The following is a 1,146,566-nucleotide window of genomic DNA, read 5'->3' as shown; positions in this document are numbered from 1 at the left end:
CCAACATAGATTCCCAATGTAAAAACTTCAAGATTGCTGGCAACAATATTGCTGTCATGTAAAAACACTAGCAGTCTTTCTTGATTCCCATCTTTCATTCAGGAAGCATGTCACGTACCTCAAGTCCTCCTGTGCCTACTATGTTCATCTAATGTGGCAGATTCGCCCATAGACCAATCTAGCATTGATTGCCACCGCTATTATTAACACAAAGCTGGACTATTGCAAGAGCCTGCTAGTAGGGACCATGCAGACCAATGTAGGAAAGCTGCAGGTCACACAAAATGGTGCGGTACAGGCAGTATGTGCCCTTAAACGGCAAGAGTTAGTATCTGAATCGCAGAGGAATCTCCACTGGCTCCGGGTGGAGCGAAGGATTCAATTTAAAGCATTGACCATGATATTCAAGTGTCTTCAGGATGAGATGCCTCCTTATCTTTCCTCCAGAATTAAGAAGATCCCATTCAGATGCAACCTTTGCTCAAATAGCACTGTCAGACTACACCAACGACAGGCCACCCTAAAAAGAATTGGTGGTTCAAAGGTTGATGTATGGGCACCAGCCTTATGGAACATGACTCCAATGGACCTCAGAGAATGTGTGGCAACTGCCATTTTCAAAATGCGCTTAAAAACATTTCCGTTTGATAAAGGATTATGTTCATTCCTTAGTCAGCTTAGCGTCCCCTCCTTTCTGATGACCTGTATGTTTATTGTTGTGTGTCTTGTGAGCGCCCTGAGGCCTACGGGCGTGTGGCACGATATCAAAACTATTTAGATAGATAGATAGATAGATAGATAGATAGATAGATAGATAGATAGATAGATAGATAGATAGATAGATAGATAGACAGACACCAGGTGACACCCACACAAACACAACATGCTACATTCAGGCAAACAACAACCAATATGAGGGGTGGTGCCGCACTACGCCACATGCAGCAACACAGAGGGGACCCGTAGCTTTCTTCTTCCATTACCAAAAGAACCAGGCACGCAGTGCAGGCTTCACAGTCAACCAAAACTCTCACTCAACCGGACAACCAAGATCTCATACTCCACCTCTCCTGTGCAAATACAACAACGACAAGACAATGGAGGGACATAGGCAAAAGAACACCTGGCAGTATACATGAACAGAACAGAAGCAAGCACAGATAACTAAACCAGTAAACAATGCAATGACAAGAGAGAAATATGAACAGTCTGGACACAGCAAGAAAGCTGACTTGCAAGTTCATAAATGTTTGCATGAAACAAAGGCAAACAGTTTCATGGAATAGTGTGCTCTCTTGAGCTTAGACCACCGAAACTAGGAAGAAACACATTAACATGTTAACCAATCTTGCGGGAGCAAGATAACGCAAAAACATCTTTGCCCAAACCCCCCAAAACTCTTGTGGGGAAAATCAGAATACTCAAAAGCTCTCTTTTTTACTATTTTTTTGGGTAAAATAATAAACCCATACATATTTTTTTCAAAACCGTTTTTTCCAAAACATGCTTATCCACAAAACCTGAGGGAAATGTGTTAGACATTTTCGTTGAAACTTGCAACAAGTCATTATTTGTCTTTTAAACTGGCAACACATCGTTGCCTAAAACACAGCGAATCCCAACAAAAACATTGAGGGTATCTGCAAACATGTGCAATCTGGAGTAATTCACTCCCAATTAAATATATCTTTGGGCACCCTCAAGCAGAAAGATATACAATTGTCTCTCCTTCTCATGAGCAGTTATACCACAGCAGCATTGATAATGCTTGCATCCAATTGGGTGGGGAAACAACGTTAATGAAATGATTCTGGGCGAACCCTCTGAACTATCTGCATCCGAAAAAAAACCTATCCTCTCCACTAGTATTCAATATCATTATGATGCATATCATTTTCATATAAATGCAAAACAATCATTGGAGGTGAGCAAGTGTAAATTACCCATTTCTTTGTCCCGCTAGTCCGGTTTGGCAGTTGTTTCCCCACCCAATTGGATGCAAGGATTATCAATGCTGCTGTGGTATAACTGGCCACGAGAAGGAGAGACAATTGTATATCTTTCTGCTTGAGGGTGCCCAAAGCTATATTTCATTTCACAGGTGAACAAAGGATGGATTCTAATGAATGCGAAGCGTGTATCACTGAGTAAGTGAACATGGGAGTGTGAAGAGGCTGTAAGAATAATAGATTCATGACATGGGTGATTATTTAATTCGCTTGAACAGCTTTTTTCTTCTTTTTTGCTTTGTTTTTCTACCTCTCCTATGTCTTTACAGGAATATTATTTCACATGAATGAGTTTTCGCACAAGATATCTGTGGCAGTCAACAAATGGACTGAAATGTTAATGTACTTTAGTAGGTTGACTAAGTAAGTTTGCCCTGATGATGACTCTAGGGGTCGAAACACGTGTTGGGAATGGTAATATTTGGCAATGGTAATATTTGTGTTTGATGCTCAGGCAACTATGTAAAAATCTGGCAATGGCAATATTAGTGTCAGATGCATAGACAACCATATAAAAGTCTGTTGCGGGTCACAAGTATAGACTACAAATTTAAGCAACGGCAACATTGTTTTTGATGCTTAGGCAACCTTATAAAAGACTGTTGCATGTTATAATTATGGACGTGATTTTGATGGTATCTCTTGAGGAGTAATACATGATGAATTATATTTTTATCAAAATAAACCTTAGCACGGTCCAATAGGCGACCTATATATATTGGTGTCTACGAAATATTTTCTTTTTCATTGTTCAGAGTGCAGAGCGAGGACGAGGTCAACAGGTCTTTCATCTCTGTACTTGTTGATGGCTTGGGGTAACACACCACTGTTACCTGTACCGCAGCTTGACACCATTTAAGTATACTCTTTATTTGGAACCAATCACCAACCTAGGGGAGGTTTATAGCACACCAGAAACTAGGTACCCCATCTCTTATACATCTGAAACTCTGAGAACACATGATTTTCTGATGCCCAGAGTTCCAGGTGGGCGAGGATTATCAGATGTATCAGACGCCACACTAATTACCACGGTCTTGTGCTTGTTTCGTGACTTAAAAAGGTAAGGTCTGTTTCTGGAAGAAGCCAGTCTGCCAGCAAGGTACAAAAGTAGACAAAAAGATATTCCCCAAAAACAGACCTAAGATAGGGGGTAACTCTCTGGGGTATAAAACCCCTTTCCAGTATCCGGATAGCTTCAAAGGAATATCCAATTCGGAAAGCTAGTGGTGTCCAAGAGCGCAGTCAGGGTACAAGTCTAAATGGACAAGGGCTGAAGCAAACAGATTCCAAAAGGTTAGAGCATAGCTTCCAACAGGGAGAAGGAGGCTGACATACACAACAGGAGAGAGAAATGTAGCGATTCAGGAGAGAAAAAGAAGGAAAATGGAACAGAATCACACAGAGCATCGTAGCAACCTTACCGGCAAGTTACGAGGTGAGGTTCTGCAAGTCTGAATGGGTGATATACAGGTCACCATGAGAATACCGTCACAATGTAACAGACATTTGTGCTGGGCCCAAGAACTAGACCATCAAAAGCACTTCCCAAACAAAGCACAACCCATCGATCAGACTGATCGGTCTATAATTACCTGTCTGACATCTGCCTCCTTTCTTGTGAATCAGTAGTATTATATATTTTACCCCAAATAGCACCCCTACATTATTTTTCATTTGAACTCCCAATCCCCATTACTTTACACATTCTACTTAACACTACCTCCTTCTAGGGCAGTCCTTGCCAACTAGGTTATATGATTTCCCTACCCATTTTAACCTACTGGGGCAATGGACAGAATCTACCGATTTTCATCATTCCCCAATTACCACATAGTCTTCTTTCTGAACTTGGTTGCCCCTGCCCTCTGGATCTCCATCACCATATTGTGAGAAAATCTGCTCTTACGTAGTGTACATATCCTCCCACATGTTCCCATTCCTGAATTTACCCATCCCAAGAAAAGCTACCATATCATGACTAGCAAGCCTGTCTGCCCCACAAAAATGTCAACTGTCATTCCCCTTTTCATTAAAAAAGAAAACATGAATCTATAACTCACAACATTCTTATTTATATGTGTACTTATTGTTGGTAAACAATAGTAATATTTTTAAAGTTATGGTCAGTGCATGATAGAGACATCATGGTAAATGCATGAAATACATATGATTGTATAGCATGATGCCCAACAAGGCTGAAACACGTGTATGGGGTTGCTGTGGTACTCTTGTTCAGAGGAGAATTGCCTAGCATTTCGGTGCTGGACTGCCTCAGGGCAGGACAAAGGCTGATATGCGGGGAGATTTCTTCTCTGTGAAAAGAACAGTGAGCTAAAGACTTGGTTGAGACTCTCCCAGGGGCCATCCACCCAAGAACAGGTCAATGGGCTGTGGTCGTGCTCGTAGAGAGTTTCCCAGACCCCCCCTTGTTTTGCATAATCATACAGCACTTCCTTCTATACTGAGATGAGTAGGAGTCTTTGAACAATGATTCTCATTCACTCTCGTTATGTTTTCTCTCTCTTGACTGTGACGAGTATAAGCATTCCAACAATGATTCTCATTCACTCTTGTTACATGTTCTCTCTCTTGACTGTGATGAATATGAGCATTCCAATAATGATTTCCTTCATTCACTCCCCCGGGTCTCGCTTTATCCCTTGTAACTTCATTTCTTAGGGTTAACGTCACCAGGGTTTTCATACATTGAGGATCGGCATCCTTGCCTCCTTTTCTGGCATCTCTTGTCCTTCCACCAGCTTCTCTTCCCTCAGTACATCTTAGATGGTGATACAGTATCTCAGGTATTGGCTTGTCCTGAATCGTCTGTGTCAGACTGGTTTTTGTGTTGTTATGCGCACCTCTGATCCACCATGGTACTCCCGTGGTCATGCCACTAGCCTCGGCGTGTCTCTGTCTCGGGTTCATGACACCTCATGTTCAGCTTGAGTTCTACTTGCTTCTCTGCTACACACGGCAACACGCCAGTCATCTTTCAGTATCTCACGTCTCCAGGACACTGCGTGTTTCGGCTCTGCTTCGTCGTGGAGTCAGCGCATGTGCCCTTTTTAAACTTATGGGTTCTTCCTTCATTTTCCCAGGCTGCTCCCTCTCTTGGATTGCAACAGCTGTCGGTCTTCCCCTGTGCCATTTCTTGCTCCTTTATCTCTTTCACGTGTAGGCTCTGTTCTCCGCCATACGTTCTATTCTTCTTCCCACTGAAATGGGGACTTAGAAGGAGGTTTTCCATTTAGTTTAGGCAATAACACATATTGACCCGCTCTTCAAAGATTTTGTCATCAGAATGGTTTAAAGATGTTATTTTGTATGGTCCTCTAGGGAGCTCCTCCTGGGAACAGGGGTACTTGTCCCCAAAGGGGGGTCTGTACTGGTGAGTTCCCATTTGCCTCTACCCATTGGGAGGGTATTGTGGAGTGGGCTCACCCACAATACCCACAATAGGGATAAGACAGACGTTTTGGTGATTGGACCACTGACAGCTTGGTCACTTCGGTCTTCTGATTTCTGGCCGCCCGTCTCTAGGTTCGCTTCTTGTTTGGGTTGATTCCGTAAAGAACCTGGGAATTAAAATATTTGCCTCCCTCTCTCCTGACGTTCAAATTAGCACCAAATGTAGTGCAGGTCACTTTAAACTTAGAACACTAAAAAAGATTATTCATTATATCCCAACGCTTTACAGGTGCCCATGGTAGCATCCTCTGTAGTAGGGATTATTGATTACTGCAATGCGACTCTGTTGGCTCAGTCCAAATATCATCTCAGCAGGCTACAAACCTTGCAAAATTCAGCATCCTGGTTGGTGGCTGGGCTACCTTAGTATGCTCATGTTTCTACCGTGTTGCATAGACTTCACTGGCTTCCGGTCGAGAGAAGGGTCAAGTTTAAAGCTCTTTGCTTGGCCCATCGAAATGTATATGGACAGGGTGCTTCTTATCTCCGGGAGAAGATTACCCCTAACAGGCCCACCAAGGACCTCCATTCTTCCAATCTTTCTCTTCTCTGTGTCCCTTGGTTTCGGAAGGTCACTGTGGGTGGCAGGGTGTTTTCAGTGGGGTCCCCTACTCTCTGGAATACTCTCCCTCTAGCTCTGCGGTTGATGGAAAATCATACAAAGTTTCAGAAAGCTCTTAATCCCTTTCTTTTTCCTGTGTAGTCAGAACTTTTGTTCTGTCGTCTGCTCTTTTTATGTAATTCTACCTGGCCTATTTCTCCCCTGCTGGCGTTATGTCCTAATTTATAGTTACAGGATATCCTTGGGTGATAGTGCGCTTGATAAGGACCTTTAACATAACATAACATAACATAACAGCCTCTTACAATAATGAAGAGAGCGATGGACTTCCTAAACTAGGCAGCCTCTGATGACCTAGTAGAGGGTGTCCATTGACACACTAATGAAGAGAACCTTAGACTCCCTAACAGATAGGCTCATATGACTTAATTAATGGCCTGACTCGCTAATAAACACAGAGGGCCTCATTACATGGTAGGCGCTAAGGGATTACCGGTAAGGTCGCCGGTGCCGGTAATCCCTTAGCGCCCTACTACGAGGTCCTTCAGCGGGTCCCGTCCTTAACGCCTGATCTGACCAGGTGTTAAGGACAGGACCCGCTAAGGGACCTCAGAGCTAATAACGGTACCCCAAATTGCGGTACCGTTATTAGCTCCTTCCCCATTCCAATTGAGCCCTATGGGGGCTGTAGGATTATTTAGCCTGTTTTGGGAGCACAGCACCATTGCATGGGATTAATGTATTGCTATAATGCGATACAAGCAATTGCACCATTTTTTTTTCTCCTGAAATGCCTCTGTTGCAGGAGACACATTAGAGGATTAATGAACTAATATAACTAACAGTACTAGCATGGTTCTAATCAAATAACATCATAATGTGTTCTATAGTGCAACATGAGGTGGAAAAGACAGGCTCTGAAAGTCATTCTAAACGTGCACTTGGATTCATATTTTTTCTCTGTTCACTGTGGTAGCTGGATGCGAAATCTGCATGCCAGGAAATGAGTGGATACAGTTTCTAAACCGTATAAGCCAAGCCATTGTTAAAAGAGGAGGATAGATTATTGTGCATTTTCATTGGTGACACGTCACCTTAAGGGCTGTAACAGAGGTCTCTTAGTACATTTCGGGGAGGAAGAAAGGCAGAGGACATTTTACACAGCTCTGGGGAAGACCTGGCTGGAGTTTCTATGGGGTTTCCTGATTGAGAGGTGCCGTCCCAGTCCATTGCTGACTTTCCCAGGCTAAAGATTCCAGTCAATAAGCACCGGCTTGAGAGACCGCAGAACAGAACTGCATGTCCTCGCTGGGGTGCTTTGAAGGAAAGCCTTGAGCCATTTAAAGAAAGCGACCAGTCCGGGGAGTTCGCGTGCTAAACAGCTAAAACTCACTGGTAATTATCTTGTATGAAAGTGAGGGTGCGTTATGTGCATGAGACCTATTTTAGACAGGCAGCGCAGCGATAGCTTTTCACTGTGTTCAAATGACACATTTTAATGTTGCCAGCTGAAGGCAAAACAAACGATGTAATTTTTTCTCTCTCTTGTGCAAATATGAAATGAAATTCGTAGTGTTCTTGCATTTTGTCTTTCTCATGTTTTTATTTCAGAAGAGGATTGTCTCACGAATGGTAATGTATCATTGTAAAATGAAATTGTGATAACACAGTCTGCCTAAGAGTATTCTTGTTTCCGTTTCATTTGGTGTCTAAAAAAAAATATTATGCCATAGAGGGAATGATGCTTAAAGCGCCAAGTTTCTATGCAGATAAAGTAATGTTATGAGCAATTATAAATAGCTGTGTGCGTGGTTCCACTCAGTGTATATATATGTGTGTGATTTCTGAGTGGAACATAATGAAATAGTTTGCTGGACGTATGAGTCAGCAGAAAGAGAGCCTCTGGAAATAGTTTCACTAATGTAAATAAATTAGTGATTATACCACATGTTATTGTGAATACTTTATGGAAGCATAGCTCACTGGTGTAGATAAATCAGTGATAACAGCCATAAGTGGCATTCCATATGAAAATGTGGTGTTCTTGAATAATGTAGAAGCCTGAGGCCTCTAGAGATCACAAGAACAGTCTAAACAAAAGAAAGGGGTTTTGTATGTTGGGGCCATAAATAAAACAAAGAAATTATGCTCATCACTATACCACAACGAAATGCATACCAACTAAATGTATCTGTGAACTGAAATAAGCATATCCGCTATATTACTATAATACCAAACCCAATCTGAATGCAAAGAGTGATTATTGCTGAATTACTTTATTTTTGGCGGTAAGAAAATACCGCTAGGCCCTAAATCTACACAAAATACCCTACATATTTATGGTGCGTTGGCCGGGAAAGTGATCATAGAGCACCTACTTGCGTGGCAAGTGTGTCTCACACCGCCATCTGTACATTAAAGGGAACCCATTTCATAATAGCAGTGTGTCACTGAAAACAAATTTCAGAATGTCTCAAAAGGAAACCACATTCTCAGACCTAGTGTAATATTTAGAGGCAGTTATTCGCACATGGGATGTGGTCATCAAACAGTACCTCAGAATGGCATGACCGCATTCAGGATGAGGTGCAGAAAGAAAAACTAGACAATATTTTTGCAGAAGGCAGCATAATTCAGGTCTGCCTTCTAAGGTTATTAAATGCAGCTGATAAAAATGCAGAGAAAGACTGTTTGATACAGCTTTGCGCCAAAATCTGGTTTATTTTGAATAGGTCCCTGCGAATGCAAGAAAATGACATCCAGCTAATTAACAGGTTAAAGACTGACTTAAATGGGGCAAGTAAAAATCAGGAAATGTTAAGAGCAGAATTGGATGTATGCCAAAAAGACATGCAGTTTAAATGCAAAGATTTTGATGTTCAATTGTCCAAAAGCAAGAAACAATTTGAGGACAGTGAACAAGAATTGGTACATTTAAAGGCATTGGTGGACCACATTAGACAAGATAAAGATGAGGTTGTGTCAGAGATGCAGATTTTACAAAAAGAACATTATGAGAAAGAAAGTGACCTCCAAAATGCGGAACAAGAAATGGTTAAAATGCTTCAAGAAAGAGACGAGAGGAATAAAGAATTTAATGAGTGCCAAATGCAAATGTGCGACATGCAGCAGGTAATTAATAAAATGAGTGATGAAAACAACTATTTGCAAAACGAAGCAAACAGGCTCCTTAAAAAGTGTAAGGACTTAGAACAGCAAATGTGCATTCCCATGTCCCAGGAGAGGTGGCAGGGTACCACATTCAATGGAGTTGAGGTGAATTCTATTTCTATGCAAAGGGCTAGTGCCCCAGTGACTGGGCCGGTGACTGAACTTGGTTGCAGCGCCCTTAGGGGATTTGATACTCCCATTGGGGGCCCCCACCAATCCCATACACCTGGAGCCAGGGTTGAGTCACCAAGTAGTGCAATTCCATGCATTGCAACAAGTAGCCCCATAAAGATAATGAAATCCATTAAAGCCCTGATCAAACCATTTAAAAAGGGAGGGGAATGCTGCACTGAGGATCCCTTAGAAGCGGTTCATGACATTTTTAAAGCACTCCAGATGCCTAAGGAACAGTACAGGCAGTATTTTCATTTAACTTTAGATGTCCCGACGGCCAGTATCATAAGAGGATTGAATGAACAGCAGAATATGACATGGGCGGAGTTCGAAAAAGAGATCAAGCGTCATTTTTCTCCTTTCCAGTCATTGCAGGAGGCAAAGAAAGTCGCTTACACAATCACTGGTGGACCTAATACATCCCCTCGCCAGTTTTTACAAGACTTAAAAAGGGCATTTTCTCGCTTTGATGTATCTTTTGACCCCAATTCCAATGAGTGTAAAACTGCCTACTTCTATGGGCTGCAGAAAGACATCATATCCCAATCGGTCCGTGAATTTGACCGTGACAAGTCCCTGGAATGGATTGTGCACCAAAGCCCAAAACTATATGAGGTACTATATTGTCAGGGTAGAGAAAGTGACAAGATGAGAGATACTATACCTAAATCTAAAGAACCCTCAGCAACAGTGATGGAAATATAATTTAAAAAAATAATTTAGCACCTGAACAGAGGGGTAATCAACAAAGGTCATCACACACTGCACCAATGTTCCAATCACATGATCCTAGTAATAGGGAGAGTTACATCAGCCCCAGGTATTTAGGAGATAGGCCCCGGGCAGACTATCGACCTGATATGTCAGGTATGAATAATAACCAGAGACAAAATCAGGATCAAAGAAATGATGGTCCTTATCAGACATTGGGGACACAAAGCAGATTTGCTCCCAATACCATGATATATGGTAATCAGGATAGACCCCGATATGTGGATCGATTTGCTGATAATGGGAATCAACATAGGGGCCAGTACCCACAACCTGAGAGACAAGACATGAGACAGAATATGAACTACACTTCACGTCAATACAATGATTCCCCATCAGAGGACTACAATCAAAGGATGGATGCACCCCGCTCCCCTCTGCAAATGAATCAAGAGTTCAGGAACCATCCCAATAGAAATCATTCTCCTGAGAGGTATCAGAATAGATCCAATCAGGGGGAAAACAGTCAATATCGATCTAGGCCACACAGAGAGGATTCTAGAGAGATGGAAAGATTCCAGTGCCTCGAGGCCCAAGTGAAAATGTTGGCTGAGCAAATAGGAAAGCTCTGCACAACACAAAAACAGTCATCAAAGGAGGGGGCAGATGGCCATAGCAATGATCGGGGGGCTTCTGAAAAGTGACTAAGTACTTATGATACCTGCAGCGCCAAAAAGACAGTTTGCTCTGATGTAATTTTGCATAATGACTCTGAGATGCCTAATGATTTAAAAGTGAAAATACCAGTACATGAACATGTAACAGAAAATGCAAATACTTCTAAAAGAGAGGTACGGTTTAACCTAGAACTAAATCAAACATTGGCGATATGTACAAATGAAATAGGAAAACCTGAAAATCCAAAAGAACAAAGAGACAGGTTTCAGAAAAATGACTCATGCATAGGGAATACCAGTGAACCGGGAGTAAGTGGCGATGCTATAGATCCTTCCGTGGGCAATCCAAACAATGACCAAACACAGGCAGGAAAAAGAAATACTCAAAAGGAGGGTACAGGTCAATCACCTGAATAATTCTTTGAACCACATATTTTTGAAGAGGTTAAAAGGGCTGGTATCATACTGAATAATCAGAAATGCACAGAATTAGACATTGACAAATTGCCAAGTGATTTTGTTACACATGTTCAGTTGGAGGGTTGTAGTGTGACCTCTGATGATACCTAGATGGATGGGCGAACGGTGGCCACACTCCAAAAAACCTCTGAACATGGGGAAATGAATAAAGTCTCTCACACAGGAATGAGCAAAAAGGAGGGAAAAATGTCTTTCCATTTACCAATGTGCTTAGCCAAAAGTGAAAAAGGCCTGAGAAAGGTGAGCCCTGAAATCAGTAAGAATTTGCATTTCCTATGTGTATTAGAGGAAGTTGAAGACAGGTATTATGCTCCCATCATTGTGGAAGAAAAATGCCATACATTTGCAATGATTGTCACTGGCGCACAGGCCACAATTATGTCTAAAGAATTAGTAAAGAGTATCAATGAAGGGAGATCCCCGCAGAATCAGATCACAGTAAAGGAGAATCAAGGTCCAGTGCATAATTTTAACGGGGAGGAGGTGCCTATTATAGGCGCCACCGAGGTTGACATAAAGATAGGTAAACACAGAATGAAACAGGAGGTATTGGTCACATCCATTTGTGATATTTCATTTGTAATGGGAACAGATTGCCTGAAAAGATTATCTCCGCTCATAGATGGGGTGAATGGAGTACTGTGGTCCTTAACCAAAAAACCATTGAGACCTAAGAAACTAAAATCACAAAACAGCAATATAAATGAATGTCACACCGTTGCAAAAACAAATGATGCAGTGGAGGTGTATCTCCAGAATAGCTGCATACCTAGCGTCACTGTTATATTAATGTGTCAAGGCAAGATGAAGAGTGACAATAAAAAATTACCTGTACAAATATACTTAGACCCAAGGAAAGCATGGCAAACTGCCATAGATGAGCACACCTTACGTTTTTTTTTAAAAGAGAAGACATGCAAACAGAACACTGCTCCTAGAAAAGGTTCAGAAAAACACATTACCACTCTGGCAGAAATACACATGGAAGATGAGCAACCATGGGTTCATGTTGGGATAAATGATTATTCTAAAACAACAAAAGCCACTTTAGCGCTTGAACAGGAAAGGAGCTTCATTAACGAGAAATTGTTGCAAAAAATAATGGAAAGGAACGAGATCCTGAAATTTAGGATTAAAAACCAGTATGTCTCTGGTTTGGACGGTCCAGACTTTGAAAACCGAATTGCAGGTAGATGCATGCTGAAAATTAGCATTGGACAATAAACAATTTACCATAATGTTTGGATAGTGTGTGGAACACAAAATGACTTTTACATGGGCAATGACATCATGCACACAATGTGTATGGTGTTAGATTTCCTTAATCAAAAGATATGGTCACGCATAGGTGGGCCGGCACCTGAATTTGAAGACAAAAGAAGGGCTTATCATTGCGCAGAGCTGGTCCCTTATGCTATTGACTTACAAATGAGGAATACTATAAGAATACGATACTGTTGTCCCTGCATTCACAAAGCAGTTTGCAATAACACTGAAATGCAAAAATGGACAGCAGATGAAAGATTCTGATGCATTTGTGTGTCTGAATGAATCCATAAAACAGCAGAGCCTGGATTATGAATACATTCCATTGGTAGATGTGGGTGAAGGGTCTGTAAGAATTATGGTGAATAATAAAGGTTATCAGAATATTCATTTAGAGGAAAACTCCCCAGTAGGAATGGCCATACAGAAATCACATTACACAGCAGATCTAAATAACATGGTGATTGGAAATATACCTGAAAAGTATGTAGATGCTAAGGGTGAATTGCCAGAATACCTGGACTCTCAGCCCAAAGGGATATTTAAAATTCATTCTGTGTACCCTTATGATTCAAGCGAGACAGTGTGCTGTCATCAAGAGGATTGCATAACATTTAACTTAAATGAAAATGAAATAGAAAATCAGCCCATTGAAGTGGCAGCTTTACAAAGAGACACAGCCACACAATTAGAGGAAGGCGCCGAGATTCCCATGCCAGAACATTTTCCAGAATTTTCCAAAATGCTAGAGGAGCAGATTTTGTTAGCGGATGCATGTGACAACGAGGAGGATAGGAATGAATTGAGGAAGATATTTATGGAGTTTAAAGATGTATTTGCAAAAGATGCTTATGATTGTGGGCTAACTAATTTACATGTGGCCACACTTCCGGAAGGGTGTAGCAGAAGCCCAGTATTTGTACGCCAGTATAGACTACCGCTCGCATGTTTAGAATCATTAGCAGAGATTATTAAAGTTGCGGGGAATCATCAGGCCCATTCATAGCACATCCAATACACCTATTTTAGGTGTGTTAAAACCAAACGGTCAATGGCGACTGTGTGCAGATTTGAGAGAGTTAAATAAAAGAGTGCCAGTATCCAGATGGCCACTGCCATTCATTGATCAGGGATTAGCTCAGGTACATGGTTCAAAAGTGTTCACCACATTAGATCTCACCTCTGGATATTGGTGTGTGCCATTGGCAGAGGAGATACAGAATTTATTTTCCTTTTCATTTGATAAGACTCAATACGCATGGGTTAGAACTCCATTCGGGTATGTCAATAGTGGGAGTGAATTTGGCATATTTTTGAGAAAGGCTATGCCTGATGCAGCAGAAAGAGGAACCATAATTTATGTGGATGATGTCCTGATAAAAAATGAAAGCTTGAAAAGCCATTTTGATGAAATAAGACATGTTCTTGGCCAATTGCAGAAAGCAGGCGCCAAAGTATCTTTACAAAAAGCACAATGGTGCAAAAAAAAGGTGAATTTTCTAGGCCATGAAGTGACTGAACATGGACTAAATCCACAAAAGAAGAAAATAGAGGCCATACAGAAACTAAAAGATCCTACAAATGTGAAAGGGATAAAAAGTGTATTAGGAATGACAGGCTATAACAGAAAGTTCATTGAAAATTATGCTGAAATCACTCAACCATTGACTAAACTGCTTAAACTGAATACACCCTGGAAATGGGAAAAAGAGCAGTCTGAGGCAGTGGCTAAATTAAAGGAATGTCTTATAAAGGCACCATGTTTAGCATATCCCATAAAGGACAAGGATTTCTTTATAGAAATAGGTTTCTCTGAACATTGTATGTCAGCAGTGTTATCACAAAAACATGATTTGAATCACAAAACCATTGCATATGCAAGTAAGGCATTTTCCCAAGTTGAAATTAAATTCAATGAATGTGAAAAGGCCCTATTAACCACTGTGTGGGCGCTACAACATTTCCGCCCCATTGTTCAGGGAGAAAAGGTGATTATTGAGACAAAGCATCAACCTTTGCAATTTTTAGAGAGTAAAAGAATTAGGTCAGGTAATTTAGCGCAGTCCAGAATCACTTCATGGACGCTAGCATTACAGGGTTTTCCTGTAGAAGTGAGATATGGCCAAAATAAAAAAAGCCCAATTGCTCAAGGTTTAGCAGATTTACATGACTGTGCAGCTGAACCAGTATCAAATGAAATATAAGTGGAACCTAATTGGCAGGAATTTGAACAATCACCACACAAAGCTTTTGATGAATAAACATGCAAAGACTTGCCAACTGTGTATGTTGATGGTTGTGCCTTTCACATTGAACATGACAGTGATAAACAATTAGTGTCAGGAATAGGGAATGTCTGGTTGAAGTGTGAAGGTATCCCGAGTATAGGGATGAGAATTGGTGCTAGGAGCAGTCAGGTAGCGGAATTGGCAGCCATTTATAAAGCAATTGCTACTGCAGTTGATAATAAATTCAGTGAAATTGTCCTGGTGACTGATTCTGATTACGCACGAAATAGCTCTGTGGAATATTTACCTGGCTGGAGAGCGAGAGGCATGATTACATACAATAAAAAGCCACTTAAACATGGAAAAATGATACAAGCCATAGACAAATTGGTGTCAGAAAATGATTTAACAGTATACTAGAGGAAAATTCGTGGCATTTGAAAACTCCAGGAGAGGATAAGGAGGGAAATGATAAGGCAGATCACCTGGCTAAAATTGGAGCTGTGATGGGAGAATTGCTACCTATTGAACATTTACTGGGTGAAATACAAATTGATGCAGTAACACATTCTAAAGCGACAAAGGAGACAGATCAACCGGTGGTACAGTGGAGTTATGATACACCAGATCAAGATCTGATTGAGGCACAAAAGAATGATCGAATTTTGGGAATCTATTATAATCATTTGATAGATCCTGAACAAAACCCTTTAACAGAAAATGATTGTATGGGAAAAGAAAAGTTGAGGGTGCTATTAAAGAATAAAAAACGAATAAGACTACAAGATGGACTCATGATTAGAGAGTCCATAACAGGACAAATACAGTGGGTGGTACCCCTTTCATTCAGAGGGCTAATGCTACACCATGCGCATGATGCTATAACTGCAGGCCACAGAGGCTCACAGAAAACAATGGAAATACTAAAAGATTATGCTTATTGGCCACATATGTCCCAAGATGTAGAATTATATACTGGAGGATGTCTAGTATGTGCCCAATTTAAACCTGCTTCACCAATGCATAGAGCTCCATTAATGAAAAGAGGCCTAACTCTTCCATGGTCAGTTTTGCAAATAGACTATGTAGGGCCTGTAAAGAGGTCGAGCAGGGGGAACCGTTATATTTTAAGTGTTGTGTGTTTGATGTCGAAGTGGATTGAGTGTATTCCTGCACCAGACTGTAGTGCGCAAACAGCAGCCACATTGGTGGTGAACCATGTGTTTTCAAGATTTGGGTTGCCACAAAGAATAGAATCAGACAGAGGAAGTCATTTTACAAGTGCTCTAATGAATAAGGTATGGCAAATACTGGGTGTGAAGAGAAAGCTACATATCGCATATCGGGCGGCGTCTTCAGGTGGAATTGAACGCAGCAATAGGTCTGTTGTGGACATTTTAAAGAAATGTGTGCCAGAAGCAGGTTCCAGCTGGCATTTATGCTTACCTTTGGTTCTGATGGCAATCAGATCAACTCCTGCCAAAGCAACAGGTATTCGCCCTCATGAAGTTTTAACAGGTAGGAAAATGGTGTTACCACAACACCTGCTATACAGGACACATGAGCAAACACTTGTGAGCGCATCCACAGTTCATGAATACATTGATGAACTGAGGAAGCATTTACAACATGCATTTGCTTTTGTACAGAAAAATTTAGAAAGAGCTGCTGACAGTGCAAAGCCATTATGATAAAAAGACGTCAGTAAAGGAATATTGTGTGGGCAATCAGGTGTATACATTTCATTTTGGAAAAGGTAAACAGAAAAATTCCAAATTTCTAGCAGCCTGGCAGGGGCCATATCGTATTATAGATAAGGTCTCTCCTGTGGTCTATAAAATTTTGAAGACTGAAGGTGAAACAGCAACAGAGCAGTTTGTTCACGTAAATCAAATAAAACCATGTCACCCTAAACATGAGATTAAACAACTTGAGCGTGTAGAAGCAGATAAAGTCCCTTGAACATAAAAAGGTAAAGTGAATGGGTCTAGTCAATAGAAGTGGCAGAGAAGTTAAATAAAGATGGTTGATTATGATAATGGCACATAAACACTGTAATATATGTGAATATATATATATAAAATAAATGGAAGCTAAACTTTATGGAATTGGTGTGAAAATGTATTAAATATTGAATGCTGTTTTATGTATGTTTGTTTTCTCTTTAACATATGTTTAATTTCAGAAAGCAAGAGGAAAAAGGGCGAAATATAAAGCATGTTTTATTTTTGGCAAAAGGGTGAAGTTAGTATTGTGCTATGTACTTAATTTGTTTCTTTTCTATTTGGTTTAGAGTATTAACATATTTGTACCAGAGGTCACGGGAGACGATGGAGTCCTGGAGTCCCCTGGATGAAGATCGAATGATGCCTGCCTCCGGGTGGAGGTGAAGACAAAGTAACCGGAATGCCAAAAAGTGATGACTCCTATGGGGAATTGATCCAAGAGTGCCAAGATGGAAGAGTACCCGAATGAACCAAATGATGTGACATCGCTGGTCGGGACATATCAGAGGCAGACAAGTGTCCTGGAGTATGGAGTTCCAGGTATTTATTATTTTAATTAATTATTTAAATCTGTTATGTTAATTCTTTGTTTTAGTTATTTGTTTTATTTTATTATTTTGTGATTGAACTCAAGTACAAAAGTAAGACACTGGACTATGGACACTTCCATTGGGAAGAAAAATATAGAACATTTTATAAGAACTGATGGACTAAAAAATGAATTTTAATATTATGATGATTGAACAGCGATTTTTCCATATTCATTTTTCACACATGAATATGAATTGTATTGGATTGATACCTTTTAAAAAAGAAGGAAGGGAGCAAGTTGGATTTCTTCCAATTGTGGCTTGGACCATTGCCAAAATTCTCAGAAAAAGGAGGGGATATGTAGGATTATTTAGCGTGTTTTGGGAGCACAGCACCATTGCATGGGATTAATGTATTGCTATAATGCGGTACAAGCAAATGCACCATTTTTTTCTCCTGAAATGCCTCTGTTGCAGGAGACACATTAGAGGATTAATGAACTAATATAATTAACAGTACTAACATGATTCTAATCAAATAACATCATAATGTGTTCTCCAGTGCAACATGAGGTGGAAAAGACAGGCTCTGAAAGTCATTTTAAACGTGCACTTGGATTCATATTTTTTCTCTGTTCACTGTGGTAGCTGGATGCGAAATCTGCATGCCAGGAAATGAGTAGATACAGTTTCTAAACCGTATAAACCAAGCCATTGTTGAAAAAGGAGGATAGATTATTGTGCATTTTCATTGGTGACACGTCACCTTAAGGGCTGTAACAGAGGTCTCTTGGTACATTTCGGGGAGGAAGAAAGGCAGAGGACATTTTACACAGCTCCGGGGAAGACCTGGCTGGAGTTTCTATGGAGTTTCCTGATTGACAGGTGCCATCCCAGTCCATTTCTGACTTTCCCAGGCTGAAGATTCCAGTCAATAAGCACTGGCTTGAGAGACCGCAGATCAGAACTGCATGTCCTCGCTGGGGTGCTTTGAAGGAAAGCCTTGAGCCATTTAAAGAAAGTGACCAGTCCGGGGAGTTCGCGTGCTAAACAGCTACAACTCGCTGGTAATTATCTTGTTTGAAAGTGAGGGTGCGGTATGTGCATGAGACCTATTTTAGACAGGCAGCGCAGCGATAGCTTTTCACTGTGTTCAAATGACACATTTTAATGTTGCCAGCTGAAGGCAAAACAAACGATGTAATTTTTTCTCTCTCTTGTGCAAATATGAAATGAAATTCGCAGTGTTCTTGCATTTTGTCTTTCTCATGTTTTTATTTCAGAAGAGGATTACGAATGGTAATGTATCATTGTAAAATGAAATTGTGATAACACAGTCTGCCTAAGAGTATTCTTGTTTCTCTTTCATTTGGTGTCTAAAAAAAAAATATTATGCCATAGAGGGAATGATGCTTAAAGCGCCAAGTTTCTATACAGGTAAAGTAATGTTATGAGCAATTATAAATAGCTGTGTGTGTGGCTCCACTCAGTGTATATATGTGTGTGTGATTTCTGAGTGGAACATAATGAAATAGTTTTCTGGACGTATGAGTCAGCAGAAAGAGAGCCTCTGGAAATAGTTTCACTAATGTAAATAAATTAGTGATTATACCACATGTTATTGTGAATACTTTATGGAAGCATAGCTCACTGGTGTAGAAAAATCAGTGATAACAGCCATAAGTGGCATTCCATATGAAAATTTGGTGTTCTTGAATAATGTAGAAGCCTGAGGCCTCTAGCGATCACAAGAACAGTCTAAACAAAAGAAAGGGGTTTTGTATGTTGAGGCCAAAAATAAAACAAAGAAACTATGCTCATCACTATACCACAACGAAATGTATACCAACTAAATGTATCTGTGTACTGAAATAATGCATATCCACTATATTACTATAATACCAAACCCAATCTGAATGAAAGGAGTGATTATTGCTGAATTACTTTATTTTTTGCGGTAAGAAAATACCGCTAGGCGCCAAATCTACAAAAAAAAACCTACAGGTCTCGAATGGGAATGGGGAATTGTATTTGGCATGGGTATTTACCGTGTCCTCGAGGGTCGGAATGACTCGGTAAGTCCCCATTCCGCCTACCCGGACCCGGTATGCGGTAAGGGAGTAGCCATGCCGCTAATAGTGGCATGGTTACCTCCTACCGTGTAATGAGGCCAGTGTCTGACTCCATAATGCAGGTAAGAATCCTGCAACGCTTCCTGAAAGGGGTTGGAAGGCTATGCTCTCAGCTGGTCTATCTCCTTCCTCATAATAGGCCACACCAGGAGAGGTTACACATCCCTTCTTGTCGACCACAACTAAAATATCGTTTAGCGTGCTCCGGACATCAGCCTATCCCTGATTCTCTTCAATGTATACGTGTCACCCCTTGCACACGTCAGACGCACCTACTATATGTACGCTGATGTAATTTAATAATTATAAAACTCAGAGTGTTGCAACAACTGTCAAGAAGTGGCAGAGTGCCTAGCGCAGCTACCTTTATTCCCTAAAGGAGGCAGCATATCATTCATTGATCACACAGGTAGCCTCCCAGATTAGCATCATTCATCCCTGCTCCAGCCTCTCCATCACTGAGGCCCTCTTCTTCAGCCTGGTGACCCTGTGCATTTAGCATGGTTGACCGAACTGTAGTGTCCATCCCCTGTGCTGAAAGCCAAGGTTTGTGACCTAGGAGCCATCTTTGGCACTGATCATTTTCCTCCTTAAAGACTGCTCAAGAAACACCTCCCATCCTCCAAGTTGCCATGCCCTGTCTTGATTACTGCAATGGGATCCTTGTGGGATTGCCAGAGAAATGAAACCATACATTGAAGAACATTGCTCAACATCTCGCCTTCAACTTAAAGTGCTTGGATAAAATTCCCCAAGGTGTTTCAATCTGTACATTGGCTCACGGTGAAGACCTGCATTGACTTCAAGACTTTTCACTATCTCCTAGTGCTTGCCACAGCCACACACCCAGGCACCTAACCAAAGTGGTCCCTACTACCAGCAGGCTAGACACTTGCAGTCAACTTCCCAAAATTATCCTATTGCCCACATAGTTACCAGAATGGTGGTATAGCAACTCTGCGTTCTCCTTTTGCAATGCATGTGCTCAAAAAACAGAGGTGTGGCAGTTTTGGTGTGCTCAGAAAAGTCATAATAAAGTGAATAAATGAGTAAGGAAAAATACTACATTATGCAGCCGCACCTAACCACCTAACACAGGCGCCATCAGACTTACTAACATGACATACATTGACACCATCTAACATACATGAACATCTGACTTCCTAATCAGGAATCACATAACTTGCTAATATGATCATCATATGACTCCCCAATACAGGCCAGGCAGCCTTGACTTCCTAATACATGAAGCCTTGACTCCCTCATACAGGTACCCTTATCTCCCCTATACAGGCACCATCCAAGTCTTTAATATCTCTGACCTCTGACTGTCTAATACAGCACCTCTGACCCCTGTTACACACAGCATCTAACTATCTAATACAGCAGGCTGCAAAACACTGATACTGACTTTTTTGACTCCATGACCCAGACACTGTAACTCGTATATGCAAAAATCTGTTGGCAACCTCTGCCTCCCTGAACAAGGTTCTATTTAAGTCCATAGTGGGCCCCATATAAGATTTAGAAATGCGATCATATTCTTAAAAATGGGAGTAAATGGTTTTCAGGGAGTAAAACAAGAATCCCCATTTACAATGGGGAATTTTTAGGCAAATCAAAAAATATTTTAACCCTGAAAAAAATATCTTTTTGTAATCCATATTTCTTTGCACATAGTAATTCAGGAATAGTAAAATGTACATTCTTACCTTAACATTCCTCTTCAGATCAGACAGGATCATTATTAGAGCTCCTTTCTGTGGCAGCGTTGTGCATGTATCGGTGATCCGAACATCCCGGCAGTGTAGTTGTGTGGGTGGAATAAGACTGAATGCTTCTGTGCAGCCATTTGTTTCCTAATTTTTGTTTGGAGATGTTGCTCCCTATTTTTTGTTGTTCTTTGTAAGTAAAAGTGGGGAGTATGCTGAGTATCTATATGCTATGTTATGCTATGTCATGGTGTGCTATGTTACTGTGCTTTATACAGTGTACCACTGCCATTTGCATGGTCTCCAAATGCACTGGCAGATCTGAAAACGAGGTGGGTGGTTAGTTAATGGGACGACAAATACAAACAAGTTCCCTATTCGGGAACTTACGTCCCCTGCACACTATCCTTTGATTAAAAAACCAGACCAAAAATTAATAATATTCAGATATTTGGTATTTCAAATAGAAATTAAACATTACATATGTTTGGGAAAAGAGTAATTTTGAAAAAAATGCTCATTCATACAAATTTAGGTCACAAGAAACCATCTTCTTTTTATTCATTCATGATGTTGTAGCCAAGAGGGGCCCAACGCGTTTCGAGTGCTTCACACTCTTCTTCAGGGGCAATATATGTTTTCTGAGAAAGAATTATATTTACATTAGTAATAGGCAATTATCCATCTGACAATAAAACATTTGTTTTGGATATATTAATTTGAAACAGCACACTTAATTACATTTTCTTTACATTGGAACAGGGACTGTCCACTGTATTAACATTTGTCAGAACCCATTAAATAAACTAATAATGAATCAAGATAACCGTAAATCAATCAATGCTGTTTTCACAAATACAGCCAGGAAATTGAGTTTCAGAAAAAGGAGCCTACCTAAGGCAACCAAATGTCTCGAATCTAGATGTGCGGAATCATCAACTAAAAGAAAAGAGTGGAAAATTCTAACCTTGTGATTTTTTCGGTAAAAATTTGAGTTTCAAGCTGCTTTTCAGGCTGTTTAATTCGCTAAATTCAAATTCATATGGGACTAGCTCATTTCGAGAAAATATGCTTCTGCCTCTCAATTCCAGAACCCGCTACCTGTGTGATAAGGCAAAAGGATGGAATGGTAAGTACCCAGGTGACATACCGTTAAAAAATTGCTTAAGGTTGTGAAAAGTGAACTTACAGAGATGCTTAGATGGCCTCTCCTTACAGATGGCCAGTAAATATCCAGAATGCCAAAGCACTAGTGTAACAGAATAATTGTCTTCAATGCCGAACAGGTTCTGGGGGGTGGAAAGATAGAAACAGCTGGGGAAAGTAAATTAAGTGCAAAAGAGAATAATTACTCTCTCAGCAATTGAGTGGGCATGAATTTGAGCCATCATCTAAGTAGGGGTCGCTTTCTTACCTGTAGCATACTGTTCTGCCCATAGGAGTCAGGAACCCGCAGGAGCATCCGACTCCATATGGATACCTGCGTCATTATTTATGTGATGCGGAGTGATGACGTCACCACCGCATGCGCGTGTGACGTAACTAATCAAACGTACGAGATGTGAACATTCCTTCAAATGTTATTTAATAGTTGAAAGCATCACTAACATCAGCACAAGGGGGTTGTACAATGTCTAGAATGGTTTCAGGATTTAAATGCAAAGTGGTTCTATGTATTGTGAACGGGACGGCATAATGTTTAGATGAGTGACATCATCACGCGCACCGCGTACATGACGTCACATGTAAACATGGTCCGAAAAACCCAGCAGAAAGAAGCTTATCGAATTCAGGCATTTACGAGTGGCGGAATGTGTGCTAACAGTAATATGCCTCATTATACTGTTAGTTGGATGGTGGGATAGACGAAAAAGCCTAATTGAAGTACCTCTCCACCTAAGAAAAGATAAAGTTCTGGTATGTAAACGTGCAAAAAGGTCACTGCCAATGTAACTAAAGAGAAAAAAAAAAGAAAAGACTAAGTTGCCACCTTGAAATCATGGAAAAATTATTAAACCAAATTGAAAACATATCTTACTGCCCATGCCTGGGTTCACAATCTCATCACATTATGTATGGCCTCATGGGGTAGGTTACACTCCCGAACATCATATAGCAAGTCAATACACAGCTTAAATTAGTACTATACTAAGTATTACCATGTCTTTGTTGAAACATCAGTATTCAATTCATGTGCGTTCACCATAGCACTAGATAGCCATGTTCTGAGAGGTAATTGCCCTGTCCTCTATTAGGTTCACATTCTTACCACATGTGGTTAAAAGTTATCAAAAATACTTTGGTTAGAAATTTCAGAAACTAAAAAATAGAAATAAAAGGTCTGTGTCAATAAAATAGGTGTGTGTTTAGATGAATGGACCTAAATAATAGTCTTCATTAAGGCCAAGTGGGGACATGGCATCAAGCTTGTGTATCCAAAAAAGCTCTCTCTGTGCAAGTAATTTTGGTAAGTCTCCTCCCCTTAATAAGGGATGTATAACATCGAGCATAGCAAATCTCATTTGTGAGATATTGTGGTTATTGTCTCTGAAATGACGAAATACTGGTGATTTCTGATTTTTTGTTCTGATTTGAGACTTATGTTCAGTCCATCTTTCTTTTGCACGTCTGCTGGTCTTGCCCACATAGTATTTTCCACAAGGACATCTAATGGCGTAGATAACATTTTTTGATTCGCAAGTTGCATAGCTTTTCAATGGAATCTTTTTCCCATTGTCGGGATGCCTAATGTGGTCGCCTTTAATGATATTTGAACAGTGCTGGCAATTTAAACAACGGAAGGTCCCTTGCTTTTGTTTGGTAAGTAGTCTTTGAGTGGATTTTTTGGGTTTTTCTGCTTTAATTAGAGTATCTCGTAGGTTTCTCCCTCTTTTGTATGCCAGCATCGGAGTTGATGGAAATAACCGATTAAGGTTTGGATCTGATTTAATAAAATCCCAGTTCTTGTTAACGATGTTCTTAATTTGAAAGCTTTGTCCTGAATACTTCAATGTGTAGATGAGGTTAGATTTTGCTTGAGTTGCTTGTTTTGTCAACAAGGCTTTGCGTGGATTTGCTTCTGTCACAATTTCGCCTGGAAAACCTCTTTCTTGGAAACTAGCTCTCATGGTTTCATATTCGGTCTGAAGTCTTTCTGTATTTGAAGTAATGCGTTTTGCTCGTAAGAGCTGACTGTACAGGAGATTCTCTTTCAGGTGTCTTGGGTGAAAGCTATTGTAGTGTAAGGAGTTGTTGACATCAGTAGGTTTTCTGAAGATAGATGTAATCAATTCCATGTCCTTCCATTCCACCGAGACGTCTAAAAAATTGACTTGTGGTCTACCAATCTCAATAGTAAATTTAATTTGTGGATTGCAGAGGTTGATATATTGCCAGAATTCCATCAATTCTTATTCTGAACCATTCCAGACCCCAAAAATGTCGTCAATGTATCTTATCCAACAGTGTATGTTATTCTTCCATTGTGGATGGTCAAGTACATATGTTTTTTCAAAGTAGAACATAAAAATATTCGCATATGAGGGGGCCACAGCCGAACCCATAGAGGTGCCTGAAACTTGCATATAGTTAATGGGACGAGACAGAGCATGCTTGGGAGCTTTGCTGGTGTGTTGGTGCATGCAGTTGGGAAGTAACCAAATACTCTGTGCAGATCTGTTTCTAGGGGGGTTGTGTCGAAGACATGGAGGTAATTGTGTCCAGATGGGAGCCTCATGCGCCACTGGTGCTAGGAAGCACTGGCCAAGGAAGTGGTATGTACGTTGGTTGTAGGGGTGCAGATTTATGTAGGCAGGGATTTAAAGTAGCCTTGTGTGAGGTGCTTTGTTGGTCTGTGGTTGTACAGTGTATTGGGGCATTGACTATGAGAGAGTTAGCAGAAGGGGTTAATGGAGAGTTAGGGTGCCATCTGATGTTTCAGGGAACAAAACCTAATGGAGCAATGACCTTTGCCTACCATGCAGAAAAACATCAGAGATCCTCTCCCCTATGCCTAGAACTCCAGGGAGAACACAGTGGGCAAAACCGCGTCTAGGCCAGAGGACTACAACCTTTGGCTCGCGAGATGTTTTGGACTACAACTCCCATCATCCCTATCCAGCATAGTCAATATCCAGATGTCATGGGAATTGTAGCACAAAACATCTGGAGGACCAAAGGTTGCAGACCCCTAACATAGGATGATAGTTAAATATAATAGGCAACAATTGATCTGGGATGTCAAGGAGCAAAATGCAAAGAGGGTAGCATTTAATAACTTGCACTACTTCATACAACAGGGCCTCAATTAGTCTAGGGCAGTGATCGTGAAAATGTGGAGCCCAGAAGGATGTCTAAGAGGGGTGCAAGTCTCTTAAAAGGGGAGTACCTTGACTATTTTTAATAGAGAATATAAGCAGATAAGTCATCTATGGGGGCCCGGCAACAATATTTTTACTGTGAGCAAGGGGGGCTTAGCATCAAAAATACCATTGGTCTAGGGTAACAGTTAAGTATAATGGATATCAGGAAGTCAAATTCCATGGGGCAAGAATGAATGCAGAGCAAGCAATGTATACAGTGGGGCAACAATTAAGCTAGAATGTCAGCAGGCAAAAGAGATTAATGACTGATTACTAGGCACTAAGGTAGCAGCTCCCCCAGGGAGTGCACGTGCGCCTCGCATTTCTAGATTTTTGGAGCATCCACAGATGCGATCATTTCAACAACAAAAAAACAACGAACTAGGAGGAAGAAAAGGTTTTTTTCTTTTCTCTTCCCTTTCTTATGTGGGTCTCTCCCATGGACAGTCATTTGTGACGTCAAGTGGAGGAGGAGAGTCATTTGGACTTTTGCCAGGTGTAGTGGCCCCAGAATGATAGAGTGATTTTGGGCATTTTTGTTGGGGATTCTCTGGCCTAATTAGAGTCAACCAACAGAGGGTGGCTCAATATAAGGTGGCGTACCTGCCTTCCTGTACCCAGAGCACGTGGTGCTGAGTTGCAGCCCTCTGCGTGGGGGTGCCCGTGCGCTTGGTGAAGATCCTCTGCCATCTGAGTCAGCGTCATGGATGGGGTCAAGGAAATTCTGCTGCGGATGCTGCGGCTTCCAAGATGGGCGTACAAAGGCCCTGTCAACATGGGTCCCTTGCCCCGATGCCCGGAATTTTATGTCTCTGGTGCGCCATCCTGTATAGGCCTGAGATGGAACCTGAGGATATAATGTCTGGAGATGTACTTTAAAGCCACAGGGAGGTGAATTTGTATTGAAATTAATGTTTTTATTCATTTACTGATTTATACCGCGCTGGAACCCAAAGACATCAGGGTGCACATATACACATGAGACAACAAAATTACAGGACATGAACAGAATAACAATGAAGAAAAGAGGGTTTACTCAAAAAGAAAGGTCTTCAGTGCCTTTCTGAAGGTTCTGATGTTTGTGCCTAATTGCAGGGGTAACAGGAGCAAGTTCCACGTTTTGGCTGAGCAGGTGCCAAAGGACCTGCCCAGAACTTTGGTCCTCTTGAATGATGGGCAGTTGACCAGCCTTAGGTTAGTTGATCGAAGTGACCGTGAAGTCTCATACCAAGACACTAATGATTTCAGATAACTCAGAAATTTCCCATAAAGGCATTTTTTTGCAGTAGTGTAGCTGCTTTGAATGAATATCTGGCTCCTACCGGGGCGCCAGTGTAAGCCTTGCCGATGGATTGAGATATGGCACTTTCTCAGGATCATGTGTATGATCCGAACGGCATCATTCTGAACAGTCTGAAGCTTCTGTATACTCCTCTTGTCAGCATCCCGCACCAACAAAGCACTACAATAGTCTATTCTAGACAGTATAACCGCCTGAGCTATTGTAGCGCATTGATTTTCGGTGAGATATGGGCAAATGTTCCTAAGGAGTTTTAGGTAGTAGGTGAAGTTTTTAGCAACCTGAGCCGCGTTTGTCTCAACGCTCATGGTGCAGTCAAAATGTACACCAAGTGTTTTTAGTTTGTCCTGCACTAGGATGTTACATTCCTGGATGGAAAATGCCTGGGAATCGGGGCCTAATTTTGCTCTTGCTTGGGGAGATGCAAAGATTATTAACTCTGTTTTATCCCCATTGAGGCACATCCAGTTATCTCTCATCCATGAGTCGATGAGGTTGTATATGTTTTGGAGGTTAATTGTATCAGCAGCATTATCCCCAGAGATCGCTAGGAGCAACTGGGTATCATCTGCATAGTTGATTAAAAAAAACACTCCTGAATCTTCTAGGAGGTTGCAAGGGGATCTAACATACGGGTTGAAAAGTATGGGGGACATGCATGCCCACTGTGGCACCCTGCAGGTGGAAGGAGCAGGGGCTGCTGATGCTTCTCCCCAGCAGACTCTTGATAATCTCCCGGTCAAGAAGGAGTGTACCCACCTACATGTCTTTTCAGAACAGAGGCCATTGTCCTTTAGTGTGTACATAGAAGGGTTATCCATTCATTGCATCAAATATAAAGTATTGAATGCCAAAAGCATTGAAAATAATGCGTTGAAAAAAAGCATTGAATGCATTTTTTCAAAGGTAAAGGTTTTATTTTAATTATAATGGGTTTTAAGGGGTAAAAAATCAGAGATTGGGGGACCCCATTAAAAGAAAATTGAAAAAAAATGCATTTGATGCTTTTTTTTCGTTGCTTTTTTTTAGATGCTAAGGCATTCAATGCTTTGGCATTCGATGCAATCACTATAAACCTACAGAAGGTGCTTGTGGTCCAAGAGATCGGAAGCGTCCGACAGACCTAACAGAACCAGAAGGGCAGTCTCGCCACTATCTACAATGCTCAATGTGGGTCTGCAAATTGATAAGGGGCGTCTCGGTGCTATAAGCGATTCGAAAACCGAACTCCCTGGGGTGTAATGCATCTATGGATTCAATGAAAGTGTGAATTTGACGTGTGGCCTCCTTATCCAAGACCTTCAGCAGAAAGTTGCAATTGGTGATAGGTCTTAAATTTGCCACATCATCGGGGTCTGCCCCAGGTTTTTTTACGAGTGGTGTTACTGTAACGTTCTTGATGCTGCCCAGAACTTAGCAGGTGCGAAAAGAGGTGTTGATAAACCTTGCCAGAAAAGGGGCAAAAATGTCCCTGTTATCAAGACTCATATTCAGGGGGAGTATATTATCTGGGCCAGTAGATGGATGCATTGTGCTCAGGGTTGTTGACAGGTCTAGGCTAGTCACTGCACTGGCATAGCGGGGGCCCCCGTACCCCTGTGGTGCGGGGGCCCTGCCACCACATGTCCCCCATGGACTAAAACATTTTTTAAAACAATGTTATTTCTTTTTTTTAGTCACTCTGCCTTCATAAAGACATTTTTTCTGTTACAGCGTAACACAAATAATTTCTTTATGACGGTAGAATGACTACAAAAAAAGACTATTTGTTTTTGAAGTCCGAGAGATCCCCCACCCCATGACACGGAAGCCTCTAGGCTGAGGCCTCCGTGTCATAGGGTGCGGGAGCTCTATGTCTTCAAAAAGAAATAGTTTCTTTTTGAAGTCACTCTGCCTTCATAAAGAAATTCTTTTTCATATGGTTCGGTCCTTAACGGAAATAATTTCTTTATGAAGCCGGAGTGACTTCAAAAAGAAACCATTTCTTTTTGAAGTAATAGGGCTCCCCTCAACCCCATGATGTGTGCGTGTGTGAGTGTATGGTGAAAGGGTGCACACTTAAATGTATGGGTGGCTGGGGGTGCATGTGTGAGTGTTTGGTGAAAGGGTGCACACTTAAATGTATAGATAGCTGCATGTGTGAGTGTATTGCAAAAGGGTGCACACTTAAATGTATAGGTAGCTGCCTGCCTGAGTCTATGGTGAAAGGGTGCGCAAATAAATGTGTGGGTGTGCATGTCGAGTGTATGGCAAAAGGGTGCACGCTTAATTATATGGGTGGCTGCCTGAGTGTGCCTAAATGATGAAAGGGTGTACACTTAAATGTATAGGTGGCTGCCTGTGTGAGTGTATGGTGAAAGGGTGCACACTTAAATCTATAGGTAGCTGCCTGTATGAGTATATGGCGAAATGGTGCACACTTAAATGTATGGGTGGCTGCCTGGGTGTGCCTGTATGGTGAAAGGGTGCACACTTAAATGTATGGGTGGCTGGGTGTACATGTATGTGTGTGTTGAATGGTGTCTGTGCTTGTGTTCAGGGGCACAATGAAACCTAAATTTGGGGGAGGGGGTCTAACCCCTCAAATGTTTGGAGAGGTGCTAACTTCATGGGCGGTGGGGGAGGGGCAAACTTATTTTGTGGGGCATCTAACTTCGTTATACATTCTAATGAGACCATTCTAGTGCAGCTTCAATGTTACAAGCAGTTAACTCTCTCATTTAATTCTGAAAGCACCCACTTAGGGACTACTGAGTGAATAAGAGGTTGTGTGTCCCCTCTCTACCCTTGCAGTCACTTCCCTGGCATGCAAGTACTAAACCCACATCAAGATTTCAATTGCCTAAAGAATTACGCATTTGAATGCCGGTACAAACACTGAAATGCTTTAGGTTAGTAATTGTTGGTCCTTTGTTAACAGCGAAACCCAGATGCCGTTTAACATCTGTGTCCGGTTCTGTGCGGCAAGCCAGGTCGAGTCAACATAGCCCAAAATGTCAAGGGGTTGGGGGGGTCTGAACCACAAACAGCTCAATGGTGTTGCACCACTACTTGTGTTTAATCCCTTGGTTACTTATTGGTAATCTTCATTACTCATAGCTCTAGTCTTCATCATCCCAATACTTGTGTATGAGGCACTTTGACTCATATACAAGTACTGGGATGAGGTAGAGGGTCATGGAGGTCATTCCAGGCTTAGTTGCCTGTAAGCTTCATTACTCCTAGTCCCACTCATCCTCATCCCAGTATTTACCTATGATGCAAAGAGTCTCATATGTAAACACTGGGACAAGGAAAAGGGACGTGGAGGTAATTCTGGGCTGAGAAGCTGATTTTGGGGGTTGGGGCAGGGGGTGTCCAGGCTAAGCAGGCTTGCCATGTGGTATTAGTGGCTAGAGAGGAATTTTGGTGCAGCCAGTCAAGTAATTTGTTAGTTTGGCTTGATTTTTGTTTAACTGGGCATCTCTGATAAAGCAGTCCTGCTAAATGTAAGTACCCGACTAGACTGGCATTTGTGAGCTGCCAGTCTATCCATTTCTTACTGCAGCATTGTATATTTTTCTGGGCATCTGTGATAAAATAATCATGATAAGTGTTATTGGTCCGACTGGCATTTTGGTGCAACCTGTCTAGGTATGTCTAAATGTGGCCTGGCATGCTTTATATGTTATTACGCTTCTAGACTGGCATACATTGTGCAGCCAGTTAGACATGTTTTCACTGTGACATGGCATTTTTAATAGCAAAGCATTATATTCATGAAAGCATTAATGATCCTGTGCACTGTTGGTGACTTGCATGTATTTTCAGATTGGTGTTACCCAACAAAACAATTACACACGCTCTGGCTTTTAGACAATTTTTCTCAGAAAGTGTGCTGTATAATGCATTAAAACACATATGTATATCTTTCTCCTAGTGCAGTGTTCAGCGTATCCCTGCAGCAGCATGGTTATGCGTACTGCGCAAGCATGGTAATCTAGGCTGGCCCAGAGTGTGGCGCGACCCACATTTTGTTGTGCAGTTGGGGGGCCCTGTCAGCATGGCTTGCAAGGGGGCCCCCAAATTTTGTGTTACGCCACTGGGTAACTGGGACTTATATTATGAAATGGGGGATCATGTAAGCTTATTTACTGGCAATCTGGTGTTTTATTTTGTCCCTTGCTTTAGATATTTCTTGTCTCAAAAGCTAGTTGGATTTTGGAGCAGTCTCTGTTTGTGGGAGCAAATGTCGTTAATTGCGCTTTAGATTTCTCAACAGTGTTTTAGGTTTATTGTTGGCATCCTAAATTTGTTTATTGAAAAACTTTTTTGGGGAAGTAATGATCATATTTTTGTAGGTTCTCTCAAGTAATTTCCATGTGCTTTTATTGTTAGCAGAGGGACATTTTAGCCAGCATCTCTCTGCTTTCCTTTTCTCAGATTTCAAGGATGGTTTTGAGAGGGGCTAGTTTGTCTAAAAGGAGACTAAAGTTGGTGGTAAATGTCTCAAGAAGCAGGTCAGGGGAGTCTGACATAGAGGTAGTGGACATGATTTTCGTGACACAGTCCTGAAGGTCAGATGCATGTACTTTCTTTAAGTTTCTGTTAGTGACTGACTTTGATGGATTACTTGATTTAGGGGTGCCTGGAGATAAAGGGAAATATTAATCATGAAGTGGTCAATCCAAATGCAAGGAGTGGTGCTGTTGACTTGGATTTTAAGATTTCTTGTCACAATCCAATCAAGGATGTTGCCTTTATTATTTGTGGGATCAGAGTTTACGACGTAGTGATCAATGTTGTTGCGAGCTGATTCAAGCATAATAGCTTCTTTGTCCATGGTGTCTCCTCGCCAGTGGTTAAGGTCACCAAGGAATAATGTAACACAAGTGGTTCCTTTAGGTTCAGCTAATATATTTGTGATTTCATCGTTGAAGGTGTTCATGGTGACTGAGGGCCGGTAGATAAGGATGAAGTTAACACAGCTGTGGGGAGTGCAGGTTAATTTTAGATGCAGAATTTCGCAGCCTTGAAATGGCTCGGAGGTTTATGTCGCTTTTAGCTATAATTGCAACTCCACCCCCAGGTCCCTGATCTCTATTCTCACAGTTGATGGTATAGCCTTCTGGGACGGCAAGTGTTATCATTGGTCCAATAGCCTCATGAATCCATGTTTCAGTCAAGAACAGTAAGTCCAGGTCGTTGTCAGTGATGTTATCATGAATATCAAGGGCATGCTTATTAAGAGACTAGGGGCCTCATTACGACCCTGGCAGAACGGGTTAACGGGTGCCGCAAAAGGATGCGGACCCGTTAAATCCGTTCAGCCACATTACGAGGTCCCCTCGCGGGACCCGGTAAGCACGCCTGGTAAAACCAGGTGTGCTTACCGGGTCCCGCAAGGGGAAGAGGGAGAAAACAATGGGCCAACTCGTAATCGGCACGTTGTTTGCTCCCTCTCCCATTCCCATTCAGCCCTATGGGGGATGAAATGGGAATGGGGAAGGTCCGGGTCTGGGTCCTTGGAGGGAGGAATTACCGGGCCCTCCGAACTCGGAATGGCCCGGTAATTCCTCATTCTGGGAACCCGGACCCGGAGGCGATTTCGGCAGCAGCTATGCCGCCAATAGCGGCATGGCTACCGCCGAGGTCATAATGAGGCCCTAGGTATTTGATAAAGCTGATTCAAGTATGTTTCTTTCTGCCAACTGGAATGATGAGGTAAAAGTGTCGACCCTTGTTTATGCAGCGGGACCAGCTGACCACAAAATCTTCAAAACTTTACCACTGGTTGATGACTCTTATGTGGCGGGGTAAAAATGTCCTGAGGGAGAACTTAATGCTACTCACCAGTCTGGACTATGAGAGATTTGTCATGTGCAATTGCAAACAAAAGGATGAGACGTTGGACACTTTTCGTGGCAGCTTGAGGCAGCTACCCTCCATATGTGCATGGGACAATGAAAAAGGCATGATACGTCACCAACTCATTCAAGGTTGCACCTCTGGGAAAATGCGACGCTAAGTGTTGAGAGAGCCTGGAATGACCCTGTAACGCATTCTTGAGATGGGTCAATCACACGAGTTGGCTGATACACGTGCATCCAAAATGGATGCAGAAATACGGACACTGAAAATGTATGAAGTATGTGCTGTGGGGTGCTCACAGGGCGGAAGAGGGGCATGAGCCCAGCCGAAAGAAAGATGCTTAGACCCGCCGACCCCCATGCGATGCCCACAGTGTGGGTATGACCTCCCACATGCAGCTGAATGTCCTGCCAAGGGCCAGTCTTGTGGAAGGTGTGGAAACACCCCAACCACTTTGCACGAACATGTCGGGCACCCGTCCCCGTCATAGTACAGAGAGGACCAGTCAGAGTGGAGCTGTTTGGCCATAGGCGTCCTCAAAATGTGGCCCTGATGAGCCAAGAGGAGGATCGGAATGGACAAGAGGTGAAGGAGGATGATGAAGAGAATGGGGGTCATTACTAGTGCGGCGGTAAGGGGTTAACGGAGCCAGTAAGGATGCCGGTGCCGTTAACTCCTTACCGCTGCATTACGAGGTCCCTTAGCAGGTCCCACTAAGGCCGGCTGGTAAAACCAGAACGGAATGGACAAGAGGTGAAGGAGGAAGATCGAAAGAATGGGGGATCATTACGAGTGCAGTGGTAAGGGGTTAACAGAGCCGGTAAGGATGCCGGTGCCATTAACCCCTTACTGCCGTATTACAAGGTCCCTTAGCGGGTCCCACTAAGGCCGGCTGGTAAAACCAGCCGTCCTTAGCGGGAGCCGCTAATGGACCAGGGAGCTAATAACGGGCCCGTTATTAGCTCCATCCCCATTCCCATTGAGACCTGTGGGGGCTCGAATGGGAATGGGTGTGGGTATTTGGAATGGGGATTTACCGGGTCCTCCAAGGTTGCAATGACCAGGTAAGTCCCCATTCAGGGAACCCAGACACGACTTTGGAGGCAGCCATGGCGCTAATAGCACCATGGCTACATCCACTCGTAATGACCCCCAATATCTTTTTCATCTCCAACTTGTGCAAACAAAAGGTGAGAGCGAGGCAACAACCGAGATGTGTGGTCAGTGTCAACGGATCTGATGTACCAGTGCTGGTACAGGAGCCTCCGTCAACATTATGGCACTGAAGCACTATAAAGCACTGCCGAATCCCCCTGTGTTAGGTCTGCCCAAGGCGTGCATCGTTACGTTTGGTGGGGACAGACCCATTCCACTAATGGGAGCATTCATCTCTCAAGTCAGACATGGCAACAACTAGATAAAGACCAGGTTCTTTGTCACAGACTCAGTGATAATACACTACTGAGCTGTGCAGCAGCAGAAGCGTTGAAGATCATGAGCTTCGCCTATGGTGTTTACGTGGACGATGTTCAGGCGATATTGGAAAGGTTTCCTGATGTATTTGTCAGCATTGGAAAACTGGTGGCCGACCCTATCAGGCTCTATACAGACAACTCGATTCGCTCAGTGGCCTTGAAGCACTGGAGAATCCCCTTTAATTTGAGGGAACAGGTGTACAAGGAGCTGGACCAACTGGTTCAGCTGGTCCTTATTGAGAAGGTAGAAGGCACAACACCTTGGGTGTCTCCGATTGTGGTGGCGAGAAAACCCAAACAGTTGGTGCAGATTTGCATAGACATGAGGTTGCCAAACCAAGCCATTAAGAGGGAATGACACCTGATGCCCACCATTGATGACATTGTTGCAGAGCTTTTGGGTGCCAAATTCTTCTCAAAAGTTGACTTAAGGGCTGTTATCATCGGGTCGTACTCCATCCTGAGTCAAGGTACATTACAACCTTCACCACGCACAGGGCACTGTATCACTACAAGAGTCTCAATTTTGGGGTATCATCTGCGGCTGAGGTGTTTCAGGACATCATCAGAGGTGCCCTGGAAGTTCTGGAAGGTGTTTTAAACATAAGCAATGACATTCTCTTTTTTGCAAGCTCGGAAGTGGAACACACGGGACGGCTTGTCAAGACCCTGGGAAGGATCAAGCCATTAGCTCTCACTCTTCACAAAGAAAAATGTCAGTTCCTCAATACCAGAATTGAGTTTTTGGTTTCGTGTTCCAGGCAAGAGGTGTGTCGCCGGACCCGGGAAATGTAGAATACATTAAAGATGCCAAACCCCTTCAGACGGTGTTGGAGGTACGCAGCTTCCTAGGGATGGTGACATATTGCGGTTGATTCATCAGAAACCTGGCCACCCTATCGGAGCCACTGAGAAATCTGACGAAGAAAGACACTGCGTGGCATTAGGGCCCACTGGAACAAGCAGCATTTGGCGATGTTAAGGAGGCTCTCACGGCCAATGACACCACAGCATTTTCCGATCCGTCTTTGGCGTCAGAGATCATAGTGGATGCAAGTTCTTTTGGTCTGGGAGCCGTTATAACGCAGCTCGGTGCCAGTGGAAATGTAAGACCTGTGGCGTTCGTCAGCCGAGCCCTGTCAGGAGACTTAACATTGGTACTCTCAAATTGAGCGAGAGGCTCTGGCAGTCCTCTGGGGGTGCCAGCACTTCTGATTATACATCTTGGAAAGATCTGTGACAATAGTCACTGACCATACACCCTTCATTCCAATTATGGCCGGCTCATCTTCTAAACCACCCGGCAGAATTGAGAGATGGATGGTAGCCCTACTGGAGTATGGGGGTGCCTGGTATACAGACAGAGGGCCAATAACGCAGCAGATTATCTCTCTAGGCATCCGCTTGGGGATCACGCTGGCCATGAGACTTGTGTGGAGGAGGCTGAGTACATTCAGGTTGTCATTGAGTCAGCCACACCAAATTCAATGCCCATTTATGAGCTGACCCCTGTGTCAGATGAGGATGAATGTTTTTGCCTTCTTTGAGGAGCACTGCAGAAAGGGGAGTGGAAAGGGATCCTCGAAGGTTTAAGCAAAAAGACTCAAGATGCACCAAGTTTGAGCAGCTGTGGAAAGTCAGAGAAGAACTGGGTTTCACTGACTCAGGTTTGCTACTTAGATGGGCAGAAAATGGTCATTCATGTGTGCAAGATTCAACAGGTCATCGCATTGGCGCACCAGGGGCACCAGGATGTGGCCAAAACGAAGGCACGCCTGAGACTGAAGGTGTGGTTCACAAATTTGGAAAAGCGTGTGGATGAGTTTGTGGATGGATGTGTGTGGTATTCAGACAGGGGAGAGTTTTGGGCATTTCATGCTAGAGTGCGGGATCCACCACAGGAACATTTCACCATTGTGGCCAAGGGCCAATGGTGAGACGGAACGCTTCATGCGAACTCTCAGCAATGTGTTTTGCATCACCCATGGAGAGGGCCACTGTTTGAGAAGGGCCCTGTATCAGTTCCTAAAGGAATACCGAGCAACTCCCCACTGTTCAACTGGCATTGCACCTGCAGAAGCACTGATCTGGAGATGTCCCCGGGGGCTGTTGCCCGATCTGAAAGTGAGGGCACTCGCCGAAATCGACGATGGGAGGGTGGCTGAAGAAAGGAGGGTCAGGAATGACAGTAAACATTTTCTGAGAGGTCTACAGCCACACCAATTGGCACCAGGCGATGAGGTACTAGTGAGAAATAGACATCCGCAAGTGAAGGGGTCCATGGTGACTGCCTCCGATGGAAACGCCACTGTGACAAGGAATTCAAGCTTCTTCAAGAAGGTTGGTGAGGGTGGTCAGGCAGGGGCCACGCCATAGAATGCCAGGGGTGAAGAACTGGACGAAGGAGAAGATACCAGCGCACACCAAGAACTAGCGGACCAAGGAGGGACAGGTAATGGAAGGTCATGCTGGGGAGGGGGTAGGCAATACCCTCAACGCAGTACGCAAAGTAAGCCTTCCCGTCTAAATGACTCGTGCTGGATGCACAGGGGAAAGATACGTCAAGCTGTTCACTGATGCTGTTATAGTTTTGGTAGTTGTATTTAGTAGTGGAAATAGAAAAAAATTGGTGGGGATCCCACAAGGGCTGGGTGGGCGTGGAATGTGGGGGGTGCCCAAGGAGTCAGGGTTTTGGGGGGATGGGGGGTCACCAGAGGAAGTTACAGTTCGCTCGTGTTTTTTTTTCTCCAGCGCTGACCCTGGCCGGATCCCGAGATCACCAGGTTGCATTAAGTAAAGAAAAGGGGAGGTTGCTGAAAAGAATGTTAATGTATGTTTTCTACACTACTTGTTGTTATGAAAAAGGAGGAGTGTGGTGTGGCTGCTTTAAGAAGCACGCGAGGACTGACACAACTCTGTCGCGTGAATAAACGGGGCGTTACCGCCATAGAATGCCAGTGCACGAGCAGAGCCCGCACGAGCAACAGCGTCTCATGTGTCCTCCGTGGGGTACCGGGGCTACAGCTGTAGCAGGCCTGCTGGGCCTGATAACACCTTCTTTCTGCATTTTAGAACCGTGGGCCCCCTCACAAGACCGGCATGCCTCCAAGCTATCACAAAACATCCTCACTGCAATGCATCCCTCGAACCCCATTATTCGTGGCATCTATTTCCCTTTCTTTCACCCTATTATCGTCCTTCTGCTCATTTATTTTTTTCCATCCACATGCCAAGGTCTGATTACCCTTGGCAGGGCCATAATACACCACCCCTAGGGACAAGACTACGTGCTGTGAAATGACTGTGGTGATGAGTTGTCACAGCATAAAAGCCTATTACTATAACATGTGCCTCTTGACTCTTTGGCCCCTCCCTGACCTGCACCCAGATGCCCCGTTTCAATTCTTCTCCTGGGTGTCCGGCTGCGGCTCTGCCCACTCAGATTTTCTCGCCAAGTGTTCCATTGTAATTCTGCTTGCAGGTTGCCTATAAAAGGCTCATCGTTCCTAAGTGATCGCTGCGCACACGTGTTATTTTGAATGAAAAGTGTTGACTGATCGCCACCTTGTGGTCATCTGGTAGTAGTATTTGTCTACACTTTTTGAAAAAATATTAAAAGCTTTCCATTCCCCCTCTAGCTTCTTCCTTTCGTCGTTTCTATCACCCTTACTTCGTTTTTCCTTTTTTTCTTACTTCGTTTGCTTCTTTGATTTTCTTATTTTTTGTCAATCCTCTTTCTTTCTTTCCATCCATTTTTCTATCCTCCTTTCTTCGTTTCCTGCTTCCTTGGATCCGTTCCATCTTCCTTTCCTACTTCCATTATTCCTTTCTTCCTGTCATCCTTTTTTTCCTTTTCCTCGCATTCGCAGGGATTCGCCCCTGCATCCCCTTGCCAGCCATGTACATGGATTTCCACCCCCTTCCCATACAACGTGTTCCTCTGCTCTCACTACCCGAGTATTCCTCCACCACTTCTCCCACCCGTCCCACCCTTTCTATATCCCCTGCTCCCTCCCCTGCTACTCCCCTTTCTTGTCACCTTCCCCACCCGCGAACTCCTCTGCTCCCTACGAACCCAGAATCGCACCAATTCTCCCACCCCGCTCCTTGCCCCCCTCCTCACTCCCAAGGTAACCCCCTAGTTCCCGCTACATCAAAAATTGGTCGATCACATTAACAGGTTAACTACCTTTATCAGTCGATGAGTCGCGCCTGTCGACCAGTAGATGACCAGCAAATTGACCAACTATGAGTTGGGAGTCAATCAAGAGACCCATCACCATACAAAATGGCTTCCGACTCCCTAATGCAGACAGCTTCTGACACTAAAATGGATCCCTAAACCTGAGTGCAACATCTAAGTCCCAATAAAGGAATCCTCGGATTCCCCAATAAAGGCGACTGCTTATTTCCCAATGCCTGTAGCAGAGGCTGCCTGTACTGGGTAATCATACAGCACAGGCAGCCTCTGAGGCGCAAATGTGGAAGCGTCTGACTGCTTCATACAGGCAGCAACTGATGCTATAAAATAAGCAGCCTCTGACTCTGCTACAAGCAGCCTCTTACTATCGAGCATGCATCTTCGACTCCTTAACAAGAAGCCTCTCACTTCCTAAAACAGGCAGCCTTTGACTCTCCAATGCAGAAAGCCTGTGGCTATCTAATCATATGTGCTGCTCTGACGCCCTAATACAAAAATGTTCTGGTCTCCTAAAAAAGGCAACTCCTGACTCCCTAATACAGGAAGCCTCTGATTGTCTAACACAGGCAGCAAAAGATACCTTAAAACACGCAGCCTCTGACTCCCTAATACAGACATTCTCAACTCCCTAATACTATTAGCATCTGGGTCTCTAATACAGACAGCCTTTCACTCTCTAACGCAGAAAGCCGCTGCGTATCCAATCACGTGTGCAGCTATGACTCCGTAATGCAGGAATGCTCTGATTTTCTTACAAAGGCAACTCCTGACTCCCTAATACAGAAGCCTCTGATTGTCCAATACAGGCAGCAATTGATGCCAAGCAGCCTCTGACTTCCTAATAGGATTAGCCTGTGGTTAATAAGTAAAGCCTCTGAATTCTAATTATACATTAAACATTTGCCTCTTTAAAACAAGAATCGCCTGATTCCCTTATACAAGCAATCTCTGACGTCCACAATGCCTATATCGCCGTATTCCCTAATACATGTAACCTCTGACTCCATAATGCCAACATAATTAGACTCTGAAATAAATTTTCTGACTCTCAGTAACAAACAGTATCTAACCAACAAAGGGAGCATCTGACCTCTGCAAATCACCCTATGACCCCTTATGCTTCCGTGCTTATTACTGAATTTGGCCTCTCTCTGGTTGGAGTCCCTTCGATCTCACACAGCAACCCCACTGCCCCCACCTCTTCGCTGTTGCCATGGCAATGCATTAATTAGAGATGCAGCTCATTAATATTCATGCTGCTTTGCATTGTTCTGCATAAGAGCCCACGATTATTTAATCAACCTCATTAATATTCATCCCAAAGCCCTCTTAGGAGTTTCCATGGCAACCCATCGATGTGGGGGTGACAGGGATCTTAGACCCCTCCAGGACTCTGATCGGCCTTCCAGTAACCAACAACTGATGGATAAACACAGAGGTGCACTGTGGAACCGAAGGGCAGGGGGTGAGGGGGGTGGGGGGTTCAATTGTGACCTGTAGGAAGGAGAAATATTAAGACAGGAAGATCAAAGGGAGGGAAACGAGATGAACAGGCCGCAGAGGGTGGAACAGTGAGGGAGTGACAAAGAGGAGAGTTGAGCTTAAGTGGTAAATGTGGTAGAAATGTGAGCATTCAGCTGCGGGAGAAAGCAGCACAAAGCGGACGTGAAATGGATGAGCCTGAAGGCTGCCGCCAAATTTGCAATTTTTTCCGGAGCCCCCAAATGGGCTATTACCGGGTCATTACGGCCTTGTCGGGCCCGGTAATTGGCCATTTGCGGGCGCCGGAAAAAAGATGCTCCACATTCCCATTCTGCCCCATAGGGCTGAATGGGAATGGGGAGGTCGGATGCACCGGCACCGTTTATAACAGTGCCGGTTCATCCGACACGCTGTGCTCGCGGGTGCCTTTCTGCCCGCCAGGAGCATAACTCGTAGTTTGCCGGTCCGGCAACTACGGTCCGGCATACTTACCAGTACCATATTTCCTGGACCGGGAAACTTAAAATGAGGCCCATGGGCTTTGAGGGGAAAGATCGAGGAATGTAAGATAAGACAGGTGCAGGGGGCGAGAAGAAGAGAGGAGGAAGGAGCACGCAGGGGATGATTTTGACAAGGAGAACTAGATACAGAGAAAGCTAGTGATACAGGTGAGAAAGATTAAGAAAGTTCGAGAACACAGATAAAACTGGCCCCTTTCAGCCTACACTTCAGCAATGAAAAGAGTTTGGGAGCCCCTATACTGAGAACAAGCATGGATCAAATACCCTAATCTATGAAATTTCTTACACTCAGAAGGGGCTACAACAACGTTTCCGCTCACTGCACCCCTCACAGAGCAGAAATATCCATTTGCCTATCAGTCTTTGTCCCACCAACAAGGGCAGTCCAGCACAGAAAATGCTAGGCACTTCTCTGAACATGAGTACCATCACATGCTTTGGCCTTGCTGGCCCACCTCAGTGAAGTGAATCTGAGATTCTATAAGGCACAGTGAGCAAGGGGTCCTTAGGTTACTTAACAGAGGTGTTGCTGCTGGGAGGGGGGGGGGGTTGCGAGGGCTATAGCCATGGGTCTTTTGGTTGTAGCCCCGGATAGAAGCTCAAGGGCTACAACCAAAAGGCTACCTAGCCCCGAGTCCCTACAGTCCCGACATTGGCGCAGCATCAGATCTTTTCCATACTTATAAACACCCCTGTTACTTAGGTTGAAACTCCAACTTTAACAAAATTGAAAATGAGTGTGGGAGCCCCTCTACTGAGAACAACACTTATATGACATTTATAACGTGCCTTTTACACAAGTGTTTCAAGGCGCGACGAGGCAAGGGAGCGGGAACAGAGGGAAGACAGGCAACGATCTTACTAGGCCAGGTGTCATTCAGATCGAGCAAGTGCAGGGGAAGGGGATAAAGGAAAGTGCGGGGGGAGGTGGGAGGGAAAGTGGAGTAAATAGGATAATAAATAACAAGATAAATAAAAGAACGGCCAGCTGGTGGCAAGTGCAGGGTGAGTGCAGACAAAGTGCAGGTGGGGGGACTGTAGGGATACAGAAAACAGTCCTCAGATGCAGGGAGGCAGTGCAAGCATGCAACTGGCAGGGCATGGACCCGAGATCAGATGGGTGGCCAGGTAACCCTGCAGTAACAGTATCAGCAGGACTTCAGCAGGTGAGAGGGGGAGAGAAAGCAGAAGCAAAGAGGAGGGTTTTAAGGTGCTTCCGGAACCGAAGATGGTTCTCCTCATGTTTCAGGGACACAGGGAGGCTGTTCCAGAGGAAGAAAGAGCTCTACCACCAACTTGTTGCTTGGTGAAGCGACGGACCCTGAGTGAGTTGGAGGCAGATGAGCAAAGAGCTCGAGAAGGGAGATATTTAGGAAGAGAGAGTTGGAGATATTCGGGCCCCAGAAGGTGGACAATGCAAAGGGTTTTGAACTTAATCCTCGCAGCCACAGGGAGCCAGTGTAGCGATTTCAGTCCTGGAGAGATACGGTCCCTGGGCTTGAGGCCAAGGACAAGTCTCACAGTCCTGTTCTGGATGACGTGAAGCCCAAACTCTTGCAGAAAATATCACCCAATCTCTAACCACTCTACTCAACCCTACTTCTCCTCCTCCAGAGATTTCCCCTCCACTGTTCTACCAACCCATCCCAGCGCCTCTGCTACCCCGTGTGCTACCTTGCTCCCTACTTGTAGCCTCTTGGGTGCGTCCCCTGTGTACAGCGCTCCACTGCTCACCAGCTAGGTATGTGCTTTATAAATCCCAAACATACTTACATATTGTGCTGGTCAGTTTTTGGATTGTGTTGCTAACCTGGCAGAGTGAGACAAAAGTCCCATAAGGGCCTTGTTAGCAAGGTCCATGATTGCAACTCGGCAGGAGTCGAAACTCCAGCTAGAGTGCCCTCACCCCACCACACAGTTCTAGGTACGAAGCTAGGGTGATTCTATCAGATAGAAAACAACATCTTTGCTCACTCTCCCAGCTCATCTGCCACATATAAAACATCACCGACACCTGGTGAGCCTAGGTTCTGCATTATCTGAGTACCTGACTACGGCACTCGGGAGAAACCATTGACTCAGACAGCAAAATAAAGGTGGCCTACAGTCACAAATCACCATGTCCGATCCTTTACAATAAACTGATTAGTATTTGGGGCAGGAGCATTTATTTGCAAATGTTTGTGGCAAATTGTGCATTTTAAAGTGCATTGATCCGGTACCATTGTTTAAAACTGCAGAGTGCACGGAGTAATCAGAGTAGCCATATTGGTCTTCAAAGGTGGCCCACAAGCTCTTCAGGCATTGCCTAGTTGCCCTATGGGCCAGTCCAAGCCTGCATGGCTCTTGGTACAAGAAATGAAAGGGCAGGGCATAGATTCAATGGTCTGAGGTCAATTGGACAGTGTCGGGTCCTCCTCAGCCTCCCCACTTGTAGAGGCAGCAGCAATGAGACAAGACCGAACACCAGAGACCATAGCGGGGTGCAAAATGATGGTGCCCGTTGCACTGCAGGGTCTAGGAAGTGCAAAGCTGGCATGGCAAAGACAGGCATGTGGCCTGGAAGTGCAAAGCCTACTTGACTCCAACCCTTCTTTGAGGCTCTGGGCCTTGCAGACTGGAAGCATCTAATGCTACATTCTCCTTCCCTAATACTCAGTGTAAGACCATAGCATTGGTGCTGGAAAGCTCTGCAATAACCCTCGCCCGGAACTTCGAATTCCCCCAACCATCCCATTAGACACATTCGGCCTGTGTTAGCGTGGGAGGCAGTGTCCCCAATAAGAGACACAAAGAGGTGACTACGTTTCTATCCGCACCTCTGCTGTGCATGTGCTTTCACTCTCTGTTTCCCACCTTTTATCTTCCTCGTATGCCAAGATATTTTTATGGGGGGGCCAAAGGGGCACATGACCAGGGCTCCCACCTTGGAGGGGGACCAACATGCCTGCATGATTCAAAGAAGTCAATGCCCATTTTTTACAAAACATAAATAGCACATTGCAAGTTGTTTTATTGAGCGTTGCTGAGGTTCAATACCTGCAGCCTTGGCTCTATAAGAGAAATGGGGTGGTGTTCATTAGCGTGAAGATGGGAAAACCAGATGCAAAACCTGTGGTGTTGATGGGTGTAGGTCTGAAGTACCTGGTTCTAAGTTCCTAAGTGCCAATCATCTTTCTAAATGTTTGGGGGAAGAAACCTGGGAGTATGTTATCAATTGGGAAGAGCCCAAGATGTGGTAGACTACAGCATTTTGGGTCTGATTAGCCATCGATATGGGCGAGTGTGTGGCAGCATAAGGAGGAGATCATACTCATGGCTTGGTTAGTGTTGATGTGCTAACCCTAGGCACGTCCCGGCCTTCTGTGGGGGGTTTGTGTGTGTCGTGGAATGTGGTAGGAGATATTAAAAGGAAGTCGATTAGTCGAGGAAGGCAGGTGTAGGCCTTACAAGAAAAACAGCCTGCAACGCTGCGCTTCTATTCCTGGCCTTTTGCGGACAGGTCCCATTTCTCTAACCCCAAATACTGCCCCCACCCCTCTCTCTCTGTCTCTGTCTTTATCACCGTCTCTCTGTCTCAAATAGATTGTACCCCACGAGGAACACAAACAAGCATCTGCGAGTTGGCAGATGAGGTATAGGGGTGGTGTGGAAACTCAGACTTTACCATTACCGGCTATGGATTATGGGAGGCATGAACCTAGTTCAGAGGAAGGGGTGCTTGAAATTTGAGGACCACAGCAATCCATTTCATCTTCCTTAGTATCTTCGTTAGCAGGCTGAGAGCTCCTTCAAATCTTACTCGAACATGCTCAGCTGCTATGCTCAGTGGCCTACTGGGACTTTTGCCCGTCGAGGGCAGGGCAAGGCATTTGTCAAGCGTTAGTCAGGGCATTGGCCGGGGCTGGGGCCAGAATCCCTCCCCATTTTGCCCAAAACTCTTCTCACACAGTCCAACAGCCACAACTGACCAAGGATGCAGTGTCAGATCTTTGCCATCAAAGTGATGCCGCAATCCTGCAGGGGATTCTTCACAAAAATATGCAGCACCATGCCCAGGGTTTGATGCCGCAATAATACTGTAATGCTTTATGTTCACTCTAGCACAGTTTGTGCATTCACCATAGCAGAGCTCCTGAAGCATTCTCACCCTTATGCTCAGAATATATTGATCACATACAGTACTGAAAGGTGAAATGCATACAGATCAATTTCAGGACCATGGTTATTCAGAAGGTAGCTCAGTGCGTTAAGCACTTGTTCGGGATTTGGGTTCAGATGCCAGATCACAGTACCAAATTCCATCAAGGCTGATTCAGCCTTTTTAGATTCTGAGGTTAATGTGCTTATGTGATAGTAATACCTACTTTGCTACAAAACAACGTACTTGCGCTAGATAGAGCTAGCTACAAAAAGTAACATAAGACCAGTATGCAGAAGGTCTAGACTGTAGAGCTTGAGACGAGGATTGTAAAAACTGGTGAGCCGCCTCCACTGAACCGAGTTGGTCGGGAGAGGTGATTATGTAGTCTAAATTCAAAACTATGGAAGCAAAGTGTTAATGCTCATACCCCGGCTTTGCCATTGGACGATACAGAGATCCTAAATAAATCACCCTATCACATTGTATAGTACTGTGCTGTATTCCATGATAAGGTTTTCCTTCTCACATACTGATGGGATTGTTTGCCTCATTCCCTGATCTTTATTTTTATGTAGGCCATTTGAGGTGAAGTGGTCCTAGACAGAAGAAAGCCAACCAAATTTCACAGGCCTGTGGCGAGTATACTTTCAGGCCTGCTTATTTGACACAAAAAAATGGTTTTCTATTTTGTACATATTCAAAGGTACTTCTGCACATCATAAATGACAGTCCGTAAGTCTGTGTTTTGGGAGCATTTAAAGCTTTAAAATACAATAGCAAAACATAGATGAAATCTTCTAAGCTCACATAATTTAATATTCAAGTACTTGTATACTTTCATTGATGGAGAAAATTAAGTAAGAATCATTCTGCTTTTGCATTACATGCTTCTATGAAGTTTTGTTTTTAAATATTGTCATCTTGGGTTGTTATGTGATTTATATACTTTCCAAGTCAGTTCTACAAAACAGAGTATTATTTTAGTTCATGAAAATCAAACCTTCACAAATAATTGCACCTTGCTCTATGATAATAACACGGAAACAATGAGGTCACATGCAGAAATTGTAGATTTGGCTTAAATCCCAGCTACACCCTTTTAACCAGAGTGTGTGATACTGGTCAATTCATTTAATGTCATACTACCTAACCGGAGAAAATGCCCAATCCCCAAACGTTTCACAATTATCAGCCACTAAGAATGATTTAGTTCCCAAAGTATGCTTTTGAAAAAATGCATGGTTTAACAATATAGTGTTCCCTCACATATAAAAAAAATAGTGAATATGATACATTGCACATCACAAAGTCATTCATTTCTTTCCTGCCTAATTGAAACACCGCTTGAAAACCATGGCTCTCTTTTAATCATAGTCTGCGCCAGGATTCGCTTCGAATTCATATCCACTGTGTGTGCTATGGTTTATGTACCTTTCTCGTTACTTGCACGCTGGCTCCATGCTTGAGCGCGTTTGCATTATGTGAGGCTGTTTATCTGAGTCCTTGTGTCCACGCTGGGGTATGTGTACCTTTCCCTTCACATATGGCTACTGATCTGCTCTGCATCAACACAAGGGGGAGGGGGCAGGACCAGCAGGTGCAGCAGGATACGTCATCATTCCCCTGCATTAAGGAAGTAAACTTCTCGCGTCCAATAAGATATATCTTTCATTTCAAAGTCCCTGAATGCGCTCTGAAGCGTTTGCGTTGTCTTTGGCCGCCATGTTTTTTCGCGCATCAGGCCTGCTCTGTTACTTGCCAGTCTTTTGCTGGTTCTCGCGAGCTCGTCGTTTCTACATTGCCTCCCAGCTTGTTTCCAAGGGGCGTGTCCCTCCTCTGGAGAAGACCTCATCACTTCATTGGTGCTTTTTATACAATTATACACGTTCTCATTCCAGACCCTTCCAGCTGCCGTCCTTGCATCGTTGTCCACGATTTCCTCTATTTAACGCGAGGCGCCATATCTGGACAGTGTGTGTTATTACTTTCGCCTAGCCTCCTTCATGGAATGTGGCCGGTGCTGTATACCCGGGCATTTCTTTTATGCCTTCTAGGCTCTCTGCTGAGCTCCATCAAAGGGAATTCAGTAAACGTCTTTGTTATATCTGCCCGGAGGAGCAAGCATTGTGTTTGTGGACGTGGTGGTTTCTCGTGAGTGAACTACAGCAAAAAAAACAAACAAAAAAAAAACGTCATCGAATTCATCCATAAAAGAACAACACATAAAACATGTTCACCAGAAAAACTGTTATATAGCCACCCCCTGCCGATAATGGACGTTATTTAGAGTCGGATACCACTCATAAGATAATCCTGAACACCACCAACATATAACAACAGAGGAACGTTCTCCATAATGTTTCTGGCAAAGTATAAAGTTGCACACCTCTAAAACCTAAAAAGATGCAAAGTAAAATCCGAACAAGTGATCTCATAGGATTCCTGGCAAAACCGTCAATTGGTATTTTGTATGCGCCCTGTCTATGGTCCTATGGATCTGGGTTTGAATCCCGCTTTCGCACTTTTAAAGCAGGACGAACATTCAAAAATAAGTGAAGGTGCAGATGGATTTTCCAGATTCGAGAAAACATTTTTTGCCGGATCCAGAAAAACACGGTCCAATACCAGCACTGTAAATATCCCAAAGAGAATCCAAAAGAACACCCTTAAACACAAAGGTGGCCTAAAAGAAATTAAAACAATGAGAGGTAGGAAGCTGCGAGCTAAAGCGCCTATATTCCCATACCTTTGCAGCCCCTTGACAGATCAACAGCACAGCTCACATCCACATTTGGGCAATCTCCTTCTTTGCAAATGTGTTTGTTAACCTCCAGGCCCAGCTGGGCCTCATTACGAGCTGGGTGGTGCAGGTTAAATGCAGCGGTATTACCGTATATCACCGCATTACTGCACCACCCAAATGTGAGTTGGGCGGAAAGTTGGATGATTCACCTCCAGCTATGAGCTTGGGGTAAAGTCTCGGGTTTCTGCCCATTTTCGTCAGAATTACTGTGGTGGAATTACTGCTGCGTTAATTCCACCAAATATGCCCCATTGAGTCCTGTGTACTCAAACAAATGGGGAATTACACTGCCACCGCCACTTGTAATCTGGTGTTAATACCGCCAGACCAAGTGGCGGTAACTGTAATACAGTTTGGTGGTATCTAGGCGGATTTACTGCCCAGATACCACCAAACTAAAATCTGCCAACACAAAACTCACTGTTGGGCCAATAGTGCAAGATGCCCAGATTAAGGCCTCCTGGACATGTCTTGCATCAGCCTCTTTAAGTAGTGACTTAACTACTTATACCAGAGAACTCAGCAGGTCCAAAACTGCAAGCACATCTGATAACTACAAGAAATCTACTTGCACAAGTCTCGAGCTAGCTTCATGCACCCCCTCCCCTCCTTGGAGTGCAGCATGCACTCCCCTCTTACAGCACTTACACCACACTGGAAAGGAGCCAGAGTACCAGAATTGACTGCTGAGACCGTCATTTTCTGTGTATCCAGAGGTATGGAATATGATTTCGACACCAGAAGCATCGGAGAAACGATCGATAGAATATATGATGAAATGGGGTTAGAACAAACACCCCAAGGGGAGGGGGAAGACGAGCGCCTGCAGAGCACTCAGCTTTACGACACTGAGGATGTCACCCGAAGTAGTGGGAATAGGGAACTATCCCTGGATAGATTGGAAATAAGCAGGGACCAAGAAGATACAAAAAGTTGCACAAATTGGTGACAGACAATGTCCGACTCAGAAAAAGGGGAGCGCGAGGGAAATGAGGAAGAGAGATGGAGCGAAAGACGACTCCCAAGAGAGAAAAGAACAAGATGGTCAGACACTAGTGAGTCTGCACCAAGAGCATCAGAATCAACCACACAGTCTGACCGACATGAAAAAGTATCTCACGGTCAGAGGGGGGTGTCATCACCGCCCTACGTGGACAGACTTAGGTCCCTACCAGGCAAACAATGATGCGGGAATATTACCCAGGTAATAGAAAGGAGGACAATGAGAGAAGAGAGAGAGGACTATGCATCCCAATTTCCGTTACTCAAGAAAGGGGGAGTAAGACCACAATATATTCCATGGCCACACATGGACCGAGAACATTTGAAAAACAAGCTTCCAATGCTGACATCGGGAGCCGGAAAGTGGATACATGAGTTAGAAAAAATGACAGGAGGGAACACATTAGCTATAGGGGATATCAAGGGTCTCCTAATCGCCATACTTGGTGAGAGAGCAGATGATGTGTGGGCACGTGCAGGCTACCCTGGTGTAACCACAATTAATACCGTGCATGACGGAGCTCCATTTGACAATTGTAGAGCTGCAGTATGGAAAGCGCTACAAGTGCTATACCCAGATACTTCCGATATGGGAGCTATAATGACACAGAAAATGAAGGAATCTGAGGATCCGTTAATTTATATACATAATTTTCAAGACGCATGGGTACTCGAGACTCATGAATCTTGGAAGAAATCTATACCTGTGTTCTACCATATATTGTGCCAAGGACTGCCAGAGCCGGTACAGAAACAGATTAAGAAGTTGGTGGGAATTGAGGCCAAGCCTTGGGCTGAAATACAGCTTACCATCGCACACTATTGCAGATTGCTGCAAGAAAAGAATTGCAAAAAGGAAGCTGCACTTAAGGGTGAGGAAGCAAAATTGGTGCAGAAGAAATTGTCAAAATATGCTCTTGAGGGAGCCATGATAACTAGCACAGCTGAATCCAGCATGCAGCAGGTGACGAATCCACAGCAGAATAATCAGGGCAATACAGGGTTTTCCCCAGAGGAAGAGGATTTAGGGGAAGAGGATGGCAAAGTAATCAGGGAGGTTTCCAAAATAATCAAGGAGGTTTTCAAAATATGCAAAATGGTAATCAAGATATGTCAAATGGGCAAATGATCCGCCCACCGCCAGTATGTTGGTTGTGTGGAATGACAGGGCACTTAGCCCGCACATGCATAAACCAAGGCATGATGCAGAACGGCCAAGGAACAGGTCAGGCATGATGAATCCACCTGTAGTTTTACAGCAGGGTGGTGCACAGAATCACACAGTGCAACCGCAAAGCATGGGACATTTTCCACAAGGACAATCCCATGAACCCTGGAATGGGAAGTAACAATGGGAATAGGTGGAAATCCGCCAGCACACAGTGGGCCTAATTTGTATATGGACTAGGAAAGCTCACTGGGAACCCTAATGTGTTCTATCCTATCAGTGACTCCAGACACTCACAGGGAACCTAGGGTGGATGTCGTTATAGGGGATAAAGAATATTCCTTCTTAGTTGACACAGGTGCAACACGCTTGTGCATATGTGAAGGCAAGTTTTCCTTGTCCGGCGAAGCCATAAATACTCCGAGTTTTACAGGAGTGACAAGTCCTGTTCCCTTCACAAATGCAATTCAAGTCTCCATAGGAGAATGTGAGATGAATGTGCCTTTACTATATTCACATCAGACCTGAGTGAACATTTTGGGTCGAGATGTAATGACAAAGTTAAACATGACAATCTTGTTCACGGAGGAGGGCATAATATGTTCAGCTCCAGGAATGCACTATTCAAATGTATGCGAAATGATCAGAGCATACACAGGACACACAGACATGAGAGCTATACCATTAGAGCCAGAAATATTTGCATATGGTATGAGTGTGCTTGTGGAAGGCTTGCCAGGCCTTGCAGACAAAATCATGAGAACCCCTAATGAATTCCTATTCAGGCCAAGAATACCAATGCACGAGGAAAAGGGACAAGTATTTCCCTTGATGATACACACAGTTGCAGTACGATGGAGGGTTGCCTTGATTGACGGTTATGATGACAAAGGCTGACACTGGTGCGCAGTAATCGCCATCGAAGAAGGATATTGCTTGACTGACATCACCGATGACGATCATCTGTTTGAAGAGCAAGCAGATATGGGAGAGACAATGGTGGAAGTGAGTCTCACTTTTTGGGTAAAAATGATCCAAAGAGAAGTGCCTCAGAGAATGATGTTGGCACGAAACCGTCCTGAATACTTTGATGAAAACATGGTCCAAGTGCCTGTCTCGGTGTGGACAACAGGCCCCTATGACATAGGCCTTTTGAAGGGGGTTGGAGAAGTGAATATTAAATTGAAACCAGGAGCAATTCTCCCAAGAGCACGAAAATATCCCATGTCCAGAGAGGCAGTTGAAGGGATTTTTAAGACAATTTCGGCTATGATAGAGCAAGGCATCTTAACAACATCAGAGTCGTCATGCAATACGTCAGTTTACCCTGTGAAATAAAGTAAATGGGGGTCTTGGAGGCTAATCCAGGATTTACACCCAATAAATGATATTGTTGAGGCCGAGTTCCCTTTAGTCCCTAACCCAGCTACAATTCTATGTAATATACCCATTTCACGGTGATTGACTTGAAAGATGCATTTTTCTCTATCCCGTTGCACCGCGATTCACAAGATCTGACGTCATTTACATTCAGACAGATGCGTCTGAAAAGCACAAGGCTTCACTAGGGGTATTGTGAGTCTCCATCTATTTTTAACAGAGTCCTGCAGATGGACTTGAGCAATATTGTACTAAAAGGTGTCGTCCTGCAATACGTGGATGACATCTTAATTTGCAGCACCACAGAAGAGCAATCCAGTCACGATTCTGTTCAGCTATTGACTATACTGGCTGAGAAAGGTTATAAAGTTGACAAGGAAAAGTTACAATATTGTCAACAAGAAGTGTTGTACATAGGCCAGCTGATCTCACATGAGGGAAAGAGAGTGACTCCAGAAAGGGCTGAAGCCATACTGAACGATAAGCCACACGATAAAAACAGATGCAGAGCTTTCTAGGCCTATGCAACTACTTTAGGGCATGTGTCTTAGACTATAGCTCTTACACTAAGCCTTTACTTCAGGCCCTAAAGAAGGTCCAAGTGACGAAAGAAAAAATGTAATGGTCTGAGACCATGGAAAAAGGGTTTGCTGAACTCAAAAGAGCTATTTGCACAGCACCAGTTCTGGGGATCCCCTATTATGCAGAGGAATTTTACCTGTTCTCACACACAAATAATAATATTATTTAAGGAGCACCATTTTGGGCGAAGATCTTAGAGCCCCTGAACCAAACAAGCCGGCGGGGTGGGACAAAAATCCCATCAGGGTGGAAAGAACAATATTCAAGCCATAGCAGACAGGTCGTGGGAGGTTCTACCCAGCGAAAAGCATATTTCCCAGCGACAATTACCCACTGGTTCAGGAACTGGGGGACGAGGTAACGAAGAATCAGGAGTAACTGCGCAATCAACACAAACACATCGGATGGTAAGAGATTCTTTTTCACCAAATCTAGAATACAAACTTATGACAAATTCAATGAAGAATACAATATTGGACTTTTTCCATTCCGGAGAGGTTTCACGGGAGAAGGAAGCCTTACCAGGGCAAGTAACAGAAGACTACCAGAGTCCCAGGATGGGTGGCCCCCAGAATGAGACCCATGGAATTAACAACCAGGCAATAAGTGGGGAAGTGTGGACCTCAGATCCCTTCTTACCACTGGACTCCTCTTTGGAGCTGAACGCAATTCCAGCTCTTCTAGAGGTCTCTAAAGTGGCCATTGAGCACCGGGTCAAATCAACACAAAGAGAAATAAGACCCTCTCCACAAATCAATATATCAGAGAATGATTGGGCACATGAGATTGCAACACTGACATTAACAGCTCTAAACTACGTGTTAAATTCACTTGTAAACTTTTTTGAAAATTTAAAATTAGAGGTGCACTAATATTCTGACATACTTCTTGAAATCACAAAGGACCTAGAGATTAATGAATCCTCAACGGTAGCTCTAAAGTCTGCAGTTGATGACTCATTAGGCAAAATCTGGCAGAGGGACATTTCATATCCAAGAACCAATCTGAAAATATGGACACTCTAATTCAACAATGAGACAGAACAAAAGAGGAGCTGATGATCCTGAACTCAAATCTCGGAGAAGGCGTGAACGGGGTCCAACAGGAAAGATGTCCCTGTTGTTTACAACCTCTGTTCACCAATTGTCTGAACAACATTATGGATGACACTCCCTTATCGGCATCCACATTGGAAGAATTTATCCTCCTGGCTCAACTGCCCAAGGAAGAGGATATTGGCACCCTTAATGTTGGGGTTGAAGGAGAGAGGAAAAAAAAGCAAACATGGGAAACAACCGAGAAGCAAAAAAATCAAATGGGAAAACTAAAAAGAGGAAAAAGAAATGCACCCAGGAACAGAAGGACATTGTGCTTAGCGTCCAAGTGGAAATTAGGTCAATTCATCTGCAAAAACGAAAGAAAAAAACAGAAATGTGGACACCAGTCAATTCATTCGAAATTTAAAAGGGGTGGCCCAAGAGGAAGAAAATAAAATCAAAAAGAAGGGGGGGAGGCTAAACCTTTATCTGATCTGGGAAGAAATAAGAAATCTAAGCAAGATAAGACTAAAAAGACAGATAAGCTGGCCAACAGTCCAGAGATCTCCAAAGTCTCAGTAGAGAGCCGAACGGAAACGAACCAACAACCATTAAAGATTCCCCCTGATTTTTTTAAGGGGCAAACAATGGGCTAAAACTAAGGTGACGATAGAGGCTATACCTTCGCGGGGTCAGCAGCAACAAATGTCAGAAGCCGGCCAGAAATCTACCAACCCACAGCCAAGGATACATCCTATCAGCCCTAATGAACAGTTTTTGTTCCACCAGGAAACTAGGACTGAACGTGAGCAGACATCTCTAAATACAGAGATAGATATTATGGAAATACACTCAACTCCCGGAATTCAGGTCTCATCAATTCATTCCTCAAGAGATAATGGTGGCTCGGACAGAAGAAAAATGAATAAACCCCAGGATAAAACATCAAAAGGGGGCCTAAAGGTGTTTATCTCTAGGACAGTTCTGAACAATAAAACAAGAGTCCTCTTGAACCACAGTAAGATTATTTTGTTAATTAAAGGAATCCATGATCACCATTTTTTTTACTGTGTCAGATTCCCATTCACTCCAACTACTGACACTGTTGAGCTAGACTTGAAATCTAGACTGGGGGTTTAAGCTATCCTGAAAACCGACTCAGAATGGGTCAAGAGGGGTTGCATAGTTTCACAAGATCTACCAGCTATCCCAAAAGCAGGGACACTGCATGTACCTAAATAGGCTGTATCACACAATAAGTCAAATAATGTGAACATTCCGACTACTCCCCCTAATGTTTGGGCTATAGATCCCAGAATAGTCTCCCAAATCTTTCTTAAAGTTAGATTTCCGGAACAGACACTTTAGTCAGAGACACGATTAAAGTGTTATCTTGGAACACGAGGGGGACAAATCATTTTGTGGTGAAATTAGGAGGAGTTATATCTTTGTAAAATTTGATTTGTTATCATTTCAGCAAACCTGGCTATAGATTCCCTTTGGATAGATTGTTTTTCCACATTTCATAAATTGGCAGTAGGGAAATGGATAGGTCGTCCAGCAGAAGGCTTAAGTATAGCCTGCAGAAATTAGGTATTTCCACACTCATTATTGCTCTCTGATGGGGTCCCCGGTATGCTGGCTGTTAGAGTTGAACCAGGCTGTTAGAGTTGAACCAAATTGGATTGAAATAAATATCTACTGGAATCCCCTGAAATGTCCTTTATTGGACTTTCTACAGAAACTATCAGATTTGCTAGTTCAGTATACCTCCCAATTCCCAAATGAAGAATTTTTGATCATGGGAGCCCTAAACTCCTAATGTGTAAAAGTTACCTCTCCAAGTTGCGAAAGATATAAACCCATTACATTCAATGGAGATACATGTCGAAACTTCTTGGCGGGATGGGACCTATTGATGTTCAATGGGAACATCACTGGGGATATTCCGCCGGCCCCTACCTGGACAAGGGAACCTAGTTTCTCAACAATGTATTTTATCTTTCTCTCTAGGAGTCTCTTTGAAAGGTATGCCCATTTCTCTGTAAATAACAGAGGTCCAAGTGATCATGCCATTCTGGAAGCCATCTTTAATATAAATAAGGGACATGGGAAGCCTTGTTTTACTCAAAAGCGGGTCTTAAATAATGCGAGTAATAGACTGGCAAGGTTAAAAAAAGGGGTACGTGCACTTACTGAAAAATTGGGAAAAACCATATCCCATATGACTGATGGGAATTGTCGACATTCTGTCAACCCAGCCACTTTGTAGGCTTCCTATGGGACCTTAATCCACCAGACCAGTCTTCTTTACCTCAAATGATTAAACAAAAACACCTATTTGACGTATTAAAAAAAGAGATAAGAGGAAAAGAATAAGACAACTAAAAATAGCAACCAAAGATAATAAAGAGTACAAAAGGGAGGCGAAACTGGTGAATAATAATCACCGGAATTGGGTTAGGTCCAATAAATCCTTGATTCTTCAAATTGAGGGGGAAGAGATGTTGAGGGCGGTGTGCCAGAAGAATTCCCGCAACTTCTGGTCGATCATTGAATCGATGGAAAGATCTACTAATACCGCACAGGAGGGAGTCATTCATGAGCAAGTTTGGGTGGATCATTTTACTAATCTATATGGTCCCACTGGCTCCTTTAACAATAAGATCATAATTGACACGGAATGGTCTTTGAATAATACAGTTAAAGGAGTGACTACCTTAATAGAAAATTCCTCCTCATCTAGATCGCCAGTACCAAATGGCCTCATTAATGAGATCCTTAAATCAAATCCTGATCTCTGGGCTAGGGTCTTAAAATCCCTCTTCGACAGAATAATCAAGACAAGACAAGACAAATTCCAGAGTCCTGGAGAAGAGCGATAATCATTCCGATTTTCAAGACGGGGGATCGTTTGGCAGCTTCGAACTATCGCCCGATCTCACTCTTGGATGCGTATGGTAAGAGTTTTGCAGAATTGGTGTTGAGACTTTGGAAAAATGGGCCAAAACCAAGGGGATAATCCCTAAACGACAGATAGGGTATAGAAGAGGCTTTTCAACCTCACTTAATGGTCTGGTCCTTAGTTGTGTCCGTTGTGGTGCTTCTCAAAGGGTGGTACTCCACTTTTCGGTGCTTGGGTCGATCTGTCCCAAGCATTCAATGCTATCAATAGGGACTAACTTTGGGGTAAACTGAAACAGTGGGGCTTACCAGATAATCTTCTGGCTATTCTTATAGAATTGCATAAAAACTCAGACCTCCAAGTAAGAATGAGTAGATTGGGGGAACTCTCGAAATCAATTTGAATTGAGAGAGGTGTCTGACTGGGGTGTTTGGTGGCCCCATTTCTGTTTAATTTATATTTATCATATTTGGCATTATGGCTCTAAGAGAAGCCCTGGTGAGTCCTAAAATAGGAACTGTCAGGATAAATTGGTTAGCATATGACGATGATATTGTAATACTGAACCACACGCAAATAGGCTTAGAGCGGCTTCTGAATGATTTACAAGGATATGCAAACCTAAATGATCTGAAAATCCGGAGAAAGTCAAACATTTTGATATTTAATCATCCTTTGAAGGTCACTAAATCATTCATCTGGTATTTGAACAACCAAATAATTCCAATTGCAAACGAGGTTACCTATTTGGGCTCACAGGTTGCAGCGTTTCCAACTAAAGGCCACCTAATATCGATCTTGGAGGAAACAATTCTGAATGTCGCGCTCGGAAACACTTGTGTATGAGCGCAATATAAATAAATTATCATATCATAATTTGGGTGTGCAAATGAAAATAATACTTACTAGATTCTGCAAATTCTCAATGGTCCCGGTCATATGATTTTACATTGGCAAAATAGTCCCATCCCTTCTTTATGCCTTGGATACCAATATTCAATTGTTTGCCATAGACTGGGACAAAATTGAAGCAAAGCTATGGAGGCGAACATTGGGTCTCCCTAATTGCACCCTCATAGCATCTGTACGTTATGAACTGGGCCTCACTTCACTTAGAGCTTGGTTGGAGTGGAAATAGATATTCTTATAAAGGCTGTTCATAGATCCACCATCGCCATCCTTGTATGAAAATGTGGCAGTTTTACTATAGGGGTCGGTAAATACCTTTCTAAATAACTTGAGGGAAAAATGTATTGATATACCTACACAGTCAGATAGCACAATAGAAATAATGATCCAGAATCCCCTCCAGTTTAAAGAATCCATGAAAAAATTGACTGGATTAGGACCATTGAGAGGAGGAGGGCTGCAAAAATATCTGTATTTAAGACTCCGACTGATAAACCAAGATCTTTCCTACAGAGGCATTGCTAGGGGGTGATGATGGGGCTATAGCCCCGGGTCTTTTGGTTGTAGCCCCGGATAGAAGCTCAGGTGCTACAAACAAAATCCTACCTAGCCCCGAGTCCCGCCAGTCCCAACATTAGCTTAGTCCCTGATCTTGTCCAGACCTAGCAACACCCCTGCTTTCATACCCACCTACTTAGAGACATCCCCAGACCGCAGGGCCAGATACGACTTCCTAAGATTTCGATTAAACCTCCTGCCAACATTAGAAATTGAACATATTAGAGATGGGATAGAGACTCCAACTAACATTTGTCAAAAATGTGATAGGGCTGAAAAACAGTCCATTTTACACCTGTTATCTGTATGCCCAGGGATATGGGATTTGAGGGTACAAAGTCTACAAAGATTCATACATAACCTGTGGTTTTTAGAAAAAAATACTTTCTGGTTAAGATTAGCATCAGGGAACAAACTTTTCCTGACGGCTGAAGTAGTAAAAGTCTTGAAAGAACTAAAACTCAATGGACAGCCATGAAAACCAAACAGTAAGCCATTGTCAAACAACATGATCTCCTCAAAGAAGTATTACTATCTGAAGAGCTAAATTTGCTTTAGATTTTCCTTTTCTTGAACTTGACAAGATATACATTAATTTAATTTAATTTATTATTAATGTGTTACAGCTTATTATAAGCTTTTCACATGACATAAGAAATTACATTCAGCAAAAGAAAAACAATTGATCATACAAATAAATACTAGCATATTAAATGAATAAAGAAAAGAAAATAATAACATAAGAAGCAAAATAAGCAGAATAAACAAAAAAAAAGAGAAGAAGAAAAAAGAATTGAGCATAAAAAGAGAAATGAGTTACATTCAGAGTTCAAAGTTAAAAGAATGTACGGATGTGTTCGTAATCCACCAGTGGATGAATATTAATTCTTTTACATATTAAAGACTACAAGTCCAAATAGTAATTGCTGGTGGGAAAATTATAGAGTTTTTTCCTAATAAAAACTTTCTCATAGTAAAACAGAAGGAGAGCATCCATGAGTTGACAGTTCGCTATATGTTTATGCCCAATAATTTCTCGACAGTCATCCAAACATTATACATGGCAATGTATAATTTCATTCCGTTTCCCTTTGCGTTAACGGCTCTTTGCCAGAATTCATTACTGCCAACATGTTCCATGTTATGGACAAAATCTGTGTAAAATGATGTGTAGACCTTTATCATAGCGGCACATCTGGTAAGAACATGTTTGCCCGTTTCTGATTTCATTCTGTCCTTACACAACCTGCAGAAACGTTCAGGTAAGGGGAGATTATTCTTAATCCCACTTATGGCCAGTACAGGCAACTGATCGATCCTTAACAAAAGGATAAATCGTCGTAGCCGTGGCGAAGGGCATAGATTCAGATATGGCAATGGCTTCTTGATAGTGTAATTCATGAATTGCACAAATTTATAGCGCTTTAGGTTTTCCAAGTGTGCAAAATTGCTGATCCAATCGTGCAATTCAGATTTCTTGGCTAACGCTCTCAACACAGGAGTGGAGACCTCTTGTTGTTTTTGGGTCCAGCCGATCTCTTCAAGATATTTGACGATGTTCTTTTTCATAAAAGGATATGAGGATGCTTTGTTAATTTCACAATGAATCGCCACTAACAATAAATTGGCTGTGTCCGGTGTTGCTTTTAGGTATAATTCGGCTCTCTTCCTGAGTACAAGAGACTTCCAGGAAGTAAGGCCGAGCTCTAATCTAAGGATGGCCATTGGGATACAGCCCGGGAGACCGAGTATTTTTTTCCAAAATGTTCCTTCAAGGATTTGAAGCCAGTCCAGTTCTATCAATTGCAATGCCTCCAGGCCATAGATTATCATTGGTGTTAAGACCTGTAGGTATAGTTGGCGTGCTGCCCAGATGGTATAGCCACAGTAAGTTGTAGAAAAACGATGAATAAGTGCTGTTACTTGAGCAGCTCTTGTAGTTCTAATTTGTTTACAAATGGTGTAATGCCCCTTGTGCTCAACCTCGACACCCAGATATCTATAATATGGGGTATATTTGATTGCCGTCCCGTATATGTTTAGACCGGTTCTTGCTATCTTCTTAGAACTGAACATTACCATCTGTGTTTTATTTAGATTAATAGCCAACCCATTGGCTTGAGTATAGGACCATAGTGCCTCAGCTGATCTACGAATGCCGCTGATAGTGTGGTCCAAGATGACTAAATCGTCAGCATATGCTAGCACTACACAATGGGTGGATCCAATCTTGGGGGGGCAGTTGTTTTCCAATGATAGTGCTTTAGGTATATCATGGACAAACAGGTTATATAGTATTGGTGCCGTAACACATCCTTGTTTCACGCCACAGTTTTGGTTGACCTTGCTGGTCATATTCCCTTTTGCGTCCAGCTTCAGGGAAACTGTGGTATTGTAGTGCAATATCTTGAGGTAATGTAGTATTTCTTTAGGACATCCCAGTTTTTCGAGTTTGGCCCAAAGTAGTTCCCTGGGGACTAAATCAAAGGCGGACTTGAAATCTATGAACAAGGCATATAGAGGTGGGTTACCTGATGTTCTGGCCTTGTTACAGAGAATATCCATTACTACCAGGTTATGTGTAGTGGAATATCCGCTTCTAAATCCACATTGGAAACAATCAAGGATCTTTTCTCTGTCTGCCCATATTTGGAGTTCCTGAAGAAGATATGCTGCAAATAGCTTGCCCGTGCAGTCCAGCATTGAAAGTAGACGGTAGTTTCCAGGGTCTGAGCGGTCACCTCTCTTATATACAGGGATCAGGATTGCTGTCTGCCAGGATTCGGGGATTTGGCCTTCCTTCAGAATCTTTTCAAAGAGGATCTTGAGTACCTCTGCCCAATATTCAGGGTTGCTCTTTAATACTACATTTGCTAAGCCGTTGGGTCCCGGAGCTCTTGAGGATTTGAGCTTTTTTATCCTGATAATCAGAGATTCGACTGACACTTTGAAAGGGATCAGAGGTGGATCCTGGGGCATCCTCTCCTGTGGCTTTACCTGGTCCGTGCCATTCCGAGTTTTCAGGAATTCCTCCCATTGGCTGATGCCAATTGAATTGGTTAAGCGGATGCTGGTGTCACCCCGAGCCGTGCTCAGTAGTCCCCATATAGTTCGGGAGTTACCCGTGCATAACGTTTGGACTGTTGTTTGCCATTTGAGCAGTTTTATTGCATAGCGTTTCTGCTTTAGCCATGTTCTGTAGGCATTTTTTAGCTTCTTGCTAAGAGTCAGATAGTTGTTCAATGTAGTGGAAGCTTTACGTAATTTCCTCAGGTCAGCTCTTAGAGTTCGTTTGGCATCTCTGATTTCAATATCAAATATATTAGTGGTCTTGGTCTCGGGGGCCCGCATATTTGTTTTAATCGCTGCATAGGTGTTTGAGAATGCTGCGATCCATTCTTCGATCTCCTTGCTGGTCATGGCCAAGAGTTCTGTATGACACAGATTTGGATAATTGATTGTATGATCTATGGCTCGTTTAATATTGATGTCAGACCATCGTATCTTGGAGAGAGCATGATTCGTCTTCAACTCACCAATAGGTTTATGCGATGTAAATTGTGTAATATAATTGAAAGAGAGTGTGAGAGTAGCATGGTCGCTCCAATCATTATCCTTGATCTTCATATCTGTGACCCAGGTGGTCATGGTAGGACTTACGTATATATAGTCCAATGTACTACTGGATATGAAGTTTCTCCATGTTGATTTTCCCGGATAGTCACTGATGGTTCTGCCGTTTAATAGTTCAAAGTTCCATGCTTTAAAGAAATTAAACCATAGTTGTCCCTCCGCATTTACGCTTCCATGTTTCAGTTTGCCTATTTTCTTCAGCAGGGGGTTGTTACTGGTGCTCGGCTCACCAATTAAGTGGCAATTAAAATCACCAACAAAGATAACCATATTTTTCTTCGGCTCCGTCAGCCAATTGATCAACAGATCGTGACAAGCTTCCTGGATAGTCTCGCTCTGAGAAGATTCAAATGGATTATATATATTAACCAGGAGGACATGCTCCGTTTTATCTTCGCCGGGGAGCTCCAGTTCCACTGCCAGTATGAATTCGTCCATTTTCGTATGAATGCGGATAGATCTTAGCGGATGCAGGATGCCAATTAATAGACCTCCATATGGTCTTCCCCTTAGTCCCTTTTTTGCTAATTCCTGGTGTATAGTGTACCCATTTAGCAGGGCTCGGGAGGTAAGCCACGTCTCTTGTAGACATATACAGGTATTGCCCATTAATAAGGGCATTGAGCCATCAGGCGATAATAGATGGCTGAATCCCCGGCAATTCCAAGAAATGATGGTTTGATCTCATCTATTTGCTGTTGTTCCTGGTAGGGACTCTAATAGCCATTTGAGGACCTTCTGTATGTCTACCAACTGTACAGAGTCATCTTTAGGTGGCTGTATTATGGTCCTTTCTTCCATAATTGGATTTGGCATCTGGGTCGGCCACTGTGGATCGGTGATGTTCGGATCAACATCTATTTCCAGGTCAACTTCCCTCAAGTTGGTTTTAAAGTTACGCAGTAGTTCTGCAGTGGCTAGAAATTTGCAGTGAAGGGCCGATGTACTTGAGTTCGTCACTTCTAGTGGTTCAACAAATGCAAAGTCCTCAGATCGTAGCACTCTCAGCTGCGGAATGGTATACAGTCTGGTCATCAATGCTGATCTGGTAATCCAATCATGGTTACTAGATTGATAGAGATTTTTAATCAGGCAGATTCTTCCGCCTCTAGGTACCATAAAGTTGCCCTTTTCCTCAGCTGGTGATGCTGTTGTTAATTGAGGCTCGTTGATCAAGGGTATTGAGATAGCTGATATATTGTTTGTGTTATTCTGGGATATATTTGCGTCCTGTTCTTTTTCACATAGAGAGGATTCTGGTTCTGGAGCCACTGTTAATTTAGGGGTATTGCATTTGTCATTAATAAGCCAACTAGTGAGCTTTCCTTCTTTTACTGCAATGCGTTTGCGTGCCCGTGCCGCTCTCCGTTTGACTTTTCTCTGTCCTTTTTTGGGAGTGCTGCCTACTGTTGGCCTCAAGATTTCCTCCGCTGTCTCTGCTGTGTCTGGTAATATGATAGTTGCAGTTTGACGCTTTCTTCTTCCATTCGCCTTTTTTGTCAGGCGTCTCTGTTTACGTGAGAGGTAGATTTCCGAGTTATTGGTAATATTTGGGTCCTGGGTCCCAGAGTCAGAACCATCTTGCGTGTTAGTGTTGATGAGTTCCGGCTCGGTCTCCTTAGGGTTGTTTTTCTCAGTGTCGCTTGTTGCGATTGCGAGGGTAACGTCAAGTATCTTCCCGCACATCTTCAATAGGATATTTAATGCAAATTGTACAGATGCTACAGATGCTTGCAAATCCCCCAGGCTCGTACTGCCTTCTCTGAGGTCACTGTTGTTTTCGGATTCCTGCGAGTCTAAATGGACAGCAAGGTTAGGGGAAGCGGATAATCTATCTATCGCTTCCCGTTGTGAAGTTATCGTCTGGGGTTGGTAACTATTGATTTGATTGCTTGTGCTGCTTGGCGGTAGCGGAGTCATGGCTCTCTGCATAGACAGACAGAGGTCAAGCAATGAGTTGTTATCAATTATACTCTCCCCTAGGCACGCTGAGTTGTTCGTTCTGCTGTGAATACTCGGCTCCTTCTCCCCGCTTAGCGATGGGCTTATGGTATTTGGAGTAGGCGGAGGTGGAAAAAAGTCAGTGATAATTCCTCTTTCCTTCGGAACTGTTTTCATACCCTTACCCTTATTCGGTCCTGTGGTAGAGGCTCTGCCCTTCTGATTCCGAAGGTTGTATCTCGTGGCAGAACACTTCTTGACAGTTAGCATAGTGATACTGTTCCTTCGCTTCCTTGTCGGGTCAGGGTAGAAGGGGAATGTACCGTGGGCAATATGTCCAATAAGGTTGTCTTTAGCTGATATATAATGTTCCCTTGGTTCTTTCAAAAACGTTGGGGAACGCAAACGGGGTATCTTGGGGGTATTTGAGCAAATTCTCAGGTAGTTAGCGCCGTTGCTCTGGGGACCCAAATAGAGGTTTCAATCAGTATGCACCACTAATGTGTCCTAGGCTCGGGCAGATGTCCGAAAATTTCCCCGATTCACAGTATATGTGGGTGACTAAGGCCTGTGTCTTTAAGTTGCGTCTACCCAAAGCTCTGACTAACATGCCGTTGTTCTAAATACAGGCAAAGCAGGTAGGGGAGCAAGGGGAATATGCAAAGGTTCCCGTTGTGAAGTTGTCGTCTGGTGTACAAGGTTCAGGCGACTGTGCTGGATGCAATGTCAGAACACGTGTGCCAAATGATGAGAAGTAGAGACCACCGGGCAATGGAGAAAACGGGAAAGGTGGGCCCAGGTTCTTTTGACAATTTGAGGGGGGGGGGGTGCGAGAGGGGCCGAGGGCGAAGAGAATCCCTGCTCAATCCCCCAGAACGCCACTCGCTGTGCTTCACCTTCGCTGCGCAAGTCAGTGCAATTTGTAAAAGCTCTGGGAGCTGTCTGAGCCTCAGGTTAGCTAGGCTCAGCTCCGCTCCACTTTTCGCCTCTCCCAGCTCTCCGCGATCCCTGTTTCGGCCCCGGGAGGGGGGGGGGTGAGAGGGGCTGAGGGCGAGGTGAGAGGGTGAGAGGTGTGAGGGGCTGAGGGCGAGGAAGATCCCAGCTCAATCCCCCAAATCCTCCGTATCACCGCTTGCAGTGTCTCACCTCTGCCGCACTCATCCGTGTCCGCGTCCCCGCCAGAGGTTCTGGGTAGCTCACCTCGGCTTCACGGCTCTCTTCCGGCCCTCCACAGCCCTCTGCATCCCCCACTCCGGCGCGGCGTCCGTCCTGATTTCTGCAGCTGCGCCCGCTTCACCTCGTCGTACGTTTCTGGTTACTGGTTGCTGCTAGAGGAAAGTACCCTACGGCTTCGATGCCCGCGTCAAGCCGCACCTACAGACACACACACTCAGACTCCAGCAAAGTGGCGTGACGAGGCCGCTTCCGACGTATATACATTAAGAGTTTCGCAAGATGAAAAATCTTCTGTATACCTTATTTTTTTATTAATCATTATTGGTTAAGTAGATGGAAATATTATTTTATTACGTTGTTGATTTGGTTTTGGGTAGCTTTTTATATTCATATTTGTAAATGTTTGGTTTTCTGTTTCATTTTCTTTTGTTACTTACACCTCTTTTTCCGATATTGAATATTCACCTGTTATAGAATTCCTTTTATGTAAGTAGTGATTTTATGGAAAGTCATTTTGTTTGTGACTAAAACACAAGAAATGGTGACAATTAGCAAGGTAGGATTTGAACCAGCCGAGGGCGATCTCCCTGATCCCCATGCAGAGATGTAGATTGTCAGTGAGTGTCTGGTGGTCTTCTTTGACAAATGCTGCTGAGAGGTCAAGGAGGCAAGGACGGCCGCATCAAGGATTTTAAGGCCATTGTTGATTACCTTGATGGTAGCCATTTCTTTGCTACATCTGGGTCTGAAGCCAGATTGGTAGGACTGAAGGAGTTCAGTGTGTTGGACGAGTTACGCGACTACTGCTTTCTCCAGAATCTTACCTAGGAAGGGAAGATGGGTGGTGGGGCAGTAGTTGCTGAGGTCATCAGGGTCCAATGTTGGTTTCTTGAAAAGTGAGATGATTTGTCCTGTTTTGAGGGTCGAGTGAAGTGCCTTGATTAAGGGAGCTGTTCGTGATTGTCAGTTAAGGGAGTTTGAAAGTGGCCTGAGTACAGAGGCATGGAGGATGTCATCTGCATACTTTGTGGCCTTGAGGGATGCTAGGGTGGCAATATCGTCTTCCAAAGTGAGTATCTTGAAAGTTGTCCAAGTACTAGTGCTTTTGCGAGATGGCATGTGTAGTGTGCTGTCAGTTCTAGCACTGGTGTCTATGTGTTGGCGTTTCATGCTGATCTTATTAAAGAAGGAGTTGATTGCAGTGGATTGTTCGGTGGAGTGCATTACAGTTGGGTAGAGCAGACGGTTGATGCAGTTCTGGAAGGCTTTGAAGAGCGCTCTGCTTTCATTATGGGCCTTGGCTATGTTGTTTGCCAGAAGTTGCTAATAAAAATGGTCTACTTCTGCAACCCAGTAACAGACATTGGCACTTTACACATGCCCGACCGGCAATAGCCACAGTCAGCTCTCACATGCCCAGTAAAAGAGCCCTTAATCTCTCACCTAGCCTTTAATGGGTACTACCCATTTCTAAATAGCCAGGAATGGTCTACAACTAGTCTCCCACATGCTTAGTGATAGGTACAACCATTTCCCATATGCAAGCCAGCTGAATCCTAAAAGGCAATGCCAGTGCTGACAAGCCTATTAAAATGTAACCTTCCACATGGTAAGGAATAGGGATATTCTTGCTTGCTGGGCCTAGAGGCCCAAGCTACTCCTCACTGATGAGGCCCAACAAGGCCGAAACATGTTTGGGGATGCTTGTGGTCTCGTGCAGAATGGGTGTGACCAAGCAGTTCGGGCTGGACTGGCACTTTTGGGGTATGACCAAGCCTTACTTGCATATCTTGAAAAGGGTATGACAAATTTAAGTCACCCGCTTCGGATCAATTTTGGAGCATGTTATTTCGGGCAGAATCTCTTGGGTTGTCTGCAGCGGCTTACCACTTATGGACCAGATCCAAAGTACTACTAAAAGTAATACCCTGACAATTTAGGCATTTCTTGGGGGTACGTGTTTTTATCATTATGCTATTTCATAGTGTTTTACTCTAAAATATTGATAAAGTAATGACTTAACGAGTACATCGACACATTTTAAAGTATTGGATGTTTTTATTTAATTGTGATCAATTGTATTTGACTGTTTTTGCATGCTTGTGAATCGGTTGTCATAATGTAAAAGGTTGCTTAGAATGCTAGCATATGCACTTAATATATTTTAAAAAAAATTAAAGAAAAATATATGGTCTTTCCCCTTTTGTATTGGGTTGGCAGCTGAAGAACGATGGTCTGGAGAGTTGCCCAGAACAATGCCAGAGGTTAAGATTAATTCTAATCCTTCCAGCCATCACCTCTTTTATTTTGCTGTAATCACCCCGAGTGGGATCCCGTGCCTGCTGGGCCTTGAGACCCAAGCTACTCCTCACTGATGAGGCCCAACAAGGCTGACACATGTTTGGGGATGCTTGTGGTCTCGTGCAGAAGGGATGTGACCAAGCAGTTCAGGCTGTACTGCCCCTTTTGGGATGGGACCAAGCCTGATTTGCACATGGTCTTTCCCCCTTTTTAATGGCTTGGCAAGTGAAGATCGATGATCTGGAGGGTTGCCCAGAGCAATGCCAGAGGTTAAGATTAATCCTAAACCTTCCAGCCATCACCTCTTCTGTTTTTTGAAGGAATAGGGAAAGCCACTGTCATGCTGTCTAACAGCTACTGCTGGCTCCCAAACACCCAGAAATAGGTACTACCATCTGCTTTATGCATAATACCAGGAACTAACAGTTCCTATGCACCCAATATAGCTAACTCTCAGAGAACCAACAACAGATTCAGCCAGCTCCAACAAGACCAGTAGTTAGCTTATGGTCCATTTCTATGATCCCTGTTCAACCTGTAGATCATAGATTTGTCGTAAATTTGAAACCTGATAAAGATTATCAGAACTTCACAGAGTAATAGTAACACATGGTAATTAAAAGACTACACATTGGAAAAACTGTGGTAGCAAGCACAGCTCCCGCATGTTAATTCATAAGTACAACTAGGTGACTCGTACTTGCCAAGTAACAGGCATTGCCCCTCCCACATGCCCAATAAGATGTACCACTAGCTGACAATCACCCAGTAACAAGTATATCCATCTGCTATGATCCCTACGTCTGTCTCCCATAGGTTCGCACTTGTTGAGCATACAGCTACAAATGCCAGGCCTTCTTAGCTCAACCTTAACATTCTTTTGTCTTAGGCTACAGGGCGTGTGGTTACTGGCAGGCCTGCATCCTCGTCCCATGCAGAGAAGAGCCACATCAATTGCCTGTGCAACAACTGAGCTCAAAGCATGTTCCTTGTTGAAAAACAAGATGGTCCTTAATGGGCCAGGACCACCCCCAGAGTGAAAGACCAGCCCTGGTGGTACCCCTGAATGGTGCAACCCTAGGAGAGAACCTCTTTCACTGAATGGCGGCAGTCTGCAGCAAGGAGTACAGTATAGGTGTGCTGCCTTATAAGGATAGAACACAGCTGGAATGTTAGCGACTAAAAGAAAGAAAGCACAGAAGTTTGATTTTTGATGATGCTATGTTGAGATGGATAATGCATTAACTTTCGTAGTCACATAGGTCTTCTTCATTGGGTAGTAAAAAGTAAACGTGAGATGAATGAACAATAATGAGAATTTTGCACCCAAAGCTAATACTCAAGGAATACAGTGCTGTGATCATCTTACCGTACAGCTATAAATCTACACAACAGAATTTTTATCTTGGAGAAAGAGAAGTTGGAAATGCGAATCGCAGTGCAAGTGCGAAAATCGCAGCGAATCCCGCGCACAGCGATTCATGGAAGTCCGTGCGCGTGTAAATCCCTGGATGTGTGCTAAAATTCTGCGTGGCGCACGCTGGCGCACACGTCTCCAAACAGCGTGCGCTAAGCGCACAGCGAAAGCACACATAGCGCAGCGCACACAACAAAAGTAGGCAGAACAGGGGGCGTAACACGCGGAATGGGGAACAACGCGTGAAAATGTGGGCGTCACGGGGGAAGTACAGGAGGCAAATGCGCGGAACTCCCACACGCGCTTCTACAACACGTATTCATGGAATTGAATGGGGCTAATGCGTGCGCCAAAAAAGATACGCTAATCCGGAAACACGTACGCCAGCAGGAAGCAGGCGTACGTGGACCCGCGCAGAATAAAAGTGCACGCAAACAACAAACAAGCCCAGACGCCAAGATGAATATACCGTTCCTAGCAGCACTGGTCGTGGGATACCGCAGGAGGAGGAGGAGGATAGTCAGGCCCAGAATTTTTACACCCAGAACCAGCCTTTTTGGGATGCCTGATGACCAGGTGTATAGGAGGTACAGGTTTCCACCTCACATAATACTCGACCTGGTGAGTGAGTGGGAGGATGACCTCACATCACCCACCCTGTGCTCCCAAGCACTCAGCCCCCTGGAGAAGGTCCTCAATGTACTGCACTTCTTGGCCACTGGATCATTTCAGCAGACAAGTGGTATAGTGGGGGGGGGGGGTGTCACAGGCCACGCAGTCACGCTGCCTACACCAGGTGTTGGCCATCATGACTGCACGCCCATCAGTCCGCAGGCACATATACCTGCCCAGAACACCTGCAGAAAGGCAGGCTGCCGTCCAGGATTTCTATGGGGTTGCACAATTCCCCAAAGTGCTAGGTGCCATTGATTGCACCCATGTGGCTCTACATCCCCCCCAGGGCATCTGAGCACATCTATAGAAACCGCAAGCACTGGCATTCCATCAACGTGCAGGTAGTATGTGATGCCAAGGGAATCATCACCTCAGTATATGCCAACTATCCAGGGTCCACCCATGACAGTTTAATCTACAGAATGTCAACCTTATACCGGGACCTAGAAGCTGGGTGGCATGGCGATACATGGCTGCTTGGTGAGTATAAATGCCTCTGCACATGCATGCATGTCAGATACTGAGTAATGTCACAACCCCACTAATGATACCCATCACCACCTCCCCAGGGGACAGTGCCTACCCTCTGAGCACCCACATGATGACGCCAATTCAGAACCCCACCACGCCACCCGAGGTAAGATACAACACGCCCATATTGCAACCCGGGGCATAGTGGAGCGCACATTCGGAGTGCTCAAGTCACGCTTTCGCCCCCTTGACCGCTCTGGTGGGCAGCTTTTATATGCTCCCCCAGTGTCAGGTTTCCTTCTCTTATTTGTCAGGTTTCCTTCCGTTATTCAAGTTTCCTTTTCATTATTTCTCTTTATTTATCCTTTTCAGATTAGCTTTGTGTGGGTGGGAAGTTTTCCATTATAGTTGGTTTGGCCTTAACTTCCTGATTCAGAATCCTGGTTCTGACCCAAGGCAAGATGGAGCCTCACAGTGACAGCTCTGATTGGTTAGAAGACAATGCTGAACAACAATGAACATTCTAAACTGTCACTCTGTGCCTTTCATCATCAAAACCCCATCTGAGAGGACGTGTTTAGTGGCTGCTCCTGCTTTAGTCTTAGGCCTGGTGGATTTTATCCTTCAGGGGTCAGCAGTTGAGCGGCTACTTTCTTGGGGGTTACAGGAGAAGCTATCAGTTGGCAGGAATTCGTTTTTGAAGACAGGAAAAGCAGGAAATCTTTATGAATTCGCTCAGGAGATAAGTGACTTTATTTTTACTGTAACTCTGTTCATCAAAACCCCATCTGAGAGGACGTGTTTAGTGGCTGCTCCTGCTTTAGTCTTAGGCTTGGTGGATTTTATCCTTCAGGCGTCAGCAGTTGAGCGGCTACTTTCTTGGGGGTTACAGGAGAAGCTATCAGTTGGCAGGAATTCGTTTTTGAAGACAGGAAAAGCAGGAAATCTTTATGAATTCGCTCAGGAGATAAGTGACTTTATTTTTACTGTAACTCTGTTCATCATAATAACATTCTCCTTGAAAATTCGTGAAAAGTTGTGTTTCTACTAAAACTATTGAACTCCCGGAGTGCGCGTGTGTTTCCAGTGCGTTGTTCCATAGCGCGAGAATTTGACTGTCGCGTGCGAATTCAAGTGCGCGTGTGCTTTCTAGCGTGGGTGTTCCGAGCGCGAGTAGATGTTGGTCTCGTGCAATTTTAAATGCGCGTGTATTTCATAGCGCGGGTGATCCTTAGCGCGAGAAACTATACGCCGCGTGAGAACTAAAGAGCGCATGCGTTTTCATAGCGCGGGTGATCCTTAGCGCGAGAAACTATACGCCGCGTGAGAACTAAAGAGCGTGTGCGATTTCATAGCGCGGGTGATCCTTAGCGCGAGAAACTATACACCGCGTGAGAACTAAAGAGCGCGTGTGATTTCTAGCGCGGGTGTTCAGAGCGCGAGAATCTGTTTGTCGCGTGCGATGTAAGTGCGCGTGTATTTCCAGCGTGAGTGATTTTGCGCGTGAGAATCAATTCGCCGCGTTTGAACTCAAGAGCGCGGGTGTTTTTATTTTGCGTGTTTCGCAGGAGAACATTATTGCGCGTGTGGATTATTGCGCGTGTGGATTTTTTGCGCGTGTGGATTATTTTGATCACGCGTCTTCATTCGTTTGCGCGTGTTCTTCAACCAGGAAGATTTCTATGTGAAGTTCATCGTTAATCTGAATGGAAATAACCTGCGTGTGCATTTAGCACATGTTTTTTCTTCAAGGATTCAAAAACTCAATACAATTATAAATAGTTTGAAAAGTTTGAAAGAACAATAAAGAATATTTTAAAGACAATCTAACTGAACATTCAGAGCATTTTGGAAAAAAGACAATGAACTAAGACTTCCAGTTTTGCCTAACGTAAGAAGTTGCTGTGAATTTCAAGTGTCTCAAGTAAGAGAGATTTTCAGCTTCTTTATCAGCTTCTCTAAGAAATTTCAAGAGAAGAACCAGGTATGATTCTTAATTATTAGTTAAGGATTAATGTCTTTCCATTCATAAGGTTAAGTAAGTGAATTAAGGAAGTGTATCTGCTATTCTTTTATCCTCTGCAGGTTCAGCTCTGGTTAGCCTTGACGCAGTCTGCCTGGTGTTGTTTTGTTATCCCATTTCCCCCTTTCCCTTTGGGGTGTAGTTTACAGAGCTGAATTGAAATCTAGTTCTGGGAAATACATCTCAGGGGGATTGTCGGGGGTTCAGCAGCTTCCGCGGATGCAGGACCTCTCAGCCTGACAGTATGAAAGGCCAATAATTTAGTCCGCCCGAGCTGTCATGAACCCCGGCGAATCCATGGAGATGTTAGGATCTTTGATCAGGGAGTTACGGGAGGAGTTGAAAATTTCTCGGGATGAAAATGCCTTACTTAGTCAAAAGGTGGATGACTTAAGTGTTAAAGTTACACAAATTCAACAGAGGGGAGAAAGGAGAGAGGATGAGGTTTCAGGGGGCGCAGGTTCTCCACCTGAGTTAGAAAGAGAAGATCAGTTACCACACATACAACGGGCGCCTCCAGTGGCAGAAGGGGTAAGGAGTATAATTATGCCAGTTCCTTTGGCGCCCCCAGAACGTTATCATGGGGATTCCAAGAGATTTAGGGTGTTTTTAACACAATGTGAATTACATTTTATGAGTAGACCAGAATTATTTCCATCGGATGCTTCTAAGATAACATTAATGTTGTCATATCTTTCTGGGGAGGCATCTGCTTGGGCTGGGTTGTTGGTGAGTCAAAAGAGTGCGGTTTTAGGAAATTATACCAGTTTTTTATAGATATTCCGAAAAATGTTTGATAGAAGACAGTTATTTCTGGAAGTGGATGGTGAACTTTTAGAATTAAAACAAGGTAATAGAGACTTGATTGCTTATATAACACAATTTAAGTCCCTTGTGTTAGAAAGCAAGTGGCCCGAGGTTAAACAGGCCTCGTTGTTTTATCGGGGCCTTAGAGATGAGTTAAAGGATGCTTTGTCTGGAGTAGTTGAACGCCCTTCTACTTGTGAAGGTCTGATTGATTTGGTTATTCAATTGGACTTCCGTTTGAGTGAAAGGAAGGCAGAGAGACGTCATGGTCAGAGTGATGTAAAGTCTATAGTTAGAGTAGATAGACCTAAAATAGAGAGTAGACCCAAAGGGAATAATTCATCTCCAAGAATCAGAGGCCCGTTAACAGTGGAGGAAAAGACTAGGAGGAGAGATAATAATCTGTGTTTATACTGTGGAAGAGGTGGGCACTTTTTAGGAAACTGTCCTTACACTCCCAAGAAGACTTCTTCCTCAGCAGTCAAGGTACAACAGATCGCCAATACGGTGCAGACAGCGGTTCCTCATATAACCATAAATGTATCCTTATTTTTTGATTTGGAGTGTAAGGGAAATGGTCCTGTAATGATTGACTCTGGTGCGACTGGGAATTTCATGGATTGGGGTCTGGCCAAATCGTTGGGAATTCCAATTATTCTGAAGGAGGTTGTAGAGCAGGCTAGGGCTGTTGATGGTACGTGTTTATCTTCTGGTCCAATTACTCATAGAACTGGTTCTTTAAGTTTGGAGTTATCAGGAGGTCACAGAGAGATAATTTCGTTTGAGTTAATTGATGCCCCTTTGTTGAAGATTATCTTGGGCATGCCTTGGCTTACTCTCCATAATCCCCTAATTGATTGGAGTGCTAGGACAATTGACATGCAATCCGATTTTTGTAAAGAGAATTGCTTTTCAGGAAGTCTTTTAGAGGAAGAGGTAAAACAAAGTAATTCCGTGTCTAGTTTTTTGGCTGAGACTGGAATTGGAGGTCATGATGAGGGAGCTGTAGTGGGTCAACTTCCCCAGTGTTACAAAGATTTCTGGGACGTATTTGACGAGAAAGTGGCAGGAGAATTACCACCCCATAGGCCCTTTGATTGTAAAATTGAACTGGAGCCAGGAACAATTTTGCCTAGTAGTAGGGTATATGCTCTTACTGAGAAAGAGAATGATTATTTAAAAGAATATTTGTCGGAAAATTTGGCCAAAGGATTTATTCGTCATTCTAAGTCACCGGCGGCCTCTCCTTTATTTTTTGTACCAAAACCGGATGGCACGCTTAGAACTTGCATAGATTATCGAGCAGTTAACAAAGTCACTGTTAAGAACCGGTATCCTCTTCCTCTCATCTCAGAAATGCTTAATCAAATACAAGGAGCAAATATTTTCTCTAAATTAGATCTGAGAGGAGCTTACCATCTTGTACGTGTGCAGGAAGGGGACGAATGGAAGACAGCGTTTAAGACCAGATTTGGGCTGTTTGAATATCAAGTTATGCCATTCGGTCTATGTAATGCTCCAGCGGCTTTCCAATTTTTCATTGATGAGGTTTTTAGAGAATACTTGGATATTTTTGTTGTCGTTTATATCGATGATATTTTGATTTTCTCTTCTGATCTAGATCAACATCAGAAACATGTGCGCTTGGTTTTACAAAAGTTGCGAGAAAATCATTTGTTTGCCAAATTGGAAAAAAGTCAATTCCATACCGATTCTGTGGAGTTTTTAGGTTTTATAATTTCACCTAAGGGTTTAGAAATGAATCCTAAAAAAGTGCAAGCCGTTCTTGAATGGCCCCCTCCTACTAAGGTTAAGGAAATACAAAGTTTCTTAGGGTTTGCCAATTTTTATAGGAGATTTATAGAAGGTTTTTCTCGGCTGGTTGCTCCTATAACGAGACTTTTGAAAAAAGGAGTGAAATTTGACTGGGACCTTGAAGCAGAAAAGGCTTTTCAAGAGTTAAAACAAAGATTTACTTCTAGTCCAATTCTAATTCATCCAGATCTTTCTAAACCTTTTTTTGTGGAGGCGGACGCTTCAAATTTGGCGTTGGGGGCGGTGCTTTCTCAAAGGAATGAAACTACTGATCAAATACATCCAGTTGCATTCTTTTCTAGGAAATTTTCTGCTGCTGAAGTGAACTACACAATTGCTGATCGTGAACTGTTAGCAATAAAGTCCGCTTTTGAAGAATGGAGACATTTTCTTAAAGGAGCAAGACATACAGTAACGGTCCTCACTGATCACTGAAATTTATTGTTTTTAAAATCTGCAAGAACTTTGTCTCCACGACAACTTCGTTGGTCTTTATTCTTTGCAGATTATGATTTCATTGTGACTTTTAAACCCGGAAGTCAGAACAAAAAAGCTGATGCGTTATCTCGCCAATTTCCAGGAAGTGAGGAGAAAGAGATTCTAGAACCAGAACCTATAATTGCTCCAGAACGTTTTTTGTTAGCTGGAGCCATTAAAGAAATGGATTTTTTGAATGAAGTTCGTCAAAATATGTCCTTGCAAAAGATGGAGGAGTGGGTGAGACTGGATCCAGCTAGAAAGTTGAAAGACAATCTTCCTTTTTTTGATAACAAGCTTTATGTACCTACTGATGAGTTAAGAGAAAAGGTTTTGAGAAATTGTCATGAATCCATTTTAGCAGGACATCCTGGTTTCAGAAAAACTCTGGAATTAGTTCGAAGGAATTTTTGGTGGGAAAAAATTCACCAAGACACATTGAACTTTGTTGAAACTTGTGTAGTCTGTGCACAAGCGAAAAGTCAAGTTGGGAAGCCGCATGGTTTATTGGAGCCGTTACCTGTTCCTCCTCGTCCTTGGCACACAATTTCTATGGATTTCATAGTTGATCTCCCTCAAGATAAGGGTTGTACTACCATTCTTGTGGTCGATCTTCTTACTAAAGAAGCACATTTTTTACCAATGGAGGGAGAGGTTACCGCGGAAAAACTGGCTCATAGTTTTTTGCAAGGTGTAGTTCGACTACATGGACTCCCAAGTCAAGTTATCTCTGACAGGGGATCTCAATTTATTTCAAAATTCTGGAGGGCCTTCTGTAAGAAACTTGGAGTGGAAGTTAGTTTGACTTCTGGGTATCATCCGGAAAGTAATGGACAAGTGGAGAGAGTAAATCAAGAATTGGAGAAGTTTTTAAGGTGTTATTTACAAGCTAGAGAGGAATGGGTGGATTTGGTGTGGTTGGCAGAATTCTCTTACAACAATTGTGGAAAAGATGCTACTTCTATGTCCCCTTTCTTGTTAGGTCGAGGGTTTCATCCTCGCTTTCTGAGTTTTGAGGTGTTGGAGGATTCAGGGAATCCTAGAGTGGAAGATCGTTTGTTGATAATGAAAAATAACTTGGATAGAGCAAAAAAGGTTCTGGGAGAAAATAAGTTGAAATATAAAAGGTGTGCAGATTTGAGAAGAAAAGCTGGTCCTGAATATAAGGTGGGAGACTTAGTTTGGCTTTCTACCCGATACCTGAAAATTAAGGGGAAGAATAAGTTCAGTCCACGATTTGTAGGCCCTTTTGAGGTAGAGAAAATCATCGACCCTGTGGCAGTAAGATTGAAATTACCCAAGCAGTTGAAGGTACATCCTACTTTTCATGTTAGTCTTTTAAAACCAGTTTGTTCAGGAACTAGATTTAGAACACCACCTTCCCCTGTGATTTTGGAGGATTCATCTGAGGAATTTGTGGTTAAACAAATTTTGGATTCTAGGAAAGTGAGGGGAAGGTTGCAGTATTTGATTGATTGGGAGGGATATGGACCGGAGGAACGATCATGGGAAGATTCAGTTGATATACATGCCCCCCGTTTAGTTGCTAAGTTTCACGCTAAAAACCCACACAAGATAGGCCCAGAGACTGGGCATTAGGAGGGGGGTACTGTCAGGTTTCCTTCCCTTATTTGTCAGGTTTCCTTCCCTTATTCAAGTTTCCTTTTCATTATTTCTCTTTATTTATCCTTTTCAGATTAGCTTTGTGTGGGTGGGAAGTTTTCCATTATAGTTGGTTTGGCCTTAACTTGCTGATTCAGAATCCTGGTTCTGACCCAAGGCAAGATGGAGCCTCACAGTGACAGCTCTGATTGGTTAGAAGACAATGCTGAACAACAATGAACATTCTAAACTGTCACTCTGTGCCTTTCATCATCAAAACCCCATCTGAGAGGACGTGTTTAGTGGCTGCTCCTGCTTTAGTCTTAGGCCTGGTGGATTTTATCCTTCAGGCGTCAGCAGTTGAGCGGCTACTTTCTTGGGGGTTACAGGAGAAGCTATCAGTTGGCAGGAATTCGTTTTTGAAGACAGGAAAAGCAGGAAATCTTTATGAATTCGCTCAGGAGATAAGTGACTTTATTTTTACTGTAACTCTGTTCATCAAAACCCCATCTGAGAGGACGTGTTTAGTGGCTGCTCCTGCTTTAGTCTTAGGCCTGGTGGATTTTATCCTTCAGGCGTCAGCAGTTGAGCGGCTACTTTCTTGGGGGTTACAGGAGAAGCTATCAGTTGGCAGGAATTCGTTTTTGAAGACAGGAAAAGCAGGAAATCTTTATGAATTCGCTCAGGAGATAAGTGACTTTATTTTTACTGTAACTCTGTTCATCATAATAACATTCTCCTTGAAAATTCGTGAAAAGTTGTGTTTCTACTAAAACTATTGAACTCCCGGAGTGCGCGTGTGTTTCCAGTGCGTTGTTCCATAGCGCGAGAATTTGACTGTCGCGTGCGAATTCAAGTGCGCGTGTGCTTTCTAGCGTGGGTGTTCCGAGCGCGAGTAGATGTTGGTCTCGTGCAATTTTAAATGCGCGTGTATTTTATAGCGCGGGTGATCCTTAGCGCGAGAAGCTATACGCCGCGTGAGAACTAAAGAGCGCGTGCAATTTCATAGCGCGGGTGATCCTTAGCGCGAGAAACTATACGCCGCGTGAGAACTAAAGAGCGCGTGCGTTTTCATAGCGCGCGTGATCCTTAGCACGAGAAACTATACGCCGCGTGAGAACTAAAGAGCGGGTGCGATTTCATAGCGCGGGTGATCCTTAGCGCGAGAAACTATACACCGCGTGAGAACTAAAGAGCGCGTGTGATTTCTAGCGCGGGTGTTCAGAGCGCGAGAATCTGTTTGTCGCGTGCGATGTAAGTGCGCGTGTATTTCCAGCGTGAGTGATTTTGCGCGTGAGAATCAATTCGCCGCGTTTGAACTCAAGAGCGCGGGTGTTTTTATTTTGCATGTTTCGCAGAAGAACATTATTGCGCGTGTGGATTATTGCGCGTGTGGATTTTTTGCGCATGTGGATTATTTTGATCGCGCGTCTTCATTCGTTTGCGCGTGTTCTTCAACCAGGAAGATTTCTATGTGAAGTTCATCGTTAATCTGAATGGAAATAACCTGCGTGTGCATTTAGCACGTGTTTTTTCTTCAAGGATTCAAAAACTCAATACAATTATAAATAGTTTGAAAAGTTTGAAAGAACAATAAAGAATATTTTAAAGACAATCTAACTGAACATTCAGAGCATTTTGGAAAAAAGACAATGAACTAAGACTTCCAGTTTTGCCTAAAGTAAGAAGTTGCTGTGAATTTCAAGTGTCTCAAGTAAGAGAGATTTTCAGCTTCTTTATCAGCTTCTCTAAGAAATTTCAAGAGAAGAACCAGGTATGATTCTTAATTATTAGTTAAGGATTAATGTCTTTCCATTCATAAGGTTAAGTAAGTGAATTAAGGAAGTGTATCTGCTATTATTTTATCCTCTGCAGGTTCAGCTCTGGTTAGCCTTGACGCAGTCTGCCTGGTGTTGTTTTGTTATCCCATTTCCCCCTTTCCCTTTGGGGTGTAGTTTACAGAGCTGAATTGAAATCTAGTTCTGGGAAATACATCTCAGGGGGATTGTCGGGGGTTCAGCAGCTTCCGCGGATGCAGGACCTCTCAGCCTGACACCCAGTAGTGTGCAGGATCATAGTGGCAGCATGTGTCCTGCACAACGTTGCAACACGCCAGGGCCTGCCGGTGAACATGGTGATGCCCCCACATCCCCAACTACATGCACGCCCGCTGCGCATGGGAGGGGAAAGGGCACGTGGTGAGGCAGCCCGTGCGCAGCTGGTGGCTAATTACTTCACATAAAATCACACCCCTGTGGAGTGCACACAGCCCTGGCACATACCAGCTGACAATCAATGATGATGACATAAGGGACACTCAACTTTCACAACCATACCAGCCTGAGATTGATCACCTGGAAGTGTTACATTGTGTGCATCCCTAGCTACTCAAACACCACCAATGCTGTGTCATCAAAAGACATACATCTATGCTGCTAAATTCATTACCCCCTTGCTAAATACAACATGAGAACAGCGCCATGTCACCCAATTCCCCCCAGCTCCACCACCAAACACACCATGGCATGTCATGCAATGTGAAAGCAAAAAAAGCAATGCACAAGACCTGACACAAGTGTCACAAAGTACACTGTCCCTAATAGAAACTGCCCACACACAATATGCTCCCAGTGATGTATAACTAACAGCACACATTACCAAATACTTACCACCAACACAATGCTGCAACACAACATGGAAAAATGCAAAAACATGACAGTACTAAGTTCAAATAGTGGTAGTCTTACAACCTGAATACGCCAGCACATCGACCCCTTACAACTGTAGAGTGTTGCTGCCACGCAAATGTCTCAGTGTACTGCATACAACATGAACTGCATCTGCAAAGTAGACAGCCTTGTGAAGACATGAGGAAGGAACCTGCAGATAAGGAGGAAGACATGGATGCACAAGCACATATCAATATACCATGCAGTGTACAATACAACAACAATATCCACTAGGGATGTCTACGCAGTATTGACTACAGACTGCCCACACAGCTCATGGGAGTTCAACGTCACTGTCTAATTCACTGTCACTTGGTCACACCCTTTGCAATCCCATGGAAACGGGAAGCAGGAGGGGTGTGTGTCTCACGAACCCAAGCATCTAACCCAAACTCAGGACAAGCCTGCATGTGCCCAGCCAGAATACAGTGGATGCCCACGGGAGCAACACAAGGCAACACACTGTAAAGAAAAAAAATCAAAAATCAAAAATGGCCATGTGGGGGCCAGGGAGTGTGGGGGAGGCCACCCAGGAGGTTCGAGGACAGGGTGCACACCAACACCCACCTGCGTGGATGTTACGAGAAAAAAAATACCTCCTAGGGCTCATGGCCTGCACGGCTATGCCATTGTGGGAGAACTGCTATCGCTCTGCTCATCCTCTGCTGCTGCATCAGGAGGCGGTGGCACTATCGGAGGCAGCCCACGCAAAGTCCTGGTATGGTCCTCCATGGCAGCAAGCATGCAGGCCTGGAAGGTCTGATTCTGGAGGATTAACCAGAGTCTGCCTGAGGTTATGTAGTTCTACCCTCAGGGCTTCCCTGTGGCCCTGGGACTCTATTGATATGGATTCGCGCAGAGTCTCCAGTGCCGCCCGTCTGTCCCTGTTGGACGCCAACATGTCTTCCCTGTGTGATTGGCAAATGGAGTCTGTTGCCTGCTGTTGTTGCTCCATCTGCCTTTCAGGGGGGATAATGGAAGTGGCCACCCTCTCCATTGCCTGAGCCATCATTTCTACTGATGCTGCCTGTTGGGTTGCCATACTGTACATGGAGTTTTCCCATACAGTATTGCCTGGTGGGGCATGGCCACCGCGTCGACGGGCACCACACCTCTTTGGGGCAAGGCGATCTGCACCTTGCTGTGCTGGCACTGCCTGAGGCTGCAGGACTGCATTCCCCCTCTGATCTGCTGGCCCAGGAACAGGATCAGATGCTGTGGAGTGTGACCCTGCATCCGTAACCGCCAAAGGCAGACCTACCAACACTGACATCCCCATAGAGGGTTCTACCCCTGGTCCAGGTGGGTTGGACAGAGCAGAATCCCTTCCAGAAACACTTACCTGCGACTGCACATAAGTCTCATCATCCGACTCAGCACCTGAATAGAGGTCTGGGGAGGTGCACCCAGAGGCACCCCTGGACAGTATGGTCTGCAGTAACATTGGGTTATCACCAACCACCACACCACATCCCCCACTGGTGCCCGGTCGTGCCTGAGATTCCTCCTGGGTCTGCACCATCTCCTCAACCTCAACAGCACCAAGTGCATCATCACCTGCAAAAACATGAAAGACAACAAATGGAAACAGGCATGAGCACCATAGCACACACATAGGCCGTGACAAGACAGAGATCCAGTACATGAATTACACATGTCCCACATGACTATAACCCTGCCATGCATGCACTGTCAAATAATTGGAAGTGGAGTCAAAAAGGTAGACACTGGGGAGAGCAAGATGGATATGCAACACATTTGCAGCATGTTGGGTAGCACTGGCATCACACATCAGGCTGTGAGTGGCATGTCCAATACACATACATGACACATGCCACCACACAGATGTCATGTAGCATAGCCACAGTAAATTACAAAACTACAGCAATATGTCAGTGAATGAGTACTGTCACACATCCATGTCACATCGACATGATGCGAAGATTGATGCTGAATAGTGTTGCAAAATATGCATGTGCCACACACTGAAACACATCCAGGGTCCAATAACACAGTCATTGTGGGCTGATCAATGGTTGGTCACTTTAACATTACAGGAAACACCTGTCATCTTCCACATGCAAACAGGCCATAATAAAACATTTCTGCAGCCCAATACTCCATCGGCCTGAATGGTGTAATCATTAACATAACCAGGTAAAAGTAGTGGCCCAGTGTGGGCTGTAAACGATGACCGAAACATATCACATATGTTGCAATAGGGCAGAATAATGTGTACTAAAAATGGGAGAGTGGAAACAATCAGCCTGAATGAACACCTACAAAATCTGACCAATGCAGTTGCAAGATGACAGTTCAAGGTAAAGTGCACTAATCTGGGCGTAATTGGCAACTGTGGGCAGAAGGGATACAGTCATACCCAAATCCAAGGCATGTGAATGTATGGGAGGAAGCAAATGGGTGACCCATAACACTCAGGAGTACACACCCTCACCTGGCACTCAATGGGCCTCATTACAACTCAGGCGTTAAGGGTTAACGCCGTCGTTAACCCTTAACGCCTGATTCCGATTTTAACGGCTGCTTTTAGCAGCCGTTAAAATCCATGGCGCTAAACCGCCTTGGTGCTAATTACGCCACCGTAATTTACGGTGGCGTAATTAGCGCCTTCCCCACTCCCATTATGCCCTATGGGGCAAAAATGGGAATGGGGAAGGGTAAAATGGGAAATGGGGATTTACCGCCCCACTCACCTTGGAATGGGGCGGTAAATCCGCCATCCACCATGGTGTAAACATAGTTTACACCATGGTGGTAAAGTTGGCGTACTTACAGCCTGGGTCGTAATGACCCCCAATCAGAACCCGTCACCCAAACAACATACACATGGATTACACACACATGCATGGGCACTCACCGGACAATGCCTCGTAATCAGGTAGTTCTCCCACACCTTGGATCTGTTCCTCTGTGAGGAAGGTTCCAGCAACAGACTCATGTTCAGTGAGTTAGTTGTCCTCTTGTGGAGACCCACCGCCAGTCACCAGAGTAGTGGCATTATTTGAGGCCAGCTTGTTCTTTGCTCTGCATTTCAGGTCATTCCACCGCTTGTAGCAATCATCAGCTGTGCGCCTCACAAATCCAAGGGCACTTATGCGGTCCGCGATGGTCTGCCAGTGTGCCCTACGTTGACCAGGTGTGGTCTTGCACCCTGCAGTCACCAACATTTCGTGGCTATGTGCCGACATATAGGTCACAAGTGCATCAAGTTCCGGTTCATTAAAGCTAGGCTTCCTTGACATGCCGGAGTGTGTAGCCATGTCTGGGGTCTCAGCCTGTTGTGCCAGAGCACCCTTCTTCCTCTTTTTCAAAGGTGGAGCGGAGCCTGAGTGGCTTACGCCACTCTGGTCAGTAGGGGCAGAAGCACCAGTGGACTGGGTAGTAGGAGTGTGCGAATGCACAATGCGCATTGGCAGAAGTGTGATGTTGGCAGGGGGAACGTCAGTTTGATGGACCTGGACCGACACTGTCCTGGCTGGGAGACTCAGAGCTGGGGTGGATGTAGCTGCAGCTGCCCCTGCAGCCTCCCCACCCTGCCTACTTGGGGCAGATGAGATAGCTGCCCCAGATCCACGTGGCTTGGTGACACCAACTTGCACCGCCACACGTGGCCTAGACTTGCTGACCTGGAAGTCAGCCTGGGAGTCATCCTGTGCCAGGTCAGGTGCCACAATGGGCTGGTCCAACAAGGGCTGAGCTGGGATGGTGTCAGCCACGTTTCCCTCAACCATGGGGGGGTGTGGGGGGCATGGGTGTCCCTGATTGGTCCTCCACACAAGGGGGTCTAGGGGAACCCTGCAAATCCCGGCCACGTCCCCTACCGCGCCCACCACGCCCACCTTTTGAAGGTCGGCCACCTTTGCCTCCCTTACCGCTTAGTTGCCTCCCAACCATGGCACTGATGTTGTTGTGCGTATGGGAGTAGCAGTAAACCATTGTCCTGAGCGATTGGGGGTGAAAGGGGTAGGGTACTAGATGGAATTCGTACCCTAGTGCTCTAACAAGGCTGTCTGTGACCCCTGGGGGAAGATGACGGGTCACGCAACGCACAGGCAGCCCAAAATAAAAAAATAACGTGCACGCAACCCCTCGTAGACCATGTGCGTGAAATAATGAACCCGCACTACGCTGTGGCACCCAGAAACACAAAAATAAACGTACGTGTAATACATGCAGCCTACAATGACCTCTGAAGGGGTGTGCAACACACGGGGCAAGCACAGTTGGTAAATACGTGCGCGACTCACCGTCTGCCTGGAAAAAGAACGTTAAAAAGACGCACGTGTGCGTGTTGGCAACACCCCTGCCAAAAGAACAATTGTACGCTGTCTGAGGAGACAGGACAAAAGAAGAAGTGAACGCTGTTTGAGGAAACAGGCCCAAAAAGAATAAAGAACGCTGTCAGAGGTAACAGGGAGTACGAACTTGAAACGCTGTGAAGTAATCGCGTGTGAACCGACAAGAAGTACAGAATTCACCCGCTTGCTCTCCACGAAAAGCATGTACAAGGGAATGGGGTCCTACACGTACCTTTTAAAGCGGCCCACACGTACAGCGTCACTTATGCGTGTACGCGCTAAGGCCCTTTCCTCCAATTACACAAGCTGACACTTGGACGTGCAGTTTTTGGACGTGTACGATGAACATGCACCCGTGTTGATGGAAACGCCCGCGCACGTCACGTCACTTACGCGCATAGGCCCTTTCCTCGGATTACACGCATCCACACGCGGACGTGCAGTTTTTTCATGCGTGCTGAACCACTATGCCCACGTCATGAGGGAAACGCCCGCGCGAGTCATGTCACAGAAGCGCTTACACGCTAAGGGCCTTTGGTCCAATGAAACCGTGTACGTGTGCTGACGCGCTTACACGCGTAGGGCCTTTCCTCGAATTACACGCTGACGTGCAAGATTTTCATGTGCCAAATCACTCCGTATCAAGCTGGCCACGCAACAACACATGGAAGACCACACTCCTGCCCAGAAGGCCGAATTACTGCCCCCTAGAGCCCTGAGCACGCTCCCACCTGCCATCTGCTGCTGCCTGCCCGCCTGCTGCCCACATGCTCTGCTATTTGGTGCCTGCACGTCAGCCAGGCTTCCAGTTGCTGTGTCCACCCCTGCTGGAACAGAAGACTCCCGACTGGGATACTATCGCTCCACAGCCCAGCCCCAGGACCCAGTTGCCCACCCACGCCTGCCTCGGGGGTCGCCATGTCGGGGCAAACACCATCTGAGACCACTGGCGACCCCCAGCCAGAGAGGCAGAGGGCCACCAGCTTAAGTGTGAAGGAAGTTGGTGTCCTGGTGGAGCATGTCCTGGGGCATTTTGATGCCCTCTTCGGAACATCACGCGCCAACAAGGAAGGCCGGGAGAATATCTGGGACGACGTAGTGGTTGCTATCAATGCGGAGGGGGTGGCAACCCGTGACATCAAGCACGTCAAGAAGCGCTGGGAGGACTTGAGGTCCAGGACCCTCTACAAGGTCTGGCGCCTCGCGGAGGGGGGCCGGGTCAGCATGAGTGACATCCAGATAAGGGTCCTGGAACGTGTAGGCCCAGCGCTCCACGCCCAGATCCTGCAGAGGAAGACCCGTCTGGAGTTGAGCGGAGAGTGGCCAAGCATTGGTGTGTGAGACAGGGCATGTTGCAGTGTGCTGGTAGTCTGATACTTGCCTGTATGTGTGACATAGGCCATGTATGGATGTGTGTGTGCAGGGACATCATGGCCATGCATGTGAGATCAGTAATGTGTGAACCACATGGTTGGTGCATGAGTTACAATGCAACATGGGTAGCTGTATGGCAAATGCACACATGAAAGCATGCCAGTGTCTGTTCTTGCACATGGTGGGGGTGTGAGGGATGGGTGCTGCTGTCATGTACATGTATGGTGCACATGTGTGTGTGTCTGAGAAGTGTGTGTGTGACTTAGGTACGCCATGTATTCATGACACATGTATGTGATGATGTGTACATTCACTCATGCAGTGCGGTCACCGTTGTATGCACTGTGTCTATCCACTGTGTCTGTGGTGTGCAAGGCATGATGAATGACCCTTCGGTGATGTGTGTGCATGGGATCAGTGTGAGCCATGATGCATGTGGGTTTGAAGGCAAGATTTTGGTTAATAGAGGCCCTTGTACATGGATGCTGGTGTTGATTGCAGGCGCCGTGCCTGTTCATGCATGTGTGTTGCGTGCATTCACCCATGTGTTGTGGAGGGACAGGATGGAAGTGACGTTAGACACTGCAACTCATGTGTTATTGCTTCCTGTCTAGGGGAATGTTGTACTGTACCCTGATGCTTGTGTTCTATGTCTCCCTCTACACAGCGTCAAGTGAAGAAGAGGGCGGAGACGGCGCTGTGGAGCCAAGCAGCGGGGATGCCTCCACCAGGCGGCGACGCAAGGCCCAGCCACCCTCCCAGGACTTGCCATCATCCGGGAGCAAGGGGGCTGGTGCCGCGTCTGCCACTACGGCTGTGGCGGAAGGACCGGGTGAGCCCCCACAGGGGCTTGCAATGGCAGAAGACGGTACGTAGACATCCAGGTTGGTGGTCTCAACAGAGGAGGAGGAGCCCGCTACTGAGCCGCACATGGGGCCTGGTGGGGGTAGTACCACTGGTGCAAGTGGTGCAGTCCAGGGCCAGGGTCAGCAGGCAGCACAGGTCACCGTGGAGGGGCCTGTGCATGTCCCTGTCCTTGACCCTGTGACTGCACCACCATGCACCAGCAGGGATGCCCCGTCCCAGGCCCGTCCGCAGGTAGGGGAGAGTGTCATGTCATCTGCCTCTCCACTACCTGCGGACGAGGGGTCCCATGACCGTATGGGCTCCGTCCTGATTGGTGTCGCGTTGCGCACGCATGACATTCGTGATGACGTGCATTCGTCCTGGGCGGAGAACGCACGCCATCACGAACAGCAGCGTCGCGACGTGGCACTGTTGGGAGGGGCCCTGGTCGGGGGCCTCTAAAATGTGTCGCGCACTCTGGTGGACCTCTCCTCCTCTGTGGAGACTATGCGGCAGTCGTTCTCCCTGCCGTCTTCCGGCCCAGATTCCACCAGGGCCCCCTGTGGACCTGGCCCGACCATCACAGCCAGCTTGGTGGAGCTCACATCCCTGCCACAGTCGGGAGTCGGCGGTCCAGCACGGGTGGACACCACAACTGGAGACCAGCTGATGGAGGATGTGCAGGCACCATCGGACAGGGCACATGGACAGCAGCAGCAGCAGCAGCAGGAGCAGGCTGTAGGTGGGAGCAATGATGGCTCGGGGCCATCAACATCGGAGGGGCAGGCATCGGCCAGAGGGCAGGAGGACCCAGGAATGGGAGTGTCTTCCATGTGGAAGCGGTTGGGCCAGCGGATAGATGCGGAGCTGCGGCAGGGCGGAAGAGGCGTGGCTCACAATGGTCAGGGCGGAGTTCTCCATGCGTCGGGAGTTGAGGCGGGCAGAGTGCCTCGAGGCAACTCGCAAGGCGTTGGAACAGGCCATGAGTGCCTCCCTGCGAGACCTCGGGGCCAGAGCAGAGGTCCGCCTCCGGGACATCGACATGGAGTTCGATGATGCCCTGGCCCGGGACAGCACAGAGTGAGCCGCAGGACTGCCTGCCGCCATTATATATAGTTAGATAGTGTTAGGTTTCCTTTCTGTTTTTGTTTATTTTGGGGCGATTGGACAATGCACCACGTTTTTGTATATAGTTCTTTATTAGGTAGTCTTTTTTGTAGGTTTCATTTCATTTGTTGGGCTCATGGACCCTGGATTGGTAATTTGTATATAGTTGAACAGTGGATTTGTTTTTTTTTTTTTTTATTTCACCATGGAGCAATGGATTTCACTTATTTTTTTCCCTTGGATTTGCTTTGTTGGACGGAGACTTTGGGCATATTTTCATTTGGATTTCTTTGAATTCCGATTTCATATTTTTGATTATTTTCTGGATATGCTGCGTTTTATTTCTTCTTCACATTATTGTGTGTTTTCTTTTCATTACATTCATTTTGGGTTCAATACATTTTTGTTTCATACTTCGATGTGTGGTATTCTCTCATTGATTTCATGCATATCATGATGTGGGTTTTCACATATACTTGCACCCATTGTGTGTGTGTGACCGACATGTGTTCATGTACATACTTGCCATTTAGGTTGTATCATTTAGTGGGCATTTCTATGTGGGTGGATGCAATACTTGGTTGGGTCTTTGGGCTGGGGTGGCGTGGGGTGTGGTGTGGCTGGCCATTAGGCCCATGATTGAGGATCGTCATGACGTGGGGGCAGGGAGACATGTGTGGGGGCCTGCTGGCAGGTGCCCCTGACTGCTGGGTGGTGGGGGTGCTGGGGGACATGAGTGGGGGCCTGCTAGCAGGTGCCCCTGACTGCTGGTGGGTGGGGGTCCTGGGGGACATGTGTGGGACATGAGTGGGGGCCTGCTGGCAGGTACCCCTGACTGCTTGGAGGTGGGGGTGCTGGGGGACATGTGTGGGACATGAGTGGGGGCCTGCTGGCAGGTGCCCCTGACTGCTTGGGGGTGGGGGTGTTGGGGGACATGAGTTGGTGATCAGTAGTGCAAGTTGACATGTGGCTTGGCTGGGTGGCATGCCCATGGTGTATGGGCTGCCTGTGGGACATGACCACGGGTACAGGGTAGTCCCCTGTGGTGTGGGCTGCCTGCAGGGGCTGTGTAGGGTGTAGAGGGAACACCTGGGAGGACCCACACTGCCAATTCACGTGTAGGACTCCCGTGCACCCCTGAAAATCACGTACCCCGCTCTGACAGCAAAATCACGTGTGAAACTTCCCGCACACCGCATGAATACACGTACCCCACTCGCACAGGGCCTATCGCGTGTTAAACTTCCCGCGAACCCCCAAAATACACGTTCCCCTCTCCAGTCGCGTGTGAAACTTCCCGCGCACCCCAGTTATACACATACCCCACTCGCACAGGGCCAATCGCGTGTGAAACTTCCCGCGCAACCCCGATTTACATGTACCCCGCTCTGATCGCGTGTGAAACCTCCCGCGCACCCCAGGAATACACGTACTCCACTCGCACAGGGCCAATCACGTGTGAAACTTCCCGCGCACCCCAGTTATACACGTACCCCACTCGCACAGGGCCTATCGCGTGTGAAACTTCCCGCGTACCCCCGATTTACACGTACCCCACTCCGATCGCGTGTGAAACCTCCTGCGCACCCCAGGAATACATGTACCCCACTCGCACAGGGCCAATCGCGTGTGTAACTTCCCATGAACCCCAGTAATCCACGTACCCCACTCGCACAGGGTTAATCGCGTGTGAAACTTCCCGCGCACCCCAGGAATACATGTACCCCACTCGCACAGGGCCAATTGCGTGTGTAACTTCCCGCAAACCCCAGTAACCCACGTACCTCACTCGCACAAGGCCAATCGCGTGTGAAACTTCCCGCGCACCCCAGGAATACACGTACCCCACTCGCACAGGGCCAATCGAGTGTGTAACTTCCCGCGCACCCCAGTTATACACATACCCCACTCGCACAGGGCCAATCGCGTGTGAAACGTCCCGCGCACCCCAGGAATACACGTACCCCACTCACACAGGGCCAATCGTGTGTGTAACTTCCCGCGCACCCCAGTTATACACGTACCCCACTCGCACAGGGCCAATCACGTGTGAAACTTCCCGTGCACCCCTGATTTACACTTACCCTGCTCAAATCGCGTGTGAAACCTCACGCGCACCCCAGTAATACATGTACCCCACTCACACAGGGCCAATCGTGTGTGAAACTTCCCGTGCACCCCCGATTTACACATACCGTGCTCTGATCGCCTGTGAAACCTCCCGCGCACCCCAGGAATACACGTACCCCACTCGCACAGGGCCAATCGCGTGGAAAACTTCCCACGCACCCCCGATTTACACGTACCCCGCTCCGATCGCGTGTGAAACTTCCTGCCCACACCCAAAATACACATACCACGCTCCGATCGCGTGTGAAAATTCCCGCGAACCCCAGTAATACACGTTCCCCGCTTGCCGTGTACTGTGTGGCGGCCCTGTATGCTGGTACAGGGTTAGTGCAGCCCTTTGCGCTGGATTGGGGATTTTGATGGCTTTTCCTTGCTCGAGGGGCGCTCTTGGGGGCGTAACTGGCATTGCTGCAGGGTCTCTGCGCCACTGTGCGCCACGGCTGGTTTTGGTAGCTAAAATCCATGAATACGCTGTACGCGGAAATGGATTTTAGCGCACGCGGCTGGCGCAGAAAGTCGCACGCGCACACTGTGCGCCAGCCGCGTGCGCCACTTGTGCGCTGAATTCTATGAATTACCCTGCCAGTCTTTTGTATGCTTCCAAACAAGGAGGGCCTACAGAATTTGAAAGTACGTATGCTTCTGTTCATGGTAAAACTATCTCAGAGTGCTGGGTTTAAAAAGTCAGAGGGAGCATGCGTTGTAATGCATTCATTTGGCAGGTAGAATGTGACTGCTGAAAACATTTGCAGCACAATTGAACATTTTCAAATTCTGACTGCTTTTTCGGAAAGCCCATTTCTGACTGTCTGCAGTGATTGTAACAATAATAATACCGATGAATATGTGCATTAAGAGGTATCCAGTGGTAGAGGTGTACAGAAAAAAGTAGTGAAACTGGTCTCAGCAGGAGAGAGTGTAGGCGGAAGTCTAGTGCAACATTTGACAAGGTGTTGAAGCCGGGGCATTGCAATAGTGTAAGTGACCAGTAACTAAGGCTCCTATTACAAAGTTACACTTGCACAGAGACATGAAAGGGCAAATCCTTTATGTAGAATGGTGACCAGGATCATAAAAGGTAGAGGAATGGTAAACAGTGTGATGAATCTAATGAGATCATCACTGAGACCTTGGTATGGGCCTCCTCTCATGTGGCCAGGGAATGGCATCCGGTACCTGACCCTGACTCTGTGGAGTGGTATTATGTGGGAGGATCACATGGGGGGGGACTCATATCAGGGGAAAAAGGATTTCCCCTATTTTTCCTGAAGTATTGATGGCATATTGTAAAATAGAGCAAACCAATGTAACTGAATTCATTATGGACTTCGAGACCATAATGCCCATGGTACTGGGACGAGGAAGAAGGGCTCAGAATCAATGAGGATTAAAGGTGCCATTAAACATAATGAGCGGTGTAGTTGTTGTAGTGTGAGGCACCTGTGTGGGAAATTTAAATCCAAGGATAAGCTACAGCTGAGAGAAGACACTGAAGGAGTAGAAGATGCAGCAGCGGTTCAGAATGCAGGGTTTGCTGTGAAACAGAAAGAGCACCAACTGAAGTGGACGTGGGAGAAGCGTACATCAGTGCAGAGGTTTTGAAATGAACTGAACTTTATTGAGTCAGAACTTTTCCAAGGATGCTCCTGCCTTTATCCAGCGCAAGGGAATTCAACCCTGGTCACAAGGCATACTTTCAAAACCCTATGAGTTTGAACTTTTAAACTGTTGTGTTGAATTGAAGGCAGCCATATATTCCTTGCGATATTTTGTTGTATGTATTACTGTGAGGGTCAGAGGCTTTTTGGACACCAGGTCATCTTTCTTTAGTTTAGTTGCTAGGTAGTGACATCTTAGTTAGGATAGGGAAAGATAGGCGAGTATCTCACCCCTTTTCATTTTAATAAATGGCAAACATTGAGAAAACTATACCGTTGTGTTGGTCTCGCATGTCTGACTCCTCACAACAGGAAAAAGTAGTGGAACACCGCTCCCGACCGACCCCTGCTCATTTCGATCACTGGAGGTAACTTGGGTAATGAATTCCAAATCAGATTGGGACCTTCTGGAGAAGCTAGGGGAGATGGACATGCCTTTGTGTATCTCTGCTCATGCCCCCATGAAAAGGTACACAGATGATTCAGTCAGACATCACCATCTCACAGGTCTCTCTGCTGTGCCCAACCGACTTTTATATCCCAGCCGGTTGAGTGCTGATCAAGGCTGGATTTCCATGTGCATTAAGCAGCAGGTAACCTTGGAATGTTGTCACTGCCAGCACTTGAAATCTGACTGAAATATTAAGGATACAAACACCAGCATATTTGCTGCCTACAGCCATTCACACCCTGAATGCACCTGATCTTGAAAGCTAAGCAGGTGTGGGCCTGGTTAATCCTTGAATGGGAGACTTTTCGGAGAATCAGGTGGAGTAGCCTATTAGCAGAATTCTGGACAGCAGATTAGGCATTCCTCAATGGTGCAAAAATATGGCTTTTCATCATGAATGCCCCATGTTCTTTTTTGTTTTTTGTTATCTCTGTATTAATGCCACTGAAATGTAAAAACCCAATGTACCTACTTTTAGTAAACACTATACCTATGAAGGAATGCCTTTCCGTAAATGAGAGCACATTTCAGAAGACCTAGCAGTATCATCAAGGTCACTGAGGTGTCTCCCCGATCAGATGGACTGGTAATCAGGGGTGAGGTCAGTGACGCAGGCTGCCAAAGGCACTAGGGTCTGGTCTGATACCAGCTCAGGCCTATGGCACCAGGGCCATCCTCCCTAGTCTGTACCTACCTGACCACAAAACAAAAAGACTTATCCTGAATGCCAAAAGATGAGTATCTGTTTGTAAATTCTCTTTTTGCGACAACACGAGGAGAAAACTCTAATTGCAAAAAAATTGACAATTACATTAAAGCACTGCACGCATATTGGCAGGCACTCGCATTTACACATTCACACCTGTTCCCACCTGTTCACACTCACACACTTAGACATTTACACACTCATGCACTGACATTATTACATGTTCACATTCACACATTCTCACATAAGCATCCTCGATTAACTGTTGCCCGACTTAATGGATTGTTTTCCCTAGTTTCATTGTTGCCTCACGGTATGAATTGTTCACCCCAGTGCAATCATTGCCTCTCTGTGCTTTGTTTGCTCTTGTGTACTTGTTGCCCCACTCCATTCTAGATGAACTGCTGCCCCACTTCCTTAGCACTCTATGGGCCACATTCCGAGTATGGGGGTAGTCATGGCGCTATTTGCGCCACGACTACCTCCCATACCGGGTCCGACCTGGTTCAATGGGGACTTACCAGTCCATTCCGACCCTGGAGGGACCGGTAAGTCCCCATTGGAAAATCCATTCCCCATTCGCATTTGAGCCCCCATAGGGCTCAATGGGAATGGGGAAGTAGCTAATAACGGTAGCACAACTTGCGGTACCGTTATTTGCTCTCTGGTCCCTTAGTGGCTCCCGGTAAGGGCGTCTGGTAAAACCAGGCGCCCATTGCGGGACCCACTAAGGGACCTCGGAATCGGGTGCAAAGGGATTACCGGCACCGATGTCCTTAACGGTGCCCGGTATCCCTTTGCGCCCACCTCGGAATGAGGCCCTATGAATTGTTTGCTTTAGTTGGATTGTTTGACCTGGTTTCATTATTGTTCCACTGCTCCATAGTAACCTAGGTTGTCTGCCATGGTATGAATTGTTTGCCCCTCTCTCTTCTTCATGCCCAAACACTCTACCTGCAGGCAAGCATACAGCAGTTTATAATCCCTCCCTACAGACATTAAACAACAGAACTCTACACCTGTCAACATACATACCACCAACAACTTTGCCAATGCACTCTAGCAACAAGGCCTCACAAGCCTCCCATATGGACATACAAGCCTCTATGCCCTCGACACAGACCACCTAGAAACAGCCCTGCACACAGTACACTGAACTGCATGCATCAATACGGCAGCGAAGCCATCTTGCATTTTTCCTCTCTACCGATTTACATAACCCACCTCCCTATTTCTGATTCACCAGAGCTCCCGAGGACCATGCTAATGGCCACAGTGTGTGGTAAAAATCCCAGTAACATAACATAGCATAACATTTTCAAAGACAATTTACACTATTATGCATTGTAAATTGTCAGCAATTTTATGGATGGACAAGTGCGGTGTGATCTCTATGTCTAGTCAAGGGAGTATAAATACTATCAACTACATGAACCAGAGGGCCACATTTTCGGTGTTTGCATTGTATGTTGTCTTATGGGCTAGGCTTCATTGTCCAACATAGTGAGACATAAAATCAATTTCTCTGTTCAAACCTGTTTTTTTGTTTGAGCTACTGCAATGCATTGAGTTCATGTTTTCCTATTACTTGTATTTGAGAAATCTCCTATCACTACCAAAAACTGCCCATCTTTCATGAAGTGGTATCCCGCTGATGTTTCTGTTTTATGCTTCGAGTATGTATGTCTTAGTTCATTTTTTCTAATAATTCCCGGCAAGTTTCCCCTACATACTTTCCTTGCAGGCATTTCTTGCATTGGGTGAGGTACACAATGTTGGATGCCCTCTCCTAATATACCATGGGTAGTTCCAGCACCCATTTCTTTTTGATCCAATAAAAATTCTTTCCGGTCAGGGTTTGTGCTCGATTTGTAGGTTGTGTATATGCAATCAAGTGGAGTTAATTAAAATAGGTTTCAGTTCTTCAACCCCTCTGAATATTAGTTTTATGTCCTTAACAATTCTGTTTGGTTGTATTAACTCTGGGTGATAGATGATCACTAGAGTTATTCATTCTGGTGTTATGCTTTTCTCTATATTGCAGCAGGTTCTTCCATAATTTTACATGAACAATCAAACTCCCTGTACATTTTTCTGTATGAATGTCCCTTTTGCAGAAAGGATGCGTTGAGTGCGGCGAGGGGACTTGTTCTGGTCCTCTTGTAGGAGCATATGCATTGGTACCTGATTGTCCTGTAGAGGGGCAGCTGTGTGCATCTGCAGGAGATCCCACCCACATACCTCTCGTGTATTGGAGAAATGAAATCGTGCTGTGGCTAACACCAGCCATAATACCAATACCACAGCGAGTATTTGAAAGAAGATACCCATTGAGATAACCCAACCGAATGTAACCTCGATGTGATGATAACCTGCAGGAGGGAAAACCTGAAGGAGTGTAAAAAGAAGCTCACCAATGAATTATTGACGTCATAAGAAGTGTGCACGTCATCTCGAGATACTGGCTAAAGATGATGTATAGATCCACTAAGAAACGAATGGTGAAGTAAAGTATCTCCCAATATAGAAAAGGAAAACTACACATCCATGAAGTTAAGAAATAGTGACAGGCCACGCACTCTGTTGCCAGTCAAGTTTTCCTGCATTGACTTCTCCTCCAAACGCACGTTTTCATGACTCAATCAGTCTTCAGGGAGGCTGTGTTTCTTTTCCTTTTCAGGCGTGTCTTCATTTCCTTTTCAGGTGTAGCAAGTTAATTGACTTTAGTGTCTCTAAAGATTCTGGTACTTGTATTTTTCGCATTTCATTTCTCTTGCAGGTGACTGAAAACAACTCCCTCCATAGCACAAATTTTACTCCCGATAGGGGGAGGGGGAAAGCCATGATTGTGGCTCTCCATTGTAAGGCATGGTCGCCCTGGTGCTGCAGCCTTTTGAGCCCGGGACTCCTGGAACATAATTGTTAAGAAATAGTGACAGGCCACGCACTCTGTTGCCAGTCAAGTTTTCCTGTATTGACTTCTCCTCCAAACACACGTTTTCATGACTCAATCAATCTTCAGGGATGCTGTGTTTCTTTTCCTTTTCAGGCGTGTCTTCATTTCCTGTTCAGGTGTAGCAAGTTAATTGACTTTAGCGTCTCTAAGGATTCTGGTACTTGTATTTTTCGCATTTCATTTCTCTTGCAGGTGACTGAAAACAACTCCCTCCATAGCACAAATGTTACTCCCGATAGGGGGAGGGGGAAAGCCATGATTGTGGCTCTCCATTGTAAGGCATGGTCACCCTGGTGCTGCAGCCTTTTGAGCCCGGGACTCCTGGAACATAATTCTTAAGAAATAGTGACAGGCCACGCACTCTGTTGCCAGTCAAGTTTTCCTGCATTGACTTCTCCTCCAAACGCACGTTTTCATGACTCAATCAATCTTCAGGGAGGCTGTGTTTCTTTTCCTTTTCAGGCGTGTCTTCATTTCCTTTTCAGGTGTAGCAAGTTAATTGACTTTAGTGTCTCTAAGGATTCTGGTACTTGTATTTTTCGCATTTCATTTCTCTTACAGGTGACTGAAAACAACTCCCTCCATAGCACAAATTTTACTCATGCATGAAGTGCTGCAGAAAAACATTCGTTCAATAAATGTACAGTTGCTGAAACGCCAGATAGATGAAGTCATCATAGAAGCTGGATATGAGTAGTGAATAGAATGCAGGCAAAGCCGCCATTGTATAGAAACAGGACATTGGTATCATGAATTTAGTAGGCCAGAACCCATGAAGCTGGAATAGAAAAGTGTGTCACCGCAAGAATATTAGGTTTGTGAATCTGAAGGGCAAGGCTGCCTGGCCAGGAGTCAAGATTCAAGAAGCAAGGTCAGCTATCTGTTCTGAAGAAGAACAGGTATGCATAGGATGATCCTTCCCACATTGAGTTGCAAGATAGAACACACAGGGTGCCAAACTTTAATTCATTTAGAGCATTTAAAAGCTGCAAAATGGACCAAATCGTGGTCTCCCGTACGTGAGCCAAGGATGGAAATAGAGCTTGAACCTGAAGTCCCAGACATGATAGCGAGTGCCCTCAATCCCATGCATTCTCAAAGACAAGCATATGCTGCAAGGCCAAGTACAAAGACAATTTCATGGCAGAAGACATGAGAGATGAGAGATGTTCGGCTAATTGGGTGGTAGGGTATCGTCATGTCCTACCTCCCTGCACCTGGGTCTTGGCTTACATGCTGCTAAATTAACCAAATGTTCCAGACGTGGCACAAGCATGCCAACCAATTATATTAGTCCATATAACAAAGGACCTTATAGTTTGAAGACCAATGAGAAACTGTGCATCTAATGTTTCTGAAATTATATGCTTTTTAGAAGGAGACATAAGTTGTCCACCTGATAATGGACAACCAATACCAATCCTAGCTCCTATAGAAAAGTGTACTTAGATGTCTCCGTTAACCAATCCCGACACCCAATAGGTTTTTTCACTATTGACACATAGTATGATGTCACTCTGACGTATTATTCCTATAAAAAACATATTTTGTGTAGAGATCATTGAAAGACTGAGCGTACGTCTGTTGATGTTTGTTGTAACCTCCCTGTTTTAGATAATTGTTAATAAAACAGTACTTTGCCATCTTCCTAAATTGTTTCCATTATTTGGATTCAAAATGATTCTGGTGTGATCCCATCCATTACATATGCACGTTCCTAAAGGGTCATATGCTCACATGGTATCGGTAGATCCAAACTAGTTTTGCTCCAGTATTTCGGACGATTGGGCATCCGCTGCCATTAGCTAAAAGATCGCAAAGTTTCTTGTGGAGAGTGACCGATAGAAATAAACTTGCAAGAAAAATCGAGATGGCGGGCAGGTCCCCCTTTGAAGAAATCCCTGCTCGGGTTCCACGGGTGCTCTGCGGATGGAAGGCGAAGTGGTCGGATTGAAGGAGTCGATACCGAAAGCCTCGAGTCAATTAACGAATGTAAGCAGACCAAGGGAAATAGCAATATAAAGGGGCGGGATTGTGATATTTTAAGTAACGTGAAATATTGTGTAGATAAAGATAGCGCCTAGAGATCCTAGTTCAAGGAAATTGGAATACGACATTTCAAACTCCAATAAAAGGTGATAACAGAAAACGCATGGTCAGGTCCGTAAAAGGTGATATCATAAACCCTGTATAGGGTAAAATAAGTAAAGGCGGGAGAAGTATACCCCTTATTATAGATGGTTAATAATAAGGGAAGGTGATCACGGGGGTTATTAATGTGGAGTGTATGATTAGTCTAAATATGTGTGAAGTACAATGTTTGAAGTTAAGATGAAGTAAGCGATTGGAGCCAATCAAAAGATAGATAGGTTACTGAAACAAAGGAGGATTGAGCGACGATTGATGGCGCGTGCTCACATTTGTTGTTTTGAAACATTAGAAAGTGGCGATTTGAGATAAAATAAAAGGTTTCTTTAACGATCTTGCAAGTATCGACAGTCAATTGAGACTTGTCATTATGGAGGACACTCCTCTCATGCACCTTTGTAAGACACTGCCAAATCATGCGCCCAAGCTCAAACATTACAGTACAGAATGTGTAAAGGGCACAATGGATAAAATGTTCATACCATGGTCGCAAGGGAAATCATTGTTGAAAGCGGTATTGCAACACAAGACTACGTACGTGCATGCCGCATACACAGGAAATAAATTTGGGAAAAGATTGGCAATTTTTCGAAATTGGGAAGATTAATCAAGACAAAAAAGAGTACCCACCACCGGAGGACTGGATGCTTAATCAGCATAAGGGAGAGGGCGTTGAGCCCTCAGCTCCTCTTACTTTGCCGAAAGCAAATGTGTAAATCTAGAAGAGATAGGAGTTTATCCTTCAAAGGAGTTGAAGGCAGCGGTGGGGTATAGTAACCCGACATTTGAATCCCTGCTTACAGTAGTGACAACAGTCCAGAAGAGAGTAAAAGAAAGAAAAACGGTTGTAAGTTTGTACGAGATAAGGAAGAAAGAGGTGAAAAGTCGAACTTATCGACAGATTTAGATTGAGAAATCAAGCGATCGAAGGGAGAAAAAGACAGGGCTGATGAGGAAATGCTCATACAGAATGAATGGATGGGAGAACAGATATTACTCTAGTTAGATGGGAAAAGCATTGAGGAAGTTAGGCAAGGAGAAGATAAGGATTAGCAAGAAAGGAAGGACAGAGAACGAGAAAAGAGATTTAGCGAGGATGAACAAGGAAGGAAGAGCAGGGAGTGTCAGGAACAGATATACAAGGAGGAACAAGAGACCAATGAAAAATGGGGAAAATGGGCAGAGGAACAAAGGAAGTATGACAATAGGCACAGGGTGATAGAAGAAAGGGAAAGGAAGAAAAGAAAGAGAGAGGTGGAAAAAGCACAAAGATTAAGGGACAAAAGGATACAGAGAAGAAGAGGAACAAAGAGAAGGAGTAAGGAGGGAAGAACGAGGGCCGTAGGAAGAAAAAGCTTGATGGGATGCGAGAAAGCAAAGGGAAGTAGATGAAGAAATAGAACAGAATAGGAGGCAGCTAGGTTGGATGCCAGTCTCATCCTAAAGGAACAAATGAAGCAGTGCACAGAAATACGATGCAATAGAGTGGGAGAGATTCTCCGGATAAAGGAAGTAATGCCAGCAGCACCTAGAATTGCACTAGAATAAGAAAGATAGGATGTGGAAGGCATTGGAGAAAGGATCGATAAGGCCTATCAACAAGTAAGATGAGATAGCGAGTATGGAACTCAAGGGAGCGGTAATCGATCCTGATACTGCAAACACAAATTGAAGAAGAAAATATGCTCATTAGTGAACACTGAGCATTGTCCTTAAGTAGGCTAGATTTAGACCAAGAAGAGGATAATAGTCACACTAGTTGAGGTCTAGAAATGTCAGATGAGGAAAGAGGGTCATGTCATGAGGCAGAAGGAGAGGTTCGCGTGCCCCCCCCCCCCGGGAAACAGACAGATGGACAAGGAAGTAAAATGGTCAGATCTGGAACATCCTAAAGAAAGAACACCTTATCCGATAGCATATACTGAGCATCCCTGAGGACGATCATATAGTGACAAGGGAGAGTCTCCACCATATGTAAGCAGGTTAAGGTCACTACCAGCAAGAAAGCGAATTGGGACGATTACCCCTGCCATATAGTGGGGTCCAACTATGGGATAGGGTTCACACAATTCCCCCTGCTAGAGAAGGGGGAGCAAGACCACAATACATTCCATGGCCGCAGATGGATAAGGATAATTTAAAATACAAGCTCCCTAGTTTGAATTCGGGGGCTGGGAAATGGATCTATGAATTAGAGAAAATGACAGGGGAAACACGCTAGCCATAGGAGACATAAAACGTCTCCTGGAAGCCATTCTTGGCAAGAGGTCGGACGACATATGGAGGAGATTGGGTACTCAAATGTGACTGCGTAAAACACAGTACAATAATGGAGCGCCATTTAATAATTGTAGGGCAGATGTTTGGAGGGCTCTCAGAGACAGTATCCTGGCACATCAGATATGAGTGCAATTATGACCCGAAAAATGAAGAAAGATGAAGACCCTATTGCTTATATTCAGGATATTGAGGAGAAATGGAAGCTTGAAACTCGCGAGCTGTGGGAAAAGAAAGTGGCTCTATTTTATCATATATTATGTCAGGGGTTACCAGAACCAGTACAAAGACAGATGAAAAAACAAGTGGGATGGAAGCAAAGACATGGGATGAGATACAGTTGACAATAGTACATCACTTTCGGTTATTACAAGAGAAGAATAAAAAGAAGGATGAGAATAGAAAAAGTGAGGAAGCCAAATTAGTTCAAACAAAATTGTCAACATTTGCCATAGAAGGGGCAATGTTGACAAGTGGAGAAGGATTGGGAATGCAGGAAGCAATAGGTACATCGCAAGCAAATAATTCACGCCTGATGGATCAAGGCGGGTATGGGTTTGCACCACTAGACTGAGGTATGGATTTTAGGGAAAGAGGAGGCAGATTTCAGAATAACCAAGGTGGATTTCAAAACACTCAGAATGAGAACCAAGGTGCTCAGGGAGGATATAACCAAGGAGGGTTTGCCAGAGGGCCAACCCCAGTTTGCTTAACTTCCGGAATAACAGGGCGTATTGCACGCTTGTGCAGAAGCCGAGGAAGTGTACAAAATGGCCAGTTCTCAAGAGGGGGCACAGCTTATCCACCACCCTATAGCACACAAATGAGAGAGGGCTTTGCCCAGGATGACACATCCTATCAGGTGCAGGTGCTGCAAATACAGCAAGCGCAACAGCAGGGACATGTACAAATGCACCTGCTGCAAGGGCAATCACAACAAGCACCTATGCAGACACACCAACATGTGAATACAGGACAGGCATTAATGCCTAGAATAGGAGGCGTCACTCTGGTAGGAGGAAATCCTTTCACTGGGACGGGGATGAGCTTGTACCCTCAATAGGACAGCTCACAGGGTGACTTGATGTGTTCAGTACTATCTGTCACACCAGACCCCCAAGAGGAACCAATGGTCAATGTGACGATAGGGGGCAAATCCTTTTCTTTTCTTGTAGACACTGGGGAAACTTGCTTGTGTATACAAGAGGGAAAATACCCAATGTCAGGTATTGCCATGAATGCTCAAGAGTTCTCTGGAGCTATGAATCTAGTTCCTTTTAGTGACAAATTACCGGTCTCTATAGGGGAATGTGACATGTCAGTTCCATTGTTATATTCACGACAGACACCAGTTAACATTTTGGGAAGGGATTTAATGACAAAACTTAACTTGACAATTTCATTTAATGATCAAGGAATGGTATGCATCACTCCACGAATACACTATTGAAATGTAGGAGAGTACATACTGGTGTTCAAAGGGCAAGTAGCTCTGCGAAGCATCCCAGTAAATCCAGGCGTCTTTTTGTACCTAGTCTGGTAGGAAAGATTGTGAGGATACCTGATTAATTATATTTAGACCACGAATACCTATGGATGAGGAAGATAGACAGACTATCCCTATAGAATTGGAAGCAGCTATAGTTCGAGGCAAGATCACAATGCTTGAAGGGGTGGATGACGATGGTAGATCATGGAGAACAGTGATAGCCCTTGAAGAGAGGTTACAGATTGACTGTCATAACAGATGAAGATATGTTCAGAGATTAACGTATCGATGATGAAGTGGTGTTCTTTATGAGCATTACATGCTGGATAAGGATCAAGAAAAGAGAGATCCCACAGCGAATGGCGGTAGTGTGGCAACGATCAGCATTTTTTCTGGAAGATCTAGTAAAGGTACCAAATGTCCTTTAGACCACAGGCCGCTATGAAATAGGTTTATTGAAGGGAATAGGGGAGGTTAAAATAAATATTAAACCATGAGCAATTTTACCCAGAGAGAAGCAGTAGCCCATGTCCCGAGAAGCTGATGAAGTTATATTCCAAACAGTTTTGGCACTGATGAATCAGGGGATCCTGGTACCATCAGAGTTATCGTGCAACACTGCGGTGTACCTGATTAAAAAGTCTAAAGGGGGGTCATGGAGATTTATCCAGGATTGGCAACCTCTTACTCGGATTGTAGCGGCAGAGTTTCCTTTAGTTCCTAATCCTGCGACAATGTTGTACAGCATCCCAGTTGAGGATTAGTATTTCATGGTGATCGATTTGAAAAATGCATTTTTCTCGATCCCACTGCATAAGGACTCACAAGATCTGACTTCCTTTACGTTTAGACAAAAAAGACTAAAACATACTTGTTTGCCCCAAGGGTACTGTGAGTCCCCAGTGATCTTTAACAGGATCCTACAGATGGATCTAGGCAATATCGATCTAAAAAGTGCAGTGATATGGTACGTAGATGACATATTGATTTGCAGTACAACAGAGGATGAGTGTAGGCAAGACTCTGTCCAACTAATTACTATTATGAAACACTGAAACCAAACACAGTGAAACAGATGCAGCAGCTCCTGGGTTTGTGCAATTACTGCAGAGCCTGGGTGTCTGATTACAGCACATATATACCAAACCACTTTTGCAAGCGTTAAAGAAATCACAAGTTGGTAAGGAAAAGATGGAATGGACTGATAAATTGAGGAAGGATTTGAGGATTTGAAAAGAGCAAGTTGTACAGCTCCAGTTTTAGGGATTCCCAATTATGCCGACAAATTTGATCTGTTTTTGCACACAAATGGGGTAGTCATGAAAGCATTGCTTACACAAAGGACAGCATTGGGGTACACATCTTTGACATATTACACAGGATCTTAGACCCAGTTATCAGAGGACATTTCCCTTGCAAACAATCTTTGGCGGCTGCCGCACTTGCAATTGAAAAGTCCACAAGTGTGTCATGGGCTGTTCTATGACTCTTTACGTAGAGCATGCCTTATCTGCCATTTTAGAGAAACCCAAGGATGTGTTCCGCTTGTGAAGTAATGATTTCCAATCCAGTGATTCAAATTGTAAGATTAAGATAGTGAATCCAGCTACGTTTGTGGCTGAACCTGTAGAAGAAGGTGTCCATGTGGATGACTGTGCAAAGTATGTTGAATTCTATGATGAGATACCCTGTGTGAAAGAAAATGCCTTGGCAGGAGGGGAGATTCTTTCCATTGATGGTTTATTCGAAAATTGACCGAACTAGTGGGGAGAGGCATTCAGACTCCGCAGCAGTAAGACACATATTAAATGGTGAATTTGAAGTAGTGGCGAGTGCAAGACCACATATCACTTTTAGGTGCATGCAGCAGAATTAGTAACACCTATTGTCGCGCTCGAGAAAAATGAAGGACAGGAAGTGATGTGTACAGTGACTCCGTCTATGTGATGTCAACGGTACACGCAGGGCTGTCATGTTGGAAAAGCAGGGGCTATCTCTGCGCATATGGCTCTCCAGTACAACATGCGTCCTTATTGGGCAGACTCATCAAGGCACTACAACTCCCAGTGGCCATAGCGGCCGTAAAATGCACAGCCCAACATACTCTATCTCTCGCGGAAATGAAACTGCAGACAAAGAAGCCAAAAGATTTGCATATTCCCCAGATATTTCAAGTTTCGATATTAAAAATATTACGGAAGGTTTGACTAGAACCATGTTAGTATGAGAAGGGTTTAATATGCTGTCAATTACCCAGTTAATAGAGATTCAGGGAAGAGCTCCACAGAAAGAGCAAGTCCTATGGAAACAAAGGGGGTGTTCTGTATACCCCACGTAAGATTTATGGCGACAGGAAAGCACTGAAAAGCCAGTTATGCTGATAACATTATTGAAAGTCCCCCTTGAACAAATGCATTACCCCGCACATATAACCAGAGAAAGTCTGGCTGCCACGATTGCAGAAGACTGGTTCATTCCCAATTTATTGGAACACGTTGCACAGTTCATGGGGAATTGGATCGTGTGTCAAAAGTTTACTGCTGGGCATACACTTAGAACAATTAGAGGAGTAATACCTCGACTGAATGGTCCATTCCAACATTTACATATCGACTGTGTCGATATGCTACAGACATGTAATGTCTATAGGCATCTATTAGTGGTGGTGTGCCACTTCAACAGTTGGATCGAAGCCTGTCCATGTGCACACCCTGATGCCACTTGCGCAGTGAAGTTTTGAGTGCACAAGGTTTTCCAAGATGGGGTGTGTGCAAGGTACTAAGATCAGATAATGGGCTGCATTTTGTCAATGAGATATTTGAACAGATAGGGCTTCGATTAAGCATAAAACACAAGTTTTACCCGCAACCACACAGGATATGTGAGAGACTCAACGGCCTCCTCAAGGAAAGGATTGCCAAGATAAAATGTACTTTAAAGAAGGAGTGGCTATATTGCCTTCCCCTACCCCTATATGTCCTTCGGAATCAGCCAGGTTCAGACCACCACCCCACACAAATTGGTACAGGGGCATCAAATGAGAATGCCTCTTACACCTCCATCTAGGGTCAGGTGTGATGCCCAGAGTGCAGCAAAGACTCTAGGTGATGAAATGCACGATTATTTGACATGTATGACTACCAGTATTTCTTTCATTTCAGATCAAGTCAAGCATCGGGGGAGAGGTCTAACAACACGGAAGAGGACGAGCCAGTGACCAATCCAAGTGAACTATTGCCACCACCAAAGTTATATGTTGGGGACTTAATTTTAATAAAGAACTTTACTTGAAGGTGGCACGAACCTAGGTCCAACGTCCCCTTTATCGTTGAGGAAGTTTCCCCTTCTGCAGTTAAGGTATCGGGAAGACGAGCTTGGCTGCATCTGAGTGACGTGAAGGCTTAAAAGTCGAGATCCCCCTCCGACGGTTGCTGACCTAGAAGCAAGACAAGAAGAAGAATTTCCACATGTGCAGATTCGATCGATGACCAAGAAGAAGGACAATAAAGCAGCAAGTGATTAACACATGTTTTTATTGGACTGGAATTCAATTGACACCCCGTATATATTTTAGCAGGGAGTGCAAAGACTTGCGGAAGAATAACAGACTCTGAAATAAACTTTTAGAAATACATTGAGGAAATGAATAATACATCAATATCATGCCTAAATGTCGTTTTTTATTAGAAACTGGAAAAGAGCTCCATATCCAGATTCATTTTGTGGAGGATATCGGTTTTAATTAATAAAATACATGATATCTGTTGACACTAATACTAACTGTCACATGGTTGGTATTTTTTGTGTTCTTACTTCAATCCTGCCGTACCTTTGTTAGGAGAGACGTTGATATTCATACCTTTTTACATGATCCCAAGAATGGTCCAGTGATAAGAAGACTATTGACACCAATTAGTGAGCAAATTGTACAATTACAAATGCAAAATTGAATACTTACAATAAAAATGATTCCAGAAGAGGGCAATGTGGTTATAGAGAGAGCATTAGCTCAGCATGCGTTAGGATGGCAGAACAAATGGTTCTCCAGAGGTGTATGCATGAAATACATATGCATGTCTATTCTCTTTATCTTTCTGTATCTCACATTTCTGAAAGTCTATTTTCCTACTGATAGCATTGAAAAAAGATCATCTATGATTCTTCCCAGTGGAGGTACAAATGATGATAATTTTGTTAATCTCTACAAGCATGTGAAACGACATAAGAGAGATGCAGGAGAAGATAATGAGGGGACAAATACTTGCCTTGATAACGCAGCTCACCTGGGGAATAATATGTGTTATCAGCACATGCAAAAGGTGGGGGAAAGAGCATCTGTTGAGAATTGCTATGTCTGCTCTCTCATCCCCTATGCCATGAATACTGTCAAAACTTTTATTTCAAAAGAAATGCCGGTGTAGGATCGAAAATGCCTCAGCCATCTAGCAGCATGTACTGCTAAAGGACAGTTCCAAGGGAGCTGGGCAACATTACGATGGAGATCAAGACAATCGTTTCCATACCAGGATGATTATATTAAAACAACACAAATGGAGAAGAAACCTAGATGGACAGACCAATTGCTCGTGGACCCTGCTGCAGGTCAGGATGAGGCAATCGTTGAAAAAATGAAGAGAATTAACAGTTCTGACATGACAGAAAAGACTGCAATGCCTGGATGCTGGGAACAGTCACAGCTGTTGATCTATGGGTGAGTACACACCAGTAAAGGATGGGAAGATGGAATGATGTCCTGTGCAGCACATCTACTAAGAAAAGAAGCAGTGCAAGGAGTGCAGAAGGTGAACAATGACTATTTGAAGTCATGGTCTAAATACTCTAAGCTGCTTACATGGGTGGAGGATAAAGCTGGTCCAGTATCCGTAGTCCCATTAATAAATGCGACTATGTGCTTTCAAAGCAAAGGAAAAAATTATGTTGGACATAATAAAGGGTGTAAAAACACTATGGACGTTCCAGGAATGAGGAGAGGGAGGACTGTCCTAATGGATCGGTACTGGGCCTGCGGCTCTAGAGCATATATGAAGTTACTTAGGAATTGGGGTGGAGTGTGCTCTCTTGTTTACATCCATGTTCCAGCGTTGGTGATCCCACAAAGTGACTTGAAGATTGAAGAGTTCCCAAAAGTAGATGATCACATGAGAAGAAGAAGATCAATAGAACTCCGGTGAAGAAAGAGATTGAATTACTTCTTAACAAAATCAAAAAATGCTTTTGACAATATTCCCGATGAGCACAAATTGTTCAATAAAACTGCAGTGTTGTTCACATCCATGTTCATGCCTGTGGTTCAGACTGCTGAAAAATGCCAGGTGGTTACAAATCACCAGATGTGAGCTGCTCCAGTCGATCAATGCCACCATAAAGGGATTTAACGCAATAAAAAAAGAATTGAGGGCCATAAGGCTGATGATCCTCCTGTAACGGTACATCCTGGACATGATCAAAGCTATGGAAGGAGGTGTTTTCGCCAAGATCGGGCCATCATGTTGCACATTCATACCATCGCATGACGTAGAGAACACGGTGTTGCCAGAGGCCATATCGATACTGACAGATTTGCACATAAAAATGGTGGACAAGACATCAGCCATTGAAGATGACAGTTGGTTTGCCTTCCTGTTCTCATGTATTTGTTATGGCAAACTTATTCAAGTTCCTTGGAGCAATATTGGTGATAATCAGATTTGTATTCTGTTTGATAAGGATGATAATTGCACAATGTAAGAAAACTGCCAAGAAAGCAGAAGGAATGAAGATCATGAATGATGCCAAAGATTAACCAGAAATTGGGAAATCCTGTGCCCAATAACGGAAATAGTCAAGGTAAATGGCAAAGTTCTGCTTTATTAACAATCCATATAAAGCAGAGACAGCAAAAAACACACGTCTCCAGAGCTCTCTGCCTCTTCAATGGGAAACATCAGGTTTTAACCACAAAATACGTCATAATAGACGTCACATCACCATCTCAGTTGCAAAAACCTACGGGATTGAGGGCTTGATTAGGGGAATTGACTACATATAGTTTATATACAGGTTAGTCTTTTCATTGGATATGACTATCTGATGGCCCCACCTTGCACCACCCCAAAATTGTTAAAGGGAAGAAAGACATCATTTTAGCAACAGGAAATTGGCTAATGCAACAGTAAGAGGGACGCATCACTTTAAGAGCTGTGATTGTTTGGCATTGGTCTTTCTGACCTTGAACATTTGGCAGGTCATCAGCACATGAGCAAAAAATAGTGCTGCACGAGTGACATCAAGGAACTGCTTCTTCCAATTAAATAAGACACCATCCCTGATTTCCTAGGCCAGAGGCCCGGGCATCTCACTTTGAACTTGGCCTTGTCTGGCATCTCTGTTCTTTGAATTTGAGGGGAGTGAAGGCATGGGCCAGTGCGTGTCTGGAGTTGTTGAATAGACACTGTTCTCCAATTATAAGCCACATGTGAGGAGACCACATTTTACATTATTCTGCTCGGTTTGTCAGGGCCTCAGCTCGGGCTGCAGGCCGTTAAACCCCATGTCCACCCCCAGCCAGGGCATGAAACCAAATCACACCCTGAAATGTACCGGGGTTCTGGCAGGTTTTTTTTTCATCTGACGGAAGATGAGCTCTGCACGAGCCCATCTCCCATCAGAGAAACAAAATGGCCGCTGCCATTGAAATGGAAAAGGGACCTATTCCCTTTCCTATTTTGATGGCGGCAACCAGACAGAGGAGCAACAGGGACCGGGGCACAAGGCTCCGGTCCTGCAGGTAAGTTGGGATGGGAGCAAGGGGAATTGGGGATTTCTAATATGGGGAGGCAACATGGAGAGCGTCCCTGTTGCCTCCCCACGTTAAGAAAAAAAAGAAAAAAGGAGAAAAAGCACCACTTGGGGAAGCGCTTCGGGTGGCTGGAAAAATGGGTGGAGATTGTGTATTCTCGCATGCTGTTCCAGCCACCTGATTGGCTGAGCGCCCTTCTCCGGGTGCAGATAGGATTTTAGCTCCTATTAATGCAGGTGTTATTACTCGGTTTGGCCCCTGGAGACTTGGTTGGTCCATTCTGAGTGCAGTATTAAGCTTTTAATAAATGGGCTCCTGGCTTTCAAAGGCTATTTGTTCTACTTAATCTAAGTGAAATATGTCTTACTTTTGTGAATTATTATCTTCTTTTCTCTTCGGCGCCATGCACACCTCCCTTTTCTACAGTAACCTTGGAAGGGGGCCACACAGCCACTGTCTGGCATGCACAGATCTATATTTCAGCTAATTCAGCATGTCAAATCTCCCTGCAGCTTCGAGGCTTCCTATTCACTGTAACATAACTTTGCCGTCTATTTTATTCAAATGACCACTCGTTACTGTTACATTTTGACATTTAGCGAGCAATATATGTATATTGTTTATGTTGCGTTTCAGCGTATACATTGATTATGATAGTGTTCTTATGTCTCTATGCTGCAGGCAATAGTCTTCCTGTCTAAATGCACATTTGACCTAATGTCCATGTTTCTTCATGGTGAGTGCATATCTGCTTCATGTGTATTGTATCTTCATGTGTCAGTGCTCTTGTCATCTTCAGTTACAGTATGTTCATTTCTTCTTGAGTTTGCAGGTTTATTTTTTCTTTGATTGTTCCAGGGTAAGATCGATAGGGTTGCCTTAGTGAATAACGTTCCTCATATTTCCGGTACAGAGGTGGAGGAGGGGCTGATGCCATGAATGGCGTCCTTTTCTCGCTCTTTCGATATGGAGCAGGGGAAGAGGCTGACGCCATGAATGACGTATTAATTTGCCTCTCGACATTCCACTTTCTGGTCGAGTCCTCGACCACATATCTTGTAGGACCCTCCCCAGTAAAGCACCTTGGGGGTCAATATTTTGGTCGCCTCCTCCTGAATTCTTTATATGTTCATCCACACTCCAGGTCATATAGCAGCACTCCCCGTGTGGTTTGCAGAATACCCAGCGTCCCATCTAGTTACAAAGGTCTTTGGGGATAAAACGATTTTTTGATCCTGGAGGGATGATAGGGCTTTGCCTTATGTCAATATGAGGTAGATCATAGGTTTGTGTGGTGGGCTGGTGTGTACCTGCAGCAAGATGGGCCGATTTTTGCACACACGCCATCCTCAATGGCCGTTATTAGATCAAGGACATATCTGTTTTGGAGGGTCATAAGTCTTATTGCCCCCAGCTCCTACCTTATGGCATTGAAGCTCTTCACTGGTGTGTTAATTGTTTGTAACAGCACCCATCTCATAATTTTTAACCAAGTCCCATTTGCAGTGGTCTGTATTACAGGAAGCAAAATAGCATAGAAAACCACAGCTGTCTTGCTAAACAAGTTATGCTCATCTGGTGTATCATAGTGAGCATCCTCTGATTTGGCTGAGAAATAATTTTCCCTTTTCTGTCGGGCAAGGATAAAAGACCTTTTCTTTCTCAAATGTGCATCTATTTCAAGGAATTCCATAATATGTATATCGCCTTGGGGTACTACCAGAGTGGGTATATGTATTAGCACTATGGAACATAACCCTTCCCAATTATGGGGTAACTTCATGTAGTCGCTGGACCCACAAGCCCAATAGTAATAAATCAATACTGCAGTTTCCGTCTTCATTCCTTGTATAACAAAGATGCGTTTACACCCAGTATTTTTCCCAACGTTTAATGTGCCATTATTTCAGAAGCATAGGGTGACATTTTTTAGGTGTATTTTCTGTACTACCCGCCCCCCCTCCCTCATCTTTGACCCATGTAAGTAGCCATTTTGGGCTACTGATCAAGGCACACATTATTTATTTTTACATTGACACACAACTAATTCATCTGCCCACCCCTCAGCTGAGAGCACACTTCCCTTTATTGCAATTGGGCTCGTTTCCAACATTCGGGTATTTCCTTTCCTTTCTTGTCATTACATTGTAGCATCTTATTTTCTTCTAAGGTGATCCCTGCTCTATTTGTTCCAGGTTGCTCATATCTTATAAGATATATCTTATCTCGTATGCTTTGTTTCAGTTTTTGTCATGGACTTCAAGTCCTGTATATAGTTATCTTCTCGCTGGGATTTTGCTTTATTTACCCAGACCTGTGAAGCAGTCTATCCTTGGGATTTCCCTCTAGTTAGACAGGGCGCAATGTGCGTCAGGCAAGACGCCCTTAATGTGGGTACATCTGTGGCTATAAACACCCTGAAGTGCCCATAGCGTAGAGAATGAGGGAGCAGACATAGCAGCTCTCATCAGATGTACCTCTCCCCACCCGGCTCGTGTGCTGGTATCACATATTATTAGTCACCTGGGCAGAGCCAGTGATATACTCATTTATATGTTTGAAGTCATCCCTCACATTTCTTTTTATTGTTTTCATCTGCTTAGTGGCAACAGAAAATTAATGAGTTGCTAATTTATTTTCTATAGTGATCAGAGTTTCATTATTGTACACTTGTTAGAGACCCAACTCACGTAATTCTAGGAGGATAATAAAGTAAAGACTTCAGAAGGTGAAAAATGAAGTGACAAGCATAATTGCCAATGTATTAGTCTTTTGTAAATATGCACATGCATCAGGTCGTCTTTGTGCCAAAAACGTGCATCAAACTAAATTAAAAAGGTCCATCTTCTTCTTTTAACTGAATCTTCCTTGTTGTTCTCAAAATGGTAGCTGCTACAAGAAAAACTGCACAGTTATCACAAGAAGAACAATTTCAAGAATAAAACAATGTTTCAAGTCACCAGAAAGAGTGGTTAGAGTGATGTTTCTCATTGGCAAAGCCAGATAATTATTGACTACATAAGAGAAGATGGCAAACAATATCGTGTGTAGACGCAACATTGAGGCAACATTGAAGTATTTATTCTCCTTGGGAAAGTGCTATTTATTTATTTGTGCAGGTAAAATCCTTTAGGAAAATTGTTCACTCAGTTCCATTCGTTTGCTGATTAGGAAAGATCAGTTAATTGTCTGTCTTAGCCTGATGATTGCTGTCTGCTCCTTGTCGTCGGTCATATTTGCATCTGCATCACCACTTCTTTACCTTCAGATTCTGGTACTGGCGGCAGCGGGGGTCTCTCCTTTGTAGAGTTTGACATCACCAAGATGAAGCTAGGCCCGTCTTCCTTCGACTCCTACTGCAGTGGGAGAAACCTCCTCAATGATGTGCAGTCTCTTGATGTGCGCTTTGTGCCAGCACCTCACAACATTCTTTATTAGGATCTTAACCCCTGGATACTGAATATTTCTTTTTTAGCAAAGTCTGGGGATTGATTTGCTCGATGTCTTTCTCATTCTTCTTCGACCTCCCCTGCTGTACTCCAAGCTGGTGAGACATAAAAATGACACTTGCCGACATAGCAGCCAAATATTAATGCATTTCAGAGCCAAGCACATCAGAAGTATTGTGTTTGTTTTGCTTTGTTTATTTTTTTGTAGGGCGCACCAAACCCTTAGGTAGCTGGGCAAACAACATCACAAGAATGCTTAAAGCTTAGTTACACGTGTAGACAGGTACACTGAATACTTGGAAGCTTAGTTACAAGTGTCAACATGTAGTACAGGTAGGAAGCATATGTAAACATACAACTGCGGTCGTTAGTCTAATGGTCGTTGAGGCCTAACCAGGTGCCGGTGTTGCGTCTGAAACTGTAATAAGACTGATCCCTTCTGAGCTCAACTGGCAGTGCATTCCATTGCTGGACTGCTTTTGCTGGGGAGCTGTTGCCTCCTGTTTTTTAAAGTCTGAATCTGGGTATTTGGAGGCAGTAGGAGTTGGATGACCTAGTGGGTCGTACAGAAGTTTTTCTAGTTATTCTTTCCTTCAGGTATGGAGGGGCTGAATTGTTGAGACATTTGAAAGTTAATGGCACAGTTTTAAAGAGGATCCTATCGCTAACTTTCAACCAGTGATGGTTTCTCCTAGCATTAGATATGTGCTCTCTAGTGGGGAGGTTCAGAGCCGTTCTAAGCGCATTGTTTTTCAATATTTGTAATTTATTAATGATGTATTTATTGGTTCCTAAGTACAGTGCATTGCAATAGTTCAATTTAGATAAGATAAGGGCATTAGCTAAGATAATGCAGCTTTCTTGTGAGAGGAAAGGTCTGCATGCTCTAATGAGTTTGCCAGTGTAGGGCGTGGATGAGGCCAAGGAGTTTACCTGTTTTTTTAGATTCAGCATGGAGTCCAGATAGAAGCCAAGTGTCTTCACTTCTTTGGCGACTGTAATTGTGTTACCATCAATGTTGAAGGCACTATAGTTAGTGTCAAGTTTTTTTAGGTTATTGGCCGAGCCAATGTTCAGGATCTCCGTTTTATCGTCATTCAGGCAGAGGCCATGGGTTGCCATCCATGCCTGGATGAGGATGAGGGTCTGCTGATGCTGAGGTAGAGAAGACTCTCATGCTTCTGTTATCTAAAAAGGACTGGACCCAGGCTATGGCTTCACTCGAAATGTGGGCAGCCGATGCTAGGTGTTTGCATAATACTGCATGGTCTACCAAGTCGAACTTGCCGACAGATCAAGGAGGAGTAGCATACCTTTGTCGTTGAGCTCGTCAATTTTAGCTTTAAGGTCTATTAGTACTGTCTCCGTGCCACGCTGAGGTCTGAAACCCGATTGGCGAGAGCCTAGAAGTTGGTTGGTCTCAAGGTACTTCTGAATAATGCAGATAGGCTACTCTATCTATTATCTTAAGGAGGAATGGGACCGTTTTTGTTGGGCCTATAGTTTGCAGGGATGGAAGGGTCTAACGCAGGCTTGTCCACACTTTTTGAATGTGGGGCCGAAGTATGAACCTTTTGTCACCCGGTGGGCCGGTGAGCCAGCGAGCCAAAAGTCAACACCCTCACCCAAACCAGTATATTCAAAATCGATGGTGTGTGTCCTTTGACACAATGGCATCACAGGCAATGATAGCCATGCAGTCCCAAAGATGTGTCAGGGACAGTGATCAAAGGTTAGTTTGTTGTGATTTCTTCCACCAGTGTGTGATATTTTTCTGAAACTGTGGGGGCGACCGAGCGTAGCGAGGGAGCTATAACAATCTAGGGAGGGTTTGGGGGGGTTTCCCCCCCAAGATTTCTTTCCAAATATGGGGCTGAAATGGTGCATTTTACAGCAGGAAAAGTGACCAAAAAGCCATAAGTTTACAATCAGTTCTAAAGGGGAACATGTACATTCCATGTCACCAACAGCAGACAAGAACATTGTAGAACACAACACATTTTAATGATCAATGTGTCCACAGTGTAAGACAGTACTGTCACTGATATGACACATTGGCATGCTGGTTGTGCCCAAAATATGCCTCTGTAGCAACATGTCTATGCTGGTTGTTCCAAATTTAAGACAGCATTGTCCTGTACAAAGCATGATTGATGCTGCCTGAGCATGTGCAGTGTGCCCAATGCATATGCCAACTTATCTCTGTAATACACAATCATTACTTCTTTGTTAATGATTGATGCTGCCTGTGCTTGTGGCACAGGAAACCTCAACAGGCAAGGAGGCAGATGTTCCAGTCTGGTTTTCGAGCTCAATTTAACGCTCACTTGTGGACCTGTACGCCTTTCTGGTGGGCTTCCTTTTGGGGGGCTGCATGGAAGGGTGAGAGACCGCTTGCTAGGGGGATGAGGGATGGTGCTGTCGCCCCATTTGTGGCTGTGGCAGGATTCTTTGTAGCTGCCTGCTCTGCTATATCGAGAACAAGGTCCTGCTACTTGTATGGAGCTGGACAAGTGAGGCTGTGCTGTATCTGTTCTTTATGTGCTGTCCCCTCCCCATCACTGGTAGTTTGTTCCATGTGTAGCTTGTTCCCAGTGGGAGGATGACTTGTTTAGCCGATTGGGTTCACTTTTTTGAATGGCCCTTTTTGCACACAGAATAGCACTAATTCATGTGCAATGGTGTTGCATTATTAGCAAGGTATATTTCATATAAGTGTTAATTTGGGGCTTAAAAGCAAGGCGTACATTGAACCCTGTAATCCACTCAGTTAAGCAGCCTTGTCTTCATGCCTGCTTTTCATGGCATACATGTAGCTGTTGGGATTGCAAGCAGGAACGCGAAGCAGGGTGAAAGGACGAGGCTTAACACGTGTAGTATGCCTTGCCTTTAAGCTCTGGGGACTTGAACAATTACTCCTAGGTGGGGCAAACCTAATCCAGAGGCAAGGGAACACTAACAGGCAATAACCTCCTAGCAGTAAAGAGCTGGAGGGAGAGTGAGACTGGGGATTGGGAGGGAGGAGAGTAAGAAAGAGAGCGAGGAATGAGGCTGGGATTATCCTCACTTCAGCCTTCTAAGGTTCGCACAGCTGCAGCCCATCGATCTTAATGCATGTCCCCATTTGACCACTAATACACACACATTGCTGAAAACTCCCAACATTTCTAAAGTAGTGCGGGGGACATGCCCCCAAGAACCAGGGTATGACCACAAATAGCACGTGCGCCAAAATAGCAGTGCACCACATACACAAAGCACAATTCTGGATCTGTCACAAAATACCGACAAACATGGAACAAATAAATAAATAAACTGGGCCGTGGCCTGTTACTGCCTCTGGTGCCCCTTCCATGGAGCACCAGAGGCAGTAATAGTGCTCCGCCACGCACGGCCTGGTGTATTTATTTATTCATTCAATGTTTGTCGGGTCCGTGGACCCGATTAATTTATTTATTTCCGCAATGTTGGTCAGACCCAACATTGCGGAAATAAATTAATTAATCGGGTCCATGGACCCGACAAATAATGAACAAATAAATAAATAAACTGGGCCGTGGCCTGTTACTGCCTCTGGTGCCCCCTTGTAGGGGGCACCAGAGGCAGTAACAGTGCCTCACCACGCACGCAGTGGAGTAACTTTGCTGAAAATGTTGGGGGGGACATGACATCTGAAGAAAAGGTGCCCCAGCCAAATGAATGGGGACAAAATGGTGTGCCATGAAAGTTGGGGGGGACAAACACCCCTGTCCCCTCCCTAAAATTACGCCCATGCACGCACGGCCCGGTTTACTTATTTAATGTTTGTCAGGTCCGTGGACTCGACTAATTTATTTATTTCCACAATGTTGGGCCCAACCAACATTGCGGAAATAAATAAATTAATCGGTCCCATGGACCCGACACACATTGAATAAATAAATAAACCGGGCCCTGCGTGGTGGAGCACTGTGACTGCCTCTGGTGCCCCCCTAGAAGGGGGCATCAGAGGCAGTAACAGCCCCCTGCCACGGCACAGAATTCGGGTCCACGGACCCGACAAACATTCTGAGGAAAAAATGCACTGGGCCTGTAACTGCAGGCAGTAACAGTGCTCATCCAATCACGGCCAGGTTTATTTATTTATGTATTCAATGTTTGTCGGGTCCGTGGACCTGATGGATTTATTTATTTCCGCAATGTTAGGTCCAACCAACATTGCGGAAATAAATAAATTAATCGGGTCCACGGACCCGACAAACAATTAACAAATAAATAAAATGGGCCATGGCCTGTTACTGCCCTTGCAGGGGGCACCAGAGGCAGTAACAGTGCCTCGCCACGCACGGCCCCGTTTATTTATTTATTTATTCAATGTTTGTCGGGTCTGTGGACCCGATTAATGTATTTATTTCTGCAAAGTTGGGTGGGCCCAACATTGCGGAAATAAATAAATTAGTCGTGTCCACAGACCCGACAAACATCGAACAAATAAATAAACAAACTGGGCCGTGTCCTGTTACTGCCCTTGCAGGGGGCACCAGAGGCAGTAACAGTGCCTCGCCACGCACGGCCCCGTTTATTTATTTATTTATTCAATGTTTGTCGGGTCTGTGGACCCGATTAATGTATTTATTTCCGCAATGTTGGGTGGGCCCAACATTGCGGAAATAAATAAATTAGTCATGTCCACAGACATGTCCAAACATTGAACAAATAAATAAATAAACTGGGCCGTGGATTTAAAAAAAAGAAACATAAAAAGAAAAATTTACCAGGCCTCGCTTGGTCCCCGGCGTGATGCTGGGCTGGGCTGGGCTGGAACAGAAGTGTGAAGGTGGTGCCAGCACGGTATACCTTACCTTCACTCCGCCCATGAACATTACGTATGTGATTTCCATTGGCTGAGAAACAGCCAGTGGAAATACTGTGTCCATGCAAGGTTTTCTTTTTTTTTTTTAATATGACGTACCTTGCATGGCAACAGTATTTCCATTGGCTGTTTCTCTGCCAATGGAAATCACAACCCATGCCGGCTTGTTTGTTTGGATTTCCTTTCTTTGTTTGTTCAGCCTCGCGGGCCACATGAACTGGCTCGGAGGGCTGCATTGTGGCCCGCGGGCCGTATGTTGGACAACCTTGGTCTAATGTTTGTTTGTAAAGAAGGTGTAGAACCCAGTTTTCCTTTAAGCTACTTGCGACAGTATTGGATGAAAAGGAGGCATTAATGAGTTTAGAGATAAAGGGGGCTAGATCTCTGGCCGCATCCTTAATTATTTGGGCTGGACGGTTGTCACCTTTACAGTTTGATGGTTTTAGGGAGGCAATCATTTTCTCAGTTTCCTGAATGGAGACTTTGGAGAATTTAAATGGAGCTAAATCAGGCTTGTCATTAGGAGTGGTGGTAGTAGGTGTTTCAGCCAAGGGGAGAGAGGCTTTTTTTATTGCAATTTTAGTTTTTAGTGTTCTTATTTTATTTGCTAGGGCATTTTGAATGCTAGTGCACCATTGCTTGTCTTTGGGTACGTTGTCCGGTGGAGGTATGGGCGATTCTAATTCTCGCAGGATCACAAATAATTCCTTGGTGTTGGAGCATGCATTGGTGATTCTTTCATTGTAGACTTCTCTTTTTGTTTGGATAATTTCTTTCTTGTAATTATTGGCAGAGAGTTTTAGTTTTAGTTTATTTTCTACCATTGGGAAATGTTGCCATGTAGTTCCTAACTTCCTTTTTTCCAGTCTAAGTTCTTTAAGGTGAGGAGTGAACCATGTGTTAAGGTGAGTTTGGCGTTTGCTGTTGCATACCTTAAGTGGGCAATAGTATCTAGGACCTTAGCCATAGTGTCATTATAGTGGCCCACCAGCATATCTGGGTTGGAATTGCTTGGCAAGGCATTAATCACAGGGAGGAGAAGAGGTAGGATGTTGTCTGATATGATGTTTTTTTTCGATCTAGTGGGAAGAGGGGGTGCCATAATTTTTTCTTTATTGGTTCGTTTGTTAAGTATTAAGCTGAAATCAATTAGATAATGGTCAGTCCAGAGTTGGGGTGTCATTTTAGTAATCATTGTTGGGCAGTTTAGGGTGGCTACCCAGTCTAGGGTACTACCTTTATCGTGGGTAGGGTCGAGGACTTTTTGAATAAGGCCGTGTTCAGCAAGCATGGTAGCTATTGCTTGGGCTTGTTTGTCATCCGGGTCATTGAATCCTAGGTTGAGGTCTCCTAGGATGATTACCTGGGATGAGTCCTTTATGTTGTTAGCTAAGAGGCTAGATATGTCCTCTTCAAATGAGCCTATGGGTCCTGGTGGCCTGTATATAAGGTAGATCGTTAGAGTGCAGCATGGGGATATGGGCAGTTTCGCCGAGAGTAGCTCGCAAGATTTTAGTGGGGGTAGCGTGGATAGTCTTAAGTCCAGGTTAGCTTTAGCAATGATAGCTAAGCCACCTGCTCTGGAGTTAGGTCCGTCTATTCTTAAGAGTTGATAATCTTGTGGAATCGCTTATGTGGGCGCTGGGCCTGCTGCATCATGCAGCCAGGTTTCTGTGACCGCTAGGAGGTTGAGGTTGTCGGATGTTAGAATATCAGCTATTTTGCTGGCGTGAGCAACGACAGATCTGGAATTAATCAGTGCTCCAGCTATCGTAGTTATACTAGGTAGTCTCTGGGTTTCAAGGTTACTAGTATTTGTTCTTTCGTTTTGGCAGCTGAAGTAGTTTGCATGTGGGCTTACGCCATGTGCAGAGTGGTGTGTCTAGGGTTGGTGCGGCGGTTTAAGTGGGTGTAGCTAGTCATTTTAGGTTTGTAGAGGGAAGAGAGTCTAGCTCGAAGCCTAGTATTTCTGTACAGTGTAGGACAGGGCATCAGTTTGCGCTTGTGTGGAAGGCGCAAGAGGTATATGCATATGGCGTCCCATCACCCGCTCGTGAGGAGCCAGGTGATGGTCTGAGCCGGGCTGGTTGCATAATGCAAATAGAGCTAAGAGTAGGCAATGGAGACATCCTTTCTTTAGGGTCCCTTTTAGCTTAGCAATTCATTCCTTGAGAAGGCCATTGAGGCGTTCACAAACTCTGTTGGCCTGCAGTTGATAAGCGGAAGAAAATGTATGCTTAATATCAAATAGGTTTTTGATGTGCTTAATGATTTTAGTTACAAAATGTTATGCAGTATCAGATCGAAGAACTTTGCACACTCACCATCGCGGGAAGACCTCATGTACGAGGAACTTCGCAGCATGTGTGGAATCAGGATGTGTGCATGGCCCGGCTTGATCCATCGAGAGAAAGGAAACACGACTACTAGCATTTTTCTGTAGCTGTTACAAACTTGGAACATGTCTAGATAGTCGATATGTGAAAGCTGGAAGGGTCCAGTTGGATGGGGTATTGCTCCTCTGACTTTTTGCAGCATGTGCCCTGCGGTGAATTTCTGGCAAATTAAGCAATTTGTTAAGCTCTCTGTGCATATGCTCCACTTATAGAACCCTTTGTCAGAAATATGCAGAAAACAGCATGCAACTGACCTGATCAGGTGCAGAACTGTGGATAGTAAAGACTCCCCTAAAGTCCCTGCAATCCGCTTCCCTGAAAAAGAATGAAGTGGGAGGAACAGCGACATCAGGGAAACCCTCTGGGGAAGAAAACCCTTGGATCTGGAGCTGCAGAGCGTCAGGATTGATTCAGCCTCTTGTGGTGCTGTAGGATGTGGTTTCAAGCAGAAAGGATGAAGTACTTGTATTTCTGTCTGTGTTTCCTATGCTTCAAGCAGTAGGCAGTTTCCAGTGTAGGAGCCTAGCCGTATCGCACTATGCAAAAAAACAGTAGTAAATCGAGGGCCAGTAGATGCAGAGTGATGGGCTACGGTAACATTTCTAGGAACTGAAGCGTACCGAACATTTTGTAAATTCTGCGTCATGCGCAAGAAGGAAAGCAGCCTCTAAAGTTCTGATCGCGTTCTGCTAACAAAAGAGGAGAAGTGGATAGGAAGATCAGCAGAAGTGTAGTAGAAATACAGGATCAAGGAATTAAAGAAGGGCGAATTTACAGTGCATCTAGAGAAAGGAGTAGCGACGCACCGGGTAGCTGGAGAAGGCTGCATATGACTTGTTCTGCAGCTGGAACGAGGAGAAACCTGGAGTCCAGCTGCAGAGGAAACAAGATCTGCACATGGAACAGCAGGCACCATCTTGGGAGAAGGAAAACAAGCACATTTTCTATCTATACCAAATAGAGTGACACCGAAACCGAGATGTTGCACAATTTGTGACAAAAGCAGCAACCTGCTCTGTCAGGTTAGGCACAAGCCACTCTTCTGAAATTGGGGCTGCAAGACTCTCTCATGTTGTGTGTGCAGGGTAGTGCAATTGGACCAATGCACATTCAGTAATCTAAGGGGCATAACTGGTTTTCTGGTGCTGTCCTGCCGCCACAGTGGATCTGTGGGGGACAATGAGCATGCTCTATATTTTCATAAATCCTGCTCTTCTGGTGGCACACATCCCAATAATTCAGTGGTTTATGCTATGAGCAAGGTATTAAAGCCTTCTTTCATGATCATGCTCCACGTGCATTTATATTTATTTGGCGCTGTGTTGAATTCAGATACATCAAGAAAATACACCTCTTTTTTGGCCGCTGTTGGTAGCTTCATTGCTGCCGGAAATTAAATCTACTCCTTTAGTGGGGCTGTGCGCTTCAGAACAGCAGTGGCCGATTGTAGTTGCAGTGCATTTATGAGCTTGTCCAATAATGGCGCGTGTTGCGCTGGTGTGACATCGGTGTACAGGAAGCCCCGCCTCTTCCATCGTGGCAATCCTGCATGTACCATTGACGTCACATTGCCAGAGTCAGAATACACTGTTACTTGCTCATCCTCATGCATTTCAAGTGTCACAATAAGCATTACTAACTGTGGTTCTTGTGCTGAAAAATATATAGGCAATCTCGCACTCACCCTAGTCTCAAAGTTGCCATTCTGTTTTACTTTTACCACTGCAGTCCCTGTGTATCTTTCCCTTGACCTTTGGTCGATCGTCTAGGAACCATCAACAAAGAGGACTTCCCCCCTCCTAAGTCATTTTCTCTGACATGGATTATGTCATCATAATACACAGTGCACTTGGTGCAGTCATACAAGTGATCTTCCTCTACTAGCTCTGCCGTAAATGTTGCTGCATTCACTACTTTGCACCTGACAATTTTAATCGCTAGGTTCAAGATGATTACCTCGTACCCCGATGCTCTCTGCGTGGTAAATGTGCTTTTGGGCTTTTCAAGAATAGCGAATAGTGCATGCTCCACATATAACATTACTGAACAGCCCATCGTAATACTAGCAGATTTCTCAATTGCAAAAACCGCTGCCGCAAATGATTGTTCACAGGGATAGTGACCTTTCATCACTAGATCTAGAATCCCACTGTTGTATGCTAGTGGTTTGTACCCATCTGTGTGAGTACTGCTGTCATTACTACTCCATTTGAATGAGAGAAAAGGACAAATTCTGCACTTTAATCAGGAATCCCTAGAACGGGTGCTGTGAATATTGCTGCTTATAATTCCTTGAATGCTTCTGTCATTTTACCTGTCCAGGCTATGTCACTGTCATCTCTCTGAGCATCCTTGTTTATTTATTTATTTATTCATATGGTGCCGAAAACCCACAGGCATCAGGGCACACAATGACACAAACTATACGAACATGAAGAACAGGACATGAGAAATCAAAGGGATGGCCATCCAGTCAGAAAGGGATCAGTTGAAGAGATGGTAGTCATCGAAACACTCTTGTGTTTCCTTCTTGTTTTAGGATTAGGGGAAGTGAGTTTCATATCTTTGCTCAGCAGGCAGAGAAAGACCTGCCAAGACCAGCTTGAGCAGTAATCTTGTGCCAGTTTTGATGAGCGAAGAGTATGTGTTGGCTCATATAGGGTCGTCAAACATTTAAGGTATTCTGGGTTTTTCCCAGGGAGACATCTATGAACAAGAGTGGCTGCTTTAAATTGTGTATGGGCTACAACAGGGAACCAATGCAGCGCTTGTCTGCTGGTGGAGACATGTTCTCTTCTGGATATTACTTTTATAATGCAATGGCATCATTCTGTGTGATTTGAAGTTTATTCAAGCCTTTTCTATTTGCGCCAATCATGAGGGTATTGCAATAATCAAGCCACAAAAGTATGCTATCATATGCAATAGACACACATGTTAGCCTTTGATAGGAAAGGACAATTTTTTTTTGGCAAATGCAGATAGAAGGTACAGTTTTTGGTGACCTGCTTAACATGGGCTTTGGCACTCAAGGGGGATTCAATGTAAGTGCCCAATGTTTTAACCTTCCTTAGTACCTGGATATTACAGTCCTGGATTAAGAAAGATTTATACTCAAGCTTCAATTTGGTCCTGCTTAGAATTACCATAAAATCAGTAGCTCTGTTTTCTCTCCATTTAAGCACATCCAATGTATTGGTCATCCGTGTGTCTATCATACTGTAGGTGTGCTCAAGGTTTGCTGCATCAAGATCGTAATCTCCAGAGATATCCAGAGCAAGCTGGGTGTCATCGGCATAGATGGCGAAAAAGTACCCCAACTCCTTTAGGAGGCTACAAAGCGGTCTGATGTAAAGATTTAAGTCGTTTTAAGAGGGTTCTGTTGTATGTACTATAATCAAAGACCCATGCCCTGCAGTAATTGCAAAGGGCCAGAAATTGTTCTTACTGTCTTTGGTGTAAGTGTGTTCATGATTGCTTCTGCTCGCTCAGGGGTCACTTTTCTTCCTTCTTGAGATATCAATTGTCCTATATACAAGACCTTGTCCTGGCAATATTGTAATTTCTCTGTGTCTACTTTATAACCCTTTTCGGCCAGGATTGTCTTCAACTGTACTGAGTCCCTTCTGCACTGTTCTTCTGTTTCGCTACACACCAAGATATCATCTACATAGTGAATCACTGTACTGTCAAGGTGTATGTTCCCTAGGTCCATCTAGAGGACCTGATTGAACATTGAAGGAGACTCACAGTACCTTGGGGCAAACAAGTGTGTTTCCACTTTGATTTCTGCATGAAAACGACATCAACTCTTATGACTCCTGATGAAGGAGAATTAAAAATAATCCATTTTTTTAGATCAACCAATGTAAAATATTTTGCTTCCGACAGAATATTACACAATATCGTGGCCAGATTCAGGATTAATGGAAATTCTTTTTCAACAATGGTGTTATGGGGGAGTAAGTCCTGAATAAATCTCCATGCCCCTCCTCAACGGTTTATTTCTTCACTGGGCACACCGCTGTGTTACATGGGGATTCTGATGGTGCTAATATTCCCTTCTGCGCTAAAGCAGAAATTGTCTCATGAATGTCCTCATCTGCTTCTTTTGACATTGGGTACTGTCTTACTCGTGGCAAAATTGCACCTGGCTTCAGTTTGATTTTAACTGCACCTACTCCTTTCAATAGGCCAACGTCATATGGACTGCTGGTCCAGAGTGTGCTTGGTACTTTTGCAAAATCTTATCGGAAAAAAGATGGTGACTTTTTTATCAATGCCATTCTTTGTAGCACTACTCTGCTCTCAATTTTTATCCAGTAAGTGAGGCTGATGAAAAACACTACCTCATCATTGAATCGTCATCTCTAAACAGTTCCTCCTTTGTCAAATCAGTCAGTCTGTGTCCTTCATCGAAGGCTATCACTGCTCTTTACACTTTTCCTTGGTCATCAGTCCTGTGAATAATTAACCTCTCTTCTCTCACAATGACTACTTCTAGATCTATCGGAATTACCTGTCCTTCCTCGTCATCCATAGGTACGTCTGGTCTTAACACAAATTCTGCAGGTAGTCACAATGATTTGCCCCATATCCCAGGAAGCCATGCTAGCAAGATGTGTACTCCATAAAGGAATACTTCTGGATCTAGTGGTGTGCCCCGCTGTGAATTCTGGCCAGAAAATGATTATATGAATTCTCGTGCATTTATATAGTGAATCCCTTGAGTGGAGTACACTATCCCCTGGTCAGTGAAAGATATGGCCATGTTGTGTCTGCTCATAAAGTTCCTCTGCAATATGTTAACTGGTGTGTTGCGAGAGTACAATAGTGGCATGTAAAGGTCATGTTCTCCTATAGTGATAGATAAGGCATCAGTAAAAGGAATCAAACTTGTAGCCCCAGAAAAACCTTATGCATTCATGGCAATGCCTGACATTGGATATTTCCCCTCCCTAAAACAGGACCTAGTCGCTCCCCGTATCTACAAGGAATGGAAATGTCTTGTCACCTGTGGTTCCTCTTGTGGGTCTGCTGTAACAGATAGGATTGAGCACATCAAGTTAGTCTGTGGGCTGCCCTATTGTGGATATAGGTTCATCCCTGTCCCAGTAAAAGGGTTTCCTCCCACAATAGTCACACTCCCTATTCTGGGTATGGGTGTCTGTGTTGCTGCACTTGCTTTCCATGTTGCCATGATGTTCTGTTGTACAGGTGCTTGTGGTTGAATTTGTGTTTACTGCATCTGCATGGGGGCTTGTTGTGCTTGCATCTGTGCCTGTTGTGCTTGCATTGGTGTCTGTTGTACAGGTTGTAATTGTGGTGCATATGTCTGATACTGTGTGTGATATTGGGCATTATATTCAGGTAGCTATACCCCTCTCTTGGATCTTGCCAATTTGGTTGCATTCCTCCCCTGCTTCTACATACTTGAGAGATGTGTCCCATTTTTCCACATGTCTAGCACTGGTGAGGCTGTCCTCCAAATCTAGGTTATCCCCCGTCAAGCCCTCCTACTGGTGGGGCATGAAATCCACCTCCTCTTCCTCTACGTGCATCCCCTCTTACCTGTGGCCAATAATTGTATTCTGCCCGTACTGAGTGCTGTCCATAGATCTTCCCTACAATTATTAAATGGTGCTCCATCATGAATCGTGTTCTGGGCTGTCACTCCGGATACCCAGCTCACTTCCAAATGTCATCAGCTCTCTCCCCAGTGGTAGCAGCAAGCAAGTGTTTTATGTTACCCACTGCTAACGTCATTCCTGACGTCATTCTTTCTAATTCATAAATCCATTTTCCCGCCCGGATGTCAAAGTTCCCAACTTACACCTTAGATTATCCTTAGCCATTTGTCCTTCCCCTTTTTCTAACAATGGAAACTGCTTGCCCTCCATGTTTGTTCGCTCGGAGCCGGTCCCCGTATCAGGGATTCCCAGGACTGACCTGGTAGTAGGTGACTTCGGAGACGGTACGGATCTCAGGAGAATGTTGCCAGAGGACCAAAGTCACAAAAGCATCCGTCTCCCCCTAATGGTACAGGGCGATGTGTACGCTCAATGGGCAATGCCCAAGGGAAAACACACTTAAGGGAAAAACCCATTCCCGTGGCTGCAGAGGTGTTTGAAGCAGATAAGTACGTTGAGTCAGCAAACTGTAGGTAGGAAGTTAGTATCCGTGGCTGTGATGATGTACACGACAGGTAAACAGAGTAACATAAAGCAGCAGTAGGGTAGATGTTGAGCGCTGATAAGCTGAACAGTGTATAGAAAACAGTGAGCGGGAATGAAGTTCACAGCTGCTGGGATGTAGTAACGGATATAGCAGACGTGCTGGGTAGCGCGAGATGGCAGCAGGCAAGTAGCAAAGCGTAGAGAGTGGAAGCAGAGGCAGGGAGAAGGCAGGATCTGGGATGAAGAGTAGAAGGAAGGCTGTGAGCGGACATTGGGGAGCCGAACCCCAAACAGCGTAGGAGAATGTAGGAATGAGAGAACGGGAATAGGACAGAACTAGGAGCAAACAGGAGACAATGAACACGGACAGCGTCAATGCTTGTAGAGAACAAAGCAACGCAAAGACCTTACGCCGAACAGCCTTAAATGCCGTTTGTCAGGCGGCAAGTCCGACGAGGCGGAATGATTTCCGGTTTCCATCTTGAGAGCAACTGGAGTGCAGCCTTGACTTCTTTTAAGCCCATACACATGCCACCATCTTGAAGGGGCAAAAACACTGAGTATTCTGTTTTCTCCGATGCTGCCAAAACAACCAAGTGCTGGTACGCTTCCTAACAGTATGCCCCTTCCATGGGGGCAAAGGTCTGGGTTTCCAGGGATGGAATCTGTGAAATCTTCTAGAGAGTGGGAGAGTGGACAGCGGTGGCTTGCTCACTTGTGCGATCTGGTGGTCAATAACCCTTCCAGTCGAGTAAATACTATAAATGTCCCCTGTGGTATCTGGAATCACATATGGCCTTAACTTCATATTGAGGTCCTGAGGTGGTATCAACGGGTGAGGGAGGCCTTCGATCCCGCTGCTGGAAGTAGTCTGGTACATGCGGTTTCAACTGGGATATATGAAAAACAGAATGTACCGAGACCATGAAGCGGGTAGCTGGAGTTTGTATGCTGCCGTGCCAATGACTTGAAGGATCTTGAAGGGACAAAAAAGCATGGTGACTACTTGGAAGGGGACAACAAATATAGGAGGCATGAGGAAAATCTTACCCCCAAAGCGATCCAGATCTATTAGGTTGAACATCCTTTAGCAACAAACCGTAGAGTTTGAAACATTGTTAAAACCAAAGAGGTTATCACCATCATAGCCCTCCTCACACTACGTGACTATTTGCTCTCTCACATTATAACATTTCTTAGAGTCTTTTGAAGTATATTAAGATAGACTTACCACTCTTTAGCAAGCGAATCTCCAAAATTCTGAATATTCACTATTGCTGCGTGGAGTCAATGCACTTTTCTGCATCACTGTACACTTCAGCACTTGATTACTTTCGGAGATATCATTCTGAGAGACAACAGAAACCAATGTTTTAACCATATATCACAATTGTCGGTCAATACAACAGAACTAGGTGTGGCACTTGAACTGATCTAGCGTGTTGAGCATCAGTGATTTCGCCCGTTTGTTACCGTCCAGATTCCCAAAGTCCCTGTAGCCACAGGTTGAGTTTATATCGGCAATCTGTGCATTTGATGATTCTTAAGTGCAGCCCACACCCGGGGTTGAACCACTTCTCAAGAAGTTGGTTTGGATTTGACCCTGTTGCAAGATAAATGAAATGTTGTGTGTTAGATCAATTTCTGGCCAGTATTAGCCATGCCGAAAAATACAATATCTTTGCAACAGTCCCGCTTATGTCTTAATTGTCTCATGAGGTTGGCCGTGTATACCTCCACAATGTGCCCGAATTGGCACGTTCTTCCTTGATTCTGCTCTTAACAGCTGAACCGGTAGGCTTTCCTAGAATCAAATTTTCAAAGTGCGCGCACACACAAATGTATTGCTCTGTGGCTGCAATAGCACGCTTTCGTTTGCCCGCTGCCGAATCTTGGCTTGTGACCTAAGGGCATGAGATAGTAAAACCCTTGTGTTATTATGCATTCTGTTCTACAACCCGTATTAACTATCTTACTGGCGTAGCTCACTTACCCGACTAGCGTAAGCTTCCGATTCCTCTGGTCCCTGTCACTGTTCAGCGTCCATGCAACGAACGGTCACACGTGATGCGAACAGCTATTTGTATCTATGGCCTTACGTAGGGCGGAGAAACAACTCTCACCCAGTAGATAAACGCCGGCATTGCATACAGCTGGACCAATACTCTGTTTTCTCTCCTTTTTTACTTGTGGATCCTCTTCTATTTACCTGAACATGATATCCTTTATCGAGAGATGGTATACCCATGGGGTGTATTAGAAAAGGTAACTCATAAACATACCTACTTAATGCTTTGTTGCATAGGGCGATCCCAATTTAAATTAGCCAATCAATTTTGTCATTTAAACCATTTTGTACAATTTTTGTCAAAAATATCAACTGTTGTTCTTTTTTCAACAGAGCGATCTTATCTCTGTTTATGTCCATGCTGGAGTTAATTTTATAAATGATAGACCATGTGAAATCTTCTGGGGAGTGTATTCTTTCAATCCAATGGTCTACCATTGGTGCATTCAGTGTCCGATTCTTCAAGCTGCTTATGTTCACCTATTCTTACTTTAATGTTTCTGTCAGTTTTGCCAATATACATTTTGTTGCAGGGGCACCAAATAATATATACCGCCATTGATGAATTACAATTAGTATGTTGTTTTTGTTTCCATGGTGAATGTAGCCCAATGTCAATCACTGTACTTCTAAACGTTTAATGACAGTAAGTACAGTGTCCACATGGATAATGTCCAACAATTTCTGGCATCCCTCATTGACAACTTGGAAGGTACCAGATGTCTTGGTAGATAGCAGGAAGTTAACCAAACAAGATCCCAACTGCCAACGTAGGTGCCTGCAAGCGTTTCCTGTCTGCCTGTATTTTGCTAGAAGCCCTGGAGTCAGTTAAAGTCTGCAGAGCTATGGCATGTCCAGTCTGTATCTTGTCAATGATCTCTTCTACAGACAGGACTTTGGTGTCTGAAGGGGAGACTGTAAGCACACACATTGGATGAAAACCATAAGAACAGTAAAAGGGGCTGCCCCCAATAGATGTATGGATTGAGTTGTTGTGAGCGAACTCTCCATAAGGAAACAAAGCAGTCCAATTGTCATGCGAGGCTGAAGTGAAACATTGTAAATATTGTTCAAGAGACTGGTTTAGCCTTTTGGTTTGCCTGTTAACCTGATGTTAGTGTTCTCTGGACTCCCTGTAGTGTACACACATTCTTCCAGAAATGTGAAGTGTACTGAGGCCTTTGATCCGATATTATGGTGGTAGGCAGACCATGAAGATGAAAGATATTTTGAAGGAAAACCTTGGCCATATGTTGTGCTGAGGGAAATTGTGGCAGAGCTATAAAATGGGCCATCTTGGTTAGCAAATCTACAGTCACCATTATTGTCGGAAAGGGGCAAATCAACTATGAAGTCAATGCTTATGTTTTGCCATGGACGGGTTGGTAACGCAGGCTGTGTCAATTTTCCCAACAGGAGTCTGCGTGGGGTCTTGCTTTGCTCACAAACAACACATGCTGATACATATTCTTGAACATCACGCGACATGTTAGGCCACTAGAAATGCCTGGTGATATTTTCCAGGGTAACGCAAACTCCACAATGTCCGGCCGTTTTGGCATCATGACACATATACAAGACTTCTTGTTGTAAGGGTAAGGTAGGTACGTCCAGTACATGATCTTGAAACAAAAGTCCTTGCTCTTCATATAACCCGTGTTGGCCCATGATCTTTTGCATTGAGACATCTTGAGGGCTGGTGGCCTACTGTACTCACTGAAGAAATGTATAAACCACAAACAAAAAAGACGCTTACGCTTTGGGAAGTAGCTTTTCTCGTAGGGTGATCTTTTCTGAGTCTGGATCCATTCTGGATAGGTCAGTCTTCACTGTAACCTGATATATGGAGCCGAGCAAGCAATGACCCCATTCAGTACAGGCTCTGTCGATCCGTAAGAGCTCCTTCTACAAGACAGTATAGTTAAGTTCCGAGGTTGTTAAGGTCTTGGACATGTGGGCTATCAGATGTTCACAGCCATCTTCAAACACCTGTTATAAGACTGCGCCGATAGGGGAATTTGAGGCACCAGTTTCCAGATAAACAGCTTGTTCTGATCCGGCAGTCGTAAGATGGGAGCTCTGGTTAAATGTTCTTTGAGTCTGCAAAAAGCCTTAGTAGCGGAATCATCCCAAAACAAACACATTGCCTTCTTTAAAAGGGCAGTCATCGGTTAGATTCTCTGAGAAAGGTTTGGGATAAACATTCTATAAAAGTTAGAAAACCTGCAAAACCTTTGGATGTCTTTTACAGATGCAGGTTCCTCCCATTGAACAATGGCGTGTACCTTGGCCGGATCCATAGAAGCTCCTTTTGATAATAACACATAGCCCAAATAGCTTACGGATGATTTATGGAATTGGCATTTCTCTAATTTGGCACACAAATTGTTGTTTAAGATACATGAACGGACGTCTCAGACATGAATGCGATGTTCCTGAAGGCTACTGGAGAAGATCAGAATATCATCCAGTTAGACAACTACATAATGCAACATGAGGTCAGCAAAAAGATGGCCCATAAACAGCTGAAAAACTGCAGGGGAATTAGCCAGGCCAAAAGGCATCACACAGTACACGTAGTGGCCGAAGGGGGTGCAGAAAGCAGTCTTTCACTCATCGCAACTACGAATCCAGAGAAGATAGTATGCACCTCTTAGATCTAATTTCGCAAAGATGGATGCCCCTCGTACCGCTTCCAGAATATCAGGAATCAGAGGAAGAGGCTATTTATCCTTCACTGTTATTTTGTTTAGCCCGCAGTAATCAATACATGGGCGTAGTTCAGAAGTGTCCTTTTTGGGGATAAAAAACATTGAAGCCCCAGCTGGTCACCTTGACTCAGTTATTTAAATTGTTCTGTTGGTTGATTTGTAGATAGGACCTCAATCCTTCCTTTTCTGGTTCGGATACGGTGTACATCCTTCTGAACAGTACCTCGGTGTTGGGCAAGAGATTGATGGAACAGTCCTCATCTCTCTGAGGAGGTAGTTACTTGAATTCCTCTTCAGAAAATACCTGTTGATAGGTCTGGTACTCATTGGGCAAGAATTGAAGCAAGAAAATAGATTTTTTCTGTTGTCTCGCATTGGTATCAACATGCGTGTGGAATTCAATCGCACCATTACGTAGACAATGAGAGAGACAGAATTCGGAACCCAGAAATAAAGTTCCAGCCATCCAATTTACAAAAGTGTTATGTCGCCGGAGCCAAGGAAGGCCCAAAATGATTGGGTAATGTGCCACCTTTATCAAATCGAACCTAATGGTTTCTGTATGAGATGAAAGGCACATTATGACCTCAGAGGTTTGCTCCTTTATGGGTCCCGAGGATAGCAGGGCACCATCAACTCCTTCCACAGGAATGAGATCCCATGTGGGCTCTTCAGCTACTTGGTGTTCCATGGGCCAATGTTCATCAAGGAAATGTCCTGCTGCCCCACAATCAGTAAGAGCAGGAACGCCATGCATCACTCTATCCTGCACATGAATGTCCACCTTGAGAACCATCATAATGGTGTCCTGAGGGTTATGGGCGAGGGAATAGAACACCTCCCCCTTGTCTGTAGTTCCCTTTACGGACGGAGTTTGGTGTTTCCCGCCTATCTGGATGGACCTATCGGACACTCCTTTACCAGGTGGTTGTTAGACCCACAATACATGCAGAGACCAAGAGTTCTGCGATAGTTCCATTCTTCAGGTGTTAATGGGCCTCTAACTGTGCCAATTTGCATAGGCTCTTCTTCGGTAAGATGTCATGGACTAGCATGAAAATTGTCTGACATCCTCTGCAGACGTCCCTTCCGTTTTTCTGAATGGCGCTCCTGCAAACAGAACTCTATTTTCAACGCCAAAGCTATCATCTCCTTTAGATTTGGTGTTCTTGGCACTCTGGACACCTCATCCTCTAGTTCTTCCGATAGACCACAATGAAAGAGCGTCACAAGGCCGTCGTCAGGCCGTCGTCAGGCCAGGCTGTCTTGGAGGCCATTTGCTTAAAGGTTGGGATATAGGATAAGACATCCAGTGAGCCCTGTTTTATGTCCAGAAGATTTTCCTGTGAACTCATTGGAAGTTCTTGTCAGCTGAACATGGTCTTAAGGCTGTTAACAAAGGCAGGATATGAATCCGGGATTTGGTTGTTTGTGACAAATAAGGGAGTAGCCCAGGCCAGAGCACTTCCAGCCAAATTCGAAACCATGAAGCTGACCTTTAAGCGGTCAGTAGAGAAAAAGGAAGGCTTCAATGTGAATTGTACAAACAGGATTCCAGAAATTCTTTCAATTTTTTTGGGTTTCTCTCAAATTCCCCCAAGATCCAAGGAGCAGGGAGTAGTTCACTGCGGGCAGGTCCAACAGCTACCATTTGTCGTAATGTCGATTTTTCAATTTTTAAATGTTGAACTTTGTGGGTAAGACCCTGCGGAGCAGCCATTACTTGCTGCATTTGATCCATTGTAATGTTTTTTTGGGCATCACTTACTATCAGGGATTCCCAGGACTGACCTGATATTGGTAGTAGCTGACTTCTGCAATGGTCAAGATTTCAGGGGAATGTTGCCAGAGGATCAAAGCCACAAAAAGCATCAGTTTCCCCCTAATGTTACAGGGCGATACGTGCACTTGATGGGTAATGCCCAAGGGAAAGCCCTTTCCTGTGGCTGCAGAGGTGTCTGAAGCAAACAAGTGCATTTAGCCAGCAAACTGTAGGTCGGACGTTTGTATCCGTGGCTATGATAATGTACAAGATAGGTAAGCAGAGTAACGTCAGGCAGCGACAGGGTAGATGTTGAGCACTGTAAGCTAAAATCATGAAGAAAACAGTGAGCGGTAATGAAGTTCGCAAATGATGGAATGTAGTAAAGCAGAAGTGCTGGGTAGTGTGAGATGGCAGCAGGCAAGGGGAGGATAGCCCTGGTGCAACGTGCTCGCTTTGGAAGCAAGACGACACGGAGCAACACAGATTCGATCCCTGAGTCCGCGCTTTGAAACCTCTGGGTATTAAGCGCGTTATAAATAACCAATTATATCATGTCAAGTAGCAAAGTGTAGAGAGAAGAAGCTGAGGCAGAGAGAAGGCAGGTTCTGGGAGGAGGAGTAGAAGGAAGGCTGTGAGCAGGGAACGGCGTGCTGAACCCCAAACAGCACTGCAGAAGGTAGGAACGAGAGAACGTGAATAGGACAGAACTAGGAGCCACCAGGAGACAAAGAACAAGAACAGCGTCAATGCTTATAGGGAACAAAGAGACACGCCGAGCTTACCGCTGAACAGCCTTACATGCCGTTAGTTGGGACGGCAAGTCCCGCCAGGCACAATGATTTCTGCTCTTCATCTTGAGAGCAACTGGAGTGCAGCCTTGACTTCTGTTAAGTGCATACACACGCTGCCATCTTGAAGCGGTGAAAACACTGTGAGGAATGCTGTTTTCTCCAATGCTGCCAAAGCAACCAGGTGCTAGTATACTTCCTAACACCCTGTTGCTTAGGTATGGTGTCTGTGGCATCAGCTTTCTTCTGTCCTGGTAAACCTCTCAACCTGTTCACATAAGGTATCACATCTTCTAAACTTCTTGTTTGCATTTTCAGATCCCCGAAGCTTCTAGCAAGCTCCGGCACTCCATCTGTTCCTTCCAACCCCAACCACATTCTCTCTTGCCCTTTCATTAAATCTGCCGACTGGGCTTGTACACCCTCTTCCTCTTCTTCATTTTCATCTTCATTTCTTTCTCCATCTGAAAGCATTGTGTTCCAACTTTCATCACTCCCTTCATCCTCTCTAAACTCTATTTTTCTCAAGGGGAGCGTCCTATCCAGTCCGCTTATTCTTCCTCCAAAACACTCCCTTTCCCCCTTGTGGAGAACCTGCTACACTCCTCATCACACTGTAAGCACCATTATCTCTCATGTTCCTGTACAAATTACCAGTCCTCCTTTTCCTGGACTCTCCCTAATATTCATCTGGAATAGTACAGTATTTAATTATGTCCTCCGCTTCCTTATTGCGTCTTTCTAAGCTCCTCTCTGTTTTCTTCCTCTCCTGCACTTGCTCTCTCTTTTCCTCTTGGAGCAGGCACCCTGAAAGGATTTAATCAATTCCTTTTTGTCACTTTTCCCTACTCAATCTCATCTCATTTTCTATTTCCTTGTCCATTTCTTCCTCAATTGCCCACAGTATTCTTATCTCTTTAATCTTGCCCCAAAAGGGGGCATGACTCACTGTTCCTTGACCTTGTCACAGGAAATCTCTTTATCTTCAATATCTTGTACCTTGTTACGAGATTTAGTGTGTCACCTTCCTAAACCCTTGTTACTGGTATCCTCTCATAAATCAATCCTTTATCACCTCAATTCCCCAATATTTACAGAAAAATCCATCCCTCCTTGTTTGCCAAGTCGATGCTCTATACTTACATCTGTGAATCGGCTGAGGCCTTCGGTATCAATTCTCCCTCAATTGGCCACTCCGACATCGCCCTGCGGTATACACGTGGGTCCCAGGCACGGCTTTCACCAAGGAGGCTCCGGTCGACCATCTCAGTTCACGCATGATTCTCCGTTCCCCACAGGCTACTCTGCAGTCCTCAGGCTTGTAGCAGGGAGTCTTGCACTGGACTGAACCATCCAAACCGCTACGATATGTAATGGGGCGGCAAAGACTCTAGCGCAAGCAGAACAGACAGGTCGGGAAATCCTGCACCCGATAACGGAAATAGTCAAGGTAAATGGCAACGTTCTGCTTTATTAACAATCCATATAATTAGAGACAGCAAGATGCACACAATTCTTCAGTACTCTCTGGCTCTCCAATACGAAACATCATTTATTTTTTTAAAACTTTCTTTTTATTGCGTGTTTTCACACATCAGGAGCGGTAAACCATATGGACAGAAAATCAAACAATCATGAACAACTCTTTGCACACACACCCGTCCCCAACCCCTTAATAGTGTATGTACTTTTCACCCCTCACTCCTGGCTCCCACCCTCTTCCCCCCCAAAACGGTGTTTCCTTTAACTAGGTGAAATCACAGTTAAGAACCTATGGTTGAGTTGAGATGGACGATATTTTTGAACTGAAACAGAGATGTGTCCTCGACCGCCTCCAATGTGTTTTAAAGTCTCCAGGGATGTTATCTGGCTGATGGTAGTCCCCAGGTAGGGAGGGCACTCCTTTTGCTCCATTTCCAGACAATTACTGTCCCTCTTTCAACCAACCTCCGAGTCTGGCATTCCCTACGTTGCAGATTTCAAATATTTGTTCATGAATTCCCCCCAGATCCGCTCATGTGGGACAGCCCTCCCATGGAGCCCAGCAGTTATTCATTCCATAGGGGTGTCACAGTATTAGTTTTATGGCGGTACGATAACCTTCTTGCCAAATGACGGTATATCATGGTTATCGCGGTATAGCAGGTGGAGTTAACTAATCTTAACAAATATTTTCTTAAAAGGTCATACATTGTCAGATTTATCATCACAAACAAAACCAGGCACCCAAGACCAGAATTGGGGTTTTTGCAGCATATTTTCCACTGGAATGCCACCCCTTGCTTCCACCAAACACAAAAAAACATGTGTAGGGGGTTTGGGGGGCGGGGAGCACTGCTGCGACTGGCAAAGCAAACTTAATAGCTTTTCTTAAGTGGTCATTTAGGCTTTTAGCTCCCCCGCTGGCTACTGGTGAAGATGAACGTGTTGCTATCTTGATTATCTGCATGCCACAGATCAATGGAGGCTGATGGTAGTATGCGCGTGTGCTCATACACACACACACACACACACACAGGCGCAATCTCTCTCTTTTCGTTACAGCCTTTAGTTCACTTGCGGGCCAAAAGGTATTCAGTAATCACGGACATGTTACCTTTTGGTATGGCAGCAGGGAATACCTGCAGAGGTGAGTGAATTTCGTGGTGTGACTTATTATATGTAAATTCAATGATAGAACCAGCAAAATCACCCAATCTCATATGTTTAGAAAACATTATCCATTATAAATATATAAACCCCAAAGCCGCCAACCCAAAGTAAATCCTTTTCCTTCTTGACACTGTATTTATTCTTCCTATTGCTAACATATTGATTTTGTATCAGGCACGTGTGGTTTACGAAATGCCATTAAAAACTGCTCCAACTGAAACTACTTGTACCAAAAAAAAGAACTTTTTTTTTACATTGCCTTTTTGCATTTGAAGTTCTTTAACTTACCATTAAGTCAATGCTTTTTAGTTAACTTACGAATACGCAGGCAGGATTTTCCAGCTGTAGCAAGGTAGCATTTTGAAACTTGTCTCTGCACATATTTAGCTGATCCTCCAGGAATCTAAGGCGGCTACAGAGTTGGTCTTTCATGGCGCTCACTCCTTGATCGCCTTGAATGGAAGATTGACTAGTGGAAGTGTTATAATGCACATTTTGAAAATTGAGCTTGCTGCTCAGTCACAGGTCATGGCTTTGAAAATCGGCCTCGACTTGCATTTTTTTTGGAACCACATGGCATGGGCATCATGACCCCTCGCTGTGACAAAAAGTTTGTTTTGGCAACTCTTTATCCCATTAAAGGGAGAAAAGTCACTCATCTGCGGTCTGAAAGCCCATGTCATTGTGTTTCTTTTGTCAAAATGTCATAGCCAGCGCATACACACTGAAAGGTTGCATAGTGATCTAATCACTATAGCTTGTTTACCATCTGCCTGGTGTATTATGAAGGTCTGATGTCGGAGGCACCACTGACCATGTAATCGTAAAGGGACATCGTTCAGTGGGCGCTGTTGATTTCTTTCTTGATTCTTGCAATACATGTTCATTTACCATCTTAAAGATAGTGGCAAAAAAAAACTTTGAAAATGACAAAGTTCAAATACATATCGGCACACATATGGCCTAGACCACCACCTCACCACAGCCCCATCATTGCCGTTTTCCCAAGGTCTGAATGCATTAGGACCCTTGTGATGAGAATTCAGAGGGAAAAAAACTTTCATGGGTGGTGTCACGAATTGAGAAGACCTAAGAAATATTTCACCCCCATTGCTCTGGATACTTCAAATTGAAAGTAGAATCTGTCCTGCCTGCTTGAGTCCAGTGCCATATTCAGAAGGCAGGTAGGTGAAGGATCAAGCGAAGCAACAACTCTAGTGCCAATGTGCCAATCTACACAGAGGACGCTGGGGGGCTAGTTTATTTACTAGCAGAAAGCATTGATAGGCCCAGTGTTCACACAGTCTACAGCAGGGTCGGACTGGGGCATAAAATTGTCTCAGGCTCCAACATAAAAGTGCCACACAGTTGCAAATGGGAATTCATTCCTTTTGGAACACTCTTTGAATGGTACCCAAGGGGAATATTTTTGATAAAATGTTATGCAAACTGTACATTTAAAAGAATATTTATTCAGCAACAGTGGTCAAAACTATTAGCCGCATAGTGAAGTCACTCATCAAACTGGCCCACTTTGGCCAAAAAAGTGCCCCACTTTGACCCAAAAAACTGGCCCACACAAGCATTTCATGTTTTTGGTTCGGCCATGGGCCTGTTGCCCTAAAGGCCAGTCCATGCCTGGTCTACAGAGCTAAAGTTGTTTGTGGACATGCATCAGAAGGGCATCCAGTTAATTCCCACCTTTGAATTCTGGGATGTGTAGTTCCCCATCTTTCAAATTGGTGGGAAAACTACAAATCGCAGAATTCTAAGCTAAAACAGAACTGGATGGCTATCTGATCCATGACAATGAAAAACTTAAGTTCCTTGAATCTAAACCTCGGGGAGAGTAATTCGATATGCATGACTTCACTGGCCGTCTTTTTTTTATTTTTATTTATTTTTTTCAATTTGCACAGCCAGAGCAAGAGCTGTTCCAATGTGTATTTTCTCAGTGCTGTAGGACCTTAACTTACTGAACTAATGGCACATGATGCCGGGCCAGGCTGAATCGATACATTTCTGCTCCTGCTGGCTGAGTGGTTGCTAAGCAAAGTGCTCCTGGCTGCACTGTTTTGCAAGTCACTGAACGTTTTATTACATTTGTTTACATACGAACAAAAGGAAAAATAAAATGCCCACTTTCAGTTCAGGCCCTCAGCTCACCCTTGTGATGTCCCTGTGGTCTTGATAATTGCAAATTGAAAATTGGGACAATCACCATATAAGACCTGACCTGTAGCACGGAGCAGCAGGACTGTGTGAAAAAATCTATAATCTGTATGCTGCCTTTCAAATAAATAATGCCTGAAACAAAATAACTTTGTTCTAGTTTGCCCGTGAAATCCGGGTCTGGTGGAGTCTATGAACTCAAGTCTCCGGTATGCTTATAGAGCAAGTCAGTCAGCTCATCGTTACCAGCTTTGCATGGGGAACACAAAGGTTCAGGCACTGGGCAGCTTTCAACACAATTTGCGCAAAGTCGGCTGATCTTTGACCCGACTCTACTGATCACAGATAAAGAGCCGTCACAGCAGCAAAGCTAAGCTGCATTTACTAATGCGGCCTCACTTTCCCTATGCTCTTGTCTGCCAAACAAGGCCCCCTTGGCAGACGGCACATCCAACGGTACAAGACCAGCCTTTCCAAATCAGAATGAAAAGCACACTGAACGGTATAAACGGTATACCAGTATAAACAACGTGACGGTTATTATTGTTCAATTAAGTTGTTCACAGTATCTTTAACGGTATACCATTATACTGTTACATCCCTAAAATGCATATATTATGGGCCACAATAATCCAATCCCTTTTACATGGAGTCTGAGCACATTTCCACTTCATCACTAGGCAGGCCCGCAAATCAAGAATGGCGTGCCGGTAAGATAGATCCCCTCTAGTTCTTTTAACCAGCCCAGTACTTTATCCCAAAACACTTTAATTGGAGGTCATCCCCACCACATATGCCAGTAGTCCGCTCTGGCCCCACATGAGCGCCAACACCTGAGGCTCGCTGTCTGAAACATATTTGAGAGCCGGACCAGGTCATATTGCTACCTATGGAGGAGCTTGATGCCATGCAATTTGTATTGGCTCGAGATCGATGCCTGAACAACCCCTTTACATAATCTTCTCCATAGGTCTGGGTCTATTTCCCCCTCCATGTCTTTTTCCCATCTCCGTCTCAATTTTTCAGTAGACCTGTTCCCTGCCACCACCAGTTCCCTGTACATAGCCGAAATCAAACCCTTAATTTCCGTACTTTTGTCCCGCTGTATCCTGCCTCTCCACTTTCCCTCCATTATCACCCCCTTTAGCTGAAGATATAAGAAAACCGAGAGAGTACCTATGCCTAACGCCCCCGTTACAGTAATGAATGTGCCATCCCTCCAGAGTTGGCCGACTTTGTAGACCAGCCTTGAACCATGATTGAAATCTTTCTGGGTTTGGTATCGCATCTCGTATACCGGGCGCCCACAGATGGCTCAGGGGAGTGGGCCATGTTGTTACCCCATTCATTTCCACACCCTGTCGACCTATGTCCCATATGTTTGCCACAATCGTGTGGTCCTGGATTCTACAGGGGAGCTTGCTTCTTGCCACCCACAGGCATTACACCACTGTAGCGGGGGACAGTTGGAGATTGTCCAGACCGCCCCATTGGAAATCCCTCTGCATTCTAAGATGGGGTATGAGGCCCCTAAACTGTGCCGCTTTGTAGTAGAGCTTCATATTCAGGAGTCCCACTCCGCCCCTTTCCTTTGGTAATGTAAGAACCTCAGAGGATATTCTCGCTTTTTTACCCTGCCAGAGGAATTTCAGCATCGCCCCCTTTGTCTCCCCGAAGAAGACATCCAGGACCCAGATCAGGAGCATCTGAAATGCATAAAGAAACCTTGGGAGGCAGACCATGTTAAGGGCATTGAGGCGTCCGCGCCATGATATGGTCAGTTTTTCCCATTTTAACAGATCAGCCTGAAATTTTGCCTGCAGTTTGGGGTAGTTGGCATCAAATAGGTCTCCCATGTCCCTCGTGACGTTGATCCCCAAGTATCTCAACATACCCAATTTCACCAGCATCTCCAGTGGGGTAAACCTATTTAAGTCTCTGTCCCTGTCCCTATCCAGAGGAAGAAGAACTGTTTTTGCCCTACCAATCGTGAAACCGGAGAGGGCTACGTAATGCTTGATCAACCTGATTACCTGGGGTATAGAGGCTAGGGGGTTCCTCACATGCAAGAGCAAATCGTCTGCATAAAGAGCCACCTTGTAAGTCACCGCCCCACTGTGATTCCTTCTACCCGGGGGACTTCTCTGATTCTTTGGGCTAGGGACTCCAAGGAGAGCGCAAACAGAATTGGGCAAAGGGGACAACCCTGTCTCGTACCCCTACTCAGGGTGTCGATATTCAGAAATGGGGCAATAGGACCGCACAGCCGGGGGACCCTGTCCTCCTTGTGTATGACTGTTATTAATGCACGCAAAAAGGATTCCAGGGCTTCCCCCTTCTCCAACAAGTCATTAAACAGCTCTACCACGAACGGAAGAAGGGGATAATGAAGGACTTATGAAAGCCTGCAGAGAAACCATCCTCCCAGGGGCCTTTTCCAACACTAATCTCGCCACTGCTCTCTTAATTTCTTGCACCGTTATTGAGGCCTCCAATGCCTCGGCTTTCTCTCGGCTTTCTCCTAGGCATGCGGGTTTAGGCTAGGTATGTTCTTATATCTCCGATCTCTAGATTGGTCTCTGTTTCATAGAATTTTTCATGAAAAGAAGCGAATGCCTCTGGAATCCCATCTGTCCCTGGGACTTGGGTTTTCTCCACCCCTTCCACAGCCTCCACCCACCTTTCGGCTCTCTGTCCCCTCAGCCTGGTGGCCAGTAGAGCATCCGCCGTGTCGCCTTTCTCATAAAACATTTGTTTTAGGGACTGCAGTTTTCAAATTATTTGACCTTTCTCTAAGAGTCTAAGCTCTTCTCTTCTCCCCCTCGCCTCCGCGACCCGCTCTTCCCACCCCTCAGTGGCTTCACAAGCCCTTTTGTCGAGTTGGAGAATCTCCGACCTCAACCCATTTTCCAATAATGTCCACTCCCTCTTTTTCCTAGCCCCTTCCCATATCAGGATCCCCCTCCATGTCGCCTTCCCCGCTTTCCAAACCACTTTCTACGAGACCTCTCCTGTATTGTTTGTTTTAAAATGTTCTCCAATTTCATTGACCAATTCCACATTGGACACCGGATCCTTCCATGGGGATTCATTGCATCTTCCTCTAGACCCCCTGGGTGCTAATCCTTCCAAATTTAGATCCACTGATACCAATTTGTGATCTGACCAGGTGATTGGAGAACTCTCTGCGCCCAATGCTTCCTCCTAAAGCCCCCTTAAGATATACATGTAATCGATTCTGGTGAAGGTACCATGCGGCAGAGTAAAAGGTGTACCCCCATTCATTTGGGTGTAGGTGCTGTCATAGGTCCTGCATCACCTTAACCTCCAGTGTTTCCAGGACCTCTCGGTACCCTAGTCTTGGGGGTTCATTTGTTCCTGCTGATCGTACTTGTCTGTCTAGCTTAGCGTCGGCCCATATATTGAAATCCCTGCCCAGTACTATATGGCCAGAGGCTTACAGCATTATCTTCGGGAGAGTTTTCTTCAGAAACCTAAGTTGACCCTGGTTCAGGCCATAAATTGTGGTAAATGTGAACCCCACTTGCCTTATGGTACCTGAAACCAGGAGGGCCCTACCTTCCTCATCAGCCCACACCTTCAAGACCTCCATTCTCAGCCCTTTACCTAGGAGAATTCCCACTCCCACTTTGCTCAGGGGCCCTGATTCCAAATATTCCTGGCCTAAAGTGCCACTGGGGACCCTCCGTTTCTCCCCTCTGGCATATTTAGTCTCCTGGAGTAACATTACATCAAGGCCAGATCTTCAGAACTCCCTTGCCACTAGGGACCTCTTTGTGGGGGAGTTCATCCCCTTGACATTCAAAGTACCCTAATGTTTTACCTGTGTCTGTAATTGTTGTAATGTACTTACTGTAAGTATGTTCTAAAGGTTAAAGTGCCTAGATGCCCTAGGGCTTTGCGCGCTATGTAAATAAAAATAAAAACCAAACCAAACCCACCCTCAGATGACCTACCCTAGCCCCACCTGGAACTACAGCCATCTAGTTATTTCCCGCAAATGAGTCCCCTTTGTTCCCTTGGCGGTCTGTGCCTGTCTATCCACCTTCAGACAACCAATTAGCACAACTTCGAGAAGACCCATACCATAACCCCTGCCCCGGTTCTCCCCCCCTCCCAGCAACCCACAAAGGCATCCAACTCCTCCCGTTTGACGTCACCAGGTTGAGGCCAGACCACCAGCTGGACCCAATTTCCCTCTGTGACCATGCCTTCAACAACTCATTACACATGAGCCCCCCCCACCTTTGAATTGAACCTCAACTTTCTAGGCTTTAGCCGGTTGCCGTCCGGCGTCCACCGGCACAATCACACAAACCGCAGTAACATCCAACTGATCCCACATGAACACCATACAATGAAAATGGGACCTCTCAGTTCATATATCTTTTCCTGGGCAGCTTGTCCGCTGTGAATCAGGTATCTGCCGCTGGCGATGTATTCAGCTTCCTATATTTTCTGGATCCCAGCACCTGCCTTCTTTTGGATCCCTTGATCAGCCACTGCTTATCACCCTCTGCCTTTTCTCTCAAATCCTTTGAGGTGCCGGCATCTCCCACCAATTCCCCGGTGACCCTCTGAATGTCCTCCTACATCATCAATCTGTATTTATATTCATGGACTTCAAAGGAGATGGAGAACAGAAACCCCCATCTGTACCTTACTCCTTTCTCATTAAGCCACTTCATCAGGGACGACCACATCTTTCTCTTGGATAGGGTCAACGAGGATAGATCCTGGAAGATTGTCACTCTAGACATGCCGTCTATGACTGGACCTCTCTGTTTAACTTTCTCGAGGATTTTCAATTTGTCAGTATAGTTATGGAACCAGGCGCGGACCAACTTCGGGCTTCCCACCCGCTCAGTGAATTCTCTCGATCTTCGCTTCGTCGATGGTGTCATCCTCAAAACCCATTTTTTGTGACTTTGTTCAATGTTCTCTTCAGAATCTACCTCTGTCTATCTGGGATTCCAAAAAGCGGTAGGTTATTTCGCCTTTTATGGTTTTCTAGATCGTCCATTTTCATTCTGACCTCTTCCTCTCGTCTCTCCATTTCGGACATCCGCTGATCCATTTGGGTCTCGAGGGTGTCGAGGGAGGTCTGATTGTGCTGAACTTCCTCCAGTCTCTCCTCAATTTTATCTATTCCCTGGGTGATTTTGGCCACCCATACACCCTATGTCCGCCTTCATGTTCCTGATTTCTTCCATCAAGGCCACAACATCTTTTTTAGATGCAGATTCCTCTGGGGCAGTCGCCATACTGGGCTGCACTGAAACTCTGACTCTGTCACAGCCAGGTGTGTATTTGTAGGTGGCCAATTTCAGTCTCGCCTCCATACACGACTTCGTGCTATTCCAGGTAGGGGTCATCTTGGGTACCCCAGCCCGTACTTGGCGGGCGGCAGTGGTTGGTGCTCTCTTTGCGTCTTTCCCTTGGGATTATCTTCAGATCATCGGATGTCGCTTCTCTTTGAGGCCCGGGAGGGGGGCACACGCCCCAGGGCTGGGGGCCCACACCTCCCTGCACATGCTCAGTGGGTCTTCTACCACCTCAAGAGGGCAGGGGGGTTCCCCACTTCCAGCCGCATGTCCAGTTGCTCCACTAAAATGAGCCTTCTTCCTCTGTCCTGGCTTCCGTCTGAGGTCCTGAAGTCTGGCACATGCCCCAGAATTGGGGGCCCTCACCTCCCAACACAGGCCCCGTGAGTCTTCTACCTCCACAAGGGGGTTCACACCTTCAGCCGCAGATCCAGTACCTCCACCGAGTCCAAATGATCCCACACCTCTTGTGAGGTGCATGTTTGGAGACCTGTGCTGCTACGGGGGGGTGTCGCCATTACCCCTTTTGCCCCCGGGCTTCTTCCTTGCACCGACTCTGGGCCAACGCAGTTGATCTAGGCTTTAGTCTTGCCCACCGGGGGTGCCCAAGTCAGTCAGTGAGGGCTGAAAAATTCCTCAAGATAGCTCTTCCGTGGAGGGATTCCTTGTGGTGGGACCCTTGAGGGCTGTCTGCTCTCTGTGAGGCTGTGGCTTGGCCTCAACCACTGCTTCCCTGGCTGTATGCAGGCCCTATGCCAGGACCATCCTCCACCTGAAATGGTGTTGTCCCTGCCATGGACGTCATTCGGGGGTCGCCAGAGGTCGCAATTGCGACCCCTGAGGTCTCCCTTGCTACACCTGTGGTCTCCCTTGCTACCCCTAGAATTTTTTTTTTTTATGTAAGTGCATGGGCTGTGGCCAGTGTCATGTGGCTCTTTATTTTTGGAGTGGCTGACTTTCTTGTTCAGGCCTCTAAAAAAAACGGGGTTCCACAAGTGTACCACCTTCAGAAGTGATGCTAAATAAGAAAGAATAGGAATAACACATCATTTGTCTTTCTGGAATTCTATCCAATAATTGCCAGACTCAACGTTTTATTTCCAGGCACACTTCAGGGTGTGAGTCACTGATTTAGCCTGCTCGAAAACACCTCAAATCAGCCTTTCACCCTTCTGAGGTCGATAAATGAGAACCAGCACAGGTTGGGTTATATTGTATGTATAAGCACTTAAGCGTAAGTGCTATATAACAACATATCATTATCATTTGCCCTTGAACGTCTGCTTGCATTCACAGTAATTTGGTAATAAGGTCCTATACACATTGATATTAACCATACATATGGCGATCCATTCTTCTATGAAATGTATATAGCATTATAGTGATATCGCAACCATATTTCTCGTAGTGTACTTAGGAACAATATGACGTCCCTTCCTGTTTTGTCAAGGGGTGAAAGGTCATGTTCCATCGCTTCTCGTGATGTCACTTTGAGGTGGGAGGTGTACGGGGGGGTCAAATGTCATCACTTCCTGTGATGTCATCAGAGGTCAAAGGTCATGTGATGTCACTTCCGCTACCCCTGGCCACCTCCTAAACTAGGGGCTGTCCATGTGCACGAGGGAACGTGGGGGTCCAAAGTCTCCACTTGGGCACACCGCCCTTCAGGGGTGCCCTCCAGGGGCAAGCGCAGCAGCGCTCAGAGTAGGGGCTTCCCCTCCCCCAGGTGGATCGGCACCTTCATGCTCGCTGGAGCCGCCTGCCTCACTGAGCCAGTGGTGGGGGATGCCCTCCGGAGCACCAACTGGCTAAGGCGGGGGGGCACACACTCACCTCCCCTCTACCCCGGGCCACCTGCTTCGCTCCTCCGGTCTCCGGGCCAAACTGCTGGTACGCAGTAAATCCGAGCCACTCCTCCCCACAGCTCGTCAGGCGGGATACTTTGCCTTCTTTTCACCCTTGAACATAGGACGGCATTTAATGGGGAATTCGGGGCTGATTTTACCCGTTTTTGCAGCTGCTGGTGTGGTGGGGGCTCGCCTCACCACCTGTCCGGTTTGCAGGACGGGGGGGGGCCAACAAGTTGGGGGCTCAATCCACTTTATGGACCCTTGATGGAGGAGGTTCACGCCAAAGCTGCAGGCATCAGCGCGCCCCTTTGTGGCCCTCCGAAACATCAGGTTTTAACCACATAATAAAGTCATCATCAACATCACATCACAATCTCAGTTGCAAAAATCTATGGAGTTGAGGGATTAGCTAGGGGAATTGTCTACATATAGTCTTTTCATTGGATATGAATATATGATGGCCCCCACCTTGGACCACCCCAAAACTGTTAAAGGTAAGCAAGACATCATCTTAGCAACAGGAAATTGGCTAATGCAACACTTATAGGGCAGCATCATTTAAAGAGCTGTGATGCATTGGTCTTGCCAACCTTGAACATTTGGCAGGTCACCAGCACATGAGCAAAAAAGAGTAGTAGGGGGAGTGTCATCAAGGAACTGCTTCTACCAATTAAATAAGACACCATCCCTGATTTCCTAGGCCACAGGCCAGGGCACCTCGCTTTGAAATTGGCCTTGTCTGGCATCTCTGTTCTGAGAATTTGCGGGGAGAGAAGGCATGGGCCTGTCCATGTCTTGAGTTGATGAATAGACACTCTTCTCCAATTATAAGTCACGTGTGAGGAGACCACATTTTGAATTATTCTGCATGGCCTTTATTAGGATTTTAGCTCCTATAAATGCGGGTGTTGTTACTCGTTCTGGCCACTGGAGACTTGGTTGGTCCATTTCTAGTGCAGTATTAAGCTTTTAATAAATGGGCACATGGTTTTCAAAGACTAATTGTTCTCTACTTAATATGAGTGAAATATGTCTTACTTTTGGTAATTATTATATTCTGTTCTCTTTGGGGCCATGCAAACCTCCCTTTTCTATAGTAACCTTGGAAGAGGGCAGCGCCACTACTTTCTGGCTTGCACGGATCTATATTTCAGCTAATTCAGCAAGTCGAATCTCCCTACAGCTTTGTGGTTTCCCATTCACTCTAACGTAGCTTTGCCGTCCATTTTATTCAAGATGGCCACTTGTTACCGTTACATTTCTAAATTTAGCAAGCTATATATGTATATTGTTCATGTTGCGCTTCAGAAAGTGGAAAGCTGAATGTAATCAGCAATGCTAATATTTCATGAATGGGATATGTATATTTCTTCTTAAACTAATCTTTTTAAGTGTTATGTTTAATACGAAACTGGTAGCTATTTTATTATGCTTTCTTTGTTATTTGTTATTGATGGATAATAAAGCATTGCATCGTCAGGCAGTCCGAATATTGATTCAATTATTATTAATATAAATATTAAATAATGTGTAATCTCCAGTTTGGACTTCACAGCTGCCCATTTACCTCGCAATCCTCTAAGTGTCACATCACAACTTGCCAATTAAATTACAAACCTTTAGTTGGGATGTAAACGAATCAAAGGGAAATGGCAGCTGTCAGAAGCGGAATCTCCACTCTAAGGAGGCACCACCCAGGTCCATTAAAGAACAAACGGCCCCTTCGAAACACTGAAACGCTTTCCTAACTTTACTGCATCTATTCATAAGGTTGCCAGCAATGCCATGTCACTGTGCGCACTCGGCCCCAATCCTGGGCTTTCATGTTTCTCTTAATTGCATAATGGGAATTGTAGTTTGGAGTAATTTCAATTGAAACAAAACAAACTAAAGCAAAACTAAACTAACAGCAAAGCCCAGAACTTGAATACAGTGTTCCTGGTGACATGGACGCTTTCGGTAACCTTCTTGGCAACTTTAAAACGAGAGCAGGCGTTGCCATTTTGGCATTCATGGAATCAGGTCCATCATGCAGTACATTGTAAGTTGACCTAGGGCTCTGTACATGCATCAAGCATTCTGGCACATGCTTCAAATGGCCCGTAACCTTTCCGTGATGTACAGCATTCGCCTAATGTGCAGGTGGGGTTGCATTATGCAGTATGTTTGTATAATGTACTAGGTTATTGCAAAGTGGGGGAATATATATATTTTTTAAATTTAAAATGATATCGTTTATAAATAAACTTTTCATTTGTGAACTTTTCGATATGCTTATCATTTCCAAAATCATGTTTAAAGGCGAACATCAGTGACACAGAAAAAGAAAGAATAGACAAGTGTGACATAAATGCACAAAATAAACAAAATGCATTCTACACCAGTTTGTCCAATTCTCATATGTTAGAAATAAACTGAGTAATTGTGTAGATGCATTGTTTGTCATGTCCGCTCATGATCATAGCCCATCTGGTTTCGGAGTCTGACTGCTGCGCGGAGGATATATAACTGGTGTTATGGCCCAGTAATGCCATTATTGGGTTTCTGGGTTCAGTATATAGAAGTCTGAAGGGCGAGTGGTTTGTAATGTCAGCATAGTCCCCCACTGGTTGTTGCAGGTTTATAAATAGCATCCTAATTGCCATCATCAAAAAAATAAGACAACGGCATCTCCCCAATCCCCAAGGAACTCCACTGGCTGCCAATACGAACCTGAGTAATCTTTAATGCGGCCTGTCCTACATCCCAGGCGATGGCAGCCCAAGCACCACCACACTTCTCCGAAAAGCTGGTCAACTCACTAGGCTAGCGCAATCCCAGAAGCTGCAACATCACGAGACTGAGAACAGAAATGTTGCAAAGGAATAGCCATGAGACAAGCCTTCTTCTGTCGTGCCGGCCTCTGAAACAGCATGCAGCCCGTATCTGCTTGGCACGGTTTTAGGAATGACTGTAAAGGCTCTGGGCATTGTGCTACATCAGTCGGGCGGCTCTGCTCTCACCCACCTCACAAGCAGCCTCACAAGCAAAACCTTTCTGCTGTGCTCGGCTATTGAAAAAAGACCCTGTTGCTTCCCAACTGGCTCTGCACTATATCATTATCATGAGTTGGCCAACTCGGGGCCACTCATTTTATTAAGCAATAATACTAAATGTCCATTCTAGTGCAAAGGAAAGTCATGATTCTTTTAAAGACACAAAGGCAAAGCATTATGCTCCTCTCTTCGTTTTAAGTACTATGCTCTACTCTTCTTTTTAAGTATTATGCTCTACTCTTCTTTTTACTTCTCGAGCAGCAAATACTCTGAGCAAGGAAAACACGACATACATAACCCAACAACAGCGCTATAACTGCAGGTCATGCGCGATTGCACCATGGTGCCAGATCACGCGCTATCCTCCATCCCTCATCTCCGACCCTCTCTTCCCGTTTCTTTCTCTGCTGCTCAACGGGAGCACAATCATAACTCTGCTCTCGACATGTTTTGCTGCTGAAAGAATGAACCTGCTCCTTGGCAATCCATACGTGTTAACCTCCGAACTAGCAGAAAGGAGACACGAGCAGGGATGTCATTTCACTAAAATGCCAGGGGTAGTGGAAGTGACATCATGTGACCCTTGACCCCTGATCCATCCCACCCAACGGTGACATCATAGGAAGCGATGGAATAAGATGACTGTTTACCCCTTCACAAAACAGGAAGTGGAATCACATAGAATTGTTTCTAAGTGTACTATGAAAAATATGGTAACAATATTACTGTAACGTGATATTCATTTCATACAAGAATGGATCACCATATGTATTGGCAGAAAAATAAAACTGCAACTTGGGAAAAGTAAAATAGATAGTATGAAATGGATGTTTATTCTACTCTAAATGCCTTTTGGAGGATGTTGTCTGCATTGTGAATTTGAGGTGTTTAAGAACAGACTAAATCAGTGACTCAACCCCTGAAGAATGCCTGAAATAAACCTTTAATGAGTCTAGCAATTATTGTATGGCATTCCAGAAAGACAAATAGCTCAAAAAGCCACATGGCATTGGCCAAAGTCCAGGAGCTTCAATTTGTATAAATACATTTTTTAAAAAAGTTTTTGTTTTTTTAGGGGTAGCAAGGGAGACCTCAGGTGTCGCAAGTGGGTCCTCTGCCGACCCCTAAATGACACCCATGGACACAAGAGCAAAGAACGCTTCATCGGCTTTCCGTTTGCGCTTGCATCTTTCTGTTTCATGTTTGTTCTCAAGTGATTGCGTGGGTGGGATAATGCTCTGCCTCCATCCCTCTAACAGACTCATGACTTAGTATGGAAAATCTGTATTCTTGTCATGACTGAACACTCGTGTTACGCTCATTTAAAGCTTACTCAACACTAACAAAGCTTCTGGGTTGAACAGCTTAAAGAACACTCATTCATTCAACCAGCAAGTGCCTCGCAGTATGTCTTCAAGGTGATCCTCAAGGCTGCAGGTTTATTGGCCATGGCACCTCGGAAGGAAGGAAGGCACCATGAAGCAGGCAATACCTATCCCTGTCTCCTGCATACACCACGTCACCAATAAAGATCATTTTTAGACAGCCCTAAACTGCTACGTTGCAGCCTTGTAAGCGTCGAGACACCTGTCCAGGCGAAGCTTGGGCTGACCCGGAAACGTTGTGTAGGTAACCATCCTAATTCCTGTCTTCATGCTCCTGTAAATGTGAAAAGTCGCCTCTTCTGGAGAATGGTTCTTGCTATCTACCTCCAATGCTCTGACATCAGACATCCTCTTGCATGGCACTAGACAGAGGGGCATGGTCACTTCGGCCGTCAGTGCTTTACTGCACAGCTCGCTGTTATTTGGCCACCGTCTAAATAACTGGAGGACCTCATTAACAACAAGCACAATTATTCAGGTGCTGGGGGCCGCAGACATTTGACTCATTTGAACACTCTAAGCACCCACAAATATCTCCTATAAGTGACCACCCATATGTTCATGGCATGCTGAAATGGGTGACCTGAAAGTGTGTATAGTCCTGTAAGCACTTCCCTGAGCTGCATAAGCTGCTAGAAAACGTACAGTGTGAATAACATTGCTCTAGCGTCTAGCGTGGTGACCATCCGTCTCCTGACTCCAGCTGCGCCATTTTGTTCAAGCTGATATGTAAAATTTCGCTGTAGGGGATGCAAGATTCCTCAATGAAGTATTCACCTTCTCACAAAAGACCTGGATTTCACCAGGTACCCCTGAAATCAACCAGGCCACATGCCTCAGTGTTCTATGTAAAAGAAGCCATATGGAATCCCTAGAGGGTCCAGCAAGATCTGCTCCACCTGCAGGAGAAGAATAAGGATCTCTATTGACATCTGCAGCAGATCTGGGAACCACACTTTCCTCTGCCAGGCTTGAGTTGCTAGTACCAGCCTCGCCACCTGTCTCCTGACTTGAGCTAGAATCCTTGAGACCATCGTGAATGGAGCAAAAGCATACTCTGCTGCTGATATCAAGTTCTGCAGGAAACTGTCTATAGCAAATGCCTCTGGATCCAGTCCTCAGTTCTAGAACTGTTGAGCTACCTGTTCACTCTCAAGGCAAAGATGTCCCCCTGGCATGCCCCCTGATGTGCATGAGCTTCCGGAAGTTCGCTCTGTCCAGCTGCCAATCGCTGGAATCCTTCAGATGTCTAGAATTCTACTCCACCACTTGATTGGAGAAGCCTGGCAAATATTGTGCCGTAACCAATATCTCACTCTTCAGGCAAAAGTACCACAATTCCTTGGTTAGATCTGCCAGCATCCTGAACCTCATTTTTTTCAGCCGGCTAATATATCTCATCAATGAGACATTATCCATCTTCGATAATACACAATACTTCACCTTCTTCTGGGTCAAGTGCTTCACAGTAAATGCCCCAGCTAGTAACTCCAAGCAAATTATGTCTACCTTCATCGATTTGATTCCTTCTTTGTGCAATCTTCTCACCACTGGCTTGAGAAGTTTGGCGAAGCACCAAAGAGTGGATGAAAGACAGAAGGGAAGACATGTGAATTTACACACTGATCTCACCATTTGAACTGCAGGTAACACAAGTGGGGACAGCAAGACACACGTCCTGGAGATCCAGCCGTGCCGGCCAGTCTCCTTTTTGTAAGATGGCTCAGAGAAAACAGATCCCTTCCATATTGAAGTGTTGATACACCAATGGTGCATTGTGAACCCTGAGATGGACGACAGGCCTGATCTTGAGCTTTCTTTTGACCAGGAAACATTGTTCACAACACTGTCCAGCTTCTACATGGCTGATGATATTGCACAATATAGCACTAATGCACCAATCTCTTTTGATTTTAAGTCCTGATCTTCCTCCAAGAAAAATATTGGGGAAAGAGGATATATCTCAATGGGTTTTCCATAGAATTATAACTTGGAAACCCTTAACTATTTCTAGAATCGAGGCATCCCTGGTGATCTCTCACCATTTTGCTAAACATGTGGCCAGCATCCCTAGCACAGTTGCTTTTGATTTTGACCTCACTTGAGTTGGGTGCTTACTGCTGGCTGTTGCCTCTCTAGTACCTGCATCTGACTCTTCCCCGGGAAGGAAAGAATATTTTTGGCTTTTGTCACTGATGGCCCATAAGTACTGTGGAATTCGAGGTTGGTTCAGGGGTCTTTATTTAATAGTTGTAGGACCGAGGCCGTCCCTCTCTTTTCTTCTCTCAAGTGGGCCTTCCTCCGTAATTGAAGCATCCTTAAGCCCAGTTATTTCTAGTGAATGGTACCCCCTACTATCTCCTGGCTACTTTGGCTAGAGGGGTCTCCTTAAGTGCTGGTTGCCTAACCTCCCTCAGGCACTTCTAGCTGTCCCTACTCTAGTCAGTTCTTTGTACTGTAAAGGAGTTGGGAGGTGCCTTGCAATTACTCAGTTGGATTCAGGCTCATTCATGCCTACGCTTACCGTTCCCTACTATTCGTATTGTCTCACTCTCCACCTCACTCCACGCACTGCTCTTCTCCTTGTCACTACCACCCTTTGATGGTACCACTACGATTTCACTTTACTACTCCCCTCTCTTCCACTACTGCCATTATTACTCTCCTACTACCACCCCACTCCTCCAGCCACTACTATTTCCCGCCTCCCACTACTACACTCCTCCTCCCACATCCAACTCCACTGACCTCACCCAAAAGGTTCATGCACTCCTTTTTCCTGTCCCCTCCCTTACAATGCCTCCCATCTCGGGATCGGCACCTACCCAATCCTGCTGTACTTTTCCTCCCTGGATCTATGTGTGTAGGACAAGGTGAATGATACAGGGCTAAGCCCCAGCCCCTTCTTCAGCATGGGTCCAAAGAAAGTATGTAGCCTTGGCCTGAAATGTCCCAGGTTCCTGTACGGGTTTATGAGTTTAGAAAGTGGTCCAGGGACGGGTGGGTCTTCCTCCCACCATTGTCCCTGGTGGTCTAGGGAGTCTCTCCCATAGTGTGGGGGTACACCAGTGGATCCCTTGCATTCTGCAGTGCAAGCCATAACCTGCAGGTAGGGTGCCGCTGCAGAAGTCGTCAATCTCTCCTCCCGAGCCGCACATCCATGAGGCGGTGTAGCTTGCAGGAAAGCGTTTCCTCTGTTGTTTCTGGGGTCTCGACTTCCTCTCTCGATCTGGCAGGCTCCATTTCCCCATCACTGCTGACTCGATGCACTGTCTCAGTGGCCTCCAGCTGAAGCCGGCATGCCTCAGCCTTGAGAGGTAAAGTTGGAAACATACCGACACTGGGGAAGGGAAGTTGTGATTGGGGCCTTCTCCTCTGGACCAATATTCCCACTAAGCCCAAAAGAGAGGTGTTTGCCCTCTCTTGACAAGGCCAGTTTATTGGCCTTGTCACATTTTCTTTCCTCTTGCTGCCAAAAGGTCGCTCTGTGTTGTAGGTCCTCTGAATGAAGCCCAGTTTGCTGAGCACCCCATTCCACATCCAGCCCTCCTGAAAACTTTCAGAGAAAAGACTTTCTTCAGCGATGCTTGGGGTTTGTCGACGGCTGTTTACGTGCTGGTGAATCTTGCCTTGTCCTTGACGAAGGACTCCCCATACAATATTCCTATTGCCACTGCCGCGGCCTCTGAATTACTGAACTGGGGGTCTATATTGACTAGGGTGGATCTTCTCTGTTTGGTCGCTATGTGCACCTGGAGTTGCCAGGGAGAGAAACGGCCCTCTGAGACCAACCTGCCATGATGTGAGGGTCTATTAGGTTCCCCACTCTCCTTTTGCTCCTCATCCATTTGCAGGATTTTTTCAAGCATGCCCACCACATCCAAGAGTTTGTTCTGGCTGGCATTTCCGGGATCTATCAATTCCCTTCTTTATATCCCTGTCATATCTGTCCATGAATGTTAACATGTGAGGATAGATCTCCGGCGTCTGCCACTTTTCCTTGGAAAAGTGGTCTGGGTCACTCTGCTCTTGATTTAATTTGTGCCTCATGGTCAAGAGATGTGTGAAGACTTTTCCTGAGGACTCTGCTACTTTGGCAGGCAGTTCCCAATCTGAAGCTCTCGGGTACATGAGTGAATCTAGGTCAAACTCATCGCCAGCTCATTCCTCTCTAGTGCCCTCTGGCCTCCACTTGCACTTTGTTCTTTCATGTTTGCGCCCCTTCTCACCAGACTCTGAGTCCGTAGACACATCAGACTCCTCGTCACCAATGTAGGCTGGTCAGTCTGTGGATTCAGTGCTCTGTCAATATGGGAATGGGTAACGGTTGGTGTCTCTAACTTCAGGGCTACGTGTTGGCCTAGGCTACGCGAGGTGGGACAAGACTTCCGCCTTGCGCACCTCAGGCGAACAGCATGCTACAACAAGCTCCTTGTATCTGGTTGGTGTAGTGTCCTACAGGCAGCGCGCTAAAATCAACGGTGGCGCAGCCTTCGTGTTGCCATAGTCAAGCGGCATTACATTTATGATTATGCACAGGGAGGTGCAGGATCCGTCCGTGCGTGGTGTGGTAGCCAGGCACCGGATCCTCAACTATCACTATGGTACCGACACGATTCAATGCCCCTCACTTTTGTGCACTGGCTGTGGCACTCTTGCCCAGGATTGGGTGCACAGTGGCACCTTCTCCTGCAAGTGATCTGACTCGTGCACCTTAAAATAAAATAATAATAGTACTAACAGTAATAATCATGCTGCCTTGTTCTACTCCAGACGGGAGGGTGAGGGAGGTGGCCCATCTCGTCAGTGCCCTGTCACCAACACATAGGCACACTGCTGTGGCAAGCTAAAATAAGGAACACGTATCTGCTTTCCGATCTGCAAAGAAAGTAAAAGAGAGGGTCAGAGAAGAGCAAGTATTTCAGATTCAAGCAAACAGTTTGGTGGAGGATATCATGTGATCCTAGACCATGAAGTAATCGAGCTTGAACTACAGGGATACTGCTCTTGTTTATTTATTTATTTTTTTCTTGTTCATACTGTTCAATTGTACTTGCTTCTTGGGAATTGAAGAGAGGAGAAGAGCATTATACGAGCCATTCATTATACGAGCCTCTGGTCTTAACATAAAAGAGCCTAACGGGTGGGTCTGAGTCCAGCTAACCAATATGTCTGCTGCAGTGCGGTTACTAGCCAGAGTGATCCTCCATAGTGGTGATCATCACCATTAGTACCCCTGCAAAACGACCACACTGCCATTGTTTTTTTGGGAGGGAAAGGGGTTAGCTTGGGATGCGCAAAACTGTTTACCACAAAGCAAGATGGTCACCATTAGCTTAGCAAAGGGCACTCAGGAAGGAGCCCCTCTTCTATGTTCATGGCAGATGTAGCTGTGCAGCCATTAAAGATGGAGGATTGGGGAGGCGGCTACAGTAACTGTTCACATTGTACTTTTATTAGAAAGGCGAAAGAGGAGGTGAGCAGGATGTGAGTGGGAGGAGAAGCAAGGGAGGTGGCAGTGAAAAAGCATTTGATCATACTGATTGGAAGATGCGGCGGCCTAGTTGCTACTTCAGTTGACATGCTTGCTGTGTACACTGCCCAAATCACCACTCAGGTACCTGGGCATGTCATTTGTGGTATCATTGATGATTTATTTAGTTGTTAGTGATGCATGGGATATATGATCAGTGATGGCTTCTATTGTCGTTTGTAGTGTCATACATAATGGCATTACCTCCACGTCCACTCTTCCTCGTCCCAGTACTTACCTCATGAGGCCCCTGCCTCCGACAAAAGACCTTCTTCTATTTCTTTAAATCCCTATAACTCCTCCCCCACATCCACATCACTCAGTTTAATTTTTCCTGCCTCTGGCAGGTTGGACTTTTTCTTCCCGGTGCGGGGCCCCGGGGAGCACCAATTGCTGGCCCTGGGGGGGGGGGCTGTGTGGCGGGGCCTTCGGCTCCCTCGGATGCAGTGCTGCTCCTGGTCCCCCTGTGGGGCTTGGGGTCCCGGTTGAGTGGGATTGCCTCACTCAGTTCTTTGCTGGGCTCCGGACCGCAGCATGGGCATTGTGTCCCGGATCCTGCTGGGCCCGGGGGAAGGTAAGGAGAGGGGAGGGGGCTCTGTGCTTGCTGTTTTTCCCCTCTCCTGCTGGTATGGCCATCTTGGCGTCTCATTCATGCCGGCTCCTTGGTGTGTCTTACGGAGGCAGGTGCCTCGACCGGTTGTGTTTTGCAAGTTTGTAGGCCGGCGCGAGGCCTCACGGCCCGGGTCCTGCAGGGCCCGGGATGCGATATGGAGTTGGGGGCTTTGTGAATGTTTGTGCCCTGATTCTCTTGCCGTTGGGGCCGTGCAACGACATGCCTCCTGTTTGTTGCGGCGTTGCCTAGGGGATTGTTTTGTTTGGTTTTTCCCTCTTGGTTGGTTCCTTCTGGAGGGGTACCCATTGGCTCGACAGGTGGAGAATGGGGCTGCCAGCTACATGATGCAGGGCTCAAGCTACCTCCCAGTCCTGTGCTGTGTATACAGGTGACGAGTTACTGGTGTGTTTGTGTCTGTGCTAGCCATGGACGCAGGCACATTGTCCTGTCCTCTTCCTCTGAACTGCGCGGGGGACGGACGAAGGAGATGGATTTGTTTTCCCTTGTCCGGCATGGAATTATGGAAACTGCTAATGTATCATGGAAGTAACGGCCATACAAGGGGTTACCAGTGTCTCTTCTTTTAGGGCCTAGGTCCTCTGGTGCCGACGTGTTGCTTTCACACCTCCTCTCAGAAATGTGGAAGTAATATGGCAGATTGTGGCACATGTCTGTGCTTAAAGGGGTTCTCGGAGCGCCTGGTGCCGGTGGAGGGGGATGTTCCTTCTGTGAGTTTTCTGCTATAGGCATACCCCTGGTATGGGGATGCCTTTGGTGTCTGCTAGCCGGGAGGGCTTGCATTGCCCCGCTTGGTGACAGTACTCTACCCATTGACACCAACCTGGTGGCTCCTCTGTCGGCTGAGGGGGGCATGGTCTGCTGGACTACCGGGGTGTCCTGTATCTATCTTTTGGTAGGTACGATCTTTTTGGGGGCTGACAAGCATGATGTTATATTGCAGCGCAGGCCTGCTTCAACGTCCTGTGATTTTCCTCTCGTACAAATGCAGTGACTGGCGGTTTCCTTGGCTCCTCGTCTCTATCTTCTCGGAGGTGTATGGCACCGGTGGGGTTCGGCTTCCTGGGTACTGGGCTCCTTCTGGAGGGGTTTATCAGTTGCCATTCCTGTCTCCTCCTGTCCAGGTTTGCATGGTTAGAACTTTGGTACCCAGCTCACAGACCAAGTAGTTGGCCATGGGATCCATTTTCTCTGAATTGTTGTTGTGGGTTACCATCTTGCCCATTCCTCTCCCTGTTCGAGGTCAGGTTTTCTACTTGCGGGTGTTCCTGGTCCCTATGCCTTCTAGGATGTGTCACCTGCTTATGTGTCTCGAGGCCCTGCACTGCTTCATCCGGATGGAACGCTTAAACGTGGAGGCTTTGGAGAACGTACTCTGGATGTTGTGCAGGGGGGATTGAATGAGATCACAGCGTTTTCAGTTCCTAGTGCTCCCGTCTGGGGTGCGATCGGCTCCCAGAGTGTTCTCCATGCTGGTGACTCCGCTGGTGGTGCATTTGCATCTGCAGGGAGTGCAGTTTTTTTCCCTACATGGATGATTGGTTGGTCGAGGAGTCCTGTCGGCAGGCTGTCCTGCCTCATCTCCCTTAAGTCTGCCAGGCATTGCGGAACTGGGGTTTGATAGTGAACTGGCGGAAGACTCAGCTGGAGCCTTCTCAGGATCTAGTTTTCATTGGGGCACTGGTTTGCCCCAGGATGGCGAGGGTGTTCCTGTCCCTAGAGAGGGTCCGTTGCTTGCTTACTGTTCTGGGCAGGGTTCTCAGAAGGCAGTATTTATTTATTTATTTATTTATTTATTTTTATTTGAATTTTTAAATCGCACGTCAGCCCTGGGGCATCGTGGCTCTGTCTCGGCTCGCCTGTTGCTGAAGTTATGGGGCACGTGGCGTCTTGCATGTTTTCTAGTTCCTTGGGCCCGTCTTCAGTTACGTTCCCTGGTGTTTTATCCTCTCTCCCACTGGCTCCCGACGTCTCAGCTTTGGAAGCTTTGATTTCAGAGTCCCCAGCGCTGCGGGTCTCCCTGCTATGGTGGCTGGGGGTTCCAAATCTACAGGCTGAGGTGTCCATGGTCCTTCCTCCTGTGGCCTCTCTTACTACCGACGCCAGCGGATTGGGTTGGGGGGTCTACATTGGGGGTCCTCTCAGCTCAAGGGTTGTGAGATCTGGGGATAGCCGTTGATCATCCAATTGGCGAGAGATGTGTGCCATTCTCTGAGCTCTGGTGTACTTCGAGGGGTTGCTGGGCGGTGGGGCGATTTTGGTCAGAACCGACAATACAACGGCCTTGGCATATGTCAACCGCCAAAGGGGTTCCGGCCGCTCCTTGAATGCTCTGGCAGCTCTGATAAGCACCTGGGGGCAATCGCATCTGGTGTCTCTGGTGGCCTCACATATCAAGGGGGTGGACAATGTTCAAGCAGATCTTCTCAGACGCCGGTTTCACTCCTATGCGGAGCTGGTCCTGTCGGCCCAGGTCTTTGCGGCGATCCTTGTCAGATTCGGGACCCCAGTTCTAGACTTGTTTGCATCCCCGGCCTCAGCAAAAGTTCCCCTCTTCTGCTCTCGGTTTCAGGACGAGGGGGGGTTTTGGGGTGGACGCCCTCTCTGTACCGTAGCCTTGGGGTTTCCTTTATGCCTTTCCGCCTATTCCCCTTCTGCCCCGGGTGGTTCGGCGCATCAGTGTCCAGGCTGTGCTGTTGTTAGCTCCATTCTGGTCCCACCGGTGTTGGTTCCCCTCTCTGTTGGAGCTTTCGTCCCAGGAACTTTGGCTGGTTCCGAAATGGCCTTGTCCCGTTCAAGGGGATCTGCGGTTGGAAGTCCGCCAAATGCAATGGGCAGTGTGGCTATTGCAAGGTCTAGGCTGCTATCTCAGGGGTTCTCAGTTCCGTAGTCGAATCCATAATGAATGCTCTTAGACCTTCCACTCTGAAGGCGTACGGCAGGCACTGGGGCCATTTCTGAGACCCTTTGGTTTGTGTTTAGGTGAATCACAAAGAGCTTTTATTTCTTGTGGGATCCCTCCCCTGCGTTCTGGCCTCCCTGCTATCCTTCAATTCCTACAGGAGGGGTTTTGACAAGGGCCTGGTGGTTTTCCCACGCTTCGCTCTCAGTGGGCCTCCATTAAATTCCTTTTGGGGGACTCTGATGGTCACTTGGATGGGGAGGTGTTGGTGGGGAAGTTGCTCCGGGGTTTTTCTTCTTCCCGTCCTTGTACTTATAAAGGGTTTCACCCTTGGGATCTCCCTCTTGTTTTACGGTTCCTTCAAGGGCCACCTTTTGAGCCCATTTCTGAGATTGATCTCAAACATCTTACACTGAAATCTGCCTTTCTTATTGCCATCACTTCTGCCCGTAGGCTTGGGTAGATTGGGGCTCTGTTATGTCACCCTCTTTTCCTGAGGGTGCTGCCGGACTGGGTGGTGCTGAGGTGTGGTCCGAAGTTTCTCCCTAAGGTTGTTTCTCGGTTTTCACACCTCTCAAGATCTGGTTCTCCCTGCCTTCTTTCATGATGTGAAAACACCTGAGGAGGTGGCTTGGCATAACATTGATGTCCGGCGGGCAGTGTTGGAGTGTTTGGCTAGGTTTGCTCTTTTCCGCCGATCTGATAGTCTTCTGATTGCTTTTGGTCCGACTGGGGCTTGGGGTAAGGCATCTGTGGTTTCCATTTGCCGGTGGTTCTATGTTGTGGTTTTCATGGCCTATGTGGCTTCTGGCCTGCCTGTGCCTGTGCACATTCAGGGGCGGTCCACCAGGAGTTTGGTGGCTTCCTGGACCGATGCAAGGAGGGTTTCTCTGCAAGAGATTTGTATGGCTGCCGCCTGGGCTCGTCTAAGGACTTTCATCAACCACTATGGGTTGAGTTTCTCCCACTCTGGGGTTGGTTCCTTCAGGGTTGGAGTTTTGTCTGTGGGGTTGTGAATTAAGAGTTATTGTGGTTGTGTGTTTTGTTGCACTGTTTTTGGCTCTGTGTCTCATTGAGACCTTTTTCCCCGTTGCTGCTTTGGTATACCTCATGAGGTAAGTACTGGGACAAGGAAGAGTGGACGTGGAGGTAATGCTCTGATTACTTACTGGTAATCTTCATTACTCATAGTCCTACTCTTCCTCATCACAGAACTGACGACTCTCCTCACCCTCCCTGCGAGGAAGGTCCCATGCTCCGGCTTGGTAATATGAAAATGAGTGACGTGGATGTGGGGGAGGAGTTATAGGGATTTAAAAAAATAGAAGAAGGTCCTTTGTCGGAGGCAGGGGCCTCATGAGGTAAGTACTGTGACGAGGAAGAGCAGTACTAGGAGTAATGAAGATTATCGGTAAGTAATCAGAGCATTAACAACCGTGGGTGGAGTTGAGGTAGCACTGTACATTCACTCTATTTCCTAAACTTGCCCCAGCCCATTTTTTAGTTTCAAAAACTTACTTCCTTTTACCTTCTGATTCCAACCCCTTTTATCTCAACTGTCCTTGCGATCTATTCCTCATTCCTTTCCACTGATCCCTTTCTCAGCACCCTTAACCCTTCTCATCCTTTCATCTCCCTCTTTCTCTTCCTTTTCCTGTACTCTCCAATTTGATCTCTCCCTACCAACTGATGTTTTATCTCTTATCCTGCACCCTCCCATTTCCCCTTTTCACCTTCCCCATTCACATTTCGTCTACTTTTATTCCATATTTTCTTCTCCCTTCCCAACCTCCCTTTCTCATTATCCTTTCCTCTCAAACATTCCCATGTTGGCTTCCCTCAGCACCTGCTCCTCCTAATCTATTTCTCCCAGCTATTACTACCTTCTGCCCCTTCGCGTCTCCCTTCTGTTCCTATCTTCTCATATGCCACACCTTTCCCTCTAATCATGTCTCCTCTTCAGTTTTTCAATCGCCATTACATCCTTTCACTCTTTGCCGGAACCCCTGCACTCAGCATCTTTCCTATTGTCTACCTTTCTCTCTCCTATTTCTTCTTTTTCCCTCCTTACTTGCCTCATTTGCTCCCCCCATCGCTTGCATTGGCCCATCTACCTGCATTCATTTTCCATCCCATCACCTCTCCTTCTCCCTTAGCCCAGGTTATCTCTTCCTCCCTCCCTCTCTCTCATCTTAATTTTTTCCTCTGACCCTCCTAGTTCCTGATTTTCCAGCCTTCGCGTCTCTTATTGCATCCCCTGTACCTGCTTCACTCCATCTCCCAGTCTAGTCACAGACAGAATTCCATCTTTGAGGGCCAGACAGGCTGAGCTGTTTTAATTTGTATGTGTTAAGTTATGTTATGTTATGTTATGTTATGTTATGTTATGTTATGTTATGTTATGTTATGTTATGGGACATTTGCATGGTGCCATATTATCATTGGTATGATCTCAAAGCACTGTGGGTTGAAAGCACTCTGGGACCGTAGTTCAAGTCATTGGAGAGAGTAGGGTAGTAAGTAGTGCTTGGGTGCACTCTGTATGTGTGCAGCCTGGCCAGATTTCCGTTGTGGGTAGCTGTGTTCTAATGCTAGGAGTGGTGTGGAGTCAGTGTGAGGTCAGTAGTGTGTGTGCAGCAAGGCCAATTGACATGTGGGTAGCTGCATTCTGGCGGAGGTGCTTGTATATGAGATTACGTGTGCAGCTAGGACCATCCTCATGTGGGCAGGGAAAGGCAGATGCTTCCTGATTCCGACCCTGGGGGTGGTGTACTTTTGGAGGATCACATGGGGGTGCGGGGGGAACAGGGGAAGAAACAGACCAGGAAAACTGGAACAACCCCCTCTTTAACTTTCCTCGTATTCCCACACTCACTTTTGATGGCGGTGTGCCAAACAGCAGCAGTTGAAATGAAACTACAAGTCCCAGAATTCCAAAGGGACTGAGATGAGGAATAGGGCTGAAGAGGCATGCAGGTGGAGCAGTCAAGCAATTAAGCCTAACAGCCATTGCAGTAGTCAGGCAATTGAGCCAATAGCCCAGACGTGAAGGAACCAGGGAGGCATAAAAGGCCCCCTCAGTTAGAGAAAGGGAGGAGTGGAAGGAGCTGGAGCATTCCCTAGAGTGCAGGCTGTAGCAGTGGAAGCAGGAGGAAAGCATGAGGCTGGTGAACTAAGCAGAAGTGGGAGAACAAGAGGGACGCCAAAATGTGGAGACAGCATATTTCACCTATGTGTTCTGAGAGAGTCCTGTCATCCCAAACTGTGAAGTGCAGAAGCTAAGCAGCAGAAGATGTGCAGGAGAAACGGTTTTCCCCATGTGAGCCTGATTGCCCATGGTTGCTGAGCTGTTGCCGTGCCAGAAACGGACGCCAGAAGCAATTGTCAAGCCAAGGGTCACGGGAGCAGAGAAGACTCCCAAAACGTGTGGCCAGACCAGAGACACCTCTTCAGGAGAAGAGTGTAGGTCCCCAGCAAGCCAGAAGCAGTGGAAGTTGTAGCAGAAGTCGGAAAGCTGTGCGACCCGCAGAGCAAGTGTTTCAGGAGCCTGTGCATGAAACACAGCGTTCTAACACATTGCGCGAGCCCTGCCGGTAACTGTAACCAGTTCCTTTGCCACTCACATAAGACTTCTGAAAGAGTAGAAGTCAATCATTGTATTAAAAGTCATCTGAACAATGGAATTGTAACACACGCGTATAGAGTGCAGAGCTTCTTACTCGTGTAGGAAGCTAACGCTGTTAAAACCTATTGTTCCACTAACCGAAGACTATTACTGTTCAGAGAGTGGTCGCATGTCCCTAATTAAGGGAAGCAAAGGCTGCGAAGACCATTGCAGAACATTTAACTGTGATGATATCGCACTTGCAATCTTTACGATGGGAAAACTACTCAATTAAAGGTTGTGTGTGCCTTATTGTGATTCTCCAAGGAAGCCTGAACTCTATCCTTTGCTTCCACAGGAATTCAATTAAATATTAATCTTTCAAAGCTTGAAAAATACATCAAAGAGTGGTTGTGTGTGCCTAATTGTAGTTTCTACCGAAAGACTGAACCTTATACTTTGTATAACAGTACCATATCTTTCATTTACAAGAAGTTAAAAGCCTATACACGATTGAAGAAGAGAACAAACACGCATTGCCCAAATCCAAGAGGTACCCCATACTAATTGTAAAGCTGAACCTTTTTCAAAGTTTAAGGCAATCCAGCTGCATTGTAAAGTTACTATCAAACAAAAGGTCTAAGATACAAGTTTGCAAGTATTACCTGAAGCTAAGAGAGTGGCACCAAGGCTTCTGGGCAATTGTTTGCGCTAATAGCTGGGAGAAAGGCAAATGTAAAGCTGGGAAGGGGAAATGGATGCTTGTACAAACTATTTTGAAGCAGACTTAACCTGTTAAACCCAAGACAACCGAAGCCAGAGAGAAGAGGGTCTTGAAGGCAAACCCATGTTACTATTGTTGCAGTTAAGACAAGACATGTAAAGAGGCTTCCCCTTTTAAGAAAGTTATTCAAAGGAGGAGTGCTTTGCCTACCTGAGTAGGTTGACGTACTTTAACAATTTATCCTCTCGAAGTATGTCTAAACGTCATAGAAGGTGTGGCAGTAGTCTAAAGTATTTAAACTAAAGAGGTATAACTTGATTGTCAGTAGATGCTACATTGCAGTTGTCGAAGCCAAGGTGAAATAATGTGGGAAAAAGGTGACTGTTCTCATAGTGAAGCAAGTACAAGTATACTAGTAGAAGTAGAAGTAGCAGTATTCAGAGGTCATCCTGACAGATATGCCCTTTAGACTGTTGAAACCCTAATTCAAGAGGTCATAACAGTTAGCCAAGAACTGTGTAACGTTGACAGTGTAGATATGGTATTTTCTTAGAACTGTGGCAGATCTTCATGTGGGATTCAGAAAAGCATTGTGGCCAGGGTTACAGTTGTGGCTATTGTCTTAGAAGTGGAAAGTGGATAACTTTTCCCCAGGAAGAAGATTTGTTGCTAGTGGAAACTTTTGTTGATAAACCTTTAATAATCATGAAGAACTGAGAAATGTTCATTTTATGGTTGAACATTTTCACGAGGAGACTATAATCCTGGGGAAGGGAAATCTCCCAAGACATTTGAAGGGCATTTAGGAAATGTGAATGATGTTGAATTGCCTTTTCTTTATGTGTTTGTTGTTTAGTTTGAGGGCCAGTTGTCCTGTGTTAGAGTGTATTCCCTTTGTTTTTATACTAGGTAGGGAATTCCTCAGTAGAGTAGGGACAGTGAGGTCTTTTGATGTATTTTCTTTAAAAATAAAATGGCATATTTTGAAAGATCGACCATGGCCTCGAATTACTGACCCCTCACAGATAGCTGCGTTGCAAAGAATTGTTGGGTGTTCATGGTGGTGTATATTTATGAGTGCTGCTACGCCGAATAAGTCGAGGTGTATAGCTGTGGTCTACTACTTGTTGGTGCAGAGGAGAGAGTCAGCATATTGGTGTGTGTGAGTATCTGTGCAATGGGAGGAGGCCCCCTGTGACTGCTTACCTTCCAGTGCCTGCCGACCTACGTATTTCTCCCTATTATAGAGGTTCAGTGCTTTAGTTCTCCTGGAAACATTTTCAGTCTATCCGGGCTCAAGTTGAGGGTACAGGCGGGTGGACGGAGTCCCCCACTTTTTTCAGAGGGCACCTTGTAAGGCTAATTTCTCATGGCACCACATTCAATTGGTATATTAAAGATTTCCCCCACTTTTTTCAGAGGGCACCTTGATAGGCCAATTTCTGGTGACTCCACATTCAATTGGTATATTAATGAGTCCCCCCATTTTATTTTTTAGGACTTGACCCTTGCAGTCTAGTGTGGGCCTGAGAGTCCAGTGACAAGGCAGGCCGTGTTGTTGGTACTGTGCCTGTCTGACATAATTATGTGTACCGGAACTATGCGTGTTCTAGGTCTAGTGTATGGTTTGAGTATTGATAACAGGTGATGGCCCATTGTTGTCATTTGCAGCAGCTTGTCTTGCCAGATTCCTCTCCTGACTTAAGAGCGTAGTACCTTGGCGGTGAGACAAAGCCGGTCCATTTCTCATGGTATAGCATAAGTGCCAATGGGCCCATTTTTCGGAGTCACAGGTATTTGTGTACAGCGAGTGGTTGGGAGTTCCCTTACATGTTTATCGATTAAGTTGTGAATTAAACTGCATAAAAGGCCCTTGCTAGAGTTGAACGTGCTAGAGACCTCACCTAATCAGAGAGTGTAATGTGTACCCTATAGAGACATAGGGCAGGGCCATTCATAGCTTCAGAGCATAAGTGCTACTACGCCCTGGGTGGTGAACTTCTGGTCATTAATTCCAGGCAAATAAAGGCAAGCATTACCTGATCAGAGAGCACACAGTGCATACTTGATGTAGACAAGATCTTGCTCCTTTTCTCTGCATTCATTTCCATTTTCAGGTCGGAGTAAAAGGTCAAGCGCAGTCATAGCGTAAGAACATAAGTGCCACTAGACCCTACGTCTGGAGTTCGGTGAATTTTTTTCCATACAAATAAAGATAGACATCACCTGGTCTGAGAGCATAGTGCATACCTGTTGAAAGACAAAGATCGGGCCCAGTCATAGCGTAAGAACATAAGTGCTACAGGCCCTGTGTCTGGAGTTCTGTGCATTGATTTCCAGACAGATAAAGATAGACATCACCTGGTCAGAGAGCGTAGCGCGTACCTGTTGGAAGACAAAGATTAAACCCAGTCATAAGGAAAGAGCGGAAGTGCAACTAGGCCCCAGGTTTGGGTTCCTGCGCTTTAATTTCCAGGCAGGTTTAGGGTAGGCACAATCCATGCGTCGGCAACTAGGCCTCATTGACGAACATGTAAGGGGCCAAAAGGTTCATAGCGTTATCTTTAATTTGTTACTGGCAACCAGGTTCTGTATCTCCCGGTTATTCTTACCTGCCCATAATGATGGATTCTAAGCCAATTCTTGGCCGTGGGTGGTTGGTCGGGAGGGCAGATTGGTCTTTGCACCAATTCAGGGGAAGGGCCAGGTTTTCGAGTGCTTTCCGGAAAACCATGTAGCGGGTTTGAAATTAAGGGAACTGGGACCTATTTAGCTCCTTCTTATATTATTATTATTTATTCATTTGTTTTGGTTCTTAAAGAACCTTTACAAAAAATAAAAAACATTAAAATACATATACATTTCGTAACATTAAATTACACTATTCCACAATCAATAAAACATTCAATCAATAAATAAATAACTTCATTTCCAATACATTTGTTAAAATGGCGAAGGTTGACATCCTTTCATAATACAATCAATGAGTTGTAAAGTTACAGTCTTGGAATACGCTACAAGTATTGAAATACTCTCTAAACATCCATAGTTATGCACATAATTACAGAGTATACTCATATAAACTGCCCCCAGTGGTATGCATTCTCTGAAATCATGTCTCGCCGTTTCTATCAATTGTGTTTTACAGATGCCATGCTTGATCAAGGATAGGCGTCCCCTATCGCGTAAACCCTGGGGACTAACTGAACAAGTGAACAAGAGAGAGGGGGTAACGCGGGGCAAGCTGCTAGAAGAATCAAGCAAGGTAAGTAACCATCAATATAAAAGCCCAAATGAGTGGATAGGCCAGGTCAAGGATAATATAAAATCTAGTAATCTTTATTGTTCACATATTAAATCACATAAAATATTGTGCTTAATCCATGGTAAAACAGCATAAAAACAGACAATAAATATGGAATATGTACAGATAAAGTGCATGTCGCCAACCTAAGCTCCCTGCAATGCAGGATGAGTACAAAGTGCAAAGTGCAATCACCTCACCCTCCAAGAGAAAAGAAAGGAGAAACAGTCTTGCGGGAGGGTCAAAGCAAATTGAAAGAAACAGGGAGGGGAGGGATGGGGAGCATAAAGGTAAAGAGAAGGCAACCTTGATAGGGTCCTAATCCTAACCCCGGTCTCAAACTGCATGCACAGTCCAAAAATCAATTCTAAGTCTGGCTGCACCTATTCCATCAATCAAGAATAGAAAATAAAGAAAAAGGGATTACAAAAATTGTAACATTACAACACCTCTCCAGTATCGTGTTCAAAAGTGGCAGAAATTATTTTTACAACTTACTGGACAGGCTTGCAATGCAAAATTGATAAAAGGTGCAACCTGCAATGCTAGTCACCATTTCGACCTAACAGTCAACCACCGGTACCTAGTGTGACTTCCACCGGTCTCATGTGCCACACTGGTATCACAATCAGGTAGTTTTGACGACCTCCAAAAATGTCTAAGCCATCTGTCTCCTTTGGAAAAAGAGAGAGAGGGCTTGACAGTCATCTTCCTCAGGACAGGACAGAAATGGTTATGAAAATATGGGAACAGCCATGGATTTGTATGGTCAACGGATAGACATCTTGAAATTAATCCATGTGTCCTTCCATGGCCAAATTCTTCTTCTGTGTTTGTGTATAATCCATGCGTTCCTTCTTTATCTAGTTCATCACTAAAATACATCAAAACTTTGAAAGAAAAGAACAAAGAAAAGAAAAGAAACAGACATGTGACAAAATTAAAAACTGCATATTAAAAAATCCTTGACCTAGCCTAGCAGCCCCACAGTTGCTCAACATAAATCGTTACACCATGGTTCTCATCACAAATCCAATAAGTGCAGAAATGCCTCCATATGGAATCATACTGCAGAGCCCATGATAGGGTTCGGGATGTAGAAGTGTGTTCCACCCCACTTAACCAAGCATGGATCTTTAAATAAATAAATCCAAACAGCCAGGTAGCCGGGAGAGGAGAGCCTAAATTAATAAAGAGCCTCACTACAATCCCAGTGGCATATACATGTAAAACTAAGACGGCGCACCCAATCAGTCAACCATAAAACATAAGATTCAAACCTTTTTGAATGGTAAAAGGCCAGCTACTCCTGGGTAAAAACACAGGAAAGAGGGGACCCCTCAGTGCTGGGGTTTTAGTGTCTTGATGGAGTGAGGTTCACTTCATTAATAGAAGAGTTCAATCTTGCATCCACCAGCTAGGTGACTGCTGTCTGAAAAGAAAAGAGAGAAAGAGAATCTAGTAATACAGCTAAAAGGGATGTAGTCAGGGGACACATATAACATCTATAGATCGTGGATCTGTGTTGTGGTCGACTTGCTGCATGTGCATATGTGTCCCATCCACTGTACTGCTTGCGTGTGATATGTTGGAGTCAGTGAGCAACAGTGGTAAGCAACCGTTGTACGCTGCTACAATCACTTGTGAAAAAGAAGGCAGGGATATTCCGTAATGTGCCAAAATATATCTGAGCATTATTCTGTTAAATTGAGCTACACCCTCGCCATAAACTATAGAGCCCATTGAACAGGCTAACCGTCAAGCCAAAGTGGGCTTGTGTCAATTCAAATTGTCCTATATGGGGTGGTGCTGGATGGTAACAACACCGTCAACTGGCTTCTAAGCAATGAACCGGGCAATTTGTGTACGCCCACAATTATAGAAGTCCGCGTCCCAAAGTCTGCAATTGCAGGCCCCTGTGGGTGCAGCCACAACAGTCAATGCAACTGCTGACAATGGCGCGTATGTGTGTGAACCAGTCATAGCGTACACTTCCTGAACCCCGGGCAGTGTCAGTAACCACAAAAGCGGGGACAGGAGAAAGAACCCGAGAAGGAAAAGGCGGGGAAAGACGAACATTTACATACCTTGCTAGAGATGAAAGAAAAATTCATCTGCTGCGCGGGGCACTCGCTCGCTCATTTGCGTGCGTCAAAGTCCAGGACCGTGTACGGGTCTGCGTGTAGATTGGTCCGGTGGCCCTCGCGTACGTCCAGGATGTTCAGAAACCGATCTCCCGACTGCTGTTGCGTCCTGAAATAGTGGAAGCCTGTGAGTCACGTGACCTCAAATCGCGGTCACATGACTTGGAATCCAGCAAGTGGCTTCTTAAAGAGAAAGACCTTGTGTGTTAGTCCATGGGTGTCCAACAATAAAACCCAAATTTTATAGCAAAAAGCGGCGGGGAGGGAAGGGTGGGTAAGAGGGAAAAGCAGCTCTACCTCTGATGAATTGTTGGAAGATTCAAATGGACCCCACTACAACGGTCCATATGTGCCTATAAGAACACTGCAACAGTGTTATGATGTAGATATCATAGAAAAGATGGCAGGGGTCAACCATTTGTCTCATAAGGCGCATATAAATGGAAAGGGGCACATTCCTGTACCACACAGAGTGTCAACCTGAGCAAGGCACTATATATATTCAATCTCAACCAAGACATGGTCATCAGAGCACTATGCCTGATAAGGTGTATGGTGTCCTTACCCCTGAACCAACTCCATTGTTCATACAAGGCCACAGATCGTCCACCAGGCGGAACACCCATGTTTGGAAAAAGAAGGGGGACAGCTACTTGATCCTCAGGTAATACAGTGGAGCCATTCTTCTTGGTGGTTCAAACCATTATGGTAACTATCCGTCTGGTACATCCACCGCTGTTCCCATTGAGAGAGTCTTGCTGCAGTGTTGAGTCGATCAGTCCCTACAACCCGTTCCAGCGCCCACCACTTAAAGTCATCACAATTGTGTCCAACTTCCAAAAAGTGTGATACTAGTGGGGCATTGCTGGTGTTGAGACGGATTCTCGACTTATGCTCTGAAATCCTAGTTTTTATAGGTCTTGCTGTTTTTCCTATGTATGATTTCTTACATGGGCATATAATAACATAGATCACATTGGTTGAATTGCACATGGCATGTTGCTTGAGAGCCCATGATCTCTCATTGATGGTAACAGTGAAGCAGGCCGAGGTTGATTTGCATGCGTTACAGAACCCGCATGGGAAGTGTCCCAGTATCAGTTGAAAACCCCATTGCTAATGGATAGTCGCTGGCTGGGGGCGGTTTTCATACGGTCTGCTTGTGAGAGCGAGCCCTTGAGATTTCTGCCCTTTTTGAAAGCAAACAGTGGGCGCTCTAGATCGGGATTGTTAAGTTGGAGGAGATGCCAGTGTTTATTTATCATTTTTTTCAACTCTTTGTGATGAGAGTCAAAGGTAGTGGCACATACAATGCGCTGATTAGTGATATCTGGCCTATTCTGCCTGGTAAGCAGGGTATCGCGATGTTGATATCTGGCTCTTTTGTGAGCCTGTTTCAATAGGTATGGAGGGAACCCTTTAGCCGTCAATCTCTTGTAAATGTTTCCATCTTGTATAGAGTAGTCACTGGTTCTAGTGCAATTTCGCCTGACTCTCAAGAACTGCCCATAGGGAATACTCTCCCTCAGGGCCTGGGGATGAAAACTATCAAATCTTTAAATGGTGTTACGGTCTGTTTCTTTGCGAAATAAATCTACAAAGATGTGATTTGGGTCAATCTTATTAGCCAAATCCAGAAATGGAAGCGAGATATTTCTGGTCAACATTGTGAACTTTATGTGTGGATTTAATGTGTTAATCCATGGGGAAAGGGCAGAATAATCCCCTTTTGTTGTATCCCAGACGATAATTATATCGTCTATGTACCTTTTATAGAGGCGCATGGCTTAGAGGAAGGGGTTGGAATCATATCGAATGAGAGACTTCTCAAACTGCCACATATACAAGATCACGTGATTGGAGGCAAAAGCCACCCCCACCGCTGTGCCCTTAAACTGTAAATAATATGTATTCTTGAATCGGAAATAGTTCTCGGTAAGAGCTATCTCCAATAATTGAATCAAAAATTCACTTGGAACTGGTTGGCTATCTAAAAAGTGTTTAATTATATACAAAGACTCAGATTGAGGTATATTCGAGTACAAAGACTCTACATCCAAAGTTATTAATATCTGTCAGATGAACTCTTACCTTCTTCTGATTTCCCTCCTGTCCCCCGTGTTTCTTTACCTCCTTCCTGCTCACTTTGAGATGTCCCTTCCGATTCTGCTCCGAATCTCCTTTTCCAGACAGCTTGCTCTCTGGACTAATGACAAGGTCTACCCCGAGAGGAAGCAACCCTGCCCCTCGATCTCGGGGCAAAGAGGGCCCCCGAACCGGGGTAAACCGGTGTAGGGGAAAAAGCCCGGAAGGCAAAAAAACCCCCTCTTTTGCAGGTCTCTGTAGAAGGATGTGGCAGGACTGCCGGACAGGACAGAGGTAAGCCGGTAGTGAAGCTTGGAAGGTCCGCTAAACAGAACAAGGCAGGAGAGCCTGCATCGGAAGGTCGGAGCGACCAAGCACATACGGAAGCCAGCAGGCACAATGGAAGAAGACACAAGTAGCTATACGCGAGGAAGAGGAAAGCAAAACAAAGAGAAGGACTAGGAGGACAGAAAACAGGAGCTGAAGGAAAGTACCAGGGAAGCGAAGCGATGCACAAGGGTGAAATGTGGCGGCAGCAGCCACGGAAAGGAAACACTTCAGCGTATCAACCCGGAGCCTGACGCGAGGGTTGCAACGCGCGGGCTTCCGGGTTGGATGACGCTAAATAGGCTCCATAGAGGCGGGGCGAAAGAAACTAGACCGCTGCAAGCGGACGTCGGCAGCGTGACGGCCAAATCAATGGCCGCCCCATCGCCAGCGTCTCCACAGCCGCCATCGGCGGCCGAGCGTGACAATATCTCATGTTCCGGGTTAAATGGTAGGTTTTCAAGATGTTTGATGGCATCTGTGGTATCCGATATATATGCGTCAGTAGTCACTGCCAGAGGTTTCAGAAAGTAATCCAAAAATTGGCCCAATGGTTCTAGTATGGAACTACACAAAGAGACTATAGGGCGGCCCGGAGGGTTGATGGAATCTTTATGTATTTTTGGTAATACATAAAACAGCGGGACCCTAGTCCTTTTGGCCGTCAGAAATGAAAATTCCTTTTCACTGATGATTTCAGCCTCACGTCCCACCATACAGATGACATTAATTTCTTTACTGATCCCTTCAGTCGGGTCTCCACTCAATTTCTGATAAAATAAAGGATTGTCAAGTTGACGCACAACCTCTTGATCTTATTAGGCAGTATCAAATACAACGATACCATCCCCCTTGTCGGCCTGCTTAATTATGATAGTCGGTCTGCTTTGAGTTTTCTGAGGCAGTCCCATTCATTTTTAGAAAAATTAAAACTCTGCGTCCGTGGATGACTATCAGAGCGTTTGTATAGCAGGTTGAAGTCTCTGAGTACTGCCTTCTCAAAAATGGCCGTCTCTTCAGAGACCATATAAAGGCTAGGCGTAAAGGTGGACTTACACCTAAATGGAGTATTAGACTCCACGTCGATTTGTTCTCTTTCATTCGTCCCAAAATAGTCTCTTAGTCTGATTTTACGGAAGAGACTGCGTAATTCGATTTCCGTATCCATTTTGGAGGGGTTTTGCATGGGTACAAACGAAAAAACCCTCTCAAGCATGAAAATTTCAAGAGGACTTAAAGTTTTTTTAGAAATGTTATAGACGGATGATTGAGGCATCACCTCCGGTAGGACCGTCTCCTGGTTTGGAACAGATTGTCTAAAGGTGGTGGTCCTAGTTCGGGAGGAGGAAAAGGGAGATTAGGGACCGGGAAAGGGGATTCTGGCCATATTGAGCAAAAGGTGGTGGAGGGCAATTTTGCGGTTATTGCCGGTAGGGTCTACCTCCTCTGCCCCGGTTCTGTCCTCTATTCCTTCTGTTTCCTCTATTACGTGAACCCCTGTTGGGGTATGACGTACTCCTGTCCGAAGATGTATCTGAAAAAGTGACCTACTTCGTATAAGGTGTCAAACCCATTTGGGAAGTGTTGAGGTTCTGCCAATGGCCTGGGCCCTTGTAATCAGCGTTCAAGTAGGGGAAAGTGCCTTCCTTAGTAAAGGCCAAAATATATTTTCCTAAGTTTATCCATTTTTTTATTAGTTGTTAATTTGGATCTCTTCACCAATAATGGTGCTCTTTTTCAACGCTGTATTGATTGTTAGAAGCATTAAATCCCGGCTGCATTTAATAGCCACGCCGGAAAAAGCCTGTTTGTATTCTGCGTTGGTCTAGGCCTGTGCCCCTTTCCATTTATATGCGCCTTATGAGACAAATGGTTGACTCCCGCCATCTTTTCTATGATATCTACATCATAACACTGTTGCAGTGTTCTTATAGCTAGGCACATATGGACCGTTGTAGTCGGGTCCATTTGAATCTTCCAACAATTCATCAGAGGTAGAGCTGCTTTTCCCCCTTACCCCTCTTCACCGCTTTTTGCTATAAAATTTGGGTTTTATTGTTGGACACCCATGGACTAACACACAAGGTCCACTGTCTCTTTAAGAAGCCACTGGCTGGATTCCAAGTCACGTGACTGCGATTTGAGGTCACGTGACTCACAGGCTTCCACTATTTCAGGAAGCAACAGCAGTTTGGAGTTCGGTTTCCGAACATCCTGGATGTACACGGTCCTGGACTCCGACGCACGCGAATGAGCGAGCAAGTGCCCCGCTCAGTAGATGCATTTTTCTTTCATCTCTAGCAAGATATGTAAACATTCGCCTTTCCCAACCTTTTCCTTCTTGGGTTCTTTCTCCTGTCCCCACTTTTGTGGTTACTGACACTCCCCGGGGTTCAGGAAGTGTACGCTATGCCTGGTTCACACACATGCGCGCCATTGTCAGCAGTTGTATTGACTGTTGTGGCTGCACCCACAGCGGCATGCAATTGCAGACTTTGGGACGCGGACTTCTATAATTGTGGGCGTACACAAATTGCCCGGTTCATGGTTTAGGAGCCAGTTGACGGTGTTGTTACCATCCAGCACCACCCCATATAGGACAATTTGAATTGACACAAGCCCACTTTGGCTTGACGGTTAGCCTGTTCAATGGGCTCTATAGTTTATGGCGAGATTGTAGCTCAATTTAACAGAAGAATGCTCAGATATATTTTGGCAGGTTACAGAATGTACCTGCCTTCTTTTTCACAAGTGATTGTAGCAGCGTACAACGGTTGCTCACCACTGTTGCTCACTGACTTCAACATATCAGACGCGAGCAGTACAGTGGATGGGACACATATGCACATGCAGAAAGTCGACCACAATACAGATCCACGATCTATAGATGTTATATGTGTCCCCTGACTACATCCCTTTTGGCTGTATTACTAGATTCTCTTTCTTTTCCTTTCAGCCAGCAGTCACCTAGCTGGTGGAAGCAAGATTTAACTCTTCTATTAATTAAGTGAACCTCACTGCATCAAGACACTATAACCCCAGCACTGAAGGGTCCCCTCTTTCCTGTCTTTTTACCCAGGAGGAGCTGGCCTTTTCCCATTCCAAAAGTTTTGAACCTTATGTTGTATGGATGACTCATTGGGTGCGCTGTCTTCGTTTTACATGTATATGCCACTGGGATTGTAGTGAGGCTCTTTATTAATTTAGGCTCTCCTCTCCCGGCAACCTGGCTGTTTGGATTTATTTATTTAAAGATCCACGCTGGGTTAAGTGGGGTGGAACACACTTCTACATCCCAAACCCTATCATGGGCTCTGCAGTATGATTCTATATGGAGGCATTTCTGCACTTATTGGATTTGTGATGAGAACCATAGTGTAACGATTTATGTTGAGCAACTGTGGGGCTGCTAGGCTAGGTCATGGATTTATTAATATGTGGTTTTTAATTTTGTCACATGTCTGCTTCTTTTCTATTCTTTGTTCTTTTCTTTCAACTTTTTGATGTATTTTAGTGATGAACTGGATAAAAAAGGAACACATGGATTATACACAAACACAGAAGAGAAATTTGGCCATGGAAGGACACATGGATTCATTTCAAGATGTCTATCCGTTGACCATACAAATCCATGGCTGTTCCCATATTTTCATAACAATTTCTGTCCTGCTTGAGGAAGATGAGTGTCAAGCCATCTATCTCTTTTTCCAAAGGAGACAAATGTCTTAGACATTTTTGGAGGTGGTCAAAACTACCTGATTGTGATACCAGTGTTGCACATGAGAACGTTGGAAGTCACAATAGGTACCGGTGGTTGACTGTTTAGGTCGAAATGATGACTAGAATTGCAGGTTGCACCTTTTATTAATTTTGCACTGCAAGCCTGTCCATTAAGTTGTAAAAATAATCTCTGCCACTTTTGAACACGATACTGGAGAGGTGTTGTAATTTTACAATTTTTGTATTCCCTTTTTCTTTATCTTCTATTCTTAATTGATGGAATAGTTGCAGCCAGACTTAGAATTGATTTTCGGACTGTGCATGCAGTTTGAGACCTTAGTTAGGATTAGGACCCTATCAAGGTTGCCTTCTCTTTACCTTTACGCTACCCATCCCTCTCTTCCCCCTTTCTTTCAATTTGCTTTGACCCTCCCCTAAGATTGTTTCTCCTTTCTTTTCTCTTGGGGGGTGATTGCACTTTGCACTCATCGTGCATTGCAGGGAGCTCAGGTGGGCGACATGCACTTTATCTGTACATATTCCATATTTATTGTCTGTTTTTATGCTGTTTTACCATGGATTCAGCACTGTATATTATGTGATTTAATATATGAACAATAAAGATTATTAGATTTTATATTATCCTTGACCTGGCCTATGCTCTCATTTGGGCTTTCATATTGATGGTTACTTACCTTGCTTGATTCTTCTAGCAGCTTGCCCCGCGTTACTCCCTCTCTCTTGTTCACTTTTACAGATAAGACGCACCATTTTTATTAACTTAGTGTGGGCTTCCGGGATGACTAACAGGGGTAATTGGTTCGTTTGCATCTAAGCATTAGGTTACGCATTGCTGTGCGGGAATTCTGGTGAAGGTAATATTGTCTTTTGAAGTGTTGATGGGTAACATTTGACACGTAAAGTGGCTAAATGTTGATCATTATTGTCCCACTCGTACTGCTCAAACATCCTCTTGAATAAAGCCTTCACAGGTTCATACTTTGCTCCTCATTTAAAATCTGGTTGCCAGCCTAACTTAGGAAATAACTTCTCATTTAATGCTTATAAGGTGCAGTCTATTTCTCCCAATTCTTTCAAACTAGTTCTTCCCATCACAGCTAGCAGTGGACATTTATGGTTGTATTCAGATTTCAAGAGTAATTCCCCTCTCCTCACAAGGAGCTGGCCTGTCAATGATAACAAGCCCAAGTCCAGTCTTAAATACTCGACCGGAGTTGAGTTGAGGGAGCCAGTTTTAAGATCTTTTTCAGGAATAAACCCTACAATGTGTTAAGCCAGGTCAAGTCACACATAGATATTGCCTCAGGCCCATACAACACCGTTGGACAAAATATAAAATGGATATGCCCTCCAAGTAGTATCCAGCAGTTTGTCTTCCAAATTTGTCGATCATACATATGAACTAGGGGTCCTTCCGTTTTTGTACTTAATCAGTATTAGCACTCAATTTGAGACTGAGGTAAGTGTACTTCTCTACGTATTTTAAAGGCCCTAAACTCGTTGAGAACAACGGGCGGTTCACCTTCCTAGCCGCCACAATCATCGCCTTGATTTTATCCAGGTTAATCGACAGATCATTGCCTGTAGCAAACGAAATGAGTTCCCCAAACATTTCATTTGCGCCGCGACAGCTTTGGTTGAACAGCACCAAATTGTCCACTTACAACATACAAGGCACAGTCACCCCACCACTTTTTGGATGGCATTCAGCCACGGTAGCTAAACACGACGGCAAGTCTGCCAAGTAAATGTTAAACAACAGGGGGGTCCAGCACACAACCTTGCTTGACTCCCCTGTTGATCGGCACCTCTACCGACATGGTAACCACGACATCAAGCCTCACACATCCCCCGGTATTCAGGTGCAGTCCCTTTAGGATGCACATAAGCCACATAAGCCACTTCGGGCATCCCAGCCCCTCCTTCTTGCATCACAACTTCTCACGGTTGACCCAGTCAAAGGCTGCTCAAAACAAATAAACAAAAATGATATACAAAGCGGGCCTTCCTTTGGTTGCTGCCGAATGGATCAACCTGTCTAGGACCCTAAGGTTGTGGATGGTAGCACATCTGGGTCGAAAACCAGTCCGGGTGAACTTTAGTACATTGTTTTCTTCCACCCATACCTGTAGGGCCTTCAAAACAAAAGACGGGAAGATTTTTCCAGTTACATCTAGTAGTGACAATAATCTGTAGTTCTCTGGCAGTATCTGTTGCCTTTTTTATATACTGGGACTAACACTGATTGTTGCCAGGATGTAAGGATTGTCAAAAAGAACCTTTAAAACCCTGGCCCACCCACGTGCATCATGTTTCAACACGATATTGGCTAGCCCATTTGGACCCAGCACCCTGGGACTCTTTCATTTTGAAATGGTCAATTCAATATCGTCCAGAGTCGCTAGTCGTGGCCAGCCCAATTGACAGTAATCCATCCCTGGCGGGTTTAATAAAGTACAATCTTTATCCCTTAGATACTTTATCAAGGATTTTTCTTTGATAGGGTATACAATTCTCTTTGTCCTCTCGCCTTTGGCAGCTGCCAAGGTCTGCCAAATAGTACAAGTCTCACAGCTATCATCTGTTGCCAATGGATGTTCTTAACTGATGATCCCCAGCGTTTTAACAAGTTTTTGCAATCCCCCTTGACGGCCTTAGACTTACATGGCATCTCTTCTGCAGAACCACCCACTATCTTAATCACTCTTAGTTTTTTTCTCATTAGTCATTTGGCATTGCGGATGGCGATGTCAAACTTATTAATGTGTTTGTCCTCCCCTACCACCATGTACTTTTCTTTACTTGAGCCCGTTTTTGAGGCAATGGGCCTCATTACACGGATGGCGGTAAGGGTTTAGTAAGGGTAAATCCTTACCGCCTTACTACGAGGTCCCTTTGCGGGTTGGGGAATTTAACGCCTGCTTTTTGCAGGCGTTAAAAACCAACCAGCAAGGGACCAGGGAGCTAATTACGGTACTGCAATTTTCGGTACCGTAATTAGCGCCTTCCCCATTCCCATAGAGCCCTATGGGGCAAAAATGGGAATGGGGAAGGGCAATGGTGGAAGGGAAATTACCGCCCCGCCAACCTTGGAATAGGGCGGTAATTCCCCTTTCCACCAAGGCGGTGCCGGTATTTTACCGCCATGAACCATGGCGCTAATAGCGCCATGGTTCACCGCCATAAGTGTAATGAGGCACAATGTTTTTTAAACACTCCTCTAATCGATTTGCACTTAAAGCTGCCGTATAGTACATGTCATCTGCATGTGGCTAGTTGTCCAACAAATGCAGTTTCCCGTGTGGTTGGTATCAATACCTCTGCAGCTTTGGGGTTTAGTACTAGGGCTAAGCCCTGTCATAGTCAGAGCCAATATAGCATGGTCGCTAACGATATTCGGGAGTACTCCAAGCTCAGTAACATTCTCTATACAGGCATTGTTACCAAAAAAGTTATCCAATGTGGTTTCCCTAGTACCCATGCCCCATGTAAATTGAACTGGACGGTCGCCCTTTGTTCTCCCATTAGGTAATATAAGATCCCAACCCTTGAGGAATTGGACCCACTGACTAGTTTTACTATTACCTTTCTTTTGCAGCATAACACTTTTCTCATCAATGTTCAGGTAATGGTTGCACTTTTCATCATCTATGCAATGGGCATTAAGGTCACCACCCAACAGGAGAAGTGTGTTATGTGGCTTACCAACCCATTCTGCAAACAGCTCCTCTAAGTCTTTGTACAGGAGTTCAAGGCAAGATAAGTCAAGGGGGGGGAGGGTAAACATTCACAACCAACATTTTACATTTCTACGTCTTTCAACCAAGTGTTAATTTCACCACCAGGAAATTTTTGTTAATCAATTGACACTGCAATACTTCGAGAATTCAGCTTTTGGCTAACCCCAATAATAAGACCCTAGTAGGGTTCACCACGTGGACCTTTCTCTGCCATTACTTGGTACAGATGATAACCATCAAAATGAACCGCTGATTCAAGCCACGTTTCTTGTAGCAGAAATACATTGTACTTGGTGAGCTGAAGCAGAGAGCCTTTGCTATCCAATAAATGTCTAAACCCCTGGTATTCCAGCTAGCAACCCTATAAATGCATGTATTGCCAACCACTGTTTTATTGGTCCACCTGAGAGACTGGGTTTCAATGCCCATTGGGTATGCTCACTCTCACTCATGTGATTATCGGGTAAGCATTCAATAGCTGGTTACTGAGACAGTTGCTCATTTACCTTATTGCCGAAATTAAAAGCTCAGGGATACGGCTTAGCCTTAACTGCCTTCACCGGCTGTATACAGCACAGAGTGAGCTTGTAACCCGATTTTAAGAATATTCCTGTGTCCATACAAAGAAGCGATCCCACAGCAGGGGAGGCCAGTTCAATCAAGACCCCATTTGTGGAGCTATCCCATTTGGGGAGTTCAATATGTAAAATCTCTTTACTGCTAATCAAAGATAACCAGGGGATGTTCTTCCACATGTCTAACAAAAAGGAATGATTAAGAAAAGTGCCGTCTGCGGTGGGGGTTTGTTCTTCTATCTTTACCAAGTTCCCCAGTGCCAATTCGGGGGTATATACCCCACTGGAGTTAGTCACTTACGGCTTGATCCCCCAACCATAAAGTGTTCAAGAAAAAAAACCTATTATCAGGCACACTCCCAGTGTTATAGTCTCTCAATGTATGTTCCCCACATAACGAGGCGTCCTGGTGACGAATTGCAGCCGTTCCCAATCTTCTATGGTTTGAGACTTCAATGCTTTTATGGTGATCAAGTCTACGCCCAGAATCGACCGCAGACTCATTCAGCTTAGCAACGGTGTTAGATGGGTCAAATTCACCCTCAGAAGAATCATATTCCTTGTTCTGTATATCCATGGTGCTACTGTGTATCCATTTGTCAAACAGCCTAGGATTATATAGATGCCTCATGCTCTACTCGCCATATTTTCAATGGACTAGCAACCTTGTCACTTTCAACCTTCAATACCACTCGCTTATTGAATTTGGGAATTTTACGGACTGGTTGACGTTTACTGCGCATTGTATTCCGTGCGATTGGTGGACTTGTCATCAAGGACATTTTGTTACATAGCACTTCCATCGCATCTTCCTCGGTTCAGGCAGCAATGCTCAGCGAGTCTTGCTGAGGGGGGCAAGAAACCCAGGAAAAATCAGTCCTTCATCCTGTGTGTCTAACACTTGAATAATGATATCCGTGGAGTGTGTATTTCCTTGTGCTTTATGTATGGCACAAATCGGATCAGCCTTCTGGTTTCCCTCCCCCTTTAGCTCCTCTACGTCTCCCATTGGGGGCATGTTTATATCTATTTTACTGGCTAAGATGATATCACCACCTTCGCCATATGGTCTGTAATTCATGCTGTTCTGCACCCATATTTGTACAGAGAGTGAAGAGGGCATCTATTTTTCATAAGATAGTGTTAATTAAAGATACAATGAGAGAGTTATCTGAGAAAGAAACCTTCTTAGTTGGTATTAGTCCGTCATCCCCCTTGTCGCTTTCTTCCCCTAAGGATTCTGATCTAGAGACCAGAGCTTCGAAGCCCGGGATACCTGACAAATTAGTGCCAACAATATTGTCATGATTTATTGAGAAGGGCCTGTAAGGGGCTGTCAAAAGTAAAGACAAACACAAGTGATCATAGTTCAAGGGTGTTTATTAAACCGTAAAATGGGTGAGATAAATGCCTAATCTAAACCTAAATCTAAAATGGGAGCAAGCTACAACCATCAAATAATAATAAGGCAGTCCTAGTGATGTCTTGTCAAATAAAAAGGGCCTACCCTAAAAAACCTATTGCCAATCCTTACCGCTAAATTACAAAATAGTGTGGGATAATGTTCACAAGAAAAGAAAGAAGTGTTCACCAAATGATAAGTCAGGTTGGTATGGCCGGGGTCTCCCTTCCCCACGGTATTAGCATGGGACAAGGTGGGACTCTTGAGCACAGCACACTCCTGGGCCTCGCCAGCACAAGATTACCATTCGTTTCCAAAATATCACGGCCTTCTGTGGCCAAGTCTCTTTCACACAAAGTCTCTTGCCTCAGAGGACATGATGTGTCACAATCAACAAAACAAAAGGCTCCTTCAATAAATCTTCACAGGGCGATTACTCTTCGCCTTAGGATGCCCTTCTGCCGTACTCCAATCCTTTGTGCAAAGTGGGCCTCCCTCTGTTGGTTCACTGCGGCCTTTCACTCACATTATCAGCAGCTTGTATTATTCAAGAGTCTTAATGTCTTTTTAAACAACCATTCACTGTGGACAACCCTCCACCGGGTACACTCTTGTCGACACAATGTTCACGGGTATATTCACCCGGGTTCACATTTGCCAAATACACAGTTCACTTTGCTTTATCACAACGTGGGATTCACCCTCATTAGATTTACCATTGGCATCCCTCCATCGGGTTCACATAGCCATTCTAACACAGTTCATGTTTTACTCATCTCATCAGAAAGTGGGAGTTTGCTTCCCCTAGCTTTCTGTTGGCCACAGGTCAGAGACTTTCGATTGTACAAAGGATTTGATGTGACCCTTGTAGGACCACTCCAACACCTCATGCAAGCCTCTCCTAGGGCCTTAGGGTACTTGTAGTTTCAACAAAGGGGCCAGCCAGAGTCCTTCGAATGGGCACTCCCTCAGTGCCTAACCACTCTGCAGTTGGCTCTTCACTGGGCTTTCCCAATAGTTCACACACAAGTTCTTTGTTCACCAGTCCCTTGCTTTCATAGAATGTTGCTGATTGCAACCTTCGGATCAACACAGCCCGGCTTGCTATCAGCTTTCTCCGACTCACCGGCTATATTGAACCCGTTGGCGTTTCTTCTCTCTGTAGTCAAGGACGGTACCATGGTAGCAAACGTGTCTCCCTGCCTTGGCTATCAGCGTGGGAGGATCTCGTGCACCATTGACATCTGTTGCCCTACACGTCAGCTGTAGCTCGTGGTCTTATAATTCCTTTCACAGATGATTCGCTGGTCTGGGTTGGAAAGGGCAAGGGCACTTTCCTCCTTGTCGTCCTTTCCCGTCTCGCTGCCTTTCTTCTCCGTTTGAACTGCTGGTCCGGAATAGCTGCTTCCTCGTGCGTTCGGCCTTGCTCAAAGTGTGCTCTCGTGCTCCACCTTTTATCCCAGTGGGGAAGGGAAAGGGCATTCAGGTGTGTATAGTTGTTGTCATTTGCCTGACTCTGCCTGACCCTTGTATTGGGACATGTCAGGTAAATGGCTCTGGTGTTAGTCCGTTGTCTTTCACTGTGTAAGAAAGTGTTTGTGTTGGAAAAGGTGGGGCAGGGGTAGCGCGTCTAACTATCCTACAGGGTAGGATGGGGAAAAGGTGCCATAAGGAAGGGGATACCCCATCTCTACCTTCAGTATCCGACTTCTACTCCCCAAAGACCCTCCATCCAGGTGATCCTCACCCACTGCTCCACCCCCCGGTACAGGATCCAATAGCGATGGCCGTGTCCTGGCCACCTGGATGACAGATCTTTGGGGACTAGCGGGTGAGACAGCTTCGGGTTCTCACAGGCCCCAATGAGTTCCGTTTTAGGTTGAGGCAAAGAGCTATTATCAGTGGTAGGTAACGAGCAGGAGATCAAAAGCACCTGTGTTCTCAGCAGGCGGAAATTGTACAGGTTGTATTTCTAACTCCAAAGGTGCAAGAGTTGCAATGCCAATGTGTTATCTGGGATAGCTGTTTTGTCTCTTTTTTTAAATCTTTTTTTTTCCTTTCTTTGAGAGTGGAATGGCATTTGTCCCAGCTGGATGTTTCACTGGCTCTGAGTGCTTTTACCCACCATTTGTGCTCCGCTATGCAGAGCGCCTTCCGCTGACAAATGGTTTTCATATAAACTGGAGAAGTGAAAGCCAGAGAGCCATTGTGGAGTAGGGTAGTACCACAGGAATTCAACGTATCAGCAATTAATAATGTAAATTCTTTCAATACAGGTGGTCGGGTGGAGGAAACTCGTTGCCACCAACTGAGCCACTCTTAAACAGCCAGCCCAGCCACAGAGCAGGAGATGATGGGAGGCTCTCGGACCCCCGTCGCGAAGACACTCCTACTCTCTACAGTTTGAGGAGGTTTAAAAGTGCCCAAAGGTACTGCCACTATACCCAGCCTTATTTGTAAACAGTCCCCATGCATGCTATCAATGATAATTTAGCGGATCGAGGGTACAAGCTGAATACCAGCAGGCAGGGGGCGCTAGTGTCGATGGAGAAACCAATGCACTCTTCCCACTGTAGAGCTTCTTCCAAAGTGTTATACCTCTGGACTATTTTGGCTGGTTCAAGAAGACCTCCCCAACCGGGGGAGGGCCCTGCAATCACTATGCACAAATTAGACAGGCACCAGGAGGTTTTTGGTGGAAGATGATGCCACGATGGGTAATAAAACAGTGCTGTCTCCACCACAATGCCCCCTTCTACCTTACCACCAGCAGCACCCAGAGCTCCGAGGTCTCCACTCTCCCAGGCTCCTTTGCTGCATTTTCTTGCTTGCCCTCGGGGGTGTCAAGGTATGTGTAAAATCTTGCTGGCTATAACCCGCAGTGATCTCCTCAGTACGCAGTCGCCGAGGGAACTGATTGTGAAAGCCCTGTTTACAGCACACAGGGAAGGGTACTCTTCACCTCGGAGGCCAGTCCGATCAATGAGCTGGTGGAAAGGACCTTACAGTGTCCATGCAACATCCCTTACGCTTCACTAGCTCCTCCTTGTATTGCACTACACAGATCGTCAATCCGTACCAGTCACCTTCCTATAGCCCAGATGAGCCTGGTTAGCTTAAAATCAGCAGTTACCAGGAGCTACTTTTGGATCCCCACGTCAACTGATTCCAAACAAACACAGCTATGTGAATTTAACTCTGTGCATTTGGGACAATCTGTAAATAAATATTAGGACACATCTACATGATATTTAAATCATAAGGGGCCATAAACAATGGATACAATTATATGTTTGCATTTTATGTGGAAGGTAGATTTGTGTAACACTATGTACAAGCTCCTTCTTCCCCAGTGGTAGCTCCTACGACCACTTACTGCTGGATACCCAGGAGCAGCTTGTAGCTCCTGCTTATCCAATCCTAATTTAGAGCCCTGATGTAGTCTTGGGTATGATGAATGAGGGAAGGCACTGAATTCCACAGTGTGGGCGCCAGGGTTGAGCAGGCGGATATTCTGATCCTGGCTGAATTGGAGGCAGGGACCACTACGAGGAGGGCAGTGCTTGACCTTAGAGTGCGGGTTGGGTAGTAAGACGTAATCCTTTCTTGAAGGTATTTGGGGCCAGCTTTGTGCACTGCTCAGTGAGCAATGCACAGGATTTTGAAGGTGGCCCTTCGCCCAATCGGGAGCCAGTATTGGGTGCGGATAACGGGTGAGATGGTATCCCTTCATCTGAGCACAAGGAGTAGTCTGGCGGAAGAGTTTTGGACTCTTTGAAGTTTGTTTAGTTGGTGGGCCAGAGCACCTAGGTAAAGGGAGTTTGCATAGTCAAGTCTGGACATGACCATGGCCATAATTGCTGCTACTCTATTGTGGAAAGTGAGGTAAGGGAAGATGCGTTTCAGAAGCCTAAGGTGGAAGTGGCAGGATTTTAAAACTTTGTTAATGTGGTGTGACAGAGTTAGGTCGGAGTCCATTGTGCAGCCAATGTATACATAAAGCAATGCAGGTAGTTTGTTTCTGCGGGTGAGACTTACTAATCAGACCTCACCCCATTAATTCACCATGCCAGTAAAAGCATAGGGCGCCCATGTGACGTTTCTGGGGCTGTCGCCTGATAGCCCCTGCAGCTGCTTTGTAATATCATCAGAGCAATCTAAAAGGTTGCATGTATATTCGTCAGTACAGCATCCTCAGCTGCAGGCAGGTGGGGGAGGGTTGCTTTTGTATTCCAAGGCGCCCCTTTCTTAAAATCATAACCATGAGTCTTAGGAGTCTGGTGGCACAATAAAGTCTAAATATAAGTCCTGTCTTGTTTGGCAAGCTGGCTCTTGGAATCGCACACTTATACAACCACAAAGCAATTAGATGTCATATAATTGTCAACTAGATGACCAGGGACTCATCCATGACAGAGTTGTTTGAATTCAGTTTGTCTGGGTTGTATGGCACCCAGGCACTTTATGGGTGGAGACAACAAAATAGCACGAGAAAACCCCGGAAGGGGAAAGAAGTTCACATGGAAAAGTACTATATTAATCAGAGTACTCAATTGTAAAAACTAGAGGCAAAGAAGAGGAGGAAGCTCAGACATAGATATTCACATTTTAATTTTTAATTTATTATCATAGTAAAATCGCATGATATATAAACATCTAAACATCAATGAAAAGGAAGAATTAATTTATGTATAAAATTGTTGTCAAATCTCATGCCTCGAAATATTCAGACACAATTAAACTACCACAATTCATAACCTTGTATTGATCGAGGTAAAAACATCACTGTCTCATTTATAAGTTGCATTCAAAGGATAGAATTGCTGTAAACCCAATTAATAATTGAGTGCTGATTGCAAACGAATGCTAACCAGGAAATAAAGTGCTGGATGCAAAAAAAGTGCTAAGTGCCAAACTACCACAATTCATAACCTTGTATTGATCGAGGTAAAAACATCACTGTCTCATTTATAAGTTGCATTCAAAAGATAGAATTGCTATAAACCCAATTAATAATTGAGTGCTGATTGCAAACGAATGCTAACCAGGAAATAAAGTGCTGGATGCAGAAAAAGTGCTACGTGCCTACTGTACATACTGTGCATAGATGATCTTGAAATATCAAAACAGTTTCGGCGAATTCAGCCTATCTGGTTCAATTAAACGAACCAGTAGTCGCCTTCTTCAGGGCGCACTATGTATTAAAGATATAAACCTAGAACATACTAATGCATGAGTATCGATATATCATTCAGTAGTTCTCGTAGATAAAATCTTTGTGTGATTCATAAGGGCTTGATTGTGAATCTGGAGTCTGTTTTGAAGACGTAGACCCTTGATAAAACACATTAAGACAAACAGAATGAGAAAAAACAAAAAAACTTGGTGGTTAAAAACCGGAAATGAATGAGTGAGCCTCCTAATATTCAATGCCTCATAACCATACGAATAGAGCCTAGGGACATATGTTATATATATATTCACCTAAGTTGGTCCAAGATGGTGGTGCCGCAAAATAATTTTGATTCGATCCGCCACCCAAGCTGGACTGGTGATGCAAATTAATTCACATCTAAAAAGACAAACCAAACAGAAGCTAAAAGAGATATCCCAAGATTAACTCTAACTTCCATGGCCAAAGCACAGTATCCCCTGTCGCCGCCAGAAGTAAATCAGAGTTCTGCCTCTTCCAATTACTAACCTTAAAATGATTTGAACTCTTGATCGAAGCCGTAAGGGACCCAGTTCTGGAAAAAAGGATCAGGAATGTTCCCACTGGGCTGTCCGGAATATTCCAAAATCGGTGTAAGCTCAAGCCGGGAGAAGAGGCTAACGGTTTCGGGACCGTAGAAGAAATAGCCGTGGGTGCAAACCCTAAAGGAAAGATATAAGACCAGTTTGCGTTTTGGTGGTTGCAAAAAGAGCTTTAAAGGCAGTGTTTGCAAGAAGCAAGAAGCCTGAAAGGATAAAAGACAAGCTGCATCGAAGTTCAGTATAGTACGACCCGATGGGTAAACTTCAATCTTTGCCTATCCTTGACCTTGATTAATGGCAAAAATTGGAATCTCCACCATCACACCACTTGTAATACCAAAAATGTGATTTATGTCATTATCTGTCCTTGCGCTCTTACGTACATCGGCAGAACATCTAGGCCCATCAAAATCAGAATTGGTGAACATAAGTCTAAAATTCGCAATAAAATCGCATCAGCTCCGCTAGTGTCACACTTTGTCGATAATAATCATGATCTGACTAGTTTGAAATGGTGTGTTTTGGAAAAAGTCTATGGCACTGATGCCAATAATATAGCAGCTCGCCTGTCTCAAAGAGAACAATGGTGGATGTATCATACCAATAGCTACGAGACAGGTTTAAACCGCCAAGAAGAATGGCTCCACTGTATACCTTAAAATATGCAATACAAAATATAATGGACTAAATAATTCTCATTAGAGCCCTACTCTTGCTGCGAGGCTGTTTACAGTCCTTTTTTAGTTTCAGTTTCGCCTGGTACTAGGGGCCCTCATGCAGTCTTTTCTCTGTTACTAGTCCCAGCATTACGTGTGCCTATACTTAGTCCTTTTTCTATCTTTCCGGGATTTGGGTTACGCACACAGTCCTACTTCTTTTTCTAGCATCGCGCGTGTTTATAAACACAGTCGCGGGTACCATATTGGACGGCGCGAGATTCCAGCGGCCGTCTACAGAGGCGAGAGTAAAGGCGTACTCCGGGTGAGCAATTCATCTTTTATATAGACCTGTAAGAGCTACGTCTAGTTTTAGGTCAAGGATAGGCAAAGATTGAAGTTTACCCATCGGGTCGTACTATACTGAACTTCGATGCAGCTTGTCTTTTATCCTTTCAGGCTTCTTGCAAACGCTGCCTTTAAAGCTCTTTTTGCAACCACCAAAACGCAAACTGGTCTTATATCTTTCCTTTAGGGTTTGCACCCACGGCTATTTCTTCTACGGTCCCGAAACCGTTAGCCTCTTCTCCCGGCTTGAGCTTACACCGATTTTGGAATATTCCGGACAGCCCAGTGGGAACATTCCTGATCCTTTTTTCCAGAACTGGGTCCCTTACGGCTTCGATCAAGAGTTCAAATCATTTTAAGGTTAGTAATTGGAAGAGGCAGAACTCTGATTTACTTCTGGCGGCGACAGGGGATACTGTGCTTTGGCCATGGAAGTTAGAGTTAATCTTGGGATATCTCTTTTAGCTTCTGTTTGGTTTGTCTTTTTAGATGTGAATTAATTTGCATCACCAGTCCAGCTTGGGTGGCGGATCGAATCAAAATTATTTTGCGGCACCACCATCTTGGACCAACTTAGGTGAATATATATATAACATATGTCCCTAGGCTCTATTCGTATGGTTATGAGGCATTGAATATTAGGAGGCTCACTCATTCATTTCCGGTTTTTAACCACCAAGTTTTTTTGTTTTTTCTCATTCTGTTTGTCTTAATGTGTTTTATCAAGGGTCTACGTCTTCAAAACAGACTCCAGATTCACAATCAAGCCCTTATGAATCACACAAAGATTTTATCTACGAGAACTACTGAATGATATATCGATACTCATGCATTAGTATGTTCTAGGTTTATATCTTTAATACATAGTGCGCCCTGAAGAAGGCGACTACTGGTTCGTTTAATTGAACCAGATAGGCTGAATTCGCCGAAACTGTTTTGATATTTCAAGATCATCTATGCACAGTATGTACAGTAGGCACGTAGCACTTTTTCTGCATCCAGCACTTTATTTCCTGGTTAGCATTCGTTTGCAATCAGCACTCAATTATTAATTGGGTTTATAGCAATTCTATCTTTTGAATGCAACTTATAAATGAGACAGTGATGTTTTTACCTCGATCAATACAAGGTTATGAATTGTGGTAGTTTGGCACTTAGCACTTTTTTTGCATCCAGCACTTTATTTCCTGGTTAGCATTCGTTTGCAATCAGCACTCAATTATTAATTGGGTTTACAGCAATTCTATCCTTTGAATGCAACTTATAAATGAGACAGTGATGTTTTTACCTCGATCAATACAAGGTTATGAATTGTGGTAGTTTAATTGTGTCTGAATATTTCGAGGCATGAGATTTGACAACAATTTTATACATAAATTAATTCTTCCTTTTCATTGATGTTTAGATGTTTATATATCATGCGATTTTACTATGATAATAAATTAAAAATTAAAATGTGAATATCTATGTCTGAGCTTCCTCCTCTTCTTTGCCTCTAGTTTTTACAATTGAGTACTCTGATTAATATAGTACTTTTCCATGTGAACTTCTTTCCCCTTCCGGGGTTTTCTCGTGCTATTTTGTTGTTTCCCAGTTCCATGGTTTAGGGGTTACCCATCCGTTGTGATACACTATTGGTGCAACCGTGTGTTGCATGGGTTGACAAAAATAGGTCAATTCAAATTTGAGACAACATTTTGGGAATTCTTCCCCATATGGCTTGATACAGTGTCCCTTCCTCCGCTCTGTAGTTCTTTTGTTTCCTAGAAATAATAACCCTCTCTTAATTAAGATGGCAGCCACTGATGTGGTCTCATTTAGTGAAGAACAATTGGCAGATGCCATTAATGTTCCATCATTTTTTGACAACATGGAGGGGATTATGGGCCCCAATGATGGCTCCTCGATCACTAGTGACAGCATCATTAAATTGAAAAAGAAAAAATTTCGAACAGAGATGCACAGTCATCTATTGACAGAATATTTAAAAAAGAACATCATCCCTCAGGGTCTTTTAGTTAGAAATGAGCCATGCTTATTTATAGACGACGAAGAATACAAAACATCGTTTTCAGGAGTCGCAACTAAATGTAGCCGGGATTGGATGTTGTTGACAATCAATACCGCCCTTAGGCAAAGTGCCATCATTGGGGATGAAATAGACAAGGCAGAGACAGCATTTGCCCTGGATACCACCATCATTAACATTAAAGAAAAATTAGAGCTCATAGAAAAACATACCAAGGATTTTGTCAAAATCACTACTAATAAAAAGATGGATAAATTAAAAAAGGATATTAAAGCCTTCTCCAAGGAGGCAGCTTATCCTTATCTGTCCTCAGATTATCAGGGCCCAGGACATTGGCGGGATCCCTACAACCCTCTACAGGGCATTATCCCTGCTCAAAAGAAAGTTACCTTTTCGGATACATCATCCGATGGCAGTGGATCATATCCCACTAGAAATTCCCGAGGCAATAGGGACAATGGCAGGAACTCGAACAGAGGTTATAATCGAGGCCGTGGACGCTCCTATTGGCACTATCAAAACTATACTCGTTCAGCTAATTTTGCTCCTCAAGGCCCACATACTCCGTTTCCTCCTCCCAACCTCCCTTTTCCGCCTCCGGAACAAGGGGCTCCCCCGTTACAAAATTATTTCGAAACCAGGAGAAGGTCATACCGCAGGTAGTCCCACCATCGGCAGTATACAATATTTCTAAGAGACAACTTAGTGAACATGAGACTCGAATTTTGGAGAAGGGGTTCTCTTTTGTTCCTATGAGAAACCCCTCCAAAATGGAGGTAGAGATCGAACTACGCGGTTTATTTCGGAAAATACGATTACGTGATTTTTATGGGAACCAGGCCCATGACAATGATGTTGATAGCACCCACACTACTCTGAAATGTAAATCGACTTTTACCCCGACTTTACAAATGGTCTCTGATGAGACCGCGGTATTTGAAAAGGCGGTTCTGAAAGATTTTAACTCCTGCTATGACATATCTAACAATCATATCAGGAGTTCTTGTTTCAATTTTGGCAGACAAGATTGGGCCAGCCTCCAAGAACTCAAGTCAGACACCTCGATAATTATCAAACAGGCAGATAAAGGCGGCGGAATTGTTGTCATGGATTCCATCCAATATGACAATGAAATTCTGCGCCAGCTGGACAATCCAGCTATATACAGGAAACTTTCAAGTGATCCAACAGAGAGCATTAGAGCCCAAATTACAGCTATTGCCCAACAAGCATTAGAAATTGGAGCAATTAATGATAAGGAATTTCGTTTCCTTACGACCAAAGGAACCAGGACTCCACTTATCTATGTACTTCCCAAAATACACAAGGACCTTCTTAACCCACCAGGACGCCCTATTGTGTCATTATGTGGCTCTATATTAGAACCCATTGGCCAATTCTTAGATTATTTTCTTAAGCCTTTGGCGGCCTCTACTGAAACATACCTGGCCGACACCACGGACGCTATTAAACATCTTGAGGGTTTCCCGTTCAATCACGATTCCGACATACTTATGACTTTAGATGTGGAGTCTTTATATTCCAATATACCCCAAATGGAATCTTTAAAAGTAATGAAAGACTTCTTGGATCTACGACCAGGCACTCAAGTAGTTCCTACTGAAATACTAATAGATTTACTTGAGATAGCCCTTTCACGTAATTACTTTCGTTTTAAATCTTCTTACTATCTACAAGTGAAGGGAACAGCGATGGGGGCAGCTTTTGCTCCCAACTATGCCACACTTTTTATGTGGAATTTTGAAAATAGATGTATCCTGTCAGAGACTAACCCCTATAGAGATGCCATCAAATTGTATAAACGTTATATTGATGACATTATTATAATCTGGGACAAAACAAAAGCAGATCATCTTTTATTTCTTCCATGGCTCAATACGATGGACACGAACCTCAAATTCACTATGTCAGCCAACAGTACATCTTTACCATTCTTGGACTTGCTAGTCAAGAACCTAGAGGGTTTTATTGCTGTTGATCTGTATAGAAAAGAAACCGATCGGAATACTATTTTAAGATTCGACAGCTTCCACCCGGAATCATTACGCAAGAGTATCCCATATAGTCAATTCCTCAGGGCTAGACGAAATTGTACTAAAGTGGAAGACTATAAGATCCAGGCTAATATTATCGAAGATAGACTGCACCAACGCGGCTACCCAAAATATTTACTTCGTCAAGCACGAAAAAGAGCCAGATCTCAACACCGAGATATCCTCCTTGAGAAACACTGTCGGGAAGACATCACTAAGGAACGGCTAGTCTGCGCCATGACTTTTAATACCTTTCATCACAAGATCAAACAAAGTATTATGAAACATTGGCACCTTCTCCAATTAAATAATCCAGGACTTGCAAAACCCATTTTTGCATTTAAGAGAGGCAAGAACCTCAAAAGTTGGCTCACTAAAGCCGACAGGTCGAGCACTGGACCCAAATCAAATACGGTGCCAGGCCTTTGGGGCGGAAAACCTATTCAAGGCCATTTCCCATGTGGTTTTTGCAATCAATGCACTTCCACAATTACTGGTACCGTTGTAGGGATTAATGGCAAAAATTGGAATCTCCACCATCACACCACTTGTAATACCAAAAATGTGATTTATGTCATTATCTGTCCTTGCGCTCTTACGTACATCGGCAGAACATCTAGGCCCATCAAAATCAGAATTGGTGAACATAAGTCTAAAATTCGCAATAAAATCGCATCAGCTCCGCTAGTGTCACACTTTGTCGATAATAATCATGATCTGACTAGTTTGAAATGGTGTGTTTTGGAAAAAGTCTATGGCACTGATGCCAATAATATAGCAGCTCGCCTGTCTCAAAGAGAACAATGGTGGATGTATCATACCAATAGCTACGAGACAGGTTTAAACCGCCAAGAAGAATGGCTCCACTGTATACCTTAAAATATGCAATACAAAATATAATGGACTAAATAATTCTCATTAGAGCCCTACTCTTGCTGCGAGGCTGTTTACAGTCCTTTTTTAGTTTCAGTTTCGCCTGGTACTAGGGGCCCTCATGCAGTCTTTTCTCTGTTACTAGTCCCAGCATTACGTGTGCCTATACTTAGTCCTTTTTCTATCTTTCCGGGATTTGGGTTACGCACACAGTCCTACTTCTTTTTCTAGCATCGCGCGTGTTTATAAACACAGTCGCGGGTACCATATTGGACGGCGCGAGATTCCAGCGGCCGTCTACAGAGGCGAGAGTAAAGGCGTACTCCGGGTGAGCAATTCATCTTTTATATAGACCTGTAAGAGCTACGTCTAGTTTTAGGTCAAGGATAGGCAAAGATTGAAGTTTACCCATCGGGTCGTACTATACTGAACTTCGATGCAGCTTGTCTTTTATCCTTTCAGGCTTCTTGCAAACGCTGCCTTTAAAGCTCTTTTTGCAACCACCAAAACGCAAACTGGTCTTATATCTTTCCTTTAGGGTTTGCACCCACGGCTATTTCTTCTACGGTCCCGAAACTGTTAGCCTCTTCTCCCGGCTTGAGCTTACACCGATTTTGGAATATTCCGGACAGCCCAGTGGGAACATTCCTGATCCTTTTTTCCAGAACTGGGTCCCTTACGGCTTCGATCAAGAGTTCAAATCATTTTAAGGTTAGTAATTGGAAGAGGCAGAACTCTGATTTACTTCTGGCGGCGACAGGGGATACTGTGCTTTGGCCATGGAAGTTAGAGTTAATCTTGGGATATCTCTTTTAGCTTCTGTTTGGTTTGTCTTTTTAGATGTGAATTAATTTGCATCACCAGTCCAGCTTGGGTGGCGGATCGAATCAAAATTATTTTGCGGCACCACCATCTTGGACCAACTTAGGTGAATATATATATAACATATGTCCCTAGGCTCTATTCGTATGGTTATGAGGCATTGAATATTAGGAGGCTCACTCATTCATTTCCGGTTTTTAACCACCAAGTTTTTTTGTTTTTTCTCATTCTGTTTGTCTTAATGTGTTTTATCAAGGGTCTACGTCTTCAAAACAGACTCCAGATTCACAATCAAGCCCTTATGAATCACACAAAGATTTTATCTACGAGAACTACTGAATGATATATCGATACTCATGCATTAGTATGTTCTAGGTTTATATCTTTAATACATAGTGCGCCCTGAAGAAGGCGACTACTGGTTCGTTTAATTGAACCAGATAGGCTGAATTCGCCGAAACTGTTTTGATATTTCAAGATCATCTATGCACAGTATGTACAGTAGGCACGTAGCACTTTTTCTGCATCCAGCACTTTATTTCCTGGTTAGCATTCGTTTGCAATCAGCACTCAATTATTAATTGGGTTTATAGCAATTCTATCTTTTGAATGCAACTTATAAATGAGACAGTGATGTTTTTACCTCGATCAATACAAGGTTATGAATTGTGGTAGTTTGGCACTTAGCACTTTTTTTGCATCCAGCACTTTATTTCCTGGTTAGCATTCGTTTGCAATCAGCACTCAATTATTAATTGGGTTTACAGCAATTCTATCCTTTGAATGCAACTTATAAATGAGACAGTGATGTTTTTACCTCGATCAATACAAGGTTATGAATTGTGGTAGTTTAATTGTGTCTGAATATTTCGAGGCATGAGATTTGACAACAATTTTATACATAAATTAATTCTTCCTTTTCATTGATGTTTAGATGTTTATATATCATGCGATTTTACTATGATAATAAATTAAAAATTAAAATGTGAATATCTATGTCTGAGCTTCCTCCTCTTCTTTGCCTCTAGTTTTTACAATTGAGTACTCTGATTAATATAGTACTTTTCCATGTGAACTTCTTTCCCCTTCCGGGGTTTTCTCGTGCTATTTTGTTGTTTCCCAGTTCCATGGTTTAGGGGTTACCCATCCGTTGTGATACACTTTATGGGTGGAGGCCAGTAAGTGTCTCATTTGATGCTCCTGTGAATGAGATTCATCTCATCGCCAGTGTAAGAAATTTCCCAAAGGAGTTAGCTGCATAACTCCTTTTACAGATATGCCTGCCAGGATACAATACTTAGTCCACACCATGGTGCTTATTACAAGAGTCTCTTTCAAGTTAGTCTTACAGAGGAAGGGCAGAGTTGGAGCAGTTCAGGGACAGAAGGGCTCTACCATCTTGGAATTTTGCTGGGCTGCACACACTTCTTCCAAACAGAGGATTCTGGGTATGACACCAGAAGGCAAGGGGCACTTGCACAGCATCCCTGATTGGAGCCTTTACAGAAGGATAGAAGGAAACCAATCAGCTGGGAATTTTGCTGATTTAAGGGGGAGCCCTTCCCCTTTGTTAACCAATCTTTCGACTAGTAAAGAAGAAGGATTTCCCTGGAACCAAGCTAGGAGTACTAGCTGCTCCAAGCCCTCTGTAAGAGAGGTGAAGGCCAGAGACTTCCAAGCAAAAGGCAATCTCTTATACCCAACCTTCCGACAGGCATATTTGAGGTGATGCTGTTGTGTGGACCTAGGCCTGACCTGCTGCCTGATCAATAGAACCATGATCCAGCTCACAGGAAGTAGCAGTTCCTGCTAGGTGCTCTTTGGTAAACTTCCTGGCGTAGCAGTGCAGACAACGACTGCTCTCACCCCTAAAAACTCTGCACAAGGCCTCCCAGAAATCCAGGAGTCAAGAACAGATCTGGGCCCTGATTCCCATATCAAACCGCTTAGGAGCTCCACCGAACTGGGAACCGCCTGTCTGTACCAGACTTCTTCATGCCACCTACCTTTGCTGATTGTGAACTGTACCACCTTGTGTTGGATCCAGTCGCCCGGCTCTCGAACCAGACACAGATTCATACTGCCTCAGAAAGTGCCTTGAAGCCTCAAATCTGGCTTTCAGTTCCACTCAGGTAACGGGAACATGGCCGGTAACCGCCCGTTGGCCTGAGCTAAGGCAGGCCCTCAGCCCGAGTTGTGGGCCGTTACCAGCTATGTCCACCCCTTTGACCGGGAATGAAAGTCCTTTGCACCCCAATGTTCATCATTATTTTTCCTCATGAGAATTAGGCTGCTTGCGCAGCCGATCTCCCGAGAAAAAAAGGGGGGGAAGAAAGATGGCTGCTGCAATATGAAAAGCGACAAAGTCCCTTTTCCATGTGGATGGCGGCCGAGAGACAGGAGGAGTGCCGGGATTGGAGCATAGAGCTCTGGTCCTGCAGGCTAGTGGGGATGGAGGAAGGAGGTGGGAAAGAGGGTTGGGGGATTTTGTGAGGAGGATGGGGTGGGGAGGCAACCGGTAGAGGCTTCCCGTTGCCTCCCCACATTAACAACCATAATAAATTCCAACAAGGGCCTCAGGAAGCTGGAACAGCAATGTTATTAAAATGATTGTTGTTGTTATTAATGTGGGGAGACAACAGGAAGCCTCACCCTGTTGCCTACCCACATTAACAACACAAATAAATGCTGAAATATTGCCGGTTCGTTCCTTGTCCCCTGTCCCCTAGACCGAGCGTGCTCTTTCACTGTAAACATTGCGTTCTCTGTGTTCTCTGCTGCAAGGGGGGTCGGGGATGTTTAGTGTTTTTAATCAATTGTGTGCATTGTTAATTGAATGAAAGGTCCTATTGTTGTAGAAGTGTGATTGGGCGATCATTGCCCCAATGCTTCTTGGGTTGCTACTCTTAGCAGCTCATGCACCTTCTGGAGAGGGCAGCCCCCTCTCAGCCTACGCGACCCCAGGAGGCCAAGCAGTGATACCGTCCAGGCTGGTCCTCGCTCACCTTTCTTATTGGGAACCCTGGTGGTTTAGTAGTAGAGCGGCGCTGTGGATGGGTCACTGCGCACCCCTCTAATCCTCCAGCGCTACATGAACTTCGTCACACATTCTCCTAGCCTTTCGGGTAGAAATCTACTCTTTCCACTGCCACGTGTATGGCCCCATTACACCATTTTCCTCAAGTCTCCTTCCGCCTATCTCTGCTCTCATCACTTCCCTTTCCCTCTCTACTATAGTCCTTTCCTTCCCCTTCCAATCTCACACCTTTCATTGCTCTCCTATTCTAATCGTCGCCTTATTCTCCTGCATCCCATTCTCCTCTCCCTGCTCCCACCTCTCCTTTTTAGTTTTTGCCGCTAGGTGGCGCTGTAAACCAAAACTACTGTCATGGGAAGTAGAGATTGGAGAGAGATGGGATCTGTGTCTGTGTGTGTATGTGTGGGGGGAGGGGTGACACAGCCTGGGCATTCTGTTTAGTTATGCCTCCTCCTGGGATCTCTCTGAGCTAGCTGTTTTCTCCCTGGGCAGCTTTCCGAAAGCTAATGATTTAATAGCAACTATAAACCAGCTTCTGGTGTCATAAAAAAAACACCTTAAACAAGTATGGGGCGAGCCACTTCGTGTATAAGCAGTATGTGTGTCCTTGCATCTGCCTCGGTCACTCAATTCCTGTTAAAAACAAGCATTTTCAAAGTCAACAGTTTGTGGCTCCTGTATAAGCATGTGGCAGGCACTACCATAATAACACCATTCGCCAGCTGTTGCCATGTTATGGCCAGATAATGCCATTATGGCAGTGCGTGGAAAATGCCGATCACCTGCCTAAGCAAACTTCTTTGCCAATGCGTGTTTTCTCCTTGGATCGCCTCGTTCCTTATCTTCGCCATTTCTCCTGTACGACCCCCCCACCCCCACCGCCCCGCATGCAATATCCAAGTCATTGTCCCCTAACCCTAACCCCCCTCTTCTATTCCAAACTTCATCTCTTCCCCTCTCTCCCTCAGATTGCCCTCTCCTAATACTCCCCTCTGCCTCCCTCTCCTTCCCTTTCATTCAATCCTCCCACTCCCTTCTCTCTCGCCACAGTTTCCCTCTCTCCTCTATTACCCGTCGTCTTCGCCCTTTGCCCTCTTGTTTCCCTCTCCTAGCCCCCTCTTCTCTCCCTCCCCCTCCCCATCTCCCCTAATCTCCCCTCTTTCCCGCCCTCCTCCCCCTTTACAGTAGTTCCCTCTTCCCGTCCCTCCCTCCTCTCCCCCCACTAATCTCCCCTAATCCCCTGTCTCTCTGCGAGCACAAAGCTGAAGAATGCCTTTGAAGTGCTTGTTGTTGGGGGGGAGGGTGGGCTCAGCTGCTCCTTATTCTCAGGGTATTTATTGTCTGCTCTGAGCTGAGAGAATCCGACAGAAACCTTTTTATATGGAAATGTCACCTCCAGATCTGAGGCGAATGTCTGCACTGATGGCTTCTCTCCCTGGTCGCTGCTTGATCCCCCCTCCTCCCCCTCCCTGTGTACAGAGAGCACACTCCCCCCGCCCCGCGCCCGCCCGGTCCAGTCCTCCTTGTGGACAGATCACATCTCATCAAATGACAAAATGTGCGATGATTTGAGAAAGCCGTCCATTCTCTGCAGTAGTGTCCTGTCGGGTTCCAGCTTCTTCAGAAGTCCGTGGTGCTTTATGCGCAGTTCCTTCGTCGGGGACATGCATGCACACATGTGATCCCGCTGTGTTTCACTTGCAGAGACTGGCTTGCTCTCGAAGAACGTGCATGAATAACGGTCACTGGGGTCTTTGTACACAGGGCGGTCCAAGGGAAAGTGTCTCCCACTCTCTGCTTCTTCCGAGTCGCATCATTTCGGCCGATTCTGTACCCCCTGCGCGCTTCTTGGTTGATCTCTTGTCAACCAGTCGCCATTTCCAGTTTGCCGTGTATATCTGATGAGTGAATGCCTGTGCTTTGGGTTTTGTTTTTAACCAAATGCAAGTACCAAGTTTAAAGTTTGACCCAGTAAGTGACCTGTAGAATTCGAGCTTTTTCAGCTGTCCCAGTTGTGGCTCCCAGTCCCAGTACACGTTGCTCTTTTGAGGCATAGTCACTCTCTTCCATAGCTATGGCCTTAGCCAATCTTTCCTAAAGTGTACAGGGGGTTCTTCGGTTGGTTTCACTGTTTGGCCCTGTATCGACATCTGGTGGGGTGAGGCTGGGGACGGTGAGCAGCAGTTGCTGACTGGGCTGTTCTGTGTGGTCAGGGCGCTCATTGCCCACATTCACCCCAGTGTTGCCTATGCAGAGAATTCACTCTTTCTTTCTTTCTTTCTTTCTTTCTTTCTTTCTTTCTTTCTTTCTTTCTTTCTTTCTTTCTTTCTTTCTTTCTTTCTTTCACAGTGGCATGTCCAGACTCTTTTTACTGGGGTAGCCCAAGTGGGGCCTTGACTTATGCAAGGGTGGCATGAAGTACGAGCGTGCGCGCGCACACACGTCTCAATAGCATTGTTTTTTGTCTGCACTACCCATGTGCACTTTAATTACTAACATTAGTGTCTTACATTCCTGTGTTTAAAGTTGTATTGCTAAAAGTAACAGTATAAAGTGCCTAAAGAAATTAAATAAATGAGCCTGTGTGGACAAAATATTTACTTGACAAAACTGCAAAACTTCAAATGTGCTATAGTGTAGTTGTTTAGAAGAACGGACACTGTATTAGTCCTACCAACAGAGACCGGAAACTCACACTAGCTTACTATACAACAAAAGACACCTTTCTTAACAAACCATCAAATCTTGTTTCAACGCTGTAACATGGCTTGTTAAACAACTAAGCTGCTAAGAAATAAATAAAAATAAAGCTACCAGCACTTTAGTTATTTAAAACTTAACATGCTGGAGGCCAGTGATGATAACAGCTACAGTTATTAGGGAAAAACGATGTCACCAGCTTATAAACACAATCCTGTGTACAGTCAATGGAACAACAACAATTCCTAATCATTAGGAAGGTCACATTGCGTGTTTGTAACACCATAATCAAAAGGTTCGGGCTACAAAGACATGTCTTTACCTTTGTCACACTTAGGTAAAATGTTTTATACATGGCGTGGTTGGGCCCAACAACACAGCGGCCAATCACGCTAATTTCTTTGTTGCAATTTGCCATCTCAGCGTAGTGTTTTGATAAAGCAACGCTTCCAGCAATATTAAACCTCTATCTTGATATGTACTTTGCTACAAAAGATACTAGCTGCCTCTTGCAACACAGCCCAGGATACGTGTTCTTGTGTTGGCTTGCAAACACTTTTATGAAGTCATCCATGCTGATCGCCTTAGCTCTTCTTGATTCAATGCTTAGCACACACTTGATTCAATGCTTAGCACATACTTGATTCAATGCTTAGCACACCTAACTTGCATACCTGCCATCTACCATGGTTGTCTGCAAATGATGTGTAATGAGCATTAGAGGAGAAAGCTCTGCTCATAGGCAACACTGCTGACTGGAAGGGCTACAGCTATTTTGCACACCCTGAAGAGCTCATGAAACACCTCTTAGTACAGTTCTAAAAGAACAGTCAAGTCTATAATGCTTGCCAACTTCACCATCCCACTCTCAGCCTTCCTTTTCAAAATGCTCCTAGCCTGGTGAAGCTCATGAGTAAGGGCTTCATGATTGCAACCATACATTTCACACAAGCCAAATACCTGGTTTTCTTGAAGGAACGTACTGCTTTTAGGGTTTTTAATGCCTGCATACCTTTCATTATTAATCAGTTAGGTTTTCAGAACCTTCTTTCCATTTCACCAATTATGGAGTCAAGAATGGGGTAGAGTAGTCTCCGTCTGAATGTATCTTTGTCATCATTAACCTTGCGCCGCCCTATAGTACATGCCACATAAGACCCACCATGTTTGGAGCTAACATTTTGTGATCTCTTCTTCCTACCATTCTCAGCAGGTGCACTGCAGTGCTTGGCTGTTTCTACTATGTCCTGCCACAGTTGATCACTAAATGGCTCAGTCCTGTACTCCCGGAAATGTATTGTGAAGTGACTCCACCATGTCTACTGCTATAGATAAATCAACGGAGTGTCACTGTGACAGGTCATAAAGCTGATTTGTGTTACCAAACAGTTTTCGGAAGGTTGCAAAGAGGCCTATGAATGTGAGGTCGATCTGTGCAAGCAAACCTCGAGCATCAATGGATCTGTCTCTTATGATTTTCTGTGCTTGTATTTTGAAGAACACACAACACAGCTGGTAACCTTCAAGTTCCTGCAAGCCAATGCTCTACACGCCCGTCTTGTGTCACTACGTTTTTGTAACTCCCCGAGGCTGGCCCCCATACATCTCCTTTCGAAGATCCAGCCATTTCTGGTGCATGTGAGTCTGGCATGTCCATATAGACCTTTGCAAGCATTGAGAAGAAGCCATCAGCATCTGGAACTGACTTCAAAGTGTCAGCTAAGACCAAGTTCAGACAGTGCGCATTACAGTGCACATAAAACACATCTTTAGCCTCTGTCTTGATTCTGGCGGCCACACCTGAGGGTTTGCCACTCATTACTGATGCCCCATCATAAGCTTGTGCAACAAGGTTTGATTTGTACTGAAGGTCATAGCTTTCTAAACACTGGATGATCATTTCACTGCGCTCAGCATCTAGATGTTGGGCATGTCGGAAACCAAGAAAGCTTTCAGGTACAGCCCCACCCTAGTAATATCTAACTACTAATGACAGCTGCGCCTTCTTTTGAAGATCTTGGCTTTCATCAGCAATGACAGAGAACACCTCACTCTCCTTCACTTCTTTCACAATTGAATCACGCACCATACTGCTTGTGCATTTTGCATTGCCCCGTGCCTTCATTCTATGTGGCTATCATAGGATTGTGTTTAGCGATCATTTTTAGAATTTCTCTGAAATCCTGTTTTCAGATTCCTCGTATTCACAGTGATCTCTTTGTGCTATATTCAGTGTTGCTGTCAAAAGCAGTAGCATCTACAACTGTTTTACTATAACTGGGATTCTCTGCAACTTTCTTTCTGAACTCTTTGTTAATCATGTCTAATATAGAACAATCTGTAAGCGCTACCCACTTGTGCTCATTCCAAGAAAACATGGCATGATTTCTCGTGCAACGTAAAGCCACCTTCTGTGACCATTGTTTTTTTCCAATGTGAAAAGCCTGGTTCTGAGGGGAAAAGCAGATCCGGACGCATTAGGCCGGGGGAAGTGTCTGCATGCATAACAGTGAGGTGAATCCTTTCTTTGTGATTGTTCAAGCCATGAACGCAGGTTATACCACAATGGATTGAATGACCTTCTCTTCTCACCTTGGCTGGTTTTTTGGAAAACTCTTAAACGAGGTGGGTGGGACCTGCTGCTCTTGACTGTGAAATATCTGAAAGTGACATAAGCGGGAGAATCAGATCTTGCATTAAGTGTCATGTAAGTCACATATGTGGTTTACTGGGAATACGGATGAAAGAATGTTATGAAGCACAATATATTAATTAAGTACAATATATTTTATATGAAACATGAAATATTAAGGCATAGCATGCGGTCCACTCTGGGCAGCAAGGGCTGCCACATCCCTATCCCCACGTGACCCTGCATGACCTGCTGGTACTGCTGGATGGTTCTCATTGTCAGTGTCATTTTTGACTCTGAGAGTGGCTGGCTTGACACACCTGAAGCAATACAGGGATTTTAACAGTTGTATCAATGTATGTCATATTTAGCTTATTTAAACTTGTATTGGTGATAATTGGCTTTGGCATGAATGAGAGTGTAGGCCACTGTAGATATGTATAACAAAAGTGAAACATCCCCGCCCCATGTCAAAGCAGATCAAGTTTTAAGGAAGGCAAATGCCTACATAGCCTGAGGTGCAGGTGGAGCTAAAGGGACTTCATCGCCAGTGTCCCTCTCTGGGTCTGCAAAAACACATACGTTGACATCAGAATGACAATAAAATCAGACTTTTTCTAAGTCGGCTAAGTGGTATGTTACCCAACACATATGACTAAAATGATCTAATGAGTATTTCACTTTTACAACTATAATTGACTTGTTTCAATGCCGAGCAAATAACCACAATGCCATTGATATTACCAATGATCAAGTGCTTACTAAAGAGAAATCTGGAGCTATCTGGATTTGACATCCCCCTGTGGATATATAATTTGTGGAAACAGGGGATCCCCTAATAGGGTATGCGCACATCCATGCTACAGCAAAGGTTTCTGTTTTTGTGAGTGATAGACTGGCTGCAGACGTGTGGTAAATTAGGCGATTTTCCACTATCGCCTATAACAATTACAGGTAAGGGAAATGACTGACCTCACAGACTGCGCACTTTCCAGTCATATACATTCAGACATTCATGTAGTTCATAAAAACATAGATCAAAAGGGTAATCAAAAAATGAACCCTTTAGTCTCGTAAGTATAAGTGCCTCTGTATTGTTTATGCGTACAGATAAACATATGCCACTTTCTGTATTAATGTTTATACAGAGTGGTATTGGTTTTCAGAAAAAAAAATATATGATTTCCATTCATATTTAAAGACTGTACATCAACAGATCTCTGGTTTAAAGATATAAGGTTCACAAAAACACAGCAAATTAGGAGATATGCAGAAAAAAACGACACGCCAACACGTGTTTCAACCCAAAAAACAAGTCGTCCTCAGGGCGTATATCTAATTAGTGTGGAGTCTAGTTGATATCAATTGGTAATCTGACAATTATTTGTCCAAACATTTTGTCATTACTTTTTTCCATCATGAATTTCTCCTTTGCGTAGAGCTATATTAGTTCTGTCCTGTTTCTGTGCATTTAAAGCTTGGGCAATTAGATCAATCTTGAAAGTCAGAAGGGCGTAGTAGTTTGTTTACAGTAGCTGGAACTGCTGGCTGCTCTGTCCTGCTGTGCATCCCTTGCAGTGTCAGGCTGGCTCTCATCCCCTGACTGGCTAGAACTGCTGGCCGCTCTGTCCTGCTGTGCATCCCTTGCAGTGTCAGTCTGGCTCTCATTCTCTGACTGGCTAGAACTGCTGGCCGCTCTGTCCTGCTGTGCATCCCTTGCAGTGTCAGGCTGGCTCTCATCCTGTGACTGGCTAGAACTGCTGGCCGCTCTGTCCTGCTGTGCATCCCTTGCAGTGTCAGGCTGGCTCTCATCCTCTGACTGGCTAGAACTGCTGGCCGCTCTGTCCTGCTGTGCATCCCTTGCAGTGTCAGGCTGGCTCTCATCCTCTGACTGGCTAGAACTGCTGGCCGCTCTGTCCTGCTGTGCATCCCTTGCAGTGTCAGGCTGGCTCTCATCCTCTGACTGGCTAGAACTGCTGGCCGCTCTGTCCTGCTGTGCATCCCTTGCAGTGTCAGGCTGGCTCTCATCCTGTGACTGGCTAGAACTGCTGGCCGCTCTGTCCTGCTGTGCATCCCTTGCAGTGTCAGGCTGGCTCTCATCCTGTGACTGGCTAGAACTGCTGGCCGCTCTGTCCTGCTGTGCATCCCTTGCAGTGTCAGGCTGGCTCTCATCCTCTGACTGGCTAGAACTGCTGGCCGCTCTGTCCTGCTGTGCATCCCTTGCAGTGTCGAGCGGGCTCGCATCCTCTGACTGGCTAGAACTGCTGGCCGCTCTGTCCTGCTGTGCATCCCTTGCAGTATCAGGCTTGCCCTCATCCTCTGACTGGCTAGAACTGCTGGCCGCTCTGTCCTGCTGTGCATCCCTTGCAGTGTCAGGCTGGCTCTCATCCTGTGACTGGCTAGAACTGCTGGCCGCTCTGTCCTGCTGTGCATCCCTTGCAGTGTCGGGCTGGCTCTCATCCTGTGACTGGCTAGAACTGCTGGCCGCTCTGTCCTGCTGTGCATCCCTTGCAGTGTCGAGCGGGCTCGCATCCTCTGACTGGCTAGAACTGCTGGCCGCTCTGTCCTGCTGTGCATCCCTTGCAGTGTCAGGCTGGCTCTCATCCTGTGACTGGCTAGAACTGCTGGCTGCTCTGTCCTGCTGTGCATCTCTTGCAGTATCAGGCTGGCTCTCATCCTCTGACTGGCTAGAACTGCTGGCCGCTCTGTCCTGCTGTGCATCCCTTGCAGTGTCGAGCGGGCTCTCATCCTCTGACTGGCTAGAACTGCTGGCCGCTCTGTCTGCTGTGCATCTCTTGCAGTGTCAGGCTGGCTCTCATCCTCTGACTGGCTAGAACTGCTGGCCGCTCTGTCCTGCTGTGCATCCCTTGCAGTGTCAGGCTGGCTCTCATCCTGTGACTGGCTAGAACTGCTGGCTGCTCTGTCCTGCTGTGCATCTCTTGCAGTATCAGGCTGGCTCTCATCCTCTGACTGGCTAGAACTGCTGGCCGCTCTGTCGGCTGTGCATCCCTTGCAGTATCAGGCTGGCTCTCATCCTCTGACTGGCTAGAACTGCTGGCCGCTCTGTCCTGCTGTGCATCCCTTGCAGTGTCAGGCTGGCTCTCATCCTGTGACTGGCTAGAACTGCTGGCCGCTCTGTCCTGCTGTGCATCCCTTGCAGTGTCGAGCGGGCTCTCATCCTCTGACTGGCTAGAACTGCTGGCCGCTCTGTCCTGCTGTGCATCCCTTGCAGTATCAGGCTGGCTCTCATCCTCTGACTGGCTAGAACTGCTGGCCGCTCTGTCCTGCTGTGCATCCCTTGCAGTGTCGAGCGGGCTCTCATCCTCTGACTGGCTAGAACTGCTGGCCGCTCTGTCCGCTGTGCATCCCTTGCAGTATCAGGCTGGCTCTCATCCTCTGACTGGCTAGAACTGCTGGCCGCTCTGTCCTGCTGTGCATCCCTTGCAGTGTCAGGCTGGCTCTCATCCTGTGACTGGCTAGAACTGCTGGCCGCTCTGTCCTGCTGTGCATCCCTTGCAGTGTCAGGCTGGCTCTCATCCTCTGACTGGCTAGAACTGCTGGCCGCTCTGTCCGCTGTGCATCCCTTGCAGTGTCAGGCTGGCTCTCATCCTGTGACTGGCTAGAACTGCTGGCCGCTCTGTCCTGCTGTGCATCCCTTGCAGTGTCGAGCTGGCTCTCATCCTCTGACTGGCTAGAACTGCTGGCCGCTCTGTCCTGCTCTGCTGTTTTGGATTTCTTTCTTTTGAAGCATTCGTGAACGTGCTGATTTCTTTTCATACTGTAATTGTAATAGTTGCATGACGCATCTCACTTCGTATCTTGCACAATACATTTAATCATGTATGAAGGTGACATGCAAAACTAACGCCTGATATACACTTTTTTTTTCTCCATATGTGGGTCGCACGGCGTGGGTGTGCAAATAATTGTGCTAGTTATTCATTGTGTCAATTGACATAGCTAACCTTAGCATCGTTGACAATAACCAAACCATGAAGAAGGGTTTGCTAGCAAGCATCATGGAACTCAAAATAGACTGGGAAACCCTTTCGCCTACTACAGCTAAAACCTTTTTTAACCTTTGACACAGTATGTGTATAATTTCTACTCGCATCTTTCAGGAGCAACAAGCAGCCAGATGCAAGAAAACCCCAGGCATAACAGATGTAGCCCAGAATCCCCAGAGACGTGTTGATGTGTGGTTGACCGACCGCTCTTCTTCTGTTGATGTATTGGCAGCTGGTACTCAACGATGACCGCCCGCTCGAAATCAAAGCCTTTCTCTGGGTTTCTGGCAGGCTAGACACTACTCTGACGCATTACTGCTGCCTGCTCGGGTTTAAGGCAGAGTAGCACGTAGAAACGAAAGGTGCGTTACTAGGCATACCGTTCAAATAAAAGGCATGCCAGACAATGATCAGAGTGTAGGATAATAGAGTGGCACCCCAATCAGATTCCAGGGGTAGCACGTGCCAACCCAGGCCACTCCCTGGACACGCCTCTCTTCCTTTTATCTTTCCTTCTCGCACTCCTTTGATTCTTTATTCTTCTAGTGCCTGTTCTATCTCCCTTTCTGCCTCTCTGTTTATCTTTCTTTCACTTGCATGTCCTTTCATTTCTAACTTGCTTTTCTTTCTCTAGTATTTGTTATTTCTTTCTCTTTCATTCTTTTTCACTTTTTTCTGATAGGTTCCATTGTTGGATTTTTGTTAGTCGTGCACTCTTTCTCGATTCTCCCTTTTTTCTCCCTCTGCTCCTTTCCTTCTCCTATTCCTTCATATATTTCATCTCTCAGTCTGTTGGATTATTTCTTCCCTTAGCATTTTTATTTTTTGATTCTACCTTCTTGTCATGTCCTTTGCATCCTTTTTTCTTTCTTTCTTTCTTTTTCTTTCTTTCTTTCTTTTTCTTTCTTTCTTTCTTTCTTTCTTTCTTTCTTTCTTTCTTTCTTTCTTTCTTTCTTTCTTTCTTTCTTTCTTTCTTTCTTTCTTTCTTTCTTTCTTTCTTTCTTTCTTTCTTTCTTCCCACTATCTTTCTCCATCTCATCTTACTATCTTTTTTTCGCATACCTTTTGGTCTAGACTTTAGCTTGGTGGGTTAGAGGCCTGGTAAATTCAGGGAACAATAGAGGCTACTATTTTCAGAGGATAGGGAACTCAACCTTAAAGGCGCCACGAAAGACGACCGCGTTAACCTCCTGTGAGTCATTCATGTTATTTGTGCAACGTGTTTAGAGCATGTCAGACTTTTTTTGTCCAGGCCCTGGAGTGGATTGGGCAATCCAGCAATTCTTAGTAGCTCTGCTGTGGCACATACCTGCCAGGGAATAGGTTCTATGCCGAAGTAGGTTAGACTCTGCAGCTTCCTGGAGAGAGTGACGAGCAATCAAGCTCCTCAAAGTAGTCTAACCTGCGCCACAGACCCTCGGGCTGGCCTGCGCCCCCACTCGTGCCTAATGTCTTACTAGAATGGTCATGCTGCCGCAGCGGCGTGATGCCGGCGGCACAATGTGAAAGATGTAAGGTTTGGAATCAAATCTTACCTCTCACATCTATCAGAGAAGCAAGAGGGGAGGCGCGTGGACCCTGGCACCCAAATGTTCCAGCAGGCATTGCGTGCAGCCAGCAGCATTATTATGCACATGACTGTGGCAAAGGCAGCTTTTGGTGCCAGGGGGTCGGACAGCTCCTGGGGGAGGGGGTCGGGGGGGGGGGGGCACTGAAATTGTAAATGATTCAGTGGCAGCAAGTGAATATGTTTAGTTCAGGGGAATCAACAATTTCCATAGATTAGCACAAGCCAGCCAGCACAGGCAGCGAGCCCTAACTAATTTAGTGGAAATCGGGGGTTTCTCCCGAGAACATTTTAAAATTATCTGTTGAACCAGATGTGCCCCTTTAGTTTTACATTTGAATACAGAGCACATGGCCCTCCTCTTCAAGGACTGGCTTCTTCCTAACACCAAGATCACACACCCTCCACTCTCCACGTAACCTGAAGCTGGGCAAACTGCTCCCCCAGTTCCTCCCCTGGTTACCTGTGCATCCCATATATATCCCAGGGTTCCAAAGTGGCCGCTGGCCTGCTCCCCTATTGTTAACTCTCGGCTCCTTGGATTGATCGTGTGCAGCCTGCGTATCTCACTGTGCACTTCCCTGTAGGACTTGTAAAGCACTCCATTGCACCCCGAAGCTAGGTCCTTGCGCAGTTAAGTCCATGATAATACCAACGAGACACTCAAACCTGTATTTTCAGGTCACACAGCGTGGTCATGGGTGGTCTTGTTTACATCCGGTCTGCATATTGTATAAGCATTTCTTTCGCTCAATTTGTAAATAAATCACTTTGTAAGCAGAATATTCTCTCACTCAGTATATGCACAATTGAATGAGTGAGTAAATCTCCCTCACCCTTTAAATGCATCTCCTATGGGATAGTGCATGGGTATAAATGGTACAATAGTTCCTGCCTGCTTTGCATACCATGTAAGAGCAGTTTGGGAACATAAAAATGGACATATTTTTATATATAACTCCTATGTCTGTGATAACGATTTAAGCATGCAACTTTTTTGAATGCACAATGCACAGTGGCCTTGGTTTACATTTTTTTGCAATACTCACCCTAATAGTAAAATATCAGCAAACTATGATGCCTCACTTTTGGTGTGAAGCTATGCAGATAATGACTTAACATTTCAGTCCCTGCCTTCGGAAGCAATGTCTCTGGTGACATTAGTTGGGGATAGCAGCTTGGTCCTGTGGTCTCTTTTGGCCCCCCCTACCCTCTGCCCAGGTGACCCTGGTGTCCCCGCTACACCAGTGGCAAGGTCCGTCTATATATTTCGTTAACAAAACAGCAATTTATTCATAAGGCAAATGTTTCCAAGATTGTTAGATATGGTAAGTTTCGCAAACAAACATAGCGGCAGCAACTCAAAGTCAGGCTTTTGAAACTAATTTTGTCACTTGGAGGGTCAGTACCTTTGTTGCTGCTGTTCTTGATGTCTAGGCTGCTGGGTGGAGAATAACTGTTGTGGTGGGTCTGAAGAAGGAGCCAGACTCTTGGCGGACATTTCCAAATTACTTTTATTTAAATAAGAGAACTCCTGGCTTTCCCTATTCTGAAGGGGTTCCCTATGTTTCTAAAGGAACTAAAGGTGCTCGTATGTCGTCAGGAAGTCCCAAAGAAAGAAAAATCCTCCATTAAAATCTAGAAATACCCACACCCTACCATAAAGAAACTAAAACCTACACAGTTTCAGGACATTGGCTTGATTCTCCTGATAGACTAGTCTTTTCTGATGGCTTCTTTATATCACTGTCTTTATTCTGGTTGTCATTTATCTGGCAGAATCTTCAGTTATAGCCTCTCTTTATTTCTCGCATTAACTCTTGTAATTCCTTTACACCATTCTTGGACTTGATATTCTCTTAGAGCAGCCTTCAACAGGAACTTTTTCACTTGTTGGATGGAGGTTTTAGACCTCCCACTGTCTGTTGATCCAGGTTCTCTCATTTGGTTGTGATTTCTGCCCACTTAATATTTCCACACTTATGGATTCTCTCTTTAACGCCACCTTCTGTAGTTGACAGACCTGTTGCAGCTTGTTGCTCATATAGTACTTTCCCTTTGTTATTAGGTTTTGATTTGGAACCTCCATAGACTACCCATCCATGATTATTCAATTCCCTGTTTCTCAGCTTTATACAGTTCAATTACATATGTTTATATTAAGTAACTCTGTGAATACGGGGACGAGTTCCTCTTCTCGTCTTCCATTGCCCCGGTAACCTCCTACTTCTCCTGTCCTCCCCGTTACCTCTCTGCAAAGTGGGGAACATTGCAGATCTTGCGGTCACTCGTGTGCTCTTCTCCGGTATTGGCTTTCTCCCTCCTTCTCTCTGTGATGCCCTTCTGCCTTATGCAGATTGGACGATTGGGAAGCTGCTCGCGTTCCCAATGACTCTTTCATTCTGTGTGCTCGTTGGTCTCCCTTTCTCAGCTTTCCTTATGACGCACACAGAATTTACCACTTGGAAGCTGTTCAGGCTTCTAGTTATCTTCTTGGATGGTCTATGTGTGTTTGGTTGGGCGCACTGCACACCAGGGTAGAGATGTGGGCTCTCCACCACCTGCAGCAGGACTCTGCTTTCCTGCAGTACAATGGTTCTCGCGTTGTTGGATACGCTTGGTCTCCAGTATCTCAGTCGGGTATTCTGCTTCTCTTCGAAAGTCGCGAGCCACGCGTCTCTTATCCAGTCAGTCTCCTCCAAGCGTGCTCACGTCAGAGAGCTTTCCCGGCATAGGATGCTCTCTGCTTCTCCAACTTCCTCCACTCGTCTTAGTTAAGGGTGCATGAGCTCCTAAAGAGATAATCTCATTTATTTCTTCATGTTGAGATAGGTTCCAAACAGGTATATGGTACATTAGTCCTATGTATGCTCCTAAGCTGTGTGGCTTAGGATGTTCCTCACAGGAACGGGAGTCCTTGTCCCCTAAGGGGGAGTCTCTCTAAGTGAGGTCCCACTTGTCCAGACCCCTAGTGAGGGTCTTGTGGAGCAGGCTCTCCTTCCTAGCCTCAAAAGGCGAGGGTCCTCCTTTGGGAGAAGGGACGAATACCTTTGATTCATCACATTGTCCACAGTCAGAATGTTCAGGGTTCCAGGTGAATGTCATAACAAGGGACCTGCGGGTTATTGCAGACAGTACAACGAGACACCATAGCTCTGGGATTGTCGATGGATTTGGGCAGCTCCTCTAGTTGAGTGGTAAAGTTGATTTGGGGCTACTGGAGTTTTTGAAGATGCTTAGTGTGAAGACAAACCAGTGCAAAAGCATGTTTTCAGGGGACAGTATAAGGGTTCAAGATTATAGTGCTCATCATGAGTTGGGCGGTAATTCGGCGGTAATTCTGCTGAAGCTGAATTACCATTACTGTTGTGTTGTCCAGCAGAATTACTGCCATATTGCAAGTTGGCAGGAGCACGCACACACAATTGGCGGTAATGGTAATTCTGTCCAGCATAATTACCTCAGAAAATTAGTATCTGATGGTAATTTCACCCGGAATAGATGGAATAACCGCTACCGCCGTACAGTCAGTGTTCATTCACACTGGCGTAATTACAGTGGGTGGAAATAGCGTCATCACTGGAACAGGAAGCGCGGCCGTGGCCGTTTTGAAAAACTCAATCTAGTCTCAATCCCTCACTAACTGTAGCCATCCAGACCCAGAAGGGAGGGAAATCACCTCCCAAGAAAAAGGCAAAGGGAGGGTACCCGATCTACGCCTGCGGAAGCATATGTACAATGAGGCTTTGCTGCAGGTCCTCACTGATGAGGTGGTGCCCATGCCGACGAGTTATGTGGCTCTCCGCACCGCAGAACATCATGGCCGGAGAAGGAAGCAAAATGGGCAGGCATCCGTGACAAAGTCAAGGCTGTGGGCACAGTCCCACGGGACAGTGAGGACTGTAGGAAGCGGTGGAATGATCTAAAGGCCAGGATCTGCAGCCTCCTGTCCAAACACCAGTGGGAGACATCAGCCACAGGAGGTGGCACTGTGGACCCCCTTGTCCTGACCCCTTGAGAGGAGAAGGCCAGCTCCATCCTCCACATGCAGGCGATCGAGAGGATTGGCAGTGTGGAAGCAGGAACATCAAGCCAAGGAGATGGTGGTAAGTCTACGAGTCTCCAATCCCATGTGAATGCACTGGCCAAAGGCATGCATCCCCCAGCATAGATGAGCACGATGGGCAGGGGAATGGCATCCACATGGCAATCGGTACCAAGCCACAGTGAGTACATGCATGTGCAAGGGAAGGGGGGTAAATGTAGTAATTCACATGCACTGCAAGGGAAATGTGCATGTGAAGAAATGGAACCATGAGAAGCGCCCATGCGTGCTGTGACAGTCCACGTTGCCAAGTGAACCACCAGCTCTGCCACACCAACAAGCAACAGGCAACGTGCACATGCAAGCGCTGTGTACACCCACAGCAGTCACTACATCCACCTAGCAGTAGCTGCACTCATTGGTCTGAAATCACCCATGGCCATCATACAAAATGTGTCCTGTATACACAAAGCACGTTACATGAGTGTCTTGCTAGCCCACTTACATGTATGGAAGATGACTGACAGCATGTCATCTAGCCAACAGGTACACAGTCCACTGATGCCAAAGAAGCCGGGCCCTCCACTGCACTGCCCTGGACACCTCCACTGATGGCAGTGCATCCACCTCCACCTCCACACATGCACAGGCCGGATGTAAGAGCAGCGGGAGGAAGACCAGGAGAGAGACAGCAAAGGAACAGGAGTTCACCACTGTGCCACCTGTGGCAGGCGTGATGACACCCAACATCCCCACATCGCTGCCCAGTGACTCTCCCGACAGCCGCACAGAGACAAGCACATTCAAGGCAAGTGCTGGGATGGCCACACCACAGTCGGCCATGGTGGAGATACCTAAGAGGGCCGACCTCACTCCTGACACCAACGATGCTTGAGCAGGCTGGTAAGGGCAAGAGGCCAAGGAAGTGACTTCCCTGGGCACTCTGTAAATAGTCACAAGGGAGGCTGGTGGGGAGGGTGTGTTGGGGATTGTGGGTTGGGGAGGGGAGAGGTGGGTGGGGAGTGTGTATTTGGGATGGTGGATTGGCGTCAGGGAGGTGGGTTGGGAGGGTGTGTTTGGGATGGTTCTTTTTCACATTTGGCAATTAAATTCTAGTTCACTTGAAGCAATGCCAGGACATTTCTTATTTTGTGCATATGTGTCATTCATTGCATGGCTATATACAGAGGTATGTTGCATGTGATTATCAATGTGATCAGAAATAATTGTCTATTAGTTCTTGCCGAACCAGATGACCATCCCTTCCCTCATCCCGCTCACTGTGTGGCAGCACTGCACCCGCAGGTATTGAGTCGTCTTCTGGGGATGGCATCTACTCCCTAGGGGTAGTGGGACCTTTCGTCTGAGACAAATGTTGTGCAGCATGGCACAAGAAAGGGCAATTTGTCTGACCTCCGGCATGTACATCAAGGCCCCTACGGTCCGTTGTAGACGCCGAAACCGACCCTTCAATGGGCCAAAGGTCCTGTCAATGCACAGGCTGGTCCTGACGTGTGCCTCGTTGTAGGCCACCTCCTGTGGCATATTCGGATTTCACACAGGTGTCATCAGCCATGGTAGCTGGGGGTATTCAGAGTCACCCGCAAGGGCAAAGGTCATAGGTGTCAGTCCCAGTGCATTGTGGCTGTGTAGCCTTTTCAAACAGAATGTTGATTGACACTTTGTGCATGAATTCTTCAGGAATAGCCATACAACATGATTTGCCATCACAGTACTTGTATGTGGGGTCATTCACGATACGGGAACATATGCATTGTAATGTTACACCATGCACACAGCTCACAGCCAGCACTCGTCGCTTTCAGGGTCTGTGTTTGGCATGGCGCCTTGAAACACTTGTGTATAGGCGCGTTACAAATACCATATCATATCATATCATATCATATCATATCATGTTGCTTCTGTTGGGTCTGTGCGTTGCTATCATGCATGTGCCTTGATGGGTCATTAGTTGTACTTGTGCAGGTTTGTGGTGTGTGTGTCTATTCCGTGAAGACTTCACAAACATGGTTACCAGAATCCATGGCATTATTTCCTGCCAGTGTTGCATTGACTTTGTGCACTGTTGAACTGTGTCTTTCCACATATAGGGATGTATCCTATTGCATTGTGGTTCATGTGTGTTTGTGTTGTCTGTCAGTTAGGGCAACATGCATTTGCGACTTACTACTGCATTGACAAGCAAGTTCTAGTCCTGTGGGTTGTTGGCTGTCGTGTGTAGGGTCAGATGGCAGGCCCTGCACGTACAGGGCCTTGACAGGGCATGCATTGTTCGGTTGTGGTAATGTCCCTCCCCCCTTCACATGGCATGTCACTGGTGCTACGAGATCAATTTGTGTGATGGCACCTGTACTCACCCAATATCCATATTTGTTGGCCTCTGTGCCCATCAATATATGCAGGCAATGTGCTGTTCCGCAGGAACATGACATTGTGGGTGGAACCTCAGAAGCTGACACAGCAGTGTATGATGATGAGGTCAGGGTTGCAGGTTACCTGGACATTCAGGGAGTGATCCTGCCTCCTGTTGCAGTATACCTCTTCAGATGCCTGGGGGGGGGGGCAACCAACATCGCATCAGTGCAGTCCAGAGCAGCAATCACGTTGGGCAGGTGGGCTTCTGCATAGAAACATGCATTCGTGGCATTCACCTGTGCAGGGGTGGTGGGCAGGGAGATGTCCCGGGCGACATGGTACAGGAGAGCTTCCAGCATCTGCACATGCATATTTGAAAATGTGTGCTGGGACAATCCATGCAGCATGCCCACGGTGTGCTGGTAGGTGCCAGTTGCTAAGACATGTAGGACCGACACAAACCTCAGCAGTGGGGGTAAGGCCGTCCTAATGATTATCCTGCTCTCTATGCTATCCTGCATAAAGGGAAGTTGCTCAGCAACAGTCTCCCCATTCAGCCGATACAGGATGATCAGCTCGTTGTCACTTAAGGTTCAGGGTGCAGACCTGACCCGGAGCATGTGTGCTCGTCTTGCATGGCATCTCCTCCTCCTCCTCTCTGAGCCCTGTACCCTGTGCTGCTCTTCCAGCCTGTGCAGACCAGTGTGGAGCAGGAGGAGCTTCATGTCCCAGTTTGCAACAGTTAGTGGCAGCATGGTGTTGGAAAGTGTGTTTGGAGAAGGTGTGAGCATTTTGTGCCTTTTCAGGGTGGATTGGGTGCACCGGTGGCTTAATTTCCATCACCTGTATGCATTTAGCTCCACCCTCTAGATGGCGGAATCTGCACTGCATTTTTGGTGAAATTACCACCAATTTCCAGCATTATTTCAGAAGTATATCAACTTGTGATACGGAGGAAAAACGTTCTCTGTCTTGGCGCTAATTCCATTGACAGCATTAGCGCTGGGGCTAATTCCATCAGTTATTGGTGGTGATTCTGCCAGCAGTATTACCACTGCGGCTAATTCCACCGGTTTATAGTCAAAAAGTCGAATCCAATAATCTCGAAAGTCAAAAAGTCGAATCCAAAAAGTCGAAAACCAAAATGTCGAATTTTTTTTTTTGGTTGCTTCTTTTTCGAAACCCCCCTTTTTAAAAATTTTTTTTTTGCTTTACCCCTTTTTTTTACCCCCGGAGCCCAAAAAAAATATATAAATAAAAAAATAAAAAATTCGACATTTTTGTTTTCGACTTTTTGGATTCGACATTTTTGTAATTCGACATTATTGTTTCGACATTATGACTGGACACCAATTCCACCAGCTGAATTAGCGCTGACTCCATAATTCAGCGGTATGTTACAAGTGACGGTAATTCTGGTACTGCCACTTTTACCATATACCACCCAACTAAAATTAAGCCCCTATGTCCTTGGTGCATGAAAGTAGGGAACACCACACCTTGGATGTCCACCTGATGCTCACCTTCCTCTTGGTGACACCACTGTTGGTTTCTTGCCCAGTGAGCAGTAGGGGTTCTTAACTATCATATGATCCAGTCTCCCTTAACTGGCTGACTTGGTATCCGATAGCACGACAAGGAGTTTCGGCCATCCTTACAATGAACTAGATAACCCCCACACAAGTGGCCTCAAGCTGTTCTGGAGAAGGTGGCTAAGGTCCTATGTAGTTTACAGTGCAACTTAATCTGCTGTGATTTGCCTGCTCAGCAAACTGGTCCCAACCCTCTTCCAAGCCTTCCTCCAAAGAGTGACGCCAAGCCTTTGGCAAGGTTGGTCTGAGAAGATGGCCTCTCGACCCAATCAGCAGGGAGCATTCTTTCAAATGCAAAGGATGATGGTCATCACCCTTCCATCAGAAGTTTAGGCGGCTAGCCTCCACTTCATAATTGCCATCACTTGCCCCTCAACAGTCATGAGCTCTGTTGTCACCAGTTTAGAATTCCTGGGACAGAACTAAACTGCACACAACCTAGCACTCACAGAAGCTCACAGAGAGAAAGGTTGATATCTGCCGTGCAGAATAAGTATGGAAGAAAAAAAATACCTTTAGATCTAAAAAAGTATGTGAAGCTCTTGGTAATCTGTTATAAAAATGTCAAAAACAATATACTATACAGCACCGATAAATGAGCCTGCAGAAAATAGCAAAGCTCACCTTCAGGCTATAAAACACTGCTGCAATTTTCTCTCAGACCATCACAATTCCAGAATCAGTAGACAAATGAAACATAATATTAGGTCTTCATTGGAAAACTGTCAAGAATCCGCGCACATGTTGGGTGCAGAGTGACTGTAATGACAGTCTGCTCTATAAAAGTCTCCTCCAAACAGGTGCTTCCCTGCTCCTCTAGAACTATCAATGACAACATTGCCTCTCTCGCTCCCTCAGTGGCTGAGTTCTGTAACCATTACTTTGACACTGGCTCCTTCCCATCACCCCTCATGAACTCCCTTGTGCACCCTCTCCTAAAAAAGCTGTCTGTGGACTCTTCCTGCCTGGCTAACTACCGCCCTATCTCCACTACCCCCTTCTTGGGCAAACCTTTGGAGAACTTGGTCATCTCCAAACTAAACCATCACACTGAATCTGTTGGCTGTCTCCACGACCACCAATCTGGCTTCAGAGCAGCCAGAGGCACGGAAACTGCTCTCCAGAACACTGTGACGACCTGCTCTCAAACCTCGACTCCAACTCTCTGTTCTCATCCTCCTCGATCTGTCCTCTGCCTTGACACAGTCAATCATTCCACCCTCATAAATCAGCTATGTGATACCCTGGGCATTACGGACTGGCACTGGATTGGTTGACCTCTTCCCTTTCAAATCGGCCTTCCCAAGTACAACTGGGCACGTTTATCTCCTCTATCTCATTCTCTACCTGCTGTGTCCCTCAAGACTCTATCATCTCGCTGTAGCTTTTCAACATTTACCTTGCCCCTCTTACACACCTGATCTCCACCTTCTCTCCTCATTTCCAATGTTATGCTGACAACACATAGCTCTCCTTTAAGCTTCGCTTCTCTTCCTCCCCTTTCTCTCTCATTCCTGACTGTCTGACTGCTATTCAAGCATGGTGTGCTGCTAATGATCTCTGCCTTAACCCTAGTAAGACTAAGATCCTTATCATTGAGACTCTTGCCCCCTCCTTACCTCCTATTTCTGGCTGCCCTCCGTGGGCCCCCTCCCTCACTCTCGTATGCGGCAAAAAACCTTGGTGTCATGTTCGACTCCTCTCTCTCCTCCTCAACTCATATCGCTTACCTTGTCAAGAAGTCTAATTTTCAGCTTCACCTCCTCAGAGACATTCTCCCTTTCCTCACCTTCCCCCAGAAACTCAATGTCGCCAGAGCTCTGGTTCACGCCAGGCTGGACTACTGTAAGTCTCACCGTCCTATTCTGGTTTAGTTGAAGCAGGCGGAGGGAAGAAACTGACTGTAGGATATCTGTGGGTATCCGCCTGTCAGTCGGTCCTGGATACCCACAGGAGTATTGACAGGCACCGTGCCATCTAGATGCACCAAAGCAAGTGATATTAATCACCAGGGGCTACCTGCCTACTTATATTCACTTCAAAAGAGACACCTGACCTCTTGCCTTGATAAAGACCTTTAGATGGTCGAAATATGTGTCGCCACCTTTGGTGACAAATAAAGATCCATATGGTATCAAACTTAAATGAGTGGACTATACCCTTAATGACGAAGAGTGAACAACGGAAGCACTTATAAGAGTGTGTACAAGCGCCATCTATGTAGGAATCCAACACAAACCTACCTAATCTAGATTTGGGGCACAGGAGCACGGTCCCTATGGTGCCTTCAACCAGCTGCATGTACAATCAAACCTAATATTTTATGAGAAGTAAGGCGCAGTAACAATCTGTTCTTGGTGCTCTCACCACTTTCTGAACTTGTAACACAGAGCCTCTAACTCTCGAAAACGTAAAGCAAAAAAATAGCAAGTGTGCAAGCTGATCATATGGAGCATCACAAAGAGCACAAGACTGATTGCCCCCATCCGCAGACCATTCTGCCACCACCACCTGTATCAGAACACAGTCAAACCATGCCCTTGTTATGAGGACTCAGCTAGTAAATAATTTTGTATGCCAGTGGTCCTATTTTGCCTCAAGATAAGACATTAAGAGGAGGGAACAGATGTGTGATGTTAAATTCCATCATTTGTTTATCTTCTTCCAGCTCCCCTTCCCCAAGTTCAAGAAAGTTCCACAAAAGTCTCGTCCCAGTACTCATTGCTGAAAGCAACGCGTCTTCACTGCTCTCCGTTGGTTCTTCCTCGTCTCAGTACTTTTAGTGGTCATGTGTGAATAATTTAGGGGAAATGTTTTGTAATTTCCCAGAAAAACTAGGGGATTGGTTAACTTGATCATTATTAGGGAAAGGAGGTTACCATATCTCATCCAAGGGCATCCACTCCTATTCCCCACAGACCACCCACCCAGGTGATCCTCCCTCACTTCTCCACCCCCAGTGTCAACATTCAAAAGTGATGTCCTTTCCCATGCCACCTGAACAGAGGACCCAGGGGGAGTAGGAGTGAGGATACCCTCAGGTTTCTCACATACCCTACCCCAATGTGGGTTGGACCGAGGTGCTTCACAGGGAAACCGGGAGAGGAAGTCTACATTACCTTGCTCTCTGCCTTTCCGGTTTTTCAACTGTGAAGCAATATGGCTGAACGTCCAGTAACCACTGCATTAACCGAGGGTTAGAATCCTTCCTCTGACTGATCCAAACTAAAGGAAGGTGGTCTGTTATTAGGCGACACTTATGACCCAGGAGATAATGCTTAAGATGAATCACGACCCACTTGATTGCCAATGCCTGTGCCTGCCAGTGTTCAAAACCATCATAGTTTTGCTATAGAACAGCTCCTAGTCCCACTAGGGAAGCATCAGTGAAGAGGATGACTTCTTTGGAGAAATCTGCAACTCTCAAAATGGGGCTGTGGCATAGGGCTTGTTTCAAGGCTTTATAACACATTTCATCCTCCTCTTCCCATCTGATCCTTTGGGGCTCTGCATTTTTCAATTTGTCTGAATGTCTTGCTAGAGAAATTTTGAATAAATCTGCAGTAGTACCTGATTAGTCCCAAAAAGGATCTAAGATCTTTCTTAGTTTTTGTAGGGGTGAATCATGAACAGCTCTCACCTTCTCATGTTGTGGTTGGACAATGCCATTACCTACTTCGCTGCAGATTGGGCCAGCTTGCATTTTTTGGGATTAGCGGTCAGCCCTGCTTTTCTTAACACTCTCATGATTATGTAGAGGTGGTGCACATGATCTCTCCACGCCCTGCTATGTATCACAATGTCCTCTATATAGTGTGAGAAACCTGAGGCATTTCTCCCATGCTATTCCCAGGGATCCATGACTCAGCTGGCCGGGAAGGGCAATCGTTCTTGGATCCCAACCCTCAGGCTGGACAAGCGCGGGAGGATCACCTGGAGAGGGACCCTTGGAGACTGTGGGAGTAACGCCCTTGTGTATCCGCCCCCATTCCAATACATCACCACCCGACATCCCCTCAGTCATTATGGGATATTATCGCCTAAAACCCATTCATCCACAGCAATACATCTACCCCCTTCACTCTGACAAAAACTTATATAATTTTCCCTTAAACCCTAAGAAAAACTACAACTCCCCCTCCCCATTTTCAAACAAGACTAAGAAGAAGAAGAGGCAAAAGGGAGCTATAAAGATTACCCATAGGAACCAATGCACCGGGGATTCCTATGGACAATCACCATTTTGTCCCGATAATGAGGCCAGGCCTCCCTCTACAATCATTCCCACCTGAAACCTGTTAAGCCTCCCAGTCAGTATGAAAGGCAGAGCAGACAGGCACACTCAGAGCGAGCTGGGGATGCTGCATGGTGCACAGAGGTCAGGAGGAGAGAATTCGAGCTGGAGAGACCCTGGAAGGCCTGGAGGAAGGAGGACAGCCTAATTGTTGTGCCTGTGAGTACAGTGAAGGCTGCTGTGTGGCGAGGGAGCTCTGACACCAGAGAGCCAGACCCGGGCCAGCTGGGATTACTTGGCAGTGCCCACGCCAGAGCTCCTTCCCTGGGTGAAACAGGAAATCCCAGGCCTTTGAGGGGCAGGTGGTAGTACACTGACCTCAAGAAACATCCTATTTTAAAACCTGCAGCTCCCAAAACCCCCAGAATGCTGTTTAGGGGAGCTGACGAAGTGGGAGCAAAACAAGAACACAGCATTGTGGGACTGAAAGTCCAGAGACATGTTGTTTGATAAAACTTGAGCAAAGTGAGACACGAGAAGGAGCAGGTCTTCTGGGGTGAAGGCAAACACACTGGAGCAGGACGATTGCTCAAGGGACCAGAGCGAAGGGTGGGGAAACCCTGAAGGTCCCTGCAGGAGATTGTCACCTCCTGGAAACCGGGAAGGATACGCAGAGAAAGCCAAATCCCAGAAAAGAAAAAGCGTGCATGGTGTCAGGATGCCAGTGACCCTCCCGGGTGAACGATAGAGTTGGGGAGGCGAGGCCAAGTCTGTGGTATTAACCTTGACCAGTGAATCAAAGTCACATAGACAAGAAAGGAATGCACACACCCGGTGAGTTAGCGAAAGACATGAAAGGCTGGTTGTGTCAAGGAAAGATTGAAGCTGCAATAGTGCATCTCACAACTGAAGGTTGCGCGCATGCTGATGAGACGCAAAAGAAACTCTAAATTTATCGATAACTGTGAAGCCAGTGATACAGAGTAGCAGAGTGGTCTGGCAAAAGGAAGTAGCCCACTCGAAAGTCTCTGGGAAATGTTTAATGTCTTGTTATAAAGTGGCAAGTGAACGAACTTTGAAATGCGCAATGGTCAAGATTAATCCCACCAAAAGGGGAAGCTAAAAGATAATTGTTTGAAGAGGAAGATTTCTTTGAACTTTTATGATTGAGGTATAGAATTACCAATACCAAAAGACATTGCGACAAATAACATTAAGGGAAAGCTGAAGTGAAAGTCAAAGTGGTCCTGCAGAGGTCTAGGGTAAAAGCCTTGTACATTTGAAAGTCTTCGACATCCCTGAAAGGTCTGAGCCCGGCTGAGGGAGACCAGAAACATTAAATAAGGTAGGGGAAGGGAACCCCTAAAGAATGTGAATGAAGCTTGGGGGAGGGAACCCCTGCAAGTGCTGTGATTCCGAGGTCTGGGCCCGGCTGAGGGAGATCTACGCTGAATCAGGTACTTTTTGATGGAAAGGTCTGGGCCCGACTGAGGGAGGCCTACACGAACTATTGATGCCTTGAGAGGTCTGAGCCCGACAGAGGGAGACCTACGTGAACCTTTGTTGAACTGTCAAAGAACGTTTGGAAATCTGTAATAAGTGACTTTAACATGGAAGGCCAATCTGGCCTTGACCCACGTTTTGAACTGCCTTTATTTTGATAACCTGAGCCAGGGTGTGTCATCCTGCTTATGGGGGCCGACTTATTCTGTGCTTTCCAATGTGGGGAGGTGAGGTGACTCAGCCACATTGATCCTTTTTGTTATAACAGTGACTTTTCTTTGCATAAACATTTGCCTTGACACTCTTTTTGTATAAGAGATAGGGCAGTATAATGAAGGCATGTTATCAAACACTGAAGACAGACACAAGTGATCGCAGTTCAAGGGTGTTTATTGAACTTCAATGGATTGGTAGAACGCCTATCTAATCCTAAAATCTAAGGATGGGAGCAAGCTACGACCATCAAATAATAATAAGGCAGTCCTAGTAGTGTCTGTCAAAATAAAAGGGCCTATATTAATAAACCTATTGACAATCCTTACTTCTAAATACAAATGGTGCGGGACAATAGTGTATTCAAAAAGAAAAGTGTTCACAAAATAATATGTCAGGATAGTTGAGCAGTTAGCTTCCTTTCCTCACGTTTTCAGCACGGGGTAATGTGGCACGTTCAAGCTTCACACACACTTTGGACTATACAACAACTATCAGCACTGCTTAAACCAAGGAACGTCCTACACAACAAAGCAAAGAATTGAAAAACAAGATACTGCATAATATTAGTATCTCATTTAAGTGTCTAAAAAAAGCTATATGCCGGTACTAATGTAAAAAATATTGTGTGAAGGCCCTCTGTATGGCCAATGAATGTGCATAAATGTACCGTATGTAAATGTGTTGTTTTAACGGAAAGATTTATACAAGACTTGTTGGTACAAAATAATGAAACAGATGTTTTTCATGAGAAACTGAACAGCTTTATTGTACTTGCTGGAAAAGAATATATACAAAAAAGAGGGAAGTGTGACACTACAGCCTTGACCAATTGATCCTTGTTTATCTATAATTTCCTTGGAGGTTCAAGGCTTACCAGGAACCCTTAGAGAAGATATAGTGTGAATTCCAGGCCAGTAGAAAGAACTTGTTTGTTATTTGTGTTTGAGTTTTGGACTGCCTCAGATGACCCATCCCCCGTCAGATGTGAATGGTCTTTCTCTAGTAGCACCTGCGTGTGACTTTTAGGGATTACCAATTAGGTTTTTACCCAGCCCTCTGAAGTGGTATCTCCTCTATAAAGAAGTGCATGTTTCAAAAGAAAAAAGGCCCCCCCCTTTCCAACCTCACTCTGGCACCGATATAACTTACAAAAATTCTTCTGCTAACAAGGGGCGTTTCTTGGGGCAAAAGCTAAGTCAGGAGGTGTCTTGGGCTCTCTCTCTCTCTCTCTAGTTTTCCTGGGTTCAGGGTTGGGAGGGTCAGCAGATGTATCATGTGCCTCTCCATAGCATCAAGCTCCCCCATCTGTACTTTCCTTCCCAAATTCTTCCTACAGCCTAGGGAACTAGGGAATTGCCCTCTCAAGCGCCAATCGAGCGATTGTTTCCCCTTTATGAATTTGGAATGGGTCTTTCTGTGATTTTGTAGCAACACTTTAACCTCACCTCCAAAGTCTAGCGGCCTCATTACGACCCAGGCGGTAACCATGGCGCTATTAGCGCCATGGTTGCCGCCGGAACCTTACCGATTCCGCCATGGTGAAAAGAACAATTACCTCCCCATTCCAAGGTTGGCGGGGCGGTAATTCCACATTCACCATGGCCCTTCCCCATTCCCATTTTTGCCCCCATAGGGCTCAATGGGAATGGGGAAGGCGGTAATAACGGTACCGCAAATTGCGGTACCGTTATTACCTCCAAAGTCCCTTTGCGGGTCCTGTCCTTAATGCCTGGTAAAACCAGGCGTTAAGGGAGGACCCGCAAAGGGACCTCAGAATAGGGCGGTAAGGGATTACCGGCACCATTGCCCTTACCGGTACCGGTAATCCCTTACCGCCCAGGTCATAATGAGGCCCTAGGTCTATTACTCCCGCTAATACATCAATTCCAAATCTCCTTGCGGGCTCTGGTTTGGATGCTAATCTAATGTATGTATCAGGGGGTTGAACTAGTATCAAATCAATGGGTATCAGTCTTCTTTCCCCTGGAGAAATAGTGTCATCCCCACTACTGCAGATATCCAACTCGTAGAGCCTTTGGCAGCTACTGAGGGGTCTGATGTTCTGGCACTTAGTTTTCAAATTTTAGGGTTCCCCAACTTGTATCAGTTGAGCAGCAGCCCACTGCTGACAACATTTGTGAAGCAAGACACAGACATCAGATTCAAAGCTCACAACAAAATAGTTTATAACCTCAAATGCCAGGATGGTAGAATGCCTAACTTGCCCTATACTAAGGTTTTCCTACCTGAAGGAAACTAAGGAAAGTCTCAGTCAAAGAGTTCAACTTAAAAGTCTGTCTCTGTTCAAAACCTATCCTTGCCCTCACAACTAAAGCTAACAAATGTTTAGGGTTCATAAAAGATGTCAATCATTAAAGAATTGGTGATCAACACAAAGTTCGAAGCTTCTTCCGGCTCTTAGCTTCCTCTTTAGGTCCCCTTGCCTAAGTTCAAGAAATTCCACACAATCCTTGGGGGTTCCCTTCGCCAAGTTCAAAGGTACACAGTTCAAAGGAAAACGGTCTTAAGGCCATTTCTTCAAGACAGCATTTGCAGTTCATCAAGTATCAGGGTTGCCTTCCCCGAGACATCAACGTAGAAACCAATGTTTGTTTCAGTCTTTCAAAGTTCAGCTTAGCTCTAGGTCAACCATACCCTTCTTCTGGTTTGTTTCACAAAGTCTTTGGCTTTCGCAATGCAGGGCTCACTGGTCTAGGCGCAGTTGTCAGACCACACAGTCCACCCAACACATGTCGCACAACCAGGACCCCTAGGCTCTTCAGCCCACACAGATTCTTCTGCATTTGACCCTTTGTACAGATTGTCATGAACAGAGTTCCTCTTTGTCAGCCTCTTGACTTTATGTGCAGTTTTATACACTTCTGGCTTCTCCTAGTTAGCCTTGAGGCTTTTCCATAATGTATTACACACCTCTTGTCTGTCTGTGGCCTTGCCACACTGCATTCATTCATAAGATTCACTTTGTGGTGGTCTTGTTCGTGTCCCACATTTTGTTGCACTCTTTCACACTTGCTCTTTTTCCCATATGTTACTTTTATGCTGGCACTTTCCCTTTTGACTTTCATTGGCTATTTGCTTTGCCTGTAAAGTTGTATTTCAGCTCAGTATTCAACATGATTAATTCCAAATTTTTTAGTCAGTTCGGTATTCAATATGCATAGCTTAGCATTGTTTAAACTTTTCATTCAGTTCATTATTCAATATGCATAGTTTAGCACTGTTTTAAACTTTCATGCAGTTTGGTATTCAATATGCATAGTTTAGAGTTGTTTTGAAGCTTTCATTCAGTTCCGTATTCAATATGCATAGTTTAGTGTTGTTTTGAAGCTTTCATTCAGTTCGGTATTCAATATGCATAGTTTAGTGTTGTTTTGAAGCTTTCATTCATACGGGGCTTCGTTATTCATGTGCAGCCCGCCTGGAGCACCTCAAGTTCGGACTGCATTTCCCCAACATGAATCAGTCTTCAGTGTCCTGCTCCGGCAGCTCCTGATGCTTCCTTTTGCTTCGCAAGCTAGCGCTCCAACCTCTGCGAGCCCCGCTGGCACGCTGGTTGGAATCCTGCATATGCCGGCAATTTTGTTGCTTCTGTGTGGACGCGGATATCATCCTCTTTCTCTCCTGCTTGCTTACAGCCTCAGCTGCTCGATCTCTGTCATGGGGGCTCCTACACCTTGGAAATGTCGGCCGGCATCCTGGCTCCTCCTCAGTTCCCACCACAGTTGCCTCCTCACTGAAAGGGTCCCATGGTCTCTTCTACACAGGCGTCCCTGTTGCTCACCTTTCTGTTCCACTGGTCTCCCTTTATACACCACCAACCACTTGACAGGTTGCAGGTGTGGATTTCCAATTAGGTTTGCCTGTCTGTCATTAAAGGGACATGCCTGACCTTGCAAGTACACTGCACGCATCTTCCACATCCCAATACCAAAGTGGTGAAATTAGGTCTTAGTGTTCATTACTCTTAGTTGCCTCTTCCTCGTCTCAGTTCTATCAAAGGTACAATGTGGGAAAAATGTTATTTTAATTTTATTGTTTGCTTGTTAGGCACTTATACAGCAAGTAAAATACTGTTTCAAAGCGCCCACGGGGCAAGGGGAGGGAGCAAGGGAGTGAAATGAAATACAAAACACAATATTTGATAAGAACAGTGGGGGAAAAGGATGGAGGACAAACCTACTATGAGGGGAGAGGTTCTACAGTAGCCCATAAACCTACTATGAGGGGAGAGGTTCTACAATAGCCCATAAAGGCTGAGGGAGGTTAGGTTGGTCTTCAATAGGGAAAGGGGGATACCATGGTTCACCTGTGGGCACCCCACTCCCAATCCTCAAGGACCCTCCAGCCAGGTGATCCTCCCTCGCTTCTCCACCCCCAGGTTCAGGATCCTAAAGTGAAGGCCTTTCCTGGCCACATGAACAGAAGATCCAGTGGGAGTAGGAGTGAGGATACCCTCAGGTTTCTCACAATGGGAACTTCAATACAACCAACTTCCTCTCCAAACTGGATTCAACCAAAGTGCACAAACCTCCACAATTCCACACCCTCTTACTTCTTTGGGCCATCGCCACTTATGAGACATAACCATCTACAATGATTTCATCCTGAAACCATGTCTCCTGCAAGAGGATGACATCCATCTCTTCAAATAGAGACTGGGTCAGCAAACATGCTAGCCTTGTTTTAACTCCTGCCACATTCCAAAACAGAAATGACATTGGCTCAGCTTGTGTTGTTATATTGGGGAAAGCAAGGGGAATACCTGTGGGGGACCTAGAGGCATGGCAAGCACTTAGGCCTGACTGCTTGTCATTCAAATATCCATTTCACTGAAGCAGGCAAACCGATTTGGTGAAAACACAAAATTATGCTCTTAGGCCACACTACCTCTATGACCCCTTTCGTTAGCCGCAGAGCCCAGTTGAACCTGAGAAATTGCAGGCATGGCAATCGAGCATGCCTCAGACAGCCGTGTGGGATGTGACGAATGAGAGCATTGTGGTGCAACAAGCCCCCGCCCCACAACAAGGGAAAAATAGTTCAGCGACACCATCCATGCGCAGCGCTTGGGACCAGGGAGACCTAAATTGGAGGCAACCACATAGTTAATCACACCCGGGTGCTTAAAGGTCACCAACACACAATCCCCATAAATGAATTTGCTTGTGAGACCCACCCACAGAACTCTACGGGCCATTAGGATTAAATGTGGATTAATTGCCTGCCCTGAATATTGGAGTTAATACACTCGGTTGACTTATTAATCAAAGCACTACAACCCTCTCACATTCTGACCTTCAGTGTTGGAATGTTCAGAATTACTCCCACCAAGGGTAATGCTTCAGGAGGCAACTGAAGGAAATTCTGGTTTGTGGCCCCTTTCATTGATACCTTCTGGATGACATCTGATCCATGTTCAAAGGCAGCAGGGGTCTTACAAGCAAAGATGACACAGGGGGCCTACGAGACAAGGATGACACACGGGGGATGGTGCAATAAAGGCAGGGAGCATTGGCGCAAATGCAGGACAGGGGAAACATGTATATCTACAGACACTGTAACTGTGGTTACTCTTAATTATATTAATGCGCCAAAAAGAAAGAAAAATGACTCAATTCTTGGTGATCATAGATTTTGTATTAATTTGACATTTGCCCTATGTGATGACACGTGTTTCGACGGTTACCCCTATCTTTTTCAAATCAGGGCTCCAATAGTTATATCCAATAAACCAAAGAAAATTATATATGTAAAGAAAACAAAAGACAAAATAAATCAACCATAGGTTAAGTAAAATACACCATAAACAGTCACCCATATTGTTTAAAGCGATGATAATACATGTTTCCAAAATACAATTCAATACCATGTATTCAGTCACATTTTCAAAATATTAAATGTACATTTTCCAAAGTTAAGTTGACATGGAGGGAGGAGTAACGGGTAGGATGGTTAAGGGTATAAAATGATAGCAAGGAAAAGAAAGAAAACATCTTCATTAATGAATGTTGGACACATCTTTTTGGATCTCCTCTTGCTATGACAAACTCTTTTTGCTATGTCGGGTTTGAGCTTACCCAAATTGTGTTGCTTGTCCATATCAATATTCTTACAGCTTGTGTGCCAAGTCACGGGTCTTGGTCCCCTTTTGAATCTGCATCCAAGCCACCTGCCTAAACCAAGAGAAGACCTCCGATACAAATGTATTAAACTCGAGCAAGCATCACGCAGAGAAGTGGACACATATTGGGAAATCATTTCCCTTAAGAACTATATCTCAAAGCAATAAATTCCAGGAGGACTAAGGATTCTTATTTTTCCCGACTTCATACGAGATGAGGACAAAGACCTGGCTGAATCATGGGAGAAAAACTTAAACCAGAGCTCCAATACCATGCTGGAACTATTGATAGAACATGCCTCTCGTGAACATTAGAGGATCACAGAACAGATTGAATGAATCAAGAAGAAGATTACTGATGCAAAAGCATTGGAAGTCACTAAAGAGAAAAATTATCAGAAGATGTTTGAGATACTAAAAGATTACCAGGACGAAATTAAATTAAGGACGATGAAAAAATTCTTTCGGGATGACCGAGACTACCAAGATGACAAAGTTTACACATTTCAGGATAAATATAAACAATTTACAAAACCGGTCTCAAGAGGGAGTACTCCCACCACCTCGTCAGGCAGCTCAGATTCAGATTCAGAAGGGGTACAAGACAAAGAAGCAGATCAAACAAATAAAACAACTACAGGACAAGGTTTCTTAAATCAAATTAGGAGATATAAGAAAGGGAACAGAACGAACTACCAAAAACAAGTCCGTTTTTTATTACCAGCACAGACGAATCAACAACAACAAACCCTAGGAGGAGGGGTAAGTGGAGTAGTGTAAGTTTCAGGAAATCCAGACGCCCTGGAAGATTTCAGACGATTAACCAGAGCAGGAGCGAGAGGGGCAGCGAAGAAGAGCAAATGAATGATCTTGTGTTGAATTTATCAGACCTCCATCTGAAACAAGAAGACATCTCATTATTGAACAAAGTCTTCTCATTTGCCCCAACTGCACATTTTCAAATGATAGATGTACACATCGATCTATTTAAATTTGTTAGGAAACTAAAATTGAAGAAATTCTTTGCCACACAAGTATCGAATTCTAATCGTACAACGGAACCAGAAACCATGAGTAGCCATTTCACAATTGAAGATTTGAACAAATTTCATCTTCTCAGATCTTTACAGGACACACCAGAACGCCCGATTCATGAAACCTTATACGAACTACGCATACAACAGACTGGTCTTGCGACAAGGGAAATGAAAATAAAATCAAAGTTCACACCGCAGCTGATGCCAGAGAATATTGTTGATACATTCTACAAATCTGTAACTAAGGACCTTAATGACATTTCTGACTCAAGAATGAAGAATACTCATAAGTTCAAACATAAAGTCAACAATTTGATTAAGATGGAAAGGACAGCACTGTTTAATCTGAAACAAGACCAGAAACTGACTATTAAGGCTTAGACAAAGGGGGCAAAATTGTTGTGATAAACTGAGAAGACTACATAACTATGACAAATAATCATTTCAACACCCCACTATGCTATGTGAAACTAATATCTAATCCTAAATCACAAATACTAACAGAATTAAAGGATGCAATCACAAGTTAGCATCGACAGGGTCTTATTACAGATGAGGAGAGGCAATTTTTGGACATGACACATCCAGTACTACCGACTATGTATTTTTTGCCAAAAGTACATAAAACATTTCACAAAATTCCAGAGGGCAGACCCATCTTAAGTGGAATTGGATGGGCCACCATGAACATGACAGAGTATATTGACAACATACTGAGACCTTGAGTCAATACAACAAAATCCTATTTGAAAGACACAACATTGGCAAAAAACAAACTTACAGAAGTGGAATGGCACACAGGTTTTTAACTGGCCACTTGGGATGTAAAATCACTCTATACATCGATCAGACATGATACAGCATTATAGACAATAGACTACATCTTTTTGCAAGATATAGCATCCAATTACCAATCCGTTAATATGCTTAAAGATATGCTTTTACTAACTTTACAAAACAATGACTTTCTCTTCAATAGAGAGTTTTACAGACAGATCAGAGGGGTTGTTATGGGTGTGAAATATGCCCCAGCCCTTGCAAGCCTAGTTATGTCCATGTACGAAGACCAGCACATATACCAAGATGAAGCTTATGATAAGCATGTGATTTTATGGACCCGGTATATAGATGATGTTTGGCTAATCTGGAAAGGAGAAGAAGGAGACTTAGAAGAGTTCAAGAAAAGGGCACATCAAAACCAATTGGGAATTGAATTCATTGGAACTTCAAGTGCAACAGGAGTCTATTTTTTGGATTTGAATATACACGTGTCAAACAACCGACTCAAGACTAAAACCTACAGAAAAAAAACAGAGGCAAATTCAACACTGTTCGCCACAAGCTGTCATTACAATCCAGTGATTAACAATATTCCGAATGGAGAATATGTAAAAGCACAAAGGAACTGCACGGAACAAGAAGCTTTTGAAAAAGAGTGGCAACTGTTAACAACCAGATTCGCAGCCAGAGGATATGGCAAGAGAACTATAGCCAAAGCACGAGAAAAAGCAAGAAAACTGAATAGAGAAAACACTTTGACTTCCAAAACACGGGCAGGTGTTAAATCTGAGAGAATATGTTTCATCACCACATACTGTGCTAACCATGCAATCTTGAGAACATTTTTTAAGAAGAACTGGAACCTTCTAAAACTGGACCCACATATCAAAGATCTTATTGAAGAAAGTCCATCTGTTATCTACAGATGAGCAAGAACAATTAAGAACATTCTAAGCCCTTCTTTGCTCCCGGAAATAAGAACTACAAAACTCCTACATGGCTACCACAGCTACCAAGAGGTTTCAGGAAATGCAGCTCATGCTCTATGTGCAAGTATGCACTAGATAATACAGAAGTGTTTAAGGATAAGCATGCCATTACACACAAGATCACTGATTTCGTCAATTGCAAAACTAAATTTGTAATCTACGCCATTATATTCCAATGTGAACGAATCTATATAGGAAGCACAATCAGAGAACTGAGAGTAAGAATACGAAAGCATATCTCATCTATTGGGAGTCAAGACACACATTTACCACTAGCTCAGCATTGGCAAAAAAACATCAGTGGAGCGACAAAAGACTGCTGTGATTCGTGGGTCTTAAAAAAGTGACACTTGGACCAAGAGGGGGAAATCAATAATCAAAACCGAGACAAGAAGAAGCCAAATTGATTTGTAAATTCCGATCAGTAGAAAGAGGTCTGAATTCCGATAACGAGATGTCCTCTTTTTTTATAAATGAGCTTTGACTACATCAGGCAACACTTATAGTGTTTCATGTAATAGTGGGATGAGTAAAGATTAAGATACCAACTAAGAATTCCGACTTTTAATGATTAGAACCATCCATTTCAATATTAGTGCAGAACAAGTAAGCTCTAATTCTCTAATTATATTATGTATAGCTTCAAAATAAGGTGTTATAGGTATTGAAATGACCAGATTTGCGCAACGTTCTAAGTAGTCACAAATACGACTTAAGGTAATTTGAGAAAACTGATCATTAAGGAAAATTGTGTAACAATACTCAGCATGTACTCTTAAACAATGAAGGCTTAACCAATTACGAGGCTTGCAATGATCACGTGATAATTTCTTAGGTAATATCACATTCAACAGACTTAATATTCCAATTTTCTTATAGGCTTTTAAACTGTAAAGTTAGATTGGTGTACGACTTATGTAACTGGTTTAGTGCCTCAGAATAGAAATGCACAATTTCTTTTCTGACCGTCCCATAGGTTGAGGAGCTCGTAATTCAGCCCAAAAGATGGCAGGCATTGTAAACAGGAAAGTAGCACTTCGGCGGTTGCCCGGCAACCGCAGGAACTACCAAATGGCTTTGTTTCAGTTCATTAGATGAACGCGGACTGAAACACACTGACAAGAAAAGCATGTACTTTTCAGGTAAACCCTTGCTATAGGTAATATGAATGGAACAGAATCTTAGTCGCACGAGAAACCACGTGTGATGTACATCGGAGAAATTCAATGACTGTGATTATATGCGAGTCAACAATACTCGCGCTCGGTTTTAAATCAGTGCAAATTGGTCAGCACTCATACAGACCTTAACTAAAATTCTTGAACTCACATAGAGCACTTGCTTATTATCAGTATTCGCACTCACTCCACTCGTAAGGAACCATAACCTTGCAATGCTTAGTTCACGTGAATTAGTCTTCATAATTAATGAAAATAACCAAAGCGAACAGAAACGTATGATTTAAGGCATTTTGTACATTTGGCAGAGTAGGAATAATGCAAGCAAGGTGCTAATATATTCTTTATATATTAGGTTGGGATTTAACCCATGACTTGGCACACAAGCTGTAAGAATATTTATATGGACAAGCAACACAATTTGGGTAAACTCAAACCCGACATAGCAAAAACAGTGTGTCATAACAAGAGGAGATCCAAAAGATGTGTCCAACATTCATTAATGAAGATGTTTTCGTTCTTTTCCTTTCTCTCATTTTATACCCTTAACCATCCTAACCCTTACCCCTCCCTCCATGTCAACTTAACTTTGGAAAATGTACATTTAATATTTTGAAAATGTGACTGAATACATGGTATTGAATTGTATTTTGGAAATATGTATTATCATTACTTTAAACAATATGGGTGACTGTTTATGGTGTATTTTACGGAACTCATGGTTGATTTATTTTGTCTCTTGTTTTCTTTAAATATATAATATTTTTTGGTTTATTGGATATAACTATTGAAGCCCTGATTTGAAAAAGACGGGGGTAACCGTCGGAACACATGTCATCACATAGGGCAAATGTCAAATTAATACAAAATCTATGATCACCAAGAATTGAGTCATTTTTCTTTCTTTTTGGCGCATGAATTTAATTAAGAGTAACCACAGTTACACTATCCTATATGAACGGAGTTGAGGAACCAGTCTGCTCCGCTGTTACCATTTTCATGCGACTCCAATAAACTTTTTCAATAACGAAGAGGGCTCTGAGATCTACTTTTCAGTACCCTTGTGAAAGGTTCCTCAAGGATTATATCTACAGATAAATCATGGATCTGGGTCACAACCCTATTATTTCATAACACCCGATCTCCCTCAGTTAGAATTGTTTTACCACTTTTGACACTTGAGGCCCCTAAACCATCTGGCTTTCCAGGGGGGGACACATTTTGAGCAATGCCTATCAGAAGCACTTAATAATGCAAAATCCTTCTTTAAAGATCTCACCATGTCATCCAAAATCAACCGTGCACTAAAAACTCCAGATTTAAAATGCATCATAAAATTCATTATTTTAATCAATAAATCTTCTTTGAGTACTTCCGAGATAGTGGAGTCAGGGAGATTGGTGGGTCCAAATGGTAACATAGGGGAGAAGGCATCAATCCACAAGGACTACAAGCAGTTTGACCCACAGCTACATGCTGCACATTTATTGCACTGATAGCACTAATATCTTTAGAGTTCTGTGCAGTAGCCCCCAGAGTGAACAAAGAGGCGGGAACACCACCTGCCGCACTCCCTGAACCAGAACACTCAAAGGCTCTCATGGTTATTTCATTGGGAAACACCGGAACAACAGCGGGAACAAGGAAGGAGACAGGGGCAGGAACGAGGGCCAATACACAGCCCGGGACTCCTAGGCTAGATGTTTCATCCTCTGCAGAAATACCAGTACTAGTACTAGGTGCTGTGGACCCAGAGGAGCACAACAAGGATAGAGTAGATGAAGTAACATTCCTCAGACTAGACAAAATAGCAATTTCCGCTAGCCTGATCTGCTCGTCTAAATGGGCTGCCACCTTCTGCAGATAAGAGTCCAAAGTCCTCTCCACGTTCAAAGCCTTATTTTTCACATTGGCCCGCTCCTTGATGGCAGGATTCTCCAAGACAGTGGCCTTCTCCCTCTCCTTAAATGTTCTGTGTTTTTTTGCACCCTATGTGGCCGGGAGGCTGAAGGTCTCTTTGCATTTAGCCATACTGGCCTCTGCCCACAACCACCTCCACAGCCATTAGCACTGATACACCCTGACACCCTTTAGTTCAGCTGCTATGCAGTTCAAGAAAACTTGGGTAACTGGAAGGGAGCAACCAGCACAGTCCAGCACAACCCAGCACAATAGGTTTTCTCCTTTTCACCTTAATAACATAAAAATAGAATAACCCCTTCAAATAGAATACTATTTTCATTTACTATGAGGTTGCAGTCAAATATCAAATGTCCAAAGTCCAAACAACAAGCAACAAAGTGTTCATAGGAAGAGGAACTCCAGAATGGCTCACAGGGCTGACAGGAACTTCGGTGTCTGACTGCCTGCTGCTCATGTCTGTGGAAAAGAAAACAGACCCGGGGGTGCGGTGTTGCTCGGCATCAATATGGCCGCAGCCTGCGAGAGGTCCGGCTCGGGCTCTTACATCCGGTAATAATATCCTTGCCTCGCAAAATCTATCGGCCGGTACTCGGCTCCCATCTTTCAGCCTGCAGTGCCCATCTGATTGGGAAATTCGCGACTTTGGGTTGCCCTCGGTGGGTGCTGGTGCCCTGTCACTGCAAGCTGTACCATAAGGCCTGAGACCCCTTCAGCGAAGTGACAGCTGCGCAGTGGTGCCTTGGTGACTGCTCCGGGTGTGGGGAGATACAGATCCCCGCTCACCACAGTGCCCCGGTTTGTGAGCCCGCTTGCCACCCAAGATTGTGTTGCTCCCCGATTTCCCTCATCATTTGCCGTTTGCCTTCTCTGGGAAGCACCGGTCGGCGCAACGACTACAGCTGGTACTGGTGGACCCTGACTCTCAGGGCTAGTCCCGCCCGACGGCCGCATCCTCTGTGGCGTACGTCTCCCCTGTGGCGGGGGAAGAGCACCAGCTGATTTTCGCCCATCCCAGGTCGCTTGGAAATCTCATCCCGGCTGGGCTGGTGGACCCCCAGATCTACCGTTTTCCATGCTGGGCGCACCTCGCATGGAGGGAGCGAGTGGCCCCCACCCCTATACAACATTCGGCAGCGACGGCCTGAGGACCTGAGAGATTAAAAGGTCAGTGTATCCTCTCACCAGGCAGCTCCCCTGTTACCACACACTGTAGACCCGGCTCCTGTGGTATGGTGAGAAGGTGCTCTGGCAGGGAGGTGAGAGACTGTCCCACTGGCCGTGAGCTGTGCGGCGCTGTGGCCCTTGCATCTGGAGAGTGACGTCTTGGTCCCTGAGCGGCCCTTGTATGCCGCATGGAATACTATGTTATGGTTAGACTGGATCCGGTTATTGGCGATCCCCAGCGCCATGGTTGGTGCATCTTGGTGGTCTACTACAGGCCTTGTGTGCTTGACTAAGTGGTTCTCTTCCAACAGTCTCATGAGATCCAATTGATATACAGCACAGAGTGCAACAAGCCCCTGATTAAGAGCCGTACCCCTGCTGTGAGGGCCGACCAATGGGCTCTCCTGGCCTGGCCACTGACAATTGTGCACCCTCCTCTAGCCTCCCAGAACTGGTGGTGGGACGGCTGCTGCTCCTCACCCATCATCACACCTTTTGTGGCCTGACCTGGCTGCCTCAATGGCATAGTGACACCATAACGCCTGGGTCCCCCTTGCACACACGAGATACTGCAGCATGATCAACCCCAAGAAGCAAGGGAAGCTGGATCAATTTACCAGGATGGAGCGGGGGCCCGGCACCATCCCCGACTCCACCCGGATCCTCGCAGCTGGATGTGGCAGCCCTCAATCACACCTTTTTGGCCCTTAAATCCAGCACTGACTCCCTCGGAAACGAAGATTGTTGCCCTCACAAGGAAAGTGGATATATCAGCTATCCAGATCGATAAAATCTGTGGACGAATGATGCAGGCGGAGACTAGAATTAGTGCGGGAGAAGATAAAGTCTCGGTCCTGCAGCGTGAAGTCTCCCTTCTACAACAGACTGTTAATAGAATAGCTGCCAAAAATTATGACTTAGAAGGGCGATCCCGGCAGAACAACTTGCATATCTTTGGGGTTCCCGAGTCTATCTCCACCGGTAAAATGGAGCAGTTTATCGAGAAACTATTGCTAGAAGTGCTGTCAGATCGGTTTCCAAGATGTTTCAGGTGGAGAGGGCGCACCATTCCCTAGCTGCAAGACCTCCTCCGGGGGCCCCTGAGTGTCCTATAATAGCCTGGATTTTCAACTCTGGGACAGGGACGTACTATTGAAAGCAGCTAGAGAAAGGGGGAACTGTGATGGCAATCTTTGACGATTCACTTGTTTCCGGACTTCACTCCCCAGGTACAAGAACAAAGGAGAACCTTCCAATTGGCCAAAAATATTCTCTGTCGAAAGAATATCCAATATGCCATGATGTTTCTGGCCAAGCTCTGTGTTCTACACATGGGGAAAGTTTCCTTTTTTACTACACTGGAAGCCGCGCAGAGATTTTCACAGGAACTGCCGGACTCGCACAGTTCCCCTGACCACGAGTCATGATCTATTGTACACCCCTTGTCACACACGGGGACGGTACTCGTCTCTTGCAACACACATAATTTGCAATGGCTAGGGATGCCTCGCATCATCAAGGAAAGAGCCAGAGCAACTGGATCCTGCCTGCCACAAGTGGCTCCTCGTTACCATAGTCACTGTGGTTGTTGTTGGTTTCTAGTTGAGTTGGGGGTTTCTACGGGTGGGGGACACAGCCGGTATGTTTAGGTTTTCTGGCATGGGTGGGGGTGGTGTATGGGAAGTTTTCGGGGACTGGTGTGATGTGCATTTCTGTGGCGTCTCGTAGGGGTTTAGCCATGAGCGGAGTATTCTTAGGTCTTGTAACCAAGGTGGGGCGTTCCCCGTTGGGTACCTTGACTAGGTCTGGTTCTCCATGGTTTCTCACTCATGACCAGAGTCATCATGGCAGGGACGGGTGATATTTCCATCTTAACATGGAATATACAGGGGTTCACCAATAAGAAGAAAACAAGACTTATTTCTAATACCGCAAAGAAACATAAAGTCAACATTCTTTATCTTCAGGAGACACACTTACCCAAAGGCACTGACCCTCCAACACTGCCGGGGTTGGGGGTGCACAGGTACGGGTCCTTCTTCACGACACATTCCAGAGGAGTGGACACTTATATAAACTGCACATTGGAGTTTAAGCTGTACGAACGGGTTGCGGACTCAGAGGGCCGCTTCCTATTGCTAGTGGTGGAGGTGCGAGGACTGAGAATCCTTATTATAAATGTATATGCCTCTAACACAAACAGTCCCGAATTCTTTAGAAACTCCACCTCCAATCTGCACAAATATCCTCACTATGAAACAATATGGGAGGGGGATTTTAATGTTCCACTTTCATTAGATATGGATAGGTCCTCAATGTCCCAAACTTCCCTTTCTAGGGTGGCACAGACATGGTTCGACATAGCCCAATACCACGCATTACGCGTCACTTGGCGCTCCATCCACACACATAGGCGAGAATATACTTTCCACTCTGGGATCCAAGGTAGCTCGTCCAGAATTGACTACGTGGTGCTGTCCTCTGTACTTCTGCACAGGGTTGATCTGTTGGAATTCTCCCCCACACCCTCTCGTATCATTCCCCTGTGTTGGTTTCACTGCAGCCCCTTCCCCTCCTCCAAGGCAGTTGACTTGGCGGTTTTGGGCCCACACAATGCATGACGTCTCCTTCCGGGATGGAATTGCACAAGATACAGATACCTTCTTTCAGGCCAATGTAGGGTCAGTCCCCGACACTGAGGTAATATGGGAAACCTTCAATGGTTATGTCAGAGGTTGCTGTATGTCACGTGTTGGTGGCGTCCTAAGAGCTCTGCGCATCTCAATGTCCACCCTGTAGTTAGAAATTAAGGAACTTGAGCGCTTACAGGGTGCCGGCAACGCGCCCACCCTTCTGCACGAGCTTGGGGATAAGAGAGTGGCAATGCTTTCTTTCATGGAAATGGAGGAGAGGTTTCGCTGGGACCCCATTGCTGCCACTGCTTATGGGGAAGGGATCACCCTAGCCGGACTCTGGCCTGGGCTGTTAAGCGGAAGTGTCAATTGGAAGATATAGCTGAGATTAGCACCCTGTCAGGAGTGATAACTTGCGACTCAGGGGCGACAAACGGGGCCTTCCGCGAATATTATGAGGAGTTGTATACCACTAAATCTCAAGCTGGGCGCAGTGCCATAGTGCAATATCTTGACCAGGTGGCCTTGGGTTGTCTGGACGCTGATACGGGAGGCAGGAGGCAGGGCCCCTCACTGTCAAAGAAATCTTAGCTGCAATTTGCTCGCTCCCGGGAGGGAGAGCCCCGGGATTGAATGGCATTACTGCGGAACTATATAAAGAATACAGCGAACTCATAATCCCTCACCTGCGTAGTATGTTTGAATCATCTCTCTTGGCCGGGGTCCACCAGGACATTGCTAGTCACTGTTCTTCTGAACCTTGGTAAGGATCCCAGCACTTTTTCTTCCTATCATCTACTGTCTTTGATAAACACAGACAATAATATTCTGGCTAAAACCCTAGCCGACCGACTGTTTCCCCACATGCCAGTGCTGGTCCTCCCTGACCAGGCCGGATTTATAACAGGCCTGTCGACCCAAAATAACCTCAGACATCTGTCCATGCTAATGCATGACATTGACTCTGAAGTCCCCATGGCCATAGCGGCACTAGACGCCGAGAAGGCTTTTGATTCTATAGAATGACCCTTCATGTTCAAGGTCCTTCGTAGATCCTGATTGTGCCTGGGGTTTCTACAATGTATCAGCCTGCTTTAAACTGCATCTAGAGCAGCAGTGTACACTAACAGGATACAGTCTGTATATATCTTCCCGACCCGTGGGACTAGGCAGGGGTGCCCGCTATCTTCCATTCTGTTTGCACTGGCCATGGAACCGATTGCCCTGCTTCCTCAGGGAATATCATGCACATCGAGGTATCAAATTACACTCACAAGTTTCCATTCTTTCCTTATAAGCGGACGATATGTTGCTTTATATAAAACACCCTTGTGATAACCTGCAACCATTAGTACAAGCAATCACTCATTTTGCTAACCTGTCAGGTCTCAGAATAAATTGGTCTAAGTCTGAAGTAATGCCATTGACGCAGGCTTTGTCCCTAGGGGACATACCCAGGAACTTCAGATGGTGCCAGCAGGGAATACGATATTTGGGGGTCAAGGTGTCCCAATCTCCCGCTGCCCTACATACCGAGAACTATCTGAAAACTTTAGAGCACCTAGAAGACAGAGTTGAGGGGTGGATTCTGCTCCCGTTGTCCCAAGCTGCCAGGATCTCGCTGGCCAAAATGGTTCTTCTCCCCAAATTACTATACATTTTCAACAATGTTCCCATATGCCCCCCTGCTAAATTTTGGTCTAGGCTCCGGTCCCTGCTAATATTCTTGGTGTTGGCAGGCAGACAAGCTAGAGTCTCGTACGGCATGCTGTGCTTGTCATACGCTGAGGGCGGTCTGGGGTATCCCGATATGTTCTTTTATTTCCTTGCGGCCCAGATACAATACTCAATATGGTGCTGGAGCCCTTCCCCTGCGCTGCCTCATAACACGATCAAGAAGGTTATGCTGTCCCTGTATGACCTGATGGGATTGGTGTGGGGTGTATCTCGACACCCCAATCCGAGATACATCCGGTAGAAACTACCTGCAAAGCCTGGGAACACCTGGATCAGGTGGCAGATATAGCTGTCTGCCACTCCCCTGATCTCCCGGTGTACGCAGTGAGGGGATCCCGGTTACACAAGAGGGGGGCTTCCGCCAACACCTCGAGCGCCTTGGTGTTCCCACAGTTGGTGATCTCATAGTGGATGGTTGTTTTATTACCTGGGATGCCTTCGCAATGTTGTTAAACTACCGACTTCGAGCAATGTTCCAATCTAAATGGCCTGATTATCCTTCAATGCGTTTCATAACCCGGGCAGGTGATGAGGACTGTCTCCTCTATATACAAAATGGACCGTCTGCTCTATATACAAAATGAATAGTTCTTTGAAAACTCATCATTTATACCACTATAGAGTACAAAGGGAATTGGCTTTGGGTAGAACGTTCTCAGATGTTCAGTGGAAACTTATCTGCATGCAGACGAAGGGCCTGTCCCTGAACAATCGACTATGCTTGGTACATTTTAAATTCTTACACCAGGTGTACTACTCTCCAGCAAGACTGCACCGTTTTTACCCGGAGAGACCCTCCTCTTCATAGATGCAACATGGAGGGAGCAGACTATTTCCATGTGGTTTGGTCGGGCACCTGTGTACAACAGTTCTGGAGAGCGGTAAAGCAGCTATGGTTGGGATGTTACCAACTCCACGTGAGTTCCCAGTCGAATTGTGGCTATTGACCCTGATAGAAGATGGCCCCGGACTGAGAGGAGGTTTCTTGGTATGGCCTCTGTGGTGGCCCGGTCGCTCATCGCAGGAACTTGCGGTAAGCGTAATGCTCTGAGCTTTTCGGCCTGGCTCAATTGTATTAATATGTTTGAACAGAGAGACCCTATGTATGCAATGTCACTACCAGCCAACAGCAGACCTCTGGATTATTGGCCCCCCCTTAGATCCTATAGGTCCAGGACCGCTGTGGTCGCAGTCTCCCCTTGACTTTGCCTGTGTCGGTCACCCTGAGGGTCCACTAACTACTGGAAGGAGCTGAACATTGTGTATACCTCTATCTAGCCCCTGATGTGGTCAGATTTACAGTTACCTCGATTGCTGACAGTCGTTTGACTCTTTACATGCAACTAGGATGGTAGCCCCGGAATGCACCTTTTTTGGGTTGTTGGGTGGGTTGGGGTGGGTTGTACGGGCCTTGTGGCCCGGGGTGGGAGTTTGTACTTGCTGTTTTTTTGTTTGCGTTGATAAAATCAATAAAAACATATTTTCGGAAGAGCCTCCGTAGCCTGCAGCCAAAGTCAAGTCTTCAAGTTGTTGACAGACAAAAGCCTGCTGCCTACCACTGATCGGGAACGGAGAGTCAACCCGCACAATAGGCAGACACAGCCTACACCTCTGTACATAAATCCTGGGGGGCAAACAGCAGGAACGTTCCTTCCCCACGTTTCCCTCTCGTTGCCACTCGCAGTTTTCACAGCGGGTAGGACTGGTGCATAGACACAGCAGTGGAAACCAAATGAACAGCCCACTCAGCAAGTAAACTCCGACCTAGAGCCTTTAACAGGTCTGGAACCGGTTTTCAGATGCAGCAGAGTTAAAGGAGCATCTCTAATCATCAGCAACCCTCAGCCCACTGCACAGACTCCAGAGTGTGCCCTTGACCGCCCTTCACCGTGCCTTCACTGCACTAGGTGATGTTATGTATCAGCGACAGGTGCAGGCAATGAGCCCCTCCTCCAGTAGCCCCAGCTCCAACTCCAAGGTAGAGACTGCCCTTGTTCGCCTTTCACAATGCTTTCATGCTTAAAGGAGAGTTCCGGGACTTTTTTTTTATTGTCCCTACGGGTCGGCCATGTGTTTGTAAGCATAAATCGGTAGATCGTAGGAAACTTTCCTATGGACCTTACCCGACTTTTCGCCCATTATCGCACTCGAAATCAGCCTCCATTTTGTGATAATCCTATCATTCCGCCGCATCGACCTGGCTCACCTGCCTTTGCGGCACTAAATCAAATCCCCCGCCCCTGAAACAGACTTTATCAAAACATTCATATTCCCCGCCTCTATCCGTGACGTGACTGAGCTGCGTAGGCAAACGCGCCCAGGCGTCTTCTACGCGACTCCACACAGACCCCGGAAATCAACACAGATCAGCTCACAATACAGCGCGCCACAATTCGGAATATGAAACTGTACTTTGAAATCAAACCGCAAGATTGTAAATGTGGTAAAGTACATTTATTTGACATCAAATGTTTAGAGAATATTCAGCGATTTACATTTTTATTTGCTCACGTTCCAAAAAGTTCGTATTGAGGAACGCGATGGTCCTTTGCTGTACACAGGGTCTTAGAGCATCTCACAATACAGCGCCACAATTCGGAATGTGAAACCGTGGTTTAAAAGCAAACGGCAAGATTGTACATTTGGCAAAGTACGTTTATTGGACATCAAATGTTTAGAGAATATTCAGCGATTTGCATTTTTCTTTGCTCTCGATCCAAATTAGTTCGTCTTGAGGGAAGCGATGTTCGTGTGCAGTACACAGGGTGTTGGTTTACGATAAAAATAAGCTCTTCGGTCGCACTGATAATCGCATGGCTGTTCCAACAACCAGGCACTAGGCCACCACAACGGTAGGTATGTTGCATCTAACCGTTAGTACCGCGTAAGGGCATACTTGTACTTGGCGATCGTCCCATAAAATGGTCAGGGTGGTAACGTTGTTCACGCGGAGAAGCAACTGGCGGCTGTAGAACCCGTCCGCAGGTGTCTGGTACTCGTGACACAGACAGTAGTGAATGATGTACATAAAAAATGAAATTAGTCTCACCATCAGATCCTTATTAAAATTATTCATTTCATAGCGAGGACAGCGCTACTGGGTGTACACAAGTGTTTAAAGGCGTGGCGAGGCATGGAGGGGGGGGGAGTGGAGTACAAGGTAAGTAGCATAAAATAATAAATAAATAGGGCCAGCTGGTGGCAAGTGCAAGGTAAGTGCAGAACAAGTGCTGGGAAGGGGGGGCTGTAGGATACTGAGACAGTCCCCCAGTGCAGGGGTTGACAGGGAGGCAGTGCAGGTGGAGAGTGGAAGGGCCCAGGACCGAGGTCGCAGACAGTGGACCAGTTGTAGCAGGGGAGAGGGAGAGAGAAAGCAGAAGCAAAGAGGAAGGTTTTGAGGTGCTTCAGTAAAAGCAGATGTTTCTCCTCAAGATAGTGCGCGGTAGAAAACAATATGCCACATAGAACGAACAAGTACAACTGAACCCGTCTTTAAAGCCACTATATAGTAATGAAATTGCGGTATAAACTCATCAAAAGTTACTTACATTATATTTGCATTTTCCATTGTGTCTCTGTGTAGGGCAGACCCGAAACACCACTCCTTCTTTGCCGACGTTACTTCTTCTAATTAACGTGGCTCATCGTTTCGTTTCTGAATTTTTATTCATTATCTTTTCTTAGTCTTTCAGGATGGTCCCGGCCTGTCAAGGTCAAATCACAATAGAACCTTATATTGGGTCGTGGGCCGTTCCGCCACCCGAGCAAAACATCAAAGCAGCTGACCTTCACTTTGAGCGAGCACACATTTCTAGTTAGCTGCAGTTAGTTTTAGGGACATCTTGTCTGCGTGCCTTTTTTTTTATTGTCCCTATGGGTCGGCCATGTGTTTGCAATACGGAAACATTCTATAATTTTTGTAAAAATGATTTATATTACTGTTTGGTTTAATTGCAATGGGCCTGCAACATGAGGAGACTCGAGAGAACAGACAATCAAATTACAATCATTTAAACCGTGATGTGTATTTCTCAATGAGCTCTGCTTTAGGTGGACATGGAACAGAGGCAATGTTGGGTGGCAATGCAGTTGTCCCCTGCATAGGTTCGTTCACCACTCCATGTATGTGCCTATCGAGGACATCTACGATAAGTCTCTCAATAAACTCATATTGCATATCCTCAAACACTGGTTTGATCACCCATTGTTTACTTCTTTTAGTGAAGGCCTTATTGTAGCGAAGCGTCCCTAAAGTTCCGGTCGTCCTACTTTGTTGACGGCCAACATTATGGTTATGTGCCAAGACCGCTAAAAGAGTCCGATTTATCATGCCTTCCATGCCAAAATGCAATCTTTTGGGCCTGTACTTGAGGCACATATTGTGGAACACCTCCAAATCTCCTGTGTGGCAGAATTCCGTGAGTCCCCTCAAAGCTTTTGTTATAGTTTTATCAAATACAATCTTTTCAATGGCTTTGTGAGTGGGTGATGAAGGAATCAACCACTTCTTCTTCCGTGCCTCCTCTGTGGACAAATGGCCATGTTCACATTTGTGGAAATGCTCATTTGTCGACCATCGATGTACGTTGCTACAGTGCAACATTACTGACCGCCATTTTTCCAGTAGAATTTCCAACGACCCTTCACATGTTTTTGAGCTCCACCAAAGATGGTTGCTGATTGACTTGGACCACTGTGAAATACCTTGCAATTCTTTTTTTTTACCTGCAGCAGACAATTTTTTATTGATTGATTTTGCAAGATGCCAAACGTCAAATTGGTGATTTATATTTTTGTACTGTTCTCTCATTGTCTTGGCAATTGAAACGTGTCTGTCCGTGGCTATCAGGTCGATCACCATTCCCCGCGATTGTAGTTCTTGCAATGATGCTACAAAGCCAACTTTCTCCATGGCCACTGAGGATGTACTTTGTGACACCTGCACGACCACCGAACTCACAATTTTCTTACTTTCCATGTCCTGAAAGTGGTAGGTGCAGTACTTGGCTGAAAATCCTGGGCTGTCGCACTGTCCATCACCGGCTAGCCTGAAGCGTTTGCCCGCGAATGTACTTTCCATTGACATTTTTTCCATTCTCCAAGCTTCGCTGATGGCTGGAAATAGATAATCGGTTTGGTATTTGTAGAACTGACTTTTCGCAATGAAATGGATTCCCACAAACTGAAAGAAATACTGTAACTTTTTAAAACTTGAACCACTAAAAAGTGCGGCCGCTGCACAAAGTAGATTGCCTGCTGGCAGTTGCCCCAGCATGGGTTGTGCAGACCATGCGAACGGATGATATTGTGTACAGGTGGCATGTATTTTAAGGTTAGTGCCTCGAATTGCACGAGTCACATTAATCAAAGGCTCCCCACATACTTCCCCACCAACCGAATGCCCACATTTCATCATCATAATAATATCCATCAAACAGCTATCGAATACAATGAATTTGGCCTCTTTCCTTATACTGTCACTCTGCATCCCAGCTGGTTCGGCCTGTAACGTTGAGGACATGTCACTCGCATGAAAGGTACAATCTCTGATATCGTCTTCCGCTATGCTGAGTGATATTGATGGTGTTTCATTGTCGTCCACGTCATTCTCTTCCATTGCAACATCTGTTCCTTGTCCGGAGATGGGAGAAAAAAACAATGTCTTCAACTTTCGCGCGCTCTTATTTTTTGCGGGTGTGGATTCTGTGAATTGATCTCCGACTGCATCCAAACTACCAGGAGGACATTCACTATCAATGGCTGGTGGTGGTATAGCTCCGTTGTCAATCACTTCATATTCTTCCCATTGGCACGATGCATCTCCAGTCTCAAGTCCCTGCCAAAAGGTTTGACAAGCAACATCTCTCGTTCGCTTCACTGTCTGTGTAGATCTAGTTCTTACACCCACTCGCAACTAGAGGACAGATTAGAAAAGGGATGTTCAGTTTAAACACAACTTACAGTATTGAACTATTGACAGTGAAAGACAACATAATATAGTGAACAGGACACTAACCTTCTTTTGCTTTCTTTTCTTTGAAACTTTCTTGCCTCGAACTTCAACATCTGGACGCTGTTGCTCCGACTCGTGTGTGCATGTCTCCACTTCCTCTCGCGCTGCAACGACTATATTTTCATGATAAGCACATCCATCACTCACTGAGGCTCCATCGACTCCCTGAAACATAGAACTTTCATTAGTATGTATAATAATATTGAAAACACAAAATGTACTTGGGGACCAATACCCATACGTACATCTCAATAGCAAAACACGAATGAACGCATTGTGTAGAACATTCAAACGACAATAGTTCACGCATTGTTGATCTAGTTAGATTGAACTGTCAAGATCCATACCTCGGGCTCCGCATAGACTTCCATTGATGATATTATTGAAGATGACGCTTCAGCAACTCCCTGAAACACAGTAATTGCATTAGTATGCTTTTCTATTTTGTTAAAAAGAACATAAACTTTGAGCAGGCGTCAACGGCTCATCTAAATAGACCTGCACAAATGATCAGTTGTCTAAAATAAATAATGGATATGTAAATATGATTCGATTTGCTCGATCGTTGGAAGTGTCACCACCCAGAGATCTGCATCAACTACTAGGGGTGATGTTCTTGTAGAAGAAGCTCCGTCATCTCCCTGAAACATAGTACTTGCGTTAATAAAGAAGGAAGTATAGCGGATGTAATCACGTCATATGATTTCGCTTGATCGAACTGTCAGTATCCATACCTCGAAATGCATAAGAACATCAAGGGACGATGTAACTGCGGTGCACACTTCTGCAAGCTGTTGCGCCGACCCGTAACTGCATGCTCCCCCTTCTACTTGGACTAATGCTCCATCGACTCACTGAAACATAGGACTTTCATTAGTAATGAACACAATATTGAAAAAAGAAGACAAATAGGAGGGCGACGACAGAAGGACATATCAATGGCTAAAAACGAAAGAAACATTGTGTGTAACAATCACGCTACAAGAATGCAAGATCTGATGATCTCCATCGATGGAACTGTCCGGAAACGTACCTCGAGCATCTGAGTGACATCTACGGTTGTCGTCAATGCGTTGGACTCCTCAGCATCTCCCTGAAAGACAGTACTTGCATTATTTTGGATAACAATAATTATAACTGAAAACAAAGACTAGAGGACGAGTACAAGGGTGTACCATTAGGTAAAATAATTACACGATCAATTAAAACTATTGATTTACATGCCTAAAACAAGTCAGTGTCAGAATAGCTAAGTAAGATTACCCGATAGGCGCTTGAAGTGGCTGATGACTGCAATAACGACACGGATGGAGAATCTTCCGCCTTCATATTGAGTGGATACATAAATGGGGAAATTATTGTTAGCTAATGCTACACACTACCGCAAGGCCGAGAGATAAATACGTAAACTTGACTCACCAGTGGAGGGATGTGGACGAATAGAGTGGGAATAGCGGTTGAGAGCAATTTTCGCCTCGCTCGCGGTGTTTTCTTCTTTATTAGCAATGATGTGGAGTACATGTCTGGGCTAAAGTGCCTGCTGCAGATGCGGTATCGATCACCCCTCTTGTCCGCAAAGACTTCTAGGACTCTACTTTCTAGCTCAGAGGCTGGATATCCGCAATATCGGACCCATTCTCTTATCTGATCTATTGTCTTAGGGAAAACATGCATTATAGTACCTTCAGATTTGTTATGGGTCTTCGAAGGGCAACCGCCAATGGAACAGGCAGGCATTATGGAAAGTTCTGAAAAGTAAAGATCAACAATTCTCTATGAATACCAATGTGTTAAAACAGTAAATGACACATAAAAGGTTCAATGCAAGGTCCGTTTTGGTTCTTGGAACTATACACGTTATTCACATGCGGATAAGTATTTCAATAACTTTCAAAAAATAGAAAAAGTAATTTGACTAAACTCAGAACATGTGACTAGTTCCTTGCATGTACTGTCGTGAACGAAAAGAAAACATGGATGCAATTTGATGACTACTAGCAAATAGATATAAATTAAAAAATTGGACGCAAAATGATTATGGTACATGGACTTACCTTGACGAACAAACAGTTAGATGCAGGGATCAGAGTAGTTTCTTGTCGTAGAACAGGGAGCAGTTCACAGGTTGCAAACTGACGAGTTTGCTCAAAGTGGTCACGGAAGTTCACAGAGACGAAGAGCAGATAACCAGCACCTTCACGGGTTGACTAGCAAAGCGCAAAGAAGTTCTCATTAGAAATATGAAGTGGGTTATAAAGAATTCGAACCAGGGGTGTGTTTGTGAATGAATGACGTGTATATGTCGTGGCATTATGTGGATTGCAGGGGGCCGTCCAGCGTGAGGGGGATGCTTGGCAGGAGACACGGGGTCTGGAGGTAGACATGGGAACAACAAACCCATGCTCTATAGACCACTTTGAAGTGTACATGGTCTTTGGCACCTCTTGGCCTTTATCGCTCCCTGACAGCTCCACTTGCCAGCAGCGCAAGTACCCCGGTGCGAACTGCCTTTGATAGGGCGGGGGGTGGATCGGGGCGGTGGTCGTGCAGACAAGACACAGGAAGACTCGTGAATGGAGACACACTTATGTGGATTGCAGGGGGCCGTCCAGCGTGAGGGGGATGCTTGGCAGGAGACACGGGGTCTGGAGGTAGACATGGGAACAACAAACCCATGCTCTATAGACCACTTTGAAGTGTACATGGTCTTTGGCACCTCTTGGCCTTTATCGCTCCCTGACAGCTCCACTTGCCAGCAGCGCAAGTACCCCGGTGCGAACTGCCTTTGATAGGGCGGGGGGTGGATCGGGGCGGTTGTCGTGCAGACAAGACACAGGAAGACTCGTGAATGGAGACACACTTATGTGGATTGCAGGGGGCCGTCCAGCGTGAGGGGGATGCTTGGCAGGAGACACGGGGTCTGGAGGTAGACATGGGAACAACAAACCCATGCTCTATAGACCACTTTGAAGTGTACATGGTCTTTGGCACCTCTTGGCCTTTATCGCTCCCTGACAGCTCCACTTGCCAGCAGCGCAAGTACCCCGGTGCGAACTGCCTTTGATAGGGCGGGGGGTGGATCGGGGCGGTTGTCGTGCAGACAAGACACAGGAAGACTCGTGAATGGAGACACACTTATGTGGATTGCAGGGGGCCGTCCAGCGTGAGGGGGATGCTTGGCAGGAGACACGGGGTCTGGAGGTAGACATGGGAACAACAAACCCATGCTCTATAGACCACTTTGAAGTGTACATGGTCTTTGGCACCTCTTGGCCTTTATCGCTCCCTGACAGCTCCACTTGCCAGCAGCTCAAGTACCCCGGTGCGAACTGCCTTTGATAAGGCGGGGGGTGGATCGGGGCGGTGGTCGTGCAGACAAGACCCGTTTGCCGCAGGGCCTCACCAAGGAGAGGCCATCTAACTGAATGTAAGAGGATGGCTGCAGGATCTACTACATGGAAGGCAGGGGGGTGAGTTTATAAATACCTCACCCTCCCAGGAGAATATACACTAGATTCATTTAAAAAATCAAAACAACCATTGTTAAAATATATGTTGGGCTTTATTTTAGATTTTAATTAAACATAAATAATAAACATTACACATTGTAAAGTTGAGGTTGCAGCACATCGAGGGAAAATCCGCGGTATTGTCCACTGTCACTGGGGAAATGTTGTCTAATGGCAAGTACCGCACAGGCAGGTATTACTCTCCGAACGCGGTGTCCGAGCCTCCCGTGAAGCCACCAAGTGAAGCAACGATAGGCCACCAGCCTGTACCACCTGTGAAAAAAAAAGATGCAAACTGTATTAAACTGACCAAACTTTCTTATCAATGTCGATTCAGGTAACACATGTCATTTTCCTTAGAAAAAAATTATATCTAGAAAATGCACTATATGGAACCAATTTACATGCGTTCCAATGATATGTAAATGTAATTTTATATGTGGGAGACGACCATGAAATAGTGGTGGCATCACTGACATCACAAACAGAGTATACTTACTCGTTACTCGGATTACGCGGACGAACAGTGCCACGAAGTTCGTGCATAAGCACCATCATCATCCTCAACACTGTCCGTGAGAGGCAGGCTTCCCTGAACTCTGGCAGCTCGGTGATGCATTGCGGACTTTGCTCGCCTTCCTGCTGACTTTGCTCGCTTTCCGAAATGTAGGCCAAGCACCCAGAATTTTCACGGCAGCAGCAGTTCTCCTCCTCAGTTGGCATTAGCTCGCACCGATTGCACGTGCACCAGGTGGAGACGCCGTCCATGCGACATGGTCCAGGCTCTTCATCCGTTGACTGGTCCTCCCAACTGCCGTCCGAATCCCCATCGTTTTCGCGTGCTTGCCTTTCCAGTAGTTCTTCCTCGGTGTACTCGGGCTCGTACATATACGGCATTATTGTGGCCATTGTGCGGTAAAGATAGTAAAATAATTTATAGCGGTGGTACTGGTATCTGTTCACACGGGCTACAAGCGGCGAAGGTAGCTGACCAGAGCACTGAAACGAGTCACAGAATACTCAAAGTAACACAGAGAGAGGAATGGAATCGAAAATCTGCTGCTGTATGTTGTGAAACGGTCTGTTTATACTTATTGGGGAAAGAGGCGTCCTGCCATTTCCATGGCAACACGTCAATAGCTGAGGCGCAGCGATTGTTGACACGAGACGTGCTTGAAATGGGCAGTACGCGTCTGCTGATGTCAGGCTCAGGGGCGGGGGATTTGATTTAGTGCCGCAAAGGCAGGTGAGCCAGGTCGATGCGGCGGAATGATAGGATTATCACAAAATGGAGGCTGATTTCGAGTGCGATAAGGGGCGAAAAGTCGGGTAAGGTCCATAGGAAAGTTTCCTACGATCTACCGATTTATGCTTACAAACACATGGCCGACCCGTAGGGACAATAAAAAAAAAGTCCCGGAACTCTCCTTTAAGGTAGCAAAACACAGCTGGGTTGGAGTCAGTCGAGCAGTGTAAATCAGGCTAGCAATGTAGGAGTCACAGAGGCAATGTAGAACCTATGGTAAGTACTATATAATGAGGGAGCAACATGCAGTATGTGACACTCTAGCCCCACAAGTGTCTGAGGTAGGTTGGGTGACTAGGGATAGGATGCTAGTAAGAAAGCATCCAGTATTAAGCAACCAAGAAAAACTAAATATTTGGGTGTGGTCTCAGTCTTGCAGTATAAGAGTCTAGCCATGCAGCACAGTTGATATTATGCAATCAAGGAGGGCGGGAAATGTTGGCAATAACCAATGTATCAGTGCCAAGGGTAACAAGGTTCCCTCCTATCTCTAGGGACAAAAAGGTGGGTTGGTCAAAAGGACCGGGACCCCTTGAGAAAGTGGATGTTGGACCCTGACAACATATACTGGGGATCCCCAGAACAGCCTAACTGGGCACCCTTGAGAAAGTGGATGTTGGACCCTGACAATATATACTGGGGATCCCCAGAACAGCCTAACTGGGCACCACAACAAGGCTGGGGCAGTCACAGAAGAACCCATGACCACCAAGAATAATTCTTAACATAAAGTTGACCCTCTTAGAGAGTGCTTCCAGCACTCTAGCCAGGCTCAAACACCAAAGCAAGTTGTAACATTTAAAAGTTACTGGCGAATGAGGAAATAAATCTTTGTTTTAAACTGATGCTAAGGGTAATATTTCTCATTATGTGTAACTCCCATGTAGACCACGGTGTGGGAGGTGTGTGTTCTTGCAGGCCTGGTTGATCAGGCACCATGGGTGTTTTGGGGAGTGACTCCCATATCTACTGGTGGATACCGAATCAGGGAGCCTCTGCATTGTGGTTGGTTTCTAGCCGAGTCCCTCTGTGACCCGCTCAGGTGATACCGTTTCCTTCGCTGATGTGGTTTCCTTCTCCTCCCCTCCCTGGCTCAGGAAAGGAGCCCTCACGCTCACATACTTCCGTTGTCAGCAGAGTTTATTGGTATTGGTGCACCCACAAGATATCACTGCTGTTCTGGTACAGGGCACAGGGGTCAGAAGCAGAATGCAGAACAGATGGGTGAGGATATGCAGCGTGTCCGGGTATCACGGGCTGAGGGCTGAACAGGACTATAGATCGTTCCGTATGGTTTTAAGGTTAATATCTCTGTAGCTGTATATGCACAATAAAGGATTTGAACATAGAGTGGGGCCGCACAGTTCAGCTCAGCAGCGTGCTTCCCCAAAGTGGGGGGGGGGGGGGTGGTTTTTCAGTGAAGACTGAGCCTTGTTGTAGTCACCTTCTTATACTTTCAGAATACCCCACTGGCCCCAGCATACCAGGCAAACAGCTTTCCCAGGCTCGAACGCAGAGGCAGAGTGAGACAGGAAGGTGACAGGAGCGATCGAAATTAAAGAAGAAAATGAGCGGCTACTCTAACAATATGGTTTCTGCATTATGGGTAACCACAAAGAACGCATTGCCAACTTCCGTATTGAGCCTCGCGGTCTGTTCCGTGGTAAAGGAAACCATCCCAAGATGGGCAAGCTGAAGAGACGGATACAGCCAGAAAACATAATAATTGCAGAAAGTAAACACCAGCAGGTGTTTTATGTTAGGAGTGGGGAGAGGCTAACTATTATGGATTTATATTGTCACTGCTCCCTTTAGCAATACCCAGACTCTGCAGAATGGTTCAAAGGTTTTTGATTATCAGAACTCAAATAATGTAGAAGCTTGATATGTGAATAAAATATGGCCCACTACGGGCCATCCCTCTAGTCTTTTGTGGGCTTCCCAACTCTCTAGCCTAGAATGAATTGGTCTGCTGATTAGCAAGTAGAGATCAGGAACACCTACAATCCGAATCCTGTTGTATCCCCACTGAGGCGTTTCCCTCACTATTCAGGTATCCCAAATCTAGGACCACAGTATTTTACTGTCTACAAATCTAGGTGCTACTGTACTTGGTAGTACCCAAATTGATTGTTTCCAATTGACTGTATGGTAAATCTTGCCGAATTCGGCAAGTACCATTCGATCATTTGGAAATTATCAATTTGGGGAATCACTACCAAACATGGGGACCAGGGGTGTCCCCCTCGTTCCGGAGGTTTGGAGGCGGAGGACGGGAAGAAAAGGAAAAAGAAACAAAAGAAAAGAGGACCCTGCAGGGTCGGATCCGACCCGCGTAGGTGGGATGAATCTGACGTCACAGGTTTAGAAGATGAGCGGGCGCCGAAAAGGTAAGTAGGAGGTGGGTGGGGGAGTGTCTGGGGTTGGGTGGGGGAGTTTGTGGGGGGTTTAGTTTGGGCGGATTTCGGCTGTGTCAAAATTGGCTTTGCGGCTGAATTGACCACAGTCAATTTCAACATCTGGTTTAACTCAACCTCAAACCCTATGACCCAATCTCGCACAGACAACCTAGAAGCACTCAACCTGACACAACACATCTCCACACCCACCCACACTGGAGGTCACACCCTTGATACGATCTTCAGCACTAAAAACATATCCACACTGCCCCCACACCTCCTATCATGGACTGATCACTCAGCAATTTTCTTCTCTGTACCACTGACCACAGCGGCCCGTGCCCTTTGCCACGCACGACTACCTCCATCCCCCACCCCTCTCATTCCGCTATGGAATAAAGTCGTTATCACCCCAGATATATCCAACTCTCTCCTAACCTCTCTCCCTAAACTTTCCCTCCAGGAAGGATCACCCACCATCAAAATCTTAGACCTCTGGCTCTCAAACGCCCTCACACCAACAAAATGGACCACTCAGAGATCAGGACCCAAAACCAGGTGGTTCATCTCCAGCCTCAAATCACCAAAAATCCTCAGGCACTATCTGAGCCGGACCTGGAGAACCATCCCTACGGCCCAGAACAAAACCGCCCTAGCAAGTGTAACTAGAGCATATAGACTTGAAATCAGAAAAACCAAGAAAACATTGTATGGGAACAGAATCTTAAATGCTCGCAACCCAAGCAAGGAACTGCACAGAATCATTTTCTACTTAAACTCCTGGGTCTGCTCTAACACCTTCCCCCACCCATCTCCTAATCCCTTTGTGACACCATATCTATATACTTCCACAATGCCGCTATTGACAGACACTCTGCCATCATCTCCTAATTGGAACACATGCCCCCGTCCATTACCCACCCACAGCCCGACCCACATCAAAACCCCCCCTTTGATACAAACCTTCAGCTCTTTCTCTCCCATCTCACACCAGGAGTTTCTCTCACTTTTAGCACAAAGCCACCCATTAGCCTCCCCTTATTACCCCAGCCCGCCCACCCTCCTCAAAAACATCCTTGCCTCAACCTGTGCAGGCAGTATCATACGCTCAATCCTCAATCACGCTCTAACATCGGAATCTTTCCCAGAAGCCCTAAAAACCACCTACATCAAACCCTTCCTCAAAAAACCTATACTAGACCTACTCCTCCCCATACCAGCCAATCTCCAACACCCACTTCATGGCCAAATTCATGGACCGCACAACATACAAGGAGCTTGGCCTTTCCACTGAAGCCAACAACCTCCTGGACCCTGTGCAATCTGACTTCAGACCGCTGAGAGGAACAGAATCCTCCCTAGTGTCTGTTTGGGATGACCTAAAAAGAACAGCTGATGCAGAAGGCTGTGCTATACTCATTCTTCTTGAGCTCTTTGCCGCCTTCGATACCATTGATCACACCTTCCTACTAGATACAGGCTACAAACACTAAGAATCAAAGACACTGCCCTCTCTTCATTTCTAATTGCTCACAAATCATGCTGCTGCACCTGTTCACCTCCACCTGACGACCAGGAACAAAAGGGGCCCCGCAAGGAGCATCCCTATCCCCCTGCTCTTCAACATCTATCTAAACCCTCTGCCCGCACTCATCCACTCCCACAATCTTACCTGCTACAACTACCCAGACAACACCCAGATCATCCTTAAAATCGACATGCTCCAACCGTCCAGATCGGTCATCATGCCTCTCGGATATCGACTACTGGATGACAACCAACCACCTCGTCATCAATGCTGGGAAAACTGAAATCCTAGTCTGCGGTAAAACAGCGCTCCTCCCCAACCTATTCCCTGGCTGCAATCCCTATGCCCCCCCACTGGCAACCTCCCCCTCAATGAAAAACATCAGCTGCACACTGGACACAGACTTATCCCTCTCCCAACACAACAACTCTGTATCCTAAACCTGTTTCTTTCATCCACCGATCCTCAGGCTTATCTTTCCTTTCCTCGCCTGTCCTCACTGTTTCTCCAGCACTATCTCCACCATCCTCTCCCACTTAGATTATGCAAATTACCTTTATCTAGGCGCACTAGCGTTTCAACTAAGGAAACATCAAAGAATACAAAACGCTAAAGACCACCTGCTCAGTAACCTACCTCCCAAAGAACACATCAGCCCTACACTATGAGTCCTCCATTGGCTCCCTGTTGCTCGACACAATACCTTTAAAGCCATCTGCATCACCTATTAGGCCATCCACAACACAGGCCTGGAATTCCTTCAAGACAAAACAACTTGCTACCACCCCTCAAGGAGTCTCAGATCTCGCACAGCATCTCCCCTAGTGGTCCCACTTTACAACTCCAGACTGGGCAGATCCTCGTTCTCTGTCCAATCGCTGATCACGTGGAACTCCCTGCCCCTACACATTGCAATATTGAGAATCACCTGGCATTCAGAAAGGCCCTAAAAACCTGTCTTTTCCCTCCCTTCTCTTGAAACCCCCACCTCTCTAAACTCTCATCGCTGACCCCAACACAACAACTTTCATATCCTGTATCCACCAATGCTGCATGGATGCTGGCAGCTTTCGCAGTGGCACACCGTGACAAACTATCGTCCCCCCATACACAACAACACTCCTACCCATCAATACCCCAGGGATGCTGGCAGCATTCGTAGAGGCACACCATAATAAACGTTTGTCCTCCCGAAAAACACAACAGCACTCCTAGCCACCAATATCTCATGGATGCCAGCAGCTTTCACAGAGGCACTCCGTAACAAACTATCGTCCTCTAACATTGGTCCTCCGCTCATCCCCTATCATCTTCCCCATTCCCAGCCCCCACTTCCCTCCAGCCCTCTCTTCCACTGCTCAGACTTTCGTTCCAAGGAGACCAAGAATAGTGAGACCAGCCAACCGCATTGGACCAAGAAAAAGAACACTGCAGTCGAATTCCATCCAAGCACACAGTACATATACCTTACACCACATCTGTGGACATAGGCACGGCCACCCATCCATGCACCATAGAATGCAGCTATGGCTATGCCATTCCGGTCTAGCAGCACAAATAGCCATCCACACTGAAACCCCTGACGTACCTCAACACCTCTGCCACTAGTATACAGCGACAACCAATGAAAAACATTTCGGTCTAGCTGGGTACACATCGAATTGCCGGCAATAGCACTCTATTGTAAACCACCAACAGCGCCCACTGACGCGCCTGACCTCTGGACTGCTTACTGGAGCCTAGCCAGCCCACCTAAGTCCTATCCTGGCAAAAAATGCACACAAACATCTTTTAATTTCAACTCTTAGAACCTTCTACACATGGACTGTGGTCACTCAGGGCGATTCAACCACAAGGCACATTGAGGCCATACAAATGGGGAAAGGGTGTTATATAAATAACGAATACAAAACAATACAATACAAGGGCCGGAGGTGTACTGAATAAACAGGTCTCTTCCCCTTCTGGGGTCATGGAACAAGGGACGTGGTGAGGAATTATCATCCAAGGGTGGGAGGTGCAATGAAAAAACAGGTCCCTTCCCCTTCTGCAGAGGAGAGAAGGACATCCTGGCAGCTGCTCAAGAGCAATAAACAGTGACCCAAGGGTCTTGAAGCTAGCCAGGTGAGGTGTGGGGGCGATGTAAGGTCACACATGGCCACTGTGAGAGACCATCTTGGTGAATGGGGCAGCCTTTGTTAGAGGTGACAGTAGTGATCTTAGTCGTACATGGGCAGTTATCGGCTGTTCCAATAGCAGATTATGGGAGAAGCAGACCAGGGTTGTTCATAGCTATGGTATATACTTGGCTTCTAAGGGTGCTCAGCGGGGCTTTGGGCAGGCTGGTCAGGCTATGTGGTGCGTAGGGAAGTGTGGGCGCCGGCTGGTATGGGGACAGAGGAGCGGGGAATGCATGGCACATAAGTGTCTATAATGTAATATCAGTTACATGTTTATAGTATTTTTATTTTATTGTTAATTTATAACACGCTTAATACCAGCCAGTGGTTTCTAAGCGCAGGATCGGGATGTGTACCTGTGTTGCGCCACGTTGTCTTGCTTCCAAGTCAAACGCGTTGCCCAGAGCTATTCTTTCTCCCATAGCAAGGGATTACAATTTAGCGCCATACAGTTACAGATAGCGATCCAATGGTACAGTGTCACACACATGTCTTTAGTGTAATATCCCGGGTTTGAAGTTGAGGGGAGATGGGAGCTATTCAGCTCCTGCTTGTAGCTTAGAGGAGCCTTGTTAGCTTAACATCAAAAGCTACAAGGAGCTATTTGTGGCTCCCTGTGCCAACTGATACAGAACAAACACATCTATATGAATTTAACTCTGTGAGTTTGGGACAACCTATAAATAAACATTAGGACACATCCATACTACATTTAAAGCATAAAGGGGTCATAAATAATGGACAAAATTATATTTTTGCATCTAATGTGGAAGTTTGATATGTGTAACGCTATATACTGGCTCCTTTTTTGCCATTGGTAGCTCCTGGTCACTGGTTAATTCTGGATAGCCAAGAGATGCTTTTAGGTCCTGGTTATCCAATCTTAATTTCGAGCCCTGATATCACATTACACTGTTACATGTTTATAGTAATACAGCAAACCGGGGTGTAAGGAACCTATGGTGGCAACAGTAAAGACAGACACAAGTGATCACAGTTCAAGGGTGTTTATTAAACTGTATATGCAGGTTGGAAAAACGCCTAAACCTAAACCTAAGATGGGAGCAAGCTACGACCATCAAATAATAATAAGGCAGTCCTAGTGGCGTCTTGTCAAATAAAAGGGCCTATACTAAAAAAAACAATTGCCAATCCCTACAACTAAATACAAACAGAGTGTGGGGTAGGATTCACAAGAAAGAGAGAAGTGTTCACAAATGATAAGTCAGGATGTAGTAGCCGGGGGTCTCCCTTCCCCACGTTTCAAGCACAGGAAAAGGTGGGACTCTGACCCAAGCACACTTGCGAGCTTTCCCAGCACGAGATGACAGTTCTGTTATCAGCTATCAGGACCTTCGGTGGTTAAGTCTCCTTTCTACAAAAAGTCTCTTGCCTCCGAGGACCGGATGTGTTCAAAATAATAAACAAAAAGTTCCTTTCCGTATGTACGTTGGGTGATGACCTTTCACCCCTGTTCACTCTCTTCAGGGCTCAGATACACAAAACGTTCCTAGAAATATCAGGATCTTCGGTGGTTAAGTCTCCTGTTTCCGGGGCCTGAAATGTTCCAAAATAACAAACAAAAGTTCCTTTCTGATTGCAGTTAGGGTAATGATACTTGTCAATGGGATGCTGGCTTTTCATCCCTGTGTCTCCCTCTTCCGGGCTCAGACCCCTCTCGAATTTCAGCCTCCCTTTGTCGGATTCACTATGGCTTGTACTCAAAAAGATTTTCATCTGCTACATTCACGTGTTCTATTTTTGGGATGTTGTTTGATGGCTTTTCACCACTGGATCCCCCTCTTCTGGGCTCAGATCCTTCTCGACTGTTTGCTTCCATCTGTCAGGTTTACTACGGCATTCACCTTTCGCATTCACAAGTCTTAATGTCTTTTTAAACAGTTCACTGTGGACATCCTTCTGTCTGGTTCATTCTTGTCAACACACGTTTCATTGGGATTTCAAGTTTCTGGACAACTTTTGGCAATCACACAGTTCTTTCTCTTTTCTCACCATGCTGGATTCATCTCCCTTAGCTTTCCAATTACGTGCAGGTCAAAGTCTTTCAACTGTACATGGGGTTTTTCTAGACCCTTGTATCACCACTTTCACCTTTTCCTTGTTGCTCGCCTAGGGCCTTCTGGTATCAGTAGTTTCAACAAACATATGATCAACCAGGGTCTCTCGAATGAGCACCCACGTTGTGCCGGACCCCTCTGCAACTGGCTTTCCCTTGATGTTAACAGTTCTTTGAACTTCCCTTAATTTGCTGTTTGCGACTCTCGTTCAACACAGTTTGGTTTCTTATCGATTCTCCCCTCAACTCTACGTCTGTGATGAACCGCTTGGCTTTTCTTGTCTCTGGAGTCAAGGATGGTACCACGGTAGCAAGCATCTCTCCATGTCCTGATTACCAGTGTAGGAGGGTTTTGTGTACCGTTGAAATCTGCTGCAACACACGCTATTGTTCGCGGTCGAGCATCTAGCTTTGTCCAATAGTAGACGTTTGTCTTGATGATATTGCTTTGGTTATTAGAAGGTGGGGTTTTCAGAAATGCTTTTGCCTCCAAATTACCTTATTATTTTACCCATGAAGGATAAGGATAACAATTGGATCTTTCCTGAGTTACCAAATGATTTTTACAAACATGATTGCCTCCTGGCACAAGCTACTCTATTAGCTTTTCCATAGTCTAGCCCACATTAGAAGAGAGTGTAGCTGCACGCCAATCTCAGCTTACGTACGGGTGATTGGCCTTCCCTTCAGGACTCCTAAAAAAATGATTGTCATCGCTAATGGCTTTGCATGAGTGCTTTATTTCCCACATTTCGGCACCATATATTCCAGAGGGAAAAGCTTAGCAGTGGTACACTTCAAAGGATTTTTGAGCTACTGGGCAGCCAAACCAGGCACCCAGTTGAAGCTTTGACTGCTTGTGTCAGTGTGGCCATGGCTTTAGTTTCCACTAATGCTTATGAGACAGCAATAGAGAACAGACAGTAAAAGGATCCTGTTAGCAAAATCGCACCCATCATGTTTGCCCCAGGGCCCATCAATATGACCTTAGATTGAATTTATATTTATTGAGCATTTGTAAGGCGCATATACAACAGAATTGTGTTTCCAAGCATCACCAGGCTAAGTGGGGAGGGAACAAGGGGAATGAATAACATTGGCAAAACAGTAAATATACAATCGTGGTCTTATTAGGCCTTGTCGCATTCGGACTTGCAAGTGCAGTAAAGAGAAGTGCAGGAGATAGGGATGTGTCGAGGGGGGGCAAGGAATGTTTATGTTTATAATGTGCAAACCAGGTACCCAAAGGCTTAAGGGCACAGACAAAAAAAACACAAAGAAAAGAATGGAAAAGTGATGTTGGGGGCCTGGGAGGGAAGTGCCAAGGGGAGGCAAGGAGGAGGCCTCAGGCTAACTGATGGGGGGTGAATCCCAAGGGTGGGATACACAGCCGCCAAGCAGGGGCCTGCAGGGGGCAATGCAGTGGTGGGGGCGATGCTGGTGTCGACTAGGTAGAGGGCCTGCGGGGTTGTTAGCAAGAGAGGGAAAGAGGGCAAGAGATGGAGAAAAGCAGAGTTTTGAGGGTTTCCTGGAATTTAAGGAGGTCCAGCTCAAGTGTGAGAGGGGGAGGTAGACTGTTCCAAAGGGAGACAGCAGCCAAAGAGAGAGACCTGCCCCCGCACTCTCCGTTTGGAGAAGCATTTGACAATAAAGGCGTTGGAATTAGAGGAGTTGAAGGCTCTCGCAGGGGAGTATTTAGGGAGGTAAAGTTGGAGATAGCATTATCCCAGGCCCCAGCAGGCCTTGTGGACGATGAAAATCCTTGCGGCCACATGGAGCCAGTGGAGAGATTTGAGGGCTGGAGGGATACATTCCCTGGGCTTGAGGCCAAGGAGAAGTCTTTCAGCCCTATTCTGGAATAGCTGAAGGGGCATAAGGAGGAGATGGGGAGATTGAGGAAGAAACTGTTGCAGAAGTCAAGCCTAGAGAGGACCATAGCTGTGGAGACAATGAACTACTGGGGCAAGGTGAGGAAGGGGAGAATGCCTCTGAAGAGCTGAAGCTGTAAGTAGGCCTTCTTGGTAAGTTCCAAGATGTGAGAGATGAAGGAAAGAGCGGAGTCGAAGAGGACCCTGAGGTTTGTGGCCTCACAGGATGGTGAGGGTAGACGTCTGAAGGAGGGCGGCTAGAGGGTAGGAGGAAAACAGGGCACAGGTGTCCCAATGAGATGGAGCATCGTCTTAATGGCATTGAGATAAAGATCGTAGCTGCACACCATGCCTGGATGGCGGTCAAACAATCAGGGATAATAGAGGGGGAAGAAGAGGTAGTAAAAGGAACGTTTTGTGCCATCACCATAGCAATGGAAATAAGTAGAGAAGGAGGAGATCAGGTGAGTAAGAGGGCGAGATAGATATTGAAGAGCCACAGCAATAGGTTGGAGCCCTGAGACATGCAGCAGGTCGAGAGTGAGGTGGTGGAGGAAAAGGGCCCAGTTGCAACTGGGAAGGGCGATTAGTTAGGAAATAGGCCAGCCATTCCAGTGCTCGGTCGGTGATGCTAAGGGTAGAGTCGTTTTATGAGGATAGAATGGCTGACCGTGTCAAAGGCAGAGGAGATAACGAGGAGAATGAGAACAGCAGGGGAGTTAGAGTCAAGATTTGAGAGCATGTTTTCACAGGTGTTCACGAGAGGAGTTTCCATGCCTCTGGATGCCCAGAATCCAGATTGATGGTCACAGAGGCAACAAACAAGTTCAGTGTGGAGGGTCAGTTGTGGAGGACCATCTTCTCCACGAGTTTACCCAGGAAGGGGTAGTGGAGATAGAGCAGTAGTTAGCCAGGCAGGGGGGGGGTCAGACGACAACTTTTTTAGGAGAAGGTACACAAGGGAGTGCTTGAGGCATAGAGAGAAAGAGCCAGTGGTGAAGGAGTGGTTACAGATGTCAGCAAGAGAGGAGATGTTGTCCATAATAGTCGTAGAAGAACAGGGGAGCACCTGTTTGAAGGAGACCTTCATAAAGCAGACAACTTTAGAGACTTCATCTGGTGCTAAGGGCAGGAGGGAAGAAAGTTCAGGGCTGCAAGGAGGGGAGCCAAGGTAGGCAGGGGGCAGGAGCAGGAGTGGAGATGGGGGTGGAGGATAGTGAGGACAGGACATCCTGAGTTTTAGATGAGAAATGGAACTGTAGTTGGATTGGCGAGTTCCTTGCAGATTTTGTAAAGTTCAGCTGTGTTGTTAGTTGCTCGAGAGATGCGGGCTTGGATGTGGGCCCTCTTCTTGGAGGGCATAGAGATACGATATTGCCTTTGGAGCAGGCAGCAGGCTAGTTTGTCAAAGGGTAAACCCCCAAGATCTGCCACTTCAGTCCAGCTACTCTGCACTTATGTTTCAGAGGTGCTAGATCGGAGTCATACCAGCCAGTACTCTTGGAGGCAGGTTTTAGGTGGATCCTCATGACAGGGGCAAAGATGTCGAGGGTGTTAGAGATGGAGTGGTGCAGGTTAGCAAGGACAGAGTCAGAGTGAGAGTCAGAAGCAGGGGAGGGAGGGGGGGAGCAAAAGCCATGGTTGACGCTCACTTCATCAGTCAAATGACGGCAAAGGAGGCTGGCAGTGCTGGGGGTGTCTCAGATTGATGGCCAAGGGCCCCGAGCAGGAGGAGAGACTGATCAGACCAACAGAGGGGGGTGGTGACCGGTTAGAGATAGGGATGTCACCAGAGATGATTTTCTAATTTGGGGAGATTTCCCATTCTGTGCAAAATAAACGGTATCACTACATGTTATCCCCACCAAAAATATCGCCATATAAATGGTCGTCAGGAACGGCCATGGGCAATATTTTTGGGGGGGATACTTTTGGGGGGTTTTGGCAGCAGGGGTTTCGGGGGTGTCCCCTGCAGGTTCCATGCCGTAATAGAGCTGCAAAAATATGGCGATATTTTTGTATGGCGATATTTCGGCGGGGATATTAACACATGGAACCAAATAAACTACAACCAGCAAGATGTAATTGCATCCATACCTTGCCTAGGCTAGGAGTATCATATCTGCGTACAGAATATTTGGCATCCTTGTGCAACTCATGACAGGTGATCCACCTGTACCCCCTCTAGTCGGTGGCAGCCCCTCAGGCTGACAGAAGGAATGAGGTGCAGACAAGTAGTTGAACCAAAACCTCAGAAGCCATTTTAGAGTTACGTTTCAAACTCTTCTCTCGCCCTTGTTCAATATTTATCTATTTGGGTCCATGTCAAGAATGGCACTCTGTCAAGAGTGGCACAGGGTACCCAGGTAGGTTTTGGGTGGCTGTGCTGAAGTAAGGTAGCAGATAAGCACACACAGCAGGAAGTTCAAAAAGAACGAAGAGTAGGAAACTGTAGCTGTGAGCCAAAAGGGGCAAAAGATACAAAGGTACAAACAAACTGGATTCCCTCTTGGGGTGTATGCTGAAATGGGAAAGAGTGTTCCACGAACCTTAGGAAACTCCAGCCTTCTGCACAGATTGCTATCACAGAGGCCCACGCTGTATGCTCATGGCTGGGAACAACAGCAGTGGGTGTCTGTAACACTGAAAACGGGACAAGGGAATGGGGCAGAGGTTGCCTGCCGGAAACCAACAGGCAAGCTCTGTACAAAGGGATTACATAAGACACATGAGAAGACAAGAACAGATATATCCAGCGAAAAGGAAGTCAATGAGCAATCTAGCAGAAGGAAATGAAGGAAAGGCAGTTAGACTGAAGTAGATAACCTAAGGTGGAGTACAGAGGACTCTAGGAAGAGAACAAGGGAGCAGCAGTCAGGAAAACAGAGTGGCTGCAAAGTAGGAAGCAGGTCTGCAGTCAAGAGTGGCACTAGGTGCAGGCAAACTGTAGTGGACTGCGGAGGTCTGTAGTACGCTGCAAGGCAGAGAGTCAGAAGAACAGGACAGAGAGAGAATAGTAGTAAGCAACAGACAGAGAGCCCAAAAGAATAGGGCCGCGAGGTAGGGAGCCCAGAGGAGCAGGGCCGTAGGTAGCTAAGTATAATACAGGCTGTAAGGCAGAGGAGTGTAGCAAGCCGCAAGCAGGGAGCCCAGAGGACAAGGGCTGTAGGCAGCAGAGGTAGACAGGCTGCCAGGAAGGAGCCCAGAGGACACGGGCTGTAGGCAGCGGAGGTAGCTGGCAGCAAGGAAGGAGCCCAGAGGACACGGGCTGTAGGCAGCAGAGGTAGACAGGCTGCCAGGAAGGAGCCCAGAGGACACGGGCTGTAGGCAGCGGAGGTAGCTGGCAGCAAGGAAGGAGCCCAGAGGACAAGGGCTGTAGACAGCGAAGAGGTGCAGGCTGCAAGGTAGGGAGCCCAGAGGACAAGGGCTTAGAGACAGCAGAGGGTTGCAAGCTGCAAGGTAGGGAGCCCAGAGGACAAGGGCTGTAGGCAGCTGGAGTAAGGCAGGCTGTAGGCAGGGAGCCCAAAGGACAAGGACTGTAGGCAGCCGGAGTGAGGCAGGCTGCAGGGCAGGGAGCCCTGAAACAGCACTGGATCAAAACAGGATGATGCAGCAACAGGAACAGCATACAAAGTAGCGGGCCAAGGCAAACAGGAGCAGGGAGATCTCAAGATGCAAGACACTGTGCTCCTGCAGGCAGCTGCTTATATACAGCCCTGCCCTGTTCTGAGGCAGGCTAATTGACAGCACCTGTAGCAGCACACCTGAAGACAATCTGCCTCCTCCCTCTCTGGTCCTGAGCAGGTGGAAGCAGCACTGGCCGCTAGGGCTTCTGGGGATTGTGGTCCCAATAACGATGAATGAGAATAGCCAGGAATTGAGGACTGCAGCCAGGTGCATTATGGTAAATGTAGTTAGTTGAATAAAATAAGAAAGAACCAAAGTTGAGCAAATGGAAATAAAATACCAAGGCGTGAAAAGGAGTTGTTCAAGGAGTATTAGGAGGATAAATGAGCACCAAGTAGTCCATGAGGGTTGCCAATGTGTGTGCCAGCGGCGCGGGCATGACAGTCCAGTCTCTAAACAGTGAGAATGTTTATCTCAAAGCTATCATTGTGGCAGGCCCAGGAATGAGAATACTGTGGTCTATTTTTCATAAGTGAAATTCTGTGGAGATACTCACAGGATTCATCAGTTTATTGATTCTTCTGTAGTTCAATATACCTTCAAGCCACCCTCTTTTGGCACAGATTTCATGATGGGATTCCTGATAGATGGGTTCCATCATGGACTGGGTTATGCCTTTAATGATCCCCTTTCCATCCCTCTAACCTTTCCTCCCAGCTCGCCTTCCCTACCCCTCAGGCCAAGCCTACTCCAGCACTGCTGCCTACCTTCTCTGTTATCCGACCCATGAAGCGTGTGTCTGTTGAGGATTTCGCTGCCACTTTCTCACCCCTCCGCCCCCGCACCCCCTGGCTGACTCACACCCTGACACGCCCATTTCCATGCTCCACTGTGGTATATCTGACACTCTCAATGTTCTTGCCCCTGTCATGAGGATCCGCTTGAAGCCCGAAGCCAAGTGCAACTCTTGGTATGACTCAGACCTCGTCACCCTTAAACGCAAGTGCAGGGTGGCTGAGAGGAAATGGCGTGCTTCCTGTATACCCTCTGACAAACTGACCTGCCGCCTGCTCCAAAGGCAATACCGGCTCTCTGTCTGCACCAAGAAGAGAGCACACATCCAAGCCCGCATATCTGCGGCATCTAACAACTTGACCAAACTCTTTAAAATCTGCAAGGAGCTGGCCAATCCTGCTGCAGCCTCTATCTCTCCTGCCCCCTGCCCTGTCCTGGGATACCATGTCTTGCCCTTGGGTGTCCTTTCCCCAATCCCTAATAACCCTCTACCCAGGGGATCCTCCCTCACTTGTCCACCCCCAGGGTCGGGATCCAAAAGTGATGGCCCTCCTCTGGCCACCCGTATAGAAGATCCCCAGGGAGTAGGTAGTGGGACAACCATGGGTTTTTCACAGAGGTTTGTATAGAATTGAGGCATTAATTTCTGGAAGTCATCTTTTTCTTCGAGATCTGTATCTCACATAGAAATGTATAGGTGCTTCGACAATTGCAGTATCAAAATAGTCAGCAAACTTGGCGGACATGTAATTTCACTGGGTTATATTTTATTATCACTTATGTAACTACCCCTAACCTTCTGAGGACTGGTGCCAAGTTTTTACCATGAGCTAGATTAAAGGATGAGTGAATTCATCTAACAGGTTGTGAGTTTTCCCAGTCTTTTTATCATGTTTGTTTTTATTATTTATCAGGCATAAATAATAGCACACACGCAATTTCAAGATGCCCATCCGGGTAGAGCAAACCATGGTGGCTAACAGAAAAGAGAGTTCTTTATTGTCATCCATAGTGGCAATTTTCCAGGAAGATGAGGTGTTGCTTTTTTGGACATGGGTTTTTTGTGACATGAGTGGATCTCCAGAAGGTGGTGCTGGCAATGTGTTGCGTTAGAGTGATTATTGGCCGTGCTGTGGTTAAAGCAAGCTTGGATCTGGTTTAACATTCTTTTTTGGTGGCCTGACATAAGAGTAGGTATTCACTGGTACGTGTCAGTTCTTCTATTAGTACTCGGGGCAAATTCTCTTGCTAATTGCCAGCTTACCAGCTGCTGTGTTGGGACATGTTGAGGTTGCCCCACATTTTTGCTGTACCATTTCCACCAACTTTATTGTGGAGTGGCTTTGCCAGAGGTTTAGGCATTGGTTTGGGTCACTAAGGACACTTTTTCTGAGATAGCATATTTTAGACATTTTATGGGGTTCACTATACAAATGTTATTAACTCATATCTTTTTATGTTAGGCTTTGTTCACCTTTACATGTAAATATTTTCCATTGTTTCTAACCCTGGTTTGCCAAGTCTTGGGGATGCTGTGTACTCCCTGAGAGCTTGAATGGGCTCTTTCATCTGCCGCCAACAGAATAATAGACAGATTGAGTGGGTGGATCAGATGTAGGTACAGTTTTTAGGGGCCTTAAAAATCACACAGTGTAATTGGAAGGCTTTGTTTGACTGTGATAATTATTTGGGTTCTGCTGTTTTGTGACACCTTTCGTTACTGAAGTGATTCCCTGGCAAAAGTTGGTCCATGCTTCCCTGGAATTTGTTTCTGAAATTGCATATGGTCAGTAACATGGCTGTACATTTCATGTGAATTTGAAAAGTTTTTAATAATGCACCATTAACCACCACAGTAGGCTTCCAGTGCTGAAGCTTGTCCGCAGGTTGTCAAATTGTGCCTCTGCCTGTGGTATCCAGATTGATGACTAAGAAGAAGAGGCGTGTGAAAGGGTGAAGAATAAGGGCAATGTGAGAGCAGATAATGACAAACTCAACCTTATTGATGAAGCATGGTCAGAGTTGTGGGAAGATGGATTAGTGTTTCTTCATACTTGAATGAGCAGATTCAAGCAATGTGTAAGACAAACATAGGGTGCAACATATTAGAGGCAGGGATAGAAGGGTGGCAGCATAATGTCACCCAGATAGCTATGAAGTGTGATGGACTTGAGATATGCTCCAGCTTTCCCTTGAACAATGGAGGCTTTGTGAACGGATATCCCGCCTAGTTTCCACCCAAGTAGATTAATTGTGCAACTGGTAACCCTTAGCCTGTCAGAGATGACACAGTCAAGGGGTGATCACATAGAAAGATGACTGTGGGTAGAATTAGGGAAGAAGAGGGAAGGGAAGGTTTGAGGGAGGGTGGTGGCCTCAAATCTTTGGCCCAAACCTCTATAGCCCTATTCAGCTTCTTATGGATGCCTTCAGAAAAGTGTAGTCGGACACACAATTGCAAATCGTGCATGGGGTGTCACAAAGACCAATGTGATAACAAAAGTAGACTAAGCCCCCAGTTACTCTTCCTTTTATGTTTTATATAATGGATAGTATGTCCATTAATGGTGGCAGGGTAATCAAAGCAAAGATACAGCTACAATTGTGATGATACTCCTTCTCCTGATTACACAATCACTTAGGAGAAATCACAATGAACGTAGGGTAACCCTTCCGCTGGGTACAACATCCAAGCGTTGGTTCAAGTTCTTCCAGTGATGCATTTAGAGGGTCACAGTGACATTTGTACATGTCTGTTTAGTATTAATATTCTCAATCCTTCAGACTGATGCCCAGATTCCTTGTTCCTGGCTTTATGGGGTCTTGTAACACAGAAATAACTAACCACAGCAAGAAAATCAACGTCAGCTCTCCAACGGTGACAAGCCATTTTTGCGGGGCTTCCTTTCGTGTGGGCCAAGTAAGGTAGATAAAATAGTATGACCCTACCTCACCCGCCAACATTTCTTCTCTCATTCTGGGGTGTCAGGGCTTGGCCACCCTCTCAACACCTGCTGTGGACTCCATCACCTTTGATGGAGTCATACAATCCTGTATCTCTTCCCAACTTCTACACCTGTCTTGAACTGGGCTTCAGGAACACAGGAACCTAGGCTAGCTAGATGTTTTTCAGTTTTCTGGCTCTCGTATTATGACTTTCTACTCCAGTCTGGATTCAACCTCCAATTTCCTCTGTACCTCTGTCTCCTGCTCCATGGGTTCGCCTTCCAACCTCCAATCACTCACTGTACCTCCTACTTCACTTCTTTGAGCACAACAATCTCCATTCTCCAAACACTTCTCTTTGGGGTTCCCCAGCACTCCTATCTCACTATCACCTTTTGACTACTACACCCTTCTCCAATATTTCTGCATGACCCCTGCATTTCCTGTCTTAGTATCTCTGGGTGGTTCCTGTGCCACTTTACCAAAACCTCGGGGTGGTCCTAGCACCCATGTCTCAGCCCTACTGTTACTTAAACTCTTGTATAGCGCTCGAACAAGGTTGGTGATATAAGGAACACAAATACAATTCAAGTGCAAATACTGTAGGTGACTTCTGCACCCCTTCCACTGTATCTCTGGGTGACACCTGAACCTCTGGTTAAATATCTCTGAATGACTCCTGTACCCGATTCACTTATATTGAGGGGACCTCTGCATCCCTGGCTCAGAATCTCTGGGTGGCTCGGCTACCCCTTCCTCAAAATCTCTGAGTGACCCTTACTCTCCTGGCTCAATATCTCTAAGTGATGCCTGTGCCCTCTCCTCATGTCTCTGTAATTAAATATTCTCCCCATTCTCCTCCAGTCTCACCTTTGAATGCTCCCTATCTTCTCTCCATCTTAAAAAAACACCTTCACTGGTGTCTTTCGCTCCCAAACTGCCTCTAACCAACTGAGCTGCTAAAGATACAAACTCTGGCCCCTCTCCTATCTCCGTTGGGATTTTGGCTAGGGGACAGCACCTGTATTATTCTGCACTGAGTTTTTTTTTCTGATTGACTTGTGTGCCCTGGATTCTGTTGGATGGAATGAGGCTGGACCTTATCTTTATTATGGCCTGCTGCCATTTTGGATTTCATCTACCCTTACCCCCTCCCACCCCCCCATGGTCTTTCTGATGCAACTTTTAGTGAGCTGTATTTCTCTGTTTCCTAAGTGCAAATCTGAATAGCATTCTATTCCTTTGCAAAGCCTCTGTGAGGAAGTTGAAACATTGGAACTTTGGTAGACAAATCCTCTAACAGGGAACAATGCTTCAATAACTTTATTCTCCTCATCTTTCTTTATTCGTTTGGAGAACTGCTGATGTAAAGCATTGTATCTGTGGAGCTCCCGCCTTTGTTAGTACCACTACTCAGGATCCAGCGCTTATAGCACCGGACCGAGTAGCAGTAATGCTATTTGCGTTGGCGGTATCCCGGCTCCATTAGCACTGGGATACAGCCCAACTCATGATGAGGCCCTCACTGGTACCTGCCATCTACTGCCCTGGATCCTTGGAAATGTTGGAGGGTAGGAAAGCCCCAGAAGCTGCCATTGCTTGATTGGTATAGGTTTGTAAAGGCCAGGACATCAGGTGTTTCCTCACTGGTGGCTTACAAAGAGTAGCTATCTCTGTTTCACACCCCTCTTCCAGTCTGATTGCTTTTTTATTGTTTATTTTCTCCCTGACCATCCACCCTCCTCGGTTTCCCTACAGATATAACACTTTATGTCTTTTGTCTTGGGAAGGGATGAAGTGGGGCATGTCTGGGCACTATCACGCAGCTTTTCAACAAGCACCAGCAAATGTGATATTCTGATGAGAAGGTGGGCTTCAGTAAGGTACCCTGGACTTTTTCCTAGTCATTCCTGAGGGTTTGGAGGTGATTATTGGTTCCTTTGATTGTCTTTTTATGAGACAATCTCTCTCTGTCCTGTTGCTCTGGAGTGATGTACAATTTCCCCAGCTTGGAGACTGTTCTGACCAGGGTTGTACTATGACAGGATTATTTTCTTAGTATCTCAGGCTCTCTGTGTGTCCTCTGTTTTTCCTTTCAAAACCCCTGTAGTCATCTGGTCAGTGGGCTCTTCCTCAAATGAGGGAACATTCTCCAGAGGTGACCCTAGAGCCTTGGGTAGAGTGTTTCATAGCTTCTCCAGAATGGCCATCTGTGCTTCCTCCAGACATTGTAGGATGGAGATCAAGGTCTGTATACTTGTTGACTTTCCGGCAGGGTTGACTACAGTAGGCATTGTTGAAGCAGATAGACAATCCTGGCACTAGTTTCAGAAAACAAAACAATATTTTTGGGATATCCACCTCATATTCAGTGCTCATTGACTGGCTTATCATTATGTGGTTCCCCGGCAGACCTAAGGGTATCCCAGAAGTCCAGGAAAGGTTTAGTGCGGAAAGTAAAGAGGTGGCTGTGATCAGAAATGTGACCAAGACAAAATTGCGCTTTTTGTAATCGTTTTGGATTACAGAACTGTCTGTACAGAATAGCCATTGAAGGTGTCAAGGTAATCAAGCAAAGGTACAGCTAAACCTGTGTTAATTCGTCTGCTGTTTAAACTAGGGAAACACTTTCCCTTGGGTATAAATAATTAAATGTGCTGCAGTGCTCCCTTCCGAGAGCCATAAGACTGTTTGCACAAGTCTATTTAGACAAAATGTTCTCAATCCTTCAGGCAAATATCCAGTTGCTATAAGTGGGCTTTCTGCATTTTTGTACCCCGCGTCTAACCAACAACAACAAAGTCCATGTGAGCTTTCAAAGGGCGAACGTGAAACTGTATCAAACCGTTCACTACCTTTGTCGAGTGTCTGGAAATGATCTCCCTTAAAGGGGGATGTATCTATTTCTATGCTGGTGATTTTGGTTCTGGCTATGAAGTGTATTATCTCTCCTGACCACTCTCTTATAGATATGAGGTAAAAGAGAAGGTGTATTCACTGTGGCTATCCCCTGCCTTTGACCAGGAACTCGGTAAGGATGGTTTTGGGATTCCCTATGTACCTCCTCCAAGACCATCCCATCCTCCTCTAACATGAGGCAGTATCTGCATCATGAGTGTAATTTTAGCAGGGAGACAAGGGTGTTTGTCCCCCCAACATTCGTGGCATACCATTGTGTCCCCCTCATTCGGCAGGGGCCCCTTTCCTTTAGATGCCATATCCCCCAACATTTTCAGCAAAGTTACTCCACTAAGTACCTTGTCCATTTGACCATCCTCCTGACAGTCGCCAAAGTAAGTGAGGAACAGAACTTCGACACAGGGGGCATAGATCCAGACTTGGGTGAAAAAAGGCATGGAGATTTCATGTCTGAACTTTAACGTGTAGCCTGAAATGCCCTTATCCACTGCGTCTGAGCAATTTCAAAACAGAGCAACTGCCATTCATTTGCAAAACGTCTATGGGTAGAGAGGAACATGGTTAAGCACATAAAGACATGATTATTTCAGTTCTGCAGTTTAACGTGCAGCGAAACATTCCATATGTGACCACTTCATCGACCTTTAGAAAAGGTAATGGACATGACATTGTAAAACGTGTATGTGTGCTGCAATATCGTGAAGTTATTTTGTTGTAGGAACTAGTCTTGAGTCGTAGAAGTACAATATAAGCTCTTCTTCAGCAGAGTTAAAAGTGAGTAAGACAACTAGGAGACAACCACTGAATCACCCATCTAACAGGTAAGCTTAGATATAACTGCCACTTCTGTAATTTTCCTGCAATTACTGTGAGAAACCTGAAGGTGTCTCCCTGACTAGTCCCTGGGGGTCTGTCATCTAGGTAGCCAGGACATGGCCATCGCTATTGGATCCAGTTCCTGGGGGTGGACCAGTGAGGGAGGATCACCTGGGTGGGGGGTCCTTTGGGAGTGGAAGTGGTACACCGACAGTTGAGACGTGGTATCCCCCTTCTTATGACAACTTTTCCCCAACCTACCATGTAAGGATACACAAACACTTTACCTCTCCTTTTCCGAAGCGAACACTTTCGCATATAACAAAGGACAATGGTCTAACGCACGAGCCATTTACCTGACATATCCCAACACCATGGTCAGGCAAAGTCAGGCAATGGACCAGAACCACACACACCTGACAGACTTTTCCCTTCCCCACAGGGATAAAAGGTGGTGCACAAGAGCGCAAAACGAGCAAGGCAGACCGCACGACGTAAGAGCTAATTCAGCACGGAAGTTCAAGAGGAGGAGAAAGACGGCTCATACCGAGAGGCTGAAAAGGAGAGAAGTGACCCTGCCCTTTCCGGCCAATGCCTGTGAAACCTCTGCAGAATGAATCGTAAGACCGCAAACAATAGCCAGCATTTGTTGCAGCAGATGTCACTGGTACACAAGACCTTCTTCCGCTGATAAATCCAAGGAGAGACGCTTGTCTCTGTGGTACCAACCTAGACTCCAAAGAGAAAGAAGAGGGCCCGGAAGAGGGCGATCCAATGGTGGAAAAGGCATCACCCTGTTCTATGTGAAAACAGAACTCTTTGTTTATTTTTTTGACATGGCAGGTGTACGGAGGTAAGAGACTTTTTTATACAAAAGAGACTTAACCACCAAAGGTCCTGATGGCTGTGAAAGGAACTGTTGGCTCATGCTGGGGAAAGCTTGAGCATGTGCTGTGCTCCAAAGCCTTACCTTGTCCCGTGCTGAAAACGTTGGAAAAGGAGACCCAACTACCGCATCCTGACTTATTATTTGTGAACACTTCCTTCTTTCTTATAAACATTATCCCACACTTCTTTTGTATTTAGCGTAAGGATTTGCAATAGGTTTTCCTTAGTATAAGCCCTTTTATTTTGACAAGACACCACTCGGAATGCCTTATTATTGTTTGATGGTTGAATCTTGCTCCCATCTTAGATTTAGTTTTAGATAAGGCATTTTTCCAACCTACCTATACTGTTTAATAAACACCCTTGATTTGTGATCACCTGTGTCTGTATTTACTGTTGCCACCATGAGTTCCTTACATATAGTGTCAGGAGTGGGATGCAACTCAATTGAAACAAATTGGGGAACCCTACAGTTTCAACTACTTAGTCAAAGAGCCTCTAACCCTTCCATCGCCACCAAGGAATCAATAGGGTTTGATATCTGCTCTTTTCCCCCTGTCCTGAGGGAGTGATGCTCTGCTCTGCACGTAACTCTTTTCGGATTTTGGGGGTTCTTCTGAGGCGAATGAAAGAAGGTCGTGTGGGGGAGAGAACTACAAATTTTTGGTAGGCACCCAGAGTTGAAGTGAGGTTATCGTGTGCCTTCGTATAAATGAGCAATAGCAATCTAAAAATACCAGGCAGTCAGAGTAGCAAAGCAAAAAGAAAATCCCCTGCATTTTCATTCGTCATGTTTAGAATCATAAAATGTGATACCTATTTGTAAAAAGGGTTTATTTGCATTGTATCTGTTGTTTTTTTTTTCTCTTCTTATTATATTACAGATAATGCCAAAATGTACATGGTAAGATTTGTATCATGGAATTGTAATTGTTTGCAATATAATATATATATAAACAAATGGTTCAGAGTTTTTATTGCTTTGAGAATTGCATTTGCGGACATGCAGAAGATTCGTGTTCTTTGGTAATACATTTGCTAATTTGCCCATGCAGGTAGACTAACAAACAGAATAGGCGGTTATAAATAGGTATATGTGTGTGTTCCCACTTGCATGTTGTTTGGGGCATTCTAATATAACATATAGATTACTGGGGGTCTATGAACCAATAATGATGCTTATGGGCACATAGATCATTGGTGTAAATAAATCAGTGATATAGGCCACAGGCTGTGGGTGGCACTATACATACAAACCACCAAAAGAAGCGTGGTATTTGGGTAATAACTTATCCTTGCATTTAGATTGGGTTGGCCTCACATCATTCTAGTGACCATACTTTGTTACACTATATTGGAGAATTTAGTAATATGTACTACTGGTGGTATTTTGTGGTAGTAAATTAGTTAGTGGTGAGCATAATTTTCCTTCCCTACATTATAACCCCATCATACACAACACCTTCCTTTCTATTAGAATACCTCCTAGTGATCTATAGAGGGCCTTGGACCTATGCACAAGGGGACCAACAATTTTATGTATAGTGCCACCTACAGCCTGTGGCCGGTATCACTGATTTATTTACACCAATGATCTATGCGCCTGTAACCATCATTACTGGTTCATAGACCCTCAGTAATCTATATGTTATATTAGAATCCCCCAAACAACATGCAAGGGGGAACACATACATACACCTATTTATAACCGCTTATTCTGTTTTTTATTCTATCTGCATGGGCAAATTAGCAAATGTATTAACAAAGAACATGAAACTTCTGCATGTCCGCATATGCAATTCCCAAAGCAATAAAAACTCAGAACCATTTGTTTATATATATATTATATTGCAAACAATTACAATTCCATGATACAAATCTTACCATGTACATTGCAGGATTACCTGTAATATAATAAGAAGAGAAAAAAACCAACAGATACAATGCAAATAAACCCTTTTTACAAATAGGCATCACATTTTATGATTCTAAACATGACGAATGAAAATGCAGGGCATTTTCTTTTTGCTTTCCTACTCTGACTGCCTGGTATTTTTAGATTGCTATTGCTCATTCATACGAAGGCACACAATAACCTCACTTCAACTCTGGGTGCTTACCAAAGATTTACAGTTCTCTCCCCCACACAACCTTCTTTCATTTGCCTCAGAAGAACAGGCCCAGTCAGCATGAATTGCTTCTGTAATCTTGGTGTCTGATATGCACAGCGAAACTTCCAAGCCAGTGCCAACACCAAGATCATCTGTCTCCAGAACCCAGCAAACACAAACTACCTCTCCCTCTGACAGTTTTCCCCCAGCAGAGCTCTGCACGTTCCCATTTTGCCTACATAATAAATCTGCAGGTACTCTGCTCCAATCAGGTTGAAAGGCAGCATCAGCCTTCACTTCTGCACAATGGGCTCTTTACCTAGGAAGCAACTGTATCTAATATCATTTCCTGGTATGCAGGCTCTCTGCTTGCTGCAAACACAGAAAGAGAATTAAAAAAAAACTCCAATGCACGTTTGAAAAACAAATTTCAGAATATGTATTTTCACCTCATTTTGTACATGGAGATTACATTATAGTGTTAATGAGTTAGCACTTGTGATTAGTAATTGTTAATTAAATCGGTCAGTTATATAAATAATGTAGCCTCCTATGCATGAGGTATTCCAGAGAAGAGAACCAAAATTTGGTGCACTTTTAAACTTTGCAGCTTCACATTGAGCTTTTTGCTTCATTATAAATCCTGTATCTTGCATGTCTCCAGCCACATACCTGCATGTTATACTGGCAACATAGACTGGCTGTATGTGTGTGCCACATTATTACTGGCAACAAAATGCCATCACATTCAGTGAAGTGCTACACACTCCAAGACACTATAAAGCACTATTTATTACTACAGGTACTACTGTAATTGTACCCTGTAATCTTAATCCCTTCAAGATTCTGGACTTTCAATGGGTTGGGTTTCATGTCTATCCTGAACTGTCAGCCGGCCGCCATTTTCGCGTTTATGAACAACTGGGGAGGGTGGTACAAATAGAGTATTTGGCCGCAAGGCTCTTTCGCAGTTTTGAGTTCCATTGACTAGTCATTCACTCAGTGGCATGCCCCCCTGCCCCCACCCCCGGGACCGTCCTCCAGTATTGAGAGCTCTACAGGACCATCCATTTGGCCTCCTGAGCATTCAGCTAATTCTTTAGAGGATTCCATCTAAAGAATTAGCTGAATGCTCAGGAGGCCAAATGGATGGTCCTGTAGAGAGAGACCCTGTGGTGGGAATAGAAATGAAGCCAATTATGCAGGCAGGAAAGCCAGCCAGACCCCAGGGAGAGAATGCTAGTAGAGCCAGGTACTGGAACAGAAAAGCCCATGAATCCATGCTGGCGTGGGAATACAAGTGAAGCCAACCCCTGTATCAAGCAATACAAGCAATGCCAGGCCCTGGTGCAGGCAAATAAGTGAAGCCAGGCCCTGATGCAAGAACGCAAGTGAAGCCAGGTCCTCATGCAAGAACGCAAGTGAATCCAGTCCCTAGGACTGGCATACAAGTGAAGCCAGACCCTGATGCATGAACGCAAGGAAAGCCAGGAATATAAATGAAGTCATATCCTGGAGGAGAAAAACAAGTGGTGTGTGACCCTGGAGAAACAATGTGAGCAATGCCCAGTCCTGGGGCAGGATTACAGGTGAAGCCAGACCTCAGGTCAGGAATACAAGTGAGGCTAGATAGCAGGGCAGGAATACACATGAAGTGAGATGCCGGAGGAGAAGAACAATTTACATGTGTCCCTGGAGAAGCAATATGAGCAATGCCCGGTCCTGGGGCAGGATTACAGGTGAAGCCAGATCTCAGGTCACAAATGCAAGTGAGGCTAGATACCAGGGCAGGAAACCAGGTGACGTCAGATCCCAGGACCGGATAGGAATATAAATGAAGTCGTATCCCAGGGGGAGAAGAACAAGTTACGTGTGACCCTGGAGAAACAATATGAGCAATGCCCGGTCCTGAGGCAGGATTACAGGTGAAGCCAGACCTCAGGTAAGGAGTACAAGGGAGGCCAGATAACAGAGCAGGAATCCAGGTGAGGTCAGATCCCAGGCCAGGAATATACGTGAAGTCATATCCTGGAGGAGAAAAACAAGTGACGTGTGACCCTGGAGAAACAATATGAGCAGTGCCCCATCCTGTGGCAGGAATCCAGGTGAAGTCAGATCCCAGGCCAGGAATATATGTGAAGTCATATCCTGGAGGAGAAAAACAAGTGACGTGTGACCAAGGGATGTAACGGTATTACGGTATACTGTTAAAGATACCGTGAACCAATTGATTGAACAATAATAACCGTCACATTGTTTATACCATTATACCGTTCATACCATTAAATGTGTTTTTCAATCTGATTTGGAAAGGCTGCAGTAAGAAAGTGCTGCGCAGTCTTGATCTTGCACTGTTGGATGTGCCGTCTGCCAAGTCGTTTCAGTTTGAGCAGTTTTTAATGCCATTCCATAAACCACACGTGCCTGACACAAAATCAATATGTTAGCAATAGGAAGAATAAATAAAGTGCCAAGAAGGAAAAGGGTTTGCTTTTTTTTTTAACGCGCTCACACAGCCCGTGGGCATTGAGGCGCTGTTAAAGAAATAGTTTTTGTTTATTTAGTTGCATAATTGTTTTTGTCTTAGTTGCATATTTATAACGTGCTTAAACACCCAGAGGTTTCTAAGCACGGACCCGGGGATCGAACCTGTGTTGCTTCGTGTCGTCTTGCTTCCAAGGCGCCCACGTTGCCGCTGAGCTATCCTCCCGGGACTTTGGGTTGGCGGCTTTGGGGTTTATATAATCATAATGGATAATGTTTTCTAAACATATGACAATGGGTGATTTCCCTGGTTCTATCATTGAATTTACATATAATAAGTCACATTGCGAAATTTACTCATCTCTGTGGGTATTCCCTGCTGCCATACCAAAGGGTAACATGTCCGTGATTACTGAACACCTTTTGGCTCGGAAGTAAACTAAAGGCTGTAACGTAAAGAGAGAGTGCGTGTGCATGTGTGTGTGTGTGTGTGTGTGTGTGTATGCGCAAAAGCGTATACTACGATCAGACTCCATTGATCTGTGCAAGCAGGTTATCAAGATGGCAACATGTTCTTCTTCACCAGTAGCCAGTGGGGGAGCTAAAAGCCTAAATGACCACTTAAGAAAGTCTATTCAGTTTGCTTTGCCAGTCGCAGCAGGGCTCCCCCCCTCCTCCTCTCCACACGTGTGTTTGTGTTTGGTGGAAGCAAGGGGTGGCATTTCAGTGGAAAGTATGTTGAAAAGCCCAATTCTGGCCCTGGGTGCCTGGTTTTGTTTGTGATGATAAATCTGACAATTTATGACCTTTTAGAAAATATTTGTTAAGATTAGTTAACTCCACCTGCTATACCCCGATAACCATGATATACCGTCATTTGGCAAAAAGGTTATTGTACCGTCATAAAACTAATACCGTGACACCCCTAGTGTGACCCTGGAGAAACAATGTGAGAAATGCCCGGTCAGGGGGCAGGATTAAAGGTGAGGCCAGACGTCAGGTCAGGAATACAAGTGAGGCTAGATAGCAGGGCAGGAATACACATGAAGTGAGATCCGGAGGAGAAGAACAAGTTACATGTGTCCCTGGAGAAGCAATATGAGCAATGCCCGGTCCTGGGGCAAAATTACAGGTGAAGCCAGATCTCAAGTCAGGAATGCAAGTGAGGCCAGATACCAGGGAAAGAACACAGGTGACATCGGATCCCTGGACTGGATAGGAATATAAGTGAAGTTGTATCCAAGTAGGAGAAAAACAAGCGACATGTGACCCTGGAGAAGGAATATGAGCAATGTCTGGTCCTGTGTCAGGATGACAGGTGAAGCCAGACCTCCGGACAGGAGTACAAGTGAGGCCAGATACCAGGGCTGGAATCCAGGTGAAGTCAGATCACAAGCCAGGAATATACGTGAAGTCATATCCTGGAGGAGAAAAACAAGTGACGTGTGACCCTGGAGAAGGAATATGAGCAATGTCTGGTCCTGTGGCAAGATTACAGGTGAAGCCGGACCTCAGGTTAGGATTAAAAGTGAGGCCAGATACCAGGGCTGAAATACAGGTGAAGTCAGATCCCAGGCCAGGAATATACGTGAAGTCATATCCTGGAGGAGAAAAACAAGTGACGTGTGACCCTGGAGAAACAATATGAGCAATGCCCGTTCCTGTGGCAGGATTACAGGTGAAGTCAGATCCCAGGCCACGAATATACATGAAGTCATATCCTGGAGGAGAAAAACAAGTCACGTGTGACCCTGGAGAAGGAACATGAGGATTGTCCGGTCCTGTGGCAGGATAACAGGTCTAGCCAGACCTCAGGTCAAGAGTACAAGTCAGGCCAGATACCCGAGCAGGAATTCAGGTGAAGTCAGATCCGAGGCCAGGAATATACGTGAAGTCATATCCTGGAGGAGAAAAACATGTGACGTGTGACCCTGGAGAAACAATATGAGCAATGCCCTATCCTCTGGCAGGAATCCAAGTGAAGTCAGATCCCAGGCCAGGAATATATGTGAAGTCATATCCTGGAGGACAAAAAAAAGTGAAGTGTGACCCTGGAGAAACAATGTAAGCAATGCCTGGTCCTGGGGCAGGTTTGCAGGTGAAGCCAAACCTCAGGTCAGGAATACAAGTGAGGCTAGATAGCAGGGCAGGAATACACATGAAGCGAGATCCTGGAGGAGAAGAACAAGTTACATGTGTCCCCGGAGAAGCAATATCAGCAATGTCCGTTCCTGGGGCAGGATTACAGGTGAAGCCAGATCTCAGGTCAGGAATGCAAGTGAGGCCAGATACCAGGGAAAGAATACAGGTGACATCAGATCCCTGGACTGGACAGGAATATAAGTGAAGTCGTATCCAAGTGGGAGAAAAACAAGCGACATGTGACCCTGGAGAAGGAATATGAGCAATGTCTGGTCCTGTGTCAGGATGACAGGTGAAGCCAGACCTCAGGATAGGAGTACAAGTGAGGCCAGATACTAGGGCTGGAATCCAGGTGAAGTCAGATCACAAGCCACGAATATACATGAAGTCATATCCTGGAGGAGAAAAACAAGTCACGTGTGACCCTGGAGAAGGAACATGAGAAATGTCCGGTCCTGTGGCAGGATTACAGGTCTAGCCAGACCTCAGGTCAAGAGTACAAGTCAGGCTAGATACCCGAGCAGGAATTCAGGTGAAGTCAGGTCCGAGGCCAGGAATATACGTGAAGTCATATCCTGGAGGAGAAAAACATGTGACGTGTGACCCTGGAGAAACAATATGAGCAATGCCCTATCCTCTGGCAGGAATCCAGGTGAAGTCAGATCCCAGGCCAGGAATATATGTGAAGTCATATCCTGGAGGAGAAAAACAAGTGACATGTGACCCTGGAGAAACAACGTAAGCAATGCCTGGTCCTGGGGCAGGTTTACAGGTGAAGCCAAACCTCAGGTCAGGAATACAAGTGAGGCTAGATAGCAGGGCAGGAATACACATGAAGTGAGATCCTGGAGGAGGAGAACAAGTTACATGTGTCCCTGGAGAAGCAATATGAGCAACGCCCATTCCTGGGACAGGATTACAGGTGAAGCCAGATCTCAGGTCAGGAATGCAAGTGAGGCCAGATCCCAGGACCGGACTGGAATATAAGTGAAGTCGTATCCCAGGGGGAGAAAATCAAGCGACATGTGACCCTGGAGAGGGAATATGAGCAATGTCTGGTCCTGTGGTAGGATTGTAGGTGAAGCCAGACCTCAGGACAGGAGTACAAGTGAGGCCAGATACCAGGGCTGGAATGCAGGTGAAGTCAGATCCCAAGCCAGGAATATACGTGAAGTCATATCCTGGAGGAGAAAAACAAGTGACGTGTGACCCTGGAGAAGGAATATGAGCAATGTCCAGTCCTGTGGCAGAATTACAGGTGAAGCCTAACCTCAGATCAGGAGTACTAGTGAGGCCAGATACCAGGGCTGGAATACAGCTGAAGTCAGATCACAAGCCAGGAATATACGTGAAGTCATATCCTGGAGGTGAAAAACAAGTGACGTGTGACCCTGGAGAAGGAATATGAGCAATGTCCATTCCTGTGGCAGGATTACAGGTCTAGCCAGACCTCAGGTCAAGAGTACAAGTCAGGCTAGATACCCGAGCAGGAATTCAGGTGAAGTCAGGTCCGAGGCCAGGAATATACGTGAAGTCATATCCTGGAGGAGAAAAACGTGTGACCCTGGAGAAACAATATGAGCAATGCCCTATCCTCTGGCAGGAATCCAGGTGAAGTCAGATCCCAGGCCAGGAATATATGTGAAGTCATATCCTGGAGGAGAAACATAAGTGACATGTGACCCTGGAGAAACAATGTAAGCAATGCCTGGTCCTGGGGCAGGTTTACAGGTGAAGCCAGACCTCAGGACAGGAGTACAAGTGAGGCCAGATACCAGGGCTGGAATGCAGGTGAAGTCAGATCCCAAGCCAGGAATATACGTGAAGTCATATCCTGGAGGAGAAAAACAAGTGACGTGTGACCCTGGAGAAGGAATATGAGCAATGTCCAGTCCTGTGGCAGAATTACAGGGGAAGCCTAACCTCAGATCAGGAGTACTAGTGAGGCCAGATACCAGGGCTGGAATACAGCTGAAGTCAGATCCCAGGCCAGGAATATACATGAAGTCATATCCTGGAGGAGAAAAACAAGTGACGTGTGACCCTGGAGAAACAATATGAGCAATGCCCAGTCCTGTGGCAGGATTACAGGTGAAGCCAGACCTCAGGTCAGGAATGCAAGTGAGGCCAGATACCAGGGCAGGAATCCAGGTGACGTCAGATCCCAGGACCGGACAGGAATATAAGTGAAGTCATATCCTTGAGCAGAATAACAAGTGACACGTGAACATGGAGAAGGAATATAAGCAATGCCCGGTCCTGGGGCAGGATTGCAGGTGAAGCCAGATCTCAGGCCAGGAATACAAATAAGGTTAGATACCAGGAAAAGAATACAAGTGAAGTCATATCCCGGGGAAGGAAAACAAGTGAAGCATGATCCAGCAGAGGAAATGTAAGCAATGTTTAGCCATGGGGCAGGATTGCATGTGATGCCAGATCCTGTGGCAGAATTGAATGCGAAGCCAGACCCAGGAACAGGAATACTAGTGAAGCCATACCCTAGGGTGGAAAATCAAATTAAGTTAGGCAATGTGCTGGAGCAGGAACACAATGAAGCCAGACCCATGGGAAGGAACAGAAGTGAAGCCATATCTTTAGGCAGGATGTGCTGCCGGAGGCTGAAGAAGGAATACAAATGAAGGCAGGCCCTGGGGAGGAATACTAGTGAAGCAGAACCTATGGCAGGATCAAGCATGAACAAAAAATCAAAAACAAGGTAGAGTCACACGAGGAATCATTTCATGATTTTGGACAACTCAATTTAGTAATCTACGATGAAGAACACAAGGAACGCGTAGTGGATAACAAGAGAGGGATCACATTAATTCACTTCAATTTCATTTATTAATCAATACAAAATATAAATCATCCAAAAGACATACATGTTAAAAGGGGGAAATCAATTTGCCCTGATTTTGTAAACATTATTCTTGTGCAAAATACAACTGCACATGAAACACATGCACTCATTCAGCATGGGTAAAACTTAACAAGACTAAACATTTTATTTCTAAAACCAAATGTGTCAGGGCTCACAGGATTAAGCGTCAATACATCAATCACATTGATGAGAGGATGCAATTCACTTGCAACATTTGCACACCAGGGCTCTAATTATGAGGATGCTGGTAAAAACCGCTGGCAAAGGATTCCAAGATGGCCGCCGCCTAGGGTGGATGTACTCCTCCGAGCTCCGTCCGAGCGGGAGTTTGACAGGATAAAAGTGTCTCCATGAAGCCCCCCGGAGAGTCCGGAATCGTGGCAGCGTGAAAGGGGCTGCCTTGTCCTTGCCCGGAATCGGGAGATCCAGGCGGCAGACGCCGGAGTGCGGCGGTATCCAGTCTGAGGCGGTCCCGCATCGGAGCGGCCATTCGGGCTGAGAGCCCGCCAAAACCCATCCTCCGACTGCTGCGGGGGACCGTGCTGGGAAAGAGAAGAGGCACGCCGCCCTGAGAACGGGGCGGGCGGTGTGATCTCCCGTGGCCCTGCCTGCGGTCTGCCCGTGGGCTGGGTCATCGGGTTGCTACCCGCCTCCGAATTGCCGCGGCCCACGGCCATGGAGGGGCGGTCCTCACGGTTCCCTGCTGCCGCGGGCTCAGGCCCCTGTGGCCCCTCTGCCACCCGTCCGCCCGCCAGGCGACCCTCGCCCTGGGACTTCGCCTGGGGTGGGGGGCCATGGCCGGGGGGGCGCGGGCCGGACCTGTGGGGGCGGATGGCCGTGGCTGCGGGAGCGCACATGGTCCCCCAGAGCTGAGGGGTGAGAAGCTCCGTGCTCAGGCCGCAGCCTGACTATCAAGTAAGGAGAGGGGTGGGGAAGGACAGGGCCTCCATAAGGGGTGCTGGGAGACATATTGGAGGATCTGGGGACCCCCCCCTACCCCGCCGCATGGTAAAAGCTGTGCCCAAATAAGGCCCCCCTCCTGTGCTGATTAGCCCCTCATCCCCACCGACCACAGTAAGCAGTAAGCAAGAGAGCCCAAGTAAGGCCCCCCTCCTGTTCTGAATAGCCCCCCACACCCCTGTCGACCACAGCAAGCAGTCAACAAGAGATTGGGGGCTTAATCTGAGGGCCCGCTTTCAGTGCTGTCCACAAGGGGGCCGCAAACAACGCACGGCTAATCCGGATTGGTGCAGCAAAGAACAAGGGGCTGGCTGGACCTGTAGCGCCCCTCGGACCCGGGTCGCCTCAGGCGGAGGGCGCACATAGCTACAAACAGGAGGGGACAGATAACCTCCTGGGGGGATCCATGTCCCCAGGCAACCGGAAAAGATCATCAGCAGCCTCCGGGGGGCTTGAGCGCCCGGGCATAGGACAGGCGCAGAGAGCAAAGGTTCAGCCAGAGAAGAGCCGGCCCGGGCGAGCGCCCAACACAGCCTACAACTCAGCACCATTCGGAGACAGGGGTACGAGGCTGAGGCGTGCAGCCTCAGTGAATCATCAAAGAGGCCAGTGAACAACCGGGCAACCTCACGTAGGGAGCTGCCTACAACAGGGAGAAGATAGGGGGTCCTGAAGACCAAGTTGCGCTGGTAAATAGCATCATCGGCAGGACAGCAGTTGTAAACGGGGGAAATCATTCAAGCCCGCCAGTGCGCAGACCAAACCCACAGGCGGTGGGGAGGGGACGTCTGGGCCCGGTACTATCTCCCTCCCCCAGCAAAAGCATTCCTTGGGAGAGCGCAGGTGTGGGGATCCTGGCCTGTGCTGGGAGTTGGGGGAAACAAAGGCGTTCCGCCTGTATCGAAACAATCACCCCGACAAATCTCGCTACCCCAGCTGGACCGATGGGCCCCCCCCCCCCCCGCGGGGGACACCCAGATGCCAAGAACCAAGTCCAAAGGCGCCTCACACCGAACCCGTGGCGCACAGCTGGAGCAATGCTGGGGACGGTACCAGGCCAAAGAACCCCAACAGGGGAGCACGACCTTCAGCGGCCCGCGGACACCCATACCAAGATGGTTTTGAGCAAAGACGATCTCAAAGAATGTCTCCAGGTATTGGAGACCCGGATGATGGAGGCCCTCCAGGACCATCTAAAGTCAATAAGGGAGGAGCTTCAATCTTCAATTCAGGAAGTAAAAAAGGACATTACAGGTCTGGGAGAGAGGGTTGACACGTCAGAAGCAGGTCTCTCAGAAATCGCCGAAGATGCAAAACAGTCCAGCGTGTTGCTGGAACAGATCGCCAGGGCCACGCACAATCTAGAACTTCAGGCAGAGGATCTAGAAAATAGATCCCAGAGATCTAATATACGAGTCAAGGGCCTACCCGAATCCATAGGCGAAACAGCTATGTTTCAGTAGCCTCCTGGAGGAAGTCCAACCAGAAGACATACAGGTCGAGAGAGTGCACAGAGTTGGTCCCCCTAGGAAGGAGTTGGAAGCCAGGCCCAGAGATGTCCTAGTGGCAATGACTTCCTACACGGTGAAGGAGGCAATCCTCCGGGCAGCAAGGAAATCACAGCCGGTCACAATCAATGGATCCCAGATCCAGCTGTACCAAGACTTGGCCCTTTCGACCTTACATAAAAGAAGATTAATGGCTCCGGTCACAAAGGTGCTAAGGTCTAAGGGGGTCATTTATAGGTGGGCGTACCCCTTTGGCCTGCAGTTTACCTGGGAGGGAAAACAACACTGAATCACCACTTCCGAGGAAGGAGTCGCGCTCCTTCACCTGGAAGAGGAAGAACAGCTCCCGGGCCGGATCCCTCCCCGCAGCCCCAGAGGCAGGAATCCAAAACAATGGGAATGGTCTTCAATCCCATCGAAAAAGTGGGGGGCAGAGGGGAAAAAGAGAAGCCAGCCACCGAAATAAACACGGTTGCTTGGGAGGCCCAGGTTTTCTAAATCTGGGAAAAGCCAAGCGTGTCTCCGGGACAATGGAGCATCGACTATAATGATTATTTTAGGGAACAACACAACCCTCGGACGGAGCGAGAGGGGAGACCATTTTGGAATCAATGCAGGACAAAAACAGGTCCTGGCAGAGCACAAGAGGGAGGAGATGTGATACCAAACGCCCCAAAAAGGGTGCAGAGAAAGTTCCGTTGAGCTTTGTTCTGGAGGATACCAGGGGGGTGAGAGGAGGGATCCGGGTTGGGCGGGTTGAAAAGCCGCACAGTTACTCAAGTCGAAGGACCGGCATGGATCAGTATAGACTGAGGGGAAGGGAATGTCGAGGGGGGATAACAAAATGGAAGGCAAAGGTAATTCAGATGGCTGAAATTAATATATATCTTACTCAATGTGCAAGGCCTCAATTCGCCAGTCAAACGCCGCTCAATCCTAACGAGACTCAGAGACTTGCAGGTTTCAATAGCATTCTTGCAGGAAACACACCTCCTCCCGGAGGACGAGGGAAGACTGAAGCATAGGGTGTTTCCCCACCAATACTTTGCTTCTGGGGGAAGGAAGACCAAAGGAGTTGCCATAATACTCAGGGCCAACATGATCTTTAAAAAACGGGTGATGTATGAGGACCCGGAGGGCCAGACAATAATAGGTGCCGATTTTAACTGCGTCATAGACCCCACCCTGGACAAAACACTCCCACCCACAGCAGCAGACGCAAGAAACAGGCAGGCGTTGGGCAAACTCTTCAGGGACCTGGGAGTTATAGAAACATGGAGGTTCTTCCATGGCCAACAGAGAGAGTTCACCCATTACTCAGCAGTCCACAAGGGGTATTCTAGAATCGACATGGTGCTGGTGTCCTCAACCCTAATCCCATGTATTACAAAAGTGGAAACAGAAGCCCAATATGTGTCGGACCACGCTCCAGTCCTGGTAAAAATGGAGATGGCCCAGTCCATCTATAAGAACCGTAGACCATGGAGACTGAATGATTTTGAAAGATCTGGCTCTTTGAGCACACATGGAAGAGATGATCCAGAACTACTTTCAGGAGAATGATAATGGGGAAGCAAGCTGGGGAGTAGTCTGGGACGCCGGGAAGGCTGTAATAAGGGGTGAATTTATCTCACAAACCTCAGCATATATAAGGGAAAGGGAACTCATCAAAAAGAGTATGGAAGCAGCACTAAAGACAGCAGAAACCCAACACAAACCTAGGCAATCCCAAAAAACACAGAGTGGTTAGGAGGGCAAAAGCCCAATTAGAGGCACATGTAGCGGAATTAACACCAAACAGACATACTATGTGCATGGGAGCAAAGCAAACAGGTTTCTGGCAGCTAGACTTCGCAAACAAAACTCCCGCAACTACATAGTACAATTTAAAAACCCAAAAAGGGAGCTGTGCAGTTCAGAGAGGGACAAACTCGAGATAATGGAAAAATTCCATCAAGAGCTGTTAGAAAGGGAGCACCTAGACCTTCAGGCACAAAGGGAGTATATCTCGAGGATCTCTCTCCCTCAGATCACACAGGAAGATAATGACACCTTGCAGGCCCCCATAACACCACAAGAAATTAGCGGTGCCATTACTGCTTTGCCCCGCAATAAAGCCCCGGGTCCAGATGGACTTGGAAGTGGATATTACAAGGCATTTCGCGCCCAACTGTTGAGCCCCCTAACACGTCTTTTTAACCATATAAGGAAGTGTGGAACAGTCGCGCCCGATATGGGAGATTCCACCACTATTCTAATACTTAAGCCCGGTAAAGACCCCACAGACTGCGCCAGTTATCGCCCGATTTCATTACTTAATACTGACGCTAAACTTTAGGCGAAGATTTTGGCAACCAGACTCGCTGAGGTCCTACCCAAAATAATCCATCCTGATCAGGCGGGGTTTATAAAAGGGAGACACACACAAGACAACATAAGACGGGCAATGGATATCCTGGACCTGGGGCGTAGGGCAGAGCAAAGGTTCTCCATAGCAGCTCTAGACGCCAGGAGAGCATTTGACAGCATAGATTGGAAATACCTGGAGCTGGTACTGCAGAAGTTTGGATGTGACCCCAGATTTAGCTAAATGGTACTGGCTAATTTTCGCCTTCCAAGCACGACATTCATGGTTAATGGGAGCCCCACGGCCAAAATTAAAATAAACAGGGGCACCAGACAGGGCTGCCCACTCTGGCCCTTAATCTTCGCTATGGCGATGGAGCCCATAGCCGAAATAATAAGACAAGATCCCGACATACAGGGGGTTAAATGCGCGGGGAGTACACACAAAATAGCACTGTATGCGGACGATATAAGGCTATTCCTCGGGGATCCCGAAAAACACACTCCCAAGAGCACTAGATACCCTACAAGAATTTGCTACGATCTCGGGCTTCAGTATTAACTTCTCCAACTCTAAGGCGCTGAACATTATGGAGAGAGAGGAGGTGGCCACAGATCTGGGGTCTAGATACCCACTAATAGGGGGAAAAGAGTCAATAAACTATCTGGGGATCCAATTGACGAAAAATCATAAAAATCTCTACGGGGCAAATATACCCCCATTGTTAAAACAAATGAGGGAGGATCTACACAGGTGGGACGCTCAGGAGTTATCCTGGTTTGCACGTATTGCGGCTCTTAAAATGACCCTGTTACCATGCCTATTATACATAGTAAGCTCGCTCCCAATAGAGGTTCCCCCCAAAACATGCAGGGCACTGCAGGGTGATCTGACCTCCTTCATATGGCATAAGGGGAAAGCAAGAATACAACAAAACATTTTAACAAGATCACCACACCTGGGAGGCCTGGGGGTTCCGGATGTGGAAAGGTACGCCCTGGCTGCACAAATAGCACCAATGTTGGCCTGGAGGAGAGCAGATGCATCACAAGGGTGGGTGGGCATTGAACAGAGGGAGACTACGATCCCGCTGGGAGCCTTGCATGGTCTGCAGAGAGGCGACAGGGAGGCAGAGGGGTGCCTATTAGAAGCAACCAAGCTTTTGCTGAAAGGCTGGGAACGGGCACTCAAAAGACGAAAGGTTACCCCAGAGATGGGCCCCTACACCCCAATGGCGCATAATCAAAGCTTTACGCCGGGTCAACGACCCAGGTTCTGGAAAAACTGGGGGCAGGAGCAAACACTGTACCTGAAGGACTTCTACCGGCAGGGAAACCCGCTGCTCTTCGAAGAGTGCAAACAGAAATTTGGTGTAGGAGAAACAGACAGATATACTTACATCCAGATTTGTCACTGGATAACGCATAGAGAAATCAAGAAGGCAACCACAAGGGACCCGGTGGGTCTGGAGCTAACGCTACATGAGCGGGATGAAGCGGGTGCTGTCTCCAAGCTATACAAGCTACTGGATAAAGCTCAAATCAGTGATACCTTCCCATATATGGACAGTTGGGCGAAAGACATAGGTGAACTCATCACGGAGGAGGAATGGTCCCAAATATGGACAAGGGCACGAAAAGTCTCCACATGCACAGCAGTCAGAGAAACCGCACATAAGATTTGCTTTAGGTGGTACTTGACTCCTCACAGACTGCATAAAATAAACCCCAATTATCCCTCCACATGCTGGAGAAACTGCGGAGGAAACAGAGATGTATATCACATGTGGTGGTCATGCCCGAAGGCGACAGTGTATTGGAAGGAAATCTTGGGCCACATCAAGGATATCACAGGGAAGCAGCTGCCAGCAACACCCAAAGTGATACTCCTGGGCACGACGGTGGAAGGCACATATGCAGCATCAGGAAACAGCGCAACGCTTATCACCCATCTGTTGATGGCAGCAAAGATGACTCTGGCGCAGGCATGGAAAAACCCTGCATGCCCAATAACAGCATGTTGGTGGGTAAAAATCTGGAACGTAATGGCCATGGAGAGGGTGGGGGCCCTGAAGGACGGCAAGTACCTGAAATTCCGAGCTATCTGGGACCCCTTCTTTGACCACGTCAGAGACAGAGAGGCATACTTCTTCAGGCCTAACCTGCTAAGAGCAATCCACAACTGAACTCGGACAAATCAAGCACAAGAAATATGGCGCTGCACAGAGGTCCCCGCTCAGAACATAACATCCTAACTGATGGCAGAAGAACTGATCCATGTCTATGGGGAGCTGGGAGGGGGGGGGGGGGAACTAGGGGAGGGGTTGTTGAATGGTTGCAGTTAAAGTTCAATTGCCTTCTGATGCAATATCAAAATGGTAATGTCTAAGGTTGATAGTTGGACGCATTGACCGACTCAGACCAGGAGTCATCGCTAGATGAGATAATATCCATATATGAACGCCCTCCCTTCCCCATTTTTTTTTCTTTTTCTCTCCTTTCCCTCCTCTATCTAATTTATCTCCACCCAGTCTGAAGAACTATAGAAGCTTGAGGCGCTCTATCTTTCCCGAAGAGGGTGTTTAAACCAGTTAGAAACCTGATGAATTGCTAATATTAAATGCTGTATCATTTATAGTGACAAACGATGAACTTGTTCACTCATGTAAGTTATTTATCCAGCTAGGGTCAATGAATTGTGGACAATACCGGGCTAAGACTTGATGCAAAAAGTTGAAGTGAAAAGTATTGCCACCTACAAAGACATCGGGTGAATTCAGGATTTGGATAAAACTTCGACAAGCATTGGCGGGGAAAAGTAATGGAGAAAGCAATGAATTGTAAGGGTGGCAAAGAGGAACTCTATGTTAGAACCCATGGAAAGGGGCAATAGTAATTCCATATGCACCCTCATTTGTGGTTTAAGTGATTTAAAACAGATTATGAACTGGGGTGGCTAAAGGAGGAGGTGGGGTCGATTATTGCTTAATGAATTTATGATGTAATGTGCTGTTCTATTTATTACAGTTTAATGAATTCATGCGGTATCTCATTTAACTGATTATCGCTGCTGGTCTTGGTGTTATACATTGGAAAATCTAATAAAAATATTTGTTTAAAAACCGCTGGCAACCCTGTAACACCGTATCCCTTAACACTGTTACCGCCGCCTAACATCCCATTGCTACCAGGACATTGCTTCCCGGTGAAAGCCACAGAGTTGTGGAACTCCCTACCCCCTGCCTTAAGGGCAGATCAAATATACCCACACTTCAGACACAATTTCATTCATTGGATTAAGGAAAATTACCGCTAATACATAGCTCGCCCCCTACCGACTCCACTCTACCATTTATGTCAGCCTCTTCTCTGTCTGTATATACTTTCCAATCGTTGTTTTCTTCTTTTTGACGTTTCGTCTCTGTGAACCTGTTCACCTCTTACCTGTGCATATTTCTGTACAGCACTGTAACCGAAGCTGAAAATATTCTTGTTGCTTTCTACACACCGATACCCTCGGGTCTGGTGCGCATTAAAAATAATAAAACAAACAAACAAATAGGCGGCAGCGTTATGGTTATTTCCTATTCCCATGGAGACCTCATTTACTAAGTCCCAAAGGACTCCATGGAAATGAGAAACCTGAGGCGCCGGCACCGTTTGTTGATGGTGCCGGTGCTTCAGTGAAAAATATGCCGGTAGGGGCCTGAACTCCCAGCGGGTCAGGTCTGCCGGTAGTTCAGTGCCCCTACCGGCACCTTTGTTACCCAACCACCAACATAGTAATGAGGCCCCAGGTCTTCACATTTTGGAAGTACAAATTGATAGCAACAATCTGGAATTTGTAGTTAATGTATATTTCAAACCATCTGATTTCAACAATTTATTGCATTGGCTTCGATGTCACCCTCCAGAAACGATTACATGCCTTCCATATTGCCAACTATTAGGAGTTAAACAGGTAATTGTGGTGCACATGAGACAAAAAACCAATTGGCATCTGCATCAGATAGGCTTACGTCAAGAGGCTACAGAAAAGAGGAACAAGCAGATAAGGCAATGGCACATACATGACAGTCTTTATTATATTCACAGAAAGAGTGTACCCATCCAACTCTCATGCATAATACTAAGAACTCAACATAAAGCATTAAAGTAAAATGCATTATCAGGAAGCACCAGAAGGTTTTCGAACATGATGCTAATATGCATTCGATCTTTGCTACACCACCAGTGCAGCAAGCACTGGTGCATAAGCACAGCAGAAATCTTCAAGATTTATTGAACAAACACCAAAACACGTGAAGAAGCACCTAATATTCACATAGGTACTTACCGATGCTTGCAATATGTACCTTGAAATAATGTGATCAAGGGGAACGCAGTGTTTCAACCACACACAGGTGAAAAGTTGGCATTAACACAGTATGTAGCATGTGACACTTCCAATGTTAGGTATTGTAGCAGTAGTCCTTGCAGATTGTCCTTTGTAGAACAGACCTAAAAAAATCTAAGGTCAGTTTGAATATACACTGCTCAAACCTCAGGATAGACATTAAACCTTTGGTTATGTGGCATTTCCTAGAATATCGTAATCAGATTAAGTAGATGCGGTTTGCAGTTTTAAAAGTGGTCATAATGCACTCATGTAACCAAAACAACACAGGGAGAGAGATATATATATATATATATATATATATATATATATATATATATATATATAATGGATAGACATATTGGATAACTCATCCCAGAAGGTTTAAATGAGGAATGGGACAGACATTTCTTCATGTAGATTTTGAGACTAGATTCATTTCTAAAGGCTGTCTATGGCTGTGTGCACACATATATACACAATAATTATACAACCCTTTGTATATTGCTCATTTATGGTATGTGACTTGCACTTATAATGTTCTATATCATATTGTCAATGTGAAGATGATAGTTTTTATAAAAGATGCTTTGACTCTGAAATATTATAACTGTACACACGAGTGAGAAGACATATTGCATGCGTGATGACGTCACCACGTAGGTTGAACATATACACTGCTTTCAGTTAACAAAATGCAAAATAGAAGCAGGGGTCAAAGAACGCTGGGGGAATATATACCTTCATGCGGTCGATGTTGTTTATCGGAGCGTCTCTTACATGATACTTCGCGCTGTGCCCCATGTGGGTGGCTTATCGAATGTGGTAAACTCATTCCAATAGCATTAACGACGTTAGAGGCTGTTGGAAGGAATGTTCCGTTTATTTCTAGCTTTTCATTTTTTTCAGGGAATGCTTTCACTATGCAAATGGCTGCACCCGGTAGGGTGTGAGCCACAACACTTTTTGATATACAAACTCAACACATAAAGTAGAAAGTATTTCAGGTATGCTCTTCATTGGCTATTCTTCTAAGTATAAACAATGGAAGGTGGGTATGCAATCATATCAACTGATAGTCTGTGGATACTATTTGTCAACTGACACCTTGAGAGATAGATTGGATCGTGGATACTTGTCTGCGTCACAGACTGTCCCTGAGAATGGAATGGTGATGCGAAATGCATTGGACAAGCTATTCTGCCTCCCCAATGAAATGGAGCGATAGTACCAAAAGCATGGATGATTCAATTCTGAGAAATCGAATTTTATTCCAGTGAAATTTGTTACAGCGCAATGGTGACTGGGAAGACCATGCAGTGCCAAGGATGCATCCCATGGCAGTGAATGGGCTTTTATTCATGGCCTCATAGGCCATGGGTGTTTCTGGAGTTACTCCACATAATTTAAAGAACAAAGAATACCGTGGTGCAGGGCCACAGCCTATGCCATGCTCTATGGCAGCGATCTGCAACCTGCGCCTCTCCAGATGTTTTTGACTACAACTCCCATGATCCCTCACCATTGATTTAGCTGGCAAAGGCTGCTGATAGTTGTAGTCCAAAACATCTCACAAGACAAAGGTTTCAGAACCTTGCTCTGTGACATGACCGTCTGGGCAGGTGGAGTAATGCCATGCGGCCGATATCCAGGATATGAGTACTCAGAATCCAGGCTCCAAAGCAGCATGAAAAGTGAAGCCATCGTCCGAGAGAAGAATACACATAAATCCATCCCCTGGGAAGAAGCATAGGTGTAGCCAACCCATGGGCAGAGGTATAGATGTATCCATGCCATGGTGGCAGTAGTACAGGTGAAGCCATTCTCAAAGACAGGAGTAGAGGTTCAGTCAGGTGAAATCATGCCCTGGGCAGGTGGGCAGGGCAGGGCATGAGCAGCACCGAAGGCGACAGCATGGCATGAAATAGGAGCACAGGTTTAGTAATGCCTAAAGTCAAGTGCACAGTGAACCTCTAGCCAGTGGTATAAGTGTAGCTATGCCCTCCTGGGCACAGGGGTACAGGGCAAGCTGCGCCCGCTGCATGCACTGGAGCAAATCTGTACTTATACGGGCCCCTTGAATAATGTGCATTCATTCCGTCCCAATCTCCGTGCACTGCCCCGCCTCACCTGTCTAATGAGATCACCTGTCCCAGACTTTGACCCTTGATCTGAGAGGAGAGTGTAGAAAGAGTCGTGAGCGAAGAAACCAGCTGCTGTCGGGGCGACTTCCAAGTCTCTCCTCCTGTGAGTCTGTCTCTTCTGGGGTATCGGGCTGTCTGCCTTCTTTCTCTGATCCTGCTGTCTGTCAGCCATTTCATGTCTACTGCTCCTCCCCTCCTACACATTCGGTCCCCCTCCTTGTGTTTCTGCTCCTTGCCTCCTCCTACGAATTCGTCTACTCCTTACCTCCTCCTATGAATTCGGTGCCCCTCCTTGTGTTTCTTCCTCTGCCCTCTGTTCCTTTCTGTCGTGCAAATCAGTCCCTCCTTGCCTGTCTTCTTCTGTCCCATGGATTGTCCTCCTTATGTGTCTCTCCGTCTCTTGATAACTTTATCTCACTCTATCATTCTCCGCATTGTTTTCTGTATCCCCCCTCCTCAGTCCCCCGCACGCCCCCCCCCCCTCGCCCTCCTGTAAGCCTGTCCCTCTTTTTCAGCCTATCTCGGTCGTCTCAGACTGCATATGTTATCTTATGTCATGTTATGGTATGTTATAATGTTGTATGTCATGTCATGTAATGTTATGTAGGCAGTGCCTTAAGTGGCACTACAAATCGAGCCGGGGCTCATCGAGGGGGCGTGGCCAGCCTAACAGCAGGGGCCGGTAGGCCACACACCCCCTGACGCGCCTCGGCTCAATGGGCTACTGGCACCCCTGCCAGGCAGCCTTTTATAGAGATCAGGACCCTCTCCGCATTTATTTTTTATAGGCTTGCCTGGCAGGGGACAGCACCTCAACTATTCAGCCTTAATGGTGGTGCTGCCCCTCGCCAGCTGGGGACAGCGTCACCATTGAGGCTGAAAGGGTGAGGCCGCTGGAAGCTGAGGCCTTTTCCTAAAGACCGAAACTCCCGCGAATCCGCGGGAGCTTCAGTATTTAGAAAGCAAGGCCTCTGCTTCCAGTGGCCTCACGTTTTCTCCATAATGGTGGCGCTGGCCCACGGGCATCCCTTGATTAAAGGGATGCCTCGCAGGTGCGGCGCCACCATTATGGATGAAAGGCATTTTTTTCTGAAGCCTGAAGCTCTCGCACAAGAGCGAGAGCTTCAGGCTGTAGAAAAAAAAGCCTTTTCGTGTAGTGGCCGGAGCTGCCATGGGAGATTAGTGGGCCCCGGCAGAGCCCCGCCTCAAAACGAAATTTCGGAGCCTGCCGGGGCCTAGCCACAGCAGGCCCCGGCCCACGTAAAGCCCTGTATGTAGGATATACAAAGCTGTGTGATTATCTACCTCACACTGTCACACCAGCGACAGGAAGGACATCTCAGAATCCGAATGGATCTCTCATCGGCACTCCGGCTGTCTCACAGCGACAGGCATATGTATCTGACAGAAACAGGTACATCGTCCTAGCAGAAAAAAGTTGGAGTCTGACAGGGAGAAGTGTCTGATATTATATTTTATTTATATATCGCACAAGTGTTTCAAGGCGCGAAAAACAGAGTCTGGCGGAAACAGAGTTCACAGTGACAGGCTGGGTCTAACATAAAGACAGGCATGGGTGGTTCTAAAGAGAGAAGCAGAGTCCCACAGAGACAGGCTATTAGCACACCGCCAACCAGAGAGCTTATATACATTCAGGGAAGTCGTCAAGAAGACAGCCTCATGTTGTATCACAAAGTCAAGCAACGTCCACCAAAAACAGTCTGGCATCACAGAGACAGGCTGAGTCAGTCCCAGTCAGGGTGTAACAGGGACTGGTGGACTCAGACAGTCAGGCTGCTTGAAAGAGACTGACACATTCTAATAGGAACAGACATTTTACAGAGAGAGGTGGGAATCTGTCCCAGGGTAAATCTGACATAGAGGGTGGGTTCGGTCAGAGACAGGTGGGCTCTAAACAGGAAAGCAGAATCTGAGGGAGACACGTGTATTTCACAAAGAGGCATCGCCTCGCTCTGACAGCCCCCCACATGTAATCGCGTGGCCTTGTGCCATATGTACAGAGCTCCATTGCGTCCCAACTAAGTTTGCACTTTAAAAATCCCATCCATCCATACTTCTGTGCAGGACTAGAGGAAGTAATGAGGAGAGGCAAAGACGACAACAAAGTGCAGGATCTCAAGCTGAGCCATACTCCCTGGCCCCTCTCATACTTCCCAACTCACCCACCTTTGGTGGGCGTCACCAGCTGTACACTCTGTTCAGCCCCAGGGCAACCTCTGTACTCCTCTACTGACTCCTCTACTACTTTGTGCAGACCTTGGTTTAGACCAGTAGCAGACACAACCTTTACAGACAACGCTTCATCATGGTGCCAGAACAAACGGCAAGGCCCTGACCCGCCTATCCAGACCAACACCTTTATAGGTCACAGTCAAAGGAAGAAAATTAAACCTAACATGAACCTTCTGGGACTAAAAGTCTTAGGAGGCCCTCGGGTATGCCATTGAATTACCCATAATGTGGGTTATCCTCGGGTATAACCACGGTTATAGGAAAACACTTGAAAAACTAAAAGCTCCTGCCCACTCTTACAGGCATTCACTAAGTGCACCCCTCCTCTTCCCATGGTCCCCCCAAACCCCTCAGGTGCTTTTTTTCCTTCCTAGTCCTCTCCCATTAGCCCCCATCACTCTTTGTTTCATGTGACTCACTTCAATTCCCGATCACGTCTTCGATTATAACCGTGAATATCCCGCGGGTTGCCCGCGCAATTCCCACAGTTATGTGAAAACATTGAACCTCTTGACTTGGTCCCCAGCCCCCGACCCCACCCCCCAATTTCACATGGTGTCCTCTTTTCCGCTCCCCACCTCTAGCCTGGTGCCATTTCATCCTTTTTCCTTCTCCAAATGCCTTTTCTTGCACTTTTTATTTTCGGCTAACACCAAAATAGTCGCGTTATCTCTCACATCGAGCAAAAAAAGGCCGGCTTTTTCATTTCTGAAAACCCACGCTGATGCATTGTGGGACACATATATATCTATAATTTTGGGAAACGGGGCACCCCCTTCTCCATCAAATATCTTAACAACTACTGGAAGGAATAACCACAGACCCCTCCTGGAAATCGTGTCAATGTTTAATGACCAAGTTGTTTCATACCTGGTACAATTCTGTCCAGTAGTTCTCAGACTATTTCTCGATGGGAAAAAGAATGGGAGTAGCCCGAAAGCAACATGTTTTTACCTTCTTAATAACTTCTGCATTTTTTAAAACTCTATCCCAATATGTCGAGTCTGGGGTTTGGTGGGGGTGGGGTGGCGTGACAAACTTTTTGTTTGCAAAATATCAGCCAAATCTGTCAGGCAAGTCAAAAATGTATTAGCATTTCAATTTTCAGGTTTCCTATGGAGCATTATACTCACCTTAACTATAGTGCAGCAACCATTTGTGATGATATCTTTGATGTCCTGAATGTTAGTCTTGGCAGTGCATGACAGTGGTGTGAGTTATGGTTGCATAGCTTACCATCACTGGTTTATTTCTTAGATTTTTCGGTTTTACCTTGCAACCATAATACCCCTTTAAAAAAGATTTTTAAAATAATTTCATAGGTAGTGCAACTTAACCATAACTTCCCTTTAACAACATTTGTTCGCTAAATTTGAATGATTTTCATAAGTGAAAATGTTTCATGATATTACAGCACTGCACATAAGTTATTAATAATTCATCTTCTAACATGTGTGAAAGGATTATAAACCTCCTTTAACAAACTTTTTTTGCAGAACATACTGATGTGTGCCATTTTTAGCAGCGCATGCTAGGGATGCAAGTCATGGCTGAATTGCCTAGGGCATGAGGTTCGACCATGACCCCGGCCCCGCCAAACCACCCTTGTTATCCACTGCACCTAGCCTGCATCCTGTCCAGTGTCCAATATAGCCCCATGATGTGACCAATGGCTTGCAGCCATGGGCAGTTTCCACAATCCAATAAATAAATCAAAGTAGACATTTTTCCTTCCTACGGGCCACACCTACTACCCAGGCACCAAAGTTATAGCACTATTTTTTGGACCTACATTTCGATACTTTGGAAAAAATACAACACAGGACAGATTTGCAATCCTTCTGTTGCACTTCGCGCAGTCTTTGGGCTGAAGCCGCGAGCAGAGTTTTTCCTCATTCAAGCCTATCCTGATTTAAAAAATTTTACCACATAGCCGGCCCTCGTAGCCATGGATAGTTGCCAGATAGTCCAGGGTATGGCCGTAGGCTACGCCCAGGACAATCTGGCCACTGTCCATGACCACAGGTTGCGCCTCAGGCACCAAAGTAATACCACTTATTTTTGCACCAGTCCTTGCCAAGTCCAGACCCACTGCCTACTTTAACCACCTAGTCGGTCCCTGGTGGCAATGCCCACTTTAACCATGAAGCCGGGCCCTGCAGGCTTTAGCCAGCAGCCAGATTGCCAATCCTCGGACAATCAGGCCACTGGCCATGGCCACAGGCTATGCCTCGAGCACCAAAGTTATATCACTATTTTTTGTTCCTACATTTTGACATTTTTCAAAAAATAAAACACAGATCCTTGCCAATGCTCCTCACACAAGTTTGCTGCAACTCCGTCCACATCACTTTGGGCTGTAGGCACAAAAATAATTTTATTTCCCATTCAAGCATCTGCCGATTTTGCCACCTCTTGACAAAATCCCTTCACTCTTTGCTCAAACATTCAAATGTGGGTCTATAATCTATGTGCAAACATGTGTTGGAATTTTTCAAACAGCAACAAAGTATCAAGCCATCCAAACATTTTGGGAACCACCCCCCCTAGTTTTACATCCTCTTGACGTAACAGCACCAGACTTGACAATAACTTTCAAAGTTGGGTCTATATTTTTATTCCAAACTTTAGTGCACTTTTGTTGGACAAATGGACGGCGCCAAAGTTATAAGCCGTCTAGTAACTCCTCTTCATTGCCCCTGTAATGCACACATATGCATGGATGTCCGTGAACATTTGTCAAGTTCGCGAACATCTCAGATAAAAAACACCCAATGTTGGTGTAGTTCTAGACATATCCTATTCCATCCTCATCACCTCTCACCTCACCAGAGATTTTTTAATATGTTTTTATCACAATGTTCGGGGGCTATGGGCTCAGTTTGCGAATCCAACATGGCATTCTTTCAAAAGTTTTGACTCACCTGCTGTTTCTTAATGGACCAATCACCTGCTCTGTACGATGTCCGCGAAAGGTACATTGCTACCTGATTTGCTCAGAGGCATTTGCGGACACCAAATCAGGAAGTGATTCCACGGACTGAACTAAGTTGCACTAATACAAACCTATGAAATGCAATGAAAAAACTTTGTTAAAGGGACGTTATGGTTACATATAAAACCGAAAACCCCCAGAAATTCACCAGTTATGGTATGCTAAGCAACCATAACTTGCGCCACAACCGTGCACTGCTAAGACTAACATGTGAAATGTATTTTGCTGAAAATTCCCTACAAGTGGTTGTGTTTATAATGTTGGTAACAAGATGTCAGGGGTGATTGTGCAATGTTAAACAAGTAATAAACAGCTAACAATTCAAGACTTATTAGACACTTGTGCTAGTACAAACAGTACATATGAAGATCCACAATGCATACACATCAGAGGCACATACAGGGAAACTAAAGTAAGGAAGAAAGAAACAGCATCATCAAAAAATGTTAATAGCATTACAAACTGGTTTCGCACATCCCGTATGTGAATCATAAACTCCATGTTCTTCAACCATTTGTGGCAAAATACCCAAATCGGAAGCTGAGAAACACCTTCCTAAGAGCACGTCTAAACCTGCTACATACCAATGAAATTCTGGCTATTCGAGGCATGAAAACCTCGAATAAATGCAGATTCTGCAAAAATCCAAATGAAATTGAAACAACGAGGCATCTCCTCCTATCATGTCCAGGAGTAGAAAATATCAGGAAACCCTACTTGAAATCCATCCTAGCCACAGCCCATATTTTCGATGAGGAGGTTTGGTGGTCAAGACTAATTGGAGGTGGAAAAACAAATTGGGTAACAGCCACAGCGAAAATACTGGAATTGATTCTAACATTGACTGATAAAGAAAAGTAGACAAAGAAATTGGAAAGTCAAAGCAACAAAATCTTTTTAAAACCCTTTGGGTTAATAAAGTATAAACAAAAAAAAAATAGCATTAAAGCTTATCTTCATGTATACAAATGAATTGTGTGTTTGAGTCTTGCCTATTGCCCCATGTACGTGCACCATGAGCTGAGACCAAACCCTAAGGAAAGTACTTTAAGAACATACAACAAGGTTAACGTCTAGATATGCAGCACCTTTTGAACTTTAATATTCAGACTGTGAGTGAATAAAACCGATTCTAAGTGATCCGACCGCGGCTGATTTTGACGCGACCGGAATGTTTGCATGAGAAAGGTGCGAACTACCAAAAGTTTGCACCTTTCTCATGCGAACACACTTTCATACTACGGGGGCTGCAGGGGTGTCCCCCGGAGCCCCCGCTCACTATGCCACACAGTATAGTGAGCAGGGTGTTGCAGGGGATACCCCTGCAACCCTGTTTTATTTTCCTTTTTATTTATTTTTTTGCTGGTTTGCTGCGGGGGTGTCCCCCGCAACACCCCGCTCACTATACCACACAGTATAGATAGCGGGGTGTTGCGGGGGACACCCCCGCAGCCCCCAAAGTAAAGGTTCGAACTTTTGGTGATAGCATTTTTCGGTTGTTTTGTATGGTCTGACCTTTTTTTTTGGTCCGATCGCACAAAACCAACAAAACCACCTGGCCTACATATGTCAGTGAACAAAAAACAGTGGGCCAGATATGTGATGTCATCAGTGATGTCATCAGTGACATTTGTGATGTCAACTTTGATGTCCTGGGTGTTAGTCTTAGCAGTGCACGTGGTGGCGCGAATTATGGTTGCTTAGCCTACAATAACTGGTGAATTTCTATGGGTTTTCGGTTTTACTTGTAACCATAATGTCCCTTTAACAAAGTTTTTTCATTGAATTTCATAGGTTTTTATTAGTACAATTTAACCATAACGTCCCTTTAACATTGTTTTTTCATTGAATTTCATAGGTTTTCGCTAGTGCAACTTAACCATAACGTTCCTTTAACAAAGGTTTTGAGTGAACTTTATAGGTTTTTATTAGTACAATTTAACCAAAATGTCCCTTTAACAAAGTTTTTTCAATGAATTTCATAGGTTTTTATTAGTATAACTTAACCATAAAGTCCCTTTAACAAAGTTTTTGCATTGAATTTTATAGGTTTGTATTGGTGCAACTTAACCATAACGTCTCTTTTTTTCCCAGAGAATTCCATGGGCTTTTACCAGTGCATGCTATTTTCCTACAACTTACTAATATCAGACTTACCCCAAAATAGCAACGTTTTTATCCAATTTACAACGTTTCACCTTAAAACTCTCCCATTTCCCACCTTCTAGCATCATTTTTGACACTTCTATACTTTTTCCACTGTTTTTGCTTCACTCGACGTCCGCGAACATCTGACTTCATTGTGCCATGTGATCATGCGCTTGCGCGTGGCATGATGACGTGTCCATGAACGCGTTTGCACTTCACGTTTCGGTCCTTGCTTCGAGGACAGTTCGGAACTGCATTTTCTACTAATCAAGGAATTTTCAAGCTCAAACTGTACCCTTGCACAGCTCCTACACCTATTCTTACTCATTATCCATCAACAATCTAGTGCAAAGCACATACTTGGAAGAATAGCAGCAGAACTGCTATTTATCCTAAAAATGGCATCAGCTATTGCCATCTCTCATCCCCAAGAGCCACCACCACCACCACCTGGAGGACCCACACAACAAAAAAAGCACTGTATTTTCAAAGACAATGAAGAGGACCAAGAAGATGAGGGAGAGGAAGTGCCTACCTCTACCTCCCAGAGAGAATCATGGATGTGGCAGTTCTTTACAACTGTTGGGAATGTATCAAAGGCTAAAGCCAGGGGCGTTGCTAGGGGGGGGCTAAGGGGGCTATAGCCCCTGATCTTTTGGTTGTAGCCCCGGATAGAATCTCAGGAGCTGCAGCCAAAAGACTAGCTAGCCCCCAGTCCCAACAGTTCCGACATCAGCGTAGCCCCGGGTCTTTTCCAGACCTAGCAACTCCCCTGGCTAAAGCTACAAAAGTGAAATGCACCGAGTACAACTTTGTACTCAGTTGTGGACTACCTGGACATTACTCCTACAGGACCACCTCCATGCGCCGCCACACCAAATGCAATTACTGCAATGTACGCAGAAAGATTGTTCCTTTCTTAGCAAGTAGTAGGCTATCTTCCTCCACATCATCTTCCTCAACCAATACTGTAACAACACAGCCTACTTCTGTGGGACACAAAATCCTACCAGCTACCTTGCAAGCAATAAAAGAGGCGTTAGATCCATATATTTGGAAGACAACAGTCCTCTGTATATACTGCAACACACCACCCCGCAGGGGTAAGCAATTCCGATGTGCGTTTGAAGCTGTAATGAAGGAGCATGAGGAAACACTGCCCACTACCTTAGAAGTAACACACACCCAACATCTTCCCCTGTCCACCTTCATATTGGTGCTGGGTGCCTCTTCCCTCATTTCCCTCCTCACCTCTAAAACAACAAAAGAAAGGTTCCTTTAGGAACCACCTTTCACAGTAAAAAAATAGAACAAAAAAAAAAATCTTATAGACTCCATCTACTTTGCGTTTCTCAGTAAAGTACATAGACTCAATACATTTTTCCAACATTTCCATTAACATTTTGTGTTATGTTAATGTGAATAATGTGACGCCCGGCAGCCCAAGTTATCGGCCCAAGCGAAGTGTGTCTGTGTGAGTCCTGATGCCTGCTGGCTTCGGTGTGCTATGAATAAATAAATAAATAATGGAGGGCTCCGGACCCTTATCCTCCATTACAGCACTTGCAATGGGGGATAAAGACCATTAGCACCCCTGGTTCCCAAAACGCGAAAAATAGATTTTTCTTCCTACAGCGGCGGCGTCCCGCTGTAGGAAGGAAAATCCATTTCCAGGATGACCAGCATGGAAAGAGAAGGTGGGGTCCGTACAGAGCCCCTCTTCCATTTCCACGGCAGCCCGCAGTAGACGAAGTCAGAACCCTATGACATATTACCACGAGCAAATATCTTTCCCTTTCAAACCTATCCTACTTTCGAATAACTTTACCACATAGCCGGTCCCAGATGGACATGGCCACTTTAATACCATTTTCCATCCGTCGCGGTCATGGCCAGTAGCCAGATTGTCTGGGTCAAAACCTTATACCATCATCCAGACAATCTGGCCACTGCCCATAGCCACAGGCTATACCTCAGTCACCAAATGTATATTACACTTTTTTGTACCTACATTATGACAAATTTCAAAAAATAAAACACGTGCACATTTGCAAAACCATGCTTTAAGGTCCTTGCCAATGCTCCTTACACGGGTTTGCTTGAAATCCGTCCAGGTTTTATTTTTTCCAAAGTGTCAAAATGTATGTTCATACAATAGTCATATAATTTAGCCCCCACTTGACGAAATCCATTCAGTCTTTACAAAATCATTGAAGGTTGGGTCTATAATCTTTCTGAAAACTTTTGTACACATTGTCAAATGGCAACAAAGTTATAAGCCATCTAAAAATGTTGAGACCCCCCCTTCTAATTTAGCCCCCTCTTGAGAGAATCACACCAAACTTTAGAAAAACATTTAAATCTAGATTTACAATTGTTTTGCTAATTTTTTTTGCAGATTCATCCAATGGCACCTCATTTATAAGCCTTTACAATATTTTGGGACCCCCCTCTAATTGTGTTCCCTCTTGACAAAACAGCTCCACACTTTCCAGAACCATTCAGAATCAAGTCTAGAATACAATTCCAAAATGTCATGCAGTTTCATTGAGTGGCGCAAAAGTTATAAGCCATCCAAGTAATGCAGAAATAGGCACAGATGTCCCCGAACTTCTGAAGTGTTTGCGAACATCACAGGGCTGTCCCCGAACATCTGAACTGTTTGTGGACTTTCGTGGTGAGAAACACCTGTTTTTCGGCTTCTTATGGCCATATACAATCCCATCCTCATCACCCCTTCCTTCCCCAGAGATTTTTTTATAAGTTTGACAAGTGCAATGTTGTGTTTTTTGATATTTTTCTACCTCTGTGTCTGCGGACACCGCCGGAATGTCTGCAAATCCCACATGGCGGCCATTTCCAAAAATCTGACGCACCTCACGCTTTTCGCCATCCAATCAGGGGGTGCGCCCAATGTCGGCGGACATCAAGTCGCCTTCTGGGCCAATCGGATGCTGTCCGAACAGGGAAATGGGTGCGCGAAGCAGAGCCAGATATCACTAATTTTTTGGACCTACTTTTTGGTCATTTAAAAAAAATGTACTGGACGGATATACACCAAATTTACGAAAGCCGGTGCTCCTGGTGCAAATTTGGTGAAAATCCGTCCAGCTATTTGGGCTGTAGGCGTGAGCAAAATTTTTTCCATTATGTCTATGGAAAAAAACATTTTTTGAGACTCCCCTTATAACTTTGCCCCCCGCCAGCCGCCCCTTGCCGAAACCTCACCAAGCTCGCCAAAAAGATTCAGAGCGGGCCATATACTTTTTTTGCAAGGTTTGGTAAGGATTCGTCCAGGGGGAGCAAAGTTATAAGCTGCCCAAAAAGTGCTCTTCCTATGAGATGAGCAACTTAACCATATCTACACGGATGCCATCGCAGGCCGTGTAATATATATATATATATATATAAAACATTGTGTTGTAGTACAAACTTTGTTAATGTTATCAGCAACTGTAAATGTCCTGCTCCCCAAATATAACTCCTGATCACACGGACACACCACTGTTAATTTCTGCCCCCCAATCCACGTGGCGGCAATTAGTAATTCCTTAGAAATAACTCTTCTGGGCAGTAGTCCTGCTGAAAACTGGGGATTTGGGATGGGACAGGAATAAGGCCAGAGATCATGAAAAAAGCAAGCTGATGAGAGTCCAGGTGGCAGGGGGGTGATCTCTGTGGGCAGGGCATAGCAGAGAAAGGGGTCTTATGGGAGCTACAGTCATGCTCCTTTTTGTGGCTTGTATGCACCCTGCCATACCACTGTTGATGGTGGTTAAGAGGTGCTAATGACAGAGGGAATGGACGCCAGCCTGATGACATCAGTGGTGCACCCCTGTACTGTGCACCCTAAAACATGTATGTATTCAGAGGTAAGTTTTAATGAATGGACTTTGCTTGTGTGTAGGCGATCCTGATTCCCTGTGGTAAATTGAATGACCTGGTCTTGGATATAACACGGACAAGGAGGAGAAAATAGGGCTCCCCTTGAGGCCGCTCCAATCACAAAGCCTGCAGCGGTTTATCCTTCCTGGCCCTGCCTTGTGCAAGCCCTGAGCTGCACAGTGGCATACAGTGGGCACCAGAGGCATTGCTGATGGGGCTGAGGGGACTATAGCCCTGGATCAATTGGTTGTAGCCCCGGATAGAAGGTCAGGGGTTACAACCAAAAAGGCTAGCTAGCCCCCAGTGCCGACAGTCCCAAATTTAGGGTAGCCCGAGATCTTTTCCAGACCTAGAAACACCTCTGGCGGGCAAACCTGCTGTGCAGCAAGTGCTGTAGCGAAATGTAAGCCCTCTACACTTGATCACTCTCTATCAGGTCAGCATTGGGCTTCAATTTCCTTGTGACCCGCAAACGCCGCGCATTCGCAGAATTCAGCATTGTCAGAGTCACATGCCATTTACTCCAGGTCCTGGACTTTGGTGACAGCAGGGTTTCCCATAGCAACGCTTCCCACAGCGTCATCCTGAAGGAGTGCTACCACATCCCTCGGGGCAGCGGGCTGGCAGGATCCCCTTTGCCCACCCTGTGAGAGGAACACCTGGTAGCGGCTGACTAACTGATGGCTCGCTTCCCCCACATATAAGGATGGGGAGTTATACAACTCCCTTCACCGCCTACAAGAGGGTGGGCTTCCTATTGCTTGGGAGAGAGCTTTGTTTTTACATGTAGACAACCTTGTCTGTTCACCTTCTTTGCAGATTTCCAACTGGCTGTGTACAGGCAAGAGCCCGATGCAACATTCCTGTAGAACAACAGTTCCTGTGAGAATAAGGAAAATAGATATCTGCATTTTTCCTGCGCATTCTTAATAGAAAACGTGGACGTGGGACTCTGGGGCTGAAATGGATATTTGCGTCCTGCAAAGGAGGTTAATTTTGTAAGCAGCTGATCAAACGTGATTAATGCCAGAGGAAGGCCAAGGAATCAATCAGGCACTCAATTCTAGTAGCAGCTAAAAAGAGAAACATACACATGAACATAGAAAAAACAGATTGAGTCGTTTCAATGTACAGTGCAAATCTGTTGCATTAAAATACTTCTCCAAAACGTGCACAACCAATGCCCCCACCCCAGCACCTGCCCAACCCTGGGAAAGGCCACTTCGAGTGAAAAGGCAGCAATACGTAACTGTGAAACCCATAGTCTCGTCCTCCTGCTCATCAGCCAACTTTCATCTTCCAGCCACGACAGTCTATGTCCTGTCCTGCGTACATGGCAACGTTCATATATGCACACCATCCTGCAAGAAAATGGCCTCATGTCACAGTCACACTCTGCCTGTCACTAGTTCCCTGTTTCCCCATCAGCCGTCCCTTCCTGTCTACTGCTAAATACTTACACCTTTTGTAAGCGAAACAAAACCCGACTAGTCTAAACCCTAATCTTGTAAATATGTGCGGAATTTCCTGTGACGTTCGTACTGATGGATTTTCTCCAAGTTCATCAACCTCGCCCCCTCACTACTAGCCTTCTGCAAGTCCATGATGCAACCACAAATGCTCGCCCTGTTGCAATCCAGTGCTCGGGCGCCATTACTGACGCTGCCACCGACAGGCTCCCCCTGAGAGCTCTGCATTGGTACTCGCGATTTGAACAGGTATCCACGGCCCAGGTCCGTGTTGGCGTATCACACAGCAATTCTCCCGAGTAGCCAAACTAATTGACTCTCTCCATTGGGCGTTAACAATAGAAGGACATTGTTTCTGTCGAAAAGGTTTCTTCTATATTATTTGTTCAAAGTGTCCAGCATATAGTTATATTTATAATCGCTATGCCTGGTTTACTCAATCTTTCAGAGTTGGACTTTTCACCTTTCTCGATGTTGCCTGTTTCTAATTAGCTTTATATTATATTTATATTTAGCTGTAATATCTGTCGAAGTCTTTCACAATTCGGAATCCTTCTAAGGTTCATATACTTTCCAGTTTTTCAGATGTTTCTCTTTCAGGTTTCTCTGTATGCACTAGGCTGTTTTTCATCATCTCCAGTGCTGGAAATGGGAAAAATCTATTGGGGGAACCCTCTCCTTCTTGGAGGAGAGGGCGGGCCGGGGGGCGTGGCCCCAGGCTATGTCACGCAATACAGTATGTCTTCATAGAACCCAATCCCAGAGATATGCATAAAAGCATAGAGCATTATGGAACATAAGTATGTCCAGAATTTTAATTTTGAAACATGTCTTATTGTGATCCAGTAAAAAATCCTTTTGAGCAAATAAGGGAAGTTGGGGGTCTACAGTTTTAATTGGTCACATTACTCATCCTAAGAAAAAAATGTCTCTACATTGCAGGACATAGTCTAGTCTGGACAGTGTCCAGAACGGACACAGTTAACACAGCACAACAAGAGGCTTTTGTCACAACGAACACAGCCAATGAGGCTCGCGCATACTCGTCATATGCAAAGGAAGTCTGCCGCGTTAGGCAGAAAGTGAAATAAAAGATTAGCATCCCGTTTCCCTGGCTCTGTGTCCCTCATTTTGGCACTGCAGCGCATTGGGGGCCTGAGGAGCGCCTCCTCAAATAGAGAAAAAAAAGAGAGAAAATACAACAGTTGTTGAGCATCTTTGAGTCTTTCAACAACGTGCACAACTGAGGGTGCCCGACTGCAGCAAGATGTCCATGAATGAGGAGAGAGATAGTCAGAGGGGAACAAGTGATGCATCTGATGATGAAGGGCCCAGTGCAGCTGTATTTCATCGACCAGGCCCTGTTGACATGGGTGATCAACAAGCCCTGCAACAGAGATGGGAGTGACGGTTATAGAGATTCGAGAATTACATGGCTGCCTATGAAGAAAAGGCTCAGACAAGGTTGCTAGGAGATTACTTATCAACCTGGTTGGTGACGACGTTGAAGACCTCATCCCTACGTTCCTCCCTGAAGAAGTCAAAACGTACGAGGGGCTCAAGGAGGTGCTATGTACATACTTCGACCCTCAGTGCAACATAGACCATGAAAGGCACACTTTCAACACAGCCTGTAAAATGACTAGTGATTCCATGGACGCATCTGCAACTCAATTGCGTCCGTTGGTGGCTCATTGTAACTTTCATAAATTCTCGAATGATGAAGCCATCAGGTCAAGGATTATCAGAGGGTGTTTATCATCCACCTTCAGGAAGAAATTACTCTGGGAACCTTTTCTCCTTGCCACCATTCTACAAATGGCACGGACGGAAGCAAGAGCAGACTTGCAAGCCACGCAGGTGGAAATCAGCAAGGGACAGGTGAAAGAGCAAGTGCACTATATCAGTCAAAAATGGAGAGGCAACAACGGGGGTAATGCCCCACGAGAAGGTATGATACTGCCGGAGAGTGTTACAGGTGTGCCTGCCATTTCCCCACGAGGAATGAACCCAATGCCCTGCTTTTAGACAGAAGTGCACCTTCTGCGGGCTGGAAAATCATATGGCGCGAGTGTGCAATGTGCCGCCAAACAGGACACACTGAGGCGATCCAAACGGGACTCGACCAAACTACAACCCACGTGCCCAAGGTCCTCAGAGGAAATACCTACGCGAGAAGAGACCTGGTCAGCCACGTTCGGCTGATCACTGGATGCTCACCGTCATTTCTGCCAGAGCAAGAGAGAAGTCACCCTGAGTATGCATATATGATGACTGACATGGTGACTGTTCCAGAAGGAGATATCGACATTAAAGAGTCAACACCCTGCCAAGTTTGTCATTGACACGGGGGCCACACTGAATATCATGTGCATATCAGAATTTGCCAGAAATGGAACCGTCCGAACTGAAGGTCTTTCAGCCTGTGTGTAGACATGCGCCAGGCCATCAAAGCGATTCAACGAGAGAAACATCCTGGCGTGCATCTGGACGACATGATTAGCATGCTCAATGGAGCTAAGGTATTCACGAAACTTAATCTATACAAAGGGTACCACCAGATAAAGCTAGACGAACAATCACACTATATAACCACATAAACGTCAGATAAGTGACCCTGTGGCTTCCAGGGATCTACGCAATGGTAGAAAACACTGTAAAGAAATGCCATTTATGCCAGTGCACATCAAAGCCCAGCAATCCAGAACCATTCAGAATGTCTGAACTGTCAGAAGCTCCATGAACCCATGTTGTGGTTGACTTTTTTGGACCGTTTGGCGTGGGAAAGTACTGGATGGTGCTAATGGACACATTCTTCCAGTTCACCCTTGTACAGATCTCGTCTACGTCAGCCAGCACCGTAATCCCAGAGTTAGACATTATGTTCTCCGCGTGGGGCATTCCCAATACTCTGAAATCAGACAATGCACCTCCATTTAGCAGTCTGGAGTTTGCTCGATTCATGAGTCACATGGGCATATGCCACCGGAGAATCACGCTGCTGTGGCCGCAAGCTAACGGAATGATCGAGAAATGTATGGGGAGTTGAAAGAAAGTATTGCAACAAAATGAGCCGAGTCCAATGACGCTAAACCAAGCGATGTGCAGCATGCTTCAGGACTACTGAAATTCACCCCATGGAACAAGGTGTGTCGAAAGCAAGAACGGAAATCAGAGCCAAGATTCGATCCTGGTCACCTAGTCATCAGGCAAATCAAGGGACCTATGGTGACAGCCCGCTTCCCGGGCAGGGTGATCACACGCAATGTGTCACTGTTCAGGCTCTACCGAGAGGAAGAGAAGGAACTCAAGGACAAGTAGACGGTTGAGGAAGATCATCGAGAAAGGTCTGAGAATGATGAGGTGGCAGCGACAGAGAATGGGCAGCCTGTGGAGAGGTCGACGAGACCAAGGCAATGCATTACAAGGCCTGAGAGACGCTTTGAGGAAATATGAGGCCAACTGTGAGTAATTGCATTTTGTTTTGCCCGAGAGGGGGAGATGTCGTGTCCAGCACAGACACAGTTAACCTGCTGTGACAAGAGGCCCTCGAACACAGCCAATGAGGCTCGCGCATTCTCGCACATGCTCGCACATGCATGAAGAAAGTCTGCTGCATTAGGCAGAAAGTGAAAGTGAAATAAAGGATTAGCATCCAGTTTCTCTGGCTCTGTCTCCCTCACTTTGGTGTTACAGCACGTTGGGGCCTGAGGAGGGGCATACATATATTTTCACGCACACGGATGCGAAAGACAGTTACAACAAGTATGTGAGGCTTTGGCTGTTTCTGTATTCATTGGTCCATGCCAAGTCTAATGTTTGTTGAAACGTAGGTTGCATGCATTTAATAACTAGTCTTTACGACAGATCTTGCTGGGTTTATCCTGTTCTAACGCGCTCCACCCTGTGCCCTGTTGCGGCACATTCCCTGCACTGATCATCTCAATACCCCTCTCAGGTCTAGGCATCTTAGCGCTTAGCAATTTCACACGCTTATCAGTGCCCTTCTGTGCCTCTGAGTGCTTGCTAAAACATATTACCCAACTGAACTTGGAACTCATTTAGCAACCTTACAAGGATGAAGGGCTGAGCTAGCCTTGCTGGGATTCAAACATGTGATCTCTCAGCGAGCGCTTAACCCACTCAGCTCCCTTACAAGCTCATTGCTTTTCTTGGGCTCTAGTCAGCTTTCAAGCTCTCAAGGCCGTTTCAAACTTCTTAATGCTCGGCTCAGCCTATTTCTAAAACTTCTCTGGGGCTTCTTCATCATCCACCTCCATGCGCGGCACCCAGGTATGGGAAGTGAGAGACTGCCTCCATCTCCCACACTGCAGTTCACTGCTTTCTACGCCTGCTCCAGATAGTGGAGCTCATTACAAGTCCCCGGTATCCCGGGGAACTACCATACTGTCTACACTGCCCGATATCCCAGTATTACTGGAAAATTATGGGTGGCAGAGACACCAGTAAATCCCCATTCCCATGGTGCCGTTGATTGCAGCAATTGTGTGATCACGTCCGCTTCCAGGAGACTTGTAGTTTGCCGGTCTGGAAAGGTGCCGGAATACGTTATTACAAGCACCTTATTTCCAGACCGGAAATCTTGTAATGAGCCCCAGCAACTCTCTCTCCTTCAACAATCCTGCTTTTCTTATCCCCCCTCTGCTTGTGTCCTAATTAGTAAAGCACAGAGCACTCCCTTCCCCTTTCTTTCAAATTCCATTGGCTCTGGGAGCTTAGGTCTGTGTCCTTTCCCACTATGCCCTGCTTTCTGGGTCCATTCCCATGGCGGGCAAGAACAAGTGATATAAAGACAGCCAGACATCTTGGATTTTGGTAGTTATTCTTTTGTATTTTTGATCATGGCTATTTTTCATCCTGGGGCAAAAAAGTTGCTAAAATGCTGTTTTTTAGGTAAATCGCTGTCCACTACAGGCACAGGTTGTTTTGTTGTACTTGGCCACTTTTTCTATTGACCACTAAATTCCTTCTGGATATTTCCATTAAGTACTTGAACAATACTTTATTCTTTCATTTCAGACCCTAACCATCTTTTATCAACAACCATGCTCTGAATGTTTTGCACTCAACAACTACAAACAACATAAAGACGTTTATATCGGCACACATGTAACAGGTACGTCCGACCTGCTGTTGTGGGCGTGCTAGGCCCAAATAAGGACGCAGACTCAACGTGCATCTGAACTCTCCTTTATTCATCTGCCAACTGCCGTTTCTCCCTTTCCCGCACCTCCCCCTGTCCCTCTCCTGCTTTCGTTTTCCCTTCAAGAGGCTGTGTGCCCTGTTCCCTTCACAACACTTCCCCCCTTACTTATCGAGTAAGTCAGTGGTCTACATTTCTTCAATGAGACGGGCGGGTCTTCTGGCTGTTCTGCTGGGCCGTTTGGTCTGGTCACTTGCGTCGTCGTCCCTGTCTGTTAACGTGGGCGCCTCAGGTGGATCTGGGGAGCCTTCTGGTCCTCGGGCTCCTCCTCCTCTAGGGGCATGTCCTCAGTTGGATCTTCCTGGAACATCCTACAGAAAAAGGATGCGTTCTGGTTATCTCGCCTTGAGCGGTGATCATGGGCCCTTTTACTTCAGTCACTATCATCGGCTTGGGCCGATGTGTCGAGTCCGTTTTCCGGCGCAGGGCCTGCCGGAGTAGCCCCGTCTTTCCATTTCCCGTTAGTCCATTCCTTGGCCTTTTGTCTTTTCTCTGCTTCTCGCTTTCTTATTTCCTCATCTTCCTCGGGCGTATATTCCTCGAGTTGGGGAAGCCGGGATCGTGATTTGAACTTGATCATGAGTTCAGCCGGGGTGCAGACGGTCGCCTCATGTGGGGTGTGTCGATAGCTTCCTAGAATCTGTGAGATGGCCTGGGGCATCGAGGCTTGGTCTGTTGCCGCTTTCTGGCGCGTGCGCTTGATATTCACCATGAAGCGTTCCACCATTCCATTGGCCTATGGCCATAGTGGGGTGAGTCTTTGGTGGTGGAACCTTAGGTGCGCCGTGTATTTCTTGAATTCCTGGCTCTGGAACAGGGATCCGTTAACAGTTTTCACTGTGTTTGGAATGCCCCATTCACTGAACAGTTCGTCTACCGTGCCCACGACGTGATGGAAGGCTGTGGATTGCACATGTTTCACCAGTGGGAATCGGGAGTACTCATCAATGGCTACCAAGAGGTGGCCTCCCTCTTCCAGTGGGCCGTAAAAGTCAAGTGCCACGTGCTGCCATGGTCCTTCCGGGAGTGGAACTATCTGCACTGGGCATGGCGGTGGGCTGGCTGCATTTATTTGGCATGGGCTGCAATGTCTCAGTATTTCGTCCACGATAGTGTCCATGTGGGGAAACCACACCTGGTTCCGTAATATCTTTTTCATGGTGTGCAATCATGACCATGGGTTTCCTCAGGCTCTTGGGTGCTACAAGGCGGTTTCCTCTGAGTAAGGTGCCTTGGCTTGTTGTGGCTAGTTCATTGTGTATTTTCTCCATTCTCGCTAGGTCTCTTCTGTCTACTTCCCCCCACCTCCTGGCTCAAAGTGTTCGTTGGTAGTCTGTCGCCACTTATTTGTGTTTGTGAGGTGTACTGCTGCTCTGATGGTGGGGTCTGCTCTGCTCCTTTCCGTGAACAGTTGATCGCTGGGGGAAGGGCGTTCAGTGACAAGTACGCCGCATACTCTTCAGCTTCTCCTTGCATCATGGTGTCGGACGCCCCGTCCGGGTGGCATGACAGATAGTCTGCGGGTTTGGCGTCGCCTCCAGGTTTATGAATGATGGTATAGTCGAATTCCTGGAGGCGAATGCCTCATCGTTCGATGTGTGGCGGCATCTTTATTTTCGGGTTGCCAAAGAGAGCTAGCAGGGCCTGGTGGTCTGTTATTAGCATGAAGGCGTGTCAATGATGAAATGGTGAACTTTTTCGCACGGCCACACGGCAGCTAGACTCTCGCGCTCTGTAGGCTTGTTCGGTGGTGGTCAGTGCGTGACTGGCATATGATACGATGTGGGTTGTGGTGTCGTGCTGCGGGTCGGTTTGGGCAAGTATTGCCCCTAGCCCTACCGGACTGGCATCTACAGTGATTTTGGTGCGCCATTGAGGGTTGAAGTATGCCAGTTGGCGGTTGGTTGGCAGTTTCTGTTTTATGGACGAGAATGCTTGTTGGCACTTTTCAGTCCACATGAAGGGTTGATCCTTTTTCAGCAGTTGTCTTAGCAGGCATGTGAGCGTGGCGTATAGGGGAAGGTAGTGGGCGCAGTACCCTACCATTCCCAGAAATGAGCGGAGTTCAGAGACGTCCCTCGGGCAGGACAGGTTTGTTATGGCACTGATCTTGTCCGGGTCAGCTTTGATGCCCTGGTTCGAGAAAATGTGGCCGAAGATACATAGGGTGTGAGTATTGATCTCACATTTCTGGCTGTTAAGTGTAAGTCCGGAGTCTTGGAGGATGCGACAGACTTGGTGTAGGGCCTCGTCGTGTTGGTCTTGGAAGACTCCGAAGACGAGGATGTTGTCACTGTAATTGAATGCGTTGGTGACTTGGCTGATTAACCTGCAAATTGTTTCCTGAAAGATCTCGAGCGGCGGATGCAATGCCGAAGTTCAGCCGTTTGTAGTGGAACAGACCGACGCGAGTAGCAAAGGTTGTGATGGGTCTTGATTCGGGATTGATGACTAGCTGGTGGTAGCCTTGGTTGAGGTCTAACTTTGAGAACTTTGTGGCTTGGTTAAGTCTTATCAACATATTTCCCGGGTGTCTTTTTCGTTGGATGGCTGTATTGGGGATCCTCATATCGACGCAGAGGCGAAGGCGTCCGTCTGCTTTGGGGACCACTACTAGTGGGGACACCCATGGTGTGGGTCCCGCTGCTCTCTCTATGATGTCATTTTTTAGTAGCATTTGCAGTTCGTGGGTGACTTTGGCTTGTAGGGGAAACCCTATCCTTCTGGGATGTTGTGGCACTGGTCGTACGGACAGGTCAATGTGCAGTTTGAGTACATTATCCTTCAGCATGCCAACCCCTTAGAACAAGCCAGGGTAAGCGGTTTTTAGTGTCTCGATGTCTAACGGCTTCAGACTGATGGGCCGTATGTATTGGGAGTTGGGCGGGAGCCCTTGAATCGCTTCCGACTGGTCATAGTGGATATCAATGAGGAGTAACGCCACGGCTGTTTTGTGGCTGAGGAGACATCTTCCTGTCGCCGGGCTGTGGATGACATATCGCTGTCTGGACTCTTTTCCCTCTATGTATCAGATCAAATATGAACTGTCCTTTGGAGGTCAATGGTTGTGTTGCGCCCCATTGGAATATGTGGCCTTTTGATGGTTGTAGCAGGAACTTGTCGGCCAAGGTTTTGTATGTTTGATGATTCATGATGTTGACGGTGGCACCTATATCTACCAGGAACGGGGTGTCATTTCCCCCTACTGTCACCCGGGGTGCCGTGCTGTCGTCTGAGGAGTCAGAGATGAGGCAGATGTACTCTCTGCTGTATCAATCGTACTCTGCGTATTGTTCCGTTCAGGTGGTTGTTCCTCGAGGGGTGGGTTCTCATATGGGTCCCTGGTGGCGTTCCCTCTTCTGGGTTCTTCATCAGGGTAAAATTGCATGTGGTAAATTTGTTCTTGGCTAGTGTAGATTTCGTTAGCCGGTTCTACTTGTAGATTTTCTACTGCTCTAATGAACCCGGGGTTGGCCATCGTTCTGGGGTTGTTGTTCTTGGTGGTCTCCCACTCAGGGTACGGTCGTGGGTTGAAAGGTCTCGGCAGTTCAAAACGTCTCACTGACGTTTGTGGATTTGGTGGCCGATATGCTGATAGTAGGGTTGTTTTCTCCCGGGACATGCTCTGGAAGTGTTTTTCTTGGCCACAACTCATGGACATTTGGCCTATTGCGGGACTTTGTCCTTTGTGTGGAAATTCAAAGCCGGAGCGGTAGCATTGCCTTTCTGGTGGTACTCGTCTCGTGGAGTTCCATTGGTCTGGTCTGTATGCATTGCCGGGTCGGCGGTTTGGCTGGCTACTGGTGATCGCTGCTATGGAGTCCGTCTTCTTTGGGTTCTCTATGTGGGCAGCCTGGATGTCCACCCTCTCATATACTCTGGCTAACTCAGCTATCTCCTTCAGGGGTAGCGGCTTCTTTAACAGGTGTTTACGAAATATTAAGGACCGACACACTTCAATAACTCTTAGGCGGATGGATTCATCGTCATTGACCCCGATCAGTGCAAAGCATGCAGAATATCCGCCGGCAGGCTGAAGCCGGCCCCGTGAGCAAAGGCCCACGGGAGATGAGGCCCTGTTTGCCCCTGTTCGCCACAGGCCACACAACACTACTGCCGGACGCTTCACAAAGGTAATTACTAATGAGCAACTTTGAAGTCTTTGCAACCGCCATTCCTACCTCGTGACTATCTGCTCGCCATTGCTCAGAAAATGCTTCGTACCTCTCTATACAAACTACACCCTGGATCCAGTTTCATATCACTTACACTGCCTCACAGTCAGTGCCAGATGTGAATAGTGGATTCATACCTGATAGTGTCTCTGCGCACCCTGTGGAAAGTACATTTAACATATCCCATGTAAGTGATTGCTTTAGCATACTATGATAAGTTCATATCGCCTATCCTAGGTTGTTTTGTCTTGTTTATGATACGCCATGCCTTAGCTGTTCACTGTGGTACACTCACCTTGGCTGAACTCTACACTGCCTTGCCTATTTGCATTAACAACCTAACTTTGCACACCCTTCAGCCTGGTGTATACTGCTCTTTGCTTTAGCTAATGTGCCTGATATTTGAATCTAGCTGCGCTGTATTTTGCACTGCATTCCCTAATATAGCCCGCCTATACCTAGCCTTCTTAAAATACACTGAAATATCTCAATTTTGTACCTAGCCAGTCAGGCGCACCTAGCTTGACGGCACTAAGCAATCTTACGTGCACCTGCGATCCAACCCGCACCTGGCTTGTTTGTCGCATCCAGGCTGCTCGCTTTTAACCAGTTAGCATGTTCTCCCTAAATCTAGTGAAACAAACTATTGCTGCCAACCGTAGGATAGCTAAGCTACCCCGCCTCATCACCTCCTCCATCATATTAGTAGCATTATCACTTAGCCTAGCTACTAAAGTTAGCATACTGTCCCACAGCACCAGGCCACTCCGTACCCACCACCCCTACCACACCATGCCGGTATCACAACAAATCATAGGACCTATAGTGAACCAATATCAGGAAGATACTATCTTACAAAGGCCCTGTAGTACCGCAGACAGAAACCTTAAACTTCGCGCACGCCTACCTAAATTGCACGAACTACCAGCTAAGAAAATTGAACAACTCAATCTCCAAAAAAAAAAAACACCTACTGTCGAAGCCAATTGTAGAATATACCAGGAAAGATAGCAATCCCAAAAAACTCACACAAAACTGTTCCAAATCCATCACCACTGCTAGTCTCAGTACCACGAACCCCAAACCTATAAGTCACAAACATCATCTCAAAGGTGCGCTCATTAACGCTAGGTCGCTAGTAGCACATGCAACAGAGATTTCAGACATCATTCTCGCAGACAACCTCGATATCCTCGCTATCTCAGAATCGTGGCTTCACGATGCAGCAGGCCCTGCCCTATCATTAGCAGTTCCAGACAATTATACCATCTTACGAGCAGACAGACACACCTCTCGAGGTGGGGGCCTAGCTATCATAGCCAAGCTTAGTCTTGACATGAGAATTACCACAACCCCTATTACGAAATCTTGCGAATGCCTTGCGGTCAAAATTGCCACCGCTAACTCCCAAACACTAAACCTCATCCTTATCTATAGACCTCCAGGTCCTACTGGAACCTTCGCTGAGGATCTATCTACAACCATATCCAACAACCTAAAAAGCACCTCCCAAACAACAGTGCTAGGGGACTTCAACGTAGGCTATAATGACGCTAAGGATATCCAGTCCACAGCTACAGCTCTGATCCTAGAAGAACTGGGCTTTTCCCAGAAAGTTAACCTTCCCACTCATGACAAAGGCTGCATCCTTGACTGGATAGCGGAACATAACTGTGGAGTAACCATCACAGAGACTGTACCCCAGATCTGGACTGACCACCATCTATTACTATTCACAGTAGCTACGAACTCGGCCACGGCTCAGTCCCCACTTGCCCCTCCCATGCCCACGAGGAACAAAAAACGTATGACTGCGGAAAAATTGCTGCCCATCATACTACCACATCTGAACTCGCTCCCAGCGAATACAGATCCAAATGTGCTAGTTGAACAATTTAATGAAACTATCAACACAGCCCATGACCACATAGCTCCGCTCAAGCTACGTAACAGTAAACCGAAGAAACATCTCAACTCATGGTTCACTCCTCACCTAAAAAAGCTCAGGCTAATCAAAAGAAACCTTGAAACCACCTGGAGACTCTCTCCCTCAGCCGAAAACAAACTCAACCTAGCCAAGGCATCTTCCCAATATAAGAAAGACATCTTACTAGCCAAACAGGAAACGTACAACACCAGAATATCACAATCTAAATCTAGTGTCAGAGAATTGTTCAGCATCCTTAAAGAACTGGAAACTCCTATTGCCCCCCAAGAAAACTGCACCAAGGATAAAAATTGGTGCTTCAGCATACAGTCGGCCCTCACCAACAAAGTAGCCAATCTACAAACTAAAATTGCCCTCAAAAAAGCATCTCTTACACCTCATATCCCACAGACTATAGTTCCACCTCTAAAACCTAAACAAGAATCACGTTTCTGCTTCTCTAAGGTATCGACCATTGAGGTAGAAAAAGTTATCTTGGGACTTAAACCATCCAACTGTAAAGGCGATCAATGCCCTGCCCAATTAATCAAGGATGCTGCGAGAGAATTATCACCATTCATAACCAAACTCATCAACTCATCCTTTACCACAGGCACTGTACCGAATAACCTAAAAGAGTCCTGGGTACTGCCACTCCTAAAGAAGCAAACCCTTGACCCGGCCATTCCTACCAACTTCAGGCCTATCACGACCGTGCCCTTTCTTCTAAAAATCTTAGACAAAGTGGCTTACATGCAAATACAAAACTTCCTTGAATCTAACCTTTTACTTGGAACACGACAATCCGGATTCCGCCCACAGCATGGGACTGAGACAGCCCTAATCGATCTCAAGGCCCAAATAGATCAATGTAAAGACAATGGCCAAGCAGCCCTACTCCTACTGCTAGACCTCTCAGCGGCCTTCGATTTAGTCGACCATACAGTCTTATGTAGCCACCTAGACTCTGCAGCCCACTTCTCCAAAGAGGCCATAATATGGATCAAGTCTTTCCTGAGTAACAGAACTATGAGAGTCTTCTCTCCTTCAGCCTCAGCAGACCTAATCCCCATAACATGTGGTGTACCTCAGGGATCCTGTTTGTCACCCACCCTCTACAATGTATTCACAAAGCCACTCTTTGACGAAATGGATCATCTGAGTATTGCCTACACCAATTACGCAGACGATACCCAGATCCTCCTCCCGCTTTCAGGAGACTACGTCAGGGATCTGGCTTTAGTGAATCAAATCTACAGCATCGTTCAGGCATGGATGGCCACACACGGCCTATGCCTGAACGATGACAAAACTGAACTCATTATCCTAGGCACCCCGACATACACAACCAAACTCAGCCCGGATTATGCCAATTTCATTATTGATGGGAACAACATAAAAGTAGCGAAGGAAGTGAAGACCCTAGGCTTTTACCTAGATGCCACCTTGAACTTTGCTAAACAAGTTAACTCCCTAGCCTCAGCTACCGCATACACATGCAAACTCATCAGAGCGAGCAAACAATTCCTTTCTACAGACAGCTGCATCACGCTTGCCAGAGCCCTCATACTATCCAAACTGGATTATTGCAATGGACTATACATTGGGGCTAATAAACAGACTATTCATAAAATCCAGGTCCTCCAGAACAATGCCCTGAGAGCAGCTCTCACGATTAGCAGAAAGGAGCATACATCCTCGGTAAGAAGAGAACATAAATGGCTATCCACGCAGGATAAAATTCAACTCAAAATTGCCTCCCTCACCCACAAGTGCCTCAACAACAAAGCATCACCATACCTCAAGGATAGGCTACACCCTAGAACCTCGACCAGACCCACAAGAACAGCAAATGCTAACTTCCTACAAGTCCCGCGATTTAAACTCGCGACTATAGGAGGACAGAGCTTCCCAGTCAAGGCAGCGCAGCTGTGGAACTCACTACCCCTTGGCATCAGAGAACCCCAGCCCTTTGCGAAATTCAGGCAGAACTTGATCAATTGGCTGAGAGCAAATGACGCGTAACTACCCTGTCCTGACTGTTTCCATTGGTAAACTAACTGAAGCTCCACTGGCACCCCTAGACCAGACTATCTAAATCAACTTCCTCTTGCACTGGAATGTTCCCGATACCTGTATATTACTATTGTATATATTACTGTATACTCCCGATAGTATACCCACACCTGTAAAACTGTGTTGTTTCTGGACCTAGTTCCGGCCGTGTATATATATGCCTACTGTATACTGTATATTGTATGATATTCGTGTACTGTTACTACTTATTATGTACTTGTAACTAAGTTGAGCATATTCTTGTCCTGTGCGCCCTGATGCCCCAGGGTATGGCGTGCCCTATAAATAATAAACTAAACTAAACTATTGAAGTTGGTGAAGTCACAATAAGTGATTTTCCTCTGAAGACGTAGTATGAACTGTCCAATTGTCTGAGGCATCTGAGTGCACTGGTTGAAAATGTAGCGTTCATAGTCTCTATTTGAGACGACTACTAGGCAGCTGTTGATGGCTTCAATGAGTTTTTGATATGTCGTCCTCTCTGCTAACGGGATGGTTTTGAGGACGCTCTTTATGTCTTTTCCGACCAGGTTCGTGAAGATGTCTAGTTTATTTGGTGCGTCTTGGTTTTCTACAGCCCTCATGAATTCTTCGAACTCGTCCATCCACTCCTGCTACCTCTGGCCCTGATTCTCCTGGGGGTCTAGTGGGAACGGGTTTGGGCAGCGTAGGAATGATACAGGGTTGGTGGGAGTTATTACTGGTGTGGCGGGTGCAGTAGTGTCTACCGCTGCGCTTCCTGATTGTGACATGGTTCGTATTATCTGGGAGTGGTCATGGTGCCACTGCCAAGGTCTTTGTTTCTGAGTGGCTTTTTGGTATGACTGGTGCGTGCCTTTGATTCCTCTCTTCCAAGTGGGTTATCGCTATGGCTGGTGCGTGCCCTTACTTCCTCGCTTTCAAGTGGCTTATCGCTATGACTAATGGACTAATGTGCCTTTGTGTCCTCGCTTTCAAGTGGCTTATCGCTATGACTGATGCGTGCCTTTGCTTTCAAGTGGCTTATCGCTATGACTGATGTGTGCCTTCGTGTCCTCGCTTTCAAGTAGCTTATCGCTATGACTGATGCGTGCCTTTGGTTCCTCGCATTCAAGTGGCTTATTGCTATGACTCATGGAGGCCTCTGTTTCCTCGCTTTCAAGTGGCTTATTGTGGCGTTCCCCTAGGAGTCTAGCAAATTACCTTTCCGGACCTTAATGAGACAGGGAGTCTATTTTCTTAAGTAAGATATTTTCATATCAGGTTTACTCCCCACCTCTTTGATGCCCGTCATCCCTCCTATTTTGAATTAGTTATTGTGGTGTTTGCCATGTCTGTACTGTGCCACTCCCCTCATGTGCCAGGCCCTCCCCGTGTCTCTGTACCTTTGTGGTGTCTCTTTACACCTGCTCGTGGCTCTTCCTGGCCTGGATGTTGTGTGCGAGCCTCCTGGGTCTTCCGCTCCTTCGGCGGGCGATGCGCTGCATTTCCTTCTGTCTCTTCGGACACGGGTAACATCTCTCGTATTCTCCTCGGCTCCTCCTCGTTCACTCCTACGTGGCTGGGCCTCTTCCCTGGGTGCAGGTGGTGTGTCGCACCTCCTCCTGTGCAGTTCAGCTCTCCTCGCCGGGGGCGCTGCAGGTCTCCGTCACTCCTCTGGGCGGGCTGCGACCTCTCTGCTCCTTATTCGGGGCTGGGCTGCTGGACCTCCTCACCGGCACTGCTGCGCTGCTTCTTGTTGGCGGCGCTGAGTTCCTCCATGACTCCGGTGGCTCTCTGCGCTCCTCCTTCGCCTCTGCCCCTTATTCTGGGCTGAGCTGCCGGACCTCCGCACCGGCGTTGCTGCGTTGCTCCTTGCTGCCGGCGCCGAGTCCCTCCATGACTCTGGCTTTTCTCCACACTCCTCCTTCACCTCCGCGAGGGTTTGGGTTCTCCTCCACTCATCGCCAGTTGTTGTGGGCGTGCTAGGCCCAAATAAGGACGCAGACTCAACGTGCATCTCCTTTATTCATCTACCAACTGCCGTTTCTCCCTTTCCCGCTTCCCCTCCTCCCTCCCCTCCCCCTGTCCCTCTACTGCTTTCGTTTTCCCTTAAAGGGGCCGTGTGCCCTGTTCCCTTCACAACACCTGCATCCATCAACACTAAGGTTACTGCATCCACCTTCCTGCTATCTGACTAGCACACCCGGCCCTCCTTTCTTACAGAGCCATGCGCAGGGAAGCCAACATTATTGGCAGAAAGGCGCTACAAAAGACCACTTTACATTACATTTCTACATTGGCCATAAGACAGGGTCTAGCACAGGCAGTGCCTCAACAACAAAGCATCACCATACCTCAAGGATAGGCTACACCCTAGAACCTCGACCTTGAGCACATACTGCACAGTGGTCATCCTACTTACTTCAATTACAAGAGTAAAATGATTGCAACAGAACGTATTCAGGCTTTGGAGGTGTCAGGTGCTGGCTGTCCTGCTTTAGCAGGTCCAAGCCTGCCAGTATGCCTTCCACATTATATTTAGTGCGCCCCTACCTGGAGTCACCACCGTGCACTCTCAGCAGGGGTTCGAGCGAGCGTGGCAGTGCCATGCCTCACAGGCAATGTTTAGCCCTCGGCTGCTTAAAGCACTGGGAACAGGCACGCCCGCCAACGCATCAGCACACTAAGGCATAGACCCATAGGAGCTCATTTTTTTGAGCTCAGCACAAGGTAAGAAACATGCAGGAAAGCCTTCCATACTGCTTATTTGCATGTTTCCGACGTCATGCCTCATTTTCCAGGAGAATAAGGGCGGAATGTAACTTATGTTTCTGCCACTCGCTTCCTCTCCACCATACAAATACTCCAGTATTTGCACCAGCTTGTAACTCCGTGCTGGGGATTCCTATTTAGTTATTCAGCCTTTTGCATCAGCAAAAAGAAGACAGATTCTATAGGAATTCATTGTAAACGCTGTCTGACATGCGAACATGGCAGGCAGCGTTTACTAATTTTACAGGCAAAGTGCAAAAGGGGAGAGCAAAGGCAGCCACCTTTTGCCCTCCACTTTTGCATTCCCCTGTGCGAATGTACGTGAAGGTGGGTACGTACGCGTCCCCGCCATGAGCTTTCAGGGACAAAGAAACATACTGACACAGGTGAGCATGATTAGCAAAAACAGGCATCAAAATGACGTATGCAGACAGAAAGCAAAATACACACACGCAACTATGGAACATTCTCGAAGGTCTTGCCCCTATCCTACACTGTCAAACGGTATGCTTCAAAGCAGTCACTCGTGGGCAAACGTCATTGTGTTCGATTTGATGCGATATCGACACGAGTGATGGGCTGCCGGTTGCAGAATGCTCTCATCTCCATTGGAAATGTTCCTTTTAAAGGGTAGGGTAAAACATGACCTATCTACGCTACGAGCTCCTCAATTTGAACGTGATGTGTCTTAAGATAAAAGTTGGACTTTGTAACTCAACTTCTGCTGTTAATTTGATATGTTGATGTTATTTGATATGACTCTGTCCCAGCGCTTTGAAACTAGTAGTAACTGGTTGTGCTCAATAATTTGCTATTATTACTACCAGGTGAAAATCATCAAAGGCAGAGATGAGCCCATAGTCGCACATAACACATATAACACATAATGACGTAAGGACGCACACAGATGGACCCAAAACACAGATGAAGAGGCACATACATAAGCACACTCATAAAAAGATGAATCAACACAGCCACACAGATGCACACAGACGCACATACACACACAGCACGGGGATCAGAGCACAGACCGGTGTAAATACGCACACAGACAGATGCACCAGACGCACATACACACACAGCAGGGGGATCAGAGCACAGACCGGTGTAAATACGCACACAGACAGACAGATGCACACAGACGCACATACACACACAGCACGGGGATCAGAGCACAGACCGGTGTAAATACGCACACAGACAGATGCACACAGACGCACATACACACACAGCAGGGGGATCAGAGCACAGACCGGTGTAAATACGCACACAGACAGACAGATGCACACAGACGCACATACACACACAGCACGGGGATCAGAGCACAGACCGATGTAAATACGCACACAGAGATGCACACAGACGCACATACACACAGCACGGGGATCAGAGCACAGACCGATGTAAATACGCACACAGACAGACAGATGCACACAGACGCACATACACACACAGCAGGGGGATCAGAGCACAGACCGATGTAAATACGCACACAGACAGATGCACACAGACGCACATACACACAGCACGGGGATCAGAGCACAGACCGATGTAAATACGCACACAGACAGACAGATGCACACAGACGCACATACACACACAGAGCACGGGGATCAGAGCACAGACCGGTGTAAATACGCACACAGGCAGATGGATGGACACACGCAGATCAATCAGTACTGAAAACAGATGCACGCACATGCAGGGGACTCGAGAAAGACAGACAGATTTGCACCCAGATAGTCCAGAACACAGGTAGCTGAAGGGGAAACACACACACATGAACCAGCACAGCCACCGTTGGATAAGCGCTATATGCGGAGACACATACAGACTCGCAGGCAGATGGGAAGACAGATACCGTGCACAGGACACAGATCGCTAAGCACACACAGAGGACAGACGTACATATACACAGAGATGGGTCACCACACACGAACAAACGCACAGTTGTACACAAAGGCGCTCAGAGAGGGGGGCACGTACTGTCGGGTCCATTCTTTCGTTCGTGAAAGATTGCAGGAGTCTGCAGGCCCCAAGGGGGGCACTAGCCCGTCACCCCATTCAGCACTCACAAAAGAAGTCGATCCGCTCAGAAGAGAAGAAATGCCGCCCAGCTGCCCAGCCTCGCCGATCGGTAACGGGTTGCAGCTGTTTAATTGCAGTGACAGCAGCCAGGTGTGAACCCGGACCCGGGTCCCTCAGTCGCAAATAGGAGGAAGCCCTTAGGACAGCCAGGGTTGTTATCGGTTTAGTAGCAGCCGCGGGGATTTCGTGAACGTGCATTACTACTCATCCTTTATCTTTTTAACAAGTTAAATCTAGGTTTTGGAGGATTGTCTTACAGCTGCAGAAGCTTGCCTGGAGAGAGTAATTATTACCAATCTTCGATTAGGCATATTTCCGCTAGCTCATGTCACAAAACAGTATCCAGGACGCACAGATATGCTCCCAAGTTGTCCCCTTTATAAGGAGCGCCTATCGCACTTTGGGCGCCATTACAAGTGCGGCGGTTTGGTAAAAGTGGTGGTAGCGCTGTTACAACCACTTTACTGTGATGTTGGGGCCTTTAGGGAAGGCCCCACAGTGGGGGTTTAAATAATGAGACAACTCATGTATGGAACTAGAGGAAATAACCCCTGGCTGGTTTTTCTCCTTCCCTTCATTCACTTGGTCACATGCGCCATCACTGCCACGCTCTCTCTTTTTCCTTGGTCACCCCACCATCACATCCCTCCCCAACTTAGACAACAAAAACATCAAACTGTTTTAACTGGCAGTGTCTTTCCGTCCATCTGTTGGCCCAAACAAATAACCACAGTTCTATCTTTCGGTCTCTTCGCCTGCCGCCTTCCGGGCTCTCTTGCTCGTTGCTATATCCCATGCAGTACAAAACCTTGCAGCAGTGTGGATGGTGCTTGTCGCTGCCAGAGTGAGCAGCGCCTGCTTCCTTCCCTCCACCAAGTCTCTTTGGTATAGGGCACTGCCGGTTCTTCTCTGTTTCAGTCAGTGTTTGTGGTATTGGACTGGGTGACCCTGTTACTGTTTCTGACTGGGGGTCTCGATCTGGTAGGGTGCGTGTGTTTGGTGTTTTCTGGGGCCTCTTGCCAGGTGTCGCTGGTATCCGTCTGAACTGGGACGCATTCTGCGTTACAGTCTCCGGGCCACAGGATGCCATCACCCTGCCATGGTTCTGGTGAGTGACGATCCACGGTTGCGATTCATATGGGAAAGCGTGTTCTGCATCCACTTGTGGTGGGCTCCAGTTGTGGTGAAGGGGGAGTCTTGCCTGAATGGGGACTCCAAACATGAGTGCTGCCAGGCTGACCAAGGTTGAGGATTGTGGTGTGTGCCTGTATGATCAGAGAACCTGTAGCGCTCTGGAAGCCAGGGCCTGTTCTTGTCTTTGGCTATCCGGACTACTTTGTTGATTGATGCCATGAACCTCACAGGGTCTCCGTTGGCTAGGGGCCAGTATGGTGCGATGCGATGGTGCCATACTCCCATGTTGTCGAGGAACACCGATTTCTTTGCTCCCAAATGGTGGGCCGTTGTCCCTCTTGATTGATGAGGGGAATCCAGTGAACGGCGAACATATCTTTTCCAGTGCCGTTGCCACCGAGTTTGCATCAGTGGATCGCACAGACTCTACTTCCGGGTATCTCGTGAACACGTCTACGGCCACGAAGAAATATGTGTCGTTTGCAATAGTACAGAAGTCTATGCTGACAGCGTCCCATCGGTGTTGACTGCGAAGGGTGCTGGCAATGCGTTCCTGGGGCCCTATTCGGTGAGTTGCTTGCACGATAAGCAGGTCTCCACCAATGCAAGGGCCTTCTGTTGAATCTGTGGCATCCACACCCTTGATTTGAGGAATGCTTGTGTTGTCACCATTCCTTGGTGGCCTTCATGTGCTAGCTGAATTGCTCTATCCTGCAGGCTTGCAGGAACTACAATGCAGTGTCCTTTTAGTATTAGTCCTTCAGGGTCACCGAAAGTTCGTGTCTGATGCTGAAGAGGCTTTGCATTAGCTCTTGGGCTTGCAGGGTGCTTTGGGCCACCGCTGCGTTGTAGTTTTTCGATTCCCCTGTTAGCACTGCCTCTTTTTTGTGATCTGGAGATAGGCATCATTGTCTGTTTCCGTTATCATTTTGTGCAGACGCATTGCCTTCGGCCGAGCACATGCTATGAAGTGGCAGACGTGTTCTTCCGTTTCTTTCACAGCCTCGCACCTTGTCGCAGTGGCCGGCCTCGGGTGGCGTGACAGGAAATCAGCCAGGTTGTCTTCCCTGCTCAGTATTGCACTACTAGGTCAAATTGCTGAAGCTGGAGCATCCAGCGTTCTATCCTCACCGCCTGGAGAGGTGCAGACCCCTTGAATATGGGCGCCAGTGGCTTGTGGTCCATTACCACCTTGACTGGGAGCCCTACAATGTAGACGTGGAAGTGATGGCACCCCCACAGGATGGCTAGCGCTTCCTTTAAAATGTGTGCATAGTTCTTTTCCGTGGGCATGAAGGTCTGGCTGGCGAAGGAAATGGGGTGCATGGACCCATCTCAATCTTTTTGGGTCAGAACTGCCCTGAGACCGACCGGGTTAGCATCTACTAGTTGCTCAGTCTCACAAATCATATCGAAGAAGGCCATTGTGGCATCTCCTGACAGTGAGTCTTTTATGCGATTGAATGCAGTGTCATGTGTGTCATTCCACTCCCACATTTCTCTTTTCTTGGTGAGTTCCCGCCGGGGTGTGGCTGTGGTGGCTAGGTCAGGGATGAACCTTCCACAATAGGTCACCATCCAGAGGAAGCTGCGGACTTCGGTGGCGCTGGTGGTTGCTCAGGTGTTTTTGATGTTCGCCACCTTGCACGGTCTGGGGATACTCCTTTCTCATTTAAAACATGTCTGAATAAACTGAGCGTCGATTTTCCTAACTCACACTTTTCCGCGTGGAGGGTGACCCCTGTCTTCAAGCCGCTGAATCAGAGCCAGCAGTCGTGAGTTATGTTCTTCATTGCTCTTCCCGTAAACCAGAATGTCGTCACTCATGTTTGTAACCCCAGGGAGATCTTGTAGCACCTTTCTGATTTCATGCTGGAAGACATCCGCGGGGAATGAGATCCCGAAATTGAGTCAGCTGTATCTCTGTAATCCCAAATGGGAAGAAAAAGTTGTAATTTAACGGGACTCCCTGGCCAGGCGGATATGATGTTATCCCGACCTTAGATCTAGCTTGCTGAAAACGGTGGCCCTTGTGAGGTACACGATCAGTTCGTCGATCGTCAGGGTGATGTGTCTCTCTTGTCCTATGGCTAAATTGGTAGATGCATATCAATACAACTGCGCACCGCCTGGGCCTGTTTTGGTTTTGCTGTGACTACCATGGAGGATACCCACAGTGTCAGCCCTGTGTTTCTTTCGATTATGTGGAGGTATTCTAATTTATTGAGCTCGGCCTCCACAGCTGCCCTCGTGTGGAATGGCACTCTTCGCTGTCTGACAGCTCTTGGCTCCACTGTGGGGTGAATGTGGAACTTCACCATGCATTCTTTCAGACATCCAAGCCCCTGGAATTTGTTTCTCGTGCTTTTTCAATAAGTGGTTGATGTCTTGTGTGTGTCCTGCAAAGGTGAACTGGATGAGCTTCAGCTTCTCCGCTGTTGGGCAGCGGAGTAAGCAGAGGCGTTGCTAGGGGGGCTGAGGGGGCTATAGCCCTGGGTCTTTTGGATGTAGCCCCGGATAGAAGCTCAGGGGTTACAACCAAAAAGGCTAGCTAGCCCCCAGTCCCGACAGTGCCAAAATTAGCATAGCCCTGGATCTTTTACAGACCTACCAACACCCCTGGGAGTAAGGTTTCTATCCCTGCATCTACTATGTATACTCCTGTTCGGCAGCTATCTTCCCTGTATGTAAGTCTTGTTTTGTAGGAGCCTCTTACAGGTAGCGGTTTCTTGCACCCATAGGCAAAGAGTTGCCGCGACTTCTGTTGTAAAGCCAGGCGTGGGTGAAGTTATGTTATGTTATGTTAATGGAATTTATTGAGCGCACGTTCATCAGAGATATCATGGTGCTGAAGATGAGAGAGATGGAAGAGAGAACCAGTACACAGAATAATTTACTGAAACAGATAGGTTTTTAACAATTTCCTGAATGCCAAATTATTAGAAGAGTTTTTCAGGGACAGCGGAAGACTATTCCATAGCCGAGCGGAGGCAACAGAAAAAGCTCTTCCTCCAATACGGGAGCGGCAAAAAGGGGGGGGGGGACAACGAGTAACCCTGCAGTTGCTGATCGTAGCTGCCTTGTAGGAACATAGCGGGTAAACTTGCAGCGCAGATATTCAGCCCTTGATCATGGAGCGCACAGTGAACCAGGAATAGGGATTTGAAAACAATGTGTTGTGTAACTGGCAACCAATGTAAAGATCGCAACACCAGCAACATTTTTCCATGTCATTTCATTGCGACATGTTTTTTCGCTGGGTTTTTTACAGCAAATTTTTTATTGCAAAATCCCATCCATTTCTTTAAAATTTATTTTTGGGGGGGTCCCCCCCAGTCCTCCCAGCCCCCCATTCCTTTTCAGTTTATATATATTACCAAAAACCCACATCCCAGATATATAATTTTTTAACGCCCCCCCAAAAATGTGATGGGTTTTTTCGATAAAAAATTTACGGTAAAAAACCCTGCGAAAAAACGTCCCGCGATAAAAAGGACTTTGTACCCAGCAAAATGTGGGCCCCATAAGGGGAACCAGTCGCCACCCTAGCAGCCATGTTCGATAACCGCTCTAGTCGCTGTAGTAGAGCTTTAGGCTGTGCAAGATAGAGTGAATTGCAGTAATCTAAATGACTGAGTACTAAGGCTGCAACAACAGGGGGACGTAGGTGCGATGGAATACGATGAAGCACCTTCTTTAATATTTTGACGTGGAAATGGCCCGACTGACAGACTGCAACCACTCGCGCCTCCATTAAAAGTGAGGCGGAAACAACGACACCCAAATTCTTCATCTTAGCCGCTGGAGTAGGGAGGGAACCCAAAGAGGAAGGCCAGAAAGAAGACACCCAGAGTGAAGGATCAGGTGGAAAACCCACCACCAAGACCTCCGTCTTGTCTCCATTCAACTTCAGCCAATTGTGGCTCATCCTTGCCCCCACGGCAGTCAGGCACCAGCTCAAGCAGACGACAACTCAGCCTGATCCTGATCCAACCAGACCAGGATCTGAGTGTCGTCGGCATAAGAGTAGCACCTCATGCCGAAGGAGCGGATGAGGCACACAAGAGGCCACATATAAATGTTGAAGAGAATAGGACACAAAGTGGAGCCCTGCGGGACAACACAACAGAGAGAAAAAAGACCTGAAAGAAAAGGCGGGAGTGAGAGGGTCTGGGTTCAATCGGTCAGGAACGACATGAGCCAGGCTAGAACCTGTCCTGATATTCCAACTTGAGCCAGGCAGGCAAGCAGGATGGGGTGGTCAACGGTGTCAAACGCTGCAGAAAGATCTAACAAGATCAGGGCACCAACCCCTCCTGTATCCACCAGCCAAGGCCATGCCATCCTGAACCGAGACCAAGATGCTCTCCGTACCCTGACCTGGTCTAAAATCCGACTAGGCGGGGTCGAAGAGCCTGGTAGATTCCATAAATAAAGACAGCAGAGGAGAGACCAGTGATTCAAGAAGTTTCATAAGAAACGGCAAAAGTCAAATTGGGCAGTAGTTAGAAAGCTGCAGAAGGTCAAATAGAGGTTTCTTAAGAAGTGGGATCACCATGGCTGCCTTAAGCTCAGATGGAATACTGCCGGACTGGCAGGACACGTTGACTGCAGCCATAATCTCACACAGCACCTCGGTAGAGATGTCTTTCATCTCCGCCAGGAGAATAGCGTCCGAAGGAGCCAGTGACTTGCTGAATAGCAGTGAGAACATTGGTCTCAGAAAAGACAGGGAAGGAAGACCAACCATCTGAAGTTGCCAGGCTCGTCGAAGCTTGAATTGGCGCAGCAGGGGGGGGTGAGTAGGGATAGTCAATGCAATATTGGCAGGTATCGTTTCAATTTTTTCTACAAAAAAATGAGCCAATGAATCACAATGATCCTGCGTGGGGCTAACAGTCGGGGTCAGTCTAGCTGCAGATGAAAGAGATCTAACCCCCAAAAAGAGAGCCTTGGAGTGAGACAGCGATGAACCGATTTTCTGTTCCTCGTATTTGGTAGCTGGCATGACATTTACTGTGGTACTTGTGTCCATCATCATTTTCACTGGTGTCTCATCTGCCATGACTACACAGGTGCGGTGTGTGACTTTGTGCTCCATGTACCTTGTCCTCATAGTGGATTTTTAGCCAAGATCATGTGTACGCTTTCTTTCCTCGTTCTGCTGTGACAGGGTGTCCGGTCTGGGGATGACCCTCTACAAGACTGATCATCCTCCTCACTGTTGCTTTCATCATCTTCAGGATCCACCGCTCGTGCTCGTCCTCTCAGTTTGGGGTGTGGTTGTGTTGATTTTCGATGTGATCGGGTTTCTTGTTGGCGGAGCCGGTATGCCTGGGTGTGTCTCTGGTGTGAGTCACTCCTCCATTACTGGGGCATGTCAGGCGTTGGTTGTTCCTTCAGGCTTCGGGAGCTCAAACACACCACTACAAAATGGTTCAATTTCCTGCATTTATGGCACATTGTCCCTAGTGCCGGACATGGCTCTTCCAAGTGCCGTTGTCCTCCGCACCACAGGCAGTTTCCTGGTTTCACAAGTGTTGGCTTCAGTTTGCTTTTCCCTTATCGGAGGGTGTTGATGATGGTCATGCTGTTCTCTGGGTTTTCTGTGTCAAGCGGCAGCCGGCTGATCATTTGTTCTATCTCTGCTACATGTCCATCAGTTTTTTCTCGCTGGCGTCCCATTGCGAGGATTTGTTCGAGGGGTAGGTCCGACTCTGATAGTATTGTTCTGCAGAGTTTTTCCAATGATCGGCCATGGATGACCTGTTGCCGGATGGCAAATTCCTCGTACGGGAAGTTGCACCCGATTGCCATCTCTCGGAGGCGGGTGTGAAAATCGTCACTGTTTTCATTTGGGCGCTGTCATGCTCGACTCATCTTGAACTTCTCGAAGTCTCGGCTCAGTAGTGGTTTGAATTTCCTTGTCAGTACTAGTATCGCCGTATCCTAAATCATCCTTGGTACCTCTGTTCAGTTGTGCGTTGAAAAGTCGCAGTGCCATTGTACCATACTTGCCTAACCTCTGGATTTTTCCCAAAGACTCTGGATTTTTAACCATTTCTCTGGGTTTCCAGGGAAGACCCTGGAATCGTGGAAATGTTGGTGTTCTTTCCGGGTCCCGTCAGATCCTCCACCCGATCAGTTGCCAAAGACTGCTGCTGGTAGCCAATCGGGTGGAGGTGTGGCCAAGACCCGGAAACATCGCGGAATGTTCGTGCCTGCACACCATAAGAGGCCATTTCTGGCAGCCAGCTTTTACTGACTTTTTTTTTATTCCTTGCAGGACTGCACAGTGCCGGCGGACTCCAGACCTCAGTGTGACCCAGCCGAAGTGTAAGAGCGGCGCCAATGTGCCCGATTCAATCCTGAGTTCCAGATCATCAGCAACGCAGCAGAAGAGCAGAGAGAGCTGCCGCCCAGCCCATCAAGCCTTCCTGCTGCCATCCATGTGATGTGCCGTGCCACTGCCTGAACCTGAGGATCCACAAATTGAAGTAAGTGGATTTGTTCATTTTATGTCTGCCTGCATTTATTTTGTTTTGTTTTTCTTTCCTTTCCCAAAGCGAACGGCAAAAATACTGCTTTCAATCCATGTCATGGGATTGAAAGCAGTATTACCGGCGGCGCCGCATTCCTTTTGCTTACGATAGCATTGAATGAGTCATTCCCTTTCCCTTCGCCCAGTTTGCGTTGTTTTTGTCGCCCAATGCAACTGCTGGTAAATACGGGTTGTAATCCAGTCATGCCATGTCACTCATGACACTGGATTGCAAGTGCTATTACCGAGTTCTTTTTTCTGAAATTGTTACTTAATCCTGGTGTTCTGGGATACAGACGTGTTTGTCCCGGCCGCATGGTATCCCCTTTTCCCCTTGCAGGATGAACCTCTCATTTACAACACTCTAATGGCCTATTGTAATACCTCCCCTGGGATACCATGTCTCATCCGCTGATACCATCACCCCCTCCCGGAGGTTGTTTCCCCCCCATGTGACCCTCGCTCATATAGCTTCCCCCATGGTCAGGATCAGGTTGCAGCTGCCATCCCCTGACCACATTGGAGGAGGTCACCGGCAGGAAAGGAGTGATAATAGCATTGAATTCATCACAGAGCTTAGACAGCTTTATAAGGATGGGTCCCCACTCACGTTTGAAAACTGTGAACAGGAGTTCTCACTGCAGGAAGAAGAAAGATACAGATATTCCCAGTTATGCCATTGGGCTAGTCACCCCATGATCAGACAAAAGGTACTAGAGCTCACTTACCTAAGGGCAGAATTTCAGTACTTTATAATCTGCTTGATCATTGCAACCCTCAGGGACGCTTGCCATAAAGGCTTAGCTGGGAACGGGGCTTTTGTATTGTGATGAATCTGACAACTTCGTCACCGATTCCCTGGAAGGAAGCCCCTCTTACATGGCCAGGGAAAGGCAGAAGCTACCTGACTCTGACCCTGTGGGTAGCTATCTGCGGAAGGACGACGTGGGAGAGGTCAAGTTCCAGGGAGATTAAAAGTTCCAAGGAGACAGGAAAAGACTGAACCGAGGAATCCCCTCAGTTACACCTTTTGATGACAAACATGTACCATTGCAACATTCCTATATGACCGGTTTTAAAGTTGATACTGTTTTCCTAAATATTCATAGCACAAAACCTCAGTTATCCCCCCTTTTAATACTGAGATGAGGAAGAATGATGGAGTAATGAAGATGACTAGGCGCAGTAAACCTATGCCACGCTCTAGTCATCGGAGAACATTAAGAAAGACTGGGACATTTAAAACCCACACAGGTGAGGCAAATCAGGGAGATCGAGAGACTGGACAGTTGACTGGTGCTGAGACTGTGACCGACACAGTGCCCCGAAGAGTCAGAATGGGAGAAGTTCACTCCTTTACAACTGCACGCAGCCGGAGCTGCGGAAGGCAGAAGAGGAAGAAGCGGGACGAGAACCACTTACCAAACGCATTTCCAGCCAAAGGCACAAGAGCGCAGACACGGAAGAGACACGAGGAACGTTGCAGACGCCGTCCACATCCGGTAAGCCCAGGAAGAATGACCGGGTTACCGGGACGCATCTGAATGAATTCTGTGTGCCGCATACTATGCTAGAAAGTGTTAATGGAACACATATTGTGAATGGTACGTATATTGTGAATGAAACAAGCCCAAGTAATGGCAGACACAGTATTTCTAACGTGACCAATAGAAACAGATCATGCCTAATTAAAGGCAGAGACGTTATTACTGAAACAAACAGTGTAAACAGAACAGGCCTAAGTAAAGGCAGCGACATTATCATTGAAGCAAATAGCGTGAACAAAACAAGTCTAAATGCAGACAAAGATATTATTACCGAAAAAAACATTATGAACGGAGCAAGCCTAAGTGAAGGCAAATATATTTCTTACTTACACGAACATGGTGAATGGAGCAAGTCTAAGTGGAGGCAAAGATATTATTACTGAAACAAACATTGTGAATGGAACAAGTCCAAGTGATGGCAGAGATATTATTATTGAAACAAATATTGTGAATGGAACAAGTCCAAGTGATGGCAGAGATATTATTTCTGAGAGTAAGATTGTTAATGGAACAAAGTCAATAAACTCCTTGCAAATATGGCCAATGTTAACAGTGAAAGAGGAAAAAGGAGTATTGATCCAATATTGGAGAATTGTATAAATTGCATGAAAGCAAAACTACGTAATAAAAGTAAGGGTGGGTTGTGGACCCAATATTGAAGAACTGTTATACAAAAAGCAGAGAATCCCTGGAAGGATAGTAAACCAGTCAACTAGTGGGTCAGATGCTCACACTCACGACGATATCCTGTAAGGCAAGTAAACCAGGAATAAGAAAGACAAAGGACAAACGGGAGGACCCAGACCCCTTTTTAAGCAACAAGGAAACATACCCTGGCAAGAGAGTATACCGGAGAAGGAGGTTTAGGGACTATTTTTGGCGATCCCCAATGCTGTTATTAGACATGAACTTTGCTGCCTCAGCTCTCTGAAGGCTCGGTGTACATGGAAACAACTTTCAACATTCTGGAAAATCTCTGATCCTTTTGAGGATTCATTATACGAGGATGTGAATAAAGCTATGAATGATGAGTCTGTTATCTCTCTCAACTCCTTCAGATTGATGATGCAATGTGTACTTAGTTCAGTTGGGGCGTCCGAGACCTCACACAGCGACCAGGAGTTGTCAAAAAGAGTATGTTTAGGGCAAATTAGGTTGAGACAATTGGTAGCATCGGAACATACGTTACCTATATTGAATACTCACATTTTACGCATTCCAGAGAATGTGTTCCTCATTATTTGCAACATTTTCCTTGCAATAAAATACGTGTGACCAGTTGAATCAGTTCCATACAAGCAAAAGGACTAAGCATTGGAAAGATTATCCATCCAACTCACACTCTTTTCTAAATTGTAAATTCTCAGATTATTACGGACACATTAGAAACACTGAAACATTGAGTCATAGCATGTCCACATTTTGCCACTATCAGGTTTTCCTGTTTTAAGGATATAAGCGGTGATAATTCTGAAGTGTCAATGAACTTGTTTTGGTGTAGACTAATGTGGGGGACCAACGTTTTAGTTTTAGCTTTGAATACTTTCCTGAATAGTATCTTAAATGAATTGAAAACAAATGTATGATTTGATGACTTATCGTTAGAATTGTTCATAATCTGTTTGTTTTGTTCTCTTAATATTTTTTCTGTTTTTTTTTCTTTTTCCTTTCTTGTTTTATTTTTCTGTTGCTGCCTCACAATGTGTTTCTATATACTATGTAGTTTTATGCTGTGTAAGGTTTCCTGTAAACCATGAATCCAACAATAAAAAAATTAAAATAAAAAAGAATGATTAATAATGTTCACGGTTCAGAAGGCCCTTAATTGTGGAAGTTTATATCAAACATGGGAGGACTAATACACCTTTAAGAATTTCAAAGATAAACCAAGACAAGAAGCCAAAGCACTAAAACCCTGGTGGGAAAGTAACCCAAGGGAAAAACAAAGTGAACAAGCTCTGAAGCTGTTGAATAACGATACAAGAGGGGGAGCTGTAGCCCTTGAAAGAGGCAATAGAGAAAAAGGAGTGACAGCAACAGGCAGAAAAGATACCTCAAAGAGAGGAATCTTCTTGGAAAATATTAGAACATGATTGCGTGCACCAAAAGACTCAAACTAGTTGAGAGAAACCAGAGGAAACATATGGGAAGGGAAAACCCCCATCTTACTGGTGGAGCAACATTTCCTTTTCCCTTTTGTCCATTTTATAACTTTATATTTGGAACTATATACATCGCAAGACCAATGAAAACCCTATTGGCAATATTTAGTCAGTTCAACATGTAAGGGTCAGTTTAAAGTTTTGACACAGGAAGAAGGACCCTTTATTTGGTAGACATCTTGACACAGACTTTTATTTTTTTTACTGAGGCCCGGAAAACCCTTGTGGATATAGGGACAGATAGGATTTCCCTAAACCCACTTATTATTTTGACAATAAAAGTTTGTAACCAAAAAACCTAATCTAACACTGTGGCTGACCCTTACTCTCAACACCTTAATATTGATGCTGTATTTGTAAATGTAATCACAAAGTTAACAATTACACCACAGATAAGGTGAGTCAATTGAAACCTTGCTGTAGATGGTATTTTTCCCCTGATAAACCCTACCACATGACTCACTTGTACCTGGAAAACTACTGGAGGGGATGCCCAGAAAAGGGTGCTTACTACCACATGTGGTGGCTATGTTCCAAAGCCCAAACATTTTGGAAAGAAGTTCTCTCGCACATCAAATCCATACTTAAGGTGTCCAAATACCATTCCTTATCCAACCCACTCCCTTCACCACTCTCCTCACCTGAGCTGTTTGTTTCTGAGTCGCCTTGCTGTAGGTGTCGGCGCGTGAGGTAATCCTTTTCCTTCTTTGGTGGAATGTGCCTGCCTCGGGTAGAAGCCACAGTGGCTGCCTGTGAGCTGCAGACCTGTGGCTCCTATCCCGGGGAAAGGCCAGAAGTTTATAGGGAAAAAAAGCCTGAAGGCTAAAAATAAACCCTTCCAAGAGCTGAACTCTGTCTGTCCACTTCTTTGAGTTGTACAAGAAGATCCAGAGTTCAGATATGCAGCAGATTGGCGCAGAAGGTAAGTAGAGTTCACAAGTGGCAAACAGAGTAATAACAAACCCGGCAGAATGCTTGTGCACCGGAATCCTCACAAGGGGGAAAGAAGGGGACGGCTGCAGAGAATAGGAGAAGACTGTCGCAGCGCCAGGGAGGAGGCAAGGGAAAGAGCCCTATCGTAGGCAGTCACAATACTCGGAGAGAGCAGAAAAAAGGAGAGAAGCAGCAAGAGCCGAAACGTAGTACAATGAGAGAGATATTAAGAACGGAGCGAGAAAACGCCTACATGAAGAAGGAGCGCACAGAAAGGGAAGGAGAGGCAAAGAAGCCTAGGAAAGTGTAGAGCTTCGGTATGATGCGATAAATGAAACACTTAGCATCTTAACCAAAGAGGATCAGCAAAAGCTCGCTGATACGGTTGCAACACGCCGACTGCTGAGAGTGGGGATACTAAGTAACTCCCAGCAGCGGCCATGTTTGACAACCACTAGACCGGTACATCACGTTCTGGGCAACGTGATGGAACCATCAGCCACCAACGCGGCAGCAACCACCAGTCGCCTTGGTGTAGGACAGTATGCCCCCTCTTAGGTCTAGGGAACCCAGGCTTGCTTGGGTTGGACCGATGGAACCGAGCAAGCAGCCTTGGTTCATGTTCAAAAGAAGCAGGTTCCCACGAGTCCTCCAACTTTGGGTACCCCTTCCAGGAGACCAGATACTCTAGTCGACCTCGGTAATAACGAGAGTCACGGATCCGAGAGACCTCATACTCGGCGTCGTCACTTCCATGCAAATTAGTATGCTGGGTTATCAGTTTACGTGTTGCATCTGGTACAAAGGTTTTAAGAAGAGAAGAGTGAAAGACAGGATTAATGCGACTGAGATTAGGGGGCAATTTTAGCTTGAAAGCCACAGGATTGATATTAGCCAGGATGGGAAAAGGCCCCACACGGGGAGAAAGTTTAGAAGCGTGGACCCACCGGGTTAGGTATCTTGTTGAGAGCCATACCTTGGTGCCTATATTCCAGTCGGGACAGTCATTGCGGTGTCTGTCTGCTTGTTCTTTATATTACTTTAGGCTGGCCTCTAGGCTGAGTTTGGGGGTTTTGTGAGCTTCCGAAATGTTAATTAAGACAGTTTCTGCTGCTGGTGAGCTGCTGGGTTGGGGGAGTATGGGAAGAATCGATCGTGGATGGATTCCGTAAGTACAAAAGAATGGAGAAAGCCCTATGGCTGAATGTTTGGTGTTGTTATAGGTGAACTCAGCAGTTGGAAGTAGCTGTACCCAGTTGTCTTGATGCTGGTTGCTGTAGCACCTGAGATACTGTTCTAGTGTCGCGTTGAGCCTCTCGGTTTGCCCGTTTGTTTGGGGATGAAAACCCGATGACAATGCTTGTTCAATACCAAGGCGGTCGCAGAGTGCTTTCCAAAACTTAGAGATATATTGACTTCCACAGTCAGAGATAATCTTATCAGGGAGCCCATGTAGACGAAATATATCCCTGGCAAATATCTCTGCCATGACTGCTGCAGTGGGTAGACCTGGTAGGGGGGACAAGTGTGCCATCTTGGTGAGCGTATTGACCGTGACCATAATACACCATAAACAAGTTTTCTTGGAAGGTCTGGGTATTGATTTTTCCCGCCCCACCTACAACCTCAACCTGGCCTGGACTCTTCCTCAGTATTAGCATCTATTTCACAACCCAACTCCTCAAATTTCTCTCTCTGTACCCGGATCATAGACTCCACCTTAACTGAGTTAAAATGTATTCTACTCATTACATAACCCGTACATTTTAAGGGTTTGACATATTCAAAGGGTTCGACATATTCAAAGTCTTTGGCGTTGAGAATTCTCAGGGGAAATATAGAACTATTCAAGAACATAGTTCTTTTGATGTGTCGAGTCCCCTTATTCGTGTTCTTCCGTGTCTTTCTTATCGTATATTTTTTCAGGTCAGCTCCCTCTACAGACGAATTGTGTGCAAAGTTCTTTTGTTTTTGTTCTCACAGGAGTCTTGTTTTTCTTGGGCTGCAAAACCCTGTGTTGCTTTTTTCCAGTTGATGGCATGTCCAGAGTTATCTCCTGCACACTCTTCCATCGTCTGCTCGACATCTCCTCATTCTGAACGACAGTATTGCTTGATGTATCAATCATCTTTAACCACCCAACTTGTTAGTGTCCCATGAGATCTCATTTTTGCCTTTTTTCTTTTTTAGCTGTTTCTTCCTGTTTTTGTTTAGTGCTCTTTATTTTGCTTTGGTTGGTTGTTGGTCTCTTTCAAGTTCCGATAATTCCCTTTTTTCCAAGATTATTCTTCTCCGTTTTAACAATCTTTTCTGCTTCTGTGTGATATATGTAGCTAGATTGGAACTTGATGAACTGAGTTGTCATGATGATGTTGTGTTTGTTGATGCTCTCTTTTTAAAAGTTTGTAATAAACTGGAAATAATATATATATATGTATTTTCTGCCTCATTTACCTCCTCCTTCTCCTTCTCCTCCAGAATCATCGGCTCAGTTGACGCTGATGGCATTGGTGGTGGAGGGTGGTGACACACGACTGATCTTGTATGGGTGTAGTTATCTGGGCCCCATCTGAAGACACCTCACCTGTGGTTTTGTACATACTCATCTCCTTATTCCTTACACTCTCCTTCTTACTCTATCACTATTTACAAGATCTTGCCACTCAATGTTAATAACACCTTCATGGCAAATTGGAGGGATGACAGCTTCACACGCATTTCATTTCCCAGGCTCACTGACACCAAGGAATCATAAGATTGTATTAATACATCTACACAAAATGAACACATTTTTTTCATCATGAATTATGCCACTACCTTTTAAACTACAACAAACCAAAAGACAAAACCAGAAAATGCCCAGTCAATTTTCACTCTCCCACCTGTACAAGCACTGAGTCCTAAAAGTGGACTATCGCCACTCTTACTGCCGGCTTGGTGTTTGCAAATATCTTTTGCCAAATTTGTGATCTTTCAACTGGGCAGTGGATGGCAAAAAGGCCCTTAAAATATATATTACGTTTGGCAACCAAAGAGGGACAATATACGATTAAACGCTGTAAGGTTTTCCTCACGTCGATATTTTTGCAAAAGCGACAGTAACTTTGTGCTGATGGAATTTGCTTATGTCTAGCTAGCACCTCATTGGTAGGCCAAAGATTAAATCTGAACCGCATATATTGGGATCGAATATATGGCGATGGACAGGCCACCAAATTATTTGCCAGTTCTCAGTAGCGTTTAGGACCAAATAGTACTGCTGTTTCTTTTATCTTCCTCACTCTCAAACGGAATGTTAGGTGTTCCAGAGAGCCTTTGTGTGTTTGTCGTACTAATTGTTATTGGTAATGAGTGGCTCATATTTTTCTGTGTTTCTGGACTATGAACCTGTGCTTGCACTATACGGTGGGTATTCTGTGCCTCACATTTCTCAATTGAGTTCTGAAGTGAATAACAGAGGTCGACCAAGGATTTATCATTGTCAATGTCTGCCAACGCTGGGCCTGTCAGGTATCCCTCAGTATGTTTGCCTCAGGGCATGATTGGATCTCTTGCTCTGTTATCATGGTCAGCCTTTTCTAGGCATTCCTTCCTTCATATGCTGGGAAGAACGAAGTAATACAGCCCTGAAGAACAAAGTAATACGGCCCAGCGACTGCTGAGTTACCCCAGCTCCTCGCGGTGAGCTGGCCTCCAACCGGGATGCAAGCTATTTTTTAGTTCCTCCCCTGCTTGCGGTTTTGTTTTTCTTTTGTGGCACCTTATTGCATAAGTTGTAATTGGTGGATACAGAATGTGTTTTTCCCGTCATTTTTGCAAACTGCGTCAGTTAACTGATGATTATGTGGTCGCATGCAGATTTCAAAGCAGGCGCTTAGTTCAAATGTTAGTGATGCACAGCCCTTTCTAGAGGGGTAACTGCCTGCCGGTGAGCGGGACCCCAACTAAAAAGTTCTTACCACACACTGGCACACCCAAAATCAGCAACAGCTAACAGATGAGTAGCAGATTTTAGGAAAAGTATGTTAGTACGATTGTTACATGGTGCACAGCCCTTTCCGAAAAGGTGACTGGCCTGCCGGTATTTGAGATTTTAACAGGAATGTTCTTACCAGTCTCAAGTGTCCTCCCCGCCAGCAGCCTTCAGCAGACTGCAGGAGACTGTCCTTGGCCAGTGAGACTTAATAGAACAATAATATTAATTACGCTTACCGGCGTATTCTCTGAGGTATACGGGTAGTGTCAGGGAAAACGAGGAGGATGGGACAGTTTACCGAGAGAAATTATGCCAGTAGTCCACGGTGGTCGCAGACGGCAAACTCAATGGGGTTGAGACAACCTCTCAGGCTTTGCACCTTACACTCCTGAACACCAGAGCACTATTGTGTGTTTTTGAGCAAAATCCCAAAAATACAGATAAAGCCCAACGACACTACCCCCCACTTACTCTCTCAAAAAGCCGACCGCCAGCCCTTTTGTCCAAGCGGCAGCCAGTCACGACATCAGCTATCAACGTCACCAGCACTGCTATAGCTGTAGCAAGTAACGTGCTGTCAAGCTGACTTCCCCCACCGCTGCTCTCAGCACGTCTCACACAACCTCACTGGATGTCGTGGGTGCTGGGGAGCACAAGAGTTCCTCTCCCCCCCGCCGTCAAATAACAGATCTGGGAAAAAGCCTCTGTACCCAGTGCTGAAGTCTGGAGCAGTCCAGGATCAGCTCAGGGCCAGCTAAGGGGCTTGGATTATGGATTAAGGACCGGCAGTGCTTCAAGGCTTTAACAACTTTGAGGTGGCGGAGAAGGGGACCAGCAGGCTAGAAGAAAGGCCTGCACAATGTAGACACGAGCGTCAAGCCGCACTGCTCACACAAAGGAAAATGCAGCGTGAACCAGGGAATACATCTAAACTGATCATTCTCCTCTTACTGGCAGCAAAGATCTTCCTTGCCCACAACTGGGAACACCCAGAAGGCCCTAATTTAGCCATGTGGTGGGCGAAACTCTGGGAGATCCTAGCCTCGGAACAAACAACGCCACTGGCAGGAGGAAAATACACATCTTACGTCGCAACTTGGCTCCCCTTTATTAACTATGTACAGCATTCTTAGTATGGGGCTTACAAACCACGTCTGTATAAAAAACAGCCATTGCTATAAAGACTGGAAGGTGTTGCACGGAACTAATGTAAGAGGTTGTAATGTCGTGGCTGATACGATCACTACATATATGGACTCTGTGTTATGCTTCTCTGCCATCTTGTAAGTTAATACATGTCAAGATAAAGAGAGAGAGGGTAACAGGCATTTCCTTTCCCACCATCTGCCTCATCTCTGTCCGTAAAATAGAAGCATGCTTGTGCTTATTGGTCTCGGACCAAGTAAACCACAATAGTAAACAAAATAATGCAACAGCATAGATATTATTCATACACTCTTTACACCAAAAAAAACATTAAAACGCAGACTGCAACATACTCATCCCACATCTGACACCATCTTCATCACCTACACAGAAAGGTGACAATGCTGTAAAAGGTATCAAGGGTAGTCCAAGTTACCACCTTACAAATATTTGCTAAGTTACTGATTTTGCTTTGGACCAAGATGCGGTCTTTGACTTTTTGGACCCCAACCCCCTAAAATGCCAGAAGCAGCGGAACTGGCATAATCCATTTCTTAGCCTCGTCCGACAAAAAGACTGATTTGTAAGGTTGGAAATAGAAAGAAATCTTCTCTGGGAACATCCTCCTCGAGTGAGAGGTTTAGGGAACAGCCTAAGCAATGGGGGAGGGGCTCTATAGTATCAGCAACCCACCTCACCTTCGCTAACCGGAGCGGCCTTAGCGCAAGGTAAGGCTAATGAATTCTGGAAGCCCCGCTGACTAAGTTTGGAGAGCAACCACCCCGAGGGAGGTAGTAGGCAGAAAGAAACAGCAGGCAGGGGAAAAGCAGAGTGAAGACAGAAAAAAGTGTCCAAGATGCCAGACGCTGGAGAGTAACTGCAAGGAAAAGCCTGAAATTGAAGACTTTCTGCAAGGAAGATCTGTCCTTTTCAACCAACGCTCTCTACAGCCATGCTTCTCTGAAATAGAACCCTCCCCGCTTCTGACTCTCTTGCTCACGTTGGTCACCTGTCCCATCTTTTTTGTTGCTGTTTCCTGTGTTTGTGTTTGCGCGCCCCGATGCCTGCAGGCTTCGTCGCCCTACAAATAAATAAGAAGAGGTCGAAAAGAGATGGGTAAACTGCCAAGACGAAGTTCAGGGAGGAATTCCATAAAGGGCTGGAATAACACATTGGAGAATAGAGTTCAAAATGCACAAAAGCCAGGACGATATACAAGGAACAAAATGCAAGGAGCGCAAAGGAGCAGGAGGCAGACGCATAAGGACAACAGGGACACACACCCTCTGGGAGGTTTGACATAGACAAAGAGATCCAGGTCGTGTCTCAGAGATGACAATTCCGGTTGCTCACGTCACCATGCTACTTGACCGAGTCCAGCGGCCATCTTGACGGGAGCTCTGTGGCAACCTCCAACGTGCATAGAGGGACTAGCTTAGAGCTCTAACAGGGGAGACATCACAGGCAAATGACATGTTTCTAAAAAGTGTAAAAAAACCCACAGGAATAACATTCTTTGTTATAAAGAAGACTTGGTACATGCATATATCACACAAGAAGCCAAAGTGCAGTATACATTATTCACTATAGTAACATGTTTAGCAAAGATAGTATGATAGTATCTTTATGTCACCCATTCTGAATGGAAGCAGACAATTACAATCCTGCACCATAATGTGAGTCTTAAAGAATCGCCTTTGGGCTTTCCAACTGTCCCATCAAGATTTAGAGAATCACAGTCAATGAGAATGCATGATATGATCACCTGCTCATAGTCATGTATTGCAAAGCATACCGTTTTTTGCGCACTCCCATTTCCAATCACCTAACTTTCGCACCGCGTAACAGACAATAGCTACTTCCCATAACTCACTGAGTAATGTGTCTACAGTCATCTAACGTTAATCACAAGTTAATTTTCTTAAATGCAAAACAAGCAAAAAACGGAACAGAACTCTTTTGAGGTTGCAATGTCATTTAGTGCTGGCAACAATTGATCACCCTGGGTGCATTGCTGTATGGCTGCTCATGGGCATCTGGTATTTCTTGATCTCTTGAGACAATTATTCTCGGATTCCTGATCCAGGGATATCGAGCAAAACTTCCTAGTTCAAGGACAAAGGATGAAGGCATTAAAGAAGGTAGTGCAATCTCCGGATGCCTATGAAAGGGATGACAGTACCTAAGTCCCAAAGGCCAGGTCCTTTGCAAAGCCAACACCTCTGGTCTCATAGTCAGGAAGCGATCCCTAAACAAAAGAGCACCACATTCACCCACACACCTAGCAGAAGGGATAGCTGTCAGTAAAATAGCCTTAAGTGACAAACACGTAACCTGTACAGACTATAAGGGTCCCCAGGGGTGCAACTGTTGAGTTCTCAATACAAGTGGTAAATCCCATGATGAGTTTAAAGATCATATGGGAGGTCCAGTTATAGAAAAGCTAAAATGCAGTCTAGCAATAAGAGTAATACGCCCACACCCTCACAGCCTGCCTTTGCACACAACAAATCACCTCAGAGAGACCAACGGCAGAATGCCCTAAAATAACTGCAGATAAATAGTCACTGAACAGGGTAAATGACCAGGAATATTATTCCCATACCACCAACGAAAGCACCACCAATGAGGAGTTTAAACCTTTAAGGTGGATGGGACCTAGACTGCCATACTTAATTCCTGTCTTTTCAGTCCATCTCGCTCAATCTCCAAATTGACCACCAAACCTCCTGGGTTGTTCATGCACGCAATGACCCTGACAGAATTCTCTCTGTGTGTCGGGAAGTACCCGATATTTACAAGGCAATCCTGACTACGCGCGGAAACCAACTCTTTCTGGACCAGAAGAGCTCAAAGGGGAGAATCTCCAATATGGCATATGAAGGGAGAAAACTCACACAAACCCCTCTTTGACCCCAGCAGATTGAGAGCACCACATGACAATGTGGTAATCTGGTTCCAAATCTAGAAAGGCAACTAAAGTCCTTCTCTGCAGAAAAATACAACCACGGTCCTGCAACCAGGACTCATTAAAAAAAAAAGATAGTTCCAGTGAAGCTGAGAAATCCATGCTCAGTTTGTCTGCTCTCAGATTATTCTCACCGTTTATTTGCATAGATTTCTGAAAATAACATTCTCCTCCACTCAAGACCCTAAGCTGGACGGCAGAGCTGCCAATTTAATCGACTTGCCCCCTCACACGACGGTTGGGGTATGGTTGAGCTAACATACTAACTGTTTCAATAAAATAATCTCTGTTCTTTTCCTTAAATATCTGATATCTTTATTGAATTTTCATGTACAGTAAAAAAGTATGGGTTAGACAGGTTATACTGCAACAGTGTTCCTGAAACAATAGTTCTTACTAAGTTCAAACAACAACGTTGCTTTGCTTACAAACAAGTTTGATAAGAGGATCGAATATGGGCATGGAGAGGTGCAGTGGGATGAGTAAAGGAAAATGAAGCACATTTTCTTTGACTGGCTTATTGTGGGTAGTTTCGACATTTGACACTTTAAACAAAGAACCCATCAGATTTTGTCAGACTATAAGATCCAGCCTAGGTATTGACCACATACCACTCCGGTCTTGAGAATTGCGGAGATGGCCAACAGGGCCCTGAAGATTATTGTGAAGTGCAAACTCCTTCCAGTTTGAATAATGAAGATGTCCTTCTAGACTCAGGTTTCACTGTATTTCTCGGTTTTCTCCAGGAGAGTCCCATCTCATCCTTGAGCACTCACATCCATAACGTTCATGACCTGAGGTGGGAGACCATAAAGAGTATCCCTTTCGAAGGATCCACTCAAGAATGCTCCCTCCACATGCCCTAAAGATTTGAAGTTGCAGGTTCAGCACCCAATGTGTATGCAAGTGTGACACCATCTGTTGTAGATGTAGCCTGTACAGCGGAACTACAAAGGCAGTGGCCTCTATCTGGCCTTGAACCTTCGAACATTGTCTTGCAGAGGCTTGTTGTGACTTTACTAGGGATGAAAATGGGAACCAGAGTTTGCTCGGCAAGATCCTCTGATAGAAACACAAACCCCCCACTTTGTTCAGGACCTTGCTCCAATGAATGCGATGGTCTGATTCAGGTGTGACCTCTTTCTATTGATTGGCAGGCCATAATGTTCAGGATCCTGCAGACATAGCCCACCCCTGGTCTTACCCTCTACTATGACGAGTATGGAGTAACAAGTCATTCAAGCAGAAGTGCATAACAGTCCTTCGCTGAGCAAGTAATGGAACAAGAGGAGCAAGCACTATGGTGAAAATACTTGTGCCGAGTTCAGGGAAAATGGTAGGATAGAGAATTGGTAATCCTCTTCATGGATGTCAAACTATAGAAACCTCGAGAGGTATTGTTAATTTCCCCAATTACAAGCAAGAGGAACTGGGCCGGGGGAAATCCCCCGCAATCAATAAAACAGAAGAGTCCAATCATGTGACACATTTTACTGTTAATTGAAAGCTTTCGTAAAAGGGATCAAGTTATGGACAACGCAGCATTCTCCAATATTTTCTCATCCGTTACAGGCTTGTACTGGGGATTTTAATGCATTGTGATGTCACAAAATAATGATACGTTGCAAAAACCTGAGGTGGAATGGGATTGGTTAGTGAGGTAGGCTACATATGGAACATATATGGTGTTAGTACCCTTGTTGGTTAAACCATATCTGGTGGCTCCTCCTTTGACCACCTCCTAAATGTTGCAACTACAGGTATGTCAGATTAGTGCGCTGCCATTGAGTGGGCTAGCGTGGAATGTGAGCAAGGATTGGTTAAAGAGGGTCTTCTCAGACTTTTGGAAAGTTACCGGCACATGTGCAACTTTTCAAGGTGGCGAGAACAGCCCCAAAGGTGCTGCATGTTCCCAAACAGTTACAATCTCTGATCCTCTAGGCCTTGAGACACATTAGACTTTGAACCTGGTACTACATTAGTATCATCTTGACTTCGGTTGGATGGGAACAACGGTCCCCATCTGGCTCAAATTAATAGGCTTTGTCTTTCAGGTTCAGGTCACGTGTGTAGGGACCACAAACGTGATTTTCCTGCTTGCATTTCTAAGGATTTTCAGCCTTTACACATGCAGGCATCCTATCTCTTCTGCTAATGTGAAACTTTCTCTCCCTCTGTGTCCTTAGCAAGAATATGCACACTAGCTTCACTGACAGCCCGGTTTGTGCATCTCTGCGAAATAAGCATGTCAGATCTCTCTCTGTATTCTCTAGCCCTTTCAGTGCCTTCCATACATTTAATGTGGCTGTGGCTTCCATCTTGATTTACATGGGCGCTCATGTTAGTGGCATTTTGCGTCAGCAAGCAGTTTATATGTATTCTTGTGCAACTTGCGGTAACTGTATAGCGAGAGTGTGTCCATTGTGAGAAACTTGAGGGTATCCTCACACCTACTCCATTGGATCCTCTTCTCATGTGGCCAAGGAAAGGCCATCACTTTTGGATCCAAACACTGGCCTTGGAGTTGCAAGGGAGGATCACCTGCGTAGAGGCTCCTTGTGGATTGGGGGAGGATATCCACAGGCGAGACATGGTATCCCCCCTTTCCAAATGAGAACTAGCATCACCCTCTACCTGCCTTTATAGGCTATCCCCTCAATTCCCCTCATTCGATTCACTATAGTACTGGGACGAAGAAGAGGCGACTAGGAGTAATACACACTAACAGACCCTTTCGCCATTCTAGTACTGAGGCCTACAGACTGGTGTAAGGGTCAGGCATGTCCGGAATGCTTTACTAAATGTGGTCAGGCAATTGGGCCTGAAGATTCACACCTGCAACCTGTTAAACGGTTTCTGGTGTATAAAAGATGGAGTCAGGGAGACCAGGGGGAGACAAGTAGGGGGGTCTGCACATGGAGAAATCCTGTGGAGTACGAGGCAGTCGAGGGTGGTCCCGTCGGGAAACCAGGACGCCGGTGAGAACTGGAAGAAACTGTGGCGCCGAGGCCAGGTAGGGCCATGTGAAGGCCACAGTATTGGGAGCCTGATTGGTTGGTGCCTGCAGCATGGGCTGTGGGCCAGAAAAGAAATCCAATCATTGTAAGTCACCTGCATCGTTGCGGGACGTGAGCGGAGCTGCCGGAAACCCACAGAGAGAGCAAGAGAGAGGAGCGAACAGCCTGTTCACCGAGGACGTGTACGCGAAGCAGGGCGGGAGGTAACATCGAAAGACCGGTGAGTGAGGAAAAGGGATCACTCGAACCAGAGCGCTCCTGGGGCTGTTACGTGGCAAAAAGGGAATGCTGAATGAACAAGAAGTAAAGTGCAAGATACGAGGAACCAAAGTAAATGGTTTTTGATGATTACTGCAAAGTGTGAGCAAATAAGAGCTGGAAACTATTGAATACCAAACTGAATGAAAGCTTTTGATGGGCATATGAAAGGTTTTAATTAACCAATGTGCAAACGACAAGTTGGTGTGAAGAGTGAATCTGATGAAATGTAATACAAAGCAAGTATGGAACATTGCTAAAGATGTGGGAGAGCAATGTGATGAAGGGAAAAGGGCGCCACGAAGTGAACTGTATAACCAAACTCATGGTGGCAAAGCCCAGAGACTGCAAAGAGTGAAACACGTTGTGGCAAAGCCAAAAGGCTGGCAAAGAGAGAGAGCCAAGTGAGTGTAAATCAGAACACAGGTGCAGCTACAGAAGAACCTGTGTGGGCAAGCAATCCAGGTTGACCGGTTGCGTGACCTGGGATGGGTGGACGATGTGGTCTCATAACTACACCTAGACCGGGTGTACCCTAACTGTGAAAGCAAAAGAAATATTCAGGATGTAATAACAGTGCCTAAAAGAAATTTCTGAAGAGAAGTGGAAAAAAGCAATCTGTATGAACTATCAATAACTAGAAAAAGGATAAAGTTGACCTGGAACTGGTTTTGAATATTGAGAGACTGACCTTAAGTACAATTGGCAAACTGGTGCCTTGGGGAAGGAGAATCCTCAGACTCATTTTTGAACTGTGTTATTTTTTGGGGGAAATGAACTCCGAGATCTGGTTTTGGAACTGTGTGGTCTTCTTGGGGAAGGGAACCCCAAGATTCCTTTTTGAGAATTTGTGGAAAGGTCTTGAACTTGGGGAAGGGGAGCTGGAAAGTAAGCCCAGAGCTGGAAGACACTCAGAACTGTATTTGGAACACTATTTCTTTTGATGCCGACTTCTCTACACATGGTTTAGCTTTAGTTGTGAGGGCAAGTATAAGTTTTGGACAGAGGCAGCCTTTTAAGTTGAACTTCCTGACTCAGACTATCCTTAGTTTCTTTAGGTAGGGGAAATCCCACCACAGCATAGGGCAAGTTAGGCCTTCTACCTTCCTGGCATTTAAGTTAATAAATAATTTTTTATTTGAACTTTGAATCTGTTGTCTGTGTCTTGCTTTATGATGCCTTCGCACTGTCCTCTATCTAAGAGGGTCATAAGTATGTTTTTCATGCTTCCTATCTAACGCATCTAAGTCATAGGGCCTCATTACACGGTAGGCGGTAAGGGTTTACCTGTACCGGTATTTTACCGGTACCAGTATTTTACCGGTACCGGTAAATCCTTACCGCCTTACTACAAGGTCCCTTTGCGGGTTGGGATTTTAACGCCTGCTTTTTGCAGGCATTAAAAACCAACCCGCAAAGGGACCCAGGGAGATAATTACGGTACCGCAATTTGCGGTGCCGTAATTAGCGCCTTCCCCATTACCATTATGCCCTATGGGGCAAAAATGGGAATGGGGAAGGGCAATGGTGGAAGGGGGAATTACCGCCCCTCCAACCTTGGAATGGGGCGGTAATTCCCCTTTCCACCAAGGCGGTGCCGGTATTTTACCGGCATGAACCATGGTGCTAATTGCGCCATGGTTCACCGCCTACTGTGTAATGAGGCCCATAGTCTCAGTCGTGACATCATCAGATTTTGCATGGTCACAATCAGTCCACCTGCTCCTTTGACTGCAAACTTATCTGACGTCCTCAGAATATGGTTTAAATGGCTGACCGAGTGAACAGCATTTCTCACATCTTGCGTACATCGGTAATGGAGAGGATGGGGTCAGGAACGATGTACACCTTTCATTTCTCTGCTGTCGAGACGAGGGTTGGATAGGTGCGACAAGGGCCACATTCCTGTCTCCCTCTTCAATCCCCCTCTGGTCGATATATATCAACCACACTTCCTCTGATATTTTCCCTGCTCATATTTGGTTTCGGTATCCATATATTCGCCACTCTCCCTAGGTGACCATGGTATTTTGCTTGTTCGTCCAGACTCCAGGTCATATAGCAGCAGTCTTCAGCGGGCTTGCACCATACCCATCATCCCAGATAGTTGCGTGCATCTTGGGGAAATGATAACCTTGTGCCTGGAGGAAAAAGGGGACATTGCTTCAAGTGTGAATGTGTCAGAACTCTGAAGTATTCCTTTTTCGAGTTCTGCTACGGAAGTTGAACCCGTCGTGTAGACAACGAGTTCTTTCTGCCAATGTACCTCTCAGGGACGTAAGAACAATCGCCTGAGGAGTTAATTGACCCAAAGATGGATGGACGCCACAGGATACCGCTTTCCTGCAAAGGAAGGTCAAGGTTGGTAACCATGAATGCACGTAAAAAAATGACAAGGCAAGATCAAGGAAATAGTACCTTTGGACTAGCAGATAATGTTCCAGTAATAAGACCAGTGTTCCTGATGATAAGCAAACAGGCGTATCCTAAGAAGTGAATACAGTATAATGTGTGGGTTAGTTGACCAAGAAGAGGAACAGTATCATGAACAGTATGAAAGAACAAGACAAACACCTTTTACCATATGTCCAAGAGTGGGGCTCTGCAGTTCGAAAGTAGGTTTTGAGGGGAATTGTAGATGGGAAGTCCTACCCGGTGAAGAAATGCTCCTCCTAACACCCGCCGGCATGAGGACGCCTAGCAGAGTTCCCAGGAAACAGTCCCGGTTCCAGTGAAGCGAAGAAATGCTCCTCCTAAATCCGGCCGGCACGAGGACGCCTGGCAGAGTTCCCAGGAAACAGTCCCAGTTCAGTGAAAAAATACTCCTCCTAACACCCACCGGCATGAGGACGCCTAATGTATTCCTGAAAGGAGTCCAGGTACACGCAATGGAGAGAGTCTCAAGGTAAGGTAGTGCAGATGGAGGAATGGTCGAGGGTTCCGGGTCAGAATCCGTACAAGCAGAACGAAGTACCGAATCAGCAGATGTAGCAGGTCAAAAAGCGTTCCAAGGTTTGTAAGGTGGTTGTCGTGAGCAGACAGACAAGGAGCAAGACAAGGAAATTCCGTAGGACGTAGACAGGTAAATAACCAAGAAAGCAGTTCCAAACAAAGTTTCAATGGCCGTAGAAAACAAATTCAGAAGCAGTGATTCAAGGATGGGCGGGGCATAAATAGAAACCATAGATCATGTGACAGAGTGAATCAAGGCTTAGCGTGCAAAGACACGTGACCAATAGAAACAGATCAAGCCTAATTAAAGGCAGAGACGTTATTACTGAAACAAACAGTGTAAACAGAACAGGCATAAGTAAAGGCAGCGACATTATCATTGAAGCAAATAGCGTGAACAAAACAAGTCTAAATGCAGACAAAGATATTATTACCGAAACAAACATTATGAACGGAGCAAGCCTAAGTGAAGGCAAATATATTTCTTACTTACACGAACATGGTGAATGGAGCAAGTCTAAGTGGAGGCAAAGATATTATTATTGAAACCAACATTGTGAATGGAACAAGCCTAAGTGGAGGCAAATATATTATTACTGAAACAAACATTGTGAATGGAGCCAGCCTAAGTGAAGGCAGAGATATTATTATTGAAACAAATATTGTGAATGGAACAAGTCCAAGTGATGGCAGAGATATTATTTCTGAGAGTAAGATTGTTAATGGAACAAAGTCAATAAACTCCTTGCAAATATGGCCAATGTTAACAGTGAAAGAGGAAAAAGGAGTATTGACCCAATATTGGAGAATTGTATAAATTGCATGAAAGCAAAACTACGTAATAAAAGTAAGGGAGGGTTGTGGACCCAATATTGAAGAACTGTTATACAAAATGCAGAGAATCCCTGGAAGGATAGTAAACCAGTCAACTAGTGGGTCAGATGCTCACACTCACGACGATATCCTGGAAGGCAAGTAAACCAGGAATAAGAAAGACAAAGGACAAACGGGAGGACCCATACCCCTTTTTAAGCAACAAGGAAACATACCCTGGCCAGAGAGTATACCAGAGAAGGAGATTTAGGGACTATTTTTGGCGATCCCCAATGCTGTTATTAGACATGAACTTTGCTGCCTCAGCTCTCTGAAGGCTCGGTGTACATGGAAACAACTTTCAACATTCTGGAAAATCTCTGATACTTTTGAGGATTCATTATACGAGGATGTGAATAAAGCCATGAATGATGAGTCTGTTATCTCTCTCAACTCATTCAGATTGATGATACAATGTGTACTTAGTTCAATTGGGGCGTCCGAGACCTCACACAGCGACCAGGAGTTGTCAAAAAGAGCCTGTTTAGGGCAAATTGGGTTGAGACAATTGGTAACATCGGAACATACGTTACCTATATTGAATACTCACATTCTACGCATTCCAGAGAATGTGTTCCTCATTATTTGCAACGTTTTCCTTGCGATAAAATATGTGTGACCAGTTGAATCAGTTCCATACAAGCGAAAGGACTAAGCATTGGAAAGATTATCCATCCAACTCACACTCTTTTCTAAATTGTAAATTCTGTGGTATTACGGACACAGTAGAAACACTGAAACATTGGGTCATAGCATGTCCACATTTTGCCACTATCAGGTTTTCCTGTTTTAAGGATATAAGCGGTGATAATTCTGAAGTGTCAATGAACTTGTTTTGGTGTAGACTAATGTGGGGGATCAATGTTTATTTAGTTTTAGCTTTGAATACTGTCCTGAATAGTATCTTAAATGAATTGAAAACGAATGTATGATTTGATGACTTATCGCTAGAATTGTTCATAATCTGTTTATTTTTTTCTCTTACTATTTTTTCTCTTTTTTTTTCTTTTTCCTTTCTTGTTTTATTTTTCTGTTGCTGCCTCACAATGTGTTTCTATATACTATGTAGTTTTATGCTGTGTAAGGTTTCCTGTAAACCATGAATCCAACAATAAAAACATTAAAATAAAAAAAGAATGATTAATAAAGTTCACAGTTCAGAAGGCCCTTAATTGTGGAAGTTTACATCAAACACGGGATGACTCATACACCTTTAAGAATTTCAAAGATAAACCAAGACAAGAAGCCAAAGCACTAAAACCCTGGTGGGAAAGTAACCCACGGGAAAAACAAAGTGAACAAGCTCTGAAGCTGTTGAATAACGATACAAGAGGGGGAGCTGTAGCCCTTGAAAGAGGCAATAGAGAAAAAGGAGTGACAGCAACAGGCAGAAAAGATACCTCAAAGAGAGGAATCTTCTTGGAAAATATTAGAACATGATTGCGTGCACCAAAAGACTCAATCTAGTTGAGAGAAACCAGAGGAAACATAGGGGAAGGGAAAACCCCCATCTTACTGGTGGAGCAACATTTCCTTTTCCCTTTTGTCCATTTTATAACTTTATATTTGGAACTATATACATCGCAAGACCAATGAAAACCCTATTGGCAATATTTATTCAGTTCAACATGTAAGGGTCAGTTTAAAGTTTTGACACAGGAAGAAGGATGCTTTATTTGGTAGACATCCTGACACAGACTTATTTTTTTTACTGAGGCCCGGAAAACCCTTGTGGATATAGGGACAGATAGGATTTCCCCAAACCCACTTATTATTTTGACAATAAAAGTTTGTAACCAAAAAACCTAATCTAACACTGTGGCTGACTCTTACTCTCAACACCTTAATATTGATGCTGTATTTGTAAATGTAATCACAAAGTTAACAATTACACCACAGATAAGGAGAGTAAATTGAAACTTTGCTATAGATGGTATTTTCCCTCTGATAAACCCTACCACATGACTCACTCGTACCTGGAAAACTACTGGAGGGGATGCCCAGAAAAGGGTGCTTACTACCACATGTGGTGGCTATGTTCCAAAGCCCAAACATTTTGGAAAGAAGTTCTCTCGCACATCAAATCCATACTTAAGGTGTCCAAATACCATTCCTTATCCAACCCACTCCCTTCACCACTCTCCTGACCTGAGATGTTTGTTTCTGAGTCGCCTTGCTGTAGGTGTCGGCGCGTGAGGTAATCCTTTTCCTTCTTTGGTGGAATGTGCCTGCCTCGGGTAGAAGCCACAGTGACCACCAGTCGCTTTGGTGTATGACAGTATGCCCCCTCTTAGGTCGAGGGAACCCAGGCTTGCTTGGGTGGGACCGATGGAACCGGTGTCATGATCTCTGCTTCCAAAAGGTCAGGGTTTTCCCAACTCCCTTGGAAGCAGATCCATAACCCAGGTTCCGAGTGCCAACCAGTCCCAATTGGGACCTTTTGGACCCAGTCCTGGCGCCAGTGGCACCAGGCTCATAAATATGCCCAGTCCCAGCGCTGGAAGCGCCGGGCTCATAATGCTTGGGTGGACTTACCTGCAGCAGACCATGCTGCTTACTTGCCTGCCAGTTGAGCCTCTGATCCTCTTCTGTTTGGAACTACTTTTCCTGTTGGGTGGGGCTGGAGCCACTCCCTAGATTCAGAACACTGGAACTCTTCTGGAAGGCAGGAACTCTTTTCTTACCAGGAACTCCTTTCTTACTTAGGCGTGGCTGTGGAAGGAGACACCTAAGCGCTACAGGAGGCTATTTAAACCACACCCGGTGGATGAATCTTGCTTTGCGTTGTTCTGCATCCTCTGCAGCAGAACGCTCATCGTGTCTTCTGCATCTGATCCTGGGCCTAAGGGAAAAGGCTTACCATCCTGAATCCAGTCTTCAGCAACACCTATAAAGACAAGAAAGAACAGGTTAGCATTCCGGCATCTGAAAGGCAAAGGCTTACCATCCTGAATCCAGTCTTCAGCAACACCTATAAAGACAAGAAAGAACAGGTTAGCATTCCGGCATCTGAAAGGCAAAGGCTTACCTACCCTTCGTGCGCTCCGGAGTTCTTCACACTGCATTCCGGCATCTGAAAGACAAAACAAGGTGCGTTTAAAGACATTGGGGAACTTTAATACTCACGTGCCATTACTCCTTTCCACATCTAACCCAGTGGGTATCCCGGCACCCTGCAGCCGCTCCGAACTTGTACCTGCAAAATAAAAAGACAGTTAGAGCGCATCGTGAAGCTGGCAACAAGCGCTTACTCACGTGCTTCCAGGCGCTTCTATTCATCACACGGGCTCCATCTTCAACTCACTTCAGCCCGTCATCCGCCATCGCCGGAACCCTGCAAAACAAGAGACATCATTATTAAAGACTTTAAAGACATTTGAGTTACTCGAAACCTACTGTTCGTGCAGTAAACGACGGACAGCAGTCCTCTGAAGTCAAGAGGCCTGCGCTACCTATCCAGTGAAGAAACTGGTTACAGCACCCTGCCCCGAGGCAGATGGAGAGCTCGGCATTCACTTACCTAAGGTGAGAGCGTTAACCTGTGGGGGTCTACAGGAGAGGAGAAGAGGAAAGAGATAGGGACACCCCAATAACCCCAGTTCATTAACCCCGTATTTTCTATCTGCAGACATCTTACTCTGCACGTCAGGCATACAGGGCACAGAGGTCCAGCCCAAAGAGCCAACCGGGTGCTGCACATCACCTTTGAAGATACGGTAGTCGCCCAGTCAAGACCGGCGCCTCTGCGAGAATCAGGTGAGCGTTACAGAACGCAAAGCCTACCGCAAAACTCTCGCCCAGGCGCTATGGAAACCTCGGATACTGACCACCTAGCCCGGTTACTTGGGGAACTAAGGGCAGAAGTGCATGCAGCTCGTCAGGAAACGAACGCTCTAAGAAGGGAACTAATTATTTCCAAGGAGAGAACAGATGATCTTGCTAGACAATTGCTACAGTCACAAGCCGGACAGACCCCGCTACCCGCATCAGGGGCAAATCTTCCTTCAACATCCTCTATGAATCCAGTGCAGATCAACCTACCTGGGAATGTACCTCTGGCTCCGCCCGAACGATTTTCTGGTGACCCAAAGAGGTTTGCGGTATTTATCAATCAGTGCCGGTTGCACTTCTTATGCCGGCCAGCAGCCTTTCCAACTGATCAAGCTAAAGTAGCTTTTGTACTTTCGTACCTTAGTGGCAATGCGGCAGACTGGTCGATCCCTCTAGTTAATCAAGATGATCCGGTTCTCCATGATTTTCAAGCCTTTCAGCTTAGTATGGAAAAACTGTTCGCAAGACATGCACAGGGGCAGGCCTTGGACAATGAGCTTCTTTCATTGCGACAGGGTAATCAAGACCTTTTGGCTTATATTGCATCTTTCAATAGACTAATAGTGGAAACTCAATGGCCTGAGGACAAAAGGATTACGCTGTTTTATAGAGGTCTACATGGAGAGCTCAAAGACGTTTTAGCCCAAGTAGTGAATCCCCCACAAGACTGTTCGGATTATATAGACTTGGTCGTTCAAATAGATCACAGACTGCAGAACAGGAAGGCCGATCGTTCCAAGTTTGATGCTCGAGTATTTTCCAAACCGCCAACTCCTTCCAAAGGAGTAGACTCCGGGGAACCCATGCAAATAGGGGGTCTGAAAGGTCCTCTAACACAAAGGGAGCGGGAAAGGAGAAAACAGTTGCAATTATGCCGATATTGCGGAAACTCAGGGCACTTTCTTCGAGACTGTCCGGTGAAACCTGCCAAGAAGGCAGTAGGAGCTGCGGTTACCACAGTTACAAACTCTGAGCAGGGAAACGACCTCGCCCGACAAGAATAGAGGTCCTCTTGCCGAGCGTGAAAACCAGTTCCGTGACCTCGCATTTCGTGATACCTATGGTCCTCATTAGCCCTGATAATCCGGATCGATTACATGCAATTGAAGCTTACGTCGACAGCGGTGCCATCGGCAATTATGTGGATCATGAAATGGTTTTGAGGATGAATCTAACTCTTTGTCCCAAGGCTGTAAAGGATGTCATTACTACAGTGGATGGTACGGAGATAGCCTCCGGGCCAGTAACGCATACCACTCAAGAGGTGACGCTAGTAAGTCAAGATGGACACCATGAGAAGATCGTGTTCGATGTGATCAAGGCCCCTCAGTTCCAGATTATTCTAGGAATACCTTGGTTAGAGAAACACAATCCTCTGATCGATTGGCGAGCAAGAACGGTCCAGTTTCCAGAATGTGTGTCTACTTGTCACCCTCCACCTGGTGTTGCACTGGCAGCAATTTCTTCAGAGACTCCCCAGTTACCTCCCGAATACCTAGAATACCAAGATGTTTTCCGGAAGGAGCAGGCTAACTCTCTACCTCCTCATAGGTCTTATGACTGCCAGATAGACCTGATACCTGGATCTACTCCTCCTTGTAGTAGAATTTATGCCCTCACCGAGCCTGAGAACCTTCACCTTCGACAATACCTGGATCAATACCTGGCAAATGGGTTTATTCGTCCTTCCAAGTCCCCTGCCTCTTCAGCTTTGTTCTTCGTTCCAAAAAAGGAAGGAGACCTTAGAACTTGTATCGATTATCGCTCCCTGAACCAGATCACCGTTAAGAATAGATATCCGTTACCTTTGATCCCTGAACTCCTGGACCAAGTCAGAAAAGCATGCATATATACAAAGCTGGATCTTAGAGGAGCTTACCACTTGGTACGAGTAAAAGAGGGCGATGAATGGAAGACGGCCTTCCGCACCAAGTATGGGCTATTTGAATATCAGGTCATGCCCTTCGGACTTTGCAATGCCCCGGCCGCCTTTCAATATTTTATGAACGATGTCCTCAGAGAGCTCATAGATGTGTGTGTTGTTGTTTACATCGACGACATTCTCGTTTATTCTTCATCGGAATCTGAACATCGGAAACACGTGAAAATGGTCCTCGAAAGATTGCGTCAACACAAACTTTTCGCTAAGTTGGAAAAATGTGTTTTCAACGTGACTGAAGTTGAATTCTTGGGATTCATATTATCACCTGGCGGAGTGCGTATGGATTCGAAGAAGGTCGATGCAGTTCTCAAATGGCCATCACCATCCTCCGTAAAAGGTGTGCAAAGCATGTTAGGCTTCGCTAACTTTTACCGCAGGTTTATCCCCGAGTTCTCTCAAATAGTCCAGCCCATCACTGCCTTGTTAAAGAAAAACAAACGTTTTGAATGGTCTACCGAGGCGGAACAAGCTTTCCAGGATTTGAAGACTAAATTTATCTCTGCACCAATCTTAAAACACCCTCGCCCTGAACTCCCCTACATCGTGGAAACTGATGCTTCAAGCCTTGCCATGGGGGCAGTTCTATCACAAAAGGACCCGGTAACCAATCAGTTGCATCCCGTGGCATTTTGGTCCCGCAAATTCTCGCCTCCTGAAGTCAATTACACGATTACTGACAAGGAACTTCTGGCTATCAAGTCTGCCTTTAAGGCTTGGCGGCATTATCTGCTGGGGGCCCGACACACCGTTACTGTGATTACGGATCACCGAAACCTGCAATATTTGAAAACTGCAAAAGCCCAATCCTCTAGACAACTCCGTTGGGCATTATTCTTTGCCGAGTTTGACTTCATAATTACCTATCGACTTGGTACAAAGAACGGTAAAGCCGATGCCCTTTCTCGGATGGGAGTGGAAGAACACTTGATCAACCCTAAACCTGTACCAATCATTCCCGAACAAAGAATTCTGGGTGTAATCGCCACAGAATCCATAGAGGAAGTTAAGGATAAAGCCAGGCAACTTGTAACTCCAGCAGACATACAGAATTGGCATCTGCAGGGAAAGGACTTTGCAGTAAAGGACAACTTATTGTATTTCCAAGAACGATTATACCTACCCAGCACAGATTTACAGAAAAAAGTAATCTCTTGTTATCACGACTCTTTAATGGAAGGTCATCCCGGTATAGCCAAGACCTCAGAAAAGATCAAGCGCTACTTCTGGTGGCCGTCTTGGAAAAAAGATATCAGAGACTTTATAATGTCCTGTGGAGTATGCGCCCAAAACAAGAGTCAAAAGGAAAGACCAGCAGGCCTCTTACGCCCTATTGACATCCCACCTCGCCCTTGGCATACGCTTTCTATGGACTTCATCACCGATCTACCTCCATGCTCCGGATACAATACGATTCTAGTAATCGTGGACTTATTCTCCAAGATGGCGCATTTCATTCCGCTCAAAGGCTTGCCAACAGCAGCAACTCTGGCCCGAGAATTTCTCGAAAACATCGTCCGACTGCACGGTTTTCCTTCGGTTCTAATTTCGGATCGAGGTAGTCAATTTATTTCTCATTTTTGGCGAAGTTGCTGTCGGTCGGCTCAAATTGATGTAAGACTATCGACCAGTCACCACCCTCAGACCGACGGACAAACCGAGAGGACCAATCAAACTCTGGAACAGTATTTACGCTGCATGCTGCAACAAACTGAAAAAACTTGGAAAGATATCCTTTGGATAGCCGAGTATGCCTACAATAACTCTGTCCATTCGGGAACTGGGAAAACCCCGTTTTTTCTTTTGTACGGCAGTCACCCTCGAACCTCGGAGTTGGATCCCCTCCAAGATCTTGAAACACCAGCAGTAGACTACCTGCATTCTACAATCACCCAAGCCTTTAAGGAAGCTGTTTCTCACCTTCAAAGGGCTAAAGAACAATACAAGAAAGGAGCAGATCAACATCGGAAGGAAGCCCCTCACTATCAAGTAGGGGATCAAGTCTGGTTATCCACCAAATATCTATCTCTAAAAGGGCCACGCACATTCAACCCAAGATACCTTGGTCCCTATTCCATCACTACCATAGTAAACCCAGTAGCGGTCAAGTTGGACTTGCCCCCGCACATGAAGATACATCCGGTCTTCCACGTCTCTCTATTAAAACCCGTGCAACCTCAAACCCGACTAACCAAATCTCCAAAACCTATCCTAGTTGATGGAGAACTCGAGTTTGAAGTCAAAAGCATTCTGGACTCCAAGATCTCCAAATCTAAACTATTCTACCTAATTGACTGGAAAGGCTACGGCCCCCAAGAGAGATCCTGGGAACCTGCTGAATATGTCCACGCTCCTCGCCTAATCAAAAGATTTCACCGAACATTTCCTGACAAGCCAAAACCCCCGGAGAAGCCCGGTTTGGGAGGGGCCTTGAGGGGGGGTACTGTCATGATCTCTGCTTCCAAAAGGTCAGGGTTTTCCCAACTCCCTTGGAAGCAGATCCATAACCCAGGTTCCGAGTGCCAACCAGTCCCAATTGGGACCTTTTGGACCCAGTCCTGGCGCCAGTGGCACCAGGCTCATAAATATGCCCAGTCCCAGCGCTGGAAGCGCCGGGCTCATAATGCTTGGGTGGACTTACCTGCAGCAGACCATGCTGCTTACTTGCCTGCCAGTTGAGCCTCTGATCCTCTTCTGTTTGGAACTACTTTTCCTGTTGGGTGGGGCTGGAGCCACTCCCTAGATTCAGAACACTGGAACTCTTCTGGAAGGCAGGAACTCTTTTCTTACCAGGAACTCTTTTCTTACTTAGGCGTGGCTGTGGAAGGAGACACCTAAGCGCTACAGGAGGCTATTTAAACCACACCCGGTGGATGAATCTTGCTTTGCGTTGTTCTGCATCCTCTGCAGCAGAACGCTCATCGTGTCTTCTGCATCTGATCCTGGGCCTAAGGGAAAAGGCTTACCATCCTGAATCCAGTCTTCAGCAACACCTATAAAGACAAGAAAGAACAGGTTAGCATTCCGGCATCTGAAAGGCAAAGGCTTACCATCCTGAATCCAGTCTTCAGCAACACCTATAAAGACAAGAAAGAACAGGTTAGCATTCCGGCATCTGAAAGGCAAAGGCTTACCTACCCTTCGTGCGCTCCGGAGTTCTTCACACTGCATTCCGGCATCTGAAAGACAAAACAAGGTGCGTTTAAAGACATTGGGGAACTTTAATACTCACGTGCCATTACTCCTTTCCACATCTAACCCAGTGGGTATCCCGGCACCCTGCAGCCGCTCCGAACTTGTACCTGCAAAATAAAAAGACAGTTAGAGCGCATCGTGAAGCTGGCAACAAGCGCTTACTCACGTGCTTCCAGGCGCTTCTATTCATCACACGGGCTCCATCTTCAACTCACTTCAGCCCGTCATCCGCCATCGCCAGAACCCTGCAAAACAAGAGACATCATTATTAAAGACTTTAAAGACATTTGAGTTACTCGAAACTTACTGTTCGTGCAGTAAACGACGGACAGCAGTCCTCTGAAGTCAAGAGGCCTGCGCTACCTATCCAGTGAAGAAACTGGTTACAGCACCCTGCCCCGAGGCAGATGGAGAGCTCGGCATTCACTTACCTAAGGTGAGAGCGTTAACCTGTGGGGGTCTACAGGAGAGGAGAAGAGGAAAGAGATAGGGACACCCCAATAACCCCAGTTCATTAACCCCGTATTTTCTATCTGCAGACATCTTACTCTGCACGTCAGGCATACAGGGCACAGAGGTCCAGCCCAAAGAGCCAACCGGGTGCTGCACATCACCTTTGAAGATACGGTAGTCGCCCAGTCAAGACCGGCGCCTCTGCGAGAATCAGGTGAGCGTTACAACCGGCCAAGCAGCCTTGGTTCATGTTCAAAAGAAGCAGGTTGCCACAAGTCCTCCAACTCTCGGTACCCCTTCCAGGAGACCAGATACTCAAGTCGACCTCGGTAATAACGAGAGTCACGGATCCGAGAGACCTCATACTCAGCGTCGTCACCTCCATGCAAATTAGTATGCTGGGTTATCAGTCTACGTGTTGCATCTGGTACAAAGGTTTTAAGAAGAGAAGAGTGAAAGACAGGATTCATGCGACTGAGATAAGGGGGCAATTTTAGCTTGAAAGCCACAGGATTGATATTAGCTAGGATGGGAAAGGGCCCCAATAAATGGGGAGAAAGTTTAGAAGGGCGGACCCACCGGGTTAGGTATCTTGTTGACAGCCATACCTTGGTGCCTATATTCCAGTCGGGACAGTCTTTGCGGTGTCTGTCTGCTTGTTCTTTATATTTCTTTAGGCTGGCCTCTAGGCTGAGTTTGGGGGTTTTGTGAGCTTCCGATATGTTAGTTAAGGCAGTTTCTGCTGCTGGTGAGCTGCTGGGTTGGGGGAGTATGGGAAGAATCGATCGTGGATGGATTCCGTAAGTACAAAAGAATGGAGAAAGCCCTATGGCTGAATGTTTGGTGTTGTTATAGGTGAACTCAGCAATTGGAAGTAGCTGTACCCAGTTGTCTTGATGCTGGTTGCTGTAGCACCTGAGATACTGTTCTAGTGTCGCGTTGAGCATCTCGGTTTGCCCGTTTGTTTGGGGATGAAACCCCGATGACAATTCTTGTTCAATACCAAGGCGGTTGCAGAGTGCTTTCCAAAACTTAGAAGTATATTGACTTCCACAGTCAGAGATAATCTTATCAGGGAGCCATGTAGACAAAATATATCCCTGGCAAATATCTTTGCCATGACTGCTGCAGTGGGTAGACCTGGTAGGGGGGGACAAGTGTGCCATCTTGGTGAGCGTATTGACCGTGACCATAATATACCATAAACAAGTTTTCTTGGAAGGTATGGGTATTGATTTTTCCCGCCCCACCTACAACCTCAACCTGGCCTGGACTCTTCCTCAGTATTAGCATCTATTTCACAACCCAACTCCTCAAATTTCTCTCTCTGTACCCGGATCATAGACGCCACCTTAACTGAGTTAAAATGTATTCTACTCATTACATAACCCGTACATTTTAAGGGTTCGACATATTCAAAGGGTTCGACATATTCAAAGTCTTTGGTGTTGAGAATTCTCAGGGGAAATATAGAACTATTCAAGAACATAGTTCTTTTGATGTGACGAGTCCCCTTATTCCTGTTCTTCCGTGTCTTTCTTATCGTACATTTTTTCAGGTCATCTCCCTCTACAGACAAATTGTGTGCAAAGTTCTTGTTTTTGTTCTCACAGGAGTCTTGTTTTTCTTGGGCTGCAAAACCCTGTGTTGCATTTTTCCAGTTGATGGCATGTCCAGAGTTATCTCCTGCACACTCTCTTCCATCGTCTGCTCGACATCTCCTCATTTTGAACGACAGTATTGCTTGATGTATCAGTCATCTTTAATCACCCAACTTGTTAGTGTCCCATGAGATCTCATTTTTGCCTTTTTTCTTTTTTAGCTGTTTCTTCCTGTTTTTGTTTAGTGCTCTTTATTTTGCTTTGGTTGGTTGTTGGTCTCTCTTAACAATCTTTTCTGCTTCTGTGTGATATATGTAGCTAGATTGGAACTTGATTAACTGAGTTGTCATGATGATGTTGTGTTTGTTGATGCTCTCTTTTTAAAAGTTTGTAATAAACTGAAAAAAAAAAAAAATATATATATATATATGTATTTTCTGTCTCATTTACCTCCTCCTCCTCCAGAATCATTGGCTCAGTTGACGCTGATGGCATTGGTGGTGGAGGGTGGTGATACACACGACTGATCTTGTATGGGTGTAGTTATCTGGGCCCCATCTGAAGACACCTCTCCTGTGGTTTTGTACATACTCATCTCCTTATTCCTTACTCTCTCCTTCTTACTCTATCACTATTTCCAAGATCTTGCCACTCAATGTTAATAACACCTTCATGGCAAATTGGAGGGATGACAGCTTCACACGCATTTCATTTCCCAGGCTCACTGACACCAATGAATCATAATATGTATTAATACATCTACACAAAATGAACAAATTTTTTCATCATCAATTATGCCACTACCTTTTAAACTACAACAAACCAAAAGACAAAACCAGAAAATGCCCAGTCAATTTTCACTCTCCCACCTGTACAAGCACTGATTCCTAAAAGTGGACTATCGCAACTCTTACTGCCGGCTTGGTGTTTGCAAATATCTTTTGCCAAATTTGTGATCTTTCAACTGGGCAGTGAATGGCAAAGAGGCCCTTAAAATATATATTACGTTTGGCAACCAAAGAGGGACAATATACGATTAAATGCTGTAAGGTTTCCCTCACGTCGATATTTTTGCAAAAGCGACAGTAACTTTGTGCTGATGGAATTTGCTTATGTCTAGCTAGCACCTCATTGGTAGGCCAAAGATTAAATCTGAACCGCATATATTGGGATTGAATATATGGCGATGGACAGGCCACCAAATAATTTGCCAGTTCTCAGTAGCGTTTAGGACCAAATAGTACTGCTGTTTCTTTTATCTTCCTCACTCTCAAACGGCATGTTAGGTGATCCAGAGAGCCTTTGTGTGTGTGTCGTACTAATTGTTATTGGTAATGAGTGGCTCATATTTTTCTGTGTTTCTGGACTATGAACCTGTGCTTGCACTATACGGTGGGTGTTCTGTGCCTCACATTTCTCAATTGAGTTCTGAAGTGAATAACAGAGGTCGAGCAAAGAGTTATTATTGTCAATTTCTGCCAATGCTGGGCCTGTCAGGTATCCCTCAGTATGTATGCCTTAGGGCATGATTGGATCTCTTGCTCTGTTATCATGGTCAGCCTTTTCTGGGCATTCCTTCCTTCATGTGCTGGGATGAACGAAATAATACAGCCCGGAAGAACGAAGTAATATGGCCCAGCGACTGCTGAGTTACCCTAGCTCCTCGCGGTGAGCTGGCCTCCAACGGGGATACAAGCTATTTTTTAGTTCCTCCCCTGCTTGCGGTTTTGTTTTTCTTTAGTGTCATCTTATTGCACAAGTTGTAATTGTTGGATACAGAACGTGTTTTTCCCGTCATTTTTGCAAACTGCGTCAGTTAACTGATTATTATGTGGTCGCGTGCAGATTTCAAAGCAGGCGCTTAGTTCAAATGTTAGTGGTGCGCAGCCCTTTCTAGAGGGGTAACTGCCTGCCGGCGAGCGGGACTCTAACTAAAAAGTTCTCACCACCCTGGCACACCCTAATCAGCAACAGCTAACAGATGACTATCAGATTTTAGGAACAGTATTTTAGGACGATTGTTACATGGTGCACAGCCCTTTCCGAAAAGGTGACTGGCCTGCCGGTATTTGAGATTTTTACAGGAATGTTCTTACCAGTCTCAAGTGTCCTCCCCGCCAGCAGCCTTCAGCAGACTGCAGGAGACTGTCCTTGGCCAGTGAGACTTAATAGAACAATAATATTAATTACGCTTACCGGCGTATTCTCTGAGGTATACGGGTAGTGTCAGGGAAAACGAGGAGGATGGGACAGTTTACCGAGAGAAATTATGCCAGTAGTCCACGGTGGTCGCAGACGGCAAACTCAGTGGGGTTGAGACAACCTCTCAGGCTTTGTAACGCTCACCTGATTCTCGCAGAGGCGCCGGTCTTGACTGGGCGACTACCGTATCTTCAAAGGTGATGTGTAGCACCCGGTTGGCTCTTTGGGCTGGACCTCTGTGCACTGTATGCCTGACTTCAAGAGTAAGATGTCTGCAGACAGAAAATATGGGATTAATGAACTGGGGTTATTGGGGTGTCCCTATCTCTTCCCTTTTTTGCTCTCCTGTAGACCCCCAAAGGTTAACGCTCTCACCTTAGGTAAGTGAATGCCGAGCTCTCCATCTGCGTCGGGGCAGGGTGCTGTAACCAGTTTCTTCACTGGATCGGTAGCGCAGGCCTCTTGACTTCAGAGGACTGCTGTCTGTCGTTTACTGCACGAACGGTAAGTTTCGAGTAATTCTATTGTCTTTAAAGTCTTTAGCAATGATGTCTCTTGTTTTGCAGGTTCCGGCGATGGCGGATGACGGGCTGAAGTGAGTTGAAGATGGAGTCCGTATGATGAATAGAAGCGCTTGGAAGCACGTAAGTAAGCGCTTGTTGCCTGCTTCACGATGCGCTCTAACTGTCTTTTATTTTGCAGGTACGAGTTCGGAGCGGCTGCAGGGTGCCGGAATACCCACTGGGGTTGATGTGGAAAGGAGTAATGGCACGTGAGTATCAAAGTTCCCCAATGTCTTTAAACGCACCTTGTTTTGTCTTTCAGATGCAGGATGCAGCGCCGAAGGCCTCCGGAGCGTGCGAAGAGTCGGTAAGCTTTTGTCTTTCAGATGCCGGAATGCAGTGTGAAGACCTCCGGAGCGCACGAAGAGTAGGTAAGCCTTTGTCTTTCAGATGCCGGAATGCTAACCTGTTCTTTCTTGTCTTTATAGGTGTTGCTGAAGACTGGATTCAGGATGGTAAGCCTTTTTCCTTAGGCCCAGGATCCGATGCAGAAGGCACGATGAGCGTTCTGCTGCAGAGGATGCAGAATAACGCAAAGCAAGATTCATCCACCGGGTGTGGTTTAAATAGCCTCCTGTAGTGCTTAGGTGTCTCCTTCCACAGCCACGCCTAGGTAAGAAAAGAGTTCCTGCTTTCCAGAAGAGTTCCAGTGTTCTGAATCTAGGGAGTGGCTCCTGCCCCACCCAACAGGAAAAGTAGTTCCAAACAGAAGAGGATCAGAGGCTCAGCTGGCAGGCAAGTAAGCAGCATGGTCTGCTGCAGGTAAGTCCACCCAAGCATCATGAGCCCGGCGCTTCCAGCGCTGGGACTGGGCACATTTATGAGCCTGGTGCCACTGGCGCCAGGACTGGGTCCAAAAGGTCCCAATTGGGACTGGTTGGCCCCCGGAACCTGGGTTATGGATCTGCTTCCAAGGGAGTTGGGAAAACCCTGACCTTTTGGAAGCAGAGATCATGACAGGCTTTGCACCTTACACCCCTGAACACCAGAGCACTATTGTGTGTTTTTGAGCAAAATCCCAAAAATACAGATAAAGCCCAACGACACTACCCCCCACTTACTCTCTCAAAAAGCCGACCGCCAGCCCTTTTGTCCAAGCGGCAGCCAGTCACGACATCAGCTATCAACGTCACCAGCACTGCTATAGCTGTAGCAGGTAACGTGCTGTCAAGCTCACTTCCCCCACCGCTGCTCTCAGCACGTCTCACACAACCTCACTGGATGTCGTGGGTGCTGGGGAGCACAAGAGCTCCTCTCCCCCCCGCCGTCAAATAACAGATCTGGGAAAAAGCCTCTGTACCCAGTGCTGAAGTCTGAGCAGACCAGGATCAGCTCAGGGCCAGCTAAGGAGCTTGGATTATGGATTAAGGACCGGCAGTGCTTCGGGGCTTTAACAACTTTGAGGTGGCGGAGAAGGGGACCAGCAGGCTAGAAGAAAGGCCTGCACAATGTAGACACGAGCGTCAAGCCGCACTGCTCACACAAAGGAAAATGCAGTGTGAACCAGGGAATACATCTAAACTGATCATTCTCCTCTTACTGGCAGCAAAGATCTCCCTGGCCCACAATTGGGAACACCCAGAAGGCCCTAACTTAGCCATGTGGTGGGGGAAACTCTGGGAGATCCTAGCCTCGGAACAAACAACGCCACTGGCAGGAGGAAAATACACATCTTACGTCGCAACTTGGCTCCCCTTTATTAACTATGTACAGCATTCTTAGTATGGGGCTTACAAACCACGTCTGTATAAAAAACAGCCATTGCTATAAAGACTGGAAGGTGTTTCACGGTACTAATGTAAGAGGTTGTAATGTCGTGGCTGATACGATCACTACATATATGGACTCTGTGTTATGCTTCTCTGCCATCTTGTAAGTTAATACATGTCAAGATAAAGAGAAAGAGGGTAACAGGCATTTCCTTTCCCACCATCTGCCTCATCTCTGTCCGTAAAATAGAAGCACGCTTGTGCTTATTGGTCTCGGACCAAGTAAACCACAATAGTAAACAAAATAATGCAACAGCATAGATATTATTCATACACTCTTTACAACAAAAAAAAACATTAAAACGCAGACTACAACATACTCATCCCACATCTGACACCATCTTTATCACCTACACAGAAAGGTGACAATGCTGTAAAAGGTATCAAGGGTAGTCCAAGTTACCACCTTACAAATATTTGCTAAGTTACTGATTTTGCTTTGGACCAAGATGCGGTCTTTGACTTTTTGGACCCCAACCCCCTAAAATGCCAGAAGCAGTGGAACTGGCATAATCCATTTCTTAGCCTCGTCCGACAAAAAGACTGATTTGTAAGGCTGGAAATAGAAAGAAATCTTCTCTGGGAACACCCCCCTCGTGTGAGAGGTTTAGGGAATAGCCCAAGCAATAGGGGAGGGGCTCTATAGCATCAGCAACCCACCTCACCTTTGCTAACCGGAGCGGCCTTAGCGCAAGGTAAGGCTAATGAATTCTGGAAGCCCCGCTGACTAAGTTTGGAGAGCAACCACCCCGAGGGAGGTAGTAGGCAGAAAGAAACAGCAGACAGGGGAAAAGCAGAGTGAAGACAGAAAAAAGTGTCCAAGATGCCAGACGCTGGAGAGTAACTGCCAGGAAAAGCCTGAAATTGAAGATTTTCTGCAAGGAAGATCTGTCCTTTTCAACCAACGCTCTCTACAGCCATGCTTCTCTGAAATAGAACCCTCCCCGCTTCTGACTCTCTTGCTCACGTTGGTCACCTGTCCCATCTTTTTTGTTGCTGTTTCCTGTGTTTGTGTTTGCGCGCCCCGATGCCTGCAGGCTTCGTCGCCCTACAAATAAATAAGAAGAGGTCGAAAAGAGATGGGTAAACTGCCAAGACGAAGTTCAGGGAGGAATTCCATAAAGGGCTGGAATAACACATTGGAGAATAGAGTTCAAAATGCACAAAAGCCAGGACGATATACAAGGAACAAAATGCAAGGAGCGCAAAGGAGCAGGAGGCAGGCGCATAAGGACAACAGGGACACATACCCTCTGGGAGGTTTGACATAGACAAAGAGATCCAGGTCGTGTCTCATTAGAGATGACAATTCCGGTTGCTCACGTCACCATGCTACTTGGCCGAGTCCAGCGGCCATCTTGACGGGAGCTCTGTGGCAACCTCCAACGTGCATAGAGGGACCAGCGTAGAGCTGTAACAGGGGAGACATCACAGGCAAATGACATGTTTCTAAAAAGTGTTAAAAAAAAAACCACAGGAATAAGATAACATTCTTTGTTATAAAGAAGACTTGGTACATGCATATATCACACAAGAAGCCAACGTGCAGTATACATTATTCACTATAGTAACATGTTTAGCAAAGATAGTATGATAGTATCTTTATGTCACCCATTCTGAATGGAAGCAGACAATTACAATCATGCACCATAATGTGAGCCTTAAAGAATCGCCTTTGGCCTTTCCAACTGTCCCATCAAGATTTAGAGAATCACAGTCAATGAGAATGCATGATATGATCACCTGCTCATAGTCATGTATTGCAAAGCATACAGTTTTTTGCGCACTCCCATTTCCAATCACCTAACTTTCGCACCGCGTAACAGACAATAGCTACTTCCCATAACTCACTGAGTAATGTGTCTACAGTCATCTAACGTTAATCACAAGTTAATTTCCTTAAATGCAAAACAAGCAAAAAACGGAACAGAACTCTTTTGAGGTTGCAATGTCATTTAGTGCTGGCAACAATTGATCACCCTGGGTGCATTGCTGTATGTTTGCTCATGGGCATCTGGTATTTCCTGATCTCTTGAGACAATTATTTTCGGATTCCTGATCCAGGGATATTGAGCAAAACCTCCTAGTTCAAAGACAAAGGTTGAAGGCATTAAAGAAGGTAGTGCAATCCACGGATGCCTATGAAAGGATGACAGTACCTAAGTCCCAAAGGCCCGGTCCTTTGCAAAGCCAACACCTCTGGTCTCATAGTCCGGAAGCGATCCATAAACAAAAGAGCACCGCATCCACCCTGACACCTAGCAGAAGGGATAGCTGTCAGTAAAATAGCCTTAAGTGACAAACACGTAACCTGTACAGACTATAAGGGTCCCCAGGGGTGCAACTGTTGAGTTCTCAATACAAGTGGTAAATCCCATGATGAGTCTAACGATCACATGGGAGGTCCAGTTATAGAAAAGCTAAAAAGCAGTCTAGCAATAAGAGTAATACGCCCACACCCTCACAGCCTGCCTTTGCACACAACAAATCACCTCAGAGAGACCAACGGCAGAATGCCCTAAAATAACTGCAGATAAATAGTCACTGAACAGGGTAAATGACCAGGAATATTATTCACATACCACCAACGAAAGCACCACCAATGAGGAGTTTAAACCTTTAAGGTGGATGGGACCTAGACTGCCATACTTAATTCCTGTCTTTTCAGTCCATCTCGCTCAATCTCCAAATTGACCACCAAACCTCCTGGGTTGGTCATTCACGCAATGACCCTGACAGAATTCTCTCTGTGTGTCGGGAAGTACCCGATATTTTACAAAGCAATCCTGACTACGCGCAGAAACCAACTCTTTCTGGACCAGAAGAGCTGAAATGGGAGAATCTCCAATATGGCATATGAAGGGAGAAAACTCACACAAGCCCCTCTTTGACCCCAGCAGATTGAGAGCACCACATGACAATGTGGTAATCTGGTTCCAAATCTAGAAAGGCAACTAAAGTCCTTCTCTGCAGAAAAATACAACCACGGTCCTGCAACCAGGACTCATTTAAAAAAAAAAGATAGTTCCAGTGAAGCTGAAAAATCCATGCTCAGTTTGTCTGCTCTCAGATTATTCTCACCGTTTATTTGCATAGATTTCTGAAAATAACATTCTCCTCCACTCAAGACCCTAAGCTGGACGGCAGAGCTGGCAATTTAATCGACTTGCCCCCTCCCACGACGGTTGGGGTAGGGTTGAGCTACCATACTAACTGTTTCAATAAAATAAACTCTGTTCTTTTCCTTAAATATCTGATATCTCTATTGAATTTTCATGTACAGTAAAAAAGTATGGGTTGGACAGGTTATACTGCAACAGTGTTCCTGAAACAATAGTTCTTACTAAGTTCAAACAACAACGTTGCTTTGCTTACAAACAAGTTTGATAAGAGGATCAACTATAGGCATGGAGAGGTGCAGTGAGATGAGTAAAGGAAAATGAAGCACATTTTCTTTGACTGGCTTATTGTGGCTGGTTTCGACATTTGACACTTTAAACAAAGAACCCATCAGATTTTGTCAGACTATAAGATCCAGCCTAGGTATTGACCACATACCACTCCGGTCTTTTCGAATTGCGGAGATGGCCAACAGGGCCCTGAAGATTATTGTGAAGTGCAAACTCCTTCCAGTTTGAATAATGAAGATGTCCTTCTAGACTCAGGTTTCACTGTATTTCTCGGTTTTCTCCAAGAGAGTCCCATCTCATCCTTGAGCACTCACATCCATAACGTTCATGACCTGAGGTGGGAGACCATAAAGAGTATCCCTTTCTAAGGATCCACTCAAGAATGCTCCCTCCACATGCCCTAAAGATTTGAAGTTGCAGGTTCAGCACCCAATGTGTATGCAAGTGTGACACCATCTGTTGTAGATGTAGCCTGTACAGCGGAACTACAAAGGCAGTGGCCTCTATCTGGCCTTGAACCTTCGAACATTGTCTTGCAGAGGCTTGTTGTGACTTTACTAGGGATGAAAATGGGAACCAGAGTTTGCTCGCCCTGATCCTCTGATAGAAACACAAACCCTCTACTTTGTTCAGGACCTTGCTCCAATGAATGCGATGGTCTGATTCAGGTGTGACCTCTTTCTATTGATTGGCAGGCCATAATGTTCAGGATCCTGCAGACATAGCCCACCCCTGGTCTTACCCTCCACTATGGCGAGTATGGAGTAACAAGTCATTCAAGCAGAAGTGCATACCAGTCTTTCGCTGAGCAAGTTATGGAACAAGAGGAGCAAGCACTATGGTGAAAATACTTGTGCCGAGTTCAGGGAAAATGGTAGGATAGAGAATTGGTAATCCTCTTCATGGATGTCAAACTATAGAAACCTTGAGAGGTATTGTTAATTTCCCCAATTACAAGCAAGAGGAGCTGGGCCGGGGGAAATCCCCCGCAATCAATAAAACAGAAGAGTCCAATCATGTGACACATTTTACTATTAATTGAAAGCTTTCGTAAAAGGGATCAAGTTATGGATAACGCAGCATTCTCCAATATTTTCTCATCCGTTACAGGCTTGTACTGGGGATTTTAATGCATTGTGATGTCACAAAATAATGATACGTTGCAAAAACCTGAGGTGGAATGGGATTGGTTAGTGAGGTAGGCTACATATGGAACATATATGGTGTTAGTACCCTTGTTGGTTAAACAATATCTGGTGGCTCCTCCTGTGACCACCTCCTAAATGTTGCAACTACAAGTATGTCAGATTAGTGCGCTGCCATTGAGTGAGCTAGCGTGGAATGTGAGCAAGGATTGGTTAAAGAGGGTCTTCTCAGCCTTGGCATTTTGGAAAGTTACCGGCACATGTGCAACTTTTCAAGGTGGCGAGAACAGCCCCAAAGGTGCTGCATGTTCCCAAACAGTTACAATCTCTGATCCTCTAGGCCTTGAGACACATTAGACTTTGAACCTGGTACTACATTAGTATCATCTTGACTTCGGTTGGATGGGAACAACGGTCCCCATCTGGCTCAAATTAATAGGCTTTGTCTTTCAGGTTCAGGTCACATGTGTAGGGACCACAACCTTGATTTTCCTGCTTGCATTTCTAAGGATTTTCAGCCTTTACACAGCCTTTACACATGCAGGTATCCTATCTCTTCTGCTAATGTGAAACTTTCTCTCCCTCTGTGTCCTTAGCAAGAATATGCACACTAGCTTCACTGACAGCCCATTTTGTGCATCTCTGCGAAATAAGCATGTCAGTTCTCTCTCTGTATTCTCTAGCCGTTTCAGTGCCTTCCATACATTTAATGTGGCTGTGGCTTCCATCTTGATTTACATGGGCCCTCATGTTAGTGGCATTTTGCGTCAGCAAGCAGTTTAAATGTATTCTTGTGCAACTTGCGGTAACTGCATAGCGAGAGTGTGTCCATTGTGAGAAACTTGAGGGTATCCTCACACCTACTCCATTGGATCCTCTTCTCAGGTGGCCAGGGAAAGGCCATCGCTTTTGGATCCAAACACTGGCCTTGGAGTTGCAAGGGAGGATCACCTGGGTAGAGGCTCCTTGTGGATTGGGGGAGGATATCCACAGGCGAGACATGGTATCCCCCCTTTCCAAATGAGAACCAGCATCACCCTCTACCTGCCTTTATAGGCTATCCCCTCAATTCCCCTCATTCGATTCACTATAGTACTGGGACGAAGAAGAGGCGACTAGGAGTAATACACACTAACAGACCCTTTTGTCATTCTAGTACTGAGGCCTACAGACTGGTGTAAGGGTCAGGCATGTCCGGAATTCTTTACTAAATGTGGTCAGGCAATTGGGCCTGAAGATTCACACCTGCAACCTGTTAAACGGTTTCTGGTGTATAAAAGGTGGAGTCAGAGAGACCAGGGGGAGACAAGTAGGGGGGGTCTGCACATGGAGAAATCCTGTGGAGTACGAGGCAGCAGAGGGTGGTCCTGTCGGGAAACCAGGACGCCGGTGAGAACTGGAAGAAACTGTGGCACCGAGGCCAGGTAGTGCCATGTGAAGGCCACAGTATTGGGAGCCTGATTGGTTGGTGCCTGCAGCATGGGCTGTGGGCCAGAAAAGAAATCCAATCATTGTAAGTCACTTGCATCGTTGCGGGACCTGAGCGGAGCTGCCGGAAACCCACAGAGAGAGCAAGAGAGAGGAGCAAACAGCCTGTTCACCGAGGACGTGTACGCGAAGCAGGGCGGGAGGTGACATTGAAAGACCGGTGAGTGAGGAAAAGGGATCACTCGAACCAGAGCGCTCCTGGGGCTGTTACGTGGCAAAAAGGGAATGCTGAATGAACTAGAAGTAAAGTGCAAGATACGAGGAACCAAAGTAAATGGTTTTTGATGATTACTGCAAAGTGTGAGCAAATAAGAGCTGGAAACTATTGAATACCAAACTGAATGAAAGCTTTTGATGGGCATATGAAAGGTTTTAATTAACCAATGTGCAAACGACAAGTTGGTGTGAAGAGTGAATCCGATGAAATGTAATACAAAGCAAGTATGGAACATTGCTAAGGATGTTGGAGAGCAATGTGGTGAAGGGAAAAGGGCGCCACGAAGTGAACTGTATAACCAAACTCATGGTGGCAAAGCCCAGAGACTGCAAAGAGTGAAACACGTTGTGGCAAAGCCAAAAGGCTGGCAAAGAGAGAGAGCCAAGTGAGTGTAAATCAGAACACAGGTGCAGCTACAGAAGAACCTGGTTGACCAGTTGCGTGACCTGGGATGGGTGGACGATGTGGTCTCATAACTACACCTAGACCGGGTGTACCCTAACTGTGAAAGCAAAAGAAATATTCAGGATGTAATAACAGTGCCTAAAAGAAATTGCTGAAGAGAAGTGGAAAAAAGCAATCTGTATGAACTATCAATAACTAGAAAAAGGATAAAGTGGCCTGGAACTGGTTTTGAATATTGAGAGACTGACCTTAAGTACAATTGGCAAACTGGTGCCTTGGGGAAGGAGAATCCTCAGACTCATTTTTGAACTGTGTTATTTTTTGGGGGAAATGAACTCCGAGATCTGGTTTTGGAACTGTGTGGTCTTCTTGGGGAAGGGAACCCCAAGATTTCTGTTTGAGATTTTGTGGAAAGGTCTTGAACTTGGGGAAGGGGAGCTGGAAAGTAAGCCCAGAGCTGGAAGACACTCAGAACTGAATTTTGAACACAATTTCTTTTGATGCCGACTTCTCTACACAAGTGGTTTAGCTTTAGTTGTGAGGGCAAGTATAAGTTTTGGACAGAGGCAGCCTTTTAAGTTGAACTTCCTGACTCAGACTATCCTTAGTTTCTTTAGGTAGGGGAAATCCCACCACAGCATAGGGCAAGTTAAGCCTTCTACCATCCTGGCATTTAAGTTAATAAATAATTTTTTATTTGAACTTTGAATCTGTTGTCTGTGTCTTGCTTTATGATGCCTTCGCACTGTCCTCTATCTAAGTGGGTCATAAGTATGTTTTTCATTCTTCCTATCTAACGCATCTAAGTCATAGTCTCAGTCGTGACATCATCAGATTTTGCATGGTCACAATCAGTCCACCTACTCCTTTGACTGCAAACTTATCTGACGTCCTCAGAATATGGTTTAAATGGCTGACCGAGTGAACAGCATTTCTCACATCTTGCGTACATCGGTAATGGAGAGGATGGGGTCAGGAACGATGTACACCTTTAATTTCTCTGCTGTCGAGACGAGGGTTGGATAGGTGTGACAAGGGCCACATTCCTGTCTCCATCTTCAATCCCCCCTCTGGTCGATATATATCTACCACACTTCCTCTGATATTTTCCCTGCTCATATTTGGTTACGGTATCCATACATTCGCCACTCTCCCTAGGTGACCATGGTATTTTGCTTGTTCGTCCAGACTCCAGGTCATATAGCAGCAGTCTTCAGCGGGCTTGCACCATACCCATCATCCCATATAGTTGCGTGCATCTTGGGGAAATGATAACCTTGTGCCTGGAGGAAAAAGGGGACATTGCTTCAAGTGTGAATGTGTCAGAACTCTGAAGTATTCCTTTTTCGAGTTCTGCTACGGAAGTTGAACCCGTCGTGTAGACAACGAGTTCTTTCTGCCAATGTACCTCTCATGGACGTAAGAACAATCGCCTGAGGAGTTAATTGACCCAAAGATGGATGGACACCACAGGATACCGCTTTCCTGCAAAGGAAGGTCAAGGTTGGTAACAATGAATGCACGTAAACAAATGACAGGGCAAGATCAAGGAAATAGTACCTTTGGACTAGCAGATAATGTTCCAGTAATAAGATCAGTGTTCCTGATGATAAGCAAACAGGCGTATCCTAAGAAGTGAATACAGTATAATGAGTGGGTTAGTTGACCAAGAAGAGGAACAGTATCATGAACAGTATAAAAGAACAAGACAAACACCTCTTACCATATGTCCAAGAGTGGGGCTCTGCAGTTCGAAAGTAGGTTTTGAGGGGGAACTGTAGATGGGAAGACTTACCCGGTGTTACACAGCCCTTGCACCAATGGAGTGAAGAAATGCTCCTCCTAACACCCGCCAGCATGAGGACGCCTAGCAGAGTTCCCAGGAAAAAGGCCCCGTTCCAGTGAAGTGAAGAAATGCTCCTCCTAACACCAGCCGGCACGAGGACGCCTAGCAGAGTTCCCAGGAAACAGTCCCAGTTCCAGTGAAGCGAAGAAATGCTCCTCCTAACACCCACCGGCATGAGGACGCCTAATGTATTCCTGAAAGCAGTCCAGGTACACGCAATGGAGAGAGTCTCAAGGTAAGGTAGTGCAGAGGGAAGAATGGTCGAGGGTTCTGGGTCAGAATCCGTACAAGCAGAACGAAGTACCGAATCAGCAGATGTAGCAGGTCAAAAAGCGTTCCAAGGTTCGTAAGGTGGTTGTCGTGAGCAGACAGACAAGGAGCAAGACAAGGAAATTCCGTAGGACGTAGCAAGGTAAATAACCAAGAAAGCAGTTCCAAACAAAGTTTCAATGGCCGTAGCAAACAAATTCAGAAGCAGTGATTCAAGGATGAGCGGGGCATAAATAGAAACCATAGATCATGTGACAGGGTGAATCAAGGCTTAGCGTGCAAAGACACGAGACTGAATGAACACGGAAGCACCTAGTTTCCATGGTAACCTTCAACGCCGTCTAACTGCTACACAGCGGATGTTCATGGATTTAGAATTAAGTGGCACAGTTACCTGAGTGCGAACGAGAGGGGGAACTAGGGAGTGGAAACCTGGCCCGTATACGAGTTCTGGTTTTCCCCAAGTGTCAGGGCTGGAGCAGTCTCCTGACAGAATGTAGCACTTCAAAGGTCTGCGGCTCTCTGTCTGACTTCGGCTGTATGACCAAAAATATTTTCATCTCCATTGTCTTCTTGGTGGTCTTCTTGCACTGAGTTATAGCTACTCTAATGACATAGAATTCTAGCAGTACTAACGCTAAGGCAACTATCAGTACTTTCAGCCCGTTAGCCATCCATGATGGTATCCAGGAAAAGATATATGTCAGCCAATCTTCATCTGACACTGCTGGGCTCATTATCTCTTCCATCTTGACATGCAGGACTGATAATTGCATGATTATTTTCACGAGATTTCCCTTCTTTGCATCATGAGAGGGCACGTAGGTCCAACAGGCTGGCCCCATCTTTGTGCACACACCCCCTTCCATGGCTGCGAGAATATCCAAAACATATCTGTTCTGTACGGGCATCAGTCGGATAGCTCTCAGTTCTTCTTTGACTTTGTGGTTAAGTTGGCCTGAATTCCTGGAACAACTGATGCAAAAAAATGTCAGTCCTACTGAACAGTCAGTGCTCTGGTGGTATGGCATCGAGTGCTTCTTCCATCTTTGTCGAAATGTCATTTCCTCTCTTTACTCTCATCAGCTCCACTGATCTCCTCTGCCACTGGTGTGCAGCCATTTTGGGGAACCCATCTACTTGTATGTGCTTTTGAGGCACCAATAATGCTGGTGTGTTCAGCTGCACCAGAGAACATTTCCCTCCCCAGTTTGGTGGTAGTTGCATTTAGGCTTTGTAACCACAGGTCCAATTGTGGTCCATTATCACTGCAGTTACAACCTTCATACCCGGTATCTTTGAAGTTCGTTTGCATCCTTTGTTCAACCTGACTTTCACAGACCATCATTCTGGAAACAAAGGGAAGCATTCTCGACTGGTATAATTGACATAGGACCTGCGTCAATCTCCACCCACGTGAAAAGATTGGAACTTGCAGCCCATTATTTTGAGCCAGTCATCATTTTCCTTTTGTACCACTTCTACTGGAACCATCAGGAGTGCCTGTGCTTTGCACCCCACCATCCCTTTCATCATCCTTCTCCTGTGAATACCTGTCCATACACCAACAGTTGAGGTCTCTCCCAGCATCCTGGCAGTCCTTGTGTCTCTTTCCTCCTTGTTTTCAGACATTGCAACTCCTTTTGTGTTACTATCCGGGCTTCTCCATTGTTTGAGCCATCCAAAATGTACTGCATTGTTTTATCCGAACTCCAATAATCGTCCATCATTGCTTGAATCTTGAAATAGCTATCTTCATATGGGAACGTCTATTGTGACATCCATCGCAGTTCGGCCCATCTTCCTTGAAATTGACGCCTTGTGGTGCTGAGCGCTAGTTGCATAATGCATTGTGCTCTGGCTGCTGGAATTTCTGTAGCTATGAATATTCTGGAGGCACCTATGGCATAGGGGATGAGAGAGCAGCTCTCCTTTGTGGTCTCTCTTCCCACCTTGGTCATGTGCTGATACAAAATATATTTGAAACATGGGCTGAATTGGCTAGATATGCATTTACATGCTCAAAATCAGTGTTTGCGCTTCGCCTAAGTCTTTTTACTTTTTGGGCAGCACTGGTAACCTGTTCAGATATAGTTTTAGTGACAATGGAATTAGAGGTTATGTTAGCATATACTTCAGTGTGTGATACAATACAGCTTTCTGCAACCCAAACAGGGTAAAGAAATAGAGACAGCAGAATGCAAGAAAATGTCAACACAATGGCTCTTGCTGCAGCTTTGATGTCTTGAATAGGTGTGTGATCATGGTGTTGTCCATGAATTCGACATTTACCAAAATTCATAGCCTTTGATACTACCATTTTTTGAGACAGTCAGGCTCTTCTGTATTAATACTGTGCTAAAGCAACAATAAAGAGTTGTTCAAAAATAAATGTAATCTTAGGATTGCCTAGTAAGGCAATAACGGGCACGTTACTTCTTGTTAGTATTGGGTAAATATGTGTGACACAGAGAAGAAAAGCATAAACAAAAACATTTTCTGGTATCATTTGCCTTTTGGTTATTATGAGTTCATAAAGTGCTTTTCGGTGATCATGCAAGTATAAAATTACTCGTTGAAAGTCAGTTCATACATATACGATGATTATCTAGTGTAAAGGAAAGACGGTATGCCTACTTTAGCTTTCTGTATGCTCCTGTCTAGCTTTGGTCTTTGAACGTGTTTGAATCTGCCGCTGTTCTTCTTCTTCTTGCTCTGTAGGGTCTACGTGTTGGGCCAGGGGATCTCACCTCTGTAGGGCTTGACGTCTCCTAGATAGTTCCAAGCTTTTTTCTCGTACCAATTTAATAGGTTTCTCTGTTGCTTGCTTTAGTGGGAGGAGCAAATGGGAGGTGTCGGAAGGGCCCATTAGGGCATGGTATTGCTCCTCTTACTGCACGCAACATGTGACCTGCAGTGAACATTTGACAAATAATGCTATTATTCATAAAGGCAGCAGCAAGTTCTGCCAATTTGGGACAAAACCAATCTTCCGCTATATGTACTGAAAGAACATCTTTAATAAGGTGGGTCGGGTAATGGAGCTGCGTGAGAGCTACTTGCAATAACGCAACGGGAATAACTGACTTTCCAGTGCTCTCCTGTCACCATATAGTATATGTGAGAGATATCAAACACCCCCTTCTCATCCGTAGCTCCTTCTCCTCTGTTGGATACTGCCCCTGTAGTTCTGTTATTTGGGTAATGGGCTATGAACTGAACTATACCCTTCTCGCAATATCATTCTGAGCGTTTGGGAATGCTTATTAGGTGGAGTGTCAAACTCATATTTCAAACAAATCGGCTGCTCATTTTGCTTCTGCATCTGCTGCCTCATTTCTGTAGAAACCACATCCTGCCCCTTTGTGTGGGCTTGGCGTTTCACCACTGCAATCGCTGATGGGAGCTACAGTGCCTCTATGAGCCTATCCAACAAGGTTGCATGCTGTACTGGCATATCGTCAGCACATCGAAAGCCCTGCCTTTTGCAACGTGACAGTCCTGCATGTACTGTTGACATCACGTAGGGAGAGGCGGAGTACACTGTGATCTCCTTGTCCTCGTATGTCTCTAGTGCAACTAATTCTGCTGCTTGCACTGAAAAATGAGAGGGTAATCTTGCGCTCACCACTACCTCAAATGTCCCACTCTGTTAACTTTATGACTGCCATCTCAGTATGTCATTCTCCTGTTGTCCCGTCAATTGTTGAGGACCTATCCATAAAGAGTACCTGCCGCCCCCCGAGGGCATTCTCCCTTACTCTAGGGATGCCATCATAATATTCTGTGTATGTGGTACAGTTGTGTACATAGTCTCCCTCCTCTACTGGCTCTGCTATAAATGTCACTGAGTTTACAACTCTAAACCTCACTTTTTTTAAAGCCAGATTCGAGATAATCACCTCATATCCGGATGCATACTTTTGGGCTTCTCAAGAATGTCAAAAATGGCATGCTCCTTGTACAGAATGGTACTGCAGCCCATTGTGACACTCACTTATTTCTCTACTACAAAGGTAGCAGCAGCCAATGCTTGTTTGCAAGGATAATGGCCTCTCATCACGGTCCACTGTAGTAAGCTGTCGGTTTGTACCCTAATGTGGTCTTCTGTGTGAGCACTGGCGCCATCAATACTCCATTTGTGTGTGAAAACATAACATTCTACACTGTAATCTGGGATTGCCAACACTGGGGCTAAGCATATTACCCCTTTTAGCTCACCAAATGCTTCTGGCATCCCCCTTGTCCACGTTAGCTTGCCATCCCCCTGCGAGCCTTCTTAAGCCTGCTTAAAAAAGGCCTAGTATACGTGCTGTAGTCGAACACCCAGGCCCTGCAATAATTGCAAAGACCTAAGAATTGCTGCATCTCCATCACCATCCTTGGCGGCAGCGTCCTGAGAACTGCTCTGCTCTCTCAGGAGGCACCTTTCTACCATCCTGGGATATTAGCTGTCCAATATACATGACCTCCTTCTGTCACTACTGTATTTTTGCCCTGTCAACCTTGTAACCCTTCTCTGACAAAATTGTCAACAGTTGTACTGAGTCTTTTCAACACTGCTCCTCTGGTCTGCTGCATAGTAAGAGGCCGTCCATATATTGAATGACCATGCTATCTCAATGTACATTCCCATAGTCCATTTGAAGGACGGTGTTAAATATAGAAGGGGATTCCCATTACGCTTGTGAAAGCCTTGTGTGTTTCCACTTTTTATTTCTATACTAGCTGGGGTACTCGGCGTTGCCCGTGTCCTGATCTAGTGGCATATTATGTGCCCTAGAGGAAGTTGCGCTTGTCGTCTTGTTGGCAAGTCTTGCCTCAGTTTGCTCTGGTGTCTCATGTGCCCTGGAGGATGTTGCTCTTGTCCTCATGTCAGCAAGTCTTGCGTCAGTTTGTTCTGGCATCTCATTTGCCGTGGAGAAAGTTGCTCTTGTCCTCTGGTTGGCAAGTTGTGCTGCTGTTTGTTGTTGTGTTTCAGAAGCTCTTGATATTGGTTTTTGCTTTGTATCAGATGGAGCTTGTCCAAGTGAGGTTTGTTTTTGTGTGGCATGCTTCAGTCACTCAATGGATTCAGCACATTTGAGAAAATGTCCAAGAAAGATTGATTGATTGTGCTCTATTCTTGTGAATGAACTTTAGTAAATAGTAACCTTACTATTTCCCATATTTGGAGTGGAGTGATAAAATAAATGTGTAATTCGTTTTTTTATTCCCTTTAAAAGTGCTATAATAAACACTTGCAAACTGTATGCATTAGGAATACATTTCAAGGGAATAACCAACAAATCGAATATTTTGCTTCAGACACTTTTGCAAATTTGGCCTCCTTCTAGTACCTACTGTAGTGAATCGGGGTGAGCATCAGTAAATGAGGATGTCTACGGAGTGAATGTTTTGCATCCAAACATAGACTACAATCTTGCCCGAGACAAAAGAGGAATCCATGCAAAATTTGGTAGACGTGGGTTCAACAGTGTGGATTTGTATGGCCAGACAAACATACACACACACACATATATACATTCAGCTTTATATATAAAGACAGAAACAATGTCAAATCCTGTGATTCTTTATGAAGCAGGATAGAGAAGAAAAGCGTTCTTCAAATCTATCACTGTGAAGTCAGTGGCCTCTGACGGAATATTACATAATATTTTTGCTGGATTGGCAACTAAAAGGAAACTCTGCTTGGACAATATTGTTCAAAGGGCGCAAATCCTGAATAAAACACCACAATCCCCCTGTTGCCTTTTTTTACCAGGTACACAGTCATGTTACATTGCAATTCTGATGGTACTAGAATTTCCTGCTGCACTAGCATGGAGATTGTCTCGAAAATACCTTTGTATGCTTTCCTGGATAGCGGGTTTTGCTCTGCTCTCAGCAGGATCGCCCCTGGTTTGCGCTTTATTTTGACAGCTTCTACCCCTTTCAACAGGCCAACGTCATATGGGCTGTTGGTCCATAACATGCTCTGTACTTTTGCTAAGTCTTCATGAAGAAATGGCAGTGGTTTTCATTAGGGCCATCTGCTGTGGAACTTCCCTGTAATGGTTTCTCATCCAGTAAGTAATGCTCACAAAAAAAATGTCTCAATATCTGAATAGTCATCCCGAAACAATTCTTCACCTGTTAGTTCAGTCAATCAGTGTCCCTCCCCTACTGCTACTAATGCTCTCCAAGCTCCTGTATCATCAGTCCGGTGTTTAACTATTCTCTTGTCTCTTAATATAACTGTCTCCAATTCTAATGGAACTACCTGCACTTTCTCTTCATCTAAGGGAATTTCTGGTCTAAACAAAACCTGGTTTGGCAAGCAAAGTAGCTTGCCTTGTATCCCTGAAGCCATGCAAGCAGCACCTCCACCCCATACTGAAATAGCTCGGGATCCAAGGCTACCCCCCACTGTACAGCCTGACCGCAGAATGCACAAATACATTCCTGCGTATTCATGTAGTCGATTCCTTGGGTAGAACACACTATCCCTTGGTCAGTGAATGAAATGCTCATGTTACGCTTACTCATCATATCCCTTCCCATTATGTGAACTGGTGTCTGGCGTGAATATAACAGTGGCATGGTAACGTTGTCAGTAAACTGAACCAAATCTGTAAACCCAGAGAAACCTTGAGCATTCATGGCAATGCCTGACATGGGGCATCACCCCTTCCTGATATGGGATCTAGTTGCCCTCTATATTCACGAGAAAGGCTAAAGGTTTGTCACCTATGGTTACCCCTACACGTGGTTCCTCAATCAGGTCGGGTGTAACAGATAGGATTGAATACATCAAGTCAGTCTATGGGCTGTCCTATTGTGGGTATAAAGTTATCCCTGTACCCATAAATGGATTACCTCCAATAAACAGTCGCACCCACCAGCCACTGTGTGGGAGTCTGTACCATGATGTCGATGTGTACCGTGGCTACAGCATTTTGCTGCGCCGGTGCTTGGGACGCTGTCTGCGTTGGCTGTGTGCACACCCGTATTTGTGGTGCATGCATCATGGGCTGTTGTGATTGGACCCGTGCGTGTTGTGCTGGCTCCATTTGTGGCGCATTTGTGGTTCATCTGCATGCAATCTTGGGCATAATAGCTGGGTTGCTCAGTGTTGTATGCTGGCGGGTATGTCACCTCCCCATTCTCTTTCGTTCTCCCTCTGCTTCTACATACTCATGATATGTGGCCGTCTTTCTGCATAATCAACATTGTGCTGGGACTCCCATGGGCCTGAGTTGTCCCCCGTTAAACCCGTCTTCACCCTGCTGCACTTGGTACCGTGCTCCTCTCTCCATGGGCACGCCTCCTCTTCCTTGCGACCAATAGTTAGTGCCTCCCCTTCCTGTAAAGCTTCCCGCTGCCGGTTACTGATGATACTGGGTATTTCGGGTAACCACTCCCTCTCTGCTTGCAAACATCGCCCCTTCCATTGTATATTTTGACAATTTTTCTGCAGTAATTTCGCATCTTCCTGTTTTCTTTCCTCACGTTTCTTTCTCGCATTCTTCTGCATTAGTTGACAATAATGTACTACGGTCAGCTGAATATATTGAAGTTGGTCTTCGTCCTCACGCATTTTGCATGCCATAATTGCACTTATGTCCGATTGTGAGAAACCAGAAGCTGTCTCACCTGCTAGCCCCTGGATATCTGTCATCCAAGTGGCCAGGACACGGCCATCGCTTTTCCATCCAGTTCCTGGGGGTGGACCAGTGCAGTAGAATCGGGAAGTGGGAGTGGGACACTGGATGGTGACATGCAGTTTCCCTCCCCCTGTAACATGTTTACCCCATCCTACCAGGTAGGATACATGGGAACTGTATCCCCCCCTTTTCCTTCACAAACACTTCCACGCGGACAGCCCGCTCTGGGAGAAAACAGACTCACACCCGAGCAGTGTAACTGACATATCCCGCTACTATGGTCAGGCGAAGTCAGGCAATTACTGGCAATCCCTCACACCTGACTTCCATTAAACTTCCCCATATGGATTAAAAGACTGAGCACAAGAGCACACTCGGAGCGAGGCAAAGCACATGAAGGAATAGCAGTTTCGAGTCGGCAGCTGAACGAGGGGAGAAAGAGGGCAAAAAAAGAACGGTTCGCAAGAGGGAAATACCTTTGACCTTTTTGGCAAGAAACCGTTACTTTCAAGAAAACTTCAAATCAGAAAGCGTAAGGCTAGGAAACCAGACTGAAGAATCCTGCATTGTGTGTCGGAGATACCGAAGGACCTGCCGCGTAACCGATCAAGGCGGGGAGGAGCAGCAGTCACTGTGGTATCGTCCTTGGCTTCAAGAACAAGGAAGTGCCAGAGAAATAAACACAGCCGGTGAGTTGGGGAGACTGATGCAAGACGGGTTTGTGTTGAAGTCAAGCTTGCAAGCAGCTACATTGTATAAAAAGTGCTGGAATGAGCATCGTTAAATGTGTGGGATGAAAGATGCGAGTAACGGTAAACGGCTGATGAATGTCTGAATTTGAGAAGGAAAGATACAATACCATTGACAGAGTGGTCCGCCAAATGAATGTGCTCAATCGAAGGTCTCTGGAAGGTATTCTGCCAAGAAGTGGTAGAAACTAAAGTAGAAGATTGATCAGAACATTGTGCAAAGTGAATTGAAGTGGTCCTGTGACGGTTTAAATAAAACCCATTGCACATTCAAAAGTCTTCAATTTTGATATCAAGAGGAAACGTAACAAGTGAGATTACATGGTCCGAGCCCGAATGAGGCAGACCAAATGTGAATATTGTGCAAAAGGGATCTAAGTCCAAACGAGGGAGAACCATGGTCCGAGCCCGAATGAGGGAGACCAAGTATAAACAATGTGGTAAAAAGGGGGTCTAAGACTAAAGGAGGGAGACCCGTGATGAACACTGGAAGTGAGAACTTGTGCATGTGAAGATCCTGATAAGAGTGGAACTTTGATATTTGTTTGTTACGACAGGCTCTCTGCAGTAAGAGTCTGTTATTCGAAAAGAGGCTTTGGCAGAAGGCCCTGATACCTATGTTTTGAACTGTATCCACATGGCAGAGAAGCCTGGGTGTGTGCGTAGCTCGAACGTGCCACCTTGTCCCGTGCTGAAAAAGGCTCAAACCTTCCTAACATATTATTTCTTGAACATTTTTCTTTTTGCATACACAATTGTCCCACATCCTTTTGTAATTAGAAGTAAGGATCGGCAATAGGATTATTAGTGTAGGCCCTTTTATTTTGACAGAGGCTTGACTTGGACTGTGTTATTATTATTTAAAGGTTGTAGCTTGCTCCCATCCTTAGATTTAGGTTAGATAGGTGTTCAACCAACCCATTGAAGTTCAATAAATACCCTTGAACTGTGATCACTTGTATCTCTCTTCACTGTTTGATACCATGCCTTCCTTACACAACATGTCTGGGTTCTGCACCCTCAGAGCCTGCCATACAGCTGCCCTGCAGTTATTAAATGATTAAATGGTGCTCCATCATGCCCTGTGTTCTTTGCTGTGACCCTGGCATATCCTGCCAGTTTCCAAGCAATTGCCAGCTACCTCCCCCAGGATGGAAAGAGTAAGCACTTCATGTCACCCACTGCTAGTATTGACCCTGCTGTCAATCTTTCTAGTTCATACATCCACTTCCCCGCTCCTGCAGTTAACAATGGCAACTTACACCTCAAATGTGGTTGTCCGCCACCCTTCTCTAACAGCGGAAACAGTGTTATACCCACACATTTGTCATTATCCCCTATGTCTTTTTTAACTGTAAATGCTCTCGTCATGCTAGTCCTCTGTTATGCTAGTAGCGCTTTCTGCCTCTTTTCGTATGGAGTGACTTCGTCCGCGCTATACAATACACCTTTGGATCGCTTAAGACACCCCTCGGGTTTTAGCTTTCCCCTTTATGTAACTTCCTCTTCATCCCATCATGTCTCCCACTCTGGGCTTATCCCCTCGGAGGGTTGTCACAGCCGTCCCCCTTCTTCATCATCGCTCTCCACTAGTTCTTCATCTGACCCCATTGTCCCTAAACTGTCATCACTGCCTTCATTCACCTCCTCAAAGTTAGGTTGCCTCTGCATATTTTTTCCCCCTGTTGTCTCCCCACTGCTCTGTACAGTGAGTCACCTCCCCTCCTCCATGGGGACCCCGCTATGCTCTTGCTTGCCTTAGGGGCAGAAGCGCTGTCCTTCTTGCTCCCATGCAACATCCCGATCCTCCTCCCTATTCCCGCTTCCTCATCATCATGTAAGAGTCTGGGTCCCATCATTATATCTTCTACCTCCTAAGGCATCTCTCTCTGCTTATCACTCTCTCCCGCTCCTGTCTTTTGTCTCTCTCTTCTTCCTCCCTGTGCCGAAGTTCTTTAACAATCCTCTCAATCTCCATTTTCTTCTTCTCCCTCCTAATTGCAACTGCCTCTTCTTTTCCTCCTCAGCCTTTCTCATCGCATTCTCCTCCATTTCTTTCTATCTTCTCCTCTTTTCTCTTTCCTCTCTTTCTCTTCTACTTGCTCTGCCACTTTTTGCAACTATTCCAGTTCCTTCCTCTCTTCCCTTGCTCTTGTGTTCACCTCCTCATTATCTCTGCCCATTCTCTGTCATCTTCCTCCTTCTATTTTTCTCTTTGTTGCTTAGAATCCCCCTCTCTGTGGTTTGAGGAGGAGGAGCCATGGGCGTTTCACCCTCTGTATCATGCTGGTTGAGCATTTATTCCGTCTTGGGTGGGTCCTCTTCCGAGTCCTCAAACATCTTACAAAACTCCAGTATTTCTAATCTACTGCTCAGTTCATTTCCCATATACACTGCATGCAACTATGTGGTCATGTGTTGCAGCACAGATTTCGAAAGAGAGTCTTCCCCGTGCCATGGGTTTGCTATTTTGTCCTCAGTATCGGCAGTCCGTTCCGTGCTATACTTGCAGATTTGCCCTGATACCGTCGTAGGAACTTACACAACTGCTTAAGGGGTGTATCCCCCATGATGGCATATCACTTTCTGACTGCAGAAACTTACTTGACCTCAAATCACAATTTTTTACACACTTCTTACAATGGTAATATCAATTGTACAATCTTTATGAACAATTAAACAACTCCTCCGCAACAAAACAACCTCTAGTGTGCTCCACCAGCCTCTCGACTTAACAACCTTTTATTAGGCTGCATTCTGTATATCCCCCTCGCTCCAGCCTCTGCCCTCAAGGCGAAGCCATAACCTTCCAGGTGTTCTTTGAGCCGAACACAAGTGGTTCAACAACCTTCTCATTTTCTAAAGCTTCACCATCACTTCGACCTGCTATGAAACAATGCCTTTTTCATTTTTCTGTGCCCCACTGTGGGACGTCACTTCTACGTCAATGTGCTGTGTCCTATTAACAACCTTTTTTGTATGACGTCACCAACCACTAGGCATGTGAAACAATTTAAGTAAACGTTTAAACCCCTGAATACACAAAAACACCACAACACAATACACGACAAATACACAAACACAGCCGTCTTCCTGATTTTTTAATCCACAGGGGAATCTGTCTCTTAAGCCCATTCAAATGTGTGTGGTCCTTCTTCTACACTGCAGCATAAGATAACCTTAAATATGTTTTTTCTTTTTTTCGATAATGTACCACCTTTAGCAACCTAAGCTAACGCCTAGCCACAGGGAATCATCTCATCATCAGTAATGTAGCTAATGCATGGAAACAGAATCTCTCATAAATAACCTAGAAAACAACAGTGAACCACAACACAACAATCCCCCCTCACCCATATTTTTCAGATTGTTAGACTCAAACTTACACTCTGTGGATCCAGTGATCCATCAGACACTGTCACTTACACAATCTGTCACTCTGCCTTGCAGTCTGCTTGGTGTCCTACGGGGAGCAGGCAGGAATTTCACCAAAGGGGCTCCTGACGACCATCTCAGTTTCCACGCATGGTCAATGGTCTGGTCCTCATGGGTCGCAATGCATCCCTTTGGGCACGCGGGGGGGGGGGAAACGGTATTTGCTGGGGGTCTTAGCGACAGTCCTATGCTAACATTTGAAGTAAGACGAGGGATTGTTACTTTCCCCAATTACAAGCAAGAGGGACTGGGCACGGGGAAATCCCCTGCACTCAAAAATGGAAGAGTCTAATCATGTGAAACATATTACCGTTTATTGAAAGCTTTTGTAACAGGGATCAAGTGATAGACAATGCAGTGTTCTCTAATACTTTGCCGGCAGTTACAGGTTTTTCCTAGGTTTTTTAATGCAGAGTAACATCACAAAATAATGATACATTGCAAAAACCTAAGGGTCAATGGGATTGGTTAGTGAGGTAGGCTACATATGGAACATATATGGAGTTAGTACCCTTATTGGTTAAACCTTATCTGGTAATTCCTGCTGTGATCACCTCCTAAATGTTGCAACTACAGGTATGTCATGTTAGTGCACTACCATTGGGCCGTGCAATGAAGTGTGAGCTAGCATGGAAGGTGAGCAAGTATTGGTTAGAGAGGACCTTCTCAACCTTGGCACTTTGGATAGTTAGCAGCCCATGTACAACTATTCAAGGTGGTCAGGACAGCCCCAAAGGTGCTGCATGTACCCAACAAGTTACCATCTATGATCCTCTAGGTCTTGGGGCAGAACATTAGGCTTGGAACCTGGTATTACTTTTGTATCATCTTCATCATCTTGCCTTCGGTTGTATAGGAACAACGGCCCCCGTCTGGCTCAAATGAAAAGGCTTTGTCTTTCAGGTTCAAGTCATGTGTGTAGGGGCCACAAACTTGATTTTCCTGCTTGCATTTATAAGGAATTTCAGCTTTTACACATGCATGTGTCCCATCTCGTGCTAATGTGAAACCTTCTGTCCCTCTGAGTCCTTGGCAAGAATATGCTGTAGGGAAGGCATGGTATCAACAGTAAGACAGACACAAGTGGCTACAGTTCAAGGGTGTTTATTGAACATTTGCAAGGGTTTGAAAAATGCCTAACTATTCCTAAATCTACAGATGGGAGCAAGCTACTACCATCAAATAAAAATAATGCAGTCCTAGTGGATTCGTCATCAAAATTAAAGTGCCTATACTTAAAAAAACTATTGCCAATCCTTACCACTAATTTACACATAATGTGGGGGTGATGTTCACAAAAGGAAAGAGGTGTTCACAGAATGATCAGTCAGGATGTTCGGGCTGTTGGCCTCCCTTCCCCAGGTTTTCAGCACGGGGCAAGGCGGATCACTTGAGCAAAGCACACACTCTGGCTTCTGCGGCACAAGGATACAGTTTGATTTTCACAGTTCAGGACCTTCTGTGTCCAAGTCTCTTTACTTTTTGCAAGTCTCTTGACTCAGAGGGCCTGGTGTACAAAAAGATAACACACAAAAGTTATTTTCCTTTATCTGTGTTTAATTTGGGTGTTCAGCCTGGATCTCCTTCAGCTTGGCTCAGATCCCTCTTAAAACAAAGGTTCAATGTTGGATCCCCATCTTTTGGGCTCAGATTCCTTTCAAACTAAAAAGTTCAATGGTGGATTCCAGGCTGAGATCACTTTCATTCACTCAATTAGTCTCCCTCAGCCGGGCTCGGACCAATTGTGATGTTCATTAAACTATCAAAGACTTTTGAATGTGCACAGGCTTTGACTTGACCCATTGCAGGACCTCTTCAATCTTAATATTGCTTTTTCTCACACTCAGCATCAGTTGGATACCTAACAGAGACTTTTGAATGAGTGCCCATGCGGTGCCGGACCACTCTGTGTATAGTATCTCTTCTTAGCCTCCCAAAGTTACAAAGTTCACTACTCCTTTTGGTTTCCAATTACTCGCGTTGCTCTTTACAAATGCCTCACAAACTATTCACTTTATACATCATTATGAAGATGAGGGCATCGCCCATGAATTTGAGGAATTTTATGGCCGCCTGTACTCGTCGCAGTTGGCAGCGACACAGGCGGATCTGGTGGCGTTTCTCGATGAGGTGGGGTTATATTGATGTTCAGAGGAACAGGGGGAGGGGCTCAATGGACCAGTGACACTGGAGGAGGTGGTGGGCGCTATCAAGTCTCTGCCGGGCGGGAAATCTCCAGGCCCGGATGGCTTCACAGCCGAATTCTATAAGTGCTACGCTGAGAGCCTGGTGCCACGCTTGTTGGCAATGTATCAGGAGGTGATATCCATGGGGTGCTTACCAGGCACACTTAGGGAAGCCGAAGTTGTCGTACTTTTGAAACCCGGGAAGCCTGAGGGGGACTGCTCATCATATCGCCCAATTTCGCTTATCAACCTTGATAATAAGATCTTGGCGAAAGTCATAGCGAGACGGCTTGCGCCGCTGATGCCCACCTTGGTGAGGGCGGATCAGGTGGGGTTTATTCCGGGTCGGTCGACCTCTTTCGGATTGCGGAGGATGCTCGGTCTGATGTTGGCGTTGCCATCAGAGGACCCGGTGGTGGCGGTTCTGTTGGATGCCACCAAAGCATTTGATTCCGTTGAATGGCCGTTTCTATTCACTGTTTTACAAAGGCTGGGCCTGGGCAAGTTTTTCATATCTCTGGTATCCCTTATTTACACTGACCCGGTGGCCAAGGTGAGGGTGAATGGGCGGAATACTAAGGTACTGCTGCTGGAGCGGGGGACACGCCAAGGTTGCCCGCTGTCCCCTCTGCTCTTCGCCTTGGCGATAGAGCCCTGGGCGGAGTGGGTTCGCGAGTTTCATCTACAACGAGGGGTTCAGCTGTATACTCATAAGGTGGTTATATCGTTATACGCGGACGATATGGTCCTGTTCATTCGTCATCCTGAAACTAATTTAGACCCGGTTATGTCGGATTTACGACGTTTTGGTGGGCTTTCGGGGTTGCGCATAAACACCAGTAAGTCTGTTATCTTCCCATTGACGGGCAGGGTGTCTCCCTTTCGGGATAGTTGGGGATTCCAGTGGGATTTACAGAGTACTCGATACCTGGGGGGTCACGGTGGCGAAGGGAAGAGGGAGTGGTATATACTAGGAACTATGTGGAAGTGCTAGAATCAGCCAGGCGAGCGATGGCGAGTTGGACTTCACTTCCGCTTAATCTATACGGTAGGATTTCGGTGGTCAAAATGGCTATTCTCCCCAAATATTTATATGTGTTTCTGAATGTGCCCATAGAGGTATCCCAAAAATATTTTCAGGATCTCCGGTCATCAGTGTTGCACTTTGTTTGGGCGGGCAAGAAAGCTCGGGTTTCTTGGGAGAAACATACGGCGCCAGTTGGTGAAGGTGGGCTGGCACTGCCCGATTTTGAGTTGTACTATAAGGTGGCACAGGCCAGCTATCTTCGGTACTGGTATGGGATGGCGGCGGAACACAGACATGTGGAGATTGAGAGATCGTTGGCGTCGCTGCATTGTTGAGGTCGGTCATTCTGACAGCCCCGGGCCGCTCCAGGACCCCCCGGAATTTGGTGGAACTGACATGTTGGGCTTGGGTGCTACTTGAGGGGGCTCCCGGAGGCAGCCTTCTCTAATCGCCGAAGCTCCCGCCATTGTTTACTCCTGGGATTCCCCTGACTAGTGAGGCCTGTTATGTGGCTATGATGAAGCGGCTGGGTGTCACCACATGGGGTGAGCTATTCCCCGATGGGAAGTTTATCTCCGTTGATCAAATGAAGGAAAGGGGAGATCTGTTGGCATTGGATGTGTTTCTGTACTATAGATTGAGGGTAACGCTACAGAGGCTGTTTCCTTCCTTTCCTGAGCCGCCTGGGGTGGCCGCCATGCTTGATAGGGTGACTGGGGGGGCACAGGGAGGCGTATACTCTCCAAATTGTATGGAATGCCTTTGAGGGGTAGATCTAGCGCTGGGTTATCCTCGAAGGGGTTGTGGGAGAGGTCCCTAGGATGGGAGATACACACCGATGTCTGGGAATACTGTTGCATGATGATCAGGAAGGGGGCGATTAATTCGAACTATAAGCGGATTCATTTCAAATTTTTACATCAAGGTTATTATTTCCCAGCTCAGCTAAAGGGCTACTTTCCTCAGAGATCGGGGGCATGCCTCTAATGTGGCCAGGAGATGGCGGATTTTCTACATGTGGCTTGGGAGTGCGTGGCGCTGGAACACTTTTGGCAGCAGGTGTTTGGGGTAATTAGGGATATCTTGGGGCAACGCCTCACACCGGATCCAGTGGTGGCCCTGTTTGGGTATACGAAACAGATGCCTAATGAGGCTAGGAAACTGGTGGGTCTCCTCTTGAGTTTAGCGAAACGCCGGGTGGCTATGGGGTGGGGTCAAAGACAGAGCCCGACGGTTGAGCAATGGTCACGGGACATACTGTATTGTAACGATATGGAGCCACGTTGGGGTGCGCTGCGGGGAGGGCATCAGAGTGACAGTCGGATGTGGGATGCGTATACAATGTACCTTCTTAATCAGTCGGGAAGGGAGGACCCCGCATCTCCTGCTGCGCGAGAATCCCCCACGTAGTTTTGCCCTAGGAAGAGATCTCTGCCTGGTCTCGGAAACCAGAAATGAAGGCTGTTCAGCGTGGATGCTATACCTCTGTTGGTGTGGAGGTCAAACTGGGAGGGTTGTATGCAGGACAACAGCTTTATGGTCCACCCGATCCTTTGGAATCTTTAGAACTACTTCATATGCGTAATGGGGGGAGGGAGGGATAGGAGGGAGAGGTTTGTTGATACAATGTTTGAGTTATTTGAAATGCCAATAAAGAAATTTTAAAAAAAAACTATTCACTTTATACAATGTTGCCCCTTGCAATCTTGGTTCAAAAGACAGTGTGGTTTGATATCAGTCTCTCTGACTCAACGGCTGGGCTGTCTTTTCTGATGCTGCTTTGTTGTAGGAACCAAGGACAGTACCATGGTGGTAATCGCTCCTCCCCGCCTTGGTTATCAACGCAGGAGAGCCCATGGTACCTGAGACACACTGTACAGGTTTGAACAGCCTTAATTTCTGGTCTTAGGTTTCTAATTTTCCAAGGCTCACTAAAGTAACAGTCCTGAAAGGTCAAGGGCACTTCCCTCCTTGCAACCCTCTCCAGTATCGCCGTCTTTAACCTTGCATTAAACTGCAATGGTGGAACTGTTGTGTCCTCCTGTGCCTTGCCTCGCTCAGAGTGTGCTTTCGAGCTCCACCTTTTATCCTTGTGGGGAACTGCGATGGAAGTCAGGTGTATGTAATGATCCGTAATTGCCTGACCTTGCCTGACTGTTGTGTTGGGACATGTCAGGTATACGGCTCTGGTATTAGTCCGTTGTTGCTCACGGTGAACTGTCCATGAGAAGGTGATCGTGTTGGGAAAGGGGGGGTTGTGTTCCTAAGTATCCTACCTGGTAGGATGGGGAAAAGGTGTTACAGGGAAGGGCATACCGCGTCTCTCCTACCAGTGCCCCACTTCCACTCCCCGAAGGTGATCCTCCCGCACTGGTCCACCTCCAGGAACTGAATCAAAAAGCGATGGCCGTGTCCTGGCCACCTAATGACAGATACCCGAGGACTAGCGGGTGAGACACCTTCAGTTTTCTCACAATGCACACTGGCTGCACTGACAGCCCAGTCTGCGCGTCTCTGCAAAATCAGCATGTCAGGTTCCTCTCTGTATTCTAGAGCCCTTTCAGTGCCTTCCATTCATTTCAATGCGGCTGTGGTTTTCATCTTGATTTCCCTGGCCGCTCATGTTAGTGGCATTTACCGTCAGCAAGCAGTTTATATAAATTCTTATGCAACTTGCGGTTACTGCATAGTGAGAGTGTGTCCATCCTCTAATTGAGTCATAAGCATGTTCTTCCTGTCTGTCAGTAATTTAATCTAAGTGTCTGCATAGCTTCATGCAGGAAGGCATATGTTTGTCATGTCTAACGCATCTATGTCGTAGTACAGTCATGACGTCATCAACTTTTGCATGGTCACAGTCAGTCAGTCAGTCAGTCAAGAAAGAAAGAAACAAACAAAGACAGAGGAAAAAAGAAGTCAGTCATATAGTTCATTATAAGCACTCAAATTATCGTCATACCTATCCAACCACTGCTTTTTTCAAATAGAGTCTCTCCCTGCCTGAATGGAGTGATAAACTACAATCATCAACTCTCGGTTGTAGATCGCTCTTCCAAAATCTCAGAATATGCTTCTTTTGCATCAAAAGGGCCCTATATACCCAAAGAGCTCACCAGTGAACAGACCTACATTGACAGGAACAGACAAAATCTATATGCTGCAAAACCTCGTCCCAGAACATGCAGACCTTCCAGCATAACCAAAACATGTGCAGCGTGGTCCCCACGTCACTCTTGCAGCTCAAGCAGAGATTAGCCGGATGCAATTTAAAGGACCACATTTTCCACCAGGAGCAATACATATAGTGAACCGTCCTCTGTTGTGTGTACCTCAGGTCCAAGTCAATTTTAAATATATTGTGCTTATACGATTCCATTAAATTTCAGAAATCACAAGACCTAAGTCAGAATTCCAGTTAACCCTACCATGTTGGGAAGCCAGGTAAAACCGGAAGGTGTTAAGAGTTTATATAGCAGAGAGGCAGAAAGTGGCATACATTTAGACAAGTGCAGGACCGTGGGCAAGCTATCCATACAAGCATTCGTGGGAGAAAATAACACCCAAAAAAGATCCCTCAGGGCTTCATAACGGCTGCGTTCAGACGGCTTCAGCTTATGACTGAAAAGCAAAAACTCAAAATCAAACATGCATTGGCCATTATGGACTTGGCCCAACCTCCAAATGCCAGCCCTTTGCCAAGTATACCAGGAAAGAGTTCAATTATCAATCTGCATAGGTGGATTCCTCCACAGACCTGAGTCCGCACATAGCAAATATTTCTCCCTCTGGATCTCATTGCTTCTCTTCCATTCCTTTATAACATGCTTAATAGGCGGTGCGGTCGAGCAAACTGGAAGTCGTTTGTCCATGAAAAGTAAACAATCTAGCGGAGTTGCAGCAACTGACCCCCTCTCAGCGGGACCCTGTTTTGATAATGAATGTGATCCAACTTGTGCCAATGATGTATACTGTTCAGCGCAAAGGTATTGTCTAATATTAGGGGATCCAAAGCCTCAAAACCTCCCAGGTGCACTGGCCTCAAAAAAATCCATCAGAATTTTTGGTGTAGCACCCTCCTGCCACAAAAATCTGCTGAACAGTTTATTTATTACCCAAACTAATTTCCCCAATATTGAGAAGAGGAGCATGCTAAAAACATAGAGCAACTTGGGGAGCAAGGTCATTTTAATCACACTAATTTTACCCAAAAGGGTCAAATTCAACTTTTCCCACCTATGACACAACACATCTATCTCGCAAGTTTAAGTTCAATGTTACGTGTGTTAGGCGGAAACCTGTGCAGTTCCCTCTGGGACCACTGCAAAAGATTTAGGACTACAGGTGTTTGGCGGTGAACCCACTTGGTAGCAGTCTGTACCACACAGATTCACTTGGTAGCTGTGGCTGAGCAGTCAGACTTCCCCCAAGAAGAGTTGAGCAGTATGTGGAGTATACAAGATAGGGCAATTCTTCACAGCAAGACAAGCAAACACGCAACGAGACTTAGTGTAAAGGTATTAAGGTATTTATTTATAACGAAACATCTAAGAAAAACACTATGGCACTTTCACGGCAAACAAATCAAACACAATTACTCTACGAAGAAGAAACGATCAATCCCCCTAGCAATATCTCGACAAGTCTAGGTTCTACCGGCACCACTTATTTACAGACAGAGGTGTATACCTCAACCTAGATGGCACTCGAATATTAGTTAGGGCGGGAGAGAAAAAGATAGGCAGGTTACGAAATCAACACAGTTCAATACTTCACGGGTAAAATGCACGCAAGAAGGCAAGAACCACAATAGATCATAAAGGTCAGAGGCCAGGCCCACTCGGAGAGGGGCAAGGCGATATGTCCCAAAAAGTCTCTAGTGGAGATACATTCAAGTCTTTGTAGCAAATTGTTATCGGCAGATTGAACCAGTTCAGAACAATGAATGAGAAAAGCTTGGAGGCGACCCAGCGGAAAGGAGAGGATAAAGACACCTCAATCGAACCGATCGAAAGGGAAGCCAGGCGGACACGGTACCTTGTTGTGGAGGGCAGCTCCGCCGGGGGCAGTTGTTCCTGGTGGTGGATGCACGTCGGGTCTTTGCCAAGAGTAGAGAGGTTCTCGTCGTCGAAGAAAAGTGAAGTCCGGTGCACCACCAGGAAAGAGACCAGCCGCGGAGTGCTCCGTCACAAGGCACCACCTTTTGGTCGCAATACAGGGGTAGTGGCTATCCGGTTGCCGAGGTGCGCTGCACGGGCAATTCGACCACTGCGTCCTGAGGCGAATAAAAAGCAAAGGGGACTGGTTGTTCCCACCAGTCAGGGGAAGAGACTCTCCGGCAGGGAGATCTCCTCTGTCGGTGGTGAGTCGGCTCAGCAGGGCTCCACCGGAGGTGTCGTCGTTGCAGGTCGGCTCAGCGTTACCCTCGTCCGATTCTTAGGTCCTGTGGCGACTTCTGAAGATCCAGTCCCAAAAGCCCTGCTTTTATGCAGAAAACCCCCATTCATTCAGCCTAGCTGTCAATCAACACATGCTAAGTGGTGAGCGGGAAGGCTCGCCACTTGGGCCAATCACTCCAGAGTGCGACCGGAGTTGGCAAGGCAACTCGGTCCAGGGTGCCTAAACCCCCTCCCACACCCCTGTGGTAACCCAGACAGAATGGCACCACTTTTGGAGGGTCTCTGTACAGAGCCCGCCAAAAGTGGAACAAAGGGCTCAACCTTTGGTTTAGGAGTCACAGAGATGAACACAGACGCCATTTTACAAACCGAGTTCTGGCAGAAAATACCATCCGATAAACCTATTTAAGATAAGTAGATCGGTTGTACGTTAGAGATTAACGAGAAAAAGTATCAATCTCCAACAATGGGACGAATCCCATAGGGTTATGTTCGGGGTCGAACATAAGTAGTTTCCACTGCCACCAGCCAAAACTCGACGAGGGGGGACGGGACAGTGCCCCCTCGAGTAACAGATCCAGGAGTAATCGAATTACCCCTACTAGTACGTCCACAATAAGATGGTTTGTACTAGTCCTGTTAGTAAATTTAGGTCTAGTAAAGCCAATGGTGACTTTACATGCCCGGGGAGACAGTAGTCAGTCCCCGGGTATGGAGTCTATGGTGGGGGTCCGCTAGGACGCCCCAGTGTTACGGCACGTAGGGTGCGGTGTAACACACATAAAAAAACATATGAGACCCTATGGAGTAAAAGACCCCATAGCCCATAGAACACATTGACATTCAAAGGAATTACACACATACATGTCCAAGAGTGGGAGGAAAAGAGTCTCACTCTTGGCAGGATGGAAAAAAACAAACTCCCGAAATCCAGCAAAGCTGCTGGGTGACTCACTAGGTTAGGAAATTCAGCCTAAACAGAGAATTCTCCCTAACAACGTGCAATAAATTTGTCAACATCTCTAGTAATCTGGGTGCCCAAGTACACAAAACCACTGTCTGCCCATACATTACACTGTACCTCAAACAAGGCCCTATGACATCAGAGCGAGAAGATCAACGTCTTAGAAACATTAACCTTATAATCAGAAACTTCACCAAACAAGTGCAGCAATAACATTAACTCCCAAAAGGATAGCTCCGGGTCACAATATCACCATCAGACGGTCGTCAGCATGCTGAAGTACTTTCGAGGTACAGTCCCCAATTGAAATACTCTTTCTGCATGGATGTACTCTAAGGTGAACGCAAGAGGCTCCATAAACAAGTTAAAAAGCAAGGGCGACAGCGGACAGCTTTGGCGCGTACCCCTCTGAATCTCGAAAGGATCAGATGTACAGCCGTTGATGGTCAATGCAGTCCTAAGAAAGTATAAAACTGTTAAAGGCACAACAAATCTCCTCATTCCTTCTTAAAATCACTCCCACTTCGCCCACAAAAGAAAGCACTTGTCTCCTATTCTTTTTGACCTTCAATCAATTTGCCAGTAGCGTACCAGATTTCTCACCCTGCTCCCAAAAAGCCTGCCTAGTATAAAACAAATCACTTTCTGCGTTTGAATGCAACTCACTATCCAGAGTGCGCTTAGCATCCAGCATAGAAGACATGGCATCAGCAGATGGAGCACATGTATAGCGTTCTTCAGCTATCTTGCATGCATTCTGGAACCTAACTAGCTCAGCCTCTTTCTGTTTCCTCTTGTAAGACACAAAACTAATCACCTTACCGTGTATTGTTGCCTTTACGGCATCCCAAACAACCTGCAAATCAACCTCCAAATCAACAACAGATCCTTGGTTTTCTTGCAAATAAAGCGGAATTTCACACTCAATATGTTTAACGAAGTCTGAGTCCAACAACAGGCTTGTGTTTTACCTCCAGTGTTTACTCCCCTTCAGACCGCCCCATCCATATATCTATAATCAGCTCAAAACTTGCATGATCAAAAACAACATTCCCTATATCAGCACTGCACACGTCGCCACAGAACCCTTTGCTAACCAGAAAAAAGCCAATGCGTGACGACGTCCCATGTGAGTTTGAATGGAAAGTATATTGCCTACATTTCGGGTGCCTATGCCACCAGACGTCATGCAAATCCCACGGCCCTTTCTAGCCTTCACCTCTGCATATGAGTTAACCGCACTAGACTTGTTCACATCCACATCCAAGGTTGAATTTGAAGTCTCCACCAATTGCAACTTGCCCATTACCCATTCCATCTAACACTCCATCTACTTTATTGAAAAAGTCTGCCTGTGACACATTCAGTGCATACATATTCAAGAGTATCAAACACCTATTCTCCACCTGCAATTTAACTGCAACATATCTACCATCAGAAACTACATTTACCCTGTCCACAGCATATCTTAAAATGTTTCTTACCAAAATAGCCACACCCCTGGAGTTACTAGCAAAAGTACTCGCTAATTCTTCCACATGAGTTTTGTTCAATATATATCCCGCCTGCTCCAATTGTAAGTGGGTCTTTTGCAAAAACAATATTTCTGGCTTTCTTATATTAAAAAAGGTAAGTACTTTCTTCCTTTAACAGGACTATTAATACCTTTCACATTCCAACTCAAAAGGTGCAAGCCGTTCATCATCCAAACAACCTGGGGGTAAAAATGTTATCCTCCAGATCACACATAGTAGTTTAGTTTAGTTTGTTTATTTGTATAGCGCAGCCGAACCCTGGCGTAACTGGGCGCATTAGACTTATAAAGCAACATAGGTTACAGAGGGTTGCACATGTAATAGACAGCAGTAGACGATAAATACAATAAATAGCATGAGGGACCAGTACTCACCATATGAGTCTCAGGACAGTGTAAGAGAACGAGAAACCTCTATGCAGCAGCTTTCCCAAAATGTAGGGTCATGGACACATGAAGAGGGTCGGGGGTGGGGAGAGAAGAAAAAAAATAGAAAAGAGATTATCTAAGTATGCATGAACACACATACATACATCAATGCACCCTCCCTCCCCCATTACAAACAAACATACACACACACGCATGCTGACTGGAGCGTGAAACAAGAATGGCAAGAGATCCATCAGCGCTGACCTATATAAAAGCAAAATGGACAGAATACATCATAATCATTCAATCAAGAGAGAACAAGAACCCACACTAGACCCAACATAACTGCAATAACCAACAATTATCATATCAAAAGGGAAAACAGAAACAAGCAATTGGCACATTTGCTAAGCCCAACCCAACCCAAGCAATTGGGACATTTGCAAATCCCAGCCCACCCAAGCGGATAACCCCAAGCCAAACTAGTAGTAACAAGTAGGAAACTATGCAAACGTCATAGTAGACACTCAGAAGTTTAAGTGAAAATGGAATTAATGATAGGAGACATCGGCAGACAGTAAAAACATGGTGTAAGTCTAGGGCACAACTTGTCGGTACCCATTCTGCTTGCCCTTTCAAGACCCTCCATTTGTGAACATGTTAAAACTCCTCATAGGGAATCCAACAGCACAGAAGATCACATAGTTGACAATACACACAGCACTAGGAAAGAGAACTAAAATAAAACAAACCATAAACAAGGCTTCGGAGAATAGGCAGTAAATCCAATGGTTAGCGGAATGTCAAAGAGGTAACCTAGATTATTACAGAAGTGTATCCTTCCAGTCTCTAATTAATTTCTCAATGCATACCGGCCGGACATGTCCTGATATTGGCAACACAAGATACTCTAGAGTCGACTAACACTCAGCCCAGGCAGCGTGTACTGTCTTGTCGGGGGAAAAAACATTTTGATGATCACTAGAACACACAATGATCCCCATTGTGTAGGTGAGAGTAAACATCCATCCCAGCACTAGAGCATACCAAATAGCACTCTGGAAACAGGACGAATCGTACTGACACACAGTAAGGTTGCCTGGATTTCAAACACTCCTCTATCTGTTCAGGACTGTCAAAATGTAGATAATCGAAGAGTTGCCAATGATCACCACACAAGAACATGAAGTCAAGTCTTAGTCCACCACAGAGAGCGGGATCATCAGTGGCTGCTCTGAATTTATGTGAACGGGCCAACTGGTGGTATGGCACGATTACTAGCATGAAGTCTCCACAGAGTGCGCCAGTAAGCAATAACCCAATAACTACTGGTTCTTTCAGCCAACAACATGGAAAGGTCCCAGGGCACCCCACAGTAGAACGCACTCACTCGGTCAGTGACAAGTGCATCTGGAAGCCACATCCTCCGCATGTGCAAGGCCCCTTTCATAAGTCACACGCAGAGATAATCCATCGGCTCTCAAAAAAGCAAGGGAACAGAGCAGAGACATTTACCTGCTAGCTATCAAGGTTCCAAAAAGTGAGAGGCAGTTTTTAATTTGTGCCTTCTTGGTGCTTGATGTTAACTCAGATTTGCTCCAGTTAAGTTTCAGATAGTCCCTTGGCATACTTCGATGAGGGAGAAGCAGTGTTTGCGTTGGGTAATATTGTTCATACTACTAGCCTTGAAGTGCAGTTGAGTTTCATCAGCATATTGGTGAATCTTTATATCGAGGCAACAGTGGTTGGAGCTTAAAAAAGAACTAGGAGTTGTCAGCATAACAACGAAAGCAAACTTCCTAGGTCTCAAGTAAACTAAGGACAGGTTTTTAATGTTCCTTTGAAGGGTAACAGAGAAACAGCAGATCCCTGTGGGGTGCAAAATTTGCATGGAGTGAGTTGAGTTGTAAAGTTGGTTAGTGTAACAAAGCTGGTGCTGTCAGATAAAAATAAGTTGAACCATGCAATAGCTTGGTCTGACACTCTTTCCACAGAACAAAGTCTATGGAGGATTAAATCATGGTCAAGGGTGTTGACAGCCGCGGAGAAATGAACGCATAACAAGTGAAGAATCTGCATGTTCATCCAGGTTTTTGGACATCTATCAAGACACCTTTTGTGCTGTGCCTTGATAGATGAACTGACATTCAGCCAGGAGGGTAAAGATCTCAAGGTGTGCCTGGAGTTGCACACTAACACTGTTCTCCAGGATCTTATCAAAAAAGGGGTGTTGGCAATTTGCCTGTAGATACTAGATGCCTGGGGATCAAGGTCTTGCCTTTTTAACAATGGTGTGGTCCAGGCTTGTTTAAGGTTGGGGGCACAGTGCCTTGCCATAAAGACTCATTTATAAGTGAGTTGGAGCTTACAAAAAGAACTAGGAGTCGTCAGCATAACAATGAAAGCAATCTTCCCGGGTCACAAGTAAACAAAGGAAACGTTTTAAATGTACATTGAAAGGTAACAAAGAAAGAGGAGATCCCTATGGGGTACCAAATTTATGTGGAGTTGTAAAGTTGGTTAGTGTAGGACAGCCGATACCTCAGAGGAATTGAAAAGGTCCAAGTGATTAAAATACAAAATTTGGTGAAACGTAATTTGCTTGAGGTCATGCTAATTAAGTTAGATTACCAAAAGCTTAGATGACCTTTAAGGTACAGCCGCTCCACCCCATTTTAATATCTCAATCCATGTGTATGAGAAGGTAGCTGGAGGCGGGGAGTGGGATGTGTAACCATAGGTTTAACCCATGTTTCGGTAAGTAATAGAACATCAGGTTTGTTTCTGCTTTCTCTCTAGGACCGCTCAATGGCCGTGGAGCAGGAAGACCAAAGCCCATCTGAAGAGGCTAGTCCAGAAGCCAGTGAGAGGCTAAAGAGGCAGCAGAGGCTTGTGAACTGGCTTCGAGGACCCCCTCGGCAGAGACTACAACTTCTGGGGGTGAGAATGTTGAACCCGTATGTGGATCACGATAGGACATGGGATCATCGGGTAATCTCACCTCCCTCCCTAGAGGCAAAGAGCAAAAAACTCAGATTCCCACCCAATCTGTTCCTCACTAATCCCTTTTCTATTAAATTAGGGACTCATTTAAAGTCAGATTATTTAACGGAAATGCTGCAAGCAGCAGTTTTTGTTTTTGTCTGAGGTATTTTTGAAAAACCGCCTAATTGGTGTCAACAGGTGCAGGTTTTCTGATAAACCGGCTTATTTCTGGCAATCTGCCTGTATTATAATTCTGTTTTTAGTAAAAACCCATTTCACCCTAATTTTGAGGACGGAAATGGCATATATGTGCTTGCAGTTCACACTGTTACTGTGTACAAAAAAGGGAATGCACACAAGGGTAATTCCTGGATGTTTAGTGCATTACATGGCAAAAGCCCCTTTCTTACTTCTTTTGGATGTCCATAAGCAGAATCTCTTTCCAGCAGGAACAAAACTGAAAAAGCTTCTGGGGAGTGTTTACAATTCTTACATTGTAGGTGTTTTTTGCAGTATTTGAAATGCATATTCAGCTGATATTTCCTGAATGTGATATCTCTCTCTCTATATATATATATATATATATATATATATATATATATATATATATATATATGGGACATTTGTGGATATGTGTGTGTGTCTGTTGGAAATGTTCAGCACACTTCCCAACATGCTACAAACCTGAACTTTGGCATGTGGGTAGGATCCATGGTGTACAATGTAAAAAGTATCAAATATAAATGTTTCTAATTTTGTTTTTTTAAAGCGTTTCTTAAAGGAGTCTGCAATGCTTGGATATATGTGTGTGTCTGTTCGAAATGTTCAGCATACTTACCAACACACTACAAACCTGCAATTTGGCATGTGGATAGGTTCCATTGTGTAGACAATGTAAAAAGTATCAAATATAAATATACATTTGTCTAATTTCTTCTTTTTTAGAAGGAATTACAGTGTAAAGCACGGGTATCACTGCTTGTTAATACATACACTGCATGCAGTAAAGACCCTACACCTCATAATCGGGTGGGGTGGTGTAAATTATTGTTACCGCTAAATGAGGCCCTTCAAAGGTACAGCTAATTAAGAGGTTGAGAAAATATGGCATGGTCTGAAGAAAAATAGTTTGTAAATGAGTGATTGTGTGAGGTCTCCCAGCGTATGACAAAGGGTTCCTGGGAACAGAATCAGCAGAAGTGGAGTCTGTCTTCATATAGCTTTCTTGTATGTACCTTAGTGACCAAAGCTAGGATTTCTGTAGATCATTCGAAAAACTGAAAATAAAATCATTATACTAGGTATGAGTGGCAAAAAATAATTAAGGAATAATGAAATATGCAAATGCATAGGGTGGAACTGAGAAGACTGTGTCGAGAACCACAACGTATAATGTTTTCCAGCCAACACAGTCGACTCAGCCCTTTATCCTTGCGAGGTTAATCATTTTAGTATCACTGAGTTGGGCAATAACAAAACCTCATATGAGCGTTAACAGACCATTCAGTTTGGGGTATCCTTTTGTAAAAATGTCCAATTATAATTATTATATTATTCAATTTTCAAAATGTGTCCTGTACAGTGAAGAGAAGGTGTTGGGGCAACACCATCCACAAAGAGAAGGACACTGGCCGAGTAACTTCTATGCGCTGCTCCTCTCACCTGTATTTTTTATTGATAACATCGTTATTTCCTTAAAAGCTCTGCAAGTGCTAGTTGCTATGAAGCTGCCATAAGTGCCATTGACGGTATCAGATGCTGTTTGCCCCTTAGCATGGTTTGTGTTGAAGATTTCTTCTCGAGAAGGGACTTTCCCATATGTTATAAGATTGTCTTTTTGTGTAAATCATTGGTGCAGTCTCCGGATGGTGCATCAGAGTTTGCCAAAGCAATGATCTCACTCAGGTATATAAGAGTATGACTCGCAACCCCCTCTATTTTACCGTGTATATTACCAAAGTCAAATGTGTAATTTTCCGCGCCAGGTTGGATGGTTGTCATCTTTTACCATCACCTGAGATAACATTGGAGATGCTTTAGGGAATCTCCATAAAGCATCTCTCGGGGTCATTCCCCTTGCCGCCAGAGAGAACACCTCTCCCTCCTGGCGCTGCTTCTTTCCCAAACAAGTGCTCTAATATTTGGTCTACCAACCCTCTGCCAATCACGTACTTTGAGCCCAACACACCTGCACACGTTGTGCACAATAGCATGCATGTCGGACCGGCTGAATAAGAAGGAGTCTGCTTAAATGAGAACCAGAGACCAAGGGGTAAGGATAGGCTGTGGCCAGCACAGCTGTATCACCTGTGTATTAGGGATATTTGGGTCCCAAATTAGCAGCTAATTGTGCAATGAAATGGCTATTTTGCGTGATAAAAAAAGAGCACTATGTTGAAATATTACTCTCAAATAGAGAAGATTCTCAAATATAAAACTAATGGCTACGAGAAGAGCATGATTAAGATTTTAAGGTATGGGTGCTCAGATATAAGTACGCTGTATATGGCAGAGAGGGGGTCTGGTGTGGTGGGTGGCAGAGACAAAGACAGGGTAGGGCATAAGAGGGCAAGGCCCACCCAGAATCTGCGAATGCCCACTCAGCAGAGCTGTGTGGGCATTTACAGATGTTAATGTTACTGTGGTGGGCCAAACTACATTAGCTTCAGGTCCTACTTGTTGCAGAATCCTGGCTACGCCTCTGGTGGGCGGGAAGATCAGGGTGCCCTAAAGATAGAATTTCACCTTGACCAGGAAGTGCACATCTTGTGTGTCCAAAGTGATGTATCTAAGGAGATACTGGTAATAGACTGCATGGAAGTGTTTGCAGACATTTTCCAATGCACTGTGTTAAGTAAGGGGGCAACACTCGGGGTGCTGTGAGAAACCAGAAGGTGTCTCACCCACTAATCCCTATGGATCTGTCATCCGGGTGGCCAGGACACAGCATTCGCTTTTGGATCCAGTTCCTGTGGGCGGAGCAGTGTGGGAGGATCACCTGGGTTAGGGGGCTTCGAGGAGTGGGAGTGGGACACCAGATGATGAGTCGCAGTATCCCCTTCCCTGTAACACCTTTACCCCATCCTACCAGGTGGGATATTTTGAAACTCTACCCCCACTTTTACAACACAAAGGGCCTCATTACGACCCAGGCGGTAAGTTACCGCCTGGGCCGTGACTTTACCACCATGGCGTAAACTATGTTTACGCCATGGTGGTTGGCGGACTTACCGCCCATTCCGACCTTGGCAGGGCGGTAAGTCCCCAATCCCCATTTACCCTTCCCCATTCCCATTTTTGCCCCATAGGGCATAATGGGAGTGGGGAAGGCGTTAATTACGCCACCGTAAATTACGGTGGCGTAATTAACTCCATGGTCCCTTAGCGCCATGGATTTTAACACCTGCTAAAAGCAGGTGTTAAAAGCGCCATGGCGCTAAGGGACCTCGTACTCAGGCGGTAAGGGTCGGCGCTGTTAACGCTGCCGTTAACCCCTTACCGCCTGGGTCGTAATGAGGCCCAAACACTTTCACACGGACAGCCCCCTATGAGGGAAAACAGACTAACACCCGAGCTGTATACCTGACATGTCCCAATACAATGTTCAGGCGAGGTCAGGCAATTACTGGCCATCACACAAACCTGACTTCCATTAAGCTTCTCCACATGGATAAAAGGCAGAGCATGAGAGCACACTGTGAGCGAGGCAAAGCACACAAGGAAACAGCAGTTTCGAGACGGCAGCAGAATGAGAGAAGAAAGTTTCAAAACAGAAGGGGATCACAAGGAGGGAAGTTCCCTTGACCTTTTCGACAACGAACCGTTACTTTCCTGGAATTCCGAGAATAGCAAGCGTAAGACCAGGAAACCAGGTTGAAAAATCCTGCATTGTGTGTTGGAGATACCTGGGGCCCTCCTGCGTCAATAATCAAGGCGGAGAGAAGTGCCAGCCGCCGTGGTACCGTCCTTGGCTCCCAAAATAAAGCAGTGTCATTGAAATCAACTCAGCCGGTGAGTTGGGGAGACTGATACAAGACCGGTCTGTGTTGAAGCCAAGGTTGCAAGCAGCAACATTGTATGGCGAGCGCTGGTGATAAGAGACGCATGTGAAGTTGGACTGCTGATGAGTGATTGAACAAGATACAATACCTTTGACAGTGTGGTCCCGCGCCGCATGGGTGCTCAATCGAAGGTCGCTGTAAGGTATCCAGCTGAGAAGTGGCAAAAGCAAAAGTGAGGAAAAGGTTATGTCAAGAAGAGAACGAGTAATTGTGAATCGAAGTGGTCCTGTGACGGGACGAGCAAAATCCCGGGCACATTCCTAAGTCTTCGATTTTGATGAAGTAGAGAATGTTTGGAAAAGTAGATAACTTTGGCCCCAGCTTGGCGGAGGAAGACCATTTGAAGGTTTTGTGTTAAGGTGGGTCTGAGCTCGGCGGAGGGGGGCCCGGGTGAACAGTAAATCACCAGAGAAGTTGTAAATGTGAAATCCTTAGAAGAGAGGAACTTTATTGTGTTAAAGTGGGTCTGAGCCCGGCGGAGGGGGACCCGGGGAGAACAGTAAATCACCCAAAAAGTTGTACTTGTGTAATCCTAAAAAGAAGGGACCTTTAATGTTTGTCATGTTGCATCAGGCCCTATGAAATAAGAGACTTTGAATGGCAAATAGACTTTGGCACAGAAGGCCCTGATGCTAAGGTTTTGACCTGCATCCTTGTGCTAGAGAAGCCAGAGAGTGTGTTAAGCTCGAGTGTGCTGCCTTGTCCCATTCTGAAAACAAGGGGAAGGGAAGCCAACGGCTTGAATATCCTATCATTTCTTGAACACTTTTCTCTTGCATAAGATTGTTCCCCACACTATTTGTATTTAGAAGTAAGGATTTGCAATAAGTTTATTAGTATAGGCCCTTTTATTTTGAAAGACTCGACTAGGACTGCGTTATTATAATTTGATGGTTGCAGCATGCGCCCCCTCTTTAGATTTAGAATTAAATGGGTGTTTTTTCAAACCACTGAACTGTGCCCACTTGTGTCGGTCTTACTGTTTGATACCATGTCTTCCTTACAGTGTCCAAAGTTCATCCTATAACTTTTGGTGCAAAGGCTGCCCTCAAGAAAGAACTGCAGAAATTACTTTATATAGGTTTAATCGAAAGAATTCAGCCTTCTGAGTGGCTTTTGATAGTGGTTCTGAGCCAATTTCTAAACTGGTCCCTGATTACGCGTGTGTGTGAAATTGGGAGGTTCTATGTGATTAAATCTGCCACATTTAGTTTCTGGTCTTGTTTGTTTTTTTTTTTACAACTTTATTTAAAGATTTATCAAAAGAAATACATATCATTCCAAAACAACAATTATGATAACAAGAAAATGACAAATAAAACGAAAAAAGCATTATACAAGTTGATACAAATAGTACAGAATAAATAAGAAAAACCTATCAATTATCTCTACTAATCGCAACAAACCTAATTTGAAATGATAGCTAGCCAAAAATCAGAGGAAAACAAGAGAAAAAATTAAAAAAATAAATAAAAAAAAAACCACAAACACACAACCACACAACACAAGACAAACACAATAAAAAGAACACAATAGTAAATTAACCACTCTGAAACAAAAACCATCGCCCATCAGCACTTAATTCACACATAGAGTTCATTAAAAGCCTCCCACTGTTCCTTATAAAATTCTGTTTCTGGTCTTGTAAGTCGACTTTTTAGTCAGATGTTTTCCAGAGGTTGATACAAGGGTTATTTGATGGTATACCAAACTTTCATTGTTTTCTGAATAGCCTCCTTATTACTAGAAGGGGTATTGATGGACACGATGACAATGCTCACAGAATTTGGAGGGTCATGGAAGGGTACATACATTATTTAGAAGCCTCAAGTGAATGTAAAGGAAGTGACCTTCTTGGGCCCCATCACTGGGGAGCTTGGGATCAACCCCTGAAAGGAGATGGTAAGTGTAATTACCAGGATGGATGTGCCCGAGTACAAGGATCAGTTGCGCTCCTTCCTAGGACTAGTAGAATCTACTCCAAATTCATGCCACTTTTTGCAGACAAAACTGTCTTTATAATTGCAGTGATGAAGAGGGACTGGCAGAATGTGGCTGGAGTTGGAATTACTTAAGGCGGCAATGGATGAAGGCCGGGTGTTAAGCATATTCCAGATGGGAGCCAGATTATTCCAGCCAGGGATTCCAGGTGGGAACCAGAACTATTCTGGCTGTGGATGCCAGCGAACTGGGACTAGGCGTTGTGCTGGTGCAGATCCAGTCCATTTTCACGCAGACTGTTGATGGAGACAGAGAGGAGATACTCTGTCATTGAGCGAAAGAGAAACTGGTGGGACACTGGGGCGTCAAGCATTTTAAGGGCCTCATTACGACCCTGGCGGAAGACCATGGTGCTATTAGCACCATGGTCCATGCCGGTAAGTTACCGACTCCGCCATGGAGAAAAGGGGAATTACCACCCCATTACAAGATTGGCGGGGCGGTAATTCCCCCTTCCTCCATGGCCCTTCACCATTCCCATTTTTGCCCCATAGGGCTCAATGGGGAAGGCGCTAAGTACGGTGCCACAAATTGCGGCACCGTAATTAGCACCAAGGTCCCTTTCCGGGTCCCTACTTTAACGGCTGGTCTACACCAGCCGTTAAGGTCGGGTCCCGCAAAGGGACCTCGTAATTAGGCGCTAATAGGTTAACAGCGCCGGAGCCTTTTACGGCGCCGTTAACCCATTAGCGCCTGGGTCGTAATGAGGCCCCAAGTCTCTCGCATGGGGTTTACCAGCCGTTAAGTAATTATACAATCTGATCACAAACATTTGTGCACTTGTGGTATCTGCAAGGTATTTAACAAGCCTCAGTATGGAATTGTTTGTTTTTGTTTCTTTATATAGCGTCTATACACAGGACAGTGTTTCAATGCGCTCTAGGAGGGTGGGAAGACAGTGAAAAAAAACAAGTCGCTCAGAGCCCTTGAAAATCGGAGACGATAATAGTCTGAACAGGCACAGTAAGTGCATACAATACATTTAACACTATGGGATACAGCAAATAGGCCTGATGGCGATTCTGGAACAGTGCAATTAGGGGTAAAGACAGGGGAGAAACAGACAAACGATCTTCAGGCATGGAGCGTACGGATAGAGCAAGTGCACAGATGGTCACAGGGAGGGGAGCATCAAGTGCACCTGTTCAGTTGAGACTGGGGTAAGTGCAGAGAGAGCTACTCTCTTGGTTTAATTTCTCAGTTCATTGAGTGTGGGTGGAGTGTAGGGCTCTGAGGCTAGTGCAAGAGGGGACTGGCGGGGTTGCCAGGGACCAGTGAAACTCTGAGTTACACCATTCGGCCAGGCAGCATGCTGTAAGGAATAGGAGGGCGAGAGGGAAAGGACAGAGAACTAGGTTAGCAGGGTAGAGGGGGCGAGAAGGCGGAAGAGAAGAGGAAGGTCTTGAGGAGTTTCCGGATTTTCAGGAGATCTGGCTCAAGACATGAGGAGGCAGGAAGGCTATTCCAGAGGGAGGCACTTGCTGAGGAAAAGAATCTCCCTCCAAATATCTGCTTGGAGAACCGCATCACTCGCAGAAGGTTGGAGGTAGATTAGCGAAGGGCTCGTGAGGAACGGTATTTAGGTAGGCAGCGTTGAAGGTAGATGGGTCCCAGGCCCCAGAAAGCCTTGTGAACAATGCAAAGGGTCTTGAATTTGATCCTTGCAGCCACGGGGAGCCAGTGGAGGGATTTCTGCACTGGAGAGATGCGGTCCCTGGGCTTAAGGCCAAGAATAAGTCTTGTGGTTCAGTTCTGGATGAGTTGCAGTGGGCACAAGGGCAGAAGAAGTGAGGTTGAGGAAGAGGCTGTTGCAATAGTCCAGCCTGAAAAGAAACAGGGCTCTGGAGACAGTGAGCCTCTGGTGGAAAGTGAGAAAGGGTAGAGTACCTCTTAGGAGGTGTAGCTGATAGTTAAACTTTTTAGAGATGTCTGAAATGTCAGAGGAGGAGAGAGTGGAATCAAAGATGGCCCCAAGGTTTCTTGCTTCGCAGGTGGGTCCAGGTGTAGGGCCAAGGGAGGCCGGCCAGAGTGAAAGTGGGAAAGCGGGAGCAGGGGGTCCCAATGCAAACAATCTCAGTTTTAGTGGCGTTGAGACAGAGGTTGTTTGCAGCACACCATAACTGAATAGTGGACAGCGAAGTGGAGGCAGGTGGACTTATCAGGGGGTGACTCTGTGCCCTGCATTGCTTCTGTGCTCCTGTTTGATAAGTTCTTTGGCGGCGTGTGGTGTGGAGAAACCAATGAGCTACGGCGAGGAAAATTCTGCAAGGAAAATACTGCTGTGCCACTTTAGAGCTTTGTGAGCCCCACCCCTCTCCGCTTGGATTGGTCTCCTGCTTCCACATAACCTTCCTTCCTCCGCAAAGCGGAGCGAAGTCAAGGCAAGTGGAGTTATCAGGAATTTGCTGGAGGTGAGCATGCGGTGTGCACTCCTTGTTGAAAGCAGCCTTTTACCTTCTATGCATAATCTGAATGCGGGCGCTTGTCCTCCCATTGCAAGAACCAGGCTGCAGATAAGCAGAGGGGTAGGGGGCTCGGAATCGACATTTGAGGATCGCTGCTGCTTGCTGGTGAAGGAGCCCCGGGTCTATACTGGCCTCCCTGTTGATATTGCCGCCGACCCCGCTGGTCCTGTGGTGAAGGTGAGTTGGGGGGAAGGAGTCATTGCTGAGTGGTCATTCGATCTCAAGTATTTGTGATATGACCCCTTCTAAAGAAAAAGTCTGGCCGCAATTGAGTAGTATAGAGATGGCTGGCAGAGAACAAAACTCTAATGCACCTATTCCTCTGTTCGGGGGGATCTCCTCCAAAGGTTCTGCCTTGCCTGATGGAGGGGGAGGTGGGGTTGAGTAATTGCATGAAAAGAAGAAGTCTGCAGGAATCAATCGTGTCCCTTCCCGTGAGTATGGATGACATCGGGGATAAACATGATCTGCTGCCTGAAGAGTGGGCTGGTAATCAGCCCTCTATCATGATTGAAGAATCCTCGAGTTGTTTTCAAAACCCTGTGGGCACAAATGAGGGCCTAGCCAATAAATTGGCTAAAGATCTGGCTGATCTACCAATGAAAATAGCCCGGCAAAAGAGGCTAAGTCTGTCGAGAGTTAATGAGTGTCTTAAGGTGTTGGATATGTCACTGTCGCAGGCGGATGCTGCAGTTGAAAAACTGGAAATGGGGCCCTTTGGCTGTAAACCCTATCCTGAAATCCCTACGCAGAGTGACTCGTTAGAACCACATCAAGGAGCCAAAACCCAGGGTCTCCATCCTGAGGGGGGTGGGAGGAGGGGTCTCTGAGCTGTGAAAAAACTTTAAATAATCTATCTCTATTACCTGACTTGAATGAATCAGTGGTTGCCTGCCACAGTTCTGAGGATCCGAGTGGGGTTTAGGCAGGTGAGGATGTAAGTTTGAACTTGAGGGAATCGGCTGAGCTCTCGGGTCACTACCGCCTCCTCCTCCTCTTCGGTGTCCACGCCCTCGAGATCCAGAAGCCCGCCGAGGTGCCAGGGGCTTTTTGGACTCTGAGGATAAGATACATTTGCAACAACTATTGATAGCTTTGCTATCAATGTCTTTAGCACCCTTTATGAAATTGTATGAAGGAATAAACAACAATTTGCTAGACCAGTCCACTGTGATTGCAGGATTAACTGATAAATTGTGTATGATGGAACTGCTAGCATCCAGGGTGGAAAAAAGGCTGGACAAGGAGGCAGAATCCTCGACGGCCTAGCAAAACAGGATCTGTGATCTGGCAAGACGTGAAACCATTGATAAATCTCAAATGATGGAGGCTTTGCTCCTAGATTGTCAATGGGTGAGAACCCATTTTTAAGATCTATCTAATGCAGCAAGATCTTTGCAGGAAGCTAGTGGGGAGAAAATTGATGTAATTAAACCGCACTTGGTAAGTAAGGAATTGAAGGCGGTTACCTCAGCAGTGATGGGTGAGCCAATAAGCACTGTCCCTATGGAAAAAAAACATCTTCTCAGTGTTTAAATCTGCAAAGGGAGATGGGGCAAATAAAGAAAAGGGTGATGGAGGAAAAAGAATTGCTATGCAGAAAAAAAAAAACCATGACGTCAAATTCTAGAAAGAAAGCTAGAGGCTCAAGAGCCTTTTTGAGAAACATTTGTTCTCTGCTAGAAAGAGATGATCTCTCGGACCACAAAAAGACCAGAAATTAAGTGTCGCTTCCCAAAGAAGTGTTGCTAGAGGTAAATTCCGCCTTGGAGATTTCAAACAATGTGGAGATGGTGAGTTCCCCCAGGGTGATCTAAGTGACTTAATCCAAATTGAGAGAGTAGAGGACAACCATAGATGGAAAGAAGTAATTCAGAATCGGAAAACAGAGAGCCTCCTGGACATTGCCCCCTTTCCAGTGGTTAAATCTAGGGGTCCCTTGAGGGGAGTGAAGGTGGTGGATAAATCAAGAGGGTTTTCAGCAACCCCTAAAGCTACCAAGGTGAAAAGGAAGGTAGCTGTTCCTCCCTCCGGTAGAAGGTCCCGGGTGGGCCCCAAAACTCAAACTGTGAGAACTGAGCCCTCAGAAGATAAAAGATTGGGGGATGTTAAATCGCTACTATTAGGGGCATTAAGTCAGTGGCACTTAAAAGGATGGAAGGTGGTCCACCAACCCCAGGGAAGGCCATGATAGCCTCTAAAATCTCTGCAATTAAGTTTTTGACGGAAGAAAAAAGAAAAAAATGTACTCTTATCCCTCCTAAAAAGATTGTAAAATCGAGGAAAAATAGTTTGGATGTGGGTGCTGAAAGAAGGAGAGGATGGAGGAACAGAGATTCCAAAATAAAAAAGTAATCACTAAATCAAGGGAAGGGATGAGTGCCAAAATTTGTGTGGAAAGAATTGAGGTGGATCAAAAAATTATGGTAATAAATAGAAGGAATGTCCTGCGGTTGATTAATTGCATACTACCAGTGCATACACTTACCACCAGAGACATCAAGATCGTTGAGCTTGTTGAGGAGGTAAAGACTGATTGGGTAATCTTGCATTTAAACTCCCAGTTCAAAAAAGTTCTAGTCTTGGCATCAAGTGAACTATTTCTACGCCTGGCATATGAAATTAGTGATTACCACGACCAGATTAAAGCAAATTGGATGGAGGTAACATGCCCAAGAAGAGCGAAATGCATCTGGAACCGGTGAGATCTACTATTGCTGACCACAGTAAAGAGACCAAGGTAAAGTCGAGGCTGCCAAAGGAAGTGAATGAAGAAGTGGTATAATTGTCTAAGGAGAAATTGAAGGCCCTAAAGTTCACCATTGCAAATCAAATTAAATCATCGAACAAAGTCAAGGAAATTCAAGATGTGGTGAGGGAGGAGGGGAGTTATTGGTCCTGGTTAGCGGGAGCTGTAACTACTTCCAGTGATCATTATACTCTTACTGAAAGTGATCCCGCGGTCTTAAGGATCAGCTGCTGGAACACTAGAGAATTTAGGGTCTTCTTTACTGAGGAGGACCCGGATCTGGATCTATTTACCATCATACTTTTTCAAGAAACTTGGTTAAAGAAATTCCCTCAATGCGATGGATATCTGGCCTTCTTGAATCCCACGCCAAAGGGCTTGATGGGCCGTCCTTTTGCGGGTCTTTTGGTGCTGATTAGGATTGACTTGGGTTGGTCTTTGGCCAAACCCCTATGTGCAGATCCTTTTTCTAAAGCAAAAATCAGACTTCTCTGATGTATCGCTGATTCTTATAAATGTATACTGGCGGGTAAACATAGGGAAAGAGATAACATTCATAGCCTCCATAACACATTGCCTCGATGAAGCATTGTCTAGATGGGAAGGGGTTAGGATTGTGTTATGTGGAGATTTAAATGGTAGATTGTTGGATAAAACTGGTCGGTTGTTAAAAAAGAGTAAATAGAATGAAAGAGAAGGTCTATGGATGGCTAATATGAAGATTAGAGAAATGTATATGCTGAACGCACAAACGGAGGGAGATATCCCGTGTCGCCCAACTTAGAAATGTGACGCGTTGCAATCTTGTATTGATTATTGCTTTGTTTCCAACAATTTGAAAGAGAGGATCGATAAATTCTCACTGCTGCCTCAAAACTTTAGTGACCATGATCTGTTGACCATATATATTTCAGGATGGGCACCTAGAGAATCGCCAGCAAAGAATAGAGCGGGACGAGTTAGGCTCTTGCGGAATTAGACTAAGATTAAAATCGCAGGATGTTGATAAAGTTAGGAATGGGTATCAGGATCAGCTCAGAGAAGATTCCCTTCATATTGACTACTTGGGTCTGTTGAAGGATTTCTCTAGGTAGGGCAATTGTGGGTTATGAACAAATTGGACCCATAACCATGTAAATGATCCTGAGGTGGTGAAGAGAAAGAGATTGATGAGAATGATGATAAAAAAAGATTGGTAGTGATGAGAAAGGGCTAAAAACTGAACGGATAAGGGAAACTCGCCAGGCCTATAGAAACTGGTGCAAAAATTAGAGAATAATTTGTGTGCAGAATGATGCAGAGGCCACACTTAGAGTGGTCTGTTCCAAAACTCCAAAAAGAAACATGGGAGCTTATTAATAATGGAGGGGTATTTTGAAAAGCCCAGGCATTGGTGATGGTTGTGGAGAGTGCCTGGTTTCAGCATTATTCTAGTCTATTTTCTGAACCAGGATGGAAATAAGACACACTAAAGGAACAGTGTTCACTGCCATGGGACTTTGCCTTTGACGAGCATGACGCTGCCATGATGATTGGAAAACGTAGTGCCTCTCAGGCGGCCGGCCCCGATGGCGTGTCGAATCAAGAATTTAAAAAAAAAAAGAACAATGGCCGAAATTAGTGGTAATCATGTTCTCCCAAATGATGAAAAATAAAGAGATCCCAACGTCATGGAGGGAGGCCAATGTTGTTCCCATTTTTAAAGAGGGCAGTAGGGAGGAGCGTATAAACTACCGCCCTATTGCCCTTTTGGATTCTCTTGGTAAACTCTTTGCCACTGTATTATTGAGGGACCTGAGAAAATGGGCAGAAAAGAGTGGGATTCTGGATCCCCGACAATCGGGATTTGTAAAAGTGGTGGGAACTGCCCTAAACCTATTCCTTATCAACCTGTTAAAAGAAAGAGCATTTGAAGAGGGGAAACCTCCGTTTTTGTCCTTCATGGACCTCGAGCATGCCTTTGATGGTGTGGTCAGGACAAAACTGTGGGCTAAACTGCGAGCCTGGGGATGCCCAGAAACCTCTGTTAGAATTTGCCTGTCAGCAAATTGCTCGCTCTCAGGAAAAATCTTGACTTTCCGGGGGCTAAAGCAGGGCTGCGCTTTGGCTATACTGCTTTTCTGCCTGTATAGAGCGGATCTAGTTGACTCTCAGGGAAAGATAAGAGTATTCCCGCCTAAGATAAATGCAGAGGAGGTGCCATGTATCCTCTTCGCCGATGATTTGGTCTTTTTGGACCAAACCCAGATTGGGTTGCAGAGGAGGTTGGGTGCTTTCGAAGCCTACTTAAAGGAAAACGGTATGAAAATCAATACTGCAAAGTCCAAAATCCTGGTTATGAAGTGGGCTGGTCAGAAGAAGACTGAGGGTGGAGGGAACTGTGCTAAACACAGTGGAATCAATGGTATATCTGGGAGTCACCATAAATAGGAATCGGAACGATATGGATCAGATCTCTTACCTGAAATCGAGGCTGGTAGTGCTAACTAACCAAGCCAGATTCTTCCACTATAAATTTGGGAAATTTACCCTAATTGCTACAATCTCCTTTTACAAACAAAAGGTGTGCCAAATTTTAACTTATGGAGTGGAATCTTCCCTCCATTTGTCATGTTTATGCTGGGAGAAGCTGGAGGGCCAGTTCTGGAGGAAGGTGCTAATCCTCCCTAATAGCCTGCCATCTTGTGCTATCAGGTATGAACTAAGACTCCAGTCTTTGGAGTCGATGGCCTTATGAAAAACTATCTCCTTATATAGGAAGTGTGCCATGGACCCGTGACTGGGCCCTTTGCTATTTTGAATCTATGTAAGAGTCCTCTTGATAAACATCTGGAAAGGAGGAGGCGAAAAGTGGAAATTGTACTGAAGGGAAATGAAACAGAGTTGGAGGTGGTGATTAATGATCCCATAACAGTGAAGAATGTGCTAATGCCGAGAAATTGGATTACTACTATTGAGAAATGTGCGAGTTTGAAATCAAGGAAATCTCTATCTTTGGAGGAAAATGGATTAAATGTGCTACCAAAATATTTTAAAAAATGTCCATCCCCCAAATATAGAGATGTGCTGCTAAGATGCCGCTTGAACATATTAAATACGAAGGAGGTTCTATGGCTGCGGAAAATACCAGGGGTGGTAAATGCCCACTGTCGATATTGTGAAAAGAGAGATACAGTGGAAACCCCAATGCATTTAGTAGTGATATGTGAAGCCTTAGCGCAGACTAGAAGCTTTTTTTTTGGATGAATTTAAATCTATGGGACAAACTCTTAGCCCAGAAGATTGGTGGAAATGGATACAAACTGGTGGCCAGACTCGAATGTTAATTGCGGCTATGAAAATTTTGGAGTTTGTTCTGTCCGGTGATTGAGTGAGTAGCTAGCTCTCTTGCTCACTAGGAGATTGGGGAGGTGTTTTTTTGTTTTTAAAAGGAGGGTATCGTTTTTATACCGATAGGGATTTTATGAGAATGGGAGTGCTTGGGTTTAATGTTAAAGGTTTAGTTTTGTTTTACATTTTGTTGTATAACTATGAAACCAATAAAACATTCATAAAAAACAAAAGAAATAGTGGACAGACAGTCAGATATGAGCAAGGAGGAGGAGGCGGCTGAGGTTAGCCTGAAAGATAGTTGCATGTCATCTGCATAGCACTGGAAGTTAGGTGAAGGTGGCAATCACCCGTGCCAGGGCAGTCATATAGACGTTGAAGAACCAGGGGCATAGGTTAGAACCCTGGGGAACGCCACAGGTTGAGAGAGTGATAGTCGAGTGAAAGGCTCCGAGTTCGACCTGGGATGGGCGGTCGGAGAGGAAAGAGGTTAACCACGCCAGAGCCTGACCTGTGATTCCCAGGGCGTCACAGAGACGTGCGATCAGGATGTTGTGGTTAACCGTGTCGAAGGCAGAGGAGAGGTCAAGGAGAATGAGGATAGATGGGGTGTAAGTGTCAAGATTTGAGAGCAAGTTTTCACAGGTGTTGAGAAGAGCAGATTCTGTGCCTCTGGATGCTCTAAAGCCAGACTGTTGGTCATGGAAGCAACCAATAGATTCAGTGTGTAGGGTCAGCTGAGAGATAACCAGTTTCTCCAGGAGTTTGCCCAGGAAGGGAGTGATGGAGATAGGGCAGTAGTTTGCCGTAATGGAGGGGTCGGCGGAGGGCTCTTTTAAGCAGAGGGTGCACAAGGGAGTGCTTCAGTGCAGTTGGGAAAACTCCAGTGGAGAAGGAGAGATTGCAGAGATCAGCCAAGGCTGGGGCGAGAGAGTCGATATTGTCTTTAATGGTTTTTGAGGTTTAGATGAAGCCTTCATAGATCAGACTTATCTGGTAACCTCATCCGATGTGACATGTGAGAGAGAAGAGAGGGTAAGTGGAAGGGGGCTACGGAAGAGATGGTGGAAAGGATGTCTTGGGTGTTTGTGGTGATTGTGCACAGCCAGGGCCGAGCAAAGGTCCTGGGTGGGTCTGACAGAAGAAGATTCAGCTGCAGGATTGGCCAGCTCCTTGCAGACTTTGAAGAGTTTGGCCATGTTGTTTGATGCCACGAAGATGCAGGCTGGAGTAAAGACTCTTTTCTTGGTGTGGATGCAGAATCGATAATGCCTTTGAAGGAGGCGGCAGGCCAGTTTGTACAGAAGGTTTGCCCGACACATTCCATTTCTGCTCAGATGCCCTACACTTGCGTTTAAAAGGCAGCCAGGTCGGAGTCGTACCAAGAGTTGCATTATTATAATCCAAGAGGGCGAACTCACCCAAATTCCTGATATCCGAGAGATCCTACTTGATCTGAAGGCTGGGATCGGCAGTCTCAACAGCAAGATGGACCACTCTCCTCCAAGGTGGATCAATTGCAACATTGCCTCGACAAACATGCAGACAGGCCTGATGCAGTGGAACAAAGAGTATCCGATTTGGACGAAAATACAGCAACACTGATGGCTATAGTGTCGACATTGGAAGGCCAAATGAAAACAGCAAATGCAAAGAACGAAGACCTAGAGGGACGCCACCGAAGAAATAACATAAGACTGGTCGGGTTCAGGGAACAGCAGCTACAGAGGAAAATGGAAGACCATGTTGAAAAAATATGTATGAACTCTTTGGAGCAGAGGTACTGTCTCGACTGTTTGTCGTGGAGAGAGCCCACAGGATCCCGACTACGAGACCAATTCCAGGGTCAACCCCACGCCCAATCATTGCCAAACTGCTTAACTACAAAGACCGCAACACAATCCTGAAACTTGCTAGAGAAAAATGAGAACTCCAGTTCGGCGGAGACAAGATCCAATTCTACCCAGACTTCTCCCGGCCGTCCAGGCGCAAAGAAGGTCCTTCACGGGAGTCAAACGCTGTCTACAAGATAATCAAATACGCTACTCGATGCTTTTTCCCGCAAAGCTACGAGTCCAGCACTATGGGAAGGCCCAATTCTTCAACTCGCCCGAGCAGGCTATCTCCTTCCTCAACAGGGTCGGTTGCAGACCTCCCAACAACAATCCAGGACTACCACAGAGAGATCGGGCCAGGAGAAATCCGCCGCGAAACTATACCAAGTTGCAGAGCCGAACACAACCAAGGCCGTCGTCACCGCCGGAGAACCATAACCCTGTAACGCCAACAGAGAATCTTACCTTGGAAGGCCACTAGCGCCCCAAGCACAGCACTGTTACTGTTAACATAGACTGGGAGGGACATTGAATCGGGCCAGTTGGGGGTTGCCTGCGTAGGGGAGGGAGTGCAAGGAATGTTATGGGAATGCGCCTGTGGGAGCCTCAGCCCCCCATCACCCCACCCCCAAACCTCTCAGACTTCACCTCCTCGCCACATCAGAAAAGAAGCATCAAACGCTCGCGGTGCACCATTTCTGCACCATCTCCAACTTCTCCAGTTGACACAACTAGACACTATATTAATCCTGATGCCTACACAGCGAATTCAAGGTAGCCACATGGAATATTAGTGGGGGGCAACCTCCTGGCAAAAACTCGAAGAATCCTACAGTACCTCAAAAGGCATAAAGTTGACGTGGCTATGATACAGGAGACATCTCCTCCCAGAGTCCGAGCACCGCTGGGCCCGAGAATGGGGCTGCCACAGGTACTTTTCTTCTTATTCATCGTACGCCAGAGGTGTGACCATCCTGATAGACAAAAAAGCTAATTTCAGCCTGATGAAATTGGAGAGGTACGCTGAAGGCAGAGCACTCCTGGAGAGGGGGATCCTTGCGGGAAAAGAAGTGATTTTCGCGAACTCCTATGCCCCCAATGTCGACGGGGCGAATAACTTCAATTGGGTGTTGTCACAACTCGAGGAGTCTGGTTCCACAACAATTATCTGGGGTGGCGACCTGAATACACCAATAGACCCCCTAAAAGACAAGTCACAGATTACGACCACTCGACCGTCCAAAGCAAGCCTCCAGATTCCGGAAATCTGCCAAGCATTTGGCTTAATAGACATGTGGAGACACACTAACTGGTAAGCCAGGGAATACACCTTTCACTCAGCCGTTCACAACCCCAGTTTGCGCATTGATTATCTCATGGTATCCTCCCAGAGCCCGTTCCAATTGGGGACTTGTCAAATCCTCCCCAGGACCTTCTCTGATCACTCTGCGGTGACACTCGAATGCTGCCTTCCCAACATAAGGTGGAAAACACCCCATTGGAGATTTAAACCAGGTTCACTGTCAAATACGGTCTTCGCTGCAGAACTAAGCGACGAGATCATGACATTTCTTGATGTTAATCAAGACTCTGTCACTTCGGCGGGCACGCTCTGCGAGCAGTGGCGTAACACAAAATGTGGGGGCCCCACTGCGAGACCTCCCAATGGGTGCCCCCTAAGCTCCGCCCCAACACAGGTATGCCCCACCCCCAAAAATGTAGACCACGCCCACCACAATATACCCCACCCATACACATTTGTTCCACTCATATATTTATGCTCCACTCATAGCCATTCGTCCCACTCATACCTTGACGAGCATCTGCACTCAAGTACACTTTTATTTCATAAACATGGCTACCAATTAATGTACAATGTATTGTATCTAATACATAGCACAGTCAGAATATAATGCAATACTTGTTATCCTACGACACATACAAACTAAGCAAATATACATAAAGTAGTGATAAAGATATCAAGCCCCAAATCAGAGTATAGTGATCGAAGTCAAATATTAGAAAATATATGCTTCTGCTTGTCAGTAACACAATATAGTCATTATCCCAAATCAAGTATTGGAAATTTGGAATTGCATGTTTCCAAAAATAAAATAATCTTAATGACATATGTACATTCACATTTAAATACAAAGAAAAGGCATGTGCTTGGCAATCGGGCCGGCATGGAAGCATTCACTTCAGTACCCCATATTTATATCAAGCATTGGTAAAGCCAATAAGCATTTTTTTGCAAACGTAATGGATAACCTTTTTGGGTTCTGTAGGACTTTATAAAAATAAAGGCCCTCTAAATTTACACAACCTGGCCATTTCGCTTTGCAAATATCCAATGTGTTGCACAGTAATAAGCTATGTAAATGTGAGCCCCCATTTTTATTTTTCACTATTTGGTGGTGCCAAAGGGACATCTACAAGCCAATACTATTGAATTTTAATACATAGGTGGGAGGTGAGATATGAGAGACACAAAGCTGGCAGGTGTATGTATATTTACCCACCCATTCACTGCACTTGGCCATGATAATGACTATGGCCAGTCACACCCATTTCCTGCCTCCCCCAAATACATCCTCCTAGTGTCTGTGTGAGCTAGCTTTATCAAGCAGTAACATCAAACTGTGTGCTCAAAGTGCCTGACAGGGTTATTTCAAACAAGTTATCTGAGAGTTAAAGGTTTAATTGGAACTGTACATGTGCTGCTGGTGTAATATAAACGTTGTTAACTTAGTGTGCCTTAAACTGCTTGATTCATAAGCAGTGTGCTTGTTCTTCACGGAAGTCCTGTTAAAACGAGTATTGGCTTCACCAAATGTGCATAGGTAATAGATGGGCCTTTGCCAGGCACTGCTGTTATATATCGAAGTACACCCACCATTTTGTAGCTGGACCTGGTACAATTAATGGCCAGCTAGACATTTGCCAGGCTCTGGAGAAATGGGGTACTATTTCATGCCTACACAAAATCCCAAACTGCTGGCCCTGCCAGTGATTGTTTGAGGTGAATCCCCCACTCAGTTTCCAGCTGTGAAATGATTGCTGCAGCACATCCGGTTCTAGGACAATTGTTGGCAGAAATCTGTTTCCTGAAGACATTCATGGAATAAACCCACTGAAACGTACATTGCTTAAGGCGCAATGTTGCATATGGGACTGGTGTCAAGCCTGATGGATGATTTGAGCCTCTGTGGGAGATATAGACTCAAATCAAGACAGGGACCCAGTTGCACAGGGGCCTCTGTATGAGGTGAATGAACTGGCAAATATATTAAAAGGAAGGGAGTCAGGCTAATCCGTATTCGGATTGCTGTGGGCAATATACAACAGACTGTCCCATGGAAAACACATAAGGGTTGCCTCTTCACTCCAACCTCCCTCTGCTTGACTCCATTTCTTTTGTTCCACCATTTCTAGTAAAGGCAGCGTTTTAAACTAAGCAGGAAGCCTAGCAGACTACAACTTTATTTCTCAATCATCATCTGTCTCGTTTGCCACATTTCCTCCAGTAGTTCATGCGCAGCCTTTGCCACAGACAGTTGTTCTCTCTTTCCCCCAGATGGCTCTCTAGAACAGTATCCATCCACCTCATCATGGCCACTTCACTGCATTTGGCGAGACGGTCGTTTTGCTGCATTTTCACTGCGCTTATTTAAGGGTCGGTGGGTTAGGGATTAAAGTGATTTTTAAGGGTGTGGGAGATGGGGAGAAGCGGGGGATGGGGTGCTTGCCCCCCCTAAAATAAATGCAGTGGACAATGTGGCAAAAAGACCCCCACGATGAGATGGGTTAGATCCCTCCATAACAGGGAGAACTACGCAGTCCATCAGCAAAGCAGATCAGAAAGAATACTGTGCGGCCCTCTCTCCTATCCTACTAACCCTCCCAACACCATCTTACCTTTCAGATCCGCCAGAGCGCCAGGGGACCACTGTGGTGGTGATAGTGCGCGGTACAAATGTCCTTCAACATTAACAGTACAGGGGGGATCCCATATAATCCCTCTTCTTTACTCGCACATAGTCCTGTCCCTACCCCCCTAGACTCCAAGCATAGCCGTACAGCTCCCCTTACCATATCCATTGCCACCTTGGCAATGAGACCATGAAGATGAAATAAATGTAAGAATAAGAAAAGGCATGAAGAAGTACATGTCTGAGGCAGTGAATGTAGAAGAGGGAAGTGTTGAAGACTTTTTTTAAGGTAAAGGGGGGGTTCCTTTCACTGCTTGTGCAATATGCAATGGAGCAAACCAATTCTACCACTTCCACATCCATATTAAATAAAGATGTCTACACTGAGGACAAATGAGGCACACAGATTTTCTGTTTTCCGCATAATATAAAAAGAAACAGATTTTGCCACAAATAAAGTCACCTCCACTTCTGGCCCCATTCCGAATCATACTCGTATGAAACAGTGGGAAGTTATTTCCTCCCATTTCCGATACCTTTTGGTGGTATATATTGGGAGGCAAAACCTGTTTGCACTGTTGTGCATTACAAAAGCCGCAAAACTGGCACTAAGTGCATTAGTTTGATTCTTAGCACAGGCGCAATAGTTACCCGAGTACAGGGTAATTATCCCCTTGACAACAAAGAAGTCACAAGTAGTTGTTTACAAAAAAGTTCCTTTTGAAGCATGGTCTGTAATTATCTGCTAATGGTACAACTTTCCTCAAAATACTTCACAAAATGTCTATTCATGGCATTCCTCGGTGTGAATAAGTTTATCTAGGGTGTCAAGATGCAGAGCCCTCTCACTCTTTCTATCAGAAGTTTGTGTTCACCATCACAGAAGAGTTGAAGAAGAACGGGATTTCTTACGAATAGTTTTTATATTATCATACGATGAATCAATGTTTTTAATATGTATATGTTATACTGTTAGTTACAGCTTGCATGTCCTTTTGGAAGGGGGTTTGGCTCATAGTTTGCTGTAGAACCTATAGACCTGTGATCTAACTCTTACTGGCACACTTGATCAGATTGTGTGATCCTGGGCATATTATTACATTTCCTTTTGCTTCCATGTATTTATCATTGCAAATGAAAGGTCTTAAAATGAGGTAAACCAGGGCTTCAACAACTGCAGACAAGTAAGATTAAGTATTTCAGGAATACCTTTCTCAAGTGATCAGTGGAGGATTTACTGTACGCAGTGGTGACCCCAGACATGTCTGTCACATTGATCTAAAAAGATATAAAAATGAAAATCTTCGGAATTAGGCAACACTTTCCTCAACAGCTTCTACAGAGAGCAACGAAAAATGATGTCTGATCCCTCACCACTGGCATCATTTAGCTTGCATTACGATGACCACGACTCCACCCTTTAAAAGGACAAATGACTTTCAAATGTTTATACATATATACCCTGAAAGATGAGGTATAGCATTACTTCAGGAACTGTGTATGAATCAGATTTTATTTACATGATTGAGGTTTTATCCAGAATTGATATATATGATATGATATGGCATTTATAACACACCTATACACAAGTGTTTCAAGGCATGACGAGGCAATGGAGGGAGAACAGAGGGAAGACAGGCAGCGATCCTACTTGGCCAGGTGTCATTCAGATCGCGCAAGTGCATAGGAAGGGGAAGGAGGAGAAGTGCCGGGGAAGGGGGAGTGGACAGTGCAGTACATGGGATAAGAAATTCACTAAACAATAAGTAAAAGTATGGCCAACAGGTGGCAAGTGCAAGGCAATTGTATTGCCTTGCGCGGTATAGTTACCCCAGCTCCTACCATTTTACTACCTGACCTTAATCCCAATGAGTTGCTACATAAATGCACAAAGACGGCACTTGCAGTTTGCTGACTTTCGTTGATATGACTGGAAACCATTTCAATCCATTTTTCATAATGGAGCGAATTACTTTCTACTTTTTTAAAAACTCTATATGTGTGAACTAAAGAGCGAATTGATAGATTGACAAGCAGTACCAGTTGCCTAGGTCCTGTTTAATGAAGTTACCTATGACCTCTCAATGCTTGCCTCTCTATTATTGACCATTGGCCTGCCCGGTTCATTTATCGTTCTGAAGCTAGTGCCCATTCGTTAAAGTTCTGATGCCCATAGCGCTCTTTAGTCTCAATGTGTTAACAATGTGCTTGGATACAGCTTCCTCTGTAAATCCCAGTGTAGTTGGGTCAGCCATCAAATCAACTTTGTCTGGTTTTTTGGGCCCAATAAGTGAACACATGTTATTAAATGTATTGTCCATCTATGGCATACTGAATATATGCTTGGGGGAACACTAGCACCCGGGCCGATATATGCACACGCCGACTGTGCGGTCTGCCTGGGATGGGGCATATTTTTGGGCCATATTTATAGGCCTTGCACGGACGCACCATAGTACAAGGTTGCAGTCTGCGGCCTGATGTGTCATTATGGTACATTATGATCACGCATCAGGCCGCAGATGCAGCCTTGATGGTACGTCGTCCGTGCAATTCATGGCCCATAAAAAACAGGCATGAGGCTGCAACGGCCTCAGATGAGTTTATGGCCTATGCCAGGCCACGCAGTGCGCACACAAGCAAATGCTCACAGACAGCAGCCTCACAGTGACAGAAATAAAAGTAAAGTATGACACACACACCAAGGCTACATTCAGAGTAGTTTAGTCAAAATAAAAATAATTTACTTACCTTGACGTTCAGTCACAGAAGTCCTGACTCCCGAACTGAAGACTTTAGATCCATTCCCGTCCCGACGAATGCCCGACACACAGAGGGGACTCACTCGCCCCCCTCCGTCTTTCACAATCTCTGACTGTCAGGACCATCACACGGTCAGCGTGGTGTCAGGGTGCAGCTCCGAGCTCCTGCGGCTGAGACAGGAGGGCAGGGCTTGCCATAGCTGCGCGTGCGCCATGCAGCATGCAGCGCACGCGCAGCTCGACAATGTGCAACCCTGCACTGTATGTGTGCCTGGCCTGCCTCAAGTGAATAGAGTTCACCGGTGACCGCTGCCCAGTCAGCAGTGTGACTGAGCAGTGCTCTTAAAGGTGCCAAAACGGCAGATCACTATCCCTTTCTCCCTTGTGATTGGAAATATGAGGGAAAGGCTCTCATGTTGTGGGCACGCAGTTATTATGGTGCCACTGTGAGGGCAGCTGCTCTGACTGACTCAGAGCAGTGATGTTGCTGCTGGGAGCAGCCGTTTTGATGACAGTGTGGAGGCCACCATGCAACCCGGGGGCTGTGGGGGCCCCTGTTACGCCACTGTCTGGGAGGCCCTAAAATGCTACATCAGAGGTGTGTGCATGGCAAAGGAGAACGGAATCCTGAAGGATCAGGCGGGAGCTGACCGTGAGCGAGAATCAACTAAAAGACTTGAACTCGAGTGTTCCCACTTAAGTAATTCCCAAACTCAAGCAGAACTCAAAGAAGTTTAGGACCACAGCGGAGCGAGAGTTGAAATTCCTAGGCCGCGGCCATCTAATCTGCCAATATGGTGAAGGTCAGAAACCCGGAGCCCTCCTTGCTTGCCTGATAGCCGCAGACAGGAAACCCAACCGTGTAGAGAGAGTACGCACCACACAGGGTACACTAGTACACACAGAAGAAGAAATTGTTCACGCATTCCGTTCGTTCATCAAGAACTCTATAGATCAAAACACAGCGTTGACCCAGAAAACCTACAAGGCTACTTAAACGACACTGAACTATACTGGGTTGAGAGGGAACTGAGAGAACCACTAAATTTGCCCACTTCGACAGAAGAAATCATGCAAGCCATAAAAACTCTACCCAACACCGAAGCCCCAGGCCCCGACGGCCTATCTGGCAAATATTATAAGTCATTTCCAACGCGTCTATGAAGAGGCACTAGAGCCCGGGATCCTAACACTGATCCTTCGTGAGGACAACGTAATTCTCTTACATAAAGCAGGCAAACTCCCCAAAGACTGTGCTTCATATAGACCAATCTTGCTGATCAATCTTGATAACAGGATACTAGCAAAAATCCTTACTGCTAGACTACTCCTCTCATGCCGGGACTGGTACTGGGTGAACAGGCTGGCTTTGTTCCTGGGCGAAGTACAACATTTGGCATCAGGAGACTGTTCGGTGTCATAGAAGCACTTGACCCCACGCGACAAGCAATCGCGGACCTACTTGACGCAGAGAAGGCCTGCTCAAACAGATGGGCCTAGGGAATTACATCATCAAGCTGATCTCCGTTCTATATAAAGACCCCCAATCCTCCATCATTTTGGGTAGTACGAAATCTTCAAACATAGACCTACAATGGTGGACCAGACAAGGATGCTCACTGTCAGCACTGATATTTGCCTTAATAATGGAACGCTTGGCATCAGGGCTACGCTCCCGGCAGTTACAGAGCGGCCTCACCCTGGGGCCCCACAAACTAGTGATTTCTCTCTATGCCGACGACGTGGTTCTCCTTGTCCAAGACCCAAGCGAAAACTTGAATCCCATTATGCGCAAAGTCATCAAGTTTGGCTCCATATCTGGCTTAAAGATTAATCACACTAAATCAATAATATTTCCACTGACACCAAGCACCAGAAAATGTGTAGACGATAATGGGTTCAAATAGGAATACTCCCACGTCCGATATCTGGGGATCGCAATGTCCCTGAACCACCACGACGTATTCAAAGATAACCATGAGAAGGCACTGGGGTCACTCCAGGAGCGAGTACACAGATGGAAGGCGCTCCCGCTAATACTGTGGGATAGAGTCTTGTTGGTTAAGATGGTGGTTCTTCCTAACTTCTTTACTTATTTGCCAATATACCCCTACTACTGCCACAATCCTTCTTAAAAAAAGTCAGAAGTATAATCCTCAAACTATTGTGGGTGGACAAGCCAGCAAGAGTGGCCTACGTAACGCTCATACTCCCAACATCCCAAGAAGGCCTGTCACTCCCTGACATGGAGCGGTACTACTGGGTGGCCCAAGCACAGTTTCTCAGCTACTGGTATGCAACACACTTCATTAGACCACACGTTCAAGTAGAACAGGCGCTTGCGTCCCCCAACCTACTAAGAGCAGTCATTATCGGTCATCTCCCAGTGCCCCAGGCTACGATGAATATAGTCTTATCGACGTACGCGATCTGGAAAAAGATGGCACGGAAATGTGACATCCAAACCAGATTCTCCCCTTGGTATCAGTCGAGTTCATACCAAGATTCCCCCTAACCACAGAGAAAGTCTTTTACCAATGGGTGGACAAACTACACATACAGACCCTAGGAGACTTGTTCACCAAGGGCATATTCATAACACCCCAGCTAGCTATAGAGAACGGGAACAACAGACCCCTAAACACATTTGTGTTTTTCAAACACCACTAAACACTGCAAACACTCTGCTCGACGTTCGCGCACCAACCACCCACATGGCACCTCTTACACAGTGCGATTCAAGCACAGGGCGTGGGCAGATTAGTCTTGATGATATACAGGTCCCTCTTGGCGGACTCCACACACAAGAACACTCGCACGAAGGCAAGATGGGAAAAATCTCTACAAGCCACAATATCCGATGAAGATTGGACATACATCCTTCGACAAACTCAAAAAGTGGCACTAAACACATGCTTCACACAAATCCACTTCAACTATCTTCATCAAACGTACTACACCCTGGCCAAAAAATGCATACAACGACCAGAATCAGGGAAAGGCGGCTATGGCAACGAGAAGTGATGTGGATTTGTAATCTGGACTGCTGCAACAGTGGCTTTAATTGTGACAGAGATGGGCCACTTCCTATAACAAGTGCTCTACACACCAGCATGAAAACCATTATCAAACTGACCAATGACTGTGACAATTTAGGAAAGGTGCATGCTAATCATAGCCAATTGGAAAGCTAAAGCTCAATGTGTTGTCAAAATGTCTAAGTCACTAAGGTGATGAATTGGAAAATTCCAGAATGTAATTAATGTGTAAATAATTTAGACCTTATATCTTGGGACAAGATTAGTGATATAGGAGATATGAGCCAACAACAAACTATAACATAGGCACCAGTATACAAGTATACATATATAAAAAAATGTTATCATCTCCACATCAAGGCCCTCCTATTTTATGTCATTTTGATCACGCTCAACCAATTTACTAATTCCCAAAAACGAAGAATTCTCCATTTATTATTATAATGCACACAGGGACCGTGAAGGTTTTTTTTCATTTTTTTCCCGATCCAAAATGGCGACCGAGGCGCATCCACACGTCCATGACTTAATGACGTCATCACACCATTACGTTATCGACGTGCCTAGAAAAGTCAGCCATTTTGAAACTGCAAATCGGACAATCAGATCCGAATCTCCATGTGGCTTCTCAAGACAAAGGCACAAACAGCATTAAACAAGAAAGGTAAGAGGATGGGGACCAATTCTTAATAGAAAACCTAGAAATAGTGACAGGATTGTATTGAGAGGCACGATGGGGAAAGGGATTTTACTTATCTATCCCATCTCTATTTTTCTTTTGAATAGCAAACAGAACAATAACTATGACAACAATGGCAATCTAAACGCCTGGAGAGAGCATAGGCAAATTCAAAATACAAGTTGGGGAAACATAGTGATATGGGAATTTCTCCAATTCGACCATTGAAACCTAAAGGTGATGAAGTGGCAGAAAGCAAATATAATTATCAAGTAATTAGACCAAGTAAGTACTAGGTAGAAATATCGCAGTAACAGTTAAGGAAATAATTTAACACAGGATCTGTGTAACATTATTTTTTGAAATGCATTTTCTTGTTCCCACAGTTCTGATAGCAAGAATTATAATCTGAATGTATATACCAAGAAAATATCAAGTAGACAACCAGTGAATATTAGTAACAGGAATCCCTCCTGAAGAATCATCTGAAAAGATGGGGTAACACGCATAGAGGGAAGAGGGAGGAAAAATCGTGACATGATGAAATGCAATTTTGGCTTTACAAATTAAGTGAAGATATGGCAATGACAATGAATTGCAGGATCTGGAATGAAATGTTATGATGCAATTTTAGTGTTACAAAGTAACTGAAGATATGGCAATGACAATGAATTGCAGGAAATTAAATGTTATGATATGGTGAATAATACTTTTGATTTGATTATATAAGGGATGCATGTCAATGAATTACAATTGCATGAGATAAATAAAAATTTTGGAGCACACCAAACGGAGTATTGTGATTATTTGTAAGCTTCTAATACTTGATACTGGTCAGACGCAATGTCACAAGCACCAGGTGCAGCAAACAAAAAAACAAAAAAACCCTTAGCAAATTATTTAAGATTCTAGGAAGCTCGCCATAGTTGCTACAGACTGAAAACAAAATTGAATACAACGACCAGAATCAGTGGCCTTGTGTGAGAGCTGTGGCTCCCCAACAGCAGACTTTCTCCATATAGCCTGGGAATTCCCTGTGGTGTCCCGGTCTGGGCCCAGGTTCTTCAGACAACGTCTGCAATAATTGGAGAGGACCCATCACCCATCTCTGCGGTGGCCCTACTCGGCCTGAAGAGGCATCTATCACCTGCGACAAAGAAACTTGCAGTCATCCTGCTGGTGCTTGCACGCAGGAGCGTAGCCATATCATGGGATCGTGGACCAGCCCCCACCCTAGCAAACTGGCTGAAAGATGTACTGTACTGTCAAATGTTGAAATGGCGTTCATCAGAACACTACCCCTAAACGCACGCCCTCCCGACATTTGGGGACCATATGTTGCTTACCTACTCTCCACTTCCGATGACTCCACTTTGCCAACTCAAACCCAACAAGTAACCTAAGGAGGCTCGCTAGTTGAATCATTCGCAGAGGAACCAGAAACAAAGTGCTGTCACAAGGAGACATTATCCTTTGTTCGCAACTGATATGGAGGGGTTCGAGGGGAGGGATTCTGAGGTGAATTTGTTGATACACCCGACGGGTGTTGTTGTATTTGTAGTTGTTGAAAACTCCAAAAATAACGTTTTTTTTTAAAAAAAAAGTTATCTAATCAGTATCCATTCGTCTGATCTATTGGGAAGTGGGAGTATGCAGACAAGACTGTAGTACCTCAGCTCAGGATATTTTAGGCACAGTGTGTAATAATGGAGTGCAAAGGTATTGTTTGGTGATTATAGATCTCCTCACCAGGTGGGTGGAAGGGTTTATTGCATCTAGTATTACAGGGAAAACAGTAATTGATTTTCTATCTACCATCTGTGAGAGGGAAGGGTACCCAGGGAGCATTCTTTCTGATAATGGTACTCAATTTAAATCCAAGGAGGTGGCTGATTTTTGTAGTAAATATTCTATTGAGCATAGAATAAGCTCTATTTACCACTCCCAGACCAACGGGATGGTTGAACGTTTCAATAAGATATTGAAGGAGACGATCAGAATGGCTTGGTCCAATGGTATCAACTGGGAGGAAGCAGTCAGAGAAAGGGTGATTGCCCATCGCTTCACACCACATTCCAGTACAGGTCTTTCGCCTTTCGAACTCAGTAGAGGGAGGAAGGCCAATACTAAATTGGCTCCTGCGTGGTTAGACAACAAAGGTAAGGGATTAGAGAATAATAATAAATAATAATAATAATTAGGCTTTTATATAGCGCTACAAACCCTCAGGTATCTGAGCGCTGCTTATTATTACCCACGGTGTGTGGTGCTCATTTATCGACCTCGGAAGGATGAAAGGCTGAGTTTGGCCCCGCCGGGATTCGAACCTGCGTTAACAGGCTCTGCACGGGTGTCAAAGCGGGCGCTCTACTCGCTGTGCCACTTGACCGGCTAATAATACTGGTGAATAATACTTTTGATTTGATTATATAAGGGATGCATGTCAATGAATTACAATTGCATGAGATAAATAAAAATTTTGGAGCACACCAAACGGAGTATTGTGATTATTTGTAAGCTTCTAATACTTGATACTGGTCAGACGCAATGTCACAAGCACCAGGTGCAGCAAACAAAAAAACAAAAAAACCCTTAGCAAATTATTTAAGATTCTAGGAAGCTCGCCATAGTTGCTACAGACTGAAAACAAAATTGAATACAACGACCAGAATCAGTGGCCTTGTGTGAGAGCTGTGGCTCCCCAACAGCAGACTTTCTCCATATAGCCTGGGAATTCCCTGTGGTGTCCCGGTCTGGGCCCAGGTTCTTCAGACAACGTCTGCAATAATTGGAGAGGACCCATCACCCATCTCTGCGGTGGCCCTACTCGGCCTGAAGAGGCATCTATCACCTGCGACAAAGAAACTTGCAGTCATCCTGCTGGTGCTTGCACGCAGGAGCGTAGCCATATCATGGGATCGTGGACTTGGGTACAGTATGTGACAAGATCAGAGAGGTTCAAAGGAAGAACAAGCTTGTTTTTGATAAGAAAGCACGCAATAACAATTATGATATGGCCATAGTTGTGGGCAAGTTTGTTAGGATACTACTTCCTCTTGCCCTTAGAGTGGGCCCATGTAAGTGGTCCAAGCCTATTAGAGTAGTAGAGGCATTTCGCCATGCAGTTAGAACGGAGGATGGAAGGGTCTGGAATGTTGAGAGGATTTGTGTATGTGAGGACAGCAAGCTTAACAAGAATGGCAATGAGAACGTCAGTTTGGGTGTGAAAGGTGGAAAATGTGGGGATGGATGTGGGGAAGAGGAAATGTACACCTGTTGTTAAAAACAGATCAAAAGATGGTTCCTTTTCAGTTAATCCCAGAGATGTTGGATGCAATTCCAGATGGGAAAGACCATATCGCCTACCGAAACGGATGGAGGACTATGTGTGACTTTTCATTTTCGTGTGACTTTTCAATTTTTATTTTTTTGTTGCGTCATCAGACTATTGTTTCCAGAACATTGTAAAGGAAGGGAGATGTGTAGTAGCTCAGCTAAGTGAAAGGAATCTTGCCTGGCGGAATAGAGACATGCCTGACTTCACCATGGTTTCACATGTCACATCTCATTGGTGGAGTTGTCACAAGCTTTGCGAGTTCTGGAATATAGAACTCGAGTTGAAGGACAACAGTTATTTGAATCTGCTGGCTTGAGCAGACTCCCTCCTCTTTCCCTACTTATAATACTGATGTATCTCGTATATAATAAATATATTTATAAGCCATTATAACTTACTTTGTGTATTGTCCATTTCCCCATTGTGATACTACAATGACTTACATGTTTTGCAGTCACTTGTTCTGACTTCGAATCACCACGGGAATCGAAAGGTTAATCCTCTATCTGCAATGTCTGCGTGCGTATGCGAGACAAGCGAACGCAATGTTTAGTCTGTGTTCTATAATTCTACAAATTTATCTGTGGCTGGTTTATTAAATCTAAAGATTATGGACTTACGATTTTAATGATCCTGTTGTGGCGATCATCTGTTATCAAACAGGGACTCTACAAATCCATGTCTTGGTATCAAAGCCGTGTAATGCGAGGTTCTGCCGTAATGTTAATCGTTACAAGCCAATGGTTAAGTGTTTATAGGACGTGATGACATCCTGTCGTTACGTGTGTTGATAGGTGAGAATTATGGGAATTGAAGTTCTAGGACAAGTCAAATACTAATGTATTTGCACGCTGAGGCCGTCATTTCTGGTTTAAGTTGTACAAATCTAAAAATAAAAATGTATGTATTACCTGCATGTATAACCCTCTGTTATTAGTTCCACAGCCAAATAATGCTTCTGATCGTCATTTCTGAAGTTTTCACCCTAGTGGGAGTGTAGTGCGTTAATGTCTATGGGAAGGTACAACTATGTTCATTCCTAATAATTCCTACGGTGCCTCAGCACTGTGTGACGAGTAATCGGCATTACTATGTGACATTAATAATCATACAATTTCTTCTACATCACATTCAAGAATAATAATGCAAAAATAAAACAGTACTGTCAACCATACTCCTTAAGATTTCACGTGGGATATACTACTAATTCAGACGCTGGAATAACTTACTCAGTATTTTACACTTGGGTAGTATTTTGCATTCATATGTCGTTAATGCAAAATGTGCAAGAGGTAATTGGTATCCCTGGGTGGCATTAGTAATACAATTGCTTCGACATCACGTTATTGTTAAGTGGAAGGAATACACGCGCTCATGGAAGTGATATCAACTTTATTTAAGATAATAACTGCAAATAAGACCCCCAACAATGCCAGCACAGCACCACCAAGGAGTGCTAACAACAACTGACACAAATGGAACTCCAACAGAAAATAAACAAGTACATCATCACTGTGCATTACATTTAGAACAATAACAATAGCTGATGACCTACCAACATTCCAGCCATCAGCAGCATTGCAGATCAGCACCTACAGTGCTCATTATCATTGCCTTGCAAGCTACATTACACCACATCTCCCTCCGTTCATTTATATAAAGCATCATTTACAGAAATCAAACAACCATACAACACTCACAACACTCCAACTCTCTGCCTCTTCTCACAATGGCTATTGTATCCTTACTCCACACCTGACCTCCTACCACACGAATAGCACCTCACATCACCGCCACGACCCACACAGGATCCGAGTATAGGGACTCCCCCTTTCTCTCTTCACCAAACCCTTCTTTATTCTTATCATGTCTCCACATTCAACCCTCAATTCTTTCTTACCTCTTTTACATTCTTGCGGGCTTCCCATTCTTCCTTCTTCTTCTTCAACTCTCTTCTAACACCATCCACCACATAGTCACTCTCCCTGCTCCTACCCAACCATGGCGGGCTAACTACAGTGTTGGGTTTACGACCTCTCAGTAGCTCAAATGGACTTATACTCGTAATAGCATGCTGAGACATACACAACGCAAACATTCTCTCCTGTATTGCCACTTTCTTGTCACACCCTGTTTCCACAGCAAGACGTAAACTTTCCATGATACATCTGTTTACACTCTCAACACACCCATTCGACTCAGGATGATAAAGAGATGTTTTATTATGCCTCACACCACATTTCTTGAAATACTTCTCAAAACACCCACCTGTAAATCGGGGACCATTGTCTGTTAACATGATTTCAGGAATTCCTTCCCTAGCAAACACCTCTTGAATCTCCCTTACCATGACTTCACCAGAAACCTCCCTCACAATACTGAATTCACACCAGCGAGAAAACAAATCAATAATACCACCACAAATCTTCCTCCTCCATACCACAAATCAACTGGAGCTAGGATATCCATTGCCAACTCTTTCCAGACCCCTGTTGGCACATGAACCTCCACCAAGGGTTGTTTTCTCGTCTCTTCTCCTTTTCCAGTTTTACAGCACACCTGTCAAAGCCGGGCCACCAGTAGTCATTTCGCAACACACCCTTTGTTTTGGTAATTCCTATGTGTCTTCCATGGGCTAAATCTATGACCCTGTTGCAAATCTCTTTTGGAACCACAGTACGCTACCATCTGAACGTGACACCATCTACCACACTCAGTTCATTTCTCACTTCTCAAAATTGTTTGAGCTCCTGACTAACGTCCGCTCTTCTTGGCCACACATCTGACTCTACATACGCCTTCACCAGATCAAGAATGGGATACTTACCAAACTCTTCCAGCCACTCCTCTTTAGTAACGATCCCATTAGTGTTCACAAACACTATTTCCATGTTTTCACCCTCCACATCATTATGATTACTCACTCTCAATCTGGATAAGCTATCAGCTAAAATGTTCTTCTTACCCGGAACAACCTCAACTACAAAACTTTGACACTGCATCCGTGTAATCCATCCAGCTTCCTTTAAAAGTTTGTGATCTGTACATAAAACAAAATTGGTGCCCCACACAAAGTTTCCAAACCTCTCCTTTGCCCAATAACATGCTAGGGCCTCTTGCTCCAAAACTGAGTAGAGCGTCTCGGCACCCCTGAAACCCTGGGATGCATGAGCAATAATACTTTCTACTCCCCCATCATCCACCTGGGACAAAACAGCACCAAGACCCCTTTCCGAAGCATCTACGATGATTGTACTCTGACGTCTTGTGTCAAAATGCCCAAGAGGACGAGCCAGATCTATCTCATTCTTCAAATTCTCAAACTCTTCTTCACATTTAGTAGACCACACAAATTCACATCCTTTCCTCAACTGTTTCCTCAGTTCCACTATTTTACAAGCATAATTACGTACACATTTCTGATAGAACTCTGTCATTCCAAGGAATGCCCTCAATTGTACTTTATCCTCCTGGGATTTGATTTCCTTTATGGCATTTACTAGGCTCTCCTTTTATCTCACACCATCAGCAGATACCTCGTGCCCCAAGTATTCAACCTTGGTGACCCCAAACTCGCACTTCTCCTCTCTCAATACAATGCCACTTTTATCAAAAATCTGTAACACTTTTTCAAGTCTCTCATTGTGCTCCTCTTCCGTCCTTCCACACACGAGCACATCATCCTGGAAACAAAATATGCTACTCATTCTACCTACCAATCTTTCCATGACCTTTTGGAATACTGCTGATGCTGACACAAGTCCAAAAGGCAGGCATCTAAATTGAAACAGCCCCTCATGAGTAATGAACACTGTCAGCTTGTGTGACCTCTCTTCCAATTCCACCTGGTGGTACGCTGAGGCCATATCCAGTTTGGAAAATACCCTCTTACGACCAACTCTTGCTAGCATTTCTCACATGTTTGGGAGTGGATGGCGGACTGCTAACATACACTTATTGAGTTGATGTAAATCAACACATAAACGTAGCTCACCCGAGCTCTTCTTAACCACCACCAAAGGAGAAGACCAATCTATCCCTCCCGCTCTCTCAATAATACCATATTCCAATAGTTTCTCTACCTCCCTCTTAACGCCTTCCCTTACTGTCAGGGGTACGGGCCTCAATTTGGCTACAATTGGCACACTCCCTCTTCTCTGTACGATCTGGTGTTGGACACCTTTGATCTTTCCAACTCCCTTTCTAAACACCATGGGGTGTCTACTCACAGCGGCACTGCCAATATGCAGCAGTTGCTCTGTCTCTTTAGGATCCAACCTTATCTTCAGATTCTTTTGCTCCCTCCAGCCCAACAATGTAAGGCCCTTCTTAGCTACATTCACCTTACCTTCACACTTGCACCCTTTAAACTTAAACTGCCCTATCACATATTCCAACAACTCAATAATATTGTGATTATTCCCCCCAGGCCGGATATCAGGTTTCAACAAGCTCTGGGCGTCACCTTTCATATCCCTTTCAAATACTTCCCTGAACATCAAAGTAATCTTTGATCCAGAATCTACCATCATTCATACATCCGTATCATTGATTTTCACATTTGCATAGGGATGTTCACAATCCCCATCATCATTCCCATGCACAACACTCATGGTGTTAACAGTCATGTTTTCCACTGGATAATCAACTTCTTCATCTGACGACCTTCGAGCCTCTTCCTCATTAACATATAAAACCTTCCTCTAGTAAAACGTATAGTTTTTGCACCAATTTGCAAAATGTCCTTTCCTCTTGCACTTTGAGCATGTAATTTTTCTCCCAGGACATGTAAATGATGCAGCAAAATGGGTGCTACTTGCGCAACGATAGCACAAGCCTTCCTCTCTACTACCTCTTTCGCTCTTCTGTCAGTTCACTTCCATGTCAATGTTTCTGCAAGGTATTTGCTTTTCCTTGTCTTTCACCTTCCTCTTGTTTTTAGGCTCACTCACACTTAAAACTTCTGACTTTGGCTCATTAATCTCTTTCATTGACAGTTTTCCTATGCACGCTAACACGTGTTCTACTCTGCGGGCAATGTTCAACACTTCATCTAAGGCTGGCTCATCCTTAAGCCACAGCTCTTCTCGTATTCGGTCCGGGCTACAGTGCGTCATAAATTGGTCTCTCAAATGTTCATCATAAGATCCCTGAAATTTGCAGGATGATGCTAACTGACGAAGAGCATTCACATACTCCTCTACCGATTCTACCGGTTCCTGAACTTTCATCCGGAAATTGTAACGTTCCAGAATGGTACATGTTCTGGGGTTAAGGTGAGCATCCAACTTGGCAAACCCACTTTCTAGATCATTTATGGAATCACCCTCCCCTTCACTAGCACTCACCGGAAGAGTTTCAAAGACTCTTTGTCCTTCATATCCTAGGTGATGCATTAAAAGAGTGAGCTTCCTGTCATTAGAGAAGGAATTTCCACCTACTGCTTTTAAATAATGCAGAAATCCTTTCTCCCACTCTGCCCACTTGATTTTTGTTGGCCCAGGGACAGGTATGAACATTGGAGGACCACTAACATTTGACATAGCCATTTTGCCATGTCAAGTAACTGGTCTCTGCTTTGGCAATCCTTCCATATGTTATTGCTTTTCTGTTCATAATTATCTTCTTCGCAGAATCATTTTCTGGATCTCCTTCTCTCTTTGTTACTGTTATTCTTCTTCTACCTTTATTTCATCTATTCCTCTCTTTCTCTTCTCTTCTCATCATCCCTTTCTCTTCTCTTCTCCTCCTGGGCTTCACATGACCCTCGCTCTCTTTCTCTCTTCTTCCCCTGCACCTCTTCACCCTCTCTCTCTCTCCTTTGTACTGCTTACTCTTCCCCTCCTTTTTCCCTTTCAGCCAGTCTCTGCTTTCCTTTCTTCGACTTCTCTTCACCCTCTCCTTGTAGAGTACTTTAAGCTTTCCACAAGATCGCCTGGATGGGCTTCTTGCTTTCAAACGAACTTGCGCCGCTATCGGGTGAAATTCAATGCCTCATTGCTGCAGCATGTGGACGTATGCGCAGCTACAACGTGTATTACGGTTCTTTTGTAGCTCTAAGGGCGGGGCGTAAGCCGGCAACTTCTGAGCGACTCCAGCCGCACCTGTTGAGGAAATGCATGCTTGGTCCAGGATCGCGCACTGAATTGGAGAGAGAGAGACCTCTGGATGACTCTGGTCCCTCCAGGTGCGGGACAGGATGATCGCGCTTGGGAAAACACTACAGAGTCAGACGCAGGGTGAGCGCAGGGATCACAGCGTTACTTTCTGGTATGCGTTGGCCGCTACAATGCCCAAGGGGAGGGACGGAGAGGCTTTCATGAAGTGAGTAGTACTGGCAATATATTTCTCAGCTGCCCGCTAACACGCTAGGATTAGCGGAGCGGCAGCCGTTGCACATAGGAAGCAATGGCTGGGGTAACGATTTATCTCGCTACCTCTTCTCCTCCGCTCTTCTTGCTTCGCTGGGGGGCGGTTTCTCAAGATCCTCGTCGCCAATGTTAAGTGGAAGGAATCCACACGCTCATGGAAGTGATATGAGCTTTATTTAAGATCATAACAGCTAATAAGACTCCCAGCAATGCCAGCACAGCACTACCAAGGAGAGCTAACAACAACTGACACACATGGAACTCCAACAGAAAATAAACAAGTACAACATCACTGTGCATTACATTTAGAACAATAACAATAGCTGATGACCTACCAACATTCCAGCCATGAGCAGCATTGCAGATCAGCACCTACAATGCTTATTATCATTGCCTTGCAAGCTACATTACAACAGTTATGATATGAAATGATATGGCATTTATAACGCGCCTATACACAAGTGTTTCAAGGCACGAAGAGGCAGGGGGGGAACAGAGAGAAGACAGAGACAACGATCTTACTAGGCCTCTGTGACATTGAGATTGTGCAAGTGCAGGGGAAGGGGGAAGGGGAAAAGTGCGGGCGGAAGGGGGAAAAGGCAATGCAGTACATGGGATTGACAGTAAAAAATAAATAGAATAAATAAAAGCAATAAGTAAAAAGTGAGGCCAGCTTGTGGCAAGTGCAAGGGTACATGTAGGCATCAGGTGTCAAGTGCTGGTAGGGGACTATAGGGATACAGAAGCAGTCCCAAGTGTAGGGGTTGCCAGGGAGTCAGTGTAGGTGTGCAGTTGGCGGGGTGGGGGACCTGGGCCTGAGATCAGAGGGTTGGCCGGGTGACCAGTGCAGTTTCAGCCAGGAGTTCAGCATGGGAGAGGAGGAGAGAAAGCTGAAGCGAAGAAAAGGGTTTTGAGGTGCTTCCGGAACCGGAGATGGTTCTCCTCAAGTTTCAAGGAGGCTGTTCCAGGGGGAGGCCCCAGCCGAAGAAAGAGATCTACCACCAACTTGTTGCTTGGAGAAGCGAATGACCCTTAGGGAGTTGGAGGCGGATGAGCGAAGAGCTTGAGAAGGAACATACTAAGGAAGAGAGAGTTGAAGGTATTGATGCCCGAGGCCCCAGAAGGCCTTGTGGACAATGCAGAGGGTTTTGAACTTAATCCTCGAGCCACTGGGAGCCACTACAGAGATTTGAGTCCTGGAGAGACACGATCCCTGGGCTTGAAGCCAAGGACAAGGCTCGCAGTCCTGTTCTGGATGATTTGCAGAGGGCGGAAAGTAGAAGCAGGCAGATTTCGCAAGAGGCTGTTGCAGTAGTCCAGCCTAGAGAGAACCAGAGCTCTGGAGACAGTGAGCTTCCGGGGAAAGAGAGGAAAGGGAGAATACCTCTGAGGAGGTGCAGCTGGTAGTGTGACTTCTTAGAGACGTCAGAGATGGGAGGAGAGAAGGAGAGTGTAGAGTCGAAGATGACCCCTAGGTTTTTCGCCTTACAGGTAGGAGCAGGAAGAGGGCCAAAAGACGCCGGCCAGAGAGTGACAGGAAAGGAGGGAGAAGGTGTGCTGATGAGGAGAATCTCAGTCTTACTGGCATTAAGGCAGAGATCATTGGCGGCACACCACTCCTGGATAGCAGACAGTCAGTCAGAGATGATGGAAGGAGAAGAAGTGGTGGAATGGATCCTGATAATGAGTTTAGTGTCATCCGCATAGCACTGAAAATTGGGGCAGAGAGTGGCAATGCGTTGGGCAAGAAGTGCCAGGTATTGGTTGAACAGCCAGGTAGAGAGGTTAGACCCCTGGGGAACACCACAGGCAGAGGTAGAGATGGAGGAGCGTAAGGACCCAAGTTGGACCTGGGAGGGTTGATTCTAGAGGAAAGAGGTCAGCCAAGCCAAGGCCTGATCAGTGATACCCAGGTTATCACGGAGACGGTTGAGGAGGATGGCATGGTTGACCGTGTCAAAGGCAGAAGAGAGATCAAGCAAGATGAGGACACAGAGGGTGTTGGAATCGAGGTTTGAGAGCAGGTCTTCACAGATGTTCAGGAGAGCAGTTTTTGTGCTTCTTGCAGCTCTGAAGCCAGACTGATGGTCATGGAGACAACCAAGAGATTCAGTGTGGAGATTAAGCTGGGAGGTGGCTAGCTTTTCCAGGAGTTTGCTCAGAAAAGGAGTGATAGAGATTGGGCAGTAGTTAGCCAGGCAGGACGGGTATGCACAGGGTTTCTTAAGAAGAGGATGCAAAAGGGAGTGCTTCAGGGGGGAAGGGAAGACCCCAGTGGCGAAGGAGTGGTTGCAGAAGTCAGCCAGAGCAGGGGCCAGGGTGTCAATGGGGTCCTTTAATATGGGATAGTGATGACATCAAGCAGTGTTTTCTACCATTCTGCTTAAGGTCATATGCAAAGTATATTACTCATTCAGATGCTGGTACAACTTAGATAGGATTTTACAACTGGATGGTGTTTTACGCTTCTGTATAGCGGTGTTTACAACAACATCTGCCATCTCCCTCCATACATTAGTTGGTGTATTTTCGATGTAATACATTTGAAGTGCAATTTACCTGTGCAACAGGTAATTGGTATCCCTAGGCAGCATTAGTAATACAATTGCTTCGACATCACGTTATCGGATAGTGATGACATCAAACAGTATTTTCTACCAAACTGCTTAAGGTCATATGCAGAGTATATTACTGATTCAGATGCTGGTACAATTTAGCATTTTACAATTGGATGGTGTTTTACGCTTCTGGATTGCAGTGTTTACAACACCATGTGCCATCTCCCTCCAGACATTAGTTGATGTATTATAGATGTAATACATTTTAAGTCTTAGGCTACTGTGTCATGGTAACTGAAATGACATATACTTTCTTTCTCCATACATTGTGTGTGAAATCTCGATGTTTTACATGATGGGTCTTGCTCAATCTCACTGTTGAAATTAGTGTTGGTATAATGCCAATGTACTACATACTGTATAATTTCAGATCTAGCTGCTTCGATTAATGACACCAATTTTATCCCTGCTAGAGAAAGGCGCTATAGAACCAGTGCATGTAGGGGAGAGGAACAAGGGATGGTAATCCCCTTATTTTCTAATACCCAAGAAAGACGGAGGACTGAAACCCATCTTGGACTTGAGATACTTGAACAAGTTCCTCAGGAAGGACAAGTTCAAGATGGTCACACTTTCTCAGATCCTTCAGGCCCTCCAACTCCAGGATTGGATGGTGTCATTGGATCTTCAGGATGCTTATTTTCATGTGCCAATCCATCTCAAGCACAGAAAATACCTGAAGTTTGCAGTTGGCGATTCTCATTGTCAGTTTCGAGTTCTGCCATTCGGGCTAACCTCTGCCCAAGGGTTTTCACCAAACTGATGGCGGTGTTGGCCGCGGGTCTCGGATGGGGGGGGGGGGCTTCACATCTATCCCTACCTGGACAATTGGCTGATTAGGGCACGTTTTCCTGAACAGGTCCTGGATCATCTCAACATCTCCTGCCACTCTCTTCTCCCTCAATTACAAGATGTCCCATATGACACCTTCTCAAAAGCTCAAGTTCATTGGAGCTGTCCTGGATACATCCTTGGGAAAGACCTCGCCACCCGAGGTGAGGGCTCAAGACATTCTACAGATGGTCACCAAATTTCAGAGTGTCCATCGTCTCCCGGCCTTCTATTTTTTGAGTTTGCTCGGCCTCATGGCATCCTGCATTTTTCTAGTGCCGGAGGCCCGCCTGAGAATAAGATCCCTTCAATGGGCTCGCAGAACTGAATGGTCCCAGTTCTCAGAAAAGATGTCGGACCTACTTCAGTTTCAAAGCTCGGTCGCACAGGATCTTCTTTGGTGTGCTGCGAGGACAGTACATTGTGAAGGGAAAACTTTTTTGGCAATGATGGCTGGTGATAACAGTAGTGATGGACGCCTCAATCACGCTTTGGGGAGCCCACACCAACGATCTGACATTCAGAGGTAGTTGGTCTCCATCAGAGTCTAAACTAGTTATTAATCATTTGGAGTTGAGGGCAATCAAACTAGTTCTGAAGGCCTTTCTGCCCTCTGTGTGGGGGAATAATGTCCTGATAATGACGGACAACACAGTGGCCATGTACTACCACAACAAGAGAGGAGGTGTAGGGTCACTACCACTGTGCAGAGAAGCAGTGCAGTTCTGTTATTGTGCAATTGGAGAAACATCTCCCCATTGGCGGTTCATCTAGCCGGAGAGGAGAAGAAGGCGGCAGACACTCTGAGCAGGCAGAGCACAGTGTCCCACGAGTGGGAACTAGCTCAGGAAGTCCTTCAAGGGATCTTCACCCTTTGCTGAACACTTCAAGTGGATCAGTTTGGGGCTGGTGTCAACCAGAAGTGTGAACTGTACTGCTCCAGGGAATTCCCCCCAAGAGGAGCTCTAGGGGACACGTTCGTGGTGGACTGGGAATTTCCATTCCTGTACGCGTTTCCTCCAGTCCCCGTCATTCCTCACGTGATCAGGAGGTGGAGAAAGTTTGGGAAACATATGATCCTAATTGCCCCGGATTGGGCCTGGATGACGTGGTACCCGGACCTTCTGGACATGTCCATCTTTCCTCCAATGCATCTTGCACAAAGAGAGGACCTTCTTTCACAAGAGGAGGATTGGGTTCTCCATCCAGAGGTCAAGACACTCATCCTTCACACTTGGTTTCTGAGAGGCTTAGATACATGGTTTGGGATCTCCCGGATGACGTAATGGAGATTTTGCTTTCGGCCAGAAGGCCAGCAACAAAGTCGTTGCACCGTTGCCATTGGAACACATTCTGCACCAGGTGCAAAGATAAGAATGTAGATCCTTTTCTGTGTAAAACACAGATGTGTTATCCTTTCTACTATCTTTAGCCAATCTGGGGCTCCAGGTTGGTACTATTAAAGGCTATTTGACGCGGCTGTCCTTCTTTAAGCGCTCATCAGAGGAATGTTCACAATTTCTAAAGGGGTTCACCAATGTGTTACCCCAACTCCTTTCCCGGTTTCAACTTGGTACCTTAATCTGGTATTGACATTTCTTATGTGTGCACCCTTTGAACCTTTACACTCATGTCCTTTAAGGTTGTTAACCATTAAAACCATTCTCTTGGTAGCCTTAACTTCAGCCCGTAGAGTGAGTGAGTTGAAGGCACTTTCATCTAAGCCACCCTTTACTCTCTTCCATAAGGAGAGGGTTGTTCTGAGGGTTAAACCTTCATTCTTACCCAAGATCATTTCTGACTTTCACGCAGGACAGAAGATTGTTTTACCTTCTTTCTATCCCCCACCTCAACCTGGCAAGGAGGAGGAGAGATTACACAGGTTGGACCCTCGCAGAGCTTTGAACTTTTATATATCTAGGCTGTTTCAGAGTGTCACAGACTGGCAGGCAAGGATCCTCCTGAAGGGTTAAGAGCCCATTCCACCAGGGGCATGGCTACCTCTACAGCCCTGCAAAAGGGTGTACCGATAAAAAGTATTTGTGGGACAGCAACCTATCTATGATTCACACGTTCAGGAAACATTATTGCCCAGAGTCTTCCCTCGGTCAGAATGGGAGCTTTAGAAAAGCAGTCCTGCGTTCGGTTCATGAAAACTTATAAGAAACTGAAATTCTTACTCCCTCCACCAAATCTAATACTGCTTTGGGAGTCTATCAAAGATGAGGAATACGTGGGAGGACACAATTCATTCGAAGAACAAGTTACTTACCCCTGGTAACATTCTTTCGACTGGATGTTCCTCCCACCAGTCTGCTTTTCCTTGTAGGTGAGGTGAGACACAACCTCAGTCACAACGTATGGCCCATATCAACTGGCCAGCAACTTGTTGTGAGCAGTGGAGACTAGCACCTTAACTTTGGCCCCTATTTGATAGATGCATAGCTTGGCCTCTGTTGTACGCTTCTCCTGGGGGGAATGGGTGGTTTGAAGATGGGCTTTCACCAGGCTCACTACTTTCTCGCTGTACTCTGTGTTTTCTGTAACCACAGAGATCATCTATCAGCTTCCAAATAAAACTGCTGTCTTGGTCAGTGAGTATCTCCGTTCGAAAACCGTCTTGGGTGAAGAATGGGTTGAAGACCTTAAAGATAGCCTTGGTTTTATTGCTCCTCGGGGGAAAGTCTAAGGGTATCCGGTAGAGTAATCCAGAATTACCAAAATGTACTGGTCCCCTGCCCTGGAGGGCTCCAGGGGGCCGAAGATGTTCATGCCAATTCTGTAGAAATGGATTTCGATGATCTGTAGTGGTTGGAGGGGGTTATGTGTATGTCTCTTGCGCAGTCTTCTGGCAGATCAGGCATGCTGCACATAATTGTGTGACATGGGCATACACAGCGGGCCAGTAGAATCTGCTGAGCATATTTTTCTGCTTCTTCTCTATGCTTATGTGTCCAGTCGTCAGGTTGGAGTTGGCAAATTCAGTAACCAATTTTCAGAACTGTTTCAAGACCAAGAGCTGGTAATAACATGTACCTTTCCCCATTGAATTCACATCCACTCGGTATAGGAGTACATTATGGTCTATGAAATGGGGAGTGTTCAGAGTCGGCTCTCAGAGTTCAACTCTCAGCTTTGGAGATCTATTTCCTATAGCCTGTTACAGATGAGGATCCATCATATGTGCTTCTGCAAACTCCAATGATGCAGGACCTTGGCTCCCTAGGGCTTGGAAGACTTTTCTCTGGGCAACATTCGTCTCTCCAAACCCAGCATCGGCTTGCCCTGTACCGTCAAGATCTTCTACTTCTTCTGTCGCATGGACTAAGGCCTTTTCGGACACTAATTTGGCTTTAGGTGGGCCTCGTTTTATGACATAGGTGAGATTTCCCATGTTAAAGAGGACTACTTTCATCTCCTCTTAGTAGTCCACGTAGACGACTTCAGCTCCGACATTTAAGGAGTGTTTATGGGCCATTCCGTATTTGGGAGCAATCCATCCATAGGTCCATTCGTGTACTTCCACCTTCATAAAGATCTTGGCTAGAGCCTTGCCCCTGGACAGAACTATCATCTACTCATCTCCATTTACATCACATCCGGGTGTTGCCCTGGTAGGAACTCAGCAGTCTTAGTCCCACTATTCTCAACAGCCAACCTGGCTTTGGGGGTCTTTTGTATCGGGGGTCTAAATATCCCAAGGGGACACCACGTGTCCCAGGCGCTCTCAAGTATACACCAACTCGCAGAGAAGGTTCAAGGGGTTTTATTGAGATTTCTGCATGGGGACTTACTAAGGGCTGTCACTCTCTTATCTAGTTTAGGCTTTTAAATCCCTAGCCCAGGCATCCCTAACCCCCAATATTGTCCCTAGAGATTGGTAACCATTACTATCTAAAATTCTATCTGGCTGAGTGTGATGGCCTGAAAGCAAATGGTTTTGTCTGTAACTGGTGAGAAATAGAATGGGTGATACCCAATTTTTTGGTAAAGGGGGATTAGGCTTCAAATGGGAAAATACAACTGGAACAGCAGAAAATCAGCCTAATTACCTCTCTCTACGTCTGCCTTCTGGGCCAAACAGTAGTTTGCACTTTGTGTTATATACTAGACAAGTTTAAACACATACATCAGGACAAACCAGTATATTAATCATTTTAAAACAAAGTTTATCATTCGTTAATAAATCACCACATAAATAAAAAACATATACACCTTATTCTTGTGCACTTTCCACAAAGCACAGGTAAGAAGACACAAACAGTTGTCTACAATTCGACATGCCCTATATGGGGCTCAATAGTGGGGTAGGTACGTGACAATGCTTATTGTGTACTAAATTGATTTATGATTATATCGCCCTGATTATGATTTGTCAAACATTTCCTTTTGGAAGTGTTTTCATCAAGAGGTGCTTAATACAGTCTCTGTTACAGTCGGACAGATTTCATTTTAGGTCCAGCAAATACGTCTACATATGTTTCGGCTAGGTTCCTAGGTAGATCCTATCCAGGGGACCCTAAAAATCACAATGTTCTCTTCAGCTGGGTTAAAAGCCTTTCAAATACACAGGAACCACCTACTCCTCACCCGCGTCTCTCGGTCTCCTTTCCCTTCCTCCTACTCTCCTCCCTGCGATTCCTCTCACCGTCTCTCCCTCTGAATTTCCTCTCTTTCTCTACTTACTTCCACCCTCAGGAAATACTCTCTACTACTCTCTCCTCCCACTACTGCCTACTACACTCCCCTCCCCACTACTCCACTTCACACTACTCCTCACTACTCTTTACTACACTCTCTTACCCGGTACTCTCTACTACACTCTCCTCCAACTGCACTACACAGGCTCGGACTGGCCTATAGAGCAATAGGCCAATGCCGAACCAAAAACACAAAATGCTAGTGTGGGCCAGTTTTTGCTGCTCAAAGTGGGACACATTGATAAGTTACTTCACCCTGCGGCTAGTAGTTTTCATCCGTGTGACTGAATAAAAACACTTTAAAATGCATAGTTTGCATCACATTTTATCAAAAACTTCCCCTTGGGTACTACTCAAACAGTATGTCATAAAAGGAATGAATTGCCATTTGCAACTGTGGGACACTTCTTATTGGTGCCGAGTCAATTGTATGCCCCAGTCCGACCCTGCTACTACACCCACTAACACCTTCTTCACAGTTACCTTCCTTTCACTCTCAGTCACCCTTCTCAACTTCTCTTTATTATACCCCCTACACTCTCCCTTAATCTCACTCACTCACCTTGCATACACTCTCACACCCAAGTACCACTTTCTTTCTGCAACCAATACCGCACCTTGCACATGCTCTTGACAATTTTATTCCATGCTCCGCTGCACTGTCCTTACTCTCTCTGGTCTCTTGGTGCTCCTTCTCCTCCCTTGACCTCTTCCAAACAAACCACACTGCCCTGGCCACAGTATCCCTTTATATCCATCTTCTGTCCTTGCCATTGGCTTGCCCCATCAGCTGGTTCTCCGGGCCAAACTCTGGCTTTCTTTCCCCCAATGGCTGGGTTACAATCACAAAAACATATAATGGGCCTTGAGCCATGATCCCTTTTCACGTGTCTGCTGGCATTTGAAAACGGTGGCCCGCTATACGCCAGAAATGCCTGGTCACATCCCTTGTGCACGAGACCACAAGCATCCCCAGACATGTTTCAGCCTCATTGGCATCATCAGTGAGGAGTAGTTTGGGTATCTAGGCCCAGCAGGCACAGGACCATGTCTGGGCATACCCGTCCTACTTGGGGGGTGACATAAGCAAAACAGAAAGGTGATGACTGGAAGGTTTAGAATTAATCTTAACTATAGGCATATCACTGGGCAACCCTCCAGACCATTGTTTTTCAGCTCAAGATGATTGCTGTATTGCCGGTGGGATGCATGCAGCTCTCCACAGCTACTTTGCTTGCCAAAGTCTACTTCTCAGTTGGGCTTCTAGTTTGAGTCTCCACCACTAGGCAAGGTGGTTTGCACAGTCCCGTAGAAGAAGAGAAAGAATACTGGTGATCATTGTTTGCAAGGGGTAGGGAGCAAGAGTCAGTGATACTCGACATGTTCATTCAGGCAAAGGTAGAAGAGACAGACTCCGACCCCCACCCCACCTACTCCCACACTGCGCCTCTGGGGCTGGATTGGCCATGGTCGGCAGTATGCTTCCTGCGCCACGTTCAGAGGGGACCCCATCCCTTCCTGAAAGGGTCAGGTCCCTGACAATGTCACAGTAGTATTCCTGGGAGATACAACCACTATATTTGCCACAAGGTGCATTACAGTCGTCCTTAGTTCTCCTCATGTTTTTCCACACCTTAAGCTTCTTTTCAATTGATTGATGCTCCCAATTCATATTTGTTTATGGTCAGAAATGGAGATATTGTACAATGTGCTGGAAATTCACATGTCACCTTTTCCCATCCATGAATATTTGACTACCTTTGATCTGCGGTTGTCAGTTAGATGGAGGCGGGTGTTCGCTTGGTGTTAATAAACATTTTTCTACAACAGAAAAAGGCTTCCTCGTTCTTATACTTTAATACTCTCCCTGTGGCCATAAATAATAATTCTTTGAATTAAGTGTGCTGGTGTTTGATGGCAATGGTTGCTTAGTAACTCACATCACTGTGTAGTCAGGAGAACTCATTGACTAACAATGTGGGGGCAGGCACAAGAGGTCGCAGGTTGACTTAGGCTTCCTTTATTTGGATGGACTGACTGTTCTTGCTGTCCTCTCTTGCAGATGGTTCAGATCCTCACGGGGCTTGTCTCCATTCCTATCACAGTCTCCTTCGCCTGCCTGGATTTTGGTTGCAATGTGGTCCTGGCTATGCCACTCTGGTCTGGAATTTTGGTAAGTGCACACAACTGGGAATTCACTCAGGTTGAAGTAACAGATCTAGAGCTCTTTCGTGACACAAACCAAATATGTGTTTTTGTTTTCCCTTTACCTCTGCCTCTTGGTATAGAGCAGGTCAGAAAACTTTATAGTTGCCTCATGTAATCTGATGTTTCCGGTCCAGTCACAAATGATGCATGCGCTGTTTCTGAGGCAATGCTCAGACATTCTGCAAACATCTCTAGACCACTGGTTACTTGTTTCCAGTGGCAACGTCCACATACTGGCCATTTGGAGATCATTGAAGTTCCCCTGGAACAACTCGTTACTTTGTTTTACCTATTCTTTCCATAGTGTCTCCTCTTTGGTCCCCGACTCTCTCTCAGGAGCCAACCCTACTCTCCTCAGTAAGTCGGCTCTGGATGGCTGGTGTCCCTAAGGTGCTCTGCATGTCCTCAATGAAGGCTACCCTTTGTCTCTGGTGCCTTAGTATCTCTGCACTGGATACCAGGTTGCGCTGTCCTTGTTCTAAGAAGCTACTGACTGCATCAACGCTCTCCTTTATATTTCCTAAACGGGCCATAGAGCCATCTTACTTACTCCTTATATGTCATCGGAAACTACGCTTATTTTCAGTCTCTGGTTCCTCCTCAGCATCACCTCAATTGCCCTTAGAAGACTCTAAGACGCATCCAGCCAGCCTGCAGGGAGGGCACCAGGCTGTTTACTGTCTCTAGTCCATTCTTTGGATTATTTATCTCTTCCTTGGCAGTCTCTAAGGTGCCACATACCAGTCTCACGGTGTCTCTATTCTTTCTCCAGTAGCATGTCAGTGGAGTTTCACGTACCTCCAGAATGTTCTCAGTTTCCTGTCACCAGCCCCTCCTCTTGTTCTCAGGACTTGATTCCAGAGTTCTGTACCTCCAGCCTTCCATAAGATGGGTTTCCTCTCGTTTTCCTCACTTGTTCCTGGAGGTTCTGGTGACCCTGCATTCTCTCAGTTACTGCATGTTTCCTGTCACCAGCCCCTCCTCTAGTTGCCAGTACTTGACCCCCAGGAGTCTAAGGTACTCACAGCCTTCCCTTAGTCAGGGCTCCTCACTTTATCTTCATTGGCCCGTGGAATTTCAGGTGCCTTTACCCTGCCCTCAATTACCACTCTTTTTCCCTGTCACCTGTTCCTCCTCTAGTTCTCAATACTAGTCTGCAGTGGTCTCTTAGCAACTCCCAGCGTACCTGGTCAAGGCTCTTAACTTTCTCGGTATCTCCTCACTGTTCTCCAGCGGCCTAGGTGTCCTGGCCATTACTTATCCAAGCACCTAATGTTTCCTGTCTCCGTTCTTCCTTCACCATCTGCTTACTAGAAGCGATAGGTCTCTAAATGCTCCATTTTGCCAACAGTAACAGCTGCCGTGAGTCTTGTCAGTCTCTAAAGCGTCCCCACCGTGTCCTCAGTGATGGCTAAAGACTGTTGCTGTGATGGGGTTCTCATACTTTCACTTTGTTGTACCTCGGATGTGCCTACATTGCCTGGGTCTGTCTTATGTGATGTTGCTTTGTCACCTCAGGCTCACTGGAGTCCTAAATGTGCCTGGATTGTACCGAAGGCCTGACTATCACTGTCTTCTTCTCAGTATTGTCCAAGGGGCCACTGACTGGCCCTCAGTGATGGTTCACGACTATGTCTGTTTTCCCCTCAGTACCTCCTCACTGGGTTTTGTGCGCTGGCACTGCTGTATGGACCAAGGAGAGCTGCAAAGGTGAGCTTCTTCACTATGTACCTTTTTATTACTCAACTATTGCCGCACTTGTCTCTCCTATTCGCTGGTTCCTAATTTCCTTTTTCTTACTTGTCATTTCCTTCACTTCTTTGTTTTCTTTTCCTTTTTCTTTGGATCTTTTCCTTTTTCCTATTGTATTTCTTTTATTCCTTAAAATGGTAATGTTTTTGTACTGTTTCTCCCATTCCTCGCCTAATCCTATCTTCTGTCTTTTCTTCCTGTAGCTGACGACCCTGTTTCTCCCATCTCCAGCATCATCTGTCCATTACTTATCTTGTGCCTTTCTCCCCTTGATCCTTGAATTTCTTCTTCTATCCTTACACCTCTGTCTGCTTAGCAAGGCCCTCATAACAATATCTCTGCTCTCCCTCCCGTCTCACACACATCTTGTCTTCTACCTCTCCTCTCTCTTAAAGGCCTGACCTTTCCAACGATCTTCTCTTATAGTTCCGATCCTGCATGTTACACATGCTCACCATGCCTGCAATCTCCACCAGCCTCTCAATGGCATGATGGCTACATCTCTGCTCTCCCTCTTCTATCTCTTATAGGTCTAGCCTTATTGTTATTTTTGTTGGTATTATTATTATTCATATTTATATGAAAATGAAGATGCATTAATTCAAAACTCTTCTGCAAATAGAAATAAAATAGAATGAAATGCTAGACAATAATGCAACTCAAATAAAATTAGTAATGTCAGAAAAAGAGAGCAACAGGATGATTATAAAAATATGCATTCACAAATAGATGACCCTTTAAAGCTTTCTGAAACTCGTTAAGTATGGAAAATAACCAATGAGTGACAGATAAGTTCCAAACCTTTGAAGCAGCAGCCCAAAAAAATGGATGTGAGAATTTAGGGGTGGCACAATTGGAGTACCCCTAAGCTAAGTAGGCTAGCAGTCCTAGTGTGTTTCTGACCTCCAAGGAAATTGGAACCCAACAAGAGAAATTAAAGTGAGGGGGGTGAGCCAACGCCTGAACCCAGTACAGAAATGTAAGGCATTGGAAAAATATGTGAGGTTTCAAACTGAGGTAAGTGTCCACAGTAAAATCAAGTGACTTCACAAAGGTTACTGTTGTAGCAGTGGTACCAAGAGTTGACAATGAGGATAACCAGTTGTGACTAGGAAAGAAGGAAGAAGAGATGGAGACCAACAGAAACTGCATGTTGGTTGAGTTATGGTGATGGGAATGTCAGACATCAAGTTCACCATGGCACCAAGACCATCCTATAGTCCAACCTATTAGATTGCCTGGGTCTTACATCTCCTCCACCAGTTCGAGCTCCATTTGTATTATCTCTGCTCTGCATATTGTTCATTTACTTTTTTGAATTGTCTGTTTCACGCATGTCTTGTCTCTTACATCACCTGGGCCTTACATCTCCTGCCTCTTCTATAGGATGCGTCCTACCAACCCTGCATTTTTAGTATTCATTAAGGCTTATATAGTGCATTCGCCAAAGGGCTCTACAGTATAGTAATAGAAAGTAAAATAGAACAAAATGCAAAATGACGACTAAGAGTCAAGATGTCGGGATGTGTTTATGAGTGAAAAAACTGAAAAAGGATACGATTTGAGGTGTAAGCAGAAGGTAAAAAGAAAAAAAGAAAACTGGCTAAAAAGAGAGACAATGCTAATGGCAGGTCTTACCTCTGGATTCTTGTCCTTGCACTTGGAGAATCAAAGTCATCCCTCTGAGGAAGCTACGCTCATAGCAGCTGATGAGAGCGGCCACCTGGATGACCTCCAAAGAAGGCAGCCTGGACTCTTTCAGGGGAACAAACCTGCTGGGGAAAAACTCTGCTCCAACAGGGGTTTTATAGCAGCTTGCTCCTCAGCAATGGTTGGAGGTCTCTGAAGGGAAGTCACCGAGGAGGTTCAACGTGTGGCCAAATAGAGAAAAGAAAAATAGGCATGATCTCAGGTGAGATGAACACAAATTAAGACACAAGGTCCCAGGAGTGAGAGAATCCGAGGGAAGGAAGGGAAAGGGGGGAAAGAATTCTGGATTCAGTAGAGATCAAGGAGGAAATACAGAGAGTGCAAACGAGCGCTCAATAAGGCACAGTGGGTCTAAAACCCTGAGCATCCTTGAAGCCACATTTCTGCCTCAACCGACCCAGAAGGAGACGTCCGTTATCTTGAACGTGAGGGAAAGGGATCGGGCAGCTGTCATGTTAGTGAGGGCAGAACTCTGGTGTCCAGAAGTGTTTCAAGGAACCACTGATCCCATGATGGAAGGAGTAAACTCCCAAGACCCACCAGCCTCATTTGAAACAGCTCCTTCGCAGGTAAATCACACCAATGAGTTTAAGAGTTTAGGAGCAATGAGACAAAAAAAGAGGAAGCGAGATTAAGCACACGAAGGCTTAGGAAAAAGGAGGAGGTGCAGTGATTTGGGGCAGAGAGGGCAAGCAGTATAGCTCTCAACTCAAACACTTTTGGCGGGTGTCACCCGCGTGGCAATCAGCGGATTCACCCGCCAAGTCCCCTAAACGCCACTTCACTTCAAAGGGCTCTCACCAGCCAGTACAAATGTTCTCCCACCTTGGCAAAACAAAAGGTTGAGAGCTATGCACGAGGGGTGGCTAGAGGGAATCAAAGAGGAAAAATAGAGTGGAGCATAGATGCATTTATATATTATACAAAGGAGATGGAATAAAATGCGAGAATCAAAGGAGAGAAGAGAAACGGAAAGAAGAAAAGAGTGGGGAGGGAGAGAGGAGATAAACAGCAGAGTTAAACAGCAGACTGAAGCGTGATGGGGTGGGACCCAGAGAGGAGAGCAGAGCACTAGTCAAGGCTGGAGAATATAAGAGAGAAGATTCGAAGTTTACTGTTTTATCCTGTGTTTTACAACGCCGCTCTTCTGCCTCTGTCCCAGATGCGGGCCCTGATGGTGCTGAACCTGCTGGCTCTGGTTGTGGCTGGGTGTGCAATACTTCTCTTCAGCCTGCAGGTGGCGAAGGAACAGAGGCGGTTCACTCCCTCCCAGGTATGTAGGATAAGAGAGGAGACATGGGAGGGTAAAAGGGGAAGATAAGCGGGTAAATGGACATTTGTTTTGTGATGGGCTGTGCTCCTCGCCTGTCTTGTGCAGCGTCCTGCCTTTTGTGCCCCTAGTGGTCCAGTGTGGGAGTGAATGAGTTTGGGAGCACAATCACATAGAATAAACCACCTTGTGGCACCGGTCGCTAAAGCTGCATTGGAGCACCATCTGGCAGCAGGCACAAGATTGGCCTAGGGCAGCAAACGGGGGCATCGGGATGTTTCCTGGAAGCTTTATAATAGGGTTCAGCCTAGATGTATCTGGGAGCAGGTTTAAAAAAAGTTGCTCCCTGCAAAAAAAAGCACGCTTTGCCTAGCTTTCTTTCACATAGAATGGGACTGCCAAGAGCCAGAGAGGTGTACTGGCCATAGAGGGAGCATTAGGAGGCATGTATTTTCCTGACGACAATGAGAGAGACCCCCTTACCCCCAAATCATTCTATGTGTATAAGGCACCCGACTTAAAGCATCACTCTAGCTTTGGTGGGGGCATTCTTTAATTTCATTTGTCTTTTGCAAAGTAATATTACTGCAGGCTGTGGTTGATGCAGGTGAGTAGCCAAGAGACCAGAAAAGATGGGGGCATTGCTGGCAGGTATGCGCCCGTGGCTTAACTTGCAGGTCAGAGTGAAGCGAGGACCTTAACTAACGCTCTGGTGCCATTACTAAACTATAATGCCCCCCACTCAGGGGTATACCTATTAGCACCCAGCATGATTTATGTACTGCTAATAGCTTTTTTTTTTATCTGAGAAACAGCAAAGTAGCTTTTTTCTTAAATGAATAAAAATACAAAATAAAATGGCCACCACGAAAAAGCTAGAAGAAAACTACAGTTTGTTTGTTACCATGCCGGCCAATGGAGGAGTGTTATAGAGGGTAGGCAGGGCAGCATGGCAAAGCCGAAAAATGTAGGTGTTGATGGGGAGCAAGGGGGTGGTCAGGAGTGAGAAGGCAGGAGCACCTGTAGGGATCCCAAGACCAGTGGAAGATAATAGCCTCCCCTGCTTAGGAGACTTGGAAGTTGGCCAATACAGTTAGTAATGATAGCTATGAGGCCCCCTGGCGTCAGCGCTTGCCCGCATATCGAATTTAACCTGTTTTTGATAAAGTCCTCTATAATTCAAACTGAACCAGATTTAGATTCAGGCCCTTATGTCACAATCTAAATACAACCATTTGCCTATAGTTCCAGCTTGGGCTTTAAGTAAAGTCAATCATTTCACCAAACCACGCGTCTTTAAACATGTTCTTGTAGAGTGATAAAAGCAGGGAAGTAGCAGGGTAGGAAACATCTAAAACAAGGGCAAGTGAGGACGTTGGGGCCACGAAGAGCAACATTTTATTTTTTCCACCATTCAATCGCAAATGCTTTACATGCAAACAAGTTGCCATGGCTATAAGTGGAAATTCACAAAAGGGGCGCTCCTCCAACCACATAGCAATTGGTTGACACTAATATCCAATTTGAGTGTCTACTGTGATGTATCAGTTATTATTGTATATTCAAGCTTCAAAAGTAAACCAAGTATCCCATAGTGGAATAGTTTACTCTGGATTTTGGTCCATGCACATATCTTGAGGCAACAGTTTTATGCTAAACAAATCTGCTTTATTTAGCAGGTCCTGCCCTCTGACAGGGCATACATCTATCGTATTCATGTTTCAGCAAACAGAGTGTAGATAGCATAATGCTTTTAACACTACTTAATCTCAATACCAACGTCTGAATCAATGGTGTTTTAGTACTGTTTGTGTGGTAAATATTGCATCATATTTAAACCATTTTATGAAAATCAAAGAACAAAGTGACAATGTTCACACATAAAGATACAGTAGTGCACACAGCCCACACATTAGTTATGCACCTAGTGCCTCGTACTGATTCAAGCAGAAATATGCATGTAAACTGTATCTAAAGGAAGGTTAACGCTAGTCTAATAGTTATAAGCTAGCTTCAAAGCTTCAAAGCTGGGGTTTGTTAAAGTTAACTATTCCCACAGAGGACCAAACCGTTGGTCCTATGTGGGAATAGTTAACACACCCCAAAGTTGGCTACTTTAACAAGTCCCAGCTTTGAAGCTAGCTTATAACTATTAGACTAGCGTTAACCTTCCTTTAGATACAGTTCACATGCATATTCCTGCTTGAATCAGTACGGGGGTATATGTGCATAACAAATGTGTGCGTTGTGTGCACTACTGTATCTTTATGTGTGAACGTTGTCACTTTGTTCTTTGCTTTTCATAAAATGGTTTAAATATGATGTAATATTTACGACACAAACAGTACTAAGACACCATTGATTCAGACGTTAGTATTGTGATTAAGTAGTGTTAAAAGCATCATGCTATCTACACTCTGTTTGCTGAAACATGAATATGATAGATGTATGCCGAGTCAGAGGGCAGGAGATGCTAAATAAAGCAGATTTGTTTAGCATAAAACTGTTGCCTCAAGATATGTGCATGGACAAAAATCCAGAGTAAACTATTCCACTATGGGATACTTGGTTTACTTTTGAAGCTTGAATATACAATAATAACTGATACAGCACAGTAGACACTCAAATTGGATAGTAGTGTCAACCAATTGATATGTGGTTGGAGGACCCCCCCTTTTGTTTTCCACTTTGTCTGAGCTCTATTTCCTTCCACATTAACAGGGCTATCCCTCTTGTTACATATATGCCATGGCTATAAGAGCATCACATTTGTTATCCCTGCCACCCAGGGTGATGTAAATGTGACATCTGCATGAGCGTAATTTTAGGAGCGGACAGGAGTGTTTGTCCCCCCCAACTTTCATGGCACACTATTTTGTCCCTATTCATTTGACTGGGGCACCTTTTCTTCAGATGTCATGTCCCCCACAATATTTTCAGCAAAGTTACTCCACTGGTCATCTGAGTCCAAATGGCAGATGAAACTATATAATCTGATGTGATGTAATTGGCAAATCATAATAAAGAGAAGGAGCGAGAGTGGATGCCACTGTGGGATGCTACAATCAGTTTTCATGATGTCAATAAGAAGGATCCTATTTTGAGACAGGAGGATTATCAGTTTGAAAACGAGTGAAGCCAGCAGAGGGCCTTATGACTACATAGCCGACTTCCATCCGAAGGAAAAAAAAGATGGAAAATCCTCAGTGTTAAAGGCTCCTAATAGATCCAGTAATCTCTTGAAGAGGAAGAGCTAAATACCCCTACCATAAGCTCCTCCCACATGTTGCGTATATGTTGGGAACCAGAAATTGCGACATGCACAGTAACAGTGAGGATGCATATACCGCAAAGATTTCTTGAGACAAGGTATCCATTGAGAAACCCTATATGCATTCACGAAGAAGTAATGGTCTTCTGGAAAAAGTCCCGGAAGAAGTATGAAAATGAATAAGTAAGAAGACTGGTGACGTCACACGAAGCAGAACAGACGCATCTAGAAAAGACACAAATGAGGAAGGAATATAGACATTCTATAGGATCGAGGATTAGGTATCGAAGAAAAGCAACATTTCAGGATTGAAATGAAGATTGCCTGTGCGAAGAAACACTGAAGAAAATGCAAAGTCATTTTACAATTGTACAGATGCTGTAACGCAAGAAGACAAAGTAATCCTAAGGCTGGCTACGTAGTGAATAGATTGCGGTGATGCGCCAATGTATATACATAAGAATATATAGACTCTGGATGCTCCACAATGCACTTTAGCAAACTTGAACCCTGTGAATGGAAAGGGCTTGAAGTGTGGCGCAGTTGAAAATAGCTGATGGCGATGGAGAATTCACAAAAGGCTAGCTGGCCCAGCACCAAGAGTCGAGGCCACTGTGAGCCTGGTTGTCTGTCAAGACACTACATGAACATGAGAAAGAAACAAACTTCTGTTTGACGTGTAATGGAAAAACACTGAAGGTGTCAAGAGTTCATCATTTAATAGTATTTGATGCAACAAAGAGCTCAAAAACGTGGTCGCCAGTCACAGGGTCAGATAGAAATAGACTGTGGGTCGAGCTACACCGAAACCAGAAGATAAGACCATGCCACACTCCCTTTTATTCTCAGTCACAGTGAGCATCTACAAGGCCAAGTTCAACGCCTAATTGAATGACAGACCGCAGGAGTGATGATATAAGTTGGGCTAATTGGGTGGGGAGGCATGACCAGCCCAACCCTCCCAGCACCTGGGGTAACCAACTTGCGTGCTGCTAAGCGGGTGGAATATTCCAGAAGGGTACAAGTGTGCCAACCAATTATAGAGGGCCACATACCAAAGAACCCTATAGCTTGTGTAACCAATAGGGTGTCGAGTATTAGAATGACACAGAAGATGACTTGCACTTCGGATGGACTTAGTTGTCCACCTGATCTTAGAGACCCAATCACAATCCCCGTCAGTATGGAATGTACACCTAGATAGATGTTCCCTTTAAGTCTATCACATCCCCTAGTAGGTTTTCTTAGTTTGCCAAATAGGATGACATCAGTAGTGACACATTTTTAGCATAAGACTCAGTGGTCGAAGTGTGCGAAAAGAAGTAGTGGAGCTATGTTCTCTGCTGGTCAGCCCCACTCCCCATAAACCCCATCCGTGCGCCCCCTCCTACACACAATCCATACCCCCCAAATGAACACACCTGCTTTTTATGGGAATGTGCCGTGCAGTGCACTGAAGTGCAAGCTTCAACTTCTTCCTACACTTTTATTTTAAAACTAAGCCATTACAGAACGGATTATTTTTAAAATAAAAGTATAGGAACAGTGAAACTTAAAAATAAAAAGTATGGGAGCACCGCTCCCGCCCGCTCCCACCCATTTCTACCTCTGATAAGTATGTTGTTTTTTTCATTTGATGTTTGAGCGAAATCGAGCGAACTTCTGTTGATGTCCATTGCAACATCCTGTTTCAGATAATTGTTAATAAAACAGTACTGAGTTTTGCCAACGTCTTGAGTCGGTTTGATAACTGATGTATGAGTACATTCTGCATCCCCATCGATCTCTAAGTATTGCTACCTTGTCTTAAAGGGCCCCAGGTCCCGGGGTTCGTGTGCTAGCAAAGGTAGGATGGGTAAAGATCTGTCGAGGCAGTAGGCTTTTAAGCGTCTCGGAATATCGAATGTCCTCTGCCATTTAGCTGGAGGACTGCAAGGCTTCCTGAGGATAGCGGCCGAAAAGTTCTTGCAAGGCATTAGAGCTAGCTGGGACGGGTCCCTCTTTCATGAAATCCCCTCCTGGTTTCCACAAGGAGCTTAGCGGACCGAATGGGCTGGTAGCCGGTTGAGGAGGAGACAATCCTGAGGGTCAGGAGCTGAAAAGCGAATGGTGAGTAGATTGAAAAAAGGTGGCAAAAATGAATGAATATTAATTGGGGAAAGTGATAATGGGAAGAAATTAACGGAGGATTGGTGGGGTATTTAGTTAATGACGAAGAGCGTCACATAGAGGTATATGACGAGGAGCATCACACATAAGCCTAGAGTCCTACGTTCAAGGAATGTCTAGAAGAAATTATTTCAAAATCCAAGTAGATAAATAGGCGACAAGCATACAAGGTCTGCTAAAGGAAATCATTTACACTCCCATCGCAGTAAATTTAGCGGCAAGAATAGCAGCAAGGAGCTCTGAGAAGAGATATATGTTGGGGCCGGCCAATTTGTCGGTTTGTTTATGGTATGTATTTTATGTATAGAGGAAAAAGAGTGAGATGTCAAAGAGTGACCAACAATAGGTTGTGTTAAGAGGTTGAGAGTAAATTATTTATTTATTTGGTCATCGATGGTATTGACTGAATAGGTAGATTGAAGTAAGGTGAGACATAGAGGTTTGGAGCAGTGATGATTGGTGCACGCTCATATTTGATGTTTTTTAAACATTTTTTTGTGTAAAATAATGGTAAGCATTGACAGTCGATTGAGGCTTGCCACAATGGGGGATGTTACTCCACTTATGCACTTATGTTAGCAACTGCCAAAGCACACACCCAAGCTTAAGCAATATAGTGCAGAAGGGGTTAAGGGCATGGCAGATAAAATTTTCATGCCGTGGCCACAAGGGGATTCATGGTCAAAAATGGTTTTGCAACACATGGCCACATACTTGCATTCTGCGTACACGGTAAAGAAATTGGAAAAAGGTTAGCCAGCTTAGAGCTTTGGAAAATGTACCAGGAGGAACTGGAAGACCCACCTCCTGAAGACTGGATGCTTAACCAGTGTAAAGAGGGGGGTGTTGAACCTTCTGCTCGCCCTACCGTGCCTGAAGTAAATGGCAATAGTGCAAAAGATGAAGGATTGTATCCATTAAGGGAACTTAAAGCAGCAACAGGATATAGTAATCCGATACATGAACTGCCTGCGTATAGCAGTGACGAGAGCCCTGAAAGAACTTCAGAAAAGGAAGTGATCTCTAAAGTCTTACAGGACAAAGAGAAAAGTTAATGGCCAAGTGTAACACTAGAAATAGAACGGAAATTGAGAGATGGAAAGGAGAAAAAGACAAAGCTGATAACACTCATACAGAACGAATGGATGGGTGGTCAGATATTGCTCAAACTTGATGGGAAGAGCATTGAGGAAGTAAGGCAGGGGGGTCAAGATGAGCAGAATAAAAAAGACAGGGAACGAGAGAAACGATTGAAGGAAGACGAGTATAAAAGAAAGAGTAGACAAAGACGAGAACAGATGTATCAGGAAGAACAGTTAAGAAAGGAAGAAAGAGCAGAAGAGCAAAGAAGACATGACAATAGACAAAGAACAATCAAAGAACAAGATAGGTTAGAAAAAAAGAGAGGAGGAGGAAGAACAGAAATTAAGAGATAAAAGAATGCAAAGATGGAGGGACAAAGAGGTGCGTAGAGCAAATGAAAGGAGAGAAGCAAAAAAACAGGAAGAATAAATGGTTAGAGGGGAAGCAAAGAACAAAGGGATTTTGTGAGGAAATGGAACAAAAGAGAAGACAGAAAGCACACAATATTGAAATCATTGAAAAGGAGCTAATGGAACCAAGTACAGTAGTATTATAGGGAGAGGGAGGAGTTTCTCCCATCGCAAGAAGCGATGCCAGGACCCCCCAGGCTAAACATAGAGGAGAATTGTGAGGTAGGGTGTATCAGTCCATGAATCAGGATAAGAATCGATAAAGATTATCAGGAGATGAGGACAAAAAGTGAATTGAGGAACAGAGGGAAAGAAGATCGATTTGAAATTGGCCAGTCACAATGCAAAGAGGGAAGCCTGCTTAATCTAGAGCATAAAGCCTTGTATTTGGACAGGCTGACTCTAAAAAGAGATGAGAAAGATGATAGCCATACTAGTTGGGGACAAGATATGTCAGACGAAGACAGGGAACATTTCCCAAGAGGAGGAGGGTGTGAGTGCATGCGGTCCTGAGGGATGCTTCAAGACAAATAAGGAAGTAAAATGGTCAGATTTAGACCAACCTAAAGAAAGGACGCCATAGCCTATGGCGTACCCAGAGCAACCTAAAAGGCGATCTCATAGTGAGAGGAAGAAATTCGCAATTCCCTTCATTAGAGAAAGGAGGGGTCAGACCACAGTATATCCCTTGGCCCCAGATGGATGAAGACAATTTGAGATGTAAACTTTCCAGCTTAATGGCAGGGGCGGGAAAATTGATTTATGAGTTGGAAAACATGACAGGAGCAAATACCTTAGCCATAGGGGACATTAAGGGTCTTCTAGCAGCTATGCTTGGTGTCATGGTACTTGCCCCCAGACATCAGGAACAAACCAACCTGCCCAGGGTACTGGCACCCATGGGGACCTTTAAGGCCCCAAAGGATTCCATAAGGGCTTCCTGGACTTGGTCCTGGCGCCGTTGGCACCAGGCTCATGCTGCCATCACAAATAAGGCAGGTTTCAAAGGGAGAGAACCATGTGCAGACCAGCCTGAGGCAGGCTGAAGGGACTACTTTACCTGAGGAACTACTTGCTAGGGTGTGGTTGGAGGGACTACTTTACCTGCAAACTACTTCTTGAAAGCTATATAAACCACGCCCTCAGAACAGAACACGCTTCTCGCTATTCTGCACTCCTCCACCTTAACGCTCACCGTGTCTGTTAACTTCAGGCCTGTCTTCAGCCATGCCCGTCCAGTTCTTCACGAGGCACCTGCAAAGGAAGGAAGAGAGAGGAGAAAACAGAACAAGGCTCTTACCTGATGCTCCATCTCGATCGCTCTGGAGTTTCCATTTTGCTAAGCTGAAAAGGAAAAGACATCAGGTTAGCCGTGCAGACCACGTAAACTACATTGCTATCCTGCGTAACGCTAATACTCACCAGAGGGCTGCTCATCCCAGCGATCCATCGAAGCACCATCACTTGATCGCCACTATCACTCGATCACCGCTCCGGAGCTGCCGCACCTGTTGAACACAAAGAAAACATCATGTTAGCTGTGCATTGGGAAAGGCCTCATTGGACATTTAACTCTTACGCAGCTCTACTACTCATCTGAAGGCTGCATTTCCTAGCAGTCCCGCAAGGCACCACCACGCGATCTCCGCCCGGAGATACAGCACCTGCAGAATACAAAAGGAAACAGCAGGTTAGTTACGAGGAACAACAATACCGCATATAAAGACTTTATCGCATAACGCTGGTGTGAAACTTATCTTGGAATCCAGCTCAACGCTCCTAGGAAGAAGTCTGCTTCATCTTTTCCCACCAAGGGGAAACCTGTAAGAAAGAGGCACAGAAGTGAACTTTTGGCAATGTGAACTCTAAAGCAATCCATACCATTGGTATAAAGACTTACCCCATTGAGTCACTGTTGTCTGGTACTCTGCAGAATCAGTGAAGTAACTAGATCCTTCAACTACTATGCACCCCTGCATACCGTCGCAAGATGGAGAGTCTGGCATTCATAACGCTAAGGTGAGACAAAGCAGAGGGGTGCACAAGAAGGCCACGGGAGGTGGGAGTTGGCCCTGGTGTTCTGCAGGATCAGTGAAGTAACTAGATCCTTGAACTACTATGCACCCCTGCATACAGTCGCAGGATGGAGAGTCTGCCATTCATAACGCTAAGGTGAGACAAAGCAGAGGGGTGCACAAAAAGGCCACGGCAGGTGGGAGTTGGCCCTCCTCCTTACAGTTGGGTAACATTTCGTCTAACCGTTTAGGCAAACCTGTTTTAGTGACGGAAGAGAGAATCGGAGGGAGCACAAGGAGCCATTCAACATCGGACCGTTCAGTTCCGTTTGGTGCCCCTGTGGAGACCAGGTGAGCGGAACAGAACGCGAAGCCTTCACACAAACCTCTACCTGGGCACCATGGAAACCTCAGAGACTCATCAACCAGCCCAGCTTTTGGGGGAACTCAGAGCAGAGGTGCATTCGGCTCGACAAGAGACCAACGCTCTAAGAAGAGAACTAATTGTGGCAAAAGAGCGCACCGATGACCTAGCCAGACAATTACTCCAAGCCCAGGCTGGCCACGCGCCGTTACCCGCAATGGGGGCATCAGCCCCAACTCAGTCAAGTAATCCTGTGCAAGTGGTCCTTCCGGGAGCCATACCTTTGGCTCCACCAGAACCCTTTACGGGAGACCCTAAACGGTTTGCGGTTTTTATGAACCAGTGCCGCCTATACTTCCTATGCAGGCCAGGGGGCTTTCTGAACGATCAAGCAAAGGTGGCCTTTGTTCTTTCATACCTCAGTGGCAGTGCTGCAGACTGGTCCATACCACTAGTTAATCAAGAAGACCCTCTTCTCCGAGATTTCCAGGGGTTTCCGCAGAATATGGAGAAGCTGTTTGCCCAACACTCCCAAGACCAGGCTTTAGATAACAAACTGCTGTCTCTTCATCACGGGAACTAGGATCTGTTAACATATATTGCAACCTTAAACAGATTAGTGGTGGAAACCAGTTGGCCAGAAGACAAAAGGACTATGTTATTTCATTGTGGGCTGAGAGGTGAATTGAAAGACGTCTTAGCTCAAGTGGTGAATCCACCCCGAGACTGTGCGAAATACATTGACCTTGTGGTACAATTAGACCACAGACTGCAGAACCGGAAAGCTGACCGAGCTAGGCTGGAGAATCAAGTGTTTGTGCGTCCGAAGGACAACACCCCCAAGACCACAGACACATCTGAACCTGTACAAATTGGAGGTGTACGGGGGCCACTGTTTAAATCCGAGAGGGATAAGAGAAGACAACAACAATTGTGCTTATATTGCGGGACGGCCAGCCATTTTCTCCGTGACTGTCCAGTGAAATCACCCAAGAAGGCAGTCGGGTCGCCGATAAGGTCAGCGCCGAACCTGAGCCGGAAAACTACCCCGCCCGGCAAACGTAGAGGTCCGCTTGTCAAGTGAGAAGAAGGACTCCCAGACCTCGCATCTAGCCTTACCAATAATCCTCATTAGTCTACAGCACCCATCTCGTATGCACGCAGTCAGGGCTTACATCGACAGCGGAGCCATAGGTAACTATATGGATCAAGAATTGGCTTCAAGGATGTGTCTTTCTCTTTGCCAAAAGACAACAACTGATATGGTCACCACCATCAATGGAATGGAGATCTCCTGGTCCTGTAACGCACTTGACGAAGGAGATGACGCTGTTGTGCCAAGACAGGCATCGAGAGACCATTGTGTTTGACTTAATCAAAGCCCCGCAATTTCAAGTAATTCTGGGAATGCTGTGGTTAGAAACGCATAATCCTTGCATAGACTGGCGTGATAAGAGGCTGACCTTTTCAGAATGTGCTAATAGCTGCTATGCAGAAGAATCCCTAACCAAGACAATTGCAACAGTCACGAGTCCAGTAAATCAGCTACCCCAAGAATACCAGGATTTTCAGGATGTTTTTCAGAAAAACCAAGCCAATACCTTACCACCCCAGAGACCATATAATTGCCAGATCGACCTAATACCTGGTGCTCAGATCCCATGCAGCAGAATTTACGCCCTCACAGAACCCGAAAATCTTCATCTAAAACAATACTTAGATCAGTACCTGGCTAACGGCTTCATTCGCCCGTCCAAGTCTCCGGTGGCCTCGCCCTTATTCTTCATCCCTAAAAAGAAAGGAGACCTAAGAACTTGTATCGACTACCGCGCATTAAAACAAGTGACAGTAAAAAATCGGTACCCCCTGCCTCTGATCCCGGAGCTGCTGGACCAAGTGAAGGAAGCTCGAATTTACACTAAATTGGATCTCAGAGGGGCGTACCATCTCGTACGAGTTAAAAAAGGGGACGAATGGAAGACCGCCTTCCGTACTAAGTATGGGCTTTTCGAATATCAAGTGATGCCCTTTGGGCTTTGTAACTCCCCAGCAGCGTTTCAATATTTTATGAACGATGTCCTTCGAGAGCTAATCAATGTTTGTGTCGTTGTATATATTGATGATATCCTGGTGTACTCAGCTTCTGAGAAGGGATCATTGAAACACATCCGCGCCATACTTGAGAAACTTCGGCAACATAAGCTGTATGCCAAATTCGAAAAATGTTTCTTCCACGTTACAGAGGTCGAGTTTCTTGGGTTCGTTCTAACTCCATGTGGTGTTCGTATGGACTTGCGGAAGGTCGACGCTATCCTCAAATGGCCTTCTCCAACTTCAATCAAAGGAGTTCAAAGCATGCTTGGATTTGCTAACTTCTATCGCAGGTTCATCCCAGGCTTTTCGCATTTGGTGCATCCCATCACATCTTTATTACGAAAGAACAAACACTTTCAGTGGTCGGATGAAGCGGAAAAGGCCTTCCAAGACTTAAAAAGAAAATTCACCTCAGCCCCAGTCTTAAAACATCCTTGCCCAGATCTCCCATATGTGGTAGAAACCGATGCATCCAGTTTGGCGATGGGGGTGGTTCTTTCTCAGAAAGACCCCGAGACAGGTCAACTTCACCCCGTGGCCTTTTGGTCACGAAAATTCACAGCACCTGAACTGAACTATGCTGTAACCCACAAAGAACTTCTGGCCATCAAGGCAGCATCCAAAGCTTGGCGACATTATCTCCTAGGAGCCAGACACACCATTACTGTGATTACAGATCACCAAAATGTACAATACCTAAAGTCGGCCAAGGCTCAGTCCTCTCGTCAGCTCCGATGGGCATTATTTTTCGCAGAATACGATTTTGTGATTACTTACCGACCTGGTTGCCGAAACGGCAAGGCTGATGCTGTGTCCCGTATAAGGATGGAAGAAGCATACTCGAATCCGGATCCTGTACCCATCATCCCAGAGGGGAGAATCCTTGGAATCACTTCTTCACTGACCCTGGACGACATCCACAAGGACATTTCGTATCTCTTCAATTCCGAGGCCTTACAAGACTGGTCGACCAAAAGCAGATATTCTGTTACTGATCATTTAACTTATTTCCAAGGATATCTGTATTTACCTAGTAAGGAACTTCAGAAACAGGTCATCTCAAATTATCATGAGTCGTTGGTGGAAGGCCACCCTGCAATTGCAAAAACCAAAGCCAAGATCAAGAGACATGTTTGGTGGCCAACATGGCGTAAGGATATCAAACAATTTGTGCTATCATGTGGCATTTGTGCACAGAACAAAGCCCAGAAAAAGAAACCATCAGGTCTACTACAGCCTCTGGATGTTCCACCTACACCCTGGCATACGTTGTCCCTTGATTTTATCACAGATCTTCCTCCCTGTAATGGCTTCAACACCATATTAGTGGTAGTAGACTTATTTTCTAAAATGGCCCTCTTCATTCCGTTAAAAGGTTTGCCCTCAGCAGGAATTCCTAGAACAAATTGTCCAGATACATGGATTCCCCTCCGTCCTAGTCTCAGATAGGGGCAGTCAGTTTATCTGACAGTTATGGAGAAAATGTTGCCAGTTGGCCCAAATTGACGTAAGACTTTCGATCAGCCACCATCCTCAAATGGATGGTCAAACCGAGAGAACCAACTAAACATTGGAGCAATACCTAAGATGCATGTTACATCAAACTGAAAGCAATTGGAAGGACGTCTTATGGATAACCGAGTATGCCTACAATAACTTTGCATTCCAGCACGGGGCAGAGTCCATTCTATACAATATATGGAATGCATCCACGAACCTCAGAACTCGACCCACCTCAACATTTGGAAATGCCTTCCGTAAGCAGTCTGCACACAAACATTACCCAAGCCTTCAAGAGGGCAACAGAACATTTAAAACAAGCTAAAGAAAGATACAAGAAATCTGCAGATCTACATAGGAGTGAAGCTCTGAAGTACCAGATTGGAGATGAGGTTTGGTTATATACCACTAAAAGGAACCCACACATTTAATCCCAGGTATTTGGGACCATACACCATTAAGGCCATCATCAACCCAGTGGCAGTAAAATTGGAGCTACCCCCGAACATGCGAGTCCACCCCATATTTCACGTTTCCCTTTTGAAACCAGTACAACCAGGAACTCGGATAACGAGACCGCCAAGAACTATCTTGGTAGATGGTGAACCAGAATTTGAGGTGAAAGACATTCTAGACTCAAAGTGGGTCAAATCGAAACTTTTCTATCTAGTTGACTGGAAAGGCTGTGGTCCCCAAAAAAGGTTGTGGGAGCCATGTGACTACGTTCATGCGCCACGTCTAGTAAACCGGTCCCATCAAAACTACCCGACCAAGCCCGGACCAGCGAGACAAACCACCTTGGGAGGGGCCTTGGGGGGAGTGCTGTCACGGTACTTGCCCCCAGACATCAGGAACAGACCAACCTGCCCAGGGTACTGGCACCCATGGGGACCTTCAAGGCCCCAAAGGATTCCAGAAGGGCTTCCTGGAAATGGTCCTGGCGCCATTGGCGCCAGGCTCATGCTCTGACATCACATATAAGGCAGGTTTCAAAGGCAGAGAACCACGTGCAGACCAGTCTGAGACAGGCTGAAGGGACTACTTTACCTGAGGAACTACTTGCTAGGGTGTGGTTGGAGGGACTACTTTACCTGGGAAGTACTTCTTGAAAGCTATATAAACCACGCCCTCAGAACAGAACACACTTCGCGTTATTCTGCACTCCTGCAGCTTAACGCTCACCGTGTCTGGTAACTTCAGGCCTGTCTTCAGCCACGCCCATCCAGTTCTTCACGAGGCACCTGCAAAAAAAGGAAGAGAGAGGAGAAAACAGAACAAGGCTCTTACCTGATGCTCCATCTCGATCGTTCTGGAGTTTCCGTTCTGCTGAGCTGAAAAGGAAAAGACATCAGGTTAGCCGTGCAGACCACGTAAACTACATTGCTATCCTGCGCAACGCTAATACTCACCAGAGGGCTGCTCATCCCAGCGATCCATCGAAGCACCATCACTTGATCGCCACCATCACTCGATCGCAGCTCCGGAGCTGCCGCACCTGTTGAACACAAAGAAAACATCAGGTTAGCTGCACGTTGGGGAAAGGCCTCATTGGACATTTAACTCTTATGCAGCGCGACTACTCACCTGAAGGCTGCATTTCCTAGAGGTCCCGCAAGGCACCACCACGCGATCTCCACCCCGGAGATACAGCACCTGCAGAATACAAAAGAAAACAGCAGGTTAGTTACGCAGAAGAACAATACCGCATGTAAAGACTTTATCGCATAACGCTGGGAAGAAGTCTACTTCATCTTTTCGCACCAAGGTGAAACTTGTAAGAAAGAGGCACAGAAGTGAACATTTGGCAATGTGAACTCTAAAGCAATCCATACCATTGGTATAAAGACTTACCCCATTGAGTCAATGTTCTCTGGAACTCCACAGGATCAGTGAAGTAACTAGATCCTTGAACTACTATGCACCCCTGCATAGAGTCGCAGGATGGAGAGTGTGCCATGGATAACGCTAAGGTGAGATAAAGCAGAGGGGTGCACAAGAAGGCCACGGGAGGCGGGAGTTGGCCTTCCTCCTTACAGATGGGTAACATTTCGTTTAACCTTTTAGTCAAACATGTTTTATTGATGGAAGAGATAATCGAAAGGGGCACGAGGAGCCATTTAACATCGGACCATCCAGTTCCGTTCGGTGCCCCTGTGGAGACCAGGTGAGCGTAACAGTGAAAGGGCTGACGACATTTGGACGAAGACAGGATACTGAGTGCCACAGCACAGAGCACAGCGCATGATGGACCGCCATTTAATAATTGCAAAGTGGCACTCTGGAAAGCGCTTAGAGTAATATCCTGATACGTCAGATGTGGGTGCAATTATGCCACGTAAGATGAAAAAGGAAAAAGATCCACTTGCTTACATTGAAAGTTTTCAGGAACAGTGGTCTTTGGAAACGCGAGAGCCTTGGGGGAAATCAATACCTGTATTCTATCATATTTTGTGTCAGGGACTGCCTGAGCAGGTACAGAGGCAGCTCAAGAAACTAATGGGGATGGAAGTGAAGCCATGGGCAGAAATACAGTTGACCATTGGGCACCATTGCCGATTGCTGCAAGAGAAAAATCGGAAGACGGAAGATGCTAGTAAACCTGAGGAAGCCAAGTTAGTTCAGAAGAAATTGTCGAAGTATGCTATAGAAGGAGCAGTACTGACAAGCGGAGAGGGGTTGGGAACACAGCAAGCAGCGGGTAGGTCACAGGGGAACAATCAATGTCAATTGGATCAAGGAGGGAACGGGTTCATGCTGAGAGACAGAGGAACAGGTTTCAAAGGAAGAGGAGGCTTTCAGAATAATCAAGGAAGCTTCCAGAGCAACCAAGGTGGTTTTCAGAATGTGCAGAATGATAATCAAGGCATGCAAGGAGGCCAGATTAGAAGACTTCCTCCTGTGTGTTGGACATGTGGAATGACAGGGCATATTGCGCAAACATGTGGGAGCCAAGGGTATGTTCAAAATGGGCCATTCTCAAGACAGTTTATCCTCCAGCATATAGTCCACAAAGTAGGGATGGGGTTGCCCAAGATCAAACAGTGTATCAACCACAAGTACCGCAAACACAACAGGCTTTACAACCACAGCAAGCACCATTGAAACAGCCGCAAGGGCAGTCACAGCACACACCCATGCAGATACAGCAGAGTGCAAAAACAAGACAGTTATTGACTCCTAGAGTAGGGGGTGTCACTCTCGCGAGAGGGAATCCTTTTACAGGCACAGGAACAAGTATGTACCCACAATAAGACAGCTCACAGGGTGACTTGATGGGTTCAGTACTATTGGGATGCCCAATCCTCAAGAGGAACCAAGGGTTGATGTTACCATAGGAGGCAAATCCTTTTCTTTTTTGGTAGAGACTGGGGCAACTCGCTCATGTATACGAAAGGGGACATTTTCGTTATCAGGAAATGCCATGAATGCTCAACGCTTCTCTGGAGTTACAAGTAGAGTTCCTTTCACTGAGAAATTACCACTCTATAGGAGAGTGTGATATGTCTGTCCCATTGTTGTATTCAAAATAGACACCAGTTAATATTTTTGGCCGAGATTTTATGACAAAGCTAAATATGACGATTTCCTTCACTGATGAAGGCATAGGGTGTTCCACACCAGGAATACATTATTTAAAGGTGGGTGAATTTATCATGGCATTTACAAGACAAATAGCTCTGCGGGGAACAGTGTTAGAGCCAAATGTTTTTCACTACGGGGTACGCATTTTGTTAACGTGGCTACCCAGTTTAGTGGGCAAAATTATGAGGATAATGGACACATTATTTTTTCAGGCCACAGATATCTATGGAAGAAAAGGGGGGGACAGATATCTCCCCTAGAATTGCAGGCAGCCATAGTGCGAGGAGTGTTGGCCATGCTCGAAGGATTTGATGATGAGGGCAGGTGTCATGATCTCTGCTTCCAAAAGGTCAGGGTTTTCCCAACTCCCTTGGAAGCAGATCCATAACCCAGGTTCCGAGTGCCAATTGGGACCTTTTGGACCCAGTCCTGGCGCCAGTGGCACCAGGCTCATAAATATGCCCAGTCCCAGCGCTGGAAGCGCCGGGCTCATAATGCTTGGGTGGACTTACCTGCAGCAGACCATGCTGCTTACTTGCCTGCCAGTTGAGCCTCTGATCCTCTTCTGTTTGGAACTACTTTTCCTGTTGGGTGGGGCAGGAGCCACTCCCTAGATTCAGAACACTGGAACTCTTCTGGAAAGCAGGAACTCTTTTTTACCTAGGCGTGGCTGTGGAAGGAGACACCTAAGCACTACAGGAGGCTATTTAAACCTCACCCGATGGATGAATCTTGCTTTGCGTTATTCTGCATCCTCTGCAGCAGAACGCTCATCGTGTCTTCTGCATCTGATCCTGGGCCTAAGGAAAAAGGCTTACCATCCTGAATCCAGTCTTCAGCAACACCTATAAAGACAAGAAAGAACAGGTTAGCATTACGGTCTTCAGTGACAGCTCTTCACTTACCTGGTCCATCGGCTGTCACCAACGCCTCGCGCTGCATTCCGGCATCTGAAAGACAAAGGCTTACCTACTCTTCGTGCGCTCCGGAGGTCTTCACACTGCATTCCGGCATCTGAAAGACAAAAGCTTACCAACTCTCCGCACGCTCCGGAGGCCTTCGGCGCTGCATCCCACATCTGAAAGACAAAACAAGGTGCGTTTAAAGACATTGGGGAACTTTAATACTCACGTGCCATTACTCCTTTCCACATCTAACCCAGTGGGTATTCCGGCACCCTGCAGCCGCTCCGAACTTGTACCTGCAAAATAAAAAGACAGTTAGAGCGCATCGTGAAGCAGGCAACAAGCGCTTACTTACGTGCCAAGCGCTTCTATTCATCACACGGGCTCCATCTTCAACTCACTTCAGCCCGTCATCCGCCACCGCCGGAACCCTACAAAACAAGAAACATCATTACTAAAGACTTTAAAGACATTAGAATTACTCGAAACTTACCGTTCGTGCAGTAAACGACGCGCAGCAGTCCTCTGAAGTCAAGAGGCCTGCTCCCCTTATCCAGTGAAGAAACTGGTTACAGCACCCTGCCCCGAGGCAGATGGAGAGCACGGCGTTCACTTACCTAAGGTGAGAGCGTTAACCTTTGGGGTTCTACAGGAGAAGAGAAAGGGAAGAAGAGAGAGACATTCAATAACCCAGTTCCTTAATCCCATATTTTCTATCTGCAGACATCTTACCCTTCGAGTCAGACATACAGTGCACAGAGGTCCAGCCCAAAGAGCCAGCCGTGTGTTACACATCACCTTTGAAGATACGGTATACGCCCAGTCAAGACCGGCGCCTCTATGGGAATCAGGTGAGCGTTACAGAACGCAAAGCCTACCACAAAACTCCTGTCCAGGCGCTATGGAAACCTCGGATACCGACCAGCTAGCCCAGTTACCTGGGGAACTAAGGGCAGAAGTGCATGCAGCCCGTCAGGAAACGAACGCTCTAAGAAGGGAACTGATTATTTCCAAGGAGCGAACAGATGATCTCGCTAGACAATTGCTACAGTCACAAGCCGGACAGACCCCGTTACCCGCATCTGGGAGAAATCTTCCTTCTACATCCTCTATGAATCCAGTGCAGATCAACCTACCTGGGAATGTACCTCTGGCTCCGCCCGAACGATTTTCTGGTTTTCAAAGAGGTTTGCAGTATTTATCAATCAGTGCCGGTTGCATTTCTTATGCCGGCCAGCAGCCTTTCCAACTGATCAAGCTAAAGTAGCTTTCGTGCTTTCGTACCTTAGTGGCAATGCGGCAGACTGGTCGATCCCTCTAGTAAATCAAGATGATCCGGTCCCCCATGATTTTCAAGCTTTTCAGTTCAGTATGGAAAAACTGTTCGCAAGACATTCACAGGGGCAGGCCTTGGACAATGAGCTTCTTTCGTTGCGACAAGGTAATCAAGACCTTTTGGCTTATATTGCGTCTTTCAACAGACTGATAGTGGAAACTCAATGGCCTGAGGACAAAAGGATTACGCTGTTTTATAGAGGTCTACGTGGAGAGCTCAAAGATGTGTTAGCCCAAGTAGTGAATCCCCCACAAGATTGTTCGGACTATATAGACTTAGTCGTTCAAATAGATCACAGACTGCAGAACAGGAAGGCCAATCGTTCCAAGTTTGATGCTCGAGTATTTTCCAAACCGCCAACTCCTTCCAAAGAAGTAGACTCCGGGGAACCCATGCAAATAGGGGGTCTGAAAGGTCCTCTAACACAAAAGGAGCGGGAAAGGAGAAAACAGTTGCAATTATGCCTCTATTGCGGAAACTCAGGGCACTTTCTTCGAGACTGTCCGGTGAAACCTGCCAAGAAGGCAGTAGGAGCTGCAGTTACCAAAGTTACAAACTCTGAGCAGGGAAACGACCTCGCCCGACAAGAATAGAGGTCCTCTTGCCGAGCGTGAAAACCAGTTCCGTGACCTCGCATTTCGTGATACCTATGGTCCTCATTAGCCCTGATAATCCGGATCGATTACATGCAATTGAAGCTTACGTCGACAGCGGTGCCATCAGCAATTATGTGGATCATGAAATGGTTTTGAGGATGAATCTAACTCTTTGTTCGAAGGCTGTAAAGGACGTCATTACTACGGTGGATGGTACGGAGATAGCCTCCGGGCCAGTAACACATACCACTCAAGAGGTGCCCTAGTAAGTCAAGATGGACACCATGAGAAGATCGTGTTCGATGTGATCAAGGCCCCTCAGTTTCAGATTATTCTAGGAATACCTTGGTTAGAGAAACACAATCCTCTGATCGATTGGCGAGCAAGAACGGTCCAGTTTCCAGAATGTGTCTCTACTTGTCACCCTCCACCTGGTGTTGCACTGGCAGCAATTTCTTCAGAGACTCCCCAGTTACCTCCCGAATACCTAGAATACCAAGATGTTTTCCGGAAGGATCAGGCTAACTCTCTACCTCCTCATAGGTCTTATGACTGCCAGATCGACCTGATACCTGGATCTACTCCTCCTTGTAGTAGAATTTATGCCCTCACCGAGCCTGAGAACCTTCACCTTCGACAATACCTGGATCAATACCTGGCAAATGGGTTTCTTCGTCCTTCCAAGTCCCCTGCTTCTTCAGCTTTGTTCTTCGTTCCAAAAAAGGAAGGAGACCTCAGAACTTGTATAGATTATCGCTCCCTGAACCAGATCACCGTTAAGAATAGATATCCGTTACCTTTGATCCCTGAACTCCTGGACCAAGTCAGAAAAGCATGCATATATACAAAGCTGGATCTTAGAGGAGCTTACCACTTGGTACGAGTAAAAGAGGGCGATGAATGGAAGACGGCCTTCCGCACCAAGTATGCGCTATTTGAATATCAGGTCATGCCCTTCGGACTTTGCAATGCCCCGGCCGCCTTTCAATATTTTATGAACGATGTCCTCAGAGAGCTCATAGATGTGTGTGTTGTTGTTTACATTGACGACATCCTCGTTTATTCTTCATCGGAATCTGAACATCGGAAACACGTGAAAATGGTCCTCGAAAGATTGCGTCAACACAAACGTTTCGCTAAGTTGGAAAAATGTGTTTTCAACGTGACTGAAGTTGAATTCTTGGGATTCATATTATCACCTGGCGGAGTGCGTATGGATTCAAAGAAGGTCGATGCAGTTCTCAAATGGCCATCACCATCCTCCGTAAAAGGTGTGCAAAGCATGTTAGGCTTCTCTAACTTTTACCGCAGGTTTATCCCCGAATTCTCTCGAATAGTCCAGCCCATCACTGCCTTGTTAAAGAAAAACAAACGTTTTGAATGGTCTACCGAGGCGGAACAAGCTTTCCAGGATTTGAAGACTAAATTTATCTCTGCACCAATCTTAAAACACCCTCGCCCCAAACTCCCCTCCATCGTGGAAACTGATGCTTCAAGCCTTGCCATGGGGGCAGTTCTATCACAAAAGGACCCGGTAACCAATCAGTTGCATCCCGTGGCATTTTGGTCCCGCAAATTCTCGCCTCCTGAAATCAATTACACGATTACTGACAAGGAACTTCTGGCTATCAAGTCTGCCTTTAAGGCTTGGCGGCATTATCTGCTGGGGGCCCGACACACCGTTACTGTGATTACGGATCACCGAAACCTGCAATATTTGAAAACCGCAAAAGCCCAATCCTCTAGACAACTCCATTGGGCATTATTCTTTGCCGAGTTTGACTTCATAATTACCTATCGACCTGGTACAAAGAACGGTAAAGCTGATGCCCTTTCTCGGATGGGAGTGGAAGAACACTTGATCAACCCTAAACCTGTACCAATCATTCCCGAACAAAGAATTCTGGGTGTAATCGCCACAGAATCCATAGAGGAAGTTAAGGATAAAGCCAGGCGACTTGTAACTCCAGCAGATATACAGAATTGGCATCTGCAGGGAAAGGACTTTGCAGTAAAGGACAACTTATTGTATTTCCAAGAACGATTATACCTACCCAGCACAGATTTACAGAAAAAAGTAATCTCTTGTCATCACGATTCTTTAATGGAAGGACATCCCGGTATGGCCAAGACCTCAGAAAAGATCAAGCGCTACTTCTGGTGGCCGTCTTGGAAAAAAGATATCAGAGACTTTATAATGTCCTGTGGAGTATGCGCCCAAAACAAGAGTCAAAAGGAAAGACCAGCAGGCCTCTTACGCCCTATTGACATCCCACCTCGCCCTTGGCATACGCTTTCTATGGACTTCATCAGCGATCTACCTCCATGCTCCGGATACAATACGATTCTAGTAATCGTGGACTTATTCTCCAAGATGGCGCATTTCATTCCGCTCAAAGGCTTGCCAACAGCAGCAACTCTGGCCCGAGAATTTCTCGAAAACATCGTCCGACTGCACGGTTTTCCTTCGGTTCTAATTTCGGATCGAGGTAGTCAATTTATTTCTCATTTTTGGCGAAGTTGCTGTCGGTCGGCTCAAATTGATGTGAGACTATCGACCAGTCACCACCCTCAGACCGACGGACAAACCGAGAGGACCAATCAAACTCTGGAACAGTATTTACGCTGCATGCTGCAACAAACTGAAAAAACTTGGAAAGACATCCTTTGGATAGCCGAATATGCCTACAATAACTCTGTCCATTCGGGAACTGGGAAAACCCCGTTTTTTCTTTTGTACGGCAGTCACCCTTGAACCTCGGAGTTGGATCCCCTCCAAGATCTTGAAACACCAGCAGTAGACTACCTGCATTCTACAATCACCCAAGCCTTTAAGGAAGCTGTTTCTCACCTTCAAAGGGCTAAAGAACAATACAAGAAAGGAGCAGATCAACATCGGAAGGAAGCCCCTCAATATCAAGTAGGGGATCAAGTCTGGTTATCCACCAAATATCTACCTCTAAAAGGGCCACGCACATTCAACCCAAGATACCTTGGTCCCTATTCCATCACTACCATAGTAAACCCAGTAGCGGTCAAGTTGGACTTGCCCCCGCACATGAAGATACATCCGGTCTTCCACGTCTCTCTATTAAAACCCGTGCAACCTCAAACCCGACTAACTAAATCTCCAAAACCTATCCTAGTTGATGGAGAACTCGAGTTTGAAGTCAAAAGCATTCTGGACTCCAAGATCTCCAAATCTAAACTATTTTACCTAATTGACTGGAAAGGCTACGGCCCCCAAGAGAGATCCTGGGAACCTGCTGAATATGTCCACGCTCCTCGCCTAATCAAAAGATTTCACCGAACATTTCCTGATAAGCCAAAACCCCCGGAAAAGCCCGGTTTGGGAGGGGCCTTGAGGGGGGGGTATTGTCATGATCTCTGCTTCCAAAAGGTCAGGGTTTTCCCAACTCCCTTGGAAGCAGATCCATAACCCAGGTTCCGAGTGCCAACCAGTCCCAATTGGGACCTTTTGGACCCAGTCCTGGCGCCAGTGGCACCAGGCTCATAAATAGCTGGAAGCGCCGGGCTCATAATGCTTGGGTGGACTTACCTGCAGCAGACCATGCTGCTTACTTGCCTGCCAGTTGAGCCTCGGATCCTCTTCTGTTTGGAACTACTTTTCCTGTTGGGTGGGGCAGGAGCCACTCCCTAGATTCAGAACACTGGAACTCTTCTGGAAAGCAGGAACCCTTTTTTAGCTAGGCATGGCTGTGGAAGGAGACACCTAAGCACTACAGGAGGCTATTTAAACCACACCCGATGGATGAATCTTGCTTTGCGTTATTCTGCATCCTCTGCAGCAGAACGCTCATCGTGTCTTCTGCATCTGATCCTGGGCCTAAGGAAAAAGGCTTACCATCCTGAATCCAGTCTTCAGCAACACCTATAAAGACAAGAAAGAACAGGTTAGCATTATGGTCTTCAGTGACAGCTCTTCACTTACCTGGTCCATCGGCTGTCACCAACGCCTCGCGCTGCATTCCGGCATCTGAAAGACAAAGGCTTACCTACTCATCGTGCGCTCCGGAGGTCTTCACACTGCATTCCGGCATCTGAAAGACAAAAGCTTACCAACTCTTCGCACGCTCCGGAGGCCTTCGGCGCTGCATCCCGCATCTGAAAGACAAAACAAGGTGCGTTTAAAGACATTGGGGAACTTTAATACTCGCGTGCCATTACTCCTTTCCACATCTAACCCAGTGGGTATTCCGGCACCCTGCAGCCGCTCCGAACTTGTACCTGCAAAATAAAAAGACAGTTAGAGCGCATCGTGAAGCAGGCAACAAGCGCTTACTTACGTGCTTCCAGGCGCTTCTATTCATCACACGGGCTCCATCTTCAACTCACTTCAGCCCGTCATCCGCCATCGCCGGAACCCTGCAAAACAAGAAACATCATTACTAAAGACTTTAAGGACATTAGAATTACTCGAAACTTACCGTTCGTGCAGTAAACGACGGACAGCAGTCCTCTGAAGTCAAGAGGCCTGCTCCCCTTATCCAGTGAAGAAACTGGTTACAGCACCCTGCCCCGAGGCAGATGGAGAGCACGGCGTTCACTTACCTAAGGTGAGAGCGTTAACCTTTGGGGTTCTAAAGGAGAAGAGAAAGGGAAGAAGAGAGAGACATTCAATAACCCAGTTCCTTAATCCCATATTTTCTATCTGCAGACATCTTACCCTTCGAGTCAGACATACAGTGCACAGAGGTCCAGGCCAAAGAGCCAGCAGTGTGTTACACATCACCTTTGAAGATACGTATACGCCCAGTCAAGACCGGCGCCTCTACGGGAATCAGGTGAGCGTTACAGCAGGCCATGGAGAACAGTGATTGCCATTGGGGAAGGGTACAGATTGACTGACGTCACTGACAAGGATATGTTTAAAGACGACCCGTCAGACGATGAAATGGTGTTCAAAATGAGCATTACTTATTGGATCAGGATAGAAAGAAGAGAAATCCCTCAGCGAATGGTGATAGTACAGCAGCGTCCCGCATTTTTTGATGAAGACATGGAAAAGGTGCCAATCTCTTTATGGACTACGGGCCCCTATGATGTAGGCCGGTTGAAGGGGGTGGGAGAAAATAAGATTAAGTTGAAACCAGGAGCAATTTCAGTATCCTATGTCTCGAAAGGCAGATGAGGGCATTTTTAAGACTATATCGGCTATGATGGAACAGGGCATATTGGTGACATCAGAGTCACCATGTAATACCATAGTGTATCCCTGTGAAAAAATCAAAGGGGATGTTGTGGCGTTTAATTCAGGACATGAGGCCGATTAACCAGATTGTAGAGGCAGATTTTCATCTGGTTCCGAATCCTGCGATGGTTTTATGCAGTATTCCCCCAGAGGCACGATATTTGACAGTGATTGACTTAACAAAAATGTGTTTTTCTCAATCCCATTGCACAAGAATTCCCAAGATCTTATGTCTTTCACGTTCCGTCAGACTAAGCTGAAAAGCACACATTTTCCCCAGGGGTACTGTGAGTCTCCATCGATCTTTAATAGGATCCTGCATATGGATCTAAGCAATATTGATTTGCCAAGCATTGTGCTGCAGTACGTAGATGATATTTTAGTTTGTAGCACAACGGAGGAAGAGTGCAGATGAGACTCCGCTAATGATTATTCTAGCAAACAAAGAATGCAAAGTGGATAAGGAGAAATTGCAATATTGTCAGGAAGAAGTGTTATACATAGGTCGGTTAATTTTGCATGAAGGAAAGAAAGTTACACCTGAAAGAGCTGAGGCAATCATGAAAACGTTAAAACCGCACTCGATAAAGCAAAGTCAACAGTTTTTGGGACTATGTAATTATGTCAGAGCATGGGAATTTGATTATAGTTCATATATGAGACCCCTTTTCCAGGCTTTGAAGAAAGCACAGGTGAATAAAGAACACATTTAATGGACTGAGGAGATGGAGGAAGGGTTTGATGAATTGAAAAAAGCAATTTGTGCAGCTCCAGTTTTATGGAATCCTAATCATTCTGAGGAATTGCATTTATTCTTGCACATGAATGGAACAGTTATGACAGCACTACTCATGCAGAGAACCATTTTAGACCCAGTTATTAGAGGTCACTTCCCCTACGAACAATCGCTGGCAGCAGTCGCGTTCGCTATTGAGAAGTCTGCAAGCATAGTGATGGGGTGTTCCATGATTTTATTTGTTGAGCATGCTTTGTTTTCTGTTTTGGAGAAACCTATGGGTACACTGACATCTCAAAGGGCTTCTGCTTATGAGGTGGTCATATCAAATCCAGCGATCAAAATAGTGAGGTGTAAAATAGTGACTCCTGCCACGTTTGTAGCTGAACCATTGGCAGCGGGTGAGCAAGTGCATGATTTCTCTAACTATGAGGAATTTTATGATGAGAGTAAAAGAGAATGCTTTATCAGTGGGGGAGATTCTCTTTATTGATGGGTCTTTGAAAATTGATCAAACTGATGGAGAAAGGAATTCAGATTCAGCTGTGGTAGGACATAGAGCTAATAGGGAATTTGAAGTTGTAGCAAGTGCAAGACTACCATCTAATTTTTCAGCACAGGCTGCAGAATTGGTGGCGCTTATTGTCGCGCTCGAGAATCACGCAGAATGTGACTGTGTACAGTGACTCTGCCTACGTGACATCAACCATGCTCGCAGGGCTAGCACATTGGAAAAGGAGGGGCTACCTCCAAGCGGATGGCACTCTAGTGCAACACGCAGCATTATTGGACAGGCTTATCAAGGCACTACAACTCCCAGTAGCCATTGCAATAGTTAAGTGAGCAGCACAAACTAAGAGAACTGACTTTATTTTATGCGGAAACCAAGCCGCAGACAAAGATACCAAAAGGTTTGCATATTCAGCTGATGTTTTTAGTGTTGCTACTCCTGATGTGAAAGAAATAATGGTTATGATTATGGCTGTGAATGAAGGGTTTAATCATCTGTCAAGAACGCAGTTGATGGAAATTCAAGGTGGAGCTCCACAGGAAGAAAAAGAACTGTGGACACGGAGGGGGTGTTCTCTATCCCCTTCCGAAGCATTGTGGTGACAAGACAGCACTGGTGAACCGGTGAAGCCTGTAGCCTTATTAAGGGTGGCGTTAGAACAGCTACACTACACTGCACATGTAACTAGGGAGAGCCTTGCAGCAACCATTGTGCAGGGCTGGTTCATACCAAACCTGTTAGAACACGTTGCTTTTTATATAGTAAATTGCATTGTATGTCAAAAGTTTACTGCTGGGCACACTCTGCGAACAGCCAGAGGAGTGATTCCTCGACCAAATGGTCCTTTTCAGCATTTACATATTGATTATGTTCACATGCTGCAAGTATGTAAGGGATACAGGTATATAATTAGTGGTAGTGTGCCCCTTTTTAGATGGATTGAAGCTGGTCCATGAACACATCCTGATTCCACTTGTGCTGCAAAGTTTTTCATTCAAGAAGCATTTCCTAAATGGGGAGTATGTGAGGTGCTGAGATCAGATAATGGACCTCATTTTGTGAATGAGGTATTTGAACAGATTAGCCTCTTGCTTAGTATGAAGCATATGTTTTCTTCTGCTTATCACCTGTAAGTGAACGGGATATGTGAGAGACTCAACAGTCTTCTCAAGGAAAGAATAGCAAAGCTGAAATTGACACCGAAGAAGGGGTGGCTGTATTGCCTGCCCCTTGCATTATATGCATTGCGAAATCTGGCCGGATCTCAACACCACCTCACACCCCATGAGCTAGTTACAGGGAGGCAGATGAGAATGCCTCTGACTCCTCCATCGAGGATTAGGAGGGATGCCCAGACAACTGCAGAACTGTTAGGAAATGAGCTACATGCGTACTTAACATGTATGATCGCTAGTATCTCTGTCATTTCAGATCAACTCAAGCAGAAGGGCTGCCGGTCTCAGGACACAGATGAAGACAATACAGCAACTGGACTTGAAATGCTACGTGTTCCTAAACTTTTGCCGGAGACACTGTTCTAATTAGGAACTTCACTAGAAAGTGGCACGAGCCCAGATTTAGTGGCCCTTTTGTTGTGGAAGATATTACTCCTTCAGCAGTTAAAGTCCAAGGGAGGCGAGTTTAGATTAATTTAGGAGATGTACAATTGTATACTGGTGAGACCATCACACCCTCACCCCATTCGGAAGCAAGTCCAGAAGAAGAATTTCAGCATGTGCAGACTCGATCGATGACGAGTAAGAAGGACGTGGAAATACTATCCAGTAGATAGATGAAAATGTACGTTTCCCCTGAAACACTCCTTATAGATATTATAGCAGGAAGTGAAAAAATGACTGTTCTTGAACCATAAGAGCTTGTTGACATTGGACCTTAGGAGTGCTGAAGTAAATGAAAAATGCCCAATTTAGACTTCCTTTTCGACGACTGGAAAAGGGAGCAATTCCCAGACTCGTTTATCACTGAGTTTCTCTTTGGAGGTGAAAATGGTTCTGTCAGATGTTGATGTACACAGATACTTCTTGCTGTCTTCGTTTTTATACTCCAAGCTTACTCTGCTCTCGTTGGGCGCAGCACTGATGTATGTACTTTTGTCCAAGATCCTAAAAATGGTCTGGCGATTAGACGATTATTGGCAGCAATTATAGAACAAATCAGACAGCTACTTCAGCAGTTAACAAGATTGCCTGATTAAAGATGTTTTCCCTTCCTTAAAAGTAATTACATGCATAATGTGGACTATTGAACATATTGCAATACCAGAGAGTGAGCAGAGTCAACAACTTGTGGAGAGACACCAATGGTGACATCTAATGTATTGGTGCATAATATATGCCTGTTCGGCATCTATTATCGTTCTTCTGTTTCTATTGATCCACACTGTTTACTTTAATGGTCCCAAAAGGGAAGGAGTTCAGTTAATCCTTCCCACTCCACTCACCTTTGCAGAACTAGACACTGTAAGAAGGACAAGGCCATATGTTATTGTTCCTACACCAGTGATACATGTGAAGGTGCCGATTTCTCTGACAAATGTTTCTAGGTTTCCTATTGTAGGACGGATTGTTTTGGATATTCTTAATGAATATCAGGTACAAGCTCTTTTAGCAAAGCAAAGAAAGAGACCCAAGAGAAGTACAACGGAGGACGATTACACATTAAATGACTATTTAGACAGTACAGCTCATTTGGGGAACAACATATGGTATCAGCACATGAAAGAAGTGGGAAAAAGCTTTCTAAGGAGGATTGCTATGTATGTGCTCTCCTGCCTTATGCTATGGGAACGTCTAAGATATTCATAGCTATTGAGATAGATGTCCAAATAGCTCATTGCCTGACTCATCTTGCACTCTGTCATACAAGAGGTAAATTCCAGGGTCATACGGCATCCTTGGTATGGGTGACAGAATGATCAGCTCCAGAAGCAGATGACTATGTCCAAGATTTCAAGACAAGAGAAAGAGCACACACCAGAGATCATGTGATAAGATATGAACATCTTGGCAGAAAGGGAGCTGGAATTAGATGAGAGCGAAACAGGAAACTCAATTTCCAAGGAAAGACTGATGAAGAATTTTGAAGTTGTAAGGAAAGAGGCCAGGTGCAAATCTGGGGAGCAGTGCTTTATCCAGATGGTTGGGAATAAGGCATAGTCATATGCAGAGCTGTGGCCGTAACTGGTAATCACAAGCCAGTTATTGAACGAATGGAAAAAGGATGCAAACTTCTCTGGCCGAGGCTCGCCTCGTGGGTTGAAGACAAAGGAGACACTTCGCAGATAGTGCCTTTGGCAAGTGCAGAGCTATGCTTCAGAAACAATGCATGAGAAAAGTTGGAGAGAATCAACAGTGCGGTCGAATCTTTGCCAGGAATGAAAGATGGGACAGTGGTGATAATGGATCACTACTGGGCCTGTGGATCTAGAGCTTACATGAAACTGCCCAGAGATTGGGCAGGACTGTGTTCTATAGTGATTGTTCATGTTCCAGCGTTGGTGATTCCAAAGAGTGACCTGAACAATGGCAAGTTTCCAAAACCAGATGCTCACCTGAGGAAGAACAGATTGGCTGAACTCCTTAATCAAAAGAAGAGAGAAAACTATTTCTCTGCCAGATTGATAGAAGCCTTTGATGCTATTCCATATGAACACAAATTGTTCAGCAAGACTGCTTCGGTTTTTATTGTTATCTGTATGCCTGGGATCCAGGAGATGGCAAATGCCAAGTGTTTGCAGATCTCCAGATGGGAGCTTCTGCAGATGATTAACACCACCATAAAGGGATTCAATGCTATCAAGGAGGAACTAAGAGCCATACGCCTGATGACTATTCAGAACAGATATGTCTTGGATATGATTACAGCTATGGATGGAGGTGTTTGTGCCAAAATGGGAGAATCATGTCGCACATTCATACCTTCTCACGACTATGAGAATAGCACCTTGACAGAGGCCATAACGTTGCTGACAAACTTGCACATCAAGATGGAAGACGAAGTGGAAGACATTGCTGATGACAGCTGGTTTGCGTCAATCTTCTCATGGGTTTCACAATGGATGGTGAAAATGTTCAAGTTCCTTGGAGCTCTGTTAATGATGATCATGTTCGGATTCGGTGTGATCAGGATAATAATCGCACAATGCAAGAAGACTGCAAAGAAAGCAGTAGGAATGAAGATCGTGATTGATGTTGAATCAGTATACAAACCTAAAGATTTGACAGATGAAGAAATCAGAGACTATGTAAAGGCCAGTATTCATGCACCTGAGGGTACAATGTTCCTGTATCCGGAGAACCACAAGAAGTATGTGGGAAGATGGATCTACTGCATTCCGAAAGGACAATGTAGCCTTATGACCTGGAGTGTTGATGAACATGTAAAATCAGCAGGATGCCTGAAAGGATTCATAAAGATATGGACTCCAAAGAAGCACTTCGTCAGACAAGGATGTCTCGAGGTAAAGATTGATGAGAGAGTGGTTGATGAATCGCCCAGACGAGGAGTGTAGAGGAAGAGCCAAATACCCCTACCAGAAACTTCTCCTACGTGTTGCCTTTATGTTGGGAACCGGAAATTGTGACATGCGCAGTAACAGTGAGGATGCCTATACCGCAAAGAATTCTTGAGACAGGGTATCCATTGAGAAAACCTATCTGCATTCACAAAGAAGTAATGGTCTTCTGGAAATAGTCCCAGAAGAAGTATGAAAAAGAATAAGAAAGAAAACTGGTGATGTCACACGAAGTAGAATTGACGCATCTAGAAAAAACACAAATGAGGAAGGGATATAGACATTCTCTAGGATCTGAGGATGAGGTATCGAGGAAAAACAACATTTCGGGATTGAAATGAAGCTGCCCATGTGAAGAAACACTGAAGAAAATGCAAAGTCATTTTACAATTGTACAGATGCTGTAACACAAGTAGACCAAGTAATCCTAAATCTGGCTACGTAGTGAATAGATTGTGGCGATGCGCCAATGTATATACATAGGAATATATAGACTTTGGATGTTACACAATGCACTGTAGCAAACTTGAACGAACCTCGTGAATGGAAAGGGCTTGAAGTGTGGCGCAGTTGAAAATGGCTCATGGTGAAGGAGAATTCAAGAAAGGCTGGCTGGCCCAGCAACAAGAGTCGAGGCCACCGTGAGCCTGGTTGTCTGTCAAGAAGCTACATGAAACTGAGAAAGAAGGAAACTTCTGTTTGAGGTGTAATGGAAAAACACTGAAGGTGTCAAGGGTTCATCATTTAATAGTATTTGATGCAACGAAGAGCTCGAAAACGTGGTCTCCAGTCACATGGTCAGATAGAAATAGACTGTGCGTCGAGCTACACTGAAACCAGAAGAAAAGACCATGCCACACTCCCTTTTATTCTCAGTCACAGTGAGCTGCTTCAAGGCGGAGTTCAAACCCTAATTGAATGAGAGAGTGCAGGGGTGATGATAGATGTTGGGCTAATTGGGTGGCGAGGCATGACCAGGCCAACCCTCCTAGCACCTAGGGAAACTAGCTTGCAAGCTGATAAGCAAGAGGAATATTCCAGAAGGGTACAAGCGTGCCAACCAATTATAGAGGGCCACGTATCAAAGAGCCCTATAGCTTGTGTAACCAATAGGGTGTCGACTAATAGTATGACGCGGAAGATGACTTTCACTTGGGATGGGCTTAGTTGCCCACATGATCTTCGAGACCCAATCACAACCCTTGTCAGTATGTAACATATACCTAGATGTTCCCTTTAAGCCTTTAACATCCCTTAGTAGGTTTTCTTAGTTTAACACGTAGGGTGACATCAGTAGTGATGAATTATTAGTATAAGAATGTTGTTTTTTCATGTGATGCTTTGAGAGAAATCAAGCGAACGTCCATTGATGTCTGTTGTAACTCCCTGTTTTAAATAATTGTTAATAAAACAGTACTGAGTTTTGTCAACTTCCTGAATCGGTTTGATTATTAATGTATGAGTAAGTTCTGTATCGCCATCCATCTCTAAGTATTGCTACCTTATCTTAAAGGGCCCCAGGGGCTGGGCTTCACTCTATTCTAAGGCAAGGTCTAAAGCCTGACTCTTTATGATGGGTTATTTATAACACGCTTAATACCCAGAGGTTTCTAAGCGCGGACCCAGGGATCAAACCTGTGGTGCTCCGTATCGTCTTGCTTCCCAAGCGAGCACATTGCCTACTGAGCTATCCTCCCTTTGGGGAGAGGAACCTCCATGTGTTGATTACCCACCCGACTTTCTAAATCCATACATGTATTTATTTATTTATTTAAATTTTCCGAACGCGCCACACACCCAAAGATCACAGGGCTCACATAAAAGTAACAAGACGAACAACAAAACAGCAAGAACCGGAGGAAGAGTAATGGAGTAGACAGCTAATAGGAAAGATTAAAGAGGTAAGTCTTGATCATCTTTTTGACACCCGTCAGAGTTTTTTAACTTCCTCAGGTCAGGAGGTAGAGCATTCCAGGCAAGGGTAGCTTGGAGATTGAACATAGTACCTCCGAACACCTGAAGTCGGAATTCGGGTTGATAGAATCTCACCTGGTCAGAAGACCTAAGGCGGCGAGTGGGTTGGTGGACCCTAGTGCGATCTGAGAGGTATGAGGGAGCCTCATGATTCAGACACTTGTGACTCAGTGTTAGAACTTTATGATTAACGCAATGTTTTACCGGGAGCCAATGAAGTTCCCTTCGAGAGTCAGAGACATGACTAGGTCTCGTAAGACCACAAGTAGCATGGACTACACCATTTTGGATCACCTGTAATGCTGTGAGATTAGCTTTGGAGGTGCCAAAAAACAGACTGTTGCATTAGTCCTGGCACGAGTTGACGAGTGCTGCAGCAAGAAGAGAGATGCTCTTAGGTGAGACAAAAGGGTGAATATGGCCAAGTAATTTGTTAATATAGCCACAGGAGGCCCAAAGATATACAACATGAGGCTTCATGGTAAATTCGGCATCAAACATGACCCCAAGAGTCTTAACACTCTTGGCCACTAGGATTGTCATCTCAGCAATGGTGAAGCTTTCGTAGTCTACATGTAGTTTTTTAGCCTGGTCCCAGAGGTGACAATCAGAAGTTCTGTTTTTGTCTATATTTAGGGCAAGGCTGTTGGCAACCATCCAAGCCTGAACGTAACCATAGATCTTGTCAAGTGATGCTGCATCCTATGCATAGATGCCAGAAAGCTCCAAGACCACTTGGGTGTCATCCGCATAGTTAGTATACTGGACACCCAGGCTGTCCAAGAGCATCAGAAAAGGTAAAATGCAAATGTTAAAGAAGGTCGGGGAAATGCAGGAACCCTGAGGAACCCCACAAAAAATGGCAGCAGGAGCAGTTTCCGCATCCTCCACGGCAACCCTTGCATTATGAGGCCCCAAGAATGAAACAACCCACTGAGCGGCAACATCCGAGCGACCCACCAGATCCTGTAGCCTAGAGACCAAAAGAGAGTGATCCACAAGGTCAAAGGCTGCGGACAGATCTAGCAGCATCAGGAGAGCTGGGTGGCCTCCACGATGTTGGAGAGATTAGATTTTAAATCCAGCAAGGTGGTTTCAGTGCCATGTCTGGCTCTAAAACCTGACGGTCGTTGGCCAATACTGTCATTGCTGTCAATAAAGTCCTGTAGTTGAAGGTACGTGACCCGATTCAAGATTTTAAGCAGAAAGGGCATGTTTGTTTGTGATAGGGCTATGATTCTTTGCCTGGAAAGGATCAAGATTATTCTTTTTCAAAAGTGGAGTGATCCAGGCTTCTTTCAAAGATAGGTGTACGTGGCCTTCAGCAAAGGAGAGATGAACCCAAGTCACTGAGATGCCCAAGCAGTTCTTAAAGATGTCACAGGGGCAGATGTCACCATAACTAACAGTGGGCTTCATAGCACCTACGATTTTAGCTATTTCTACCTCAGTACAGGGGGGTAAAGAACAACTCATTCCTTGTAGTAGGAGTAACAGGATTGCTATTGACCCATGCAGAGGGAGAAACGGCTGAGGTGGAAGAAATAGCCCTCAATTGCTTGCAGATCATATGTGCCTGGAATGCAGCATTGGCAAAGGGAAATTCTACCTCCTTAAAAACCCTGCTGCTGTGCGGTGTCCCTCAGGGGTCATGTTTGTCCCCCTTGCTTTTTTCTTTTCTAAGCTACTATGCAATATGCTACAAACACTCAGTGTTAGATTCACAAACTACGCCGATGACACCCAACTGGTCTTTGAGCTATCAGGAAACTTTGTAAAGGATGCTCAAAGAGTCAGGGAGGTGTTTCACGCTATACAAAAATGTATGGCGACAAACCCTTTAGCTTTAAATGAAGAAAAAACTGAACTATTGATAGATGGTACCTCTCAAAAGTTAAAAATTAGATGCCCAATACCGAAGTTTTAAAATCAATAATAATAGTATTCTGGTATCAGATCATGTTAAAACGCTAGGAGTCTTTATGGACTCACATCTCTCTTTTAAGAGGCGTGCGTCCTACTTAAAATCAACGTGTGCTTTTTATTCTAACTTACTGTGGCAAATTCGCTCATATTTGACTGAACAAAATCTTGCGTTGATCGCTGGTGCCACAATAAACTCCAAATTATACTACTGCAATGGTCTATTTATGGGTACTTCTAAGACTAATATCACAAAAATGCAAACAATACAAAATGGAGCTGTCAGGGCTGTCTTTGGTCTAAGCTGACTCTCCAAGATCTCAGTAGCAAGGAGGAAGCTACATTGGCTCCCAGTTGAACAAAGGATAACATTTAAAGGTGCAGTTATGATCTTTAAATGCCTAGCAAGTACTGCACCCAAATATCTAGTTCATAAGATAAAGAAAGCGCCCATTAGAAGAAATCTTCGGTCTAATAATAATCATGACTTGTATCAACCCCGACAACTCCTCAAAAGAGTTGGTGGTACTAATTTCTGGGAACCTATGGTCTGGTCCGCTCCCCATAAAAAACTGTGTGTCTCTTAATATATTTAAGAAACAACCTAAGACTCGGCTGTTCGATGAAGGAACAGTTTAACTAATTGTCAACTCCTTTTGATCCTAGGATACCAGAACCCTTCTGTACTAATGTTTTGTGTACTATGTGTCTGTCTTTGTGAGCACTCCGAGGCCTACGGGCGACCAGCGCTATATAAAAATAAATAAAAAAATGAAAATAACAAAAGATGGAATCCTGATGATTTCATATTTTGAGCTTGAATACATCATGAATTCGTTGACACCAGGCAGTGTCTTTGTTGGGAACTGGGCCTATGGTTGACTTGCCTTCAAACTCTGTTAGGATCATGAAGAGTTCTTTAGAATTGGATTTAGCCTGCAAGATCCTTTTGCTGAAGGTGCTAGTCTTAGCAGCGATAATGGCTGATTGGAGATTCTGCGCTGCTTGTTTATAGTGTGATAGGGCTGTAGGGGATGGGGATTTTCGCCAATCTCTTTCGGCTGCTCGTTTGATTTGTCTTAAATCAAGGACATCCCCTTTAAATCAGGTATTCCTATTAGACTGCAGCTTAACCGATCTGGTCTGAAGAGGGCCGATAAAATCAACAGCTTCATTCAGTTTATTGGTAAGAAAAAAAGGTCAAATCTGTCGCATTATCAAACTTTTCAAGACCTATAAATTTAGGTTTAAGAATGGAGGATAATTTATCCCAGGTGATTCTTTTCAGATTTCTAGATTCTTTATAAGTCTTGTGGTAGCATTGACTTTACGGGGGGAGGCCCGAGGATGAACCAGGGAGGAAACAAGATGGGGATCAGACCATGGATGTGACGAGACTGAGACATTGGATAGGTATAGACGGTGCAACAGGAATCCAGTCAATAGTGTGAACCCCAGTATGGGTAGGTCCAGACACCCATTGTACACATAACCCAAGGTGTCAAGGGAAGTCAGTAGGGAGTTTGCTTGTTTGTGAGAAGGGTAATCAGCCCAAAGGTTAAAATCACCAAGCATGATAACAGGTGTATTGGCCTTGGTAAGCTTATTAAGAAGGCAGATGAATTGCTCTTCAAAAGAGGGCATGGCTTTGGGTGGTCTATAGATAACAAGAATAGTCAGAGAGACTTTATGATTGATCTTAAGTTTCACTAAAAGGCTTTCACATTCATTAGGAGACTCACTGGGATTTAGATGGACATTTAGGCGTTTGTTACAAAGAATGGCAACCCTCCAACCCCTTTTACCCTGACGATCACTCCGCAACATGTGGTAATTAGATGGGGTGGCTAGAGTGGCCTCGGATGGAATAGAGTTGTTCAGCCAAGACTCAGTGATGGCCAAAAAATCTGGTTCAGAGTGGGATAGTAAGTCCTCAACCTCAGATCCATGTTGGAAAAGAGACCTAGTGTGAAGGAAAGAGAACTGTACGTAGTGCGCTGAAAAATAGGACCCAGTTCCTCCATACCAATTGGAGAGGCAGAACCAGTATCGGACTGTATAATAGGTGCAATGAAAGGAGAAGAGGGTGAGGCAACGTGATGGGGACCTGGTAACAAACGGACGACCTTGTGGTATGCCGTCGACGGGCCAGATGATAAAGAAAAATCATTGGTTGTCTGCTCATTAATTCCTTGTGTAGATGAGCCTGGGGCGGAGGAAGACAACCTGGTCTGATCAGAGGAAAAGAGTAACAGCTGAGAGATAAGGCTGAGAGTGGTATCCAGCCTGCTATATTTGGCAATGATTCCCGCAAGTTTCCCCCTAAAAGCTGGTGCGTGCGGTACTGACTATGGAATAGTGTAGGAGCGAAGTTCTGCAATAACATCATGAATATTTTCCATGATAAAACAATAATCCACAGAGGCACGGGGGGTTTTGGATGGCAAATAAACCTGGTAACTCACTGAATAGAGCAGTGGACTGTGCCAGAGGACTCCTAGCGCAAACCAGCGACAACCAGCGACAATCAGCATCTTCAAACGTGCTGCCGATGTGCTTAAAAGGGTCGGTTTGGCCAGTACTTGTAGTTTCTAGAGAAATAGAGGACTACAATTCAACCTACCAAGGGACCACACATCTGCAGCTTGTTGCTGGAAGGAGAGCTGCGGACAGGAACGCAGTAGAGAGAAATGAGAGTGACACAGTACTCGCAAAGCAAAGAAAAATGAAAACAAGGTATTAACTAGATCACTGAAACAATACAGTAAACATGATCTCAAATTTAGAAGCCTTGTGATTTTAAAAATAAATTCATTTAATGTGCAGTCCTTACTGCTGGGTAAAAAACAAATGCAACACAGTATATTCAAAATCAGGACACAATATTAAGCGCCACCCCTGGAGGATGCAGACAGAATATCAGTTCCCAGCAACCCGCACAGCACTACTCAAATCAACCTAACCAACCGACTACTGAAATCTATAGCAGGATGATGATAGGTCTAGAGTAGGATCCGAGAGGAGCTTCTTCAAGAGGAGGTCATTGAGGGGGGTTATTGAGCCTTCAGAAAATAATCCTACACAGTATATGTAATGCAGGGTGCTAGATGGTCCACACAGGCCCGGGGCATTCATCATGGGATGGATCAACGGGGGATCTACTGGGTTTAAGGGCCTCCAGCAGAAGGAGCACTGTATTAATAGGGGGTTTGGGAAACTGAAAAGGTGGAAGAGGCACCTCTTCTGGGATAGATTTTCTCAGTGGATGGTGACCATGGATTGGTTGGTAAAGGAAGTGGCACATATGGGATTGTGGTGTGCGACACTGTGCGTTTTGTGAAGGCGACTGTCTTTGATCAAAGTCTTGCTACTGTTTCCACTGGTGCAAGGAGAAGGTTTAACTAAAAAAGCCTCACACCGGCGTAGAGTGCACGTGGTGTGCAACGCTGTGTGTTTTGTGTGTTCGGAGTGCTGGGAGTCTGTAATTGAGGCTACAACTGAGCCTTGTATCGCTCACTGGCGGGACTTAATAGTGGCAGCAAGCCCATCAGCCGGGTAGTGAAATTTAGACGGCCCTCAGAAAAATTGCTGCTTTGTCGCTTTGGTGCGCCGTGGAATAAGAGTGGCCTGTGTCTGGTGTTCTGTGTCGTTTGAGACTGAATGGCCTTTTAAACTGATAAGATTCTTTCTTCGTGGGGGACCTGAGCCCGCTTCTGGAAATGAAACCCCAGTTAACCCAAAAACCCACTTTACTTTACTTTATGCTTGTTACGCGCCAAAAGCCTGCAGGCATCACGGCGCGGCGGAGCGCAAAACAAACCACTTACAGTTTATAACTCTCAGTAGTTTACTTGGAGTAGGACTGCGCTAGGGTAAAGAACCAGATGACCAAATTATTGGAAAAGTCGGGTTTTCAAGGCTTTTCTGAAAGTGGAGTAGTTTTCTTGTTGTCTTAAGTTAACAGGGAGCTCGTTCCAATATTTAGTTGCCTTGAACGGGAAAGATTTGCCCCTTTCCGTTGCCCGTTTGGCTTCTGGGATGTTTAGAAGGCCCTTATCAGCTGATCTTAAGCCTCTTCGGGGGGCATACCAGGAGAAGTGCTTTTTGAAGTAGGCTGGCGCCTTTCCGAAGAGGCATCTATGGACAATCGTCAGTGCTTTGAACCTGACTCTGTCCTCTATTTAAGCCAGTGTAGATCCCTCCTACCATCTGATATATGGCCCCTTTGTTTTTTCTTTTTTATGATGCAAACTGCATCGTTTTGCATGACTTGGCATTTAGCTAGCTCCTTTTTTGAGGCTCCCAGTAACAGGGCATTTCCGTAGTCCAGGCGTGATAAGAGGATCGCTCTGGCTACGGAAGCTGCATTGGTCTCATTGATATATGGTCTAATTGCTCTTAGGAGGCGCAGGTAGTACAAGTTGTTTTTATATAGGTAACTGACCTGTGCTCCTGATCCCAGTGAGGCTTCAACCATCATACCCAAGGTTTTTACCTTGGGTACTACTGGTATGACAGCATCTTTGATAATTAATGTCTTATATTGGGAGTCCAACTTAGACCTGGCTTGGTTAGATCCGAAAACCATTAATTCAGTCTTAGTGTTGTTTAAGCACATCCAGTGCCTCTGCATCCAGTTATCAATGATATTATATACTTTCTCAATTTTGGCGCTGTCCGTTGCATGGTCTCCTGTTAATTCAAAAATTAGCTGCGTATCATCAGCGTAATTGGTGAAAATAACACCAATGTTTTCTAACAGCGAACAGAGACTTCTTATATAAAGGTTGAAAAGGAGAGGGGACAGACTAGCACCTTGGGGAACTCCAAACAATATCGGGGTTGCTTCGGAAAAGTTTTCGCCCCAATGTATTCTTGCCATCCTGTCCTTCAAGAAAGAGGCCAACCAGGCCTGTGCTTTTGCTGAGTACCCTACAAGTTTATCCAGGGCTGATTGTAGCAGTTGGTGGTCTACTAAATCGAATGCAGCGCTGAGGTCCAGCAGCATAAGTAACCCAGTCTTGGCTTTCTCTGTCAATTCTAACATGTGTGTCTGTAAGTCTAGCATGGCAGAATCTGTGCTATGAGCCGCTTTAAAGCCAGATTGTTGGTCGTAGCATGTCTGCAGTTTCCATATGTTCCTGCAGCTGATTAGTGGCAATTTTGTCAAGAATTTTTAAGATAAAATTGGAGTTAGTGATCGGCCGGAGGTTGTTTACGGAAGTTGTTTACGAGCGCCACTGCTCGCATTAGCCGAGGCACAAAGAAACACGGCTCAGCTCTGCCTAATAGAACTGTTGTTTCTGATAAAGAAAAAGATAAGAATATTAACTCCTTGCAATCCGACATTACTAACTTTTTTGAAGTTAAAAAAATTTCATCAACAGATAATTAGTCTTTTCTGGATGACCGGCTGAAAAAAACGTTCACCGAACTATTGATAATAATAATTAATTGTTGAATATGTGAGTTGGCTTATAGCGAGCGACCTCGGAGGTGAACAGGAACTTCCTCATCAGGCCTGCGATGGCAATATAATTGACAGTGACTTGTCCAAATTGCTGGATCTGGCTCCTCTGGCATCGTCCTCTTCAGTCCTGCTTGAAACCAGTAGTGAAGCCGAATTAGAAAGCGACATGACAGACGATGAAGCGTCCAAAACAGGCGATATATCTATTTGCAGCAACATAAATACAATAATTGCCAAAGTGGAAGCTATGTCAATGTGGATAGCCACGCTAGCTAAGGGCCCTTTGGACATTAAACAGTCGCTTGCTAAAGTAACCGAATTGATTGAAAACTCAATCTCTGATCCCACAGCAGGACAAAGAGCTTTAAAGGACAAGCAAATTAAAACCATTAGGGCTTCCTCAGTACTTGTGAGTGATAGCGCAATTTCCCCCTCTTTGGCCCCATGTCCATTTATACACTCACTGCAACCGGCATCATAACGGACAATTGGGATTAGGAAGAGCTAATCATGCCGCCTGACCCGGAGTTTGAAATTACAACTGTAAATACCCTGGAGCTGAAAACAATCACTAAAGCCGTCAGATTCCAGCCCAGTCTGAAAGACCAAAATGAACTCAAAAAGGATTGTAGAGTTCCTACTAAAGCTACTTCAGACCAAGTCTTCTGTGATGTTCAGGAGACCATCCAAAGGAGAAAAGTAGTCACAAACACAGTGCCTGATGGTTTGGTACGACAGGTGGTCCATTGGAGCAAAAGCCTAAACTAAAGCAAACAGTCATATCAAATTTAAATACACGCAAATCTACGTGTCCACAGCTGAAGCTGGCAATCACATGTTGCTGCTCAAAGCTTACACACTGCCCATAGTGAGGTGCCTGAATGGACAACGGCCTGGCAAGATCTCCATCAATACTAAAATTGCAAGTGTGGCTTAGGTCGAAACAAATGATACGACCTTGACGATTGATAAACCCCTCAATGACACCAGTGTTCTTCAAGGCTTGGGTAAGTGGGTCATCTTGGAGGAACTTAAACCCACCAGTTATAGCCCTTTCCTGAATCAAACCCATTTACTGGCCATACTTGATATGATATGATATGATATGGTATTTGTAACGCGCCTATACTTAAGCAACTACCACAATTAAGCCTGATTTGTTCTACCGACATAAATCACATTGAACTTCCAGAGATAGGTAGCCCTACTAATTGGGCATTGGTTGAATGCTCTTTATCACTGGTAGTCGCCCTGTTGAAAATGCAAGCTGCCTTCTTCACACAGTTAGGCCTCTCTCTCATCACATGCCGGAAAGCAAAGAAATAAATGCCTATAGAAACATTTCACCCCTTCACAAAATAGGAAGTGGCCTCACATATCATTGTTCCTAAGTACACTACGAAAAATATGGTTACGATATCACTATAAAGTGATATACATGTCATACAAGAATGGATCGCCATATGTATCATTAAGATCAGTGTGTAAAGGCCCATAGTAGCAACTTACTGTTAATGCAAGCAGACGTCCATGGCCAAATGATAATGATGTGTTATTATATAGCACTTACCTGAAGCGCTTTACATAGAAAAAACATACATACAATATCACCCAACCTGTGTTGGTACTCATTTATCGACCTCAGAAGGATGAAAGGCTGAGTTGAGGTGTTTAAGAACAGACTAAATCAGTGACTCACCCCATGTGCCTGAAATAAACCTTTAATGAATTAAGCAATTATTGTATAGAATTCCAGAAAGACAAATTATTTGGTATTCCTTTCCTTCCTATTTAGTGTCACTGATGAAAGTGTTAGACTTGTGGAACCCCTGTTCTTTTTTTTTGTTGGAGAGGCTTGAACAAGAAAGCCAGCCACTCCAGAAGCACAGAGCCACATGGTGCTCGCCACAGCCCAGGAGCTTGCATTAAAAAAATAAAAATAAAAAAGACACACATTTCTTTTCGCTTTTTTTTTTTAGTTGTAGCCATGGAGACCACAGGGGGGGCAAGGGAGACCCCTAAATGACGTCCCTGGGCCCAACCTAAAACATGAAACTGTAAAGAAACAAAACATGGGCTTGCCTGCATACACCTCCTTCCCTTTCAGGGTATGAAACTTTAAGCATTATCTTCACAACGTCTAGCAATTGCCACTCTCTCGTTACTCCATTTTTCTCCTTTGCTCAATAGCACAGTATTCCCTAAATCCTTTGCCACCTCCAACGGAGTAGAATATTTCGAAAGTCCTTTGTCCACCCTCTTACCTTTTTCAACCTTAACTTCCATATCCTCCTTCAACACACATTACTTCACACAATTAATCTCATTATATCCCTCCTTTGGGCATCCAGAATCCTGAGTTGCAGTGCCCCCACTTGCACTTCCTCCCGAACACCTGCAAATGTCTTCATCCAACCCGGATGACACTGTGAATTCAGTCCCTTTTTCGTAAGGCTTCAAACAGGGAAACTCGGGTTACCTGGTGTGTAGCAATCCTATATTGTATTACGGGCTCCATCACTGCATGTTCGCAATCTCCACCAGATGCGATGGCGATCCTAATTGCATCCATCATCGTTCTGTTGAACCTTTCCACTGTGGCATTACCCTTAGGGTTGTACAAATCAATTGTGCAATGTCCAATGCCATTATCCTCCCAATAATCCGCCATCTCCCTCCCCACAAACTGGGAACCATTGTCTGACACTAGTTTTCTGGAATCCCTCTCTCCAGAACACAGATTCCAAGAATTTTATAATCCTGCGAGAAGTAACATCTCTCACAATGCACAGCTCTGGCCACGTATATAAAAAAGTCTACCAACACAATAAGATATGCATTCCGAGTTCCCCTCAAATATATGGGACCCAAAATATCCATGGCTACCACATCCCAGACTGAACTAGGGGGCTCAGCAATTTTCATGGGAGGCACTCTGGTATTCATCACCTTATCACTGTCCTTACAGACCTCACATTCCTTCAAAAACATCTAAAAATCATGGTCCATATCCGGCCACCAAAAATCTTGACGTATGAGGCCCTTTGTCTGGCTAGCACCAAAATGTCCCTCATTGACAATCCCCAACACAATATTTCTCATGCCATCTGGCACAACCATACGCTCACCCCAAGACAGTAATCCTTTTTCCAACCTCAATTCTTGCCTCACCTCCCTGTATCCATTTATTTCTTCATCAATTTCATCCTTTGGCCACCCTTCCTGAACAAACTTTGTCGCCATTGAATAGAGCAAATATTTTTCACACTGCTCTCTGCAGTCACCTTCCTTGGCAACTTTACAGTTAGCAAAGACCTCATCTTCCTCCTCACATCTCATGCCGCTATCCTCCTCAATGGGATTGCGTGATAAAGCATCACCTATAACATTTAGCTCACCTTTCACATGCTTCACTTGCATGTCTACACCCTGCATAGAGGAAATCCACCTGACACTCCTCCTAGAAATTGCATCCAACCCCTTCCTGTTAAAGATGCCCTCCAGGCTTATGATCCTTCACCACAACAAATGTTCTTCCCCCAAAGAATTGGCGGAATTTCTCTATTCCCCACACACAAGCTAAGGCTTGCCTCTCGACAACTGAGTATCGCTTCTCAGCTTCCTACAAAATGTGTGATGATTCAAAGGTCACTGTGTGTAAAATATCCCCTCTCCTCTGCATTAATACACACCCGAGGCCACTCTCGCTCGCATCAGTATACAATTGGACCTCCCAATCATCCTTGAATCCCTTTAAAATGGGTGCACTTACCGAACAATACCTAATGTCTTCAAACCCTCCATCACATTTCTCACACCAATCAAATTTCACATCTTATGCCTTCATCTAACATGCGCCTCAGTTCTTTTTCCACATCCGCCCGTAAACCAAGCAGTATAGTGCACGCTCTCGAATTTGCAGGCACGGCCCCTGGCTTTAGTCTAATCAAGTGGACAAATCCTCTCAGACATCCCATCTGTTCAGCCAAACATTGGGAAACAACTTTAGCACTTCAGACTCCTTTACTTGGACAGCCTCCACCTTTCCCGAAGCCTTTTGCATAACTACCACTTGTGAGAGATGATCGGGGTCGAGCTTCAAACCAAGATTGGCTTGCACATCCCAAAATAGTAGATTACCACCCTTCCAAGTCACCCTCACCATGCCATGAGCATTGATCCCATGACAATTGAATTGAGCCCAAAACTCTTCCACGATATTGATTGGAACATCCCCATAAGCATGCGCACAAACACTTGCTTCCTGCAAATCACAAGAATTACATTTCTCTCTCCGTGTTTCCATGTTCACTAGGGTATAGTCTGCTCCACTGCCAATTAATAGCTTCACTGGTACCGCATTCACCATTATTTCGGCATGTGGCTTAACTCGTTTGGGTAGAGCGTCGACTGCATTTACCACACAGACCTCTTCCCCATCACTCCCTTCATCCTGCCAAAATGTCATGCTATCCTGGACCATTTGAACACTTCCAGGTTTATTCCAGTGCTTGCAACAGCAAGACATATGGCCTTTTCTGTCACAGTCTCTGCATATCACTTGAAGCGCAAAACACTGTTTATCGCCAGCAAGATGATCAGGGTTTCCACATCTGTAGCATCCTATGGCAAACGACTTCCTATCTGTCATTTGTCTGTGGTCCACTTTCTTTTTTGCCATCTGTTTAGTTTCCTCCTTGTGTCCTTGTTCCTTACATGCTTTTATATATTTATTTATGTATTTCATTTGTTATGCGCACCCAGGACCCGGAGGTATCACAGCGCTAGATTACATACAGTAAGGCATAGGTAGTTGTTACAGTACAGTAAAGTCAACAGTAGTTACATAGGTAATCATGCATATTTGTTAAAAAGAGCGGTTGCGAAAGGCAAGGTAGGAAAGTTCGTTCCTTATGGTGGGAGGGAGCGCGTTCCATAGTATGGGCATGATGTCAATGAAGCAGGAGCCCCCTGATCGTTTTCTATTGAATCTAGGCATAGTGAGATGGAGGAAATTGAGCGTAAGGTTCGTGGGTTGGGTTTCTTGGAGATGCAGTGCGTGAGATAGGGGGGGGCTGTGTTGTAGAGGCAGCGGTGGGTGGTGGAGAGTATTTCAAAGTCAATGCATGCTTTAATGGCAAGCCTTTCACTTGGTCGACAGCGTTTGCACTAACCAGAACAGTTTTACCAGACTCTGTATCCAAAGCCTTGATGCACTTCTCTGTCTGTTCCACCATTTTAGCGATTTCGATCGCCCCTTTCCAGGGAAAAATCAGCGCTACTGGCTCTCTCTCTCTCCACAGAGCTTCCCTAATCTTGTGATAAGCACATTTTATCATTAACTGAATCCTAATAGGCTCATCCCTGCAGTGGCTATAGTCACACTTAATAGCCAACCCACGAGAAATGGTAACAAATTCCTCAATTGATTCACCAATTAGTTGATCTCTGATGGCGAAGTGATATCTGGCCAAGAATGTATTCTTCTTGACAATTAAATGTCTGTCGAGCTTCAACAGACTTTGCTCAAAGGTGGACAAACCTTCTGCTTCTTGTGCCTGCAACTCTGGCAATTTCTTGAATACTGTTTGCCCTTCTTTGCCCAGACAATGATAAAGGGGGGAATCCTTTTGATCAGACACAAAGTTACTGCCATAGACCTCATGCAGGTATCACATAAAACCCTCTTTCCAGTCCGTCCACTTGATTGAGGGCTGGATGAACTAAGAACAAAGCTGGCCCTGGGGTATTCATTTTACAGACGTGCTTTCCAGCAGACACCAGCAATTCCCCAGTGCAATAGCTTCCAAAGCAAATTGTGCCTGTGCACCCTGTAATGCACGTTACCAGTACTTGATAAGTCAGTTGGAGTCTCTATAATGTGGGCTCAGGCATTATGGTGTATGCATTCAACTGTTGCAAGCATTTATCCTTGCAACATTTAGTGCGCCTGGACCTATGATGGCGGTCCGCACTGTGGCAATCAGGCTTGTATCAAGTATCACCTGACTTCAAAATGGCAGACGCGAGATCCTGCAAGACTTTGCTCCCCGATGGGATTAGTGCGCACCGCTCTGTATTATGCCGGGGAGAGTTCGCGCTTTCCGTGGGCGCAGCATGCCTGCCAAAAGTTAAAACACACCAACCTGGGGGGGCGTCGCCGGAGTCAGGAGCCGGGGGCTGCCCTCCCACCATTCCAGCTCATATGGACACTCGCACAGACACATGAGTGTGCAATGTCAAGGCCAGGCTGGGGCTGCTGTTGGTCGCTCGATCCTCGCCATCCTCGTCACCAGCATTATGCTACATAGCCCACGCATGAGCTGGGACGTTACTAATGCATCTCCTTTAATCACGTTCTTTACAGCAGCCCCAACCTCTTCAGCTGGGTAAACAGTTACACAATTCAAAGCCTAACATTCTTCCTGACGCTGCATGGTTCTAATTCCATTGTAGAATGCTATTACATCCTTATGCTTTGCATGGTCAACAATTGCCCAACATAGCAGAACTAATGTCCACTCCCAATTATGGTTGCTGTTCTATCCTATTGACAGCCCAACTTAAAACATGAAACTGTAAAGAAACAAAACATGTGCGTGTCTACATACATAACAATCACCCTCTTGAAATAGTAACAGAGAACATCTGTTTGGGCTTCCCTATTAGAATAACCTCCTCCCCTCCCCCCATTGGCATATTAAGGTGAAAAGGTAATTGCAAAATCTTGGAAAAAATGGATTATACTAAAACATTATATAGTGCACCATGGAGGCTATAATGTCGAGGGACTCTTGGAAGTCTACCTACTAGTATTGTAGCAGGTATAATATAGGCCCTCGCAGCACTACCTTATAGCAAGTACATTGGCTCGATCGATTTGAGGGCAAATTATTGCATGCAGTGATTAACCTCCCTAACTCAGTGCCGGTAGAGGCACTGAGATTGGAATTTGGGGTTATCTCACTAATGACTATGTAGCATGTACAGAGAAACTTAATGTATGCTAAGTTTTTGCAATAAATTCAAAATTCGAATGAATTACTGTTTTCACTGGGTAAACACATTGACACAGAAGTTAAAAATATATTTGCCACAGAACTAAAAACAAATTCCATGGCCTTTCTGAGGGTATTAGACCTCGAGCCTGACATCTTACTGCTGCCCCAAATTTTGAAATAATAATAAAAAACAAGTCGGGGTGGTGGGATAAGGTAAGAATCGTTGACAATCTCCATGACAAAATAAGGTATAAGGAATACTCACAACAGAATTTCTCATTACGCACAGCTGGTAGCTATTTGACTAAGTTGTGCACCATTAAGCTAAAACGTCTAATATTATATCTACGTTTAAACTGACTTCCTACCTCGGAATACAGTGGTTCATGGCAGAAAATCTCATCGACTGAATGTTTGTGTCGATTATGTCAGAAGGATGCAATAGAGACTGATCGGTATATATTGACTGATTGCCTGGCTTTAAAAAGTCACTATCAAAAGGGATATTGTAATTTTGTTACAAATATCGAGGACATTGCAAATTACCAATTCTGGTCGACTCTATTTGGGGCAGAATCGATAGTTCTAGTAGCAGCAGCGTTTAATATTTGGAAGGAAGCTCTAAAGACATTTTAATTAATTGGTTATACCCAATATATGATATTACAATTGTTTTAATTATCATTGTGTTTCATACTGAGCATCAGTGATGTGAGTATTAATTGTTTACATTTTGTATTTTTCTTCTTATTTGCTATTGTTTATATTGCAAAATGTTACAGGATTTTATTGAAGGAAAAATGGGAATTCTTATCTCTTTTTAAATTAATGGATTAATAATGTTATATTTTTTCTTCTTTTTTCATGTGCATACATGTTTGTAATTAACGAAATGCACAATAAATAATTAAAAAATGCATGGGATTACCCCATTGGTACTATACCTTATATCTTACATTATTTGAAGAAGCCAGGGTACATTAATAAGCTGATTGCTAGGACATGTTGGAAAGAGTGGCAACATGTTCATAGGAATTCTCTTAGAAAGACTCTATAATCCCATTCCAGTAGGCTTGTTAGGCTACTAAAAGGTCTTATGATAAATATTCTGTTGGCATCTGTAGATGCCTTTTGCCACGTGGGAGCAGGACTTACTCCGTTTTCTTTCTGCTTGCCTGCATTTTCTTTTTGAAGCAGTTTGCCTTGTACAGATCCATTGGGTAACAAGATCAATATCTGAATTTAGGATGCTGATCAGTAACCTGCAGCAGCTCTCCCATCAAGGACTGGCTCAGCCTGTGTGCATGGTATTTCATAAAGGTCCCACGAGAAAGCACCTGATACCTGTTAATTATAGGACAAGGGCCAATATCACACTTGATTACTCAAGCATTAATTAGTATATTAAATATAAAGAACAACTGAACTGGCCATAATTCTGGCTAACACTAGCTCGAATAATGAAAGATAGTGTGTAAAAAGCAGATAAAACGTATAGGTTTGCGTATGAGTTGAGGTCTGGAATATTTAGAAGTGTTCTAGATACTTCAAGTATTCTAAAGCCTCTAGAGTCATCTTATCATACTTCATGCGACTGATGAAGCAAGTGTCAGTTGCTGCTTTTGCCGCCACTTTTATTCCCCCTCCCACTCCCGCCACTGACTCTCGCACTGACATCCCTTGCTAATCTTCACCTCTCCATTTCCAACACTCTGGACATCTTTGCCCCTGTCATGACAATCTGCATGAAGACTGCCTCCCAGTGCAACACCTGGTATGATTCCAACCTAGCCTCTCTGAAACGCATCAGTGCAGAGTTGCTGAGCGGAGGTGGCAGGCCTTGAGAACGTCCTCTGAAAGACTGGCCTGCTGCCTGATCCATAGGCAATACAGACTCTCCATCCGCTCGAAAAAAGAAGAACGCCTATATGCAGGCCTGAATCTCTGGGGCCACTAACAACATGGCTGAACTGTTTAAAATCAGCAAGGAACTCGCCAATCCTTCTGCAGTCTCCACCTCTCCTCTGCCATCCCAGACCCTCTGCACTGCACTGGCCTCTCATTTCATAACCAAAACTCAGGACATCCTGTCCTTACTCTCCTATTCACCCCTCCCCTCCCCTCTCCCACATCCACTCTCAGGCCTCCCTTGCCCTTCCTCTCCCCTTAGATCCTTCTCGCCTCTTTCTTGCCCATACAACCGGATGAGATCTGTAGACAAGTCCTCTCTATGAAACTCTCCTCAAACAGGGGCTCCCCTGCTCCTCCAGAACTATCAAGGACAACATTGCATCCCTTGCACCAGCCTTGGCTGATTTCTGCAATCACTCCTTTGCCACTGGCTCCTTCCCTCTACCCCTCAAGCACTCCCTTGTGCAACCTCTCCTCAAAAAGCCTTCTGCTGGGCTTCACGTTCTACTCCCATGTGCATGGATCTGCATCCAGGATTGATTACATCTGGACGTCGTGCCTCCTCCTGGGCATATTTAAGGAGGTGGAAGTGGTAGCCATCACATTGTCGGACCATGCGCCTATATCTGCCACGTTCACGGTACCCAACCGCCCGGTGGGCCTGTGGAAGTGGAGGTATCCGGCTCAGATCTTTACGGACAGGGTCCTCAGGGAGGAGGTGAGGGAAGAAATCACTCAATACTTTCAAATGAATCAGACCCAGGGGTTGGACTCAAGGATTGTTTTCGATATGTGATTAATAAAATACATTATTTTTATATACCCTATGGGGCAGAATGGGAATGTGGAGCATCTTTTTTCCAGTGCCCTGCAAATGGGCAATTACTGGGTCCGGCAGGGCCGTAATAACCCGGTAATTGCCCATTCGCGGGCAACGGAACTAAACTAAAGCTGACCCTCACACTAATATATACAAGCAAAAGCTGCAAGGTACATGTTTCAAAGTTCAACTCAACAGAAATGTGCAAAAACTCAAACATATAACTTCAACCAAAACAATCCTAGTGCCTTTCCAGTGGATTGTTTCACGAAAACTGTTCACAATGTTCTGTGTCAAGGCGAGTCCCTTAAAGGCAACACAAATGTCTATTTTACCTGATACTTTCCTCAGGATGGCCAAACAAATGTCCCTTCCACACCACTGGGTGGACTATTGCAAAGAGGAAATCTCTCATAGTTATTCAGGATGGCAACACAAAATGTCCTTTCCCTTATACTGGTTGGAATATGGCAAAGGAAAGTCTTTCCTACTTTTCAGGATGGTTAAACAAATGTATTTTCTCCAATAGTGATTCAAGTGTCTGGTTGACAAAATGTTCAATTCTAACAACAAGTTAATATGACCAAGTCTCTATTTAACACACCAAGTGAGTTTACCGGTAAAACTGTCCTGCCACAAAACTTCTCAACTCAAACTCTTGATATCCTGGTTTACTTTCCTGCCAGGAATATCTACCCTTTTGGCCAACATAGATCCCCTGGAGTACTCCCCTGCCAGGTATCTCTTTCCAAAAAGGTTCACTACGTGATACTCTTATCAAGCCTCTCTGTAACATTCACATTCTCCTTAGGTATCACTCAATTGTACATCTTCAATAGCACAACTTTGTTGACTTCAGTAGTTACTTGTGCCAATTTCCTACATACTGACATCGCATATATGAGGGTTTTTTCAAGCTCTGTCTATCAACCTTTCTTTCAATCTGTTTTGGCTCTTGGCAACGCTTGTTCCAGGTATCTCCCAACTGACATCTCATATCAGGAGAATTGTAAATGTCTACCCCTGGTGTTCTTTCGGTAATGTCTTTTGGCTTAGGCAATACTGATTCCAGGCTTCCCACAACTGATATCTCATGTAATGAAAATTGTACCATGTTTGCCTTCTCTTTTCAGTTCTATTTGGTCAGTGTTTAAAAATGTTTTACAAAAACTCTTTAACATGCTTGCACGTCCCCAGGCCCCATACACTTCTAGGCTGACTCACTTGTTCACTGTACGGCTACTGCGAGGAGCTTGCGCAGGGCCAGTTTTCTCTTCTCGTCACAGTCTCGTTTGGCTCCTGTGTCAGCTTCAAAGCCCTTAACCACCAGAGATAGTGCAGCTCCTCAGGACTGCGTCTCCCTGGGCCCCGTTGCACACCATTCACCTCAGCTTCACCAGAGGTCCCCCTCTCCATCCCAAACACCGCCAATCTGCTGCTGGCAGACGTCTCCTCTTCTCCCCATGGCTCTTCTTCGTGGGATTGCCTCTGCTGCTGGTCTCCCTTTCCACTCTGTGCACTCTGCAGCCCTTCTCCTCTCTCCTTCTTCATTCCTCTTGCTGCAGTTGATCTGGGGATTTAAATGTCCCGCGCAGCTGACTGAGTTTGTGATAACTACACTGCCCATTACTCTTAGTGTCACATATCCTCCATATGGACTCCTTGCTCCGCATCCTTGTCGCAGTACCTGAGGCATTCTGGGACTTGAAGTCCAAGGACATTTCAACTGCTTTTAAGTCATATTGTTGAACAGTTGAATTCAAATACAATCACCATAAACATCAGATGTTTAATATGTTCTAGGTTTACCATGTATACATGAAGACTGAGTAGGGTTTTGTTTAGACAACGTGGCTTTCCGAGTTTTACATTTACATGGTTCTGAATAATGACAGCAGGCCATTAAAAACTCAGGAATTAGGGGATCTTTCTCACAAGAAAGAGAAGTAAACCGCCTCTCTCCTGTTGGAGTCACCACTCTCCCCAGACAGCCATCTCCTGCCATTTAATCCACACTCGGAATACCAACTCCCAGGGTCAGGTTCAGGTAGAGGCTGCCTTGCCCTGGCCACATGGGAGGAGACTTTAGGCTGTGGATCAGTGATGACTCCACAGAATTCATCACACATGCTGCACACGTACCTCTGTATGATGCACACCAACCATGGTGTGATACTCACCTGGCCATATTGGCACCTCACCAGTCCCTGCATGCTCTCTTAATTAGCCCCTATGTTTACACCTCCCTTGGTCTAGTGAAGTGTTGACCAGCACCAGTGTGCACATATTATCATTTGGTGTATATGATCCGTAACACTCCCTCTGTGCTCCTCAAAGGCCCTTATGGGGTTGCTGGCTAGCCTTTGTAGGTATGCGGTGGTTTCATTTACACAAAACTAAAAGTGGAAAGTTTAGGTGTGGCAAATTGATTGCCATGTTAAAAGAGATATATGTATAGAAATTGCAGGGGAGAGGTATGGGGATTGCAGGGTAGAGGGGAGGGGGGTATAGGTGATGACCCCTATCCAAAAGGGAAGAAAATTCAATTATCAATTTCCCATGACCAAACTTACCACATTTACATTTTTTTAGATGAAATGACAGAGAATCGTGGAAAAGGTGTGTCTCCAGTGGCCTTACCAGCCCTAGCTTCATTACCTCACATTTCATCAGTCAGATGTGTGCTTCTCACTGCCCTATGTGCGCTCATCATCAGCATCTGTGTTTCCTTTCCTTCTCCTGTGTGCTCATTGTAGCAGCTTGTTTTTCCTTATCTATTCCTTTGTACTAAGGATCAGTTCATAACAACCTTTGGAGGGTTAACATCTCACTGAAACACCAAAGGTAAAAGAAAGATGCAAATATAATCAATGATTTGACAAAGAAAATTGATATGTTACTAGGACCACTGCATACTGAAAGAAAACAAAACATGCAAAACGTACGTCAAGTCCTATTATATGTAGAAAAAGAAAATTATTACAAATCGCTAACACTTTTAAGAAGTTAGAAAAGTTTTACCAGGTTCTACACTGACTTGTACTCTCTTGGTCAAGTGAATGAATGTTGCTATCACTAATTTTATTTAAATTGTATCCATTTGACTGTCATTGATTATATGTTATTGATGATTTGACTGCTCATGTTAAGTTTAGTATTTTTTACTGTGTGATTCATATCGGAGTGTTGAGCTTATTTTCCATGCACATTTTACTGTTTTAATGTGACATGGAATTATGTTGATTCTTTTATGGTATTTTCTACATTCTGAATAAAGATTATTTTACTACAGTGCCTACTATTACTAAATAAAGTTTAATAAAACCTATGCATTCATATGGAAAACAAAAGCCCTGTGTGGCCAATGTCAGGTTACCCTAAGTGCTCCCCACAGGCATCTATGTATACCTCTCTGTCCAATGGTGTGCCTCCCTAACCTATATGCTCTTCATCTATCACTGTGTCCTCTGCACCAGCCTCTTTGTGTTGGCCGCCAATCACTTGTGTGCACCTCAGTTGTCCTTTCACTCCTAACTCCTATGTGCTCCTCAGTACCCCCTGCCTATAACTTGCTGGCCACAGTCTGCTCCTTTTTAGGTTCTGATTGCTTCTATATTCAGCTTGTCACCACTGTTCCATCTCCTTCTCTTCCAGAAGCATGGCATGCTGGTGATGAAGGGTACTGCAACAGGACTCACCACCATCAGCCTTCTTACCTCACTCCTCACCCTAATTCTCCTTGCATGTCGGAAGCCTGTTAGCCCTCTGCATATACTGAGACGTTACCAGAAGCTAGAGGAGGTAAGGACTTAGGAACCATAACTATTACATTTAATTGACTAGTGCCACAACAAAATGGCATGTTGGGTCTGTGATGCACATGTCAGACAACTAGCACAAATTATTGGGAGAGGTAGATCTTTTGTTTATTTTCGAACTACATGGTCCTACTGGGTGGATTTCCACAGGCAGTTGATTTCACAGTCTGGGATCTGCCACAGAAAAAAACATGTGTTCCCTCTAGTAATGGAATTCAATCCTGTGATGGACAAAATACATGTTCTGACCTAAGGCTTCTGGTGGGCGTATACGTTGTCTAGATGGAAAGAAGGTAACGTGGGACAAACTCATACTTAGACTTGTAAACCAAGCATGATGTCAAAGATAATCCGTTGGCGCACAGGAACCCAATGTAGTTCTCGTTAATAGGAGTTGGAACAAAATGTAAGAAGGCAAAAATAAGACACTCTTGGCTTCATTACAAGTGTGGTGGTCCGGAAACAAGGGTGCCGGTAACCTTTCCGGCAACCTTGTTTCCAGACCGCCACACTACGAGTCTGCCTGCCAGGGCCGCTGCACCCGACAGGTCTAACCCTGCTGGGTGCATCGGCCCCGGTAGGTAGAGTCGTCATGGAAGCAACGGGACCATTCGCAACGGTGCTATTGCTTCCGTCTCCCCACTCCCATGGAGTCCTATTGGACTCCATGGGAATGGGGACTTACAAAATCCGGCAACTGACTTCCCGCACCACCGGACTTGTAATGTCCCTGTGGCACCGGAAAGTCAGGTGCCGAATTCGGTGTTACGCGGTTGGCGGCAACCCCGCCAACCTCGTAATGAGGCACTCTGCCTCATTTTGCACCATGCACCAATTTATCAGCCATTCCTGCATTTAAAGCATTGGCATAATCCAGATTTTAAGCGTGCATTCCACTGAGACGTACTCCTCCTTAGGGATATATTGTAGAATCCACCTAAGCGGCTGAAGTGGTAAAAAGCAGCTCTAGTGACTTTGTTAATACGGCATGGCAACAAAAGATCTGATTCCCAAATTATCCACAGGTTTCTTCTTATAGTCGTAAATGAGGTGGGGAGACCAAATATACTTGGGGGATTCGGCAAACAATGAGGGTTGTTAAACATATGTCTAGATCCTCACAGCAATATTTCTGTCTTTGCAGGCTTAAGCTGTAAGTCATTACTTATTAGTACGCGGCAGAGGGTGTGGGGAGGCCTCTCAGCCAGTGAGGAGGCTCAGAAGGCAGGCGTTCCTAGACCGTAATCCTGCCGACCTGAGCCTCCTCAGGGCTGGCAGCCACCATCTCTTCTCGCCTGGGAATGAAGTCTTCTTCCCTTTCCCCACATTTCCCCTTCTCTCCCTCCCACCACACTTACCTGCTGTTTGGGAGCAAACGCGGTGGAAACACTTCTGTCTCCATCATGTCAGCTCCCGATCTGCGACAGACTGCCAAAGAAAGGAAGAAGGGACTATGTCTTCTCTCCTTTCCATGGCGGTCATTTTTTTTGTTTACTTTTTCCCCTTTTTTTTTGAATGGCTGCCATGGAAAGGGAGAAGAGACTACGTGTTGTCCATTCTCCCTTTCCATGGTGCGCATTTTGTTTACTTTTTGAATTGTTTTCCATGGCCTCCATGGAAAGGGAGAATGGACTTCGTTTTCCCTTCCCCGGCTGGCATTTTTGTAACTTTTTTTTTCTGTTCCGAAACGCAGAGTGTTTCGGACCAGAAAAAAAATGCTTTTAGTACAACGGTTTTACGGGCTGGGTTACTAATAGAAATAAGCTCCTTGCAGGGAGGGCATTACCACTTCAGGTAATGCCCTGGGGCCTTCGCAAACTACAGGCCCCGGGGCATTACCTGAACTGGTAATGCTCTGATTACGTACCGGTAATCCTCATTACTCCTAGTCCTACTCTTCCTCGTCAAAGTACTTCCCTCATGAGGCCCCTGCCTCTGACACAGGACCTTCTTCTATTTCTTTAAATCCCTATAACTGCTCCCCCACATCCACGTCACTCAGTTTCATTTTACCAAGCCGAAGCATGGGACCTTCCCCGCAGGGAGGGTGAGGCGGGTCGTCAGTACTGTGACGAGGAAGAGTAGGACTAGGAATAATGAAGATTACCGGTAAGTAATCAGAGCATTACCTCCACGTCCACTCTTCCTCGTCTCAGTACTTACCTCATGAGGTATACCAAAGCAGCAACGGGGAAAATGTCCCAATGAGACACAGAGCCAAAAACAGTGCAGCAAAACACACACCCACAATAACTCTTAATTCACATCCCCACAGACAAAACTCCAACCCTGAAGAAATCAACCCCCGAGTGGGAGAAACTCAACCCACAGCGGTTGATGAAAATGCTTAGACTAGCCCAGGTGGCAGCCATACAAATCTCTTGCAGAGAAACCCTCCTTGCATCGGCCCAGGAAGCCGCCAAACCCCTGGTGGACCGCCCCTGATCGTGCACAGGCACAGGCAGGCCAGAAGCCACATAGGCCATGGAGATCACAACACGGAACCACCGGAAAATGGAAACCACAGATGCCTTACGCCCAGCCCCAGCCGGACCACAAGCAATCAGAAGACTATCAAATTTTGCGAAATAGAGCAATCCTAGCCAAATACTCCAACACGGCCCGCCGGACATCAATGTTATGCCAAGCCACCTCCTCAGGCGTTTTCGGATCATGAAAGAAGTCAGGGAGAACCAGATCCTGAGAGGTGTGAAAACCGAGACACAACTTTAGGGAGAAATTTCGGACCACACCTCAGCACCACCGAGTCCGGCAGCACCCTCAGGAAAGGAGGGTGACATAAGAGAGCCCCAATCTCCCCAAGCCTACGGGCAGAAGTGATGGCAATAAGAAAAGCAGATTTCAGTGTAAGATGTTTGATATAAATCTGGAAATTGCCTCAAAGGGAGCTCCTTGAAGGCAACGTAAGACAAGAGGGAGATCTCAAGGGGAAAGCCCTTCATCAGTACAAGGACGGTAAGAAGAAAAACCCCAGAGCAACTCCCCACCAACACCTCCCCATCCAAGTGACCATCAGAGTCCCCCAAAAGGAATTTAATGGAGGCCCACTGAGAGCAAAACATGGTAAAACCGCCAGGCCCTTGTCAAAACCCCTCCTGGAGGAATTGAAGGATAGCAGGGAGGCCAGAACGCAGGGGAGGGATCCCAGTCCTCCCATACCAGTCTCGGAAATGGCGCCAATGCCTGCCGAACACCTTCAGAGTGGAGGGTCTAAGAGCATCCATTATGGACTCAACTACAGGACCTGAGAACCCCAGAGATATCAGCGTAGACTGAGCAATAGCCACACTGCCCATTGCATCCAGGTGACTTCCTTCCTTCCCCTTGAAGGAGACACGGCCACCTCGGAACCAGCCAAGGTTCCTAGGACCGAAACTCCAACAGAGAGGGGAACCAACTCCGGCGGGACCAGAACAGAGCTAACAACAACACAGTCACCCTGGACACTCTGATGCGCCGGACCACCCGGGGCAGAAGGGGAATAGGCGGAAAGGCATAATGGAAACCCCAAGGCCACTGTACAGAGAGGGCATCCACCCCCCCAATCCCCTCAGCGTGAAAACCGACAGCAGAAGAGGGGAACTTCTGCTGAGGCCGGGGATGCAAACAGTTCTAGAACAGGGGATCCTAATTTGACACAGGTCACCGCAAAGACCTGGGCCGACAGGACCAGTTCCGCAGAGGAGTGAAACCGGCATCTGAGAAGATCCGCTTGAGCATTGTCCACCCCCCTGATACGTGAGGCCACTAGAGACACCAGATGCGATTCCCCCCAGGTGCCTACCAGCGCAGCCAGAGCATTCAGGGAGCGGCCGGAACCCCTTTTGCAGTGGACATATGCCAAGGCCGTTGTATTGTCCGTTCGGATCAATACTGCCCGACCGTCCAGCAACTCCTCGAAGTACATCAGAGCTCAGAGAATGGCACAACTCTCGCCAATTGGATGATCGATGGCTCTCCCCAGATCTCACAACCCTTGAGCTGAGAGGACCCACAATGTAGACCCCCCCAACCCACTCTGCTGGCGTCGGTAGTAAGAGAGGCCACAGGAGGAAGGACCATGGACACCTCAGCCTGTAGATTTGGAACCCCCGCCCCCATAGCAGGGAGACTCACAGCGCTGGGGACACCAAAATCAAAGCTTCAAAAGCTGAGACGTCGGGAGCCAGTGGGAGAGAGTATAAGACACCATTGGACGTAACTGAAGATGGGCCCAAGAAACTAGAAAACACGGAAGATGCCACGTGCCCCGTAACTTCAGCAACAGGCGAGCCGAGACTTACTGCCTTCTCAGAACCCTCCCAGAACAGCCAGCAAGCAACGGACCCTCCTTATCGACAGGAAAACCCTCTCCATCCCGGTGCAAACCAGTGCCCCAATGAAAACAAGATCCTGAGAAGGCTCCAGCTGAGACTTCCGCCAGTTCACTAGCAAAACCCCAGTCCCGCAATGCCTGGCAGACTAAAGGGAGACGAGGCAGGATGGCCTGCCGACAGGACTCCTCGACCAACCAATCGTCCAGGTAGGGAAAACAATCTGCACTCCCTGCAGATGCAAATGCACCACCAGAGTCGTCACCAGCATGGAAAACACTCCGGGAGCCGATCGCACCCCGGATGGGAGCACTCGGAACCGAAAACGCTGTGATCACATCCAATCCCCCCTGCACAACATCTAGAGTACGTTCCAGCAAAGCCTCCACGTTGAAGCGTTACGTCCGGACAAGCAGTGCAGGGCCTTGAGACCCATAAGCAGATGTCACATCCTAGAAGGCATGGGGTCCAGAAACACCCACAAGTAGAAAACCTGACCCCGAACAGGGAGAGGAACGGGCAAGATGGTAACCCACAACCACAATTCAGAGAGAACGGATCCCATGGCCAACTACTTGGTCCGTGAGCTAGGTACCAAAGTACTAACCATGCAAACCTGGACAGGAGGAGACAGGAACGGCTGGCTACTCATACCCCCCTCCGGAAGGAGCCCATTACCCAGGAAGCCGAACCCCACCGGTCCCATACACCTGCGAGAAGATAGAGATGAGGAGCCAGGGAAAACCGCCAGTCACTGCACTTGCACCAGAGGAAAATCACAGGAAGTTGAAGCAGGCCTGCGCCACAATATAACAGCATGCTTATCAGCCCACAAAAAGATCCAACCTATCAAAAGGAAGATACAGGACAGCTCAGTAGGCCAGCAGAAGAGACACTGGGAACCCCCTGCATGGCCATTACTTCCATGATGTATTAGCAGTTTCTATAATTCCATGCCAGACAAGGGAAAAGAAATTCATCTCCTTCGTCCGACCCCTGCGCAGATCAGAGGAAGAGGACAGGACAAGGAGCCTGCGTCTGTGGCTTGCACAGACCCAAACACACCACTAACCCGCTACCTGTATACACAGCACATGACTGAGATGTGGCTTGAGCCCTGAATCAAGTCGCTGGTAGCCCCATACTCTAAATGGTTCTCCTCAATGCGTAGGCCTTGGAAGGATGAAGGGCCGAGTCAACCCTGCTGAGACTCAAACCCCCGAAGTGTAGACTATGCCAGGCTGCTACCCTTCCTGCCGTAAGATAGTACTTGCAGACGTGTCCAAATCTGTGCCGTTTTCACAGGCTGCACGCAGAGAATGCAGCTAACATCCAGTGCATCCTGGGCTGTGTGTGTCTGAGGAGCGGGCGGTATGTAACAGGCCTGCGACAGAACAGAGCCCCCGCATTTTCAAAGACTCTCTGCCACTGTCACCCCACGACACGAAGCAGAGAGGCCTCACAACAAAGGGAAGGCTAGCCCATATTACCAAGTGCTTGCCATCATTTCTTAACGTCTCCACTTCTCAGTCAGAGCGTCTTCAAAGATGCAGCCAATAAAGATGTGTACACAGAGCATGAGGAAACGGCATGTCGAGCTAATGGGTACCCCTCAAGAAGGCACCAACCAAGAGGGAAAAACCAAACAAAACAGTCCCCTAGGCAACGCCGTATCAAACAGGAGGCATGTTGTTGCATGGCCCCAACGGCAGGGGAATCAGGGCACAAACATTCACAAAACCCCCAACTCCTTACCGCATCCCAGGCCCTGCAGGACCTAGGCCATGATGTCGTCACGCCGGCCTACAACCTTGCAAAACACAACTGGGCGAGGCACCAGCCTCCATAAGGCACACCAAGATGGCCATACGAGCAGGAGAGGGAAAAAACAGCAAGCACAGAGCCCCCTCCCCTCTCCTTACCTTCCCCCGGTGTCGTGCAGGACCCGGGACACAATGCCCATGCTGCAGTACGGAGCCCAGCAAAGAACTGAGCAAGGCAATCCCGCTCAACTGGGACCCCAAGCCCCGCAAGGGACCCAGGAGCAGCGCTGCACCCGAGGGAGCCGAAGACCCCGCCACATTGCCCCCCCCAGGGGGGCAGCAATCAGTGCTCCCCAATGCCCCGCATCGGGAAGAAAAAGTCCAACCTGCCGGAGGCAGGAAAAATTAAACTGATTGACGTGGATGTGGGGGAGGATTTCTTTAAATATAGGTATTTAAAGAAATAGAAGAAGGTCCCGCGTCGGAGGCAGGTGCCTCATGAGGTAAGTACTGGGATGAGGAAGAGTGGATGTGAAGATAATACCCCCCCCTGCTCGGGGCTTATTGCTTGGATATCACCATATTCAGGCTCGCCAATAGTGAAGAGAAAGTTTCAAATGACCCAGAAACGTGGACACAGATTTGAATATCATCCAAAAAGGAATGATGTTGTTACTGAAAATTGAAAACTATATTCATTAGCGGTTGAATATAGAGATTAAAAAGTAATGGCGATAGAGGGACTCTACAGGCTAGTCTGATTGGTTTGGATATAAAAGGGCCAATCTTTACCATTTGAGACCAATCAGATAGGAAGCTCTCAAACCAAGATACAGTCGGATCATTCATCCCATTAAGGGCTTTCTGATGTGTCAACAGTACTGAGTGTTCCACAGTATCAAATGCTGATAAGTGAAGCATAACCAACAGAAAAAGGTGATTCTCATCAGCGTGGGCAAGGATATCATCACACACAGCTGTCAGAAAAAAAGGCAGATTGATGCAAATCCAAAATGTTATTATGTTCAGCAAATTGTGGATCAACATATGGATCAATGCATGTAAAACGAAAATGTGCCAGAGACATAAATCAGCATTGTTAGGTAGAAAATCCCTTTTCTGCCTATGTACTAATTGTCTTCAAATCTTTGCTTTATTTTTGTGAGGCTTTGAATATTTTCCTCTAGTAACATGCATTCACATCACTCCTGGGCTGCAACGCATATTTTTGTGGCCCAAAGGTGGGAGCTACTGCTAAGGTTCCCATCAGAGCCTCTAGGTAAGTATCTTGAACCAGACATTTGCACTGGTTCTTAATGTTGACAGTGTGCTTTAATGTAATCAATCCTTGCACTGTAACCATTTTAGGTCAGAGGATAACTTTTCAAATGAATGGATTGTGTCCTATCACATATTCCTCATCTTTTGGTAGGTACCCTTCCAGCTTCAGCTGCTTCAGAAACATTTTTTTGGGCAGAGGGCGCTGTGCGTCGATGCAGTCGACACGATGTCCTTTGAGGGCTTCCATCCCAGGGTCAACCTCATCGTTGGTATACATAGCACGCGCAGCGCCCGTTGGCTTCAGTTCACTTTCTCTGTGAAAGCTAATGCTCCGAGAAATACATCGCGCTTCAGTTCTTGTTAGAACTGCGATCGAGTACGATGACTTTGCCTCAAACTCCATCAACCCCTGAAGACTGGGTTCAAAAAATGTCTAAAGAGGGACTGCGGCACAAAGATGTCCCTCACAGATCCTCATTGAGTGTGTCTGTTGTGCCATGGCGTGGAGCATAGGACAGCAGACTGTAAGGCCTGTCAGTCCATGACTGGTAAGGCTCTGAAAGAGCGTAAAGGGAAATTAGCGATGGTTAGGCCCCCAACTAAATCCCCCGCAATGACTCTGATGAAGAAACGATCGTCCGATGAGTCGAGAAACCTCTCTACACGAAGGAAAAGATCAAAGAAACGTTTACGCTCCAGAAGCGGGTCGCACCATTCTTCGTCCTCATCAAGAAAATCGAAGAAATGGTGCTATAGATCGCCTTCTACTTCTTCTTCTGAATCTTCTCCCGAGAGAAGTATAACCTGTCCAGCCAAATCCTCTACTCCAGCTCAGTGGGAGGCATTCAGACAGGAAATGCTTAAAATATTCGAGAAGGAGGCCCAGACCCCCTCAAAACAGAAAGAAAAATGCAATGCTCCTGTCGAGCCGTCGAAAGCCAACGGAGAACGAATTAATCCTGCCCTCAAGCCCGGGACACAGGCTGGAGACACCTGGGGAACCGTTGAGGTCTCGACCCGACAGAAAACCGCTGAAGACTTAATAGAATTGAGGGTCAAGCCCTTTGAGGGTTCCGTTGACACCTAAATCGACACATAAATCAACAAAGTCCTTGGCGCCATTAGCATTGAGGCCATCGGTGCTAAGGCCATCAACGCCATTACTGTCAAAGCCATCAACCCCATCGGTGCTTTTGTCCTCAAAAACACCAGTAATTACAAAGGAAGTAGAAAAATCATACAAACCTTTGCCAAGGAAGGGTGTTTTTAAATCCTTAACCTCTATTTATGAAGATCACGAGGCGTCGGACCAGTCCACTCCTCCTTTTGGTTTGGAGTTTGGCACTCCAACTCCAAATATTCCTGATGCTCTTATCTCAGAAGAGTCTAGACTAAAAGATTTATATGAAAATCTTGAAACACCCAGTGGGATTGACACATCACCGGAGCTTGAGTTTGGAAAGACAGACCCGGCAGACCATGCATATCACTAGGGTTATTGGGCCTCATTACGAGTCCGGCGGTAATCCTACCAGTGCTTCCGGTGGGTGGCCACCAGACTCGCAACACTTTACGAGCACCTGACTTCCCAGTGCCACTGGGACATTACACGTCCCGGGGGATCGGGAGGCCAAGCGCTGGTAAATGTTGATCTTCATTCCCATGGAGCCCAATAGGACTCCATGGGAGTGGGGAGACGGAAACACTGGCACTGTTAAAACTTCACTAAAAACCCTCTGGGCGGGTGCCATGGTGCCTGACAGGTCTGACCTGCCGGGCTTAATGGCCCCCGCCCACAGGGTTGTAGTGTGGCGGTCCGGAAAGGGGTGTCGCTGCAGTACGACCAGGACTCATATTCTGGACCACCACACTCATACTGACCCTATTGATTTCCTGGGATGGGGCAGACCTGGACCACCATTCGAGTAAGACAACCTAACATACATTCTTGACAAACGTCCACAGAAGGATCCTGTACTTCATTTTCATGTTACCCTCCAAAAAAGGGTTACGGCAAATTGGGAGGTTCCAGAATCTAGTCCATCGGTTAATAAGGAGCGACCAAAAAATATAGGCCATCATGTAGTGATCCCAGCTACTTATCTAAGCATCCAATATCAGAGATCCTGGTGGTTCAAGCAGCGTTGTCTAATTTTAAACAGGCTGCATAGCTACATACCCAACCATCCCATTGGACAGGGATGATAAACGTTTCGACGCTTGGGCTAGAAAGGTATTTTCTGCCGGGAGCAAGGCTCTGAAGTCTGCAAATGCCACTTGCGCCCTAGTAAAGTTTACATTCACCCTGTGGGACTGTGTAGCCATGCCAGCTGATCATATTCTCGAAGGGGAAGAAAGAGACGGCTTGCTGAACATTGTAAGAGACGGTAAGGAGTCTATGTGTGAGTCTCTTCAACCAGGGTTGGATTCAGCTTATAACATCAGCAGAGCCATGACGGCAAGCACTGTAATATGCAGATGTGTGTGGTTGAGGAAGTCAGGTTTTGCACCAGACGTGCAGTCTAGGCTCCTCAACATGCCCTTTGACCGCACTCAGCTGTTTGGCAGCAAGGCTGACGAAAAGCTGGAGAAGCTGCAGACCTCGAAGGTGGCAGGCAAATCCCTTGGTGCCGCTATCAGACAATCACAGCCATCTCACCCCAGTGGACCATCTTGGAGGGTAGGACCATTCAGCTCTACTCCTCAGTTGGAGGAGCGAGAGGACTTGCAGGTCAAAGGAGCCAAAAAATATTCTCTCGTTGTGGAAGAGGGAGAGGTGCAAAGTCCGCCCAAGCAACGGCTGCCTTACCATCAGCCAGTAAGATAGCTCAGCGGGTTTAGTGCTCGCTGCTGCGATCTGAGCATGATCTGCAGGTCGCAGGTTCGGATCCCGGCAAGGCTAACTCAGCCTTTCATCCTTCGGAGGTCGATAAATGAGTACCAATTCTGGTTGGGTGATATTGTATGTAAATATGTGCTCTGTAAAGCACTTTATATAAAGGTGTTATATAAATAACACATCATTATCATTATTATCATTATCAGCTGCTGCTTCAGCCACCTCAAAACCTCTCGGAGGCCTTATCGCACAGGATCTCAGCGGGAGGCAGACTCTCACGGAATCTGAAAGAATGGCAAAGTATTACTTCAGATGCAGGAAAATTAGAAACAGTAGCCCAGGTTACTACCTTCCCTTATTAAAAAGGTCTCATGCGTTACTACTGACTTCTGCAATTGTATTCGCAATTGTATTCGCTCTCCCCTCTTGCTTCTCCACTTTTTCACTGCTCACTCTCTGTTCTCTCCTCCTCTCCCTTTCTACCTTTTCCTATCTCCTCCCCTCATCCCCTTACTTTCTTCTATGCACTTACTCCATCAGAATTGTCCCTGCACCTTGTATGATAGCAACCTTGTTTGTCTCCTCCCCCTCTCTTACTTGTTTTCTCCCCCCCACCCCTCCAGCACTATCCGAAAAATGTCAGCAGGCCTAGTACTTTAGTCGCTTGTTTTGTTCCTCCCATCCCTTTCTGCACCCCTCTCCCTCACCTTTTGTTAATCTCCGCTCTATCAGAAATGTCGTCAGGCCTAGTATGGTAGTCACCTGTCTGTTTCCATTTCCTTCCCACTCTCCCCCTCCATTCCTTATCTATGTCTTAGCTCTTGCACTATCTGAAATGTTGCCAGGCTGAGTACAATTGTTAATTTCACATTCGTATTGTTCATGGCCTGTAAGAATGTCATTGTATTTTCCCTTGTTCCCTCACTTGCCTTGAAGCGCTTTCAAACACATTGTGTATAGGCGCTATATAAATAAACTATCATATCATATCATCCAACGTTCTGGATCTGTTCCTTTGCAGGAAAGTTTAAGCTGGATAGAGAATGGTGCTATAGAACCAGTACCTGTGATGAAGGGAACAAAGGCTGGTACTCTTGCTATGTCCTAGTCCCTAAGAAGGATGGAGGATTGAGACCCATTTGGACTTGAGATGCTTGAGCAAGTTCCTCAGGAAGGACAAGTCCAAACTGGTCATGCTTTCTCAGATCCTTCAGGCCTTCCAGCTCCAGGATCGGATGTGTCAGTGGACCCTCAGAATGCTTACTTTCATGTGCCTATCCATCACAAGAACAGAAAGTACCTGAGGTTCGCCGTTTGAGGTTCTCATTATCAATTGAGTTCTGCCATTCGGGCTGACCGCCCTGAGGGTTTTCACCAAGTTTATGGTGGTGGTGGCAGCGAGTCTCAGGAGAGGGGGAATTCACGTCTACCCCTTCCTGGATGATGACTGATCACGGCTCATTCTCCCACACAGGCCCCAGAACATCTCAGCATAACCTGCCACTCTCTCCACAGTCTGGGCTTCTCCCTCAATTTGAAGAAGTCACACTTGATATCATCTCAAAGATTGCAATTCATCACAGCTGTCCTGTTCGGAAAAGCCTTGCCACCCAAGGTGAGGGCTAAAAACATTCTGCAGATGGTCACCAAATTCCAGAGTGCACAGACCTTTTGAGGTTGCTCGGCCTCCTGGCATCCTGCATTATTTGGTGCCAGAGGCTCGCCTGAGAATGAGATCCCTTCAATGGGCACTCAGGACACAGTGGTCTCAAATCCCGGTCAAGATGTCAGACCTTCTTCAGGTTCCGAGCAGGGTTGCACAGGATCTCCTTTGGCGGGCCTGCAGCAACAATATTCTGAAGTGAGGACCTTTTTGGCAACCATGCCCAGAGATAACGGTAGTTACGGATGCCCCACTCACGGGGTAGGGAGCCCACGCCAACGATCTGACAATCAGCAGTCATTGGTCTCCATCGGAGTCCAAACTACACATCAATCTTTTAGAGCTGAGGATGGTCAGACTTGCGCTGAAGGCCTTTCTACCCTCTGTAAGGCGAAAGGATGTCCCGATACTGATGGACAACACAGTGGCCATGTACTACCTCAACAAAAGAGGAGGCGTAGGTTCACTACTACTGTGCAGAGTGGCAATGCAGCTCTGGATCTGGGCAATTCAAGAAGAAATCTCCCTATCTGAGGTTCACCTAGCCGGAGCAGAGAACACGTCGGCAGACGCTCTAAGCAGGCCCTTCACAGTCTGCCACGAGTGGGAACTAGATCATGAAGTCCTTTAAGAGATCTTCACCCTTTGGGGAACCCCTCAAGTGGATCTGTTTGTGACCAATGTCAACCGGAAGTGCAAACTGGTCTGCTCCAGGGAATTTCCCCCAAGAGGAGCTCTACAAAAAGCCTTCATAGTGGATTGGGAGGTTCCACTTCTCTATGTGTTTCCTCAAGTCCCCGTCATTCCTCACTTGATCATGAGGTTGAGAAAGTACCGGAAACCCTTGATCCTAATTGCTCCGGATTGGGCCACAATGACGTGGTACCCGGACCTTCTGGACATGTCATATGCCCTCCAGTGCGACTTCCACAAAGAGAGGACTTTCTCTCACGAGAGAGGGTTGGGTTCTCTATCCAGAGGTCAAGACACTCAACCTTCGCGCATGGTTTCTGAGAGATTGAGATATAAGGATTGTCCTTGTACCACTGCCATTGGAATAAATTCTGCAGCTGGTGCAGGGAAAAGAATGTGGATCCTTTTCAGTGAATACACCTATAGTGTTATCCTTTTTTGTTACACTTGCCAAATCCGGGGCACCATATTGGAACAATAACAATAAAAGGTTATTTGGCAGCGCTTTCAATCTTCAAGCACACACCTGAAGAGGTATCTTATTTCAAGATGCCGTTAATCATTCAATTCCTGCTCACTAACATGTCCCCCTACACCATTTCAAGTGACGGTTTGTGATCTCAATCTTGTGTTCAAATTTCTAATGTGTGCTCCCTTTGAGCCACTCCATTCATGCCCACTAAGGCTACTAACATTTTAAAACATTCTGTTAGGTGCATTGACATCAGCCCGCAGGTAGAGTGAGTTGCAGGCCTTATCTAGTAATCCTCCATTTATTATTTTTCACAAAGACAAGGTTGTCCATAGGGTTAAACCTTCTTTTTTGCCATAAATTGTATCAGATTTTCATTTGTCTCTGAAAAGTGTACTACCAACATGTTATCTGCCTCCACATCCTATCAAGGAAGTGGAAAAACTACATAGGCCCGATTCCAGAATGGCTTTGAGCTTTTATATTTCAGTGATGGCGAAAATACGACAGCATGATCACATTTTCATGTGGTACACTGGACACAAACTGGGATTCCAGTTACAAAACAAACTTTGTCCAGATGGATAACTCTTGCTATTACAGAATGCTACAAAGTGGCTGTAAAAGATCCCCCTGAAGATCCACAAGGGGCATGGTTACATCTTCTGCTCTGCAAAGAGTGGTGCCTATAAAAGACATTTGTGCAGCAGCCACTTGGTCTACCATTCACATATTTACAAAGCGTAACAGTCTGGATTCATTCTCTAGCCAAGAAGGAGGATTTGGGAAAGCTGTCCTATATTCAATCCATGACAAATCTTAAATCTGAAAATTCATACTCCCTCCCCCATAACGTAACACTGCTTTGGGAATCCATCAAAAGATGAGGAATACGTGAGAGGACACAATCAATTCGAAGAACAAGTTACTTACCCCTAGTAACGTTCTTTCGACTGAATGTTCCTCCAACGTATTCCTCATCGCTCTCCCAACTTACCCCTCTGTAGAATTTCCCATGCTATTACAGCTTCCTTTCCACCAAGGCTGAGTAGTATCATGCCCTTATTTATGGGCATCTGGGCTACACGAGGAGGAAAAACAGAACTGAGGCCAACAGGCGAAGCATGCTAAATACATCCTCTGATGACATCACCCTCGATGGAGGCCTTCGAGGGACATCGACTCGATGCATCAACCACGGCGTCCTCTGCCAAAATGTATTTCCGGAGCAGCTGAAGCTGGACATTACATGTCAAGGATGAGAAATACGTTGGAGGAACATCGAGTCGAAAGAACGTTTACCAAGGGTAAGTAACTTGTTCTTCTGTTCTGTCGTACCTCAATTGGTCTGCTTGCAGCAGGCAAGGTCTGCCCCTGATCTCAGCCCTGATTTTCCTTGTCCAATCCTTGATGATATTCTCCTCGATATTGTCCTCTCCCAGCTAGTCTTGCTAAGTGGACACTGTTTATGCTTTCCTGAACCTGCTGCGAACAGTAGGGTAGTCGGTGGAAAGGGCATATAGCATCATTTACATATTAGAGTGTGGTGGGGTAGGGGTCCCTAACAGTCTACGCACAGAAGTGCTTTCTTTCTGCAAATCCTTACCCACTAGCGACTGAAAATAAGACCTTAATCTTTTTCCTGTAATATATGCACGATATTGCAGCAAGCTATTAGTTATGCCAATGGATTTCAGAGCGCAAGGAAAAAAAGCTCTTTAGTCTGGATTTCAAAACTGCACAGAGGTTTGTGGAGGAAAAGGAGATGTACAAATTAACAAGTCAGTGGTAATTTTGTTTGTGGCTTTCGCTGGCACATCCCTTGGATGCCATGCGGTTACACCGGTGTATATATGGGATTGGTGACGAGGTCTGTATATGCAAGGTGTGTGGTCTGCTTTCTTTGTGCTCACTGTGCATAATAATCTACATCGGGCACATTATGTTTGCCATGCTCTTCTTATGAACTGCTTAAGGACAGAACTACTGTAATCGTCAACGGATGCTGGCCCTGGTTATGAATGAAGCAAACTCCATCCAAGCACTAGAGTAATTAAATGTGTCCATGTTTTCATTTTTACAAAACTAACCAGGTTCTGGAGTAACACGCCTCCGTTTGTACAATGCGGGCATGCAGCAAATCCAACTCAGAATTGCATGCATCTGCATGTGCGCTGACGCTGTCTACAGCTCACACACTCACAAGAAATCCTTGCTCCTCCTTCCAGTCATGGAAAACCATGTGTGATCTTGGTAAATAAGATTCAAGTGACACTTCGCAAAATGTGCCATTCATTTTTATTAGTAATTATGCCCTTCGGTTTACCCGTGGTTTACACGTGTTTCGGCCTTGGGCCTTTTTCATTCCTCACGTGATGAGGAGGTTGAGAACATTAGGGAAACTCATGATCCTAATTGCCCCGGATTGGGCCAGGAGGACGTGGTACCCGGACCTTCTGAACATGTCCATCTGCCCTTCAATACGTCGTCCACAAAGAGAGGACCTTCTCTCGCGAGAGGAGGGTCGGGTTCTCCATCCAGAGGTCAAGACTCTCAGCCTTCACGCATGGTTTCTGAGAGGCTGAGATACAAGGATTGGGTACTCCCGGATGACATAATGGAGATTCCGCTGCCATTGGAACAAATTCTGCAGCTGGTGCAGGGACAAGAATGTAAACCCTCTGCTATGCAAAACACCAGAGATGTTATCCTTTCTACTGTACCTAGCCAATCTGGGGCTCCAGTTTGGAACAATTAAAGGCTATTTGGCGGCGCTATCCATCTTTAAGTGCTCGTCTGAAAAACATCCTATTTTAAGATCCCACTTGTGATACAATTTCTGAAGTAACTCACCAATGTGTTCCCTTCAACTCCTCTTCAGGTTCCCGTTTTTGACCTTAATCTCATTTTAAAACTTCTTATGTGTTCATCATTTGAACCTCTACATTCATGCCCATTAAAGTTTCTAAAGTTCAAGACCATTTTGTTGGTACCAGTAACTTGAACCCGTAGAGTGAGTGAGTTGCAGGCACTATCATGTAAACCAACCTTTATAGTTTTCCACAAGGACAAGGTTGTTGTGAGGGTTAAGCCTTCATTTTTGCCTAAGATCATTTCAGATTTTCATATAGGACAAAAGATTGTGTTGCCCTCTTTCTACCCTCCACCTCATCCTGGCAAGGAGGAAGAGAAGTTGCACAGATCAGATCCACATAGAGCTGTAAGCTTCTACATTGCTAGATTGTCCAAACTTCGTCTGTATGATCAACCTTTTATAGGTTATACACGTCACAAACTGTGTCAGGCTGTAACAAAGCAGATCTTATCAAGGTGGGTTATTCTAGCAATTTCAGAATGGTACAGGCTGGTGGGCAAAGATCCTCCAGAAGGCTTGAGGGCCCATTCCACCAGGGGCATGGCTACCTCTTCGGCTCTGCAAAGAGGTGTTCTTATTAAAAACATTTGTGAGGCAGCTACGTGGTCTACAATACACACATTCACGAAGCATTACTGCCTTGATTTTTCCCTGAGTCAGGATAGAAGCTTTGGAAAAGCTGTCCTCCATTCTGTTCATGGAAACCATTGATAAATTCGTACTCCCTCCACCAAAACAAACACTTCTTTGGAAGTCTATCAAAGATGAGGAATATGTGGGAGGACACAATCCATTCGAAGAACAAGGTACTTACCCGTGGTAACGTTCTTTCGACTGGATGTTCCTCCCAAATATTCCTCATCGCCCCTCCCAACCAACCCCACCGTACAATTTCCAGCCATTACACGTTACACTCTTTCAGAGTCTGCCACTGTCTGGGACTCACTGATGCTGGTATTCTACAAGAGGTAGGTGTAAAATCATAACTGAAGCCAACAGGCACTGCGCGTGCTATGTATACCAATGATGATGTTGCCCCTGGGATGGAAGCCCTCGAGGGACATCGAGGCGACTGCATTGATGCACAACGCCCTCTGCCGACATTTTCTTTTCCGAAGCAGATGAAGCTGGAAAGATATCTATCAAAAGGTGAGGAATATGTGGGAGGAACATCCAGTCGAAAGAACGTTACCAGGGGTAAGTAACTTGTTCTTCTGCGTGCAGCTTCCAGAACAAGAGAATTTAGTATTTGTGTAATCCAGTATACAGGCAACATACCTTTGTTGCCCTTGGGTGTGATTGGGCGAAGAATAGGAATGATCCTATAGCAACATTTTTCTGGCATGTGCTCCCAGTGCTGCAGCTAATATTTGAGGTTGGAGTATTTTACTCCCCATTTTTAAACTTTGAGAGTAAATGTGATTTCAAGGGAGTACAAACTATTGTGTTCCTTAAAACTGTAGTGAAATCACTGTGCAGGAGTGGTCCACATCATCACAGAAAATCATGTTTCCCTCACATCTAACAGATAAAGGACAGTGTGCAACAGAACAAACAAGCTCTCACAAATGGAACAGTTGAGCAACACCACTGTAAGCTTCCCCTGCAAGCAAAGAATAGGTTCATCAGCAGCATACACTTTTTAACGCTCCACTCAAGCAGAACAGGTCAACTTGAGTAGGAGCAGATCTGGCTTCCCTCACACAAACAGAAAAGGGAAATCATGACAACAGCAATGCAAACTTTCATCATGTAGAACAGGTGGAGTGGATCAATGCAAGGTAAAGCAAGGGTAGAAGATACCCAAGCAGAGAACAGATGTAATGTAATGTAATAAAATGGCATTTGTATAGCACCTTTTGCCATTCGTATGGTCTCAACGCACTGTAGCTTGAACGCAATTTGGGGATCGAAGTCCAGGTATGTAATATTTGTCATAGAGAAATAGAGTGGGTGTGTGCACTTAGCCAGTATGGTTAGTAGGAGTAGCCAAGTCCCTGCTAGTCACCCATGCTGAGCAGGCATGTGGGTGGTGTGGGGAGGTATCCCGGAAAGTATGTAAGAGAGACATTATGTGTGCAGCTACGCTGAATTTTGTTGTGGGGATAGCTGCATTCTAGTGCCATAGGTGTTGTGCAAAGTACTTGAAGCAGGAGAGGCATTATGTGAGCAGCTAGACCAAATGTTATCATCAGGGATAGCTGCATGAGGAATAGACAAGAAATGTATCTCCACAGTAGACACTCCCCTCACATAGACAACTTGCAACATTGGATGGGAGTATTTACTCCTGAAGCCTAACATAGAGAAAAGGTATGGCATGGACCTCAATAGATCTTTCCTCACATGGAACAAGAATATCACGGGTCTAACAGTACAAGATTACTGTAGATAACTCATTGTTCACAGCATTAGAGGTTCCACTTGTATAGAGAAGGGTCTGCATGGGATGGAGCAGTTCAAGCACCCTTGCACTGAACAGGTAAATGAAGGGCTTCAGAGATGCAAGCTAGACTTGCACAGAACGAGACCAGAATGGGCCTCGGATGTCCAAATTCCCATCACAAAGAACTTGCCTAGCTGTGTCCTCTGTGATCCAAGCTTCTCTCACATTGAATAATAATAGCATATTAGCAGGGGGAGCACCACCCACATAGTACAGGAACAGTTAATTGCCTCTGCAGTCCAAGTATCAGGTCCCGGAACTTCTTTCCTACGGGAGCAGACAAATCCACCAGACCCCCTAGGTTTGTCAACTATATATTCTTCAAGTTCAGAAGTGCAAAGCAGGCAACCCTGGGGGGGAAAGGGGAAGTGTACAAAATAAAAAAATCTGGTCCCAGCTTGCTGTTCACTCTACCACATTGCTCTCAGCTTGATCACACATTGACCTGTAAATAAATATACTTGTGTTAAAACATGACTGTAATTCTTACCACCTGTAGCTTAGCAAATGTTACCACCCTAGAGTAAACGATGTACCTGTAAGTCTTTGCCTCTACGTAAAAGGCTCTTTTGATATCTTGCAGTTGCTTCCTTAGATGACTCTCAAATTCTTCTAGGGTACTGGTATTTATATTATCTGGTTCAGGAAACTGTATTTTTATCTTTGCCTACAGTTCTTCACATGTTTCACTGTGAAACCTCAGACCAACTAGTTGGATGTCTCACATTTAACCATTTAAACGTGTGTGCCTTGTAAAGACAAACTCTGTCCACATGCTGCACCCAAGCAGTTCTCAGTGAATCAACCTCTCATAAATATATAAATATTAAAATGAAATTCCCTTAAATTGCTGAATCCGAAACTCTCTGCTCCCTTCTTGATGTGGCTGCGGTCTCCTGCGACTTTGCACATGAAAAACCTGCTGCACACACAACGGATTCCGAAGACTTCAGGAAAACAGTGTGATGTGCAATCGTGTTACGGTCGTGCACGTTTGAAGGTCCTTTACTTGAAGATCTGCTTCAACGCCTCATGGTTTCCTTCATTAATCAGAGATTCTGAAAAGGCTGCCGCCTCATGTGCTTATTAGATTTTTGTTATTTCAATGTTTGAACGTTAGTACCCGCCAGCTACGTCCGTTTGATTAAAATGAATTAAACTTTGCGTGCAGTTTAGTTAGATATTTTACGCGTACGTTCTTTTTTCTTTAAGTTAACTCACGCACCAAATTAAAGGCAATGGCGGTTTGTTATGCGAGAAAAAGTAAAGATGATTAAATCACTGTTACTTCTGCTGTAATCCTCCAAAACTAAAATATTAACACATGTAAAACTGTTTTCTTTTCTTAACTTCTCTCACAGGAAAGAGTTCACTTCGCTCTTAATTGTAGCTGAAGCTGCCTCAACTTCCTTTCTCAGTACTGGTCACAACTTCACCTAAAAGGCCTTTAGCTTCCCTTGGATAATTTTCCTTGAATGTCTCTGGAGCTCAAAATTCTGTCGTCTGCTATGGTTGATGGCTGAATGAAAGGCAGTTTAGAATCTTTTGCAAGATTCCAAACTGACACACTGCTGCAGTTTAGCCAATCAACTCTAAGGATCACTCCCTCCATCTTGGACTGAGTCACTCCTGACAGCTACATTAAAAGAGCTAAGGAAAACTGGACTAGACAATCATTCCCAAATAAACAACAGCTTCAATTACCAGCATACTTCCTATGTCTCAACCCTACCCTAAGCACCTAGGGTCCCATTCTAGCTTGCAAACTAAAGGGAAACTTGACAGCAAGTTCCTCACAGATAGAACTAATATAGCATTATTAGCAATTGGTTTAAATATGAAGGCTAACTCTGCTTCCAGAAACAGAACAACTGTACATAGTAGGAATGTAATTAACTGTAATTAGAAAGCATTCAACTTTCGAACCAATGATTTGTGTACCAATTCCCAGCCTCTCTACAGCTGGTTCACTTCCTAAAGCATGTTGCAGAAGGGGATGTTCATATTACAGGAGGATAAATCACTCAATATGCCTTTAATATTTTCTCTACAAAGGTCTGCACATTTGATCTCTTCTGTATACATTTGAATTTTTAAGACACAAACAAGCCTGGCCAATTACACAGAAAATAAAGACATAATTTGCCTAAATCCTCATGTATGAGATATGAATATGGAGAAGGTTGGAGCAAGTATTGTTACAAGACAATGAATGCTAGTAAAAGAGTTAGAAGACAAAACTTGAATAAATCTCCATATACGAGATATCAATATGGGGAAAATTGGAGCAAGTGTTATCAAAAGCAGATGAATACTACTGAAGAAATTAAAAGGCCAAACTTGAAAAAGTCTCCATATATGAGATGTCAATGTGGGGAAAGTTGGAACAAGTAGTACCTGTGCGGATGGGCCTTTAATCACATTAACCCAAACAGGCCCACCACTTAAGAAGTGTGTACACGGTTGTACATAAAGCAAGTTTATTGTGCAGTTCTCCGGGGAGCAGTTAGATGGTGTTGCGGGGACCAAACAAACCCAAGTGTCAACAAACCACATAAGTTCACACCTTTTATACAGTTTTGCAACAGTTAAAACACTCCCAAATACTTTATTGCAATCCACCCCTCAAACATGATTGGACAAAACCCTTTTCAAAGAAATTCCATCTTTTCCCAATTCATTGGTCAGTTTTATCTTAATAATCATCTTCAGATCATAGTCATAACACACCTCTTCTTAGGATTCGTTGTAGGTCATGATGTCAACACATGGTTAAACATTGATATTGAAACATAATTCATTACTAGCAATAACTGGACTAAGCTGTTTAAACCCTAAATCTTGATTTGCACATGGCTCGCATGAATATTCCACACGATATGAGGAAGGCTGGGTGAATAATTTCTCTCTGTTAGTGATGTGTGAAGGCATCATGAAACAAGACACAGACAACAGTCTTTGTGCCTCATTAGGTCATTGGCAGTATCCCGGCAGTAATTGTGCCGGGATACCACTAACAATATTAGTGTTACCACAACTCAGACTCAGTCCAGCGCAATTTGCACAGGATCCCGAGTTGTGATGACACTCTAATTCCCCAATTTTTAGAGTCCATAGGACTCTATGGGGCTTTTCAGAGCTATTACCGGCGGCAGTAATAGCGCTGGTAGTAATTGCACCAAAAATGGGTGGAAAGCTGGAGATTTACCTCCATCTCAAAGCGGAGGTAAATCTCCAGCTTTCCACCCAAACTCACGATTGGGCGGAGCAGTAATGCGGCAATAATTGCATTACTGCCACATTTTTGACGCTGCACCCAATCCCTGATGAGGCCCATAAAGTTCAAAATAAAATACTTTATTAAATCAAATATCTGGTAGAAGGTCTAACTTGCCGTATGCTAAGGTGGGATTTCTCTACCTGAACAAAACTAAGGAAAGTCTGAGTCAAAGTGTCCAAAACGTATACTTACCCTGATACCTAAAACTAACCAATGTGTAGGGATGTCAATAATAAAAGAAATAGGGTTCACCTCAAAGTTCTGAGCTTCTACCAGCTCGCAGCTCTCTTTCAGATCCCCTTGCCCAAGTGTAAGAAAGTTCCACAAAAAGTCTCATTACCTTTCTCCAGTTCAAGGTGATACAGTTCAAAAGAATCTTCGGGGTTCCCTCCCCCAAGTTCAAAGCAATTTAGTTCAAACACAAAGAGGTCTTGAGGCTCTGTTGTCAAGACAGCATATGTAGTTCCTCCAGGCTGAGGGATCCCTTCCCCTTAACTTCACCATCACAATGTCCTTAGTTTTCAGCATTCAGGGCTCACTGTCTAGGCTCAGTTGTCAGACCGAACGGTCCACCCATCAAGGGTTGTGCAACCAGTATCCCTGGGCTCTTCGTCCCACACAGGTTCTTTGGTACTCGCTCCTGTGCCACAAATCACCTTCACTCACTTCCTCTTTATCAGCCTCTAAGCTTTATATGCTGATTTACACTCTCATGGCTTCTATTTGTCAGCCTTGTGGATTTTCCATCACGTGTCACACACCTCTTGCCAGTCTTTGGTCTTGCTGCAATGTATTCACACATAAAAGTTCACTTTGAGGCTATTTTGTCCGTACCCCACCTTCTTATGACCCTCTGTCACACTCGCAGCCTTTTTCTATAATTTATTTTCATATGGGCACCTTGGTTGTTGCCTTTATTTGATTGGGCCATAGGTTTTATTCCATTTCGCATTCAATATGCTTAACTTCAGGGTTTCATTTAATTTGCCGATCAACATGCATTAATACTGTTTACTTTTTAAGTTTTCATTCAGTTCGGTATTTAATATGCATTTAGTTTGCTTAGTTCTAAAGTTCCATTTAGTTCGGTATTCAATATGCATTTGTTTTGCTTAATTTTAAGGTTCTATTCAGTTCAGTGTTCAATATGCATTTGTCTTGTTTAAGTTTCCATTTGTTTCTTTATTCAATATACTTTAGTTTTACTTCGGTTTAAGTTTCCAACAACCAGAGACTTTCGAAAACATTCTCTCTGAAACACGCAACCACTCCGATACAAAGTATTCATTCTCAAACTTCAAAAATAGAAATGCTCTTGCTAATGCACTCATGTACCAAGTTATATTGGGTTTCTCATCTGTCAGAAACTCACCGGTCTCACCGATAATTTCCACAGCAACGCGGAGCACACAAGCTTCTGCTTCTGATGTAGGGACCCAACCTCTGCCCCTCGGACACTCCTGTGTCTGCTCACCAACTCAGGAGAACAAGCACTTTCGTTCAGAGGGAAAGAGGTGGCCTCTCCACATGGCTCCCTTCCCCGGCTTCAGTCAGCCCCAAGGAGCCCCAGCTCCCACGCCACACGTCTTGAGACCACCTCTATCTGCAGTCTCCAGCGTCCCAGCGTTCTGCAAACCGCCGACCGTCTCACAGCAGTTCCCTCTAAAGACGTGCCTCCTCTCCACCAGGGTCCCCTGCTGTTCTTCCCCACACAGGCCTCCAGGTTGCTGTCTGTGTTGTTCTCTGCCTCTCATTTTATACACCTGTAACCCTTTAAGAGGTTGCAGGTGGCTTTCTGAATTGAGCTTGCCTGACTCTGATTAAGAGGACATGCCTGACCTTCACAACATTTTGCACACATCTTCCTCGTCCCAGTCCTAAAGTGGCAAAATGGCATACTGTTCATCACTCCTGGACGCCTCTTCCTCATCTCAGTACTAAAGTGGTGAAATGACCTAGTGTTCTTCGCTTTTAGTTGCCTCTTCCTCCACTCAGTACTGTCAAGTGTCACATGAAGGGAAATGAGGGGTGCTGACTTAGAATAGCCCAAAAAGGTTGGGGGAGGGTTAGGTTGGTTGTCAATATGGAAAGGGGGATACCATGTCTCGCCTTTGTGTACCCCACTCCCAATCCCCAAGGACCTCCCACTCAGATGATCCACCCTTGCTTCTCCAGCCCCAGGGTCGGGATCCAAGAATGGCAGCCTTTCCATGGCCACCTAAGAAGAGGATCCAATGGATTTAGGAGTGATAATACCCTCAGGTTTCTCACAGATGTTATCTCATTCCCCAGGTCACTGTTCCATTGAAACTTTCCAATCTATGAAAACTCCCACTTGATTGCACAATTGAAATTCCAGAAATACCTTTACGCACTATCTTACTCCATGTTTTTCTACTGACCGAACTAAATAACGAAAATCCTTCTGTGACGCTCTCAGGCATCAGGGGATTACATCTACTATCTACGATACTTATCAGACCATTAAAACTCATGGCTATTTTTCTACAGCTGTACTTACTATGAAGGTTGAAGTTGTTCATTCACCTGCCTCCTGAAAACCTGGCAACGTTAATTTAATTGTCAAAGTACATTTTGCAAAAGGGGTCACAACTGATGTGTTTCTGATTCTTTTGTGAGATTCATAAATTCCCCATGTATTTGCATTGTTGTATATGTATGTTTTTACATTTGATGGGTTTACCATTTTATCTTTCTGCGCACATGCAAGCTAATATGTACCAATTTCTAGACCAACAGGAACACATATCCCATCCATAATTAACTACACTTTCATACCTAGGAAATTGCAACATGGCTCCCAGCTCACCCCCAGCTCCAGGTAGTCATATGGTGTGTTCAACATATACCCCTCGTAATCATGCAGACCTTTCCTGACCACCCCAACATTCCCCCCTTTAGTTAATACTTTAACTAATGAATCATAATCATCTCCTTGGGGAACAACCCCACAACGATCTCTCACACAGGTCTCAATATGGACATACTCCTCCACCGAACAAACACAACTGAACTGGCCACCATTCCCACAATCTGTCCGCTGCTCCACACAAGCATGCCAGTTTGGTCGAGGACACAAGACACTTTCAGTTTGAGTACCCATATGGGATGAAGTTGTGGTAGCTCTAGCCCTGGACAGGGTTACTGTCATCATGGCAGCAACTGTTGGTACCTGGACAGAGCAACAACATAGGAGCAATTGACAAGAACATAAAAAGAGAAAAAAAAGGCAACATGATCTGTGTACTGAGGCTCAAGCAAGAAGGCATCCACGAGAACAGTGAGTCGATCCATGAGCCATTGGTGATCGCAGCCTCTGTTTCCATGATCACTTTCAGTTTATGCAGGGCAGCAATAGTTCTGGTAAGCATCCAATTTTAAGTATCATTGGGAGGCACACACATGCAACAGGTATTCCCTATCTTTCATCATACCCCACTTTCCATTGCTGTTATGAGGTTGAGTAAATACCGGTTTTGCAGAGTCAGCAGCCTGAGTGCCCTTAATTCTTCCCTAATTGCAATGAACGCTGACTTGGACACGCTCATAAAGAGTAAGAGTTCATACCTGGTCTGCTAAAGCCTGTGATGATGCTGCTGAAAGGTAGTGTGAAGGCTTCATGAAGTAGACACAGTCAAGAGGTTCAAGTTTCAACTCAGAGTTTTATTAACTTAAATGTCAGGATGGAGTAAGGCCTAAATTGCCCTATGCTAAGGTGGGATTTCCCTACCTATACAAAACTAAGGATAGTCTGCGTCAGGAAGTCCAAATCAAAAGTCAGTCTGTGTCCAAAACCTATACTTGCCCTCAAAATTAACTGCATACAATATGTAAGGATGTCAGCACCAAAATGAATAGTGTTCAAAATAAAGTTCGGAGCTTCTTACAGCTAGTGGCTTGTAATCAGCTTCCCCTTCCACAAGTTCATGACGGTTCACAAAGTATCGGGGTTCCCTTCCCCAAGAGTTCAAATCTTCCAGCTCTTCAAAACCAACACAGTTCCTTGGAACACTTCCCAACCATCTTGTTATCAATACTTTTCACTGGTACACAAAAATAGTTCTGTCACTTGACTTCAAAATCACTCGAGCAACTGTGGCAAAATACACGCTTCCTTATAGATACTTTGATTGGCTTTTTCCAAAAAGGGAGCACTTAGTCTAAGCGCAGGTGTCTGACTTCACGTTCCACCCATTACAGGTCATGCAACCGATACCCCTTCTTATCTGCTTTTCATCAACACATGTCCACTGCTTTCCCTTGACAGTGGCACGGGTAGTATAGCTCAATGGCAATGCGCCCATCTTGGAAGCAAGACGGCACTGAGCAACTCTGGTTCAAAATCACGGGTCCATGCTTAGAAACCTCTTCAGTATTAAGTGTTATAAGAAACCAATTATAAAGATTGTTCCTTTCATCAGGATTATACTCTTCTAAAACTTAACCGTGGCTTGATTGCTCACCATTCACTTTGTTACACTTTCTGTACTCTTCTGGCTCTTGCCAATACAGGCTTCCTCTTAACCTGCAGTTCCTTGAACACTTTGAGCTTGTATCAATACTTGCTTCTCCTCTCATACCCTTCTTGGGATTCTATTAGCTTTGCCAGCACTTGTATCTCAACCCATTCATTCCATGGTATTTGCCACTTGTACCACCTGGCTTTCATTCCATTCAATAATGCTCATTGCTTGCATTGGCTCTGTGCAAAATGCTTCATTACATTCAGAAAGGTTCATAACTTGTTTTGGTTCTGTTCTGTGCAGCATTTAGAAATGCTTATAATGTCTCTCTGTTTATTCAATATTCAAAATCATCTGTTTCAGCAATGAAACTACTTTCAGTTTGTTTGAGATTTAAAGGCACTTGTTTCAGCATTCAAATGTTTTTAAGACAATTTCCAGTTCATTTGATATCCAAGAATATGCTTGCTCCAGGTTCCCGGAGCGCCCCAATATGAGTGTTCCCAGTTTACACTCACCGGCATCATGCGGCAGCTCCCGTTGGCTCTGTTCCGTTCCTCGTTCAACTTCCACTGCCACCGCTCTTCCCTCGCGCAGTTAGGAGAGAGCACTGCTCACTCTCCTGGAGGTCCACGGCGACCGGAGTGATTTGGCACCCCATAGCTCCTACAGCTTGCGCTCAACACAGAGGGTGTGCAAGCCTTCAGACCTTCTCTGGGCCGGCTTTGGCCCCTGCGTCCCTTGTCCCTGCTCGACATGGCTTCCAGCACCCATGTCTCCCACTCCTGTCTCTCCAGTCCGTCTCTCTCCAGCTCCAGTCGGCTCCACTCCAGCCTGCTGTTTCTCCCCTCCTCTTGTGTACAGCCCGCATTTTAATACTCATTAGGCTTGCTAATTCACCACAGGTGAGGGTCATTTAGTCCAATTGCCTGACTGTAGTTAATGGGACATGCCTGGCTGTTCCATCTGGAATCCCCCATAGCCCTCTTCTTTGTCTCAGTGCCCGAGTGGTGTTTGGGGAGGTTTGCATTATGCAAATGAGGATGTGTTCTCCTAGTTAGTCTCTTCCTCATCCCAGTGTTAAAGTGGTATTTCTGGGGGACATTTTGTAGGGGAGAAAAGGGGAAAGGTTGACAGTAACCTACAAAGGCTTTTGGGACAGAAAAGGGAATGGGGAAACCATGTTGCACCTAAGGACGTCCTATCCCCACTTCCCACTCCCAGAGTTTCCTCCACCCAGGTGATCCTTCCTCGCATATCCACCCCCAAGGCCGGGATCCAAAAGCAATGGCCTTTCCCTGGACACGTGAGAGGAGGTTTCTGGGGGAAAAGAAGTGAGGACAGCTTCAGGTTCCTCACAGTAGTTGGATCGTTTCCGGCATTGCAATTGTTTGTGATTTTCACTGTCAAACATAGTCTTTAATTTATCCATATAAGGTGGTGAAAGGGACGCAAGGAGCACAGGGGACAAAGGGGGCACAGATGTAACTTCCGGCATTGAACAGGCCAGAATCAGGTGCTCTTCAGGGATCACGAGTATGGGCACATGAAGGGCAGAGAAACACTTTCCTAGGCTGGGGTCAACTGCCCATACGCATTCTGTCCACAGGTCCAAAATGTATCAAGATGAGCAGCCATACGTCCAGCCAGTTCTGTGATGCGAAGCGTGTGACTGCAGTTCCCATTCGTGTCAACGGACACTGTGCCATCGCCCTTAAAACACAAGGAAAAATGGGTGTCTGTATTGTAACAGGTTTTTCTGGCTCCTTGAGCAACGTCAGATACTGCAAATTATTTCTACACTGTTTGTTTATTTATGCCACCCCTTCTTCTGGGAATCGCCTTATTCCTCCAGCTCTGCAACTTTTCACCCCTTGCTCCCATCGATTTTTAGAAAAAATATCTCCTTCCAAGGACAATTGGCTGCTTAGAACACACCTAATATTTTCGTGTTCTGCACACTCGTCAATTGAACAGTCATCCTCACTTGGTATGATTGATGCTGTAATTGGCTACCCTTTAAACTGCCCTTGAACCCTGCACAGGGCTAGGTGCACTAGATATAGCACATCTTGTACCGCTACCTCACTGGGATAAATAACCTTGGAGCGCCAGAAGCATCGGGATGAGAGAGCAGATGTAGCAATATCCTATGGATCTCTCTCTCCCCACTTTTCTCATATGGTTATATCATGTGTTATCCACTACAAAGCCATGTGCATTCATTGTAGGATCTAATTCATCATCATCATTCTCAGAAAGATCAATGTTAACATTTTCTCCTCTGACTTCATCAAACTAGACAATTTTAAATGTCCCGTTTTTATACTAGTTGTAATCTTCAGACCCAAGGACCAAGAAAACCACAAAAACATTCATTTTTTCACTATTTGCAATTTTAGGCATTATTTTCTCTAAATAAATAATGATTCAAATTCCAGATCTCTTTTCGCAGCCCCCTTTATACTGAAACAAATGGGGAATTCTTAGGGCATACTTAACTTCTATGATTGCTACTGTGCAGGTGGAAGGCTGCTGGTATTGCTTCAAGTATCCCTTAGGTGGATCAAACTATTGTTGACCTCCACCTTCAAGGCAGCCAGAGTCATGTAGATTACTTTATGCGGCCCATGGAAACGCTGCCCGTTCCAGCGACGCACAAATGTGTGGCTATAGATGAGGTCCCCGGAGAGAAGCTGTGTCTAGTGCTGATCGTCCGTAGTCTCGCAGTTTTCTCCTGTTGTCTGTTGGTGAGAAGACACAACCTGTGAAGATATACGGCATCATCACGAGTTTGGCGGTAACGCTTAAATGCGGCAGTAACACTATTACCATCGCATTTAATGGTCCACCAAATCACGGGCTTAGCAGATTTATCCCCAGCTCTTAGCTAGGGGCAAATCTGCCGTGATTTTGCTGATTTTCAGCAGTATTACAGTATGTCAGTAAGAGCGCCAAACATTCCCTATTGGGCCCAATGGGGAATGGGGACTTACCGTTCTGCCAAACCCATGATCTGGCTCTAATAGCACCAGGGGGTTTGGCGGTAGGGTTAATAGCACCCAACTCGTGATGAGGCCCATAATTTTAACACTTTTCATTACCGCCAAAGGTATTGCCTAAACTCCTCTCCTAGGAATGCTCCGGCCTTGTGTGTGTCTGATGGCAAACGTGTAGGTTAGAGAGGTGTATGTAGCCTACGCCCAGTCATGATTTCATGAGGGCTCAAGTGGTGGTCACTCCCTGGCTGGTTTCGTTTAAAAAAACAGGGCTAGTGGGAGGCATGTATACCATGATTTTTTAATTCTACATATATCTTAGCTAAACGGGCCATAAGGACCCCATTGAGATTCTCCAAGATCCTGTTGGCCTGCGGTTGGTACACCAAGCACAACTTATGCTTTATTCGTAGCAGCAAAGTGATTGCTGCGAACAAGGCATTAAAGAAGTGGGTTCAGTTATCTCAACAATGGGAGGTATCATAAAAACATTTCTACGGAACAAACAGTGACTTCAATCATTTTGTACTCTCTTAATCTACAACTTTATTTGCTTCTATCTGGATCGCATCCCCATTAGCCAATTAAATGTAAACATAACATACACATCAGGTGATTTCCCTTTTGCACCACGAGAATCGAGAGAAATAATTCCTTGAGGCAACCCACCAGCCCATTCTCCTCTGATTTTGTCCATGTGCAACATTTACTGCACACTTGTTTCTTCCTCCCACCCCACGACATTTCCTTGTTTCCCACTCTCTCAACATACACATTTTGAGTTCGCCCTGTGTCTTCCGTTGACACAGCTTCCACCTGATTCATCTTGTTTTAGCTTATTCCGCTTCCACGGACCTTCTTCATTTTTAGTCCATTTATTTTTATTTGTCCTTTGAGCTGCTTTGTAGTGAGTTCACAGGCCCTTTGATTCTTAAGCCAATCCTTTTGATTTGCATTGTTCTTTACATCTCAGAGTACTCAAATTCTTAGTTCTTTGATTCAAAGTCAGATAAAGGGGGCATTCGGTTATTTCTGGGGAACACAAGGATGGGGGAGTCTCATAGGGACAAACTTTTCACGAAAGCAGTTGAAACTGGGCAACTGACTGGGTACCTCAACAATTTCACTTTGCTGAGAGATACCTACACACGAGGTGATTGACGGCAGGATCGGTTGCCATCAATCACCTGGTGTGTATGTATCTCTCGTCCATCTGTAATATAAAACTGAATGAGTTTCTTGAAGAATAAGTATCTTTATCGTCAGTACTGCCTCCTCAAACCTAACCTTTAAAATACCTATGTGTTTCCTTTAAACACTCCTGTCTCCTAAACAATCTCTACTGCATTTTCTCTTTTTCTAATATAATATGATGGCTGCTTCTTTCTCTCTTTTCGCAGATTTTGGTGCTACTTTATACTAAATACATACTGGCCCATACCGGAATTTGGCTATAATCTGAGGTCATAAAAGATATACATTTTTTACTTTTTCTGCATTGCCCTATTTTTCATGGGCTTCTTTCTTTTTTCACAACTACATAGTGCACTAAAGGAAACATTTCCTCTGTGGTTGACATTCTCAAACCAAAGAGTCATGCAGTCTCCTTCTTTATGATAAAATAATAAACAACAAGACAGACAACATAAAAATTCATAAAACATTTTGATTGAAAATGAATGTGTTTTCTTCAATCGCTCCCCTTCTTTCTTCTTGGTGTATCCATAGCTGAAGAAGACGCTGGTGTGGGTTCCTGTCTCTGTAGAAAACTGAAATAGAGGCACAGTCATGTTTTAGCTGACAAAGAGATCAATTATTTCCTCAGGGTAAACCTTTTCTTCCTTTTCTCAAAATAATATTACTGAGATTATCCCTTTGGCATTCTCAGCCCACTGAACTGCAAGCCGTTCTTCTGTAAAGTTAAACATTTTGTTGGTGCACTTTTAAAATGATCTCTCATCAATGTAGCAATCAGGCCTGTCTTTCTTTAGTTTTTTCTACCATGCTGAAAATGTTCTCCGTACTTGTGAAGCCTTCCTCCTGCTGGCGTGGGACTGCGGTCTCAGACATAATTGACATTTTTCATCGTCCTACCTACACTAAGCTTGCCTACCCATGTCATTGGGAACCCAGCACTGTTCCTATTAAATGCATGTGAGTGTAACATGTAGGCATACATCGTTTTTCCTATCCTCAAAAGCCTTATGCACTTGCCAAATGCACCTATTTGGCACGTCTCCTTTACCAGAATAACAAAAAGGTTACTCCACCTTCTATCCAAAGTCTTCTTTGTTCTCATCATTAGATGTGGCCATACTTGTATATCTTATGCTTATTCTATGTTCACACCTGTTTGCACCCTTCTTGGTAAAAAGCTATCTATTTAAAAGTCTGTATCCCTTACTGCCTTTCTCCTGTACTCGCCTGGGTCCTCTTACTCCTAATAATGATCAATTGTTTGTTTCACACACTTGCTGTGTGAACTGGTCCTCACCTTTTCCTTTGCTACTTGTCCATTTAATACTTACCTTTGTCATAATATAATGTTTTTCTCATTATATTGCCATACTCTGATAAGTCCATATAGACATTCCTCCTGTGGTCAAAAATGACTATCATTTTTGTCTGTAAAACATAAATCGACATCATCATATACATACAAACAATGTTTTTGTTACTAACTCTCAAATGTTCTTTGGTATAGTTCTATAAAAACAAATCTCTTATATTATCATATCAATCTTTGTCATCCATACCCCTTTGGCCCTTCATTAATCACATTGTCTCTTCATCACAAATACACTACACTACTCAATTGTAACCAGCACCATCCATTGTGCTTTTTGTTTACAAATCTGTATATCCATTCATTCATTATTTATTTATTTCACCCCTGAATTGCTGTCAATCTCTTAATTTTGGACTTCTTACTTCTGCGCTTTTATCCTTATCTATTTATGATTATCTTTCATTAATTAGTCTAATTACAACACAAACCTCATATGTTTTATATTATAATCCCTTAAATGTGTGAATTTTTATTTTGTTCCCCTATTCGTTTCAATAGACCCATGTTATGTGGGGCTGTGGTTCACAGGACACTTGCCACTCTCTCCAAGTCTTCCTGAAAATATGCTGAGTGCTGCTGCATTTTTATCATTCGCTGTAGGATTTCCCCTTCTATCTATTTTCATCCAATATGTGGTGCTCATAAAAAAACACCACTTCATCATTTGTTTAGTCTTTTCTAAATATGTCATCAGTGACGTCAATCAACCTAGACCGTTCTTCAAAAGCTATCACTTTCCTCCATGGTCCACTCTCATTGTCCATTCCTTCGAGCATTTTTATTTTATTTGTACTATGGCTGTTTTCTAATTCTTCAAGGATTGTCTATCCCCCCTCTTTGTCCATAAGTATCCAGGATTTTGAACACAAACTCATCAAATATTCTCACCATTTTCTCCACTAGGTCCAATAGCCAAGTTAATAGACCATTCACCTCATAAATAGAAAACCTCCAACTCAACTGGAACATCTCACAGAGCCACTTGCCCTGTGAGAGCTAGTATAAATTTGCCGCATTTAAATAGTGTATTTCAAAACGTGGATCCCTTGGTCAATAAATAAAATCATCATGTTACGTTTTGTCATTAAATCCCTTCCCAAAATATTAACTGGTGTCTATCACAAATATAACAAAGGATCAGTCATGTCACACTCTCCCACAAAGACTGATAATTCATCAACAAAAGGAACTCCACCTGTAGCTCCAAAAAGAAACTGATATCCCATGGCAATTCCCACCATTGTACACCTTTCCTCCTTCGTTCATGGACGTGCAGTCCCAGTGTCTGTTAATAAAGCAAAGGTTTTGCTTCCTACCATCACATTAACCCTTGACTCCTCTTGGGGGTCTAATATCACTGATAATTCTGAACACATCACGTCGTCCTGTGAGCTATACTATTGTGGGTACATACATACCCTTGTTCCTGTGAAGGGATTTCCTCTTACCAGAGTGGCACCTCCTGTTCTGGTTGTCAATACCTGTTCTGTATTTACATATTGCTTAATCTACATGGGGGCTCGTACAACTGGCCCTGCAGTGAATTCATTTGCACTTGCTCTAGCTGCTGTACCTGTTGTACTCTCGGCGCTTGTGTCTGATACAATGTCTGATCCTGGGCAAACGCATCCCTAATTTGTGAGCTATATGCTGGAGAATAAGCTGTCCCTCCTCTTGAAAATTGTCAATTTCTACAAACCCTTGGCTCCCGCATGTGCGCGCATCATGCCCTGTCATCCCACATATCAAATACACAGGAGGAGTATTTCTGACTAGTCCCCCTTGGGTAAATGGTCCTTGCGCATTCTGATAATCATTCTTCATTTTCTGAAAACTGCCTTGGTTATTCGGCAAACCACCTCTTCCTCTATTTCCCATTTCTCTGCCTTGTGGCACAAATCCATTCTCTCTTTGGCCCATCTGGCACTGATTATTCGCCTGTGATGCACACACTGCTTGCTGTATTCTCAGTTCTTCTCCACTTGTCAATACTACCTTCTATAGCATATTTCTATTTTCAATCTGTTTATTGTTTTATAACAGAACAATCAATACACAACAAAGTGTGACTTATGCATGTTACAGTTAAAGTTCATACATATTATCCGTGATGACATGAGAATGCCACCTTCCAAGGTGTCAGGGGGACAAGTCTGTAGGGGAATGGTCAAGGACCTGGCTTTCCCTCCTTGCCCTCCGTCTAGTCCCCACCTTCCCATTTCCCCCAGATATTTGTGAATTTCACGGGATTGCCCCAGGCTCTGCAGACCCTTCTTTTCAGGACCATGCAGCAGGTCCATTTCTGCCAACCATTGGCTTAGTCTTGGACGGTCCGCTGTGCCCCAGGTAGCTGCTATCAGTCTTTTGACCAGTCCCAGGGCTACAACCAGGAAGGTTTTCTCACATTTGTTGAAGTCTGTGTCTTCCCAAATTCCCAATAATGCCAATTTCGACTCCAAGGCCCCACCCCATATCTTGGTAAGCCTCCGCCCATACCAGCATGTGTGTTTCATTGGCCCGGGTAGTCTCGAGGTATTGTTTCCCCCCATATAGGGCTTGCCTGGGCGTACAACCTCTCAGTCTTTTCCACTCTGCTACAATGTGCTGGAGAGATTGATCTCCATGTAGCCAGTCATTCACAGACCCCAGCTGGGCTGCCCAATGGTATCTGCGCTGGTTGGGTAAGCCTATACCTCCCTCCCACAGAGACCGCTGTAATGTCTTTCCCTCCCCACAGGAGCCCCCTCAAGGATCCGTCAATGTCAGTGACGATCTTCTTTAGGATTGTGAGCGGGGAGTTCTGTAGGGTATAGAAGAATTTGGGCAGGGACAGCATCTTGAACAGGGCAGCCTTGCCCAGCAGGGTCAGTGGGAGGGATTACCAGTGGGTGGTATCTAATGCAAACTTGTTAATCATAGGGGTTAAATTGAGCTGGATATAATCCGCTAATTGTGGGCTGAAGTGGATTCCCAGGTATTTAAACCCTGTTGCAGCAACTGTGTATGGGCATTCCTGGGTGAGCCATGTCACTTCACCCTGTATTGGGAAGAGAACAGACTTTTGCCAGTTTATTTTAAGCCCGCTGAATGTTTGGTATTCCTGTAGGCCTTGGGGTTGCTCATATATATTAAGAGGTCGTCCGCATAAAGCGATACCCTATCTCCCCCCCTCCCCATGGCCATTTGAATCCCGCCCAATTTGGGCTTTCTCTCAGCTGTATTTCTAGGGGTTCTATGGCAAGAATGAAAAGCAGCGTCGAGAAGGGGCATCCCTGCCGCGTGCCTCTTTCCAGTGCGAAGGTCTGGGAGGTGACCCCATTTACACATCCCGCAGCTACGGGGGAGGTGTATAGCAGCCAGACCCAGGCTAGGAAGTTTTTGCCAAATCCCATTCTGCGCATTATTTCCCAGAACGATTCCCACCTAACAGAATCAAACACCTTCTCAAAGTCTATGGCAAGGAGCACCAATTCATCGGGTATTCGGTTGCTAAGCCAATGGCTAGCTGTGCCCAGCGTATGTTAATTCTGGTGGATTTAGAAGGCATGAACGCGCACGGGTCCGGGTGTATCATCAAGCCTATCACCTGCATTCGGCGACTGGCCAGAACTCGGGCCAGGACCTTGGCCTACCCATTTATTAGGGAGATTGGCCTATACGATGCGCAGCATTCCGGGGGTTTGCCCGGCTTTGGTAGGACCACTATGCCCGCCCTTTTGAGGTCAGGTGGAAGATCCCGGTCTCGTTTGCATTCCAGAAAGCGATGATGTAAATGGCCACAAATCTTCTCCTGCAGCCGCTTCCATACCTCTGTTGGAAACCCACTGGGCCCTGGAGTCTTCCCGGTCTGCAACTGTGCGACTGCTGCGGAGACCTCTTCCTCAGAGATGTCAGCTTCCAATCCAGAAGCTTGTTGGGCCGAGAGTCTTGGGATAGGCACGCGTCCCAGTATCTCTGGGTCCCATGTGTCCCGGGCTCCCATCCCCACGCTATATAGCGCCTCATAATATTGAGCGAAGGCCTCGGCTATATCTGTGTCACAGGTGATTTCCTTCCCCTGGGCGGCCTGTAGGGCGCATACATGACTCGGTCCACCGCCCCTCCTTTCCAGCCAGGCCAGCATTTTCCCCCCTTAATCCCCAGTTTTGTGGATTTGGCTCTGTCTGGCCGAGTGAGCTTCTTTAGCGTTATTCAGCGCAGTGTTACGTAGCACCTCTTGCGTTGTGACTAGCTCCCGCTTGGCCTTTGGGCTCCCCAGAGGAGAGGAACTCCACCTCCCTCCACCTGTTGCACTTCCCTCTCAGCCTTCTCCACCTCCTCCACATGCTGTCTCTGTTTGGCTGCCACCGTTGATAGGGCCTCCCCCCGTAGCGTAGCCTTGTACCCTTCCCAAAGCGTGACTGGGCTATCAACCGTCCCCACGTTAACCTGAAAATATTCGTCAGTCTTAGATGCGAGGCCTTACACAAATTCGGGGTCCCCTAGATAGTAAGTGTTGAGGCGCCGATTCCCTTTGAGCTTTGCGGTCCCGTTCTTGAGTTCCATGATCAGGGGAGAGTGATCTGATATCCCTATAGTCAGGTATTTGGCAGACAACAATCGGTGTATCATGCTCCCCGGGACAAACAAATTGTCGATGCGTGACATCGAGGCGTGCACCCCAGAGAAAAATGAGTAGCCCCTCTCGGTGGAATGTAGCCACCTCCACGTGTCCACCCACCCCAGGGCTTCAGTGAAGGAGCGTAGTCTAGTGCAGGCCGCCGGGTTTTTAGAGCCACCTGTGATCTGTCTAGGCCTCGATCTATCGCCTCGATCTATCATCCCGTTGAAGTCCCCCCCCCCAAAATATCCAAGTGTCAGCGTGACATTGGATGATGTGCCCTTGCAGGTCTGTCAGGAGATGCATAGAGAGTGGGAGGGGGGCATAGACCGCTACCATTCCCAGAGTGTCACCCCACAGTTCTCCCCTGGCCAGGATGTAGCGCCCCCTTGGGTCAGATCTCACCTCTGTCAGTTGAAATGGGACCCTTTTATGCAGCAGTATAAGTGTTCCCCTGGAGCCCCGGGAAAAGCCTGCATGGAAAGCCATCTTATAATTGGATCTGATAAAGAATCTGCATTCCGCTCCTGCTAGATGAGTCTCTGTGAGAAACATGATGATGGGGAGAGCCTGTTAAGAAACTGCAGAACTAGCCTCCTCTTAACCCCGGAGCATAACCTGTTTAAGTTCCAGGACATCACTGTGACCTTTCCTTCATGAGCCATCATCCCAAGGGAATCCCATTAATGCCCAGTTGGTGTATCTTTCTCCATTTCTATTCCGGCCATCCACCGATCCTTCCCTATGTATGTCAACCCCCATCCAGGTGCCCTTGTGTGCTAAGTACGTTTTAAACCCAATAAACAACATAATTCAACCAACAGTGGTCTTCAAACTGTCCCCCCTTCCCTCCCTGTACTCCTCTGCAACTAGTAGCACCTGTAGCCCTAACTCTGCTCCAACTGAGTGTGAAAGAACTGTCTCAACCGGTTGCGGGGTAGTCGCTGCAGCGGATTGTGAGAGTCATCGCCTCCGATTCAGTAGCCGGTGTAGTCGCCTGTTCTTGCGCCGCCTGCAAGGGTGCTGTTCGGCGTTGGTGGACGCTGGCTCATCCATTGCCCTCTGCCCCAGGTGCAGATTCAGTGAGAGCAGCTTGCTCCAATGATTGCGGGTCTATCGCCGCTGGAGAAAGACCCCGATTTGGTTCTCCTCCAGGTCGCCCTTTCGGCGTTCGGTGTTCTGGCAGTGACAGGATGTACGACACGTCCTGTATGGCACGACCATGCCTCCTTTGGGTTGTGAAAGAGGTGTACAGTACCGTCATAGTGTACCTTAAGTTGCGCTGTGAAATAGAGTGCGTATTTGATGCCTAGTGAGTGCAACTTCCTTTTAACGGACTTGAAGGATTTACGGGCTCTTTGAACCTCCTTGGTATAGTCCTGAAAAAACCCGATTCGATAGCCATTGTACGTTATGGGACTGGTGGCTCGCGCCATTTGCAGCAGGGAGTCCCGGTATCGATAGTTCAGCAAGCGTGCCGTTATAGTGCGGGGAGGTGCCCCGGGGACGGCGCGGCCCACTGGCATCCTGTGCACCCTTTCCACTGAGAAGAATTTGGAAAGTTTCTTATGGGCTAAGAGTTCCGTTAACCATTGCTCCAAGAAGAGTTCCATATTGGGTCCCTCCTCTTTTTCTGGCACTCCGAGAATGCAGATGTTGTTTTGCCTGGCTCTTCCCCCGCTGTCTTCCGCCCTGTTTTTGAGTTGCGTGAGCTGCTGGGTAACCACCAAAAGTTGCTTTTCCATTTTCTTAATGGCGTCCTCCGAGTCCGAGATGCGTTGCTCAGCTTCCCCTACTCTTGAACTCATGTTCTGCAGATCTTGTCTAAGAAAGGTCACTTCAGTTGAGAGGCCACCTATTTTCTCTTCCATTGAGGATCTAAATTCACCTATGGCTTTCATTATGTCGCAGAGCATGATTTGAGAGTCTAGTGGTGCCAATTCCATGTCTTCTGACCCGTTAGCGCAGGTCGCGGGTGGCTGGGAGGCCCCCGTCGTGAATTGGTCCATCTTACATTGGAGACCTGACGTCTTGTCTTTCACCATGATGTTGCAGGGTCGATCAGTTGTTACACTGCGAGTTTCAATTGTTGGTGCCACAGCAACGGGGCTGAGGTTTTATAACGTTGGGATGGTTGGCCCGTGTGGCACTTCCTTCTTTAGCCTATTTTGACAATTTTTTTCTGAACTAACTTGGCTTCCTCAATTTTCCTATTATCGTGTTTCTTTTTATCCTTCTCCTGTAACAACCAACAGTAATATACTATAGTAAACTGTATGTCAGGTTACTGTTTTGCTTCCATTCCTAAATACTTCTTAAGTGCCTCTGTACCTGCCCAGACAATCCCTGACATAAAATACGATAAAATACTGCCACTGTTTTTCACCTCGGCTTGTGCTCTTCAAGAGTTCAGTGCTCCTAAATATAAGCAAGCGGATCCTCATCCTCCTTAAAAAAGGGAATATAACTTCCTTTACATCATATTTTTAGCAAAACATAATATCCCTAATTGGTGTTCCTAATATAAAGCGAAAGCATCCTGTATATATGTGTGTGTTCTTATTGCAGTATTGAATTCCTTCTTCTGACTACCTGTGTATGTTTTTGTGTGCATTGAACCTGTAATCCATTGATTGCCTATACTTCCTCAAGATCATGTGTGTAGATGTATGTGCATGTGTGTGTGCTTGTGTGTACATGTGTGTGCATGTGTATGCATGTGTGTGTGTGTGCATGTGTGTGTGTGTGTGTGTCACTCCCCCTCTTCTTTTAAGCATATCATGACAGATAACCTTAATCATCTCTATTTTTTTTGCCAATAAATCATTTCATCACATATAATAATAATAATCCATGTCGTGCTTCAATAATTGTACCAAGCCTCCCTCATTCTTCATGAGTGCTCAGCCTGCTTGTACTTATCCATAAATACATCTTCATTTAACAAACCCTGCAAAATAAAACTAAACAGTGGACGCCTTATTCTTAGAAGTCAGGCCACCCAGGGTGTGTGTTTCTATAAAACTACTTTTTTGACCTAATGTTTTCTCAATACTATTGTTTAAATATATCATGCCACTTGTCCATATTGTGTCCCAGTGTGCTTTGCGAGCACTTCCCCTCATTACCCACTGCTTCCTTATTCTATTTTTTCTTTTTTTTAAACTCTTTTTTCAAGTATTTCAACAAAAGATCAAAACATTACAAAAACCGATATACAGGTTTTAGATTATCATCAATTCCAATATTTTAAAATATAGTCAAATAATATATACAAGAGAACTTAACAAATCACCCAACAACTAATACCCAAATCCAGAGTATAACCATTAGCATGACACCACACCAAACATAAGACAAAAATATAACAAGACGAATGACAGAACAGATACACACACCCTCCCTAGACCCTTCTATGCCCATACAATAATTCTAAATTTCACACCCACCACTCCAATCTATTATCACCTATAAAGTTAATTAAAAGGTCCCCACAATTCCTCATACATCGCCTCCTTACACTGCCTACAAAACATTATATTTTCATATTTTGAAAGAATCTGCACATCAAGGAGCCATCCTTCAATAAGTGGTTTTTTCCTTGTTTTCCACACTTTAAGTAACTGTTTAGTTGCCACCAGTAAGGCTCTGTTAATTCAACACAATGTTACACAGTCAATATTTCGTCCACTTCTTGGTGACTGTAAAATCACTGCCAAAGGATTTCGCAGGAATGTTATGTTCCAGATTGTGTCGATTCTGTCCAGTACATCCTTCCACAATCCCATAACATGTGTAACTGAGTATCTTTCTCTTTCTGACAACCCCAGCAGCATTCACTATCAACCATCCCCAAAACACTCATACGCACAGGGGTCCAATAAACATCCCAATACCCTTTGATAAATGTCACACAGGGTCAAATCAATCTTTGCCTTTACTGAAACTTTCAGAATATTTTCCCATTCCTTTAACAGAATATCCCTCCTCAACTCTTCAGACCAGGCCAGTCGTAGCTTCTCCCATGAGACCAACAAATGACTCTCTAATGGCATAAGTCTTAAAAAATGTGACACTTTCTGCAACATTGCAGTAAATAGATTACAAATCTCAGGTTTCTGCATGTGCGGCGCGTCCAACATCTGCTGCCTTTCAGAAATCAAGTTCTCCAAAACTCTATATCTTCCCAGTGCCTTCCTATTTAACCCATATTTCTCCATCAGTTTCTCGAAGGAAACCACTCCCCATCACCCCACACGTCTCCAATTACCAAGATATCTTTATTAATCCAACTCCTCCAATACAACATCTTATTATCCACCTGTAATTCTGGGTTATGGCAAAGCGACACATTTCTGTACATAAACAGCCCTTGGCCACTACCCACTATCAATGAAGTTAATGCATCTTTAGTGACAACAATAGGCTTTAGGTTCAAAACCTGTTTAGGTAATTTACAAAGTAATACAGATTCTGTACTTGATATGGCTTTTATTTCTTCTTTTCTATTTGCACCCACCAAGGTGTCAAGCACTTTCCTTCATCAGAATAATTAATCAATTTTTTTAAATACAAATTCTTTACAATAGTTCTCAAGTATAGGATATTCAGATCCTCCTTCCTGACACTTCGAACCATAATATATCGAGGTATCCTAGCTCTTTTGCCCACGTCCTATAAAAATTCCTGAAATACCTTGTCTATACGCCCAAGGACCTTCTTTGTAAATCGTAATGGGGGTGATTGTATAATATATAAGACTTTTGGTAACAGCATCATTTTAATTGCATTAATCTTTGCCAAGATATTCAAAGTAATACGTCCCTATTTTCTAATATATTCAACAATTCTCTTAACATCCTGAACAAGATAGACCCCCAAGTATTTCACACATATATTTGTCCACTTACAATTCCAGCCCAACAAGTGATTATGGGCCAAGGAGTTTCTAACAGGAAATACCACGCTTTTCCCCCAATTGATCTTATAACCTGATAACATTCCCACCTCATCGATCATAATTTTTAAGAGAGTGCCTTCTTCTGGGTTGCTCCACCTCCCACTCATAAACCTCTAATGTTCTCATTCTGCCGTGTGTATGCTAACAAGGGTTCTAGTGCCAAATTAAAAAGAAAAGGGGATAATGGGCAGCCTTGCCTTGTACCTCTATGTAACTGAAATTAAGCTGAAAATCCCTCATTTACCCAGATTCTAGCAGTTATATCTGATTGCAGTGCGCCAATATGAACAACGGCCCAAATCCCATTTTCAACAATGTGTAGTTCAAAAACGTCTAGTTCACCCTATCAAAAGCGTTCTCGGCATCTAAAAAAAGTAACAAAATATCTCCAATCTCTGAATCCGGTAGGCCCAACACATCCAAAAGCGTTCTAATATTATCATATCCATAATCATATCCATATCGCTGCCTCATAAACCCTGCCTGTGTTCTGTCAATCAGCTCCCCCATATATTTGTCTAATCTATTAGTCAAAATCTTAGTCAAAATCTTTACGTCTACATTAAGTGGCGATATAGGGCGGTAATTACAACACTTAGTTGCGTCCCTCCCCGACTTCGGAATTATAGTAATGATAGCCTCCTTCATTGAGGGACACAAGCTCCCCTCCATTAGAAAACGATTATATAGATCACATAATTCTGGCACCAATTGTACATCAAATGATCTATAGAATTTGACTGGCAATCCGTCTATACCTGGAGATTTCCCAACATTCAATTCACTTGTTGCCAGTAAAACTTCTGAGATGACAATTGGGGCATCTAGGGAATTCCTACTTTCCTCAGATAGATAAGAGATGTCAATTTTCTCAAAGAAACTAGCTAATTCTTGCATCTGTGGAGTAAGTTCTTCAGTAAATAAGTCAGCGTAGAGGGAACGAAAACTCTCACCTATCTCTTTCCTCTTAACAGCTACACCTCCCAACCCATTATGAATCTTGTGAACATATGATCTTTCTGAGAAACCCTTCAATTTGTTAGCTAATAACCTACCTCCTCGATCTCCTTCTTCCCAATATCTTTGCTTCATATAGAACAAACCCTTTTCAACCTGCGAATCCATCTCATATTTCAAAGCTTCCTTTACCTTATGAAATGTAATTCTATCTTCTTTAACACTGGACAAAGCATACTTCCTTTGCAGATCTCCTAACTCCAACTCAAGCTCTTTCAGCCTCGCCTCTCCCATTTTCCTTGCCCTAGCACTCCAGTTCATCAACCCCCCCCCCTAATTGAAGCCTTAAAAGAGTCCCAGGCTACCAAACTATCAGCTGATCCTTTATTTCCCCTAAAGTAATTCATTATGAAACTACTGAAAGCTTTGGAAGCGCTTTCTTCTTTTAGAATAAAGGGTTTGAGTCGTCATCTATAAATTCCTTGTCTACCAGAATCAAGATTCAACTTAATCTCCACCATCGAGTGATCAGAAAGATTTTGTTCCCCCATGTTTGCCTCCATTACCACCTCAACTAATTTATCCAATACCAAAATGTAATCAAGTCTGGAGTGGGAATCATGCACCGGAGAATAAAATGGGAAATCTCTGTCCCCAGGATACAAAATTCCTCCAAATATCCACCAGGCCAAATACATCCATAAATCCTTGAAATTCTTTACTTGATTTTTGACCTGTCAAATTACATGTTGAAGATCTATCCATTTTGTAATCTACTACACAATTAAAGTCACCCCCCAAGATGACAGACTCACCTCTTATACCACGTAACATCATCTCTAAGGACTCAAAAAGGTTTTCCCCTCCAATAGACAGATCCATATATAGAACCTATTGTGATTCATTTTCCCTCATATTTTAAATCAATCAAAAGAATGCACCCCTGCGTATCCATGCTTACTCTATCGATGCACATATTCAAACCCCTTCGTAACAAAATCCCCACTCCCCCTGATTTCGAAGAATGACAATTGAATAGTATTTTCGTGTATTTTTAGTTGGTTAGCAAATCCCCAGAACCCTCCATCAAGTGTGTCTCCTGCAAAAAAGCCACATCGTTCTTTTCCCTCCAGAGTTTAGACAGCACTTTTTTCAGTTTTTTTGGACAATTTAGACCTTTCACATTCCAAGTACTCATTGACAATATCCCCATTTCATATTACATCCTAATGTTTTCCAGTATACATTTCCATACTATACTTTTAATCAAGTATAACCATCAACAAATTCAGACCTTGCATCGTTATAGCAGAGCAGAATGTGACTTATTGCATCCTTCCCCATAAAGACAAACACAAAGACACCACATAAACCTAGATAACTGTTGTAATTGAATCAAATCCAACTAATATTGGACTCAACAACAATACAAATGCTATTCCTAACTACACTCCCAGAAACCTGCGCCGTTTATCTTATTTATACAATTTTTCCTCTATTCTTTGCCAATGGTATATAATCATGTCAGAGCGTCAATATAAAATTTCCTCTTACCTTATTATTGTCCCCTAACTAGTGTACATTTTTTATTCAATCCAACCTTCAAGTATTTTATAGCTTCAGAATATCCCTCATTTTTCTCACAACATCCTATATATCTATATACTATCTAACGATTTGTGTAAAAAGATAATAAAACTGCTTCTCAAACCTCTACCCTAATCTACCTATCATATGATACTCAGGGTTACTCCAATCCATATTATCTATTTTCAAAGGCAACCACGCTACCTATATAACCCTCAGTTTGGGGATGCAATAAACCCTGATGACTGAGACCCCTAGCTGTTAGCCATGACCGCACACTGCAGTTTTTAAGTATCAATGCATATGAGTCCCACATATTCCTAAATACATCTGGCATACCTCTATGTAATTTCCTATCTCCTTACTCCTTCCTTTCCTTCCTTCCCATCTTCTTCACTTCATTGTTCTCTATATGACACTGTACAGGTTGATAATGCATACACTTATGGAATTCTTCTAGAAGAAATGTTCAATAGTATGTATTCCTATATAATATCATTACAGGAAAGGTCTTCAGATATCTCATTGTTCCTTTCAAGTCACCACTAACACTACCTCCCTATAAACCAATGTCCCTCAGACTTCTACCACATTTCCCATTGGGCTTACAACAAGTAAGCAAATTAAACATGCACAATATCCACATGCGTGGACATCCAATTATCAGGTTCCTCAACTCCATATATTCATCTCCCCCACCCCCCACTGGTTTACCCGACCACATCTGGAAACATACATATTCTCGTTAGGCACCACTAACCTCTGATCTCAAAGTTGTTAGACATAAATTAACCTCGGTGCATATGTCATATCCCAGTTTCCTATGAATTTATCTAGTAACAAGCAGGATATTCAATGGAGTGGCCACACCTATAACAGCAAGTACATGAAATGCTTAATCCAGCTCTATTCATCTTGAATTCCCAACCGATAAAAACCCCTACATAGTGAGTCTCACCGCAGCTCATTATCCTAAATTTAACAGGTTCACAAAAATAGCTTTATTCAAAATAATCAAACAATTAGGCATCTGCTCATGCATGCATGTATTTCACATATTTCTCCTTCCCCATCATTCACAAACCATCAATACAGTACATCAGCCACCCTACTGCTCTCCGTATGAACAATCTAAACAGCATTTCCCCAGTGTGAAGGCCCAGAAAGCATTTTATGAGGCCAATGAAGAGGCAGCTCTCCACGGACAACTGCAGAATGTTGAAAAAGTCTCACCTCCTATCAAGTGATGCCACATCGCCATCCCGCTTCTGCATAACACGATCTCCCGATCGCAATGCCGCCATCACTCAGAGATAGTCAACAGGTGTCTTGCCTGCTTCGTAGCACATTTTAAAATACTCTTGATTTTATTGTTGTGTATGATTGGAATTTTAAAACTATAGTCTGTAGAATTGAGAATCATTTAAATCTTGAAATTGTTTAAACTTTGTACAGACCCTTCTGGCTTAGTGCTTATACTTTACTGCCAGGTTCTTTCCGTGTGACTAGAATCCGAGTTCCTCGGCACATACGAGAAAAAAGCGGAACGTGAACTACATTACCCAGCGGCATTGTAGTTCCCGCGCATATTTCTTCCGACCACAGGCGTGAACGCGCCAGCGCGAACGGGACAAGGAGGTCTGTGCGGGTCCATGTGCGGACGTGCACATGTGCACAAAGATCTTGGTTCATTGATTCCTGTTGGGAACATGGAAGTAATAGGTAAGGAAAATAGGCCCTCTCACGATCAGGTGCCATATACAGAGCTTACATGCGAGACCGCTAAAGCTACCCTGCAAGTAGGAGCTACAAGTGGCCTTACAACCACAACGCCAGACCAAAACAGTTTAAATAGTAATAGTGCCCCCAAACCATGTAAAACAGATAAAAGACTATTGCGACGGGGAACAGAGACTTCATCCTCTGAACTCACTATGGTTCTGTTGAATACTTGCTCCCTAGTCAAACATTTACTAGATATACATGACTATATCCAAGAGAGTGAGGTAGACATGATGTGTCTTACTGAAACATGGCTCACTGAAGCCCATGGTCCTACTTTAGAACAGGTGACCTCTCCGGGTTATGTATTTTTTGGAAACACAGTGAGGGAAATATTGGGGGTGAAGTGGCTATTATATGCAGGAAACAGTTGGGTTTTCTGATTTCTAATCCTAATCACAGTTTGAATTTGGTATTGCTCTATCGCCCACCTGGAGAACTGGATAATTTTAATGACGATATTGTTAGTATCATCACTCCAATGATGACCACTAATTCTGGTTTGGTTTTTTTAGGGGACTTTAACCGATGGAAAAGTAACAAACTGGATAAAAAAGCATTAGACCTGGAGAAAATGTAGAAAAGTCACCACATCATAGTACATAATACAGAACCTATGCATAACAAAGGTCACATTTTAGATTGGATTGGTAGTGGAAATATACAAATTGGAAATACTATGACCACTCCCTGCATCTGGTCCGATCATTCCTTTGTAACATGTGTACTAAAACTCCCTGCCATAACATGCAGAGTACATGACCTCCCACATATAGTCAAAACTTGAAATTTCAAGGGTGTAAAGCCCCTATTTTGGCTAGCTGTATGCAATCGCTGATGACCAATACCAATGACCTTGATGGTTCAGAAATTCTGATAAGTAATTATAACGAGGAGATTACACAAATGCTTGCTAAACATGCCCCTATGAAAGACAAGACTGTCAGAGACCTATCTAATCGCCATAAATGGTTTTATCCAACATTGGTTGAACTTGGACTAAAAAAAGACAGGCTGAACATGCTTGGTGTAAGGCTGGCTCCACAGAGAATCTGTTGGCCTGGAAATCTAAAGAGAAGACCTATAAGATAAAAGTCGCTGAGGCAAAAAAAACTTTTCACAATGACCAAACTAATTTGGCAGGGGATCAGACGAAAGAACTTTTTCGTCTCTTTAGATCATGGGGAAAATCAGTTGTGTCTAGCCCTTCTATTAAACCCACAGTTGATGACTGTAATCGAGTGCAGAGGGCCTTCGCTGATAAATTACTAAAAGCACAAGACAAAATCAAGAAGGAGACCCTGGTACCCTCCCTACGAGATCTGACCCTTAACCAAAATCCAATTGTGATACAAGAAACTGATGACAATCCTTTAACAAAGTTTGCGAATCAGAAGTCAGTAACTACAACTCAATTGGAGCAGCCCATCGGGTTCAGGTTTAAGGAATCTCCCATAGCTGAAATGCTTAACATACTTAAAACCATGCACCCTACTAGCTGTCAGGGACAATGGCTTCCGTCTAAGTACATCCTGGAACACACAGACTTGTTTGCCCCCTTTCTTTGTAGATTTGTGAATTCATTTTTTTGAACTGGTGTTATCCCCCAGTCTATAAAGAGCGTGGTAGTTACACCGTTGCTAAAAACAAAACAGGACTAGAACCTACTGATGCAGCAAATTTAAGACCTATTACCAACACCTTATTTTTTCTTAAGCTTGTTGATAAAGCGGCTACCGTACAGTTACAGTCCTACGTCCAGGCAGCTGGCATACTGCATGCAAAACAGTCAGGGTTCAGGAGCTACCATGGCACAGAAAGTGCACTTCTGGACTCACAGACACACATGCTCTCCAAGTTGGATCTTAGCAAGTCGGGGCTGCTGATGCTGTTAGATCTATCAGCAGCCTTTGACTTGCTAGATCACAAAATACTATTAGATCGGATGTCAATGTCAGAGGTCTCTCTATGGAGGCCATTTACTGGATTAGATCATTCCTAGAGGGCCACCAGTCACGCGTGCACTGGGGCGATAGCACGCCCAACTCCCAAATCATAACATGCTGAGTGCCACAGGGGGGCGTGTCTTCCCCCCTTGTTATTCAATATCTACATCCTCCCTCTATGTGGCGATCTAGGACTACATCAGATATTTTTCTGTAATTATGCTGATGATTTCCAGCTGGTTCTAGATATTACCGGCGATCACGAGAAGGATCAACAGATGCTGAACGAGATATACCATATGATAAAATGTTGGATGTCCACTAATTGGCTCTATTTGAATGAAACCAAGACCGAGCTTATGCTTTTTGGCCCTTGGCAGACACAAACCAACTTAGATCAGAGATACGCCAACTTTATTATTGATGGTAGTCAAATCAAGGTAGTACAGAAGGTGAAGACGTTGGGCACATACACGGATGCAAACTTAAATTGTGAATCCCATGTATCAGCTATTACTACCAGCACCAACTATCACTTTAAAGTACTTAGGCAGGTAGCACCACTGATTTCAATAGAAAATCGTATCAAACTCGTGAGAGCAGTGATCCTCCCACGTGTTGATTATTGCAACAGACTCCTATGAGGTGCAAGTAGGCTGAAGTCCAACAGTTGCAAAAAATCCAAAATGCAGCCATACGTATCATCTTTCAGGTGAAAAGATCAGAGCCAACGTCCATAGCAAGGAAAAAGTTACATTGCCTCCCAGTGGCAGCAAGAATTCAGTTTAAACTGTTATGCATATGCCACAAGTGCATTTTTGGTAATGCCCCAGCATACGTGAAGGATAAGGTTAATCTTTACCAACCTAAGAAAAATGTAAGATCAGCTGAGGGCTCCCTACTGGAACTACATCCGGTAAACAGAGCCCGAGGCTTTGGTTGGCCCTTCCAAGTTCGAGGGGCCAAGGCATGGTATGCCCTACCCTTACAGCTATGTAAATGGAGAATCATTTCACTTTTCGAAAGCAATTGAAAATGATCCTCTTTAACTAGCATTAATGTTCATGAACTTATGCACCTTTCTATCTCTCGGCGCCTGGATGCCCACAGGCTTTGGCGCGGTATAAGCTCAATAACATAACATAACTCCTTACATGCTCGTTCAGGTCGGATTCTCCATGTGCCTGAACACGTGAGCATGGCAATGTAAGATTACATTCCAGAGAACCGGGTCCCTTCCTCTTAACCTCAAAATCATCAAACAATAGCAAAATAAACAAAAAATGCAAGAACCGTTTAAATTAACGGAATCATGAAGTTAGGAAAATAAAGTTAATAAAAAACCTTGTATATCATAAGCTTACCTATTGCTAAATATAAGAAAAAATACAGACCAAACCAAAACAAATTAGGTCTGCAATGTATCGCTTTTTCTTAGGTTGTGCAATTTTTTGAGATGATGCAGCTGCTTCCATTGATTCAATGTCTAAATCTGTTACAAATGCTTCTGCAATCTTGTAGTCGGTAAATGAATTTATCTGGCCTTCCACAATAACTCAGAAGATTGCAGGATATACCATATAATATTTAAGTTTCTTGATCCTTGCCTTTTCCTTCGCTATATTGAAGCATTTTCTCTTCTCCATGACATCTCTACTCAAGTCAGCAAATATAATTTTGTTCTCTCCTCAAGATAAAGCACCAATTTCACGGGATTTCCCTAGAATTAACTCTCTGGTGGGGAACCTCAAAAATGTGATGATGAAATGTCTGGGTCGCTGACCCAAGGCTGGTTTTTGACCCAGTGATGTATGTGCTCTCTCCATTTCCAATGGTGTTTTAGGGTCCAGATTAAGAGTGGAAATTAGCATCTTTTCCAAAAATGTAACAGAGCTGCCTTGTGCCACATTTTCTGGAAATCTGGCTATCCTTACGTTATTTCTTCTTGAGAAGTTTTCCGGTTCTGAAAGTTTGAGGGACATCTTCTCATTTTGGATCTCCAATTACCTGGCCAGCAAGTCGCAATGCCTTATCATCAACAGTAGTAAGGTGATCCTCTACAGCTACCATTTTAGTAGTGTGGTCCAAGTAACTTTCCTCTGCACTAATCATTTTTGCTTTGATGTATGCAATATCCACTGTTACTTTAGTTAGCAGATCCAGTAGCTTATCATCTCTCCTATAGTCCCCTCTGTTTTGCCTCTTGGCAGGCTGTGTAGTTTCAGTGGAACAAGGGTCCTCAGATATCATTATACAATATAGTACCAACAGTAGGCACAGTAGCTCAGCTCTTAAGCTGCCATCACTGGTGCTGACAGTTCCGGAATCTGATTCCTTATTCGAAATACAAATTCTTGTATCAATGTATGCTTTTCCAATATTCTTCCCCAAAAAGGTGGTTTTGTTTAATTTATTCTTGCTACTCCCCATAAATACGCACTGTGCTTAGTGTAATGTCATTCATTACTGCATTAATATACATTTTACTGTAAATTGCACTCATAATTACATTTTTATTCTCGGCGGCACCTTTTCACAATTTGTGTGATTCTAGACATATTCATCATTTTTCTTCTTCAAATGCCCCTATAATGTATGGTTATGCTTTTATAGTGGGGTAAACACTGCCCCCCTCTTGAAACCTATCCAATCTGCTCTGGCCCTGGTGTACATGCCTGAAATGTGTATGTTATAACATCTCCATGATTCTACATTGTATTGAGGTGCATAGCCCATGCCTTCTCTCTGTCCCCAACTACCAATTATTCTCATAATTCTGGTCACTCACAGCACTCTCTTGTGCTGTCATTTGCAATCTGTCTTTCTTTTCATAGTGCACTTAAAACCCCATAACAAAACATTTTCCCTCTTTTTCTGATCTGTGTAATTGGCCCATGCATGCCTTATAAACTAAACTCTTTCAAAAATGTCCCATCAATCACCAACAAAAAACGGCTACCTTGCTCAACATATAATCAACAAATCAGGGGCACTCTAGTGTGTGCCCAACAAAGAAGGCATCCAACACCAACCCCAAAAAATGGAAAGTGACTTATATAACCCTAAACAGTGACTCGATGGGATCTCCCCAGCTCACACACATACAATAACTGGGAGTAGCCTCCCATAAAAAAACATTACATTCAAAAATAAAGTTCCACCACATAGAATTTTCCTGTCAAAAATCAACAATTTTGATTCCCATGATGGCTTCCATAGGGGGAGCACCTTGAAAGTCGCCCTCCCGATCCCTGCCAACAAAAGATTTGCGAGATTCTTCCCCTTCCCGGGCACAAAACAGAGACCCTTGAGGGGGGATAGAATATACAAGAGGATAACGAGGCCACGGGCAAAAAAGAAAAAAGATCAAATGCGATAAGGCGCGGCACGTGTCCAGCAAACCACCCAGACTGAAGAGGGCGACGGTCTGAGGGACTGTCAGGCAGCACATCATAGAGCCACAGCACTGGCCCGATACACCAGGAGGTGAGTGCAGCAAGTCCTGAAGAGAGGGGGCTGCGGTGTGCCTCCCATCAGCGATAGCACTGGACAGGTGCACGAAAAGACCAGATGATTGCCAAATCTGCTCCCTGGAGCGGCGACAAGCAACCCGCCAAAGCGCTGGGGCCAGGAAGACAGGTCGGTAAAATTGTGGCCCCCCGTCACTGAATCACCACCTACAGATCAGGTGTGTGAAGCAGAGAAGGAGGGACCAGAGTGTGGGGAAGAGAGGAAGAGCTGCCCCGGAGAAGGCTGAGGATACCCCCCCGGGCCGGGACAGGGGACCAGAGCGAGAGGAGTGCAGATGACAATCCAGTGAACCCTGGGAGGAGGAGCCGGGAATCTGGGTAAGTTGTCTGGTGAGGAAAGCCAGCAGCGCCGGTGACAAGGCCTCGTTCCCAAGTCCAGAGGCCTTGGAGAAGTTAGGAGAACTTGGCCAGTGTAGGAGGACCGGCGCTGCATAGGACCAGCAGGCCGTAGCAGGGAGCAACCAGCTGCTTTGAAACTTAGAGGTGAGACCACAGGCCAGGACCCCGCCCCGCCCCAGGCCCCCGGTACTCATAAGGCACAGGGGGAAAGCTCCTAAAACTGTTCACAGAGCGAGGAGACTCCCGGGGTGCAGAGGGGCTACACCCAAGCAAAGGAGCATCTTCCCCCCCACTACCCCTTCCAGGTGGGATTAGACCACAGGGGGTTCACAGTATCCATAGGACAAGGAGCCCAAAAGAAGGGAGTAGGGCCCCTCTACAGAAGGCCCAAGCAAACTACAATAGCCATATCCAAAGGGGCGAAGAGAGGAGGGACCAAAGAGAAGAGGACACATCATCACCTACAACCCGTGGCATTAACAATAGAGTAAGTCCTCCCAGTATCCCAGCGGAGACTGCTGCAGGCCTGGGCCTAGGGGGGAAAAGTGAGTTAAGCACCACAGAGCAAGGGGGATACAGAGTAGGATGCCTGCTCCCACAGAGAAAGCTGCAGGGAGGAGAGGATGAGGAAGTGGTCCTCCCGCCGAGTCTGACCCTCAAGACCCCTCACCAAAAACAGGAGGTTTAAGAAGCCATGACAGGGGGGAAAGCAAAAGAAGGCTTGACTGGCCTTGAGGGACAGTGGATCCTCTGCCCCATATTACCTATTAACTGAGATCCAAGGTCACCAAAGACAAAGGGACATCCCTAGCCAAAGGGCCTGGAGGAGGATGTCGAAAATCAAGGGCAAGGAGACGCACGCACCCCCAAAAGGCCTAAAGAGAATGCAGGAGGGCCCCATCCATAAACTCTGGAGGAAAGACACAGAAGTCCAGTCCGAAGGGGAAGGGGGCCCAGAGAATCAGGAAAACAGGTCAGCACATGGAGTCGGGGACAGGCCAACCAGTAACACAAGAATTCCTCGGAAAAGTACTTCCAGGATTATGGGGTTAAAACCGCAGGTACAGTCGAGACCCAATTGGACAAGATCAGAGAGGACTGGGCATCGGCCCTGCATGAGGTAAAAGGAGACATTAGTAAATTGGAAGAAAGGACCAACATGAATGAGACGGTACTGCAGGACCTGGCTGAGGATGCAAGGAAGACGGAGGATCTGGTGGAGAAGCTGGCAGCCGCTACCTACAACTTGGAAATGCAGGCCAAGGACCTGGAAAACAAGTCCAGGATATCTAATGGTCGGATAAAAGGCCTCTCTGAAGACCTCGAAGACAAAGATCTCAATGCGGCGGTCAGGCAAATATTTGCAGACCTAACAGATCTGAAGGGAGACTCCGAGCTAAAACTAGACAGGGTCCACAGAGTGGGTCGGCTAAGAAAAGAGCCAGGCCCAGAGAAACTCTGGCAGCCCTCCACGAATACAGCCAGAAAGAAGAGATTCTCTGAGCAGCAAGGAGGGTGAAACAACTAAAACATAACAGTGCGGAATTCCAGCTCTTCCAAGACCTGTCCTACACAACACTACTAAAAAGGAGAAGAATGGGGCCTGTAGTAAGATTCCTGATCGAGGAGGATATTTGATACCGCTGGACCTTTCCTTTCGGCCTGTTGTTCGAATGGGAGGGAAAACAACACTGCATCACAACTTGCAACAAGGGGGCCAGCAAACTGGGAATAGAGTAGGAAGATCCAGAGACTAGCACAACAGGAGCAAGGGACCAGGGAACAAAGAAACCATGGGAATGGACAAAAGTGAGATGCAAAAGTGCTACTAAGAGGGGCCCAAAAGGCCCAGAACCAACATAGAAGGACCAGGAGGGCACTGTCTATATGTGGAATTAATGCCCGGGGAGGGTCAACACCACAACACGAAAATCTTAAGGGGAGGGAGAAGGTGGGATATGGGATCCAAATATGGGCTGGGGAGAGCCTGCAGTTCGCAGGTCTGATGCAAGGAAAGGACTCAATACCTGTGACACCACAGCAGGAGGGACTAGAGGCTGATTGAGTCCACCCAGCAGATGAGGGGGGGAGGAGTGAAAGGGGGAGGAGTAAGGTGGGAGGGAACCCATTCAAACCACGAAAAGAGACATAAAGAGCTACAGGGACCAAAATGGGGTCGGATAAGAATGACAATCTATCCATCATGACGCTCAATTTTAGGGGAATAAACTCCCCTTTAAAAGGCAAAAAACTAAAGAGGTTTCTACAGAGAGAGAAACCGGACATCTTGACACTCCAGGAAGCGCACATACAAACGAGGGACGCACACAACATTAGAATCCAAGGTTACAACAAAGTATTTCAAGCCAACGAGGGAAGGAAGAAAAGGGGGGGGGTTCTACTAGCTATTAGATCCTCCCTCAACATGATAGCAACAGACTGGGAAACGGACAATAGTGGTAGGCACCTAGCCACAAGACTGCAATCAGGGGGAGAGGTGTATACGATAGCCACCATTTACACACCCAACTCCGGCCAGTGCAAGTTTATACAACAGAAACTGACCAAGCTGGAGGGATTTGCCAGAGGTCCTATTATCCTAACAGGGGAGCTTAATTTGGCCTGGGAGCCACAAGTAGATATGAGTGTAGGTAGAACGGGACCCCAGGGTGCACCCTCGAAGGAACTGAAAGACAAAATGGACAGGCTAGATTGAGTTGATGCCTGGAGGAAAAAGAAGGGGGGTGCAAAGGGGTTCACTTTCTTCTCCCACGTTCACAGGTCCTCCTCGAGGATTGACTACATGTATATCTCACAGGGTATACTGGGATCTGTAGCAGAAATTGACATAGGAGAAATAGCTCTAGGGGATTATTAGGGAGGAGATAAAAAAGCCATAGAAGACTTTTTTCTACTCAACAAGCTGGGGGGGACACAAGCCATAACTCAAGGTAAGATGCTTTTAAAGCCAAAATCAGAGGTCAACTCATCGCAGTGAAAGCCAAGAGGGACATGGAAAGGAGGCAGCTGGAAAGGGAGCTAGAAAGTAAACTGAAACATGTTATGACTCGGATGGGGGCTAGGGCTAGTGGAGAAACTAGGAGAGAATACAGGGCTATAAGAGGCCAACTGGAGGTGTTGCAAACGAGGGAAGCAGAACGGGCCTTGCTACACCTTAGACACAAATATTATGTAAAAACTACCTAGTTGAATAGGATGCTAGCCAGGCATCTAAGGAAGGAAGAAAGAGACAGAACAATTACCAAAATCAAACTAAGTAATGGGGGAAGAGTACCAAACAGTCAGAGATACAAAGAGAAGTCATAGAATTCTATAAAGAGCTTTACAAATCAGAGAATTCTGTATATCTTACAAAACTAAAATATTTGGAAAGCGTGCATCTTCCAACTTTAACAACCCAAGAAGCCCAGGACATTGACCATGACATAACAGCAAAGGAGGTGCGCAAAGCAATCACCTTCATGCCCAATAATAAAGCTCCAGGGCCCGACAGATTTACGGCCGACTTCTATAAAACTTTCAGAAAAGAACTGATCCCCCACCTAGTCTAATTATTTAATGATTTCGGGAAAGAAAGGAGAATAACTCCAACTATGGAGGATTCTAAGGTAGTCCTCCGTCCAAAACCAGGCAAGGATCCGGAATGCTGCAAGTCTTATAGGCCGATAGCGCTAATAAATATTGATGCTAAGATTTGCACAAAAATGTTGGCCTCCAGGGTAGACCCCTTCCTTCCGAAACTCATCGGAATCGATCAATCAGGCTTTATTCGAGGCAGACAGACCAGGGACAACACCAGAAGGGTAGCACACCTAGTAGAAAAGGTACCAGCGCTTCTTCTTGCACTAAACACAGAAAAAGCGTTTGATGGGGTGGAATTGCAGCTTGTGTTCGCCACTATGAAGAAGATGGGATTTAGGGAGAAATGACTGACAACTGGTGAGGGCTGACTACTCTAATCCATCCCTGCGGCTACTGATAAACGGGCAGCTAACAGAGTCGATCAAGGTAACAAGAGGCCCCCTCTCCCCTGTTGTACGCAATCTACCTAGAACCCTGATGGCCACAATTAGAGCCACTGAGGACATAGCAGGCATCCCGTTTGGAGGGCTGTCCCATAAAATAGTGGCCTTCACAGACGACATGTTGCTAACATTCACAGAAACAGAGAACTCCATTAAAGAGAACTAGCAAGGTTTAGAGAGGTTTCAGGGTTAAAAATCAACACTAACAAGTCTGAGACCCTAAATCTAACGTTACCGAAAGGGATAGAACGGGAGTATAACAAAGCCTCCCAATATAGCTGGGAGACCAGTGCGAAAAAATACTTAGGGATTAACATCTCCAAAGACATTGAGTCACTGTACCAGAAAAATGATCTGTCCCTGCTGGTTCACATCAAACAGCTATTACAGGAATGGAGCCCACTTAGGATATCATGGCTGGGAAGGATCAACATAATAAAGATGGTCATACTCCCTAAAATCCTGTATTACTTTATGACAATCCTGACGAAAGTCCCCAAATCATTCTTTAGAACACTCCAGGCGTCCATAAGGAAATGTATTTGGAACAATAAAAAACCCACAGTGGCGAGTGGTCTGGTGCAAACACCAAGAAACAGGGGAGGTTTGGGAGTACTGGACATGAGAGCATACTACCTGGTCGCCCAAATCTGAGTAATTAGAGACTGAATCAAAAATGACGGGTGGAGACATATGGAATAAGCACTAGTGGGAGGGCCTTGAGAATCAGTGTTGTGGTAGCCCAAAGGGGACAGACCTCAAAACCTGTATAAAAGCACAATAGGTTCATTGGTGGGTGAGGCATGGGACGAACTAATAGGTAGACTAGACCTAACGACCTACTCTTCACCTTTTACCACAATCTTCTACTGCCCACAATTTACGCCAGGGGAAGGTGAGAAAGTGTTCAACAGATGGGAAAGGGGAGGATGTCTAAAGATAGGAGACATGATGAGGGAGGGGGAATCAAGTCATTCAACCAATGTAAAATGGACTTCTCCCTCAGGGAGGAGGAGAGATTTAGATACATGCAAATGCGACACTGGCTACTCCAGCCAGAGATAAAGAAGGTAGCACTGAAGTCCCCAATGCCTTTTGAAATACTGCTCACAGAAAGCGCGGAGATTCAAACCTAGTAGGCACTCTATAAATGTATAGAACATTAAGGATTTCACAGGACTCACCATTCCTTGGGACCCGGGGATTATTCTCCTACGGGAAACAGGGGGAGGGGCATTCCCGATTTCAGGCCACATAACTCGACTGTGTATGCACTTACTCCTTGCAGCGAAAATTGCCATGGCACGCCTGTGGAAACATAAAGACGGGCTCTCTATAGCATTATGGTGATCCAAATGCTGGGACATCGCAGTAGCAGAAAGGGTAACCGCGATCCGGAACAATTCGCTGACCAGACACAGGAATATCTGGGACCCTTTCATGGACTATGCAACAAGATTCCCGGCCCTGTCTAGAAGGCCACCACTCACCAGGTGGCTACAAAGCAGCCCCCTCTACTGACTAATCCACAAGTTACATTATGCCCACCCCTCCCAGAACATTTGCTTACCTCATCAAGCCCAGCCCAAATAAAATATCGGACATATGAGCAGTGCCACAACAAAGTATATCTCCGGTCCTTCATATGTTTTGATCGAATATGTCTGAATAATGTGATTAATGATCAAATGCTGTTGTTGATGTATTGATGAAACTGTATAATTTAATAAAATGTGGTTATGAAAAAAAAATGTATAGAACAAAACAAGGAATCAGGGCCCATCAGATACAGGCAGTTATGGAAAGAGTAGGTAGGCCGCCAGATAGAAGAAGTGGAGTAGGCGTGGCTGTGGGCCAACATACCAAAGCTTCTGAAATTGATTTAGTTACAAGAATTCTGGACTAAACTAATGTGCCAATTGCATCTCACCCCGAGAGCCCACAACAAACTATACCCACAAGTGAAGAAAGAATGTTGGAGGGGCTGTGGGGAAGAAGGGTCTTGGGGGCACGTTTGGTGGGAATGCCCCCAAATCCAAGCATACTGGGACATGATAGCAGTCACAGTTAAGGAGATGACCGCACTCAAAGGTACAGGTAACCGAGGTGAGGCTATATTGGGCCTTGGAGGAATAATCTAGGATCTTCCCTCTAAAGCACAGAGGAAAATCTATGACCCATCTGGTCAACAAGATTTATTCTTTAAAACTCAGCTGTTATTAGATACCCTTCCACTTTCCCACTATACCATCTAACACTGGGATCGAATAATCTTAAAAGTACGCCCCACACACATCTTCATTAGACCTAGTGCTCTGAATCCACCCCATCCCGAAGAGTTTCTTTTTTTTCTTTTCAAATTAGTCTTTATTAAAGTTTTTGTTCACAAAACATTAAACAACTTTGCATGGCATATAGTCACTTCGCAATGACAGAGTGAATGAAATAGCATTCTGTATTTCCTACACCCTCCCCCCCTTGCAAATCAACATTGATCAACTCCCTCTCCCCCTCCTGCCCCTTACCCCGCTCCCCCCAGGGTACTGTTCCCCCACTAGAACCTCTTCTTTAACTCTTTGGGTTCCTACAACACTCTAAAACATAAGCCATTGGTGCAAAGTCACCTCTTTGATGCCCTCTTTTATCCAGTTCCCTTGGCAGATCAGGCCCTACTAGTTATTCCATTCCCCGAGGGCTCAGGGGTCCTTCGTTCCCAATCTGTTGTGTCCTCCTATACCCCTGTGCATCGGTTCTCAGGTACGTTTCTACCAATCCACCCCATTCAACTTCCAGAGGACATGCCTGCCCATGCAGTACTGCTGTAATTCGTTCCATCACATACAGGTTCTTGGCAACATTAACCCATTCCTTTTTATCTGGGGTGTGGGCACTTTTTCCATTTTGTGGTCAGGGATACTCTTGCTGCTACTAGTAGGCACAAGGCCATCCTAGGTAGTCCCATCCACTTCTTTAATCCACCCCAAGACTTCGTCCCAGAGGACCTGCACATTCGGGCGTCCCCACCTCATCTGCCAATAATTGGCCCTCGCCTCACATTCCCGCCAACAACTGGGAATAACATTGTTACATTTTAGAGAGTCTGACCGGGTCATATTGCCACATGTGTAGGAGCTTCATGGCGTGTAGTTTATATTGACATGAGATTGACGTCTGCGAGGCCCCCTTACATAGACTCCCCCACAGGGCGGCTGCTAATTCCCGTTCCCACCTTCCTTTCAATTTTTCTGTGGACCCACCCCCGGAGTCAACGAGGGCTCCATACATTGCAGAAATTAGGCCCTTCATTTCTGTCCCGGTGTCTAGAATTTTTTCGAAGGGAGTTAGGTCTCACCGTATCTGTGTACTCAACCCCTGTCGGTCAGTGCCTCCTTCAGTTCTAGGTACAGGAAGACAGAGTGTACCAACGTCTAGTGCTTCTTCCAACTCGGTTATGTCTATGAACCTATCCCCTTTCCACAGCTGACCAACCCTCTCCAGCCCCACTTCAAACCATTTCTGAAATCTTTCTGGGTTCGGGATCGAGTCCCTGACCCCCAGAACCCACAGGTGACCTAATGGGGAGGGCCATGTTGTTAAGATGGATTTCTGACCTGGTGGGCAGAAGTTCAGAAGGCCAGCCTAGTTTCTTGGAACAGGGTAACCTCTGGACAAGCCAATCAAATCAAGGTAGTAGGTCTCAGAAGGGGTGAGGGTGATCACAAGCCAACAATGAGCACACACAGTAAGGACACTACAAATTACTTTCAGTCAGGTGTATGTCAAAAATACATATACAATTATTAAATACCTTTTAAATCAAACACAAGCAAAGATCAGCAGTAATACTTAAACTCACATAACACTACTACAAAACATATATACAGTTACAATTGGCCTAAAGGAATGGCACACAGTAAGGGTCCACAACCTGTAAGGGAAAGGGGCATACAGTGTGAATATACTTTAAGCAGTCCATCACTTATCAAATCCTAACTAAGAGGCAGTCCAGTCCCTAAGAAGAGTGGAGCCCAGCACTCAAAAGTACTTTCAGTGTAGACACATGCGATCGTGCTGTAGAGTGAAAAACAGGGTTCCTTGCAAGGGCTGTAGCAACTCAGGAAGGTGGGTGAGGCAGTGAAGAATAAGTTCCCACTATTCAAGGAGTGTCTCCCCAAGAGGGTAAAACAGGATCCAACAGTTGGGAATAGAACTGTAGCACAGAATACCTCAATAAAGGGGAGTGGCCCTCAGGGGACACTTGTGCATAAAAATGAATGGATGTGTCAGGGGCCACCGGTAAGAGTTGCAAGTACTCACCGACCCAAGGCACACTCCGGACCAAACTTCGGCAGTCGAGTACACTTTGGTTGTGCGTTCAAATGTTGCAATTGTGCAGCCCTGCAGCTTTCAGCGGCTGAGTTCCAGGGATGATTCTGTAGTGGGACAGTGACAATTTCTTCTCTCCTGGTGAAGGGACCAGCTCAATGTCAAGCAAATCTCAGGGCAAAGGGGGGCACAGCAGCAGCGCACCCTCGTTGTTCGTCACCACTAGTGGGCGACACGGTGACCGCGTGCACTCAGGTTCAGGCGTACTCTCCTAATTCCAGACCTAGGGCGTCTAGGTGTACGAAACTCTGCGGGAAAGTGCCTTATACCCAGTGTTTAGTCTCCAAAGTCTCAAGGGTTAACTCGAGATGACGGCAGTTGCACAGCAAAGTTCCTGCGCAAGCTGGTCAGTTCACTGGTTGGCCCAGGAAAACTTCAGAGAAGACTCACTTGCAGGTTAAGATGGAGGTGCCGTGAATAGATGGTCCCACTATTCAAATGGGTCGAAGCGCCTTTGCAGACCTTCTAAGTTCGATCAGAGGCAGAGGGGTCCTGCGGGGCAACAGCAGGCCCAGGATGCCAAACCTTCCAGCGGGTCACCAGCAGTTCCTCGATTCATCTTCTTAGTTTCAGGATGCTTGGATCCTATCCTAGGTTCAGTGAGAACTCAAGAGGTCGACCTAGTATGGGTGTTTGGGCCCTTCTCTTATCCAAGAATCAACTTTGCGCCAAAACGAAGTGGACCCAATGAGAGACCTGCTCACATACAGCCATGCCAGACGTGGACCAATCATGGACCATGGTGGTCCCAGTCAATCACAGCACACCAGACTCTCTGGCACCCAAGATGTGTATTGGAACTAGACAGTCCAGCCCACATCCTGGAGGCACACACACAAGGCATGCAGAAGCCTGCAAAAGCTTGGCGTTTCACGGGAGAATGCATGACCAAATAAGGACTTTCCCAGGTCTGCCCCACCAGAGGAAGTCAAAGGGACAAGATGGGCAAAGGACAGAACAAAGGACCTTGTGTAATGGCCATTTTGGGGCCAAGCCACTGTCTAGGGCCAAACACGGTAAACGCGATATGGACCGAAAGAAAGGGTTAAAAATATGTGAAAAATAACAGCTGCCACCAGCTCTGTCCAAGGCACATCTGTACTTCTACCGAAAAATCAGTTTAGCGTATCTAGAGCCTTAGAAACGAAAGGAAGACCCCAGCGCACTGTACTGTAAAATACTCTGTGTACTGGTAAAGTGTTGCAAAGAAGTTGCAACAATGATTAGGACTAAGGGAAATAAAGTCTCCCAGTACTGACTGTCTTTAAGGGCATGTCAGTTTCCCCATAACAAAGTGAGCAAAAACCCAGCAGAGTGCAGCAGAAGGCTGAGCTCCACTGGAAAAAGTCAGGCTAGGATGGTCAGACAACAGCAAAAAGTTGGGGGGTTCACAACTGGAAGGAAAAGTGCACATAAACGGATACCGTTCCTCACACATGTCATGACTACCTTAATTTCTGCCCCCTTTCACCAAATGTTCCAGATGGTCCCCACTAGAGGATGTTCCTGAATTTGACAGGGGAGCCTATCTCTTGGTACTCAGACCATTCCCTGATTGTGGCTGGTTGCAGGTGCAGGTTGTCTAGTGCGATCCATTGAAGATCCTCCTGAGCTGTAAACTGGGGTATTAAAACTCTAGGTTGGGTGTAGAGGGGCACTATTGCATGGCTTGCAACATGGCCGCAGCCTGAGAAGCTCCAGCGACAGCTTAATTATCCTGATTAAAAATCCTGCATTTTGGGAAGCGAATTGAGTGGCAATAGCAGCGACTGGGGTTGTGATAGCAGCGGGCCGGCGTGTGCACTTTCTGCGGTGACCTCAACCTCATGTGAGGGGTGAACTAAAGACAGAGGCCCTGCTGAGCTCCGGTGGAGTGGGTGAGAAGAGGAGCACCTTGTTCGGGAAGCCTGGCGGGAAGACCCTCGAGAAAGATTATAGGGCCGGCGAGCCCCTGGCGTAGTGGGGTGGCTGCCACGCTGTGACACAGCAGAGAGGTTTTGGAGCCCCCGCCCCCCTGGAAGACTGCCAGCTCAGGTGGAGCGTCCCTGTCCCGTCGGAAGGGAGAGGCATAGTGGAGCCGCGGCTGGGCCAGCGGCTGAGCGGAGCTGCTGTCGGCTGCTGGACTCCGCTGGCGGGCACGCTACAGGTTGGCAGCAACGGCAGAGGAGCGGACGATCCTGCCTGAGCCTGCATGAGAGCCGTAGGGGAGATATCTGCGGAGGCTGCCTTTGCTGAGGTGCATTCGCCCGCGGGGGGTCGGTGGGCCATTTCTGTGGAGCGCGGCACGGCCCCAGTTTGGAGGAGGTAGTTGTCATGCTGGGGGGCTTCAGGGTTCCCTCGCCCTCCTCCCGTGCGGCTCAGGGGTGTTGGGCAGGTCCCTGTTTGGCCTGCTGTGCTGAGGACCTCCATATCCCTGGCTCTGGATGCATTCTGAAGGACTGGCTGGTGGTGGCAGGGCGACGGAGGCTGTCCCGGGCTGCCTAGACCCTGAACGTGCTCACGCCCCCGTGGGGGGGGGGGGGAGCGCCATATTGTGAGCGGTGGCGGCAGCCCCTCAAGAGATACTGGGGACTGGACACGCATCCAAGTATTGACCCCAGGCTGCTGGCTAGTGGGGAGTAGCCTTCACCATTATGCACGGTCCTGGACACGACGTGCTCAGCTGACGCCTGGGATCCTGCCAAGTTGGGAAGATTCGCCTGCTAGAGAGCATTGGAGGTCAGTGGCTGGGACTGCGGATGGGGAATGAATGGTGGGCACACCTCTTCACAGACTTTGCCTAAGCACCTCCGTACGGCACTAACAAGTAGCATCCGGGGGCAAGGGGGGTGGTCCGGAAACTCGGTGCCGGAGCACTAGGGCTGCTGCTTTTGGCCCCGGGCCCGCCCGGACACCAGACTGGATAGTGGTGTGCCCTAGTTTATGTGTGGGGGCAGTGCGTGGTTCCTCCTGGTCCTTGGGCAATTGGTGGTACAGTACTCTGCAGGAACCGCAGGAGCACCGTTACTACTGTGACAGGATTAGAGACATTGGCTAGAATGGGAAATCATCGGAAACAGGCCAAGATGGACCAGTGTGCCCGCCCTGATCGGGCCCAAACATCGCCAGTGGCCTCGGCCAGCCCCCAAGCTCTGTTGGATGTGGCTCCCCTGAACCAAACGTTGCTGGCCCTGAAGAGTAGTACAGACAGCCTGGGGGCCAAAATTGATGCCTTAACGTGCAAAGTTGATGTGTCAGCAGTACAAATAGAGAAGCTATGTGGCCGTATGTCTGAGGCAGAGCAGCAGATTGGAGAGAGTGAGGACGAGGTGGTTACTCTTCAGCGAGAAATGGCAGAAATGCGGCAGGCAGTCAAGAAGATCCAGGCCAAGAATGAGGATTTAGAGGGTATGTCTAGGCGGAATAATGTCCGGATCTTCGGGGTGCCAGAGGCGACGGCCATCGACAACATGGAGAAATTTGTCGAAACGCAGCTGGTAGAAGTCTTGGATAATCCTCCACTTAAACCAATGTTCATGGTCGAGAGGGCTGATAGATCTTTGGCTAATCGCCCCCGCCAGGGGCTCCTGAACGTCCGATCATAGCCAGAATATTCAACTATAGGGATCGTGATGTTATTCTCTGTGCTGCCAGGGAGAGGGGCGAACTGCGTTGGGGTTCCTCCACAATCAGGCTGTTTCCTGACTTCAGTCCTGGGGTACAGGACCAGCAGAAAACGTTTCAAGCTGCAAAAGCAGCTCTGCGCAGGAAAGGGGTCAAGTACGCAATGCTATTCCCAGCCAAGCTCAGGGTGCAACACAATCACTCTACAATCTTCTTTACATCTCCGGAAGCAGCAGAGCGGTTTGCGTTGAACTTGCCCTCATGAACCACAGCACCGCTCCCCGCGACACCCTTGAACGAGTACAGAGTCGTGATGAGCCCTGAAATGGTGTGTGTAATAATGACTTGACTAATAACCCGGAACATCAGGAAAAGTCCCATATATGGTGTTATAGTTGCTGTCGCCTTTAGGAGCACGTAGGCCGCCTCTAGCGCTCCACTAGCTGTACTATCTGCGGTTTGTTTTGGTTAAAACAGGGGGATGGTTGAAGAGGGGGTGTTGATGGGATGCCGGTAGGTTTTTGTTTCTGGCGTGGGTGGGGATGGGGGGATGCCAACTGTCTGGCGGGTATGTTCAATTGTTTGTGGGATTGGGGTTGTATGTTGTCACTTGGTAACTTGCATGGAGTACACAGCTGCAGCAGATGCAGGTAAACGGGGTGTCATAACAAATGTTCACATGATGCGACTCATGGCGGGGTATAATAGGGCGTCACTGGTGATATGACTAACCTAGCATCTGGGGGTAGGCCTGGGGCGATGCTAACAATTCTCTCCTGGAATATCAGGGGGTTTACTAATCAGAAAATAACCCGCTTACTAGCGAACTATGGTAGTAACCATGGCGCAAACGTGATGTGTCTTCAGGAGACACACCTGGCCCGAGTTGCTCCTCTCCTTAGACTGCCAGGGTGGGCTGTACATAGATATAACTCTTCCTATACTTCACATTCCAGAGGGGTTGCCATTTATATACATAGCGCACTGCAATTCAGACTACACGCACAGATCGCAGATGAAGAGGGGCATTTCATAATCTTGGCGGGTGAGATACAGGGTACAAATATCCTTTTGATGAACATTTATGCTCCTAACATGCACTCACCCGATTTCTTTCACCAATGTGCGAGCCATATTCACAAGTTTCCAGGATACGAAATATTGTGGGCGGGTGACTTTAACCTGGCCCTCATGCTAGACTTGGACAGGTCATCTACAACGCAAACAGCGCTGCCGCAGGCGGTTAAAGCGTTGTCTTCCATATCCCAGTATCATGGGCTGCTGGATGTATGCAGATACAAGCATCCGGGGGTCAGGGAATACACATTCTTCTCGGGGGTTCACGGTAGTGCCTCTAGGATTGATTACATAATGGCCACCTATCATATATTAGGCGGAGTGTCCGGGGTGTACATCCTCCCCCGGACCCTTTCGGAACACTCGCCTTTTAAGGTGTGCGTGGAGATCTCTAAGGCCCCTCTAGGCCCGCTAAAATAGCGATTTAAAGCCACTGCGCTTGAGGACGCGGTATTTCGTACAGAACTCGAACAGGAAATTGCCACTTACATTCAAGCAAATGAGGCTTCCGTCCCGGACCAGGGTGTAATATGGGAAGCCTTTAAGGCTTATATACTGGGATGTTGTATATCCAAGGAGGGGGGGGTGCTTAAGGCCATTCGCCAATCCATGCGGAGGCTGGAAACCCAGATCCGCGAAAGAGAGAATAGATAAGGGAGACAGGATTCGCCTGAACTCCGTAGTGAATTGGCGGCGCTTAGAGAGGAGCTCCGGCAGTTAGCTAACAGTGAAGATAGGTTTATAGGTGACCCAAACCTTGCGGCCAGGCATGGAGAGGGGGATAGACCAAGCAAAACACTGGCTTGGGCTATCCGTAAGGAGCGCCAGAGCACATACATAGCGGATATTGCGGGTAAAGATGGGGAAATCAAGGTTGACTCAGAGGGGATCAGTGAGGAATTCAGAGGATATTATGATCAGTTATATACCTCCCGGTCCACCCCTGGTCATGACGAACTGATACATTATTTGGCATAGGGTGGATCGATCTCGAGCAGGGTAGTGCTCTCAATGTTCTCATCACTGAAGATCAGATTTGTGATGCTATTAAGTCACTTCCAAATGGGAAAGCTCCCGGGATGGAGCGTTGGTATGGCTGGATTCAGGTACGATGCGTGCTGTGCTGTGAGCGATGGTATGGCTGGATTCAGGTAAGGTGTGCGTGGCGCTGTGAGCGATGGCATGGCTGGTTTCAGTTAAGATGTGCGCATTGAAGATGATGTCCAGACCCTGATGGAAAGCGTGCTGAGATGGAAACAGGTAAGAGCTACAGACGGTGGTAAGCATTATGCTGCACAGAGCAGACTAACGCAAAGCCTCTACATGCGGGTGGGGCTGGCTTAAATAGCCTGGCTCCAGCCACTCCTCTTTAGCTCCGCCTTGTGGCCCCACCTCACCACTCCCATAGACTTCTGCACGTGCCTTCCAATGCCTTCTAATGGCCACGCCCGGCCTGGGTGCACATGCCCTGGACTTGAAGTGTGCAGACCCTTTGGAGGATGAAAGTGATGGCCCTGCGTTAGTGGCCAGGACATAGGTAAACGCTGTGAGGTACTGCGTATCGGGGTGTAAAATGCATTTTCTTTAAATCAATTACCGTGAAGTGGGTCCACCCAGTAGGGGTGTTAAAGAGAATGGTGTCAGGATTGTGGGGGTGCAAATCCTAGATCATCCTCTAAATGGACCCCATTTACTTTCTTCACAGGGTAGATAGCCGTATTGCATGGTGTGAGAAACCTAAAGCCGTCTCCCTGGCTAGTCCGCTGGGATCTGTCATCTAGGGGGCCAGGACACAAGCATCACTATTGGATCCAGTTACTGGGGTCGACCAATGAGGGAGGATCACCTGGGTCGGGGGTCCTCGGGAGTGGAAGTGGGACACAGACGGGTGAGACCCAGTATCCCACTTCTTGTAATGCCTTTTCCCCATCCTGCTATATAGGAAGCTTAGATACTTTAACCCCACCCTTTTCCAATCGAACACTTTCGTACACCACGAAAGACGATGGACAAACACCAAAGCCGTTTACCTGACATGTCGCAACACAAGGGTCAGGCAAAGTCAGGCAATTGACCAGGATCACACATACACCTGACAGCCCTTTTCCCTTCCCCACAGGGATAAAAGGTGTAGCACGAGAGCAGAGTATGAGCAAGACAGACCGCACGATGAGCCAGCTATCCAGGCACGACAGTTCAAGAGGAGGAGAAAGTGGTGAGAGAAGCGACCTTGCCCTTTCCAACCCAGACCCGCGAGACCTCTGTGGAAGGAATTGTAAGACCGCGAACAGTAGCCCAAGTGTGTTTCCGCAGATGTCAACAGTACACGGAGCTTGCCTACGCTGATAAGCAGGACCGGGGGAGACGCCTGCTACTGTGGTACCGGCCTTGACTCAAGATACAAGGAAAGCCAAGCGGTTCATCACAGCCAGTGAGTCGAGGGGAAAACCGATAATAAACCAAACTGTGTTGAATGAAAGTCACAAAGTGACACATTGAGGAAAGTTCAAAGAACTGAAAATTGTTAAAAGAAAGACCACCTGCAGAGGGGATCAGCACCATGTGGGTGCTCACTCGAGAGACTCTGGTTGATCCTGTGTTGATTTAAACTACTGATACCAAAAAAAGGCCCTAAGAGAGCTGCCATGAAAGGTCAAAGTGGTCATACAGGGGTCTAGCAAAATCCCTGTAAAGTCGGAAGTCTTAGACCGACAAACCTTTGAGAACTCCAGGGAAGTGAATCCCACATCAAGAGAAAGCAAAAGGAAATGTGAAATGGCAAGAGGGAACCCGACAGAGGGATGTCCACGTTGAACTGTTTAATAAGATATTAAGATTTGTGAATCCCAAGGAGAAAATATTTGTGTGAAAAGCCATAGTGAACCCGACGGAGGGAGGCAAACTATCGAGAAGCGTCTGACCCCGGAAGAGGGGAACCCAGGGGTGAAAGGCATCACTCAACGTACATTTGAAAGGAACTTTATCTGCTTTTTTTAATACATCTCGAAGGCAAGAGACTTTTAAGAGAAAAGAGACTTGTCCATCGATGTTCCTGATAGCTGAGAACGGATCTGTCATCTCATGCTGGGAAAGCTCGAGAGTGTGCTGTGCTCAAGAGGCCCTCCTTGTCTCCTTGCTCAAAATGTGATGAAGGGGGACCCCCGGGTAACACATCCTGACATCATTTGTGAACACTTCTTTCGTTCTTGTGAAACCTATCCCACACTCTTTTGTATTTAGTTGTAAGGATTGGCAATAGGTTTTTCTTAGATCTTAGAATAGGCCCTTTTTATTTGACAAGACGCCACTAGGACTACATTATTATTATTATTTGATGATCGTAGCTTGCTCCCAATTAGCTTTAGGTTCTTAGGTGGTTTTCCAAACTGCATATTCAGTTTAATAAACACCCTTGAACTGTGATCACTTGTGTCTGTCTATTCTTGATAACATGTCTTCCATACAATGGGGACACAGAAGGTTGTATTATGCCTTGCTTTAACAACGCCATAATGGTCTCATAAATCCCTTTGTCTACTTCCTTAGACATGGGGTAATGCTTAACCTGTGGTAATATCGCACCAGGTTTCAATGTTATTCTCACTGCTACAACACTCTTTAGCAGCCCGACATCATGAGGATTGCTGGTCCACAAATGGTCTGGCACTTTTCTCAAATCCTCCTTCCAAAATGGCAATGTATTTTTAACGATGAGCATGGTCTGTGATACTTCTCTTTGCTCTATGGCTATCTAGCAAGGCACGCCAGTTTCAAAGACCATTCTCCTGTGTCTTCAGTGTCTTCGAACAATTGCTCATAGGACACAGCCCTTGTCAACAAGGTCGGATTGATGCACAGAAGTGTGCACCACTCTCAACCTGCCTGATCTGTGCCTGAGAGAATCGCCCTGTTCTTTTTGATCACTATGGCCTTGTAACAATGGCACCTGGAGTTACTTCCTGCGGGACATAAGGGCGAAATAAAAACTCAAATGGTACTTGCACAGCCTGATTTCTGATCCCCGGGACCCAACTCAACAAAACCATCACTCCATAATCAATGCTGCATGCATGGGAACCCCCCTAATAGCGCTGTCACTACAATAGGTCTGAAAACGTACTGCTTCCCTTACCAGATACAACCCTTGGGTTGAGCATACTGTAACCTCTGCTGTGAAAGCAATCGACATCTGCAACTTACTCAGGATATCCGTTCAATACAACATAGGGGCTGATAAATGTGGATTACCCACCTTGATACGAAGAACTTCAGTATAAGGAGCTGACAGGATAGACCCAGAGAATCCCTGTGTGTCGATCGTTTTGCCTGAAAGGGGGATCTCACCTTCCTTGATACAAGACGTGGTAGCCATTGTGCCAATTAGCCTCTCTGAAACACTAGTGCAAATTTGCGCAACGGAAAGGGCAGGCATCAAGCACGTCCACTGACAAACTGGCATGTCGCCTGCTCCAACGGCAATACCGTCTGTACATCCGCTCCTAGAAGAGGGCCCATATCTAAGCTGGCATCTCCAGATCCACCAACATTACGGCTGAGTTGTTCAAAATCTGTAAAAAACTCGCCAATCCTACTGCAGTTTCCACTTCTCCATCCCAGGGCCTCTGTACTGCACTGGCCTCCCATTTCATAACCAAAACCCACGATATCATGTCTTCATTCTTCTACCATCCTCCCTACTCCTACTCCTCCACCTCCTCTCAGGCCTCCCTTGGCCCCCCTCTCTACCTCCCCTATACTCTCCTCCTTCTCGCCATAGCACCGGATGAGAACTCTAAAGCTGTCCGCTCTATGAAAGTATCCTACAAACAGGTGCTCCCCTGCTCCTCCAGAACGGTCAAGGATAAAATGTCCTCTCTCGCTCCTGCCCTGACTGGTTTCTGCAACCACTCATTCGCCACTGGCTTCTTTCCACTATCCCTCAAGCACTTCCTTCTGCACTCTAACCTAAAAAAAGTCCTCCGCCGACCCCTACTGTCCGACAAACTACCGTCCTATCTCCACTACTCCCTTCCTGGGAAAACTCTTGACGAAGTTGGTCATCTCCCAACTGACCCACCACACTGTATCTGGTGGCTGTCTCCATGACCACCAGTCTGGCTTCAGAGCATCCAAAAGCACAGAAACTGCACTCCTGAACACCCATGAGGACCTGCTTTCAAACCTTGATTCCAACTCTTCTTCTGTTCTCATCCTCCTTGATTTGTCCTCTGCCTTTGACACGGTCAATCATACCAGCCTCATAGAGCGGCTCAGTGATTCCTTTGGTATCAAATCTGGCACTGGATTGGTTCACCTGCTTCCTATCTAATAGGCCTTCCCAGGTGCAACTGGGCCCTTTCATCTCCTCCACCTCACTCTCTACCTGCAGTGTCCCTCAGGGCTCCATCCTATCACTGTGGCTCTTCAACATCTACCTTGCCCCACTGGCCCACTTGATCCCCTCCTGTTATGCCGATGACACACAGCTTTCCTTCAAGCTTCCTTCCACTACCTCCTCACGCCACTCACCGGTGCTTGGGGTCGGCTCCCCCAGGATCAGCGACGGGTGTATTTCCAGTGGTGCTTCCCTCATTTCCCTTGCCTCCCAGCTTCCGGCTCCCTGGGCGTGTCCATGTTTCCTGACCTGCGCGGACGTCCGTGTTTGACGCTCCGCACATGCACAGTTCTGGACTTGCGACACTGTTCGCTCGCACTCCAAACCTCGTTTTCATCCCAGTGGTATTTCCGGGAGCCCGGGATGCCAACACACTGTGTCTCAATGCCGTTTTTTCCCCAGCTGTGTACACTCGTTCTGGAACCTGATTCCTTGTCTTAGCCTGCCCGCTGCCTTGGCTCTGCCCTTCTTGCCCCTCCTGTCCTGTTTGCCTTACCTACCTGCTATCGGGCTTTCACCTGCTAGCTGCCTTGCCCAGGATTCCCCCCTTCAACTACCTCCCTTACCCTGCTTGCCTAGTCCAGCCCAGCCATTGTTCTGGTCATTGCCTCAGCCACGTGCCTTAGCTTGGTACCTTGTATCCTGACATATCCTGCTACACTTCTGCTGGAATCAACCACCTACAGCAATGGCTACAGCAACAGGACATTCTGTTCGGCCTTCCCTGCCAGTGCTTGCACTGTTCCAGCACCACGGAAATCAGGGAAGTGCCGTCCCATGGCTTTTGGAGCTGGTCTAGTACCTGCATGTACAAACAGGAAGGTTTTTGGTAGGTACCCCACGCTACAAGTCACTGTCCTTTCTACAAGAAGACAGACTGGCTACTTCTACACCGCCATTTTAAAGAAGGTCAAGTACGCAGCGCCCGCGAGACGCTTTGTATAACTGTCATGTGCTGCACAGGTTGGCGCATATGGGATCACTGGCGCTCTCGCTGCCATTGAGTTGTCCCATCACGTTCTTCTTCCGCACAGCATACGCGGTCTGACTTTTCCAACATGGCCACCGCCAGGAGGTTCATAGTCCCCGGCCTTCCGGTGGTCGGTGCGTTGCAACCCTTAACCTAGGTTTCTCCTTTGCGTCCACGTGCTGGTTCTCCTCTTTTGTTGCTCTGTTGAGCATTTCCTGCTTCTGTTCGCTCGCTGCGTTACTCCGCGGCTCCCTTCTTTCTTGCACTTCCCGCTGGTTTGGTTTTGCTCTGCGACCACGCTCGAGCGCTTTCTCTCTCCCAACCTTTCTATAGCTTCTCCCTATCTCTGGCTTCTCTCTCTTGCTTCCGTTCCCCCTCTCGGGTATTCTGCCCAGCTGTTGTGGTTTTCCCCATTTCCCTTCTTACCTCAGAGTTCACAGACTTGCTGGCCCATCTCTGCTCGGATACTTTCTCTCACTGTATCCCGCTGGGTGTGCTCTCGTTCCCCCTAGGACGTTTCTTAGGGACGATCCATTCCTGGTTTCCTCACCTTGACCATCAGACCTGGAATCCATTCTCTTCCTCATGGGGCCGGTTCTCGGAAGCCTTCCATCCACGTTATTCTGATCACAATCTACTACCATACCAGATACCTGCAAAGAAAACACTACGCCTGCAAAGGAGTGAGGGGGTTTTGTGTGCCGTTCTTGGCTATTTACGGCCAGTTGCGTGCTTGCCAATCAAGCAACCACTGTGGAATCTTCCCGAAGCAGACCCTACCTACATAGAAAAAGGCTATCTAACCCAGGGTAAAAAGAAGACTACAACAAGACACCAGCACATCAGGTGAGGAGGTGGGGGAATTCATGGAGTCGGAAGAGGAGACCTGCACGCTTGACAATAAAAATCTTCTTCCTCTCTCATTCCTGACTGTCTGACTGCTATTCAGGCATGGTGCATGGCTAATGATCACTGTCTTAATGCCAGTAAAACCGAGTTCCTTCTCATAGGGACCCCTGCGCTCTGCTTCCTCCCACTCTCAGCCGACCTCCTTGGGTCCCCTCGCCTCAGCATGTTGTGAGGCTGAAAACCTTGGTGTCATCTCTGACTCCTCTCTCTCCTTCTACCCTCACATTGTGGATCTTGCCAAGAAGGCCCACTTTGAGATTGAACTCCTCAGAGGCATTCTCCCCTTCCTTACCTTCCTACAGAAACTCAATGTCTCCAGAGCTCTAGTTCTCTCTAGGCTGGACAACTGCAATAGCGTCTTCCTCAATCTGCCTCTTTCCCCTCTTCGCCCCTTCAACTAATCCAGAATAGGATTGTGAGATTTACCCTTTGCCTAAAGCCCAAGGACTGCATCTCTCCAGCCCTAAGATCTCTCCATTGGCTCCTGGTGGCTGCACAGATCAAATTCAAGGCCCTCTGCATCATCCACAAGCCTTTCTGGGTTCTGGGACCCTGCTACATCCAACTGTCTCTCCCTAAATACCTCCCTGCTAGAGCCCTTCGGTCCTCTAGCTCCAACTCTCTGCTGATCAGACTTTTTCCATGAAGAGAGTGACGGGTAGATCTCTCCTTTCAGCAGGTGCCTCCCTATGGAATAGCCTTCCTGGCCCTCTCAGGCTTGAGCCGGACTTCCTTAAGATCCAAAAGCTTCTCAAGACCCTTCTCTTCTCTACGTCCTTCCCTTTTGCCCCCCCCCTGCTGATGCTCAACTGGCGGCCTTGTCCCTTATGAGTCTTATAGGCCACCAGGCCCTCCTTGACCAGTTAGAGGGTTTTATGCCCCAGCATCCCCTGGCACTTGCCCCCTTTAATCCCCCAGCACTTACCTAACCCTTGGGCCCTCCCTCCTTCTTCCCCCATGGCATATTTATGCCCCTTCCCTGACTATCACCTATCCGCCACTCCCCACCCACCTCCCCCCTTGCACTTTTTGTTACTGTACTTGCACGATCCAAATGCCACAAGGCCTAGTAGGACCGTTATTGTTGTTTATCTCTCCCCCAACCCCTCTTTTGTCTTGTGGAACCTGGAAACACCATTTTGCTGTATAGTGAGCCTTATAAATAATAAAAAATAAATAAAATAAATCATTAATGAAAACATTTGGTCACCTACCTGCACACCTATCCAGGGTTCCTCTTCCAGATCAGTGGAAATTGACAGGACTGGACACATCACAGATCCCTGTGGGCTGTCCTCCTGCATGTTAGGATCTGGGAGAGAGAAAAAGGATTTCCCCTGAAAACACTTGCTCCAGTGTAGTGCGCAACTGTTCCTTGGGGTAAAAGATTCTTGTCCAATGTCTGCACCAATACGTATGCTGGCATGGTCAGTGGGATCCCAAAGGTCTGTGCAGCCCCAGTCACTGGGTGCTCTTCAACCCACACCTGCTGCGATTGCACAGAGCCTGGTACAAAAGGCAGGGCCCGGGCATGCATCTGTTGAGCTCCCATGTTAAGGTACTGTATCCGTTCACGACAATCTGACACGTGTCCCAACTTTCCACACGACCAACACTGAATCCAATAGAATGCTCCATAACTGTTTTCCATCGGCCCATTAAACCGAGAACTAATTCCTCTAAGCCTGCCAAATAACCCTCTTCCCTGTGGAAATCCTCCCCTGCCCCTCCGGAAGCCTCTCATTGGCCTTAGACCGGTGTAAGAAACTCATGGTGGCAACAGTAAAGACAGACATAAGTGATCACAGTTCAAGTGTGTTTATTACACTGAATATGCAGGTTGGAAAAATGCCTAATATAAACCTAAAGCTAAGATGGTAGCAAGCTACGACCATGAAATGAAAAGTAAGGCAGTCCTAGTGGCATGTTGTCAAATTAAAAGGACCTATACTAAAAAAAACTATTGCAAATCATTACAACTAAATACCCAAAAGAGTGTGGGATAGGATTCACAAGAAAGAAAGAAGTGATCACAAATAATAAGTCAGGTTGCAGAAGTCGGGGTCTTCCTTCCCCACGTTTTGTGCATGGGACAAGGTAGGACTCCGGAGTACAGCACACGCTCGAGCTTTCCCAGCACAAGCTAACAGTTCCGCTCTCAGGTATCAGGACCTTCGGTGGTTAAGTCTCTTTTCTACAAAGTCTATTACTTCTGAGGATCTGATGTGTCAAAAATAATAAACAAAAGGTCTTTTCTGCTTGCACGTTGGGTGATGCCTTTTCACCCCTGCATCCCCCTCTTCTGGGCGCAGATCCCTCTTGATCATCAGCCTCCCTCCGTCGGGTTCACTATGGCTTTTCTTGTATTCACAAGAATTATTGTCGCAGAGGTTGGCGCAGTCTTTGCAGTCCGCTCCCCTCTACGTGCTCCAGAACTACAGTGATCCACAGTCTGTTTTCTGGCTCTACTGATCCTTGTGGGAGGACCCATAAGTGCTGCCTCAGGCCACGGAGCGGCCGCGGAGCTTGTCGCAGAGGTTGGAGCAGTCTTTTCAGTCCAGGACTTGCAGATATGCCTCCTCCCGCAACCAACTCCTCCGCGAATTTGCAGACAGAAGGAGATGGTGAGAAACTGTGCCTCCGGAGCTCTAAGGCTCAACCGGGAAAGAAAGACTCGCCAGGGGGCCAGACCGCAAGCAGAAGCCGCCTGCAGTCGGAGCACCCGAAGTTCTGTGAGAATTCACCTTCGCAATATGGAGAAGTACCACCCTCATCACCGTCGCACACACAAATGCAAATCACAGTGCATGTAAATGGAAGGCCTGTACAGATGACCAGCACTCCAGCGGAAAGCCAGCCTAAAGACCCACAACATGCTGAAAAAACTTCCTCAACAAATGACAGTCTGCTGAATCAAGCCGCAGGCATAGCCCCCACACCGGCAGCCGGAGGGCCATTAGCGGGGTGGATCACCTCGGCCAAGTCAGCTGACGCCACTACGATGATCGGGGAAGCGAGCACGCCAGCAACAGTGTCAAATTCTGCAAAGGAACTACCACTACCCGAAAATCCGAACAACGTGAGTCTTGAGAAACAAGACGGCGCTTCACTCACCAGAGTTAGGTCCCGTGAAGCCGAGGACCAAGTCCATCAGTCTCTCCTTGCCGAGCTACAAGCCGCAAGCCCATACAGCGGGCGCAGCTTCACCTTGGAGGGAGAGGCCAGCGAGAGTGAAGCCAGCTTCAGAGCTCCCAGGAATGGCTGTGTCTGTACATCAGACTCGCCGATAGCACATGATCCACCGCAGGTAGACGGCGACGTAGAGAAAAGCACGGCAGCATCAAAAAATCAATCCACGAAGCCTGATGCTGCTCTGTCTGACTTCTTGTCAAAAACAAACAACCAAATCACGGAAAGCAGCAACGCCGTAGAGTGCCCACAAAGTGAACATTTGCTTTTAGAAAAATCACCCACACATGCCCCGGTGCTTGGTAAAAAAGACTCAGCCCACAGACGGGCAATAAAGTACAAAAAACCACTAACATCAATGCAAAACAAAAAAATTCCTTCTCAAGAACAACACAGCGCAGCACCGTGAATGACTTCTTCAAGAATCACGGGAAGAGAAATCACAACCATCTAGATGAACTTTCCGACGCCGAGATCCTAGAGGCCATCAAGGTCAAGCTATAAAAATCCAGAAAACCGGCCCCCCTTTAGAGCTTACACTAGCTCCAACTCAATTGCCTTCCAGTATGCCGACGGATTTAGTCGCGACCCGAGGCAGTCTGAATTCTAAGGAAAAACTCTCAGCTGTGGCCATAAATTTAACTTGCTCGAACATAGAGGAGAGCTCAAAATCTGAAAGCTCTCACAAGACCAGTCACCTGAAATCATTGAAGTGAACTCCAGAACAGCTCAGGAATTAACCCCTCAAGAGCTGTCACCATGAAACCCGCACTCTCCCAAAAAGAGAGCTGAAGCAACGTTGGACCCAAAGGTTGGGCCCTTACCTGCAGTCACAAGCAGAAATTAACCCCAATCAATGGAAGAAGATCCACAAAAGCTAAGAGACAATGCGACACCCCCCAGAGACAAGTGAGGGCAAGAGTCCCCGATGAAAACTTAATGCCATCACGGAGGAGCAGCAGAAACTGCACAAAACATCAGTCACCAACATGGACAGCCAACCAGGACCTATTCCTAAACACTTCGCAGAGGCGCCAAAGTCATGGCGACAATTGGCCCCCGATTGAAAAGGAGACGCCGACAAAAAAACTCGACATGACGACAATCATGTCAGCCATCACCATCGGGCTGGCCCCTTTCTGCAAACTATATGAGGCAATAAACGACAAACTGAAAGATCACTCCACGATGGCAGTGATGATGCATACTAAACTAATATACCTAGAACGGTATATATTAGCAATGGAACAAAAAACAACCGCTGGCAATAAAGACACAAACATCACATCAATTACTGAGAATGACCAGGTGGGCCTGACAAAAACCTTGAATTCCAGTAACAAAAAAGGATCATCAAAAAGGGAGACGTATACCTCTCAAAGCACTCAAACTGAGCAGGAAAAGCCCAAGTCGGCATTATGGAAGGAGTTGAACTGGGGAAAACTTCAGCATATTTAATTCCCAACAGAGCAACAACGGGGGAGAAAGCCATAGATTGCCTGAGGTATTCTTCTTCAAAGAAAGCTCACCAAAAAAAGGTAACATAAAGGCAGATATTCGGAAGGGGGAATCGGCCTTGTCGCCAAGGAACACTGCGTCTGAAATCTCCTCAGGTCTGCCTGAACGGGGACAAAGGGCCAAAAAATCTGTAACGCCGAAAAAGCAAGCTCTCTTGAAACTACACGATATGGCAGATGACCAAACGTGGCTGACGACAGAAACCAGTACAGCAACGATGTCTAAAAAAAAGATAAGGAACTGGCAAAAAAGAAAGAAACATCGCAAATCAGAAACAACCAAAAAAAGTTCACAATGGAGGAATGACAGTGACAATCCGGTACGAAATTCCCCAGAACTACTGACGAGTTTCTGGCAGACAGGGCCGCCATGAACATCTCACAGCATTTACATAGCGATTTCGAAGAAGCAAATGACAGCCCCCAAAGTGTAAAATCAACAAATAAAGAATTACAATTCCCCCTAAAAAAAACAGAAAAACAGAAAAAAATAACCAGCACTGAGAGACAATTGAAATCTCAAGATGACTCCATGAAGAACCCTAGAACACAGTTGGAGAAAGAGAAAAACAGAAATCATCCACCCTTGCCGGCAAGATCTCCCAGACGAAGCGAACATAGAGCAAAAGATGTAAACAAAAAATGTGACAATCAAAACGATAAACTCAAAGCGAAGACCTCCAACCGAGACAACTCACGAACCGATCCCTCCGGAGAGGCCGAGGGCAGCCCGTAAGAACCTGACCGGAGGAGTTACACTCCAATGGATCGAGACTGGTGACACAAATCGGGTGAGAACAGGCACACCTCAGAAATGATAACCCTGAAATTAGAACAATCCTCCAGAAACCATGAGAAGATCGTGCTCAACAGAAGAACAGTGAGAAACATCTTCAGCAACATTACCATCTTGAAACGTCTGAGAGCAAAGGACTACGCGTGAGTCGAACCTTATCACAGAGGGACGATCGCGAAGGCCTGCATCCACATAAAGTCTGCTGCCCTGTCCTACCCAATCAAAATGGAGCTGTCACATGGTGGCTTCCACTTGTCAATATTAGCAAACGCCAGCTACGCCCTAAATGCCCGGGACCACAGGCCTGAGCATACACTGAAAAAAACCCATTATACGTCCAAAACCAAGGATCTGTACAACGGTAACAAAATGCCTCGACACAGGGCCAAGCCCTCAGATTTAAAGGCTAATGAAACTAGAAACTCGTCTGTCTCAATGTCGAAAGAACTCAAGGGGGACAGGAAGAGAAGAAACTCATCCCAGAGGGCTCCAACAACCCCATTGCCAACTAACCAGAGACACCAAAACGGGGCCTTCATGGCAATAGCTGATTCAATTACTTCAAAACCACGAGACCCACTATAAACAACATCGGCTAATGTACAAAAGCCGGCCAAAAAAACAACTCCCCTCTCGCCAATGAAACAATTGTGGGCATGGTTGCCAAAAACACTATCGTCCTACACCAAGAAATAGCAACTCGCCACCCATGGCAACCAGGTGCGATCGACGGGGACGCAAAACGACCTCACCCAGTCATCTACCACTTTGCATATGGGTTTGTGGAACACGCGGGGACAACAACACCTGATGAAAAAGGGCGACGTCAACCTGAGCAATTTTGACATCTTGGCCCTGCAAGAAACGTGGTTAACTGAAAAACCACATCTTGACGGCTTTTGCATCGAAATCTCACCAGCTAAAAAAAGCACCTTGGGCCACCCATCAGCCGGAATTCTACTGGCGGTTGTTAGGAAAGATTTCGTAATTGTAAGTAATTTTCCTTCCATGTGGCAACCCCTAAACTTTTTGCTGTTGTTTTACACCTTGTTCTTGACTTTGCCAGATAAGTGCAGCCTTCTGCCGCACTCCTCTGGGCTTTCGCTCCTTTTCTTACGGGGAAACTGACATGCCCTTAAGACAGTCAGTACCGGGGAACGCTGTTTCCCGTAGTTTCTTTTATCATGTTGCGGCTTTAGTGCAACATGACACAAGAGGGCACTGTAAGCTAAGTTACAGCTCTCTTGGGTCTCTAGCCTTCTACAGGCCCTAGATACTCTTTTAGGATGGTATTTGATCGGTGCAAGTCATTCAGGGACTGGAATGGTGGCAGCGATCGTTTTGTTTATTTTGAGCTCCTTTTGGCGTTCTGAGCACGTTTTTCGCACTGAACCCAAAATGGTGACCTGGCTCCCAAAATGGCCAGACCACGAGGCTCCTTTGTCCTGTCCACTGACCGTCTTGCTCCCTTCACCTTCCCCAGGTCGAGCGACCCGGGGCCTTCCTTATTTGGGTATGTACTTTCCCGCGAAACGTGGTTGCTTTCGCGGGCTTCTACATGTCGTTTGTGTGCCTCCAGGGTGTGGGCTGGGATGTCTGGTCCCAATACACATCCTGGGTGCCAGAGAGTCTAGGGTGGTGTGAATGCCTGGGACCACCGTGGTCCGTGATTGGTCCACGTATGGTATGTGTGTTGATGAGCGGATCTCCCATTGGCTCCCCTCCGTTTTGGCGCGAAGGGAACCGTGGATAAGAGGGAGCTGGAAACACCACTACCTTGTCGATCTCCTGAGTTCTCACGAACGAAGGAATACAGGAGCCAAGTATCCTGCAACCACGAGGCTGGACCGAGGAATCGCTGGTGACCCGCTGAAGGAATCCTCCTTTGCACTGCTGTCGTCTTGTGAAACCCTTTCCTCCTTGGATCGAACCAGAAGGCCTGTACTGGTGCTTTGACCTTTGGAATAGCAGGAACAGCTATTCCCGGCGACTTCATCATCTCCTGCCAAGTAAGCCTTCGGAAGTGTCTCTGGGCCATCCAGTTGACTGACCAGCTTACAAGGGAGTCCTGCTCTGTAACCGCCGCCAGGTTGTGTTGTATTTCGAGTCCTTGTCACTCTCCCACGCTTCGTACACTTGGCGTTCCCAAGTCTGAAGGGAGGAGTGTATATTTGGCTCAGATACACACGGCCGCTCCGTTGTCCTGCTGCGGCAACAAACTGTGCTGGTTTCGTCGATTGGGACGTCTTTTTGCTCTACACGACTACGAGGCGTTCCCTGCTCTTCTGAACCTGCCAGCTGCTGAAACTAGCGTGGAGAAGCCTGGGTCTGCTTGCTTCGGGGACCGGTGAGTAGTTTAGCTAGGATCTGGTCGCCCTCCTGCAGTATCCCGTTGCTTTTCCCTGCTGTGTAAAAACAGCACCCTTTTGGCCGTACTCGCGCTCTGCTTCTGCCCGCTGTGGAGGCTGCGCTTGAGTTGTGGAACCTGTTCTCCTTCTGCTGTGCACTAACCCGAACTGCCTGACTTCCTCCGAAGAGCTTCCCCTTTTGCCCGTTGGCACCGGCGTGGCAGGTACTTTGAGCACAAGGCTCCACTCTTCGCAGGGCTCGGACTTCCATCTAGTTAGGTGCCTCTGAAGGCGAACTGAGTCTAAAGCGTTATTGCACTGCCTGTTTTCCTTTCCTTTCAGGTGGACTACATATTTCGTGCTTTAAACGTTACCCTGTTCCAAGTAATTAGGTTGGCCTTCTGAACTTCTGCGCCACCAGGACAGAGTTCAGAAATCCGTCTTAACAGCGGTCCACTCAGGAAGCAGAATAAGCATCCAAAGAACACTGTCGGCATCTCTAAAACATCCTGCAGTGCTGACAAGCTGGACTGTCCTTTATCAGAAAACACATTTTGTAAAAGAGTTACTGGTTGCAATAATCAATGTCTACTGGAACCCTCAAAACATATCGGACGAGCTATTCCTGAATAACATTGAGAAAGTACTCGACGACCTATACGCAGAATCAGAAGTGAGACATATTATAATCTGTGGAGATCTAAATGCCAGATGCCCTCTAGCTTCAGAGGGGCAGCAGCAAGTAAAACCACCAGCCAAAAAAAGAGGAGCTCGATGATTAGAGCTGATGGAGTCACGAGGCTGATAAAACTTCGCCCAGGCTTTCCCCAACTCTAAGCGGTGGCCAACATAGGAAAGAGATACTTCTAGTGCAACAATTGACTACATCTTTGCGTCAGATAACATGCTGAAGTTGGCCATGTCTTTTGAAATCATCAAGACTGTCGCAAGTGACCACAACTTGCTAAAAGCAACCTGGGCAATTCCGAATCACGCGATCCAGATCTGTGAATCACAAACTGAGTGCAACCCCCAAGGAAATCGTCTCAAGCTCACAGCATCGAGAATAAAAGCCCTGACTTCCAACTACCAAAGGCAACTGGTTGGCAACATAGTAAATATCACAACAAAACCAGATTATCAACCGCTACTGAGCCCGTACAAGATAGGGATAAGAAAAAAACCAGCACAGAGCGACTCAAATGTGCATCAATACGACACGCAGCTGGTCGCAAAAAGAGCCCTCCTAAGACGCCTAAGAAGAAAAGCAAAAAAAAAAAAAACTCACCAGCGTCTCTAGTGGAGCATAGAAAAAAAGCAAAGTCCTACAAAGCATGGCTGAGAAACCACCGGAAGAGTCTCCGAAGCAATGCTAAAAAACTGGAGATTTCTGGACGTTAATTAAAACATCGGGAGCACACACAGAACCATCTCAGCCGAATTGTGTGAGCGAAGCAAGTTGGATAGCCCACTTTAGGGCCCTCTTCAGCGGTTCAGCCGAGGTTGTGCCGGACGATGTCCTCGAGAGCAATGCTCCATGGTGTGACCTTTCGAACAAAGGATATTCAATCAACCATCCGCAAACTAAAAGCCTCACGGCCCCACGGGGCCGGATGGAGTGACTAACATCGACCTCAAAACCTTTCCTGAAGAGTGGGCTCCGTTTATTAGCAAGGTCTTCGAAAAATGCACCACTGCAAGAGCACTCCCAAGATCTCATCCGTGGTGGTTCCAATCTTCAAAAGGGGCGACAGGCAGACCTGCTCAACTATCCGCCAATCGCTCTCCTCGACTGCATTGGAAAAGTGTTTGGTATGCTGTTACTGCGGGAATTCCAAGCATGGGCATAGTCCGCCCCCCTCGATGACCCTTTCCAAGCCGGCTTTCGGAAAAACTCAGGGACTACCATCAACATCATGATCCTGAGCATGAGCATTCTGAAAAGTAAAGCACATGAGGGGACCACAAAGACATACCTAGTTTTCATAGACCTCACCCAGGTTTTTGATAAGGTAGACAGACCGCTGCTATGGGCCAAACTATCGGCAGGAAACTGCCCAAAAAAGATCTTGGAAGCCATAAAAGCCCTTTACTCAAGAACCTCTATGCAGGTGAAGCTGAACAGAAAAGGCACCCTATCGGACGAAATCCACATAAAAAGAGGGGTAAAGTAGTGCTCCTCCCTGGCTCTGGCTTTGTTCACAGCTTTCATAGGAGACTACAAAGACTCAACTGAAGCTGTGATAGCATTTCCACCAAAAATCGGGGGAACCTTAGTCCTGAGAATTCTCTATGCGGACGACGTCACTCTGCTGGACCAGACACTGATTGGTCTCAAACGCCAGCTTGCTAATCTATCAGACTATATCAACAGCAACAAGTTGCAAATCAACAACAACAAAAAACAAGATAATGACCATGGAGAGAAAGAAGAAACGCGCTTTCTCCACATCTTGGCAACTAGAAAACACGACGATTGAAACAGTCTCCGAATTCAAATACCTGGGGGTCATGCTGGACAACACTCAATTAGAAATTAGCATGAAAAGATTCATCTGGACCAAAGCTCGTTCAATGACAACACAAGCCTGCATGCTGGAGAATAAGTTTGGATGTATTTTTTTCGCTGATGCCCGTACTGAAGTACTACAAAGTGAAAGTCGTCCCGTGCTTGGTCTACGGTGCCGCAGCAATGCCAATGATACCAGAGATAATCTGGCAAAAGATTGAAGGTTTCTTCTGGAGATCTGTGCTGTCTTTTCCCAAATCAACTTCATTACCAGCAATCAGGAGAGGGTTCGGGCTCATCTCCCTAAAAGCAACAGTGGAAAACAACAGCATGTAATTGTACAGGAAAATTCTGCTACCAGAGTCATCGCCCCTGTACAAATTGATAAGCATAGAAATCGAGGTAGGTGGCTCCAAAATGAGAACATCATGGGCAGCCAAAAAAAGTGAACAAATGAAGTCAATTGCTTGCACACAGGACGATTTACTGCAAAATCCTCTCAGAATAAAATAAAAATAGAGGAATTGGACTGGATAAGCACCCTAGAGAAGGCAGAGAAGAACAAACTCCTAAGCCACCTGCCAGTACTCCCAAGGAAACTTAACGACACCGGAAATATATAAAAAATGTCCCTACAGGCCACAGAGACAGATCTTCCTGAAAGCAATACTGAATGTATTACCGACAAACAATATCCTACATATCAGAGGCATTGCTAACACAAACACCTGCAGGTTGTGCAAAGTGGCAGAGGCAGTAGAATCAGTTTGTCACTTATTGACGTTGTGTCCGGCGCTACAAAAAAAAATCAGACAAACCTACCTGTCAACTGTCTTAGAGTGCTTTTCAGTCCACGAGGAGGTGACATGGTGGCCACGCCTGATAAGTGGGCAAAAAACGTCATGGGCGGGGGCGCTGTTGAGCTGCCCAGCAAGATGGCCACATAGTTTGAAAGCTTCCGCCGTGCAGAATTCGTTTTTACGATAAATCCTACCACTGGTGGACGGGGGTGTGTCTGCCGACCCTGTGGACCGCAACTCAGGAAGCATCGGCGGCTGTGCTCCGAGCCTTGTGCCCTTGGAACGGACACGCAGCGGAAGACTGCTGGGGAAGGCGGGAAGCACTGATTCCACTCGGCGCTGATCACATACAGCGCTGTGTTCCGGTTGCACTGGATTCGGGCGCTGACTTTGCCGACAGGCAGAATATTTAAATTAGGAATCCGGAAGCGCCGCCGGCTGCGGTGCAGGCTTAGAGTGTGTGGGTGCTGCGAGGCATCCTGTACACGCGTCCAAGCTGGTGCTCTGCACCCCGTGGCCGGAGGCGGTAGAGGAGGTGTGGCTTCTGCAATCCTTGCCTGGTGCCGTGCTAGTGAGTCGCCTGTGATCTGGTGCCCTGTGACCCGACGACGCTCACCATCGCCTGCCCACCCAAGGTGAGGAGGGTTGAGGGTGCAGCGGACTGAAGTTGCTATCCGGAGGCCGTGCGCGGCTGCAGCTGGGGAGCGCTGCAGTTAGCCTACGCGTTGGTCTCCACTGCAGGCGGATTAACCTCTGGGTTGGAGCAGTGCCATCTATCACCTAGCAGCCCTCTCCCTGTGGGGGTGCCTTGCGGTCCCGATACTCATTACAGCGTCTGGTGAAGGCCGGTGTATGAAGTGGCTTATGTAGTCTGGCATTATATTGACGGTGCGCCCGCAGCAGTTTCAGTAAGGAGGCCCAGTGTTGCAAAGCTGCTTGAACATTAGATACATCATGTTAGTGGGAGCAAGTTGGGAGCTTGTGATGCGCTGCTGGGGTGCCATGGTTGCCATTTGAGGCTTGATGTGACTGGACTTCCATTGGCTCCTTGAATACCTGTGTGCTAGGTGGAAATTCTCATTGTGTCACTTTATTTAATTGCCTATACGGGTCAGCCCTGCTGCAATAGCATTGTCTGACTAGATGCCGGTGCTGCATATACCCGTGGCCAATTGACGGAATCCTGTGCCTGGCGTGTCGACTCCTCTCCGTCGGCTTTGCGCCGTTTGGGTTGTGGCACGTGCCGGTACCGGGGCCTGCAGGACCTCTCCTTGGCACTCCTCTGTGGCTGTGCTGGCTGGTTCTCCTACTCCTGAATTTGAGGCGCCGGCGCCCTGGTGGTTTACTTCCCCCTTCGTCTTTCCACTCCTGGCCTGTTGTCAAAGCTCCTGAATCATGACCAAGGGGGCCGCAGCTAAGAAGAAGGGCCCAATGGACACATATACCAATGTTCCTGCCAAATCCCCTGTCCCTGGGGTCGACCCGCCGGTGGGTGATCAATCCCCCTCCCATGCGACATCGAGAGAAGACCACCTGTTGATGACAGTGCAAAACGGCTTTCTCGCCGTAAACGTCAAACTGGATGATATTGTCTCCACTATTTGCTCCCTGAAGTCAAAATTGGAAACGGAGGGAGCTCGCACTACTGAGGTTGAGTCCAGAGTTGGTGCGACAGAGGATCAAATTGCAAAGAATGAGCGTGACATAGCTCATCTTCAGCAGGAGTTCAACAGAGTCCAAAATAAATGCGACGACCTTGAATCGCGGTCGAGACGCAATAACATTAGAATTGTCGGGATTCCAGAGGCAGCCTGTAAAGGCCTGATGGAAAAGTTCACCGAACATTTTCTCAAGACCCTGTTTGATCCTTCTGGATTCTCGCAGCATTTCCTCGTGGAGAGGGTGCATCGAGTCCTGGCCCCGGTCCCTAAGCAGGGCGCTCCTCCCCGAACCACTGTGGTCAGACTTCTAAACTATCGTGACAGGGAATTGATCCTGCGCATGGCCTGTGAGCATGGCGCGCTGCGCTATGAATCCTCCGACATTCACATTTATCCAGATTTTGCAACGGCTGTGCTCTCCCAGCGAAAATCATTTGACCCTGTTAAGAAGATGTTGCGGATGCGCCAGGTGGAATATGCTCTGCTGTACCCAGCCAAACTCCGGTTGCAGCATGGTGGCAGGGCCCACTTCTTTGAAGAGCCTAGTGAAGCGATAATGTATATTGAGGCCAATATTCCCATCCCTCTGCCGCGTAGAGACCATGACAGCCGGGGTGGTTCCCCGGCTTTTGCTGGTCCCCCAGACACAATAAATAACGATTGATGCCGCCGGCACTACTTCCCACACTTTATGTAGTGGTGCAACCTATTCTGGCGGGAGGACTGTACTGTGATGGCTGGCCATGTATTTTAGTTCTTAGGCGATCTCTCAGTGCACCCCATGGAGTTTGTTTGGTTCCTTTATACTGGGGTATACATCGTCAAAGTTTGCGTGATGATGCGGGTGGGGGGGTGTAGGGGATGTTGATGTTTATTTTGTTGCTCGGTTGGAAGCAACTGTGAGTATGGTTTTTGCGGGCTGTTATGGTCCGTTGTTAGGATTTCCTGGAATGTGCGGGGCCTCAACCACCCCATTAAGGCCCGGAAGGTGTCTGCTTATATAAACCGCTGTTCCCCCAGAATAGTTATGCTTCAGGAGACTCATGCTCTTGGGCCCATTAATGATAGCTTTGCCAACTCTTGGGGCACTCAGCGTTATTATACCAACTATTCATCCCAGGCGCGGGGTGTGCTCACTTTGATACATCATTCCATTCAATTTCAAGAGCACAGGCGAGAAATAGACCCTTTGGGAAGGTATGTGTTGGTGTGGGGCTTATTGCTTGGGGTCAGAGTTGCGCTTGTAAACACATATGGCCCTAATGTAGACAACCCTCACTTTTACTCTCATATCCTTGACCTCCTGATTAGGGACCCATCCCTGCATATCATTTGGGGGGGCGATTTCAATCTTATTCTGGATTGCACCTTGGATCGTTCGAGAGACACAAAGAGGGAACGTTCTGCAGCAGGCCGTATGGTAGTGAATGTTAAGAACCCTCTAGGACTGACTGACCCCTGACGCAGTCGTAACCCATCTAAGTGTGAGTATACATTTTACTACACTCTGCATGATGCTCATTCTAGAATTGATTTCTGGCTAATCCCTGTCTCTCTCATGATGAAGGCTGTTGACTCAAAAATGTACCCTCATACCCTATCCGACCACTCTCCCATCATACTGACACTTACCTGGTCTGATGCTGTGCAACCGCGGCCCCTATGGCGTATGCCACCGGGTTGCTTATCGGATGCGGCGTTGACCAAAGGCTTACACACTGAATCGGTGGAATTCTTCCTGAGGAACGCACTGTTGGTTTTTCCCAGATGGGTACAATTTGGGAGTCCTATAACGTATGGGTCAGGGGCGAGATAATTTCTAAGGCCTCCGGGATGTTGCGCAAAACTAGGAAAAAGCTTGCTGAGGTTGAGGTAGAATTGAAGAACTTGGAAGATGGATACGCTCGTACGGGTGAAAGGGCGCTACTTGGTAGCATTAAGAGTGATCTCTTGAAGTTCAAAGAACTTGCAGACCTTGAGGTCCGTTTGCTATATAGCCCCACTCAGGCTAGGAGATATGGGGAGTCAGATAGACCAGGGAGGCATCTGGCTCGTGTGGTGCGTGAGCTTGTGCCACATTTCAGGAATTCAGGGGGTGTCGGGCGATATCCTTAGTTCCCTGAGGCTGTAAATACAGAATTCTTCAAGTTCTATAAATCACTCTACTCCAACGCAGACGAGTGTTCCTCGGCGGAATTGGAGCATTACACCGGCTCTATTCCACTTCCGAAACTCACGGAGGAGGCATGTCAGGAGTTAAATCTCCCCCTTACTACTGACGAGATTGTAGAGGCCATCAAATCTCTTCCCTCTGGAAAGGCCCCTAGTCGCGATGGTCTCGGGATTGAATTATACAAGGAAGTGAGTTCGGTTCTGGCCCCTCAGCTCCTCAGTACATGGGAGGAATCTTTGCAACGCCAAACTCTTCCCCCTTCGATGTCCGAAGCGCTGATAACGGTGCTGCTGAAACCTAACTGACCCCCTGAAAACATGGGCTCTTATCGTCTGCTATCTCTGATTAACTCAGACACTAAGGTCCTAGCTAAATTATTAGCATCAAGGCTGCTCACGCATATGACGGAGCTGGTCCACCCAGACCAGTCGGGTTTCATCCCTGGGCGTACTACAGCATATAACTTGCGTAGGCTCTTTGGTGTGCTTTCACAAATTAACCCAGATGCAGAGACCATGGCCGCCTCGTTTGATGCCGAAAAGGCATTTGATTCTGTGTCTTGGTAATTTTTGTTCTCGGTCATCAGGCGCAATGGGCCTAGGCGAGTTTTTTATTCAATGTATCAAACTGCTTTACTCCTCGTCGATGGCTAGGACCGGGTCTACCATATCCCCTATATTCATACTCGCCAGGGGCACGCAAAAAGGGTGCCCCTTATCCCTGCTCATTTTGCTCTTTCCATTGAGCCTCTCGCTTGTATCATGTGTTCCACACATATACACCACGGTCTTCGTATGACCGGCCCTTCTCATATAATTTCCTTATATGCGGATGACTCCCTATTGTTTATCATAAATCCGTCAGTCAGCCTCGCCCCGATACTTGAAGAAGTGCGCAAAATCACTATATTCTGTGGGTATCGCATAAATGAAGACAAGTCGGAACTATTTCCATTGAACGAGTCCACGGTTCCACCGGCAGATCTGCTGGGCTTTAAATGGGGGCAGGATAGATTCAAATATTTGGGTATTATTGTCTCGCGGCAACACCAAACATTGCTTTCTGAAAATCACTGGAAATATATTTCTACACTTGCTGATAAGCTGAATTTATGGTCCAGATTGCCTCTATCGCTATACGGCCGACTGTCTCTTCTGAAAATGGGTGTGGTCCCCAAGTTACTCTACTATTTTGTTAATATACCTTTATGGCCTGGTATAAAATAGTTTGATAAACTTAGAACTTTGGCAATAGGCTTTTGTTTGGGCTCGTATACACCACGCATGAAATGGGATGCTATGGCTAGGCCTATGTGCAGGGCAGACTGCAGGCGCCTGATTTTGAACTGTATTACTAGGTAGCCCAGGCGCAGTTCATATGCTCTGCACTCACGCCCTGTACACATGGGATTGGAAAGATTGAGCGCTACCCCCACCTGTTTACGCACCATTGTTCTTGCTAACAAAAATCTAGATACTTGCACTTATGACCCGGTTCGCACCACTGTCAACGCCTGGACTAGGATATTTAAACTTGTTTTTATTGTTTTCACTGTATAAACAATTTACATTGAACCAACAATACCTCCAAAAAGATCCTCCTTCCCCCTCCCCCGCCCACCCCCCTCCAGAAGAGTTCTCTTTGTTTGTTTTGACTAAGAGGTGAATATGTCAGTTATTCTAAATGTTGTGGGGGCACCATTGTTCCATATAATCTGATTGTAGGTATTCTATAACCTCCCCCATTCCTTCATGAAGGAGTCCTTTGATCCCTGTAGGATGTGCGTGATCCTTTCCATGGTCATTTGTGGCCAGACCTCTTGTAGCCATATCTATATAAGTGGTGGGTCTTGCTTCTTCCAGTTCTGTGCGATTGTAGCCCAAGCCACTATGACCAGGCCCATAAAACTTCTCCATTGCGCCTTGGTGTATTTCTTGGCTTGTTGCTCTTTCAATCCGCAAAGCCAGACTTTCTCCCCCACTTGATCCACCTCAGGGAACATCTTTTTCATTTCCGAGATCAATTCAGTCCAGAAGCCTTTGACCCCTTGACAGTCCCACCATATGTGCCTCCACGTGCCGGTTTCTGTGCAGCATCTCCAGCAGCGGTCTGACGTTTTCGGGTACATGTTGTTGAGCCTCTCAGGTGTGTAATGCCATTGGGTGACTATTTTTATCCACATTTTCCTGGTCTGGGCTGCTCGTGTTAGTTTAGGGATGTCTGCCCATAACGCCTGCCACTGTTGGTTTGTGATTTCTTCCCCAGTGTTCTTTCCCATTTTTTCATGTAGGCCCATTTTATTTCCTCCTCCTGCGTATTGATGAAGTTGTAGAGTGCGGAGACTAGCTTCCTGCCCCCTGAGTTGGTAAGGAGATACTTTTCAAATGTGGTCAGTTCCCTGGTCGCCGCCTGCGCTATTTCTGGCGTTGTTAACTAGTGTCTGAGCTGCTCATATTTGTACCTGTCCGCCCTCATAAGATTCCACATGGATTTACATTCTGAAAATGTTCTTACTTCATTGTCTTGGAACATTTCCCCAATTTTCCTGCACCCTGCCTCTTCCCATTTCTCGAAGGCCCCGTGCTCTAGTCCCAGTGGGAATTGAGGGTTTCTGCATATGGGTGTGAATGGGGCAGTTGCCGTGGTCATGTTTCCCTTCTGCATTTGTTCATCCCAGGCATTCAATGTGGCTTTCATGATGTCGCTAATTCGAAGGTTTGGGTGTCTATGTTGCTTTAGTTTCCATAGGAGGTCTTCCAGTGGGGTTCTTGCGACCGCCCTGTCCTGGGTCACCCAGATCGTTCATTGGTCATCCCCCAGCCATTCTTTCAGGATCCATAGTTGTGCCGCGTGTAAATAGTTTTTGAAATGTGGGAGTGCTAGTCCCCCCCCTCTCTGACGTGGGTCGTTAGGACAGTTCTAGCTACCCTTGGGGGTTTCCTGTTCCAAATAAACGATGAAACTGTCTTTGCCAGTGCCTTAAAGAAGGAGTTAGGGATTGTTATCGGGAGGGCATGAAAGTAGTACAACAGCTTGGGGAGAGTGTTCATGTTCACTGATTGAATTCTCCCCCACCAGGAAATATTTAGCGGGCACCTCATTTCCAGATCTTTTTTCACTTTGGCAAGTAATGGGGGTAGTTCCGTTTGTAAAGTGCGTCCACCCTGTCCGTGAGTGTTATATCCAAATATTTTATACCCTCTTCCGCTATTTTTAGGCCTATTGATCCTGCCTCCCTTTCCAGAGTTTCTCTGTTCCCCACTAAATGTAGAATTTCCAGTTTTTTTCTTATTTATTTCCAGGCCCGAGATGTCCCCAAATGCCTCTATTATTTGTAAGGTACAAGACAATGAATTCGCCGGGTCCTCTAGCGCTAATAGCATATCGTCTGCATAGGCTATCACCTTATGTTGGCTGCCTGCCATCTCAATCCCCTTTACTTGGATAGATTCCCTTATTTTGATCAGTAGCGGCTCCAGAAAGATAGCATATAGAAGGGGGGAAGCGGGCAACCCTGTTTTGATCCCCTAGTGATCCTTACCCTTTCCGGGACTTCCCCATTGACCGCTATTCTTATCGATGGGGAGGTATAGTTGGCTTTGACCATGTTTATGTATTGGTTCCCGAATCCCATGTGTTCCAGGGTTTTAAAGAGTATGGACCATTCCACCCGGTCAAAAGCCTTTTCGGCATCTAGTGATAGTAGTATTGCTGGGGCGTGAGTAATGTTTATTTTTTCTATTAGATGAATTAGCCTTCTAAGATTGTCGTGTGTTTGCCTCCCCGGGATGAAGCCTGATTGATCCGGGTTTATTAGGGAGGGTAGTAGCGGGGATAGCCTAGCCGCCAGAATTCTCGTATAAATTTTAGATTCCAGATTTATTAATGCAATGGGTCGATATGAACCGGGGAGGGAGGGATCCTTTCCCGGTTTATGGAACACCAGTACCTTTTGTTTCATTCATGGACGGGGTTACATTCCCATTGTCTTTGAAGGAGTTTAACAGTCTTGTGAGGATTGGGGTTAGGATGTCTGCATATTTTTTATAGAAGGGGGCCGTGAAGCCATCCGGGCCGGGTGCTTTGTTGTATGGAAGATCATCTATTGCCTTCTTCACTTCGTTTTTTGTTATCTGGGAATCTAGTGCTAGTTTGCCGTCTTCTGGTATTTTTGGGATGGGGAGTGACTGCAAGAAACTATTTTGGTCTTCCTCATCTGGGTGCTCTGTTGTGTACAATTTTTGATAGAATACCTTAAATGTTTCCCCTATATCTTTGGTGCGCGTTAGTGTCTCTCCTTGTGCGTTTTTTGATGTTTCGGATGGTTATGGATTTTTGCTTTGCGGAGAGTTGCCTTGCTAGATATCGATCTGCCTTGTTGGCTTTAATGTAGAATCTTTGCTTGAGGTAAAGGAGGAATTTCTCTGCCTTTTTGTTACGGAGGAGTTCCAGTTGCCCCTGCGTATGTCTCATTGCCTTCTTTAAGTTTCTGGTGGGGTGGATCCATAGCTCATCTCGAATCTCTGTTAGTTTCTTTTCCAGTTCTCCTTCCCATACGTGCCTTTGTTTGTCCCTAGTGGCTTTCAGAGCTATCATGTGTCCCCTGGTTACTGCCTTAAATGCCTCCCATACAGTTCCCAGTGGGACGTCGCCTGTGTCATTGTGCTCAAAGAACTCTGATATTTTATCTCTTATAGCCTCTCCCATCACCGGGTCTGATAGCAGTTCCTGCGGCAGCTTCCAACACCGTAGGCCTCCCTCTTTCGCTGGGGTCGATAAATCTAGCCAAATCGGTGCGTGGTTCGACAGTGCGATGGGGCCCAGTTCCATTCCGTGAACCTTACCCAGAATCCCGACCGATACCCAAAAATAATCTATTCGACATCGTATTGTGAACGTGCGAGTAGTATGTGTATCCTTTGTTTTGACCCTTAAGCTCCCTCCATGTGTCGCATAGTGACAAACTATCCATCTTTTTCTTTTTAGATGGTCGGATGGGGCGCCCTGGTTGTGGAGTCCCCCCGCGCTCCTGTCTGTCTGAAGGTGCAATGCCATGTTAAAATCACCCCCCCATTATTATCTCTCTTTTCGTGAACCCCTCCAATCTCCCCAATGTATCCCGCAGGAAGCCATCTTGGCCCGTGTTTGGTGCATAGATTGATGCCAGTTAGCTTGGTGTTGTGTAACTTGATATTGGCAAATGCAAGTCTCCCCTCCTTGTCTGTCTGCTTGTCTACGAGTATTGCATCCATTCCCCCCCTTTATTGCTATCATTACCCCTGCTCTCTTCCCTGCAGAATTTGATCGTGCCAGTGCATTGTACCCTCTTAAGCGTACTTTCCCCCTGTCCTGGGCTCTAATATGTGTTTCCTGGAGCAGGAGCACTTCAGCCTTCTCCCTCCTGAGCATATTCTCTACTTTTTTCCTTTGCACGGGGGAGTTCAGGCCCCTTGCATTTAAGGTTAAAATTCTGATCTTCCGCATATCTATTGGCCCATATTGGCTGTCTTTTTAGCCCAAGTGCTGTGGTCCCAACTCTCTTCCGGAATTGCCCCCCTACCCCAACCCCGCAAACTCCCTAACAGTCCCCTAACCAGTAACCATAAACCAACTTTGATCCCAAGGAGGGCCCTGGTACCTAGGGTAGCTATGGCGTTCCGCCTATCGATCCCTGCCCTCTGTAGACTCGAGACTGATTTTGCGGGGGGTCCTAAACCCTGCATCTTCCTCAGACCTTAGTGTGTGTCTGTTCCTGTTCTGCGGCCTGGCTGGTGGAAGCTATTGATTTCGATTCCCTTCATTGGGTACCTCTCCTAGTACCGTGGTTGTGAATTAGGCCCTTTCAAAGTCCTGCTGTGTAGATTCCTCTATTCTGCTGATGCCGGCTTGAAGTTCCCCCTCCCAATCTGTTTCTTTTTCTGCCAAGCCACTTCCCACCCTCTCTGCCTCTTTTTCTAATCCCCTTTGCCTTGTTGCCCCCGATTGTTGCCTCCTCTGCTGGAATGTCCATGATGTGCAGCCCTTCTTCCCAGGTGGTCACTCTCCTTTGCTTTCCTTCCCACTCGAAAAGCAGGCTGAATGGGAAGGTCCATTTGTACTTTATCTCTTTTGTGACCAATTCCCTGATCAGCGGGGCCATTTCTCTCCTCTTTAGAAGTGTTACTGCTGCCAGATCTTGGTATAGCTGAATGTCCACCCCGTTCATCCTTATTTGATCCAACTGCCTCGCTCTCCTTAAGATGAGTTCTTTCTGCGGGTACGAGGAGAGAGCTGCCAGCACGTCTCTGTGTCTTTCCCCTGGTGCACCTGTGCGTTTTGGGCCCACTCTGTGGATACGGTCTATACCTATGTTTTCGGCTTCCTGTGCTTCAATGATGTCCCTGAACACTTCCTGCACCGCTTTCTTTAGGTCCTTGTCTAGAACTGTTTCTGGCATATTTCTAAAGCGAATATTCGATCTGCGGGACCTGTTTTCTAGATCTTCACAATGGATTTCCAGGTTGTGGGTTAATCGCACTAAGTGCTCTTGAGTTTCGCTATTCTGTAGTGCCTCGTCTTCCACATTTTGCACTATTTTTTCAAGGGTGCCTGTCCTTTCCTCCAGATTGGCTATATCAAGTTTAATGTCTTGGACTGCCTGCTTCATGTCATTCCTTATTGTAGCGAATTGATCCATTACTGTCGACATGAACTTGTCTTGCAACTCCACGAACCAGGCGTGCATATCGTCCTTTGATGGGGGTTGGCTACCAGAGGTGGTGTGGATGGAGTCTGTTGTATGGTCTTCCTGCGATCTACCCCTGGTAGTCACCAGGGTATCCGACGCCCACATTTGTAATATGCTCGAGTCTTGTTTGGCAGGTTATGGGTTCGTTGGGACCCCCCCTTTCCCTTTCGCCTTGGACATAGCCCCCTTGTTGTGGCTGTGCTGCGTCTTGCAGAGTTTCCTCCACTCCCTTATGAGACAAGTGAGTAGCGATCCTGTTGGAGGTGCCTCTGCTGACCACCCCCCGATTTATTGACGTAGGCCCGTTTGGCTGTCTGCCGATTCGGGTTTTGTGTATTTGGTCCTGTGGTGGGCTATGATTCTTCCCGCTTAATTGAGGCCCCGGATATGGGTGTCTCACTGCTGGGCGTGGGTCCTGGGGCACTGTTTGACCAGTCCTTCCCCTCCGGTCCTCACTACCCCTTCTCTGCTGATATTCCTGTGTGCGGGGTGTGTGGGGGGGGGGGATTTCCCCCCGTTGACACTGGGACCGCCAAGCCTCATTTAAATGCGCAGCAGGGTGTGAGGGAGTCTCTCCCCTGTATGTGACTCCACATGTCCAGTTACCAGTTTGCGGGGGGTGGAGGGGCCGAGGGGAGCCTCTCACCTGTGGGTCCGCTGTGCCAGTCTCAACCGCTGGTGTCCCCTCACCTCGGTGCCGATGCGTGTGGCTGTCCTCCTGCACTGCCTCTCTGCCGCATTCCCGGAACCGTCTACAATGTCGGTGCTGGAGCTGTGTTCCTCCGCCCTCGCGAGCTGTCCACCGTCCTCTGCTCTTTTTCGGTGCCGACTGCGCGGCGCTGGAATTCCCGCCTCTGGCTCCCAGCTGGCTCCGACCGCGTCCTCCTCGGTGCTGGTCCTGTTTCTCCTAGTGGGGGTGAGGGGGTGTTCTCACGGCGCGTTCGCGCTGCGTCTCAAGCCCAGTAACAGGTCACCACGCTGCCGTTCCCCTCTGTCCCACCGGGGAGCTGGCTGCTTTTCAATCCGGCCATGTCGGCTGCTACTGCTGTCCCTACGCGGCCTCCCTCTTCACCAGGGCCGCGAGGGACATGTTGCTACTCCGGTGGGGGCGGGGTGTTCCGCTCCCGCAGCGTCGCCTTCTTTCGTTCATCTGGGGCAAATTTCTTCCCGACCATGTCCGATGCCTCTGGACATGGATGCTGGCGAGTTGTCGGGGCTGGTACCCTCAGGGTCGATGCTAAATGTGGTGCTGCAGTACGGCCCGGCAGGAGCGAGACTCACACACGTCTCCCTGCGTCGGCGGCCATCTTGGAATGCCAGGCTAGGATGTTTAAAGAGTGCAGTTCTCTGAGCCATATGCAGGCTCTACGCCGCTATGGAGGTGCCCTGGCCTTCCACCCCCTTATGACAAAACCATCAGGGATGATTGGTATCCTGGGGGTGAGATGACTCTGAGGGACCTCTTCCCAGGGGGCACTTTCGTTACTCTACCAGATTATGCGGAAACATTTGGGGGAGGACCCACTCATACGCTACAATACTATAGAATCAGGGCTGCGAGTACATAACGAGTATTGCATCTATTCCCCCCTTTATTGCTATCATTACCCCTGCTCTCTTCCCTGCAGCATTTGATCGTGCCAGTACATCGTACCCTCTTAGGCGTACTTTCCCCCTGTCCTGGGCTCTAATATGTGTTTCCTGGAGCAGGAGCACTTCAGCCTTCTCCCTCCTGAGCATATTCTCTACTTTTTTCCTTTTCACGGGGGAGTTCAGGCCCCTTGCATTTTAGGTTAAAATTCTGATCTTCCCCATATCTACTGGCCCATATTGGCTGTCTTTTTAGCCCGAGTGCTGTGGTCCCAACTCTCTTCCGGAATTGCCCCCTACCCCAACCCCGTATTCTGCTTAAATAAAAGTCTGTGGCGGCACCAGGGGTTAATTTGTGGCTGAGGGAAATGACTCATGTATGTGAACGTGAAGAAACATATATCTCATTGTTTGTGATGACTTGCAGACCTAAAAACATTTGGGACCATTTCAAGAGTATTTACGTGGTCAATTGTCTAACACTGTATAATGATGACTGTCCATTTTTGTTGGTGCTCGTCACATTTCATGGACATTGTTTTCTTTTTGTTCCTTTTGTTACAATGGCAGAATAGCAGAGAGATGCTTGGATGTGCTTTGATTTCTTGCACTGGAAGTCCTCCACTGTTTAATAAATAAAGATTTAAAAAACAAAAAAACGTCATGGGCAATCACTACAGCAAAAATTCTATAAATTGCCTTAGCGCAAATAGAAACAGAAGCACTGCAGGAAACTGAAAACTGAAAACCAAACCTTGAAATGACGGCGACAAAGAGCGCAAAGTTGGAAGGCGTCTTTGGAAAACGAAATAGTTTTGGTAAATACAAATAAATAAATAAAAAATAATAATGTCTTTTTAAACAGTTCACTGTGGACATCCCTCTGCCGGGTTCACTCTTGTCAACACTCTGTATATTGGGACTTCAGACTTTGCCCCCTGTTCATAGGCATCCCTCCATCTGGTTTACTCTTGCCAACTTTTGCAATTCACAAAATACAGGATTCACTTCATTAACTTCACCTTCACTTGCCGGTCAAAGAATTTCGACTGCATGGAGGTTTTTTTAGACCCCCGTATGACTACTTCGACCCAAGTCTCTTGCGCTGTTCCCAAGGCCTTCTGGTAACGGTAGTTTCAACCATAGGGTATTCGCCCACAGTTCCTCAAGCAAGCACCTGCATGGTGCGTGACTCCCCTGTAGCTGGCTTTGCCATCTCGTATTGAAATAACAGTTCTTTGTAATTTTCTTTAATTAGCTGTTTTTACTATTTTTGTTCAAACACAGTTCGGTTTCTTATCGATGCTCTCCTCGACTCACCGGCTGTGATGAACCACTCGGCTTTGCTTTTCTTGTCTCTGGAGTCAAGGCCAGTACCACAAGGTCAAGCATCTCCATTGGGCTTGGTTATCAGCGGAGGAGGGCCTTGTGTACCATTGACATCCGCTGAAACACACGCTGGCTATTGTTTGCGGTTTTATGATTCCTTCTGTGGCGGTTTCACAGGCCTGGCTTTGAAAGAACTCTTTTCTCCTTGTCACACTCTCGGTTAACGCCGTCTTTCTCCTCCTCTTGAACTCCGTGCTGAGATAGCTCTCTAGTTGTGCAGTCTGCCTTGCTCGTATTGTGCTCTTGTGCTCCACCGTTTATCCCTGTGGGGAAGGGAAAGGGCCGTCGGGTGCGTGTAGTTCTGGTCAATTGCCTGACTTTACCTGACCCTGGCGCTGGGACATGTCAGGTAAATGGCTTTGGTGTTTGTCCGTCATCTTTTGTGATGGGTGAAAGTGTTTGTGTGGCAAAAGGGGCGGGCAGTGTTTCTGAATATCCTATGTGGTAGGATGGGGAAAAGGTGTTGGAAGAAGGGGGATACCGCATCTCACCCGTCGGTGTCCCACTTCCACTCCCCAAGGACCCCCCCATGCAGGTGAATCTCCCTCACTGGCCTTGTCCTGGCCAACTGGATGACAAATCCCTGGGGAATAGTTAGGGAGACACCTTCAGGTTTCATACACCGGGAACATACATGTCCACCCCACCCTGCGTCATACCCGGTTCACTGTGTCCCTGTTGTCCTGATTGCCCCTGCTGTCCCGCCATAGAATTTGTAATTATTGCCTCTTCTAAACAAATCTTTGCCAATTTCTTTTGAACGAGCTTAGGCTCTGCTTTTTGTGCCTGCTCTACATTCTCCCTTTCTTTTTCCTGTCTTCTCTTGCAAAAATGCACGATGTGTGCCTGAATTTCCAACCAACTCTTGGCCTCCATCCCTACCACTTTATATTGTGCTGGACTTCTTTAGGAAGCCCCTTCTTCAACATGTGGTAAGAAATCACCACATTCTTGTCCCATGCTTCCCCTTTTTCTGCCAGCCACATCTTTTTTTTTTAAAACTTTCTTTATTGATTTTCATGTTACAAACAACAACCAACAATATTCCCAACTTCACCCCCTTCCCTTCCCGCTACGCTTCACAACTCACAGTAAATCAAGTTCAGGATCTATAGTCTTTCAACAGGTTTTAGTGGTGTCTTGACAAACGAGTACTGGAATGTATTATTTTATTCCTTGATCGCCTACGTCCCATCTTTTCAGACCTCCTCATGGTCAGTCTATATACAGCATCATACGTTTGCTTCAGGAGACTGTGCTGGATGGGAGGCGTCCGCTTGATATTGTTGGAAAGGAGCCAAGTAGTCAATTGGGCGACTGGTGATTGGTAGTGTCCTAGCGTATCTGGTTTCCCTGAGTTCGCACATTCTCATACTCTCCAGCCAAGATGTAAACATGGGGGGTTTGCTCTTGGCCCACATTCTAGCCACAAGATACCTGGCGATCCCTCAGGCCATTCCCAATAGTCTTTTTGCTTTGGGACCCGCCCTCAATTAAAGCCAGGAGCCACAGTGCAGGTGAGTAGACCTGTGTCGGGGAAAGCATTAGATATTTTCCCAGAAAGATCTAATACGGTGACAGTCCCATGCCACATGGTAAAAGTCTGCTAGTTCTTTGCCGCATCTCTTGCATACTGGGGAGCTTGCGGGGTAAAATCTACTTAGCTTTAAGGGGGAGTAGTAGACTTGATGCAGAAATTTGTAATGAATCAATCTGTAGTGGCCGTTCAGTGAGGATTGACGGGTTTGCATACAAATGTGTTTCCATTGATCCTCGCTCAACACGTTGTCTAGTGAGGCCTCCCATGTGCCCTTGTAAGTTTGCCTCTTTGTCCCTCTCCCACTTCTAATCATTTTATATATGGTTGAGACCAGTTTACTGGAGGTCAGAGGCTTAATCACATATTGTTGGGCCAGGTGGGGGACTGCAGCACTTAAAGGATAGTTCCGGGACTTTTTTTTATTGTTCCTATGGTTCGGCCATGTGTTTTTAAGCATAAATCGGTAGATCGTAGAAAACTTTCCTATGGACCTTACCCGACTTTTCGTCCATTAACGCACTCGAAAACATCCGCCATTTTATGATAATCCTCTCACTTGCCGCATCGCCCTGGCTCACCTGCTTTTGCGGCACTAAATCAAATCCCCCGCCCCTGAAACAGACTTGATCAAAACATTCATATTCCCCGCCTCTATCCGTGACGTGACTGAGCTGCGTAGGCAAACGCGCCCAGGCGTCTTCTACGCGACTCCACACAGAACCAGGAAATCAACACAGATGAGCTCAAACAACACATCGCGCCACAATTGGGAATATGAAACTGTACTTTTAAATTAAACCGCAAGATTGTAAATTTGGTAAAGTACATTTATTTGACATCAAATGTTTTGAGAATATTCAGCGATTAGCATTTTTATTTGCTCACGTTCCAAAAAGTTCGTTTCGAGGCACACGATGTTCCTTTGCTGTACACAGGGTCTTAGATCATCTCACAATACAGCGCCACAATTCGGAATATGAAACAGTGGTTTAAAAGCAAACGGCAAGATTGTACATTTGGCAAAGTACATTTATTTGACATCAAATGTTTTGAGAATATTCAGCGATTTGCATTTTTAGTTGCTCTCGATCCAAAATATTTCGTCTTGAGGCAAGCGATGTTCGTGTGCAGTAGACAGGGTGTTGGTTTACGATAAAATAAGCTCTTCGGTCGCACTGATAATCGCATGGCTATTCCAACAACGAGGCACTAGGGCACCACAACGGTCTGTATGTTGCATCTAGCCGTTAGTACCGCGTAAGGGCATACTTGTACTTGGCGATCGTCCCACAAAATGGTCAGGGTGCTAACGTTGTTCACGCGGAGAAGCAACTGGCGGTTGAAAAACCCATCCGCCGGTGTCTGGTACTCGTGACACAGACAATAATGGACGATGTATCTATTTGAAAAACATAAAAAAAGGAAATTAGTCTCACCATCAGATCTTTATTAAAATTATTCATTTTATATATTAGGTCTGGAAATTATTTCATAGCTAGGACAGTGCAACTGGGTTTTCTACGTCAAGGGTGGCTGTAGGATACTGAGACAGTCCCCCAGTGCAGGGGTTGACAGGGAGTGCAGGTGGAGAGTGGAAGGGCCCAGGACCGAGGTCGCAGACAGTGGACAAGTTGTAGCAGGGGAGAGGGAGAGAGAAAGCAGAAGCAAAGAGGAAGGTTTGGAGGTGCTTCCGTAAAAGGAGACGGTTCTCCCCAAGATAGTGCGCGGTACAAAACAATATGCCACATAGAATGAACAAGTACAACTTAACCCGTCTTTAAAGCTACTGTATAGTAATTAAATTGCGGTATAAACTCATCTAAAGAGTTACTTACATTATATTTGCATTTTCCATTGTGTCTGTGCGTAGGGCAGCCCCGAAATACCACTCCTTCTATGCCGACGTTTTATTTCTTCTAATGAACGAACATGAAATGGCTTTCGTTTCTGAAATTATATTCATTATCGTTTCTTACGTGGTCCCGGCCTGTCAAGGTCAAATAACAATAGAACCTTATACTGAGTCGTGGGCCATTCTGGCACCCGAGAAAAAATCAAAGCAGCTGACCTTCACTTTGAACGAACACACATTCATAGTTAGCTACATTCAGTGTAAGGCCGTCTTACAGGACTTGAAATTTACACTCCATCTTTGCATTTTGTCTGCGTGCTTTGCTGCCCCACAGAACCATAAATACGGAGACATTCTATATTTTTGGAAAAATCATTTATATTACTGTTTGGTTTAATTTAATGCGCAAATGAACAAGGTTGGATATATAAACATATTCAATGGGCCTGCGACATGAGGAGACTCGAGAGAACAGACAATCAAATTACAATCATTTAAACCGCGATGTGTATTTCTCAATGAGCTCTTCTTTAGGTGGACATGGAACAGAGGCAATGTTGGGTGGCAATGCAGTTGTCACCTGCACAGGTTCGTTCACAACTCCATTTATGTGCCTATCTAGGACGTCAACAATAAGTCTCTCAATAAACTCATATTGCATATCCTCAAACACTGGTTTGATCACCCATTGTTTACTTCTTTTAGTGAAGGCCTTATTGTAGCGAAGCGTCCCTAAAGTTCCGGTCGTCCTACTTTGTTGACGGCCGACATTATGGTTATGTGCCAAGACCGCTAAAAGAGTCCGATTTATCATGCCCTCCATGCCAAAATGCAATCGTTTTGGCCTGTACTTTAGGCACATATTGTGGAACACCTCCAAATCTCCTGTGTGGCAGAATTCCGTGAGTCCCCTCAAAGCTTTTGTTATAGTTTTATCAAATACAATCTTTTCAATGGCTTTGTGAGTGGGTGATGAAGGAATCAACCACTTCTTCTTCCGTGCCTCCTCTGTGGACAAATGGCCATGTTCACAATTGTGGAAATGTTGGTTCGTGTTCCAGCTGTGCACGTTTGTACAGTGTAGCAGTACTGACCGCCATTTTTCCAGTAGAATTTCCAACGACCCTCCACATGTTTTTGAGCTCCACCAAAGATGGTTGCTGATTGACTTGGACCACTGTGAAATACCTTGCATATCTTTTTTTTTACCTGCAGCCGACAATTTTTTATTGATTGTTTTTGCAAGATGCCAAACGTCAAATTGGTGATTTATATTTTTGTACTCTTCTCTCATTGTCTTGGCAATTGAAACGTGTCTGTCCGTGGCTATCAGGTCGATCACCATTCCCCGCGATTGTAGTTCTTGCAATAATGCTACAAAGCCAACTTTCTCCATGGCCACTGAGGATTTACTTTGTGACACCTGCACAACCACCGAACTCACAATTTTCTTACTTTCCATGTCCTGAAAGTGGTAGGTGCAGTACTTGGCTGAAAATCCTGGGCTGTCGCACTGTCCATCACCGGCTAGCCTGAACCGTTTGCCCGCGAATGTACTATCAATAGACATTTTTTCCATTCTCCAAGCTTCGCTAATGGCTGGAAATAGATAATTGGTTTGGTATTTGTAGAACTGAGTTTTCGCAATGAAACGGATTCCCACAAACAGAAAGAAAGACTCTAATTTTTTAAAACTTGAACCACTAAAAAGTGCAGCCGCTGCACAAAGTAGATTGCCTGCTGGCAGTTGTCCCAGCATGGGTTGTGCAGACCATGAGAAAGGATATTTTGTACAGGTGGCATGTATTTTAAGGTTAGTGCCTCGAATTGCACGAGTCACATTAATCAATGGCTCCCCACATACTTCCCCACCTACCGAATGCCCACATTTCAACCGAATAATAATATCAATCAAACAACTATCGAATACAATGAATTTGGCCTCTTTCCTTATACTGTCACTCTGCATCCCAGCTGGTTCGGCCTGTAACGTTGAGGACATGTCACTCACATGAAAGGTAGAATCTCTGATATCGTCTTCCGCTATGTTCAGTGATATTGAAGGTGTTTCATTGTAGTCCACTTCATTCTCTTCCATTGCAACATCTGTTCCTTCTCCGGCAATGGGTGAATAGGACAATTTCTTCAACTTTCTCGCGGTCTTAGTTTTTGCGGGTGTGGATTCTGTGAATTTATCTCCAACTGCATCCGAACTACCAGAAGGACATTCACTATCAATGGCTGGTGGTGGTATAGCTCCGTTGTCAATCACTTCATATTCTTCCCATTGGCACGATGCATCTCCAGTCTCAAGTCCCTGCCAAAAGGTTTGACAAGCAACATCTCTCGTTCGCTTCACTGTCTGTGTAGATCTAGTTCGTACACCCACTCGCAACTAGAGGACAGATTGGAAAAGGGATGTTCAGTTTAAACACAACTTACAGTATTGAACTATTAACAGTGAAAAACAACATACTATAGTGACCAGGACACTAACCTTCTTTTGCTTTCTTTTCTTTGAAACTTTCTTGCCTCGAACTTCAACATCAGGACGCTGTTGCTCCGACTCGTGTGTGCATGTCTCCACTTCCTCTTGCGCTGCAACGACTACATTTTCATGATAAGCACATCCATCACGCACTGACGCTCCATCGACTCCCTGAAACATAGAACTTTCATTAGTATGTATAATAATATTGAAAACACAAAATGTACTTGGGGACCAATACCCACGTACATCTCAATAGCAAAACACGAATGAACGCTTTGTGTAGAACATTCAAACGACAATTATTCACGCATTGTTGATCTAGTTAGATGGAACTGTCAAGATCCATACCTCGGGCTCCTCATAGACTTCCATTGATGATATTATTGAAGATGATGCTTCAGTGACTCCCTGAAACACAGTAATTGCATTAGTATGGTTTTCTATTTTGATAAAAAGAACAGAAACTTTGTGCAGGCGTGAACGGCTCATCTAAATAGACCTGCACAAATGATCAGTTGTCTAAAATAAATAATGGATATGTAAATATGATTCGATTTGCTTGATCGTTGGAAGTGTCACCACCCAGAGATCTGCATCAACTACTAGGGGTGATGTTCTTGTAGAAGAAGCTCCGTCATCCCCCTGAAACATAGTACTTGCGTTAATAAAGAAGGAAGTATAGCGGATGTAATCACGTCATATGATTTCGCTTGATCGAACTGTCAGTATCCATACCTCGAAATGCATAAGAACATCAAGGGACGATGTAACTGCGGTGCACACTTCTGCAAGCTGTTGCGCCGACCCGTAACTGCATGCTCCCCCTTCTTCTTGGACTAATGCTCCATCGACTCCCTGAAACATAGGACTTTCATTAGTAATGAACACAAAATTGAAAAAAGAAGACACATAGGAGGGCGACGGAACTGTCCTGAAACGTACCTCGAGCATCTGAGTGACATCAACGGTAGTCGTCAATACGTTGGACTCCTCAGCATCTCCCTGAAAGACAGTACTTGCATTATTTTGGATAACAATAATTATAACTGAAAACAAAGACTAGAGGACGAGTACAAGGGTGTACCATTAGGTAACATAATTACACGATAAATTAAAACTATTGATTTACATGCCTAAAACAAGTCAGTGGCAGAATAGCCAAGTAAGATTACCCGATAGGCGCTTGAAGTGGCTGATGACTGCAATAACGACACGGATGGAGAATCTTCCGCCTTCATATTGAGTGGATACATAAATGGGAAATTATTGTTAGCTAATGCTACACACTACCGCAAGGCCAAGAGATAAATACGTAAACTTGACTCACCAGTGTAGGGATGTGGACGAATAGAGTGGGAATAGCGGTTGAGAGCAATTTTCGCCTCGCTCGCGGTGTGTTCTTCTTTATTAGCAATGATGTGGAGTACATGTCAGAGGTAAAGTGCCTGCTGCAGATGCGGTATCGATCACCCCTCTTGTCCGCAAAGACTTCTATGACTCTACTTTCAAGCTCAGACGGTGGATATCCGCAATATCGGACCCATTCTCTTATCTGATCTATTGTCTTAGGGAAAACATGCATTATAGTACCTTCAGATTTATTATGGGTCTTCGAAGGGCAACCGCCAATGGAACAGGCAGGCATTGTGGAAAGTTCTGAAAAGTAAAGATCAACAATTCTCTATGAATACCAATGTAAACTCAGAACATGTGACTAGTTCCTTGCATGTACTGTCTTGAACGAAAAGAAATTGGACGCAAAATGATTATCGTACATGGCCTTACCTTGACGAACAAACAGTTAGATGCAGGGATCAGAGTAGTTTCTTGTCGTAGAACAGGGAGCAGTTCACAGGTTGCAAACTGACGAGTTTCCTCGAAGTGGTCACGGAAGTTCACAGAGACGAAGAGCAGATAACCAGCACCTTCACGGGTTGACTAGCAAAGCGCAAAGAAGTGCTCATTAGAAATATGAAGTGGGTTATAAAGAATTCGAAACAGGGGTGTGTTTGTGAATGAATGACGTGTATATGTCGTGGCATTATGCGGTTTGCAGGGGGCCGTCCAGCGTGAGGGGGGATGCTTGGCAGGAGACACGGGGTCTGGAGGTAGACATGGGAACAACAACCCATGCTCTGTAGACCACTTTGAAGTGTACATGGTCTTTGGCACCTCTTGGCCTTTATCGCTCCCTGACTGCTCCAGTTGCCAGCACAAGTACCCCGGTGCGAACTGCCTTTGATAGGGCGGGGGGTGGATTGGGGCGGTGGTCGTGCAGACAAGACACAGGAAGACTCGTGAATGGAGACACACTTATGTGGATTGCAGGGGGCCGTCCAGCGTGAGGGGGGATGCTTGGCAGGAGACACGGGGTCTGGAGGTAGACATGGGAACAACAACCCATGCTCTGTAGACCACTTTGAAGTGTACATGGTCTTTGGCACCTCTTGGCCTTTATCGCTCCCTGACTGCTCCAGTTGCCAGCACAAGTACCCCGGTGCGAACTGCCTTTGATAGGGCGGGGGGTGGATTGGGGCGGTGGTCGTGCACCAAGGAGAGGCCATCTAACTGCATGTAAGAGGCTGGCTGCAGGATCTAGTACATGGAAGGCAGGGGGGTGAGTTTATAAATACCTCACCCTCCCAGGAGAATATATGGGTGCAGTTCACCCTGGAGACCCTGGATGCCTAGGCAGTTAGTCAGCAGCAGGCTGGCCTGTGGTGGCAAGGCGGCACGGGCCAGAGGTGGTCATCTCTGTACCCGGTGCCCAAAAGGATGATTTATTATGATCAACCATATTTACCTATAACCATGTTTTGTATCAATAAAATACAACGGCCTTCCTTTTATTGCCAACGCTTGAACAAATCAAAACAACCATTGTTAAAATATATATTGGGTTTTATTTTGGATCTTAATTTCAATTGAACATAAATAATAAACATTACACATTGTAAATTTGCGGTTGCAGCACATCCAGGGAAAATCCGCGGTATTGTCCACTGTCGCTGGGGAAATGTTGTCTAATGGCAAGTACCGCACAGGCAGGTATTACTCTCCTAACGCGGTGTCCGAGCCTCCCGTGAAGCCACCAAGTGAAGCAACGATAGGCCACCAGCCTGTACCACCTGTGAAAATGAAAGATGCAAACTGTATTAAAATGACAAAACTTTATCACTGTCGATTCAGGTAAAAAATGTCATTCTGCTTTGAAAAAAATTCTATCTAGAAAATGCACAATATGGAACCAATTTACATGCATTCGAATGATATGTAGATGTAATTTTATATGTGGGAGACGACCATGACATAGTAGTGGCATCACTGGCATCACAAACAGAGTATACTTACTCGTTACTCGGTTACGCGGACGAACAGTGCCGCGAAGTTCGTGCATAAGCACCATCATCATCCTCAACACGGTCCGTGAGAGGCAGGCTTCCCTGAACTCTGGCAGCTCGGTGATGCATTGCGGACTTGGCTCGCCTTCCGAAATGTAGGCCAGGCATCCCGAGTTTTCTCGGCAGCAGCAGTTCTCCTCCTCAGTTGGCATTAGCTCGCACTGATTGCACGTGCACCAGGTGGAGACGCCGTCCATGCGACATGGTCCAGGCTCTTCATCCGTTGACTGGTCCTCCCAACTGCCGTCCGAATCCCCATCGTTTTCGCGTGCTTGCCTTTCCAGTAGTTCTTCCTCGGTGTACTCGGGCTCGTACATATACGGCATTATTGTAGCCATTATGTGGTAAAGAAAGTAAAATAATTTATAGCGGTGGTACTGGTATCTGTTCACACGGGCTACAATCAACGAAGGTAGCTGACCAGAGCACAGAAACGAGTCACAGAATACTCAAAGTAACACAGAGAGAGGAATGGATTCGAAAATCTGCTGCTGTGTGTTGTGAAACGGTCTGTTTATACTTATTGAGGAAAGAGGCGTCCTGCCATTTCCATGGCGACACTTCATTAGCTGAGGCGCAGCGATTGTTGACACGAAACGGGAAATGGGCGGTACGCGTCTGCTGATGTCAGGCTCAGGGGCGGGGGATTTGATTTAGTGCCGCAAAAGCAGGTGAGCCAGGGCGATGCGGCAAGTGAGAGGATTATCATAAAATGGAGGATGTTTTCGAGTGCGTTAATGGACGAAAAGTCGGGTAAGGTCCATAGGAAAGTTTTCTACGATCTACCGATTTATGCTTAAAAACACATGGCCGAACCATAGGAACAATAAAAAAAAAGTCCCGGAACTATCCTTTAAGTTATTCTGGGTAGACCGGCCTGGGATGAAACCGGCCTGGTCAGGGAGAACCAGTGCCGCATATGCGGTAGCATACGATCAGTTAGTATTTTTGCCAACATTTTATCGGTATTGATTAAAGATAATGGCCTGTACGATGCCATTTGTAGGGGATCTTTACCAGGTTTTGGCAGCACAGTTACTAGCGCTGATCTGGTCGATTCTGGAAGGGTGTCCCCTGCCATGGCTCCCTCGTACAAACATAGGAGGTGGGGAATTAGCATCACTATGTACGCTTTATAAAACTCAGCTGTTATACCATCTAGTCTAGGGGCTTTGCTGTTGGGGAGTGATTTTATTGCTTTGCTGATCTCCTCTTCTGTAATTGTGGCATTTAGAGCGTCTCCCTGTTCCTGATCCAACCAACCCAGCGCTATTTCATCTAGGGTAACATGTCAGCACATCGTGCCCAGAGGTATAGCGTGATGCATATAACCGAGTGTAATACTCACAGAATACTTTATTAATCCCTGTAGTTCCTTGATAATGTCTCCATTCTGACCAATGACTTCCGCTATGGGGATGGTTTGTTGCTCCCATCTAATGGCCCAGGCCAGAGTTCTACTTGGTCTGTCCCCCTCCCGATATCTTACTGCTAATATTGTGTTACCCAGGAATCTTTCTTCACTAGCCGATAGCTGTTGGGTGTTCATTCCTGCATACCTTTAGCTCTCGGCGGATCTTGGGAGTGTCTGAGTCACCCTGTTTGTTCTCTAGCTCTCAAATAGTGTCTTCTAGCCTCCCCATGGATCCACAAAGAGCTTTCAGGACTCCACCCTCTTTTGAAATGCAGCACCCCCTGACGTAAACTTTGAAAGCCGCCCTTATTGTGCCCTGGTCGGGTACCAATCCTTCATTAGCTTGAAGAAGGTCCTTATGTCTTGGCTTATTTCGGCTCGGAACGATACGTCCTCCAGGGCCGTGGCTCTGAACCACCATTGGAGTTGACTGGGGGTCCTGTGTGGTCAGAGATGCGAGCCAATACATACAGGTGAATGGTCAGAGAGGGTTTGCCACATCTTCTGAATGAACTGGATGTGTGTGGCAATTTCATCATTTTAGCTAACATTGAATTGATATCAGGTGTACATAATATGCAAGCCCTAAGATTATTGCAAGCTGCTCCATCATGGGTATTTCTATTCTACTGAAATCCTGGATACCCTGACCTCTTCCAAAGGTTGTCTAACCGTTCCCCCATTAGGGCCGTGAATAAGGTCTTCATGTCCCCTATGGCCAACATGACACCAGCAGTGGGCCTCATCACGAGTTGGCAGTAGCCCTTAAATGCGGTGGTAATGCTATTACCGCTGCATTTAAGGGCTCCCCTATCAGGAGTTGGGCGTTAAGTTGGAGTTTTAACTCCAACTTTTTGCTGCAGGTAAAAATGTCCAGCTAACAGTCGTTTTCAGATGTTTTCAACGCTATTACTGCTGGCGCAATCACCGCTGAAGGTAATAGTGCCCTCCAACCCCATTGGGTGCTATTTAAACAATGGGGAATGGGAACTTATCGCTGTACTGCTACTCGTTATCCGGTATTACCGCCGGGATACCGCCAGACTCCTGATTAGGCCCAGTGTGTTTCTCTAATGCATAATTCCACTTCCCTGCTGCTGCAGTGAGCGAAGAGAGTGTCTTCATGAAGTTACTCCAGTCCATGTATCACCACAGGATATAATTCGCCCTTCCCAGTCTCTTTTGGAGCAACGGAAACTGAGTAACCCTCGTTTTTCCTTAGCTATCCCCATCTCTCCCCTACTACTTGCTACAGCCATGCAGAACCCTTGCGTGTCCTATGGCTCCATGGTGTGCTTCCTATCGCTGCTACTGGAGCAGGAAGTAGGGTGACCATGCCCTGCTCTCCCTGCTCGACATCCCGTTCCACTCCTCCTTCGTCTGCTCCGGTTACTACACCCCCTGTCCCTTCTACAGGCACAGAAGCATAATCAGCACTTCCATACGGTGTCATCACCTGCTCTCCCTGCTCAGCCCCTGTACCTGTGGCAGCATCCCTGTTCTCAATATCCTACTCAACTGCTCTGATGACCGAGCTGTCCCATCTAACAAGAACCTGTCCATGTCTCCACCTTCCTTCTACATCCCTTACCTGTCTTCTTCCTCCCGCTCTTCATCTCTTTGCCGCTATAGCAGGACTACGTCTTCATCCACTAGCCTTAGCGATTCCTTAATTTTTTTTACCATTTTTGCGCATCTACCACACTTTGCAGCATATCCTCTATCCTAGCAGGATGAGGCCTAACCTCTTCTTTCTCTCTCATTTTCAATCCTTCCTTAGCTCTTCTGACTACCGGCCTCACTCTTTCTCGCTCCTCCACCCTTAATCTATCTGCTAACCTAGCCGTGGGGGGAGTCATCCCCTTCCCACTCTCTGTTTTCAACCGCTATATAGCCCCAAACATTGAACGAGTTATCCTTCCACTTTCTTCAAAATCCCAGCTCTTAGAAATCGTAACTGATGGAAGAGTTACCTGTGTCCGTCTTGCAACCACTGGAGTAGCCACTGTGGAAAATGGTGGTACGAACTCAGGGTCTATGTACCCCTCTTTGGGCAATAAAGGATAGCACCCATATGGGGGCAGTGCAGAAGGAATTCCTGCACCCTCCTTTTTCGGCCCTCCCACCACAATTTCAACATTATGGCCCTTCCTGCCTTTTTCATACATCCTCCATAATTCCAAGATGTTTAATCATTTCACTAACTTCAAGCCCTTGTGCTTTGGTATGCAGGTTCTCCAATATCCCTGTATCAAAGATTCCCTCAATAGGCCAAGAATGAATAATGTTCCCATTACTCTCCTGCAACCATGCTCTATGATGCTTTAAAGTTTTCGCTTAATAGACAGGCAACACATGGCACAAATGATTCAACAGAGTCTCCATACTCCAACCCAAGTTATCAAAAAATAGTTTCACAAACAAATCAGAAAACGAGCCAAGCACACGGCACAAAAAAAATGCTAAAAATAAATGTTTTACCCAAAAAATCCCTTTGTACCCTTACCCAATTCCTAAATTGTACTTCACACTCATTCACTGTACTCGTCTATACCACAATTACCTCACTCAGCAAATTACTTCAATTCTACTTCTCACTTTTACACAAAAGACAGCATCTTATCAAAAACACTTGCGGGACAATATTTCTGAGATATCCCCACCACTCGATCATAGGAGGGGCACACTGCCTTCCACTACAGCACCACTGCTTGCGCTTCTCTCTCTTTTATTAGTACAACCTTCTCTACTATAAGATCGTCTTTTCCTGGCTACAGGAATGTTTCCCTTCACTACTTTGACTAACCAAGAAAGTCGAGTTGAGGAGCTCCGCCCACACGTCAAATACAAAAAAATGCCAAGGCCTACTTCAGAATGGTATCTACGGTTGTACTTACCCTAAAATACCACCTGTGAGAAACCAAAGGGTGTCTCACCTACTAGTCCCCGGAGATCTCTCTCTCAGGTGGCCAGGTCACGGCCATCGCCTTTGGATCCAGACCCTGGGGGTGGACCAGTGCGGGAGGATCACCTGGTTGAGGGGTCTTTGGTGACTGGGGGTGAGGCGACCGAGGGTGATGCGCAGTATTCCCCCCTTTCCCGTACACATGACTCATCCTATTTTGTAGGATTCTCCAATGTCCCAACTCCCCCCTTTTCTACACAAACACTGGGTCGAGGAAGAGGGCAAATGAGAGTAAAAAGGCTAACCCTTACAGATCTCATTGGACATGTCCCCCTAATCGGGTCATGCAAAGTCAGACACTTGACTTTAAGTGCATTCATCTGATACCAATTAGCTCTCCTCATACAGATGAAAGGGGGAAAATAGAGACACACTCTGAGCAAGGTGGAACATGAGCAAGATCAGAACTTCCGGGGCAAAGGCGAACCTACTGGAGCAGAGCGACGGACCGAGGGATGAGAGCAAAGGGTAGAGAACCCCAGGATTTCCCTGGTCAAAAGGCTGTGAAAGACACGTGGAGAAGGCCAAATCCCAGACAAGAAGACTGCATTCTATGACAAGACTGGAGGCGAGCATTATGATTCAACTTCTTTATTTACTACTCCTCAGCAGTTTCAACAAACTAACAAAACCAACAACAACACTGAAAAATGTCGCAACAGGCTTTTTTCTTTCGCTGAACTACAATCCCCCTAGTCTCTGTAGTCCATCTCATTCCTAGCTCAGCTTATGACCACATCCTGTCCCTGAGCTCCTCCTCTTCTTTTACTGCTCTTCAAGCAGATAAGTACTATTTCTGGTTATCTCCCTGTTTTATATGGATTATGTAATATGACCTGGTTTAGGGAGTTATAGTTTTATGTCTGAGATGTGTAGTTTTATGCAAGATCTTAAACTTAGATCGTAATATAATACGCAGCACTGAGCTTATCTTTATCTCAGACCTTTATTGCCTACGCAGCGGCGAGCCGGGTGCGAGTAGTTTATTTGCCATCTTCAGGTTGGATTTTTACTTTCCGCCGTTCAGGCAAGCGCTACCCACGGCACGACCACCCTGTGCCGTATGACTGGCACCTTGGGGGTGGCTGGCCGGCGCCGTGAGTGTTCGAGCGGCCGGAGGATTTGCGCTCTTACGGAGCTCAGTGAGGCCTGCACGGTAGCCCCCTCCTTCACAGAGGCGGAGCCAACCGTGCTCAGGGGCAAGCACAGTTCCCTGACCCCCTCCCTTGGAAGGGAGGAGCCCACCGCAGAGCATACTTCCGCGCCACATGTTTTCGACGACATGGAGCTTACCGGCCTGAAGAAGCCGGGCCCGGCGGTGATCTGGATGAAAGCTACATCGTAGCCTTTTCTTCGAGCGGAATCGCTCGCAGCAGCAAACCGGAGCGTCCTGACAACGCGCCGCCGCAAGCTCGTGTCAAAGCCAACAGTACACAGAAGTGTATTCAGACCACAGCAGGCTCGTAGACTGCCAAACACACAGTGCCCTCACGACCAGGAGGCCCGTAGAACACAACGCCCATCGCAGGCACAAGCAAGAAATATTTAAGTCTGGTACAGCCACATTAAAAAAAAATGAAAATTATATAATAATAATAAGAGCAATAAACAAAGGACAGATTTCTGTACCCTGACATCCTGGTGTAACAAGAGCACCAGTACCATCTATAGTGTAAGGGCGTGCTAAGACACATTTACAGGTATACCAGGCACGCAGCATCCTCACAGAATGTCAGAATTTGAGTGGAGTGAAGAGGAGCAGTCATCGGACTTAGCTGCCAGCTTCAAAGAGGTGCTGGGAAGTTCACTCATAGATGCAGTGGCTCAGGGCGTTAAACCCCTGCAAGACAGGCTGGTGTCCTTAGAGGCTATATTACATCAGCCCACAGATAGCACCAAACAGTCAGAACGCACGCCCACAGAACCCTCTGAGTCAGGGTCTAAGGGGAGTACTAAGGCCTGAAAGTGGAAAAACCCGCTCGACCCCCAGGGTCCTTCGGATGGGGCAAAAGAGAAGGCCCCGGAGGTCGTCGATGCCTTCGCAAAGCTCTGAGAATCGTATTTGCAGCGTCAGACAGTGGCAGACCTCACGACCCCCGCTCCAGGGGAGGATGATGATGGAGAGGAGAACCCAGGCTCGGAAGAGGAGCCGGAGGAAGGTGAACCTCCCTCTCAAGATGAGGAGGAATCAAGGGAGGAAGAGGATGATAAACCCAGTGGAGGGAAGAGAATCCACAAAGAGAAGCACCTCAAAGAGGTGGAAGAGGATATGTTTGACCCGGACAGCATCCGGAATCCGAGGTCGACCGATTGGCAGCCGTCACCAAGAGTGGCGCAGTATATGACCAAAAGATGGAGGAAAGCATTGGACATAGAAGTCCGGCAGCGCCTTCGAGCGGAGTGCCCTAGACCGGATCTTCCAGGGAAAGTAGCCGAAACACTGGAATTAGACCCCAAGATGCTGACATTTGTGTCAAAGACAGCCAAGGATCCCCGCAAGGGTATTGATAGATCCTGGAGGAGTTGCCAGGAGAAAGTTCTTGACCTAGCCGGTCTGCTAGCGAAAATCATGGACCTAGCAGAAAGAGCCATAGATACGGGGGAAGAAGTAGACCCCGACTCACGAGCAGGCTGGGCGCAGACAGCAGTATGCCTCCTAGGGAATGCGAACTGCGCCATTGCCTCAGAATGCCGCAGAGGACTGCTATTGAAGATTGATGCGAAGCTCAGTGATCTCGCCTCCTATGAGGCCGGAGAAGCAGCGCAAGGGCTCCTATTCGGAGAGACTTTCGGTAAGGAAATGGGCCGCTTTGTCTGCACCTACACGTCACTGGAGAAGGCGCAAGCCTCAATCTGTAAGATCTTTCCCAATCAAGTTTTTGGCGGGGCCAGTCGCCACAGGGGTCATTCGGCTGGCCGTAACCAAGGAGGAAGAAGACCCCCCATTCCCAGGGCACAATACTGGTAGAACAGGCAGCAGGACTCCTCCTTCCCGACTAGAGGGCGCTTCCACAGGGGACGCAGAGGAAGAGAATCCGGCCGTGGACAAGGGTTCACACAAGGTGAGAGTTGCGCATTACCCTCCAGTAGGGGGGAGAACTGGTATGTTCTGGAAAAATTGGCGCAAGCTTTCCAGCGATGCCTGGATACTGCAAACAGTTCTAGGCATGCATCTAGAATTCGTGAGTCCACCCATGCAAGAGCGCAGGCCTCATCAGCAGCGTTTAGAGCGCACAGAGCAGAAGCTCTTAGATCAGGAACCGTACCTCCTAGCACAGAGGAATGCCATAGAGAAGTGTCCGAGGGACCCCAAATTCATAAGCAATATGTTTCTGGTGCACCGAAAGGAGAAAGTGCGACCAGTTATAAACTTGAAGGGGCTAAACAGCTGGGTAGTATACCGACACTTCAAGATGGAGGGCATCCACCAGCTACGAGACTCTCTCAGAGAGAACGATTGGCTGACGAGGTTAGATTTGAAGGATGCCTACCTAACGGTTCTGATAGCGGAAGAGTTCAGGACCTTCCTAGCTTTTCCTTGGAAAGGACAGCCATGGTAATTCAAGACCATGCCCTTCGGGCTTGCCTCAGCTCCCTGGGCCTTTACCAAGCTGATGAAGCCTATAGCAGCATCTATAAGACAGAAGGGGATAAGATTGATCATCTACCTAGACGATCTCCTATTATTGGCCGAGGACCGAGAGGCACTAATATATCAGACGAGATGGGTCCAAGATTTGCTGGCTTCGCTGGTATTCCTAGTAAATGTAGAGAAGTCAGACACAGAACCAGCGCAAAGACTGGACTTTCTGGGTTTGGCCTGGATACCAGGAAAGCGACCCTCGAGCTGCCAGCATGCAAAATTTGTGACATCAAGCGGGAACTGAGAGGGTGTTTACAGAGACAAGTAGTGTCCCTCAGAACCCTGGCGAGAATAGTGGGGCTTCTAGCAGCTTCCATTCAAGCCATATTTCCCGGACCATTACATTATCGGGCCTTGCAGAGGCTAAAGATCAGACACCTCCAGCAGGGTTTGAGATATCATCAATCAGTACCATTGGATCTAGAATCCAAGACGGAGCTGGAATGGTGGTTGAAGAATATGGACGCCTGGAATGGGCGAGCCATTTTCGGAGACCGCCCGGATCTGATCATAGAGTCCGACGCCAGCCGGCTAGCCTGGGGAGCAAGATGAGGGGACCTGCAGACAGGAGGGAAATGGGGCAAACAGGAACTCTGCCTCCACATAAATTGCCTAGAGCTTCTAGCAGGGTCCTTTGCGATCAGTGCCTTCACGAAGGGGAGAATGAGGTTGTGCGTCTTGCTAAAGATGGACAACATATCAGCAGTGCGATATATAAACCATCTAGGCGGCACCAGATCCAGAATGCTAGCCGAACTAGCGAAAGATTTTTGGCATTTTTGCCTGCAATCAGAGACCTCAGTCACAGAAGGGTACCTGCCCGGAAAGATGAATGTGATAGCAGATTGAAACTCACGCTACCTCATGAACTCCAGCGATTGGAAGCTGGATCCAGCAGTGTTTCAGAGGATGAACAAGAGATGGGGTCTGCTACATATAAACCTCTTCGCATCCCGGTTGAAAGCCCAGACAGCAGCATACTTCAGCTGGAGACTGGACCCGGGTGCTCGAGGGACAGATGCATTCCTGCAAGAATGGAACAGAGGTCCCCATTACGCTTTTCCCCCATTCATGATGCTGAGCAGAGTTCTAGCGAAGTGTCGGAGAGAGAAGGCAGAGCTGCTGTTAGTGACGCTGCTCTGGAAATCTCAAGTGTTTGTTTGTTTGTTTATTTGGTATAGCGCAGAAGACCAAACCCGCAAGGGTAACTGGGCGCAGGCAGTACAAGGATACTTGAGAACTTAGTTACAATACAAAAAAAAATGGTTGTACAGATGAGGGGAAAGCATATACAGGCAGTACAGAAAATACAGAAATGTCGATAGAGTAGGTTGTCTGGCGACCAATAATCTAGTTATGCTCATCCGCAGTCTCTAGAATACGTGTCGGTAAGGTGGTCAGGCTAAGTGTCGAAGGAGCGAATCCAGGTGAGGACTTTCCGCCTGAAGCTAGTGTAGGGTTGGTCCATTCTGAGGTCAAGGGGGAGTCTGTTCCAGGTTTGAGCAGCTATGACCGGGAAGCTGGAGCCGCCCGCTGTGCTCTTTTTATATCTGGGCACCACTAATGTGTAGGCATTCGTCGTTCTGGTGGGTCGGTTTGAGATTCTCTTGTTGATTCTGTTTGCCAGGTAGGGGGGCGCTATGTTGTTAAGGCATTTGGAGGTAAGGGATAAGGTCTTAAGCGCAATCCTGTCTTTGATTTTTAGCCAGTGAATATTCTTCCTAGCGGTGGAGATATGAACTCTGTTAGGAATGTTTAAGGCTACTCTGATAGCGTTGTTTTGGAGCGTTTGGAGCTTGTCATGGATGTATTTGTTAGAACCAGCATATAGGGCATTGCAGTAATCCAGCTTGGATATGATAAGTGCGTTCTCTAGGGTAATGCAACTAGCTTCCGTTAGGAATGGTCTACATGCTCGGATCAGTTTGCAGGTGTATGCAGTGGAGGATGCTAGTGAGTTGGTTTGTTTCTTGAAGTTGAGCGCTGAGTCAAGATAGACCCCGAGAGTTTTAACTGCAGGCATCACTTTAATGATATTATTGTCTATGTTAAATGAGGCATAATTAGGGTCCAATTTTTTGATGGCCAACTCTGAGCCGAGGATCAGTAGCTCAGTTTTGTCGTCGTTCAGGCAGAGGCCGTGAGATGCCATCCATGCCTGAATGAGGAGATATATCTTATTCACTAAGGCTGTGTCCGCCAAGAAGTTGCCTGAGAGAGGAATAAGGATCTGCGTGTCATCAGCGTAGTTAGTGTAGATGACACCCAGTCTATCCAACTTGTCGAACAGAGGCTTAGTGAAGATGTTATACATCGTTGGAGATACACATGATACTTGGGGGACACCGCATGAAACTTGTGTGGGATCAGCAGCTGCTAGGGGGGAGAATACTCGCATTGTCCGGTTTGCCAGGAAGGATTGTACCCAGGCTATGGCATCACTTGAAAAATGAGCGGCAGAACTGAGGTGATTGCATAAAACTGCATGATCTACCAAGTCGAAGGCCGCAGAAAGGTCAAGGAGGAGTAGCATAGCTGATTTGCCATTGTCCTTCAACTCGTCAATTTGGGTCTTGAGGTCAATCAGGGCTGTCTCGGTTCCATGAAGGGGACGGAAGCCTGATTGCCGAGAGCCTAGTAAGTTGTTAGCTTCTAAGTAATCCTGTATTTGCAGATACGCTACTCTGTCAATGATTTTAAGCAAGAAAGGGACGGTTGTGATGGGTCTGTAGTTTGTCGGTATAGCAGGGTCAAGTGTTTGTTTTTTTAGGAGGGGGAGCACCCAGGAGTGTTTTAGGTTATTGGGCACTAGGCTTGATTTAAAGGATGCATTGATGAGTTTAGAGATGAAGGGGGCTAGGTCTCTAGCTGCATCTTTTATGATTTGGGGAGGGCAGTTGTCTCCTTTGCAGTTGGATGGTTTTAGAGATAGTATGATTTTTTCTGTCTCTAGTATGGTTACTTGTCTGAAGCTGAATGGGTGAGGAATGTTAGGCTGGTTTAAGGGCGGCTCTGAGTGAGGTATGGGTTCAGTTTGCAGGAGCAGGGCGGCTTTTTTATTAGCAATTTTGGTTTGGAGCAGACTAATTTTGCCCGCGAGGGCATTTTGTATATTAGTGCACCAGAGTTTATTTTTAGGGATGTTATCAGTCGGGGGTATGGGTGATTCCATTTCCCGGAGGATGGAGAATAGTTCCTTGGTATCTGATTTAGCCTTAGAAATTCTGTTGTTAAAGGTGTTCCTTTTGGTGGTTATAATTTCCTTTTTATACTGTTTGGCAAATGTGGCTAATTTGATTTTGTTCTCCAGCGTGGGTGTGTGTTGCCAAATTGTTTGTAGCTTTCTTTTATGGATTCTGAGGTCTTTCAGCTGTGGTGTGAACCAGTTGTTCAGGTGACAGAGTTGTTTACTTTTGCGAGTTTTGGTGGGAGCAATCAGATCTAGTGCCTTAGTCATCGTGTTGTTGTATACTTCCACAAGCAGAGTAGGGTCTGTAGTAATGTCTAGATTGTCGAGTGTGGGGAGAAGGTGAGGTAGGAGTCTTTCTGCTGTGATATCTTTTTTATTTCTGGTGGGGAGAGGCGGGGCCATGAGTATGGGTTTGGGTCGGATGAGGTCAAGTGAGGCGTTGAATACAATTAAGTAGTGGTCGGTCCAAGATTGTGGCAAAATGTTAGTGATGCTGATGTTGCAGTTGCGATCAGCAACCCAGTCTAAGGTCCTACCTTTGACGTGAGTGGGGGAGGAGACTTTTTGAGTTAAGGCATAGTCATTCAAGAGTGTAGCAACGGATAGGGCGTGTTTGTCATTACAGTCATTGAAGCCCAAGTTAAAGTCTCCCAGTAGTAGGATTTGAGCATGGTCTTTAGTGTTATTGGTTAGGATACTAGTTAGGTCATCTTCAAAGGATCCTAGTGGTCCAGTGGTTCCCAACTCTCATGGAACTGGTAGTGGACTTTCCAAGAATACTCCCAGAAGGAGAACACCTGCTCACGGACCCAGTTGGGTCGTTTCATCCTCTGAGAGTGAGAGGGATACTCCTGCTCATCGTGTGCAGGATATCAGGAGACACTGGGCTCTGCCAGGCATTTCGGCACAAGCTGCTCAGCTTATCGCAGAATCCTGGGCTCCGTCCATGAGAAGGAGCTACGACGCGGCTTGGGCCAAGTGGACTAGCTGGTGCAAGGGGAGAGGTGTTCATCCCATTTCTGCACCTGTAGTGATGATTTTAAATTTTTTAGCGCAGCTATTGCAAGGCGGAAGAGCATTCCGCACAATAGTAGTGTACAGATCCGCATTTTCGGCAGGTCACTTACCTATTGAGGGTTTACCAGCTGGTGAGCACCCAGCGGTAGCCAGGCTCATCCGAGGAGCCAGATTTAAAGCGCCTCCAGAGCCTCGATACAAGACAGTCTGGGAACTGCTGGTCGTCCTTAAGCTCTTGGAGAGCTGTCCCGGAAACAGATATCTATCCCTGAAACAGTTGTCAGGGAAATTAGCAATGCTGTCATGTCTAGTATCTTGTAAACGCGTGCCAGACGTGAGAGCGTTAGAGATAAATAGGAGGTCATTCAGACCAGAAGGAGTAACGTTCACGATAGCCAAAAGAACCAAGACTGGTACTGATACAGTGCACTACCCATATTTTCCAAACAGACCTAATTGGTGCATTGTAAACTGTGTCAGAGAATATTAAAGTAGAACAGCGGAACACAGGGCCGCACATACCACGCAATTGCTGATAGCACGCAGAAAGCCTTTCCAGGGCGTATCCACAGCCACTATTGCCAGATGGGTGAAAGAAATAATGCAAGCAGCTGGGATAGATGTGGGGGAAGTACGGGGCCCATTCAGTACGTGGTGCCATGGCATCTAAAGCTTTTAAAACAGTAGTATCCCTTAGAGATATCATGCTAACAGCATATTGGTTGAATGATCGAACATTCAAAGAGTTTTATTTCAAGCCGACCGAGGGTTTAGCGGTCACAGTGATGGGAAGCTTTGAACAAGCATAATGCTCGCCTGCAGTCTTGTCATAGAATGAAGATTACCCTTGCTAACTGCGCAGGGAGTATTAATTCTATTAAAGACTAGGAGGTGAGCAGTCATCGGACTTAGCTGCCAGCTTCAAAGAGGTGCTGGGAAGTTCACTCATAGATGCAGTGGCTCAGGGCGTTAAACCCCTGCAAGACAGGCTGGTGTCCTTAGAGGCTATATTACATCAGCCCACAGATAGCACCAAACAGTCAGAACGCACGCCCACAGAACCCTCTGAGTCAGGGTCTAAGGGGAGTACTAAGGCCTGAAAGTGGAAAAACCCGCTCGACCCCCAGGGTCCTTCGGATGGGGCAAAAGAGAAGGCCCCGGAGGTCGTCGATGCCTTCGCAAAGCTCTGAGAATCGTATTTGCAGCGTCAGACAGTGGCAGACCTCACGACCCCCGCTCCAGGGGAGGATGATGATGGAGAGGAGAACCCAGGCTCGGAAGAGGAGCCGGAGGAAGGTGAACCTCCCTCTCAAGATGAGGAGGAATCAAGGGAGGAAGAGGATGATAAACCCAGTGGAGGGAAGAGAATCCACAAAGAGAAGCACCTCAAAGAGGTGGAAGAGGATATGTTTGACCCGGACAGCATCCGGAATCCGAGGTCGACCGATTGGCAGCCGTCACCAAGAGTGGCGCAGTATATGACCAAAAGATGGAGGAAAGCATTGGACATAGAAGTCCGGCAGCGCCTTCGAGCGGAGTGCCCTAGACCGGATCTTCCAGGGAAAGTAGCCGAAACACTGGAATTAGACCCCAAGATGCTGACATTTGTGTCAAAGACAGCCAAGGATCCCCGCAAGGGTATTGATAGATCCTGGAGGAGTTGCCAGGAGAAAGTTCTTGACCTAGCCGGTCTGCTAGCGAAAATCATGGACCTAGCAGAAAGAGCCATAGATACGGGGGAAGAAGTAGACCCCGACTCACGAGCAGGCTGGGCGCAGACAGCAGTATGCCTCCTAGGGAATGCGAACTGCGCCATTGCCTCAGAATGCCGCAGAGGACTGCTATTGAAGATTGATGCGAAGCTCAGTGATCTCGCCTCCTATGAGGCCGGAGAAGCAGCGCAAGGGCTCCTATTCGGAGAGACTTTCGGTAAGGAAATGGGCCGCTTTGTCTGCACCTACACGTCACTGGAGAAGGCGCAAGCCTCAATCTGTAAGATCTTTCCCAATCAAGTTTTTGGCGGGGCCAGTCGCCACAGGGGTCATTCGGCTGGCCGTAACCAAGGAGGAAGAAGACCCCCCATTCCCAGGGCACAATACTGGTAGAACAGGCAGCAGGACTCCTCCTTCCCGACTAGAGGGCGCTTCCACAGGGGACGCAGAGGAAGAGAATCCGGCCGTGGACAAGGGTTCACACAAGGTGAGAGTTGCGCATTACCCTCCAGTAGGGGGGAGAACTGGTATGTTCTGGAAAAATTGGCGCAAGCTTTCCAGCGATGCCTGGATACTGCAAACAGTTCTAGGCATGCATCTAGAATTCGTGAGTCCACCCATGCAAGAGCGCAGGCCTCATCAGCAGCGTTTAGAGCGCACAGAGCAGAAGCTCTTAGATCAGGAACCGTACCTCCTAGCACAGAGGAATGCCATAGAGAAGTGTCCGAGGGACCCCAAATTCATAAGCAATATGTTTCTGGTGCACCGAAAGGAGAAAGTGCGACCAGTTATAAACTTGAAGGGGCTAAACAGCTGGGTAGTATACCGACACTTCAAGATGGAGGGCATCCACCAGCTACGAGACTCTCTCAGAGAGAACGATTGGCTGACGAGGTTAGATTTGAAGGATGCCTACCTAACGGTTCTGATAGCGGAAGAGTTCAGGACCTTCCTAGCTTTTCCTTGGAAAGGACAGCCATGGTAATTCAAGACCATGCCCTTCGGGCTTGCCTCAGCTCCCTGGGCCTTTACCAAGCTGATGAAGCCTATAGCAGCATCTATAAGACAGAAGGGGATAAGATTGATCATCTACCTAGACGATCTCCTATTATTGGCCGAGGACCGAGAGGCACTAATATATCAGACGAGATGGGTCCAAGATTTGCTGGCTTCGCTGGTATTCCTAGTAAATGTAGAGAAGTCAGACACAGAACCAGCGCAAAGACTGGACTTTCTGGGTTTGGCCTGGATACCAGGAAAGCGACCCTCGAGCTGCCAGCATGCAAAATTTGTGACATCAAGCGGGAACTGAGAGGGTGTTTACAGAGACAAGTAGTGTCCCTCAGAACCCTGGCGAGAATAGTGGGGCTTCTAGCAGCTTCCATTCAAGCCATATTTCCCGGACCATTACATTATCGGGCCTTGCAGAGGCTAAAGATCAGACACCTCCAGCAGGGTTTGAGATATCATCAATCAGTACCATTGGATCTAGAATCCAAGACGGAGCTGGAATGGTGGTTGAAGAATATGGACGCCTGGAATGGGCGAGCCATTTTCGGAGACCGCCCGGATCTGATCATAGAGTCCGACGCCAGCCGGCTAGCCTGGGGAGCAAGATGAGGGGACCTGCAGACAGGAGGGAAATGGGGCAAACAGGAACTCTGCCTCCACATAAATTGCCTAGAGCTTCTAGCAGGGTCCTTTGCGATCAGTGCCTTCACGAAGGGGAGAATGAGGTTGTGCGTCTTGCTAAAGATGGACAACATATCAGCAGTGCGATATATAAACCATCTAGGCGGCACCAGATCCAGAATGCTAGCCGAACTAGCGAAAGATTTTTGGCATTTTTGCCTGCAATCAGAGACCTCAGTCACAGAAGGGTACCTGCCCGGAAAGATGAATGTGATAGCAGATTGAAACTCACGCTACCTCATGAACTCCAGCGATTGGAAGCTGGATCCAGCAGTGTTTCAGAGGATGAACAAGAGATGGGGTCTGCTACATATAAACCTCTTCGCATCCCGGTTGAAAGCCCAGACAGCAGCATACTTCAGCTGGAGACTGGACCCGGGTGCTCGAGGGACAGATGCATTCCTGCAAGAATGGAACAGAGGTCCCCATTACGCTTTTCCCCCATTCATGATGCTGAGCAGAGTTCTAGCGAAGTGTCGGAGAGAGAAGGCAGAGCTGCTGTTAGTGACGCTGCTCTGGAAATCTCAAGTGTTTGTTTGTTTGTTTATTTGGTATAGCGCAGAAGACCAAACCCGCAAGGGTAACTGGGCGCAGGCAGTACAAGGATACTTGAGAACTTAGTTACAATACAAAAAAAAATGGTTGTACAGATGAGGGGAAAGCATATACAGGCAGTACAGAAAATACAGAAATGTCGATAGAGTAGGTTGTCTGGCGACCAATAATCTAGTTATGCTCATCCGCAGTCTCTAGAATACGTGTCGGTAAGGTGGTCAGGCTAAGTGTCGAAGGAGCGAATCCAGGTGAGGACTTTCCGCCTGAAGCTAGTGTAGGGTTGGTCCATTCTGAGGTCAAGGGGGAGTCTGTTCCAGGTTTGAGCAGCTATGACCGGGAAGCTGGAGCCGCCCGCTGTGCTCTTTTTATATCTGGGCACCACTAATGTGTAGGCATTCGTCGTTCTGGTGGGTCGGTTTGAGATTCTCTTGTTGATTCTGTTTGCCAGGTAGGGGGGCGCTATGTTGTTAAGGCATTTGGAGGTAAGGGATAAGGTCTTAAGCGCAATCCTGTCTTTGATTTTTAGCCAGTGAATATTCTTCCTAGCGGTGGAGATATGAACTCTGTTAGGAATGTTTAAGGCTACTCTGATAGCGTTGTTTTGGAGCGTTTGGAGCTTGTCATGGATGTATTTGTTAGAACCAGCATATAGGGCATTGCAGTAATCCAGCTTGGATATGATAAGTGCGTTCTCTAGGGTAATGCAACTAGCTTCCGTTAGGAATGGTCTACATGCTCGGATCAGTTTGCAGGTGTATGCAGTGGAGGATGCTAGTGAGTTGGTTTGTTTCTTGAAGTTGAGCGCTGAGTCAAGATAGACCCCGAGAGTTTTAACTGCAGGCATCACTTTAATGATATTATTGTCTATGTTAAATGAGGCATAATTAGGGTCCAATTTTTTGATGGCCAACTCTGAGCCGAGGATCAGTAGCTCAGTTTTGTCGTCGTTCAGGCAGAGGCCGTGAGATGCCATCCATGCCTGAATGAGGAGATATATCTTATTCACTAAGGCTGTGTCCGCCAAGAAGTTGCCTGAGAGAGGAATAAGGATCTGCGTGTCATCAGCGTAGTTAGTGTAGATGACACCCAGTCTATCCAACTTGTCGAACAGAGGCTTAGTGAAGATGTTATACATCGTTGGAGATACACATGATACTTGGGGGACACCGCATGAAACTTGTGTGGGATCAGCAGCTGCTAGGGGGGAGAATACTCGCATTGTCCGGTTTGCCAGGAAGGATTGTACCCAGGCTATGGCATCACTTGAAAAATGAGCGGCAGAACTGAGGTGATTGCATAAAACTGCATGATCTACCAAGTCGAAGGCCGCAGAAAGGTCAAGGAGGAGTAGCATAGCTGATTTGCCATTGTCCTTCAACTCGTCAATTTGGGTCTTGAGGTCAATCAGGGCTGTCTCGGTTCCATGAAGGGGACGGAAGCCTGATTGCCGAGAGCCTAGTAAGTTGTTAGCTTCTAAGTAATCCTGTATTTGCAGATACGCTACTCTGTCAATGATTTTAAGCAAGAAAGGGACGGTTGTGATGGGTCTGTAGTTTGTCGGTATAGCAGGGTCAAGTGTTTGTTTTTTTAGGAGGGGGAGCACCCAGGAGTGTTTTAGGTTATTGGGCACTAGGCTTGATTTAAAGGATGCATTGATGAGTTTAGAGATGAAGGGGGCTAGGTCTCTAGCTGCATCTTTTATGATTTGGGGAGGGCAGTTGTCTCCTTTGCAGTTGGATGGTTTTAGAGATAGTATGATTTTTTCTGTCTCTAGTATGGTTACTTGTCTGAAGCTGAATGGGTGAGGAATGTTAGGCTGGTTTAAGGGCGGCTCTGAGTGAGGTATGGGTTCAGTTTGCAGGAGCAGGGCGGCTTTTTTATTAGCAATTTTGGTTTGGAGCAGACTAATTTTGCCCGCGAGGGCATTTTGTATATTAGTGCACCAGAGTTTATTTTTAGGGATGTTATCAGTCGGGGGTATGGGTGATTCCATTTCCCGGAGGATGGAGAATAGTTCCTTGGTATCTGATTTAGCCTTAGAAATTCTGTTGTTAAAGGTGTTCCTTTTGGTGGTTATAATTTCCTTTTTATACTGTTTGGCAAATGTGGCTAATTTGATTTTGTTCTCCAGCGTGGGTGTGTGTTGCCAAATTGTTTGTAGCTTTCTTTTATGGATTCTGAGGTCTTTCAGCTGTGGTGTGAACCAGTTGTTCAGGTGACAGAGTTGTTTACTTTTGCGAGTTTTGGTGGGAGCAATCAGATCTAGTGCCTTAGTCATCGTGTTGTTGTATACTTCCACAAGCAGAGTAGGGTCTGTAGTAATGTCTAGATTGTCGAGTGTGGGGAGAAGGTGAGGTAGGAGTCTTTCTGCTGTGATATCTTTTTTATTTCTGGTGGGGAGAGGCGGGGCCATGAGTATGGGTTTGGGTCGGATGAGGTCAAGTGAGGCGTTGAATACAATTAAGTAGTGGTCGGTCCAAGATTGTGGCAAAATGTTAGTGATGCTGATGTTGCAGTTGCGATCAGCAACCCAGTCTAAGGTCCTACCTTTGACGTGAGTGGGGGAGGAGACTTTTTGAGTTAAGGCATAGTCATTCAAGAGTGTAGCAACGGATAGGGCGTGTTTGTCATTACAGTCATTGAAGCCCAAGTTAAAGTCTCCCAGTAGTAGGATTTGAGCATGGTCTTTAGTGTTATTGGTTAGGATACTAGTTAGGTCATCTTCAAAGGATCCTAGTGGTCCAGTGGTTCCCAACTCTCATGGAACTGGTAGTGGACTTTCCAAGAATACTCCCAGAAGGAGAACACCTGCTCACGGACCCAGTTGGGTCGTTTCATCCTCTGAGAGTGAGAGGGATACTCCTGCTCATCGTGTGCAGGATATCAGGAGACACTGGGCTCTGCCAGGCATTTCGGCACAAGCTGCTCAGCTTATCGCAGAATCCTGGGCTCCGTCCATGAGAAGGAGCTACGACGCGGCTTGGGCCAAGTGGACTAGCTGGTGCAAGGGGAGAGGTGTTCATCCCATTTCTGCACCTGTAGTGATGATTTTAAATTTTTTAGCGCAGCTATTGCAAGGCGGAAGAGCATTCCGCACAATAGTAGTGTACAGATCCGCATTTTCGGCAGGTCACTTACCTATTGAGGGTTTACCAGCTGGTGAGCACCCAGCGGTAGCCAGGCTCATCCGAGGAGCCAGATTTAAAGCGCCTCCAGAGCCTCGATACAAGACAGTCTGGGAACTGCTGGTCGTCCTTAAGCTCTTGGAGAGCTGTCCCGGAAACAGATATCTATCCCTGAAACAGTTGTCAGGGAAATTAGCAATGCTGTCATGTCTAGTATCTTGTAAACGCGTGCCAGACGTGAGAGCGTTAGAGATAAATAGGAGGTCATTCAGACCAGAAGGAGTAACGTTCACGATAGCCAAAAGAACCAAGACTGGTACTGATACAGTGCACTACCCATATTTTCCAAACAGACCTAATTGGTGCATTGTAAACTGTGTCAGAGAATATTAAAGTAGAACAGCGGAACACAGGGCCGCACATACCACGCAATTGCTGATAGCACGCAGAAAGCCTTTCCAGGGCGTATCCACAGCCACTATTGCCAGATGGGTGAAAGAAATAATGCAAGCAGCTGGGATAGATGTGGGGGAAGTACGGGGCCCATTCAGTACGTGGTGCCATGGCATCTAAAGCTTTTAAAACAGTAGTATCCCTTAGAGATATCATGCTAACAGCATATTGGTTGAATGATCGAACATTCAAAGAGTTTTATTTCAAGCCGACCGAGGGTTTAGCGGTCACAGTGATGGGAAGCTTTGAACAAGCATAATGCTCGCCTGCAGTCTTGTCATAGAATGAAGATTACCCTTGCTAACTGCGCAGGGAGTATTAATTCTATTAAAGACTAGGAGGTGAGCATTAAATTCCTGCCCAAACATGTATTGCACAGGAAATGTTGATGTTGACATGTAATAAGAATGTCATGAGATCATCAATACATGGACGCACCCTGATTTCTCTGCTTTCTATTATCCTTAGGGGAAGAGCAGAAGAACAATTGAGGTCAGAGTCTAGCAGTCGTAATGACCTGGAGTTAAGAATATATGTCTTTCGATGGAAGTGGTTCAAGTCTTCGCCAGTTGCAGGACTTTGTTTGGAGTTAAAGGGTGACTTTTTTCAGAGCGAGTAAAAGAGAGGAGGAGCTCAGGGACATGATGTGGTCATAAGCTGAGCTGGGAATGAGATGGACTACAGAGACTATGGGGATTGTAGTTCAGAGAAAGGAAAAAGCCTGTTGGGACATTTTTCAGTGTTGTTGTTGGTTTTGTTAGTTTGTTGAAACTGCTGAGGAGTAGTAAATAAAGCGGTTAAAGCATAATGCTCGCCTCCTAGTCTTTAATAGAATTAATACTCCCTGCGCAGTTAGCAGTGGTAATCTTCATTGTGTTTCAAGGACGCCAGTGTCCCTCCCGGCTGAACGGCAGAGTTGGGGAGGCAAGGCCAAGCCTGTGGTATTAACCTTGACTCGTGAATTAAAAACTGCAAAGACAAGAAAGAAATGCACATAGCTGGTGAGTTGGCAAGCGACATGAAAGGCCGTTGTGTGTTAAGAAAAGATTGAAGTTCCAACCGTATATCGCACAATTGAAGGCTGCACGCGTTTGTCTGAGACACGAAAGAAGGCAGACCTGTGATGAACTTTGAATTACTGATAGCTGTGAAACCAGCGATACTGGGTAGCGACGAAAGGAAGTAGCCCACTCGAAAGTCTCTGTGAAAGGTGAAATGTTTATGTTATGAAGTGATGAAGTGAATGAACTATAAAAAGCAAAGTGATCAAAATTAACCCTGGGAAAAATGGGGGAGTAAAAAAAGGCGAACGTTGAACATTTGTGCTTATGACATCCAACTACCGAGACCAAGAGATATTGGGGGCAAATAACACAAGAGTGTGAGCTGAAGGGAAAGTCGAAGAGGACCAGTGCAGGTTTATAGTAAAAGCCACGCACATTCGAAAGTCTTCGACATCAGAAAAAGATCCAAGCCTGACTGAGGGAGACCGAAAGTGTGATAAGTTAGTGGAAGGGAACCCCTAAAGGATGTGAATTAAGCTTGGGGAAGCGAATCCCTGAAAAATGTTGTTTGAAAGGTCTGAGCCCGACTGGGGGAGACCTACATGAACTTTGGCTTTGAAAGGTCCGAGCCCGGTTGAGGGATGCAGAGATCTGCATGAAATTTTTATTGAACTGTGTTTCGAAAGCTGGAAAGAGAGACTTTAACATCGAAGGCCAGGCAGGCCTCGACCCACGTTTTTGAACTGCCTTTGTTTTGAGAACCTGAGCCAGAGTGTGTCATCCTGCCTACAGGGACTGCCTTACTCTGTGCTGTCTAACGTGAGGAGGAGAGCTAACAGCCACATGTATTGTTTATATTCTAACACTGATTTTCCTTTGCATACATATTCTCCTTTACACACTTTTTTTACGAGACATAGGGCAGCCATTATGTTTTGTTAGTGTAGGACATGTTTATTTGACAGGCTCAACTAAGACTGTTTTATTTATTATTTGATGGTAGAGACTACTCCCATCCTAGCTATAGGACGAAGTAGGAGATTTTCGAAAACCCCAAAAATTGAATAAAGGTTTTACAAATCGTACCTTTTGTGTCAGTGTCATACTTGTGATACCATGCCTCCCTTCACACCCCATCTTTAGGTGAGGGCTCCAGCCAACTAGCCAAGCAAACTAAAGGGTATCAGGACAAGTCTCACACTGGGTGTGTGGGGTAGGATACCCCCACACCTCTAAAATAAACTAGATAAAAAATATATACAGGGGACTTACAACAAAGAACAGTTCAACAACTATCAAAAACATCCACCTGCAAACTCAACTAATTTTACAATCACACTCCAAGTCTACCCTTCCCAAAACCCCTTAAATCAAAGAAATAACCCCTTTATAACCTTATTTATCCCTTGCTTTACACCCCAAATGCGCACTCACGTGAACTCTGGGCGCTTCGATGTGGTGCTCCATCAAGTCGTCCTGCACAGCTAGGCCATAGCAACACGTCTCTGGGGAGCGGGCTGACCTTTAACCAGTATGGCATCTGCAGACCTCTTTTTCACTGTGCACAGAAGACTGGTCCTCGTCGTGAGGTGGTGCAGCAGAGAGGTGTGGACAGAAGACCCCCAACCTTTCGGAAAGCCTGGGATCCTACCGGGCTCACCAAATGTGCGGATGGGCCTTTAATCACCTTAACCCAAACAGGACCACCACTTAAGAAGTGAGTACAATGTTGTACATAAAGCAAGTTTATTGTACAATTCTCCAGCCAGCAGTTAGATGGTGTTGGTGGACCAAACTAACCCAAGTCTCAACAAACTAAATCAGTTCACATAAACACTCAAACATAATTGGACAAAACACTCTTCAAAGACATCCCATCTTTTCCCAATTCCTAGGTTTTCATTGGCCACTCTTATCTTAATAATCATCTTCAAATCATATTCATAACACACCTCTTCTTAGGATTTGACCGTAATATGGTTAAACATTGGTATTGAAACATAATTCATTACTAACAATAACTGGCTTTAGCCGTTTAAATCATAACTCATGATTGGCACATGGCTCTCATCAATATTCCCTTCAATATGACGAAGGCTGGGTGAATGATTTCACTTTGTTAGTGATGGTATCCGTGATGGTGACCATACATGATGGTATCCGTATTGGTGACCATCCAGTGATGGTCACCGTTCCATTGAAATTTTCCAATCTACAAAAACTCTCACTTCATCGCACAATTGAAACTCCTGAATAACTTTAGGCACTGTCTTAGCTGCGTTTTACTACTGACCAAAATAAATAATGAAACTCCTCCTGTCTACTCTTAGGCATCAGGAGATTACATGTAATATCTATGATACTTATCGAACCATAAAAACGCATGGCTATTTTCTACAGCTGTAATGACCACGAAGGTTGAAGTTACTCATTCACCCGTTTTCTGAAAACTTGGCAAAGTTAATTTAAAAGTCAAAGTACATTTTGCACAAGGGGTCCAAACTACTGTGTTCCTGATTCATTTGTGAGATTAATGAATTGCCCATGTGTTTGTATTATTGGAGGAATACTAAAGTAACATAAACATACCTCAAGCCAAGAAAGTATATACAGTGAAGGAATGCAACTGTGCTATGCTGAAAGGCAGTGAGAACATTAAAAAGATGCCCTGGTGAAAGAAGCACATCAGGCAGTAAGCATTTGGGGAGAAGATACCTGGCAGAGTAGACCAACACTCATAATGAGGCTCATTGTGGGCAGACACCTGGTAGGAGAGTACACCAGGTGATCTGTAAAAGTCATATGAAAAGAAGTCCTGGCGGATAAACCACCAGACAAGTTGAAGTTCAATCAATATGTTGATATTGTGGGAAGATACCTGGCAGGAGAGTATATCAGAGGATCTAATAACCCTACTAAAAGCTTCCTGGCAGGGGAATACACCAGGAGGTTCTCAGTAAGAAGTTATTTTAAAAGACACTTTCACCATCCTTAAGGAACTATTGTTTGAAAAAGACACGTTTGCTATCCTTAGGAAGTGTTACTGGAAACAGACATGTTTGCTATCCTTAGAAAGCGGCTACTTTAAAGAGACACTTGCCATATTTGAGAAGTGGTTGTTTGAAAGAGACACTTTTGCCATCCTACCTGAGATATCCTCACATTTTTAGTTTGAGAGTCAGATACATATTTTGTAAACAAGGACGGTGTATATAACTTTAACAACAAGACCTAGACTAATCTTTAGTTTTAGTTTCCTAGTTAGGGAAACTCTCTTTAGGATAGGGACAGATAGGCCTTTATCCAACCCTTTTATTTTAATAAAGATGTGTGATGTTGGAAACACGGCCACTTTGTGTCCACCTCTCATTTCTGACCCCCTCACAGTATGTTACTACTTACAGAAATGTTCCTGAAGATGGATAGGAATATCCAAAATGCATTGGACGAATGTTAAATGACTACATCTGTGCCTGCCATTAAAGACTTTATCTATTCACTTGAACAGAGTATGACTCTAATATTAAAAGTCTCTAAAACGTATGTGAAATAGCAGTCATTTTGTAGCAGCGGTTGCACCAGTTTCTGACAAGGTTTTGCCAGAAAAGATTTGTGCAAAACATAGATGTCATCTTACATGTAGAGAGGCTTCTAGTGAGAGTCTGACTTGGATTGTAGACATATGTGCAAGTACACTTATTTTATAATTGGTCTTTTATGTTATCCTATTGGTGATATGGGATGTGAGAAAGAGGGAGACTGGGTTTAGTTAGTGAACCCAAAGAAAAATGCAAGATAGTTTGCTATTGGGGTCCTTTCGAAAGTACCTGGGTATGTGTGTCTCTTTCAAGGTGATTTGTGTTGCGAGCACTTGAGGTATCTGTATGCAGCTGAAGAACGCTTGTGTTATACAAGTTAGTGGGAGATAAACATATGTCATAAATGCCAACATTCTGAAGCACCTGGGAAGGAGATTTTGTCACAGAAAACGAGAGAAATAAACTTTCCCATAGGGTTGCATTGTAGGTTAGAATTATTTTAGGCGGGGGAAAGGGAAACATAGCGTTATCTTTAATTGAAAAACCGGGATTCTCCCACCGATTTCGAGAGGGCTGGCATGTTTAAGCGTCAAGACATAATTAGTATGGCTGGTGAGATAGAAGTATGTCAGCAAACACTGGTCTGATACGCACGTATGTCCACACACGGGCGATGAGTGTGATATACATGTTTTTGTCGCAGCTGATGCAAGAGCTTTGTGTCAGCACAGGTCCAATGGGCCTGATGTGATAGACATCAATGTCAGAAAAGATCAAACACGAGCATGAGTAATTTGAGGGGCATACACAGAACACTCAAGTTTCCCGTGGCCGTGCATAAGAAAGTCATCAATTTCTTGCTCTGCTTGGAATTCTGTGACTTTTACTTTTCCTAAATTGTAAAGAAAAAGTGCAAACCCCAGAATCTGGTCTGCCGTCTCGCGCATGACCACGTGAAACTTGAGAACCCTGCATAAGGAGCTGCCCACAAGCAGGGCGGCTGGTGTGACTGTAACGTCAGCCGACAGCCGCACGTACGTTTTCTGAACGTAAACGACAAACGTGCCACCCCTCAAGCGGTGTGCCTAACGTGAGAAAAGGGTGTCCTTTGCATACTCCTGCCACCTAGCGGCTCACTCCGCAATTGTCTTTTGAAAAAGTTTAACCAGCTGTGTGCATTTGTAATCAGACACCGACTACGCGACAGGAAGGCAACATCCTTTAGGCTCCAATGCTGCCAAGCGAGTTCATTATTATCCGCCATTAATGGCTACTGTCAGGTCTGTCATGAGCCTGCGCGTCTTTCTCTTCTGTGGACCTATCTATGCGTCACGAATTTCATTGGCTGATCTGTGATGTGGCCGACAACAGATTTTGATTTTGGATGTGAAATTTATATACCGAGTAAAGAGAAAATACAATATTTTTCTATCACTTCCGGGTACCGATCGTGATTTGATAGTCTTCGGGGCTAATTCAAACACTTCGCGCTAGGAAGATGACAAATAATACTAACATGCCAACCCTCCCGATTTAGGCGGGAGACTCACGATTTTTTCAATGAAAAATGTTGCTACTTTTCACTTTCTCTCACCTAAAATAATTCTAATCCTAATGCATTCCTATGGGAAAATTAATTTCTCCCGGTTTCTCTGACGAAATCTCCCTCCCAGGGACTTCAGAATCTATTACATACAGGCACTGCTTTAAGTGTGCCGGGGCCTGCCTGGCCAGGCCCCAGCAGTCTCCCAAAGTGGGGTTGAACCGGGGCCACCCGGTCCCACCACAACATTGGCGGGATTAATTATCCCAATGCGGCCGCAGCCGCGACAGGAGATGCGCCCACCATTAGGTCAGGAAAGCTGACAGAAGTGCCAGCCAGCCACAGAGACGCTCAGGCTGGCTGGAACTTCTGTCACTCACTATAACTTCCTATGGTGAACTCTCGCGCAAAGGGTCACCAGAGGAGGTTACTGTCTCTTTGTTTCCCCAGGTGGCCGAGGAGTCTTTTTTTTTAACCCTCGGCGACTCCGACATATTTTGAGGTTTATAAAAGATGGCCTGTAAAGTGCACAATTCAAGCTATCTTTTATAAAGCTTTGCCAACGGACAAAAATGCCTCAGGCTTTGTCCGTTGGGAAAGCTTTATAAAAGATGGATTGAATTGTACACTTTTCAAGCCATCTTTTATAAACATAGAAATGTTTAACAAAGATGTCTTGGAAAGTACAAAAACCATAAGGTAGGCACACAAATATATAAGTGCAATATATTTGTGTGCGTATTTATATAATTTGTGTGCATACCTTACTATGGTTTATGTTCTTTTCAAGCCATCTTGAAGTACACACACCATAGTAAGGCACGCAAACAAATATATAAATGTAAGCATTTATATATTTATGTGCGTACCTTACTATGGTTTGTGTAGTATACAAGTCATATTTTATAAACATAGAAATATATTTATGTGCGCACCTTACTATGGTTTGTATGGTATGCAAGCCATATTTTATAAACAGAAATATGTTACATATTTCTATGTTTATAAAATATGGCTTGCATACTACACAAACCATAGTAAGGTACGCACATAAATATATAAAATGTTTGCATACCTTACTCTGGTTTGTGTACGTTTAAGGCCATGCCCATCCCACGCCCCCAAATGAGCCCCCCCCTCGATTTCTTACCCCACTTAAAGCCCTGCATACAGGGACAACCCTGGGGTAAAAAGGAGGACGGAGAGAGAGTAATTTCTCTCTAACCTTTGGAGACCTCCCTTTGGGCCCGATGATCAGCAGTGAGGACCTACCTTAAAAAAATTATAAATAATACCGTGCCTCTTTACTAAAGCCAAAACAAATTGGGGAGGCGCACTTTTTTGGCGACAGAATCAAAAGAGTGTGCTTTAGGACGCTTTATCAGGTCGCTAGGAATAGTATGTGCCAGAGACTTAATCCAAATGAGTACTGGAGTCATAGAGCATTTGAAAGTCCCCCCAAAGCCTACTGAAGTTAAAGGACGGCCAGGCAGTGGTCGAAGTGTACCAAAAGTAGTAGTTTAAATATGTTCCCTGCTGGCCTGCCTCAGCTCCCCACAAACCCTATCGCCATGTTCCCTCCAACGCGCAATACAAACACCCAAACCAATGTGAATGCTGTTTAAGGGAATATTCCGTGCAGTGCACCACTTATGTCAGCACTTCCGTTCAAAAGGTCCCCTCTGCGCAATATTAATCATTTCTAACACATAGTGCAATACTGAAGTACGAGTACAACTCCATAGGAATGCATTGTTGTAAATGCCCCTTGCAATCGTTAATTGCGGGAACCATTTCCACTTTTTTTAAATTAGTATATTTAAAGCCCAGATAAGTAGGCTTTATATACCAAACAGATACATTACAGTCACTATAGCACATGCATATATACATAGATTAATAAAAAGGGAGGAAACGGTATTTCCAATTTCCACCTTACCTAAAATCTCATACGGCCCTTTAGTATATGTATTTGTATTTATTAAATTTATAGAGCACTTTACACCAAAGTATTATAGATCATCTAAAGTGAGCACGATAAAATCGCAAAAGTTAACTGAAAAATATATAAAAATCCTATTGCCCCCATTTATAAACTGCTCCCACAGTAAGTTCTTGCATATCAGCTCCCCTTGTTTATTATATGTTCTCATAAAAGCACTTTGCAATGATACAAGAATCCCACACTCTGTTATCAAGTGTTTAGCAGTTCTGAGGGAATCCTCCCCACACAGTTTACATAAACGGTTTTCTCGAAACATGCCCATTCTCCCACCGACAATCTTGAACGCGTTCACCATACTAAATTTGATTTTCAGATATCTACTTATGTTGTAGCTGGTTGGAAACGCTCGAATGTAGGCTGGAGTTCGAGTCCTTAATTGTATATAATCTAAAAAAAACTCTACTGTTACTCTTTGTTGATAGATTTACGATGTTATTGTCAGTATCTTTCTTTAAGCTTTTTTTCACAATACACTTAAAAATCTTTGCTGGTACTAGTTCAAGACTCAGACAGCCAATTCGCCTGACAAAATTTGCGGCGGTCTCTAATATGAAAGTTAGGTAACTATTTCTTGCAGGTTCATCTATTTTCATAACAGCCTGAGCCAGTCGCCCCAGTAGCTTTCCTTGTTCTGTTCTTAAGCATTTCCAGTAGAGCATCATGTTGTTTAACTTTATCGTGATGCTAATATCCTGAAGATCAAATTCTAACCGAATATAGTCTATTGGTGTAAACTTTGGTATACGAAACAACATTATAAATGATTTGCCTTCAAGCTTTTCCAACTTCACACTGAATTTACGTGCCCACATTTCCGCACCATATAATATACAAGGCAGTATTTTGGCCAAGGTTGTATTTTGGCCCTATTTATAGTCAGAATAGAATGGCCACTGTTCTTGTTCACATAATGGCCAAGTGCCCCAACGTGCTGGATGGTCTTCTCTTGTGTGGCCTTCCAGTGTGCGGCCCAATTCAATTGGTTATCCACAACCAGACCCAGGTATTTATTTATATATCGCCACCTGCTCGCAGGGTCGGACTGGGACAAGAAATAGGCCCGGACAACCAAAAAAAAGTGGCCCACCCCTCGCCTCAAAAAAGTGGCCCACCCCGCGCCTCAAAAAAAGTGACCCTCAAACCATCATCCGTGAATCGCGTCAATTCATGACTTTACAGAAAATGCTACTTATGGAGGGTTCAAGTGTCTGTTACATTACAACACATAAAATAACATAACTTTGCATAAAGTTCTGTGACACGGTCCACAGCTCCGAGCAGGAGTAGCATGAACACGACCTTTCACCCCTTGACAAAACAGGAAGTGGCATCAAATAGCATTGCTCCTAAGTACACTACGAAAAATATGGTTATGATTTCACTAATGTGACATACATTTCATACAAGAATGGATCACCATATGTACCATTAATATCTATGTGTAGGATCCATATTGTCAAATTACTGTGAATGCAAGCAGACGTCCAAGGCCAAATGATAATATGTTATTGTATAGCACTTACGCTTAAGCTCTTTTTTTATAGAACAAAACCTGCATACAATATCACCCAACCTGTGTTGGTACTCAAGTATCGACCTCAGAAGGATGAAAGGCTGAGATGGTTCGAACCTGCAACCTGCAGATCAGACACACATCGCAGCAGCGAGCACTCAACCCACTGAGCTATCATATCGGCTGGAGTAAAATGAGCAATTATTCTGTAGTGTGAATACCATTAAACTGGTAACTGAGATTTAACAGCAGACCAGTTTAGCTCATCAACACCCTCACGTAACACCAATTACATCCAGCCGGAATCAAGGCCTTTCTTTGGACAAAATCCGTTTTTTATTTTACATGCCAGAAAGAAACCCCCCCTTCCCAGCGAACCCCCCCATGACTGTGTTTGCATGCACACCCACCAGTAAAACTGAACCCCAAACACACTGGATCCAAAGAAGCACCCACCGCAACGGTGCCTGCATAATGCAAACACGTGATGCTATGGTCAAATATTTGTACACTGTACACAAGCTTTTAGGCACAAGGATTTTGTCAAGTGACTGAGGACAAAGAGATGGAATATCTTGTATGATCGTAACAGAGACAACGGCAGAAAAAACATGCTAGTACTGCAACTTTTGAAAAGCAAAATACATAGTCACTCACGGTTACGGAGGGAGATCCCGCCTACCGTACCATTGGGACCGCTTAGGGGTCTTCCCCGTGGGGTCCCACTGTCCTCATAATGAATGAGGAGAGCTTGTACTGTGCCGTAAAAAGTACAACAGCACAGCCATGGGAATTGCTGATAATGAGGAAAAGTAAACCAACAGTCCCAGCGTACAAAGGGAAAATCCAAAGTGAGGCGCACGCGCGCGCCCACACACACACATGCGCAGGCACGCAAAACTTCTATACAGTCCAGAGACAAGTTCTTATCATTGTTAAAAAAAAAAAAACAGACCTGTCGGTTTTACCAATGCCTGTTACATGTATTACTATGTACATGTCTCAGAAGCAATGCATGCTCCATGCCAGAGAAGGGACGTCTTTTACCACCTGTAGAACATCCTTGCCAGCACACTTTTGCCCCCATACTTTTGTATGCCATTCTCCCAAGATAAAACTAACGCCCCCCACCACAACAGCTGCCTGCCATCCTGTGTAACATGTGTATGCCAGCCCTTTTTTTTACAAGGTTTTCCCAAATGGACATGTCACCCGTTTAAGACATAACATCACAATCCATAATGTGCTCATGGCATGGGATGAAACTTCGATGCACTATCAGGCCCCCATATAGCCACGTGGCCATTTCCTCTAAAACCGTAACGGGCATTTAAACGTAAAAAGACGCTGCGTCAACTGTGGGGCGTCCAGAGCTGTACATGGGTTCGCTCACTGTGTGCGCAGTGACATTTCCGTCATTGAAGAATCTGGTGCATTGTGGGAACTGTAGTTTTGCTTGGTAGCAATTTAAGCTATGGGAAACACGGCGTCATACTGGCATGCCGCCAAATGATCACACTGCACACCCCTCTCTTCCCAATGACCCCTGCGGCTTGCGCCCCGAGATGCTGGCATAGGTTGGCGGGGAGGCGGGGTGGGTGGTGTAACCCTCTTTTGTATCGGCCCTTGTCTCTGGCAATCCCACACAGAGTCTCTTTGCGCGGCAGCCGTGTGATCTTGGCCAACATACGCATATTCGGCGCTGCTTGAGTCTATATTAGTGCATTCCTTAGGATTGTAAAGGTTACTTTAATTCATTTTCGTAAATGCACAAATATGCATTGTCTTGCCCTAAAATGACCCACGTTGCAATCAATAACTTGCTCTGCGCGGCTTGCCTTTAGATGACCCCATCTCAGTTTTAAATGATTGTAGGAACTCCCCTTTTAATCTGGAACTCCACACCAGTAATGTTGGCATGCACACAACCCTTTATTTGAGCAGCACCCGTGCATTCATGGGGGCGCTCCATACCTTTCTTGCCCGGCTTCCCTTCAGTGGGCTTTGGGGTGGCTGTTGCCATCAGCACTGTCTCCTCCACGTCCTTCCCACCAGCGACAAAGGGCAGGTCCGTGCCATTGGTTCTATCGGTGCCGGCAGCAGGGGGCACGGTGCCCCCTGCCTGGGGCGAGCAGAGTCTGTTACAAATCACTGGGAGGGAGCAGGCTGGGCTGAGGCAGCCCCGCCCGTCCCTCCCAGTGTTTTGTAGCACTTACTGCTGCTGGCGCCAGGGTGTCGCGGGCCGAGGCAGTTAGCCGCCGGCCCGCCGCATTTATCAAAGAAAGGTAATACTTCAGTGTTACCTTTCTCTGCATCTGCGGCGGGCCGGCGGCGGAGGCGGGCGTGGGGCTGCAATTGCAAAGGATCTGTAAGTTACTTACTTACAGATCCTTTGCAACTTGCATCCGCCTGGCGAGGCCAAGGCCCTGGCCTGGGGGCTGGTTCCTGAAGTGTGAAGCCCACGCCTTGGCTGAAACCGGCCCATGTGGGCTTCAGGAACCGGCCCCCAGGTCTCCGGCCATGATTTTGCATCGGCCACGGGCCGATTGGCCGATGACCCAATCCGACGCTGCCTGCTCGAGTTTACTTCCCTTGTGTCCAACAGTCCTTTTTAAGATTCTCTCGATTAGGGGCAAAAACCATCACTCTCGACTTCTCATTGTTTATTTTAAGTCCATTTAAGGTTGAGTACTTACTTAATGCATCTAACTGCATCTGAAGACCTCTAGGTGTATGGTCTAGAATAAGCAAGTCATCAGCATAACCAAGCCAAGCCACAGACATAGTGCCCAACTTTTGGGGTTAGGCACCACCCACCAGAAGGCCCGCTTGCAGGGCTGCCAGATATATGTTAAAGAGCGTGGATGCTAATATGCTCCTTTGCTTCACACACCTGAATGCAGGCACCCAATTGGTTACCTCACCTAGGTTATCCAGTCGAACCCCAATTCTTGTATTCGTATGGAGTTGTATAATCATATTTAGCAGGCCACCTGGTATGTTCCAAGCTACAAGTTTATGCAATAAGTTTGCTCTTAAACTTCCCCTTTTCAATCACATAGTGGAAAAGTAAAGTGTAGTTTACACTTCACTTTATCACTACGTGATTGAAAAGATTAAAATTACACAGAGGGTACCTTTTTCGTGGAAGCGTCCCCCTCTGCAATTTAAGTTTCAAAAGAAAAGTACCCACTTGTTTTCTGATTCGGCGGGCTTGGTCAATTACCCCACAAAGTCTTTTTTACAGAAGAGTTTGAAACTGTAGTGATATGATATGATATGGCATTTGTAACGCGCCTATACACAAGTGTTTCAAGGCGCGACGAGGCAGGGAGGGGGGAACAAGGGGAAGACAGACAACGATCCTACTAGGCCAGGTGTCATTCAGACCGCGCAAGTGCAGGGGTAGGGGGAAGGGAAAAGTGCAAGGGGAAGGGGAGGGGGAAGTGCAGTACAAGTAAGTAGAATAAGTAAATAAATAGGGCCAGCTGGTGGCAAGTGCAAGGCAAGTGCAGACAAGTGCTGGGAAAGGGGGGGCTGTAGGGGTACAGAGACAGTCCCTCAGTGCAGGGGTTGCCAGGGAGGCAGTGCAAGAGGAGAGTGGCTGGGCCCAGGACCGAGGTCGGTGAGAGTGGCCCAGTTGCAGATTCGGTGCAGATTCAGTCGAGAATTTAGCAGGGGAGAGGGAGAGAGAAAGCAGAAGCAAAGAGGAAGGTTTTGAGGTGCTTCCGGAACCGGAGATGGTTCTCCTCAAGTTCCACGGAGGCAGGAAACCAGAGTTCATAAGATATCTTCCTTGCTTGTGGCAGGTCACCACTTATGAATCTTAATGCAGGCTAAGTCAGTCAGCTCAGATTAGAACAACGGCCTGTACAAGTATTGCCCCCTAATTGTAGGCATGGCAGTTTCCAAATTTCCAATGTCCCAGTGCAGACCAGAGGTTAAGCGTGGGGTTGTCCAATTGCACATGAAGACGGACAGGTGACGGGTGTGCTGAAATCTAATTAAGAGGCCAGGATGGGGGAGGGAAGGCGTTGCCAGGGCTTTTTATTGAACACCCTGAAGAAAAAGGTTTTCATTTCCTTTCCAATCGCAGCTGATTTTCCTTGCTCCATAGCGGAGGGTAGAAGCGCTGTTCTGTGGCAGGGTTCTGCCATCACCCCTCTTCTTGAAGTTAATAGCAGAGATTTTCAGTGTATTAGCTGATCTAAAGTTCAGGGCCGGTTGTATTTTTAATTTATTTTGGCAGAGGTACATAGGCCTTTTGCCCAGTAGGTAAAGGTGTATAACAATAAGAATCTTATTTGCTACACCCGGGGCTGCCTACATTTTCACTTTCGTGCACTTTTCTCCATTCCATGCAATTTCGGGCATGTGCACTATGAAGTGCAAAAAAGTTTTAAACTTAGCGAAAACTGGTTAATACAGTTCACATCGTAGTACTGTATTGTATTGTATTTGGTAATTTATATAGCGCTCTTTCCCCACTTCTGGGACCTCAATGTGCTTTTTTCTTGGTTGGAACGCTCTTGGTGACCATAGTCGATGTGGTGGGAAATTCTAGGGAGTTTAGTTTAGGCGATTAATGCGTGCATGTTGCCGTTCTAAGACTTGGGTGGCTGGCAAGGCTCAACTAATCAGCCTCAAGAGAGGTCACAAATGTGGGTGGGTGCTGTTGAGGATTTGAGACAGATTGCTGTTGTTGAGCGAGTGTGCGCAGTGTGTTTCCGTGGAAGGCTGTGGCTGGAGGTTACTTTGTAGCTGTCTTTCTGGAAAAGGAAAATCAGAAGTCTTTCTTTAGTTTCAATTATTTTGCCACGGATTGAGAGGCAGCACTTAAATAACCTCAGTCTCATGGAGCGTGCGGTGTGCGCAGTGTGTTACTGTGTCCCCGTGAGACCGCAGAACCTGCTGAGGCTGCATCGCTGGTTGTGATACAACACATTACATTGCTCCTGCAATAATAACTGCTATAAGGTATTTCCACAGCGCTTTTCTTTCTAGCCCCCTGCCTAAAATATGATTCGGATAGCACTTGCGCTGCATAATATGCAGTACAACTACCCAAGGGCAGTCCAGAGGCTGCAAGGATGCTTCAGCAGGATTTCTCCTGGAATTTACGAAGAACTCGTCTGTGTGACTGTATTTATTTTAGTATTGCGCAATAATCCTGTGGACTTGATATATGCCCAGAGACTGTGGGGGAACCACTAGGTGGCGCGCCCTTTGATCTGGGAAGCAGCAGCCAGACACGTACCTTTTCTTTTGCATTTGATATTTACCCAGAGACTGCGGGGGAACCACTAGGTGGTGTACCCTTTCATCTGGAATGTACCATTTAGATCTGTAATTTTCCTTCTGTGATTCCCAAGTGGGCAAATCAGAAGAGTGTATATGTACACCGAAGTGGGGTTGTTCAAGATCTAAAATATACCCAGAGACTGCAGAGTGCCCTTGGATTGGAGACACTCTTTGATCTGGGAAGCATCAACGTCTATCTCTGCCACTAAACAAACAGATAATAATGCGCTCTGGGCTATGTAGTCAAATGGGCCTGAGTACTCAGCAAGGAAATAATGTAACCCCCTTTAACTTGAAAGAGCTGGGGGGCCTGAGAAGTTGACTAATAAACAACAAACTCAGCCCTCAATCTCCACTTCATTATGTAGGCTTCGGCAATAACTGCAACAACTCGAAATCTGGCGGGGGCACAGAATGGGGGAGCTACTGAGGATGGCCACCTGGTACCGCAAATAATTTTGAACTTGGATGATCAATTCAATCCAGCAGCTACATACAAAGTAATGATTCATGCTCCTCATGATTCAGGTACTATTAATAAGTCCCTAATGATACCAGCAAAAGTTTACCCCACGACACCTACGGGATAGAAAGAGGCCCAACCGATAAGGGGACAAAGGTTTATGGACCACTACATTGTAAAGTCAGCAGCAACTAGTACGGAAGTAAAAATATCCAAAGTTGTAAGAGTGAATGCAATGTTGGATCGCTCTGCCATGACCACACAAGACCTCTTTGGGAGGCAGAGCGACATGACAGATATAAGCATCATAGAGTGTACTGATAAAGCTTTGGAATTGGCTATTATGGAGGGAAATATGGACAGAGTGATGCAGCAGACATGTGATGCTTCAATACACGATTCCCACACGGCACTCACTAACATTATTGAGGCTGTGGATAAAGGAAATACATTGGAGGATGTGGACCAAAGCCAAATGGATGGCCTTAGCAAATTGGAGGGTCAATGCGGGTCACCAAAAATGCATCACACTTTGAAAGAAGTGGATGAGAGAATACGTTTAACTCATCCAAGGGTATCTGCTTTGAATGTAGTGTTGAGTTCACTTGTGGAACACTATGACAACATATGGGCAGAACTAAAATCTACGAACATGCTGATGGTAGAGTTTAACATTAAACTGGATTGTATAGGTTCTGATTTGAGTTAGGAATGGGCTGTACTATAGAAAAGAATGAGGGGATAAGAGATCATTCAAATCCAGTCATTATTGCTAGCTCATCAGATGTAATTGAAATTTCGGATGTTGTAGATTCTGAAGTAGTGCTGGCATGTACAAATAATGCTGAACCATCTAATGAAGAGGGGGGAGTATTGATGGTACTTGTAACTTTGAGTAATAATGTAAGGCAGGATTCTGCAAGAAATATGATGAATGAACAAACATGTGGAAATGTTGGTGGTCTGCCCCCTGATGAGGGAAGGGAGCTACAGGTGGATAATTCTGAGAAGCTCTTGTCTACAAAGACTATGCCCCAAAGATAAGCCAGACAGATGAGGCGGAGACCAATGGTGAGAAGGCAGAGGGTTCTGAAGGCTAAAACTGCCTATAACACGTTATTTAGATCAAAAGTACCACCCATTGTGGAAATTAAAAATGGGCAGATGGGGGCACTTACAAATCCGATGTTAGTAGACTCGACTGCCCAAACAGATGTGATTTGCTCGGATAAGGATTCTGACACTAACTCACCGTCAGTGGGAAAGGGAGTGCGGCCTCGGAGAAACATGGGGGAACTCTCTGAGGGGACCCAATGTACCCCACAAAAGGCAGTAAACAAAGATCTAGTACAATCTATAACTGGATGGTGTTGTGGGCCCGGGAAATCAAGGAATTTTAAGATCATGGGACCGATAAGAGCGGGTGAATTAAAATTGACCGGTAGCACAGATGGGCTGGGAAATACTAAAATGCCAACTGATAGTGGGCTCAGTAAAAGTGCCCCCCCCCCCCGCCCTCCCGAGTCCATATGGGGTCCTATAGAGGGAGCCTCCACATCAACATATCAACCCCTATATTCAGAGGTGGTTGCTAATTTGTCGGAGAGGAGCTGTGGCTTGGACACATTTCGGGTTGAGGATGTTCCGCCAACCTCCTTGTACCCCACAGTTGCCTCTGAAATAATGGTCCTGGTAAATCGCCTCCATAGACCCACTACTAATATAGGAGGGACAGGAGCAGATAAAGATCATCAAGGGCTATCTGGTCAGACCTGGAAGAGCAAACTGAAGGGGATAAACGGTGCTAAGAGCAATAAGAAAGACCCAGATAAAGAAAATCACCTAATAAGAATAAGAAGCTTGTTGGGGCCGAAGAACTGATATGTCTAAATAGGTCAAATATCTTGGCAATCTTTGGGGAAATTCTAGCTCTGGCACTGGTTAGCCCTAGAGATATATCCAGAGTGGATTTCCCGGTCAAAGAGCAAATAGATACAAGCCTCATGTTTCTCAATTCTCCTTTGGTAAAGGAACTTATACTTACCCAACAAGAGACATTGAAGAATCTGGGTTTTGAAAATGAACCAAGGACATCTATGGAAGAGGCCACCCGAAATGTAAAGGATAAGCTGACCAATGGAGAGGCCTCAATGGGCAAACAGATGGGAAATTAAATTGATTGGGCCACAGTAATCTCAACTATGTGGCAGAAATTGGTACCATAAGCAGATTGACACTGTGTGAAAGGGAAATAGAAACAAAAATATAAAATTATACCTAAAAACCATGGAATACCAGAGGGAAACAACACCTGTTCAGAAATCCCAACTGCCTGGCTAATTTAAGAGAGGCCAATCTTATTTGTCTTCAGGAGACATTGAGGACCTCAACTCCCGTACTAGATGGCTATGAGATATATGACTGACTTGCTAAAGGTAGTACTGAGGGTAGGCCGTCGGGGGGGGGGGGGGGCTTCTTACTGCTATTGAAAATAGCTTGGGTCTCAATGGCGTCATCTTGGAAGGCTTCCCTTTTGGGGCTTTAGAGGTTGACCTTATCTCTGGGGACAATGCTGTTAGAATTCTGGTAGTAAATATATACTGACACAGTTGAATGTCAGCGGCAGAGGTATCTGTGGAGAAGGGGTCTCATTCGATTGATGAGTGGGTTATGAAGCACGAGAATGGTCGAATACTGGTGCTGTGTGACTTGAATGCAGAATGTGACTTCGAAAATTTGCTATGGGAAATTTGTAATATGAATATGGATCAAAAGGGAATCCCACTAAAAAGAAAGATTGGTAAAATATGGTATGTGGGCCTAGGTAATCTGGTCCTGATGCTACTGGTGGGATCAAAGAATGTGGAACATGGGGTAACATCGTGGCATACGTGTCACAGGGGGAAAAGTTCCTCTGTGCTGGATTATATCTATCCCAATCAATATCTAAGGAATAGATGCACTACATACATAGTCACGCCATATGTCTGAAGCAACCATTCTATATTGACTGCATGCTTTGATATGGTTATAACTACTAGAGACTATAGAGTGCATCCACAGATTGAATTGAGTGTGTCAGGAAATGCGGTCAGATGGACCACTAGAAATATTGAGGCTCTAATCATAATTTGTGGGACTCTCTGAATAAAACCACTCTAGATTGGAAAATTAACAATTTCAATACACATGAGATCCAGAGACTTATCGGCACTGCAGTGGCAGACATTACCTCAATGACTAAAAGAAGGGGCCCCATTATTAGGCATGTGCATTGCTATAATCACGATAATTGCGCAAAAAAAATTGGCGAAAACGGCATTAATATTTATTTTTTGCCGCAACTGGGAAGCCTACAAGGACTCACCCAGTCTCTTGGTGCATTAAAGGAGCTGAGCCCCTTTACAACATCGAGTCACCATTTGGCACCATTGGAAGCCACGAGGCTTCGTACCCCTTCCAAGATGGCCGACGAGAAGGCCTATACCTCCTCACCCTTCTGCTGCTGCTTGTGAGAACCCTGATTGCCTCACCAGCCCACCAAGTGGCCAATCGGGTCGCCGGGAGGCGTGAGCCGGCCTGCGAGAGAAGGCTGGCAGAAAAGGTTCAGATCCTGACTGAGTTGACCGAGCGTGCCGAGCTGCAGCTGCGCCAGGTCTCTAAGCCTTGCCTCCTGCCTGGACCCCTACTTTGACGGTGAGACATTGCTTGCACTAACCGCCCGAAAGCTACTGCCACATCGCCATTATGACTTTATTAACGACATTCTAAATTAGCCCTCTATGAGCACCCGCCAACACTATTGTCTAAACATTGTTCTTTACTGTTCCTCACAATACCTGTCACAAATTATCTTTTGTGCTGCACGCCACCCCTCATTTGATTGTATGCTCCTGTATTGATTGTCTGCCACTTGGAGTAAGCTTCCCACACTGCTGCTATTCGTCCCTACCTCATGAATCACGCGCAATCAACACTGAGCCCCACGCCTATCATGATAGGTACCCCTCTGTACTACTCGTTCACTTTGAAGGACTGCTGACCTTCACCCACATATATATGTACACAGTGCTATTCATCTGCTTATGTACTACTCAGTCAAAATGCCACACGCACGACTGTCGCACCTTATCTTTGCTCTGCGTTTTACCTGACCCATTAGGCCCCAGCTTTATCTCGCATCTTGCCTGACTAATACGCCGCTGGCCCTGCATTATATACTGCCTGAATATAGAGATCTAGTTTTTGCCTTGCTCTCTGCCTGATTGACATCCAGCATTACCTCTGTGCCCTAGCTCGGACTTGTAACTTGTACATCTAATACTTGTATTTTGCCTAATTAACACACCCTAGCCCACTTTGCATTCTGCCAGACTGCCGAGCCTAGTCTTGATTTGTATTTGGCCCAACATACACCCAGGTGTGCCCTGGCTATGCCTATGATCTAGCGCCACTCTGGTTCCCAGTGCTCATTTTGAATCTAGGTGTGCCCTATTTATGCTTGTGATATAGCGCCACTCTGGCTCCCAGTGCTAATTTTGAATCTTGGTGTGCCCTGTTTATGCTTGTGATCTAGCGCCACTCTGGCTCCCAGTGCTAATTTTGAATCTAGGTGTGCCCTATTTATGCCTGTGATCTAGCGCCATTCTGGCTCCTACTGCTAATCCTGAATCTAGTTGTGCCCTGTTTATGCTTGTGAACTAGCTCCATTCTGGCTCCCGTTGCTAATCCTGAATCTAGGTGTGCCATGTTTATGCTTTTGAATTAGCCCAAACTAATGCTCATTAAGCCACAGCCGTTTCTGCACCTACTCTATGCATACTAGCCTAGTCCAACCCAGTGGTATACTGGTGCTTAGCGCCTAAATGTTATCAATGGTAACAGCTTACTGTATGTTGCTTATGCCCTATCTGCTAAATCTTGAATATAGGCTGCAGTAGACTGGTGCCTTGTAAATTACCCTGTATCAGTAAGCTCACTCCATAGTCGCCCAGTATCATAACAGAATGCAGGCATTGCTAACATTAACCATGTTCCCATTCTGCATTATACCATCTGCCACCCCCTGCACTAGAGGTCATTACATTAAGTTTGATGAAGGGTTAGGAAGACTGAGATGTCCTCGTCACCACCCTATCCCCTGCCCCACACCATTCCTTCCCATACAATCCCCCTTTCCCACATCAATCACAACCAAACTACATCCAGCTTCCACTATATGCAATACACATGATAAGCTGCCCCTTGTGCCTATAGCCTCAACCACCTCCCCTCCTGACATTTCTAAGCGTAACGAGAGACTAACCAGCAGACTACCGCCTAGCAGGCACTCATCAGCAGAATATACCCATAAGACCATACGTTCAGATCACCCTGAATGCACTGACAATAATTGCAGACACAAAACGAAAAGGTGTACAGCCCCTCTGAACAACCCAGGGGACACTAGCCCTAGTCGACCAGCGAAGGCCGCACAAATACAGCCCACTAAAGGAGTTTTACTGAATGTCAGGTCACTGGTAGCACACGCTACTGAGATTGCCGACATTATTGTGAACAATAACCTTGACTTCCTCGTAATGATAGAAACCTGGCTGCATGAGGCAGCAGGCCCTTCTATTGCCCTAGCCGTCCCAGATAATTATTCCATTCTCCGCGTAGACAGACCCACGACTCGAGGAGGAGGAATAGCCATTATCTTTAAAACCATTCTCAATATAAAACCAGCCACCCCTATGTCGCTGGCATAATGCGAACTCCTCTGTTAAGTTCCAAACCTCACCTAACAGCACAATTACACTACACATCATTTACAGGCTCCCAGGACCCCCTGGGTCCTTTGAAGAAGATATCATAGCCTTAGCAGCCGACACCACCAAACCCACTACGCAAAACATAATTTTAGGAGATTTCAACCTTGGTTACAAGGACACTAGCGACCCTCACGCCATCTCTCTAGCCTCCGCATTACTAGAACAAGGCTATACTCAAATTAGCACCAAACCTACCCACGAAAAAGGAAGGATACTTGACTGGGTTGCGGTTCTCAATTGCACCACTACCCTACTAGATCCGACTCCAGTAGTATGGTCAGACCACCACCTTATCACTTTCGAAGTGCACATCAACAACTTGGAAAAGAAAAAGCCCATTATTGCTCCCACCTGCCTCACAAGGAATAAACGAAACATTACAGCAGACACGCTAGTTCCCCTGGTAGCCCCCTTACTCAATGCCCTACCGGACACTAATGATCCCAACACGCTGATTAACATCTACAATGAGACCATGACTAAAGCCATTGATGCTATTGCCCCGCTCAAAATACGAAAAAGCAAACCCAAAGCCCATCTCAACTCGTGGTTCAATCCAGAGCTAAAAGCACTTCACACTCAAAAAAAGAAAATGTGAATCACGTTGGAAATCATCCCCTACACCTGAAAAAAACCCAATGTTGCCATCACCACTGCCACCTACAAATGTAAGATAATCCAGGCTAAAAAAGAAACCTACAATAACAGAATAGCCCAAGCCAGCACCAGCACTAAAGAATTATTCAACATTCTAAGAGAACTAGAGAACCCCAACCCACCGCCAGAGGCATGCACTAAGGATAAAGCCTGCTGCACGAGCATTCAAAATGCCCTCTCCAATAAAATTATAGGACTACAGACTAAAATAGCTGACAAAAGATCCCAACTAATAGTCATCACCCCAGCACCTACCCCTACCCCTCACGTTAACACAGGTTTCACATTCAAAAAAGTCACCATTCCCGAAGTCCACAAAATCATTGCGTCTCTTAAACCATCTAACTGTAAGGGCGATAGCTGGCCAGCCCAGATTATAAAAGATGCAGCTAGAGACCTTGCCCCATTCATTACTAAACTTGTAAACTCCTCCTTCACTAACAACTCCGTCCCTAGTAACCTTAAACAGTCCTGGGTTCTACCACTATTAAAAAAACAGACCCTTGATCCGGCCATACCCACTAACTACCGACCAATTACGACAGTCCCCTTTCTACTGAAAATTTTGGACAGAATAGCCTACTTGCAAATACAAGATTACCTTGAAGCCCACAAATTACTCGGCACCCGTCAATCTGGCTTCAGACCCCAGCACGGAACAGAAACCACACTTGTCGACCTTAAAAGCCAGATTGATGAATTGAAAGACAAAGGAAAGATGGCCATCCTACTTCTACTCGACCTCTCGGCGGCTTTCGATCTTGTGGATCATTACATACTTTGCAACCACCTATCATCAGCGGCCCATTTCTCCAGTTCTGCAGTCGCCTGGATCCAATCTTTCCTTGCTAACAGAACTACGCGCGTGTTCTCACCCTCAGCAGCTGCTGACTCCATCACCTGCGGAGTCCCTCAAGGATCCTGCGTCTCGCCCACTTTGTATAACATCTTTACAAAGCCACTATTTGACAAACTGGACCGTCTGGGTGTCACCTATACAAACTAGGCGGATGACACCCAGATACTCCTACCCCTCTCAGGAAACTATGACATAGACGTTGCACGGATTAACAAAGTCTTCATCATCATTCAGGCTTGGATGGCCACACATGGCACTGCCTGAATGATGATAAGACAGAATTACTCCTAGTCGGATCATCCAACAACCTTCACAAACTAAGTCATCATTACACAAATATCCTCATCGATGGGAACAATATACCCATTGCCAAACATGTAAAAACTTTAGGTTTCTACTTCGATGCCCAGTCCAACCTAACTAAGCAGATTAACATGACCTCATCGGCCACAGCCTACACAGGTAAGCTGATCAGAGCCTGCAGACCTTTTCTATCCCCCACCAGCTGCCTTACGCTGGCGAGAGCGCTTATACAATCTAAACTTGATTATTGCAACAGCCTTTATCTAGAAGCGAACAAAAACATCCTAAATAAACTCCAGATTATGCAAAATAACGCGCTCAGAGCAGCGCTAAATATTCCCAAAAGAGAGCACATATCAGAAACTAGAAAACAATACAAGTGGCTCTCCATACATGACAAAACTGGCCTAAAAACTATCTGCCTAACTCACAAAGCGCTTAACTACCAAGCCCCCCCCCCATCTCACAGACAGGTTCACTTGGAAGGTATCCAAAAGAATCACTAGATCATCCAACATACCATGTCTGGCAGTGCCCAGATATAAACTAAAAAGAGCCGGAGGCTCCAGCTTCCCGGTATTAGCCGCCCAGCTCTGGAACACTCTTCCCCAGAATATTCAGGCTATTCAAACCTTTAACAAATTCAGAAGCCATGTCATCACATGGATACTCAACAAACCATAAAACTACAGTCCTGATACCACCAACCGTGAGATGATCTGTACAACTAGCATGTGTCATCCATCTTATACTACTGCCATGACCTATGTATAATGTGAATGCTATACTATGCCATGTAACCATCACCATCCTCTAGCGCCCAATTACCTCCGGGTCAGGTGCGCGATATAAATAAAATAAACAAACATAGCCTTGGCTAACCCTTCTATGAGGAGAGATCTATGTGGAATTGGAAGATTAAAGCTGGATGATTCCATTCGAAAAAAGACAATTAGGCTGATAAAACAAAAATGTAAATGTAAACATTTCTGTAAGGCATTTAAAAATCAGCTATTGCAACAAGATGCTGAAGTTATGTTGGAAGTATTAAGGCTCAAGTTAGTGCCTTTTGGACACTGGTGAATGGACAGGACTCATACTACGCTGTCTCACAATTGAATCCGATCTCTGAAATAGAATGGATCGAGTTCTTTGGTAAAAGGTTTGGTAACACAACAAGCCCACTAGTGGAGAGGGGAAAAGCTAATATGGTTAAATTAGATTATGATAAATGGGAACCACCCCTTGAAATCAATACAGTTAAGGACCTAATAATAAAACGCAAAGGGTCATGTGCCGGGGGACCTAATGGTCTGACCAATAAAACCTTTAAGGCATAACCAAATATGTTGGCAAATATCCTGTTTTATGAATTCAAGGATATTTTCAGGATGGGTATTACTCCATCATCATGGAGTACAGCATATGTAGTACCCAGCTTCAAGTGCGGAAGTAGGTAGGACCCGAAAAATTATCGTCTGATCTCGCAAATAGATGCAGACTGCAAAATCGTCTCTGCTCTATAACTAATGCACTTGAAGCAATGGGAAAAACAGTTCCATGCACTCAGCAAATTCCAAACGGGTTTCCGTAACGGCCACTCAACAAGCATAAATGGGCTTGCCCTCAAATGCATACAAGAGGATGCATGGAGGGAAGAGAAGGACTGTACATTTATGGCCTCAGTGGACCTCTTAGCAGTGTTTGACTGCGTGGATCGCAGCAAATTATGGAAAAAACTGGCTATATGGGGTCTTCCACTGAGTCTCCTGAAACTCTTGGAAGGAATCTATGAAAACTATGGAGTCCAGGTGCGATTGAGCCAGAAAGGGGGTGTATCAAAGAGAGTACGATCATACCGGGGGGTTAGGCAGGGCTGTGTTCTAGCACCCTGGATTTTCAACCAATATGTGTCAGATATGGCAGAGAGCCTGATGAAGGAAGGGCTGTTAGCGCCTAGAATAGGCCAAACTAAAATCATATGGCTGGCGTATGCCGATGATTTCCTGATTTTCGATCGTACTAGGGTGGGTCTGCAGCGTCTTATTGACATTTGCTCTTAATATGCAAGAGAAAATGGTCTTATAATAAAACCGAGCAAGCTAAAAATATTGCCATTCACGAAGGCTCTCCAAAAGAATCTGCACCCGTCATGGCACATTGACGGAACCTTGGTGAGTAAATCTACCAGTATAACGTATCTGGGATTCCATTTTGGATCACATAGGGGAAGTAAAACACATAAGTAGATCCTCTTACATAAGGCCAAGCTTTCGAAATCCCAGATCGTGAAGATACATAGGAAATTTGGTAGGTTCTCGATAAAACCGGCATTAATGTTTCTTTGAGGGAAAGATTGGTGCTAAGTTAATATATGGGCTGGAATTCTGCCCTGGGACGACATTAGAAACTTTAAATAAAATTTAAGGAATTATTTGGAGACGAATCCTTGGAATACCTAATGCTGTGCCTATAGCAGCGATTAGGTCCAAATTAGGATATGTCTCACTTTGGGCCTGAGTGCAGTCGATTATTAACATTATGTATGAAGATTATGGCCCCTATTTCGGAAACCCTATAGAAGCTGATGGGTAATAATATAAGATGCTCAGTGTGCCTACTGGAATTAAACAATATATGTGAGACCATCCTCCAAAAAGTAGGCTCTAATTTGGAAACCCAGATTAATAATCTGACGCTAATTAAAAAGCGGCTGTTAAAACAGGATTGGATATTAACGATAGAATCCTTCCATTCTTACAAATCGCTGAGCCATTTGTCTCACGAACATAAGAGCCGAGGATCCCTCTCTAAAATCTTACTTCAGTTCCTGAACCGGTACTATCGTTGGCTACTCTTGAGGCTAAGATGGAACATCCTGCCAACAAAGGATACTCTGCTAAGAAGGAAACAAATATTTCCACAGGAAATAGGTTGCAGATATTGTCATTCAGCACCAGATTCTAGTAAACATCTTGATCTGGAATGTGATGTATTATGTATTGAAAAGTCTAAGGACTGCCTACTTACGAACTCTGAATGACTATCACATGTGGTATTCTAAGGACATACTATGGAAGCGTTGTCTTAATATACAAAGTTTGCAGGAAGGTTTAGCCCTTTCAGGATTCCTTATGGGTATCATGAGGGTATGGAGTGCACAAGTGGAACTCATGCTGCTGACAGGACATCTAAGCAATTTCACCTTGAGTTGCATGTATTTTACCTACTAAGACCACCAATTGTCATAAGAAATTAACTGAATCTGTAAGAGTACAATGAATTACTGGAACTGTGCTATGTAAATGGTTTATTTGATTTGTATTTTATATTGGTTTTTGTATTTTACAGAGTACATAGTATGGGAAATACTTCATTATGCTGTTCTGTTTTGATATTCTTGTACTATGTTTTATTAATGTCATTTAAACGTGGTTGAAAAATGAATTTGTAAAGGTTTGATTAAACCAAATGCAAATAAAAAATAAAAAAAAGGTGTTCAGATAGCCTATGTGAGGCCAGCTATACCGTGTTCCTTTCGGGTGGTAGTCGCTGTATGCTAGTGGCAGAGGTGTTGAGCTACGTCAGGAGTTTCAGTCTGGACGGCTATGTGTGATACTAGACCGGATGTGCATAGCCATGGATGCTTGGCCGTGCCTGTGGCCTGTGTCCACACTAGTGGTGTGAGATATACATACTGTAAGCTGCAAAATTGTTCGGCCGGGGCGATATTTGTCCAGGTCTAGAACTGAGAGTCCTATACCAATGGGCCTAGGTTTCACAATGTAGCAGGTTTCAGCATATAGTAAGCAAAGATGGAGGCTACACCTAGATTTGGTACTTCTGTATAGTGGGAGAGAGGCCTAGGTATCACAATGCAGTAGGTTACAGCATATAGTAAACAAAGATGGAGAATACACCTATATATGAGAATCGTGTATAGTGGGAGAGAGGCCTAGATCCGAGAATCCTGTATGGTGGGAGAGAGGCCTAGGCATCACAAGCCGTAGCTTTCAGCATATAGTATAGTATGTTTCCGTAATACACCAGTCATCAATGGTTTACATTTGTAGTGGGAGATTACTAGTATTGAGAATTCCCTGAATCAGCGATGCAGGTTAACAATCGCAGTGATTCCTAAGTGATGGGCGTGTGCTACCCTGGGCTACTTATCTCATTGTTCATGACCTCTCATGTGGACCGGCGGGCGGGGAGCGCAGTGAGAATGTTGAGGGTGTGCCACAACGAAAGCTGCTGGCCCACCTGAAGTACTTGTCGGGTGGGAGTGCTGTTGAGCAATTGGTGGTGGCATGTCAGGTGAAACCGCTGCGAGAGCTGCCGGCCCCTGTGTTGACTGATGCAGGAGTTTTATTAGTGGTTTATTCTCGGGGTGCAATGGATTAGGAGAGTATTGGGAAAAGCCAGGTTTTAAGGGCCTTCCTGAATTTCAGGTGGTTTTCAGTGTTGCGAATGTGCAGTGGTAGGAAGTTTCAGATGATTGATGCTTGGACGTAGAAGGAGGAATCACCAAGCCTTGTGGAGCTGTGGGGTGGGATCACTAGGTGAAATGCTGTGCGAGGTCTGAGGTTCCTGGAAGGTTGGTAGGGGACAATTTTGTCTCCGAGGAATTCCGGCCAGGTGTTCTGGACTGCAGGGTGCTGATATACATGGCTTTAAAGGGTGGTGCGTCGAGCAATAGGTAGCCAGTGGAGCACCCTCAGGGTAGGGCTGATGTGTTCTCTGGCGGGCAAGTTAATGAGCAGGCGTGCTGACGCGTTTTGTATTCTTTGTAGTTTCCTTATTTGGGATGCCGGGGCTCCCATGTAGTGGCAGTTAGCGTAGTCTAGGCGGGACACGATGATGGAATCGATGGCCAAGAAGCAGTGGGGATAGATGAGGTAGGGGGAAGATCTGCCTGAGAATCCATAGGTGGAAGAAGCAGGTTTTGGATACGCTGGTGGTGTGTTGGATGAGGGATAAATCTGAGTCCAACTCGCATCCCAGGTTTTTTTACCACGTTAGAGGTTGCTGGTGCTTGTCCTAGTGGTTTGGGCCACGGGATTGTTTGGGGGAGGAGCGCTGTTTTCCCACAGACTAGGATTTCGGTTTCCCGAGTGTTGAGGATGAGGTGGTTGGTCGTCATCCTGTGGTCAATGTCAGAGAGGCACGATGACAGGTCCGAGCTGCTGGAGCCTTCAGAATTAAGGATTTGTAGGACGATCTGGGTATCATCTGCGTAGTTGTAGCAGGTAAGGTTGTACGAGCGGATGATTGCGGGAATGGGTTGTACGTAGAAGTTGAAAATTAAGGGTGATGTGGATGCTCCAGGGGGACACCTTTACATACTGGTCGTGATATGGATGTGAACTGGTCGAGGTGCATTATTTGCGACCGATTAGAGATAAAGGAGGAGATCCACGAGAGGGTTGTGCTTTTGATTCCTAGTGTTTGTACTCTGATTAATAGTGCAAAAAGTGTAAATGCCTCCCACAAGTTATAATTGCAGCAGGCATTAACAGTGTATTCATATGAAAGCTTTTAGTAGGTGCTGAAAACAGACCGATTCCACAGGAATAGTTTGGTTTTACGCAAGCATAAAAATGCTACGCTGGCATCAAACCAGTTGGATTTTGAGGGTGGATCAGAAATTGAAAGGCAAAATGTTACATCCATTCCGTGCCCCAGCTCCACCTGCCAAAAAAAAACAGGAAAATACCCCACAATGCAAAAGGGAGTGTTATAGCATGTGTAACACTTTTACACCTGTTTTTTTAATCACTGTTTGCGCACCAGGGACTTTGTTGTTTTGGCCCAAAGAGATTTGAAGACAACACCTAATGTAACTTGGTCTCCTAGTTTCAAGCCCAAGATTATCTAAGCAGCCTGGTTCTGCATGAGTTGAATTTGTTGTTTGTGGGATTTGGGGATATCGAGGTAGAGCCTTTTTCAGTAGTAAATGCAAAGAAGAACCGTAGTCGTGTTGACATTGGGTTTGTGTGACATGTTTAGGAAATGCAATATTCGTTTTAGCAAATGGGGCTAATAACTATATTTTTTAATAAACTCCTATAAATGTGTTGAAAAAGGTACCTTGCATTTATAGATGATAAGATGGTTCTTTGAATTATCAATAGCGGTGGGAGCAGATGCCGTTGTAGGTGGCCAAGGGAAAGGGAGTGACTTTAGAATTTTCATTTCATTGAATAGGATTTCCGATTTAGAAGCATTAAGACAGAGGCAGTTACGTAAGAGGCATGCAAAAATGTCTTGTGTGCTGTAACCACTACCCTCCAGGTTTGTAAAAACACTAAGGTGGTCTGGAGTCGAGGAGATGTGGTGATGTCAACTGCTTCCCCATGCCTGTTTTATCTTTTGCCAAAAGAATGGGTGGAGGGTCCCTATAAGCATTGTATAATTAGTGGTAAAGCAATTTCGGCTTTTGCTAGTATGTCAATGTTGCAGTCTTCCTCGTGGTTTTGGATATTGGAATCGGTACGACGTTCATCCAATCCTGTTTTTTGGCAGCACTTTTTTACTAATATTTTTTTGCGGAAGAAATTATCGGAAAAATATGGAGAAGGGTAAGGGCATATAAGGAGTAGGGCGGGGTGTGGTATAGGTAATAAATAATAGGGGAGCGAGGTTTGGGGGCACCTCCCCAAATAATACAAAAAATGCATTTAATTATTTCAGCAAAAAACGTTTGGCAAAAATACTGCGGATGAATGAAAATAGACCGCGAGAGGAAATTTTCTTGCACTGAAGTAAAATCTTCAAATTTGGAGTGAGGGTCTCCATGACAAAACATCAGTCAGCAAGAGGCAGATGAAATTCAGGAGTCAGGACAGTCATGGTAGTTAAAGTCTTGTCGGTAGTAGCCGGGAGTCAAAAGCCAAAAGCAAGGCATTGATTGTGGTTTCCTAGCACCACGATGTTACCTTTTAGTGTAGAAAATGATGGCTAGTTTATCATGAGAAGACGGGTGATGCGTAACACTCCATCTAGATCCCCGCTTTTTGAAGAAATTGGAGTGGTCTGGAATTCAGCAATTAGGCATTCTGCCAGTGTATATGACATGGGGACTAATAGATGAGGAGGTCCGTTACAGTTTTACTTGAAGCCGTATTCATGTCAATGAAAGGCGAGCCGGTTTTGGATATCAGATTTCTTCCTGTTTGTCTACTAATAGTCTAGGAGGCGAAAATGTTAGAAAAGACGTTTTTGTAAACAGGCGAGATGGAAGTTTCCAATTTTATTCCAAAACGAGTGGGAACACCAATGATGACGGGACAAAGACTACAGTTTCTCAAACCAGTTTCATATATCAAATGTCTTCCTTATTTGTCTACTAATAGCCTGGGTGGGGGGGGGAGGGATGTTAGAGAACACGTTTTTGTAAAAGGGTGCGATTTGCAAAAAGGGTGGGGAACACCAGTGATGGCGGAACAAAGGCACTATTGCTACAATTTCTCAGCACCCAGCAGATTACACCAACTCAGTAACCCAGGTAGAATCGACACAACATTTGCCAAGTGGACAAAGGCTACAGATTGAACCTACGGCAACACGCCAGACATGTTTCTCAGCCGCCAGTAGAGTAAAACGACTCTCATCATCTTGCGTATAACACATACGACATTTGCAAAGTGGACGCAGACTACATAGTATATCTATGGCGAATTACAGACCAGTGAGTAAAATGTAATGCAGTAGGATATACAGAGCGATGTAATACAAGCCTCAGAGAAAGCCAATACTTTGCCTTAGTTTTAACATAGGTAAAGATATGTAGTCAAGGCTGTGACAGCACTACCTCATTGATGGTTTGACACAGACTCCTTAGTGGGGACTAGGGATCTTAGTAGTGGGAATAGGGCAAACATGAACAGTTAAGTTAGAAATGCACATTAAGCGTGATCACCCAAGTCAGCAATATACACGACAAACCAGTTTAGCATCACAAGAGCATAATTCTGGCAGATGTTATGGCGGAAGCAAGGTCATGTGCTCTCTGAGCATGGTGATCCAACGGACATCACCATGGTAGAGAAATAAAAGGGCTGGCACTCGCAAGGCTGCAGCAGTTACCAGCACAGTATAAAACAGACTTGTGCATGATTTGTTCCTCGCTAGAGAATGCGCACATTAACCACACCTTAGAGACATCCTTGGCGTCCCACTGACATGTCACCAACAACCTGCTTCGTCTTTAAGTATTTTTTCAACTCACAGCACACTACTGGTTGAGTCGAAACTCCCGCTTCTTAATCACGGCACTCTGTGAATGCTGCACGTCCTCTACCTGAAGATCTCATGAGGTGGGTGCAAAGAGAGTAGGAGTGCTCAGGTGCCCTTTTGCAGAGGAGCAATACTTTCCAATCCTAATGACTGATATTGTTTGGTGTTCTCACCACATTGGTGTGTATAATCTTGAGCAGGGTGCTGCAAAATCTCGTAGGGAAAGTTATGTACACTCTCACGTTGGTGCAGGAAGTGCCCCAGAAGTTTAATGCACAGCCCATAGCATGGACACAATTTTAGGCATGGAGATGAAGAGGAAGCCGGGAATAGGCCCATCCCTCGACCTAGCAGTCCATGGGTATAGCTTCCCTGTTGGAATTTGACATCATAGGGACTCCATCAATCCAAGGCCCTCGATGGTTGCTGTAGTTGGAGACTGGAAATGTACTTTATGGCCACAAGAGAAAATTATATTTTGGCAAAACAGACAGTGGACATTTTTCTTTTTGGTCGGCTGAGACAGTTGGCATTCTCTTTCACATTACTTAATGAGGGTGAGGTACGTTCACAGGAGACTCAATGCTCTTCTCTGTAAAACTGCATGAACAGATCTTGCGTGAACCTGGCATCTCTCTGACGATGATTCTAAAACTGTGTCGCACCCATGAATTGGTTACGGAGCGGGTTACCCATATGGACAAGACACTCTGCTCCATGAAACTGGAGGAGGTGAGCATTGTTTCAAAGTCAAAACCTTAGGAATTCGGAATCCAAGATGGCCACCGGCACTGAGTAGATGTGCCGATGGCAGCTCCGGGACTCTGTGGTTCGGGCGGCCCCACCACCCCCCCGCAGTGCTAAGGCTCAGATTTTCAGAGGCAGGCAGCACCGGAGAGCACAGCGGAGGAGACCGCAGCGCGCTGGGACCCCGGTGGCGCCATTGCGGAGACGCGGATTGGAGGAGTGGGAAACCCCGCCCCTCCCTCCAGGTGGAGTGCGGCACGAGCCCAGGAGGCAGGAATCAATCCAGGAGAGCCTGCGGAGGTGCGCCGGGGCCCCTGCAGCACCGTCGGAGGTGCAGTGTGCAGACGGGAGGAGCCTCGCCCTCGCCCCTTCCCTCCGGGTGGAGTGCGAGCCAGGGAGACAGGACACCTGGGAGGCCTGGCTGTGGAGGCTGTGGTAGCGCACTGGACCCCCGGCGGCATCTGTGGAGGATAGCGGACTTGAGGAGCGGGGGGCCCTTCGCCCCCAGGAAGTGCGCACAACAAAGCGGCTAGGGGAGGGCTGCAGGGGGGGGAGCCCCAAGACGCAGTGGGGAGAGCTGGAGGAAGCTGGCAGAGGCCCCAGAGGAGTGGCAGATCCCGGTGAATGAGCAGGAAACAGTCAAGGGAGGAGACCAGGGGATAAGGGTGCAGCGCCTCCCCCTGGAGCAAGCACATTACCGGAGCAAAGGTGAGGAGCGCGGCGGTGAGAAGAAAGGGGAGCAAAGAGGCTAGAGGAGCAAGTGTGGAGTGCAGGCCCCAGAGGAAGGAAGGCGTGGGGGGTGCGCCCAGAGGAGCGGCGAGAGTACCAGCAGCTGCGGAGGAGGAGAGGGGTGGCGGTGGCAAGAGTGTGGACCTCTGCCGAGCAGTAAACCCCCACACATAGGGAGAGAGTAGAGGACTGGAGGACAGTGAGGCCCTCGAACGAGGGAGGGGCACCAGCAGACCACACAACAGCGAAGAGGACATTTAAGCCCCCCTCTTAACGCAGGAGAGTTGCGTGTGCATCAGCTGTATTGGACCAATTCCGGACTGAATAGGCAGGGGGAGGAGCATACACCTGGGCCTGCACAGGCGGGGGGCCTGGAGATTGAAAGGCGCTGAGCTCAGCAAGCAGGAACATAGTGGCACCCTGACTCAGGATCGGAGAGGACTGGGTGACAAGGAAGGAGTGACCCATGGGCCCAGAAGGTAGGGGCTAGTAGAAGCCCGCTGGAAGAGGACTGTGCTACAGGGCATAGCGGCCGAGACAGCCACCTACTGGGAGGGAGGACACGGCACACGCGGAGGGAGAGGCCCCCCAAGCAATTGAGGAGACAGCAGAGGTCCTGATCGTCTGTGAGCGACACAGTTGAGTCGCAAGGCCGGTCTGCTATAGATGTCTTCCAGGTCCAAGGGGAGGATGGGGAAGGCTGGTCATCTCGCGGGCGAGCCCCAGGGGACATTGACTGCGCTTTGGCCCGCAATGGAGAGCAGGGACTCTGGCAAAGGGGGGGGGGTGGTCAGCCGAAAGAGCAACGGGACAAGGAAGGAGTTGAGGAAACATCGCAGGTGACGAGGCAAGACCTTAGGGGGGAAATGCAGAACTTGAGGGAGTCCCTGGCTAAAACCTTTCAAGAACAATTCCAGCTGATGAGGAGTGACCTCAATGTGGCACTAGGAGAACTGCGGCAAGAAAATGCTCAGCTGGGTGAGAGGACAGATCTATTGGAAGGAGGCCTCCAGGAGTGCAAAAGGGACACAATGGAAAACAGCGAGGCCATAGACCGTCTGGACATTGCTACAAGGAATATGGAAGCAATGGTGGAGGATCTGGAGAACAGATCCCGAAGGGTTAACATCAGGATTAAATCATTGCGAGAATCCGTCACTGATAGACAATTGAAGGAAGAGATCCAGAGGGTCTTTGCAGAGCTCCTGGGCGAGGAATCCCCGGGCGCGATTGAGCTGGATAGGGTCCACAGGGTGGGCCGGACCCCGGGAGGACCTAATGCCAGACCGCAAGATGTATTGGCGGCATTCGCTCGGTATAGCCAAAAGGAGGCAGTGTTTAGAGCGGCCAGGCAGAGCGAACTGGTTCTCTATAAAGGGCGAGAAATGTCCTTGTTCCAGAACCTGGCCGCTAGAACGTTGATGAAGAGAAGAAGCATGGGCCCGGTTGTGAAGGAGCTGGCCAAGAAAGGAATAAAGTACAAATGGTCCTTTCCATTCGGATTGGTGTTCAAGTGGGAAGGGAGCCAGAGGCAAGCAACTACCCTTCAGGAGGCAGCCGGTATAATTCGACTGGAACTGGATGATAGGGGAGGGCCCATGAAGGGGGGGCCACCAACCCAAGGTAGGCAAAGAGAAAGAGACAGACTGTGGGAATGGTCCACAGTGGGAGAGAGGGAATGAGGTAAGAGAATGACGGTGTTGCGGGGACCAACTGTGGGGGGACAGGCAGTGCCGAAGAGGGCAAGGGTGGCAGTGGCGCGGGGGGGCCTGGGTGACTAGACTCTTGGTAGAAGGCTCTTCGGGGGGTGGTGGGAACAGGGGCTTTTCATGGGGGCCTAGGCGGATGGATTTGAAAACATTCTGGAACAAATAAGGGCAGGAGTGTCCGGGGGAGGCATGGAAGGGCAGGGGGGGTGGGGAAAGGGGGCGGTCTCATCCTAAATTGGGGATTCGGGGTGGGAGGGGGGGCGAGATGAATGTGGGGCCTTAGCGACGAGTAGAGCAGTACAGGGTCTGTTGAACAGGGGGACGGAGGTAGGGCGCAGAGGAGGAGAGGGAGGGGGTCGGTACACCCACAGCAGGGGTGGGGGGAGATCCAGGGCAGACCCGTTGAGGGGACGGTGGGACAGACAAGAGGGGCACACCACACTTCAGCCCAGTCTTCAGGTGGCTAACACATAATGTAAAGGGGCTGAACTCCCCTCTTAAACGAACAAAACTGGAGCAATTCACCAGGTCCCGTAAGCCAGATGTGCTGGCGCTGCAAGAGACACATTTAATGAGGAAGGACCAGAACCGCTTGCGGCTGAAGGGCTTCTCACAGATATTGTTTGTATCGGCCCCACAAAGAAAGGGGGGTAGCCCTGGCATTCGGGAGGGTGATATACTTCACAGTCCAGGATATTATTAGGGACAAAAATGGGAGATACATAATGGTGAGGGGAGAGCACATGGGCTCATTTTATACCATAGCATCAGTGTACGGCCCAAATGCAGGTCAGGACCAGTTCATGCGAGAGACCCTGGGCACTTTGGAGGATTTTGCGAGGGGACAAGTAATACTGATGGGGGATTTCAATCTAGCTTGGGATAGGAGGCGTGACCAAACTCAGCATGAGCGGGGCGGGGGGGGAGCGGTGGCCTCTCCCCAGCTGAAGGAGCGGTGGGAGGAAGCTGGATTGCAAGATGTGTGGAGGGCTTTACGGGGAGAGGAGGAGGGGTTTACGTTTCTCTCTGACATCCATAGAACCCAATCAAGAATCGACTATATCTGGGTGTCCGCAAGGCTGATCGGTGGTGGAGTCCCCTGGGGATAGCTGACCACAAGGTTGTGCAGATGAATCTGCAGCTGGGGAGGCGAAGGCCGGGGGTGTGGAGCTGGAAATTCACAGAGGTACTCCTGAGGGATCAGGTGATGCAGGAGGAGATTGGAAGCAAGATCCGGGATTTCTTCGAGAGGAATAATAGCTCGGGCACAAGCATCGGCACTAGGTGGGGCGCTTTCAAGGCTACTCTGAGGGGGGAACTCATTGCTCTAAAGGCGCAGAGGGCCAACTGGAGATCCTAAGGACCAAAAAGGCGGAAGAGGCAATGCTGAGGGTTAGGCAAAAATGTTATGCGAAGGCCAATAAAGCAGACTCACTCCTGGCTCGCCTTCTGAGGGGAAGCAGGGAACTGAATGTTATAACGGTCGCTATAAGCTATAAGCGATGAGAGCGAAGAGAGACTCACCTGGACCAAAGAGATAAAGGGAGATTAGCTGAATTTTATGAAGCTCTGTATACTTCACAGAGCCTACAGCCTCGGCCACAGAGGGAATTCTTGGGGGCGCTGCCCCTACCACGAATATCTCCAGCGATCCTTCTAGCGTTAGACGCCGAAAAGGCGTTCGATCGGGTGGAGTGGTCGTTCCTGTTTCAAGTTATGGAAAAGATGGGTCTGGGGACAGAGTTCATTAGTATGGTCATGGCAAATTATAAGAATCCCACGCCGCGGGGGAGTGGCTTGGAGCGCCATCTATGTGGTCGCTCCCTTGAAGCCGCCCGTGGGATACCCGCCGCCACCGTCAAATTCTGGCGGTTCTGATCGAGCTTCAGAGTCACCAATGCCATCTACGGCGATCGGAACCGATATGGCACAACCTGGCCCAAGATGACCTCCGAACGCGGGAGCGTTCTCCTAGAACTTAGCGGCCGAATCTCTCCCCCGTCACCATCCGAAGAAACCAAGATGGCGGCCTCGCCGGAACTCAGCAACATATCACGCATCTGGTGGTGACGGGGCTCTGGAGCGCCAAAGAAGAGGAGCGGACGGACCCGCCAACACGGAGCCAACCGGATCATATCAGGGCTGCCCGGAATGCACGTGAGAGCTTCCTCGTGGGGCTGCTGTGTGGAGCCTTCTCCCTCCTCGCTGCCTGGCGGGGCCCGGGGCCTAGACGCACACATCAAGGGAGTGATGGGATCTTCCCCTCCCCGCTCTGAAGCTCGATTCCAGCCCCCCGCCCAGTATCAGAGGGATCAGGTACCCCCCCAGCGATCGACATACGGTGAGGACGGGGGGGGAAAATACAGAGTCCGCAAGATAATCCCGGCTACCCAGAGAAGCCTCGACCTCGCGGGCCATACCGCAGCGACACACCCCCTCCCTCCACGCACCGATGGGCCGTCCTGCTCCGGTCCAGTCCCACTGAGATCCTCTCTGCACTAGTACTTCCTGGGGCGCCCCGGCCCATTCATCCAGCCAGCGACCTAGACCACTGCGGGAACACGGCTACTCCCACCGGCTTCTCGGTCACACTCTTACGCTTGGACACTCCTGGGCAGCTGGCGCCGAAAGCACACAACCTCCCACCCCTACAACGCACTAAACTCTGCAGACTTGGAGGGGGCTGAGTGCCGTCTCCCACAGCTTTGGTCCCCGCTGCAACTCTTCCAGCCAAGACCACCCAACACGATCATCATGTCCAGGCAAACAAAGGTTAGCAAGGGCGCAGATATTTCCACCATGCTTACTGCATTAGATAAAAGCAAGAAGCAAGAGCCCCCTAAACTTACCCCACAGAAACCGCAGGACGGGGGAGCCCTCGCTACCAAAGGGGACCTGATAGGCTTCATGGCAGACATTAAGTCTGAGTTTCGCTCATGCCTCTCAGAACTCACCACCAAAGTCGAACAGACAGACCAAAGGGTTACGGAGGTCGAACAGAGGCTCGGAGAAATCGAAGACCACTCTCGGGATCATACTACCACTCTAGGGGAAATGCAAAGAGCCATTGACACCCTGCATCACAAATGCGAGATCCTGGAGTTTAAACATGAGGACCTTGAAAATAGGGCGCGCCGCAACAACCTTCGCATTCGGGGCGTCCCATCCTCTGTCCCTGACAACAAGCTAGCGGACTACGTGGGACGCTTCTTCGAGGCCCTCCTCCCGGACCTGGATAAATCTCAGCTCTTGCTAGACCGGACCTACAGACTCCGCCCGCGCCGAGGGGTAGACTCGGACCCCCCCCTAGATGTCATCACCAGGGTCCACTTTTTCACAACTAAAGAGGCGATTTTAGCGATTAGCCGCCAAGGGGAGGACATCACCTTCCAGAGCACGCCACTTCAAATTTATCAGGACCTCTCACCACTCACCCTTCAGACAAGAAGAGCACTCCGACCCCTGGCATTGTTCCTCCAGGAGCAGCAAGTCCGCTATAGATGGCTGTTTCCAACGGCTCTACAATTCACATATAAAGGCACCCTACACCGGATTAGTCACTTGGAGGATGCAGAGAGAATCATGCATCCAATCTCGCCCCAGGAACTTCCCACGCCAAACCCAGAGGGATCTGAGGACTCTGGGCCGCTTCCCTCCCCAAAACCTAAACATTCGCCATGGTCGTCAACTCAGCGGAGCAACAGAAAGAGATGAACAATGGCGCTCCCGCGCCCCTAGGTTCCAATAGCATCTTTCCCGGGTCTCTTCTGACTGGACCTAAATACGGATCTGCCACCTAACGCTTAGACTAATGTGCTCTGAAGGCAGAGACGGCGGACCATACCCACGGTTCATACCCACTCCAAGGATACTTTCCAACTCTCGTTCCTTGGAAACCCACAGTACTCGATACGCGATGGGACAGTTGGCCCTGTTGGCCAAGGGTACGCCCGTACTTACAATGTCGGTCTACCCGCCAGTTAAAGTTGCGGCCCCCCGTTGGGGCTCCGCGTTAAAACCTCAAGTGCAGGATGGTATCACGAGATCTCACGACAAACATGGCAGCTGAATCACCGGCTCACAACCCCCCCAACCCAAGAGACAGAGAATGGGACACCACTGGACCACCAGGTTCTGCGAATCCTCTCCCTAAATGTTAATGGACTGAACTCCCCTAACAAACGAAAGGCAATTCTATTAAAACTCCAGAACGAAGACGCAGCGATAGCTATGCTCCAAGAGACTCACTTGCTGCCCGCGGACGTGATCCAGCCTCGCTCTCAGCTATTCCCGCTTCAATTTTTTGCCTCTGGAACAAACAAAAAGAGAGGCCCGGCGATCCTCTTTAGGAAAGACTTGCACCCGCAAATCCTGGAAACGAAAATATGCCCGGAGGGCCGATACACAGCAGTCAAATGCCTCCTGATGGGAGACCTATACACCCTCATCTCGGTGTATGCCCCTAACACTGGACAATCACACTTCTATGACTTCTTGGGCACGACGCTCGCTAGTTTTGTGGAGGGCCAAACAATTGTCGGAGAGGACTTCAATGGGGTTCCCGACCCTACTAAAGACTCATGGCGGGTATTTCACCCCGACGAAAGAGACTACTCCTTCTACTCGTTCGTCCACCGCACCTTCTCAAGGATCGACCTGTTCCTGATCTCCCCGCAAACTTTCCCCTCTGTTAAAGAGGTTTCCATCGGCGCGAGGGCAATATCCAACCACGCTCCAGTGATCCTGGAACTCCGGGTTCAGAACCCCAACCTCAATAACCCACGTAAATGGTCTTTATACGACCCGATCCTCAATGACATGTCTACGAGAGACAAGATCGCAACGGGGATAAGAAATTTCTTTGACGAAAACCCAGCCTCGGACACTTCGCTAGCGAATAATTGGGATGCCATGAAGGCAGTAATAGGGGTTCCCTGATTGCTCAAGGAGCGGCCTACCATCGGAACAGACGCCAGACCCGGATAGCTCTAGAGGATGAGCTAAGAGAGGCCGAGGCAATCCACAAGGAAAAAGGCTGGTTCCCTAAAACGCAACGGATTATACGAACAGCGAGGAAAAAGCTAGAAGCCCACTATGCGGAACAAACCGCTCTACTAATGGCGAAGGCCAAAAGTCATACTACGCGAAGGGCAACAAGGCGAACAAGTTCCTGGTGGCCAAACTAGCCAAGCGGAGACGCCTCAACACGATCGCGGGTCTGCGTGATTCCAAGGGGGTCACATGGTACTCAGAGCCCGAAAAGCAACGGCTCGCAACAGACTACCTGACCCAAATCATGAAGGCAACCCCACGGAACCTACCGCAACAGATGGAATATCTGCAGAAGGCAGCAGTGCCCCGTCTCACCGATACAGCGAGAGACGAACTGGAGGAGCCCATTACAGGGGAGGAGATTGAGGAGGCCATTAAATCGCTTAAAACACGAGCCCCAGGACCAGACGGCTTTTCAACCAGGTTCTACAAACTATTCAGGCCACAACTGACCCCCCACCTGGTGACCCTGTTCAACTCCTTCAGGGAAACAGGAACGGTCACCCCATCGATGCAGGAATCAACCACCATCCTCCTGCCCAAACCAGGAAAGGACCCAAGGAGCCTGACCTCCTATAGACCGATTGCACTCTTAAACATCGATGCAAACATATATTCAAAAATTCTGGCAAACCGCTTGAATCGCGTCCTCCCGAAGATCATCCACCCCGATCAAGCCGGCTTCATCCTTCACCGCTCAGCAGGTGACAACATACGGAGAACCTTGAACCTGGTGGACCTTGCCTCCCGGAACTCCCAGAAACTAGTCTTAGTGGCTCTGGACGCAGCCAAGGCAGTTGATCGTGTAGATTGGACTTTTATGCAACACACCCTAGAGGCCTTCGGCTTCGGGTCAACTTTCCAAACGATGGTTCTAGCCAACTATAATAGCCCAAGCACTAGCCTGAGAATCAACGGACACAGCTCAGCTCCGATCCCCCTGTCATGCGGAACTCGGCAGGGCTGCCCGCTGTCGCCCTTACTCTTCGCACTCACCATGGAGCCTTTGGCCCAAAGGATTAGGGGAAACGACCAAATCAAAGGGCTACAGAGCGGCCCCATGCAACACAAAATCGCCCTATATGCGAACGATGTTCTACTCACGATCTCAGAGGCCCATTCATCATTGAAACATGCGATACGAGAACTTACCACCTATGGTGAGGTCTCAGGCTTTACTATAAACTTCGACAAATCCTCGGCTTTGGGCATCGGCCTCACCCCAGCAGAACGGGAGCCACTGACTGCGATGTGCCCGATGACATGGGTGAAGAAGGCCATCCCCTACCTAGGGGTCCACATCCCGGCTAACCCAAGAGACACATACAAAGCCAACTTCCCCCGGCTACTGAAAGAAATGGAAGGCGACTTGAAACGATGAGAGACCCAAGAGATCTCACTGCTGGGGCGCATCACAGCATGTAAGATGAACCTACTTCCGAGGTTCCTATATGCCTGCGCCTCCCTTCCAGTAGCGATTCCCACACCAACCCTCAGGGATATCCAAAGGAAAATGCTGAAATTCATCTGGAAAGGTAAGAGAGTGAGAATCCCTCTCAGAACGATGTTGGGCATGGCAACATATAACAAACCGCCCTAGATGGGTAGAGCTGGAACAATCACAAGTGCCCCTACACTTGCGATTTCTGCCACACATCCCGCCCCCCCTCAGAACACACTGGGGAGACCTCCTTCTATCAACTAAACATACCATTAGCTCCTGGCAAAAGCAAAAGGGAGTGCCAAGAGGACTGAGCCCACGCTCCCCGGTCTTCCATAACCCATCCTTCTCACCCGGAGCGAATCCCCGCAATTTTCGGAACTGGATAAAGGGTGGGTTGGAGACTATAGACCAGCTATATATGGGAGGGATACCCCTCATTTTCGACCAATGTAAGGAGAAGTTCCAACTCCAGGAAAGGGACAGATTCACTTATATCCAGCTATGCCACTGGTGCTCACACCCCCAAACTCTGCAAGCAGCAACACGCCCGCCCACCGCCTTGGAACTCACACTGGGGGACCTTCCGACCCGGGGCATGGTATCCACCCTATATAGGCGCTTCTTAAGCGACCTCCTGTCCACAAAGACTCGCTGTATGGCCCAGTGGGAGGCGGACCTGGGTCATCCAATAGAGGACCAAACCTGGGTGGACATATGGACCAGAACACACACCTCTTCCACCTGCATTACCAACAGGGAATGTGCGTACAAGGTGCTGCTGCGGATGGTATTACCCGCCCCTTCGACTTCACCACATGAACCCACAAGTGGATCAGGCCTGCTGGAGAGGATGTGGCCACCCAGGCTCCTTTTTCCATATGTGGTGGGCTTGCCCAAAGATTCAACAGTTCTGGAGGATATGCCTGGAGACCATCACGCAAATTACGGGAACGGCAATTCCTCTGGAACCAGAACCAGTTTTGCTGGGAGCCCCGATCCCCGCGATCTACCCGCGCTCCGGGACCAGATCAAAACTATTGACACACTGCCTACTGGCGGGGAAAACGATGTTGGCCCGGGCCTGGAAATCCCCAGAAGGCCCTCACATAGCCCAATGGTGGACTAAACTCTGGGACATTCTGATTGCAGAGAAGGTGACGGCAGCACAGGCGGGAACTCTCCATCGCTTCCAGAATATTTGGGGCCCAGTGCTTGAATACGACCAGCGCTTCCCCGCCCGGACCTATAAACCGATCAGGGCCCGATGGATCCTGAAAAACCAAGAGAAACCTGAGGAAGACACATAGACGCTAAGGCGCGAACTGGGTAACCCAGGAAGGAAAATTCTGCCTCCAAAACTGAGGGGTGGAGAGGCAGAGGGAGGTGGGAGGGAGGAAGCCTGGTGGGGGGAATAAGGACTGGGGATCAACATGCCTGGAAAAGCATTGCTTGTAATGTGTGTATTTACCATCCTGCCTTGATTTAAAATAAACAAAGTTAAAAAAAAAAAAAGAATCCCACGCCGCGCATCTTAGTAAATGGAGAGATGTCTCACCCAATTAATCTGCGAGGGGGGACGAAACAGGGGTGCCCCCTTCCCCTGTTATTTTACGCTATATATTTGGAGCCCCTTCTCCTGGCCATACAAAAGGCAGACTATATTCAGGGTATACCATTTGGGGGATGCCAGCATAAAGTGGCTGCATTCGCCGATGATATGCTGCTCACGTTGACGAACCCGACGGAGTCCATCAAGGCAAGCATAGAACTGCTGACCAAAGTCGGGGAGGTATCAGGTTTGCGGGTCAATTTACAGAAGACAGAACTGATGAACTTGTCCCTAGGGGAGAACGAGGTGGAGGAGCTGAAGGCAATTTCCCCGTTAAGTTTGGTGCCTGGGTGGGTTACGATACTTGGGGGTCTGGATAACCCCCTCTCTGGCGGGTAGGTATGGAGCGAACTATGCCCCCATGTTAACTGCAATTAAAAAAGACCGGAGGAAGTGGAGTGCCCTAAGGATATCCTGGTTAGGGAGGGTGGCAGTCCTTAAAATGGTGGTTCTCCCCCGTGTGCTTTAACTATTGCAGGCTATTCCGCTATCTGTTCTGGTGAGCTTCTTTAAGGATTTAGACCGGGCGGTCAAGGAGATGATCTAGTAGGGCAAGAGACTGCGCTTGTCCAGGTGTCTACTGATGGCGTCCAGGGGTGTAGGGAGGCCTGGCTCTTCCCGACTTCCGCCGATACCACGAGGCTGCACAGCTTCGGGTAATTAGGCAATGGTTCGGGGAGGACTACAATAAGCATTGGGTGAAAATGGATAGAGCAGTAGCCCGACAATCTGGGGGAGGTACTATGGCTTCCACAAAGGTTGAGACCGCCTCACATCTACTTGAGTGCCATAACAAAGGGAATGGTGGACATTTGGGACAGTGCGGGGAAGAGGCGGGGGATCACGTCCTTTCCATCTCCGTTTACCCCCATCTTCAATAACGGGGACTTTATGCCGGGGTAGGAGAAAGGGGCGTTCCTGAAGTGGGAAAGGGGGGGTCGGATGTAGGACACTGAGGGACATGTTTCGCAACCAAAAGGTGAAAACCTTTGAGGAATGCAAACAGGAATTCGGGGTGGGCGAGGGAGAAAGGCACAGATACTTCCAGATTAGACACTGAGTTATGTGGGCGGAGGTAAGGAAGGCTGCTATACGCAACCTAACGCAGTTTGAACGGTTCCTCCTAACGCACGAGGGATCCAGAGGTCTAATCTCGGACCTTTACAGGATTTTAGAGAGCGCTGGCTCGAAGGTTACCTGGGGTTATATGAGGGGATGGGAGCAGCAACTCGGGGCTAGAATGGAAAGAGAGGACTGGGAGAGGTTGTGGAAGACGATTCCGAAGGTGGCTAAAGCGGCCCAGCTGCAGGAAGCCTGGTATAAATATATCTACGGCTGGCACTATACCCCGGCCTGCTTGCACGCGATGTACCCGGCAACCTCGGGGGACTGTTGGGAGGAGCAGAGGGGGAGAGAGTACAGCAGCTCGCATTTGGTGGGACTGCCCCATTATTAGGCCTTTCTAGCGCGAAATTGCACAAGCTCAGTCTCAGGCTTTAGGGGAGGGAGTCAGCCAAGATCCCTGGGAGATTTTATTGGGGAATCAGGCACTGGGGGGCGAAGGGGAGAAGAGAGGGAGTACTAAGGCGAAGTTATTTTTACCCTGGCAGCGATGGCCCTTATTGCACAGAAGTGGAAGAGCCCAACGATTCCGACAGAGCAAGACTGGTTAAGGAAAATGTGGGCCATAGTCTCGATGGAATGGGCAAGGTATGCGGCCAACAATAAGCTGGGGAATTTCTCAGCGGACTGGGGTGAGACGTTGGCCTACTTGAAAGGGGAGTTCAGGGAACAGTGGTGCCCCCAAAGACTCAAGTTGCTGGACATTTACGGTTAATTTACTGGAAGGGGTAAAAATGGGAAGGAAGGACCTACTGATTCTATGGCAGAAGGGGGGGGGGGTAATGGGGGTGGGGTTCAGTTTGATTATGTTTGGTTAGTTTATATGATGAAAATAATAAAAAGAAGTTAAAAAAAAAACTTAAGAATTCAACAGACAACCGTAGTCAGAGACAGTGACAAAATTGTCAAACAACTGCATCTTCTGTCAGAGCACATTACCACATGTCAGTCCTTGCCCAGCAAAGGGGCAAAGGTGTGGGAGATGTGGGAAGATTAACCACTTTGCTAGGGTGTGTAGGTTCCAATGTCCACACCACAGGCCCAGAAATCAGACCATTGCAGCATGGAGTGGAGCGAAAATAGCTCAAATAGAGACATCTCAGAATGATCCTAATAACAAATAACAGGCAGAGGAAGAGGAAATATTCTTCATCTCTGCTGTTCTGGGTGCCGGACATATGCGCAAAATACAACCCTGATGTATAGTGATCTTTTAGGGTAGAGACACACCTGTACTATTTGAAACTAGTACTTCAGTCAATGTCCTGGCCCATTCCCACTTATGCCAATTTTATGTCTATTTTATTTATAACATTTATATAACGCCCAGACCCTGGGGTACCCCAGTGTTTGGTATAATCAACCGAGGTAGGAGGTACATTTGATACAATTATTAATCGTATTTGTCAAAAAGCCACGTTTCTACAAGATTTTAGAAGGCGGAGTGTGATTGTTCATTTTTGATGGCAGCAGGAAGAGAGTTCCAGAGATCGTGTCCGGTGACACAAACACTGACGCCTCCTGCTCTTTTGTGAGGTGTGAGCAGTGAAATGCTGCATCTGGATCTTAGCGAGCTCACTGGAAGTTTCTGAGTAATGTTTTTGTTCAGGTAGAGGGGTGCCTCATTGTAAATGCACCAGTGGTCAAGTTTTAAAGTCAATGCAAGCTTTGATGGGTAGCCAGTGGGCTTCTCGTCTGGTTGCTCAGATGTGGTCAGATCGTTGTAAGTCTAGGATGGCACGCAGGGCTTTGTTCTGCAGAAGTTGTAGTCTGGCCAGGTTGGATGCCGAGGTGCCCATAAGGAGAACATTGCATTAGTCCAGTTTAATGAGGATAAGTGCTCTTTCGAGCAAAGAGGAATTACCTGCTCAGAGAAATTAGCCTAGACGTGTAGGCAGTGGCAGATGCTAAAGCATTTATATGCCTGGTCATGGTTAGCTCTGCTACAAGGTGGACACCCAGTGTTTTGACCTGTTTCAGGACCAGGATGATAGTATCATCAATGCATAAGGTGGCAAAGGAAGTGTTGAGGTTTTTGAGCCAGTGTGGGAAGCCAACAATGAGGAGCTCAGTTGTATCATCATTTAGGCAGAGGTTGTGGGTGGCCATCGAGTTTTGCATAGTGCTGTGCACTTTGTTTATTATGGCAGTGTCACAAGAGTAGTAGTGATAGGGATGAATATTTTGGTGTCATCTGCAAAATTGGTGTAGATGATCCCCAGGGAATCAAGGAGGTTGAGCAAGAGCCTTGTGGGACACCTGGTGGAGCAGGGATAATGACATCAGCAGCATCGCAGATGAATACTCTAGTAGTGCATTCACTGAGGAATGGTGTGATCCACGTTGTGGCCTCTGGTGAGAAATGGAAATGACGGCTGAGGTGTTGACAGAGGGTGTCATGATCTACAGGGTCAAACGCCACAGAAAGATCTAATAGGAGGAGGATGGCTAAGTTACCAGAGTCACAGATTTTATCCATTCTGATTTTCAGGTCAAGAAGGGCTGTTTCCGTGCTATGTTTTGTACGGAAGCCAGTTTGTCTCATTGCGATTTTTGAGGAGTGGTGTAATCCACAATCCTTTTATACTAGTAGGGACATTGTTGGACCGGAAGGATGCGTTGGCAAAGTCAGTGATGATAGGTGCCAAGGTGCGCAGAGCTTCACTATATGTTCAGGCATTTATCACCTTTGCAGTTGGAGGGCTTTAGCGATAGGATTGCAGCTAGGACCTGCTCTTCAGAGACTCTTCAGAGACTTGGCTGAACATGAATGGAGAGAGAGAGGGTGCATGGACCACTGGGGAGTGCCCTAGTAGATCCTGCATGGGGGTTATGGCTGCGAGAATAGCTATTTTTTGCTTTGATTTTGTCACAAAGTGTCTCGGTTTTGTGTGAGAGGGCATCTTCTATAGTAGTACACCAGGCTTTGTTCATGCGGATAGGAGAGCTTGTGACCAGGGACCTTTTGTGTCCTCCCGGGTCCTGGCCTCCAACAAACAATCGCCTACAGCTTCCACCTCTCCCAGAACTTTACCTTGGCATCCATTGGCCTATGTCACCACCGGCCTACACTTACTTATTTATTGACGGCTGACCGCTCCACCTATGCACTTACAACTAACTCCCTAGCACTTCCCTCTTGATACACCTAGCACTTACCCCCCCCACTTACCCCTCACTCCCTCTTCCCTTGTTCTCTCTGCACTTTCACGTTCTGAATGCTCACACGGCCTATTAGGTCTGCCTCTATCTTTTATTGTTATATTTGTTTGATTCCCATGTTGCCTTGTGGGTGATTTGAAACACAATTTACTTGATGTATAAGCGCCTTACAAATGCACAATAAAATGAAAAGTAGAAATGTGTTTTCATCTCTAGGTTTCTCTTCTAGTAATATTCTCTTCAATATCTATCTAGCCCCTCTTGCCCACTTGATCTCCTCCTTCTCTCCTCATTTCCAGGTTTATGCCGATGACGCACAGCTTTCCTTCAAATTTCCCTCTACTTCCCCCTCTTCATCCTCTCTCACCCCTGACTGACTGTCCGCCATTCAGGCATTGTGTGCAGCGAATGATATCTGTCACAATGCCAGTAAGACGGAGATCCTCCTCATGGGACACATGTGCCCTCTCTTCCCCCCACCCTCTGGCCACCCTCTTTGGGCCCCCTACCCCTCCATCCAGTGAGGCTAAAACCTCAGGGTCATCTTCGATCCGCGCTCTTGTTCACCCTTCACATTATGGACGTTACTAAGAAGTCCCACCTCCAGCTCCACCTCCTCATTGGCATTCGTCCTTTTTGCACCTTCTCCCAGAAGCTCAATGTCTCCAGCGCTCTGGTCCTCTCCAGGATGGACTACTGCAACAGACTCTTTCTCAATTTCCCTCTTTCCTCCCTTTGCCCCTCCAGCTAATCCAGAATAGGGATGCAAGATATATCTGTGGCCTAAAGCCCAGGGTCCGTATCTCTCCACTGGCTCCCGGTGGCTTCAAGGATCAAATTCAAGACCCTCTGCATCATCCATAAGGCTGGGCCTGGGGCCACGGTATCTCCAACCTTCCGTCCCTAAATACGCCCCTGCTAGAGCCTTATGCTCCTCTAATTCCAATTCTATGACTGTCAAACACTTTTCCAAGCAGAGAGTGGGGGGCAGGTCTCTCTCCTCGCCAGCTGCCTCCCTTTGGCACATCCTCACCGCCCCTCTCAGACTTGAGGCGGACCTCCTTAAGTTCTGGAAACTGCTCAAAACTCTGCTCTTCCCTGCTAATCACCCCACCTACTGCCACTGTGACTGGTGGCCTGTTTCTCATGAATCTTACTGGATCCCAGGCCCTTCCTTGCGGTCAATACCAGCACTCCCCTAGTGGCCCCTGCTTGGCAGATCTGCACACCACCCTTGAGTCACCTATACTAGCACTTAGCCTGAGGTTCTCCTCCTTGGCTCCCCTTAGAACTTCCATCCCGGGCCCTCCTCCAGCACTTGTCCACCCCTCTGCTCCCACTCCCATGTTCTTCCCCTGCACTTCTCTTCAATGCACTTGCACGGCCGAATACCACAAGGACTCGTAGGACCATGATTGTATATGACTGTTTTTGTCATTACTTAATAAAGCTGATTTGCAAAGCAAAAACCACATGCTAAATAAATCCAACAAAATATAATACATCTTTACAGAAATAAGAAGAAGTACGATTCCTTCTCCTGTTTTGGATGGATCCCTCACCAATATTTTTCCTTTTTGTATGTAATGTTATCCAACTTAACAGCACTTAAATGATAAGTGTCGGAAGGGTGAACACCTGAGTCGGACCCCTAGGAATGAAATGTATGGCAGGCTACAGGATGAATATTTACTAGCAGCAAGCTCTTAACGCACTGAACCTTAAGTGCACTGAACCTTAAGTGCCCCATTATAAGTGTTTTGCGCAGTTTTAAATTAAGTATCAGACATATGGTATGAAAATTGACAAGCAAACTGCAATCACTGAAATGTGTCAGACTCATACACACAAAGTATGCAGACTAATGCATCTCTATACTGTGACGAAATGACTACTGCTCTGCAGGAGTACAGGGAGGAGTAGTGACTAAAACTCCTACTCAGCCCTTCACTACTAATAAATCAGCAGGGATCCCAATCAATATGGTGAAACAGGCACAGCCTGAAAGATATACCTCCTTCACCTCTGCAATCCAAGCAACAATAGTACAAGGATACCAAAATAAAACAATGTCAACCCAGGTACTATAAAAAAATGATCTTTAAACTAACAATAATGCACACACAGCTAATCCCCCGAATCCATGATGGTGGTGATTCCCATAGCCATCCCACAGACATCAGACCATCAGAGATGAGTGCCTCTTACAGGCTCATCTCTGTCACAACCATAGAAACAAAAGTCCTGGCATAAATACTTGCTGTATGTCTTTTGGGGAATTGATACACTGGGCCAAAACCGTTTCATAATGTTAAGAGCCACAAGATTCGACTTGCACAAACTCCACATGGCACTGGAACTGGCAGTTCGGGATGTTTCCCTGCAATTCATAATATCCTAGGCGAGTGAGGTATATTTGAGCCATTGAGGCACACAGGGTTTGGCCCTGTGTTCCAGTAGTGGATTGGGTTTCGCTCACTAGGATCAGCTTAGTGCAAAGGTCAGGGTTAATGGACAACAGTTACAAAGCTTTTAGCAAGGCAGGGGTTCCGTCAGCGATGCCCACTGAGACCTCTTGTTTGTGCTATATTTTGCCCACGGTGGAATGAATGAGGAGAAAGCCCCTTGTGTTTGTGTTTTGGTGCCCATGGAAACTAAGGATCATGCCCCCTATATCCAGGCAATTTGTAGTTCTCAAGACCCAGAGTTATAGACATAATCACACATTTCGACAACATTTCAAACTAAAAATGAACTGGAGCCATCCATTTCCCTGTCCAAGGTGGGGATGTGGCAATCCCTAGGGCCAGTTCCCTAATAGTAGTTAGCAACACCTTTGAGTTCTTGAGGTAGCAAATGGGTGCAGTACCATGTTCAACTTAACCCGGCAATCAGGTGATTTGAAAGTAGTGCGAACCAGTGCGTTACAAAGGAATATTAGCTGACCCTACTTTGACACACCAATGGGCTGTGCAGACATGCTTACCCACCCATTAAGTGAAGTGCTTCCTGCACAAGGTATTCAGTGTTCCCCCAAATCCCTTCTAGGTGTCCCACGGAATTCTGTTGCATCAGTCCAACACTTAAGGCAGACACATACTTTACTGTGAAATCTAGAGATGAGGCAGAATAAAGCTGATAGGGCTCTGTTCCCATACAGACTATTCTTGGAGGTGGTTCAGCTCGCACGCAGCCATTCTGTCCCTTAGGACACACGAGGAGCATCTGTCATACAATTCTGTAGTCCCCAGGGTACATTGGTTCTAGTACTCCAAAAACTCGCAGTTTGCATTAAAGAAAGGTGTAAGTAATGTCATGATAATACAATATCATAGCTAACGGGACCAAGAGGAGAGGGAACCTACAAGAGAGTGCACTCATGAGGAGGAAAGATAACTCAGAGGGCAACCCGTTTGTCTTGGAAGCAAGACAATGCAGCACAACGCAGGTTTGAATCCCGTTCCCGTGCTTAGAATCCACTCGCGTGTGTTAAGTGTGTTATAAAAGAGCAATTATAATGAAATGAACTAGCCCACAAGCACCATCAGGACCATGTTTCAAGCAGGGGGAAATAACCCATTAAAAGATGAATTGAACAATCAGGACAATCAACCCACCAGTAAAAGGGTTTAAGGCCCTGGGTGGACAAACGACAAAGAACATTCTATCAACCTGATTTCAGATACTGAAAGAGATGAGATCCAGTAAAGTAGAAGGTAATAACAAGCGCATGCAGACTGATATATTTGAGGTATTGGCAAAGCCAGGTTCTAAAAAGAAGATAAAGCCAAATGCCTTTTGAGGGCTATATCGCTGACATGGGCAGGAGCCAGGCCCTGAGAAGGAGTGGAGAAAGTCCAGAGCCTCTAGGCAGCTATTTCTCATTAGCTGGCCAAGACTAGAGCCAGAGAGGAGAGAGGGAGTCTATCTTGAGAAGAGACTTGATGGTGAGAAAGACCAGGAAACACCCTATCACAGAAAGGTGACCATTACTTGGTGGGTTATAAAAGCACAACCTGACAAAACTAAGCAATGGGATTAGAAATTCTTCTGGGTAAGAGAGTGTAGAATGCAAAGTCATCATCATTAGGTCAAGTGGGCTGTTGGCCGTTACTGGGTCTAAATATCTTTGCCTGACCGGTACCCTTAAAAAGGCGAGAAATACACTTGCCGTAAGGTGAATCCAGGGAGAGAGTTGGGTGCTATGCCCCTCCTGAGACTTTACATTAGATTATGGAATTAGAGACCCTTACACCTCATATGCATGTACCCCTTTACTATTTCTCGATTGAGCACCCACGCGGCACCGGACCAATCTGTCAAAGGTATTGTAGCGTGCTTTAAAGTTCAATCACTCATCAGCAGTTCAACTTCACGTTTGTCTCTTATTTTATTTGAGCAATGTTTGTTCCAGTGCTTGCCATACAATGTTGCTGCCTGCAACCTTGGCTTAAACACAGACCAGTCATGTATCAGTCTCCCCAACTCACCGGTTGTGTTAAGTTCACCGAAGCACTTTGTTCTTGGAGCCAAGGACGGCACCACGACGGCTGGTGATTTTCCCCACCTTGATTACTGACGCAGAAGAGCCCCGGGTATCTCTGACACACAATGCAGGATTCTCAAGCCTGGTTTCCTGGTTTTATGCTTTCTATCTTTGAGGTCTCTGGAAAGTAACGGTTTGTTGTCGAAAAGGTTAAGGGAATTTCCCTCCTTGCGATTCCCTTGGGTTTTGCCGTTTTTCGAGGTGGCAGCTGAGCAAGAGAGGAAACTGCTGTTTCCTCATTTTCTTTGCTTTGCTCAGAGTGCGCTCTCATGCTCTTTCTGTTATCCGTGTGGGGAAGTGTAATGGACGTCAGCTGTGTGTGTGGTGGTCTATAATTGCCTGACCTCACCTGACCATTGTATTGGGACACGTCAGGTATACTGCTCGGGTGTTAGTCTGTTTTCTGTCATAGCAAGCTGTCTGTGAGAAAGTATTCCTGTTATAAAGGGTGTTTTGGGGTAGAGCTCTTAAATGTCCTGCCTGGTAGGATGGGCTAAAGGTGTTACAAGGAAAGGGATACCGGTGTCCCACTCCCTGAAGACCCCTCACCCAAGTGAGCCTCCCACACTGGTCCACCCCCAGGAACTGCATCCAAAAGCGATGGCCATGTCCTGGCCACCTGGATGACAGATCCCCCGGGACTAGTGGGTGAGACACCTTGTGGTTTCTCACATGCCCTTCCCCTATGCAATGTAACTACATCTGTTTCACAGGGAAACCAGGAAAGGAAATCAACGTTGCCCTGGTCTCTACCTTTTCGGTGCTCCACAGTGAAACAGTAGGGTTGCAGGTCTAGGAACCATCGCATGACTCAAGAGTTAGAGTCCTTCGATGGCATATGCATACTAACGGAGAATGATCTGTGACGAGTGTGAACTTTCTTTCTAAGAGATAGTATCTTAGATGGGTGAGGGCCCATTTGATGGCAAGGGCCTTTACATCTAACAGTCTTTTTTTCACGTGGGAAGAGTTTGACTAGTGAATAGGAGAGGGTGTTCTAATCCATCACAAACCTGTGAAACTGCTCCTAACCCTCCAAGAGAGGCATCAGTTTGTAACACAAACTCTTTTGAAAAATCTACTACCTTTAGAATCGGATACTGGCAGAGGGTTAGTTTTAAGCTGTTGTAACATACATCGTCCTCGTCAGTCCAATGAATCTTCTGGGGTTCAGCGTTCTTTAATTTGTCTGTCAACCCAGCTGTTCTGTCCAAGAAATTAGGGATAAACCTATGGTAATAACGATTAACCCCAAGTATCCTCTGAGATCTCTTTTGGTTTTAGGCGTGAGGGTATCTGGGACAGCTTTCACTTTTTCTCATTGAGGCTGGACACTGCCATTCCCTACAAAGAGGCTGAGGTATTTCACGGCTGATTGCGCCAGCTTGCATTTGGATGGATTGGCAGTTAAGCCGGCCTCTCTGAGGCCTCTCATAATAGTAAAGATATGGAAAAGATGGTCTTCCCAGGTTTTACTATAAATTACTATGTTGTCAATATAAGCCCCACATAAATTTGAGTTGGGCTGTAATGCCCTGTGCATAAGCTGTTGGAAAGTGGCGGGCGCCCTGTGTAAGCCAAAAGGGAGGAACTTGAACTGGAATAGTGCCAGGGGCGTCAATAAAACTGTCTTTTCCGTAACAGGTCTATGTACTGGGACCTGCCAGTACCCCTTGCTTAAGTTTAGGGTTGATGAGAAGGTGGCATTTCTGAGTTTATCAATCAATTTGTCAATGTGCGGCATTGGATAGGCATCGAAGTCGGAGATTGCGTTGACCTGTTGGAAGGCTATGCAAAACCTCCAGGAATTATCAGGTTTTATGACCAATACAATAGGGGAGGACCATGGGCTTGAAGAGGGTTTGATAATATTTGCCCTTAGCATTTTGTTCATTTCCACAACCACTATCTGTCTACGGGCTTCTCAGGAGTGTTAATGGCTTCAAATGGAGCACTTTTCCCTTTGGAGTTCTGATATAATGATAAGTGCCTTGCACTCTCCCTGGTTTCTCACAGAATACATTGGGGAATGTTGTGACTAAATATATTAGGTCTTCATGTTTTTGACCGGATAGCTCTTGGGGAATTAATTCGAAATTGTCTATTTCCTCTGGTACCAAACAAGACAGTATCGTGGCAGTGGCTGCGGAAGGATTTTCTTTCCACTCTTTTAAGAGATTTACATGGTTGAGATGGGTCTTTTGTTTCCTGTCAGGTTAGGCTACTTTATAGATACAGGTCCCTGTTTGCTCTAATACTTCATATGGCCCATGACACTTTGAGACAAGTTTATTTTCACAGGTAGGGAAGAGGACTAATATCTTTTGTCCGATTGAAAAAGATCTTCTGTTTACCTTTTTGCCATAGGTGGATTTTTGTTGTGCTTGGACTTTTTCCATGTGAGTATAGACTAGATTTCCAGCAAGTTTCATATGCTCTCGCAATCGGGTAGCTGTTTTTAGAGGAGAATAGGTGTCGCTTCCCAGGTCTCTCGGAGCATGTCTAGGACATCTCTTGGTTCTCTACCATAAAGTTGTTCAAAAGGAGAGAATCCGGTGGACGCCCGAGGGGTCTTTCTTACTGCAATTAGGGCCCAGGGAATCATGTGATCCCAGTCCTTGCCGTTCTTGTCTACCAACTTTCTTAGGATCATCTTAAGTGTTTTGCTAAATCTTTCTACCAATCCATCCGTTTGGGGGTTGTAAACTGGGGTTTCTAAGGTGGGAATATGGAGCAATTCCTTGACTTCACCCATGAGTTTGCTCATAAAATTGGATCCTTGATCCATTAGAATTTCCTTGGGAAAACCAACCCTGGAAAAATATGGTAATAGATGTTTTAAAATCTGATGGGTTGTGTTGTTCCGCATGGGGAACGCCTCTGGGTATCGGGCGTAATCAACATTTACGAGGACATATTTGTTACCCAGTTAGAGGTTTCCAACAGCACAATGATATCCATCCCAATCTGGGAAAAAGGGACTTCTATTATTGGTAATGGGTTCAGAGGTGCAGGCAAGGGAATATGCCTACTGGTTTTCTGACATATTTCACATGTCTGAATGAAGTTCTTTATATCAGCATGGATACCTGGCCAGTAAAGGTTCCAACCAATGTGCGCCTGGGTCTTGCATCATCTTAAGTGCCCCCCTGTCAATTGTAAATGTGCAATCTCTAGCACGATCTTCTGATGGGTTTTGGGGTTTTCTAACTGGGTTTTACTTAAGCCTTCTGTGGAGGTTTCCTTTATGTACAGTGATCCACGTGGAGATTTCCTTTATGTACAGAAATGGGCCCTGATGTTGAAGTCTTGAAATTTGGACACATCAGGTATACTGCTCGGGTGTTAGTCTGTTTTTTCTCACAGCGGGCTGTCTGATAAAAAGTGTTCATGTTGTGAAGGGGGGGCAAGAGTTTGTAAATCTTGTAAATACGACAGCTTTATTATTTTCCTGTGTACATTTACACACAAGTTTAGAGCAGAGGGCAGTGCAAAGGTTAGGTTACTTGACAGAAACCAGAAGGCTTCTTTGGATTTGTATCTACATGAATGTAATTGCAAACCATGGATAAACGCCTCTGAAACAAAATGTTTTTCTCAGAAGCCTTTCAAAAAAAGAAACTGCACACCAGGTTAAAAAGGAATGGTTTCTTTCAATTCTGCTTCGGCTGTGTTCCTGATAATGGAGCAAACAGAAGCACTGTGCATATTTATTTTCCCAGCATTTTAGGATTGTAAAATTAATAGAAATTGAAAACTTGCAATTGAGAATTAATATTTTGTAACAAATTATGCTTTATTTCCAGTGAAAGCATACCAGTATTGCACAGTTCTTATGCTGTGTGTATAATCAGGCGGAGGCAGATCATTTTTACACTTCTAATTTAATTTACAATCTAATTATAAAAACAGTGTTTAAAATTATGACTATGCACGGTCTAATTTACATCCATTCAACCTTGCAGTCAATGGGGTACATTACTGTAAATGGTCAGTGGCATCAAAGTCTTTGTTCAAGGGTGAGTGATTGCCAGTACACAAATCACAGGTGTTCTAACCTCTCAATCTGCAAGACTGCAATTAAAATATCCAAAACCAGACACTCTAGCAAGCGCAAGCGCTGTTAAAAAATAAACAAATGAAAGTTACATTTGTAATTGAAATAGAAACTCAGCAAAACCGGTCCCTGTGATCATCCAGATAGGTATTTAACTTTGTGTAGCGCTTCATACATGGTTTGTCCACATCTAGGCACTGCGATTGTTATACCTCAGTTGATACTCAGTTAACTGACCTCTGAAGGATGTTAGCCAATAAGATAGCTCAGCCGGTTGAGCATTTGTTGCTGTGATTTGTGCGTGTTATGTAAGTTGCAGGTTCAAATCCCGGCAAGGCCAACTCAGCCTTTAATCCTTTAAAGGTCGATAAAGGACTACAGACTTCGGTTTGGTGATAATTGTGATAAATATGTTCTATGTACAGTGCTTTGCCAAAAGCACTATATAAATAACCATTTGACCATGAGATTAGATATAGAATTTAGCATGGAGGCCTTGCCTCTCTGCACTGTTGTATCATAACATTGGCATACCGTTAGGTAGTAATAGCTCCAGGAAACATGGACTTTAACATCAAAAGACAATTCTGCTATCAAACCTCAAAACACACAATACAATTCATGCTTGCTTTACTATGTAATTGGCTAGGCTTTTGTGTTTTTAACATTTAAATGTATACAGGAGAGATCAAATGGCCAGACCTTCGAGAAATAATGAAAGGTGTATTTGTCACAATGCAGAAAGCTGCCGCATAGTAATGATTTCCATACCTTTTTCTGCACACGTCGGCTGTATGTGACATACATTTTACTCTATTGCAAAGGAGAAAAGTCAATTTTACTCTCTTAAAATCACATTTACTCTCAAAAATTAAAAATAGGCAGTAAAATACTCATACCTCAAAATCTTATCTGGAGCACTGGGTAAAAAAGTGTTACAAGGAAGGGGATATCGCGTCTCACCCTCAGGTCTCCCACTCCCCGAAGACCCCTCACCTAGGTGATCCTCCTGCACTGGTCCACCCCCAGGTACTAGATCCAAAAGAGATGGCCATGTCCGGGCCACCTGGATGACAGATCCCCGAGGACTAGTGGGTGAAACACCTTCTGATATGATATGATATGATATGGCATTTATCACGCGCCTATACACAAGTGTTTCAAGGCGCAACAAGGCAAGGGAGGGGAAACAGAGGGAGGACAAAAACAACCATTTTACTGGGCCTAGTGACATTGAGATCGCGCAAGTGAAGGGGAGTGGTGTTGGGGAGAATTCTCAGAAATGTGCAAATTCCCTTCTAGCTTAGAGACACCCAGCACTTTTTGCTGGACTTTAGGACTTTTAATTTCTAACCTGGAGAGAGAGAGACCTTTATCCCACTCTCTCATGTATTTTTCTGTGATTTGGACTGTGTTTCCTTTGACTTTGGAGTCTGACAAACTCCATAGGCATCATCTTTACATTGTGACACAAAGCACCTTCAGTGCAGTGGCACATGGTAGTCTCTTAGATTTCCCAAACGTTTAAATACCCTCTCTTGGTGAAACTACTGTTTCCAAGAGCAGTGAAGTGAAATTGACTTTACTTACATTTTGTAACTTTCTAGACCCAGCACACACTATCTTCCAATAGGGTGCTGGAGGGGTTACTTAGTATCCCCTTAGTCTAGTTTCTCATGTAACATTTTTATGTTACCCTTTCTACAATTAATGGCTGGTGGCAGTGGTTTGCTTTTTCCTACCATTTTGTGTTTCTACCGCGGGCTGCAATTGCAGCAGCAGTATAGCACCCTTGGGTGTCCATTTTGTCTAAATGGCCCCCGGTATTCTTTTGTCGCCATTTCTTGTTGGAAAGGCCCTTCTTGAGATTTACTCTGCGTGCCAAACCAGGTTTGGTCCCTTTGTTCATCTTTGGCAGGATTCACTGGGGAAGCCCGCCTCTGGCTCCAGCGTGTCTGGCAGGGCAGGAAGCGAGGGAGGTCCCTGAAACTCCCTGTGCGTAGTCTCCTTGGTTACAGGAATGCACCCAAAAGGTGATTGGCTGGAGGGCTGTCCTCGGAGGACAGCCACCCTGCTATGTGATTGACAGCTTGGCTGCGTATAAATGGGAGAAACCTGCTTAAAAGGTGAGGCTTTTTGCTTGGAAGGCAGAGTCGACCACTGGACGAAGGAATCCGAAGAAGAACTTGGAAGAGACGCCTGCTGTAACTCCTATACCGTTGGTTTGCCCGGTGAAGCCCTGCTGCAGTGCTGAAGCTCTGAATTCGCCTCGACTAGAGAAGACCTTCAAAGGACGACTTCTCCCCTTGGGTTGGTGGGACCAATCGACCCCAAGACCAGCTCAACTGGAAATCCTCTCGGAGCTGGCTCTACTTCCATTGCTGCTACAGGAACGGTTTGCCAGGGAGAGGAACACCAGAATCCAGTGAGTGTCTTTAAGCCGGACCCGAGCCCCGGGAAGATCCTCTGGACTCCCATGAAGCAGGACTGACCAAGCCTGAGCCACCTCAACAGAGTGCTGGACTCCAGATGCGAGGAAAGTCCATAGTGGTATCCGAGAACTGCATTGGTGCTGTTTACGAGAGTCACGAGGAGCTAAAACCGCGAAGTGCCGCTGATCTGAAGTTTGCCCATTGCTGCCGCCGACCTTCCATTCGTAGTGCAGGAGTCTCCAGACGTCCTCCCTCTTGTCCCCACGACTGAGGCCCAGGAACAACAGGATCTGCAGACCTACACAGCAACAGAAACCAACTGGAACCAATGTCTTCTAACCAAAGGTACTGTAAAACTAAGAGGACTTACCTCTTGTCGTGTAGCCTTGTGAGTTCTCAGTTGAGATTTATCTTGGTTGCTTTGCAGAGTTGCTTGCAGCTTTGCCCCTCACACGCCTCCCAGCTTGTGGCCCTACAGTGATTTCATTTTTATGCAAAAACTTCTAAAACATTGTGCAAGACTTTTTACCTACCTGCAAGAAGTGCATCAGCTCACCTAGACTTTTGCTCGACTAACATTGGCTGTCTTGGCTCCCTGAAAGACTCTTCTTACCTCTGACTTTGTGCTTTCCCTTTCCCCCAGGAAAGGGTTAATTTACTTTGCATTGAGGGTTCCAAAAGTACTTACCTGCTTAAGAATATTTTTTAACCATTGTTTTATTCCCTCAGCTTCTTATTTTGACACTAATCTCAGTATTGCTCTAAATGTACCAGTGATAGATTAATGTCCAGTGTCCTAGTTATTTTAGTCACCTCAGGGTGTAGGAAGAATATATGTGCCATCCCAAATGGGTATTTACTGATTTAAAGAAACTGATAGTGTGTATTTTGAAGTATATTTTTGTGTTACATATATATTGCTCCCTTCTGAACAAGGCTTATTCAACTGACTGTTAAATACATTAGTCATTGTTTAATCAAGAAACCTTGTGTGTAAGAGTTTATTTGAATACTTGTCACTGTGAATCTCTGTGTGATAACCCTACAGCTCACATTGACCCCTCTTGAGATAAGCCTGGCTGCTCAGTCACTCTACCAACTTGTATAGTATATGCTTACACCAAAGGTTGGGTTAACTATTGCCAAGAGGTTAAGGCTGGTGCAGTCTCCCACAGGGTACTGCATACAATCCTGCCTAACAAGTGGGTAGGGGAGAAGTGCTAGGGGAGGGTGGACAAGTGCAAGACAAGGAATCAGAACACAACAAATAGTGCAGCCAACAGTTGGCAAGTGCCAGTGTTAGAAGTACAGACAACAAGTGTCTAATAAGTGCAAGAAATGGGACTGTAGGGTTACAGATACAGACCACAAGGGCAGGGGGTGCTAGGAGGCAATGCGGGTATGCAGCTGGACAGGCAGGGACCTATGCCCACATTCAGAGGGTTGCCAGGTGACCAGTGCATGTATCAAATTGGAGGTCAGCAGGGGAGAGGAAGAGAGAAGGCAGAAGCAAAGGGGAAGGTCTTGAGGTGCTTCCTGAACCGGAGATGGTTCTGCTCAAGTTTCAGAGAGGCAGGCAGGCTGTTCCAGAGGGAGGCGCCACCCGAAGAAAGAGATCTGCCCCCAACTCGTTGCTTGGGGAAGCGACTGACACTGGAGGTTGAGGAGCGAAGAGCTCGAGTAGGAAGGTATTTCTGTTGAGAGAGTTGAGTTTTTGCAGTCCCAGGCCCCAGAAAGCCTTGTGCACAATGCAGAGGGTCTAGAACTTGATCTTTGCCGCCACTGGGAGCCTTTGGAGAGATTTCAGAGCTGGAGAGATACAATCCCTGGGCTTGAGGCCAATGACAAGTCTCGTAGTCCTGTTCCGGATGAGTTGTAGAGGACAGAGATTAGAGGCAGGTGTAGATTTAGAAAAAGGCTGTTACAGTAGTCCAGCCTAGAGAGAACCAGAGTTCTGGAGACAGGGAGCTTCTGGGGGAAAATGAGTAAAGGAAGACTACCTCTGAGGAGGTGCAGCTGGTAGTTTGACTTCTTAGAGACGTCAAAGATGTGAGGACAGAAGGAGAGTGTGGAGTCGAAGATGATTCTGAGTTTCTTAGCCTCACAGATGGGAGCAGGAAGAGGGCCCAGAGTGGGCAGCCAGAGAGTTATAGGAAAGGAAGGTGCTGGTGAGCCGCTGAAGAGGATCTCTGTCTTACTGGCATTAAGGCAGAGATCATTCGCGGCGCACCACTTCTGGTTTGCGGACAGACAATCTGGGATGAGAGAGGAAGAAGAGGCGGCTGAGGGGAGCCTAAAAGTGTCATCCACATAGCAATGAAAGTTGGAGCAGAGAGCAGCTATACAGTGGGCGAGAGGTGCCAGGTATTGGTTGAACAGCCAGGGAGAAAGATTATACCGCTGGGGAACACCACAGGTAGAGAGAGAGAGATAGAAGAGAGGAAGGACCCAAGTTGGACATGGGAGGGTCGGTCAGAGAGAAAGGAGGTCAGCCAGGCTAGGGACTGATTGGTGATTCCCAGGTTATCATAGAGCCGGTTGAGCAAGAAGGCATGGTTGACAGTATCAAAGCAGAAGAGAGATTGAAGGATGAGGACAGAAGGGTGGTAAGCATCACGGTTGGAGCGTAGGTCTTCACAGATGTTCAAGAGAGCAGATTCTGTGCTTCTGGCCGCTCAGAAGCCAGACTGATGGCCATGGAGACAGCCAACAAATTCAGTGTCAAGGTTTAGCTGTGAGTTGGCCAGCTTTTCCAAGAGTTTGCCCAGAAAAGGAGTAATGGAGATTGGGTGATAGTTAGCCAGACAGGAGGGATCGGCTGAGGGTTTCTTAAGAAGTGGGTGCACAAGAGAGTGCTTCAGGGGAGAATGGGAGGTTCCAGTGGCGAAAGAGTAGTTGCAAAAGTCCGCCAAGGCTGGAGCTAGGGTGTCAATGTGGTCCTTGTTAAGACGGATTTCTGAACTCTGTCCTGGTGGCGCAGAAGTTCAGAAGGCCAACCTAGTTACTTGGAACAGGGTAACCTCTGGACAAGCCAGACCAATCAAGGTAGCGATCGCGGCGGTCAAGACTAGGTCTCAAGAGGGGTGAGGGTGACTGAAAGCCCGCAATGAGCACACAAAGCAAGAGCGCTTACAAACTACTCCAAACAGTTGTTATATCAAAAATATAAACACATTTATTTTAAGGCCTTTAAAACAATGACCGTAGCGAGAAAATCACAATATCACAATATTAAACCAACACATACCATATCAACACAATATATATACAAATACACAGTCGCAAGCGTTTAAAGCACGAAATATGCAGTCCACCTGAAAGGGAAGGAAAACAGGCAGTGCGATAACGCTTTAGACTCAGTTCGCCTTCAGAGGCACCTAACTAGATGGAAGTCCGAGCCCTGCGAAGAGTGGAGCCTTGTGCTCAAAGTACCTGCCACGCCGGTGCCAACGGGCAAAAGGGGAAGCTCTTCGGAGGAAGTCAGGCAGTTCGGGTTAGTGCACAGCAGAAGGAGAACAGGTTTCCGCAACTCAAGCGCAGCCTCCACAGCGGGCAGAAGCAGAGCGCGAGTACGGCCAAAAGGGTGCTGTTTTTACACAGCAGGGAAAAGCAATGGGATACTGCAGGAGGGCGACCAGATCCTAGCTATACTACTCACCGGTCCCCGAAGCAAGCAGACCCAGGCTTCTCCACGATAGTTTCAGCAGCTGGCAGGTTCAGAAGAGCAGGGAATGCTTTGTAGTCGTGTAGAGCAAAAAGACGTCCCAATCGACGAAACCGGCACAGTTTTGTTGCCGCACAGGACAACGGAGCGGCCGTGTGTATTCGAGCCAAATGAACCCTCCTCCCTTCAGACCTGGGGACGCCAAGCGTACGAAGCGTGGGAGAGGGACAAGGACTCGCAATACAACACAACCTGGCGGCAGTTGCAGAGCCAAACTCCTTGGTAAGCTGGTCAGTCAACTGGATGGCCCAGAGACGCTTCCGAAGGCTTACTTGGCAGGAGATGGTTGAAGATGCCGGGAATAGCTGTTCCTGCTATTGCAAAGGTCGAAGCACCAGTACAGGCCTTCTGGTTCGATCAAAGGAGGACAGGGGCTCTCCGGACGACAGCAGTGCAAAGGAGCGTCCCTTCAGCGGGTCACCAGCGATTCCTCGGTCCAGCCTCGTAGTTGCAGGATACTTGGCTCCTGTATTCCTTCGTTCGTGAGAACTCAGGAGATCGACGTGGCAGTGGTGTTTCCAGCTCCCTCTTATCCACGGTTCCCTTCGCGCCAAAACGGAGGGGAGCCAATGGGAGATCCGCTCATCAACACACACACCATACGTGGACCAATCACGGACCACGGTGGTCCCAGGCATTCACACCACCCCAGACTCTCTGGCACCCAGGATGTGTATTGGGACCAGACATCCCAGCCCACACCCTGGAGGCACACAAACGACATGTAGAAGCCCGCGAAAGCAACCACGTTTCGCGGGAAAGTACATGCCCAAATAAGGAAGGCCCCGGGTCGCCCGACCTGGGGAAGGTGAAGGGAGCAAGACGGTCAGTGGACAGGACAAAGGAGCCTCGTGGTCTGGCCATTTTGGAGAGCCAGGCCACCATTTTGGGTTCAGGGCAAAAACGTGCTCAGAATGCCAAAAGGAGCTCAAAATAAACAAAACGATCGCTGCCACCATTCGAGTCCCTGAATGACTTGCACCGATCAAATACCATCCTAAAAGAGTATCTAGGGTCTGTAGAAGGCTAGAGACCCAAGAGAGCTGTAACCTAGCTTACAGTGCCCTCTTGTGTCATGTTGCACTAAAGCCGCAACATGATAAAGGAAACTACGGGAAACAGCGTTCCCCGGTACTGACTGTCTTAAGGGCATGTCAGTTTCCCCGTAAGAAAAGGAGCGAAAGCCCAGAGAAGTGCGGCAGAAGGCTGTACTTCTCTGGCAAAGTCAAGAACAAGGTTAAAAACAATAGCAAAAAGTTTAGGGGTTGCCACATGGAAGGAAAATTCCCTACAATTACGAAATCTTTCCTAACAGTCCTTGATGGTTTTGGATGAACAGATTTGTCTAGAAACCTCCTTAGGGGTGAACAAAGGAAACAAAGAGAAGGGAGGAGGAGAGGCGGCCGCAGGACGGCCAGAGGTAATGGAAAAAGAAGAGGAAGAAGGATGAGAGGAAGAGCGGGTGGACAGGATGTCCTGCGTTTTAGAGATAAAATGTGAAGCCAAGGCTGTGCAGAGGGCCCGGGAGGAGACAGGAGAGGTGGAGACTGCAGCAGGATTGGCCAGCTCCTTGCAGATTTTAAAGAGTTCGGCCGAGTTGTTAGATGACGCAGGCTTGGATTGGAGCTCTCTTCTTAGTATGGACAGAGATTCGGTACTGCTTTTGGAGCAGGCGGCAGGCCAGTTTGTCAAGGGTGCACAAGACGCCCGCCATTTCCTCTGAGCCACCCTACACTTGTGTTTAAGGGTGACAGGGGCAAGTACATCAAGAGTGTCAGAGATAGAAGAATCGAGGCTGGAAAGGGCTGTGTCAGAATGTGAGTCAGCCAGAGGTGCAGGAGAGTGTGATATTTGTAATGCAAGGGTGACACAATACCAGATTAATGACAATACAAGAATCACTAACCTGTATTAGAGGCAGCAGAAGATAAGAGAATCCACCTGGTAACCCTATTCCTGCCTGTGGCTCTGTTGCTAGGACGGAATCGGAATAACCAGGGAAACCCTCTGGGGAAGAAAGCCTAGATCCTGTTCTGGTTGAATCAACGCCCTTCTGGGTGTTGTTACAGGAAGATGTCTTGCAGTGTAAGAAGGCGTGGTCTCTTCGGAGTATCACTGTTAATGCAAGGAAAATGATTAGAACAGGGGTGCTAGAGTGTTTCAGAAGTGGAGATGCATGAACTGCTGATTACCGTTACGGTGCTGGACAAGCGGGGAAATGCTGTGCTGATAATGAGACCACCGTCATCGGGGCCACCCAGATTCTGTTCCGATATGGTGACCAGGCGGGTTCTGTAAGGACCGTAATATTAGGTGATTTTTGAACTAACTATAGAAGAGGGAGGAAAAGGAAAGAAAGGATTTCCACACCTACCAGGATTGGTTTTTGCATGCTGTGCAGTCGGCACTGCTACTGTAACAGCAGAGGAGGATGTACGTTGTGCTAGCAGCACTGCTGCTATTACAGCAGAGAAGTGTATGCAAGCTTCCGGGTTCGTGTGAAGCAATGCTTGTTGCCGTGGGAATGACAGCAAGCTTGTAAGTTTCTGTAAGGGATGAAAATAGTTAGATCAGGTGATCGGGAAATGACACGGCATTAACAATGGCAAGAGGGCGTACTGGTTGAGATGAGATCGATGGCAGTACTGTGGTGTTGTCAGTACTGGATCGGGAAGCCGGGTGTATACAGCAGCTAGTAGTGAGTTCTAAAAGGCAGAAAAGAATAGCAAGAAGGTAAGAGCAGAGTAAATACACACGGAGCAATGGTAGAAAGCTAAGGGGGAACAAACTCACGGAGCGTAGCTATGAGGAGAGTAGCAACGCATTGGTGTCCTGGTCGGAAAGGCCAGATTATCCTTCCTTGACAATGGGGGTGGAGTCAGCCTCTGGATATATTAGAGAAAGGCTGGAAAGCTTCTCAGTCCCTGGACCGCCATTTTGGGAGTAAAAGAAGTGACAGATCCAATCCGCTTCCAGCAGTGCCAGACGGACCATCTGTGCCTGCGGAATATGACATAGGGGGAGAAAAAGTGGCGGTGAAAGCCTCAGCTGACACATGCTTCATGGGTCGGATGACCGAGAAGGTGGGTGGCAGTGCAGGGGTTGGCTCGCCCTGAGGGGTAGAGAGAGAGGGATGAGAGGAGAGGAGAAAGTGGTCACTCCAGGAGAGAGGAGCGATGAGAAGGTTAGAGAGGGGGAGGTCTGAGGAGATCAGAACATCCAGAGTGTGCCCTTCAGAGTGAGTCGGGCCAGAGGGAAGAATAGAGAGAGAAAGAGAATCGCAGAGGTTGCGAAAGAGTCCAGAGGAGGGACAGGAAGCATCCAGGTGGATGTTGAGATCTCCAAAAAGGAGGAGTTGAGTGGTTCAGACCGATACGGAGCCAGGAGAGAAAGAGAGCCTGCAGACGAGGCATTCAAAGGAGGAGTAGACCTGCGTAGGAATGATAGAGGCAGGGATCCATTCTGTGAAGATCAAGGCTACGACCCCTCCGGGACGGTTGGATCTGGCCGCAGAGAGAATTTTGTAGCCATCAGGGAGGAGAGTGCCAAAACTTGTGACAGATCTGGCCATGAACCATGTCTCGGTAAATTTCGGAGGAGTGTTTGACAGCTGAGCGAGAGTTGAGAGTTGCAATGTGGAGAAGGTTGCCCTCTTGAAAGACTTCCGTGGGGGGGTACAGATCTGAGGTACGCCCTGTGGAAGTGTAGAAGGAGCCAGAGGGAGGGCTGAAGGGGAAGGAGGAGAGGGCAAAGTAGCCGAGGAGGAGGAGGAAGGCGGCTTAGAGGTGGCAGAGGAGGAAGGCAACAGGGCAGCCGGTGAAGAAGTAGGGGAAGCCAGAGGAGTGGCAGAGGGTGGAGGAAAGGAAGCCAGAGAAGGGAAAGAATTGACAGCAAGAGAAGAAAGGAAGTTGATGAGGCGCAGGAAGCGTCTATCAAAGAGGAGGTTGGTCCTGAGGGCCTTGGACCAAGACACTGCCATTTAGGTAAACATTTAATGATGGTCTGAGAGGAGTGGAAGGGGGTCAGGAGGGCCTCCCGCCGGGTGCCACTATTAATGGGAGAGGAGGAAAAAGGAGAGAGCACAGAGACCATATGTGGAGTCCATAGGTCCCGCGAAGGAACGACAAAAAGGATGTCTGTGAGGGTCTGTCTGGAGGAAACGCTGGTCTAGGTGTCAGCAATAGGGAGGCCTGCATTGGAGACCAGGATATCCCTTTTGAACTTTTCCTACCAGACTTAGTAAGAAGTGCAGGATAGTCAATAGAGAAGATAGGAGAGACAGAGAGCACCATAAAGGATGCAGAGGGAGGGGAAAATGGGGGAAAGGAGGGGAAAGAGAGGTAAAGGGGGAAGAAAGGTACTGGGGAGGAGACACTAGAGGAGGGGACAAGAGGAAGAGTACAAGCAGGCGAGACAAAAACAAGACAAGAACAAATTAATTACCATAAACGATTCGACAAAAAAAGAAAAGCAGTCAAGTAGATGTGAAAAGCAGACCAGTTAATGGAGTAAGAACGAGGGAACCTGAAAGAGAAGAGAACACAATAGGGGACAACCAGGCAGAGCGAGGCAGGTAACAGAACAGTGATCAAGGGAATCTAGGGAGAAGAGTGAAAAACAAACAGAAGTAGGCAGTACAAATATGCAGCAGTCGAAGATAGCAAGCACAAGAACAGTGCAGTCTGGCAAAATCATACGTGATCAAGGCTTGCAAGGGAACCACGCAGGCCGAAGGCACGCAGACGCGAGCGTAGCCAAGGGTGGCGGGCACAGAGCCCACGCAATCAAGGAGAACATGGAAACCACATGGGAAGAGTTCACACAGGCACGAGCGTAGCCAAGGGTGGAGGGCATAGAGCCCACGCGATCAAGGAGAACAAGGGAACCACGCGATCAAGGATTCTTGTTTCTCACATCGTGCCAGGTGGCATACCTTGGAGACTGGCCAATAGTCTGCAACACCTGAGTGTGATCACTATCCCTGGTAGATTAGGAACCCCAACACTTTATAGTTTTGCCTCACGCTGACACTTATCTTAAATTGTTCTCAAAAAGAATACCCTATTTTGTTGTGAAAGGACAGCTTTTCCAAATAGGTGTATATCCAACGCCGCTCCTAGGTTGGAAACATCTGTATCAAGTACTTAATGGATCCGTTACACAATGGTTTAGAAGTGTGATCCATACATTAACAAGTGCCCCTGTCTGACAGCTTACACTGCACTATTCACCCTAACCTAGTATAAAATGGAAGGAGAGCTTGACTAAATTACTTTTTCATTGGCTCGGAAGAACAGGGCCTGATTGCACATAGGGATGCGCTCTACGGTGCCTATGACTGTTTTATTGTTGGGAAAAAGAAAGACACTTTTGAGACAGTCTAACAATTCCCCATCATTATCATGGTTCCCTGGGGAAAGATTTAAGTTATCTACCATTCTGATACCCTCTGACTAGCGGAAAGCCATGGTTCCATTGATCCTGAATTCTTCCAACTTAACCAAGGGGACAATATAACATGACTGCACTGTGAGAATCTGTGGTATACAGAGGATTCTGCAGTAGTTGAGTGGAACTGTGAGAGATCAGAAACCAATTATTCCCCATTCTGAAGAAACATTAAACACTGCATCCAGATGTAAAGTGTAGAAAGAAAGGAAGGTTCAAAAGGCAATTCAAATGAGGTTAAGAGGGAGACGCCCACCAGGAATACCTGGAGATGTTCCAGGCTTGGGAAAAGCTACCCTTCCAGAGGTACCTTTAAACCTGTAGCCATTTGCCTAAGGAAATTGAATGGGTCAGAAAGAAAAACTCCAAGAAACTCCCAACAGGCTGACAACCTGAAAACTCAAGGGACCGAATTAGAACTCATTGTCCTGGGCAACTGGAATGAAGAGGAAGGGGAAATGGACTCCCAGCCCGCCAGGGTATGGCCCTTCATGTTGGTCATTCGACAAAAGCCTCCCAAACAAGTAAAGGATTACCATACAGATTCCACTAAACAGATCCTTGTGGAAAGTCTTCATCTTGATAGGGCTTCTGCAGACGAAGCCCACTTAGATCCAAGGAGAGAAAACAAGCCTGTCAAACAAGCTCCGACCTCAAGTGTAAACCAGCCCACCGAAGAGGGCATTTACCCTCATTGGATTTTCCACATAAGGACTGCTTCCATAAAAACCACAGAAAATATTTAAACCACAGCAAATACCTCAACGCAGGTATCAGAATGTGCGGTTTTCTTGACAGGGAAATCGGCACTGACAAATGAGATGAACAATCTTATAACTCCTGGCTGGTGAATGGGGGGGAGAAGTTAGGAATATCCCCTCACAGGTAGTCTACGGTAATGAGGAGGAAGAAACCCATTTCTACAATGGGTCCCTAGAACTAACAGGTTATTGTCTAAAAATCCACCTAGTTGATTGAAACACTTGTGTATAGGCGCGTTACAAATGCCATATGATATCATATCATGGTCCAAGAAAGTACCAACTTCAAATCTGAACTGGGCAGTGACTTGTAAATGTCATATTAGACTCAGGGAGTTGAGGAAGGGCCATTCAGATGGAGGTTGTTCCATCTATCCTGCACTGAAATCAATGAGAGACCACCCTCTGAACACAGGCCTGCACTTGTGAAGAGATCTCACGTTCCAAGCACCATGATTGCCTGTGGCCAGTCCAAATGGCTAATGTAGGATAACCTTGTATTACTTCGACTTGCTCCAGCTGTTTTCCTTGGAGCGTGTGTGTGGATTGAAACTCAAACCAGCTCTAGGCTTAACCTGTAGCTGGAAACCAAAACAAAAGGCACACAAACCTCAGAATATCAATGTGAACTAGTATGTGAATTTCCTAGATAAAGTACAGTAAGTGTGTAACACATATAGCACAAAACACAAACAAATTAAAGTATGGTAACAACAAACGAAAAAACGTGATTTTTCACATGGACAGAAACCTATAGCTGCAAACCAGAATATAAGTAAAATGTGAATACATGAACATTTTTAATCTACAGTAATGACATTAAATGACCTAGAGTGATATGTGCATGTGTGGCTCAGAAGATTGATTGTATTATATTACATTAAACCAGAGTAAGAGATCCCTGGCCATCAGTCCCATGCCACAAACCACCAACTGACTTGCAGAACTACAGTGCGAGTCCCAACTACACAGCTGCTATCATTTCCAAATGATTAAATATTATATGGGGGCACCAACTTGATGGTTCAACAACGACGTTGTGGATGGATGCAAGCAATGGCCAAAGTATGTAAGGGGCAATTCAACTTGCAAACTCTGATCTGGTGTGGTAGGGAAGTCAATAAACTGAAAGGACATGGTGGAAAAATAGGGCCAAGAAGTTGTCAGTCTCTATGAACTGCATGGCTTTCAGGAGAGTTTAGGATCTATATACGGGGTGGACCTGTATAATTCCCTGAAGCGCAGACACGCACTTATGGAGCAACACAAGGAGATATGGACATACGTCCAGCTCCACGATTGAGAGAAAGATGCTGGAAACTAAAATAGAGTATCTATCTGTCTATCTATATATATATAAAACGCCTAGGTATATTTCCATACTCAGCTGATGCAATTCATCAGCGTTAGGTTGCCCTCTGCTGTCCAAATGGCAAAGTGCACCTCTGTGTCAATTACTGTCTCAACAATGCAGACTCTAAAGAGCAAAACGCTGTAAAACGAATTCCTCCTCACGAGCTAAGACTGAAAGTAGGTGCTGTAATCATGCAACTACGCAATCTTATGCCATCACGGGGACTTTGCAATGGAACAAGGTTGACAATTATGCATCAAAGAGGCCCTTGAAATCTGTGGAACTTAGCTACTGTTCTTATACCGCACATAACTCTCATTCCATCTGATACAAATATGCCTTTCAAATTCAAAAGAAGACAGTTACCTTTACGTTTAGCCTTTTCAATAACCATCAATAAGTCACAAGGACCTACGCCCCCTTTATGGAAGCGATCAGTGGTAATTCTGATATTTAAGAAGGGGGACAGAAGCGACCATATGAATTACAGACTAATATTGACCTTTAAGATCTGCTAGAACGGCGTATGTTACGCAGGGACCGGCTAGTATATATATATATATATATATATATATATATATATATATGTATATATATATATATATACTGTATAATACCATTTTGCCCGCCACATTACTGACAGAGCTGAAACTAAAATAGGAAGCAAATATAGAAAGAATATATTATTTCCTTAGTGGGAAGAGGTGTGCACATCCTGGAAGCTAGAAAACCTCTTCTAAATAAAAGCTATGGGTGCTCCTCCCTCTTAACAGGGGTGTTGGGGCATGAAGAGCCTACCCCCCACTGTAAATCGTTTCTGTTGTTAACTCTATAAAGCGCTCAGTTATGTGTCTGTACTGTTGTATACCTATGTAAAGCGCTCTGTTGCTTCTCGAAGCTAGGTCTGCGCTCAGTAAATACCATGACAATAATAGAAGAGCAGATTCTACCTATGTTGTAACTTTACCTTACTACATAAATAGGACAAAAGGTGCAGACAGAATAGAAGACATGAAGAGCACTTGCAGTTCTTCAGGACTTTAGTTTCGGCCCTTTTAAATATGGTAAATCGCTGTCCTGGTCCAAATGTCAAGATGATTAACATGCATACCTTTCTGCTGCTAAGTGACGGATTAGCTGCTAATCGAAAGGTACATTGCACTAAAGGGGAGAGCATTCCACTAATGCAACTTTGGGAAATCTGCTGTTAGTGAAGATATGCAAACATGCAGCAATGTGTCCCGCACATATTTTCAAAATGCATGATTGATCAGATTCTGGTGAATACCGAAATGCCCAAGTAAACAAAAGGTCTTCAAATAAAGAGATTCGTCCCACTTCCTCCAGGGCATAGTGCTTGCAACACAAAGCAAATCACGTGATTCTAAAACAGACCCACATTACAAAAGCATATGTTACGGCTTACCTGCAAGTCCAGTTTTGCAACTTGTCTGTTGAGTCACATGTGTTCAGCCCAACCTCACCATGGAACAAAGGTGTTCAATAAAAAAGCGCTGAGTTCAGACTAACTCAATAAGTTAAATTCTGTGAGTTTGGGCATGTTTGCAGTGTTGAACTTCTGGAAGGCAGCAATATGTAAAGCATGTGACTCTGCATCAGCCAGCTATAACACCAGTGTACCCAGGTAAGCAACCTATGTATTTGCCACTAGTACGTCGGCACGGGCAGGCCTAGTGCATGTCTACACTTTTCCTCATTAATCTTTCGGCTCATGTCTATGTACATGCCCGTCTCTTCCATTACTTCTTATGGTAACGTGGTCATAGTATCCCCAGTGGAACAGTTGGTTTTTAAAAAGAATTGTCTGTGCACATGCATATTTCTCACACCACATGTCTTAAACTTGGAGTCCCCTACATTGCCCTTTTTATTTTCTTAAGCAGCCTCGTGGTGGTGTATAATTGTCTATCATAATTTGGCCTCTGGGTGCCTTGACCCCACAGTCATGTACCTTGATTATCCTTTATGCATTAAGTTACTTGCTATCAGTTGCTTATTCTCTTGCTGGTATCACATCTCAATATTTTTTAAATATCAACAGGGGGTTCCTCACTCTAAGTTTGCGTTTAATATTTTTTATTTCATATTTCTGGTTCAAGTTAATTAAGTATGTGTTCTTCAGTTTAGACAGCCATGTATCAGTTGAGATTTCTACTTCTTTGAAGGCTAGTAGGCTTGAGGGTGGGCGTAATGTTCCAGTACACCAAGCTATGACCAGATTCAGATTTCCCACTGCAGGCTTATCAAAATTCATAGAGACCTCCAAACATGTGCATTATGTTTGCGGCATGTTGCCAATTGCTAGTACTTATTTATGGAAGTGTTATGCAAACACATAATGCAATGATGGAATATGTTCACCAATAATTTCCAATTAAAAGTATCTTTTTAAATTAAGGTTTTACCTGGAATAGTGGGTGAAAGTGCATCAGATATGGAGTAGAATAAAGACGGTTACGCTCAACCTAAAATAGTCTGTTGTTCTCTGGTAATAGTAGCCAGGGCCCTTATATTTGTGCTCACCATCCTGCCGTGACAAATATGGTGTTGTCACTCAGAAATGAGGCCTCTTCCATAGAATCCTTTTACACAAATGAAGGGCTGGACACCTATTTCTTCAGGGTCTATGACGGTCCACACTTGCACATAGTGAATTAACTTCCTGGCAGGTGTAATGGAGCTGAAAAAGTGGCATAAAGCTCATCGCAAGAAGTCCAACTGAATAAATAGCAGTCTCATGCACTCTACCTTCTATGGCTTTTGTGAAATTCCAAACCATTGTTCCCTTTCTGCAATTCACGCAAGGGCAGCTGTGGTTGCCATAACCATGCCTGATAGATTGGTAGGCCACAATACTTGTTACAGGTTTGTTTTTTTATGATATCAGAATTCAGCACCATCCAGGTTTGCACCTGTGGTGTACATCACATGAGCACACACTATCCTGTGGTTTCGGGCCAGAGGATGAGAAAGACATACACCCAGCAGGGCTGGGCAGACTAGGCAATGGTGTGGACTACTGTGCGGCCCAGTCTGTGAACAGCTTCTCCTGCGGCTGCCGCAGCTCACCAGACAGACCGTGCTGACGGACATACCTCTTATGGCAGCTGGCAGCCGACACAAGGATGGTGGCCACAATACTTTTTGTTCAATTTAGGCTCTGCAGCACTCCCTGTGCTCATCCGTTGAGTCTCTATTCGGTCAAACTGACACTCTCAGAACACTCAGCCATCAGTCATCTAGGCAACACTCTCAACGTTCCACTCTGGTCAAAGCAGTGACGTTATACGATCCAGATCAACATATTAGCAGGATGCAACAAATGGCGAGCCTCAGGATCTACGTTGAGCTGGTGTACGAGATCCGAAACGTGTGGCCTGCATCATAGAATATGTGGCCCGAATCAACCCTGGCATGTGCAAAGAGCTGGCTATGCAATGACTCTCATCATAGAAAGGGGACTTGGACTTTTAGGGCTACAGCAGTACCCACAAGTCCACCACGTGCTCCCCAGTTATGTCATTTCACCAAAATGCCAGCGGTAGCGGAAGTGACATCACGTGACCTTTGACCTCGGATGTCATCACAAGAAGTGATGTCATTTGACCCCCCCCCCACCTCGAAGTGACATCACGGGAAGCTATAGATCACGAACTTTCAACCCTCGACCAGGAAGGGACATCACATATTGTTCCTAAGTACACTACCAAAAATATGGTTGCAATATCACTATAATGTAATACACTTTTCATACAAGAATGGATCACCATATATGATATGGCATTTATAATGCGCCTATATACATAAGTGTTTCAAGGGGCGACGAGGGAAGACAGACAACGATATTAATAGGCCAGGTGACATTGAGATCGTCAAGTGCAGGAGAGGAAGGGGATATGTATCGTTAATATCAGTGTGTATAGGCCCATATTACCAAATTACTGTGAATGCAAGCAGGCGTCCAAGGCCAAATGATAATGATATGTTATTATATAGCACTTACGCTTAAGCACTTTATATAGAACAAATATACATACAATATCACCCAACCTGTGTTGGTACTCATTTATCGACCCCAGAAGGGTGAAAGGCTGAGTTGAGGTGTTTAAGAACAGGCTAAATCAGTGACTCACCACCTGAAGCGTGCCTGGAAGTAAACCTTTATGAGTCTAGCAATTATTGTATAGAATTCCAAAAAGACAAATTTTGTGTTATTCCTATTCTTTCTTATTTAGGGTCACAGCTCAAAGTGATACACTTGTGGAACACCGTTTTTTAAGAGGCCTGAACAAGAAAGTCAGCCACTCCAAAAATAAAGAGCCACATGACACAACGCAACTGCGGCCCCTGGCCACCCCCAAATGACGTACCTGGTGCTCCCTGTTGCATGCAGGGCTGAATGCACAGTGACCTTTGCCAAGTTGGCCGTCCTGTTATCTTTTTTCTATGCAGCACTGTATGAGCTCAAGGCATCATCAGGAACAGTCTCCTTCTATGCTCTTGATAACATTGGAAAGCAGGACTGTTAACACTTGCCTGGAAGTTGTTTAAACACATGTAGCTTCCCTTTGTCCTTGTCCACTTCTCTGTCAAAGTCTAATGTACGTTGACTTGCTTCAGTTGGTAATTCTTTTGAAGGTGCTGATGATGTTGTTCACGTTGTGGGGCAGTGAGTGTTCACAGCTGACCCCCTTGCACTGCTCTACTTGCAGTTACTTGGCTACCTCTGGGTTTTTTCACGTCTCGTCTCGAAAATTGCCCCAGCAACTTTTTGCTGTTCACTTTTTTTGCTTCGTCAAGTTTTGTTTCAGCTTCAGTTTTCTTGCCTTGGTAAATTCTCAATTTCTGTTCCCCTGTTGGGGAGTCCCCTTTGCTCGCCCTACAACACATAAGACTTCCCCAAGGTCTTGTACATCGGAGTCCCTGATTATCTTCTGAATGGGTCAATCAATATGAGAGGAAGGGACACCCAGAGCCTAAGGGTGCACTCTTCCAGGAAGCCTATCCCGTTGTAGTGACCCTCAAAACTTGCACATAATTATACCAGGCCTGCTAAGTCAAAATGTGAGCTTCTGGAGACAGCCTGTTAGTTCACCTAGATTGCCATGTAGGATTCCACCAGATCTAGTCCCAGTGCAAGGGAACCAGACAAGATGGGCTTTGGGCCCCATCCAATGAGCCTTACTGGCATGATGCTTTAATTGCTGCTGTTGCAAATGGTTTCAGCTTCACCCCTAATTAATAGTGTAATTTCTGTGCTGCCGCTTGTCTGGCTTGGCACAAGGGCTCCAATATGGGAGGTAGCAGTGAGAGGGCTGGGCTGCACTTGCGACTCATCTGGAAAGTCAAAGCGCATTCAATCCTGTACAGCAACTCAAACAATGCCTACCTACCAAGGAGGTCCAATGAACTGCCTGTGTCCAACTTCGAACTACAAACAGTACCAGGCAAGGAAGACAAGACTTGGAAACTGGGTCAAGTTACATCCGCGAAACAGGCAGCCTTTGGTCATTGATACCCTTCTGTTCCTTTTCTATTTTCCACACTGGCCCACCCTATGACTATTGGTCTGCTGTTTTAAGCCAACATAAGTTTTGCTGAGTTGGAAAAGAGCTAAGTGCTTGAGGTGTATCCCTGCACAATAAGGTGTACCTTGTGCTGAGTGATTTGAGTGGTTTACCATATGGTCGCCCTCTTTAGAGCCTTCCACTCCAACCAAGAGGAACTTGCAGTCAGACTCAACATTGAATCTCTTGTAATTTTTCTATCACTGCAACTGAGTTGATTACCTCTTACTCCAGGTATGATGCAGTCTCCCAGAACCCAGCATCCTTTGTCTACTTTCTGCATCATTGATCCTCAATGGGGAAGAAGTGAAGAGTATAACCAGTTAATTTTCTCTATGTGAATCTGACTGAGAATGGCCGGATCTTGGTGTAGTTAGTAATATACTATTTAAAACTACTATATTCATATAGTGTGACTGTATCATGAAGTAAGACACAGACAACACATTCACTTTTCTAAAATAAAGCTTTTGGTTCTCATATGTCAGGGTGGAGTAAGGTCTACCTTGCCCTATGCTGAGGTTGGATTTCCCTACCTAAAGAAACTAAGGTAGTCTGTGTCATAAAGTTCAACTCAAAAGTCTGTTTGTATAGATTGTATGAGGGCAAGCATAGGTTTTGGATACAATGTGGAGGGATGTCAGCAACCAAAAAAAAGTGTTCAAAGTAAAGTTCTGAGCTTCTTCCAGCTCCTGGCTTGGTTTCAGCTTCCTCTTCCCGGAGTTCAAAACAGTTCACAAAAAGATCTTGGGGCTCCCTTCCCCAAGTTTGACACAGTTCCAAACAGCCTTGGGGTTCCCTTCCCCAAGTTCAACACAGTGCACAGTTAATTCAGCTTTGTAACCTTTCAGGCTTTTCAACCCTTCACTCAGCTTATTCTTCTCTTTAGTCACTTTAACACTGGTTAGGCAAAACAACTTCAAACTCCTAATTTTCCTTGCTTCACTCCAAGTAGGGGTTACTCGGTCTAGGTGCAGTTGTCGGACCACACTGTCCACCCATAACAGGTCACGCAACCGATAACCCTTGACACTTTGTAATGTTCACTGATTCTCATTGGACTACCTTGCCAATGTAGGTTTCCTCTCTGCACCTGTGACATTAGCAAATCTGTACTCCTTGGGAGTCTCTTGACCCCACCAAGACGTGCCTTTCGCACAATTCACTTTGTGCTGTTTATTCCTCGTCACCACCTTGCTTTCACACTACCCAATAGTGCTTATCATTTGCCTTTCACTTGCTTCACCAACTCACATTACTGGTTTTCACTTGTCTTTGTAATTTAACATTGTTCATAAATGCTTTTGCCTTATTTTCATTCCGTTCATAAATACATATCACTTTCTCTCCACTCATGCAGTAGTTTCATATATTGTGCATGGCTTTTCTTTAGTTTGGTATTCAATCACTCATTAAGTACTTTGCAGCTTGTTCGGTATTCAATAGTGCCCATTTGGTCTCCAGACCCATTCATTATTTGCGTTCACTTGTTCAGTAACTTCCTTTACCTATATTAAGCCCCTGGAGCGCCCTGGCACAATTGTTCTCTCCCTGTCACTCACCTCTGTACGGCTGCTCCTCCTGGTGCTTGCATGTTCCTCTTCTGCTTTCGCTCGCTCCCCTCTCACGTCAGGAGCATCGGCGAGCAGCGCTCGCCTCTTCCGAACCTTCTTGTTGCCCCCTGCAGCGTAGTGGAGACTTCTGTGTCCCCCCAGCTGCAGCTGTGGACACGCGGCTAGGAGCTCTGCAGGGCTCTTGACTCTTGCGGCTTTCCTGGCCTCAGCGTCTTCCCTGCTCTCCAGCAACAGTCAGTGTCCTTTACACCAACCCCTCTCCAGCCTGCTCCACGTCATCCTGGTGTCCCAGGTGGGTCTCCTGTTCCATGTTGGTGTCTCCTTTTTATATGCACCTGTAGCCTCACAAGTGGCTGCAGGTGTAAGTCCTTTGTCTGACTACAATGACATCTGTCAATGGGACATTCCTGGTCTTTAGAGTGGTGTTCTACAGTCCTCTTCCTCATCCCAATACCAAAGTGGTGTGCACAGATGGAAGTGCGCAATACTCCTAGTTGCCCCTCCTTCGTCCCAGTCTTAAAGGGACATGGATGGGGTGCAGTTGGAGTGTGTGATAGTGGGGAAGATTGGTAAAAACCTATGATGGTTGGGGCAGGGGAGGATTTATTTTGACATGGGAAAGGGGATACCATGACTCACATAAAGGCATATTTCCTCCACTCACCAAGGTCCTTCCACCCAGGAGATCCTCACTCGCATTTCCTCCCCCAGGGTCGGGATCCAAAGCAATGGCCCTTCCCTGGCCACCTGAGGGAAAGAACAAAGGGGAGTAGATGGGCGGTTGCCCTCAGGTTCCTCACAGTAGATACTGCTCTCATTTTCCTTGGTGATAGAAAAACTTAAGTGTAGAGCAGGAGCCAAAAGCCTCCACTAGAAAGCCAGCCCCTAACCTGCCTACATGTTGGGAACCAGAGATGGTGACAAAGGCAACACCAGTAAAGATGCCAATAACACGAGCAGCCTTTGAATGAAAGTACCCGTTGAAAAGGCCATTCTTTATGTATCCAGAAAGAGGTGACAGCCTCTTAGGAAAGATCCCTGAACCTGAACCGGGAGAAGATGAATGACAAGCAGACAGGTGATGTCAGATGATGTAACGTGACACACTGAGAAGAGATAATAGTGGAGAAAGTAAAGAGAACATATAGAATCCAACTTCTTGAGCCGACCTTATTATTGATGTTTGAGTAATTTCTGCATCCCCATCCTTCCCATGAGAGTGCCACCTCGTCTTAAAGAGCTCTTTAGGGTTCAAGTGGTAGCGGATCAGATGGTTAAATGAAAGGTCTATCGATTTAGTAGACTTGAGATTCTCGGATACTCCGATACCCTCCGCCCTCTAGCTGGAAGGATACAAAGTTTCCTGTGGAGAACAGCTGAAATAGTCAAGCTTGCAAGTAAAGAAGATACAGGTGGGACGTGTCCCTCTTTGACAAAATCCTCCACATCCTCCACAGGCGCCGAACGGACTGAAGGCAACAGTGGCCAGATTGCAGGAGGGGAGACAATACTGAGGGCCTACAGCTGAAACAAATGAATGGTGAGTAGACTAAGAGACTGGCAAAAGTGTGGGGAAAGGGATTGAAATAATATAAAGTAACTGGAGGTTGGGTTTTAGTGTGTGACAGAGAACATCAAAAATATATGATAAAGTGTTAAGGTGAGATGTATAGCATCTGAAAGCCCGGTGGTCCTCGTTCAAGGAACGTAGAAGAAGCAGTTTCAAAATCCAAGTGGATAAAATAGGCTACACGCAGATAGATCTGCGAAAGGAATTGACTTACACTCCCATCAGAGTATTTTAGGGGCTAGTGAAAAGAGGTGTCATGACGTGCATGTGAGAGTCGACTAAGTTTGTCTGTTTGTGTATTTTATGTTTTAAATAAGTGTTGGGAAAAGACAGCAAAGATAGGCTGTGTTGTATAGAGACAAAGGTTATTATCTATTCTAGGTCACTGTCTACACCGACAGTAGAAGTAGGTTGATATTATTGAGAAGAAAAGGCTTTGAGCGGCAAGTGTGGAACACGCTCATATTTATTATTTTGCTGAAGAAGTACTTTTGTGTAAATACTTGTAAGTATAGACAGTCGATTAAGACTTGTCAAAATGGGAGAAGACACACCACTGATGCATATGTGTAAGACACGGCCCAAACATATGCCCACAATGAAACAGCACAGTGCAGAATGGGTAAAAGGCACGGCAGATAAGATGTTCAATCCATGGCCACAAGGGGGGATCATTGTCGAAAGCAGTTTTGCAACATATGATCACATACCTGCAGGCAGCATTCACGGGAAATAAATTTCTCTTCTATTCTGTAGTGAAGCAGTTCTTTTCAAGAAACGAACACTCTTACCTGGTGCTGCTGCCTGTAAATCAGCGCTGGGAGTTTTTCTAAACTCGCGCCTTTCGAACGCTCGCTTCCAGGAGGGGGCGGAGCATTGCAGCGGTCACGTGACTGCTCACGTGACACTCTCTGCCCACAAAACCAGGGCCAGTCCACCCTTGCGGCATTAAGCCCATCAGGAGTAAAGCCCAGTGACTATTGAGCGACTGTTAGGCGCTGGTGGCTCGAATACTGGTTGGGAGACTGCGGAGTTTATCTCTTTGATCCTAACCGAATTCACTTATTTTACTTGTGGCACAGTGAATTCACAGGTAATCCTGTTACGTGCTACAATAATTTGCAGTGTGAAGCTAAGTGTTACCTGCGACGCCAGTGTGCACACGACTCTCTCTCATTACAAGAAACAGGCCCTTAATGGCTAGGATGGAGCCGGGACCCTCATGGCTCCTTTTGACTGATGTCGCTGTTCAGTCTCAATCCAGTAGTGAAGATGGGGGGAGTACATCCGCTCACCAGACGGCAGCGTCGCTTTCTGGCCGCTGGAGGAATCGAGCCTGTCGAACTACTCACAACATCCCTGGTAAGTGGTTACAGCTCTCGTAAAGAACGTGTACTTCAATCTCTTCATCCAGCACTGAAAAATGTTTTGATTGCCAGGCAAACAACTCACCCCCACATGATGTCACTAGAACACCGAAGGCAGTCTATACACCTTGTTTTCCCTATGGCACAATCCTAGAAGAAGAGAATGTAAGGACTATAAGTCACGCTGTGTCCGAGATGCATCCGGAGGTTTATCCGGTAGCATTCTCAGAACTTGATTCCTTAGTCACGGAGTGTGACATAAATCCAAATATCCATCAAATGGTTGCCACAACAGAAGTTCACCCATATGAAGATGTAGAGCAGACGGCGAACCTCTCATAATGAGGTAGAAACATCATCTACGGAATTTCCAACAGCACCCGAGTTGGTTGTAGATGCAAACATGTCTTTACCGGGGAATATCGCAAAGCAGTTACCGAGTACATGGGAGTTTGTTGAAAAACAGAACCCGTGGCTAAAACCGATGACGAAAAGAAAAAGAACCAACTCGTTAAATGATGATCTAACTGATCTACTGTTTGTGTCCCAGAAGAGACATACTGAAGACGGACACTTAACCGGCCGAGACGAATTTGGGGATGAGTCATATTTATCAAGCCTGACAGCTGGTCCTAACATAGACAACATTTCTACCAAAGAAAGCAATCTCTGGAAGCCAAAGTTAAAAACATTCAGTCTGAAACCAAAGAGTGCAAAGAAAAATAAGAAACCCCAGACTCAAAACTTGGCAGAATGCCTAACTAAAGAAATCACCAGAGAATTAAACACACTAATAATGGCTGCTCATACAATATCGATGTCACCATATATGAAGCTATATGAACAGTTGAATGACAATATAAAGGACCAAACACCACTCCTGGCCATGATGAACATCAAAATGCAAACCGTAGAGCAGGACTTGACGAGAACCCAACAAATGCTGTCACATTAAAATCTAAAATCTGAGGCAAATGTGAAGATTATACTAGAACACACAAAGAACAGTGCAACTGATAAACAACTGTTTGCAGAAGAAGCACGAGAAGCGATTGCCTTGCTAAAACAGCAAAAAATGAACTCTATTCCCATGGAGCCGACAGTGAAACAGAACGGTGAATGTACTGACGTGCGTGAGGAGATAACATCTGTAATTAATACACTACAAGAGGCTAAACAAACTGTGAAAACTGAGATCGATAAAGACTCAAATTTAAACACACAAAAGACCCGTCAGGACAATGGATGTATGAATGATCCTCGGTCCAAATGTAAACAAAAATTAAAAAGAACCAAAGAAGCTGAGAAAGGATTTACCATTACTGCTAATATAGATCTAGTCCACTCTCCGGCAGCCTCCTTGAAAAGGGTCCAGGAATCTACACGGGAGCAACCTGTCAGTGATAGCTCCACTGTGGAAATAGATCTGGCCCAGTCTAATAAAGCCCTGCTATCAGTAAAACTGCCAGACTTTAAAGCTACCTTGCTGGATCAGGCCCACCCCAATCCAGCTACTGGCAGTATCCTGAAAGATACTGAAGCAGCCTCACAAAAGCAGTCCATATTGACGGATCAGGACCTCTTAAATCCAGCCCCAGGCTGCGACTTGAAAGATACTGAAGACTGAAGCAGCGTCACAAAAGCAGTCCATAGCTAGTTCAAAAGTTATATTTCCAATCTTCGATCCCAAAAAATCAGAGATCCAAAAAAAAAAAAAAAAGGTGATGATGGCCTCAAAAAAACCAAAGAACATGAGAAATTGTAAAAACCAACAACGATCTAGTGTGCGTTCTTTTCTAAGAAACATAAAAGGCTTTAGTATTACAACAACTACTAAGCAACTCTCTGGAGCCATCACTAAGGATCACCCTAGCACACAAATGCCAAATCCACCTGCTGAGCAACAGGTGAGCCATGAAGGCGAAAAAAGCACAATTACAGAGAAGGAAAACTCTCTAGAAGATCTATTAGATCTCTCTACATACGAGCAGAGCGAAAGTGACTGCTGGGTTGAGACTCCTGATCCAATCCCGAATGAAGAGTGTATAACAGCAGAAGCTGTAATTAGTATTGACCTCAGATCTACATCGCATGAAGAGAAATTATCTGAGGGCAAGAAAAATTGTAAGAAGCCCCATATCCCCCAAGATATTTCAACTGCTAAAATCGGTGGGACGACAAGGAACCAATCTGAGCATCAGCAAAAATGTGTCACCATGCAACTAGTGAAGCAAGATAGTTCCCTTCGGAAATTTGCAGAGAAAGTCCCAGCAACATGTATAACGCTAGAGGAGAAAAGAGCGCCAACTATAGCCAGTAACAACCGGGAATACTCCACCTCAAACCTTTCATCCCGAAACCAGGATCTGTGGAAGTACGAACAAGAATTTGAGGCTCTGTAAGCCAAGATGGCCCTTATGCCGGACTTATCACCCCTAAGATCATCCTCGACATAAACTCCAGAGATAAAGATGCTAACTTAACTGAGTCAATTCCGTCGCCACAGATGCAGGGACTTATGATGGATTCAAAGATACCTTCTGACTTACACCAAGCAATGTCTGAGAAAATCCAGACCAATGCAAAAATAAATAGAATGCCCAAGAAGGAGCCCTGTCCTCAAAATCGGTACCCCACGAAATCAGGGAAATATCTCCTGCAAGTGGAGCGAATAGTGAGAGAAAAAGATGGTCTCTTACTAAATAGAAAAAAACGTGATGAGACTAATACATCACATTCCTCAACTTAGAACAGTGGCTTCTGAAGATACCCAAGTAGTCGATTTTGAGGATGAAAAATAGAATGACCGTGTGATACTTCATATAGCCTCTAAACTCATTTGAGACTCCCTCTTACAGACTGGTGCTATCTTCAACTCCCTAGGGTTTGACATAAATGAGATTGGTGACCCAAAGGAGAGACAACCAGCAAGGGAAAAAAGATCCTTCTCTGACTACAAACAAGCAGAACATAAAAGATCCGCAAGCGAGGTAGAAGAAAACGTCCCGAAAAACAAACATGTCTCCCCCGAGAGGGAAATCTCTGGGAACGAAGAAATGAAGAGTGTGTCAACTGGAACAAGAAGTAGACACTCTGATACCCAAGGCCCGAGGAAATCCGTTTCGAGAACTGAGGACCTCGATTGGACATGGGTTGCGAAAACCATCAATAACCATAATATCAGCTAATGCCGAAAGTCATACGAGTCAGGAAAGATATGCATAGCCTCAAAGAATACAAGAGGCTATATGCATTTGCTGAGTGAAATCCCAAATGAACTAAAAGATATTGACTTATTATGCCTGCAAGAGACATGGCTAACTGACATTCCAATTGCAGATGGTTTTGAGATTGCTTTCAATCAGGCAATAAACAAAGAACAAGGGACGACCCATGTCAGGAATGTTGACATTAGCAAAAATTAAAAGTGGCACACGTATTTTATCTACAACTAATGTTTCATCGTACATACAAGTATCCAGGATCAAGCTACCGATGAATGCAACGAAAAACGAGAACCTACTTATGTTGATAAATGTCTATTGGCAACATGCCGCAAACAAAGCTGAGGCATTCATCGAAACTATCTCGGAAATGATCTGCAACATTAAGAGGACGGAAAAAGACGTAAATATCTTAATATGTTGCGATCTCAACATAAATTGCCTGCCAAGTGGACGAGACATGAAGGAAACAGACAGAGAACATGCAACCAATCTGTGGGTAAACGAAATGAAATCATGGAACCTACAGATGCAGAATGGAGAAGTGATGGGAGATATTCCGCCTTGTCTAACTTGGCGAAGAAATGAGCTAAGCTCCACAATAGATTATATGTTTGCAAACGAAAGACTGAAAAGTGAAGTTGCACAGCTAAAAACCATCGAAATGAAACATATTGACCACAGCCTAGTAAAAATATACTGGAAGACTCATTATATAGGAAGTTTCCCTGATACTGCCAAAAACGAACTAGCGGTTGAACCGGGCCGTAATCTTTTACGACTAAACGCGACCAAAGTGAACTCACTGCTAAAATCATTGGAAGAAACATCAGTGGTAGTGAAAATTGAATATACAACCTTTCTAGAGAAATATCGAGAGAAGAAGTTCTCTAAAACCAGATCAAACTTCAGGAACCAACATGTATGGGATGAAGAACTCAATGATAAGAAAACAAAACTGAATAAAGAACTAAGATGGCTCAAAAAGAAACCGGATCTGAGCAATGGAGGTACGGCAAAAACCCTGAAACAAACCTACAAGAACTGGCTTCTCAGTCACAAATATATCATGCTGCAACGCGATGTGGAACGCATGATGAAAACGTTAGCCAACAGAAATACAAGTGAATTTTGGTCCTACCAGAATAACATCTCAACTCCACAAGGTGCCATTATAAAAAACACAATACCAGAAGAACTATGGGTGAAGCACTACGCGAGAATATTCTTTAATAATGAAATCAAGATAAAAGAGACCACCACTTCGGATGAATGAGTGGTCAATTACAATAACCAAAGAAGATATCTCTAGAAACATCAAGAGATTAAGTACATCAAGAGCCCCAGGACCCGATGGGTTAACGAATCAGATGCTAAAACAACAGCCCGAGCTATGGACGGAGGTCTGTTTTATGTTGTTTTCAGCCATCCTAAAGAACCGAAAGATCCCTACATCTTGTAAGAGTGCTATTGTCATACCGATTTTTAAAAAGGGGGAGCGTACTAACCCAATCAACTATCGGCCCATAGCGCTCCTTGATATGGTGGGGAAAATCTCCGCCTCGCAGCTTCAAATCCAACTAACAAACTGGATATACGGTTCCAAACAATATGATCCACACCAATCAGGATTTGTTATAGGGGTTGGATGCGGTCTGAACTTGACGATTCTGAACTTCTTAAAAATGGAAGCAATCCGCCAAAATAGAAAAATCTACGTAGCGTTTGTGGATCTATCAAGTGCCTTCGATACAATTGATCGAGAGTTACTTTGGAGCAAGATGAAGAAATGGAAATGTCCTGAAAATCTTCTCCAACCCATAAAAGCACTCCACACAGACACACAAATTAAGGTCAGACTAGACTCCAATGGAATGTTGAGCAAGGCTATACGAACTAATCAGGGCGTGAAACAAGGCTGTCCTTTGGCAGCCACATTGTTCGTCCTATTCTTATCCGATATTGGAGAAAGCTTAGAATCCATAATCTTCTACCCACCCAAAATCAATGGATCACGGATAAACTGGATGCTCTATGCTGATGACATCGCTCTATTGGATCTAACGCCAATTGGTCTGACAAGAAAATTGAGAGCTCTAGAAAACTATGTGGAGAAAAACAAACTAAAGATCAATTCTGCAAAGTCGGAAATAATAATTCTTCAAGACCTAACAAGAAATAACAAACAAAACAAAAATCGTGTACCTTAATGGAGTCTACACAATGACAACTTGAGATGTGTGAAAAAAGCAAAATATTTAGGAATGTGGATCAACAGCAACATAAACAATGCCCCCTGGGTAGAGAATGTAAAACAGAAATGCAAACAACTATCAAGTCAAGGAGTGATTATAAATAAGAGATTTGGGAAATTTTCTCTTCTACCTGTTCTGGCCCACTAACCAGAAAGCGCTACCAACATTGATATATAGTGCAGAAAGTGCACTGGGAGTACCTGCAACCCAATGGCCAGAACTGGAAAATCAATATTGGAGGCGAGAACTACATCTACAAAAGGAAATCTCGAGCGCCTGCATTAGATATGAACTCAATCTAATATCTATGCAAGCCCGAGTACTATGGAACATGCTATCTATATACAGGAAGATAACCATACCTGATTGCTCCCCCCAGTTTAAAACACTACAGGTTGCCCTTACGGGAAACTCGGAATCAGTTCTGTGCAAATGGGCAATTGGATGCAGAAACAAGCTAGCGGAGTTGGGCATTGATCAAAGAACCTTGGTAACCAATCCGTACTTCGTTAAGAAAAAGTTATGGGAGCTGGATTGGTGTCGAACAGTGGACAATCGAAATCGCCATAACCTAATGAAAGATGCCGCAACTGAAGCCAAAGATCGGAACATAATGTTGCAATATCTGATGAAATCACCAAGTGCTAGACATCGTTTTATGTACATGAAATTTCGAATGAATCTATTCAACACAAGGGTAAGCTATGCAATAAGAATTCGGAACGTGTTAGCAGTATTAAGCTGTCACTTCTGCATTAAAGAGCAGGAGAAGCTTAAACATCTCACATTGTATTGTGAAAGCTTGAAAGACATGAGATCTGTGCATTTAGGAAATTTAGTAAAACAATATCCTACCTTGTGTGGAGAAGAATTGTGGCGAAAATGGTTCAACCCGCGAGAAAAAGACATTTTTGAGTTGACTAATTTTCTACAGAACTTGGAGTCAGTGTTATAAACCTATATTAATGTGAGTAGCACTGCAGAGAAACACGGCATAGATGTGTCATGGAAGCAGAGACTGAATAAGGGGGAATAATGAAACCCGGAGGATTACAACATCTGAAGAAATATAAACCGATAAACAAAACAAGGACTGGAAAATTGGACCAGGATGGCTAGCAACAATGGACATCAAAACTGTTGCATAAGCCATTGTGATTAAGATGTACCCTAATGTATCTCTGCTTTTCTGACACCAAGTAATTGTGAGTTGGAAATTCTTTTTCAAAAGTTTGTATAAACTAAATGAAAAAAAAAAAAAAATTGTTTTTAAATTAGAGAAAAGATTAGCTATTTTGAAGCTCTGTAAAATGTACCAGGAAGAGCGAGAGGCTCCCCCCCCTGAGGAATGGATGCATAACCAGAGCAAGGAGAAGAGTGCTGAGCTTTCTGCTCCCCCCACTCCATCAGAAATAAATGGCGATAGTACAAAATATATTGGGCTGTATTCGTTAAAGGAACTAAAAGTGGCGACAGGGCATACTAACCCGATATACGAACCACCTGCGGATAGCAGTGGCGATAGTTCAGAAGAGAGTAAGAGAAAGGAAGAAATCTTTAAGGCCTTGCAGAACAAGGTGAACGATTGAGCATGACCACAGAGATAGAACGAGATATTAAGGGGGAAAAAGGATAAAGCTGACAAGATAACGCTTGTGCAGAACAAATGAATGGGTGAGCAAATATAGCTTAAGCTTGATGGGAAAAGCATTGAGGAAGTCAGGCAAGAGGAAGATCAAGCGGGACAAGATAAAAAAGACAGATTGAGAAAAACGGCTGATGAGGGAAGATGAGAATGAAAGAAAAAATAGACAATGGCAAGAACAGATGTATCAGGAGGAACAGCAAACAAAGGAAGCAAGGGCAGAGGAGCAAAGGAAGCATGATAACAGGCAGAGAGCACTCGAAGAACAAGACAGGTTAGAAAGAAAGAGAGAAGAAGAAGAACAGAAATTGCAGGACGAAAGAATGCAAAGCCGAAGAGATGAGGAAGTGCATAGAGCAAACGAGAGAAGAGAAAAGAAAAGAGGGAGGAAAGAGTTAGATGGGAAGCAAAGAAACGAAGAGAATTAGATGAAGAAATGGAGCGAAAAAGGAGACAGAGAGCATGCAACATTGATCGCATTCAGAGAGAGCTCATGGAACCAAGTCCAGTAATATCGTGGAGTCATATAGAGAGGTTCCTCACGCCACAGGGGGCAGCGATAGAGCCACTTGGAATAAACCTAGAGGAGTTTGCTCCATTAAAAGAGGCAACGGCAGGACCGTCTACTGTAAACATAGATCAGAATTCTGAGATAGGAAGCATCAGAGGCAGGAGTGATAACGTTTATGGAGAGATGAGGACAAAGGGTGAATCAGGAAGCAAGGGAAAAGAAGATCAATCTATAATTGCCCAATCGCGAGGCAAGGAAGGAAGCCTGTTTAGTTTCAAGCACAGCGCCTTGTCTTTGGACAGGTTAACTTTGGATAGGAAGGAAAGGGACGAGAGTCATACTAGTTGGGGACTAGATATGTCAGACGAAGAAAGGGAAGCCTTCCAAGGGGGGGTGCATGTGGTCCGGAAGGATGCATGCTGTCAGACAAACAAGTAAGATGGTCATATCTGGAACAACCGAAGGATAGGACACCAGATCCCACAGCATATTCTGAGCGCCCTAAATGACGATTGCATAGTGAGAGAGAAGAATCACCACCATATGTAAACAGGCTCATTGCCAGATAGACGGCAATGCAGAACCATTGTCCCTGCTATGAATAGGCAGACGATGAGTACCGATGGTGGAGCTGGGTATACGTAGTTCCCCCTGTTAGAGAAGGGAGGAGCTAGGCCACAGTATATCCCAAGGCTGCAGCTGGATAAGGATCATTTAAGATGTAAACTTACTAGTTTAACGGCGGGCGCAGGAAAATGGATTTATGAGCTAGAGAAAATGACAGGAGGGAATACTCTAGCAATGGGGGACATTAAGGGTCTCCTTGCAGCTATTTGTGGGGAAAGGGTTTATGACATTTGGACACAATCAGGTTGTTCAAGTGTCACAGCGCAGAATACAACTCATGACGGAGCACCATTAAACAATTGTAGAGCAGATGTTTGGAGAGCCCTGAGAGTACAGTATCCTGATACCTCAGACATGGGTACAATTATGTCACGTAAGCTGCAAGAAGGGGAAGATCCGCTAGTTTACATTCAAACTATTCAAGAGCAATGGTCTTTGGAAACGCGCGAGTCTCTGGGGAAATCAATAGCAGCATTTTACCACATTTTATGCCAGGGAGAGCCGGAGCAAGTGCAAAGGCAGTTCAAGAAATTAGAGGGTATCAAAGCAAAACTGCAGGCAGAAATACAGTTGACCATCGTGCATCACTGTCGACTTCTTGTCATGACCCTGGCCCCTGGCCCTCACTGGGAAGTCAGCCTTCCAGTTAAGGCCAGGTCAAAGGCCTTAAAACCTCCTCCAAGACTCTCTTGGAGTCAGTCCTGGCACCTTTGGCCTTTGGCGCTAGGCTCATAACCATCATGAAGATCAACATTAGAATGGGACTATTTACTTGGGACTATTTAACTTGGGGGGGGGGGGTTCAGCCAACATGGAGGCACACACATAGCTCAGTTACAAGGAACTGAGCTGTGCGGTCTAGCCTTTTGGGTGTGGCAGGCCTGGGGCTACTTTACCTGGACTACTTTGGGTGTGGCAGGCCTGGGACTATTTTACCTGGACTACTTTACCTGGACTATTTAAACCACACCCAAACAGCAGAACATGCTTTGTGTTATTCTGCTGTGGGCAGCGTAACGCTCACCGTGTCCAGTTCTTTGATGCCAGTTTACCTGAAACCAAGGACCTGCAGATAGAGAAAGAACACTATGAAACTTACCTGGAACAGTATCCTATTTTCAATCCATCGCCGACTTCATTTCCACTCAGCTGAAGGCACGAACTCCATCATCTGGCACCGCATGCATCCTGGAATACCATAACCTGGAAAGAGGAGAAAGAAAGACAGCATTAGTAAGCGTTTACTCACGTTTCCTCCCGAATGAAGAAAGCCACACAATTCTTACCTGGGGAGTCATTTCCTGGTCAGTATCATTGCTGGAATATTACGGCGCTCGGCGAGGAACATCGCAACCTGCAAGGAGAGAAAAGACACAGGTTAGTAATATAAAAGGTGAAACAGCGCCACGCATCGCGCATTACTCACCGGACAGCATCGCACACACAGTGCTTTGGCCTACCGGCCCATGCTCATCTTCAAACTGCATGACAACACCAAAATACCTTTCCATACCTAAAAGGAAAGAAGCAAGACATTATTATTCGAACTAAGAGGAACATAAGAACTGCATATAGAGACTGTAAAGCAGCAAACCTACGTAGTCGCAGCAGGCCTGGATTCCCACAGGGGGGGCTTGCACCAGTGAAGTAACTTGGTCGCTGCTCGCCCCCCACATCTACGCGCCCCTACCACGAGGAGCAGGACGGAGAATCCACCTTTTACAATATTAAGGTGAGGAGACGGCCCATGGGGGAAGAAGGAGTTGAGGCCAAGGGAGGTGGGAAAACAAAGACAATCTGGTACTGAATCCAGCTCTCCTATATTGCAGACCCATCTTTAACCAGAGGCCTTACCAAGGGACCGGGAGAGGGTTTGAGAGTGCAAATCATCCAACCAGGGCTGGGTGGCATCCCTGTGGATACCAGGTGAGCGTAACACTTCTGCAGAAAAAGAATAAGAAATGAGCCAAAGCTAGGAAGCTGAAGGAAGCTAAATTAGTTCAGAACAAACTGTCAAAATACCCTCTAAAAGGGGCGGTTTTGACAAACAGAGACGGGTTGGGAATGCAACAACCTATGTTTGCATCACAGGCGAATAATCAACATCAAATGGACCAAGGAGGAAATGGGTTTATGCAGAGAGACCGAGGAATTGGTTTTTGAGGCAGGGGTGGTTTTCAGAATAATTAAAACAGTTTTCAGAATATGCAGAATGATAATCAGAATATGCAAGGAGGGCAAATTAAAAGAGCACCTCTTGTATGATGGGCATGTGGCATGACAGCCCTCATTTCACGTATGTGTGGAAACTAAGGGTATGTACAGAATGGGCAATTTTCAAGAGGGGAGACAGCTTTTCCTCCAGCATATAGCCCACAAGTTAAGAATGGATTTGCACAAGATCAGACGATGTATCAGCAACAAGCGCCGCAAATGTAGCAGGCACAGCAATTGCAGCAAGCACCTTTGAGTCCACCGCAAGGGCAGTCACAACACACACCCATGCACATACAGCAGAATGCAAACACGGGACACCTAATGACGCCTAGAGTGGGGGGTGCTATTGTGATGGGAGGGAGTAAATTTACAGGCACTGGGATGAGCAAATAACCACAATAGGACAGCTCACGGGGTGACTTGATGTGTTCAGTACTATCAGTAACACCAGATCCTCAAGAGGAACCAAGGGCTGATGTGTTGATAGGAAGCAAATCATTTTCTTTTTTTTGTAGACACTGGTGCAACTCGCTCAAGTATACGTGAGGGCAAATATCCAATGTCGGAAATGTTCTCTTGAGCTACAAGTAGAGTTCCTTTTACTGATGAATTACCAATCTCTGTGGGAGAATGTGATATGTCTGCACCTTTGTTGTATTCACGGCAGACTCCAGTCAATATTCTGGGGTGAGATTTAATAATAAAGCTTAACATGACGATTTAATTTACTGATGATGGCATAGTGTGTTCCACTCGTGGGATACACTATCTAAACATGGGAGAATTTATAATGGCATTTGCAGGGCATATAGCTCTGCGTGAATTGCCACTGGAACCTGAAGTTTTTCTGTATGCGATACGCATTTTGTTAACATGGTTGCCTGGCTTAGTGGGGAAGACCATGAGAATACCTGACGAGTTTTTGTTTAGAAGAAGAAAGAAACACCCAAGGGGAAGAATAGCTATAGTTTGAAAAAAACTTCTAGGGGTATAAAGACCTTCCTGTCACATTCAAACACGATATCACGCAAAACAGGAACAGGGCTATGATTATTACTAACATTTCTTTGGTTGGCAATACTGATGTTATGTTACCTAGTCTGACCCTGGCCGGAAGAACACCCTTGCACTGCAAAGTGTTCTGTCCCTAGGTTGAGAGTCTAGTACCACCTATCTAAAAGAGGATAGATAAGGAGGGAAAAACTGGCCCTAACCCTACAATGAGTTATTGATCAGTGTTGCCAGGCTGTTATAAGGCTTTCCCAGAAAGGAGCCTAAAAGAGGCACAAAAAAAATGAGCAATTACCCCATTGTTGAAGTAACTGAGCCTGTGTAAACAACCCTAGGGCTCCCAACCATATCGCCATGACCACCAGGAGATGACAGAGAGAAATTCAATTTGCAATGACTTGTCTCTAAGATATTTATTAATAAATTACCGTTAAGATATATGTAATATTATGTGTATGGATAGGGGGTTTACCTCCTCTCTTTTCTCCATCTGGAGGCTCGGGCAGCATGCAACCCCATCCACACACACACTCATGAAAAGAACGGAGAGATGCACCGTGGGTGTGGTGTGTACTTCACATGAATAAGTTTGCAACCTGGACCTATGTATTCTCACTTTTATTGTTCAGGTCAAATGGTTAGTAATATATCTCTCATGTGTTTAAACTAGATAGATGACGGTTAACGTATGTATGGCCACAAGGGCAAATGTTAAGTAGGGTAAATTATAGCAGTCCGAACGTCATCTGACCCTGCGCTCCACCACGAAGAGCCCAGCTGATCCGTGCACCCCGCACTGGCACCACGTGGACTTCCACCAATCCTGGAGCAGCGTCCTTAAATATTGTATAATGTCTAGTCATTGCCACCCAATCCCAACGACTTATGCGCCCCTATAGCTTACCTCGGTGATGACGGTATTTTGTAATAAATATGAATGTTTTTCTATTGCCCGGCAGAGCGCTCTCAGAGTTTGCAGAGTTCTCTTCTTGCCCTAGCTGATTTTGGATAAACTTTACCTTTTATCTTCACCCACTCTTGGTCTTGGTCTCATTCCCTCCTGCGGTGTGTCCTTTACTGACTCTCATTGGGGAGTTTTAAATGCATTTTTGGGGGACGCTCACTTTCAAATTGAAAGGGAAAAGTGTTGTGCTGCTATACTTAGATGACATTTTAGTTTGCAGAACGACAGAAGATGAGTGCAGGGAAGACTCGATTCAGTTAATGATTATTCCAGCAGAAAAGGGATATAAGGTGGATAAGGAAAAGTTACACTATTGCCAAAAGGAGGTGTTGTACATAGGAATACTACAGATGAGCAAAAAGGGGGTCCTCATTTTTTGGGGCCATGTGGATGAGGACCAGAACATATATCAAAGAACACAATTCCACACTACAGCTACCCGCACTTCACACATTCAGGTTGTGCTTGTCCCACTTGGCCGAGTACATTAGAGCTGTCATGTTTGATTTAGACAGGGGTACATAGGGAATTTCAAAAATGTTTCATATTTTAATCCATATACATAACACAAAAGTAAAAACATATAAAATACAGGCTTCAGTTACGATGCAACTCTGTGTCCAAACTAAATTGTCTCAACGTTTATACACATGCACATTATTTGTGCAGAGGTGGAAAGTGAGGTTGGTATTGAGGAGTGAGGGGCATTATTCAAAACACATATCACTATGTTTGCCCTCTCTCTTTTTATTCAATACTGGATGTGTCAACACTGAATACTTAATCGTGTTTCTAGGTCCAAGAAATTAAAGTCTACTGTTGGCTAAAACTACAATGTAGACTTTCTTGGGCCCGTCTTCAGGACACTTCTCGTTAGACACATATAAGAAACTTCTGCGTGTTTAGATGGTATACGAGAGATTTCGCAATAGGTGCTGTAAAAGACCAAACAGTCTCAATTAAAAATATAGCTATACCTGTGTATCATCTCTATAGTCTTGGGTGAGGGAGTGTTGCACTAACCTTCAATTGCTTTGGAATGATATGATAGGTTATTTATAACACGCTTAACACCCAGAGGTTTCTAAGCGCGGTCCCGGGGATCGAACTGTCAGTGCTCCATGTCGTCTTGCTTCCAAGGCAAGCACGTTGCCCCTGAGCTATCCTCCCGAGAATGTAGGAGAAGGCATATTTCAGATGTCATTATTCTGAGGATCTTCCATCAGTGGTAATCATTGTCACACTAGTGGGAAAAAGGGCAGAACATCTTTATGTTCCTAATTTTCAACACTTTAAGGCACATCTTTTGCACGAAAAATTCAGAGAGGGAGCATCTTTTGTTTCCCAGTCTCTATAGTGTCATCAGACCAATATTTCTCACACCACATATGTGCCATTTAATCAACACATCGTTTCTGTTTTTCTACAAATGTGTGTATTATTAGGCGTTTATTAATAATTCCGCCCATTATCTTTCACAAAATCGCCAGTGTATACATAATGGCATTTGTATTTTACTTGATGCACTCATGTTTTTACTTGTGTGCCACCGATCTAGCACACAAAAGAAGTACTATATATCAATGACATCCCTTTCATACTTAAAAACTCTCTTTCACAGGTCACTAAAGCACCCACTCGCATTACACTTACTCGACAATTGTGTGGTTTTCTTGCTTTTCAAAACACTTCTCTGTTTTGCGGACAAGGTTTACACGTGGTATCTGCCGATTTCTTACGGGGATCAGGGGCTGACTTCCTTTCCTTCGTGTTTTTCGCCGCCAATATTTCGTACGCTTCCCAAAGGGGCAGTTCTAGTAACAAATACGTCAATAAATATTGTTACCATCTTCATTATATCCGTATTTTGGGAATCAATCTCCATCTAGCTAGTCCCAACACAAGTACTTACTTCACGTTCTGCTTTTGTTTCATTGACTCTCGTTGGATAGACAGCATAGCGTCCGGATGTTGCAAGGACCCGTGTTAAGTGCTCTTTCATATTGCACTATACCGCTACTTTCCCTTAATAGTGGCGTATTCCCGACGCCATATTGGAAGCAGTAGGCGCATGTTACTGCTCCATGGAAATTGCATGCCTTTAAACCTTCAATATTCCTTAGGATCTTACTGGGTGTTCAGAGTTGCATTGTTTTTCTACAATTCTTTTCTAAATAAAATTATTTAATATTTTTCAGAATTCCCCACTATTGAAATCTGATGGTAAATACAGTGGGGGGATCGATTATTATATTCAAATCTGCGACTGGTGTAGGTGGCATTTCTTCACACAGCACTTCTTAAATTTAGGTTTTACAAATCGAGCGTGCCTGTGTGATATGTCTATCATTTTCTCAGTCTATTTAGTTATTTTTACAATTTTCAAAAGCCTCATCCTCCAATCAGTAATAGTCGATGGTCTAGAGTCATCGGCTGCGACATTCAAATTACAATGCAGCTGTTGATGCTAATGAAAATGAATGGCACAGATTCTTCTAGGCTGCCAACCTGTTGATAGCCTTGTCAGTTTATGACTCATTACTCTTTAGTATTTTTTTTTTCAGTTTTCACGAACCTCGCCTTTCAACAGTAATGATCGATGGACTAAAAGCATTGACTGCCATGATTCGAATTCAATGTTGCAGTCGGTACCAAAGTGTGACGCTAATCCTTCTAGGTTGCCGGATTGTTAATGGCCTGGTCGGATTGTGACTCATTATTCATTAATGGACAAAAAGGCCCCATTCGATGGCGATGTTTAGTCCTTCTTTTACCTAATTAAGGTCAACAATCCACTTTTGTTCCAGTTTTCTTCGTTTTAAGTCTCTGTCTCCACCTCTCAGGTGATTGGGGACTGTTTGTATTATGAACCAGTATATGTCATTATGTGAGTGTTTCGCTTGTTTAAAGTGTGCCACTAATGGCATATCTGCTACGCTGTTTTTCACGCACGAGCGGTTCTCGCAGATCCTTTGTCGGATTGGTCTTTTGGTTTTTCCCATATATAGTAGCCCGCAAGGGCATTTTACGCCATATACGGCCCAACTGGATTGTCAGTTTGTAAAGGTCTTGAACTGCCAAAGACTTCCCTTTAAATGTATTTCTTTGAAGTTACTGGCGAGGTTACAGACTGAGCACTTACCACATTTAAAATGGTCAATAACTGGAGATGAGTTCCACAAAGTGGTTTGGGTAGATTGCTTCTCTTTGCTTAATGGGAACGTGTAGACTAATTTATAGTGTAGATTTGGCATGCGTTTAAACGCGAATCGTGATTTATTGATTTTAAAGTTCTCAGTATTGATCAACCCCCAGTTTTGCAGAATGCATTTGCGGAGGTGGTTGCTAAAAGGTGAAAAGGAGGTCACACAAGTTATTTTGTCAAGGTCAAACAAAAGGGCTCGACATGTAAATAGAGTATACTGTTTAGCAAAACAGGTTAAAATAAGGGAGGATACCCAAATAACACAGGAGATCCCTCTTACCTTAATAACAGAACATTGTAATACTCCAGAAACTACAATCACTCTGTAATATTCTCCAAAGAACATTAGACCATCATCTCCCATAGGAGACAGGTTGTATCCCTCATGGAAAAAATGTGGATTCCCTTCAGGGCATTGCCCTTTAGATCAGGAGGAACACATATCATCCACCCCATGGACTCAGTGGTATAAATGAACTAGAGGCCCTCGAAATAGGAGAGAACATTGAAGAAAGCCAATCTCCCAAACCATTATTCCCTATAGGAGAGGAGCAAGGTCCGTCACAGGCAGAATGTGAATTCCCCCTTACCCAAGAAGTCCTGGCAGGGAAGTATACCAGGCAGTTGGAAATAAAAGAGAAATCCTAGCAGGAGAGAACACTAGGCATTTCGAAGTGCATAAAAAGTCCTGGCAGGGAAGTATACCAGGAAAATTGCAAATCTACAAGAAATGTCAAAGAAGGGCCTCATTATAAGCATGGCGGTCCGGGATCTACGGTACCGGTAAGCATGCCGGTACCGTAGTTCCCGGGCCGCCATACTACGAGCTGTGCTCGCGAGCGCCTGCCAGCCCGTCGGTCTGGCCTGGCGGGCAGAGCGGCAACCGCGAGCGCAGCATGTCGGGAATTACCGGGTCCAGCAATGTCAGAATTACCCGGTAATTCCTCATTGACGGTTGCTGTAAAAAATGCAACTCCGGCGTCAGTCGTGCCTGTTGTACAGGCACGGCTACCGCCAGATTCATAATGAGGCCAGTGTTTGTTAAACAAAGAAGGAACCTCTTTGTTTAAGAAATATCACTACAGAGCTTTTTATCTAACAGGAGAATTGTGAGTCAAGAAGAGGCTCAAAAGAACTGTTAGAAAGAGACATTGCCATCCCATTGAAGAGTCCAGGAAATGGGAACCACCCTCTGGGTCTGAGGTCTTTTTCATCTTAGATAACAGTTACGTTGGAGCCATTCTATTTTTAATTTATGGACACTTTTTTCCCCAATACCAGGTTAAAGACATTTCCCTTCTGACTTTATTTTGTTTGTAGTTTGAGGTTCAGGATAGAACGTTTGGACAGAAGGACGGCTTTTTAATTTATGACTTACTGACACAGACAGATCCTTCGTTTTTTGTTCTTCGGCAGGGAAACTACTCTTTAGAGCAGGGTCAGAGAGGCATGTTCCCAGCCCATTCAAGTTGAATAAAAGTCTTTAACCAAAAACATGACAACTTTGTGTCCGGCTTTCATTTCTGACCCCTTACAGAAGGGAACCATTCCCCCTGGCCTTGTTGTGAACTGTGCCAAGCAATACCAGCAGAAGGGAGTTAGTCTCCTGGTCCCAAAGTGAGAGTTGTAGAGACACCAGGGGAAGGGAGCCATTTCCCCTGGTTTTATTGGAAACTGTATTGATCTACACCAAGAGAAGGAAGCCATTCCCCAGGATATACACAAATAGGTCTATCACCAACACCATGCCACCTTTGTGTCAACTTGCTTCTTCGACACCCTTACCCAACCAAACAATATACCGTTTGACAAGCAATAGTACATGCAACATAGGGAGCAGCGGGATTAAGCAGTGTGAGTGGTACAACAAGTGCTGGGGTCCCGTTGGCAGTCCTAGCGATCATTTTGTGGAGATGGTGGTGGAAGCGGGGGCAGAGCCAACCCGATCGGTGCAGTTGGCTCACCACCTGGACCATCATACTGAGGCTGATTCAGATATTTGGCTTTCCAGTGCCCAAACACTTTATAGTAGTTCCACTGGTTGGTGTAAGCATTCATGCGATATCTCTCATTACCCTGGACTTGTTCATATATCTGAAAAGCTTCTCATCCCCTTCCCCATACCCTAGCATGGCGCAGAACTCCTGCCCCTTCCCTGGGGAGGCTGTAACTGCTGAATCTATCGTGCTAGGAGCTTAGCCTCCACACTCTATTTTTATATTTCTAGTTTGTGATGGAAATCTTGCGAAGCGAGTAGAACCTCAGCCAAATTCTTTCCCTCCCAACCTATGAGGCCGGATCTCATCCCTTACACCACCTTCAACTGTAACCTCATAAATTACGACACCAAAGCATGGGGCACAACAACAGCTGCATCAATGGTTCTGAATGATGTTCAAATAATTGTTTCAGATGCTCAAGATAGTCCTCCAGATGTTCACTTTTCGCTTGTTTACAGGCATTTATTTTCGCCCAATCAGTCTTTCGTGGACAGATTTCAATAATTGTCTGTACTAGCCTATCAATAAACGCTTTAAACCCAGCAGTGAGAGATTCTTCTTCTGGCCAGTTGCAACTCTGTTTTAGCTATGTAAAAGTGTCAGTAGGAAGGGCTGCTCAGAGCAATTGGTTTAGATCTGCACATGAGGGATGGCAACTGTCTATAATGGCCTGAAGTTCCCCTTGGAACTTGACTGGATCTTCTTGTATCTTGGGAAACTCTGGAACAATATTAAATAAATCGGTGGCACTCCAAGGTGTGTATATTGTGACTATGGCATCTCCTCCTCCTCCAGGAAGGTACACGAGTGGGAATGCACCGTTGTTTGTAATTGCGGGGCAACCTGGGAATCCTTCAAAGGTGTGGGAGTTAGTGGTAGATGGTGACTGGAAGAAATTGGAAATCTGAGATTGCAGTGCGGCTGCAAGTAGGCTAGTCATGCAAACCAACGGGGTAGACTGGAGATAGGGCGGTGGTTGAGTGCAGAATAGCCATGTACATGGGACTGACTGGCCGAGAACTGGTGCAGGATTTAATAATTTATTATGGCTGGATTGTAAGAGTACAAAATTTGCTCAGGGGATTCCTTTGGCAGGGATGCCCCTGGATGACAGGGTGTAGACGGGTGAACCCACTTATATGTGCCGGGACCTTTAGGTTGGAGTACTCAGTATTTATTGCTTTAATTTGCTCATGAAGCTTCTCTTGGGTATCTTTCGGGCTGGGGTCTTTAATTCGGACTGCCTTTTGGTGGCTTCGGTACACCAGTCTAGCTAGCTATCCCTTTGCCGTTGGTATATTCGTGCACCTTTGTTCTCTAATGCCTTAGGTAGGTTTGTTATTTTGTCTAAATCAAATATGCCTTCCTATTTAGGTGACTCATCTGTGTATAATCATGCCACTTATCCAGAAACTTACTGGCTTTTGGCGAGTCGTGTATATACATAAAGTGAGCTGGGCTTCCTTTAGGCGGAAATGGCACTTCTCTAACTGACATGAACCCATTCTTGCACCGATTAGACAAGGTATTACGGTTCTGTGTTCTTTCATCGACACTTGTTTTTATGACGGGTGTTTTTCTGCAGGGTTTTTTCCGGAAAACTTCATTGACATTTTTTTTACTTTATTTTTCTTGTTTCCCCGCCCAAAACCCAGTTCATTTAACTATTTTTTATTCCAGACCCACCTCCAACCCTTTATTTGTGCTTTCCCACCCCCCCCAAGAATTTCAATTATGTTTTTATAAAAAGACACGCGGCAAAACACCCATCATAAAAGCGCGTGCCGATGAAAGGACGCAATACCAGTATGATTTATTTGAGAAACCTGAAGGTGTCTCACTTACTAGTCCCTGGGGATATGCCATCCAGGTGGCCAGGACACGGCCGTCAAAATTGGATCCAGTTCCCTGGGTTGGACCAGTGCGGGAGGATCACCTGGATGGGGGTCCTCGGAGAGCGGAGGTGGGATGCCGACGGTGAGATGCAGTATTCCCCTTTTACATGACATGTCCAAACACAAGGGTTGGGCAAAGTCAGGCAATTGACCAGAATCACACAAACTGACTGCCCTTTCCCTTCCCCACAGAGATGAAAGGTGGAGCATGAGAGCACACTACGAGCAATGCAGACTGCACGATGAGACAGCTATCCCAGTACGGCAGTTCAAGAGGAGGATAAAGGCAGCAAGAACCTTGCCCTTTCTGATCCAGACCCGCAAAGGCTCTGTGAAAGGAATCATAAGACCACAAACAATAGCCAGCGTGTGTTGCAGCAGATGTCAACGGTACACAGAGCCCTTCTGCACTCATAATCAGGACAGGGAGAGACGCTTGCTACCGTGGTACCGTCCTTGACGCCATAGACAAGAAAAGCCAAGCGGTTTAGCACAACCGGTGAGTCAAGGGGAGGACCGATAAGAAACCGAACTGTGTTGAATGAAAGTTGCAAATGGCATATTAAGGGAAATCAAAGAACTGTTAACTCCTCAGGGGAAAACCAGCTGCAGAGAGGTCCGGCAACACGTGGGTGCTCACTCGAGAGACTCTGGTTAATTCTCCTACTGTAGAAACTACCAAAACCAGAAGGCCTTGAGAGACGCAAGGAAAAGGTCAAAGTAGTCATATACGGGTCTAGCAAAACTCCCTGTGCAGTCTAAAGTCGTTGACAGGCACGTAATTGGAAAGTTAAGGGACATGAATCCCACATAGTGAGAAAGGAGAAGGTACTGTGTTGTTGGCAAGCGTGAACCCGACGGAGGGATGCCGACTGTCATGTCTCCCAGCGTTCGTCAGCATCACCCACCAGTCATTCACCACCATCGGAGCTCACGTGACTTTCGTGTCCCTGCACACGAACGGCAGCGATATCCCGCCAAACAAAGGAGACTCGTTCATTACGGCCCGAGGGCTCTTCGCCCCTTTCTTCACTGGCACCTCCCATGGAGGTTCTCGCACGACTGGCGCTGCCACTTGGGCACACACAGGACCGTGCGTCACGTGACGAGGCATCCACAACGGCCTTCGTCTTCATCACGGGTCATGTGACACGGACCCTCACGTCCCCCACGTGATGTGAATCAGGTGACCCTCCACACAGTTAAAAGAAGCAGGGAAACACGGAAGCACCGCTTCACAGCTGCTTCTTTCACGGACTGCTTTGGCGTTTTGGATACTCTTGACTACGACGATTGCTCGACCACGGAACGTTACACGGATTGCCTCATCTCTGCCCCGGATATCACGTTGCTTTGTCTGCCTTGTTGGAAATCATCCCTGGATTGTTAACCTGCTGGTTTCCATTTCCTCTTACTGGTTTCTTGACTCGGAATTGTTCACTGGACTGCCCACGGATCTCCTCTAGCGGAACTTTATGGTTACCTTTGGCCCTCGACCTCGGAACTGCTTTTTCTGGACTGCTCACGGATAGCCCTACGTATTTGTCTCAGGTGTTTCCATCTTCCCGAATACCGTCAGAGAAACAACCGACCAGTGTATGCTGTACCCCCACTACTCCTCCATATCTCACAGGCCGCCATCTCCCTCACTTTTGGGTAAGCCCCTTTCTGAGCTTCTATCACATGGTATTGTTGTTCATTCCCTGTTTTGATTAACTCTCCATTGCCTTACAGTGGTCAGGGGGTCCTTTGGCGTTTCTGGTTCCTGATCAACGGCATTCTTCACCTGTGACCTCAAGTGCCGCACGGGTAGTGTTTTTTACTTCTGGCCGTGTGGTGCTTGGGGACGGAGGTAGTACTAATCTGCACGACCACCAAGAGTTGAACACCGACACAAAGGGGCGAAGCATGATGCCCTGAAGAACATTGTGTTGACAAGAGTGAACTTGACAGAGGGATGTCCACAGTGGATTGCTTGAAAAGACATTAAGACTTGTGAATTCGAAAGGTGAAAATATTTTGGAATAAAAGCCGCAGTGAACCCGACGGAGGGAGGCAAACAGTCGAGAAGGGTCTGAGCCCGGAAGCGGGGCATCCAGGGGTGAAAAGCCACCACCCAACGACACATGAATCTAGCAGATTAAATCTCTTTGAATACAAGTCATAGTGAACCCGACGGAGGGAGGCTGACATTCGAGAGGGATCTGAGCCCGGAAGAGGGGGACCCAGGGGTATGATATGATATAATATAATATGCTATGGCATTTATAACGCGCCTATACACAAGTGTTTCCAGGGCGCGAAACACAAGAATCATCACCATAAGTGCAATTAGAAAGGAACTTTTGTTTGTTATTCTGAACATATCATTCCCTCGGAAGATGGAGACTTAACCACCGATGGTCCTGATATCCTTTGGAACTTTTGTGGATCTGAGCCCGGAAGAGGGGTCCAGGGGTAAAAAGTCATCACCCAATGTACAGACGGAAAGGAACTTTTTGTTTGTTACTTTGAGCACATCAGGTCCTCCGAGGCAAGAGACTTTTTGTAGAAAAGAGACTTAAACACTGAATGCAATTGTAGTCTCGTGCTGGAAAAGCTCGAGAGTGTGCTGTGCTCAGGAGTCCCGCCTTGTCCCGTGCTCAAAACGTGGCGAAGGGAGACCCCGGCTACCACTTCCTGACTTATCATTTGTGAACACTTCTTTCTTTCTTGTGAATCCTATCCCACACTCTTTTTGTATTTAGTTGTAAGGATTGTCAATAGTTTTTCTTTTAGTATGTGCCCTTTTATTTGACAAGACACCACTGACTGCCTTATTATTATTTGATGGTCGTAGCTTGCTCCCATCTTAGATTTATTTTTAGATTTGTTGTTTTCCCAACCTACCAATACAGTTTAATAAACACTCTTGAACTGTGATCACTTGTGTCTGTCTTTACTGTTGCCACCATGAGTTCCTTACACTTATCGCAGAACCAGGTCTGTACTAACTATGTCTGCACCAGGGCACTACGGTGTCCCAAGGCTTGCAGGGTTGTTTCGGCTCATAACTGACGGCTCTGCAATGCCTATTAGAAGGTTTCGGATGGTGACACCTGGACCTCTTTCCTTCCCGGTTACAGACATTTCAGTGGCACCCGCAGGTGTTGGTCAAATCCAGATGACTGATCATTCACAGTCTATGTATTTGTATTTGTCTGTTTCTTACGCACCACAGCCCGCAGGCATCAGGGAGCAGAGAGGACAGGTCGAAAGAAACGAAAAGAGAAAAGGTAAAAGATCTAAAATGCATGCAAAGAGATTTAAGAGAATAGGAACGTTTTCAGTGCTTTTTTGAAGACACATAGGTTTCCTTCGCAGCTGAGGTTTTTCAGTAATGTATTCCATGCTACAACAGCCTTCACAGGATAGGACTGTTCTTTCCCTTTAGCCCGTTTAGATCTACGGCAAGTCAGTCGCATAGAGTCTCTAGATCTAGTTTTCCTAATGGAATTCTTGACAGTGATGCGTGCTTTCAAGTACCTAGGTGCATCTCCGAACAAGCATATGTCCCCCATTATGCTACCTACAATACAGAGAGGCATTTAGCTTGCCAAAAACAGGCTTACGGAAGGGTCAAATACAAGATACATATCTGGAGGAAACACAGCTTATTGCTGCTCCCATACTAGGATAGAGATGAGTGTGAATACAAATGTGGGGTTGCCACTGAGTTGCACATACAGGGTTTCAAGTATCAGGAGAAAGGCTTAGACAGGACAAGCACAGGGCTCTCATCCAGAATGTTTTCTTCGCACTCGTACAAGGCACATTCATTCCAGTTCCTAATCTACACTTCGCTACTCACACAACACAACAGCATCATGTCATCTTAAGTCAGTAGAGAGCATAAATGCGCTGCTTCACAATTACTCTTAACCAGAGTGGCCAACCACCTTTAACTTGGTTAATTTTGATCAGATCAAATCTGTTCATAGGAAGGGTACCTTCCCTCCTACGCCCTAAGATAACTTGACAATTTCCAGATTTCAGATATCCTTTTACCAGAGACAAACATTATCCCAACACGTTTCCGACAACGATACACAAAGCATGGCAAATAGCAATTCAATTAACGGCACTCACTGACCCATGATTTTCAGTCAGCTCTTCTTCCCCACGTCTACTCTGTTTACTCCCCCGAATCCCCGGTTGCGCCTGCCAGCTTCCCTGACCGATGAAGTCATCTTACCTCGTCCCATAGGGATCACTGGGATTCGCGTCTGGCGACCCCCGAGTTTGGTCACAGTGCGGCAGGATTCTGAGTCATGGCACCAATCTTGTCATGGAAAAATAACCACAGACTCTTCCAGTGGATTGGTGAACAACCTTTAATGGCAATTGGCAAATACATCATATGCAGGACATGAGACTCGGTGCAGCAACAGCTCTGCCCTCCAGACGCTGTCCTTTATACAGAAGAGCACAAATGCATTTCAATGTCCAGGGAGGCTCCAGACAAGGCATGGTATCGTTACACAACGATGTTTCAGATGAATGAACAGTGTCTCATCATACAAGCCTTAGGCAGAGGCTGTGTTCTCATGCTCGGGATGGAAGGCAAACAGTGATACATTTAGGGTACTGCTGTGCCAGCTACTCCTACAGTTCACACACAGCTCAGATCATGCAAGCCTGCTTACTATATAACAACTTTTATCTGCTAAAGGTGACTTGCCTAAGAAAACGGCAGACTAAAACACACATATGCCTAAAGGGACACACGTCAGGGCAGGAATGGGAACTCACTGTTCCTCCGCCGCCCGTAATATCCCGGTATTACTGGGATATCGGGCGGCAGAAACGGTAAACCATGGTTGCCAGTACCGCCGGCCTACCGGCAACCTCATAATGAGGGCCATTGACTCTGCTAAGAAACAGGAAAAACTAGTGAGCTATTTTATTCTCAAAAAGCTGCACAAACTTTGTATCGCTAAGTTATCAGCGTATTGGCTACAGAAGACATAATTAGTGACAGAAGGTCGGAATCCATTTGTTGCGCCAATCATACTTGTTTAATTTTCAAAATTCAAAGTAAAAAGGAAAAGTAATTCTGAATTGCAGGTATGACACAATCAATTTTGTTGTGTTATCCTAAAATGATAGCATCCTCGAATGTGATTAAATGTCCTCTGATGTCCTGATTTGTCCTCGACACGTGTTTCCCCGCATTGTTTCATGCGGTTCATCATAAGATTCTGATTAGTGTTGTGTTTTCTAAATGCCAAGTTGCAATTTTTGAGTAACAAGTTCAATCTCAATTGTGAGACTTTACTTTCAATTAGATCAAATCACTATTGTTAGTGGAGCCAAGAGTTCTGGCTGAAAGATCGGGTTTCCCCATGTAATTTTGTGCATCTCGCGGCTACACTACTGGGCAGCCTCAGCAATAGGGATCCGTCATTGCTGCCTCTTATCATATAAATATACCAAACTGTTCCTTTCACTATTAACTTATAACAAGGGATTCGCCCACGGTTGCTTTAAGGCTGCTTTTTTCTTTTCACAAGCTACACAATACACACCGCACTTTCACATTTAAGAGGCCGAGCAGTTCAGTTTTATAAAGAGCTTTACCCAGCTGTTAGCACAATAAGTAGGATCTCTATCAAGTGGAAGCACCTATGAAGCCCTCCAAATGGGACATGTGCAGACTTGAACACCACCTGTGCAGGAAGGAAAGAACCAGAAGACAGGCCTTCATTGTCTATCTCCAAATACTCTGGAACCTCCTTCCCGTCAACATCAGACTCGCACCCTCACTTTTACAGTTCAGGAAGGAGCTTGAGACCCTCATCCTCAAGGAATGGCTCCTCCATAACAGCTAAATCCACACACCCTCCACTCCCCACCTTACCTGACACTGGGTTATCTGCTCTGCACTCTTTCCTCCCCTGGTTGCTTGTAGATCCCTTGCTTCCAATTTCCCACCCTCCCCCTTCCCTGTTGTTAGCTACCCGCTCCCAGTTTCTCAGCTTCTTTCACCATTCTTTTACCCACTATGATTGTAAGGTGTTCCCTTGCTTCCCAATGCTAGTTTTGGGCTCAATAAATACCTTAATAATGACTGACCAGCTTGAGACATTTAAGCTTAAACTGCAGCTTCATTTGCATTGGTGTGCACACTATAATATATGCACTACAGAAACAACTAAAAATACTTATTTCACTTATACTGTACAGCAATAATGAGAGTAATATGCTTCACCTGAGACAAGGTGCTTAATGTAACAAGAAACAATACTGATCAGTGAATGAATGTTTCAGTGTGTTTTTTGTTTTTGGGGGAATAAAGGTCTGACTTCATCACATAGCCCCTCCAAGCCGTGGTCTGAGCAGGAGCTCTACCCCCAACACTGCTGGAGCAGTGCCACAGAAAGAAAAATGCCCGCAGCAACAGCGTGCTGCAAGGTGAGCCAGATGGCTTATTTACGCCCAGATGCAGAAATATTAGATTAGAATTTTGCCTGAGACCAGGATCGCCGTGTTTTTACTACCCTTCTACTTTCAGCAACAGTGACCCTGCAGCTGATCCCCTACACCGAGTCACGCCGTTGCTATACAGCGACCCGCCATTGCCTACCATGAAGCTTTCATATTTAAAGATGGCCGCCCGCCTATTCTAAACACCAGCACCCTTGTGCCTGAACCTCCAACAAGCAAGCTGTCTGTTGATTGGCTGCTGCCCCTGTTATCTCTGGCCAATCCAAACCGGCAGGCGAGAGCCGGCCCTCCCTACGAAGGCTCTACCTACAAAGGCATACCCTGTCCCGAGCCTGATCTTCATTACTTAGCCCCTCCAAGCCGTGGTCTGAGCAGGAGCTCTACCCCCAACACTGCTGGAGCAGTGCCACAGAAAGAAAAATGCTCGCAGCAACAGCGTGCTGCAAGGTAAGCCTGATGGCTTATTTACGCCAAGATGCAGAAAGATTAGATTTGAATTTCGCCTGAGACCAGGATCGCCGTGTTTTTACTGCCGTTCTACTTTCAGCAACAATAACCCTGCAGCTGATCCCCTGCACCGAGTCACGCCGTTGCTATACAGCGACCCGCCATTGCCTACCATGAAGCTTTCATATTTAAAGATGGCCGCCCGCCTATTCTAAACACCAGCACCCTTGTGCCTGAACCTCCAACAAGCAAGCTGTCTGTTGATTGGCTGCTGCCCCTGTTATCTCTGGCCAATCCAAACCGGCAGGCGAGAGCCGGCCCTCCCTACGAAGGCTCTCCCTACGAAGGCATACCCTGTCCCGAGCCTGATCTTCATTACTTAGCCCCTCCAAGCCGTGGTCTGAGCAGGAGCTCTACCCCCAACACTGCTGGAGCAGTGCCACAGAAAGAAAAATGCTCGCAGCAACAGCGTGCTGCAAGGTAAGCCTGATGGCTTATTTACGCCAAGATGCAGAAAGATTAGATTTGAATTTCGCCTGAGACCAGGATCGCCGTGTTTTTACTGCCGTTCTACTTTCAGCAACAATAACCCTGCAGCTGATCCCCTGCACCGAGTCACGCCCGTGCTATACAGGAACCCGCCATTGCCTACCATGAGGCTTTCATATTTAAAGATGGCCGTCCGCCTATTCTAAACACCAGCACCCTTGTGCCTGAACTTCCACCAAGCAAGCTGCCTGTTGATTGGCTGCTGCCACTGATATCTCTGGCAATCCAAACTGACAGGCGAGAGCCGGCCCTCCCTACGAAGGCATACCCTGTCTCGAGCCTGTCGGAGCCGAATGCCGTAGACCTGTGCCCGCCTACAGTCCTAGGTAAGCGTACGCTTGTTGTGTACCGCTACACTGTACTAGTCCTATGCTTTTGCTGCTATGTACCATTGGCACTAATCTATCTGCCTTAACATGAACTATAACATCAGTAGTGTACCCATACAAGCATACAGTAACGTTGCCTCTATCAGTACGTCGCACAGCCCGAAACTCCTCCAACCAGTAGTGCATCTGTATACTGCAACCACTATACTGTTTTATATTTGTGTACTGCAAGTTCTTGTTCAATCTCAAAAACATATTTAATGCCATACAACAATGTGCTGCTACCAGTATGTCCACCATAAATGTGTATGCACTGAAAGAGTACATCCGTTCTGAAATAGGCTCCAGCATGTGCCTCATGCTCTGCATAACTCCCTATCCACTACTGCAACCCTCAAACTAACCAAGTTATTACAGGGCATGTTTAGCTGAACCATCAAAATCAACCTACTTGATATTACGCTGCACTAGTTTGACCCTATGCTTTTGCTGCTAGCCTGGCCCTATGCTATTGCTGCCACACTGTACTGGTCTGACCCTATGCTATTGTTGCTAGTCTGGCCCTATGCTACTGTTGCTACATCGTTCTAGCCTGGCCCTATGCTATTGCTGCCACACTGCATTAATCTGGCCCTATGCTACTGTCGCTACACTGTTTTAGCCTGGCCCCATGCTATTGCTGTTTCACTGTACTGGTCTGACCCTATGCTATTGTTGCTAGTCTGGCCCTATGCTACTGTTGCTACATCGTTCTAGCCTGGCCCTATGCTATTGTTGTCACACTGCATTAATCTGGCCCTATACTACTGTCGCTACACTGTTTTACAAGTCTGAAAAAATGTCCAGAGAGCAAAACTGTATTACTTACAAAAGTGTATCAAATGTTATTCACCATGATCCAGAGAATATTCAAAAAAGTCAATTAATGACATTACTTTACATAGCATCATTATATCACATAACACAGATTAGCAGTCAGGGGTGGGATAAACATTCCCCACGTCCCATCTGGTTATTTTAATATTTGAACATTTTTAACAAACAACAATAGAGCCAATTAAAAAAAAATCTATTGCAAGGGTGGATCTAGAAGAAAGAATGTTGTGCAGATCACATCCCTGGGGAGTAAGCGCAACCGGTTTCGACGTAGGATGTATATTGAACAACGTCTTCATCAGGAGGTACAGAGCGAAAGGCTGCAAAGAAAGAGCACTACTGCATAAATATGCAGCAGTGCCCTGTCTCATAAACTAAACTCAAAAATTAAAAGAATGTGTAACCACCATGTGCCACCTGTTACAGACCAATTGTTAAACTAAAAATGTGTGCTGGAGAAGTAGTAAAAAATCAAAAAACAACCCCAGTTGCAGAGTTTTTTTGAAACCAGAGGAAGAGGAGCCAACTCTTAGAAATGTGCTAAAGAACCAAAAGTGGGTGCACCATGAGAAGCCACAAATAGAGAAAGATTAGAGTAGCCGTGAGGGAACTGAGTCACTCACAAGGGAGAAGGCATGCTCAATTTAACGAGCAGAACTGACCTTTTATGTATGGCCATTCACAAACAGGATGAAAAAGAAGGGTCAATGAGCTGGAAACTGACCACAAAGGAGTCTGCAATTAGTCAAAAGAGGGAAACAATTAAAGCACACATGAGGCAAAAGGAATGCTGCCTTGGACAAGGAATGCCTGATAATGAAAGGCCAAGTTTTACCTGCAATTGAAAGGGCTGCCCCCTACAATGGTAGGTGTTATGGGGTGGCCTCCTAGATGGTTTGTGCAGCGGAATTAGTCGTGTCAGCAGGGGATGGCCTGATATGCTGTCAAACAAATATTATTTTTATAGGCCAAACCGCGTACACATAAACAGAGCAGAAATCATACTGCTATAGCCCTGGGCAGCTCAAAAGCAAGAAATTGAATGAAGCTCCTTCGGCGTGAGAGAAGGGGCCCTTATTGTATAATCACTTAAACAGAGTGACACATATCCATATGCCGGCCTAATAGGCCACTAAGACAAAAAGACGCCGTGGCAAACAAGCAGACTGCAGAGGCCAAATGTCACGAGGCAGATCATTGTTGGAAAATGTGGGTTGGCTATCTGCTATCACTGACACCAAGCATTCATTATACACCCCACGGTAAACTGACCTATAGAAGCCATTATGAGTTGTTAGCACTGCAAGCTAAGTGGAAAAATGCTATCAGCTGCTATGCCAAATAATTACAAAGCGCTCATACTTACATTAAGGCCAGTCCGTGAGTGGCGTAGGCGGCTGTAAATAACTGGAGCAACCCGCACGCGAAACACAGTATACGTGCTGCGTTGTAGGTAGAGCAGCGATCCTCTAAATGGGTCTCTGCAAGTGACATGAACCACGTCATTGGTACAACACCACATGGCCATACTTGGTCACGTTGAAACGTGTCACGTGGGCGTGAAGGGCTCAATGCAGCCACGTAAGGACCATGCTGAAGACCAAAGAAAGAGGACTAAGTAATAAATGCAGGTAATGCAAAAGACTAACGTGAGACAGCCACAGCCCAAAGTAAAAAGGAAGAGGCAGAATCACCTCAGCACAAGTACAATTCACAATTAGAATGGCAGCACGGATAACAATTGGAAAAAAAGGGAAGAGGCAGAAACGCCTCAGCACAAGTGCAATTGACAATTAGAATGGCAACACAGGTATCAATTGGAATGGCTTTACACTGTTTTAGCCTGGCCCTATGCTATTGCTGTTTCACTGTACTGGTCTGACCCTATGCTACTGTCGTTACACTGTTTTAGCCTGACCCCATGCTATTGATGCTACACTGTACTAGTTTGACCCTATGCTATCGTTGCTAGTCTGGCCCTAAGCTATTGCCGCCACACTGTACTAGTCTAGCCCTATGCTACTGTTGCTACACTGTTATAGCCTGGTCCTATGCTATTGATGTTACTCTGTACTAGCTTGACCCTATGCTATTGCTGGTAGTCGCCCTACGCTATTGCCGCCACACTGTACTAGTCGAGCCCTATGCTACTGTTGCTACACTGTTATAGCCTGGCCCTATGCTATTGATGTTACTCTGCACTAGTTTGACCCTATGCTATCGATGCTAGTCTGGCCCTACGCTATTGCTGCCACACTGTTAATCCTTGTACTGTGCCTCAGTTACACTGCAATAGCCTCCCATCATGCAAATCTGGCTCACTCTCATCATGTTCCCATTTTGTATCTTGCAAGATAGTGTACCTTGCAGCGGCAAAAATTACATAGCCTACAAAAACGGTTTAGCCAAACTTGCCTGCCCTAGGCTCCACCCCATCACTTGCCCCACACCATTCTTGCCCTCCACGCCACCCTTCCCATTAGGCTCCTTCCATCTCCACTCCATCTGTGGCAATGACCACTTAGCTGACACCACAGCCGAGTGCAACACTGCAACCAATGACCAAACAGCCACACTCACCACCATCCCTGACCTTACTGAGCGCAACAACAGACTAGGTACCAGAATCCCTCACAGGAACACCAACCTACTAGTCAAACCCCACACCAAGACCAACAATCAGAGTAAAGTTGCTAATAATTCTGAACTCCTCCCTTTAAAAGGAGCACTACTAAATGTCAGGTCCTTAGTCGCCCACACCACAGAGACCGCCAACATCATCCTGACCAACAACTTTGACTTCCTTGCCGTGACAGAAACCTGGCTGCACGACGCAGGGGGCCCCTCTCTAACTCTAGCTATTCCTGATAACTACTCCATCTTCAGAGCCGATAGACCCGACGCTCGAGGAGGAGGTGTAGCCATCATCTTTAAATCCTCTCTAGACATTAGACTAGCCTCATCTTCTCCGCTAAAATGATGCAAACATCTTGCAGTCAAACTTCAAACATCCCCTAAAAGCACAATTACGATTCATCTAATATACAGGCCCCCAGGTCCTCCTGGATCGTTCGAAGAAGATATCACATCACTAGTAGCCGAGGGTTCTAACCCTCAGCACAAATTATCATCCTCAGGGATTTCAACCTTGGTTACAACGACCTCAATAAACCCCCAGCTACTTCCTTGGCTAATGCACTAGCGGAGCATGACTTCTCACAACTCAGCTCTCAACCTACTCACTCGAAAGGAAGTACTCTCGACTGGGTAGCTGCTCTTAATTTTAATATTACCCTTAAGGACTCCTTACCACTTGTATGGACTGATCACCATCTCCTAACGCTAGATATCAATATTAATAACCTAGAGCCCAAAAAGCCAGCGAATGCACCAGCCTGCCCAACCAGGAATAAGCGCAACATTACAGCTGAAGCTTTAATACCTCTGGTAGTCCCCACTCTTAACGCCCTACCCATCACAGCTGACCTGAAACTGTTGGTCAACACCTACAACGAGTCCATGTCTATAGCTATCAACACCATTGCCCCATTAAAAATGCGTAAAGGGAAACCCAGAGCACATTTGAACTCTTGGTACACCCCTGAACTCAAACTACTTAGACAAAAAAAGTAAACTTGAAACACTCTGGAAAACTGTCCCCTCCTCAGAAAACAGAACCAACCTTACCAAGATCACTGCTCTATATAAAAATGAGATAATACGCACCAAAAAAGAAACTTTCAACTCCTGGATAAAACAGGCGCGTTCTAGCACTAGAGAGCTATTCAACATTCTAAAGGAACTAGAAAACCCCACTCCTCCTATAGATACCTATACGAAGGACAAACCCTGGTGCACTAGCACCCAGAATGCCCTTGCCAACAAAATCACTGGGCTCCAAACTAAAATAGAAAACAAACGACAACAATTTACCAATGGCATAACTACCAGTCCAACCACTCCACCGCCTATTGATACTAATTCAGGCTTTACATTCAATAAGGTAACTATACCTGAAGTACAAAAAATTATAGCCTCCTTGAAACCATCTAACTGTAAAGGGGACAGCTGCCCAGCTCAGATTATAAAAGACGCAGCCAGGGATCTATCCCCCTTCATTACCAAACTAATAAACTTATCATTTACCAGCAACTCAGTCCCAAGAAATCTGAAACAATCATGGGTTCTCCCACTTTTAAAAAAACAAACACTAGACCCATCTATACCTACCAATTATAGACCCATCACCACTGTCCCGTTCCTACTGAAAATCCTAGATAGAGTTGCTTACCTACAAATTCAAGACTATCTAGAGACAAACCAACTATTAGGAATCTGTCAATCTGGTTTTAGACCTCAACATGGAACAGAAACGGCCCTTGTTGACCTCAAAAGTCAGATCGATTAACTCAAAGATAAAGGTAATGTTGCCATCCTTCTTCTTTTAGACCTCTCAGCAGCATTTGACTTGGTTGACCATAAAATCTTATGCAACCACCTGTCATCAGCAGCACACTTCTCCCACTCTGCTGTCACGTGGATCCAATACTTCCTCGCAAACAGAACCATGCGTGTCTTCCCACCCTTAGCGGCGGCTGACCCGATTCCTATCACATGCAGTGTCCCTCAAGGCTCCTGTGTCTCGCCTACTTTGTATAATATATTTAAAAAACCACTATTCAACAAGCTGGACCATCTGGGTGTCACCTATACTAACTATGCAGATGACACCCAGATACTCCTAACCCTATCAGGCAACTACAGCTCTGACGTCGGCCGGATTAACAAAGTCTTCACCATCATTCAGGCATGGATGGCCACACACGGCCTCTGCCTGAATGATGATAAGACTGAACTGCTCCTTGTCGGCTCTCCCAATAACCTCCTGAAACTTAGCCCTAACTACAACAGCATTATGATCAAAGGAAATACTATACCCATTGCCAAAAGCGTAAAAACCTTCGGTTTCTACCTAGATGCCATTACCAACCTCTCTAAACAAATTAACATGACCGCCTCAGCCACTGCCTACACAGGTAAGCTGATCAGGGCCTGCAGACCTCTGCTGTCCTCTAACAGCTGCCTCATATTAGCCAGGGCACTTACACAGTCCAAACTGGACTACTGCAACAGCTAATATCTAGGCGCAAACAAATCCATAATCAATAAATTGCAGGTTCTCCAAAATAATGCACTCCGAGCTGCACTAAATATTCCCAGGAGAGAGCACAACTCTACTATCAGAAAATCTTGCAAATGGCTCTCCAAACAACACAAAATCGCCCTAAAAACTATTTGTCTCACCTACAAAGCCCTGAATCACCTAGCCCCTGCCCAGATACACCCTAAATAGAGCCAGCGGAACCAGCTTCCCAGTTCTAGCCTCCCAACTCTGGAATACACTCCCATTAGACATCAAATCTATCTCAACCTTTCAATCATTCAGAAACCATGTCATGCCCTGGTTACTGAATAAAAACGAACACTACCGCATGTCACTCCGGACACCACATACACATACCCGAGTAATCACTCTCTCCTACCTATGTGTTCGGTGGTATTATTTCTGCACTATTCCTGTGTACATACTATATGAATGTATAATCTCTATAATATAATCTGTACAATAACTGTACTATGGTAAATTGTATAACTGCACAAACTGTCTAAATGTATAAACTGTATCCTGTAACCATTTCCTTAAGTGCCCATTTACCCTTGGTCAGGTGCGCTATATAAATAAAATAAACAAACAAACAAAACAAACGCCCATACTCATGTAAGGCCACAGCCGAGCTGCAAATCATTAATCCTGGCAATACACCGTCTGTGTCTGTACTAACCCATGAAACAAATGCATTGCAAACAGAGAAAAACTGAGAAAAACAGGCAAAACATTGTATGTGTAATTACACTCAGTGTAGACTATGCTTGAACATTACCAGTGGAATAACATTTTACCTGTATGTGGTCTGCTGACAGCATCCACAAGGTACCTCAGTGTATAAGGTCTGTGTGCCTTCTTTTACTGCAGCTAGAACCTATGGCAAATGCATTCTGAGCCCTCTCATCTGTAAAGAAGAAGTCCAAACAGGACCTTTACACACTGCGTTCTTTTGTAATATTCCTGTGGCTAGTTTGCCATGGGTGAAGGCTATCCAGGAATCAAATGATTTAAAGTCTTCCAGGATCATCTGAGATTGTGTGGTGCACCACCTTTCGTCAGCAACAGCACAATTCCATGGGGCAAACATTTTCACTTGTGAAATTCTGCCATTCTGTGATCTCTAATTCTGTGAACCTGATCATTTTCCCTTTGTATGGCACACAACTGCGTGGCCTGCTTAGAAAAGAGGGGATAGGAAAGACCCCCAAGCCTGCAACAGCAAAGCCATGGGTAAGGGGAAGGTGGGGAGCAGGGGTGGGAAACATGGGGTTTGAAGTTTGCAACAGCACAACCTCTTCTGGACCCCTTCATGTCTTTCTTAAGCATACCATTGGAATTGGCAACTGAACCCCTTGATGCCTTTCTTAGGCATGCCACTAGAACTGGCAACAGCCGAGTCCAGCCTCTTCATTGGTCTCTGCATGGAATCAGAAAAACACAGCAAGAGCACAAGGACGGCCGAGGCGTTATACTCCCCTTGGTAAGGAGAACATTTTTGAACTTTTTTGTTGGTTTCTGCCTGGGAAGGCAGGGGGGCTTCACTTAATTCGGACTGTGACCAGACAAGGGTGGACGTGGAGGTAATGCCATTAAGGTGTAATTTTATGAAGTGGGAACTTTCCGCTTTGATGCCTCCAGATGCAAGTGATTAACTGGTTCGCAACAGAAAGGTGTATTAGTCAAGCAATCACTGAGTAATATGTCAGCTGAACTCATTACAGAAGAATGTGCAGCCCACAACTCCTATATATTCAATAATGAATTAATTCTTTCTTTATTTTGAACATATTGCATATATATATATTTCTGAGGCTTGTGGAATCTGCTTAGATCACATGCTGTGCATAGGCCGACATCTAGTGGAAGCTGCAGAGTATTACAGTTTGTTTTTCGAAACTCAAAAAGGGGCGTCAAACTAGGGCGTGCCAGTAATACTATCCCTAGTGTGATGTCCACTGTACCCATGATCCCTCACGCATGTAGGACCCTCAGATTGTTTTTCCCGCCATACTTGTCAGAAGCATAGTTGCAGAGTTCCCTGGCTTTCAGCCGTTTATCATAAATGAACCTAAAATTCCCATTCCTCAAATCCCACGTCGAGATTCCGAAGATCGATGCCGGTACTGGAGAACGAACAGCCGTCGAGACTGCACGAGGGACTTTGGGCCTCAGAAGGTCTCTGGCTTCGGCCCGGACCTCGGAAGGCCTCTGGCCTCAGCCCTGCAAGTAGGGAGAGTGGGGGGTGGACATACTCACACTCGTTTATTTTCCTACATACACTCGCCCGCTGCCATATAATAACATATGGAGAGTACTCCATTTAAATTCTGCCCCAAGTGCAACCGTAAGTTTCCTTGGGTAGATAAGCATAACAGTTGTAATCTGTGCCTGCCTAGGGACCACCCTGAAGCAAATTGCAGAGCGTGTAAGCTCTTTAAAGCTAAAACACTTAAGGACCGGTCCACCAAATGTTGGGCCCATTACGCCAGGCAGCTCGAGGCCATGGAGGCTGTGGGTTCCTTCAGTGATGGCAGCAAGCCCCTGACCTCGAAGGATTATCCGGCGGGGCAGTTATGGGGACTACACCCGGTGGCAAGAGCGCTACCCACACACCTTCATCAAAGCACACTAACCCCACCCGAGACTCGACACGCGTGTCGAGTGATCGGAAAAAGGCACAAAGAGAGCGGTCCGCAGAATCGGTGTCGTCTGGGCGCTCCAGGTCACGGTCGCTCCATAACACGCAGCAACCATCTTTGATTGCTAAGGGTGCCACGCTACCTAAGGTCACAGGGGTATGGTCGTCAGAAGACAAATCCGACCTCTACCCCCAAACAGCACATTCAAAATCGACTCCGGCAGCCCGTTGTACGTCTGCCTCCGAGTCTCGACATCCCTCCTCTAAAACTCCAGAACCTCCCATACTCACCTCTGAATCTCGACGCCAGGCGTCGAAAGATTCAGGGAAAGCCAAAGAGTCAGGGAAACATGCCTCTACACACGGGAAAGGGGACAAACAACAGAAAAAAGCTTCAGAACACCAAGTCCAGAAGAAAAACACAAATCTTCAGAGAAGCCCAAGACCCCTGACCCGGTCACTAGGCCTAGATTTGTCCCTCCCACTCCCCACGATATGGGAATAGAAGAGGAGCCACAGCAGGAAGTGGTCATTCCCAGTTCAAAAGAATGGAGCTCTGAAGACATCAACAGAGTGATGAGGAGAATGTCTTTTATGGCAAATTTTTATGAGAAAAATCCTGATTACTTCCTAAGCTATCAGAATACCCCTGCTACCTCTACTCCTTCCGGATCCAAAGACCCTCAACCTCCTAGCAAAAAAAACCCGTACTGAGACTCCAGTTCAGGGCCTGATTTCAGACCCATTCACTATTGAACCTTATCATCAGAATGTTGAAGATCCAGACATACAAACACTGGACGACCAGGCATGTGTGGAATATTATGGAGCCGATGAGGACCAGGATGAGGAGGAGGAAGACGAGGCAAAGGCCTATAGTCTCGACTCCCCTATTCCCAAGAACCCACCGGTGAATGACTCACCTGTGGACAATCAACCATTACTGAACGAGGTCTTAGCTAGAGCTGCAGACCACTTTCAGATAGACACTCAAGGGGCTCAAGAAGAGAGAGACTTTGCAGAGCAAATTATGGGGGATAGAACATCCATTGCCCAAGCCATACCAATTCTGAAGTCTATTCAACGTAGAATTGACCCCTCTCTGCTCACCCCTAATCTTACCCGGGCAGTTAACCCCAGAATAGAGAAATTATTCAGGGCCGCCCCTCCGACCCACTTTATATGAGGGGTCAGCTTAAACCCGACTCATTGGTGGTTGCAACCACCAGGAAGAAGGCGGGGACACCTCTAGCATCCTCTGAAGCTCCCCCAGACAAGGAGAGCAAAAAGATATATGGGCTAGGAAGGAAAGTGACTTCCACTTCCGCTTACCAGGCAAGAACTGTCACCAATGGGAACAGGTAGCTGCCCTCATTGCCTCCGCACCTGAAGGGAGACCGGTGTCTGGATGCATTCTCAAGGTGACTTTTGACGCAGCAGACAATGCAGGCCGGCTCATCGTAGAGAGCACAGTCATCAAGATACACGCTTGGCTGAGGCAGTCAGGGTTTAAACCCGAGACCCAAGCCACACTCATCGACATACCGGTGGAACCAAATGTCTTGTTTGGGAAAGCAGTGGAGGAGGCACTCAAAACAGCCAAGGACGAATATGATACCCTAAAGTCTCTTGGACAATTAACTAATAAACCCACAAACCAACGAGGGAATAATAATTTTCATCGCTCCCGCGGCCAAAATTCCCAGAGAGTGTCTAATTACTTTCAAGGGCAAGGTGCATCGTGGGGAGGCAACCAACAGGCTTCACAGGGTTTTGCCAGATGTCAAAAGAGGGACCTTGGTAGGGGGAGAGGCAGCCCAGGTAGAGGCGCTACCCCCCAACAAACAGTGACATTCCGCTCCGGGTCCCTTCTCATGCATCCCCAGTAGGGGGGCGCATTTCCACCTTCACCCAAGGGATCACCTCGGACAGATCGGTGCTGTCCACAGTGTCCGCGGGATACTGTATCGAACTGTTGGAATGCCCCCAAAACCACCCTCCAAGACAGAAAAAACACTCCTTGGAGCACCAAAGAATCCTCCTCAAGGAGATCATCATTCTTCTTGCAAAGGACGCGATAGAACTCGTCCCGGACAACCAGGTAAACAAGGGTATTTATTCAACTTACTTCCTTGTGCCACAAAAAAGATCTAACAATGCACCCAGTATTAGACTTACCCCCTGGAAACAAGTATGTCAAGCCTCAAAAATTTCGCATGACTACACTCCAAGAGGTAATCCCCCTACTAAAAAGAGGAGATTACATGGCAACATTGGACATGAAAGATGCCTATTTTCATATTTCCATGTTCCCAGCGCAAAGAAGATTCTTGCGCTTCAAGGTGACAGTCAGCACTTCCAGTTCAAGGTGCTGCCCTTCGGTATAGCCTCGGCTCCAAGGGCATTCACCAAGGTACTGGCTGTGGTGGCGGCGCACCTACGCAGGGAGGCAATCCTAGTGTGCCCGTACCTGGACGACTGGCTCATCACAGGGGAAACCCCCGTTATTTGCAGATCCAACATTCAAAGAACGATCACCCTCCTCTTCCAATTGGGCTTCTCAATCAATGAGAAAAAATCAAGACTGGTGCCAAGCACCTCCAAACAGTTCCTAGGAGCTGTCCTAGACACTCAAGAGGGGTTGGCCTTTCCATCAGAGGAAAGAATTCGGAATCTATTACTGTCGGACTATGCACAGCATGTGAATCTAAGCAGATATAAGCATCAGAAATACGGTGAGTAATGTATCATATATATATATATATAAAAGAATAAAAGCAAAACAGTACAAAATAATTGCATACTTTTTATTCAATTCTCCTGCACAACATCTAACTATTGATATAGTTCCTGCCATGTACTAAAACTATAATTCTTAAATCATATAGCTAAAAACATTTCCTTAGAATAACACCATTTGTCATACAAAATCTATGAAAAGTAGTCATATTTTACATACTTCCAATAAACAATTTCAAATATCTAAAGAGTGTTCAATAGAAGAATAAATAGAAAGTGCAGAGTTCATATAAGGCATGGCTAATACATTAAAAAGGCCACACGAGCTTGCCTGACACATCCTCTTTTAAACATATACCCTCAGAGACAGTAGCACACTTGCATCTATGACGTCACAGTAGCTAGAAGGTAACTGGCTATTTGGTGTTTCTGAAAATCAACCACACACAGGGCCTCATTACACGGTAGACGGTAGGGGATTACGGCACCGGTAAGGGCACCGGTGCCGGTAATCCCCTACCGCCCTACTACGAGTTCCCTTTGCAGGTCCTCCCTTAACGCCTGGTTTTTCCAGGCATTAAGGACAGGACCCGCAAAGGGACTTTAGAGATATTAACGGTACCGCAAATTGCGATACCGTTATTAGCGCCTTCCCCATTCCCATTGAGCCCTATGGGGGCTCAAATGGGAATGGGGAAGGGCCCTGGTGAATGGGGAATTACCGGCAAGCCAACCTTGGAATGGGCCGGTAATAGCTCTATTCACCAGGGCGGAGTCTGTAAGGTTTTGGAGGCAGCCAGGGTGCTATTAGCGCCATGGTTACCTCCACCCGTGTAATGAGGCCCACAATGTTGTTTTTATCCAGTGCAGCTACGCGACAGTGCTTAGCCTTTAACTTGTTGGTTGCTCGCACCTATACTTCTCTCAGAAAACCAATCTGAGAAGCGATATAACATTGCTTACATCCGTTCAAGGAAAGAAATTCAACTGACAGTGGGACTGCTCAAATTCGTATTAAGAAGCCTGAATGTCAGTGGCGATGGCGTGTTATGCTCTCCGAAAAGGTTCTGGCATATTACTGTGCTTTCTTATCGATTTCACAATATGGTAACTAGAAAGAATAGTTTGCCTTCCTAACCAATATTAAGACATATTCAACTGCGACGTGCCACAACCTGTGGCGGTTGATTTGACAATGCATCCACACAAAGATGATTGCAGGGATGGAATACTTACGAGGAAGGAAGTTGTTCAAAAATCTTGAACTTAAGTGCCCTAGCAACATGTTTGCAACATCAATGCAAACTGTCAACCGATTGTTTAATGAATGTAAATAAGCTGTACACATGTAACAGGCTAGCTTTGCTCTTGGATGGATCTTTATGTGCAGATTGATATGCAGTATTTGCATGCTCACTTGTTACAGTATTTGTGCCTTAAAGTTTGGGAGCACCGTTGACACGTAAACTGGCCATTATGACGATGAGCATTAATAGACTCAATTATGCATAAATAAAAAGTAACATTATCCCTTGTATGCGAACTGGCCGCAGGGGACTTGGATACTGTCTTCTACTAAACAACGACTTAGGTTGAAGAGTGTCGGAAATCTGTTTTTGTTTTATGCCTGGTGCCTTTGTTGGGCATGGACCACTAGCGAAAGCAGCTGTCTTTTAGCATGGTTGTACTTGTGTACTACGACATACCGGAAGGCCATATTTTACAGTGGGCACTCAGATATGGGGGCCTTTTAGCCATTTGGCGGAATAATGTTTTATTGAATGTTTCAATTTTACACATTTTACAACCTGCTCATTTTCTTTTTATTGTTTTTATTGTTTTAAAGGAGTACATTTTACTTGTACTACAAACAGTCCCTTGACATTGTGCGTACAATGTAGTGTGTTGTGTTGTGTTTTTGACTGCCTATAGTGCCTATATTACCATTATGCCACAAAGGAAAGCTAGGCATGATGGGAGACCAGGGGCGCTGGAAAAAAGTGCAAAGAAAATCTAAATCACTGAAAACGGCCTGGGTGCTTGTTAAGGTTAAGCCCAATCTTTTACAACGCTTGTTAGATTCATACCTAGAAGATATGGCCAGTAAAATAGTGAACCGTATTTCGGTACCCAATAAAACCACACGGGTAGCCACTCTAGGCTCAGGAGGGAACACCAGATCTCAGGACCCTCAGCACTCTGGCACGGTAGCGGATCAAGAAGTAGAAGTGCAAACACAAGTGGAAGGGCAAGTGGGAGGTGAGGGTTCGGTTTGAGGATGGAAGAGCGGGTGGAGAGGATGGTGGCGATAGTAACAGACCCATTGGCGTGTAGTCAGATGGGCAAGTGTCCGGAGAGGGTACTGAGCGAGAACCTAAATTCTGCCTGTGGTTGAAATCTCTTCTGGACACTAAGCTCGAGCCCCTTCAAGCAGTTTTGGAGTCATTGCAGGCCTTTGAGTCGGGGTGATGCATACTTTGGCGATTCTGGATGACTCAATCAGATTCTTAACAAAAAAAGTGCCAGAAATTGGTACAGCTGGGGCTGTGACTTTGACAAATGGTGAGTCAATCTCTAGAGGGGGGTTGAACGTTGAGTATCCTGGCCCAGGCATCGTGGGTGGCGGGCCGACGAAACCGGTAAAGGATAAGGTGACAACAGTAGTATTAACCTCAGTAACATTTAACACTAACACCATGGGGACTGGGAGGACTGATCCAAGTTCTGGTCATCCGATAAGGGATACAGGTGCTGACGTGTGCATAGGAGTGCAGGATAAAAACACTCTAAATGTACCACCTGCTGCAGCCCCCTTGTGGGGATCATCACTGGCATCCTAGGATTCTCGATGGGTGGTTTTGAATCCACCATCTCACTAATGAATAAAGTGACACATTAGATCAATTCAAACCTGATCGGGCGGAGCATTGACCCGAACCTCATATTAATGACAAGAAGGGTGGGATGGGTTGACCAAAAACCTAAATGCGTGGAAGGGGATTGTATTGTGGTTTCCTTCTTAGAACCCCACGATGGTCAGTTATCTGGTCAATTCTAACCTGTCCGGAGGCTTAAAACCAAATGGCTATAGTCTCCATAGTAAGTTGGTCTCCCTGGATGTTTTCTACTCTTGTCCACAGAGGGGGGCAGATTTGGGGTACGGTCCAGGAGAATCTAGTGGGAGTGGGGTGAACCGTTAGATCCTTTTAAATAAGGAAGCATGTCATTAAATGCATGGGGATGCAGAATACCTCTTACACCAATAATCAGACTGACTCAGGAAGTTGGCAAACAAACTCTGCTTTATTATCAATTGTCTAAAACAGGGAGTACAACGGACATCAACGGACGTCTCACAGCATAATCTCAACATATCACATACAAAATAATACTTTTATGGCTAAAACTCATCTGTTGTGACCTCCTACTATGTGGCAAACTAAGAAACCTACTTGGGATTGTGATAGGTCTACGGGGAACATCTAGGTATACTTTCTGTAGGGGATTGGATTGTGTTTGGACTCTCTAATCAGATAGACAAATTATGCCCACCCCTTGTGCAAGTCATCCTCAATATGTGTTAGATGCACGACACACCATTGGCTCTCAAACTGTAGGGCTCTTCAATACATGGCCCTCTATAATTGGTTGGCCTGCTTGTACCCTTCTGGAACATTCGACTCGCTTCTCACGTTCTTTGTATCTCCTTGAGTAGATAGCAAGTTCTTGGCTGCCCCAACCCTTGACAGTGGGCCAGACAGCCTTCTCGATCCTTTTTTGATTTTCAGTTGTTTTTCTCTACTGCACCACACTTTTAGCCCTTATCTTTCACGGATCCTGGCTTACTAAAGTTGCGACATCGAATATCCAAATTCTATACATATATATATATATTTTGGCGGCACCGCCTGCAGTCTATTCACTACGTATAGCCAGCCTTCATGATTACTTAGTCTACTTGCATTGCAGCATCTGTACAGTTATAAAACTCCATATTTTTTTTCATTGTTCTTCGCACATGCAATCTTCATTTTGCACATGAAAGGTTACTCCCTTCCTTATTTTATCATCAAATTCCGTAAGGTCTATGCATTCTCTTCTCTGATCATCCTTCTCAGTGCGTCACTCTCATCTCCTGTGACATCACCAGCCTCTTTTGTTCACTGCTTCACACTTCTTCAGAAATCTCCCCTAAGAGACTGTCATCTCTCTGCCGGTACATTTTATAGGGCTTTTTCAATGGATACCTTGTTTCTTTCGCGGTATAGGTATCATTATCAGTGTTGTGCATGTCGCAATTTCCGGCTTCCAACATATAGGCAGAACAGGGGCGGGACTTCTGGTAGAGGCATTTGACTCCTCCTCTGCACTCCCCCTCTGGTTGATTCATCAGCCACTCTCCCTTGAGTCTTCACATCTAGACATCCTTGTTTGAAAAAGTGCTTCTTTGGAGTCCATATCTTCAGTACTCCTTTCAGAGATCCTGCTGATTTTAAGTAGTCACCAACACTCCAGGACATGTGGCTACATTGTCCATTCGGGCTGCAGTAAATCTATCATCCTACATACCTCTTGTGGTTTCTCGGATACAGGAACTTCGTTCCCTCAGGTGCTAGAATACGTGCTTGTATATATTGTCTGATCACTTCATCCGTCAGCTCCTTGGGTCCAAACCCAGATTCAACATCAATCATGACCTTCATTCCTACTGCTTTCTTTGCTGTCTTCTTACATTGTGAGATTATTATCCGGATCAACAGAATCCGAACATGATCATCACCCTTAATGCTCCAAGAAACTTGATAATGTTCCGCTATCGATTTTGGAACCCATGAGAAGATCGATGCAAACCATCTGTCATCTACAATATCTTCTGTCTCATCTTCCATCTTGATGTGCAAGTTCGTTAGCAACGTTATGGCCTCTGTCAAGGTCCCATTTTCGTCATCGTGAGAAGGTATGAATGTGCAACATGATTCCCCGATTTTGGCACAAACATCTCCATCCATTGCCGTAATCATATCAAGGACATATCTGTTCTAGAGGGTCATCAATCGTATGGCCCTCAATTCTTCCTGGATCACGTTAAACCCCTTTATAGTAGTGTTGATCGTCTGCAGGTGCTCCCATTGAGTGATTTTCAGCCACTTCGCATTCACCATCGTCTGGTTCCCTGGCATAAAGATAGGCATAAATACTGCAGCAGTCTGACTGAACAACCTGTGTTCATACGGAATAGAATTGAAGGCTTTTATCGATTTAGCTGAAAAGTAATTCTCCCTATTTGGGCGATGGAGAAATCCAAATGATCTCCTCTTCCTCAAATGAGCATCTGCCTAAGGAAACTCTCCAATGTTCAGGTCTCTCTTTGGGATCAATAATGCTGGAACATGAACAAGTACTATGGAACACAGCCCTCCCCAATCTTTGGACAACTTCATATAAACTCTGGATCCACAGGCCCAGGAGTGGTCCATTATCACTACTGTTCCATCCTTCATGCCTGGTACATTGAAAATTCGGCAAGACTGCTGATTCATTCCAACCTTTCTTGTGCCATTGTTTCTGAAACACACGGATGCATTTGATAGAGATACAATGGTCCTCCTTTATCTAGATAATTATTTAATTCCTTATCATCTTCCCTTGTGCTTCTCTCAGGTGTCCCTTTCACAAAGTAAGTGCTTGCATAATACTCAAGAAGCATATCAGTAATGGTCCTCCTTACAGGGGGAACTATAGGAACATTTGTATTAGCAATAGGCAATCCTACTTAAGCTACTGGAGTCAGGAAAATCACAAAAGGTCTTGCCCTTTCAGTAACGGACAACTCTACGTGAGTCACTGGAGTGGGAAGAATCAAGGGGACTCCTACTTTGCTGGGACCAATGAAGTAAACAGTATGGATCAAAAGAACCAGGACCAAAAGGATAAATGCTGAGCATGCATATATTATACACCAATACATTAATCCCCACCATTTACGATTCTCTGAACGTCGTTAGGTTTGCTCACTTTCAAAAACTGTACCATTTTCAAAGTTCCTCATTGTGCCTGTGTACTGCTTTAAGGAAGAAAAAAAACGTTTAATAAGGCAATTCTGGTAAATCAGGTAGCTGCAGGATCTGTTCAACTATCGCCACAAGTAGTCTCCTTATTGCAAGGCCATTTGTAGAATCATGCAGAAACGTAGGTATGTTGACACTACACCCAGCAAGAGCAGGATAAGCTCTAAGAACAAATATGAAAACAGCAATAAGGATCCTATGGGCATCGTCATTTGTCAAAACCATAGACTCAACCAAACAATTGCTTTGTATGAAAAGAATCAGTGTATTGTTCACGCTTCCAATCTCTTATCAGATGTTGCTGCTCAAACATATGTTATGTAATGTTATGTTACTTTGCATTTATATAGCGCCTTATGTACCATTGGTATGATCTCAAGGCGCTGGTAGGTTGAACGCCCTCGGGAACCGTAGTTCAAGTCAGTAGAGAGAGAGAGTCATAAGATGTGTGTGTGCACCGGATATGTGTGCAGCAGGTGTGGCACTCGTATGATAGCTGCTTCTTAACGGTAGGTGTGGTTTATTGGCAGATCAGTAGTATGTTTTCCTTCTGGCAGGGTAATACCAGACTGATTCTGGCTGCGTTAGGCCTGAGGAGAATGTCTTGGCTGGTGGGTGTGCAGCCAGGTGTGTTTAGTTAGGATGATAGGGAGTATGTGGCCGGTGTTGGTATGAGAACAGCTATACCGAATGTGTCATAGTATTGCTGTGTTCTAGTTGAGTGGTGGTGTATAGACGAGAGTAAGCGTGGTGATGTGATATGGTGGTATTCAGTAGGTGCTTGAGAATGCGCGCCTTCATGCTCCATGCATTCCATGCACTCCAACCATTCCATGCACTCCAGCCGTTCCATGCGCTCCAACCATTCCATGCGCTCCAACCGTTCCATGCGCTCCAACCGTTCCATGCGCTCCAACCGTTCGTCCATTCCATGCCCTCTATCTGTTGCATGCATTCCGTCGGTCGCATGTACTCCCTCAGTTCTATGCACTCCATCTGTTCAATCAGTTTCATGCATTCCTTCTGATCCATGCACTTCTTCCGATCAATGCATTCCATCCGCTCCACCCACTTCTTCCGTTCCACCCACCCGTCCCATGCACACCATCTGTCCCATGCACTCCATCCATGTCATGCACTTGATTCATCTATTCCATTTGTTCCGTTCATTCCATGCACTCTGTCATTCCATGCCATCTATCCGTTCCATGTTCTCTATCTATTCTGTGCACTCGATCCGTATCATGTATTCGTCCTTTCCATCCTCTCGTCCACTTTATTCCTCTCGTCCACTTTATTCCCCTCGTCCATTTCATTGATTTCATCCATTTCCTTAATTCCATCCACTTTCACTGCTCCAGTTTATTCCTTTCATCTACTTCACTACATTCATCCACTTCACCCGTTCTATTCAGTTTATCCGTTTTAATTTACATTGGCGGTTATTAGTTTTTGGTTTCTGGCTCGGATCATGATGCTGGATTGTTATTTATGATAAAGCAGCTTTGGGCTAAGGTCATTGATTGCTGTTATCCAGTTTGCGTTAAGAGTCGATTTTAAGGGAAGAGCCATGTTTTCAGTAATTTGCGGAAAGACATGAGGTCCTCGGTGAGTCGGATGTGGGGTGGAAGTGCGTTCCACAGAGTGGGGGCCAGGGCTGAGAATGATGATTCAGAATGATGAGTTGGTTTTTGGTATGACTAGGAGGCCGGCAGAGCTTGATCTTAGAGTGCGTGGAGGATGGTAGGGTTTTAGTTTGTCTTGAAGACATTGAGGTCCGGTTTTATGCATTGCTCGGCGAGAGATGCATAAGGTTTTGAAGGTCACCCTTCGGGCAACCGGAAGCCAGTGCAGAGTTTTGGGGGCTGGGGAGATGTGATTTCTTGGGCTAAGTGCTAGTAGCAGTTTGGCTGCAGCGTTTTGTGCTCTTTGTAGTTTAGTCAGTTGGTACGCGTGGACTCCGAGGTAGAGTGGGTTAGCCTAGTCCAGTCTTGACATAACAATTGATTGGACCACGGAGAGTCTGTTGGGAAAGAAGAGGTATGGAAAAATGTGCCTAAGAGTTTTAAGGTGGTAGTGGCAAGACTTGGAGATGTTGTTGACTTGTAGTGAGAGTTAGGTCTGAGTCTAGGGTGCATCCAAGGTTTTTTACTGAATTTGAGGGTGTCAGGGAATTGCCCATGGCAGATGGCTAGGGTAGCGGGTGAGGAAGAAGTTCGGTGTTGCCACATACCATGATTTCAGTTTTGGAGGGGTTTAGCAAGAGGTGGTTTGTGGTCATCCAGTGATCTATGTCGAGGAGGCAGGAAGCGAGGTCGGGTTGGCAGTTGGGTTTTGAATTCAGGAGTTTTAGGATTAGTTGTGTGTCATCGGCAAAGTTATAGCACAGGATATTGTGCGAGCGGATTATTAGTTGGGAGGGTGGACATATAGAGGTTAAACAGGAGGGCTGATAGGCATGCTCCTTGTGGAACTCCAGTGTTGACTGGTCGGGCTTGGGAAGCATGGGAGGAGAGTAGGGTTATTTGGTTCCTATTGTTGAGGAAGGATGCTATCCATTTGAGAGCGTTCCAACGGATTCCCAGGGAGTGGAGGCGGTCAAGGAGGATTGAGTGGTTGATTGTGTCGAAGGCGGCGGATAGGGCAAGAAGGAATAGTGCAGCGCATCCCGCAGAATCAGCAGTGTTTTTAAGGTCATCCCAGATTGAGGTTAGGGTGGTTTCAGTTCCGTGTCGGGCTCTGAAACCTGATTGAGCGGGGGCTAGGAGATTGTTGGCTTCGACAAAGGCATTTAGTTGGGAGTAGGCGGTTCGGTCAAATAGTTTGGCAAGGAACCTGGTGTTTGAGATGGGGCGGTAGTTTTTGGGCTCGAGAAAGTCGAGGGAAGGTTTTTTAAGAAGAGGCTTAACATGAGCAGTTTTGAATGCGTCGGGAAAAGTTCCCGAGGAGAGGGAGTTGTTTACGATGGTTCTTGCGTGTTCTCCTGCGCAGGTAGATGCAAACATTTCTTTGAGGGTTGTGTCTGGGTAGCGGCCGAGCAGGGAGTCAGATGGTTTGCGGGCAGAGAGAAGTTTGAGAAATTGGTCAGTTGATATTGGAGTGAAGGAGTCGAAAGTCAGTTGGTTAGCGGTCGCAGGCAGTGGGGTGGCAGGTAGGGCAGGTGGATTGCGTGGTGGGTGTAAGAGAGCTAGTTTGTTGGTTAGAGAGTTTGTTCTTTCAAGAGCTGTGGTGTAAAAGTGTCGAGAGAGTGAGTCGCACAGTGATTGTGAGGGGGTGGGATGGGTGGTGGTACATGATGGTTTGGTGAATTCGGCGATGATTTTGTGAAGTTCTTTGCTGGGGTTTTTACAGTTTAGGATTCGGGAGTTGTAATGGCCTTTTTTAGCTTTCCGGATTTCGGCCTTGTAGTGGCGATGGTGCCGGGCCAAGGAGGATCTGCTCAGGGCAGTTTTGTCTTTCTGCCATTTGCGTTCTAGGGATTTATATAGCTTTTTAGTGGTCTTCAGTTCTGGTGTGAACCATCTCGGAAAAAGGCCATGGTGAGCTGATGGTTTGCAGGAGGGGGTGAGCAGGATTAGTGAGGTGTTGAACCATGAGGCAAAGGCGTTGAAGGTTAGGGGCTCATTGGGTAGGCGGGTAGGAGGAGGAGACTGAAGGAGTGCATCAGGTAGCTCGGGAAGTATTTTTAGTTTCTTCCAGCATTTGCGTAGATTCAGAGGCTCTGGTTTAGGTAATGGGAGCGGGTTGGGTGGGCGAATGGCGAAAGAAACAATGAAGTGATCGGACCAGATGATAGGAGTGGGGGGGGTTTGGTGTATCAGGTTGTGGGAGCTGAAGATGGCATCAAGTGTGTGTCCTTTATAGTGAGTCGGCCCGTTTATGTGGGTATGAAGGTTAATCGCGTCTAGGCCGTCAACCAGAGAGTGGGTCATAGGGTGGGTGGGGATGTCAAGCCATATGTTGAAATCTCCTAGAAGGGGGTGGGTGGGATGGTTTTGTTGGAGGGTGGCAATAGAGTCGCAGAGGTTGTTTGAGGATTGTGTATCGTAGCCAGGGGGTCTATAGATGATTAGGAAGCTGTGGGAGAACGAAGGCGGGAGGGATAGTTTTACGAGGAGTGATTCGCAGGAAGGAATGGATGGCTGGTTGTCGATGATTGAGGCGTAGAAGTGAGACTTGAAGGCGATTGCTATTCCTCCTCCTCTAGAGGGACGGTTCAGTGGGATGAGGGAGTAGTCTGGGGGGAAGGCTTTGCTGCGATAGGGGCGAAGTCGTCAGAGAACCAGGTTTCCGTGATAAAGACCAGATCCGGTTTGTCAGAGGCGAGGATGCTGTGTCTGTTTTTTGCTACAGATCGGGCATTAAAAATGATGCAATTTACTTTGGTACAGGAGGGTGATGAGGGAGTTGCAGGGGTGGGAAATGGAGGAGAGGCGGTGGAAAATGGGGAGCTGGGGGGTGATTTATGGTCGATAGGAAGGGTGTGCGGGCGGTTGAGTAGGTGGGTTTGGGGGGATTGGTTGGACTGGTGTGACGTGTTGACTAGATTTGGGTCGGAGGATTTGAAGGTGGGGTGTGAGGGGTTAGAAGTTTCGGTTATGGTTGGTGAGAATTCGAGGGAGAGGGGTTTCAGGTAGGGTGAGGTAGGGGGGAGGGTGGTGATGATCTAGATTGGGAGGATGAGGAGGTGGGTCGAGACAGGAGTGGCGATGAGTACTGAGAGATTGAGGGAGACCAAGTACGTTTTCTCTTCAGTGTTTTTTTTGTGGTTGGTGTGTGAGAGGGGGTAGGGGGGTCGGAGGGGGAAAGGGAAGCAGCTACTGTTCTTGCCAGGGCGAGGCGTGCAATTTTTAGGGAGGGGAAGGAGTGGGTTTGGGGGGGTTGATGATGGTGGGAGTTCATGAGGGGAGTGGGGGTGGATGGTATTGGGGATGGGAGTGCTTGGGAGGTTAGGCTGGCTGTTGGTCGGGGGATGTGGGGGGAGCGGGTATGATGATAGTAGGCGGGTGGGAAGAGGGGATGGGAGGAGGAGTGGTGTTAGGATGGTTGGCTCGCCATCGTGCCCCTCTGGCTTGGTGTTTGGATAGGGGATGGGTAGGGCATGTGGTGGAGGGCAGGATGGTTTGGGGAAGGGGGATGGGAGGTAGGGCAGGCGGGAAGTGAGACGGGCGCGAGGGGTCATTTTCGGTGGACTTTGGTGGGTTGGGAGGACTCATGGTGTGGGTTAGTTTGAGCTGTATTATAGTTGGCGTTGGATGATTTTGTTCACACCTTCCCACTACAACTATACCACTGGATGTTAGTTGTACACACTCTCTATGATTAACTGTACTACCGCTGTACCACAGCGATAATATGCACTTTCTAAGTTCAACTATACCACCGGGTGAGATTATTCACAGTTTCTAAATTTGACTAAACCACAGGGTGATATTATTCACATATTCTAAGTTTAACTATACCATAGGGTGATATTATTCACATTTCTAAGTTCAACTATACCATAGGATGAGATTAGTCATAGTTTCTAAATTCAACTATACCACAGGGTCAGATTATTCACAGTTTCTCAATTCACCTATACCACAGGGTGAGATTATTCACAGTTTCTAAGTTCATCTATATCACAGGGTTATATTATTCACAGTTTCTAGGTACAACTATACCACAGGGTGAGATTATTCACTGTTTCTAAGTAGAACTATATCACAGTTTCTAATTAGATTTTCAGAATGCAACTGGACCACAGATATGCTAATAGGCCGACTTACTAAATGCAACTACACCGCGGATATGCAATTAGGCAGACTTTCTAAATGGAACTTAACCACGGATATGCTATTAAGCAGATTTTCTGAGTGTAACTAAACCACCGCTATGCTATTAGCAGACTTTCTAAATGCAACTAGACCACGGATATGCTATTGGGCAGATTTTCTGAATGCAACTAAACCATTGATATGCTAAAGTTCATTTTTCAAAGATTCCTGCAGCTCAAGAACTTAGTTTGCACTCCTGCTATAATATCTATAAAGAGTGTCTGGGGCGAGCCACAGTCCAAATGAACACTTGCATTTATTTAATCAGTAACCTTAGCGTCCTTCTTCCTCGTCATTGATTGGGTTTGCACGTGCTGAACTTCTTCTCCTTATCTTGCTTCTGAATCAATCATTATGGGTGCGTCGACCTCGCCAGTATATAGCTTCACGTCATTCAAATGGATCCATGCACGCCATCCTTGGATTTTCACTGCTGTGGGAGTAACTTACTCCACTAAGTAAGGTCCAATAAATCGCGGTTCGTGCCACTTTCTGGTAATTTTCCGAATTTGGAATGTGTCTCCACTAAAAAGTCTAGGTACAGGTAGTAGTTTAGAAATTCCAGTTGCTGAATGGTCTCATCTGTGTTCTGAGACTGATCCCCATAGCGCTTGAGTTGATCTGAAATGACAGCGATACTAGCGCTCATATATGTCAAATACGCACATAACTAATTTCCTGCAGTCTTCTGGGCATCACTTCTGCTCCTCGATGGAGGAGACAAAGGCGTTCTCATTCGCCTCCCTGTCACTAACCCGTGGGGCGTGAGGTGTGGGTCTGACCCAGGCTTATTCCTTAATGCATATAAGGCTATGGGTAGGCCATATAGCCATCCCTTCTGCAGTGTCAATTTAAGCTTTGCAATCCTCTCATTACGGAGAGAGTTGAGTCTCTCACATATTCTGTTCGCTTGCGGGTGATAAGCAGAAGAACACATGTGCTTAATATTCAATATTAGACTAATCTGTTCAAATACTTCATTAACAAAATGGGGCCCATTATCGGATCTCAGCACCTCACACACTCCCCATCTTGGAAAGACTTCTCGTACTAAAACCTTGTGCAAGTGGCATCAGGGTATGTACAAGGACTAGCTTCGATCCACCTGGAGAAGGGACCCACCACCACTATCATACACCTGTAGCCCTGTAGCCACTACATACTTGCAGCATATCAACATAGTCAATATGTAAATGCTGAAAAGGACCATTTGGTCGAGGAATCACTCATCTATTCGTTCGCAGTGTGTGCCCAGCAGTAACCTTTTATCATACGATAAAATGCAACATGTTCTATCAGGTTCGGTACAAACCAGCCCTCCGCAATAGTTGCTGCAAGGCTTTCCCAAGTTACATGCGAAGGGTAGTGCAGCTGTTCAAGCGCTACCCTTTACAATGCTATTGGCATCACCGGCTTTTCAGTGCTGTTTTGCCGCTATAATGCTTGCGAGGGGGATAAAGAACACCCCCTTCATTTCCATAATTCTTGCACTTCCTTTGGTGCACTGCCCTGAATTTCCATCAACTGTGTTCTTGGTTAAAGATGAAACTCTTAATTTACTACTTTCTCCTTTACATCTGGAGTATCACAACTTGAAATATCGGGTGAATATTCTTGGCCTCTACATCCGCAGTTTTGTTCCTGTGAGAATTAAAGTCAGTTTGCTTAGTATGTGCTGCGTATTTAACTATCGCTATGGCTACTGGGAGTTTTAGTGCCTTAATAAGCCTGTCCAATAATGCTGCGTGCTGCACTGGATTGTCATCCGCTCGGAGGTAGCCCCTCCTTTTCCAATGTGCTAATCCTGCACGCACGGTTGATGTCAGATAGGCGCAGTCACTGTACACTGTCACTTCCTGCCTTGCATGATTTTTGAGCGTGACAATAAGCACCACCAATTCTGCTACTTGCGCTGCAAAGTGAGACGGTAGTCTTGCACTTGCTACAACCACAAATACTCTGTTTGCTCTATGTCTCACCACAACTGTGTCCAGAATGCCTTTCCCCACTAGTTTGATACATTTTCGATGAACCATCAATAAATGGAATCTCTCCCCCTGCTAACGCATTTTTCTTTACGCGTGGGATGTCGTCGTAGAATTCCTAGTATTTGGCGCAGTCATGCACATGCTCGCCCTGTGCCACAGGCTCAGCCACAAACATGGCAGGATTCACTATTTTACATCTGACTATTTTAATCGCTAGATTTGATATGATCACCTCATACGCAGAAGCTCTTTGAGATGTCAATGTACCCTTAGGTTTCTCCAAAATGGCAAACAAAGCCTGCTCCACAAAGGATGTCATAGGACACCCCATTACAATACTGGTAGACTTCTCAATTCCGAACGCTGCCAGCAACTGTTCGCAAGGAAAGTGTCCCTTCATAACTGGATCCAGAATCTCACTGTAATATGCCAAATGTGTATAACCTAGTGTAGTTCTCTGTGTAAGTACTGCTGTCATAACTGTCGTGTGTGAAAATTAAAATAACTCCTCATCATAATTGGGAATTCCTAAAACGGGAGCTGCACAAATTGCTTTATTCAATTCTTCAAACCCTTCCTCCATTTCTTCAGACCATTCTATTTTCCCATTGTTTACCTGTGCTTCCTTGAGTGTAATGAAACACCCATAGTCTAACTTAATTACATAGTGCCAAAAACTTCTGCATTTGCTTTCCCGTTTGCAGTTTTGCTGTTTTCATGATCGCCTCAGCCCTCTAAGGTGTGACCCTCTTACCTCATGTGAGATCAACTGGCCTATGTACAACACCTCCTATTGACAATACTGTAACCTTTCTTTGTCTACCTTGTATACCTTGTCTGCTAGGATAGTCATTAACTGGATCGAGTCTTGCCTGCACTTGTCTTCTGTAGTGCTACAAATCAGAATGTCATCTAAGTATTGTATCACAACGCTCTTCAAATCACTATTGCCTAGGTCCATCCGGAGGACCCTATTAAAGATAGACGGGGACTCACAGTACCCTTGAGGCAACCAAGTATGTTTCAGACGAGTCTGGCGGAACAAAAAGGAAGTCAAGTCTTGTGAGTCTTTGTGCAACGGGATTGAGAAAAACTTATTTTTCAAGTCAATCACCGTAAAATATTGCGCCTCTACTGGTATACTGCATAGTATCGTCGCTGGATTAGGGACTAAACGAAACTCTGCCTCTACAATCTGGTTAATCGGTCTCATGTCTTGTATGAATATCCACGACCCCCCCTTTTATTTCTTGATTGGGTACACTGCGGTATTGCACAATGATTCTGACGGTTCCAGAAAACCTTGTTGCATCAGTGCTGAAATAGTCTTAAAAATCACTTCATCAGCCTCTCAAGATATGGGGTACTGTCTTGTCGAGGTAAAATTGCTCCTGGCTTCAACTTTATCTTAACCTCCCCTATCCCCTTCAATAGGCCTACGGAATAGGGGCCTGTAGTCCATAAAGCGCTTGGCAAAAAATGCTGGACGCTGCTGCACTATCGCCATTCACTGTGGAATTTTTCTTTTCCCTATTCTAATCCAACATGCAATACTCATCTCGAATATTACTTCATCATCTGTTGGATCATCACTAAACATGTCATCGTCAGTGACGTCAGTTAGTCTACACCCTTCCCCAACGGCAATCACTGTTCTCCATGGCCCTCATCATTTGTTCCTTCGAGCATTGCCACTTCCCCTCATGCTGTGGCTGCATTTAACTCTAGGGGAATAGCCTGTCCCCCCTCTTTGTCATAGGTATCTGTGGCCTGTACAAGAATTCATCAAGTATTCTCATAATCTTTCTCACTAAGCCGGGTAGCCATGAACCAGAATGCGTACCCCATAAAGAAAATCACCTGGCTCTAGTGGCATTTCTCGCAGAGCCAATTGCCCTGTCAATGCCAATATCAACTCGCTCACGTTTATACAATGTATCCCTGGAGTAGAGTACACTATGCCTTCATCAGTGAAAGAAATTGTCATGTTAAGCTTCGTCATTAAATCTCATCCTAAAATGTTAACTGGTGTCTGCCTATAATACAATAATGGAACAGACATGTCACACTCTCCTATGGAAACTGGTAATTCTTCAGTAAAAGGAACTCGACTCGTAGCTCCAGAGAATCCCTGAGCATTCATGGCAATTCCCGACATTGGGTATTTTCCCTCTCGTATACATGAACAAGTAGCCCCAGTGTCTACTAGGAAAGAAAAAGATTTGGCTTCTATCGTCACATCAACCCTTGGTTCCTCTTGGGGGTCTGGTGTCACTGATAGTACTGAACACATCAAGTTGCCCTGTGAGCTGTCCTACTGTGGATACATGCATGCCCCTGTACCTGTGAAAGGGATTCCTCCCACCTCAGTGACACCTCCTATTCTAGGTGTCAATAATTGTCCCGTGTTTGCGTTCTGCTGTATCTACTTGGATGCATGCTGCGACCGCCCTTGCAGTGGATTCAATGGTGCTTGTTGTGCCTGCAATGCTTGTGTTACACTCACCTGGTTCCCACAGGGGCGTCGATCGGACCTGGACGGCTGCGGTCTCCACCAACGTGAAGCGTAGTGTATAGATGACAGTCTGGACTGGCCCGCCCAATCTCGTCTGCTTGACCCGTAGAAGTATTCTCCTGCAAGTGGAGAAAGGGATTTAGCCCCGTGGATTTTAGTGGGGGTCCCTCCCCACTGTTCTCGTTCTCCCCACTAGTCCCCTCCGATATTCCCAATTAGTATCCTCACCTTATGTTTTTAAATGATGAGCTCTCCATCCTGCGTGGCATGCAGGGGCGCGTAGATACCATTTACTTCACTGGTTTGGGGTACTGGAAGAGTTCCGGAGGAATATTGACTTCGGGGTTTATAAAGTTCAATGTTCAATATGTCCGATGTTCACTCTTGCATCCCCTTTTTGAATTGCAGCTAAAAATATTGTCTGGAGGCTGCTGATGGCGTTTAGATAAGAGTCTGTATTACCCAACACTGTCCGGTAAAAGTTGCGTGAGTTTAACTTGTTGTTTTCTATCCCTTTATAGATGCGACATAAGAAGATGTGGCGTATTGAAGGGTAATGCCTCCGGTGGTAAATTAGGTAAGCCTGGTGGTAAGTGATTGTATTTTATCGGCTCTCTAGGCTCACCTTGTTATTCCTTTGTTTTCCCCCAGGTATTGGAGTTCTCCGAAGAAAATGATGGAGGCAGCGCCGAGTCGAAAGATGCTGTGGACTGGTGAGTATGGCGCGGCGCTGCAGCTGGCGATGCAACGCGTGCTGAAGTAATGTCCTTTCAGGCTTGGAGTCGTGCAAGATCCAGAATCAGGTAAGGAATTAAAATAATGTCAGTGATTTAACCTTTTCTCCTTCTTTCCCCTTTTTCTAGGAGCTCCGGATTCGAGGCGGGTGTGGCAGAAGACTGGATGCTGGCTTGCAGGCACGGTGAGCGTTACGCTGCTGAATGCAGATTAACGCGAAGCGTATGTTGCTAGTCGGGCGTGGTTTAAATAGCCTCAAAAGTAGTCCCAGGTAAGAAGTCCCTAGAACCACACCCGAGTAAAAAATAGTCCCTGTAGTAAAATAGTCCCCTCCAGGCTTCACGTTGGCCTGGATTCATTTGCAGCATGGTCTGCCTGAGGTAAGTAATGACTATGAGCCTGGCGCCTTAGGCGCCAGGACTGATTTCTATTATGAGCCTGGTGCCTAAGGTGCCAGGACTGAACCCAGATAGCCCCTCGCCGGGGCTGCTGAGGTTTTAATAGATGTCTGGATGCCTGCTTCCGGGGCTGATGGGCTTGGTCCAGATGCCCGGGGGTAGGCATCATGACAGCTTGTTGCATTAGCTGTGCTTGTGCCTGATACACTGTCTGATCTTGGGCAAACCCACCCCTAGCTTATGAGCTATATGCTGGAGGATAAGCTGTTCCCGCTCTTGCGTATCGCCCATTCTGTACATGCCCTTGGCTGCCACATGCACCCGCAATGTGCCCTGTCATCCCACATGTCCAACATACATGAGGAGCTTCTGACTAGTCCCCTTTGGTCAAATCCTCCTGGCACATTCTGATTATCATTCTGCATATTCTGAGAACCGCTTTGATTATTCTGAAAACCACCCCTTCCTCTGTAGCCTATTCCTCTGCCTCGTGGCACAATGTTACGCTCACCTGACTCCCACAGAGGCGTCGACCTGAACTGGACAGCTGCGGTCTCCACCAATGTGACACGTAGGGCCGAAATGACGGACTGGACTGGCATACCTAGCTTCGTTTGCTTGGCCCGTAGGAATATTCTTCTGCAAATGGAGAAAGGGAATTAACCACCCGTGGAGTTGAGCGTAAATCCCCCCACCCCCGCTGCTCTCCCCACAGATCACCTTTGATGTCCCCTCTTATAGTCTCACCTGATGGTTTGAAAAGATGAGCTCTCCATCCTGTATTGAGCGCAGGGGCGCTTTGATAACCAGTTGCTTCACTGGCTTGAAGGAATTGGTGAATTCCAGAACAATATTGACTCCGAAAAGTATGTAGTTCGTAAGAGTTCACATGTCTGACTTTCACTCTTGTCCGATTCCTTGCAGTTTGCAGCTTGACCCCGGCGAAGAGTTCCTCGTGGTAGCTGACGAAGTTCAGGTAAGGATTTGGTTTATCCTACACAGTTCAATAAAATAAGGCCAGAATGTAACCCGTTGCTTGCTCCCTTATTCAGGTGTGGAAAGAAAATATGAAGTTCGGGGAATAATGCCTCCGGCGGTAAATTTAGGTAGGTCTATTGCGGTGAGAAGAGTTCCCCTTGTTTGTCCCTTTGTCTCACCTTGTTGTCCTTTTGTTCCCCTTAGGGGCCGGGGTACGGCGAGGATGCAATGGAGACTGCGCCGACCCGGGAAGAGGAATAGTACCCCCGGCGGTAATCAGGTAAGTCCATGGTGGTAGTTACTATTGCCTGTGTTTATTCCCTTGGCTCACCTTTGCTGTTCTTGTGTTCCCCTTAGGTGCCAGAGTGCGGTGTGAACGTGCAGAAGGATGCAGTGGATCGTGAGGATGCTGCGAAGGCCGGTGAGTTCAGCGTGGCGCTGCAGCAGGTGAGGCGGTGCGCGTAAAATGCTTCTTTCTTCCAGCTCGAAGGCGCAGTGGATCCGGAATTGAGGTAAGGATCGAAGGTTTTGCTCTTATTCTAACCTTTTCTCCTTCTGTTCCTCCCTTTTTCTAGGAGCTGCTGACTCGAGGCGGGCGTGGCAGAAGACTGGATGCAGGCTTGCAGACACGGTGAGCGTTACGCTGCTGGATGCAGAATAACGCGAAGCGTGTGCTGCTCTTCGGGCGTGGTTTAAATAGCCTCCAAAGTAGTCCCAGGTAAGTATTCCTCCCCAGCCCCACCTTTGTAAAAAATAGTCCCTAGGAAAAATAGTCCCTTCCAAGCCTCATTTGGCTTGGAGCTCTGCAGCACGGTCTGCATCAGGTAAGCTTGCAGCATGGTCTGCATCAGGTAAGTTCTACTCTATGAGCCTGGCGCCTGCGCCAGGACGGACTCTACATATGAGCCTGTGCCATAGGCGCCAGGACCGCACCCAAACAGCCCCTAGCAGGGGTTTTTGGGCTTGCTCAAAATAACTTGATGCCTGCTTCCGGGGTTGCTGGACCTGGTCTGGTTCCCCGGGGGTAGGCATCATGACAGCACTCCCCCCCAAGGCCCCTCCTAAAGTCGTTCTTCCCCGTGGTTTTGGTTCGTCTGGGAAATTTCGGTGGGATCTTTTCACCAATCGAGGTGCATGCACGTGGTCACTAGGTTGCCAAGACCTTTCCTGTGGTCCGTAACCTTCCAGTCGATTAAATAAAAAAGTTTTGACTTCACCATCTTGGACTCCAGGATGTTCTTAACTTCAAATTCGGGTTCCCCGTCTATAAGGACGGGATCTGGTGGCTTGGTTAGTCTTGTCCCTGGTTGCACTGGCTTCAAAAGTGACACATGAAAGACAGGATGAATTCGCATATTAGCAGTTAAGTCCAACTTGACGGCCACCGGGTTGATAATGGCCTTAATAGAGTAAGGTCCCAAATATCTAGGGTTAAAGGTCTGCATTCCCTTGAGAGGTATGTGTTTTGTGGCCAACCATACTTGGTCCCCTATCTGGTACTATGGAGTATCACTTCTATGCCGATCAGCATGTTTCTTATATTTCTCCTTTGCCTGTTTTAAATGTGCAGTTGCCTCCTTAAAGGCTTGTGTAATCGTAGCGTGTAGATGATCCACTGCGGGCATTTCTAAGTGTTGGAGTGAGTCAAGGTCTGAGGTTCGAGGGTGGTGCCCATATAGGGTATAAAAGGGGCTTTGTCCAGTTCCAGAATGTACTGAATTATTGTATGCATATTCAGCGATCCAAAGAATGTCCTTCCAATTACTCTCAGTCTGATGTAACATACAACGCAGGTATTGTTCAAGAGTCTGGTTGGTCCTCTCCGTTTGACCATCGGTCTGGGGGTGGTGACTGGTCGATAATCTCACGTCGATTTGTGCCAATTGACAACATTTTTTCCAAAAATGTGAAATGAATTGACTGCCCCGGTCAGAGACCAACACGGACAGAAATCCATGTATGCGAACAATGTTTTCGAGGAATTCTTTGGCCAGGATTGAGGCGGAAGGTAGTCCTTTTAAAGGAATAAAGTGGGCCATCTTGGAAAAAAGATCCACAATAACTACAATGGTGTTAAACCCATTACAAAGAGGTAGATCAGTAATAAAGTCTAACGATAAGGTGTGCCATGGTGTAGGCGGAATGTCTAAAGGTTGTAAGAGTCCAGCTGGTTTTTTCTTTTGACTTTTGTTTTGGGCGCAAATGCCACAAGACATCACAAATGATTTAATATCCTTTCGCCAGGTGGGCCACCAGAATTGTCTTTTAATTTTAGCTTCAGTTTTTGCAATACCTGGGTGCCCCTCCATTAGGGTATCATGATAACGGGAAATGACTAGATCTTGTAGTTTCTTGTTTGCCAGAAATAGCCGCCCTTGGTAATATGGCAGATCATTGGTGACAGAGTAGTCCGGGCCTTTCTTTACCCAGTCCTGCAGGGCTGTAGGATCAAAGAGTTGCTGGATCTTTACCTGAATGTCCACTAGTGTCTGGAGAGTAGTCATGCCAAGAATCCTTTGTTCGGAAATTATAGGTACTGGTTCTGGGTTCACTTCTGCCTCTCCCATCCCTATTCGGGATAAGGCGTCTGCTTTAACATTCTTACAACCTGGTTGATAGGTTATCACGAAATCGAACTCGGCAAAGAACAATGCCCATCAGAGTTGACGTGACGATTGGGCCTTGGCTGTTTTTAAATACTGTAAGTTCCGGTGATCGGTGATCACAGTAATGGTATGCCTGGCACTGAGAAGATAGTGCCGCCAAGCCTTGAAGGCGGATTTAATGGCTAATAACTCCTGGTCGATAACCGCATAGTTTAACTCGGTTGCCGAGAAATTTCTGGACCAAAATGCTACTGGGTGAAGCTGGCCAGTTTCAGGGTCCTTTTGAGAGAGGACAGCTCCCATGGCTAGACTGGATGCATCAGTTTCCACTATGTATGGAAGTTCAGGGTGAGGGTGCTTTAACACAGGTGCAGACGTGAATTTCGCTTTCAGCTTTTGGAAGGCATTTTCAGCTTCTTCAGTCCATATAAAGCGTTTATTTTTTCGCAAGAGTGCTGTGATGGGATGTATGACATGTGAAAAATCTGAATCTGCGGTAGAAATTGGCAAAGCCGAGCATGTTTTGTACTCCTTTAACTGAACTTGGTGATGGCCAATTAAGGATTGCGTCCGCCTTTCGTGAGTCCATTCGGACTCCCTTTGGGGTCAGGATAAACCCAAGGAATTCAACTTCTGTGGCATGAAAAATACATTTTTCTAGTTTTGCATATAGTTTGTGCTGGCGCAATTTCTCAAGGACTGCTCGGACGTACTTCACTTGGTCAGATTCTGAAGAGGAGTATACTAGAATATCATCGATATACACGACAACACAAATGTCAATGAGTTCACGAAGGACATCGTTCATGAAGAATTGGAAGGCTGCTGGTGCATTGCACAACCCGAAAGGCATCACCTGGTATTCGAATAACCCATACTTAGTGCGGAAAGCAGTCTTCCTTTCTTCTCCCTCTTTTACATGTACCAGATGGTATGCCCCCCGGAGATCTAATTTAGTGTATATACAAGCGTCCTTCACTTGGTCTAGTAGTTCAGGGATCAAAGGCAATGGGTATCGGTTCTTAACAGTTATCTGGTTCAATGTGCAGTAGTCTATGCACGTTCTGAGGTCACCTTCCTTTTTGGGCACGAAGAACAAAGCTGAAGATGCAGGGGACTTGGATGGGTGAATAAAGCCATTGGCAAGGTACTGGTCTAAGTATTGTCGTAGGTGAAGGTTCTCGGGTTCCGTAAGGGCATAGATCCTGCTACAAGGGGGTTGTGCACCGGGTATGAGATCAATTTGACAATCGTACGATCTGTGAGGAGGTAAGGTGTTTGCCTGTTCCTTTTGGAAGACATCCTGGAATTCTTGGTATTCTGGAGGTAGTTGCATGACTGCTGGGGTTACTGTGGCCAGGCCTGCGTTCTGATTTTTTTTTGGGTAACAGGTTTGTGCACAATCCGGGAAGGTTATTCTCTTCTCTCGCCAATCAATACAAGGATTATGTGTTTCCAACCAAGGTATCCCCAGTATTATTTGGAACTGTGGGGCTTTGATTAGATCAAACACGATAGTCTCTCGATGCCCATCCTGACCCAATAGTGTCATCTCTGCGGTGGAATGAGTTAAAGGCCCAGAGGCAATTTCAGTTCCATCGACTGTGGTGGTGACATCTGAGGTGGTTTTTCAGCAGAGAGGTAGATTCATCCTGGAAGCCAATTCATAGTCCACATAGTTTCCTATGGCCCCGCTATCAATGTATGCCCTTACTGCGTGCATACGCAATGGCTGCCCTGGATCTACGAGGACCATTGGTATGATGAAATGCGAGGTCTGAGTATTCTTCTTCAAGCTCGGCAAGCGGACCTCTACGCTTGTCGGGCGTGGTCGTTTCCGAGTCTGACTCCATATGGCTTTTGTCAGCAGCTCCTACCACCTTCTTGGGTGGTTTTACAGGGCAATCCCGTAGAAAATGCCCAGAAGTTCCACAATTTAGACACAATTGCATTTGCTGTCTCCTTTCTCTTTCCTTCTGGGTTAAGGGTCCCTTAACCCCTCCGATTTGCATGGGTTCTGAAGCATCTGCTCCTTTGGGGTTAGCGTGGGTTTTGACCAACACCCGATTCTCAAACTTGGCTCGATCAGCCTTTCTGTTCTGAAGTCTGTGATCTAACTGGACCACTAGGTCTATATATTCAGCGCAGTCTTGAGGTGGGTTCACGAATTGAGCCAAGACATCCTTGAGTTCTCCTCGAACCCCCTCGATGAAATAACGTGATTCGTTTTACCTCAGGCCATCCAGTTTCCACTATCAACCTATTAAAGGTTGTGATGTAGGATAGAAGGTCCTGGTTACCCTGTCGTAGGGACAAACGTTTGTTATCCAGGGCCTGTCCTTGGGAGTGCCGGGCAAATAGTCTTTCCATGCTAGTTTGAAAGCCCTGAAAATCCCAAAGAATTGGGTCATCCTGAGTAACTAGTGGAATTGACCAATCAGCTGCACTGCCGCTGAGATATGACAATACAAAGGCTACCTTGGCTTGATCGTTTGGGAAGGCTCCAGGTCTGCATAAAAAGTGCAAGCGGCATTGGTTCATAAACACAGCGAACCTTTCGGGATCTCCGACAAAGCGTTCGGGTGGAGCTAATGGAATATTTCCTGGTAGGTTTATTTGCACAGGGTTACTCGATAACACAGGAGCTGTATTTCCCCCGGAACCAGGGAGGGGTGCTTGTCCAGCCTGGCTTTGCAATAGTTGCCTAGCAAGGTCATCAGTTCGCTCATTTGACAAAATCAGTTCTCTCCTAAGACCATTGGTTTCTTGACGGGCGGAATGCACTTCAGCCCTCAGTTCCCCAAGTAATTGGGCCAATTGGTCAGTCTCTGAGGTATCCATAACGCCCGGGTGGGAATTTGTGGGTAGGCTTCGCGTTCTGTTACGCTCACCGGGCTCCCACAGAGGCGTCGACCTGAACTGGACAGCTGCGGTCTCCACCAATGTGACGCGTAGGGCCGAGATGACGGACTGGACTGGCCCACCTAGCTTTGTTTGCTTGGCCCGTAGGAATATTCTTCTGCAAATGGAGAAATGGAATTAACCACCCGTGGAGTTGAGCGTAAATCCTCCCACCCCCGCTGTTCTCTCCACAGATCACCTTTGATGTCCCCTCTTATAGTCTCACCTGATGGTTTGAAAAGATGAGCTCTCCATCCTGCATTGAGCGCAGGGGCGCGTTGATAACCAGTTGCTTCACTGGCTCGAAAGGAATTGGTGAGTTCCAGAACAATATTGACTCCGAAAAGTATGTAGTTCGTAAGTTCACATGTCTGATTTTCACTCTTGTCCGATCCCTTGCAGTTTGCAGCTTGACCCCAGCGGAGAGTTCCTCGTGGTAGCTGACGAAGTTCAGGTAAGGATTTGGCTTATCCTACACAGTTCAATAAAATAAGGCCAGAATGTAACCTGTTGCTTGCTCCCTTATTCAGGTGTGGAAAGAAAATATGAAGTTCGGGGAATAATGCTTCCGGCGGTAAAATTAGGTAAGTCTATTGCGGTGAGAAGAGTTCCCCTTGTTTGTCCCTTTGTCTCACCTTGTTGTCCTTTTGTTCCCCTTAGGGGCCGGGGTACGGCGAGGATGCAATGGAGACTGCGCCGACCCGTAAAGAGGAATAGTACCCCCGGCGGTAATCAGGTAAGTCTATGGTGGTAGTTACTATTGCCTCTGTTTATTCCCTTGGCTCACCTTTGCTGTTCTTGTGTTCCCCTTAGGTGCCAGAGTGCGTCGGGAACGTGCAGAAGGATGCGGTGGATCGTGAGGAGGCTGCGAAGGCCGGGGAGTTCAGCGCGGCGCTGCAGCAGATGAGGCGGCGTGCGTAAAATGCTTCTTTCTTCCAGCTCGAAGGCGCGGTGGATCCGGAATTCAGGTAAGAATAGAAGGTTTTGCTCTTATTCTAACCTTTTCTCCTTCTGTTCCTCCCTTTTTCTAGGAGCTGCTGACTCGAGGCGGGCGTGGCAGAAGACTGGATGCAGGCTTGCAGACACGGTGAGCGTAACGCTGCTGGATGCAGAATAACGCAAAGCGTGTGCTGCTCTTCGGGCGTGGTTTAAATAGCCTCCAAAGTAGTCCCAGGTAAGTATTCCTCCCCAGCCCCACCCGAGTAAAAAATAGTCCCTAGGAAAAGTAGTCCCTTCCAAGCCACATTTGGCTTGGAGCTCTGCAGCATGATCTGCATCAGGTAAGCTTGCAGCATGGTCTGCATCAGGTAAGTTCTACTCTATGAGCCTGGCGCCTATGGTGCCAGGACTGACTCTCCATATGAGCCTGGCGCAATAGGCGCCAGGACCGCACCCAAACAGTCCCTAGCAGGGGTTTTTGGGCTTGCTCAAAATAACTTGATGCCTGCTTCCGGGGTTGCTGGACCTGGTCTGGTCCCCCAGGGGTAGGCATCATGACACACAAATCCATTTCCTTCTTGGCCCATCTGGCTCTGATTATTATCCTGTGATGTGCCCACTGTTTGCTGTATTCCCAGCCCTTCTCCACTTGTCAACACTGCCCCTTCTATGGCATATTTTGACAATTTTTACTGAACTAACTTGGCTTCCTCAAGTTTTTTAGAATCTTCCTTCTTCCTATTTTTCTCCTGTAACAGCGGACAGAGATGCACCATAGTCAACAGTATCTCTGCCCATGGCTTTGCTTCCATTCCCACTAGTTTCTTGAGTTGCCTCTGTACCTGATCGGGCAATCCCTGACATAAAATGTGGTAAAATACTGCTGCTGTTTTTCCCCACGGCTCTCAACTTTCAAGAGTCCAGCATTCCTGAATGTCCTGAATGTAAGTAAGCGGATCCTCATCTTCTTTCATCTTACGTGTCATAATTGCACCCATGTCTGACGTGTCAGGCTACTGTAGCTTAAGAGCTCTGCAGACATCTGCTCTACAATTATTAAATGGCGCTCCATCGTGCGCTGTGTTTTGCACCGTGACACTTGATTAGCCTGCTCTCGTCCAAATGACATCAGCTCTTTCCCCGAGAATGGCTGCTAGGAGACCTTTAATGTCCCCTATGTTCAGAGTATTTCCCCCTGTCATTTACTCTAATTCATAAATCCATTTTCCTGCACCCGCTGTTAAACTAGGAAGTGTGCATCTTAAATTATCCTTATCAATTTGTGACTATGGGATATATTGCGGCCTGGCCCCTCCTTTCTCCAATAAAGGGAACTCTGTGAATCCTAACCCACAATCGGCTCCCATCGTCTGCCTATCCATATTGGGAACAATGGTTCCTGATTGCCTTCTTCCTGGCAGTGAACTCAGCCTCCTCACATATGGCGGAGACTCTCCCTTCTCGCTATACGATCATCCTCTTGGATGCTCTGGATATGCTACAGGATCTGGCGTCCTCTCCTTGGGTTGCTCTAAATCGGACGATCTTACTTCCTTGTCTGTCTGCAGACATCCCTCAAGGCTGCATGCACTTCCTCCCTTCTCCCCACGGAAGGGTTCTCTCTCTCTCTTCGTCTGACATATCTAGCCCCAGCTAGTATGGCTCCCATCCCCTTCACCCTTATCTAAAGTCTGCCCGTCTAAGGACAAAGTTCTATGCTCGAGACTGAATGGGTCTCTTTCTTCGCTTCGTGATTGGAAGACCGGGGATCGATCTCCCTTCCCTCAGCTTCCCGATTTGCTACCTTCTCTCAAGTCTTGATAGGCTTTATTGATCCTATCTCCAATGCTCCCTATGTCACAATTCTCTTCCGGGGCTACTCTAGATGGCCCTGGCATTGCCACCTTTAACGAAAGAAACTCCTCTATATTTCCCCATGATATTACTGGACTCTGTTTCATTAACTCCTTCTGAATGTGATCAATATTGTGTTCCCGCTGTCTCTTTAATCATTCCAATTCTTCGTCTAATTCTCTTCGCTTTCTCGCTTCTCATCTAACTCATTCCTCTTCTTGTCTTTTCTCCTCTCTTCTTTCGTTCACTCTACACTCTTCCTCTTCAAGCTCTCTGTGTGCTTTTATCCCTTTATTTCTGCGCTTCTTCCTCTTTGCTTTTCTTTTCTTGCCTATCTCGTTCTTTGATTGCTCATCCGCCCTTTCTTCCTTCTTTTGCTGTTCTTCCTGATACATCTGTTTTCGCCTCTGCCTGCTCTTTCTCTTGTTTTCATCCTCTTTCAATCTCTTCTCTCGTTCTGTCTTTCCTGTCCTGTTCGTCTTGATCTTACCTTTGCCTGACCTCCTCGATACTTTTCCCATTTAGCTTGAGCAATATCTTTCCTCCTATCCATTCGTTCTGTATGAGCGTTACCTCGTCAGCTTTATCCTTCTCTCCTTTCCACCTCTTAATCTCTTGTACTATGTCTGTTGTTATATTCGATCGCTCACTTTTCTCCTCTTTGTTCTGCACAATCTTAAAGATCTCCATTCTTTTGGTCTCTTCTGGACTATCGTCACTGCTATAAGCAGGCGGTTCATATATCGATTACTATACCCTGTCGCCGCCTTCAGTTCCTTTAACAGATACAGTCCTATATCTTCAATACTATTGCCATTCACTTCTGGCGAAGTAAGGGGAGCACAAGGCTCAACACCTTCCTCCCTACACTGAGTAAGCATCCACTCCTCAGGCGGTAGATCCTCTCTCTCCTCTACCAAAGCTCTAAAATAGCTTACCTCTTTTCCAAAGTTTTCCCCGTGTAAGCAGCGTCCAAGTATGTAGTCATGTGCTGTAATACTGCTTTTGACAGTGATCCCGCCTTGCGGCCATGGCATGAACATTTTATCTGCCGCGCCCTTTACCCACTCCGCACTATACTGTTTGAGCTTAGGCAAGTGCTTTGGCAACGTTTTACACAAGTGCATCAGTGGAGTAATATCTCCCATTGTGACAAGTCTCAATTGACTGTCAATACTTACCAGTGTTTACACAGATACATTTATAAAAACAACAAATATGAGCACGCTCCAACACTCGCCGCTCAAAACCTCTGTTTCTCAATAACCTCAACCTACTTTTTGGTCGGCGCCGACAATTACCTTAAATAGGCAATTACTTTTTATCTTTATTTCAACTTTACACAGCTTATTCTTGTCGCTCTTCGACACCTTTTTAAAGCAGACTCATAGACAGACAGACAGACTAGTTGACTCTTATACATTTACATTATTTACATTCCTCATCTCGCCCCTAATTTAGTCTGACTAGAGTTTCAGTCGTCTCCTAACATAAACCTGTTTATGCGCGGCCTGATTTAACCCGGTCGAGATGTCAGATGAGTTCTTCTAAAACTCCTTGAGTTAGGAATCTTGGGCCTTTAGCTCTTAAAACGCTCTTTGTTTACACTTTAAAATCAATCCTGTTTCTTTTATAACTACCCCGTTGCTTTTTTAAACTACCACAATCCCATCCCCACAGTTAGCTATTCCCCTCAGTTTGCTCACCATTCACTCGTTCTGCCCGAGGCCTTCGGTATTAGCTACCCTCTCCAATGGACCACTTTCACCTTCTGTCCACGAAGCGCCTGTGGAAACCAGGAGGGATTTAGTCAAAGAGGGACCCATCCCACATGTATCAATTTTTCTTGCAAGAATTCGATATCGGCTGCTCTCCACAGGAAATCACACGATCTTCCGGCTAGATGGAAAAGGGTGCTTGAACGTCCGAAACTCTGGAGTTCTACTTAATCAATGGGTCTGGAAACATCTGACATGCTACCACATGAACCGTTGGGTCCTTTTAAATGAGGAAGCGCGTCATTACATGGATGGACATGAAGAATAACTCTTACACCAATAATCGGACCGACTCAGGAAGTTGGCAAACAAACTCTGCTTTATTATCAATTGTCTAAAACAGGGAGTACAACGGACATCAACGGACGTCTCACAGCATAATATCAACATAAAAAATAATGCTTTTATAGCAAAAACTTGTAATTTGCGATGTCATACTACGTGGCAAACTAAGAAAACCTACTTGGGATTATGATAGGTCTACGAGGAACATCAAGGTATGCTTTCTTTATGTGATTGGATTGTGATTGCACTCTATAATCAGGTGGACAAATTATGCCCACCCATGTGCAAGTCATCCTCAATTTGTGTTAGATACACGACGCACCATTGGCTCTCACACTATAGGGCTCTTCAATACATGGCCCTCTATAATCGGTTGGCACGCTTGTACCCTTCTGGAACATTCGACTCGCAAGCTGGTACTCCAGGTGGTGGTGGGTGGACTTGACCATGCAGCCCCACCCAATTAGCCCATCATCATTCATGCCGTTTGCCATTTGAATTGTCTTTGATCTTGTCCTTGCAAAGTATCACTGCTCCTGAGAATCGAAGGGAGTGCGAGCACGTTCTTATCTTCAAGTCTCGAAGCAGCTTGCCCATTTTCTTTTTCCATCCATCCCACGTGACAGGAGACCGTGTTTGAGCTCCTTTCTTTGTATTTATTGATATTAAATGAATAAAACTTGGCGCTCATAATGTTTCTGACGCTCCTTGACAGGAGCTCGCCTTGCTTCTCACGTTCTTGGTATCTCCTTGAATAGATAACCAGTTCTTGGCTGCCCCACCCCTTGACAGTAGGCCAGACAGCCTTCTCGATCCTTCCTTGATTTTCTACTGTTTTTCTCTACTGCACCACACGTTCAGCCCTTCTCTTTCACAGGTCCTGGCTTACTAAAGTTGCGACATTGAATATCCATATATATATATATATATATATATATATATATATTGGCAGCACTGCCTGCAGTCTTTTCAATACGTATAGCCAGCCTTCATGATTACTTAGTCTACTTGTGTTGCAGCATCTGTACAGTTATAAAACAACTTATATTTTCTTCAGTGTTCTTCGCACGTGCAATCTTCATTTCATACATGAAAGGTTATTCCATTACTTATTTTATCATCAGATTCTATAAGGTCTATGCATTCTCTTCTCTGATCCTCCTTCTCTGATCATCCTTCTCAGTGCGTCACTCCTGTGACGTCACCAGCCTATTTTGTTCATTGCTTCACACTTGTTCAGGAATCTCCCCTCAGAGACTGTCATCTCTCTGCGGGTACATTTTATAGGCTTTCTCAATGGATACCTTGTTTCGAAGATCTTTCGAGGTGTAGGTATCTTTATCGCATTGTGCATGTTGCAATTTCCGGCTTCCAAAGTATAGGCAGAATAGGGGCGGGACTTCTGGTAGAGGCATTTGGCGCCTCCTCTACAGGGGCAACACTGAGTGATGCCTATGTAGGGGGTTCTTTTGGCCAAATAAATTAATCAGGGTGGAGGTCCAATCCCAATCCAATAAGGTTAAACCCGCAGAGGGGAGGGGTGTATACTTGTTATGGGGTAGAGTTGGATATGGACTGACGTACGGCCAAGCAACCTAACCAAACCGACCAGGAGGGCTGTGAGGGGTGGAGGTGGGGCTGCTGAGTCTGGTGATCTTTGGGGTAGTAACGCCATTAAATCCAGCATCCTTGGTAGCAAGTTTGCTATCTTGGAATATAGCTGGGGCAAGGGGGAAATTTGATAGGGAGAATGCGGTGGAGTTCTTGAAGTCCCACAAATGTATTTTCTTTGCATGAGACCTGGGCTCTGGAGACCCCACTGTTAGATGGTTATACATCATATGGGATACCAGCGGAAAAGAATGCAAGGGGAAGATGTTATGGGGGGCTGGCTATTCTGATCAATGTCTTGTTGGCCTGTAGGGTTCGAGTAGTGGAGACCAAGATTAACTATTAGATGGAATTGTGAATGATAGCATGAACCACACTTAGATTGAATTGTAAATGATAGCATGTACCTCATCTAGACAGAATTATGACTGGTAGCATATAGCTCACTTAGTTGGAATTGTAAATGATAGCATGTGCCACACTTAGATGGAATTTCGAAAATAGTATACTCCACACTTAGATAGAATTGTGAATGATAGCATGTGCCTCATCTAGATATAATTAGGATTGTAGCATATCCCTCACTTAGTTGGAATTGTGAATGATAGCATATCCCACACTTAGATAGACTTATGAATGATATCATGCCCCACACTTGGATGGAATTGCGAATGGTAGCGGTTTATAGTCATAATATCGAAAAAATAATGTCGAATTACAAAAATGTCGAAAAAAAAGGTCGAATTCAAAAATGTCGAAAACACATACATATAATAGAAAAAGTCATTAATTCGAAAATAAAATGTCGAAAAAAAATCGAAAAACCAATGTTACAATAACTATGTAAAATGTCACACATACTAACGTTTTTTATTGGGGGGGGTCACCCCCCAACCCCCCCATCCCAAACCCCTACCCCAACCCTCCACTCCTCCCCATCCCCCCCAACACCCCCCATGGATATACCTTTAATTTTTTTTAAAAAGTATTTAATAAAACATTAATTATATAATTAATTTTTAAAAAAAACCATCCCAAACCCCTACTCACCATGGATATACCTTTAACCATTTAAAAAAATTATGTGTTATAAAATATAATTAATTATTTATTTATTTAAACATTAATTCGAAAAAAATTCGACATTTTTGTAATTCGACATTTTTATTTTCGACTAAATATTTTCGACATTTTGACTTTCGACATTATTGTATTCGACATTATGACTGGACACCAATGGTAGCATGTGCCACACTTAGATGGAATTGTAAATGATAGCATGTACCTCATCTAGAAAGAATTATGATTGGTAACATATCCCGCACTTAGATAGTATTGTAAATGATAGCATTGCCACACTTTGATTGAATTGTGAATGATAGCATGAACCATACTTGGATGAAATTGCAAATGATAGCATGTGCCTCATGTAGTTAGAATTATGATTGGTAGCATATAGCTCACTTAGTTGGAATTGTAAATGATAGCATGTGCCACACTTAGATGCAATTGTGAATGGTAGCATGTGCCACACTTAAATGAAATTGCAAATGATAGCATGTGCCTCATCTAGATAGAATTATGAGTGGTAGCATTATCCCACAATTAGTTGGAATTAGTTGAAATTGTAAATGATAGCATGTGCCACTCTTAGATGGAATTGTTAATTGTGCCTCATCTAGATAGAATATGATTGTAGCATATCCCTCACTTAGTTGGAATTGTGAATGATATCATGTCCCACACTTCGATGGAATTGTGAATGGTAGCATGCACCACACTTAGATGGAATGGTGAATGATAGCATGTGCCTCATCTAGATAAAATTATGAGTGGTAGCATTATCCCACAATTAGTTGGAATTGTAAATGATAGCATGTGCCTCATCTAGATAGAATTATGATTGTAGCATATCCCTCACTTAGTTGGAATTGTGAATGATATCATATCCCGCACTTAGATAGACTTGTAAATGATATCATGTCTCACACTTATTGTTGAACTTAGAAATTGTGCCCAATGTACGCCCACTGTCCTGCTCTCGCGCTTGATCGCAGGCGCTTTACTAATAAACACAATATCACACTACTATGCTTACTCTCCCTTATACACCATCATTCAACTAGAACACAGCTGTACTATGACACATTCGTTCTAGCTGTTCTCATAATGACATGACCCCACAAACTCCACATCATCCTAATAAAACACAGCTAGCGGAGCACTTTACGGCTAGCTTAAGCATCTCCTCAGGCCTAACGCAGCCAGAACTCAGTCTGGGTGTCCACCCTCCAGACTGAACACATCCAACTGATTTCTTCAGCACCACACCTACCGCTAAGAAGCAGCTATCATGCAACAGCCACACCAGCTGCACACATATCTGGTGCACCCACGCACCATACCACACTCTCTCTCTCTACTGACTGAACTGCGGTTCCAATGGACGTTCAACCTACCAGTGCTTTGAGATCATACCAATGATACATAAGGCGCTATATAAATGCCAAATAACATAACATCTACATTTTCTTCGCATCGCACCCCCTAAGGGGGATACAATACTTATTCTGAATGTTTACAATAGTCCCCACAAGGCTGAGTCAGATAAGTTAGCTGTGGTTAAGATGTTCTTGGATGAGCTACTCCTTAATGGGAGGAATGGTAAAAAGCAATGCATTTGGGGATGAGATTTTAACCTCAAAATGGGTTCATGTGTGCCACATGATATACTAGACCCGTTGGAGGACTGGTCACTGAATATCCCCTCACCGAAGATGAAAGATGAACGGGTGTTTGCTAAGGGTCTCCAAATGTGTTTCTGGCTCCTAGAAGTAGGAATACGCACAGTGAATGGACACATAGCACCGGACATTCCAGGTAACTTCACATTCCACAATCAGGGCTCCTCGACAATTCACTATTTCTGTATCTCTCTGGAATTGTGGGATAGATTTGTAGGCTTTGAGGTGCTGATCGATGTCAGAAGTGACCATCAGCCTATATGTTTAAAATTGAAGGGTGTGGTGGGGGTTTGGGACTCGAAGACATCACAGTGTGCCTGGTAAACCCGAATTTAGTCATGACCAGGAGAATCAAATGGGAAAGAATACATGAAAAAATTCTACATTTACACATCTTGTCGGAGAACATATCCCTTATTTATGATATCCTGGATAGTACTGCAACCGTTTGTCTTGTAGTAGAACAGTTTACAAAGCTACAGGGGGTCTTGGCCAAGGGATGTACGACTAACTATAAGAGGAAGGATAAGCCCTATAATAGAGGGTAGTTTGATGAGGCTTGCACTGTTTGTCACCAAGAAAGCTCTTCAAGGGGTCTTGAAAGCAAGAAGGGAGCTCTCTCAGGCCAGGGCGCATTATCTTGGGGAATTGAAGAGACAGGAGAAGGAAATAGAAGGGGAGCCATGGGAGGGCTTACTGGATGCCTCAAGGCGGAATGACCAGAAGGCGTTTTGGGAATTTGTGACCGGGGGTCCATCTGATTCCAAAGTGGACAGACCTAGTAGCATGTATGTGGAAGATGTGGCATGGGTGGGTACTTTGGGAGGACCAGTGGGCCTTAGATCCTATAACGTTTTGGATTAGGCTTTGGGCAAATGAGTATGCATCTGTATGCCACTTTATTATTAATTCCCTAATGGTTAGGGACAACTGGATGAAAATCCTGTGGCTCTCCTACATTGATGGAACATTGTCCAGTGGAAATATTCGGGCACTATCACCCCCTGCAAATCTGTTGACTAAAAGCCATATGAGATCCTACAAAAGCAGGATGGAGAAGTGTTTACGAGGAAAAGAGTTCTCATGGAGTTTGCAACCAATCCAAATAGATAGATCGCATGCAGGAATCAGCCAGGTGGAAGAGATCCAGCCCTATTTAATTTGGGGCTCTACTAAGAGAGACCGCTGGCTGCTCACTTGTGCGAGATTTGATTGGTTGCAGCTGAGGGAACCACAGCTAAATAGAGCGGGTATCTTGATGAGGCGAGTTGCCCTGCATGTGGTGTTGCTAGAGAGGACATGATCCATCTTTTATTGTTCTGTCCTGCTTATGCTCACATCAGACGGTCCAATTTACTGCTGGTGCTCAGGTCAGCCAACAACCGTACCGATAGGCCGGCAGTTGTATATCTTTTGACTGCAGATTCTGTCTTGACAGCGTGGGCACTACTAGCATTTTTTGAAAGAGCCATGTACCAAAGAAAGGGGCTGCTCATCCAACTGCACTGAATAACTGGCCACCTTTTGAATAATCTGAATGAGTATTGCCCCAAATGCATTGGGAGTATCTTATGAGTTTCTTTCTCCCTTTTTACTAATCATTCCCTGATATTAAACCAAATGAATTGTTAAGTATGCACCCTATTGGATCGAATCTGTATTGGCATTTGTGACCTTTTTGTATGTCGTGTGATTGTATCCACTTTTATAGAGAGCTGTGTTTTGATCGGTTACTCACTTTTTGGAAAATGTTTTTTTTATATGCAACTGTGAGCAGTAATTTTATGTCATCGTGTATGGTGTAATTGAATTTTGTATGTGTTTTGATGGATTATTGGATCTGAATAAACATATTGACTAAGACTAATAAATAGATGTGGAAAAAAAGGAAGAAAGAAAGAGTGGAAAGAAAGGAAGGAGAAGGGAACCCATCCTTAGTGAACTACAAAACAGTTCACTACTGACTCTGAAAGGTTTTTCTGAGGTGGTGAAGGTGTGTGTTAGATAGGGTACCTATAGTGCATTTGACCAGATGAGTGTAGCTCGAAAATCAATGTGGCTGATGTGCCAAGGGATGGAGCATTGGGAGGGTGGTGAGCGGGGGGGGGGGTGGAAGAGGGGGTCCAGCCAGGATTGGTTACGACATAGCCTAAGCTCTAGAGAAGGTTGTGCTAGATGGAGCTGTCAGGGGGTCTCTAGATAGGACTCCTGCTAGTTTTTAATTACAAAGGTTTGCAGAATTCTAGGAATATGCTATTGGATGTGAAGTTGGGGAGGAACTCGAATAAGTATTTATCCACAGGATTCCAGTTTTCTAAGAACTTCAAAGTTTCAAAGGTCTCTCCACATATTGCTTATTCCAAACGGTGAGATAAGCAGACGGAATTCCACCAGGGTCAATGGGTTGGCGGGTTTTTATTCTCCATGTAGCGGTGAGACATTGAATGACTGCTACTAGAAGAGTATCTAGTAGAGAAATGTGTCTAGCATTTAAGATTCTTTCTTTACCATTGGTAGCTAAGGAGTTAGTGCAAAGGTCTTTCAATGAATGGATATAGCCAATTTGAAGAATATCTCAAATATTTTTAGTAATCTTCCCCCAAAATACAAATAGTTGAGGACAAGAGAAAAGCATATGCTCTATTGAGCCCAGTAGTTGTGTATCTTTGCATATCCAACAGTGCAGATAATCACACATTTTGGCCATGTGTAATCTTTCTGGAGCCCACAGTGCCCTATGAAAGACAAAGGGTTTGGGTTTTACTGGCTGATCTGGAAGCTTCGGCTATCCTTATGTATATGTATTACTATTGGTTCATTTCCAATTCAGTGCCCATAGCTTCTTCCCATTTCCTAGTGATTTCCGGGTTGAGGTTACTGTTATTGTTCGAGAGAGTATTTCTTTTGTAAAAAGACACTGGCCTTATTAAGTGAGCCGGAGAATGTAATGATCTGTACTACAACAGTGGGCCGTCTGAGTATTTATTTGATATTTTGAGATAATTTTACAGAGCCTCATATAGTTACTAAATTCTGTCAGGGGGAGACCAAATTTGTCTTGAAGTTCTGCGAAACTGAGAGGAGAGTGATCGGTCCATACTGTGTGCACAAAAAAGATTTTCCTATCTATCCAAGAGTCCCATTGTAAGGTTTGTTTATTATTGATAATGAGGGATTGTTCCAGAGTGAGGCCATTTGGGAGTATAAATGTGTTATCTTAGATGCTACCATGGACCCTTTCAGTATTTTGACAGCAGAGGCCAAGCTAGGGATTAGATTGTGATTTTTTGGGCTAGTCATGCGGAGTCTGTATATTAATGGGAATGAATGTGATAAGGCTTCTTCAAATTCTAGCCATTTGCGGGTATACCAACTGTCTTCTTGGGGGTGGTACGCAATTTGTTTTTTTGTGTTAGTATGAAAGCGTGATTGTATACCAAGAAGTTTGGGAATTTGACCCACCCTTGATCTTTATCTACTTGGAATTTCTTCATGGACATTAAGGCAATTTCCCTTTCCAAAGAAATTTGGAGAGGCTAGAGCTAGCAGTTTTATAGAATTTATTGCTAAATAGGATTGGAATCATAGCAAGAGGGTATCATAGTACTGGTGCGAGCATCATTTTAATTGTCTAATCTCCCCATTCAGGATAGGCTCAGAGGTGACCAGGTGTCTGTTGTTTTCCTTAACTTTTCTAATATGGAGTTTTCGGTCCTAGTGATTGTTGTGTCGATATTAGGAGAACATTCAGGCCTGAGATATTTAATGTGGGGTGTTTTCCAGCATAGTCCTAGGTCATCAACGTCGCTTATAATACAAGAAACAGTTAGAGGGAGGGGCTATCGCCAGAATCCAAGTAAATAACAGCATTATCAAGCTTGCAGTGTGTGCAGATTATATTATCCTATTTTCTGGAAGATGCTTTACTGTGTCATGTGAATTCTTTGTATCTTAGATTCAGCATAGTATCTCCTTATGTCCAGACTGCCAATCTCAGTAAAACACATTGGGTCAATTTAGGGAAAGAAATGTGGCTTCTATAACTAAGTCTCGGGGTTCAACAAAATATCTCTGGGTTCAACGCCAGTCTTTGGGTACAAGTCAAGTGGGTTTTGTAATCTTCAATACAAAGTTCCCTTCCCTGGATATTTTGTAATTCTCAGTAACTCACAGTCATGGGATTTAAGTGTCCTCGCACTTCTCTTTTGGCTCCTATTTTCATGCTTCTGATCCTCTGCTTCCCATCCTGTATTCCGGCAAGCCCCCTCGACCTCCTGGTAGGCCCCTGATGGTCTTGAACATTAGGTCGGGGTGGTTTTCGAAGATAGATCATTCCAAACTGAGCGTCAGAGCTTTTAGCAGTATCCTCCCCCTTCCTACCGCTCCCAACGTCCTCCAGAATACACCCTTCTTCACATGTGTTAATGTTACCACTAACCACCTCTTTACTTCTTCTCCTTTCCTTTCCTTCCGCTGCTCTCCTTCTCACTCCTAACCTTGCTCTTACTCTCAACCACCTACTCAATATCCTTGCTATTTACCACCTCTTTAACCTTATTGCTCTTCACCACCTCCTTTACTTCCTTGGTGTTCACCACCTCATTGTTCTTTATCAGCTCTACATTTTGGCATCGTCCTGTCTCGAGCCTCCTTCCTCCCTCTGGCCCTATTCCTGCTCTTTCCTCCACACGCTCAAAAATTACACCTTTGACTGAAACATAAAAACCATGTCTAAACGCTAGCAGATAATTTAGGGGACTGGCCCCATCTCTGGAGGACCTCTTCTACTTAATGCTATTCAGGTGGACCTGTTCATTAAAGTTGAGTACGGCAAGTGTTTTCTGCACTGAGGTTGGTTCAACCCCAATCTCAGCCGCTCTTACCTCTAACCGCTCAGGGATGTGATATAATCCTTTAAGTAGACTATCACCATCTTAGAACTCATCTCCTACCTGAGCAGAGCAGAACTGCCACAGAGGAGCTCCACATTTTGGCATCGTCCTGTCTCGAGTCTCCTTCCTCCCTCTGACCCTCTTCCTGCTCTTTCCTTCACACTCTCCAAAATTACACCTCTGACTGAAACATCAAAACCATGTCTAAACGCTAGCAGATTATATAGGGGACTGGCCCCACCTTTTGAGGACCTCTTCTACTTAACGCTATTCAGATGGACTTGTTCATTAAAGCTGCATTCAGACAGAAAGTGTATTCTGCACCGAGGTTGGTTCAACCCCAGTCGGCCGCTCTTACCCCTAACCGCTCAGGGACGCGATATAATCCTTTAAGTAGGCTATTACCATCTTGTGACTCAATCTACTGCCTGAGCAAATCAAAGCTGCTACAGCGGTGCTCTGTTCCCTGCAATACAAGTCAGCATTGTTGAACAATGTGCACGTTTCAGCGCACTGTGTGTGTGTGTGGTTGCTAGAGTGTGTGGTCTGTGTGTGTGTTCATGAATTTCTGTAGTAGGCCATCTAAGTCCCTTATTCTATCTCTGACACAAACATACAAACATTCTGTCCTTACCGGCAGGTTTTGGGGACTTTGCCTTCTCTAGCATATCTAAAATCATTATGCTAGCAGTTATGGTTGGATTGCAAGAGCTTCCTTTAAGGTTTAGGATTTCCGGGAATGCCATATGGATCATCTTTTGGTGCGAGCTGCACACCATTGATGTTGATGCTTCAGAAGGTCACTTCAGACTGGGAGCTTCACTTAAAGGGACAGAAGCATGGTCTTTTTCTCTTTGGTGGGCCCCTGCCAACTCACACTGGTGCGGTGTGGTAGTTTAGGGATATTCACGGCACCACCCACAGGCCCAGCATTGCAGCACTGACTGCAATGGCCTTCATACACTTTATGCCACGAGTCAGGCAGGAGACTTCCTTACATAATTCTCATCTTTTCTCAAAGCTCCTCCTAGGCTTGTGATTAGTCTTTTACTTAGAGTTAGTAACCTTTGTGGGGGGTAGGAGGTAGTGATGTCAGCTCCATAAAATCACATGCCCACTACCAGGTGTCCACTGAATTCACAGTCTAACAGTCTACCTTTGGTTTTTAGTTCCTCCTATATCTTTCTCATCTTTAGAGCACTGGGATCCTCCACTCTGGCAGAACCATTTGTCGAATTGGGGTACATCTGTCCCATGAATGACTTCTTCTGGTAGCACTGCCACAACAGCTACCTCACACCTGAACTGGTCTGGGTCCATCCACCATGCTTCCTTCTCAGTCCGCTGCTCATTGGGTATACAGTAATTGGTATCCATCGCTTCTGGTTGTAAACTATTCAGACACCCTTTGGTGATGTGTACCATTTTCCTACAGGAATGACAGTTCACCAGAGGATTCTCTAGGGTTGGTGGTGCCAGTTTCATGGGTGCGGCTGGAACAGGTAATCAAACCAATGGGCTCAATGAAGGTTGAGCCTACTATATGGGTCTTGAAGAGGCCTGGGAGATGGTGGTAGCCTGATGAAATCATGATGGGGAGAAGAGGCCAGGGTTGTCCTGGCTATGGTCTGTAGTCCGGTAGATATCAACTGCTAAACGCCTTGATGACCAGTCGTAGTTTAGATTGCCACTTCCAAAGTTGGCTGGTTAGTTGGCTGACAGGAAGCTTGTGGTTTGCAGGTAAGGATTCAGAAGTTGTGCCATAATGTGATGTGCCCTCACCTCATCCAGGTCATCTATGCTAGCCATTGGTCCAGTGCATATTGAATATGGTATTCCATCTTTCTTGGAGTTTTGTGGAGTGTCAGGGACATCTTGCAGCACTGTTGATAGTATGATACTTTATCACAACTGAGTCATTCAACGATCCTGTTTCTCAGAGCTTCATGAGGTTTCTATTTCTATGCATTAAGCACCTAAAAGGTTGTCTGCAGCTCTTCTGTAACATTATTTATATATTGGGGCGAGCTCTCCTCAGGATTGTTGCCAGGCATAAACTTCTGCAGTAGAGCCACATGAGTGTAAGGAATCTACTTACTTGCCTGCTACCCAGCACCACTGTATGCACCCATTCATAGACTTTGTTCATAGCATAACTACTTTGTTAAAACCTGCAACCGTTCATGGCATTCATTTACCTGTTTTACTGCGGCAGTTTTGGACCAAACTACTTTCAGGTTCCATTCCGGTTTCTGGAGTAAACCAACTGCAGTATTCTGGTACATGTATTCTGTCCAAGAGGCAAAGGGCAGGCGGAGGCATACTACATACATTCACTTGCAACAAGCTGCTACAAGCTGGAGAGACCCGGATTACATTAATCTGTTACAAGCTCCTGCAGCCTAGGCTAGCACGAGCTGGAGAGGCCTTAATTAGAATCCACTGCTGCATGCTACTGAAGCCTGGACTGCATGTAATTGGACACAACTCATCTGGTTGCAATCAGCTCCACCCTGTTGGGCTGCAGGCTGGGAGTGTTTCATAAACTCTCTCTGAGGAGTAGCTAGTGTTCTATCAACTGCCTTTACCTGGAGGTCCTGCTTATGCAGTTTTTCAACCATTCCATGCATTTTGCTTTTGGCTACTGAATCCTAACTGCTGTAGCTAATTTGGATCTATGTGATCACTGCGCCGCCCATAATATCGACTTTCATTTTGCCGACTCCCATTATGGCGCTGTGCAGTGATCACTGTGACTGGCAGGCCCCTACCCGCCTCCTCCCCTTCCCACTTATCTTGTTGGTGGAACACATTAGAAATGTGCCACCGTCTCTCCCGTATCCCTGCAGCGTCAGTTATCACTCACTAACGTGGGTCAAAACTTGCGCCACAAGGTCCCTTTTTCAATTTTTCTTTTTTTTTATTGTCTCTCACTTCCATATAATGGAAGCAGGGGACATCCCTGCAACATCCAACCCCATTACACAGACTAAGGGGAGCGGGGGACACCCCTGCAATCCTCACTCCCCCTAGTCGCAGTAATACGGGTCAGGATTTTTTAGTTGCCGTAATTGTGCTAATTTCCAGCTTCTGTCCTGTTTGCTGTTGATGCTAATCCTTTTTCTGAAGGTATTTGTGCTGCCATTCTAACTTTCTTCAAAACCTTGTTTTGCTGTGAGTACACCCCATCCCCCTGGCTCACAGACTCACCTAGTTTTTGGCAAAGCTGTTGCCCCCCGACCCCGCCCCTATCTAGCTCTGCAATCCAAGTTTAATGCTCTACTTGGTAAGACATCTGCCCATAGTTTAAGTACCTGCTCTTTTTTCTGAACACGTATTTGTTGAGTTTGTAGCAACGACTTATCTTGTCTGTGACTAGTGCATGAACCACGTATTCGCTGAGTTGGCAGTGACTGACTGCCTTTCCTATGCCTAATGCTTTATGTTTCTTTATATTCCTGACACGCTAGGTTTCCAAGTTTATGTGTGGCTACTTTCCTTGCCTAAGTACCTGATACCTGTTCTGTTTCTTGGTCCATGATTTCCTCTACGCCAACATTTGCATGTGCCTTCTAAATAGTGCTTGTACATTTTTCGCCTGCAGCCTGTGCTACAGTTTCTGTCCTTTGCTTTTTTTTTCTGCCTATCCTGTTCTTGGTTATTTCCATCCACTCTGCTTTTCCGTCTTGATAACAAATCGGTCCACTGTTGTGTCTCAGCTCTGTATCCATATCCAGTGTGACCCCTGGTTTGTCTCTGTTAAGAACAGATAAGGGAAAGATTTCTGTTGCCTTAGTCTAGTTTGTTGGAGTCTTACCTATCTCAGTATATGTTCTCCAGCTTGAATCTTACACTGAGCACAACCATCTCATCAGCACGTCCTACCCACGACATTGCTGCACGATTGTTGTTGAGAGTAAATTGCTGGTACTGATCCCATGGGCTTTCCCTAATATCCCTGAATACCCCTTTATCATATTTCAGTACACCCTTTATTCTGATCTATCCTTATTTCCCAGTATATTTGCCTGCCTTCTCTTTCTCCCTGTGTCACTTTGCTTTCAGCTCCTGCCCCTACAGATCCCATGACTACCTGTCTCCACGAAGATCAGCCTGGTATGTACCCTGTTTCTGTTATATGCTAAGTACTGCCATTAGTGGCTACAGACTCTTCTAAAACACTCTCTGACACTAAGCAGAAAGCAAAGGACTTTGGTTAAAATATACCCAGATGATGGCACAGAGCTAATCCAGCACATTCTTTTTGGCATCTAAACCCTGAGAAATCACAATGGAGAGGGTGTTACCAGTCCTGAGGAAGGCGGCACAGTAACCTAGAACAGCTGAAACCGGTTGACTTTTGAAAGGGAGTAAATTAATCATGTTTTACCATTAAAAAATACATCTATGATAAATGCCCTTGAGGGCTGTTTTACAAGTATCATCTAGACATCATCTAACAAATTCTGGGAACTCACCTTTGATAGGAAATTGCACTTTTAATACGTTGAATGATAATTGAATGGTGCTCCATGGATGATCAAAAATAAAATAGTAGGTTGAGTCTCTCCTTGTATCCCCTTTTCTAGATAGGCGGCACACCACTGCTATCTAGGGATAGATGCATCATTGAGGGTCAGTAGAGACTTTGTTATCAGGGAGAGGTAGTGACTTGATTTCAGCACATTACAAGTAAAAGAAGGATCCTTTCTAGTTTGTGAAAATATTCTTCAGATGATACAATTTTCAGAATGTTCTCCTGTGAGGGTTTCCACAGGGTTGCACACCATCCATCTTAATTGCTTTCTTTGAACCTTCTTCAATGGGGCCTTCTCTACTGGTTGGGTGGAACATGTCTTCAGTGGTCACAATGTTGGCAAGGGATTGCTGCTCTTTCTCCACCTCTGTCTGGTCGTCTTCAAGACTTCCAGAGATGGTTCCAGTAGTCAAGGTTTACCCACTAAAGACAAGATTTGAGAATACCCATAGAGTTTTTCCTTGCTTCCATGTAGATCGAAGGTCTACGTGGTAATGGGAGTTTCTTTCAGTGGGCATAACTCCCAGTGTTCTGGTCCTCGTCACTGGATATAGAACCTTAGGCGACAATTTGGCATTGGGCACTTGGGAGACCAGGGGGTCCTCTGGCAGTGCAATTATCCTCTATTGAGGGTTGAACAGCATCTTTCCCGAAGCTTGAACACATCACCCAGGTGCAGTGGCCAGTCTGGAGAAATCTGATGATGGTTTAGCAAATCCATCTCACTTCTGACTCCAACTATCTGTGAGGAGTCAGAAATGGGAGTCTGACACAAGTTTGTCATGTTTTTGATTAAAGACTTATTAATGAAAGTCGGGTTTGGGGAAATACTTCTCTGTCCCTGTTCTAGAGGAATTTCCCTACCTAATCCAAAAGAACCGAAGGGTCTGTCCATGTCAGGTTGTCAAAAACAATATTGTCATGTATCCAATGTTCTATTCTGACCCTCACACTACAAACTTAACTCTAAGGTGAAAAGGGGAAGTGTCTTCAACCTTGAGAGGTTTGGAAAAAGTGTTCATAAGGGAATGGTGAATGATTTAAACAAAACGGTTCCAGAGGGTAGTTCCCTTCCCCTGGATTCTTCTTTACTCCTTGAGGTTTTCATACACCATAGTTATTTGGACCCTTCTTAGCCAAATACAACACTTGCACATACAACTTATTTAACACAATCCTCTTCAATTGCCTGGTATACTCCCCTGCCAGGACTTCTGTTTTATACACTTGAAACCCTGGTGTACTCTCCTGCCAGGACTTCTGATTTCCTCTTCTTGAGAATGCCTGGTGTACTCTCCTACCAGGACTTCTGTTTCACACACTTGAGGTTGCCTGCTGTATTCTCCTGCCAGGACTTCATTTACGTTTTGTTGCCAGTTCCCAAAGTTATCGGTATATAGTATTTTAAAATGTATCTTCCTGATATATTATCTTCTTTCTTTGTATTGACACTGTGTACATTTAGACTTTAGAAAGGGGTCCATTTGTTACTCGAATCCTCTTCTTTTATTATGTCCCTCTCTTTTCTCTTTCCCATTTAAGTAACTTTCAATTATTGGCACTCAGCGTGTTTGCCAATACTCCCCGGTATTTCAGAGGATTCACCAGTTTCTGTAGGGGTTGGTATCTTCTTACCCAGTGGGCCGGGTAAGGATTCCCATCTACTTCCCTCTCGCAGTCTTCTTTCCTTCGTCCGCCGGTCCTCTGAGGCTTCCTCTCGACACGCCTGCTGTCTTCACGGCTCCGGTAAGCAAAATGTTGTTCCCCTGCGAATGCCCAGGAGTACTTCTCCGGCTCCTCATGTTCCCGCAGCGACCCTCGGTTCATCAGTTCTTTCTTCCTCTGGTGGTGAGCTGCCTGACTCCACCACGCTGATACTGGTTTCTTGGCTCTCTATTGATCGTGGAGAGGTGAAGCCTTCTCACGCTAGTTGACACAGCAGCTGCCGCTGCCTCGTTTGGTACGCCACTCTCAGGGTTCCCAGCTCAAACCAGGAGGAAGTCTGTTCTCTCTGGCTCTCAGCGATTTTAAACTCACAGTTCCAATTGAGTCAGTCCAAAAACTAGAGCGTGTAGCTTGGTTATTTGGTTTGGAAATTTGTATTATTCTCCTCCTCCTCCTCCTTGTCCCAGTACTTTTGGTCAACTCTAAACAGGGAGAAATAGGAATTTCATTGCTGTTTATGTATGAAAGTTCCTGTTTAACTTTACAATGTGTCACATAGTACTGGGGAATTATTGGGGTGTTATGATCTTCAAAAAAACACTGTCCTCATATTCTCACAGAATCTAGAGGGGAGGGATGTTGGTTCTGTGTTGGTTTTATTATTCCTTACAGGGACGCTGAAACTTAGGGGTTTGATGAGGAAGGTTTTAGATCTCTGCTAAGGGTAATACGGGTTTGTTTCCTCGCACCTTACAATAGACGTTGGATGCTTGGGGAGTTGGGGCAGGGTTATTAACTTGGTATTGGTAAGGGGAATACCATGTCTCATCTGGCAAGTCACCCTTACTTCCATGAAATCAACCCCCACCCCTCTGTGATCCTCCCTCAAATATACACCCCCCCGGAGAGCCTGAGCAAAATGGCGGCGAGCTGGAGGAGCTCAACACCATGGTTATATCCAGAAAACCCACCGGTTGATTGACATGACGCGGGGAATCGCTACCGGAACATACAAGGACGCTACCAGCCACAGAGGAGACATGCTGGAGCCCGCATTTTGCTGAAAACCGGAATTGGAGAGAGACATCCATGTGGCTGTAATCAACTGCCCACTACACAGCCAATTGTAGCCCGCGTGGCGCGTCAGCTGACTCTGCGCCCCAGCAGATGCCATCCAACACGAAGAACGAGGCTGCCTGGCGATCGCCACCTCCTTCCCGCTGAGGGGGACCAGACAGAAGTGAGGCCAAAGTGGACCTCCCACCCCACAGAAACCCGCAACTGGAAAGCGAGACTAGGCGGCGGGCGTCAACGACCCAGTCTCCTACCAACGGCATCCTACGGTGAGGGATGCCCGCCGCAGCACCCCAACAGGTGGCACACTGCGCGAGTAAGGAGGCTGCCCGGTGACCCTCAATTTCTCCACGCGGGGCAAGGACAGAAAAAGGCAGAGCCTCACCGACCACAGCAGGGCATCCACCCCGGCAACAACGTGCATGGGAGCACTGATCCGAGGAAGAGTGCTGGAGCGCGAGGACACCCCCCCCGCTCCAACTGACGGACCGGGTGCTGATATCTCCAGTCCTCTACCTGTGAGTTCCCCCCCTGACCGAAGAAGCCTGTGCGCTGCGCCACGGGTGTCAAGTGAATGCAACAGCTTTTAGGGGGGCGCTGGCGGGAGGCTGGGGCTTGGAGAGCAGCGCGAGGACCCTCGACCCGCAAAAACACCTTAAATGCAGGCTGACTGCTGAACCAGTTGCCCGGGGTCGCATGGCACTCTGTAAAGCCCACACTGGCCCGGATGGAAGGGTGGGGGGAACTCCTCACACAGCCCACACCCAACTTCAAGAACAGATACAAGGCTGACTAAAAACATCAAAGATCAGAAGATTTGGGGACTCACTGGGAATAAGATCCTGGTACTTAAACTTGAAAAAGAAAACCTATGGTTTAGAAGATGTTTGCAAAAATCTGAGAACTCCTTTCAGCAGGAAATATTGTATCCACACCCGCAGAGGAACCCATCGGGGTGAAGGAGTGGCCCTGGGCAAGCCCCACCCGCAGTGCATACTAAGCATTTTGAATACAGGACACTATGTGGGGCACTCTACGCAATACCCGTCTTACAACTGAAGCAACCCAAGTAAGCATTAACCGTATGTACCGTAGACCGCATACTACATCCAACCTCATCTAGGCTGGAGAGGAGCCATGTCACCAAACCCTGTGCTTGAAGCTGGCGCAGTCCACTCACCTGCTCTGGCCCCTAGTGGGAATGTTATAGCACACTGCTGCTCCTCCTAAACAGCCAAACCTTGGAGGGGAGAGTGGAGCCATGACACTGTGGCGATTGGCACAGAAACTACCTGCAATGGAGGCGCAGATCCAAACCAACTCCAGGCGATCCTACAGGAGATGAAATCCATTGGCCAAATGACGCAGGAGACCAACAAAACCGTCCAGAACATCAAACGGGACCTGCAAGATGGTCAAACAAGATTCAATGCACAAGCAGACCGGACAGCAGATAATGAACAGCGAATCAGCTCCCTGGAGGACAACACTGCATCCATGGCAACTTTTGACAGTCTGATGAGACAAGTGCAATGCCTGGGAGCAAAGGTCAAGGACCAAGAGAATAGGTCCAGACGCACCTGCACCTGGTCCGCCTAGCCGAAAAGGCAGAGGGCCCGGACCTCGAGACCTTCACCTGTGATCTCCTTCAGGACAAGGTAATGCTGCCAGATACATGCTCCATGATGATTGAACGCGTACACAGAGCTCCTATCCCCAAACCGGTGCCGGTGACCATCCAAGGCCCATCACCATGCACCTATTGAACTTCCAGCATAAAATGCCCATCCTGAAAGCATATCGAGCAACCATCACCCTGCGTGTCGAGGGTGCAGAGATCAGGATCTTCATCGACTACTCCCTTGAGGTTTCTAGATGCAGAAATGGGTTCAACCCCATATTCCAGGCCCTAAAGGGATCCGAACATCGGCACTTCCTCAAGTTCCCGGCAACAAGGTGCATTCAACTCGACAAGCAGTGGCACTCATTCGAAGACCCTGAGGGTGCCTGGCGTTTTCTAACACAACGGCACCTGGTCTTGGCAGACCTCCACCCAGCAGCAGACTGGAACCATAAATCGGCACGTGCATCCTCACCATCTGCGAGACCACAACACCTGCAGGGCCTGCATGGTCACTGGAAGAGAGTCGGTGGCGCCTTACAGGCATGAAGAACAACACAGGAACACCGGACTGACAAAGCCTTGGTGGCACAAGATACTCCATAACTACAGACAAGCACACCCCTGCACCCATAATAGCGGGGCACACCCCATATAAGGATTCGCCTCTACATGTTGGGGAGATCAAGATCTGCCTGTCGGACTGAGTTGCCGCCTGGACATCGAACAATGCGAGCAACCGTGGGCACACCTGGCCGGCCACGCACAACAGTCAAAAACTGTCACCTACCCACTGCAGACCTACGCCGTAGATTCTGGATTAGAGGCTGCAATAGGCACCAAAGTCATACCCCCCATGACTTCACAGACTTTCCCAATGTTCGCATTGTTTATGATAGAACATCAGAGCTACGTTCCAGGTCGAGAGAGCAGTGACATGCTGGAGGATCAGAGTAGGCCCTGCAACCTGCTCCGGCTTCCCTCAAGCATGGGCTTGGTTTGCCCAGTACTGGGTCCCGGTTCTTTGAACACAGTGTTATTTCGGTTACTCAGTTTGGGTGTTTTGGTTATTTTTGGGCTTGGGTATTGTTGTTCTTGGGGAATTGTCCTCCTTCAATCTCTATGGTGGCCTAGGGGCTGAAGGGTCGATCAACTACGCACAATATAGTATATGGGCCCCCATTGACACGATAACACCCCCTCTCACACTCCTATCCCTCAATGTTCAAGTGTTGGGACACTCGATCAAAAGGAAGAGAATGCTTAATCTAATGCGCGACCGGGGGTGGGGGGATATCATTTTCATTCAGGAAACTCATTCAAATGGTGTTGAGTCCGAAAAGTTGGGTCTGTGTTGGGGGTGGGGGAGCAATTCACTCCCCCTGCCAGGGGAAGAGGGATGTATCCATTCTAATTAGATAGTGGACGGGGGCGGTAGATAAGCCCTGGTGCAGGGTCAGATTGGTCAGCAAAGCATCACTCTCCTCAACATCTATGCACCCACGACCGATTCACCATCCTTCTTCTCCCACACCTTCGCCAGATGAGCTCAACACATGTGGGCGCTGCTCCTTGTAGGGGGGACCTCAATGTAGCACTGGCCCCACGGTTGGACTGTCAACATTCTCCCACCTTCTCTCAGACCCCTCCGCTCCCAAGGAACCTTGTTGCTCTACAGGCCCTTGAACTGAGCTCAAGCTCAAAGACGCCTGGAGAATTACACAGACACAACAGAGATAGTGCACCTTCTACTCTGCGAGACATGGCAGTTATTCCAGATTAGACTATTGGCTCCTTCCTTCTCATGCCCTTCACCTTATACGCTCATGCGATCATTCGGCCACCACGTTATCGGATCATGCACCGGTGGTGTTATGTATCGACCTACCAACCTCCCCGCCCATGCAGGAGCCAACACTGGTGCCTGAACCTAAGAGCGCTGGGTTACCCCGACTTCAGAGAACACCTAGAGGGGGATACTGATATATTCTGGCAAACAAACCTCACTGACAAACCTAATGCGGCAGCGTGCTGGCATGCGATTAAGGCGTGCCTTCGGGGACAATGCATTTCTAGGAAGTCATATAAATAAAAAAACTGGGGTAAGCGAGAGGCGTGGCTGAATGCAGATATCCCGGGAGCTGAACAACAACAGAAACACACCCAGGACCCACAGTCGCTTGCCAAACTAAAAACGTAGGCTGGAACTAAAACCCTTGACTATAGATAGAGCCCAGAAGTCCTTCTTCAGCTGGTCACAAGCCTACTACAACGCGGGGGATAGTCCCCTGCACCTAATGGCACTGGCCCTACGTGGCAGGCAGGTGGCTCAAATGATAGACTCCATTCGGGACTCAGTTGGGAACGAACGGGTGGGCGAGGAAGCTATTAATAGTAGTTTTGCACAATTTTACAGCACACTATATACACGGGCGACCCCAACTGACCCACAGTACACAGCGGATCATCTCAAAATAGTTATTCTCCCCATCCTGACCTCCACGCAGCCCAAAACCCTGACCACTCCCATCACAGAAGAGGAAATATCCCAAGCGATCAGATCCCTGAACAGGGGCAGAGCGGCGGGGCCAGATGGTATCCCCATCGACCTCTACAAGGCCCCAAAGAACTGGCTAGGACCCATTCTAAAACGGAGTTCATGGACGCTGCAACACAGGGCCACCTACCAAAATCCTGCTTGTCACCAACATCATAGTGTTCCACAAAAAAGGGAGCGACCCAAAGGAGTGCAGCTCCTGCCGCCCTATATCACTGATCAACGCGGATGCAAACATCTTAGCAAAATGTTTGGCACACCGAATCGAGGCGCTACTTCCGTCACTCATTCACAAAGATCAAACAGGATTCATCCATGGCAGACATTCGGTGGACAATGTCAGACGCCTTCTATATGTCATCACCAGAAGGGCCGATGTGGATATGGGGATCCTGGCACTGGACGTCGAAAAGGCGTTTGACAAAGTCCAATGGGACTTTATGTTTCAAGTGCTAAGCAAGTTCAGGTTCCCCTCGGCATTCATCGAGATGGTCCGTCTCCTATACAAGAACCCCACTGCCACGGTATCCACAAACGGTCTCGCATGCCCCCCATTCTAACTACACTGAGGTACGCGCCAAGGGTGCCCATTACCGCCTCTTTTGTACGCCTTTACTATCGAACGCCTGGCAATGAAGCTGCGTGAAGACCCCGAATGGACAGGTGCCATATGACCCACTGAAGTGCATAGAGTTTCTCTCTCCCCTGACGATATGTCAGTGTACGCCAGCGACTACAAGGTCTCACTCCCTAGACTACGTCTTTTGCTCCAAACATTGGGCCCAGTGGTGGGATATGTCATTAATTGGGCAAAATCCGAATTCATGCCACTAAGACTGGACATCACCTGGGACCCGGGCGGGGTTGCACCATTTAAGCTACAACTTAGGAGCATCACATACCTGGGTGTTCAGATATGCACAAGTTGGCAAGATATAATGGAATTGAACCATCCCCCCGGTTATAAATAAAATACAACTGTATCTCCATAGATGGGCCACATTACTGCTATCACTATCAGGCAGAATGAATGCCTTCAAAAGGAACTCCCTCCCTAAACTGTCATACCTGGCCATGTTACTGCCCTTCGCCCCCACTAAACAAATGTTTCAAGACCTAGACTCGCATATCTCCAAATTCGTTTGGCGGGGTAAGAAAGCGTGCATCAGGCTCGAGGTCCTACACGTGAGGAAATCAGATGGCGGACTGGCACTTCAGGTTTGGAAAACTTACTATATGGCAGGGCAGATCTGCTGGGCCAAATGCTGGCTGGACCTTAGGAACCAGACCAGCTGGAGGACCACTGAACTCTCACTACTATTACCTCTGACACCTCAAGAAATCCTAGCGATACCGCTACCTCGCCTCTCTGACGAGGTGAGGTGACACCACCTGCTGGGACCTACCTTGGCCCAGTGGCATAGCATGAGAAACATACAAGGGACCCAAGCGCATGCTGCACCATCGTGGGTCAGCGTGAGGGCACTCCTCTCACTCAGGCAACACCAGAAAATCCTCTGATTGCAAGACACAATCTGACCTTGGGTCAGGGTTGTGGACTTACTCAAGGATGGGGTACCCCTTCCGTTTGAGGAAGCTCGACTGGTTCTGGGTATGGGCGAAGGACATTGGCTCCAATGCAGGACTATCCTGGCCACCATCTCCAAACACACCACTGTGGAGTCCAGATGGGCGACACTAACAGCTGGCGAACTAGAAATGGGCCAGAACCTAAATTCCTTCCCAGGCTATGCACGTTCTATGCAACCAGCATCCCAAATAACGCTAGTCGCAACCACACCCTAGCGTCTCTTTCGGCTTCAGACTTCGACATGGGGGTCATATGCAAGTCTTCAAAGCCATACCCGCTGTCTCATACTGCATCAAAAACAGATATTTGCAATACAAAATTGTGCAGCAGCTTTACTACACAACTAGCAAATTATTTGGGATGGGACTGGTGCAATCCCCCCATTGCTGGCGCAAATGTGGAGGGCTGGGCACCCTGGGTCATTTGCCGTGGTCCTGCCCTCGCATCAAGGGGTTCTGGCAAACAATACATCGCAGGATCATGGGGATCAGGGGAGCGAACGCCGTTTTGACACCGGTCCAGATGCTATTCGGGACCCATCATGAGGACTGGCACAAGACACACTTAACACAGAGGTTCCTACACACTGTGCTCTTTACAGCTTGGAAATCCCTGGTCTTCGCCTGGAAAAACACTCGCCGACCCTCGCTCACCCCATGGGAAACTATCTTGATCAGAACGGCCTACATGGAACAAGGGGCCCTTAAGCGACAGGCCAATTCGACCCAGGCAGCTAACTTTCTAGAAATAGCTGAATCATTCCTGGACTCTACACTCACACCCGCACACAGTGCCTGATCAGACCCCTGGAAGGATGAGTTTACAGCCGGGAAGGCATGAGAAGGGGAGGGCGAGAACCTGGGTGCCACCATCATGTCTCGCAACACAGGGGTCCCGAATGGGATCTGGAATGGGAACTTGAATGTTATTATGAATGTAAAAAATCCTGAACACACAGTCTGATCAATCATCTGAGGCCCATTACCTAGTACAGAGGAAACACCTGTGTATAGGAGCGTTATAAATGCCATATCATATCATATCATGTTATGTAGATGTGCGTCCTCACAAGAGCGGGGAGGACAAAGGGAGGGGGCAAGGGCAGATAAGGGGTGGAGAATGTTGGGGATTTTTGATCAAACCAATCGATTCTAGTCTGAACATAACATTACTGGACATTGACCCAAGGGGGCGGTCTATCAGTGATCCACATGAAGAATGTACCAGATTGTCGTAAATGTATTGGCTTTGATATGTATTGTGTTTTTTTTTGTTTTCTCTTCATGTTGCTGAAAACTAATAAAAAGAGTTAAAAAAAAATATATATATACACCCCCAGTATTCGGATCAGAGAGTGTCTGCCTTACCCTGGCCACATTTGGGAAGGTTCCCCCCATGGAAGCAGTGATGACATTTCCATCACAAAGCCAAGTGGAATCAAAGTCACGCAGACTGGAATTAAGGGATTACAGAAAGATTCATTAAGGTCTCAGGTCTTCAACAGCCTCCTTGATGAGGCTGTTGAACAATCTCATGCCTAATGGAGCCTCCCCAACCCCTCTTCTACTCTACTCTCCCCTCTACTATCCTCTCTTTCTGTACCTCTTTGATGCTCCACCGCATGCGTATGTCCCCATCCTTCCTCAACAACCTACTATCAGGCAAGTATTTGCCTTCTTAATTCCTTCAGCCTCTGCTTTGCTGTTTTTTCTCTCCACATCTGCCTGTCTCCAGCTTCCTCCTCACAATTTCTCTCCACCACTGATAACTCCTCCAATCTCCTCCAGAATACACTTTTCTTCTTCTGTCTTGAAGTTACCAACAACTTAATTTCTAACATTTCCTCCTGTCACTCTCCTTCCAACCACTTTACTCCTTCCGATGGTGCTCTTCATCTTCTTACTCCTCACCTCTTCTGTGCTCCCCTCAAGCCCCTTTAACTTCTTAATCTTTGCCACTACCTTCCCGCCTTGTTTTCACCCCCTCCTTCATCTCCTTTCTCTCCACTACCTCTTCCCCCTCCTGGTTCTTATCAACCTCCTTCCCTTCCTTGCCCTGACTTCTGGCCTCCTTTCACCAGCTACCTTTCCTCCCACTGAATCTCCTACTGCTTTCATCTCCAAAACACTCCAAAACTACTAATCCGACTTCAAAAACCCACACCCGGTCTAAGTACGGGTATATTTTAAAAGGGACTGGCCATACTCTTGTAGTACATCCCATGCTTAACCAGATTCAGATGGACTTGTTCATTAATAGCGCAACTTGATTGGTGTATTAGTCACTGGGGGTGGTTCTACTGCAGTATCTGTCACTCCACTACCATCTGCCCAAGGACGCGGTACAAGCCTAAAAGTAAGTACCTGCAATCAAGGAACCTGTTGTAAAGTGCTTTCAATGATGCTTTAGGTAGGTTTCCAAGAAAGTAGCTTTAATAGACATCTTAATAGGTTACATCTTAGTAAGTTATAATGGAGCTGGACACACCAGTGCCCACCACCCAGGCTTCATGCTTTCAGCTGACAATCCTGGAACGCCTTGGGTGGATCATCTGGGCCACTACATTCCACACACTCATCTATTCCACTGCTAACATAATACCCATTCACATTCAGACACAGATACACACATTTCCTTTCTTAACCCAGAACACATACCACATTTAGCAACATATACAGCCATTCCACACCTGACACCATACACTCACATCCAGATGCAGGTAGACTTAAACCATTGAGTGCATGTGGCTCATGAACCAGTGATGCCAGTACATCATAACTATCAATCCTGAACAGGCAGCTTACACTTGTGGGAAGCCCAATAAACAATAGCAATACATCATGAACATCTGCCCAACACACATGAACATGTCAATTAACAATAGCTATACATCCTGAACATCTGGCACACATGCATGCGTATGCCAATTAACAATAGCAATAATTTCTGAACATCTGGCATACATTCATGTGCAGCCCAATAGCATTAGCCCAATAAACAATAGTGATGCACTCTGAATATCTAACATGCAATCATGTGCATCCTACAAATCAGTAGCAATACATCCTGAATGTCTGGCATAAACCCCTGGTCGACTTTAGAAGTGGTTTCGAGTGGAACCACTCTGGCAGTCTGTTGCAGTCTGTTGCTGGTTTCTATTGTGGCAAAGCAGAGCTTCAATACCAAAACTGCCTGTACCTCGCGGAGCAAGCGCGGAGCGGTGTCGAGTAGAAGAAGTCTGGCAGTCTGGGGAGCTGGGCTGCAGTGCTGCTAGGACTAGACCCTGTAAGCTCTCTGTATCTCAACAGAACCTCGGTATTTAAGAAGAGCTTCCACGGGCTGGTTTACTTATGCTCCTATTGACCACTGGTGTTCATCCAACGGAACAAGAGAAAGCGGGAGACCTGGTGACCTGGTGAGTAATCAGAGACTGAGCCAACCTCGGGTTATTATGCTTATATTGCTTGGGCTGTCTGGCCGGAATTGGTCTATCTTTTTCACCGCCCACCCTTTTTCTACTGTGGACCCCCCCTTCGAAATACGTTTCTGGTGTAAATCACCTCAGCAGCAGTGCTCGGCTCCTTCAAGCCTCCGTCCCCCCTTCCCCCTTCCATTTCTTCCCCTGCTCTCATCTTGACCAACCGAGAAGAATGAAAAAAACTCTGGCATTGAAGAGTCCATGTACACGTAGGAAGGGCAGATGGCGGGAGGAATTTTTGCAGGCCGATGATCTGGATATTACAACTGACAGATTGGGGAAAACTGTGACCAGGATGGCATTGATGCGGCCTCTGAATCCTTTTTACCATCTACCAACACCAATACCATCATATCAGTGGAATCAGATAAACGGAACTCAGCCAGGCTTGCCTCACAAGGATCTGTTAGCACAGAGATCACAGAACCAACACAAGAACCGGAAGCTGTGCAGCCTAAGGCTAACAAGGCTAATAAGACTAATAGAGAGGAAAACCTCTGCCCTCTCATTTAACCTTCATCTCCTCTGGTATTGGCGCTGATGCCTCTGTCGTCACCCCCGCCCTTTGAGACAATGATGCTACTACCTCTGATCGCCACGACAATCTGTACAAGCGATGTTTTGAAACTAGATATGTTGAATGAGAGGGATTTAGCTAACTCAACTGTTGCAGATTCTGTGAAAAAAATAAATATACACCCATTCCACTACCCCTTGGCTGGATTGCTCAAGCTCTGCAACGGAATATGTGGATTTGGAAGATGTTTTTGCTCATCCTGACTCCCCGGATGATGTGCAAAATACATACACCAAACAAATGGAAGTGGATAGTTAGATAAACCCTTCCATAAACTGTTTAGAAACACAAAACGTGGCTATTACAGCAAGGCAATCGAAAGACATTACAGAAATCAAAACGACTATGGAAAGCCACAGGCGTTTAAGTGAGGTTTTCAAACCTCATACACATCGAATGCCTCTGGATAAGCCAAATGATCAAGAGGAAACCTCATTGAACAAAAACAGGATAGAAATCTGGACTCCCCCTGCAGAAATATCAGCAATAAGACCTGAAACTTTGCACCCTTCAAGGGTCAATACCAAGCCTACAAATCAGTTAGAGGCACATTCAAACAGACCTTTACTTTCTGACCCAATATTTGTACATGAACAGAATATCCTGAGCAACTCTTCCTTATCCTTTCTAGAATCGGAAACACTTTAGCGTTCTCTGCGCTTCCAGTACGGTGCATCAAACACACACTATGAAAGGATAATGGAGACCCAAAACATACAGGCACTCATAAGGTCTTCATTGACTATCACCCTTAACCCTTTCATTAAACTATACAAGTCTGCGAATGACTCAATTAAAGACCAAGCTTCCTTACTTGCATCATCTCAGTCCAAACTTGTGGTGTTGGAATCTTTAACGGAAACTATAAAAGGCTGACTGGATAAAGAGGCAGAAACATTGTTTAAATGGCAAGAAACATTGTCTGATCTCGGTAGAGGGGAGACCAATGAAAAAAACATATTGATGTCTGCTATCTTAGAGACACTGAATTGGGCGAGAAAGACTCAGGAACACTCTCTGCCAGGAAAGACAGAAGTCAATTCCTCCTCGGCCTGTACCAGCAACCCTGGATCCCAACACCCACCGGGTGGATCACAAGAGGGCTCCAGGGAGAGAAGTAAACAACAACGACAAAATGAAGCAGCTAGATAAAAGAGACCAGAGATACTGGAAGAAGACTGTCATGACGATCACCAACTAGAGGATAATATCCAACTAGGACAATAGAAAGAATCTCCAGAGATACAAACCTGTGCAAAGAGGCTTCAACAAGAATTGAGGACGATGGCAAGTCATCCTAATGACCCCCCCCCACTGAGATAAGTACCTTGAGAACAGATTCAAAGCAATTTGTGATGTTTTTATAAATCCAAACCTAAAGTCCAGGTGACCATAGGCTAGCACCCTATACAGAAAAGACCAAGAACTTGCTGAACAATAACAAACCAAAATCTAACAGCTCATGAGCTTTTTTATGCAAACTAACAATGCCTCTCTCTGGGCATTCCAAACAGGCTGAAACATCAAAAAGCAAGCTACAAAAAAGGTCTCAAATTCTGTGCCTGATGATGAACTAGAGAGATTAGATGTGGTGATGGACGAGGAAATGTTAAAATGTTTAGACTTCTACATACTCCCTGGGAGAGGGGCTTGAGGATGAGATTGTGGAAGTCTATGACAGGGACGAAACTGGGTCGGCTCATTCTTGTGGTCCAAATAGTAAATCAGCTGACTCCCGCCTTGATGTGCAGCCCTTCCAACCAAAGCTGACAGCTGACCCTGTTTCACCCACTGAAGAATTCTCCACTTTTGAAGAAAGACGAAACACGATATCTATCCACATAAATAATTCAAAGGAATGGCTTGGAAATACACCCCAATTTACGTCTCGGAGACCAACTTCCAATCATACAGCGGTGAAAGAGCCTTCCAATGGACACCTGCCCCCCAAGGTCACAATAGAAAGACTGTTGCCCTGTAGAGACAGTCTTACTCTTAATCAGGTGAACGTTCTAAAGCTCCTTCACTGCGCACCTAAGCTTAGAAATATAAAATCAGATGATCTGAAGATCGTGCAATTCGTCTCTGAAAGGAGGACCGATTGGGTGTCTTTACATCTTCACTCAAGCTTGGTGTGTAACCTGCTACTGAAAGCAGCGACTGACCTACTTCCACTTGGATTCGAGATCACAGATTTGTCCTCTCATGGCCCAGTGAGAGGTAACCTAGTTGGTTCTACCCACAAGGATAATCCTAATCAAAAAGCAGAGCAAACCACAACAAAGGATGTAGATTCCCTCGAGTCTTCTTGTACCTTCTGGCCATCTGTCCATCTTGATCAGAGTCGATCATTAGGTGGCAATGATTTACCACTACTTAAGATCACTTTGGATTGTGTGACACGGGATAAAAGGACTATAAAAGTTGTAAAGGAGATACCATTGATGGAAAATACCAACCAAGATTGGTCCTGGTTGGAGGAGGTCCTGGCCACGACCAGCAAAGAATTAACAGCTCGATCCTGCAGAAGGGGTGACATATCAATGGTGATCCTGGAATGCAAAGGATCATGAACACTTACTCCAGGAGGAAGGGTCTGATCTGAAAATCTTTGATGTCATATGTCTTCAAGAGACCTGGCTGGTTGGCCCCCCTATTTGTGATCGGGTTCACATCTGCTACAACACGGCCTTCCTCTGGGCTTCTCACATTGATAAAACTGGGGCGAGGGCTAAGGGTTTTGGAATCCATAAATCTAAGTCTGTATATGCAACTAGTCCATGTGTCCTGGGAAAGAGCTGGGGGGGGCTTCCAAAGATACCCTTGTTTATTTTTAACATATATTGGAATCCTGTTGCAAAGAACGAAGCTTCATTTGTTGATTTGATGACTGCATGGATAGCTAAGATCTTTGTAAAAGAATCCAACCTGTATTTTATTATCTGTCGCGACTTGATATTATTTTGATAATGAGGGAAAACTACTCTCTGGTACAAGTATGCAAAAAAGGGCCTTGCAATGGCGAAAGGATTTGAAGACTAGGGATATTGAGATGCTAATTGGTCACACAAGGGGTGATATACCCTCAAAGTCCACATGGTCTAGATGGGTTCAACATTCCTGTTTAGATTACTTTTTTGTTTCCACCAATATATGTAGTTTGGCAACTGTCTTTGAAGCCTGTCCGATGAGTAATAGTGATCACAGCTTGATGAAACTCACTTGGAAGGCGGGAGTAATAACAGTCCCAACCATAGGCAGTGAGACTATCCAGGTGAACCAGGCAGGTAATAGGGTCTATATCCAAACAGGGAATATGGCAAAGTTAACGAAGAATCTGAACCAACGGTTTATGATTAAGGGTGGGACAATGTCATATGAAAAGCTTTTTCAAGAGTTCAAATCATCCCGCTCCTTGAGTTATAGCTCTAAGACAACAAGGGTGCACTAGTACAACACTGATCTGGTGGAACAAAAAAATGTAAGACAACTGTGTAAGTAGAGTTTGCCCGATAGAAATGAACTGAGTAAGAAGCGGAAACAACAATACTGCAATTGGGTGCTGTCTTCAAAGGCCATGCGCAAGCAGCACAATGCTGAGATAACACTTAGTATTATGGCGAATAAGAACAGCAGAGACCTCTGGGCTGTGCTTAACAATAATGATATCCACCAATGGGCTAGTTTTTGTCCACTAGTACCTGAATGCTGATGGAGCCATGGGTTTACCAAGAAAAATCACTTCTTCTGAGCCTAGATATTTGGAATTCACCCTGACGTTAGAGGCTGAGAAGTGTTTGTCTGATACAAATAACTCAGACTCAAAATGGGATATTCATTTTGATAAGGATGATATCATCTACCTTATCAAAAAACAAAACACCTCCAGGTCTGTGGGGCCCGATGGCCTCAATAATAAAATCTCAAAACAAAACCCAGAATTATGGGTCGAGTTCTGTTCTATTCTTTTTAAACAAGTCCTAGAATATAAGGAAGTGCCTAGGTCCTGGAGGACGGCTTTGATTATCCCAGTGTTTAAGAAAGGCTGTAGGGAAACGCCTGCGAACTACCGTCCTATTGCATTGCTTCTCTCCTACTGCGTCATCTGCTTGCATGGGCCAAAAAAGCCGGACGGTTCCATTCGAGCAAGACTGGCTTTGTAAGAGGATTGGGGACACCTGCTGAGCATGTTAACGGCCAGGACCTTGCGGTTTAATAAACTTCATGTCGCTTTCATTGACCATGAGCAGATCTTTGACACCGTCAGTAGGTAAAGGTTTTCGAGCAAGCTGTTGTGTTGGGGGTGCCTGAGAGACCTGGCCGAGGCCATCGTATCCCTTTATTCTAATACGAGTATGAGAGTGAGACTCTCTATCAGGGACAAAGAAATTCAGACCTTTAGATGTCTTAAAAAGGGATGTTCATTGGCCCCCGCCTTGTTTAACATTTTTTTTCTGTCTTATATCGAGGAAGATCAGGGCCCCAACTGGGCCTCCCCCCGCATGCTCCACCACCAGTCCATTCCCTGGATTCTCTATGCGGATGACATTGTGCTCTTAGATCAGACTCCAATTGGCTTACAGGGGAGAATCAACAAGCTGGCAAAATATTTTGAGCGGAATGATCTAAGAATCAATGTAAAAATTACGAAAATCATGATCTGGGAACCAAACAGGAGGAAGGGAAATAGGGGCTTTAAATGGAGGGTAAACAAGATCCCACTTGATTGTGTAGAAACTAAGACCTATCTAGGGGTAACCCTCGACTGAAGTAGCATTGAAAAGTAATGGTTAGATACTATCAGACTGAAATGCAAAAGGTTAACGACTCAGGGTCTGATCCTACATCGATGATTGTGAAAGGTTTCACTGCTACCTGTATGTACCTTTGATAACCAGAAGGTGGTTCAGATTTTTATGTACGGGGCTGAGGCTTTCCGAGATGGCCAACAACTTTCTCAGAAACCATTGAGGGCTATTTCTGGAAAAGACTACTGTGCCTTCCCCAATCTACCCCGAATGTTTTTATTAGATTCGAACGAGGGCTTCAATCTATTCTATCTAGGATCAAATGGAAGAGACTGGCCTTCCATGAAAAATGTGTTGACCCGGAGGCACCTCTCCCATTTGAAATATTACAAATTAAATGCACCAAAGAGAAGGGAAGTCCCCTGGTTGACTGGAAAGCAGAATGTATAGCTTGGTTAGAAGACCTAGGTTTTGCCGAGGAGGTTCTGTTAAGAGCTACAGGCAAAATAAAGAAGACTTTTCTCCACCACGACTGGACTGACACAAATACGCAAAGGGCAAAGTACAAACTAGCCCTCCAGTTGAATATGGAAGGTAGAGGGTTGAACCTCCTGCATCCATACCTTTCCAAATCCCCTGTTCCATGGTACCGGAATCTTTTCCTTAGGTTTATATTGAATGCCTTGCTCACCAGAGAAGTATTAAATCAGAGAAAAATGCTGGGTATTGACTCCCCTGCCTGTTGTTTCTGTGGCCAGACCATTTTGCCTGAATCGCTTGAACATCTAGTAATATGGCCAATCCTGGTTAACCTGAGGAAAATGTATTTCTATGATATTCTAAAGTGTTGTAGCTCATTATCACAAACGGATTGGTGAAATATCCTCCTTGTTGGTGATAGCAAAAATTGTCATTATAAGGGTTTTGAAATACTTGGAAGAAGTTTTCAAGTTGCCCAATAATAAGGAAATGGCAGAGGTACTGCAAAGAAAGGGGCTGATATTGTGATACTATGAAATTAAAATTGGGAAATTGTAAATTATATCTATTAATTGCGGATGACCAATGGTATGGAATGTATTGATTTTAATGTGATGGAAAATGTAGTTTGTAAATGTGAAAGGTTTGAAATAAACCAGCCATATAAATAAAAAAAAATACAAAAATAAATAAACCATAGCGATACATCCTGAGCATCTGGCATACACTCATGTGCAGCCCAATAAACAACAGCAATATGTCCTGAAATTTGGCACACATTTATGTGCAGCCAAATAGCATAATAATTCCCATTCACATTCCAACACATGTAATAGAACCCCATCTTATGCTTACGTGAAGTGGAACCACAACCGCAGATCGATACAAGCTGTCATTGTTTTATTAGATTTGAGTTTTGGCCTACTGAAGGTTTTTCCGTGGGGCATTGCCAGTGGTTGCAACCTGTGTGTGTTTCCGGCTTTTCGCATTTCGTAATGTACCTCCCTAATTTGAGCCTTGCCATGACCATTACAGGCCATGGTCAGGCTTTGGGACTTTTCCTTCCTAAGCGAGTCTAGCATACCCGTGCCAGAAGTTATAACTTCTTTGCCAGAGATTCCCTTGTGTTTTGTGAGGCATGATTTTCTCTCTGTGACAAGCACCTGCCAACTGACTTGGGTGTGGTGCAGTAGGCCACGGGATCCTCCTTGCACCACCCCTAAGCCCGGCATCACGTAGCAGGTGGTGCACACAGCCCTATTGGTCTCCCCACCTTTTGCTCTAAGTGACGGTGGGGACTTTGCCACAGTACACATGTTTCTTTGTTGGTGGTGATGTAAGGCGAGCAATCACGCCTTCTTGTTTCTGTAGGAGTGAGTATTATTCTTGTTTGCAGAGTAGATCTGGGATTTGTTAGTACGTGAATATTGATAGTGACAGATTTCTTCATTCACCAAATTGCATCAAACATGTTATGTATAATGATGGGTTGGCTGCAGTATTTTTTTTTAAATTGTCTGTCAAACAGGTTTTGGCAGTAGTCTGCCTGTGCCCTTCCTGTATAATTGCTAGTGAATCTGGAGGGACTATGTTGTGCGATTTGTTGTTACATGCACATAAAGTACGTTCTATTTAATTGCCTCCTTAAATTGCACTTTGTTAAGCAGTACTCAGAAGGTGACTTTGAATTGTGGGTGCTACTGCAGCTGACACGGTGGAAGATGATTTCACTCAATTTATTGTTTTGCTCCTGTATGCCTTACTGTACTCTCCATCAACACACAAAAATAGCAGTAGGCCAACCCAAACGTTTTCCAGACAGTCCTCTTACCTGAGATCTCAAAGAAAAAAAAAAAGAATGGGTTTCTGAGCAATCTCTGGACTTATTATGACTTGCTACTCACATAGTTAAAAATATATATAAATATATACATTGCTTTATTTTTACAAAACAATCAATTATAATCTAAAAGTCAACCATGCCAAGTATTGTTGTTACTCTTTGCGGCCCCCTTGGTCTAAGGTCATGGTGGTACACATACAAATGGAATACATTGATTATGGACAGCACAATCGGATTAGTCACATTTTTAAAAGAGATTTTTCCCGGATTCCAAAATGGCGGCCGTGGCGAGGGGACGCGCGTGAGGGTCGCTCCTGCCGGGCCGCATCAGAGAGCACCTCAAATGCAGAGAGCGTTTGGGTGACCGTTGACCTGCCACCTAAGGAGCCCCTGGAGGTCGTGGGGTGCCTGTTCTGAGAGTGTGGACGAGGCTGCGGGCCGCGGTCGGCGGCTATATGTGGCTGTGAGCGCGTGGAGGGGCGCAGAGTCTCCGGACCCCATGTGGCGCAGGACTGGAGCGGCTGTGGTCGGTGGCTCGGAGCCTGACGGGGAGCACAGCGGTAGGCAGTGAAGAAGTGCTGTGGCGTGGCTTTCTCCCCGGCAGGAGTGTCGGCTGCTCACCCCCCGGCGGTGCATTTTGGAGAGGAGCTGGTCCCCCGCACGGTCTTGCCGTGTCGGTGGCTGCATAGGGGACGCTGTGCTTGGGGTGCTGTGGATGACCCCCTCCCCCCACCGGGAGGAGAGTTTGGTGCCCACTTGGGAGGCTACAGAGCATCAGCGGCCCCAGATCACTGGAGGAGGTTTGTCGGCCTGATCCCCAAGGCATTTCTCAAGGCTGGAGGTGAGCGCTTTTGCGGGCGCCCGTGGAGGAATACTGGCTAAGCGGCCTGGGGAGGTTGAGGGGACCCGGGAGACTACAGCTGTCCGGCGCCCCTCCTCCCTCCCCCCTCCGCTGGGATGGAGGATAGGGGACCATTGGTGGCTAGAGCGGCCCCCGTGCACGTGACACAGCAAGATAGCAGAATCACGAAGAAGGACGTGCCAGGCCTGCTGGGGGCAACCGGTGGGAGCCCACCCAAGGTATTCTGAGCCTCAGGGACATGGGTTTGGCGTAGCTCTGCCTCAGCCGCACCTGTTTGAATTAAGAGGACCTTTTCTGGGCAAGAGAAAGAACTGTGGACACTATTTGGTGAACTATTGCTGACCGGAGAAGGGCTGGTACGCCGGAGAGGGTCATATAAGCCACATAACTCATTGGGGACCCCTTCTTGCTGAGCGAGGTAGAGACTAAGGGAGAACTCACTGGTAGAGACTAAGGGAGAACTCATTGCAGAGTGTGGGTGTGGCTTAGGAGTGAGAAAGAAATCCTCGGGGGGCTGTGGAGTGTGTACCCCCCCCCAGCGAATATCCCGTCAGGCGCAAGAGTGAAGCGGCAGGGCTGGCCGAGGCCTTCCAAGGCGTACTGGATGTCCAAGAGCAAAGGTCAGAAAGGAAAGGGAGGCCCTTTGGGGGCGACTTCGACCCCTACCACCAGGATACAAGCATACTCCAGATCTGGGCAGGCGAAATGGAGGGTGGCCAACGTGGGAAAACTCAGAGGGACGATCCTGAGTCCCTGAGCCGAGACCCTCCGCAGGGACATCAAATCTCAAAGGAAGATATGCAGGTCTGGTTTAAGGACCTGCAAGACACATTTATGTCCACAGTGCAAAATCAGTTCGCCAGCCTGAGAGAGGACATGAAGCAGGCAGTCCAGGACATCCGGCAAGATGTCGCAAAACTCGAAGAACGGACCGACACCTTGGAAAAGATTGTACAAAACTTGGAGGAAGAAACTCGGCAATACAGTGAAACTCAGGAGTACCTGGTCCGCCTGACCCACAATCTAGAGCTTCAATGTGAAGATCTTGAAAATCGGTCCCGTAGGGCCAATATCCGCATAAAAAATATGGTGGAGCCGGTGGAAGAGAAAAACTTGAAGAAGGCGGTGCAAGAAGTGTTTTCGGGACATACTTGCAGAGGAGGATGCAGAGGTGGTCAAGGTGGATCGGGTCAATTGAGTGGGGCCAAGGCGGACGGGAGAGCCAGGGGAGCGCCCCAGAGATGTGTTGGTGGCAATGTCATCGTACCCCCAGAAGGAGGATATTCTGAGGAAGGCCAGGGGAATGGATCATATAAAAACGAATGGAGTGGAAATATACCTCTATCAGGACCTGGCGCAGGTGACTTTACAGAAGCGGAGGGCGATGGCGCCTGTAGTCAGGGAACTGGTGAATAAGAAGATCAGATACAAGTGGACCTTTCCATTTGGACTGCTATTCTCCTGGGAAGTAAAGTAAAAAACTATGGGAATGGAAGGAGGTCCAACGCAGTAAGAAATAGATAGAAGGGAGATATTCATGATCTTCTAGTAATAGTCGTGTCAGAGTGTGGCAGGCACCGGAAGAAAGGGAATGGAGGTATTCAGTGACATAACAGTTGATGCGCTTAATGGTTATTTTGGAACAAGGCCCGGTAGGGGACGCATTGAGGAATCTGTTGAGTAAAGTGGTAAGGGGATGCAGGGTTTAGGACTCCCCTATGTGTTTCTCCCGAGTTACTTGAGGGACGGGTGCGAAGGACCGAGCGTCCTAGCAACCATAGGTTCCTGGGCCCTCCTCGGGACAGTTTGGGGATGTTGGGGTTGGGGGGAGTTCCATGGGGTTGGTGGGGATGGGTAGGTGGTGGCCAACGGAGCAAGGAAGGTCCGACTGGGCATAATCAGGGAGATGGGCAGAGTACGATAGGGAAACTGAGACTACTGACATTTAACGTTCGGGGACTCAATGCCCCGGTCAAGAGGAAGACGGTGGAGGATTTTCTAAGAAGGGAGAGAGGAGACATACTGTTTCTACAGGAAACACATATAAGAGTGAGGGACAAGGCAAAGCTGTGCTTAAGGGGATACAAGCAGATAGTACAGGCTAATTCCACTGACAAGAAGGCTGGGGTCTTGATTGCTTTTAGGGATGCGGCTCACATCCATCTACATAACACCCACACGGATATAATGGGGCGATTTGTATTTGTGAATGTTATTATGGAAGGGAGGGCGTTCACTTGAGCCTCGGTATATGCTCCGAATATGGGGCAAGATGGTTTTCTGAGAGGGGTATTGGAATGATTGGAGGCCTTTGCAGAGGGGGAGATAATCCTGGGAGGAGATATTAATTTGGCTTGGGTCCCAGCGGTGGATAGCTCGGGGAGTCATTGTGGCCCGGGAGGTCCTACAAAACGGCTCCACCAAAAAATGAACCATCTCGCGTTATATGATGTCTGGAGAGAAATGAATGGCCAGCAGAAGGGGTATACCTGTTATTCTCATGTGTATGGATCAATGTCTAGGATTGACTATTTTTGGGCCTCTGTGGGGCTTCTGGGGAACATTCAGGAAGTGGAAATAGGGCCCATTTCACTCTCAGACCACGCACCGGTGTGGATAGAGCTGAAAACACTGGGAAAAAGGTCAAGACTATGGACCTGGGGGTTCCCACAAGGGGTCCTTCAGGATCCGGCGATTTAGGCTTCGGTAAGGGAAAAGATCTAGGAATATTGGGCCCTTAATGATAAGGGGGAAGTGAGCATGTGCACAGCATGGGAGGCCTTCAAGGCTGTGATTAGGGGGCATGTGATAGCCCTGAAAGTTGCCAAAGACAGACAGCGATACGCATGGGAGAGAGAACTGGAGGCAAAATTGGTAGGTATTCGAGCAGACTTGGTCCGTGCGCCAACTCTCCGCCTGAAAAGAGAGCTAAGACAAACAGAAGCCCAATTAGATGCGCTTCGCACAAAAAAAGCGGAGAGAAACCTCCTTTTCCTCCGACATTATTACTACACGAAGGCGAATAAAGCCGACAGATATTTAGCTAGGCAGTTGGAAGCAAAGCAGCAGGAATTGGCTATCAAAAGACTGAGGAATGGGTGGTGGGAGATGGTATTCACCACGCAGAATATGGGGGAAGTCTTTAGAGAATATTATCAGCGGCTGTACTCCTCGGACACTCCTAATGCTGAGGCTCAAATTTCCTATTTGCGAGGGATAAGCTTGCCTAGGCTCTCAGAGGTGGAGAGAGAGCTACTGGAAGGAGAAATTAGGGAGGATGAGGTTAGGACGGCCATAAGTGCGCTACGGCCTAATAAAGCCCTGGGCCCTGATGGATTTAAGGCATTTTTTTAAAAGAAGTATGCCGCGCTGCTGTCCCCTCTCTTGGCGGCCCTTTTTAACACCTTTGAGGAAGTAGGCACAGTGACTCCGTCACGAACGAGGCCAAAGTCTTGGTATTTCACAAGGCAGGCAGGGACCCATTGTTACCGTCATCTTACCGGCCCATAGCTCTTACAAATTTGTATTCCAAAATATATACGAAGTTGCTTGCGGCTAGATTTGCTCTAGTGCTCCCCAAATTGATTAATAAAGGCCAGTCAGGCTTCATTCAAGGCCGGAAAACCCATGACAATATTCGGCGAGTCGTACACCTGATTGAAAAGATAGGGATCAAGCAAACCCTGGCAGTGCCCTTAGCGTTGGACGCCTAAAAGGCGTTTGACCGGGTGGAATGGTCAATGCTTTTTAGGACTATGGAGGGCATGGGATTCGGAGACCAATACATGAAAATGGTTAGAGCCAATTACAACACCCCCTCAATTAGAAAAGCTTTGAATGGGGAGATCACGGAAAGGGTGGAGCTATCAAGAGGTACCAGACAGGGGTGCCCGTTGTCACTGTTGCTCTATGCTCTCTTCCTGGAGCCGTTTCTTATTGGGATGAGAGAACTCCCCATGATCGTGGGGGTAGATATGGCGGGCGCCCAGCATAGGGTAATGGCATATGCAGACGATATGTTGGTGTTGCTGACGGATCCGACCCACTCCCTACTGGTGGTCTGTCGGGAACTGGAGAGGTTTGGTGAGGTTTCGGGGCTGAAGGTTAATAGAAATAAGTCGGAAGCATTGGTAATGGCAGGGGAGGGTGCGGAAATAAGCAGGGTATTTACTTCCCTACACTTTAAGGTACCGACTGGGGGGATTAAATACCTGGGGGTAACACTTACGGACAAGGTTGAGACCCTCTATGAACAAAATGATAAGGGCTTCTTGGCAAAACTCAAAAGAGAGCTTGATCGCTGGAATCCGATGATGATTTCCTGGTGGGGGGCATATGGTATCGGTCAAAATGTCGGTCCTACCTAAGTTGCTGTACCTGTTTCAGGCTCTACCAATATCGATCCCCAGGGCCTTCTTTCGAACCCTTACAAAAATACTACACTCCTTTGTTTGGAGGAGGAAACCGCCCAGGGTGACAAGGGCGGTACTGTCTGTATCCCATCAGGACAGAGTAGGCCTCTGTCCTTTCCCACACTTCCGCAGATACTACCAGGCGGGGCAACTATGGGCTCTAAGGGAATTGATGGGGGGGAGTGCAAACAAAATGGGCTGAACAGGACAGAGCTGTAGCGAGAACTCAGCTAGGGGAGCTGTTATGGAAGGGCACACAGAGCAGACACTCAAACTTGCGGATAAGCAAAGTCTTGGGGGCCACACTGGAAGCGTGGGATGCTCAAACGAGAAGAGGGGTTATGACAACAGTGCCGGGTCCGTTCACTCCCATGTTTGGGAATCCAGATTTTCCGCCGGGGATGGAGAAGGGGGCCTATGAGAAATGGGAACGTGCTGGGTGGACTAAGATCGGTGAGATGTTCCAGGATGGGGAGGTCAAGTCATTTGAGGTCTGCGCTGGACCTCTGGGGTTGAAAGACTCAGACAGGTTCAGGTATGGACAACTTCGTCACTGGTAAGTGTCGCCTGATATCAAGCGGGCGGCCGAGAGGGACCTCACCCCCTTTGAACAGTACACTATAACCAGTTCAGGGTCGAAGAAATTTGTCTCAATGTTGTACAAATTCATAAATGTGCAGTCAGAGGAGGTCAAGTGGAATTACATGATAAGATGGGAGCAAACTTTAGGGAAGCCTATTACTAAGCAGCAGTGGACAGACCTCTGGGGGAATATCTTTAAGCTGACCTCCTCCATCCAATTGAGGGAAATGTGGGCCAAGATAGCACTGCAGTGGCATTACACACCGGAGCGTCTGAATGGGACGTACCCGACTGTTTCCAAACTATGCTGGAGGGGATGTGGGGTGGAAGGCACCTGGAGGCATGTATGGTGGGACTGTAAAGGGGCACAGGTTTTCTGGTCTGAGGTGAAATCCCATATGAGGGAGATGTTCCCTCATGTGGACCAAATGGGGGTGCAAGTATGGTTGTGTGGACTGAGAGATCATGCTGCTGAGAAGCTCTCCAGGTCGCAATGGAGATGTTTCGTTGGCTTACTTATTTCGGCCTGGTCTACTATAGCCCAGCACTGGAAGCGATATGAACCTCTGGGGGTTTTTAGCTGGCTACAGAGGATCTGGTCCCTGATTACAATGGAGAAACTGTCGCACAATCTACAAGGCTGAACCGAGTCCTTCACAAAAAGATGGGGGGCGGTCTTGGATTTCCTTCAATCGGACTACATGATGCAATGGTGTCCGCATAGGATCAGGATTTTGGACCTATTTTAGGCTTGAGGGGTTCGGGAGGCTACCACCGATGGGGAGGGGGTGAGAGGGGGGGGAGTTGGAAGTTAATATTGGATGTTTCTTCTTTCTTTGTTGTAATCAATAAATATATATTTTTTTTAAAAGAGATTTTTCCCAATTAGGGGACTTCCCTAGAGTAACTGACCTCTTATTGAGCTTACAGGATTGATACTGCCTATAACATGAAACAGTTACCTGTAAATAGCACAGTTGCACTTTAGCTTTAGTATAGGTTTCTTAGATATAGTATGATTGATATATTGCACACATTTCGGTAATTACGCTATACAATTGTAGTTGTAATAAACAGAGGACACTTTAGTTATTAATATTATGTTGTTTTTGTGGATATTTCTTTTTGAGAATAGAGTCTATATTCTGGTACCTACCTCATGCAAAAGGTTTGACTCCTCATTACGTGATCACCCATTGTGATGAATTCTCTTTGTACTCTTAATGCGTTTGTAATATGGGACGAATGGCATAGTAGCGATTGAATTTTGTCTCTCTTTTTTATAATATTTTTGGTTGAAACATGTTTTTAAGTTCTGTAATTGTAATGCCTTAAAGTGTTTAACAATTAGGTGCTTTTTACTTCTTAACTTTTTCATGTGTAAAATTCTCGTTTTGAACGCAATCACTGGGCCTCATTACGACCCTGGCGGTAGCCGTGCCGGTAAAAACACCAGCGTTGTTTTTTTTCTGGTGCCTGGCTTTGGGGAATTACTGGGGCATTAGAGCCCCGGTGGTCCCGGTAATGTCCCATTGCCAGGCGCCGGGAAAAATTACTCCCCATTCCCATTGAGTCCCATAGGACTGTGTGCAACAGTGCCGGTGCATCCGTCAAGGTCTGCAAGGGGGAGCCGTTCTGCCCGCCAGGTCAGACCTGGCGGGCAGACATTGGGGATCGGAAAGGCACACGCTTGCAGAACTCGGCGTATGCCGGTCTGGTAACAACAGTGCCAGTAGCTTACCAGCACCGTTGTTACCAGACCGGCATACTCATAATGAGGCCCACTGAGTGCTGTTAAATGTGTTTTAAATGGTGAACGGTTTTAATTGTAAACCATAACACAAAAAAATAATAAAATAGCAAATCATCTAAAAAGCACTGGTATCTTTAATAAAGTGCTTGGAGTTTAGTTAGTGTGCAAAACATCAATGGCTTACATCAGCATTTAATATATTCCTATGAGATAGACACACACATATATTTTATATAACCATCTTTCTAGGACAGAAATGTGTTCGTGACAAAAAACATATTTTCATAAACATTTCTTTCCATAGCAACTACAATATTCTCTACAGTGGGGGGTAATTGTCTCATCTCAATGACATCACATGTTATCAACCACATCTCTGCGCAGACGACACTCTGTGTTTAGGCATAGCAAGGGAGTGCAGGACAAACATTTGTCCCACAGGTTCCTTGTATGGATATGGCCTTCATCAGGACAAGAAAACCTCACTTCCCATCATTCAAAGAATCCTCTTAGCGATGTATTCATGCAGCTAAAGAAAATAAAAATCTCAAACATGCTCTTAGTTCATTCCATATCCCGGAATCACCAGAAAGCATCACATGTATAGTTTCCATAGGTACAAACCGGATTTATTGCAAAAGCTTAAATTGTAAATGTGCTGTTTTCATCGCTCATTGGGGATGCCTTCCACCCGTTTTACTTCCTAACAATACAATTGGAGGACAACACTATATTTTTTAACTATCCCTTTGCGTATCAACAAACTATTCCAGTAAATCAGTAACCACCTCACTTTAAGAATATCTCATTTTGAAAATAGGGCACGTAATCTTGTGTCTCAAATGTTTCTACAGTTCCCATTACTCACGAGCATTTTTTACAACTTAAAAATGTTTACATGAATTCAAGATGGCCGCCTGCAGGGAGAAGACGTGCCGGCGGAGCTCCCATCCCTCGGATCTGGGAAAGTGCCCACCACCCGGTCTGTGGGTTGCATCCCGTGGAGTTAAGCGGCTGGAAGGAGTCCCGGTATGAGGGAGCACCAAGTGAGGCATCGAGGAGAACCGGCTTCCTCCCCGTGGGGACTGCCGAGCCGCGTCGGAGCCTGGCGGCCGGGGGACGGCCGTGTCCCGGCGAGTGGAGCCACGCGCGTCGGCGGCAGAGGAGGCCCCGTGGAGGATCTGGCGGTGCGGCCCCGGGTTGGCCCGGGGGCTGCTTCCCCTGGTCTGGTCGGGGGGTGGCTCTGTAGCGGCTGCCCCGGCGTTGATGTTGACGGGAATTTGGAGCGTGGACTTGTGAGCGGGGAGGACCGCAGAGACATGGGCTGGCTGTACCACGCTCGGCTGGAAGGGCCGGGAAGCCAGCTGGTGCTCGGAGGCAGAGAATGCAGAGCGGCGGCGGCGGGCAGCCGCGGAGACCAGGGTGCGGCCTGGGGGAGGAAAGCTTCCAACGCAGGAAGTGGGTGCACCCCGGCAGGAGAAGCACGGGAGCCCGCGGCGCCCGGGACGCGGACCGGAAGGGACGGCCGCAGAGGACTTGGGGGAGCCCCAGCGAGGAGTGAGGCTTCGCCCCCTGGGGCGGCAGGAGGAGGCCATCAAAAGGGCTGCATGCTGGAGTAGACACCCCGCAACAGGCAATTACGGGCTGCTCCCTACTTTGGAGGAGAGCCTGGTGAGCGGACTGGCTCGAGACCCAAGGTGAGCCTTCCCCTTACCCATTGGGACATTGGGACCCCGGGTGGTGCTTGGAGGGGAGAGAGACACTGTTTTTGCCACCTGGGAGGACCCCCAGGAGACGTCCCCATCCAGGAGAAGTGGGGATTTGACGCGTGTGACACCTGGTGGAGTTGCCCAGGAACTTGCAGGCCCTTGAGGGGGGCGCATCAGCTGGCGAATCTAGCGTCCAAGGGAGGGCGGTAAAGGCCACAGGTGTCAGGAAATAAGCCTTTAAACCACTGGGGCAACCACATCGGGCCCCAGGAAAGGGGTTGGCAGCGAGCGGGGGCGAGGATCTGGCGTAGGGGCCTCCACCAAGATGGCTGCTAAATACAAAGGAAAGAGTGGAAAGGCTCTGCAGACCCCGGGGGAGGCCTCGGGCACTCTCCCCACTATATGGCCACAGCAGGAGAGGAGAGAGATGGTCGGCAGCGTGCGGGTTGGCGCAGAGGATGCAGATGCGTCATCTGAAGGGGGAGACTCCGCTGCGATATCACGGCAAGATATTAGGGGAGAAATGCTCGCCCTACAAACCAGCCTAACGAAAACCTTCCAGGAACAATTTCAACTCCTGCGGGCGGATCTCAACTCGGCCATGGGGGAGATTAAGCAGGAACTGAGGCAGCAGGGCGAGCGCACAGACCTTTTGGAAAGAGGGTTGCAGGAGATGGATAAGGAAGTGACGGCCCATGGCGAGGCAATTGAGAGGCTTGATGTAGCTTCGCGGAATTTGGACATCCAGATGGAGGATATGGAAAATAGGTCCCGCAGGGTCAACATTCGGATTAAAATGCTTCCCGGAGACGGTGCAGGACAAGGACCTAAAAGGAGTGGTCCAAACTATTTTCGCTGGGATCTTGAGACTTTCGCCCCCAGAGGCTGTGAGTTGGATAGGGTCCACAGGGTGGGAAGAGGGGGCAGAGGGGCTGTGCGAAAGCCCAGGGAAGTCCTTGCGGCTTTCACCAGATACACTCAAAAGGAAGCAGCTTTACGAGAGGCAAGAAAGCAGGAGCCTATACAATATAACGACCACCATATCGCCTTGTTCCAGGACCTGGCGAGCCGCACACTGCTAAAGAGGCTCCAAATGGGCCCGGTCCTCAGGGAGCTCAACGACAAGGGGATCAAATACAAATGGACTTTCCCATTTGGACTTGTGTTTGAACTGGAGGGGACCCAGAGGCGAATAACCACATTACAGGAAGGTGCGGAGGTCCTCCGCTTGGATCTTGATCTGGCTCCTGCCAGTGCAGCGGGGAGGCCCGGGGCAACAGGGACAGGGTCAAAGCCCTGGCTGTGGTCAACAGTGGGGGAAAAGAGAAGAGGGGCGAAGCGGGGCGGCAGCTCGCCCGAAGAGAGAAACAAGCATAGTCTGGGCGGTGGGGGGGGGGGGAGCCCGAGAAGATTCATGAGCCAAAGTACGTCGCTAGGGTGGTGGGCCTCTAAAGGAGTAACTGGTAAGGGGGGGGAGCGATCATCTATGAACCAGAAAGGGTGGGTATACCCGAGGAGATGGGGGGGGGGGACGGGAAGGGTATGGTCTTTCCGAAAGGGGAGAGGGAGGGAGGGATGGGCGGGTGGGGGGGGATGGGTGTTGGAGGGGGGTGGAGGGCGGGGAAGGAGGGAGGGGGACGGGCAGCAGCGGATTGGTTTACACCCTGGGGACGAGGGGTGGAGTGTTACCTCATGGCGAGAGGGAGTAGGGGGGCTCAGATGGGAATACTAGAAGTCCCAGGCCAGGTGAGTGTGCCGGCAGGGGGGGTGGGAGGGCTTTAGCGGATGGGTGAGCCAAGACGATACGTGCCTCGTTCAAGTGGCTAACGCATAATGTGAGGGGTTTAAATTCCCCTCTCAAGAGGAAGAAATTGGAGCAATTTACTAGAAAGGAGGGTCCTGACATTTTGGGCCTCCAGGAAACGCATCTTAGGCTGAAAGACCAGGGACGTCTAAAACTTAGGGGTTTCGGCCAGATCCTCCAGGCATCGGGGAAAGGCAAGTCGGGTGGGGGGGGTTGCCTTGGCCATCAGAGACACAGTGGGCTTCAGAGTCATAGATACTATAAGGGACAAGGAGGGAAGGTACGTTATAGTCAAGGGGACCCACCAGGATGCCCAATACACGTTAGCGGTGGTATATGCCCCAAACGCTGGCCAGGAGCAGTTTCTGAGGCGGGTCCTGGGGGTACTGGATGACAAGGCATGGGGGCAAATAATCCTGCTGGGAGATCTTAACATAGCCTGGGAGAAGGGGCGGGACAGGTCGGGGGACCCCACGAGAGGAGGGGGTGTGGTGATGTCGGCGGGCCTCAAAGAAAGAATAAGCAGTGTTGGCCTGAGGGATGTGTGGCGGGAGCTGAAAGGGGAGGAAGAAGGTTATACTTACCTCTCAGGAGTCCACGGGTCCCAATCCAGGATCGACTACATCTGGGTCACATCCAGTCTGGTGGGTAGGATTGGAGAGGTAGTAACGGGACCTATTGGCATAGCGGACCACAAGGTGGTCTGAATGTGGATGCCTCTAGGGCACAGGGAGAGAGGGGTGTGGTCCTGGAAGTGCCCGGCATATCTCCTTAGAGACCCTGTTATCCGGCAGGAAATGGAGGACAAGATAAAAAACTTTTTTGAGTTCAATAAAAAGGGGGATACAAGAGATGAGAAGAGATGAGATGGGATGCCTTTAAGGCCACGATGAGGGGGGAACTCATAGCGGTTGCGGCACAGAGGAAGAGGCTACTGGCGGCGTTGGAAACGCAGCTAGAGAGTGAAGTAGAAAGAGCCAGGCAGCAGGTGGGAGCGGTCCCTGCTAGGGCAGCTATGAGGGAGTACCGTAGAGCATTGGGGCAGCTGGAAATTCTTCGTACTAAGAAGGCTGAGGGAGTGCTCCTCCGGGTTCGCCAGAAATTTTACGCTAGAGCGAATAAGACTGACGCACTCCTTGCGCGCTTATTGAGAGGAGCCCGCTCTAGAAATACAATCACGGCCCTTAAAACAGGCTCGGGGGAGAGGGTGACGCGAGTGGGGGAGATACAGGAAACGTTAGTACAATTTTCCGAGTCCCTTTACACGTCACAGGAACCTCAAGATGGCTTACAGGTGGGGTTTTTGGAAAAGGTGGAGCTGGGAAAGATTGGGAAGGAGGTGCTCGACCTACTTAACAGGGAGATAGGGGAGGAGGAAGTGAGAAAAGTGATTTGTAACCTCCCACCGAACAAGGCCCCGGGCCCGGATGGTTACACCGCGGCTTTTTACAAAATGTTTGCATCCATATTGGTTCCCCATCTGACTAGCCTTTATAACACATTTAGATCGATGGGGAGAATAACCCCGACCATGGAGGAGGCACGGCTGACACTTGTTTTGAACCCATATAAGGACCCCGAAGAAAGGGCCTCTTACAGGTCTATAGCATTAATCAATATCGACCCCAAAATATTCACCAAAATTTTGGCCAATAGGTTGGAGGGCTTTCTCCCAGGGTTGATCCATCTGGATCAAGCAGGGTTTATAAAGGGCCGTCAGACAGCGGACAACATCAGGAAGGTGGCCCACTTAGTGGAAAAAGCCAACCGGACACACACTCCCGCGGTCCTCCTATCGTTGGACGCAGAAAAGGCATTTGACCGCGTGGAGTGGTCCTTCCTATTTAGGACGATGCAAAAAATGGGCTTTGAGGGAGAGTTCTTACGCATGGTTCAGGCTAATTATCAGGCTCTAGCTATGAGAATAGCCATGAACGGCGTCATGTCCCGGCCCTTCAGTCAGGGCAGGGGCACCAAGCAGGGCTGCCCCCTGACCCCAATGCTTTATGCAATTTATTTGGAGCCTCTCTTGCAGGCAATCAGGGAGACCAGGGGGATACGGGGCATCCCGTTTGGGGGGAGGGAACAAAAGGTAGCTGCATTCGCTGACGACATGTTACTAACTCTGACGGCACCCCGGGAGTCTATTCGCACGAGCAGGGCCTTGCTGGAGGAATTCAGGGATGCCTCCGGTTTGAAGATCAAAGTAAGCAAGTCAGAGCTCTTGAATTTGACTCTGAACGCAGGGGAACGGGAGTTGCTCAGGGCGGACACTCCATTTCTGTGGAGACCGAGTAGCATTACAAAATTACACCAACCTTAGCCGGCTGGTACCAAGCTAACTATCCGTCGCTTCTGGGGGACATAAAGAGGGACTACCGCAGGTGGAGGGACCTCCGGGTGTCATGGCTGGGCAGGGTGGCAGCGGTCAAAATGGTTGTTTTGCCGCGCCTTCTGTACTTCTTCCAGGCAATTCCACAAGCGGTACCGGTCACCTTTTTCAAGTTGGACGCCTCTACTAGCAAATTTTGTGGGGGCGGGCTGAAAGGCGCAAGTTAATAGGCAGCTGCTGATGGCTCCCAGACGGGCAGGGGGACTTGCACTACCGAACTTCCGACAGTTTTATGAGGCGGCCCAGCTGCGTCTCATTAGAGATTGGCTTCGGGAGGGGGAGGCCGCAAAGGATAAACAGTGGGTAAAAATGGACAGAGCAGTGGCGCATCATAGTCTAGCAGAGGTATTGTGGCTCCCAAGGCACCTCAGGCCTAAACATCTTTTTGAGAGCTCCATAACAAAATTAATGGCAGACAATTGGGACAAATTGGTAAGGGCGAAGGGGATCACAACCTTCCCGTCTCCTTTTATGCCCTTGTTCGGTAACAGGGATTTCACTCCAGGGTTGGAGGTGGGCGCGTTTACACAGTGGCAGGAGGGGGGGTGTAAGTGGCTGAGCAGCCTGTTCAGTGGAGGGAAAATTCTCACATTCGAGGAGTGCAAGGAGGAGTTTGGGATAAAAGAGGGGGAAAGGCTCAGATATGCACAGCTGCGACATTAGGTCTTGAACCCGATGAATAGGCAGGCGGCAACAAGAGACAAGACCTGTTTTGAGAGGTTCCTCTTGTCCAATGATGGGTCCAGAGGGCTGATATCCAACCTATACAAAATTGTAGACGAAGCCACCGTCAGGGGTCAATGGCGATATATTCGGAGGTGGGAACAGGTCGTAGGGAGGGACATTGAGCGAAGAGAGTGGGAGCGCATATGGAGGCAAATCCCAAAACTAGTGAAGGCTTCACAACTGCAAGAAACATGGTATAAGATTTTATTTGGGTGGCATTATACCCCGGCACGCCTTCAGGAGATTTATCCTAACACATCTGGGACATGCTGGAGGGGTTGTGGGTTGGAGGGCCCGGCACAACATATTTGGTGGGATTGCCCGGCAATTAAGCCCTTCTGGAAGGAGGTGAGGGAGGCCCAGGAGCAGGCATTTTTTGGTAAAGGAAGTAGCAGACCACCAGAGGACACTCTCCTGGGGCTTGGAGGGGTCGCCGATCCGGGGAAACCAAGATCCCGGGAGAAGGCCAGGGTGATACTTGTACTTGCAGCTATGACAGTAATAGCGCAACGTTGGAGGAGCTCAGAGGTTCTCCTGTTAAGGGACTTGCTGCGGAAGCTCTGGGAGATAGTTGCCCTTGAGTGGGCAATATACGCTATGAACGGCAACATACTCTCTTTCGCAGAGGACTGGGGAGAAATTATGGAGTCCCTCAGGGATGACTTTCGAATTGGGTGGTGTCCACAGCGCCTCCGACTGTTGGATCTGCAGTGAACTCTAGTGTGCAGTTCCCGGGTGGGCGGGATTGAGAATGCACTCTTGAGGGAGCGGGGGCGTTGGGACGTCACGTACAGGGCAGTTCCGGTATTGGGACACTTCTCGACCATCCCGGGGAGCAACGGCTCGAGGACTTGGCACTACTGCCTGTGGGGGGTAGAGGGGGAGGGAGTTGGGTTCTGTTGTTCTCTGTGTTGGGTTGAAATAAATAAAAAGAGTTTTCAACAAAAAAAAATGTTTACATGGTGTGTACCCTGCACATTGTCTAATCACTCCTGGTACAGTAACTACTTCTCACCGCATGGTCAATCATCCCCTATTCTACTTCATCAAATATCTGTTCAACAATCACTACCTTATTCCCTTGAGTATTTACCTTCATGTTGAAAGACATTATCTTGACTGAGCAACAGTCATAGTAGTAAGGTAAATAGCAGCCTTAATACTGTTGGTCTTATGCATCGACCCGATGCAACACTATAGTGGTGGTGGTATATACTCCACACTCAGGAAGCTTCAACAGCGATGGATTAGGTGTCTCAATACTATGGAGGTAGGCTTAAATACTTGTCTTGAATGGAACCATCAAGTTGTCACTGTGTAGTTGTGATTGGGCTGTTAATGTATCCATTTTTACTCAGATTTTAAAAATTACAAGCACCTTTGGTGGGGGAGAGTGCTGGTATTGCTGTGTTCTCCATAAAAATTCTCTTGCCTTTGAAGTATATGGTGCATGTGAAAATGAATGATACCAAAATATAGTGGCTCGTGAGGAACCATCTCTACCTCACTGACAGGCACTTAGCTAAAATCGTGGCCGGGTGCTACTCGTGAGGAACTGAGGGATCCTCTGCAGTGGCACGGCTGAATGATGATTTTGGGACACTGCTGGGGCTTTGCCACGGCTAGTCCCGTCCCACTTAATTCCCTTTTTTCCCAACTTTTTTCCTAGGCTTTACCCGCTTATTTCATAGGGCATAAATCCCTATGCAATAAGCGGGTAGAGCCTGATGCAATATCCATAATGCATAAGTTCAATCCCATAGCGTGTTGTAGACCTATATATCACCCAACAAGTGGGTCAGCGGGATGTATATGCTGTGACATGGAAAAGCAGGAGTAGGAGTGTGACAAAATGAATTCTGCTCTGCAGGAGTATCAGGGTGAGTAGCGAATAAACCACCTACTCAGCCCTCACACTTCTACAAACCAATAGAGATCCCAATCATAAAGCTAAAACAGGCACAGTCAGGAGATATACCTGTTTTGCCTTTTGTGTTAACGTGGACCTAGGGAAGGCTATACCCTTAAGAGGAATGTGAATGCGATTCAGAATTGACCAAAACACCAGAGTGTCACAGCTGGGAATGTCCGATCAAAGTTCTATACAAATATAAATACTTTAATTAAACACACCATCTCCACGAAAATGAAATGGAAAAACTGTACAAAACCCACCCCTGTGAAAAGAACAGAACATATGCATCCAAGAGATATACAACACTCTGGGTAACAATACAGGGGTGATAGGCAATTTCAACAACCACAATGTTCTTTTAAAAAGGATATGTCTGAAGAAAAAGGTGCACATGTGACTTACCCACTATCTAGGGCCCAAAATGGACCATGGGGGCATTTATGGGCCAATAGTACTTTATTGGCGATTACACTACAGCGAACTAGGCTGTTTGATGCTGTTCATGAGTTTCGAGACTGTTCTGGTGGAGTGGTCCCATTGTCCTAGATGTGGCGCGGTATCGAGCAGGGTTGAACGGGCGCTTGTTGCAGTTTGAAGGCAATGCTTGAAGGTGAGTGTATAGTGAGGGCAACCAGGGTTAGTTCAAAGAGGCTGGAGACTGGATGCACTGGTCTACGGAATTGGTTCGATGAAGAGCTCAGAAGCTGCAGATCGTGAGGGCGACCAATATTGATTAGACAGTTTAGTAGGTAGCAAAGGTGCTGGTGACTGGATGTGCAGGTTCTCTTTGGGTGGTTCGATTCGGCGTCCGATGGTCAGGGCTTGAGGAACCATCAGTGTCGGTTCGACTGGTGATGACGACTGGCAGTTGAGATACCAGTGGGGTGAGCAGCCGTTCGAGGGTGTCAGATGCAACAATCCATTCAATCCATGGCAATGACGCGCCCAGCTGGCGTTGTACAGTGGCGTACAGATGAGAATGTGCTGTTGGAGGTCAAAGAGCTTAGTGGGTGCCAAAGGTAGCTCAGGAGGGTCCTGCTGGTTCGAGATGCAGTGAACGTGGTTCTACAACAGTTCAATCGGTTCGAAGCGATAAAAAATACTGCTCCTGGCTGTCTTGGTCCTCAGAATACTATGAGTCCTGTGAGTTCACCTCTGGTGTCTCAGGGACAAGTTCAGTCTTGAAACTGATTGTTGTGAAGGAAGTCAAGCGGTGAATGTACTTACGTGGTGATGTGGATTGTATCTCCACCCCAATTTAATATAGGCAATGGCCCGCAAAAGGGTACAGCAGTTACCGGCACAAGAGACTACGTGTGTATGTGTTTTCTTGAGGTCCAACCGCCCAAGCTGAATGGTAGTACGGAGCCCGCTACTGTCCCTAGGTGCGTATTTGCAGGCGCAACATTGGTGACCAGGGGGTGGACGCCCCTATGACATCCACGCAGACGCTTGCTGTGGACCTTCAGCGTCACTTGTGCAGCATCCCGTTTGGTCTCCCATGAGCTCTTATGGAGGAGCCCCGCTGCTGTCCCTCATTCGTGAGCATTACACAGGTAGACCATTCGGACATCTGGTAAGGCAAAGGTGGATGGCGAAGGGTTGCAGCTCTCACAAGGGAGTCCTTGTGTGCCCTCTGCCTAGTGCAGGGCATTATTTGGAGTACTGCTGCTGCTTTAAACAGTGTGGTGGGCCCTGAAAACAAAGAGATGATAGCAGCTAAAAATAAATAAATAACAAAATAAGTATATAAATAAAACCAAAGGAAAAGAAATTAACATTTCTGAGTATTGATAAAGGAACTAAAAATGGGTGATCAAGACATTGCTGGGAAAAGGCTTGTAATATGCCACAGGCAGTCAATGGGTCTGTCTCCTTTGGCAGGGTTTGATTTGATAGATGCCCCATCAAGTCAAGGCCCTTGCTGGTCACTATCACCTTCCACTAGATGTCGGCCTATGCATAGCATGTGATCTAAGCAGATTACACAAGCACCAGAAATATGATTAGGGTGAGTAATGTATTCCTTACTACTACCAAGGAAGATGACAATGGAGTCAAAGGTTCAGTCTTACTGTACCTGGCTGCACCTTCTATCCACAAAATGTTCAAACCCATCTCACCTGTAGATTATTCATGACAAGTGGCAAATACTATTCTTGCCAACCATTTAAGTCCCATGGTCAATGCAGACTATGAGAGATTAATAGTGAGGGGTGTGAAACAGAAAGAGGGTGCATTAAACAGCAACTCTGGATGCATTCCACTCTCGATTAAGGCAGCTGGCATGTGCCAAGTTTATCCATCTTAAGGGAGCCTGTCATCTCAGTGATTAAGGTCCTTTAACTCATGAGCTGGCGACTGAGAGAGCCATGTGCATTAATAAAATGCCTTGTTCCATGAAACTGGAGGAGATTTCTGTACTTTCCACGATAAAGCAGAAGGAACCCGCCAGAAACACCCCATCAGACTCAGAATTCAAAGTGAGCAATACCTGTAGTTATTATGGTCGACCAGTACCACACACAGAATCATGCCATGCGAAAGGGCAGATGAGTGGAAGGTGTAAGAGGCTGAAACATTTTGCCAGAGCTTGCAGGGCTCAGGGGACACCTCAGAGAATCAAACAAGGAGCTGGACCAAACAAAGGAAGTGCCAAAATAGCCCAAGTAGAGACCCCACCGGATGAGGTGAGAATGCATAACAACAAGGCGAGGAAGACGTCTTCTTCATCTCGTCGGTCCTAGGCGCAGGAAGAAAGCGTAAGAGACAACCTCGATGCATTGTGAGAATGTAAGATAGGAATATCCCTGTATTGATTCACACTGGTACTTCCGTTAATGCCAGAACCTTTTCGCACCTCCCTACGATATGCAAGAACGTGGCACTGGCTCGCGGGACAGCCAGAAAATACACTCTCAGAGGCATTGAATCTATCCCAATAGAAGGCACATTCATGGTATAGTGAAGATTCAACATAGACATAAAAGTATAACCTCCTGTTTATATATTACAAATATCAGTGAAGAGACTTTGTTGTGGTGAGACACAATGGAGATTTATGAGGTCTTAAATTGTGCGTTCAGGGCCGATACAGAGGATGTGGCTAGTTTGATCCAAAGAAACAACAGCCTCTTCAAAGGTGTTAGATGCATGAAGGGACAACCTATCTGATTGCATATTGAGGATTTAATTCAGCCAATCGCTTGGAAGCACAGATGGGTTGTCATTTCACCTCAGGGAAAAGATCAAACAAGAACTGGACAAACTAGTAAGGAAGGACATAATGAAAAGGATATCTGGCCTACTCTTGGGCATCATCTATTGTGACCATGGCCAAGGCAAAACAACTTGGATCTGTCTGCATTTTCGTGGACATGATGTTCACGGATAAAGCCATCAAACGGGAGAGGCATCTGGTGCCCACCATTGATGATGTGGTAGCTGATTTTTCAGGGTGCAGTATTCTTCTCCAAACTGGATATCAGTGCTGGATACCATCAGGTAGTGCCACACCCAACACCAGATACAACTTCACATTCATTACTCATAGGGACCTCTACTAAGTACAAAAGGCCCAGCTTTGGGATATCATTTGCTGCAGAGGTCTTCTAGCACATGATCAGGAGCGTGTTGGCAGGCTTCCCTCGTGTCCTGAATATAAGCAACTACATATTGGGTCTACGTCACTTCAGTATCAGAGTATATTGAATAACTGATAGCCCAACTACAGGAACAAGGTGTGTCTTTACACCAGGAAAAATGAAAATGTTTACACACAATACTTACAATTTCCGGATATGTTTTCCAAGTGGCAGGGATCTCGGGTGATCTTTAAAAGGTCAGATACATAAATACATATGGCTCTGGCTCCCCAGAATGCTTCAAAGATCAGGCATTTCCTGGGCATGGTGACATATTTCCGAGTTCAGGAGTTTCCCAGGCATGGTGATATATTGTGGGTCATTTATCAAGGATTTGGCCACGCTGTCAGGGACCCTTTGAAACTTCACAAAGTGTGACTTGGTATGGACATGTACTGCTCTTGAGGATAAAGCATTTCTTTACATTAAAAATGCCTTGACCAACAGGGCAACAGTGGCATTTTTTACTTTGCCCAGAAGACTGAATTACTGGTGGATTCCTTTTGGGCGGGACAAAGAGTGAGGTGTTAACTAAACCCTATGCCAGCAAGTCCATTAGGGTTGGAGCAAAGATACTCCCAAATCAAGCGTGAGGTGCTAGCCATACTCTGGGGCACTATCATGTATATGTCTACGGCAAACCTCTATCATTGATAACTGACCACAAGCTTTTAATATGGATCATGTTAGGGTGTGCGCTCAGCCCCCAACAGAGAGGTGGTTGCTACTGCTTCAAGTATACGACATAGCCTTGTTGTGCAGACCGAGAATGAATAACCCAGCTGGCTATTTATCCTATATCCCAATAGATGGCCTACTGGATCCTAACACAGAGGGCCTACAAGCTGAGGAGCGCATTTGCATGGTGGCCACAGCGGTTGATCCTTTGTCAATGACCACGAAAGAGTTGGCAGAAGCATCAGCAAAGGATGAGTGTTTTCAATTGGTCCTAGAAGCAATTTAAACTGGTCAATGGCATGAAGTCTTGACTCTCCAAGATCAGCTTCCTGCTATGGATAAGGCGAGTTTTCACAGTTTGTGAAACCTTCGACTCAAACTATCATTATGGCTGGACGGTCTGTGGCTAAGGGATGCACGTGTCATTGTCCCTTCCCCTTTGATTCAAAAGTGATTGGATTTGGCTCGCAAAGAGTAAGGCTTATTTAAGGGAACCAGTCTAGTTCCCTAATTTAGAAAATAATGTGGGGGGCGCTATTGAGCCCGCACAAGATGGCCGAAGGCTAACAAAGCTCCCGCTTGCGGTGGTATGGAGCTGCAAATTAAACCACTAAAATATGATCTGAACGCATCAAGAATGGAGAAGTAAGCAATCGCAAACATCAGGATTCGAGGGAGATAAGGCTGACGAGAAACGAAGTGGAGGAACGGAAGAAATAAGGAGGTGCCCTGCTGCCCCCAGCGAGGCGCAGAAGAAGCCACCATAACCGCCAAAGCCAGCCGGCGGGCTGCGGGACGAACAACACCAGAACTCTGAAGCGAACTCGAAGGCGGTGCAGCCCAGAGTGGGGGACAGATACCGGAGCCCGCTAACACAGTTAGAACGGGGCAGACACCAGACCCCCCGCCACAAACGCAGAAAGCACTCCGAGAGGCGGCGAAGAGGGAGAGCGGGAACACCAGCCCCCCTGCGGGTGGCAGGTCGCAGTAGTGGTGCCGACGGTGGCCGCTATGCACAGAAGCAGATTCCACCACTCTCTGCTCGCCAGGGCAGGCTGCTGTGTGGCGCCAACCAGCAGCCCACAGACCCGGCGGGGGCGCATTGGAGCACCAACTAGCGGGAACCGCTACCAGCAGATCACTGCGCCTCAGCTGAGACCAGCCCCACCACAGTGAGCTTACAGACTGGATCAAGCGAGCAGCCGTGCCAGCGGCTCACAAGTAAGAGGGGAAGAGAAGGGGGAGAACAGACAAGAGAGGGGCAACAATACCCATCAGCGCCGGGGAGGCACAGTTCCACCCTTGCAAACAAGCGATATCCAGGCTCCAGATGCCCTGCACTCCCTTACCCCCCAACACCCCATGAAAGACAGCAACCGCAGGTACAGCCACGGAGGGGACCCCATGAACCACAGCGCCCACGGCACATGTGCACCCCCGAGACAGCCACGGCCATAGCAGTGAATCAGTGAAAGGAGAAGGACTGTAACCTATGTGTCACAGAGCTGCAAGGCACACTAACACCCCACCAGAGCCCCAAACTCTATAAAAGAACATGTTCTGCCTCGCATAACAGCTGGGAGGGGAGAGACCCGGTAAAGCTCCGTAAAGTCAGCACGGCAAAGTCACGCCCGCAGTGGGAAGCCAATCCAGACCAACATCAGGGGGACCTGCACCCAGAGCACAATCATACCTCCAACACACAAAGCAGCAGAGCCAGTGCCCGAGACGGTGCAACAGTAAGGCAACAGCCCACACCCCTCTAGCCCCCGGAGAGTGTCCATAAACCCGGGCAAGCGCAAGGACCAATCCCACAGGTGCACCAACCTAGCAACAGCGATGTGCCCCCACGCATTTGCAGCAACAAAAACTGAAGGCAACATAAAGCAAGCCACCCAAAGACTATAATTATACAACACAAAAGGGGCCTCAGCACATAGAAATGCACCGTATCCCCACTGGGCAGCGTCGACAAGCCCTCGCACGGTCAACCTTATCCTCACAAAACTCGAGGGCCCACCGCCAAATAAGCAGTGCACTGAGACTAAGTGACTGACAGAAACCACCAACGACAGACCCACAGCACAGCAGATCAGCAGGTGCACTCAGGCCCCAATGTACCCCTAAAATCTTTACAGGCGTGGCAACCAGCACACAGGGTGACTCAGGCCTGGGTCAGAGGAAGCAACATTGGTAGCAGCAAGCGCTGTAGCAGCACAGTGGGTCGGGGGAAACCGACGCCTGATTGGAACAGCCAGGCCCGCCCTAACAAACCATACAAGTGAGCAGGACAAAAGGGCAGAGCCCGAGCGTAAGTAGCCCCTCCTCCAAGCAGAGTACCTCGAAAGCGGCCAGGAATAACAGACCGATAGGGCATGCACCAAGGAGGCCAGGCCCCAAAGCCGGAAGAACCGCCTGGACTCGCCGCACTCACCCTTCCACGAGGTCCAACCGGAACAAGATAGAGATGGATATCCAAGCGCAACTCCAGACCATACTGGCAGAAATGCAGATAATAGGTCAGCAAACTCAAGAGACAAACAATGTGCTGGACATTAAGCGCGACCTACAAGATGTCCAAAGACGCCTGGCCGCCCAGTCAGAGAGAACCACGGATAACGAGCAACGTATCAGCGCAGTAAAAGACAACCAGATGACAATGGCATCTGACTTGGACAGGGCCATCAGGGAGTTGCAACGACTGGGGAAAAAAAACGATGAACAAGAAAACCACTCCCGCTGCAATAACCTCTGGCTGGTCGGCCTCCCAGAGAACGTTGAGGGGTAGAATCTCGAGACATACATGTACGACTTCCTGCTTGATACCCTGAGGATTGAAAATGCCGAGAAAATCACAATAGAGGGTGCACAGGGTGCTGATTCCAAAACCACTACTCACCGAACGCCCGAGGATCATAACTATGCGCCTCCTCAACTTTCAACATAAGATAGCCATTCTAAAAGCCTACAGAGTGGCATGCCCCATTCGAGTGGAAGCAGCAGATATACGACTATACAACGACTACTCGATGGAAGTCTCTAGGCGACACAAGGGCTTCAACCCGATCTTCGAAGCGCTTAAGGCTTCTGATCAGAGACACTGTTTCAAATTCCCAGCAATGTGGTGCATCCAGTTAGACAAAAATTGCACCCTTTCGACGATCCGGAAACAGCATGGCGCTTTCTACAACAGCGCGACCTGGCCACCACCGACTACGACAAGCCAGCATCGGAGCCCCAATGACCGGATCCCTGCCTCTCCTCCAGCCAAGAAAGCCAACAGTCAAGCTGGAAGTGGCAGAAAAGTGGCAGGTGTCCGAAAGGCTGGGGGCCAAATCGCAGATAACAGAAGTCCAATCCAACGGGCCACTGTACATTCTCCAATAGCAGGCATTTCTCCAAGCCCCACCTAGGGGCCGGACTGTTGAAACTCCTTGGATACATGCTTTTGACGCAAGGAACTTACCTCCAAACGACCTATGACTGAATGAGAACCTGACTCAGCAGCAGCAGCTCCTGGCCAACAGAGGCAGTAGGGTGCCTCGACAGGAACACTCGGCTGTAAACATCACCCAGAGTTGGGTGCGGCAGGAGAGGAAGGGGGCCAACCGGAACACTGGCTTCCCCAAACCTCCCACTTGTGCACACGTCCCACTTGTTGGGAATGGCCGACTAGTTAGGCTGACCCAACATTGCATTTATGTCATTTATTTAAGGGTTATTAGGTGCTCACATTGGAGCCCAGTTGAGTTAAAAGCTCCCAGAATTAGACAATGGCAGTGCTCCCCAGTCGACAGCCCACACACAAGTACCTATCAGCACGATAACAGTGAACAATGCGAAATGCCATCCCATATACATACATAATGGCCGTTATCCCCTTGGTGACACTCAACATCCAGGTTCTGGGTCACCCTTTTAAACGAAGAAGAATGCTTAACAATATGCAGGACCTCCAAGGGGCTATAATATTTCTCCAGGAAACACACTTAGGAGAAACAGAATTGGGAAAACTGCAACGGGGCTTGGTGGGAACAGCAATCCATTCGCCGCGCCATGGGAAAAGGGGGGTTTCCATACTCATTAACAAGCAGTTCCCTTTCCAGGTTAATCGTGTATGCGCAGACAATGAGGGCAGGTATGTACTAGCCCAGGGCCTGCTGCACAAACAACCATCATGCTACTCAACGTCTATGCCCCCACCACGGCCACTCCATCCTTGTTCACACGCACATTTGCGGCATGCGCACAATACATGGGCAATATCATGCTAATAGGGGTGACCTGAACATAGCCCTCAACTCCCTACTTAATCACCAAGGCACAGCCACAGGGGAGCCCCACTATCCTTAAGAAGAAGGCTGCCCTCCAATCACTAATGTCAGACCTATGCTTAATCGACATCTGGAGAAGTACAGATGGGCAAAACCAAGACTAAACGTTCTACTCACACCCACACGATAGTTATTCCCACTTGGACTACTGGCTAGACCCGGCCAACAAACTCCACCTGGTCACAGAATGAACAATCCTCCCGACAACTCTGTCAGATCATGCCCCGGTCCTACTACAGATTACCCTCACTGACAAAATACGCAGGCCTCCCCCGCGGCGACTAAACCTACGTATGCTACAATATCCAGACCTCTTAGAGCAACTCACTACAGATGCAGAAAGGTTCACGGATCTTAACCTGGCACAAGACTACACAGCCCACACGTGCTGGGACGCCTTTAAAGCCTTTATCCGGGGACAATGTATATTGCGCTGGGCGCACAAGCGCAAATCGTGGGGGGAAGAAGAAGCCCGGCTAACAGCAAACCTCAAAAAGATAGAAAGGGACCATAAAAAATCCAAAACCAAACATTTACGCATAGAACTGAATAAATTGTGGCAAAAATCAGACAGTAACAGCGGACAGAGCCCAGAAGTCGTACACCAGCTGGTTGCAATCATACTACTTAGAGAGCGACAAGCCGATGAGGCTGATGCCCTGTTCCTAAAACAGAGGCAAGCTGTGCAAACCATAGTCTCAATACGGGATGGAGCGGGCAATCGACTGGTAGCCGATAATCGAACAAATGCCTGATTCACAGAATGTTATAAGGAGCTATATACGGTGTCAGACGACTGCACAGCCCAGGACATCGAGTCCTTTTTAGACTCCATAGAGATCCTAAAGATCCCACCCGGCCATAGAGTCGCCCTAGACACCCGTCCTACAGCGACAGAGATAGCAAGCGCCATAGCCGCACTAGCCGCTAGGAAAGCAGCTAGCCCACCCATAGATCTATACAAAGATCTAGGACAAGAACTGGCACCCAGGCTAGAGGCGGTATATAATGAGGCAATCTCCCAGGGCCGCCTCCCACAATCTATGCTCGCTGCAAACATAATTGTATTTTATAAGGCTGGGAAGGACCCCAAACTTTGCGGCTCATACAGGCCCATCTCTCTCATAAATGCAGATGCCAAAATTCTGGCGAAGTGCCTGGCCAGACGAATTGTGAATAGTCTCCCATTCATAAGGATCAAACTGGATTTATCTGCAACAGACACTCGAGTGACAACATCAGATCACTGCTGCACTTGATCGCAGGGGATAGAGACCCAGAAGATATATTATTGGCAGTAGACACGAAAAAGGCGTTCGACAAAGTGCAGTGGGAATTTATATTTCGGGTCCTGCACAGATACGGCTTTCTCCCTCACCTTGTCCAACTAATTAAACTATTGTATACGGGCCCGACTGCCTCAGTGGTCAATAATGGCCTTACATCTCCCTCTTTCAACTTACAGTCCGGCACAGGGCAAGGGTGCCCACTGTCGCCCCTTCTCTACGGCCTCTCTGAAGAGTCGATAGCGATGAAACTCTGAGCTGACTCAGGCTGGGCCGGCATAATACAAGGCGGGGAGGAGCACTGCATGTCCCTCTACGCAAACAATATGCTCCTCTTCATATGCAAGGGTCCCACTTCTGTGCCGCACATTCGAGCGCTGCTGCTAGAGATCGGCCCAATGGATGGATGTAAAATCTATTGGAGTAAGTCTGAGGTCATGCCACTGCGACAAGATATCCCGTGGGACGCGGGAGGTGTAGCCCCATTCTCATTGCAAACGCAGCATATCAAATATCTAGGCATAAATATAAGTGCCTCACTAGAAAATCTCAGAGATCTAAACTACCCACAGAAAATAAAGAGCATCTGCCAAGACTTACGCAGATGGGATACCCTAGCCCGCTCGCTGACGGGGCTGATAAACACGCTGAAAATTAATTTGTTCCCCAAACTAATCTACATCGCGATGATGACCCCAGTTAGCCCAACATCGAAGTCAATGAAAGAACTAGACAAGAAGTGGAGAATCCGCCGTCCAGTACTGCAGGCTGGCAAGGCAAACGGCGGCCTAGCGGCACCATCCCTAAAAAAGCCTATTATCAGGCAGCCCAGGTATGCTGGATGAAATGCTGGCTAGACACAACAGAAGACTCCAGCTGAAGGGCCATGGAGGTAGCTCTTATGAAACCACTAACTCCAATTGAAACCATTGCTATACCCCCTAAAAAGCTCCCACCACACATTAAAAAGCACCCTATATCGGGCCCACAATCTCCCAATGGCACAAACTGAGGTCCGCGCAAGGGGTCCGAACTCGGTATGCACCATCATGGACCAGCCTGCGGGCAATACTGTCCTTGGACACGCGCAGAAAATTAATCATAAACAGGATCACGAATGGGCCAGCGTACGGCTGATGGACATAAGTGAGGAGGGGAATCTACAGACATTTCAAGTCGCACACACAAAGTTGGGACTCGATCACAGTGGCTGGCTCATGTACCATACGATACAGACCACGATCCACTCCCACACGTCGCTAGACTCCCAACTCCTGACCCCAACCCCATGTGAGAAGGAGATGGAACAATATCTAAAATCTTTCCCACACCTTCGCACCTTCTATCAAATGGCGATCCCCAGCAATTTAAACCTAACATCTGCAAAATAGTCCGATAATTGTTGATAATTGTGTTTTTCATGTTTATGATAAAGGAGGGATGTTGTGAAGGAAGTGACAGGGTGGAGGTACATGCAGATCGCATCACAACGCCAATTGAATAAAGGGCCTGGCCTGTGAAAGGGTGCAGCAGTTTCCGGCACAAGAGGCTACATGTGTATTTGTTTTCTTCAGCGTCGACACCCACGTTGCATGTCAGTACAAAGCCTGCATCATTTCATAGTTGCCGTATTTGCAGGCACAACACAGATGATGGGCAAGTGTCAAGAAGTATGGCTCCTTAGTTGTTTACTGGGACGATAGTTGTTACATCGCAGAAGTGGTCTTCTAGTATCTGCTGTATTATAACCAATGCAGAGGAAGCATTATTCGTTCTCAAAGGCACTGTACAATTAATGGAAGTGTGAGAAACATAAGGATTTTGTGACCAAATCTCTCTCATGCTTTAGGCATAGACCATCAGCCCTATATCAATATACTATGAGCCGTACTACTTCTTTTTATTATTTTAATGTTTGAGAATGTTTGAGAATGGCCGTTTGTACAAGGGAATGGGAATTCGGGGGGCAAGAGAAGACCAGGTTTCTCACTAAGGTGATTTCTTCTTTTATGCAACCCATCATTCATCATCTTTTCCAAAGATCCCCATACTAACTGGGGATGCATATCCCACAGGTAAAGTGAAGCAGGGCTTGTAAGGAATTTTATCTAGGCCCCATCCTTCTCTGATTTTCATTTGCTAAAGCATGGGAAATTACCTCAGTATTACACCCTTTTTAGTTGGGACGCTTTGACTAGACAATGCTAGACTTAGTGCTACACTAAGCGCATTCAATTCTGGCACTGACGGTTCAGATGCACTAGGCTCCACACTATGTGGTTGATTCATGGAATTATTTGCGCCATAAAACGAGGATTTGTGCCCCATTCTGCCCGCAAATCCCTGTTTAACAAATGGGGATTTGCGGGCAGAATGGCATACAAATCCCGTTTCTTTCGGCGCAAATAATCCATGAATCAGGGCCTATATGTAGCATGAAATAAACAGACCACACATGGCTTTCACATTAACGCTTTCTGGCATTTAATCTTCACTTGGCAAAACAGAATAAAACAAACGCAGAGAAAACATCAGCTTTGCATCTCATTACACATGCTGGAAATAGGGAAAAAAAAATCTAAAGCAGTTTAGCAAAATGCAGTTTTCTTAATCTGCGTTTATAACCATAGTACAGTGGCATAGACTTTCTTCATTTCCCCGCCAAGGCAGTAGTTCCTCTTTTGCGTCCAGTGAAACTGGCTTCTATTTTAATAAAGCTGGTAGAGCACATTCATTTTTGTATGCAACCTTGAAATATAAATGATACGTCAGCACGACTACAAACTCCCACTTTCCAACGAATTATACTATCTGTGCACAAAAAAGAAAAACTTCTGTTCTCTGGTGCATGAAGAGGAGATGGGATTTCCCCCCTTGTGTCTAATCTGACCACTAATTAAAATAATATTATCTCTAAATAGATATTTCTCTTTTATTTTTGTCACTTATCCTTACCAAGATTTTAGTGCCACTTTGTCTGCATGGCCAGCAGAGAGATGTCTTCTATGAAACTGGCCATCTCTCTCCCACTCTCCACTACCTGCGGAGATTACAGCCAGCACTCGCCCATCTACCTCCTTCCTGCACTGTCTCTGTCTCACCTACGGATCCCCACACACAGACTGCAGCTTCACAGCCACAGCCAGCACCAGATCTCGCAAAGTTTTCCTCTTCTCCTTTTTTCCTTTTTCCATCAATCTTTTTTTCACCTTTCTTCTCTCCTCCCCAAGCTTTTAAGCCATGCGAGAAATCTGAGGGTATCCTCACTCCTACTTCCCCTGGGACCTCTTCTCAGATGGCCAAGTAAAGGCATTGTGACCCATGGGTGGAGAAGCGAGGGAGGATCACCTGGGTGGAGGTTCCTTGGGAATTGGGATACCCACAGGCGAGACATGTATCCCCCTTTCCCTATTAAAAACCAACCTAACCCTCCCCTGGCCTTTATGGGCTACTGTCAAACATTTCTCCTAATTTTCCCACATATTTCCTATGACAGTGCTGGGACGAGGAAGAAGCGGCAAGGAGGGGTGAACGCTAGTAACTGAGTTCACCAATCTAGTACTGGGATGAGGAAGATGGCTGCAGAGTACTATGAAGGTCAGGCATGTCCCTCTAACTATGGTCAGGCAAGTCCAATTAGAAGCCCACACCTGCAACCTGTCAAGCGGTTGCATGTGTTTAAAAAAAAGCCCAGGACAGTAGCAAGAGGAGCAGCAGGGAGGCCTGTGTTGGGGCGACCAGCAGGGAGCCCTGCTCATGAGGAGGCAGCTGAGGTGGGTCCTGCAGCAATACCAGGATGCCGGCAGATGGCCCCGGTGACCTGTAGAGCCCAGGAGAAGTTGGGCCATTGGAGTTCTTCAGATGGGAGAGCCTCCTTGGTCCAGGAACCACAGCCAGAGCTGAGAGCCAGGAAAAAGAAAGCAGACCGCCCACAGCATCCATGGAAGTAGAGCAGAGCGGAGCTGTCGGGGATCCCAGAGAGGCATCAAAAGTGCAAGCGGGGCTCGCAACCAGAGACAAGCCAGCAAGTGGAGCAGAAGGAGTTCAGCGCAGCGACCCGACAGGCCCGCCAGAGACCCGTGAGTGAAAGGTAGCCTCACTCGAGACCGGGGTGCTGCGAGGAGGAGGATTGGGTCTATTTGATCTAAAACATTCGACCTAATCACATTTGATAGAATGTATTTGACCTTTTTGAGTCTGAAATGTGGGGGGGGCCTGCAACTCCCCCACACTTCCCCTCAACCTAATCTATACCCTTACCCACCCCATATACATATTTAATTAAATTTGACCGGAAAAAGGTGAAAAAATGTTCGATCAAATGTTCAGATGTTTTTAGGTCAATTATGCTAATACCGAGGGGGCTGGTTGTAAGCAGAATGAATGCCCAGTGATCAAAAAAGCATGCACAAAGTGGGAACGAACCCAAAGTTACGGGTGGCATGGAAATTAAGCAGCAAAGTGAATAATGATGGAAAAAGCATAAATATTGAATACCGTACTGAATAGAAACTTTGAAATATTGAATACCGAACTGAATGAAACCTTTGAGAGCAAAGCTACGAATGGATGAAAGTAAAATTGGAAAGCGCCCCCATTTCAAAACAACAGATGAAATACGAATGCAAGGGTGAAAGAGCATGACAGAGAGGTGGGGAATAAAGTAAGACCACCACAAAGTGAACTTTGTGACTAAATACAGTGCAGCAAGGCCCAAGACTGGCATAGGATGTGTGACATACTGTGGCAAAGCCAAGAGGCTAATCAGGAGAAGCCGGGAGAGTGTGAATCTGCAAATAAAGCCAAGAGGCTGATCAGAAGTAGCTAAGTGAATGTGAATTTGTACACAGGGCAGATACAGAAGAACTTTTGACAGGGAACCCTCCATTGTAAATGCCAAAGACATTGTGAAACAAACCAAGAAGGAGCAATGTGAATAAACTCTCAATGCAATCCAGAAGGAGTGTCAAGTTCACTTGGAGTTGTGTTAAACATTGAAAGACACAGACCAGAATAAGTTACTACATTGAAGTCTTGTGAAAGGGAACTCTGAGACTTGATGAGCTGCAATGCTGTCGTGAGGACAAGCCTCAAGACCCTTTTCTTTTGAACTGTGTTGTCTTAAGCTTGGGATTGGGAACCCTGAGGATCATGTGGAACTGTATAGCCTTGAACTTGGGGACGGGAACCCCAAGGATATGCAGAACTTTCTTGAACTTGGGGAAGGGGAGCTAAAGAGGAAGCTAGGAGCTGGAAGAAGCTCAGAACCTTGTGTTCATCACCATTTCTTTTATTATTGACATCCCTACACATTGTTTAGCTTTAGTTGTGAGGGCAAGGATAGGTTTTGCACACAGACAGACTTTAAAGTTGAACTTTCTGACCCAAACTTTTCTTAGTTTCATTCAGGTAGGGAAATCCCACCTTAGCATAGGGCATGTTAGGCCTTCAACCATCCTGACATTTGATTTAATAAACCATCTTATTTTGAACTTTAAGTCTGTTGTCTGTGTCTTCATGATGCCTTCGCAGCCCTCTTTTCTTCCGTCCTCCTGCATATATCTTCATAAAGAAAGCATACGGTTTCACCACCCACTTTTGTGCCTCCTGCCATGAGTTCTTCAATCAATCAATCAAACACCTCTCCTTTTAGCCAACACCCCAGTAATTTTCCAAAACCCTTTCTGCTTCCCAACAATAACCTTTATACAGCTCTCTTTCTCCCGCCCGGATGAATGTGCAACATTTCATATACTGACATCCTGTACAAACAAAAGATTTGTTTTGTTTTGCTAGTGCACGTTCTGCTGTTTTCCACTCCCCAAAGCACATTGCAGCTCAGCTTTCAATTTGTACATTCATTTTCTAAGCCAACGTTGCGGTGCAAGTTCATGCACCCCCAGCCTGCAGTTCGGCTATGGCCTAAAACCCAGTCTAATTATTAATTAGTATAGTTTTTTAAGGTTAAATATTGATGGATTAGTACTTAGTAATGTTTATTGTTCATAACCTACACTACACTGCGCTGAGCTAACTCCCAAATTATGCCTCACATAGGCACTAAATCAGACACCTAGCATGACATTAGCACCATTTTGCATAGTAGACCTTAACACAATTGAATTCAATGGTACTGCTAAAATGAGTACACGGTTGAAATTCATGCATTAATTATCCCTACATTATCCCCCCTTGTTTCTGCAAGGACCTGAATAACCAAGGGCCTCTACAGAAACATGAATCCTAGCTACACCACATTACCATGTGATCCTCAGACACAATGTGAGAACATAAACTTTTCATTAATAATCAGCAATAATTGTCCATAGAATCGAACATTCACAATGTTCATGTCACTAACCCAGTGAGTACGTGTTTTGTGCATGTGTTTTGAAAAATATTTTTTTTGTTTACCTTTTGTGGTTGTGTGCTGAAAAAAAAATCTAAATATTTTCTTTCTTTTTTTCCCCAAGCTTAATACATACTTTTGTGGTATCCAGTCCTTCTTTTAAAAAATAAAATAAAAATCAAATCGGGCAATATTTGTCCATGCACTCAATAGATGCCAAGAGATAAGCGGCAATACATGTTCATATTTAGGAATAAGTGGCAGTAAATGTCCATACCTAGGGATAAATAGTTCATATTTCGACCATTGTTCATGAGTTAAGGATAGACAGAGGTTAGAGAAATGAATAGAAAAGGAATGGAAAGTCAACACTCCTTTATTGTTGTAAAGGTTTTTTTTGTATGTTTAGTGGTTTATCAATAAAACATTTTACATATACACTCCTACTTACATCATTCACTTCCATATCATTAAAATAAACAATAAACCAATTAATGATAATACACATTCCTACTCAGTCTGTTTAATTTCTTTTCAACCCATTTAAAACACACTCCACTAATGTCATTACTGCTAGAACCAGGCTTATTTTATCACCAATCAATAGTCTCTCCCACCATTCCTCTGCTGTACCAAATATGCTTGCTTCAAGTGCCCCTCAAGAGATCTCATTCTTACTTCTGTCAAGGCCCAAATAATAATCAAAATGGCCAATATTTGGCCATGCACCCAATAGATGCCAAGAGATAAGTGGAAATAAATGTTCATACCTAGGAATAAGTGGCAGTAAATGTCCATACCTAGGGATAAATAGTTCATATTTCAACCATTGTTCATAAGTCAAGAATAGACAGTGGTTAGAGAAATGAATAGAAAAGGAATAGAAAGTAAACACTCCTTTAGACTGGCAGTGGCATATCCACCACAAGGCCTAATGCTGGTCCCGGCAGTTTTGCAAAATGTGCCTGTTTGCTGCATAGGCTTGTGTCCATGCCACAAATGTTATCACAACATGGATGCATGTTTCTATCCACTACGTCTGGGGTCCCTCTTTTACGCTTGCCAGTTCCTTTATCTTCTTCGCGCCTTCTTGATCCAGGGGACTCTGCTCCAGAGGACTCCGTTCCAGGGGACTCCGGTCCAGGTGCCTCCTCTGCCGACACTCGGCTTCAGGGGCACTGATGAGGGAAACTAGTTAGCAATCTAAATCAGAAGAAAAACAGCCAGGTTAAGTATCAAGCAAAATACTCCTTTTTTACCCTCCCTTTTGCAACCAGCTGTAAATAATTACGTGCATCAAATGACATACAAATATAACATTTACAACTACCACTCCCTTTGCAACCAGTTGGAAACAAATATGTGTATTATGTGGAATTCTAATTACATTGATTTATTTTTTTTGTTCTACCTAAAAAGAAATGTTGGCATCATACATTTCCTATTTTATTTCCTTTTTTAGATATACAACTTTATACACACCTATTTACGTACTTTAATTAATTCTTTTCATCCTTGGTGTGCGCTACTTACCTCACTACGATGCCCTGATCTATTCATCTTGATCCCTTATGGAACCATTACCCTTCTCATTCTCTACTGGTTTCTCCACTCTGTTCTAACCTCCTGAACTCATGTTTTTGGTGGAACGGCCATATTGGGTTCACATGGACAAATTGTTCCACAGCCAGATCTCCTTCCTTCACCACGATCCTGTAGACAACAGGTGAAACCTTGGCCACAATTTGTACGGTCCGCACAAGGATTTTAGAAATTTGGCATTCTTATTTTTACTCTTTTCAAAATTGAATTTGAACACTTGGTCACCCACTTCATATTCCCTCACAGATTTTTTCTATCATAGTATGATCTGCCAACCTTTCCATAATTCGCTGTGCAAAAGCAAATGTGTACCGGAAGTGTTTTCTTCGCTCTTCCACATATTCATGAATTGTGGATGCATTTACCAGCACTTGTTCATTAGTTATGTACAATAAATGTTGTAGCAAAATAAACCATTTTTATACGTGTCATAATTTGTTGTGTGCTGAGGCTTGTGGATTTTTTGATGTTGTTGACCTAATGGCCATTAGTACCAAAGGGAGTCGTAAATCCCAGCTGGACCCTGCTTCGGCTACAAACGTTTTCAAAATGTCAATGATTCATCTATTTCAACGTTCCACACCACCAGAAGAAGATAGCTGACAGGGAATATGCAATTTCCTTTTCAATCCCAAGATTTACCACATCTTTGTTATCACTGCACTAGCTAAATGGCTTTTATGGTCTGATTCTATCCCTTGAGGTAAGCACGTTTGGAAAATATATGATTCACTAACAAGATAGATGTTTGTTTGCGCACTGCAGTCAGGTGCTGGAATGCACTCCAACCATGTGGACATTAGACAGGTGACTGTCCACATGGATCTATTTCCCTGTGCTGATCTTTGGACTAGGCCAGTGAAATCTATTTGTAAATCTGGCCAGGGTAATGTCAGACCTCTCTTCATAAGTGGTGCCCTTTATGTTGGGGAGACAGGCTGAAATAGTGCACACAATAAACATCCCAGCGTATACAACTCTACATCTTGGGTGATGTGTGGCCAATAAGCATATTCTATCAATATTTCCAATGTTTTATGTGCGCTTCTATGTACAGCGGTTATTGTATCATGGGCATGATGTAGCATCCACCCCCGAAATGACAAAGGGACCACTCACTGGATTTAGCCTGACACGGACTCCCGAACCATCAGTCCCTCTTGTAATCGAATTCTCTTTTTGTTCTTTAACAACACCTTAAACTCTTTTATCCCTTTGCAATCATCCTCTGTCAAAGGACGACTTTGCTTTGTTTCTAGCAAATGGTTTGTAGAACAGACCAAATTGGGGTCTTCTTTTTGTGACTTAACCAAGTCCTGGTCAGGTGTGTCAAAACGTATTTGCGCTACAGGCTTATCACTTGCTCTCTGAGACTTGGACCATGTTAGTGCATCCACCTGGACTTCACCAAGCAGGTGCTCAATAGGAAATATTTCCCCCATCACTGCCCCAATCTTGGCTAGCTGATCTGCTTTGTCATTCCCCTCTTTGTCTTCCCCTGGTGTTTTCAGATGGCCTCGTACTTTTCTCCAGTGAATGATCATGGCATTCGCTGAAACAAGTTTATCAATGGCCTGAATCCGTTTTCCATGTTTAAGCAACTTTTTGTTATATGTGGCCATTGCTTTCAACTTCCACCCCAGTAAGTATTCTACAATACTGTTCCGGACATAATCGGTAACTAAAACTATTTCTTAAAATGTAATTTCCACTGCTGTAAATATTACCTTATAGATGGCAGACAATTCTGCAACTTGACTACTTTTGAAACCTAGCTTCATGCTCACTCTGGATACTGCCACGCCTGACCCACACATTCCCTATTTCGGCCACCAGTCCTTTTTCAGAATCACCCCCCACGTGATATGCACATCCACAAATTCAGCCAGATTTGTTTCTTTCTTTTAAAATGCTTTATTCGGTTTAAACAATTAGCAAACATACAAAACATAAACAAATCATTTCAGAAATGGATTAGGCGTACACAAGTATGGTATACAATATCACAAGTGGTGAGAACAGGGCAAATTGGATAAAACATTAAAAGGACAAAAATGTCCTAAAATATAATGCCTCCGCAAAAGGGAGCACCTGAAGTGAGAGCATTCTTGCAGCCTCTCGGGTAGCTCCACATATTACTCAGATGTTACACAGTACTTTATTTTTTAAAATCCAAGCACGTTGGACAAATCTTGGACATATTTTAGCCGACCCGATAGCACAGCAAGTAGAGCTCTCACTTTGGCATCTGTGTAGAGCCTTCTGACGCAGGTTCGAAACCCGTCAGGGCCAAACTCAGCCTTTCATCCTTCTGAGGTCGATAAATAAGCACCACACACCGTGAGTAATGATAAGCAATGCTCAGATACCTATAAAAATGCACAATTATTATTATTATTATCTTGCTATCGAGAAAAGAACCTTCCACTCCAAGGAACAAGAAAAAAGCATCATAGCATCACGTGTACTTCTTATGTTCAATAACAAGACGGGTCTTAAATACGTGCGTCTCAAGGTCAATAAAACAGGACAAATTAATGTAATATGCAGGAGAGATTCATCAGCTGCATTGCAGAGGGGGCACATACCAGTGTTAAGAACAGACCAAGATCGAGTGTAACACGGCGTAGGTAAAAATTCTAGTCTGAAGCGCACATGAAGGGAGCGCTCATAAGGGGGGGGGGGGAAATCTTATCCAGGATGTTTTTACAATTCCCCAGAATAGCAATATGCAAGAATTCCAGTCTCTTCTTCAGATCATAGGCTGAGGGCTCCCATTTAGCCCTAAAAATAACTTTGGCCTTAACTTTCAATGCAGCTTTTGGAACAGATAACCATTTATGAGGGGTAAGCCAGATAGAGCGAACATTCAGTCCCTTTAACATTGTATTCACATGCCGCAACCACCCACATTTAGCAGCTGCATCCAATTTAATTAAATCACTGTTAATTGTGTCCTTGTCAGGTGAAAGACCAGGGGACGGCCATAATCATAGCCAGTACAAAACAGGTTTTAAGGCAATCTAGTCGGCTATAGGCCATGTTTTTAAATCCAAATGGAGTAAAGAAGTCAGGGCATTTTTTGGTAGCAGTGATAATTTTTTAGGACTACATTCTCGATAAAAGATAAACCTATTATGGGCGCCTAGCCACCAAACCTCAGCACTGTATAATGCTGCTGGGACTGCTTGTTTGTCGAACAATTCCATAGCCGGAGAGATTGCCGGACTACCATAACTACAGAAAAACGACAAAATACCCCAGTATATTTGGAAAGATTGATCTTAGCTTTTGTGAATTGGTCAACCCAACCTCCTACTTCATTGAACGTAATCCCCAAATAATCGAAATGCCCAACTTGCTCCAATACACACTGCCCTCTATCGTAACTCTCAATTTATGGGACTTGGAGAAAGGAGGCTTGAAAACCATAACTTTGTTTTGCTAACATTTACTTTCAACCTGAGGGCCTTGCATTTCACAATGAATATCTCAAGCGCTACTAAAAGGCACTTTGCGGTTGCTGCAAGTGTTGCTGCATCATCAGCGAAAAAGAGAGAGGGCCACCTCTTGGATGCAATCTTAGGCGCATCCAGAGCACCTAACTCCAATACATCCACTATTTCCTGGATGTAAAGAAAGAATAGAAGAGGAGCCAAGACGCTTCCTTGCCGAACCCTCCTGTTGACCTTAAACATTTTGCTTTGTTCTCCACCTGTCCCATAACGAACTGACGCTGAGGTGTTGGCATGGAGCAATTTATTCGCTACTATTAGAGGCTGAGGACCTTTCTCTCGTCTAAGACGTGCCACAAAATGTTTCTGGGGACAGAATCAAATGCCATTTTCAGATCCACGAAGATGACGTATAGCTTCATTTTAAGAAGTTTGGTATATTTTTCAATGAGTATGTTAATGTTAATGTTAAAGGATATTTGTGCCGCCACCGGAGTGGTCCCCTGGCACTCTGGCGGCTCAGAAAATAAAGGGAAGGGGGGTGAGTTAGTGGGAATGAGCTGGAAAAGTGCAAGAGAGCAGTGAAGTGCTGTTGGCAGCCTCAGCCCGCTGGGTCCGTTGGCTGGGTTTGGGGTGTTTTACGGTCGGTAGTCGTTATGTGCTGTTGTGCGAGTCTATGTGTGGTTTGTTTTGTTGTCGCAGTGTAGTGAAGTTTGTGCGGGTTGTTGTGTTGTAGGCTTGTGGTTGGGTTTGGTTAGAGCTTGAGAATGGTATACAGAGGGGTGAAATTGTTAGTGGATTGGTTAATTGACATTGCTGTCCTTGCTATTATGTCTAGGTGTGATGCTTGCTATCATTCACTATTCCATCTGAGTGTGGCACTTGCCAATCTCGTGAGGCAGGCAAGTGATCACGATTCCATCCAAGTGTGGCCGATGCCAACATTCACAGTTCTATTTACATTTCTATCTACATGCGATACAGGCTAAAGCTCAGAATTTCATCCAAGTGCGGCACATGCTAACATTCATTGTCTTATCTAGATGTGACGCAGGCTAAAGTTCAGAATTGCATCTAAGTGTGCCACATGCTAGGATTCACATTTCTATCTAGATGCGACACAGGCTAAAGTTCAGAATTCCATCTAAGTGTGGCAGATGCTAACATTCACATTAGGAACAAAAGAAACCAGTGATCAACAGTTCCACTACCCACTCTGAACCCTGCCTGTGCAGTACTAATAATGCTTGAATCATCCACCCAGTCCTGTAGTTTAGTTAGCAAAATGTTCCAAAATATTTTCCCTACACAGTCCAATAAGGATATGGGACGGTAATTCTCTGGCCGCTCTTTCCGCCCCTTCTTGTATATAGGAACAATAGTGGTCTCTCTCCAGGTGCTAGGGACTACTTTAGAACGGATGGCCGCATTAAAAACTCTAGACAATAAAGGAATCCAAAATGACAGGTCATCACAATAAAAACCCACCGGAATCAAGCCCGGCCTTGGGGCTTTACCCAATTTCTGGGATTGTAATGCCTGTTCAACCTCGATATCCGAGATGGACAAAACCCCCTCGTTGTGGATGGCCGCCTGGCCACAATACCATTCAGCATCAGCATCACCACGCCCCCCATCAGAGTATAAGTTAGAATAATGTGTCTGCCACACCACCCCGTTATGAGGCATTTTAACTCCTGCTCTCCCCTTCACTCAAATGGGGTAGCCAGTTTCCAGAATGTAACCATGTCTCCAGACGCCATTGCCATTGTCAAGTCTTCCCAGGACCTCAATGCATATGCTCTGCTCTTGGCAGATAATAGCTGTTTGACCTAACATAAAGCACAACCTCCCTTTTAGCCTGTGAGCATTCCTCATCATGCCAAGGTTTATTTTTCTCTAGGCGCAATTTTAGCCTGCCCCGTCGGGCAGTCAAAAAAGGCAATATAGTCTTACCCAACTTTTCAAATTCAACAACAACAGCCCCTTCAGAGAGGCTGCAATCGGAAATAACACTCCCATGGCCCTCTATGGCTGTGTAAACCTCCTGCTTTTCCCCCCCTCCAAGGCCAGGCCACCCATTTCAGGGATTTCCTGGCATGCCCCTGCACACTGATATTTTGGGAAGGCCTCCCAAGGAGCTCTCCTCGAGACCCTCCACTGTCCAGGTCACACCTAAAAGATGAGGGTCTATGATCGTTTTCCCTTCTATCAATTACAACCAATTCTCTGGACCTAGTTCAGTTATTTGCCGAAATGAAGAAGTAATCTATTTAGGACTGGCCCTGGGGATCCCTAAGAGTAAATGTGCCGGGAGGTCGCCCGCCCATCTGCCATTACAAGCTCTAAGGTGCAGATTGGCAATAATACAAGCCAATTCCACTGCTGCCTTGTGGACTCTCAAAATGGGTGGAATAGACCAGGCGGAATCTGGGTCATCCCAGGATCCGCCGTGGCCAACAATGGTTCCATCTGTAGTGTGAGAAACCTGAAGGTGTCTCAGTCACTAGTCCCTGGGGATCTGTTATCCAGGTTGCTAGGACACGGCCTGTGCTATTGGATCCAGTTCCTCGGTGTGGATCAGTGCGGGAGGATCAACTGAATGAGCGGTCTCAGGGAAGTGGAAATGGGACACTGAAGTGTGTGACGCACTATCCCCTTCATTTTGACACCTTTTCCCCATCCTGCCCAGTAGGATATTTAGAAACTCTACTCCCCCCATTTTCTAACACAAACACTTTCTCACACGTTAGCGACAACTGACTAATACCAGAGCCGTTTACCTGACGTGTCCAACCCCAAGGGGCAGGCAGAGTCAGGCATTTGCCGACAACTACACACACCTGACTGCCCTTTCCCTCCCCCATAGGGATAAAAGGGGGAACACAAAAGCACACTCGGAGCAAGGCCGGACGCACGAGGAAGCAGCTATTCCAGGACATCAGTTCAAACGGAGGAGAAAGGCAGCAAGACCTGAAAGGACATCAAGGAGGAAGTCACCCTTGCCCTTTTCAACCCACACCCGCAAAGCCTCCGACAAAGGAAACATAACACCAGGAATCGCAGCTGGCGAATGGTGTGACAGATGTCAGCTCTACCTGGAACACTCCCGCACTGATAGCCAGGGCGGGGATACGTAGTTGCTATCGTGGTACCGTCCTTGACGCCAGCAGCTAAGAAAATGCCAACGGGTTCAGCACAGCCGGTACGAGTACAGACAGCTGGTGAGTCGGAAGAAACTGATAGTGGGCTGGACTGTGTTAGGCGCAAGGTTGCAGTGGCAACATTAAGAAGATTAAGATACAGAGGTCTTTTGTGAACAAACTTGGTATCAGAGATAGAGTGGTCCGGCGCCACGTGGGCATTCGTTCAGGTCTCTGGCTGGTGGCCCTATCCTGAACAAAGACATTGTGTTGAACTAAAAGAGTATTGAAACTACAAGTACCAAGAGGCCATAGGGAAGGCCGACGTGAGGTGTCAAGGTGGTCATACCAGGGTCAAGCCAAATCCCTTGTACAATCGAAAGTCCTTGACACGTTGCAGAAGTTTTAACGATTATGAAATTGTGAACCCGACTGGGTTTGCACCCGATGGAGGGGAATGCAGGGTGCGAACTGTGATTTTTTGAATAAACACGCACTTGGCATAGGCTAACAGAGTGACCCAGCGAGACATGATCGCCCTTCGGAAGTCTTCGATGGGTTCTAACAAAATCACACCACGCGGGTTCAACAAAGACGCGTTTGAGGCCCGCTATGTTCAACAACAAAATGTTTAATATATCAGTGGTCTCCCCCTCCATGCATTCATGCAGTCAATCGACCTGGTCCAAGATTGGATGTGGACACCCCCTACCAACCTCTTTGCTGCATCCAAGCCCCCCAGGTAGAGCTGTAGTCGCATTGTTGGTTACTTTGTTTGGCATCCTTTTTTCGGTACTACCCACACTAAGGTTAAGTTAAAAAAATTGCTGGGAACGTACCAGAATCCTTACGCCCCTAGGGGGTATTACCCGTAGGTCAATACTTAAAATACTCACCACAAAGGCCCATGAGTTCAAGTGGATCTTTATGTAATCAAAGCTGGAATTCGGCAGCGTGACACGCACACAAGTAACAAAATAGTTCCTGGTGACCGATAAACACACCCTCTCCACCCTAAACCAGTGAACAAATTTTCTTTTAGGCCCTCACCATCCTCAAATGCACCTTTTGACAAACAAGGCACATTTGTTAGGCAGATCAGCGGGGGCCCCTGTCTGTCAAGTCTGGTTCTCCCATCATTACATCAGGCTACACCCCTCGGCCAACCCAGGGGCTGTAAATTCAACCCAGATAATGGGGTCACAATTCCCCCTAGGCGCCTGGTAGTAGGACCCACCCACGGGTCTGTGTAACTGGATCCTTGGTGTTGATTCTGTAGCTCTTGCACCCATGAGCGCCAGATAGGTGTATATCCTCCAGAGGGCATTCTAACCACCCCACCACTCTCCAGGGCCCTCATTACGTGGCCCACTGGGGCACAGGGGTTTCCACCATTACTCTCCTTAGAGCCTCCCATTTCATGCGGGTTGCCGTCTGCCCTGAATAACTCCCCTTGCAGGGCTTGAGGGGGCAAACTGGCAAGTTGGGAGCTTTACTTTAGTTACAGTCTGTGTAGACCCAGGTCTTTTATTAATCGTTTCCATCAAACCCTTAAGGTCCTTTAGATGACCCAGGAGGGGGCCCATATACCATTCAAAAATAGCATGTATTTTCCTCCTTAAAGTCGGAGATACTTTTACTAACCGATCCAACTAACTCACGCACTTGACAATTGGACACCTCCAGCCCACCCCCAGATGTCTCTGTCTGGAAACCCATGTCCCGAGACACCAACAATGGCCCCCCATCATACCTCCTGAATGCAGCCAATCTACCATGGGATCCCCTTGTCAACTTGTTTTTATTAGCGTGGCATACTAGTTTCCACGGGACACCCATTTCCCTATCCCTTTTGAAGGGGACTCTTGAACAGGATCCCCCCCAGAGGGACCCAAAGGGCCAGACCAGTTAGATAACTCTATCAGGGGAATCCGGCTAGAGGGGATTAGAGACCCACTCTCCACACACAGCCAGGCACCCACCTCCTCCCCTAGCCCGACCCCTTCTGCCATCCCTTTGTTTGGTGGAACATGGGTCTCAATAATGGTAGCCCCAACAGCAGTCTTATTGACTTGCAAAACAAAGGACTTGCCACCTTCTTGACCAGGGTTGTGGGGAACTTGGAAAGATACTATATGATCTTCTTTGGATATGTGTATCTGCTTAGCCAGCACAGGAAAAGCACTAGAAGAAATTCTAGTTCGAGGTATGCTCATGCTGTGCTCTTATGAAAAAGCTGCATATGGTACTCATATTCTCATAAAGTGTTAATAAGGTATTACAAAAATAAAGTTCAGAGAGTTTTCAATTATTTAATTGCATGAAAAGGCAAAATGCATCCAGACCTACCCCCTTTGTGATTATGATTGTATTTTGTTTCCGCCCCCTTGAGCGGACCTTCAGAAATTCTTCACATGTTTTGCCATCCATCTCTACCCTGCTTGCCATTCCCGACATGGACGCCACCCCGTTGTCCCTGCTTGCAGGACCCGCCGGACGCGAGGCACATGTGACGTCAATGCATACTCGTAGGCGTGACATCATGTCACATAACAACGCCGACCGTAGAAGGATACACAAATCACTCGGCAGACGCGCTCTCTGAGTCTCTTTCCACCTTATGCGGGTGTACCTGCTATACTAAGGTAAGACCCGCGAGACCAGCTCAACCTTTTGAAAACCAGTGCAGTATTGTCCCTGCATACATTAAAACGATTTGAAAAACATATATTTCAAAGGGATTGTGTCCTCCGACGTATTCCTCATCTTAGATATATCTCCTTCCAGCTCTGCTGGCCTCGGAAACTTTTTTCTCCAGAGGGCGCTGCGCGTCGACGTCCTCCGAGTCGATGTCCTTCGACAGCCGCCGTATCGACGTCGACGTCATCCTGCCTATAAAGGCTGCACGCAGCGTCCGTTGCTCAGTTCCGTTTTTCCGCGCTTACTCAGTGCCTCGGAATACCGTTGCTCAGTTCTTAGTCAGATTAATCCTATTTACCTCGAGTTATTCGATCCATACTCGATGGCTTCCTCGTCGGAACCGACAACTCCTCGATCCGGCTTCAAGAAATGTCGAGATTGTGGGAAAAAGATGTCGTTGACCGATCCTCACAGAATTTGTCTGTGGTGTTTGGGAGCTGAACACCATTGTTCGGAGTGCGAGGACTGTATGTCCATGACAGCTAAGGCCCTGAAGGAGCGTAGGGGGAAGCTGGAGAAAGGTAAGACTTTTAAAGCTTCTTCTTCGTCGACGAAGTCGAGACATTCGTCTCCTCGTCACCATTCGCGCTCCAGGTCTCGGAGTGGGTCTCATCACTCCTCGAGATCGAAGCACTCGAAGAGGAGACGTCGAAGATCCCCTTCTCCGTCTTCCTCTTCCTCTGTTTCGCCAAAAAGAATCCCTTGCCCCACGAAACATAGTTCCCGGGCTGAATGGGAGGAATTCCGAAAAAATATGATGAGCGTCTTCGAGAACGCGGCCTCGACCCCCTCGAAGACTGCCGAGAGCGATGCTCTGGTCGAAAGACCCAAAGGTCAAAAACGCCGCGAGTCGCAGTACCTGGCGAAAGAAACCTCTCGAGCGCGTCTCGAACCCTCGAGCAGGACTATGACCTCTAAACCTTCCTCGAAGGTTCCGTCGACGCCGTCGACGAAGGTTCCGTCGAGGTCGATGTCTTCGACGCCGTTGTCGAAGGGACCTTCGACACACGGGTCTGTCGACTCGACGCCGGCTTCGACACCGGCGTCGACGCCAAGAAAAGTCACGGTTACCACACATCCAGTGACTATCCCCAGGCCCTCGACGTCGATGGCTTCGATATTGTCGAGTAGAATTCCAATTCTGTCGAGGTCTTCGAGGCCTCCGCCTCTGTTTTCGACGCCACGCTCGAAGCCTTCGACGTCGCCGTCGACGACATCGACGTTTTCGAGGCCAATAATGACAAGTTCGGCACCCTCTGCCTTGGAAATGGGATTTACTCCCTTTATGAGTTCAGAACAATTGAGAACTATATCCTCAATTTTAGAAGAGGGTGATTTGTCTGAACAGGAAGACACATTTGAGTTACAGGGACCTGTAACCCCAGTTAGAGAGGAATTTTCCTCTGAAGAGCGCAGATTAAAGGATCTTCATGATTCTTTACATGAGGCAAGTGGGTTAGACACTTCCCCTGAGGTGGAGTTTGCTAAACCAGACCCGGGGGACCATGCTGAAACCCCCTACAGAGCCTTAATGGCCAGGATTACAGAGTTCATGGGGTGGTCTGCACCTTCACAATCTTTCCAACAAGATGACCTCACGGATATTCTTGACAAAGGCCCACAGGAGGATCCTGTGGTGCCTTTTCATAAAGCTCTTCAGAGAAAGATCATGACAAACTGGGAAACCCCAGATGTAGTACCAGCAGTAAATAAAAAACTGTCTACAAAGTACAGGGTATCTTCTACAGACCCAGAGTTTTTGTCTAAACACCCATCCCCAGAAAGTCTGGTGGTACAGGCAGCATCCTCTACCGATGTCAAGACGGCTTATCCTACCGTCCCACAGGGCAGGGACGATAAAAAATATGATGCTATGGCAAAGAAAGTCTTTTCAGCATGTAGCATGGCGTTAAAATCTGTTAATGCTACTTGCACCCTTGCTAGGTTCAGCCATACACTTTGGGAGTGTGCTTCTACAGCGGCTGACTGCATCCCGGAGGGAGAAGAAAGGGATGCTTTCCTGAATATTATACAGGACGGTAAAGACGCTATGTGCGAATCCCTCCAGACGGGCATTGATTCGGCTGACAGTATCAGCAGAGCAATGGCGGCAAGTACATCAACCAGGATATTCGCTTGGTTGAGAAAGTCGGGTTTTGCCCCAGATGTGCAAGCCAGGCTCTTGAACATGCCATTCAATGGCTCTTCTTTGTTCGGGAAAAAGGCGGATGACAGTTTAGAGAAACTGCAAACTTCAAAAGCAGCAGCAAAATCCCTAGGAGCTGCAATCCGTCAGACTCCTTTTCGTCCCACAGGAACCTCTGCGAGGGGCAAGTCCTTTCGCTTCTACTCCGCATTCGGAAGAGGTAGAGGACGACCGGCTCAAAGGGGTCAAAGAAGAACTACCCGAGGTGGACGGGCAACTCTCACTATCAATTTCGAGTGCTGCCATTTGGGCTGACCTCCGCCCCGAGGGTCTTCACCAAGTTAATGTCGGTAGTGGCTGCAAGTCTAAGGAGGGACTACCCCTACCTGGACGATTGGTTGATCAGGGCTGTTTCTCCGGAACAAGCTCAGATCCAGCTACATCACGTGTGCCACTTCCTTCACAGGCTGGGCTTCTCCCTCAATTTAAAGAAGTCACAAATGATACCATCGCAGAGACTCCAGTTCATAGGAGCGATCCTGGATACTTCCCTGGGAAAAGCCTCGCCACCAGAGGTGAGGGCTCAAGATATTCTACAGATGGTTACCAAGTTCCAGCATGCCCAACGTCTCCCAGCCTTCGACTTTTTGAGGTTGCTAGGCCTCATGGCATCCTGCATTTTCCTAGTGCCAGAGGCTCGCCTGAGAATGAGATCCCTCCAGTGGGCACTGAGGACTCAGTGGTCACAATTCTCAGGGAGAATGACAGATCTTCTTCAGGTTCCCGGCAGGGTGGCTCGAGACCTTCAGTGGTGGGCTTGTCAGGAGAACATTCTGAAAGGAGAACAGTTTTGGCAACCCTGGCCGGAGATAACAGTAGTCACGGATACCTCACTCACGGGGTGGGGAGCCCACGCCAACGACTTGACCATCAGCGGTCGTTGGTCTCCATCGGAGTCCAGACTACACATCAACCTGTTAGAGCTGAGAGCCATCAGACTTGCGCTGAAGGCGTTCCTGCCAGCTGTACAAGGGAAGAACGTCCTGATAATGACGGACAACACGGTGGCCATGCATTACCTCAACAAAAGAGGAGGCGTAGGATCACTACCCCTGTGCAGAGAGGCGATGCAGCTCTGGTTTTGGGCAATCCAAGAAGGAATCTCTCTATCGGCAGTTCACCTAGCCGGAGAGAAGAACTTGACAGCGGACGCTCTGAGCAGGCAGAACACAGTCTCCCACGAGTGGGAGCTAGCTCAGGAAGTCCTTCAAGAGATCTTCGCCCTTTGGGGAACCCCTCAGGTAGATCTGTTCGCCACCAGCCTAAACAGGAAATGCGACCTGTTCTGCTCAAGGGAATTTCCCCCGAGAGGAGCTCTGGGGGACGCGTTCATAGTGGACTGGGAGTTTCCGCTTCTGTACGCGTTCCCACCGGTCCCTGTCATTCCTCAAATGATCAGGAGGTTGAGAAGATTCCGGCGAACCATGATCCTAATTGCCCCGGATTGGGCCAGGAGAACGTGGTACCCGGACCTTCTAGACTTGTCCATCTGCCCTCCAATTCGACTTCCACTCAGAGAGAACCTACTCTCACAGAAGGGAGGTCAGGTTCTCCATCCAGACATCAAAACCCTCAACCTTCACGCTTGGCTTCTGAAAGGCTGAGGTACAAGGATTGGGACCTCCCTGATGATGTTATGGAGGTGTTGCTTTCGGCAAGGAGGCCAGCAACAAAGTCTTTATACCGCTGCCGTTGGAACAGATTTTGCAGCTGGTGTAGAGAACAGAATATCGATCCTTTTTCATGTGGTACACCAATGGTTCTGTCCTTCCTACTATATTTGGCAAATTCAGACCTTCAAGTTGGCACCATTAAGGGCTATCTCGCAGCGCTATCCATCTTTAAGCGTACTGCGGAAGAACCATCCTATTTCAAATTACCCTTGGTAATACAGTTTCTAAAGGGGTTAACCAATGTTTATCCCCCAAGACCATTCCAAGTTCCCCTATGGGATTTAAACTTAGTACTAACTTTCCTGATGGGTACACCTTTCGAACCTCTCCATTCTTGTTCGTTACGATTCCTTACCCTTAAAACTGTTTTATTAATAGCACTTACATCTGCTAGAAGGGTGAGCGAATTACAAGCTCTTTCTTGTAAACCCCCTCACACTATATTTCACAAAGACAAAGTTTCCTGCAAGTGAAGCCTAATTTCCTCCCAAAGGTGGTTTCTGAATTCCATATCACTCAGAAGATTACCCTACCATCTTTCTATCCTCCTCCTCACCCGGGGAAAGAGGAAGAGAGGTTACACAGGCTAGACCCTAGGAGGGCTTTAAGTTTTTACATTAGTAGACTAGCCAGGATAAGACAGGCAGACCAGCTGTTTGTAGGTTACACAGGTCACAAGCTGGGGTTACCAATAACTAAGCAGACCATTTCCAGATGGATCATTCTAGCCATTCTGGAATGTTATAAACTGGCAGGGAAGGAGCCCCCTCAAAACCTTAGGGCTCATTCGACCAGAGGTATTGCAGCTTCATCGGCCCTCAAAAGAGGCGTGCCGGTTAAAGACATATGTGCGGCCGCTACATGGTCGTCTCTCCATACCTTTACACGTTTTTACAATCTGGATTCCTCCTCCAGTCAAGAGACTAGGTTTGGAAGGGCTGTACTGCATTCTATTCATCAATAGAAGACAGCGTGAAGTCAGTACTCCCTCCTCCGATAATAGAATACTGCTATGGGAGCCTATCTAAGATGAGGAATACGTCGGAGGACACAATCCCTTCGAAGAACAAGTTACTTCTTACCTTGCAACGTTCTTTCGACGGGATGTTCCTCCAACGTATTCCTCATCGATCCTCCTATCCATCCCCGCAGTTCTACTTCCCTTGTTGTTGCAGCTTACGCTCCTTCAGGGTGATTAGTTAGTCCAGAAAGTATTATTGTGGGCTACAAAACGGAACTGAGCAACGGACGCTGCGCGCGGCCTTTAGAGGCAGGATGACGTCGACGTCGATACGGCGGCTGTCGAAGGACATCGACTCGGAGGACGTCGACGCGCAGCGCCCTCTAGAGAAAAATTTTTCCGAGGCCAGCAGAGCTGGAAGGAGATATATCTAAGATGAGGAATACGTCGGAGGAACATCCCGTCGAAAGAACGTTACAAGGTAAGAAGTAACTTGTTCTTTCCTTTAGGTGGTAAAGATTTCGACCTTTAGAAGGACAATCGCCATTGTCCAGGTAACCATGTCAGTGGTACCCACTGGTTTAGTGATCTGTTCTAATTTAGGCATCCCTAATTTCCGCCTCCTTTAATTTCAGAAATATATAAAGGCTTCTCAGCCAGGTAATCTTTACCTTTCAATTGCAAATAAGAGATAGTTGCTTTATTTCACAAACTACTAAGACATTTCCTAATATGATGTAATTGCTTTGTTTTGTCTCTATCACCTCATGATTTGAATCTAATGTGGTATGTGCGCATTTATTATTATTATTTTCTTATCATTTACTTATTTTTGACTCTCTCTGTTTTATTTACGCTATTGTTTAATTTACGCTATTGGCTGTCATTATTTGTTAATGAAAATATTTAGTTCCTCATCATGAGTTGGGCGGTATCCTGGCGGTATTACTGCCGGGATACCGCCCGGGCTAATAGCGTTACCGCCACCCGGTCCGGCGCTATTAGTGCCAGATCAAGGGTCGGGCGGTAATGGGTATTCCCCTAATAGCGCCATGCTAGTTGTGCCAGAAAATGGGTGTTGGCGCATTTAACCCCAGCACAAAGCTGGGGGTAAATGCTGCCAGACTCGTGGGTGGGCGGACCCTTAAATGCAGCAGTAATAGCATTACCACCGCATTTAAGGGCTACCACCCAACTCGTAATGAGGCCCTTAGTGTCCAAGCACTGAAGACGAACTATGTGAGAATATGAATACCATATGCAGCTTTTTCATAAGGGCACATACCTCGAACTAGAATTGCTTTGAGTTCTTTTTCCTGTCATTTACGCAACCTTGTGTGAAGGCTTTAAGGCATGCTCCCATTAACTCAGCGATCTTTATAAAGATTTACTTTACATCAGTGGTGCCCACCCAACTCTCCTTGGGTTCTGTTTAGCCACCACCCACAACCCCTTTGCGGGGCAATGGTTACATACAGAGAACAAGTTGTCCAGTCCACTAGAAACACAACTGGAAGCAGAACCCACCACCTCGTTAGTTCAAAGGGTGTCTTTGACTGGGTCAATAGTCTTGGCTGGGCCATCAATTTCAAACAAAAAAACCTTTGATTTCAGATATCAACTGTCTAGAGATCTTGCTCTGCCCCCAAACCCCAGGTATTGCACTCTCAGCCTTCCGTTTTTGCCTTGTTCGAAGTAAATTGTTAAAAGGCAGCTATTTAAAACCAGCTATTAAAACAGTTAAACCAGTTAAAACAATTGAAGAAGCAATACAGATAAAAAGCAACAAAAACACAGTGCACAACTGCACACTCAACCAAGCTTCTCCAATTCACAGTATACTAATCAGCAAAACCTGTGGTACAGCGAGGCATGCCTGGCGGCCAAGGGGCTGCCATAGTCTGACTCCCCTTTCTCGCTCCTAACACTCTAAGCGCTCTTCGTGACTGTAGGTAAAACAAAGGCAGTCAACGGCTTAGACAGGGCAAGACAGCAGCCCCTTTCCCAAGCAGGTAAATTAATGCTGTAGCCAAGCTGAAGCGTGGAAGCTGGCAAAATCAAACAGAATGAAGTACGCTTGTAAAACTACTTAGAAGAATGCTGTAAGGCTCAGAGTCGAGTAACGGGTGACTGTGGATGATGCCTGTTCCCATCCTGTATCTGTTACACGCGGAGTGCCGCTGGCTTCATGCATCTTTCCTACATTATTCAATATATACATCACCCCCCTTCTTTCTCTCATAGATGACCTGGGTGTTCAATTAACTAACTACGCGGATGACACCCAGGTCAACATTGAACTATCTGGAGATTATATCAAGGATACCAACCTTTTTAACTCCATTTACAAATCAATTCAGGTTTGGATGGCCACAAACTCACTGGCCCTGAACGCTGAAAAAAATGAATTGTTGATTATAGCATCCGGAAATAAACTGAAAACACTTAGGTCCGACTACAATGCTTTCACCATCGCTGACATTCAAATTAAAGTCTTTAGGCCTGTAAAGACCTTGGCCGTTACAATGGATGCTGAACTTTCTATGAAGCCGCATATTGGCCAAGTCAAGGCCTCATGTAGTTACATTTCCAAACTTTTACATCACATCTGCCCCTATTTCTCTTTTCGGAATAGGGCACTGCTTGTAACAGCACTTATCAATTTGCGTCTTGATTAGGGCAATAGCCTTCTGGCATGCAGCGCAGTAGGTAACCTGCAGTCATTGTAGGTTACACAAAACAATGCAGTCTCACATAGATCATGTTAATGCGGCTAGACTGGAACTTCATTGGCTCCCTGTGAAACAGCGTATTACACACAAAATGCTTACTCTTACCTACAAGTGCTGTCATGTCGATGCCCCCTATATCTTTCTGACCGACTATCTGCCTGTAGAATAACTCACACTTTACGTTCCCATGATTCCACAAAGGTCACGCAACCTAGATTTAAACTTTCAGTCTTTGGCGAAACCGGATTTGACGTCCAAGCCCCCCAGGCCTGGAATGAACTCCTGACTCACCTTAGGAAGGTTAAGTCCATCACTGAGTTCAAAAAGGGAGGTTAGACCCACTTGTTCAACCTCAAACCTGATTAAGCTGTTTATTAATAAATACTTGAGGGGTACCCAGCCCTCTGCACTGACCAGGACTAATCTCCCCCCTCGAACTGCCCTCTAGTTTGTGTTGTTTGTCGTGTCCACGTTGATTGTACGCTCTGAGGCCTACGGGTTATTTAGCGCATTAGAAAAACTAAATCAAATCAAATCAGATCAAAATCAAACAGACAAAGGTAAATGGATATGCAGGGCCAGGCCCTCTCGAGCTCTTAGCTCCTCTACCTCCAACTCACTCAGGGTCAGTCGTTTTTCTAAGAAAAGGCTGGGGGTAGATCTCTGTCTTCGGCTGGGGCCTCCCTCTGGAACAGCCTCCCTGCCACTCTAAAACTTGAGGAGAACCATCTCCGGTTCCGGAAGCACCTCAAGACCTTCCTCTTTTCTTCTGCCTTCGCTCCCCCTCTCCTCTGCTGATCCGTTGTCTGTTGGCACCGTGCACTTGGCCACCCTCTGTCTTTTGGGCCCAGGTACCTGCTCATCCTGCCACCCTCCCGCACTGCCTTCGGGCCACCCCTTGCACTGGGGTCTGTATCTGTACCCATACAGCACCCCCTTTTTCTTCCTGCACTTATCAGACCTACCCTGTCTGCTGCCTTAAACCTAGCACTTGCAAATTGCTGGCTGCATTACCACTGTTTGTTGCCTTGATTATTTATTTATTGTCATTTATCTGTTTCTCCTCTGCTTCGCACTTTCCACCTCTCCCCCTTCCATGCACGTTTCCCCTCCCCCTCTCCCATGCACTTGCGCGTTCTCAATGTCACTGGGCCTAGTAAGATCGCTGTTTTGTTCTCCCTGTTCCCCTCCCTTGCCTTGTCGCGCTCTGAAACACTTGTGTACAAGCGCAATAGAAATAAAATATCAATCAATCAATCAATCAGGCAAACAAGAAAGCAAGGAAACAGGCTCCAGTACCCTTCTGGGACTAAAACTGCACCAACCACTCCTTTAAGCTACCACAGACTCCATAGATCAAGCAGGGGCTGCAGGGCAAAACAATACCTTTAACTAGTTAGATCAGCACCCTCAGGAGGGGTGAGGGATGAGGGATAGATTGTTCGTTCGTCAGAGAACAGCAGCCTGCACAGACTGCAGAGACTGCCCTTGTCCGCCCTTCTTTTCCGCTGTGTCGCCGGCAATGGAGATTAAGAAGGGGCTAGCCAGTTCCAGGGAATTAATCCCTCTTCCTCACACAGCGCTCTATGGTCCAGTGTTCCCAGGCAGAGACTTCCCTTGTCCGCCCTTCTTCGCCGGCAATGGAGATTAAGAAGGGGCTAGCCAGGTGCAGGGGATTAGCCCCTTTTCTTCCTCACACAGAGCTCTATGGTCCAGCGCTCCTAGGCAGAGACTGCCCTTGTCTGCCCTTCTTTGCCAACAACTGAGATTAAGAAGGGGCTAGCCAGGTGCAGGAAATTAACCCCTCCTCTTTCTCACACAGCGCTCTATGGTCGAGCGCTCCCAGACAGAGACTGCCCTTGTCTGCCCTTCTTCATCGCGGCTTCACCAGCGATGGAGATTAAGAAGGGGATAGCCAGGTGCAGGGAATTAACCCCTACTCTTCCTCACACAGCGCTCTATGGTCCAGCGCTCCTAGGCAGATACTGCCCTTGTCCGCCATACTTCGCTGCGCCTTCGCCAGCAATGGAGATTAAGAAGGGGATAGCCAGGTGCAGGGAATTATCCCCTACCCTTCCTCACACAGCGCTCTATGGTGCAGCGCTCCCAGGCAGAGACTGCCCTTGTCCACCATACTTCGCTGCGTCTTCGCCAGCAATGGAGATTAAGAAAGGGCTAACAAGGTGCAGGGAATTAACCCCTCCTCTTCCTCACACAGCGCTCTATGGTCCAGAGCTGCTAAGCAGAGACTACCGTTGTCCGCCCTTCTTCGCCCATTTGTTTCTACCTCTGTGTCATCTGTAACACTCGATGCTGCACAGTTATGTAAGTCTGCCAGTCCTTGGGCCACCAGACTCTTTTTATTCTGTCCATATCTAACTTCCACTGGGAATCTCTGCAATGCCAATGTCCATGATGTGATTGCTGACTAAGCTAAATTCCCTGATATGATTCTTTTACTCTGCAAAAATTGCAGGGGCTGGTGATTGTTTCATCAATTACCCACTCCCCTTGAATAATGGGGTGGAAATGCTGTAATGCCCAAACCGTGGTCAGCAGTGCTTTTTCACATTCACTAAATTTTGTTTCTACCTGTGGCAAGGCTTTGTTGGCATATGCAATGATTTTGCTGTTTGAATCATGCTTTTGATATAAAACTGCTGACATACACTGATCCCTGGAATCCTATTTCTGAGAAGAAATCTTGGTTCTTCTTTGGATAAGCAAGTCATGGGGCTTTTATATGTGTAAGGAAGGCATGGTATCAACAGTAAAACAGACACAAGTGATCACCGTTCAAGGGTGTTTATTGAACTTCAATTGGGTTTGAAAAAGGCCTATCTAATACTAAATCTAAAAGTGGGAGCAAGCTACGACCATCAAATAATAATAACGCAGTCTTAGTGGTGTCTAATAACCCTATTGCCAATCCTTACCTCTAAGTACAAATAGTGTGGGAAACAATGTTATGCAAAACAAAAGTGTCCAAAAAATGATATGTCAGGATATTCAAGGCGTTGGCTTCCCTTCCTCACGTTTTCAGCACGGGACAAGGCGGCACACTTGAGCTTAGCACAGTCTCTAACTTCTCCAGCACAAGGATGCAGTTCAAAACTTCAACATCATGGCCTTCTATGCCAAAGTCTCTTTGCCATTCAAAGTTTCTTCTTTCAGAGGGCCTGATGCACCAAACAAACAATAAAGTTCCCTTCCTTTTTGTATTTCACATATACACAATTTTCTTAGGTTATTTACTATTCACCTCAGATCCCCTTCCGCCGGGCTCAGATCCACTTTAACACAATGTTCTCAGGATTTTCACGTATCCAATTTCTCAGATGATTCACTGTTGTGAGAAATCTGAAGGTGTCTCACCAGCTGGTCATCGGAGATCTGTCATCTAGGTGGCCAGTACACGGCCATCGCTATTGGATCCAGTTCCTGGAGGTGGACCAGTGGGGGAGGATCGCCTGGATGAGGGGTCTTCGGGGAGTAGAAGTGGGACACCGAAGGTTGTGACAAGGTACCCCCTTCTGTGCAACACCTTTCCCCATCCTACCCTGTAGGATATTTAAAAGCTCTACCCCTCCCTTTTCCGACACAAACACTTTCTTACACTATAACAGACAACGGACTAACACCAGAGCCGTTTACCTGACGTTCCCCAACACACGGGTCAGGCAATTGACATTAACCATGCACACCTGGCGGCCCTTACCTTCCCCACAGGGATAAAAGGCAAAGCACGAGAGCACACTACGAGCAAGGTCGAACGCACAAGGAAACAGCTATGCTGGACCGGCAGTTTGAGTGGAGAAGGAAGGCGGCGAGAAGTTAAAGGACGCTAAGGAGGGGATTGCCCTTGCCCTTTTCAACTCAGACCCACGAAGTCCCTGAAAGGAAAATCATAAGACCGGGAATTACACCTGGCGTATGGAGAAACAGATGTCAACGGTGCACGGGGGCCTCCCGCATTGATAGCACAGGCGGGGAGGGGAGGCACGCTGGCTACCATGGTACCGTCTTTGTCTCCAGAAGCAAGACAAGCCAACAAGTTCAACACAGCCAGTAGGTTGGAGGAAGCTGATAGCAAACCAATTTGTGTTGAGCCCAAGGTTGCAAGTGACAACATTATATGAACGCAAGGAACTTGGGAAGAAAGAACTTGTGTGTGTGTTTGCACTTTTGGGAAAGCCCGACAAAGGCCAGTTGCAGAGTGGTCAGGCGCTTCAGGAGTGCTTATCGAAGGACTCTCGCTGGCCCCTTTTATGATATGATATGATATGGCATTTGTAACGCGCCTATACACAAGTGTTTCAAGGCTGAAACAGCAAGTACCAGAAGGCCCTAGGAAAAGGCAGCATGAGGTGTCAGAGTGGTCCTACAAGGGTCACGTCAAGTCCCTTGTACAATTGAAAGTTTCTGACCCATTGCCAAGAGAAAGCTAGGAGAAGGAAGCAAACCATGAACTGTGTTCCAAGTTCACGAACTGTGTTAAAGATGGCTATGTGAACCCAACAGAGGGATTCCGAAAGAAAGCTAGGGGAAGGGAACCCTCACTTTCTAATGTGATAAAGCAAAGTATGAACTGTGTTAAAGAAGGCCATAGTTAACCGACGGAGGGAGGCCCATTTTGTAAGGAGGATCCGAGCCCGGAGGAGGGAGATCATAGGGGCGAAGAGCAATCGCCCAAGGTGCAAGACTATTGAAGGAACGTTTGTTTGTTTGTTTGTTGTTTTGATCCAGCAGGCCTTCTAAAGCAAGAGACTTTGTAGAAAAGAGACTGGCCCCTGAAGGTTCTGGTATCGTTGAATGGAATTGTGACCCTTGTGCTGAAGAGGCACAGGAGTGTGCTGTGCTCAGGAGTTACGCCTTATCCCATGCCTAAAACGTGGGTAAGTGAGACCCAGCCATACCATCCTGACTTATCATTTTTTGAACACTTCTTTCTTTTCTGGTGAACATTATCCCACACTCTTTTGTAACTTAGTGGTAAGGATTGGCAATAGTTCTTTTTTAGTACAGGCCCTTTTATTTGACAAGATGCTACTAGTACTGCCTTATAATTATTTGATGATAGTAGCTTGCTCCCATTTTAGCCTTAGGTTTCGATTTGGCATTTTTCTCACCCATGCATACAGTTTAATAAACACCCTTGAAATGTGATCACTTGTGTCTGTCTTTACTGCTGCCACCATGAGTTCCTTACACTGTTCACCCTGGATCCCCCCCTGCTGCACTCAGATCCGCTTTGACACAAAGGGCCTCATTACGCCCCTGCAGGTCCGGAAAGAACGGTGGCGGTAAAAACGCTGCCACCGTTATTTTCAGACCGGCAGGATCAGAGTCCTGCAGGCGGGAGGTGTCACTCCCGCCCCGTCTGACCTGGTGGGAGTAACGCCACCTGCCTGCTGGCGCAAATGGAAACACTGGCTGCGTCATAGACGGAACCAGTCTTTCCATTGTCCCCATCCCCATGGAGTCCTATGGGACTCCATGGGAATGGGGATTTACAGAATTCTGCGTCCGGAATTCTCGGGTCACCTGGGTCGTAATGGGCCGGTGATTCCGGGAATCACGGAGGCGGAATGGTAATACGAGTCCAGCAGTAGCCTTCCGGTTTTTCCGGCACGGTTATCGCCGGACTCGTAATGAGGCCCAAAATCTTTAATCAGTCTCCCTCTGCCGGGTTCGGACCAATTCATCTATTGTGACACAAAACTTGCTTTATCCCAAAGCTTGCAATTGATCTCCTTCTGCCGGGCTCAGACCAGCTTTATCTACTTATAAACTTTCTTTACTGTATCAACAGATTTTCGATTGTGTGCAGGATTTTGCTTGACCCGTCGCAGGACCACTACGATTCACAAACCTTTGCTACTCTTTCACTTTTGTCAACTCTCAGCTGGATACCTTACAGAGACCTTCGATTGAGCACACACGCTGTGCCGGACCACTCTGTCAAAGGTATCGTATCTTGGTTTCAAAGTTCAATCACTCATCTGCAGCTCAACTTTACAACGCACTGGTCATCACATGCGTTTCATACAGTATTCGTGCAAGCGCTCGCCATACAATGTTGCTGCTTGCAACCATGGCTTCAAGACAGACTGGTCTTGTATCGGTCTCCCTAACTCACCGGCTGTGTTGATTTCACTGACGCTGCTTTGTTGTTGGAGCCAAGGACAAGACCACGGCACCTGGCAATTTTCCCTGCCTTGATTATCGACGCAGGAGGACCTCGGGTACCTCTGACACACATTGCAGGATTCCTCAGTCTGGTTTCCTGGTCTTATGCTTTCTATTCTCGAGGCTTCGTGAAAGTAATGGTTCCTTGTCAAAAAGGTCAAGGAACCTTCCCTCCTTGCCCTTCTGCTTCGCCGTCTTTCTCCTCGTGTTAAACTGCCATATTGGAACTGCTGTTTCGGTGTGTGTGATGGTCAGTAATTACCTTACCCTGCCTGACCATTGTATTGGTACACGTCAGGCATACAGCTCGGGTGTTAGTCCGCTTTCTCTCATAGCTGGCTGTCTGTGAGAAAGTGGTTCTGTTGTAAAAGGGGGGGGCTCAAATTTCTAAATATCCTACCAGGTAGGATGGGGTAACAGTGTTACAGGGAAGGGGATACTGCGTCTCACCATCCGGTGTCCCACACCCCAAAGACCCCTCATCCAGGTGAATCTTCCACATTGGTCCACCCCCAGGAACTGGATCCAAAAGGTGATGGCCATGTCCTGGCCCCCTGAATCACAGATCCTCAGGGACTAGTGGGTGAGATACCTTCTGGTTTCTCACATGCCCTTCCCCTATGCGAGGTAGATTTGGTTGGTCTTTGTCTAGGTTCTTCAATTTGAAGACCTTGGAAAGAACAAGAACGAGATATATCCAAGGACTCTCGCATATTCTATGGGTTTCTTTTCCTCTGTGCTTGCGGACGCGAGGTGTTTCTATTTGTCTATCAAAGGTATCCCATAAACTGGCCTTGAGGGGGTGACCCTGGATTTATGTGCTCCTTATGTCTCATAGAAAAGTTCTTGTTAAATGATAGGTTCATGATGTTCTGTCTCCTTCCAATCCCATATTGTAGAGGTTTGGGAGTAACAGTTAGAGTGCCAGTAGTCTTGAGGTATACATTCCCTATGGGGAGTTGGGGATTCCTGCAAAAGATTAGAGAATGCAGGGAAGTCCCTTCCCACAATGACTTCTTCGGGGAGCCCAGGAATTATGGCTGATGATATCAGACATGACTCTCCCCTGATGTTAATGTACACAGGTATTTTAGGGAATATTTAATTATCCCTGTGTACACATGTAACTCTAACTAGGGTGGCATTCTCGAGGTCCATTGTTGTGACCAAATCAGCCCTTATGGCGGTTTGTTTGCTACCTGAGTCAATTAATCCTTTTACTTGTTTCCCATTTATCCAGGCCTTATCATATGTGAAGTCATCAGAGGACTAACACAAACATATGCTAAAGGTTTCCAGTTCTTCTTCAGGTTCTTCCGACTCTTCCCCTTTTACACAGCCTATTTCCATGGGTTCTTCCTTTACATTTTTCTGACAGTGTCTGGCCAAATGGCCAGTTTCTCTACATGAAAAGCAGATAAGAGGAGATGGTTTGCCTCCCTTAGGTTCTTCTCTTTTACTTTCCTCTCTATTTCTAGGGTCAGGTCTTTAAACTTCCATTCTTTCGTTCGGTATTCATTGCATGGTTTTATAGGATCCTCCTCCCCTATCTAATACCTGAGGTTGGGGCAAGTGAGTAGGTTTGTGATCTTTTTGCTTCTCATTACGGTATACCAAGTGGAAGTATTTGGCTGCATCTCTGTGGTTTTGGACATTCTCAATATCCATGGCAGGTCGATTTAGTTGTAACCATGCTTTTTGCAAAAAAGGGGGTAAAGAATTGGTGAATTGTTCTAAAGTAATCATTGCTACCAATTCTTCTATTGTTATGTTGTTAATCCAAAGAGTGCTTGTATTTTGAATTAGTCTAATGGCCCTTCATTTTTGCCGATAGAAATCACAGGTTTGGCCTACTCTTTTTAAAAGCCCCTCTTTAATGCATATAAAGGTAGCTCCCTGTGCAAGATGAAGTAGATGGTAGGCGGTCTGCAGCTCACCTTTCACCAGAGGTCCCAGATGAAACATGTTCAGATTTTCTTCCGATCCCAATTGCTCGGCTAATCACTCGAAATTCAGAAAGAAATTCCCTAGATCTTCGGCATCGAGGTATGGCTGAAGTATCCCTTGAGGTAGCAGGGGTTTTGACTGTAAATTGACCAATTTTGTCAAATTCTCTTGAAGCCTAGCTTCGGCCTGAATTTGATGGGTGGCCAGCTGGGCCATGATAGCTGCCAGGTCGGCCATTTCTTACAGCGGGGTAAGGGTTCCTTCTGTATTTTCTTCTGAATCAGATATGAAACAGGTCTAAACTCCCTCTGATAGAGTTTCGAAGTCATCCGACTCTTCCAAGTCCGATTCTGCCAAAGGGAAAAACCTAGATAGATTGGTTTCTAAACCTGATGGACCAGGGACCGAGTTCATTTGGTACCAGAAAAAAGGTTCAGGACAAGGGGGATTTAGAGCACTAGGTCTAATGAAGGTGTGGGCTGGCTGTGTTTTTAATATTATTCAATCCCACTATAGGATGTTATAGTGGGACAGTGGAAGGGTATCTAATAACAACAGGTTTTAAATAAACAAATCTTGTTGATCAGTTGGGACATGCAGCTGGGAGAGCAAAACCTCTTTAAGAGTGGATACACGGTCAGAGTCAAGGAGTTAAACAATTCTATTTTCCCCTTCTAGTGGTAAAACGATTATCAGCATGGATTCTCAATTTTTATCAATTAAATTATATCCTACTCCTGACATCACATGTAAGGAAGGCATGGTATCAACAGTGAGACAGACACAAGTGAACATAGTTCAAGGGTGTTTATTGAACTTCGATTGGGTTTGAAAACGCCTATCTAATCCTAAATCTAAAGATCAGAGTAAGCTACGACCATCAAATAATAATAACGCAGTCGTAGTTGTGTCTTGTCAAAATAAAAGGGCCTTTACTAATAAACCTATTGCCAATCCTTACCTCTAAATACAAATAGTGTGGGAAACAATGTTATGCAAAAGAAAAGTGTTCAAGACATGATATGTCAGGATATTTAAGCCGTTGACTTCCCTTCCCCACGTTTTCAGCACGGGACAAGGCGGCACACACGAGCTTAGCCCAGTCTCTGGCTTCTCTAGCACGAGGGTGCAGTTCAAATCTTCAACATCATGGCCTTCTATGCCAAAGTCTCTGCCATTCAAAGTCTCTTCTTTCAGAAGGCCTGATGCAACAAACAAACAGTAAAGTTCCTTTCCTTTTTCTATTTAATATATACACAATTTTCTTACGTGATTTACTATTCACCTCTAATCCCACTCTGCCGGACTCAGATCCACTTTAACACAATGTTCTCAGGATTTTCATGTATCCAATTTCTCGGGTGATTCGCTGTTCACCCTGGATCCCACTCTGCCGGACTCAGATCCGGTTTCACACAAAGGGCCTCATTACGAGAATGTAGGTAATGAAAATAGGAAGGCGGAATGGTATTACCGGCATCGTTAACGGGCCCGGGCCATTACGAACGCCAACCTGCCAAAACCGCCACTGCCCGTACCATGCCCCTTCATACCGGCTCGCGCGCGTACACGCGCCCCTTTGCGGGGTAAATACCGGGATGCCGGTAATAGGAGGACAATACAACTCACGCGGGCATGCAATTACTGGCATCCCGAAGGCGGTAATTAGGGCCTGCACGATGGCGGCCATACAGGCATCACAGACCACCCGTAAACAGCAATCTGCAGTCAAGGCAACTGCCACAGGTGCACACAATCACCAGAGGTGGAGTCAATGGAGCCTGTCCCAGCATAAAAGCAGTACACCCACACACCACTCCCCTTCCCACACCAAAATGATACCACTAGCTGTTGCAATCATTGGGCTGGAGGACATGCCTATACTGCTACAACTACAGCAACAACACCAACTACAACAACAGCCACAGGCAGCACAGAGGAGACACAGGAGGAAAAGGAGGGTGAGACAGGCCCAGCAATTATCACCATTGCAGCCAGTAGTACCTCGTAGGCAGCCACCAATCCATTGCATCAGACACAGTCCATTCATTCTAACCCCATAGCAGATCCACACCCTGTACCGGTTGGACCGGGACACCATCACCACCATTGTGGACATGATACATGACGACATCATCAGCCTCTTAGAAATATGCACTGTCATCCCCCCGCTACTAAAGGTGGTGTCTGTGGTCCACTTCCTGGCCACAGACACCTACCAGCACACAGTGGCCCAGCTGCATGGCATTTCACAACCACTCTTTTCACACATGCTGACCCAAGTGCTGGATGCCCTCCTGAAGCACGCTAGCACCCACATATCCCTACTACGGACTGCCCAGGAGATTGCTGACACCAAAGTAGGCTTCCATGCACTGGCAGGCATGCCCAATTGCGTTGTCGCCCTCGACTGCACCCATGTCGAATTGGTAGTCCCTGATGTCATAGAGGCTGTGTACCGCAATCACAAGCAATACCACTCCATCAATGTGCAGATGGTATGTGACAAACCCCATCACATGGAGCGACATGCTGGACGACATGCCTAGCTGCTTGGTGAGTTGCCTGACTGGGCCATGGCAGTGCATCGGGATCGTGAGGTGGGGGGATGCATACTCCATCAGGGTGGGAATGGGCGGTGAATGGAGAATGCACGCAGAGCTATACACTCCTCACCTGAACCTCCCAACCCGAACATGACACATCACTGCCACACATTGGACCAATGCCGTATATCAATGACAACATGGAAGATGCACAACCTGGCCACCATGGGTATGTCAAGCAATGCATGACCAAACATGATTGCAACTGTGCCAATGTGGCTAGTGTGATTATGCACAGAGTAGTATACACAGCAATCATGGGAGGCAAGACATCGTCCTGCATCCACAGTACATCCGCATCAGCATGCAAGTATCACCCTGCATCATCCGTTCAACGCCATCCGGACTAGCACACCATATAGCAGTATACAATGTATCTAAATAATATTTGTGCATACGTACAGCGACATGTGCATGTCAACAGCAAATTGCTGCGGCCATGGCTGTGAATCCTGAAGGTGGCAGCTCAGAATGACTGGGGTATCCACGTACTGGACCATTAGGGTGGTCAAATACCCAAATCTTCCCTTGGATATTGTGTCTTCACATTTGGATTTGTGCAATTTTATTCGTGATAGTGCCTTTAAAAAACAAAAGGTTTTACAACTGAGCAACTCGTTTGTAGTACAGGTCACAGCGCCGAGACATGAACCGGGGTGAGACGGCAGCCAACAAGTAGCTTGTGATCTGGATCACGTAATGTTACCTGGTCGCGTGCGTCGCATTCTGTTTCAGCCCTGGTGAAAGTGGTCTCACACCACTGAACCTATCTGCTCATCACAACACAGTACCTGCATATTTGAACGCAATTTGTCAGAATACAATACGATCAACCCTAATAAAGATAAGGACTGATCAAGGATCATCACTGTGTATCAAACACACAGAAATATAGGAAAAATTCTCTATATTACCAACAGCAAGATAAAGAGAAAAAAATATATAAAAAAAGAAGTTAACGCGAGGACTGTAGGTCCCGGATATACCAAATATACCCACCTCACAGAAAATATACTAATCAGGGAGAAGTGGGGCTCTTTTAAAGAAAAAACCTGCCCTCAAGGGAAACCTAATAAAGTGAATGTTGCTTCATCTTGAGGACAGTCTTTTATGACAAAAACAACAGAAGTAGTTCTAAAACCTTTTGTTTTTAAAAGGAACTATCACAAATAAAATTGCCCAAATCCTAATGTGAAGACACAGCTCAGAATGACTCACACAGACCTCTCTGTACTCCCATGCAGGTGGTGGAGGATATCCCTTGAAGCCGTGGCTACTTACCCCCATGCGGAACCCGCGTAACAGCCATGAAGAGGAGTACAATCGGTCCATACCCGTACCCGTGTTGTGATTGAGCAGACCTTTGGCCTGTTGAAGGCGCGATTATGCTGCCTAAGCAGGTCTCGTGGAGCACTCCTTTATAGGCCTGAGAAGGTGGCAAAGATCACCATGGCCTGTGTCATGCTGCACAACATGTGCATCCGGAGAAATGTACCACTGCCACCTGACATTGACATGCATGCACCGGGTGAGAATGATGAGGATGAAGATGGAGGAGAAGCAGCACCTCTGCCAGTATGTGATGCACAAGATGGCCGTGCTGTATGCCAATCACTGATTGACGAATACCTCTGACCCACAGGGACGTTGATGGATATGTGTCAGTACTACACTGAACACTGGGTCCATGTGGACATGCACACAGGGAATGTGGGGAGTTAGGCACTGTGCACTGTCATGAATAAAATGAATACACAAGAAATGAACAATGTCCAGGCATTGAATGATTTTTTACACAACGGGTGTATTGATGTAAACTACAGAAATGTGCTTCCCCCTTCTGCCCCCCACAACACCAAAACACCCCATACCCCCAATGAACTCCCCATACCCCCAATGAACTCCCCATACCCCCAATGAACTCCCAATACCCTGCAATGAACTCCCCATACCCCCCAATGAACACCCCCTTATACACCTATACACCACCGACACCATCTAACCCACTCCCATTGTTGTCCCACACTATTTCCGTGCTTTCTTGGTGTTCGGGGGCAGCATTTCTGACTGCCTCGAACTCTGCCTTGTCTGAGGCACAGGGCTGGAGGGTGCAGAGGAAGCGGGTGTAGAGGATGGGCATGTGGTGGATGAGGTGGATGCCATAGTGATTGGCACGGCTGGCGTGGGTTTTTGCTGCTGCATGTGCAGCAGGATTGAGGTCAGGACCTGCGTGACGGCCCCCAGACTGTCTCGCATCATCACTGCAGAGGCATTAATGGCGGCAGTGTCCTCTCCCTCCACCACATATTGTTGAACAAGTTTCAGCATGGAGTTCTGTCTTGCCTCCACCCTTGATAGCCGTGCCTCAAGGTTGGTGGGAGCAGCAGTGGTTGAGGGTGCTGCAACCGGGCATGCATTAGCAGGGTTGACCTCGGGGGTGGTGCTGAGGTCGGAACTGTGTAGTGCAGGATCTGCAATGGTGCTGGTGGGTGTGGCCTGAGAGTGGGGTTGGGGGGTGGACAGGGGGCTTGAGGAGTGGGGACATGCCACATGGATTAGTCCTTCCTCGTCCACATACTCCTCCGCTCCAATTTCTATGTCTCTCAGTGGGGCAGTGGCTGCTGCCTCGCCCACAGAACTTGTTTGTGCAGAATGGGTGCCACTGGCCTCGCCTTCCGCTGGTGTTGCCAGCTCTGTGGTTCCGGTCTCAGGCGTAGCTGTGGGGCCCTCATGTGCGGGCATGGCCTGGGCGCTCGCCCTGGGTTTTGGTGTGGGCTGCGAGGCTTCCCCGGAGGTGGTTTTGCCTGTGGCAATTGTTTTGGCCCGGGACGTGGATGCCCTTGTGGGTGGTTCTTCACTGGCATCTTCTCCATCTGTGCCTGGGGGGGTAGTAAAGATGCAGGGCATCAGTGATGGTGTTACATGCAAGATGCATTATATGGTGCTGTGGAGATTTTCATTCATCATGCATTCATATGTTACAGGTGTGTTACACAGGGTAGTTTGAAGAGGGCATTTTGGCATTTGTCATGACGTCTCAATTCAGGAATGCTGCATGGCAGGTGGCATGCCGTTGTATTGGGGTTTGTGTGATGTATGACATGGGAGTGGTCCGTGTGTGTTGGCTGTCTGTTGGTAATGGGATTAGCACTCAGCATGCATTTCAGTGTGGCAGGGTTTGGGCCTCCATCTGGACATGGATATGTTGATGTGTTTGTGTTGGGACATGCATTGCCTTGCCTAGACTCTATTCCAGATCACTTGTGCTATGTCATGGTTTCCCCTACTGGGGTCTGCAGGGTCACTCACCTCCATCTCCAGATGTTGCAGCACCCGTCTCCATCTCCCCAAAGCCCTCGATAGACTCCATCTGGATGAAGGTACTACACGTCTCCTCCCAGCGCATTAGTTTTGTCGCGCAGTGGGCACCCCCGCCTGTGGCCATGGCCTCCCTCCGATTGCTGGCCAGGATGTTGCGTACCCTAAGGCGGAGGTCATCCCACCTTTTCTTACAGTCTTTGACTGTCCGTGGGGTGGTGCTGACTGCAGATACCTTGCGGGCTACCTCCTCCCAAATCTCCTTTTTCATCTGCTGCGCCTCCCTTTTGAGGGTGTCCGCCAACATGTTGAGTTCCTCAACGGAAAAACGCTTCTTGTGCAGGCGGGAGTTTGATTTTCTGGTAGCCTTGGACATGTTGATTTGGGAGGCCCTGGTCTCTCCTGTGCAACACTGGTGGTTTGGGAGTATTGCAATGGATTGTGTTTTTAAAGATGGCCGCCGCCACATTTCCCGTTCCGACGCGATGATGTTACTTCCGGGTCTGGTATTACGAGCCCAGTATTAGCATGATGTTATTACTGGGTCGGTATTAGGGGGTGCCTCCTAGGCGGAGGCAGTATCGGCGGGTCCCATGATGGCGCTATCGGTGGGTTGGAGGGCCTTTAGCAGCATGGCGGTATGGCCATTACTGGCATGGGGGTTCGCGCATGCTCGCGTACTCGTAATCAGCCGCTATTAGCGGCGGCAAACGAGCACGGACCCGCTAGTTCCTCCATGCCGGTAATCACCCCGTTTATAGCGTACTTCTCGTAATGAGGCCCAACATCTTTAATCGGTCTCCCTCTGCAGGGCTCGGACCAATTTATCTCTTGTAATACAAAACTTGCTTTAACCCACAGCTTGCAATTGATCTCCCTCTGCTGGGCTCGGAACCAACTTTATCTAGTTTGTTATAAACTTTCTTTACTGTATCAACATCGAAGACTTTCAATTGTGCACAGGATTTTGCTTGACCCATCGCAGAACCACTTCGATTCACAATCCTTTGCCACTCTTTCACTTTTGTCAACATTGTCAAAGGTATTGTATCTTAGTTTCAAAGTTTATTCACTCATCTACAGTTCAACTTTACTTGCGTTGGTTATGCCACGCGTTACATACAATGTTTGTTCCGGCGATCGCCATACAATTTTGCCACTTCCAACCTTGGCTTCAACACAGATTGGTCTTGTATCGGTCTCCCTAACTCACCGGCAGTGTTGATTTCACTGACTCTGCTTTGTTGTTGGAGCCAAGGATAGTACCACGGCAGCTGGCGAGTCTCCCAGCCTTGATTATCGACATGGGAGGGCCCCGGGTACTTCTGAAACACAATGCAGGATTCCTCAGCCTGTTTTCCTGGTCTAAACTTTCTATTCTTGCTGCTCTGTGAAAGTAACGGTTCCTTGTCGAAAAGGTCAAGGGAACTTCCCTCCTTGCGATCCCCGTCTGTTCCGGTCTTCTGACCATTTGCTCTGTGGTTTTTCCTGTGTATTTCTCTTTTGTTCTCTCTGATCTTCACACACATTAATAGTTTGGTTCAACTCTCAGTTAAACCACACTCCCTTCTTGTGTATGTTCTTTACTCCCTTTGTCATAACTATATGACTGTTTTCTTGGATTTAGATCACTAGGCAATATTGAATTTGTTCATTTAAAGGTGGACCATGGTCATTTGTGTTTCCATTGTGAGAAATCTAATAGTAGTTGAGCGGGCACCGCTTAGTTCAGCTATGTTTAAATGGTTTTCAGTGAAGATGATCCTTCAATCTGAGATAGTTAGTGGGGTGCAGCCCACTGTTATGTGCCACCATGTTGGGCACAAACTGTGACTGAAGAAAAGGAGACCAAGGTTAATCAGCCTTCAGTGTGGGTCACACTGGCTGCCACATCTGGCTGTGTAGTCATTTGTCACTGCTCTGCGCAATGTCACTCTTGTGACATGCTGCACCCTCACTCAGCTACTGTTTCTGCACTGCATTCAGTTTTCCTATCTGCTCAGCCAATATTTTCACTTGTAACTTTTGCCCTGAATTCCTGTGACAGAGGAGGCAGGGAATGTGGGGTGACCATACTCTGTCCATGGTCTACCTGTGGAGAGGCCTGACCATAAGGGCGCAGGCCAAATGTTGCATTCTGTCTGTCATTTGATTGATTCTGTTCCCTTTGTTGACTTCCATTTTCAATGAATCTATCTACAAACCTTGGTCTTGCCTGATTACCATAAACCATTGTGGCAGAGTCAAACCTACTGGTATGGCCCGTTATACATCTGATTCTGGGTGTTATTAGGCCCTAGAATATCACAGTGAAACCCCATCTTTGGCAAAGTACCAAGGTGCCTAGGACTAATGTACGAGATTCTGTCACTGGGGTCTGTGGATTCAACACAGTGGCCTGGAATGGTGCTGCCTTTCCTTGCATGGCCACACCTTACTGGCTATGTGGTGTGTCATTCTTTATTTGAGCAGTCTCCAAAGGCATTTTACCAGACTTCATCTCTAGCACTGTAGGTGTAGATTCTTTACCTTTTTGGTTTGATTCTTTATTCCTACACTCATTTTTCTCATGAGAGATTACTTCATAGTTTTTAGTTGTCTGCTCAAGAATCCGCTCTATGCTTGGGTCTCTAGTGTACTCACGTGCGAGCTGCGAGTCTATCTCTCTTTGCAAGCCATAAAAAAATGGTTTGAATTCTGCTGAATAAATGTCACAGGCCACATCAAAACATGAAAAAGCCCATTTCAGGTTTTACATGAACAGGCGTGGCAAATAATCTACCTGAGCTGTCATACTATTTACAGATTTGTTGGCATCTTGGATGGAGGGATATGGTGAAAATTGTTTCTTATTTCTATTTCACAGTCATCCCATGGTACATTTCCCTGTTCCCTGTATGAAGCTAGCAGAACTGTGGCCCATAGTGAGGTGAAAGAATCTGGCAAACTGAGCCTTAGGGATGGCCAATGTTTCAAATTGCTCGATAACAGCCTTGAGGTGTTCCTCAATGCTTATACCAGAATCTTTTTTGACCAGCTTGATCAAATTCCCTATATTCTTCATGATTTTTAGTTCATTGCATGTTATCTCATTTTGACCCCCTTTCTCTGCTCTGAACAAGCAGACTCGACCTTGAGCATTGGAGTGTAGCCAACTCTTGTCGAGTGAACATCAGCTGGCAGAGTTCCCTGACTGTGGCTGGACCCCGCACCAGTTAAAGCAATGTCCTGCGGCTGTCGCTTCATTTCCCTACACTGTGCCTGGAGTTCTTGTGTTTCACTACAGAGCGCAGAATTTTATTTCCTTACCTTGGTTATTACCTCATCCATTCCTGTAATTTGCATTTTAAAATTATCAATCACTTCCAGCTTTCTATCATTTTCAGACATTAATTTAAAAATCTCCTCCTCCAGTGCCAGCAATTTCTGATAAGACAAGGTCCATATCCTTTTGAACATCCTTCAAAATCGTTTTCAAATGTAAGACCTCTCATTCACTCTCAGCCAGCTGCCTCTCTCTCTGTGCAAACTGCCTGTTAGTATCATCATAGTTAGCCTGTAACTGCACAAAAATCTCACCCTGTATCTGTTTGCCCCTATCGGTTCTCGGCATGAAAAAACCTTAACAGGCAAGTTTGAAACACACTCCCCTCGACAAATGGCTCCTCAGGAGATTCCTTATCTAGCTTGGAAACTATCCTCTTTCTACAACTCCAGATAGTGCCAGAGGCCCAGGTTGCCAGTGCATAAAACATTGTTTCTCCATAGGTGCAGAGATCAGCAGTCTCAACCTCTGTCATGTTTGCAGTGCACTAATGTTCACACAATGCCACTAAAGCAAATTCAAAATGTCCGCTGCACAATCACTATTACTTGTAGAATAGCAATAAAAATAGAAGAAACAAAAAACATAGTATGACCACACTAGAAAAGGCCACACCTAGCAATTGCACCTAGCCGAAATCGTTCTTGGCCGATGCACCAAAAAGATGTAAGGAATTGTATCTAGGCCCCATGCTTCTCTGATTTTCATTTGCTAAAGCATGGGAAATCAGCTTCATTTTATACTCTTTTTACATGGGACGCTTTGGCTAGGACAATGCTAGACTTAGTGCTACACTAAGCACATAAAATGTTGGCAGTGATGGTTCAGATGCACTAGGCTCCACACTCTATGTATCACAAAATAAACAGACCACAGAATAACATACCACACATGGATTTCACATTAACTGCCATTTTATCTTCACTTAGCAAAACAGAATAAAACAAATGCAGAGAAAACATCAGCATTGTATCTCATACCACGTGCCAGAAATGGGGAATACATATCTAAGTGCATTTAGCAAAATGCAGTTTCCGTGATATCATTTCCCCAACAAGACAATAGATCCTCTTTCGCACCCAGTGAAACTGGCTTCTATTTTAGTTAAGCTAGCAGAGCGACCACATTCTTATATGTCGCCTTGAAATATAAATGATACTTCAGCAGGATTGCAAACTCCCACTTTCCAATAAATGACTATCTGAAAAGAAAACCTTCTGTTCTCTGGTGCATGAAGAGGAGATGGGGTTTTCCCCCTCGTGCCTAATCTGACACCTCACTAATTAGAATAATATGACCTCTAAATAGATATTTCTCTTTTATTTGTGTCACCTTGTCTGCATGGCCGGCAGAGAGATGTACTCTATGAAATGGGCCATCTCTCTCCCACTCTCCACTGCCTGCTGAGATTACATTTAGACAGAATTAAATTGTTAAAAATTATTCCTATGGCCTAAATCCCTATGTCTGGCTAAATATCCCTGTATTCTATAATTTGTTATAGAGAACCTGCTCCTTTACAAACCACAACCAACAGTGATGCCAACCACTTTTATAATGCAACTTGCAGAAATTGCATGAACCAAGAATGTTTTCTTGGTAGAAGAAAACTATTATGAGCAGATAGCAGGGACAGCCATGGGGGCCATCTTTGCCCCTACATTGGCAAACCTATATGAGGCTGATTTTGAAGAGAAACATATACACCAACAGATCAACCCTTTCTCAAATAACATCTTAAATTGGCATCAATACATCAACAATGTACTCATACTATTCCAAGGAACAGAAAGTGTACTTGCAGAGTTCATCACCTGGCTCAATGGCCTCAATCCATTTTTAAGATTTACCCATGAAGCAAGTAAGAAGGAAGCAACCTTCCTAGACTTAAGGATCAGCAGAAATTGACCAAACCTGGAAACAACTGTGTACCAAAAGACCCCAGATAGAAACTTGCCGCTGGAATGCAATAGTTTCCACCAAAAGTCACTAAAAGAGAACTTACCTTTCGGACAATTCCTCCGCTATCAAAGGAACTGTACAACGAGGGGGGGGAATATGATATACAAACAGATAGGCTCACAGATAATCTTAGAGAGAGAAATTATCCAGAAAAGACGATCAAGCATGCCCGCAAGAGGGCAAGAAATATCCTGAGAGAGATAACACTGATGCAACATGGAAAAAAGGATCGGGAAGAAAACACAATAACAGCGGTATTCAGCCACTCACCGGTCGTTAATCGACTCAAAAAGGAAATAAAGAAAGCTTGGTATATATTGAACACAGGAGAGAACCAGCTTAAGATTCCCCTTTTTGCAATAAAAAGAAGGAAGAACATCCGGGGCGGTTTGGTGCACACCTACAAAGAAAAGATGAAAGAAGCAGAACAAACTAGATTGTGAAATGCACTAAAAGTCACTGGACATACACCATGTGGAAACTGTACAGTTTGCGAATATACTAGACGTACTACATCGATAGATATTGGCTGGGAAAAACCATGGAAGCAGAGATCCCTTACAAACTGTAATACTACCAATGTAGTATATTCCATCCATTGCCCATGTGCCAAAAGACATGTCGGGATGACGACAAGAGTGGTGAATAAGCGAATATGTGAACACAGGTCGAACATAAGAACAAAACAAACAACAGCCTCGCTAGTTGAACACTTTATTCGAAACAACCACTCAGAGAATGATCTCAAGTGGACAGTCTTGGAAAAAGTGCTGGTACCAAAGAGAGGTGGAAATGCAGCAGCCTTGTTATTGAAACGAGAACAAATGTGGATCTAAAGATTAAAAAGCCATTTTGAAGGCCTAAATGAAGAAATCTGCTGGCAAGCAGTAGCAGTACTATAAAATTGGAAACAACAGGTGAATCTTAGACTAGGAGTACAAGATTAAAAGAACAGATCACCATAGCTCTGAGAAGCTTGTAAATAAGAATTCCAGAAAACGCAAAACCACTCCACGCCAGGCAAAGAGAGGAGATAAAACAAAACAAAAAACTCATTTTAGATGTAGAGGCACAGACTCTACAAGAAGGTCACTGTGGTACTAGAGGATAAAAATTAACAAAATAGCTGCCATAGGCCGTGGAAAATATGGTAAAACTACAAAAACAACATTTCCCAGCATACCTATAGCCTGGGGTAGTTCAAAGTCATACCTGACACTGATACCGCTAATGAGGCTGAAAAACAGCATTGCGTTTTGAAAATGTCAGATATGCTTGAGTAGGAACTAGAGAAACTATTTGTCACAACAATTGACTTAGTCTTGTAGCGAGAGAAAATACGGATCGACACGCAATCACGTGACCCACTTCTACATAAATACGAGTGGCCCGAAAATGGCACCCGCACCAGAGACAGCGGAGCGGCGCCTGCAGAGCCGTATGCCTGGTAAGAGCAGCATTCTATTTAAGGAGAGCAAGACTAGCCACGCGCTGTATAATATCTGAAAAGCACAGTGCGAGCACTATAAGAAAATATAAGAAGTAGAATTTGCGTATCCGTAGTAGAGAAACAATATGTATCTCCCTTGGTCACAGCCAGTGGGTAACATCAGAAGAAGGCAGCAGCCTGTGAACATTCCAGCCACACACACGGGCAGGGAGAGGGAAGATCTGGAGAATATGAAATCACTGACTCTGGACCATACAGGTACACACCAGGAGAGCTAAAGACAGTGGTGGGAAAAAAAAGGTGACTACCATGATGACAATATTTAAATAAAGAAACATATGATTATGTTACAGATGCCTGAACTAGACTTTGGGATAAGCTCCCAATAGAAGCTCAGATCCATAAAAAAGAGAAGACAGGTGAGAAACTCTCCCTGTCTTGTAACAACACGTTGTATTAATGAAAAAGCATTGCACACATTAGACTGACAAACACCCCCGCCCCCTTGTTTCATCTTTTTTCCCCTTTTGGGCATGTGACGAGGAAGCTCCGGCCATCAAAAATTGGGGAAAACGGTCCACAACCCATGAATGTGGATACACAGGACGAGAATAGTTATCATTCTTGTTGTCTCTCTGCTTTGCTGTTCTGCTATTAATGATATATATTCTGAAGTCAGTATATGTCCTGAAGAAAGTGGGAAGTAATAAGATACAGCTGAAACCGGTTGACAACAGGTTTAGGAGTGATGACCTAAATCCTGTGTTCCACAACAATGGAAGTGGCGGACACGTCCTAGACATAGTAACATCTTTTAAGAAAAGCATCCCTAAAAGGTTTAGAGCTGTTTTTGGTTTTAGAAATTCCTTGACCATTAAAATCAAGGACTTAAGTACTATAAGACACACAGACCCAAGGCGATGACAATAAAGTAGAATATCGACCTTGATGAAGTGTGCAACCTTTTAGTTGACAGGAAAGTAGTGAGCAAGGATAAGGAAAGACCCCTTTGCATTCTCTGTACCCTTGAGAGGCGGAAACAACATCGACCACCTAAGGCAAGTCCCACCCCTGAAGAGAGGGCAAATTATAGAATACAGGGATATTTAGCCAGACCTAGGGATTTAGACCATAGGAATCATTTTTCACAATTTAATTCTGTCTAAATTGTGTCTAAATGGTGTTAGAAAATAGTCAGGCGAAGACAGGATAAGAAAGCCTTGGACTCGAAATCATTTATATATACCTACTGAGATTACAGCCAGGACTCGCCTGTGTCCCTCCTTCTTGTACTGTCTCCTTCTCAGCTACCGATCCCTGACCACAGACTGCAGCTTCACACCCAGCGCCCGATCTCTCCTAATTTTCCTATTCTCTTTTTCTTCTTTTTCTTCCATTCAGTCTTTTTCTTGCCAACCCCTTTCTTCTCTGCTCCCCCAGCTTTTAAGCCCTCTTTTTTCCGTCCCCTGCATATGTCTGCATAAAGAAAGCATATGGTTTCAGCACCCACTTTCGTGCCTCCTGCTGTGAGATCATCAATCAATCAAACACCTCCCCTTTTATCCAACACCCGAGTAATTCTCTAAAACCCTTTCCGCTTCCCAACAATAATCTTCATACAGCAAACTTTCTCCCGCCCGGATGAATGTGCAACATTTCATATCCCGACATCCTTTTGCTAGTGCACGTTATGCTGTTTTCCACTCCCCCAAGCACATTGCAGCTCAGCTTTCAATTTGTACATTCATTTTCTAAGCCACCTTTGCGGTGCAAGTTCATACACCCCCTAGACTGCAGCTGTGCTAAGGCCTAAACCCCAGTCTAATTACTAATTAGTTTAGTTTGTTAAGGTTAAATATTAGTGTATTAGTACTTAGTAATGTTAATCGTTAGTAGCCTACACTACACTGTGCTGAGCTAACCTCCAAATCATGCCTCACATCAGCACAAAGTCCCACCCCAAGCACGATATTAGCACCATTTTTACATAGTACACCTTACTACAATTTAATTCATTTGCACTGCTAAAATGTGTACATGATGGAAATTCGTGCACTGATATCCCTACAGGCTACAGGGTGAAGGTATGGAACTCACTGCAGTGTGTAACTTGTACTAAAAACATTGCACAGGCAACACAAACGACAGATGTAGACTCTCAAATCTTGTTTCTGATCCTCCCCATGTTCTCTATATGATGTATTTCATATTGTACTTTTTGTTGAAGTTGCCACAGTATTTTCCATTCCAAAACACCACCATCCTTCATCTTTGATCTCAGAACCTTTCTCGCTTGTAACATGTGTCTTCAATTGTCCACAGGAAGTTGATGATGTGGACGTTACAGATGTGGCACGATTAGAGACCCAGTGAGAGCCATCCGAAAAGCCTGGCACGAGTGCAGTTGGAGAACCTCCGCCAAGAGAACAAACCCCCAGAGCGCATTATGGAACATGCACAGAAAAGCACTGTACAGAGAGGAGGTCAAATAATCACCATTTGTTGCACACTCTTGCCCTTCTTCGAGTTTATCGTGTCTGGCTGCGCAGAGCTGATACATGGCTACCCAGCCACTTGGATGTGATTTATGGCAATATCAGATTTAAATTGGAGAGCAGTTCTGTATTTATTCATGGCCCTATCCTGTGCACCATTGTACAGGGCCATTTGTATGGTAGAAATTGTCGTAAAAATAGGTTTTTAATCACGTTGTCAAATAAACTTTGTTTTAATGTTCCTATTGCTGCTGGTTTCTCAGAGTGACTTAAACTTGATGCCCATCTACATTTTTGGGTAAGTCATCAGATTGACTGAACGTTATTTACTGCTTGTGAAGTAGCAATGCTTTTATCTGGGTGTGTCCCATACATAAATACATGTATGCATTTTGCAGGCGTATACAGAAGGAGGCAAAATAAAAAGCCTTCAAGCTAAGCTGTAAAGATAGGCAGCTGAGATATTTTATTTGGCTACCTTTTCTGTGTATTATACCTCACCATTCAAATACTGTGGCACACACGTGGAGTTCTGTGTTTGTTTTCAATTATTACATCCCAAATTCAACATGAATGCCAATTACAGTATGATCACAATCCAAAGGATGTCACGTTTGCCAGATCTACCAGGTTTAGTAGTAAAGTGGCTCATGGGAAACATTGTAAAGGGAAGGAGACAGAATCTATCTTTTGTCAGCTGCTGTCAGTGGGACATTCTCCTGGTTCTCAATAGGCTGAATTATCTCTGGTTTGACACTAGTCCAAAACCATGCTTTTGAGATGGACATCACTAAGGCAGAGCATTTTTAGTCTTCCATTGGGGGTTAACAGTGGCTGTCTCTTCAGTTGCTTGTGGAAATTATAACATATTTTCCTCCAGATTAATCTTACTTTGTTATGGACACAGTTTACTGCTCAATTCCCACACACCGATAGAGCATACTCATTTCAGTCGAGTTTGACCACAAATCTACTGCCTAATTCAGTGTGCAGAGATTTGGGGTTTGGTTGGCCTGGCTGCATGGGCGCCAGTCTCCTGAACTTTGCTCTCCCACATGTAAAGTCACAAAGAAACTGCTTTGAATCCAGAATAGTCCTACACATCATATTGTTTGCACCCTCCTAATCCCTGAGCTTCCAACGTCTGACTTGGATAGTGGCTTACAGCTGTTGGCTGATAGCAGCTGGTCAGATAGCACAGCAAGTAGAGCGCTCTGACATCTGTGCGTAGCATGCTGATGCAGGTTCGAATCAATTGAGTACCATGGAGTGGGATAATAATAACAACTGTTATTGCAGCTCTCAGATACCTGCGGGTTTGTAGGCTATATAAAAAACGAGTTCTTACATGCAATAGTGGTGTCAGAAGGATGACTCTGAGCCAATGCTGAAAAAGCCCAGAGTAATGCTCACTCTGGGGATCTGTCCCTCATCTCAAGCTTTCTGAATCTCCAGATTTTATTCAGCGACACTACTTGCATTTTGTTATTTTATATTGTTTGTCCTAAATTCATTTGAATGGTCCCACATTCCTTCCCATACCAGGGTCCAAATCTGCCCACTACTCCCTCTGTTTCCATCCACCCATTGCTCTCCAAAATTACTTTTAAAATACATTTAGTGACCAATTTCTTCTCTACAATGTCTTTTGTACTCACACACCTGGCAGCTCACACCATTTTATCTCATAATTGTTAGTCACTAAAAATAGGTGGGAGTCGCTCCTTTATGTTTTAACTCCCTGGGAGATAATTCCTCCTTTCCCCCGGGCTTTTCCACAGCCAAGTAACAAATATATTACTGTTACGTGTGTTGGGATGTACGTACATCGTCCCAGCCAGGAAAAAGGTTCAGGCTGACCTAGCACGTATCGTCATGTGAGCAGAATGAGTTTTGAACAGCAGAAGGCACGTATAGTGGTTGTAATTCGTTTTTACACATATTAGATACATACATGTAGCAACACAGGAGGAGCAACAAATGCATTAATGTTGCGGTTGCAGTGGGTATAGATGAGGTTATAGATAGGGCAATATTATAGGCCCAGTATTTAGTTGTTGTATTCAACGTTATGTTTTTTAGTGAGGGGTGCATAAAGTGTTGAAACAGCTGGAAGATGGAGTCAGAAAGGTATTGTGGTATAAGTGAGGTCAGTGTGTTTACATGGCAGAAGTATCGCTATATTGGATGTCAAGGCCTAGTGCACGATGGATAAAATAGCCTGCAGGCCCTGATGTGGAGCTAGGGCTTTGTTTAGCTTAGTTTAAAATAAATTCCCTTTTCCGTTCACCAGGAGAGAAGCTGAGGTCAGAGGCACCTGCGGTGCACAGATAAATGCAAATTGTATCCAGCTGCAGGGCCTAAACGTGGTTGGAACGGAATGTTAGCAGCTGGGAGAGCTGGTAAGGATAAGCCCTTTGAAGGACACATTCAAGAGGATGGAGCATAAGGTTATGTGATGCCAAGGGGAAGATTTAGTGCACTACTGCCCTCACCCAAGATAGGTGATCTCATTTGAATTACAAGCACACGCATAACCAAAAACAAATACATCCCTGAAATTCAGACTCAAGAGTAGTGCCCCAGTCACGTCATGTTTGGGCACCTAGGGTTTGTAGGAGATGTGGGAGCAGTGTTTCTGGAACGGTATGTGATTTGGAGTAGGATGAGCATAGGCAATGCCAATAAATGTAGTACTAGGTCAGAGGAGCTGCTTATGTGCGCCACAGCGTTGGGTATAATGAGATGGCCTAGTGGCTTATCAAAGCAGAGTTGGCCGTGTCGGTTTACTTTAATCGTGTCCGGATCGGAGGGGCGCACAACATGTGATGGTCATGATTACTTAATGTGTCAGTATGTTCACAAAAACCAATCCGGTACCTGGATTCAATAGTGACAATGTAGTAGACCATGTGTTTAGTGGAATGGGTTTTGATAAGGTGTGCCCAATTGGTCCAGGGGCTATATGGGGATATATATGGGGATATTAGAATGTTCTATAGGTGGTTGCCAATGAGGGTGGTGGGATAACATTTTAACCTATTTATTCAGATTTTGCGGTTTACCGCTATATAACCTGTAACTTCTTGGGAACTGACACGCTCTGTGTCAGTTAAATTCTACGAGACCCTCTGAGACATTTTTGCATGTAATAAACCTTGTTTTCCTTTGCAAAGAGGTGCAGTGATTGTTTGACCATTTGGATTACTCTTACTGCTCAGGTTTTGAGGTGCCTTCCTCTTCACACGTGGCATATGTAAAGTGGTGAAAATGCTGGGTTCAGTCACAAAGGCAGGATCTGAACCTAGGGGAGAACAGTGGGGGAACAAATCGGCAACTGAACTGAGGTGATCTACTAAGATACAGTGGTCCACCAAAATACCCTCACTGCCATTTCCCAGGTACAAACTAACTCTAACCAAACACTTATTGAGAACACTCAACATTTCACTAAGCATTATGCAGTCATGTCATACCCTGACAATATCTGCCTGCTATTAGCGGCATGGCTACCCCCTTACCGGGTACCGGGTCCAGGTTCCTTGAATGAGGAATTACCGGCCATTCCGACCTTGGAGGGCCCGGTAATTCCTCATTCAAGGAACCCATTCCCATTCGAGCCCCCATAGGGCTCAATGGGAATGGGGAGGGTGCTAACCAGGCGTCCTTAGCGGGTTCCCGCAAGCAGACTCATAATGGGGCGGTAAGGGGTTGACGGCTCCGGCACCTTTACCGGTGCCGTTAACACCTTACCGCCTCACTCGTAATGACCCCCACAGTCTTACTCACAACATAAGATTGGATGCTACACCTCCCTCCCTCATTCATTCACACACACAAGATCAAAACTGTACCTAGGGAAACAGGCATGCCGGGTGGACTCATGATCATTCACCCAACAAAACTGGCGAGAACCTGGGTAGGGTCCCTCACGAAGGACATAAAACTTCCATGAAGAGAGAATGACCTCAAGCGATGAAGAACGTTCAGCAAGATCACTTCCCCTTTTCCTCCCGAAGGGATAGAAAAGACTGGAGGCTGGCAAGCCTGAGGGTAGGACGTGAAGAAAAAGGATATGAAGAAAAAGGATATGAGATACAGGGTGAAGCTCACCCCTTACACTTACCATTGCACATGGTGCAACATTGACCTCAGAGTGCACACTAAACAGCACAGGTATATGGCACTTTGGCAACTCGCAACCACTTAAAAGGCAAACCATTAAAGTTGAACAAATTTGAGATGGCAATCAATGTACAATGCACCCAATTTCATTTCTAGGTGTCAACACGATGTTGCTGATTGGATCCCTGCAAAAGAACGTGTCATAACTCATGCACCGTCAAATAGACAAGACCCAGTGTTTTACCTTGAATCACTGTGGAATAATAAATTGCATTACCTAAGCATATACTCTATATATAATTAGATACATAGAGACAGAGGCAAACAGAGAGAGGAGATATGTTCAGTGAAAAAATCTTTAGTTGAGACACAGATAAGGTGAACTACAACAAAACCCATGATATTCAGCGGGCCTAGCAAATATCAGCAACCTTATTGCTGAATCTCCCACTTTGATGTCATCCATAATGTTATTTCTGATGCTTGTTAATCTGCTTAGAATCACATGCTGTACATATGGTCCGACATCCAGTGGTAACCGCAGAGTATTGCATCTTGTCTTTTGGGGACCGAAAGGGGACGTCGGCATAGGCGTGTCTGTAACATTATCCCTATCGTGACGTGTGTAGTACCCAAAATCCCTCATGTGCCGAGGTCCCTCAGATTGTTTTTTTCCGCCCAGATAACTGTTCGCCCTATAGCGGAGCTCTTACTAGAGACATTGTTTATCTTTACCGAATTGTCGGTTTATTCCCTGTTAAGTCACTTCGCCCAACAAGAACATCTTCGACGAAGACTATGGGGGAATCGTCTACGGCTGTGGTTTTCGGCGCCTAAGATCAGGCGACCGGATTGTCCATGTGGTCGGGCCCTCTGGCCGGCCTATACAGTAGGGAGAGTGGGGTCGGGGTGGCCATATTGTTTAGTATGTCTTTCCTCCTTTCCCCTCTTTTCCCTTGCGGTCTGGTCATCCTTCCCTTTTGCTATGGAAAGGACTCCTTTTAGATTCTGCCCTAAGTGTAGGGTCAGATATCCTTGGAAGGACGAACACAGGACGTGTAACGCCTGTCTCCCCCTAGAGCACGACGAGAAGCGGTGTGCTGCGTGCAAACTCCTTCGGCCCAAGACCCTTAAGGAGCGCCGTGTAAAGCGGTGGGCCGCCTATGGTATGTCACGCGTGGAGCCCCGTCCCCCACCGCCCCACAAGCCGAAAGTGACAGGGGTACTTCGGATGACCAAACGTCCAACGCAGATGTTATAGACCTTGAGACGGTCACTTCTAGATCCACCACGCCCGTCCCCGACCATTCCAGGCTCGCCTCCGGTCTTGCTACAGGGACCTCATCCGGCAACAGGGCCGTACAAGCGCATCGCACAAAGCACACAACCCCTACGCCAATTTCAATGTCTTTGTCGAAAAAGGCAAAAGCGCCAACAGGGCCGCCAAAGTCTTTGCCGGTTCCCTCGGATCATTCGGATCCAAAGCCTTCCTCGCATTCGCAGCAGCGTATTGCGACTGGGCAATCAAGTCAAACCAAGGGCGCTACTCCAAAACCTACACGCGTCGAAAGTCGGGAGTCCGACACTTCGACGAGTTCCAAGGCCTCAGTAGGCCCGATAACTATGGCTAGGCCTCTACCCGGAAACCCGACCGCTAAGCCTCCTGGTGGCACGGACGGGATTTCTATTGCCGACAAATCATCAGAGCCTTTGTTATAAAAGGTTATAGGTCAATCCGCTGAAATGTTTTCAGGGGTTTAGATTTCCGATTCCGATGAGGTTTATGTAGATAGTCAAGAGCCTCTCTCCGACGCCCTTAGAGGTTCGAGTCGACGCCACAGTGCGGAGAATATCCCTTCTCCTCATGCAGGCCTGTTTGGGTCCTCTAAATGGACTACAGAAAAATGTGACGGTTGTATGGATCAACTGGAGCGGATTATCAGTTCTTCTGGTCAGCCGCCCACGAAAAGGTTTCGGGTAGACCCTAACCCCCAAATTCAAGTAGATCAGTCTCAGGTTTCCCAACAAGAAGACGTGATCCATATGGATACCTATAGAGACATCTATAACGAGGAAGAAGAAGCTTCTTTTCTCGAAAACTATGAGGAGGATCAACAGCATATGACGGACAACTGGGAGGAATCCCAGCAGGAAGGTCAAGACCCTTGGACACAGCAAGATCAGGATACTGATATTTTGTGCCTAGACTCTCCTCCGTCCACCCCGGCTCGTCAGGCCTCCCCTGTGGATGACCAAATGGCTTTCAACTCCATGCTGAAAAAAGCGGCAGAATTCTTCAAAATTGCCACTCAAGAGGCGGTACCAGAGCAGGATTTCGTGGAGGATATTATTAAGGAAAAACCTCTGGTGAGTCAATCCATCCCCCTCCTTAACTCTGTTAAGAGACGGGTAGCTCCCTCATTGGTCACACCTGCTCAGATACGGGCAGTGAACCCGAGAGTCGAAGAATTATTTCGACCTTCTCCTACCGACCCTCTGTATATGAAAGGGCACGCCATCCCAGACTCACTGGTAGTGACTACCACCCGGAAGAGGGCAGGGGTACCCCTTGCCACGGGAGAATCACCGCCGGACAAGGAGTCTAAAAGGTTATATGCCCTGGGCAAACGTGTCACATCAGCAGCTGCATACACCATTCGGGTTACTAATAATACTACGTTATTAGCAAGCTATGCTGATGCCCAATGGAACTTTCTCCAAGAAGGCCACCAGGAGGTTCCTGAACCCGCCAGAACAAAGCTTCTCGCCATTGTTTCGGAGGGAAGTCTGGTTAACCAGAATGTGGTGAAGAACACCCTGGACACAGCAGAAACAGCAGGCAGGTCTCATGCACAAGGTACTCTTCTGAAAAGACACGCATGGCTGCGTACATAGGGTTTCAGACCTGAGACTCAGGCTTCCCTCATTAATAAACCCATTGAAGAGACTAACCTCTTCGGGAAAGCAGTGGATGAAGCGTTGGAGACGGCCAAGAAGGAGCACGAGACTATAAGGTCTTTGCACCAGATTACAAAGAAACCCTCCTCCCAGAGGGGAATAATGCTCAGCGGTCCTTTCGAGGACAAGCCCGTGCCGGCCAGAACAACTATGGCAGGGGCAACTTCAACACAAATCAAGCATCCGGAAGCCCTACTTACTACCCCTCAAGGGGTCAGAAACCCGGCAAAGGTAGAGGCAGAGGCCCCAATCCCAGAGGAGCCACAGCCTCGGGTCAGAAATGACCACCAAGTCCAGGTCCCCTCCCATGCCTCCCCGGTCGGGGGGCGATTAACATCTTTCCTCAGGGGATGGGAGGGGATAACTTCAGACCAGTGGGTCTTAAAGACGGTCGCCCACGGTTATTGTGTGGAATTCGCCCAAACTCCACAGTTCAGACCGCCGCGCTCACGGCGCCTTTCACCAGACCATCTGGAGATCCTGATACAAGAGGTGGAAGGACTGCTGGGAAAGGACGCCATAGAAGCCGTCCCTATTCTTCAGGTAAACAAGGGTATTTATTCAGTGTACTTCCTTGTACCCAAAAAGGATCTCACCATGCGTCCTGTTCTAGATCTGCGCCCAGCGAACAAGTTTATAAAACCCCAGAAGTTTTGCATGGTAACACTGCCAGAGGTGATCCCATTGCTGAAACAGGGGGACTTCATGGCAACATTGGACATGAAAGATGCATACTTTCATATTTCAATGTTGCCAGCGGAGAGAAAATATCTAAGGTTCATGATCCAGGACAAACACTACCATTTCAAGGTACTCCCCTTCGGCATCGCCTCGGCGCCAAGGGTGTCTACCAAAGTCCTGGCACTGGCAGCAGCACACCTGCGCAGACTATCAGTCCCAGTTTACCCTTACCTCGACGACTGGCTCATTACGGGGGACTCGTTCGACGCTTGTTTTTCGAACACCCAAAAAACAGTAGATCTCCTCTTTGGCCTGGGTTTTTCAATCAACAAAAAGAAATCCAGCTCAGGGCCTCATTACGACCCAGGCGGTAAGTTACCGCCTGGTTCGTACCTTTACCACCATGGCGTAAACTACGTTTACGCCATGCTGGTTGGCGGACTTACCGCCCCATTCCGAGGTCGGCGGGGCGGTAAGTCCCCAATCCCCATTTACCCTTCCCCATTCCCATTTTTGCCCCATAGGGCATAATGGGAGTGGGGAAGGCGTTAATTACGCCACCGTAAATTACGGTGGCGTAATTAACAACATGGTCCCTTAGCGCCATGGATTTTAACACCTGCTAAAAGCAGGTGTTAAATCCTCCATGGCGCTAAGGGACCTCGGAATCAGGCGGTAAGGGTCAGCGCTGTTTACGCTGCCGTAAACCCCTTACCGCCTGAGTCGTAATGAGACCCTCAGTCCCCAGCCAAGTAAACAATTTCTGGGAGCGCTAATTCGGACGGAAGACAGACTTGTCTTCCCCTCCAGCGAGAGGGTTCAGAACATGCTCTCTCAGATTCCTCAATATGTAGCCAGTCGGGAGGTGACGGTACGCAAGGCCATGCGTTTGCTAGGGATGATGGTGTCATGTATATACTTGGTTCCCCACACGCGGCTGCGCATGCGTCCCATGCAGGAGTGGCTCAACAGCCAGCGGTGTCAGGCCAGCAGACAATGGGAAGATCTGTTAGTTGTCTCGCCAGCCCTCGTTCTCTCTCTGCAGTGGTAGTCAAGAGAAAACCTCTTGAAGGGGAAAACCTTCACCACCCCTGCAGTGGAAGCCACTCTCACGACAGACGCATCTCTCACGGGTTGGGGGGCTCACCTGCTTCAGCAGACAGCACACGGAGTGTGGTCCCCTCAAGTAGCATCCAACCATAAAAACCTCACTGTGACTGCTAGCGGTGTTCAAAGCATTGAAAACCTTTCAGGTGCAACTGCAAGGGAAGACAGTGCTGATCCTAACCGACAGCACTACATCAATGTATTACCTGAAGAAACATGGGTGCACCCACTCTCCAGGGCTATCCAAGCTGTCCCAAAACATTTGGATATGGGCTCTCAAACACACGATGTTTTTGTTGTCCCAACATGTTCCAGGGGAACTTAATTCTTCTGGCAGTCGTACTCAGCAGCGATTTTCCTCTGCCATAAGAATACGAGTGGCGGCTGCACAAAGACATTGGGCCTCATTACGACCCAGGCGGTAAGTTACCGTCTGGGCCGTGACTTTACCACCATGGCGTAAACTATGTTTACGCCATGGTGGTTGGCGGACTTACCGCCCCATTCCGAGTTTGGCGGGGCGGTAAGTCCCCAATCCCCATTTACCCTTCCCCATTCCCATTTTTGCCCCATAGGGCATAATGGGAGTGGGGAAGGCGTTAATTACGCCACCGTAAATTACGGTGGCGTAATTAACTCCATGGTCCCTTAGCGCCATGGATTTTAACACCTGCTAAAAGCAGGTGTTAAGTCCGCCATGGCGCTAAGGGACCTCGTACTCAGGCGGTAAGGGTCGGCGCTGTTTACGGCGCCATAAACCCCTTACCGCCTGAGTTGTAATGAGGCCCATTGTGTCCAACGTCTTTGCAGAATGGGATTTCCCAGAGATCGACCTGTTCACTACTCAGGAGAACGCCCAATGCCAAGACTACGCCTCCAGGTACCCCCAGAACCGATCCAAGGGGAACGGTCTCTGGATACCTTGGTCGGGGACATTTGTTTACACTCCCCCCCGACTCCCCTTCTCAACAAGATAGTGCACAAGATGACCAGGAACCAGTTACCATGATACTGGTGGCCCCCATGGGGGCCCACCAACCCTGGTTCGCTCACCTGATGGAAATGTCCCTCTCCCCACCAGTCAAGCTGCCCTGCCCGTACAACATGTTGTCTTAGGACAGGGGGGAGACCCTACACCCATGCCCACAAACTCTGAACTTGGCAGCGTGGCTCCTGAGATTATAGAGTTTGGACACCTGCAACTCCCTCAGAGATGCTTGGACATACTCAGGAAAGCGAGAAAGCCTAATACACATTATTGCTATGCCAGCAAATGGAAAAGGTTTGTCATCTGGTGCAATTCCAAGGGCGTCAATCCCATTGATTGCTCACCCTCACACATTGGGCCTCATTCCGAGTATGGAGGTAATTATGACGCTATTTGCGCCATGACTACCTCCCATACCGGTACCGAGTCCGCCCTGGTTCAATGGGGACTTACCAGTCCATTCCGACCTTGGAGGGACCGGTAAGTCCCCATTGAAAAAAACATTCCCCACTCCCATTTCAGCCCCCATAGGGCTCAATAAACCACTGAGGAAGACTAAACAATTCTTTGTTTCAGTGGCAGCTGGTAGAGAAGGGGATCCTGTATCTAAATCAGCTATCTCAAGGTGGATTGTCAAATGCATCACACTATGTTACACTCTTGCGAAGAGATAACTGCCCTTCAAGCCTAGAGCACATTCTACTCGAGGCACTGGGGCTTCCATAGCATTCATTGCAAATATTCCTCTTGAGTCCATTTGCAAAGCGGCAACCTGGAGTTCTGTACACACCTTTACAAAACACTATTGCCTAGACACTCATTCTAGGTCTGATTCTCAGGTGGGACAAGCAGTACTAAGACATCTTTTCTCTACTGTTCCTTCTCACAAGCCACCTCCAACTCCGGGTACTGCTCGTTGGTCTATGCACAGCATGTGATTTTAAGCAGATTAACAAGCATCAGAAGACATGCATTACTCACCGTAATAGCATTTCTGATGATTGTATCTGCTTAGATTCACATACGCCCTCCCTACCTCCCCGCTCGGGGTGGAAGGAACATAGACGTCTTACTACTTTCTCTCTTATGTACTCACTCACTATAGCCTTGGGCTCCCTCATGGCAGAAAAAATACAATCGGCGGGACCTCGGCGCGTGAGGGATTTTGATTACTACACATGTCACGATAGGGATAGTGTTACAGACACGCCTATGCCGACGTCCCCTTTCGGTCCCTGAAAGACAAGATGCAATACTCTGCGGTTACCACTGGATGTCGGACCATATGCACAGCATGTGAATCTAAGCAGATACAATCATCAGAAATGCTATTACGGTGAGTAACGCATGTCTTGTAATCATGGTGTAAAAATGTCAAGTTTCACGCTACTAGCTTGCCATAAAAAATGACTTGCCACATGAATTCTACAAATACAGACAGCACACCCTTTCTTACAGATTTTGAGCTAAGTTTATGATGTCTTTGCTGATCCTATCTGTGATATGTTGCATGTGTTCATTGTCTGAGAAATGGGAGGGACTCCAAGTTAAGGTTGTTGTCAGTTCAACACCTGTTGAGTTTCATGAGGTTTGTTGCAATAAATTGGTTCACCCAAACTGGTTCTCAATTGCAATTTTTTCACCGAATTGCAAGGGTTTTATTATGCTTTATCTTACCAACCCTGTAGTAGTAAATAACATTAGCACCCTGCAGATGGCCTTCAGCCATGGCCAATCTCCTGTTTTCCCCAGTAAGGGTAAAAGACTGTGAACTACTGGCTATGCACTTTGGTCATGACCACTATCCACTTTGGACCAATTAGGATAAAAGACTGTGGCCCACTGGTCATGGCTGTCAGCCTGGCCCATGGCCACGTTACACCAATTAAAGTAAATGCCTACGGCCCAACGGCCATGGCTTTTGGCCATGAGCACTCTCCACTTTACACCAATTAGGGTAAAGGCCTATGGCCCAGTGGCCATGGCCTTCGGAGTGGCCATCGGCAAAGGCTGTGACCCCTTTTCACTTTGCACATATTAGGGTTAAAGACTATGGCCACTTTCCTCTTTGCACCAATTAGGGTAAAACATCATGGCCCCTATCCACTTTGCACCAATTGGGGTAAAACACCGTGGCCCACTGGCCTTGACATTCACCTGTGGCAACAGTCCACTTTGCACCGATTGTTGTAAAAGACTGTGGCCCACTGATCATGGCCTTTAGCTGTGGACTCTGTCCACTTTTCACGTATTAGTTTAAAAGACTGTGGCCACTGTGAGCTTTGTACTAGGATTAAAGTCTGTGACCCACAGGCCAAGGCCTTTGGCCATTGTCCCTGTCCACTTTGTACCACTCGGAGTGAAGGTTTGTGATCCACTGGCAAGCTTTTGCCATTATTTTGGTTTCCCCCCTTTCATTCATGCAAAATTATACTCCAGCAAATTTCTTGCAGATGCATAACCGCGAAAACCCACTGATACGAAACATAACATATTGTAATAACTTTGGTAAGACAAAAAAGCCTTCAAAATTATACTTCGCTATCAGAGCTATCAGGTTGATCATTAATAATTGCAGGCTTGTCAGTAATATCCTCCTCTTCATTTAAATAAAGGAGATCTCCTAGTTCCCCCTCCTCCTCACCTGATGTGGTTGAATAGTCCAACTTCTTCCTTCGGGAGTGTCGATTGTTGGACTTCTTCTTCTTGAGCAGATAGGGTCTGCCTCGAAAGGAAGCCACCATGATTCTAGGTCCGGAAATCTACAGTGACTCCCCTCCGCGACAACCAGTAACGTTGCAAGGGGAAAAAGCCTTCGGACATAAAAAACCCCTTGGTTCCTTGAGCAGAACTGAAGAATGCCGGACCAGTTGATGATGACTTGGGCGCGATGGTAGGAGGCAGAATACAACCCGGCTGAAGTATGTAGAATATGGCGCAAGACACCAGTAAACTGGACGAACAGCCAACTGAATGAAAGGGCGCTGTGCCGTCCACTCTCCTGGGAAATATGCAGGCGAATGCACAGCGTGAGTAATCCAAATGGAAGGGTAACAGGAGGTACAGGACGGGAGGATGCAGGGGAAAAAAATGAGAAAAAGGGATGACTGACACAGCGAGGGGAGGCCGAGACTAGACAAGAAAGATGGCAAGGCAGGGAGAGAGGGAGGGAGTGTAATACAAGAGCGGGCGGAAAACCGCCAAGGAGTAACACCAAAAACGGAGCGCAAGCAACGGAGAAACAATAGTTGCAATGCGCCGAGTCGCAGAGTGCAACATGGTAAATACACTCGGCAGCGGCCATATTGGGGAAGACTAGACCGTAACCACGTCTACAAAGGAACATGGCGGCACAGTCTAATGGCGACCGCGTTTCCACCTTCTCCACAACTGCCAGTCACCCGCGGTTGTGACAGTATGCCCTCCTCGAGGGTCTCTTCCTCCCGGCTTTCCCGGGTGAAGACGGTGGAACCGTCGCAACAAACGGGGAGCTTTAACGTGAGTATGAGGTTCCCAGGTATCCTCTGATGTAGGGTAACCCTTCCAGTGAATGAGATATTCAAGGCGGCCTCTGTGATATCGGGAGTCTCGGATCCGGGAGACTTCGTATTCCTCAGAGACCGGTTTTGGCAAGATCCATAGTTTGGAAGCAACTTGCCTCTGGTTACCAGGTACAAAAGGGCGTAAAAGTGAAGAATGAAATACCGGATGCACTCGCCTAAGGGTCCTTGGCAGTTTAAGACGATAGGCAACAGGATTGATCCATGACAATATATCAAAGGGTCCGAAGTACCGCGGGACAGTTTGGATGGATGGACCCAACGAGGCAAAAACTTGGTGGACAGCATAACCTTGGTGCCCTTATCCCAAGCAGGTACTTGTCTCCGATGTTTATCAGATTGCTCCTTGTAACGTCTGTTGGCCTCTTGAAGACTCTGTCTGGCCGTGTTATGGGCTTCTTTGAGATGTTCGAGCATTGATTCTATGGACGGTGGGTTGGTTTCCCCCTAACTGGTAGGTACAATAAAAAGGGCTAATTCCAATCACCGTATGCACCGCGTTATTATATGCCTGTCTCAAAACAGGAGCTGTGCAGAATCTCTGCTTTATACTGAGAAAGCTGTCATCGGCTTCTTTGGACCAGATAAAAGGAATGGAAGTCTTTTTCAACAAAGACGTAATTGGAAGTGTAAGTTGGGAAAATTCTGGGATAAATTTCCGATAAAAATTTGCCAGTCCAAGGAACCGTTGGACCTCTTTGACAGATGAAGGTGGCGGCCAGGCCAACATGGCCTCAACCTTCTTGGGGTCCATGGTAATCCCTTGCTCAGACAGGATAAACCCCAAGTAGGATAAGGAGGACTGCGCAAATGCACATTTCTCCGGTTTCACCAGAAGATGATGTTGCTGCAGTCTACGTAGCACTTCCTTAACATGAAGTGTATGTTCCTTCTGGTTGCGGGAATAAAAAAGTATATCGTCTAAGTAGACCACCGTGTTTTGTCCCAATAAATCCGAGAACAAACGGTCCATGAATCTTTGGAAAATCGAGGGAGCGTTAACTAGGCCGATTGGCATCACCTGATATTCAAACAGACCATAGGGAGTGCAAAAATCCGTTTTCCATTCATCCCCTGTTCTGATTCGCAGTAGGTGATAGACGTTCTGTAGGTCTAATTTTGTGAACACCACAGAGCCCGGGACTGCTTCCAACACTTCGGAGATGATGGGCATGGGATAGCGATCCTTGATCGTTATCTTGTTTAATCCTCGGCAGTCAATACAAGGCCTCAATTCTTTGGTATCCCGTTTGGGAATAAAAAACAATGAGGCCCCTGCAGGAGACCTGAAAGGTCGGATCAGTCCGTTGGCGAGGTTGTCATCGAGATAGCGTCAGAGTACCTCCTTTTCCGACACGGTGAGTGGATACATCCTACCAAAGGGAACCAAGACCTGAGGTACTAGGTCTATACGGCAGTCCTCTGGTCTATGAGGAGGGAGTTTAATGGGTAACTGTTCCTTGAAGACCTCAGAAAACTCAGTGAAACACCCCGGGATACAATGAATAGAGCTCATTTCAGTGGCACATACATTCTTGATGTTTTTCGAACAAAGGCTCAGGTAGGCACTCCTCTTGGCAAAATTTGGAGTGAAAACTCAGTAGATTTTCCGTCTAGTTTATAGTGGGGTTGTGCTTTCGGAGCCATCCGATACCCAATATAACTGGGAAATGAGCTGCGCGGATTATGTCAAAACTTATCACCTCAGAGTGTTGCTGGATGGATACTTGCACTTCCTCCGTGGTATGGCTAATAAGACCGGAACACAGAGGAGTTCCGTCCACTCCTTCCACCTTTTGATCTACCTTTTTGGTGATCCTACGCAGCTCCACCTTATCGGCCCATAAGGTGTCCAAGAAGTTCCCAGCTGCTCCACAGTCCAATAGTGCCTGAGTGTCAACTTCCTTTCCTCTGAACCGAAGCTTGATTGTTATTACCATCAGGCGTAAGTCCTCCGACAACTTGGCGGAGGTAACGGAAAGAGTGGTGTAGGAACAGGGGAGCGTCCCTCGATAGTCCGTCCTACCAACTACCGTGGGCGTTCGCTTCCTGCCCTCCTAGGGGGAACATCAGGGCAATCTCTCAAAAGGTGAGTGGCCGATCCACAATACATGCAAAGACTTCCATCACGTCTCCGCTTCTTTTCTTCAGCAGTTAATGGAGATCTAGCAGTCCCTATTTGCATGGGTTCTTCTCAGGCAGTGCGTGTAGCAGATGAGGAGGCAAAAGGGAGAATTTCCGGAAAAAATATAGGACTTCGAGTCTTCTTCTTTTCGTTCTTCCGTTCTGTCAAACGGAAATCGATTCTTAGGACAGCCGTTATGAGAGCCGAGAAAAATTCAGGTCGAGGAATCCGGGCGAGTTCATCCTTTAATTCTTCCCGCAATCCCCTACGGAATATCGTGTATTGGGCCTGTTCTTGCCAGCCTGCTTCTGCCGCCAGTTTTTTGAAGGTGGAAATGTAGGAAAGCAGGTCTGTGCTTCCTTGGCGCACATCTAGTAGGTCTTCACTGGCAATGTGGCCACATTCAGTTTGTAGAAAGGTTTGTTTTAGAAGGTCCTTGAATGCTACGTAGTCTTGCAGAACCGGATCGGACTGGGACACTAAAGGAGTCGCCCATGCCAAGGCATTCCCCGTCATATGGGTTATCATAAAACCCACCTTGGCATGATCAGAGGAAAAGGCGTTTTGTCTGAAAGTGAAGTGTATATTACAGGCTTCCAGAAAATCTTTCACCTTCCTTTCTGAGCCGTCGAACTTTCCTGACACCAGGGGCAAAGGGGGTAGATCCAAAGCCTGTTGTTCTCTAGCGGCTACTCTTTGCAGGAGAGCAGCATTGTCGGTCTTGAGTGCCTGGACTTCCAAATTGAGATTCTGGACTGCTGCCACAAGCTCTTGAAGCTGTTGTGGTGTAGCCATATTTTCACTTTGGTGTTGCAAGCTATCATAGCTATCAGGTTAATCATTAATAATTGCAGGCTTGTCAGTAATATCCTCCTCTTCCTTTAAATAAAGGAGATTTCCTGGTTCCCCCTCCTCCTCACCTGATGTCGTTGAATAGTCCAATTTCTTCCTTCGGGAGTGTCGATTGTCGGACTTCTTCTTCTTGAACAGATAGGGTCTGCCTCGAAAGGAAGCCACCGTGATTCTAGGTCCGGAAATCTACAGTGACTCCCCTCCGCAACAGCCAGTAACGTTGCAAGGGGAAAAAGCCTTCGGCCATAAAAAACCCCTTGGTTCCTTGAGCAGAACTGAAGAATGCCAGACCAGTTGATGATGACTTGGGCGTGATGATAGGAGGCAAGATACAACCCGGCTGAAATATGTAGAATCCGGCGCAAGGCACCAGTAAACTGGATGAACAGCCAACTGAATGAAAGGGCGCTGTGCCGTCCACTCTCCTGGGAAATATGCAGGCGAATGCACAGTGTGAGTAATCCAAATGGAAGGGCAACAGGAGGTACAGGACGGGAGGATGCAGGGGAAAAAAATGAGAAAAAGGGATGACTGACACAGCGAGGGGCGGCCGAGACTAGGGAAGAAAGATGGCAAGGCAGGGAGAGAGGGAGGGAGTGTAATACAAGAGCGGGCAGAAAACCGCCAAGGAATAACACCAAAAACAGAGCGCAAGCAACGGAGAAACAATAGTTGCAACGCGCCGAGTCACCGAGAGCAACATGGTAAATACACTCAGCGGCGGCCATATTGGGGAAGACTAGACCGTAACCACGTCTACGAAGAAACGTGGCGGCACAGTCTAATGACGACCTCATTTCCACCTTCTCCACAACCGCCAGTCACCCGCGATTGTGACATTCCCGTCGCTTGACTGTTGGAGCAGGTGAGAGGCCTTCGAGCTTGGGGCTATGGCGGTGACGCTCACTGATTGCTCGCAATGTGGGGATGACATTTTCTACACACAGATTATAATTTTAGGAGGATTTAAGTAACCGGGGGACAGAGGATGTTTATTTTGGCGATCAGTGATGTAATCAATGATGCCATTTGTGATGTTATCTTTGATGTCCTGGGTCTTAGCAGTGCACGATGGTGCGCAAGTAATGGTTGCATAGTTTACCATAACTGGCGAATTTCTGGGATTATTCGATTTCACTTGTAACCATAACGTCCCTTTAGCAAGGTTTTTTCTCTGGATTTTATAGATTTTTATTAGTGCAACTTAACCGTAACGTCCCTTTTAACAATGTTTTTTCACTGAATTCCATCGGTTTTTATTAGTGCAACTTAACCATAACACCCATTTGCAATATTTTTTCACAGAATTTGATAGGTTTTTATTAGTGCAACTTAACCATAAGGTTCCTTTTAACAACGTTTTTCAGTGAATTTCATAGGTTTTTTATTAGTGAACGCTACCTGGAACTTATGATTATCTCTTCTGTCCGTCTTACCCGATCCACCCCAATTCCTTCTCTCCCAGCTCTCTGTATAGGTCTTGCATTATTGCAACGACCGTCAGGCACGTACAGTACATTTTTTCATATGTTGTATGCAGTTTGTTTCTCCCTGTTCTATGTTGTACCTCTGAACTCATAGCACTCGCCCATTCAGAATTCCCAAAGCATATTATGAATTTTAACTGGTTTTACTCATCCTCCTACCCTTCCTTGCGTTGGCGTGCTTTGAAACGCCTGTTCTTGGTGTATAGGTGCTGTTTTTATTATTATTTTTTTAAAACCTTTTTATTTACTTGTTTTAATCGCTTAACAATTTTTACAAGGTATCAAAACATCAGAACTCCTTTAGTTGCAGTCTGTTAGTATGTGTTGCAGGATTTGAGCCACGGCTATCACCCATGCGGTCTTCTCTCCGCTCATCAGTCGAAACCACCAGACGTCTTACTCAAATAAAGTTAATGCAGAAAAATGTCGGTTTAGATAAGTCATTCTTATTTTGTAAGTTCCTGGGCATGACAATAGAAGATGCCTCACAGTTTCGATCTGCTCTTTGTTATTGCGGTATCGACACTTGTTTGAGGCTGAGAGTCCTCTTATGGCCAAGATTTTGTTAGTTTGTAGAAGATTTTAACGCGCCCTTATGAATACTTTCCTAAGGGCTCCTGTTAGGAAACTTCTTCATGTACTCTTGGGTTTGATTTAATTTATTTATGTTGATAGGAAATTAGCTGTAGATTTGTTTCTGCCCGCTGTTTCTAAGGTCTGAATCCAGTCAAGTTGCTCCATTTTCTTTTTGACCTTCTGTGGATTCTGAACTAGTTCTTCTTCTGAGTTGTGTATCTCTTCGAGTTTATCTTTATTTTTCTGTGCCCATTTGTTCAGCATTTTGCAGTGGCCTCCTGTTATTTCGACGTTGATTAGATTCAGTATCTATGGACGTTTAGGAAGGAGTGTTTTTTTGTACAACATTATTCTGTTTTGGTCGGTTGTTGCCCGAAGTGAGAGCAGGTTTAGCTCTTTGCGTATCAAGGCCATTGGTGTTGGTTTTGGCAGTCTTAATACGTTTCTCCAGAAGTAGCCTTCTCATTTCAGCCATATTTTTGGTGGAATATAGGGCATAGCTTCCGTCCCATATTACAAAGATGGGATAACTTTAGCTTTATAAAAGTTGATTGCTGGGATCAGAGAGAACCGGCCAGATTTTTTGTCAACTGCTCTTGCTTAAGATGCTAATTTTCTTACTTTTTCAAACAGGACTCTTTGCATTGCTGTTTCTGAGGTACTGCTATCCAGGGTTACTCCCAGGTATTTGAATTCTTTTACTCTTTTTATTTGAGTTCCGTCCAAAGTACCATTTTAGTTTTTTGGTTCTCTTACGTGATTTTTACAGAGACATGATTTTCGTCTTATCTTTGTTGATCTCCAAGTTGTTGATTTTTATATACTTAGATAAATTATCTAATTGACGTTGGAGACCAACAGCCGTCTGGTCTAGGAGAATCAGATCGTCTGCGTACAGAAGACGAGTGGTTTTCACTTGGCCTATTGTTGGAGGGAATGATCTTACATTTTGCTCTCAGTTCTTAAAGTCCCCTAAATACGCGATGAAAAGTGCAGGGGTCAGGGGGCAGCCTTGTTTTACCCCTATCTTCGTGGGTATCTCCTCTGATAGTAGGCATTGACGATTCAGTCGAACCCTCATTGTGCTATTGGTGTAGAGGGCTTTTATTGGCTGTCATGATCTCTGCTTCCAAAAGGTCAGGGTTTTCCCAACTCCCTTGGAAGCAGATCCATAACCCAGGTTCCGAGTGCCAACCAGTCCCAATTGGGACCTTTTGGACCCAGTCCTGGCGCCAGTGGCACCAGGCTCAATAATATGCCCAGTCCCAGCGCTGGAAGCGCCGGGCTCATAATGCTTGGGTGGACTTACCTTCAGCAGACCATGCTGCTTACTTGCCTGCCAGTTGAGCCTCTGATCCTCTTCTGTTTGGAACTACTTTTCCTGTTGGGTGGGGCTGGAGCCACTCCCTAGATTCAGAACACTGGAACTCTTCTGGAAGGCAGGAACTCTTTTCTTACCAGGAACTCTTTTCTTACTTAGGCGTGGCTGTGGAAGGAGACACCTAAGCACTACAGGAGGCTATTTAAACCACACCCGGTGGATGAATCTTGCTTTGCGTTATTCTGCAACCTCTGCAGCAGAACGCTCATCGTGTCTTCTGCATCCGGTCCTGGGCCTAAGGAAAAAGGCTTACCATCCTGAATCCAGTCTTCAGCAACACCTATAAAGACAAGAAAGAACAGGTTAGCATTCCGGCCTCTGAAAGGCAAAGGCTTACCTACTCTTCGTGCGCTCCGGAGGTCTTCACACTGCATTCCGGCATCTGAAAGACAAAAGTTTACCAACTCTTCGCACGCTCCGGAGGCCTTCGGCGCTGCATCCCGCATCTGAAAGACAAAACAAGGTGCGTTTAAAGACATTGGGGAACTTTAATACTCACGTGCCATTACTCCTTTCCACATCTAATCCAGTGGGTATTCCGGCACCCTGCAGCCGCTCCGAACTCGTACCTGCAAAATAAAAAGACAGTTAGAGCGCATAGTGAAGCAGGCAACAAGCGCTTACTTACGTGCTTCCAGGCGCTTCTATTCATCACACGGGCTCCATCTTCAACTCACTTCAGCCCGTCATCCGCCATCGCCGGAACCCTGCAGAACAAGAGACATCATTACTAAAGACTTTAAAGACATTTGAATGACTCGAAACTTACCGCTCGTGCAGTAAACGACGGACAGCAGTCCTCTGAAGTCAAGAGGCCTGCGCTACCTATCCAGTGAAAGGAACTGGTTACAGCACCCTGCCCCGAGGCAGATGGAGAGCTCGGCATTCACTTACCTAAGGTGAGAGCGTTAACCTTTGGGGGTCTACAGGAGAGGAGAAGAGGAAAGAGATAGGGACACCCCAATAACCCCAGTTCATTAACCCCATATTTTCTATCTGCAGACATCTTACTCTACACGTCAGGCATACAGTGCACAGAGGTCCAGCCCAAAGAGCCAACCGGGTGCTACACATCACCTTTGAAGATACGGTAGTCGCCCAGTCAAGACCGGCGCCTCTGCGAGAATCAGGTGAGCGTTACATTGGCTCTGAGATTTCCTTAGGGCATTTCCAAGTTGATAATTTCTCTCATAGTGTGTCTCGGTTGACCTGGTCGAAAGCTTGGACGAGGTCGATGCTTGCGATAAAAACCCTTGGGTTCCCTTCCATTATTTTCCCTTTCAAGGTGCTCAGGAACAGTATGTTTGCTGTAGTTCCTATGTTCTTCATAAAGCCAGCTTGGAAGGGATCTGCACAAGGTGCTTCTTTTGCCCAAAATTGAAAACGAGTGTCAAGGAGCCGAAAACCTTCCCAATCACATCTAATAAGGCTATTGGGCAGTAATCTTTTGGTTCTTTTTTGCTACCCTTTTTAAAGATTGGCACTACTGTTGATGTTCTCCAAGATTTTGGTATTGTTTTCAATGCATCTTTTAAATACCATGTGTATGAAGGTTGCCTATTCCTCTGGATGACTTTTGGGGTCGATGTTTGCTATGCTATCTGGGCCCGTGTTACGCTCACCTGGTTCCACGGGTGTGCCACCCTGCAGTTGGGGTTCAGATGTCCCTCCTTGCGATGCCCAGATGCGACCAGCGGAAGAGTTCTGCCTGGAATACAGGTAAGCTATGTTCAGGACTGGGCAACCGGGGTAAACAGCCTCCCACCTCTCTGTAGGTCTGCGACCCTTCTGGACTTCTCCTCACCTTGTTTTAGATGTTGGCGGGTTCTCCGTCCTGCTGTCTTGGCAGGGGCGCGTTGTGCTTGGTGGGCAATGGCGATCGAGTTGCTTCACTAATGCCGGCCCGTCTTGAGTCTTTCAGGTAGGTCTTATTGCTGTGAATATTGCTGTTCTTGCATGCCAATTAACAATGTCTTTTTCTTCCTAGGTATGCGGAAGTCAAATATGTGGCAAGGTGGAATGTGTGTTTTGCCAGTAAGTATGGGCGTTTTTGGAGTGCCTTGATGCGGTGAGTAGGTGCTATGCGCTGCGCTTAAGATGCCTTGCCTTTGCTAACCTGTTATCTTTTCCTCTCCACAGGTCGCGGTACTCGGCCGGAGTATGGAATTTCCGTAGTGATGCTGATTGAGGAGCGGCTGGCGAGGTAAGCCTTTTGGCACAGTTTGTTAATTGTACAATGTCTAATGCCTTGTTTCTTCTCTTTTACAGGTCCGTCGATCCGAAGGAGTGCTGGTTCTAGGATGATGGTCGGGAGAGCTGTGGACCGCTCTAGCTGCTATTTGTATTTGTATTTTATTTATTTGTAGAGCGCTCCCGGCCCTGAGGCAGCTGGGCGCATATCTTACAGCTATTAAAGCTCTTAAGGCAGTACAGTTACACATGTTATACAGTTCAGTTACAAATTAATAGGTTACAAAGAGTAGGCATGACACAGTATTGAGTGCAAATAAGTACCAAAGAAAGGGCGTGACTGCAGCCACGGCCAAGCTAGTGAGAGCCATGAGAATACTGGCCTTTTCTCACAATGTCTTCTCCTTTCCTTTGCAGGTGCTGTTCTTCCGAGGTTCGTGGCTGAAGCTGAATACAGTGAGCGTTACGTTGCAGAAATGCAAACTAACGCGAAGCGTGTCAGTCTATTCGGGTGTGGTTTAAATAGCTTCAAGAAAGAAATCCAGGTAAAATAGTCCCCATGGTACCACACCCAAAAACACTACACTGCAAGCCTGGTTTCAAGGAGCCAGGTTATGAGGATGCCTCCACATGACTGGCATTAATTAAAAGTAGTTCCCAAGCACAAGTCCATATTCAAACATGAGCCTGGCGCCAAAGGCGCCAGGACTGGCCCCAAGAAGGCCTAGACTGCAATTTCTTGGGTTTAGTGGGGACTGGAATCAAGACTCTCCCTGGCCCATAGGTTGGCCAGGGGGTCTTCAGAGTGTGGGTCGTGACAGCCCGGGGCTCTCGAGGTCTTCAGCTTCTGAATTGTTTCTTGTATGATCTCCGTCTCATGTGGTACGTCCCAGATTGTACCTAGATCTTCTATCATGGAGCATGTTTTTTTTCCTTGTTGTCGGGGTTTCAAATAGATTTTTGAAATGTTTCACCCGGATAGACTCGCCTATGTTGTTCTGAAGTGTGTCATTTGTTGTACTTTCTGTTGTTCTTACGAGTGACCAGAATTCACATGATTTGTTACCACACACCACACGCAACATCTCCTTTGAGTGTTGTTGGTATAATGTCAGTCAGTGTCTTTTGACCCAGGACTTGTAGTTTTTTATTGCTTGTGTCACCTCTTCTGTGCTGATTTGGCTGTTTTGACCTGTCGACATTCTTTTTACTCTTCGCAATTCGCGTCTATTTTCCACCAAGATTTTATCATACTTGTGAGTTTTGGGTTTTGATGGATATCCTGATTTGTTTCCTCTTGTGTGGTACACTATTAGAAAAAGTTGATAATCGACTGATGACGTTGTCCAGTTTGTTTCTCCAGTTGCTTCTGTAAGATGATACTTCTTAATTAGCTTTTCAATATTCTTTGCTGTTAGTTTTAGTAGGTTACCCTGGCTGTTGCTTTCAATTTTCTACTTTTCACTTTTAAACGACTTCCATGTGGTAATTAATAAGTTGTGTTTGCTTGAGTTGGTTTTTGTGACCTCAAAGGTGGTTATTAAAGGAAGAAGAAGGGTCTTGACACAAAGATGTAATCGATTGTCGCGTGAGCATCTTCTCTTTCCCACGTTGGTATATGGTATACGGTCAGCCTGGTTGAGCAGTATGTCTAGGTTGTGGAATTCTCGCAATGTCATAAGATCGATGCATAAAGTTCCTCTCTTTTTCAGCTGGAGATGTTTTCCTTATGTTTTTTCAATTTCTTCCTTCTTTCCGACATGTTGCATTTAAATCCCTGCAGGTAAATATGTATTTCGCTTGATGTTCGATATATGCTTCGTCAATGACTTTCTCGATCATCGAGAGGTAGCTCTTATTGCTTAGTGCTTGGGGATTCCAATATGTGTTTACAACTATCACTGTTGCTTGTTCTGCTTCTTCTGCTTGTGCGCTCTGATGTTCCCAGTTTACAATGATTGCCAGCAGAAATAAGTTGGATGTAAGTATTTTTCATAGATGTAGTCCACTGCCAGAACGTATGGCCGATATTAGACCCGAGGTTGGTCTTGCTTTTTGGGTGGGCGAAATGACAAGCTTGTATCCGTCCAGATGTGGTTTGCCCATCAGCCATGTCTCTTGAAGACATAGTATATTGAACGATCCCAAGTCAACATCACTTGGGGCCATTAGGTGGTGAAAACCTCTTGTGTTCCAGGAACCTGGGTTCAGTAATGTTGGCTTTGACTTTGATCCTTCAGAGGTCGCCTCACGCTTCTCTTGGCGTGGGAGGATCTTGCATTGCTATTTCCTTGCATGAGTGGTAGGAGTTTATGGGATCCAAGCCCATGCTTGCTGGTCATGGGCTGCGTCGTCCTTGTCCTGTCTGATTGGTGATGCTTTGGGAGAGTCTTGAGCGATAGTCACCTTCATTTTGTGAAGCGGACCACGCAGCATTCTTCCTATATCTAATGGGTCCTCGAAGACTTTGTTGTCTATTCTCCTGGATCTAGGAGGTTCATTTTCGCCTTTCTTTCTCTTTTTTTGTAGTTGGTACTGGTCTGTTTGTCCCTCAGATCCTTTACTTCCAATTTTCCCTTTATTTTAGGTAGTTTGGCTTGTGTCTTTATCCCTTGCTCTTTCGTATTTTCGTATGTCATCTTTCTTTGTCACATGTTTTGTTTTGGTGTTGTTGGGCATCGAGTTCCCCTCGCTTCTTTTAGCACGTTTTAGGGGGTCGAGGGTGGTCTCCTTGTCTCTTAATTCTGTGAGGTCATACCCCAACATTAGGAGGTTTTCAGCTGCGTCCTTTACCATTGCTTTCACCACCGGCGAGGCTATGTGCAGGTAAGATATGACTTTTGTCCCTCGTGGCCTGGTTCTATTTTAAACATTAGGTTGCTTGTTTCCTTTCCTTTTGAGCGATAGTTTGTATTTTTATTTCTCTCACCTCTCTCAGAGTAACATCTTTGATGCTTTTGTGAGGTTTGATTATCCTTTTTCTCGTTACGTTTCCCAAGATTTGTGTCTTTGGTCTTTGTGGAGCTTTAATTAGGTCCCTCGATCTATTCCTGGGAGTACTTCCATTAGTAACATCCCTGGTTCTGTTTATGTGAGTTCTTGTTCTGGATCTCCTAGACGAAAAAGGGTTTGGTTTCTTGTTGGTATAAAGGTATCTATCGCTTTGCGTTCCCCAATTTTACGCGGGTGGTGCTTGTTTGCATTTATACTCCAATGTTAGGAAAATTACTGATTCGTCTAAGTTGACCATTCGTGTCTTGTTTTGCCCAGCCTTGGTGGGTTTGCTCAGTGCTTACAATTCTTTTATTCAAGTAGGGAATTTCAGATTGGAGTTCTTCTGGTTCCTCAAGTGGATATTGACTTAGATTCATCAAGTCGTTGTTTGCTTCAAAGTCTTCTATTGTTTTCGTAGACTTATGTACCTGGGTTCTGTCATCAAGCTTCTTCCTCATAGTGTTCTTTTCAAGATCAGTTTATTGTTGACAAGCCCTTTTTGGATTTTCCGTGGGGCTGGTTTCAGGGCCGTCTTCTTCAGCTTTCGGGCCCCGCGCAGGGGTCCACATCTGGAGTATGCTTTGGGACTCGTTGTCAATATAGTCTTTGTTTTTAGGCCTTGATTGTTCGAAAATGGCAAAATCTTTGTTTACGTTTTCATTTGATAGATTTTCTTGCTTATAGCTTCATTGGGTTTGAGCAGGAATTAAAATTACGTCTTCATGTAACACACAGTTGTTTTATGTGGTCGACCTTTTGGCACTATAAGTTACGCTGTTGATTTTTTGTATTCCTACAATAGGAGGTTCTTTTCGATTGTTTTCATTATATTTTTTGTGTAAAAGAGATGGTAATCGGGGTGTTGTGTGAGGTTCTTCCCATTGTCGTCATTGTCATGTTGTCTTTCCGGCCTTGGAGATGGATGTCAGTAGTCGTTTGCGTTCCTACCGAAAATAACTTTCTGTTTCCTTCTTGAGTTGCTTGATTGGTTATTCTCTTTTCAATCATGTTTACCATGTTTGAGGGCAGCTTCTTGTTGACTTGTTCCTTTAGCCTTTGAACCACTGCAGTTATATATCCTTCAAAGTATATTAATTTTGTGTGCATCATCGCAGAAATCGTGTTATGGTTCAATGTGTTGTTGAGCGCCTTGTAAAGTTTGCTAAACGGGGCTAGGGCTATGGTGACTGCCGACATGATTGAGAAAAGGTGGGGTATCTTTGTCAGTGTGTCTTTGCTTGTTGTCGAAGGCAGTTCACTCAATCTTCTGTTTGTAATGGGAGAATTAAAAATCAGCAATGCTGACTATCTCCGAGGGTTCTGACTGTTTACTCCTTCTTTACTTTTGTGCATGCAAGTTTCATTGGGATTTGCACGTAGATCTTTTCCTGTTATTGCTCAAACTTCGCGCTCATGACCCGGACACATGCTGGAAGTTATATTGTTCGTTCCTATAAGTACGTCTGATGGTTGTGTTTCACGGGCTGATTGGCTTGGACTTAAGTCTATCGTGTCTTCCATTGGTCGAATTCTATTGTTAAATTCAGTACTGATTTCAGTCGACCTTTCCAGCCTTGGTTTCGTTGGATTCAATGACTCTAATAGCTCTACGTTTAGGAGGAAATCCTTTTCTATAGGGTAGACCTTCTTTGTAAGGCTTTGTTCCGCCTGTGCTATAGATGTCAAGCTTTCTTGCGAGCTTGGTTTGGGCATAACGCTAAGCGTCGTAGGAGGTTTGCTGAAATGCCATCTTGTTGGAGTTTCTGGGATTTTCAATTGCTTGTTTCTCCGTTAGCTGGTAAGTCACTGTCATGATTCCTGCCCCTCATGTCTCGAGCCCTTCAAGATGTCAGGCTGGAGCCAGGCCACGATCACCTACATGGCCCTCAAGGGCCTCTCCATCCCTCCAAAGACCCACTTGGAGTCAGACTTGGCGCTTGTGGCACCAGACTCACTCACTCCCATAGGATAACATTGGAGATTGGACTTGTAGTGTGGGATACCCAGAGACTATTTAAGCCACGCCCAGGCTTAGAAACATGCTTTGTGTTTTCTGCACCTGCAGCGTGACACTCACCGTGTTCGGAATGGTCTCCAGTAGGCCTGCATCTTTCTTCTGCGCTCAGCTCCTGCAAGAACAAGAACACCGTTAGGAACAGCCTTACTTGCGGCGCTTCTGCCCATCATTCATCGCTTCTTCTGTTCTGCGGGCATCTTCGGCGGAGTCATTCCCATCGCGGCATGCGGTTTCCTAAGGAAAAGAGAAAAGAACAGAAAAAAGGAATTAGAAAGCATTCAGCAAATCTTCGCTTATTTTTAAAGACTGTACGAGCTTCAAACGCTTACCTGAATCCCAGCCGCTCTGGGGTAACTCTGTCTCCGGAACTTCTCATCCATCTGCAAGAGGGAAAAGACACTCCAGGTTAGTGTGGAAACATCTAGAGGCGCCGCATACCGCGCTTACTCACCGCATTTCTTCTTCATAACCGGCATCCACGCTGAAAACGTTGCGGCACCTAAAAGACACAGAAAAATAACTCAGTTCAATACAAATACGAAAGGGTCGCATCACGCATCGCGCTCTCACTTACCTTCAGCTCTACTCATCTCAGCAGCACGTCGCCATCCCTGGACGCCGGCCATCATCTAAGGAAGGAAAGGAACGAAGTTAGAGAACTGTTCAAAAGACTCATTATACTTACCTGTCGGACTCTTGCCAGTGAAGTAACTAGGCAGCAACGAGCCCGAATCAATCAACGTGCTCCTGCGCTGAAAGCAGGACGGAGAGCACACTTTCCAAGAAAACAAGGCCCAGTCTCCAGTCGAGTAGACTCTGGGGAAGGGTTCGAGGTCGTAAGAGGTCAGAACAGGCTGAGTGACGTCCCCGTGGATACCAGGTGAGCGTTACAGTCACCTTGTTTTCGGTTTTCTGTGCACGCTGGATCTTCATGCACAGCTTCCAACATTTCTGCATCAGAAAGTTCATTCATCTAGTCAAGTTTGCTTTTGTTCTGTTTGCTAAAAAGGTCTTTTAAGGAGTTTGTGTTTCGAGGATTAATAGGGGTGATCTTCCTATATTTCCTGGTCTTCTCGTATTTCTGTTGGCCCGTTTGCTGTAGTTTGTGCAAATCTTTTTTTGTCACACTGAATTTGTCAGTTTTTGCTGTCAACTTTGGTGTGCTTGCGGCTTCAGCTTTTTTTCGATCGTTGTTTTTGAGGGTTTTTCATTTCTGTTTCTTTGTTGTTTTTGTTCTCTTTGTTCCTTTTATTGTCTGTGGTGAATGTGCTTAGTCCATCCGCGCCTTCGTGGTCATTGTTGTGCTTCTCTTTCCCCCTGTCAGCTTTGTGTTGTCCTTCTCGCCCGGAGCTTGGTTAGGGGGTTTGAGTTGGTCTATTAGTGGCATACTGAGACTTTCCAAGGGAGTGAGGGGGCTCGCCAGATTTTCTGTTTTTCTGGGCGTTCACTTCAATCTGTACCTCAATGAAGATCTTCTTTGTTGTCTCATGCCCAATAATTGCTTTTAATTTTTGGTTTGCTGTGACTTTTTCATTTTCCCTGTCTTCTTCTGTTTTGTTTTCATTTGAAGAGGGTATCCTTGTCGGTGGCTCTGGCTTCTCGCGACTGTCTTTGAGCTCAACCAGACTGCGAGCTTCGTTTCGCTTTCACTTTTGTTTGGGGATGAGTTTGTGTCGTTCACTTCTTCGTTCATTGTGTTAGGTGCCGTGGCCGCACTTCTGTGTTCTGCTTCCACACCACAAGCAAGTCACGCCCGGATTTCAGCTCCTGTCACCACCTCTCCTCCGAAAGATGGATCGGACGAGCCAGTCCAAGGTAAGGTCTTGGGTTGCAGGTGTTCGCTGTTGTTTTTTTTAAGGCAGCTTTATGTCTTTGATTTGTTTGATGTTGACTGCGCAAGGCTTGTGTTGCCGTATTTGTAGTGCTGCGCCTTTGGTTAAGAGGGTCTTTGCAGTGGTCGAGGGCAGCTCAAATTTGTCAGCGCCCACTACCACCTCGGCAGGAAAAAACACTGGTTTCACAACGGATTGTTGTGATGAGAGGAGGGCAGGGACCCTGCCTGCCGGGACTCCAGCATCCATTTTTGTCCTTGCGGGGGTGGCTTGAAAAGTCTCCAGTCGAGCGCCAAAGGGATTTGGTGTTTGATGTGGTTTGCTCAAGAGCCCTGGGTCTCCATTCTCCTCTCGACAAGTGCACAAACTCAGTAAACAACAGCCTTCTTCCTCGCTGCTAAACTTGTGAGTGGCATCTGTAGAGTTCATAGCAGCCAGAGGGGGTCATTCCGAGGTTGGAGGTAAGGAATTACCGGCACCGGTAAGGGTGCCGATGCCGGTAATCCCTTACCTCTGTATTCCGAGGTCCCTTTGCGGGTCCTTCCTTACCTCCTGCTTTTAGCAGGAGTAAAGTACGGGACCCGCAAAGGTACCTCGGAGGTAATTACGGTACCGTAATTTACGGTGCCGTAATTACCTCCTTCCCCATTCCCATTGAGCCCTATGGGGCATAAATGGGAATGGGGAAGGGCAAAAGGTGAATGGGGAATTACCGGTCCCTCCAACCCTGGAATGGACCGGTAATTACTCCATTAACCATGCCGGATTTGGGACGGTTTCGGAGGCAACCATGGAGCTAATTACTCCATGGTTAGCTCCAAACCCGGAATGAGGCCCATAGAATGCCATAGACTGCCAACGACTGCTACTCTGCCGCTACTCTGCGGCCGCTCTGCGGCTGAACGGGGGTTTTAAGAAGGTCCTCCCCTCACAGCTATGGAAACAGGAAACAGACTTCTGAGTTGCAGCAGGTCGCCAAAGACTGCTACTCTGCCGCTACTCCACGGCCACTCTGTGGCTGAAAGGGTGTTTTAAGCAGGTCTTCCCCTCACAGCTATGGAAACAGGAAACAGACTTCTGAGTTGCAGCCAAAGACTGCTACTCTAACGCTACTATAAATAACCAATAAATAAATAATTATTTATAATCCTCTTATTCCTACGTCCCATCCCCTTTCCTCCATACTTATGGGACATCTCTCCGTCCTGTGGGACAGAACCGGAGCACTTTGTAAAAAGCATCCAAAAATGTTTCCAAAAATGTGTACTTCCTCTCTTTCTTGCGCGGGGCCCGGCCGTAACCCCGCCCACCTTGGCTCTGCCCCACGCATCGCCCATCAGTCTTTTTCTCCGCTCGTTCGGGACTGGACGCACTTGCATCCTCGGAAGATTTTCTTCCCTTTTTCCTCTCTGGCTCTCGCTAGCGAACGTTTACTAGTCTGTCTATGTCGTTCAAACTAAGACTTTCCAGATTGTTCATCGTGTCACTGTCGTTTCGCGAGGGCGGATCCCCATCCTCTTTGCTTATAGTGTTTGGGTACGGATCACCGTTGGGACTCCTGTTTTTACTGCGACTCCCTTTCGGTCCGGGCACTTCAACGTCGGTTGGAGCGGTGGGAGGAGGTGTTCCGGCGAACTCCTCCTTCACATTTTCAGGTGTTCGACGAGAAGAAAAAACGCCCGGTAAGTTCTTTACTTTTCAGAGCACCCCGGCCGGGGGATACCTTTCCGGGTTCCTCTCGGGCCGGGAGTGGCGTTGATCGCTCTGTCACCGGGGTTCGCCCTGAGGTGCCCGTTGGGCCTAATAATTCTACCAGAGTTTTCTCCGAGGGTCTCCGTAAGGGGCCTGTGGATACCGGAGTACGCTCCGAGGCCCCTCCTGTGGGGGCTGTTTGTAGACCTAGTTCTACTGAGTCGTGGGGTACCGGAGCTCGCTCTGAGGCCTCTCTGTCGGCTTCCCTCAAAAATAAGACCGGGGTGCGCCCCGAGGCGGTGGGTGGGCTTGTCGTTACCGAACGGATTTTCGATGCCCGAGTAAATAAGGCTGTTACCGGACCTGGGTCTGAGGTCCCTCGTTCAGAAGCTAAAGCTACCAACAGCTCTGAGAGGCATGATAAGGCCTTGTCGGTGAAAGCTGTTTCTCATCGTTCCCGCTCCTGCGGTGATACCAGACCTATTGAGGGGGCAAAGAAGCAAAGTTCTTCTTTTACCGGCAGTGCCGAGGTCCTTCCTTCGAAGGCTGAGTTGGCGGTTGGTATGCCACAAAAACATTCCAGGCCTCACAGTACCGGCTCTGCCGAGGTTCGTTATGTTAAGGCTAAAGTTAAGACACCTGATCCATCGCCAGGGCCCCTGCCTCACTTCCTCACGTGCCGCAGTTCCCCTCAGATGAGGACAAAATGGCGCCCGTTCCCGCCATGACCGCAGCTGCCATTTTAGGTGCTAACCCTACAACTACGCCATCGGCCTCAGGTGTAGGGTTTGGTCCCTTGGGTGAACATAGAGTCCCTTGTGCGCATCCTTATCGGCCAGTTTACGATTGGAATGCCTGGATGCCTCTTCCGCACAATGTTTCGTTGCCTGCGGGGTCAGCACCTTTGATTTATGTGGATACGTCGGTGGAGGGGCCTACGTGGCACCCTTCCCCGTTACGTCCCTGGATTTGTCCACCTCATGAGAGGCCTCCTCAGGTTCCGAAACCGTCCCCGGAGGACGCCTTTTTTTTCGGTAAATTTCAAACGCTTATGCGTATTGACCCCATGAGGGAATATTTCAAAGGGCTTTTCAGGGAGATATGTCCACCAGCACCTCCGGCTCCACCCGTTCCTCAGGTGGTTCCGCCGGCACCTCCCTTGCCTACGGGGCCTTCCCCGACTCTTCCGCCTTTGCCTCCATTGTTCCCGGTGGACAAGGCAGCGCCTGACACGGCTCAGCAGGATCCTAACCTGTCCGATGATGCTCAAGGCGATCAGGACAACAAGGACCTTCCCCGCTCTATTAGAGCTTTTCATGACCGGGTACTGGACATGATGAGTTTCTTGGATGTTCCTGTGCCCGAGGGCTTGCTTTCTGGGGCGTTCACCCTGTCTCCTTTGGAGCGTACCGGCCTGTTCTTGCAGAAGGACGTTCTGGCCAAGGTCCGCAGAGTCAGGGAAAAGCCACACTCTGGACATTTTGTCAATAAGAAAATTGACACGAGATACAGGCTGCATTCTTCAGAAGAGGTGGCCCTGTCGTCTTGTCCGCCTCCCTCCTCCACAGTGGTGGCTATGGCCACTTTGCAGTTCAGGCCTGCAGCATCCTCTTCTACGACGGCTACTCAGGTTCTGGGAAAGGAGGACAAGCTCCTAGACTCTCTCGGGAGGAAAATCTTCGCCAACTCGGCCTTGCAGCTCAGGCAGGCCAACACTGAATTGATTTTAGTGGGAGCTGACATGCGGATGTGGAAAGGTCTGTCAGAGTTTGAGGAGTTTATCCCGGTCGAGAAGCTGGGAGACTTCAAAGGTGGCCTATCCAACGCCATGGTTTTGGCCCAGGATCTCCTGGAGGCTGCGGCTCATCACGTAGACACCTCAGCTCGGGCCCTTATGCTGGGGGTTGATACCTCACGGCAGGCATGGCTGCATGCCACTAAATTTTCAAAAGAAGTGCAGGACAAGGTGTTGGACCTTCCGTTCGATGGTAAGGAGCTCTTTCATTCTACAACAGATGTAGAGCTCACCAAGACGAAGGATAGCTCTCAGACAGCTAAGTCATTGTCTGCCCTGGTTAAGGCTCCTTTCAAAACCCAGAGACTGTTGTCACAAAGTCGACCTTCCTCTGGCTTTAGGGGCTTCCTCGACCGCAAATCTCGCAGAGTGGATACCCCTGCGGGGAATAACCGCCGTAGGCAACAACGGACGCGGTTTTTCTCCCGCTCTTAAGCCTCCTCCTCAGGTTCAGGTGGCACCGCCACCGATAAACCTACTAAATGAGGGATTTCCGCGCTCGCACGAGACCCCGGTGGGAGGACGCATTGCATCTCATTGGGAGGCGCGGCAGACCATAACAGAAGACAGATGGGTCTTGTCAGTCGCTCCGGCAGACTTCCGCTTACCTCTACCACCTACCCCACCCCTCAACCCTCCTTTTCAGCTGTCGGGCTCGCCCACCCTCAAAGCCGAAGTTCAGAAACTTCTGGACCTCAGAGCTGTGGAACCCGTTCCCCTCGGGGAGCGAGGGGAGGGCTTCTACTCCCAGCTGTTTACGGTACCCAAACCCAACCAGGCTGGCCTGCGCACCATCCTAGACCTTTTCCAGTTCAATCTTTTCCTACCCCAAGAGAAATTCAAGATGATCACGCCCAGCCAGATACGTTCCTCCTTGCAGATGGGCGATTGGCTCAGCATTGTGGATCTTCAGGACGCGTACATGCATATGCTGATTTGGAACCCACACAGGAGATATCTACGCTTCTCTTTGGGAGAGGAGCACTTCCAGTTTTGAGTGCTTCCTTTTGGCCTCAGCTCGGCGCCGCGTGTCTTTACGAAGATGATGTCGGTGATTGCGGCCTATCTTCGTCTCCAGGGTATCCATGTGTATCCATATTTGGACGACTGGCGCTTATGCAGCCCTTTTCCCCTGGCAGCAGCGGGCAATCTCCAGTCTCTCCTTCAGCTCCTGTTCCATCTTGGGCTGTCGGTGACCTGGCGGAAATCTTCCATGACGGTCTCGCAGGACCTGATTTTCCTGGGTTTTCGCTGGAACACGATCGACTGCACCTGACCGGGGACAGAATGGCGGATCTGTTAGCCACGTGTCAGATGTTTGCGCAGTCGGAGAGCATGTCAGCCTGGTGGTTCCAGAGGCTTCTGGGCCTTATGGCCTCATGTGTGCTGGCTCATCCTCTTGCTCGTCTCAAGATGAGACGGACCCAGATGGCTCTACCAAGTTCCTGGCGTCAGGCTGTGGACCCGGATTCCAAGCGGATAATGATTCCGGATTCCATGAGAGTGGACCTGGAATGGTGGTCATCTCTCAGCAACCTGTCGGTGGGCGCGGGGTTTCAGGACCCAGCCCCCACGGTGACGATCACAACGGACTTCTCCCTTCTGGGGTGGGGTGCGACATTAGATCTTCTTCAGGTCTCGGACCTCTGGTCGCCTCCGGACAAGCTCCTGCACATAAATCATTTGGAGCTTCTGGCAATCTTTCTGGTGCTCAAGGCATTCAGACTGCTCATTGCCAACAAGGTGGTCCTCATACGCACGGACAATGTGGTGTCAATGTATTACATCAACAAGCAAGGGGGAACGAAGTCTCCCCCCCCTCGCGGACCTGTCTATCCAGATATGGAAGTGGGCCCTGCTTCATGGTGTCTGGCTGCTTGCAGTACACATCCTGGGCCAGCTGAATGTCACAGCGGATGCCCTCAGCCGGTGGACAGTGGTCAGCTACGAGTGGGAGTTGAAGGCGGAGGTCCTCTCATGGATTTTCTCGTGTTGGGGCACACCATAGGTGGACCTCTTCGCTACGGCGGTAAACAAAAAGCTTCCTCAGTATGCCTCCAGAGGGGGGCTGGGAGCCTCCTCTCTGGGGGATGCTCTCGAGATTCCATGGCACAACATAGAGCTTACGCCTTCCCGCCTCTGCCTCTAGTCCATCGGGCAATTTGGAAGCTGAAGAATTCTGTGAACTGTTCGCTTCTACTCATAGCCCCGTGGTGGCCGGTCAGGTTTTGGTTCTCAGAACTTCAACACCTGTCGGTGTATCTGCCGATCAGGTTAGCAGTAACTCCCGATCTTCTTCATCAAGGGGAACAGCAGATGTGGCACCCCTCCCCACAATCGCTCAGCTTGGCGGCATGGTGCCTGAGTTCAAGTCTTTAGAGCATCTTAACTTGTCTACGGATAACATGCGTATTATCCAGGCAGCCAGGAAACCCTCCACTAGATCCCAATACAGGAGTAAATGGCTCAGGTTCTGTCACTGGTGTTTGGAGAAGCAATTGGATCCAAGGGTGGCTACGATTGACAAGGTACTGTCCTTTGTGTCCTCCCTAGCAGAGTCGGGTGTTCACGTTCTGTCATGCAGAACTTACCTTTTAGCGGTTTCCGCTTATCTTTCTACAGACCAATGTTCTTATTGTCTGAGTAACCCAGTGGTTAAGAGGCATTTTGCAGGCTTGACACGCCTCTACCCTCTGGTTCGTAGTCTGCATCTGCCGTGGGACCTAAATGTAGTCCTGATGGCACTGTGCCATAAACCTTTTGAACGAATGGCCACGGTGGACCTCAAATATTTATCCTGGAAAGTGTCCTTTCTGGTCGCCGTTACGTCAGCGAGGAGAGTGAGTGAGCTCCAGGCCTTGTCAGTGGAGCATCCTTTCTTGGTCTTTCACAAGGACAAGGTAGTCCTGCGGACAAACCCGGCCTTTCTACCGAAGGTGGTAACTGAATTGCATTTGAATCAGTCGACCTCCCTACCGGTCTTTTTTCCGAACCCTGCCTCAGAGGCTGAAAGGGTTCTGCACTGTCTTGATGTCAGAAGAGCTCTTAAGTTCTACCTGGACAGGACTTCCAAGCTTAGGAGTTCTTCTCAACTTTTTGTGATCTTCGGTAACCCTCAGGGTAAGCAGGCGTCTAAGGCGACTATTTCTCGGTGGATCGCCGCCTGCATCACGGAGTCTTTCACCGCCCAAGGGCTGAAACCTCCTAAGGGTATTCATGCACACCTGGTGCGGGGCAAGGCAGCCGTGGTTGCTTTTCAGAAATATGTCCCCTGGGAGTCCATCGCTAGGGCAGCTACTTAGGCCTCCCAATCTGCTTTTTGTAAGCATTATTGTCTTGACATGAGCTCAAGAGCTGATGCTCAGTTTGGTCAGGCTGTGCTGAAGAACCTTTTTCAGTAAGGGGTATTTCCATCCACCCGTAGTTCCTGTTAGGAGTGCTTGGGAATCTCCCATAAGTATGGAGGAAAGGGGACGGGACGTAGGAGTATAACCAGGTTACTCACCGTAGTGACCACCTTACTCCTAGTCCATAGTCCCCTTTCCTCCATACGCCCGCCCGCCGTCCCCTCTAATAAGGTTCCTCTGTTATTGCTAATAGGTCTCTGATCTGGCGATAGAAAAGGACTGATGGGCGATGCGCGGGGCGGAGCCAAGGTGGGCGGGGTTATGGCCACGTGCTGGGCTCCACGCAAGAAAGAGAGGAAGGACACATTTTTGGAAACATTTTTGGATGCTTTTTACAAAGTGCTCCGGTCCCGTCCCACAGGACGGAGAGATGTCCCATAAGTATGGAGGAAAGGGGACTATGGACTAGGAGTAAGGTGGTCACTACGGTGATTAACCTGGTTATTTACATTTATGAAAGAACTATAAGCCTCCTTTAACAAACATATTTTTTGCAACACATACTTATGTGTGTCGTTATCATCAGCGCATGCTGGGGATGCAAGTCACGGTTGAATTGCCTAGGGCATGAGGCTCCACCATTACCCGAGCCCAACAAACCACCCTGTTATCCACTGCACCTACCCTGCATCCTAGTTCAGTGTCCACTATACCCTAATAATGTGACCAATGGCCAGTGCTCATGGCTTTCAGCCATGGCCAGTATCCACAATCCATGGGGCATGAGCTTCGGTCATGCCACATGCCGGAATAAGCAAATCAGAGCAGACATTTGTCCTTGCCGAGGGCCAGGCCCACTGCCCAGGTACCAAAGTTATATCACCATTTTCTGTACTTACATTTTTACACTTTTGAAATAGTAAAATACAGGACAGATTTGCAAAAGCATGCTTTCAGGTCCTTGCTGATGCTCCTTGTGCAGGTTTGCTGCAATCCTGTCCACTGGTTGTATACTAATTGACCTTTTCACAATTGACCTCAGGAGAATTGACCTCGGGAGAATTGACCTGATTTAGAAGGTCAATTAGGACATATATGCGGGGGGAAACCCCTCGTTCCCCCCACCCGAACCAAAACCCCCTGCAACCCCCCACCCAATCCCCTTATATTATTTATAATCCAAAACCAAACCAATACATATATAAAATTACGAAAATAATATAAAGGTCAATTGTGCAGAAGGTCAATTAGGACCACTATAATTAGGTCAATTGTGCAAAAGGTCAATTGTAAAAGGTCAAATTGGGTAATACCCTTCGGGGCCTTAGCCGCAAGCAGAATTGTTTTTCCCATTAAAACCTAGGGCTTCGGCCATGCTGCATGCCCCAATAAGCAAATCAGAGTACACATTTGTCCTTGCTCATGGCCAAGCCCACTATCCAGGCACCAAAGTTATATCACTATTTTTTGTGCTTATATTTTGACACTTTGGAAAAAATAAAACACAGGACAGATTTACAAATGCATGCATTCAGGTCCTTGCTGATGCCCCTCATGCAGGTTTGCTGCAATCCCACCCAGCACTTTGTGCTGTAGCCACAAGCAGAATTTGTTTCCCATCCAATCCTATCCCGATTTCGAAAACATTTATCACATAGCAGGTCCCTTGTGGCCATGCCCACTTTCATCCCTTTGCCTGTCCCTCCTGGCCATGGCCAGAAGTCAGATTGTCCAGGTCATCTGGCCACTGGCCATGGCCACAAGCTATATCTCAGTTGCCACGCCCTGAAGACCCTCGTGTTTGGAAACAAGGCACAATCACCATACACCAAGTGATACGACAGACACGAGGTTCGATTTCCAAGTACTAGGGTTTATTGCAAAGCAAATACTCTCAGTCGACCGACTGGGTCTAACGTCTCGTGACTTGTGTCACTCAGACCTTGTGAGACGCAAGAGAGAGAACATTCTAGAATAGTCTCATATATATAAAAAGACATTCGTACAATCTTTTTGTGACACATCAAAACCGCCCATAATGTATCTTCTTGAGCTAGGGTTCGGTAATTGACAATTATGACAAGTATGACACATTATGACACGTTTCTTACTCAATCTATATTACTCGTTTTAGCAACAGTTACAATATGCAATAAGCAGACATAATTCTTTGTTATGAAGAACACTAGGCACTTGTTCAGTAAGGATACTGTGTTCGTAGGAGAGACACATTTGAAAGTGTGTTATCTACTGGTTTCTATTTGTGAAATAGGGGTCAGCCTGATCTAAGGAGAGCCCTGAAGGGGGGCCGCTAGGAAAGTATAATTCATGCTTTAACGGTCTGTTTCTACAGTTTTCAGCGAGACCAGACGGCACCTGGTCGCTGATTAAATGCCTCTCTGCTCGCCTTCAAGGATTTGTGAGGGAGGAAAACAATGTATTTCTGTACTGCTTGGCATTTCTGTCTGGGCCGGTCTCTCAACATGTAAACTGTGGCCTTGCTCCGTGCATGAGGTTTATGAAATAAAATACATTTTGCAAAGCGTTGAACAGAAAGGCGAAGAAAGCAAATGACGGACCTTGCACAAAATGGACGCGCTATGGTTATGCTGACGATTCTCTATAGGCGATGTAGGGTATATGATGCGATTGGTTTTCAGCCAATATAATATACCTTCTATGCTTTGTTAGGGTAGTTTCTAAACTCACAAACCCTCCTTTTGGCTATAAGCCAAGAGCATCATCCATACATCACATCTTCATCTGACCATGTATCTACTTCGTAGCTATGCATACTGCTGTAATCGTCATCATCATTATTAAATGACATGAACTCTTTCATAGTTTCTGTTTCGTTGTTTGCATTCGTATCCACTTTGGAATTTCTTTTCTCTGTTATCATGTGTACGCATTCATTAGTTATTTCAGAGCAAATGATTGGCAGGCAGTGTATGCAACAACATGTCATGATGATCCCAAGTATTGTTACTAAAATTGCAATTAGTTTCCATCCCCAGGAGCGCAGTAACTCCCTAAACCAGGAACTTATTTTCAGGCACCCAACCGCTTGTCGGGGTATGAATGTCAGAACTGAGAATGTGCAATTTCTTGATTGCCTCAAAAATCATAGGGGAGGAGTCACTTAAAAATAAGCAGCACGCTGACCCCACGATTTTGCAAACACCTCCACGGTCGGCCAAAATTATATCAAGAGCCATTCTATTTTGAAGTGTCATTAATCTAACTGCCTTCTCTTCTACATTATATTATACAATATGTCGGTCATTCCATTTATCGTTTTTTCTTAATATTCTGGACAGTCTTGCCCCCAGAATGGGATAAAAGATTTTGCTTTGTCTTCTGCAATTAATCCTGTGTCATCCCGCCGGGGCCTTGATCTAGATAATTTGGATATGTCTGACGTTTTGGAAAGGAATACACCAGGGAAAAGGATCCCTAAGTAACAGGTCCCTCCCCAATTTCTAGGCAACCAGGGATAAGCTTTTTCTCCACATATAAAATAAACGGGATCACCTACATATATTGGTTCTTCTTCTCTCTCAAGTACTGCAATATTCATTCATTGAATGTCCCTACTGAATAGGAACCTTTCTTTGGTAGGCAAAATGGGACAGTGCGAGGATTGTAATGTATAGTATAGGAGGTGGGCAAAACGTCCTTGTTGCCTACTGGATTCATGTGAAACATTATTACAGATGATTTATAAGGCACATAAAGTCTATCTACTGGCCTTATCACTGGTTTTATCACTCTTGCTCTGTTAAATATGGAACAACCTACAGGTTCCATTACCACTCTTTCAAACTCATCTATTTTTGTTCCATCTAACTGACCTGTATTACTCTTATGGCACTTCCCATAAAATAGTGATCTTAGTGATGCATAACATGCCGTATTAAGGGGTAATGGCTGTACATACCAACCCATTCCTATCCCGCCATGCTGGGGTAAATGGGAGCAGACCCAGCAATTTGTTCTGTTCAGGATTGAGTGAGTCATATTCATGATCAAAAGCAACGTGTTATTATCATACCCTTCTCTGTGTTTCTTTTCTAGTGGAGGGAGAGTATAGGAGAGTACATGGACTGGACTGTCCGTGGCAGGTGCATTGGTAGCAGACAAAAGAGAACTTAATGGATGCACGCTCTCCAGATACCATAATACTGGGATCAGTGTACTCACAATACAAAGTAGTGTTATAATCATTAGCATGAATTTCCTACAGCAAATCCTTCTGGACATCTTTATAGTCTCTATATCTATTCCGTCATCAGCGTTGGTACAGGAGGGAACGGAAGTGAGTATAGGCATTGTGTGCAATCCTTCTCTCCAGCAATGTTCGTCCTGAATAATTTCTCTACAGCAGTGCCCGTTAAAACAGCAAAGTGTTCAAGAGGTCAGCAAAGCGCCTAGGCCAGGTCTCATTAGCCCGAATTGCTAAACATGTGGCAAGATTATTGTGACTCTGCACAGTGCTCCAAAGAATTTAGAGCAGGCATCAATTGCGTCTGTACCATATGCGCCCAGCTTGTTCGCACGGGGTGATCAACATAGGTCATTCACTTTTTCAAAGATAGCACCAGGAAGACGCGTTCCATAGCTTTCAATTAGATGCAGATTGATACAGCTCCCACGCTCCACTTCCCTAGGCCTCCGATTCCCAATTAATCCGTGTTGGGATTAGAGGCAAAACAAAACGTGTAGATCAGATTACTTCAGATTTTGAGAACGTAGGTTGTACCTTATCGCTCCAGGTACTGTGTAATCAATGAACAATGCAGATTCACTTCCAGATGCAGGGTCAGTGTCAGCCTGTGATGCAATAAGTGATGAAGCAGGCTTAATGTCAGCCCGCAATGATGCAGGTTCAGCTGGGCAAAGTTGGGGCACCTTTAGCCCTTTCCCCTTCGTGGCAATCTTTTCAGGCACTTTCTCAGGCTCAGGCAGTATTTGTGGCAGAGAACTGGCGATGGTGTCTTTCGAGTCAAGGGCAGCTGTTTCTTTCTTGTCGTCTGTATCAGGCAGCTCTTTCTTCCACTTTGTATTTATTAAGCTTTTCAACAGTCAACATTTCCGCCAGCAAACATCTGATGTTGATCAAAGGATACTCCCAACAATGAAAACACTTTAAACCCATTCCCTCCCCCTCCCTCCAGTCCCTAATCCCCGGCCCCCCACCCCCAACCAGGAGCTACGTGGGATTCAGAAAGCAGAAAGTACACTAGGGTTAGAGCAAAGGCACAGAACATAATGTGACTTTTCAGTAACACATCCACACCAGTGGGGTCCCAGGCAAGCACCATAGTTCACACGACTTGCCTGGACGCCGGCCACCCTTCCCCAACTTCGAGCCTCCCCCCGTGGCCAGGAAAGTTATAGTTTCAGGGCTTCACAGTCAGCGTTTAACAGTACCACAGTCTTTAGAGGGCGCTAGAGGGCCAAACAAGATGGTCACATTGTAGTGAGCTCCCGCACGGCCAGATATTAATCCTCCATCATCCTCATATTTTCGGAATTCTACTGCCCTGATCTAAAGTCGTCCAGGCCAGCCAGACGCTTTCATACTCTCCGGTGAAATTTGGAGGAGAATCGGAGCCCCGGCGACCCTTAACGCTGAGATCCGAGTCTGCTGCCCGAGACACTCGAGCGGGCCCATCGGTGCGGCAGAGACACCTACCCCCCCCACAGCAACCCTGAGAAGCAGAGCCGAGCTGAGTGCCCACGAGCGGCGGACAAAGAGCGGAGCAAGACCCCCCACCTCCCCTCACCCCTGCAGCCCGACAGTCCGCCGCACTCACGGCGAGGGATGGAGCACAGACCCGCGCCGCTGTCCTCTCTCCAACAACCAGACCTGGCACGGCACGCAGTGCCCTCCCGCCAGACATCCAGGACAGGGGTGAAGGTCCAGAGACTGCGTCCCTCCCCGGCGGGGACAAGCCAGCGGAACTCGCAAAGGACAAGCTGGGTCCAGAGGCGAACTCCGTGCAACAGACTGCACGGCACAAGTACAGCACATATTGGGGGAAAAATCAGTGCAAACAGCTCTGCTGTGGCCCCACACTGCTCCAGCCCCATACCACGCGCTAGAGCCGCCTCTGGCTTTACACCACTCCCAGCCACGAGCTGCAACACCCCAGCTCAACCCCCCCACGGGGCCCATCACGCATACCAGGAGACCATGAGACAGACCCGCCACCCCCCAGCGGAACAGTGTAGGTGGACCGCAGCTGCGTCCTCATAAGGCCCAAAGGGACAGGTCACATATCGCTAAAGCTGCGACACCCATCCTGGCACACCCACTGCTGGACTCCCAAGCCCCCCAGTGAGCTCTAAATAAGCAAACTACATCAGAGCAAGGCACCACTGTCAAGCACCCCCTCACAAGGGGACGACTGGTACCACGAACCCAAGCACAACTACTAGCCACAACCCACGGATACCCCCGGCAGCGCTTGCCCAATGGGGAAGACGGACAAATCTCAGAGGAAACTGACTTTCGAGTCCGGAACGGCCCCCAAAACCCATAGACTCCAAGAGGAACCGGAGACCCCATCCGACAGTGAAAACCAAATGGCTGAAGGAAACGCTGCAACTGACATCAAGGGACACCTATTGGACCTGAAGGCAGGCATAGGGAGTCTGAACAACAAGATGGATGGCCTCTCCTCCAAAGTTGATTTCCTCCAACATAGATTGGACACCCACACTGAGCGCCTTAACGAAGTAGAGCAGCGCGTGTCCAACCTAGACGACGGCGCAGTGACCCTAGAAGCTAGAATCACCCAGCTCGAGACCCAGATGAAAGTCACCACTGCCAAGTGTGAAGATTTGGATGGACGTTCCCGAAGAAATAATATCAGGATTATCGGAGGGAGGGAACACCAGCTTGAAACAAAAATGGGGGACTTTGTTGAATCGTTATCCGCCACCCTTTTCGGCCGAGATGCCCTCTCACAATTATTCGTAGTGGAAAGAGCACACAAACCCATCCCAGGTACCCCTGCTAGGCGGATAATAGCAAAACTCCTCAATTATAAGGACCGAGACGCCATCCTCCGACTGGCCAGGGAAAGAGGAGAGCTACACCACGATGGAGATAGGATCCACTTCTACCCTGACTTCTCCCCAGCTGTCCAGTCTCAGAGAAGATCCTTCACTGCCACGAGGCAAAGACTGAAAGACAACCAATTTTCATACTCCATGCTCTTTCCGGCACGCCTCAGAGTCCAGCATGGGGGAAAAGTCCATTTTTTCCAAACACCGGAGGAGGCTAACACATTCCTAGATCGAGAAGGATGCCCCGGGCCAAACATCAACCAAGCTTGCATACAAAGAGAAAGAAGCTGCAGAAACCCATCATGACTAACTCAAGGTCATCGGTACTACAACCCGCACACAAAACACAGCAACTTGTCCGAAACAACATAGGAGCCAAGCACTCCGAGGCCATGCAACTTGGGAAGCCCCTAACGCCCCTTGCACAGCAAAGGTAACTCAATTGTTCATCGTTAATGGGTGGGAAAACAAGGGACAGGTCAGCGCCGTTGCGGATCCAATCCCGACCCAAAAGGCAAACGGGCGAGTTGGGGGTTGCCCATGTAAGGAAGGAAGTTGGAGACCAAGGTTGGTAATGCGCCCCCAGACCGCCGACCCCCGTCACCCCTCCCGGTTCGCCGAGCTCTGTCACGCCCCCTCATCCGCACGCTCTGGAGACGTTCAACAGTCGGTCACCGACGCTACCAGCAGTACCAGAAGATACCTCATATCAGACTCAGCGACAGCTGCACAAATCTATACACCAAACAAATAATTCAAGGTCGTCACCTGGAACATTAGAGGGGGCAACCGCCCCTCCAAAACAAGGAAGATCCTGCAATACCTGAAGAGGCATGAGGTAGATGTGGCCATGATGAAAGAAACACATCTCCTTCCGGAAAAAGAACACCAATGGGCCCGAACCTGGGGTTCCCACAGATACTTCTCCTTATATTCAGCCTATGCCAGAGGGGTGGTGATCCTGATCGGCAGGCGATCTGGGTTTTGACTGGTACACTCCGTAAAAACACAGAAGGCAGATCTCTCTTGGTGAGAGGAATAGTCGAGGGCAAAGAAATCACTGTGGTCAAGTCATATGGCCCTAATGTGGATGGTGCTAACAACTTTGATTGGGTACTTACACGCCTCGCAACACAAGCCACAGGGACGATTATCTGTGGGGGGGGCGATCTCAACACTGCCCTGGACCCAGCAAAAGACAGGTCAAGAAACACGATACTGCCAATCTTCAGAGCCGCTCTCCAGGTGCAAGAAATATGCAACGCCTATGACCTGATAGATGCGTGGACGCACAGCAACTGGGAACAGCGCGACTACTCGTTTCACTCGGCAGTGCATAACACCAGCTCCAGAATTTACTACCTTTTCATCTCTACCGGAGGTTCGTTCCAATGGGGGCCCTGCCAAATACTACCCAAAACCTTTTCCGATCACTCCCCTGTAACCCTCATCTGCAACCCAGCCACTGTGCTTCAAGTCGGGCTCACTGCAGGACCAAGAGTTCGCCTCAGAACCACGTGACGAGATCGCAGCATTTTTGGAAACCAATGTGGGTTTGGTGACTTTGGCAAGCACGATTTGGGAGGCACTAAAGTGCTTTGTGAGAGGGGTCTGCCTGGCCAAAGAGAACAGCATCCTCAAACTGATCTGCCGGGAGCTAACCTCCAGTGAAGAACGTCTAAAGCTCCTTGAACATAAACTCTCTTCCACAGATGACCCCGGCGTCCAGGCCGCTCTTAAAGAAGAGCCGCAAGCGTTTAGAGCCACAGAGGAACGAGAAATAAAGTTCCTAGGCCGGAACAGTCAGGTCCGAAAATATGGCAAAAGGCCAAAAACCTGGTGCCCTCCTGGCCAAACTTGTAAATGCCGACAAGAAGCCCACAACAGTCGAAAGAATACGCTCCAGTCAAGGCACAATCGTGCACACAGACAAGGAAATAGCAGATAAATTCCAATCCTTCTAGCAAGACCTATACACCTCAAAATACACCTCAGGCACCGACGCATTACACAGATACCTTGAAGACACAGAATTATTTTGGGTAGAAAGAGAACTGCGTGTACCCCTCAATGAACTCATCACGTCAGATGAAATAGTCGAAGCCATCAAATCCCTCCCAAACACCAAAGCCCCAGGACCCGATGGCCTAACCGGGGAATTTTACAAAGCTTTCGCAAATACCCTTGCTCCCCTTCTTGTCAAGGTTTACTGTGAAGCGTTGGAATCAGGTTCCCTCCCGCAGACTACCCGGAAGGCCAATATCATCCTCTTACACAAAACCGGCAAACCCCCAGAGGAATGCACGTCGTATAGGCCCATTTCCCTACTTAATTTAGACAACAAAATACTGGCGAAAATACTCACCAAGAGGTTGTTACCACTGATGCCAGGTCTCGTACTGGCGAATCAGGCCGGCTTTGTGCCAGGCCTCAACACGACATTCGGCATCAGAAGACGGTTTGGGATTATGGAAGCTCTTGACCCTGATCATCAGGCCGTCGCCGTCTTACTCGACGCAGAGAAGGCTTTCGACTCGGTAGAGTGGCCCTTCTTATTCACAGTACTCACCCGGATGGGCCTTGGAGCTTGTTTCATTAAACATATATCCTTTCTTTATAATAATCCCCAGGCGACAATTGTAGCGGGTTCGGCGAAATCAACTCCTATTAAACTACAACGGGGCACCAGGCAAGGGTGCCCGCTATCACTATTAATATTTGCATTTCCCAACCTCTGCACACATCGCATCGCTTTTCTGCACCTCCTCTTCCCCTCTCTGAACCTCCACTTCCCCTCACTTCCTCCTCCTCAAGCACTTATTTTCTCGACCTACCCGCTCTGCTGTTCTTCCTATCCCCTCCCAGAGTCCTTATCCACTGCCTCTCTTCGGATCTACCGTAGCCTAGCCACTCCATTGCTTACCACGCCTGCTTCTTCCTTCTCCCGTATCTGACTCCTAAATCTGTTTCAATCTCGCTTCTCCCTTAGCCCTGACTCTCCCTCCCAAACTCTCTGCCATTTATTGCACACTAGCTGGCAGCTCCCTCTCCTCGCACACCCCCTTCCCGGCCTCTATTTTTGGCCATTGTTATGCTTTGAGGAATGCGTGCAGACCATTTGCAGGCTCCAGGCAGACTGCGTGTGTTGAAGAGGTTTAGAGGTGGAGTGCGGGACTGAATCTTTGTTGCCTGGGAGGAAGATGCAGTGCTAATTCCCTTGATGTGATCTCACTAATGTGTGCACGTACACTGTTTCCCACCATATGGGTTTGCAAGAATAAGCAGGAGGAGGGCAGTGACCCTGCACGTCAGTGCCATGGAGGAGGCCATTGACATACTTCTATGCATTCCCGCTGTTCTATCCATCTCAGGATGGGCTAAGGCTGACCAGCACCCTATCGCCCCCCATGTGTTTATAAGGAGAGAGCACTGCCTCTCTCGGAGTCCTAACGGAGGCCGCAGGGCAGGTTTAGGAGTCGGTGGACCCTAGCCCCCCATGCACAAAGCTCTTTGCTCTGTTGGGTAGAAGTGTAAGAACCCATGTTTGATGGCTAAATTGGGTGAATAGTCACGCACAGCATCTAAATATTTAAACGTCTTGTGGTAATACTAGCGATATCCTCACTGGGAAACTGCTACTTTGGTGTTCTCGGACTGTTGTGTGTGCCAGTTTTTATATATGCTAACTGTTGCTTATAGTTGTATTTTCAATATATTAGGATGTTAGTCTGTTTTTTAGTCTCCATTATTTTGACAATCGATCTGTTGCAGAAATGTTTATGTGTAGATCACAGGCTGTACTGCAAATATAGCTCACTTAAATGTATATATACTGTGGAGATCTGCTGATTACCAATTTACAACTGAATCCTTTCCAATCCAAGACCCATGGAAGATATACATTCTTAATATTGTATATATCAACCAAAAAGCTAATAATTTGAACGATTAAGCTATAGAGTTGATCTCTTTATAATTCCTGGGGATCTTTTTTCCTTTGGATGTCATTTTTTTTTTTTTACTTGTAAATGATTTTATAATGGGGTAATCTTGTATTGTCAGGAATTCACTACCCATTAAACTGCCTTGTGGACTGGTTACCGAAGAATGGGGACGGGGACACGGTCTGTCGCACAGTGAGGACATTACGGGTTGTCATGGCTACTTTCGGCAGTTTCCTGGCGTCACTTAGCTGCTGGCATGGTTTGGGTTTGTAGGTCTTGCTAAAAAAATTATTGGCTCGTGTATGCCCCGTACCACTGGAACCTGCCACCAATTTCACCTTTAGTTCAAACTAGGTGTATCGCCTGAAGTATGGACTTCGTTTGGGGCTGAGGATAGTATCCCTTTTGATCAGATCTGACCAAACAAATTCAGATGCTTTAGAGCGATGAATTTGATCACTGGCAATGTTTCAACACGCGTTTGCTATTTTCGGATCATTTTACATGGTTCTTGCTATGCGTTGTGGTTAAATTGCTTGGCAAACGTTCTGCTCTATTGCGTTACTCTAAACTATTTGAAATCGCAAGAAAACTCCATGTGTTATTCGTATGCATGCCATTTGGGACACACGAGTGTACAGTTCTGTTTTTAACTATGCATTCTGGGATTTGTACAGTTGAAGCACTTTGTTTAGAATGGGAGATCCCAAGTCCCAGAATGATGTGTGCTTCACTAGGGTGCTCGCAGATTTACTTCAATAAAAGACCGAGTTACCTACCTGGTCTTCCTATTCCTTCCAATATTTTGTGGCAACGAACACTCCGGCCGCTTCTTCCTCACCTTTACTGTTGTAATGCAAGTAACCACCCGCGCAGAGCCATGTGTGGCCATCAACACGATATGTGGGAGGGACTGGGCACCGAAAGAGCCTGAACCAAACAAGGGGATTCAGAACGCTTCTCTTGCCCCACTACCCAATCATCCCTAAGAACCTTTTTAAAATAATTGGATAACGTGGTCCACTTTGCAAAACTTTCTGTGAAAAATTGGGTAAAAAGCCACCATTGGCAATTAGTTTAGAATGGTAGCACATGACAAAACCTAATAGATGCAAGTCACCAACAGTGCACAGGGCCATTTTTCAACACGTTTTCAAAGTGCTTTTGCCAATATCGTATACCAGTGTATATACAACCTTTTCCTGTTGGCTGTACCCATATATGTCCATACAGGTTGCATCAATATATGCCAAAATTACTAACCCAATCCTCAATCTTCCACATACTTAAACCCACAAAAACCTCACAACCACCTCTCTCCCAGCAAACCGCACATACTCTACCACACCGCATCAACAACACATAAACTTCAACCACAGCACTCGAGGCCTTCACCCGATCCGATACTAGCACCAACGCCCAGCACTCGGTGTATACCGAGCTGAAGCTGCCAACAGCACATCACCTCTCCCACTCTCCTTCTCCCCTCTTCCCAACTAACCCTACCGACCCTCCCTGTTTGCAGATCCGCCAGAGCGCCTGGGAACCAATTCCATTGGTGACGGTGCGCTATACAAGTACCGCTAACATAACATAACACAACATTAATAATAGAACCTCTGGCGTCGTCCCTGCGATCCAATCAACTTCATCGGGGTCTCAGCATAGGCCCACACAATCCCTATATGCAGCCGATGTGGCACTTTTCATCCAAGACCCTGCTGAAAACCTGAACCCAGTAATGAGAGAAGTAATTAAATTCGGGACAATTTCTGGGTTAAAAATTAAATCAATTTTATTCCCGCTTACTTCTGGCACTAAACCATTTACCAATGACTACCACTTCACATGGGAAACCTCATGGGTACGCTATCTAGGGATACTAATGTCACTAAACTACCATGAACCTTTTCGTGACAACTACGAGACAGCATTCAAAACACTCCAGGAGAAAGTACACCGCTGGAAATCCCTCTAGCTAAACCTGTGGGGAAGAGCCTCACTAGTTAAAATGCTGATCTTGCCGAAACTATTATACCTTTTCTCTAATATTCCCATCTTAGTCCCACAATCCTTTTTGAAGAAACTTAAGAGTCTTGTCCTGGAACTCCTGTGGGCAGGCAAACCAGTCAGAGTAGCTCATTCAACCCTTGATACTCCCGGTATCAAGCGGGGGACTGGCTCTCCCTGACTTGGAGAGGTATTTTTGGACGGCGCAGGTGCAGTTTCTCAGCCACTGGTACACCACGCATTTCATCAGACCTCATATGCAAATAGAGCAGGCCTTGGCGACCCCCAACTTACTGAGGGCAGTCATTATCAGTCAACTCCCTGTGCCTTATAACACCATGAATGTTGTTCTTGCGACCTATGGTGTCAGGGACTCAGGTAGGCAGAGACAAGGACAGGCTAGGCGTAGGGGTGTTGTGGGTACTGTTTTGGGTACTGGAGGGGAGAGACAAACTAAGATGCAACCATACAAAAGGCTGCTTTGCCCTATGTGCAGGAGAAAGGGACTAAAGACTGCGTTTCCCAGCAGCCGGCGCCAAAGGACTACAATCCCCAGCATGCCCAGGGACGTTTTGGGCCAATCAGGAACCAGGAAGGGCGCGGCCGCCCCATCGCGCATGCGCAGAGCCCCGAGCACGGGGCTTGTGCTTGAGACTCCATGCCGACAAGACGTGTGGACCGGAGCTCCAGCAAAACTACACGCGAGGGGCCCAGCCCCACCCGAGCAGCAGCCCGGCCCCTCGCCCACTCGAGATAAGTACTCCTCTTTGCTCAGGGCCCAAAGGGATCGAGGGGGAAGTGCAGGGGGCGAATGCTTGCCACCCCAGAGCCCCTGCACAGCTACGAAAAGCTAAGTTTTTAGAACTTCGGCGCTCAATGTGCCGGCGGCATTCTTTTGGGATACATTGACCTGTGCACGGGCGTTTAGCCATTCGGGGTGTTTCCGCCTCTTGGAGACCAAAGCATATCCGTGAGGCGAAAACACAGCACCGGAGACACCTGCCACAGTTTTAGGGCACAAATCGATCACGAGGGTCTGCAGGAAGACTGCTTGTGCATTCGAACATGTTTGCAGGGATCTGCAAGGAGATCGCTTGCGTAGCATAGTGCAATAGCACTATACAGGCCTTGAGAGAGGCATTAGAGAGTGTGTCTGTGTGAGAGGGTCTGCATGAGGTGAATGCAGAGAGTAATAGAGGGCATGTTCTAATGCTTGTTAATTTCTTTTAGCTTGGACCTTGAAAACAACCCTTCAGACGTGCCAAGGACGTGACTGCTCTTCATGGACAGGACACAGAAGACCAGAGCTAAGTTGCATGCTAGTTCTTGTACTGTTCCGATGACTTAGGGTTAGGCCGAGTTAAACTGTTCTTATGTGCAAATTGGTGCTTATGTACAAGTAGCTAGTAAGGGCTGAGAACACCAGAACAAAAGTGAGCAGCAACCAAACTTTCCCAGTAGAACTCCCCATTCCCACCCATAACCTCTACCTCACCCTCAATCCGGTTTACCTAACTCCCCCTACCTATCCAATCATCGAGACCCTAACCCTCCTTCCCTGCTCTGGTCCAGGAAACCCGTGTAAGCTCTGACTTGCGGGCTCCACGACCAAAGTGGGGGTGGTTGGTACTGCGTCGCTCCTGCGCCTTGGATTCTGGACTTCGTGACAGAAGCACAAGCCCACGTAACATTCAGGTGCCCGAGCTACGTGGCCAGCCCCCATTGAAACCATGGAAGAAATAGCCAAAGCCCTGCAGGACTTGCAAGGTGAACTGGCAGCGTCTAGACAGGACTACGCCACCCTGTCCGCACAGGTGCGCAGTTTAGCGGCTCAGACAGCGCCCTTACCTACCCAACCGCCCACTCCGGTGCAGGTACACGTAAGTCCGGAGGCAACAGTTCCGTTGGCACCTCCTGAGCGCTACGCTGGTGACCCACAAAAGTTTACCACTTTTATTACTCAGTGTCGTCTCCATTTTCTGACCAAGACTGCAGCCTTACGGTCTGTTCAGTCCCGAACGGCGTTTGTAATTTCGTACCTCACAGGGGACGCTGCGGCATGGGCAAACCCATTAGTCCAAAAAGACCATGCCATTCTTTATGACTGGGATGAATTCCTGGCGGAATTCGAGAAAATATTTAACCGGCGAGCCGCCACCCTTTGCAAGGATCGGGAACTGTTAAGCCTCAAGCAGGGGTCTAAGGAATTAGTGACATACGTCACTCATTTCAATCGGCTGATAGCGGAAGCCGACTGGCCCCGTGATAAGCGGATGTCCCTCTTTTATCAAGGCTTGAGGGATGATATCAAAGACCTTATTGCCCAGGTAGATCCACAGCCAAGGGGCTGTTCAGAGATGATTGATCTGGCCTTACGGCTTGATCACCGAATGGCAGAAAGGCGGGGCGATAAACGAAAGGGAGATTCACGACCCATGCCTCGGTTGGATCTGTATAGGGGATCCCGGGGGGTGGCGGCCAGATCTGAGGGGGAAGAACCGATGCAGATAGGTTCAGTTCGAGGTCCCCTCACTAAAGAGGAGAAGGAACAAAGGAGGAAGGACGGCCTCTGTATGTACTGTGGCAAGGCTGGGCACTTTGTTCGTGAATGCCCAAGCAAGCCCAAGACCCAGGGAAACGCTTCGGCTCGTCGGTAGTGGGGGTCACCCGATCGAGCCTGTTGAGTAGTAGGGCCCCAATGGCAGGCATTTCGAACTATGCTACGCATGTCACCTTGACGGGTTGTTTGGAGTTCCAAACACAAAAGAAACAGGTCACTATGTTTGTGGACTCGGGAGCGACAGGTAATTTCATTGATGTCCAGTACGTGGTTACCTTAGGTATCCCAGTACAGCAAAAGGCAGACCCAGAACCTGTACGTGCCGTTGACGGCACTCCTCTCTGCTCAGGGCCCATAACACATAACACTTGTTTGGTGACGTTACAATGCGGAGCTTGGCATAGGGAAAAAATTGCCTTTGATATCATTGCCGCCCCGCAATTTGGGCTGATTTTGGGATTACCGTGGCTAAAAAAGCATAACCCCCAAATTCATTGGACCACAGGGTCAATCAGTCTGGACTCACCGCATTGTCTTGAACATTGCCGGCAAGAAAGTACACCTTCAGTGTGTGCTCTCAACGTCTCGGTTGAGCAGGAAATGCGTCCCGAAAATTTACCCCAGGAATACGCAGATTTCATGGACGTGTTTAACAAACAAGCTGCAGAATCATTACCCCCACATCGGCCCTTTGACTGCAGAATTGATCTGGAGCCTGGGGCTACTCTACCGTGTAGTCGTATATATGCCCTAACGGAGGCAGAAAACAATCACCTCCAAGAGTACATAGCTACGAATTTAAAGAATGGGTTTATTCGCCACTCTAATTCACCAGTGTCCTCCCCTTTGTTCTTCGTACCGAAGAAGTCTGGAGAACTCCGGACTTGCATAGATTACCGCAGAGTGAACCAGATAACCATTAAGAACCGTTATCCGCTTCCTCTCATCCCGGTTCTTTTGGACCAAGTTAGGGACGCGACAATCTACACCAAGTTGGACCTTCGAGGCGCTTACCATCTTGTGCGGGTGCGTGAGGGAGACGAATGGAAAACCGCCTTCCGGACCAAGTTCGGATTGTACGAATATCAGGTTATGCCATTCGGTCTCTGTAACGCCCCCGCTGCCTTCCAACACTTCCTGGATGAGGTCCTTAGAGAATATTTAGACGTATGTGCGGTAGTGTACATAGATGACATCCTAATATATTCTCAAAATCTCCAGGAACATGTTCAACATGTACGCGCCGTTTTGCAAAAGCTGCGAGAATACCACCTTTATGCAAAACTGGAGAAGTGCGAGTTCCATTGTACCACCGTGGAATTTCTAGGCTACTTCCTGACCCCAACCGGCGTACAAATGGACAAGAAAAAGGTGCAGGCAATCTTGGATTGGGCTCCCCCTACCAGTGTGAAAGAGATTCAGTCATTCCTGGGGTTTGCGAACTTCTACAGACGCTTCGTAAAGAACTTTTCAGCATTGGTCACTCCAATCACGAAGCTTCTCCGTAAAGGCTGCCCTTTTGAGTGGGACACATCGGCCGACCAGGGGTTTCGACAGCTCAAAAAGGCCTTCACCGACGCCCCGGTACTGAAACACCCGGATTTGTCTAGACCTTTTGTAGTGGAAACCGACGCCTCTAGCTACGCTCTAGGTGCTATCCTGTCCCAGCGAGATCCCCAGACAGGCCTGCTACATCCCGTGGCCTACTTCTCAAGGAAACTACTCCCAGCTGAACAGAACTATATCATTGCCGATCGGGAATTGTTGGCAATTAAGGCAGCTCTTGGTGAGTGGCGACACTACCTGATGGGGGCACGTCACACCACCACGATCATGACGGACCATCGTAACCTCCAGTTTATAAGAACCGCCAAGACGTTGAGCCCGCGCCAATTGCGATGGGCTCAATACTTTGCCGAGTTTGATTTCATCATAACGTATAGACCCGGAGCCAACAATCGAAAGGCAGACATATTGTCACGATATCCCGAGTCAGCAGAGCGAGAGGCAGGCATTACACCACAACCTATTATTCCCCCAACACGTATCGTAGGAGCTACTTCTGATTTCTTTGAGGCCGTATTAAAAGACCTCACTATGCAGGACGTCCATCAGTGGTGCAAACAAGATCCTCAGAATACTTTCGTTGAGGGACTCCCCTACCATGGGTCAGCCTTGTACTTGCCCACTAAGCAACTACGGGAAAAGGCCTTATCTTGGTGCCACGATTCGTCATTGGCAGGACACCCGGGAAAGTCAAAAACTCAGGAGTTGGTGGCTAGACATTTCTGGTGGCCCAAGTGGCGGCACGATGTTCTGCAGTATGTGTCTCAATGCGAGGTGTGTGCTCGAAATAAAGCTAGTCACCAAAAACCTGCTGGACTCCTTCGTCCTCTACCGACCCCTTCGGTGCCATGGCATACGATCACCATGGACCTTATTGTGGATCTTCCCGAAGTTCAGGAATTCACTTCTGTATTGGTAATTGTGGATACCTTTTCGAAAATGGCTCACTTCATCCCATGTAAGGTGGTCCCGACTGCTGGTGCAATTGCCGAATTAGTTCTGCAAAACATAGTCCGCCTTCATGGCCTACCCTATTGTGTGGTCACAGATAGGGGTCCACAGTTCACCTCTCGCTTCTGGCGTGAGTTTTGCAGGATTCTGGGAATGGAAGTCCGCTTGTCGTCCGGATACCATCCCGAGACAGATGGCCAGACAGAACGCGTGAATCAATGCCTAGAGCAGTATTTACGGTGTTTTGCCACAAGTAGGGAGACAACCTGGGTCCAGCATACTTGGTTGGCAGAATTGGCATATAATAACGCCACACATGCATCCACCAAGAAGACTCCGTTCTACTGCCTTTATGGGCGACATCCACGGATCCTCCCAGTGGCCATTCCAGTTTCAGGATTTGAATTGCCTACGTTGGCTGGACAACGGTTGGGCATAGAGCAGGTTTGGAAGGAGGTGCAGGAGAATCTCACAAAGGCCAAGGACGCATATAAGCGCTATGCAGATAAGCGTCGTCGACCCAGCCCACTTTACTGTGTAGGAGATAGAGTGTGGTTATCCACTCGCAATCTTCGCATGGAAGGACCCAGGAAATTACAACCCCGGTATTTGGGTCCATTCCCAATAGTTAAAATTGTGAACCCTGTTGCAGCTAAATTGACCTTACCTCCCCAAATGAAGGTACATCCCACTTTCCACACTTCCCTCCTGAAACCCGCTCCACATGGGACAATAGCTAGAAAACCACCTCCCGTTATGGTGCAAGGGGAACCAGAGTACGAGGTTCGAGCAATATTAAACTCTAAACAAGATAAAAAGGGCCAGGTGTTTTACCTCATTGACTGGGTGGGGTATGGCCCTGAGGAACGCACTTGGGAACCCTCCCAACATGTACATGCCCCCAGGTTGCTGCGTGCTTTTCACAAGAATTATCCTAGTAAACCCGGAACAACTGCCTTCTGTGGGAGGGGGAGTACTGTCAGGGACTCAGGTAGGCAGAGACAAGGACAGGCTAGGCGTAGGGGTGTTGTGGGTACTGTTTTGGGTACTGGAGGGGAGAGACAAACTAAGATGCAACCATACAAAAGGCTGCTTTGCCCTATGTGCAGGAGAAAGGGACTAAAGACTGCGTTTCCCAGCAGCCGGCGCCAAAGGACTACAATCCCCAGCATGCCCAGGGACGTTTTGGGCCAATCAGGAACCAGGAAGGGCGCGGCCGCCCCATCGCGCATGCGCAGAGCCCCGAGCACGGGGCTTGTGCTTGAGACTCCATGCCGACAAGACGTGTGGACCGGAGCTCCAGCAAAACTACACGCGAGGGGCCCAGCCCCACCCGAGCAGCAGCCCGGCCCCTCGCCCACTCGAGATAAGTACTCCTCTTTGCTCAGGGCCCAAAGGGATCGAGGGGGAAGTGCAGGGGGCGAATGCTTGCCACCCCAGAGCCCCTGCACAGCTACGAAAAGCTAAGTTTTTAGAACTTCGGCGCTCAATGTGCCGGCGGCATTCTTTTGGGATACATTGACCTGTGCACGGGCGTTTAGCCATTCGGGGTGTTTCCGCCTCTTGGAGACCAAAGCATATCCGTGAGGCGAAAACACAGCACCGGAGACACCTGCCACAGTTTTAGGGCACAAATCGATCACGAGGGTCTGCAGGAAGACTGCTTGTGCATTCGAACATGTTTGCAGGGATCTGCAAGGAGATCGCTTGCGTAGCATAGTGCAATAGCACTATACAGGCCTTGAGAGAGGCATTAGAGAGTGTGTCTGTGTGAGAGGGTCTGCATGAGGTGAATGCAGAGAGTAATAGAGGGCATGTTCTAATGCTTGTTAATTTCTTTTAGCTTGGACCTTGAAAACAACCCTTCAGACGTGCCAAGGACGTGACTGCTCTTCATGGACAGGACACAGAAGACCAGAGCTAAGTTGCATGCTAGTTCTTGTACTGTTCCGATGACTTAGGGTTAGGCCGAGTTAAACTGTTCTTATGTGCAAATTGGTGCTTATGTACAAGTAGCTAGTAAGGGCTGAGAACACCAGAACAAAAGTGAGCAGCAACCAAACTTTCCCAGTAGAACTCCCCATTCCCACCCATAACCTCTACCTCACCCTCAATCCGGTTTACCTAACTCCCCCTACCTATCCAATCATCGAGACCCTAACCCTCCTTCCCTGCTCTGGTCCAGGAAACCCGTGTAAGCTCTGACTTGCGGGCTCCACGACCAAAGTGGGGGTGGTTGGTACTGCGTCGCTCCTGCGCCTTGGATTCTGGACTTCGTGACATATGGGGTATGGAAGAGGCTTGCATTAAAATACAAAGTTCCGATAAGATACTCACACCTCCACCCGATCAAATTTATACCTGGAATCCCTCTGACCTCGAAAAGGTCTTCCATTTATGGGTGGAAAAATAAATTGCAGTTAAACACCGTAGGCGATCTGTTCATTGAAGGAATTTTTATGACACTGCAACAGGCAACTGAGAGGGGAAGCAATACCTCTTTAGACAAGTTTCTCTACTTCAGAACCACATACACCCTCCAAGCACTCTTCCCCACCTTCCCACGAGAACCCTTAACTTGGCAACTATTGCACAATGTGATCCAAACGCAAGGCGAAGGCAGATTAGTCTCAACCATTTATAGATCCATCTTAATTGACACAGTACCCATCAACCCTCGCACGAAAACAAGATGGGAAAACTCCCTCCAGTTAGCAATCCCAGAGGAGGAATGGACATTCATATTAAGACAAACACAAAAAATATCGCTAAACTCATGTCTCAAACAAATACACTTTAACTTCCTTCACCAGAAGTACTTTACCCCTGCCAAAAAGAATTAACAACAATCGGACTCACCGGCAAAGTGCGAGAGATGTGGAAATCTAACAGCAGACTTTGTACACCTCGCATGGGACTGCCCCAAGCTATCACCCTTCTAGACTCAGGTCCTTCAGACTACATCGACAATTATAAGTGAAGAAGCACAACCTGTCCCGACGGTGGCACTTCTAGGGAGGACGCAACAATTCGGGGTCGGGGACCAGTCCCGACGGTGGCTGACTGGCGGAAAGACATAATTTACTGCCAAGACGTTGAGTCAGATTTCATCAAGACACTGCCGCAACACGCACGCCCTCCATACATCTGGGGCCCGCTTGTGGCGTTCCTAATCAATGAAGCAGCCGAGGACACACCGCCCTCGACGGGAGAATCCGATACCCAAGGCGGAGACACGTAACTTGGCCGGGGGGAGCCCCGGCATATGCACTAACCCACAAAGAGGAGGGGGCGAACTGTGGCGAGAGACGGCAGACTGAGTGGCACGGGTGTGGGGGGGCGGTCGGGAGGTTGGGCTGGCGCATGGGGAACACTCCCCAATGGGGTGTGATAGTTATGTAACAGTTTTGAAAAATGCAAAAATAAAGTTTAAAAAAAAAAACAAAAACAGTACCACAGTCCATTCCTGTAAGAAAGAAGGCATGTTATTGTTGGCTATAGCCGCCAGTTTCTCGTATGTAAAAATTGTCAGAAGTTTATTGAACCACTCTGCCTTCATGGGGGCATGGGGACTTTTCCATTTCTGGGCAAGGCCATTCTCCTAGCTCTTAACATAGCCCCCGCCACCCTAGAGAAGGGCAGCACCTTGTCCTCGGGCCTAGGAGTGCCCAGAAGGATCTCCATAGGGTGAAGGGAAGGGCTCGTTCCCAGAATGCCCTTAATTCAGCTGAGCAGCTCCGCACAATAAACCTGAATGACCGGACATTCCCACCACATGTGGAACCATGAACCACGGAGAGCACACGCCCTGGAACACATTGAGGACACATTAGGAAACATTTTGGATAAGGTGGTGGGGGGCCGGTGCCAAGAGTGGGGAATCTTGAAGTTATGCTCCATGGGTGCAGTATACAACCCCCCCAAACGTTGCCCTAAAAACCGCCTCCCATCCGTGATCATCTAGGACCACACCAAGCCTCTCCTCCCATGCTCACTTAAACGATTGCCCACCCTCTAAGTTATCTGCAACCATCACATTGTAAATCTTGGAAAGAGATCCCTTCCTGGATTTAGCTTCCACAAAAACTTTTTCGAAGGGAGTCAGAGGACGGGATAGGGCTGCCACCCAGCTGGCCTGGGTGAGAATATCTTTGAGCCGCAGGTAGTCAAAGATGGAGATTGGACTTTCCGGTAGCACCTTTGACAACTGAGCAAACTCAATAAATCCACCTTGGTGGCAGAGTTGCGCAGCCCTTTCCACCCCCTGGTCTGACCACGATTGCGTCTCCCGAAACCCCCTGGTCCCGAAGTTAAGCAGGGGACCCCAGAGAGAAGAAAGAGGGGAAGGCCAAGACAAGAGGAGTTTATTGTCCCTATTCAGCTTCCATGTCGCCCAGAGAACCGACAGGATTGGATGGGATTTGGCCACCAATGGTAGGGAGCATGGGGGGGCCCAGAGTAAGTCCCTGACTTTGTACGGGTGGACCTGAACGTTCTCAACATAGGTCCAGTACGTCCTAAAATCATCCCTAAGATGTTCCAACATCGCCCGCAACTGGGCTGCCTTATAGTACAGTTTAAAATCAGGTAGGCCAAACCCCCCGAACGACTTTGGAAGGGTCAGGGTGTCGTATTTCACTCTAGCCCTCTTGCCACTCCAGTCAAAACGGAGAAGGCGAGATTGCAGTGATTCAAAAAAGGAGTCCGGAATGATACAAGGAAGGGACGAGAAGAGATAGAGAAGCCGGGGGAGTATGTTCATTTTCACTGAGGCCATGCACCCAAACCAGGAAAGGGTGAGAGGAGCCCATTTAACCAAGTCGTTGAAAATCTTGGCCTGCAGGGTAGGGAAATTTAACTCATAATTTTTACCTAAGTCCCTAGGGATATTGGTACCTAGATATCTAGTACTTTCACTCTCTACTGTCATCCCCAGCACCTCTGATCTACCCCTGACCTCGGTCCAGCCTACCCATCGGCATAATGCAAGATTTAGCTACATTAATCTTGAGGCTGGAGAACGCCCTAACAAATGCGGAAGGGAGTCGTGAAGCCTAGTCAGATATACCAAGATATCATCCGCAAAAAGGGATAGCTTAAATTCGAAGTCCCCACACTGCACACCAGAAACACCTCCGTCGGCTCTTACGAGCGTACAAAAGGGGGGAGAGGGGACACCCCTGATGTGTACCCCTAGAGAGCAAAAAGCCTGACGAAGTACAACAGTTTACCAGTATCCGCGCTGAAGGACCATTATACAGGGCCGCAACCCACCCACAGAATTTGTTGCCTAGGCCCATCTTAGTCCAGCGAGAGGAGGTAGGCCTCCGATTCTCGCTTGGACACCTCATACATGAGGCCCAGAGTTTTCCTAATATTGTCAGAACCTTGCCGTCCGGGGATAAAGCCAACTTGGTCTCTGTGAACTAGAGAAGGGAGGAATCTAGATAACCTAATCGCCACATTAAGGAGGGAAATGGGCATGTAGGACTGACAAAGCGAGGGATCCTTCCCTTCCTTCGGAAGAACCACTATAAGGGCCGACATCATGGAGGGGGGAAGGCAACCCGTGTCCAAGACATTGTTATACACCTTAGCTAGAAAGGGAGCGTGGACCGAAAGGTCTTAAAAAACGGGACTGAGAACCCATCGTCTCCCGGAGCTGTACCGCTTTTCAAATAAGAGATAGCATCGATTACCTCCTGGGGCGATATGGGGAGTTCCAGGGAGTCAGAGCCCTATCGAGCAAGACAGGGGATTGGAAGAGAGTCCTGGAACCGATCCACTTTGGCCCCATCCCCCGCGTACTCGGAAGAGTAAAGCCTTTCGTAATACTGCCTAAATTGCTCAGCTATTTGGCTGTCTTGTAGGAGTTTCTCCCCGCCCTGGCCAGAGATAGAGTTAACTCATCTGCTATTGCGAAGTTTCCCCCAGCCTCCAGGCCAAAATCTTGTCAGCTTTTTCCCCTTTCTCCATATAACGCTGTTTTAAAAATGCAAGCTTTTTCTCCATCTGATCTACAAGGAGGGAGACAGCTTCGCCCTAAGATTCTGGAGCTCCTCGCGCTTGCCTGGGCTCATCTGAGATTTCAACTTACTCCCCGGCTGGATGGCAGAAATCTGCTCCCTCAACTTGAGCTCCTCTCTAGCCCTATCCTTCTTTCTCCTGGCTCCCATCTCCATCAGGACCCCTCTGAATGCATCCCAAACACCCAGTTTCCACTTCCCCATTATCATTCAAGAGGAAGAATTCTTTGATGGAGGCCAGGAGGGACTGCCTCAGCTCCCTATCCAATAACAAGGAATCGTTACATACCCACCGCGATTTACTCTGGGCAACAAGGGGGACACCCAAGTTAACCCGGACCAGGTCGTGGTCGGACCATGGGACGGTCTCCACACTGAAATCAGACATGTAGTCGCGGATCGAGGAATCTACCAACACATAGTCAATCCTAGGAAAAGATTGATGCACTTCGGAATAGTAAGTGTAGAGGGGTTCTCGGTTACTCCCAGCAGGGTGCGCATCAACCAAGCCCAATTCCTCATTCACCCGGCGGAATGAGTCTGCCAACTTCAATTGGGACCTAAGATCGGGGCAAGGCTTGGGGGATTTCCTGTCTTTTTCCGGATAGAGAACCATATTGAAGTCCCCCCCGACTATTAACACCCCTTCTGCGAATCCTCTAATTATGTCCCCCATCCCCTGCCAAAAAACATCCTGCCCTTCATTCGGGGCATACACCCCCACAAGAGTAAAGAGGTAAAGAGCCGACCCTTCACCTCTCCTTTAACCATAACATAGCGCCCTTCCAGGTCAGCTCTGTGAGCCTTGAGGGAGAAGAGAGCTTTTGGGGAAACCAAGAGGACAACCCCTCGCCTTTTTGCCCCACATGAGGATTGAAACACATGCTGGATAGCCTTGGATCTGAGAGTAGGTTCCGTCCCCCTAACCCAGTGGGACTCCTGCAAAATGAGAAAATTTAGTTTCATCCTTGCAAACTCCCTCAACACCAAAGATCTCTTAGTCGGGGAGTTCAAGCCTCGACCATTTAGGGACCCCACTGACAAAAGCTGGACAGGGTCACCCATTAGAAAAGTCAGGGAGCTCATCCGCCTCCGACTTTCTTGAAAGCCCAGCCCCCTGTCCCCAGTGCACAAAAGGAAACCAAATACAGTCCTACAAAGCCCCTTAATCCAGGTAGCTCCCAATCCCCCTTCCCCAACAGAACCAACTCCTCCCACTCCCCACCCTCCCAATCCATGAGCGCCTGGAAGGACTGCGACATCAAACCGCCGAGCCCCCAGGCCACCAAGGATCGCCTCCACCTGGGCGAAAATCACCGCTAGACAACACAGTAATCTGAGCCTCCCCCTGCTGCAAGAGCAAAACCGAGCGTTCCACGCCGGCCCAACAGCCGATCACTCATTACCAAAACACTTAGGCACAATTGTCAAACAATAACCTGCTTCCCATTTAGGTCGTGGACTGCCCTAGAGAGGGCAGAGTCATCTTCCTATACTTCCTGTGTCCTCGGACACGTCGCCGACCCACAAACTCTGAGGGTTCTTTTTGACCTCCTTTATCTTATCTTTCACCCCCTTTAACATGCTTCGAGGAAGAGTCCCCAAGGAGCTTGTTCATCACTCTCTGAATGTCGGCCTCCGTAGTGAGACAGTACTTATACCCATCCACCTCGAAAGAAAGCGAGAACAGGTTACCCCACCTGTACCGCACTCCTTTGGCCTGCAACCATTTCAGCAAAGGACGGCAAAGTCGCCGGCGCGCAAGAGTGAGCACCGAAAGGTCTTGGTAATGGATGTTTTAGCACCATTGCAGTCAATAGGACCTTTCTCACGAGCCAACTCCAGGATCTTGGCTTTCTCCACATAGTAGTGAAACTTCACAAGGACAGACCGAGGTCCGCCTGCACGACCTCCCGCTCTATGGGCCCTGTCAATGGTAGGGACACTGGTATTTTCTCCATCGAATAAAGAACTTATGATTGCCTTAACCTTTCTCACCATGTCCGCCTGCGTCTCCCCATTTTGCTCCGGAATGCCAAGGAATCTCAGGTTGGAGCGTCGCTCTCTATTTTCTAAGTCGTCCAACTTGAGTGTGAGTTTCTTCTCCCTCCTCTCCAGTTCTGCCAACCGCATGTCAAACTACGTTTCAAAAAGGTTGGCCGAGGATTGATTGGCCTCCAGGGCCTGGACTCCATTCTCCACGGCATCCACCTTCTTGTCGAGGGAGTCCAGTCTGCTGCCTATGTCCGCCCTAAAACCTTGAATCTCCTCCAGCAGGGCTGCCATGCTGCGACTCATTGACTGAGCTTCTGCTGCCTCAGATTGGTTTGTGTCCTGCATGGTGAATCCTTCCTCAGAATGCCTAGGAGAACGCCGAAATCTCTGCAGGGCCTGTGCCCAGTCCATCCAAGGCGTATCAGGCGCACCCACGGGATGCAGGGCCGGAAGACTTGGGAAGGGGCAAGTGGGAGCAGCAATGTCCAACTCCCCGGACCAGCCGATCAGGCCACAGAGTACCACACATGCCTCCCCTCTATCACCTGCAGCTCCGGAACCTCAGGCCAGCCACAACATGATCCACTGCCCGGCAAGCCAACTCCTGCCGGTTTGCCACGAGAGACTATCGGGCGCTGGTCGACCTCCCGGGCGAGGGCGACTAAAAGTCAACACTAGCAAAGAGTGCTCCCCCACCCCCGAGTTCCTTGCACATGGGAATGCTCAGTCAACTGGCCCTCCCTCTCCAAAAGCCAAGTCTGGGGCACTGCTCGAGGGAAGCGCCAGAGTCCATATAACTGCCAAGAAGATGGGCCAGCAATTGGGCACAGGAGAATTCAGACAGACAAGCTGATATTACGGCTCCATGGAGAGAGGCACAAGACCCTCATGGGAAAATGCAGAAACAGTGGGAAATAGCGTGATGGGTGGGTGATTAGAGAAGCAGAAAAAAGCCCATGAGGGCCACGGGCCACACCCCCCACCAGCAGTGCCAGAGAGTGTACTCCCACGCAAAGTCCAGACTTGTCGCTGTATGAGAGGGAACCCTCCAGTCGTCAGATCGAGCCAACGACGGGAGAAACCTTCCCACTCACCAGCGAGGGGGTCTCTCCAGCCCTTACACCCAGTGAACAGGGTGGGGGGCTCCAGTCGCCCACCCGCGACTCACCTGCACTCCTCTCCCCCACTGGGGTGCGTGGCTGCCAAGGACCGCGGAAGTTCTCCAGAAGCGCACTGACGCCTCTTCTGCCTGCCAGTGCCCTGGAACAGTGGGGAAGCCAAGAACTCGGTTCGCCGCCAATTCCTCCGTCCCCGGGCTCCGGCAGCGCCCAGGATTAGCCACACTGCAATCACCAGGTTCCAGGGCTCCCCACACAAGGACGGGAAGTGCAGCTGCTCGGGGCCCGGAGCTCCGTCTGCGGGCGCTCTGCTCCTCAGGCCGCGAGGCCGATCCTCTGGCCGCTGCTCCTCCCCCACCGGCTGTTAACATGACCGCCTCCGCTCGCGGGAGCTCCTGCTTCAGGACGCCAACAGCGCTCCAATAATGAAGCCGCTGCACACTCAGTTCAATGGCTCCCCACACCAGGATGCCAGACAAGCAGCCTCAGATGTATGTCTCAGCAAAGCAGGATTAGAAGCTCCAACTACAGGCACGCCAAACTTCTGGCAGTATGGACGACCAACAGGCCGCTGCCCATCCCCAACCACCAGTCAGCAAGGCTTTGCCTGGTTCTTTCTGCGGGGATGTACACCGCACTCCGCCCGCCTCCCGCTTGGATGTCGGCAAACTCCAGTTCCCCAACACCCTCGAGCACCGGGATTGCGCTCCGCCGACTCTCTCCAGCTCCAGGCAGCCTCAGGGGGCATCGGGGTTCAGATCCCACAGGACTGGGGAGGCCCAGTATCCAAAATGTAATGCCCTGGGGAGGAGATCAGCTGAGAGACTTCACCACATCTCAGCGCCCACCAGGCAGCTCTTTCAATGACAATGGAATTCTTTTCGTATGGGTGGCATGAATCCATGCCTTTCGACCATCCACTCTGACTGCAGTCTGTCTTGCCAGGAGAATCTGGTACGGGCCCTTCCACCAGGGTGCGAGTGAAGATTTTCTTTCAAAGTTCTTCACCAGAACCCACTCTCCCGGCTGCAGACAATGCCCTGGGCCCGTGGATCTGACAGGAAGAGCCTCCTGCACCTGCTGATGAATCAAACGTAGTTTCTGAGTTAACACGTTACAATAAGTGCTGAGCAAAGGGTATTCTACTTCATACAAGCGCCTAGGCTGCGGGGCGCACCAAACATTCGCGGGTCTCCACATCACGTTTTCGTATGGGAAGAGTCCCGTCCTTGCCTGCACAGACGTGCGCATGCACAACAAAGCTAAGGGCAGCGCTTCAGGCCACCTCAATTGACTCCCTGAACAGATTTTGTTAATCTTATTCTTCAAGATCCAGTTCTGGCGCTCAACAAGACCGGCACTCATCGGGTGTCTGGCCGAATGGAATCGTTAATCAATCTGGAGGCCAGCACAAATCTGTAATATCACGGCGGCAACAAGATGCGGGCCATTGTCTGACCATATGACCCGTGGCAGGCCAAATCTAGAGAAGTACTCTTTCAGCATCACTTTTGCTGTGCTCATTGCTGTGCAGTCCTTAAGCGGGTATGCTTCCACCCATTTACTGAATGCACAGACTACCACCAGGATATACTTAAGGTTCTGACATCTTTCCATTTCTATGAAATCAAAATGGATGACTTCAAAGGGCATAGAGGGGGGGGCAAAACTACCTACTGGAGTAGTTGTTCCTTTTCCAATGTTATGTTGCAAACAAGTCATACAATTCTGGACTAGTCTTTCAGCAGTCTTTCTAATGTGTGGATTCTGCCATACTGTGGCCAAATGCTGAATCATTTTTTTAGCACATATGTGTGTGGGACTGTGGGCCATGATGACCATCGCTGTTACATAGGATTTGGGCAGCATCCACTTTCTACTCTCTTTGTCTACCCAGCAACCCTCTACGTCCAATTCTGCTGAACCCTCAACCCACGCTTTTATTTAATCTGCAGTTGTTTCTGTTTGCATCTCCTTGACTGTGGCAATCCCATTTTCTATCATGCAGGGCACATCTTCTGACTTTTCAACAAAACATTTTCGTTGTGGATCAGTGGCAGTTTGTTTCACAATTTTGTCTGCAAATACATTTCCTTTTCCAACGTTACATGTTACTTTCTTATGCGCTTTGCATTTCATTATTGCTAGTCGCTTAGGACGCGCCAGTGCAGACAACAATCTTGCTATTAAAGCACCATGTTGAATCTTCGTTCCATGTCATGTTAGAAAACCCCTCTGAGCCCAGAGTCGACCAAAATAGTGTACCACCCCAAATGCATACTGACTATCAGTATATATGTTTACATTCAAGTTTTCAGAAATTTCACATGCTCTTGTCAATGCTATTATCTCTGCAGCCTGTGCTGAATTATATGGGATCCTTTTGCTCTCCACAATACTCTTTAGTGTCGTGATGGCATATGCAGCAGTTGATGTGCCATCGGGCAATTTAAAACAGGAACCGTCACAAAACAGTTCTCCGTCTGGCTCTTTATGTGGGGTGTCTGTTAGGTCAATTCTTCCTTTAGTTTCTTGTTCAGTTACCATTATACAATCATGGGGTGGTGATTTCTTTTACCCCGTTCTTTCATTGGGAGGGGGCATTAACTCTGCAGGATTCAAAGCGCAACATCTCAAAATTTGAATATGCGGTGCAAATAGGACAATTTCATATCTCGTCAGTCTAGTTGATGTAAGATGTTACGTCTGCGTTCTATTTAAAAGAATGTCTACTGTGTGAGGCACCATTAAAGTTAAGGCGTGACCCAAAACCATTCCCGCGGTTTGTTTTACTGACGCGGCAGCCGCAACAACAGCTCGCAAATAGCGGCAAAGAGCATGCAACAAGATCCAGCGTGGAAGAAAAATAACTGCATAGTCTATTTCTTCCTCCTTGTTCCTGAATCCAAACAGCCAACGCGCAGCCATTACTTTCATGCACGAATAACTTAAAATCCTTTTCATAATTTGGTGTGCCCAAAACTGGAGCTGAGCACAATGCAACTTTGAGCAGATCACATGCATTCTGACATTCCACCCTCCATGGCAAAGGCAAAGCAACATCCTTTTTGGTCAATGCCACAATAGGTTTTACAATAATAGCAAAGTTAGCAATCCACTGCCTGCAATAGGAAGCCATGCCTATTATGGCTCTGACTTCCTTCTGTGTTTTTGGAATAGGCATACCAGAGATGCTTTCTATCCTTTCTGGTGTCAGTCTCCTTCCCTTTTTCGAAAGTAAGTAGCCCAAATAGGCCACCTCCTTTCGACAATACTGTCATTTTTTTAATGAAGCTGTATGTCCATGTTCTGCCAAATGTGTCCACAATTTAGCGGTACTCTCTTTGCAAATGTCTTCTGTGTCAGCAGCAATCAATAGGTCATCAATGTACTGCAATAGTACATAACCCGCTGGTAACTCTAGCATGTCTAGCTGTTCTTTTAGTGCTCTGCTATAAATACTTGGGCTCTCAGTGTAACCTTGTGGAATTCGTGTGAATGTGAAAGAACATCCTCCTAATGTAAAAGCAAATAGATATCTGCTATCTGGATGTACTGGAATGCTAAAAAATGTGTTCTTTCGATCTACAACACTAAAATGCGAAGCAGAAGCTAGAATCATTGTTAAAATGGTAGTGACATCTGGGACCAATGGAAATTGGGGATCAACTACTTTATACAATCCGCGCAAATCAATTATGAAACGATATTGTATTTCATTACCTCCTTTCTTGTAAACTGGAAAAATTGGACTATTGCAAGTGCTACCAGTAATTTTTTCAATTACTTTCGGTTTAATCAAATCAGAAACAATGCATTTCAATGCTTTCTCAACATCCACCGAAATGTTATACTGTGGGATACGTGGCAATATAACTCCCTCCTTTAAAACAATTTTCACCAGCTCTATTTTCAAACAACCAACATCGTTATCATGCATCGCCTATATACAAGTCGGTACATTACTTAATTCAGTTGGTAATGGTTTAGACAAAAATTGTGATACTGGCATTTTTTGTGGTGATATTGTCAAATACACTCCATCACGAGAACAATGAATAACTGCACTTAATTTTTTCAACAAATTTAAACACAATAAATTCTCGCCGCAATTTTGTGTCAAAAAGAATAGGCAAGACTCAGTGAATGGACCTAGTATTATAGGTACCGACTGGGACACTGGACTGATTACTGGCGTACCTGCGAACCCTACTGAAACATTCTTTTGCCCTGACCTCGGTATTTCTGGAACCAAGTGATGATCTATTGAGCACTTTTGCACACCCGAGACCACTAAAAAAATGTGCTCTCTATTCCCAACTTTCATCTCTATGTAGGGCCCTTTCTGATCAACGGGAATAGATACTGGTTCCGACCCCTGTTTTAGGCTGTCCTAGTTGAACAATACATCATCCGATGTAAAGTTGCCAGAATAGTATGAATTGGACTGAGCATCAAAAACGTTTCCTTCTCCTGCATTATTCTGCTGATATTGGTTTTGGTTCTGATTCTGGTTGTTATTTCCCTGGTTATTCTGATTTTGTGTCATCCTTGAGTTTCTATTTTGTCCTTGTGTTCCTGGGCGACCTCTATTCTGCCTTCTCGGGGCATTTCCATTTCTATTCTGCAAATGTGGGCACTGTGCTTGCCAATGACCTTGTTCTTTACAATATGCGCATTGATTCAGTCCAATTGGACCCCCGTGCATATTGGAAAAAGTCCCTCTCATTTGTGCATTTCCTCTGCCCCTATTATTATTCGCTATCTGCTGCATTAATACTCTAGTTTTTAGATTCACTCTATCCTTCACTTCTTTCTCTTTCTCTGGATTTATTCTATTCTCATAGTATTGTGCCATGTGTAATACTTCACTCTGTGATTTTTGCTTGCCACGCACTTTCAGATGTCATTATTACATTTTGAATTTTCAGCAGCAACCCTCTCACATATTTGTCAACAAATAGTCTCTTCCGGGGTTCAGTTCTCAAATCTTGGCCACTAAAATCTGCAAATACTTCTTCAAATCTATTAAAAGAGTCAGTAGCCAATTCATCTTTACCTTGCACACATGCTGTTAATTTGTCCCAGGCAATTCTTTTTTCAGGTATTAGTATTTTTAATTTCTGTACTATTCGCGCTGGTAAGGCTAATAAAAACTGGCGATGGCTTCTCGCCATCCTTCCTGTCTGTATCCTCTTTAATCAGATGCTCCCAGGTCCCACCCAAAATATCAATATCATCTACATTTCTAATTTGTTTCCATATATCTATGGGGAGAATCACAGGAAATAATAGGTCAAGTGGAAGGGATGGCAAAGTGGAGGGCAAGTGGTGTTTGTCGGTGTTGGAATCCTTCACTACCAGTATACGGATACTGCCCCTTTAACTGCCTGGAGGCGGTCCTGCAACAACAGGAAGAACCCTTATCTACACTTCCCCCAGCGAAAGCGAAGCGAAAGTGGAGGGCAAGTGGTGTTTGTCGGTGTTGGAATCCTTCACTACCAGTATAAGGATACTGCCCCTTTAACTGCCTGGAGGCGGTCCTGCAACAACAGGAAGAACCCTTATGTACACTTCCCCCAGCGAAAGCGAAGAGAAAGCGTAGGGCAAGTGGTGTTTGTCGGTGTTCGGCGGTGTTTGCAGGCATACCGTGGCGCTGTACAACAGCTCTGCGCCACCAACACCGTTTCTACGGATGAATTCCAAGCGAGTGAGCATGACGGCGCGACTCTGGTAAGCCACTGCCTGAAAAAAGATGCCTGCCTTCTACAATAACCTTGCTGCATTCATTTCTCCCCCGACCCTCCCTCCTTAACTTTGCCATTCACTAAAAGAGAGCGGCATTGGCAATACTGTGCGGTGCGCACATTTAGAACATCTGACCCCTGTAGTGCATCATCCCTGTTCTTATTCAGCATTTCGCTTTGATTGCCATCACGCGAAAGTGACACAGGCGACAATGTGTGGGGGGCGTACATTTAGTACGCCAGACCCCTGCAGTGTATCCTCCCGGGACCCACCCAGCATTTTACTTTTATTTTGAATACACGAAATTGGCACAGGCAACACTGCGTGGGGCGCATATTTAGATCTCTTGTACCCTGCAGTGTATTCTTCCTGGTTTCGTTCAGCTACTTGCAGGAGAGAAAGTGCAGATAACTGCGTGGGGACAGCGGGCTAGTCCTTTGACCCACCTAATTCACTAGATCTTGCTGAACGACGAAGCTTGTATAAAGAAAGCTTCTACCAAGACTGCCTTTTGGAATATAGCAGCCTAACTGAGTGGGGACTGCGGGCTAGTCCTTTGACCCACGTAATTTCACAGCCTTTGTTGAATGATGAAGCTTACATAAATACATAAAGATACTTTCCATTAAGACCTCTATTTGGAACACAGTAATCTAACCGAGTGGGGACTTCAGGTAATTCTTTGACCCACTCGGCTCCGCTCAACCTTTGCTCTAATACAATTGTGAAGCACCATATTCAACCGGCCGTATTTAGAGTGTAGCGCATTCACTTGACACTGCACCATGACAATAGAAAGGATGCAAAACATCACATCTACCGGTCCACAAACCAGCCATCGGACTCAAATACAGAATTTAGTGGACACAACTCATCAAGATAAGAAAGCCAATCCACCAGTAACGTCCTCGCCAACAATGACCCGTATATCTCTCACAAATGAGACTCAACAGGGAACATTTGATTGTGCTTCACCCAGTGTGGCAGTCCACATGCCATCAACACAGCCGACAACATATCGGCCAGAGCAGGGTACAGCACTGAAAGAGCGAGCGAAGTCTGCTAAATTAAAATGGAAATCTCTCCACGAACGACGCTCTAACTCAGAAGTCCAAAACAAACTCTCACAATTGGTCTCAAATTGACGTTTGCAGAGACTCTCGTTGAATCTGACGGAGATAGAAGCCTTAATGGAACTACAAGAGACCAAAAAGAAAGTATTAAGAAATCATATAGACTCTACACCCAAACCTCACGTCTCTTTGCCCCCTAACCCAAGTAAACCTCAAGGTTACACTACAACAAGTATGCCGCTTTCAGATGGGTACGATACTGGTCCACCACCTATAACTAAACAACCTACTCTACAAAATGGAAATCATGTGGACCTCTTAGCGAGACCCAATTTACAGGAATCTGTCGCTACGACAATGGTGGATCTGCAGAATATGCTTACTGCAGTATGCACCCAAGCAGTAATGCCTTATATGAAGCTCCAAGAAGCCCAAGCTGAAGGTGGCAACAACGCTTAGCAGACATAGCTCGCAAGGACAGGGTGGAAAAAACACACCTTACAGATGCCCTGATTGACCTCATGCGAGTTAATATGTCTAAGCCTACGGGACCCCAAGGTCAACATCAGCTCCAGCCAAACGTGGATGCCCAGACTACCGACTCCCTGCGTTTTACAATTTCCACGCCTCTTCCTGCGAACAATCATGACAACCTGAATCCCCCAGCTGCAGCCATAACCTGTGACGAGAAAGTGCTTCTTATCGACCTAACTACGGACAATATTTTCCTTCATGGAGACCTTGATAATCCAACTCTCCCTTCGAACAACAAGATGCCAATAATTATGGACTATCGAAAGCCTACAGACACTAAACAACTTGCTTCTGAGACTAAATATATGTTCAGCATATTCAACCCTAACCGACAACCACCTAAATCATCCAATCAAAGACAACAAAGGAAAAAAAACGCAAATATGGCTCGAGAGCCTTCCTCAGAAATGTAACTCTCCCTTTGGCCCATCCGACCATACCATTCAGTAAACAGGTGGCAAAGAAAGACCAACCTAAATTTAACCCAGGAATTGAATCGAATATCGAAGAAGAGGAAACCGATGTAGCAATTTTGGACCTTTTGTTAAACCTTTCGACATACTGAAATCAAGAGGCTAATGTAAGTACCCATAAGGATAATCAATTGAACAATTCCTCTCAAATAACAATAGACTGTTATGAGCAAACATGTTCTGAAATTTACTCATCAGCTTCCTTTAGTGAGACATCTATTGAAGATGCGCCGCCCTCTGAACATCCAAGTCCCAGAATAAATCTAGATGGTTCTGTAATATCGGATACATCCCAAAATGACGCCATACTACTACGAGATCTGCCCCTACTGAAACTCCCATAATGTATAGACCCAAGAAAGTTCTCTATTCGAAACAAACTAAAGTTGGAAAGAGTTAACAGAGATGATGAAACATTGATCCTCAATCGAACAAATCTGCTGCGACTCTTACATGCCATTCCCAGTCTATCTGTAATAACAACAAAAGATTTACTTGGTTACTTGGTTAAATTCATCCACCCAGACAAACTGGACTCAATATGGATTCATTGCTGCAGTAATAACATCTTACAAATGATTACAACCCAAATAGACACCTTCCAAGCTCTGGGATTCCATCTTAGAACAATTGAATCCAACCAAGATGCGCAACATGATCCACACAATACCATTGGAGAGCTATATATGTATTCACAAATCATGATATCGAGCAGTTTATTTTCTCCGAACACCACATATAAATAAAGGAATCATACCAACTCTCCTCCCATTGGGGAAGTGAGACACAAGCTCCTACATCATCAGACAGACCGTCATCCGATCAGGAGAGTAATAAACGACTCCCTTAGACATTTGGATAAAACCTATTACCATCACCACTAGCAACCGTACACTGTACTTCTCCCCCAGAGGGCCACCGGCAGGCGGAAGCCGGCCCACTTTGAGGAAGGCCCAAGTGAGCAAGGCCCCTTCCTGTTTGCCCCGTTCGCTCACTTCATCCCGACGCTTGAGAGGGCAGGAGCCCCCTCACCGTGCACCTGATGCACCACCCGCTTCCCGCCGCCTATCTACAACACGGACTGCAGGAGCAGCCGTGCATCATCTGAAGCCAACTTCAGAAGCGCGTGGAAGCGCCCAGCTGATCCCCCCCACCCGTGGCAGGTGAGCCTTAAGCCCACTGGCGGTGCGCACCCACGCCGTGCCCCCTCTCATAGGCACTCGGAATCGTGTGCACTACGACACGAGTTCCCGATTCCAAGATGGCCGCCGCCTTTATTGTTTACTGTGTTGCCTAGCAACACTGTACTTCTCCCCCAGAGGGCCACCGGCAGACGGAAGCCGGCCCACTTTGAGGAAGGCCCAAGTGAGCAAGGCCCCTTCCTGTTTGCCCCGTTCGCTCACTTCATCTCGACGCTTGAGAGGGCAGGAGCCCCCTTACCGTGCACCTGAGGCACCACCCGCGTCCCGCCGCCTATCTACAACACGGGACTGCAGGAGCAGCCGTGCATCATCTGAAGCCAACTTCAGAAGCGCGTGGAAGCGCCCAGCTGATCCCCCCCGCCCGTGGCAGGTGAGCCTTAAGCCCACCGGCGGTGCGCACCCACGCCGTGCCCCCTCTCGTAGGCACTCGGAATCGTGTGCACTACGACACGAGTTCCCGGTTCCAAGATGGCCACCGCCTTTATTGTTTACTGTGTTGCCTAGCAACACTGTACTTCTCCCACAGAGGGCCACCGGCAGGCGGAAGCCGGCCCACTTTGAGGAAGGCCCAAGTGAGCAAGGCCCCTTCCTGTTTGCCCCGTTCGCTCACTTCATCCCGACGCTTGAGTGGGCAGGAGCCCCCTCACCGTGCACCTGATGCACCACCCGCGTCCCGCCGCCTATCTACAACACGGACTGCAGGAGCAGCCGTGCATCATCTGAAGCCAACTTCAGAAGCGCGTGGAAGCGCCCAGCTGATCCCCCCCGCCTGTGGCAGGTGAGCCTTAAGCCCACCGGCGGTGCGCACCCACGGCGTGCCCCCTCTCGTAGGCACCCGGAATCGTGTGCACTACGACACGAGTTCCCGATTCCAAGATGGCCGCCACCTTTATTGTTTACTGTGTTGCCTAGCAACACTGTACTTCTCCCCCAGAGGGCCACCGGCAGGCTGAAGCCGGCCCACTTTGAGGAAGGCCCAAGTGAGCAAGGCCCCTTCCTGTTTGCCCCTATTCGCCACTTTGCGCCACCAGCCCGGCAGAGTGAAACCTCCTGCAAAGTCGGAGGAGCAGTTTTCATTCGGCTACCAGTTAACAACTCCCGTGAGTACATATCTGCGGTTACATTCTAAATTGCACAGCAAACAACCTTCATTATCCTGCACTTCACCTTGACTTTTTTCCAAACTGGTATCTGCTAAACTCCGAACTACCACCACTGCCTATTATAACTTGCGCCCAACGATATTTGCATAGCTACCACCCTGCCCCATTGCATACTGATTGGCTCCTGATTATGTTACCCTGGCTTGTCATGCCTATGGTCGCTAACGGACCATTGTAACTGAGTTGTGCCTTATGGTCGCTAATGGACCATTGTAACTGAGTTGTGCCTTATGGTTGCTAACGGACCACTGCAACTGAGTTGTGGCTTATGGTCGCTAACGGACCACTGTAACTGAGTTGTGCCTTATGGTCGCTAACGGACCTCTGCAACTTTGTTGTGCCTTATGGTCGCTAATGGACCACTGTAACTGAGTTGTGCCTTATGGTCGCTAACGGACCACTGCAACTGTGTTGTGCCTTATGCTCGCTAACGGACCACTGTAACTGAGTTGTGCCTTATGGTCGCTAACGGACCACTGTAACTGAGTTGTGCCTTATGGTCGCTAACGGACCACTGCAACTGTGTTGTGCCTTATGGTCGCTAACGGACCACTGCAACTGTGTTGTGCCTTATGGTCGCTAATGGACCACTGTAACTGAGTTGTGCCATTGGTCGCTACTAGACCACTCTGATTGTACTGCGCCCTCTGCTCGCTAACAAACCACTCTCACTGTGTTGTGCCTCTGGTCGCTACTCGACCACATTGATTGTGTTGGGCCCTCTGGTTGCTAGCCAGATACTACCCAAATCCACACCCAAATTATGTCAGCCTGGCTAATACTCATCATGTTCCCCTTTTGCATTATGCCTGACTGCACACCATGCAGTAGAAATAGCTATATCCCATTCAGCAATGGACTCGCCAAGCTTACCTGTCCTAGACATCACCCCATACCTTGCCCTACACCCTTCCTACCTTCCCTACCTCCTCTCTCCCACAGCGCATCCATAGACCCTATTACTAAAACGAGCGCTACTTTAGGTAATATCCCACGCAGCCTCGTTACAGATGACCACTCTGACAACATCCTAAACTTGCGCAGTTCAATTGAACATTGCCCTGTAGCCTACCCCAACATCATGACCCATAACGACAGACTAGGTTGTAGACTCCCTAACCTACTTAGCAAAATGACCACGAATCATAGCACTAAAATCACCAATAAAAACACCTTTGCAAACTCTGTGCCACTCAAAGGAGCCCTACTCAATGTTAGATCCCTTGTGGCCCACCCTACGGAAATTGCAGACATCATCTCCTCAGCAGACCTGGATTTCCTAGCCACCACAGAAACTTGGCTCCATACTGCAGCAGGCCCCTCTCTTTCTCTTGCAATTCCAGACAACTACTCCATCCTCAGGGCCGACAGACCGGATGCCCGTGGAGGAGGTGTAGCACTCATTTTCAAATCCTCGCTTGACATTAGACCGGTGACCGCCCCTCCTCTAAAGTCCTGCGAATATTTATCAATCAAAATTCAAACTTCCCCCAAGAACTCCATTACCTTGGACCTATTATACAGACCCCCTGTGCCCGTAGTTTCATTCGAAGAAGACATAACCACCCTCATAGCCGAAAAATCCAAACCTCTATCACAGAATATTATCCTCGGTGACTTCAACCTGGGTTACAATGACCCTCATGACATTCCAGCTTCCTCCCTCGCCAATGTACTTGGTGAACGCAACTACATTCAACTTAACACCTTACCCACACATCAAAAAGGCAGAACCCTAGACTGGCTTGCTGCCCATAACTGCAACATCATCTGCAGAGACCCACAACCACTGATATGGACTGACCACTTCCTACTCTCATTCGACATTAGTACTAACAACCCCCTCCACAGACAACACCCGCCTGCACCAGCATGCCTGACGAGAAACAAACGGAACATCACCAGTGAAGCCCTCATCCCACTGGCTCTACCTACCCTTAACATGATCCCTAACACATCAGACCCTACCCTTCTAGTAGACACCTACAATAGCGTCATGACCAATGCTATTGACCGTGTTGCTCCACTAAAATTACGCAAAAGAAAACCTAAAGCACACCTCAATTCTTGGTATACTCCAGAACTCAAAATACTAAGAAAAAATAAGTCCAAAATGGAAACCCTCTGGAAAAAGAACCCTTCCGCGGAACAAAAAGTCAATCTCATAAATGCATCTTCCCTCTATAAAAAAGAAATTATCTGCACAAAAAAGGAAGCCTACAACACAAGAATAAGTAATGCCAGCTCCAGTACCAAAGAGCTATTCACTATCCTGAAGGAGCTAGAAAACCCCAATCCACCTATGGACTCGTCTGTGAAGGACCAATCTTGGTGCACAAATATCCAAGATGCCCTGGCAAACAAAATCACTGGCCTACAACTAAAATCGAAAACAAAAGACTTCAACTCTCTAATAGCAGCCCCACCTTTAGCACCATCATGCCCAGCCCACCTACCACCCCTAACACCAACCAGGGATTCACCTTCAAAAACGTAACCGCACTAGAAGTGCAAAAAATCATAACTTCCCTCAAACATCTAACTGCAAAGGGGACAGCTGCCCTGCACAGATCATAAAAGATGCTGCTAGAGACCTCGCCCCCTTCATTTCCAAGCTCATAAACGCAACCTTCTCCACTAATTCGGTACCCAACAATCTGAAACAATCATGGGTCCTCCCGCTACTAAAAAAACAGACTCTGGATCCTTCCATCCCCACAAATTACAGGCCCATTATAACTGTTCCCTTCTTGCTAAAAATACTCGATAGAGTTGCTTACCTGCAAATTCAGCATTACCTAGAGTCTAACCAATTACTCGGATTGCGTCAGTCTGGCTTCCGGCCTCAGCATGGAACAGAAACTGCTCTTGTCGACCTTAAAAGTCAGATTGACGAAATCAAAGATAAGGGTAAGGCTGCCATCCTACTCCTATTAGATCTCTCAGCGGCCTTCGACCTGGTTGACCATAAAATACTCTGTAACCACCTCTCCTCTGCCGCCCACTTCTCCCCCTCTGCTGTCTTGTGGATACACTCCTTCCTAGCGAACAGAACTATGAGGGTCTTCTCTCTGGAGGCAGCAGCAGACCCTATCCCCATATCCTGTGGTGTCCCACAAGGATCATGTGTCTCACCCACCCTCTACAATATCTTTACAAAGCCCCTCTTCGATAAACTGGACCGCCTGGGTGTCATCTACACAAATTACGCGGATGACACCCAGATACTTCTCACTATCTCGGGCAACTACGATACTGATGTAGCTAGGATCAATGAAATCTTCTCCGTCATTCAGGCATGGATGGCCACACATGGCCTCTGCCTCAATGACGAGAAGACCGAACTGCTCATTGTTGGCTCACCGAATAACCTACAAAAATTAAGTCCTAACTACCATAACATCATAATCGATGGCAACACCATCCCGGTCGCCAAAAATGTGAAAACACTTGGCTTCTATCTTGATGCCAACGTTAACTTCACCAAACAAATTAATGCTACCGCCTCTGCCACGGCATATACCGGAAAACTCATTAGAGCCTGTAGACCATTTCTCTCCCCTAACAGTTGCCTCATACTATCCAGAGCCCTTATACAATCAAAACTAGACTATTGCAATAGCCTCTACCTAGGTGCCAATCAAGCATCAATCAACAAACTCCAAGTCCTTCAAAACAATGCACTTCGGGCAGCGCTAAATATCCCCAGACGTGAGCACATCTCAGCCACCAGAACTACATGCAGATGGCTCACCATCCAACATAAAATCGACCTAAAAACACTTTGCCTGACGTACAAAGCTCTCAACAATCTAGCACCCCCATACCTGACCAACAAACTCACCATGAAACCGTCCGTTAGAACCACCAGATCTTCCAACACCTTATGCCTTACAGTGCCTAGATTTAACTCCAAAAGAGCCGGAGGCTCGAGCTTTACTGTCCTCACCCCCCAACTCTGGAACTCCTTGCCACTGAGCATTAAAGCATCCAACTCCTTCCAGTCATTTAGGAAACTGATCATTGGGTGGCTTCTGACAAATAGCCAACTTTGAAGTCAGACCTAGCTATATAATGTATTGACTGTTTATTCCTCACTTATGTTACTACTGCGTGCTTTCACCCTCACTGCCTGTATATAACTGCTATTTAAATTGTTCTAGCTTCACTGCTTATTACCCTGTACCGTGCCTTTTAACCTTGTACTAAGCGCCCCTATACTCCTGGGTCCGGAGCGCTATAGAAATAAATAAACAAACAAACAAACAAACCATGTGGCGAGGCCTTCCCTTTGCTATTTGTGCATGGAACACGAGAGGCCATCGTCATCTTTTCGGTCAAAATAGATCAGAATTTACAACAGCAGACGTAATATGCATCCAAGAGATATGGCTTCTCCAATAACCGGTGTGTGATGGATTCAATATATATATGAACCCAGCAATTTCTAATCAAAAAGGATGTCCCTCATCAGGTCTATTGACCTTAATCAGGATGGACTCGCAGCTAAAAGAAGTCAAACATGAAATCATCAATCCTTGGATCCAGATAATAATTCTGCTGCAGGACCCATATGTGAAGATCACCAACTCTACCGAACACCCATCCAACCAGATACCTAGGTGTGCTTAATATATATTGGCACCCCCAAAGTATTGCAGATGAAATCTTCATAGATAACTTTCTCACTACAATGGATGAAGCATTGCTTATTTACCATGGAATTGAATTTATAATTTGCGCGGATCTGAACATACATCTGTTCTCGAAATCAGGTTTAGAGCTTGATGAACACAATCTAGAACATTGTGCACGAAGATGGTCTAAAGAGATGCTCCATCGAAGCATGACGCGCCTTACCACAACTGATCATCAAACAAATCTTCCAACTATAACATGGTCCCGAGATCAGAGTAGCAGGATTATCGACTATATATACCGATCAAGTTCTATTCAATCGCCCATACAATGTGCTCAAAATATCTATGTTGAAGACAACGATTATTACACCCTATTAAGATCATGGCAGACACCAAGACACAGCTCGACCCACTTAGACCTTCCAGAGCTATAAATAAATAATGCAAATACTCGATTGAAGTTAACGAAAATGCAAATTAAACACCTGCCTGAAATCTTCCATTCCACACAAATGGAAGATGTAAACAAATTAAATTATGAAGGGATACTACAGAAGTCACAACAGAAAACCAACAACCAGAAGACGATGCCGGCAATGGGGCATAAGCACACCTATTATCCCATAATAGCTGCAAAGAAGAAAGAGTTAAAACAATTGATAAAGCAAATAAAAAAAGGCCCTTATATAATTCGGGAGATTCAAATCAAAAAATCCCAAAAAAAAATTCAAAAATTGGTTAAAAAAATACCAAGATGATCCTGGAACAACATCACGGAGAGACCATGCTCGGAGCACTAGGACCCGGTAAGACCCGAGGCTTATGGAAGCTCTTAAACTACCCAAACCAGCAAGGGTGTAATCTGATTTCGGAAGTATCCAAAGAAAATTGAAACCTACACTTCCAGCACTTATACCAACAACGCCCCAATGAAAATGGGGAAGATCCACTTTATTATTATGCAAAATGATCACTTGATTGGACCTTTCTCGACATTACCGAAGCAATCAACAAGTTAAATGTATCAAGAGCCCCAGGGCCGCATGGCCTAACCAACTGTACCATCAAAAAAGATCCAGAGATATGGGCCACATTATTTTCACAAATCCTGGTCCTAATAAACAAAACAAAAAGCATACCTCGCTCCTGGCAAAGAGCTGTACTGATACCTATCTACAAACAAGGTCCGTCTGAAGAGCCTTCAAATTATAAACCTATTGCCCTTTTGGATCCGCTGGGCAAACTTTTTGCAAATCTATTACTTCATCAGCTCAACAAATGGGCAGCCGGAGCACAAAGACATGCGATAAGACAGACAGGCTTCACAAAGTACCTTGGCCCGACGACAAACCTGTTTATCCTGAATCTGATAAAACACGAATCATTCAGAACTAAAACCCAGACGTATGCTGCATTCATTGATCTTCACTTGGCTTTTGACAAAATCAATAGAAACATGCTATGTGCCAAATTAACGAAATGGGGATGTAAACTTAACATTATAGAACCAATAAAACTTTTGTATTCAAACACTGAAATTCGGATCACGTTATCTGTCCTTTGGCAGCTGCACTTTACAATCTTTTTCCTTCCGATTTCAAAGAGTCAGTAGCCTCTCCCCTAACAAATCCACCAAAATTGAATTTGACAGTTTTTCAAAAATGCTATATGCAGATGACATTGTGCTTTTCTCAAAGACTCTGAGAGGATTACAACTTGCGTTGAACAACATTGCCAGTTATATGCTCACTAACTAATTAGAAATAAACATCAAAAAAACTAAAGTGATGGCCCTTACCACCAAAACAAGTTCTTCAACTAAACTGCCCACTTTTCATCTGAATACAGAAAAGATCACCTAAGTTAAATCTTTCAAGTACTAGGGGATGTGGATCAATCAGTCTAAAAACCGAAGAACCATGGGCAACTCACCTAATATCCAAAGCAAGAACATTAACACGTCAAGGCTTAATCATTCATAAATAATTTGGAAAGTACTCAATAGAACCCATTATCCTCTTTTACAAGCAGAAAGCAGCTCCAGTTCTCACATACGGTGGAGAGACTATGATCAACCTCCGGGACAACATATGGAACAAATTCAAACATATTTTCTAGTCAAAAGTTCTTTCTCTACCAAATGCTGTCCCTGGCGCACGCATCAGATTTGAATTGGGTCTGCAATCCTTGAATTCATTAACAAAATGGAAGCAACTTGACCTGCTTAGAAAACTTCTGAATAACGACTGTATCCCTGCATGGGACATAGTCCGTTTTAACTCATCAAACATCAATGCCGTAGCCTTGATCAAATGGAAAGAATTTGTTCAAGCACAAAGGATCAACAACGACATCTCGATGAACACCTTGCTCTACAGGCCAAAAAAAGCAAAATTGCAAGTAGCAAGACTTGATTGGATAAGAACTCAAGCCATCAAAAACCAGTATAAACTCATATGGAATTGCACAAATTACAGCAGAGCCATAAACAAACTGCCGCCGTATCTCAAATTATTCCGAGATCGTCTAATCAGGGACTTATTACTCTGATTAAGACTGAAGATTTTACCCACACAAGAAATCAATGGGATTCGAAATCGATCCTCCCCGCGTAACCAATCTTGCAGATTTTGTATAGAAGAGGACTCCATTGAAACAATATACCATCTCTTGATGGAATGTACTGCACTTACAGAAAAACGCATCGCAATTGCACAATTATATTTAAACTCCACAAGACTCTTGGACCCAGATGAGCGATGGTCGCTTATTTTATCTGGAAATAATAGAAGAATGATTACAGCAGTGATTCATTTTGGGATTGACATTGTATCTCAAATTTAGTTTGATTTCACCGCCCTATCGATGAATGTAAATGCTACTGAATTCTCTTTCTGTCTCCTTTTTTCATTTTATGTGTACTTTTCAGGTGAAATATAAATGTAAGGTTTAACCATATAAAACAATGACATTTTAATTTTAAAAAAAATAGCTCACTATCACTCATCGTAAAAATAGACGATTTCAGATGGGACTCAATTTCTTTATAAAATCCTGTCGGATTCTTTCTCAAATCAGGGATTGTTTGTTTTATATTTTTTACCTCTTGCCTAGAAAAAGGGACATGCACAAATTGTGCTGTATAATGGGCTTCTATTACCTGTGAGTCAGTCGTTTCAGTGGCAGCAATCTGTACTTTTGCCACAAAGGTGGGAGGGACTTCTCTAATGGAAATATCGAACTAGTCATTTCCTCATTGGTTTGCTCAATAGCTAAATCGAGGGAAAGGGCAGTCTTTCCAGTTTTAGGTGAAAATGCTCTTTTGTATATTGTCATTAAATCGGGGGGACAGGGGAAACAATACTTCTTTTCAAAGCATTCATCTTGTAAATACTCAACCATCACCTGCAATGCCTTCCTCTGCATCTCTACCGTATACTGATCAAACGTATCATGCACCTCCATTGGAGAAATGTTAGCATCCATAATCCACCTAAGTGAATCTCGTGTACATATTTTCATCTCCTCACTAACAGGTTTTGACGGCGGAAAAAATTGCTGCTTGACATATGGTACCACCTGTTGTTTCCCTCTTTTCACCTCTGCATGCAATTCATCAAGCTCATTTTTAAACTCGAATAGCCAGTCTACATGCTCTTTTATTTCTGTCGCACGTTCCCTCATATCCGAAAAAGCATTTCGACCGCAACTTCTGCGGTGCTAACATACCAGTCAATTTCTTCCATCTATCCATAAGATACTCCCCCATGCATTCTAACAATACCTGTTGTTCACCAAGCTTCTTATAGTCATACATTGCAATCAGCGCGGATCCCTTGTCATTGCCTTCAATGTACGTTTCTGCCCATTCTTTAAGCTCTTCTCTCCTCTCCCTGCTAACCGTACTACAGGTTAGTCTGGTGCTTCCTCTCTGTGCAGGCCCGACTCCGTATAGCTGCCTTCTCCGGCAGCCGCTAATTCATGCTCTGTCGGTGGTGGGTGAAATGATATCACGTGCACAGGGGGAGATGGTGCAGTTGGAAGAACAATAATGGGGGGTGGCAACTGAGGTGGAGCAATGTGTATTGGTGCAATTGTGTCAATATTGCTTTGAGAACGTTCTTGTCTTTGTTCATTCAAAATTTTATTTATTAGTTCATCTGATGCATGTAACTCATGTTGTGGATATATTTTTTGTATACCTAATTGGATACTCCTATCCCCTCTTCTGATATCCTCAGTTCATTTGAGCTCTTCTAGTTCTAACGCTTTTTCTGTGTTTGATTTGTGCCTTCATGCATGTTTCTCCCTACTTTTTAAACGAGGGTTAGCTTCTTTCCTCCAGTCTCTTATGACGTCAAATGCGCGGGGTGTGCTTTCTTGCGCAGCAGTACTGATTCTAAGTGTTCTATATGGGCCATCTCAAAAGTACCATCTTTCGGCCAGTGCAAAACTACTACATGTCTGGTCTGCCTATGCCAAATTTAATTAAACATTATTGCTCCTATCGCATAGTTCACATATATCTCAAACGCTGGCGACCCTACGGGTGGCACAACCTGGCCAGTTTCCAAAGATTGTCTACCTCAGTGGAAAAATCCCACTAGACAGGAAGACAATTTCCCAGGCATGTTGATCTTATTCGTACCTTACCCTGGGCATTTGATCTTGCAAGAGCAACACTTAACCAATATCAGGGCTGTTAAGAATCGGGGCACATCTCACCTGATCAATCGGTTTGTCTCTCAAGATGCAATTCGTCCATATACAGACACAACCAAGAATCGTTATGACTGCGTATCTGGCTCAATCTGCCTCGTTTCGGGACCCTCGCCTCGATGCTCTCTGGCCGCTGCTCGTTGATCAGGGATCGGTTGTGTACAGATCTACAAAGGGGTCTCATCACTTTCTCAGGGGTGCCCCGAACACCTTTTGATCCCGGCTCGACAGCCTCGTCCTCGATTCGTTTTCGCCTTCTTCACATTCAACATACACGATGGAGCAAATGGGGGAGGGTCCCTGTTCGGGTGCCATTATTTGCTAGGCCCTGAAGACCCTTGTGTATGGAAACAAGGCACAATCACCATACACCAAGTGATACGACAGACACGAGGTTCGATTTCCAAGTACTAGGGTTTATTGCAAAGCAAATACACTCAGTCGGCCGACTGGGTCTAACGTCTTGCGACGTATGTCACTCAGACCTCGTGAGACGCAAGAGAGCGAACATTCTACAACAGTCTCATATATATAAAAAGACAATCGTACAATCTCTTTGTGACACATCAAAACCGTCCATAATGTATCTTCTTGAGCTAGGGTTCGGTAATTGACAATTATGACAAATGTGACACGTTTCTTACTCAATTTATATTACTCTTTTTAGCAACAGTTGCAATTTGCAATAAGCATGCATAATTCTTTGTTATGAAGAACACTAGGCACTTGTTCAGCGAGGATAGTGTGTTCGTAGGAGAGACACATTTCAAAGTGTTTTATCTACTGGTTTCTATTCGTGAACTAGGGGTCAGCCTGATCTAAGGAGAGCCCCGAAGGGGGGCCGCTAGGAAAGTATAATTCATGCTTTAATGGTCTGTTTCTACAGTTTTCAGCGAGACCGCCCGGACCTGGTCGCTGATTAAATGCCTCTCTGCTCGCCTTCAAGGACTTGTGAGGGAGGAAAACAATGTATTTCTCTGCTGCTTGGCATTTCTGTCTGGGCCGGTCTCTCAACATGTAAACTGTGGCCTTGCTGCATGCATGCGTTTTATGAAATAAAATACATTTTGCAAAGCATTGAACAGAAAGGCGAAGAAAGCAAATGGCGGATCTTGCACAAAATGGACGCGCTATGTTTATGCTGACGATTCTTTATAGGCGATGTAGGGTATATGATGTAATTGGTTTTCGGCCAACATAATATACCTTCTATGCTTTGTTAGGGTTGTTTCTTTTTTTTTTGACAACTTTATTTAAAGATTTATCAAAAGAAATACATATCATTCCAAAACAACAATTATGATAACAAGAAAACGACAAATAAAACGAAAAAAGCATTATACAAGTTGATACAAATAGTACAGAATAAATAAGAAAAACCTATCAATTATCTCTACTAATCGCAACAAACCTAATTTGAAATGATAACTAGCAAAAAATCAGAGGAAAACAAGAGAGAAAAAAACAACAACAAAAAAAACACAAACACACAACCACACAACACAAACACAATAAAAAGAACACAATAGTAAATTAACCACTCTGAAACAAAAACCATCGCCCATCAGCACTTAATTCACACATAGAGTTCATTAAAAGCCTCCCACTGTTCCTTATAAAATTCTTCTTTATGTAAATCATAATACTTAATCCTCTCAAATCTTGACAGCAACTGCACCTGCGATAACCATTCATCAATACTTGGTTTCTTTCTCGTCTTCCAGAGGCGTAAAATTTGATGAGTCGCCACCAAAAACACCTTATTAGCCCAACACAGAGTCGCATAGCTAAAGTGACGAGTGCCCACTGGTGATTTCAAAAGAACTGATGATGGTGTCCTTGGAAAAGAGATGTTCCCGACCAAATCAACTCCATCCAAAACCTCACTCCAAAAACCTTTAACCCTCGAACAATTCCATAACATGTAAAGCAAAGTGCCTTCCTCCATAGAACAACTCCAACAGATACTATCCTCCCTTAAGCCAAATCTGTGCATTTTAACTGGAGTCCAAAACAGACGCCCCAAAGTTATATCATTATTTTTTGTACCTACATAATGGCACTTTCCAAAAAATAAAAAACACACATTTGCGAAACTATGCTTTCGGGTCCTTGCAATGGTCCTCGCACAAGTTTGCTGCAAATCCGTCCATGTTTTATTTTTTGAAAAGTGTCAAAATGTACGTACAGAATATAGAGATATAACGTAGTCCTCCCTTGACAAAATCGATTCGTACTTTGCACAAACATTCAAGGTTGGGCCTTTAATCTTTTTGCAAACTTTTGTGCATATTCGTCAAAGGGCACCAAAGTTATAAGCCATCTCAAAATGATAAACCCCCCTCTAATTGTGCCCCTCTTGACAAAGACCCACCAAACTTTGCAAAAACATTCAAAGTTGGGTCTAAAATCTTTTTGCAAGTTTGTACGGAGATTCGTCAAACCGCAACAAAAGTATAAGCCGTTCAAACATTTTGGGACCCTCTGTCTAATTTTGCCCCCACTTAGCAAAACAGCACCAAACTTTGCAGAAGCATTCGAAGGTGGGTCTAAAATAATATTGCATAATGTCATGCAGTTTCATTGAATGGAGTTAAAGTTATAATCCATACAAAAACTTGTCTTCACCGACACTATAATGCAGAAATATGCATGGATGTCCTCAAACTTTTGTCAAGTTCGCTAACATCCCAGCAATGACTTTGGAGAAGAAAAAACACCTGATTTTTGGCTTTTTCTGGACGTATCCCATCCCCATCACCCGTCAGAGATTGTTTCATTAGTTGTGTAATTTTGTGTTTTTTAATATGTTTTTACCATGACGTCTGCGGATTACGGGCACAGTTCGCAAATCCAACATGGCGTCCGTTTCAAACTTTTGGTGCACCTCCCGTTTTTAATTGACCAATCAGCGGACGTGTATGATGTCTGCAAATGTCACATAGCTCTCTGATTGGTCCAGAGATGTCTGAGGACACTGAATCCAGAAGTGAGTGCGCAAACCTAATGCAGATTCACCCATTTTTTTTTTGTACCTACTTTTTGGCAGTTTCTTTTTAAACTACTGGATGGATTTTCACCAGATTTGCAAAAGCACACTTTTGGGACCAAACTGCCACTCCTCGCGCAAGTTTGGTGCAAATCCGTCCAGCGGTTCACGCTGTAGGCGTGAGCAAAATCTTTTTTCCATTATGTCTACGAGGATTTCAAACATTTTGGGACCCCCCCTATCACTTTGGCCCCCGTTGAGGAAACCACACAAAACTTTGCAGAATCATTCATAGGTGGCCATATACTTTTTTCTGTAAAGTTTCATGCAAATTCGTCGAACTGCACCAAAGTTATAAGCCTCCCAAAAACTGCTCTTCCTATGGGTTGGGCAACTTAACTATAAATACAGGGCCTCTAGCTCAGGCCCTGTGATATGCCCCAATATGGTTTAAAGATCTTCTATGTTCCCAGTGCTCTCTGAGAGACCATTATTTGGCCTATTACTGAATTGCATTCTGGTATTTGTAGTCTCCCAGTCAAGATAGGGGGAATAATGCCACAATTGTACACTTTTTGCCTAGCATACTTCTATAAGGATTTATATATTTGAATGACACTATGGTATGTGTACATTTCAAGTTATCTTTATTAAGCAGAGTATTGTAAACCAGACATGGTGGTGAGGAGGGTAAATTATGAGAGGGCAAGTAAGTCATGACTATTTGCCCATGATGTGTGATTTGCCCAGGATGAAGAAAGATAGGTTACAATCCTGGACACTGGTGCAGTTATGTTCCCCTGATTGTGACTGCTTTTCAGGGCACAAGTAAAGGCCACATGTGTGTGGACAGTGTAACTTTTTTCCAGAGGGCGGGTACAACCCCTTGTTTTATTTTTAGGTTGGCAGGTTTTTTTAAGTATTTGGCTACCAGGATTTTACTCCGTTTGTCATGTTCCCAGTGCAGACGCTTAACTGCAAAACCACAAGAACTTGTTTCGTATTGGGATTTTGTTTTCCAGAGAATATTTCACTACAAATTGCTGGGTTTAAAAGGTAACTTTTATACTTTGCCAACATATTTATTGGAACTTTATTTTATTACTTTTTTTAAGTCCAATACTATTTTGTCTATTTTGTTTTACACTTCCTTCTAAGGAGGTCAATTGAACTAAATTTGTATATTTCACTTAAAGATATATGTTCACTTACTGTGCGTATATTCCTGGGTGCCAGCTTTTGATTTTCGCTATGGGGGCAAAAGTACCTCGGCATATGTTATTCCTGTAGCCAGTCATTTTTTTCCCTTTTCCGTGCTGCTTAATTGCGTTTAGTTGGGGTAATGCAATTTATCACAACAATCCCCAAGAGACTGCCCATAAAACAAGGGTCTTGAAGCACGCTGCTTAACCAAAGTGTGTGGTCCTTGGCAAATAATTTAATCTCGCTGCACATTGCCTAAAAGAACGATCACTTCTCAAAGCCTGACCTCTTTTATAGATAACAATACCACTGTCAAAACAGGTCAAAATCATTCTTTGATTGATTACCGTCTTGGAGCGATGGGATGCTCTTTGAGCGATGATAGGATGCAAGTGTTTTAAAATAAATGGACGGTGGGCACGGCCATGGCCAAAGGCCATGGCTAGTGGTCTGGTAGTGTACTAAAATGGACAAAGGGCACTGCTAAAGGCCGTGCCCACTAGCCATAACCGAAGGCCATGACTAATGGTCTGGTATTGTTCTAAAATATACAGTGGGCATGGCCAAAGCCTGTGCAGACTGGCCATTGGTCTGGTAGTGTTTTAAAAGGGAAAGTGGCTGGTAGTGGTCTGGTAGTGCTGTAAAATATACACTGGCCAGTAGTGCGGAAGAAAAACTATGGAATAACAAAACACTTGAAATTCAAGGGATAAAACAGTTATGTTATCAGTGATGTCATCATTGTGGTCATGGGCTACACAACAAGTGGTACAAAGTTAAGGTGACTTTAGATGAATTTCAGGGGTTTTGTTGCGTTAAGTTCTCACCTTAACGTCCCTACAACTTATGTTTTTTATGAGTGGCAGTCACCGCCCTATATTTAAGATAAAACCGATTAGCCTTGTCTTTTCCCAAAATTCTATATAATGGTAATCTGTTTGACTAGCTGGGTGGATTTGTATGAACATTTGCCACAATATTGTCTGGCATGGGCCCCTCCAAACTTGAAATGTTGGTGAAATTTTCCTAAATGTTTCAAAAGTTCTTGTGAAAATGTTTTGTTTTGTTTTTAGCATGCTTCCCTTCACAAATTTTTCCATAGAGAAAAAAGTGTTTCCTTTCAAAACCTGTAGCACAATAACCGCTGGAAGAATTTGAACCAAATATGAAACAACTTGGGCACAAAGCACCATAGATGTGCCATTCTTTGGTTTGAGGTAAAACCGTGCAGTGGTTAATAAAAAAAATGAATGGAGAAGTAGCAGGGCCGGTTTAAGGGGTGATCAAGCTGTGCGGCCGCAGAATGGCGCAAGACATAAAGGGCGCACCGCAGCCATCGTCCCTTCAGATGGCCCTATGCCTTCTGAAGTCACAGCGCATGCGCTGAAACTTATAGCTTGATTCATGGAATAAATCTGTGATGAAAACGGGGCACTTGCGTGCCAAACCCGCGCAAGCGCCCGTTTACCGATTCATGGAACACATTGCGCTTGTGTTACCTGAGACCTGCGTTGAATCCAAGTGGGTCCAACACGTCACTGCGATACCACAAATGCCTTGCGCGAGACGCACAGTGAAGGCGCACACCGTCCAGCGCACACAACTAAAGAGGGGGCGGAACACGTGGAATGGGGAACAACAAGTGTAAATGTGGGTGTTACATGTGAAGTACCACAGTAAAATACTCGCAACGCCCACATGCGCGCTAACAACAGGTATTCATGGAATTGAACAGGCCTCTCCTGCGCGCGGGAAAAGACACACAAATCCAGAAACACGTCCGCCAAGGGGTGAGTGTCGTAAGTGTCACCGCGCACTTAAAACAATGCATAAAAAGCATGCGCGAACACAAACGCGTGAATACAGCTACGATGAATGTACCATTCCTCGCAGCAGTCATTGTGGGACAGCGCAGGAGGAGGAGGATAGCCAGGCCCCGCATTTCTTTTACCCAGGACCAGCCTTTTTGGGATGCCTGATGACCAGGTCTATGGCAGGTATAGGTTTCCACCTCATATCATCCTAGACCTAGTCACTGAGTGGGAGGATGACCTCACATCACCCACCCCATGCTCCCAAGCACTGAGCCTCTTGGAAAAGGTGCTCAATGTACTGCATATTTTGTCCACTAGGTCATTTTAGTGGACAACTGCCATAGTTGGGGGTGTTTTACAGGCCACGCAGTCAAGCTGCCTACACCAGGTGTTGGCCATCATGACTGCAGGCCCCTCAGTCCGCAGGCACATATACATGCCCAGAACACCCACAGAAAGGCAAGCCGTGGTCCAGGACTTTTATGGGGTGGCACACTTCCCCAAAGTGCTTGGTGCCATCGATGGCACCCATGTGGCCCTAAGTATACCTAGGGCCACAGAGCACATCTATCGGAATTGCAAGCACTGGCATTCCATCAACATGCATTTGTATGTGATGCCAAGGTAATCATCACCTCTGTATATGCTAACTATCCAGGGTCCACCCACGATAGTTTCATCTACAGAATGTCATCCCTACACCAGACCCTGGAAGCTGGAAGGCATGGCAACACATGGCTCATTGGTGAGTACAAATCGGCCGCCAATTGCACGCATGTCTCACGAACACTAAAGCACATCACTGACAACCCATCTCACCTCCACAGGGGACAGTGCTTACCCTCTGAGCACCTACATGATGACGCCAATACAGAACCGACCACACCACCCCAGGTAAGATACAACGCAGTTCACATTGCAACTAGGGCCATAGTGGAGCGCACATTCGGAGTGCTAAAGTCATGTTTTGCTCCCTTCACCACTCTGGTGGACAGCTACTGTATGCACCACCAGTAGTGTAGGATCATAGTGGCAGCATGTGTCCTGCACAATGTTGCAACACGACGTGGTGCACCGGTGGACATGGTGGTGGCCCCACATCCCCAACCACATGCACGCCCGCTGCGCATGGGAGGGGAAAGGGCACGTGGCGAGGCTGCCCGTACCCAGCTTGTGGCACAATTGTTCACCTAAAATCCAACCCCTGCAGAGTGCACACAGCACTGGCACATGCCAGGCCACAATCAATGATGACAAAGGGACAAACATCTGTCCAAGCTTTACCACCCTGAGAATGTGGCCTCGGAAGTGCCACATTGTGTGCATTCCCTAGCACCAAAAGCAACACAATATGGCGTGTACAAAAGGGACTTGTGGAAGAAGGAGCTTCCGACCACCACCATGACAAAGCAACCATCTAAATGCTGGTATGTCACCCAAACTCCCACACAATTCATGTCACCTGTCCCACACAATGTTCCATGGCATGCAATTCTCAAGCAGAGAAACTAGTGGCCAACGCATAACACCACTGTCACAAAGTGATCAACAATCAACAGACAAGTCCACGAATCAACCCACCATGTCAACTAAACCCAGACATTTACACAGGAACAACAATTGGCCAGTACAACATACAAGACACACAGTACCTAACAGAGAAGCCCTCCTCCTGTGACCAGACATAACTGCACTCATGCTACAATGTGCAGCGACTTGAGCATGTCACCCTTGGACATACGTGTGTCGCAGACAATCAAAGGGATCATCAAATTGCATACACCCGTAAGGCCAATACCAATGAAGACAGACAAGCAAATAAATTAAGTTACCACACCAACAAAGTATGGGTCTAGATGCACAAAGCAAAAGGGACAAACAATCATGATTCCCACTAGGGGTGTATACACATGTTGGACTTGAGACTGCCCACAGATATCATGGAAGCCCATTGCCAATGTGTAAGTTACTTTCACACTATGCACCCCTTGCAATCCCATGGAAAGGGGAAGCCGGAGGCGCACATGTGTCTGGACCCCAAGGCACAAACAAGGAGGATACCAACATCAGACAAGAGACAAGCCTGCAAGAGTCCAGCTGGAAACCACAGTGGATGCCTTTGGATGCCACACAAAGCAACTCACTGTCACATAAATGCACAATAGACAGAAAAAGAAAAAAAGAGAAAAATCAAAATTGCCCATGTGGGACTTGGGGGGGGAGCACCCAGGAGGGAGGAGGTGCAGGGTGCACATCAACACCCATATGTGTGGATGATGTGTGGAAAAAAAACCCTCCATGGGTTAATGGGCCGCACGGCTATCAGGGAGGTACACCACGTGGTCCTGGTCTGGTCCTCAATGGCAGTGGCCATGAAGGACTGAGATGCTTGCAGCGGCAGCCTGAGGGCTCAGAGGTCTCCATGCAACACCTCACGGGATGCACGCATTTCCTCTGTGATGGCACGAGTCATCAGTTGCATCTGCTCTTCAGACCGCCTACTGCTGGATGCCTCGAGTGCAGCCAGTGTTGTCCTGAGGGACCCATACTCCAACCTCAGGGCTTCCCTGTGGGCCCGACCCTCTGCAGCCAAGGATGCGTGCAGACCACCAGGTCCGCCCGTCGGCTCCTGTTGCTGGCCAGCATGTTCAGCCTGTGTGAGCGGCATGTGGACTGCAATGCCTGCTGCTGGTGCTCCACCTGTCTAGCCGGGGGATCATGAAATTGGCCACCCTATCCATGCCCTGAGCCAACATTTCCTGTGAAGCAGCCTGTTGTCATGCAACAGAATACATGGACTGCTCCCACACAGTAAAGCCAGTTGATGCACGGCCACCGCGTTGGTGGACCCCTCGCCCGCCCTGGCCAAGGTAACCTGGCCCTTCATTTGATGGCATTGCCTGTGGCTGCAAGCCTGCATCCCTACCCTGATCAGCTGGCCCAGGCCCAGGAGTCAAGACTGTGGGGCGTGGCTCTGCAGCCATAACCACCACAGACAGATGCACCAACACTGACTGGCCCTGTGAGGGGTCCCCCCCCCTTCAGATGCTTGGGATGCAGTGGGATCCACACTCCATTCACTCACCTTCAACATCACAGAGGCATCCATGTCTGCTTCACCACAGGAGCCATAGGCATCTTCAGAGGCTGACTTAGACTGAGTCACATCCCAGATGGCTTGCAAAACCAGTGGATTGTCATGGGCTACCACCCCACGTCCTCCACTGGTTGTTGGTTGTGGCTCACTATCCTGTACCTCCTCTACCTCCTCCTCTGCCTCCAGTGCCTCATCACCTGCACATAGACAGAAAAACACATGATTAATCATGGAAAAAGCGTAGACCATACACATAGCCACCACAATGTCGACATGCAAGACATCAACCTACCCTGTCACAATCTCACACACGTACGCAGTGTCAATGCAAGTGATGGACAGCATGAAAGAAGACATGGACATGTTTGAGAAGGGCAAAAACACATTTGGTGCATGGTGCCCAGCACCTGCACCAACCATGGAGCACCTGAATGGTATAGTCCATACACAAACATCCATGATGTAAACTCACAGATGCAGCGTATCATAGCCTTGCATTCATCTGCTAAATGCATCAGAAGTAACATGCATACCACTGTCACAGAGCCATAAATTAGGGATGTAAAATGACATGACATGTAACACAAAACTCCATACACAAAAGTCCCACAAGGTGGCAAGATGCAAGACTGTAGTGAAATGTTGAATGTGGAAACACATGTCTCATGAGTCCATGTCACATCGCCACCAGTCAAGTCAAAATGCACGTTGGAGGTGATCCCAGTGGATGTAAGTGGGAGTGGGCCGTGCACCACAGGTGAACGTCACACAAATCAAACACAACACATTGACAACCCATGGGTATGTAGCGGCCAGGTGGAAGTGCATACAACATGTCTCAATAGCGTGAAGAGGGTCGTAGGTGTACATCCAACCTCCCCCGAGTGTGGTTCATGGCATGGATGCAGTGCACATGTAAAACTGTCAGCTCACAGGCCTGTGCCTGAGGACAGAGTTTGGGCAGGTGACTAGTGCATTCGATCATTCATCGTGGACATCAGCAGGGGTGAGGAGTAGTGAAAGCACAACACATGTCCAATCAACATGGGTGGCACCTGATGTCGGGTGTCTTCAATTCTATCTGGCGCAGAGGCAGCACGAACACCTGCCTCCCTGCAAGGTCTTGGCACCTGGACCCAATTGGAAACACAGGCCACCGCGACCCACCGGGGAAAGAGGGTTAGGGTCCGTAGAGTGGATGGGTAGAGGGTTGTAGGATCACCGGGAAAAGGTTTAGGGAGAGGTTATGGATGTATATGGGGATATTGGGAAAGATGCTCCTCAGCTCCTGCCGCCTTCTCCACTGGTAGTTCTTGTGGTGTGTTCACCGCCCACTCATACCATTCACAGCAGTCACACCTTTGCCCAGTAGTTGGAAGCCTTTTTGGTGGAGCTTAAAACCACACCTTAGGAGCTTTTGCTTGGAGCTCTAACCACCAACTGCTTCACCAGGGTAGGATTTAGTATGAGCCTTACTCTCCACTGCATTCCTTCATGCAGTTACAGAAGGCGCATGCTAAAGTGCACGATTGTACAATATTAGTATCATTACATAGCACCTTGTGTCATTACATAGCACCTTGCAGCAAGACAATGTACACTTAGATAAAGAACCAGAATTGCACTTAGCTACGGATCGTAGTCGTGTTCTCCTTAGAACGGCTCAGGAAGTTCCCGAATGTTCTGTAGCGAATTCCGCTGGAAAATAGCAAAGAACAATAAGCGTGTGTCAGGGATAGCACTCTGTCAAGAGTGGCACAGGGCCCCAGATAGGGTTTGGGTGGCTGTGCTGATGTAAGGTGTCAGATATGTACACACACAGTAGGAAGCTCAACAAGAAAGAAGAGTAGGCAACTGTAGCAGGAAATACAAAGGTACAAACAAACTGGATTCCCTCTTGGGGTGTATGCAGAAATGGGAAAGAGTATTCCACGAACCTTAGGAAACTCCAGCCTTCTGCACAGATTGCTATTACAGAGGCCCATGCTGTATGCTCATAGCTGGGAACAACAACTGTGGGTGTCTGTTACACTGAAAACGAGACAAGTGAAGGGGCAGAGGTTGCCTGCCGGAAACCAACAGTCATACTCTGTACAAAGGGATCTACATAAGACACAAGAGAAGACAAGAACAGAAATATCCAGGGAAAAGGAAGTCAATGAGCAATCTAGCAGAAGGAAATGAAAGAAAGGCAGTATAACTGAAATGGGTAACCTAAGGGATGGACAGAGGACTCAAGGAAGAGAAGGACAGGGATCTAGAACAGGGGGAAGCAAACAAGGAAGAGAGCAAGGGAGCAGCAGCCAGGAAACAGGGGGGCTGCAAACAGGGAAGCAGGGCTGCAGTAACGGATGGCACAAGGTGCAGATAAACTGTTGTGGACTGCAGAGGACTGTAATAGGCTGCAAGGCAGGGAACCCAGAGGAACAGGGCAGAGAGAGTTAGTAGGCGGCAGACAGAGAGCCCAGAGGATCAGGGCAGCAAGGAGCGAGCCTAAAGGAGCAGGGCTGCAAATCAGGGAGTCCAGAGGACAAGGGCCAAAGGCAAAGGAGTGTAGTAGGCTGTAAGGCAGGAAGCCCAGAGGACAAGGGCTGTGGCAGCGGAGTGAAGCAGGTTGCAAGACAGGGAGCCCAGAGGACAAGGGCTGTAGGCAGCGGAGTGAAGCAGGCTGCAAGGCGTGGATCCCAGAGGACAAGGGTGTAGGCAGCGGAGGGAAGCAGACTGCAAGGCAGGGAGCCCAGAGGACAAGGGCTGTAGAGAGCAGAGGGAAGCAGGCTGCAAGGCAGAGAGCCCAGAGGACAAGGGCTGTAGGCAGCGGAGTGAAGCAGGCTGCAAGGCAGGGAGCCCAGTGGACAAGGGCTGTAGGCAGCGAAGGGAAGCAGGCTGCAAGGCAGGGAGCCCAGAGGACAAGAGCTGTAGGCAGCGGAGTGAAGCAAGCTGCAAGGCAGGGTGTCCAGAGGACAAGGGCTGTATGCAGCGGAGGGAAGCAGACTGCAAGGCAGGGAGCTCAGAGGACAAGGGCTATAGGCAGCGGAGTGAAGCAGGTTGCAAGACAGGGAGCCCAAAAAGGGCACTGGATCAAAAGCAGGATAAAGCAGGAACAGCATACAAAATCGTGGCTAAAGGCAAAAAGGGGCTGGGAGACTCTTGATGCAAGAGACTGAGCTCCTGCAGGCAGCTGCTTAAATACCGCCCTGCCCTGTACTGAGGCAGGCTAATTGGCAGCACCTGGAGCAGCACACCTGAATACAATCTGCCTCCTCCCTCTCTGGTCCTGAGATGGTGGAAGCAGCACTGATCCCTAGGGCTTCTGGGGATTGTGGTTCCAATGATGACGAATGGGAATGGCCAGGAATTGATAGCTGTAGCAAGGTGCATTGTGATACATGTAGTTAGTTGAGTTAAATAAGAAAGTACCAAAGTCACGCAAATGGGAATTAAGGACCAAAGTGTGAATAGGGGTTGTTCCAAGAGTATTCTGAAGATAAATGAATAACAAATAGTCCATGATGGTTGCCAATGTGTGCGCCCATGGCGCAGGCATGACAGCGTGTGCTGGGCCAAACACATTCTTATACTACACTTGTACCCCAAACAATGGGCAATCGGGACCCGCTGACGTGCTCGAGTCGGGTTGTCTTCACCCGAGGCTCTGCACGCGTGCCTCCTGCCCTGCCCCGTTGGGGGATCGGAAATAGTTTGTTTCGAGTTTCCTCACCCGGAACATAGCCTGGGCGTTCTAGCGCTCAGTCAGTCCCCTTTAATATGCACTCTGCATGCAGGTTAATGTACTGCCATACGTTGCGGTCTACGACGCCCAAATACTATGTCTGCATGCACCGCGACTTCAACCGCTTCGTTAGTCTTTCTCTCCGCACATGGAACAATCTAGAGCACTTATCCGAAAGCTGACGCGGGGCCTGTGAAGGTTTCAGGCGGGCGGATTGCCCCGTGTAGGCTTGCCCTGGACGGAGCTCTGGGAAACACGTCCGTTGTCCTCTGCAGCCGGTATAGCAAGCGGGGAAGCGTGGGCGCGGATTGCGCATGCACTGTTTGTTGGGCGCGGCTCGCGTGTGAGTCTTTTCCTCCAGGCAGGCTTGTGAAGCACACGGCCTGCTGGGAAATGTAGTTTCTTGACGGTTCTTAAGCCCTACATGCTCTGCCTGCAATATGGATGAAAAATCCTCCTTATGTACTGTACATAGGGCTGTGACAAAGGTTTCACAGGGTTTTGGTGACTGTGGGACACTAGTTTTCCACATGAAGTGCTGCCAATTTGCCCAGCCCTGACACCTGACCTGGATAAGGATCACCTCCAGTCCAAATCAGGCACGGAGCCTATACCAGAGAGAGGCCACTGCCAAAGAGAGCCCCTCACCACCAACTGATTGCAAAGTGAGAAGTGAATGACCCTGAGTGAACAATGAAGGCATGATCACAGTCCATGATAGGTAAGCCAATGTGGAAGATGGATTCGAAGTAACTGTGCCCACAGCTCCCAAATTGTCCCTGTGGACATTGCACCATGAAGGAAATCAACAGCCGTACCCTCTGTGACCCAATGCCAATATCATAGTCCTATGGAGATACAACACCTACCCCCAAGACAAAAAGAACAACCCACACAGTCCAGATCAGGATTAGTTGCTGAGCACAGTGAGTAGGAGCACATACATTTTGCCAGACGACTTTGCAGTACCACACCACATGTATGACCAGTCCCCTGGAGACTGTGGGCTGCTGTGGGGAGGCGGGGAAAGGGAGGCCACCCCAGCGGTGGTTCCGCTGGTAGGTTGAACATTCAGAGATGGGCAGAGATAGGGACAATGTTGAGTGGCATATGGTCACAGCCCATCAGACATCACAGGTTTGATCAGGAAGAGGGCTAAGAGGTCCCGGACAGAGGGTGTAACTGAAGGATTGAGCAGGTGTGCGGATGTCCATTGCCTGTTACGCTCACCTGGTATCCACAGGGAAGCCACCCAGCCCTGGTTGGATGATTTGCACTCTAGAACCCTCTACTGGTCCCTTGGTAAGGCCTCTTGTTAAAGATGGGTCTGCAATATAGGAGAGCTGGATTCAATACCAGATTGTCTTTATGTTTTCCCACCTCCCTTGGCCTCAACTCCTTCCTCCCCCTTGGGACTTCTCCTCACCTTAATATTGTAAAAGGTGGATTCTCCGTCTTGCTCCTCATGGCAGGGGCATGTAGATGTGGGGGGCGAGCAGCGACCAAGTTCCTTCACTGGTAAAAGCCCCCCTGTGGGAATCCAGGCCTGCTGCGACTCCGTAGGTTTGCTGCTTTAGAGTCTTTATATGCAGTTCTTATGTTCCTCTTAGTTCAAAAAATAATGTCTTGCTTCTTTCCTTTTAGGTATGGAAAGGTATTTTGGTGTTGTCATGCAGTTTGAAGATGAGCATGGGCCGGTAGGCGAAAGCGCGGGGTGCGCAATGCTGTCAGGTGAGTAATGCACGATGCGCAGCGCTGTTTCGCCTTTTATATTGCTAACCTGTGTCTTTTCTCTCCTTGAAGGTTGCGATGTTCCTCGCCGAGAACTGGCAGTTCCAGCAATGATACTGACCAGGAGATGACTACCCAGGTAAGAATTGTCTGGCTTTCTTCATTTGCGAGGAAACGTGAGTAAACGCTTACTAATGCTGACTTTCTTTCTCCTCTTTCCAGGTTATGGTATTCCAGGATGCATGCGGTGCCGGATGATGGAGTTCGTACCTTCAGGTGAGTGGAACTGAAGTCAGCGATGGATTGAAGACAGGATACTGTTCCAGGTAAGTTTCGTAGTGTTCTTTCTCTCTCTGCAGGTCCTTGGTTTCAAGTAAGCTGGCATCAAAGAACTGGACATGGTGAGTGTTACGCTGCCCATAGCAGAATAATGCAAAGCATGTTTTGCTGTTTGGGTGTGGTTTAAATAGTTTCAGGTAAAGTAGTCCCGGTAAAATAGTCCCAGGCCTGCCACACCCAAAGTAGTCCAGGTAAAGTAGTCCCAGGCCTGCCACGCCCAAAAGACTAGACCGCATAGCTCAGTTCCTTGTAAATGAGCTATGTGTGTGCCTCCATGTTGGCTGAACCCCCCCAAGTTAAATAGTCACAAGTAAACAGTCCCATTCTAATGTTGGTCTTCATGATGGTTATGAGCCTGGCGCCTAAGGCGCCAGGACTGACTCCAAGAGAGTCTTGGATGAGGTTTTAAGGCCTTGGACCTGGCCCTAACTGGAAGGCTGACTTGCCAGTGAGCGCCAGGGGCAAGGGTCATGACAGCACTCCCCCCCAAGGCCTCTCTCACGTGGCACTTCTGCCTGGTCCTAGTTTGGCTGGGCAATTCTGATGGAACTTTTTCATTAAGCGAGGTGCATGGATGTATTCACTAGGTTCCCATGATCTGTCTTGAGGGCCGTATCCCTTCCAATCAACTAAGTAGTATAGTTTGTATCTGGTGTATTTTGAGTCTAGGATATCCTTTACTTCAAACTCTGGTTCTCCGTCAACTAATACTGGTTTTGGTGGTGTTGTAACCCGAGTAACGGGTTGAACCGGTTTCAGGAGTGATATCTGAAACACAGGTGTAATCTGCATCACGGGTGGTAGGGCTAATTTAACTGCCACTGGATTTATTATGGATTCAATAGAATAATGTCCTAGATATCGGGGGCGAAAGGTCCGAGTCCCTTTTATGGGCACATATTTTGATGCTAACCAGCCCTTGTCTCCAATTTGATAGTCGGGGGCTTTACTACGATGTTGGTCAGAGAATTTCTTGTGTCTGTTCTTGGCTTGGAGTAAATGTTCTGCTGCTTCTTTGAAGGCCTGGGAAATAGTCGTATGTAGGGTTTTAACCGCTGGCATTTCCAAAGGGGTTGGGAGATCCAATTCTGAAGTACGTGGATGTCTACCATATATAGTGTAGAAAGGGGTTTGTCCAGTGCTGGTGTGTAATGAATTATTATAGACATATTCAGCTATCCATAACATGTCCTTCCAATTTCTTTCCACTTGATGTAACATGCAACGTAAGTATTGCTCGAGGGTTTGGTTTGTTCTTTCTGTTTGACCATCTGTTTGAGGATGGTGACTTGTGGATAGTCGAATGTCAATTGGGGCCATTGAACAGAATCTCCTCCAGAAGTTGGATACAAACTAAATACCTCGATCTGAGATCAAGACCGATGGAAAGCCATGTAGCCGTACGATTTCCTCCAGGAATACTTTTGCTATATTGGATGCATTTGGAAGACCCTTAAAAGGAATAAAGTGTGCCATTTTAGAGAACAAGTCTACAACTACTAAGATGGTGTTGAATCCTTGACTGGGAGGTAGATCTGTAATGAAATCAAGGGACAGTGTGTGCCATGGTGCGGGAGGAATTTCCAATGGTTGGAGAAGACCAGCTGGTTTCTGTTTTTGGGACTTGTTTTGTGCACACACACCACAAGATTGGATACATTGTATGATGTCTTTACGTCATGTGGGCCACCAATAGTTTTGTTTTACTTTAGCTATAGTTTTGGCAATTCCAGGATGACATTCAATCAGGGAGTCGTGATAACCCGAAATAACCTGCTCTTGTAAATCTTTACTTGGCAAGTATAGACGGTTCCTAAAATATGGCAACTGGTCTTTAATGGTGTAATGTTCTCCTTGAGTACACCACTCTTGTGAGAAAGTGGGATCCATTAAGAGTTGGATCTTGTTTTGGAGTTCACCCTGTGTCAATGTTGTCGTAAAACCCAGGAGTTTGTCTTCTGGAATGATGGCTACTGGATCTGGAGTTATGTATACCTTTTCATCAACACCCATGCGGGACAAGGCGTCAGCCTTTCCATTTTGGACTCCTGGCCGGTAGGTGATCACATAGTCATATTCAGCTAAGAAAAGAGCCCACCGCAGTTGATGGGATGATTGAGCCTTTGCTGTTTTTAGGTATTGCAGGTTTCGATGATCAGTTATGACCGTGACAGTATGTCTAGCACCAAGGAGATAGTGTCGCCATGCCTTGAAAGCTGATTTTATAGCCAAGAGTTCTTTGTCGGTGATGGCATAGTTGAGTTCAGAAGGTGAGAATTTTCATGACCAGAAGGCCACAGGGTGTAACTGGCCAGTTCCTGAGTCCCTTTGTGAGAGAACAGCTCCCATAGCCATGCTAGAGGCAACAGTTTCAACTATATGAGGGAGGTCTGGGCGAGGATGCCGTAGAACTGGAGCAGAAGTGAATTTTTTCTTAAGTTCTTTAAAGGCCTTCAATGCTTCTTCGGTCCAATGGAACTTTTTATTGTTCTTTCTCAATAGTGATGTAATTGGATGCACTATTTGGGAAAAATCTGGGATGAATCGGCGGTAAAAGTTTGCAAAGCCCAACATACTCTGGATTCCTTTAAATGAAGTTGGTGACAGCCAGTTAAGAATGGCATCTACCTTGTGCCTATCCATTCTGATACCTTTTGGTGTGAGGATAAAACCAAGGAACTCCACTTCAGTGACATGAAAAGAACATTTTTCGAGTTTAGCATACAGTTTATGTTGGCAGAGTTTAGTAAGGATGGAGCGGATATGCCTGACATGGTCTTCTTTTGTAGCAGAATACACTAAGATGACATCAATGTAAACCAGGGCGCAAACGTCGATTAACTCCCGCAAAACATCATTCAGAAAGTACTGGAATGCAGTAGGAGCGTTGCAAAGTCCAAAAGGCATTACCATGTATTCATACAAGCCGTATTTGGTAAGAAAGGCGGTTTTCCATTTGTCTCCTTTCTTCACTCGAACAAGATGGTACGCCCCCATAAGGTCCAGTTTGGTATAGATTTGGGGGTCTTTGACTTCATCCAATAATTTGGGAATAAGGAGCAGTGAATAGCGTTTTTTTACTGTGATCTGGTTTAATGTGCGATAGTCGATGCAAGTCCTCAAATCTCCTTCCTTCTTTGGTACGAAGAATTAGGGACTGGCTGCCGATGATTTAGATGGGCGGATAAATCCATTTGCCAGCTACTGATCAAGGTAATATTTCAAATGGAGGTTTTCTGGTTCAGTAAGTGTATAGATTCAACCACAAGGAATTTGCGCACCAAGTATGAGGTCAATCTGACAATCGTAGGGCTTGTGCGGTGGTAGAGTATTGGCTTGTTCTTTCTGGAACATGTCTTGAAAATCTTGGTATTCATTTGATAGAGTACTAGTCACACCTAGTACAATCACCGCCGTACTGGGAGTAGCAGATGTACATAACTCTGTTTTCCCCTTTTCTTGGTAATAACAGGTGCAAGCACAATCATCGGAAAAGGCCAACTTCTTGGCACACCAATCTATTAGAGGGTTGTGAGCTACCAACCATGGCATCCCTAAGATTAGTCGAAACTAAGGAGCTTTGATGATATCTAATGCAATAGATTCTCGGTGTCCATCCTGGCACAGTAGGGTTAGTGCTGTTGTACATTGGGTTACTGGTCTGGAAGCTATTTCTGTCAAGGAGTTCCCCCCTCTCACCTGGGTCCAATGCTTGCCGGTGTCTTTGATCGCTGCCTTCTTGCCCTGGTCTTGAACAGCACTGCTCGAGTCTCGTCTGGTTCCAGGTTGCGTTTAGTTCCGGGACCGCAGAGTCCAGGAATCCGGGAGACTGGGAAAGGCTAGAAATGCCCGGAACCAGGAAGGGGGAAAGGGACAGGAGTGGGTAATAGCACTGGGACAAAGGAAACAATACCGCGAGCTACGAACACACGTCTGGGCTACTCTGCAATAGCATTGAGACGCGCGGAGCCGCGGAAGGCGTGGTCTATAAATAGATCACGCCGCGCTCAGCGCATGGAGCGAGCAAGGGCTACAGCTCTGAACGGCCATGTTGGAAGTAGTACGGAATGTAAGCCCCTTTGAGACAAGGACCAGGAGGTCCAAAAGGGGCGTGATCTGAAGTTCATGACAGCATGCCTCCTCTGAAGGCCTTTCCCTCCAGGTTTGCCCGGGTGTATTAGGTGAAATCTTCTGAGCAACCGAGGAGCCTTGATATTTGAAATAGGTTCCCAGGTCCTTTCGCTAGGAGGATATCCTTTCCACTCCACTAGGTATTGAAGATGGCCCTGCGTATACCTGGAGTCACAAATCCGGGACACCTCATATTCCAGTTGGTTGTCAACCAGTAGAGGAGGTGGTCTACTGGATTTTCGAGAGGATTGGATGTAGGGTTTCAATAGGGATGTGTGAAAAACTGGATGAATTCTTTTCCAGGAGTCAGGTAGCTTGATTCGATATGAGACAGGATTAATAATCTCCTTGATGTGAAATGGACCATAGTAGCGGGGAGCAGGCTTGTTTGGTCATAAGTGTCGGGGAAGTAGTTTTGATGACAACCACACTCGGTCACCGACCGTATAGGAAGGACCTGGTCTTCTCTTGGAATCCGCATACCTCTTGGTCTGTGATCTGGCTTTCTCTAAGTGTTCTTTAGCCTCCCGGTGAATGTTGATAAGAGTTTCGATCCAGGAGTCAACAGTAGGTACTGGTGTAGGGTAAGGAAGAACCGAGGGTAAGACCGATGGATGGAACCCCTGGCTACAATAAAAGGGGCTGGTCTGTAGCGCTGAGTGTTCGGAGTTGTTGTAAGCAAATTCCGCAACGGGTATCAGGAGAGACCAGTCATCCTGGACCTTGGTGGCGAAACATCGGAGATATTGATCCAGGGTCTGATTTGCACGTTCTGTGGCTCCGTTGGTTTGGGGGTGATATCTGAAGAGAGGGCCCGTTGGATTCCTAGAACCCGACAGAGGTGTTTCCAGAATTGGTCAGATATGATCTTGGAAGGAAGCCCATGTAGTCGGAATATGTGTTCCAGAAATATTCCAGCTAGCTCTGAAATGGAGGGTAGTTTCATCAGTGGCGTAAAATGGGCCATATGGGTAAACAAATCTATGGTGACCATAATCGTAGTATATCCTCGGGAAGGTGGTAACTCCACTATGAAGTCTGTAGCGATGATTTCCCATGGTTTAGAGGGTAGAGTGGGCTGCAGAAGAAGACCCGCCGGTCTTTTGTTATCATGTTTATTTTGGGCACAGGTTATACAAGCCTGGATGTATTGCTGTACGTCAGACTTCATTTTAGGCCACCAGAACTGTCTCTGTATAAAACGGAGGGTGTTGGTGATACCTCGGTGCCCGGAATGGAGTGTGTGATGACAAAGGTTTATTATTTTTTGTAGTAACTTCCATGTAGGAATGAGTAGTCCATTGTCCTTGAATAAGTAGCCTTCCTTGGCTCTTAATTTCCAGAGATTTCGTGGTGAAATGTCCTTCCATAATTCCGAGGATTGAGGTTGCGATCGGACTTCTTCCAGGAGATCAACTGCTTGGGCTACGAAGATCGTGGGAGAGAACATTTTAGGAAATGCCTTATCTTCAGTGATCACGTAGTCAGGACGGCGAGACAAGGCGTCAGCGATCAGGTACTGTGATCCAGGAACAGGGGTAATGTGGAACTGATACTGGGCAAAAAATAGACCCAACGTGCCTGACGACTGTTCCTGCACTCCAGTGACTGTAGAATCTGAAGGTTTCGATGATCAGTACGGACTTGGACAGGATGTCTGGCTCCCAGAAGTAGGTGTCGCCATTCATTAAAGGCTTGGCGAATGGCTAAGAGTTCCTTTTCTAGGACGAAGTGCGTTTCACTAGGAATTAAGGTTCTTGACAGATAAGCAACGGGGTGTTCCAAATTGTCCTCCATCTTCTGCTTCAACACTGCTCCTATAGCGTAATTAGAGGCATCCGTTTCCACTAAAAAGGGTCGACTTGTATCGGGTTGAGCCAAAATGGGAGCTTGTGTGAACTCAGTCTTTAAACGCTGGAATGCAGTTTCTTGTAATGTTGACCAGACAAATGGGGCGTCCTTCTTTAGCAGAGCCACTATGGGTTGTACAATCTTGGAAAAGGTGGCTATGAACGTCCGGTAGAAATTGGCTAGTCCTAGGAAGGATTGGATTTGTTTCAAGGACGTGGAAGTAGGCCAGGCGAGAATGGCCTTTACTTTTGAAGGGTCCAGCCAATGCCCTCTGGACTAAGGATAAATCCCAGATAGTGCACAGAGGTAACGTGAAACAAACATTTTTCAGGCTTGGCTAAGAGGTGATGTTCCCGGAGTCTTTGTAGAACTGCCTTAACATGTCCTTCATGCTTCAGAGGGTCTTTGGAAAAAAATCAATATGTCGTCCAGATAGACAATGACGAAGAGAAACAACATATCAGAGAACACCCTATCCATAAAACGTTGGAATACTGCTGGGGCATTGGCTAGTCCAAAGGGCATGACCAGGTACTCGTAGTGACCAAAGGGTGTTCTAAAGGCGGTCTTCCACTCGTCTCCTTCCTGGATACGGATCAAATGGTAGGCACCCATGAGATCCAATTTGGTGAATATTACGGCTCCTCTCACAGCTTCCAGGATATCCGAGATCAGGGGCAGTGGGTACCGATCCTTGAGGGTGAATTGATTTAGGCCTCTATAGTCGAGGCAAGGTCTGAGTTCCTTGGTATCCTTCTTGGGAACGAAGAACAATGAAGCACCCCCTGGAGATTTCGAGGGTCTTATGGTGCCGTTTTCAAGATTAATGTCTAGGTATTCCCGAAGGGCCGTTTTCTCGGGTTTGGAAAGAATTAACATTCTGACGAAAGGAATTACAGCTGAGGGATCCGTATCTATGGCACAGTCTTCGGGCCTGTGAGGGGGTAAGGCCTGGACTATGGCAGTAGAAAATACATCAGCATATTCCTGATAGGCCTCTGGAACTTGTATGACATTGGAAACCATGAGTGGTGTTTCTTGGTCTCTTGGTAGTTCTTTAGGAGTTACCGAGGAGGGATCCAGGGATAGACAGTGGGACATACAGAACTCTGAGCCCAGGAATAATGATCCTGCTGTCCAATTGATATACGGATTGTGCTTTTGTAACCAGGGCATACCCAAAACCATGGGGTAATGGGCTGACTTAATGATGTCGAATGTAATCCTCTCTTGATGATGGTTTATGGAAAGTTGGATCTCTTTAGTCTGCAGGCTTATGGGTCCTGAAGAGATGGGGCTTCCACCGGCTGCATGGCGTTTCGTGTCTCGTATGGAATATGATGACTAACAGCCCAGTCTTGATCAATGAAAATTCCCATAGCTCCGCAGTCCACCAAGGCCAGAATGGGATAGGTGTTGTCTTTGGAGGGCGACAGGAAGGCCTGTAGTATCACCAAACTGTTTTGTCCAGGAGAGTTCAAGGATGGAATTGATGTGGAGCAAACATCTCTCTCCCGAATCTCTGCTCCATTTCAGATCGGGAGTGGGCGTTTCCCGAACGCCGAGGAGGTTCCAGAGGACATTCCCTGACCAAATGTTTGTCTGAAGCACAATACATACACAAACCCGTATGGATTCTTCTCAATCTTTCTTGAGGTGATATGGGTCCAAGAAAGGCTCCAGTTTGCATGGGTTCAGGTTCTGGGACTGGACTTGAGTTTGCGTCCGTTCTGGCTGTGCTCTCAAAGGACGTCTTGGGTGGGTTTCCCTTGGATTTCTTCCTTTCAGCCTTCCTTTCCTGGATGCGAAAGTCTATTTGCAAGGCCAGGTCCATTATTGCTTGGAATGAATTTGGTCTGGCCACCCTGGCCAGTTCATCCTTGATCTCATCGTTTAGGCCTCTCCTGAACAGGGTAAAACTAGCCTCAGAGGACCAGTCTGCTTCCTTAGCCAATTGTTTAAATCTGGTCACATAAGTGAGCATATCTTGGGAGCCCTGTTGAAAGTCCAGCAAGAGTTCTTGGGCAGTATAGACCTGCTCTGGACGGTCAAACATGCCTTTAAGGGCCTGTATGAACCAATCGTAGTCGTCTAGGAGGGCATAGCCGGAGTTAACAAGGGGTGTTGCCCAAGTTAAGGTGTTGCCGGAAAGGTGGCTTATGATGAAACCCACCTTAACCCTAGAAGTCGAGAAATAATAGGGCTTAAAGGTAAAGTGGACCAGGCATGAATCCAGGAATCCGCAAAGTGTTTTTGCCGAACCATCATACTTGTTAACAATACCGCCCAACAGGGCACCCTCCTTTGTAGCAGAATCCCGGGACAAGACCAATTGTTTGAGCGCTGCGTTTTCCGCCTTAAGATTTTGAACCTCGGTTGATAATTCTTGGATGCGTCGCATTAAGTCCTGCACGGCGGCTCCCATCTCGTTTTTAGGTTCGATCTGGTGGCATCTCAAACTGTCAAGGAGTTCCCCCCTTCTCACCTTGGTCCGGTGTTTGCCGGTTTCTTCGATCGCAGCCTTCTTGCGAACGCTCCTGGTCTTGAACAGTGCTGCTCGAGTCTCGTCTGGTTCCAGGTTGCGTTTAGTTCCGGGATTGCGGAGTCCAGGAATCCGGGAGACTGGGAAAGGCTAGAAATGCCCAGAACCAGGAAGGGGGAAAGGGATAGGAGTGGGTAATAGCACTGGGACAAAGGAAACAATACCGCGAGCTACGAACACACGTCTGGGCTACTCTGCAATAGCAATGAGACGCACGGAGCCGCGGAAGGCGTGGTCTATAAATATGTTCTTCAAAACCCTTGGCTTAGCAGGTTTGGTCTAAACTGGCGACATCTTATGGTGGTGAAAAAATGAATGAAAATAGTTGGTACAATCAGTACATAAGTCCATAGAGTCGCGTCTCACCAGGTCTGGGGTTTAGCCAAGTACAAGACCCCTTGCAAAATAGTGTGAAGTATAAGTGACCTGGAAAGAGACTGCGCCTAATTCTTGCAAAAAATATTTTTATTTCTCAGAAAAATTGCCCTTAAAGTTGATGACACGTGTTTCGGTACTCCAAGGACCTTTTTCAAATCAGGGCTATTGATTAGTCTTAATATCATATAGTCATAAAAAAGGAAACATAAACAAATAGTCACATTTGTAGACATGTGAATATATCCAAAAATAAAGTAATGATGTAGATATTAAAATTAAATATGCATTGAAAGAAAACATTTTTTGATAAAATACACAAACACAAAAGTACACAGATGTTAGAAATAAAAAGCCAGACAAAAAATGGATGGGGAATAGGGGTTGGAGAAAGCAGGGTTGAGATTCGGAGAGAGATAGATACAAAATCTTAGTTAGTTGTGATACATGATCCATTTGCAAATCAAAAAATTGTTATGGTCATTAAAATTCTTTCATGTCTCAGAATACATGTAGAAGCATGTTACCTTGTAGTCATGTAAGATGCCCCTGTCACATAATGTGAAAAATGAGCTTCCATATGTCAAAGGGGTAAATCCCTGTAGATAAAAAATCATATCATGAATAAACTCTTATCTTACCCTAATATGAAACTCAAGTAGTGAAAAAAGCATTTAGTATTAGGTTTCCAAATAGCACATATTCTTAAATATCAAAGTTTGTTGAGTGAAAGCTACACGTAAAAAAGTTGTTAGCACTCCTAATAGCTCGCGGTGCACTTTCGCGTGTGAAATTATACGTGGATAAGCGTATTACATGTACGCATACTCGCAAAGTACTTTCGCATGGAAAAATACACGCATAAATGAAGGTGATGGTCTGATCCGTAAAACGACACGCACATATGTGTGTGAAAAATGTGTGATCGTTACAGTGATGGCATCGTAATACGTTAAAGCAACTGGTAAATAATAAGCGCTCGTACGCATGCACAGACTAGTGGATGACAATAAAAAGTCGTATCTTAGCTAAACGCGTGAATGTGTAAACGCATGAATTCGTAATGGTGGATTGACACGTATTCTGTACTGGAGGCGCACAAACGCGTGCGCGATATTACATGTTAAAGCGTTAAAGTAAGTCTATACAGGAAAGGAAACGCACATTCGCGTGCGCCAGAAAAGCATGAATCTTCGCGTGAAATCGTAATGGTGGATTGACACGTATTCTATACACGAGGCGCACAATCGCATGCGCGAAAATACATATTAAAGCGTACAATCTACAAACGTGCGTTCGCGTGCGCGAAAATCGCATGAAACTACGGATACGTGAAAAGTCAGACGCTCTCTTACATGCTGTTCAGAATAAGCGCGTATGATCGCAAGGTTGCTACAAGTCTCGAGGGGGCACAATTATGCGTCCTCTCTGTTGTTATATCTGTTGCTAAGGTAGCAGATATCACAGAATGTCCTTTCTCCATGTTTAGTCGCGTGTTCACTGGCGGCCATATTATAATGGAGTGAAATGCCATAAAGATATATGGCGAGTCACATAAAGTAAAGTAGTAAGTATTAAACTAAGGTCTGCACATCAAGGACTTTTGATGTTAATGTATTAAAAAATGTCAGAAAGGCAGAATTAAAGAGAAAAGCTTATGTAAAGATATATCGAATGATGTCATAGTTAGAAAGGCCCTAATATATGATAGTGTGAGTAGGAAGGTAGAAATGTTACTCTACATTATAGTTACAACTAAATTGTTGCTATAAAAAGGACACCATTTCATTATCAGAATTAAGTTCAAGTACTGTTGAGTTGAATTTGCAAATTATTTTCGCCTCAGCTTGTCTGAGTCTCTTTTCTCTGTCACCTCCACGTCTTCCGAGGGTTACTTTTTGAAGGCCAATGAACTTTAGGTCAGCTTTATTATCCAATTGATGTTTCTCTTGCCAATGACAAGCAAGAGGAAGTCTAGGGTCCTGGCTTCCAATTTTAGCAAGATGTTCACGTACCCTAGTCCTGAGTTCCCTGATGGTGCTTCCAATGTATACTAATTTGCATACACATATAATCGCGTAAACCACATATTTCGTCCTACAATTTATAGGTTGCTCGATCTTTACAGTCTTATTGTTGCTGCTCTTGAAACAATCAGTTTTTTCATGTGCATGTTTGCAAATGGTGCAAGTTCCACATTTCCTGAAGCCATTGGTGGGTTGTAACCAATTGGATGTTCCCTCTGTTAGGTCTGGTAAGTCTGAAGGACTTAGTTTGTTTTTGAGTGTCTGTGCTCTCTTAAAGATGATTCTTGGTTTGTCGTCAATAAAGTTAGAAATGTGGTCATCCAATTTCAAAAGATTCCAGTGTTTGGCCAAAATCTTTCTCACATGTTTATGATCGTTTCCAAATTTAGTAATAAATCCTATAGTAGGTGGCTCCAAAGATTTGTTCTTAATAGCTAGAGTCTGTTCCTGAGTTAGTTGCAAACTTTTATCCAATGCCTTGGTAACACATTTATTTGAATATCCTCTTGCCAAAAATCTTGATTGTAGAAGCCTGCATTCTTTCTCAAAGTGTTCTTTGGTCTGACAGTTTCTTCTTGCTCTTGTAAATTCTCCTGCTGGTATGTTGAGAATCGTTGTTCGATGATGGCAACTAGTAGCATGTAAGGTAGCGTTGACCTCTGTAGGTTTACGAAATGTGCGTGTTCTTATCTGGTTCTGTTCAATATATATAGTAAGGTCCAAACAATCAATGCTATTTGCATCGCAGACACCAGTGAATTGAATACCCATTTCATTAACATTGATTCTGTTTAGAAATGCCGTAAATTATAATTCTGTGCCTTTCCATAGTATCAACACATTGTCAATATATCTTAACCAATATACAAGATCCTTCTGATACACTTTATCCTTGTATATAACTGAATCCTCAAAAAGTCCCATAAAGAGGTTTGCTAGGGCTGGGGCATATTTAGTGCCCATAGCAACCCCTCTAGTTTGTCTATAAAAGACATTGTTACAATTGAAGATGTTACATTGTAAGGATAGCTCTAACATTTCTTTGATCATTGCAATTTGGTGGTACATCGAGGCTGACTCCTACCTGAAGGTATACTCAATAGTTTTCAGAGCCCATGTATGTTGAATCGAAGTATATAGTGCTTTCACATCCATGGTTGCTAGAAGGCAATCTTGTTCCCAGTTCCAAGATTGTAGCTTATTGATGACATCTGTAGTGCCCTTAAGGTATGCCTTTAGTTGGATGGCCCTGGGTCTCAGAATATTATCCAGATACTGTGAGATATTCTCTGTTGCCCAACCAATCCCGCTGACAATAGGGCGGCCCTCTGGTATTGAATCATATTGCTTGTGGATTTTAGGTAAAAAGTATATTATTTGTATAGTCGGGTTTTTGATTGTAAGAAAGCTCTTTTCATTGTCTGAAATAAGACTTTTTCGATGCCATTCCAGAATCTTAAGTTCCAAATTCTGTGCAATCTCATTTGTAGGATTAACTGGTAATTTCTCATAACAACCTGGGGTGTTGAGGTGATTATTAGCCATTTTCAAGTATTTGTCTCGATCCATAACCACGATGTTCCCTCCCTTATCCGCTTCCTTGATAATTATTGATCGGTCGGTTTCCAATTGATGTAAAGCTTCTTGTTCTCTAAGGGTGAGATTGGGTTTTGTTTTTGATTGTAGATTCCTATGATCCATTTTATACAGATCTTGAGATACTGCCTTGTAGAAGGTGTCAATGACATTGTCAGTTGCTAATTGGGGTACAAATTTAGATGTAGGTTTCAGCTCTTTCATTGATAAGGAATCAGGTTGCACATTCAAGTCTCTTAATACATTAGTGATGTCATAGTCCATAGGTTCTGCGATTGATCTGAGTAGGTGAATATCTTCAATCTCTTTAATGCTCAGTTCACTTGGAATGACTTTCGGTTGATGTGAGTACATGCCTGGTGCCTTTGTGGCAAAAAACTTTTTTAGTTTCAATTTTCGAACAAACTTGAAAAGATCAATATGTAGGTCTGTCTCGTTATGGTTTGTAGATGGCGCAAAAGAAAGTCCTTTGTTAAGAAGCCTGCTCTCTTCAGATGAAATCGGTCTAGATGATAAATTGAGAATCAGGTTTGGCCCTATTTCATTCTATTCGCTTCTCTTGAAGTTGCTCTTGTAAGCCTTTTGTTTACATTTTTTGTGATTCTTGACTGGTTAGATCTTGAACCCCCCCCTCCTTCCTCTCCTCCTGGTGTGCTGGGTGTTGCTCCAATGTTCTGTGGCAACTGAAAACGGACCTGTTTCAATATAGGATTTCTATTACCTTTTTTATATCTCTTGATTTGATTCATGAATCCCGAGGTTGATCTTCCACTTGAACTTGCTTTTACCCCTGATATATCAGTTGTATTAGTTGGTTCTTCTGTATTCTGTGTTTCACCTTCCGAATCTGCATCCAAACTGGCCGATGATGTATTGGGTGTACTGGTTTTGGACCCGAATTTCGTCGTGGAGTTATATTTCGCCTGAAAGGTATATACCCTATCATCTTGGTAATCTCTTTCGTCCCGATAGTGTTTCCTCAGTTTTCTCAATTTTACTTCATCTTGATAATTCTTTAAAATGTCGTGCATGGTATTATAATTTTTCTCCTTTGTTGATTCTTGTGATTTTTTATCTGCAATTTCTTTTTTGGTTTTATCAATTAGTTCGATCGTCCTCTTGTGTTCCCGCGTAGCGTGTTCAATTAGAAGTTCTAGCATCTTCTGGGAACTTCCATTCAGGTTTTGTTCCCACATTTCTGCTAAATCATTATCCAAATCATTGTTGAAATTGGGGAAGATCAAAATGCGTAATCCTCTGGGTATTAGTTCATTTTTAGTATAATTTTCCTATAAATAGATCACGCCGCGCTCAACGCATGGAGCGAGCAAGGGCTACAGCTCTGAACGCCCATGTTGGAAGTAGTACGGAATGTAAGCCCGTTGAGACAAGGACAAGGACCAGGAGGTCCAAAAGGGGCGTGATCTGAAGTTCATGACAATTTCTGTCCCATCAACAGTAGTAACTATTTCAGTAGTCGATTTAGAGCATAAGGGAAGCCTCATCTCTGCTGCCAGACTTTGGTCTACATAATTCCCAAATGCTGCGCTGTCTATGTATGCTTCGACAGCATGCATCCGAGACGGTTGATGGTGATTGACCAAAATTACTGGTAATGCAAAGTGTGAGGTCTGTGGCTCATCCTTCTCGCTCGGCAAGCGGACCTCTACGCTTGCCGGGCTTGGTAGTTTTCCAACTCCTTGTTATTATCTTCCTTCTATGTGGCTTCAACAGTTCTCCTTGGTGGTTTCACTGGACATTCTTTCAGGAAGTGGCCTGATTTTCCGCAATATAAGCATAATTGCTGTTGATTTCTCTTGAAAGGGGGCCGTACACCTCCGATTTGCATGGGTTCTTCCGTGTTTTCCAATGTACGTGGAACATTATCCTTTGACCGGACATACACAGCTCAAGTGTCTAACCTTATACGGTCCGCTTTTCGGTCTTGTAATCTGTGATCTAATTGCACCACAATGTCGATGAATTCTCCACAGTCTTTAGGTGGGTTAACCACTTGAGCAAGGATATCCTTTAGTTCCCCTCGTAGACCCCGATGAAATAGTGTGGTCCTTTTTTTCCTCAGGCCACCCAGCTTCAACGACTAGTCTGTTAAATGTTGCTACATATGTAAGCAAGTCTTGACTTCCTGGACGGAGTGACAAAAGTTCATTGTCTAATGCTTGGCCTTGGGTATGACGAGCAAAGAGTTTTTCCATTTCCATCTGGAAATCCCCAAAGTCATGTAACAACGGGTTATCCTGACTTACCAATGGTACCGACCAATTAGCATCACTGCCACTCAGATATGACAAGACAAAAGCAACCCGCTCTTGATCGTTAGGAAAAGCTTTAGGTCTGCAAAGGAAATGAAGACGACACTGGTTCATGAACGTTGCGTACTTCTTGGGGTCCCCTGTAAATCGTTCAGGTGGAGCTAAAGGAACTGCCCCAGGAAGGGTTATTTGTACTGGATTGGTGGAAGAATGTGGTACAGGTGCTGGCAGAATGTTACCAGGCAATGGGGTCTGTCCTGCTTGTGATTGGAGAAATTGTCTACTTATTTCGTCGGTACGATCCTTAGTAACAATCAAATCCCTCCTAAGAGCGTTGCTTTCTTGCCTGGCAGGTGGATAATATTATTGAGTCTTTGCGTTCTGTTACACTCACCTGGTATCCACGGGGACGCCAACCAGCCCTGGTTGGATGATTTGCACTCTCAAACCCTCTCCCGGTCCCTTGGTAAGGCCTCTGGTTAAAGATGGATCTGCAATATAGGAGAGCTGGATTCAATACCAGATTGTCTTTATGTTTTCCCACCTCCCTTGGCCTCAACTCCTTCCTCCTCCTTGGGCCTTCTCCTCACCTTAATATTGTAAAAGGTGGATTCTCTGTCCTGCTCCTCGTGGCAAGGGCGCGTAGATGTGGGGGGCGAGCAGTGACCAAGTTACTTCACTGGTGCAAGACCCCCTGTGGGAATCCAGGCCTGCTGCGACTCTGTAGGTTTGCTGCTTTACAGTCTTTATATGCAGTTCTTATGTTCCTCTTAGTTCGAATACTAATGTCTTGCTTCTTTCCTTTTAGGTATAGGTATGGAAAGGTATTTTGGTGTTGTCATGCAGTTTGAAGAAGAGCATGGGCCGGTAGGCGAAGCGCGGTGCGCGCGATGCTGTCCGGTGAGTAATGTGCGATGCGCAGCGCTGTTTTGCCTTTTATATTGCTAACCTGTGTCTTTTCTCTCCTTGCAGTTTGCGATGTTCCTCGCCGAGTGCTGTAATGTTCCAGCAATGCTACTGACCAGGAGATGACTACCCAGGTAAGAATTGTGTGGCTTTCTTCATTCGCGAGGAAACGTGAGTAAATGCTTACTAATGCTGTCTTTCTTTCTCCTCTTTCCAGGTTATGGTATTCCAGGATGTATGTGGTGCCGGATGATGGAGTTCGTACCTTCAGGTGAGTGGAACTGAAGTCAGCGATGAATTGAAGACAGGATACTGTTCCAGGTAAGTTTCGTAGTGTTCTTTCTCTCTCTGCAGTCCTTGGTTTCAGGTAAACTGGCATCAAAGAACTGGACACGGTGAGCGTTATGCTGCGCACAGCAGAATAACGCAAAGCATGTTCTGCTGTTTGGGTGTGGTTTAAATAGTCTCTGGTAAAGTAGTCCAGGTAAAATTGTCCCATGCTTGCCACACCCAAAGTAGTCCAGGTAAAGTAGTCCCAGGCCTACCACACCCAAAAGACTAGACCGCATAGCTCAGTTCCTTGTAACTGAGCTATGTGTGTGCCCCCATGTTGGCTGAACCCCCCCCAAGTTAAATAGTCCCAAGTAAATAATCCCATTCTAATGTTGGTCTTCATGATGGTTATGAGCGCCAGGACTGACTCCATGAGAGTCTTGGAGTAGGTTTTAAGGCCTTTGACCTGGCCGTAACTGGAAGGCTATCGAACAGAATAAGTTCCCAATTTGGGAACTCCCGTCCCCTGCACTCTATCTATGGCTGGATCAGCCCAGTAATGTATCTAGTAGTAGAGATAGGTGTATCAATAGAATCCATGTTTCAATCAAGAACATAAATACAAAGTTTCCAAAAAATATTGAATTTTTACACATAAAAAGGTTTATTCCAAACATATGTGGGCCCAACGCGTTTCGAGAGAAATTCTCTTCATCAGGGGCTGGAAATTTCATTCAATATTCATAAATCTACAGATTCAAGGAAAAAATATATGTACAAATCACTCAATCAAGTTAATCAAAACTCAGAAAAACAAAAGTTTTAGTGCAAATTTGAAAGATATTTGTGCAAATTTCAATCATCAATTGTGCAAACAATGCATTCTTATTCGCCTGGTTTGTTCCTTAAATGATATAACATCTGTAACCACATGATTTATCAATTGGTTCGATCCTAAATGGACATTTAATAATAGAATGTGGAAGTGCTATTCAGGATGAAAAAATGGCATCCAACACTAAATTTATATATAAAGATAACTGTGTATACACAATTAGGGAAAATGTGTACCGTGTGTTCATAAAATGGTCTACCGAATTTTCGACCGATTTTTCAAAGTCAGAACAGTCACAGTGTAGAACAAGACTCATGCAGGTGTTTAAACGTATCTGCCACACCTAAAAATAATTCAAATATTGTTTTATATGGTCGAATGTTCCAGAAGATAGGACTAATGTCCTGACTTAAAGTATAGTGAAAAGTAAAAAGCGTACTATTGTGTGAAGTTCTGGAAATATTGCAGTTAATTTGTAGGGAGCAACAGAAGAGACGTGGTCAGCTTGAGTTGGAAGAAATCATTCCATGCGTTATACAATGGAAAGTCCCTGTGTCTACAGAAAATGGAAGAATATGGAATAAAAAATTAAGGAAGGAACCTAAATCCTTAGAGAGCAGCAAAAGAAATGTCAAAAGCTTAGATGTGCAAGAGTCATTCCAAGAAGTGAAAGTCTGTATGTCTATGAATAGTTGAAAACCTGCTCGGGAGCAGGAAAGGAGAGAAAGCCAAACGAGCTGCTCAAGAAAGAACTTACGATTAGAAGCCTGGAACCAGTCAGGAGCTGTTTGATTCTCACCATGTTGGTGCAAAGAAACATGGCAGTATAAATATGTGTCAGACGCGTGACGTCATCGCGTACCAAGCGTGCGTCACGTCACGAATGTCAATATGCTGACGATTCTGGCTGCATATATGTCGTAATCATATATTACGCGTTCCGAACGATATGGTGATTTGCAAGAATTAAGAAATGTTGAATGTACACACGAAAGTGCAAGTATGGAAAGAAGAGAATAGTTTAAGCGTGGCCTGCGATGACTTCGAGTAGGGGTGAAATGCAAACTAAGAAAAGTCTACGCTATGTAGTATATGTGGTATAGAACAAGGACGTATGATGAATAAAATGTGTGGTACACAGGCCTCTGTATAACAGAGTACCTATAAGGAATAATAGAGTGGGAGCTACAAAGAGTCTGAATTTCAGAGATTATGGATGGAGGGAAAGTGAATGTGAATATTTTTTACCTATATAAGAGAGTGTCATGTCTATAACTAATTTATGGGCTGCCTTATGGAATGAGCAAGCCTCATTTTAAAGTAGTGGTGACAGAGTCAAAATGGGAAACATATATACAATAAATAGGTTCTGTCTCCTCAGTATGGAGTGCACAATCTAGAATGGACTGTACATTTCACACTTAGTCATTATCAATCCTGACCAATTTTGGTGCTAAACATGTTCTAATCAACCACAACATCATTTAGAGAAACGATCCTAAATAAAATTCCTCATTGAGACCATGTGGATATAGTGCATCTAGTTTGTGTATCCACCATAATTCTCTTTGTGCTAGCTTTTTAGCAAAGTCTCCACATCTAGGTAGTGAGTGTACTGTTTCTAAAACTACCCAACGTAGTTGTGTGATGTTATGGCCATTTTCTTGAAAGTGACGGTCTACTGGGGACCTTTTATTTTTGGTTCTAATGTTGGACTTGTGCTCCGTCCAATGTTCTTTTCCCTTTCTAATGGTTTTGCCGACGTAATATTTGCCACAGGGGCATCTGAGAGCATATATTATGTTTTTACTGTAACATGTAGCAAAGTCATGAAGAAATATTTTTTGCCATTGCTGGGATGGCGAATGTGGTCTCCTTTAATGATATTAGGACAGTGTTGGCATTGAAGGCATGAGTAGGTTCCTGTTGTTTGTTTCGTCAATGTTGTTTGCCTAGAAGTTTTCTTTCTTTCGGCTTTGATGAGGCTGTCTCTGAAGTTTTTCCCTCTTTTATAGGCCAACATCGGGGGTTCTGAAAAAAGTCTGTTTAGTTGTGAGTCAGATTTTATCAAGTCTCAACTTTTCGTAATGATCTTCTTGATTTGATAACTCTGACTTGAAAACCTCATAGCGTGAATGAGTCTGGTTGTGGTTTTCTTTGGTTTTTCTTCAAGCAATTTAGCCCTGTTGAGTGAATCTGTAAGAACTACAGCTTTTTCCAGGATCTCATCCGGGAATCCTCTCATTTTAAATCTTTTCTTCATGTCCTCATATTCTCCTTGGAGCCGTGTGGCATTGCATGTAATCCTTTTTAGCCTTAACATCTGACTGAAGGGAAGATTCTCATTAAGGTGGGTAGGATGAAAACTCCCAAAGTGGAGTGTACTATTGCAATCAGTTGTTTTTCTATAAATGCTTGTGCTTAAAGTCAATCCTGTTTTTGGATGTTTATATCAAGAAAATGTATGTCTGGTTGTCCTATTTCTAGGGTGAAGGTAATTCTTTCATTGCAATTGTTGAGATATTCAAGAAATTGGTGTAGTTCTTCAATAGTGCCGTAACATACACCAAAAATGTCATCTATGAATCTTTTCCAAAAGCCGATTTTGGTTTTCCAGGGCTCTTTGTTGAGTACATGTGTTTCTTCGAAGTGGAACATGAATATGTTTGCATAGGACAGGGCTACCGGTGAGCCCACTGATGTTCCTGCAGTTTGTACAAAATATTTACCGTCATAGCGAAAGTAGTTGTGGAAAAGAATGATGGTGATAAGTTCAATGGCAAATATCTTGTGAATCGAAGTCTTTCTGTGTTTTAAGAGGAACCATTCTAGGGACTCAATACCTTGTTGGTGCGGAATGGATGTATACAGACTATTGATTACCAATGTAAATAGAACAGCTGCAGAGTCAGTGATCTGTATTCCTTCCAGTAGTTTTAGAAAATGTGAAGTGTCCTTCAAATAGGTAGATGTTTGTTGGACCAGCGGTTGTAAGGCTTGGTCTAAGTAGACTGCCAAGGGGTGGAATACACTGTCTGTGCCAGCCACAATCGGTCTAAATGGGGGATTGGTTTTGTTTTTGTGTATTTTAGACAGTGCATAAAAGACTGGAGTAACTGGACATTTTTTCATCAGAAAGTCACTTGTCTTGTCAGATATCCAATCCATATCTGTAGCTTTTTCTATCGCCTGTTTGATGGTTTCTTGGATCGAGAATATTAGGTCTCTATCTAGGACAAGATAAGTCCCTGGGTTCAAGCAGCCCGCGCTGGAAAAATCAGTGTCCATAAGGACTATGGCTCCACCCTTGTCAGCTGGTTTCAATGTGATGGTAGTGTCATCTGCTGCCTTTACCAATTTCAGTTGGTGTTTTCTAATTTTGATTTTCCTAGGGGAACTGTATCTGAGACGTTTCAATTCTTTAGATGTTTTAGGTTGAATAAATTGATAATAGGATGATTTATCTGGGGGTGGAATGAGCTCTTATTCTTTATTTCTAGATATTCATGTGTTTTACATTGTTCCGTTGTTTCTGGGAGTGAATCAAAGAATACCTTGAGTTCCATGTTGCGTAACAACTTAAACAGGTTGACCTCTTCTTTAAAATTTGAGGTATTGTTACTCCACCAATTTCTTGAATAGCTCAACAATTGCAATGAAAGAATTACCTTCACCCTAGAAATAGGACAAACGGACATACATTTTCTTGATATCAACATCCAAAAAACAGGATTGACTTTAAGCACAAGCATTTATAGAAAACCAACTGATTGCAATAGTACACTCCACTTTGGGAGTTTTCATCCTATCCACCTTAAGGAGAATCTTCCCTTCAGTCAGATGTTAAGGCTAAAAAGGATTACATCCAATGCCACACAACTCCAAGGAGAATATGAGGACATGAAGAAAAGGTTTAAAATTAGAGGATTCCCAGATGAGATCCTGGAAAAAGCTGTAGTTCATACAGATTCACTCAACAGGGCTAAATTGCTCGAAGAAAAACCAAAGAAAACCACAACCAGACTCATTCACACTATGAGGTTTTCAAGTCAGAGTTATCAAATCAAGAAGATCATTACAAAAAATTGGGACTTGATAAAATCTGACTCACAACTAAACAGACTTTTTCCAGAACCCCCGATGTTGGCCTATAAAAGAGGGAAAAACTTCAGAGACAGCCTCATCAAACCCGAAAGAAAGAAAACTTCTATGCAAACAACATTGACGAAACAAAGAACAGGAACCTACCCATGCCTTCAATGCCTACACTGTCCTAATATCATTAAAGGAGACCACATTCGCCATCCCAGCAATGGCAAAAAAATCTTTCTTCATGACTTCGCTACATGTGACAGTAAAAACATAATATATGCTCTCATATGCCCCTGTGGCAAATATTACGTCGGCAAAACCATTAGAAAGGCAAAAGAACGTTGGACGGAGCACAAGTCCAACATTAAAACCAAAAATGAAAGGTCCCCAGTATACCGTCACTTTCAAGAAAATGGCCATAACATCACACAACTACGTTGGGTAGTTTTAGAAACAGTACACTCACTACCTAGAGGTGGAGACTTTGCTAAAAAGCTAGCACAAAGAGAATTATGGTGGATACACAAACTAGATGCAGTATATCCACATGGTCTCAATGAGGAATTTTATTTAGGATCGTTTCTCTAAATGATGTTGTGGTTGATTAGAACATGATTAACACCAATATCGGTCAGGATTGATAATGACTAAGTGCAAAATGTACGGTCCATTCTAGATTGTGCACTCCATACTGAGGGGACAGAACCTATTTATTGTATATATGTTTCCCATTTTGACTCTGTCACCACAACTTTAAAATGAGGCTTGCTCATTCCATAAGGCAGCCCATAAATTAGTTATGGACATGACACTCTCTTATATAGGTCAAAAATATTCACATTCACTTTCCCTCCATACATAATCTCTGAAATTCAGACTCTTTGTAGCTCCCACTCTATTATTCCTTATTGGTACTCTGTTATACAGAGGCCTGTGTACCACACATTTTATTCATCATATGTCCTTGTTCTATACCACATATACTACATAGCGTAGATTTTTCTTAGTTTGCATTTCACCCCTACTCAAAGTCATCGCAGGCCACACTTAAAACTATTCTCTTCTTTCCATACTTGCACTTTTGTGTGTATATTCAACATTTCTTAATTCTTGCAAATCACCATATCGTTTGGAACGCGTAATATATGATTCCGACATACGCAGCCAGAATCGTCAGCATGTTGACAGTCATGACGTCACACATGCTTGGTACGCGATGATGTCACGCGTCTGACGCATATTTATACCGCCATGTTTCTTTGCACCAACATTGCGAGAATCAAACAGCTCCTGACTGGTTCCAGGCTTCTAATCATAAGTTCTTTCTTGAGCAGCTCGTTCAGCTCTCTCTCCTTTCCTGCTCCAGAGCAGGTTTTCAACTATTCGTAGACATACGGACTTTCCATTGTGCACTTCTTGGAATGACTCTTGCACATCTAAGCTTGCAACATTTCTTTTGTTGCTCTCTAAGGATTTAGGTTCCTTCCTTAATTTTGTATTCCATATTCTTCCATTTTCTGTAGACACACAGACTTTCCATTGTATAACGCATGGGATCATTTCTTCCAACTCAAGCTTACCACGTCTCTTCTGTTGCTCCCTACAAATTAACCGCAGTATTTCCAGAACTTCACACAATAGTACGTTTTTTACTTTTCACTATACTGTAAGTCAGGACATTAGTCCTATCTTCTGGAACATTCGACCATCTAAAACAATATTTGCATTATTTTTAGGTGTGGCAGATAAGTTTAAACACCTGCATGAGTCTTGTTCTACACTGTGACTGTTCTGACTTTGAAAAATCGGTTGAAATTTCGGTAGACCATTTTGTGAACACACGGTACGCATTTTCCCTAATTGTGTATACACAGTTATCTCTATATAAGTTTAGTGTTGGTTGCCATTTTTTCATCCTGAATAGCACTCCCACAGTCTATTATTAAATGTCTATTTAGGATCACACCAATTGATAAATCATGTGGTTACAGATGTTATATCATTTAAGGAACAAACCAGGCGAATAAGAATGCATTGTTTGCACAATTGATGATTGAAATTTGCACAAATATCTTTGAAATTTGCGCTGAAACTTTTGTTTTTCTGAGTTTTGATTAACTTGATTGACTGATTTGTATATATATTTCCTTGAATCTGTAGATTTATGAATATTGAATGAAATTACCAGCCCCTGATGAAGAGAATTTCTCTCGAAACGCGTTGGGCCCACATATGTTTGGAATAAACCTTTTTATGTGTAAAAATTCAAGATTTTTTGGAAACTTTGTATTTATGTTCTTGATTGAAACATGGATTCTATTGATACACCTATCTCTACTACTAGATAAATTACTGGGCTGATCCAGCCATAGATAGAGTGCAGGGGACGGGAGTTCCCAAAAAGGGAACTTATTCTGTTCGATTGTATTGACAACGCAGATGCCAGGGCTGTTTCTTTTCTCCCCTGCACCTTGAATCTTATTACACACAACTAGACTAGCTTACTATAATAGAACAAATCCCTTACACTTGGTGTGCATGGTATCTAAATCCAATTGTTTTCCTAACTGGAAGGCTGACTTGCCAGTGAGGGCCAGGGGCAAGGGTCATGACATTGTCAGGGAGTGCAGCACATCGTGCATGTGTAGGCTGCAGGACAACAAGTACGTGTCAGACCACCATGACATGGTACACCCATGGTAGTCATGTGAATGCATGCAGAACTGCCAGACAATCAACACACCGCCATGACGCAACATACACATGTCCTTGACGCACACCCATCACCACTCACCAGACATTGCCTCATAATTTTGAAGGTCCCCCACGCTCTGGATATGCTCCGCAGCAATCATCTGACTAGCGATGTCCTCATGTGGAGTGAGTATTTCTTCCTCCCGTGCTGGTCCACCTCCAGTCACCAGAGTGGAGGAGTAGTTGGCAGCCAGCTTACCTTTGGCTCGCCGCCGGAGGACATTCCAGCGCTTCATTGCCTCAGAAGCTGTGAGCCTCTCAATGCCCAGGGTGCTGATGCGATCCGCAACACACTGACAGAGGGTAATATGCTGGGCGTGCATATGTGTGCTACCTGCCCGCACAAGCATGTAAGCCTTGTGTACCCGTACGTAGTCCAAGAGGATCTGGATCTCCGCATCACTGAAGCTCATCTTCCTCACCGTACGAGTCCCCTGTGCCATGCCTCGGGACTGAGCCTGCTTGCCTACTGCCCGCTTACCCTTCCTGCAGGGTTGTGCAGTCCCTGTGTGGCTGGGGCCACTTGGGTCAGTATGAGCTGGAGCACTGGTGGCCAGGGCTGAGGCATCAGCCACTGATGCTGTGAGTGGAGGTGGCCCTGCAGGCATGTGTACCTGTGCTGGTGGCAGGTCCCTGCAGCACACGCCTCTTAGCCTTAGGTACATGGACATGTGCCCATTGGTCTCCCTGGGCTGGGCCGGGACCACAACAGGCATGGCAGGAGGACCCTGAGCCTGAGTGGCCAGCACTGGTGAGGCCAGCAGGTGGAATTGCTGGCCCCGGTGCGCTGGTGGCATGTCCCTGCAGCACACGCCTCTTGGCCTTCGTAACATGCACATGTACCCCGTGGTCTCCCTGGGCCGGGCCGGGACCACGACAGGCATGGCAGGAGAGGAGGACCCTGAGCCTGGGGGGTCGGCGCTGCAGCTGCCCCTGCAGCTACCAGACTCTGGCTCGCCAGGACAGCAGATGGAATTGCTGGCCCTGGTTCGCTGGTGCTGGTGGCAGGTCCCTGCACCACACGCATCTTGGCCTTTGGGACATGGACATGTGCCCCTTGGTCTCCCTGGGCCGGGGCCGGGACCACTACAGGCATGGCAGGAGGATCCTGAGCCTGAGTGGCTGGCGCTGCAGCTGCCCCTGCAGCTACCAGACCCTGGTGAGAGGGGGCATACCCCTCCCTGTATCGACCTGGGAATCCCGGAGCCCTCATCCACCTCTGCCACCTCCAGCACCTCGGCCCCCTTGGCTACCTCTGCCAGCTCCAGCACATTGGCCCCTTCAGCCACCTTTGCCTCCTGGAAAATGGCAGTCGCACAACGCTCAGGCACCCCGAAAACAATAATCAACGTGTACGCGACCCCTTGCCAGCCCACGTGTGATGAAAAAATATCCTGCAGCACGGTGTGGCAACACAAAAAATGCATACACGAGGAACACGTAGGCTAGTATGCACCCAAAAATGAGGTATGCGACACACAAGGGCAACCACAGAATGAAAAATGCGTGCGCAACTCACTGTCTGCCTCGTAGAAAGAAAAAAGCACATGCGAATGTGTGCGTAAGCAACTCCTCCACCAAAACAAGAAGTATGCACAGTAGTGAATTATTCACGTGCTAACCCACAAAGAAGTAAAGTTCACGTGTCTGTCCTCACGAAAAGCACATACAGTGCACTGTTGTCCTACGCAGACCTTTAATCCGATACTAAACGCAAACGCCCAACGTCCAGTGCGCATCACGTAACTTACGCGCTTAGGGCCTTTCCTCCGATTACACACTAATGCGCTGTTTGCGTACGTGCGGAGTCACTCTGTTTCTGGCTGGCCACGCAAAAGAACACAGAAGACCCACGCTCCTGCCTACAAGGCCATTTACCTGCCTCCAACTGCCCGAGCTGCCTCCAAGAGCCATCTGCTGCTGCCAACCCACTCTGTGTGCCTGCTGCCCACGTGCCCTGCATTTTGGTGCCTGCTCTGAAGCCATTGCCAGTGATCCTGTCGTTGTGACCATCTCTGCTGATCCTGAAGACTTCCGAGTGCCATACCACCGCTCCACAGCCCAGCCCCAGGACCACCTTGCCCACCCACACCTGCCTCAGGGGTTGCCATGTCCGACCCAACACCATCTGAGGCAAGTGGCAACCCCCCGGCAGAGAGGCAGAGGGCTGTCAGCTTCTCCTCCATAGAGGTTGGCATCCTGATGGAGCAAGTCCTGGGGCATCATTATGCCCTCTTCCCTGGACCATTGCGAGTCGACAAGGAAGGAGGGAGTAAGATCTGGGCGGACATCGTGGGTGCCATCAACACGGTGGAGGTGGCACTCCGCGACTACCAACATGTCCGTAAGCGCTGGGAAGACTTCAAGCCCAGGACCCAAAACAAGGCCCGGCGCCTCCTCAAGGCAGTTGATGATCGAGTGAGGCGACGGGGCCTGTTGACCACAGATGAGATGAGGGTCCTAAACCGCTTCTACCCAGCGCTGTACCCCAGGTCTTGGAGTTGGTGCTCTGTCTGGAGTCGACTGGTAAGTGTTCATGTGTTCTTGTCCACCATAGTGCATGTGCATGTTGACGTGTGGCTGGAGTGTGCACCTTGTCCTTATGTCTGGCATGCCTCCTGTACAGATGTCTGTGTGCATGTCCCTGACAGTGCTGCATGTGAGTGCATTCAAGCGTGTGCCACATCAATGGTGTTTGTGTTGCAATGCATGATGCGCACAGGCATGTAACGACGCGTACATGTTTGCATACGTGTGTCTGGACTGGGGCATGTGCAAGGTGTGACACATGGGTGCTTACGTCACCATCATTGACATCCATGATGTACATGTGCGTGTGTCTGAGTAGTGAGTGTGTGACTGCCCAACACTCTGGGATGTATGTTACTTGAGTTCTTGATTTGTGAATGCCTCACGCTGCCAATTTGCCCTCGAGTGCACTGTGACGTGATATCTACATGGCCTGCCTCATGACTATCAGGTGATGTGTGGGAATGAGATGTGTATGTCCCATGATGTGTGTGAGCTGTATACAAAATTGTGATGTTGTGTCAGTGCCTTGTCCAAGGATGTGAATGTGTGTTGTGTATGACAGACTTGTTTTTGAATGTGTGTGAATGGCACTTCCTTGTGTGTAGTGGACGGTGATGATGGTTGTGACCTTTGACAGTGCCACTGATGTACATTTGCATTATGGTAAACACACATACACACATATGTTCAGTAGCCTGATGTTTGTGTTCTATGTTTCCCTATCCACAGCGACGATGGAAGAAGAGGGCGGAGAAGGCGCTGTGGAGCATCGCAGCAGGGATGCCTCCACCAGGCACAGACGCAGGGCCCAGTCATCCTCCCAGGAACCGTCATCTTCCGGGAGTGAGGAGACTTGTGCCGCGTCCGCAACAACGGCCGCAGCTGCTGAGGGCAGGCCCAAGAGGGCGAAGTTGGTCCTGGGCTCCTCGGCAGTGGAAGGGACAGGTGAGGCCACACAGGGGCAATCCGATGCGCAAGACAGTGGGGAGTCATTCAGGTTGGTGGTGGTGGAGGCACAGCGGGGGTGAGGACGTTTGTGTGACTGCTGCAGTTCAGGGTAAGGGGCCAGAGGCAGTGCAGGTCGCCGTGGAGGTGCCTGTGCCTAATCCTGTCCCTGGTACTGCGACTGCAGCAGTATGCACCTGCGGGCATGGCCCATGATGGACCCGTCCGCAGGTGGCGGATGTATCCACGGAAATGGATCTTCCACTATCTGCGGATGAGGCAATTCGTGACCGTTCAGGGTGGAACCGTTGATAGCCGGTATTGCGAGGTGTACAGCCAGCATTCGTGATGAAAGTGCAGGCTTCCAATCGGGGGCTTGCACATCATCATGATGAGGTCTGTCACCTCATAAACTGGCTAGCTCCGTTCCTGGTCACAAATTTCCTACGACAAATTTCTTCCGGCCCAGATACCACCAGGGCACCCTGTGAACCTGTCCCAACCCCGGCGGCCAGTCTGGTGGAGACCACATCCCTGCCACAGTTGGGAGTTGAAGGAGGATCCGCAGAGGGGGTCACTGCAGCAACAGGACCAATGGCAATGGAGGAAGTGCAGGCACCAAGCAGCAAGGCACATGCACGACAGCCCCGGGGGTTGTCATCATCCCGGGGGCTGTCCCAGAGGTGCAGGCACCAGGCTTTTCGGCGGCAGCAGGCTCAATGTAGGAGGCGTCACGGCTCGGGGCTCTCAACATCAGAGGGGCAGGTATCGGCCATCGGGCAGGAGGGAAACGTGGTCCTTACCACAAGGATGTCTTCTGTGTTGCAGCGAATAGGCCAGCAGATCGGAGCAGAGTGGCAGCAGGTTCAGGGGGCACGACTCAACCATCGCCAGGGCGGAGAACACCCTGCGTCGGGCGAAGAGGCGGGCCGAGTCCCCCGAGGAGTCTCGCAGGGAGTTTGAGAGGAACACCATGGATTTCCTCCAGGCCCTCGAGGGGAGAGAACAGGCCCGCCTCAGGGAAATTGACGCAGAGTTCGATGATGCCCTGGCCTTAATTCTTGGGGGGAATGGTGAGTCATAGGACTAGCCCGCTGCCTTTTTATATAGTTCTTTAGGAGTAGGTTTCATTTTTTTCTCTTTTTATTTGGAGTTCCTGGACTGTGCTCCGCATCTTGTATATAGTTATTTTTTATAGTACTTTTAGGATGTTTAGGATTTTTGGGGATCATGGACCCATGAACTTTGTATATAGTTGGAATCTTGTCGTTTTAGAACACATTTTCTTTAACCATGGAGCAATGGTTTTATTCTGATTTTTCTTTGGAATTTCATATGCTACATTGGACATGGCCCACAATTTGGAGTCTTTCATTTTTCAATACATTTTTTTTTCTGGTATTACATTTCATTAGGATTTTTGTATGATGATAATTTCACTGGTTTGATTTTAATGTGTTTCATTTGGATTCATGATCATTAATACATTTTTATACTTTGGAGTACAAGTGGTGTCTGCTCTCAATGTTTTGGTGCATGTTTCAATCTGCCTTGTCTGTATTTTGTGTCCCTGCTGTTGGGTGATGGGGGGGCCCTTGTGGTGTGGGCTGCCTACGGGGTGTGTTGGCAGCGGATGGCAGCACGTGTGGCCCATTCCACGCGATTTGGCTGGCACCAGCTGGGTACGCGATTTTGCGGGGGTACACGCTGCCCTTTGCATGTGATTTGGCTGGCGCGAGCGTGTGACGCAATTTTGCGGGGGTATGTGCGGCCCTTTCCACGTGATTTGGCTGGCATGAGCAGGGTAGACGATTTCGCAGGGGTACGCGTGGCCCTTTCCACGCGATTTAACTGGCGCAAGCGGGGTATGAAATTTCGTAGGGGTGCAGACAGGGCACGCACAGTTTTTCAACGTGATTTGGCTGGCGCGAGCAAGGTACGCGATTTCACAGGGGTGCAGATGGGGCACATGTTGGTTTTTCCATGCGATTTGGCTGGTGTGAGCAGAGTACGCGGTTTCGCAGGGGTGCAGACGGGGCACACGCAGGCCTTTCCAAGCGATTTGGCTGGTGTGAGCGGGGTATGTGATTTCGCAGGGGTGCAGACAGTGCACACACAGTCCTTTCCACGTGATTTGGCTGGTGCGAGCGGGGTACGCGATTTCGCAGGGGTGCAGACTGGGGAAACGCGCTGGCCTTTTCATGCGATTTGGCTGGTGCGAGCGGGGTACACTCCGATTTTTCACACGATTATGATGGAGGTGGGCTGTGTGCTGGGCCACGGATGGCGCAGGGCCTTGCGCCGTATTGGCCATTTCACTGCCTGCACACAGGCCGCTTGTGGTGTGGGCTGCCTGCAGGGTATGGTCACAGGTGTTGGGGGTCCCATATGGTGTGGGCTGCCTGCGGGGTATGGTCACAGGTGATGGGGGGCCCTTGTGTTGTGGGCTGCCTGCAGGGTATGGTCATGGGTGGGCTGCCTACGGGGTATGGTCACGGGTGATGGGGGTCCCTTGTTGTGTGGGCTGCCTGCGGGGTATGGTCAAGGGTGATGGGGGCCCTTGTGGTGTGGGCTGCCTGCGGGGTCTGGTCACGGGTGATGGGGGGTCCCATGTGGTGTGAGCTGCCTGTGGGGTATGGTCACGGGTGATGGGGGACCCTTGTGGTGTGGGCTGCCTGTGGGGTATGGTCACGGATGGGCTGCCTGCAGAGTATGGTCACGGGTGATGGGGGGGTCCTTTGTGGTGTGGGCTGCCTGCGGGGTATGGTCACGGGTGATGGGGGGCCCTTGTGGTGTTGGCTGCTGCGGGGTATGGTCACGGGTGATGGGGGTCGCCCTTGTGGTGTGGGCTGCCTGCAGGGTATGGTCACAGGTGATGGGGGGGTCCCATGTGGTGTGGGCTGCCTGCGGGGTATGGTCACGGGTGATGGGTGGGCCCTTGTGGTGTGGGTTGCCTGCAGGGTATGGTCAAGGGTGATGGGGGGCCCATTCCACGCGATTTGGCTGGCCCGAGCTGGGTACGCAATTTTGCGGGGGTACGCGCTGCCCTTTCAATGTGATTTGGCTGGCGCGAGCGGCAGGTGCCTTACAAAGAATGCTTTGAAAATAATTGACTACAGCAACGCGTAGCCTGCACTTCCACGCTGTAGCCTTTCAAAGGTAAACTCCTCACTTGGGTGTGGCAGGTCTTGCCCGGCTAGCCTCTCAGGTGCTTCCAGCATATTGGAGATTGCCTTGGACTTGGGTGCTGTCCTCTCCTGTCCCTTTTCCTGTCCAACATGTCTTTAGCAGTAAGAAATGATGCAGGCTGACACGTCGAAGATTAATGATGTCTGGTTGTGCAGAAACCGTTTATGAAACTAGCAATTGTATGCTCCAAAGTTCGTCACACGGACGGTTGCTGCAAATCAGCAAGTAACTTTTAAATTAACCACAGTTGATTCTCCCAGTGCCCCATCTGTCACTGCTACAGCCCAAATCCATTTTTGTAAGGTTTGGGTTTGGATTACTAAAAACAATGTGGCATTAACGAGATGAATTCACCATTTAATGTTACTGACTTACGTCAGGGGGATTTTAACATCCACTAGCAGTTATACATTTTTAGAAAAGTGAATTTAAAAATATGAAAAATGACACATAATGATACAGAACTTCATCCTTGCGGGATCGATAAATGAGTACCAATTTCGATTGGGTAATAATAGCAGTGTATGCAAATATTTTGTATGTAAAGCGCTTTAGATTAAAGCACTATATAAAAATAAATCATTATTATTATTATATGCTGTACAATCTGAGCCGGCGTGTAAAGAGGGTCAAATATATCAGTGGGAAAAGCAAGGTGAGAAGCTCATGTCAAACTCCTTTCTCTACTCTAATGAATGCACAACAATAGAAATACAGTGCTGCCCGCTTCCGAATTTGAAGAAGTGTTGTCTGAAACACATTTTGAACATATACAGTAGGGTGTGTGATCTTCTGTTTACCCGACTTAGTTAACGCTATAACTCTATTGTTAACCATCTTTCTGACACCTTAGTGTTATATTGAAGCATTTAATAGTGTTGGGGGCATTTCCCAACAATAAGAAGATTGCTGTCTGTGATGAGAGAGCAGATAAACCCTCATTGCAAATTTGTAGTTCTGTTTTTTTTGTTTGTATACTTTCTTTATTAAAATGTTGTAACGTGTGACATGCAAAAACAGTGTCATAATTTAACCAATAAACATATAGACAGCATATCTACATATAGATACAGTTATTACAAGAAGTTGAAAAAGCATTAAGGACAAGGAAAAGAAGGAGCAGATAGGGAGAGAGAAAGGGAAGAAAGAAAAGACGAAGGGAGAGAGAAAAAACCCACCAAATAATACATAAGAAAACAAAGGGGGGAATTCATACATACTATTCATTAAAGACATGCCACATAGCACAATATTTGTCAGTTTATTTCAACCTTTCATACGTTACCTTCTCTCTACTTGAGAGAATGGCTAAATCCTGCAACCATCCATCAATAGGAGGCTTAGCATCACTCATCCAGCATTTCAGGATCTGCTTCTTGGCCACCAAAAATGCCCTATAAAACCAAAAAAGCTGACCGACGTATAGCTGAATACCCGCCGGACACAAACCTAGCACACATAACAAAGGAGTTTGAGGAAGAGATAGATCTAAGATAAGATCCATGTGTCATAGGACTTCATCCCAAAAGCTAACCATTTTCACACAGGACCAGAACATATGCAAACCATTACCAATATCCGACTTACAGTTCCAACATGTATCATCTTGTATAAGCCTGCAACGCTTCATCTTTGAAGGCGTCCAGTATATACCATGCACAATCCTCTGTTGGGTGAACCTCAAATCCAAGTCAACTTTGGATCTGCATGGTCCTGCACAAATACGACTCCAATCTCCCTCCAACAAATCAGAACCCAATTCCTGTGCCAGAAATAGCCCTACCTTACTCTGATGGAACACTACTGTTCACCTGCACAAGCAGTTTTTATAAAGTAGAAGACGATAGAGTTTTACTCTTGGATAAATGCAGTATTGGAGGAACACTGTGTAATGAGGCATTTAAAGGTGCAAATACATTCGCGAGAACATCACAGAGGATACGATAATGGCAACTGTCCGATTCATGTATCTTATATTTAAATTTAAGGAACCCAAATGAGAGCATCAAAGCACCATTGTGTACCTGACCTAGTCGCTAGATGCCAGCGGACTGCCAAGAGGGCCACGAGAGGGTACAATTATTAAAATGTACCGCTGAGTTCCACCAAATTGAAGATTCCGAACTCAGTAGATATTAAACCCCAGAGCTTTCACAACATTTCTTCCAATCTTTTAGGATATGTTTTTGATAAACTTGTGTGGATTTGTCCGCAGCTGTCCTTTTTTCCATACTAAGAAGGCAGTCCAATGGGACTGGGTGCACCACGTACTTCTCTATATTAACCCAGTTCGGGCAGCTAGCAGCATCCTCTCTTAACCAGAAATCTAAGGTACGTAAAGAGAAGGCTCTATGATATAACACAATATCAGGGAAACCAAAACCACCCAATTGTACTGGTTTCATTAGTACATCCATTGGGATCCTTGAGCTTCCCCCCATTGCCCCAAAGAAACTTTCGTAGAACTTTATTATTGTCACAAAGTAAATCACCCGCCAAAGGTAGAGGTAGCATACTAAAAACATACAGTATCTTTGGAAGCAGGGTCATCTTTATTACATTCATTTTACCCCATAACGTTAGATTCAACCTTTTCCACTTCAAACATCGCACCGCCATCTCTGCAAGTTTGAATTGAATATTGGCAGATAATAAGCAGTTAGCACGCCTAGAAATTTAGATTTCCCAGATACACAAAATCATTTTCTGCCCAGCTATCCCGTTCAACTCCAAAAAGGCCTCTATGACACGATACTGAAATATATTTTAGATACATTCATTGTATAATCTAAAACCTTGCCAAAATTAGTCAGTGTTGAAATTAATTCCTTAAAGGAGGGCTCAGGATCAGAAAGCAGAACTAGAAGGTTATCTACATAAAGAAAGACTTTAAAGGTGCAGTTACCCACTGAGATACCCTTTATACAAACATTTTCCCTTATTGCATTCGCCAGAGGCTCCATAAAGAGACCAAACAAAAGTGGGGGAAAGGGGCAACCCTGCCTTGTCCCCCGAAAAATTTGAAAGCAATCTGATAAACAACCATTTACAATAACCCGAGACTCCATTTCCTTGTAAAGGGCAGCAAAGAGCTTCAAGAAACCAGGGCCACAAATCACTCTTATTAGTACTTGCCGGAGAAAAACCCACCTAAGCCTGTCAAATGCTTTTTCCGCGTCAATGCTAATTGCAGCATAGGGATCCAATGAGTTGCTCTTCAAATATACAACATCCAATAGTTCCCTTAAGTTATCATAACTATTCCTGCCAATGATGAAACCTGTTTGTTTGTTTTTTTTTGATGGATTAATTTCAGGAGCAGTGAGTTAATTCTCACCGCATAAATCTTTGCTAAGAGTTTAACATCTGCATTCAAAAGGGATATCAGTCTATAATTCTATGTCAAGACCGGAGGCTCAGATTATGCTTCTCTTTCTTTTAATTAATTATTTAAGAACGCTCAGCAGCAAGGTATTTTAGCACTTACATGTAACAAAACTCATGTTGAAAGTGCATTGATAAAATACATAACCAGTAAAACTTTAAATTACAAAAATCCTCACAGTACGAGGAAAAGAAAAACTTCAAATCCCATGATGCCTCTAAGTTCATCAGTGCCCCAATGTCACGTGATACAGTTCCACCAATAAGTGAATAGGTGTCCAAATAAACAGTCCTGAATAAGAAACGACTTCCTCTTCCTTTGCTGCTCACAGCAAGAGATAAGTAATTTCTTATTCAGAAATGTTGTCATTTATATTTGCCTGTTGTTCTTGTTTGAGTTCTATGACGTAATATAGAGATTGCTGCCTTCGTTGCCGTCGGTGTGAATACACGCGAAGCGAGCGTTCGTTTAAGTAAACATGTTTCTGTTTTCTGAAGAGTGGCTGCGGGTGGCTAGCCGCCACGCCGCGTACCTTTTTCTTTGCCTCCCCGGCCCGCAGTTCTAAGCGCAGGCTCCGGTGAGGAACTGTCGGAAGGACGCGACGCGCCTGTGAGGCACCAGGGGGAGCTTCCTCTCTCACTGGTCGAGCTCCGGCGCTCGTACGAGCATTTCCATCACAACGTAACGGTTAATGTGAGTACGAGCACCGGAGCAAGCTTTCTTCTCAGCCGCACAGATTGAATTATAAAAAAAAAAAAAAAAAAAGAGACTGCTAGCAGTACCTAAAGCACGGAGCTTGGTCTGCCTAGCTTGCTTTTGCCAGTGACTGAGGGGAGGTAATACTCCTGAAGTTCTACTTATTGCTCATCCATATATATACCTGGTATAGAGATATTCTGGGCCATTGAGAGAAGGTGGTCAGCCCAGTAAAATAAAAAATAAAAGAGAGAAGGGTAAGGTGATTCATTATGGCAGCACAATACAGTCCCCAATCAAACCAGGAATGGTCTGAGGGAGAGGAGGACAGTTGTTTTATTGACGAAGTGGCTATGGAAAGGAGCCTACAAAAGGTCCTAGGATCCGCTGTCGAGAACAGCATACAGAAAGCTGTATCAGGCATGCTTATTCCCATACAGCAGCGTCTGGAAGAAATGGAAGAACGCATGCGAGGTGCTTCTCCCAATGGAGGTAAAAAGATACATAAGAGAAAACACCTTACCCAAGGGGGAAGTACTCCGGCTCGCAAGAGCAAAAGCTCTGTGACCCCCCCCCGAGCCAGTTGATACCTGCCGCTGCTGCACTAACAGACGCCTTCTCCAGGCTGAAACACGCCTTCATGACCAGGGAGGTAAACCCTTCCATTGAAAGACCCTCTAACCCCGAGGAAGGAAACAGGGGTGTTAGACCCTCGAGCCCGGAGGGAGACCAACAGGGCGTTGAAGATGATACAAACTCGGCTGTATATGATGAGGAGTCGTCACACACCTCTTCAGATGAGAATAATGCGATTTGGGGTTCAAAACCCTCGATCACAGGGAATGCGGCAGCCCACATCCCCAAGGCAAGCACTAAAGAACAACACCCTACTGGGGGAATGTCCGATCCTGAGGACTTGATTCATCCCAGGTCCACCGACTGGCAGCCTTCGGTCAGGACAACAGAATACATGTTTAGCAGGCTACGTAAGCCGCTGGAGAAAGAAACCAGAGCAAGGCTCAGAGCTGAATGCCCAGGCCCTGATATTCCACATAACATAGCGATGACACCAGAATTAGATTCCAAGATGATCACCTTCATGATGAAACATGTGAAGGACCCTAAAAAGGGGAAAAAGAAAGAGCGTGGAAATCATGCCAGGATAAGTTATTGGACGTTGCGGGTCCACTCGCAAATATTTTAGATCTGGCAGAAGGAGCCTCCACCTCCTCAATCCCCACTGATCCGATCATCCTCTCTGGGTGGGCTCAGAGAGCCGTCTGTTTGCTGGGAAATGCGAGCTGCGCCATTTCCACCGAACGCAGGAAAGGCATACTATTCAAGATCGACGGGAAACTAATGGAGTTAGCGAATACTGAGTCTGGCGCGGCTGCGCAAAGGCTCCTTTTTTGGTGATCCATTCATGAAAGAGATTACCAAATTCGTGGGCACCTTCACCGCTTTGGATAAGGCTCAGGCCTCAATTAAGAGGGTATTTTCGTCTAAGGTTTTCACCAGGGCCGGTCGAGGTCGCTCTTCCGGCCGTTATGCATTTGACAGAAGACCTCAGTATCAACAGCAAAATGCCTGTCAAGACCGAGCCAACACCTTCTTCCCCTCCAGAGGACGTAGCAGAGGCCGCTACTGGAGGAGAGGATCAAGGAATGGAACTCTAACAACCCTCAGGTCAGTCTAGCGACTGCAGCGCCAGCGCCGCGCACGCCCATTGGGGGGAGGATAGCATTCTTTACAGATGCCTGGGGTGCTTTGTCAGGAGACGCATGGGTCAGGGATGCAGCGCGCGGGCTGCGGCTAGAGTTTTTCCCACAACCTTTTCAGTGCAGTCCCCCAGTCCCGATACTTATGTCAGAGCTAGATCAAAGAACGCTAGACAGCGGAATTCAGAGCCTGGTTCTGAAGAGGATGATTCAGCCCTGCTCGACCCCAGGCGGCTTTTTCAATCCAATTTTCCTAGTACGCAGAAAGGACATGGTAAGGCCTGTAATAAATCTAAAGGCGCTCAACGAATTCATAGTGTAGCTGTCATGAACTTCAGATCATGCCCCTTTTGGACCTCCTGGTCCTTGTCTCAACGGGGCTTACATTCCGTACTACTTCCAACATGGCCGTTCAGAGCTGTAGCCCTTGCTCGCTCCATGCACTGAGCGCGGCGTGATCTATTTATAGACCGCGGCTCCGCGCGTCTCAATGCTATTGCAGAGTAGCCCAGACATGTGTTCGTAGCTTGCGGTATTGTTTCCTTTGTCCCAGTGCTATTACCCACTCCTGTCCCTTTCCCCCTTCCTGGTTCCGGGCATTTCTAGCCTTTCCCAGTATCCTGGATTACCTAGAGGTGCCCATCCATCCGGAGCACATAAAGTATCTAAGATTCTTTTGGGATCACAAAGATTGGGAGTTTACGAGCCTACCCTTCGGTCTCTCTTCAGCTCCCTGGGCATTTACCAAACTATTAAGACCCGTAGTGGTGCACTTAAGAGAGCAAGGCGTCCGCCTGATAATTTATTTGCACGACATTATCCTCATGGCTCAATTCCGAGAGCTACTGCAGGATCAGGCCAAACTAACAATAAACATGGGAGAAGTCGGTTCTTTGCCCATCCACAAACTTGGAGTTTCTCGGGTTCATTGTAGACACCCAGAATTCGCAGCTTCGTCTTCCAGCTGCCAAGATACACTCGACCAAAAGAGAGATTCGCAGGCTTTTACAGAGGGATTTCATCTCTCTACGCAAGCTAGCGAGAGTAATAGGCCTCCTGTCCTCGTCCATACAAGCAATTTTTCCAGGCCACCTGCACTACCGGGAATTGCAAAGACTAAAAGGCCAACCAACTCCTGCGGCACAGTCTTTCCTACTCTCAGAGGCTGACACTATCGTCGCAAGCAAGGACAGAGCTAAATTGGTGGCTGTCGCACATGGAGGCCTGGAACGGCAGAGCCATTTTCGGTTCGGCTCCGGATATCATCATAGAGTCAGACGCCAGCCGTTCTGGATGGGGAGCAAGATGAGGCGCAGCCGCCACTGGTGGGACCTGGTCTCCGCAGGAGCTGGATATGCACATGAATTGCCTAGAGCTCCTCGCGGGATCATTCGCGATACGATCTTTCGCCAAAGACAGGGTGAGCTGTTGCATCTTGCTAAAGATGGACAACATATCTGCTGTGAGGTACATAAATCATCTGCGTGGTACCAGGTCTCGTCCACTAGCAGAACTAGCCAAGGACTTCTGGCATTTCTGCTTGGATCATCAGATCTCAGTAACTGCAGAATATCTACCGGGACTCAATAACGTAATACCGGATTGGCACTCTCGCCATTACGCCGATTCCAGCGACTGGAGTCTCAACAAAAATGTATTCTCCGCTTACAGCAACACTGGGGCCCATTATGCATATACCTTTTCGCGTCTCGGCTCAACGCACAACTACCAGTGTTTTACAGTTGGAGACCCGATCTGGCAGCATCAGCAACGGATGCGTACCTACAGCCTTGGACGCAAGGGATACTCTATGCGTTTCCCCCCAACTCAATGATAGCGAGGATCCTGGCGAAGGTTTGTCAGGACAGAGCAGAATTAGTCCTCATAGCCCCAGTATGGCCTTCTCAGAGCTGGTATTGAGTCATTCCGGAACTTTCCACGGATTCTCCAATCTTTCTACCCCAGTATCAGGATCTCCTGTTAGATCCATGGGGACAAGCTCACCCTCTGCTGATTTCCGGGTCTCTGACCTTGGCAGCTTGGAGGATTTCAGGACAAGTTGGAGAACTCCGGGCATGTCCAGCAAGGCAATTCATCTCATTGAAGAGAGTTGGGCCCCTGCCACACGCAAGCAGTATTCCAGCTCCTGGAATGCAAGGAAGCTGTGGTGTCAGGACCGAGGCATGCATCCAGTTTCAGCGCCGTTAGAAGAAATCCTAAATTTCCTAGCCTCCTTAGTAGAGAAAGGTCTAGTTTACAGGACAGTGAACGCATGCCGCTCAGCGATTTCTGCAGGCCACAATTTCATACAAGGAGCTCCAGCAGGAGAACACCACTTAGTGTGTAGATTACTGAAGGGTATCCGCCTTACAGTGCCACCTTCGTCCCATTACAATAAACTTTGGGACGCTAATAAAGTGCTCAATCTATTTCTCTCCTGGCCGGATAACGAAGAGCTATCACGTATGGCACTCTCCGGCAAGCTTACTACGCTGCTTTGTCTGATCTCTTGCAGAAGAGTATCGGATGTCAGGGCTCTAGATCTAGAGGGCAGGTCCTTTTCTCCAGATGGTATCGTCTTTCACATACGAAGGAGGACTAAATGTGATTCTAGAGTAATCTCTTACCCGGCATTTAGGGAACAGCCCAAACTTTGCGTAGTTCAGTGTTTGAAGGCTTATGAAGAGGTAACAGCTCCGCTTAGACTTTCTCCAAACGGGCAGCTTCTTATAGCTATTCGCAAACCTCATAAAGCGGTTTCGGCCCCCACCTTAGCTCGCTGGGTGCGTTGGCCGCTGGCTCAAGTGGGAATAGATACACTGCAGTTCGGAGCCCATTCAGTCAGAGGAGCCATGGCTTCGAAAGCTTTTCAAGTTGGCGTCCGTCTCGAACACATTATGAGAATGGCTGATTAGGCAGGCAAATCCATATTTAAAGAATTCTGCCTGAAACCATTGGAAAACCTGCTTCGATAGTGGTAAGTAAGCTTTGAACGAGCATAATGTGAGCCTCCGGTCTTGACATAGAATAAAGATTTTCCATAATAACTTACTAGAAATTCTTGATTCTAATAAATACACGGAGGCAAGCATTATCCCACCCTTCGAAGAAAAGCTTGTTGTTTACTGCTTGAAAATGATGCTATTATTGTTACAAGCTGTCAGTTTGATCTATTATATTGTGTAATAATATTAAGATGCTTTTCTCTCCCACCCCTGCTTGGGAACTAGGGTTGATATACGCAAGAGCTAACATATTCAATATTTTCTTGACAGCTCCTGCAGACAAGTCCGCCTGATTTACACAGTAACGGACCCTTACCTGGTTGATCATGTTTGAAAGTTTATCATCAAAGTCAGCAAGTTTGCAGCCTCGAAAGAGGAAGTCGTTTCTTATTCAGGACTGTTTATTGGGACACCTATTCACTTATTGGAGGAACTGTATCACGTGACATTGGGGCACTGATGAACTTAGAGGCATCATGGGATTTGAAGTTTTTCTTTTCCTCGTACTGTAAGGATTTTTGCAATTTAAAGTTTTACTGGTTATGTATTTTATCAATGCACTTTCAACATGAGTTTTGTTACATGTAAGTGCTAAAATACCTTGCTGCTGAGCTTTCTTAAATAATTAATTAAAAGAAAGAGAAGCATAATACTCGCCTCCGTGTCTTTAATAGAATCAAGAATTTCTAGTCAGTCATTATGGAAAATCTTTATTACCACAAACTGAGTGATTCTTACCGGTTTTGGAAGCACTGATATTACTGCGGTCTTCATGGAATCAGCCACTTGCTCAGCATCAATGATCACTTTGAAAAATTCAACTAGGAATGGTGCAAGCAGGGAGCTAAACGCTACATAAGACTCCATAGGAAACCCATCTGGTCGTGGGCATTTACCAGGTGCCAATAGTGCCATAACATCTATAATCTCCTGTGTTCTAATATCATTATCCAGACAAAGTTTATCAACATCATTTAACTTACGGATAGGGATTTAGTCATGGTATTCCGACACTTCATCAACCCTTATACACCCCTCTTCATGATATAAGGATGCATACAATTCTGAAACGCACCACCAATGTCCTCATTTTTTCTAAGAGACAACCCATTACCCTCCGATATAGAGAGCACCTGCCTTGCACATTCTCTAGCCCTCAGTCTACTAGCCAGAAGTGCACCAGATGTATCCCCACATCCCCAGAATGCCTGCCTAGTATAAAATATGTCTCTCTGCCCTATTCTGAATTATGCTATCAATGACCATCTAGCTCTTAGCATAGCAGACAGGTTAACATCAGAAGGGGAAGCAGTATGATCATCTACAGAACTCTTGTAAGTAGACTCACGATGTACGTATTCCACCTCAGCCTTTTCCTTTTTGTAAGAGGCACAACTAATTATTTTTCCACGTAAATAGGCCTCCAGCGCATCTGAGACAGTAGACAAGCTATTAACCGAGTGAGCATTGCCTCTAAGAAAAAGCGAAATTTCATTACCTATTTGTTTAACGAAATCTTCCTCAGACAACATGTCGAGTATCCATTGCCTATTGCTCCTTTCACCTCCCAAGGTTTGGTCCAATTCCAGAAACACACAGGCATGGTCAGAGATCACAGTTTCCCTCATATTAGAAACCCTTACAGCACTATGAAGATCTCTACTAAGTAAAAAATAATCGATCAGCGATGAAGTATCATGTGAAATCAAACAAAAACTGTACTGTCTCTTATCTGGATATCATGCAAGTCCCTTTCTGTCTCTCTCCTCTGCAGAAGATCGAGATAGTTTTGATGTATCCAGCACTTTATCCAGAATGGTGTTAAAGTCCCCCCTATCAATATTGCACTGTCTCCCATGTTCATCATGACGTCTTGCAATTTGCCCGAGAAATCCGATTGCCCAATATTTGGGGCATAGATATTAATAATTGTTAGACAGCTATTCTCCACTAACAGCTTAACAGCCACAAATCTACCCTCAGAATCAATATCTACTCTATCCATCGAGAATCTGAAGCTTTTCCTAAATAAAATAGCCATGCCTCTTGAATTACTGGCAAAGGCACTGGAATATTCATTCACAAAAACATTATTCAAAATGTACTCTGTGTTATTGCAGGTGGGTCTCCTGAAGCAGGAAAATATCAGGTTTCTTTCTGTTTAGAAAGTTGAGCACCTTCCTCCTCTTTATTGGATTATTAACTCCCTTCACATTCCCGCTTACTATACGTACATTTTTCAGCCAGAAGGACAAAAAAACTGTTTCATTCTGTTGCTGGTCAGCCCTCAAACATTCAACGCCTCAGCCCCAAGGAAACATCAGCCCTAACGAAATGCGACACCATTCAAAATACAAACGCACATCATATCCAATAATGACATGCAGGACAAATTCCCTGAAAAATAAAAATAAATAAAGAATACACAGATCAGGACAGAAACATATTATCTCACAGCCACTCAGCCCCGTATACAGGCGATATCAGAAGAAGATGCAGCAAGAATTATACAAGCTATACAAATTAGCATACAACCTAGACTAAAATCAAAATGAGATGGGTCTGATAAGTGATACAAGTACATAACAGCTAATAACAGACAGGAGAGCTAAAGCAAAATGAAAAGCTAAATGGAGCAAAAGTAAAGAGAACATAAGTAAATGAATCAATTCCAAAATATTGTATGTATTGTCTAACAAAGTAAACACTCTGTCCCCCATTCAAATAATGTATACCAAAGCTGAACATATCAAAACTTTCCATTTGAATATTATCTACTTACAGGGAAATAAACAGGCACGTATGAATAATGAACTAATAACCAACGTTAACTCATAATATTAAAGACCCTTGAGTGTATTGCATAGAAATTGAGAAAACATTGCAAATATTGATGTTTCTCTATTTAACTCCATTTGATCATCCTCATCCACCCCTACTACTTCCCACCATCCCCTACCCTCCCACTTAATCCACACCTCCTCAAGTGACATCCAGGGGCTATGTCTCTGCACTACAAGACATGCACAAGACAAGGTTGATAGATATTCACAGGGCTTATTGGTAAGTGGAAGTTTAACATCGACCAACAGGCCACTCAGCTACACCAAGATACACATGCACATAAAACATAGATATTGAGTCTTTGTAATGTACAGCGAGCCCACTAAGACAAACTATTAGAGCATGAGTCTTTTCATTATGACCCTACATGCCGCTCATCCCTCCCCCCCCCCCACCACAATCCCCCCTCCACCGTCCGGTTTATTTTCTCTTCTGTAGAATCTTGCTGGTCACATAAAGGCATCCGCAGAACACATAGAGCCACTCTGCCTCGCACGGGTAACAGATAGGCCATGGAGGGGGCGACGTACACCTGCAGTAAATCAAAGTCAGTGCCCCACATTAACCAGAGCACAAGGCACTGGTTTTAAGACCTTAATCCGCCAGACACGGAGTCTCGTGGCGAGTGTACGGCAAAATGGAGCTGGGTCCAAACAAGCCACTGTAAATCCATTAGTTATTGACTAACACTTTAGGCCATGAAAAAAGAGACATACGAAGTGCAGATGTCTACATGGTATCAACTTAACCGCTATCCAAGTCACTTTGGCATATGAAAGCATGAGCCCTTAATACGGGTAAACGAGCGAGTCCCTTCAGTGAGGCTGACGTGAAGAAATAAGGTTTAACACGGGACGCACCGGTCACATGCAAGCGAGTTAAACATTATGCTTGCAACAAGATACTTCCAGACGAACCCACAGCAGCGAAAAAGCCAACAGAACGTTAATGGCCTCTTACAGCACAACTGCAGGAACTCCTTACCGGCCAGAGATGGAAGTACGAGTCCGGCCATAGAACTCCTATGGAAAATGACGGATACAACACCAGGCACTGCATATACTTCCAGGCCCAGGCTACGAAAGCGAGGCGTTAGAGGGAAGGCCATATGGAGTGCCAACTGTGACTCGTTACAAGGATTCAAACTAACTGAAGTTCTGAAACAGCATCATAAAATTAAAATATGCCAATGAACAAAAACCTTAAAACAGGAACGAAAAAGGAATACATGTTTAAAGCAAATCATATCAATGTACAAAGCAAGTGCAGGTCACACTAGCCAGAAGCTAATTTCTCTGTTTTACAAGTGTCGGTTTTCCTTTTTCCCCTGCATTTGGAGCATTTAAGAAACTCATGGCCGGTGGTCAGTAAAGGCATAAATTACATCATCCATCACAACTTTAAAAATTGCGGGGTAAATCATGTAATGAACCAGGTGTTTCTCCCGTGCAAGACGCTTGACTCCATGAAAATCTTCCTCTGAACAGCAATGTCTTTGCTATAGGCATTAAAACGCATAATTCTGTGATCACTCCATTGCAGATCACCCAGCTCACTTGCCTTCTTTAACAAAAGTTCCTTTATGGGGAATCTGAGTAATCTCACTTAAAAAGCCCTAGGGGGCTGACCCAGAGAAGGTTTAGGGGCAAAAGTATGGTGTGCCCTCTCAATCTCCAGCATTTCTCCAGGTTGTAGCTTCAATAGTTTAGGCAAAGTTTTCTGCAGAAATTCCACAGGGTGTCCATTCTCTACACCTTCAGGAAAGCCGGTTATTCTTAGATTCGACCGTTTTGAACAACTTTCCTGCTCAGAAATCTTTTTCTGAGCCTCATCCAGGTGCAGAGTCAAGTGAGAAACCTTGTCCTACAGGGCGCAGAGATGGTCCTCAGAGTCAGAGACTCTGTTTTCCAGAATTTCAGTCCGCTTTTTTGACCAAAGCTTGGTCATTTTTCATCTCCAGGACAGTCTGCTAGATTTTTCCAATGGATAAAACAAGGCTGTCTGCTCAGCTCTACAGGCAATCAAACCTTCTTCCTTAGCTCTGTGATTTGATGTAGTTACTGAAGCCGTTCCTGGAGCCATCCATTTTTTGGAACCACATGTGACCAGCGCATGGTCCGTTTGAAATCATTAAAAAAAAAACTAAAACAACTGATTTGCATCACTCTCTATTTGAAATATACTTTATTTTTTGGGGGTGACAATGTAGTGTGATGTCTGTTTCATGTAGCATAACTTTTCTTTCACCCTAAGCATTAGAGCTAACAATATTCAATGTAATATGTGGCCATTCATTTCTGGGTAAATAGTATTTCATATTTCATTAGTGACTCGTGGCAGACAGTTAAAGCATGTCTGCCCTCTTTAACTCTCATGTGATCAGCTTTTTAGGCAATATGACCCGAGGAGGGGGGCATTACCAGTCAGCTAATGCCCCCTGGGCCATACTTAGAAGCCTGAGCGAAGCAAGGGCTTTAACTGAGCCCCGGGGGCATTACCCGACCAGTAATGCCCCGCCCCCGGGGTTCATTACTGCCATTAGTACCCCGACACATCTTACCAAGGTACTAATAGCTATTTTTCGCAAGTTGAGAAACAACGCTGCAACCGTTTCTCGACTCGAGAAAAAAAAATGTTCCACAAGGATTAGTGAGAAGGGACCCTTCTCCCTTTACGTGGCGGCCACTCCGGGATGCCGTGGCGGAGAAGCAGAGGCTTCAGAGCCTTGTTGGCGAGGTAAGGCCCAGGCGAGGGTCAATGAACTTGCTTGTAACAAGCCCATTGGCCCTCTCCGGGTACCAATCTTATATCAAGATCTTTCTTTGCTGTAAATTTAAATGCTACATACAGTGTGCCGTACTGGGCTGGTTATAGAAAATCCTTCCACAGCAAAAGATGAGCATGGCCCCCTAATTTGCATATGTATTATTACTGAAAATTCATACGGAGGGACATAGTGACTCTTGATATTTGATAATCAAGAGGATTGTAGGAAGTTGCATCACAATATGTTTCCATAGTCAGCCCAGAGATAAATGCACCTTGTGGTGTGTAATATGTGATCACTGTTAGGTCAATATGAAGAGTGAGATTTTTTTAATAGTGTCCATAGTGTGATCTTAATCACGTCTACGGAATTCTAATTTTGGCAGATAAAGCAACGTGAAATAAAATGATTTTCTCAAGATTGCCACACTTTATTTAGTAAAGATGTGAAGCTGGGATATCAGACCAGTCTGTAATTTAGACATTGTCCACATAGCTATCCAGCTCCGTTTGGTAGAAATATGTGCTGGTTGGTTTTCAAGAACACACACATTTATACGTATGACTTGAAAAGTACTCCAATCATAGTGAACCACTCAAATATATAATTTGTTCCAGAAATAAGTCACTTTCTTACTGCGACATGACTTGTTTCTGGGTATCTATGATAAATCAAGCATGGTATGTGTTATGTGGCTAGACTGGCATTTTAATGCAGCCAGTCCAGCTGTTTATTGTGGCATGCCATTTTATTCTGAGCCTACTATGTGCACGCAGTCCACAATAGTGTATGGGGCGGGGGGCATGGGATGCACCCAAAAATCTTGCACAGGGCACTGGGAGCCTGGGTCCAGCACTGAGAATGAGGTGCTGCTGGCCCCAAGAACATTTATATATCTCCCATTGTGCATTACAGTACTGAGGCTTTGCAGAAATAAAAATGTGCCATTTCTTTTTGCTCGATTGGAGTGATTTCCACAGTAATCTGGTGGCAAGCTGAAAAAGTGATGTACTCAAATTGCTATTTGGAGCAAGGAAAGTCGTGGTTTTATTTGAAGGTAGAGGGGGAGGACAAGGACAACATGTGAAGTGGGAGGGTTATTTTGGGCTGCATGGCCTGTTTGTGCCAGAAGGGTTTAGTCTTACTTGGGGAATCCTGCTGAATTTTCCCGGAATTCCACAGAAATGTCGCAAGACCTGTGTGAGTGATTGCCATCTAACAAGCGTGTAGAAAATTGAGATTTCTTTTTGTCATTAATAATGAAATGATGCAGGTAATTCCATCACAGAAAGTGGGGTCTGCTAACTAGACGCCCTTTTCCTCAAACTCCATGCCAAAGGCAAAGTGTACACCTGTGCCCCACTGCATCAGTATCCTGATGTACACCAGCTGGTCTCCTGTGACACAGAGCAGGCTCAAAGGTCACAGGTGTCCTCTTGTCATCTAGGGGGACACCAAAGTTACTTCAGCATAGGGGCTGCATTACAATTGCAGCCCTGTTCCAAAACCACATAATTATGATGAACTACCATCCTGGTGGCAGTTTAAACATAAACCATACCTTATCAAAGCCACAACTTATCTGTATCATACACTGTGAGCCCAGGTCAGCTATGGACAAGTTACCTGTATTGTCCCTAGACTGGCTGTCGCTGCTGTGCCCAGCGGTACCATAGCCATTGGGGGCTGCCTCTCCTTTGAGCTTTGTGAGGTCATGTTACACCTCTCTCCAGCTGGACTGCCCCCTAGCAGGAGCTGTCCTGGGAAACAGGAATCAAAGGGCCGCCCTAAACAAAAGGAGTTGTCACACACCTTGGTGTTGCATACCAAAGGGCCTTTTATGCTATGGGTCTGAGGGGGGAAGTGTTAGTGTAGTCAGAGGGAATGGAGCACAGTTGGGGAAGGATTGCACCATCTTGTTTATCTTTGTACCTCTCCTTCCTTCCCGTCTCCTCCACTTCCTGTCGCACAAAACACTTTGTGTCTGATGCAAGAAGGCAAGGACCACTTGTCACAAGGATAGGGATTGTATACCTTAAAGTAGACTTTCTTTTGTCCAAGCCCATATGGACTTTAGCCTATAAAAGAGGGGGCCGCCCACCCCTTCTTTGATTCACTTTTGGACCTTCTAGGATAAATGAAAGAATTAATTTGAGCCTCTTTTGGGAGAGTTGACCTTTCCATGCCCCTCAAACATTGATGTGAAGGAGTGCTCCAAGGCAGAGGCAAGTTATGCTCCCTACCCACCCCCAGGGCACATTGGATCCCTATTTTCAAGTCACTGAACCGATCAAGCTGCATTTGAGCCCTGTTCACCATATTCATACCAGAAGGATCAGTTGCTGCTACCCTTAGCACTCACTCGATCTTCAAACCACCATTCCAGTATTATCCAATTGGCACGATGCTGCATCGCTCCAGCAGAGCCTCGCCACTGGTCGGTTCGAACACCAGTGCTTTTTGCATACTACTTTGAACAGAAGCATCAAACCGGCAGGGCTTCTCACTGCAGCTCGACTCAAACTGCTGGACCCTCGCATCACTCATTGTGAGGAGTCAGTAATGTTTGGCATTTTATTTGCGAAAGAAACAATATAAAACTCCTAACTAAACCTACTCTACTAGGGAATTCCCTGCTGATTCTAAGATCTAAGATAAAACCTCCTAGCATGCACAAAAACGAACCCTCACACTAAACAATAAAATAAAGCAACAATAACATAAATAAAAGATTACCAAACAATTAAGGTCTTGGTTCACTTCTGCTGATTCTGGGTAGATTCTGCTCCCCCAGAAATGTCCAAAATCACGTTTTCCCATTTGAAACAAAAGTCTTCAATAACTTCTTGAAAAGTTCCAAAGAAAATGAGAATTCACTTAAACAAAAATCCAAAGGTAACAGTTTCGTCTTCTCTGGATGAAAAGCTCAGTTTTCAAAGTTCCATAAAGAAAACAGCACCAGTGATAATCCTGGATAAAGTTCAAACAAAAATGCCACGTCCACTTAAAACCTTTACTTACTGTGGTGTCTTGTCTGCAATTTGTCAGGATGCTTCTTTTAAGGAAATTGCTCTCTCTGTGACAATTTCCTTTTTTCAGGGTAACTGTGAGAGTAGGCTTCTCTGTCTCACAGACTACTTCTACTTCAACTTCTTCAGCATATAACAGTCTTGACAACATTTTAGACAACCAAAATTCCACTAACTTCTACTGCTGCAACTTGATATAGTAGAAATGTTATTAGGCAACTTATACAAGACTCTTTGACCTCTACAGGTTGGCAAAGCATTTTTCTTTCTACTTCTACCAGAAAGGGCAAGCTTCTTTGCCTTTCTTCAAAGTCTTGTAGCCACCTCGAAATCTGCTTCAGTTTCTGACTGCCACAATGTCAGCTTAACTGATATGTAGTTGTTTCTTTTTATAAGTACCCAGCTCTCTTCCCCAGCTTCATATCCTTCTCTGCGTCTCCAGGGCTCACCCCACAGCTGTAATGCCACTCTCCGAGTTTCATAAGACGTTTTCAACCTTGTATTAGAGGACCCTGGGTTAGCATTAGCTTCAAGCCAGCAAGCTTTTGTTCTTATTTCAGCTGGTTTCCTATTGGGAGGGTTCTGCCTATTGGCTTGGGCAATGCTTGTTCTGCTTCTACATTTAACAACTTCAGCAACTTCTATAAAATTTAAATGTAGGATGTTGCAAGAGTTAAGTCACTTCATAATTGATTTTAGGCACACGCGATTACTTCTTGATGGTGAAATGTGACTTGCTACTTGCACTACCTTTTACATTGACAGCTTTCGTCTGTAACAACATTCGGGAAACAGAATCTCGCATATGAGGTGTCTCTGAAGTGATGTTTTCTTGTAACACAGTGGGAAAGTCTGCTACTGCTTATGCGATAACTACCGCTGCCGTTCTCCTTGTTAATGGGAGACACGCAACTTCGCTGGTCAGTGAGGTTAAGGTAACAATGGGGAACTAAAGAGTTTTTTTCACACATGAGCGCTTCGGTTACTTCTGAATAAGCATGTGATACATTTCCCCTTTTTCGGATAGAACTTCTGACAACTACGAAGACTTTCACTCGCTTTACCTACAGCGCAAACGAAGTTCAGCTGGTTATAGTTGCCAGCAAGCAGTTTCGGCTGCTCTGGAGTTCAGCCCTTCATTCACCTGCTCCAATATTACAGTGGCTGCGAGTTGGCTCGACTTACCGACTTCTTTTCCTCTGCTACTCCAGAACAGACCTGCAAGACTTATCCTTTTTAAAAAAAAGTTTTTATTGTTTTATAAACACAGTAACTTACAGACTTGTATAAACATGTACATCACATTTCGCATCCAGTCTTGATCGTCTGCTCCCCGCACTCCCCCCCACCTCCCATCACCCCATCCCTGGCCTACATTTCACTCAATAGTTCCACCGCCTCACAACTCTATTTATTAGCAACCACTTTTGCATCAGTCAAACAGGAGACGTATCCTTGGCCTCAAACCAAGGGACTGCATCTCTCGGGCGCTGAAATCTCTTCACTGGCTCCCCGTGGCAGCAAGGATAAAGTTCAAGACCCTCTGCATTGTCCACATCTGAAATGTTGCCTACCTAAATACTGTCCCTTCTGAGCCCTACGCTCATCTACCTCCAACCTTCTGCGAGTGAGCCAGTTCTCCAAGCAGAGATTTGGAGGGATAGTCTTATCCTCAGCAGGGGCCTACCTCTGGAATAGCCTCCCTGCCGCCCTCCGTCTTGAGCCTGATCTTCTGAAGTTCCAGAAACTCCTCAAGACCTTCCTCTTCCTTCTCTCTCCCTCTACCCTTGCTAACCTAGCTCTCTGCTCTTTCCCTCTCCCCCTCCTTCTTTTACAGCTTGTTGACTGGCGGCCTGGTGTACCTCAGAGTCTCACAGGTCCCTGGCACCCCACCAGTCCTCTCTCGCACTTGCCTCAGGGCCCTGAACTCGCTCACCCTCTCTGCACTTGAGAAAAGACCCACGAGAGCGTCTCTCTCTGCACTTACCCCTTCTCCTCCGACTGGGTGCACTTGGACCTCCCCCTCACTGTTACCGTCCGTGCACTTGCACGATCCAAATGCACCGTGCCTGAAGATCGTCTGTCTGTTCTCCCCTGTCTTCACCCCTTAATTGCACTTGGTAAAACTGCAGATTCACCGTCAGGACTATTTACTGTGTCTCAACTATTTCAGGGGCTCTGATTGATTGTTGTTTTTTCCCATGTTCCCACCCTCCTTGAGCGCTTTGAAACACTTGCCTTGTGTATGGGCGCTTTATAAATAAACGTCACCAATACTGCTACTGCAGGTACTCTCAGGATCCACCCCTTGCCACAGCACTGATGTTTTGGATCGGGCCTCATCAAGAGAGAGTCTCCCTCTCTCCAGCTTCCCTCGGCTTGCTTCTGCACATGGGCCTCGGGTAAAATACAGGACTTCAGCTCTGCATTGAAGACAATCAGAAAGACTGTCCGCTTTCTCCAGTCTCTTCCAGTGCAGCTACAGCCAGACAGGGGTGGTGAACACAGGACCAACTCAGGGCCTGTGACCTGGCATCCTCCAGTTCTGTTTCTTCTGCTACTACTACTGCCGCCCTTCCAGCTCCTGCTCCAGCTTCTTTTTATGACACCCTCCTGCAGCACCCTTTTATTCCCTCTCGTAGGTTAATTGGCTTTAGGTGCAGACCCTCAGTCTTAATTCCTGACCTTGCCATAATGTTTTAGGCTTGACTGCCTGTTCTCCTCCCATGCACGCCTCTTTAGCTCGCTTCTTCATCACATGCCTGAGGGATTCTGGAACAAGTAGTCCCTTTTTGGTAAATTTGATCTTTCTACTGCTTTGATGGTTTTTGCAACGGTTTTACTTCTCATAACATACCTTTGATCTCAGGTTGGGCATATATTTTTAGGAGGCAAAACACTGGTTCTGGAGTAAGAACAGTCTTAGACTTGTGTTCCTAGGTTTAGTCTCCTTAGTTTTGGCTCTAGGTGGAAATTAATCAGAGTGGCGACAAGCTATAATCTCTCTCAGAATGTTTTTGGAATTATCCAGAGAACCGTACCATGTTTCACCTTGCGAACTCTCCCCACAGCCCTGGGCCTTGTATCCACCCAGGTTATCCTCCCGCAGTACACCGCCCCCAGGATTGGGTTCAGGAAGCGTCTGCCCTGTACTGGCCACTTGGCAGGTGACTTTAGGCTGGGTTTTAGTGAGGGATCCACAGGATTCACCACATCAACCACTGGAACTAGAGGTACTCAATATTTCGAACCACGCGCAATCGTCAAACCGCTCCTGGTGACCCATTCGACCTGCACTGCTCGACATAATGTCGACTCCCCTACTCGGATACACTCGACTCTCCGCCTCTTAACCTGTTTGGACCCAAAGAATAATAGCTCAAAGTCTGGCTCGACATTGTCAAATCGCTGAACATTAGGATACAGTACTTTAATTGACCCTGTCCTGGTCCACATTATCAGGCCCTAGAGACTGGCTAACTTCCTTTTGCACCTTTTCAATTAAGAACATATATTTCTGAATTCCTTGATGCATTTTTTGCTTATTTTTCATCCATCTAAGTACCCAGAATGCTGTATCATTACATTCTGCATTTCATCGTCTTCCTCACAAGGGTGTTTTTTTGATCGTTTTTTATTTGGGTAGTTAAGTGTACAATTGATTTGCTTAATTAAAGTATATCATTTTATAGAACCTTGATTGGACATTGTTTTACTTTAGAACTATTGCACTTTGCTGCTTTGGTTGATACACACCCATTCTTGAAAGAATAGCCTTTCCTCGCCCACTGTTACCTCAAAAGGTGAAGGAAGTATATGATATGATATGATATGATATGATATGGCATTTGTAACGCGCCTACACACAGGTGTTTCAAGGCGCGACGAGGCAGGGAGGGGGGAACAAGGGGAAGACAGACAACGATCCTACTAGGCCAGGTATCATTCAGACCGCGCAAGTGCAGGGGTAGGTGAAGGGAAAAGTGCAAGGGGAAGGGGAGGGGGGAAGTGCAGTACAAGTAAGTAGAATAAAAAAATATATATATATAAAATAAATAAATAAATACGGCCAGCTGGTGGCAAGTGCAAGGTAAGTGCAGACAAGTGCTGGGAAGGGGGGGCTGTAGGGATACAGAGACAGTCCCGCAGTGCAGGGGTTGCCAGGGAGGCAGTGCAAGTGGATAGTGGCTGGGCCCAGGACCGAGGTCGGTGAGAGTGGGCCAGTTGCAGATTCAGTGCAATTTCAATTAAGAATTTAGCAGGGGAGAGGGACAGAGAAAGCAGAAGCAAAGAGGAAGGTTTTGAGGTGCTTCCGGAACCGGAGATGGTTCTCCTCAAATTTCAGGGAGGCAGGAAGGCTGTTCCAGAGGGAGGCCCCTGCCGCGGAGAGAGATCTACCCCCAGCGTGTTGCTTTGAGAAGCGGCTGACCCTGAGGGAGTTGGAGACGGATGAGCGAAGGGCTCGGGAAGGAAGATATTTAGGAAGAGAGAGTTGAAGGTATTTAGGCCCCAGGCCCCAGAAGGCCTTGTGGACAATGCAGAGGGTTTTGAACTTAATCCTCGCAGCCACTGAGAGCCAATGTAGAGATTTCAGTCCTGGAGAGATACGGTCCCTGGGCTTGAGGCCAAGGACAAGTCTTGCAGTTCTGTTCTGGATGAGTTGCATAGGGCGGAGAGTGGAGGCAGGCAGATTAAGATAGAGGCTGTTACAGTAGTCCAGCTTCGAGAGAACCAGGGCTCGGGAGACAGTGAGCTTCTGGGGGAAGGAGAGGAAGGGAAGAATACCTCTGAGGAGGTGCAGCTGGTAGTGTGACTTCTTAGAGACGTCAGATATGTGAGGAGAGAAGGAGAGTGTGGAGTCGAAGATGACCCCGAGGTTTTTTGCCTTGCAGGTAGGAGCAGGAAGAGGGCCAAGAGAGGCCGGCCAGAGCGCTGCAGGGAAGGAGGGAGTGGGTGTGCCGATGAGTAGAATCTCAGTCTTACTGGCATTAAGGCAGAGGTCATTGGCGGCACACCCTTCCTGGATAGCAGACAGACAGTCAGAGATGAGGGAAGGAGAGGAGGAGGCCGAAGGTAGCCTGAAAATGAGCTGGGTATCGTCCGCATAGCACTGAAAGTTGGGGCAGCGATGCAGTGGGCAAGGAGTGCCAGATACTGGTTGAAAAGCCAGGAAGAGACATTAGATCCCTGGGGAACACCGCAGGTGGAGAAGAAGACGTCAGAGAGGAAGGACCCAAATTGCACCTTGGAGGGTCGACTGGAAAGGAAAGAAGTCAGCCACGCCAGAGGGTGACCAGTGATACCCAGGTTCTCACGGAGACGGTTGAGCAGGATGGCATGGTTGACAGTGTCAAAGGCAGACCAATTAGGTGTGCCTATTTTAACCTTTATGATTGGGATTACTCTTGGTTTGTGTATGTTTGGAGTCTGAGTAGGTGGTTTAGCCACTTCACATGCTTTTACTCCTGCAGAGCAGAAGTCATTTTGTCACAACGTGCTAAAAATGTGTCACATGAACCAGGTAGTAATGGAGTAATGGAAGAGGGGCAGGGAGGGTTTACCGAAGGGGGCGCCAAGAAACAAAGAGAGGGGCACATGGAGAGTTGCAGTGGGGATGGGGAAGACATCTGAATTACCATGCGTTTTCCCATTCCCACTTGTTTTTGTCATATATACAAGATATGTTCCTTGCAATGTTACAGTAAAATCACAGAAAATGTACATGAGAACAAAGAGAGGCTCCCAAAGAACTGTATACTAAAACACCAGGTAGGTGATTTTGTAACAAATGTTAATTGCATGCAGGGGGCCACCAACATTAGTATTTACATGCTGTTTCGTCACAGGCATGCAATTGTAAACATTTACCAAACAGAGTTTAAAAGTGACTAGTAACGCCAGGCCATATTGCCTTACTGCTTTTTTACTCTCCATTTTTAACAAATTAAAATTTCACCTACAAATTATACTTTGTAGACAATATTCACAATGGATTTCTGCGTATTCCATAAGAGTTCAAGGGTTTAACTAATCATTTAATTGTGAGAGTGATATGGTCCTTATCTGCAGGCCGGCCGACTGGCCATGGCCATGTTGTTGTAGCCTGTTTGGTGCAATAGGGACAGTGGATAGGGCCAAAGGCCAGTGGCCGATGGTCCTGCTGCCTAATCTTTGCAATGTGGGTTATGTATACTGCCTGAGGATGTGGAATCTGGACATGGCCGGTGGGATCGTGTTGGTTACTAGGCAGGGTGCTATGGGCCATGGCACTTTGGCCTGAGTCTTTTTTAATAACTGGCACAAATATGGACAGGGCCCATGTACAAACGCCATGGCCATTGGGCACTGGAGAAAATATAGGATAACAAAACCCTTGAAATAAGAGAAAACATTTCAGTTAGGACAGAGTTAGGAAAAAAGTTAACATTATCCAAATCATCACAACCATCTTAACTTGGAGTATCCTTAATTTGCGAATCCCATAAGCACATCAGTGTTCGAAATTGAGGGGAACTGGGAGCTATTTAGCCCCTGCTTGTACCCTAACAGTGCCTGGTTGGCTTGACATCAACAGCTTCCAGGAGCTACTTTTGGCTCCTCCGGCGAACTGATGCAGAACAAGCAAACCTATGTGAATTCAGATCTGTGCATTTTGGACAATCTCTAAATACACTTTTAGACACATCTATTTGGCATTTAAAGGATCATAAATAATGAACAAAATTATATGTTTGCATTTTATGTGAAAGTTAGATTTGCAGAAAGCTATGTACTAGCTCCTCATTCCCCAGTGGTAGCTCCTGGTCACTTGTTAATGCGTATACCCAGGAGCTGCTTTTAGCTCCTGCTTAGCCAATCTTAATTTCGATCAATGCGCCATACATGAGATCACAGCAGCCATCAACAATGACATCATGAGTGAGATCTGTCTGGAGGACTCATAGTCGTCAGGTCCCAAACCCACCAAATTTCATGGGTTTTGTTCCAATGATTCACATTATTTTAACAGTGTCCTTGCTAAAGTTTTTAACTGAAATATATATATGGGCAGGATGGGCAACAGGCTGAGTGGAGATGGACACGCAATTGACTATCACGAGTTGGGCGGTAAGCAAGTTCTATTTCCACCGAGCAGAAATAGCATTACCGCTGGGACCTGTGGAGCAAATAGCGCTGCATCACAATTATGCAGGCCCCAGCGGTAAAGCTAAATGCACCAGGTGGAAACGGCACCGGAAAGCGGGCTACCTCCCAAAACCCTGCACCAATAGCACTACCGCTGCTGGCGCTATCAATGCAGGCACAATTAGCGCCTGTGGAAAACGCGTCACTGCTGGTAACAGAAAGCATTGCGGCAGCCATTTTGAAATTCACAATCCATCAAAAATCAGAGCCCCTGGCAGCCATCCACACTCCTAGAGTATCTGAAATGTCTCAGGAGAGGGTAAGGGGCCAGGCAGCCCAAGATCACCTGCGTATACCCAAAGTCACTGAGGCAGAGCTTGTGGTTCTGGTGGATGAGGTTGTGGCCCACCATGCAGGGCTCTATGGTGCCAGACAGTGGAAAACAACATCCTAGCGCCACACCCAAATCTGGCAGGCGGTGAGCCAGACGGTTTTCTGCAGTCGGCTGCGTCCCCCGGGATAGGGAAGACTGCTGTAAAAGGTGGAATGACCTGCATGTGCGGGTCCGGGGACTCCTGTCCCAGCACAGACATTATAGAGTGCGTTACAGATTGACTACCCCTTTCTAGAAGTCCTGTATGTAACACAGGGTAGGGTAAGATGCAGCTACTTTCTTGATAAGTAGGATTGTCACCTCAGTGGGGGCAGTTATTTAACATGGACGCATTTATTGCAAAACAAAAATCTCTTTAATAATTTTTCAGAAAAACATCTTAAAAGAGCACATTACAACAATTGATCTTGTGATCATCAATCATGCCTTTCATACAACAAAAAAACTTCTACAATAACGGGGTTAATCAACTTGAATATTCTTCAAGCATAACAATTATTAATTGTATGCATATATGACATAGGAAAAAATACATTAGGTTTTCCTTTTTTGGTCGACATATGTTTCGGCCCTTGCGATTTACCACCTTTGTCTGTGGTGGTCACTAATATAAGTGTTGGGCCACCTTCAGGACATTGATTATTTCTGGATGGTCAGTTTCGTTCCCCATTGATATAGATTAAATGATCTAAAAAAACACAAACGATAGATCTATTATAAAAAAGAGAGAGATTGTGCTCCCCAAATGATTATTGAGAGGTGATGACTCGTATTTAATATTCCAGACTCTAGCACCACACCCACCTGTGTTCTATAAACTGTAAATTAGGACGTCTGAGCTTAGGCTACCGGGTGTTTAAATTTTTGACATCCAGTATCAGGGTCCCTACAGAGATAGGGAAGACAAAAGGACTAATGACTATTCCATCATTTGTTTGGAATGAATTCATTCGACATTGTGCAGAAAAGGAATTTACAGAAAAAACACGGTTCTGTCTGTGTCTTCTGTGCGAGTCTCAAATTTATGGAGATCAAAAGGAAGTTGCCCTTAAGTTGGGGCGACACTTCAGAAGCAAATTCTGTCGTGGTTTCTGTGGGAAAGGGTGAGAAATTTCAAAAACCGCTTTTAATATTTTGTCCCTTAGAGTTTGAACTTAATATTTACTCTGTTTGTTTCAGGTGTAGCTTAATTTTACAAATGGTGTCTCTAACAGTTAGTTTTAGCAGCTTTAAATGTCTTTTCCTAGATGCCATTAGTGTGAGCTTAATTAACAAGTTGGCGTCCCTAACGTACCGTGATGGTATTGGTACTCAGTGTATTTATTTTATAAAAGCCGCGTTGGACGCTGTGAATTAGAACTTAACATAAAGGACCGCTCTACTTTAAAGCACGTAAAACAGTCTCAGTGGCTTACCTTTCTCAATGTTTTTGCTGGGATAGTTCCTGGCAGGCAAGCCGGACCATGCTACATCTCGCTCAGAAACTGTTTTCTTTATGAGACTTTCTCCTATGGGGGCTCAAATGGGAATGGGGAGGGGCCTTGGTGAATGGGGAATTACCACCCCACCAACCTTGGAATGGGGTGGTAATTCCCCCATTCACCAAGGCGGACTCAGTAATAGCGCCATGGTTACCGCCGTCCGTCTAATGAGGCCCATTGTCTTGTAAGTGGTCCTATTCAGTATTGGAATAACCACTCCAGCTTTTTACATCGTTCCAAAAATCCACAAGAATGTTAAAGTACCACTGGGAAGACCAATTGTGGCGGCTATTAATTCGATCCTTGAACCATTGTCAATTTATTCTGACTGGTTCCTAAGACCTTTTGTTTCGAAAATGACTTCTTATGTGAAAGACACCACTAGCAGGCTCAAATTGTTAGAGACCATCAAGTTAAATCCTTCTGATATCCTAGTGACTGTAGATGTGGTGAGTCACTACACCAGTATTCCCCAGCATGATTGTTTGAGGGTGATGGCTAAATATTTAGACAAACGCACCACAACACTCACAAAAGTTCCTACTGCATTCATTCTAGAATGTATCAGGCTGACTTTAACAGAACATTTCTTCCTGTACAATGGTCTTTTCCACAACCAGCTACAAGGTACCAGCATGTGAGCGACATTCCCACCAGACCTCGCTAACCTCTATATGGACGATCCAGAGCAGCAATTCATCTATGGTCCAATCAGTCCATACTCCAATTTCATCAAGATATGGCTGTGCTATACCGATGACATCTGTATGATTTGGAGAGGCACCTCTGACCAACTTACTCTGTTTTACGAGTGGCTTAACCTTCAGAATCCCTGTATTCAATTTACAATACATGCTGATCTAAAAAACATAGCTTTCCTAGAATACCCTTCTCAACTACCACAGTTTTCACCCTCGCAGTCTAAAAGAAGGGATCCCGTACAGACAGTTCCTGCAAATCCACAGAAACTGCACTCAAGTCAATATCTACAAACAACATGGGAAAACTTTAAAATCTAGGTTGGAAGACAGAGGTTATCCAAAGATCACTGTACAACGGGCATATAAAAGAGCCCTGCAAATAAACAGAACCTCTTGTTTGGAACCCTCACAACGCCACACTCTGCAGAAAATGACCTGTGTGAGTGATTAAAACGGAGGATTTGAATCCACCTGTACTCCGCTTTGCCTTTAAAAGACAACGAAACGTCAAAGATACTCTTGTACACACTTACCCTAACACTCCTGAAGTCAGACCATCACAGACATCTCTGTGGGGTCTACCCCCAGTGGAAGGCCACCACCGTTGTGGTAAATGCTCGGTTTGTGCACAAACAACTACCATGAAAAGTATTAAACTAAGAGACACAGTAGTCTAACTCACGTCCTTCACCAACTGGCTTACCCAATGGGTAGTTTATGCAATCAAATGTCCCTGCGATCTCGTATATATAGGGAAAACCAAACGCCAAGTACGCCAAAGAATTTGTGAACACAAGTTTTGCATTCGTAACAAAATAGAGAACAAACCACTAGTTGCCCACTTTATAGCAAAACAGCATAAATGCACAGAATTGTTGTGGTGTGTGATCCAGGTGATAAAGCCATCCCCAAGAGGCGGCAATAGAGACCTGAACCTTACGAGATGAGAACATAGGTGGATCTATAGTTTAGACACGGTAAAACAAGGCCTTAATATCGCCGTTGAATGGAGTGCATTTATCTAATATCTTTCAAGAGCGGAATCCCCAAAACAGATATTATTCCTCACCCATATTACAGTACTCGCCCATAACTACTGTATCATATTGCTAACCACCATAGCTATACTGTGTTTTAGCTTTGAATTAAAGTCTTGCACTTTCTCCTGCTGGAATCCAGAACAACTGAGTTTTACATTCAGCTCCAGGAAAAATAAACTTTATATTTATATAATGTGTCCCTGCCCTTTTGAGATCACCCCGACAATACAGCTCGAATAAACAGAAGTATGAAATGATAGCTCTAAGAAACTATCTGTAGCATGTAATGTCCCTGGCTTTGACATTCAGTTTGTTTTACCCTGCACTATCTATAATACGGTACACCAGTAAGTATCTCTCGCGGGATATGCGTGAAAAATTCCCCTCTTGTCAGCAAAAATGAGTTCTCATTGATTATTCCAATACTGAATAGGACCACTCTCAAGACAATGAGTGCACTAGCCTTATTTTAATTTTCAAAAAATGTGAAATGCGGCACATAGAAACACGCGAGTATTTTCAACAATACAGTAACTTTCCATATACAGCGAACTTCAACTTTTTCAAATTTGTCCTTGTGTGAACCTGCATACTTGGGCACTGTCCGTTTGCATAACTTACGCAATTTTCAGAAACTTTTTAATAAATTCAGCTACGTTGCCATTTCGAGCATGTCACGTGTCATGTGACAGTTTTACACACCATCACGTGACCTCCGAAGGAGAAAGTCTCATAAAGTAAACAGTTTCCGAACGAGACGTAGCACGGTCCGGCTTGCCTGCCAGGAACAATCCCAGCAAATACGTTGAGAAAGGTAAGCCACTGAGACTGTTTTGCACGCTTCAAAGTAGAGCGGTCTGTACACCATTACGGTACGGTAGAGATGCCGACCTTTATATTAAGTTCTAATTCACAGCGTCCAACGCAGCTTTTATAAAATAAATACACTGAGTACCAATCCCATCACGGTGCGTTAGAGACGCCAACTTGTTAATTAAGCTCACACTAATGGCGTCTAGAAAAAGACATTTAAAGCTGCTAAAACCAACTGTTAGAGCCACCATTTGTAAAATTAAGCTACACCTGAAACAAACAGAGTAAATATTAAGTTCAAACTCTAAATAGTAAAAGCGTTTTTTGAGAATGTCTCACCCTTCCCCACAGAAACCACGACAGAATTAGCTTCTGACGTGTCGCCCCAACTTAAGGGCAACTTCCTTTCGATGTCCATAAGTTTGAGACTCGCACAGAAAACACAGACAGCGATGCGTTTTTTTCTGTAAGTTCCTTTTCTGCACAATGTCGAATTAATTCATTCCAAACAAATGATGGAATAGTCATTAGTCCTTTTGTCTTCCCTATCTCTTTAGGGGCCCTGATACTGGATGTCAAAAATTTAAACACCAAGTAGCATAAACTCAGATGTCCTAATTTACAGTTTATGGAACACAGGTGGGTGTGGTGCTAGAGTCTGGAATATTAAATACGAGTCATCACTTCTCAATAATCATTTGGGGAGCACAGTCTCTCTCTTTTTTATAATAAATCTATTGTTTATGTGTTTTTTTAGATCATTTAATCTATATTAATGGGGAACGAAACTGACCTTCCAAAAATAATCAATGTCCTGAAGATGGCCCAACACTTATATTAGTGACCACCACAGACAAAGGTGGTACATCGCTAAGGGACGAAACATATGTCGACCGAAAAAGAAAAACCTCATGTATTTTTTCCTATGTCATATATGCATAAAATCAATAATTGTTATGCTCGAAGAACATTAAAGTTGATTAACCCCGTTATTGTAGAAGTTTTTTTATTGTATGAAAGGTATGATTGATGATCACAAGATCAATTGTTGTAATGTGCTCTTTTAAGATGTTTTTATGAAATATTATTAAAGAGATTTTTGTTTTGCAATAAATGCGTCCAGTTTAAATAACTAACCCCACTGAGGTAACAATCCTACTTATTAAGAAAGTAGCTGCATCTTACCATACCCTGTGTTACATACAGGACTTCTAGAGAGGGGTAGTCAATCTGTAACGCACTCTATAATTTCCTTGATACTCTCCCTCAAAACAGATTTGACCCCCGTCAACTAAAAATTAGGGAGTACCCAATCATTTATCCCAGCACAGACATGACAGCCTGGCCACAGGTGGGGGGGACCCCACCACCGGAACTTGACCTCACGCCCTGGGAAGAGAAATGTAGCTAGGTCATCGATATAGAGGGGATCAAGGGTGTGGGAGGAGCCGAGGCGGTTGCTGGCAGCCAGGAGGCAGAAGGTGAGTCAAACCCCACCTCCCCAATTTACATATACACCCTAGCACAGCATCCCCCATTGGAATGATCCATGAGTCGGGCACTGCAGGCACCTACCGCAGAACCCATGTACCAGTGCACCAAGGCCATCCCTGTGAGCCAGAGCAGTGGGAAGGGCAGCCAAGGGACACATCCAAATGCCATGTGCCACAAAGCCATGATGGGTGCACAGCAGTGCCCTATTGGGACCTGGCAATGACAAGTACCAGCCCCCCTCACCCAATCATCATGTGTAACTCTTAAGTTGGTCATGGGGATCAGATACATACAAGTCAAGCAACAGCTAGGCCAGCAATGTACCCCTACCATGCCACCACGGCCAAATGCAATCCCCCAATGTGCCCCCCACCCCCTTCCAGCAATCCACTACCAAACACAACCAAACCATGCCTGTGCATCAGTCCAACAGCCTGGGGCTACACCCATCACCATGTATTTATCATTGTGTATGCTAAAACAGGTGAGATATTTTGTTTTAACGCCATCCACTATGTCCCCTACAGGCACACAAGCATCACTAGAGGCATCAGGGAATGAGGATGCAGCGGGGTCATCTGCATGTGCGCCCTACCACACCACCACCACAATCACCCCGCGAAGGGAACAACATGCCACCCCTAGGTGCAAGACGCACCCCACCACACCCCGCTGCAACCGGGGCTCACCTACACCACCAAATCAGCCCGCCAGGAGCACACCTGTTGCCACTGAGGACACCACTGTGGCAGTCCACACCACCAGGGAGGACACACTGCCACCAACCGTGTCTCTGGAGGAACAAGGGGAGAGTAGCAGCAGAAACAGCCACCATGCGGCAGCGCCCCTGACACCAGGCCGGAGTCTGCACCGTCCACCACCCACCACACCTGAGAGCCCAGTTCGTGTCACGGAGCGCAGCCCTAGCCCACAGAGACCACCATGCCGGCGAGTGCACACATCCCCTTACCTAACACTGACACCAGCTCCTATGGTTGCCCTGTTGGAAGCCCCTCCAGGCAACGCACCCCCTCCCCATCCCAGCCTACGGCCACTTTGGACATCGTCATGGAGCAGCTAAATGAAATGGAGGCTATCCATGAGGCCATCCATGGTGCCACGAGGAGGATGGCCTGCAACAATGCGAGGACGAGGATTGGAGTCACGGCATGCACAGCTTCACTGACTGGGTTGGGCAAAGGGATCACAAGTTTTGTTAGGGGTCTCTACCATTGCAGAACAAATCAGGGAGAGCAATGGCCTTCAAAGTCAGCAGCTGCAGGTGGCCGCATCAATTCCTTCCATTTCATCCACCCCCACAGAGGAATCTCATCAGAGCACCCCTAGGCGAAGGTCCCTGCGTCAGCTGCGCCCCCTGTTCCCCAGATGCTGGGAGAGGGCAAGGCCTTTGTGAATGTCATGACTCTTTTTGGCCTGAGTGGCCTTGCCATGGACACAATGGTGGGTGGTGGGGGAGAGGGGATAGTGTGCTGGGGTGTTGGTGCAGGAGGGGGGTCAGTGTTTGAACAAGTTACATAAAAATCTGTTTAACCAAACACATGCAAGGACATTCATGATTGTGTTCTTCTGCACTTTATTCACACTGTGCTGGTTATGTACTGAGTCAGATCACCGTTCTAGAAGTAATTGTCTATTAGTGACTGTCAGGCCAGTCTCCTTTCCCTCACGTCATCTCTGTGAGTGTCTGCTCCGGCCCCTGCCACATGGGCATCCTCTCCATCTTACTCTGGGTGTGGCCTGCAAGCGTCAGAGGGGTAGGGGGGAATTTCTCCTCAGGCAAGTGTTATGGAGCGTTGCACACACCAATACTATTTTCCTACTTTGTTAAGAGCATACATGAGTGCTCCACCAGTGCGATCTAGGCACCGGAATTGTGCCTTTAGGAGTCCTAAGGTGCGCTCTATGCATACGTGGCTCTGGCTGTGGGCATAGTTGTATGTGGTCTCATGTGGTGTATGTGAGTCAGGCACAAGGTCATAAGCCACGCCAGATGCGGATATTCTGAGTCACCTGCATGTTGTGAAATACAGACATCAGTCATTTGTCTCATGCATGGGTCTGCAGTCTCAATGTATCTGGGCATTGTTAGCCGTGAGCATTATTGTGTGCATCCTGCCCATGCAATGTGTATGTGTGATGGGTGTGCATCCTTTGTATATCATGACATACGTTCCTTGTCCTGTACGTGCACCCTGTGTTATTGTGGCAGGTGTTCTGTGGTGTGTCCCAGGTGACTGCACATGGGCAGACTGCTGTGGAACAGGTGGACATGCTGTTGGGTGCTGCTGTGTGGATCTGCGCTGTGCCACATTCAAGATGCATTGTGGTCCATGTGGTTTGATGTGTCATTATGATGGCAGCGGTGTGTGTCTGTCAGAATGTGTGTGGCCAGGTGTGTACAACGTATGCATGCACCCTTAGATGCCGTCTTCAAATCTGCAGATGCTGCCCGGGAGCAGCCAGTGCATCCATTTGACATGCAGTGCTTGGTTTAGTTGTGGCTACCCCCACTTTCTGTTCTTGTACTTCACTGTGTGCTGCGTTTGTACTCACCCACAATCCAAGTCCGTTGCCCTTTGTGCCTCTCCATGTATCCTGGCAGTGTGTTGTTGCGTAGGACCATGGAGTCATGTGTTGAACCTGGGTAGCGGGCACAGCAGTGGGTGATGATGAGGTCAGGACCACACGTCACCTGCACGTTAAGGGAGTGGTAAAGCTTCTGTTTCCTGTATGCGGCCTCATGGGCCTGGGGTGCTACCAATGCTACATGGGTGCAGTCGATGGCTGCTATCACATTGGGCATTTGTCCAGTGGCATAAAACCGTGCCTTCATGTCGTTGGTCTGGGTTGCGGGCAGTGCAATGTGTCGGTTGACATGGCGCAGGAGGGCATCCAGCAGCTGGCCCAGGACTGCGCTGAATGTGGGATGTGCCATGCCATGCATCATGGCCACGGAGTGCTGGAAGGTGCCGGTCCCCAGGAACTGCAGGACTGCCACCAGCTTCAGCAGTGGGGGCACCGCTGTGCGGATCCTGATCCTACTCCCAATGTCATCCTGGATTGTGGCCAGCAGTTCCGTGATTGTCTCTCTTTTCAGGCGGTACTCAGTAACAAACTGGCTGTCGCTGAGTGCCCAGGGTTGAGGTCCTGGGGATAGGTGCTTGCCTTGCTGATGCCATTCTCCTCCTCCTCCGCCTCCTCGACCTCCTCATTCCACCCTAGGCCCCAAGTGCTCCCTGTCGCCTGGCCTGGTTGGCCTGCATCTCAAGCTCCAGGCGCAGCATGACCAGCTGTCTGTCCCAGCTTCCAGCACATAATGGTTGCATAGCTTTGGTAGCAGTGTTTGGGGCATGGGTCTGTCTTTTGTACGCCTCTGGTGTGCATTGTGTGCACCTGTGGCCTTATTTATGGCACCTGGGTTCAATTACCTCTAGGTTGTAGGCTGGAGGTGTTTCTCAGCTGTCTTAACGCCGGTTTTTGGCGCTAATACGGCCGTACATGGAGTTGTGATCCGGATGTAATAGCGCTGTGCTGTTGTCGCTATTAGCGGCGGCTGTAATTGTGCCAGCTGTAATAGAGGTGCCTGTAATAGCACAGGTACCTTTTGGGACAGCTGCTGATTGCGCATGGTCCTCATCCGGCGAAACGGTATTGGCAGTGCTAATACCGTTACTGCCGGGTTTCAGGCCTAGCGCCCAACTCGTGATGAGGCCCTATGTCTAAAACATACTGGCCTTCAGTATGTTTTCACATGCCATTACTGACACTACCCCATGCTTACATGCCTCTTTGAGAGCAGCCCAGCAGTGTTTCTTTTTCTTGCATGTTTGCATGTCATTTTCAGTGTTCCACTTAAATCTTTGTGATTGGAATACATAGGGAAACTTCTGAAGTGTAATGCTCCTAGTGAAGGAAACCAATCAGAAGCAGACACGAAGAAATAGGACACTCCAGAGGTGAATCCTTGATCTGTCATGTAACTCTAAGAACCACATTCTTCCTATGCCTGATGACGTAATCTAAATATTACGAAAGGTTGCAAATAAATGACTTTGTTAGCCTAAGGTTGTCTTTTTTGGACAACACTTTATATATATGCACCTTATTTTCAATTGAACATCCTGTTATTGCATTGGGCACTTTGAACTGATGAGAAAATGCTGCTAGAACACTAAGCACCTCTACGAGGCACTTTATGCAAGTACTCAGACATGGTGCTATTGCGGCATGAGTCACTGGTGAGACCCTGACAACCAAGATCTACACTTTGGACTTTATTTTGAACTGAATATGCTGCTACTGCACTTGGCACATTGAATTAATGATAAAATGCTGCTAAAGCACTAAACACTTTAACACAGCACTTTATGAAAGTAGTTCAGATGGGCTCCAGATGACCATAATAATTATAATCTGCATTATGCATTTTTATTTCCAATGGTAATGGTAATGGTACGACATTTGCAATTTATTTTTTGACCAATTGCAATATGTTGACAAAGTATTAAGCATAAGTATGAGGCACTTGATCATAGATTGCAAGATGTAACAAACTGTCAGAATAAGCCACACTAAAATGCATGAGAAATTAGAATGTGAGCGCCACATTGTACATATTACAATATATGTTTGCTTTTAAACTCATTGCACTCAAAACTCGACAGCACACTAGGCTAAGATGGCCGATACACGACTTAGCCCTTAGCAACTAGGACAAACAGGTCCCTTTTCTATTTCCGCTCTCAAACCTTCCGCCCCCCTTTCTTGTTTCTCCTTCATCTTTTAAATGGATTACGGACAATGAGGCAAATTGTTGTAAGCAAGCGGCGAGTTAGCCGCGGAACGCGTGAACATTTAAGCATTACAATTGCTGCACTGTGGGAGGACCTACATATTTTGGCCTTTTTTACTTTAATGGATTTCCATGTTTTTTTGTGATGTAACAAATTTTCCCTGGATTAAAAATAAAGGAAGAAACCAATTGAACACAGCAGTGTGGACCCGGACTCTTCTTTACTAATTTGGATGGTTTGTCAATAGCTGTGGAGAGTGCAGCTCGAACTCTACCTGTGAGGTAGAATCACCAATAAATATATATATATAAATATTACACAGCCACAGTAGTGGCTGTGCAATTATGGTTAAGTTGCTGTTTCCATAGGAAGAGCACTTTTTGGGCGGCTTATAACTTCGCTCCTCCTGGACAAATCTTCACCAAACTTTGCAAAAAAAGTATATGGGCCACTCTGATTTTTTTTTGCAAAGTTTGGTGATGTTTGGTCCAGGGGGGGAAAAGTTATAGGGTGGGTCCCAAAAGGTCTTTTTTTTCCCATAGGTTGAATGGGGGAAAAACTTTGCGCATGCCTACAGCTCAAACCGCTGGACGAATTTTCACCAAATTTGCAGCCGGAGCTTGGTCCCGAAAGCGTGCTTTTGTAAATTTGATTCCAATCCGTCCAGTATTTTTCTTTAAACCAACCAAAAAGTATGTCTCAAAAAATGAGTGATATCTATGTCCGCTCCGCGGTCATACTTCCCTGTTCGCTCCGTGGACAAGATACCGATTGGCTAATCCGTAGCGGCATGTCCGCGGACATGTGATGCATTCACTGGTTGGATGTTGAAGAGCGTGAAGTGCGTCAGATTGTTTCGATGCGCCCACCATCTTTCATTCGTGTTTTGGTGTACGCAGCCATCGCCGCTAAAACATATAAAACAACACAACATTGCACTTGTTAAACTTATGAAATACTGTCTCGGAAGGTGAGGGTTAATGAGGCTGGGATGGGATGTGGCAGCAGGAAGTCAAAAAGTGGTGTTTTTCTGTCACCAAAGTCATACGGTAAATTGGAAGTTGTTGCTCAATATAGTGTCCGTAAAGTATAGGCGAAGAATTACTGTGTCTGTGTTACAATGTATTTAAAATAATATTGCAGTCAGACTGGCGCCCTAGAGTTTGACATCTGAGGCAGCCACCTGCACTGTTTGATGGAAACAGTGGGTCTGCAAGTGTATGGGAGTACCAGTTTTCATGAATGCGTTGAGACATGTTGTTGCAAAGTCAGAATGTATTTACATTCTGAGTGAAGGTCACTTGCTTTTCTTTTTTGGTTGCGTGCTCAGTAGGCCCACGCATCCGACTGAACCCATAAGGGTCAATTGTTTTTTGACCTTGAGCGAAAGGCAAAATTCAGTACGAATGCAGGGAGTGAAAGTTTGCAAAAAATACCATTTGATAAGGTTATATATTCAAAACGTTTGTAAGGCACATGTAATATCAGTTCAAGAAGAATCTTTGGTGCAAGCACATTGCTGTCTAAGTTTCACGAAGACAATGGACACGGTGAATATCGTGTAAGTTTGCTTTTGACGACTCTACACCGGAACGAGATTTACTTTTTTATTACCTGAGTATTAATTTTGGCAATGTAACTGAAGTACTAACTTTCTCTGTACTTGTCATTTTTTTTAGTTATGGAGAGTGCAGATTCTCGGCGTTTGTAGGCTATCACTAGATTCACCCATGTTGAACGATAATATTTCTTTGAAATGTCATGTATGAACACATCGATTTGTGTATAAGTTTCCGCGTTCATTTTGTCTTTTTTGAAATCACGAGATTACATTTTTTATTACTTGAACACTCATTTTGGCAATGTAACTGAAGTACTATCTTTCTGTGTAGTTGTCATTTTTTTTAGTTATGGAGAGTGCAGTTTCCCGGCGTTTGTAGGCTATCGCTAGTTTCACCCATGTTCAATGCTAATATTTCTTTAAAATGTCATGTATGACCACATCGATTTGTGTATCAGTTTCCACATTCTTTTTGTCTTTTTTAAAATTGTTTGCTAAAGGTTGGGTATTGATACGTATTTTCTGTTATGTTTTCCAAATAGCTACATCCTGCCTTACTTCGATTGCCATGGATTCCAGATAACAAGTGATGGATTTTTCTCACGCCAGAGGCACGTACTCGTCACTGGCTGCCTAACCGTGACTGTTTTGTGGGACGATCGCGCAGGCCCCATTTGTCCGTTCGCTGCAGTGGCCATTAGGAGTAACATAACATCTTTTATGGTGGTCTAGGCCCAAGTTCATGCCGACGTCTTGGAATTCACTGTGCGACAGAAGCGGTTGATTTATCGAAAACGAATACTTTGTGTATGGGAAAAGAACAACGTGTGCCTCACGATTAACATTTTCGATGACAACTGAAGAAACAAAGTTACTATTTGATTGAACATGGGAATAGTCCGACGGTCTCGAACAGTTTATTGTGAAATAAAAGTACTTTACAAATGGTAAAGTGTTCATGTTTTCTTTTAAAAACCACTTTATTACTTCAAAATGTGACGTGTTACGTTGTACGTCGCTTTGTGTTCATTTTCAGGTTCTGCTTCACGGCACGTAGGTGCTTATGGGCGATTTTGGCTACGCTGGAGAGGAACATCATCCAAAAAAGGTGTAGAATATCATTAGTGTTGGTTATGTGACAAGATGTGGGAGTGTTTTCGTATTTGACAAGTGTTGTAATGTATTTAAAAAAAATAGCAGTATACCTTTACTGGCTGAGGGGTAGGCTGTAGCCGTGGGGAGTGGGCAGAATGTCGGGGTCATGGTATAAGGTCATGATCCGCACAATGTGGCTACTGGCCATGACCAGAAGGGAGAAAAGATAGGATTAAAGTGGCCATGTCCACCTGGGACTGGATTTGTGGTACAGATCGACATTAGGATACATTTGAAAGGGAAGAAAAAAGTGCTTGTGGTAATATGTTAACAGGGTTTCCTTTTTGCGTTTTACAGGCTGCCATGGAAAGCGAAAAAGGGCCCTGTATGGAACACCCGCCTTCCCTTTCTATGGTGAGCATCTTGGAAAAGGATTTTGTTTCCTAACCCGGGACGCCACAGGCGTCCCGGTTTAGGACGAAAAATCCTCTTTTTTAGTAGCACGGGTTACTGCTTTGGAAATCTAGATTGTTAATGGTATTTATTCATCCCCCATTTTAGGGGTTGAAGGGGGGGGGTAATGATCCAGAGATCGCGTTATGCACTCTCGCTTCGATTGGGCTGATAACTTGGATGGACAGTACAATATTCCCATTAGCATAACACAAACTGCAAATGGAAATGTTGGAAAATCTTATTGCGTCTATGTACTTTACTGAGAAATATGGAGTTGATTTTTTTTTTATTTATATTTTTTAACTGTGAAAGGTGGTTCTTAAAGGAACATTTATTTTGTTTACGGATGGATTTTTTTTGGAAGGACAGCTAAGAAGGAAAGTTGCGGACGGAAATGAGCAAAGAGGCACCAAACAGTAATATGGAGGGGTAGGTGGATGGGGGAAAATGTTGTGTGTGTGTTATTTGTAATGTAGGGGCAAGTGTTTTTCATGCTCCTTCATTACAGCACTGGTGCTGTTTCTTGGGGAGGAGGGATGGCCTTAGATAATGTTGTGTTTAGATAAATAGTATTTTTTCTAAAAGTGTGTACTATGTACTACATTGTTAATGGCTGAGTACGAATAGGCGTTGGATCTGTGCAAGGGAAATGTTGAAGTTGCAAGTTCCTACATCAGTAAAAAAAATGTAGTTCCACACTGTCCATGAGGCATAGATCTTATTGTTAAGTGTGTAAGGATTCTCAGACACGTCACTGTGCGGTGCGCCAGCATATGGTCATGTGGCATTCTCCGAAAGGTGTGCAATGAAGTCAAATGTTCGTTTACATTATGGTTACGTGCCACTACTACAAACCTATGACCTTCAGTAAAAAATCTTTGTTAAAGGGACTTTATGGTTAAGTTACGCTACTAAAAACCTATCAAATTCAGTAAAAAAAACGTTGTTAAAGGGATGTTATGGTTAAGTTGCACTACTAAAAACCTATGAAATTCACAAAAAAAAAACATTGTTAACGGGACATTATGGCTCCAAGTAAAACCAAAAAACCCTTGAAATTCGCCAGTTATGGTAAGCTAAGCAACCATAACTCGCGCCAGCACTGTGCACTGCTAAGACTAACACCCAGGACATCAAAGATGACATCACATGTCTGGCTCCTCCTTTTTTCCTTTACTGAAATATCTAAGCCACATGGTTTTCTTCAGTAACAGTCAGGAATTAAAAATTGAAAAGGTACTATATTTGAAGACTTATCCTTCAAGTATGTTCTTAGAGTAATTCCCTTAGGGTCCAGTCAAATCATGTGATACATATGCAATGGGTAAGTAGCAGCTTTGAAACAGAGGAATCATTTCTCTGCATAAAGGTAATCAGTTAGGTTATGAACACTTTCTGCTACTACTGCTGCTTTTTTCCCTACTTCAATTTCCTTGTATATACTCATATTTGTATGTGTTGTTGTCTCTTTCTGTTTTGTCTATAATAATGCAATTATTTAGTAAGTGGGTTTTATTACCTACTTATCACATGTTTCACAGTACGCAAAACTCTAATAAGAAAACAGTTATCATTTCACTATTCAACATGGCAAGCTTATGAATATTGCACCTCCATCATGTATGCTGCACACAATGCCTATGTTTATATCAATGCATTGCTTAATGCACTAATTAGCATTTGATATTTATTGCAATGATCCTTGACACTTTTTGATCAACATTATAATAAGAATACCTTCTACAGAGTTTTCATGCAAAGTAAATGCACGTGTGATGTCATCAATGACACTTGTGATGTCATCTTTGATGTCCTAGGTGTTAGTCTTAGCAGTGCACAGTGGTGGCGCGAGTTATGGTTGCTCAGCTTACCATAACTGGCGAATTTCAAGGGTTTTTCAGTTTTACTTGGAACCATAAGGGCTCGTTAACAATGTTTTTTTTAGTGAATTTCATAGGTTTTTAGTAGCGCAACTTAACCATAAAGTCCCTTTAACAAAGTCTTTTTTACTGAATATATATATATATATATATATAAATATATATATATATATATATATATTTCACTAGCATATGACGGAGCATAGGATATCCTATGCACTTTCACAAGAAAAATGTAGCTTAGAGGGTCATTGAAACATTGAGGAATGGGAGGACTTGCTAGACCAGGGTACCAGGGTGCCAGCATGTACGAATGGGAAGAAAGGCTCACACATAATATGCAAATAGGTTTTTGGAGCCTAGCTAGCATAAATTGGAAATTAAATCTGTGATGGAAATTGTATTACTCACTGGAAAACACCATCTACAGATAGGAGAACTCCAGTGTGGGATAGGAATTGTATTTCTCACAGGAAAACACCACTCACAGCTAGTGTAAACCTGCACAGAAGAGGAATTGCTTGTCTCATGAAAACGCTAATCACAGCTAGTGAAAAATATGTGGAAGAGAAATTGGATTTCTCACAGGAAAACATCATCTCACAGGAAAACATCATTCACAGCTAGCGTAAATCTACACAGAAGAGGAATTGCTTTTCTCACAGAAAAACAACACTCACAGCTAGTGTAAATCCATTCAGAAGAGGAATTGCATTTCTCACAGGAAAACACCACTCAAAGCTCGTTACATTTCTTGTTTATGTAAATATCTTTATTGATTGTCAAATACACAAAAATAAAACCAGAAACGGACCTCTCAAAATGTACCCCAGCCTAAAAATTGATGACCTAATAATTTGCTAATGTTGATGTCTAGTGATGGCTAGAAACATCCCATAGCTGTACGAGCATATAGTAAAGAACTACTTAATAAACTCTTTCACCCACAGGCCAAAAGCTGGAGTAGATGAGTCCTTACAGTGTTTGCACCATGAGACACTTCAGTAAGATCATACCTAAAGCTAGAAAGTGTGTGGTTAATTTACCCTATTTGCTTGTGTGTATCACTCGGAGCAAGCACACGTTTGAAGACAATGCTATATTCCAGGCAGCCACATCAGTAAGGGGTTTCATTCTCCCACACCAGAGCTCGTGTACGGGAGTACATTTTCAAATCATATGAAAGAGAGCAGCATTTGCGTTGTCCCTGCTCTGTCAGGTATGATCTTGTGCGTGTCGCTGGATACAGATATGTTCTATTTAAAAACTTAAAATACAGCAGGTTAAAATTCATGGAAATCTTTTTAGTATGACGATACATACGTGAAAAAAAGTTGTTTATTGAACCCGTGTTACATAGCAGTATAAACAACAGCTTTTTAACACAATTGTAAAAGAAATATTTAAAAATCCCATGTTACAGAAAATCAGAAAGCCAGCATAAAAGATCAACAAAACAGAGGACTCCCACTCGGAATATGGCCCGACCCTCATCAATTGAGGGCGAAGATCCTTCAGGATACAAGAAATTTGTTTCCAGAATATTGTAAAGAAAAGAATGGCAAGTTCATTAGTCCCCCCCATAAACAGGTCCCAAAGTGCATCACTGGTGTGGTCATGTCCCAATCCGGCCGCAAGAGAGGCCAATGATATGAGAGGAACCAATGCGTCACAGTGGACAAGCAAATGTTTGGCGGATTCAAGTAGCCCAGAGTTACATAAGCGGCACACCCGTAGTGGCCTGAGTATGTTACTCCAAGCACCAGTGACTTCCAAGACTGTTCACTGATTTAGTCTTGAGTTTGAAATAATTTTCCCATCATAATGATGACGATGTAATGAGGATGGCAAGAAGGCAACTTGTCCCTGCTTTTCGACTTTACATCACTTAGTTTTGGGGTAAAGGCATGATACACTGCTGTGATTCGCCTACCTACCTACTCCAGCCTCGTGAGTTATGACTCAGTATTTTATCAGTATTTTATTTGAGAAAGAGGAGGAACGAGACAGGGGATAAGAACCCGAGCAGACTACTGGAAGAAGACAATAGAACAAAGACGAACCTAGTAATGAATCTCTCAAATAAAATACTGAATGAAACAGAAATAAGAGGGCTGAATAAAGGATTATCCTTTGCGCCAATTTAAACACAGACTATAACGATCTACAAATTGACACCTGCAAATTCATCTGAAACGTCAAGGTGAAGAAATTCTTTCACAATTTAGAACCAACCGCGGAGGATGAAGCATGTGAATTTCCAACTAGTGATATTACTATAACAAATCTAAGTAATACGAGACTCCTACTATGACTAGAAGAGAACAAAGAAATACTGGAAGAGACTTACTGGACCACTTGGGCATAGGCAGTAGTGTGCTGAGAGAAAGTGGACTCAGACCTAAATCTAAATTTATTCCTATAATTCAACAGGGTAAATGCATTGATGCCTTGCACAAGGCAGTATCGAAAGATATTGAATTAGCAAGGGACAAAAATAAGACGGGAAGAAACGAGAACCTAAACGCAAATGAAAAACTAGCATTGAACCAATTGAAAGCAGACAAAGGAGTAATCATAAAGGAAGCTGATAAAGGGGGCAACATTGACATTTTAAACAAAACAGACTACATAACAATGGCTGAGAAACACCTAGCAACCCCAGGTTGCTATGAAATAGTCCAGAAAAGCTTCATAAACCAAAGTATTGAAGGACTACAAGCAATGCTTGCTAAATGGCACAGGAAACAACTAATTACAGATGAGGAAACGTTTTTTTAAGTAACAAAACCCAAAATCCCAACCATATACTTCCTACCCAAAATACACAAGGATTATGATGGACTACCATATGTGAGCCCCATCGTTAGTGAGATCGGATGGGTGACTGAAGATGTATCAAAATGTATTGATAAAATCATTAGACCAGAGGTATACAAACTTGGCTCATACACCCGAGACACCATGCACATCCTTGAAATACTAAACGACACGGAATGGAATGACAATTACATGCTTGTAACAATGGATGTGAAATCGGTGTATTGCACACAACCTAGCGATCAAAACTATTTATTATGCTTATGGAAATGTATCTGCCTCACACTATGTATTCTGCCTCACACTATGTATTCATGTAAATTATCAAGGAACTGTTAAGCTATGTGCTTGAAAACAATGTATTTATATTTAACAAACGCTTATACCAACAAACCAAGGGTATAGCCATGGGTACTTGCTTTGCGCCATCTATGGCCAACCTCTTTGTAAAAGAATTTGAGCAGAAACATGCCACCAAACACCCTAATCTGTCACATAAAGTGGTAACATGGCAACGTTACATAGACAACATCCTTATCATATGGAATGGCAATGAAACTGAGATTCTAGAATTGTGTGAATATCTCAACAAAAATGATAGTGGTTTAGACTTTACTATTGAAACCAGTCGGACAGAAGTGACTTTCTTAGACTTGGCACAAACTGTTATAAATTGACACACAATTGTTATGAATTACGTATATGAATATACTGACAAGATTGAATTAAAAACAAGTTTTCTGTCACTAACTAGTGTCCATTTGTAAATTATTGATGATAAGCTATATTCAACAGAACTATATACTCTTAATGCGCATGGGCTAACATAGAAATTCAAACCCCCCCCTTTACCACAATACATTAAGTAGTGTAGATGGTTGCCCTAAATTGCAAACGATGTTCCCATATAAGTCAAGATGACCATCGTCTCACCATGACACTACATGTTTAGATGAGCACTTGCACTTGCGTGATCTCAATGTCACTTGGCCTAGTAAGATCATTGTCTCTGTCTACCCTCTGTTCCCCCTCCCTTGCCTCATCGAAGCCTTGAAACACTTGCGTATAGGCACATTATAAATGCAATATCATATAATAGTAATAGAAGAGGTCTGGTGCTCCCAGGCCTCCGACCTTATAAGAAATGTTCACTATAGAGAGGTCAATACGGGGAGTACCACATTTCAAAATGAATCAGGGTAGTAACCCATAACGCGCCTTGAAGAAAGACATAGCAATAATAGTTCAAATAACTTGAACCAAGTACAGAAGACTGTTTTGGAGAACTACCTTGGCCACAGATATTTTTCCCATAAGCGATAAGAGAAGCCCAGACCAAAAATCTAATACTTTCAACAACCTTATAACAAAGGACTTGAAATTCTCTTGCTAGAATCTGGCAAAATCACAATTGAATAATGCCCCTAGGTATATGAAGAATTTAACTGATAGTGACAACAAGAGCCTGTCCATGCCAATAGAAGTAAAACTAGGTAGTGGATATGATATTGACTTATTCCTGTTTATTTTGTGGCCATATAAGTAATCAATGGTTCGCTCATGTATAATACTTTTCATATATAAGGAAACAACATTAGAAATAGCAGAAGCCTTCAGGCCATGAGCAACAAAAGATGTTCACAGTCTACAGGCTAGATGCTCCATGTTCAGCAAAAATAACAAGGGTGATAATTTAGCATACCTGCCTCGAGCTCCTGCTAACATTTAAGGTGTCTGTGATGAAATGTGTTGGTCTGTGATACTCTAGCCATGGGACCATTGCACAACAGGTCGGCCAGTTCAAAAATGGAGGCCCAAATCCAAACCATTAGTTTGTCAGATGCATAAAAGCCCAGTCGATGAAGTTGATGGTTGTCTCTGCATGTAAGCTGACATTAACGTGATTACCAGGATTCACATTCACCCAGTGCAGTACAAAGAAAAGCCTTTGAAAATTCACTGTGGCATTCCTGCCTAGAACAAAACCACCTTGGTCCAACTTATCAATTTCCCTGTAAAGCCTGCATGCAATAATTTAACTAAACATCTTAACATCCATCTTTCTATAAGATAATGGTCTATCAGGATGATATTTGAAGTCCTTATTTACCGGGTGTAAAAAAATAAGTGCTAATCGCATTGATGGCGGAAGTATACCAGTTGAATGCGCCTCTTTGAATTGTGCATAGGCTTTTGGATTCAAGGTACCTGCAGATGTGTAAAACTCCACATTAAGACCATCAAGATACATTAGTTTAAAGTGAACTAAATTATGTTTCGAATGGATTGTGTCCTCCCACGTATTCCTCATCTTTGATATTCGTATCTCGGCAGCTTTGCAGCTTCAGAATTTTTTTTTTATTATCGGCAGGGGGCGCTGTGCACAATGTCATGGCGTTGATGTCCCTCGAGGGCTGCCGTGGCGTGTCGATGTCACCAGAAGTATAAATAGCTGGTGCCGCGCCCGTTGGCTTCAGTTCTGTTTTTCTGATAGCTTCACTTCGAGATTATGGCGCACTTTGTTTTTTCCTCAAGAAAAAATTTATTTTTCTTCGACCCATTCTAAGTTGGGTTTTAAAAATTGTCACCACTGTAGGGCAAAAATGTCGATAACAGACCCTCACTGCATCTGCCTTGGTGTTTGGGTTCCACCCATCGGACCGACGACTGCGGCTCCTGTCAGTCTATGACTGAAAAAGCTCTTTGGGAACGCAAAGTTAAATTGGTGGTGGGGCTGGAAGCTTCAAAGGCCACTTCGAAGAAATATAAAAAGTTTGGTGAGTTCAAGGACTCTACTCAGCATAAGCACTCAAAGAGGTCTCGGTCAAGGAGTCAGTCCAGACAATCTTTGTCTTCTTCCAAGAAGGCAAAGAAAAGACATCATAGGTCTCCCTCTTCGTCATCGTACACCTCCACTGAGATTATACGATGCCCAACTAGGTTGGATTCCACCAGCAAGTGGAATGCTTTTAGGGTGGAAATGTTGCAAATCTTTGAGAATGCGGCCACAACCCCCTCAAAAGAGCCTCGCAACAGCCAGACCCCGGTTGCTCGTTTGGACGACGCAGGAAGGTCAACAACTACTTCAGCTAAGTCAAGTAGTAAATTGGAAACTCGACATTCTTGACTCGACACTAAAGTGTCTAAGGATTCGACCTGATAGTCGAGTCCGTCTCTGATACCGGCATAGAAGCATAAGACGTTGAAACATTTGAGGATTTCATCGACGCCATCGGTGCCAATCACTTCCATGCCGAAGTCAAAGAAGACATTGGGCCTCATTACAAGACTGGCGGTAACCTGCCAGTTTTTCCAGCTCGGTTACTGCTGGACTCGCATTACCATTCCGTCTCTCGTATTACCATTCCGCCTCCGTGATTCCCAGAATTACCGGGGCATTACAACCCCAGTGATCCGGGAATTCCAGAGGCGGAATTCGGTAAATCCATGGGTGTGAAGGGTCAGGTTTGGGAATGGGGACCATGGAAACACCGGCACCATCGCATGATGGTGCCAGTGTTTCCCCGTCCGCCTGCAGACCTGGCGGGAATGACATCTCCGCCTGCAGCACTCGATCACCCAGTATGGAAACAACAGTGGCGGCGGGTTTACCGCCACCATTATTTCCATACCAGGTGACTCGTAATGAGGCCCATTTACTCCTTTATCAAAGACGTCGACGCCTTCGCCGATGCTTTCGGTTCCCTCAAGGCAAATTCCAGTTCAGGAGAAAATGTACAGATCTGTACCGAAAGTCAATGTCCTCTATTTTTGAAGAGGAAAGTGGCTCAGAGGAGGATATTTCTCCATTGGGAGTCAGATTTGGCACTAGAGAAGTGCCTGAAGAATTAATTGACCCTGAGTCAAGAATTAAAGATCTCTGCGACTCCCTCCACTATGCCAGTGGTCTTGATACATCACCAAAGTTGAAGTTTGCTAAACCTGACCCTTCACACCATGCAGATTCAGTGTGCAGGAATCTTATGAAAAGGGTCACTGACATCATGGGTTTGAGTAGGGCCTCACCAATCTTCGAACAGGATGACATGACAGACATCCTGGGCCAGGGTCCCCAAAAAGACCCAGTTTCATAAGGCCCTTCAAAGAAAGGCGGTAGCTTACTGGGAGACTCCTGGATCTGACTCAGCTGTCAATAGGAGCTTTGCCAGGAAGTATAGGCCATCAAGCAGTGACCCTGACCATCTCAGCAAACACCTTATGCCTGAGAGTTTGGTGGTCCAGGCTGCGACTTACACCAGTCAGCCTATCCCTCTATTCCCCCGGATAGAGATGATAATAAAGTGGACGCTTGGTCTGGAAAGGCGTTTACCTCTGCCAGTATGGCCCTAAAGTCCACTAATGTCACCTGTACCCTAGCCAGGTTCACCCATACCATGTGGGACTGTGTTAAGATGGCAGCTGAACATATTCCAGAAGGTGAAGAAAGGGAAGGCTTTCTGAATATGGTTAAGGATGGCAAGGAGGCGATGGGAGAGTGTCTCCAATCAGGACTGGGTACTGCTGACAGCATTAGCAGATCCATGCACAGATTTGATTGGTTGAAAAAGTCTGGGTTTGCACCGGATGTGCAGGCCAGACTACTCAACATGCCTTTCGATGGCTCGAGGTTGTTCGCAGCAAGGCGGATGAAAGCTTGGAGAAGCTGCAGACCTCCAAGGCAGCGGCTAAGACCCTTAGTGCCTCCTGATAATGACAGACAACACAGTGGCCATGTACTACCTCAACAAGAGAGGAGGCGTAGGGTCACTACCACTGTGCAGAGAGGCAATGCAGCTCTGGTTCTGGGCAATACAAGAAGGAATCGCTCTATCAGCAGATCACCTAGCCAGAGAGAAGAACATGACAACAGACGCTCTGAGCAGGCAGAGCACAGTCTCCCATGAGTGGGAACTAGCTCAGTAAGTCCTTCAAGAGATCTTCACCCTTTGGGGAACCCCTCAAGTGGATCTGTTCGTGACCGAGGCCAATCGGAAGTGCAATCAGTACTGCTCAAGGGAATTTCCTCCAAGAGGAGCTCTGGGAGACGCGTTCGTAGTGGACTGGGAATTTCCACTCATGTATGTGTTTCCTCCAGTCCTGTGATTCCTCATGTAATCAAGAGGTTGAGAAAGTTCAGGAAAACCATGATCCTAATTGCTCCGGATTGGGCCAGGAGGACGTGGTTCCTGGACCTTCTGGACATGTCCACGTGCTCTCCAATATGTCTTCGACAAAGAGAGGATCTTCTCTTTCAAGGGAAAGGTCAGGTTCTCCATCCAGTGGTCAAGTCACTCAGCCTTCACGTATGTTTTCTGAGAGGCTGAGATATAAGGATTGGGACCTACCGGACGACGTAATGGAGATCTTGCTTTCAGCCAGAAGGCCAGCAACCAAGTCCTTGTAACGGTGTCATTGGAATAAGTTCAGAAACTGGTGGAAAGACAAGAATGTGGACCCTTTTCAAGGTGGCACTCCTATGGTGCTTTCTTTCCTGGTGCATCTGGCCAATCTGGGGCTCCAGATTGGAACTATAAAAGGGTACCTAGCCACACTTTCCATCTTTATGCGCTCCTCTGAAGAGGTTTCCTATTTCAAGATTCCATTGATTGTCCAGTTTTTGAAGGGGTTTACTAACGTGTACCTTCCAGTACCATTTCATGTCCCTGCTCGAGATTTGAATCTTGTGTTGAAGTTTTTAACATGTATACCCTTTGAGCCTTTACATTCCTCCCCGTTAAGGCTTTTAACACTGAAAAGTGCTCTTCTTGTGGCACTAACATCAGCCCGCAGGGTTAGTGAGTTGCAGGCTCTTTCATGCAAACCTCAGTATACTACCTTTTATAAGGATAGTCCTTAGAGTTAAACCATCTTTCCTGCCGAAAGTAGTTTCTGACTTTCACTTGTCGCAAAAAATAACGCTCCCAACTTTCTACCCTCCTCCTCATTTGGGCAAAGAAGAGGAGAGGTTGCATAGACTAGACCCAAAAAGGGCTCTGAGTTTTTATATAGCGAGAATGGTAAAAATTACGCCAGGATGACCAACTCTTTGTGGGTTATACCGGTTCTAAATTGGGATTAGCAGTGACAAAAAAGACTATATCCCGCTGAATTACTCTAGCTATTGGGGAGTGTTACAGGCTAGCTGGAAAGGAACCAGCGGAAGGGCTTCGGCCTCATTCCACGAGGGGTATGGCAACTTCCGCAGCTCTTTCGACGGGAGTCCCCGTAATTGACATCTGCTCAGCCGCAACTTTGGCATCAATTCATACTTTCGTTAAGCATTACTGCTTAGACTCTTCTTTATCCCAAGAAGGCCTTTTTGCGAAGGCAGTACTTCATTCCATTCATGATAAGACTAAATAGTATTCCAACCTCCAGAATTAACACTGCTTTGAGAGTCTATCAAAGATGAGGAATACGTGGGAGGACACAATCCATTCGAAGATCAAGTTACTTACCAACTAGTGACGTTCTTTCGAATGGATGTTCCTCCCACGTATTCCTCATCGCCCCTCCCAGCCTACCCCACTGTACGATTTACGTGATTTACACTCTGCGTTTCGGAAGAGTTTACAGGCTAGTGGATGGTTCCTCGAGTTACACAACAAAAAAACAGAACTGAAGCCAACGGGCGCAGCACAAGCTATTTCTACTATTGGTGATGTGGACACGCCGCGGCGGCCCTCGAGCGACATCGATGCCTCAACATCGTGCACAGCGCCCTCGATCGAGAATTTTTTTTTCTGAAGCAGCAAAGCTGGCGAGATACGAATATCAAAGATGAGGAATACGTGGGAGGAACATCCAGTCGAAAGAACGTTACCAGTTGGTAAGTAACTTGTTCATCTCACATACTGTCATGTTGACCCGACAGAGCATGCAAGCACTCCCAGTGATTGCCTGAGAGTTTCAGCAAATCACTATCATCCAAAACATCTCGTGTCTGGTCCATGTGCATACTTATCTGTTGTAATTACAGTGTACAATACAAGATTCTGAAAGTGGTGTTGATTTGTACAAGGTCATTGGTAAGCTCACCATACATTATCTCAATGCGCGTAATGAGTTGCGGTCACAATGTTTAGGTCAAGCTAGGGCTCTGCACGGCTTATCGCCACTCTTATGCAGATGCTTTTATATACAACATATTCAAGTTTTTTGAAGCGTATTGAGAGTCTCAAGGGGAGGAGTGAGTTTCAGCCAGTTGCTTGAACACCATACCATCCACAGCCTGTGCCCTATCAAGAAATGTAACCCCCATATTACATGCCATATTTCTCTGTGCAAGCGGTTCCTAAATCTCCAGTGTCAAGACATGATGCAACCCCCAATGAATACCCTTAAAAGATTCCCAAACAGTTATTCTGGGGGAGACAGTGTAGGTTTTCAGCAAACCAACCAAAAATCAGTGTGCACAATATGATCAACTGCAGTGTCAGTGATTAACGCGGGGTGTCTCCAAGTGGGTACCACAGATCTCTGTCCACTATGATATGATATGGCATTTATAACGCGCCTATGCATAAGTGTTTCAAGGCACGACGAGGAAAGTGAGGGGAACAGCGGGAAGACAGAGACAACGATCTTACTAGGCCAGGTGACATTGATATCGCGCAAGTGCAGGGGAGGGAAGTGCAGTACATAGGATAAACAGTAATAAATAGAGACAATAAATAGGAACAATAAATTAAAAGTACGGCCAGCTGTTGGCAGATCCAAGGGTAAGTACAGACATCCGGTTTCAAGTGCTGGTAGGGGGCTGTAAAGATACAGAAACAGCCCCACAGTGCAAGGGTTGCCAGGGGGGCAGTGCAGGTGTGCAACTGGTGGGTAGAGGACTTGGGCCCGAGAACAGAGGGTAGCCAGTTGACCAGTGCTGTTTCAATTTAGCCAGGAGTTCAGCAGGGGAGAGGAGGTGAGAAAGCAGAAGCAAAGAAGAAGGTCTTGAGGTGCTTCCGGAACCGGAGATGTTCTCCTCAGGTTTCTGACTTTCATGCTCTGCCAGGATGGCAGACATGGGCTTTAACGGCCCGCCATCCCGAGCTAAGGCAGGCCCTAGTGAAGCGAGGGCCTTAGCTCGGACTGTGGGCCATTAAATACTAGTACAAAGAAAACTATTCCCCTACATGCGAAATAATCTGAAAGGACCTACAAATATGGAATATTTTACCAGTTTCCATAAGGGAACGTAAAGAAGTGACCAAAATGAAAACCTTGTCCAAATTGCTTCCTCTTTCACTGCCTAACATTGCCCAAAGACGGGCGCGAATTAGACAAAGCTATATCAAAATTCATTAGGGCAGGGAAGAAACCCAGAAATAATCATAGTACATTCACTCTTATTAAGGAGGAGGGAGCTCTTTCCCTCCCCGATCTACTTTAGGGCAGCCAAGTTCTACTACATAACGACATGCATTGGAGGTCGAGGGGGCAAGGCGAGGACAAAGATTGAGGAGACCTACTTGACCCCATATGGCATTAGTGCTCTTCCCTTCAACAATTTGGCTGAACAGTGCAAAGTCCTGAGAGTGAAGACATACAACCACATGCATTTAGCACTTACAAAATGACAGACTATAAATCATAATGGAAAGCTAGCATCTCAGCTGCTAACTAATGCAACCTTGTTGCAGAATAGAGACCTGAAAGAAATATTGAGATACACATCCTTACTCAACTAGGTTTGCAATACATATATGTTTCTAGATTAAAAAAACAGTTGAAGCCTTTGATAACCTTAGATAGGAATCCCATGTACAACACCACTCCTTCTGCAATTATCTTCAGATCAGTCATTACATCTACACTACAATGCTCAATAGGAAGGGATCAGACGGCCACCCACAACTACAACAAAGTTGATTTTATATTTCGCTAGGAGGATAGTGACCAGACGGGTAGGTTGCTGTGCCCCTCTCCTCAGCTCCACCACCACGCAGTGTGATTACACCCTGGAACATGGTGGTGGAACTGTCCTTGATCGAGGGCCTGCAGCGGCACCCTCATGTTTTTCGGATCATCTGCTCCCTTTCCAAGATGGTGGACGTGATGTCCGCATTGATCAAAGGGCTTTGCCTCAGCCCTACTTCCAGCCTTCCATGCCTCTGATAGGCTGACTCCTGAATATGGTGTGCTATTGGTGGGGAGTCGGCAGAGGGATCCGGCAGGCAAAGCCGGCTCCGGTTGAAGGGCCACTGTCTGGGCCTGCCCTGCCACCAGCCACCTTCTCTTTAATATTGGATGTGAATTGACGACAGCGCCACATCTCTCTCTGACACGTGTCTGGCTCCGCCTGACATCCTCACTCTGCCCGCTGCAGCAGGCGTTGTCCTCCACCTTGAAAGACGAGACTCTGCTGGCATGTGCCTTTTCCGACTCACCGCTCCGCTGTCCCAGTGGCTCGTTCTAGCTCCACTTGACTGCCCTGCTGATGGTTCCCGGCAGGCAGTGACTGGAGTTGCCCTGGCGTCTGTCAGGACTCAGTCCACATGTGGCTCTAAGCTGCCTCTTGCACGAACCAATAAAGCTGGTACACCGAATCGCCTAATGCCAAAGAATGCATTATTTTGCTTTCACAAGCGCTTCGCCCCAGGTTTACAGAAAGCGTTGTTGCTCGGTCGGTACAGGTTACCACGGAAACTAGGGAAACCTGGGCAAGCTCTTAGTCACGTGATCCACGCAAAGAGACACGCAGTAGCCAAGTCACGTAACTGAAACAACTTAAGCATGCCTTCCTCAGAGGAACAGCGCTTCTGATTGAAGTTGCTGGTGGTTATCGTGTTTTCCGTTCTGCTTCCTTGATTCCCCGTTTCCGCACAGCTTTTCTCTTGGACTTCATTTGCTCATCCCTCGTCTGTACCTTGCTCCTGATTAATGCCGGACCCATTGCCGGCTCCACGGACTGATTTTCTGAACGCTTTGTACTCCTACGCTCGCTCAACGCTAGACTCATTGCCTTCTCATCAGATTGTAATTTGGAACTCTCTGCAAACCTTTGCACGCTCAACCCCACCTTCATCTCTCCAGCATATTACACCTTTGCCTATTAGTGAACTCATTACATCTTCCCTTCATGCACGGACTAGAGATTTCCTTGTGCACCCCCTGGATTGGATAGGTGTCCTCGTGCCGTTGGGTTAGGTTTTGGACTTCTTCTTCTTCTGGATTCACCTGGTTGTTTGCTTCTTTTCCTGGAACTCCTGGATCATTCACTTCCTCTGATTTACCACATTACTCAACCTTGGTAACGAACCTCCCTTCTGTTAATTACTGTATTCCCTGGTTTTAAATCCCTCGTATGTGTATTTTATGGTTCTAGGTACATCATACTGGCTCTGACATTCCGGAACCATCTCTCTGGTGTTTGCCTACCTGGCCTGTATAGGACACGCTCTACCCAAGAAGTTAGCCTGATCCTTTACCCTTCATTTCTTTTCTACTTGTGTTGCTCTACTGTGCTAAATTGTGTCTCTTGCCTTGTATCCGGTGGTGTCGCGGTTGAGTCCCTATCTTCCGATCAATAGACACCTTGGGTTGTCACATTTGAACAACCAAGGGGTACGTTGGTAGGAAGAACTCGTTGTCTATGGTCACAAGTCCTACAGCCTTCCTGATCCATGGCGGGAAGTTCTGTCATTCCTTCAGAGAGGCTCAGGGGAGAAAGGGTGTTCCCTAACAAAATAGGAAGCCTTTTAAACTAATAACTATTGACACCTGCGACCCACTGGCGACCATTTTTCAATTGGTCTCAGAGCTCAAGGCAGATAGGACAGTGGCTAATGAGGCCACTCAACATCGTATTGATGCCCTTCAGACACGACCCCCGGAGCGGAAGCACCCGCTCCTGCGGTACCTTCTAGCTCAGGTTATTCACTAACTCGACAGGATCCTGTTCCTGTACTGATGTCGGCTCAGTTTCCTTTGGGCCCTCCAGAGCGAATCAATGGGGATCCAAAGTAGTTTAGAACTTTCATTTATCAGTGCCGACTCCATTTGTTGTCCCGCCCAGCGTCATTCCCGGATTCCACCACCAAGGCAGCGTTTGTCTTGTCTTATTTGGGCAGAACCGCCGCCGCATGGGCCAATCCTTTGTTGGAAGAGGGCAGCTACATGCTGTAAGATTGTGCTGCCCTAATCACTGCAATGGGTCGTGTTTTTGACACGCGGTACAGATCACAAGCCACCGATTTGGAACTCCTCGGCTTACATCAGGGAGATACTACTCTACTGACTTATTTAGCAAAATTCAATCAGCTGGTAGCCGAGACGAGCTGGCCAGAGGAGAAAAAGGCAGCCATTTTTTACCAGGGCTTGTCTGATTTAAGGATTTCCTGGCTACTGGTCCTGTGGTACCCACGGCCTTGAATGAACTGTTGGACCTGGTGCTTCAGGTTGATGCCAAGAAGGCAGAAAGAAAAGTGGAGAGAAGACCTTCACCTCCCGTCTCTATGCGCTCTGATACCACAGTCAATGGGGATAGTGAACCTATGCAAATTGGCCCAGTACGAGGTCCGTTGTCTTAGGCGGAGAAGGAGAGAAGGAGGAAGGAAAACCTCTGCCTCTACTGTGGGTCTTCTGAGCATTTCTTGTGGTCTTGCCATAAAAGGCTGGTCACACGTCCAGGAAACGCCAAAACTCGACACTAGACAGAGTCCGCTTGTCGAGTGCTTTCCCCTCAGACTCCTCTGCTTTGTTCCCTTTTACGTTCTCTGTGGTGTTTTTGTTTCATTTGGGTAAGTCCTGGAACGCTTTAGCGGTCTTTGACTCGGGGGCCACAGGCAATTATGTTAATGTATAGTGTGCCCGGGAAATGGGTATTTCTGTGTCGCAAAACCATGTCTGGAAGTCGTCAACACTACCCTTCTTTCAGGTCTGGTTACTGAACGCACTGTTGATTTGCATATGTCCACTGAGTGTGGCCATTCGGCGTCTATCACTTTCGACCCGATACCCGCCCCTCAGTACAGAGTCATTTTGGGCCTTTGCTCACCCTCCACAACCCGGTCATTGACTAGTCTGGTCATGAGGTTAGTTTCTCTTCTGAACGTTGTCTGATCCACTGCATGAGCACAGATGCTGAAAGTCCATCTAGTCCTAGCGGTCCGCTTCTGGATGCTGCTCTGGTCGTTGGGGCTGTGGCTCCTTCTCCCCTTCCACAAGAATATGAAGGGTTTAGTGATGTCTTCAGCAAAGGCAACGCTGAGGAACTACCTCTGCATTGGCCCTACGATTGCCCCATTGACCTGGTTCCAGGAGCCAAGATTCCGGTTGGTTGTGTGTATTCCCTAACTCAGAGCGAAAACATAGTATTGAAGGAATACATAGACAAGGCCCTTTGTATGGGATTCATACGCCTATCTAGGTCTCTGGCTGCCAATCCATTGTTCTTCATCTGAAAGAAGGAAGAGAATCTGAGGCCCTGTATTGATTACAGGGCTCTCAACGCCATTACAATCTCCAATTAGTACCCCTTGCCTTCGATTTCTGTACTTTTGGATCAGCTGGAGACTTCTGTCATGTTCACCAAGCTGGACCTGCGCGGGGCCTACAATCTCATAGGAATTCGTATAGGCGACGAGTGGAAGACCACTTTCAAGACTCGGTACAGTCTTTTTGAGTACTGCGTTATACCCTTCGGGCTTTGCAATGCCCGGCCACGTTTCAGTTCTTTATAAACGACGTGCTCCGGGACATGATGGATCAGTATGTTTTGATTTACCTCGACAACATTTTGATTTATTTTCCGTCCTTTGATCAACATGTCTTGCATGTCTCTTCAATGTTGCAGCGTTTGAGGGAAAATCATCTCTTTGCCAAACTTGAGAAGTGTATATTCCATGCCACAGAAGTGGAATTCCTTGGCTACGACCTGACCAGTAAGGGGGTGAAAATGAACCACACCAAGCTTAAGGCAATCCTAGAGTGGCCAGTCCCTACCATCATAAAGGCATTGCAGTCCTTCCTGAGATTCGCCAATTATTATAGGCGATTCATTTGGTCCTTTTCGTCCGTGTTAGCGCACTTAACCGTGCTTACCAGTAGCAAGGTTCCCTTCTCATGGGGCCCAGGAGTCATTTGACACTCTCAAAGTTGCCTTCACCACTGCACCTATCATGCAGCATCCCGATCCGGCCATTCTGTGTGGAAGTGGACACCTCTGGGGTGGCCATTGGTGCCATTTTAGAACCGGTGTAAAACAATGAGCACACCTGTCATTCAGTGGATTTTGGTAATTCTTACGAAATATTGTGATGTGGTTATCTGGTAAATTTTTTAGTAAATTTGAGGTGCGGGGGAGATAATCTCAACCTTGGCATCTGGGTTGGAAAATAGCATGAACAAAGAGGATGTTCCCAATGTGGGGAACTCCCATCCCCTGCACACTATCCACTGTCTGTGTAAACAAATCAATAGTTTATACAAGTGGTGAAGGATCACCGGGCAATAGAACTATCGCCTAGTGCAACCACTCGTTGCTACTTAGTACAATTTGTTGCAATTTTTCATACAATGTAAGAGAACATTTTCGTCAAAAAACAGATCATTCATAAGTGACATTCTTCCAAGTTTATCACAAGAACTTCAGATTTATTGTATTTGATGGCCTAATGCGTTTTGAGAATTCACTCTTCATCAGGGGCAAAATAAATATTTCATAAGTTTCTACAAAATAAGAAAAAAATAATGACAAACCTTAGTTTACCAGTTTGGCATAATATAATATGATTCAAAAAAACTTCACGTCAATGCCTGCCCCAATAGTTCAGAAGATATGACTGTGTGCCCTTTTATGTTAATACTTCAATTTCCAAATAAAGAACATGATCATATACAGTTCACAACAAAAATCCACAGACTTTTCGTGTTACAAATCAAAACAAAGTTCATCTATGGAGGTCAATATTATATTGTGCTTCATTTCTTCTGGGTATAATTGTGTTACCGGGAGCAATTTCGTCAGGTACAAATGTCCGTACCTGTGAAATAATTAAATAAACACTGTTTGAGATTTTCTGAATGCGAAAGTATGTGGAGGGTGTTTCTCCACTGTTACATATTAAGTTAAAAGGTGCTATCCGTTTCGTATGGTGCCCATTAGTTATGGCTGTTCTCGTGGTAAAACCAATTAATGGCAAATGACTGATGGGAACAAATATGATTCCCTTTGGGGTAAGTGCGGAAGATCTACGTTAGCACTGAGGGTAGGGTAATATGGCAAAGGAATGGTTCCTATTGAAACATGAAGAAATCAATATCCACAAAACTTTTGCAATTGAACTTATCAACATCATCTTGTATAATAATTACTTCAGATTTAACAATCAGTACTATCTACAGACATCCGGGATCTCCATGGGCTCATTAGTGGCCCCCTCGTATGCAAACATTTTCATGTATTATTTTGAATGACTTTTGTTCTGGAAAATCCCGTTTGGAAACCAAAAATCAAGTGCTGGTTAAGATACATTGACGATGTGTTTGGTATATGGATCGGTACGGAGACAGAGCTTTTGCTCTTTTGGGAATACGTAAACAGCTGCAATAACAGTATCAAATTTACCATTGAAATTGGTAAACCAACCATCAACTTCTTGGACACAACAATTGAAATCACAAATCAAAGTCTCAAAACCCAGGGGGGCGCTGTTGGACGCCGACGGTAATGGCCGCGTGATCGAGTAGCTGTGCCGTAATCTGAAGATCCAAACTGAAATCCTGCGAATTCTGGGTGAATGACCATTATATCCAAGTTGGACTGTGTGACTAAACCCCTGATGCGCCTTCCGCTCCATCCCGAACTGCCCAAGCCTGGATATTTGTGGAGTTATATCGTCTTGAAGAAACCGCTGGCTCCCTGCGTGAGAGCCGCGGCTGCATTGTGCCTCCCGCCCCTCCCCCTCCAAGACCTGGCCGCGCCTCTTTGGGGGAGCAGGAGATCGCCCTGCGGAACCTCCACTAGCGGTTTCTGCCGTCGGCTGCTGTCTGCGGGACGGACACTGGAAAATCGGAGCGGCCGGAGCCAGTGGGGAGTCTGATTCTCCTGAGGCCGCACTGGGGCTGACTGAGCCTCCCTCCCCCGAGCGAGTGGCTGTCCAGCGAGAGTAGGGGCTACTATCCCCCTTTCCATCATCGTTGCAGATCGGGGCCAAGGCTCCATAGTGGTTGCCCGTGACGGGCTGTGGAGTCCCCCCTCCCCACCGGAGACATCGGGTGATGCCGCGGAGGCCTACATCCTGGAGCACCAGCGGGTGCTGTCCGGCGGGCCGATGCCGAATTGAGCCGCCCCTCCCTGTGGGGCACGGGGCGAACGTGAGGGCGGGCGGTCCTCGATGCGGGCCCTCCGCGCCAACTTGCGGTATTGAGAGGAGACCCCCCCTGGCTGCCAGCTTTACCCCTGAGGCAGATTGGGCACTGGGCCCCACAGCAACTGCTCACAGCAATCCAAACTTTCTGGCCAACCCATACTCACCAGGTCACATCAGCGAGGCCGGCCATCAGAGAACGCATGGCTGGCAAGGACAGCACCCATCCCTTGGAGGCTGCCAGGCGTGGTGGGGGTTGAGTGGCTCGTGCCCGAGGGACAGGCCCCCGCCTGCCATCTGATTGCAGGTGGGGCAGATATCCCCTCACCGGCGGCCGCCATGTGCGCTGTGTACGAGTGGCAGGCCTGTTGGGTACAGGATGCGCCCGCCACCTTCCACAAGCGGGCTGCCAGGTAGGTGGAACTTTACATGAAAAGTGTCAACACAGCATGCATCATTAACTGGCCCCAATATCCATTCTGATTAAACCCCTGCACAAGAGGGTGGTGCGTGGCATCCCGGAAGCGAAGTCCACCTCCCACATCCTAAATTGCACGGGTCACCGGTCGGGTGGGGTGTTCGCCTACCAGCATTCACCAATAAGGAGAACTGCATGGAGTGGAGTGTGTTGTGGTGGACGGGTGACACGGCTGGCGTCCACATCCTGTAATTATTGCCGGACTGCATCAGTAGGGCTACCTTATACCTAAATTGCCACTGGCACGACATTTGGTCACTGACGGCCTGATACCCCTTTCACAAAGGCACTCCCTGTTTCCTGCGACCCAACCAACGCAATACCACTACAGAAGGCATGACCAGAGGCAATAAAACCAACAAAAAAGGCCCAATGAGTGCATTTACGAATACAACACAGGAGGGCAGGAGCAATGAAATCCTACATACCGGCCAACCAGTGCCTCAAGGCCCGGCTGATGGCACACCTGACCCATATATGGCAGCCGGGCTGGTTTTGAGACAGTAAACTCCAAGTTAGACAAAATGGGGCCCACGATGGTATCAATCAAGGGTGATTTACACAATGTGAGCACGCGAATGGCTGAGGCAGAGACTTGAATTTGTACATTAGAGAATGTGACAACCACCCATGGCAAGGATATTGATTCCATCAAAAAGAGCCTTTCCCAAGTACAAATGAAATGCAACGACCTTGAATCGAGGTCACGCCGCAATAATATAAGAATAGTCGAGCTGGCAGAAAAACAAATCAACATCCCAATGGAGGTGTACCTTGAGGAGGTGATTCGCACTGTCTTCCCGGATGCCCAATTTTCGCAACAATTCTTAATAGAAAGGGCCCATCGATCTCTGATTGCTCCTCCTAAACCTGGGCCACCACCGCTACTGTATGATTCCAATAAGATACTGTTAAGACGGATTTCTGAACTCTGTCCTGGTGGCGCAGAAGTTCAGAAGGCCAACCTAATTACTTGGAACAGGGTAACCTCTGGACAAGCCAGACCAATCAAGGTAGCCCGCAATGAGCACACAAAGCAAGGACACTTACAAACTACTCCAAACAGGTGTTATATTAAAAATATATACACATTTATTCCAAGGCCTTTAAAACAATGACCGTAGCGAGAAATCACAATACAACTCTAGTAAACCAACACATACCATACCAATACAATATATATACAAATACAACAAGTCTCAAGCGTTAGATGCACGAAATGTGTAGTCCACCTAAAAGGGAAGGAAAACAGGCAGTGCGAAATAATGCTTAGACCCAGTCCGCCTTCAGAGGCACCTAACTAAAAGGAAGTCCGAGCCCTACGAAGAGTGGAGCCTTGTGCTCAAAAGTACCTGCACACGCTGGTGCCAACGGGCAAAAGGGGAGTCTCTTCGAGGGAAATCAGGCAGTTCAGTTTAGTGCCTAAATGAAGAAGAACAGTGTTCCGCGACTCAAGCGCAGCCTCCACTGTGGGCAGAAGCAGAGCGCGAGTACGGAAAGGCGTGCTGTTTAGACACAGCGGGGAAAAGCTATGGGCTCCTGCAGGAGGGCGACAAGTTCCTAGCTATGCTACTCACCGGTCCCCGATGCAAGCAGACCCAGGCTTCTCCGCGTCAGTTTCAGTCGCTGGCAGGTTCAGAAGAGCAGGGGACATCTCGTCGTCGTGTTGCGTCTGCAGCAGCAGAGTTGAGTAAAAGACGTCCCAAACGAAGGAACCCGCACAGATTGTTACCACAGCAGGGCAACGGAGCGGCCGTGTGTATCTGAGCCAAATGTACACTACTCACTTCAGACCTGGGAACGCCAAGTGTACGAATCGTGTGAGAGTGACAAGGACTCGAAATACTACACAACCTGGCGGCGGTTACAGAGCAAGACTCCTGTGTAAGCTGGTCAGTCTGCTGGATGGCCCAGAGACGCTTCCGAAGGCTTACGAGCAGGAGATGGTGAAGATGCCGAGAACAGCTGTTCCCGCTATTCCAAGGGTCGAAGTACCAGTACAGGCCTTCTGGTTCGATCAAAGGTAAAAAGGGTTTCACAAGGCGACAGCAGTGCAGAGGAGAAGTCCTTCAGCGGGTCACCAGCGATTCCTCGGTTCAGCCTCTTGGTTGCAGGATACTTGGCTCCTGTATTCCTTCGTTCGTGAGAACTCAGGAGATCGACATGGTAGTGGTGTGTCCAGCCCCCTCTTATCCACGGTTCCCTTCGCGCCAAAACGGAGGGGACCCAATGGGAGATCCGCTCATCAACACTCACACCATTCGTGGACCTATCACGGACCACGGTGGTCCCAGGCATTAACAACACCCTAGACTCTCTGGCACCCAGGATGTGTATTGGGACCAGACATCCCAGCCCACATCCTGGAGGCACACACCAGGCATGTAGAAGCCCGCAAAAGCATCCGTGTTTCGCGGAAAACTACATGCCCAAATAAGGAAGGCCCCGGGTCGGCTCGACCTGGGGAAGGTGAAGGGAGCAAGACGGTCAGCGGACAGGACAAAGGAGCCTCGTGGTCTGGCCATTTTGGGAGCCAGGCCACCATTTTGGGTTAAGCGCGAGAAACACGCTTAGAACGCCAAAAGGAGCTCAAAACACAAGAAACGATCGCTGCCACCATTCCCGTCCGTGAATCACTTGCACCGATCAGTTACAGTCCTAAAAGAGTATCTAGGGCCCCTAGAAGGCTAGAGACCCAAGAGAGCAGTAACTTAGCTTACAGTGCCCTCTTGTTTCATGTTGCACGAAAGCCGCAACATGATAAAAGAAACTACGGAAAACAGCGTTTCCCGGTACTGACTGTCTTAAGGGCATGGAGCGAAAGCCCAGAGGAGTGCGGCAGAAGGCTGCACTTCTCTGGCAAAGTTGAGAACAAGATGAAAAACAACAGCAAAAAGTTTAGGGGTTGCCACATGGAAGGAAAATTACCTACAATTACGAAATCTTTCCTAACAGATACACATATATCCCGACTTTTCCAACTGTGTGCAGGCTGCACGCTGCACCTTCGACCAGGTTAAGAAATCTCTCAGAGCGCGTTCCATCCCATACGCATTGCTCTTCCTGGCCAAATTACGCCTTCAACATGAAGGGAGGGCACAGGTCTTTGAATCCCCGGAGGAGGCCATGAGGTACATTGAACATAATATCCCACAAACACAGAGAGACAAGAACTCACAGTCCAATTGGAATACTTGAAGTACGGACACCTGGATTCATATGATAATGGCGCAACAGCCATCGGAATGGTCTGGTCGGTAGAGTGACAAAGACAAACCCACCAACCAGGGCTGCCCGATTATCTTTCTCAATAGTTGAAGTTAAGTTTGGATTTTACACTGTCCAGTTGGGGGGATAGTGAGGGAGGCGGGAGGGGAGACTACAGGGTCTGTTGCCCACGAGTTGGAACGCACAAGGCACATCACTGTGAAGTAAGTGAGATGGAATACAGTATCGAACAAATTGAATCACATCGAGGAGGAGATGAAAACATCACAAGCATGGGCATGAGAAATACCAATAAGTTATCGCCGCAATCAATAAGGCTCAAACCATGGGAGGTCTACGACACCGACCCCAATGGCAACTAAGGGACAAGGAGTTAAATTGCTCACCTGGAACATCAGGGGACTAGCCCACCCAATAAAGGCAAGAAAGGTTCTGGCATACGCGAATCGACACAAGTTGGACATTCTCCTCCTACAAGAAACCCACGCCACAAAAAAGATCACCGACACATTTGCACGAAACTGGGGACCCTTGACGGTGGCCACAAACTACTCCACAATGGCAAGAGGAGTACTCACAATTGTGCACAAACGCCTAAACTTTCAGATGACCAAATCCATCACAGACGATGAGGGGCGCTATGCGATCCTATGGGGGCAACTACATAACCAAGAGGTTATTATTGTAAATACTTATGGCCCAAATCTCGACAACCCGGCGTTTTACCTTCAGATGGTAGAGCTACTGTCACCTGTTGGCACCGCAACAGTGATTTGTGGTGGAAATCTCAATCTAATACTGGACTTGGGCCTTGACCGCTCCACGGGACATTGCAAGCAGCTTACTAAAGCGGCATTGACTCTGAAGCAAGCAATGGTCACTCTACTGCTGGTAGATACTTGGCGCAAATTACATCCTCTAGAGAGAGAGTATACATTTTATTCCGGGGCTCATGGCTGCAGCTCGAGAATTGATTACTGGTTATGCTAACCGGGGTTGATCGCTGAAGTGGAGCACTGTGAAATCCTTCCGAGGACAGTGTCGGACCATTCCCTGGTCCTCTTACCACCAGAACCTGGCACCTTCCCCCTAATATGCTGAGAGATGAAGCAGTTGTAGAACCTCTCCGAATTGAAATCGAAGAATTCTTTCTACGTAACGAAAGATCAGTACAATCCTTGCAATCGGTCTGGGAGTCGTTCAAGGTGTGGCTGAGAGGACAGCTGATGGTAACATCCTATGGCATCTTGAGGGACATAAGAAAGGAACTCGCCCAAGCCGAGAGAGAGCTCCGCAATCTCGAAGTCCAGCAGCCCGCCAAGGAGGGGAGGGAACACCACTGAAAATTCAGGCTCAAATGGACATATATAAAGGCCTAGCCGATAGAGAATTGCATTTCATCTCCTAACCCATACGGGCACGGAGATATGGGGAAGGGAACAAGGCCAGCAAATCCATGGCGACTCTAATCAGAACTGAGATTCGAGCTAGACAAATCTCCAGCATCTTCGACTCCACTGGGTCGGTTCAAACATCCCCAGAAGCAATCAACAAAGTCTTCAAGCAGTTTTGTACCACACTATATGCCAACGCAGACTCAGCTGAACTAGAAAATCTCAAAGGCTATATTGACTCTATCCCGTTGCCTAGTCTGGACGAAGAACAGAAGCTAAAACTCAACCTCCCACTGACAACTGAAGAAATCGCACCAGCCATTGCCGACTTACGAGCGGGTAAGGCTCCGGGATCGGACGGGATTCCAGTCGAATCTTACAAAACATACAAGGACGAAATAGCCCCTAGGCTGCGCGCAGTTTGGGAAGACATACTCGAGAGGGGTATGCTGCCAACCACCATGAGGGAGGCAGTCATTTCAGTTCTGCTTAAACTGCACAAGCCCCCCCAGAACCCCTCATCCTATCTCCCTTTGTCCCTCATTAATTCAGACACTAAAACCTAAGCCAAAGCGATAGCAAACCGCCTGACCCCATACATGAACAAATTGATCCACACTGATCAATCGGGATTTATCCCAACACGCTCAACCGCACTGAATCTGCAGAGGTTTTTTGCTATCACATCACAACTTGATCCTAAAGCCAAAGCTGCCGCAATCACCCTAGTCGCAGAAAAAGCATTTGACTCTGTTTCATGGAACTATATGTTTTCGATCCTATCAAAAATGGGGAATAGGGTATATTCGTGTGCTATATAAGCAGCCTGCTGCAATGGTGAGAACAAACAATACTATGTCATCCCCCTTCACACTCGAGAGAGGTACCCGTCAAGGCTGCCCTCTCTCCCCCTTCATATTTGCCCTCACAATTGAAGGTATGGCGGCCAAGGTCAGACACGAACACACATGGAGGGGCATCCGTATCAGAGGTTCCCCGCAGCTCCTTTCATTATACGCCGACGACACAATGATATATGTCAGATACCCTGAGACACACCGACCTCCTATCATGAAGGAAATATCCACTTTCTCCACTTACTCTGGTTACAAGATAAACCAAACAAAGTCAGAGGTTATCCTGCTGACTCCAACCACCTTACAGTCTCCGGCTTTAACTGGGTTTAAGTGGTCCCCCACTACTGCTCGCTACCTAGGAATTATAATGTCTACAGACAGACAAACACTCCTCACAAATAATCCCGAAGCATATTTACACACCCTAGAGCACAAACTAAAAATCTGTGGGGCATTACCGATATCTATATACGGCAGGGTCGCCCTGCTTAAAATGGTTGTGGTCCCTAAACTCCTTTACTTGTTTTGTGGTGTCCCTGTATGGCCAGGAAGGGAATTCTTTCAAAAACTGCAAAAACTTTCCACCGCTTTTGTGTGGGGAGGCAGAGCAGTCAGGCTCAATTGGCAAAAGATGTGTGAAAGATACGAAACTGGCGGCCTAACGGGCCCTGATTATTTACTATATTATCACACAGCACATGCTAATTACGCTCAATACTGGGCTGCCACAGCCGAACCACATGCCCATGTACGAGCCGAAAAGTTTGCAGCAGCCCCCTCCAATATTCAGGCATTGCAGTTCACTATAATCAAGGGGAACATCACAGATATAGAGCCCGTGGCCACTATGGTACCTGCCTGGTCGTCCCTATTTACTAGAGTGGGATGCGAAACCCCATATTGGCCATTTCTCTCCTTGTGGCACTACTCTGGTTTAGAACCCACATTCGACACCGCACTTCAAACAAGATGGGACCCCAATAAGGAGATGAGACTAAGAGATCTGTACCCCGAAGGCAAGTTCGCCACACTACAGTTAGTGCAGGATAAGCTGGGCGCCGGACTCATCATAACCCTACAATATTACCGCCTAAAAGCAGCATGCAGAAAAAAATGGCCCACATATCCAGATGCCCCAGAACCACACCAATTCATAACGGCTACCATGACGCAACACGGGTTTACAGGAACAATATCTAGCCTATACAGGGCAGCACAGGCACATACCACTTCCAAAAACTGTATGAAACAAAAATGGGAGCGTGACCTGGGAATCACTATTGAGGATACCAAATGGCCCAGATATTGCCAGCACACTAAATCCATCTCGCTCAACGCCAACTTTAGATTAATACAATTTAAGATCCTGAATCATCTACACATTACACCACACAAGGCATCCAAATTTGACCCAGCACGAGAAACAAACTGCCCCAAATGCAACTCCAACATGGCGAACTCTATTCATATGCATTGGAACTTCCCCCCGGTCAGGGCATTCTGGGAAGAAGTTGCCGCGACAGTCAGCGCCATCGTTGGGCTTCCTTTACCGGCAAACCCGCTGAAGTACCTGCTGGGCGACATTGGCAAGGCACCGGTCAAGACCCGCCGTTTTGTAGCTATTGCAGGGGCGGTCGCCAAGAGGAACATACTGCAGGCCTGGAAAGCTAAAACAGCCCCAAATCACAAGACCTGGTTGAAGGACTTACTATATGTCCAAGAGAATGAAGAACAATATGTTTGATCCGTGTCGGCGGTGTGCAGACCTAAGGACATATGGGCCCCAATGCGTGCATACCTATCAACTACCCAAGACAGTGAAGATGAGACCAACTCCTGAACACTCCAATAGACTGTCGGATGCGCTCGACTGAATAACACGAATTGTAAATTCAAATGCTATGTTCGATTATGTTGTCCAACTCAGTGATGTGGAAATTTATATACGCAAAATGCGTGTCAAAGTTAAAGTGCATGTTAAACAACTCAGTTAGGAGGGGGTCACTCTCGATCTCAGAGGGTAAGAAAAATTACAGTTCGTGCTTATATTCTTTTCCCTTTGCATATTACCCTACCCTCAGTGCTACCATATATCTTCCGCGCTTACTCCATTAGGAATCATATTTGTTCCCATCAGTCATTTGCCATTAATTGGTTTTACCACACGAACAGCCATAAATAATGGGCACCATACGAAATGGATAGCACATTTTGACTTAATATGTAACAGTGGAGTAACATGCCTTTGCATTCAGAAAATCGAAATCAGTGTTTATTTAATTATTTCACAGATACAGACATTTGTACCTGACAAAATTGCTCACGGTAACACAATTATATCCAGAAGAAATGAAGCACAATCAATAAATCACAAGGTCAGCATACTCAACTTCTCTATCCTCAATATCATATTGACCTCTATAGATGAACTTTGTTTTGATTTGTAACACGAAAAGTCTGTGGATTTTTTTTGTAAATTGTATATGATCATGTTCTTTATTTGGAAATTGAAGTATTAACATAAAAGGGCACACAGTCATGTCTTCTGACCGATTGGGGCAGTCATTGACGTGAAGTTTTTTTGAATTATATCATATTATGCCAAACTGGTAAACTAGGTTTTGTCATTACTTTTTTGTTATTTTATAGAAACTTATGAAATATTTATTTTGTCCCTGATGAAGAGTGAATTCTCGAAACACATTGGGCCATCAAATACAATAAATCTAAAGTTCTTGTGATAAACTTGGAAGACTGTCATTTATGAATTATCTGTTTTTTGACAACAATGTTCTCATATTATATTAAAAATTGCAACAAATTGTACTAAGTAGCAATGATGGTTGCACTAGGCGATAGTTCTATTTCCCGGTGATCCTTCCCCACTTGTTTAAACTATTGATCTGTTTACACAGATAGTGGATAGTGTCCAGGGGACGGGAGTTCCCCACATTGGGAACATCCTCTTATTTCACACGGTGCCATTTTGTCACAAAAGTGCACAGATACTGGCGTGTTGCATCCGGTAGCATTCTTCTCCCGGAAGCTTACACAATATGAACTTAATTATACAATTACTGAGCGGGAGTTGTTGGCGGTTCGGGACACTTTTATGGAATGGAAACATCACCTTTTGGGGGCCTCTCACCAGGTACAGGTGTACACAGATCATTGCAATTTGCTTGCTTTAAGGTCTGTGAAGTGTTCCAGGGCTCGATAGGCTCGTTGGCATGAGTTTTTTTGCAATGTTCGACGCCACCATCTCATACCGACTTGGGCACCTGCATTCAAAGGCTGATGCTCTTTCTCGCACTACACCGGCCGGTACGCCTGACAGCGCTCTCCTGCTTCCTAACCAGGTGGTTTGTGGGTGCACACTCCAATCGTTTCTTAGGACTTCCATTCAGTTATGGGCATCAAAGAACCTGCCTCAACTGGCGGAATACAACATGGGCATAGTCCACTCGCTGCCCTACGTTCAAGGACGTATCTACATCCCCGATGCTGTGACTCGATGCACTGCCTTAGACTGGTGCCACGACTCTGTGCTAGCGGTTCACCCAGGCAGAAGAAAGACACTCGACCTCTTAAACCGGTGCTGTTGGTGGCCCTCGATGCAATGGGGCATCACAGTATATATAGCATCCTGCGCGGTGTGTGCTCAGTGTAAATCCTCATCAACCAAACCTGTAGAACTGTTGCAACCCATGCCTGTTCCGCAACGCCCATGGAGTATGCTTTCTATGGACTTTATTGTAGACTTGCCCCCTGTATAAGGTTACAACACTGTGGGTTGTTGTGAGCTATCTTTCTAAGATGGCCCTGTTCGTGCTGTGCCGTGGTCTCCCTATTGCACCAGCACTCACTGATCTGTTTCTAAAACATATATTTCGTTTTTGTGGGCTCCCTGCATCCATAATGACTGACCGTGGTTTGCAATTAACTTCTCGTTTCTGGAGAGCACTTAAGTCCTTTTTTTGGCAGAGACGAGAGGTATTCCAGTGTGTGCCATCCACAAACAGACGGTTGATCTGAAAGACTCAATAGCAACCCTAGAACAATAACTGCGTTGTCTCACTCTGCAACACCAGGAAACCTGGTTACCAATGTTGGTTGCTGCCGAGTTCGCTTAAAATAACTCCATACACTCAACCACTAGGAGGTCACAGTTTTTTGCCCTTTACGGCCAACACCCACATGCTTTACCTTTGGATCTCTTCTTCCCTTGAGCTGCCCGGCCACCCTTGATTGTGTTTGGGATTTGGCTACCATACACCGGCACATCAGGCAACATCTGCTGGAAGAGCAAGAACACTCCAAAGCCTTTGTGGATGTGTATCGTTCCCCAGCCCCTGATTACAGGGTTGGCATGCAGGTTTGGTTGTCCACAAAATACCTTAGGATACCTGTTCGCAGGACTTTGCTACCCTGTTTTGTGGGCCATACAATGTCACTGAAGTCATCAACCCTCTGGCTATCCGGTTGGCTTTGCCCCCGTCTTGGAAGACACATCCCGTTTTTCAGTCTCTTTGGTCAAACCATGTCTACCTGATACTAGGCTCCCTTCTCGACCCCCACTGGTTAATGTGCAGGACGCCGATGAATGCTAAGTGAATGCCATTCTTGATACAAAGCTCTGTCGAGGTGTGCGTCACTACTTGGTCGATTGAAAGGGCTATGGTCCGAAAGACCAGACCTGGGAGCCGGAGGGCAACATAAATGCACCTCTTCTGCTTTCTCGTTTTCTTGCTTCTCGGGGAGTGGGGGGCCCTCTGAGGGAGGATGCTGTCAGGACTCAGTACACACGTGGGTCTAAGCTGCCTCTTGCACGAACCAATACAGCCGGTGCCCCGAAGTGTCTAGTGCCAAATAATGCATTATTTCGCTTTCACAAGTGCTTTTCCCAATGTTTACAGAAAGCAGCGTTTCTCGCTCGGTATAGGTTATCATGGAAACTAGGCAAACCTGGGCAAGCTCTTAGTCACGTGATCCACGCAAAGAGACATGCATCAGACAAGTCATGTGACTGATACAACTTAAGCATGCCCTCTGCCGAGGAAAGGCGCTTCTGATTGAAGTTGCTGGTGGTTTTCGATTTTCCTTGATTCCTCGTTTCCGACCAACTTTGCTCTTGGACTCTGTTGGGGGTCGCCTGCCAGGTCCATATGGCAGGCGACACAGGGGAGCTGCTTCCTCACAGCACATTGTTGGGGGTCGCCTGCCATGTCCATCCGGCAGGCGCCCCCGGGGTGCTGCTTCCTCACAGCACCCAAACAGGCCCAGCGCCTGTGGGAGTTTGGGGCCTGCCGTGTCCATCCGGCAGGCCCCGCGGCGCTATGGGACACCAGCGCCATCGGGGTGGGGGCACAGCCTGCCAGGCTCCTGACCATGCGGACCTTGGCCACCGTCCTGGCAAAGGGGTCCCATGGCAACAGGACCTGCAGGCCTGTGCCTCCACAGGTAGGCCTACCGCCTACATCAATAAGTGAGACACGGACTCAGACCAACCTCTCATGGAGTCTGCAGCCGTTCTGTCTCACGTGCCTGCAGGGGCTCCTTTTATTAGCTTGGGCCATGACGCTAGACGCAGTCATGGCCCATCTTAAAGGGGCAATACACGTGAGGACAAACACATCCCCTTAAAGGGGCAACACACCCAGGCGGGTCCCACGTAACAGACTCCATTTGCCTCTTCCCTCATCTGTACCTTGCTCCTGATTAATGCCGGACCGATTGCCTGCTCCACTAACTGATTTTGGAATGCTTTGTACACCTACGCTCGCCCAACGCCAGACCCATTCCCTTTGCATCGGATTGTAATTTGAAACCCCTGTAAACCTTTGCACACTCAACTTCACCTTCATCTGTCCAAGATATTACACCTTCCCCTATTGGTGAACTCATTATATCTTCCCTTCATGCACAGACTAGAGACTTCCTTGTGCACCCCCTGGATTGGACAGGCGTCCTTGTGCCGTCGGGTTAGGTTTTGGACTTCTTCTTCCGGATTCACCTGGTTGTATGCTTCTTTTCCTGGAACTCCTGGATCCTTCACTTCCTCTGATTTACCGCATTACTCAACCTTGGTAAGGAACCTCCCTTCTGTTAATTACTGTATTACCTGGTATTACATCCCTCTTATATGTATTTTATTGTTCTAGCTACATCATACTGGCTCTGTCATTCCGTAACTATCTCTCCAGTGTTTACCTACCTGGCCACTATAGGACACTCTCTACCCAAGAGGCTAGCCTAATCCTACTCTTGTTCAGAGAAGAATTGCCCATGTGGGCAGGACAAAGACTGATATGCAAATGGGTATTTCCCATCTGTAAAAGGTACAGTGAGCAAAAATCGTGTGCTGCAAACTCTCATTTCAGAACAGGTTATCATGCCATGTTCTTTCTGGAGAGGAGCGCCTGCTACCTTTTTTGAAATATTTGCAAGGAACTTGGGGTTGGTCACCCTGAGTTACTGTCAGGATCCGTAAGTCAAGGAGGCAAATACGCGATCTTTCTTTCCCGACTCGCTTGGTTCCTTCACTTTTGTCACGAAGATGTTATTCCAGAACACGGAAGTTTGCTCAGCCACTTCGTTCCGTGTTCTTTAGGAAGCATTGGTCTTTGCCATGGAAACGCTCTCACTCTGCGTACTTGAAGTCACGTGTCTTCACGCATGGTTAGAATATCACGTGACTTTTGGTTTTCGTCTTATGTCCCGCCTTCCCCGATACTCGCTGCTTCTGAAATTGTCATTTCTCTTGCCGCTAAGTTTCTAACCTTGGTTCTGCTGAGTTTAGTGTTTTGTGACCCGGACTGCCTACTGGATTCCTGCTGTTTTGTCCCTCTTGTCAGTGCCTCGACCCTCGGAACTGCTTATTGGAACTGTTACGGATTACGGACGTCTGCTCGGATTTGGCCCGCTTGGTTTTTTGACTAATGGAACTGCTCACGGATTTTTCTTGTCATCTACGTCCTTCGTTCTACTGCTACTGGAACTTTTCTACGGACTTCCTTGTTTTCACTGGGAACTGGACACTTAACTAGGCGTCCGCGTGCGTCGGTGGGTAGGTGGATCACTCATTGCTTGCGGATTTCCTACTCTTCATTGAACTCTTCCATTCTGGACTTCCTTGGAAACTATCATCGGGTAAGACTGTTCCTTTAATTCTTCTATCCTGCTTTTGCTCCTTGTGAAGTTCCTGGTTAGTTACGGATTATTTCTTTGTTCTCCTCAGAATTCTGACGTCATATTCCCATTGTGATTTGCCAGGCAGTCAACTAAATCTATTCTCAGGTACTTGCAGAGTGGTTGGTTGGTTGAGCATAGCTATTGCAATTGTCTTGTGTCACTAATGCATTGTTCCTTTGCAGGTTGACTGGTTCCTGTGACGTCCTCCCATCTCAAAACCATCTTTTGGTTAATTGACTGGTCAGAGAGTTTTTTATTCCTCTCTGTTTGGTACATTGACAAAAAGAATTCGTCTTCTACACGACAAGTTCAAAATCTTGAAGTCAGGATTCTGGTTACTTGGTCTAGGAAATTCTCCTGACTTAACATATTCAGATGCCTTATCATGGACGTCTCAGGAGACCCGTTAACCGCATTGGCTCAACTAGTGGCTGACTTACGGGCTGACATGACAGCAGCCCATGAGGACACACAACGTAACATCCATGAGTTACGATTAGGTCTTCAATCTGCTGGGGCTGGCACTTCCGGTTTCCCTTCCGGTTCTGGTGCCGGTTCGGGATCTGCTCCTATCAATTCCGGGAGCGTTCCCGTGGTTCTTGCTGCCCAATTCCCTTTGGCTCCGCCGGAGCGTTTTCACGGGGAGCCGAAAACATTCCGGACCTTTATAAATCAATGTCGTTTGCATTTCCTGTGTCGTCCTACATCATTCCCTGATTCCACTACCAAGGCAGCGTTCGTATTGTCTTATTTAGGTGGCACAGCGGCAACTTGGGCTAATCCGTTGTTGGAGCAGGGAAGCCATCTCCTTTATGATTGTGATGCGTTAATCAAAGCCCTGTCACAGGTTTTTGATACCCGATATAAGACCCAGGCCACCGATCTGGAACTTCTATCCTTGCAACAAGGCGACACTACGTTATTGAACTACTTGGCTAGGTTTAACCAGTTGGTAGCGGAAACCGGTTGGCCTGATGAGAAAAAGGCTGCCTTATTCTACAAAGGTCTTTCTGAATCCCTGAAAGATATACTAGCCACAGTCCCTGTAGTACCCTCTACGTTTCCAGAATTGTTGGATCTGGTCCTCCAGATTGATGCCCGTCGGGCAGAACGGAAGGGTGAAAAACGGGGTCCCGTTCCTGCCGCCGCTTCCAATAATACCCCTGTTCCAGGCAGCGAGGAACCTATGCAGATAGGCGCATTACGGGGTCCATTAACCACGGAGGAAAGAGAACATCGCAAAAAGAATAATTTGTGCTTTTATTGCGGTTCTGCCGGGCATTTCTTGAGACAATGCCCAAAAAAGCCCAAGAAACAGGGAAACTCCAGAGCCCGGCAATAGATGGAGTCCCATTGCCGAGCAAACCAGGTCAGGACTCCAGACACTCCGCCCTTTATTTAGTTCCAGCTACTCTAGCCTTCCAGTCTGCCAGTCCATGGACTGTCCATGCTATCTTGGATTCCGGTGCCACAGGAAACTACATAGATGGACAGTATTTACAGGAATGGAAAATCCCTGTTGAACGCAAGGAGTTTCCAGAGATGGTCAACGCGGTTGACGGCACCTCTTTATTGTCAGGTTTGGTCACGGAACGCACCATTGAGCTCACTATGACATTAAACTCTGGCCATGCTGAACGAATAACTTTTGACGTTATTTCTGCACCCCAGTATAAGATTATCTTGGGCTTACCTTGGTTAATGCGCCACAATCCATTGGTCAATTGGCAGTCTGGTTGCATTACGTTCTCTTCAGACTTTTGCAAGAGACACTGTCTCTCAGTACCTATGAAGTCTTGTGGGCCTTGCCTCTCCTTATTGGATACGGCCGCAGTGGTTGGTGGCATCTCTTCCGCCTTGCCTAAAGTATACGAGGAATTCAGGGACGTGTTCAATAAGATAGGGGCCGATACCCTTCCACCTCATCGTCCCTACGATTGCCCCATAGACTTAATAGAAGGCGCTAAAATACCTTCAGGACGAATATATTCACTTACTCAAAAGGAGAACCTCATTCTGAAGGAGTATTTGGATAAAGCCCTAGTCAATGGTTTTATCCGTCCTTCTCGTTCCCCTGCCGCGTCTCCCCTCTTCTTTGTGCCTAAGAAGGAGGGAGATCTGAGGCCATGTATAGACTATCGCGAACTGAATGCTGTTACCATCAGAAACCAATACCCTATTCCATTGATCTCTGTTCTCCTAGACCAACTGGGTTCTTCAGAATTGTTCACTAAGCTAGATCTACGTGGAGCTTACAATCTGGTCAGAATGAGGAAAGGAGATGAGTGGAAGACCGCATTCAAAACTAGATATGGGTTGTTCGAATATTTAGTTATGCCCTTTGGTCTGTGTAACGCCCCGGCTACCTTCCAAAGGTTTATCAATGATGTGTTCAGCGACATGCTAGACCTTCACGTCGTTGTTTATCTCGACGACATATTGATATATTCCTCGTCCTATGAAGAACACGTAAAACACGTATCTGCGGTTTTACAACGTCTTCGTGAAAACCGCTTATATGCCAAATTGGAAAAATGTTTGTTCCATGTTACCGAGGTGGAGTTCCTTGGTTATGAAATAACTAATACTGGCATCAAGATGAGTCATGCCAAGGTTCAAGCCGTCTTGAACTGGCCAACTCCTTCTACCATCAAAGCATTACAGTCCTTCCTTGGCTTTGCTAATTTCTATCGTCGCTTTATTCATTCATTCTCTGAAACCGTAGTTCCGCTCACTGCGTTGACCAGTAGTAAACGGCCTTTTGTTTGGAATACCGAGGCACAACAAGCGTTTGACGCATTGAAGCAAGCTTTTACCACTGCACCGGTACTTCAACATCCGGATTCGACCCAGCCATTTTTTGTGGAGGCAGACGCCTCTGAAGTTGCGGTCGGCGCAGTACTGTCTCAAATGTGTAAGGATACGGGTTTGCTCCACCCAGTGGCATACCATTCACGCAAGCTCACTCCTTATGAACAGAATTATACTGTTTCAGAATTGGAGCTCTTGGCCGTGAGAGATGCCTTCATTGTTTGGAGACATCATTTACTGGGGACAGTCTCACCAGTGCAAGTATACACGGACCACAGGAATCTTCTGGCCTTACAATCCTTACAGTGTACCACGGCACGTCATTCCCGGTGGCATGAGTTCTTCTCCATGTATAATTTTACACTCACATATCGTCCTGGACCTTTAAACTCCAAGGCTGATGCCTTGTCAAGACTGCATGGAAACCCTTCACGTTCTCGGGGGGGTACTATACTTCAGAGTCACCAAGTAGTCTGTGCCTGTACCTTACAACCCTCACTAGTCTCCTCCATCCGGGATTGGGTGGCCTCAGAACCAACTGAGGTAAAAGAACATAACATGGACATCATCAACTCCTTGCCTTATGTTCAAGGTCGCCTATATTTACCCGATTTGGCTACACGGCGCATGGCTATGCAATGGTGCCATGATTCCTTGCTGGCGGCCCATCCAGGGAGACGCAAGACCCAGGAATTGTTATGTCGCTGGTGTTGGTGGCTGTCATTACAGCGAGACGTCTCTGTTTATGTCTCCGCTTGTTCTATTTGTGCTCAGTGCAAGGGATCCACCACGAAACCTATGGGACTTATGCAACCCTTACCTGTCCCCGAACGTCCGTGGTCAATGATATCGATGGATTTCATCGTCGAGCTTCCACCTGTTCAAGGTTTTGATACGGTTTGGGTCATAGTGGACTATTTCACCAAACTAGCTCGTTTTGTTCCATGCCAGGGTTTGCCTACTGCCCCTGTTCTTGCGGATCTATTTCTGCGTCATGTTTTTCGTGATTTTGGCCTCCCTGATATTATTATATCTGATAGAGGGTCTCAATTCACCTCAAGATTCTGGAGGCACCTTACCAGTTCATTAGGTATAGACGACCGGTTTTCCAGTGCTTATCACCCACAAACTGACGGTCAGACCGAAAGACTCAATGCCACCCTCAAGCAATATCTGCGCTGTCTAACGTTGCAATTTCAAGAGTCTTGGTTTTCAGTGCTCATCCATGCCGAGTTTGCTTATAACAACTCTATTCATACTTCTACTGGTACTACGCCATTCTTTGCTATGTATGGCCAACATCCCCGGACTCTTCCACTAGATCTCGTCACGGACATTGCTAACCCAGCAGTACAGGGTTGCCTACGAGACGTTACAACCGTTCATGAGGCTGTCCTTCGTCAGTTAAAAACAGCGAAAGACCATGCTAAGCAGTATGCTGACCGGCATAGAGTACCAGCCCCTCAGTATGCACCGGGGAGCAAAGTTTGGTTGTCCACCAAAAATCTCCGTATACCAGGTCGCAGATGCCTTTTACCTCGTTTTGTGGGCCCCTTTCCTGTGCTTTCTTTGATTAACCCAGTTGCGGTGAAACTGGATCTTCCATCATCCTGGAAAATCCATCCAGTTTTTCATGTCTCTTTGCTCAAACCATGCCTCTCACCAGCTCTTTCTCTTCCTCGTCCGCCACCTGTTATGGTCCAGGGTACGGAAGAATACGAGGTACAGGCTATATTGGATGTCAAGACGGTCAGAGGCAAGCAGTTCTTTCTAGTGGACTGGAAAGGTTATGGTCCGGAAGACAGGACCTGGGAACCGGCCTCCAATATCCATGCTCCTGATCTCATGTTTCAATTTATGGCCTCTCGTGGGGGTAATGCTTCATTGGGAGAGGATGCTGTCAGGATCCGTAAGTCAAGGAGGCAAATACGCGATCTTTCTTTCCCGACTCGCTTGGTTCCTTCACTTTTGTCACGAAGACGTTATTCCAGAACACGGAAGTTTGCTCAGCCACTTCGTTCCGTGTTCTTTAGGAAGCATTGGTCTTTGCCATGGAAACGCTCTCACTCTGCGTACTTGAAGTCACGTGTCTTCACGCATGGTTAGAATATTACGTGACTTTTGGTTTTCGTCTTATGTCCCGCCTTCCCCGATACTCGCTGCTTCTGAAATTGTCATTTCTCTTGCCGCTAAGTTTCTAACCTTGCTTCTGCTGAGTTTAGTGTTTTGTGACCCGGACTGCCTTCTGGATTCCTGCTGTTTTGTCCCTCTTGTCAGTGCCTCGACCCTCGGAACTGCTTATTGGAACTGTTACGGATTACGGACGTCTGCTCGGATTTGGCCCGCTTGGTTTTTTGACTATTGGAACTGCTCACGGATTTTTCTTGTCATCTACGTCCTTCGTTCTACTGCTACTGGAACTTTTCTACGGACTTCCTTGTTTTCACTGGGAACTGGACACTTAACTAGGCGTCCGCGTGCCGTCGGTGGGTAGGTGGATCACTCATTGCTTGCGGATTTCCTACTCTTCATTGAACTCTTCCATTCTGGACTTCCTTGGAAACTATCATCCGGTAAGACTGTTCCTTTAATTCTTCTATCCTGCTTTTGCTCCTTGTGAAGTTCCTGGTTAGTTACGGATTATTTCTTTGTTCTCCTCAGAATTCTGACGTCATATTCCCATTGTGATTTGCCAGGCAGTCAACTAAATCTATTCTCAGGTACTTGCAGAGTGGTTGGTTGGTTGAGCATAGCTATTGCAATTGTCTTGTGTCACTAATGCATTGTTCCTTTGCAGGTTGACTGGTTCCTGTGACGTCCTCCCATCTCAAAACCATCTTTTGGTTAATTGACTGGTCAGAGAGTTTTTTATTCCTCTCTGTTTGGTACATTGACAAAAAGAATTCGTCTTCTACACGACGAGTTCAAAATCTTGAAGTCAGGATTCTGGTTACTTGGTCTAGGAAATTCTCCTGACTTAACAGTTACCTGGGGGCAACCAGACGTGGACTCCCTGCTCACTGTGCTCAGAGAGCCACAGCTTCACCTCACTGATGAGGCCCAACAAGGCTGAAACACGTGTATGGGGTTGCTGTTGGTACTCTTTTCTTCAGAGAGGAATTGCCATAGCATTTCGGTGCTGGACTGCCTGTGTGGGCGGGACAAAGACTGATATCCAAATGGATATTTTCCATCTGTGAAAGGTACAGTGAGCAAAAAGCGTGTGCTGCAAACTCTTATCTCAGAACAGGTTATCATGCCATTTTCTTCCTGGAGAGGAGCGCCGGCTACCTTTTTTAAAATAGCCTAATCCTTACTCTTCTTTTCTTTTCTGCTTGTGCTGTTCTACTGTGTTAAACTGTGTCTCTTGCCTTGCAGCCGGTGGTGTCACGGTTGAGTCCATCTTCTGATCAATAGTTAGCTATGAATTAGCTATGAACGGTAAGCTCAATACCCTCCAAGCCAAAATTCAAACAACCAGGCAAACACTCAACATCCCGACCTCCAACATCACACCGCCACGCCCACCTACGGCACCAAACTCCTTCTCCTTTAAGGAAATCAAAGATTCAGATCTCACCAGCATTATGAAAACCATCAAACCATCTAACTGCAAAGGAGACATATCCCCAGCCACACTCATCAAAGAATGCACCAGCCATCTCGCCCCCTTCCTCACAGCTTTTGTAAACGCCTCCTTTGCCACAAGCAAAGTCCCATCATGCCTGAAGGAAGCCTGGGTCCGCCCTCTCATAAAGAAACCTTCCCTCAACCCAAGCATTCCTAACAACTACTGGTCCATTACCACGGTCCCTTTCCTTCTTAAAATATTGGACAAGGCGGCATACATGCAAGTACAACAATTCATTGAGGAAAATAGACTTCTTGGGCTACGCCAATGAGGTTTCCGCCCAGGTCACGGGACTGAGTCAGCATTACTAGACCTAAAAAAACAAATGGATGATGCAAGGGACAAAGGGAAACCTGCTCTCCCCCTCCTCTTAGATTTATCAGCGGCTTTCGACCTCGTCGACCACCAAGTCCTAAGTCATCACCTCTCCACTACAGCCAACTTCTCCCCTAATGCCACAGCATGGATCGCCTCATTCCTACAAGGGAGGACCATGCAAGTCTTCTCAGACCTGGCATCAGCCTCACCCACTATTATTTTATGCGGTGTTCCGCAAGGATCATGTATCACGCCCACCCTCTACAACATTTTCATTCGACCCCTATTCCTCATCCTCGACTCCCTGGGTATCTTATACACAAACTACGCTGACGATACCCAGATCCTCATCACCCTAACAGGAGACTATGACACTGACTCAAAGACTCTTAACTACATCTTTAACACAATTCAAGCTTGTATGGCAGCCAACAGCTTATGCCTGAATTCAGACAAAACTGAACTTCTTATAGTGGGCTCTAAAGAGACACTCAAGAACCTTGACTCCCAATTCACTCATTTTACCATTCACAGCATAAAAATACCAGTGGCAAACGCAGTAAAGACACTAAGTGTCTATCTAGACTCAAATCTAACAATGACCAGAGAAGTAAACGCCATTGCCTCAACAGCAGCCTATCATGCCAAACTGCTGACAGCAGCCAGACCCTTTCTATCAAAGGATAACTGCATCACAATTGCCAGAGCCATAACAGGGTCAAGACTTGACTATTGTAATGCTCTGTTCCTGGGCACTTCCTCCAAGAACTTATCTAAACTTCAAACAATACAAAACAGCGCTCTTAGAGCAGCCACTGGAATACCCAAGAAAGAGCACATCACGGATTCCAGAAAAGAGGCACATTGTCTCCCAGTAAGAGAAAGAATTGTATTTAAAGCACTTGCAATCACACACAAATGCATCCATCTCGCTGCCCCACCCCATCTCTCCTATAGGATGCACCCCACCAGATCCAACAGGCTTACCAGAACTCCCTACACACCTGCTCACGACCCCTAGAGTCAAGAGAGCCAGAGCAGGTGGGGCAAGCTTCCCATACTTAGCTGCACTACATTGGAATTCCTTACCTCCACCACTGCGAGCTGAAGTCTCTCACCTAGCATTCCGTAAAGTGATTAAAACCCTACTCTTCAACTAAACCTAACCCATACTCCACCATCACCTGAAACGCATCGACTTGTCCTAAACATAGCTCATTTCTAATGACTGTTTACTCTTTATGTACCCGCTATCGGATTATCTGTAACCTGCCTCCATTACATATATGTAACCTTATGTACCTGTTATTGGATTATCTGTAACCTGCCTCCATTACATGTATGTAACCTTTATGAAACTAAGTATGCCACAAGTAACAGTGCCATAATGCCTTTGGGCTGTATGTGCGCTATACAAATGTAAAAATAAATAAAATAAATAAAATAGTCACCTTGGGTTGTTGCATCTGAACAACGAAGGGGTACGTTGGTAGGAAGAACTCGTCGTCTACGGTCACATGTTCTGCAGCCTTTCTGATCCATGGCGGGAAGTTCTGCCATTCCTTCAGAGAGGCTGAGGGGAGAAAAGGTGTTCCCTAAAAGCATCCTATTGCCCAGCTATGGCGAGGCCTTGCCTTTTTGTTGTCACCTACCGATTTTTTCCCTTGTTGACTTCATGTCTGAAGTAGCCCCTGCATCATCCGATGAGGCTTTGCCAGTATGCTGTACTACCAAACTGACATATTCCAGCCATGTGCTGTGTTTCGTATCTACACCTACCTTTAACCACTGGTGTGACATTCTCTGAATCCCACCTGCAACCCATACTGTCCAATTTGCTTGCTTTTGGAGTCAATGCTCTACCTGACCGCACACCCACTGAAATTCTGTACAACTGTTGTAGACGCCGCACCATGAGGTGTGGCTTTGCCAGCTTGCCTTATCTAATTTTGGCTATCTTGTATCTGTATACCTGATGTAGCACCCTGCACCATGAGGCGTGACTTAACCAGATTACGCTACTAAGAACTATTTATACCTGCTTATATGATCTTGCACCTTTAAGTATTTGAATGTTGCATTTTAGTCTTGTACCCTCATACTTAATTGTTTCATCATTCCAGCCTTGTGCTCTGTTTTACCTGCCCACTTGCACTTATGTACATTCACCTTCCTCCCTGATTGCCATTGCTCCTTCCTGCACTTCGCCCTCTCCCCTTCGTCCTCTGCCCTGTATTTCTTGTTGCAGCACTTGCATGATAAGAATGTCTCAAGGTCTAGAAGGAACGTTTCTGTATTGTTTTTTCTTCATTTTTGTCTCCCCTCCCCCTGTCTTGATGCGCCTTGAAACCCCTTTTTTCTGTATAGTGCATTATAAATAAATAAAATAAATCAACTCGATAGTGACTATCCAATGGAAACTATGGAATTCATGTTTGATGCAACAAATAAACCATCTCAGTGATGACCAGATTCTTTATAACCACAGATATATCATGTTAGTGGAAAGGACCACACATGGGGAAAGACTGGAGATCTTACCAGATGATGGGCACTCATGGTCACATCTTCTGGTCCAATATATGTCAGTCCTTGCACAGGCCGAGTGTGAGATGTTGTTTGCCCTGAGATAGGAGAGTGTATTGCACAGGGGGAAGTTACCTTGTGGGTGAGTTTAGGTAAATGGTTTTCTTGACTGCCTTTGTAGGAATTGCTGTCTGTTATATTCTGTTCCCTGTATGCCTGGGTGGATGTTGTCACTGTGAGAATGTTGATGAGTGAGTGCATGGAATGTTTGGTTGTAAATAGTGTTCCAGCTCAGGAGTTGGACAGAGCTAGCCTGGGTGGTGGGTGCCAGTGGGTCCCCTCTTGGGCTCTGCCCCTTAACTGAGGCATCTACATGTGTCATCTTAAATAAAGGAATATATGCAAAAGTACCTGCTGCCTTCTGGAGTCTTGCATCACAACTGTTTCCTTACCAAGCCAAGATGGAGGGGAGGTTGCACAGCTCTGATTGATTTGGAACTCGCAGGCAGTATAGAATCTGCAGAGTTCTATAACTGCAATTCATCACGGTCTCTATAACTGCAATTCATCACGATCTCCATAAAGTAGGATGTGTTTATTAGGGGATCCCTTCAAGAGGATCCCAACTAAGAAAAAGAAGACACTTCTCCAATTAAGCATCTGAGTTACAGCGTAGAACTGTGCCATAATAAGTGTGGAGGGGAGAAAAGGTTTCAGCATTGAATTTATTTGCAAGCGTAGCTGACAGACTCTCAGATCTATACTCATTGGGCCTCATTACGAGTTGGGCGCAAAGGGATTACCGGCACCGGTAAGGACACTGGTGCCGGTAATCCCTTTGCGCCCTATTCCGAGTTCCCTTAGCATGTCCCTTCCTTAACGCCTGGTCTGATCAGGTGTGAAGGACGGAACCCGTTAAGGGACTTTAGAGCTAATAACGGTACCGCAAATTGCGGTACAGTATTAGCTACTTCCCCATTCCCATTGAGCCCTATGGGGGCTGAAATGGGAAAGGGGAATGGTTTTTTCAGTGGGGACTTACCGGTCCATCCAAGGTAGGAATGTACTGGTAAGTCCCCATTGAAGCAGGTCGGACTCGGTACCGGTATGGGAGGTAGTCATGGCGCAAATAGCGCCATGACTACCTCCATACTCTGAATGAGGCCCATAGTCTGGCTCTGCTAGGCTTTCTCACCATAATTCCAGCACTGATTCTACAATATATTCGCAGAACCATGCCTAGGTTCTACTGTGCTTGTAAATCTCAGGGGAAATACCTTTCTGTCTGCGCGTACAGAAACTGGGCCAATTGTTCTTGGTGATTAGTGTGATGAGGGGACATGAGGACAGGCAGGGCCATGCATGCAGGACGTAATGTGCTGGTGCACAATGAGGGACAACTGACACAGTGGCTCTGGAGTCAGAGAAGAGACTGCCTTCGCAGGCTTTCTCGCTCACCTTTATTATCTTGCCCAAGTGGCATTCGGTTCTTTACAAGCACAGTGTCTTCTTCTTGGCGGTGGCTTGGAGTGGCTCTTCTTGCGTGATCTTCTCTTGCATTGTGCTCTTGTCTTTTCCTTTCCATTTGCTCCAGGTCCACTGGTGTGGGGTGCCACGAGTGGTGAAGGTGGAGTCCTGCTTGGATGGGTACCCCGAACATCAGGGCTTCAGGGCTGGCCTGTGTGGTTGAGTGAGGAGTCTGTCGATAGGATCGGAGGAACCGGTATAGTTCGGATAGCCACAGTCATCTTTTGTCCTTGGCGATACTCACACACTTGTTGATGGATGCCATAAAACTTTCTGCGTCACGGTTGGCCTGGGGCCAGTATGGTGTGATGTGGCGGTGGCGGATGCCCATGTCGTCAATGAAGCGTTTGAACTCTTTACTTGTGAATGGGGGACCATTGTCACTCTTTATCGACAATGGTATGCCGTGGACAGCAAACATTTTCTCTAGCGCTTTTGGGACAGATGCAGCATCGGTGGAATTGACCGGCTCGACTTCCGCGTATCTTGTGTATTCGTCTACGGCTACCAGGAGGTAGGCTTTGTTGCCGATTGTGCAGAAGTCTATGCTCACTGCGTCCCAGCTGCGCTCACTTCTTGGGGGACAGGCCATGGGCTCTTGGGGTCCTGGTCTGCGGGTGGCTAGGCACGCTGTACAGGTTTCAACAAGACCCATGACCTTCTGTTGTATTTGTGGCATCCACACGCGTGACTTGAGGAAAGCCTGTGTCTTTACGATACCCTTGTGCCCCTGGTGTGCATGCTATAGCGCTTTCTTGTGAAGGCTGGCGGGCATCACAATGCAGTGTCCCTTGAGGATCAGGCCTTCCATAGACACAGGCAGCTCATGTCGTATCCCGAACAGGCCCTGCATTATCTCCTGAGCCTGAGGCATCCGGTGGGCGACAGCAGTGAGGAACGTTTTGCATTCGCCAGTAAGTATCGCTTAATTGATCATTTGGAGGCTTCCTCTGCAATTTCGTTTCCTCTTTGTCGGTTTCCTCTGTAATTTCGTCGAGCTTCATTGCCTTTAGTTTGGCACAGGCAATGATCCGGCAAACGTGCTCCTCAGTCTCTTTGGCTGCTTCGAGTTCCCTTGCCGTGACCGATCGGGGGTGCTGTGATAAAAAGTCTGCAGGGTTGTCAGCCCCAGCATGGTATTGTACCTCAAGGTCAAATTGCTGTAATTGGAGCATCCAGCATTCGATCCTGGCGGGTGGGGGGGTGGTGCTGACCCTTTGAATATTGGGACCAGGTGTTTGAGGTCTGTTAGCACTTTCACGGGGTGGCCCAAGATATATACATGGAAGTTTCTGCAACCCCATATGATGGCAAGCACCTCTTTCTCTATGTGAGCGTAGTTTCCTTCCGTGGAAGTGAGAGCTCGGCTGGCGAACATGATGGGGACGACGGTCCTGTCTCCGTCAGTCTGGGTGAGGACTGCTCCAAGGCCAACAGCACTGGCGTCCACTAGTAGTTCTGTCTTTCACGACGTGTCGAACGCCATGGTGGCGTTGCTGGACAGTGAGTCCTTGATCTTCTGGAATGCAGTCTCCTGGGTCACTCCCCACTCCCATGTCGTCTTTCTTTTTGTGAGTTCTCGCAGGGGGGTGGCTAGGTCAGGGATTAACCGCCCGCATTATGTTGCCATACCTAGGAAGCTGCGGACCTCAGTTCCATTGTTGGGGGCCTGAGCATTTTTGATGTCCTCCACTTTTCCAGGGTCTGGGGATACTCCTTTTTCGTTAAAGACTTATCCGAAGAAGCTCAGTGTGGATTTCCCGAACTCAAATTTTTCTTCGTCCAGCGTCAGCCCCGACTCTTTGAGTTGCTGTAGAGTGGCTGCGAGTCGGCTGTTGTGCTCTTTTTCTGTTTTGCCATATACTAAGATGTCATTGCTGACATTTGTGACCCTGGGGAGGTCTTAATGTACTTTTCGTATTTCATGCTGGAATACCTCCGCTGCGGATGAAATTCCAAAAATGAGCTGGCAGTATCTTCTCAGCCCTAGATGTGACAAGAAGGTCGTGATCTACCTTGAGTCCTTTGCCAGCTGGATTTGGGGGTACCCTAACCTTAAGTCCAATTTGCTGAAGACGGTGGCGCCTGTTAGGTCCACGATCAGTTCATCCACCATTGGTGTTATGTGTCTTTCCCGCCAATTGCCACGTTTGGCAAGCGCATATCAATGCATATCCACACTGCTTGGGGCTGTTTGGGTTTCGCTGCCACGACCATGGGGGTCAAACAGGGTGTGGGGCCTGTGGTCTTCTTGATTATTCAGAGGTCTTCGAGTTTGTTCAGCTCTGCCTCCACTGCTGCCCTCAGGTGGTAGGGGACCCTTCGGTGTCGGACTGCCCTTGGTTGCACCGTGGGGTCGATGTGCAGTTTCACTGTCCTCCCTTTTAGGCACCCTATCCCTTGAAATAGCTTTGTGTGTTTGCCTAGTAGGTGGTCAATTTCCCTGGAGTGGATTGCGAAGGTGAACATTATTAATTCTAGCCTTTCGGCAGTTGGACAGCTGAGTAATGTCTCAATCCCAGCATCAACTACATAGATGCAAGTCTTGCAGCTCTTCTCGTTGTGTGTTTGTGAGAGTGGTTTTGAAGTACCCCATGACTGGGAGGGGCTTTTGCATCCATACTTGACTAGTTGCACAGGTTTTTGCCGCAGGGGTGGTCTGGGGATCAGCTTGTTGAATCTGGTAGTCGGCATGACATTCACTGTGGCGCCAGTGTGAATCATCATCGTCACTGGGATGTCTCTGATGGTGCAGATGCGTTGTGATCTGTCATTGTTGGGGTGCCTTCCATGGGCCAGCTTGACTGCTGAGATCATGTGGGCTTTTTCACATCTTGAGTTGCGGTACCGGCTTGTGTGGTTTGGGGACTGTTCTCTTCCTGAATGGTTGTTGTCGTCGCTGCTGCTGTCCGTGTTTTCTCCTTGGATCGCCCGGGCCCATCCTCTTCATGTGTCGCAGGCTCGGTCTGGCTGTCTCCGTTGGCGGCGGTCAGGTTGCTTTGTGAGGAACGCTTATTTTTTTTATTTTTATTTACATGTTTTAGCTTATACAAACTTTTACATTCCAAAACAGCATACTTATTTTTGAAAAAAAAACAAAAAAAACTTAAAACAAAATAAATCTAAATTCTGTCCGTTCTTTTTCGTTTTTCAAGCAAGTCATTGGTGAGTTAAATTGATATTAAATCTGGCATTTAGTCTAATTCATTTCTAATCTATTATTCGGATGGGTCACTGTCTTGTTTTTTCCTTATTGCTATCCAATATTGGATTGCTCTGAATATGAATCTTTTATGAGTCCCCACGGGTAGAGATGTCCATCTTTGTTCTCTGTTTTGTATGTTCACTTCCATGAGGAGCCTGGCCGCAAATGTTCTTCTTTCATTGTCTAGGGCCATGCATTCCATAAAGATATGGTAAATTGTTTCAATTTGATTTTCGTCTCTACAGAACCGACATCTGCAATTTGTCACTGTTTTGATAACACTTCACGCATAGGTAGTATATTGAGGCGTAGTCGTAGAAAAAGATTTCGCATTTTTTGCCAAGGGAATAGGTTCAGATATTCCGGTATTTGGTTGAGTGCTCTACAATCATACAAGCATTTTAACGGAAGCTGGTATTGGGATTTTTTTCCAATTGTCAGAATTCAGTCATTTCTTTGTAGTTTTATTCTTGCTTTAGTTGGTCTACATGTCAACATCTCCTCAGTAATGTCCAAGGTTATCATGGCTTGGTTACAGGCTTCTTTCCATGACCCTAAAATGGTCTCATTCATAGATTTCTTTCGGGTTTGTAATAATTTAATTGTCAGAATGTCATAAATTATTATTTTCCTGTATAAGTTAATTGTTTTCCACATTACAATGGATTCGATAGATTGGAGTGCTAATTTGAAACTTATGCGCTGCACTGGAAAAGAATTTGGCAGCGCTAGCACTTTCCTCCAGAAACGTCCCATCTTTTCCCATTTTTGCCATGAGAAGTTTAATAATGTCTCACTTCTGTAAGTCATTATTGGTATTACTTTTTGTCGGTAAAAGTTGATAAATGGTCTGAATGAACATTTTCCATATTTTTGATGAATCATTATTCCCTTGTCGAGCAAGGGAATCAATTTTGGTTGTCAAGTGGGACGACCATTCTTTGTTTCCTATATGCTGATCTAACCATATACCAAGGTATTTAATAGTTTTTACCTTTTCTAATTTCGTGTTGCCTAGGTAAATTCTTTGTTCTTTCTTTTTATTCCTTGAACTGTTCAGTAATGGCATTACTTGAGATTTCGCTAGACTAATGGTTAAGTCGTTTTCTTTTGCGTACTCATGTAAGGCATTGACACTTTTTTGTAGACCTATTTGGGTTTTATCAAGCAACACTAAGTCGTCTGCATACATGATCCATTTTACTGGAGTTCCATTTAGGATCGGTGTCGTAAATCTCCCCCCGTCTCACCTGTGATCGGGATCTCCCTTGTTCGGCTGCAGGTCTCTTCCTGTGGATGGTTCGGGTCTTGAATAGGCTCGCCCGAGCCTCGTCAGGTTGCAGGACGCGTTCAGAGTTCCGGGAAGTTCGTGGTTCCAGGGTATCCAGGATTAGCGATGAACAAGTAAGTAGGGGGGAAAATCCAGGAACGGGATAAAAGGCAAGGAAGGAAGTAAGAGGATCAAAGGAAGCCAATGTAGCGAGTAAGCACACGTCGGGTTACTACCGAAGATAGCGTTGAGACGCGCGGACCCTCAGGGGCGTGACCAATTTATAGTACGTGCCACGACGTGAAAGCTAGTGCATAGCACGGAGCTTGGTACGGCCATATTGGGAGGAACAAGGAGTACAAGCCCTTCGTGACAATGACCATGAGGTCCAGAAGGGGCAATTTCGCCGGGTCATGACAGCATGCCCCCTCCGAAGATTGGTTCCTCCAGGCTTGCCTGGGTGAATAAGATGGAATCTTCTGAGCAAACGAGGGGTCTTTAAATTAGAAACTGGTTCCCATGTTCTCTCACTAGGGGGGTAGCCTTTCTACTCGACCAGATATTGTAGTCGACCCCTCCTAGAGTTGATTTTCACGGAGACGTTTAAGTACTGCTTTTACATGTTCTTCATGTTCTCAAGGAGTCCTTGGAGAAGATCAATATGTCATCCAAATAGACGATAACATTGAGAAATAACATGTCAGAGAACACCCTATCCATAAAACGCTGGAAGACTGCGGGAGCATTAGTCAGACCAAAGGGCATGACTGGGTATTCAAAGTGACCAAAGGGTGTTCTAAAGGCTGTTTTCCATTCGTCTCCTTCCCGGATACGGATCAAATGGTAAGCACCTCAGAGATCCAGTTTCGTGAATATCACTGCACCTCTCACCGCTTCAAGGATATCCGAGATCAGGGGTAGTGGGTATCTGTCTTTCAGGGTGTATTGATTTAGGCCCCGATAGTCCAGGCAAGGTCTGAGCTCTTTGGTATCTTTTTTTGGAACGAAGAACAATGAAGCACCAGCTGGTGATTTTGAAGGTCTTATGGTGCCGTTCTCAAGATTAGTGTCTAGGTATTCCGGGAGGGCTCTCTTTTCGGGTTCTGAAAGGATAAACATCCTGCCAAAGGGAATCACTGCTGAGGGTTCAGTATCTATGGCACAGTCTTCGGGTCTATGTGGAGGTAAGGCTTGAACAATGGCAGTAGAGAATACATCAGCATACCCTTGATAGATCTCTGGAACTTGTACAATATTGGAAACCATGAGTGGTGTCTCTGGAAATCTTGGTAGACTTATAGGGGCTGTGACTGAGGTATCCAGGTTTAAACAATGGTTCTTGCAGAACTCCGAGCCCAGGTATAAGGATCCGGCCGTCCAGTTAATATATGGATTGTGCCTTTGTAACCAGGGCATGCCCAGAACCAAGGGGTAATGGGCTGATTTTATAATGTCAAACACAATCCTTTCTTGATGATGATTTATGGAAAGATGGATCTCCCTTGTTTGCAGACTTATGGGTCCTGACGAAAGAGGTCTTCCGTCAATTGCTTCCACTGGCTGTGAAAAACTTCTTGCTTCATATGGAATGTTATGACTTCTGACCCAATCTTGATCAATGAAGACTCCCATTGCTCCGCAATCCACCAAGGCCACTATGGGGTAGGCCTTGTCCTTGGATAGCGATAAAAAGGCCTGTAATATCACCAATTTGTTTTGTCCAGGAGAGTTCAAGGATGGAATTGATGTGGAGCAAACATCGCTCTCCCGGAACCTTGCTCCATTTAGGATCGGGAGCTGGCGTTTCCCGAGAGTCGGGGAGGAACCAGAGGACACTCTTAAACTAGATGTTTATCTGAGGCACAATACGCATGCATAAGCCTGTGTGTATCCTTCTTAACCTTTCCTGCTGGGAAATTGGTCCACGAAAGGCTCCAAGTTGCATGGGTTCAGAATCAGTGCTCGGATTCTTGGCAGATTCTGTCCTTGTAGTATTCTCTGGGGAGTTTCTTTGAATTGAGACTTTATTATTTTTCTTTTCGGCCTTTCTTTCTTGGATTATGAAGTCTATTTGCATAGACAAGTCCAGGAGGGCCTGGAATGAACTAGGGCGTGCCACCCTGGCTAATTCGTCCTTAATCTCTTCATTTAGACCTCTGCGAAACAAGGTAAAACTGGCTTCCAGGGACCAGTCCGCCTCTTTGGCTAGCTGTTGGAATCTGGTAACATAGATCAACAAGTCTTGGGATCCTTGTTGGAAGTCAAGTAACTTCTCTTGAGCACCGTGGACCAGCTCTGGACGTTCGAACATGGTCTTGAGTTCCGCGATGAACCCTTCATAATCATCCAGGAGAGCATCCCCTGAATTGAGTAAAGGAGTGGCCCATGTAAGGGCATTACCGGAAAGATGCGATATTATGAAGCCCACCTTAGCCCTAGGAGTTGAGAAATAGTAGGGCTTGAAGGTAAAATGTACCAAACAGGAATCCAGGAATCCACGTAAGGTCTTTGTTGAACCGTCGTATTTATCAACCACTCCTCCCAATAATACGCTGTCCTTGTTCGCGGAGTCACGTGACAAGACAAGCATTCTTAGCGCCGCATTCTCGGCTTTTAAATTCTGCATCTCTGTGGAAAGTTCTTGCATTCCGCGCAACAGGTCCTGAATAGCATTCTCCATCCACGATTAGCGATGAACGAGTAAGTAGGGGGGAAAATCCAAGAACGGGATAAAAGGCAAGGAAGGAAGTAAGAGGATCAAAGGAAACCAATGTAGAGAGTAAGCACACGTCGGGTCACTACCGAAGATAGCGTTGAGACGCGCGGACCCGCAGGGGCATGACCAATTTATAGTACGTGCCACGACGTGAAAGCTAGTGCGTAGCACGGAGCTTGGTACGGCCATATTGGGAGGAACAAGGAGTACAAGCCCTTCGTGACAATGACCACGAGGTCCAGAAGGGGCAATTTCGCCGGGTCATGACAATCGGAGGATTTGTAATCAGAGTATTTCGGTTTGTATGGAAGTGTGAAGTGTAAAGGTTATAAAGAGTAGCTGCCAACGGGCAGCCTTGCTTCAAACCATTCGGGGTAGGGATTTCTTTTGATATGGCACCAGTTTGCGATAGACGTACTCGTATGTTGGTTTTTGAGTATAAAGCTTTTATGGGCTCCAGAATTTCTGTAGGGCAATTCCATGTTGTAAGTTTTTGCCATAGCTTTTGTCTATTCACGCTGTCAAAGGCCATTTGGAAATCAATAAAGACTGTCTTTGTTCTTATTGCCTCTAATTTAGGCAAATTTTGGAAGAATAGATTAATATTCGTTCCTAGTCCTTTAGTGAAACCTGTTTGTCTCGGGTCGCGCCTATTAGTTGTTCTTATCCATTCTGTTAATCTATGTTGTAAGATTGCTCTGAATATTTTTCTTAATCGATCTAAAAACGCTATTGGATGATAGTTTGTTGGTGAGTTTCTATCCCCTTTTTTAAAGATATGTATTAGTAGTGCGGCTTTCGAAGTAGAGGGAATTTGTTTCTGTTTAATGATGGTCTGGAAGAAGTGCTCACAGAGTTTGGACCAGGCTTCTGGGTTTATTTTTAAGATTTTGTTGTTCAGTCCTTCAGGCCTTGGCGCACGTGAGGTGTTGAGGTGCGTGATGATCGTTAGAATTTCTTTGTAGGACCATTCAAATTACCATGAGTTGTTATCGGTTTGATGTTCTTTATGTTGTATCAGATCTTCATTTTTATTTTGATGAATCTTGGTGAAGTGGTCAGTCCAGTCTGCTTCTCTTACGTCTGTTGTAAGCCAATCTTTATTCTGATTGCTGTTGTTTAAGAGGTTCCATAGTTCTCTTGAATTTCGCTGGTTCAGTACTGCCAACATAAGTTCTGCGTCAAATTGCATCTGCATAGCTTGCAAGCTTTTTTGCCAATTTCTGTATTGTTGCTTATAAGTTTTAATTGCCTTTTTTTTCTTTGGGTTGTAAATTCTCGGCCGTATTTGTGATCTTAATGTTTTTTTGTTTGTTCACCATTTCTTTATTATGCACATGAGTATGGGGTTGCTGATATGGTCTTGGTTTGTTATTTGGCTTTCTATATGGGCGAAGGAGCCATTCGTAATTTATCTTAAGTTGATCACTCATTTTGGTAGCCCTAAAGGTTTCTAGCAAGTTAGGCTCTGCTCGTCTGTTATACAGAGACGATTTATGCCATGGTCTAATTCTAGGCCTGGTAATATATCGTTGTATAGACGCCTCTGCTTTTCTTTCTACGTCAGAGTTAAAATATTGTGATCGCTAGTAGGATTCTCAACAATTTCCATCCTGTCCATCTCAGCCAAGAGTGAGTGCGTTGCAAAGATGTAGTCTAAATAGGCACTAGCCTTGCCTTTTTGCCATGTCCTCCTTGGCAGTCTGTCTCCTTGAACTTGCCCATTGAGAAGTTCAATGTTTCTTGAGAGACATTCTTTTTTCAAGTTTTGGCTTTCTTTGTAAGTTTGAGTGGGATATCAGTGGCTATTTTTGTGAGTAGGTGAATCTTCAAATCACCACAAATAATTGTGTAATTGTTTGGAAAGTGGTTTCCCAATTCATCTATTGCGGAGAATATGACGTCCATGAAGCAGTTATCATTAATGGTCATTGGATTCCAAATGACATTGAAAATGTATAGTATCTTCTGAGGCCGCTGTTCGTTGTTCGTAGTCATGTTGTTAGCAGTGTTTGGGGTCTTTTCTAATGTAATGGTCTGTATAAAGGAATTCCGATTGGTAGTCTCTAGCACATGTAAATTGGCAGATGCTTTGATCATTGTCAGTAGTCCTGAAGATGGGCGTCCCTTCCGGCGCGTAATTGCTTGCTGGGTTCATAAATACTGTATAACCATCACATATTGGTTGCTCAGTAATCCAAGTTTCTTGGAGACATATTATTTCTGCATATGTTAAGTTGTAATTTTTCCCCTCGGATAGTTGTCTGGACCCACGTGAATTCCAACAACTTAGTTTCCAAGGAGTTTTTATTGTAGTGTCATTACATTATGCTTTCTTATTTGTCTTGGATGTATTCCTTTGTGGATGTTTAGTCTTTTTCCAATACAGTGTTTCCAGTTTTATCTTATTTTCTAACATACTTGTATTAAGGCAACCAACTTTTTCTCCGCTTCCATGGTTGTTTACTTTGGTATGAGTCACCTCGAAGCCTAATGAATAGAAGGTATTTGTTGCTTCTATTATGTCTTCCACTATTTTTCACGATTTTAGATGTACTGCCACATTATCCGTTTGATTTTCATAGAGGAATTGAATTGTTTTAATGTCATCTGATCTAATCGAGTTCAGGTGTGGAATTGCATGTAGTAAACATAATATGTTTGTTCTATTCAGCACTAAATCATCTTGTCTTTCCCAGAGCAATCTAATATTGATTATATTTTCCGAGTAAGATCTTCTAGGATCATCAAATATTACGAAATTTGGTGATGTTTCTAGTCTTTCTCTATGTATTGGTGGTTCAATGTGGTGGTGATTATAGGATCGCCGTATAACTTTATTTTGCCCTTGGATTCTAAGAAGGTTTCTAGGTCTGTGTCAGATATTGGGCCTCATTACGACCCGTCGGTGTCGGAATGAAGGGGGCCGGTACGGGACCGGCCCCCTGCATTCCGACAGGGCTGATTACAAGCTTCCCATCGCGGGACCCAGATTGCACGCCTGGTAAAACCAGGCGAGCTTTGCGGGCCCCGCGAGGGGAAGAAGGAGGTAACAACGGGACAGTTGTAATCTGCCCGTTGTTACCTCCATCCCCATTCACATTGAGCCCTATGGGGGCTCAAATGGGAATGGGGAATGGTTCCTGCAAGGAGGAATGACCGGGTCCTCCAATGTTGGAATAACCCAGTTATTCAATGCAGGAACTCAGTAAATGAGCCCGGTTTGGTTGCAGCCATGGAGCTAATAGCTCCCTGGCTACCGCCAAACTCGTAATTGGGCCATTATGTCGCAGGTTAAATCACTATTTGGAGATGTTGTTTGTCTTTCTCTATGGTTTGGTTGTTGTCTCGAGTGATTTTGTGATGTACTCATGGTTTTAGTTTTCACTTGGGAGTACATAGAGGTATCAAGTTCTGTATCTGATATTTCCTCACATGTTTACGTTACCTCCACCTTTTATGGGATTGGACCATTCCATACACAGTCTTCGTCAATGAGAGATGTGTCCTATTATACAGTATGCTCGTCTCCTGTTATATTGAGGTTTTCATCATCATCATCTTGTATTGAATAGGTTGATAAGATTCATTATATTTTGTTGCTCTAGCTCTTCGTCAGTTAAAATTGCGATTGGTGATTCCTTATTTGCTTTGTTCATCCTAGCTACATGTGTTGGTTTCTGGACTAGTAATTTTTTTGTCACCATTTTTTGTGTTTGATCTGTATTCGGTGGTGGCATCTTTATGTTTCTCAAGAAGGCCCGAGATCCTTTCGTGTAGTTAAGATCGGTTTGCTTTGGAAGGAACGCTTATGTGTTCTTGGGCCTCATGCCACTTCTACAGTCCTGGGATCTCCTCTGAGGTGAGTGCTCCTTGGTTCTCTGGGAGTGTAGGCACACTGATGCATAGTGGTTGATCTTTCCACACTTGTAGCACGTGGTGCCGTATGTCAGGCAAGGTTCCCCTTTGTGTTGCTGGCCGCTGCACCACAGGCACTCCTTGGGTTTGTTTGCGGACTGCCCTTGTTGGGATTTGTTTTGCCGCAGAGCATTGATGGTGGTCGTGCTGTTCGTGGCGTTTCCATGTCTAGTGGCAGGCGACAAATCATCTGTTCAATTTCTGCCACATGCTCATCTGTCCTTTCCCGTTGTCGCCCATCGTCAGGATGGTGTCAAGCGGGAGACTCAAGCTTTTCGGAAGAGAGGCCATGCATGACCTGTTGTCTGACTGCAAATTCGTCGTCGGGGAAGTCTCAGTCGATAGCCATCACTCGCAGCCGACCATGGAAGTCGTCAATGCTTTACTGTGGACGTTGTCTGGCCTGGCACATTTTTAACCGTTCGAAGTCGGCGCTTAGCTGGTGCTTGAATTTCCTCATGAGGACATCCTTTGCTGTCTCATAGTCATCTTCTGTGCCTCGATTTGGGAGTGTGTTGAACAGTCTCAGCGCCATGGTGCCTAAGGTTGAGCATGAGGAATGTCCTTTTCTTCTTGTCGGCCGTGATGTCATGTGCCTTTAGACTCAATTCAAATTGCTGGACCCATAGCTCACAGCGGAGCCCTGCGCGGGGACCGAAATGCTTGAAAGGCTTCATGAAAGTGCCCTGTGTGGTATCTAACCATGTGGTGGTGTCTGGGTTCTGGTACTGTTGCCTGGGCGGCAACGTTGTCAGGTCTTCTGCCATGGTGTGGTCTTGGGCAGTCGTCCGGGAGTGGGGCACTCAAGGAAGCACGTGTGCAGGTTGCCGTTCTTGGCAAGGTTCAGCTCTGTGGTCCACGTGCTGAGCAACGTGCAGCCTTCGATGTCCTTGCCTGGTGGGCTGGGGTGAGTGCCACTAATGGGGTGTAGGGTTGGCTCTGTCCCTGTCCGGTGGCTGCTGGCTTGAAGGCTGCCAGGGCTTAAAGTTCACTGCTATGATAGTGTTGGTGCCTGTAGGCAGGTGTGAATAGTTACTGTCAGGTGTGCCAGTGCTTGGTGTAGGCCTGGCTGTGAGGGTCTGGAGGCCACGTGTGTTCCCTGGGACCTTGGGTGAAGGACACAGTGTTCGCAGGCACATGTCACTGTTTCTCACTTACTTTAGTGCTCCGGCATGTGTGCCGTGCCTCTGGCACCGTGTTGGGGTAAGGACGCGACTCCGCAGTGAGTCTGCGGGCCCTGGGGGTGCCTGGAACACAGGAAAAAGGTTGTGGCACTGTAGCGCTGCCAGATCAGGTGGGCACCGCAGCGGGTGGGCTCTGGTTCTCCTCCTCATCGCCAGTGTGATGAGGGGCCGTGGGGACAGGCAGGGCTGTGCATGCGGGACGCGCTGTGCTGGCACACAATGAGGGACAACTGACACAGTGGCTCCAGAGTCAGAGCGTAGACTGCCTTCACAGCCTTTCCCGCTCACTTTTATTATCTTGTCCACGTGGTCTGTTTTGACCGGCTCGTCATGAGTCACGAGGACATCACAATTAGCAATCCGACATGGTGGACTCGAGCGTGCATTTGCGTTGTCTCAAAAGAAGCTTTCCTGTGCGCATGCACCTGAATGCATACTGCACATTGCTGGCTTCACACCAAGCTATCACAGTGCGGCTTGTACCACGTGTATGTTTTTCCATGGATCAAAGATACTGAAAAGGAAAGAAAAATATAGACTCTGTATGCAGAACTGTGGAAACCACAATGGGAACTTGCTTCTTTCAAAATATTGCACTCATCCAAATTCCCCTCTCCTCCCTCTCTCGCCTCACCTTCCATCCCTCTCTTCTGTCCCTCAGACATACCACACTCTCAGCTTCTCCTCTCACCTCTCCTTGCCTTTCAGTGCACCACTCTCCCCACCTCTTGCTACGCCTCTCTCCTAACCTCTCGGTAAGCTTCTCTCCTCACCGCTCACTCCACCCCTCTTCTCATCTCTGACTAAACACCTCTTCTTACCTCTCATTATACCCCTTTTTTCTCTACTTCTCACACCCCTCCTCTAACACCCAACGCAGGGATATGCTGCCTTGCTCACCCAATATACGCACTCACACTATTCCCACCCCCTGTCTCCTCTCTTGCATTCTTCTTCTCCTTGCATGCAATCCTACACCCCCCTACTATCCTTTATCCCTCCCAACACTCACTCCCTCTCACTCGATTTACTACCCTCACTCCCCCTTCCTATCTCCCACTCTTCCTTCAATACCATCATCACCTTCACAAACACTCTCTCATTCACTGCTTCACTCTCACAAACTGGTACCTTTCTCCCTCAAAAATACCTTACCTGTACTCTTCTTCAATTCTTCCACCACCTCATCAGCATTCCACTCCTCAGTCCATACTCCTTCTGATCACTCAATCTACCCCCACGCCTCCTGACCTCAATCCTGCAACTCACGTTCTGCTTTACATTCTTTCCACTTTTAGAACTCACCTGACCCTAACGGCAAATCTGTGCTTGACCTTTCCACAGCAGCTGGGTTACCCAGTAAAAGCTTTAAAAAACCCTCTAAGCCCCTACCCCTTTTCCAGCAGGGTTTTGTTGGCAATGTATGGTGGTTTCCTTTTCGCTTCTCTAGTGTGCTCTGGATCTGGAATTTCATTTTGTATGTTAATGTGATGAGTTCTGTACTTTACTGAAGTTCTGGACGCTGTAAGTTTGTGGGAAATTGTTTGTATTACTTGCTATTATTTCCGTTACCCTTTGTTTGGTTCCTGTCCGGGACTTCTTGGTTTCTCCCAGGTGTATAGAGGGAGTGAGATGAGATAGGCGTGTGTCTCGCAGGGGGAGGGGGAGGGAGGAATTGACTGCAGCTGGGACAAGCTGCACTTTTAAGTAAGAGTTTTTTTATTGCTTATTATTCTCTAAATAGTAAAGGAGCTATAACAAATGCAGTTTATTTTGGAAGATCAACTAGTTGGTACTTGAAACCCAGGCACAATTGAAAATCTGATATGGTTCGGGTAGAATCTCGCATTGTAGATATCCTTGATGACAAAGCCATATGTATAAGTAAGTAAAATTGAAAAACATGTTTGTATTCACTTACCTTTGTGTAACCCGGGATGGTATGTATCATTCTAACAGGGAGACAGGTGTAAGTGGCCACCACAAAACACTTAACTTGACATATACTGTTACTTTATGGGACTGGTTGACTTCTGGGTCCCTATAAAAACTTCATTTGGCCCCCCTAACTCCTGAACCAAAAGTGGATTCATGAGATGTTACATGGTCAATTATGTGTTTGTTTTGTGTAATTTTGTTGAAGATTGTGTTGACGGTATGAACTGTATCATTGATTGTATGTTTTATACCTTTTTTTGGGGTAGGATAGAAATAATGTTTGTGCTCTCTATTTCCTCTCTGCTTATGGTTTGCTGTCCATTGGATTTCAAATTTTTTGCTGTGCTTTCTGAATTAATTATATGTTTTTTTCTACTACAAAAAATAATCTCAAATGTTTCTTTGAGAAATAATGATTTAGAACTCCTTTTCTGTTTTCCAATTGATGCTCCTGTGGTTCTAGTATGAGGCACATCTGCTTTTCCGTTCCCCTCTCCACGTTATGCCCTTAAACCACTCCTTACCTGTCTCTGGGGTCCCTGCTCTTCCTGGTTTCAAAGATCACCCTGGGTGTGCCGCAAGGAAAAAAAAGAGTAGGTCAGGATGAGAAAGTAGTAACCAAGAGAAAGACCCAAACCCCTTTAGAAAGAAACACTAGGTTGAAATATATACAACGCGATACAAGGATAGACAAACAACTACAATGCTGGTCTACGGTCCCTTTTAGTGCAAGAGTGGCAAGATGATATTAGATATGCAGTCTCTGGTACACCAGCAGTTTCATATTTTATTTTAAAAATGGTAAAACATACTGAAACAGGGAAACTTAAACCCAGCTACAACTAAACTTAAGTAACCTGATATAAACTAGGCCTCCTTCGCCAATCAAGAACACCAGAAGTTAAGTAGTTTACATGTAGGTTTATTCTCTTAGTTATTAAGTAGAGAAAGCACTGGGACATCCATCTAGCCCAGCAGCTTAGGTCCAACTGACACCAGTAGAACACAAAACATACATCAACATTCCACCAGAGTGCCAGTGACATCATCATACCAACGCTCCACCTAGAATGTTAGTGACATCACCACCATCACAACACTCATAGCCATAATCAATCACAGCACAGATTATGACATATGTCCCTCTCTTCAACCAACACAACACTCATAGCCATAATCAATCACAACGCAGATTATGACATATGTCCCTCTCTTCAACCAACACAACACTCATGGCCATGATCATGACCAGCACAGATTATGACAATTGCCCCTCTCTTCAATAACACCAACTGGACCCATGGTAGGAATCCACCATAAGTGCAAATACCAGAAATGTTATAGCTCAGAAACCATTTTTACTCCCCCTGAGCCCAAACCACTACACCCCAAGATCTAACCAAGATCTTAACTGGAAAACCGAAAAACTAACTCAAGCGCAAGCTCTCCCCAGAACCTGAGCCCACTCAGCTACAAACCCGCTGAATGAACCACAACATGGAAGAACCAACACTCCGCTATCAACCAGCTAAATAACAACAAGGAGAAGGAACCCAGAAATAAAACTCATGACCAAAGATCATCTGGCTGCCCCTTAACCTAGATACAGGCAGCACCACCATGAAGAGATGTTTGGTACATCTCTTCACTGCCCCTTGAATGACCAGACAGCACCTAGCTACCCTTACCCAAAACATAAACAGCACCTCAAAACCCCTTAAGTACAGCAATGGCAACTAACTAACTACCCCTAACCGAGCCCTAGACAGCAGCTACATAAACCCTAAATCAACAACAGCACCTCGCTGCCCAACCAACGACCAACAGCACCTGACTGTCCTAAAATCAACACACCTTGCTACCCCACCTAACAGCATGTGGACAGCATCTCACTGCCCCTACAACCCTAGACTACACCTCGCAGCCTCTAAAACAACCAGGGCTCCTCACCGCCCCTAAAACAACCAAACACCAGAAACAACCAGACCCAGAAACAACCAGATTGCACCTCACTAAACTCTAAAACAACCAGGGCGCACTCGCAATATGCCCCTAAAACAACCAAACAACACCTCATTGTCCCTAAAAACACCAAACAGCACCTGACTGTCTCACTGTCCCTAAAAACACCAGAAACAACCAGACCGCACCTCACTAAACTCTAAAACAACCAGGGCGCACTCGCATATGCCCCTAACACAACCAAACAACACCTCACTGTCCCTAAAAACACCAGAAACAACCAGACCGCACCTCACAGTCCCTTGAAACACAGACAGCACCTCAATAACCTAACACCTCGCTACCCCACCTAACATCATATAGACCGCATCTAGGCGACACCTCACTATCCCTACAACACCAGACAGCACCTCACTGCCCCTAAAACAACCAGACTGCACCTCACAGTCCCTACCACACCAGACAGCTCCCAACTGCCCCTACAAACGACCAGACAGCACCTCACTGTCCCCTCCGAACTACCCCTACAAACGTCCAGACAGCACCTCACTATCCCCATACACCAAACAGCACCTGACTGTCCCTAAAACACCAGAACACAACCAGGCAGCACCTCACTGCCCATAAAACAACCAGACAGCACCTCCATAAACCCCAAACCATCCCTACAAACACCAGACAACACCTCACTGCCCCTACAAACTACCAGACAGCACCTCACTGTCCCAACACAACACAGTACCTGACTGTCCCTAAAACGCCCAAAACACACCAGAGCACGACCAGACAGCACCTCACTAAACTCTGAAACAACCAGGGCGCACTCGCAATATGCCCCTAAAACAACCAAACAACACCTCATTGTCCCTAAAAACACTAAACAGCACCTGACTGTCCCTAAAAACACCAGACATCACCTCACTGTCCCTAGAACACCATGCAGCATCTCACTGCCCCTAAAAACAACCCGACAGCACCTCCCATTCCCTGAAAAACGCCAGTCAGCACCACACTGCCCTTTAAAATGACCAGCACCTAACCACCCTTTAAATTAACCAAGCAGCACCTCACTGCCACTTTAAATTCCCAGGCAGCACCTCACTACCCCTTAAAAACCCTAAATGGTACCTCACTACCTCTTTAAAACATTCCAGACAGCACCTCACTGCCCCTACAAACTACCAGACAGCACCTCACTGTCCCATTTAAAACCCTAAATGGTACCTCACTACGTCTTTAAAACATTCCAGGCAGCACCTCACTACCACATAAAATTGCCATGGAGCACCTCACTACCCCTTAAAACTCCAGAACATCCACACATAACCAGAGGACATGCCCCTACAAACCACAACCAACAGAACACACCCACAGGACAACATGTGAATCCCAAGAAAATCATTTAAAATAAAGTCATGGCGCCAAGGTTCTTGCGCCACCCCCCAAAATATCCAAGAAATGCACAACATAAATGCAAATCCTCTGCGTCACAATTCCTGCACCAATACCAGCATGTGCATGAAGTGAAAGCACCTCACTGTCCCCAAAATTGACCATACAGCGCCTCACTACCCCTAAAAGTACTGGCATCATCCACACATAACCAGGGGAAATGCCCCTACGAACACGACAACAAAACACTGCAGGACAACATGTAAAACCCACATTAAGCGATACCCAGATCAAGTCCATGGCGCTAAAAACCCTGCGCCAAACCCCAACATGTCCCTTAAGTGCAAAACACAAAATGCATGGCAAGTAATTGTAAAGTAATTGTAAATGCAAAAATGGATGCAAGTGACATGGCGCTGAAGTCCCTGCGCCATACCCCCACCCACATGTCCAACCTGCAAAGGAAACATTGCATAAACAACTTACAATGTCCCATGGACCCCACACCCACGAGTCCATAGTGAAAACCCAAAGGCATGTCCTAACAGTAGGCCACACACATAAACACGACATCAGTACATAAATGACAGGCCATAAACTGCTAACATCAACCCAGGACCCAAACCAAATTGTACTAAACCCAGAGGCCACAACGTAAACACAAACAGCATTAACCAATACAACCGGCCTCACCAAACATGTACCTCTATTTAGTGACTTGTCGGATCCTTCATCACGTTACTTATTCCCCACTGGTCCGGATCCAGCGCCCGCCACCTTGCCAGCCTTCTTGTGAAATTACCTGCAAGTGGCATCCACCGTCTTCCAGCGCACACCCTGTAGACGTCCATCAATCCAGACACGATCACCGAGCTTCCCTCCATTTCCAGTAACAAATGACTTCTAACATCAATGCCATCCGACCTTGCTAGCCTTCTTGTGAAATCACCTGCAAGTGGCATCCACCGTCCTCCAGCGCACACCCTGTAGACGTCCATAAATCCAGACACGATGACGGAGCTTCCCTCCATTTCCAGTAACAAATGACTTCTAACATCAATGCCATCCACTCCCTCCCATTGTGCCAAAAAGTCACTTATTTCATTACTGCCCGGACTATTTGTGGAGCACGAAACTGGCAAATGTCCCACTCCAACAGCTGAGCATTTCCGAAACACAACAGTTCCCACATCCAGCACCGGCGTAACCCTCATGAGGAACGTTGCGTTCCAAACAAATGCCAGAGAGGCATTCAACGTTGCGTTCCAGCTGATGTTGCTGGAACGCCAGTCCGAACGCGAGTCCTCCTCCAATCAGCGTTGGCCCTCCTACAGCCGACGTCATCATAGCTGCTCCCGACACCATGAAAGCAACATCGCTGCCTGGACCTGTTGCTCCAGCCAGCCTCACGCCTGCAGTCCGGCGCTCTGTTGTTTCTTTATGTTCAATAATAGCTCGCAGAGCACTTTGTCCGGTGGCCTCTGTGCTCCTACCCACAGCAGAAATGCCCACATTAATACGGCGCCGCCCGCCCACCGCAACTGGGACCCCTTCATCACCCATCCTGCCCATCCAACACAATGGGGCAACCTGAGCCTCAGCAACTGCTGCGCCCCCGTTCTCCGGTTCCAACGCAGAGCGCCCGCCAGCAACTTTCACTGGCCTATTTCCAGTCCTGCACCGACCTAAGTGCAGCACCTCCGGCTCACCTGCAGAGCGCTTACCAGCCATTGAGCGCTCCGTCAGACTCTGGACAGCCCCAGCAAAGTACACGAATCACCGGCTGCTCCAGGCAATGGGCCACCTCAGCCCCGGCGGCACCTGACCATGGATAGCTCCTCCTCCGCTCCTCGGTACAAATCCCAAATCGTCCTGGGACCACAACCAATTCTTCTCAGCTCTGCCTCAGAACTCACAGGGCCCTCGTAGTTGGGCCCTACCACTGCCTCTGTCACCGCTTGCTGTGAACCCTCAGAATCCCCCACCTGGATCCTGGCCTGGACCTTCACTGCACCGCCCGGCCTGCACCTTGTTTCTGCTTGATGAATGGATGTCACCCTGGAAGGCAGTGCTTCTCACCTACTGCCCCTTCCCAGCAGGACCATCCTCGTCGCCAGTGATATAAACTAGGCCTCCTTTGCCAATCAAGAACACCAGAAGGTAAGTAGTTTTCATGTAGGTTTATTCTTATTAAGTAGAGAAAGCACTGGGACATCCATCTAGCCCAGCAGCTTAGGTCCAACTGACACCAGTAGAACCCAAAACATACATCAACATTCCACCAGAGTCCCAGTGACATCATCATACCAACACTCCACCTAGAATGTTAGTGACATCACCACCATCACAACACTCATAGCCATAATCAATCACAGCACAGATTATGACATATGTCCCTCTCTTGAACCAACACAACACTCATAGCCATAATCAATCACAACGCAGATTATGACATAACCCTATCTGAGCAGATAACTGTAGTTCCAGTCTAAATATCATAATATCATATAAAGTGCACTTCATAAAGAATCTATTTACAAGGTGCCCTACTTGATAAGCAGCCTGGCCAAGGCTGACTAGAGGTGCCACCCTGCCGTAAAGGTGCTCTGTAGTGCTCCTTTGCCTGGTCTCAAATCCTTGGGTCACATACTCTTGGTGGCCCATGGCAGCAGCAGTAGAGAGGGGGAGCTCTAGAATAATTACCCAGGCTGTTAGAAGCAGCCTGGGGGTTGCTCTGGTAGTTTGAGTTGGAGACCCTTAACATCTTCCTTAGCCAGGCCATGTATGCCAGAAGCAGTCTGGCACACTTAGCAGCAGGAGGGGAGGCCCCAACATGGTCCTCCTACCCCATAGCTCTCAACCATTTGGATCGCGAAGGCGGGTGAAGACACCCGATTTTAGTTTTGGCGGGTGAGACGCCCATTGAAATAAATGGCCGTGCTGGAGGCTTGGCGGGTGAGTGAGCTGTTTACAAGGCGGGTGACACCCGCCAAAAGCGTGAGAGTTGAGAGCTATGTCCTACCCAGGCTGCTTGTCCTGGGCAGCCTGTGGAACAAAAAGTGGGCCCGCCCAAGGAAGTAACAGGCATGGCAGAAGTCATACGAAGCTCCCCTCACTAATGAATTGTAGATCGTCCTGGGCTATGAGAGGGATTAATTGCCTGGCACCCCTCCTAACAATGGGTCTCTGTGTTGCAGAAGGTCCCAGGCCACAACACTAAAGAAGGTGTGGGCGCCCCTCCTCACACCGGACTGCAGAGTTGAAGTATTTTGGGCTGCAGCAGTGAGCGTAGCAATGCAGTGCCCCTCCTGACACCAGGATGCCACCGGCAGGATCAACCAGGGATTTTGTTTCTTCGTACAGGAGCTGAGGGGAGCACTGGCTCAACCGTCCTGAATGGGGGTCGGATCACCTTAACTGTTTAAATGGTGCTCAGCTCTTGCTGTTATCGCACACCTTTCTTTTCGACATTCCCTCACACAGTAGTTGTGGTGTCACGTGACCCTGCATGCGCAGGCACGTGACACCGGAAAAGAGAATAAAGGAATCACCGGAACTGACGAAGAGTCAGTCCGGGTTTTAAGCACGAAGGCCGTGAGTCGCATGTTTTGTTACGCGCAGCTGCTCCCGCGCTGTGCCCTGAAATTGCCCGCCCCCGCGCATCGGCAGGGGCGGTAGCAAACCCCTGGGGCCGGATAAGCATCATCACACTGGCGACGAAGGGAGCCACGAACCCGACACGGAGCTGTGCATCGACGCCCACATCAAAGAAAAAAAAAAAAAAACAACCTGCAGCCAAGAACAACGCTGCGATTGAGGTGGTTGAAGCCCCACCTTCTGATCTAGACAGGGGCTCCCACACACAGCTGCAACAAATCCACCTGACACTCCTGGAGGAGTCCAGCAGCCCTGACCAGGTACTGCGCAGCAGCATACAAGCACCCTAGGCCCACGCTCCAACACTAAGAAGAACGCCCACAAATTAACATGTCGAGCCCAAGCACCAGCCCTGGGAGGGCCGGCACGAGTACTTCTTCCAGGAGGAGCATCTCCTACGAACACCCCGACCCGACACAGACATCATTTATGCCGCCATTCGACCCTTTCACCTCTGGCGCCGCCATCAGATGGGAAATCTGGCTCCAACAATTCGAGATGCACCTCGAAGCCAGAGACATCACCGTGCCTAAGAAAATGCACACTTTCCTCCTACTTAACATTGGAGCTGCGGCCCTGCGCCTCTTTAATGCAACACCCAACCATGGCAGCGCAGACAATTATGACGCAGCGAGATCTGCACTCACAAATATGTTCAAGCATGACCTCAACCTGGACTACGAACGCTTCCACTTTTGCATGGCGAGGCAGCGAGAGAAAGAGACGGTTGACAAATTTCACGCCCGCCTTCGTGAAATGGCTGTAGGCTGTGAGTTCCCAGACGAGGAATTCGCCATCCGTCTCCAAATCATTAACGGAATATCCTCTGAGAAACTGAGACGGGCTATACTTTCAGAACATAACATACGCCTCTCACGGATCCTTGAAATGGCGCGCCTCCGTGAACAAACGGAAGACCAGGTAGCAGTCATGGAAGCAGCAATCCAGAAACTACCACTAGACAGCCCCGGACCTACGGAAGATGTAGCAGCCATTTCCAGGCGCCAGAACACTCGCACGAGACAAGATTGGAAGCCCCACCCACCACAAGGGCGGGACAAAAGCTGCAAATGGTGCGGAGGCCCATGGCACAAAGGCGAATCCTGCCCCGCATGGGGTTCCACGTGCAGGAAATGCAATCGCCTTAACCATTTTGCCGCGGTCTGTCTAAACCCACCGGACAAAGACTCTACCCCGCGCCAGACACAAGAACGCCGGAAAAAGTTTGCGCCCAGAGAAACCTCACACCTCCAGACACAAAAAGGAAAAGCCAGAGCCGTCGATGAGTCCCAAAGGTCCCCGGACTCGAGCGACAGCGGCGACAGCGACTGCAGCACGTCCCCCGAAAGAGGAGACAAAAGTAGATGGAAAAAAGGAGGCAGACGGATACACCGAATACATCTCATATCTGCAGTTGAACCACATCGGTCACGGCAGAGGAAGAGACCGTCGTGCACCGTCCTCTCCAATGGAGAACCACTGAAGGTGGTCATCGACACCGGCGCAACAGTGAACGTCATGCCGGTGGCTGCATTCAACAAACTTCACCCAAAGCCCGATCTCCAACAAAAAAGAGTCAGGCTATACGCCTACGGTTGCAAGAAACCCCTCCTCGTGCGAGGGTCATTCAAATCAAACTTTGCCCACGAGAACACCAACTGCCGCGCACGCATATATGTGGTGGACGCCGGCTGCGAGACGCTACTGAGCTGCAGGACAACAGAGAAGCTGAAACTAATACACTTCGCGTTCAGCCTCCAACAAGACGAACTCAACAGTCTACTAAAACGACACAGTAAACTATTCCAGGGCATCGGGTGCTTAAAGGGGAGGACCATCAAACTCCACATAGACACCACAATTGAACCGAAAGCAGTTCGGCACAGACAGATCCCGTTCCACCTACGAAGTGCGGTAGAAAAAGAACTGACCAAGCTTGTAGAAGAAGGGATCATTGAGAAAACATCTGGACCAACCCCGTGGGTCTCACCAATGGTCGTGGCGCAAAAACCCAAACAGCCGAATGCAGTAAGAATTTGCATCGATATGAGGCTTCCCAATGTCGCGATCGGGAGAGAATGCCATGTAACCCCCACGATCGACGAACTCATCGTAGACCTCACCGGAGCAACCGTCTTCAGCAAACTCGACCTCAGATCGGGCTATCACCAGCTACGTCTATCGAAAGAATCGAGGTACATCACTACCTTCTCATCTCACCTCAGCCTGATGAGATACAAACGGCTAAATTTTGGAATATCCTCTGCGGCAGAAGTGTTCCAACATGAAATCCGCAAAGTTATCGCAGGTTTAGAAGGGACCACCAACATCAGCGATGACATCCTCGTATATGCCCCAAATAAAGAGGAACACCACCAACGCCTAGCGGCAGTCCTGAAAAGGCTCGAAGATGCAGGCCTGACACTCAACGCAGAGAAGTGTGAATTCAACAGGAGTGAGCTGTGTTTCTTTGGCTACATATTCAGCGCGGAAGGAGTATCCCCCGACCCGTCAAAAGTGCGAGACATCAAGGACTCCAAAGCACCACAATCAGCCTCCGAGGTGAGGAGCTTCATGGGGATGGCTACCTACTGCACACGTTTTATCCCCGACCTCGCAAGCGTCGCAAGTCCACTCAGAGAATTAACAAAGAAAGACTAGAAGTGGGAGTGGACCGCAGCTCACCAACAAGCGTTCCAACAAATCAAGGACACTCTATCTACCTCCACCACCATGGCATTCTTCGACATAGGAAAACAGACCGAGCTTCTCGTGGATGCCAGCCCTTGTGGCCTAGGAGCAGTGTTAACCCAAACAGGCAATGAAGGCAGAGTGTCCCCCATAGCATTTGCCAGCAGAGCCCTCACAAAACCCGAACAAAACTATGCGCACATTGAAAAGGAAGCTCTGGCCATTTTGTGGGGATGCCGACACTTCAAGGTCTACCTGCTAGGGAAGCAAGCTAAAGTATTTACAGACCACAAACCACTAATCCCGATCTTCCGAGGCTCAGCCCCCCACCCACCTGCACGCATAGAAAAATGGATGCTGCAGCTACAACCGTATAACATTGATGTGGAGTACCGCCCAGGATCGGACAACCCAGCAGACTACCTGTCTCGTCACCCAAGGCCAGCTACTGACAGTGAGCAGCACCACGCGAAAGAGACCGATGAGCATGTTTGTCAGGTAGTTGCCTGCGCAAGACCGAGAGCCCTGACTCTACAAGAAGTCGTGCATGAGACAGAAGAAGATACCATCTTACAACACACGGCGGCAGCCATCCAGTCTGGCAATTGGAAAAACTATCTCACGTCAATTGCCCACCGCACAACACCAGCCCAAACCAAGCTCAGAGCACTGTTTGGGATCAGGCACAAACTCTCAATAGCTCCAGAAGGAGTGCTGCTGAAGGGGCACCGCTTTATATTGCCCGAGTCCCTAGAGGAAAGGGCTCTCAGATTGGCACACAGCAGACACCAAGGAATCGTAAAGTCAACAGCCTACCTCAAGTCCAGGATGTGGATGCCAAACATGCAGCAAAGAGCAATAGAGCTAGTCGAATCCTGCGCAGCCTGCCAAGCATCCAGGAGGCCCGAACACCCTGAACCAATCAGCAGTACCCCAAGGAGCTGCACACGCTGGGACGCGGTCAGCATGGACCACTGCACCATCGCGGAGAAGGGTATCTGCTCTTAGTCATCGACGAGTTTAGTAGGTATCCAGAAGTCGAACATGTAACCTCGACCAACGCTGCAACCACCATCCTCACACTGGAGAAGATATTCGCCACCCACGGAATCCTGAGGAAAGTGAAGAGCGACAACGGGCCCTCCTTCACCAGTCAAGAACTACGAGACTACTTCAAGGAAGTGAACGTCAAGCACCAGCGAATCACCCCGAGATGGCCCCAAGCAAACGGAGATGCAGAAAGATTCATGGGATCACTTAACAAGGTCATCAGGATCGCCAAAGAACAAAGACACTTGTGGCTGACGGCCGTGTACCGGTTTCTGAGGACACACAGACAGACCCCGCACTCGGCCACCGGGATCAGCCCCGCCGCCCTCATGTTCGGGTACCTATACAAGCGGAACTCCCTGTACACCCCCACTGGACAGCCCCAGAACCTGACATCCCCGCGATAGACACCAGGCGGCTAAGGAGAAACGAACAGGAGAGCATCGCCAGGCGAGCCAGCCACCGAGAACTAACCCCAGGGGACACTGTCATTGTCAAGAACCGGGCACCGCCCAAGAAGATGTCCCTAAACTTTGAAATACGACCGTGGACAGTCAGTACAACCAACCACAGCATGGTCACTGCCACCCGAGGGGGAGAAACCGTGACACGCAACGTGTCACACTTCAGGAAAGTACCTCCGGAGATGTGGGAAGAACCATCAACACCCCCAAGGGAAGACGGAAGAACACCGCAGACTCCTCGAGGACCGGCACCAAGGGAGAGTCTAGCCACACCAGGGGATGCAGGCGGATCACACTCGCCCAATGGGGAAACCGAAGCAGAGATCACGGAAAAGGACAGGCCTACAGAAAGAAACACCCGCTATCGCCTGAGAGAAAAGCCCAAACCGTCATGCCGCCTCCAAGGATACATAGTAGACGGAATCTACAGGCGAACGCCCAAGCCAAGATGAACCCCGAGAAGGACACGAATGGAAGCAGAGACAGTTAAGTCGCATGTTACTCTGCCAGTCAAAACTGTTTACAAGATCCCGCGTTAATTACCATGTTACTAAGTGTAATGCATAAATACCTCCAAGTTGACACCGGAAAAGAGAATAAAGGAATCACCGGAACTGATGAAGAGTCAGTCCGGGTTTTAAGCACGAAGGCCGCGAGTCGCATGTTTTGTTACGCGCAGCTGCTCCCGCGCTGCGCCCTGAAATCGCCCGCACGCACGCATCGGCAGGGGCGGTAGCAAACCCCTGGGGCCCTGATAAGCATCATCACAGTAGTCAGAGGTTGCCTGGCCATTGTAAATCTAAATTCTATGGAGGCACATTAAGTTGGGGTCATGCGTGGCACAAGTGGTGTCAATCTCATAGTGCTTTGATAAGTGAGAGGCTGGGCACTTCCTAGTTCCCCCAAGATGGCGGTTAGATTAGCCAGAGGATGTAGATGGGTATTGTGGTCCAGCTGATGGGAGTGGCTGGCTACATAAACCAAGCCCAGCAAAGAATCCACGCTTCGCGTTATTCTGCCTTGATAGGCAGCGTGACGCTTACCGGCGCCCCCCTTGCAAACAAGAAAAGCATGATTAGTAACTTCCACATTTGCAATAATAAATCCGACCCACCACGCTTACCTTAGAAGTCTCGGAGGTCACCTGGATCAGCCACATCAGCGCTTCAACATAGTTTGGCTTCCTCGTTCCTCCTCTGCTCGCGGCTCCAGCTCGCAGCTGTTTCCCTGCACCTGGCTCCAGATCCTGGGTCTCCCAGTCTGCTCCTGGTTACCCGCACGCAGATCCGGTCCTCTGCCGATTTCTGGAAGAAAAAAGACAAAGTTAGCAGGCAAGTCGCGAGTCCCTTGGCAGCCGCACTCTGCACATCAAACCTATCCCTCCAAGTTTCGCTACCAGCACACGGGAGCCTATGAAACGCTGCCCACATTCCCAGTGAATCATATGCGCGAACTGCACACTGTGAAGGCAGCATTACATACAGTTAACACACACGTATCAGGTGAGCAAGGCAGCATTCAAAAGACAGTTATCACATGCGAGTAAAGACAGTACATTGAGCCATCAACAGCCACGCTGCTTCTACTTCTTAAAGAACTGCCACAGCTTCTCAGCTGCAACTGCTTGAACTTACCAGCACTACCCTAAAAGCAACATTACGACACTGCAACGCCAAGAGAAGACATTTTAACTGCATTTCCAAGCCGCCGCCGGCCTGGTCCTGGGCTTCAGTGAAGCAACTAAGGCACAGCAGATACCTGCAAGATTTGGTGACCCTGCACGTGGCAGCAGGACAGAGAGCTTACCGATTTAATACAACAGGTGAGCAGCAGAGGCATAGACAGGGTAGGGCCTGAGCGGGCAAGGCCCACCCAAAATCTGTAAATGCCCACTCAGCACCGTTGTGTGGGCCTCTGCAGATGTTAATGTCACTGCGGTGGGCCCAACTACATTAGCTTCAGGCCCCACTTATTAGACCATCTTGGCTATGCCTCTGGTGAGCAGGACCCCAGAGGGGCACGAAACCAGGGGGACTCGGGGAGGTGGGGAGAAGTGAAAGTGCAGGAGTTAACACCTGTTCTCATTCCCTAGGTGCAGCCACATAGGCAGTTACAGATCACACCCGCTGCAATACCAGTCCCAAGGCTTCTGGCGCTCCCACATAGGCAAGGTAAGCGTAACAGGTCCTTATCTACCAATGGAGGTAAAAGTGAAAATTCCTCTGCCATGTCCAGCGCAACAGGGGCGACCGGAGAAGTTGTCGGATAACTCTTGGTAGGAACAGTCATAGGTTGGAGATCAAGTACTCTAGGACCCATGGGGAGAGGAACCTACACCAGCGTCTGCTCAGGGAAAGGGTCACTGCAGATGCCAAACTGATTGCTCTCACCATCTGCATCTTCACTGGCTTCCTGGTGGCATTCCACTGTCCTTGCTGTCTCTGGAGCTTGAGGAGTTTGCATGGATTGATCCAACAGAGGGTCTTCCTCTTGTGGTCATGGTCTTCATCTTCTGGTCTGTCAGCGCAAAGTCGTTGCTATCTTGTCATGGCCCGCTTGGGTAATTCATCTGTTTCTTTTTTTTTTTAATGATATGTTTGTTTCCAAACTTTTCATTATCTTAAGGTTTTATGGATAACTTTGTCTATTATAGTTATTTTATTCGGTTACATGAAGCCAGAATTTTACGATGGTAAAAATTAGGGCTTTGTCCGTTCCACCAGGAATCTGAGTCCATCTTTCCTGTGTCGTTATCTGTTTTGACGAGATTTTGAAGAAGTTTCGGAAGAGGTTTTGTTTCTGTGTCAGGGCATATCATTATTACATGAAAAAGAGATTCAGTTATACTTTCTAAATAACATAATCTACAGTGTCTTTGATCTGTGGGTATTTGTTTGATTTGTGCTAAATATTATCGGGTAGCGAGTATATTAAGTCGAAAGCGCAGGTAATGGTCGTGGATTTTAGATAAGGCTATATTCATTTAAGGCACTGGCTTCTGTGTCACAGCGAAGAAATCTTTTATAGTTCATTTGATACGCTTGGGTTGTAATCCTGTCATTGCGTTGGAGTTTTCTTTTTGCATATTGTGGAGTTAACGTGAGCATTTCTTCAGAGATTTCTTCGTGTTGCATTAATTTCTGTATCTGGGTTGTCCATAGGGTGAGTGCAGTGACGTGCATTGTGTTTTTATTCTTCCGGAGGATGTCTATTGCAGGTATTTTTTCATTTCCTATGATTTTTCTGTACATGTCCAATTGCTTCCATACAATTATTGATTCAAGTGATTGTAGCGCGAGCTCATATCGAATTCTCGGCATAGGAACATTTGTTGGGAGAGCCAAGGATTTCCTCCAGAACATTGCTTCGTACAGATGACTTTTCATGTGATGTTGGTTGATTAGACTTTCTCCAGCATAGGTCAAGGTTGGAACCACTTTTTGTTTGAATAGGGTGACCACTGGTTTAAGTGAAAAGTTACCAAATTTGGAGTGGAAATAACGGCCCTGTCGGGCTAGCGATTGGGCCTTTGATTCTAGATGGTCTTTTCATTCCTGTTCGTTAAGAGATGGATTAATCATAGCTCCCAGATATTTGATTTGTTTTAAGATTTAGATCTGTTCGCCTCTCAGCGTGGCCACAGGTGGCTTCCGTGGTCGTCCTTTAGGGTTTGATAACATCATCAGTTTTTTTTTAGCTGTGTTGATTTGGAGTTCATTTAACAATTTAATATTTCTCCAGGTTGTTCAGACTTACTTGGAGACCAGGTGCCGTTTTGTCCAAGATGATGTCATCTGCGTATATGAGAGTTTGAACTGCTTCATCATTTAATTTGGGAGGATTTCTGGCTGTGTCGTGAATTTGTTCGACAAAATCTGAAGTGTAGAGATTATACAGGATTGCTGCAAGCGGGCACCCTTGTTTCAGACCGTTCCACGTGTGTATTGGCGTGGTTATCAAGCCATCCTTTGTTAGTTCGACTTGTATTGTGTTTGCATAGAGTTGTTTGATTGGGTTCAAGATTGTTTCCGGGCATTTCCACGCTGTTAATTTAGAGTTGAAGGCTAGTTTTATATCTATAAACGCTGCAAATACCTGTTTACTTTTTGGTTCGCGCTTCTTGTTTTATCAGGTTTAAGATGAGCAGGTTGATGTTAGTTCCAAGAATTAGAGATGAGATCAAAAGCCTCATGGACCATGCGTTAAGAGAGGGCTGTATCTCTGTGGATGAACAGAGTTTCTTGATCAACAAGAATCCATTGATTCCGGCAATCTATCTATTATCGGAAATACATAAGAATAGATTGACCAGGTAGACCGATTGTTTAGGCACTTAACTCTATTCTAGAGCCCCTCTTCATCTATACCGATTGGTTTCTGAGACCTTTTGTTAGGACAATGAAATCCTTCATTAAAGACACCACGAGTATGGTCAACCATCTAGCAGACTTGGTGATTGACCAAGAAGATCTACTGGTCACCTTAGATGTTACAGCCTTATATACCAGCATTCCACAACCAGAGTGCTTAAAGGTAATGGAAATTTCTTTGAATAAACGTACAACTACTCGGGAAGTTTCTACCCACGAATTTCATCTTAGAATGTATACGCCTTGCATTAACAGAGAATTTTTTTCCTGTACGATGGCTCCTTTTTCCAACAGATACACAGTACAAGCATGGGCGCTACTTTCGCCCCCGTCTTAGCAAATGTATTCATGGATTCTTTTGAGGCAGCATCCATCTTCCATGAAAACAACCCCTTCAAAGGTAATGTGACCAAATGGTTCAGTTACGTTGATGATATGGAAGGGTGACCTCTGTAGTCTGAATTTATTTCTTAAGTGGCTAAATGAACAAAACAGCTGCATTCAATTCACCATGTCTTCTGATCCTTGGCAAATGCCCTTTTTTAGATATTTTGATCAAAAAGGCCCCTTCGGGACATTTGCTGACCACTTTATTTCAGAAACCGACCGACAAAAATACTCTGTTGAAATACAATAGTTTCCATCCGTTAAGTCTCCGAGATAATTTACCAGTTGGTCAATTTTTAAGGATCAGGAGGAACTGTTCCTCTATGAGTGACTTTATCAATGAAGGCAAAGATTTTAAACTTCATTTAAAATCCCGTGGGTATCCAAGTCGAATAGTTCATCAAGCTTTCAAATGTGCCCAACATACCAATCGAGAAAGATGTCTTTTTCCGGAGAGGACTATTAAAGACGTCAAAATCACCCTGGTCACGACATACAGTCCCATCACTAACGACCTAAGAAGAATAGTGAAAAAGCACTGGCATTTCCTAAAAACCTCAGATTTCAACCTCACTGTCCCATGATTTGCATTTAAAAGGCAGAAGAATTATAGGGACTTATTGGTGAATACCTACCCGGTTAAACGAAGTACAACTCCACAAACTACACTCTGGAATCTTTCATGAGTAATAGGCCATCACAAATGCAGCCGTTCCGTTTGTGACCTTACTAAAACATATCGTCCATTGATCTTAATGGAAAACTGTGGCAACTGCGTACTCTTACCAATTGCACTACAGATTGGGTGATCTATGGGATCAAATGCCCTTGCTCTTTATTATATTTTGGCAAAACGACCAGGCCAGTGAGGCAACGTATCTGTGAACATAGATCTTGCCTAAAGAATTAAGTGGCCAATTAACCTTTGGTCGCTCATTTTGAACTTAAAAAACATAAACACACTGACCTGTTCTAGTTCGTTATTGAAAAAATCGCAAGTACCCCAAGAGGAGGAAATAGAGAAACTAAATTGGCTCTGTGTGAGCAACGTTGGCTATATACCCTTAAAACAGCACAACAAGGTTTAAATTCATCAGTGGAGTGTAATATCCTTCTCTAATTATAACCCCCAATTGCGGGTGTGTGTCTCCTCCTTAAAGTTTGGGTCACTACCCTGTATGCGATACCTTGTAGTTTATGTCTTTTGTGAGCCTTTTTGCATATTGACAATGTTTGCCACTCATTACAGCTTTAAGTTCACTAGAGCTGTACCATCTCTGGTGTAATCGGTGCTGGCACAGAAGATCTTCTGTTGTCCACATAATGCAGTCTGTATAGCCCAAAAGATAGAAGAGCTCCCTTAAAACATGTTTTGTTTATTGAAGCTTCCCGTGTGCAGAAATATACGGTATTTAACTGTGACAAGTCACTCTCTCCCCTTTCATTAAATGCATGTTTGAATATCGAGTCGCTGCATGTCTGAGATCAGCTCACGTGACCGTGCGTAATTCACAGAGGAAACCGCCAGCGGAAATCACATGATCTCGGCAAACGTTTATAAACAAGTCTGTGGAGTCTGCTACTGTTTGTTCTTCATTGCGGCACGTTCCGAGGACCTCTCCAGAATCGGGTAAGCCTGCGCTTCTGCTTTCAACATGGGATTGCACTTAATAGGCTGACGCTACACTTGCAGCGAAGCCTTTCTAATTGAGAAATGTTTCCCTTTTGTTTCTCCAATTTCGGTAGGGTACCCACTAGGACCCTTAGCCTCCTGATAGATCTGACAGGTGCCGCCCTTTAACGAGTTGAGTACGACCACTACATTTACTGCCTTACGGCTGAAATGCATCCCGCTACTGTCATTACGGGACCTTCCATCCAAAGGGGTAAATAAAACTTTCTTGATGTATTTATTTATGTGCGCCCATACATATTTTTGTCTGTGACCTTATAGTTTGGAAATAAAGGTCTTCAGACAAATATCAAACAAAACCTCCAGACACTGTTAGAGACGCTTTTTGTTTGTCTTTTTTAAGGAGCTGCAGACTAGTGGCAAGTCGAAATTCTCCCTTTGTGCGATAAAGAACGCCAAATACGTCCTGTAGCATCCTTGCTTTCCATGAAAGTCGTGCATCCAGAATCTGTGGATGAACGTGTAAATTGCTTACAAATGACAATAGTAAGTTGGGATACATTACCACCACATGTTACCAATTTTTTGGTTTTGCTATGAAACAATTCTGAATCTAGAGTCAATGCCTTCTGTATTATGCAAGCACGTGTCTGTTAGGAAACATGGGTTTCTGCTTGTTTGTTTTGACATTCATGCTTGTGGGCTCTCTTTGAGTAGGCATGCAATGAGTCAACATCAATGTGACATTTAAAATAATGATGTGGTCCATTAACTGCAGCCTCCACCCCTTTATCTGCTTTCCTCCCTTTCCCATCTCCCCCTTCCCCCTTTTTCCCTCCCTCCTTCCTTCTGTTTCTTTCCTCTCTTCATCTTCCCTTCCCCTCTCCTTTGTTCTGATGGTCTAGGTTAGTGATATGCCTAGATTCTTTTCACAAGTGAAATGTGATACATGTGACCTTTGGAAAAGACTCCACACTAAATATTAGAACAGAAATGAGTTTGTTTAGTCTTGAATAAATCCCATCTGAGAAGTATTCATAGAGTCACTGCTATCAATTAGCCTTGGATTTATTGAAGGACCTAGAATCATGAATAGCTCGCTTACGTTACCCTTATGTTTTTAACGTTAGTATTATCAATATGTTGAATGCGCATCTTTTTAGCATATTTATGCTTAAGTATGTCTTTGAAATATCTTGAACCCACGAAACGAATTGGGTTTGGACTTGTTTTTATACATTCCTTGTAGAACTGGTCATGCTGATCAACTTTTGGGGTATAGAGTCTTTTGTTGACCTTTTCTGAAGAAATTGTGTCCTGAAGATGGCCTAAGAAAAGAAAGAATTAAAGACACTAGAGATAGTGTCCGAAACAAAAAATGGCCGAAACATGTCTACAGCTATCTGAAATACCCATGTGAATCAATTGTGGGATTTTCATGCAAACAAAGTGGCTAAACAATAGCTAATCTTTGTGTTGCTTGCATCCCTTTGTCCCATTGGTGCACTATGCGCTTGGGCTTTGTCTTTTATACTAAAACAAAAATGGTGAACTGTTTAAGTGTGGCAAATGTTGCCTTTTTATTCAGATACAATGTGTGATAATACAATTTTTGAATTTATTTTTGTAACTATTGTTTCAGTCCTGGGTTCATGTCTCATAGCAACAAGATCAAATGGTATTTGTTTAATTTGTAATTGTTGGAAACTTTGAAACACAGGGGTAATGGAAAGAGGGGTAATTTTTTCCCTCTTTTGAGTTAGCTCCCTTTGAGTTCCGATCCCCCGAGAAAAAAAGTTGGGAACTGTACCTGTTTTAGGTAACACTGATGTTCGTTCCTACATTAGAGACAAATCCGGTTTGATGTTTTACTAGTCTATTGTTGTTGGTTGCCCATTAAGTTAGTTTTTCTGAAGGAAGGATGCAAACAATTTCCCTAACAGGTCTAATAGTGCGATTGGTCTGTAGTTTTCAGTTTTTTTTCGGTCACCCTGTTTGTAGATTGGAATGATGATTGCAGATTTCCAGCTGATTGGAAGTTGTTGCGTATTCTGTATCAGTGTAAGGAGTTGAACGAATAATCTAGCCCACTCTGTTGGAGCACTTTTTAGGTCGCTGTTAGAGAGGCCATCTGGCCCGGGGGCTCTTGATATTTTTAGAGCCTTGATTGTGAGTTCAATATCTTCTGTGGCCCATTTTCAATACCATGATTTGGTTAAGTTTGGTATATCTGATGTTGCACACGGGGGCGTTCTTTATACATAGCTGTAAAGTGGCAAATCCACTCTTGTTCTTCTACCTCTTGGGTCATGATAGATGACGATTGTTTGTCTTTGTTGAGGAGCGCCCATAATTGTCTTGTATTTCTTTGGTTTAGTGCTGCCAAGATTGCTTCTGCGTCTGTTTGGTATTAAGAGGCTTTGGTTTGTTTGATCCAGTTTTTGTACTTTTGTTTATCTTTTTTCATTTCTAGATTGAAGTTAGCTGTCTTCTGTTTTTTCAGATCACGTAAGCGTTTCTGGTGACTTTTTTTCATCTGGTTGATCTCTTGATTGAAATAATGCTTATGGGTTTTTTCTTGATTGATGTTTTTTGTGTTGTTTTGCCAGTATTTTTGTAGAATCCATTCGTAGTTTAATTTGTCTGTGCCTGTTTTCACCGTTGATTCAAAGTTCTTTAAGATGGCAGGCATGTTGTGTTGTTTTATTCAAAGTCTTTTTTTACCATTAGTTAATTCTAGTTCGGGTAATTTCAATCTTACTGGTTGGGTACGAACGTTCGTCCAAGTAATTGCTATCAGATGAGGATCGCTGTTCTCTTGCGGATAGTTTGTTACAGTTGTCAGTGATAGAAATATTTTTTTTGAGGCATAAATATAATCTATGATGGCTCTTGATTTCCCGCGGGATCATGTCGGTTGCAGGTTACCTTGGTCATCAAGCAGTTTTCCTGTCAATGTTAGTTGATGTATTTCTACAACTTTTGTCCATTTTTTTGCTCTCAGAGTTAGGTCAGTTTTTTCCTTTGGGGTTCCGATTTGGTGTGAATAGATGAATGTTCAAGTCTCCCGCAGTTATGAATTCGATGTTTACATAGTTTATTGACATATTGTCTATTTCGTCGAAAACTGAGTCTACAAAGTTGGTATCATTCATTGCAGTCGGATTCCAATAAATATTCAGGATGCCCAAGTGTTTCTGTGAGCTTGGCGGTAGGTTATTCTCTGTTGGAGCCATCAATAGGATGATCTATTGTACCTAGGGTTGAAGGTTCTTCGTAGATATTATTCTCCAGTTACAATCTAGTTTTGTTAGAATTAACATTCCTGTAGACGGCCTGCCTTGTGGTGGATGAATAGCTGGGTTCATGTGTGTGACATAACCTTCACAAGTTAATTCTGTAGTCAACCATGTCTCTTGAAAACATATTATATCTAACATTTTTAACTCAGTTGGGCCACCCATAAGGAGGTAAGTATGTCCTCTGGTGTTCCATGATCCTAAGGAATACTCTTGTGGCGTCAGTTCCGTACTGACTGATTGTTATAAGTATGTTGTCCGGGGGTTTCTTAAATCTTTGTTCATTTCTTTTGAGTTAATTCTATATTGGTCATAATAGGTCATATCTCGGCAAATCTCATGATTCATTCGTTGTTTCAGAAGATTATTTTCTGGCTTGGAGAATGCACCATCTTTCGGCGTGTTAGAGTTATGGTATGTCTCATGATTCTGTTAGTTTCTCATTTGTTTTAGGTATTTTTTTTACCATATACATTGGTTCCTGGTATTTCGTCACAGATGAAGCCCAATTTGGATAGGTGGATCTTTTCATACAATATGAGGTTCATTGTTGTTTCTTGTTGTAGGTCGATGTGAACCAAGTTCAGTTGGTCATCATCTGGGAAATCTATCAGATAAATGTCTTCAGGTACGGGACTATGTTAAACATGCATAGTATGTTGTCTCTGTTTAAGATTGTTTTTTTTTATGTGTTCCCGTGTTTTGTTGCTTTAGACAAATTCGAAAAGCTTTTGAGGCGCTTATTGGGTCAACGCATTCCGGAAAGAGTATGGAATGTTCTAGGGTGTTCTGCTCCTGGTGGACACCCTGTGAGTCAGTAGAATTTGTAGACACGGCACTTGTTTCGAACTCCGAGATAGAAGAGTATAACAAGGTAAAGTTCATTGATTCAGTATTCGAAATGGAATTGATTGATTGGGTTTCTTGATATTCATCTATCATTATTAGGTCTTGGTCTTGAGGATGTTTCGTCAAATCTATTGTGGGTACTGTGTTTGTTCCCTAGGAAGCGATATAGGTAAAGATGTCTGCTCACATTCTAAGTGACTGTTTTGTTTGGAGTTTATCATTCCTATTAAAACATCCAGGGGTTCTTCAGGTTGAGAAGACTCAATTGGGCGTGAAGAGTTCAACTTGGGAGTTATTTTTGATGGTTTCGTGTTGACTAATCTGGCCAACTTTAGACGACTTCTGAGCGTTATGTTTTCGAATACCAGGTACTTGTAGTTTCCTTAAAAATGCTCTTGAGCCTGTCTGATGCTTTTTGAGTTTTTTCTTTTTATTGTTTTTATTTGTTGAAGATCCTCGTTTGGATAGGTTGAATATTTCAAAAGGCGTACATGGAGGAGGGAGCGCTTTATTTGTTTGTAGCATTAAGGGTTCTTCTTGTGGATCTAATATTAAGGGTTGAATTGGATTTTGAGGTGAGTTTGATAGTGCAGGATTGATCTTTTCAATACGAGTTTGAATAGGTGCGTCCTTTTGCCGTTTGTCATCTATCATCCTTCTGGTTATTGTTGCAAGGCTTTCAGTCAAATATTGTTTCTCTTGTCTGTCTGCTCGAGCCATGTCAGCTAGGTGAGTTTGCCATATTCTTGTAGTTTCTGTTTCTTGATTTATCCTGTCCTGTAGATTTCCTATGAAAGATTTGATAAATATCTGTTTAGTGTGGATCATGGCCAAAAGAGTGGCCTGATCCTTTGTGGCCTCAACCATCCCTTCTTGAATTTTAAGAAATGGGACCATTGCTACTGAGAGTACTGAAAGAGGAGCATTCTGCAGGTCTACCATAGTTGTTGGTATTCTTTAATGGGGGATAGGGTTGTTATATCTTGGGTGGTAATTTTCTTCCTGCGCCTTGTGGGCGGATGCGAATATTGGATTAGGAGAAAGATCATGTGTCGTGTCTGTTGGGTTGTTAAGAGTGTTGTCTGGAGACATTTTGGGTAGTATTGGTTTATGTTAGGTAGATTTGGAACTGGAGTTGAAGTTGTATGTGTATTACTTGGTTTCTTGTACAAATCGCCAATGATTTCTTTTTTTCCTTTCGTGTGAATTCATTATCGATTCTATCTCTGTTATGTCTAGCAATAATCTTGCAGCTCGTCCACTAGCTGTAGGCGTTGTCTTCTCCCATGGTAGATCCGTTGTAGCTATTTGTCTAAAAGTTGTTTACCATTTTTGCATTGCTAGATGCGCTTTTTCTTTCAAGCAGATTTCTTTTAATATGTCTTCTTTTTTTGTGTGTATTTTGTTGATTTATCTTGGAACTGCTCTTCTGTTGTGTGGGCACTTTTTCGGTTTTTGCAGGTTCTCCTGTGGGAAGGCTAGATTTCTTCATTGTGGATTGGTCACTCAACAGGAGGCAAGGTGAGTTGGTGTCGTCTATTGTATCTTGAGTATCTGGAGTAGTTAAATTGGGGATGGTAAGTGATATTATGGGTTGCGCCTGTTCCGCGTTATCTGTGGTTTTCTGACACTGCTGCTCTAGTGGATTCAGTATGTTATTAGTTATTGAAGTTGAAGAGGCTTGGATTGCTGAGATTTCCACCGATTTGATGTCTGGCTCAGGTCACGGCAGTATCAGGCATCTCGGAGGGCTTGTTGATTGAATTTTGCCCGATGCTGGTATGTCATTCAGCTGTATAGTGTTTGTCGTTTGTGTTGGTTGAGCAGGTTGGATTTGCTGTGGCGTCTCATTCAGTCCTAAAGGTTTGGTCAAGTTCTGGATGTTTATTGATTTACCATCTTGCTTGTCTCTCTGTCTGGTTCTTCATCGTTTGGGATTAGACATTTCGTTATTTCTCTTTTGACTGGGAAAAGTTTTAATTTTTTTTTTTACATTTAATTATATAATATGTTATATCTGCTAGGGGTCACGTAACTGATCCCTCAATGATTGGAGTTGCGTTGTAGGCAGGGGGAGGTCGTCTTCTGGTTAGTAGTCATTGATGTTTGCTGCCTCCAGCCGAACAGCGGAAAACAGTTTCTGTGAGGCGCCCTTGTCACCACAGCGGGCTTAACGCCGCAACAGCGGCGAGGCTCTGGTTAAGAGGGCACTTCCTGTGGGCGTGGCTTACTCCGGTCACGTGTTCCGACAGCTGATGCTTTCTTCAAACTGCTGCCGGCTCCAGCCAGCAGGTTTACGCAAATCGGAGCAAAGTAAGCTGGATTGGAAAGCTTGCAGGATTGCGCGAGGCTCAGCAGAGCTTGCAGGATTTACTAAGCAGCAGGCGAGGCTCGTGGGGTTCGTGGCTCCAGCCAAACAGTGGAAAACAGTTTCTGCGATGCGCCCTTGTCACCACAGCGGGCTATGGTGTCAACCCTTATATTCTGCCTACTTTCAGATGCTACACTTCAGACGTGGATGGCATCAGTCCTGCCTCCAATCTCCAGACACCAGACACTCTGCCTACACTCCGCTACTCTTCGCTGGGCAGGCAGATTTTAAAGCCCAAGCGTGCGTTGCAGGAGGCGGGTCTGGGAGTGAAACTGAGGCTCTGTAGGAATGCTCTGCAGGAATGCTGGGTAATGGAGTCCTTTTCTCCACAAAATTGTAGTCTTGTTTATTTTCACTCGAATCAGAGAAATGAATGCAGCAACAGGAATCAAAAACAAAAGGGACCAGTCTGCACCTCAGCACCAGACACTCTGCCTACACTCCTCTACTCTTCGCTGGGCAGGCAGATTTTAAAGCCCAAGCGTGCGTTGCGGGAGGCGGGTCTGGGAGTGAAACTGAGGCTCTGTAGGAATGCTCTGCAGGAATGCTGGGTAATGGAGTCCTTTTCTCCACGAAATTGTAATCCTTGTTTATTTTCACTCGAATCACAGAAATGAATGCAGCAACAGGAATCAAAAACAAAAGGGACCAGTCTGCACCTCAGCACCAGACACTCTGCCTACGCTCATCTGTTTCGGCTTGTGCAAGCTCAACCTCATCCCCGACTGGCAGCGGGTGGTCCACATTAAAGGTCTTGATGTTTCTATGCTGTCCCTCCTCTTGCAGTCACCAGAGGCAGGGAGCTCTCCCAGATGATGATGAACGCTTGGGACTCTCACTTGGCGCCCAGCTTGTTCCATTCTGTGCTCCCCAGGCTGCGATTTAACCCACAATCGCCTGTCTGAAGAGCATGGAACCTGACCTTGGCATCAAAGCAGGATTTGTTACTCTCAGCCATTCTCTACGCAGCAGCCTGGGCAAGCTGATGGGTTTGCTCTAGCTGATGTTTCAGCTGCTTAACATAGCTAGCGTAGTTCTCGCTGCCTATTCCATCTGCAGACTCTCCAAAACACAGGTCAGCCCGTGCCCCGTCCAAACATCAAGTACTGTTGCAAATACCCAGTGGCATCTTTCTTCGTACAGTTATAAGCATAGGTAAGGGTTGCCACATACTGACTCCATCTGGACTTCTCTTCTGGTTTCAGGGTGCCTAGCATGCACAAGAAAGGATGATTGAAACCTCTCCACTTCGACATACCCTTGCGTGTGCTATGGAGTCGTACAGGTCTTCTTAATGCCAAACAGTCCCTGCATCTGCTTCAAAAGTGTTGATTCAAAATCCTCTCCCATAGTCCAAATGAATTCTGGTAGGCCAACCATAGTACATGAAGTACCTTTCCCACAGCACACAGGCAATTGTGGTGGTGTGCAGATCCTTAGTGGTAAATGCCTGCTTGAACCGAGTAAAGAGGTCTGTCATCACCAAGATGTTCTGCACACATCATCGATACATCTTCGAGCTGAGGAAATCAATGCAGATGAGGTCCATGAGCCTGTAACTCTTTAGGTGATGTAGATAGGCTGCAGGGCAAGCCGCGGTCTTCCGGGTGACACACCTGGCTCAGCGCTGGCAATAATACTCTACATCAGCAGATAGACGAGGATAGAAAAAATGTGAGCGCACCAACTCAGTGGTTCTGTCACTGCCAAGATGCCCATGCTGGTCATAGAGTGCAGACATTAAAGCTTGGTAGAATCAGTGTGGTAGCACCGGCAAAGGGTACATCCAGGTTCCAACTCTGCTTTCCTTGAACAGTACTCCACACTTTTGCACAAACATCTTCCACTACCTCAGCGCAGCACAATCTGGATCTCTGCAGACATTCCAGGGCACATCAGCTCTCTTGGTATTAGTTTGAAGGAATGGGGTGATGCCAGCATCCGAAAGTTGTGACAGTCAGACATAATCTCAGGTCAGATATGGTAGCTCGGATACCTCCAGCCTGGTGATTCTGCAGTAGATGTCTGGCACAACCTCAGTTTGTGATCTAAAGCAGTCCACAACCTTGGATCTGTTTGGCTTTTGCAGACTCACCAACCGACAATTCTGATGCCTGCTAAAGACAACTCCTTTGTTACTCACCGGACGGGAAGTAAACCAATCGGTGGCCGGAAGACACAGGACTGCACTATTGATTGAAGAGCTAGGTCGGGGCCTCCAACCTAGCCTCCTCTCTGTGAGGGCACAAGACCTTTTTAACGATATGACCCTCTGCTGGGTAGGACCAGGCAGATGGACTGATCGCTCAAAAGGGCGGGGAGGACACGCCGCCAAGAACCCAGCTGTAAAGGAAAAAACAAGAGGTGAGCAATTGGAACTTTAAGAAGAATCCTTTCCCTTGATACTTCTTTCTAGTAATACCTGAGCTATGCCCTCCCCTTGTTTAAGGCAACCGGAACCACCTATAAGTAAGAAAGGAGAATGTAACCTATACTAATGACAGTTGTCGCTAGGCTACGAGGTATGGAATCATAAATTAGAGAACCTTTACCACGGATGTTGTTGTTGAGTCTGAGTTATCCCAAAGGAGTCCAAAAACGAAAGTGCAAAATAAGAAACGGGGTAGGTTAGTTAGGGAACTAAACCCGGGCGGAACGAGGGCCGCGCTAGAGTCGAGTGGGTGCACTTTCTGCAAGGCGTCCCTGTGCACTATTGGAGGATGTCCAATGGAAGTCTGATTGTGGAGATGATGGGAACAACAACCATAAGAGACACAATGAAATGGGAGAATTGTAGGTGATGGTTTCGGTGGCAGGCAAAGGCAGTCCATGAGGGAGAAAAAGAGGTCTGGTACACAGGTGGGTAGTTTTCCAAAAGCAGCAGGCAGAGGCAGACCGTGAAGGAGGAAATAGGTCTGGTACACGGGTAAGTAATTTTCCAAAATCGGCAGGCAGGGGCAGTCCGTGAAGGAGGAAATAGGTCTGGTACACGAGTAAGTAATTTTCCAAAATCGGCAGGCAGAGGCAGTCCGTGAAGGAGGAATTAGGTCTGGTACACGGGTAAATATAGTAGGATCGAAGACGGAACTTCTAAACACCGGGATGCAACTTTAATCAGAAGCAGCGTCTTTCCCGGTTGTGCCGTTTAAATCGGGAAGGGGAAAGGCGGAACCGGACGAAACCGAGGTTCACGCATCATCGCCCATCTGCTGAGAGCGGGAGGCGGAATGCTGGGAATCGTAGTTCAACTCGCCGCAGGGCGCCGCGGAGTGAGCCGAGGCCACTATTTTCCAGGGCAGTTGCCAGTGGGCGTAGAATGGATTTGCAATGTGACGCATGACCTTCCGAAGGGCTATAATCCTCCTCCGTGCCTGCCGAGGCGTAACATCCTTCCACGTGGTGTAGCCAGCAGTAAGGACTCATTTTTATCATGCCCTGGCAACACTGGCAAATGTTACCCCATCTCTGTACTTCCTAAACCGTTTGGGCGCAAAGCATCACACGCAGTCTAGTTCTATCCCAAGATGGTGGTGATGGTGGTACGCACATCTTGGTGTGAAATCACCAAGATGGTCACAGCACCTAACCAAGGAAGCCGAAGACCTAATATTAGGACGTACTGCTGGTGAGTGTTGTGAGAAACCTGTCAGTATTCTCTCATCCACTCCCTCCAGGATCTTTCATTCTTGTGGCCAGGGAATGGCCATCGCTTTTGGATCCCAACCTTGAGAGAGTATCACCTTAGTGGAGGGTCACAAGGGGATTGGGAGGAGGATGCCCAAGGGCGAGACATGATATTTGCCCAGTCCCAGAAATACCCCAACCAACTCTCCCTCAGCCTTTATGGGGTATTTCCAATCTGACCCCCATCTCCTCCTCCGCATTTCCAACAAATAGTGAGACGAGGCCAAGGCAACTAAGATCAGTAAAGATTACCAATAGGAATAACATGGGGAAAATAAGGGAAACCTACCCTATAAAGAACTCGAGTTGTCCCACTAATAGAGGCAGGCAGTGTCAGGCATTTAATAGTGAAAGAAACAAATATAATGCCAGGTTGGAGGAAGAAATTGGTGCGATAGAGACTAGAGCTGTAAGAACTAGTTCATTATTTTATTTCATTCTAAGTATAAATTGAAAAAGATGAACAAATATAAATTTCAATTAAAAAACGCACTCATTCATACTGTATACATCCCATTCTAATCTAAAAAAGTTAATTGTTCAATGAACTTGAAGTTTACATATAAAACTTATTCAATTGCAATGTATTCATAACAAATAGTGTTCACTGATAATTGTCCACATTAGCGACAATAGGTGCCCCCCATTGTAATTCTTTCATTTGTAAAGGACTTCCACTGTAACAATAGTTCGACTTCAACAGGGTCTGATAGATGTCCTCCAGACCAAAACTGTATGTCTTCTTCAGGATATGGGAACATATGTTTTCTGAAAACAAGCAAAATAACATTCTATTAAAAACAGCTTGTGTCTCTTTCCTGCAGATTCCTCTTAAAATAAAATTAAACATTACAGTTTAGGGAGCGACTTGCCATGTCTAGCTCATACCAGGATTCAATATTTTCTGAACCCAAATTAGGCCCTTTTGTATTAGGCTCATTAAATGTGCTAAAAGAAAAATGGAATAAGATTTACCCGTTTCTATTACACCTTAAATGTGAATTCTGTCAAAGTCTTGACAAAACTAAAGCACATACTTTTCCATGACTTCTATAGCTAATCTAGAGGCATGTCAGTGTTTCAAAATTTCAAACAACCAGTATAGGTGACTCCTAAGGCAGATAAACCCTCCTTAAGCCATGCAGTGCAAGCAATAGTTTAGGGATCCTTCTGGGTCCTTAAATGTATGTAAGGTTTCCAGAAAGTTCCAGGAACCCCTATCTAAATGTTCACGTAATCTAGTTGTGATGTAGAATTCACAGGAGAAAAAATAGAAGTGAACATAATCATCCGACTGTTCATGAACTGTCGGCAAACTACTTTTTCTTGGACAGAATCCTTGATTGCATCAGTCATTTGTGAAACTCCAATAAATCCTTGGGTCAAATAGTAGCCCCTCTGCTAAAATGGCAGAGCAGTAAAAACAGAGATAAACATGGTAATCAAAAGGTTAATTAAGGCTACAATAGAATTCTCATAAACTAACCGTTATTTTGTCCCAGTGTCAAGTATGATGCCAAACATACCTTATATTGTTAATTTTCTTAAATTTCTTTTCTTAAATTAAGCCTTTGTTTGGTAATCTCGTCCTCATGCATGTAGTTAGACGATGGCTTTTTTTTAATAAAGCTTAGATGTTGCTACAAATTAAGGAAAACAAAACAAACACAACACGTGTAAACTGGACAAACTAGAAAAGTGTTTGTTTGATTAAATCAAACCAACTTTAAGGCAGAAACTCGAAAAAACGAAAAAGCCCCCGCTTACCTAAAGGGCTTATTTTCAGCTTTCTTGCTACCAATCCGCCCATAATTGATGTTGTGCACGCTCATAGCGAATTGGACAAATGTTGCCCGCGGTGGACACGTGGAGAACTATTTTGAAAAAATCTAAAGGTAGAAGGATAAATGAAACTCAGTCACAAGTCAATGTAGATTTGGGTGACACGTGTGTCATCTAAATCGTCTCTCCGCAAGTCCTTACCTGGAAGCCTCCGTCTTTTCAAAATTCCTTGTTCGGCAAAGTCGACTCGGAAGTGAAGGACGGCGCGTTTGTTTATATCCATTTGTTCCAATGGTAATGGAAACAAAAAAGGGACCATTTGCTCCAATATTGAAGGAGACAAAAAAAAGGACCATAGACACTCAAAACATGGAAGTTTTGTGGTGTGTTTCTATGATTACTATAAAGAGTGTATCCGTCAATAATTACAAAAAATGTTTTTCAAAGACCGCGCACTTGTTAGGATGCAATCCTAAAGGTGAAGGCAAATATAGCCCACATAGCGTGGCAGTTCATAATTTTATACCAGAAGGCAAGAGAAAGAAGACTAGGATGTGGAAAAGTAAACAATATAAATGAAATATATTAGATGCATCCTGGACCAAGCTAGGTGTTCTCACTTACCTGTATTGTATAATCGTGCATCACTTTGGAAATTGTACCTTGACAAAAGAGTGTTCGATACTCACCTGTATTTCCTGTGTTTAAACAACGTCTGTCTGTACACTTTCGTGCTTATCGAAAGTCATGTAAATATTTAATTTTATTTATCTGTGCAAAGTTGTTTTGGAGGCAAAATAAAAAAGCTTCAAAACTAGACAGCTGTCTACTGATCTCCCACCCTGATTTCTATGATTTTGTATGCAGGTACCCCCCTGGGCATATCAGGACTCCACCAGGCGCCCTTTATATACTCTTGACGGTCATAACTGATCATCGAAACCTGCAATACCTAAAAACAGCAAAGGCTCAATCATCCCGTCAACTGCGGTGGGCTCTTTTCTTCGCTGAATATGACTGTGATCACCTACCGGCCAGGAGTCTGAAATGGAAAGGCTGATGCCTTGTCCCGCATGGGTGTTGATGAAAAGGTATACATAACTCCAGATCCAGTAGCCATCATTCCAGAAGACAAACTCCTGGGTCTTACAACAACATTGACACAGGGTAAACTCCAAAACAAGATCCAACTCTTAATGGATCCCACTTTCTCACAAAAGTGGTGTACTCAAGGAGAAGATTACACCATTAAAGACCAGTTACCATATTTTAGGAACCGTCTATACTTGCCAAGTAAAGATTTACAAGAGCAGGTTATTTCGGGTTATCACGACTCCCTGATTGAAGGTCATCCCGGAATTGCCAAAACTCTAGCTAAAGTAAAACAAAACTATTGGTGGCCCAAATGGCGTAAAGACATCATACAATTTATCCAATCTTGCAGTGTGTGTGCACAAAACAAGTCCCAAAGGCAGAAACCAGCTGGTCTTCTCCAACCATTGGAAATTCCTCCCGCACCATGGCACACACTGTCCCTTGATTTAATTACAGATCTACCTCCCAGTCAAGGATTCAACACCATCTTAGTAGTTGTAGACTTGTTCTCTAAAATGGCACACTTTATTCCTTTTAAGGGTCTTCCAAATGCATCCAATTTAGCAAAAGTATTCCTGGAGGAAATCGTACGGCTACATGGCTTTCCATCGGTCGTGATCTCAGATCGAGGTTATCAGTTTGTATCCAACTTCTGAAGGAAATGCTGTTCAATGGCCCAAATTGACATTCAACTATCCACAAGTCACCATCCTCAAACAGATGGCCAAACAGAAAGAACGAACCAAACCCTCGAGCAATACATAAGTTGCATGTTACATCAAGTGGAAAGAAATTGGAAGGACTTGTTATGGATAGCTGAATATGCCTATATTAATTCATTACACACCAGCACTGGACAAACCCCTTTCTACACTATATATGGTAGATATCAACTTACTTCAGAATTGGATCTCCCACCCCCTTTGGAAATGCCAGAGGTGAAAACCCTACATGCGACTATTTCCCAGGACTTCAAAGAAGCAGCAGAACATTTACTCCAAGCCAAGAACAGACAAAAGAAATTTGCTGACCAACATCGTAGTAAAGCCCCTGATTATCAAATTGGAGACAAGGTCTGGTTAGTATCAAAATATATTCCCATAAAAGGGACTCAGACCTTTCGTCCCCGATATCTGGGACCTTATTCTATTAAATCCATAGTAAATCCAGTGGCAGTTAAATTAGCCCTACCACCCACTATGCAGATTCATCCTGTGTTTCACGTATCACTCCTGAAACCGGTACAACCCGGTACTCGGGTTACAACACCACCAAAACCAGTATTAGCTGATGGAGAACCAGAGTTTGAAGTAAAGGATATCCTAGACTCAAAATACACCAGATCCAAACTATACTACTTAGTTGATTGGAAGGGATACAGCCCTCAAGACAGTTCATGGGAACCTAGTAAATACATCCATGCACCTCGTTTAATTAAAAAGTTCCATCAGAATTACCCAGCCAAACCAGGACCAGGCAGAAGTGCCACCGTGAGAGGGGTCTTGGGGGGAGGGGGGGAGTGCTGTCATGACCCTTGCCCCTGGCCCTCACTGGCAAGTCATCCTTCCAGTTAGGGCCAGGTCCAAGGCCTTAAAACCTCATCCAAGACTCTATTGGAGTCAGTCCTGGCGCCTTTGGCTCATAACCATCATGAAGACCAACATTAGAATGGGACTATTTACTTGGGACTATTTAACTTGGGAGGGTTCAGCCAACATGGAGGCACACACATAGCTCAGTTACAAGGAACTGAGCTATGCAGTCTAGTCTTTTGGGTGTGGCAGGCCTGGGACTACTTTACTAGGACTACTTTGGGTGTGGCAGGCCTGGGACTATTTTACCTGGACTACTTTACCTGAGACTATTTAAACTGCACCCAAACAGCAGAACATACTTTGCGTTATTCTGCTGTGGGCAGCGTAACGCTCACCGTGTCCAGTTTTTTTATGCCAGATTACCTGAAACCAAGGACCTGCAGAGAGAGAAAGAACACTACGAAACTTACCTGGAACAGTATCCTGTCTTCAATCCATCGCCGACTTCAGTTCCACCCACCTGACGGTACAAACTCCATCATTCGGCACCACATACATCCTGGAATACCATAACCTGGAAAGAGGAGAAAGAAAGACAGCATTAGTAAGCGTTTACTCCCGTTTCCTCCCAATTGAAGAAAGCCACACAATTCTTACCTGGGTAGTCATCATTGCTGGAACATTACGGCGCTCAGCGAGGAACATCGCAACCTGCAAGGAGAGAAAAGACACAGGTTAGCAATATATAAGGCGAAACAGCGCCGCCCATCGTGCATTACTCACCGGACAGCATTGCGCCCACCGCGCTTTCACCTACCGGCCCATGCTCATCTTCAAACTGCATGACAACACCAAAATACCTTTCCATACGTGAAAGGAAAGAAGCAAGACATTATTACTCAAACTAAGAGTAACATAAGAACTGCATATAAAGACTAAAGCAGCAATCCTACGGAGTCGCAGGAGGCCTGGATTCCCACAGGGGGGGGGCTTGAACCAGTGAAGTAACTTGGTCGCTGCCCGACCCCACATCTATGCGCCCCTGCCACGAGGAGCAGGATGGAGAATCCACCTTTTACAATATTAAGGTGAGGAGAAGGCCCAAGGGGGAGGAAGTAGTTGAGGCCAAGGGAGGTGGGAAACCATCTGGTATTGAATCCAGCTCTCCTATATTGCAGACCCATCTTTAACCAGAGGCCTTACCAAGAGACCGGGAGAGGGTTCGAGAGTGCAAATCATCCAACCAGGGCTGGGTGGCGTCCCCATGGATACCAGCTGAGCGTAAAAATCCATGGGGTCGTCGGGTAGCTAGACCCGTTGCCTCTGCCTCCTCCCCGTGTGGCATTTGTGTGAATTGCTGCTACTACGTCACCTCTGTCTTGCTTGGGCATTGTGTTGCGGGACATTTGAGTTGCTTGCATGTCTACTCTTTCGAGGATCCTGGCCATTTCACTGACCTCTTCAATGGTGAGAGGTTTCCTGAGCAGTTGTTCCTTGAGTGTTGGTGAGATACACCCTTCAATCACTCGTAAACTAATGGCTTCATCTAAGGAGAACGCATGAATCTGGCAGTGTGCTCCTTTGATTTGTAGTCGGGTGATGAACTCATCCACCGCTTCATCAACTCTTTGGGTGCATTGGTTAAACATGTATCTTTCATAGTCCCTATTAGGCTCTATGACAAGTCTCTTGTTAAGGGCTGTGAGTAATGATGTGAAATCAGGGTGTTCAGCCACTGGAATGGTTTTAAGTTTCGTTCTGACTTCTTTGCCAACTGTGTTAAGAAACATGCTGCATAGTCACGTGGAAGGTTCTTCTCCTGCGTCTGCAATGAAATTATTGAAGTTTTCAAGCCATTCTACCCACCGGGGGTCTTTGTCAGCTTGCAGGTCATAGAGAATGGCAGAGGCATTCACCATGCGGTGGCAGTCGACTTTGTTGCGGGTGGTGGAGGTGCAGGGCTTGCCTGCTCTGATTAGGGGGTGAGCTCATGTTCACTGCGGGCTGAGTTGGTTAGGCCTCTCACAACTGGTGGCTGTACTGTGCAAGAGCGGTTTCTGTTGAGTGGCACAGTCCTTGTCGTACCTGGCAGCAAGTCTCAGGAAGGAGTAAGTTTGTCCTTGTAGTGACGTGCTGTGGGGCGGGGGACAGGCTTTCTCTGATATGTTCTATTAATTTTATTTGTGACCCCTTTTCTTATTTTTTTATTTGAGGAGGTGGAGTGTCTCTGTGGGTTTCCCTTTTTGGCCCACGTGTTCTGCCAATGTTCATTGATTTTCTTTGTGTCCGTTTTTCTTTTTCTTTTTGAGGAGGCAGAGTGCCTCTGTGGGTGTCCCTTAGGGGCTCGCGTGTGCGCGTAGAGAAGGCCTGAGGAAACAGGCTCGGTGGGGGGAGGGGCGTCACCAACCTGGTGCTTCCACGTGGGAGTCAGGAGCTCCGGCCACAGGCAGGTTGCAGCGCGACAGTGGGACGTCACGCGTGTCTCCTTCCGTGCCGTCCAGCTTGTGGATGCGGACAGCTCCGTTCAGCGGCAGGAAGAGTTAGGGAAGCTGGGCCCGGGATCTGGTCTGCTACTGGACCAGATCAGCATCGGACAAATAGCTGGGAGTACTGGAGGAAGGCGGGGCCTGGGATCGGGTGCGCCGCAGGACGGACTGTGAGGCCGCTGCGCAGCGGGATCGCTTGCGCTTCACAGGAGGACGATGCTGATGCGCGAGGAGTAAGCCTTGTCGCCAGTTGTTGGCTGTGAAGGCCCTTGGAAGAAAAGGACACACACCAGCAGATGGAATCGTCTGCTTTATTCAGCGACATACATGAAAGTGAAACTTCTCATTCTCCCTTCCCTCCTTCTACGTCACGAACCACGTGACTTCCTCCTCAAGGCCCCGTCTCTGTCTTAAAGAGACAGGGGCTCTGTAACACATATGTCATATCATAAATCTACAGATGGGAGCAAGCTATGACCATCAAATAGTAATAACGCAGTCCTACTAGTGTCTTGTCAAAATAAAAGTGCCTATACTAATAAACCTATTGCCAATCCTTACCTCTAAATACAAAGTGTGAGAAATAGTGTTAACAAAAAGAAAAAAGTGTTCACAAAATTATATGTCAGGATGTTCATGCTGTTGGCCTCCCTTCCCCACGTTTTCGGCACAGGACAAGGCGGTTCACTCGAGTGCAGCACAATCTCTGGCTTCTTTAGCACGAGGATACAGTTCGATCATTAGCATCAGGGCCTTCTGTGTCCAAGTCTCTTTGCCTGTCAAAGTCTCTTCATGCAGAGGCCTTGATCGGACAAAACAAACAATAAGTTATTTTCCTCTTTCAGATTTTCACAAGTACTCATTTCAGGTGATTCACAATTCACCCCAGATCCCCCTCAGCCAGGCTCAGATCCCTTTATTACAATGATCTTCACTTTGGATTCCCCTCTTCCGGGCTCAGATCTTCTTTACAATGTTTGTAGGATATTCTTTCTTGGGTGACTCACGGCTCACCCGGGACCCTCCTCAGCCTGGCTCTGAGCCCCTTTTTATACAATTAGTCTCCCTCAGCCGGGTCCGGACCAATTCCAATTAGCATCAAATATCGAAGGCTTTCGAATCTCCACAAGGTTTTGCTGAACCCGTTGCAGGTCCACTTCGATATCACAATTCCTTTTATTTTTAATATTTGCCACCTTTCAGTTGGATACCTAACAGAGACTTTTCGATTGAGCACCCATGTGGCGCCGGACCACTCTGTCTGCGGTATCGTATCTTGACTTCAAAGTTCAGTCACTCATCTGCTATTTAATTATATTTGTGTCGCTTGTCACGTGCGCTTCACACACTGTTCTCTTCAGTTTTCTCCATACAATGGTGCTGCTTGCAACCTTGGCTTCAACATAGACTGGTCTGATATCAGTCTCCCCACTAGCTGGGCTGACTTTACTGGCCCTGCTTTGTTGTAGGAGCCAAGGACAGTACCACAGCTGCAAATGATCCTCCCCGCCTTTGCTATCGATGCAAGAGAACCTGGGTACCTCTGACACACAAGGTTTCTTCAGCTTTGATTCCGTGTCTTTCGTTTCTTATTCTTGAAGGTTCATGAAAATAACAGTCTTTATCTGAAAAGGTCAAGGGCACTTCCCACCTTGCAACCCTCTTCGGTCTTGCCGTCTTTCTCCTTGTATTAAACTGCCTTCTTGGAACTGCTGCTTCCTCATGTGCTTTGCCTTGCTCAGAGTGTGCTTTTGTGCTCCGCCTTTTATCCGTGTGGGGAAGTGTGATGGAAGTCAGGTGTGTGTAATGATCAGTAATTGCCTGACCCTGCCTGACCATTCTATTGGGACATGTCAGGTATACAGCTCGGGTGTTAGTCCGTTTTCTCTCACAGTGAGCTGTCTGTGAGAAAGTGTTAGTGTCGGAAAAAGGGGGCAGGGGCTGGTTGAGTTCCTAAGTATCCTACCTGGTAGGATGGGGTAAAGGTGTTAGGGAAGGGGATACCGCGTCTCACTGTCCGGTGTCACACTTCCACTCCCCAAAAACACCCCATCCACGTGATCCTCCCACTCTGGTCCACCCCCAGGAACTCGATCCAAAAGCGATGGCCGTGTCCTGGCCACCTGGATAACAGATCCCCCGGGACTAGCGGTTGAGACACCTTCAGGTTTCTTACACACAATAGGAAAAAGACAGTGCAAGTGTGCATGACAGAAGGAGGGGAGCGTGCAAGAGGCACAACAGAGAGAAAGAAAGACAGTGCAAGTGTGCACAACAAAGTGAAAGGAATAAAAGACAGTGCAAGTGTGCACAACTAAGGGAAAGGAATACATGGAAGTGGTGCCGAAAGCACCTGGAGATAAAAAGTACAAAGGAAAGCATGAGTAAGAAATAAAAAGATGGGCAAAGGATCAGAGTGGTTGCTCTTAGGAAAAGCAAAGAGCCTCGCATTTTCAGAATCCTCCGATTCTACCCCATGAAAGGATTGTATGTGAGAAACACTACATATAAGGAAAAGGTACATCCTTACCAGTTGAACCTCTGTGAGTAACTAGAGAGGCCTACACTTGGAGAAGGGAACCCTGAGAGGCCTACCAAATCTGAACATTAATTTGAAAAACAGAGAGACATAAACTTGGGGAAGGGCACCCACAGAAGACTAAAAGGAATTGTGAAATATTTCATTTTGCTTTAAACTGAAAGGGGCCTAAGCTTGGGGAAGGGAACTGTGAGAAACCTGAAGGTGTATCCCTGACTAAAACCCTGGGGATCTGTCATCCAGGTGGCCAGGACACGGCCATCGTGATTGGATCCAGTTCCTGGGCGTGGACCAGTGAGGGAGGATCCCCTGGATGGGGGGGTCCTCGGGGAGTCAGAGTGGGACACTGACGGGTGAGACGTGGTATCCCCCTTCTTTCAATACATTTTATATATCCTACCACGTAGAACATTCAATTATACTGCCCCCCCCCCTCGAGTCCACCATGGCTGCTCGAGGGGATCAGCCTTATGTCTTCCTGTAAAAGACTTGTGGGCCAAGGCAGGGAAGGCGGGTCGCTGAGAGATTGCAACAACACCAAACCAAGAAAAGGATGGACCCACTACAAGAACTGGTCGTTGCTGTTCAATCCTTGAATGCTGAGGTACAGTCATTAAAGACAGATATGGGTAGTATGTCAAGCAGTGGCCAACCGAGAAGACTTGCCTACTGTGACTTCTGAGAGTGTAATGCTTGTAGAAAGATTCCACACAGAACCCAAGAAAATGAAATAATTCCTGGATACCTGTGCAGTGGCTTTTTCATTTTGTCAAACAGTGTTTCCTAATGATTGACCCAAGGTGGGATACATAGATACCCATCTAGTCAGCAATGCCTTGCTGTGGGCTTTTAATCTGGTGGTAACGCATGACCAGTATTGAACGATTGCAACAGGTTTGTGGTGGCCTTTAGAGGCATTTTGGGCTTCCTGGTTTGACATATAGAGTGGAAGACCGTTTATTGGAATTCCAACAAGGTCATCAGGATGTGCTTTCTTATACTACCCGTTTCAAACAACTAGCTCTCGAAATGGCCTGGCCCTAAAATGCTGTTTTACATTGCATAGATTAGGCCTTAACAAGGAATTGAAAGATTAATTGGCCCAAATTTCCAGCCTGTCTCCCTCAATCAGTTGATTAGTCTCACTTTACAGATCGACTATCGATTTCAGAAAAGGAAGTCAGCAAGAAGAAAGAACCACCACATACAGGCCCGTCTTCTGCATAACCCATTAGCTGAAACTTCTGTCAGGAAAGATATGCCAGAGCCTAAGCAAATGGGGGCTGCCAGATGACCCTTGACAGAAGAAAGGCTACGTCGCAGATCCCGAGGGCTCTGCATGTACTGTGGAGCTGCCACTCACTGTCATGCTCGCTTCCAGGGTTTCTGGTTTAGGTTCAGGAGTCCGGGACAGGAAGGATTCTTTGTACAGATCTGTAGGCTCTAGATGGCTTTTAGCATGGCAAACATGGCATTCTCACATTCCCCAGTATCAAGGTAACAATGGGCTCCCATAGAAATTCAATGGTGTCCTAATCCCCCTAAAATGGCTGCCCTGTGGGTCACTGTTTAAGTTATCATAGAGAACCAGACATGGGGCAT

The 1,146,566-nt window shown here is 46.0% G+C and overlaps 2 protein-coding genes and 1 long non-coding RNA gene across 6 annotated transcripts; 1 reads left to right on the top strand and 2 right to left on the bottom strand.

Moving 5' to 3' along the window:
- Positions 1-199,902: 199,902 nt before the first annotated feature.
- On the bottom strand, positions 199,903-202,175 carry LOC138520292 (serine-aspartate repeat-containing protein F-like). The gene is made up of 3 exons (XM_069632735.1): positions 201,800-202,175; positions 201,226-201,756; positions 199,903-201,179 (listed from the first exon to the last, which is right to left on the bottom strand). Exons 1-3 carry the CDS (start codon positions 202,173-202,175, stop codon positions 199,903-199,905), a joined length of 2,184 nt encoding a protein of 727 aa, XP_069488836.1.
- An 87,217-nt stretch (positions 202,176-289,392) lies between these two features.
- TMEM253 (transmembrane protein 253) lies at positions 289,393-883,618 on the top strand. 4 transcript variants are annotated; one of them, XM_069633707.1, is made up of 8 exons: positions 289,393-289,446; positions 327,737-327,947; positions 398,263-398,403; positions 445,220-445,330; positions 447,016-447,075; positions 449,990-450,100; positions 503,169-503,315; positions 883,204-883,618. In XM_069633707.1, the coding sequence occupies exons 3-8, from the start codon at positions 398,272-398,274 to the stop codon at positions 883,252-883,254; spliced, it is 612 nt and encodes a 203-aa protein (XP_069489808.1). In that variant the 5' UTR covers positions 289,393-289,446; positions 327,737-327,947; positions 398,263-398,271; the 3' UTR covers positions 883,255-883,618. The 4 variants fall into 4 exon arrangements, with proteins under 4 accessions (XP_069489808.1, XP_069489809.1, XP_069489810.1 ...); XM_069633708.1 differs by lacking the exon at positions 883,204-883,618 and adding an exon at positions 523,060-523,816; XM_069633709.1 differs by lacking the exons at positions 503,169-503,315; positions 883,204-883,618 and adding an exon at positions 477,313-481,845.
- On the bottom strand, positions 364,638-429,355 carry LOC138521136 (uncharacterized). Its single transcript, XR_011282950.1, has 3 exons — positions 429,258-429,355; positions 395,470-395,519; positions 364,638-364,825 (listed from the first exon to the last, which is right to left on the bottom strand). It is a non-coding gene; the product is annotated as an uncharacterized lncRNA (long non-coding RNA).
- Positions 883,619-1,146,566: the final 262,948 nt, after the last annotated feature.

This window comes from Ambystoma mexicanum, chromosome 13 (assembly GCF_040938575.1).
Source record: "Ambystoma mexicanum isolate Mex_15411 chromosome 13, UKY_AmexF1_1, whole genome shotgun sequence".
NCBI classification, from domain to species: Eukaryota; Metazoa; Chordata; class Amphibia; order Caudata; family Ambystomatidae; genus Ambystoma; species Ambystoma mexicanum.
The sequence above is the reverse complement of the archived record's forward strand: the minus strand, read 5'-3'. Positions and strand labels throughout refer to the sequence as shown.

Coding starts and splice junctions, on each gene's coding strand:
- LOC138520292 (XM_069632735.1), bottom strand. CDS start 202,175: ATGAAAAGAAATCAGCACGTTCACGAATGCTTCAAAAGAAAGAAATCC. Junction 201,757..201,799: donor GCGGCCAGCAGTTCTAGCCA/GTCAGAGGATGA, acceptor AGGGATGCACAG/CGGACAGAGCGGCCAGCAGT. Junction 201,180..201,225: donor GCGGCCAGCAGTTCTAGCCA/GTCAGAGGATGA, acceptor GATGCACAGCAG/ACAGAGCGGCCAGCAGTTCT.
- TMEM253 (XM_069633706.1), top strand. CDS start 479,276: ATGAAAGATGGGACAGTGGTGATAATGGATCACTACTGGGCCTGTGGA.